Here is a 1,153,433-nt window from a genome sequence, read left to right as displayed (position 1 = left end):
GGTGCGGGCCACCGTGATCTTAGCCGCTAATAGGAACTGGGATATCAGGGCCGCTCTTCTCCCCGACCGCGGGTATGAGCCTGACAATAGAATCCCTAAAAGGACCTGTTCGGGCGTGAGCAGAATGATCGCATGGGTGACATCTTCAATGGTGGCTAGACAGAGAGACCAAAACTCCTGCACCCGGGGGCAGGTCCACCACATGTGGAAGTAGGATCCTGGGAGGCCGCAAAGTCGCCAACAGAGAGGGTTTAGTGCTGGTTGGATGTGATGAAGGCGTAGAGGGGGGTAATACCAGAGCAGGAGTAGTTTATGGGCACACTCCCTGTTGGTTATACAGCGGGAAGACGTCCGCGTTCTTGTCCAAATGTCTACCCATGTGTGGTCCTCAATGGCGTGTCCGAGGTCCGTTTCCAATTGGGACATGTAGGAAGGCCTGGACTGGAGGGGGTCCTCCTGTAGTAGCCTATACAAGGTCGATATTTTCCCCCGGGCCGGTAGGTCGCTCACCGTCAGTTCCAGTGAGGTAAGGGGTCTTGTGGCTGCCGCTCGGGTCTGTGGGTGAGAGCACCAGTGTCTGAGCTGAGCGTAGGAGTACCTATCCGTTTCCGCCAACTGAAAAGTCATCTTGCAGCGTTCAAAGGTTAGGAGGGAATCCCCTTCAAAAAGTTGTCCTAAGGTGGCGAGGCCCCCTGCGACCCAGTTTCTGAAGTTTTGGGGACGGGCCCCAGGGGAGAAAGCTGGGTTGAGAAAGATCGGGGAGAGTGCACGCAAATCTCCTGGGACGCCCCGGTGTCTGCGAGCCCACTCCCAGGCCCTAATTGTTTGTTTTGTAGCTGTGAGAGTGCCCGGCCAGCTGCGGCGTAAAGCTGTGGGTAAGAACAGGAGGAAGCGAAGGGGCGGAGGGAGGCAGGATTGTTCGATCTCCACCCATTTCGGTCGACCCGTAGCAAGTCCCCATGCTTGGAGGTGGGCCAGCTGTGCCGCCATATGGTATTTGCGGAGGTCGGGGACCCCCAGGCCTCCCAATCTCGTGCTGGCCACCATTGTTCGCCGCGGGATGCGTGGTTTCTTCCCTTTCCAGATAAAGTCCACCATCTTCCTTTGGAGCCGCTGCAAGGGGGGAAGTGGGATGGTAATCGGGAGGGCAGCACAGGCATAGAGGAAGCGCGGGAGTAAGTTCATTTTGCACACCGTGATCCGGCCTAGGAGGGAGATCTCTTGGGGTTGCCAGCGGGTCAGATTCTTTTCTAGTTCCTCGAAGAGTGGCGGGAAGTTAGGTCGGTAAACTTCCGTTGGGCATGCGGGGATATGAACCCCCAAGTAGGGGATCGATTTGATGCTCCATTGAAACAGACCTCTCTTCACCAGGGCCTCCCGTTCAGCTGGCGTGATGCCCACTCCCAGCGCCGCCGACTTTTGATAGTTAATCACGAATCCCGAGACCATCCCAAAGTTGTGGATTTCAGTTAAGGCCTCGCTTATGGATCTCTCAATGTTTGTGATGGTAAGCAAAACATCATCCGCGTAGAGGGCCACTTTATGTTGCGCAGAGCCGGTGCACAGGCCACTGATTCGGGGGTTCTTCCGGACTCGCTGAGCCAGCGGCTCCATGGCCAATGCGAAAAGCAGAGGGGATAGAGGACATCCCTGCCTCGTTCCGCACGTGAGGAGGATTGGGTCCGACAAGCGGCCGTTGACTCTCAGCCTCGTCTTGGGGGACAGGTAGTTCGCCAGGATCATCTTCTGAAAGGTCGGACCGAGGCCAAAGGCCCCCAGAATGAGGCGCAGATAAGACCAGTCCACCTTGTCGAACGCTTTAGTTGCGTCCAATGCCAATAGGGCTAGCTGTTGGGAATCCCGAGTGGCGATTTCAATGAGATCCACGGCCCTGCGGATGCTGTCTTTCGTCGACCTGTGGTTTATAAAGCCTGTTTGATCCGGGTCTGTGATATTAGGGAGGATAGGTGCCAGATGGTTGGCCAAGACTTTAGAGTATATGTTGGCGTCCAAATTTAGCAACGCAACGGGTCTATATGAGCCAATATCGTGAGGGTCTTTCCCGGACTTGGGGATAAGGACTGTAATAGACTCTTGCATCGTTGGGGTGACGGTGCCAGTGGCCGCGAATGAATTGAAGAGGCAGGCCAGGGGGGCCGCTAGTTGGGGCCAGAAGATTTTGTAGAAGCGAGTGGAAAATCCGTCCGGGCCCGGGGCTCTGGGTTTTAAGCTCTTAATGGCCGCCTCCACCTCCTCGATTGTAATCGGGGCCTCCAGGTCTTCCCTGGCCGTCTGAGTTAGGTGTGGTAGGGTCGCCTCTTGGATGTATGAGTGCTGCTTAATTGGATCTCTCGGGGCTGCCGTCATTATTTCCAGGTGATGGGCTGTTGCCAAGCGTATTTTCTCCTGGTCAGCGTAGTGGATCACCCCCTGCGGATCACGGAGGCCTAAGATAGTATTTCTGCTCTTCGCCTTTGCCAGTTTGCTAACCAGAAGCTTGTTGGCCTTGTTGTTGTGAGCGTAGTACCATTGCTTAGTCTTGGTTAGAAGGTTTGCTGTTGCCTCAGCGTAGTGGGCTTCCAGCCGTTTCCTGGCCATTTGTAGGATCCTGTAGGATTTAGGGGCCCAGCCCTTCCTTTTATGTGTAGCCTCAGCCTCTCGGACCGCTGCTTCCAAAGCGTCACGCGACTCCCTCTTCCTTTTGTGATATGCGGCTCCCTGGGCAATCAGCTCGCCTCTGAGGACCGCCTTCATGGCGTTCCAGGTGTTAGCCGGGGAAGTGTCCTCGTCCCGGTTTTCAACTAAAAAGTTCCTAATGGAGTTGGCGATTGAGTCCCTCACTGCCATGTCTCCCAGGATAGGGTCATAGAGGCACCACCGGCGGCGCGGAGGGGGGTCTGGGTCATGAGACCGCAGAGTCAGAGTAACTGGAGCATGGTCCGAAAGGATCCGGGGGCCAATTATCACATCATCCATGAAGGACAGGATCTGTGGGGAGGTCAGGATTAGGTCAATTCTGGAGAAGGTACGATGCACATATGAATAGAAGGTAAAGTCCCGTTCGTCCGGGGACAGAACCCTCCAAGAGTCCACAATGTTTAGTGTGCGAAACAGGTGGAGCAAGCCAGCGGCCAACTTCAAATCTCTAGAAGACGGGGGTGAGATCTGTCCTTGAGAGGGTCCGGAGCCCCGTTAAAGTCACCTCCCATGACGACATGCCCCTCGATGAATGGGAGGAGAGAGACCTCCAGATCCTGGTAGAAGCTCTCCTGATATTCGTTCGGGGCGTACACCGAAATGAGGGTGTAGAGCTGGCCATTGATGGAGCATTTGACTGCAATAAAGCGACCCTCCTGGCACTGTAGTGAGTCAAGGATCTGAGGCTTCAGGTCTTTTGCAAATAAAATAGCAGTGCCCCCCTTCTTAGTGCCGTTAGAGGCGAGGAATTGTAGCGGGAAGAGTTTGCTTCGCAGGCGTGAAAAGTCCGCCGGGATCAGGTGCGTCTCTTGCAGAAAAGCGATCAACGACCCGTAGTCTTGTAGCCTCTGTAGGATCGATTTCTTCTTCGGGGGGGAATTCAGGCCCCTAACGGTCAAGGAGGTGAACTTGAGTTTCAAGTGAGGGGGTTGGTCCGGGCGATCCCCTTGCTGGGGGGAAAGGGGTCGTGGTGGGGTTAGGTCAGCCATAGACGTGAGAGCATGATCGAGTTGGGGTCTCCTTTGGTCGAGGGTTTTTTAAACTGGTCTAACTGGTCTCCAACGGGAAAAAACAAATTCAAAAGCGATCTCCAACGGGAGGACCAAAGTACGGCCAAGGGGGGTCGATTTAGAACTATCGACATGTCCCCTAGGCCCCAGGGCTGTCATTCGACAGCACCAACATGTTCGAAAGTCTCTCCAAGGGTAAAGTGGTGTCATCCGCCTTGGAGGGGGTTATGGACCGCGTCGGATCCGCGGCAAGATGTGAAGCTTAGGGTCATTCCAGCGTCATGGTTCCAGTGCAGGCGTTAAGGTGTGTCATTTGGGTTTGCGGTTTCTCTGCACTCTGGACCATGGGGTCCATTTCGGTTTTGGGGAGGTTGCTTCTGAGGCTGGGCTTGATCGGCCCGGAGCGGAGGGATCCAGGGTCTCTGGGGAGTCCGGGCGGAGGATTGACGTCGCATCGTCGAGGTCGCTGATGGTGCGCAGAGTGCCTTTGTATGAAAACTGTAGGGCCGTAGGAAAGAGCCATGGATAACGGATCTGCTGATCCTGAACAAAGAGTGACAGAGGCCGGAGCATTCTGCGCTTTTGAAGAGTCAGCGGGGAGAGGTCCTGGAAGATCTGTATCGGGATTCCCTGAAATGAGAGCTTGTCCTTAGAGCGGCCAATCGCTGCTATGGCCTCCTTAGTGGTGTAGAAGTGGACCCTAGTGATCATGTCCGGGGGGGGTCCGTATCGACCCCCCGGCGAGGGCACAGTCTGTGGGTCCGATCCAGCAGCAGTTGAGTCTCGTTCAGGTCTGTCAGGAGGGACTGGAAGAAGGTGCTAATGTATTCCGGGAGCTCCCGATCAGAGATCGAGGCGGGCACCCCGCGAAGACGTAGGTTGTTGCGGCGGGAGCGGTTCTCCAAGTCCTCCTGTTTATGTTCGAGGATTTCGGTTCTTGCCACCAGCGATTGGACGGTGTGTTGAATTTCCATCAGTGAAGCGGAGTGGTCCATGGTCAGGTCCTCGACCTCGCCAACCCTCAGTCCGATGCCGGCGACTCTTTGTTCGGTCTGTTCCAATTTAGCGGTGAGTTCCGACATGCAGGCTCTGAATTCAGATTTAATATCGCTCATGAAAGCCTGAAGATCCTCCTTAGTTGCGAGCGTTCCGCTGCCCTCAGACGTTTTCTGGGGGGTGAGCTTGAGGGGGTCCGCCTTCCCACCCTTCCCTGAGGCCTGCAGCATAGCAGAGATGTCGGCTGATTTATGAGGCTTTAGTGCTTTGGCTATCGTTCCGCGGGGAGGGAAGGTGGCGGTGGTGAGCAGACGTGGGCAGGGGCGCCCCAGGAAGTCGCAGGGGGGTCAGAGTAGGTAGAGCTCGAGGGCCCTCCCGGCGGGGATATTAGGCGCCCAGAGGGGGTGTTGTGGTAGGCCTCAGGGTAACCCCCGGGGGGGGCAGAGAGCAGGTAGCAGCGGGGCCAGAAGACACAAAGTCATCCCAGGGCGGTGTGTGTTGCTCAAATCGGGGCTACTCTGTAGTTGGAGATGGAGGGCCTCCGGGGTGAAGGCTGGCCGGGGGGGTTGCTGGGACAGGGCTGAGGGGCGGCTCACCTCACCTGTGCGTGGCCGACCCCTGAGCCGGGGCCATGCTGTAACAAGTAGGCCTTCGACGTTAGCCGGGGGAGGCAGGGCCCCACCCCGAGAGCAGCAGGCCGAAGATGGGCAGGGGCGCCCCAGGAATCAAAGAGGGTGCTGAGGTGGAGCTGAGGGGCCGCCAATCTCAGCCAGGCGACGTGTGTGGCTCTCACTCGAGCCGGGATCATGGGGGAGCCTCCGGTGGTGGTCGGGAGAGGCAGCGGGCAGAAAGTGGGCAGGGACGCCCCAGGAAGACGAGGGTGGAGGGTCCGCAGAGAGAGCAATCCCAGCGAAGCATGATCTCAGTGGCCCCGGCGGCAGACCTCGCCCCGTCGAGGACCGGGCACAGGGGGGGGAGACGCTCCGGTGCAGGGTGTCAGGCAGGATGAGCCTCATACGCGTCTCATGGGCAGACAATGGCAGCCAGCTGCCAGCCTAGAGCGGGTCGCGAGGATGCGGTGGTCATTTTAGGTCGTGTTACGGGAGCAGGCCTTTGCGCTCCCCGTCGCGTTTTCGCCCTTAGCAAAGGCGTTATGCCCTCAAAACGCTGCCATCCACAGCCCAGGACCACAGCAGGTGAAAGCTCCCCATCACGACCAATGGGCTCAGCTGGAAACGGGTAAAATTAACGCTGAGCCGCGGATCCGAGCGGAGGCCATCAGAGGAGCTGCCTCATCGCTGGCGCTCCAGGCCACACCCCCAACCACTGTCCCCCTTTTTTACGGTTCAACGTGCACATCGCCGCCTATCCACACGGCCTAAACCCGGAGACTTCCCCAGACCTATCTTTGCTAAAATTCTGAGTTACAGAGACAGGGACCTTATCCTCCATTAGTCACGAGAAAAAGGGGAGCTTCGCCTGGGCTCCCAAACAATCAGGATATTCCCTGACTTCTCTGTGGAAGTACAGCAGGAGAGGCGCCAGTTCCTTGGAGTCAAAAAGATGCAGAGAGAATGCAATATCCCATATGCAATACTGTTCACGGCTCAACTCAAGTTCACCTTCAGGGAGAAACTATACTTTTTCACAGTACCGGATGAAGCAGTAAAGTTCATTGAGGTACAGATACCGCTACACAACCCGGCGGAGGACCTCATGGACAAAGACTGAGACACAATCCGGCCCTGCCTGGCATACTTTAATTTCCCTGTCATTTTTCTTCTCTGGTCTCTGTGTTGATAGAAATACTGAACCATTGATCCCCACCTCATTCGGAAACAGCCCATTTGGTTGTGGTGCGTCTGCCTGATGGGGCCTCTGTGGGGGCACCCCTCCGGGCAGTATATAGCTCCCACTATGTAACACGGGCTAGTACCCGCCAATAACAGTTGAACTACATCTCTCATAAACTGATTAGATGTCACTATCCATATCTGCAACTGCCTGATGCTGCTCATCGTTACTACTAGTGATGGTGAAATGACATTGTACTTCAGTGATTCTGCCGCAGGCCTATAGACAAATGTATAGATTGTCCTTCGAATTAAATGTACTTTGACATATGGGTAGATGCAGGGAACCACCGGGTGGATGATGCCACAGCCGAAGGGCAACATTACTCATACTCCTACCTATTGCTGGGCTTGACCCCGCCTAGACCATCTGAGCCTGCGGAGCCACGTGTAGGGTGGGCTCCAGGCTAATCCCCGCTATGCAAGTAATAATGCGATCTAAGTATTCCTACTGCATATACTGCCAGACGCAAGTACCAGTCCCGGTACTTCAGTCCTCCGGCCAAGTTGATTACACGGCAACAGCACACCCCACTGCGGTTGCAATAGTTATATTGGAAGACCTGTTAAATGTTGGCCCCCGTTGGGCCCGTAGCTTGGTTGGTCCATGTATGGATTGGCCCTCTAACTCCTGTTCAAGGGGAATTGTTGGGGTTTTTGGGAGGGGGGGACACTACCAACTTTGAAAGGGTGGTGAGGGAGGGGGGAGGAGGGGTTTGGGAAAGTTATCTTGGAAACGGCAGAGGCAAACCGACACTCCACGTCTTGATGGGCAACAGCATAAACAGCAAACACTTGCGACGGCAAATGAGCTGGGATGTACCCTAGATAAGTGAAATACCCACCACCATAATGTCCTGGAATATCCGGGTATTGAGCCTAAACAGAGAACTGTACACTGCTTTTGCCTGCACCCAAGTGAATATGATGTAACAGCGCCACGATGCCCTAGGGCAGATGCGCGCTTTATAAATGGAAATAAATAAAATAAAAAAGCAACCACACCAATGCCTGCAAAATCATGGCCTACGTCCATAGACACGGCAGTAAAATATTGATGCTGCAGGAAACACACTGTACGGGCCGCCTTGCACTCAGCATGGCACCGTCATGGGGGCCGAACAGGTACTACACATCCTACTCCACACAGGCCATAGGCGTGCTGACACTAGTTCATAAATCTATTAAATTCACACTACATAAGAGCTACATAGATCCCGATGGCAGGTATGTCGTATTACACTGTACAATAGTAAACAAAGAGTACCTTCTTGTAAACACTTATGGACCCAATGTAGATACCCCAGATTTTGTTGACACTGTTACCTCTATACTGCTGGGCTACGTAGGAATTCAGATCATCTGCAGTGGTGAAATGAACTTGATACTGGACACTAACTTGGATAGGACGGGCACGGCGCCCAGGCATTTATCCAGTGCGGCACGTAGATTACATACACACCGCGTAACAGATGACATCCGTGATGTTTGGAGGGCACTACATCCTCAACTACGTGAATATATCTATTACTCCTCCGTTCACAATAGCTCCTCTAGAATCGATATGTTCTTGGTGTCTAGTGAAATGATGGGCAGGGTGGAGGGTGCGCAAATACTGTCCCGTACGTTATCAGACCATGCCCCAATCACCTTGACGGAGGCCCTGGGTGCACCCGTCCCGACTTTCAGCACATGGTGTTTTAAGGCCGCTGCCCTCAGGGACATTGTGTTGAAGGCTGACATATTGGCGGATATTGAGACTTTCTTTGAGTGCAATTCCCCTCAGGATACTTCCCTGGGTGTCCGGTGGGACGCCTTTAAAACATATATTAGAGGAATGTCGATATCTAGAGAGCGGGAGTACTAAAAATGATAAGGACAGACCTCAATCGCTCTGAATCCAGACTGCAGGAGTTGGAAAGGGACTGCTCGACAGCGGGCGATCCTGCCAAACTTGCTCTAATTAGCGAAGAACTCCAGACATTTAACATGCACACCACAAGAGAAATTCAATACTTTAGCTGCCCACAGGCTGCGCGAAGGTATGGAGAGGGTGATAGACCCGGGAAAACGCTAGCTAACATAACAAGGGGGGTGTGGGGCCAGGCCCAGATTGCATCGGTCAAAGACGACCAAGGCATTCCGCACTGGTCGGACCAGCAGATACTGGATATATTTACTGAGTTCTACTCAAACCTATATTCCCATCCCCCGGAACATAGTGAACAACATATGAGAGATCTTCTTGATCAGATTCCCACAACATATTTCTCCTCCTCGACCAGAGACCAGCTGGATTCCCTGATTCTACTAGATGAGATAGTTAGAGCTATCTCAGACCTCCCTATGGGTAAAGCGCCCGGTCCCGATGGGCTCACGTCCGAATTCTATCAGGAAAACATTTCCATACTAGCCCCCAAGCTACTGGAGGTTTGGGACGAGTCGCTCCGCGTGTATGTCCTACCCCCCTCCCTGCGCAAAGCCATTATAACAGTGTTGTTCAAGCCCGATAAACCTGGCGATGAATGCGGATCATACAGGCCCCTTTCCCTTATGAACATAGACACCAAGATCTTTGCTAAGGTGATAGGGAACCGTTTCCTTCCGATTATGACGTACCTGGTCCATGAAGACCAAGCAGGCTTTGTACCAGGGAGATCCACTTCTCTCAACCTCCGGCGGCTGTTCAACATGATTGCCCGGATTGACCGGGACTCAAATGCTGTCGCGGTTACGCTTGATGCTCAAAAGACATTCCATATGGTCTCATGGAAGTATATGTGGCTGGTACTGGAGACGATGGGCATTGGTCCCAATATTATTGGATACATTAAACTACTATATTCCTCCCCAGTGGCCAGGGTCCGGGTCAATTCCCTAACATCCACCCTGTTCACGCTGTTCAGGGGTACCCGACAGGGCTGCCCATTCTCCCCGACCCTCTTCGCGCTAGCTATAGAGCTGATGGCGGACCACATCAGAGCATGTCACTCTCACAGGGGAATACGATTAAACGACACTCCCGAGATCATATCCCTCTACGCTGATGATGTATTACTGTACTTAAGGGACCCCACCACTCATCTTGAAGCCATATTACGTGACATCACACGCATAGGCACCTTCTCGGGATTCAACATCAATTACTCCAAATCCGAGGTCTTCCCTCTTACTAACTCTACCCAACAACCAGCCACTGAATACTCACTTTGTTGGTCCCCTAGCGGGATCATGTACTTGGGAGTCTATGTGTCCCTGTCCAAAACCACCCTGCTGGCAGACAACTACCTCGCCGCAGCACAGCTAGTCGAGTTGAAAACTGCGCGGTGGCGCTATCTCCCACTATCACTCGCCGGTAAGCTCTCCCTTATTAAGATGGTCTTGCTCCACAAGTTGTTCTACATCTTCAGTAACATACCCATCTTGCCCCGGGGGAAATACTTCACGAGACTACACAAAACCTGCGCACAGTTCCTATGGCACTTTGGTGCAGTGCGAAAGAAATGGTCAGATATGATGCTTCCATATGCGCGGGCGGGATTCACTGTCCCTGATCTAACATTATATTGGATGGCGTCACAGGCCCACTATGCCACTCACTGGTACCCTGGCTCCCTATCTCGCCCACATGCCACGCTAGAAATCCTGGCTGCTTCCGGAGTTAACATAATGACCCTCATACTACATCAGCGCTATGTACCGACTCACACCTTGATCCAGTTGGAACCACCCTGCGAGCCTGGGACCGACTACTAAATGTGACAGCGGAATCCCGGCCCTATTGTAAATGGCTTCCCGTTTGAGGGTTCCCCGAGCTGGAACCCACACACGACACTGCACTAGTCTGGCACTGGGGGACTCTGGGCTACCAGGCGCTAACAGACCTCTATCCCGACGGTAGGTTCATAGACCCACAGACATGCAAGCCGGGCCACTCTGGGTCTGCGCTGGAGATGCTGCAATATTATAGGCTTTGGGCTGCATTTCGTGTCTATTGGCCCGCTTTCCCTGATGAGCCCCCCGACACTCCAGAGATCGCATTCATTGCTAACTCATGTGGCGCACGCGGTGTTGTCTCCTCGTTATATAAAATGTTACTGGCGAGCGCCCCAGCCCAGCCTTCAAGAGCATGCAGTGAATGGGCAGATGAATTGGGCCTTGAGGTCTCTGACCAGTTATGGAAAACGATGGGCTCGCACACCAATAAGGCGTCCCTGAATTTCCGCTACCGGGCTATGCAATATAAATTACTGAACAGGCTGTATTACACCCCTCTCAAGGTCTCTAAGTTTGCTCACACTACCACTCAATCCTGTCCGCGCTGCAGGTCGGAAAACGCGGACCATCTACACATGTTCTGGGCATGCCATGAACTAGGATAATTCTGGGAGAGAATCCTGGGGACACTCGCTGATATAGTTGGTACTGTAGTCGATCCCGACCCATTGGGAGTCCTGTTTGGGAAATGGAAAACTGACGACACCAGAAGCAGGGCTAAATTTCTAAACATAAGCTGTATTGTGGCTAAGAAATGTGCACTTCAAAGCTGGAAGAGTCCCTCTCCCCCAGACCTTTCGGAAGTGGCTAAACATGCTTCCATGGTCTCGAAATTGCAAAGAAGCGTACCTTACTATGCTCCCCACTCACTCTCGCCCCAAGAACATATGGTCTGCATTCAACAGCTACCTTAATAGCCTAGAGGAGACCACTTCTGAGAGTGGCTCTTCTCAGGCCCCACAGTGAAGTCCTTCAGTGTCGTGGAGCACAATTTTGGTATTATTCCTCCAGCTGCTTTTATATTGCTCTTGTAATTGCTGTACGATGTGCTTTGTGTATATTGATTGTAACACCTGCCTTGAAATGTGTGTATGTTGTAAACCTCTGCCAAATAAAATAAAAGAAAAATAAAAACAGAGCCAGGGGCAGGCAGTAAAGCCAGTTTTTCTTGGTACTTTGCTGTGTTTTGGCTATACTCTCTTTAAGAAGTCCATTGAGGCGTTCGCAGACACCATTGGCCTGCAGGTGATATGCACACGAGAACGTATGCTTTATCCCTAACAATGTGGTGAGATGCTGGAATAATACATTTGCAAAGTGAGGGCCGTTGTCAGACCGCAGGACCTCGGAGACGCCCCACCTTGGGAATACCTCTCTAACCAAAAATGTGGCTGCATGGGAGCACGGGCCTGCCTCTATCCACCTTGAGAATGGGAAGACCACCACAATCATGTAGCGGTAGCCTTGGCATACATTGATCATATCAACGTAGCCGATGTGGAGGTGTAAGAAGGGACCTTCGGGCCGGGGTATTACACCTTTGATCACTATTAGAGTGTGGCCAGCAGTAAATTGCTGGCAGGTCAGGCAGTTGCTGATGAAGTTGGATACATGGGCATTTAACTCAGGGCAGAGCCATGATTCTCCAATATGTGCCGCGATCACCTCTTTTCCTGTATGTGTAGGATAGTGTAATTGTGTTAATGCTATTTTCAATAATGCAAGGGGCATAACTACTTTCCCTGTGTTGTTTTGGCTCCACATGGCATCTGTAGGGGACATTGAGCACCCTCTTTTTACCCAGAGTTCCTTTTCCATCATTGGGGCTGCTACCTGCAGTTCCAGGACCTTTGTCTGTGGTAGGTGGTTATAACCTTCTCTCGTTAGCATCTGTCTCGCCCCTCCCCTCTCTTTTTGTTTTTCTTTGAGGTCCCACACTTCCCCAAAATAGGAGGCATGTTTTGCACAGAAGTCTGCTGCTTCATTGCCTTGTGATATTGAGTCCTCCACATTAGTGTGTGCTTGGCACTTCACTAATGCGAGTTCTGCCGGATATGTTATAACATCTATTAGTGTCAGGGATGCCTTATAACTTGCCAACGGCGTGTAGACGAAGAATTCTACCCAACAATATAACCCTGTTTATGGATAAAAAAAACAATACCAAGGGATCTATTATTTGGAAGAATGGACGCAAACGCGTGCAGCAGACCTCCAAGAGCCAGAAAGGAAAAGGCACATTAATGACAGCCTTTTTTTTAATCAAGAACAAAAGGAGTACATTTAAATTGGCACCAACCTCAACTGTGCTATAACGAGCAATGGGTAACACCATACTGGCTGGCAATACTTGCCAGAATCAGCAGGAGTACAAGGAGATCTGAAGCATCTGCAGAGTGACAAGGAAGATATATGCAAGATGAGAAATTGTATATGATATCAGAAGAATAAGAAATGAAAAGGAATGGGGTCCTTACCGTGTGTTTGAGATGAGACAGAGTCTGACATGTGGCAGCAAAGTAGAAACACTACCCAGGTAAGATCCGGAAGCATCAACAACATGATAGGACTATTCCTGACGAAACGCGGATTGTCTAGATACCAGGAAGTTCCTTGTAGAACCTGACGGAACGGGGACGCTCTCAAAAACACCCCTCCAGGTACCAGGAAGTCTCTAGTCCGTACCAGGATGATCAAGAGAGAAAGCACTTCCGGATTTACTGGGTAGCATGAACAACAAGTAGGGATCCAATTAACCGTTGGGCAATCCAAGTCGGCAACAGGAGGAGCAGTTCAATATCCACAAATGAAAGGCGTAAGAAGTCTGTTAATGAGATCCGGGTTGGTAACGGGATGTCAGGTAAGTATCGGGAAGGAGCAGGAAGACAGCAAGGCCGAGAGGACAGAGCAAGGGTCAAGAATACCAAGGTAGCAATTATCAGAAGTAAATCGGAGCATGCAAGGATTAGGCCAAAACTAAGTCCAAGAACAGGCCAGAACTCAGGAAACCAGGAAACACAGAAAGTCGAAAACACAGAACGAAGCACACTTCAGACAAAATCAGAAGCACTGGCTAAACGGCAAGGAGGAGTTTTAATAGCCGTGAAGTCACATGATGGAACGTGCGTGTGATGTCGTACTACCTCAATGTTTATTGCCTAGTCTCCACGGCAACCGCCATTGCGTGTTAAAGGGCGTATGTTTCCTAATTGCTGTGTATGTCAAGAGACGAGCGCTATATCTCGAAGCACCATATTTTCTCCGATGAGGAAAAGGCAACACTCATAATTGTGCGAATACTTTAGAGGCATTACAAGGTTTACTTGTAATAGAACGTGACGGAAGAGTAGGATTCCTGACAATTAGTTCCCCTAGTAGGAGAGCGTGTTGTACTGGTGTGCCATCTGCTCTTCTGAACCCCCTTCTTAACCATCTTGCTAGGATGTACTGTTGAGGTTACGTAGGCACTTTCTGAATAGATAGTGACCCTTTTCCCTTGCCTTTCCCTGAGGGCCAATATCAAGGCCACTAGTTCTGCTGCTTGGGCCGAATATTGGGGGAGGGTAATTTAACACATTTTACTGCCTCGCTAGTCCAGTCCTCTCTTAATCTTACCACTGCCGCCCCTGTTCTTCTCACCCCATCACCTTGATCAATTGTTGAAGACCCGTCAATATAGAACACCTCTCTCCCCTCAAGCACATCTTCCTCTACCTTGCGTGTATCTGAGTAGTATTCGATAGCTTTTGTACAATCATGGACATATTCTCCTTCTTCAAATTCTTCTGCCAGGAAGTGTGCTGGGTTGACTTTCTTACATCCACAATATCTTTAGTTAAGGTCGTGAGAGTATAGTCTCATATCTTGTTGCTCTCTGTGTTGTGCGTGTGCTTTTTGGCTTATGCAGAATCATGAAGAGGGCATGCTCCACATAAAGTGTTGTGGAACATCCCATAGTTATTGATGATGCTTTTTCTACAGCGAAAGCTGCAGCAGCCAAGTGTTGTTCGCAAGAGAAGTGCCCTGTCATTACTGGGTCTAGTTGCCCGCTGTAGTATGCAATTAGTTTGTGGCCTAGGCTTGTCTTTTGTCTGAGCACTGTCTTCATTACCACTCCATCAGAGTGTTTGAATATAAAGAATTATTTTTTTATAGTCGGGGGTACCCAGGACTGGGGCTGTGGATATTGCTTCCTTTAGTTCATTAAACGCGTCCGTCATTTCCTGTGTCCACCCCAGCTTCTTCCGTCTGCTTTGTGCTTCCTTGAGGGCTGTAAGCAGAGGGCCTGTGTATGTGCTGTAGTCGAATACCCATGCTCTACAATAATTGCATAGACAGAGGAACTGTTGTAATTCTCATACTGTTGTTTTTGGTTGGGGTGTTTCGAGTATTCCCTGTGTCCTCTGCGGTGAAATGTGCCTGCCCTGTTGGGATATTATTTGGCCTATGTACAGTACTTCCTCCTGGCAGTATTGTAGTTTTGCCTTGTCTACTTTGTATCCTTTTTCTGCTAATACAGTGAGCATTTTTACTGAGTCCTTCCGGGACTCTGCTTCTGTGGTGCTGCAGATGAGGATATAATCCACATATTGCAAAATCGTACTCTCTGTCCCAATATTGACTAGGTCCATCTGGATCACCCTGTTGAAAATGGATGGTGAATCGCAATACCCTTGGGGCAATATGGTGTGTCTCCACTTTGTGTTGCGGTACATGAAGCTTGTTAGATCTTGAGTCTGGGTGCAGTGGTATCGAGAAAAATACGTTTTTGAGGTTTTGAGATGATTGTCTGGGGAGTCCCACCACTAGCCTCTAGCCCCCTGTTGTTACGCTTACCTGGTTCCCACAGGGGCGTCGATCGGACCCGGACAGCTGCGGTCTCCACCAACGTGATGCGTAGTGAAGAGATAACAGTCTGGACTGGCCCGCCTACTCTTGTCTGCTGGACTCGTAGAAGTATTCTCCTGCAAGTGGAGAAAGGGATTTAGCCACCCGTGGACTTTAGTGATGCCCCCCCAACTGTTCTCGTTCTCCCCACTAATCACCTCCGATATCCCCTCTTGGTAACCTCACCTTATGTTTTTAAATGATGAGCTCTCCATCCTGCATGGCATGCAGGGGCGCGTAGATACCAGTTACTTTACTGGTTTGAAGGTACTGGAGGAGTTCCGGAGGAATATTGACTCCAGTGTCTATAAAGTTCAAAGAGTTCAATATGTCCGATGTTCACTCTTGTTCCACTCCATCGTTAGGTTGCAGCTGGGTCCAAAAGAATATTGCCTGGAGGCAGCTGATGACGTTCAGGTAAGAGTCTGTATTACCAAACACTGTCCGGTAAAAGTTGCATGAGTTTAACTTGCTGTTTCCTCTCCCTTTATAGGTGCGGCATAGAAAGATGCAGCGAATTAAAGGATAATACCTCCGGTGGTAAAGCAGGGAAGCCTATGGTGGCAAAGAGATTGTCTTTGTCTGTTTTCTAGGCTCACCTTGTTATTCCTTTTATTTTCCCCCAGGTGCTGGGTTTCGACGAAGAAAATGATGGAGGCAGCGCCGAGTTGAAAGATGCGGTGGACTGGTGAGTATAACGCGACGCTGCTGCTGGCGAAGCGACGCATGCTGAAATAATGTCCTTTCCAGGATCGGAGATGTGCTGGGTCCGGAATCCGGTAAGGAATAAAATAATGTCCATGATCTAACCTCTTCTCCTTTCTTTTCCTTTTGTCTAGGAGCTCCGGATTCGAGGCGGGCGTGGCAGAAGACTGGATGCTGACTTGCAGACACAGTGAGCGTTACGCTGCTGGATGCAGAATAACACGAAGCATGAGCTGCTGTTCGGGCGTGGTTTAAATAGCCTGAAAAGTAGTCCCAGGTAAGAAGTTCCCCAGATGTATCACACCGGATGGGTAACCCCTAAACCATGGAACTGGGGAACAACAAAGTAGCAAAAAATCCCAAAGGGAAAAAGGAGTTCGCATGGAAGAGTACTATATTAGTTTGAGTACTCGATTGTGAAAAATAGAGGCGAGGAAGAGAAGGAAGCCCAGACATACATATTCACATTTTCATTTTTAGTTTATTATCGTTATAAAATTGCATAATATATATAAACATCAAAACAACAATAAAATAGATGAATCAATTTAAGTATAAAATTCTTATCAAATCTCATGTCTCAATACATTCAATCGCAGTTTAGTTGCCACAATTCATAACCTTGTGTTTACTCAAGGTAGAGCATCGCTGTCTCATATTTAAATTTCATTCAAGAAGCGGAATTGCTGTAGAGAGAATGAGTAGTTAACAATTGGATAAAGTGCTAAATGCAACCAAGTGCTAAGTGCCAAATTGTTAACCAAGAAATAAAGTACTAAATGCAAAAAAAGTGCTAAGTGCCCACTAGATGTTGCAAATATGAACAGAACATACTAATGCTTGAATTTTGATCTATCATTCAGTAGTTCCCACAGGTAAAATCTTTGTACAATTCATAAGGGCTTGATAGTAGATCTGGAAGTCTGTTGAAGACATTGGCCCTAAGTTGGTCCAAAAGTGGTGCCGAAAAATATGTTTGTTTCGATCCGCCACCCAAGCTGGACTGGTGATGCAAGTGAATTTACATCTTAAAATGTTTCAAACTCTTAATCGAAGCCGCAATAGACTCAAGTCTGCAACAGGGTCGAGAATATTCCAAATTTTTAAATCTTAGATGGTGTGAGATCAAGTCGGAAGGAGAGACCAACAATTCCAAAAACCGTAGATGAAAAACCGTAGGTGGAAACCCCGGAATACGCCTTCTCTCTCGCCTCTCAAGGCGGCCGCTAAAATTGCACACCGTCGATTAAGAGTTTGATCTACTATCAAGCCCTTATGAATTGTACAAAGATTTTACCTGTGGGAACTACTGAATGATAGATCAAAATTCAAGCATTAGTATGTTCTGTTCATATTTGCAACATCTAGTGGGCACTTAGCACTTTTTTTGCATTTAGTACTTTATTTCTTGGTTAACAATTTGGCACTTAGCACTTGGTTGCATTTAGCACTTTATCCAATTGTTAACTACTCATTCTCTCTACAGCAATTCCGCTTCTTGAATGAAATTTAAATATGAGACAGCGATGCTCTACCTTGAGTAAACACAAGGTTATGAATTGTGGCAACTAAACTGCGATTGAATGTATTGAGACATGAGATTTGATAAGAATTTTATACTTAAATTGATTCATCTATTTTATTGTTGTTTTGATGTTTATATATATTATGCAATTTTATAACGATAATAAACTAAAAATGAAAATGTGAATATGTATGTCTGGGCTTCCTTCTCTTCCTCGCCTCTATTTTTCACAATCGAGTACTCAAACTAATATAGTACTCTTCCATGCGAACTCCTTTTTCCCTTTGGGATTTTTTGCTACTAAGAAGTTCCCCAGAGCCACACCTGAGTAAAGAATAGACCGTGTGATAAAATAGTCCCATCCAGGCCTTACGTTGGCTTGGACTCATTTGCAGCATGGTCTGCATAAGGTAAGTAAAGTCTATGAGCCTGGCGCCTATGGCGTTAGGACCGATTTCTATGATGAGCCTGGCGCCTAAGGCGCCAGGACTGAATCCAAACAGCCCCCAGCTGGGGCTGTTGGGGTTTTAATGAGTATCTGGATGCCTGCTCCCGGGGCTGATGGACACGATCCGGATGCCCGGGGGTAGGCATCATGACACCCGTGTCCTCATTGGTCAGGCCACGGGCCCCCAAGCCTGGGTCTATCATTGGTTCCAGCCCGCAAGACACCTGCTTACGTACAGTGCATATCGTTATTGGCATAGTATTAAAATAGTACAGTAGTACCACTACCATCTTCAGCAAAGAGATCCTGCCATATAATGACATGGGGAACTTGCATTCAATTTAACTGCCAGAGTATTAAGATATGTTTCATGATTTCCTTCATATAAAAATGTCTGTGTTCAAGATACTACGACCCCTAGATATTTAAAACTGGACTTGGCCCATCGGAATCCACAAAGATCCTCCGGTTCGACAGTGTTTTCCGTGAGTGGGAATAACTCAGATTTTGCAGTGTTAATATTGTACCCCGAATTATTTGTATACCTGGCTACCTCTTCCATAGCTGGTTTAATATTTAATTCACAGTTTCGCAAATATAGCAAGGTGTCATCTGCATATAAGGAAATTGTCTGTGAGGATACCACTATATGTATCCCTCTGTGTCCATGTGTCTCATATCCGTCGCGCAAGAGGTTCTATTGTGAGCGCAAACAGAAGAGGGGAGAAGAGGCAGCCCTGTCATGTACTCCTGGCCAATGCAAACAGCTGTGATGTAACCCCATTAGTGCGAATGGGTCAGTATATAGTAGTTTCACATACCCAATAAATTGGTTTCCCAGCCCAAAGCGTTTAAGCACACCAAATAGAAAGTTCCATGATATGGAATCAAAAGCTTTTTCAACCTTCAATGAGGCCACGACTGCAGAGGCCCAGGGATCTACCTGCGAAATATCCCCAAAGAGACGTCACAGATTAAAGGCTGTGGATCTACCAGGTATGAAGCCCGATTGGTCTGGGTGTACAAGGCAAGACATATATGGGAGGAGCCTGTTCGCCAAACTTTTAGCCAGCACTTTTGTATCTGAGTTAATCAAAGACAATGGGCGATAAGAGGCTACATCCCCAGGGGGCCTACCCGATTTCACAATACAGTTATGACTGCCTCAGACCTTGAGGGCGGGAGAAGTCTGCCAACCCAAGATTCTTCCCAGACCATAAACAGCTGTGGCACCAGGTTATCCTTATATGTCTTATAAAGTTATATTCCCAATCCGTTTGGGCCCGGTGCTTTGCCCAAGTCCAGCGAGGAGATAGCCTCAACTAAGTCTTCTAATGTTACCGGTCTATCCAGTGCCTCACAAGCCTCTTCTGCAAGGTTGGGGAGTTCTATCCTGTCTAAGTACTGGTCCACTTCCTCCTCCGTACAACTATCTGCATTTGCATACAGCTCCTTGCAGTACTTCATAAATACACTGTTATTTGTCTCTGTCTCTGTTAAGAACGTCCCTTTGTCCCTTCTGTATCCGTAATGAGTTGTGACTCTCTCGCCTCGCACAACACCAGCTAGGAAGAGTTTGGGCCGATCCTCTTCCCCATATTTACAGGCCTGAACCAGTTTTGCAATAAAGGGTACCTCCTGGTCACCTAGCCCCGGAACTTCAACAAGTTTCCTTTGATAACCCTAGAAGGGCCCTGTTGCTGGATGTTCCATATTCATTTTCGAGTCTGCGCAATTCCGGTTCCACTTCTCCTAAACTCCGTCTAGTGTTTTTAAATATCCCAGAAGTGACCAAAATCACTGAACCATGTAACCATACTTTGAATGTCTCCCACACTGTTGCATAGCTCGGCACAACACTTTCATTAATTTAAAAAAAAGTATTTTTCTTCATGCAGGGTCGACACCAGGGCCGACAGTTGGTGACATCCTCCACATCGGCCGGCTTCTTGATACATTATTCAGTGATAGGGATATCACCACTGGCGAATGGTCCGACAGGGTGTGTGGGAAAATCTTACTGCCACGCAGTTTACACGACCAGATCAGTGATATCAACCAGAAGTCAATCCGGCACATTGTGTCATGGACAGTCGAATAGTATATGTACTCAGCGGTTCTTGGATGTTCCTCCCTACATACGTCCACCAACCCATGTTGGATCATTATCTGCCTGATCGTCTGAGCTGCTGCAGTGATCCCCCGCTATCTGGTACTAGATCTAACCTTAGCTACATCTAGGATTGTATTAAAATCTCCACCCCATAGCCTTCCCATTATTTTGGATATATGGGTGTAAAAACTGGGGTTGTCGATATTCGGGCCATATGTATTCACTAACACAATCTTTTCTGTGGCGATTTCCCCTTTGGCAATAACATATCTCCCTTCAGGGTCTACTTCGGGGTCTACTTGAATGTCCTCAGCTTGAAAAGATAGTGATTTATCTATTCATGTAAGTACTCCCCTTGCCTGTGACAAATATGAGGTATAGTATCTTTGCTACCAACATTTAAGTGCAAAACTGTTGTGTATTGAACCCAGAGTGTGTGTTTCTTGTAGCATCACAATTTTAGAGGAGTGTGTCTCAAGATAAGATAAACCCTTTCTAGCTTTTACAGGGTTGTTAAGGCCTCGTACATTCCACGATATCAGGACTATTGGTTCACCCATTTGTAATTGGGCATATTGTCTGTGTATGTGGGCCGTACACCAATGATCACTACACAAAGCCGTTCCCATCTGTCAACCTGCCTGCCAACTTTAATATAACCTCATTAACCCAACCCCACACTGGACCTATACCAATTGTCTATCTGGGGTAAAGCCCCACCACCCCTTCCCAACATAATAAACTCCCAGCCGCTTACCCCCTTCCTCACCATCTACCCCAGCTTGATGATGTACCCCTTGCGCAACCATGGATGGTAAAAGAGGGATAGATGCCTCCACATAGGCCATAGCATCTGCTGGATTCTCAAAAAAGTGTGCTCTCCCCCATGTTGAATTCTCAGTTTCGCTGGGAATTTTAAGGCATATGTAACACGTTGTGCTCCCAATAGTTGTTTCACCGGGTCGTATGTTCTTCTCTGGGCCTGGACCCTGGCGGCAAAATCTGGATAATTTTGAATGTTGTTTGCTTCATATCGGAGTGTTCCTTGCTCTCTGGACAACTTCAGTATGAGGTCTCTGTCCCTATAATTAATCATTCACGGGTCAGAGCAACCAGCCCCGGGGCGGGGGTCTGGGGACTGGTAAAGGAGTCCATCGGGCCTTTTTTCTTACCGGTGCCTTTCGTCGTGGTGCACTGCCACATTTTGACTTAAATGTTTCACACCAGGTACCAAGGGCCTCTGATATCCTTCCTCACAGGCTCTTAGTTGGCTGCAGGGTCTGTCTGCACGGGCCTTGTGTTGTACCAGTATTTACTATATTTTAGCTTGTTCAATGTATTTCTCACAATGTTGGTTTCTTATGGAAATGTCAAGAGTGGAATGCTAAATACACTTTTACAATGATTAGTGCATTCCAGGGTCTTTATTCCCCCAAGGTTGTCCCACCCTCAGCACCACCCAGCACAGAACTGGCAGTATTCTGCCCTCGGACCCAATGCAGTGTAGACAGCTGCCTGAAACAATGCAAATTTAAATGAGTAACACAAGATTCAATCGCCAGCAATATCTCACAGTTCCAACTTCAATGAAGCTCAGACGTGATAGTCCCCGTGGCATCACTCAACCGCCCCCTGCCCGGATCCCAGGACAGCGCCACCTCTTATGTCTCGTGGGGATTCTGCAGGTCACCCACGAACTCCAGGTGTACAGCTAGGTTCTCCAGAGTGGGGAGACTGTGTGCCTGCAAGCCCACGACGCACAGCACCTGATTGACCCCTGTATCAGGTACAAGTACTGCAACGTTCACACATGGGTTTCAGCAATTTTCACTCTCGGCTATGCCCAGGCCAGTTGCGTATGCCTGTGTTCATCGGGCGTCCCTCAGAGCGTCAGAGGCTTCTTGTTCTTGTCCAACAAGGCAAAGCTCTTAGGTTTCTGGCAGGCTAAGGCTGCTGCCTTCCTCTCTGCCTCGGATTTCCTGCGGCTTGTCGCAACAAATGTCTTTGGATGTGGCCACTGCAGAATGAGAGTGCAGACTTTCGTCTTGCTGCCCTCTGATAACTTGGAGATCTTTCCTTTTCTCAAGGCGGCCCCAGGTGCAAAGGTGGTAGCAGAAGCCAGACTGGCAGCACCCATTTTGCCAACTCCGCTGGTTCACATTAGGTTTCGATATCAAGGTTGTCTAAAAACAGGAGACCGTAGTTTGGCGGTTATAGTGCTGCTCTTTCCGAGTGCCGGTGTCTCCGATGTCTATTACATGAACAATGTCGTCAATAGTGATTAATGTCCCTGCAATATTTTTTGGCAAAGACAATATTGCGAACACCATGCGGCAGCTCATGGAAGATTGCCCGCTGGTCCACAATGAGGATATTTGAGTGCCTGGGCTCTTCAGTCTTTCAGGGAAATGCAGGCCCCCCAGGTCTGCCTCCCGTTCCCTGGAGTGTTGTGTGGCGGATTGCCGTCCCCAGGCTCCCTCCAGGCCGCCAGCACCGGTCCGTGTGCCTCCCTTCACACGCACGCACTCACTGTGTGCCTCTTAGGGTAGACGAGCAGCTGTTTCATGTGGTTTTGCGCTCTAGGCGCCTCAGCACCCGCACGCCTCTACTGCGGTGGGGTAGGGCACTGAATAATGGGTCGGTGGATAGTAGTGCCACGGCAGGGTCTGGCTGACTTTGCGCTCAGGCTTGGGGGCCGCAGACACCCGCCCTGGACCCGGGTCGCATCTGCGCCTCTTCCCGACGCCGACCGCAGAAATGTCTGATGGTTCAAAGCCTACCACTCTGTCCTGCAATGGCACTTGTGTGCTCCCCACGCCTGTGCCGTCGCCCCAGCACGGCAGTTAGGAGAGGAGATGGAAACCCAGACTCAATGGAGTCTAAGCACTCAAAGCCTCTCCCCCACGCAGGCCTATGCAGCGCTCGGCTCCAGCAGGGGTCCCTCCTCCTTCTCGCAGAGGTCGGAGCCGTGCTTTTGGGGAAACGTCGAGAGATTGTTGGCGGTGTCCGGATTCCGCTGTCCGTGAGCCCCCCACCCCCCGTGATACAGAGACACGGAGACAGAGGCCTTTCTAGTGTGGGCTCCCCGGTGGTTGTGTCGCCACCGGACACGCCCCGTTTATTTAACTGCGCACGCGACGGAGTGAACGTCACCCCGTCGCGTGCGCGCCCTTAAAGGGCCAACGCCACACTCCTCCTTTTCCATAACAACAAATTGGAAACAGGAGGGACTATCACACATTTATAAAGCACGAAACTATGCACACAACAAAACCCCCATTTATTAACAGCCACCCTGGATCCCCCGAGGTTGCCTGTCACGGCCTGACCATTGTCCCCAGGTCAGCCTCCCCAGCTCAGTCCTTTACATAGTCTGTGAGACGGGCAGGTTTCCCACACCCTGTTCTCAGGGGGTACCTCCTGCCAACGTCTCTGGCTGGTGTCTCTTGACCTGGCCTGCCCCGAGCAGGAGAGTCCACGGCGGGGCTTTCACCACCACCTTCATCCAAGGCATCCTCACCCTCTCGGTTGTCCGGGCTGTCCACTCTCGGGTTGCCGATTCTCCTGAAGAAGGAGGCATTCCTAGTCACGGACGACGTCCCATCAGAGGCTGTCACCATAGAGCCCTTCACCGCCACGACATCCACGGGTTCATACGTGAGGGATAGCTTGCCTTGTGGGTGGCGATTCCTCACCAGCACCTCATCCCCCAACGCGATGTGTGGGGGTCTCAGGCCTCTCCGGATGTTTTCCATCTGCGTCCTTGTTCGTCTGTCCTCCTCGACCTGTTATTGTCAGTGCCCTCTGCAAGCACTCGCCTTTTCCGTGGGCAATCCTGAAGACATTGTTAAGGGTGCGCATCATGCGCTCTGCTTCACCGTTGGCCCGGGGCCAAAGAGGGGTTACCCGCCGGTGCTGAATGCCATACTCCTTCATGAGCTCAGAGAAACTCTCGCCTTGGAATGGTGCCCCGTTGTCGGAGCACAGCACGGAGGGCAGGCCATGGGTGGCGAAAATCTTCTCCAGCGCCACCACCACGTTCTCAAATGCGACGGACTCTATGAACTCGACCTCCGGGTATCGAGACCACTCGTCCACCACAACTAGGAAGTGAGTGCCTCTCGACGTGGACCCGGAGTCTGCGTGCACTACTTCCCATGGCCTAGTCCCTCTTGGCATCGTTTCAATGGACGGTTCCCGCTGGGCCGGTGCCGCAGCCTGGCACCATACGCAAGATGCCACAAATGCTTCCACCTTCCGCTCGAGCCCCGGGAACCACACCTTCTGGCGGAGGCGAGCTTTTGTCTTGGGCGCCCCTTGGTGGCCCTGGTGCGCCAGGGCGATGACCTGTGCAACTTTGGCCTGGGGCACCACGATCCTCTCACCCCTTAGTAGCAACCCCGACTCCGAGAATGTCAGTTCTTCTCTCACTCGCCATAACTGCTCGAGAGCCACTCTGGCTTCACATGTCCTGCGTTCCACCGCTTCCAGCACCGTCTTCCAGGCACCCCGCTGCATTGCTTCCCTCAGGATGGCAAAACACTCGTCGCTCTTCGACGCAAGCTCCAGCTACTCCACCTGCATGGAGTTTGGGGTGGCCGTTTCCACGACCAGGCGGACATGTTCGTCGGCCTCTTCAGCCGACGTCGACTCCTGCGAGTCCCCTCTTGGGTGTCGAGAGAGGTAGTCCGCCGCGTTGTTAGCCCCTGGACGGTATGTCAACGACACTCCATACTCGAGCAGGGCGAGCATCCAGCGCTCTATTCTCACTGGTGGACGGGATGATGAGCCCGCCATGATTGGCAACAGCGGTTTGTGGTCCATGACCACAGTCACGATGCGCCCCAGGATGTAGAGGCGAAAATGTCTGCAACCCCACAGCACCGCCAGGGCTTCCCTCTCATTCTGGGAGTCTCTTTGCTCGGTGTCGGAGAGCGCGTTGCTGGCGTATGCTATGGGTCGAATCTCCTGGTCACTCCCCACTTGGGTAAGCACTGCCCCCAGGCCATAGGGGCTGGCATCCACTACAATCTCTGTCTGCAGGCTCGGATCGAAGAACGCCATGGTGTTGTCCGCCGCCAAGGCACCCCTGATATCATCGAATGCCGGCTGCTCAAGGGGGCCCCACTGCCAGACGGTATCCTTCTTCGTCAGAGATCTCAGCGGCTCTGAACGGGACGCCAGATTCCTGATGAACCGGCCACAGTAAGTGACCATGCCCAAAAAGCTCCTTACCTCCGCAACATTTTCTGGCGGACGCGCCTCCTTTATGTCCCTCACTTTGCGGGGGTCCGGCGACACTCCATCCGCCTTAAATACGAATCCAAAATACTTGATAGTTGTTTTCGGGAACTCGCACTTGTCCTTGTGCAGGGTGAGTCCCAGCGAGCGAAGGCGCTCAAAGGTCTTGGCCAGGCGTGCCAGATGCTCCGTCTCTGACCTGGCATACACCAGGATGTCGTCGCTGATGTTAAGGACTCCATCCAGATCAGCCAGTGCTCCTCTTATGATGTTTTGGAACACCTCCGCCGCGGAAGACACCCCAAAACTCAACCTCTTATATCGTTAAAGACCTCGATGAATGGTAAACGTTGTGATGTAGTGGGACTCGGGATGCAGGACCACCTGGTGATAGCCTGCTCTCAGGTCCAGTTTGGAAAAGAACCTCGCCCCTTGCAGTTCCGCTATAATGTCATCGATGGTAGGGGTCAAGTGCCGTTCCCTCTTTATGGCCTTGTTGGGGAGTCGCATGTCCACGCAGATCCTCACCGCGTCGGGCTGTTTGGGCTTGTGTGCGTTGACAATGGGAGACACCCATGGAGTGGGGCCTTCAACCTTTTCAATAATGTCCAGCCCTACGAGATTGTCCAGCTCTCGATCCACCAGATCCCTGAGATGAAAAGGAACTCGCCGGTGCTTCAGCGCCACTGGTTGGATCGACTCATCGATGTGGAGACGGACCGGCTCACCCACCAACTGTCCAATGCCTTCGAACAGGGAGCTGTGTTTGGCCAGGAGCACCTGAATGTCGTCTAGGTACACCGAATAGGCGAATGTTACAATACCCAGAGCTTCGGCCGCAGCACAGCACAGCAGTGTGTTGTCGCTCACCGGCGTGACATAGAACCTGGCCCGTATATGTGAGTCGCCATATTGAACTTCAGCCACGAACACGCCGTCCAAGGGAATGGGCTGGTCGCCCCCGAAAGCGAAGATGCGTGCCCTTGGCGCGGTCAGCGTGGGCGGGGTCTGCATGGTGTCATAGTGCTGTCTGGCCATCACATTCACGGATTCACCAGTGTCCACTAGCATTGGTATAGAGTCCCCATTGACCAGCACATTGCATCTGGGCTGCCTCTTGGAGCAGGATTTCAGCATGCTCACACTGGACACAAAGAAAATGTTTTCATCATCCTCTTCCTCCTCCTCCCCCTCCTGAGGGGCCCCTTTGTCACCCTGGTCCACTTGAGCAACGTTGGATGCCCTCTGGGGGCGGAAGAAACCGGCTCGAACAGGTCCCCTAGGCACTACCTTAGGAGCTGCAGATCGGCACATCCTGGCGAAATGGTCCGCGCCTCCGCACCTACCACACTTCACCCCAGTCGCAGGGCATTCAGCCGGGTGCGGGAGGTCGTACCCGCACTTAGGGAACGAGGAGGTTGTCCAAGGCGGGCGCGGGCCCTGGGTGTTCATGGGGCGCCTCACTCCATGGCCTCTTCCGACTGCGCAGACTTCCTCCACCTTGCCTGGGCGGGCACTAGCTTCCATTCTGGTCGCCCGCAGTTCAGACACTTCGTGACATCTTCCCAGTTCTAAGATGCGGGGAAGGGTGATACCCGGCTCGCGCAATATCTGGCGCCGCAGTTTCCCAGAGGCACACCCCTGAATGAGTTGATTGCGAATCATGACCTCAGGGTTGTTCCACGCACATGGCGCCGCCAGTCTCTGCAGCCGCCCGTAGGACACATCTAGAGTCTCGTCATCCTTCTGTCGAGCCGTCCCCATGAGAAAACGTTCATAATCTGCATTGGCCATTGGCAGAAAATGATTATGGAGTGCATCCTTTGCCACCGCAAACGACCCATCCGCTGGCTGCAGGGACAGAAAAATCTCATGCACTGCCGGGCCAGCAGAGTACAGGAGAGTGGCCAGCTTACTGTCGTCGCTCGTCTCCATCATGGCCCTGAAGTACATCTCGAGTCTATCCATCCACATCTTTCACCTCTGTCCCTGGCTTGATGGAGCGCCCGAGATATCAAACTCAGGCATTGGCTGTAGGGACCCAGGTGGTTTCAGCGGGAGGGCGGGCGGAGGCTGAGCAGCAGGAGCAGCAGCAGCAGCAGCTTGACTCATGGTGGATAGCGCACAGGCACCCCAGATGATATGATTAATGGGGCCGCAACTCACCACCAGCAGGCAGCCTCCTGATACGGTCTAAATTCTGCCTCTCCCCAGATGTGCCGCCCAAGCCAGCAGGCAGGACAGTGAAGCGTCCAAAAATTGAGCAGGGGGAAAAGACCCCGAGTGCATTCAGCAGGCTTCCAATGGATTCTCACCCATCCACTCGGTGAAAAACAGTGAAAATGTCAATGATTCATTTTAAAATTGACACGTGCTGTTTCCAGTGGCTGTCCGCCGCTGGATTGTCCAAAAATTATGTCCGGATGGCTCACCGGCGCTTTGTTATGAAGCCGTGAGTATCCGAGGCCTATTCATCAAAATGGCCGCCGGCCGCGTGCGTCTCTCCCCTCTCCGCGGTCAGAATTCGCTGAAGCGCTCACGTAGGATCATCTACGCCACGAGAGAATATCTCCGCCTGTTCCAGGGAATGATCCCGGCATTCGTCGCCACTGTTGGCGGTGTCCGGATTCCGCCGTCCGTGAGCCCCCCACCCCCTGTGATACAGAGACACGGAGACAGAGGTCTTTCTAGTGTGGGCTCCCCGGTGGTTGTGTCTCCACCGGACACGCCCCGTTTATTTAACTGCCCACGCGACGGAGTGAACGTCACCCCATCGCGTGCGTGCCTTTAAAGGGCCAACGCCACAGAGATTGTGCGGTGTGTGGTGTGCCTGAGACTGTGGGACATTTTCTGCTTAGGTGTGAGAAACATGTTGAGGAGAGAGAATTGATGAGGGTTCAATTGCGCTGGGTGTGGCTGAGCTGAGTGGGAAGACTTTGCTGGGAGGTGAAGGGGAGAGAGGCAGGAGGAGGAATAGTGTGATGTTGGATTTTGTGAGGCAAACGGGGCGGTGGGAGGAGTTATGAGTTTATGTAAGCTAAGTATTGATTGGTGGGTCTGGTGCACATCATCCTTTAGGATGGGGAAGAGCCTGCGTGGGTCCGCCCATGCATCCGATAATTAAGAAGGAGCCGCGCTTTGCCGCCGACGCCTCCTGCGATCAAAATCACAATGTCCGGCTCGCCCTGGGGCCCCAGCCTTCATCCACTGCAGCCCCACAATAACAGCTGTCTTTTCCTGTGCAGGAGGTCCGAGTAGCAAGCACTTTCGAGGATATTTTGTTATTCCGGATTTTGCCGGGCCGGAGCACTCTATCAGGCAGCCATTCTCCTTGCCGCTCAACAGTGCCTCCCACGATTCTCTGTTTTCTCCTTACAGGCTTTAACTTAGCCTCCTTGTATGCATTTTATATCTTTTTCATACTTTTATTTTCTCAACGTTCAATACCGGTTTCGCCCAGACAGTGGGTCCCTCAATATGCACTTCAGGTCTCTCATATACCTTGAGGTTTCTCAGCATTCACATCAGATGTCTTCCAGACCTTGGGATTCTAAGTTGCATTTACTTCAGGTGTAATTGCTATTCCTTCCCCCGTCCTCACCGAGTCAAGGTCCTTTTAAGGCAGGCCAACTCACCCTTTCATCCTTCCGAGGTCGATAAATGAGTACCAACTTCGGTTGGGTGATATTGTATGCAAATATGTTCTCTGTAAAGTGCTTTGGCCAAAGCACTATATAAATAACACATCATTATTATAGAGCCTGTGCTGCGGAGGAATTTCTAAGAACCTTTCTGATAGGTTATTCCTCATATCGTTTTGTATTTTCTTAGGTAATTGGTTATTCCCCCTTTTTTTTTCATTTCGGTATTATTAGTCAAGGTCTGGTATTGGGTCATTAATTGATAACATCTATTACCTTTTTTTTTAAACAATTTTTATTATTTACAACCAAACCAATATACAACAGAATTTACAGTACATGCCGTTATATTACAAAAAATGTGTGCTTGTATTTCCATGTCTGTTGCTTGTTCTCCCCCTCCACCTCCAACCAAGCCTACTCTGCTTCTTACTTTGCATCTGTTCCATCTTCAGGGGTTCCTTTTCCAATATCCTCATCTGAGTCCTGGTCGCTCGACCAGTCCTGGGTGGGCCCGTATAACTTGGCTACTACATGCTTCCAGGCGTCAGGGCTTCTGCTTCCTCCTCCCCTCCTCTTCATCCCATTCCCTGCCATACTACTGTTTCAGCTTCAGCCCATTTCTGGAGGTCTTTCCACCATACTTCTATCCTGGGTCTGTTGCTTGCCTTCCACCCCATGGCAATTCTACGCTTGGCGAGTATGCACGCCAAGTCTTTTAATTTGCTCACATGCTTTAGTTGCCGTGGCCTAGGGAAATCTCCTATCAAACATGCCCACGATGATCCGATATTTAATTTGATCCCCTTCTCATCTAGTCGGTGGGCTATTTCTTCCCAGAATTTCCCAATTTCTGGGCATGCCCAAAACATGTGTGTCATCCCCGCGTTCTCTTCCCCACATTTGGGACATGTCTGCCTGTTTGCGTTCTTGAATCTGGCGACTTTCTGCGGAGTCAAAAATGCCCTGTGAGTTATATATAACTGTATTTGCTGTAGCCTTGCGTTCCTTGACACTTTCTTGTGGTACCCTTGGGCCTGCTCCCACGTCCCATCACTCATGGACTCGCCCACCTCTTCTTCCCAGTTGTGTCTTAATTGTGCCACCTCCTTCCCCACCTTAGACATCAACAGTTCGTATGATCTAGATATCTCATGCCCCCCCCTCTGCTATATCGTATATCATGTCTATGGTGGGGTCAGGTTGCTCGTCAAGCGTTACCTACGGCCATGTGTCTTTAATCTGTCGTACCATTCTGCTGTATATGATATATTGTCCTTCATGCAGCTCTGTTTCCTCCACCAACGCCCCGAATACCTTTATCTCCCATTCTTGCCATACGTCTCCCAATGTTACGATACCCACTGGTTCCCAGTGCCTCCTTATTGTCTTTATTAATTGCCCTTACCCTCTTGCCAGTGCAACCAGAGGTATTTGTGGCGAGCATGGGGTTGGGTTTTCCATGGTCTGACATGCTCTACGCCATACTTCCCATCCGAGCACCAGCCTCTTTGAGCGCACTTTCAGCTCTGATTTGGGCAGCCATATCATCTCTTTATGGAAGAACGGGGCACATTCTAATCTCAACAATCTCGATTCCGAGGTGGGGTCTTCTGATAACCATTTGGCCACATATTGCAATTGACTAGCTAAATAATAGATCTAGTAGTTAGGCAATTTTTCCCCCTTTATCATGTGTATTCTGCAACTTCCAAAGGGCAATTCTATTCCTAGTCCCATACCAAAAGAATCCCCTGCATATGCTCAGTAGTTTCGCAAAGAAACGCCCCGGTATCAAGTATGGTATGTTTCCAAAATAGTGCAATAGTCTCGGTAATACCACCATCTTCAGCAACGCCCCTCTACCCATCATTGCCAAGGGGAGCTTTGACCAAAACTTCATACTATTTTTGATTTTCTGTACCGCTTTGTCAGTGTTGTGCCGATGTTCCGCTTCTACCGTGTGGTAAATATCTATGCCCAGGTATCTAAACGTATTTGGCTCCCATGGTATTTGTAAAACCGGTAATTGATTATGTGGGATTCCTACATACCTCCCTAGTGGGAATATGCATGATTTCCTGGGATTCACTGCTATGCCGGATAGCAGCGCAAATCTCTCCATCACCTCCAAGATATATTGGAGATTTTCCTCAGGGTATCTCAAATATAGTAGCAAATCATCTGCATATAGTGAAAGTAAGTGCGGCTCCCCTTTTATTCTGATTCCTATTTCCTCGTACTGCTGTCGCAGGCATATTGCCAGGGGTTGCAGTGCTAGGATGTAAAGCATCAGTGACCACGGGCATCTCTGTCTGGTGCCCCTGCTCAACTACCATCTTTCTGAGATGATGGATACAGTTTTCACTCTAGCTACCAGTGCACTATACAGTAGTTTAACCCATTTAAGATACCCCAGTCCTATCCCATAGTGTTTCAGGGCTGCAATCAGCCAGGGCCACTTGACTAAGTCAAAGGCCTTAACTGCATCTAGTGATACTGTAGCCATTTCACCCGAGTCTTCTTTTGTGTATTTGTCTTGATATGGGCAAAATCTTCCTCGGGGCCAGCCCTTTGAGGGCAAAAAATACCCAATTCAGCCCAAAATACAGGTTCTATTGTGCTGAGCAGTGAACTCATGCTAGTGACAAATGACACCTTCAATAAGTTTTAGTATTTATTCTAAAGAGTGAATGAATATACATTTTGGGATTCAAGTTAGAGAAGATTACAAAGCACAAAACTTAGAGAAATGCAAAATGTAGAGAAACATAGAACTTAGAGAAACATAGAGAAACATAGAGAAACACAGTCTTACGCCCCTTCAATCAGCACTGGGAGACCCTGGCCCTCATAAGCTAGCTGTAAAAAGCCCCGCTCAGAGGACAGCGCTGCTGGGTGCCGTCTGAGCTCCAATTCAGGGCACTTGATCTTGCTCGAACCAAGTCCACAGGACGATCTCCCACCTGAGTCATGTGAGCATGCATATTTTATAATCTCGTGCTGTCTGTCCATGACGCACAGTTCCAGAACTTTCCCTGTGCAAAATATAGGCTGGCTCATGGAAAAACCCAGCTCTGTAAATTTCCACTGTGCTCCTTCTTCTGAGCCCCTCCCTGGAGCCCATCTGCGCGAAAGCTCAGGAATGTCTTATCAGTGCCTTCCCAGAGAAAGGGAGATTAGTTTACAGGGCTACCGTTAGAGAGGCAGAATATTCTAAGGGAAGCCGAGATGTATTAACCCTATTAGAGCAAGCTCTAAAAGGCATGCACTCATAGTTTAGTGTTCATAGCGCTTAAGAGTGGCTATCTAAGCGCTATATAGGTGCCATAATGTTCCAAACACTCCAATATTGTCTATTAGCTACAGAGCTCGGGGCCCTCGCCCTGCCTGCATAATGTGACCTATCACTCCTACTAGGCCTGCATATTCCTTGTAGCTCACTACTGCATAATGGAAGTGCTACAACAGACTACTGTCAGCATTTTTGGCACATACTTTGAATACACTATTGGCTTTCAGCGGCTAATGCTGTCATCTAATGCCCTGATTGGCAAAGTTGCAATTTTGTGTATCACTACATTCCACCCCTATTCAAAGTGTGTGCGACAATGCTGACTAATACCCATCAATATAGTATTTAGTGCAGTGATAAAGACCTTGGGGCTTTGCAAGAGGTTTAAGCAAACTATCTTCTAGCGGTTAGTCAGCGTGGCATGCAAGGTAAAACACTACCTAAACAAAAATGTACACAAAGTGAACAGTGACATATACCCTTGTCAAAACCTGGCCTACACAAAAAATACCTACACAAAGTGAACATGGACATTTACTCTAGCCAAAACCTGGCCTACACAACAATACCTAAATAATTATTGTATAACTGATTGTCAGTTAAAAAGCAGCATGCAGTTACAATGTCAAGGCAATCCAGTGTAGTCTAATCTACAATGCACTATTGCATTTATGTATGGTTACCAATTCTAAAACCTGGCAGCCTTTCACTCTAAGGGCCTACCCTCCCCCTGATCCCAGGGCATTCAAACGTGACTATGGGCTGTGTGATTAGACACTTCCCCATATATGTGGAACCCAACCAGAAACCATCTAATTTCGTGAACAAGGTGAACCCATGGGCACCATGTTATCTAAATAAAAACAATTCTACTAATTTACATCAAGCATGGCATGTGTTATTCATGCAATCAAAAGCAAGCAATTTGATCCATATGTATGCTGGTAACTGTAGCTCTGCGTGCCAGTGTGTTGAGGATGGTCGCCCCCACCCAGTAAAAAGCCTGATTTAACAATGTTTGCCATAAAATGCATCATGTGTATTTAGCAGTCTTGTTGACCTGCCCTATGGCAGAAAAATGTCTTCATACCTATAATTCTGCCATCTCCAGTGGTTGCCAATACTTGTAGCAGTGTTGGGCGTATCAATGGGCCCCACTAGGCCAGAAGTTCTATAGCAGAGCTGGCATCAGAACCCATAGTGGCTAGCTTATTGTGCACAGTTTCTATGTCACAAGCATATAAAGCCCCTGTTACTCCCCGCTGCTCCTGCAATTAATGAATCTAGCTCCCTAGCTACGCGCACTCTAGTGATGGGCCATAGAAATGGACTCCATTTGTAGCAGCTTGGTAGTACTAAGGAAACATTGCCTCATGATAAATCTATGTCTAAGTGCATCACTGTAATAATGGAGGTGTGCATTACCAGCCTACAATTTAAATGTTGCCTTACTACTGGAAAATCTAACATGTTCACAGTATCAACCTTATATGACTTGGAGAATACCCTTCTTCAAGTGGGATATCTACCATATACAATATTAGTTTTAGCTACAAACACCATACTACCATCCGGCAGTGGCTGTTTCATCACACCATTGTGTAAAATGCATTTAGTCAAATTATAGTCCATAAAATCTTGGCGAGAACACTCGCTGCAGTTCTTGGTCAGAAAAACATCACATTAAACAAATTAAACAAATTGTTGTATCCATTCACTGAAACATTTGGGCCTAGGTTTTCATAGACACCAGACATATGAGTCAGTGACAAAAGATGCCCGACAATGTGCCAGGTCAGTAAGCTAGCAATTCCATGTGGATACTCATTTGTAGCGCTTTTCCAAAGAATTATTCCAAATGTCTACAATCAAAAGGTGACTCTTTGCATTAGTGTGCTGGAGACAGCTGTCCCCACAAAAACATGAAACTGGTTGGTTTAACAAAAACCGTGTCACACACTGTGTCATAAAATCAAACATCAAGTCAGTCATGGTTTCATTTACCTGCCTTAAACTGGCTGTAAAAGTATCCAGTGTTTCAAAGATTACCATTTCAAACTGGAGCTCACACACTTGGCAGCATTACTTCAAATTAAGGATCTTAACCTACGCACAGGTGACTTTGATGTGCGCACTCATCTTATCTCAAAATAAATTACACTCCTGCTTGCATAATCCTGCTGCCCCAACAATTCAAAAATAATTTTCCTGCCTACGTGCAACGTAGAAGTTTTTTTTTTTTTTAAAAAGCAAAACATCTCTGGTTAAAGCAATTCAGTTGGAAGAGCAAAACCATTTCGTTTTTTCAGATTCATCTCAAAAAGTGCATTTAAAAACCATTTTTCAATGTGTTAGCATTCAAGTGCTGTGTCACACAGCTGTTTGTGGTGCATGATGTTACAGTCCACAACTCATTGTCCACAGTCCTTTAAACAAGAAAGGCAAGACATGTCAATTAAGTTATTTCCAGCAACTGAATCATTTGAATGTGCAGCATCAAATATTTGATAACTAGCCAAGTCTGCACCGTGCCAGTTCAGCAAAAGTTATTACTCTGTTGGACACCTTTCGCAGGTTGCAGAACAAATGTCCTCATACGTCATGCATGTTAGCAGCATTGAGTGCGGTGCAGGACACGTTCAATGTTCGCATATTTCATCACGCAGTGACTCGCTTTCTCTGAGAATGCGTCTGCTTGACTGATCAGTGTCACCCGCAAATTGCACACATCTACTTCAATAATGGCACGCAACTGTCTTGCTTTTTTGCCTAGGCAAAATACAAACAGAAATGTTAGGATTTCATCAAAAGTACAATGTCAGCGTTATCCACCCCTTCCCTTAACACCACCCCCACCTTCAGAAGTCTCATCAGTTAACTACACACTTTATCATTGCTACTGCACTTATTTGTCACCCTTCTGCATGTTATTGGGGGCTTATTTACACTCAACCATACGGGGTGTAACTGCCTAATCACAAACTCATTTGTGCAATGCGATCATAGTTGGTCAATGGTACCTCAGACTGATCTGTGCTTTTACAAAAGCCATATAATAAGTACCCAGGTCGCACAATGCTTTTCTTTGTCACCAGAGCGATCACGAATGCCAGGCGCCAACTTGCTTCCAGTGTCTCATGATCTTGAGTTAGGTTGCCCTGCTGGCATCACTCCATATTTCAAAGGTAAAGTCTTTCAGTCCCATATCGCCTGCAGTTGTACAAGCAGCTTTGTTTATTTTTCTCCATACAGCTAGTGTCTTTCAAGCCTCTGGTTTTTCACTTATCATTTTCTCAAAGGGTGTTTGCTGATTTCTTGGACCACCCCTTTGAGCGCGATAGTCTAAGTCAGTTTCTTTTGTTGCTTCAACAAATCATTCATTTTTGCACTAAGCCGTGAGGCTTCTGGATCATGGCTAATGTGCAGTGTTCATGTTATACTCCAAAGCCCCGCTCTGCATGTTGTCTCTTGCAAAACGGCTAAGCGCTTTTGTCAGTTTTGCTTCCATCTGGAATGCCATAATGTCTTTGTCAGTTACTCCAGCCCTGGCAATATAGCTTGCATTTTGCCAGCTGTGTATTTTCTCTTCTCAAAGCGCCTAGAGGTTTCTTCTCCAGTGCACAGGGCTTTACTTCAGTTCACATCACATGGAGCACTGGAATGCAGCTTGCACAGCAATGTCGCTTCACTTCACATCACATCACATGGTGCATGGGAATGCAGCTTGCACGGCAATGTCTCTTGAAATGAGCAGCTGTCTTTTCTTAGCCCATTCACAGATGCACAGGTTCCCCAAATGTTCAGATGTGATGTGCCCATCTGCCATTCTGCGTGCAGTGTTTGTTTTCCTTCCAGTGTTGATACTGGGCAAATTCTTTACTTCTGCAAGCTCTGTTATTGCATGCTGTTAGAAAGCATGCGTACATCAGCATGTATACGGTAGATTGTGCTCTTTTTATTTTCTCACTCACAGCAATTATTGCCTTCAGTTCTGTTTCAGCATTTCTGTCTTTGCACCCCTTCCTCCTCAGTTTTTTGCTCACACTGACGGTGTCTCTCACAGGGGATGGAATGCAGGAATGTCATTGTTTATCTTTCCTGTGCACATGGCAGCGCCATACCACGCAGTAAGCTTATCTCTTTGCCTATAACTCTTAAACTGTGGCGGCTTCAATGGAAGGCACTCGTTTCAGACAGTTCATCCAGATTAACTCTTTCATGCACTGCTCCAGCAACTCAGAAAAGCTCCCATATCTGAAACACCATTTCACTAAACAGGAGCGCAGTATTCTGCTTTTGTCTGCCTTCCTCCAACAGTTTTTTTTTTTCTTCGCGCACCTCGCCCAAGACAGTGCAAGTTATCTTCAAGGCACAAGCTCTGCACACACAGCAAGACTCTTATTTTCAAAAGAGGCACTTTTTCTTGTCATCAGATTCTACTCCATGTAATTTTGCAAAATGTCAAAGCGTCTTTTAGACTGTTTTGAACTGATAAATGTCCCATTTAAAAGCATACGTTTTTTTTTTCTTCCTCGTAACCTTGTAGTTTGGCTTCACGAGCTCACTCCAATGCAATGTGCGATCTTTCAAAAGAACCCACAACCCACTAAATCTTTGTGCTGTCTTATCACACACAGATTTTTCATTCTGTTGTACCATTGCCAGAATATAACCACTTATTTCAGTGCATTTAAAAAATGCCATGTTTAGTGCAGCTCCCTGCACGTTTTTTTTCTTTCTCTGCAAGAGCAACCCACACTCTATATTGCTTGTGGGCTGTTAAATGTGTCAACAACATTTTTCACCATGTACCACAGTTAACAGGTCACTATTTCCAAAACATGCATCACTTATAACGCAACAGTATAAATCCATGGCATAGCGTGGGAACAGTCAAAAATACTCCAGGGGCAATTTAGAGGCAATTTAGAAAAATATAAATTGTCTTTTCCCCCCAAGCCATTGCAAACTGATTCTGCAATTTCAAATCAATACACAAAAATCGAAAATCCAAATAACATCACTCACTTTCTTTTTTAAGTGAGTCTCTCACCCATTATAAACATGGCACAACTAAAATGCAATATAACCATTTTACTGTGTTTCCTTTAAACAGAATTCGCCATCAGCACATGGAATTTACAGTTGCCAAAAGAAAAACAAACCCTTTAGGCTCTCAGCACAGATGTTACTCTTTCTCCTAAGCATGGCTCATTCCCCACGTTATCTTCAGGAATGTCAACACTTCAAAAGCATACATTAAAAAAAAGCGAACCTTCGCCTCCGTACATTACAGCCCCCCACTCGCTAGCACACTGGGGCTGAGTCAATGGTTAAATTACTATTCACAATTTGCATGTCAAATCCTTGCAACTATTTTCCCTGCCCTCATGACAGAATAGAGTTGAGAACTCCGTCTCACTTTGCATTTCAAATTACAACTTTAAACTGGGGAAACCGCATGAAAAAATTCTTTCCTAATTGAACATTCATCTTTCTTGACCATTCATCAGAGCGCTTTAAACAAAGCCATTTCCCGCTTGTTTATCGCCTTGTACTCCCTGGCTCCATTCCCAAGCAATAAGTCAGTCACGACTGATTTACTGAAGGGAGTCTTAACCACACAAGCTATCGGCCACGGCAAGCCGACACAACGCTGCTGTCTTTTGAAGTCTCAGAGCTGCAGTGAGACCACCAAGGAAATGCGACAGCCTGCTCCTCACTCTGCACTGTGTTCTCTCACACAATTTGTCATTTCACAGCAAGGCACTGCTCTTCACAAATCCCCAAGCTGCCACCAAATGTCTTGATATGGGCAAAATCTTCCTCGGGCCAGCCCTTTGAGAGCAAAAAATACCCAATTCAGCCCAAAATACAGGTTCTATTGTGCTGAGCAGTGAACTCATGCTAGTGACAAATGACACCTTCAATAAGTTTTAGTATTTATTCTAAACAGTGAGTGAATATACATTTTGGGATTCAAGTTAGAGAAGATTACAAAGCACAAAACTTAGAGAAATGCAAAATGTAGAGAAACATAGAACTTAGATAAACATAGAGAAACATAGAGAAACATAGAGAAACACAGTCTTACGCCCCTTCAATCAGCACTGGGAGACCCTGGCCCTCATAAGCTAGCTGTAGAAAGCCCCGCTCAGAGGACAGCGCTGCTGGGTGCCGTCAGAGCTCCAATTCCGGGCACTTGATCTTGCTCGAACCAAGTCCACAGGACGATCTCCCACCTGAGTCATGTGAGCATGCATATTTTATAATCTCGTGCTGTCTGTCCATGACGCACAGTTCCATAACTTTCCCTGTGCAAAATATAGGCTGGCTCATGGAAAAACCCAGCTCTGTAAATTTCCACTGTGCTCCTTCTTCTGAGCCCCTCCCTGGAGCCCATCCGCGCGAAAGCTCAGGAATGTCTTATCAGTGCCTTCCCAGAGAAAGGGAGATTAGTTTACAGGGCTACCGTTAGAGAGGCAGAATATTCTAAGGGAAGCCGAGATGTATTAACCCTATTAGAGCAAGCTCTAAAAGGCATGCATTCATAGTTTAGTGTTCATAGCGCTTAAGACTGGCTATCTAAGCGCTATATAGGTGCCATAATGTTCCAAACACTCCAATATTGTCTATTAGCTACAGAGCTCGGGGCCCTCGCCCTGCCTGCATAATGTGACCTATCACTCCTACTAGGCCTGCATATTCCTTGTAGCTCACTACTGCATAATGGAAGTGCTACAACAGACTACTGTCAGCATTTTTGGCACATACTTTGAATACACTATTGGCTTTCAGCGGCTAATGCTGTCATCTAAAGCCCTGATTGGCAAAGTTGCAATTTTGTGTATCACTACAGTATTCTATGACCCAATGAAGTCGTCTAAGGTTGTCGGATATGTTCCTTCACGGGACATATCCTGTTTGATCTGGGTGTATTAGTTTGTTAATGATCCGCTTCATTCTATTTGCCAATACCGCGGTAAGTATTTTACTATCTTGATTCAACATCGATAGCGGCCTGAACGATCCGCACTCTTGTTAGGTTTGGGGAGTGGAATAATGATTGCTTCTCTCAGGGACTCTGGTAGCCTTCCTGTCTCGTATGCCTCATTTAGCAGTGTTAGCAGTGGGGGGAGCACCTCACTTTTGTATGTTTTATCAAATTCACTGGGGAGCCCGTCAGCCTCTTCTAGCTCTTCCAGTGTGATCGGGACATCTAAGTCCTCTCGCTCTGCTGCGTTTATTCGTGGCAAGCCTATGTCCTCCAGTGTATCCGTTATTTCCGGGCTATCGCTTCCCTCATTGTCCCCATATAATTTCCGATAGTATTCTGAGAACTCCCGATTAATACCCTCTTGAGTGTCTGCTACCTGCCCATCTTCCCCTATTATCGCTCTGATCGTGAATCTGGGGGTCTCGCTTTTGTACAACCATGCCAGCATCCTTCCCGGTTTGTCTCCTCCGGCGTGTTGCCTTTCTACGTACTTTTTATAGTTCAAATTCCATAATCTTTCCCAATGTTCCACACATTCCTGTTGCAGCTGGCTTATGATTTCAGCATCTTTCCTCCCTTACTTACTTTCCTCCCTTACTCAGGGTTATCTCCAGTTTGGTTTCTGCCTGCAACATCTATTACCTTTAATGAGGGGGCATGAGGATTCAAAGGCGTCCACAGTGTGCAGCACCATCTTGGACTTGCTTTCAGCCTCTTCAGTGGCTCGTCAGTGTTCCATGGTCTTTTCTGGCTGATACCAGGTGCACCGCGTTATGGACGACTGGAAGACGTGGGGCACTGTGGAGCAGCCAAGCCGTCATGGCGGCATCTCTTTGAGCTCCGTGCGGAGCGGGCGATTTGTGCCAAACTTGCTGAGCCATTTACACCACAGGCTCTGAAATATATTGCAGTGTATTGAGGTGATCCTGAATGCAGGGATTGTTTTCCGGAGCCCACCCGGAACCGGGAGACTAGCTCTTTGCTTCCAGGCCGTGGGGTGACTTCAGGCGAGGCGGCAGACAACATGGAGCAAGGCTGCGTCTGATGTGACCTCCTGAGAGAAGGCGGGAGCCGAGCAGCGGACGTGGGAAGTGCCTGACTCTTTTCCCTGCAGATCAGGGGCCTGCCGGTACGAGCCCACATCACAGTGACAGGCAAAAATAACTCGCCTCAGCGGGTTGACATTTGCCCCGGCTGCGGCAGTTAATATCGTATGGATCCCGTGATGGTGCACAGCTGGCACGGGACTTGGCACTGATTTTGGGCATGGCAACACTTGAAGGTGAACGCGGTGGCTGCCACCCCATTTAAGCATCATAATTGCACCATGCAATATTTTGGACACACATGCTGCATTGGAGAGGGGTGCTGTAGCGTTGGCCCATTCTTATGTTACTGTACCCCCGGGTGCACAGGGGGAACCTCAATGGCCATACTGTGGCTCCCCCGTAATATATGACTGTGCCCGTACTTTGGAGGTGGGGCACCCTGGAGGCTGACAGCTCAACACACTTTTGCAGGCCCAAGGCACGAGAGAGGTGGCGCTGGGCTCATAGCCTGATCACTGCATCATTTGAATGCACGTGTGTGGACTGGTAACTCTGCAGGTCTATTCTCCCTTGATACCAGGTGGACCCTGTGGCACCTCTTGCAGACTATGTTGGAAGTTCATGGGCGAATTGACTGCCCTGTGGTTTGCTTGGGTGCTTGACAATTGCCAGTGCAATTAGAGTAAGAGCTATTATCACCCACAACACCACTTGTGATAACAGCGATCTAGTGTAGGACGGGAGCGAGGAGCTTGGTCATTCAGCCCAGGCCTAGTGTGGTAGTGAGCTGGGTATGATGAAAGGGGCCATGAACAAGAAGGGTGGTAGTATGGACCATTTAAGGGCTGCCCCCAGGGCCACTTACATGGCTGTCCCTGTGAAACCGGCGGCGGCGAGCCCGGCTCCCCAGGCAGTAATTGAGCCACTGAGCATGCAGCAAATACATGACACCATGCAACAGAGGTTTTGCTCTGTCAACGGCAACCATCACTGCTAATGTTACATCTATATGCACAAGGTTGGAGAAAGGAACACAAAGGATAATGGAGGCCAAGAACATAATCAGCATGGCAGAAGATGACTTTACAGACCACAGTGGCATCCCTGACGAAAGACATGAAATCGGTGAAAGTGCGACGATTTGGAATCCAGATCCTGCAGGAACAACTTGCGTATCATCGGGATACTACAGCATGCCCTTCGGGGAAACATTGAAATAGCAGTGGGGATCTGCTTAAGTCACTATTGGGCAAATCGGGGCGATCGCCACACTTCACAGTGGAACAGGCTCATCAGGCACTAGCAGCCAAGCCCAGGCCTGGAGACTATTCTCGAACCATCATCGCCCATATTATGAACTACAGAGATCAGATCCTACGACGGGCTAGATGTTACGCTCACCTGACTCCCACGGAGGCGCTGGCCTGGTTCGCTGCTGTGACCTCTTCTAAGGTGATGCGCAGGGTCCGGACGACGGACTGGACCGGGCCCCCAAATCTGGCTTGTCTGGCTCGCAGAAGTATCCTTCTGTAGGCGAAAACAGCGGATTAACTGTCTGCGGGGTAATGCAATCGGCCTCCCACTTTCCCCTCTCACCCTCCTTGAAACCCTTCTGTGATTTCTCGTAGCATCTCACCTTAGGGTCTGGAAGGACAAGCTCTCCATCCTGCTTCTGATGCAGGGGCGCGTTGGTATCCAGTTACTTCACTGGATTTTCGGATTGGTGAGAACCAAACTTGCTTGGCTTCCAGGTAAGTTTTTTGATAAGAGGTTCCCCTTGTGTCCATGCATTAATGTACTAATGCTAGTGTATTTTTCCCCATAGGGGCCGGGGTACGGAATGCCGGGGAACAGGCACCGACCCGAGATGAGAGGTGAAATCCTTGTAGAAATCAGGTAAGTCTTTAATGAGCGTTTTTTTGTAATGTCTTTTCATTCGCTCATTAACGCTGATGTCTCTTTTTCCCCTTAGGGGCCGGGGTCCGGAAATGCCAGGATGTGGCGCGGACCCGAAATGAAGAGGGAATGAATCAACAGGTAAGTCTTAACATGGAGATTTAGCTTTCCTTATTCCCTTCTCTCTCTCACCTTTTGTTCTGGTCTTTTTCTCCCTGGGCGCTGGGGTGTGACTGCGAATCCGGATGATCGCTGCTGAACATGGAGGCGCCCTGTAAAGGTGAGTGGAATGCGGTGCTGCAGCGATCGACGCAATGAGCTTTTAAATTAAAGTCTTCCTTTTCAGGATTGTTGGCGAGATGTCTCCGGGATGCGGATTTAGCAGGTAAGGACTTTTCCTTCTTCTGTTCTCTTCTTCTCTTCCTTTGCAGGTGATCCAGGATGCTGGCAGGCGTGGCAGAAGTCAGGATGCAGGAGCAGATACGGTGAGCGTCCAGCTGCTAGATGCAGAACAACGCGAAGCATGTGTGGCTGTTCGGGTGGGGTTTAAATAGCTTTGGAAGAAGTTCCAGGTATGTATCCTTCCTCCAATCAGGTATGTATCCTTCCCCGACCACGCCCGGATGGTAAATTAGTCCCACAGGTAAAGTAGTTCCTTTCAGGCCTCAAGGAGGCCGGGATCCTGCAGCATGGTCTGCATCAGGTAAGTGCACACAAGCATTCCCATATGGCGCCAGGACTGATGTCTTTTATGAGCCTGGCGCCATAGGCGCCAGGAGACTGTCCAAAGGGCCCCTATATGGGGTTGCTGGGTCCTTCCTTGGGGACTGGATGTCCGCTTTCGGGGACGCTGGGCTTGAACCGGCTCCCCGGGAGCGGGCATCATGACACCAGAGAATATAAAGAGCTTCGGTATGAGTCACAGGCCATCCACATCTACCCAGATTTCATTGTTGCGGTGCAGCAAGAGCGACGCACGTTTCCTGCTGTTAAGAGACTGTTGTGGGAAAGGAACATTACCTATGCTATGATTATCCCTGCACGTCTTAAATTTCAGCATAACAACAAGATCTATTTTTTCATGGTTCTGTCTGAAGCAGTATCCTTTATAGAGACGCATATTCCGATATGTGCAATTCCTGCCCTGTGGTCTCCTCCTCTACTTGAAATTTATACTTTCCTTATGTTACATTTGGGTTGCGTAATACGTGCTCATGGTAATGTTCTACTGATCAGCTCATCGTCATTGCCGATGCCCCTGTACATTGCAAGTGAATCGCCTGCTCTGAGCGGCAGTAGTTGTCCCTCTGCAAGCGCAAATGTTCAGGTTGGGGTTGTGTAAGGAAGGCATGGTATCAAACAGTAAAACAGACACAACTGATCACAGTTCAAGGGTGTTTATTGAATTTTAACTGGGTTTGAAAAACACCTATCTGATCCTAAATCTAAAGATGGGAGCAAGCTACGACCATCAAATAATAATAACACATTCCTAGTCAAGTCTGTCAAATAAAAGGGCCTATTGCCCATCCTTACTGCTATATACAAATAGTGTGGGAAACAATGTTATGCAAAAAGAAAAGTGTGCAAGAAATGATATGTCAGGATATTCAAGCCGTTTTCAGACAAGGCGGCACACTCGAGCTTAGCACAGTCTCTGGCTTCTTTAGCAAAAGGATGCAGTTCAAAACTTAGTATCAGGGCCTTCTATGTCAAAGTCTCTTTGCCATTCAACGACTCTCATGTCAGAGGGCCTGATGCAACAACCAAACATTCAAAAGTTCTTATCTCCTCAGGATTCTCATGTACAACTTCTTGGGTGATTCTCGACTCACCCCAGGCCCCCCTCGCCGGGCTCAGAACCACTTTGATGCAAAGCTTTCACTTGATCTCCCTCTGTCAGGCTCAGACCAAATCCATGTACTTTTCCAAACTTTGATCTACTTCATCGAAATTGAAGACTTTCGACTGTGCGCAGGATTTGACTTGACCCGTCGCAGGACCACTACGATTCTCATGTATTCATTCTCTCTCAATTGATCTCCCTCCACCGGGCTCGGACCAACTTTATCTACTTTTCTGACTCCTTAGCTGGCTAGCTTACAGAGACCTTTGATTGAGCACCCACGTGGTGCCGGACCACTCTGTAAAAGGGATTGTAGTTTGCTTTAAAGTTCAATCACTCATCAGTAGTTTAACTTCATTCATGCCTCTATCACACATGTTTTAACAATGTTTGTTCCAGTGCTTGCCATACAATGTTGCTGCTTGCAATCTTGGCTTTAACACAGACCGGTCTTGTATCGGTCTCCCCAACTCACCGGCTGTGTTGCTTTCACTGAAGCGGATTTGTTCTTGGAGCTAAGGGCAGTACCACAGTGGCTGGAGTATTTCCCCGCCTTGATTATTGACGCGGGTGGGCCCTGGGCACCTCCGATACACAATACAGGATTCTTCAGCCTGGTTTCCTGGTCTTACGCTTCCTCTAGAGGATTGTGAAAGTAACGGTTTCTTGTCGAAAAAAGGTCAAGGCAACTTTCCTCCTTGCGACCCCATTCTGTTTCGCTGTCTTTCTCCTCTTGTTAAACTGGCATCTTGGAACTGCTGTTTCCTTGTGTGCATTGGTGCTCCACCTTTTATCCGTGCAGGAAAGTGTAATGGAAGTCAGGTGTGTGTGATGATCAGTAACTGCCTGACCTCGCCTGACCATTGTATTGGGGCACTTCAGGTACATGGCTCAGGTGTTAGTCTGTTTTCCCTTAGAGCGGGCTGTCTGTGAGAACGTGTTTGTGTTGTAAAGGGGGCGGGGGAGTAGAGTTCCTAAATATCCTACCGGGTATGATGGGGTAAAGGTGTTATAAGGAAGGGGATACCGCGTCTCACCATCCGGTGTCCCACTCCCACTCCCCGAAGACTCCACACCCAGGTGATCACTTGTCCACCCCAAGGAACTGGATCCAAAAGTGATGGCCGTGTCCTGGCCACCAGGATGACTGATCTCCAGTGACTAGTGGGTGAGACACCTTCTGGTTTCTCACAGGTTGTTTGAGGTTGGGGTGGAGGCTGGCACTGCCGAGGTGAGGGAGGGGGGATGAGGATGAGCGGGGGAAAGTTGGGCAATTTAAAACTACACTTGGTGACACTTTTGGTGGGTGTGCGGAAGGCATGGTATCAAAGTAAGACAGACACAAGTGATCACAATAGAATAAGTCTGGATGTTATGGCCAGAGTCTCCCTTCCCCACGTTTGCAGCACGGGACAAGGCGGGACTCCTGAGCACACACACTCCTGGGCTTCTCACGAGGTTAAAGTTCCTTTTCGCAATATCAGGGCCTTCTGCTCCCAAGTCTCTTTCATGCAAAGTCTCTTGCTTCAGAGGGCCTGATGTGCCATAAACAGCAAAACAAAAGTTCCTTCTATTTCTCTTCACGTCGGGCGATTACTCTTCACCTTTGGATCCCCCTCTCAGTGTTAGCCTCCCTCAGTTGGGCTCAGACCAATCACTCACTGTGGCCATCCCACAGTTGCATTCACACTTGTCACAATGTTCACGGGTGTTCAGCTTAATTTCCCTCAGTCGGGTTCACATTTGTCCCAGTAACACTGTTCACTTTACTTTTCAATCAAAATATCATTAATTTGTATTATTCATAAGTCTCAATGTCTTTTTAAACAACCATTTGGTTTGCTTTCTCCACCTTACTTAGGCCCCCCTCATCCGGGCTCAGACCTTCTCCTGGTATCCCTCCCTCGGGTTCCCATTACCATTTTTGCATAGTTCAACAGAAAGTCATCCTAGACCCCTTTTGTTCTTCCTTTTCCTAAATCCGGGTCTTACCCCCAGTCAGGCTTTCCCTTAAGCCCCCAGTCAGGCTTTCCCTAAAGCCTCCAGCCAGGCTACACACAATTCTGTCACCATAATGTTCTCAGATTGGTTACTGTTTACCCTAATTTGCGGGCATTCCTCAGTCTGGCTCACACTTGCCTCCGTTACAAAGTTCACTTTGTTTAGCTTTCTCTTGGCATCCCTCAGTCGGGTTCACATTTTGTCAAAGACTTTCGACTGTAGAAGGTGTTTGGCTTGACCCTCGTATGACCACTTTAACACCTCACGCCTGCCTCCCCTAAGGCCTTTTGGTACCTGTAGTTTCTATATCAACCGAAGACTTTGAACTATGCACCGGATTTAACATAACCCGCTGCAGGACCACTTCGATTCCCTTATTCAACTCATTCTCCTTGTTCAGGGGCGGGGCACCCGTTAGGGTCCTTCGAATGAGCGCCCACGTGACGCTGGACCACTCCAATGCCAATTTTACTCACAAAAGACCTTTGTATTTCAGTTTTCTTTCTTCATAAAATGTTGCTCTTCCCAACCTTGAGCCCCACACAGTCCGGTCTATTATCAGTGCTTTCCGACTCACCGGCTGTGCCAAATTCTGTTGGCGTCTCTTGCCTCTGGAGTCAAGGACGGTACCACGATTGCAACTGCTTCTCCCAGCCCTGGCTATCAGTGCGAGAGGCTTTCCTGGACCGCTGACATCCTTCGCACCATTCACCAGCTGCGAGTCCCGGTCTTACGTTTCCCTTCTCAGAGGCTCTGCGGGTCTCGGTTGGAAAGGGCAAGGGCAACTCCCTCCTTATCCTCCTTTCAGGTCTCGTCTCCTTTCTCCTACGTTTGAACTGCCATCCTGGAATAGCTGCTCCCTCATGCGTTTGGTCTTGCTCGGCGTGTGCTTTTGTGTTCTGCCTTTTATCCCTATGGGGAAGTGAAAGAGAAGTCGGGTGTGTGTAGTTATTGGCAATTGCCTGACTCTGCCTGACCCTTGAGTAGGGACATGTCAGGTATACGGCTCTGGCGTTAGTCCGTTGTCTTTCACGGTAATCTGTCTGTGAGAAAGTGGTTGTGCCAAGAAAGTGGGTTGAAAGTTGAGTTTCTAGATATCCTGCTGGGTAGGATGGGGAAAAGTGTCATAAGTAAGGGGATACCGCGTCTCACCCTTCGGTGTCTCACCTCCACTCCCCGAACACCCCTCATCCAGATGATCTTCCCTCACTGGTCCACCCTCAGGAACTGGATCCAATAGCGATGGGCATGTCCTGCCACCTGGATGACAGATCCCCGGGGACCAACAAGTGAGACACCTTGAGGTTTCTCACATGGGACATGGCGTGTGTGTATCTGGCAGCGCAACATGGTTTGATTTGCCTGTGTACTCATGGCTCAGCGGATGGGAATAGCACAGGAGATCACACTCCTTAGCTGGAATGTCAGGGGTAAGTCCCGGACGTTAAAGCCATTCCGACGCACCAACTGGGTGTTCATTCGGCTTCACTTATTCACGCCCACCTTTTACATTATCCCCTCCCCCTAGCGCCACCCGTTGCAACCCAGCGGTCTTTTTAGCGGACCAGGAGTACACCTCGTTCATGCACCGCTCAGCTGCCTAGCCCTCCCGGGCGCCTCCCCCCTCCAGAACGAACCGCCCATCTGACTTCCTACCAGGTCCCTGGTTCCCTCACTTTCACCTGCCCATCGATTCACACGCTTCTCATCCCCTCACTGTACCTATATTTAGGGACGCTAACGCTCCGATATAATACAAGCCTCCTTCTCCTCCCCAATTCCCACCCGCATCCGACCTCAATCCAACTTCCCCCGGCGCTAACCGCTCCCTTGTCAGCAGCTGTATTCAGCTCGCTGCAAGCATACCTTGCTATGGCTCCTCCTCGTTTTCTGGCCCTCGCAGGCCCCCCCTTCTGCACCAACCATGCAACCCAGATCCTCTAAAGTCCCAGGCTCCCCCGCATCTCTCTGAGCACTGCTCTTTACGCCCCACATCCCCGTAATTACCTCATGCGGGCATCCCCGTGCAAGGTTGTTTCTTACCGAGACCTCTTGTAATACTATTTCCGAGGCCATCATACCTCCTTCCAATTCACCTCCTTCAACCTTAGGGCTACTACACCTGACCATCCTGCCGTTCTCCTTACTCGCGCTTCACGACACTCTGGTTACCTACCTACTGAGCATTTGGATCCAACACTAGCTGCTTGTCCCCTACCCTTCCTAATGGCACACTTCTGCCCCACCCACCCTCGGGTCGAAACAACAGCTACCGGCACCCCCAACATGGGTGCTCTCCTACTGTATTATCTCCTTCCACGGACCTACAACTCTTACCCTTATCTTTCTCAGATTTGGCTATCCAGCCCCAGTGGCACCCTGACTCGGGAGGACCACCCATCAGCTCTATCCAGAGCCTTATCGCTACTCCATTGGGTAAGCCACTACACCCTGCTTCTTAACCCACCGCCTTATAAATCCTACTTGGCTTTATTAACTAACTGATTAATTTCCCCTTCTCTTCTTTCCTTGGTACTTTGCTCATCTATTTTGTATCATTTACCTCGCAATTGATAATCAATGTACACCCAACTGTATCTTATGACATTGCATGACTTTACCTGCCTCGGCGAACCACTTCACATGCACTCACTATCACCACCTGATAAACCATCCAACTATGCTACTTTACCTGTGTTCTTGCATTTGTTTCTTGCAAACATTACAAACTACCATGGGACCGTAATATTTTGATTTTAATGTTGTGTTTTTTGTTTATTCAATTATGGTACACAATCATGTCACTGCGTCGCTCACCGAATCTCTAATCACACAAACCACATGCACTACTCACAGCCCTGAAAAAGACTTAGGTCGAAACGCGCGTCGGCTGTGTGCACTTACCTATGTTGAACAAAACGGGCAATTTCTGTCCAACTTAATGTCTTGAAATTGTGCTGGTATTTGGTTTTTTTACAACAATAATAAAACATTAAATGACTAAGACAACCAAGACTCCTCGGACCTGGTGATGAACCCAAATCTCTAGCAAATCAGCTATATTCATGGATCTTTGAATCCTCCCAGCGCCCGTAATTATCCATAGGTTTGCCTTCTCATCAATTCAATCAGCCGTGGGAACCCTGGAGTTGGTCCCCAGACAAACCGGGAGTAAGGCTGCGGGCCAACATACTCTTACCTCAAAAACAAGGTGCGCGGTAGACTGTGAGTCCCGACCCAGATAACTCCACATAGCTGTAACGGACATCTGCTTGTAGTTTCCTCAGTATTTGACATTTTATTTTACAACAAAAATGAAAAGAAAATCTAACTATGCGTACTCTACCAGGGAATTCCTTACCTAGTCTAGAATCTAAGGGAACATCTCCTAGAATACACACAACTGGCACTCCCACTAAACAACAAAACAGTCCAAACAAAGCATGAACAACATAAACGAAGGATTACCGAATAACCATTGTCTTGGATGACTTCTACTTATCCAGGGTAGTTTTTGTTCCCCAGAAATGTCCAAAGTCAATTTCTCCCAAATAAAAGTAAAGTCTTAAATCAGTTCTTGAAAAGTTCCAAAGAAACAAAAGTTCACTCAAACAAAAATCCACTTGTAACACTTCCTTCTTCGTTTGTTAAAAAGTTCCCTTTCCAAGTTCCACAAAGAAAAGAGCACCAATGGTAATCCTGGATAACCTCCTAGGATAGAATTGATAAAGTTTGAAACAAAAGTACAACTCCTGCTTCAACAACGGGTCCTCTTTTGTAACCTCTGCAGCGTTTTTAATATAACTTGTCAGGATGCTTCTTCTGAAGGGGTTGCTTTCTCCTTGACAACTGCCTTCTGCAAATGGTACTGTGAAAGCAGGCTCATTTGCTTCACAGTCTACTATTGCTTCAACTACATTCTGTATAAAATGTTCTGACAAAATTATAGCCAACCACAGTTCTACTGGTTCTGCTGCGACTTGATACAAGGTAGGCAAGGCACTCTTCTTCTTTCCTATGCCATAAGAAAGGGAAGCCTCTTTGCCTCTTCTGTCTGTCTTACAGCTACAACAGAAATCTGTCTTGGCTTCTAGACTGCTTCCCTCTTTCAGCTTCAACAGTCTCGGCTCCACAGATTGTTGCACAGTTATTTTAACAAGCACCCAGCTCCCTTCCCCAGCTTCATGTACACCTTCTTGTTTCCATTAGTTACCCCAACGCTGTATTGCCACACTTGCAGCCTTGGATAACCTTGTCACCCTTGTACCAGAGGACTCTGGGTCTATAACAACCTCAAAGCATCAGTGTTTAGATTTTAATTGGGCTGGTTTCACTTTAAAAAGCATCTTTCTACTGGCTTTGGCAATGTTTGCTCTTCTCGTGACTTCACTAATTTCGACGACTTTAAAATGTTTGTTCTGAATGTTACAAGAGTTAAGTTTCACTTTAGAAACAAATGTAGGTACACGTGATCACTCTTTGATGATGAACTTAAGCTTAAATATGTTTGTTCCCTTTTATTCATACAGCATTCTGCTTTACCCTGGATCGGGAAACAGTTTCTTAAACGCAACCTTTCTTTGCTGTTTGTAATCTTGTAACACTTCGGGAAAGTTAGCTGCTACTTCTAAAGTGATTACCGACAACATTCTCCCTCTTAATAGGAGACACACAACCACTCTTAAGTTTTCTTTCTACGTGAAGCACTTTAACTTGTGCCAAATAAGCATGTGATACAGTTTCCCTTTGTTGTGAAGACTTCCCACTATTCCAAACAACTTTACTCGCTCTCACTTCAATGTGTGTGTTAATTCAGCTGGCTACAGTTACCAGCAAGGAGTTTCGAATGGATTGTGTCCTCCAACGTATTCCTCATGTTTGACATGTGTTGTCCAGCTTCAGCTGCTTCGGAAAACTTTTTCGGCAGAGGGCACCCTGCATCGATAGCATCGAGTCCATGTCCCTCAAAGACCTCCGTTGAGGGTGACGTCATCTGAGATATATATAGCATGCACAGCGCCCGTTGACCCCAGTTCAGTTTTTCCGCAAACGAGTTTGCTTCGTGAGAAACACAGCATGCCTCGTACTTGTTAAAGTATATCTTAGTGTTTTTTTTCAAAGACTCGATATGTCTTCGTCATCTACACCGATCGATTCCACAGTCTGGTTAAAAAAAATGTAAAGATTGCGGATCAAAGATTTCCATAACCGACCTGCATCGAATCAGCCTGTAGTGCCTCGCATTTGACCGCGTTGAGTGGCTATATATGGGGAAAGTGCTCCGCAAGATGGGTTTCAGCGACAATTCTGTGGGTGGATCTCGGCCCTGTACAATGGTCCTTCTGCGCGGGTGCTAGTAAATGGCTGTACGAGATCGAGGTTGTCGATGCCTTCGAAGCCCTCGACGCAGTCGACGCCGTTGGTGCCTCGACCCCTGTTAGGCCATTGATGCCATCGACGCCAGTGTCAACATTGACGCCAACATTGTCGATGCCGGCTGTGCCATTTTTGCTGGCTCCTCCATTACTGCATAGTGTTTCTCCGAAGAAGGCACTGGCTAAGACCAAGTTGACTCCTTCGACAACGTCGAAGCCTCTGGGTTCTAGACCAGAGAAGTTATGTACTCCTTTTCCGAAAAAGGGTTTTTTTAAGTCTCTGACTTCCATCTTTGAGGGGGAAGAGTGTTCAGACGAGGAAGATGCCCCTTTTGGACTCCAGTATGGTACCCCAAATGTGCCTGTGCCTTATTTCTGAGGAGAGTTGAATGCAGGATCTTTGTGACAGTTTGTACAATGCTAGTGGCATTGACACCTCTCCTGAGTTGGAGTTCAGAAGGCAAGAGCATGCAGACTCCTCATTCAAACAACTCATGTCTAAGGTTGTTGAATACTTGGGTTGGTCTAGACCTCCAGTACCTTATGATCAGGATGATCTAACAGACATTCTGGACAAGGGTCCAGCCACTGATTTAGTCTTGCCCTTCCATGTGGCACTTCAAAAAAGGGTGGCCAGACCGGGGATGGGTCCGATGTACTGGGGATGGGTCCGATGTGGACAGGTTTTGCGATTCGCTCCCACTTCCTTGTCTTACACGAGTGCACTCTGCCTCTTTGGAGCTTCCCATCCCCTCTCAGGAAGTGGCTGATGCTATTGCTTCTTTGAAGAACGGGACTGCTCCAGGGGACGACGGGTTTACTGTCCGTTTTTACAAAACATATCGATCCACTTTGGCCCTGTTTTTTGGCTAGGGTGTATAATAGTGCCCTGGACACTGCCTGCCTCCCCCCCTCTATGATGTCAGCTCTTATTGTAGTTATTTCCAAGGAAGGGAAGGACCCTTCGCTATGTCAATCTTATAGGCCCATCTCACTTCTGAACATAGACGTGAAAATACTAACTAAGCTCCTAGCGAACAGACTGTCCAGATTTCTCCCCACTTTGGTCCATGGAGACCAGGTGGGCTTTGTCCCTGGACGCCAGGGGCCTGATAATATCAGGAAAACATTGGGCTTGATGTATGAGGTGTCCAGGCAGGAGTCAGAGGCTTACCTCCTCTCACTGGACTCTGAAAAAGCATTTGACCGCGTTGAGTGGCTATATATGGGGAAAGTGCTCCGCAAGATGGGTTTCAGCGACAAATTCTGTCGGTGGGTCTCGGCCCTGTATAATGGTCCTTCTGCGCGGGTGATAGTAAATGGCTGTCTGCCATCTAGAGAAACATGCCCTCTTTCCCCTTTGGTATGCCCTGGCTATTTAGCCCTTTGCCACCGCGATTAGAGCCGACGAGGGAGTGACCGGGGTGCGGTGCGGGGACTATGAATTTAAATTGTCTCTCTTCGCGGACGACATTCTGGTGTATTTGTCTAGAATTGACGTCTCCCTCCCTCGGTTATTAGAGCTGATTCTGGGTTTTGGGGCGTTCACTGGGCTTAAAATCAATATTTCCAAATCTTGCATTATGCCCATGAGTAAGCTGGACCGTGATATTAGAGGTAAGACAGAAGTGTTTGGTATGCGGGTTGAGAGTATCAGTACTTGGTACCTGGGTACCAACCTACCTAGGGATCTAGGTAAGATTTTTGAGTTGAATTTTCTTTCCCTGCAGGTTAAGATTTTTGATGATTTGGTCAGATGGGCTCCCCTTACACTGTCGTGGTTTGGGCGTATGGTCTCTCTGAAGATGAACCTACTTCCCAGACTTCTTTATCATTTCTCCACTCTTCCCTGTATCATTCCGGACCCCTTCTTTGCGGCTCTTCGATTGCGCATTCTCCGATTTGTCTGGGGTAGTAAGAGAGCTAGAATTAAATTTGATATTTTGTCCCTTCCTAAAACGCTTGAAGGGTTCGGCTTTCCGGACTTCAAGCTGTATTACAAGGCAGCTCAGTTGCGGGCGATGCTAGAGCATTTAAGGGATGACCTCAGGACATACTGGACGTATGTAGAGGATGTACAAGTACATCCTCATAAGGTTAGAGATTTGCTCTGGGCCCCCCCCCCAAGCTCTTTGTCAGCAGCTGCCAGGACCCATCCAATACTATCGGTGCTCTGGGCACTATGGAAGTCAAATAGGGACAACAAGCTACTCTCTTCTTGGCCCTCCCCTTTGTCTTCCTTGTGGGATCCTCCGCTTAACTTGAGAACTAGAGGTTTTCGAGGGACACAGTCTTGGTCAGACCATGGGATTGAGAGGGCTGCACAATTGTTTACCCAGGGGAAATTTATCGACTTTGCCCAATTATCAGAAGTGCTGATGGAGAGTCCTTTTTCTATTTTTGACTATCTACGGCTTAAGGGCATTCTTACTCGAGCGGGCTGGGTGGCTCCACACTTCATTAGAAAAAGGTTTTGTGGAAGCCGGGTCTAGAAAGAGCTCTCTCTCCAAAATTTACAGTGTGCTGGTTACAGCCAATTTAGAGGGCAGGCAAGCGTTTAAATATGTATGGGAGGAGAGAATGGGCACGACTCTTGATGATCGTACATGGGACTCTGTTTTTCGGTCTGTTTTTAAGGGGAAGCTATATACAGCTGCCATGGAACATCATTTCAGAATTCTCCACTCTTGGCACCGTGCTGCCGTCACTTTGTCTAAAATGTTTCCCAATGTATCCCCTATGTGTCCTAGAGCTTGTGCTAGTCGGGGAACATGGTTCCACATGTGGTGGGAGTGTCCGGTTATTCAGGTTTATTGGGCAGAGTTGCTGAGCTGGATTAAGGACATCCTGGGAGCGTGTCCTTCCCTTCACCCTTTGGAGATTGTTTTGGGTACCCCCAGGCCAGAGCGTGATGAATTGCCTTTTTCCAGGGTGGTGGGAGCGATGTTGAGGGCTGGGAGAATGGCCCTAGTTCAGAAATGGAAAAGTCCTCAGGCCCCTACGAAAGCAGAATGGTTTAACAAACTTTTAGCAATCTTTACGTATGAGAAACTTGCAGCTATTGCCAATGATAATATGGCCTCTTTCTTACAGGATTGGACAATTGCACTATTAAGTGAGGACCTGTAAAGCCTTGACGCTCTCAACATGCCCTTTGACGGGTCTCATCTTTTTGGCAACAAGGCTGATGAGAGCCTTGAGAAGTTGTAGACCTCGAAGGCGGCTGCCAAGTCTTTGGGCGCTTCTGTTAGGCAACCTCAGCCTTTTTGTGCAGCACACAACCTTAGAGGGGTAGATATTTTCGCTACTACTCCTCATTTGGAAGGGCTAGAGGAATGGCCAGTAAAAGAGGCCAATGAAAATATCCTCGTGGTGGACGAGGTAGAGGTGCCGAGCCAGCTCACACAGCAGCCTCTGTAACATCGGCCGCTGCAACTGCCGCTTCAGAACCACTCTGAGGGCTTGAGTCACACTTCACAAGTGGGGGGCATGCTGTCTCAGCATTTGGAAGAATGGCGAGACATTACTTCCAATGCTTGGGCTCTGGAAACAATAGCCCACAGTTACTGTCTTCCTTTTATAAAGAAGCCCCAGGACAATCCACTGGGGAAACACTCTTTGAAGATTCTGTATCCGCTCCTTGTGCAGGATATTTTAACCCTGCAAGAGGAAGGCACTATAGAACCGGTGCCTGTGGCGTAGAGGAGCAAGGATTGGTTTTCCCATGTTTTTTTATTCCCAAAAAGGACAGAGGACTGAGACTCATCTTGGACTTGAGATACTTGAACAAGTTCCTCAGGAAAGACAAATTCAAGATGGTCATTCTTGCTCAGACCCTTCAGGCCCTCCAACTCCAGTATTGGTCGGTGTCATTGAACCTTCAGGATGCTTATTTTCATGTGCTGATTCATGCTCAAGCACAGGAAATACCTGAAGTTCGCAGTTGGCTGCTCGTACTTTCAGTTTCGAGTCCTGCCATTTGGGTTGACCTCCACCCAGAGGGTTTTCCCCAAATGGATGGCAGTGGTCTCAGGAAAGAAGGGATTCACGTCTACCCCTACCTAGACGATTGGCTGATCAGAGCGCGTTCATCCGGACAAGTCCTGGATCATGTCAATGTTACCTGCCACTTTGCAGACAATTACAAGAAGTCCCATATGACACCTTCCCAAAAGCTCCAATACATTGGAGCTGTGCTAGACACATCCTTGGGAAAGAGCTTGCCACCCGAGGTGAGGGCTCGAGGCATTCTTCAGATGGTAACAAAATTTCAGAGTGCCCGGAGTCTTCCGGCCTTCAAACCTATTGATGTTGCTCGGCCTCATGGCATCCTGCATTTTTCTGGTGCCAGAAGCCCACCTGCGGATGAGATCTCTTCAATGGGCTCTAAGGACACGATGGCCCCAATTCTCAGGGAAGATGTTGTACCGCCTTCAGATTCCAACCAGGGTCTCACAGGATCTCCTGTGGTAGGCCTGCAAGGAGAATATTCTGAGGTGAGAACCCTTTTGGCAACCATGGCCGGGGATAACTGTAGTGACGGACGCCTCACTGACGGGGTGGGGAGCTGACGCCAACAATCTGAGTATCAGCGGTCGTTGGCTTCCATCAGAGTCAAACTACACATCAATGTTTGGAGCTGAGAGCAATCAAACTAGCGCTGATGGCTTTCCTGCCCTCGTGACGGGGAAAGAATGTCCTGATAATGACAGACAACACAGTGGTCAACAAGAGAGGAGGTGTAGGATCACTACCTCTGTGCAGAGAGGCAATGCAATTCTGGTACTGGGCTATTCAAGAGGGAATCTCCCTGTCGGCGGTGCACCTGGCCGGAGAGGAGAACACAGCGGCGGATGCTCTGAGCAGGAAGAGCACAGTCTCCCACGAGTGGGAACTAGCTCAGGAAGTCCTTCAGGAGATCTTCACCCTTTGGGGAACCCCTAAGGTGGATCTGTTCGCGATTGGTGCCAACCGGAAGTGCGAGCAGTACTGCTCAAGGGAGTTTCCTCCAAGAGGAGCTCTAGGAGATGCGTTCGTGGTGGACTGGGAGTTCCCACTACTGTATGCCTTTCCTCCAGTCCCAGTCATTCCTCGTGTAATCGGGAGGTTGCAAAGTTTTGCCATATACATGATCCTAATTGCCCCGGATTGGGCCAGGAGAACGTGGTATCCGTACCTTCTGGACATGTCCTCCGATGCGTCTTCCACAAAGAGAGTACCTTCGCTTGCAGGAGGGTCGGGTTCTCCATCCAGAGGTCAAGAATCTCAACCTTTACGCTTGGTTTCTGAAAGGCTGAGATATAAGGTTTGGGCCTCCCGGAAGACGTAATGGATGTGTTGCTTTCAGCCAGAAGGCCAGCAGCAAAATCTCTGTACTGTTGCCGTTGGAATAGGTTTTGTGACTGGTGCAGAGAAAAGAATGTTGATCCTTTTCAGTGTAAAACTCCAGATATTTTATCCTTTTAACATTTCTGATGTTTGCCCCATTTGAACCTTCGTACACATGTCCGTTAAGGTTTTTAACCTTTAAGACAATACTATTGGTTGCTATAAAATCAGCACGTAGAGTGAGCGAGTTGCCGGCACTTTCTTCCAAGCCACCCTTTACCATATTCCACAAGGACAGGGTTGTGTTACGGGTAAAACCCTCCTTCTAGCCTAAGATAGTCTCAGAATTCCATTTAAGTCAGAAAATAGTGCCGGCTTTCTATCTTCCACCTCATCCTGGTAAGGAAGAGGAGAGGCACCATAGGCTGGACCCTAGGAGAGCGTTAAGCTTTTACATCACCAGAATGTCAAAGTTGAGAGTGGACGACTAGCCCTTTGTGGAGTATAAAGGACACAAGCTGAGACAGGCTGTTGCCAAACAGACCTTGTCTAGATGGATCATTCTATCCATATCTGAATGCTACAAACTGGCATGTAAAGACCTTCCTGAGGGTTTACATGCTCATTCCACCAGGGTCATGGCTACTTCGACAGCCCTTCAAACGGGTGTCCCTATTAAGAACATATGTAATGCTGCAACGTGGTCCTCAATATACACGTTTAAAAAGCATTATTCTCGGATGCTTCCCATGCTTAGGATGTCGCTTTTGGTAAAGCAGTACTTTTTCCGCCCTTTAAGATTCTGCATATACAAATTCTACTCCCTCCTCCAATCATGGATACTGCTTTGAGTGTCTGTCAAAGATGAGGGATAAGTTGGAGGACACAATCCATTCGAAGAACAAGTTACTTACCAACTGGTAAAGTTCTTTCGACTGGATGTTCCTCCAATGTATTCCTCATCGCCCTCCCAACCTACCCCTCTGTACAATTTCCCATGCTATTACAGCTTTCGTTCCACCAAGGTTGAGTACTGTCATGCCGTATTTACGGGCATCTATGCTGCACGAGGAGGGGAAAATCAGAACAGAGGCCAACGGGCACCGTGCGTGCTATATTTAACCTCCGATGACGTCACCCTTGACGGAGGCCTTTGAGGGACATGGACTCGACGCCATTGACACAGGGTGCCCTTTGCCGAAAAAGTTTTCCGAAACAGCCAAAGCTGGTCAACACATGTCAAAGATGAGGAATACGTTGGAGGAACATTCAGTCGAAAGAACGTTTCCAGTTGGTAAGTAACTTGTTCTTCTCGTGTTTTGGAGTACAGAAATTCACTCACCAGCTCCAAAGTCACAACGGTTGGAGGCTGCTTCCACTTCCTGTCTTTCTTTCTGCTTCTACTGCTGCAGGCACTCTTGGGACCCACACCCCTCTGTTGTACCAGTGTCTCAGATCCAGCCTCAACTACGCAGAGTCTCCTTTTCTCATGGGCCTCAGGTATATGCACGACTTCAGCTCTGCATTCACAGTAATCAGGCTTCACCTGGAAAGACCGTTAACTTCTCCCAGTCTCTTTCAATGCAGTCACAGCCAAACAGGGTTTGTGAGCACAGGACCAACTCAGAACCTGCAGGTGAAATCTGCTCGTCTCTCGTCCCGGCGTCCCTTATATGGTCACACTTCCTAGTAGGCTGCCAGCCTCGTGCTCTGCTTCTTCTGCTACTACCACCGACCTTCCAGCTCCTTCTCCACCTTCTTTCTGCTGCTCCTTCCTGCTGCAGCCTTTTTATGCCTCTTAGGTGGGGCAATTGGTTTCAGGTGTAGGCCTTTAGGTTTAATTGCCTGACCCTAGTAAAGGCTGTTAGGCTTGCTGGCCTGTCCTTTACCTCTGCATGCCTCTTCAGCCCTCCTCTTCATCACAGTCCCTGAGGGATACTGGGACATGTAGTCCATTTTAAGGAAACCAGGTTTTCCCACATCTTTTGGTTGGCAAAAGGCCATCAGAAGGGTGGGATTACGGGGAAAATTAAAAAGGGGTTTCTCCCAGTCTTCGTGGTCTGATTTCCCCCCATCCCCATGTGATCCTCCTGCAGTTCACCACACAGAGGGTCGGGATCAGAGAGTGCCTGCCTTCCCATGGCCACATGAGAAGGGTCCCAGATCAGGTTTCTGGGGGGAATCCCATCAGAGTTTCCACACTTCGCACCGAGCTGGGGTTCCCAACACTACTACACAATTTACTCTATGAATGCTAGGGGTGCACTCATTTTGATACATCGCTCGCTGCGTTTCTTTCAAGGATCTGGATTCTAGTGTAGATGTAGAGTGCCGGTACGTGATGGTACATTGGATCCTACATAAGAAATAAATCCTCCTGCTCAATGTGTACGGGCCCACTGTGGATGACCCAGACTTTTATGGCAGACTGTTTGCAATGTGCGCATTATACCAGATGGAGGAGGTTGTGTTGGGGGTTGACTTAAAAACCATATTAGACACAACACTGGATCGCTCCGCACCGTGCCTCGATTATTGACCAGGGCGGCACAAAAAATATTGCGTAATATGCTTTTGCTGGGTGTTAGGCAGAAGTATATGCAGTACCCTTTGGGAACACAACACACAATTAAGACTACAGACTGACAGTACAAATTCACCTTTGGTACAAGCCTGTACTAAACAGCTAAAGTGGTAGCAGTGGCTGAGCAGCCAGACTTATCTCAAGAGTAAGTGAGCAGTATCAAATAGTTACACAAAGGACAGTAATTACTATGATTCAGGCAAACACCTACTCACGGTTTTCAAGTAAAAGAATATACATTTATTTCACTCTTCAGTTGTATAACATTACACTATTATAAGCAGTCCAAAGATCACACTCCTCTTAATACACCACACCACTTCCCTTAAATTCCAGACAAGTTAAGCTCACAAAATGAAGTGGGAGCAAAATGGCACTCTAGCAATTTAAAAGGGAGGGAAAAACAAAGTTAATAGAAATTGAACCACATCTTCATTAGATCCTGCAGTGCTTGCTAACTATCGTCCTATCTCACTTGTGCCATTTCTCATGAAGGTCTTGGAAGCCCTGGTATCTCCTCTCTTGTCTACTTGAGTCCTTCCACTATTTTGACGAGTTTCAGTCTGGTTTTCGGCCGGGAAGCGGCACTGAATCTGTCTTAAACTCTGTGCTTGATGACCTGGTAGGTCTGGTTGATCAGGGTGGTTCGGAGCCATCCTGTTACTCAATCTCTCGGCTGCTTTTGACACCGTTGATCATTCTACCCTGATTGCCCGTCTATCGGATGCTGGCCTCTCAGGCCAAGTTCTTAGCTGGTTCTCAGCGTTCCTGGCCGACCGCTCTCAGTCGGTGTCCCTTCCCCCCTTTCGTTCTGCTCCTGTTTCTATCAGTTGTGGGGTCCCTCAAGGCTCTGCACTGTCCCCCATTCTATTCAATGTCTATATTAGACTCTTGATGGTCCTCTTGCAGTCTCACGGCTTCTGTTTTTATTCCTACGCCGACGACACCCAGATTCTGGTTCACCTGGACGTACCTCAATCTGACACTGCTGCCCATTTGAGGAACTGTCTTGAAGAACTTGGAAGCTGGATGACCTCCAACTGGCTCAAGTTGAATGCCAGTAAAACAGAGGTTCTAATGGTAGGAACAGCCCCCCCATTTGTATTGGACTAACGATTTCTGTCCCCCCTCCTTGGGTCCTCTTCCTACTCCTGTTGCTTCAGTGAGAAACCTTGGCATACAAATAGCCGCCTCTTTGACTATGGCGGACCAGCTAGCAGCGGTATGTAAAATCGGTCATTTTAAATTGCGCATTCTAAGGAAAGTTCTTCCTTTTATCCCTACTGCTTTTCAAGTGCCTGTGGTGGCTGCCCTGGTCCTTAGTGGTATTGATTATTGTAATTCACTCTACTTAGGTCAGCCCCTCTATTTGCTCAGGCGGTTTCAGCTCCTTCAGAATGCTGCAGCAAGATCTGTCCTCCGTCCTTCCTTTGGCACGCATATGTCCCCACTACGTAGACATCTCCATTGACTGCCTGTTGAGGCTAGAATTATGTTCAAGTCTATATGTATGGTCCACCGGGCTTTCTATGGCATCGGTGCTAAGTATTTGCAAGCAAAGTTTGTTCATTATACTCCTACTTTCACTCTTCGCTCTCAATCCGCTAATTTTTTAGTTGTCCCCAGGTTCAGGCGCACTCGAATTGGTGGACGCTTGTTTACTGTTGTGGCAGCTAAGGCCTGGAACAAACTTCCCCTTTATCTCCGAAAGATGCCGACCACCTCCTCTTTCGTCGGTCATTAAAAACACTGCTTTTTTAGATTCTCTTGTTCCGGCATACACTATCTCGGTTCATCTTAGCGCCATGATGCCCTTGGGTGTGAGTGCGCTCTATAAATGCTATTAACATGACATAACATAACAAAACATCACATAGCATAACATAACATAACATAACATAACATCAACAGGTAAGTACTCATGGCAATTGAGCAAGAGGAACTACAGTGACAGAATCAGTTAGAAAAGGCTTAGGGCCAAAGTCAATGGGTCAAAAGTCTTTTGCTCAAGATCACACGGTTCAGGGTAGTTTGCGGTAAAGTTCGTGCCACGGATTCCAGACGAGCTTGGTTGGCAGAAAAGTTAGTTCAAAGAGAAGAGAAGGACAAGCCCTTGGTTTGGAGAAAGATTTCAAACAGTTTCACCGCGTCTGAACGAAACAAACAACCGGATTTGCACAGTACCTTAAAACGGAGAGGCAGACGTTTCTTGTAGTTCCTGCAGGCTCACGGTTCCTGAAGCGACTGTCGGACTGACAAGAAGTAGGAAGACTGGAGGGTCCTGCACTACCCAGGGAAGAAACAAGCAGCAGAGAAAAGCAACAAATAAAAGATGCACTCCTTAAAACCCAAGCAGGGTCCGACCTTCCTGGCTATCCGGCCCACTGTAGCTCTGTACAGCGAATTCAACCAGAGGAGGGGCCCTGGTTTGCAGTTTGGGCAAACTGGTTGGTCCCACCAGCTCAAGGGAAGATGTTTTCTGGAGGATCTTCTCTGTCGTCGGATTCTGAAGATTCGGACCTGCAGCAGGGCTTCACCGGGCGGTTCAGTCATTGTAGGGGTCCTCTTCCATCAGCTCCTCGTTGGTTCTTTTGTTCCAGTGGCGACTCTGCCTTTCCAGTCCCAGAGACCTGCTTTTTATGCAGTTTTTCCCCATTCACACAGCCTGGCTGTCAATCACACTACAGGGTGGCTGCCGGCAAGGACAGTCACCCAGCCAATCAAACAGGAGTGCGACTTGGGTTACCAAGGGAACCCATGGCAGGGGTCCTAAGACCCCTACCTCACATCCTGCCTACCCAGACTTTCAGGCGCCTTAAGGAAGGCTTCTGTGCAGAAGCCCTTGAAAAGACGGCGAACAAATGGACCAAACCTGGTTTGGCGCTCAGAGTAAAACACGAGAAAGACATTTATAAAAATAAATGGTGAATAAACCCAGCCAGAACCGTAATAAAATATATATGGTCAAGCGGGTTTATGTTTGAGGCTACTATATTAGCCTAAAACAATACCATGGTTATTTAAGATAACCGCTGTATAAAAAAATAGGTTAGTTAGCACTGCCACCAACCAAGTCTTGATGTAAAGGGAGCAAAACAATGCTCCAAGAGACACAGGCAAAAAGGGATAAGAATTAAGCCTTTCCAATACTCCATGTAAGATGGAGTGTACTGGGTCTGTGGTTAAAGTGATACCATAAAGTTAATGGCAACTTTACCTTTTCTGGGGGAAAGTAGTCAGCCCCAGAAAATGGAGTCAGTGGGAAGTCTCAAAGACAACCCTGTGTCACTGCACTGAAGAAGCTGAATAAGACACATGAACACATGAAAAATATGATGCCATGGAGTAGGTGAGGCTCTATTGGCCAAGATCACACAAAAAGTAAAAACACACACAGCAAAACAAATGTAAGAGTGGAAAAAGGCTCGCACTCTTACCATGTGAAAAAAATAAACCCTAGAAATCCAGCAAAGCTGCTGAGGGACTGATTAGGTAAGGGAAATCAGCCATTTGTGAGAATTCTCCCTAACACTCGCCCCCCCCAAGACTAAGGGACACGACGATTTAATCCACTCCTGGATGAATCTCTACTTCTAGTCGGATAAAAACATCCTACAGGGACCATCAGCATTGTGGTGGTGACATCCTGCTCTGTGCTCAATGGTGAAATCAAACCCTTGCAGGCAGATTGACCATCTTAGAAGTTTTGGGTTCTCCCCTTTCATTTGCATTAACCATCTCACGGGTTGTTGGTCTGTCTGAATCACAAAGGTAGATCCATACAAGTATGGCCTAAACCTCTTCAGAGCACACACAATGGCAAAACATTCACGCTCTATGGTTGCCCACCTTGTTTCTGGTTCCTTCAGTTTCCTACTGATGAAGCAAATGGGGCGCTCCCTACCTTTCTCACCCAGTTGACTAAGGACTGCACCTATACCTATACTGGAGGCATCTGTCTGCACAATGAAGGGTTGGTGGTAATCAGGAGCTCTTAGGACTGGAGCTTGATAAAGGGCTTTCTTCAGGTTTTCAAAGGCTTGAGTGCACTCTTCATTCCATCTAACCTTTTTAGGGAATTGTGGAGAGGAAATCACATTCAAGGGAGAAACTATGGACCCATAGTTCTCTATGAAATTCCTGTAGTACCCTGCGAGGCCTAGGAAAGCTCTCACTTGGGTTTGAGTAGTAGGGGTGGCCCAGTTTTGCACAGCTTGTACTTTGATGGGCAATGGCCTTATCTCACCTCCTCTTACCTCATGACCAAGGTAGACCACTTTGCTCTGACCAATTTGACATTCGCTTGCCTTTATGGTCACATGGGCCTGCTCAAGAGCCTGCAAAACATATCCCAGGTGATCAATATGTTCTTTCCATGTAGGTCTGAACACTGCAATGCCATCCATGTAGGCCATGCAGAAGTCCTCCATCCAATTCAGAACTTCATTAACCATCCTTTGAAATGTAGCAGGTGCATTCTTTAGTCCAAAAGGCATAACCTTAAACTGGTAGAGGCCTGCTGGGGTGGAGAATGCAGTTTTCTCCTTGGCATGGTCTGTCAGTGCTATTTGCCAATAGCTTGAGGTTAGATCAAATGTACTGAGGTACTTGGCTGAACCATGTCTATCCACCAGTTCATTTGTCCTTAGCAAATGATGGGCATCCGTCTTAGTAACTGCATTTAGAGCTCTATAGTCCACACAGAATCTCAACTCCTTGGATCCTGCCTTTGGTACTAGAACAACTGGACTAGACCATGGACTGGTAGATGGCTCTATAACCCCGAGATCAAGCATCTTGTTGACCTCTCCTTTGATGTGGGATCTTATATGTTCTGACATTCTGTAACCTCTGCTTTTTACAGGTAAACAGTCACCAGTGAGAATATCATGCTGGCCCCAAGGGGTCGAGCCTGGTGATAGTGAAAAAAGAGAGGCAAACTGATTCAACAGAACTTTGCACTCCTCCTGTTGTTCAGAAGTCAGCTGAGAAGAGAGATTAAATCCTTCTATTTTTTCATCTAAAGGTTGGCCTCTGAGGAGGTCAGGTAGAGGTTCACTCTCCTCCTCCTCTTGAGCTGAAGCTAGAAGCAAAGCTCCTACTTCTGGTCTCAAGGCATAAGCCTTAAAACAGTTGGTGTGAAAGACTCTGGGAGCCTCCTTAGGTCTGCGTAAATCCACCAAATAGTTCACCTCTCCAGGTTTGCCCACAACCTTGAAGGGTCCTATCCATTTGTCCTGCAAGGCCCTCTGTCTTGTTGGCACCATAACTAGTACCAGCTGGTCTTGAGTAAACTCAACCATGCTGGCCTTCTGGTTATGCCAATGTTTTACCAGAGCCTTACCTGCTTTCAAGTTATCACTTTCTTCTGTCATCATGTGTGACATTCTCCTCCGGAGACCTATCACATGGTCAGTCACTCTGACTGGCTTGGGGGAAGGAGCACTCTCCAACCCCTCCTTGATCAGGGCCAATGGACCTCTGCCTGGATGGCCAAAGAGAAGTTCAAAGGGACTGTAACCAACTCCCTCCTGAGGGGCTTCTCTATATGCAAAGAGATGGCATGGCAGTAGAAGGTTCCACTTTTTCTTAAGGGGTTCTTATAAAGCACCTATCATGCTCTTCATAGTATGATTAAACCTCTCTACCAGTCCATGTGCCTGTGGATGGTAGGCTGTAGAGAACGTGTAAGTGACACCACGGTTTTTCCACATGTCCTGCATGTAGTGGGACATACAATTGGATCCCCTGTTGGATATCACTTCCTTAGGAAACCCTACTCTGGTAAAAATACCAAGTAGAGCCTTAGCCAGAGCCTGAGCCGTAAATGTTCTCATAGGTATGGCTTCTGGGTATCTTGTAGCATGGTCTACTACAACCAGGATAAACCTGTTCCCTGAAGATGTGGGAGGGTCAAGGGGACCGACAATGTCAATGCCCACCCTCTCAAAAGGAACTCCCACCACTGGCAGAGGCACCAGGGGTGCCACATTCTTGGCTCCACTCTTGCCAGAGGTTTGGCAAGTGTGACAGCTACTACAGAATTTGTCAACTTCGGAACCCATTTTAGGCCAGTAGAAGTAGAGAGAGAGCCTTTCCTTGGTCTTCTTGAAACTCAAGTGACCAGCCAAAGGTATCTCATGGGCTAATGGTAGGAACTGGAGTCTGTTGGAAAGGGGCACTACAATTCTTTTGCAGTACCCAGGGATAGACTCAGTTGGTTCTCTGTAGAAAAGGCCATCTTCCCAGCTCAACCTGTGCTTCCCAACTTCTTGCCCATCAAGATTGTTAGCAGCCTGTTGTCGAAGACCTTCAAGAGTAGGACACTCTCTCTGTCCTTTTTTGAAGTCTGCCCTGTTGGGTCCACCTTCTGCCAGTAAAGACTGCATCTCAGTATGGTCAACAGGGTCAAGATCTCCAACTAAGACAGTGTCTTCCTCCAGATCTGATTCTTCAGATACTGGCTCAACCACACAAGGTTGCACCTCACACTCTGCCTCAGCAGGTGTAGGAGTCACAGGTGTGACTTTGGACAATCTTGGGGATGTCCTTGATGGTAGCACAGGGGTGCTGTCTGACTTTTTCCTGGAGGTCTTGGATTTCCCCTTTGCCTCTGTTTTCTTAAAAATAGCAGTGAGCAACTCCTGTGAAGTGGGAGTGATAGTTTCCTCTATCAACTCCTCTGGAGAGCCTCTCAAGGTTCTCTCCCTTGCAGACATAGTGAGCTCCTGTTTCCTCTTACTGGGAGGCATGGGGGTGCTTGACACAACTCCAAGAGTTTTCAGGTCATTACCCAACAGGACTCTCCCAGGCACTTCACTCTGCACACTAAGAGGTATTTTGACAGTCATGTCATTACACTGGATGAGAGGTGGTAACTGGGGAAGCATTTGCACAGGGCCTCCAGCTAACTTGGTGAGGCGTTTGGGTGCCTTAGCAACATAATCCACCTTGAAAAATGATTCATCCACCACAGTTATGCTGGCTCCAATGTCTCTGATGGCAGGGGTTTCCTGACCATTCACAAGAACACTATCTTTATAATACTCTTTAGTATTATCTGGGATGGAATTATAGACATCTAAATTCTGTTGTTCCCACAAGCCCAAGGACACTAAAGCAATACTAGCTGAGACTCTCAAGGGTTCATCAGCCATTAGGTGAAAGTTTCCACTTGCCATAGGTACTTCTTCCTCTGGGGAGAAGGCTAAGGAGACAGTGTGGACCCCTGAAGGTTTACCCTTGCATCTGGGATCCTCTTTCACATGGTCAGTTGATCCACAAACAGAACAGTTCCCAAATGTTTTGACGAATGAGAGTTTGTTCTGACCTTCATCTGGTTTGGGTTCCAGACGGTGTACTAGCCTGATTTGGTTTCCCTTGTGGTTTACCCTTATGTTGTTGTTTGTGGCCCTCTTTTAGATTGGAGGCATTAGAATTCTCTTTGTTATCTTTCTTTGGCTGTTACCCCTCATCCTTTTTCTGAGTAGCCCCAGAATCCTTGTGAGTAGCCCTGTTGGCAACCCACAAGTCAGAAGCCTTAGCTAGCTTCTTTGGATCTATCTCTTTAGAATCAGCCAAGTGCTGCCTGAGTTCAGGAGAGAAGACATCAACAATAGACTCCAACATAACAAGATTTCTCATTCCTTCATAAGTGTTTACTCTGTAACCCTTAATCCAACCATCTAAGTTTTTCAAACATTCACATACCCAGGTAGCCCAAGGGGTACCATCATGCTTTTTGAGGGTCCTAAACCTCTTAAGGTACTGGGAAGGGGTCTTCCCAAATCTAGCAATTAAAGCTAGCTTCACACACTCATAATCCATCCTATCCACCTCCCGCAACTCCATTCCAACATCAGATGCAACAGTGGGTAGCCTAGAGAAGAGCCAGGGAAGCAATTGATTCCCTGTAAGAGCTTGAATACCATGGTTATTGTTAGGGAGAATTTGCATACATGGTTGATTTCCCTTACCTAACTGATTCCCTCAGCAGCTTTGCTGGATTTCTAGGATTTATTTTTTTCACCTGGTAAGAGCGTGAGCCTTTTTTACCACTCTTACGTGTTTTGCTATGTGTATTTCTTAGGCACTGGAGCCTCACCTACACCATGGCACCATATTCTTCCATGCGTGTTACACAGCGCCTTCAGTGTAGTGACACAGGGTTGTCTTTTAGACTTCTCACCGACTCCATTTTCTAGGGCTGACTACTGTCCCCCAGAAAAGATAAAGTTGCCTTTATTTAGTCACTTTTACCACATACCCAATACACCCATCCTCCATGGAGTATTGCAAAGGGTTAATTCTTATCCCTATTTGTCTGTGTCTCTTGGAGCATTGTTTTGCTCCCTTTACACTAAGACTTGGCTGGTGGCAGTGGTATCTACCCTATTTTTTATACTGCGGTTATCTTAAATAACCATGGTATTGTTTTAGGCTATTATATTAGCCTCAAACATAATCCCGCTTGACCATTTATATTTTATTACGGTTCCGGCTGGGTTTATTCGCCATTTCTTTTTGTAAATGTCTTTCTCGTGCTTTACTCTGCACGCCAAACCTTGTTTGGTCCCTTTGTTCATTGCCTTTTCGCGGGCTTCTGCACAGAAGCCCTCCTTTGGGCGCCTGAGAGTCTATGTAGGCAGGATGTGAGGGAGGGGTTTTAGGACCGCTGCCATGGGTTCCCTTGGTAACCCAAGTTGCACTCCTGTTTGATTGGCTGGGTGACTGTCCTTGGCAGGACAGCCACCCTGCTGTGTGATTGACAACCAGGCTGTATGAATGCATAAAGAGCAGGTCTCTGGGACTGGAAGAGCAGAGTCGCCACTGGAACGAAAGAACCTATGAGGAACTGACGCAAGAGGACCCCTACAATGACTGAACTGCCCGGTGAAGCCCTGCTGCAGATCCTAATCTTCAGAATCCGACGACAGAGAAGATCCCCCAGGAAACTTCTTCCCTTGAGCTGGTGGGACCAACCAGTTCACCCAAACTGCAAGCCAGGATCCCTCCTCTGGTCGAATTTGCTGCATAGAGCTACAGTGGGCCGGATAGCCAGGAAGGTCGGACCCTGCTTGGGTTTTAAGGAGCGCACCTTTTATTTGTTGCTTTGCTCTGCTGCTGGTTTCTTCCCTGGGTAGTGCAGGACCCCCCAGTCTTCCTATATCTGATCAGTCCGACAGTCGCTTCAGGAACCGTGAGCCTGCAGGAACTACCAGGAACGTCTGCCTCAGCTACAGCTCCCTCTCCGTTTTAAGGTACTGTGCAAATCCGGTTGTTCATTTCGTTCAGCCGCGGTGAAAGTGTTTCAAATCTTTCTCCAATCCGAGGGCTTGTCCTTCTCTTCTTTTTGAACTAACCTTTCTACCAACCAACCTCGTCCGGAAACCGTGCCACAAACTTTACCGCGAACTACACTGAACTGTATTATCTTGAGCAAAAGACTTTTTAACCGTTGACTTTGGCCCTAAGCCTTTTCTATCTGATTTTATCATTGTAGTCTCTCATTAAGGCTGATTTAATGCTCCGGACTTTGAATTGTGCTACATCACCTCCCAGGTGCACTATGCTACCTATTGGTCAATGGAGGGAACAACTTTCCTGCATGTACGCTTAGAGAGGGTGCGCATTAGCCCTGCCCCGTTAGCATCACTATTGGCGGGTCGGAATTACCAGGCTGTACCCGGCTGTACAAGGATTGACTGTGGGCAACCTGGAGGACGAGGCTGAATGCTAAACTTTCGCAGTCTTCTATATATGACAGGTTTCTTCCCTTGTAGGGGCTGCCGGTGTTGCGCCCTACCACTGACGAGGGTGTTGAAAATGCTTGAAGAGCAGTGGGTATCCACACTGTTGGCAATTTATATGCAGAAGGTCGTTTAGTGGGTTGGAATGTCTTGAAAACGGCTGTGGGTCGCTACAAGCATTTTATTACTTGCGTATGTGAGCAGCATTTAAGGCCCGCTGTCCTACATTTCCTGGATGAGCCCTCAGGCGCATGCATGTCTGTCATATATTCTACTACGGCCCAATGTTACATAGCTCTCAATCTTTTGCAACTGCTTGGAGGGTGAGAGCCTGGGTTGGAAACCGGAGGTGGCGTCCGGCGTTAGAGGAAGTGACATAGCAGGAAGCTGTGCACAAAAAATTCCAATATTAACTAACTAGGGTGCTGCAGCACTAGGCCCTTTTGCATGCAACCACTGTAACAAGTAAATGCAGTAAAAAAAATACAAAGACATGTTCATTCTGTGCAGTCTATATTTTTTTCCCCAGTAGTGCAGCTGTAAGAGGGTGCTGAAGCAGTGGACATTGGGCATTTTTGCCACTAATAGCAATGGTGATGGAAATTGTAGTTTTAATCAAGCAGCACTTGGGATCTATGGAATAATCAAGTTCTGTATGGCCAACACTGAACAGGAGGCCTGTGGCAGGTGTTGCATAGTGCGTTATCACCAGTGGCGTACCGAGCAGGGTGACAAAGTGCCACTGCACCGGCTCTTTTGAGAGCCTGACCAGGATTTTTGTCAGCGGGTTACTTCTCCCGTACAGCACCTCAATGAGGGTGCCCAACGGGAAAGGTGTCTCGCTGGGAGGACAATGCCCCAGGGAGCTCCGGGCAGCAGAGAAGCTCTCATGTTGCTCTGTGTCAACAGAGCATTTCAATGTGAGCCATTAGGCACTGATGGGAGGGAGGGGGTCTATTAGCAGGGACTTGTGTCTCTTTAGAAATGTGCATGGGAGGGAGTGATCAGCAGTGAGAAGGAAAGGGTGCATAATGGCACATGCTTTATTCATTTATTTGTGTTTTTTTTTAACAGTGAGTGAATTAATGACTATGGCCCTCATTACGACCCTGGCGGAAAGTAACTGACATGACCGCCACAGCGTAAATAGCGTTTCCGCCATAGCACGATGGAGCAAAGTGCGGCTAATTCCGACCCATCGGGCACGAGCATAACGCAATGGCGGAAGTGCAAAGTCCGCGATGGCGGAAATGGCCCCAAAACGCCCCTTACCGCCGTCGTACGCCGCCCAAGGTGCAACTCCGCCACCCATCTCAGCGGTCACCGTAATGAGCGGGCAGCGCAAATTACGGTCACCGTAAATATACGGAAACGGAAGTAAAAACATGGGGCCGGAACGGGAAACAGCACGCCGTACACCTATAAAATCAGAATCCCAACACAACCATCAAAAACCGACCCTGAGACACATCCCAACCCGTTAGCCACCCCAGTTAAAAAAATAAATATGGGAAAAGTTGCTAAAAAAGCGTGCGATCGCAAGCGGCAGGTCCACTTCTCCCATGAGGAACTCACCGTGCTCACAGAGACCCTCCAGGAGAATGCTGCCGTCGTCTTCTCGACGCAAATGACCAGGACGGCACTTGCGAACAAGAAGGCCATATGGGCCCTGGTGGCACAGCGGGTAAGTGCGGTGGGGACCGCACCCCGCAACCCACAGCAATGCAGAAAGCGATGGGACGACTTGCGGATACGCGTCCGGAGCATACTTTCGGCCAACCGAAACATTGCCACAGCCACCGGGGGAGGATCGGAATCACCCATCAAGTTGACCCCCTGGGAAGAAATCTGTGCCTCCACCATTGGAATGGAGAGCATAGAGGGAGTCGGAGGGATGGAGAAAGGAGTGCAGACATCCGAAGAATCAGGTAGGTGGCCCAAATAAAACAATGCTAAATCCACAATGTCCAATCATGTGAAGTACCATGTGTCCCCATAGTGCAATAGAAACACATGTCCAGGAGAACGTCCACATACATTGCCATGATAGCGCCCTTTAAAAGTCAGATCAAATACATAAATAAGTAAAAAACCTAAAAACACCCTCTACATGTGCAGCATGCACACCCTAACTGCAGGCAGCAAAATAACTGCATCCGCAATCCACACAAAAATGAGACCACCTCCAAGGCCCTGACCCAAATCACCCTCAGGTACCACCCCAATGCATGTGATACATTGCCATTCCAATTTCCACAGACCCATAAATAACGCTCGCCCTCCTTTACTCCACCACAGGGTCCGATTCAAACGACGAGCTACAGGACACCCCTACCAGCACACCTGCAAAGAGGGCCAAGACCAACGGCCAAAGACCCTCCACCTCAGCTGCACGGAACAAGACACGGCAGCAGCACAAATCAAGTGGCAGCACACTGGAGGGGACTTCAACAGGCACCCCAGCAGCCAGCATGTCCACAACAGCAGCACCACAGGTCCCCCCAATGGATGCCACAGAAGGCACTGCTTCTGGTGGCAGCAGCACCATAGGTGACACTGCTTTCATGCCAGCATGCTCCGACACAGAAAACGGTGCTGTAGATGTAGGATCCATCCATGACCTGTCTCAATCCCCCTGTTTGTTTCATCCCGTACACCATGAGGAAACCACGCAGGGGCACCCACTTGACGACGACTGGCCAACCCCCACGAGGCCTGTGGCAAGGCAACATGAGGTGATCAGCCCCTCTGTGACACCACCGCAAATGGGCATGGCCCAGCAGAGGCAACAGTCCCTCGAGCAGATGATTGTGCAACAGCAGCAACTGGCCACGCTCCTCAAGGAGCATGCTGCTGAATGTGGGGGTTCTAAGGCAGCCATTGAAACATCTACTGAGACACTTAGGGCAGAAATGGAGCGAAGTACAGAGACACTAAGGGCACAAATGGAGAGAAGCACTGAGAGCCTGAGGGGGGAACTGCATGCGACGTCCAAAGACGTATGTGGTGAACTTGCCGCTGTGCGCCGTGTGCTCACTGAGCTCTCACAAACCCTTAGGGACATGCATGGACGTGAGCAGGCAGAGACATCATCCGTTGCAAGTTCCGTCCAGGGCAGCCCCCAACGTAGATCTGGGAGGAACCTGCGCTCCACAGGCAGGGGTGCCCCTGATACCCAGAGAGGGGGCTTGCAATAGCGACTGCCCACTGACACTGAGCATCTTTGGACACTGGTGTTGGGGGGGAGGTAGGAGGGTGGAGGGGGTGTGTTGGGCTTCTTTGGGTGGCGGGTCGATTGGGTGTGTAACATCATTTCACATTTGCTATACATTTCTTCATATCCATCCAATGAGATGTGTGGACATTGATCTTTGTGTACGAGGCCTTTCTTGGCGTACAGTCCACATTGTGCATGTTCCAGATACACACAGTGCCACAAGTCCCGTGTCCATGTAACAGCCACCAGGCGTGAGTGCTAGAAGCATGCATCTATGAGATTCTGACGAATTTCACGGGCCTCCTGTGCCTCGCGGACTCCTTGAGGTGCTGCCACATCCCCACCCACATCATCACCATCCTCAGGTGCTTACAGTTCTGCGTCAGGGGGCATGGCCACATTTCTACGTACGCACATGTTGTGTAGCATGACACATGCCATGACCATCTTTGCCACCTTCTCATGGCGGTACAGGAGTGCCCCGCCAGACCTGCTGAGGCAGCGGAAACGAGCCTTCAGTAGGCCGAATGCCTGTTCTATGACTACACGGGTACGTGAGTGGGCATGGTTGTAGTCCTCCTCATGCTGGTTCTGTGGGTTCCGGATTGGTGTAAGGAGCCATCTCTTCAGTGGATACCCGGCATCACCTGTATGTGGACAAAGAAGGATGTTTGTGGAATAACATTGCTACGTACGCATCCCCCCCTTCCTGCCACGTCATTGACGCATCACCTACCCCACATTCACATGCATTAAATGAGACTCACCGAGTAGCCAGGATCGGTGCCCTGCGTGTCGCTCCATGTAGCCTGGTATTGTAGAGTTCCTCAAGACCATAGAATCATGGGTTGATCCTGGAAATCGGGCACAACAATGTGTAAAGATCCTGTTGGAGTCACACACCATTTGTACATTGATAGAATGATATTGTTTCCTGTTGCGGTACTGGACCTCCATGGCATGTGGGACAACCAATTCCACATGGGTGCAGTCGATGGCACCAATGCAACCCGGTATGCCGCCAAGTGCATGGAATCCCACTTTTGTGTTTGTAAGCTCCTGCTCCGAGCGTGGTAAAGAGATGTAGTCGTCTGTGTGCTTCAGGAGGGCATCAAGCACTTGGAATAGTGTCCGTGACAATAGTGGCTGTGAAATGCCATGCAACTGTCCGACTGTGTGCTGGTAGGTGCCTGTGGCCAGGAAGTGGAGTACAGACACCACCTTCAGTAGGGGTGGGATGGCGGTGGGGCTATCTATCATGCTGACAAGGTCAGCGTGTGTCATGTTGACAATGGCGGTTATGGTTTCCCGGTCCAAACGGTAGAGGGTGTGGATCTGCTCAGCAGTGAGGTCGAACGGATTAGCTCGGAGGCGTGGGATGGCGGGCTGCCTGCGTGGTGGTAGTGGCTGTGCTGGTGGGCCTTGCTGCCCGTGCCTTGCCCTCCTCCTCCTCCTCCTTTGTCTCCTCTGTGCGGCCGGTTGTTGTAGTAGTTGGTGTTCGTCTTCTTCTTGAAGTTGGAGTACTTGCAGTGCTATCAGGTCCCCCAGGCCCAACATCGCTAGTCCTGTCGGTAGCATTTTGGAGTGGGTGTGGTTGTGGGAGGGGTTTGGGTGTGCATTTTATGTGTTTTCAGGCTGTATGGCCTCCACCTGTGGTGATTCATTCCACCTGTGCCAGCTGCAGTAACTATTGGGCGAGCACGTCCCGCACACAACGCTGCAATTTGACGCATGGCATCTTGCAATTACAATCATGTATTTAATCCAGATGGCAGTGAAATATTGGTTTATATGTTAATTTTGCTATTGTTCCATTTTTTAACATACTATATTTGCAGTGGCGAACAAACTTGTGAAGGGTCAGTGGAATGTAGTACTCGATGAACGGTGGACCCTCATGCAGCACTGTACCGACGTTCACCGACGGGCTGGGAGTCCCATTAGTGATTGGAGCCAGTTACCATTTTCACACACAGCCACACTACATAGATGTATTTGTGAATTCAAGCGTTCACAGATGCCTTTTCGACGTGATGTTGCAAATGAGGAATTCGAAGGACAGCGCTTTTGGTTTTCAACTAGCGGCGAGGAGACGCCCACAGGTCTGACAGGGAATATAACGTTCTATTGTTGAATGTCCTTGGGACAGGGCCCATGACGAGAATGCAATGATTGATATGAATTGAATGGGATGCGCAATAGCGTAGTGGACGATAAGGCAGGACGTTCCCAATTGTTATTTCACTACAATAGAAATCCGGCCAGGAGCACAGTGGAATTTGCAGACTGCATTACGCACAGACTCAATGGAAATTTCAAATGTTATGTGAGTAAATATTCAGGCGTTTTTATACCGGGATGAGGGAATGATGAATGGATGCATGGACAGATGATTTAATTGAGGGTTTGCCATGTACATGGCTTTTTGGAATCTATCCCATTCCCCTGCGCTATGTGATGCAATGCTGCCATAGTGGGACCATCGTCTATCTGCCCTTGTTGAACCCTCCCTGTCTCGACGCGCCTTCAAACATTTGTGTCTATGCACGTTACCAATCCCATCAAATGGATTCTGCTTTATCAGACGCATGCACACAAACACTCGTTTGTGATAGTGTATTCACCTCGATTTATATCGTTATGATTCCCAAGTTATTTTTGGGTGAAATTAATCCTTTTGAGTGGGCTAGCATGCATATGGTGGTAGATTTAGTGTGTTGAATGAAGTGAGTAATACTTATGAAGTTCGGATTCCCATACTATTTTAATTTTTATTCATTTGGGTGACAGGTATCTCCTCCCCTTTTGCCGCTGCCATCTGTACGCCACTCCTGCAGATGGCTTCTACAGTCGACACCTGCAGCTTCGAGTTAATCAGTGGAGCACCATTACGATCTTATGGGACGATCGCCAATGGGCCACATGCCCTTACGCAGTACTAGTGGCTAGGGGCAACATCTCATACTTTCAGCTGGACTAGTGCCTACTTCATGGGACGGCCCTGCGGTTCTAGGCGCTTCCATGTTGCCTTTTTGAACGTAAATGTAGCCCCTGTGTACCATGAAGAAACAGGGCGTCACACAAGAAGTAGCTGGTCATTTATTGCGGATGCAGCCCACAGTAATGAAAATATGGAAATTATTTGGGAGTTTATGAGTAAATAGCTGTATGGGCTTGGTGATTTTGATGTGCATTAAATTTATATTCAGTTATTTACCGTGTAGCGTTATTCTTTGCTAGTAATGTAGCATATTCCCATTGGTGCCGCGATGTATTGTGAGATGATATGCATTGGGTTCCGGCTTCTGAGTAGAGTTGTGTGGTACTGTACTGGCCGCGTTTGCCTGCGAAGCCCAGTTAGGTCCGGGATAGTGGCTGCCATTATGACTGTTTTTATGATGTCATGCTCAGGGGCGGGGGATTAGCTTTTGTGCAACAGATGCCGGTCAGCCAGGTGAATTGGTGGAATGATGGGATTATCAGAAAATGGCTGGTCACAGGTGCCTGTGTTTGCGTGCGTTTCTTGGAGGGAGACTGAGGTCAGGTCCATTGGAATTGCTGCTGTATTCGTGCCATCTGTGCCCTACAGCTCCCATTGGCCCCTCTTGAGATGAGCCTGGCTGCTCAGTCACTTTGCCAACTTGTGTGGTACATGCTTATGCTGATGGTTGGTTTGTCTACTGGCAAGAGTACAGGGCTGGTGCAGTCTCCCTCAGGATACTGCTTTGGATGTTGATTTTAACTGGTGGCAAGCGATGGGGGACTATTGTTGTTTTGTCTCATGGAATGTTTCAGTTCATTTTGGTGTACTTGTACCTTCACATGCCTGTGCTGCATCAGTACGGCAATGGTGACATGCCAAATATGGATGGCCACTCACAAGCCACTTGGAGCCCCTGCATGCATTTGATCGTTGGCATGCATGGGTGACTTGTACATTTCACTGGTTGCATAGTGTAACTACATTGCGCCTACGGGGAGTTGTGCAATGTGGGCAGGGAGTGGAGTACAGGCACTCAGTAGGGCCATTTACGGTTGGTTCGCGATGCCGTAATTCTCGCCATGGCGGAATGGTACTTTCCGCCATGCTTGATGGCGTTGAGTACATGTCCGCTAGGGTCAGAATTCGCGTACCGTTGCGCCATGGCGGAAATTACGGTTTCGCAAGGCGCGCGTGCGCGTACTTGGTGCAGTTAGCGTTGGCGTTCACTACGGTGTCGCTTATGGCATCGTACTTTACGGTGACGGGTCATGATCGCAACGAGCGGTATTCGATGGCGGTATTACATTTCCGCCATCGTTTTTCGAATTCCGCCAGGGTCGTAATGAGGCCCTATGGCTTTACCCAAGTGGGATTTGTTAGGCTCACATTAATCTGCATGATGCAATTGTGACTTTGCATGCAGGATGGGGAGAATAAAACTAAAGCCATACTCTTATTGCTCAACATATTTCTATAATGATGTTTATAATGTAAAGCTAATTATGAAAGGCATTTTTACAAATAAAGTATTATTTAAGCACATGAAATGCAAAGAGAAACCTTAAGAATTATCTATATCAACTAAACCTGTGAAGAAGTGGTCAGTTTGTTAAATTGTCAACATCTCAGTTGCACCATTTAACCAAAGTGCGTGATCCTGGGCAGATCTGCAACTCTGTAAGTGTTTTACGCTGCAATTGTTTTACTGCAGGGCGTATGTTAATATATCATGCTGTTATTTTAAAAATGCCTGACTATAGAGTTGTTCCATATATAACAATCATGCAATTTAGGTATTTTGAACCACAAAGTTATTTGCCACTTACGGTCGTCGGACAGTTCTGGGATAACGATCCCATAGCAGAATCCGTGGGATTGCCAAATGCCAGTTCAGTTTGCATGTTTGTATGTTATGTATCTGTATGTTGTTAATGGAAATAATAAAGAAATTTAAAAAATAAAAGTTATTTGCCACTTGGCTTACTTATGGCAACTTATTGTAAAGTCTACTTCCATGGTGCCTCCAAGTATCAAAGACTGATGCAAAGTCCTTTTCTGTGAAGTCACTTCAGTTGGTGCAATGCATATGCAAATTAGGAGGTTTATATGTATTTCGCCCCAGAGCACCTGGACAGACCTCTAATAGATGAATTCCCTGCATCTGTAATGATTTACAGTTTTATGTTTTTTGTTATGTGTTAATATGCCATCTGCCACTAATGTTACCAAAAAGGTAGATTGTGACAGGTGTAGGCGGTTTGTGGGTGCGAATGAGACCATACAGAATTGCGTGCACTGCATTTGGGGGTAAGTAGCAGGACTTTTCTTTTTGTGTCTCCACCCCCTCCACTCTTGCAATGCTGGGATACTCCCCTATAACTCAGAAATGTATTTTAAATTTGAAAAAGTGGGCAGTCACTCTCTGCCCACTTTTTCAAATTTAAAATACATTTGCGAAATTATATCTGACTCGCATAGTGCTTCGCAGCTATTTGCTAGAAACTGCAAGCATGCTCAAACCATAGACCAGAAGAGAGAGAGTATTACCGTTTCCTGAAGTAATCCGTCAGGCCCGGCTCCAGGAAGTTTCATCTGGGTGGGCCAGGGTTCTGACCAGGGGGGCCCACATTTCATTGGGTATGGGTCTAGGAGTACCTTAATCAAAGTGCTGGCGTGAATCCAGATTTCCCATTTGCACTGCTCTATAAAAAACAGTAGATAGCAAAAGAGAAGCAAGGCAAATAGTGTTGCAACTTCAATCTACCTATCTTCCCTTCCCATCTGCTCTCCCCTTTCTGTTATATCTGATCCTCCTTCACCTTTCACCGTCCAGACACCTTCCTACAGCTGCCCTAACCACCGTTCACATTTACCTACCCTTCCACCTATTCACAATAGCACCCAGCACACCTTTCCTGGCCTGGCTTGGGAGAATTGAGGGTGATGCCTCCTCATCTTCCTCTGAGAGGCTGAGCAGTGAGGCCCCCAGTCTTTGTACCATCTCAGATGGTGTCTGCCCAACAAAACCTTCCTGAGCACGGTGGCTACTCCCAGCAGACCCCGGAGGAGATGCTTGTGCTCCCTCCATCTTGTTGTGAAAGATATACCCCCCTAAAACCCAAAATACTGAAGCAAGGAATAGGAGATTTTATTTCCTACAAAATTACATTTATTTCAAACTTTTTTTATTTTCAAGAACTGAACATACCATCAACAATCAATACATGTAGCCTTGTTGATCTTAACAATATTTAGAGCACAAAAACATATCCTCCAATAGCATACACATGTATACAATCCTCCCTTCACCCACCCAGTCCACAACAACCCCCCCTCCTTTCCAACTGATCCCCTACAGTAGTCCCATTCTGAATGTTTCCCATCAATGATTAATGTCCAAAATTATTACATTTTAAACACAAAATGTTAGATTTTGTTGCATTTTTTCAACACATTTTAATTGAGTTGAGAGTGCAAGACAGTGCTAGGGCTGCATCAGGAGGCAGACGGTGCTGGTTGAGGGGTTTCCGGCATCCTGGTATCGCTCCTGGTTGGGCGTGGCATGAAGGAGAGGGCCTTGCTCCCCTGCCATGGCCCTGTACATCATTGTCTGGTACATACTGTTTATACACTGGTTATAATATGCAATTGTCCATGATGTCTCTTTGCTTGATGTGTTTACTTTGATTTGGCATTGATTGATACAAATTTGTTCTATAAATGTGGCCCGGATATTTTCAAAGTAAGATGTGTGTGTGTGTGTGTGTCCTAATGCCTGTTCTGCCTATCCATTAAACCATGAGTGAGGCTTTTTGGAATAGCTTATAATGTGAACTGAATCACTTCTAGGGGCACCTCCTTTTAACAAGCAAGGCATAGTAAAAAATAAAATGCTCAGGATCACACACGTTGGTTAAGTGGTGAAGCCATAATTTCAGACTAGCCTGAAATTTAGATACTACACATCTTCTGAGCTCAAGTTGGTACAAATATATGTTGAATTTTAGCTTTGAATACCTAAAGTAATGCTCAATTATATACAGATTACTTTAAAAATGCACAAGTCACATGATAAAACAACCTGACAATGTATTTATCATTGTAGAAACATGTTGATGAAAAGATTAAGGGGGGCATTTTGTTTTGAATTATAAACTGTATAGAGCAGAATACTCCTGTTTGCACTTTTTTGCAAAAGGGGCCATTCATTAATTTTAATTGTTTCCACCAAGTACTGGAAAAGTACAGAGTAAAACAAAATCGCCTTTGCTCTTTGCTTTACCACTACGTGTCTGGAAAAGTGTAAATCACTTCCACAATTAACGATTGTGGGAGCCATCCACAATGGATTCCTTTTGACTCTGTCCACTTTTGTCAAGTGTAAAAGTCAGGCAGATCCCATAGGAATCCATTGGTTTTCTGCCAACATAAAAATATATGCTGGTGGAATACCAATCGGATTTGGCAGGAGGAACTTGTTAAGTTTGATCTGCTCTCCAACTTTGCCTATCAAATCATACAAAATCCTACAGCTTATAAAAAGGGGCGCTAAATGCATTTAGTGCCACTTCTTCCACTCCGCTTGACCTGGAAAATAATCCCGTATGACTGTAGCTTTATTTTCCCCATCCTGAATGGAAGCCTATAAGCTCCAGCATAGCAATTAATGAGAACTTACAAAAAGTCTGCTACAGCCACAAAGTGAAATGAAATGCATGACAAGGTTATTGTTTCACACAGCTTGTTCTGTATCCCCTTAATTACTAATCACCCACACAGCTTCTTAAAACCCTATATATATTTTTTTGTTTAATGTGCCACAGCAATGGTCCATGCCTTTTTACCTTTTTTCATCTTTAATTTATTTCTAAAGCGCTAGGACAGTGGCCCCGGAGGCATAAGCGCACTGACATTACATACAATAAAAACATATAGAGCTCAGAGAGGCCTCAGGAGAAACCTGAGGGAAACTATTGGAGGCCAAGGATCAATTTACTTGAAAAGAAAGGTGTTCAGGACATGTTTGAACCTGGGAAGACTGGCGCACAGCCTCAAATCAGGCAGAAGAGTATTCCACAAGTGAGGAATTGCGGCTGGGAAGCATCCATTTTGCACCTGTACCAGCTTGGCCTTTGGGGTGAAAGGCAATCCAGTGTTATTGGATCTTAGATTACACCTATTAGATAGCCACTTCAAATGTGCTGCCATATAAGAAGGGCTTAGACCATACATGCAAGCATTGCCAATGCAAAGGGTATGAAACTTGATTCTCTTTCTAATGGGGAGCCAATGTAAGGCTCTGCGTGCTGTTGACATATTATCTGTTTTACGCATACCAATAACGACCCTCACTGCGTTGTTCTTGCAGACAATTGAATTCTCCTTTGCCTACCCCAAGTAGACTGCTGGCACAAAAGTCTGGGCGGCTCCCATTGATCGCCCTGGATAGGGTGGCACAACTGGAGGCCTCAAGGAATGGTCTGATTTGTGCCAAAAGTGTAATGTAGTATGTTGAGTTAGACACTAGGCCACTGATATGGGACCTCATTGAGAACTATTAGTCAATAGTGATCCCCAAGGTTTTTACTTTTTTCAAAGTGGGGAGCAGACTGTCTACAATTTGAAAGAATCAATAGGATTGATCAAGCTGGTGCCACTTGGGGCGGGTGCCCAGGATAATATTCTCAGTTTTTGAGTTATTCAGGGCTAGGCCATTATACAGCATCAGCTGGATTTGGCTGTATGTGGCATTAATGACCTCAGTGTCTTTGGAGTGGTCATCTGATAAAGGGAAAAGGCACAGTATCATCGGCATATCATAGCACTTCCTGTTGTGGTAATAATCTGCCTCTGAGGCACGTTAAAAAGAAACAATCTCAATGGTAGGGCCTGTTCAGCCATGCCATTTGCATTTAAGGGGAGAGGGTAGAACAGGGGGTGGGAGGCATTGACATTTTAATCTTGTCCAGATGTTAAATTCACCTCTGATGGCACTCTTTAGAAAATACTGAAATACTTCTTTTTAGTTATAAAAGATGTGCACCTTTTATACTTTGCCCGCAACATTATAGAAAACGCTCTTCTTTTATGTTATTTAACAGGTGTTCATGTTTCATTTCCGGCACTGCAAAAACACCTAGCACCCAGGATTTACATCATGCTTTCCAAACAAATCCCACAACAAGCATTACATATTCTGTTTGCATGCAAATTATGTAAAGTTACTCAAACAGAATGAGGTTATCAAGTCAGTACCTATCAGTTTGAATCACGAAACGTTCTGGCAGAATAGACTAGGCTTCCAAACAAAGATAAATTCTATTTAAGTCGCAGGCCCACTGGTAAGTATGCGTGAGAAAATCTGAAACTGGTCAATACTTGCCAACCTAGCCTTATCAATTTCAGGTAGGGCCTTGTTGGACCAGCACAGTGAGGTGCAGCTTGATTCCCTAGTCATAGCAAGCAAGACACCCACATCTGGGCATATACACATTCACTTAGGGAAACAAACGGAAGCCAACATGCATTGGCAAAACCAACAGCTTGGGATTTTGATTAGGCATGGATAGGCATTTGCCAGGCACTGCCATAAGGGTACCACATGCGGGTACCAAATGGCCATAAATGGCAACAGCAGGAAAATGGTGCCAGTAACTGGGCATATGATTGCATGCCTGGCAAATGTCGGCTAATACCTATGCACAAGCAAAAACTGATGGAATGTGATTGCTTGTTCAAGACAGGACTTTAGTGCACTGTCACTGAGGCATTGACAAATATATTGAAAACAAAATAGCTGAAAACACGCATTAAGAGAACCAGGAGTTCATTTACAGAGGCAATTAAGTAATTAAACACTCAAAATAATGCTTAGATATAACACTGGCAGGCCCTATAAAGCAACACATTTGGTGTTAGTTTGTGATAGAGCTTGCTCAAAGAGTTCTAGAAAGGTTGGGGTTTTGGTGATGAGGCATTAACATAGCCATGGCTAGTCATTAGGTGGGTAAATGACCAGACACCCCCATGGGGTGTGTGTTTCTCCTCACATTTTATTGCAATCCTATCTGTGTTTCACAGCATGTGTTCTGGTTGCACCTAACAGGTAAAAAGTCTCTGAATCAATTAGAACCACTGTCATTGCTCTGGCCAGCCTTCCATACCATTGTTTGCATATCAGCCTTGGCCCTATCACTAATATCAGAAGCCTGTGGTTACTTGTGTTCCAGTGCAGCCTAGCAATTGATATTGAACTGCACATTTTGGTGGCAGCACCAAAAGTAATTTGCTAACGGCTTGTCCCCTTCTGTAATGGCACATACATACTACAGAATTATGGCATGGAATGTTGCGCAGAGAAACGGTAGTGGTAATGTTTAATTCAAAGCCTTGCATCTACCACTTTGATTTTACTACACTCTTCCCCTCCAGAATTAAATGTGTGTTACTACCAATCATATCTTTTCACTTGTACTCAAGTAGTTAATGCAGCAGAATATATACTTTGAATTTAATTTGTAAGAGCCACCAGTCAGTTGACGCACCTTCTGCAGAAATCTGTGTTCAAGCAACTTTAACTGCCATTTATATTGTTTGATATAATTAACCATTTTATTAAGCATGATGTGAAAAACCACTATGTTCCCACAAAAAATAAACATACTTTAAATAACAGAAACCAAAATTGTGATTTTAGGTTTGAGAAAATAGTTGCAGGTAACCTGCTTGAATACGTGTGCTACCCCACTTAGAGTTGTGAATGGCCCTCCATCTCCCGGCTCATTTGTACTTTCTTAGCTGTGGGGCATAAATCATTGTCTAGGGCAAGAAAACAAATCCTGGCTGGGCCTCCTGCAGTTCAGCCTCTCAGAATGATGTCTCTGAGGTTGCTGATGAATGTTTAGAGTGACATCCACCCTCCACTACCTTGGTTACTAATGGTGTATTACACCACTGACATGCCCTCTTTTCTAGGGGGGGCCAGGGGCTGGCTCTGGGGGGGCCTGGCCCCCCTGGCCTCCCTGCTGAAGCCGGGCCTGTAATCTGTGCTCCACGCCTACTTTAGCAGGGCCTACACGGGCATGGCAAGACTGTCCACACAAGAAGCGCAGAAGCCGGAATTCAAAGGCAGCAACTGCCTCAAGGCTGCAGAATCCTGGAACAGCGTAGTTCGGCGGATGCGAGGCACTCTCATCAGTGCGCACCAAGCCGAAGCCAGGCGTCAGGCAAAATGCTTGCAGCAGATGCAGCACCTCACGCCTGGCTGGAATGGCGAGCGACTTTCCCACCTTGCTGGCTTATTTAGTGCGCCTGCTCCCAGAGCCAGCGCCTGCGCAGTAAATGTGGTCTCGTGAGGTGGGTGAGGCGGGTGAAACACAGGAGCTGGCGGGTGGGCTGGTGTGTGAATGCGACATGCGTGTGAAGTGAACCATCTTACAGCCACGCAGGATTGAGTCACTCAGCCGCCAAGTTGATCTTTGGGGTTTGGAGTCACTCAGCCGCCAAGTTGATCTTTGGGGTTTGCAAATGTAACGGGAGAGTGGTCCAAATGTGCCATGTGGCCTTTCCTATGGAAGTAAGTGGGATCACAGTAGAAAGGACCATGAACATGTTGATTCGGGGAATAAAACCTATGCACAAATTAAAAACATGTGAAATCTTGAAAGAAAGAATTGTTGTGTATCAACATAATCCAATTCCCTTGAGGTTTTGGCAAGGGCAGCCACATTTATAAATATCATTAGGGGCAGAAGATAGGTATTTGACAGCCGTGTGGTCCAAGACAGGAATAAAGCCCCCTAAGTCATTTTTTTTACCCTGAAGAAATGCTGCGGCTGCAGGCAAATAATCATTAGAGAAGCTGTCCTGTTTTGCATTAGGGGTGTAAAGCAATGTTAAATACTTGAGGTGGCCCAAAAGTCTTCTCTTCATCATGGAGCACATGCCATTAGTCTCCCTGAGAACATCTAACTTTACAAATGGGATCCCTTGAACAATTAATATGGCATTTCATGTTTTCTTCTCCCTTTTCCTTTTGTGCACTTTTAAATCCTTGAATCACTGTGTGCCTACGTGGAGCGGGCTCCATGTACGTTTGACGCAGCAGCCAGTTTCTGCTATTTACGCATCTTGCAGGTGTCTCCAACCTCTGGCTCTCTAGATGTTTTGCTCTGCAACCCCTATCAAACCTTAACAGCGTACTCATGGTGATGGATCTTGGGAGTGTCAGTACTAATACAACTGGGGAACTGCAGGTTACAGAATGCTGCTATGTGGAATAGGGCTTGCACATGAAACAGTTCACATCGGGAGGATAGCTCGGGGGGCAACTTGCTCGTCTTGGAAGCAAGACGACACGGAGCAACACGGGTTCGATCCCTGGGTCCACGCATAGAAACCTCTGGGTATTAAGCGCGTTATAAATAATCTATCACATCATATCATATCTACCTTTCTCCATATTGGTAACACTATTTACAGAATACTAGCTGTTAATAGGATTAAATATTGGCATGTACATCTTATTAGGCACGGAAAAGTGGATCCTTTGTTTCTATGTGATATAGGAGAGACCTTTTACCTGGGCATGGAGCTCTAATTCTAATGTTATGGTCTCAGAATGTGCACCACAGTTCAACTGATATGAATTTAACCGCTCAATATGTGGAGACTGACTCATGTCAGTAACTCGAGATACCACCTAGAGTGGAGTGATGGAATTCAGGGAGCCAATGAAGATATAGGCCTTCTAGGCAGTCACCGCTGGTGTCGCCCTGGAGCGTCTTGGCTTTCAGGATTCCTGCTCCCACACCGGGTGCCCAAAACCTTTTCTAGACTCACCTGCTGCTGTCTCTGCTCTCCTCCTATCCCTCTCTGAAATTACCTTGCCATGCTTACCCGTGCCTGCTGCTGCCTTCCTCTACTTCCGGATCCTGCTTGACCGTGAACCCCCCTGCCCCATGGTGTGGGTTCGCTGCTCCTGTCCTTATCAAGCCCTGTAACAAATGACAGGCCTGCACTCTAAAATGTTCACTAGGACGTAAATGAGGGGAATGTATTGCACTCTGCTTGTAGGTCGGGCTTCTGGGCACATAAGATAACGCATTACCTCCACGTCCCCCTTCCTCATCGCAGTACTAATCTATGAGGTGATCCACCTCCCACAGGAACCCCTTTTCTATCTTTGATTCCCTAGCCCCTCTTCTTTCTGCCTCTGGGCATAACAGCCCGCCTCCCCGAGCAACCACAGTTTTTTCTGTTCCTGCCTCTGGCAGGGAATCTGTCAGGTCTATAGATCCACGTTCAAGTTATTATGCTGCAACATTTGGTGATGTGGGCTTAGAAAATCCAAGATGGCTGAAAAGCCCACATTTGCACCAGAATCCAGGAAAACCGCGCAGTTTTTGCACACACCAAAATGGTCGCCTGACCTGCCACCCACCAGTGCGAGCGTGATGGGCCAGAAGCGCCATGAGTGAAACGTGGTGCCAAAGGAAAAACAGCAGTGCCTGTTTGCTCAAAAAGCACTTTGAAATCACCTTTGTTTCTCTGAATGCAAGCTCAAAATGCCTATTTCAAACATTGCAAGATATTCCAAAATCTTACTGAACACCAGCAGACGTCTGGTAGAATGAAGTCTTGTGTGCATACAAAATCTGGAAAGATGAAGAACCTAAAATAATGTTCATAACAAAACTGGCTGAGCTGTGGATGTCAGCAGCTTAAGTGAAATTGGACTTAAAGCCACTAAAATCGAAATGTTTAAAATAAATGAATGATTTACTTTGGAGTGTCACATAGGTTGCAACTGTTTAAATGTCATAGTTTTGAACTTAGAATCAGCGTTCTAGCTGCATGTGTCAAAATTGTAAGTTTGATTTGAATGAAGAAAAATGGGAACAAAAGTGACATTTGGCTGAAGCCTGGCTTAAAGGGATTGAATTCTGCCTGGCAACTACCCCCGACAGGAGTTGAAACTTGCCCAGCAACTTCATTCACAGGCCTGGCTGCATTCTGCTGCCCCCACCAAAAGGAGATCACACCTCTCTGATTGAATCAGGGGAGGAATACCTGGGACTGCAGGGAACAGAACAATGAACTTTCCTTGGCTCAGGCAAATGCTAAAATCAGGGGGTCGTAAATGGCTTCCTCTTGGAAGGAAATGGGAGGGGCACTGCCTCTGTGAGCCAGCTGAGCTTGGAGGAAGTGGACAAACCAGAAATTCCCCCATGTGCTTTGGGAAACCACACCCCTCTGGGCCAGAGCATAATTTTAGATAGATGGATAATTCATAGTACATATTTGTCAAAATTATATCAATAATATCATGATTCCTGTGATTTTTCTGTGCACATTTTAAAAGGTGTTAGGACTCTGTGGTATGTTCTGGGGGTAGTAGCGGAAAATAGGGTATTACTCTAAATGTAGGTATGTTAAAAATCTGACACTTCATCATCTCATGGCCATATTCCTTGCGCATATTTGTGTACATTTTGGAAAAGTTAGAGGTTGTGTTCTGGATGAAAAGGGCAGAATTCTGTCAGAAGTGGACATGACATCTTACAAAGACAGGGATCGGATGGTTTGGTGCTACAGAAAATATGTTGACTGGACATATAATATTAGGAAAATTGTACATAGATAAATATGCATTTAAGTCAAAAATAGATTTGTGTGCAAAGTGACAAGGGGAGTGTTCTTTCTGTATGCCATAAAAAGGATGCCGGATGACTCACAATTCAGTTCCCCAGTCAGGCGACAGAGAATCCTATAGCCTATCAGGATCCTCAGAGGGTTGGGCATAGAAAGTCAGTGTCAGGGGCAGGACTGGCCATAGACCATGTACTGTTGGAACTGTAGGGCCAGGGACCATGAGGAAACCTAGACCCAGAAAGCTACTGTACTTGAAAAGGCTGTTATGCCCTTTCTGTAGGCATATTGCCGTCCAAAACTACAAATCCCAGCATTTGGCACACCAGGACTACGTTTCCCAGCATGCTCTGCGGACTCGCGAGCCAATGGGAAGCCGCGCTGGGTGTGGCGCGCGAGTGCGCATGCGCAAGCCCCAAGGCACGGGGCTTGTGCTCGAGACATCGAGGAGAGTGGACGTGTGCCCAGCAGCTCCCCGGAATTCACACGCGAGGGGCCCTGTGGAGGGTTTTGACCCATGTGGAATCATTAGACGGGGTAAAGATGGGGATTAAGCTGTCGCTGCCCATCATTTTGCCCCAGAACAAAAAATAAATAATTGGAGTGGGTAAAGATGGGGATGCGCTGTCGCCGCCCATCATTTCATCCCAGAATCCAGGAGAGCTGCGCAGTTGTGCGCACACCAAAATGGTTACCTAACTTGCCACCCACCAGTGTAAAGAAAGGTCTTTGTTAACAAAATCCACTGTTACTGATGTCAAAAAGTTGCTGAAATCGTGACTCATTGGACCACTTTAAAGATTCAACCCTTTTTGTGGGGTTCCACATAACCATCTTACTGTAAGGAGCCCCATCAAAACAATGTTAAGCAAGGATTTACTACCATGTAAGAACCATTCCTGTTTAGAATGCATTAATCCAAGAAAATCCCAAAATTGCATGCAGTACCAACAAAATCCTCAAGGGGGCGCTGGCGGTCTAAACTCTGACAGGAGAATTGAGTGCAGTTGCTGACAAAGGGATTTGACTCAGCTGACTTCAAAGGCTGCATTTTAATTAAAAATTAGCCACATGCTGTTCCCAGAGGCCTGAAGCCTGGGAAACCCTATCACCTCCAGAGCTTCACACTAGGAGTTAGAATCTCACATGACAGTTTGATTGATAGAAGGCAGACTGGCTGGGAGCTTCCCAGAGACCACACAATGGCCCCTTTCCTCTGAAAGGAATATGTTGATTTTGACTGTTTAATGTCAACAAAGCCCTGCCTGCCCAGAGGACTGACCCACCCAAGTCTTGGAGGCGGACCTCAACACTCTGAGGACTGAATTGGAAGTAAAATATATATTTTACAAAAACACTGATAACTCTTTGTAATCAAATGACAGAAATGTATAACTTTGAGAGCTTTAATTTAAAAAATGTACCTTTAATTCAAGACTAAACTCGAATTTGTGTGATGTTCTGGGGCAAAACCCCATTGTTTATTATTATTACAGACTCCCTGTTTCAGCTAGACAAACGAAAATGCATTGGTATGTGGGTAGATATGTGAGGAACAGTTGTATAAAATTTAATGAAGATCCAATGTTGTTTAGCACATTAAAAAGTGCTAGAAGTTGCCATTTGTGAATGCAAGCTCCTAGAAACAGCAGATTTGGACAGAGACATGGCTAAATTCAGCCACACCATGTATATGTAATTTCAAGCAACTGTGTAACTCTGAAGTATGTATTTTGATCATATATAGATTTGGGTGCACAGATGATAAGGGGGGTTCTTCAAGAGATCATAAATGGCTGACATCACTCTGACCCAACTTAGTTCGCCAATCAGGGGACGAATGAAAGTTTGACCAATTAGAAGCTGAGAGAGAGGTAGGGTCAGTGATGCTAGAACACACCCACATTCTAAACACATAAAAGCAGACAGACAGGACAGAGAGGGACCTTCCAAATCCATCTGCAGCGGGACGCTCTGCCGGAAAAATCCATACTTACCTCCATCAACCTCCAGAAAGCCAAACTAGAGACTTCAATCTATCCAGAACTAGAGACCCAGACCAGAGAACCAGAGAGAGCTGACCCAGATCACTGTGAAGTGCAGAGGCCAGACCAGACCAGACCAGAGTCCAGTCCAAAACCCTGACCAGATCCATGGCGAGGCCCATTTCACTCAAGAGTATAGTGTGAGTACCTAGAAAACTGTGCAGAACCAATCTCCTAGTTAAAATAATATAATTCAATCTAGCTTAATCTAAGTAGAACTGTCTCCTAACTGTCACCTGTCATTTGTAAAGCTGTCACTTGTCATTTCTAGTCGCAAGCTGCACTTGTCTTTTGGAACTTTAAAATTTCAAATCTGAAAAACGACCTTCACAAAATCGCTCATATCTCCGCAACCGTTTGTGCTAGAGACTTGCAATAACTTTTATCTGAAAGCTTAGAATCGTGGCTTTCCTATGAACCTAGAACCGCATTCCTACCCCTTATAGTTTTACCGCAATCGCGGAACACGCATTCGCGAATTTTACCGCGATTTGCGAATTTCTTCACATGTAAAAACTGCTGCTGCTTGCCTTCCATTTGCCAGAAATTCGTTTAACCTGCTAACTATCCCTGCATCATTGCTAGTGTGAGTCTGGACTAATATTAACTAGATACCACTCACCCTGAACCTCTGAAAGGGAATTAAAAGCGTTTCCAGCATATTTCTCATTCATTGCCAGCACATATCAAAGCAATTTGGGCCTGTGATTTCAAAACTCCTACCTGTTTTCTGTTGTCTAAGCTTGCTGGATTGAACTGATTACATTGATTGCATTTCTGAGAACTGCGTGCTTTCCTCCCATTCCCTTGCATTGCATAAAGAGGGGGGGAGTGAATAGCCAGAGAAAAGTGTTTACATTGTTTTGTTGAAATCATATTGAGTATTTCTATACTGCATTTCATTCATTCAACCTTGCATCCATTTGAACTCTATAAAGCATTTTGTACCACTTTCTTCTTTTGTTCCTATTTACCAGTGTGCTACCTTATCCATTTCATGTCAACTCCTTATTGATTATAGAGAAGCGTGTTAGTGCCAGATTCTCCGTTATTAATCTTTATCATATCAGATTAAGTGTGCTATTCAATTATTAATTTATTATAAAGCGTGATATATATATCTATTTTAAATTATCAAATAAACCTTTTAAACTTGCAAAACAGAACTACTTCTTGGCTCAGTGGGGTCAGGGGGATTCCAAGAGAGGGGTGTTATACAGGGGTAGTCATCCAGAACGCATGAACTGGACCTAAAGATATATCAATAAGGGTTTTCATTCAGTATTATAGACTAGGCGTTGACTTAGCTGTAGTGTTGAATTGAATCCTCTTACAAATTGGGGGCTCGAGCCGAGACGTTGGGTTAGAATACCACTTGTGCAGCTTAATACAGTGTGCTAACTGACGGGATACATACATCCGGTCGGATCACCACGCTGCATTACGCTGTGAAGCATTCCTCAAAAGGGACACTCCAAGAAAAGTTCTGTTCTGCAAAAATAAAATACTAACTTCTGTAAGTCAGGACAGAGACCAATCTCTAGAATGACGACCTTAGTAGACATGAAAATAGCCAGAGAGCACCTCTTGCATAAGCTATTTGTGAGAGGTGAATGGACCGAACAGGGCCAGGATGTGTGGTTGCAGGCCATCACACAACAGGTCACTGAAACAGGGTCAGATATATATAGAGATCAGGGTCCATTACATGTGGCCCTGAGTGAACTATATATGGCTCCTAAAGCCAAAGAGGAACACAATAAGATTGCCAGGATAGCAGCATACCTGTACCTATATATGGGAGACATGCAGGATAGATGTGCTGAAAGCCAAAATCTGGCAAATAGGCAACAGATGGCATTACAGAAGGCCCAATCTGATCTGGACTCTTCTGAGCAGAGGCTGCAGAGGAGCCAGGAGGCAGAAAATGATAGTAGGCAATATATCATTAAAATAAAAGAGGATATGGGCATCCTACAACAGGAAAAGACAGACCAGGATACCAGATTTCTGGCCTTGCAGAAGGAGCACCAAGACAGTTCGAACTCCCTACTGCAGAGCCAGAAAAAGCTGGAGAAACAGATCAATTTCAACAGGGCATGCACAGAGCAGGTAGCCACCCTGCAAATCCAACTAGACAGAGAGAAAGAGGAGAGCAATAAACTGATTCTGAAAGACCTGGATACCCAGGCAGAGTTTGATGAGGAGCGCCAAAAAGCAGGTGCCCTTCAACGGCAAAGGGACGACCTGGCGGCACAAATGCAGACTCTTAGTCAGGAAAGAGACGCCATAGGCCAGGAAGTCTGCCACTTAAAAAAGGAAATTGAAGAAAATCACCTGGCCCTCCAGGGGCTGGGTGATCTCCAAAAAGAAAACCAGAACTTGGTAGAGCACACCAGAAGGGTGGAAGATGCTCTAGCAAGAAAGGAGCAGGCCAATAGGGACATTGCCCAGGAGGTAAACCTCCTGCAGCAAAGACTGGCCCAGTTCTCCAGGACCAACCAGGAAGCACAGAGGGAGAATGAGGCCCTCTGTCAACACAATGATAGGCTCCAGCAACAGGTAGCGATGCAGGAGAAACTGATAGAGTCGAGTAAGGCCTTAACAGAGGAACTGAAGGCACAAATGCAGGCTCTTGCATTGCAACAGGGAGCAGGGGCGGATAGAGATGAGGTTCGCTGGGAAATGGAAACTCCGGAGCATAACCTCAGGAGCCCTAGTACCAGAGGCCCTCATACCTCTCAGTCCCTGGACTCTGCCACCCCCATGTCCCCTGGCGCACATGAGCACAGGGCCACAGGGATGGCAGATTACTATCCAGCTAAGAGTATGGGGCTCATAGGCCAGTACCACTCAGGAATGGAGGGGTGGGCATCCGGGTATGGGCACCCAAGTACAGTACAGTTCAATGGGGAACCCCAGGAGAGTAGGCCCATTAAGGGCATCCTGAAAACCTCTGCCCAGTTAGGTCAGTGGAGGGGGTACCCATCAAATCCTGGCAGCAAGGAGGAATCTGAAGACTCCTCTGAACTGCGCAGGACACAGGAGACCAGGTCCCCACATTCTGCCAGCCATTCCCAGGCTCGCAGAATCCGGGAAAACCTGGAAGAACAGACGGGAACCTCTGGGAGCAGTGCCTCTGAGTCCGAGGAAGAATGGACAAGGGTTACCCGAACCAAAAAGGCCAATAAGGCAAAAAGGGCCTTGCTTAAGGACCCCTTAAAGCAGATTAAGGCGATCAGGAGCGTCATCACGCCTTACCATAAGAACGCTAAGTATTCTGTTTGGGAGCACTTAGAGTTGTTTGAACAAATGATGGAGACTTTCCATTTGAAGGACAGCCAAAGCTGTATTCAATATGTAAAGTGGACATTCTCCCCGGAATACTCCAGTTTCTTTGCGGGGCTGGAGGACCAAAATCATTTAAGATGGTCCACATATAAGGCGGCCATCCTGAAACATTTTTCTGTTCACAGAAATCCTCAAGAGGCTCGCAAGGCGGCCTACAATTTGCAATGTGGGGAGGATCAGGCCCCACGAGAATTTGTGCAGGAGTTAAAGCGTGCTTTTGCGCAAACCACCAGAAGGGTGCGCACAGATAGTAGAGAGTTTGTCAATACATTTTTCCATGCCTTGCCCAAATATATAATGACCCAGCTCGTGAGAGATTTTCATGAGAAAAGATCTTTAGACTGGGTCATTGAACAGGCTACCCGGATCTATGAGGTGCAGAAGCCCATAGAAAATAAAAGCAATGCCCAGAAAAACCCCAAAGCCAACAGCACCCCTGCTGCTGTCAAGGTGGCAGAGGTAAAGGTCACCCCCGTTTTGGATTTGGAGATGGGGGGGCCTAAAAACCTACCTGCACCTAATAATGCTAGGCCCAGAAGGTCCTCGGGCCAGTCACAGACAGGGAGCCAGGGAGGCAGCCCCACAAATGGGGTCCCTCGCTCTCCTGATTATGTAAGTCCCCGTTACAAGGGAAATCGACCCATCCTGGGTTATGTGTGGACTCCTCCAGCCCAAGGGGGGGGATCCAGCCAAGCACCTAACCCAGGGAACTTCCCTCCAAGCTTCCCACAGGAGGGCAGAAATTTACCAAACCCTGGGCAGAACTTTTTCCCCAGATATCCACCCGACTTTCAGCCCCAAAACCATCCATCCTTCTTTCCCCAATTCCCTGAGCCCAGACCACTGAATCCGGGAGAGGGGAGGCCAAGGGTGGAGGGGTACCCAAATCTTCCCAACCCGGGGTATTACCAGAGGAGGGACAGCTACCCTTCCCGGGATCAGCCCAGGGGAGAAAACAGGGCCCCGTATCAGCCTGAGCGGGTTTCCCAGTTAGAGCGCCAGGTTCAAAACATGGCGCGGGACCTGGGTCACATACTGAGGGCTCAGCAGAACCCTCAGATGGGCGTGCCGGCGCAGAACACACCCAACTCTGGACCTGGTGCTCCAGAACAATGACGGGGGCAGCACCCCGATAACTCACCGGTTCCCAGGGAGGAGGCACAAGGGGAAGGGGGGTGTAAAGCCTTGGAGGAAGCTTCCTTCCTCACTTGTAAACAGCCCCTGGAAACCCAGGAACCGGAAACAAAATCTCTTGCCCCTGAAAGTCTGCCTCCTAAGGAGCAGAGGGGGGGTAGGAGAAACAAAAGACCCAAACAGACTCAGTTTGAGGAGGAGGTACAGATCTTCCAATTTGAGGGAGAGGGATCCTCAGAGGATCCTGGGAAAAGGATCTTCTCCTTCAGAGAGGGGGGAACTCCTCCCAAAGAAAAATGGGTCCCTAGGGATGCAAATCCAGACTGGGGAGATGTGGAGACTGAGCTACCGCCGCCCACCATCTCATCCCAGAACCAACAGCAAGAAAATCCCCTGGTTCAAACCCATCCTGGGGACTGCCTCCAAAAAGGGGGGGGCAGCCCAGAACCGGAACCAGGGGAACCCACAATGGCTCTGATCTCCAGTTGCCAACTTTTTCTTTCAGATTCCCAAGACTCTCCACAGAATTCTGCCCAAATCTCTTCGCTATCGATGTCCAAAACCAGAAAATTAGCCCACCAGTTGTCCAAAAATGTACATTATCTGTGCCCCCTTGAGGAGAAGGAGGGAAGATATTATGCCCCGGTACAAGTACAGGGGCAGGGTACAATCTCGGCACTGGTGGACACTGGATCTCAAGCTACCCTTCTGTCCAGAAGGGCCTTTGATGAACTGAATGCAGGAAGGGGAGAGGATTACCAAATTCCTCTCACCTCTCTTCCTGGACAACTGCAGAACTTTGACGGGAAGGAAATTCCCGTTGAGGGGACTGCAGATTTGGACATTAAAATTGGGCGACATAAGTTGAAACACCCGGTCATAGTTGTGACCCCAGAGGGCACCCCTTGTTTACTAGGGAATGACCTCCTGAGAAGGTTGTCACCCCTAATAGATTGTGTAAACAAGGTCCTCTGGACCCAGACTAGCCGACCAATAAAATTAAAACAGAGTGTCAACCATGTTAGTTTAAACGGCACCTGCCACATGGTTGAACAAAAATCTGACCAAGTAGAATTTCACTTCCAGAATAACCAAATTCCAGACGTGACAGTAATAGCAGTAGGACAACAGACTGGTGATGGGGGGTCCTCTCTATTTCTGAAAATCAACCTTCCTTCCAGTCTAAAGTGGTATTCCACGCTGGAAGGAAACACTTTGAAATTCTATACCAATCCACAATCTGAAACTCCCACTCCTATAGTCCAGAAAGATGTGAAATCAGCTCAGAGCCTGGCTGATATTCAGCAAATTGGAGAGCAGTTGTTCATCCCTGTTCAGTTAAATGATGGGAAGGACTCTGTTCTCGCTCGAGTGTGTGTGAACAACGGTAAGAGCTTCATCAGCGAAGCCATGTTTCGCCAACTCCCAAAAGATCCAGCCATTCCCACCTTCAAACTGATAGACAAATGGGAAATGGACCTGGAAGCACCTAATTCCAAACATCTCCTGCCAAGCAGGTGTATGCTCAAAATCTCCATTGGCAACAAGAGCATAGTCCACAATTGTTGGGTCGTGCGAGACGTCACTGCCGCCTTTTACTTAGGCAGTGACATTCTCAATCGCTTTGCCATTAGTTTGGACCTAATAAACTTCAAAGCTTGGTCCCGATTAGCGGATAATCCCATGGGCTTTGATGATCCAGAAAAAGCATTTAGGTCAGCTCAATTGCTACCTTATGCAGTTGAAATTCAGGTAAAAGAGGAAGTCACCATCCCAGAAAGGACTCGACAATTCTCCCTGGAAGTGAAAGTTAAAAGGGGACAAGAGTTGAAAAACCCTGATGCTTACATACATCTAAATGCTTCTCTCCAACAGCAAGGGTTGGGGGTAAACCCAACTCCATTAGTCAACCTAGAACATGACACCATTCCAATAGAGGTGGATAACAGCGACTTAAAGAGTGCTACTCTAGCCGCAGGCACCATTATTGGAATGGCGGTTGATGACCGACATTTTTCCATGGATTTAGGTAACGAACTGTTAGGACCAATCCCCAAGGACTGTTTTGACAGTGACAGTGATGACAATACAACACCAGACAGGATTTTTACCCGGCATGGGGGGAACTTCCTGGTGTACACTTCCTGCCCTTATGGTAAGGAAGATGTGACGTGTGACTTCAGGAGGGATGAGGTGATTTTCCAGGTCCATGAGGGCTGCCTTTCCCACCTGAAGCCTCCGGTCCAAATCAGCACTCTGACCAGGGACTTCTCCACCCAGCTGGAGGAGGCCGCTGAAATAGCCAAACCAGAAGTCTTTCCAGGCTTCAGGCAGATGGTGGAAGAGAGAGTCAACCTAGCTGATGCCTGTGTGACTCTGGAACAAAAGCAAAAGTTGAAACAAGTTTTCTTGGATTTCCAAGATCTCTTTGCGGTAGACTCATATGACTGTGGTCGCACTGACATCCACACAACAACAATCCCCACGGACCCTGGCATGACTCCTGTGTTTGTGAAGCAATATCGCTTGCCTCTCGCCTCAATGGAGTCCCTTACTGAAATAATTAAGAACCTTGAGTCCCGGGGAATAATCCGTCCAGTCCACAGCACCTTCAATAATCCGGTGCTGGGAATATTGAAGCCAAACGGCCAGTGGAGACTCTGCGCCGACCTTAGGGAGCTCAACAAACGGGTCCATACTTCCCGATGGCCTCTGCCCTACATTGACCAAGGTCTGGCCCAGATTCAGGGGTCACAGGTATTCACTGCAATAGACCTGACCAATGGATACTGGACCGTGCCTGTCAGCAGGGAGGACCAATACAAACTGGCTTTTACCTTTGGGGGCCAGCAGTACACATGGACCCGGACTCCCTTCGGATACCTCAACTCCGGCAATGAATTCAACATTTTCCTACATAAGGCCATGCCCGACCTGGGCGCGAGGGGTAACCTGGCTTATGTAGATGATGTCCTCATCAAAAGTTCATCTGTGGAGGAACACATAGCGGAGATCCGTTATGTTCTGACGCAGTTGAGGGCCGCCGGAGCAAAACTTTCCTTTCAGAAAGCACAGTGGTGTAGAACCCGTGTTAATTTCTTGGGGCATGAGATTACTCCTCAGGGTCTCTGTCCCCAGGAAAAGAAAGTGGAAGCACTTCAGAAACTGAAAGACCCCACAACTCTGCGGGAACTAAGGAGCCTCCTTGGACTGACTAATTACAGCAGAAAGTTCATTGAGGGCTACGCAGAGATCACCAGACCCCTGATTCATCTCCTGAAGGGGGGGGTCAAGTGGGAATGGGGTCCAGAACAAGCCGAGGTGGTAAAACAACTCAAAAGAAGCCTCTCACAAGCGCCTTGCCTAGCTTACCCTGTCAGAAACAAGGAGTTCTTCCTGGAGACGGGGTTCTCTGATACGTGCTTGACGGCAGTATTATACCAAAAGCATGACAAGGTCAATAAAGTAATCTCCTATGCGAGCAAAACTTTATCCTCTGTGGAGGAAAAATTCAACGATTGTGAGAAGGCACTCCTGGCAACGGTGTGGGCATTGAAGAATTACCGCCCGTTTATCCAGGGGGAACACATCATAGTGGAGACTCCACACCAGCCTCTGCAATATCTCCAAAGTGACAGAATCCGGGCCGGAAATGTGAGTAATTCCCGAATTACTTCCTGGATTCTGTCAATGCAAGGCTTTCCTGTGGAGGTCAGATATGGCCAAAACAAGAAGAGTCCCCTCGCGCAAGGTCTGGCTGACTTGCATGATTGTGCCAGAGAAAACTGTCTCGAGGACGAAAGTCTGAAAATCAAGGACAACATGGAGGCATACCTTAATTCCCCACACAAAGTCTTTGAAGAAGACAAGTGTGAGGGAATGCCCACTGTCTATGTGGATGGATGCTCTTACCATGTTGACAACAACGGGGAGAAAGAACTGGTGGCTGGCGTAGGGAATGCATGGGTGAATGAGTCCCCAGAACCCTCCGCTGGATACAAAATTGGTCCCCGAAGTAGTCAGGTGGCAGAATTGATGGCTGTGCATCAGGCCATCCTCACTGCTGTCCAGCATCAACTCCACAAACTGGTCATAATCACAGATTCGGATTATGTACGGAACGGGTTCGTGGAGCACCTGGTTAATTGGAAAACCAGAGGCATGTTATGTGCTAACAACAAACCCTTGAAACATGGGAAGTTGATCCAAAACATTGATGATCTGGTCACATCGAATGAGATGACCATCTATTGGAAGAAGATCAAGGGTCATTCCAAAGTAGAGGGACCAGACAAAACTGGAAACGACTTAGCTGATCAGCTGGCCAAAACCGGGGCCATCCAAGGGGATCTAATTGAGATTGAGTCCCTGTTGGGGGAAATCCAGGTCACTGCCATCACTAGGTCCCAGACAAATGCTTACAACGACATTTCAATTGTACAATGGAGTAAGGAGACCCCTGATGCTGATTTGATTACAACTCAAAAGGGGGATCCAATTATTGGTAAGTTTTACCGGCACCTTGAGGACCCTGAGAACTTTCCCCTGACGGATACCGATTACATTGGGAAAGAGGACCTAAGAGTGTTGATGAAATGTCCAAAAATGTTCCGAATCCAAGACGGTTTGTTGGTAAGGAAATCCAAAGCTGGCCACGATCAGTGGGTGGTTCCTACCTCATTCCGAAGCCTGATGTTAAGTCACGCCCATGATGCGGCCACCGCCGGTCATAGGGGGTTTCACACAACACTGGAAATCTTAAGAGAGGTTGCATACTGGCCACACATGGGCCAGGACCTCAACCAATATTTGAAGGGTTGTCTTGTGTGTGCACAATTTCAGCCGACATCCCTCACACACCGGGCACCTTTACAAAAGCGGGGGATGACACTGCCATGGTCAGATTTACAAATCGACTTTGTAGGCCCTGTGATTCGCTCGGCTAGGGGGAATAAGTACATGTTGACTGTGACATGCTTGTTTACCAAGTGGGTGGAATGTCTCCCAGCCCCAAATTGCAAGGCAGAAACTGCAGCTTCCTTGATGATTAACCACATCTTTTCCCGTTTTGGTCTACCTCAAAGGATTGAGTCAGACAGAGGTAGCCACTTCACCAGTGAAGTAATGACAAAGATGTGGGAGATACTGGGGGTCAAGAGAAAGCTGCATATTGCTTATAGACCAGCTTCTTCTGGGGCAGTAGAGAGATATAACCGGACAATTGTGAGCATATTAAAGAAGTTTGTGGCAGATTCTGGGCCAAGTTGGGATATCCGATTACCTCTGGTCCTAATGGCTATCAGATCTATCCCTTCATCTGCAACCAAAATGTCACCATTTGAGTTGATGACTGGACGCAAGATGGTGCTTCCTCGGCATTTGCTCTATAGGACCCAAGAGCAGACACTGATAAATGCCTCCACTACTCATGAGTATGTGGAGAATTTAAGGAAACACCTTCAACATGCTTTTGCTTATGCTCAGCGGAATCTAGAAAGATCAGCTGATAGCATGAAGACCCATTATGACCTGAAAACTTCCAGGAAGGAATATCAGGTGGGAGACCGGGTCTATCTATACAACTTCCAAAGGAACCAGGCCAAGCAGCGCAAATTTTTGCCTACATGGAAGGGACCCTTTGAGATCATCGACAAGATCTCCCCTGTGGCCTACAAAATCCACATCCCCAAAGGTCCTTCGGCAGAGGGGGAAGACAAGTGGGTCCACATTAACCAGCTAAAGTGTTGCCATCCCAGGCACACTCTGCAACAACTGGAGGAATCCTCTGGAATCCTAGCGGGTACTGTCTCAGACTAATTCAGTTCCAATCATAAAACATACCACATCTAGTCTCTAAAATATTGTGATTTGCATGAAACTGTCTCTTAGTTATACTGTTTTTTTTTCAAAATAAGAATGTAATGTTTCGTTATGATGAAATGCATATGCTGCCCCACTATCTCAACAGTGGTGGAAAAACATCTATGAGTAGGTATTGCCGCTCTTCCTTTGTCGTCCTAGGAGAAAGAAAACCGGGAGACGGGCCAAGGAGGACGATCCGGAGACCGGGAGCAGAGACGCAACGGGCCCGGGGTACCGCCCAATCTTCCCATCAGGACCGGCGAGGAGAACTGATCGATCTGACCGGATGGAGAGGAAGATGCTGAACTGTGCCATCTACAGAATTGGAAGAAGATAATGTGGACATACCAGCGCCAGGGTTCAAAACCTCCCTTGCAACCGACTCCCCCTCGACTCAAGTCAAAGCGCAGTCGGGCGGGGGGGTTTGTGGAGGGTTTTGACCCATGTGGAATCATTAGACGGGGTAAAGATGGGGATTAAGCTGTCGCTGCCCATCATTTTGCCCCAGAACAAAAAATAAATAATTGGAGTGGGTAAAGATGGGGATGCGCTGTCGCCGCCCATCATTTCATCCCAGAATCCAGGAGAGCTGTGCAGTTGTGCGCACACCAAAATGGTTACCTAACTTGCCACCCACCAGTGTAAAGAAAGGTCTTTGTTAACAAAATCCACTGTTACTGATGTCAAAAAGTTGCTGAAATCGTGACTCATTGGACCACTTTAAAGATTCAACCCTTTTTGTGGGGTTCCACATAACCATCTTACTGTAAGGAGCCCCATCAAAACAATGTTAAGCAAGGATTTACTACCATGTAAGAACCATTCCTGTTTAGAATGCATTAATCCAAGAAAATCCCAAAATTGCATGCAGTACCAACAAAATCCTCAAGGGGGCGCTGGCGGTCTAAACTCTGACAGGAGAATTGAGTGCAGTTGCTGACAAAGGGATTTGACTCAGCTGACTTCAAAGGCTGCATTTTAATTAAAAATTAGCCACATGCTGTTCCCAGAGGCCTGAAGCCTGGGAAACCCTATCACCTCCAGAGCTTCACACTAGGAGTTAGAATCTCACATGACAGTTTGATTGATAGAAGGCAGACTGGCTGGGAGCTTCCCAGAGACCACACAATGGCCCCTTTCCTCTGAAAGGAATATGTTGATTTTGACTGTTTAATGTCAACAAAGCCCTGCCTGCCCAGAGGACTGACCCACCCAAGTCTTGGAGGCGGACCTCAACACTCTGAGGACTGAATTGGAAGTAAAATATATATTTTACAAAAACACTGATAACTCTTTGTAATCAAATGACAGAAATGTATAACTTTGAGAGCTTTAATTTAAAAAATGTACCTTTAATTCAAGACTAAACTCGAATTTGTGTGATGTTCTGGGGCAAAACCCCATTGTTTATTATTATTACAGACTCCCTGTTTCAGCTAGACAAACGAAAATGCATTGGTATGTGGGTAGATATGTGAGGAACAGTTGTATAAAATTTAATGAAGATCCAATGTTGTTTAGCACATTAAAAAGTGCTAGAAGTTGCCATTTGTGAATGCAAGCTCCTAGAAACAGCAGATTTGGACAGAGACATGGCTAAATTCAGCCACACCATGTATATGTAATTTCAAGCAACTGTGTAACTCTGAAGTATGTATTTTGATCATATATAGATTTGGGTGCACAGATGATAAGGGAGGTTCTTCAAGAGATCATAAATGGCTGACATCACTCTGACACAACTTAGTTCGCCAATCAGGGGACGAATGAAAGTTTGACCAATTAGAAGCTGAGAGAGAGGTAGGGTCAGTGATGCTAGAACACACCCACATTCTAAACACATAAAAGCAGACAGACAGGACAGAGAGGGACCTTCCAAATCCATCTGCAGCGGGACGCTCTGCCGGAAAAATCCATACTTACCTCCATCAACCTCCAGAAAGCCAAACTAGAGACTTCAATCTATCCAGAACTAGAGACCCAGACCAGAGAACCAGAGAGAGCTGACCCAGATCACTGTGAAGTGCAGAGGCCAGACCAGACCAGACCAGAGTCCAGTCCAAAACCCTGACCAGATCCATGGCGAGGCCCATTTCACTCAAGAGTATAGTGTGAGTACCTAGAAAACTGTGCAGAACCAATCTCCTAGTTAAAATAATATAATTCAATCTAGCTTAATCTAAGTAGAACTGTCTCCTAACTGTCACCTGTCATTTGTAAAGCTGTCACTTGTCATTTCTAGTCGCAAGCTGCACTTGTCTTTTGGAACTTTAAAATTTCAAATCTGAAAAACGACCTTCACAAAATCGCTCATATCTCCGCAACCGTTTGTGCTAGAGACTTGCAATAACTTTTATCTGAAAGCTTAGAATTGTGGCTTTCCTATGAACCTAGAACCGCATTCCTACCCCTTATAGTTTTACCGCAATCGCGGAACACGCATTCGCGAATTTTACCGCGATTTGCGAATTTCTTCACATGTAAAAACTGCTGCTGCTTGCCTTCCATTTGCCAGAAATTCGTTTAACCTGCTAACTATCCCTGCATCATTGCTAGTGTGAGTCTGGACTAATATTAACTAGATACCACTCACCCTGAACCTCTGAAAGGGAATTAAAAGCGTTTCCAGCATATTTCTCATTCATTGCCAGCACATATCAAAGCAATTTGGGCCTGTGATTTCAAAACTCCTACCTGTTTTCTGTTGTCTAAGCTTGCTGGATTGAACTGATTACATTGATTGCATTTCTGAGAACTGCGTGCTTTCCTCCCATTCCCTTGCATTGCATAAAGAGGGGGGGAGTGAATAGCCAGAGAAAAGTGTTTACATTGTTTTGTTGAAATCATATTGAGTATTTCTATACTGCATTTCATTCATTCAACCTTGCATCCATTTGAACTCTATAAAGCATTTTGTACCACTTTCTTCTTTTGTTCCTATTTACCAGTGTGCTACCTTATCCATTTCATGTCAACTCCTTATTGATTATAGAGAAGCGTGTTAGTGCCAGATTCTCCGTTATTAATCTTTATCATATCAGATTAAGTGTGCTATTCAATTATTAATTTATTATAAAGCGTGATATATATATCTATTTTAAATTATCAAATAAACCTTTTAAACTTGCAAAACAGAACTACTTCTTGGCTCAGTGGGGTCAGGGGGATTCCAAGAGAGGGGTGTTATACAGGGGTAGTCATCCAGAACGCATGAACTGGACCTAAAGATATATCAATAAGGGTTTTCATTCAGTATTATAGACTAGGCGTTGACTTAGCTGTAGTGTTGAATTGAATCCTCTTACAGCCCAGAGCCTCCGGAGGAACCATCCGGCCCCTCGCTTCAAAGAGATAAGTACCGCTCAGCCCACGGAGTGTCTGGGATCTGCGGGGGAAGCGCAGGGGGCATTTCCCAACCACTCCAGAGCCCCTGCGCCGTCACATAGAAGCTAAGTGGGTGGGTTTCGGAGAGAGTTCTGCTCAGTGAATGTGTGCAGATCAAGACGACATTGTTTGTGGCGTGTTTTCATCTCGTGGAACATAAGCCGGAAAGGCGCACGAGGCGGGAACGCATTACGGTGCAAAAGGCACTCGGTCTGAAGGAAGACCGAATATTGGCAAACATAGATCCTGGGGAGTTGAAAGGCCACGTGCGGCAGCGCACCCAAAAGGAACCTGAAATTCTTGAATGCACGGAATGCTGAATGCGTGTAGGGTGTGTTTGGGAGAGTGAGTGACCGACAGAACTAAAGCACACGCTAATGCTTGTCCTTTGTTTGTTCCTTTTAGTGTGCATCTGTTCACCTGACTGCAAGGACGTGGCACAGGACTCGACAGCCTTTGCAGGACAGGACTTAAGACAGAAGTATAAGCTAAGTGTGCTAATGCATGAGACTTTTGTTCATGAAGCTGTAACTGGGCTCAAACTTGTTTACCAATCCATGTTTGTTTTAACTTCATGTTCAGAGGGGTATGTACATGATTTGTTGAAGGGCAATGTAGTGTGAAGGGAAACACCTTTGCATGCGAAGGTGTTACAAACACTTACAGCAATCAGTCCAAGAAAAGTGTGCAGTCATCGTTTATCCTAAAATCCCCAGTCCCATCCATAACCTCTTCCTACCCCTCAATCCGGTTAACCTAAAATCCCTCTACCTATCCACTCATCGAGACCCTAACCCTCCTTCCCCGCTCTGGTTACAGAGGTCTGTGTAAGCCTCGACTTGCAGACACTGAGACCATTGAGGGGGTGGTTGGTACTGCTTCGCTCCTGCGCCTTGGACCTGAGCATCCTGACAGAAGCACAAGCCCACGTAATATTCAGGCGCCCGAGTGGTGTAGCCAACCCCCGTTACCGTCATGGAGAAGATCGCCAAGGTCTTGCAAGACTTGCAGGGCGAGTTGGCTGCGTCCAGACAGGACTATGCCACCTTGTCCGCGCAGGTGCGTAGTTTGGCATCTCAAACCGCACCACTGCCAGGACATGCACCAGTACAGGTGCAAGTCACCCCAGAACCCGTGGTTCCTCTAGCACCACCAGAGCGGTATGGTGGAGACCCGCAGACATTTTCCACTTTCATCACGCAGTGCCGCCTCCACTTCCTCACGAAACCGGCAGCGTTTTGATCAAATCAATCTAGGACTGCATTTGTTATCTCCTACCTTACTGGAGATGCTGCAGCATGGGCAAATCCCTTAGTACAAAAAGATAACACAATCCTATATGATTGGGATGAGTTTCTTGGTGATTTCGAGAAAATATTCAACCGAAGGGCCTCCACCTTGTGTAAGGATCGGGAATTGCTGACTTTGAGGCAGGGGAATAAGGAGCTGGTGACGTATGTCACCCAGTTCAATCGATTAGTAGCCGAAGCCGAGTGGCCGCGCGACAAATGTATGTCCCTATTTTATCAGGGGCTAAGGGATGATATTAAAGACCTTATCGCCCAAGTTGACCCCCAACCCCGAGAATGCTCAGATATGATCGATTTGGCCATGCGGTTGGATCACCGTCAGGCGGAACGACGGGGGGATAGGAAAAAAGGGGAGTCACGTTCAGTAACAAGGTTCGATCAGTCTAAAGGGACACGAGGGACAATGGACAGGTCTGACGGAGATGAGCCGATGCAAATCGGGTCAGTTTGAGGTCCCCTATCCAAAGAAGAAAAAGAACGGAGGAGGAAGGATGGTGTTTGCATGTACTGTGGGAAGTCGGGACATTTCATTCGCGAATGCCCCACCAAGCCCAAGACTCAGGGAAACGCTTCGGCTCGTCGGTAGTGGGGGTTACCCGGCCGAGCCTGACCAATAGCAGGGCCCCAATTACGGGCTGTCCCAATTTTGCCCCACATGTCTCGTTAAGGGGGTGTCTTGGGTTTCAGGGACTATCAAAAGAGGTCACCATGTTGATTGACTCGGGTGCAACAGGTAATTTCATAGACACCCAGTTTGCAGCCAAGCTGGGTATCCCTACGCAGTGAAAGGTAAAGCCTGAACCCGTGCGCGCTGTCGATGGTACGCCTCTATGTTCCGGACCTATTACACATAACACAGTTTCTGTGACCCTAAGTAGCGGTGATGGGCATTGGGAACATATTGCCTTCGACTTAATTGCTGCCCCGCAATTCGGCCTTATTTTAGGGTTACCATGGCTGAGAAAACATGACCCTCAGATTCAATGGACCGCCGGATTGGTAGAATTTAGTTCTTCCTATTGTCAAGAGCATTGTAAGCGGCCGATATCCTCGACCCCTCAAGTTGCAAGCATTACGGGTGGCCAACCTGAGGTGCGCCCGGAGGAACTGCCCGCAGAATACTCCGATTACATAAACGTCTTTAACAAGAAGGCCGCTGAAACCTTACCCCCACATCGGGTATTCGACTGCCGCATAGACCTAGAACCAGGGGCTACGTTACCATGCAGTCGTATATATGCCTTGACCGAGGCTGAAAACGAGCACTTCCGAGAGTATATAACAGCCAATTTGCAAAACGGCTTTATTAGACACTCTAACTCACCGGTATCCTCCCCTTTGTTCTTCGCACCGAAGAAGTCCGGGGAACTTCGGACTTGCATAGATTACCGCGGGGTGAATCGGATAACCATCAAAAACCGTTACCCACTTCCACTCATCCCAGTCCTTCTAGATCAGGTTAGGGACGCGGTCATCTATACTAAGCTGGATCTTCGTGGGGCATACCATCTAGTGCGGGTGCGCGAAGGTGACGAATGGAAAACCGCCTTCCGAACAAAGTTTGGATTATATGAATATCAGGTTATGCCGTTCGGTCTATGTAACGCACCCGCTGCTTTCCAACACTTCCTAGATGAGGTTCTTAGAGAATATCTGGACGTATGTGCCGTCGTGTACATTGATGACATCCTCATCTATTCCAACAGTCTCCAAGAACATATCCAGCACGTTCGCGCTGTCCTACAAAAGTTAAGGGAACACCAACTCTATGCCAAACTAGAAAAATGTGAATTCCACCGGACCACAGTGGAATTCTTGGGTTATTACCTTACTCCGACAGGCGTGCAAATGGATCGCAAAAAGGTACAGGCCGTTCTAGATTGGGCCCCACCAGCCAATGTAAAAGACGTGCAATCCTTCTTAGGATTCGCAAACTTCTATCGAAGGTTTGTCAAGAATTTCTCTGAGCTGGTCACCCCAATCACGAGACTTCTACGTAAAGGCTGCCCATTTGTTTGGGACGCCTTGGCTGAACAAGGATTTCAACGACTCAAGAAGGCCTTTACTGATGCTCCGGTACTGAAACACCCAGACTTGTCCCAGCCATTTGTGGTGGAAACGGACGCTTCCAGCTATGCACTAGGGGCTGTATTGTCCCAACGAGATCCTCAGATGGGCCTATTACATCCTGTGGCCTATTACTCGAGGAAACTGCTCCCCGCAGAGGTTAACTACATCATAGCAGACAGGGAACTTTTGGCCATAAAAGCAGCGTTTAGCGAGTGGCGGCATTATCTAATGGGGGCACGTCACACCGTGACGGTGATTACCGACCACCGCAATCTCCAGTTTATTAGGACTGCCAAGACCTTGAGTCCGCGTCAGCTCCGCTGGGCCCAATACTTTGCTGAGTTTGATTTTATTATCACTTATAGACCCGGAAATAACAATCGGAAAGCTGACATCTTGTCTCGCTATCCAGAAAAAGTCCTTAAGGAAATAGAAATAGTGTCCCAGCCAATAGTTTCTCCGGAACGAATAGTGGGCTTAACCACTAACCTTTTCGAGAGTATCCAACAGGAACTCTCCATGCATGATCTGCATCAATGGTGCAAACAAGACTCCCAGCATACCATTAAAGATGGGCTTCCGTATCATGGACAATCTTTGTACTTGCCCACAACCCATCTACAAGAAAAGGCTATGTCCTGGTGCCCTAATTCATGCCTAGCGGGTCACCCCGGTAAGACAAAAACATTAGAATTGGTAGCAAGACATTTTTGGTGGCCAAAGTGGCGACTTGATGTTCAACAATACGTACGACAATGTACAATTTGCGCCCAAAACAAGGCCGATCACCAGAAACCAGCAGGTCTTCTTCGTCCCTTGCCAACCCCTACTATACCATGGCACACAGTTACCATGGACCTCATAGTCAAATTCCCACAAGTGCAGGGCTACACCTCTATACTGGTGGTGGTGGATGCCTTTTCAAAAATGGCTCACTTTATCCCTTGTAAAGGGGTCCCGACAGCCAAGGAAATCGCTGAATTGTTCCTACAGAACGTGGTCCGCCTTCATGGCCTCCCGTGTCGTGTGATAACAGATAGGGGTCCGCAGTTTACTTCCAGGTTCTGGCGCGAGTTTAGTAACATCATCGGTATGGAAGTCCGACTGTCCTCGGCTTACCCTCCTGAGACAGACGGCCAAACCGAACGCGTGAATCAGGGACTTGAACAGTTCCTACGCTGCTTGGCCGCAGGACGAGAGACAACATGGGTTCAACACACTTGGCTAGCAGAATTGGCATATAACAATGCTGTTCACTCCTCCACAAAACGGTCCCCGTTCTTCTGCTTGTATGGAAGACATCCACGGATCTTACCTTTATCCGTACCAACAGCAGAAGCAGCACTGCCTACATTGGCAGGACAACGGATCAGCATAGAGAAGGTTTGGAAGGAGGTGCAGGATAATCTCATACGAGCTAAGAAAACATATAAAATCTATGCAGATAAACACCGACGTGCCAGCCCAGTGTATCATAAGAACGACCTGGTGTGGTTGTCCACCCGCAATTTACGACTAGAGGGGCCCAAAAAATTACAACCCCGCTATTTAGGCCCGTTTAGCGTAGAAAAGGTAATTAACCCAGTAGCGGTTCGATTGACTCTACCATCCCAAATGAAAATCCACCCTACCTTCCATACATCACTGTTAAAACCAGCACCCCATGGCACACGTACCCAAAAAACACCTCCCGTACTCGTACAGGGGGAACCAGAGTACGAAGTACGAGCCATTTTGAACTCCAAGGTATTAAAGAACGGACAGCTCTATTATTTGATTGATTGGGTGGGGTACGGGCCCGAAGACCGCTCCTGGGAACCCTCGCATCATGTGCATGCTCCACGATTACTGCGCACTTTTCACAGGAACTACCCTGATAAACCCGGGGGTCCTGCCTTCCGTGGGGGGGGAGGGAGTGCTGTCAGGGGCAGGACTGGCCATAGACCATGTACTGTTGGAACTGTAGGGCCAGGGACCATGAGAAAACCTAGACCCAGAAAGCTACTGTACTTGAAAAGGCTGTTATGCCCTTTCTGTAGGCATATTGCCGTCCAAAACTACAAATCCCAGCATTTGGCATGCCAGGACTACGTTTCCCAGCATGCTCTGCGGACTCGCGAGCCAATGGGAAGCCGCGCTGGGTGTGGCGCGCGAGTGCGCATGCACAAGCCCCAAGGCACGGGGCTTGTGCTCGAGACATCGAGGAGAGTGGAGGTGTGCCCAGCAGCTCCCCGGAATTCACACGCGAGGGGCCCAGAGCCTCCGGAGGAACCATCCGGCCCCTCGCTTCAAAGAGATAAGTACCGCTCAGCCCACGGAGTGTCTGGGATCTATGGGGGAAGCGCAGGGGGCATTTCCCAACCGCTCCAGAGCCCCTGCGCCGTCACATAGAAGCTAAGTGGGCGGGTTTCGGAGAGAGTTCTGCTCAGTGAATGTGTGCAGATCAAGACGACATTGTTTGTGGCGTGTTTTCATCTCGTGGAACATAAGCCGGAAAGGCGCACGAGGCGGGAACGCATTACGGTGCAAAAGGCACTCGGTCTGAAGGAAGACCGAATATTGGCAAACATAGATCCTGGGGGGTTGAAAGGCCACGTGCGGCAGCGCACCCAAAAGGAACCTGAAATTTTTGAATGCACGGAATGCTGAATGCGTGTAGGGTGTGTTTGGGAGAGTGAGTGACCGACAGAACTAAAGCACACGCTAATGCTTGTCCTTTGTTTTTTCCTTTTAGTGTGCATCTGTTCACCTGACCGCAAGGACGTGGCACAGGACTCGACAGCCTTTGCAGGACAGGACTTAAGACAGAAGTATAAGCTAAGTGTGCTAATGCATGAGACTTTTGTTCATGAAGCTGTAACTGGGCTCAAACTTGTTTACCAATCCATGTTTGTTTTAACTTCATGTTCAGAGGGGTATGTACATGATTTGTTGAAGGGCAATGTAGTGTGAAGGGAAACACCTTTGCATGCGAAGGTGTTACAAACACTTACAGCAATCAGTCCAAGAAAAGTGTGCAGTCATCGTTTATCCTAAAATCCCCAGTCCCATCCATAACCTCTTCCTACCCCTCAATCCGGTTAACCTAAAATCCCTCTACCTATCCACTCATCCAGACCCTAACCCTCCTTCCCCGCTCTGGTTACAGAGGTCTGTGTAAGCCTCGACTTGCAGACACTGAGACCATTGAGGGGGTGGTTGGTACTGCTTCGCTCCTGCGCCTTGGACCTGGGCATCCTGACAGTCAGCCTTCCCACCCACTTTCAAAAGACATAAAAAGACCCACTGAAACCCAGGTAGGGACTTCACTTTCATTTTCTTGCGAAGCACTTTGACGGGAGACTCCAGACTTCAAATCCAGACAATATCCAGAAGGAACTTAGAATCCAGACTTCAGAACTTGTAGCAGAGAGGCCTAGTCCACAAGTTGAATCCTTCAGAGGCCTCAGAATCCAGCAAACTATTCAACAGCCGGGCGAGCTGTTTGATTCTGGCCTAGAACCCTGTGCCAGAACCCAGAAAGCAGAGCTGTATCCAGACCACCGTGCAGTGCCGATAGAAAACCAGACTCCATTTTCCAGAACTTTTAGCAGACAGGCCTAGTCCACAAGCTCAATCTTTTCCAGAGGCCTCAGAATCCAGCAACCTAACCAAACTATTCATCAGCCGGGTGAGCTGTGTGATTCTGGCTAATACCCTGTGCCCAGAACTTTTGCCAAAACCAGAAACCAGATCAGACTGCTGTGCAGTGCCGAGACCAGAACCAGAGATCTAGAACCGCAGACCAGACCCAGACCAGACCGCTGTGCAGTGCCAGAACTTTTCCCAGAACCAGATATCCAGACCAGCAGAGCACAGAGAACCGCAGCTAGACCAGTTGACCAGATCTGTGACGAGGCCCATTCCTTCCAAAATTAGGAGTGAGTATCCAGCCAGAGCTGTGCAAACCAATCTCTTAGTTTAAAATAATCTAATTCAAACCATTTCCACCTATTTCCACCTATTTAGAACTGCATAGTTGTGTCCATTCTGTGATTTCAAACCTGTGAAAGTGTCAATTGCCATTCTGAATCATTGTTTCATTTCTGAAATCTACCTCCACAAAATCGTCTGTATCTTTTGAACCATACGTGCTAGGGACTTTCTACTCCTTATAGTTTTTCCGTAATCGCGCTCGACGCACTCGAAAAAAGTGCAGCGAATTGCAATTTGGCTCAGTTTTACCACACTTTAAAAATCGCTGTCTTTTGCTTGCAACTGCTGAAATTCGTTTTCAATCTGATAATCATTCCTGATTAATTGCTAGTGTTGACCTGAACTAATTCAAAGTAGCTGTCACCTACCCTGAATCTCCTATAGGGAATTAAAATCATTTTTAGCATATTTTCACTTCTTTTCAAATCACATTTAAAAGTATTCTTGCCCGTGTTTTAAAATCATCCCTGTTGCTCTAAGCTTGCTAGGGGGGAACTGAATTTGTATTGCATTTGATTATATTCCTGAAAATTGTGTGCTCTTTTCCATCTCTTTATATTGCATAGGGGGGAAGTGAATTGTCAAAAGAAAAAGTGATCATATTATCTCTTGTGGAAACCATCTCAGTTATTTCTGTGCTGCATTCTTTTCCATCATTGCATTTCCTTGAAACCATAAAAACATTCTCAGCTACCTTATCCTCTCTATACCAACTCCTAAGTAATTAAAAAAGTGTGCTAGTGTAATATTATCCATTGTTGATCACAGTCATATTCATAAGTGTGCTATCAAATATTAATTTATTTATAAAAGTCTGATATATATCTTGTTTAATTTTTCAATAAATCTTTTAATTTGCAAAACAAACTTAATTCTTGGCTAATTGAGGTCCGGGGGATTCAAAGAGAGGGGTGTTATACAAGGGTTTATCATCCAGATCTATGAACATGTCATAAAAATATATAATTAAGGGCTTCCCTTGGGCATCCCAGACTCGGCAGGGCTTCCCTTGGGCATCCCAGACTCGGCATTGACTTAGTTGGAGTGCTGAATTGAAGTCACTTAACAGAGTGGGGGCTCGAGCCGGGATGTGTTACGCTCACCTGACTCCCACGGAGGCACTGGCCTGGTTCGCGCTGCTGTGACCTCTTCTAAGGTGATGCGCAGGGTTCGGAAGACGGACTGGACCGGGCCCCCCAAATCTGGCTTGTCTGGCTCGCAGAAGTATCCTTCTGTAGGCGAAAATAGGGGATTAACTGTCTGCGGGGTAATGCAATCAGCCTCCCACTTTCCCCTCTCACCCTCCTTGAAACCCTTCTGTGATTTCTCGTAGCGTCTCACCTTAGGGTCTGGAAGGACGAGCTCTCCATCCTGCTTCTGATGCAGGGTGCGTTGGTATCCAGTTACTTCACTGGATTTTCGGATTGGTGAGAACCAAACTTGCTTGGCTTCCAGGTAAGTTTTTTTGATAAGAGGTTCCCCTTGTGTCCATGCATTAATGTACTAATGCTAGTGTCTTTTTCCCCATAGGGGCTGGGGTACGGAATGCCGGGGAAAAGGCACCGACCCGAGATGAGAGGTGAAATCCTTGTAGAAATCAGGTAAGTCTTTAATGAGCGTTTTTTGGTAATGTCTTTTCATTCGCTCATTACCACTGATGTCTCTTTTTCCCCTTAGGGGCCGGGGTCCGGAAATGCCAGGATGCGGCGCGGACCCGAAATGAAGAGGGAATGAATCAACAGGTAAGTCTCAAAATGGAGATTTAGCTTTCCTTATTCCCTCCTATCTCTCACCTTTTGTTCTGGTCTTTTTCTCCCTGGGCGCTGGGGCGTGACTGCGAATCCGGATGATCGCTGCTGAACATGGAGGCGCCCTGTAAAGGTGAGTGGAATGCGGCGCTGCAGCGATCGACGCAATGAGCTTTTAAATTAAAGTCTTCCTTTTCAGGATTGTCGGCGAGATGTCTCCGGGATGCGGATTTAGCAGGTAAGGACTTTTCCTTCTTCTGTTCTCTTCTTCTCTTCCTTTACAGGTGATCCAGGATGCTGGCAGGCGTGGCAGAAGTCAGGATGCAGGAGCAGACACGGTGAGCGTCCAGCTGCTAGATGCAGAACAACGCGAAGCACGTGTGGCTGTTCGGGTGGGGTTTAAATAGCCTTGGAAGAAGTTCCAGGTATGTATCCTTCCTCCAATCAGGTATGTATCCTTCCCCGACCACGCCCGGATGGTAAATTAGTCCCACAGGTAAAGTAGTTCCTTTCAGGGATCCTGTAGCATGGTCTGCATCAGGTAAGTGCACCCAAGCATTCCCATAATGAGCCTGGCGCCTATGGCGCCAGGACTGATGTCTTTTATGAGCCTGGCACCATAGGCGCCAGGACACTGTCCAAAGGGCCCCTATATGGGGTTGCTGGGTCCTTCCTTGGGGACTGGATGTCCGCTTTCGGGGACGCCGGGCTTGAACCGGCTCCCCGGGAGCAGGCATCATGACAGCACTCCCCCCCAAGGCCCCTCCCAAGGTTGTTCCCTCCGGGGGTTTTGGTTTGTCTGGGAAGAGTCGGTGGAATTTCCTGACTAATCGAGGTGCATGCACATGGTCGCTGGGTTCCCACGACCTCTCCTGAGGTCCGTTCCCCTTCCAATCAATTAGGTAGAACAGTTTTGACCTAAACATTTTTGAGTCTAAAATGTTCTTCACTTCGAATTCGGGCTCCTCATCTATTAGAATAGGTTCTGGAGGTTTGAGTAGTCGGGTTCCGGGTACCACTGGTTTCAGAAGTGACACATGAAAAACGGGGTGAATTTGCATACTAGCTGGAAAATCAAGTTTAACAGCCACTGGGTTAATTATTGCCGTAATAGAATAAGGTCCCAGATATTTTGGGTTAAAAGTTCGAGGCCCTTTGAGTGGTAAATGTCTGGTAGCTAACCACACTCGATCCCCAATCTGATACGGAGGTGCTTCACTCCGATGTAGATCAGCATTCTCCTTGTATTTTCTCTTGGCTTGTTGTAAATGCATAGTTGCCTCTTTGAAGGCTTGGGTAATTGTAGAATGCAGATGTTCTACTGCAGGCATTCCGAGGTTCTGAAGTGAGTCAAGGTTTGATGTTCGAGGGTGATGCCCAAACAAAGTATAAAAAGGACTGTGGCCAGTTCCAGAGTGTACCGAATTATTATATGCGTATTCGGCTATCCAAAGAATGTCTTTCCAGTTGCTTTCAGATTGCTGTAACATACACCGTAAGTACTGTTCAAGGGTCTGATTTGTCCTCTCGGTCTGACCCTCGGTCTGAGGGTGGTGACTGGTCGATAATCTTACATCGATCTCCGGCATTTGACAACATTTGCGCCAGAAGAGGGAAATGAATTGGCTTCCCCGGCCAGAGATTAGTATAGATGGGAATCCATGTAGCGGAACAATATTTTCGAGGAATTCTTTGGCTAGGACAGAAGCTGAAGGTAAACCTTTCAAAGGAATAAAGTGGGCCATTTTGGAAAACAAATCCACAATTACCAGAATAGTATTGTACCCCGAACAAGGAGGCAGGTCCGTAATAAAATCCATTGATAGGGTGTGCCAGGGTGCTGGTGGTATGTCTAGAGGTTGAAGGAGACCGGCTGGTCTTTTCTTTTGACTTTTATTTTGGGCGCAAACACCACAAGACATCACAAAGGAATTAACATCTTTTCGCCAAGAGGGCCACCAAAATTGTCGTTTCACCTTTTCCTCTGTCTTGGCAATACCGGGGTGTCCCTCTATTAATGTATCATGATAACCGGAAATAACTAGTTCGTGTAATTCCTTATGTGGCAGGAATAAGCGTCCTTGGAAATAAGGTAAACCATTATCTATGGTAAAGTCTGATCCCTTTTGTATCCATTCCTATAAGGTTGTAGGGTCCAGGAGTTGTTTCACTCTGGCTTGAAAGTCTTCAAGCATCTGTAACGAAGTCATGCCTAGAATCCTCTGTTCGGGAATTATTGGTACTGGTTCTGAGTTTGTATCAGATTCTCCCATTCCAATTCGGGATAAGGCGTCTGCTTTGCCATTCTTGCAGCCAGGTCGATAGGTAATCACAAAATCAAATTCAGCGAAAAACAAAGCCCATCGGAGCTGCCGTGATGACTGAGCCTTGGCGGTTTTCAAATACTGTAAATTCCGGTGATCAGTGATCACTGTGATGGTATGTCGAGCGCCAAGCAGATAATGCCTCCAGGCTTTAAAAGCGGATTTAATGGCTAACAGTTCTTTGTCCGTGATTGCATAATTAACCTCGGGTGCCGAGAATTTTCTGGACCAAAATGCTACGGGATGCAGTTGGTTGGTTTCGGGATCTCTTTGGGACAGGACAGCTCCCATGGCAAGGCTGGATGCGTCAGTCTCGACAACAGAAGGGAGATCTGGACGCGGGTGTTTCAATATAGGTGCAGAGGTAAACTTAGCTTTTAAATCCTGAAAGGCCTGCTCGGCTTCTTCAGACCATTCAAAACGTTTATTTTTCCTCAAGAGTGCAGTAATGGGTTGTACCACGCATGGAAATTCCAGGATAAACCTGCAATAGAAATTGGCAAAGCCGAGCATGCTTTGAACCCCTTTTACAGTGCTAGGTGATGGCCATTTGAGGATGGCATCCACTTTTCTTGAGTCAATTCGGATTCCTTTGGGTGTCAGGATGAAACCTAGAAACTCGACTTCTGTGGTATGGAAAACACATTTCTCCAATTTAGCAAATAGTTTGTGTTGGCGCAGTTTTTCAAGTACTGCCCTGACGTGTTTTCTGTGATCATATTCCGAAGAGGAGTACACCAGAATGTCATTGATACATACGACAACACAAACATTGATGAGTTCGCGAAGGACATCATTCATGAAGTATTGGTAGGCAGCCGGCGCGTTACACAATCCGAAAGGCATCACCAGGTACTCGAATAATCCGTATTTAGTACGGAAGGCAGTTTTCCATTCGTCGCCTTCTTTAACTCGTACCAGATGATAAGCCCCCAGGAGGTCTAACTTGGTGTATATGCAAGCGTCCTTCACCTGGTCAAGGAGTTCAGGGATCAAAGGCAGAGGATGCCGGGGACTTTGAAGGGCGAATAAAACCATTAGCTAGGTATTGATCCAAATATTGTCTCAAATGCAGATTCTCAAGTTCGGTAAGGGCATAAATCCTGCTACAAGGGGGTTGTGCACCGGGCACCAGATCGATTTGGCAATCGTACGATCTGTGAGGAGGTAACGTGTTGGCCTGTTCCTTTTGGAAGACGTCCTGAAAGTCTTGGTATTCCGGAGGTAGTTGCATGGAGGCAGAGGTTACTGATGCTAGATTAATCTTCAGGTTTTCTGGGTAGCAGGTTTGTGTACATTCCGGGAAAGTTATTCTCTTAGCTCGCCAATCAATTCGAGGATTATGTGTCTCTAACCAAGGGATTCCAAGAATAACCTGAAACTGTGGAGCCTTGATTACATCAAACACATCACCCTCCCGATGGCCGTCGGGACCAATAAGAGTCACCTCAATAGTGGAATGTGTTACCGGTCCAGAGGCAATTTCAGTTCCATCTACTGTGGTGATGACATCTTTGCTGGTTTTAGGACGGAGAGGGAGGTTAATCCTAGAGACCAATTCACGATCCACATAGTTTCCAATAGCCCCACTATCGATGTATGCCTTTACTGCATGCAACCGCTTAGGCTGTTCTGGATCTACGAGAACCATTGGCACAATGAAATGCGAGGTATGAGAGTTAGTTTTCAAGCTCGGCAAGCGGACCCCTACACTTGTCGGGCGGAGTCGTTTCCCGAAACAGAGTCTTCATGATTTTTATCAGCGGCTCCTACCGCCTTTCGGGGCGGTTTTGCCGGGTAATCTCCTAGAAAGTGTCCAGAATTCCCACAATAAAGACATAACTTTAACTGCCGCCTACTTTCACGTTCCTTTTGAGTTAAGGGTCCTTTAACCCCTCCAATTTGCATAGGCTCAGAGACATCAACTCCCTTCGGATTAGCATGGGTCTTGACCAACACCCGGGTCTCAAACCTGGACCGATCTGCTTTTCTATTTTGAAGTCTGTGATCCAATTGGACCACTAAGTCTATATACTCTGTGCATTCTTGGGGCGGATTTACAACTTGGGCCAAGACATCTTTAAGTTCTCCGCGAAGGCCTCGATAAAACAACGTGACTGTTTTATCCTCTGGCCATCCCGTTTCCACAATTAGTCTATTAAAGGTTGCAATATAGGATAGGAGGTCCTGATTGCCCTGTCACAGGGATAGAAGTTCGTCATCCAGAGCCTGCCCCTGAAAGTGTCGAGCAAATAACCTTTCCATGCTAGCGTGAAACCTTTGAAAATCACGGAGAATCGGGTCATCTTGAGTAACCAGTGGAACTGACCAATCGGCAGCGCAGCCGCTGAGATATGACAATACAAAGGCTACCTTGGTCTGATCATTAGGGAAGGCCCCAGGTCTGCATAGGAAGTGCAAACGACACTGATTCATGAATACGGCGAATCGTTTGGGGTCCCCAGCAAAGCGTTCGGGTGGGGCCAGCGGCATGTTTCCAGGTAGATTAATCTGCACAGGGTTACTGGAAACCACAGGAGCGGGGTTCCCTCCGGAACCGGGTAGAGTAGTTTGCCCAGCTTGACCTTGCAAAAGCTGTCTGGCCAGGTCATCAGTTCTTTCCTTTGATATTATTAATTTGCTCCTGAGGGCATTAGTCTCTTGACGAGCGGCATGTACTTCGGCCCGTAATTCCCCCAGTAATTGGGCCAACTGATCAGTCTCAGAACTTTCCATAGCGCCTGGGTGGGAATTTGTAGGAAGGCTTCGCGTTCTGTTACGCTCACCTGACTCCCACGGAGGCGCTGGCCTGGTTCGCGCTGCTGTGACCTCTTCTAAGTTGATGCGCAGGGTTCGGAAGACGGACTGGACCGGGCCCCCCAAATCTGGCTTGTCTGGCTCGCAGAAGTATCCTTCTGTAGGCGAAAATAGGGGATTAACTGTCTGCGGGGTAATGCAATCGGCCTCCCACTTTCCCCTCTCACCCTTCTTGAAACCCTTCTGTGATTTTTCGTAGCGTCTCACCTTAGGGTCTGGAAGGACGAGCTCTCCATCCTGCTTCTGATGCAGGGGCGCGTTGGTATCCAGTTACTTCACTGGATTTTCGGATTGGTGAGAACCAAACTTGCTTGGCTTCCAGGTAAGTTTTTTTGATAAGAGGTTCCCCTTGTGTCCATGCATTAATGTACTAATGCTAGTGTCTTTTTCCCCATAGGGGCCGGTGTACGGAATGCCGGGGAACAGGCACCGACCCGAGATGAGAGGTGAAATCCTTGTAGAAATCAGGTAAGTCTTTAATGAGCGTTTTTGGTAATGTCTTTTCATTCGCTCATTACCGCTGATGTCTCTTTTTCCCCTTAGGGGCCGGGGTCCGGAAATGCCAGGATGCGGCGCGGACCCGAAATGAAGAGGGAATGAATCAACAGGTAAGTCTCAACATGGAGATTTAGCTTTCCTTATTCCCTTCTATCTCTCACCTTTTGTTCTGGTCTTTTTCTCCCTAGGCGCTGGGGCGTGACTGCGAATCCGGATGATCGCTGCTGAACATGGAGGCGCCCTGTAAAGGTGAGTGGAATGCGGCGCTGCAGCGATCGACGCAATGAGCTTTTAAATTAAAGTCTTCCTTTTCAGGATTGTCGGCGAGATGTCTCCGGGATGCGGATTTAGCAGGTAAGGACTTTTCCTTCTTCTGTTCTCTTCTTCTCTTCCTTTGCAGGTGATCCAGGATGCTGGCAGGCGTGGCAGAAGTCAGGATGCAGGAGCAGACACGGTGAGCGTCCAGCTGCTAGATGCAGAACAAAGCGAAGCACGTGTGGCTGTTCGGGTAGGGTTTAAATAGCCTTGGAAGAAGTTCCAGGTATGTATCCTTCCCCCAATCAGGTATGTTTCCTTCCCCGACCACGCCCGGATGGTAAATTCGTCCCACAGGTAAAGTAGTTCCTTTCAGGGATCCTGCAGCATGGTCTGCATCAGGTAAGTGCACCCAAGCATTCCCATAATGAGCCTGGCGCCTATGGCACCAGGACTGATGTCTTTTATGAGCCTGGCGCTATAGGCGCCAGGACACTGTCCAAAGGGCCCCTATATGGGGTTGCTGGGTCCTTCCTTGGGGACTGGATGTCCGCTTTCGGGGACACCGGGCTTGAACCGGCTCCCCGGGAGCGGGCATCATAACAGGATGTCTGGATTAGATCTACCACTTGTGCAGCTTAATATAGTGTGCTAACTGACAGGATACATAAATCCTGTTGGATCACCACGCGGTGTTACACTGTAAAATCACCCCTCAAAAGAAAGACGCTCTAAGGAGACGGTCTGTTTTGCAAGATAAAATACAAACTTCTGTAAGTCAGGAAGGAAATCAATTTCCAGAATGGTGACATTGGTAGATATGAAGATAGCTAGAGAGCACCTCTTACATAAACTGTTTGTGAGAGGTGAATGGTCTGAACAGGACCAGAATGTGTGGCTGCAGGCAATCACACAGCAGGTCAATGCGAATGGGTTAGACAGCTGGAAAGATCTGGGTCCCTTACACGTGGCCCTGAGCGAACTATACATGGCCCCTAAGGCCACAGATGAGCACAACAAGATTGTTAGGATAGCGGCATATTTGTATTTATATATGGGAGCCATACAGGATAAATGTGCTGAAGGCCAAGATCTGGCAAATAGGCAACAGATGGCATTAGAGAAGACCCGATCTGACCTGATCTCTTCTGAGCAGAGGCTGCACAGGAGCCAGGAGTCAGAAAATGAGAGTAGACAGTATCCCATGAAAATCAAAGAGGATATGGATATCCTGCAACAGGAAAAGTCTGACCAGGATACCAGATTTCTGGCCTTGCAGAAGGAGTACCAAGAAGGTTTGGACTCCCTACTGCAGAGCCAGAAAAAGCTGGAGCAACAACTGGACTTCAATAGGGCATGCGCAGAGCAGGTAGGCACCCTGCAAAGCCACCTAGATAGAGAGAAGGCAGAGAGCAACAAACTGATTCTGAAAGACCTGGATACCCAGACAGAATTTGAGGAAGAGCGCCAGAAAGCTGGTGCCTTTAAAAGGCAGAGGGATGACCTGGCGGTAAAGATGCAGGCTCTTAGGAAAGGGACACCTTAGGCCAGGAAGTCTGCCAATTAAAAGGAAAAATTGAAGAAAATCACTTGGCCCTCCAGGGACTGGGTGACCTCCAAAAAGAGCATCAGAACTTGTTAGAGCACACCAGCAGGGTGGAAGATGCTCTGGCAAGAAAGGAAGAGGCCAGTAGGGATGGGACCCAGGAGGTAACCCTCCTGCAGCAAATACTTGCCCAGTACTCCAGGACCAACCAGGAGGCACAGAGAGAAAATGAGGCTCTCTGTCAGCACAATGATAGGTTCCAGCAACAGGTATCCATGCAGGGGAGACTGATAGAGTCTAGTAATGCCTTAACTGAGTAACTGAAAGCACAGGCTCTTGCATGGCAACAGGGAGTAGGGGCTGATAGAGATGAGGTTCGCTGGGAAAGGGAAACACCTGAGCATAACCTCAGGAGCCCTAGTACCAGAGGCCTTCACCTCTCCCAGTCCCTGGACGCTGCCACCCCCATGTCCCCTGGCACACATGAGCAAAGGGCCACAAGGATGGCAGATTACCATCCAGACAAAAGTATGGGGCTCATAGGCCAGTACCACCCAGGAATGGATGGCTGGGCATCCGGGAATGGGCACCTAAGTACAGTGCAATTTAGTGGGGAACCCCAGGAGAGCAGGCCCACTAAGGGCATCCTGAAAACCTCTGCCCAGTTAGGTCAATGGGGGGGTATCCATCAAATCCTGGCAGCAAGGAGGGTTCTGAAGACTCCTCTGAGCGTCACAGGACACAGGAGACCAGGTCCCCACATTCTGCCAGCCATTCCCATGCTCGCAGAATCCGTGAAAACCTGGAAGATCAGACAGGCACCTCTGGGAGCAATGCTTCTGAGTCAGAGGATGAATGGACCACGGTTACCCGAACCAAAAAAGCCAATAAGGCAAAAAGGGCCTTGCTTAAGGACCCCTTAAAACAGATTAAGGCAATAAGGAGTGTCATCACCCCTTATCACAAGAACGCCAAGTATTCTGTTTGGGAACACTTGGAGCTTTACGAGCAAATGATGGAGACTTTCCATTTGAAGGACATCAGTAGCTGCATCCAGTATGTAAAATGGACATTCTCCCCAGAATACTCCAGTTTCTTTGCGGGGCTGGAGGACCAATACCATTCAAGATGGTCCACCTATAGGGCGGCTATCTTGAAACATTTTTCTGTTCACCGGAATCCCCAAGAGGCTCGCAAGGCTGCCTACAATTTGCAATGTGGAGAGGATCAGGCCCCACAAGAATTTGTGCAGGAATTGAAGCGTGCGTTTGCGCAGACTACCAGAAGGGTGCGCACGGACAGCAAAGAGTTTGTAAATACGTTTTTCTATGCCTTACCTAAATACATAATGACCCAGCTAGTGAGAGATTTTCACGAGAAAATGTCACTAGACTGGGTCATTGAACAGGCAACCCGGATCTATGAGGTGCAGAAGCCCATAGAAAATAAAAATAACGCCGAGAAAAGCCCCAAACCGACCAGCACCCCTGCTGCTGCCAAAGTGGCAGAGGAAAAGGTTGCCCCCATTTTAGATTTGGAGATGGGGGGCCTAAAAACCTGCCTGCACCGAATAATTCTCAGCCCAGAAGGCCCACGGGCCAGTCACAGACTGGGAGTCAAGGAGGTAGTCCTACAAATGGGGTCCCTTGCTCCCATTACTATGTAAGTCCCGGCTACAAAGGAAACAGACCCATCCTGGGTTATGTGTGGACTCCTCTGGCCCAAGGGGGGGATCCAGCCAAGCACCTAACCCAGGGAACTCCCCTCCTAACTTCCCACAGGAGGGCAGAAATTCCCCAAATACTGGGCAGAACTTTTTTCCCAGGTATCCACCCAATTTCCAACCCCAAAATCATCCATCCTCCTTTCCCCAATTCCCTGAGCCCAGACCACCTAATCCGGGAGAGGGGAGGCCAAGGGTGGGGGGGTACCCAAATCTTCCCAACCCGGGGTACTACCAGAGAAGGGATAGCTACCCTTCCCGGGATCAGCCCAGGGGATAAAACAGAACCCTGTATCAGCCTGAGCCGGTTTCACAGTTAGAGCGCCAGGTCCAAAATATGGCACGGGATCTGGGTCACATGCTGAGGGCTCAACAGAACCCTCAGATGAGCATGCCGGCGCAGAATGCCCCAAACTCTGGGCCTGGTGCTCCAGAACAATGACGGGGCAGCACCCCGATAACCCACCGGTTCCCAGGGAGGAGGCGCAAGGGGAAGGGCGGTGTAAAGCCTTGGAGGAAGCTTCCTTCCCCACTTGTAAACAGCCCCTGGAAACCCAGGAACCGGAAACAAAATCTCCTTCCCCTGAAAGTCTGCCACCCAAGGAGCAGAGAGGAGGTAGGAGAAACAAAGGACCCAAACCGACCCAGTTTGTGGAGGAGGTACAGATCTTCCAATTTGAGGGAGAGGGATCCTCAGAGGAACCTGGGAAAAGGATCTTCTCCTTCAGAGATGGGGGAACTCCTCCCAAAGAAAGATGGGTCCCAAGGGATTCACATCCCGACTGGGGAGATGTGGGGACTGAGCTAGCGCCGCCCATCATCTCATCCCAGAACCAACCGCATCAAAATCCCCTGGTTCAAACCCATCCTGGTGACTGCCTCCAAAAAGGGGCGGGGGCCCAGAACCGGAACTAGGGGAACCCACAATGGCTCTGATTTCCAGTTGCCAACTTTTTCTTGTAGATTCCCATGACTCTCCACAAAATTCTGCCCAAATCACTTCTCTCGCAATGTCCAAAACTAAAGAATTAGCCCACCAGTTGTCCAAAAATGTGCATTATCTGTGCCCCCTTGAGGAGAAGGAGGGAATATACTATGCCCCGGTACAAGTGCAGGGGCAGGGTACAATTTTGGCACTGGTGGACACTGGATCCCAAGCTACTCTTCTGTCCAGGAGGGCCTTTGATGAACTAAATGCAGGAAGGGGGAGAATTACCGTATTCCTTTCACCTCTCTTCCTGGACAACTTCAGAACTTTGACGGGAAGGAAATTCCTGTCGAGGGGACTGCAGATTTGGACATTAAAATTGGGTGACACAAGGTGAAACACCCGGTCATAGTAGTGACTCCAGAGGGTACCCCTTGTTTACTAGGGAATGACCTCCTGAGAAGGTTGTCACCCCTAATAGATTGCGTAAACAAGGTCCTCTGGACCCAGACTAGCCGACCAATAAAATTAAAACAGAGTGTCAACCATGTTAGTTTAAACGGCACATGCCACATGGTTGAACAAAAATCTGACCAAGTAGAATTTCACTTCCAGAACAACCAAATTCCAGATGTGACAGTAATAGCAGTAGGACAACAGACTGGTGATGGGGGGTCCTCTCTATTTCTGAAAATCAACCTTCCTTCCATTTTAAGGTGGTATTCCACACTGGAAGGAAACACTCTGAAATTCTTTACTAATCCACAATCAGATTTTCCCACTCCAATAGTCCAGAAAGATGTGAAATCAGCTCAGAGCCTGGCCGATATTCAGCAAATTGGAGAGCAGTTGTTCATCCCTGCTCAGTTAAATGATGGGAAGGACTCTGTTCTCGCCCGAGTGTGTATGCACAACGGTAAGAGCTTCATCAGCGAAGCCATGTTCTGCCAACTCCCAAAAGATCCAGCCATTCCCACATTCAAACTGTTAGACAAATGGTAAATGGATCTGGAAACACCCAATTCCAAACATCTCCTGCCAAGCAGGTATATGCTCAAAATCTCCATTGGCAACAAGAGTATAGTCCATAATTGTTGGGTCGTGCGAGACGTCACTGCCGCCTTTTACATAGGCAGTGATATTCTCAATCACTTTGCCATTAGTTTGGACCTATTAAACTTCAAAGCTTGGTCCCGATTAGCGGATAATCCCATGGGCTTTGATGATCCAGAAAAAGCATTTAGGTCAGCTCAATTGCTACCTTATGCAGTTGAAATTCAGATTAAAGAGGAAGTCACCATCCCAGAAAGGACCCGACAATTCTCTCTGGAAGTGAAAGTTAAAAGAGGACAAAAATTGAAAAACCCTGATGCTTATATTCATCTAAATGCTTCTCTCCAACAGCAAGGGTTAGGGGTAAACCCAGCACCATTAGTCAACATAGAACATGACACCATTCCAATAGAGGTGGATAACAGCGACTTACAGAGTATTACTCTAGCCGCAGGCACCATTATTGGAATGGCGGTTGATGACCGACATTTCTCCATTGATTTAGGAAATGAACTATTAGGACCAATCCCCAAGGACTGTTTTGACAGTGACAGTGATGACAATACAACACCAGACAGGATCTTTACCTGGCATGGGGGGAACTTCCTGGTGTACACTTCCTGCCCTTATGGTAAGGAAGATGTGACTTGTGACTTCAGAAGGGATGAGGTGATTTTCCAGGTCCATGAGGGCTGCCTTTCCCACCTGAAGCCTCCAGTCCAAATCAACACTCTGACCAGGGACTTCTCCACCCAGCTGCAGGAGGCCGCTGAGATAGCAAAACCAGAAGTCTTTCCAGGCTTCAGGCAGATGGTGGAAGAGAGAGTCAACCTAGCTGATGCCTGTGTGACTCTGGAACAGAAGCAAAAGTTGAAACAAGTTTTCTTGGATTTTCAAGATCACTTTGCGGTAGATTCATATGACTGTGGTCGCACCGACATCCACACAACAACAATTCCTACGTACCTTGGCATGACTCCAGTGTTTGTGAAGCAATATCCATGGCCTCTCGCATCCATGGGGTCCCTTACTGAAATAATTAAGAACCTTGAGTCCCGGGGAATAATCCGTCCAGTACACAGCACTTTCAATAATCCGGTGCTGGGAATATTGAAGCCAAGCGGCCAGTGGAGACTCTGCGCGGACCTTAGGGAGCTCAACAAACGGGTCCATACTTCACGATGGCCTCTTCCCTACATTGACCATGGGCTGGCCCAGATACAGGGGTCACAGGTATTCACTGCAATAGACCTGACGAATGGATACTGGACCGTGCCTGTCAGTAGGGAGGACCAATACAAACTGGCTTTTACCTTTGGGGGCCAACAGTACACATGGACCCGAACTCCCTTCAGATACCTCAACTACGGCAATAAATTCAACATTTTCTTACACAAGGCCATGCCCGACCTGGGTGCAAGGGGTAACCTGGCTTATGTAAATGATGTCCTAATCAAAAGTTCATCTGTAGAGGAACACATAGCAGAGATCTGTTATGTTCTGGCATAGTTGAGGGCCGCCGGAGCAAAATTTCCCTTTCAGAAAGCGCAGTGGTGTAGAACCTGTGTTAATTTCTTGGGGCATGAGATTACTCCTCAGGGTCTCTGTCCCCAGGAAAAGAAAGTGGAAGCACTTCAGAAACCGAAAGACCCCACAACTCTGCGTGAACTAAGGAGCCTCCTTGGACTGACTAATTACAGCAGAAAGTTCATTGAGGGCTACGCAGAGATCACCAGACCCCTGATTCATCACTTGAAGGGGGGGTCAAGTGGTAATGGGGTCCAGAACAGTCCGAGGCAGTAAGACAGCTCAAAAGAAGCCTCTCACAAGCGCCCTGCCTAGCTTACCCTGTCAGAAACAAGGAGTTTTTCTTGGAGACTGGGTTCTCTAATACATGCTTGACTGCAGTATTATATCAAAAGCATGACAAGGTCAATAAAGTAATCTCCTATGCGAGCAAAACTTTATCCTCTGTGGAGGAAAAATTCAACGATTGTGAGAAGGCACTCCTGGCCACAGTGTGGGCATTGAAGAATGACCACCCGTTTATCCAGGGGGAACACATCATAGTGGAGACTCCACACCAGTCTCTGCAATATCTCCAAAGTGACAGAATCCGGGCTGGAAATGTGAGTAATTCCCGAATTACTTCCTGGATTCTGTCAATGCAAGGCTTTCCTGTGGAGGTCAGATATGGCCAAAACAAGAAGAGTCCCCTCGCACAAGGTCTGGCTGACTTGCATGATTGTGCCAGAGAAAAGTGTCTCGAGGACGAAAGTCGAAAAATCAAGGACAACATGGAGTCATACCTTAATTCCCCACACAAAGTCTTTGAAGAAGGGGAAAAAGAACTTGTTGCCGGCGTAGGGAATGCATGGGTGAATGAGTCCCCAGAACCTGCCGCTGGGTACAAGATTGGTCCCCGAAGTAGTCAGGTGGCAGAGTTGATGGCTGTGTATCAAGCCATCCTCACTGCTGTCCAACATCAACTCCACGAACTGGTCATTATCACAGATTCAGACTATGTCCGGAACGGGTTCGTGGAGCACCTGGTTAATTGGAAAACCAGAGGCATCTTATGTGCTAATAACAAACTCTTGAAACATGGGAAGTTAATCCAAAATATTGATGATCTGGTCACCTCGAATGGGATGACCGTCTCCTGGAAAAAGTTCAAGGGTCATTCCAAAGTAGAGGGACCAGATAAAACTGGAAATGACTTAGCTATTCAGCTTGCCAAAACCGTGGCCATCCAAGGGGATCTAATAGAGATTGTGTCCCTGTTGGGGGAAATCCAGGTCACTGCTATCACTAGGTCCCAGACAAATGCTCACAATGATCTTTCAACTGCACAATGGAGTAAGGAGACCCCAGATGCTGATTTGATCACGGCTCAGAAGGGGGATCCAATAATTGGTAAGTTTTACCAACACATTGAGAACCCTGAGAACTTTCCCCTGACGGATACCGATTACATTGGGAAGAGGACCTTAGAGTGTTGATAAAATGTCCAAAAATGTTCCGAATCGAAGACGGTTTGTTGGTAAGGAAATCCCAAGCTGGCCATGATCAGCGGGTGGTCCCTACCTCATTCCGAAGCCTGATGTTAAGTCACGCCCATGATGCGGCCACCTCCGGTCATAGGGGGTTTCATACAACACTTGAGATCTTAAGAGAGGTTGCATACTGGCCACACATGGGGCAAGACCTCGACCAATACTTGAAGGGGTGTCTTGTGTGTGCACAGTTTCAGCCAACATCCTTCACACACCGTGCGCCTCTCCAAAAGAGGGGGAGGACACTGCCATGGTCAGATTTGCAAGTCGACTTCGTAGGCCCCATGATTCGCTCCTCTAGGGGAAATAATTACATGTTGACGGTGACATGCTTATTTACTAAATGGGTGGAATGTCTCCCGGGCCCAAACTGCAAGGCAGAAACAGCAGCTGCCCTGATGATCAACCACATCTTTTCCCGTTTTGGTCTACCCCAAAGGATTGAGTCAGACAGAGGTAGCCATTTTACCAGCGAAGTAATGACTAAGATGTGGGAGATACTGGGGGTTAAAAGGCAGCTACACATTGCTTACCGGCCAGCCCCTTCTGGTGTAGTAGAACGTTACAACAAAACCATTGTGAGCATCTTAAAAAAGTTAGTGGCAGATTCTGGGCCAAGTTGGGATATCCGATTACCTCTTCATCTGCAACTAAAATGTCACTGTTTGAGCTGATGACTGGACGCAGGATGGTGCTTCCACAGCATTTGCTCTACAGGACCCAAGAGCAAACCTTGATCAATGCCTCCACAATGCATGAGTATGTTGAAAAGGAAACACCTCAAACATGCTTTTGCCTATGCTCAGCGAAACCTAGAAAGATCAGCCAATAGCATGAAGTCTCACTATGATTTGAAGACAACCAGGAAATAATACAATGTAGGGGCCGGGTTTATCTAAACAATTTCGAAAGGAACCAGGCCAAACGGCGGAAATTTCTGCCTACATGGAAGGGACCTTTTGAAATTGTAGACAAGATCTCCCCAGTCGCCTACAAGATCTGCATCCCCAAGGGTAGTTTGGCAGAAGGGGAGGACAAGTGGGTCCATATAAATCAGCTAAAGTGTTGCAATCCCAGGCACACTCTGCAGCAACCGGAGGAGTCCTCTGCAATCCCAGAGGGGGCCGCTCCAGAGTAATACAAGTCCAACCCTAAAATATTCCACATATAGCCTATAAAATCCTATGATTCTTGAATGCAAATGTCTCCTGATGTATAAAATGTATATGTTCGCCCCACCATTAATAGTGGTGGGGAAATGTCTACAAATATGTTTCTGCCGTTTTGCTTTGTCATCCTAGGAGAGATGAAACCATGGAGACTGACCAAGGAGGACGACCCAGGGACCGGGGGCAAAGATCCGAGGGGCCCGGGGTACCGCCCAATACTCACATGAGGACCGGCAAGGAGAACTGATCAATCCACCCTGATGGAGGAAAAGATGCTGAACTTTGCCATCTGCGGAATCGGAAGAAGATGATGCGGACATCCCAGCGCGTGGGTCAAAACATCCTTTGCACCCGACTCCCCCTCGACTCGAAATCAAAGTGCAGTCGGACGGGGGGGCTTGTCAGGTGTATCGACCCACGTTCAAGTTATTATGCTGCAACATTTGGTGTTGTGGGCTTAGAAAATCCAAGATGGCTGAAAAGCCCACATTTGCGCCAGAATCCAGGAAAACAGTGCAGTTTTTGCGCACACCAAAATGGTCGCCTGACCTGCCACCCACCAGTGCGAGCGTGATGGGCCAGAAGTGCCATGAGTGAAACGTGGTGCCAAAGGAAAAACAGCAGTGCCTGTTAGCTCAAAAAAGCGTTTTGAAATCACCTTTGTTTCTCTGAATGCAAGCTCAAAATGCCTATTTCAAACATTGCAAGATATTCCAAAATCTTACTGAACACCAGCAGATGTCTGGTAGAATGAAGTCTTGTGTGCATACAAAATCTGGAAAGATGAAGAACCTAAAATAATGTTCATAACATAACTGGCTGAGCGGTGGATGTCAGCATTTTAAGTGAAATTTGACTTAAAGCCACTACAATCGAAATGTTTAAAATAAATGAGTGATTTACTTTGGAGTGTCACATAGGTTGCAACTGTTTAAATGTCATAGTTTTAAACTTAGAATCAGCGTTCTAGCTGCATGTGTCAAAGTTGTAAGTTTGATTTGAATGAAGAAAAATGGGAACAAAAGTGACATTTGGCTGAAGCCTGGCTTAAAGGGATTGAATTCCGCCCGGGAACTACCCCCGACAGGAGTTGAAACTTGCCCAGCAACTGCATTCACAGGCCTGGCAACATTCTGCTGCCCCCACCAAAAGGAGATCACACCTCTCTGATTGAATCAGGGGAGGAATACCTGGGACTGCAGGAAACAGAACAATGAATTTTCCTTGGCTCAGGCAAATGCTAAAATCAGGGGGTCGTAAATGGCTTCCTCTTGGAAGGAAATGGGAGGGGCACTGCCTCTGTGAGCCAGCTGAGCTTGGAGGAAGTGGTCAAACCAGAAATTCCCCCATGTGATTTGGGAAACCACACCCCTCTGGGCCAGAGCATAATTTTAGAAAGATGGATAATTCATAGTACATAATTGTCAAAATGATATCAATAATATCATGATTCCTGTGATTTTTCTGCACACATTTTAAGAGGTGTTAGGACTCTGGTATGTTCTGGGGGTAGGAGCGGAAAATAGGGTATTACTCCAAATGTATGTTTGTTAAAAATCTGAAACTTCATCATCTGATGCCCATATTCCTTGCGCACATTTGTGTAAATTCTGGAAAAGTTTAGAGGTTGTGTTCTGGATGAAAAGGGCAGAATTCTGTCAGAAGTGGACACGACATCTTAGAAAGACAGGGATCGGATGGTTTGGTGCTACAGAAAATATGTTAACTGGACATATAATATTAGAAAAATTGTACATAGATAAATATGCTCTTTGCTATGTTCTGGGGGTAGTAACGGAAAATAGGGTATTACTCCAAATGTATGTATGTTAAAAATCTGACACTTCATCATCTGATGCCCATATTCCTTGCGCACATTTGTGTAAATTCTAGAAAAGTTTAGATGTTGTGTTCTGGATGAAAAGGGCAGAATTCTGTCAGAAGGGGACACGACATCTTAGAAAGACAGGGATCGGATGGTTTGGTGCTACAGAAAATATGTTAACTGGACATATAATATTAGAAAAATTGTACATAGATAAATATGCTCTGTGGTAAGTTCTGGGGGTAGTAACGGAAAATAGGGTATTACTCCAAATGTATGTATGTTAAAAATCTGACACTTCATCATCTGATGCCCATATTCCTTGCGCACATTTGTGTAAATTCTGGAAAAGTTTAGAGGTTGTGTTCTGGATGAAAAGGGCAGAATTCTGTCAGAAGTGGACACGACATCTTAGAAAGACAGGGATCGGATGGTTTGGTGCTACAGAAAATATGTTAACTGGACATATAATATTAGAAAACTTGTACATAGATAAATATGCATTTAAGTCAAAAATAGATTTGTGTGCAAAGTGACAAGGGGAGTGTTCTTTCTGTATGCCATAAAAAGGATGCCGGATGACTCACAATTCAGTTCCCCAGTCAGGCGACAGAGAATCCTATAGCCTATCAGGATCCTCAGAGGGTTGGGCATAGAAAGTCAGCCTTCCCACCCACTTTCAAAAGACATAAAAAAGACCCACTGAAACCCAGGTAGGGACTTCACTTTCCACTTTCTTGCGAAGCACTTTGACGGGAGACTCCAGTCTTCAAATCCAGACAATATCCAGAAGGAACTTAGAATCCAGACTTCAGAACTTGTAGCAGAGAGGCCTAGTCCACAAGCTGAATCCTTTAGAGGCCTCAGAATCCAGCAACCTAACCAAACTATTCAACAGCCGGGCGAGCTGTTTGATTCTGGCCTAGAACCCTGTGCCAGAACCCAGAAAGCAGAGCTGTATCCAGACCGCCGTGCAGTGCCGATAGAAAACCAGACTCCAGATTCAATAACTTTTAGCAGAAAGGCCTAGTCCACAAGCTGAATCCTTTCCAGAGGCCTCAGGATCCAGCAACCTAACCAAACTATTCAACAGCCGGGCGAGCTTTGTGAATCTGGCTAGAACCCTGTGCCCAGAACTTTTGCCAAAACCACAGACCAGACCAGACTGCTGTGCAGTGCCGAGACCAGAACCAGAGATCTAGAACCGCAGACCAGACCCAGACCAGACCGCTGTGCCGTGCCAGAACTTTTGCCAGAACCAGAGATCCAGACCAGCAGAGCACAGAGAACCGCAGCTAGACCTGTTGACCAGATCTGTGACGAGGCGCATTCCTTCCAAAATTAGGAGTGAGTATCCAGCCAGAGCTGTGCAAACCAATCTCTTAGTTTAAAATAATCTAATTCAAACTATCTCCACCTATTTAGAACTGCATAGAAATCGTGTGTCCATTCTGTGATTTCAAACCTGTGAAAGTGTCAATTGCCATTCTGAATCATTATTTCATTTCTGAAATCTACCTTCACAAAATCGTCCTTATCTTTTGAACCATACGTGCTAGGAACGGGATTTAACTTTCATTTTAAAGCTAAAAATCTCAGCTTTACAACAAGCCCATCTACTCCATATAGTTCTTTCCGTAATCGCGCTCGACGTACTCGAAAAAAGTGCAGCGAATTGCAATTTGGCTCAGTTTTACCACATGTTAAAAATCGCTGTCTTTTGCTTGCAACTGCTGAAATTCGTTTTCAATCTGATAATCATTCCTGATTAACTGCTAGTGTTGTCCTGAACTCATTCAAAGTAGCTGTCACCTATCCTGAATCTCCTATAGGGAATTAAAATCATTTTTAGCATATTTTCACTTCTTTTCAAATCACATTTAAAAGTATTCTTGCCCGTGTTTTAAAATCATCCCTGTTGCTCTAAGCTTGCTAGGGGGGAACTGAATTTGTATTGCATTTGATTATATTCCTGAACATTGTGTGCTCTTTTCCATCTCTTTATATTGCATAGGGGGGGAATGAATTGTCAAAAGAAAAAGTGATCATATTATCTCTTGTGGAAACCATCTCAGTTATTTCTGTGCTGCATTTTTTTCCATCATTGCATTTCCTTGAAACAATAAAAGCACTCTCAGCTACCTTATCCTCTCTATACCAACTCCTAAGTAATTAAAAAGTGTGCTAGTGTAATATTATCCATTGTTGATCACTGTCATATTCATAAGTGTGCTATCAAATATTAATTTATTTATAAAAGTGTGATATATATATCTTGTTTAATTTTTCAATAAATCTTTTAATTTGCAAAACAAACTTAATTCATGGCTCAGTGAGGTCAGGGGGATTCAAAGAGAGGGGTGTTATACAAGGGTTTATCATCCAGATCTATGAACTTGTCATAAAAATATATAATTAAGGGCTTCCCTTGGGCATCCCAGACTCGGCATTGACTTAGTTGGAGCGCTGAATTGAAGTCACTTAACAACTCCTAGGCGTTAGCTCCCCCGCTCTCCTTGGGCATAGCCTGGGTGGGGCTGCTTTCTTTGTTGCCATGCAGCGGCCAACCCCTACTGAGCATGGGTCTGCCACTCACTGCGTTTGTGGCTCCGGGGTCCCCCTGCTGAGCTGGGGTTCCTTGTTGAGCAGTGGGGCTGGTATCCCGGCTCTCCTTGCATCCCTGGCATAGCCGGGGGCGCTTGTGGTGGAGGCCATCCCTGGACGAGGAAGAGGGATGTGACAGCGCTCTTCCAGGCTGGGTCAGCTGTTGGTGGCCTAGGGTGATTGCGATCCGGGCAGAGGTGAGGACAGCTTTCACATTTCTGTTTTCCTTCCTCCCACCTCTTCTTGTGTCATTTTGGCATTGACGTGGGGCCTTTTGTGTGGGGGTTGCTGAGCAACCTGGTTGTTCCTGTGTTTTCTCTGTTCGCCGGTGCTCTATTTCAAGGGGGTGGGCCTGTAGTCAGGGTTGCTTCCGGTGACTGCAGGTCCTGTCTTCCCTTGTTGCCATATTGGGTTCTCCTGTGATGGGGAAACGTGCTGCTAAGCTTGACGTGATGAGCCTAGGTCTCCCTCACCCTCCTCCTCCTCTTCCTCTCCCCCTCCACAAATGGAGGAAGAGAAGTAGGGTGCCTGTTGATAAGCTGCTCCGGATCTTCAAGAGGGCTCTGCAGGAGGAGAGTGTCTCCTCTTTCTTCTTCATCTGGCGCCGCCTCACCTTTCAGCTTTCACCTCAGTTGGCGGAGATTAAAGGGAAATACCTTGACAAAGAAGCTACCACTAATGTCCTTCTTCAGGAGTCCAACTACATGGGGTTTCCAGATTCTGACCCCCCCCCCCCGTGCTGCTGGGTGTTAACAGGCCTCCCCTCAAGACAAGCCTTCCCCTCCTCGCTGAAATGAAAACTAAAATCCTGAGGGAATGGACTGACCCTGACAGATCTTCAGTCCCCCCGTTCTTGGACAAATTGTATCCCTTGCAGGGGGAGGAGCCTTACATGCCAAAGGTGGTCCAGGTTGATGACATCCTCTGAGTCTGGTGGGGAGGTCCTCTATGACTAATGAAGATGCCACCAGGAATTAGACGGAACTGAAGATGGACTCCACTTTAAAGAAGGCTTGTGGGGGTGCACATCTGGCCCTGTGCGCTGCCAGTTATTCCTCCTGCACTGCAGACTGCCCTTGGGGGCTTGAAGTCTTCAATCAAGGCAGCTGAGGAGTGGTCTGATCCGATTCCGGTGCTGCAGGCTTTCGGTGCCCAGGTGGAGTTTTAGTCAGATCTTGCCTATGATGGGGTGAAGGCTGCCGCCATGTTCATAGGTTCCACCGTTGCTGGGCTTCGGCACCTCTACATCAGGGATTGGAGGACGGACTCTCAGCAGAAGTCGATGCCCTTGAAGATCATGTTCGAAGGTCACATGTTGTTTGGGGATTCCCGTGAGGATAAGGTCCACCGGGTTTTTAATGCAGACAAACATGCCAGAAAACTGCAGCGGAAGTTTGCTCCTGCTACAAGGGTTCCTGTCCCAGCAACCCATGCAGCATAGGGTTCGCACCAGTGCTCGCAGTCGTCCTGTGACGGGTCGGAAATGGCGCTCTGATTGTCCTTCCCCGCCAGCAGATGCCAGGCCGTTTGGGGGTTGCCTGAGGTAATTTTGGCCCCTGTGGAGCCGACATTCTGGAGACGCCTGGATCAACCGGCTGGTGCGTTGGGGTTACCAGATCAAGTTTGTGTCCCACCTCTTCCTTCAGGTACGGTTCGGACGTCGCTACCCTGTCAAGAGGTCGGTCATGCAGCATGCTCTCTGGGTTCTGCTCTCCAAATGGGTTATTCTGAGGGTCCCCCAGGTAAGAGCAGGGCCTGGGGGTCTTCTCTGTTGTGTTTCTGGTGCCCAAACTCTCTGAGTCCCACTGTCTCATCATCGACCTGAAGACCCTGAATTTTCACGTTCTGACTCAACATTTGAAGATGGAATGCCTTCAACGGGTCATTCCACTGGCGAGGGACTTGACCTTCCTGGCCTCACTGGATCTATAGGACAAGTATTTCCACATCCCCATCTGGTCTCCCCATCAGAGGTTCCTGAGGTTTGCGGTGAGCCAGGATCGCTTACAGTTCAGGGCTCTGCCAGTCTGCCTCAAATCTGCTCCCTGAGTATTCACCAAGGTCTTGGGGCCAGTTGTGGCCGCTCTTCACCTCTGTGGGATTCAAGCCTTTCCATACTTGGACGACTGGCTGCTCAAGGCCCGGTCAGAGGATCTTCTGCTTCAGCATGCACCCTCCTGCATTCGATAGCTTCCTGGTCCACCAGTCAAAGTCTTACCTGCAGTCCTCTCAGGACCTTCAGTTAATCGGGGCACGGTTTTGGACTGCAGGGGGGCGCCACAGCTCACTGGTTGCAGAGCTGTCTGGACTTTCTTCTGTCCTGGGTCGTGGCACCTGTCAGAGACTTCCTGCAGGCTCAGGGCTTCATGGCTTCCTGTGTGTTCCTCGTCCCCTCGGCCAGGCTTCATCTGCGTCCCCTCCTGCTTCACGTCCGCAGGTTCTGGAAGGATTCTTATCTGGACTTCGACTCCGATCCCGGTGGTTCCTTCCCTACGGGTTCAGCTTCGGTGGTGGCTCCACCTGCCCAACCTGTTGCAGAGATATCTGACTTCTCCGATCATTGCTACCACAGACTCCAGCCTGTTGGAGTGGGGGCGGTGGTGCTGGGCCAGACTCACCAGGAGCTGTGGTCCTGCCAGGAGGCAGCAATGTCTTCCAACTGGAGGGAGCTGGCTGCGGCATTTACGGCTCTGCAGGTCTTTGCCCCTGTCCTCAATGGGAGGTTGGTCCTGTTGCAATCGGACAATACTGCCACTGTGGCCTATATCAACCGTCAGGGGAGCTTGCACCAGGTCGCTGGGGTCGCTGGCTCTGCTGTTGGGCGCTTGGGCAGAAGCTCACCTCTTGGCCTTGGTGGCGTGTCACATCAGGGGTCGGGACAACTCAGTGGCGGACCACTTCAGCTGGGTGTTTCCCTCAGAGGATTGGGTGCTGCTGGAGGGGGCCTTCCAGAAGATCTGCAGGGTGCTGGAGTTTCCAGTTCTGGACCTGTTTGCCTCTCCCCTGTCTGCGAAGATTCCTTGCTTCTTCTCCAGGTCTGCCTCCCCACGGGTGTGGGGAGTGGATGCCATGAATTCCCTGTGGATAGAGGGTCTTCTGTATGCACTCCCACCCCTTCCCCTCCTCCAGAGGGTCCTGCTCAGTATTCATGATTCTCATTCCGAGGTGATTCTGGTTGCTCGTCTTTGGCCCTGCCATTGTTAGCTCCTGCTCCTACTGCAGCTCGTGGTTTCTCCCATGCTTCCCCTCTCGGAGAGGCTAGTTCCGGTGCTCTGCCCAGGGGGATGGTGGGCACAAAGACCTTGGTCTGGGGGGGCTTGGAAACTGAAAGGGCTTGCCGGAGGTCTGTGGGTCTCTCTGAGGAGGTAGCTTCCTCTATTCAGCAGCAAATGCGTCCCTCCACCTTAAAGGCCTGTGAGGGTCACTGGAAGCATTTCATCCTCTGGTGCAGGGCTGTTCCTCTCTTTTGGGTTCTGGGGTTCCTGTTCTGCAATTTCTACAGGAGGGGTACAACATGGGGCTCCCTGTCTCCACTCCTTGTGCTCAGTGGGCTGCCATCCGCTCTTTTGGGGGTTCTGAGGTTGGAGCGCTCTCCTTCCTGGGCTGGTGGGTGGGAAGGCTTCTGAAGAGTTTCTTGATGGCCAGGCCTGTCTCTGCTTCTGGGTTGCCTTCTTGGGATCTCCCCTTAGTCCTGCGGGCTCTGCAGTCCTCTCCATTTCAGCCCTTGGGGGAGGTCCATCTGAAGTTTTTGACCCTTGAGACAGTCTTCTTGGTCACTATCACCTCGGCCTGCGAGACCGCTTACCTGGTGGTCTCCCCGGAATGCTTTTTCTTAAGTGTCACCACTCCTTCATCCCTAAAGTTGCGTCCGGTTTCATTTCTCTCAGGAGATTGTCCTTCCTTCCTTCATCCCCTCTCTCCCATCCCTAGAGGAGGTGTGCTGGGCTACTCTAGATGTCAGGAGGGCTGTCCTGGTTTATTTGGACTGCAGTAGGGTCTTTCGTTCCTCCTCCACCTTTTTTGTCACTTTTGTTGGGTCACTCCCCCCCCTACGAAGACGTCTGGGCCCACAATTAGTAAGTGGCTGAGGGATGACGAGCGTGTCAACCCAGGGCAAGGCCGCTTCTTGTGCAGAGGCGCGTGGTGTTGCTATGCAGGACATTTGCCGGGCTGCCACTTGGGCTGTCCCCAACACGTTTGTTCATCACTATCGTCTGAACCTCCACCTTAGGTATGCTGGGATCTTTGGATCTGGGGTCTTGAATGTGGCTCTTCTGTGATTTGCTTGTTGCTGCTGCGGTCTTGGACTGTGTGCTTCGTTAAAAATGGTGTTTGTCGGGTTGCATACCCCTGTCTGGGTTTGTTCTCGCCCCATTCTCTCTGGAGTTGGCATGCTTCATAGATTAGTACTGGGACGAGGAAGAGGGATGTGGAGATAATGTTTGGCTTACTTACATATAATCTTCATTACTCCTAGTCCTACTCTTCCTCGTCCCCGTACAGCTTTCCCATCTCTCCCTCCCCGCTCTCGAATGGGCCTTTCAGGTGCTGACTCGGGGGAGGCGGGCTGTTATGGTGGATCTCCTAATAGATTACTACTGTGACGGGGAAGAGTAGGACTAGGAGTAATGAAGATTGCAGGTTAGTAATCCAAACATTGCTTGCAGTTCGGGCAACAATGCTGAATTAGAACATGGATTCCATTGTATAAAACTAATTCTAAACTTTCTGATTTGAGCAGTAGCCTAACAACAGGACAGAAACAATTTGCAGATGTGCCCAGTTCAATTCTAACTACAACACAGAAACAATGCACACACACCATGTATAAAATGAATTAATAATATGGTCTTGTTCACTGAAAATAAAGTAAGCACTACTATGTGCTAATTTGTTTCCACACTTAGCTTTTTAATTTGCAACTCCGTGCAGAAGTAGTCTTACAGACCTTGGCGCAGGGGTCATGATTGCTTGGGAAAATGACCCCTATGGTCCAAAAAGGCTTAAGTAGTGGGACTAATGGGAAAGTCATCATTGTGTGTTTTGTGTTAGTTTTTGTTACCTTTTAACCAATAAATGCATTTTTATTATTACTTTATACTGACAAGCCTTCCCTTTCGCAAACAACATTATACAAACACTTAAAACTGCTACTGCAGCCTTTTATGTGGAAGTGAAACCGAGTACCAGGAAGTGCCGTCAGAGGGAAACGGGCTATGTAGTCTTTACTGGAATTTTGCTGATAACATTTTATGATGTGTTATTACGCTAAATTTTTCCCATCACTCCTATGACTTCTAGAATCCGACATTTGTCCACAGCTATCATAAAAAAGCAACTTAAAGGTTCACTTTTGTAATTAATGTGCAGGCAATATGAAGCAAACACGCCTCTACACCCCTGTTCTCCAACAGAGGACCCCCTGCTTCTGTATGGTAGAGGTTATTCGCTAATCACAAAGTATGATAATTCATTATTTCCCCTGAATGAGCCACAGATATAATATTAAAATGAATGCATTGGGACGTCAAGATGGCCACCGGACCGGGACCACTGTAATTAGTGTACTCCCTCCTCCTGGCGCCAATATACAAAGAAATGGCAATCAAGCAGTACCCACTCCCCCCGCCCTGAAGGTGTGCTAAAGCAGGGTGGGCACACTGGTTAGCTTTAAGAGGACTCTGCAGTGGTGGAGTGGACAGGCGAGCCTGGACAGTGAAGGCAGAGACTGAGTCATGCCGGGGCTGCCGGAGGAGGCGTAGGGATGAAGTGGGTTGCCCGCCCGTGTGTCTGGAACGGGCTGGGAAGCAGTGACACCTGGTGGAGGCGAGAGGAGCGGTGTGGGGCTCCATTCCCGTTTGCACAGCGGCCCTCTCCAGAAGACAGCGCCCGGAGGTAAGGCGAACCCCTGTGCTGGTGCTGGAGGGAGAGTGGCTGACACCCGGTGCCATTCAATAGCTTGCCGGTGCGGCGGATCCCAGAGCGGGAGACCACCAGAACAGAAGCGGTGGGGCGGCGGTGGATCTCCCCCCAGTTGCATCAGAGCAAAGGAGTGGAGAGCGGGTAGGGGAGGCCTTCCTTCTGCGAAAACCTGAGAGTATTCTCCCAAGCAGACCTCGGAAAACCCTTATTCAGGTGGTCTGGGATGGGCCGATATTCTCAGACCCCAAACTTAGGAACGGATGGAAAAGAAAGGATCACCTGGCTAGGGTAGCCCAGGGTTGTGCTTGGGGAAATAACCCAGCTGAGACGTGGTATTTTACCGGGGAAGAAGGAGGAGAGGATGACGAGATACCTGAGGCCTTTGTAGTCTGTAATACATCTACCCCCCTTATTCACGTCAAACCTCTCCTGCCCAAATATAACAAATCCCCTAGAATCCCAAACCCAGTTACATCCAGAAACCACCTCTCTCAAAATTCCTGCTTTTCCACATCCTACCCGAATACTCCCAGTTATTCTCTTTCCTGTCCCTCTTGTAAGCGACTTCAATTCAACACTACAGCTAAGTCAATGCCTAGTCTGGGATGCTGAGGGAAACCCTTATTGATATATTTTTATGTCCAGTTCATTTACTCTGGATGACAACCCTTATATAACACCCCTCTCTCAGAATCCCCCCGACCCCGCTGAGCCAAGAAGTAGGTTTGTTTTGCAAATTTAAAAGGTTTATTTGAAAATTAAACAATATATATCTATCACACTTTTATAGTAAATTAATATTTGATATTACACTTGTGAGGATGATAGTGATCAACAATGGATAATGTTACAGTGGTACACTCTTTTTGATGGTTTAGAAGTGATATAGAGAGGATAAAGTAGCTGAGAATGCTTTTATGGCTTCAAGGACAATGCAATGATGAATGAAAATGCAGTACGGAAAATAAACTTGATATGACTTCAACAAAAGACAATGTAATCACTTTACTTTTCTTTGACAATTCACCCCCCCCCCCCTTCTATGCAAGGTAAAGAGATGGGCACAGCTCTCAGGAATGCAATCAAATATAGTTCAGTTCCCCCCTAGCAAGCTTAGAGGAAAACAGGTATGAATTTTAAACGCAGGCAAGATACTTTGATATTAAGTGAAAAATATGCTAAAAAGGCATTTAATTCCCTATAGGGGGTTCAGGGTAGTTGATAGATACTTTGAATCATTTCAGGATCACTTTAGCAATGCTCTATGAATGATTGTCAGGTTGCACACGAATTTCAGCAAGGAAAGCAAGGACAAATATTTTTACACGTGGCTGAAATTAGGCAAAATGTCAAATCGCGGCAAATTTAGTCGCGTGCGTCGAGCGCAATTACGGAGGCACTATAATGAGTAGGAAGTCGGTTCTAGGCTCGTTGGAAAGCTTAGAATCCTAGCTGACAGTTAAAACACGCTCCTAGGCCAAACGGTTCCGGAGATACAGCCGATTTAGTAAAGGTAGTTTTTCGGATTTGAAATTTCAAAGCTCAGAATGTCAGATGACAGTTTTCAGTTTTAAAGATGACAGAATGACACGATTCTAGGAGGCAGTTCTAATAGGCTAAAATAGTTTGGATTAGATTATTTTAAACTAAGAGATTGGTTTTGGCACAGTGCTAGCTGGGTACTCACACTAGATTTTGGACAGGAATGCGACTTTGTCACCGATCGGGTCAGGATTGGCTGGACTTCTGCTAGCAGTTCTTCACAGCGATCTGGTCTCTGGTTCTCTCTGGTTCCGGATACAGCACTGCTTTCTGGATACTGCTACAGGTTCTTGCAAAAGTTCTTGGCAAATAATTCAAACAGCTTGCCCGGCTGTTGAATAGTTTGGTTGGTTTTGAGGCCTGCTGAAGAGGATTCAGCTTGTGGATTCAGGCCTCTCTGCTACAAATTCTGGAGTTAATTTCTGGTCTCTGGAGATTGATGGATTTGAAGTCTGGATCTCTGGATGTGAAGTCTGAAATCTCCCGGCAAAGCGTCCCGCAAGAAAGTGGAAAGTGAATCTCTCTACCTGGGTTTCAATGTTCCTTTTATGTGTTTTGAAAATGGGTGTGTGCCTGGGCCTAGCTAAGCCTGCCCCTCTCACTTGTCATTGGCCCAGTTCTCCTCTCTCCCTTGATTGGGGAGCTGGGTTGTGTGTCATCTTTATGGCTTACAGAAAGACACTCCCCTTGTCAATGTGCACACAAATCTATTTCTGATCCAAATACATATTTCCCAGATACACAATTTGTTGAAATTACATGTACACATTATATATTCCTTATGGTCCATGCTTGTCCGACTCTGAACTTCCTGGGGGCTTGCATTAAAAAATGACAACTTAATTTCGTTTTTAAATGGTTTACCAATGTTAAATCTGTATCAAAAATTACACCAGTGTACACCCTCCTTCTACACACATTCCAGTAATTTACTAGGTTTCTAGCATAAACCCGGTGTCTGTAATATCAATAAATAGCGGGGTTTCGCCCTAGAACACCGTAGAAATTGGAGTTTGGACTCATATCTTGAGGGCATTTTTCATACTAAGAATCTCAAAGTTGTACATTCCTGTCATTTGGTTACAATAAGTTATCAATGTTTCTATAAAATATATATTTGCTGCAGTAGGAATCCACACTCAAGTCTGGCCAGCCCCTTGAAGCTGGGTGGGTCAGGGATCACATGTCTCTGCTCACAGGCAGCTCTCTGTTTACAGTCAACATTCAAAATTAACATACCCCATTCAACCGCAAGGGGCTATTGTCTCTCTCCTCCAGGCTGAAGGGGAAACCCCCTCCCTCTCACTCAGAAGGGCCATGTGATATCCTGCCTCCTGGGGTGGGCCTGTGGGGTGTGAAGGTTTCCCAGCCTCTTGGCCTCTGGGAACAGCCGGTGGCTAAGATTTTTAATTAACCAACAGGCTTTGAAGTCCCTGCCCCTCTTGCAACTCCTAAATACAGTTTCCCTGTCAGAGTTTAGACCGCTAGCGTTGGTTTGTGAACAAAGCTGGTACTGCACCCATTTTTGGGATCTGTCTTGAATTAATGCATTTCAATAGAGTGGTCTTTTGCTTGATAGTATAGGACCCTTGCTTAACATTGTTTTGATGGCATCCTTACAGTAGAGTGGTGATGTGGAACCCCCCACAAGAAGGTTGTATCTTTAGAGTGGTCTTGTGCCCATGATTTTAGCAACTTTTTGACATAAATAAAAAAAAAGGATTTTGAACAGAACCACCTTTCTTTGCACTGGTGGGTGGCAGATTAGGTGACCATTTTGGTGTGTGCAAACTGCGCAGTTCTCCTGGATTCTGGCATGAATGTGGGCGGCAACAGCTCATCCCCACATCCACCCAGTCTATTGATTTAGTTTGTTCTGGGATAGACTAATGGGCGGCGACAGCTCATCCCCACATCTACCCAGTCTATTGATTCAACATGGGTCAAAACCCTTGACAAGCCCCCTCGCCCGACTGCGCTTTGATTTCTAGTCGAGGGGGAGTCGGGTGCAAATGATGTTTTGATCCACGCGCTGGTATGTCCGCATCATCTTCTTCCAATTCCGTAGGTGGCACAGTTCAGCATCTTTTCCTCCATCCGGTTGGATCAATCGGTTCTCCTCGCCTGTCCTGATGGGAATATTGGGCGGTACCCCGGGCCCCTCGGGTCTCTGCTCCCGGGTCCCCGGTCGTCCTCCTTGGTCAGTCTCCATGGTTTCCTCTCTCCTAGGATGATAAAGCAAAAGCGGCAATACCTATTCATAGACATTTTTCCACCACTATTGATCTAGTGGGGCGGCATGTACATTTTATAACTCAAGAGACATAGCATTCTTATTTTGAAAAACAAGATATAATATGAAACTTTTTTTTTTTTTTTCCAAATCATAATATTTTAGAGACTATATGTGGGATATTTTAGGATGGGAACTGAATTAATCTGGAGCGGTCCCCTCTGGTATTGCAGAGGACTCCTCCAGTTGTTGTAGAGTGTGCCTGGGATGGCAACACTTTAGCTGATTAATATGGACCCACTTGTCTTCCCCTTCCGCCAGACTACCTTTGGGGATGTGGATCTTATAGGCTACAGGGGAGATTTTGTCTATAATTTCAAACGGTCCCTTCCACGTAGGCAAAATGTTTCGCTGTTTGGCCTGGTTTCTTTGGAAGTTGTATAGATAGACCCGGTCTCCCACCTCGTATACTTTCCTGGTGGGTTTCAGGTCATAGTGGGTCTTCATGCTATCAGCTGATCTTTCTAGATTCCGCTGAGCATAGGCAAAAGCATGTTGGAGGTGTTTCCTTAAATTCTCCACATACTCATGAGTTGCGGAGGCATTTATCAACGTTTGCTCTTGGGTTCTGTAGAGCAAATGCTGGGGAAGCACCATCTTGCGTCCAGTCATCAACTCAAATGGTGACATTTTAGTTGCAGATGAAGGGGTAGATCTGATGGCCATTAGGACCAGAGGAAGTCGGATATCCCAACTTGGTCCAGAATCTGCCACAAACCTTTTTAATATGCTCACAATGGTTCGGTTGTATCTCTCCACTGCTCCAGAAGAAGCTGGCCTGTAAGCAATGTGTAGCTACCTTTAACCCCCAGTATCTCTCACATCTTTGTCATTACTTCACTGGTGAAGTGGCTACCTCTGTCTGACTCAATCCTTTGAGGTAGACCAAAATGGGAAAAGATGTGGTTAATCATCAGGGCAGCTGCTGTTTCTGCCTTGCACTTTGGGGCCGGGAGACATTCCACCCACTTGGTAAACAAGCATGTGACGGTCAATATGTACTTGTTTCCTCTAGACGAGCGAATTACAGGGCCCACGAAGTCGATTTGCAAATCTGACCATGGCAGTGTCATCCCCCTCTTTTGGAGAGGTGCACGGTGCGTGAGGAATGATGGCTGAAATTGTGCACACACAAGACACCCCTTCAAGTATTGGTCGAGGTCCTGCCCCATGTGTGGCCAGTATGCAGCCTCTCTTAAGATTTCCAGTGTTGTGTGAAACCCCCTATGACCGGCGGTGGCCGCATCATGGGCGTGACTTAACATCAGGCTTCGGAATGAAGTAGGGACCACCCACTGATCATGGCCAGCTTGGGATTTCCTTACCAACTAACCGTCTTGGATTCGGAACCTTTTTGGACATTTCATCAACACTCTTAGGTCCTCCTTCCCAATGCAATCGGTATCCGTCAGGGGAAAGTTCTCAGGGTCCTGAATGTGTTGGTAAAACTTACCAATTATTGGATCCCCCTTCTGAGCTGTAATCAAATCAGCATCAGGGGTCTCCCTACTCCATTGTGCAGTTGAAAGATCATTGTGAGCATTTGTCTGGGACCTAGTGATAGCAGTGACCTGGATTTCCCCCAACAGGGACTCTATTTCTATTAGATCCCCTTGGATGGCCCCGGTTTTGGCCAGCTGATCAGCTAAGTCATTTCCAGTTTTGTCTGGTCCCTCTACTTTGGAATGACCCTTGATCTTTTTCCAGGAGACGGTCATCCCATTCGAGGTGACCAGATCATCAATATTTTGGATTAACTTCCCATGTTTCAAGAGTTTGTTATTAGCACATAAAATGCCTCTGGTTTTCCAATTAACCAGGTGCTCCACGAACCCGTTCCGGACATAGTCTGAATCTGTGATTATGACCAGTTCGTGGAGTTGATGTTGGACAGCAGTGAGGATGGCTTGATACACAGCCATCAACTCTGCCACCTGACTACTTCGGGGACCAATCTTGTACCCAGCGGCGGGTTCTGGGGACTCATTCACCCATGCATTCCCTACGCCGGCCACCAGTTCTTTCTCCCCGTTGTTGTCAACATGGTACGAGCATCCATCCACATAGACAGTGGGCATTCCCTCACACTTGTCTTCTTCAAAGACTTTGTGTGGGGAATTAAGGTATGCTTCCATGTTGTCCTGGATTTTTAGACTTTCGTCCTCGAGACAGTTTTCTCTGGCACAATCATGCAAGTCAGCCAGACCTTGCGCGAGGGGACTCTTCTTGTTTTGGCCATATCTGACCTCCACAGGAAAGCCTTCCATTGACAGAATCCAGGAAGTAATTCGGGAATTACTCACATTTCCGGCCCGGATTCTGTCACTTTGGAGATATTGCAGAGGCTGGTGTGGAGTCTCCACTATGATGTGTTCCCCCTGGATAACCGGGCGGTAATTCTTCAATTCCCACACCGTTGCCAGGAGTGCCTTCTCACAATCGTTGAATTTTTCCTCCACAGAGGTTAAAGTTTTGCCCGCATAGGAGATTACTTTATTGACCTTGTCATGCTTTTGGTATAATACTGTCGTCAAGCACGTATCAGAGAACCCTGTCTCCAGGAAGAACTTGTTTCTGACAGGGTAAGCTAGGCAAGGCGCTTGTGAGAGGCTTCTCTTGAGTTGTCTTACTGCCTCCGATTGTTCTGGACCCCATTCTCACTTGACCCCCCCTTCAGGAGATGAATCAGATGTCTAGGGATCTCTGCGTAGCCCTCAATGAACTTTCTGCTGTAATTAGTCAGTCCAAGGAGGCTCCTTAGTTCCCGCAGAGTTGTGGGATCCTTCAGTTTCTGGAGTGCTTCCACTTTCTTTTCCTGGGGACAGAGACCCTGAGGAGTAATCTCATGGCCCAAGAAATTAACACGGGTTCTACACCACTGTGCTTTCTGAAAGGAAAGTTTTGCTCCGGCGGCCCTCAACTGTGTCAGAACATAATGGATCTCCGCTATGTGTTCCTCCACAGATGAACTTTTGATGAGGACATCATCTACATAAGCCAGGTTACCCCTTGCACCCAGGTCGGGCATGGCCTTATGTAGGAAAATGTTGAATTCATTGCCGGAGTTGAGGTATCCGAAGGGAGTCCGGGTCCATGTGTACTGCTGGCCCCCAAAGGTAAAAGCCAGTTTTTATTGGTCCTCCCTACTGACAGGCACGGTCAAGTATCCATTGGTACGGGCTATTTCTGTGAATACCTGTGACCCCTGAATCTGGGCCTGCCCTTAGTCAATGTAGGGCAGAGGCCATCGGGAAGTATGGAGCCGTTTGTTGAGCTCCTTAAGGTCGGCACAGAGTCTCCACTGGCCGTTTGGCTTCAATATTCCCAGCACCGGATTATTGAAGGTGCTGTGTACTGGACGTATTATTCCCCGGGACTCAAGGTTCTTAATTATTTCAGTAAGGGACTCCATGGATGCGAGAGGCAAACGATATTGCTTCACAAACACTGGAGTCATTCCAGGGTCCGTGGGAATTGTTGTTGTGTGGATGTCGGTGCGACCACAGTCATATGAGTCTACCGCAAAGAGATCTTGGAAATCCAAGAAAACTTGTTTCAACTTTTGCTTCTGTTCCAGAGTCACACAGGCATCAGCTAGGTTGACTCTCTCTTCCACCATCTGCCTGAAGCCTGGAAAGACTTCTGGTTTGGCTATCTCAGCGGCCTCCTCCAGCTGGGTGGAGAAGTCCCTGGTCAGAGTGCTGATTTGGACTGGAGGGTTCAGGTGGGAAAGACAGCCCTCATGGACCTGGAAAATCACCTCATCCCTCCTGAAGTCACAAGTCACATCTTCCTTACCATAAGGGCAAGAAGTGTACACCAGGAAGTTCCCCCCATGCCGGGTGAAACTCCTGTCTGGTGTTGTATTGTCATCACTGTCACTGTCAAAACAGTCCTTGGGGATTCGTCCTAACAGTTAATTTCCTAAATCAATGGAGAAATGCCGGTCATCAACCGCCATTCCAATAATGGTGCCTGTGGCTAGAGTGATACTGTTTAAGTCGCTGTTATCCACCTCTGTTGGAATGGTGTCATGTTCTATGTTGACTAATGGTGTTGGGTTTACCCCTAACCCTTGCTGTTGGAGAGAAGCATTTAGATGAATATAAGCATCAGGGTTTTTCAATTTTTGTCCTCTTTTAACTTTCACTTCCAGGGAGAATTGTCGGGTCCTTTCTGGGATGGTGACATCCTCTTTAAGCTGAATTTCAACTGCATAAGGTAGCAATTGAGCTGTCCTAAATGCTTTTTCTTGATCATCAAAGCCCATGGGATTATCCACTAATCGGGACCAAGCTGTGAAGTTTATTAGGTCCAAACTAATGGCGAAGCTATTGAGAATGTCACTGCCTAAGTAAAAGGCGGCAGTGACGTCTCGCACGACCCAACAATTATGGACTATGCTCTTGTTGCCAATGGAGATTTTGAGCATACACCTGCTTGGCAGGAGATGTTTGGAATTGGGTGTTTCCAGATCCATTTCCCATTTGTCTATCAGTTTGAATGTGGGAATGGCTGGATCTTTTGGTAGTTGGCGGAACATGGCTTCGCTGATGAAGCTCTTACCGTTGTTCACACACACTCGAGCGAGAACAGAGTCCTTCCCATCATTTAACTGAACAGGGATGAACAACTGCTCTCCAATTTGCTGAATATCAGCCTGGCTCTGAGCTGAATTCACATTTTTCTGGACTATAGGAGTGGGAGTGTCTGATTGTGGATTGGTAAAGAATTTCAGAGTGTTTCCTTCCAGTGTGGAATACCACCTTAAACTGGAAGGAAGGTTGATTTTCAGAAATAGAGAGGACCCCCCATCACCAGTCTGTTGTTCTCCTGCTATTACTGTCACGTCTGGAATTTGGTTGTTCTGGAAGTGAAATTCTACTTGGTCAGATTTTTGTTCAACCATGTGACAGGTGCCGTTTAAACTAACATGGTTGACACTCTGTTTTAATTTTATTGGTCGGCTAGTCTGGGTCCAGAGGACCCTGTTTACGCAATCTATTAGGGGTGACAACCTTCTCAGGAGGTCATTCCCTAGTAAACAAGGGGTGCCCTCTGGAGTCACTACTATGCCCGGGTGTTTCACCTTGTGTCGCCCAATTTTGATGTCCAAATCTGCAGTCCCCTCGACAGGAATTTCCTTCCCGTCAAAGTTCTGCAGTTGTCCAGGAAGAAAGGTGAGAGGTATACGGTAATTCTCCCCCTTCCTGCATTTAGTTCATCAAAGGCCCTTTTGGACAGAAGGGTAGCTTGGGATCCAGTGTCCACCAGTGCCAAAATTGTACCCTGCCCCTGTACTTGTACCGGGGCGTAGTATCTTCCCTCCTTCTCCTCAAGAGGGCACAGATAATGCACATTTTTGGACAACTGGTGGGCTAATTTTCTGGTTTTGGACATTGCTAGCGAAGAGATTTGGGCAGAATTCTGTGGAGAGCCTGGGGAATCTGAAAGAAAAAGTTGGCAACTGGAAATGGTTTCAGGTTCTGGGCAACCCACCCTTTTTGGAGGCAGTCATCAGGATGGGTTTGACCCATGGGATTTTGGTATTGTTGGTTCTGGGATAGAATGATGGGCGGCGACAGCTCAATCCCCATATCTACCCAGTCTGTTGATTTGGTTTTAGGTTCCCCTGGTTCCGGTTCTGGGCCGCCCTGCCTTTTTGGAGGCAGTCACCAGGATGGGTTTGAACCAGGGAAGTTTGGATTTGTTGGTTCTGGGATAGGATTATGGGCGGCGACAGCTCAATCCCCACATCTACCCAGTCTGGGTTGAAATCCCTTGGGACCCATTTTTCCTTGGGAGGAGTTCCCCCATATCTGAAGGAGAAGATCCTTTTCCCAGGATCTTCTGAGGATCCCTCTCCCTCAAATTGGAAGACCTGTACCTCCTCCACAAAGTGGGACTGTTTGCGTCCTTTGTTTCTCCTACCCCCCCCCCCCCCTCTGCTCCTTGGGAGGCAGGCTCTCAGGGGCAGGAGATTTTGTTTCCGGTTCCTGGTTTTCCAGGGGCTCTTTACAAGTTGTGAAGGAAGCTTCCTCCAAGGCTTTACACCCCCCTTCCCCTTGTGCCTCCTCCCTGTGAACCGGTGGGTTATCGGGGTGCTGCGCCCATCATTGTTCTGGAGCACCAGGCCCAGAGTTTGGGGCATTCTGCGGTGGCATGCTCATCTGAGGGTTCTGTTGAGCCCTCAGTATGTGACCCAGATCTCGTGCCATATTTTGGACCTGGCACTCAAGTTGTGAAACCCGCTCAGGCTGATATGGGGCTCTATTTTCTTCCCTGGGCTGATCCCGGGAAGGGTAGCTATCCCTTCTCTGGTAATACCCCGGATTGGGAAGATTTGGGTACCCCTCCACCCTTGGCCTCCCCTCTCCTGGAACAGGTTGTCTGGGCTCAGGGAATTGGGGAAAGAAGGATGGATGATTTTGGGGCTGGAAATTGGGTGGATACTTGGGGAAAAAAAGTTCTGCCAGGATTTGGTGAATTTCTGCCCTCCTGGGGGAAGTTAGGAGGGAAGTTCCCTGGGTCAGGTGCTTGGCTGGATCCCCCCCCCCCCTTGGGCTGGAGGAGTCCACACATAACCCAGGATGGGTCGGTTTCCCTTGTAGCGGGGACTTACATAATCAGGGGAGCGGGGGACCCCATTTGTGGGACTACCTCCTCGACTCCCTGTCTGTGACTGGCCCGAGGGCCTTCTGTGCTGTGAATTATTTGGTGCAGGCAGGTTTTTAGGCCCCCCATCTCCAAATCTAAAACGGGAGCAACCTTTACCTCCGCCACCTTGGCAGCAGCAGGGGTGCTGTTGGTTTTGGGGTTTTTCTGCGCATTACTTTTATTTTCTATGGGCTTCTGCACCTCATAGATCCGGGTAGCCTGTTAAATGACCCAGTCTAGTGACCTCTTCTCGTGAAAATCTCTCACTAGCTGGGTCATGATGTATTTGGGCAAGGCATGGAAAAAAGTATTGACAAATTCTCTGCTGTCCGTGCGCACCCTTCTGGTGGTCTGCGCAAAGGCACGCTTCAATTACGAATTCTTGTGGGGCCTGATCCTCCCCACATTGCAAATTGTCGGCTGCCTTGTGAGCCTTTTGAGGATTTCTATGAACAGAAAAAAGTTTCAAGATGGCCGCCCTATATGCGGACCATCTTGACTGGTTTTGGTCCTCCAGCCCTGCAAAGAAACTGGAGTATTCTGGAGAGAATGTCCATTTGACGTACTGGATGCAGCTACTGATGTCCTTCAAATGGAAAGTCTCCATCATTTGCTCATAGAACTCCAAGTGTTCCCAAACAGAATACTTGGCGTTCTTATGATAAGGCGTGATGACACTCCTTATTGCCTTTATTTGTTTCAATGGGTCCTTAAGCAAGGCCCTTTTTGCCTTATTGGCCTTTTTGGTTCGGGTCTCCCTGGTCCATTCATCCTCTGACTCCGAAGCACTGCTCCCAGAGGTGCTCGTCTGATCTTCCAGGTTTTCCCGGATTCTGCGAGCCTGGGAATGGCTGGAAGAATGTGGGGACCTGGTCTTCTGTGTCCTGTAATGTGCAGAGGAGTCTTCAGATCCCTCCTTGCTGCCAGGATTTGATGGGTACCCCCCCACTGACCTAACTGGGCAGAGGTTTTCAGGATGCCCTTAATTGGCCTACTCTCCTGGGGTTCCCCACTAAATTGTACTGTGCTTGGGTGCCCATACCCGGATGCCCGCCCCTCCATTCATGGGTGGTACTGGCCTATGAGCCCCATACTTTTGGCTGGATAGTAATCTGCCATCCCTGTGGCCCTGTGCTCATGTGCGCCAGGGGACATGGGGGTGGCAGAGTCCAGGGACTGAGAGAGATGAAGGCCTCCGGTACTAGGGCTCCTGAGGTTATGCTCAGGCGTTTCCCTTTCCCAGCGAACTTCATCTCTGTCAGCCCCTGCTCCCTGTTGCAATGCAAGAGCCTGCGCCTTCAGTTCCTCAGTTAAGGCCTTACTAGACTCTATCAGTCTCTCCTGCATCGCTACCTGTTGCTGGAGCCTATCATTGTGCAGGCAGAGAACCTCATTCTCTCTCTGTGCCTCCTGATTGGTCCTGGAGTACTGGGCCAGTCTTTGCTGCAGGGGGGTTACCTCCTGAGTCCCATCCCTACTGGCCTGCTCCTTTCTTGCCAGAGCCTCTTCCACCCTCCTGGTGTGCTCTAACAAGTTCTGATGCTCTTTTTGGAGGTAACCCAGCCCCTGGAGGGCCACGTGATTTTCTGCAGTTTTTCTTTTTAAATGGCAGACTTCCTGGCCTAAGGTGTCCCTTTCCTGACTAAGAGTCTGCATCTGTGCCGCCAGGTCGTCCCTTTGCCTTTGGAAGGCACCCGCTTTCTGGCGCTCCTGATCAAACTCTGCCTGGGTATCCAGGTCTTTCAGAATCAATTTATTGCTTTCCTCTTTCTCTCTGTCTAATCAAATTTGCAGGGTGGCTACCTGCTCTGTGCATGCCCTGTTGAAGTCCAGTTGTTGCTCCAGCCTTTTCTGGCTCTGCAGTAGGGAGACCAAACCTTTTTGGTACTCCTTCTGCAAGGCCAGAAATCTGGTATCCTGGTCAGCCTTTTTCTGTTGCAGCATATCCATATCCTCCTTTATTTTAGTGATGTACTGTCTGCTGTCATTTTCTGACTCCTGGCTCCTGAGCAGCCTCTGCTCAGAAGAGTCCAGATCAGATTGGGCCTTCTCTAACGCAATCTGTCGCCTATTTGCCAGATATTGGCCTTCAGCACATTTATCCTGCATGGCTCCCATATATAGAGACAAATATGCCGCTATCCTAACAATCTTATTGTGTTCATCTTTGGCTTTAGGGGCCATATATAATTCACTCAGGGCCACATGTAATGGACCCTGATCTCTCCATATATCTGACCCTGTTTCAATGACCTGTTGCACGATTGCCTGCAACCAGACCGTTTGGTCCTGATGAGTCCACTCACCTCTCACGAATAGCTTATGTAAGAAGTGCTCTCTGGCTATTTTGATGTCTACCAGTGTCGTCATTCTGGAGATTTGAGTTCCTTCCTGACTTACCGAAGTTTGTATTTTATTTGGCAAAACAGACCTTCTCCTTAGAGCGTCCCTTTGAGGAGTGCTTTACAGCGTACCACAGCGTGGTGATCCAACCGGATGTATGTATCCCGTCAGTTAGCACACTGTATTAAGCTGCACAAGTGGTAAATCTAACCCAGAATATCCCGGACGAGCCCCCACTTTTTAAGCGACTTCAATTCAACACTACAGCTAAGTCAATGCCTAGTCTGGGATGCTGAGGGAAACCCTTATTGATATATTTTTATGTCCAGTTCATTTACTCTGGATGACAACCCTTATATAACACCCCTCTCTCAGAATCCCCCCGACCCCGCTGAGCCAAGAAGTAGGTTTGTTTTGCAAATTTAAAAGGTTTATTTGAAAATTAAACAATATATATCTATCACACTTTTATAGTAAATTAATATTTGATAGCACACTTGTGAGGATGATAGTGATCAACAATGGATAATGTTACAGTGGTACACTCTTTTTGATGGCTTAGAAGTGATATAGCAAGGATAAAGTAGCTGGGAATGCTTTTATGGCTTCAAGGACAATGCAATGATGAATGAAAATGCAGTACAGAAAATAAACTTGATATGACTTCAACAAAAGACAATGTAATCACTTTTCTTTGACAATTCACCCCCCCTCTATGGAAGGTAAAGAGATGGGCACAGTTCTCAGGAATGCAATCAAATATAATTCAGTTCCCCCCTAGCAAGCTTAGAGGAAAACAGGTGTGAGTTTTAAACGCAGGCAAGATACTTTGATGTGGTTGCAATTAAGTGAAAAATATGCTAAAAAGGCTTTTAATTCCCTATAGGGGGTTCAGGGTAGTTGATAGATACTTTGAATCAGTTCAGGATCACTTTAGCAATGCTCTATGAATGATTGTCAGGTTGCACACGAATTTCAGTTGAAATTGCGTCGAGCGCAATTACGGAGGCACTATAAGGAGTAGGAAGTCGGTTCTAGGCTCGTTGGAAAGCTTAGCATCCTAGCTGACAGTTAAAACACGCTCCTAGGCCAAACGATTCCGGAGATACGGCCGATTTAGTAAAGGTAGTTTTTCGGATTTGAAATTTCAAAGCTCAGAATGACAGATGACAGTTTTCAGTTTTAAAGATGACAGAATGACACGATTCTAGGAGGCAGTTCTAATAGGCTAAAATAGTTTGGATTAGATTATTTTAAACTAAGAGATTGGTTTTGGCACAGTGCTAGCTGGGTACTCACACTAGATTTTGGACAGGAATGCGACTTTGTCACCGATCGGGTCAGGATTGGCTGGACTTCTGCTAGCAGTTCTTCACAGCGATCTGGTCTCTGGTTCTCTCTGGTTCCGGATACAGCACTGCTTTCTGGATACTACTACAGGTTCTTGCAAAAGTTCTTGGCAAAGAATTCAAACAGCTCGCCTGGCTGTTGAATAGTTTGGTTGGTTTTGAGGCCTGCTGAAGAGGATTCAGCTTGTGGATTCAGGCCTCTCTGCTACAAATTCTGGAGTTAATTTCTGGTCTCTGGAGATAGATGGATTTGAAGTCTGGATCTCTGGATGTGAAGTCTGAAATCTCCCGGCAAAGCGTCCCGCAAGAAAGTGGAAAGTGAATCTCTCTACCTGGGTTTCAATGTTCCTTTTATGTGTTTTGAAAATGGGTATGTGCCTGGGCCTAGCTAAGCCTGCCCCTCTCACTTGTCATTGGCCCAGTTCTCCCCTCTCCCTTGATTGGGGAGCTGGGTTGAGTGTCATCTATATGGCTTACAGAAAGACACTCCCCTTGTCAATGTGCACACAAATCTATTTCTGATCCAAATACATATTTCCCAGATACACAATTTGTTGAAATTACATGTACACATTATATATTCCTTATGGTCCATGCTTGTCCGACTCTGATCTTCCTGGGGGCTTGCATTAAAAAATGACAACTTAATTTCGTTTTTAATTGGTTTACCAATGTTAAATCTGTATCAAAAATTACACCAGTGTACACCCTCCTTCTACACACATTCCAGTAATTTACTAGGTTTCTAGCATAAACCCGGTGTCTGTAATATCAATAAATAGCAGGGTTTCGCCCTAGAACAGCATAGAAATTGGAGTTTGGACTCAAATCGTGAGGGCATTTTTCATACTAAGAATCTCAAAGTTGTACATTCCTGTCATTTGGTTACAATAAGTTATCAATGTTTCTATAAAATATATATTTGCTGCAATAGGAATCCACACTCAAGTCTGGCCCGCCCCTTGAAGCTGGGTGGGTCAGGGATCACATGTCTCTGCTCACAGGCAGCTCTCTGTTTACAGTCAACATTCAAAATTAACATACCCCATTCAACCGCAAGGGGCTATTGTCTCACTCCTCCAGGCTGAAGGTGAAACCCCCTCCCTCTCACTCAGAAGGGCCATGTGATATCCTGCCTCCTGGGGTGGGCCTCTGGGGTGTGAAGGTTTCCCAGCCTCTTGGCCTCTGGGAACAGCCGGTGGCTAGGATTTTTAATTAACCAACAGGCTTTGAAGTCCCTGCCCCTCTTGCAACTCCTAAATACAGTTTCCCTGTCAGAGTTTAGACCGCTAGCGTTGGTTTGTGGACAAAGCTGGTACTGCACCCATTTTTGGGATCTGTCTTGAATTAATGCATTTCAATAGAGTGGTCTTTTGCTTGATAGTATAGGACCCTTGCTTAACATTGTTTTGATGGCATCCTTACAGTAGAGTGGTGATGTGGAACCCCCCACAAGAAGGTTGTATCTTTAGAGTGGTTTTGTGCCCATGATTTTAGCAACTTTTTGACATAAATAAAAAAAACTGATTTTGAACAGAACCACCTTTCTTTGCACTGGTGGGTGGCAGATTAGGTGACCATTTTGGTGTGCGCAAACTGCGCAGTTCTCCTGGATTCTGGCGTGAATGTGGGCGGCGATAGCTCATCCCCACATGCCCCCAGTCTATTGATTTAGTTTGTTCTGGGATAGAATAATGGGCGGCGACAGCTCATCCCCACATCTACCCAGTCTATTGATTCAACATGGGTCAAAACCCTTGACACTGTGATTATTATTTCCTGCATTCCCAACCTGCTAAAATGAAACACTACCATTCCCACAAACCCCCTTTTTATTTCATGCTAATAATCCCGGTCATTCCCATTTTCTTTACAAACCCTACCAATCTCACCCTTCTGAATTTACCAACCCCCCTAGGATGAAGAATATAATTTCCAATTCCAAAACACTGCCCCCAACCCCTTTTTCCACACAAACACTTTCACACAACATGGAAGACAACGGACTAACATCAGAGGTGTTTACCTGACATGTCGCAATACAAGGGTCAGGCAAAGTCAGGCAATTGACCAGAATCACATGCACCCGACGGCCCTTTCCCTTCCCCACATGGGTAAAAGGGGAGCACAGGAGGAGCAAGGCAAATCGCACAACAGTTCAAGAGGAGGAGAAAGACGGCGCAGACCAAGAGGGTGATAAGGAAAGAGTCGACCTTGCCCTTTCCGACCAAGGCCTGTGGAACCTCTGCAGAGGGAATAAGTCTGCGAACAATAGCCAGCGTGTGTTGCAGCAGATGTCAACGGTACACGAGACTCTCCTCCACTGATTATCAAGCCGTGGAGAGACGCTTTTCTCTTTGGTACCAACATTGACTCCAAGATGAAAGAAAGCCAAGTGGTTCATCATAGCCGGTGAGTCGAGGGGAGTGTTGATAAGAAACCAAACTGTGTTGAATGAAAAGTAGCCAATGGCTAAATTGAACTTTGAAAAGCAAAAGATACTATTAAGGAAAGAGGGGGAAAACCAGCAACAGAGGAGTCCGGCATCACGTGGGTGCTACAGCAGTAAACTCGAGCGATTACCCGATGGTAGAAACTACCGTAACCAGAAAGCCTTGGGAAAAGGGAAGACGAGGTCAAAGTGGTCATATGGGGGTCTTGTAAAATCCTCTGTACCGTCAAAGGTCTTTGACCGACAGATGATTGGGAAACTGAGGGAAATTAATCCAGCTTGATGAATGTGATGACGGTGAACTGTTCCGTACAGTTTGGCAAGAGTGAACCCGGCGGAGGGATGCTAACGAGAAGAGGTAAAGTCTAAAAGACCCATAGTGAACTGTTTCGTAAAGGTTGGCAAGAGTGAACCCGGCAGAGGGATGCTAATAGAAAGGGGTGAAGCCTAAGGGGGGGCGTGGCCAGCGCGCATGTAGTGAAGGTGGCTTTCCAAGGAGCTCCTGCCCATGATCCTGCAGCACAAGAAATAACGGCGAAAATATTGAAGCTCCAGGGCTGAAATTTGACCGAGCCATAATAGAACCTTTCAAGCGTACCTGACCGAAATACCGGAGAAAATCGGTGCAAGCAAAGCTGAAAACGAAGCACCCTGAGATTTCCCCCCTGTGACATCCAAGATGGTGGCCCGCAACGGAGAGACCCACTAGGCGAGGCGGGACAGAAACGAGATCCGCAGGCCTCCGCTGAACGCCGCAACAACCTGCCTCCCCTCGACAAGGAAACACCACCATCGGGCTCCCACAGCTCTATCCCAAGGCAAGAGGGAGCAGAGACGCTAGAGGCGACCTGGGAGAGGCAACGGACGGCGGGACCCAGGGGGCCCCGGACGAGGGAGCCGAGCGGGGCTCGCGGTTGCCCCGATCGGGCCGTCCGGCGGGAGCGCTCTCGAGAGTGACCTCCCACTACGCGACCGGGAGGCCCGGCTGGGGAGCCGCAGGCCCGGTAGAGCAGAAATCAAACGTAGCCACGGGGGAACCGACTCGCCCGGCGCCTGAAACGAAGCGCCCTAAGATTCCCCCCTTGCGACACCGGAGATGATGGTCGCACCGAGCGGCCTGTGACGGAGCGGCTCGCGGAGGCTAACGGAGATTGCAGGCCTCCACGGACGGCTTGACCCAGCAACGGAAGCGGACAATACCCCCATCAGGCTCCCGCTGCCCCATCCTGCGGTGGGCAAAAGGGGAAAGATCCCTGCGGTGGCCTGTGGGTGGCGGAAGGCAGCCAGACCCGCCGGCTCTCCTGGGGAGTGAGCCCCCTGAAGCAACCCACCTCGGTGAGACCGTGGACCCCGGCTGGAGCTCTGCGGGCCCCCATCCTGGCCAGCTTGCGGAGGAAGCCCCCCAACACGAGAGACAAGCCAAGTAACAAGAACGGGTAGATCCGAACGAGGGAGCAGACGGGAACCCACGCGGCGTTCCGGACGGCCACCACGAGGCACAAGCAAGTGAATCCTGACGACACCTGTGGACCCACCCAACCCAAAATGAAGTAAGTGGCTGCCCCATCTTAGATCTCACCACCCCACACTGTCACCAGCTATACAGGGGCAACTATCCTCCTTGCGCAGGCCGTGGACAGCGAACTAGGTATTGTGCTAAGGGAAGCGCCTCACACCAGCCTCCGCTTAACTACCGCATAGGGTCAGCCACCGAGGAGTCAGATCAGCGCATGACTCAACCTCACACCCGCAGAGACCCCCAGAGGTGGGCTCCCCACACCAAACTAAGGCCACCGACCAGAACTGCCAAAGCTAACATCATACTACACGAAAACCCGGACACCCCGTGTGGTGCGATGTCTCCCCCCAAAAACAGGTCCAGAACCGTAACGATGGACTCGCTCACTACAGCTCGACCGAAGACACATATGCCACAAGAAGGGGACACCATGACCGAGCCACCGACCCCGCCGGAGGTCCTCCGCGACTCTCAGATCCTTCAGGCGATTGCAGCACTGAAAACAACTGTTGAAGACATGAGAGGAGAAATAAAATCGGAACTGCAACTAATAAAGCAAGACGCCCGTAACCTGGCCGAGAGAGTCACTGCCACAGAAGCCACTCTACAGGAAACCACAGAGACCACACAGGAGCTAATAGCGCAAGTTAAAGAGCTGGAAACAACAGTGACTCGGTTGGAAGCACGCTCCGAAGATGCGGAAGGCCGGGCCCGACGAAATAACGTCCGAATTCTGGGAGTTCCGGAAGACATGGAGGGCTCAAACCCCACAGAGTTCATAGAAACACTGCTGATGCAGGAAATTGGAGCGGGCAATCTCACCCAGGGGTTCTCTGTGGAGCGGGCCCATAGGTCTCTTCAGAAGCGACCACCTCCCGGGTCTTACCCAAGACCAATGATTGCGAAAATATTGAACTTCAGAGACCGAGAGACTATACTGAGGTTCTCGAGGGAGGGAGGTGAGATCAAAAGAAACAATGCATCAATAGTCATATATCCTGACTATACCCCTGTGGTACAACGGGCGAGGAACTCCTACATTCCCATAAAGGCCAGATTACGAAAACTGAACCTTAAATATATGCTGCTATACCCAACAAGACTTAAAATACTATACAAGGGAAAGGCCATTTTCCTAGAGACCCCGGCCGCAGCAAACCTATGGCTTGAACACAATAACCTTGCAGGAGACACTGAGGAATTGATGAAACACAACAAAGGATGAAACCACACAAAAGCCCCACATGCACCTAAATATCGAGACCGAATCTACTGACGCATCAAGGAAATATCACAACTGGGCAGGAAACTGGAAGCCCAATCACAAAACCGCTGATGACCCCCCCACACCGGAAAGGTCTAGGCAAAAAACCTACACACCGCCCGAGCCGACGGACCTGGACAGGACTGGAAGGCCCGGGAGCCCCCGAGCGTTGTCCGTTCGAAACGACTGCTGGGGGCAGTTCTTTGTTGTTTTTTCTAGTTAATTCATTCCACGGAATGACAGTTAAAACAGTTAGTAAGTCTCCTCACAGTAAAATGCAACCAGTGATCTGGCGGGCTGGAACGGCGGTTGAGGAGGGCTGGAATCCACAAGTTGGCGAGGACCCTGGGGCCCTAGACGAGGCTACAAGCACTTCGAGGGAAAGCGAGCATCTCCTGAACCCTCCAGCGGTACCAAGATGGCGGAGCACATTAAGATATTAACTTGGAATGTGAGGGGCCTGGGCTCTTATCTCCGTAGAAATAGGATAAAATCCTACTTACGCAGAAAAAAAGTGGACATTGCCCTACTACAGGAAACACACTGCACCACAGAAACCAATGCAAAACTGAAGGAACACTGGGGAGGACAGGGTTTCGGAGCACCCTACTCCAAATACGCCAGAGGGGTTTACACCTGGATCAACCCGCAAGTGCCATTCCACTTGACTAATATGGAAAAAGACCCAGAGGGCAGATACCTAATAATATGGGGCACTCTCGAGCAAAGGGAGATCTGCATAGTGAACTCATATTTCCCCAACAATAACATCCCTGCAATTTGAAAACACTAAGTGTCAAGATGGTGCAATTTAGAGAGGGCTTTTTCCTGTGGGGAGGAGATTTTAATTGTGTCCACGATTCTGTGCTGGACAGGTCCTGGCCTCCAGTGAAAGGTCCCTCCACAGCCACCATGTCCCTAGCCACCCTGGTCAAGGAACTAGACCTGACAGATGCATGGCGAGTGTTACATCCAGACGAGAGAGCCTATTCATACTACTCATCCCCCCACAAACTCCACACTAGGCTGGGCTACCTCTTCACAAGCAAGGAGCACCTGCCACAGGTAGGGGGCATGCAATATTTAGGGAGGTCTATCTCTGACCACTCCCCACTCCTGATGGACTGGCAGCACAACAGTCCCAGACCACCCATCCCCATGTGGAGAATGCCTACTAATGCCCTGAAGGACCCAGCCTTTAGGGAGGAATTGCAAGAATCCATAGAGAATTACATAGCAGAAAACTCAGGTGGTTTGGGAAGCCTTAAAAGTAGTCACCCGAGGGGAAGTTATTGCGAAAGCGGGAGGCATCAGAAAAACACTAAGAGCTGAACTGGAACAGAGAGAAGGCGAGATCCAGAAACTGGAGGCCACCCCAATAGAAACCCCCGGGAGGGAAGACGACCTTAGAACCCTTAGAGATGCCTGCTCCGGCGCGTGGAACAGACTAGCCGAATTTGATTTTAGTGCCAAGACCGACAGAACACACACAGAAGCAAACAAACCAGGCCGGTTATTGGCCTGGCTGTGTAAACAAGAACACCCCAGACAGATAACCACAATATTAAGGGACAAACACGACACAGAGCACAGAACCCAGCAGAGTATCAACGACACCTTTAAACTTTACTACGCAGATCTATACTCCCATGCGGACAAGATCCCATCAGGGCAAATAGCGGATACACTGGAGGAAATAGGCCTACCTAAGCTACCACCAGCACAATCTGACACCTTGAACTCCGACATCACACCAGAAGACATAACAGACGCCATTCGGTCCCTAGCCACATGTAAAACGCCGGGAAGTGATAGGCTCCCCCCCTGAGTTCTATAAAGCATTCGAACCCTCCCTAACACCACTACTACACCAAGTTTTTTCAGAGGCATACGAAAGAGGCGTCCTTCCAGACAGTATGAGAGAGACCCTAGTGATCCCAATGCTCAAGCCCTATAGGCCTCCCGACAAATGCGACTCTTATCCCCCGCTCGCCATGCTTAACTACGACGTCAAAATATTAACGACGATCCTGGCAAAGCGACTATCCAAAGTGATAGGAGAAATAGTTCATACAGACCAAAACGGCTTCATACCCGGCCGCAATACATCCCTAAATTTGCGCAGGCTCCAACATATCATAGCCCAGACTGCCACATGCGACAAACAACTAGCACTACTATACTTAGACGCAATTAAGGCTTTCGACTCCGTATACTGGGAGTGGCTAATAGCAGTCCTGGAGGGATTCGAAATCGGCCAGGGATTCATCAGATGGGTCAAGATCCTATATCACAAACCTAAGGCCAGGCTGAAATCTGGGAAATATGTGTCTGAAACATGGGACATTCAGAGGGGTACTAGGCAGGGCTGCCCACTCTCCCCCATGCTCTATGTTTTAGGATTGGAACCTATAGCAATCTATTTCAGACAGCAATTTTTCGATGCAGGGATCAGGTTGGCAGGAATCGACCATATCATCTCACTATACGCTGATGATGTTCTAATATATGTTAACAATCCCCACCTAAATGTGCCGACAATACTGGAAGTCCTCGACAATTTCGCCAAATACTCTGGCATCAAGTTTAGCAAAACTAAGTCCTGCCTGTTCCCTCTGGCAGGACTGAAAAACAGAAGCAGCGAAGATCTCCCCAAAGTGGGCGTCAAATTGCAAACGACCTCCTTCCGCTACCTAGGGATCCAAATAATGCACACCCCAGAGTTAATGCGCATACACAATACGAAGGCTACAGTACCCGCACTACGCAAATCCATAAGATTCTGGGCAAAGCTTCCATTATCCATGCTAGGGAGGGCCTCGATAGCCAAGATGATTATTCTCCCCAGATTCCTGTACGGATTCCAAAATGTCCACTTCTATATCACAAAACCCTTTTTCCAACTTCTTGACACAATAATCAAGGAATTTCTATGGGGAAAGGGCAGATACCGGGTAGCCCTATCCACGCTAGTCCTACCATATGACCAAGGTGGCATCCAACTACCAAATCTGGAAAAATAGTATCTGGCAGCCCAACTGAGCCATGTGTCCAAATGGCTAGCGGATGAAGCCACATCCGAGACCCCCCTGCTACAGGCCATGATTGCCCCGATCCAGCTGAAAGAATGGCTTTGGGCCCCACAGAAACTGACACATAGACCACCATTACTGGCGACCCTAGGCAAGAAGATATGGCACAGAACCATAACGGTCTTGCGCTTGAAACATCCATACTCCCGAGAAGTGCCAGTTATCTCAGGGCTCGACAAAACAGATACCAAACTATACAACATCAGGCTATGGGAAAAGAAAGGGATATATACTTGGGGTGACCTATACACTGACGGTATATTCAGAGAATTCCCCGAGCTGCAGGCGGTAGAAGATATCCAGGCCGGTCAATTCCTGTGGTATCAAAAGATCCGCAACATAGCCCGCACGAGATGGTCCACCTGGCCAGAAGAACCCGAAGAGGACCCCTTCTTGACACTGATGTACAACTTAAATGAAGGAGGAAAAGCGATATCTCAAATATATAGTCTTCTAAGGGACATCCCCAACCCTCGCAGTGCTGCACTAAAGACCCGCTGGGAAACGGACATGGGACACGAAATGACAGAAAGTGAATGGCTCAGAGCACTGTCCTTCCCAAAAGAGGTCTAGAGGAACCAAAGATTCCGATCAATACAAATCAATGTATTATACCGCACCTACTTGACCCCGAGTAAGATAGCGAAGTTCAACAAAACCACTGAGGCACTATGCACCTGGTGCGGGACAGATGGGGCAGACTTGATTCACATGTTATGGAACTGCACCAAGGCACAGAACCTCTGGTCGAAAGTAAAGCAAACCTGCGAAGAAGCAGAAGTCACAAGATACAAATGGACTCCAGCTGAGTGCCTCCTAGGCAGCTACCCTAGGCTAGCCAAACTTAAACATGCTGTAAAATTAATGGACTTGCTGTGCATAACGGCCAAAAGAACTATCGCCATGGCCTGGAAAAAGCCCACAGGACCAAGCCATAAAATATGGCGCAAAGAACTGGAAAGATGGGCAAACGCTGAAACCAGAGCCTGGGAGGACAGTGTAACCAGATCCACTGAAGACTCAAGCATGGCATTAGAAGCATGGAAAGACACCTTATCTAAACTGTTCCGATCCTCTGATGATAAACCCCCCTGAACGTCGCAAATATTTATCCCACTGACAAACGTGAAGGCATAGAACACCAAGCACCATACCCCCCAAACCCTGAACTACTCCAGAAAGAACTCCTCCCGCTCCCCTGTGGAAATTACACTCACCCTCCCCGACAATACCAACCACCATTCGCCCATTGTAAGGAGACTGTTAATGTTAAGTTTGTTGTATGAAGGTTGTCAATTTGTTTCATAACAAGGCATAACTGCAATAAGTCTGTCAGGTATCCTGAATAAAGGCCCTGACCAGTAATAATGTAAAACGCTTTTAACCATAAATGCCAATAAACAAATTTTAAAATAAAGGGGTGAAGCCTAAAGTCCCTATGAACAGAGTGTTGACAGGAGTGAACCCTACTGAGGGATGTCCACAGTGAACTGTTCTGCAAAAGGTGGCCAGAGTGAACCCGGCAGAGGGTGGCTGACAAACAGGGGTGAATCCTGAGGAACTGTTTAAAAAGAAGATATTCAGATTTGTGAAAGCAAGAAGCATTGCAAGACAAGGGGAAGTGATGTGTCCCCCTTGTCAATTGGGGACTGAGCCCGGTCGAGGGAGATCCATGGGTGGAAAGTCATCACCCAAAGTTCATTAAGAAAGGAACTGTTTGATTAATTTGTTAAATACGATTTGTGAGGGGTCTGCGCCCAGAATAGGGGGACCCAGAGGTGAAGCCATCACCTAAAGTATTCGTGGAACAGAACTTTGTGTTTGTTTGTTGAGGACATCCAGCCCTCAAAGGCAAGAGACTTTTATTGAAAATAGACTTAACCTGATAGCTGACAAGGAACTGTTGGCTCGTGCTCCCAAGGCTTGAGTGTGTGCTGTGCTCCAAAGTCCCACCTTGTCCTGTGCTAAAAACGTGGGAAAGGGAGACCTCAAGGCAATCACATCCTGACTTATTACTTGTGAACAACTTTTCCTTTATTTGAAAATCCTATCCCACACTCTTTCTGTAATAAGTTGTAAGGAATTGGCAATAGTATTTTTTTAGTATAGGCTTTTACTTTGACAAGCCGCCACAAGGACTGCCTTATTTTTCATTTGATAGCCGATGCTTGCTCCCATCTTAGATTTAGGTTAGGTGTTTTTCCACCCTGCACTTACAGTTTAATAAACAACCTTGAACTGTGATCACTTGTTTCTGTCTTTACTGTTGTCACCATGAGTTCCTTACACTTCTCTCCCTGGGCAGCACAGCAGAGGCTTGGTGAGTACTGGCAGAGGGTGAGCGGGCTGGAGTCCCCCCATCCCTCTCCTGAAGAACCTTAGGACTGCAGCAGAGGGGGAGACAGCCAGACCAGCCCATCAGACCTTGGCCCTAGCGGTGACGGGGTCAAGTGAAGGAGGCAGCCCCCTGAGGGGAAAAGGGCAGCTGATTACCCATATAATTATAGTGAACATTCTGGAGAGGAAGGAATAATCAGCCACAGGACACTTGCAAGAGGAGTGCAATTGGTGCGGCTCTGCAGGGGATTCTGTACAACAGCCTAGGACTCAACTCATTGGGGTATACATGGCAGGAATTCACAGGCTGAGGCTGAACACTTTATATACAGCAAGGGAAGAGGAGAGTCATCTGAGTCTAGATATGTGGGGCAGGGAGACCAGCCCAGATATAGGAAATTGGGTGTCGCTGGGGGCAGAGGGTCCCCCAACCCAGCAGAGAAGAGATAGGGAGTAACAGACCTGTGGCCCTATCGCAGGGAGAGACTTGGATGGGGCCCCAGGGGTGTCTGCTGCAAGGGGGCCTCCCTGGAGGTGCAGGTACAGCAACAGAAGAGCAGAGGAAGCATAGGGGGACCAGTGCAGCGGTTGTAATAGAGAGATAGAACCGGGAAGCGAAAGAGGTTCTACCCCCATGCCCCCTGAGATACCCCTGAAGGTCATATACAGAAGCTGTGGACCTGGAGGTGGGGGGTAGGAAGTATCCCCCAGGGGATCAAGGAATAACTAAAACCTGGGGACTTAACACTTTTACAACACCTCGTTGAAACCCCTGCACTTACACCTGCCCCACCAAAAAGCCTCAAATGTGTTCTTATCAACATCTGCTCCCTAGGATCGCATGCAATAGATATCCACGGCTTGATACTAGAACATCAACTAGGCCTTCTAGCCATTACCGAATCCTGGTTACACCCAGCCTCAGGCCCTACCCTTGCACTCGCTGTCCCACGCAACTACACCATCCTTAGGGCGGACCGCCTGGATGCTGTAAGCGGAGGAGTTGCACTCATAAAAGAATCTTCCTTTCAAATCAGACCTTGTGCCACCACCACCATTCCAGGATATGAAATCCTACTCATGAAGCTGACCACCAACCCCAAAACCACGTACAACCTCCTTTTGATTTATCGACAACCTAATAACGCCAACCGACCTACCTTGACATTCCACTCTTTGTTACACCACTATTGAAGCCACTTACAAAATGTATTATCTTAGGTGATATCAATCTCGGGTTCAACGACACAGCAGATCTTAAAGCGGCTGCCCTAGCCTCAGCCCTTCAAGACATGCACTTTACTCAACTCATCAATACACCCACGCATAAGAAAGGCAGAAATCTCGACTGGATTCTCACAGCAAATGCCACCATTAACATTGAATCCATCTCCGAAGAACCTTGGTCTGATCACTTCCTGATTTACTTTGACCTTCGCGTCACCAACTCACAGGCCTCGCCATCTTACCACCGAACCCACATTAGTCAGAAATACCTGCAAACTCACATTTGACAACCTCAACCCTCCGCTAACAGCTTCACTAATGAAGCATGACGCTTCCAATACCAACCCTAATGACATTTCCAAAAGCTATAATTCTTGTCTACTAACCACTCTAGACACCCTTGCTCCTCTGGTCTCTAGAACCCCTAAAAAGTACAAACCTGCCAACCCTTGGTTTGACAAGGAACTCATGACCCTGCATCACAAGAAAAGTGCCCTAAAACACCTACACAAAAAGAACCCTTCTGATACTACTGGCAGGGCTTGAGCTCTAGACACCAAAACCTACAAATTGCCAATCATAGCACACAAAGCAAACTCCTACAATTCTCGCATTGCTAATGATGGGTCCAACACCAAAGAGTTATTCTCTATACTCCGAATCTCCCATCCCTACCACAGCCCCTACTCATGTTGACAAATCCTGGTGCACTACCATTCAGAATGCTCTGGCACACAATATTATTTCCCTCCAGGATAAAATAAATACCAAAAGAGATGCTCTAACGACCAAACCCATCCTACCGGACACTGCCAACCATCCCAACCCTAACCCTCCTGTCAGAACTCTTCAGTTCAATTCCAGCAAACTCACTCAAGAACAGGTACTGGCCACCATCGAACTGCAAGTGAGACACCTGCCCTGCTTGCATGATGAAACTATGTGTGTCCACACTAGGCCCCATTATCACTGACTTTATCAACGCCTCCTTCTCCTCCAATTCGGTCCCCATCAACATCAAAGCAGCCTGGATAACCCCACTACTCAAAAAAAAAAAACACCCTCAACCCCACTATTCCAACTAACTACCAGCCCATCACCACAGTTCCCTTTCTACGGAAGATAATAGATTGAGTAGCTTACTCCCAAATCCACCTTTTCATGGAAAGCAAAACAGTCAGGCTTCTGCCCTTAGCACAGCACAGAAACTGCCTAACTGGGTCTAAAAATCCAGAGGAACAGCATCCGTGATGCTGGAAATCTAAGCATCCTTTTATTACTTGACGTTTCTGTCGCCTTTGATTTAGTTGACCATGAGAAACTGTGCCAATCCCTCAGCCTAACCTTTCACTTCTCCCCTGTAGCCACACTTTGGGTCAAATCATTCTTATCCGAACGCACCACCAGAGTTTTCATTGGTGAAGAGGCAGGGGATCCCATTTCTGCACCACTCCGGGTCCCCCAAGTCTCCTGCCTATCACCAACACTTTATAACACTTACACAAAACCTCTCTTTGCTACTTTGGACTCCCTGGGCATCACTTATAAAAACTCTGCTGACGACACTCAAATTCGGATGCCTATCACGCGTGACTATAAGCAGGACACCACTAAAATTAACAAGGTCTACATCACCATCCAAAATTGGATGGCCACGCATAGCTTGTGCCTTAATGATGAGAAAACGAAGCTACTCATTGTAGGGTTCCACGCCCGTCTTAAATCCTTAGACAACAACTACACTTCCATAACCATTGATGGTACATCCATCCCTGTTCTGAAACAGGTAAAAACACTCAGAGTCTACCTAGAAGCTGATCTCTCAATGACCAGGCACATCAATGCCAAATCCTCCTCCACGGCATACACCACCAAACTCATTTCTTTTAGCACACAATTCCTTTCACCACACAACTGTTTGATCCTAGCACGAGCCCTGATCCTTTCCAAACTGGATTATTGCAATATCCTCCTCATGGGTACGTCAGCTACAAAAGTATCAAAACTACAACAACTACAGAATAAACCTCTACAAGCAGCTTTTGGATTAAAACGCAGCAATCATATTTCCCCCGACAAGACAGGAGGCTCACTGGCTCCCGAAAAAAACAAAGATTCTCTTCAAGACTCTCACCCTTGCCCACAAGTGCATTCACAAGGATGCCCCTGTATATCTCAATGATAGTATCACCCTAAAAACATCACCACAGACTTTATGATCTAATACCATCATCTCATCAAACATTCCTCGGTACAAGAGCAAAAGGGCAGGAGGCGCTAGTAGTTGCCCTACTCTCTGAAACACTCTGCCTGCACATATTAGAAATGAACATTTCTATTACCTATTTAAAAAAACTGCTCAAAACTTTTGACAAATACGATTGATGCCACCTATTTTTGTCATACAACTATTTTACTTGTAATTTGTAACTGTGTACTTGTAACTGAATATATTTAACAAACGCTGGACCAGGCTGAGGACAGTAGAAAGACAGACCTCTTAGTTGAGCAGCTTGCAAGAGACACTCGAAATCTCGAATTGCAGTCTGAGGACCATGAGGATTGCTCCAGACAATCTAATATAAGGATTAAAGGTCTGTTAGAGGGGGTTTTGGACAAGGACCTGCGAGGCACTATCCAGCAGGTATTTACAGATCTGCTGGAAATGGACAACTGGTCTGACATCCAACTTGACCATGTACACAGAGTGGGGAACCGGGAGCCAGACCAAGGGACGTGGTGGTGGCCTTACAGTAATATGGGCAAAAAGAGCATATATTATTGCTCACAAGGAGGGCCGACCTGATCAAGATAAACGGAGCAGAGATCCAATTATATCAGGACTTGGTGTATTCAACCCTGGTTAAGAGGCGGTTGATGGGCCTGGTGGTCAGGGCCCTGGTGAAAGCACAGGTAAAATATAAATGGACCTTCCCTTTTGGTCTGCTGTTCTCATGGGATGGGAGACAACATTGGGTTACCACTTGTGAGGAGGGGATGAACATTCTGAAACTGGAGGAGGAGTCGCCCAGCATCAAGTCCAGAGGCCGGAGGGGGAAACCACTAAGAGGAAATTGTGGGAGTGGACATGGATACAGGAGAAGAGCTGGAAAACGAGGACCGAGTGGCCCTGGAAAGACACCTGGCAAAGGAGGCACATTTGAGGAGGTAGCTTCGGAGGCCTCTGGGGCTCCCATGTGTGGTTATAGCCTGGGAGGAATTAAGCGTTCAATCTTAGGGCGGCCATGGGTGGGGGGGGGGTAGTGGAGGGGATTTGGGAGGGAATGGGAGGGGTGTTCAATCATCTTGAAGTTGCTTTCTTAAGTCTTGGGGTACCCGCATTGTTTACTTCGGGAGGGTCTCAATGGCTCAATTCAAATGGCCAAGCATCTGGGATATCTCTAGGATGGCTGAGCCTACACAGGGTCTGTTGGGGAAGGGTGTTTGGTGAGTTGAACATTTGGAGGATGAGGGAGTGAGGGTGATAGCTGATAACAAAATTAGTCCTGGCTCGGGTAGGCAAAAGCAGTGGGCTAAAATTCAAGCTGCCCACTCTTAATATCAGGGGTCTCAATTCCCTGGTCAAAAGAAAGGTCGAGCACTCCCTGGGAAGGGAAAGGCCAGAGTGGGTGATGCTGCAGGAGCCGCATATCCAAAAGCCTGACAGACATAAACTTAAACTCAAAGGGTACCCCCTGTTGGTTCAGGCCAATGCCAAGGGCAAAAGAGGTGGGGTGCTTTTGGCATTCCGTGCATAACCAGGATTGCTCATCATACACACATTACAGGACCCTGAGGGTAGATTCATAATGGCGAATATTAGATGTGAAAGTGAGGCTTTTACAGTGGGTTCAGTCTATGAGCCCAATACAGGGCAGGATGGGTTCCTGAGGTCCGTCCTGGCCAAGCTGGAGCAATTCAGAAAGGAGAGGATGATTCTTACAGGGGACTTCAACCTGGTCTGGGACCCCGACAAAGATAGGAGTGTGATGATCTACCGTAACCAGGTAGCCCCTTCCAAGAGGACAAAAGTGTACATGACTCAGCTAGCCCTTGTGGACATCTGGAGGGACAAGCACAGGGAGGACAGAAGGTACACATTCTACTCCCACTCCCACTCTCTTTTCGAGGATCGATTACATTTGGGCATCTCGTACCCTCCTGGGACAAGCGAGGGATGTAGATATGGGAGTGATAGCAGTGTCAGATCACGCATCCATATGTATCACATTGTGCCGAGGGGAGAATGAATAGCGAGAAAATCACAGAGAGATAAACAACTACATCAAATGCTGGCAGGGCTTGAAGACCGTCTCAAAAAGGTAATGGTCAGAATGGATGGGGACGCGGGCAGTGCGGATAGAAGGGAATACAGGCTGATCAAGGTCAACTAGAGGTACTCCAAACCAAGAGGGCGGAGCAATCCCTCCTGTATTTGCAACAAAAGTATTACATTAAGGCAAACAAGGCTGATAGATTACTAGCGAGACAGGTGAGAAAAAAAGAAGCACCTGGGACCATACATAAGATTAAAACAAGGCAGAAGAGGGAGAGCTCCTCAAATGAGGACATCATTGAGGCCTTCGCTGAAGTTTACTCTGAGTTATATGCCTCCGACTCACCCGAGGAGACAGCCCAGGGGGAATACTTGGCTAAAAGCCCCCTGCAACAGATAACACTTAGGGAAATGGAGGGGCTAGAGGGGGGATATTACCCCTGAGGAGGTGAAGTCAGTGATTATGGCACTGCTAAGAAGTAAGGCCCCAGGGCCCGGATCCCTGGGTGTTTAGGGAGGATTGATCCCAGTGTTAGTGCTGCTTTTCAATTCCTTTGGGAGGACTGGACGCATAGTCCCATCTAGTGGTGCTACTCCCTAAACCCAACATGACCCACACAACGGAATGTCCTTATCACCCCATTGCCCTAATTTAACATAGACGCAAAGATGTATACCAAGATTCCGGCATCCCGCCTGGACAAGTTACTCTCTGGGCTGATTGGCCCAGACCAGTCCGGGTTTATCTGACAGAGGCAGACCTTTGACATCACACGTAGGGTATGTCATTTAATTGAGCAAGCCAATTTAACCAAATTACCGGCTGCGATACTGGCCTTGGATGCGGAGAAGGCCGTTGACTGCGTCGAATGGTGTTCCTTTTCTGCACCTTGGAGGCAATGGGATTTGGGTGCAAAATTCTTAAGGATGGTGAGACCGAACTATCAGGCCTCAAGCCTCCGCCTTGCGATCAATGGCCAGCTCTCCCAGGGGATAAAGGTCTCTCGGGTTATGAAACAGAGGTGCCCGCTGCCGCCGCTTGTGTACGCAATTCACCTAGAACCACTACTTGCTTAGATTAGAGGCACCCCAGATGGAGAGGGGATTACTCTGGGGGGGAGAGCATAAGTGATGGCCTTTGCAGACAACATGTTGATGGCGATCACAAACCCAGAGACAACGTTGCTGGCGGTCATTAGGGAGCTGGAGATATTCGGCTCAGTGGCGGTCTTGAAGATTAATGGACACAAATCAGAAATACTCACCTTGACTTTGCCGGAGGAACGGGTGGATGGCTTGAGGGAGATATGTCCGTATGTTTGGGCGAAAGGCAGCATTAGGTATTTGTGGATACACCTTACGGGGACTATTGGTGCACTCGACGAGGCCAATTACACGCAGCTCCTGGAGAAGATCAGGCAGCTGCTGCTAGACTGTGGGCCCTTGTCTATATTGTGGCTGGGAAGAATAAATACCCTGAAGATGATGATACTTCCTAAGGTTCTCTACTATTTTCAGGCTCTCCCAGTGCCCGTTCTGTAAATATTCTTTAAGGCTCTCCAAAAACACTTGAGTAACTTCATTTGGAGTAACAATCAGCCGCATACCTCCATCAAGCTGCTAATTACACCCCCTCATAAGGGTGGCCTAGGGGTACTGATTTTCTGCCTCTATTATTTGGTGGTCCAGGTAGTTCGGGACTGGGTTAAGGAAGGTCAGGGTAGGATATGGAGGCAGATGAATAAAGCATTGGTAGGGAATCCCTGGAAGAAGTACTTTGGTGCTCCAGAGGGGCCAGGCCTAAGAACATGTATATGACCAAAATCATGGCCCTGGTGGGGGAGGCGTGGGATTCCCTGGTTCGGATGGTGGGGTTGACAATTTGCCCCAGGACAGGAGATGGGAGCTTTTGCCAAATGGGAGGGGGCAGGGTGGTGTAAACTGAGGGATATGGTGGTGGGACAGGATGTCAAGAATTATTTACAGTGTAAGCAATACTTTGAGCTGGGGAAGGGGGAAAGATGTAGGTACTTCCAAATACAGCATTGGTTTAAAAATCCAGAGGTTATGAAAGCTGCAAGAAGAGAGCTCACCCCCCTTCTAGAAATATGTAACAACTAAGGATAGGGGAACGCACATGATAGAAGCACTTTATGAGATATTTTTCACTCCGCCAGGGGCAGTGAAGTGGCCATATATGCAACGATGGGAAACCACCTTCGGCCATGAAACAGAGGGGGACCAATGGGAACGCCTGTGGGGGAATATACTCATGCTAACCAGGGCGGTGCAGGTCAGAGTGATGCAGATTAAGGATATAATGCAGTGGCGCCTCACCCTCGAACGACTGCACAGGTGCTATCCGGCGGTCCCAGAAGGTTGCCGGAGAGAGTGTGATGAGAGTGGCACATGGGATCATGTATGGTGGTCATGTGGTAAATTGTAGATGTTTTGGGACGATATAAAGAAAGCACTATCAGAGATTTTTGGGATACAGGCTCAGAGACCTGGAGGAGGCCATGTTGGGTATGGGTGGCGCACTGGAGAGCTTGCCGACTAAAGACCAGGGGAAGGCTTATATGACCCCAAAACACAGTGGCACTGCTGCTGGGGCACAGAAATGGGAAAATAGGGCCATACCCATGGAACAAGAGTGCATAGCTAACATTTTGAATTGTGTTGCCCTGAAATCGGTGCAGGGAGATTCACAAAAGTTTGGCCCAGACTGGGATGTAGTTTTATCTTTTCTTCGTAAAGACTCTAGAGTGCTTTTTTGCCCACAAAGACGGCGGATGCTGGAATTGGTTTGAAGACTAGCTGGGGAGACTTTTGAGAGAGTGATCAGCTGTCCTTGTGTTTGCGGGGGGTTGGGAGGAAGGGTGGAGGTAAGGAGGGAATGTTTCCTAGTTGTTTAATATGCCAATAAAAATATTTTTTTTAACATAGATGCATTGATCCATTGTAATTGCACTTTGCCACCTGTATGCAGGGAATGGATCTTGTACACTGTCTGGCCAAGAGTACCAGCAATAGGAGCAATGGTTGGGTTATTAAGCCATTCCGAGGCTTGATTTGCTGTACCTAGGTGGGGCCACAGTGCATTAATGAGGTTTGCAACAATTTGCTGTTCCGCGTATGTGGCCATCAGCATACGCACACACTTGGGGGAAGGCCTGTTCATTCCGGGGCCGCATGGGCCAACTTTTCCAGCATTGAGCTAAATTTTACGTGGGGTGCTTGAGGCCAGTTGATGTGGACCCAGACTAAAACTCCCAGGATACATTTTTTTAATGAGACCACCAGCGTAGAACTGGTACACCAGTGAATTAAGGCCCGAGACAGAATCGTCAGATGTTTCGTAGGCCTGGATTAAATGTGTAACTGAATGAGTGCTTGGTCATTTGCAGCGCAATGTGTCCATTGCAATGCTAATGAGCAAGTACCAATTCACTTACACAATTAATCATCTGAGTTCTACCTTCAGGTTTCAGTCTTGGAATCAATACACTTTCAGCCAACAGGGATGTATCCCCGAGGTTACGAGAAACAACCCTCAGGGACCCTTCCCTAAAGGCAGTAGTGCTACTGGAAACAACCCTATTCTTTGAGGGTGAACAAAGAAGATAATTAGAATAGGACAGTAGTGGAAAATACAGTTAGAACAATAGTAATGTAGGATTACCTGAGGTTTACTCAGCTCTGGAACTAAGCAACTAATCTCAGGATCAAAGGTAACATGATGATAAGGGACTTTGAGCCAAGCATGGGCTAAGTACCTAAAAAAAGGTAAACCGAGGACTAATCTGAAATGTATGAACACGTGGGGCACTTCACAAGGAAAGAATGTTGCAAGAATAGTGTTCTGTGGTTGTCAACCAAACCAAACTGTATAGCAGGGCAAACTGTATCCATAATCCCAATGTAGCGTTCGCCTGGGACACAACCAGCGGTTTAGAAAAAAGGACCCTGCTACGGCCTTCCTTCAGCCTTCTAGCATTGGTGCGAAGTGCTTTACTTTACAAATGTATAATGCGCTCCTCAGAACCCAGAGGCATAGGGGTGCGACAAGGACTAACAATCAAATCTAGAAATATGGAGCTCAGTTTATGGGAAACTGAGGGGCATGGAGGCAGCTAGCAGGTTAGTTGGAAAGATATGTTATTCATTTTTTCTTAAAGTTTTCAACTAAGTTGATCTTTTTAATTTCTTCTGGCAGAGAGTTCCAGGCCTTCGAGGCTGCTTCCTAAAAAGCTCTCCGTTTAACCTGTGAGAGTATGCATCTCGGCTCTTTGATCTGTAGTTTGCCATTTGATCTGAGTGTTCTTCTATTTGATTTCACATGCCGGTCCCTTGAAAGATATAAAGGTCCTGTGCGTGTGGTGCACTTGTGTGTAATAACAAGTAACCGTACAAAGATCCTTTTTTAAGGAGGTAACAGTGGTGTCGAATAATCAAGAGGGTATCTTGGCTGCCAAATTGGGGTTTCCTTCAAAAAAGGGATACATACATTTGATAGCGATAAATCTCTATTGGAACCCTCTGTGCTTGAAACTCGCTGATTTCCTGGCCTACTTGGCGGGTGTATTAACACAGAATTAGTTATTCTATGCAGATGCCCATATTCTGATGGCTGGTGATATAAATTCCCAATGTATTTCAAATTGCCAGGGGGATGGGGTTCAGAAACTAAAGATAGCTAGTATCAATGGCAAAAAATGGTTGTCTTTCTTTAGAGACTGGGATCTTAGAATGATCAATGGATCTATTGAGGGAGATACACCCCCCGTAAGTACATGGTCACGGGGGAAATCGGAATCTATTTTGTATTACATATTCTTCTCACCCAGTCTCTTTACGAAATGTGATCATTTCCGTGTGGGGGAATGTGGTTCCAGTTATCACAGATGTCTGGAAGCCTCCCTAGATTGGAGTGGTAGCATAAAATTGGATCAATGACAGGGGAGGGTGGTAGTTAATGCCCAAAGAAACCGTCTAGTAAAATATAGGAGGGAGAGAACACGTCTGAATGAGGGCTTGGACCAGCTATAAAATGATGCCAGGCTCAGTGACTTAGAGGAGCACCTAAACCCAAAAAATGTTCATGAATTTTTATGGTCCATAGATTATCCCTAAAATATACCATCAAAGGAATTAGTCACGCATAAGCATACCTTTGACGAGACAACATGGGCAAAGAAGAGGGAGCTGAGGGGGGCGGATTGGTATGGCCAGCGGGAAATCGTGGATAGGGCAGAATTGTTGAAGGTCATTAAGCATCTAAAGAGTTCCTCCAGGAATTGCTCAAGGCACCAGAAAATGAGCCGTTTGCAGAAAGACTGGCAATCTATGCTTAGGCTCCTAACAAGTAATAACTCCCGCAATTTCTGGTCATTAGTAAACTCTCAGGATAAAGATCAGGGAGCAATACAGGCTAACTGTGTGCCCCAGACAGTCTGGGTCACTTATCTTATGGATAAATATCTTAAACTGCAGAGTAACCCAGCTTCCAGCATTCCCGGGTCACTCTGGGGTATTGTTTTCACAGAAGAAGATATTTGTGAATTAATAATTAAATCATCAGTATTGAGGGCAGCAGGGCCTAGCGGATTGACTTATCAAGTCCTAAAAGGTAACCCTACTATTTGGGCACAGATTCTGCATACACTCTTTAGGAACGTCATAGAGTGGAGAAACATCCCCATATCATGGAAATCGGCCATTATTATACCCATTTTATAAAATGGAGATAGACAGATTCCAAAAAGCTACAGACCCATAACCTTATTAGACGTGGAAAGTAAGATCTTTGCCAGTCTAATTTTAAGAAATCTGGAGGACTGGGCCGCAGTAAACAAGATCTTACCAAAACAACAGGCAGGGTTTCGTAAGGGTCATGCCACTTCTCTAAATGGTATAGTATTAGCCACTTTGCTAAACAGCAAAGAAGGAAGTAAATCAACAAGGCTATACTGTGCCTTTATTGATTTGGCAGGTGCCTTCGACCTAGTAAAGGGAGAGCGGCTGCGGTCTAAGCTTATAATTAGGGGGGGCGCCGATTCCCCTCATTAATATCCTTGTCTCTTTACACGGAAACAACTCTGTGAGAGTAGGACTAAATAAGGAAGGCCACCTGTCAGACCAGATTCCTGTGGGGAGAGGGGTGAGACAGGGATGCATGATTGCTCCCTTTCTCTTCAACTTCCATATGGCAGATTCAGGACAGGAAGTCGATATGGTAGGTTTGGGGAGTGTTAAACTTGGTGTAAGGCCTATAAAATGGCTGATGTATGCAGATGACATTGTCCTTATGGACAAAATACTGGTGGGGCTACAATGGCTATTAAATGCTCTCGATGATTACATGATGAAGAATTACCTAAAGGTGAACCCGGGAAGGTCAGAAATTGTAATCTTTGGCGATAAGAGAGCTGGCAAAGGTAGATTCCAGTGGAAGGTGGGAGGAGTCCCTATCTTGGTGGTGGAAGAAATCGTATATCTAGGATACACACTGTACACTACTCCCAGAAAAAATCTGTCCTGGTTAGAGTTTACAGTAAAGGCAACTCAGTTACCTTCCCAATTACAGAGAATTATTGGCCAACTGTGTGGTTTCTCACTGCTGCCGGTGGTGAAATTCTACACAGCAAAGATCGTATCAGTTCTCGTGTATGGGATAGAGGCCAGACCCATAGCCTGGGCCTTTGATTGGCAGATAATCGAGGGGCAGATATGGAGAAAAGCCTTAGGGTTACGGAAAGGGGTTTCAATGGCAGGTCTGAGATTCGAGTTAGGCCTAAGGTCCTTGAAGTCTCATATGGATTGGAAGCTACGTTCATTATACAGACTGATTATCAATCCATTGAAGAACTCGTTATACAAGGACCTAAGAGGCCCCCTCCAATCGGGTCATACGTTGGTGCTACAAGATCTGAGGAGGTTGCCTGGCGAGATACTCTTTAGCTGTGGGAGTAATGTAGAGACTCTGTCAGCAAATCCATTGAAGACTAAAAAAGAGTTAATAACAATGGACTGGATCAGAACGACTGATCAAATGAGGTCCTTGCCTGTTACAGCTTCCCTTTCCAAGTGCGATAAGAAATGAGGTTCCCTCCCAAGATATCTCGTAAAATTTCCTGACAAAAAGGTGAGACAGAATTTTCTCAGACTGAGATTAAATCTAACTTACACTGGGTCAGTTCTAGCTCGGTGGGGTCGGGTGGAGCAAACCTTCGTTTTATGCCCAGGCTGTAAAGATCCTAAAAATTAGACTATTGAGCATTTGCTGAGGTTTTGTGATGGAACATGGCTGGCCAGAGAGAGATATTTGGGGTCTAAATTTGTGACATCTGACCGGCTCTCTACCGATATATTTTGGGAGAGAATGATAGCGGGACAAGAAACTGCCTTAACAATCAATGTGATTAGAGTATTACACCATACCAGTTTTATTTTGCCAAAATATTGTTAATGTTTGTGGATTGTATTAGATAGATGACTTTTAAGAATTCGAAAAAGGAAGTTTTGTATTTTGTGAGTTATCGTCTTCGTATCTGCTCACACTGAATTTGGTGTATGTAGTTTCTTTTTTCTCTGTCTTTTTGATTTTTTTTGCTTTTTTCTTGCTTTCTTTGCTTCTTGTTTTCTTTAATATATTTATTGTTGTATGAAATGTTTTGTGAAAAACCAAAATTTGGTTGTATCGCAAATAAAAATATATATATATATATATAAAAAAAAACAAGTACCCAAAATTGCACACTATCTTCAATGGGTAACCAATGTAAGTGTCTTCTTGCTTTGTCTACATAGTCAGATCTCCTTAGCTCTTTAATGGTTCTGACTGTGCTGTTCTGTATGACCTGTAGTCTTACAATCTCTGTCTTGTTGATGCCCAAAAGAAGACTGCCACAGTAATCCATCTTAGATCCAATAATCACTCTAGCTATGAGTTCGCAATTGGCTTTTGAAATATAGGGACGGATCTGTGTAAGTAACTTTAGATGGTATGCAGATGAGGCTACTAAGTGGCTCACTTGCACTCTCATGTTAAGATGCTGACCCAATAAAATGCCTAATGTTTTCAATTTTGTTTTAGTTTCTATATGGTGTCCTGCCAAGGTGACATTTTTGTATTCTTTCCCTAACTTTTCTATTCTCTTAGGGATCTCCACTGAAGGCCCAAATGAAGGGCCTCATTTGTGAAGTGACTTTATGGATCGTGGTGTGAGGAGAAGGTAATACTGGCTTGGGCAGGGCGAATCCTAACATAGCCTGACATGCCAGGATCACCCTTAAGATTTTTGAGTTCCATATCTAGATATGATATACTCACAGAACAACGATGATTCACGGTTGTGAGACTCTACTGATGTCTATGTGACCAGGGGGGATGCCCATGTGTGAGACTCCATCCCATGGAATAAGATTTGACCTAGTCAGGAAGACTTGAGATGTAGGCATACTGCTGAACCTTTTGAGTCTCTAAGAAGCGGTTATGGCTAAAGTATTTAAAGAGTGATCCAGTGGAAATCAATGGAGTTGGCATTTTCTAAAGGTTTGTTGGGAGGGTGATGCCATTGAAGTCTATTTAGAGGCATTTTATTTGTTGGTAGAATGGAAATGAGTCTGGGCACTGTGAGGGGTCAGATTTGAAAGCGGGACACAATGTTGTCATGTTTTTGGTTATATACCTTTATTCAACTTAAATGGGTTGGCAAATTCCTCTCCAAAGAGGAGTTTCCCTTCCTAGAACCATAAACTAAGGGTCTGTTTTTGTTAGGATGTCATGAATAAAAAAAGCCTGTGTCCAAATGTTCTATCCTGAACCTCAAACTGAAACAAAATAATAAAGTGACAAGTGTAAGGGAGGCTTGGTATCACAAGTATGACACTGACACAAGAGTTACAAGTTTCAAAACCTTTATTAAATCCTTGGGGTTTGGAAAGACTACTACGTTGCCCTATAGCTATGATGGGAGTAGTCTCTACCATCAAATAAAGAAAACACAGTCCTAGTCAGTCTTTGTCAAATCAAAATGGCCTATACTAGCAAGAACTAATGCCTGCCCTAGCTCTTATCCAAAAAGTGTGTAATGGGGAATGTGCATGCAAAGAAATGCGAGTTCCATGCCATCGCTATGCGGTGTATCGCCAGAATACACATTAGGTCTTTCATTTTAGCTATATGTGTCCGTTGTTTGCCGCCCCTCGGGAACAGCCCCAGGAGGTAAGATTCCTGCGACCTCGCCCTTAAGATTTTTGAGTTCCGTATCTAGATATGATATACTCACAGAACAACGATGATTCACGGTTGTGACACTCTACTGATGTCTATGTGACCAGGGGGATGCCCATGTGTGAGACTCCATCCCATGGAATACGATTTGACCTAGTCAGGAAGACTTGAGATGTAGGCATACTGCTGAACCTTTTGAGTCTCTAAGAAGCGGTTATGGCTAAAGTTTTTAAAGAGTGATCCAATGGAAATCAATGGAGTTGGCATTTTCTAAAGGTTTGTTGGGAGGGTGATGCCATTGAAGTCTATTTAGAGGCATTTTATTTGTTGGTAGAATGGAAATGAGTCTGGGCACTGTGAGGGGTCAGATTTGAAAGCAGGACACAATGTTGTCATGTTTTCTGGTTATATGCCTTTATTCAACTTAAATGGGTTGGAAAAATACCTCTCCAAAGAGGAGTTTCCCTTCCTAGAACCACAAACTAAGGGTCTCACTTTGTTAGGATGTCATGAATAAAAGAACCATCAAATAAAGAAAACACAGTCCTAGTCAGTCTTTGTCAAATCAAAATGGCCTATACTAGCAAGAACTAATGCCTGCCCTATCTCTTATCCAAAAAGTGTGTAATGGGGAATGTGCATGCAAAGAAATGCGAGTTCCATGCCATCGCTATGCGGCGTATCGCCAGAATACACATTAGGTCTTTAATTTTAGCTATATGTGTCCGTTGTTTGCCGGCCCTCGGGAACAGCCCCAGGAGGTAAGATTCCTGCGACCACTCTTGCATTTGAACCCCCCTGCCTCTGCCCTCGTTTTCACTGTGCCCCAAAAGTTAAGTATCACCGGGCAGGACCAGAACATATGTATCATATCCGCCTGCACTTCCGCACAACGTGAGCAGCTTCGGGTATGTTTGTGTCCCATGTGCGACATTCTCTTGGGTGTAAGGTACGCCCTGTGCTTAACGTACAGCTGCATTTGTTTGAATTTCGCATTTCTGGAGACTTTTTTGGCATGCTGAAGTGTCCTGCTTCACTCCCCATCAGTGAAGGTTTTGAGGAGTTCCTCCTCCCATATAGCTCTTGCTTGTAACGCCCTTTCATTATTACTACGCAGGAGTTGTTCATAGAGTCTGGATATCGTGTGTCCTCCCTCCGACACATCGTACCACGCATCCAGTACTCCCTCACTACCTCCTTCTCCTGGCAACAACCTCCACCTCTTCTTGATCCTCTGTATTATACTATTGTACAATAGGAATTGTCCGCTGTGCATGCCCTGCTCATCCATCAAGGTCTGAAAATCCACCCACTGTCCTTCTTTCCATAGGTCTCCGTCTGTGCCACTCCCTTGTCTTCCCACTGCATGCGGTAGATGGTCAGGGATGCCGTGTGAATGTCGACTAGTCCCGCAAGGGGGATTTGTCTTGAGTAGGGGTCACACGGCCCTGGTATCGTCCACGCCCTCCTCCACAGAGTCAGACCCAGTTGAACTATAGTAGGGAGTGGTTTGGCTAGAGCCTTGTTCATCCATGGGAGTTCCCTTGGTTAATAGTGTTGTATTGCTGGCTGGAAGAGCAATGTATCTATAGATGTGTCATCTCCCAACCATTTCACAACGAATTGCAGTTTTCCCGCCAGAAAATAGCGTTTGAAGTTTGGTAGCTTGATCCCCCCTTTCATTATCTCTCTGTAGTGTATACAGTGCTATCCTGTTCCTCCCCCGCCCCACAGGAACTCTCTTATCAGTGTGTGTAGCTGCCTAAAGAAGGGCCTGGGAATGTCATATGGGATATTAGTGAAGTAATACAGTAGGCGGGGCAGGACCGTCATTTTCAATAGGGCTGCTCTTCCTATCATCCCCAGTGGGAGTGTCTTCCAGAATGTCATAGCTTTTTCTATTTTGGCTAGGGCCGCCTGTGTCTTGGCCGTGTGCGTTGCCGCGGTGCTGTGGTGCATGTCCACTCCCAAGTAGCGGAAAGTGGTTGCTGTCCGTATGAGTCCCAGGCTTGGTGACTACCTCGTCTATTTCTATTCCTGCGTTCCCGTACTCTGCCCTGAGGAAAACGGCAAATGGCTCCAGGGTGAGTATATATAGCATCGGGGCTAGTGGACATCCCTGCTTCGTACCCCTGCCAATCTTCCACCCCTCCGATATGTGCCTACCCATTTTCACCCTTGCTCTGGGATCACTGTAGAGTAGCCGAATCCAGCGGAGGAACCCCTCCCCTATCCCGAAATGGGCGAGAGCACCCAGGAGCCAGTCCCAGTTCACTGAATTGAATGCCTTAATCGCGTCTAGTGACGCTACCGCGCGTTCCCCCTGTTCTTGGTTCTTGCTCTCAATGACCTGGTGGAGTCTACGCAGATTCCATGTCGTGTTCCTCCCTGGTACGTATCCTGTTTGATCTGGGTGCACCAGCGTGGATATGACCCACTTGAGTCCGTTCGCTAAGGCTGCGGTCAGGATTTTGGAGTCCTAATCGATTAGGGGGATCAGTCTATAGGAGCCGCACTCGAGAGGCGGCTTCCCCGGTTTCAATATGGGTATTATGACCGATTCGAACAGGCTCAGTGGCAACCTTCCCTCCTCATATGCCTCCTGAAACATCTCTAGCAGCTGTGGGGCCAGGGTGTCTTTGTATTTCTTACAGAATTCCCCGGTAACTCATCAGGTCTTGGGGATTTGCCTGTTGGGAGATCGGCTATCACTGTGGTCAGCTCATCAAATGTAAGGGGCGCCTCCAATGTCTTTGCCTGCTCCTTCGATAGCCTGCGTAGGGGGATCTCCTCTAGGGCCTCAGCTGTATCTCTCTCCTCCGCTTCCTGTTTAATGGAATAAGGTTCCTCATAGAACTGCGCAAACACCCCAATAATCCCGTACTGGGTCCTTACCTCCTCACCTCGTTCATCCCTGATTGCGGTTATTGGTTCGTGCCTGTTCTCTTGTTTAGTGAGCCAGGCTAGGAGCCTGCCAGGCTTGTCCCCTTCAGCGTGTAGTCTCTATACATACTTCCCATAGTCTAGTCTGCCCAGTTTTTCCCAGATTGCGCAACACTATAATCGCAGCGCTGTAAGCTCCTTTTGGTTCTTCCCCCTTCTCCCCTGCCGTTCTGTCTCCTTTTCTATTTCCTCAAGATAAGCCATAATGGATCCCCTGAGTCCACCCGCCTCCCCTATTGCCGCTCCTCTGACCACCAGCTTAAAAGCTTCCCAGACCATGCCAGTGCTGTCTACACTCCCAACATTATGGTGAAAATAGTCCTCGATCGCCTCTCTGATATATTCTTGGAAGACCTCATCTATCAGCGCCTCCGCCCTCAGTCTCCAGGTGTGTATAGGGGCTCCTCTGTGTGTGTATGTCCATGTTTCTACTATCGGGGCATAGTCGGATTTCGTTCTCGCCTTAATGTGTAACCCGTGAATTCCCTGAGGGGCTCCCTGCCCGTAAATAAGGAATCTATGCGGGTGTGTGTGCCGTGTGTGGTGCTATAATGTGTGTATCCCCTGGTGTTGGCATGTACATGCCTCCAGATGTCCTCCAGTTCCAACTGGTCTAGAGTCTTATGTAAGGCCTCGGCCGGCGGTGCCACTTTCTTCTGCTTGCTGTCGGATTTATCCACCTGCAGGTTCAGCGTGCAGTTGAAGTCTACTGCCCATATGAATGATGCTCCTCTGTAGGGGGCCAGCCGGGGTGTAATCGTCTTGAAGAACTCTGTCGTGTCGTGGTTCGGGTTGTACGTGTTTATCAGGCACACCTCTTTGTTCTCTAACATTCCGTACATGATCACCATTCTTCCTTCCATGTCCTCTTGTCTTATTAGTTTGAAGGGAACTCCCAGAGCTATCCATGTTAGAACTCCCCTGGCATAGTTCGAATATGTTGAGCTATACATTTGTCCTCCCCATTTCTTAGCTATTTGCTTTTCCGCCGTTAAATGTGTTTCTTGCAGCATAGCAATTTGCGCTTTTGCTCTATTCAGCCAGGCATAGACCCTTAGTCTCTTGACATAGGCGTTTAGTCCCCTGACGTTCCAGGTGGCTATGACCGCTTTATCTTGGGCCATTTGGTTGTATTGTCCCGTGGCCCATCTGTTCCCATAGGCCTGCCTGTCTGCTTGTGTCTGTTGGTGGGCATTCTTGTTCCATCTTCCACTGATTTCTCCCTCATGGGGAGGGTCTGACCCTCCTCTTTCATGCTGTGTCTTACTCGTTTGGGTTTGTTGCTAGTGTGCCGCCTTGTGTTTCCCCGGTAGCCATCATCAAGATATGTATCTGTTTGCCTGCCATTTGCGCTTTTGTTCCAGCTGCTTGGTGCTTCCACCTCCACTCGTGCCTTCACTCCTCCTAACTAACCACTCACTAACCTTAACTGTTAAACAAACGCCCAGCCTCCCTCCCCTTGCTCGGGCTTCGCTGCCTCTCTTGCTTTCCCCACCAAGGTGGGGCCGGCCCGCGGCTGCATGGTGCCTTAAAACTGGCATCCTAACTAACAAAAGTCTTGGGGTTGCGTGTCCTGTCGCCATCTGTGGCAATACCATCTCTCGTTGCTCCTTTAATTATATTACATCTGCTTATGTAGTACTCATGGTGTCGGAACCATCTTTTCTTAGGCAGTCTCACTCCTGTTGCCCCCTGGGTAAATTTGTGTCATTATTGGCGTTCCTGGGTCTCCCTTGCGGGATACCCTGTTAGTCCATCCATGCTTGAGTCTCTTCTGTTGTCTCGAAGAAATACGATCGGCCCATCACCTTGGGTTTTGCCAGGTATAGCAGCATGTAACGCATACCTGCTGCTTTGAGGCATTCCTTGGTGGAGCCATAGCGTGCTCGTTGTCTCTGCACCAGGATTGTGTAGTCCGGGTAAATCGTTATTCTGGAGGAGTTCCTGGTTATCGACCCTCCCTCCCTAGAAAACATCAGTATTTTCTCTCGATCTTTGAGGTTCATGATCCTTTTGATCATTGATCTCGGGGGTGGGGGGCTCCTGGTTGGGGCCTTCTGGTCTGGGCCCTGTGGGCACTCTCCATTGCGAAGCCTTGGGATAGTACCCCTGCCCCAATCTCCTGGAGCAGGAGATTCTCAACATAATTCGCAGGGTCCTGGCCCTCCTCCCCCTCCGGAAGTCCAACAATCTGGATATTATTCCTTTGGGCCTTCCTTCTGCATCTTCCACCCTCTGTTCCAGGATCTTGACCCTCTGGAGCACATCTGACATTTGAGTCTGGGTGATTGCAACGTCAGTGGTGTTTTACTGCACCTGTTGTTCCGCCGTGCTTACGCGAACGGCTAGGGTCCTTATGTCCTGTCGGAGGAGGCCCACGTCCACCATTACTGTGTTCATTTTTTTTTAGGGACGTCTTTAGGGCCGCTATGGCTGTATCCAGCTTGTTCTCAAGGGACGCCTTCATGGCCCTTATAGCTTCCAATATCGGGCTCTCGCCTTCTTCCTGCTGTACTGTGCTGAATGAAGCCATAGCTGCCTCCGACGGTGTGGGTTGCCCCTGGTCTGTTTGCCTCTGCCCGCTTTCGATTTGCCTGGCATCCGTCTACCTTGGGCGGGTTGTGTCCTCCCCTGTCTGGCCGTCTTTTCCAAACTTAATTGCCCTGACCAGCTTCCTGCGGCATACGTCCTCTTTGCTGTCTGTGGCGTGGTTCCGCTCTCAACCCAGCCTCATCCCTCCATCATGAAACGTGCGCTTTATTCCTGAGCTTTCTGTTCCCTTATTGTCAAGCGAGTGGGCCGTGCTCTCCCACGTCTTTTAGTCACTGCCCATCTTATTTGTCCATGCTGCTCGGGTTATGCCCAGGATGCTGTGCTGATCCGTGTCCAGTCTGGGTAATGCATCTGTCGTGTATCCCGCCGATATTCGGTTCTCTCCACCGATTTATTGTGGATACATTTCTTCCCAGCCCTCGACCACTACGTCTGACCCCTCTTTACGACTTAGCGGGTGGGTTCTGCTCACCAACGTTGGCCTGACCCAGCTGTCGTTGCTGCTCACCACAGAATGGACGTTACCCCCGCTCTGCCCTTACCCAGGGTTTCTCCCGCAAAAAACTTGCCTTCTCTTTCCCACCTCCTTGTGCAGCGAGTGGGTTGTGTTCTCTCACGTCCGCTAGTGTAAAACTGTCGTAATCCCCTTAGTAGGGCTTGCGCTGTCCCACTGCTTCCGTGCGCGACTGCCAAGTAGTGTGCTGCCATGTGGCCAGGCAGGGATTCAGAGGCTCCAAGCCGCCTGTCCTCTCCTCTTACGTCAACCTCACAGTGCTGTGGCCCCTCTCCCAGAGGAAGCACCCTCAGTCACTCTGGAGGGTGCTCTTTAGTCGCTCCAAGCAAGTTGTCTCTTTCTGACCTGTTTCCCCCCGCCAGCCTCCATCTTGTATTGCTGTTCGTATGCAGCCCTGTGTCTGCAGTTGTATCCCAGTTAGGTTGGGTGATGGAGGTACACGTACCTGACAGCAGTGCTTGTCTTCCAGGGGCACCACCCCAAAGACCCAAGAGACAGCAAGAACATTCACCCGAAGCAGCCCAGGCCAGTGGGGTTGATGAGTTGGTTGCAGTGCAGCCAGATAAGGTAAGCTGGCCAACGCCACCATCCAGCAGCAGGCCCCCTATGTTTTGGCACCAAAAGGTAATTCCAAGCTGGGCTCTTTGATTTCCAAGTCCTCAGCAACTTATGAATTTGCAATGCTCACTCGCACGCATGAAAGGTGCACCAGCTGTGCAATTACTAGGTCAATTATGTGTCCCCCAGGGCTTCCTTGCAGCTAAACAGTCCATTGTCCTGCCTCCAGCCACCGCTTCCTCCCAAAGCGTTTCTCAACCTCTCATCGGGTCCTCTGCCCTACTGGGTGGAATCCACCCAACACTCCACAGACAGCCCCTTTGGGATAGTGCCTCATGCGAGCATCCCGCCTCGCACTCCAGGCACGGCTGTTCTGAACTCTTTCCCCGTCCAGGGGACAGCGTGCCGTCAAAATGCACGCTGCTGTCGTCAGGGGGTTCAGCACCTCGCGGCTTGGATTCTTGCCAGCTGGTGTCCCCTTGCACTTTGGGATGCCACCGACATAGACGTGGGCTCCCCACTTGTTCTTCGCTTTGTCCTGTGATCCCTGGCCAATGGCTACCGTTCTTGCATTGCAGCTGCTCCACCCGTGACCGGGAAGCTCGCTTCCACAATGTGGTTGCTATCTCACTGATTTCTTCATTCATCCACCTCTCGCTATCAGGGTGCTGTCACTCGGGCCAAGCATATCCATCCTGCCGTGGTTGCAGGGGGAATAGTATGCGCAGAGGATGATCCTGGCTCCTCTCTGCTATCAGCAACGATGGACCTCCTTTGTTCTCTCTTCGCCCGCCATTGTCGTATCTTCGCTGACAGTCTGCTACTCCTCATCATAGAGTGTTCTCTGGTGTTCCATGCTCGGCGAAAGCTCCGGATAGCTGGCAATTCTGCTACGCACCTTCCCACTTTTGTGGCAGCATTTCTGGTTCATGTGACTCTCTATTTCTGCCTGCCTGAATACTTCAGATATTGCAGGATCTGGCAGGAGCTCTCTGCGATGCTGCCGAGTACCATGGCTGCCAGCCATGCCCCCCCCACTCTGGCTCAGGTTATCAAAAAAAGGCAGTTCAAAACATCAGTTGAGGCCTGCTTGGCCTTCCACGTTAAAGTCACTTATTCCAGTTTTCTAAAAGTTATTTCACCGATCAACAAAAGTTCACGTAGGTCTCCCTCTGTCGTCTCTGACCTTTCAACACAGAAAGTACCTGATTCAACATCACATAGGTCTCCCTCAGTCAGGCTCGGACCTCGCAATCACAACACTTGCAGGGGTTCCCTTCCCCGAGCTTTATTCACATCCGTTAAGGGTTCTCTTACCCTATCTTATTTCATATTCCAGGTCTCCACCATCGGGCTCGGACATTCCACTGATGTCAAAGACTTTCGAATGTGCAAGGCTTTTTTCCATAGGCCTCCGCCAGACCACTTTGACTTTCACTTTATTTCTCCCTTACGGTATTTGCCCCAGTATCTCTTGGTCGTGGTAGTTCCATAACACAATCAACAAAGTTCAAAGAGATCTATCTCTTAAAGCAATCATCTTTTAACTTCCCCTTTTGACAGGATTAATCTTGACCATTGCGCCTTTCAGAGTTCCTTCACTTGCCGCTTTATAACAAGACATCAAGCATTTTGCAGAGACGTTCCAGTGGGCTACTTCCTTTTGCCTGACCACTCCGCTACTCTGTATAACTGGCTTGACAGTTATCAATAATTTTACAGTTTCTTTTGCGTCTCATCAGCATGCGTGCAACCTTCAATTGTGAAATACACTGTTGCGGCTTCAATCTTAACTTAACACAAACCGGCCTTTCATATCTTTCGCTAACTCACCGGGTGTGTGCATTCCTTTCTTGTAACTGCAGCTTTGATTCACGAGTCAAGGTTGATACCACAGGCTTGGCCTCGCTTCCCCAACTATTTTGTTCACCCGGGCGGGTCGCTGGCATCCTTGACACACAATGCAGGCTTCTTCTTGTCTGAGATTTGGCTTTCTTTGCGTATCCTTTGCGGTTTCCTGGAGGCAGCAACTTCCTGCAGGGATCTTCAGGCTTTTCCCACCCTTCGCTCTGGTTCCTTGATCGATCGTCCTGCTCCAGTGGGTTCGCCTTCACCCCGGAATATCTGTTCCTTCTTGTGTCTCACCTTGCTCAGAGTGTGTCTCTATGTTCCGCCTTTTATCCGTGTGGGGTGAGTTAATGGGTATCAGATGTATGTGATTACAGTCAAGTGCTTGACTTTGCCTGACCTGATTAACAGGACATGTCCAATGAGATATGTAAATGATAGCCTCTTTTACTCTCAGTCGCCTTCTTCCTCAGCCCATTGTTTGTGTAGAAAGGGGGGTGAATTGGGATGTTGGAGAATCCTATAAAATAGGATGGGGTGTGGGCAGAGGAAAAGGGGAATACCGCATCCCACCCCCACTCCCTGAAGATCCCTCACCCAGGTAATCCTTCCGCACTGGTCCAACCCCAGGGAGTGGATCCAAAGGTGATGACCGTGCCCTGGCCACCTGAGAGAGAGATCCCCGGGGACCAGCAAGTGAGACGCCCTTTGGTTTCTCACACAAGGGAAATGTCTTTAACCTGGTATTTGCAAAAAGTGTTCTTAAATGAAAATAGAATAGCTCCAACCCAAATGTTCTCCGAAAATAGAAAATACCTTAGTTCCAGGGGGGGATTCCCTTCCCCTGGATTCTAAATTGGTATCAGAAATGTCTGTGGGTCTTCTTGGTCCACAACAATCCTGTTAGATAAAATTGTTCAGCCTTGTAAATTCTTCATGAACACAAATGTCTTCTTTAAACACAAGTTCCTTCTTTGTTTAACACACACTGTTTCTGCTTGACACTCCTCGTAGGTTTGCAATTTGCCGGTATACTTGCCTGCCAGGACTCTTTATGCACTTTCAACTGCCTGGTATACTCCCCTGCCAGGATTTTTCATATTTTATAGTTCCTCTTCCAAGTAGTATATACCTTTCTGGGCTTGGTATATCTACTTGTTTCACAGTTCTTTTAAGTTTTCACCCACATTTGCATTCACTTCTTATTGGGGTTTGGGTTGGCACTTTGCCCTTTTAATTCACAAATAATCTTAATATTTCACTTTCTGTAACTTCACAATGTTCGAATTCTCTTTGGTGCAGTTGCTAAAACACCTGGGGGTCCCTGCTCTGCTCAGGCAGACTCACCGGATCTGTGTAGCATCTTTGGACTTGCTCGCGCTTATGCAGCGTACCTTTGCCGCTTGCTTCCCACTTAGGGCATCACTGATGTCTCTCCAACCTCGCTTGCGGCTCTGCTCCTGCTCGCTGGCTTCCTCTCAACTCAGGGCAAGGACAATGCTGCTTCTCCCGGCTGCCAGATGCACATGAACCCTCTCATGGTTCTTGTTGTCTCCACAGCCCGGCTATTTCGCACCACGTGACTTTCCGTCTTGGATGCCAAGCTTCTTTCCTTTGGCACACCGGCTCTCGCCTCCAGCTTCTGCACACTGGCTCGTGCCTCCAGCTTCTGTGCACCTTCAGTGGAGATGCTACGTTTCTCCTGAGCTCTTTCTCACAGTTCGGTTACCATTTTTAAAGGTCCTGCGCACAGGTGTTTTTATTCAACAATTAGCACGTTCATTAAGCTTGATACTCCTGCTGCCCTGCATCAACTACTTCATCCTCCTCGTCTCATTACTTAGGTGGTTGTGGGAATGGAAGTTCATGTATGGTTTCTGATGCATAATACTTGGAGAGTCTTCTCTATGATTCCATATGGAGGATCAGTTCTACATGAGGGAAAACTAGAACTGAAATGGGTTTTCTTACTTTCCCTATGGGGGAACAGATACATGGCAATAGGCCATTAGGGTATTGGGTAACAAGGGGTCTTCCTCATTGGAAAATGGGGGATATCGCACCTCATCCAATGAAGCCATACCATCTTCCCGGTGGCTGTCTCCTCTCCCATGTGATCCTACCTCATATAGCTGCCCCCAGGGTCAGGATCAGGTAGCGGCTGCCGTCCCCTGGCCACATACGAGGAGGTTATCGCTGGGGAAGCCATGATGATGCCATTGGATCCATCACAGCACCCCTTAAATAGGGTGAACTGAGGGGTATTCATATATTGGGGTTCTCTGTAAGGTAAGAGGGCAATATGTGTGGGAGCACCCAACGTGGAGGCTTAGTAGTGGGGTGAGAGAACTGTAGTGCAAGCTTGTACCAGGGATGGCATCAGGACCTTTCAGTTGAAATGGGCTCCATAGTTCTAGGGGGCCAAAGCCACTGCAACAGGTTGGCAGTTTTATGACACAGAAACACAGTCCTTTAGTTCGGGACATTAAACGCAGCGCACGTTACAGACTGCCATTGCCGGTGTCCTCAGACCGCTACCTCTCCCTTATCCACTCCTTTCAAGGGTAGAGACATGTGGGTAGGCGAACACTAAGAGACACTATGGGCCTCATTCCGAGATTGGAGGTAGTCATGGCGCTATTAGCGCCATGACTGACTCCAATAACGGTACAGAGTCCGCCCTGGTTCAATGGGGACTTACCAGTCTATTCTTACCTTTGCGGGACCGGTAGGACCCATTGAAAATGGCAATACCCATTCCCATTTGAGCCCCCATAGGGCTCAATGGGAATGGGGAGGGCACAAATAACGGCCCGGCACATGCCAAGGCCGTTATTTCCACCCTGTTCCCCTAACGGGAATCGTAAGGTACGTTGAGGGACCTCGGACCTTGGGGGTCTATTGTGACCTTTGCATAATGCTTGCCTAGCTTGTTTCACGCCCCCAGCAGGTCCTCTGTGTCATTCAAGCAACTGTGTCAGGCCTTAACCAATCCATGTCTGAAGGCCAACCTGCTAATGCATAATGCTTGCCTAGCTTGTTTCACGCCCCCAGCAGGTCCTCTGTGTCATTCAAGCAACTGTAACTTTGCATTAATAAAGCACTTAAAACCATGTGCAACGTTTCACTTAGAGGCCACTACACAAACTGTAACACAAGTATTAAAACGAAATCACAGTGTGTTGGCTAGGAGTTTGGGGGTGTTAAAGCCCAGCATACACAAAGGCTGCATAGAGATAGTCCTCATTGAGCTAGATCCGGGTAATGCAGATGGCATTTGGAATAAGCAAAGGTTGACATTGCATCTTAATGTGAAGTGATGAAGAGGTGAATGTGCTCCAAATCCATTAATATGCCCTTCTGAGGAGTGTTGGGCTTCTAGGTTGATCTGGTGTTGTAGTGTCATAGGGCCTCATTCCGACCCGGCGCAAAGGGATACCGAGCACCGGTAAGGACACTGGTGTCGGTAATCCCTTTGCGCCCTATTCCGAGGTCCCCCAACATACCTGCATGAAAGCAGCTCTAATAGTGTTACATGCTTGAGCCCTAGTGGAGAGGAGGGGGGGAGAAGAGAGAGGTGGCAGGAAGAGGTACACTCACTTGGAACACAAACGAAAGTGACAACAGATCTAAAGGAAACCTAAAATCGTTTTTTAGCAGAGGCACACAGTGAGCACAGAAACAAAATGGCAACAGATGTAAAAGCACACCTAAATTCGAATTCTAGCAGAAGCACACTGGGAGCACAGAAACAAAAAAATGCCAAACGGATGGAAAAGGACACCTAAATTTGAATTCTAGCAGAGGCACATTGGGAGCCCAGAAACAAAAATGGTAACAGGAGAAAGAGTCAATGGAATCGAGTTAGGTGAGCTGCCAACGTACTGTAAAGCTGAAGGAGTGCAAGAGGTTCTTGGGGGCCAGGTTCTGTCTTCAGAATCCAGAAGATTTTGTCGTGGTGTGCTTACGCCGTGAAGAAATAAGAGGGGTGTGGGGTGGACTCGGCGCCCTCCATGCCCGGACAGGCACAGGCAGGGTCTTTGATGTGGGCCTTAGAGTCCAGGGCCGGCTTTCGCCTACCAGCTCCTGATTGGCCCAGGTGTAGGTTGTTTTGCCCAGTCAGATGGGAGGCTGGGCAGGGAGCACAGCACTTGTGTGCATCAGGACGGCAGCGGCCATGATGGAAGGTGCGAGGGCTGTAAGCACCTTGTGGCAAAGGCAAAAAGACAGCATTTGCAGACCCACTAGATGCAGATAGAAAGAAAAACCCAGCAGGGCAGATGGAAAATAAATTAAGCGCTCTTCACCGCGCACGACTCGAGGCAGGCAAATGTGCCAGGCCCAACGGGGCTTACCTCATGTCTGGTCTGTTGGCTGGGTGGATGGACTCCAGGCCTCCAGCTACCTTGTGTGGGAGCTGCAGGTGTTTCATCTGCTCTTCAGGGGGAAAGACGGATATGGTTCTTTCACTGGGCCATGCTTCTCTGGCCCATTTAATTTTATTTTTTTTAATATTGTGTCCTTTCTGGATTTCTCCTTCCAGTGATTCTCACTCCTCTCCAGACACTCTATGCTTCTTAGGTCGTTCACTGACGCTACCATGCATTCGCCCTATAGGAACGTGGTTGGTGTCTCCTCAAGCCTCAACAGGCGCGACATGCTGTCTGCTTGCACATTCTTCCAACCTGGTATCGGTTTTATCTCGTAGATATACTCTTGCAGCCTGGCTGCTATCTGCGCCAATCGTGTAGTGGAGCACTTTAAGCATGTGAACTAAGGGCTTATGGTTGTTGACCAGCTGACATTTTGTGCCCCATACGTACGACCGGAAGTATTCCACTATCCAAGCGCATGCGAGCATTTCTTTCTCCATCATGGAATCTTTTTTTTCAGTGTCTGAAAGGGCTTTTGAAGCAAAGACGACCTTGTGTTCTTTTCTGTGTTAAGGTGGTCCCCAGACAATATGTGCTGGCGTCGGTTGTTGTGTAAGGATCCCATTCGGGAATTCATGGTTTTAAACAAGGGTGTCCGTTATGCTTCTTTTGACTTAATTGAGCGCTGTTTTCGATCCAGGCCCCATTCATAATTTGCGTCTTTCCGTAATAGCTCGCTCATTGGGGCTGCGGTTTCTGAAAATCAAGGGAAAACTTTGCATAGTACTCTGCCAACCTGAGGAATGAGCGTATTTCGTGCTTCAATTCCGGTGCAGGGGCTTGTGCTATTGCCTGTAGGTTGTTCTTGGGACTAACACACTTTTCCCTTTCCCCCATCCCATGCACTTGCGCGATCTGAATGACACCTGGCCTAGTATGATCGTTGTCTGTCCTTCCCTTGTTCCCCCTTCCTTGCCTCGTCGCGCCTTGAAATACGTTTGTATAGGCGTGTTATAAATGCCATATCATATCACCATGTTTCGAGATTTTGTAACCCAGATACTCCACTGCTTCCACACCAATCATGCAATTATTGTATCTTATTCGTACTCCTGCTTCCTAAAGCTTCTCAAGTACCTTTCTTAACATTTTGTCATATGTCTCAGCAGTGTTGGCATATATGAGAATATGGTCTTGAAAGTATGAGACGTTCCCTACTTTGCATAGTAGAGAGTCTATCACCCTTTGGAAGGCTGAGGTGGCTGACGATAGTCCAAAAGGCACCTGTGTGTATTGGTTTTTTCCCAAACAGCATGATGAAGGCCGTCAGGATCGGGAATCTTTGTGGCGGATGATTTGGTGGCATGCGCCTCGCATGTCTAGCTTGGAGAAGTGTTTGGCCTCCATCATGAGGATTCGTTTATTAATGCTGGGTAAGGGATAGATGTCAGTTACTACTTCTAAGTTTAGGCTGCGTAAATCAATGCATACCCTGATGTTGTTGGAGCGTTGCTTCTTGATTAGCGCGACCGGGTTGAACCACTCTGATGATACTACACTTTCAATGGTCCCTTCTCTGATCATCTTCTCCAACTAGCTTTGTAAGGCTTCTCTTTCGGTCACCGGGACGGGTATCACTTTGTGCTCGACTGTAACAGCGTTGGATTTTAAATTGATTTTATGTATGTAGTTTTTTAAATCTTCCCTGCAGTCTCTGGGAATAGCATTGGGAATGCTTCCTTCAATGCTGACACTCCTCCCTTTGAAATTGACAGTACTTGGCCAATGGTTTACGCATGTCTGTCTTTGAATTCGAAGCAACGTGTTGAGGTATGCCAGCAGATCTACTTATGTTCCTCCAAAAACTGTGGGCTGTGCTGGTACTTCTTACTTCTATTGTTTGTTGACCAACCATGTCTTTGTTCGTCTGCAGGGGCACAATGGTTAGATCTGATCCTGAGTCTGCCATTACGCAGGCCTCATGGCTGTATATTTTTATGACGCAATGTGGTTTTTCCGTTCTGCCTTTGGTGCCGTTTACCATTACGACGGTGGGGCTGCTGTCATCGGCTCCTTCGTCTTCACTCGTGTGACTTTCACCTTCAATGTACAGGATTCTCCTCCCTTTCCATCTGAAAGCTATTGCGATGTGTCCTATTTTTCTGCAATTTGAGCACTCTGAAGAACATTCTCTATCATTGGATAGGTGTCGGGTGCTGGTGCATCTATGACACTTTAAGGGTTCTTCCCTTCTTACACCCTTCTCCTCCCTGAAGTCCCTCTTGGCTTTTTTGCGCCGACCTCTCCATTGCACCACGTGCACATAAGCGGCTTCCGGGGTGCACGCCATTTCCTTGCGTCTGGTGGAAGTTTCCTCTTCTGCTCTGGCGATTTGAACAGCTTTGTCCAGTGTAAGTTCTTTTTCGAGAATAAGCATGTCTTTAACTTTTCTAAAATTCATATGGCCTACTAGCATGTCGCATATCATGCTTTCATTGTCGCCAAAGTTGTACTGAGCCGCCAGATCCCACATGTGATAGTCGTCAACTGGCTTTGGGCTCTCTTGCTTTCTCATGTAAAGTTTCAGGCAGTGTAGTACTGCGTTTTCCTTGCTGGCAAATATTTTTGCAATCCTGTGCCCTCCTCTTTAAATGCGTCATCATCATCCCCTTCGGCTTGTTCAGGCTTTCATCCTACAATTATTCATTGCTCTTCTACTCCCATGGCATTTAATAACATCACTTTCTTCCTGCAGCGTAGCCCCGACTACCCACCATCTCCAAGTATGTGTCGTTCCCATTGCTGCCATACGATCGTTGGCCTACCTGTAGTGGCCTCTAAGTGAAACGTTGCCCGAATGGAGGTTTGAAGCGCTATATTGATGCAAGGTTACAGTTGCTTGAATGACGCAGAGGCCCTGCTGGGCAGGAAAAAAGCTAGGCAAGTATTGTGCATTAGCAGGCTGCCCTTCATGGACATGGATTGGTTAAGGCCTGAGTAAGTCAACGTGGGAGTGAGATCACCGCTATGCAGGCAGCTACGGGTGCAGCCATTAGCTCTTTGGCAGGAACAGTTGCGCAGTGCCTGTGCTTTTGCCCGCATCCCACTCTTCAGCATAGCTCTCAACTCACTTGCTTTTGGCGGTGATCCACCCTGCAGGTCATCCGCCCTGAAAGCAGCTGCATCACCCGCCAAGTCGCTCATGTGCCCATTCACTTCTATGGGCTCTCACCGGCCAAAAAGAAAAATCAGGTGTTTTCACCCGCAAAAGGTTGCGACCTATGTCTTCATGGCCTTGTGAGATCTCACGGGCTGGCCTCCGCAAGGTTGCACCTTCACAGCGTGCTTAACTTCCATCACCTACTGCTTTGAGGGGTTGCTCTACATAGGCCCATTTTGCAGTTGGACTTACTCCTGTGCAAAAGCTCAAAGTACCTACTTTGGGCACAGAATGGGAGCCAGTTGATATTGGAAGATTCCTTCCATGTAAGCCTGGGGCTAAACGAATGAGTACATTCATCCACCTAGCTCCTACCAGTCCTTTCATTTGTAAGGGCTTTCACTCGCCCAAAACAAAATCCTCCTTTTACACCGGTACTTGGGCATTAAAAGGTTGAGCGGTATGGGTTCACCACTGTTGTGTACTACGTACACGTAGTGCGCATGCGCGAGGCTCTAGGGGCTCGCGCATGCGCGGTTAACAAATAAAGGCGGTGCTCGGCAGTTGCAGCCGGAGACCGGAGCCATCGCACGTCTCCGGCGTGCGTTCTTGGTGTGCATGTGTGTACGAGTGCACGCGTGGTTTGCCTGACTTGCGGATCGCCGCGAGTATCTAAAACTGGCGACGAGGAGGAGACACGACCCGCGACCTCGTTCCAAAGTCACTGCAGGAACGAACGGAGCGCGATGCAGTCGCGGACCGCTCGAAAACAGCTGGCGGCCATTTTGAGCGCTTGAGTGAAGTCGTCACTCGCGGTGGTAGCGGCCCGTTCTGGGTGCTCGTGCGCCATCTGTGAGTCATCAGCCATCACACTAGATAATTTTTGGACACTTCACAGCCCAGCAGGAGCAGGGCTGTGATAAAAGAAGGGACAAAGGTCAACACAGGAGATCTTCGCCACAGCCTGGAGTCGGATCACCAGTCTTCTGTCAAGACCCAACTGTGAGTACCCAGGGAGATGGGTGATGAAGAGGGTGCCGCCGCCCCGGAAACACGCAGGGTGCGCACCACCCTAGCGCCCATGCCCGAGTTCGACACTACAGGCCCACCATCTAAACTCGGCCCCAAATGGCTCACATGGGTTAAAAGACTGGAAATGATGTTCAGGGCCTCAGGGGAAACAGAGGATGAGGCAAAAATTGCCATCATGATGTACTCGGCAGGCACGGAGGTCCAGAAAATATACGACTCCCTCGACATTCCGGTGGCAACTTACGACGCAGTTAAGCAAGCGCTAAGGGATCACTTCCTACCACTTGCGAATGTCGATTTCGACAGATTCGTTATGGGGGCTGAAAGACAACGCAGCGAAGAATCGTTAGACCAATTCTGTGCCCGTCTGAGGCGTCTGGCGAGCTCCTGCAGGTGGGCAGATGAAGAGGAAATGGTCAGAAACCAACTACTGCAAGGATGCTGCTCTGGAAAACTCAGGAGGCAAGTCCTCAGAGAACCTGGACTCACCCTCCGGCAGATCCTAGACATGGGAAGGGCGCACGAACTGGCGGAGGCCAGAGGATCAAAGATGGACGCAGCCAGCATACCCAAAGGGGAGGAGGAAGCGCTCGCTGTCAGGCGTTTCATGCCGGGGAAGGTCAAATGGACACCAAAGACGGAGGAAAGGACCACGAGATCGAACTTGTCTCAATCTTGCTCGGACTGTGGGTACGATCTCCCTCACAGGGGTGAGTGCCCAGCCAAGTCGAGGACATGTGGCAGATGTGGGGCCCCCGGACACTATGCCAGAATGTGTAGGGCCACTGTGCCCGTAGCAGCCAACAGGGGACCAGAGAGGTTCATGAGGTATGGGGCCCGCAATGTGAAGGGCGTATCCTCTTTGGAACAAGAGATACAGAACATGAACATCGCCGAAGAAGAGGAAGAGGAAGAAGAAGGTGAAATCTTCTGTATCTCCAGCATTGCAAGTGGCCCCGGAACTAGACGAAAACCCACATGCACCGTGAATATTGGGGAAGTCCCCACCCCAGTCCTCATCGACACGGGGGCGTCGGTGTGCGTGCTCGCGGACAGACACTACAAGGCCCTCGCGGGCCCACCGAAACTTTCTCAATCAAGAGCACAAATATATGCGTTTGGTGAGGAGGAACCCCTACCTATACAAGGAGTGTTCATAGCCCCAGTGTCCCACGGCGGGAACAGCATCAAGGCGAGATTTTTCGTCACAAGTGTGAGCCCGCATTCTTTGCTGAGCTGTGCGTCATCGGAAGCACTTAACTTGGTGCACTTCACATTTGCCGTATATCTGTCGGACCTGAATGGCCTGCTGGCACGCTTTCAGGAACTCTTCAGTGGGATAGGAAAACTCAAGGCGGATCCTGTGCGGCTGCACATCGACAAGTCGGTCAGGCCAACGGCGCTAAAGCATCGCCGTATCCCTTTTCACCTGAGGGCCCAGGTGGAAAAGGAACTTCAACTCCTAATAGAACGAGACATTATAGAGAAGGTTGAAGGGCCGACGCCCTGGGTTTCCCCGATCGTTGTTGCCCCAAAGCCAAAGCAACCGGAAGCGGTGCGAATCTGCGTCGACATGCGACTGCCCAACTTGGCTATAAAAAGGGAGCGTCACATCACGCCAACTCTGGACGACATTGTGGGCGAACTCCAAGGAGCTAGAATCTTCTCCAAGCTGGACTTGAGAGCAGGGTACCACCAGCTGGAACTCCACCCGGAGTCCAGGTATATAACGACCTTCACAACCCATGAAGGACTATACCAATACAAGAGACTCAGTTTTGGGATATCCTCCGCGGCGGAGGTATTCCAAAACTCCATCAGAGGAGCCCTGTCGGGGCTAAAAGGGGTTATAAACATGTCGGATGACATTCTTGTATTCGCCAGGTCAGAGGCGGAACACATCAAGCGCCTGGAGGACACTTTTCGCAGATTGCAAGACCTTGGCCTTACGCTGCACCAGGAGAAGTGCGAGTTTATGAGGGACAGCCTGGAATTCTTCGGATTCATTTTTCACGCTGGAGGCATTTCCCCTGACCCGAAGAAGGTGAAGGACATCAGAGAGGCTTCGTCACCCACGTCCCCGGCGGAAGTTCGCAGTTTTTTAGGCATGGTGACGTATTGCGGACGGTTCATCCGGGACTTGGCCTCTATTTCCGAACCGTTGCGTGCCCTCACCAGGAAGGACGTGGCTTGGGCATGGACGGGCAAAGAACAAAGGGCGTTCACAGCCATCAAAGAAGCCCTGTCCGAACTTGACACCATGGCTTACTTTAACCCAACCCGGGAATCGGAGATAGTGGTGGATGCCAGTCCCGTGGGACTGGGGGCTGTTCTCCTACAGGCAGATCAACAGGGAGCGATGAGACCCATCGCATATGCCAGCAAGGCATTGACCAGCACCGAGCGGAGGTATTCCCAAATTGAACGTGAGGCCCTCGCGATATTATGGGGCTGCAAGCATTTTCGTTTGTACATCTTGGGGAAGCCAGTTGTCGTGGTGACAGACCACAAGCCATTACTGCCCATCCTGGCGGGAGCATCGTCCAAGCCACCACCGAGGATCGAAAGATGGATGCTGTCCCTCATGGAGTATGGGGTCAGACTGATCTACCGCCCAGGAACCAACAACCCCGCTGACTACCTGTCCCGTCACCCCTGTTCAGGGCAGTCAGGGGCGACCACAGAAGTCGCGAGTTGTGCGGACTCCATTCATCTGGTTGTTGAATCGGCACTGCCTGTGGCACTTTCAAGGGAGGCAATCGCCAACGAGTCTAACTCTGACGAGGCGTTTCTGAGGGCAAAAGAAGCAGTAACATCAGGCGCCTGGAAGGACCTCCTCTTGAACAACGCCAGGAGGAACGTGGAAGTGCAAAAGGACCTACAGGCCTTGTGGAGCGCACGTCATGATTTGTCCGTGACGACCGACGGACTGCTCCTGAGAGGACACAGGATTGCGATCCCCAGATCTCTCGTTGGGAAGGTCCTTCACCTCGCTCACAATGGACACCAAGGAATGACCAGGGTGAAGGCACGTCTCCGACTGAAGGTTTGGTTCCCGGACCTAGAGAAAAGAGTCGAAGAGTTTGTGAGAGCGTGCATCCCTTGCCAGGCCACCAGCCCAGCTGACAGAGGACCGCCAATACAGTCCATGGCGAGAAGTGAACTGCCCTGGGGGACGGTCCATGCCGACTTCGGCTCCACCGGTCGAGGACTGCACTTCCTGGTTGTGACCGACCAGTGGTCGCGGTACCCGGAGGTGGAACTCGTAGAATCCACGGCAAGCGATCACACCGTTGCAGCACTGGACAAGATCTTTGCAACCCATGGTTTTCCGGTGGAGTTGTGTTCAGACAACGGGTCACCCTTCCAGGGGCAAGTTTTTGCAAGATACTGCGAAGAAAAAGGGATAAAGCATCGGAAAGTCACCCCGTTATGGCCAAGGGCCAACGGCGAGGTAGAGCGTTTCATGCGCACCCTAAACAAGGTCTTTCGAATTTCCGAAAATGGAGGGGAAGACCTCCGGAGGAACTTGTTTGAATTTCTCCGGGAGTATCGGACAACCCCGCACCGATCCACGGGAGTTGCCCCGGCGGAGGCACTCTTCAGAAGAATACCGCGAGGGCTCATACCAGAGACCGAAGGGCGAGACCCGGGTGTAATAAACAACGAGCAGGTGCAGCTGGATAGAGTGGCCAGAAACGAGAGAGAAACGGCACGGAGACGGCTACCCGAGAAGCAAATAGCAGTAGGGGACACTGTCTTAGTACGAAACCGAAGGTCGGAAGGAAAACTATCGACAACATACGAGACCCAACCGCTAGGTGTAACTCATGTAAAGGGCACCATGATCACTGCAGCCAATGCCAGAGGCACGATTACACGGAATGTGTCGTTCTTCAAGCGCATCCAGACAGCAGAGGATGACGCGGCAGCGGAGAGTGCTCCGGCACAGGAAAGTGTGCCAGGACCGGCAGAGGGTCCTCCAGTAGCCGACATGCCGGCGCCAGAAGTTCCGGAGGAGGCGTCGCCACGGTACCCGAGCAGGGTAGGGCGGAGACCACCTCAGAGGTTCACGGACTTCATCATGGACCCGGCTCCCTAGCAGAGACGGCTAAGACATATCCTGTTCATGATGACAAGCAAGTTTTTGTGTTAATGTTGCGTTCATGTTGAACTGTTCTGTTTCTGGGGGAAAAGGAGGAGTGTTGTGTACTACGTACACGTAGTGCGCATGCGCGAGGCTCTAGGGGCTCGCGCATGCGCGGTTAACAAATAAAGGCGGTGCTCGGCAGTTGCAGCCGGAGACCGGAGCCATCGCACGTCTCCGGCGTGCGTTCTTGGTGTGCATGTGTGTACGAGTGCACGCGTGGTTTGCCTGACTTGCGGATCGCCGCGAGTATCTAAAAACCACCACCTTGTGTCACACCACAGGAACGTCATCTCCTCGAGATCCTATCGGGGAATGGCAGCGCGGAAGAGGAGGGGTGAGGGAAAAGGAAGTAGAAGAAGGGATGCAATAATAAAGAAGATAAGTCACTATTCTAGCTGGCTCTGTGTTGTCTTCTTTTCGTGTCGCCTGGAGAGAGGATAATACTGCCTTTCCCCATCACTAAGCTAGCAGGGCTCTGCCGCGGGTCAAGTCTCACGGAAGTGACGTGTGGGGGAAGGAGGGCGGGCAGTGTGCGAGTAAGAGAATAAAGAAAGACGTCTTTCTCCAGGTCCTTTTTTTTCGTGTTTTTTTCTCTCCATGTTCGGAAGTCTCTGTTTACTTTATAGCACGAGTGTCTCCCTCTCTCGTGTCACGTAACACGTAGCGCTTTTTTATATCCATATTCCCAAAAATTGCTTTGCTGGGCCGCCATAACGACCGCTTAAATATACGCAGCTCGCGAGCTAACGACAGGGCCCCTTAGGCAACACAGACACGGGTCTTCTTCCTCTTCTCCCGCGCCGCGGCGCCTCTTCCTTTTATAGTGATTATCCCCGTGCCTCTCTCCTCGCGCGAACCTGTAGTAAGTGTGTGACGTGTGGGGGGAGGAGGGTGCGCTGGCCGGCCAACCCGGAAGAGGCTGCAGTACAAACGCGCGCCCGCTGCGGCTCCCCTAGTACACCAGCATCCTGAGCCGCCCGCCTCCATTCCATCAGCAGACCTGCTACTGCTACTGCTGCTGCTGCTGGCAGAGGCGTCAGTGCAGAGCCGCCCGGGCACAGCCAGGTACGGGAGCGCAACCTTCCGTTATTCCCAGGGGCCGCCAGCGCGTGGTGCATGCATGCCTGTGCAGGAGGGTGTGGGGGAGCTCGCTCGTCCCCGTGTGCGAGAATGTGTGGGGTGAAGGATGGGGCTGTACTGCAGAGGGAGTGGTTGACCCCGAACAAGGTGTATATAATAAATCATCCATGCAATTCCTGGAGGGCCCTTTACTAGTATGATCTACACTATGTGTTTTCCACATTCTGTGTGGAGGTTACATTTATTGGATTTCTTTTCTCCATAACACACAGCTGTGTGCGTCTGTAAACCCTCCCACCCCCCCCCATGCACTGCCTAGTGCATACCTGAATATGGGAAGATGGTGTTTTTTTTCTTCTAGATGGCGCCTTCGTTCTGAAAATTGGGTTCTTTGAGTGCTGCCAGCTCCTCTTCGCCTTCTTTCCGTTACATTATGGTGCCTGTTTGTACTTTCGAGTGCCAGTGTTGTGATAACCTACATTTCTATAGAAATGTCACGTTCCTTTTTAAAATCGTGCACTTCCTCAATGCGTTTTAGCCTCCTCTCGTTGTAAATGGCGACTTCCTCTTTCGCCTCTTATCTGCGCTGGAACAGCTTTACAAATAGCTTGACAGCGCGTAAGCAAATACATTGACTCTTTGATTTGAGAGAAAGTCTTTGAACAGTCACGTTTTTATCGGGAAAGCAAACAAGTGTGATCCAACGAGAGCTTGAATGGAGAAAGAAAGCTATTAACTTTTGGAAAAACAATCATTGGACACAAATAACACTACCATGTTGTGTTTTCCTTTGTATTAGAAATGATGTACAGATGTTTACACGAAAAAAAGACGTAACTTGACCTGGCTGTGAATAAACCAGCACCTTTCGATTTATTCAAGGTTTATGGTTCACTGCCGATGAAGGAATAATTAGCGGGCGCTAGGCTTGAGGGGGTTCTTAGTTTTTGGATTCCTTAGTGTTGTAATAGGAATATAAAAATGCTCCTGTCAAGCATGAACAACTTCTATTGGGGTAGATAAATGAGTAAATCTGTGTAGACCCCTTTTAACATGGTGCATTCCCACGTGCTTGGCTTCTGACAGGTGGCACCAGGCACAGTGAAAACTGGCTTATGGTGGCTTTGTCTGAAAGTGCACCCCTTTGTGAATCGGGATGCATTTAGGAAGTGTGGCAGCACTTGCATGGCATGTCGGCTGCCTGCATTAGCGAGATGAGCTTATTCACAAAAGTCCTAATGTGCCTCATCAGTTTTCACTTACATAAGGCAAAGTCTCCTATCCACTGCGCCGTCCCTCAAGGCTCTTGTGTATCGCCCACGCTCTACAACGTGTTCACCAAACCCCTCTTCGATGTGCACGATTATCTGGGTGTCTCCTACACTAACTATGCGGATAACACCCAGATACTCATTCCCATCACTGGTGATTACATAGCCGACACCAAATCCTTGAATGATGTCTATCTGGTCATCCAGGCCTGGACTCAACACAAACTATACCTTAACGATGATAAGACAGAGCTCATATTACTAGGATCAACTCAATGTCTTAATAAATTAGACCAAGCCTACAAGTCTTTCATCATTGATGTAACGACATTGGGTGGGTGCAATTATTTTATCCCAGTTCAGTGTTGAGAGGTTGAAGCTCGTGGGGTTGTATATTGTCCTTTGATCTCAACGATGCTCCAAATTAAGGACATGGTCAGATCCTCTAGTTATCACATCAGACTGTTCAGTCACGTTTGCTCAGAAAACCGAAGCAGGCAGGGCCAGCCTCCTGTAGTGGTACCAACATCCCACCCAGAAGGGTGATCCACTGGACCCCTAATCCTTCCCAGCTCTATTGGTCCATTCCGCCTAAGGGAATAAATGCACCTGTAATAGGACAGAAAGCGTCTTCCACTGTTTATTTCCTGGAGCAGCCATGCCCACTGGCCCCATGACACATAGCATGTGCAGTGGGGGCCATGTTAGGATGGGGGGCAGCCTCACAGTTCAAAGGCGGTTGGTCTAGCGTCACACCATGTTGGTGTTCTTTTAGGCATATAAATGGTGGGGATGGCTGTGAATAAGTGTAAAAGGTGACTTGCTGAGATGCGTGAAATAGTATTGCGCCAAAAGGCATATTATGTACAATCTGAGGTTAAAAATGTCAATGACCAGTAGTTTGCTGTATGTGTTGGCTGCAGAAGCGAGGTTCACTTTTCACATTGCATTCTGCGGTCATAGCCTTTTGTAAATTGTCCCGAGTTTTTGTGTTGCTCATGCAGGTCAGAAAGAAGTCTTTGTAACCTTGTTGGGTCATTTAAAACCATGAAACAATATCTGGTTTTAATGTTGGGGGACTTGGAGTGAAGCTGATGTCAACGTTTTATCACTAATTATAGAGTCGCAATAACTGGCACTGATGGATCTTCTTTTGTCATTGGACCTATTTAATACAATGGTGAAAAGTGGATGTAATTGATATGGAAGAAGGGATCTAAAGATTTTCTGCTGACCTGAATTTCTTGATATTTTTCAAGCTCTCAGAGAACTTGGTGCATCCGTTTTTCTTTAAAACAAGGTAGCTTCTATAAAAGAGGAAGTGAAATAGTTTCCACACTCTACATATGACAGTTCCTCTTCCTGTGAAGCCATTTGCTCTCAGGCTTTAAACATGAAGTGGATACTGGTCTAAGTGAGGCTGTTTGCCTTGGCAACAAGCTTTCAACAAGCATTGACAATGCTAACAGTTTGGGATTTTGTGTAGACATTGAAAAGGTACTTGGCAGGAACAGCCGTAGTGGTATTAACTGGCCATTGATGGTAGCAGGTGCAAAATGTTGTGAGTACCTGGGCATCTAGTAGCAGTGCTTGGCAAATGCCTAGTTCTACGCAAGCCAAAATTGTTAGCTTTGACTGCCTTTTAACCAGACTAAAGTGACTGACACGCACCTTGCTTATAAATCGAGTAGTTGAAGACATTTAATTACACCAGTAGCTGGTTTACAACTCCCATTAAGTCCTTAACTCTCAGAAGACTGCTTTGAAAAGGCACTGGCAGGTGCTTTGAGTGCAACGTTTGATATTAAAGCTTGATTAGCGAGGGGCACAGCCAATCAGGTCTCTGGATCGTGGGCTGAAACCTATAATCTCATCTCAGCCCACGTTCCAAGGTCAGGCCTTTAACTTGGCCTGCTGGGCAGTTACCCCTGTTCCCGCCCTTGGAACGGGGTGTTGTAGGCACATTAAAGCCAGCTTTAAAAGTTCCCATGAGGAGCTGTTTGGGGCGGGCAGGGACAGGAACTGGGCATAGAGATTTGCATGGCCATGGTTAGTGAATGGGTGGGCTAATAACCAAATACGACCTACAAGCTGTGTCCCTACTCGTATGACCTTGCTCCCGATCTGTACTGCAATGCAATAATTTCAGTTTATAGGCGTCAGAATCTAATATACACAACTAAGAGTATGAATAGCCGTTAATTAGTGATCATCGTGTGTACTCAGAAACTGGAATCGGGTAAAAGGCAAACCTTCTCTTCTAAACTATGAAAGGAAGGGCCAAATGCACCGGAATTGTCTGCTTCATGGCCGTGTTTGAATTGCGTAGCGGTGCCCTGCAGCTGATAATGCTATTGATCCAGCGGCACTGGGCAAAGTCAAAGCCGCCCTCTCTAATTAAAGCGCCGCTCTCCTGCATCACTTACTTTGTAGTACTCACCAGACATTGGCGAACAATAACGGACATGTAAAACTCTTATTAGCCAAAAACCGAACTCAACTGGCTGCTCCAGAGAACTACTTAACGTTTATTTTGTCACTCCCCGTTTTGTTTTGAAAACGAACATTAAGACCGGTGTGAGGTCATATCTGCTGTCATTAGCCATAGTACACTAGATTGGAGACGGTTGGAAACTCATCATACAATTCTGAAGTACACTGATGCAGTATAACGGAAGGCGACACAGTTCAGAAATCATGCATATATAAATCGATTTCGCACTGATATTTGGTCACTCTTGCCGTCTTGTTTGTTTTTGTTTTTGCTTCGTTTTTCTCTTGCCTTGTCTGTCCATCCCTCTTCTTTCTTTTATATCCCAGTATCGAACTCCCAACCAATGTGTCTTTTTTTCCTTTTTTTAAATGTTTTTGTTTTTCTCCCTTGCTCTTTCGATCCATTTATTTTCTTGCATACTTTCTCTCTATTTAGCTCCCATATATTCTTGCATTTTTTTTTTATTTTTTATTTTTTTTTAGTACCTAGCAGGTCATTCACAGCCACTCCCCACATTGCCATTTGAACACCCTCCGATCAACCAGTGAATTAAATCACAATTTCAATTTGATACAGTAACAGCCATTTATATCAAACACAATTCTGATGAAATATGCTGATCCTTTATGAAAGAAAGGAGTACAAAACGGAACAAAAGGAGCAAATGGAGGGTTTAAGGAGAGCAAGGGAATCGGGGGAAGGAAGGAAAAGAGGAACGTATTGAAAAAAGATCGATATATAGGAAGAGCAAGCTTTTAAACTAATGAATGGAAGAAAAGATGCTAATGGAAAAGGAATCGGATCAAAAAAAGTGACAGCTGGAAGAAAGCGAAGCTTAAAAAGAGATGGATAGATAGTTGGAAAAGACAGGAAGAGTTGAAAATTGTGCAAGTTTTATGTATATATTGTGATTCAGGTTATAGCAAACAGCATTGTATATGTACTTGTGGAAGCATCTGTCTGATTTATTCTGAAGATGGCAAATCTAGGTGATATATACATTGGCTTGTAAGTGAAGGATAGCAGCATAACAACACCTACAGTCCCCGAGAAACCCAACCTGCCTTCCATCTTTACCCTTGTGCTCACCTGATCATAGAACATTTGAGAAAACCTCCTCCTAGGCCTTCCAGTGCGTTCTTCCACGTAGACCAGGCCATTAATATATATCTGTGACCATCGTTGTTGACCATGAATGAATGACAGTTCTGGTGTGTTGTAATATGTCATGTAAGTTCTACCAGTCCTGCCTTTATCGGCCGAGGGATTTCTGTCCACTGCCACATAACATGTGGCATCATATAGCAGTCTATTGTTTATCCGGTTTTGGCTTGAGCTTACGTCCCTGCTCCACTAACCTTAGCTGCCCAATATTATTGCACATTTGTTCACTGTCGTCATTGACTTCCGACAAGAGGGAAAGAAGAAAAATAAAGGACGCCGCTCCGGGTATGCTATCATAGAAATGTGATCTCTATATCTGAAGTAATTATGGGAGGTCCCCAAACCCTTTTGCAATGGAAACCCAGAAGCACCAGTCTTCCTTACTACGTGCTTTCATTTATCAACATAGAGAATACATCTGTGCTCCGCATACTGTACAGTGGATGGGTGATCTTTAAAAGACCACCTGTATCGAGCTGCCATGTGCTGCTTCTACTTTCAGAATGGTAGTGCTGAGCATTGTATGTTTTGCAAGAGCAGTCGAATAGTTATGAGTACCATGTACCAATAAAATGCAGAGCACGTGTACACCTTTGCTAATGACCTGGAATTAGATTTTCTGAATTGTAAAGCATCTTATTAGTAAGCAGCATTGCACATTGTTAGGTTTGCAACAGCATAAAGCTTGCAGCTTTGTGTTTGGGCAATGCCCAATTTATATACATCTTGCAATTGTATGGCCTTCCTTTTTTTGGGGATAAATATACTTTTTTATTTTGTTAGTCTACTTAATGCATTTAATTTAAGTTTTTGGTTAATATATTAAGCTCCTGGCCATCCATTTGAGCGTGCTTACATTGCAATCCCACATGTATCTGACTGTTTTACATGTCAATTGGATAGATTGTCAATTGGATAGATTTTGTTTATTATGCTGGCTTGCAATTTTTCTTTTTTACTGCGCCAAATAGCCATTGTAGTATCGGAGCACCTAGGCTTGTCTAAGATGCCATTAGTGTTGACACCTTTGTCTGCTGGAGTAAAGAAAATGAGCGAGGGTAAGATGAGGGTGAGCATGGGCAAAGTGTGGAATAATGATTATAGGAGTTTTGCGTGTGGAGCTAGCTGTGGAAAGCAACAGAGCACTTAACAAGTCACAGGTAATTAAACAGTGAGTGTTGTTAAGATGCAAGAGAGCGGGGAGCTAACAACTGGTGAGGTGGAAGGGTTTGGCAAATTAGGCAGTAAGGGATCAAAAAGAAACTACAGAGGAAGGCAGATTGTCCAATCTCAGGTTAGGTGGGGAGTGTGTGTGTGGACCTGTCTGGGAGAAGCCATTACTTGAAGAGGCAGGTCTTGAGCTCCTCCTGAAATGTAGAAGTGGTGGGGCAAGTCGTGTGATGACTGGGATAAGGTTCCAGATTGTGGGGCGTCCACAGAGAAGGCTTTTCTTACATCATAGCCTGCTGGAGATGCTGACCTTGTGGGGATTTCAGTGAAGAGCCATGTAGATGATGCAGCTGTATTTGAAGGTGATACATGTTTGCATCTATAACCAGTGCAGTTCGGTGGGGATGGAGTGGTCGTATTAATAAAGCCCTTTAGTGAGTTGTGCTGCAGCATGTAGAACACATCAGGGGTGCCAGGGTGGTCACAGGAAGGCTTCCCAGAAATGGATTGCCATCATCTTGGTGCAAGAGGACTAATAAATGTGGCAAATACAGGAAGGAAGGGTGGGGATGCAGCGGTGGAAGAATGTATGTTTGTTTTCTGGTGGCATGCATGCATGTCATTCCTATTAGGTGGACCATGGTTCTTAAAAGGCGTTGTGGTGATTGGTTTTTGTTTCCACGGTAGACTTTTGGAGAATGTTGCTGGTAAGGGAATTGAATGATCAAACTAATGGCACAATTGTGAAAACCTGGCACTGCAATCTCAAAGGTTATTATTGAGTTTGTTCCATGTCACTTCATGGTATATTTTATTTCTGTTCACGTTGAGAAAAGTTGGCACCTTGGGAATAGACTATCCAAGTATAATAAAACATAGCTATTTATTGTGAGAAAATGTAGTCTGAGCACGCTATGCTGTCTGTTTTCACTAGAATATGTGAAAGATGTAGATGAGTGTTTGTCAAACAGGGTAGGCAGAGGGAGATGGGCCGGATGTCTGTCCTTAAGTTGCATTGACAGTCTGGTACTGTTCTGCTACTGTGCTTTTGATAAGCTTTGTTCCTTGTACGGTGCTTTATACTAGAGTATGCCCACCTCACAGGACTGAGGTGCTGGATGTTGGGAATCTTGAATGTTGCAAGCCGATGACATGTGCTTTACGATCTGCATTGATGGGCCCCTATGGTAGCCAGCCAGCCAGCGTGGAGAAGTCGTGAATCTGTTTGAAAGATGCCTTCACAGGTAAGAGAAATGGTGATCTGAGCAACTTGTACACATGGAAACCCTTTAAATAACATTCTGAAGGCAAGTGTGTCAGAAATGTGAATTTGCCATATTTGCAACTTTCTGAAAAATGTGCTAAAGTATCCTTACCCCCCCCCCCTGTTGTATGTTAAAAAATGTTTATAATGCACCAAATCACCACCATCACACTAGTCGAGTGCCTAGGCTTGTCCTTTAGTGCGTATTTGAGGACATGACCACCGCCTTTGGCTCAGTCGTGGTTTGGCTTTTTTTAATAATTTGAAAACCTCCCTTGCCAGCACTTCAGTCTTGGTGTCTTTCTAAGAGCCCATGATGGAACCACTCATCCAAACATAATCGGTGTTGCCTGCGTACAACCACGTCAAATATTTATCCTTTAGTGCAGAAAGCTCTGATTCCTAATCTCAAACAAGCACTATTGCGTGAGATTGGAAAATCTTGTCCTCACAAGCCCATCCCATGGTTATATCTCTTGGTGTCTGTAGGCATATACAGAAAGTGTCATTCTTCTCGGACCTGCTTGACGGGTGTTTAAAAAGGCTGTTAAACGCTGCAGGCTCACATGGCAAGCAAGAATGCCCCACATGTTAAAACATCTCTTTGGTAATGTAATTCATATTGTATAAATGTGCTATTTTCTCAGTATTATTTACTACCGAAATTCACCCGATTTTACTTCAGAGCAATGCAGAAACAGAGACACTGGTAGTAGAACTTGTAGGATGTTTTAATCGGGCGACATCTAATTCAGGGGAACTTTCCACCCAGCCCAAACCAGGTGCGCACAAATTTGCTTCATTATGAATCTGCGACCCCCCACCACCAACATGTACCCAGCATCTCCAGGATGGCCACTGCTATTGATGTTAGTGTTGGGCATAGGTCGAACGCTTGCATTATTTGGGGAAAGTATGTTCTTGCATTTTGTCATGCAGGTGTTTCAATACCACTTGCTTGATTTAACCTGATGGTATATGGGATGTGTGCATGTGGTTTGTAATTTGGCTTGTTGCTTGGGTTGGCCTTAGGCCTTTTCAGTAACGGAGTTACTATCGCATGCATGAGTTCTTTAGGCAGCATTGTTGTAGAGGGAGGTGTTCATGATCTGATGTAAGACATTCAACATTGGAAAAAGTAGAACTATTTTCTTTAAGATCGAAGCGGGACTGTGGTCCAGCGTTAAGCCTGTGCTGATTGCATGAGCATTTTCGTTGTCCATGGATCACGTTTCAAACCCATCTAACTTTTTGATTTTCTTTGTTATTCCATAAGCGGAGAGTATCTTTAATTTGAGAAGTTTCTTCAAAGATATCTTTTCATTTTTTTGAGTAAACAAACTTTGCATAGCATTACGGACCTCTTAAAATGGTACAGTGCCGACTTGGTTTTCTTTGGGAATTTTGCGCTTGCTCAAAACTTTATGAAACATGATTTTGAGGAGCTATAGCCATCTCACTCCTATTCCTGTAATGTTATTTTAGCTATTTAAATCAATTAATTGTGAATTTTCACCAGTTTAAACTAGGCGATAAATGGGATGTCCTTGATCCAGGAAGACAGCACAGTGGTAGGTGGACTACAGAAGTGCATTTCAGTGACTTTCGTCGAGGATTTGCAGGTTAAGCATTGCATTGCACCCTTTTGGCAGGCTGACATTAAATGCACGGTGCTCCTAATCGATGTGAAGCTTCGATTCCCAAAAAGACACCATTAACTGCGAGTTCTGTCCGTGGACTTGATGACTGGCAATTTGTTTCCAGTAAAGACTTGTGATGATGCCTTGACCATGCTTCAAGCTGTATCGCTCATTCATAACACACAATTTAAATCATGGATCGGGGCTGGTCCAACAGCAGGTAAGCACAAGGGAGATAGGATTCATCCTATAAGCATAAAGTCTGGCCCAATATCCTGTTGAGGGGAGGTGGGGGGTGAGGGCGAAGGGGGATGGGGACCACCAAATGCAAGTTTCCCTGAGGTACCTTAAATGCTTACTCTGGTTGCATGCATAGGCGGAAGAAATCGGATACTTTGAATTCCCACGTATTCTTTGTTTCCACTACATAAATAATGTACTGTCTCACAGTTGCTGGCTGAGTGATTTTGGCAAAGTGCCAGATTGTGGCTCGAAATAATAGCATTGATTCCTTTTGTACACCTGGCCACGCTCGGGTTTGGTAAGGAATTCTACACAGGGCTGGTAATATCCCTGTACCACCACAGTGAACACGGTGTCAATGACGTTCTTTTTACAAGTTGGTTTGAGTGGTATCCAATAAATCGGTCAAAACGTGTTTCTGTGCTCACCCAAGAGCATTGTAAGTATTTGTTCTTGGGGAAGATGATCAAGTGGCAAATCTCTGTAAAAAACGAACTGGTACCGCAAGATAGGCCTTCTTTGTTCATGTACAAAGAAACTATAATAACCTGGCTGGGCTATAAGCTTTCATTGTCCTACATCCTTTAGTCCACGTGTGCGAAGTACTGTTGTTACCCAGAAGGGAGTGTGCAGAGATATTCTGCAACTGCTGCCTGGGCCATGGAGAGGGTATGCAGTAGATAATGGGAGTGAACGAGACGTGTCGAATTGAAGATTTACCAGGCAAACTGATCACATATGCAAAAAAACTAGTGGTTGTATAGTTGAAATGGTGGACATGGCAAATAACGCATACCATCGGCACTAGGAGCTGGTGGTTGTAACAGAACTAAAAATACCATTAACAGTAGTAGATACAGAATTGGTAGTCATTGTACAAGTGCTAGGTTGTAGTAGTAGTATGGGTTTCATTTTTAGCACTAGAACCCGTTGCATAATCGGTAGCACATCTACTAAAATCACTAGTTCTGCCACTACTGCTTGCAGCTCCAAATAGTAGTTGATGAGATATCCATGTGCAGTAGGTTTATAGTGATTACGTCAAGAAAAGGGTTGACATGCAAAACAATCAAATACAAACCATCGCATACCAAAGCATCAACAACCTATATTTTACATGTAAAAGTGCAGTTTCATCAAAACCAGTCCATCGACAATATACATGGACTGGTTTCAATGGAAATGCACTTTTATATGTAAAACGTAGCATTTCCATGTTTTTTTTTTTTTTTTGTAACTTTAAAACGTTACATGGCGCTGTCCAGGGCTGACATTTCAGCACTGGCCAGCTCCTTGCAACGTTTCTGTATATTGGGGGCAGGGGGTCCCCAACCCTAATGTAACCCTTAATCTAACCCTAGCCCAACCCTAACCCCAATGTAACCCTTATTCCAACCCTAACGTAACCCTTAATCTAACCCCAGCCCCAACCCTAACGTAACCATGACCCTAACCCTAATGTAACCCTTAATCCAACCCTAGCCCCAACCCTAACCCTAATGTAACCCTTAAGATAACCCTAATCTAACCCTTACTCTAACCCTAGCCCCAACCCTAATCTAACCCCTAATCATAACATTACATTTCAATGGATCCATCGAATTTTATTCAACGAAATGGCCATTCTATGGAAAAAATTTGATGGTTTGGTGTTAGATGGATTGTCATTCGATGGAATGACTGGATACCGTGCAGCAACGATGTAGAAATCCCCTTTCTGATTGATCTGCTTTTGGAGTATGTGTTGCAATCTGTTTGCTCGAGCAATTGACTTGGATCAGTTTGGGAAAGGGGCTGTTGATGGAGGTTGTACACTAATGAATTGTGGATAGCGATTCTGCATTAGCGGTGCTGACAGTTGCAGAAGGGGGTTCTGGGATCCCATTACGGACTTGTAAAGAGTTTAAAAACATAGGACTAAAATAAAAATGCTTGAATTGTATAGAAATATATAATAACTCACCCGACCATACAGCGTGATTCTTGTCTCAGTTTCTACACCTTGAACAGAAGCCTGAAATTACGAGCATGCATGTTGATGTAAGCCTACTAAAATGACACCAGAGTGTAGAAAGAAAAACGGTGAAAGAGAATGCAACTATTTTTAGGCATCCATCTTTATGTATCCCTCCTATTGTTTCATTCCACCACCATTTGCACCTATTAAAACACAGTGGCCACTCCTGGCATTCACTGTTGCTGCGTCGGCATACATCTAAAGCTTTACTGTTCTTATGTGCTTAAGTTCAAAATAAACAAAGACAAGCCAGGGCAGAGGCCTTTTCAGCTTGGAATGCCTCTGACCACTGAGTAAAGCTGATCACTGCCGTTGCAGTGCAGCGGCTCGCAAGGACATACGCTCTGTTTCCCTTTATGTATTTATTTATTAAAACCAAATTTTTGTGTGGATTCTGAATTTTGGAAATTCCCGCACAATTGCAGCATTGTAATCCATGGACAGGGCTTTAAAGAGTTTCTTCTCTGATCAAGGAAAGGGGAAAGGTGGCCTGCATCTGGGGGGGACATAAATGAGGTTCTACTCTGATCAAGGGCTGTCAACAGAGACACCTCGTTAGAAAATGGAGTGAGGAAAACGTAAGTAACCAATGTGAAGAAAGACTCGTGACTGTATGTAGCTTTACTCTGGGCAATGTGAAGAAAGACTTGTGACTGTATGTAGCTTTACTATGGGTATTTGTTGATAGTGAATATAGCTTTAGGAAGCCACGCAGCTGTGCCCTTTTGGTAGGTGCTACGGGTATGCACGGAGAAGAGGATGTACCTGTGTAGTACTCACCGGGGAGATCCCCATTGGCCTCCCCCACCTCCTGTGGCCAGTGTATTACAATCACATCATGAAATAACCGACAACTTTGTAAGGTTATTTAGAAGAAACCAGGTCCTAGTCAACAACAAAAAATGGGCATCCCAGCCACATACATTACAAAAGGGGGTGGCCCATCTCATCCCTGTTCGTCAAAGGCACAAGCCGACTCCGATTCTGGTTAGTACCCGTCAAACACTGGTTACTACCAGTGGGACACTTCGGGGCATTGACAAAGTGTGTTGTTAGCCTAAAGCCCTAAAAGGTCAGTGCTAGTCGCTGGATTTGGCTGGAGCACGGGCAATCCTGAACCTCTACCGCCGAAGCAGCAGTGTGAAAATCCCTCACTGGCTAGGACCGCCCCGACAATCCGCCTGCACCAGAAAAGGAAAATTAGAAACAAAATACTACAACACAATACCATTTATATAGTTTGAGAAAATTATTACTACATCAACACTGCACTCCTTAAGCAATGCGAATGCCTCTCCATGACAGGAACCTATTCTAACTCCATTCCATTTATTTTGTTACTTAACTCTTATCAACCAGTAAATTGACAGTATTCAGATCAACGCACGGCGGGAGCTGCTGGACAAGAGACTGACTCCCAGCAGCCCCCACCGTATGTGCGTCCCCCAGGAGCCCGCCGAGAAGTCGGCCCTGGGGGACGCCTCTTGCGCCTCCCCTGGAGAGGAAGAGTAGAGGCGGACCTCCTGCCAGAAGGTGGCGGCCAGAGGGGACAGCCCGCTATGTAGGCTGTCACTCAAGCGCCCCCTGCGGGGGCCGTTCAGCCTCTTTTTGCATTGCCTGGAGCATGGGGACTGCTGCAACCCTGCACCAGTGCAGTAAGGAGAGAGCTGACTGTTCCCAGCGAAGAATGCAGGGCCGTTGGCTATGAAATGTGACATCCAATAAGCCCTTTTGGGGCAGAGAGAGAGATGGTTGCAAGGCACAAAATAATTGGCTGTGAAAAAGTATGCAGACAAGGAGCCAGTAGCTCAGTCTCCAGTGTTGAAGTCCCAGATGTTTCCTGAAAAAAAGGCAGATGTTTATTGTGAAAAATAATGCTTCAAATTATGCATACCAGTGCAAGGCAGATTTCCAAAATGCGAAATGTTGCATCCTCCGTTTGCCTATACATGTATAATCACTTGAATGTATGTTTCAGTGACCTGTGTAGTTGGTTTGATAAGCTGTGCATAGATTAAGCTCTGATCTTAACTATTTTAGTGTAGATCAATACACGATGCTGCATAACGGACCAAACCCACGTAGTGCGGCTTCTGTGTGTTAAGCTATTGCTGGGAGCCATTGCATCTTGAACCTCCGAGCAGACCGTGCTGCACTAGCAGCAGATCGGAACTGAGGCCAGGAAATTGCAGAGTGAGCGCCATTGGGGCGGGAGGAGCGGGCTGGCCGGGGGAACGAGGCTCGCGAGCGTTGCCTGAGGCACTCAGGTTGCAGTGGCGCCTAAACGGCAAGTGCTTGTTCTGCAGACACGCTTGACGGGCGGGCAGCCCGGGGTAAAGCTAACCGCATTGTTCTAACCTGCTCTCTTAATATATTATGTTTTCCAACCACCAACTGTCCCCGCCCCCAGCTGACCGACAGACCCGTGGCAGGGCAAGACACAACAGCGCCCCAACAGCGCCCGTGGCTGCACAGTTAAATCCCTGGCATTTACTAATGTAAAACATTTTATTTTTAACAAATTCGTATGCATCCATTTTTATGCAATTGAAATCATGATGGGCAGCTAGTGTTTGCATGTCAGGGGAGTGTTCATCAGGGCATGGGCGAGCTCGTTCTCACGCCGGGCAGTTGCATGTGCCTTAGGCTGTTGATGCACAGGGGTATGGATGGCTTTGATTATTGGCCCACAATCCAACGCTTCTTTTGCAAGCATGGATCTATTGCAAAAGGCCTGGATGGTGAAATGCGTGTCCCTGCTTTGAACAACGGAAATGAAAAAACGTCTAAACTGGCACGAATGCCCTGCGACCAGACACCCACGTTGCCCATGGCCATGCTAGTCCATATTGTATTCGTCATTTATTTTAGCGGCCTTTCGCATTTGTATGGCCTCAATGTGCTTTTGTGGTTGGAATGCCCTCTGGGACCATAGTGCATGTGTGGGAGATTCTAAGATTTAATTTATAAGAGGCGTGTGCGCATTTTGCCATGGTAGGAATTGGGTGGGCTGGCTAGGCTCCAGTAAGCACCCCGGAAGTTAGCCACGTGGGCGGGTGCTGTTGGTGGTTTAGGACAGAGTGCTAGAGTCAGAGATTCAATGTGTGCCCAGATAGACTGTAACGTTTCGGGTTGTCACTGTATACTGTACATCAGTGGTTTCAGTGTGGACGGCTATGCAAGCTGCTAGACCGGACTTGCATAGCGTTAGCTGCATTCTAAAGTGCATGGGTGTGTGGCCGTGCCTGAATCCTGTGTCCACAGATGTCCACAGATGTGGTGCAAGGTATACATACCTTAAACTCAGATGGAGTTCATCATTGAAGTCGTTTTTCTAGGTCCAACGCGATTGGCTGCTCTCGCCAGTTGTCTCCCTAGATTGGGAGCAAGAGCAGTGGGAAAAGGGGCCTGGAGGGACTGGGGAGTGATGTAGAATGGTCTGTGGGTGGAGGGGGGGGGGCAAATGTATCCTCTAGATTTGGGATACTTGGATGGAGGGAGAAATGCCTAAAATGGGGGCACAACAGTAAAGGCAGAAACGCCCATATTTGGGCTAGCTCGGTAGAGGGAGACCTGCCTTATGGCAATTACCACACACTACCAGCCCAAGACTTCTCAGAGTACCCCACCTGGGATCTCTTCGGGCAAGTTCTGTGCTTTTAAAGGGATGCCAATGTTATATCTAAGGAGCCTTCTGAAAGGTAATGGCTTAATTGCACCAGTAATCCGGCACCTGGTGTAATACAAATGACTTAGCAAACTGTGCCTTCAGCCACTTTATAAACAATGTGTGTCCTTGCATGCGTTACTTGTACTTCCTGTTAAAACAAGCATTGGCAAAGCCAATCGTTTTAACTCTTGTGTAGGTATTTGCCAGGCACTGCCATAACCTACCCAGGTAATAAAACCGCTGTTGCCATCTTATGGCCAGTTCTATTTTGGCATTGGCTGGAGAATGTCCATTGCATGCCTACAGAAAGCTAAAAGATGTCCCTTCTGAAGTTTTTACCTAGTTGAGAAGCATCACTTGGTCTTGCACTCTTGGAGAAGGATTATGAACCCTAATCGTCACTCTTCCTCTATTGAGTTCCTTGTGCGTTTTTCATACTTCCACTTTTTTTTGTGGAACTCCCGCCCTGAATTCCAAATCCACCATGCCTTTCGTATGGCATGAAGGCCTCGCATTTTACGCAGTAATAATTTTCCTTGAGCCGTCACTCCAACTATCCAGTTGGCACCAAGAGACGGCACATTTCCTAAATAAATACCTAAAAAATGATTGTGTTGCTGCATTATGACGTCACACTCTTGTATCTGTGTTTTGTTGACGTGGAAGTTTATGCCCTAAACATGGAATACTTGCCTTAATCAAAATAATTAGCGTACACCAACCATAATGCCCTCTGGACTTTGTTAGATGTACACGGCAAGTCTGACATCTAGAACCTAGAGGTGAACATCTAATGGATTCAGGTTTCTTTGATGGAGGTGGACTCTACTGGCTAAATTGCCGACTTGCTGTCTGGAATCCTGGGTTCCGATTGTGCTTTTGGCACTTGAAAAAAATGGTTTGATTATTGCCAAGTCCTATAATCGCCTTCTCATTCAATAAAACGTGCAATGTTAATATGTTGCTTTATACTGCATGCCACTACCACCCAAGGGCAGTCTCCAGTCGCTGCATTTCAAAAATAACATCTCAGTATGCCATGCGGAAGTGACAACCCCATGGGTGTGTTCCCAATCTCCGCCTCCCATCCTGTTTTCCTGTGATCCTGCTGTTCTATGCACACATACCATCGAGTTATGCGCCCGTCTATCTCCTGAGTATAAGAGCAAATGGGGAAACCCGTTCGCCTTGGAAATCTCCACAAAACCCCACCTTTACTCTGATATTGGCTATAGGTAAGCACAGGCCAGTGGCTGTAGCTGCCATTCAAACCGTATCCCTAGGAGAAGGCGGCGGCTTCATCACTGCTCACTTGTGGGCTGCCCCACCTACATGATGATTTGAAATGGGAGCGGCTCTATGAAAGTGCCAGCTACAGATCGGAATGATGACGTGAACTTCTCCTTTAGCAAGGTGGCCGCTATTTAATTGCAGAAGTTGTATAAAGCAAGCAGGGGTTAATTGGAGCCAGATTCACTGGCTGTAATATTATCAAATGCAGATATCTAGGAGCGGCTTCTTGGTTCCCTTGTGAGGGATCTGTTCTGCAATTAAGCTGAGATGCTTGTTTCATAATCCCTTTTTTTGCACACATTTATAAGCTTTTCCTCGTGCAATCGTGGACCGTGGTGAGCATTCTTTCACACGCGAAGTGCCCTTTTGGCGTCCCTTTACTTGGCAACTGCAACATATTTCCTGACGGTGCCCTTTTAGCGTCAATTTGGTGCCCTAATCAGCTACCTAATGTTGCTTTTCCCTATTGCCAGCCTTGCATGCAATTGTACTAACGGAACATGCCAATTGCCAATCCGTTGTGCTGTTGAGACACAGAAGCGTTTGCCCCAGCAAAGTGTCCAAGAGCACGAGAGTGCTCTAAAAGGGCACCCAGTGCTGGAATCTGCCTACATGGTGAGTGGCTTGTTGGTCCGCTGGTTGTAATGCTTGGATGTGGCTCACAGATATGCTACCGTTGGCTGCGCTCCAGCGATTTTGGGGGTGGGGGCGCACAGGGAACCAGAGATGGAGAGACAAACTGGCAGAGCCTCGTTCTCTTTTTCTGCACGTTGGAGAACACTCATCCCCTGGATTGTTTTTCCGAGAGGCGGTCTAGTTGGTGAAAAATTTTGGATATTTGGGAATGGCTTATGATTTGGAATTGGATCAGTCGGAGCTAGTGAAGGGTATTTGTAAGTGCCCAGGCATTGCCAGAAGTTGGGCTAAGTTTTGTTGTTGCGTTCTTCACTCTCCCTTATCAAGTCGCATTCTTCACTCTCCATTGCCAACTCGCATTAATACTAAGTCTTCAAGCAAGCTAGTGGAGGCCTGGGAGCTGAAGACCTGTGTGAACGGAAGGCCGGGACAGTATGTATGGAGAAAAGGAAGAGGACTTTGGGTTTAGTGTCATTATGTGGCACCAACAGATCACACAACACAGTTGTAATTTAACCTTTTTGTTCCTTTCAGGTGTTGGAAGAATGTTTATCGAAGTTGGGAACCAACATAAATCAGGAATTCTCAACTTAAGTGTTGATATGGAGGAAATAATCAAAACAAATTAAAGGGATTTGATGTTCTTGGTCAAATGTCCTATTCTAATTCACACCGGTCAATACCACCTGCACCGGGGAACGCATACTTGAATATGTTCCTTCCGTGATGTTAAGTGTCCCAGCACAATTCTTTACTTGACAGAAGAGGAGCTAACCTCGCATCCACGTTGGCTCTATAACAAATTCCAGTGAAATTACCCTTGCCTTGGTCTCTTTGCTCTTACTAGGGCAAGGTCCTTCAGTCTTCCTGCCCAACTCCACCTCAGCCCTGTCGTTTTCTAGAGGTCTCCTTCGGTATGATATTCTACCAACCTTTTCAGGCTGCAGTAATTATAGCACAGCAGCCAAGGTTCGCCCTGCTGGGCTTGAACCATGGGATGTGAAGGCATGCCCCTAAACGCTCACACCAGAAAAAATTACAACCCACTAGGGGGAAAAAAAGGGCAAGAGATTCTTGCAAGTATAACCAGTTTTAATTATACAAAAAATAGGTGTGCCAACAAAGAACTCTGCTGCTCAGGAACGTTCTGAGCCAAAAAGGTGCAAGCAAGAGCTTAAAAAGGGGTACAGCATCATCAGTATACAGTTAAAAACCTGCGTGGCTGGTAGGTACGTCCCTATGCATGGTCAGCCTACTCCACAGGGATTGCCAGGCCATTGGACCCTGCCCCGTCCATCGATGGGGTCAGCTGGGCTCATCCTCTCCAGGGAACCAATGTCAAAAATAAAAACTGTGTTATTCTAAGTGCTACTCTTTGTTACACAGGGCACCTGGCATGATCATGGACTGGTACGGGGGAGGCTCGAGGTCACTGTGACCTGCACACATTTCACTTATCGCAGTTTCGCCGTCCGGCATCCAAGGCTTCCACCCTCCCTTTTTGAGCTATAATTTATCCCTCCCGCACCTAGCATTCCAAATCATGCCATTGTAAAGTACAGATAGGATGACCATTTTAGAATATTTTTTTGTTTAATTTTTTTTCTGGTTAATGGTCAGTGGGCCTGGGGTCAGCTGGTATCTTGGAATTGAGGGGTCTTGGGACTTGGACAGTTGTAGGGGCTATAACTTGTAGTTGGCTGAGTGGGGGTCGGAGGATTGCTCTGGCCTGATTGTGATAACGCGTACAGCGAGGCGCCTAGCACAGGCTTTATGGCTTTGCAGGATGCATTCTTTCTCGGGATAAAACGTATTGGCAACAGTTGTAGAACAAAGGAGGGTTTCTGTGGAAAATAACAGCACAGGTCTCTCTCTGTCGTCAGCGCTTAGGCTTATTCAGGTTTCTCCATCAAGTTTGCGGCCTATGTCTGACACCCTGCCATGTAGGCCCAATGGTTCTGCCGTAGCTACAAAATGGCGCCTGTTCATATGCGCGCATGAAGTTTAAACCTCTACAGTTTGCTTAATATGTCCGTGCAGGGTTTCTTAGTACGCCCGCCTGGCACATCACAGGTCACTTCATGGGATTTGCTTCACCCTAAAGGGCCTGGGGGAGGGGGCATGGGATAGGTCAATTTCCTTCTGCACAGATGGCCTCGGGGCTGCAAATGTTTCAGGTACTGCTTTGCAGTTACTACTAAGTAATTGGATAAAGCTCCGTTTCTATTCCTCTTTATTAGCAGCCTTCGAATGCTGTGTTTCCATTCAGGATGAGAGGAACGCTGGCTCTGTTTGCCAGGACTAGCCCCCACAAAGGCTGCCATTTCACCTGGCCCCCGCACCCTTCTTTCACATGCCATCTCTATTCCGCCCAGCTCCTACTCCACTCTGCTATAGTTTCTGCAGTATCCACTGGCCCGCTCTCCCATAACGTTGCAGTATCCTTCACGCCACGTGCCCACTGCTCTTGACAGCCGAGTCTGCAGACACTGCTCAGAATGCACATCTAATGCTTGTCACAAACTTCCTTTTTCTTTTGTTTGTTAATTTGTCCAACCTTGCGTTTGGACACTAATGGCTTCGCTCTGGCAATTAATGTAGGATGGTAGGCTGTTGCCACATGGTACACCCCTTCCATGATGCCCTTATTGCCTATGTATTCTCTGGTTGTTGGCAGCTCCCGGGTCAAAGACCCAGCAGGCTTCTTGCTCTTTTCTCTCTTGCAAGTCTCAACTTCCTCACTGTGTGGACTGTTTAGCTTAACCACGTTCTGCTCGCGCCATCCGTTCCTGCTGCTCACTGCTGCATACTAACTTTCAGAAAACTCCTAACTTCCTCAAACCGAGTGCTGTGTTCCTCTTTTTTTTTAATTGAGGGTGTGACAGTAATTGTTAAATTAAACGTTTTGACTAGTGGGTCGGTTTCCTCACAGCCTGTGATCATGTGAGAACTTCTCCCACGCCAATGTGTCTTTTACTCTTTTTCTACTTGGGTGTTCGCTCTCCCAATAATTGAATTTGTGTCAAGGGCCTACGCACAGGTCACGAGGGTACAAAAGGGTTATCTGCCCTCAGGCTCGGACATGATTCGGGCTGAGTGGCCCTGCAGTCCTGCAGCCAGTACCTTCAGTAGTTACCCTGGATCAGTAAAATCATGTTTGTTTTATGCGCATATCCCCTGGTTATTTTTCTTTCTTCGCAGATACTCCTCCTGCGTGGGGGTATGGTCTTCAATCCACTGAAGGGTGTGACCCAGAAGTGTGCTCAATGAGGAATTGCACGTTGTGTGCAGACTCTCGTAATGAGCCCAAAGCAAGTTGCCGACTTCCAAAGTACAGCAAGTTGCCGACTTCCAATGTGTCCTGTGCACATATTATTTTTTTTCCAGCATGATTTTATTAATTTTTACTTTCCAAATCATCTTAAACAAATCAAGCCCTTGATGTGGTCCTGGACGCCGAACTGTCTGGGTCACAACAGCACGTTGCTTTGATCCGGTCTGCTTGTGGGTTGATCACAAAGCTTCTCTGGACTATCTGCCCTTTTCTTGCACACAAGAACTCTGTTCTCATCAGAACACGCTTGGATTACTGTAATAGCCTGCTCAGTGGTTGTGCTAACTCCTCCATATCAGCCCTGCAGGTGTCCCAGAATGGGGCAGTGAGGGCAGTCTCCGGGTTTACTAGGTGAGCGCATGTTAAAGCAGCGAGGCATAGCCTACGCTGGCTGCCTGTAAGGCTTAGAATAAGACACAAAGTTCTGACCCTCGCACACAAATGTGTGAGGAATATGGCACCCCGGTATCTGGGAGCCCGCCTTCAACTGCAGACCTCTTCCCATCCACTTAGGCCCCAGTACCGTAAGAGGCTAGTTAAACACAGATTCAAACTGGTAAAGGCTGGTGGACGGACGCCGCTTCAGGCGACACGGTTCCGATCTCTGGAATCTGCTTCCGCTTGAGCTCAGAGTCATGGACACAACAGTTAAATTTAAAAAGAAGCTGAAGACGCTTCTGTTCAATCTTCCGCCCGACTAGGGACAATTGCCTTAGTGTGTTGCTCTCCTACTCGACTCAGAGTTCTGCTATGGATTCCCCCTCCCCAACCCCCTCACATCGTTCTGTTGCGATCTGTCCTGGTTGTCTGTTTGCGTCTTTTCTTGTGCGCGCCCTGAGGCCTACGGCCGTGTGGCGCCATGATATATGAATTTAAAATAAATAAATAATACAATGCTGCAGTTGGCCATAGCAGAATCTGTGCACATGACTGGCTTTGGTTTACTTCCGTTCCTCTAACAAGTCTCCTCTCCAAATATGGTACAGTGATGCACTTTCCTTCATTCCCCGCGTAATGCATTTCCATGTGGGCTGTACTAGGAGAAACCTCCCTGAAAGGATAGTTGGTAGTTATGTGGTGGGTTTCTCGAATGTGGCTAAGTGGAGCACTGTAGGATCGCCGCTCAAGGGGTCAACTTGTGTGGCTGGTGGTTTCCCTTTTCACCCAGAGTTCACCAGTACCCTCTACAGGGTGTACCAAGAGCTGACCTCTCATTAGGCTTGGGGTGGGAGAGCATGAGTCAAAGAGGGTGGGCTGTTGATGTGGGGAGGGAAGACTTAATGCATCAGCTGATGGTTAGGATAGATGTGTGTCGAAAAGGTAGTGCATTTGTAAACTCAGACCTGTTTCTTTAAAATAACATTTCCCACAACAAATTGATGTCAGTGGTTCGTTACGCCACTTCGCTCAAGGAAGAAGTGTGCCATAATGTAAAATATATTTTCCCCCCATTTATGAATCTTTTAAGTTGAAAGTTTTTTATTATTTGGAACAAATGAAAATATCATGAAACTCCCTGCACTACCCCTCACACAGTAATGCGTGAATTGCATATTTTTGTTTAGCCTCTCAGAGTCGTCTATTTCTTTTGTAACTTTAACACCAAGCTTGGAGGTACTTTCTGTGTGTTGCTGAGCAGATTAGTCGTTTATCTGGTTTACGATTTATGGGATACTTGTAGGAATTTCAGACCTTTCACGTCGTAATATATTTTTGGAATTAATCGGAGCACATCTGCCTTTAATGCTTTTTAAAGGTCAACAGACATATACATTCCTGCCAGGCCAGAGTAGAAAAGCTTAATAACGAACTACTCAGTATTTCAGAGCTTGGATGATTTTGATGTGTAGAGGATGGGGATGTGGAGAGTAACTTTAGTCAGGAGTTCCTTTGCAACCCTTGTGGAATTAAACTATTGTTACTCCTTCCACTAATTTCAGTTTCACAGTGGGTGTTGTGATGAATCCTGCAGAGTCATCACTAAACCCCAGCCTAAAGTCTCCTCCCATGTCGCCTGGGTAAGGTAGCCGCTACCTGATCTTAACCTTGGGAGTGGTAACATGAGGGTGGATCATATGGGAGGAGACGGCTGTAAAGGTGAAGTGGTTACTCCACTAGGAGAGACGAAGTATTCATCTTCTTTTGAGGTTGAGATTCCCATAATACCCAATTACCGAATGGCATGCTGTCAATGTACAGTTCCCTCTCCTAGAACTATTAAAAGTATAGACTATGGAAAGTCTGCTAAACGGCATAAAGTTGGTACATTGGTGGTTCAGGAAGTAAATATGACGACTTTAAAAATGTTATGATTCTGCCGTATAGAGATTCTAAACACCAGGGTAAATCGCAAACTCCCATAAACTAACTCTGTTCACAAATCCGTTAAAGTAAACTTAAAAATAAAAAGACGAAAAACATTATGGACTTCAGAATCCATAATGCCTGTGGTACCGAGACGAGGAAGAGGATCTCTTGAGTTAATGAAGACCATGAAACATAATGAATGGTCTAGTTGTTGTTGTGAGAAGCCCCTGAGTGGGACATTTAAATTCAGTAATGAGTTTCAGGTGATGGACGGAGACCCTGGTGGACTAGCAGAGGATGCAGTATTGCCGAATGCGGGATACACTTTGGAAGTAGAAGCAACAGGTGAGGACAATGCGGGAGAGAACGGCCGTGCAGAGAGAGTGCTGCTGGTGGCGGGAAAGGGGAAAGCTTCACTGTGTGGGACAGTAGCTTGCAGCATGCCGTTTTTATTTTATCATGGTATTTATTGAGAGTGGACCTAACTTTGAGAAGCATCAGATCGCTTTACAGAGGTATACACCAGTACAGATCCATAACGGAGCGCTTTACAGAGGTGTACAACAATACAGATGCATAATGGAGGACTTTCTATGCAGCGGGGTAGGATACAGAGAGGGACGGAGGAGAGGGGTACAGCTGTGGTGGGAAGGAAAGGGGTGGGCACTGTCCAGCGAGTCAGGTGGCACGATGGGCGATGTGATGGAGAGACTCCTTGAAGAGGTTGATCTTAAGTTCTTTTCTGAATTGTAGCGAGTGGGGGGGGCAAGTCTGATGCCAACGCGGAGGTGGTTCCATAGTCTTGGGGCATAGGCAGAGAAGGCTTGTTTTCTGGTCCTTTCCCTTTTGCAGCAGCATATTCCAAGTCTGCACGTGTCCTGGCTTCTGGTGGTGTGCTGTCTGCCGGAGATGCTTTGTTTCTCTATGTGGTAGCTGGGTGACTTGAGGGCGACTGCCTTTTAGGGGATGCAACAAGACTTGAAGGTTATTTGTGCATGCAGTGGGAGCCAATGAAGGTCGATGAGGGCAGGAGTGATGTGGTCATATCTGCGTAGACCCTTGATGAGGCATGCAGCCGCATGTAGAACACTTCTCAAGGGAGGATGACGGGAGCCCTTCGAGGAGTGCATTGCCCCCATTCAGGTGGGATAGGACCAGTGCTTGGCTCTAAAGCTGTCTGGAGGGTGGAAGGGCTTGACTTTTTGCAGAAGGCAGACATGATGCCAAGCTGTCTTGAGTTTTCGTAGCTAGGTGTGTACTGAAGGAGAGGTGTTTGTCGATGTGGAACCCGAAAAACTTGGAGCAGGAGGTGAGCTTGGATGTGTAGCCCTCAGAGTTCATGGTTGATGGCCAGGTCTGTGTGTCTGGGTGTTCGGAGGTGTTGGTGAGGAGTAGAAATTGAGTCTGGAGGAGTTGAGCTTCAAGCATACACTGGATATCCAAGACTGGATCAGCGAGATGCAGGTTTTGAGCCTGTGGATGTCCTTGATGGAGTCGAACTTGAGTTATAGCTGTGTCTCGCCGGCATATTGGTGGATGTGGATGTTGTGTGTGGCGTTAGGAAGGCTCCCAGCGGCTCTATGTATAGATTGAAGATCACTACGGAGAGGATGGAACTCTGTAGGACTCCACAGGTGACGGGTAGCAATGGCGATCTAGAGGAGTGCATCTGAACAAACTGCTTGCGGTTGGCGAGGTAGGACTTGAACCAGCGTAGGACAAGGTTGCACATCCCCATGTGCCAGTGCAGGGTGTCTGTAAGCGCCTGGTGGTCTACTGTGTCGAAGTGGCTGAGGAGAGCCAGGAGGCAGGGGTGGCCATGGTCAAGGATGTTGAGGGCGTCATCGACCACCCGTATGTTTGCTGTTTCCGTGCTGCATCTGGGTTCGAATCAGGATTATGAGTTGGGGGAGATTGTTGGTGTGAGTGTTGCGGCTACTGCTTTCTCGATGATCTTCACTAGGAAGGGAAGATGGGTGATTGGGCGATGGTTACCTAGGTTGTTGGGATCCAGAGTGGGTTTCTTTAGTAGATCGAGGATTTGTCCTGTTTTTAGGGTTGATGGGAAGGTGCCTTGAGTTAGGGAGCTGTTGTTGATCTCTTCGTAGGGAAGGAGAGCTTCTGCGGGAAGGGTCTTGAGGATTTTTGTTGGGAGGATTTAACTTGTTTATGATGTGGCTTTGAGGGCGGCCATGGTTTCTACCAGGCCCTCTGTCGAATGTTGTCCAGGTTGTGGTGATTTCGCAAGGAGGGACGTGAGGCGAGTTTGTGGATGCAGAGCTGGCGTCTATGTGCTGGCGAATCCTGCTGATTTTGTCGATGAAGAAGGTGGTGGGGGATATTTTGTTGGAGTGCGTTATACAGGGTTGGGTAGCATTTTGGCACATTGCTTGACCGTTTTGAAAAAGGCTCTGCTTTTGTTGTCTGCTTCTGCTATGCTATTATGATAGTAGGCTGCCTTTGCTGTGTTGATTAGTTGTTGGCGGGTTGCTTGAAGTTCCTTGAGTAGCGCCAAGTAGGATGCAGTCCTGGAGCGGCGCCAGGTTTTCTCTTGTTGCCTGATGACTCTTTTGCTGAGGTTGAGTTCTTGCATGTACCAGGGTGCTTTCGGTTTCCAGGGGCGCTGTTATAGAGGTGCGTGTAGGTTGATGGAGGCTGAGAGGGTGGCGTTGAGTGCTTCCAGTAGAGTGGCAGTTCGATTGTCCATGTAAGGTATTTGCTGGTGAGGTCTTTCATGAGGGCTTCATCAGGTTATTCAAGAACTTCCCAGTGGGTTTGTCTGCTGGGAGTGCTTGACTGGGGTGATGTGCAGGATGTTGAAAGGCACGGCTAGGTGGTCAGACCAGTCAAGCGGCAGAGAGCTGTGGTGAAGGGAAGATAGTGCAGTAATGATTAGGTCCACGATGTTGCCTTTGTTGTGTGTTGGGTCTTTGATGTGCGCGGCTGAGGAGAGCTTCCTTCATCGGTTTGGTGGCCTTGTTGCCTGGGAGGTTGACCTCTCCTAGGAAGATGTTTGCGTGTGTGAGGGACATGGTGGTTACCAGGTCGGGGAAGTCTCAGATGAAGGCGGTGTTGGGTTTTGAGTGGCCTGTAGATGCGATGAAAGGTGACTGTGTCCGTCGGAGAGCGTGGGAAGTGGCAGAAGAGGACTTTTAAGGAGCCAGTGTTGTCGACATCAAGCCTGGTGCATGGCCACAAGGTCTTGTGTATGACTGCCAGGCCTCAGCCTGTCTTGTTTGTCTGTTTTCTGTGTTGGATGCTGTAGCTGTCGGGGACAAGGATGTCTAGGATGTGGGTGGAGGTGGGTGTCATCCAGGTCTCTGATGAAGATGGCATCAAGGTCGTGTGTAGTGAGGAGGTTGACGATGTCTGCTGCATGGGTGACAGCTGAGCGGACGTTGAGGAGCATTAGCTTCTGTGTTGTGGACTGTGAGGGATTGTTGATGGGCTCAAGACTGATGTGGGTGAGGTTGCTGCATTGCAGAGTCTATGCCTTCCAGGAGGGGCAATGTCGTTGCCTGGTGATGGTGGGGATTGCCTGTGGGGACGGAGGGAGAAAATGCATGTTGGCGTGTGCTTACTTGTTGTCTGAGCAGGGGTTCGGGCCCTGGGTGCTCTTGGTTTGTCCAGGTCCAAACCGGAATTGCCCTTTCCTTTGTCTGCCCTTGATATAAGAGTTAAGAGCACAAAGGGAAGAGGCGGGGCTAAAAGCTGGGTGGGGTTTATGCCTGGTGACTTAGATCCACTTGCACCTGCTCACAAACTGCAAAGGAAAGAGGCTGCAGGGCTACTTTAGGAGGGGGGAAAGGGCGGGCAAACAGGAAGGAGCCAACCGTTTAAGGTGATTGACTGGTGAGCGGGGCTTAGGCCAGGTGACCTATATCCACTGTGAACTGCTCCACTAAGGCAGCAGAACCGGAGACCTCACTGAGCTATCGGAGACCCACGAAGGACTGCTCAAAGCGACAGTCATGCCAGAGTGACCCATGAGTGAATAGGAGACACAAGGAAAGACCAGTGAGTTGACCTGAAACGCCCAGTGATTCCGGGGCGTTCCGATGAAGACTGTTCAATGGAACTAATTATTTTGAATACTGATAAAAAAAAGAGGCAGTTAGGGCGCAATTCCCCTTATATGCGACACCAATTAGGGGGGCATTTGTAACCCAAATTTCCAGAAGCCTAGAGGCTGCAGAAAAGTAATATAAAGGTAGCAAGGGCACAACTCTACTTTATAAGGGATACCAATTGGGGGGGATGATTGTAACCCACATTACCAGTAGCCAAGAAGCTGCATAAGAATAACACAAAGGCTGCAGGAGCCCAAATCTCCTTATACGAGATGTCAATTAGGAGAAACCTGCATTGCCAAAAGGCTATAAAAGAGGAATACCGATACAACAAGTGTGCAACTTCCCTTTTATGGGATAGCAATCTGGGGAGCTCTATAACCCACCTTGTCAAACTGTAAAGAGCAGCAGTTATTGGTCAAACCTACTCACCTAGGATACTAGTATGGAAAATCTTGGAACAAGCATGATTGTAGTTGTAGGAGTTTCCATCTTCGAGTAAACCAGGAAAGGGACCAATAGTAGTTGGTTCTGGCAGGCGAGTATATCGGGAAAGAAGATGATTTAAAACCACGTGTTTGTGGTGAAAAGGTGTGTTGGAAAGAACTTATTAATTCAAATACTTTTTTAAAATTCATTTTTTTTAAATGAACTCTTGCAGTACTAAAAGAGTAATTGCTATGCTATCTTGACCAGTGGTTCCTTTTGAAGTACGATGTGCTAATAATTACTTGGCCTTGGTTTATGAAGTTGTGTTTTGAGGGAGAGACATTTACTTTGCCAAGCAGGAGTCTGTGGAAAATAAAAATGGTTTTGATTTATGACTAAGCATTTGTGAAAGACATTTACTTGCCAAGTGAAAGGCTACAGTGAATGGAGCAAACGTTTTGTGCTACATTGAACAGAAGGTTTTTATTGCCCAGAACTTTATTGAATCCAAACTTTGCTCAAAGTATTACAGAATTGATCCAGGGGAAGGGAGTCCGAGCCTGGTCAAAAGGAGTACTTTCTATAACCTTTGAGGTTGAATTGGTATGATGTTTGTTGAACTGAAAACAGCCAAACATTCCTTGTATAATTGTGTTGTGTATTCGTGTGAGGGTCACATCCTTTTCTTTAGTCTTAGTTTGCTAGGCTACATCCTTATTAGGCTATGGAAACAAAGGTGTTTATCTCACCCCTTTTTATATTTAATAAAATGGCAACTTTGGATAAAACTCTACCTTTGTGGCTTGTTACCCTAATGCCCCCTTTGTTCTGGTACCCTGGATAGAGCTTAGTCCACCTAATTTTGTGTGTTGGCCCGACTACCCATCCAGCCACCATTTTCTTCCCTCTGCTATTGTCGGACTACTTGTTGGCTTGCTAATTATTGAACCGAGTAAGGAACTTTGTTCTATTGGTACCACATGTGCTTCCCTAGACACTTGAAAGAATATGCCACCAGGGGTTCTTCTTGACTCCTCCACTACATCAACATGCAGTGTCTTGTCTACTATTAACTTCAAACGATTTCATATGTCTTAAGTTATGCTGTGCTAGTAAGCTTTTGTACTGCACCCAGCACCACCTTTGTGACCTTAAGTCACCAATGCTTGTCCGGTTACTGGCGCATTGTGCTCCCTCTCAGTAAATCGACCGTGATCTGCCATGTGGGAAATGGTAGGTGGGCTGCAAATAGGCGAAGCGAGAGTAGAATGAGGGACACAGACACAAATTGGAAAAGTACAAGGTGGAGGGTGCATGCTTGTTGTACTAGGGTGCATGTGTAATCATTGGTAGTAGATCAAACTAAGGTTGATCAGGGAAAAAAAGAATAACTCCTCCAGGAACCATTTTCTGGGAGGGGGTAGTGTATTGATTGCATGGTATTATAATTGCTCCGCTCATGGTTGTGTGATGGGCTAGAGATGTACTCGGGCGTGCCATTGAAGCTTTTTCACAAAGCTGGCCACTTTTGCAATCTTGCCTGAAACGTATCTTTTGAGCACATTATTTATGTGGGAAAAGTGTTTTCCAAAATTGAACATGGCATGTTCTGTTGGGGAAGGTAGACCATTTTGGTCACCAGTGTCGATTTAGAAGCGGGTTACCATGCCTACACTGCTTCGTTCTTGCAGAGAATTTTTACAGGGGAGACAGCAATGGGCAGGTCACTTTATGTGCAGATAGGTCATGAATGGTGTAAGTTGCAGGATATGCAGAGACGCCCGAAGAAGATGATTAACTCTGCTACCATCAGTGGCGAAGCTGGCTGTGATTTGTGGTGGCTGTGATGAAGCTGGCCCGACATTTTAGATTTGGGTTTAACGCTTCCCTGATTGCATTCCCTGGGAAAAACACTGTAAAAATATCCGCACCATCAACGCCCTCTAGAACACATCCTGAGATGTTTGTTAAAATATTGTTTTGGCGCATTTCAGCACAGGTCTGATTTGAAAAGGACTGTAGATGTCAGCCCGGACTAGCCACATTGTCATTTTATGCCTTTTGTGGACTAGGGCACCTCCAGTGTCTCAAGGTATAGAGATTTCATCCCCACTTCCACCTGCACTGGTGAAATTAGTTTTCCGCACTCACTCAGGTTCCCGGGGGATGTGCCTTACAAGCGTGGGAATGGGCATAAAGTATTCCTAGTTGGTGCAATAGAGTAGATCTCAATGCTAACTATTTAGCACAGCATCAGTGGTCACACCCACAACATCCAAATAAATATTTATAATTCAAGATTCACCAGAGCTACCCACGAATCTCCACTCTCCAGTAGATGAAACTAAGCAAATAATTGTGACTTTTATATAGTGACATCTTTTTTTTCTGGGTGCTTGGGTATTACCATAACTTGCCATTTATTGGCATCAGATGCCCAGGTTTTCCCACCATTTGCCAGTATTCATGTCACATGCCCAGGTGCTACCATCACTTGTGAGACACCTTAATGAAATGCTCTGGCGCCCTGATCATATGGCTGTCAGTGCTAACAATACCGGCAATTTCCATGATCTGCCCAGTTACATGGCCAGGTACCACATAGCATCCAGGTTTTCCCAGGTTTTGCCAAGATTAACGCACACGGCTTCCCTGTGCTGCAGTCTTCCCTCCTTTGCCCCGAGCCTTTGTGCCTCTGGTAGTTGGGATGCGTGTAGTAACCTGGCTTAAATGATCCTGCTCTACTTAAAGGGATCTTTCAGAAGGCCTGGGGGGAGAGACGTGACGCCTCTTCCCGCTTCTAATCCTCTGAGTGTAGAGACTGGAAGCGTCTGTCATCCCTCCTCTCCCTCTTTCATCTGTATGTGCATATACAGCAATTCACTGAGGAATTGTTTTAGGAGAGCCTAAGGGCTGCATACTTCTGCACCTCGGTGCGTGCCAACTTTAAAAATTATTGTACCGCTTTGAAACTGCAACAACCAAAACTAGTGCAGCAAGCATCCCTGATCAGTCAGTTACTGGATGTGCTATGCATGTACGAGACACAGCTTTAATGGGAGTCCGTACATCAGTTTCTTGTTCGGCTCCAGTGGTGCTGCAGACTCTATTCATCTTCACGCGCCATTTCGCTGCGTGAAAAGGGCGGTACAAGTCCCACCTAAAGCCACAGGTTTCAGGTGCTCTATGCGAAGAATGTGACCTTTCTTGTGATCTGGTCTTGCCTTCGTGCCCGGGCTTGCTTTTCAGCAGCAGCGTAACATGCATTTAACTGAAGCAGTCGAAATGCCTTAAAAGCAGCTGTTCAGGAGCCCTGTGCGGACCGTCTGGTTTTCAATACTAACTATTGTGTATTCGGAACTGCACACAGTAGCAGAGATCTTAGTTTACGCACAAGATCTTCCGCTTTGTGTTCCAGTCGGGTGCTCAAAGCCCGGGGTTTAGCCCTGATGTTTCCTTTGGCGTGTTTGATGCTACTTTGCGATACTTGAATGTCGCACAATGTCATCAGTAACCCCTTGGGTGCTGCTGAGCTGGGAATTATGCATATAATCTAGCATGCTTGTTTGCTTTGCCCATATTAAATTCAGTTACGCCGTTACTGTCTTTTATTATGGATATTTGGAAGCCAATGTTTCTTTTGCTATTAAAGTAAAGAGAGACTAACAATTGCTGCAACTGTCAAAATGCAGTCTCTTCTCCTGGTGTCATAGGGTGAAGTGAGGATCAGCTAATGGGATTCGAGTTCCACTACTGTTAGTCGTGCTTCTTTTCACAACTATTTTCACAGCTCCAGAACAATTCCATATGCAAATAAAGCAACCCCCCTGGAAGCTAATCTCTTCAATTTGACAATTGTTAAGCTTCAGGAAGAACTCTGGGAATTTATAAACCTATGCGTGTACCCTTCGGAGCATATGATTTTCGTCATTTACTATACAGGCTATGGCAATTTTACACTGTCGGAAATGAACCCTTTTGTCACTTAAATGGGGCACACAATCCATGCAGGTTGAGGGGGGGGGGGTAAATCAACCATAATTCACACATTCCTTTGGCACAGGTTAGCCGGGGGCTACATATATTAATGCAGCCACAGATTAGCTCACTGCAGATATGTGCCCACCCGCCTGCCTTCTTCCAAAGTGTGCATGTGGAGGTTGTCAGCTGTTCAGCTCAGTTACTGCACTGCCAGCACCCTTCCAATTATGAATAAGCAATGCATTTTAGATAATCATTCAAAGTGGCTCCTGAGATTGTGACGAAATGATTGCTGCTCTGCAGGAGTAAAGTGATTAGTAGTGGCTAAAACACCTACTCGGCTGCACACTACAACTAAACAAACGGTGATCCCAGTCGTAAATGTTAATCTGGCAAAAGCTGAACAGTTAACTGCCTTTGCCTCTTAGGGTAGCATAGGCCGATTGCAGGCTATTCTCTTTAGAAGTGGAAGTTAGAATCCTTCTGTCAGAGTCAAAACATTGATCAAATAAGAGGAGGGTCTCTTCCCCTCCCACACCCTTACCTCTTAAATGCCACATCCGATTGGTTCCCTACCAGCTTCCTCTATGGGTGCTACAAAATGTTCTGTTGTCGCTAATGTCCTCTGCCTTGTGTTGTCATACCCCATCCATTGTGGGGCGGTTGTTTGGGGCTTGTGTTCTACTTGGGTAGCTAATTGAGTTTTTAATGGGTGACTCCCTCTTATAGTGCTACTGGTGATTTAGAGATAGATTGTATGCTTTTGAGCTGCTAGACATATTATTTTAATAGCATTTTAATATGATCTCGAATAACTTGATTTTTGATTTTGCTGTGTTCCTGATTTTAAGACTTTGTGTGCATTTGGCCTTAAAAGTTTTATTTCAAATTTACATTGTGTAGTCAACGAAAAGTGCGGCTTCAAGCAGAGCTTTCTTCTCCGCACGCACTTTCACTGTAGGAACTACGCCCCCCCCCCCCCCTCAACGGGATTGTAGTCCTTGCTTTGCCTGAAATCCCACCCCCAGGCGCAAACGTGACCAGAGCGCACGTTACCGGCGCGCATGTGACCAGCCGGTCTGTGGCGCTCTGGGGTCGAGGAGTCTTTTCCAGTCCTGTTGGTGTATGCATCATGAGTCTCTCGGCCCTTCTTGCCTTGATTGAAAAGGAAAGAGAGGATTCAATGAGCAGATCGTCCTGCTTCGCTGAAATGGCTGCAGTGGCTAGTATACGTACTCTAAACACCAATTCATTGACTAACCCTGACAAAGTCGAATGCCCTCATAATATTAGCATAGATAGTCCGCTCCCAGCCGACAGGTCTGCTAATTAGGGTCATATTAATGATCCTAAGACTGGAACCATCGTAGAGGTCTCTAATATACCGACAACTCTTAGACTTAATGCGTCTGATTTGAACAACCAAAGTAACACTATAAATAATACTGTTAACACAATTCAGATTGAGACAAACGATGTAACCCCACCTACTAGTCAAACTAAAGCCAATTCCCCTCATAGGCTTAAATGTCTACTATTCAACACACATTCACTATTGAAACGTGCTCTAGAGGTTGGCTCATTTATTTTTACGCAGAACATAGAAATTTGTGCGTTCACCGAGATCTGGAATCATGTGGCTGCGGGTCACTCCCTTGCACTTGCTATTCCACATGGGTATAATATATTCTTCCAAGATGGATGTGAGGGTAAAGGGGGTGGAGTTACAATAATTTATAAAGATTCCCTAGAGGTTTGGAGAACGGATGTTTTATAGAAAACTGGGATATTCTTCATGTTAAAATTAAGCTACATGCGGAGAATACTGTTAACATCTTCCTTATTTATCGACCGCCTATTTTAATGAAGGATTTTATCAATCCGATTACTTATCTAACTTTTCAAAAACCCTCATCCAAGGTTATACGTTTAGGGGATTTTAATCATTGGCTGGGGGATTCCAACGACCCCCATGCCAAATTATTGGATAGGGCCCTTTCTAATCTAGGCTTCTCTCAAAATATCTATGCTCCCACCCATGTGAAGGCGCATACCCTTGACTGGTTACTAGGTCTTAACATAACTCGTGTTAATTTGTGCCCCTGGTCTGACAATTTTTATACAATACGAGCTCTCCTCTTTTAAAAACAATAATAAATAAAAAAAACTACCATCCACTATTCTGCACTGTCGAAACTATAAAAAGATTACCCCCGCAGCCCTAAATCCATGGATCAACGAGTTGCAGGATAAAACCAATGATGAGTGTTCAGTTCACGAAATCTCTGCCTGCTATCGTGATCTTTTACAGAAAGCCTTGAATAATTTACATCTCCTATGCAATAAAAAGGTTGTCAAAAGAGAGACCAATGGTTGGTTCTCTGGAGATTACAAGAACTGAAAAGTAAAAAACGAAAGCTTTATATAAATGGAAAAATTCGCTCTTGGACTGTGACAAAGATTTATACAACATTCATGTTAAACATTTTAAAAAGGCTGTTATTTCAGCTAAAAGACTATCTTGATGAACGCATTGCCGAAGCTCAGTCACAACACAAGGAGCTATTTAAACTCTTCAGGGAACTATAAACAATTAAAAATAACAATGAGGACACAATTACTAGAGATGCTAATTGGTGCAAGAGGCCATGGATACCAAAGATAGTAAAATCAAAGCTGGAATCTCACTATCCAACAAAAGTGACTCCCAAAAAGAGCAATCTTTTAACGTGCCCACTCTTAAGATTTGGAAGCCAGAAGAACTCTTTTCCTTTAAACCTAAAAATTAAGCAGGCCTTACGATGATCATAGAGAAACTCAAACCATCTCATTGCAAGGGTGATGTTTGTCCTGCATTAACTATTAAAGCGTGCTTGACGTCTGTGATCCCCATTCTATGTAGGTTTATCAACGCATCTTTTAGGGACTGCTCGGTGCCGGCCTGCATTAAGCAGTCTTGGGTAACTCCACTGCTGAAAAAAACCTTGCCTCCCACCCACTGATCCTTTAAACTACCGTCCCATCTCTAATTCACCATTTTTGCTGAAGATCTTGAAAAGAGTGGCCTACACACAAGTACTTGCCCACCTAAGCTCTGTTAACATTCTCAACCAGAGGCAATCTGTATTTAGAGAAGATCACGGGACAGAAACGGCCATGCTAGATTTGAAATCTAAGCTTTTACGTCCATATGGACCAGGGTAAAACGAGTATGCTGATGTTGTTGGATCTATCTGCCGCCTTTGACCTGGTGGACCACACTGCCTTGGTCGCCAGGTTGGAGAAGGTAGCAGGATTCACCCCATGAGCAGCTCAATGGGTCAAATCATTTTAGGGGTATGTCTTTGGAGAGTCATCCGTGATTTAGCTGATGCCACCCCGAAAAAATTGACGGTAAGGACCACAGGGAGCCTGTATCTCCCCTATATTTTACATTTTTACTGTTCCATTCCTGGACTTTCTGGATACTAATGGCATGGAGTTCACAAATTATACCGATGACACCCAGTGTGTCATCCCTCTTACTGGTGACTCTTCTGAAGATGAAACTAACATTAACAGGATTTATGATCTCATTCACAGATGGATGTGTGCAAATGGCCTTTGAACACGAGTAAAACCGAGTTAATGTTAGTAGGAACTGCACCTAAAACCTGTAAACTGGAAGGTCAATACACACAAGTCTGCATTGGGGATTGTATCATCGAGGTCAAAAAGAGTAAAAACCTTAGGGGTCACTTTGGACTGTAAACTAAATATGAAGGCTCAAGTTGGCAGCCTTATCGCTTCTTCAGCATATTACATAAAACGTTTTCACATGCTCGACCTTTTCTATCAAGAGTAAGTCATGAAATTCTTGCTTGGGGCCCTAATTGGCTCTAGATCAGATTACTGCATCAGTTTGCTAGTAGGTCTTTCTAAAAAATGAAACCAACAGACTGCAAGTCGTGCAGAATAATGCTGTGAGGGTCATTGCTGACCGCAAGAAACTGGATTATGTATCAGATGCCAGAAGAGACTTCCAGTGGCTTAATATTAAGGAAAGAATCCACTTCTGGCTAATGGTGATCACGTTCAATTGTTTGAAAAAGCTGGGTCCACTTTATCTTAAGGACGTTTTAATCCCAAAAGCCAGTTACTACAGCCTAAGATCCATCAATTGTTCTCAGTTAAAAAATCCGTCCTGCAAGTTAATAAAAGTGAAAGGTAGAGCTTACTTCTCTGCCGCTCCAGCCTTGTGGAATGGACTGCCTACCATCCTTGAAGAAGAGACCTCAATCAGAGTATTCAGAAAGGGTTTAAAGACCCTCCTGTTTCTGTGCTGGGTTCTTGAGCCCTCCGACACTCCACTATGGTTCCGCTGAGTTGTTATTTTGTAGCTTTGTCTTGTCTGTTTAGCGCCCTTAAGCCCCCGGGTCAGTGGCTGCGCTATATGTTATAAATACATTGACTGGTGTATCTGTGCACGTTAATGCTTTTGTCCAACCCGTAATTCTATCTGAAAATATTATCTGGCCCCATACAGGGCTGATGGGGTGTGCTGAATGAGTAGGTTTACATCGTTTGGCTCTAACCATGGTATAAGATGATGAACATGAGAAGCCAAATAGCATGCCATCCTACTTGATAAGCCACCTTTTGAATGTGCTCTGGTTAACCTGTATATATTTTTTTAACACAGATCTCTGCTTGCCTAAATGGGCTAGTCTTGGAGGATTTTTATCTAGGATCACATTAGGCAGTTATACAAGGAATATTCGAAATATTAGTGCACCTATACAGAGCTTATTTTATCTTTCAGTTCTGCCACTACGGATTCTATAGTGTGCTGATTATGTTTGTTCCATCCAGTTTATCCTATTTTCTCTCTGTGATGCCATCATGTTCTACAGTCGGTGTTATTTCTCTTTGCACAGGGTTCTCCAGAAGGAATACTACTGATTCGTCCCACTTAAATCGAAGACTGGATACGTCCCAGTTCTGATTGATAATATCAAGGACTTCTTGTGTTAAAATCATCATCATCCTGCCTGCGATTTCCGCCACCCTCCTCTCTAACTATACAGAGTCTGGAAGCCGGGAGTTCCATTACTAAGGCCAATAACTAGGGGGAGAGTGGGACCTCTTGACGTATACCTCCATAATGGTATTCCCTGTGACTGCACCTTATTCACAATGACCCCAATGTGCAGTTTATCTCTTAATTTGATTTGGCACACATTTGGGGCTGAATCTTAGCTTAATATGCGGTCTGGCCATGTATATCCGAGTTACCTGGTCAAAGCCTTTGTCTGCATCGAATGTTGGTGCTACAGCCCATGACTGTGATTTTACTGCACAGGCTCTTCTACAATTTTCATAGGTTCCCACCTGTGGCTTGTTCTGGGATGAAGCCCCTTTCCTCCTCAGCGGTGCCAGTTTGGTAGAATTAACCTTAGCCCACAACCTACAATCTAGTGAGGCTCTGACGGGGACATATTGGAGCTTGAGTAATGGGTGAGCCTCCATCATTGTGTCCTATAGTTTACCATTTCCTGACACTCTATTGTATTCCATCAGCGGATTTGGGGCTAATTATACTGCGAACTGTAGAATTCAGTACCAAACCATCTTGTCCCATGGCATATTTTGACCGATTACTGTCAGTAGCGGCAACTCTCTGGTATCGGGTAATATTATCCCCACCAAAAATATCGCTGTACATATGGTAGTCTGGAACGGCCATAGGCGATATTTTTGGTGGGGATAATTTATGGGGTAAATGGATGGGGGGGGACTGCGGGGGTGTCCCCTTCTCCCTTTTAAAATATATGGGAGTTGCAGGGGTGTCCCCCGCAGGTTCCATGGGGTAATATCGCCGCAAAAATAAATTTTGTATGGCGATATTTTTGCGGCAATATTATCACATGGAACCAACTCTCTTCGGTAGTGATCAACCCTTCCAATGAGTCCCTGTCTTGTTCAATCAGGCTCACTATGTTAATTTCTTGCAATTAAGTGGCCACTTTGTCTGTACTTCTAGGAACTGATGACTGTGTAATGATTTGTAATATGCTGTGAATACAGAACGCATTTCTTCATCCATGTGGCTACTTTAACCTGTGCTTTTTTTCCCCTATTCTCTCCATGTACTGATACTTGCTTGCCCTGGGCATTCGCCCGCTGGATATTTACGTGCTGGTGTGCATTTGGGGTGGTGAATAATTTCTCTGGTCATTTTTTAATCAGACTTGGATAACCTGAGATCAGCTTTGGAGTATGCCCCGGTTTGCATACTCCACGTTGGCTACCCGAATATCTGTCCTGACTGCTGCTCAATATCTGTCGTGACTGCTGCAAACACTGCACTTATGAGCAGTATGCTTACTTCCAGCGATATAAATGTACCACGTATGCAAGCTTGCTTTGATAGCTGCCTAGACCATGATAATCGAAAGGTCATTTGCTGTTTCGTTACAGTAGTCGGTTATCTCGCTCTCTAGATCTACTATAAATATAATGATACTTGGTGTGTCAGGCTTAAGATGCCAGTGTCTCATGTGTTGGTATTTGTATTCCGTGATAATACTGGATTGTGATCCAGGTAATATTTTACATGTGCAACAGGCGATGCCCTTAGAGATCCCAAGCCTGTAAATTCTAGGTGCGGGATAGTGCTAATCGCAATAGTGTATTGCATCATGTCGGATGTATGGTCTTACAAATGTCTTTTTTATGAATAAAGTGCTGTTGCTGCTTGAATACTTTTTACCCACTTTTGACAAGGAGTGTGCCCTGTGTAGGTCAGAGATTGTATTCTTGTCCCCTCCAATGATCCATTCGACATCTAAATCCTCATGTTCTTGATTAGCAACCTGCTTGATGAATGCTGGGTAGACCTAGTTTGGGCCTTATTTATCAGTAATAACTGACCCCAAGTATCCCTTTTAATTAAAACTCTACTGTAATTTTCTGCTTTGATGCTTATTTGTTATTTAAATTGTACCGGTTTTCAAATTAAGGTGAGAACTCCTTTACAACTAGTGCGATCCACAGACCAGCACCTGTACAAATCCCAATTTAGAGAAAACCTAAGTATTGGTAAAATGAGTTTCTTGCAGCATTTCCACTTGCACTCTGTGTCTATTGGCCTTTGGTATAACCTTGTATTGTTTACTCCCTTGCTGGAGCCCCGTAAAGTCCACCTTAAGCAAGTTACAGTTTGCATGAACATGTCACAAAATATAGCTAAAAATATGCATGATCTGACCATTGTACACTAAGTGCAATGTCTGTCCTAAGGATAGCCACACATGTCACATGTACTGCTATCATCTACAGCATCTACATAACGTCTTTATACGATCATAACTCCGCCATCATTGACGGTCCATGGGTCCTATAGCTGCCTGACCACCTCTTCCATCAGGGCCCCATAGATCCATATGTTCCTCTCCTCTAAACCGGCCTAGTCCTATTATTGACATCTACAAGAACTATGAATACTATATCAAACATAGTGAACATCAGTGAAGTCACAATGGTGGAGCTTCTACCGAGACTGGTTTCCCTCTTCTTTTGTTTATTTTTTTTGACATTTTTGTATAACTTTTTTTTTTTTTTTTTTTTGTGTTTAATCACTTCGGATTTTTTTACAAAACAAGAAATGAATAACTGAAGTTCCATTTAAATGGTTTCAAATTCAGTGTCTGGTCCGAAGTGATTAAACACAAAAAAAAAAAAAAAAAAATATAACAATTTTATAGGCCCCCCCCACCCCCCCAAATTAACTTCCAATCCGGACAATATCACCATTTAACATAATAAAAGGGGGGAGGGGAAATGAGGCAGGTCCTATCGGCAATATTAATATCTGACTTCTTTATTATTAAAGTCGAAACCATCCATTCTAATAACGCAGGAGGTCTCGTCTCTGTGGTCCTCACCTCTCTATCCGGTAATCTCCACATTTCTGGAAGACATGGTCTCTAAAGCCCTGCTAGGGATGAAGTCATGCGCCCCCTCTCTGGCAGTGATGAAACAGCTATCTGCCAATCTCCTAGGCGAGATTACCACAGCTGTTAATATCTCCTGCCAGTCAGGATTGATCCCACCCGAGCTTAAGGCCGCCCTTGTCTTCCCTCTTCTGAAGAAGCCATCTTTCGACCCCTCTCTTCCATCTAATTTCCGTCCCCTCTCCCTCTTACCCTGTGTTATGAAACTGCTTGACTCACTGGTGCCTCCTTTGCTGTCTTCCTGTGTTGAGTCGTCCAGGATGCTTGACCCGGCTCAGTCTGGATTTCGACTTGGTAGGGGGACAGAGTGTTCTTGTCTCCCTACAGGACGACATGGCCAGGCTGGTCGATGGGGTGGGGATGTCGCCACCCTGATTTTTTACAAAGGTAAAAAATCTTTGTGATTATTTCATCTAATCTGTCACTGGCACCCCAACTCTTCTCGGTATGCCAGCAGGGAAACAACAGCAGAAAATCCTTAGGAAAGTGCTTCACCTGATTCCATCTCTGCTACATCATCCTGTAGTAGCAGCTATGATTCTGAGCAGGCTTGATTACTGCAATTCCCTGTACCTGGCACAGGGTTGATTGGCAGATGGCAACGCCTCAAGAATCTGGCAGCCAGGTTAGCAACGGGCACTCGGTATGGGTCTCAAAGATCTCCAGTACTTGCTCCCTCCACTGGCTTCCTGTGGCACAGCAAATTCAATTTAAGGCGCTCTGCATTGTGCACCGGGCCTTGCATGGCCTTGGGGCAGAGTACCTCTGTTTTTGAGCGTTAATTCCTAACCGCCCACTGCGCTCAGCATCAGCAGGCATGCTATCTGTGCCTGCTTTTTGCCGTTCTCGGCTGGGAGGACGTACCTGCTCTATTACTGCGGCACAACTGTGGAATAGCCTCCACTTGCTTTGAAGTCTGTCTAATCATCTAGCCTTTCGGAAGGCTCTCAATACCTATCTATTTTTATTTGTACCCTTGGGCTACTGTGTCCTCTTGCTTGTGGCTTTTTATCTCTTGGCACCAAGATGCCCTCGGGTGAACGTGCGCTCGATAAATGATCATAACATTAGATCATGTACAATGGCACATCACACAATGTAAGATAGCATAGAGATCGCTCCATGAAACAGCAATGCAGTCAAAAAGCACCTGCCCACATGGTCCAGATTTTACAGCCTCTGTACACTCTCTCCGCCATGGCCATCGAACTGTCCATATTCAAGACCCATTTGGACACTTAAGGGGTTTCCCTCGCTCCCCAGTGCATGGCAAAATTCTGTTTCACAATAAGGGCATTGGAGATTAATAATTTTTCGTACCTTGAATATGCTGTATCGATCCAGACCCCTAGTAATGGCAATTATGGCTTGAACGGGACCAGTTCTGACATTTCAGCTGATCCATTGTCCACGATCATACGCCAGAAGGACTGAATTTGCAAACCTGCTTAAATAATATGACAAAACGACCATTGTTCCGTATGACAGCTTAGGCAGTTAGGGTCAACTGTGTGGCCACAACTAAACGCAGCTTCCCTCGAATAATACGTTCTTTAAAGGACCTTTTAATTTCACTAATCGAAATTTGGATGGGATAGCCGCTTCGCAGGGCGCCATGAGGGCTTCTTACCACTCCTCTGCTTCCAGGGAACCAATTTTTGTTTCCCACCTGGTTTTAAAGATCGTCAGAGGCTGCCTAGTGAAGTTGCAGAGTGTTTGGTACAAGGTGGAGATGGCCTTCCCGGCTGGGGGCTCAGACATTCGCTTCCAGAGAGAACTGTGCTCTGCAGTTGATATTCCCACAGAATTGTGCCCATGCAGTGTGCCGAAACCAGACATATTGTTATTTTATTTCTATCGCGCTCATACACAAGTGTTTCAGAGCACGACAAGGCAAGGGAGGGGAACAGGGGAAAACAAAACGGCGATCTTACTAGGCCCAGTGACATTGAGAACACGCAAGTGCATGGGGGAGGGGAAAAGTGCATGGAAGGGGGAGGGAGAAGTGGAAAGTGCGAAGCAGAGGAGAAACAGATCAATAACAAATAATAAAGGCAACAAACGGTGGTAGTGCAGCCAGCAATTTGCAAGTGCTAGGTTTAAGGCAGTAGATGGGGTAGGTCTGATAAGTGCAGGAAGAAAAAGGGGGGTTGGGGGGACTCTATGGGTACATATGCAGACCCCAGTGCAAGGACTAGTCTGGAGGCAATACGGGAGGGTGAGCAGGTACCTGGGCCCGGAGGACAGAGGGTGGCCACGTGCACGGTGCCAACAGAGAACAGACCATTGCTGACCATTCCCGGCCAATCGGGGGCTAGTGTAAGCCGGGCTCTCGGATGTGGCCTTTATAATTCCAAAGCAACCAGAATTGTGAAACCTTACAGCATTGATTGCCTTGTGCCATATTATCCCTCTGTTGATTGATGTGATCGATGTGATTTGCATATTGCTCAATAGAAGAATAGGGGACGGAGAGGGGGAGAGGGCATTGGGAATGATGGTCCCCCTGGAAAGCCCCGACTTCCATAGCTAGAAGTGTGGGGGCAATGTACATCAACATTTTACCCATACAATGGCAATTCATCCACCTCAGTGGAATTATTTTACCCGCAGAATGTATTGTGCCCCAAATCTGTGTCCTCATCTCAATCTCCACAGTTCGATGAGGATATCCCTTTGGGAATCGTGAGGGTGCCACAGGAATTGTTCTCTCAACAAAATCTACCTCTGCTCTGGGGTCTCTGAAGATGTGTTGTCTGCCCTTAATCATCCCTTTCTCTGGATGGGCACCACATGGGATTTTTCGGATCACATTGTCTTGGTTCCTCCTTTAATTCCTGTAATGTTTACCAAGCCTGCTCAACTGTTGATGTAAAGTCTGGATAAAAACGAATCCAGCAGGGTTTGAGTTTACCACCTTCTATGGCGGCTTGCAGTATGGCATCTGTCATGAGGGTCTAAAAATAAGTCACGATGGTTGGTGCCACGAGGGAGTATGGGCCCAATTGCCTTGTGGGCTTGCTCCACCATAGCAACCTTTTTGGGTCTTGCCCTTTAGGTAATCACTGATATATTAACTTCTCAATAAATAGCTATGTTGTAATCTCGGACCTTGATTCTGCTACATCAAGAATCCAAACATTATTGCACTGCATTCTCACGTTTTGAATATCCTACTGAGTCATGCTAATTTTAACCATCGTAATTAGCACTTGCCTCCTTTCTATCGGGGACTTCAACACGGCCTTCAGCACTCCTATTCTAACTTTCCATCTCTGAGGTGTTCCCTGATGTGCATTGCCACCCCATGTGGTTTCCCGCTGGAAGGCCTCCATGTCGAATACTGCACCTTACTCACGCCAATATCTTCATCTTGAATGCTTTTCTGTACTGCTCGGGCCTCAGGTGTTCTGTATCAATATTCCAAGACACTTTATTTTTGAATAGATGTTGAATCAAGGTTATTATAATGATGTATACAATTGCGGTGGTGGAGCTGCTTCCACTCGGGAAGTTTTCATTTATTTATGTTGTATTTATTGTGCATTTGTTAGTCGCTTATACAGTAAGTCAATTCTGTTTCAAAGCGCCCACAGCGCAGCAGGGAGGGAACATGGGATTGAAACAAAAAATGCAGTGGAGGATAAAGACAAACCTACTATGCCTTGAGTATTCAGAATGTGCAAGTGCAGGGAGAAGAGGGGGGTAGGTGCTGGAGTGTCCCTGCTTGTGGGTGAGCCGCAGATGTAAGTGCCTAGTGTAGTAAGTGATAGAGGCGAGGCGTGGAGCCGCATTAGGCAAGCCTACAGGATGAAGGCCGATGGGTGCCCAAGGCAAGTGCTGTGAGTAGGCAGGCGCTGAAGCGATTGGGTGTGGAAGGACAGGACCCTGAAGACACATAAGGGCCCAGGTCACCAATCAAAGCGACTGTGAGATTAGCAGAGGAGGGAAAAAGGGAAGAGGGAAGTGAAGAGAAAAGTCTTGAGGAGCTTCCGGAATTTGAGGAGGTCTTACTCAAGATGAAGAGGAAAGGGGAGGCTGTTCCACAAGACAGAGCCACCTGAATAAAGAGATTGGCCTCCTGCCCTCTCTTTAGCAAACGTTTTACACGCAGAGTTGGTGCTAGAGGAACGTGTACATCTAGAGGGAAACTATTTAGTAAGTGAAAGTTGCAGATAGCCTGGTCTCGGACAGCCTTGTGGATGATGCAGAGGGATTTGAATTTAATCCGTGCAGCAACCTGGAGCCAATGCGTAGTTTCTAGGGCAGGAGAGATGTGGTCCCTGTGCTTGAGGCCAAGGATAAGTCTTGCTGCCCTATTCTGGATTAGCTGGAGGGGACATGAAGTGGAAGAGGGTAGATTCAGGAGAAGACTAGACTTCAGGAGGAGCCTATTGCAATAGTCGAGCCTAGAGAGAACCAGGGTTCGGGTAACGCAGAGCTTCTGGGGAAAAGTGATAACGGGTAGAATTCCTTTGAGAAGTTCAACATGGGATTTCTTAGCAACGTCCTGAGTGTGAGGGAGGAAGGAGAGCAAGGAGTCAAAGATGACTTCAGATGAAGGAGAAGGGGGCGAGCCCATAGAGGATGGCCAGAGTGAGGGGAAGAAGGAGGGAGCAGGGGAAGGATCTCTGTCATGCCGGCATTGAGGTAGAGGTGGTTGGAAGTGCATCACGTGACTCCGTAGTCCACCCCCACGTTAGCCCACACTGACCTTAATTTATACCTTGTACTTGGTGAAGGAATCACTGTGATAATATCCCAAAATGCTGTGCAATTCCCACCATTTCTAACGCATACCAATTTTCCCAGGATGACCTGAAGATTCAAGCATGATTCCACTGTACCCCAATCCCTTATGGAAGCTATATCAATGCTTCTCAGCAAACCAATCCTGCTGCCAGTTAGGAACCTTGTTTACAAGGATTTCTGCTGAGCTACCATTGGCTTGGAGATATCCCCTTCTTATAAATTGCCATATTTGTGTGGGACCTGGTAACATGAAGAGTTTCTCACTGCTCTTAGAGAGACACAGCTTCTCCTCACTGATGATGACCGACTAGGCTGAAGCACGTGTATGGGGTTGCTGTGGTACTCTTGTTCAGAGGAGAATTGCCTAGCATTTTGGTGCTGTCCTGCACTGGGCAGGACAAAGACTGATATGTGGGGAAATGTCTTCTCTGTGAAATGAACAGTGAGCTAAAGACTTGGTTGAGACTCTCCCAGGGGCCATCCATCCAAGACCAAGTCAATGGGCTGTGTGTTCGTGCTGGTAGAGTTTCCCAGATACGCTTGCTCACCCCCACCCCCCGCCCGAGTTTGCAATTTAGTTTGCTTTAAAAAGTTGTGTTGTTAGACCTCCTAGCTCCAGGCTACCTTTTACCAAATCAATAGGTAGTTCTTCAGGGCAAGAGTCATTGAACAATTCCTTGGTCACAATTAAAAATGAGATGACTTTTATTCAAGATCTCGATCTTGATGAATCCGCAAGGCTGATGTCTCGGCCAACAATTTCTCAAGAGATTTCAACTGGCTCCCCTATACAAACATCATGCTTCATTGAACAGTTTTTAGGCATAATGTTGGAATCTGATGCATTAACCTGAGTAGTTCCTGGTGAGGCATTGGGAAAAACAGCGTGGTATCTTCATTTCACAAAAGCTGTATTTAGTTCATCCTACACTTGCAACTCTAACACATGTTTTCATGTCTAGGGCTACACATTTCAAGTTGGAAGCTACTGCCAGAGCATACAGTTTTTCACCTTCTCCAGTCCTCCACATGTACACAGCACACCATTTCTAACTCGCTAAAAGTCAATTTTCAGTAGCAAATGGCTAGTGGAAAGTCAATATTTCGAGGACTGCTATGTGTCTGCAAAACCAATGGGCAGACTGCTACTGACGGTGAAATTCACATTTCTATTCCAATTCAGCTTATCCTGCTATTAAAACACTGACCAGTGTTACAAAATGGAATGCACTCTGTTGGTGCACTGTTCAAATAGCTTCCCTTTTGCTAAACATGAGGCTAGTAATATTTTTAAGAGGTCTGTGGCTCGTTTAAATAATGCGTCCACAGCAGAGATGTGTGTTTTGACCTTTTGGGCACCAGTTCAAACCCTGGCAGGTCCATCCAGCCTTTCATTCTTGCAAGGTTGATAGTGAGTACCATTGAGTTTGGTGACAAAATATATCCATTATAGGTCTATTGTATCAAGACCCCCCCCCACTGTGGGTGAACATTGCACACTCCAAATACACTGATTATGTTACTATGCCAATTATGGCATTTGCTATACGCACGGAGCGGGGTACCAACTGTTCATTACTTTTTGCGAAGGCACAGATATTGAATATATCTGTAGAGTACGTGTCTAATGTTACTTTGATCCTGGTACCTACTGCTAACCAAGCCCCATAGTCTGTCTGGGGGGACCAAAAAATGTGCGGGCACTACCATCTGACTGGGTTCAACCAAGCAGGTCATTGGATTTCCCCTGAAGGAATAATAATTGCCCTTGGTTATCCAACTATATTTGACGTATTGATAAATGTTGGCTTTTTCCTTTTTTTTTTTTTTTTTTTTTTTTTTTTTTTATTCCATAACTTCAGTCTATTTGAGATACTGTCAGCTAACGCCTTCAGAAGATGTTCATCAACTAGAGTAATCGTGCTTAGCAGAAATGCTCTTTTTGTAGAGGCGCAGTCAAGGAAACTGCATCCTAAATGTCAGCCGGAAGATTAATGAGGGTGTTGGAGCCAGGCTGTCGTATGCAAAGTGCTCTATGGTCCCCTGTCAAACGAATTATCTTTTTGAGGATTCTTCAAAGAAATTGGTGTTTGTGAGAATACGTCCTTACAAAGCATTACGTATTGTGCAAATTAATTGTGCGGAAATTTGCTTAATAAGTAACTTTGTTGGATTCGTAATGTTATTTAGTCTACACTCCTAATGGATGATATGAAAAAAGCCCTTCCCACATCTCATGCGTTTTCAGGGATCAGTCTGGACCCCTGCCGAGTCCATAGGACTGCAGAGGATACCCGTTATGTAACCGGATTGCGCCAAATAGCTTACTTAGACGGATCTGCAAACATTCAATTTCCGTATTCTCAAAACCACTTGTGTTTCAGTAAATGCGCGTTGCAATTCATTACAAGTTCCTCTTTTCTAGAGGGAAAGATACCTGCACTTATCTGCTTGAGATGATATGATGTGGAGAACTGTTACCCCAGAAAGGCAATTTTTCTTGTATAGTGTTTCCCTTCCTCTTAACCCTTTTAGATTTTTGCATATGTGCAAAATCGCAAAACAGCACAAGGTTATTAAAATGGATATGTATGTGGGAATGGGGCGAACAAGGATTTGAAAAACTCTGCAGCAGTATTTCATTATATGTATACACACAAATGTGTGATTTATCATCCGATATTGTGACCCTGAGAATATCGGCGACTTAATTGAATAAGAATGAACATATTTCGGGTTAAAGAATAGAATTGTATGTTTTCATGGCTCAAGGCAATTGTTCATATTCTGCGGTGTAAGAAAGAGAACCAGAGACCTTGTATATTCACAAGGCATGTCATTGTATACATGTTGATCTTGCAGTCTTCGTGTATTGGCCTTAACAGAACTAACCCCCTTCTCCCCCTACTGCCATCTCGATGTTAGTTTGAGCTTGTAGAGGGATAGGCGACAAGAGCTTTATAGCTGTGCACGGTCAGGGAATGAGGATTTGGGCTAAGACATCTGAACACTAGAATGGGCACCTGCTCTGCTAGAAGAACTGCCACTCCTAGTCCTTGTACAGAGACTGCATAAACAAATGCAAAATGGTGCAAAGGAAAGTTAAAAACAAGAAATAATTAAAAGAAGGGGTTAAGTAGGGTGCGCTCTGTGTTGCGGTTTTACTCACAATCAACTGGCTGAAAGACAGTTGGAGAGTCTAGGCCCAATGATGGTATACAAGATATTGCTGGGCAGGGACTGTAGTACCTATGCATCTCACTGGCCGATGAGAATGGTGGAGCCCCGACAGGCCCCGGCAGGTGCAAAATAAAGACCAAAAGGTCGAAACCAGGGATCGTGATCTTGGGTGGTTGCAGAGTCAAAAACAGTTTACTTATTTTATTTATTGTATTTAATTCCATCAACCTTTTCAATTCATATTTATATAAATTTACAATACAAATTCGACATAAATGTAAATATAACCTTTAGCAATTAATGAATCCGATCCGTTAAGCAGAGCATTTCATCTAGACGTTAAAACAAGAAAAATCAAAACGCATCAGTAATTTCATTTAGTAACTACGTGCATTGCAATTTAACAAGCCATAAAGCATTTCTGTGCATCTTTCCAGACACTGTAAAGTGCGAAGTGCGCTGCTTCAGATTCAGTAATAAACAAGACCAAAACTCAGTAGATTTATTATCCTCGCAGTCCTACACAAGATTACCCAAGGTGGTCATATAGAAGGGCCCTAAGAGGGCATTCAGTCATTAGATGTTTAATAGTTTCCCGATTTGCTGGGATCCTACAAAATCTGGCCTCCTGCGGTAACTTTCACTTTGCCTGACATATAGCACAACAGGAAGCTGGTTAGTATGCATTTGTGGACTATAACTGTGAACTGCAGGATCGGGCAAAGTAACAAGTACTGTTGAGGTTTTACTATATTGGTTAGCTGAGCTACCTGTGGGTATGCGTGCAGCTGCAATAAGTGATTGGAGTTAAGCCAATCCCATTTTACTAGTCTACGACTGAGGGCACCTTTTTAATACAAAAAAGTTGGCACACCGTTTAAAATCAGGGTACCAATTTATCATGGAACACAGTTCCTTTAAATAGTCACACGAATAGATCTTCCATAACGGGCATGCTCCAAATCATAACAATCTATAAGTTTAGTTTCGTCAGTAGTGGGCTTGAGGGGGACATTTTTGCCTTCAAAAATAGTTTGCCCCTATGTCTTAGATGCAGAGATTTCAATGAAACCAGGCCTAGCTCTAGGCAGACATAACCAATAGCGGTGGACCGTGACAAGCCCAACACACAAAGCCAAAAAATAGCCTTCAACCGTTTCAAGTCCTAAAGAGCTACAGCCTCTAGGCCATAAAAACCCTGAGAGGCAAAACCGCTGTTTATAAAGAGCAAACACCCCCCTCGGAAAACTCTACTTCTTTACTCTCAAACTTGCAGATTAAGTGGGTAATTTGCTTAGCCTTCTGGTCTTTGATTAAATAAAAAGGTTGGATTTGCTTCTATTCGTCATTTCCAGGCCCGATTATTTGTAGCAATCAAATGTATCCAATAATGCCCCAACCCGGTATTCTATAATTGTGTGTTAATTTTATTTGATGACACCAACATGGTTTTTGTTTTGTTTCAGTTAACAGACAATACTTGTTCATGAGAATAACCGCTAAGTTCATTCAATATCGATTTCATTCCAGTCAAAGGTTGGCCAAATACCACCAAATTATCTGCATAAACCATCGCAGACACCCGTTTTCCTGATTTCCGGGAGACATTTGGCACTTTTTTGCCAGGTGGGCCGGCAGGTCAGAGATGGAAATGTTAAAAAGCAGGGGTGCAAGCATACACCCCTGCTTACACCCTTGTTAATGCTCATAGATTTAGACAGCCCTCCGTTATTGTCTAAACGAATCTGGGCAGTAGTCTCGGAGTTCAATGCCGTAATTATTTCAAGTAACCAAATGGGCCAGCCCCACCCTCGACTTGTTCTGTAAAATGTAACGATTTACGTGGTCCAAAGGTGACCTAAATCCCGACAAACGTTATGTAGACTGAGGGGGCTTGGCACAAATTAACCTGTGTAATTATGGTATCTAGTAACCAAATGTTATGCACTGTATTAGACCCTGCATGGAAGTCTGTTTGAAAAGGATGTAGGATGTTGTTGGCAGAAACCCATGATGTTCTAATGCATATGTGGAGAAAACTTTACCAGTTATATCAAGTAAACACAATAACGGATGATTTTCAGGGATCAAGTGATCGCCCGCTTTAAAAACCGGGACCAATATAGATCTCTTCCAGGACCCAGGGATTCTACGGTCCCCACAAACCTTTTGAAACAGAGTGCATAGGAGGCCCGACCAAAGACGGTATTCCGCCTTTAAGACAGCAGCGGACAGACCATAAGGTTTCGTCTTTGTGGATCTCTACGTCGAAAGCATGTACAGCCTATTTGTTGGTTAATGTTGAAGGTTTTTCCCTGGCCCTGCCAGTGCTGCTAGCAAATGTGGCCAGCCATGCTTCAAACTCATCTAGAGATGATTTGGTTAATACAGGGCAAACAAACCGAAACTGCGACCGTAAGGTGGAATAGGCTTTGTGTATATTGCATCCTGACCAGGCCAATCTATTTCCCCCATGATTCGGAATCAATCCATTGGGGCCTCCAAGCAGTTGATCCGGTTGCTCTGTGTGCCACACAATGAGAGCTGCATGATTAATGTGGGCCCTTTTACAAATATTAAGGATACTTATTCTTTCTATCGGGGGCAGGTTTCCACAGAGATAGTCCAGGGTAGCCATCCTTTGTCCCTGAGACAAATGTCTCCATTTGTTCTCCATGTCCAGTCTCCAGTCCCTAAAAAAAAAAAAAAAAAAAAAAAAAAAAATCTTTTTTTTAAAAAAAACACCTACGGCCCCTCAGGTTTACTTCCTTTAATACCATTGTACTATCTGATTCAGTGGTTGAGTATTTATCAACTGAGCGGTGGTCTCCGCATCTAGCATTTAAATCTCCACTCAATAAAATAAGATCTTCCATAGGGTCCTCTACCCAATTTGTAATAATGGTGTCTGTTTACAAACGTCCTCCAATCCTAATCCACCTGGGGGGTTGTACGTTACCAACAGGTTCAACTTGGTGGGGCCTTCCCACGTTATTTCAATGGCCAATACTTTGCAGTCAGAATCAATAGGGGTTTGCAGGTAAGATTTGAATTCCTGTTTTACCCCTATTTATGGTAAGGCTGTCAAATGGACACCCTTTAGTTCCCTTTTTGTCCATTGTCTGATGTATAACAAAACCATGAACGTGAAAATTGGCGTTTCCTGTATCATAAACACTGTATGGTCGAGTACAAATTCTAAGGAAGGGCCTTTCTCAGGGAAATTAGTGTCCTCTAGTTTTTCATGAGGCCTGGGCACATTTTCACTTTTTCATCCTCTCACAACCTGGCAACATGCTCTTCAACCACCGCCACCCTGTCCCATGATCAAAAACAGCGTGGACAGTTTCAGTATTGAAAACAGATGGAGTTAGTTTTCAAGATGTTTCTACAGGTGTCGCAGCAATTCAGCGATTGCAAGAACCCTGTCTAATTCATATCCCCAAAATTCAAACGATTCTGATTGAGCTTTAAAAAGAGGCAGTCGGTGGTAAACAGCAGTACACACACGTCATGCCACCTGGAGCTGACTTCACAGGTTCTGTAAACTCAGTCGCAGGAATTTAAGATACGTAATGAAGGAATTTTAGCAAGTTCTGATCTGAGGCCTTTTATTCCTAAATGATAATATGCAAATGTCCAGAACCAGGACGGTCCCAGTGTTATGTTGTAAATGAACTTCAGAATGATCCTGACGATCCTTATTAGTGGCCATTGTAGTTGCCACGGGGACTCCATGGGGCCCGTTTTGCCTTCTTTGATTATGCTCTCGCACTTTGTCTGGGGAAGCGTTTTGGCTAACACCCAAGTGAGACTCCTATACATCATTGTCCTTCAGAAGCCAGCATGGTGGCATCTCCTCATGATGTTGTTGCCTTTTTCTTTTTGTGTACTCCCTTTCTCTTATTTTTCGTATTCCTCTGTTTCTGTTTTTTAACAGTGGCAATCGTAGAGTTCCGTGGTTGAATAGAGGCGTCGCAAGAGACTTGCTCAGGTACAATTTTAGCATGCACAATTCTTTTTAGTTTTGCGTTCTTCCGACTTTGTGGGTTGGATAGTTGAGTGGTGATGGTGCAAGACCTGCTTCTTGCTCTCTTAGCACGTCAGTTTCTTGAGACAGGATAACAATCGGTGCGATAACAAAAGGCTGAATGGGTTGGTCAGAAGTGTTGCTGCCCTCTCTTTCAAACGCTGTACTACACTTAAAGCGGGTATTGAAGTTCTTTCGTATGCATACTTTGCTTCTTACCATCTTCATGAATACGGCCGCACAATTTTAACAACATTTTAATGGCAAAACGTAACAAATCGCAAGATGCTACAGCGACCGAGTGGCCTGACTGGTCACTATTGATCGAGCTTGTTTTATTAACCAAATCCTCACCACCAGCTTCATGGAGCGGATACTGGAAGGGTCAAAAAGGGCAGTTTACCAGAAATGATCTCCCTTCAACTGTTTCATGTCAACCTGGATTGCCAGTCAGAGCTGACCCGCTTAGTTGAGCCCATTTCTTTCCTCCGAGTGCATACTGTGGTTTCACCTGATCACAGGGAGTGTCCTGTCGAATAGGGACCAAGTGGCCAGTCCCGTCTACTCTTTTGTACACACTCTAAAATGAACCTCTAATGGAGAGATTGTCTGGTTTATGGGACTTCCCGGTGCCTGTTCTGGAGACTAGCCTGTCTCGTAGGGACTCCAGGCTCGTACCCCACAGATGACTACATGAAGTAGTTTCATTCTCGCAATTCTTTTCATGTTTTGTCAGCGGATGCTCCGCAAAGCACCCCGTATGGTGATTGTCAGCTTTCTGGTCGTCAAATATGCACATGACAAACCGTATAGCAGTCAATGAGGACTTCATGCGGGCTACGTAACACTTGAAAGCCTTTGCTTGGACCTGGGGAATGCAGACGCCCAAGCACACTGCGCCCAACCTAGCCTAGGGGGCTAATACTGAATATCCTGCTCTTCACCTTGCCCGATCGGGGCCACCTACTTGGCTCGCTTAGCCCCAAGACTTTCATTGTGCCGGAGGGTGCATATTGTATTTTTCTCAGTCCTTTCTCGGGATGCTGCAAGGTCCCACTGGGATAGCCGCCCATCTTATCCTGGAGGGTGGGGGGCAGAAAGCCTAGCCCCACTGGCTTAGTCTGCTCCTCTGCGGGGTCTGACGGACCTTAGGCTGCCACATGAGTTCAGGCAGCTGCATGGTGTACAGTGTAAAGGACCAGTTACACCAGGAGTCTGCCCACAGCTCAGAGCTCCCCTTTGCCGATTTAAAACGCTACGACGGGCGCAATGGCCAGCAGGAGCATGCAGTGCTCCTTCTCGCACTGCTAGGAGGGTTGCCTTTAGTTGTGTTTGTGTTCTTGTCTAAAATAAATCAAAAGCAACTTTGTTTTATTTTTATATTTTTTTTAATTTTTTTTACACACAAAATATGCATCATACCTTGCATGCTTGCACTATGTGCTTGCTGCCCCAGTGCTACCTTAGAGCGCTTCTGCACCATACTGCAGTTGTGTAGACTTTGAAAGCCTGTTTAATATGCTTGTTCTCTCTGGCGAATTCTGGAAGCTCATTTAGAGCTTAGTGTATGCAATATAGATACTTGAGCACATCTTAACACTCCCATTTTGCATTGATAGTCGCCTGCTTTACCGTTGCAAATGAGGTGCTCATCATATTTGCCATGGACTGTCTGTGAACAGGAAGACAATGAGCGGAGCTGAAGGGAATGAATTATGTAACCAGCCAAACGCGAGAGGCCAACGGTCATAATGAAATGCCTGTGAGGAACTACATTTTAATTCCAGTTTCAGCTCCTGTTTCCTCACCATTGCGCCATTGGTTCGTGTTGAGCAGAAGTAGCTTTTACTTCCCCCCTCTGAGATGAGTTGCTAACCTTTCTCAGACTGACTGTTCTGACCAGACCAGGCGCTTGTGGCTAAACCTCTTTGGCTAATGACGGCAACAACAAAAACCTCCAACAACCGGACACTACAGTTCCCTAATGATTTGCGAATGGGTTGGAATGTACATGTCGCACCATATTGGAATAAATGAAAATATAATGCTGCGATGGTAGGATGCATTGGCTTTCAAATGCCTGTAGACTTCATCAATGTGGTGGCTGCATGCCAAAATGAGCAACAGAGACATTGACAGAGCTGGACATACCTTTTTAGATAGAAGAAGAAAAGGACGAGAAGACCTTTTACTTTAAACTCCATTTGCCATAGGAAAATGTATGCAAGGATTTCAGTTCTTAGATGGCCCTTTTTATCTACTAAGCAGTACATTGGCTGGGTTTGAAACTAAGATTCCATGAGCAGGACCTAAAACCAGCCCCCTGGGTGTCCGGTATCAAACAGTAGGGAAGTGCTACTCCGGTGGAACCAGGAGCGAGTACACCATGCACTGCAACCCCAACTTCCACAAGACACCCCCTGTAACGTTGTGCCCATTATGTGTGTTCCATTAGATTTAATTGAAATTCATCCCTGATTTTGTTTTTTAAAACGCTAGGTCACATATGCATGTTTGGAAGGCACCAGTGGGCCTGTAGATGCAACTGTAGCTCCTGGTAACTGTTGGTTTTAAGCTAACCAGGCTCCATTAAGGTAGAAGCAGGAGCAAAATAACTCCCCGCAATTTCGAACCCCGATGTTGAATAAGAAACAAAGACTTGCATACATTGACTTGCACACATTGGAAAATTGTTCTTAACTACAGCAGTGCTGGGAAACTTCATTTTCAACAGAACCACATTATTCACACAATTTTTTTGCATGTAATATGTGATGTGGCCAAACACTGGTGCACAGAACGTATAAATGGGACCTACTAAGTGGAGAAATTCAGAATTGCAAGATTAAAAAATATGCAATTATTAAAAAGGTTTTCTCGTTTCACACACTCACCACACAGCCCCAAGTTGCTCACGGATTCGGAAGCTTTAATGACCCACTCACCCCCCAAAACATTGTCTGAGGCAAGTGCATGTTTATTCGCCCTCGTGGGTGTACAGTAGCCCAACCAGTTATATGCACCTATTGATTTGCATATGATGATTCCAATACAGGAGTGTTCCCAAAGTTGAAATGGTGCATGGGCAATTTTTTCCTAGTGCGCCTCCTACTAGACAGTGCCTTTCTGGCTTGCTTAATGGGGGAACATTCCTAGTTCTCTATTTGAATTTTGTGAGGGATTTGTGGAGTGCAACAATAACCCTAGGCTCCCAAGTGGCTGACAACAAGAGGTAAAGAGTGCAAAGTTTTGGGGCTCTCCTGAAAGCAAGTTTAACGAAAATAGCACACGGGGGTGGAGGAAGGGAATGCCAGAACCGTGCTGCTAACACAGAAAAAGCAGCGCCCCTCTGCCCCTTCCACTGGAATTATGTAACTTGTACCAGAAAAGCAGAAGAGAAATGCCAAGAATACGTGGGATATAGTCGCAATTTCTGAAGCAGTAAGGCGCAGAGTGGTCTGCAGTGGGGGCTGTGCATTCTGCCTGGTTGGAGTAACACTGCTGTTTTTACTTGGCTTGGCAGGTGCTGCTGGTAGATTGCTACTTGACTTCCCTGAATACCATCAGAGCAGCGCGAATCGGCTTGCGAGTGGTCTGCAGTGGTCCACGCTGCAGTTGGGGGTTGCGGAATGCGCCCCAGCCATAGTCGGCACTGTTGATTGGCTACAATATTCACGAGTAGGTGCTGTATGAGTGAGTCCCATTGTATACGTTTACTGCCTATGTGACTGAAAATGGAGGTCAATGGTAATAAGCGATAGCCTTCTAAGCCGCTTCCTCCTCGCTCCTATCTCTTGTGGAGCAAATCGATACATGGCGGTGGACAGTAGAACCCATACAGTCCCCAAAACACGCCGGAACAAGTCTCGAGGGTACTGCTTCCAGCGTTCCTGAGACCAGCCCTCGGATAAATGGGTGAGAGGGGGGCGGCAACATACAGGAGAGGTCTCTGCTAGAGATTGTGACAACTGGTAACCCAGACTTGCAACAAAACCAAGCACCGGCTAGCACAAAGTTAATTACCACAAAGCAGCGGGAATGGGAACGGATTACAAACCTTTTCCCTGTTCTCGCAATGGCACGGACAATGCCTCCAACGACATTGATGACATCCCTTATCACATGCAGGCCTCACTGGCAGTGTCTAAGTTGTGGTATCTCCACCCCACCACTAATTTGCCAGTGACCCCTGATTTAGAGCGTATTATGAACACTTCCCAGGAAGATGAAGCCACCTCCAGCTTCGACACGTCGGGAAGCACTTCTCATGAAAATAGCAGATTAAATGACTGAATTAAATGATTGACTTAAATGACTCGAACTTTGTTCCAAGGATGACTAGGATAGTAGGGACCATGGATTCTATCTTTGTTCTCTGCTCTATCCTGGCCAAAGACCAAAGGGCTATAAACGATATCTTGGCCAGGGTAGTGGATGTTATTTTATGTAATAGTGCCATAGTCCGGGAGCAGAGGGTCGGCTTGAATGAAAGGAAGGCGGAATGGGAGGAGGAGTACATGGACCATGAATCTAGCATGTTAAATACACCACTAATATTTTCCCCATATGTACTGTGCACAGTGGACGATAATTACACAAGGGGATCCAATATGGAGGAGTCATTGTAGTTGATAATGGTGATTTTCGCTGCGGACCCCGCAAACGCAGGAAAAGAAGAAATACGCCCACGGCCGTGGCAGTTAAAAAGAAATTAAGCACCGGCTAGGCCACCCACAAATGCAGGGGAACTTGGCAGTGACACAAAGTGGATCGAAAAGAACAAACTATATTACCATGGAGGGACCCAGTATGTCGAGGAAAAGCCACAATGTCAAGCATTGTGCACGACAATGTGGTACATTGGACAAATGACTGCAGTACCCTGAAGTAGATCCAGTCGCCCTGATCGAGATCAAGGGTGTTGAAAAGTGAAACCATCTACTAAGCCTATACAGTTGCGTAGGGGTGCAATGTGGGAAACTCACCAGGAACTACCTTGGGCACTCACTGGGACGGCTGATTTGGAGGCCCTCGAAAAAAGATGAGATGAGCAATACTTATATGAGCATACTCTGGTATGGGTCGCGGGAAGGTCTCTGGTTGAGCATCAAAAGCACAACATTATGAATAAAGATTCTAGTCACACAAACTTCTCAGAAGGTACCTGCGTATTACTTTCGCACCATCTGGATTGAGGAAATTGCGCCCACCGAGTATTCCCCTCATTTGAGCAGAGGGAATTGGATGCTCCTTTTTTTAATACCTTGGGCACCTACAAATTATGACCTCTAAAGATATTGAATGTGTGAAACTCCCACCCTATTTTAGTCAGACCAGTTGGGCAGTTATAACTCTTGTGAGTCGAATGATGGTGGAGACAAAAATTCTCTTGGGCAAGAAATTCTATGCTATTGGTTTTGTGAAACTTCAACAGGGCCTAGTTAATGAAGGGGGTGCAGCTCGAATTATTAATATTAAAGTCAAAGCGGAAAAAAATAACCCACCAAGCGTGGGCGGCCTAAGAGAAAGTTGAATTTAGGAGAAAAATTTGTGGGAGCACTTAGAACAAAGTGACCTAACTCTGTGCACACTATTGGGCATAATAAATCGTCTTGATACAATTTTGTAGTTAATAACGTTTTTTACTTTTAAATCATTCAAAAATAGAGAGTATCAATATGCTTAATGTCGATATCACTGTTCGACTTTACAACTATTCCAAAAAACACATTCACATTTTGACATTATTCTTCATGCAAATCATTCATTCATTGAACAAACTGTACTTAATTTGAAACAGATGTGTAACTTGTAACAGCTTTTTAAAATGGCATCACCAATTTTGTGAGTTCAATAATTCATTTTGTATAAGTTTGTAAGAACTTACTCCAAGGTGTTCCATGATGGTTATTGAACTGATCTTTAGGTAGTCTTTTTCTCTAATGCACAACGCGTTTCGGGCTCTTAATGCCCTTCATCAGGTGCGACCAAATACTATTTTTCAATGTGTTGATTCTGAAAATTAAACTTATATTTCTATTTAGAAATTGTGTCCTTCATATGTTTATTTTTTAAAAGCAAATGTATTTTTAGAAAAATGATTTCTTATTGTGTTTATTAAGTGACCATTGTACCTGTGATCCTGTGAACTTCTCCTTTGCCTTCATCTACTACATGTTCAATTTAGCTCCAAGAGTTTTAGCCACTTCGGTTCTATTGTGCACGTAAGGAGGTTTGCTCGATCTGTTAAACGAGCAAACTTTCGTTTTTAAAGCTGATTCAACTTTCTGTAATAGTCGGTTTTGTGCTGGGAACAGTCGCTGTGCAAGAGCACTGTGCCCCAGTCACAAAACCGAAATTTAGCGTCTTTACAATTTGTTGCTTGTTTAACATTTGGTTATCTCACCTGTGTCGAGCGACCAACCCAAAGGAACGCCAGGGTAATGTTTAACATAATAATGAGCATGTCTACAATATCGTGTAAAACTGATACTTTAAAATAACCGGAGTATCCGTGAGATCACGCCCACGGTTTCAGTGGGGTACATTAACACAACCAGTAACTCAGCAATGTAATTGAAAGAAACAAAGGACTATTCAGATGGAGCCCTAATTGACTAAAACGATGTGTTTGCAAAGTATCGGTAACACAACATGCATACTGTGGACTGAATAACAGCGAGAGGCCATGTCGCACACATCGACCGGTGAAATTGAAGAAACCGAGTGTTTGGATGAATTCCGGCAGACGCGTACTGAACATCAAGCACGCACGCTTATCAAACAAGGAGTTTGTTCCCTGCGTCGGTCGCTCGACACAGGTGAGATAACCAAATGTTAAACAAGCAACAACTTGTAAAGATGCTAAATTTTGGTTTTGTGACTGGGGCACAGCGCTCTTGCACAGCGACTGTTCCCAGCACAAAACCGACCATTACAGAAAGTTGAATCGGCTTTAAAAACGAATGTTTGCTAGTTTCTTAACAGATCGAGCAAACCTCCTTACGTGCACAATAGAACCGAAGTGGCTAAAACTCTTGGAGCTAAATTGAACATGTAGTAGATGAAGGCACAGGATCACAGGTACAATGGTCACTTAATAAACACAATAAGAAATCATTTTTCTAAAAATACATTTGCTTTTAAAAAATAAACATATGAAGGACAAAATTTCTAAATAGAAATAAAAATATGTTTAATTTTCAGAATCAACACATTGAAAAATAGTATTTGGTCGCACCTGATGAAGGGCATAAAGAGCCCGAAATGCGTCGTGAAAAAGACTACCTAAAGATCAGTTCAATAACCATCATGGAACACCTTGGAGTAAGTTCTTACAAACTTATACAAAATGAATTATTGACCTCACAAAATTGGTGATGCTATTTTAAAAAGCTGTTACAAGTTTCATTGAAAAAACTGTAATTAATTTGAATTAATGATTTGCATGAAGAATGCCAAATTGTGAATTGTGTTTTTTTTGGAATATTTGTAAAATCGAACTGTGATATCGATATTAAGTATAATGATCTCTCTCTATTTTTGAATGATTTTAAAAGTAAAAAACGTTATCAACTACAAAATTGTATCAAGAAGATTTATTTTGCATGATTTCATGCCCAATAGTGTGCACAGAGTTAGGTCACTTTGTTCTAAGTGATCCCACAAATATTTCTGCTGATTACGGATTCTGTAGCCCAGAATCATACTCTGTATGGCACCTAAGTAAGTCGCAACTATATGAAAAATAATTTGAACACACGCCAAGTAACGTACAAGTTTGGAGTGCTCCTCTACACCCAATCTATCCCTGTGACAAAAGTTGACTTTAGGAGCATAAACAGTGTAATGGCTCTTTACAAATGCAGGGCGATGAATAACGGGCCTCGGTATAGGATAAAGAGAGAGTGACCAGCAGAAATCGCCCCCTATGGCCAGGTCCTTTCGTGGCATACATGGTACTTTAGATTTTTTGTCCCAGCCTGCAGGATACGATGTCATGGTAAAATCAGACATATTTCCCCTACAGGAGACTTGGCTCATGTCTACTTTAACCTTGGACGGCTACCAGCTTTTCACCCTACCTGCAACTAAGGGGGGCCCAAGGGAGGTCTGTGCATAGGCCTTAGACAAAGACATTTCAGCAAAGTATACTTTTAAGTTAGCCAACGATAACTGTCTAGCGGTGGAGAGCAAGAATTTTACTGTCAAAAATGTGTGTATACTAATTCTTAATCTGTATGATCCCCCGGATGGCACAATGACTGAGGACCTGCAAAGATAGAGTACTACCTAGACAATGTGGGTGGTCTAGCAAAAGAAACGTGTTCTCGGTTTTCTGCATATGCCTGCCTATTGTTAAATGGGGGAAGGAAATCAACAGAAGTATTCCGTATGTAACCTTGTCCGTTTGATTCCGAGTGAGAGTGTAAGTTTGATGGAAGTTGTTACCTGGTCCAATGGCCGTAGCTCTTCTTGCATGGACTGTATTTTTTTAACTGACACGTTATGTGGTACTGTTCGGAAATACAAAATTATGCATACCTCTTAGTGGTCCTGCTATGCTAACAGTAATGTTGCATACGGACATACCAAAAGATTAGAAAAACAGCCCTAGGCAAGATGGTGGTGGACTGCCCAGGGCAACCGAATTGTGTGGCCCAAGGCGAATGTGAAAAGGGTTAATCAATACATCAGTGATATGTTGCTATCTTCCCCAGAAGATTTATTGAAACAATGTAGAAGGGATTTGCAGGAGTTGGATGAAGCAATCAGACAATCGTTGTGTTAGCCAAGATCAACGCCCAGGGCAAGGGTAATGCCAGCGCTTTTAGATTATAAAATACATATTGAAAAGAATGTGGAGTGCAAAACTGTGACTGCAATCAAAAGATAAGACCTCGACTGCGAGGGAACAAAAAACGAGATTGGGAGTATCATTAACAAATATAAGAATTGGCATCGCAGTCATAAAATGAGTTTAAAAAATCAGCAAATTGGGAAATGTTATATATCCTGGTGAGAATGCATTTAAAACGTGTAACTTCTTTGATTACAATATAGTCTAGGGGAAATGCATTCTGGGAACACAAGTGAGTATTTGACTCCAAGCTGAAATAAGTCCATTTCTGAACATAGTGTGTGTTTGCTGAAGCCATGGAAAGACTACTTGTTTTTGTGTTTAGACCAAGTTTGTTGTGCATTCCACAAGAGGCGGAAGGCAAGACTTGTCAGCTCCCATGAGAAACCCGGAGTTTACAATTAAAGCGGTGAGCTTCGATTGCTGCACCAGCCGAGCAGCTGTGGAATTTTACTAACTGAACTACTTTGGAAAAATATTGGGTTGACATCAGTGTGAAAGACGATGGAGTCCAGTCAAATCAAGTCACTCTCTCTTTTGGACTTCGGCTGGGCTGACAGAAGCAGATGTGATCCTTCAGCCCGTTCCTGTTGGCGAGTGGCTCTCTTCCAACCTGGGGTTTCCAGTGAAGCGCTTGGCAGAGATGAGGTGTTTTAGAGGATCGCTAACTGAAGTATTCCTGCTTAATTTATGTCTGTGGTTTGCTTTTGTAACATTTATAAGAGATAATAAAAAGGACCAGATAAGCAACCTTTTCAAAATCTAAATGGAGTGTGAATGAATTAAGCACATTGCGTTCCTGCCTTATTAAGGGCATTGGGGAACCCCATAAGTGCAAAATATTTCTAAATCACTGAGATTGGGGAGGGCAAAACAGCTTGACTTGCGCAAATTCTGGCATTTGGATCGTACCTACATTTCTGCGATTACCCCGAAAGAGCTATGCAGCATTTTGGAATTGGAGTGGTACTCATGTTAAAAGCTTGGATTGGGACAAGGGAACAAGATATATTGGCTACACTTAAACCGCTGACGGCCCCTGGCCATAATTGTTTGAGGATTAGATTTTAATACTATATTTGCCAATTTTGGGCAAGAGTGCTATACAATATGCATAAGAATATCTTTACTTGGGGTGCCATTCCTCAAAGCTGGCTTTGTTCTATCCTGATCCTTGTACATAAGCGTGGATCATATTCTGATCATTGTCGCTTTAGATGGCTAGCTATGCTAGACACTAGCACCAACATTTTTGCCACGCTGTTATGACGTTGATTGGAAAATTGGGTCTGGGGGAAGAAGTTATTATGCTTCGAACAGCTTGGATTTAGGAAGGAGCACTTGATGATACAGGCAAAGTGGGCCTTATGCTTATTAGCCATGGATGTCCTTAATGGTGTCGACGGAGCACTGCATTTGTGCTTTGTTGATTATTCTGCCGCCTTCGATTGTGTTGATCGTCCCACTTCTGCTACTCTGTAACCTTGCACGTTATGCACTTTAGATTACTGCTGCTATCTTAATTGTTTTAATCCATTTTAAAACCGTGTTGATCGATTTTATAGTTAAGGAACATTGTCTTAATATCCTTTACTGCACGTTTTCCACAATATCTGTTGCTGAGGCTTTCAGCTGTTAATTAAATGTTGGTCCTGCTTACCACCATGTGTTATTGCTGTGCACTACGTTTCCCATTAAACTTAGTAATTTTCTTCATAATTGTTGAGTCCTCTGGCGCGTTGGGGACATGCCGGTTTGTGTCGCTTTCGAAGCCGGTATGTGGATCACACCAACTTCGCACTACGTTATTCGAACATTATGGCTTTGTATTTAGATATGCAACCCTTTCTGACGGCCCAAAAGCTTGCTCACAAGGCTATTGTCAGAAGATTAATTTGTTGGAAACTTGTAAAGGAAGTAAGCGCTTCAATGCAGGTCGCGATTTTAATGGTAATACTCTGCCCATCTCTTCCCTCGAACTTCACCTCTATACCAGAACAACACCAGCCGTGAGTCCTCTCCGGCAACATTGCCAAGTATGGTCTTAAGAACGGCATGCAAGACTAGGTATACATGCGCCGGATGCACTACTTTAGCCAACAAAACCAGCTTTGGGCATCCATGTTTACCTGTAACCCTGTGCGTTGCCTTGACACCTTGGAGGGAAAGCTTCTTGGGTCGCTCCTCGGATTGCCTACAGCGGTTCCCGTGGCAGCAATAAGGATGGCAATGAGCCTTACTTCACTGCACACATTAAGAAAAGTGTTGCATAGTAAACTGTACTTAAGTATAAAGTGTGTAGCGGAGTCCGCGGATAACTCTGGAATCCTACTTGTATTTAGGGTCCATTCGTTTTTTTGTCAAATGGAGACCTAGCTAGATCTATGTGAATTCACCTAGAACATATTGGGTTGTCCTCCTTTGACCATGATGAGATTGGAAACCATGCTTATAAGCGTTAGGCAAATAATATCTGTGGAACGGAGTTCGATCCATCGGCTCTATTCACACAAAAAACGTTATGGAGAGTGTAAGAGTATCAAGTATAGACCCACACGTGATCACAGTTCAAGGGTGTTTATTAAACTGTATGACCATCAAATAATAAGGCAGTCCTAGGTGCGTTATGTCAAATAAAAGGGCCTATACTAAGATAAAACCTATTGCCAATTCTTGCGCTAAAATACAAAAAGTGTGTGGGATAGGGCTCACAAGAAGTCAGGATGTATTAGCCGCGGGTCTCCCTTCCCCACATTTTGAGCACGGGACAAGTCAGGACTCCTGAGCACAGCACACTCTCGAGCTTTCCCAGCACGAGACAACCATTCCAGATTTATCTATCTGGACCTTTGGTGGTTAAGTCTCTCTTCCACAAAAAGTCTCTTGCCCCAAAGGACCTGATGGCTTCCAAAAATAACAAAAGAAGTTCTGTTTCAAAATGTTTGTTGGGTGATGGTTTCACCCTTGGGTCCCCCTCTTCCGGGCGCAGACCCCTCAAACAGTTCTTATCAATATCAAGATCTTCAGAGGTTCTCTCTCCTGCTTCCAAGGATCTGATAGGTTCAAATAACAAAACTCTCTTTCTGATTGTACTTGAGGTGATGATTCTTCACCCCCGGGTCCCCTTCTTCCAGGCGCAGACCCCTCTCGAGCATGGGCCTCCCTCTGTTGCGTTCAATCTGGCTTATTCTCGCCGTCATGTGTTGATGGGTTGTTGAAATTTCACCCCATGAATCCCCCTCTGCTGGGCTCAGGCCTGTCTCAAATATTTACCTCCCTCCGTTGGGTTCACTCTGGCTCTCATTCACAGGCTTTCCTCTTTTGCTTTCACAGATCTTTTGGTGACAACTTTTCACCCTTGGATCTTCCTCTTCTGGGCACGGTTCCTTCTCCAATCTTGGCCTCCTTCTGCCCGGTTCACTACAGCCTTTTGCAAAGATATTTTCTCCTTTGCATGCACAAATCTTAAGTTTGTGAAGGAAACGGGAATGACCGGGATTACTATTTTGAAATAAACAAGGAGGATTGTGGGAATGGTAGTGTTTTGCCATAGAAGACTGGGTGTTCGGAAAACAATAACCAGAGGTACGTAGAGACGAAGGATGGGGGCAGTATTTGGGTGGAAAACAGGAACACAAGGATTCTGGGAGTTGTGGGTTTTGAGGGTAACAGGGTTTGGGTTTCTAGTTGGTTTATCAGAGTTGTAGGGGTGGTAGGAATTTGTTAAGGGAGCTTCTTTGGGTGGAAGGGAGGTAGATGTGTAATAACTAAAGAAAATCCCAGGGACTTTGTCCTCCTCTTCCTTCTTCCGTGGTATAGTACTGTGTCTCTCCCTCGCTCGTCCACCCCCAGGGTTGGACTATAAGAGGCCAGCCCTCCCGTGGCCACCTGAATAAGGGATTCCTGAGGCTTACTTTGGAGAATACCCTACAGTTTCTCCCAGGGGTTTGTAACGCAGAGCTTTGAATATGAAAAGCCACTCAGTTATTTAACTAAAGTGTGTTCACATACCCGGAAACGGTAACTTTGTATTTGAGGCTAAACATCCTCGTGGTGATGGAATACCTCTGTGCATGGCATAAGGTACCTAGAGAAAGTAGACTTACGTCGGTTGTGTGCAAACTTTAGCAGACCCGTTTTAACTACATGTGAGAAGGCAGCTTACATATAAAGGGGTACAAATGATTCTGCTCATCATCTGAGGCAATCTGACCATTTTTGGTCTACAATCATGGCAACTGAATTACTGGTTATAACAGTCGCAACTATGCATATTTGGTATAAGATTCAGCCTCTTAATATGCAAGAATATGGTATGTGTGCGATTACTGGAATTAACTTGGGTAGATTATGGAAGGAGCAGGGTGGGTGATGCTTATGTGCGATTATTATGAATTGTAGGGGATGTGGTTTTATTGAGGGAGTATTTTATGGTTTTGCTTTTTATGTGGTTTTAATCTGTGATAATGAAATGTTGAATAATTGTATTTTTATATCTATATGCAAAAGGCTCATTTCTTTTATAGCCATACACTTTTAAAAAGGTAGTGGGGGGCAATGCTCTTAAAAACCTCTGGATGGAATTCATAGTTTTTAAAAAGATATGCGCAGGCATGTAGTAGTGGTGTGACCGGATCAAACTGACATGCACATTAGAAGGATGGCAGCTGCACTCTACAAAATGTGATTCCTAATCCTATATGCATAACAGCCAAGATGCAAGGAATTTGCATAAAAACGTCACAGATTAGAGCTGCGACTATGGCAATCTAGTGACCGAGTATGGATAAAACTTTGTGCAAGATGCCTAGATGGTAATAACATAGTTGGAACAAGGTAAATCTGAAGGAGCAATACAAGAGGCTGGTGAAACTTAAAACCAAGATTTATGTACCTATTTCTGATTGTAGTTGTTAGAGTGCCCTCCTACAATCGACACCTAGTTTGTGTTATGTTGGTCGAATTTGTGCTGCACATAGTTGCCATTTCCATGATCTACAGGTTCTCTGGCAACTCTCTGAGAAAGTGGGTGTGTTTGGGTAGTTGGAGGATAGGGAAATGGGAGCTTGCCGAACTTTGTGTTGAGGTTGCAGATAGAAAGTTACAAGCGTGTAACTTTCTAGGTGTGCAGCGCAGGAGGGGTCAAAGGCTTTGTGCCCTCGAGCCTCTAGTCTGGGCGTCTATTGGCCAGGGCCAAGTATGTCAGTTGTAGTTACAGAAGTACGTTTGTGATTTTCAAAGTTTGGGGAGAGGGTCACATTTAAGATCTGTGTGTGAGTGGCTGCTTTGTGTGTGGAGAGTTGAGGAGGAATAACATGGAGAGTTAGTCAAAAGGTTGAGGGTGTTCTTGAAGCTTCCAAAGTTCTTTCAAATGATTGGTCTAGCTGTGTGTTATGCTGAAAGCATTTTGGCTGTAGTGGCTGATGCATGAAGATGTCCTGGGTTGAGGTATTCATGGAGATGGGGTATGCATTCTCTTAGGGTTTTTGTGATTCCAGTCATTCTAGTTTCCTCTTAGAGATGCAATGTGCTCTAGGCAGACATGTGGGAGACGGTATGGCGGGCAATCGGGCGACATGGCGTTCCCCCTAAGTTTGTAAAATTCAAACTATTGAGGGGTGTGGCCAGGAGAGCCAGCGATGCGGCTGCTTCCTTGATGGCCTCCGTCCGGAGCCCGCAGCCACTAGCTACCATTCGATGAAATTGGATTGCGCTGTCGCGCGGATCAATGGCTTCCTGAGATCGCAGAGCATCTGATGTGAGCCGGTGGGACCCCGTTTCCCCATACTAGCCCCTGAATCGGTGATGGCCCACTCTCGCGCCGAGATGCGACCTGCACATCCAAGATGGCGGACGTGACGAGCCCCGCGCCGTAACAAAGAGCGAGCGGCAAGCTATCACTGTCCTGCCCCGGACGCTGAGGTGGAGCCCTGAGGCAACTAGAGGCGGCGGCTACGAAGACACTGCACGGGAGTCCGGCCCACCGACTGCTGGAAGAGCGAGTGCAGCGGGCGGGGGGCAGCCTTCGTCCCACCTTGGTGCCACCCACCCCCCCACACGCCAATCCTCCGAGGTGTCCCCGCCGAGGGAAGAACGGGCCCTGTCCCCGTGGCTCTGGTCGAGCGGGAGCTCCCGAGCCCGGAAGCGGTGCTACGCTGGGCGAGGAGCCTGCGGCGTCCCTCTCCGCCCCTGAGAAGTTTGAGAACGGCGGCTGGGGTCCTCCGGCCCTGAAGAAGGTGAGGGCTGGGGGGGTGCTGGTTTCCCGTGGCCGCTTGAAGCGGTCGCGACCACTTCGCCACCAGGCTGTGCATTGACTGGGTCTTCCTTCACGTCTTCCAGGGGCGCCCCGGCCCACCGACCCTTGACTGGCGCACAGCCTGAGGCCCTGCACCAGCAACGGCACCGCCCACCTCCCCGCCCCACTAGATCCAGCAAGAAGCTCTGGGCTCCCGGCCTGACCCCACCGTCCCGAGGCGCAGAACTGGCGACTCCAGCGCCACTGGGATCCTAACATCGAAGGCTCCTGAGATCACTATCTGCGCAGCGCCCCGCCGCCCGGTGGCTTCCTGGGGCGCCCCTGCCCATTAGTCCCCGCTACCTCTCGAGTGTCCTGGGCCTCCGCCCCTACAACTGTGGGGGTCTCTCCTGCCAGTGATCGGCACTTCGGATTCGCCCTTGGGACCCCAGTCTACTGCCGACCTTGGATCCTCTACCACTTGGGGTGTCTGTGGAATAGCTGACCAGACCCACCTCTAAGTCCGCCGCCCCGGGAGGTACAGATCATAACCCGCGCGAGATGTCGAAACCAGCTAAAACAACCAAATCCTCAGATATCTACGCCATGTTGCTGGCCGCAGACAAGACGAAGAGGTCAGCCCCTTCCCCGAAGCTAACCCCACAAAATGCACCCGAAGAACAGGGAAAGCTAGCTACTAGAGATGACATCCAGGCTTTCATGCAGGACATCAAAGCTGAGTTCCGGTCTTGCATGACTGAACTGTCTACACGGAGGGACCAAACAGACCACCGACTCACAGAAGCGGAGCAGAGACTTGGAGAGGTAGAGGACCTAACCCAGAGCCATGATGCCGCATTAATAGAACTGAGACGCGACCTCCAGGTGTTACAGAACAGGAACGAGGTACTCAAATTTAAAGAGGATGACCTGGAAAATGGGGCTCGTAGAAATAACCTGCGTATCCGAGGGGTCCCGTCATCGGTCCCAGACAGAGTTACCAGAATACATAAGCAGTTTTTTCCAAGCCCTCCTCCCACACATGGACAAAACCCAGCTCATTCTAGACCGCACTCGTAGACTGCGCCCAAGACGAGGGGTGGACTCCGACGGTCCTCCGGACGTAATCACCAGGGTCCATTTCTACGCCACCAAAGAGGCCATCTCGGCAATAAGCCGTACTAAAGATGAGCTGTCATTTATGAGCACTCAACTTCAGATCTTCCAAGACCTCTCGCCGATGACCCTACAGAAAAGAAGAGCCTTGAAGCCCTTAACTGCGTTCCTGCAGTCCCAGCAAATACGCTATCGATGGCTGTTTCCGTCCACTCTCCAATTCACGTTCCAAGGCGTTCAGCGCAAGATAAGTCGGCTGGAGGACACTTTGCACTCTAACTCTCTGGAGTCCTCAACAGCCCATAGTCCCCTACCTCCCTCGGGAGAGACTGAGCAATCACCCCAGAAACGACTACAGCAACCCTGGTCCAAAACTCCGACGCCGGAAAGTAAAGTAACCCTTCCACCCACAGCAATCATGAAATTTCCGATTCAATAAGTCTAAAAAAACGTCAGATGCCGTGGGCCCCGAGCAGCCCATGCCCTACTCCAAGGAGTATGTCACCGATCCACTCTTGGAGACGAACCCAATTATGGGGTTTGATCCTAGCCCCGTTGGCTGGCAGGACTGTTTTGGCCCTGTTGGCCAGAGGAAGGCCCGCATGGGGAAATGCTGTCCCCCCCCCCCCCCACTTAAATTTACCCTCCCGTTGGAGGGTACAGAAAACCCAGCCACAGGAAAACCATGCTGAACTTGAGCCACGAGATGAAGACTGAATACCCGCATCTACCCCCCAACACCCCCCCCCCGGCGACAAGCAGAGCCCCATTCCAGAGGATGCTCGGGGAACGCCCACTCCACACCAGAAACTAAAGTTCTTGACACTGAATGTCAGGGGCCTCAACGCCCCGCAGAAGCGGAAAGCGATCCTGAGATGCATCCAGATGATGAGGGAGGCCTCTTCCTCCAGGAGACTCACCTGATTCCAGCCGACTTCACAAGGCTCCGGGACCGGCAATTCCCACTGCAATTTCTGGCATCCAACGGAACGAAGAGGGGCGGGACTGCAATGTTGATCGCCAAAGGTATTAGGCCGCAAATCGTGGACTCCATGCTATGCCCGGAGGGCCGCTTTGTGGCGGTGAAATGCCGAATGCTCGGCCAACTGTACACATTGGTTTCGGTATACGCTCCTAACGAAGAGCAGGAGGTATTCTACTCTGCCCTAGAAAGCGCCCTCCTTCCATTTGCTGAAGGCCAAACCATCATCGGAGGAGATTCCAACGGAGTCCCTGACCCCTTAGCAGACAGATCGCACCCTCCAGCCCGCAGAGACTTTGGCCTGGCGACAGCGCTACTCAAACTCTTCCGAACCCTGGATGTGGTAGACTCCTGGAGAGTCCTTCATCCAGAGGAGCGAGATTATTCATGCTATTCTTTGCATAGAACATACTCTCGCATTGACCTCCTGTTGGCATCCCCGCAGATCCTGGCATTCACAGATGAGGTCCTCATTGGACCCAGAATCCTCTCGGACCACGCGCCCATAACGCTAACGCTCAGAGCCCACAACCCTGACCCGCCCCCACGGCGCAGCTGTTCTCTCTATGACCCGATCCTAGAAGACATGGCCACGAGAGACGTGCTGGCTAAAACAATAAAGCAGTACTTTGAAGAGAACAAAAACGAAGATGCCTCCCCGGCGACCACGTGGGACGCAATGAAGGCCGTGGTGAGAGGAGTCCTAATATCCCGAGGAGCGGCCTATCACAAACAAACAGACCCGCCGGATTCTAGAGGACAAAATACTGGAGGCGGAGACGGCGTGTAAGGCCAGAAACTGGTCCCCAAGAACATACCGAGCATTACAGACGGCTCGAAAGAAATTGGAGGCCCACTACGCGGAGGACACAGCCCAGCTTCTAGCCAAAATCAAAGCAGAGCTATGCCAGAGGTAACCAGGTGAACAAATTCCTAGTGGAAAAATTGGCAAGAGTCAAGAGGAGGAACACTATTATAGGCCTCCGGGACCCCCAGGGAGCAGTCCAATTCGCTGATTGGGATGAATTAAGAATTGCAGAGGCTCACCTGACGGATACAATGTCGGCCACCCCAAGATCTAGCGAAGAACAGCATTCCTATCTGCAGGGGGCCGCTTTACCCCAGATTGCAACTCCAAGAAGAGAAGAGCTGGAGGCCCCGATCACCAGCGAAGAGATCGACAAGGCCATCAAAAGCTTAAAACCAAGAGGCCCGGGACCAGATGGGTTCTTGCCACGATTCTTCAAACTCTTCCGACCCCAGCTGCTGGCTCCCATGACGACTCTCCAACTCCTTCGCCACCTCAGGATCGATAACCCAGTCGATGAAAGAGTCGATCACAGTCCTAGCGCTGAAACCAGGAAAGGATCCCAGAGACATCGCGGCCTTGTTAAATCTAGACGCGAACATTTATTCAAAGGTCCTGGCAAACCGTCTAGCGAAGATACTCCTGGACGTTATAGATCCAGACCAAACAGGATTCATCCTACACAGAGCCACCACGGACAACACACGCAGTGTCCTCAACCTGGTCGAGATTGCTAAGCGAGACTCTCGGAAACTCGCCCTGCTGGCTCTGGACGCGACCAAGGCCTTCGATAAGGTAGATTGGTTGTTCCTTCGTCTTACCTTGGAAGCGTTCCGCGTCGGGCCATCCTTCTCGAAGCTGGTCTTAGCGAATTATCAAACCCCGACGAGATTCCTCCGAGTGAACGACCTACTGACCGGCCCGATTCCCCCTTACATGCGGCACCAGACGGGGGTGTACCCTCTCCCCCCTCCTCTTTGCCATGGTTATGGAACCCTTGGCACAGCGGATTCGCCTCAGTGCCAGAATCAAAGGCCTTCAAGTGGGCCCTACCCAGCATAAGATCGCGCTCTACGCCGATGACGTGATGCTGACCATAACAGACACTTCCCGGTCCCTGAGGGCCTCCCTAGCGGAAAGGTCTCTGGATTTGCCATCAATTTCGCAAAATCTTCAGCCTTGGATAGCCTTAGACCAGAGAGATAAGGAGTCTTTCAGATCCCAGTGCGCGATCCCACTTAGCGAAAAGTCTATCCCCTACCTCGGGGTGCAGATCCCCGCTTCTCCTGCAGACACCTACCGGACAAACTTCCCGATTCTACTTCAAGCCTTAGAAAAAGACCTGGACAGTTGGCTCAAGCAGGAAATCTCGCTAATAGGTCGCATTACGGCCTGTAAAATGAACTCACTACCACGATTTCTTTACGCCTGCTCGGCCCTCCCCATTATAGTCCCTCATCCCCCCCACTACAGCGACTTCAGAGGAAGATATTCCGATTTAGATGGAAGGGGAAGAAAGCCTGCATCCCGCGGAATACGATGTTACGTGCCCCGATCCAGGGAGGCCTCGGGGTCCCCGACCTCTAACGCTATCAGGTGGCAGCACAGATAGCTCACACTCTGGCCTGGACCATTGCTTCAGGGCGCCCCAAATGGATGGACATGGAACAATCCTGATTACCTCTCCCCCTGCGCTTTCTCCTACACCTTCCTGCCTCACTGCGGCGAACGTGACCGTCCATCCTATCATCGACTAAGCAGACATTAAAGGCATGGGATTGGGCACGCAAATCCAGAGGCATCCCGAGGGGCCTGAGCCCGTCAGCCCCAGTGTTCCACAACCTGGCCTTTTCGCCCGGATTCTCCCCCTCGAACTTTAGAAATTGGATCGCTGGAGGCCTTCACTCCCTGAGTCAGCTATTCGAAGGTACCCAGACGCTGACGTTCATCCAATGCAAAAGAGCCTTTAATCTCTTGGAGTCTGACAGATTTTTGTATATCCAAATCAGGCACTGGTGCTCACATCCCCAGGCTCGGTTGGCGGCCACACAGGAGCTTGATGCTCTGGAACTAACTGCAGCTGACCCCCCCCCCCCCCCCCCCCCCAGCCAGAGGACGTATTTCAACGTTGTACCGTCTGTTCCAGGCAAACCCATTGGTACCTAAAGCAACATATATGTCGCAGTGGGAGAAACCTGGGACACCCGATCCAGGATCAAGACTGGACTGACATTTGGTCACGCACGCATTCGTCCTCTTTCTGCATTACCAATCGGGAATGCACACATAAACTTCTCTTGAGATGGTGCTACCCGCCGCTCCGACTGCACCACTTCAATCCATCCCTGGACCTGCAATGTGGCGCCGCTGTGGCTCACCAGGCTCTTACCTACACATGTGGTGGACTTGCCCAGTGGCGGCAGACGTTTGGACCCAGTGCATGGCCACCATTACAGACATTACCCAGATCACGCTGCCATTGGAGCCGGAGCCACTCCTACTGGGGACCCCGATCCCGGGCATCTTTCCAAGATCAGGCCCGCTAGCAGCCCTCATCACACAACTCCTCCTGTCTGCGGAAATCACAATAGCCAGGACATGGAAATCCCCAGAGGGCCCCCTAATGGTACTGTGGTGGTTGAAGCTCTGGGACAGCTTCATCGCCGAGAAAATCATGGCGGCAGGCAGAGTCCGCCTCCACCGCTTCACAAACATGTGGTCTCCGGTGATGGACTATGACCAACGCTTTCCAGCCTTGACACATAAACCAAGTCTTCTGTTGTATGCACTGCGGGCAGCAGACCGGAACCAAACTCCATTGGTGGATGAGCCCCGGAAGGTAGCCAGAACTAAGGGGTGGGGGGCAGAAGCTCAGACACATGAAAAGGACCTAATGAGGTACATGACTCTGAGGGCTGGAGAGCCGGTGTTCGGACTCAATTGGCGAGAGAGCAGGCCTCGGGGGGGGACAGCCAGTAACAAAGTACGGGGGTGGGTACAGGGGGATGCACGTTTATGAGTCAAAGTTGTAAAGAAGTGCTGAATTGATGCGATACTTTGTTTTCCTGTGTGCTAACTAAAATAAATGTTAAAAAAAAACTATTGACGAGTGCAGTTTCCTCCACATGTAGGCAAAACTTTGTTCTGTTAACCAATCTTGGAGTTTACGGCTAGCACTCTAGGAGAAGGAGACATAGGGGATATCTGTTGGATAGAGCAGAGATCATAGAAGCGCTTTTTGATTATTGCGTTGAATTTGGGTTCCGGGTGAGTTAATTGTGCAGCGTGAGGTGAGATTTATCATTATTTTAGTTTTTTGTCAGCGTTGAGTTTTAGGTAGTTTGTTATCATCCATTCACTTATTTGTCTGAGGCAGTTGCTGTGGGTGGTGCTGAACCTTCTGTTGCCGGGCATACGTAATCCTCGATTGTGCAATGTGAGCCCATACGATTTTGTTTGTCATCAAAGGGGTTATATAGCTGTAGAAGATGAATGGTGCAGGGCTTGGTCCCTGGGGAACTCGACAGGCAATAGCTTGTGGATTTGAATTTAAAGGGGGCGATTTCTCTTTCTGTATGTTAGAAACAATATCATCCATTTAGTGTACTGTGGTGAACCGTGATGAAGGATGCTGAGATGTTGAGTATGAGTACTGAGGTGGTGATGTCTTGTGAATTTTAATTTCTTACATTTTTTAAATTTTATTATTATTTTTATTTATTTTTTGGGGGGTTTCCTCCCAAATCGAAAGTCGTTCAGCTTTAACCTGTTTCAGCACATCCAAAAATCTTTCAGAGTTCAGATTGGAGATAGTCGGCTATTGATACATAATGATGTCGAATTGGAATAGTTTTTGTATGTCATTGGCATAAGAATAACAACGTAAACCAAAGGTGTGGATTGGAGTAGCCTTGGACACGTGTAAACAGAATCGGAAAAAGGGAGGTTCCCTGAGAGACCCCACAGAATATCAGATGAGTGAAAGGAGGGGTGCGTTAATGATTTGGTTCTGTTTGAAAGATAGGCTTGCAGGAGTAGGCCAAACCAATAATTCTTGCATCTCCAAGTCCCTTAAGCAGCAACCCTATAAATCCCTTCATCTGCCTTTTCTTGCCCTGTAGATATTTATTTCTGTTTTCCCATTTGCTGCTCTTTCCCTGTACTGTTTACTTCATTTTATGTTTTAGTTTGTAGAAAAAAAGTAGCATAATCAATGTATATGATATTTGGTGTTTGTTTTTTTATATATATTCAACCGGCGCTTATTCTAGCCATTGTCCCTGCCTTGAGCTTTTATTTAATTGAGCTATATTACGTTGATATGTTTTTAAATCAAATATGTTTATTGGTGAAGATTGTGCATTTCTACTTTTAATTAACATAATTGGGATTGTGACGTGAACCCTTCACCCGACAAAGGGCTGCCTTAAATGTTCAGACTCCATTCAAAGCCGTTTCTAAATTAACTCGAGCAAAGCAGCTGCTGCCTTATGTGGTGGTCACCCTAAAATTTCAATTCTCCGTCAACTAATTTAAGAGCTATAAAAAGACGAAGCAGAGGGTAACTATGGTGGGATTCAACTGTTGTAATTTCCCTTCCCGGAGACAAACTAATTGCTAGGTTGGCGAAGCACCACGTTGTGACTGTACGCCGCTACGGTCCTCTGTTTCTGGCATTCTGCTCTCCCAAATAACCAAAAAATTGTTGACGAGCACAATTTGCTGTTAAGTGGAAAATGACAACCACTTAATGCATTCCTGGAACGCTTTACTTGATTTTAACTTTTAATTTGTAGTCTATTGGTTTTAAAACGCTTTCTTGTATGGTTGCGCATTATTAAAAAAAAGCAAAGGAGAAGCGTCGTTCCCTGTCTGCGCAAATAGAGAACTGCGATAAAAGCCTGCTCTCGCCAATGACGTGACTGTTTCCATTTTGATGGATAATGCACTTGCAGGCTAGCCTGCAGTTTGGCTCGAGACAAATTCCGATTTTCACCACAGGAAATGTGTGCTGCTAAGACATGTGCTTTCCTCTTGAGGGTGTTAAAGCTGATGTGATTAGGTTGCAGTTTCTTTTTATTCTCCATGGATAGCCAAAAGCATACTTGCATGGAGCAGCAGCAACACGTTCATTGAATTGTGGGCTTAGCTAGGAGTGCCCCCCACCCTTGGGCAAAATTGCTGTTTTGAATCGGACCACTTGGACTTGAGCAATGCTAGCCTATGACTTGCTTTCCCATGAATACTTTTTTTAGGGTCGGAATGCCATCGAGCTGCTTTACAAACCAGGTTCATGGTTGCATGGACAGTTTGCATGATGTTTATTACTCATTCATGAATCAATGCATCACTGAAAAATAGTTGTCGCACTGCGCTTGCGCGATTTCCCCATGGTTACAGAATTCATCTGCCACCAGGACAGTGAAATATTTCTTTTATGCCAACTGTTTAATTTTTTCTTCTGTGAAAGGGTTATTCTAGTTAAGACTGTCTCGGACTGAGCTGTGGGGCCATGTCTGGAGTGCAGGCGTATTATGCTAGTGTGGGCCAGTTCGTTGGATAAAGTGGGCCAGTTGGAGTTATTTCACAGCACACCTATATTTTGGACAAGTATTACGGAACAAATAATATTTACTATGCACAATTTGCAACAAAAAGTCCGTTTGTTGAGAATGTTTCATTATATGGTGAGGTTTTACCTTTTTCTTTCAGGCCATGCCCTCCTATTCGTTGGGCGTGCAGAATATTCTACACTTCCGCATTTGTGCATGTGTAGAAGAGGCAAACCTTGAGGATCATGTCCATGTGTGTGCTTTCGGCAAATTAACATTAATAGAAGGAATCGCTCCAGCATGGTGGATAGTCTGGGCTGTGCTGCCCACCGGGATTGTTCCTGCGGTGGATTCTTTGGTGGCAAGATAACTCTCTTGCAACATGTGGCGAGGCCAGCTGTTTAGCGAGTCCTGCCGTTTATCAAAGTGCTTCTTGTCTTTGAGGAATTCCTACCAATGTCAGTTCAGCTGACGCGAGTTATTGTGCTTCTTTCACTAGGGTCCTTGTCTGAGGTTTTTTGCAAGACCTTTGGGAGAACGCTTCTTCTGAGACTAAGCCTCACCACTGCACTGTCCCTCAGGAATTTTCCAGTTGCACTTCATCATTTAGTACTTGGCTATATTCATCAGTCTTTGCCACTTCTTCAACCACTTTAGAGGTTCTGGCCCAAAGGATCTTTGCTCCAGAGTTTCTTTGTTTATTCTTGTCTGCTGAATGGGCTTAACATGGCTCCACATATAGAACCTCAAATGGCATAGGCTGTTGGTCCGATTATAGCAATCGCAATATGTTTAATGTTAACATTAACAATGTTAAACCTGACTACCATATTGAAGTGCAACATGAACGCCCACCCCAAACTAAATACAAATACTGGTACGCTCCTTTGCACTTTTAAATTTTAGATGGGAGAAAGTACCTGCTAAATTGACACCCAACAATTGTCCTGCTACACTAGATATGTTGCCAGAGTTATCCTCCATTATCTCTAGGTGTGGGCATATTCGATGAGGCAGTTTGCTTCTCCCACGGGCAAGCTTTGCGACAGTCCCATTGGGCAATCGACCTTTAGGACTCTGGTCTCTCTGTGTACCATGGTAGCCCACCGATCCCATGAAGTACAACTGGGAGGCATAAGGGGATTCCCCAGAGGCCCTCCACGTCCCCAGGTGGCATCATTTATTATTATTATTATTTTTTTTAAAAACTTTATTTTTGAATTTACTGCATAAGAACAAACAATTGCACCAATGGGGTGCAGCAACAACAAATGCGCCGCTCAGTTCACCACCTTATGCTTCCCCTCCACCCATGTCTGTGTTTTGAATAAACGTTGCTAGTGTCTCGCTTTCCTCGCACAGTTCGTGGTTCGCTGTACTTCAGGTTGGTACAAGTCCACTTTCATTTTTTATGGAGTCTGTATCAGCTGATGTTGAGAGTAAGTATGCTACGTAGGGGGGCGTGCGTGTAGGCATCCACAGAAATTCAGTGTCCATATCTTGACAGTACAAAACGTCATTTTGCCAGGCTGCCAAAGTGGGAACTGGCCCACGACCCCACGTCATCGCGATTCTCCTGCGCACTAGTACTAGGAGGAGGGCTGCTAGTTTCCTTGTCGAAGAAGGTAGGTATTTTGTTAGACTAAGGAGGGCCACCGTAGGGAGTGGTGACGGATCCTCTCCTATTATTGCAGCTGTTGTTTGCAGGACCCGAGTCCAGAATTGGGACACCTCGGGACAGTCCCAGGCGAGGTGGAAGAAGTCAGCGGCCACGGTACCACACCTTTCGCATTGCTCTGCCAGTTCTGGGTGTTATCTGTGTTTTTTTTTTTGGCTGGAGTGAAGTAAGTTTGATGCACAAAGTTGAAGCGGATTTGCTTTAAGCATGTTTCATCGCTACTTTTTGGGTTTGGCGCAGGATATATGCCCAGTCTTCATCTAGTATTGAAGCTTGGATTGCTGTTTCCCACCGTATTTTCATTCGGGTGTCGATGGTTACTGTGTCTGTTAGTAGGAATTTGTACATCAGTGAGACTAACCTCCCCTTTTCCTTCGCTTGGATTATGCTATGCAGTAGATCCCAGGTGGCTGGTTGTAACGGGAATGATGGGAACAAAGACTGCAGGGTATAGCGTAATCTGTAGTAGATGAATGTGTCGAGTGATGAATTACTTCCTTTTTCTCTGGCCTTTTGGGGTGTTATGAATAGGCCCTCGCGGAACAGGTCGCCAAGGGATTGGAGGTTGATTTTGTCGAGCCATTGATGGAAAACCTTCTCAGCTATTAGGGGGACTCCTGGGATAAATTTAATTGGTAGCAGGGGGAGAATCTGTTTTGTACATCATATTTCTGTGCCATTGTTTTCCAAATTGCATAGGTGGACAAGATGGTGTTCATCGTGTTGTGTGGTACTGGGATGTGGCCGATAATGATGGCTCTTAGTAGGTTAGGGGATGCGAGGGCCTGCTCTACCTGGACGTGTGGTTGGATAAAGTGTGTGGTGTACCAGTGGCTTAGGAATTGTGCCTGGGCTGCCCAGAAGTATCTCTCTATCGGGGAGTGCGAGGCCGCCGCGTACCGTTGGTAGTACTAATGTTGCATAGGCCAATCTTGCTGGTTTCCCCCCATAGATCTAGAATGAGGCTTTTTTAACTTTTAAAAAAGGACCGTGGAAGGAGTAGTGGTATATTTGTGAATAAGTAGAGGAGTTTGGGGAGAATCACCATTTTGATCAGTGAGGCTCTGCCCCAAAATGTTAGCGGGAGTGTTCTGCATCTGTGTATGCGCTCTTGGAGTGATCCTAGTGATGTCTCATATTTGTCTTATAATCGCCGTGAGTGAGGGACATAAAGATACCTAGGTAGCGAACCTGGGAGCTTTCCCACCTAAACCCGTGATCGTCTGAGAATGCAGTGGTATTCCGTGTCAGGGGGAATATCACTGACTTGGAATGGTTAGTCTTGAGACCGGATATGTTACTAAACTTGATCACTTCACGCATTATCGGGTTGAGGTTAGTTTGGGGATCGTGATCACGGGTAACATAGAGGTAGACCACTAGTTTATGTTGCCCAAGAGTGAGGCATCTGTGGAGTTGTTGGGAGCGCAGCTGTGAGGCTAGGGGGTTCCATTATCCAGGCAAAAATTAGGGACGATAGAGGACAGCCTTGTCTGGTTCCTCGTTCTAGCCTTATGCTGGTAGAAGGATCGAGGATCATTGTAAAGTAGTGAGACCAGTTTGATGGAGTTCCCTAGCCCCATTTGTTTGAGTGCCGCAAAGAGATAAGGCCACTCGACGGAGTCGAAGGCCTTCTCCGCGTCGAGTAAGACGGCTATCGCTTGTTGCGAGGGGTCGAGTGCCTCAATAACGTTGAATAGCCTTCTGATGCCATATGTTTGCTACGCCCAGGAATGAATCCTGCTTGATCACCTAGCACTAATGCGGGCATAAGGGGGAGCAGTCGTGCTGTTAGAATTTTGGTTAGTATCTTATTGTCTAGGTTAATCAAAGAGATTGGCCTGTAGGAGGCGCAGTCTTCCGGGGATTTGCCTACCTTGTGTAAAAGGATAACGTTGGCTTGTCGCAACGTTGGTGGGAGAATTCCTTGGTCAAGGGTTTCTTCATACACTTGCACTAGTACGGGGCTATGGTGGCCACATAGGCCTTATAACATTCGCCTGTAAGGCCGTTGGGGCCTGGGGCTTTAGTATTTGGGAGATTTTTGATGGCTAATAGGATCTCCTCCAACGACAACGGGTGCGTTTAGGGGTTCACGAAGTTCGTTTTCTACCCAGTAGAGTTCAGTGTCATTTAGGAAGTTTTGTAACGTCTTGGGATGTGTGCTGTGTTTGGAGCTATACAAGTCGCGATAGAAAGCACGAAACGTGTTAACTATTAATTCCTCTGTGTATACTAGTGTGCCTTGTGCATCTCGAACCCATTCTACGCGGGTGGGTTTTCTATCGATTGCTATTAAATGGGCTAGTAGGGCACCTGGCTTTTGGCCTTCGCCATATTGTCAGACTTGGTGTCTGCACCCTAGGAACTTTAGCTCACGATTAGCCGTTTCTCTGAATATTAGCAGCTCCTCTTTTAGTTCGGCTTGGGGTTGCGGATCATTGGAGATAGCGCATTCGAGTTCAAGCTTTTTTAGCCGGTGCTCACTGTTGGCCATTTCTCGTTTTATCAATTTCAATATTCCATTCTCTTTTGCCATGCACACTCCACGTATATAACATTTTAGTGTTTCCCACAAGGTGCCTGGAGAGCTGACGGAACCTTGATTTATCCCTAGGAAGGAGGAGATTTCTTGTTGTAGTTAAGCTGCGAACACGTGGTCCGATAGTGATCCGGGCTTAAACCTCCAGTTGGGTGCTGTTGTCCTGGTATTGGGTAAGGTGTTTTCAAGTGTCACCATTGAATGATCGGAGAAGGATCTGGGGTGGATTTGACAGGGCCCCCATTGGAATGGGCTTCGAGCAGACACCATAAAGTAGTCTATACGTGAACTGGTATTGTGGACGGCTGAGTGGAAAATGCATTCCCTCGAGTTCTGGTTGCAGTGTCTCCATGCGTCAATCAAGTAAAATGCTTGGCATATTTCTTTAACCTGGAGACTGGCTTTGGAAGGTCGACCAGGGACGTTGTGCGATTTTGTCAATGTGGGGGTCTATTGGTGTATTGAGATCTGCTCCCCAGATAATTGTTGCTGAGCTGGTTGTTCCCAGGTGTGTCATGACCCAGTTGAAGTTATCCGGCCCGTTAGTATTGGGGCGTATGAGTTCACTAGGACTATTTCTTTCCCCGTGAGAATCCCCCTCACTAGTAACGCTCTTCCCTCTGTGTCCCTCTTGAAATCCACCAGACTGAAGTTAGCCTTTTTATCGATTAGGATGGCTACCCCTCTTCCGTAGGATGAGTATGACGAGAAGTACCTAAGACAACCCCATGTCCGGGCCCAGTGGTGGTCTGATTCCGGGAGGAGATGAGTCCCTTGTAGAATGGCCACATCAACTTTGTGTCTCCGGGGGTATTGAAGGATTCTCCGAGTTTTTGCTGTTTGATTGCCTCCCTGGATATTCCAAGTGGCTACTTTGAACTGATCTGGTAGATAATATATAGCTGCTTAGCTGCGATCATATGGTGAATGGCAAGTCTCGGTGGTACCACGGTAGGCGCGTGAACAGCCGTTGGTTTCTGTGGGTGGCGCGGTGGGAGCTTGAGGCTTAACCATGATGGAGAATAGGTGAGTTGACGAAGACTTCTATCCCTCCCTTGCGTAGGCAACCCCCAACTGGCCCACGATGACCCCCACCCCTTATGAACAAGAAAGTTAACAGTGCCGTGCTTGGGGCGCTAGTAGTCTTCCAAGCGGAAGGGCTCCTTGAGTTGTAGGATTATGATTCTGTGGTAGTAGTCCTGTGGTAGTGGTTGCGACCTGGTTCAATCTCACTACGCTCGAGTGTTGGTTTATGGTGGATGTCTCTTCTCCTGGTCTCTGCATTGTGGCCTCGTGTTGTTGGAGGCAGGTCTGCAGCCGGTTCGATCCAGATAGTTACTAGCTTCCTCGGGTGAGTTGAAAAATTGAACTTTACCTTCATGCTGGATGCGTAGTTTTACGGGAAAAAGCATTGAGTACACTATTTGGTTGTCTTGCAGTCGACGTTTGACGGCTGTGTATGACCTTCTTTGTGCTTGGACAGCCGGGTAGAAGTCTGGGTAGAATTGAATGTGGTCCCCATCGTACTGGAGGTTTCCTTTTTCCCTGGCTAACCTGAGTATCTAGTCACGGTCTTTATAATTTGGGAGTGTCGCTATGATTGGGCGTGGGTTCGCTCCTTGGATTGGTTTAGTGTTGGGAACCCTGTGTGCCCTTTCAACAACAAACAGTTGGGAGAGGGCCTCAACTCCAAAAAGTTCCATGCAGATCTTTTTGATATGATCTTCCATTTTGATTCTGAGCTGTTGCTCCCGGACCCCAACGATTCTAATATTGTTTGTGCGAGAGCGCCCTTCTAAATCTTCGTTCTTTGCGTTCACAGCCTTCATTTGACTCTCTAACAATGACACTCTCGAGGCCAGAGACGTCGCGCCATTGTCCAGGTCTGATACACGTTGTTCAACTGCATCCAGCCTATCTGCGTGTTTGTCCAGGCGATGATGCAGTTGGTCGACCTTTGAGGACAGTGTGTCAAGTTTGCAGCTCAGGCCTCCTATTCCAGCTTTCAGGTCCAATAATATTTCTCTGATGTCAGAGTTCTGGGACTGCTCTTCCTCGTGGATTGCATCTTGTGTGGGCGACTCTGGCCTGCTGTTGGGTTTGGTGGAGGAGCCAGGTTCGAAATTTAGTTTCCGCTAAGACTTGTCGGCCTTCCCCATGGCAGGCTTCAGGGTGTCTACTGCCGTGTTGTGGTCGCCCAATGTTTCGAATGTAAGCGGTAGTAGCCTGGTGGAGTCGGCAACGGCCGGTATACTGCTCATGTGTTGTGAGAGTCCAGGGAGGTACGACAGAGGATTGCTGAATGCCTTAGTGGGTCTGTGCGTGGAGGGGTCGCGGAGCTCGAAGTATTCTTTATCCGCCGGACAGCGCTGGTTTTGTTTTCTCTGAATGATCGTTCCTCAGAGTACACCGCTTTATGGTGACGTTGCTGGGGGGTACTTTGGGGGTTGCAGCCTTTTTAGCTGGTGCTGCCTGCAAGCTTTGCCTTTGTGGGGCTCGCAGTGGTTCAGTTGAGGCGAAGGTTTATTGCCAGTGTAGTGGGGGGTCACCCCTAAGCTCGTAGATGTTTATGGCCGTGGATATGGCTTTTAGCAGGGTTTCTTGTTGATGCACCTTTGGAGTGGGATAGCCAGGTGGTTCGTTACTGGTTCTGGTCTCTGTGGTTGGTACGTTAGCTAGGATCTGGAATGTCACCAGTGGCAACGATGGGAACACCGGTTCCGCGTGGTGCGGTATGGTGGCGCACCCTGGCCTTTGCCGCCCCTCACACTCCACTCTGGTCTAGGAGGCAGTGGTCCGTAGCGTGACTTGTATTGCCCCACTAATCATAAACGTTGCGCGTGGGAGAACGGGAAGAGCAACACTCCGCCACTTGTTTAAGTTTTCCTTTGTCCTGGTGTGCGGCTCGGGTGATGTGCAGATTTTACCCGGGGGAGGGCCGGCGTCTAATGGAGCGCAGTGCGAATCTCCGTCTGTGTCGCACGGTGAGCCGGGGTGTTAATGCAGTCGGCTCGTGCTGGCTGGGCACAGGTGGGGAGAGTAGGTGCACCCGGGGAGTCGCGCCCACTTCAGAACGCTCTTACATCCTAGATGCGTGCGGCTCACTCACGGCCAGCAACCCCACCTCCTCTTGTCCCACTGGGCTGGCGGCTGAGGCCCACAGCTGATGTTGGGTTCACCCATGTCCTCGTCTCCGGATGTGGCCGACACGGCTGGAATTGCTCGGCGAGTCCTCCCTCCAGCCAACTGATGGTTCTCCTGTCACGTCAAGGGTGCGATCTGCCGCATGCTTTTTTTTTTTTTGTTTTTTGTTTTTTTTTTTATTCGCCGCCGGCGAGGGCCCATGGGCCTCGCGAACAGGCCTCAGACTGCGGCTCTGCTAATGTGAATATCTCGGTGGGGAGAGCGCTGTCAGCTGCGATATTGGGCTCGGTGTGGATGGCAGCTCACACTGCAGACTTGCAGCACAATAGTTACGGTAGCTACCACATAAGCGCAGATTGTTCAGGATTTATCAGGAGCAGTACGGAGCTCTTTAGGGAGCCGCCATCTTGGTCGGCCCTCTAGGTGGCATGTCTTTTAAGATCAATGGTTAATGCTGCACATTTTATAACTCTGAGCAGGCATTGTTACAAACTTGAGATCCATGTCCTGAATGAGCTTGCCATGCTTCGGATGTTTTTTTGTTACTGACCTGACCAGGAGCACAGAAGCGGAGATTCACACATGCACTGAAAGGGATTATCACATTGTGGCCATGGTGTGCCATGAGATCATACAAGGGGTGTCTCATTCAAGGAAGTAAGGGACATTTCTAGTCGGGGATGATCTGTAATCTGCAACAGAGGTTCAGTGAGCATCCCGTTAAAGGGGTAGATTCAACTATTAGATTGAACTGCCCTCTGGAAAAGGGCATCACGCCTTGCATGGAGTGTCGGAGACCTGGCTACCACCCTGGAGAAGGAGCGGCGAGGGGAAAAGAGTCCTATCGAGCATGACCATGGTAGAGAACAAATAAAGGAACTTGAAAGTGGCAGTCGCAACCCTGCTGAAGGCTATATTTCAGACTTTCATGGGCCAGGGATCAGAAATGGAAGAGAAGGGACACCAGAGCACTTGGTTACATCCCAGACCTGATAGTGACAAAACCAGGCAAGAGGCACCAAAATCCTGCGCTGGGCTATATCTCACTGGTAGGAGCCAGAAGTATAGGAGAATAGACACCAGAGAGCCTTATGAAGGAAACCCTCTAGACGGTCGTAGGCAATATTTTTGGCGGGGATAATTTTGGGGGTTTTTAGGAGCAGGGGTCCCCCCTCCTGCCCCCTGCAGGTTCCATGCCTTAATATTGCCGCAATAAATATGGCAATATTTTTGTATGGCAATATGTTTGCTGGGGGGTGTTACACATGGAACCTGAAGCACCTGTGGTACTGCAGATCCTGTTTGAAGCCAGATAGCAAATAGGAGAGAATGTACACAAATAGGAGAGAATGTACACAAAGCTTGCTGAGGGCTATACCTGGAATGGTCAATGGTGAGAGAAGAAAAGTGAGATTACAAAGAGCCTGTAGAGAGCAAGTTCTCTGAGGCTAGGGAGAGACCAGATTTTAAAGGGGCACCAAGGAGATCTTGGCCTGGAGGCTGACCTACCGTTGGTGGGTTTTTTGTCTCAGGAGGATAGCACAAGGGCAATGTGCTCGCCTTGGAAGCAAGACGACATGGAGCAACACAGATTTGATCCCTGGGTCCACGCTTAGAAACCTCTGGGTATATCATATACAAATCTAACAATCTATAGGCCAAAGGGACTACATACTTGATGGTAGGAGTGTGTAAAACGTATCAGCACAGCAAGGTAACCTGTTGGAGGGTGATACTACCTGAGCCTGAAATGTCTTAAACAAGGCAGAGAATTCTTCTTCTCAAGGTCTCTCCTCCTTTGGTTCTCAGCCTCTGGTTCAAGGGATTCCCACACCCTCTTCTCTTTTCTTCTCTGCGACTCTTCCTCTTTGTTCTTAGTCTGTTTTAAGGGGTTCCTGCACCCTTCTCTTTTGCTCTTCATCCCCCATTCTGAAGCACCTGCTTTTGCCTACCTTATTTTTCTCATTGGCGGGTTTTAAGATGGCCTTCATTGCCTTCCCTCCCACAGATTATACCATCATATGTTGATATGTGGACCGTCCACCGACCTCCAACATCTGGCCAATGAAACCCTTGCAGCAGTCAGAAGGTGGGTGATTAAAGTTGAGCTGTGCCCACGCATTGGGTAAACACCTTCTACCACATCTCCTGATAGTATCATCAGTGGGTCCATCAGGAGCTGTATGCCTGAAATGGCTTTGTAAGCGCCAAGACCTTTCCAGTAAATCTGGGCCTTCCCACAAGACCACCAAAGGTGAACCATATCTCCATGGGCCCCACAGTTCTTCCAACACAGAGGTAGGATTGTCGGCTGTACTTTATGTAATCGAGCAGGAATCCTATACCACCAATACAGAATTGTATAAGCATACTCCTTTGTTAGGCAGAATCCTGTGCAGTGCCCTTAGGGACCACTACACACAATTAAGACTACAGGTGGCAATACAAGTTTTGCCTTTGGTACAAGCCTGTACTACTATGTTAAAGTGGTAGCAGTAGCGGAACAGCCAGGCTTATCTCAAGAGTATGAGCAGTAGCAGAGATTACTCAAAGGGACCACAATTACTGTGACTCAAGCAAACACTGACATAAGGTTTCAGGTAAAAAATAGAAGTACATTTCTTTTTAAACCGTTTGTTATAAACGCAACACTTCTTAATTCAAAACCAAACGTAAAATATACTACAACTAACCAATTCACTTTGTACGCTATAACTTCAAGGTAAGTACTCTGTGTTTTAACGGACTAGTGCTGTGAAACAAAAGACATTACCGCGAATACACTTACTTTTTGACAGTAATGACAGTTCGTCTTACTAAAGAAACGCATATCTGCGGCAAGAAATGTTACCGGGGCAAAAACACACTTAGCACCTGAGATACTCAGAGAGAGTTGGGGGGGCAAAAATCATAGGCAATACTTTGGTCAAGGCAGACCGAACCAGAGAACACTCGGACGGAAATTCAAGAGTCAATAGGCCGGAGCCAGTGTCAAGTCTAACCGGGTTCCTGTTGTCGAGGATAACACAGTCGGACAGTTCACGATTCAACGTAGCCAGGTGCACTTAGATATTGTCAACAGAGGAAGCAAAAGTTATAAGAAGGAGGGAAGACCAGGGCAAGCCTTGGAGGCGAAGAAAAGGGATTCACCCTAATTCCTCGAGCAGAACACAGTACCTTATTCAATGAAGAAGCTGGTGCCACGGCAGTTCCTGCTAGTTTCCTGCAGACCCACGGTTCCTGGAGCTTCGATACGAAGGAGGACGTCTGGAGGGGTCTGCACCACACAGGGCTGAAGCCGGCAGCAGCGACGGTGGATAAAATGTGCGCTCCTTAAAAACAGGAGAGGCTCTTCAGATGGCTACCCGGACCACTACAGCAGTGTGCAGCGATTTCGACCACGAAGCGGATCCTCTGGCTGTAGAAGATGAGCTGGTTATCCCCACAAGGCTCAAGGGAAGACGACTCCGGACTGGATCTTCTCTGGTCATCGAAGGGTAGATAGCTTAGGACTGCAGCAGGCTTCACTGGGACGGGATAGTTGCAGCAGCCGTCTTCTTCTCTTCGGTTCCTTGTAGTTCCAGTGGCGACTCTGACTTCTAGCCCAAGAGTCCTGCCTTTTATGCGAGAATCCCCCATTCACACAGCCTGGCTGTCAATCACGCAGCAGGGGGTTGTCCAGCCTGGACAACCACCTCAGCCAATCATGGCAAAGTGCGACTTGGGTTTCCTAGGCTACCCTGTGCAGGGGGTGACTACACCCCTCCCTCACATTCAGCCCACCTAGACACCCAGGCACCTAGAGGAGGGCTTCTTGGCAGAACAATGAACAAAGAAGGCAAACCTGGTTTGCCGCGCAAAGTAAAACACAAGAAGGACTTTAACAAAAAGAAATGGCGAATATACCCGACTGGAGCCAAAAGGAAAAAGTATTTGGTCAAGCAGGTTTAAGTTCGAGGCTAATATAATAGCCTAAAATAATACCACATGTGTATATAGTAGTGTAATCGCGGTAGAAAAGTTAGGGTAGATACCACTGCCACCAGCAAAGTCTAAATGTTAAAAGAGCAAAACAATGCTCTAGGAGGTATAGATAAAAAGGGCTAAGGATTACCCCTTTCCATTACTCCATGTAAGATGGGGTGTTATTGTTATTTTGCATTTATATAGCGCCTTATATACCATTGGTATGGTCTGAATGCGCTGGTAGGTTGAACGCCCTTGGGAACCGAGGTTCGAGTCAGTAGAGAGGGTGAAGAGAGACAAAAGGTGCGTGTGCGCACAAAGTATGTGTGCAGCTGGTGCGTGGTTAGTGTGGTAGCTGCTTCTTAGTGGTAGGTGTGGTGGTTGAGAGGTCAGGAGAATGTGTACGCTCCGGCAGTATTAATCCAGCTCGAGAGTGGCTGCGTTAGGCCTGAGGAGAAACGCCTGGCTGGGGGTGTTAAACCAGCGGTGGTTACTTAGAGTGATGGGGAGTGAGCGGGAGATGTTGATATGAGAACAGTTATACCGAATGGTGTCATAGTATCCCTGTGTTCTATTTGAGTGAAGGTGTAAAGAGGAGAGTAGGCGTGAGGTGTGGTATGATATATGTTCATTCGAATGTTCCCGCATATCAATGCATATTACGTACGTTCCCCACACTCGGCCATTCCCCACACTCGGCCATTCCCCACACTCGGCCATTCCCCACACTCGGCCATTCCCCACACTCGGCCATTCCCCACACTCGGCCATTCCCCACACTCGGCCATTCCCCACACTCGGCCATTCCCCACACTCGGCCATTCCCCACACTCGGCCATTCCCCACACTCGGCCATTCCCCACACTCGGCCATTCCCCACACTCGGCCATTCCCCACACTCGGCCATTCCCCACACTCGGCCATTCCCCACACTCGGCCATTCCCCACACTCGGCCATTCCCCACACTCGGCCATTCCCCACACTCGGCCATTCAGCCAATTCCCCACACTCAGCCGTTCCCCCCCCACTCAGCCGTTCCCCCCCCACTCAGCCGTTCCCCCCCCCACTCAGCCGTTCCCCCCCCACTCAGCCGTTCCCCCCCCACTCAGCCGTTCCCCCCCCACTCAGCCGTTCCCCCCCCACTCAGCCGTTCCCCACATTCAGCTATTCTCTCCTCCGCCCTCTCATCCTCCACATATTTCCGCCCTTTTCATTCATCAGCTCTCGACACTCGTCCACTCTCGACATTCATCTGAGTCCACGTGCTCATGCGCTCTGCATTCATTTGTTCTCTAGACTCATCCGCTCTTCGGTCACATGCGCTTTGCAGACTCTGTGCTCATGCGCTCTACAATCATTTGCTCTCTAGACTCACCACACACCAGATACATGCGCTTTGCAGACTCATCCCCTATCCAGACTCCTCCGCTCTCCAGACTCCTCCGCTCTCCAGGCTCATCCGCTCTCCAGACCCATCCGCTCTCCAGACCCATCCGCTCTCCAGACTCATTCGCTACTCACACTCATACACTCCCCACACTCATATGTTCTATACATTCATGCGCTCCCCACACTCAGTCTATCCCCCCATTCGGTTGTTCCCCACATTTCTCCGCTCTATATGTGCGTCTGTTCTCAGCGCTCTTCCGTTTTGCATGATCTTGCGCTCTGCACATTTTCCAGGCTCAACCGCTCTCCTTGTTCATCCGCTCTCCACGCTCTCTTCTTTCCATTATTCAGTGATTCTTTTTCTATTTAATCGTTTCCCTGTTTAGATCTAGTTTATTCGTTTTAGTTCTGTTGGTCATTGAAGGTTACAATCTGGTTCGGTTACTTTATTTATTTTAATTTTTTTTAATTTATTTATTTTTTTATTTATTTTTTTTTTATTTTGGGATGATGGTGGTTTGGGGCTGGTTGGTTTTAGGGAAAGAGCCAGGTTTTCAGTAGTTTGCGGAAGGCCGTTAAGTCCTGAGTTCGGCGGATGTGGGGTGGGAGCGAGTTCCACAGGGTTGGGGCCAGGGCTGAGAATGATGCTCTGCCTAACCTGACTGAGTTTGTTTTAGGAATTACTAGGAGGCCGGCTGAGCTTGATCTAAGGGTGCGGGTAGGGTGATAGGGTATTAGCTTTTTTTGAAGATAATGGGGTCCAGTTTTATGTAGAGCACGGTGGGTGAGGCATAGGGTTTTGAAAGCTACCCTACGGGCTACTGGAAGCCAGTGCAGTGTCTTAAGGGCTGGGGATACGTGGTCCCTTGGACCGAGCGCAAGAAGCACTTTGGCTGCTGCGTTTTGTGCTCTTTGTAGTTTATTCAGTTGGTAGGCATGAATTCCGAGGTACAGGGGGTTACCATAGTCCAGTCGGGATATGACGATTGATTGGACCGCGGAGACTCTGTTAGGGAATGAGAGATATGGAAAGATGCGCCTAAGGTTTTTGAGGTGGTAGTGGCAGGACTTAGAGACATTGTTGACTTGGCGCGAGAGTGTTAGGTCGGAGTCCAGGGTGCACCCAAGATTTTTTACTGTGTTAGAGGGGGTCGGTGAGTTGCCCATGGCGGGTGGCCAGGGTAGTGGGTGCGGAAGAAAATCTGAGTTGCCGCAGACCATGATTTCTGTTTTGGAGGGGTTTAACAGGAGGTGGCTTTGGGTCATCCAGCGCTCGATGTTAAGGAGGCAAGAGGTCAGGTCAGGTTGGGAGTTGGGTTTTGCGTTCAGGAACTTTAGAATTAGTTGAGTGTCATCTGCGTAATTGTAACACAGGATGTTGTGAGCGCGAATTATTGGTGGGAGGGTGATCAGGTAGAGATTGAACAGGAGGGCGGATAGACATGCTCCTTGTGGGACTCCTGTGTCAACTGGTCGGGCTTGTGATGTAAAGTTGGAGAGTGTCGTTATTTGGTGCCTGTCTTTGAGGAATGAGGCTATCCATTTAAGGGCGGTTCCACGGATTCCTAGGGAGTGGAGGCGGTCAAGGAGTATTGAGTGATTGATCGTGTCAAAGGCGGCTGATGGGTCGAGAAGGATTAGTGCGGCGCATCCTGCAGAGTCAGCAGTCATTTTTAGGTCATCCCAGATCGAGGTTAGGGTGGTTTCAGTTCCATGGCAAGATCTGAATCCTGATTGGGCGGGGTCTAGGAGATTGTTGGCTTCAACAAAGGTGTTTAGTTGGGAGTAGGCTGTTCGGTCAATGAGTTTGGCAAGGAACCTGGTGTTAGAGATCGGGCGGTAGTTTTTTGGTTCGAAAGGGTCGAGTGAGGGTTTTTTAATCAGAGGTTTGACGTACACTAATTTGAATGCATCTGGAAAGATACCGGAAGAAAGGGAGGCGTTTATGATAGATCTTGCGTGTTCTCCTGCGCAGGTGGAGGCAAAGATTTCTTTAAGGGTTGTGGCTGGGCAAAGGTCTAGTGGCGATCCAGATGGCTTGCGGTCGGATAGGAGTTTGAGAAATTGTTCTGGTGATATTGGACTGAAGGATTCGAAAGTTGGTTGCGTAGTGGTCCCAGTTGGAGGGCTGGCTGGTACGGGCTGAGGATTGCCTGGTGGTTGTAAGAGAGCCTGTTTGGTGGTCAGAGATTTTGTCCTTTCAATGGCCGTGGAGTAGAAGTGGAGGGAGAGTGAGTCACATAGTGATTGTGACGCGGTCGGGATGGTTGTGTTACATGCCGGTTTGGTGAATTCGGAGATAATTTTGTGAAGTTCTTTGCATGGGTTTTTGCAGTTTAGGATTCGTGAGTTGTAGTGGGCTTTTTTTGCTTTCCGGATTTCGGCTTTGTACTGGTACAGGTGTTGTGCCAAGGTGGTCCTGCTGTCTTGGGTTTTCTCTTTATGCCATTTGCGTTCTAGGTATTTGTAATGTCGTTTAGTGTTTTTTAGCTCAGGAGTGAACCATCTGGGGAAAAGGCCAAGTCGGGTTGATGGTTTGCACGAGGGGGTCAGGCGCATCAGGGATGAGTTGAGCCATGAATCAAAGGCCTCAGGGGTTAATTGATTGTTGAGATGGCAGGTAGGATGTGGGGACTGGAGGAGTGCCTCGGCTAGGTCCGGGGTGATTATTAGTTTCTTCCAGCTTTTGCGAATGTTCGGAGGTTCAGATACGAGTATGGGAAGGGGTTCAGGTGAGTGGATGGCGAATGAGAGAATGAAGTGGTCGGACCAGATGATAGGTGTGGGCGGCATTAGATGAATCAGGGTGTTGGAGCTGAAGATGGCATCAAGAGTGTGTCCTTTATAATGGGTCGGGCCGTTTATGTGGGGTTGGAGCTTAATTGCATCTAAACCGTCAATCAGGGAGTATGTCATGGGGTTGGTGGGGATGTCGAGCCATATGTTGAAATCTCCAAGAAGGGTGAGGTTGGGATGGTTTAGTTGGAGGGTGGAGATGGAGTCGCAAACGTTGTTTGCGAAGTGTCTATCATAGCCAGGGGGCCTGTAGATTATTAGGAAGCTGTACGAGAGTGAAAGGGAGAGGGATAGTTTAACAAGGAGCGATTCGCAGGATGGAATGGAGGGTTGGTTGTCGATGATTGAGGCGCGGAAGAGGGATTTGAAGACGAATGCTACCCCTCCTCCCCTGGACGTGCGGTTCAGTGGGATGAGGGAGTAGTCCTTAGGAAAAGCTTCATTAGCGATTGGGCCGAAGTCATCAGAGAACCAGGTTTCGGTGATGAAAACTAGGTCTGGTGTGGCAGAGGAGAGGAGGTCAAAGATGGGATGTCTGTTTTTTGCTACCGATCGGGCGTTAAATAGGATGCAGTTCACATCGGCAGCTAAAGATGGTCTCGGTGCTGGAGCGGGACGGGGCGGTGGTGGGGGGTGTGGACGGAAAGGGGTAGGGTGGGTGGTGGTAGGTGGGAATAGTGGGCGAGCAGTGAGATTGGCAGGGTTCGGGAGGGGTTGGGAGGCAGTGTGTGATAGGAAGGTCGGGTTTTGATTGGGGGTTTGAGAGAGGGATGTTGGCGGTTAGGAGTTTCAGTTGGAGATGATGAGAAATCGGGGGAGAGGGGTTTCAGGTAGGGAGAAGCGACGGGGGAAGGAGGGGATTGCGGGATAGAGGTGATGGGTCGAGCCAGGGGAGGCGAGGAGTGCTGAGCGATTGAGGGGGACCAAGAACGTTTCCTCTTTAGTTTCTTTGTTGCGACTGGTGTGTGGGAGAGAGTAGGGGGGTCGGAGGGTGAGCAGGAGGCAGCTTCGGTTCTTGCTAGGGCTAGCCGTGCAGTTTTTAGGGAGGGGAAACGGTGTGGTCGGGGGGGGGGAGGGTGGCAGGGGTATGAGGGGAGGGCGGGAGGTGGGTGATTGCAGGGTGGGGTGTGCTAGGTATGATAGTGATGGGAGCGGGTATGGGGAGTGCTGGTGGGTCGGGAGTGGGGTTCGGGGGAAGAGTGGTTTTAGGGTGGGTGGTTCGCCATCGTGCTCCTCTGGCTTGGTGTTTGGAGAGGGGAAAGGCAGAGGGAGAGGGTGCGGGGGTTTCGGGGGGGCGGGATGGGAAGGAAGACTTATCGGAGGAAGGGGGTGGTCCATGGGAGATGTTTCTGACTGATTCTGGGGGGGGTGGGTGCACTCATGATTGGTGTAAGCTTAAAGGATGGTGTAGGAGGGTTTTCTGATTGTAGTTCTAAGATCGGTGATGACACGCTTTTAGGTACGCTTCAGGGTTCAACTGTTCGAAGATGGTATTAGGTTTAATTGGTGCTTTTCTAGTTACAGTTGTAGATAGAGATTGTTTTAGTTTATTGGGTACACTTCTAAGTTTGTTTGTCCCCAGGAGGATATTCGGTCGAAGATGGTATTAGGTTTAATTGGAGCTTTTCTAGTTACAGTTGTAGATGGAGATTCTTTTAGATTATTGGGTACACTTCTAAGTTTGTTTGTCCCCAGGAGGATATTCGGTCAGCCTCTAGATTCTATTTGCTTAGAGAGGGTGTTAGATTATTAGTCACAGTTTTAGATTCAATAATATACAGTGGTATTGTTGGTTATACTGAATAGGATTGGGTAGGGCACGGTGGTGGTGGACTTTTCCAATTCGCCTTTATACAGGGACGGTGTTGTGTGGATCTAAATCAACTTTGTAGTCACCATTTAGATTCTACATTGTGCAGTTATACTGTTAGTTATTTCTAAGTTAGAGTTGCATAGACAGGTTGTTGGGCGCACTTCTAGATTCGCAGTTTAGCTTGTTGGGTACACTTCTAGATGCAGCTTCTAAGTGCGTTTCTGGATTCAACTTTTCTGAGGTGCTATTGGGCACACTTCTAGGTGCTTTCTTCAGAGAGGCTATTGGGCGCACCTTCAGAGAGCGATTGGGAGACAACTAATGCAATTGGGAACACTTCTAAATGCAACTTTCCTCAGAGAGGCTATTGGACGCAGCGCCTAAATGCAATTGGGAACACTATTAAATGCAATTGGGAACACTTCAAATGCAATTGGGAACACTGCTAGGTGCAGTTGGGAACACTTCTAAATGCAGTTGGGGACACTTCTGAATGTGACTTTTCTCAGAGAGGCAATTGGGCGCAACACCTAAATCCAATTGGGAACACTGATAATGCAATTGGGAACACTTCTAAATGGATCTTTCCTCAGAGGGGCTATTGGGCGCAACTTCGGAATGCGATTGGGAACACCACTAGTGTGATTGGGAACACTTCGAAATGCAACTTTCCTTAGAGGGGCTATTGGGCGCAACTTCAGAATGCGATTGGTATCACTGCTAAATGCAGTTGGGAGCACTACTAAATTTAAATGGGAATACTTCTAGATGCAACTTTCTTCAGAGAGGCTATTCGGCGCAGCTTCAGAATCCAATTGGGAACACTTCTAAATGCAGTTGAGAACACTTCTAAATGCGGCTTTTCTCAAAGAGGCTATTGGGTGCAACTTCTTAGTGCAATTGGGAACACTAGTAAAAGCAATTGGGAACACTTCTAAATGCAGTTGAGAACACTTATAAATGCAACTTTCCTAAGAGAGACAATTGGGCGCAATACCTAAATGCAATTTGTAACACTAGTAATAGCAATTGGGCACACTTCTAAATGCAGTTGAGAACACTTCTAAATGCAGCTTTCATCAGAGAGGGTATTGGGCGCAACTTCAGAAGGCAATTGGGAACACTACTAATGCAATTGGGAACACTACTAATGCAATTGGGAACACTTCTAAATGCAATTTTCCTCAGAGTCTATTGGACGCAGCACCTAAACTTCAGAATCCAATTGGGAACACTTCTAAATGCAATTGGGAACACTTCAAGAATGCAGTTGCAACTTTCTTCAGAGAGGCTATTTGGCGCAACTTCAGAATCCAATTGGGAACACTTCTAAATGCAGTTGAGAACACTTCTAAATGCAGCTTTCCTCAGAGAGGCTATTGGGCGCAACATCAGAAGGCAATTGGGAACACTACTAATGCAATTGGGAACACTACTAATGCAATTGGGAACACTTCTACATGCAATTTTCCTCAGAGAGGCTATTGGACGCAGCACCTAAACTTCAGAATCCAAGTGGGAACACTTATAAATGCAATTGGGAACACTTATGATTGCAATTGGGAACACTTCAAGATTGCAATTGGGAACACTTCAAGATTGCAATTGGGAACACTTCAAGAATGCAGTTGCAACTTTCTTCAGAGGGGCTATTTGGCGCAACTTCAGAATCCAATCGGGAACACTTCTAAATGCAGTTGAGAACACTTCTAAATGCAGCTTTCCTCAAAGAGGCTTTTGGGTGCAGCTTCTAAATGCAATTGGGAACACTAGTAAAAGCAGTTGGGAACATTTCTAAATGCAGTTGAGAACACTTCTAAATGCAACTTTCTTCAGAGAGGCTATTGGGCGCAACTTCAGAAAGCGATTGGGACACTACTAATGCAATTGGGAACACTTCAAAATGCAATTGGGAACACTTCAAGTGCAATTTGGTGCAATTTGTAACACTAGTAAAAGCAATTGGGGACACTTCTGAATGCGGTTGAGAACACTTCTAAATGCAACTTTCTTCAGAGAGGCTATTGGGCGCAACTTCAGAAAGCGATTGGGACACTTCAAAATGCAATTGGGAACACTTCAAAATGCAATTGGGAACACTTCAAGAATGCAATTGGGAACACTTCAAGAATGCAATTGGGAACACTTCAAGAATGCAATTGGGGACACTTCTAAATGTAACGTTCCTCAAAGAGGCTATTGGGCGCAGCACCTAAATCCAAATTGCGTACACTTCTAATGCAATTGGGAACACTTTTAGATGCAACTTTTCTCAGAGAGGCGTTTGCGCGCAACTTCAGAATGTAATTGGGAACATTTCTAAATGCAGCTTTCCTCGGAGAGGCTATTGGACGCAGCACCTGAATGCGATTGGGGACACTCCAAAAATGCAATTGGGAGCACTACTAAATGCAATTGGGAACAATGTAATGCTGGGATTCGGAGTTTGACTATAGAGGGATTGATGCTGAGTTAGAGGGGTGGTAGGGTAGTATGGCCTGAAGTAGTTGCTTCTGGCCCTGCCTTTGCCACACTTACTTGTTGTTGGCTTCTTGCTTCTCCTGCGGATACCTGCAGATACGATCTGGAGCCGTCCAGTTGGAGCCGTCCTTTGCCTTGGGGTCCTTAGCCGATGGGGCTGCCGGGCAGGGGCTGCCCTGGGGAGATTGGCTATGAGTGGAAGTCCCCTTGATGTGACCAATGGGGGGGGTGGGCGGGAGCGGGAGGCGGGGAGGGACGGGGAATCAGGAAATGGATGCGGGGAGGGAGAGGAAGGCGGATGGGCTATCGAGGGGGCAGGGGGGGCCACGGAAACCACCAGATGGGTTTACACTAAAATGGAGTCGGCAGCAGTGCACAAACGGGCAGATGCACTCACCTGGGCTCCTGGGTGAAATGAGGGAGCGCAGGCAGGGCCGGGGAAGTAGGTTCACACCAGGAAGGGAAATAACCAATCAGGGGCGGTGGGAGGGCCGGGAGGCGGCACAAATGGGAGTGAATGGACGAGGGGGTCGAGGGAGAGAGGGGGCAGCAAGCGGCTGGTTCGGGCCTATGGATGGGGGTTTTACACTAAAATGGAGTCGGCAGCAGTGCACAAACGGGCAGATGCACTCACCTGGGCTCCTGGGTGGAAGAGGAAAAAAAAAAAAAATCTGGAAAAAAAAAAAGTGTGGGTGTACTGAATCTGTGGTTAAATGACTAAGTAAAGTTAATGGCAACTTTATCCTTTTCTGGGGGACAGTAGCCAGCCCCAGAAATAGTTGGTGGGAAGTCTAAAAGACAAACCTGTATCACTGCACAGAAGGTGCTGTGTAAGACACAAAAGAAGGGGGCTACTGAAGTGGTGTACTCCAGAGCCCACAATCACAAAAACAGATGGCATACCCATGTTTTGCTAAGAGTGGGGGAAAAGCTCACACTCTTACCAAGTGGAAAGAATTAACCCCAGATATCCAGCAAAGCTGCTGAGGGACTCACTAGGTAAGGGAAATTAGCCATTGAATGAGAATTCTCCCTAACATCCTTATTGGTAACGCACTTGGAGGAGGTTCTAACCCTATGCCAAATCCCTGCCCAGGAAACCTTTGAGATAGACTTTACAAGTCCCTCTCCTACTGGGACACATGGGGAAGGTTTTCCAGTGGGTCATCACCCTCCAGAACCTAGTATAAAGTGGAGATCATTTTCACCCTCCAGAACCTAGTATAAAGTGGAGATCATTTTCGACCTGATATATCCAGATACTGTCTCTTGATTAGCCAATGGCATGCTGCAGTCCCCTTGCCTATCATGGAGATGTATCTGAAACCCTCCAACGTGTATGAGCCACTCCTGGGCAAAGTAGCCTGAATAGCCATGATGATGCACGTTTCTGTAGACGAGTCCTCTTGACCGCAGCTACCACGCATGCGACCTTGGCAAACTAGCATGCGTTAAGAGATCAAGCTTTTCCAGGTTTTCATATTTAATAGTGCGACCCTCTTTATTTTTAATTTTTTAAAGCGGCTCATGTGAATTGATGATATCGCCAACTCGTGATTGTCTCCGTGTATTCGGTTAGCTTAAGATTTCAATCTGAAAATGTATGTTCAGTGGCTGCAAAAAAGTCAGTTTTCCGTTTGCTATGTGAACATTAATGTTTAAACATCTAGAACATGACTCCACAACAGTTAAAAAACAGTCTTTTTGCCTAGAAGGCTTTCATGTTTCAAGTCCTCCCCAATACCCCCTCGAGGTAAGCAGTTTTTCACTGCATTATATTTGTCTGCTGATATTGATTGTAATGAAACAGCACGTTGCACACGTCTAAGAAATGCTGTGATGGGGATTCATTATAATTAATAATTGAATGTAGTTCAAAGTTTCTGATTTAGAATTCCAAGTGGGTGCAGTATACGAAATGATTGCCGGCAGGTGATTTGTGTATAGAATTTATAGCACCTACATAAAACTATGGAACGGTTATTACTTATTACTTTTTGTGCATTCCATGCCAGATGGGAAATGTGAAGCAGTCCTTGTTATCAACTATTTGGAAAGGTGCATTAATATTTAAAATGTTATAGAACAATGCATGCATCAAATTCACGACGCACAAAACCTTTTTGAGTAGCAACAGAGAACTGTACATGGGGAGTGCATCCAAGGGGGCGGGGGTACAGCTAGGGTGCAAAGGTAGCTGGAATGGGTAGAGTGAGTTGAAGGGCAGCTACAGAGGTGTGGGGTTCAGTAAGCAATCGGCAATTGTTGAGGTTATTTGGCCGGTTGGGTCTTCAGGACCTTTGTGAAGTTCATGATGGATGGAGGCAGTCTTCTCTTGATATTATATGGCATTTATAACGCGTCTAGACACAAGTGTTTCAAGGCGGAACATGACAAGGGGGGGGAAACCGAGGGAGGACGAAACAGTCTTATTAGGCCTTGTAAAATTGAGATTCTCCACCATGGGGTCTGGCATGGATTCACATGCTCATGAATATTCCCCGTCAGGCTGGGAATCCTCGGTAAAGAAAAAATCACTATCAGTTTCGTTTCCGATCTGTCTTTCTTAGTAGTAACCAATCACTGGTCTCTGGGTCATACTGCCCCTAGTCAATGACTGCCCTCCTCCTAAGCCCCTCCCCTGGCAGCCATCCCCAGATTTTTACAGCATGTTCAAGTGTTGGGAGTACTCGTGCTTTAGCTCTTGAGCTTTTTCTGCATTTTGCGATTTTTCAAAGAGTTTAATCTCATTTTTTTTCGGTCAATTGAGCCTCAAGCTCCACCGTTTCTACTTCCGATCAACAGGGACCCGTTTTGGATTTTCGTCCGCCCCTCGAGCAAAGTTTTCATCGAGTCTCGCTTCTTAGAGGATTCCAGAAGATCTGAGGCCTACCTCGTGGACATGGCCTAGGACAAGGGAAGCTCGACACCCGGATCCAAGCTGTTCAGGAACTGCCCTGGATGCGGATTACACAATGTTTTCAAGGAGGACGAGCATTCGAGATGTGTCTACTGCCTTCACGGAGACAAAACGCACGTGGAGAAGGACTGTGCGTTTTGCCAGGACATGTCGGAATGGACCATGAAGGATCGGCGGATCCGCCTCACCAACTGGCTGGAAGGAAAGGGCCCAGCAGGTGAGAAGAAGCGGTCAGAGCGGTCTTCTAAGTCATTTGAGGGCGCCCCGGCAACGGGGGCCCAACAAAAGGCAAAGCACCGCAAGTGCTGAAGGGTCGGGCTCCTTGGCTGCCAGGCAGGGTGCACTTTCACAGATGCCATCAACCCCGAGCCAACGCTCTGGCTCGGGGAAGAGGAAGTCCGAGAACCCGGGTAAGCTTCTGGAGAAGTCCTGGTTGATCTCGAAGGAGTCAGCCGAGGGGGAGCGAGGCGGTGACCCCCCCCCCCCCCAGGTGAAGGTCTCAAGCGCGCCCAAGGTGGTGAAGGTTTTGATTCACCCGGCTAAGGCCTCGATCGAGGGAGTCGTGGCGGCCCTGGCGAAGCCTATGGAGGCTACGCCAGTGGAGGCGACCTCTGGGCCTAGAGTTTCCCTGCCACTGCAGAGGGAATCCTCTTTCCAACCCACCGACAAAACCCCTGTGAAGACCCCGGCAGAAAGGGGGGGTGGGGCCGGTGGCGATTAGACTCTGCCTCTGAGGAGGAACTGGTTGAAGTCGTGAAGGGCCTCAACAAGAGGTTTGAGGAGGTACGCTCCCATGGGGAAAACCCCTAGGAGGCGGACGAGGAGAGTGACGGTGGCGCCGACGCGAAGCCCGTGGAGGAGGAGCAGCAGCCATCGCGCCCGTCGCAACCAGTGCCCGAGCCTCAGGGCAGCTTGGTGATAAGGAGATGAGGACGAGGTTGCCCCTAACCCCGACGGACGACCCAGCAGAACTGGGCCCGTCGGGGAAACCCCCAGGCAAGCGGAGGAGAGTCCATTTCGCCCCCCCCCGCCTTTCCAGCCCTCGCAGCCCATTCAGCCTTCATCTCCCTCCCCGGTTCCTAGGGAGGACACGGGAACAGATACGGCCACGACGGGGACGGATGACGACGGTGGTGACGACGGGATGGGCTTTCCGTCACCACCCCCTCGGCCTTCCCCACCCGACGAAATTGGCTCCTTCCACGCCATGATTGCCAGGGCATCCAAGCTTTTCAAGCTCTGCCCCGAGGAGCAAATGAAGGAAGGCTTCCTCTATCAGCGTCGCAAGGCCAAGAGGAAGACTGTCCTCGCAGTGCCGCTGCTTGACGACATCTGAGACGAGGGACTTGCTGTCCTGAAGAACCCGTCCACAACGCCTGTCCAGAGGGACCGGTACAAGAAGTAGTACCGTGTCCCCGATTCCGCCCCTTTGTGCCTTAGGGCTCAGCCGACTCTGGATTTGGTCGTCTCGGCGGCAGCCAAGAAGAAAGCAGCGGGGGCGACGGCTTCAACTTAGACCTCCCCGCCAGACGGCGAGGGTAAGAAACCGCCATTGGACGACGAGTCATCTAGTCTGCGGCGACGACAATTAAGGCGGCCAAAGCCCTAGCGATTGTGGCTCGCTACGACAGGGAGTTATGGTTCAAGATCGCTCCCCTGTTGGACTTCCTCCCGGACGACAAGAAGGCAGAGGCCCTGGAGATCCTGCAAGAAGGCGAGGTGGCATCGGACCACGCCGTAACGGTGGCCACGGATATCGCTGACAACGGTTTCCGCCAGTTGGGCAACAGTGTTTGCTTTCGACGGCGGGGGTGGCTCAAGGCGACTGATTTCCGCCAGGACGTGCAGGCCAGAGTTTTGGACATGCCCTTCGACGGGAAGAACCTGTTTGGGAAAACAGTGGATGAGTCACTTCAGGCCATCAAGGCCAACACGGAGGGGGCTCGGGCCTTGCGAGTTTTGCAGCAGCGACGACCGCCCTTTTGGAACTCTGGAGGCAAGCAAGGTGCCTCCAAAGGTTTTGGCGGTGGCGCCTCTGACGTACCGCCAAGCAGCCCGTTCCTCGTCGCAAGAGGCCTACAGAGGGCACGGCAAGTCAGGAGGATCACCTCGCCAAGGAGGACAAGGTGGCAAGGCCTGCCTCCAAGCAGGACTGAACCGGCTGTAGCGTCGGGCCCCCACCGAAGCACCACGGTGGGAGGCCGGCTGGCGAGTTTCGTCAGCGTGTGGGAGTCCATCTCCACTGACCGTTCGGTGCTGGATGCCCTGACCCACGGGCACAAACTCGAATTTCTAATTCCTCCCGTGGCCAGGAAGGAAACTCACGTCCCTCAACTGCTGTTGAAAGTAAGGGCGATGCTCAAGAAAAGTGCCATCGAGCTCGTCCCGAAGAGGCTGAGGGGGCTCCAGAGTATACTCTAGGTAGTTTCTCGTCAGAAAAAAGACAGGCGGTTGGCGCCCCATCCTGGACCTGCGCCGGTTAAACAAATACATCAAGGCCCAGAAGTTCCGGATGGTCACCCTCCAGCACGTGCTGGGACAACTGGAGGCAGGCGACTTCCTATCGTCGTTGGACTTTGAGGATGCTTACTTCCCCATCCTGAAAGGACACCGAAAGTTTCTCAGATTCGTAGTTCAAGGACGGCACTACCAATTCAAGGCCCTGCCATTCGGATTGAAGTCAGCGCCCAGGGTATTTACCAAGTGCCTGGCACCAGTGGCGACACGGCTGTGCCTGCTGGGGGTACATGTTTACCCTTAGACGATTGGCTCATCCGCGCAAGGACAAGGGAGCTCACTGTCGAGCACACAGCGAAGAACGTCCAACTGCTCACCGATCTGGGATTCTCCATCAACTTCCCAAAATCACACCTGGTTCCGTCACAGGTCGCATTGTTTGTGGGAGCCAAGCTCGATGGTGGCGCGACTGGCTTCCCCGTTGGAGGAAAGGACGAAGGCCATCATGGGCAAGGTGCTGCGTCTGCTGGCCACGGACGTGGCCAGGGTGAGGTCCATCAAGTCCCTTCTCGGCATGATGTCCTCCTGCATCTACCTGGTGCGCCTATGCAGGCTGCGGATGCATCCCCTACAGGAGTTCCTCGACGCTCGTTGGATGCAAGCGGCGGGCAGCTTCGAAGACAAGATCCCGCTTAACGAGATCTTCCTCCAGGCAATTCGGTGGTGGGGCACCCGCCTGCATCTCGCGGCGGGCACAGACTTTCAGACCCCAGCACAACAGGAGATGGTGACGACGAACGCCTCCCTGGAAGGATGGGAGCACACACCGGAGATCTGCACGCGAGAGGCCTTTGGCTCCCGGAAGAGAGCTCACTCCACATCAATATCCTGGAGCTCAGAGCGGTGTTCTGGGCCCTCAAGTCATTTCTCCCGTCCCTCAAGGGCAAGGTGGTGAGGATCTTCACGACAACACCACCGAACACCATCACCGACTCGCTGAGCAGGGAACTACGCTCATGCCACGAGTGGGAACTGTGTCAAGACCAAGTGGATCAGCTTTTCCGACGATGGGGCAAACCCCAGATCGACCTGTTCGTGACGGCGACTAACTCCAAGTGCAAGAGGTTCGCCAGCAGGTTTCCCCAGCTGAGGAGCATGGGGGATGCTTTCTCCTTTCTATGGGATGGCTTGTTCCTGTATGCGTCCCCCCCGCCCCCTGTAGCCATTGCTACTGCGACTCTTCAACCAACTCAAGAGGTCCCGGTGCAGGATGATCCTCGTTGCACCGGTGTGGCCGAGGCAGATCTGGTTCCCGGACCTTCTGGACTTGTCAGCGTTTCTCCCCCCCGACCCCCCCCCAGTCAAACTGTCGACGGACGTAGATCTTCTCTCCAGAGAAGGAGGCGCCATCCTCCATCACGACCCGGGGTCGCTGAACTTGCGGGCCTGGCTCCTGCAGCACTAGAGTTTGGAGGGTATGATATCCCGGCGGACTGCAAGGCGTTGCTTGCAAAGGCCAGGGCATTCTCAACTCAAGTGCTATGGACACAAATGGAAGAGGTTTTCTGTCTGGTGCCGTGCACAGATTAACCCCCGTGCGAATTACGGCCCCTCAAGTGCTGCCGTACCTGCTGTCGCTGGCCAAGGCGGGGCTGGCTCACGCCTCCATCAAAATACATCTAGGGGCGATCTCCCGCTACACCAGAACTACGGGACGATCATCTCTGTGGTCTCATCGCCTGGTGAAGGAGTTTATGAAAGGACTGTTCCGTTCATTCCCACCGGTGAAGGCCCCGGCGTGGGAGCTCAACGTGGTGCTGACCAGGCTCATGAGGCCGCCATTCGAGCCTCTGCATTCGGCACCGTTGAAGTTCCTGTCGTGTAAAACACCATTTCTTGTGGCCATCACCTCCGCACGAGTGGGAGAGATCCAGGCCCTATCTTGCAAGCCTCCGTACTTGACTTTTCACAAAACGAGGGTGGTGCTGAGGACGCACCCCTCCTTCATGCCCAAGGTGCCGTCCAACTTTCACCTCAACGAGCCCTTGGTGTTACCAGTTTTCTTCCCGTCGACTTCGTTGCCGGCCGAGAGGACTTTGCACTCACTGAATGTAGATAGAGCGCTGAAGTTATACGTGGACTGCACAAAGTTTTCGGAAGACTTCACAGCTGTTTGTGAACTTTGGACCTGTAAATCAAGGGAAGGCTCTCTCGAAGGCTTCCATTTCCAGATGGCTCTCCGGCTGCATCATGCACTGTCACCGGTTGGCAACCCGACTGTTGCCCGTTCGCCCGAGAGCCCATTTGACCAGAGCGATCGCTGCTACCACGGCGTTCTTGTCTGGTGTGCCCCTGCTGGACATCTGCAGGGTTGCTACGTGGAGGTTGACGCACACCTTCACGAAATTGTACTGCGTCGACTGGGATTCCAGGGAGTAGTCCAGAGTCGGCCAGGCAGTGCTGCGCAATATGTTCGCATAAGGTGAGCCTGGTGAGGAGGTAAGAGATGCTTAATGTTGAGTTTTATGTAATGCTTAATGTTGAGCCTTGCCACCTCCCGTGGTTGTGCATGTTTGTACTGCTATGTATTCTTATATTCATGAGCATGTGAATCCATGCCAGACCCCATGCTGGAGAAGGAACAAGTTACTTACCTGTAACTGTTGTTCTCCAGCATGGGTCTGGCATGGATTCACATCCGAACCCTCTCTCCTTCCCCTCTGCGGCTCTTCACTTGGTCATACTGCCACTTTACTTGCTACCAAATCGGAGGATGGCTGCCAGGGGAGGGGCGTAGGAGGGCAGTCATTGGCTAGGGGCAGTATGACCCAGAGACCAGTGATTGGTTACTACCAAGAAAGACAGATCAGAAACGAAACTGATACTGATTTTTTTTTTTCTTCTTTACCGAGGATTCCCAGCCTGACGGGGAATATTCATGAGCATGTGAATCCATGCCAGACCCATGCTGGAGAACAACAGTTACAGGTAAGTAACTTGTTCCTCGTGCAGGTGAAGGGGGAGGAGAGAAGTACTGAGGGACTGGGGGGGTGAGGATGGAGAAGTACGAGGAAAAACTAACAGCGTAAAGTGCAGCCAATGGGTGGCAAGTGCGGGTGCTCCGAGGTGCAGCCAACAGGTGGCTAAGAAGTGCAAGAGAGGGGGCTGTAGGGTTACAGATACAGACCACAAGTGTAGGGGCTGCCAAGAGGTAGTATAGGTTGCAACTGGACAGGCAGGGACCTGAGCCCAAATTCAGAGGGTGGCCAGGTGACCAGTGTGGTGCAGACACGGGATCATCAGAGTAGAGGAACAGAGAAGGTGGAAGCAAAGGAAGGTCTTGAGGTGCTTCCGGAAGCAGATATGGTTCTGCTCAAGTTTCAGAGGCAGGGAGGCTGTTCCAGAGGGAGGCCCCAGCCGAAGGAAGAGATCTGCCCCCAACTCTTTGCTTGTAGAAGCGACTGACCCTCAAAGATTTGGAGGTGGATAAGAGAAGGGCACGAGTAGGAAGATAATTAGGTAGAGGGGTTGGAAGTATTGCGGTCCCAGGCCCCAGAAAGCCTTGTGGACAATGCAGAGGATCCTTAACTTGATCCTTTCCGCCACTGGGAGCCAATGAAGAGATTTCAGTGCTGGAGAGATGCGATCCCTTGGCTTGAAGCCAAGGACCAGTCTCGCAGTCCTGTTCTGGATGAGTTGTAAAGGACAGAGTAGAGGCAGGTAGATTTAGAAAGAGGCTGTTGCAGTAGTCTAGCCTAGAGAGGACAAACGCTCTGGGGGAAAGTGAGTAAAGGAAGAGTACCTCTGAGGAGGTGCAGCTGGTAGTTTGACTTCTTGGAGACATCCGAGATGTGAGGCAAAAAGGATAGTGTGGCGTCTAAGAGGACCTCAAGGTTCTTAGCCTCACAGATGGGAGCAGGAAGAGGCCTCAGGGTGGGTGGCTACAGAGTGAGAGGAAAGGAGGGAGCTGGTGAACTTACTGGCATTAAGGCAGAGATCATTGGCGGAACACCACTCCAGAATTGCGGACAGACCATCCCGGATGAGGGGGAGAAGAGGCGGGTGATGGGAGCCTGAAAGAGAACAGAGTATCATCCGCATAGCACTGAAGTTGCAGCAGGGCAGCTGTGCAATGGGCGAGAGGTGCCAGGTATTGGTTGAACAGCCAGGGAGAAAGATTAGACCCCTGGGGAACACAAGTAGAGATAGAGAGGAAGCACCCAAGTTGGTGTTAGGGAGAATTCTCTTATAAGGCTAATTTCCCAAACCTAGTGAGTCCCCAAGCAGCTTTGCTGGATTTTTGGGGTTTGTTTTTTCTCCTGCTAAAAGTGAGGCTCTTTTGAGGTATGTCTTTGACTCTGTGTGCTTATGGGCTATGGGTTTTTTTTTTCTGCTCCATAGGGTATCATCTATTTTTTATGTGTGTTACCCAGCACCCTCCGTGCAGTAACACTGGGGTGTCATAGTGACCCCCAAACATAGACTCCATACCCTGGGACTGAGTACTGTCTCCCAGGGCATGTAAAATCACCATTGACTTTACTAGTCCTAAATTGTGAACAGAACCAGAACAAACCATCATATTGTGGAAGTACTGGAAGGGGTTAATTTATTGGCCCTGGGTCTGTTTTCAAGGGGGCACTATCCAGTCCCCCCTTGTCGAGTTCTGGCTGGTGGCAGTAGTTACCACGTGAAATATTCCACCGTAATATTCTCTATGGGAATTTCATAATGATTTTAAACGCACCACTTTTCGGTGCAATGTTAAAGAGACCGCCGGTTTATTTAATATTAAATTCACGGTTGTTTTTTTTGCCAGAACTCTTTTCTAAAATGGCGTTTGTGTCCGTCTCTGTAACTCTGACCAAGGTTGAGCCCTTTGTTCCACGTTTTGGGGGGCTTCTCCACAGAAGCCCTCCAAATGGTGCCACTCTGTCTGGGTTCCACAGGATGGTGGGGAGGGGAATTGGCACCCTGGACTGCGTTGCCTTAGCACCTCAAGTTGCACTCGGTTCTGATTGGGCCAGTGGTGGGCTGCCCGGCTCACCACTTAGCATGTTTGAGTGACAGCTAGGCTGTTGAATGGTGGATTTTCTGCATAAAAGCAGGGCCTTTGGGACTGGGACTTCAGAAGTCGCCACAGGACCGAGAGAATCCGAAGAGGGAAGAAGCTGAGCCATCTGCAATGACGACACCACCGGTGAAGCCCTGCTGCACCTACCCCACCACTTTCCCGACGACAGATCTTCTGCTGGACGAGTCTTCTTCCTCTGAGCTGGTGGGACCAACCAGTTCACCCTTTTTCGCCTTCCAAAGACGTCTCTTAGTCGAATCGCCTGTGCCAAGCACCCCGGTGGCCGGATAGCCAAGCTTCACCACTTTGATCGTGAATAAAAGGAACGCACCTTTTAGCGACAAACTCCGTGGCTGGTTTCATCCCTGTGCAGTGCAACGACTCCACGTTACCTCCTCGACGAGATCCTCTATTCCCCTGGTCGAAACAACGAACTGCAAACACTGCCAGGAACAACTGTCACCGCTAGAGCTTCCTCTCTCTTTAAGGTACTGTGTCCTGCCTGGCCTCCCTTTGTTCGGTTTGCCCAAGGTGACCCTTAAATCCTTGGCTTTCCAACTGGGTTGGCCCCAGACCTTCTAAGTTTACCTTCTTGAATCACCCCAACCCCTTTTTGAACATTCTGCAAAGACTTTTAGTGCATTTTAAACTGTGTGATCCTGGGCACATTTTGCTTAGCTCCCTTTTAAGTGGGCCTGGCCTATGAACTTTGGTTCTACAGTCTATACTGCCTTTATTCCCTTGCTGAGAACTCCCAAAAGTGTTGGGACCTGTTTTATTTCTATGCTCTGCCTTTTTCTGTCCCTTCAACTGAACTATTGGAGTGCCATCAGGTTATACGTTCACATCTGCTTGACAAAAGGGAGGTGTGCATACTTTATCTGACTGTGTTTTAAAGAAAGAGAGAGAGAGAGAGAGAGAGAGAGAGAGAGAGAGAGAGAGAGAGAGAGAGAGATAGATATTCCTCAAGGTCTCTCCTCCTTTAGTTCTCAGCATCGAGTTCATGGGATTCCCACACTCTCTTCTCTGTGACTCTTCCTCTTTGTTCTTAGTCTCAGTTTTAAGGGGTTCCTGCACCCTTATTCTCTTTTGCTCTTCATCCCCCATACTGATGCACCTGCTTTTCTCATTGGCAGGTCTTGAGATTGCCTTCATCACCTTCCCTCCCTGAGGGTCCCAACTCTGAATATGCCCCTCTGATAATCCGCCTAACTTCACCCGTGTGGGCACTGGAGGGAGCAGCATCTTGGACTATTTGTATGTTGCCAACTTTCCCTCCGTTGTGATGGACGTGTGTTTATTCTTGTCTGGAGAGTGGCCATTTTCCAATCTTAGCACACCTGGACTCAAGGACAATGGAGCAGGCTCTGAGGCCCACTGGCTATTTAACTGTCAATGTGGGTATGAACCGTATTTCATGGTGCGACTGGAATTTGACCTTGGCCATTTTGGTCGCGCGAGTTACATTGGGTTCTTTCGCTCATCTAGTGGAGATGAGTGTCCGATCGGTGGTTCTTCACTTCGAGAGTTCAATGGGAATTATACAGGGGTGCTCACCGACAACTACTCATCCCATATGTAGGATGGGTTTTGGCCTCAGGAGCCTCCATTTTCATTCTTTCGACAAGGAAATCTAGGATTTCTGTAATGGCATCAAACATTTCTGGGGGATCTTAAACAGTAAGGAACAGCGCCTTAGAGATTTAAACTGCATATCCGAGACAGGCTGGGTTCAGTATATCCAGCAAGTACTTGGTAGCACTTGGTAGCATGTGGTAGCATGTGTGTGGATGCCTCCGGTTGGATGGCGCCATTGGCCAACTGGTCCTATGTTCCTGGGCCCTAAAGAGCTACTGTGGATTATAGGAACCACTAAATCCCCCAGCGCTCCTGGCCCTGATGGGATTTGTAGTTTCATCATCAAATCGGACTCCGATATCTGGTTGCAGGTCTTTCATTGCTTATTCAGTAGCATTGAGTTGCTGCAGAGCATCCCTAATTCCTGGTGTGACGGCATAATTGTACCAATAGTAAAGAAGGGCAGTCATGACGATCCAAAGAACTATCGTCTGCTTGCCATGATGGACGTATCTCCAAAAACCTTTGTCCCGGGTCCTTCTGAAAGAGCTTAAGTAATGGGCAGAAAAAAGATCATCATCCCTTACAACCAGACAGGTTTCTGGAAGAATTCCAACACCAGTATTAATGTTCTTGCATTTTCCACCATAATTCAACAAGCAGGGATCTGGAAACATCTGGTCTATGTGCCATATATTGACTTTAGTGCTGCGTTTGATACGGTGGACCGTAATAGGCTCTGGGGAAAGCGGGCCAAAAACATCTCTCCTGGGGTTTAAGAATTATTATTCTGTTATATTCCCAAACTAGAATCACTATCAGACTCTGTCAGCAGGGCAGGAACACCTCCTGGATCCCAAAAAATCGAGGCGTTAAACAAGGCTGCACCCTAGACCCCATATTGTTTAATATCTACCTCTCAGATCTAGGCGAAGCCCTGGGATCGTCAGCAGCTATCACGCCCAAATTAGGGTTTACACTGATCCAATGGCTAGGATATGCGGATGACCTTGTAATACTGGACCTTCGTCAAGGAGGGTTACATATGTCATTGAATAAACTGAAAACATATGCTGTCAATTCTCTTGTGATAAATATCACAAAAACAAAAATGGTCTCTGACACACGGAGAAGGAAAATCGGGTGCTGGACATTGATGGGGCTAAGCTAGAGGTGGTGCCAACCTATAAATATCTGGGATTGCACCTGGACTCCAGTTGAGTGGAGCAACCCACTTCGATAATAATAAAATAACAAATTAGATTAAGGGCCAATGCCCACCCTCCCCCGGTTACATCTGCTCTATTGCTCAGATCGGAGGGGGTGGGGGGTTTCTACTGGATCGCTGGTACAGTTATGTCAAGCCAAGTTTGGGATCCATTGTGCTGTATGATGCCAAAACTTAGCCACTGTCAAGACTGGATGAAATGGCCAAACTGGAAAGATGTCTGTACGTGATTCTCGACGTACAGGGATCAATATGGTTCTACTGGAGTACAATGTTACACCCATTCTCTGTAGAATTTACCCAAGCTGTATGACCACTAGCTGCAAGTTGACCAATGCCCCGGATGGCTTTGATTGACACCCATCTTTCTAGGGCTCCTTTAATGCTGTCTCATAATGTGGCCAAGCTTTGTACTATAGCAAAATGATGGTTAACGCAGGCTCCGGGGGACTTGCTCAGCTCTCCCTTCCCAAATTCAAGAGAACTATGAAAGCCTTTACTAGTTAATTATGGCCAGTAACAGGCGATAGTGAATCCCAGCACAAATAATTTTGACACTGAGTTTATGGCCTATATCCAAACAAAGACCACACCCTTATACATTCAACAATTTGTAGATAATTACCATGTGGGATTACCTCAAATTAAAATTTACCACCACCAGAACCTGGTAAATAGAGGGAGCATGGTGCCAGTCAGCATGAGTTAGAAGGGAATGTTGCTTTTGTGGGGAAGGGGAAGTGTAGCCAGAGAGGAACCTGTTGTGAGTGTTGCATTGGTATCTTTAAGGGTGGGTGCGCTGTGCTCTGCAGGGATGGTGGTAATCCTGCCTGGGCCTGTGATATGGGAGATGTTTATGATTGGAACAACCATGCTTGTTTGTTTATTTGGTAATGCGCGCCAAACCCGTGGGTAGCCGGGCGCAACAGTTTACATGATAATTTAAGCTTGTTACAGTATTAGGCATGAGTATATACAACACAACGGCAAGAGAGCAAATATATGTAAGACCATGTACAAGCATATGCCTATAAAACAAACGGCAAAAAATGCAAAAATATGCAAGAATATATATAAACATATGCCCAGGAACAGGGCATGTCTTGGGGTGTCCAGGCAAAAGGTAAGTAGTGGCTAAGGTGGGGGTAAACTAGGTGTAAATCACGTTATGTGTCATTGGCTCGCAGCAGTTGATTATCTTGTACCTGAATATCAGGTACAGTTGTTCAGTTCTAAGGTCAAGTGGTAATTTGTTCCAGCAGTGAGCAGCTTTGACAGGAAAGCTAGTTCCTCCCGCAGTGGATCGTTTAAACCTTGGAATCTTTAGTTTGAAGGTGTTGGCAGATCTCGTGGGTCGCGTGGACATTTTCCTATTGATTTTTTTCCATTAGATACGGGGGGCTAGGTTGTTAAGACATTTAGATGTGAGGGATGCTGTTTAAGTAGGATTCTATCCGTGATTTTTAGCCAGTTAACATCTTTCCTGCAATTAGTGATGTGCTCTCTGTAGGGGATATTTAGAGCTGCTCTCAGGGCATTATTCTGTAGTCTTTGAAGTTTGTCTGTGATGTATTTATTGGTTCCAGAATACAGGGCGTTGCAGTAGTCTAACCTAGACATGATAAGGGCGTTAGCTAAGGTAATGCAGCTGGCACTGGAAAGTTATGGTCTAGATGCGCGTATGAGTTTGCAGGTGTAGGTGGTAGAAGAGGCGAGGGAGTTGACCTGTTTCTTAAGAGTGAGGGAGAAGTCCAGATAGAATCCAAGGGTTTTAACCACAGTCATCACCTTGATAGGGTTGTTATCAATGCTGAAGGATGTGTAGTTTGGGTATAATTTTTGTATTATCTACCTCACTTTGTTTTGGAGGGAAATTGTAGCCATTTTTAAATTGTTAACATGAATAGGCAGATTACATTCCTGTTCTCTTACGTAACTTGCAATTTAATTATTTTACCAACTGTACATTTTATTTCTACAGTCAATCTGGTTTCTTTTTTTCTTTTTAACCTATTTTCAAAAGTCTAAATTGCATCGGACACAAAGTACAGGCTCTGTGCACATTCTCTGCCAGTTCAGCATGGCTCCATAGGCAATAGTGTGGTCTGGAGGGCTATGTGTCACTCATTCTCTTGCATGCAATAAATGAACAAGCATTTGCAGCATACAAACTATGCACGTCAGCCTGTAAACCACCACACTGCAGGAACTTGGAAGGGGAAAGGGGGAGATATTAAGCTTCATTCTATTAGGTGCAATCGCTATTTCATTTAACTATTAAGTCTCTTGTTTCACAGCCCTATGAAATGAGTGACTTTACCCGACGCAGGAACGTGTGATACTCGTTGAACAATCGTTCAGAAGGACATGACGTTTTCTGTTTGTTCTTTCCCTATTATTTGTTTTACTTCCAGTGTAAAAGGGAAGCTCGCCAAACCCTCATACTGTGAAACCCAGATCATTCCAGTAGCTTCGAGTGGTGGCAGGAGTGCCAGGAATATGAGTAAAACAAGGACTCTGGGTATAGAAGATCACTAACGGGCAGTAATGAATAAGGACATAGTAAAAGCAGGAGCTAATACTATAGACCAGCCATTTAGGTAAAATTTACTAGTCTACAAGTATGTATAATCGCAGGAATTATAAACTAGTTTGATGGATACACAAAGAGCTTTCAAAATCCCAATATCTAAACTATGTGTTGGGTGGGTTGGCTTGGGGATTCCACTTCTTCACTTTACACACAGCGAGTAAGCTGCAAGTTGGGATTTGGCAGGTACAGAAAGCGCTGCACCAGGGATAGGTTCTGGCACCCAGTCTCTTTAGCCTCTATACTAATAGAGACTTTGCTGTCCCCCACAACTGATGCCCTACAGATCTGAGAAGGCAGTTAAAATGGTTTGTTGGCTTATGTAATAATGACTTACTAATTAATTGCCTAAAATTAAAAATAAAATCTATGGCTTAAAAAATAATCGCAGAACAAAGCCACGCAAGGTAAGCCTTCAGATAAAGGGTTTTCTTATTGAACAAGTAGGGTCCTTGATTATTTGGGCATTACGTTTGTGGACCCTGGTAGTTGGGCCTATCAGGAGGAAAAATTCAACTGTATGTTCTGTAGATAGTGCTGCTATTGCAAGATTTGTGAGAGGCCACAGTGATGGAGCACGGAGGCCAGTTTTAAGCATCTACAAACTTCATTCTCCTCGGGCAGCACCTTATGGCTCAGATTTGTGGACATTAAACTGTCAAAGGAACGTTTTGAAATTGCTAAGGGGTACCCGTCATATGCCCCTCCATGAAAGAATGGCTTAAGGGCGCACTGTTGCACACAAACCCTTTATTGGATTTGAAGTGCATGGTCACTATCCAAATATAGGCAAGGCCAGCAGGATGTTCTATATCGGGATGGGGAGTATCGTGCCATGGTGCATCCATATTAAAGAATCACTTACTTATTTAGTTATAATAACTATTGGACTATTAGGAATTTCGACAGAAGGAATATAGGTCCAGCCCTTGACAAGAAAGAGCCTGTGTTCATCACTTCATAACCATTACTGATTTGTATTCCCAGTAATATTTCAGAACGAAATCTAGATCCAAGGCTAATAAACCTATGGAATAGTTGTTAGTCATACTATTCATTGATCTGAATGTGATTGGCTGAAATCATGGTATTGAGTACTAGATGATAACATCAAAGGAAGAGTAATCCTGGTATGTACTGATTATGTAATGCAAGGAGTGTCAAATATGATACTTTGGTCTAATGTATTTATATGTGAACTCAAAGTAACAGTGCTTTTAGACTATTGATGATTCACTATTTTATTTCTTTATTTTTAATGCGCACAAAACTAAGCGGACATCCAGGTGCAGCGCTTGGGGAGGGGGAAAGCATGACGAGGGGGTGAGTTACAGTACCATGTTCAAGATGGGCACTGCTAGGATCGGTGCTCCAAGTCAAAAGTGTGGGTTGGTGTCAGTTAAAGAGACAAGTTTTTAGTTTCGTGAAAGGCCAGTAGCTCGGCTAGCAAGTGGGAGGGAAGGTTGTTCCAGAGTCGAGCAGCAGCGACCGCAAAGCTGACGCCTCCTGCTCTGCTGTGTTTGAAACACGGAGTGGTCAGAAGGTTGAGTAGGGGCATCTTGTAGGTTTGGCCGACTTGATCTTGGCTATCGGTTCAGAGAGGTAGATAGGTGCTGTGTTGGTGAGGCATCACTGTGTTTACGGAGAGTATTTTCTGTCTTTGATGGGTAGCCAGTGTCCTCCTTTTCTATGGGCTGAGACTTGGTCCATCTTTGCTAGACCCAAAGCTGCTCGAATAACATTATTCTGGATGGACTGGAGTTTCAAGTGTTTATGTTCTGAAGTGCCAGCAAAGACGTTTGCAATAATCCAGCCGGGAGCCGATAACCACCCTGGCAATAGTCAAGCAGTCCTCTTGGGAGAGGTGCTTAGCGGCTATCAGTAGCTTAGTGGTGTGGGCTGTTGAGGATGCAATTGCGTTGACATTGGCATTGAGACTGGCGTCCAAGTAAACGCCAAGTGTTTTAACAGAGTTAGACCTCAGGATAGGACAGGCATCAATGGTGAAAGAGCGGAATGCAGGGTCGATTTTTTGAAGGCTTGAAGGGAGGGCCTACAATCAGGATTTCAGTTTTTTCATTGTTTAGCAGAGTTGGTGTAAGGCCACCCAGGCTTGCATTGTATCATAAATGGCGTTTTGATTAGTGTCCTGGTCGTAGATTCCTAAGGCGGGGGATAAGGATTTTGGCGGCCTCAGCATAGCTCATATAGGAGATGTCCAGAGAGTCAAGGAGGTCGAAAAGGGGCTTGGTGTAAATGCTATAAAAAGTGGAGGAGACACAAGAGCCCTGTGGGACACCACAGGAGACTTGGGTAGGTTGAGCTGCAGCGCTTCCGGCATATACCTGGGCAGTTCTGTCTGCAAGAAACGAGGTCACCCAGGTGGTGGCTTCCTGGGAAAAGTTAGCTGCAGATATGAGATGGTGGGATAGGGTTTTGTTATTGACCAGGGCGAAGGCTGCCGATGGATCGAGGAGGAGGGCAAGATGTCTGCGTCACTTATATCGTCCAGTTGATTTTTCAAGTCCAGTAGTGCAGGTTCAGTACCATGCCCTGGTCTGAAGCACAACGGTTGTGAGCTAAGATGATGTGGTGTTCCAGGTAGGCTTGCATTTGAATTTCATTGGCACAATGGAGTATTCTTAGGAGAAATGGGACGGTGGTGATAGGTCTGTAGTTAGTGGGGATAGTAGGGTCAAGGGTGGCTTTCTTGATCAAAGGGGAGATCCACGCTTCTTTGAGGTTAGCTGGGGTAGAGCAAGTAGGGAAGGGGGCGTTGGCAAATGCTGTGATTGGGGCAAGGGCTAATGCACAGTCCTTTACAATTAGCGCTGGACATGCATCACCCTGACAGCGTGAGGGTTTTCTGGCTGGCAATGAGGTTAGCAATTTCTCATTCAGTGGCGGATTGGAAGCTGAAAGCTGTGTTAGGATTTGGAGCGGGTGAGGGGTATGGCGGTTGGGGGGCTTTAGGGGTCGGACTTTTGTACTTGGAAAGGATAATGGTTTGTTTCTTCTCAATTTTATATTGGAGATAGGCGATTTTATTGGTGAGAACATTTTGTATGTTCTGGCACTGAAACCATGAATGTCTTTATGTCCGACTCTGTTAATAACTCCCTCTCTTCATTGCTATGTGCATTGTGATGAAATGTTTTAAGGGACATGCCAGCTGATTGTATTCATGCCTATGATGCAGTAGCACTTGATGGATTACTTTGATATTGCTCACTTCGCTAATCAACCATCTTGTGAGAATCCTTTATTGCCTTTTTATATAGCTATATACATTTATGGCATGCTACTGAAATAAAGAATCCTGATCTATAAAGGAAACCATTTCATCCTCCTAATGGATGGAAAATTGCATCTTTAATTCATGTAATTATTTCATTATTTGATGTGAAGCACATTTCTCGGAGTATTTGTGGTATAATTTGTTATTCTGGGTACCTGGACATAGTGTATTGTGTTTAAGCAAGCCTGGTGCACAAGTCTGATTCGCTTCTAGAGTTGTCGCATAGTTGACATTGATGGACACATGTAAGGAAAGAAAAGGTATGCTAAGCAAACTAGTTATTGGGGAACATGTACACATTGGGCCAAAAGTAACAAACTGGTGGGTCGGAAGTAAATCAGTTATTAGAGGTGTTATTCTCCAGGAAGTGGGTAGGGCTTCAGGACAACTCAATACAAATAAGTGTCTCTCAGTAAAGACAGTTCTCGGAGTGTATGGCTCATGCTGGACTCTAGAATCATGATGTGCTCAATATTAACTTTTGAATCAAGGCGTGTCCATTCTTTGTCTGTTTGCTCCTGGTCACTGAATTACTTCGGCGTTGCATCTTCTCACCATACTCACCGATTCTCAGTCTTCTCTACCTTCTCTTCTCTTCCCCCTCCCCTCACCATACTCTACGCACTATCAGAAATGTCGTCACGCCAAGTATGATAGTTATTGTTTGTTCCTCTCCTTCCCCCCCCCTCCCGCCCCTCCCTTACCTCTTTTATTTTCATTGCTCTTGCACTATCAGAAATGCCATCGCTCGTCAGCCGTAATATGATAGTTAATTACCCTTTCTTAATGTCTCTAAAGCCTTGTAAGAATGGTATTGTATTTCCCTTGCTCCCTCCCTGGTGTTGAAGCTCTTTGAAACACGTGTATAGGCGTTGTTCAAATAAACTATCATATCATATCATGTCTGGTTTGTCCTGGCCAGTTGACACACATGCCTTCAGCCACGGGTTCAAAGTGTTCCTGTCCTTTTTGTCCCTTCTTCCCAGGATCTCCCCTTTTATGATCTTTAATTTGCAGTTTTACTCCATCTTTCACCTGGATTATTCCCCCCCAGGGTTCTTACACTCAGGTTTAGGGGTTCCACACCTTTTGTTTCCCCCATGTGGTTTTCTGATATCTAGGGTTCAAGTGGTTCCTGCACCCTTCTTCTGACTTTCAGGACGCGGGAGCCTGCGCTGAGGTCTCAGCTCCACAAGGGAACTTGTTTGGAAAGTTCAGTAGGTAGTGTTGCAGTGCTATTGACTAGGACCCGGCCCCACTCTACACTACGTCCAAAACTTCAAATGGTAGGCCACTAGGAACACCCAGAGGGCACTTGCCCTCATTTGTGAAAAAAGGGCGCTAGGTGTCACACGCGCACCAAATCCTCAACAATCGTGTATTATATAAAGAAAATACATCTTGGCATTAACCAACAAGAGCTGTCAAGACATAGGATTGATCCCCGGAGACTGACAAGTATTAGGCTCATACACTGTCGTCCCCTTTAAGGACAAGAGGCATTGAAACCTAAGGCAGTCTGTACAATAATAAATGCATACGAGGTGGTGCAAATAATAACTTGGCAAGTATTAAGCATACCTACAACTCTCTGCTAAAAAATAGGCAGTGAATGAAGTAGTATGTACTGTACTTTCATATAAGAGGGTGCATTTAGGAACATATGCAAAAAAGTACTTGTACCCCAAATAAAATCAAGAGAAACCCCCATATTTGGGCTTACTTGCTCTGTGTAATCCTTAATATGAAGATGCAATCTGGCCTTTTTTATCACTGACGGCACCAGGGATTTGGCTTGTGTATGATTGTGTACACACACCTTGACACAGCCCTGCCCCTTGCCATAGGCCATTCTGTCCCGTTCCACACAACTAGCTCTGCCAGCCGCTTTCACTTCAATCGGAGAAGAGCGGGAACCACAGCCTGGACTCTTTGGACAAATTTTCATGAGTGCGACACGTAACTGGTCTGTGTGGCGCCGTTGGCGGTATGTTCACGGGGTACGAAGGTATCCTTCCAAGATGGTGCCAATTCCTTCATGCGCTGGTCCAGTTCTTCGATCGGATCGAGAGGCTGTGACGCCTCCTCATCAGCACGGAAGAGTATTTCCGGCATCAACCCCAAAGGACCAGCGCGTTGCTACGACTTTTGTGAGCCACGCTCCGTGAGTAACTAGGAATCATTTAGATATCCCAAACCGCTCTACAAACCTCTTCTTTCCCACTCCCTTCTAATCTCTCTCTCGTGTCTCCCTATACAGTCTCCTCGTGGACGAATTCCCAGACCAGTCCCTCCCGGTTCCGGTCTCCTACTTAGACATCACGGCATTTGCTCTCCAGTAAGTGATCCGCGATTTCCCCAACTCTTCCCTTCCTTTGAATCAGTGGTTAACCGTTTTTCTTTCACTCCGTATTAGCAAGGGCAGAATCCCTCCAGAACTACAGTACCCAGACTCCTCTTCCTCCGTAGATGTTACGTCTTCTCACGGAGGAAATTACAACCCTTTGCACACTAGGGTAGGTATGCCACATTTACATCTCATTCTCAGATCAGCCATACCGTTCTGTTCTTACCTTTTTTATCTCGCATATTCACAGAACGTACCTCGGCATTCCAGGCACCTCTTCGCAGGCGGCCGAACGCCAGCAACCTTGTGACAACACCTGAAACCCATTAGAACTCCTCCAAAGGTACAGTTGTCATTTCTTTCCTACTTCTACATTTCCCTTACCATAAACCCTGAACACTTACCCTTCTTAATTTGTATCTGCAGTCAGAGGCATAGATATGGACACGACACCCTCGACGTATTAGTGCCTGCTATGGCTGACTCTCGACGCTTGCTAGCCTCGACAGCCATCTTCTGGAAACCTCCACGATCCCAGGGTTTTTTCCCCGACCAAGGGTTTCCTCGACTCCACGCCTGTTTCATTAGGCAGGGAGAGGGGGATTCAGGTATTTCCCTAATAGCCACACTGCATTCGAAGACGAGCCAAGAGAGCCCACTGTTGTTCTGATTGCCTGTACTTATCAAGACTACCTTTGCCTTGGATTGTAAATCCACCTGCTTTGTTGGTTTTGGAGCTTGAGAAGATAACACAAATCGTAATTGCCCCCCCCCCCCTCCATGGCAGTAGACTAGATGATCCTGGACTCCCAAGAAGCAGACCCATGGTATCATCCCTCGGAGGACACAGGCAACATGTCTGAGTCCCCCTAGGAGACGCAGACCCACTTGGTCATTTCAACCGTATTACAAGCGAGCATTAGCAATGCCAACAGTTTGGGCTTTTGTGTAGGAATGGGCAAGGCACTTGCGAGGCACAGCTGTAGTGGTATTAACTGGCCATTGAAGGTAGCGGGTACAAAATGGTGAGTGTACCTGGGTATCTAATAGCGGTGCCTGGCAAATGCCTAATACTTATGCACAAGCCAAGACTGCACATAGTGCTTATAAATCTAGTGGCTGAAGGCAGACCCGGTAAGGCATTTTTATTACACCAGTAGCAGATTTACAACTCCAATGAAATCATTAATTCTCAGAAGAATACTTTGAAAAAACACTGAGGGGCACTTCAAGTGCAAAGTTTGATGGTAAGGCTTGATTAAAGTGAACTCCCACGAGGAGGTGTTTTGGGAGGGAGGGGCAAGAACTGGGTGGGAATCGTCATAGGGATTCGCACGGCCATGGCCAGTCAATGGTTCGGCAAATAACCAAACAACTCCTACATGCGTTGTGTCCCTCATATGCCATTCCTCCCTATCTGTACTCTAATTCAATAGTTTTCGCTTATAGGTGTTGCAAGCGACACCTAATAGCCTAAACTAAAAATACACACTGGGAATTCGTAAGCGCCCACACTCCCAAAATGCAACAGTGGCATCGCTGTTATTAGACACAATACAAGGGCAGTAATGTGATCCCAAAAAAATCACATTTGGGCTTCCACGTCAAAATAATGTTTGCAACGAGCACTAAACATACTCCATTATCTTTCTAACCATTGTGGCACTCGAACTCAAACTGCATTTTTGCATGTGATCAACATATTCCCCAGAGTACTTGCCTCCTCCTGTACTCGTAGAGTGAAAGTCGCCATTGTTTGCTGTCCCGATTTTGTTGTTCTGGAACTGCAAATACATGGGTCAGCAGGTCCCAGTGTGTACACTAACGCTACACTGGCGAGATGTTTGGGCGAACAATTGGTCGATTTTTGGGCATGATAAAGAGGCTTGCTATAGATGCATGAAAAGATCACTTATTAATATCATGTTAAGCGCTATATTGACATTGAACACACGCTCAACATAGAAGCATTTAACTTTAAAGACCTTTGGTCACAGCAGCGGGAGCACTGATTGTTGAGCCTCACTTGAAAGAGTTAGTTTTTTTTGTATTGCTTTCAGTACAAAAAGCTGGCAGGGCAAGGGTAGGCCCGCACAAGTACCTGGCAATAATATGGGTGAGAAAATGCACTGGTTTGGTGCGTTTGGCATCTGGATGCTCTCCTGTTCATCACCACCATTATGATACAGTAATATATTCCACCAGCCACACCTGGTGCCAGGTGGTCCCCTCAGCCAGCCAAACGCCCATTCAATGATTCAATCACAGGTTCCCCCATTGCCTCACCATTTGGCCGGACCATGCCCACAGTGGCAGTCTCTATCCTTCCACCTCAGCCGCAAGGGCAGACGAACTGGCGCCTGGAGCAGAAGGATGAGACGCTGGCAAAAGCTGAAAAAGGAATCGGAGATGCGAACAGCAAAACAGATACTTTACTGCCACTGCATCTCTCAACCAGACTACAGTCCTCGTGCTTGGCGGGGGCAAAGTTCCTATCGCCCTCTAAAGCATTCCTTTTCCACCACATATAATTCAGTTTATTAGCATTTGAATGTCGGACCATTGTCCCGCTAAGTGCAGGCTATGCTTCACCTGGTCAGCCCTCGCTTCTGCAGGTCGCCCCCAAACAGCACCTACTTTACCTAATAAGGCTTCAGTTTGCAGGAGTTTAGGGGGGCACAGGATGTACTCTCCTCAGCCCAAACTGTGCTTGTACCTGGCGGCTTCACTTACCGTGAGAAGTTTTACCTGAGAAGTTTTACTTTAGTGCCCTTTACACCTCTGCACTTGACTTGTGTCCCAGAGTTCCATTCACGATAAATGCCAGAAGGCAAAACCCTATGCACGAGCATGGGACAAGGAATTGTAACACCATGGAGTAGGGCACAATAATCCTTTTAGTGAGGTATGCAGCAGGCAGGGCTTGCCCATGATGGACGGTTCGTGTGGTGTACCATGCTCAAAGTGGGTCTTTTAAAAATGTTTATGTGGAGTTCTGCTCCTGCATTTTGTTGACATTCTCTGGTGCCAGTAGCTGGCAATGGTTTCCTTCAGTGGCTGAAGTTCCACTCACTCCAGGTTAATAAAGGGTCTCTTAATATGTGTAGAACGACCAGCAGTCCACAAACACTGACTGTCACCCTCAACATGTACAGAATGTTCAGTGTATGTTTCGTGGTTGTAACTGCCCGAGTGCCCGAGTCCAAGTATCTGATTCTTTGTTCCACCCAATGACTCCCAAATGGAGCCAGCATTACTGTTTGTGACTTTTGGTTTATTGTGGGGGTCTGTTGTTGCTTTTGTTTTGAAAAGGAGTGTGGTGTACCACCCCTCTTGGGGATAATGGTTCTTCCAGGGTTTGTGCTAATGTTGCATGCTGTGACCATGTGACTCGCTCACTAAAAGGGATGCTGTTTCCGGCTCATCAGTCGATATCAACTGACTCCGGCCTGCTGTGTCGTTCATCCTGCAGTGCGATACTTGCCTAGCAGGCAGAGGGCCTTCTCCTGCAGTGTCCCCCACCATGGCAGTACCCCTGAAATGCAACGCTGCCCCCATTGTAATTGACAGCGCTCCTGCTGGGCAACTCTGGTTGTGTATGCAATGGCATGATCCGACCGTGTGGTCACGGTCCAACAAGTGCTTCCGGGGGTCCCGACACTGTAAGCGGATTCAATTCAACACTACAGCTATGTCAATGCCTAGTCTGGGATGCTGAGGGAAACGCTTATTGATAATATTTTTATGTCCAGTTCGTTTACTCTGGATGACAACCCTTATATAACACCCCTCTCTTAGAATCCCACTGAGCCAAGAAGTAGGTTTGTTTTGTAAATTAAAAGGTTTATTTGAAAATTAAACAATATATATCTATCACACTTTTATAATAAATTAATGTTTGATAGCACACTTGTGAAGATGATGGTGATCAACAATGGATAATGTTACAGTGGTACACTCTTTTGATGGCTTAGAAGTGATATAAAAAGGATAAAGTAGCTGAGAATGCTTTTATGGATTCAAGGACAATGCAATGATGAATGAAAATGCAGTACAGAAAATAAACTTGATATGACTTCAACAAAAGACAATGTAATCACTTTTCTTTGACAATTCATCCCCCCCCCCTCTATGCAAGGTAAAGAGATGGGAGGAAAGCACACAGTTCTCAGGAATGCAATCAAATATAATTCAGTTCCCCCATAGCAAGCTTGGATGAAAACAGGTAGGAGTTTGAAACACAGGCAATGTACTTTGATGTGGTATGCAAAGAAGTGTAAAATATGCGAAAAATGCTTTTAATTCCCTATAGGAGGTTCAGGGTAGGTGATAGATACTTTGAATCAGTTCAGGATCACTTTAGCAATGCTCTATGAATGATTGTCAGGTTGCACACGAATTTCAGCAAGGAAAGTGAGGACAAATATTTTTACACATGGCTGAAATTAAGCAAAATGTCAAATCGCGGCAAATTTAGTCGCATGCTTTGAGCGCAATTACGGAGGCACTATAAGGAGTAGGTTCTAGGCTTGTTGGAAGGCTTAGAAGCTTAGCTTTAAGATGACAGTTAAAACTTGCTCCTAGCACAAACGGTTCCGGAGATACAGCCGATTTAGTAAAGGTAGTTTTTCGGATTTGAAATTTTAAAGCTCAGAATGACTGACAGTTTTCAGTTTTAAAGATGACAGAATGACACGATTCTAGGAGGCAGTTCTAATAGGCTAAAATAGTTTGGATTAGATTATTTTAAACTAAGATTGGTTTTGGCACAGTGCTAGCTGGGTACTCGCACTAGATTTTGGACAGGAATACGACTTAGTCACCGATCGGGTCAGGATTGGCTGGACTTCTACCAGCGGTTCTTCACAGCAATCTGGTCTCTGGGTCTCCGGTTCTGTTATCGGTTCTGCTAGCGGTTACAGCGGTATCTGGTTCTGCGGGTCTGGATCAAGTGGATTCTTAGCAAGCAGCAAACCTCACAGCCTGGCGGTTGAATAGTTTGCAAATGATTTTTGAGGCCTGCTGAAGAGAACTCAGCTTGTGGGTTAGCCTCTCTGCTACAAGTTCTGAAGTAAAGATCTGGATGAAGTCTGGAATCTCCCGGCAAAGCGTCCCACAAGAAAGTGGAAAGTGAATGTCTCTACCTGGGTTTCAATGTTCCTTTTATGTGTTTTGAAAATGAGTGTGTGCCTGGGCCTAGCTAAGCCTGCCCCTCTCACTTATCATTGGCCAAGCTTTCCTCTCTCCCTTGATTGGGGGAAGGAAATGGAGTGTCAGAGTGATGCTGCAGGTTTTATGGTCAGAGGAACCTCCCCTTGTCAAATTGCACACATCTATTTCTGACCCAAATACATATTTATCTATGTACCATTTTTCTAATATTATAGGTCCAGTTAACATATTTTCTGTAGCACCAAACCATCCGATCCCTGTCTTTGTACGATGTTGTGGCCACTTATGACAGAATTCTCCCCTTTTCATCCAGATAACGACCTCTAAACTTTTCCAGATTTTATACAAATGTGCACCAGGGATATGGGTTTCAGATGATAAAGTGTCAGATTTTTAACATGCATACATTTGGAGTAACAACCTTTTTCCGCTACTATCCCGAAGAACATACCACAGGGTCCTAACACCTCTTAAAGTGTGCACAGAAAAATCACAAGAATGATGTAAAAAAGTCAGCACTATGAATTATCCATCTTTTTAAAATCATGCTCTGACCCCAAAGGGGTGTGGTTTTCCAGAGCACATGGTGGAATTTCTGGTTTATCCACTTCCCCCAAGCTCAGCTTGCTCTCACAGGCACTGCCCCTCCCACTTCTCCTTCCAAGAGGAAGCCATTTACGACCCCCCTAATATAACATTTGCCTGAGCCAGGGACAGTGCTTTGTTTATTTTCCTGTAGTCCCCAGGTGCCACTCCCCTTATTCAATTAGAGAGGTGTCGTCTCCTTTTGGCAGGGGCAGCAGGATGCAGCCAGGCCTGGGAACACAGCTGCTGAATTCCCTCTCCTGTCGGGGGTAGTTGTCAGGCACAATCCAGTTTCATTAATCCAGGCTTCAGCTAAATGTCACTTTTGTTCCCAGTTTTTCTTCATTCAAATCAAACTCACAATTTTTGCACATGCAGCTAGAATGCTGATTCTAAGTTCAAAACTATGACATTTAACAGTTGCAACGTAAGTTACACTCAAAAGTAGGGCACTCATTTATTTTAAACATTTCGATTTTAGTGGCTTTCTGTCCATTTAACTTAAGCTGCTGACATCCACAGATCAGCAAGTTTTGTTATAAACATTGTTTTGGGCTCTTCATCTTTCCAGATTTTGTATGCACACAAGAATACATTCTGCCAAATGTCTGCTGGTGTTAATTGAGATTTTTGAATATCTTGTGATGTTTAAAATAGGCATTTTGAGCTTGCATTCAGGGAAACAAAGGTGATTTTTAAAGCGCTTTTTTTAGCCAACTGGCACTGCTGTTTTTCCTTTGGCACACATTTCACTCATGGCACTCCTGGCCCATCATGCTTGCACTGGTGGGTGGCAGGTCAGGGGACCACTTTGCTGTGCGCAAAACTGCACGGTTCTCTAGGATTCTGCCGCAAATGTGGGCTTTTCCGCCCTCTTGAATTTCCTAAGCCCACAGCACCAAATGTTGCAGCATAATAGTCCAAACGTGGGTCAGGATACCCAACAACACAATAGTTCGGAGAGAAAGTTTGAAATCTAAAGGATTTACCCTTGCTGCTAGTTAAAAAGCCAAAGTGCCATTGCCAAAATAAACAGGCCTTCATCAAAGATTTTCCCTCGTTCGGATTACATGCCTGAGCCACGCCCTCAAGTCGGCTGTCTGGGCCTTGTCAGCCAATGAAGATTGCCTTGTAGTGCTGCCAGTAATTGATGAACCCATATGCATTCATACTGTAGGCCGACCCTCACCCGAAATGATTTGTCTCACAACATTTTGTCAAGTGTTGGCAATAAAAGGCCGTAGGATTTTATTGTACAGATATGGTTATGCAGATACACAATCACTTATCATAATAACATACTTTTGGGCACCGGGTCCCGAGGTTACCCCCTGTGGCCGTGCCGCCTTCTCATGTCCCACGACTCGTTGTGGACACCGTACAGTGCCCTGTACTTCTTTTCCTTTACTTCTTTACCACAAAACCCTCCCTACAAATAAGGCAGAACAACAAAGTGTGGAAGACGCTGAGTGAACAGCGAACCTCCTGTCAGTTTGGATCCCCGTTCAGGGTCCACAAACAGATTGTATCTTCTTGGAGCATTCACTCTTCTTGGAGCATTCACTCTTATTTATAAGACCTAGGGAAGCCATGGGTCTTTGTGTGTAGTAGTGTGGGCTGTATCCCAGCCCCCGGCCGGATAGCCGGCATGTCTGGCCCCCTGAGGAGGGGGCAGGTCTTTGAACCTGGGCCCTGCGTGCCTGTTGGTTTTCGGTCGGTGCTTAGCACCTTGATGTTTGGAGGAAGGGGAGGCGCATGTTCGCATCTCACCCTTCCTCGGTATTGTGTGACAGAGACAGCGTGTCTCTGCACTTGTGGGGGAGAGGAGCAGGCGTGGGGGTGGGAGCTGCCCCTCTCCTAGCCTGCCGAATGGTAACATCATTTACTCTGCCTGCCTCTGCCTGATTTCTAGTTCATTTTGCTTTGCAACGATTTCAGGGGTGATCCAGTAGCTCTCTGCAGCTGTAGCCTTTGAGCACAGGGTGTGTCGGGATCTACTGCATATCAAGTAACTGAATAACAATTTGCTTGCACCTGCGAATCACAGGGACGGGCTGTAGTGCATGCTGAAGTAGAGCACTCATGATGTTGCAAGCTTACCATGTGCAAATGATTTCTTACTCGCCCCATCCAATTTTCACTCACCAATTGCGAGTGGTGAGTGCTAATCTTGCAGCCTGCTACAACTTATTATTCTTGCGGCCCGGTAGAATAGCTTGGGGGCAATGTGTTTGTCTTGGAAGCACGACAATGCAGAGCAACATAGGTTGGAATCTGGGCCCAGCGCTTAGACTGGTCTCTAGTGTGAAGTGCGTTATACAAGATTCATTCCACCCTCACCAGTCACACTCCTTTCACTTCCCAGTCACTTTTTCTTTCACTCACCCACGTTGCATGGACACTCCAACCCAATTGGCACTCTCTCCCACAACTAATACCTCGCCTTGCACACTCCTTCAGCATTTCTCCTCGTCATCGTCCTTCTTCAACCTGTTCACTTGGTGGTGGTCCTTCTTTGATCTCAGCCAAACAACCCACACCTTCCTGCTCACTCTTTATCCTCTGTTCCGCTTCATTGGCTCTGCGGGTTCCTCGGGACAACTGCTGACCATCCTCCCCAGGAAACTGTCATAAACAAGGAAACCTACAAAAGGGGTCTTAAGCCCTTAGTTCTCTGGCACACCGGTCTCCAGCAGTGGCGGGCTGTAGTGTTCAATATTCCTGTGCGTTTAGGGCTTCCTGCCAGTTCAACACCGCGGCCCCCTCACAGCGAGTACAATGTCTCTGAGCATGTAAATCAAGCTGGGGTGCTCTGTTCTGACTCATGCTGGTGTTATACTGCTATGGGTCACTTCGTGGCTTGGTTTGTTGCTGCTGTGCGATCTGCTGTATATCTGGTCTGCCTCCATGGGCTTGGTTGTTTGCTGTACTATCATTAAGGCTGATGATAATGGAAGTTCCGTGGTACAAATAAACTGGGTAAAATGGTGCTGTTAAGGAGTAGGATGATTGACAGTTGTACTTTCAAGCATGCAGGGACAACCCTGGGGCCCTCTCAACTGCCACAACCCGCCTCTGGAGTTGGTCTGGCTCTGGCGTAAAACCTGACTGAGAGGGATCCCCATCACCCCTGGACAGTGGCAGATACCTGGCCCTGTCACATTAGCGTGAGGCGGTGTACATTCTTTGTAGTCCTCTGGATACATTTACAGAGGGGGAGACCAGCGCGTAGTTATTTGATGCAGTTTTCTCTTACAGCAGAGTGAGTTCTGGGACGTGTAGTCTTGTGAATATCTATAGTAAATGAGATGGAGAATATTCTGAGACTTGAAGCCATGTCACAGCCTCTGTACTGAGTGCTGCAGACTGCATTCTGAGACACAATGGGCCTCGTTACGAGTTGTGTATATTTTTTTGGTTACTGCTAGCGGAAAATACCACCTCTACCACTTGGGTTTCTGACATTTTGGCCAATTCCGTTTTAACACTGCCAGAGGTGGTATTTCTTCAATACCACCAACAGTATTCCAGCAATACCACCTTTGCCAGTAGTAGCCTTACAGGCCTTTTTGAAGCCATTTCTTTCCTACCCATTCCAGCCTTCAATGCATAATGTAGATTAATGGTACACAATACAATATATATATGCAGAAAATGGTCCAGACTGATTATTTAATGCATTCTATTGTTAGGTGCTGGGAGGGGGCATCCGAAATGTCCACCTTTTCACCCTCCGCCCCCTAACTAAGCTCCAAATGCAATGCATTTTATTGCATGAAAGGGCAGCACCTAAAAAGAATGGTGGACTTGGCTGCTAGTATTCCTTCAAGACATGAATTGAGCAGATGGTCATTCCAGCTGTATTTTGCATTCTGGGAGGCATGCGTTCCTGTGGCTCTTAGGTTCTGAGTATGGGATGGTGCCAATGGACTGTTACGATGTCTGTGCTGAGGGAGACCGAATGCACTTGTTGAAATGTCGTCCTGTGCATGCTCCCTCTCACTGCGGATTTATCTTGTGCACATGCTGGCAAAACCTGGCATCCTGTGATGAAGTATTACTGCATGTGAGGCTCTACCTAGCATATATTGGCCATTGCTGCCGTATGTTGGCTGTACATGGGGCATACATCAGTAGGCCAGCCCTGTGATGGCTGTACGTGGGCACGTGAGGCTGCCTGTGTCCTTTTAATGAATGCAAAGGGTGTCTGATTCTGGAAGTGGCAAACAATGGTTTGCCCATTGGCTCCGCTAGTGCGTGTCCTACAGAACCGCCATTGTTGCAGGCGGCTTCTCTAGGAGAATTTGTGCTTAGATGTGATTTTGTTTACTGTACTAAAAAATACGTTACTTTTTTTATAATTCAATCACGTGTGCTCTGCTGCTAAAATTAAGCGGAATATTAGAGAACATGTGTGTCTATGTAGAGTGTTAGTTTAGTTGTGAGAAGCTGTAATCTGTCCGAGGAGTAGATCTACTGTAAACGTGCCCACTTCATTCAGTAGCCGTCCGTTTTATCTCTTGTATTCAGCTGAGTGGGTGGGAGTCATCAACGGAGAACTCATCATGAATGCAAATGAGTGATGGGCCGAGGAAACGTGCAAATGAGAGAGCATCTGCATGTGTGATGACAGCTCCAGGAGGCATTCTAAAGCACGGCGCGCTCTGAGTGACATGCTCTTGATGAATTGATTTAACCACTGACACCAATTTATAATCTCTCTCGAGAAAACAGTTGGTTCAGTATTCATAGCATGGAAGGCACAAGTTGCAGGGTGCTCAACCCTCGTCTCTGGAAGAAAACAATTAACTCACAGGATTGCTGTGCAAAGATGTTAACTGAAAGCTGCAAGAAACTCAATATTGCAGCATGCAGGCAGGTGGGAGATTATATTTTCTGGACGATGAGAGGGTGTACGCAAGGCTGAAGAGAGATGTGGAGACATCGTCGTGGTCTTCTATTACTGAGCATATGGGGAAGTAGACGGTGAAGAAAATTGGTTTTAATACAAGAATGTTTTTCCCTTTTCTCAGAATCTTGCTTATGGAGCCGGTCAATCGGCATAGCCTCCCCATTGCCCCCTTAGCATCTCTTCTCTACATGGCATCCTGCATCGCATCATTCACATCACTACCAGGCCAACCGTGCTTGGGTGAAGGCCCTTTTATGGCCACTGATGGCAGGACTCTTTGGGGCCACTAACCTTATTTTGCTGCTAACCCCCATTATCTTGTGGTATAACACTGGAGAGAACTACAGAAGACTACGGTTGTCGTCACCAGCACCTACTCTTGCCACAAGAAGACCTGACAATACCATCAAGGTTTTAATGTGTATTCATTTTTCAAAATAAGTGGTTTGAACTAGTCGGGCAAGGGGAGACAATCCTGATCTTTCAAAGTCTCAGAATATCTCCATTTACACCCACTTCACCAGAGAGACACCTGGTACTCGGTCTTGACCACCCAGGACAGTATAAAGTTCATGCCAAATATCGTCAAGAACTTAAAAGCGACCTCATTCCTCTGCATATATGATGGATTCACCAAAAAGGGCGATTTAACAAAAAACCTGACCGATATATTCTTAATTGTAAACAACTTGAGAAATTAAAATCTATATTTTCTCATTGACAACATCGACTCAAAACCTTTAACTCATTGGGCGAGTACATTCAAAATAAGGGTGCCCATCCTTAACAATTATATAAACGTGCATTTATTTCTAGGAAACTTAAGGGACAATGAGAACTATATTAAATTGCAGGGAACATGCCACTCTAGATAAAGATTAGTTTTCATTCTTCGAGTTTGCCTACTTTAGATATTCCACAATTGTTGATGCAGGAATTTTATTTAATTAGTCCTGTGTGTAATGATTTAACTGCCCAACCACGTGTTTCTAAAACAGTCCAAATGTTTCTGTCCCTCAGGTGCTAGGCATGTATGAACTTTATATGACAATTAATTGTTCAGTATGTTACATATTATTTTGTCCACCTGTCACTAGAGTTTGTCTTGTATCTTGCTCAGCCATTAGTGCTGCTGTAGGCGGATCTTGGTGACACCTTTGGGCAGGTCTTGGATATCAGACCCCCTGCTCGCTAAATACAGTTACAAGCTTATCTCGGGGTAAATAAAAGTAATCTCCTTCAGGGGTCTCTCTGAAATGTCACTCAGTTCTTAGAACCCCAGATCACTTTCGGCTCAGGATTGTAGGTTTTTGGGTTAGACTGCAATCTAACTGATCCTTGTTTATTTGTTACCAATGCAAGAAATCCTTGAAGCTTAATGTTTCGCTGCATGGTTCCACACTGACTGCAAACAAACATGTCTGGTTTTGGTTTTCCGCTGTGGGGTGGTTAAGCCTTCCATGGAAAATAGCCAGGCACTGAGGCACTGGAGGATTCTTGTTGGGGTGCAGACTTTCCTCTAGCACACACAGGTCCTAATTCTACTACATTCCACTTTTGCCATCCCCCTCATCTCTCCCAACATTTGCTCATACCTAAACGCCCTTCTTCAAAATCTCCTCTCTTCCCGTGTGTTATAGGGAATTCCTTGAGGCAGGTGCTCTGATCTCGCCCCTCATCCCTCACACCTAGTAGGCATGGTTTGTGTCCCCTTCTCTATGATCCTCTCCCCTCAAGTCTTTCCAATGTTGCTCCTCTCAAACTCCTCCTTTCACCACCTCCTCTGGTATTCTTGGTACTGAAGTTCCTCCTTCACTTCTCAATTAATTCCCCCATGCCTCTTCTGTTCTTCACTACCCCCTTTGCTCATTTCCTCACCACCTCCTCCTCTGCTCTTCTCTCCGCCACCACCTCCTCATGTCCTACTCTCATCACCAACTCCTTTGCTCCTCCTTCCACCTCCTCTCCATTCGCTCTTACTCCACCACCACCAACCACCCCTCTTTCTCCAGCCTCCCTTTCCTCTGAATACCTCCTCTCTCCTTCTCCAAATGCCCACATCCTATGGAAACCCCTACCCATTTTAAAGCGCTAAGGTCTCTCTCTCTGTATGCCGTCCTTCGGACAAGTGGTAACTGATATGACACACAAATGTGCGGATGATCTCAATTTCTAAATCCTAGTATTAATTATTTGCCCTGCTTAATTGGGCCTGGCACTGTTTTGGAACCAATCTTTGGGCCGGCGTGCAGACTGCTTTCTTGTAGAGTTTCTCTCTCCAGCACTATCGTTCTTGCTCAGGTTCTAAGGCAGGCTGCCTGGTCTGAGATGGGTCGCTTAAAGGCCCCACACCACTATCTGTAGACTTCATTTGGTGAGTACCTGCCTGTTGGTCTTGGGTGTAGTGGGATGGGGCTATCTGCGGATCCTCTCCATACCTCCACTGGGCCCTGCATCACAGAACTGTGGTTGGCACCCTGCCCCACATTGCTACCCTCCCACACCCCAAAGTGTCGGCCAGTTTAATCATAAGAGCATGGGTCCCACTCCACCTGTTCTGCATCCTCGGCAGAACAGTTTTTGCTGAGGATGCCCTTGATCTTTAGAACTGGATATTGGGTGTTGGATGTGCAGCAGAGCAATCTGACGTTACATTAGGTTTTGCCGATGCACGATTCCCCATCTTACTCAAGACGCTGAAAACGTAATTCCTGCTGTAAACCCGAAATATGACTTCAGGAGTATCTCTTTTGTAAATGCTGATCTACAATCGGCCAATCAAGAAAAAAAATGGTTCAATACATCAAAAACTGAAATCCTTTTAATAAATGTGCACACTGAATGGAACATTCGGATGTGAGATTTAGCAGAGACAAATTACATGCTTTTTTTCTTTTTTTTTGCTCTGCACCTCACTCCCCAAGGTGAGTGATCAACAAATGGTTTTAAATTCCGCAGGTAAAAGACTAGAGGGGCGAAGAGAGCCGTCTTCTCTCTGAGGATAGATGGTGTAGGGTAAGAGGGAGACAATTTATAACATGAGGATAGAATTTCTAAGCTTAATAAAAAGATTAATGAACAACATGAGAGTGCTTACTCCACACACCCAGTGCTGAAATTGGGGTAAGCGCTCCAATGTTTATTAATCCATTTTTATTAAGCTTAGAAATTCTATCCGTTATAGATTGAAGACCGCTGATCGCGTAAGAGGGAGGCCAACTGAGGGGTGCGCCCCCTTGGGGGGGCCGCAGCCGCATCCCAGCATGAAATGTAACTAAATTAAAAACCTATATATTTTTTTTGTTTAGTTTGGAGGAAATGGGCAGGGGCGGCTCACATGGTTCGACTGGACCATGATACTGTCTCAGGCACCAATGAAAAAGCACCCTGCAGTTGCAAATGAATATTCATTCCTTTAGCCACAGGCTGTTTGAATAGTACCCATGGGGAGTTTTTTGTTAAAATGTAAGCAAATTGTGATATTTAAAGCATATTGATTCGGCAACAATGGTCAAAACTACTAGCTGCATCGCCTGGTGGCTCATCCATAACGGGCGAAGGGACATCCACCCAGTGGCCCCCTCACCCATTGTGGAGGAGCCGAGGAGCCAGCCCAGTGAAACGCTGAACACTCCCTCAGCTGCTTTTTTCCAGCTGAGGGAGTACTATGGGGCTGGCTTAACTGTCAAAGGGGAAACATTGTTTCCTTTTGACAATTCAGTTCCCCAGCCGCACATGCTCACTGATCCATGCAAGGCTAGGGGCGTTTTGCTTCGCCAGCCTTGCATAGCTTCTTGGACATGCTGGCTGGGGCACTGCATGTCTGTATGTGCGAGAAGGAGCTCTGCGCCTCCTCGCACATAGACAGAGCAACCTTATGCAGGGCATTTCAGCACCCACGCGCAGACCCCTGCAGAAAGTATGTTTGTTCATCTATTTTTTTATTTAAATGTGTATGGATGCGTGTATGCTTGTGTTATGAGTGAGTGTATGGTGATGGGTGCTTGCATGAATGATAGTGATTGCTGTGAATGATAGTGATTGCGCTGTGTGTGTGTGTGTGTTTCTGTTTCTTTGTTTTGGTCCGTTGAGCTGATTTTGGCGAGTGGGGGTAGAGTGGCGAAGGAGGGTTGTATCCCCAGAACCCCCCTTGATTGGTTCGGGCTCCCTCGCTGCGCTCGGTTGCTATGGCATTTTTGTGGGAATTATTTATGGCCTTCCATTTAAATAAATTCCCCAGCACCCACTGGCTCTCGGACTGTGTTGGGAACGGGGTGGGGGAGCCCAGGGACTGTGGTGGGAGCAGGATTGGCAGGAGCACTGGGATAGTGGTGTGGAGAGCCTGGGGTCTGTGATGGGGTGGGGAGAGCCCAGGGACTGGGTAGGAGTGGAATGAGAAAGCCCAGCGACTGTGATGGGAGCAGGTGGAGGAACCCAGGGACTACGGTGCGATGACGGGGCACAATAGTTGATAGCCATTTCTATACATTGCCCATTTGGCATTTTTTTGGGGGGCCCGGCCTGCACAAATTGTGCTCGGGGGCTGGGGGGGGCCCAAGCCAAAGAAGTTTGAAGACAGTTGCGGCTATATCATCTATCATCCTCTGAGAGAAGACCCCTCTCTTCGCCTCTCTACTCTTTTACCCGCAGAATTTCCAGTGAAGGTCCATTAACCCCTCGATCTCACGAGGTGAGTTTTAACCATTTTTGCTGCACATTGGCCAGACTACCTATGGGCATCATTTGGAGTAAGACTTCTTTCATATACAACTATTAGACTTCTCGAAGGAAATACAAGACTGATGACATTGGACATCTCAACATTATTTTATATGCCACCATCTCCCAGATGTCTTACTTCTGGAAAGGTACATGACTCTGTTAGCATGATTTTAATGTTGTGGACGGAGGTACAGATTGGGTACTTATATCCTTGGGTCTATAGATGACCTTGATTTGGGAGACATTAGTAAATGCCATCTTTACTTTCATCATTTACTGATGACCTTTGTTAGCCCACTGGGTATATTATAATTTTGGATTTTGTTGCCTACAGAATTTAGTTTTGACATCTGATAATGTACCAGTTAAGGAGGAAATCTTGATAGGGACGATTAATATGGTAGCTCCATTGATTAATGTTTGAACATTTTATTCTCTTTGGAAAACATTAATTACCTGTATTGATTACTTCTTAGATCTATCATGGTTTGAAGACCCCTGGTGAAGAGAATTTATCTCAACGCGTTGGGTCTCCATCTACTATTGAAATAGTTTTATGCTAAATGAATTGTGTAACACATGTCTGATATATGCCAACAAAGGGGTTTCCATATGAAAGTTGTTGTTTTTAATTTGACACAAAGTCGATACTTAAGTATCCTTTATTGTTTGGCTTTTAGACAAGCAAGTGTGCAGGGGATAGGAGTTCCCCAACTATTGGAACTTCTTTTGCTTTGGTATTTTTGGTCCATGTGCCAGGATCAATCTTTTCTCCCCCTCACCTTAAGTTCCATTTTACTGTAAATCTTGACATTAAGTTTATACTCCTTTACCAATTATTACACTGGGAGTGCACTGAGTGAACTTCGTGTTTATTCTTAGTTTTTGTTACCCATTTCACATGTATTATATTACTGTGTAAATGGATACACTTGGGGTACGTTTTATGTTTTGGTAAAGGTCAGATATGTGAGTGCATGCATGAATGAGCGATCATAGGTACCGCTATCATTTCCCAAGGGGTTTACAATGTTAGAAAATGGCTTCTGCTGTATTAGAGGCACTGTGGGGCAGGCTTTTATGGCAGTATTCTATGTCACGCACAATAAACACAGACGTTGTGATGGCTGAGAATCGCATCGGAAAATCAAAACATTGTACAAGTTGATCGTAGCAGGAGTGTTTGAGGTGGTGGTGCTGTAATGTCTTTGAGCGTATTTTTATGCACATATGGGTTAGCAGCGGCAAGCAGAAGCACGAGAACCAGTCCTACAGTTAATGGGTGTATCTGCCACTTTTACTCCCTAAAAATAGCCAAATACTCACAAAAAATTCAAACCGAGTAAAAATGCTCTCAACAATAAAAATGTGTTGGACCAGTAGTGCACTAGTACCATAGGAAAAGACTATTACTGTGGATGGCAAGAAGTAAACGTGTAATTTGGAATTTGCCAATTTGACCCAATATATTTTACTGCATGGCCTAGTTGACCAAATTTAGGCTGTATGAAATGATCGTACAACCAAAAATTCGGTCAATTAGGCCATACGGTTCCTTTATAGCGAACAAGGGGAATGGGGGTTGCAGCGGAATCCTCCGCTTCTGGGACATTGGAAGCGGGGGGACTTTAAACAGAGAAAGGGACCCTGTGGCATCAGTTTTGATTTGCGTTGCAGGGACAGAACGGGCGCCGCAGGGTCAAATTGAAAGCCGACACTGAAAGGTAAGCTATTCTGACATTATTTTAAACACCCTTGGATTTTATTGAAGAGTCAGTGTGGTTGGTTATTTGTGGTCAGTCGCCCTGTCACAGCCGGTACATGTGGGATAGAGGGAGTGCGTGGGCGAGAGAGACGGAGATGGAGAGAGAAAGAGCTGCAAATTACAAACCTATGTCTACAACTAAACGGGTGTGCTATCCCCCTAAACCATGTTCCATTGAATCCGACCCCGAGACTACTGTAGCGCTGATTTCATAATTCCAAAACGTGACTATACAAGATTTCTGAAAATATATCATACAGATGGAGATGCCCGCGCAAATGCAATAAAACACATTTCCTAATTTGGCTCATGGCAATACAAAACTGAACTAAGGCGGGGCTGATGATGGTGAATCCAGAGAGTACTTTAGAAGGAGTTTTGCTTTTTAAATGAAATTGTGCTTGCAGACTTTGATTCACAGTAGTTGTTTGTGTGTAATAGGTCATTGGTGTCAGTCCCACCCAACTGAGGTGTGACGCAACCAGTGGCATCAGTGTCGCACAAGATCCTGAAAAAATACGGATGAATGTGGTAGTTTAAGGTGCAAGTGGCCAATATATGGGGACACACACGTAAAGGCCTGCTGTTCATCTTGTATAGCTCTGTTTAATAATAGCATGTACAGAGTCTGTACTTGTAAGTTATTTAAGAGCTCTTTGCTACTTTTATTTTTGTAGTGCTGTAAAAGTTTCAAATATTTGAAACTTCATCGCGTCCATTTTCATTTTTATTGACTGGTATTCTCGGAGACCAAATTAAGCTTTACTTTTTGTGGTAACGGTGGGTTAATTAAGTGTTAAAACGTATTTGAGTTTTAGTTATGGTGTCCCTGGTCTGCCAAAAATAGTTACAGGGCAGGATTTATAGCATAACCACTAAACCAGGTCTGGTCTGGTGGTTTTATTATGCAGACAATTGGATTTTTCGCCATTGAGTAAGCACAGGATCATGCCTCCCTTACAATGGTGTCTTTTATTATGCCACCTCTAATGCCAACAACATGGATGGTTGAGATATTATGTGCTTGTAAACCACCAGGTGTAATTTCAACACACACATTTATAAATGTAATATTGTATATGCAAACGCTCACATAGTATGGTGTAATGGTTAATTAGGTTTGCCTCACGAGTGCAGCCTAGCCTATGAGCGCCGTTGGTTTGTGGGCTCCAGCTCGCCGACCCTCGCCCACTGGGGCCAAAGTGATGTTGGGCTCAACTGGCCTAGCTCTATTTGGCGCACCTCGCTTAGGCGCTGCGTCACTGTGCACATGGCCCTGCTGAACAGTGCGGCGGGTCCCTGTGTATAGAGTATGACTCTTGCTCGCGCAAAATGTTGTAAATGATGACGAATTAACAATCTGCGAGTGAGTGCAGGTAGCTCTCGGCTGCAGGGCAGCTGCATGCCTCTAAGTTAAATGTAAATATTATGATTCATTAAAATGAAGTATACAAAATGGGCCACTAAAAGTGTCCCACAATGGAAGTATTCCAATCGGGAATACAGTTTTCCATATAGGACAATCGGACCCTGTCTATTATAGTTTATACACCCCACAACTGCCTCCCTTAACGGAAGTCCTTACCCTAGGTTTCCCTGAATTCATTGTAAAATATTGATTGCGTGATCTGGTATTTGCTCTAAGGATCAAAAACTCCATACAACTGTAATGGCATGTGCCCCAAAACACATACCAATGTCCACAGCCCTTTTTGTATTTGAGAATGTACACCAGCTAAACACATTTTTAACATGTGCAGCCAGTTTTCTCAGTGGCAGGTGTAGCAGACCTTGAGAGACCTGGAGAGTGACTGAATCTAAAGCGGAATGGTACCTTGCTTCAATTATGTGCGTTGTTTTTCTTCAAATATCAGGGAAAGGTATACTTTTTGCAGGTAGTTACCTTTTTCCCTTGAGACAGCACCAAATAAATTATGCAGATTTTCCCCATGAACATTGAATCCAAATTAGAACTTTATAGGCCAAAATGTACTCGAGGCCCATGTTATGAGGTTATGACCAATTTTAAATTCACCAAGAAATGTAAAAAGCCCTTTTTTAAATAAAAAAAAAAAACAAACAAACAAAAAAAGGTCCCTTACTACATTGCATTGCAACACAGTACTGTACAGAACACGGCAAAAAAGAAACATGGAGGCTGCGAATGCAAAGTATTCAATTCATTATCTGGAAAGCATTGGCAAACGTGTAAAAAGAGCTTGCTGCATTCACCTGTAATTCATGAATCAAAATCCCACGTTTCATTTTTCAACAGTAAGCAAAATTGAATAGACTTGCTTATTAATGTCAAATACTGTGGCGTACATGTAAATGCAAATAGAAACCTATTGTAAATACAGTAAGGGTTGGAATTATATGGGACACTTAAGGAATACACTGTTAGACTCTGCATGGTCAAATTGGTGTTTTAATTTAGCTTCGACAATGCTAATTTTGCTGATTATTCTTCCTGGGAACCTTATAGTGAGATTACCTCTGTTAGGGCATACATTAACGGGGGTCCCGTTAAAATCCCAGGAGATTAGCTTGGACATGTGGAGAAAACAGACCTTTTTTTCTTAGCCATCAAAAAAACTACAAAGACACATCAAAGAAGGGCCTCTATGCAATAAGATGTCCCACCCACATGGACTCATCTCAAGAGAAATGCTCTTAGGAAAATATGTATTTGCATTTGGGCAGATCTAAGTCTGTCTTCTAAAGAGATGTAATCTAAATTGAGCACATGATAGGAGGGCCATGTTTTAAAGGTCCAGTTTTTCAAAGGCTGTAACATACTTGAGGGTTTCACCTCTTGATATTAGCTTGGTAATAAATCTACCACCTGTGGCACTAATGGGAGCTCAAACAAATGAGGCCTCACCTCCTATTCATTTCAATCAGTGGCAGGAGGTTTCTGAAAGGGGCCCTTTGAGAGCTTCTCGCGTTACTGTGCTGACACAAACAATTAAAATTGATCATTTAAATTGGCACATTGGCATAGGAATAAAAATTTTGGCCTTAAAATATCAAACATGACACTTAGAATTAAAGAAAAATGTGTTTTGGAACTGAGATTCTCCTCTACAAAATGAGACCTGACACGATATTGTGATAATTAATAAGTAAATCATAAAGTCCTATCCTCACACATGCTGGGGGGCTATGAATTAAGGCTGACTGTGTGAATCAAGAAATCCATATTCATTGATGCCATGTTGCTATGATGAGATATGGAAAAAATAGGATAGAGTCCAAATGTGTATAGTCCCCAACTTGTCACATGTTCAGAAACATGATAAAACGATTAACATTAAGGGGTGTCCTCCCTGGGAGTGTCCACCTTTTAAAGAAACCAATGGTATGATTCCACCAATCAAAAAGTGTGTTGCCACCATGACAACGTGTGGTAATATTAGATCTATCCATCCAGGACCTCGATCCACACTGGACCTTGCTTCGGAAAGAAAACGAGTGCATCTAGGACCCCAGACTGGGAGCAGACAAATCCATCCCTTCCTTAACGGGAACACCACCCGGCAACACAGATTCCCCCCATCCCCGCCCCCTCACAACCTGAACCATAGCCTTGATAAAGACCCTAGAGGTTGAAACTGGTGTCGGCTGACCACCTCAAAGACGAAATGTCACCACCAAAATAAACTGACACCATACCTACCCTATACTGTGTGGATAGTCATCCTTTTCGATATACCACTGCAAGGTAGCCAGGACCTTCTCTCTAATATAAGCAGAAACACAATGGGAGTAAACGTGGACGGTGAAGACAGCAGGAAAGGGTACACCTGCATCAAATGAATGACCTTGCATATTCTCTGGAGGTGCTTGGGCTTTATCAATAAGATAACCTGAGGAGGGAGAAAGAGACCAGAATGGCTGTGGCTGACTAGGAATTGTCTGGAAACTCTTGAGGGTCCTTGCTTGCTCTGTGCCTTAAAGAACGATTCAAAAGTGAGTATAAAAAATCCCCAGTGTAATTGCATTTAGGCCCACTAGAACTATTTACCTGCAAGTCCCAAGAGTGTGTGGACTGAGAAGGTAATGCCACTAGGAGCGGGGGGCATTCCAAATGGCATGCTTTAATATTATAGTGTCAAACAAAACATTAATTTCTCACCAAATGTCAAGCCAAATGAAACCCCTGATTTATTGTGGACCACATAAGCGGCACACAGTGGCTGATAATAATCGCCAACAGATTGGGGAAGATGAGCGAGTTTACATTTGAATAAGAACAAATAGTATTTTTCTGCCTTTATACTATACTGCACAGAGAGGCGCAAAGAGTATAGCTTTTTGTAATTGATATTAAACAATCTGAATACTATTGTTTTTCACATCCATACAGAACTAGGACGATCAACCGATGCACACTCTTCATGCGCTGAAAGAGAATTTATGAATGAACACTTGTGAAAGCCATAGATATTTTTAAAAAACATATATAGCAAATGTATTTTTCTGTGCTATTTTTCTTTAATACCAATACTTGTTTTTCATATGAGATGAAATATTTTAAATTGTCATTTCTTAACGAACATTAATGTGATATAAATCTTAAGGCAAGCATTTGAACCCTGGCTGATGAGCTGAAATGTAATTATGAACTTAGATGGTTTTGTTTAGAAATTGCTTAGCAATTTGATTATTTTGTTGGAATAATAAATATTTAGAACAACATTTTCTGATGGTTGGAAAGCTTGCATGTGTGCACGTTTTCGTAGTGACATTCTCATACGAAGCCCATTCCTATTTCTTTAAACCAAATTGATATTTTGCTGTGGTGCATAAGGTTAGGGTTAGGGGACCACTTTCAAGTGGTTCTATTTGAATAAAACAAAAATGTGATTCCCAATAGAGCCTGTTTCTTGTCCCAGAATTCTGGGGTGGGATTGTATATCATAAGAAAAACTATAACGCACTAAAATATCGTCACTCTCCCCTCGCTCCCATATTATTTTGAAATGGGCCTATGCCCTTTTTCTCCCCTCCCTCCTCTGTCTATGCACATACCCTTTTTCCAATTTTGTTAGACCAGTATCTTTCATTTTTTGTCATCCACCAATCCCTGTCGCATTGCCATGCTCATGCTGCATTTATTAGAATATTGCTTTCCAATGTTACCTTTCACTTGTAGTACTACTGATTATACAAAGACAATTAGCTAAATGCTCGACTGTTACGAATGCTTCCAAAATATGATTGCCCTTCTGTCCATTCCCCAAATATGGAAAACAGTCTGGCGTCCATAAGGAACAGGTGGGGCAGGCTTTTATGGCAGTATTCCATACACCATACACAGCGTGCTGTCAGCATATGACGCCCCTGGGGGGGGCGTCATATGCTGACAGCACGCTGTGTATGGTGCTTTAAGTGTGCACGAGCCAGGCTCTTCTGACGTTCTGGTAAGCGACGTACATATTTATTGCACGATGGGTTAACTTGAAGTAGCAACCTGGATTTTCGTAATAACAGATAAGTGAATTAGGTACCGAGGTGAGTGATGGATAAAAGATTAGCATGTATACTAGTCCACGGCTCCACATTCCATTTTCAGAACGATCTGATTTTCCTTGGTGTCCATTTTTTGGGGAACATTGTTCATTTGCACAGGCTCATTCACCCGCTCATTCTGGAGTGAAATGATGCAAAGGAAATCGACGCACGACCTTCTTGTGCAGGGTTCTTTTTTGTATCTGCAGACGAGTCTTCTGTGGCACCGGAGGTCCCACGCCCTGCACCTCTGAATGCTGCTGGAAACCTTCACTCCGTAGAATGGCTTAATTTCAACGGATTGTGCATGTTAATGAAGCAGGCGCCAGCCATTGAATTCAGAAAGGCAGTGGCGCCTGGCTTTTCTGTGTGGGCTTGCAGCCGTTTCTACTAATTTGAAGTCCAGGTTGGATGGGTTCTTTGAGGGGCTGCCGTCGCTGATTGCTGGCCTCTACGTTCTTGCTAAGAATAGGAGAGGGACTGATAAGGGGTTGTTGAGTTATTTTTAGAGACTGGAAATAAACCCATGTGTGTGCTCTTGTCTTTGAAGCAAGTTTCCTAAATCAAATGGTACGTGTATAACATAATCTTACAGTGTTTGTAGTCATTGTATGTGCTTTCAAGTTGATTATTACTATCCAGGTGAAGAAACGTTTACTTGATGTGTTTTCTAACTATATGGACCATGCAATTGAGTGAGTGCTGCTTATAGCATTGCCATAGGTTATGTTGATACATACTGCACACTGCCACTACCCAGGGGCAGTCTCTGGTCACTCCATACACATGTACACAATCTTCAAATATTTATTTGATGCAGCATAAAAAAGGTATTTATTGGATGGCGCTAGTATCTCTGCTCCGGTCCGATGTTCAACACGGCGCTACCACACACATACATTTGGACCATGAAATACGCCAGGAAATAAATGTCCACTGACAGGCAGGAAGGCAAGTAATAAAATGAACGTCCGAAACCTCAGCCACTCATAAAACATTGGCTGTTAAGGTGAGATATGCGGTTGAGCTGTTTGAGTCCAATGGGTGCATGGCATGACCTGGTGGGTATACGTGCATGCATGTGTGATATTTCCGTGTTCTGTTTGAGGCTTGGCAGTATATGCATTGTAGAATGTTTCATGCTCAGTTATATGAAGGTACATGTAGGCATGGCCTGGCATATGTTCTCTTTTGGGGCATAGGATCCCCAAACCTTTCAGCCATCCGCAGTTGAGTGCAAACTGTGTGACAATTGAAATGAGCCGTGGCCAAACTAAGATAGGGCAACACTCTTTGTATCGTTCTCACAGGACAATACAAGTTTACCATCAACAGTTGTAAAACCAGGCCTATGCCTTTGCCAATGCTTGTTGGAGTTTCACCCTCGAAAGGACATCCCAGCGCTCCCACTTCATACCTGGTAGATTGCAAATATCACTGTTTGCGCTACATCCTTATTTGTGTTTCTTTTCTCTGAAAAATCACCATGTGTTCTGAAATCAGCCAGGTCTTATTTGCAAATTCGTGAACCTCTGGTCTTGATTCCAGGCAGCATCGGTTGAGCGTATGGGATCCAGAACTTTAGTGAATTTTATATGCATTTCTTTTAGCATCCATTAACGTAGACGTTCTCACCCCTTTGTTATATTGCTGAAAAGTAAACGCACCAAGCAAGTACCACAAGTACCTCTTTGCCTCGGGACGCTGCTTGTGGATTCTGGATCAGCTGCTGCATTTTTTTGTTGCAGCTTTCTACATGCGACTGCTATTGGATTGACGTGTGTGAAGCCACGCCCCCTTAAACGCCGTCCTCAAATACAGACGTGCGTGCGCACCAAGCAAGTACCACAAGTACCTCTTTGCCTCGGGACGCTGCTTGTGGATCCTGGATCAGCTGCTCCATTTTTTTGTTGCAGCTTTCTACATGCGACTGCTATTGGATTGACGGTAAAGCACCGCTCTTGGGAAGAACTATAGACGTGAAAAACGTTTAATTTGGACAATCCTTACTAATATAATACTCATTTATCTTTGTGCAGTGTGTGAAGCCACGCCCCCTTAAACGCCGTCCTCAAATACAGACGTGCGTGCGCACCAAGCAAGTACCACAAGTACCTCTTTGTCTCTTCGCCTCGTCATTGAGGCGGGAAGTTTATCTTGTGGTTCTCAAATCCTCAGTGTTATTTGGGGATAAATAAGCGTGAGGGGCGTGGTCTAGTTCCCTATTAACACGTTTGCCATAATGAGAGCATTCAGTTTAAAAACTGGAATGCCGCCGTCTATTAGGTTGGCAACGGAAAATCATGGAGATCTGCAGCAAACCTCCTCGAATATGAATTCAACACCTATCAGACCCAAAGGTATTAAAGGGGGGCTGCCCAATATGGACATACGGTCATTTTGTAGTGGTTCTCTATCAGCGCATAGAATAAAGTCTAGATCGGAGAAAGAACAGCTTATAGAGGAAAAGAAGGTTCCTAGTGCTGCCTCATCCGGTCTCGTGCTTAAAAAAAATGGTCATGTTACCAGATGCCTTGGAATGCACACCAAGAGTGCAACTTTTAAAAACTCTGTCGTGTCAATCCATATCACACGGCTTTATTCGAGAATATACCTGCGACTGTCCAACCTATTGCTCCCATTTATCTGACCCCAAGCGCTAATGATGTAGCGGTAATTGACCTGGATCTTAATGACTCGGTATTTTCAAACAAAATGATGTCTGAAAATCTATCTAAATCCCCTATAATGTTTTCTGAGGTGACTCACACCTCCATAGAAACTGTTTCCTCTATCTCTATATCAGAGATAAGTGTCGTACAGACCAACTCACAGGGAATGAATACATCATTGTGTTCGGAAAAAAGCGATTCATCTATAAATATCACATTACAGGCTATGAATTTAGCTATCCAGGCACTAGGGAAAATATATCAAACTATAGACAATCGAATGATAATGCAAGAAACACTTATGCAGAAAATGTTAGCACTATATGAATCATCTAATAGTGAATCTCAATTACAGATGGTTTCTTACTATAAGAATTTGTCACTAAAGACAGTCACCAATTCTATAGCATGCCAGACTGATAAGGTCTCTGAGCAAGACAATTTTAATGTGACCACTGTGGAGCTTGGTGAAAGTGGAAGAACAACCAGTGCGTTACCATACATTGCCTCAATCATATATGACCCATTAGCATGTATTTCAAATTTGTCTAATGACATATACACAGATCCACTGATTAAATCAGCTGTGGTTTCAAAAGGTGCACTATACCCAATGTTTATGCCGGGAATCCTAGATGTATACAAACAAAAAAAATAAGGAAAACTTGAAAGCAATGACTTCCAGTGAGGAGTCAATACCTCAAGTAGTGAATAAGGGAATCAAGAAGGCCAAGAAAGTGGATTTAAAGTTATCAAAAAATGAATGCTCTTTTAAACACACAGGAGTCTCGACCACCAAACAATTTATAAAAGCTATTACGCTCCCTAAAAAGAATCAAATACTCACCTCCCAGGCCATTAAGAAAAGGTATGCTCAGCAAATGCTCATCAAAAAGAAAATGGAGAAATTAAACTTTCAGGCTGTTCAAGCAATGAAATCTCCTCCTTTGGATGAGCTCTTACAGGCGTTAGGATCTCAAAACACTGCTAGCCCACCTCCACCTTGTGAACTAGAAAATTCTAATATTCCTAAACCAAATGCGAGTAAGAACTCTAATAGTAAGATTATGTCAAGTGTTGATCATGACAGATCTGAAATTAGGAAAGTGGTTGATGCTTACATGTCTAGTCATGTTCAACCTCAGATTGAAATACCTAAGAGAGCCTATGAATGCATTGAGAGAATGGATAATCAGAGTCAGAGTGGTTTGAATTCAGTACTAGAACAGGCAGCACAATCAAGGTTAGAAAAAAATGAACTTGCCCTCAGATCCCAAAAAAACAGTTCTTGAGTCCTCTAAAAAAGGAAATGTCTATTCAGATGAATGTCTCATGGTCGATGCACGAGAGAATGACACACTTCCCTTGAATGATTTGTCGTCTGCTATCATACGACTAATTGAGGGTGCATTAGGGAACTTACAATCTACTCCCATAATAGGCAAGGAAAGAATTGAAACTAAAACCAATAAAAGAACTCTGGCTGATAGAAGAACTCCCCTAAAGGTGAAACCAGCCCCTCATTCATTAATCTTGGCCTGTAAACCACCCCCAATCACTCAATACGATTTAAATCGGAGAGCGGTGATGGCGATATTTTCAGACATCCCGCAGTTGGAAGACATTGTATCTGCCGATTTAGCATTGGTGGAGAATAAGAACTTGAATACAGTGAGGCTCTGGATACAATCCAGGGTAGTGCAAAATCTTATTTGGCAGTCAAAGATTCCCTGGCTGCACTGTGCTTTGATCTCACTATCGATCATTCTATCTTGCAAGGAGATTTAATGAAAAGCGGCCAATTGTCCCATGTGTCCGTACCCCAGAGACAGCAATCTAATTTAAATCAGACAGAACATCCAATGCCCAAGAAAACAAAAGGTAATGTCACTTTCAATATACCTTGCTCTTGCTCGCACAATACGGAGCGAAGATAGCTAAGCCCCAAAAGTTCGCAAAAGCTTACCCTGGTCAGTTGGAATACTAGGGGCTACAAGCATCTTGCCAATAATGATCAACATCAGTTAAACAGCTATGATTTGGTGCTTTTGCAAGAAACCTGGCTGTCTGCACCTCCAATCTGGGACCGTTATGAGGTGTTTTTAAATCCAGCCATTAGAACGACAATGGGTAGGCCAATGTCTGGACTCCTTACAGCTGTTAGGAAAAAAATGGCCTATCCTCACAACTGTGGGCTATACCCAATGAATTTATGATATTGATCAGTCTGCACTCCTGCTGATAACTTTGCCGTGTTAAATTTGTACTGGAACTCGGCGGCAATAAGTGATGACTGTTTCTTCAGAGACCTGAATGGTCTATTAGACATTGTGACTGGTGCTCGGCAAACTAGATTTCTTATTCTTGCTGGCGATCTAAACTTGAGAGGCTTGGAAAGCGTGAACGAGCAAGCTAATCAAAGAAATGTACGCTGGAGAGCACTAGTTCAATATAGAGGTCTACATGTTCTGAATGGAGCTTTTACATCTGACATACCAGCTGCTCCGACTTGGCACAGAGGATCTGTGTCGTCAACTATAGATTACATCTATGTAAATGCGACTCTGTGGCCAAATGTTCAAGATTTCACTGTTATAACCTCAGAAGCCAGTGACCATAATATGTTGACCACCGAATTGAATGTTCAAATGCAAGGTGATCATGGTGAAAAGAAAACAACTAAGGGATGTTTAGTAACAAACTCAGGCAGGTGTCGTCTCTGATGGTCGGAGGATGCCTTAATGTATTTCTGCGAGCTCCTTAAAGAGCCAAATATGAGCAAGGGTGATAACTCGGATAACTCTGGCATTGTGTATAGCAATATGCTTCAAATATTTCAGCAGACAAAAAGTCTTACTAATTCGGAACAGAGTCACTTACACACATTTGACAACTTGGTACGCATGAGAAAAACTGCCTAAGGGCAGAGGTAAGGAAGCTCGCCAGGCATCCCCCCGCCATCAGAACGAAAATGGTAAAGAAGCTGCGTAACAGCTTTAAGAATTGGGTTAAGTGTCATCGAGGATTGCTTTATCAGAAAGATGGAGCTGAAATGTTAAAAACGCTTGCTAGTAAAAACATTTCTAAGATGTGGGCGGCTTTGAATCAATCCCTTGGACAGCATCAAGTCTGTATTCAGTTCTCTGCAGTTGATACACACACATGGGTTAAGCATTTTAGTGAACTCTATGCAGCCCAATTAATAGTTCCCCCTCGCACACATCTGGCATCTTAGCACCCTTCAACCTTTCGTTCGATGAGTCGGAGATACTGCAACTCATAACTACGGCCAGTAAGTCCAAGGCAGTTGGCCCGGAGGGTTTGTCCAATTTTGCCATGCAAAGGCACCCTAAATTATGGGCTTCCATTCTCTTCCACATCTTCACAGCTGTCAATTATCAAAAATTACCACCTCATGGACTCAAGCAATAACGGTACCAGTTGATAAAAAGGGCAACCGACTGTCTCCGGATAGTTATCGCCCGATCTCATTATTGGACGCCCCAGGAAAAATCTTCTGTAGAATCTTACTGAGAGAACTGAATGAGTGGGTTGAAATGAAATCATTGCGAGATCCGTTCCAGTCAGGTTTTGTGAGAGGTTTGGTGACCATTCCAAATATTTTCTCTCTTACTATGGTGCAAGCCCAACAACTAGGGCAAAGACAACCGTTATATCTGGGATTTATTGATTTTAGAGCCGCTTTTGACTCAATTGATCGTGAGCGACTCTTTCTTAAACTCAGAGAACACGATTGTCCTCACACCCTGTTATCCTTAATTATACTGCTCCACTCACACATCATGCAAGTGCGTATAATCCTTGATGGGATACTATCACCAAGGATAGTTACTCAAAGGGGTTTAAAGCAGGGATGTGCCATGGCTTCCTTCCTGTTCAATTTCTATATATTAGAAATCGGTGAATTTTTGACCAATTGTGTGGGAGATCCACCTAAGATAGGTACGCAAAAAGTCCCATATTTGTTATATGCGGACGACTTAGTTCTACTATCACAGACCCCACGGGGATTGCAAAACATGCTAGGACAACTTGGCAGTTATGCTCAGGCCAACAACCTTAACATCAATACACAAAAAAGTCAAATAGTTATCTGTAACCCGAAGAGAAATTTTAAGGCAAGCAATCACAAATGGCAATTGCAGCAGTGCAAAAATCATATTGTTGACCAGTATCGATATCTAGGTGTAATTATACAACATAAAAAGACACTATCACAATACAAGTGCGAAGTAAGAAATAAGCTACAGTCATTGGTATCTCAATCGCGAATACTTCTTCGCAAGTTTGGGAAGTTTTCAATGAAACACATCATTATGTTCTATAAGATGAAGGTAACACCCATTTTATTATATGGTGTTGAAGCTTGCCTCCCTAAAGATCGTATATTCTGGGATGACATAGAGTCCTCTTATTGGAAGCAAGTAATACAACTCCCGACATGTACACCCATAGCGCTGATTCGCTTGGAGCTGGGTCTCGCATCTCTTTATTCACAGGTGTTGTGGAAACAATGCGCTTTCCTTCGAAAAGCGCTTACTGGTCTAGAGATTCCAACTATTCTGAAGGTTGTTGCTCACAATTTACTTACGTCAAACAACCTCTTTCCATGGAAATGGCGTAATCATGTTTTAAATGCTCTTAGTGATGCAGCCATATCCATTGATTTACTCATATCGAATCCCAATCGAGCAAAAGTTAAAATATTTCAGTATGACTGGGCAGAAAACATAACAAAATGTACAACATATAAAGACTTCAATGTTCTCCTGTTTGGAGTGAAGAAGCATGGGATAATGGCAACTTATCTTGGAAAATTTCCGTGCCCTCAACTCGGGAGGAAGTACATGAAATTTAGGTTGCATTTATACATCACTCGTGACATATTATGTAGGAGAAAAATTATTACAAATGAGCAAAACTATTGCCGATATTGTGAGAACATAAATCGGATGGAAACTGCAACATTTTCTGAAAGTTTGCGAAGCAGTAAGTGAGGCAAGAAGCAGATGCTGCAAGGATAAATTAATGTTTCAGAATCATCTAACCCAATTTCAAAAATGGCAAACACTTTTCTCCAACCCTAGAACTTCAATACAAATAGCAATTGTCCAATTTTTAGACCTGGTATTACCGGATACCCTCCTAAGTGAGGATGAAAATCCTGTTTTGTAAATCATAACACAATGACAAATGTAATTCAATTTTATTCCAGGGATAAGGGAGTAAACTGTAATGCTGGTGATGTAGTATTTAATTCCTTTTGCTTTTTTTATTCTATGACCTTCTTTTTAATTTGGTTGATTTATCAGGAAGTGCCATTATTATCAGTAACTGTTTTTTTATTGTTCTAATTGGTGATTATGTGATATTTCATTTTATGTTCGTTTTCTATCATAGAGAATGTTGATAGAAAATGATTTGTATTATGAACTGAAGAGAAATGTTGTTATACATTGTGTAAATAATTTGAAAAGTTGTTATACGACTAAACAAATAAAAAATAAATAAAAAAAAGTGAACCTCTGTTGGCTGTGAAGAGCCCTTGATGCTACAAGAAACAACGATTCTCTCTCGGCTACATAGCATCCAGGAACCAGCGTTTGTTCGATTTGCAAAACCTGTACCATCAAAAATCAACATGTCAAAACTTTGGGTTAAATCGTGAAGAAGAATACAGGGCCCCACATTGGAACACCCACAGTCTATCATAGTCATTAACTGAGCCACCTCAACTTCAGAAAGATGCTGAAAACAAATCACTTCAGAGAAGCCTTTGACTCACCAAATACTGGCTCTCGTTGTGAAAGCATGAAGCTCTCTTTGAGCAGCCTCTTAACTACGACCAAATAGACTCTACCCTCATTCACCCCCGAACACCTTCTCCTCCCTTGATCCTTGGCATCTAGTCCAATTGTTTATCTCTACATCTCTTCTTTAACTATTTATGACGCTTTTCAATCCTTTGATTCCACCCTGTCAGTGCCAAAGGTAGAGTAACCGGTTACTTCACTTCACCTGACAATACCAGTCTTTTTGTTCATTCATGTATAATCTTGCTTTATGTGAAAACTTGCCCTGAAGTGGCTCCAAGCTGACACCGAAGCACTGTGTAATATGAATAAATGGATATTGCTGCTTTCTTCCTGTACATCATGTTAGATTTTCACATGAGAGGAATTACAAAAGCTTTAAGCGAATGTACTGAGTTGTGAGAGCACCGTTACTTAGACATTTCACTGAAATAGTGTTCTATTATAGGGCGGTAATCGTCCCCTTGCTGATCTGGCCTAGTCCCCATTCATTTTCCCATAGAGGTAATATCATATTTTTGCTCCCTCCTTCTGCCGAAGCATTCCTGAGGTACATGCTGCGGCTGCAGCACCGACCGGCCAGAGAACGCCAAACACGACTCCCGACATCTGACACTTGCTGCCGGCCCTGGATCCATCACCGCCGAAGCTCTTTCAAGTCCACTGAGTCTTATTTGCGGCACCGAATACTTTGCATCAAGGTCTACTGCACACCTCGCCTTCCTAGGACTTCCACCATCGAGGAAATGATTGTCAAAGAGTACCGCAAAGGTTGAAACTGCTGTATCAGCACCAGTGTTCCACTTTTCCTTGAGGTTCTCGATGCCCAGTGGCTCCTGCTTGAAAGGCAGTACACCCTAGTAGGATCCCATCCATGAACCATCAAGAAACCCTTCCACTTTAGGTATATTGGGGTGGTTGAATTTTTTTTTTTATTTAATTTTATTGATTTTTATACACAGAACTATCTCTCTGTTCCTCAAGAGTATTAACATTTGCGTATACATGCATTTTAAAATCGGGGCACAGTTTCGGATGGTTCCATTAACAGTCTTGAACGTTAGCTTAACAGTTCTATTCGTTTGTTTTCAATAAATTGCAATGTATGATATAAATGTGCGCTCTGTTTTCCTCGTCCCCCCCTCCCCCTCTCTCCTTCAGGGCTGGGTTTGTGATGCTTACAAGTAGAGTGGCCTTGTGCATTTTCTGTTTCTTTATGAATCAGTGGTTTCTTTTTCTCAATATGATCAGGACCTCCTTTGTTGTTGCGGGGCACCCTCATGTAGTGTTATATCGTGTAGGATACATGGGGGACTTTGTCTCATGATAGTAGGGGGGCCGCATGATGCGGGGCATAGGTGGTCGATCTCTATTATGCATCTCATTCGCTCAGTGTGCAATCCCTGGCATGTATTTGTTCACAAAGTCCAGCCACAGGATGTCGACTTGTGCAGCTGTCCCATGTAGGGAGGATGTTATTTTTTCCATGGCGCAAATGTTCATTGCCACATTAACCCATTCTTTCTCAGTCGGAGTTGTGGGTGACTTTCATGGCTAGGAGGGCCTGAGCGGCCAGGAGAAGATGCAGGGCCAACCCCCGGACTCTATTCCACTCGTCTTCACGTTTCTCAAAGCCAAAGAGGATAAGGTGAGGTTCTGCAGTTCTCTGAATTCCATCTAGATCCCTAATCCACCCCAGGACCTCGTCCCAATAGATCTTAATTCGATGGCAGGCCCACCACATGTGCCAATAATCTGCAGTTTGTTCACATTCACGCCAACACAGGGGACTAGCTGTCTGAAACATTTTGACAGTTTGCACGGGTCATATTGCCAGCGATGTAAAAGCTTGATGGTGTGTAACTTATACTGACATGATAAGGAAGTTCGGGACGTCGCCTTGCATATTTTGTCCCATGTTTCTTGATCGACCTCCGTGCCCAGATCGTGATCCCTTTTAAGTCTAAGATTTTTTGTAGTCCCCCCTACCTGCTTCTATCAGAGTTTTGTAAATGTCAGATATCAGGCCTTTCTTATCAGTTCTAGAGTCGAGCAGCTTCTCAAACGGAGTGAGTTCTCTACTTAATTTGCTTCTCCATTCTGGTTTTGTTAAGACTCCCTTAATCTGTATAAAGTGAAATACGGACAAGGTCCCTATTCCTAGATGCTCTGTGTTCTGGAAGTGTGATGAAAGATTCACTTCGGAGGAATTGACCTACTCTTTCCAGTCCCGCCTCGTACCAGGCCTGAAATCTCTCCACATTGGGGATGTGATCGTTAATACCCGGGGACCATAAATGGCTCAGTGGTGATGGCCACGTGGTAACTTTCTTCATTTCCGTCCCCTACCTCCATATTTCCCATATTGTCTCAAAGATAGGGTGTGTCTTCGTTTTGTTTAGTACTCTCCTTCGTGGCGACCATAGCCACTCTGAGCGTGTGGCTGGGGATAAATGATGGTTATCCATCACGATCCACTGCAGAGCTTTCTGATTGCGTAGGTGGGGAACGAGGCCTCGCAGTTGGGCTGCCTCATAGTATCTTTTAAGGTCTGGGAGACCAACTCCCCCCCCCCTGTCCTTAGGCAGTATCAAGATATCACATGCAATTCTGGCCTTCCTTGCCAGAGGAATTTTAAAATCGCTTTCTTAACCTCTAGAAAATAGTGTTGTGGTATCTTGACGGGTAGCATTTGGAAGGGATACAAAAACCTTGGGAAGCAAACCATTTTTATCGCATTAAGGCGACCCAACCAGGATATTGTCAGTTTGCTCCACCTAGCCAGATCTGCGTGGAATTTTTCGAGAAGTTTTGGGAAATTGGCATCATATAGAGTTCCTATTTGTTTTGTGATTTGTATTCCCAGATATTGTAATTTGTCATGTTCAATTGTTAAATTAAGGGATGAGTATTTGCTCTCATTTGCTAATATAGTTCCTTGAAGGGGGAACAGGATTGATTTAGATCTATTAACTTTGAATCCGGATAGCTGACCATATTCTTCAAGGAGGGATATGGCTCTGGGGATGGATGTTTGAGGATTGAGCACGTGCAAGAGTATGTCATCGGCATAGAGTGCTACTTTGTACTCAATCTGACCTAAGCGCATACCTTGCAAGCGTGCATCCTCTCTCATCCTTTGTGCCAGTGGTTCTAGCGACAGGGCAAAGAGAATCGCCGATAGACGGCAACCTTGTCTGGTTCCCCGTCTCAATTCGAACCACTTGGAGTATTCTCCGTTTACGAACACCGACGCTTTGGGCACTGTATAAACTGCTCGGATGCCTCCTAAATTTAGGGCTTATTCCAATCTTACGCAGGACACTCATCAGAAAATCCCATTCTACCCTATCGAAGGCCTTCCCAGCATCGATAGAAAGCAGAGCGGGGTCGTCGATCATAGTTTGGGAGGCATGGATCAGGTGAAGGGTTTTGCGCATGGTGTCGGCTCCTTGACGTCGGAGTATAAAATCCACTTGATCGGAATGGATGAGGTGGGACATGAGTGATTCTAGTCTTGCTGCGAGGACTCTCGTATCAATTATTGCATCTACGTTGAGCAACGATATGGGGGGGGGTATGATCCACATCTTTTGAGGTCCCTGCCTTCTTTTGGGATTACTGTTATGAGGGCCTTAATGAATGAGTCCGGAGGTTTATCTGTTTCCAGGATCTCGTTGAACAGGTCAACCAGAAAGGGGGTGAGCTGGGTACTGAAGGATTTATAGAATCCAGCCGTGTAGCAGTCTTCCCCTGGGGACTTACATAGGGTTAGCCTTTTTATCGCATTCTGTATCTCTTCCCCAGTTATTGGAGTTTCTAATTGAATCGATTCTATGTGCAAAATCTTGGGCATGTTGACTTTTGCTAAGTAGGCCTCAATACTAGGCATATCTGGGGTGTATAAGGTTTCGTAATAGTTTGCAAAGGCTGCAGGGATGGAAAGTTCACATGCCTCATTGCTGGACCCGCCGTCTATCTTTCACCCTGCGGTCTGCTCGTTGTTCCCTTAGCCTAGCAGCCAGAAGTGCGTCCGCCTTGTCCCCCTTCTCAAAAGTTTTGCTTCAGCAATTGGAGTTTACGTACAATTTGATCATGCTCTAGGAGGCAGAGTTCCTCCCTCTTGTCCCTTGCCTCGCGAATCGTGGTGATATCTAGCGTGTCCCCTTCTCTGGCCTCCCCATCCAATTGACAAATTTCCTTCTGAAGTCTGGTTTCAATCAGAGCTCTTTCCCTTTTTTTCCGGGCCCCTTCTCTCATGAGGATCCCCCTCCAGGTTGCCTTTCCCGCCTCCAAAACAACTTGCTTGGAGACCTCCCCAGTATCATTGATTTTTATATATTCCGTGAGTTCCGTTTCCAACTCTGTCCTAAAGACAGGGTCCTTCCATAGAGATTCATTACATCTCCATTTTCACTCCTGGTCGGTAGATGTTCCCATTGTATGTCTGCGATCACCATATTGTGGTCGGACCATGCAATTGGGGAGATCTCCGTGTGTGTTGTGATGTCACAGAGATCTTTTGAGGGGGAGATGTAATCAATGCGAGTAAAGGTGTTGTGCGGGGTTGAAAAAAGGTGTAACCTCTTTCGTTGGGGTGCATTCGCCTCCATTCCATACACATCCATCATATCTGTAAAATTTGTGCGCTCTTCTCCAGCTCTGTTTCGTGTGTCAGGGTTGGCGGATTTATGATCCAGTGCGGGGTCTGCCCATATATTGAAGTCTCCCCCTAAGATGACATGCCCTGGATAGAAATCTGGCTTGACTAACATTGGGGGAGTAAATGGCGGCAATTGTACGATCTACATTCCCAATAGATCCCGTTACTAGTAAGGCTCTACCTTCAGTATCTGACCACGTCTTAGCGATCTGAAAATCTAATCCCTTCTTGATGAGGATTCCGACTCCCCCTTTTCTCAATGGACCAGAGCCCCAAAACTCTTATCCCGTTTCTTTTCCCCAATACCGCCCTTTCATCTATTTAGTCTCTTGTAGGAGCAGAATGTCAATGTTAGATCTGCGGAATTCTCTGGACACAAGCGATCTTAGTCGGTGAGTTAAGTCCCTTAACATTGAGTGCCCACCCTTATGGAAGTCCCAGTGTGAGGTTTAGCGGTCATCGTAATTGTAAGAACTCAGGTTATACATAGCCTCCAACCACTTCCACCTAAACAACATTTTCTCGATTAGCCACATTACCTTTCTGATTACCTCTTATTCTGCACGGGCTCTTTTCCTGTCGTTTTCCCATGCCTCTGTTTCCCTCCCCCCTTACCGCTCCCTTCCCACAGTTTGGTGGCGTCCGATCGAGCCCAGTTAAAAGCACTGGCCCAGTATCGAATCACCGTTGCCTTTTCGGTCTTTTCCTCAAAATAGAATCGTTATAACGAGTGAGCCCCCACTAACCTCCCAGTGGCATCTTCACCTCTTTTGAATCCAGACGCTTATCTCTGAGGTGTTTCAACTTTTGGTAAACTGTCCCTTTGAACCCAAGTGACATTACAGTCAAGTGTACCTTGATCTTTGAAGGTTACTGACCCTCATCAAGAGAGAAGTTACCTCTACGATATTTCCTTGTGCCTTTCACCTTTCTTCTCTTTGGGCCTTGAATCCGCCATTCTGTCGTTCTTCCTTGATTCATCGCAATCCTCTTCTTGTCCCTGTACGCCCAGTAAATCTGATATGCACGCTTTGATTTCCTTCTCTGAGCTCAGTCTGATCTTTGTGCCCTCATGCTCGAAGGAGTGCGGGAAGGTGTATCCCCACCTATAGCGCGTGTCTTTTGCCTTGAGCCATTTCGTGTGGGGTGCGCACAATCTTGTGAGGGCTAAAGTCAGGGCGGAAAAGTCCTGGTAGATCGTGATTTGTGCTCCTCCTAGGGTAATGGGACCTCCATTCCTCGCTTTTGCCAGCACCCTGGCTTTGTCCTGATATCGGTGGAACCGGGAAAGGACAGACCTTGGGCCTCCAGGGGGCCCCCCGGCTCTATGGATTCGTTCCGTCTTGGGTTCATCGATATCTTCATCCGCTACTAGCAGTTTGATGTCCTGAAGTTTGCTTTTGAGATCCTCTTCCGTTTCGCCCTCTTCCGGAATTCCGAAGAAGCGTAGATTATTTCTTCTCTCCCGATTTTCCAAATCATCCATTTTAAGTCTGAATTCGTCTTCTCTCTGTTCCAAGTCCGTTATTCTGTGGGCTAGTTGTGTTCCTAATGTGTCTATGGAGGCATGATTGTTTTCAACTCCTTCCAGTCTGTCCTCCATGTTATCTAGGCGTTGCGTAAGTTTGTCTTTTTTTATTTATTTATTTTTTTTTTCTCCTATATTCACCCCCAGGTTTTTGATTTCTGTGAGTAGGGCAGCGATGTCACCTTTTGTGGCTGTAGTTTTGACATTCAACCCTGACGTGGAAGCCATCTTGTGGACAGGGGTGCAATGAATTTTAGGGGCGTATGCGTAAATGGCTAGCTTCTGTTGCGGGTTCATACACCTTGTGCGCTCTTCTTGATGCCGTATTCAAAGTTCTGAGTGATGGGGATGCGGTGATCGGTGGGTTGATGCCGTTGAATATGAGGGGCTCGGAATACCAACTTGTGCCGAGCCCAATGATCTTCACTGCTGTCCCTTACCACTCTACTTTTGTCACGGCTCCTGGTGTCGTGTTTAGATGCGGCCTAGTTGTTGAGGTCCAGAGAGGATGTTCCGCCTCCGGAGCTGGTGTTCAAGTCGCTCACGTTTCTGGGTTCCCTTATGGGGGTCTGAGCTATCCGGAGTGGAGAGGTTCTAGCGACGGGGTCTGTGATCCTCTGCTTCTGGATAGATCTGTGTCGTTTTGGGATTAGGCCGTGATGTGCGTACCAATCGTTCGGCAAGGTCTGCCTCCTCTTCCTGGAGACTATTTTTAATTGCTTGGGAGTGCTGCCTAGATGGGATCGGGGTAGGCAGAGGACTCCTGTGGCGCTATCCCATGTTAGGTTGCAGTTCAGGGCTGATCAGCCTATGAATTTGTATACTCCTGGGGTGAATCCCATCAAGAGGGTCTGGACAGCTTTATTGTGGCACATGCCCAGAAATGAACCTTACATGTTGAGCCACGATCCCGTTTTATTCAGAATTATCTGTTTCACCAGTATACTTGTATGCCATTCACGAGTCCTGACCCTGGGGCTGGATCGCCGTAGTGTACCCTTTATTGCAGGGCCTTTTAATGGGGAGGCGCACTTCAAAGTGGGGGGGGAGGGGCTGGGGATCTCTAGTTGCTCTTCGTGTTGTCTATGCACCTCTGGCTGGTGTTACGGCTTGTTTCCTCGAGTGGGGGGCTTGTCACATGGGGAAGCGCTGGCAGTCGACTGTGGCCTGCTCGGACTCGACTCGGGGCCCAACGTGGGCGTCCTCCAGTTACACTGCCTGGGCTCGGGCCAGGAACGGCAGTGTCTCGATGGTGCCTCCGAGTCTCGTGAAGGTCCTCTGTTCCACCGGAGAGAGGCGCGGGTACACCGGGCAAGGCCCATGTAGCGGTGCTGTCACCTCTGATGGGTTCGCCGACTCACCTGGGGGCTCGCCGCGGCTCCTCACCTGGTTGCAATGTTAGCTGTGCTAAATCCGGAAGCCTGGGGAGTTTCTTCCAATGCTTTTGGGGAGCGTATGTTCCCCGTTATCCTTGGTCTCCAGAATTCCAGGGCCTCCGGGCCTGCGGGGCCGACGTTCGCGGGCACTTCAGTTGATATTATGCCTGCCGGGGAGCACCGTATTTGAAGGTTGGGGAGCCCGGTAGGAGTTGGGCTTGTGTCACCGAAATGTTGTGTGGTGGTAATTGTTGGGAGTGGAAGTATTGGCGCTCCCACCAAGGGTCGCAGCGCGGGGAACGGCCTCCGCTATGTCCCCTCACCTCTCCAGCGACGTCAGCGTTGGGCCTGGCTCCCAGTCACAAAACTTTCTTCCTCCTTTTTCTCTGGCAAAGGTTGTCCGTTTTTCTTCAAAGTTTTTCCCAGTTGGGGAGGGAGGGTTCATGCAGCGTTAGACCGCTTTTCTTCATACCTGGGGGGGGTCTAAAAGCAGGGGCTCATTCCGTTTTTTCAGACCATACGGCGAGAGCTCACACGGAAGAGGTCCGCAACGGTGCACCCCCTGGTGGCCAACCAGTTGAACATTTTTTTTTTTTTTTTTTTAAACCAAGAAGTAAGGCTTATTGACTGGCCCTTTTTAATTTTTATTGCAAGTTGCCCTGGTGGGGGGCGTCGGGGGAATCCTCATTCAGAATTGTGCATCTATAGCCAAAGAGAGCATTCTGCCATTGCTCAACCTTAACCTGCCTGCCTTCCTTACTTATTATCTATGCTGATAGAATAGAGCATACAAATCATTTAGTAAAGTCTAACTGCAAAAAACAAAAAGGGGTACCTGCGGTAAGTCCTTAGTTCTACAGGTCATGAAACTGTGAAAATATAGGGTTTTGAAGTAGTGGACAGAGGGTGACAGAACACACAAATATTTTTAACTTGGTTTATATTTCCAAGTTTTTACTTTTATTCAAAAAAACCTTTTAAAAACCTTATTAAACAAGGTCATAATATACTGTAGCTCATTCTTTTTCTCATTCATACTCATATTCTCTTAAACACTGTCAAAAATTGGTTTAAACACATCGGGTAACAGTCATAAATCTGTTACTTTTCTAATCATTAAAGATTAACAAAAGTCCCTTTGTTGACATAAAAATCTGTGGGAACAACAACACACAGATGTTTGTCACCTTGAATCAACAAAGGGACTTTTGTTCTTTAATGATTAGAAAAGTAACAGATTCATGACTGTTACCCGATGTGTTTATTACAATTAATTTTTATTGGCATCTAATAAGAGGTACATCGAACATAACCAAGAAGAGGATCAATAACAGTTCACCAAAACCAGAGAATAAGAAAAGCCCCCCCCCCCCCCCCCACTTCCTAACCCCCCCACCCTCTAGAAACTCAGGAGCCGAGTTACCGAAGTCCAGCGTAGTTGGTAGTCAAACAATAGAGTCGAATCAAGAATAGCAGAGCTTCATATCGAAGTGTAGACAATCACTCCCTTCAAACTCTAGTTCACTCATATATCATCGTCCTCTTGAGGGAGCACGATGCCAAGTAGTTCCATGCTTTTAGGCCACCAGGCTCTACGCGCACTCTCTTTCAAATAGTTCAACAGGGGAGACCAGTCAGACAGAAATTTCCCATGTCGGTCCTGTAAGGAGTGCGAGAGCCATTCCATGGCCACGACTGACCACAATCTCACCACCCATTCGTGCTCCTGGAGGGGGCTGCTGTGACCTCCACCTGCGGGCCAGTGCCATGGCTGCCGCCATCATCATAGTAACGTATACTATACGACTGGACTTCCCAGGTATGTTCAACAGGCTCTGATTGAGGCCTAGCATAGGGAGGCCCCTGTTGCCTCTGAGCTTAACATCTAATACCCCTTCAATGGCATGGTAAATATTTCCCAATAAACAGCCACCCTGGGGCAATCCCACCAGATATGGGCCCACGTGCCACGCTCCCCACAGTTCCTCCAGCACAGTGGTGAGATAGACGTCAGCATTTTATTAAGCCTGACTGGAGTGCCATTGATGGATCAGCTTCATCCACATCTCCCGGATTTGGACAGATCTAGTTAATTTCGGGATCTGCTTCCATAGTTCCTGCCATTCTTCCACATCTATCCCAGCACCCGTGTCCCCCTCCCATTTCTCCATATATGTTCTACGTGGAATGACTTCTCCCATTTTAATAACACTGAGAAGTACCTGGATACACACGAAGGGGATAGGGGCCTCATAGCCTCCATCTACAAACGGGCTCAGGGATCGTGTGCTTGCCTGTTTCTGGACTGGATGGGATAACCAATGTCTCAGCTGCATATATCCAAATCTATGGGTGTCCGTCAGCCCGAACTCCTCCTTACACTGCTGGAAGTCTTTCAGCTTATCCCCCTCAAACAAATCCCTGATCATCCGGCATCCCCCCTGGTGCCAATCTTCGAATGCTAAAGTTTTCTAACCTGCCGACAATTGCGGATTATTATAAAGAGGTTGGGAAAGGGTGGCAAAAGTAGTTATATGGGCCCTCCCAACCGCTGCATCCCAAGCTCGGCCTACTGTCGAGGTGATTTGGCTCCTATACATCTGAGAGGGTCTATCTGTTTTCGGGAGCCAGAGTGCCCATTCCAGACTTCCGGCCACCACCGCCCTATCCATAGGCCTCCACGGCTTATCCCGGTCATCCCTCTGCCAATCTCGAAGAACCCTCATCTGGGCCGCTAGATAATATACTCTAAAATCGGGCTCCCCAGGCCCCCCCGACAGACAGGAGTCTTCATAAGAATCGTGGTCACCCTGGGTTTTTTGCGGTTCCAAAGAAAGGGGCCAGTGAGCGCATGCAAAGTTCTAAAAAAGGAGTCAGGGACTGCCACCGGGAGAGCAGCAAAAAAATATACCAACCGCGGCAGCACCGACATGTTAAGGACATTAATTCGCCCCAACCACGAGACACACAAAGGACCCCAGTCGATCAGCTTAGACTTGATCCTCTCTAACAGTGGGAGGTAATTTACTCGATAGAGCTAGTCTACAGTTTCAGTAAGGAGGATCCCTAGATATCTAAGTCCTCCCAGCGCCCACCTAAAGGTGTGATCTCTCTTGAGATTCTGTTCCGTTGCCGGCGACAGCCTCGGGCCCAAAACCTCTGATTTATTGGTGTTCACTTTCAACCCTGCTACCCGCCCAAAGCTGTCCACTGCCTCTTGCAGCGCAGGGAGTGAAGGCATAGGGTCAGTCAATGTGAGCAAGATATCGTCCGCAAAGGCAGCAACCTTATGGATTCCTCCAGCAAACATCATACCCTTTATCTTCTCATTCTCCCTAATTGCCTCAAAAAAAGGCTCCAAGTGGAGTGCGTAAAGCAGCGGGGACAGCCCTGTTTTGTGCCTCTTCCGATTTGCACTGAAGCCGAGACCCGCCCATTGATCGTTAACCGAAGGGATGGGCTACGATAGGCTGCTTTTACCCTAAGCAGAAATGTAGGCCCTACCCCCATCTTAACCATAGTGGCATAGAGAAAACTCCACTCGACTCGATCAAAAGCCTTTTCCGAGTCAACTGCCAGCAGAAGGCCGGGAGTCCCCTTAATCTGAGACTTCTCAATCAAATGAATCACTCTCTGCACATTATCAGCCGTCTGATGTCCCTTTATAAAGCCCGTCTGGTCATTATGTATCAGTTTGGGCATGAGAGGGCCTAATCAGGAAGCCAGGATCTTGGTATAGATCTTTGCATCGACATTCATGAGTACGATCGGTCGATAGGATCCACACTCCTCCGGATCTTTACCCTGTTTATATATGAGCGTCACCCTGGCCTCATCCATGGAGTTCGATGTGGGATTAGAATCTCTTTGTGATTCTTAAAGAACTCGTCCCTAAAGCCGTCGGGCCCTGGGGTTTTATTTGGAGCGAGTTCAGAGATCACTTTCCTGACTTCATCCGTAGTTATTTCTTCCTCCAGTTGGTCACTCTCATTCCTCGAGAGGACCTGGAGGTGAACTCCCTCCAGGCAAACCTGCTGCAGTGCGGGGTCAGGATCAGTTGATTTATATAGGGCGGTGTAGAATTGACACAACTCTCTCCATTGCTACAGCATCTGAGTGTCTTTGGCCCCCCCTCCCTCTTTATAGCTAAGATCGTCCTACGCTGTTCATTCTTCCGCAGCATACACGCCAGAAGCCTATCGTCCTTATTAGCCTTCATATAGTGTATCTGCTGCAGACATAGCAAGCTGCGTTCGGCCGCTCTTGTTTGAATTAGGTTTAATTGCACACTCAATATACAAACTGCCTTGGCAGTGGTCGGTGTATGCTTAACTGCTAACCGTGCCATTGCTTCCTTGAGCTTCTCTCCCACCAACTCCTCCTCTCTCCTCAGCTCCCTCTCTCTCTTGGCTTTAATCGCCAACATTTTCCCCCTTATCGTTGCCATAAGAGCATCCCACAATATCTGTGGAGACTTATCCTCCCAAGCATTCCTTTCCACGTAGTCCTCCAGCTCTTTATCTACTTCCCTAACCAGGACCTGATCCTTAACAGTGCCGAAGGATATCGCCATCTCCACAACCCTAGAGGGCCGCCGATCTTCGAATAAGCATTGTCATAGGGGCGTGGTCCGATAATGCTATGGGGCCAAGAGAGCCCGACGACAAGCCCAAGAATCGAGGCCGAGATCCAGATGTAATGAATATGGGAGTGGGATCTATGAGCATAGGAATAAAACGTTTATCCACTATACTCCCCCTGTGATTCCCTCCAAGCATCCACTAAGGCCAACTCTTGGATTTTCTTTTTAAGGTCTCCCGAGGGCCCTCCCGCCGAGCCCCATGTTGAAGTCTCCAGTTAAGATTATGCGCCCCCTGGCAAAGTCCTTCAACCGGATCGGAGATCTCTGGAGGAATGCATCCTGACCAGTGTTTGGAGCATATAGCGTAGCAACTGTATAGACTTCTCCCCTGCCCTCCATTAGAAGTGCCAAATACTGCCCTGATCAGCCCTCTGTATAGCCTTGATCGATAAGTCGAGCCCGTCTTTCAGTGCGAGAACAACTCCACCCTTCTTGCCTGGTGGAGTCGTTCATAACCCCAAAGTCTGATCCTCCATTGATCTCGTGTCTGGATGTGGGTTTCCTGCAGATCTACTATATGCGGGTTTTCCCTTCGTATGTAGTTCCAACTTTTTCCTTTAAATGGGAGAATTAAGCCCATTTACATTTAATGAAACTAACTTCAACTGATCCATGTTAAATAAAGGTGATCCTCAACCAACAACCGCTGTCACTAGTGCCAAGCGTCTTACACTTCGTGGTGCCCGGTCTGTCATACTGGGTTTGCCTGGTATCTTGCTCGGTCCTGCTCTCCGCTCCTGAGAAACCCCCCCCCCCCCCCCCCAATCCCGTTCCCCAACATCCCAACCCCCCCCTCCCCTGGGCGGACTCAGCCGGCAACATGCCCCCCTCCTCTCCCAGAGACTAGAGCTGAGCCCCAAAATTAACCCAGTTTCCCCCAACGCAGGATATCCCAATCCCATCCCGCAAGGCACGTCCCCCCTCCCGCCTAAGACATTACCAAAGCATTTGTCAACGAATGACCAGAACCAAAGAATGCTGCAAGTGCCCTCCCCGTACTCCCTTAGCCGGACCATCAGGAGTTCAAAACCCCAGTTCCTCCCGGGGTATCAGCAGAGACCGGGCGTGCGGACGGTGCCCCTCCGGTGAGCCATGACCCTCCCTCCGGGCGGAGGGCTTCCTGGACCGCTTCCGCTTGACCGTAGCCCACTCCCAAGGTTTGCCCGGACTATCGCGAGCAGAAGGGCCCCCCCTGTCCGCCAGTGGGCGATCTTCAATACCCAGCATTTCCATGCCTTGGTCACATGTTGTGATTTTACGTTGCTGGCCATCCCACTCAAAGACCAGCGCAAAGGGATGGAGCCACCTGTATCTGATTTGCTTCTCCCGCAGGAAGTTCAAGACCGGTCTCATACGCCTCTTTTTGTTGATGGTGATTTGGGACAGGTCCTGAAATAAAAAGATCTCACCACCGTTAGAAAAGCGAGGGAAGCGGAGCATGCATTTTACAAGAACCTTTTCTTTTGCCGCAAAATTGTGGAAGGCCACCAAAACATCCCTCGGTCTAGCCCCCGGCTCCGAGCGTGGGGGGCCCACCCGGTGGATCCTACCGAACTGAATGTCTGCGGATACATTGCCTTGGAGGAGATCTCTGAAGACTGTCTGCAGAGTGTGTGGCAAACCTCGGTTCTGGACCGATTCTGGTAGTGCCTTAATCCTTATATTGCCCCTCCTGGAGCGATTTTCCAGATCCTCTACTTGGATCTCCAGGTTCTGGGTGGCTTGTGCCAACATTTCCAGCAGGTTCTCAGCTTTGCGGGCATCCTGTTAGCTCTTGAACCGCACGTTCAGTGGTGTCTACGTGTTCTTCAACCTTCAACCTTATGGACATCCCGCTTTATATCTTTAAGGGAAGACCTGGCTGAGGGCCTCAAAGTTGCTGTTGGCTCGCTAGTGTAATTTTATCCACCATTTCGCCAAGTAGCTGCCTAAGAGCCGAATAGATGACATGCCCTTCTTGATGGTCAGCGGTAGAGACCTCGCTGCGTCTGTGCTCGCCATCCTCCACCGAGAGCTCACTCCGATGGTGGTCTTCCTGATCTTGGCCCTTGGCCCAGAGCTTGGTCAAGGGGATCTTGCGGTTCCGTGCCGTGCTCTTGGAGATCGAGGGGGGGTCGCAGGCTTATTCCTGGACATGGCCCACCGGCTCAAGCCTCCACCACGGAAGGTACGAGAACCCCACCCCCCCCGCAGGTAGCGAAGGGCTAGGGGGCTCTGCAGACCGCCCTCCCCCTGTGCCTAAGCTGTGCTGGGTCCCCCAGTCGGACGCAGGCGCACCCCCTCACCCGGAGGGTGCCACGTCTCCTTGCCAGTTCACAGGGTACCCGCTCCCCCTCTCCAAATCCTGCCGGTATCAATTCCCAGCTCAACAGATGGAAGATATAGTTCCTCCCATTCTGTAGGCTCATCTCAGGCCGGGACCAACAGGCCACGAACCCCCTCGGGCAGCAATGTCTCACACCTGTCTGTCCACGCTGCTCCTGGGGCGCCCCCTCCACATCCACCCCTCAGCCAAGGAGTAATTCAGACTCACCGACATTGCAAGGAATCCTCAATCTCGAGCAGCGCTGGATGCCCTCGGCGATCGGGCCGGCCGCCAGCTACACTCCCGATGGCAGTCTCCTCCTCAGTCTTCCGTCGCTGAGAACGGGGTGCGGGGGACCCCACAATCCGGCCCTCCTACCTCCTCCAAGAGTGCCACTCGGTCTGAATCGCACTCCGCGCCCTCCGATCTGCAGGGCAAGCGGACCGCGGCCGTGAGCTTGCTCCAGGGACCTCCAATACAGGTGCCGGCAATCGCTCGGGAGCTCCTCCAGCCGCTAGCCCAATTCTCTGTCGCTTTGCAGACCTTTGTTCTGCCAGTGCACGTCCTCTCAAGCCTGGGGTCGACTCCTCACCGGTAACGCTGATATGTGAACGCCGGGGAGAGCAAATTATTCACATCCAGTCATTTCGGCCAGTGCATTGGGCAGGAGCCCCAGGGACACGGTGTTCAAAGGACGCCAGCCATCTTGGAATGTACCCGATGTGTTTAAATCAATTTTTGCAGTGTGTTAAGAGAATGAGTATGAATGAGAAAAAGAGAATGAGCTACACTATATTATGACCTTGTTTAATAATGTTTAAAAAAAAAGTTTATTTGAATAAAAGTAAAAACGTGGATATATAAAATAAAGTTAAAAATATTCATGTGTTCTGTCACCCTCTGTCCACTAGATCAAAACCCCATATTTTCACTGCTCTATTATAACTGCCAGCAGTTGATGTATTTTCAAGGAATGGAAGGTCTACGTGTGGTACCACGGAGAATTGTATATATTTGTCATAATAGAATTACCATTGAACTGTTACATCTCTGAAAGCTATTTTTACATAAAGAACTGTGTTGGCACATAAGTGTGTGGGCATTCCTTTGTGGGGGGCTTGGACTGTCTGTACTTAAGAACCAGCCTGCCTCACTTCCTGAGAGCTTAAAACCTGGTTGCTCATCAATAGCTGCCATATAGAGAACCTTGGCTGGGGTGATCTGTCTGTACCCTACCATATAGGGGGCAGAAATACAGATAACCTCCTCCAGTTTTTTACAGTGGGTTGGTGTGAGAGGGCACCATGTGAAATTTGGGAGTAGGAGGTGGGCTAGGGACCGAGTTTGCAGCACAAACATTTCCCGTAGCAGCGGTTTTCCGGCCCGATAAACATGGGTACTGAGACATCAGGGAAAGTAAAGTGTCACATTAAGGGGGTATGGGAGAGGGCTAGAGAGGCGAATGGGAGTGGGGGCACCTTGCTATGAGTAGAGGGGTACTTGGAGAGAGGAACATTTTCTTTTTTCACAGTTTTCCCGGCTATCCAGAATTACCGATAATCGCAGCTATATGTACTACATTGCTATTGTAGGCGCGGTTATGGAAAAAATTAAAAAAAGGCTTGTTTTATACTACTACAGTGTGGTCGGGGTTGAAAAATCACTTGCTATGGCCATTGGCTTTTTTCAAGTTTTAATAAGAAGTGGGCTAAAGTGGGAACGGCCGAAGGCCAGGGAGTGATTAAAAAAAAAAAAAAAAAAAAAACAGTGGGCTCGGCTGAAGGCTGTGGCTATTGCCATGGCCAGTTAGTGGCTATTACCGAAGGCCATGACCAGTGGTGCTGAAACAAATGATGGTATGACAAAACCCTTGAAATGCACCGAAAAAACTTAAGTTAAGGTGACTAAACATAACGCAAAAAAAGCTTGAAATTCAGTGCATTGGGAAACTCGGGACTGGCTTAAATCAGCGCATCTCTGTTGCAAAGCCCTAGAGCACATATATTATAAGAGAAGGGATTCACAATGCTGTACAAAATGGCACTATGGGGAGATCAACGTGAACGCACAGGGTTAAGCTGGTCTCGAGTTTTCCAATGTGCTGAATTTCAAGGATTTTGTTGCGTTCTGCTTAGTCACCTTACTCAATATCCCTCTCCCTGTCCCTCCCCCTCTCTATTCTCTCCCATGAGCCCCCCAGCACCCCTACCAGTGTCTTCCACTTAACATAAGCCTGTTCAGTATATATGAAAGTGATGTACACCTAAACGTCCATCTCCATCTGTCGGGACCCACCGCTGCGGCCTGATTACTTGGTTGCTATGGGGACATTGGTATATCTGTCGCCAAACACAACATAGTGGGTGATGCATAACAGCGTCTAGGTGTCTACGTCACTGTAATCCTCGGAAGCAGGGAGCGCAAAGACTCCGCTGGTATTTATGCCTGGAATACCCAGTGAGTTACTGCATTGCAACAGTTTGTCTCCTCGTTCCTTGATCCTTCCTCTTGTCGTTGGCCTTCTTGCTCATTGCCCTCATTTCCTTCTTCGGTCCGTACTTCCTCTTGCTCATACTCGCTGCATCTCCACGGACTAATCTTCACCCTAAGCTGCAGGCAGGTTGCCCCGCCCCTCCTGACAAGGTTTTTTTCCTCCATGCCACTGGGGTCCAGATCCCCTGGGTAGAGTCAAGGTCTAGTACCATCTTTTAGGCCATAGTGGCTAGCCAGGGGGAGGGACGACATTCACGGCCACTCCTTGCTTACTCCAATGCCCAGGTAAGGCGTGCATCTGACACCAGTAACATTCAAAATATTCATGGAAATGATTGCATCAGAATTGCACATGTGGTTTTGCTGGAGGGCCGAATGTACTGTTCAAGCTGTCTACTGCGGGTTGGGCACTCCAACGAGTGGTCTAACAGGCTTTTTGTCATCAAAACATTTTAAACTTGAAAAAAGCAATGCTCTATTTTTAACTTTATTATCTATTGTACATTTCATTAAAAATGTAATATTTTCTGGGAAAATCTCTCTCAAACATAATGTGGATTACAGAAGAGCATTTGAGGCTTACGGTTAACAGTACATAAATGCAATTAACGTCACATCCAAGCCAAAACTTCACAGCAGGCAAGTACTGTAGCTCTCTGAAAGTCCCACATCTGCTTTGGCCAGTTTACAGAAAGCATTACGATTTCAGATGTAGGTAGAACTGTTGCAGAGCATTTTAGGTTTCAAGCAGGGGAGAGAGCATGGGCAGATTAGGTGAACGCAACCTGCTTCTGTCCAGCGTGCAAGGACCCCCATCTTGAGCTTGACCCTGGCCAACAACTCCCTCCTGGCCCGTGGGATGGTAGGAGAAGCTGTCCCTTTTGCTGGATGTGTTCTTAGGAATGGTGGATGAGGTTGAGGCAGACGTCCTACCTCCCCCCCCCCTCACACGCCCCCACACAGGAAGGAATAAGGAATGCCTCTGCACAGCGTTGTCATGTTTCATAACAGAGGATAAGAATACATAATACACTGGCTGATTTCTTCATTTCACCTTGGTTACAGCCTAAGGGCCCTGGACGTACTGTTTGCCTATGGGCACAAGGTTGCATTGTAATGGATCCTCACAAACCCAATAATAACTTCTGTACATATTGCTTGCCTCTAGCTGGATTGCTCAAGCTCAGAAGACACTGTTTCCCAACAATGATGTGGTTGCACTTTATTAAGTCACTTCCCCATCGTGTGCTGATCCCTTTTCTTTCCTCCCCATGTTAGAAATAAGGCCTCAAAGTTTACAGTTTCACCATGATTGAAGGGGCTGTACTGCAATCAATCATTCCAGTTCCCAGTACTGATTGCTATTGTGTTCTCCTCATAGAGCAGACACATGCTCAGAATATGCTTGTTGCCAAAGATCACAAGCATACACTGTAATGTGGGTATATCTCTCAGTACTGATGTATGTCTATTGCTTCTTGTGGAACATAAGAGCAACGGGTCTATGGTGTTTGACCAGGACACATGGTTCTACTATTATTATTCTTATATATTTTTATAGCACAAGCCTAAGTCAGGAGTGTGTTTCAGGACATAGCTGCTCCTGCCTTCCCACTTTCACTCTGGCAGGCCTCCCTTGGCCCTGCGCCCGCACCCACCTGCGAGACTAAAAACATTGGTCATCTTCTACTCCACTCTCTCCTCTCACATCTCTAAAATGTCTAACTATCAGCTACACCTCCTCAGAGGTACTCTACCTTTTCTCACTTTCCCGCAGCAGCTCACTGGCTCCAGAGCCTTGGTTCACTCTAGGCTGGACTACTGCAACAGCCTCTTCCTCAGCCTCCCTGCCTCTGCCCTGCGCCCTCTGCAACTCATCTAGAACAGAACCGCAAGACTTATCCCTGGCCTCAAGACCAGACACCTCATCTCTCAGGCGCTGAAATCCCTTCACTGGCTCCCCGTGGCTGCAAGGATCAAGTTCAAGACCCTATGCATTGTCCACATGGCTTTCTGGGACCTACCTATCTGCAACGCTGCCTACCTAAATACTGTCCCACCCGAGCCCTCTGCTCATCTACCTCCAACCTTCTGCAAGTGACTGGTTCTCCAAGCAGAGATTTTGAGGGAGATCCTTATCCTCAGCAGGGGCCTCCCTCTGGAATAGCCTCCCTTCGACCCTCCGCCTGATCTCCTTAAGTTCCGGAAACTCCTCAAGACCTTCCTCTTCCTTCTCTCTCCCTCTACCCTGCTAACCTCTCTCTCTCCTCTTAACCGGTTGCTGACTGGCCGCTTGGTGTACCTCCATCTCACAGGTCGCTGGCATCCTGCCAGTCTTCCCTCGCACTTGCCTCAGGGCCCTGCACTCGCCCCACCCTCACTGCACATGAGAAATGACCCAAGAGTGGCTCTCTCTGCACTTACCCCAGTCTCCTCCGACTGGGGGCACTTGGACCTCCCCCTCCCTGTAACCGCCTGTGATCCGAATGCACCTTTTCTGGAGATCTTCTGTCTGTTCGCCCTCATCTTCGCCCCATAATTGCACTGGTAAAAAGCAGAATCTTCGTCAGGCCCATTTATTCTGTCTCAAATGGTAATTGTATTATATGCAATTACTCTGCCTGTGCAGACTATCGTCTCAGAATTTCAAGAGCTCTGAACAACAGTCTCACCCCCACCCCCCCCACCTCCCATGTTGCCACTGTCCTGGAGTGCTTTGAAACCCTTGTGTATAGGCGCTTTATAAATAAACATTACCATTACCATAGAGCAAAACATTGATAGCGAGTGTTTAACAAGTCATCAAGTAAACAGTAATGATAAACACAGTACAATATATTGATGGGTGTGTGAAAGGGAGCCGGAATGTAGGTTACATCAATGTGTTGTTGGAAGAACCACGTCTTCAGTTAGATCTTAAACTGAAGGAAACCGGAATGCCAGAGTACTGGAACATGGTACTGTTTCACTGTTTTCTCTTTGTGAGCCAGACTAGTTTCCAGTCTGGCGATGGTCTTATTACGGGATGGCTGCGGTACTGCCTGGTGTTTGTAAATCGGCCATCAGGTAGGCTGGTATTTGGTGGTGGTACATAGTAGGTGAGGCACATAGTTTTAATATAGATCTTAGCTGGGATAGGGAGGAGTGTAATTCGGGCAAGGTGAGGTGGTTCGAATTCCTGGAGCTGGTGGTGAGGTGTGGTATGTTGTGCCGCTTTGAGGGGGCAAGGTGAGTAACTGAGAACCCTGAAAGGAGGACATTACCCCAGTCTGTATGGGAGATCACTGTGGCCTGCACCACCATTATTAAGTGCTCTGGCAGGAGCAAGGGCTTGAACCTGCAGATTCGAGGGATTTGATACAAAACACTTTGTCTTTTTTGCAGTATATTGTTGGATGGATAGATTGCTATCTACGAGGTAGACTAGGGATTTTCTGAGAGGGTAAAATGAGGGTTTTACGTTTTGCCCATCCACCTTCATGCTTGGAGGGTTGGCCCAGGAGTACAAATTTGGTCTTGGCCGGTTTATGCTTTAGGTAGCCAGTGTAAGTGGGCTGATGTAATGGATCCATTCATATCCAAGGGCCGATTGTTCCCCTTTCCTCTCTGAATACAAAAGATTGAATATATTTGTTCAAGATCACAATGTGCTACTTGCTACAGTTAAGAATAGCCCACCTTCTCGACAAAATCATATTTTAACACTGGTCATGCTATGCATTAAATGCAGCAACAAATATCACTTTGTTTTAAAAATCAGGCGTGAAATGTGATGACCTCTGATCCCTTTCTAATTGTACCATTACTGTGAAGTATTGTTTATATTTTGGGGAGGTTTTCTGAATCAAGATTCTATTACATTGCCGCTTAACTTGACCAATACTATGTTTCTTGTTACCATGTTTTATAACTCAATCATTCAACAAATTAGAACCAGCGTTTGATGTTTATTGTATTTGGGGAAGTGAATGGTGTCTTAAAGCCACATTCATGGTTGTTTTTTCAGTGCTGCAATTGAAGTACTGTCTACTTTGAAGGAAATGTTTTGTATCTTTTGGTTTGGCCAGTTTGCGCCTCTTCATTGAATAAAGTGAACAGGTGGTGAATGAAGACATGCCAAACTGTTTCAATTCCCATCTTGCTTGCTTTGCTCTCTGAAGTTTAGAGACCCAATAACCATGATTGGGGAACACGTCTTTCTAAAACTCCAGACTTGGAGGGTCATATATCATGCCCTCAAGGGTAGCATCTGGATTGCGGCCATACGGTGTCTACAATTGATTGACATATAATGCAGAGATTCGTTAACGATAATGTATAGTTAGTTACATGTCACATCTTAAAGTTAAAACTCACAAAGGGATGTCGTCATCCTATAATATAGTGATTGATTGACAATCATTACATGCTGCAGTTCAAAGTTGTCGTATACACAGCTAGACACATTATCACAGAGCTGAGCCACACAAACTAACATTGTCGGGCATGTCCCATCATCCCTGTAAAATAGCTCAGCGGATGGAGCGCTCGCTGCTGCGATCTGCGTTTAGTCTGCAGGTTGCAGATTATAATCCTGGCAAGGGAAACTCAGCCTTTCATCCTTCTGAGGACAATGCATGAGTACCAATTCCGGTTGGGTGATATTGTATGCATATATGTTCTATGTAGAAGCACTATGTAAATAACCCATTATCATTCCAAGATGGTGCCAATGAAAGTACTGCTTCAGTGTCTAATGAAAGGGGATTAATCCTTAGTAACAACATTTGACAAGTTTCTCCCAGGCATGAATAAAAGCTCTAGCTTCTTCAAAATGGACAAAACTCTTCTATAGCAGTCACATGATGCACTCTTTTGCATCAAGAAGCAGCTGATTTACACCTGCACCCCTATGCATACGACTGCAAGAGCTTTACTCATGAACTTAAATGTTGTACCAGTTAATATGGACTTGTTCACGTACCAAAGCGAAGTTTAACTTCGTTTGCAGGAAGAAAGTTCACTTCTCTGAAACAATGCAAGGATCTTCTTACATTACATTTTTGGGTCATATATGTATATTAATATTAAGGAATCACTAAGTATAAATGTGAGCCATGGTTTGTAATATATTGGTCTGAAAGGAAGAAGTGTGTGAAGATGCTTAATCAAGAATGCTATTTGTAAAGACGAAAAACTGATGAATGTAAAAGAGTTGTGCTTGGCGGTATAGTTCATAAGCAGGGTTTGATTATTTGTGTGAGAATGTTTTGCTCAATATTTGTGTGGGCAAGTGAGAACATTGCAGATCATTCCATTGGAATGCATTACGATAGACTGACTGATTAGTTATGAAAATATCAAAACCTGAAGGTGTCTCACTTGCTAGTCCCTGGGGATCGGTCATCCCGGTGGCCAGGACATGGCCATTGCTATTGGAGGAGATACAATGTTGGGTGATTCCCTGATTTTTTTGTTAAGGGTGGGGATAGAGTTAGGCTGTTGAAGAGACAGTATTTAGCGAGAAAAAGAACAAAACAGCAGCCTAATTACCTCTCTAAATCTGCCTTTGCGGCCGGTCTGTGGTTTGCAGTTTGCGCTTTCTATTTCATAGATTACAGCGCATGTGTGAAATCATGTCAATATCTTAAACTCATTAAAACAAAATGTATTAATTTAACACAAAATCACTTCATCAATAAAACATATACATCCAATTTTTACGAGTGCTTTTCCACAAGGCACACAATAAAATGATAGACATTCATCTTAATTTTCAACAAGCCCAATTTAGGGCAACATAGTGGGGTTAGTATGTGACAAATAGTTAATACCGATCACTGATGCATATGTCACCATTGTTGTCACTAATAGTTTTCTTTTTAGGGAAAACTTGATGATGGGAGACGGATATTACAGCCTCTCCTCTGGCAAGACAAATTTCTTTTGATGTCTAATAGATACATCTACATATGTTTCGGCTAGAGTCACATTTAGGCACCCTCCCTGGTGTTTCACTCTTTAGTTTTAGTCCTCTTCAGGACAGGTGATTTCTTTATTGTTGCTGCAACATTCATGTATTCCCCAATAATTCAAATCTGGCAGTCGCTCTAGACAAATGTAAAAGTAAAAAGAATGTACATTAGCATATAAAATATTTAAGAAGGCAGGGCTCACACATTGAGGTTTACATCCCCATTTTTGCACCCCACTGACCTGGTCTGTTTTTCTGGTAGGACAAGAACTCTTCAATTATGTTTATAGAAATGGGACGGAATCTTCCTTCCTATTTTAGAGCTGCGTTTCTCTGCTCCCTGTGTTTCCTTCAGTTTGTGGAGGGTGAACCTTGAATTCACCTGTATGTGACCCAAATAAGGTCATTACTATCAGTATTGTTTCTTACACAGATTTATGGCCATTTTCTGTTCTATGCATCACCATGGATAACTAACCTCTTTGTGATGGCTGCTCCACACTCTGGGACCAGGTTCTTGATCTTGCCCAAGTCGTGAGTAATATCTGCCTTACTGAGAAGCCAGTTATTCAGAAACCTTCCTTCCGTTATGCTTTCATCACTGTTAAATATACTACAAATTGGACATTTGTATTGGTTTACTCTTGGCCAGCAGAGACAGATGCTATCGCAGCGTAAGCCAAGTGATTCACATGCTTGTTTTTTATGCTTGTATTCTCTTTTCTTGCTAGGCGGTAGACGGAGCCAACACCTTTTCATACTGGTATTGTCAGTTGTTTAAATTGTAAACACGCCCGGAACATCTAATATTTCATTTGTTAGATTCTTGGAAGTTTTGCCGCACATCCCTGCCTCTTACCCCTGTGTGCAGCATATGCACTATGCAATGTGTAAGTCTTCAAACATTTGTTTCCCCATAAGTATTACAAAAAGAATAAGCACTTACGAGGCAGGGTTTCCGTATTTTTCCTTCTTAGAATCGCAGCGTATGCTCGCGTGTAGAACCTTCGAAACAATCATTATGCTGTTTATTGCGACTTATTTGAACTACGTTCTTCCAGATATTCTGTGTTTCCAACCACTAGACGCCACATTCTAATGCGTGTGGCTATACTAACCCGCCATGTTATGGTTCTTTAAGACCTAGTGTAGTGATTTAGGTTTCCATGTTGTCTTTGCAGAATTAGTAGAATGCTGAGTGAGTGACATGGAATCTTGCTGGTGAGAATGTTGGTGTATGGTTGAGGGTTCTGAGTGAGAGAGTTGGTGAGATGTAGCCTACCTGGGAGGATGCCAGTGCATGTTTGCCTGGAGCTCTGATGAACTTGACATAAGAAACATGAAAGATGTACTGGAAACTCATTAAAGGAATAACTGGAACATCAAGAGATGTCAGTCATCATTGGTAACCTAGATCTTTACATTGGCGACGAGGATGCTGGCTGTGCTGGGGGGGACAGCACTGAGGATGGCACATGCACCGCCCCCCAACCCAAGAAGAAGACCCTCCCAGGTAGGGCGAGCGCTTATTGGCTTTAGGCGCAGTAGGGCCCAGTGCTGGGGCTGCTGGCGCAGGATGTAGTGATCTGCGCCATGCAGGAGACAGCTGGGTTGGCCTGTCTAACCGGAAGTTGGACAGGTTAAACTCAGAGGGCCAAGAGACTGGCAGAGCAACAGTGGCAGGGCTCAGGGCCCATTGACTGTCTTGAAGGGGTGTGGGAACCCAAAGCTGTGACATGGAGGGCTGGAAGCCCATGGCAGTAGCAAGTGAAGAGGCTTGGAGTCTGAGCTATGCCTGGAAAACTGGGAAGCCATGTTGTGCAGTTGAGGGGCTTGGAGCCCAGGGCAGCAGCAATAGGAGAGGCTTGGAGCCTAAGCGGTGCCTGGAGATTGAAGAATCGGGAGGTCATGTTGTGCAGCTGAGGGGCTTGAAGCCCATGTCAGTAGCAATTGGAGAAGTTTGGAGCCTGAGCGTTTCCTTGGAAATTAGAAATCTGGGAGCAATTCTGTGCAGCTGAGGGGCTTGGTGCCCATGACAGCAGCAATAGGAGAGGCTTGGAGCCTGAGCTGCGCCTAGGAGAAACTAGGAGACCACTGCTCTCTGGCAGAGGGGCTAGGTGCCCACTGTGAAAACTGTGTTTCTACGAGGGTCATAAGTGACTTTGTGGAGTTTGGAGCCCATATGCTATACAGAGGAGGGTCCCGGGGGCCATTACAGAGCCTGGAGGAGTTTGCAGCCACAAGATCTGAAGTGGAGGGTCTTGGGGGCCACTGCAGCGTCTGGAGGGGCTTGGAGCCCCAATGCTGTGATGAGAAGGGGCCTAGAGCCCATTGCGGTGCAGCTGAGGGGCATTTTGCCCATTAAGAGAGCACCCAGGAGCTGGTTAATAAACTTGTGGTTTATATATTTACTTTTATTTTGATTATATGTGGTGTTTTACATAGCATGCAGCAGAGTTTAGTTTAACATGTTAGGTTTTAATTGTCACGTGAGGCCTGTAATATTTTAACACCATCATTGCAAGATGTGCATTTTTTTGGGTGAATGTTCACTGAATGGGAGTGTGTGGTGGCGTGGCCTTTATTGAGAGACACATATATTTGATATGAACAATGTTAGCTTTATGAAGCAGTTGTGTTTAACGCATGTTCTTTCCGCAGATGGACTTTTCAATGCAGTAGGCAAAGTGGACTGACGTAGCTATAGTACATGGCACGGGAAATGTGATGAATGGAACATGCTTACTAAATTTTTTGCTTTGCAGGTCGGACTGTTTAAAGGATGTGTGTGCCATTTAGGGAGAACTAAGAACTTTAGTTAGTAAATTTAGCAGAAATGTTATTAATTTTAAAGCACTGTTTTGTTTTTGCAGTGTGGGGATCTGCATGTGTAAGTCTTTGTGGTGTGCTAGAGATTTGGCATTTTGGTGATTTTGTGCTAGTGTGCTTGGAGTGGTGTATGGTGTGTTCAATGGTGGTGTTCTTCACAGCAGTTGAGTTCGTTTGTTGGACTCAAGGAACACAGGTGACGGATAAGGGTTGGCAATATCGCACTGTTTGTGCTGTTTGGATGTTGTTTCACTCGGACGTTTGGAACATCCAACCTGGTTCTTTGATTGTGAGGTGCACATCATAGTGGTGTGTATTTATTTGGCTGTGAAGGTATGGGTGGCTGAGTGTAACAAGAGTACTGTTGTTCTGGTGAAAGTGATGCATTTATTTAATTATATGTTGAGTGTGACAATGCTTTCTCATAGTTGTTTGGTCTTTAGGTGGATCTTTAGAACACAGACAACGAAGTGGGTGTGGCGGCATAGGTACCTTAGGGTGCAATGTGTTATTGTGTCATTTCACTTGGGTGTTGGGAATGCCCAGCCTTGTTCTTTGGTGTGTGTGGTGCACAGCTCGGAGTTGTGTGTGTGTGTGTGTGCGTGTGGTGTGGCTATGAGGTTAGTATTGGTTATAGTTTTTGTGTGGTAGAGGAGGAGAGAGGTTAGAGAGATACCTGAGCTGTTGAAGATTGATTGCTAGTGGTGCAATTTTCATTGGTAGGTGTCCTTCCTTTACTGTGTAGAAAAGGGGAGGGGCATCGTTAGTATTGTGTTACGATACCATTTGAACTGGTGACGCGTTCAGGTTGTACGGGTGTGGCGATAGTTCATGTGGTTGAGATGCACGCGCATGTGTTGGAGTGTGTGTGTTGTGAGTGTGACCGGTTCTTGTAGGCTTTGTTGTTGTTGTTGTGTAAGGAAGGGAGATATGTAGTGATTTAGGTTTCCATGTTGTCTTTGCAGAATTAGTAGAATGCTGAGTGAGTGACATGGAATCTTGCTGGTGAGAATGTTGTTGTATGGTTGAGGGTTCTGAGTGAGAGAGTTGGTGAGATGTAGCCTACCTGGGAGGATGCCAGTGCATGTTTGCCTGGAGATCTGATGAACTTGACATAAGAAACATAAAGGATGTACTGGAAACTCATTAAAGGAATAACTGGAACATCAAGAGATGTCAGTCATCATTGGGAACCCAGATCTTTACACCTAGTAGGCGGGAATTTGTTGTAATCCGATAGTGCGAATTAGAATTACATTTATTGAATGTTTGCCTCATTATTAACATCATTGTATCTACGGAGATGTCAAGCTATGAAAACCACATAATGGGTTGTGTAAAGCGTGTATCTGTGTGTCATGTTTGTTATATAAAAGGCTTCCTCTATGGTCGCTGTTGTGTGTGTCCATATCAAAAATTATCTCCATGTTTTCCATTGCACAAACAGCACAAGATGTTTTGCCGACTGTTCTAACCCCGCATTAGGGTGTCTCTTCTGATATATAGCATGGACAAGTGGGGCGGTTTTTACTCCTATTTCTCATTTTGCATGTATTATACTTAAAATATCTCTAGGCCCAAAATTCAGGGTGCACAATTTAAAATGTTATATTACTAGTCCGGCCCTAATGTCCCTCGCCACCATTTGTGAATGGAGGTAATTTGTCAAACGGAACATAGAATCACATGCTAATCCTTTCATAATCTGCCTAGTGAATTAAAAATGAGTCTCGCCTTACCCCTTCAATCCAGAGTCCCAGGTCTTTTTTCCAGCCATGGAACACGTTGTGTGATTGTCTGGCAACTAAGTAAACTCATGTCACTGACTTGTCCAGAGGACCCAGCGCTACAAATCCCCCATTACTGAGTAGGAAAGCCTGCCTAAATAGCTCACAGTAGCCACATTTTGCCCACCCTGACCGCATTCAGAAATAATGTCTAGTTATTTATGTTCTTAGGAGCTTGCACAATGCTCAATTTACGTAAAACTTGTCGGATATTAGTCAACTATTTTTTTTATAGAACAAAGTAATAAGACAGTTCAAGTTTGTATGGAATGTCAAACAAAAATCCACTCAACCCATGCTGCTGATCTTTTAAGTTTAGAAACGGTTGTAGAATCATTTTTATTTCGGTAACGTATACATAAGTATGCAATAGTAAATCCATCTGAAAATGTGACTATCTAATTTGTGTAACAGACATCAGTGCTGAAAAAAACGACTATATATTTCTTATAAAATATGAAGCACATTGTGGCAAAATACTTATTTGTATTCCCAGCCTTTTGTTCAGAAAATAACTTGAGGAAAAATTAAAATGCCGGAACAGAATTTTGTTTAATGCTCAGACGCAGGTTTTTATTTTCTCTGCAGCGGGACACCACATGGTTGTACAATCTACCATGTGAACCACTGGGCCTCTCTCCTTATCTGTCTGTCTTCTCCCATTCACAAGGTGAGCATGTATACATTTTACAGTTGGTGTAGTCTTACACTTTGACCCTGGGCTAAATCCGAACTCTAGACAGGGCTTCAACTTACTCTCTTGCAGCTGTTCCTTAGCTATATAACATACTAATCTTGCTTTGTAAGCACAGGTACGCAGCTGAATCCGTACATGGGCATGCTATGTTGCTAACCTTTGTGTTTAAACAACTCCAACATTTTTCATCTTGTAATGTCTTATACTTTGAATTTGGCAGGGGTAATAAATACTCTTATGGTGAAAGAAATGGAGCGAACGAGGGGGAAAAGGATAAAAGTAGCATGTATAATAGGTACATTACAATAGGAGTGATCATCATTTTGATTAGTTTCCATGCAACCCCACAATATTAGATATATAGGGGACCATAAGACCATGAAGTAATTAACTCGTTAAGTCTGGGCAATAATAATCTTGTGTTTTTATTTGGAATTATCCTTGCATGACGAGACATGTATAACTAAATATTTGATTCCTTCGGGCACCATTTCATACCAGATGTTTGGATATCCTCTTTTGCGCATTGAATATTTAGCGGCAAGACTTCAGATTTATCAGTATTTAAATTATATTGTGAAACCCAAGAGAATGGGGATATTTTACGCATAAGATAATGTGTACTAATATTGGGGTTTTTGAGTAATGGGAGAATGTCATCTGCATACACAGCTAATTTGATATTTATATTTCCAATTGCCATACCTTGTATTTTATCTATTCTAATAGTTTCGAAGAACGGTTCTAGAGCAAGAATAATTGAGAGGAGATAAAGGACAACCTTGTTGTGATCCTCTAAACTGGGGAAAGTAGGATGATGTATGCCCATTTAGAAAGATAGAAGTCTTTGGATTGGAGTAGAATATTTTAATCATGGAAAGAAATGTATCACAGAGACCATGCCATTTCAGTGTTTAAAACATATAGTTCAATTTGATTCCATCAAATGCTTTTTCTGCCTCTAATGCAAGTGCAGTATGGCTATCACTGGATTTGTTGGCAATAGCTAGGACATCTAGAAACAATCTAGAGTTGGATGAACATAATCTTCCTTTTATTTCCCACTTGAGCTCCTTAATTTGGGTAAGAAGGTGATTGACCGATTGGCTAAAATATTGGTGTATAAAATTAAGTTCTCGATCTTTATTCAATTTTGGAAAGACGAGAAGGATCCATCTACGTCTCATCAAGCTTGGGGACTAGTAAATTATAAAAATGTGCATAAAAGTCCACAGAACAATCATCTGAGCCTGGTGCTTTGCCTTTTTTCAGATCCCCTGTTGCTTTATGGATCTCATCAGTGATGATGTGATTTTCCCAAGAGCTGTGGTCCAGATTTGGAAAGGTAGTATGTGATGCATCTTTTAAAAACATCTTGAAAATTAGTACTATTCTGTGTAGTTTGAGGAATATAGATTTTTGTAAAATCTTCGAAAAACATCAATCATATCTTTATCTGAATTTGTTTTACCCCAAATTCATCTTTAACAACCAATACTCTAGATTTCCCTTTTTTGAATTTTAGATGGGAGGCTACAGGTGTACTTGTCTTATTTCGGAATTTATATATTTTGCCTCTCTATTTTAACAATGTAGCACTGGAACATTCATATGCTAATTGTATAATGCTATTAAGCATTAAGGGACCCATATTAAGATTATATTGTTTTTAGGATTGACTCAGATTCCTGTCGCAATCTTTTCTTTTTCCTTGCAACATAGGATATAATATGGCCTCTAGGTACTGCTATCTAGCAGTCCCAGTTATTCAAGATTGACGTATCTTCGCTTTTATTTTCTGTGAAAAACTGATGATGAATTTCAGTTGGAAATGGGGTGAAGAATTTCAGTTGGAAATGGGGTGAATAATGAATCATTTAATAATGAATTATAACATATCCATCTATTCTGTGATTATTTTGCACAATGTCCAACTATAATTGGTGCATGATCTGTTGGCATTCAAAAAGAAGCTTGATAAGGATGTGGATACAAATATATAATCAACTCTAGAAAACGGATTGTGTGGATTGTAAAATCAATGTCTGTGGGATGAGTAATGCGCCAGAAATCCAGACCTAGTTCAGAGATGAACTTCAGAAACTGTGTGTTTTGGGGTCTTTAAACTTCCTCTGATTTTATATTTTAAAGAAGAAAGGGTGCGCAATCTCATTACAATCTACAGACTATCCAATTCTGGATATCAGTTTGGAAGAGAGAATTACTTAACAAAGACCAGAAGATGGGATCCGGCATAGTCTGCCTATAGACATTTAGGATTGTGTACTCTAGAGACTCAACCATGATTTCTGCCTAAATCATCAGAGTCAGATTTGAGCACTTTGTGTTTTTAAGAGATTTATTTACAAGGGTAATCGCAACATTCCTCCCACCCCCATCTGAAGCACTAGTAAAAACCTCACCCGCCCAAAGCCTTTTTAGTTTAGTGCTTCAATATCCGATAAGTGAGTTTCCAGACTACATGCAATTGATGGTGTGGACCCACTTTAAATAAGAACTTTTTGTCTTTTCATAGATTATTCATCCCGTTCAAATTCTAGGACGCAATATTTTTAACGACCTATCACTGAATATAAGCACACATAAGAACCCAGGTGTTTACCAATAAATATATGTAGTTTCAACGTACTCTTATCTTTGGAACGGAATATGATACCAAAACCAGTAGTAGATTTTCCATTTTCGAAAAGTGTCAACCTGTAGCGACAAAAAAGATAGAGACATAAAGGAGGGGGAGACAACATCATCATAAACCTGAAATAAGCCACCAGTCATTGACCACCAATAGTTTTTTTTTTTTAGATAGTTTATATTTTTGTTTAAACATACAATAAACACAACAGGCGACCTGCAATTTTCTTGCTACACAGTTGTAATGATCAATACGATACTCTGAAAACCATCCGAATAATAAAGCAAAAACAACCAAAGAAAACATACAATAACCCCTACTTGTACAGTTTCCATCCAACTTCCCCATTATCCTTCAAAGCGGGCACACCTTCATATCCCAGGCAAACTTGTATGTGTAGTTTAAATCTCTCTAGGGGGACATTATGTCTGAACAGGCAAACATTGCCTGTGTCAAGGCATTCATGTGACCACGTCGTCACTCACTGCTCTCGTTCCTCTGTATACTACTTTGTGCCAGACAGAGGTTTCAGCAATCGCCCATCTATGCAAATCCCTTCACCATACATCAACACTGGGGTCCCTCCTTTGACTTCCAGGCCACTTCGATCCTGCCTTTTGCAAACACACAGATACACATTTCATCCTGGTGAAATGTGTCATGTTTTCTCTCTCGTGAAAAAATCCCCAACAGGCAGGCCTCCGGGGCCATGCATGCAATTCAGCTACTTTATCTGCAATTGCAGACCAGAACCGTCAAACCACTGAACAACTCCAAAACGTGCATAATATCTGTATTATCTGCCATCTTGGACAATCCTGCTGTCCTGCCCTGTGGAACTGGGATATCTTATGTTGGGTCATATATGCCCTGTGTGTGAGATGCAGTTGCGATAGCTGGAATCGGGCATTCCTAGAGACCTTTTTTTAGTTTAAATCGGTCCAAGCACATTCCGCGTCCATGAAGGTCCTATCCAGGTGCGCTTACCATTGTGAATGTAATTTCAGGACGGGCTGGCTCAATTTGCTAGTAAGCGACTCGTATAATCTGGAGACAACATGGCCTCCTTCTGACATGGCATATATGGCTTCAAGTGCTGGCTCACAATCAGTGCTTGCCATCTGTTTTCAATCACTTTAAGCAAGCCCAAGTGCAACAAAAATTGGCCTTTATGTAAACCTGAAGTCTGTCCATCACTTTCCCTCCCTGCAACAAATCGCCCACTGTGGCCACCCTATTGACCTCCAAGCATCTCCTAAGTTCCTTTACAGAATTGAGTATTATACCCTGTAACACTGCCAGGGGAATAGGGATCTGTGATTGCCATTAGTCCCCGGGTTCTACGCCACAAAATCATACCCACTGCTAAAAATTGAGGCAAATAAGATAATTGGGCCTTGTGTACCCACAGTGCAAGAAGTATTGTCTAATAGAAGGTTGCAGTAAAATGTTGTCCAAAGAGGGCTAGTCCGCCAACCAGCCCACAACAAATTGCAATTGCCCTGCAGGTTAATGTATCTCAAAGTCAGATTATCTGATTCCTCCATCCTTATAATCCTTTTGTAAGGTATTCAGTGCAATCCTATTTCTCTGTCCTGCCCATATGAATTCCCCAGTGATGGAATCTAGCTTGCGGTAGAACCTTTTAGGGATATTGAAAGGAATATTTACAAAGTGGTATAGTAAACGATGGAGTACTACCAATTTCAAGAGTCCGACCCTTCCTACCATTGACAGGGTGAGCTTCTTCCATAACGACATAGATTTCACTATTCAGTCCAAGAATTCCTGTTAGGTTCATACGAGGCATTAAAGTCATGCCACACATTTACCCCAAAGTATCTGTTTCCCATTAGGACGCTGACTCTGATGAAGGCCTGACGGCCCGGCTAGTGGTAACAAGCAGGATTTATGATGACTGATGTGTATGCCCGAAAGGTCAGCAAACCGATCTATCACGTCAAGGATAAATTGTAAGTTAGATTCAGCATGCATAACGTAAAGGAGCATACAATTTGCTGGAGGGATCAGAAGTGAGAGGCAGACACAAAGTTGTAATGTTTTCAACATTAGTCATTTTTATTAAACTAAAAACGGGTTTGGATCAAGGCCCTATTCTAATGAGTGTCCCTGCCTATGAAACTAACAAGCTGACCCAACAAAACAATCGTTGGATCCAGGGGTTGATTCCCTTCCCCTGAACTATTTCAGGAAAACTGTTAGTGTTCTGTTCCAACAATGTTCTGTTAAAGTTAATGAAAATGTCCTTCACACAATATTGTCAGAATAACAAAGCAAATGTCTTTTCCACAACACTGTTTGGAGTACGGCAACAAGGAAGTCTTTTCTCCTTTATATATTGGCAAAATGTTTAATTTCAACAACTGCTTAAAGTTTCTCTTTCACACAACTGCTCCAAAATGATTTCCTGGTTTACTCTCCTGCCAGGAATCCCCCACTTTTGGCTCTTGTAGATCCCCTGGTATACTCTCCTGCAGGTATCTTTTTCAAAAAAGGGTTCAGAGCCTCATGTGCATCTTTCATCCGGTCCTTCTACAATATTCACTTTCCTTTGAAGTATAACACAGTTGCACTTCACTGTATATACTGCATTGACTTCAGATATTACTTCCCCCGTATTGACATCCCGTATATGGGATTTGTTAAAGTTCTGTCTGTAAACATCTATCTTGGCTTTTGGAAATGCTTTTTCCAAGTTTCCCCAAATTGACATCTCCTATGGAGATGGATTTGTACCACTGTTGCCCTACAATTCTACTTGGTCGGTATTGTAAGGAAGGTATGGTATCAACAGTAAAACAGACACGTGACCACAGTTTAAGGGTGTTTATTGAACTTTAAAAAGGGTTAGAAAAACACCCATTTAAGCCTAAAACTACAGATGGGAGTAAGCTACAACCATCAAATATCCCAGTCCTCATAGTGTCTTGTCAAAATAAAAGGGCTTATACTAAAAAAAACGATTGCCAAACCCTAGCTACAAATAGTGTGGGAAACAATGAAAAAGAAAAGTGTTCACACAATGATGTCTGGATGTTCAGGCCGTTGGCTTCCCTTGCCCATGTGTTGAGCACGGGATAAGGTGGTAAACTCGAGCTTAGCACAGTCTCTGGCTTCTCTAGCTTGAGTATACAGTACAAGCATTCGCATCAGGGCCTTTTGTGCCCAAGTCTCTTAATTCAGAGGGCACGATACATGGTCTTTTCCTTTTCCAGATTATCACAAGTACTTAACTTCCTAGGCGATTCGTTATTCACCTCCAGATTCTTTCAACACAATGTTCATACTTTATTTATGTATCTGATTTCTCGTAAAGTATTCTTTCTCGGGTGACCCGAGGTTCACCCTGGATCCCGCCTGCCCCCTAATCCCCCCCTCCACACCTCCTCCCCTCCCCCCCCCCCCGGGCTCACATCTCGGATCCCCGTCTGTCGGGCTCAGATTCCTTTTAACACAATGTTGACTTTATACCAGAACGTAGTCCATGGGCACCCCTCTTCGAGAACGAACATGGCCCATTGACCTGTTCTTTGGGATGGTACCCACTCGAGAGTCTGCAGCTACACTTTAGCTCACAGTACCTTTCACAGATGAGAAATCTCCATTTCCATATCAGTCTTTGTCCCGCCTACATGGGCAGTCCAGCACCGAAATGCTATGGCAATTACCTTCTGAACAAGAGTACCAACAGCAACCCCATACACGTGCTTTTGGTACTCTTGTTCAGAGGAGAATTGCCTAGCATTTCGGTGCTGGATTGCCCCTGGGCAGGACAAAGACTGATATGCAGGGATATTTCTCCTCTGTGAAAGGGACCGTGAGCTAAAGACTTGGTTGAGACCCAGGGGCCATTCACCCAAGAACAGGTCAATGGACTGTGTTCGTGCTGGTAGAGAGACTCCCAGACCCCCCTTTATTTAACTTTATACCAGCTCGCTTTAACCAAAAGCCTTTAACTGATCCCCCTCCACCGGGCTTGGACGAACTTGGCTTCAAAGTTCAATCACTCATCTGCTGGTTAATTGTGTTTGCATAACTGTCCACATAAGCTTCATACACTGTTCTCTTCAGTTTTCTCTTTACAATGTTGCCGCTTGCAACCTTTGCTTTAGCACAGACCAGTTTGGTATCTGTCTCACCAACTAACTTCTGTGCTGACTTCACTGGTGCTGCTTTGTTGTAGCAGTCGAGGACCGTACCACGGCGGAAAATGATTCTCGCCGCCTTGATTATCGCTGCGGGAGAACTCTGTGTACCTCGGACACACAATGCAGGATTCTTCAGCCTCGATTCCTGGTCTTCCATTTCTTATTCTAAAAAGGTTCTTGAAAATAAGTCTTTCATTGAAAAGGTCAAAGGCACTTCCCTCCTTGCAATCCTCTTCAGTTCTGCCGTCTTTTGCCTTGTATTAAACTGCCATATTGGAACTGCGGCTTCTTCTTGTGCTTTACCTCGCTCAGTGTGGTTTCGTGCTCCACCTTTTATCCTTGTGCGGAAGTGTGATGGAAGTCAGGTGTGTGAAATGATTATTGATTGCCTGACCATTGTATTGGTACATGTTGGGTATACGGCTCGGGTGCTAGTCCGTTTTCTCTCACAGTGAGCGATCTGTGAGAAAGTGTTCGTGTTGGAAAAGGGGGCGAGGGCTGAAGTATCCTTCCTGGTAGGTTGGGGTAAAGGTGTTACAGGGAAGGGGGATCTCGCCATCCGGTGTCTCACTTCGCTCCCCGAGGACCCCTCATCCAGGTGATCCTCCCGCACTAGTCCACCCCCAGGAACTGGATCAAAAAGCGATGGCTGTGTCCTGGCCACCTGGATGACCGATTCCCGGGGGACTAGCGGGTGAGACAACTTCAGCTTTCTCTCAGTATTCAAAATAATTAACCAAATGTTCATATGTTTTTTGGCACGTCCCGGGGTCCCCAACTCCTCTGGGTCGACTCACCAGTGTAACGTGCAGCTGCAATGAAGGTTTACTGTTGGGCAGACTGCCCCTGTCAGGCAGACTCTCGTTCAGTTCCTGCGTCGGCTTTCCACCTACTAGCCAATGGGTCCAAGACAATACCACAGGACTGCATCTTCTTCGTTCTCGCAGTGGCCGTCTATCTTCCAGCAGTCCCTCCAAGGCACTCACTGTGGGTTTACCGGACTCCTGCTCCTCCGGTAAGGTACGCCTCCAGGCAGTTGCCTGTAAGGGTTTGGCTCTTCTAACATGGCTCATTTTCATGTGTCTGCCTCCTCCTTTAGGTTTGCTTCTCTTTCTCTGCAGCCCTGGTTTTCAGGGTTTTACCACTGAATGGTTCTGAATAATGGCAACATGCCATCAGGAACTCTGGAGTTAGAGGGTCTTCTTTACAGGACAGGGAAGAATACTGCATCTCTCTTGTGGGAGTCACCACTTCTCCCCGAGGGCCATCTCCTCCCTTTTGATCTACCCTCAGAATACCACCTCCAGGGTCAGGATCAGGTAGCGGCTGCCTTTGCCTGGCCACATGGAAGGAGACATTAGGCTGGGGATCGGTGATGAATCCGTAGGGTTCATCAAACTGCATACAGCGATATTAAGTGCTTAACCCTGTGAATCAAAATGCCTGGCTCGGCGTCGTCCGATCTCAAACACTACAAGTTGCTCTAAAGCAACAATAAACAGGATCCGGGATAGCGGACATCCTGCTTGGTACCTTTCTTCAATTCCCACCCATTGGAAATCTGCTTGCTGGTTCACACCCTAGCCTTTGGTCTTGAATATACTAGTCATACCTAATGGCAAGAAACTCTTCCCAGTCCCAACATGTTGCAGGGTCTTGTACAACCAGTCAAATGTAACTGAGTCAAATGCTTTTACAGAGTCTAAGGAGGCGACCAGAGTCCAATTCTGGGCATCCCTTACTGTTGTATATGATCTAGTGTAGCCTCCTCAGGTTCCACAAAGTGTTCTTGCCTGGAACATGCCCCGTCTGGTCTGTGTGTACCAAGCGGCCAATCACGCTCTTCCATCTATTTGGCAGCAAAGTCATGAGCTTCTTGCAGTTTTGGTTGACCATGGAGGGGGGGTCTAATGGAGCCCCAATCTCATGGCTATCTATTGGGTTTCCGTGTTACAACTATAGTTGATTCCCTTAAGCTGTAAGGTCATATTTGGATCTCACAAGCCTCTTCAAGCACTTCCAGGAGTCTATGGGCAAGGAGATCAGTGTACTCCTTTATAGAATTCCCCTGGCAGGCCACCGGCTCCTGGGGTATTCCCAAACAGTAGTGCATGTATGATGGCAAGTAGTTCCTCAAAAGAAAGTGGGGCATCAAGCATTCCCCTTTGTTCCTATTCTAGGCGAGGCAAGCCGATGTGAGACAATTTCACCAACCTCCAGATGAATACACAGTCTCATAGTATTTGGATAAACAAATTAATCTCGCCTTGCGCTAGTCTAGTGACCACTTGTTCTTCATGTATGGTACTAATTATCTTTCTTATCCTCGCTGTTGCATAGACATAACACCCGCACTGGTTTGTCATCCTCTGCATGCAATTACAGGATGTATGTTGTGAAATCAAACTTGCCCAGCCTATTTCAGTTGGCAAGACACTGTTGGCAGTCTAATTGTGTCTCAACCTCCATACCAATCCCCACATCTCTACGGTCAGCCAATTCAATTTCAGCCTCAGTTCTCTTGAGGGAGTCTAGCAACTCCTTCCGGAGACTGCCTTTCTTGGCTTACGTTTCTTTGATGAACCTGGAAATGTCATCACTGCTTCCGGGACGGGGGAAGGGTGGAGGGGAAGGAGAAGGGCAGGGCCTCCCCTGATGTAGCCAGATTGAGGCAGGCACTCTAACCGGAACCCTGGGTGTGGCTATTTGAGCGAGGATCACAGAGGGGGCGAAGTCCCTCATGGAAATAAGGATGACTTGCCTGATGAGACATGATATTCCCCTTTTGCTTTACAACCTACTAACCCCCCTATACCCTAAAGCATCCCACCAAACCCACTACCAAACCTTTGGTCCACTCCCCAGTGAAATCGGTAGAAAGTTCTGTGACGAGTGTTAGGCAGAAACCTGTGCAGTTCCCTTGGGGAACACTGCAAAAGATTTAAGACTACAGGTATAGCAGTAAACCCACTTGGTAGCAGTCCGCACCACCCAGATTTACCTGGTAGCTGTGGCTGAGCAGTCAGACTTCCCTCAAGAAGAGTTAGGCAGTATGTAAAGTATACACAATAGGTACTCAAATACAATAGCACAAGCAAACACGGACCAGAGCCTGGTTTCAAAAGTATATAGTTATTTATTTTTAAGAACACATAAGTTGAAAACACTCTAGCAAAGTATAGTAAAAACACTTAAAACACAGTTATAATGAAAGCAGTTTCAACCCTTACTCCGATCTAGACAACTCTAAGTTAACACCACATAATTAAAACAGAGGTGAGCGCTTAACGTTAGATGACACTCTAGTAGGTTCAAGAAAGGGATAAAAAGAAACAGAAATGGGTTAAACACACCACTCTAAGGTCCAGAACACTTGCAATAGACTCAAAGAAGCACAAAGTCACAGGTGAGCAAAAGTCACTAGGCAGGGCCCACTCTTAGAGTAGCCGGAGCGAAAATGTGCCCAAGATCACACTGTTATTAGGGATTCAAAGTCTTGCAGAGAGTTAGAAAGAGTTTAGAGTGGCTTAGAAGTTTAGCCAGGGTATTCCAGGCACTCCCAGGTTCGAAAGCCGGGGGCTAAATCTACCCCGTACAGTCGGTGGCAAGGGAAGCCAGGCGGAACACGGTACCTTAAGCGGAAAGGATCCTCCAGCGGTGGCAGTTGTTCCAGGCAGTGGCAGCAAGGCTCGACGTCGGTCAGGGGAGAAGAAGTTCTCGCAGAAGAGCAGAAGAAGAAGGTCGTTGCACTGCCCGGGAAGAAACCAGCCGCGGAGTCCTCCGGTCAAAGGGTTGTACCGACTTTCGTGGTTGGGGTAAAAGTGGTGGGGTTCCGGTTGCCGGGGTGCTTGGCACTGGCAAGGCGGCCACGAGATACCTCGAGAAGCGAAAAGAAGGCGAAAACTGGTTGTCCCCACCAGTCAAGGGAAGGAGCCACTCCGTTAAGAGTTCTCCTCGGTCGTCGGGAAAAGTGGTGAGACGGTTCAGCAGGGCTCCACCGGGTGGTGTCGTCGAAGCAGGTCGGCTCAGCTCTTCCCTCGTCGGATTCTTGGTCCTGTGGCGACTTCTAAAGTTCCAGTCCCCAAAGCCCTGCTTTTATGCAGCAAACCCCCATTCACCCAGCCTAGCTGTCACTCAAACATGCTAAGTGGTGAGCCGGCCGGCTCACCACTTGGGCCAATCAGGACGGAGTGCGACTTGAGTTACCAAGGTAACTCAGTCCAGGGTGCCTAAACCCCCCCTCCACCCCTCCTAAGTACCCCAGACAGAGTGGCACCACTTTGGAGGGCTTCTGTGGAGAAGCCCGCCAAAAGTGGAACAAAGGGCTCCACTTTGGGTCAGAGTTACAGAGGCGAACGCCAACGCCATTTTAGAATCAAGTTTTGGCAAAAAGTCCCAACCGGAGTCATAATAATAAATATATAAACCGGCGGTATGTTTAAGGCTACCGTAAATAAATAATTAAATGTGTTAGCCTAAAACAATGGGAAATCCCATAGGAAAATATTCGCGGTTGAATATAAAACGTAGTTTCCACTGCCACCAGCCAAAACTCGATCAGGGGGGACGGAGACGTGCCCCCTCGACTAACAGACCCTGGGGCAATCGAATTGCCCCAGCCAGTACGTCCACAATATGATGGTTTGTACTGGTTCTGTTCAGGATTCAAGACTAGCAAAGTCTTTGGTGACTTTACATGCCCTGGGAGACAGTAGTCAGTCCCAGGGTATGGAGTCTATGTTGGGGAGTCCCTAGGACACCCCTGGGTTACGGCACAGAGGGTGCTGTGTAACCCACATCACAAAAATACATGAGGCCCTATGGAGTAAAAGACCCCATAGCCCATTCAACACAAGGTTTAACCAAGAAAACACACTTCAACATGTCCAAGAGTGAGGGTAAAAGAGTCTCACTCTTGGCAGGAGAAAAAAAGAAACCCCAGAAATCCAGCAAAGCTGCTGGGGGACTCACTAGGTAGGGAAATTCAGCCTAAACAGAGAATTCTCCCTAACAACGAGGAGGCTGAATGGACTAACTAAGATGGATGGAGACCAGAAGCACAAGCTGCGCTCTAGTGGTTGCGAGCACACTCTTGATGCTTGGACATGTAATCCACTGATCTAGCTGACCGTAGAGAGATGCTGGCTGGGAGAATCTCATACCCGCAGTACTGACTGAGGCACGACTGTGCTGTTGAGAAGTCTGTGGAGCCAACTGGCTCACAGAGAAGGCCTAGGAGAGCAGACTGCAGGAGCTGTTCTGCTGCGAGGACGCCACTAGAGGAAGAGAAGGGAACACTGCCTGGCATACGCAGGTACCGAAAATCGGGCTCCACACTGCTCGAGCACAAAGAAACCCAGAGTCGGCAATAGGGAGCTCCGAGGGACCTGGAAGCCACAAAGCAGAGGCAGCTAACCAGGAAAGCAGGAACTGGGCGCAGAAGATCCGCTGCATGCTTACTGCGGGAGAACCGACGCATAACACAGATAGCCGATGAGTCCACCCAAGGGAAGCTGTAACACCAGGGCATGTCGGCAACCCTGCTGAAGGCTAATGAGAATAAATAAATCCTATGAGAACGAATAGGGACTTGCTATTTCCTAAAGAGACATAATGGAGTGAATACCAGATATCGTCAATTTATCAAGTGTGCCCAGTGAAGTACATGGTAAAGTTCTGCAGGAGAGTATACCAGTCAGTCAAGTTAGACAGTCTGTAAAGTAAATTGCATGAAGGAGTCCCGATAAGGATACATCAGGTATAGCCAAGACTGTGCTGACATTATATTAAAGAGAAGAAGAAACCTGGCGGGAGAGTACATCAGGTATCCTACTAACATTAAGACTAACGGCCAAGTTGTTTTGCTGACCAAAGGAAACCCAAGGAACACTCCTATCCTTAAAAGTGCAGTGAAGAGAGATCCAGGGGAAGGGAGCCATTCTCTGGAACTCTGAACTTTATCGGTTTGGAACTTTTGGGTTTTTGCATCTTTCCTGTTTGAACATTTGTACACTATTTGAGCCCAAAGACCTTTCCCTTTTTGACCTTCAAGAGTTTTTGTTTATTGTCTTTCTAGAGCGCACCGCACCAAAAGGCATCCGGGCGCTGTATAAGACAGCTCTAAGCATGTGTGAAAGCCAGAATAGTATTTTGGACACAGGACATTTTGCTTTTTTGCTTTGAAATTTGACCCTTAGTTTTGCTTTAGGCAGGGAATTGGGCTAATGGGGCATTTTCCAACTCCTTTTTTTTCTCAATAAATGTAAATTACCCCCATGTCTAGCATCCCGTGAAAATGTAGTCAATGCAGGTGTGTACCTTATGTTGGGCAGAGTATTTCAAGTAGGATCGATCACTCCCATGTGTCAGCCTCCACATATCTCCTAATTCGAGGTTCCTCAACCGTGCATTTGAGGGCAGGCTTCCAATATCTACACTTGGATCGGTCTAAAGTTTGGTCCAGGGTCCAATTAAAATCCCCTCCACTTATCCACAGGCCACTTCTGTGAAACGATAGTATTGAATGTAGAAAAATAAAAAAGGTTGTGGCATCATGATTGGGAGCATACTAATGTATAATGCAGACCTCCCTGTCTTCGAGGAACCCACAGACTAGCACCAGCCTCCCTTCGCTGTCACTTTTGGTTTCCAAAAGCTTGAAGGGAACAGTTGGTGCAATCCACACAAGGATATCCCTTGCGCATGCAAAAATGGGAGAGCCATACAACTGCTCGTCCCATTTCCTGGCGATTAATGTTTTGCCTGTCTCTAGTAAGGCGAGTCTCCTGCAAAAGTGCAAACCCTACACCCATCCTGTACAGATAGGCATGCACCCTTATTCTTTTAATGTAGCCAGTAAAGCCACAGACATTCCATGTAACAACCTGCACATTACTAGCTGTACTTAATTGCTCTCAGGTCTGCCGCAGACCCCTCCCTTGCTCCCCACAGACCCCTCCCCTCCTCCTGTACCCACGACTCATCCGTCCTCTGATGCAGACCAATGCACCAAGGTCAATCTGGGTGAACCTAGAATATAAGGAGATTGCTCCCTCACCCACAATAAGTTTGCATTTATCAATGCAGACGGGGAAGTGGCCCGAGTATGCGATGTAAGGACGTCCTGAGACAGAGCTCTTGTCTAGATCCTTAAGAGATCCTTCCGAATTGAGGCTAAAACTAACCAACAGACACAGCGGGTGAGCGTTCCTGCAGCAGAACTGTTAAGGCACGACCTGCAACAAGACCGAGCCGAATCGGAGCCGGCGAACCCGCCCGAGAAGCAAACAAAGCCGGGCCCGGCCAAGATGGCGGACGGTGTGGAAGCCTGAAGCCGACAGCAATGTGAGGCCTGTGCACACCAAGCTCACCGAGGGCGCCAACGCAGCAAGACCTAGGCCGCGAGAAAAGCACCCGGCACCAGAAGTGGATTGCAGTGCTGGAGAGCGGGGTCCACACGGGACTGCCGGACTGCGTTGGAGGAGGTGGAGTACCGCTGTGGGGGCAAGACCATCGGGACACTACCGGAGAGAAGCCCTGGAGCCGTTGCTCGGGCTGGAAACTACCTCAGAGGCTGAAGGGGACCGTCAAGACTGCAGGCAACAAGCTGGTCGGACGGGGAGAACCGTAGCACCAGAGGTGCGTGGAAGGAACCGCCAGAGACACCGCAGGGGAGGAGCCCCGGAGCCGGGGCTCGGGCGGAAGGCGATATCAGTGGCTGCAGAAGACCGCTCAGTCTGAGACCAACGAGGGAGAAAGCCAGCCTGTGAGGCACCAAGGCACACCGGGGGCAAAAGAGAACAAAGCGGGGGACACAGCCCGCATAAAGTGAGACGGGGCTGCCCAAGGGCCGGGGGAGGACTCAATATAACAAGTATTCCTCCGAATCTTCTGGGGGACTTGCCAAAGACCCCCTGGGTGTGGCGGTGAGCGGCCACACTGTTAGGCAGAAACCTGTGCAGTTCCCTTAGGGACCACAGCAAAAGATTTAAGACTACAGGTGTTGGCAGTAAACCCACTTGGTAGCAGTCTGTACCACCCAGAGTTACCTGGTAGCTGTGGCTGAGCAGTCCGACTTCCCTCAAGAAGAGTTAGGCAGTATGCAAAGTATACACAATAGGTACCCAGATACAATAATACAAGCAAACACTGACCAGAGCTTTGGTATCAAAGTATATAATTATTTATTTAAAAACACAGTTTGAAACACTCCAGCATTCTTATTGTAAAATGTTCTAAACACAGTTACTATTGTAATATATACACCCCTTTTCCCTTATCGGATAAATCACAGTAAAACACCACTTATTTTCATACAGAGGTGAGCCCTTAACTAGATTTCACTCTGATAAGTTTGTGAGAAAGGGAGGGAAAAAGACAGAATATGGAAAGGTACACCACTCTAAGATTCAGGAACACTGATAGCAAGGCAGAAGAGCAAAAGTCACTGGTGAGCCAAAGTCCAAAGGCTGGGCCCCCTCTTAGAGAGAGCAGAGCACAAATGCGCCCAAGATCACAGTTACGCTAGACTTAGAAAGTCTTGCAGAGGGTTAAAAAAGAGTTTAGAGAAGCTTAGGAAAGTTTAGCCAGGGTGTCCCAGGCTAACCCAGGTTCGAAAGCCGGGGGCTAAATCTACCCCATACAGTCGGTAGCAAGGGAAGCCAGGCGGGACACGGTACCTTAAGTGGGAAGGATCCTCCAGCGGTGGCAGTTGTTCCTGGTAGTGGGTGCAAGTTTCGTCGTCGTCCAGGGGAAGAGAAGATCTCGACTTGGAGGAAAGATGAAGGTCGTTGCACTACCAGGGAAGAAACCAGCCGCGGAGTCTTCCGGTTAAAGGTGGTACCTTTTGATTCGCGGTCGTGGTAAAACATGGTATCCCGGTTGCCGGGGTGCTTCGCACAGGCAAGGTGGCCACGAGGTACGTCGGGAAGGCGAAAAGACGGTGAAACGGGTTATCCCCACCAGTCAAAGGAAGAAGACTCTCCGGCGGGAGATCTCCTCTGTCGTTGGGAAAAGTGGTGAGACAGTCCAGCAGGGCTCCACCGGTGGTGGTGTCGTGGCAGGTCGGCTCAGCTTCTCCCTCGTCGGATTCTTGGGTCCTGTGGCGACTTCTGAAGTTCCAGTCCCCAAAGCCCTGCTTTTATGCAGCAAACCCCCATTCACTCAGCCTAGCTGTCACTCAAACATGCTAAGTGGTGAGCCGGCCAGCCGGCTCACCACTTGGGCCAATCAGGATGGAGTGCGACTTGAGTTGCCTAGGCAACTCAGTCCAGGGTGCCTAAATTCCCCTCCACACCTCCTAAGTACCCCAGACAGTGGCACCACCTTGGAGGGCTTCTGTGGAGAAGCCCGCCAAAAAGTGGAACAAAGGGCTCGACTTGGGTTGGAGTCACAGAAGAGAACACAAACGCCATTTTAGAATCCAGTTTCGGCAAAAAATACCAACCGGAGAATTAATATTAATTATATAAACCGGTGGTATGTTCGAGGCTACCGTAAATAATTAAAGATAGTAGCCTAAAACAATGGGAAATCCCATAGGAAAATATTTGCGGTTGAATATAAAAAGTAGTATCCACTGCCACCAGCCAAAACTCGATCAGGGGGGGACGGAGATGTGCCCCCTCGACTAACAGACCCCGGGGCAATTGAATTGCCCCAGCCAGTACGTCCACAATATGATGGTTTGTACTGGTTCTGTTCAGAATTTAAGACTAGTAAAGTCAATGGTGACTTTACATGCCCTGGGAGACAGTAGTCAGTCCCAGGGTATGGAGTCTATACTGGGGGGGGATCACTATGACACCCCTGTCACTGCACTGAGGGTGCTGTGTAACACATCACAAAAACACATGAAGCCCTATGGAGTAAAAGACCCCATAGCCCATTAAACACATCTAGAAACACACTCAGATCATGCCCAAGAGTGAGGGTAAAAGAGTCTCACTCTTGGCAGGAGAAAAAAAGAAACCCCAAAAATCCAGCAAAGCTGCTGGGGGACTCACTAGATTAGGACATTCAGCCTAAACAGAGAATTCTCCCAACGCACACTACCCGGACACCAAGCCCCTCCCCCCCCCTCCACTTACGGAACACGGTGACAATTTAGGGCGAAAGCCCGCAAATGGAGGCAAAGCCAGAGGCACGCTGCCCTAACACGCCTGTCGTGGCAAACCAACAAGAGCGCCATACGCACACAGGCGCCACCCCACAAAGTGAGCGCTGAGAATTGGACTTGTCCTCCTGGCACTGAGCCGCCACATGAACGCAGGAGACAAAGTCGAAACAGGAGAAGGTACCCATTAAGCTAAATGAAAGCCTTAAATCGGGCGCAATCACCTGTCTAAGCAGCACTGCGGCGTCAAGTGCTCACCATAGCTGAGGCCTAGCCTGCATTGACAAACGTACACCAACTGGCCCAGAGCACGTGTGCCCCCCCCCCCCCTCCACCACCCCTAGCCCGACAAACTGCGTGCAACGCCACCCAAAAGGGGGTTGCACGCCTCCCAACGGGGCAAACCATCACCTGAGGTCATCGGCAGGGACACAGACCTAGCCACCCACTGCTACACTGCAAGAGAAACAATATCAGCCATTGGAGGGGGGGGGGGGGTAAATAGCAGAAGAATAAAGCCACACGGTTGTAGGTGGAAGGATTGAGAAAAAAAAGGATTGAATGCCCTTTTTTCGAAACCAAAAGGACTGAAAAAAGGGTAGTTTTCTTCTTTTTTTTTTTTTTTTTTTTTTTTAGGACGGTGGGGGGGGGGGGGGGGGACGGTTTTCCCCCAAACCCCTGTTTTCTTTTTAACATTTTTTTTATGCATACCAAACGAAATAAATAAACATTTTTTGTTTTGGTCCTTTTGGTGTCGAACAAAAGGCATTCAATCCTTTGTTTTCGATCCTTTGGCTGGACACCAGCCACACAGGGCAGCTGTGCCACGGACTGTGATCACCCCTGCCAACAAACTGTCTGGGGGGCACCCCCACATAAGGTAGTCGGCACCTACACAAGAAAAAGGCCTGAACCAGGCACGCATTAAGTGGACATCACAGAAGCACAGGCCGGCCCAAAGTACAAAAACCTGAGTAGTCTGGTGATCAGACCTGGCCTTGTAAATTGGGAATGGGACAAGATATGTCCCCTCCCACAGAGAAACCTAAAACCAACATTATGGAATCATTTGCGGCGGTCCGACCAAAGGAAAGAAATTAAAGGGACGGACCCAGCTCAACAAGCCCCGGGGTAGTGCACCAAAGTCTAACAGATACTAGAAGCAATATCAGGACTTCGCTCCTTCATTGATACCAAGATAGAGGAAGTGAAATCGGACATGCAGCTAATGCACCAAGACATGCGCAACCTCGCGGAACGGGTCACTGCCACGGAATCAGAACAACATGAGGCGTCCACAGCACTGAAAGATGTACAAGCCAGGGTGGAGGTGCTGGAAAGATGCAATAATGGAAAGGGCTGAGAATGCCGAGGGAAGATCCAGACGCAACATCTGCTTACTCGGTGCTCCAGAGGGCATTGAGGGCCTCAACCCTGCAAACTTTGTAGAAACATTACTGCAACAGGAGATGGGAGCCGGCCGACGCTTCCAAGGATTCGCTGTGGAAAGAGTGCACCGGGCTCTTCAGAAAAAAACACCACCCGGCTCCTACCCATGCCCAATCATAGCCAAATGAAACTCAAACTCCTCTACCCGTCCAGACTCCAAATCATACTCAAGGGACAGGCCATCTTTCTAGAGACCCCGGCAGCAGCAAATCTGTGGCTTGAATATAACATGGCAGACGATGGGGAAACAGACGCAGGATCCAAACACTGACCCGTGGTGCACTGCTGGAGCGACTCGCCTACAACAAGCAACCAATTTAGCCAATGTCTCCAACAAAAGACGGTAAGCCTGTCACACCGCCTGACCCGGGCAAATGGCACGACCCAGTGAAAATACTGATGCTGGCCTGTTGCTGTCGCATCGTAACCTGCCAGGGACAGCCTGGAGAGGCCAAAAAGTGGCAGGGGCACCTGAGCGTTGCCCACAGGGTGCCACTGCTGGGTGCAGTTCGCTGAGTTCAACAAGTTGTTATACACCCTTTTCAGTCTTCGCCACAACACATCTACAGAAACAGAGGAAATCGGAGCTGCCAACCTGGATAACGCAATATAAAGATGCCGGCTGACATCAAGGTGATGACATGGAATGTCAGAGGGATGGGCTCCTACATGTGAAGGAATAGAATCAAATCCTACCTAAGAAGAAAACCTGTCTCAATTGCACTCCTGCAAGAAACACACCTAACTGAAGACACCGCCAAAGTGTCTGAATGATGGGGAGGGCAGGGCTACGGCGCAGCATTCTCCAAATATGCGCACGGAGTGTACACTTGAATTGATGGCGCAACACCATTCAAGCTACTACCGAAGGAGGAGGACACGGAAGGAAGATGCCTGATACTGAGGGGAAGCATCGAACAACTAGAAATATTGTCAACTCCTACCTCCCCAACAGCGGTGTCTCAGCTTACCTGGCTAAACAAAGCACTAAACTAGCGCCCTACAGAGATGGCTTTTTCATATGGGGAGGAGACTTTAATTGCACACGAGAATACATGTTAAATGTTAAAGGTATTTGTACAGCACACCTTCACCAACGGAATTGGTCCCCAGGCGCTCTGGTGGATCTGCAAATGATAAGGTGGGAAGGGTTAGTAAGGTGAAGAGGGAGTAGGATAGTGAGAGGAGTGGTGTTCTGTTGGCAGCTTCAGCTTGGTATACACCAGATACTGAGCTTTGGTGCGGGTATTGGATCGGTGTCAGTCCGCGTGTGCTGTTGTTCCGGCTTATGTGTTGCAGTGTTGTGAAGTGCATGCAGCTTGCTGTGCGAGAGATGGTTGTGAGTTTTTTGAGTGAGATAAGTATGCAGAGTTTGAGCTTATATTGGTTAGTGGGTTACCTGACCTTTAGCATGCTAACATTCAGTTATATCCAAGTGTGGCACCTGTTATCCCTCACAACTCTATCTGGATGTGGCGCAGGCCAATGGTTAGGATTCCCTCCAGGTGTGGGCATGCCGACACTCTGTCCCATCCAGATGCGGCGCAGGCCAACATCAGCAATTCCATCTAAGTGTGGACATGCCAATATTCACAATTCTATCTAAGTGCGGGCATGCTAGCATTCAGTTTTCACCTAAGGGCGGGCATGCTGACATTCAAAGTCCTATCCAGGTGCGACGCAGGCCAATATTCACAATTCTAAGTCTGAACATGCTAGTATTCACTATTCTATCCAAGTGTGGACATGGCAAATTCACAATTCTATCCAAGTGTGGACATGCTAGTATTCACAATTCTATTTAAGTGTGGACATGCTAAAATTGAAGTTTCATCTAAGTGCGGCGCTTGTTGACCTTGATAAGTATGTTGATATGTAATGCAAGGCAACTTCGACAATCCTGTCATGAAAAAGATTTGTGAATACCAGACTTAACTTGGAGTGTACCTGGTGAGTCTATGGCAGAATTTTAAGTGTGGCACATGCTAATGATCACATTTCTATCTAGATGCGACGCAAGCTAAAGGTCCGTTCCGTACATGTGTGGCACTAGCATATGTATCACAAGGCAACATTTACATTCCATTTACAGCGGTTACAAGTCTTCCTAAGTATGTATAAAGTCTATGGCATTCTACGCTATGGAAGTTAAGGTAGAGTGACAGGGGCTTTCTGGAGTAGAGTAATTGCTCTACACTCCACCCATGCCACACTTAAAGTTTTGTTGGTGTCTGCTGGCTTTCTTGGCGTCCCCTGCGGACACCTGCGGACACTTTGTTGAGCCGCCCTTGGCCTTGGGGCCCTTCGCCGCTGGACATATTGGACAGATCTAACCCCATGACTATAACAACCGCCCCGACTCAATCCCCACTGAACAAAGTAATTGAGAACCTGGACCTGGCTGAAGTCTGGCAGAAACTTCACCCAAATGATAGAGAATACTCATTTCTCGGCTCCCCACATGCTCTACACCAGAATCGACTACCTGCTACTGGATAAACGCTTGCCCCAGGTGGAGTCAGCATCCTACCTGGGAAGAACAATATCCGACCACTCCCGACTACTCATGGAATGGAAAACATGGGGGCCTAAACCACCCATACCACTATGGCGGATGCCAATGGAAGCACTCACTGATGGTGCCTTCCGAGAAGGACTCTGAGACAAAATACAAGAATACTTAGATATCAATGTGGGCAGTGTGGAGGGATGGGACACAATATGGCAAGCACTAAAAGTGGTTGTTAGAGGAGAAGCCATTGCTAGTGCCAGAGGCATAAGGAAAACCCTGAGAAAGGAACTAGAAACTGGGGAAAAGCGGATCACTCGGCTTGAAACCGCTGCACCCAAAACAAGGGAGACAGAGGAGGAACTCTCCGTGCTCAGGAATGACTGCCAAAGCGCTTGGGCCAGATTAGCCAAATTCGAGTACATTACTAAGACCGCTCGGGCACATGCAGAAGGCGACAAACCGAGCAGAATCTTGGCCTGGCTGTGCAAAAGGGCATACCCGAAATCCCTGATCACTGAAATCAGAGCCCCTACCGGCGAGACCCATACATCGCAGCCTGAAATCGAGACCTTCATGCACTTCTACTCCCAGCTGTATACCCACACAACTGTGACGCCACAAAGAGACAACTTAGACACCCTGGAAGAGAGAGGCCTACCAACACTGAAAGAAGCTTAGAGAACCGCCCTAAACGAGGAAAAAACAGAGGACACACCCAAAGCAGTTGGATCATTGTCCACGAACAAGACCCCGGGCACCGATGGCTTATCCCCAGAGTTCTACAAAGTGTATGATGCAGCCCTGGGTCCCACCCTACTGGAAGTCTTCAGGGAGTCATACGAGAAAGGGACCCTATCGAAAAGCATGAGGGAGACGCTGATGGTGCCTATCCCAAACCCTATATTAGCCCAAAAACTCTCAAAGGTAATAGGCACATTCATACACGAATACCAGAATGGGTTTGTACCAGGCCGTAGCACGGCCATGAACCTACGAAGGCTGCAACACATAGTGGCACAAACCAAACACTCACACGAACCATACACGGTGGTATCCTCAGACGCCACAAAAGCCTTTGACTCTATATATTGGGAGTGGTTGCTGGACGTCCTAAAACAGTTTGGGTTGGGGGAAACCTTCATCAGATGGATACACATATTATACCAATCACCAGTGGCCAGAGTTAAGACTGGGAAGACTGTGTCATCACTGTGGGACATCGAGGGGCACAAGACAGGGCTGCCCCCTATCTGATGCTCTACATCTTGGGTCTAGAACAATTGGCTATATTTATGAGGAAACAGTTTTTTGATGCGGGTATCAGAATTGGGGGCGAATACCACATTATATGCAGACAATGGCCTGTTATACCTGAGGGACCCACACCTTAACCTGCCAACAGTCCTAGAGGTTCTTGGGAACTTTGCCCGGGTGTCAGTGATCTCTTTCAACAAGAAGTCGAGTATATTCCCGCTGGGGGGCGTATCTGAGCGATCCGAAACCAAACTGCCAGTGGTGGGAATCAAGTGGAAGCGGCACACCTTTAGATACCTGGGGGGTCAACATCTGACATACACCGGAACAGATGCATGGGGGTAGCACCCAAGTTGCGGTACACGGGCTCAGGAAATAAATGAAATACTGGTCAACACTACCGCTGTCAGTGATGGTCAGGGCCGCAGTGGTCAAAATGATAGTGCTCCCTAGGATCCTATACTTTTTCCACAACATACACTACCTTGTTCCAGCCTCTTTCTTCCGGGTGTTAGAAAAGTTACTGAGGCAACTGCTATGGGGCAACACCAGACATGAGATATCCCTCGGAGCACTGACACTACCATACGCAGTATGGGCAGATCGGGCCTTGTGCCCCAACACACTTATGTGGCAATGAAGACTATGTTCAGTTTGTTCATTGTTTCCCCACTTCTCCCCTCCCCCCTTTTGATGTTAATTATCATTAACCAACCGTTTATTATGTAATGCTGATAATGCAAATGCCAATAAAAACATTTCAAAATAAATCTATCCATGCAGACAATGCCCACCACCGTGCCACGGACCCAGTCAGTTGCAGAGTTCGGACCATTTGCAAAGCGTGAGTGAAAACCCCCAATAAAAACTATATTGAAAAAAAAAAGAAAAAACAAAACCCTAGCATACCACATATTCTGGTATAACTGCCTTAACTGCCTCTCATGCTCCCTCTCCCAACTGCAGCGGGACACCTTCAGACGGGCATTGGAAAGTTAAATGTCTACAGAGACATAACATCAGCAAATGTTGCAGACTGCTGTGGCTCCCAAAAACAGGTGCCGTCTTCCATACACCTGCTATTTGCTAATCAAAAGATGCCCAAATTTGTTCAATAAGGAATACTTCAGCACAATGTTGGTGCGTCAGTCATTTTCCCTCCTTTGAGGTAGCAGTGCAATCTCCATCCAGTGCATAAAGCGGAGTGTGGCAGCAGTGTCCTCGGAAGAAGTACGATCTGCCATTTTACAGCACCTCAAGCCTGGCAGGGTAGATTAGCATGCATATTAGATTAGCCCGATGAAACCGCTCCTTGGTGGGACCAAACGCTGCTCTTATGCTCTGTACCAACTGTGTATAATCTGGTTATACTTCTATCTTGGAGGACGCGTGTTCGGTCGTGCCCCTTTCCCTAGATAACGTCAAAATCCCCTCAGTCCTTATAATTCAAAATCTTCGCGATTAGTGGTCTTGGAGGAGCAACAGACGGAGGCCTTCTACACAGAGATCTGTGGGCCCATTCCACTGTGTATCCCTGCATCAGCATGTCCAGGGGCTCACCTACTTCGGCAGCAGATTCTCAACGTATGTATCATTGCCTTCTTCACCTTCGGGCAGGCCTAGGATTTTGACATTGTTCCTCCTCGCCCTGCTTTTGGCATCTCCGGCTTGATGTTGCAGCGCACGCACCTCATCTGTCAATTCATCTTTGTCAGACTGATTGCTAGTGATATTAGTTTTGTTCTCCTGGACCTGCGTCTCCCCTTTACTCAGCCGGTACGCAATCCAACACACATCCTGTCTGAGAAGGCCGATGTCTACAATGTCTTAATCCATTTAGTGTTCTACTTACGTTCGCAATGCTGCAATGGCTGCAAGAATCTGGCTCGCCCTTTGCTGGCTTATGGATTTCCAGGTAGTCCCGTCGCCCGCAGCGCGAGACAACTGAATACTCCCACCACCATCATTACGTTTGAAGGCCTCCATGACAGTTTGTTTAGCCTTAACCCTGCTCTGCTTGTCTGTCATTTGTGAATAGTACCCGAGTACTATCCACAAAGACTATGCCTTATTACCAGATGTTACACCTATAGTCAGTGGGAATGGCTGGATCTCTGAAAATATGTCGACATGTATAGACACTATATCGAGACCAGAGGTGTATAAATTAGACTCTCATACAAGAGACACTGCATGTACTTGATCATCTGAAAAGAATAGGTGCTTGTGGCAATGGATGTAAAAGCATTGTACACATCCATTGACCATAAGCTGGTGAACCTGTGTACCCAACACTAGGCTCTTGAAGACAAGGTAGCAATACTTTCAGATGGATGGGGATGCAGAATATAATCAAACATCAATAATCAGATTGACTCAGGAAGTTGGCGAAGTAAGTCTGTTTTAATATCAATTATCTAAAACAGCGAGTATAACGAACATCTGCTCGATCTTCTCACTCAGCGAGTTTCATAAAAAAACATAGCTCATATAGTAAAAACTCATCATCTTTGACGTCAATCTACATGGCAAACTACAAAAACCTACTTGGGAAAGTGATGGGCTTAAAGGGATACGTTCCATACTTATCAGGGAACGTGATTGGGTCTCTACTGTCAGGTGGGCAACTAATTTATTTTTAAAATTTGTTTATTGGCATTTGTGGTTATATGCATTACACATTTTCATTGGTCAGGCCTTTAGCTCAGGCTGACTGACTTACTTGCAGGTAACATGCCATTACATTCACAAAAGTTAACAACATTAATACAACATAAAAACATTAACTGTCTCCTTATGGGGGTTAGCTGGAGGTTAGTCCGTCTTCGGAGGGGGGGGATGGGCGGTTGGCACGGCTTTGGGGGGGCCATCGGGAATCCTTCTGGGATGGCCTGGTTGACGGGGGGCCGTATTCCAATGTTTATTCGTTTCAGTGGGTCGGTAGGGTGTTCGAGTTCATTATTCAAGGGGGTTTATCATCGGAGGATCGAAATATTTTAGCCATAGTGTCTTTCCATGCCTCCAGTGCCGTGCTTGATTCTTCGGTGGATCTGGCTATGCTGTCCTCCCAGGCTTTGGTTTCAGCATTTGCCCACCTTTCCAGTTCGATGCGCCAGGCTTTACAGCTCGGACCCGCAGGTTTTTTCCATGCCATGGCGATGGTCCTCTTGGCTGTTATACACAACAGGTCCATCAATTTCACAGCATGTTTAAGTTTGGCTAGCCTGGGGTAGCTACCCAGGAGACATTCCGCTGGGGTCCATTTGTATCTCGTGACTTCAGCTACTTCGCAAGTCTGCTTCACTTTTGCCCAGAGAGTTTGTGTCTTAACGCAGTTCCATAGCATATGGATCAGATCTGCTCCTTCCGTCCCGCACCAGTTACACTGTGCTTGGTTGGTCTTATTAAACTTTGCTAGTTTTCTTGGAGTCAGGTAGGTGCGGTAGAGCACATTGATTTGTATTAATCGGAATCTCTGGTTCCTTGACACTTCCTTCGGGAACGACAGTGCCCTGAGCCATTCGTTGTCGGACATTTCCTGCCTCATGTCCATTTGCCAGCGGGCCCTCATTGCTTCGCTTCGAGGGTTGGGGATGTTGCGCATGATGCTGTATAACTGCGATACTACCTTCCCGCCATCGTTCAGGTTGTATATCAATGTCAGAAAGGGATCTGCCTCCGGTTCCTCGGGCCAGGTGGCCCATCTAGATCGGGCTATGTTCCGGAGCTTTTGGTACCACAAGAATTGTCCGGCGTGGATATCCTCCATCTCCCGTATTTCGGCAAATTCTCTAAATATGCCGTCCATGTAGAGGTCGCCCCAGGTGTATAGCCCTTTCCTTTCCCACGATCTGATGTTGTTCAAGTTAACGTGTGTTTCGCCCAGGCCAGCCAATATCGGCACTTCTTGGTAGTATGGTTGTTTCAGATGCTGGATCATCATAGCTCTGTGCCATATTCTCTTGCCTAGGTCTGCCAGGAATGGTGGTTTGCACATAAGGTTTTTAGGGGCCCAGATCAATTCTTTCAGCCGAAGCGGCTTTATCAGCCCTTGCAGCAGAGGGGACTCGGAAGTGACATCGTCTGCTAGCCATTTGGATACATGGCTCAGTTGGGCCGCCAGGTAGTATTTTTCTAAGTTTGGTAGTTGAATTCCGCCCTGCTCATACGGCAGGACCAGCGTAGATAAGGCCACCCGGTGTCTGCCGTTTCCCCACAGAAATTCCCTGATTATCGCGTCAAGGAGTTGGAAAAAGGGTTTTGTAATGTAGAAGTGCACGTTTTGAAATCCGTACAGGAATCTGGGGAGGATGATCATTTTAACTATTGAGGCCCTGCCTAGCATAGACAATGGAAGCTTTGCCCAGAATTGTATGGATTTCCTAAGTATGGGAACCGCTGCCTTCGTGTTATGCTCATGCATCAGCTCCGGGGTATGCATTACTTGGATCCCAAGGTAACGGAAAGCCGTCGTCCGCCACTCGACGCCCACCTTGGGGAGTTAATCAGTGCTTCTATTTTTTAATCCTGCTAGTGGGAACAAGCAGGATTTAGTTTTGCTAAACTTAATGCCAGAGTATTTGGCATAGTTGTCAAGGACGTCCAATATTGTCGGGACATTTTTGTGGGGGTTGTTTACGTATATCAGGACGTCGTCGGCATATAATGAGATGATGTGGTCTATTCCTGCCAGCCTGATCCCTGCATCAAAGAACTGGTTTCTAAGGTAAATTGCTATGGGTTCTAGTCCCAGAACGTAAAGCATGGGAGAGAGTGGGCAGCCCTGCCTAGTGCCCCTTTGGATGTCCCAGGCTTCCGACACGTATTTCCCAGTTTTGAGCCTAGCCCTCGGATTATTGTATAGGATCTTAACCCATCTGATGAACCTTTGGCCAATTCCAAATCCCTCCATAACCGCTATGAGCCACTCCCAGTATATGGAGTCAAACGCCTTAATGGCATCTAGAGACAGTAGTGCTAGTTGTTCGTCACATGCGTTGGTTTGGGCTATGATATGTTGGAGCCTTCGCAAGTTCAAGGACGTGCTTCGGCCGGGTATAAAACCATTCTGGTCTATGTGTATGACGTCTCCAATCACTTTGGAGAGTCGGTTTGCTAGGACCGTCGTCAATATTTTGACGTCATAATTCAGCATAGCGAGCGGTCGGTAGGAGTCGCATTTATCGGGAGGTTTATCGGGCTTGAGCATTGGTATCACCAGGGTTTCTCTCATGCTGTCTGGTAGGATGCCTTCTTCGTAGGCTTCTAAGAAGACCTGGTGTAGTAGGGGGGTCAGGGAAGGTTCAAATGCTTTATAAAACTCGGGGGGGGAGCCCATCTGTCCCCGGGGTTTTACATGTGGCTAGGGAGCGAATGGCTTCTGATATGTCCTCTTGTGTGATGTCAGAGTCTAGGGTCTCGGATCGTGTTGGCGATAGTCTGGGTAGCCCTATTTCTTCTATGGTGTCCAAGATTTGTTCTTGCGGGACTTTTTCTGTATGGGAGTATAGTCTGGCATAGTAAGCTTTGAAGGCATCGTTGATGCCCTGTTGGGTACCATGCACTGCACCATGTTCATCCTGTAGTGTCGTGGTTATGTGTTTAGGGTGCTCTCTTTTACAAAGCCAGGCTAGTAGCCGGCCAGGTTTGTCCGCTTCTGAGTGTGTTCTGTTTGTTCTGGTTATGAAATCAAATTTGGCTAGTCTGTCCCATGCCCCCGAGCAGTCCTCCCTAAGAGTTCTGAGGTCATTCTCCCTCCCGGGGGTATCCACTGGCGTGGATTCAAGTGATAATATCTCACATTCTTTCTGTTCAAGGGCGGTTTTTAGGGTTCTCCTGATTCCTCCGGCTTTCGCTATAACTTCCCCTCTCGTAACTACTTTTAGGGCGTCCCATAATGTCCTGGCATGTTCGACGCTACCTGAGTTTTCAGTTATGTAGTTCTCTATAACTTCATGTAGTTCCTCCCTGAAAGCTGGATCTATTAGGGCCTCGGTGGGCATTCTCCACATGGGGATGGGTGGTCTGGGGCTATTGTGTCGCCAGTCTAGCAGTAGGGGGGAGTGATCGGAGATAGTCCTCCCTAGGTATTGCGTATCACTTACTTGGGGTAGGTGTTCTCTGCTTATGAAGAAGTAATCAAGCCTGGTGTGGAGTTTGTGGGGTGATGAGTAGTATGAGTAGGCCCTTTCGACTGGGTGTAATTCCCTCCACGTGTCGGTCAGATCCAGTTCCTTTAATAAGGTGACTAGGGATAGAGTGGCTGCGGAGGGACCCTTCTGTGGGGACCAGGATCTGTCCAGTTCTGGGTCATGAACACAGTTAAAGTCGCCTCCCCACAAAAAGAGGCCCTCCCTGTACTGCACCATCTTGGAACCCAGTGTTTTCAGGTGGTTGGGGATGTTGTTATTGGGGAAGTATGAGTTAACTATGCAAATCTCTTTGTGCTCAAGGGTGCCCCATATTATGAGGTATCTGCCCTCTGGGTCTATTTCCGTTTTATGCAGGTGGATTGGTGTTCGTGGGTTGATCCAAGTGTAAACCCCTCTGGCGTATTTAGAGTAAGGTGCTCCGAAGCCCTGTCCCCCCCAGTACTCATCAAGCTTTGCGTTTGCTTCCTTGTCACAGTGTGTCTCTTGTATCAGGGCTATGTCCACTTTCTTCCTGCTTAGGTAGGATTTGATTCTATTTCTACGAAGGTAGGTGCCCAGGCCCCTTACGTTCCAGGTCAGTATCTTAATGTGCGTTGCCATCTGGGTTATGTTGGAGGTGCGGGAGGGTCTTGCTTCTCGCTGGTGTCTGCGTTCTCATCTGGGGCCTCAAGGTCAACCCTTGCTCGTGGACTTCTGCCCCTCCCAGCCACCGTTCTGGCCCCCTGGCCCTCCAGTTGTGCTTCTTCATTTGGAGACTGACTAACTACTTCAACTACCATTCCGGGGAATGGATTAACATTACAAAACAACAAGAAGAAACTGCCCCCAGCAGTTGTTTCAAACTCACAACGCTCGGGGGCTCCCAAGCCTTCCATACCTCTCCAGGTCTTCAGGTTCGGGCGGTGTGTAGCTGCGTTGACTACACCTTGTCTGTTGGGGGGGTTCAGCAGCTGTCTTGTGATTGGGGCTCCTGCTTCCTGCCCAATCTTTCTGTTTCCTTGATGCGGATCTGGGTTCAATCATTACGTTCTATTTCGCTTGCATTGGACTCTTGCGGAGTCAGCTTTTGCTGCTTTTCGCCTGTTCCTCTGTGTCTTCCGCTAGGTTATTATGTTCGAGCCATAAGTTTGCCGCGTCCGGGGTTTCCAAGAAGATCGCCTTCCCTTTGTGTATTATTTTAAGTCTTGCTGGGTACAGCAGCATGTATTTAAGATTTAGTTTGCGTAGTCTGGCCTTTATGGGTACAAAGGAATTTCTTGCTCGCTGCACCACCGGCGTGTAATCAGGGTACATGACTACTAATGCATCGTTTCTTTTAATCTCTCCCCCTTCTCTGGAGAACCTCAGTATAGTTTCTCGGTCCCTGAAATTCAAAATTTTTGCAATCATAGGTCTCGGGTAAGACCCTGGGGGTGGGCGTTTCTGGAGAGATCTGTGGGCACGTTCCACGGAGAACCCCTGGGTGAGGTTGCCTGCCCCAATTTCCTGTAGTAGCAATGATTCTATGAATTCTGTGGGGTCTGAGCCCTCCATGCCCTCCGGAATTCCCAAGATTCGAACGTTGTTCCGTCGTGCCCGGCCCTCTGCTTCCTCGGATCTTGCTTCTAGTCTTGCCACCGTTGTTTCTAGCGCTTTGACCTTCGCTTGTAGTCCCTGCGTCGCCTCCGAGGTCTCACGTGTGGTGGCTTCTGTGGCGGTGACTCTTTCAGCCAGGTTTCGGGCATCTTGCCTTATTAATTGGAGGTCTGATATTATCTCCCCCCTCATGTCCTCTACCGTTGTTCTCAGTGCCGCGATTGCCTGAAGGATCTGTAAGTCACGAGGGTCTGCCGTCGGTGTTGGCGCCTCGGCCATGTTGTTCTCCGCGTGTGATATCTGTTGTTTCGGTTTGGGGGTAGTAAATGCGTCCATCGTTATGTTTTTTGATCTGCCTTTGGGAGGAGACATTACACCGCCTGATGGTTCTGGTTTTACCGGTGCCAGTTTATGGATAGTGGCCCCGTTGAGTTATGAGGATCTCTCCTCTGGGGATCGTTTCAGAGCTGAGTCACACCCTGGCTTGGTGCTCGTGTTCACCCCCGTTGGCCGTGGGGGGTGGTTAGATGGTTCCACAGTCCCGCTATAACCGCGTCATCGGCCGTCCGTGGCGCCCCCCGCGGCGCGACCCTCAGCGGATTGTCCGTGGGCTTGCAGTTCGGGTAGCTGGGTGAATGATAGCTCCCCCCGGGGTTAGGTGGTGTGAAGCAGTTCCGAGCGTTGGTCGCCGCCGCACCCTGCAGTTGATGGGACGGTCGACGGCCCCTGCCGGTGGGTGGCCGTGTATCCGCTCGTAATGGCAGGCACTTACTTCTGGTGTGCTGGTCGGGGATGCGGTTGCCTCTCCTGATCCGGGCCTTGACCCGGGCTGGGTGATCCGTGGGTTTCCAGCTGGGGCCCACACCGATGCTCGGGTGTGTTGCTTCCGCGTGTGCTCTCGCCGGCGGGCCGGCAGGGACAGCTAGCGGCGGTGCCGGGTCCCCTCGCTCTCTGGCTGTCGCAGGGTTCTCCGCTTTCTCCCTCCTCCTTCTCCTCTGGGCGATGCAGACAATCGTCCGCTTCCTGTGCTTGGTGGAGGAGTGTGGTTATGGCCGCAGTCCGCCCTTCGATCCTACGCTCTCGGCAGGCCGTAGCGTCGTGGGTCCCATGGTCCGGCCGCCATCTTGGACGTCTTGGGGGGAGTTTCGGGACGCTTCGTTCTCGGTGTTACCCGCTCCGATTTTCTCCGGTATTTTCGCCGGTCCCCCAGAGGTGGTTCATCTGTGGCTCAGCTGAGTTTCAGCGTCAAAAGTGCATTATTTCGGCCGCGATTGATCGTGCTTCAGGATCATGGGCAGGAGCTTCGTGGAGAGCAGTCCTCACTCCATGCGTGCTGGCCACGCCCCCCCGGTGGGCAACTAAGCCCTCCTCTAGTGCAAGTCACTACGAACGTTGTCAAATACACAACGTCCTATTGGTAATCTAAACTATAGGGCTCTCTATTACGCGGCCCTCTAAAATTGGTTGGCACCCTTGAACCCCCTGTAATATTCCACACATGCAGGCTGGCACTCACATGCTGCTGGGCTGGTCATGACCATAGCTTCCCACCTAATTAGCCTGTCATCTATCATCACTCTTGCCGTCTGCCAGTCAATTAGCCTTTGAACATGGCCTTGGAAATATTCTCTGTGCCTGGGAATAAAAGGGAGTATAGGCATACTTTGTCTCTTGGTTTCGCTACAGCTCAACTTGGTATCTATTTTCATCCGACCATGTGACTAGAGACCATGATTCAGAGCATTTCTGTATTTAAAATGCTATTAAATGATGAACCACTGACGTCTTCAATGCTCTTGCTCCTCGCCTCAGACCGGAGTGTGTTCTTTTCACACATTTTGTAGCTACTGCAAACATCCAAGCCCACAGTGGCCTTGACTTCCTGGTGCTGGGCCAGCCAAGCTTTTCATGAATCCACCACCGTCATTAAGTTTTTTTTCCAACTGCGCCACACTGAAAAAGCCTTTCTATTCAAGGGTCCAGACTCTGCTAAAATGCGTTGTGGAACATTCATAGTCTATATATTCCTATGCATATACGTTGGCGCATCGTCACAATCTATTCATTACGTAGCCAGCCTTAAAAATACTTTGTCTGCTTGCATTACTGCGTCTGTACAATTTGTAAAATCGATTTTGCATTTTCATCGTTTCTGTAGCATGAGCATCTTCATCTCGAGCCCAAAATGTTGCTCGTCTTTAACACCTCCTCCTTAGATCTAATAGAATGTTTATGGTCTTCCGCCGCTTTTCTGGATGCGTCGGCTCTGCTTCGCATGAAGTCCTCACTCTTGCTCGCTTACTTTCACACTTTCTACGGGATTTCATTCAAATGACCATCAAATTGCCGTAAGTGCATATATGGCTTCCTCAATGGGTACCTCACTTCCAGGATTATTTTCGGTATAGGTATTTTCACTGGTACGGCACGTGTCACTCACTCTGGGTCCCAACATATAGGCATCATGGGGGCGGTTCTTTGAGTGGGGGTACTTGTCTTCACCTCTACACTGGCCCTTAACAACGTTGACTAAACTTTTCCAAAATGTATCGGCATTTTATTTCCTCTTTGTAGAAATGCTAAAATAATTGCTAGCTTTTGTATTAAAAAGTCATGTATTCCTATTCAATGGCAAACTGGATCAACAGACTAAAGGTATAGCGATGGGGACATGTTTTGCACCCTCAATGGGCAATATATTTGTGGAGGAATTTGAACACAAACTCGCAAGAACTCACCCAGTATTATCTAAGAATGTTGGAAAATGGTGAAGGTACATTGATGTGCTTATTAAATGGAAAGGGAGTGCCAAGCAATCTGAATATTGTGAATATCTAAACAGAAACCACTTTAGATTTAGCTTCACATTATAAAAAAGGATTAACTACTTGGATCTTCGCATCTATATGAAAGAAGGCACAATACAAGCAAAACCATGCTGCAAAAAGACAGAGGCCAGTGCAACATTGCATGCAGAGAGCTCACACCTGAAAAGCACCATAGATAACATACCTATTGGAGAATACTAGTGCAAAGAGAAATTGTAGCACTGACTTGGCATACCAAAAGGATTCCTATCAAAAACAGATTTCGAACAGAGGTTACTCAAATCAATGTGTTACAAGAGCAAACGATAAGATAACAGAACGTAACAGATTGAAACTCTTGACACCTGAGAACAAAGCAAGTGAACCCAAAAATGATATTGCCAGATTGATTACCAAATATTCTAGCGACAACATAATTGGAAGCAAAAACTGGCACATTCTTATGTTGGACCTTGATCTTAACGATCAGGCTCAGTAATATGGTTCTGATAAGGCCTAACCGTTACTTAAGATTGAAATACAATTACAAATGACTCTAGATTGACACAGAATAGACCTATCTTTATAAACAATTCTTTGTTTTGACCCATTTTCCTGGCGTAGTACTTCACCTAACTAAGTCTACAGTACCTGATTATGGTTGGTGCCCAAGCAGTTACAATTCACACAGGCATCTACATGCGTGGAACTCCACTGTAAGCGATGCGCAAGCAGGGTCTTCCACTTGTTGGGCCTAAAAACTGTATCGAGGGAAGTTCCTAAACCTATCCAAGCGTTTTACCGTAGCAAGTAATTGCCAATGTATTCCCCTGCTGCGCACCACCAACAGAGCAGTGTGGGCCCAAGGCAGGGTGCAGTGGAGCAAACAATCCTTGTCACCACCACCCCCTGTCACAGGTCTGCCTTTCCTCCATAACGCACAATCCGCTGCAAAGTCTTTTCCACCACAGCCCAAACCAAAGGTCACTGTTAGTCGGTAGAACACACTTTTGAGGCACCTCGTCCAAGGCCAGGCGTCCGCCTGATGCCTGTCTGCCATGGTGGGCTGCGCTGGCTTCCCACACCTAGTAGCACTCTCACCGCTCCAGTCCCGCTCTACACAGTTGGGGCAGTGCTTCCTTTCCCAACCCTCTTTGCCCCTACAGTTGCTTCTCTTTTGACAGCCAAAAACCCCCATGCGCCACTTCTTTGTATGTCAGTTGATCAAGACCAAACGCTGTGTGCCCTGACCGAGACTGGGGCTCCACACAGGATCAAAGAAAGAAAGAAAAATACTTTATTTTCGGTTTTCACCATTAACCTATAAATACAGTACAGTTAAGAAATGTTAAACAATTATATTAAAATGGACACACATAAAACAGGCTTAACATTTTTTTGCCATGCAATTAAAAGCTGTCTTAATATACTCGCCTAAATCACTAATAAAACCCACCTCCACACATGACAAAACTAAATTGTGATAAACGTGTCTGATATTGGCAATAAAATGACTCTTCAACCAAATGTGCCTCAGCTCCAATAATTTTGGGCAGATACATGGAAAAGGAATTAAGTCTTCATTAGTCCCACATCCACCTCTGTTATACAGCCCGCGCCATCAGAGGCAAAACTTTGTCGTACCATTGCAATAATGCGTCTTTGCGCCGGAGAGCAAATGACGCTCAAAGAAAGGTTCTCAGCATCGGTTCGCCGTGCTCTCATCAAATATCCTATGCCATCGTAACTTCTCCATACTATTCATTGCAAGGTCAAAATGTATCTTTCTTGCTTTCATACCTAGTTGCTGCATTGTCATTAGACATCCCTCAGTTCATCAAAGACCATTCCAGTTGTGTAAAAAATCGGCAACAGTTCTTATACAGGGGTAAATCGCATATGTCTCCGCCTTCGCCAATTCCTCCCTCATGTTAACAATATTTGGATTTATCATCTGGATGGAATGCAATTTTCAGAAACATTCTAAAAAACCTAAATTCGGCCTGTACGCTGATGTTTAAGACCTCGGTCTCAGGTGCAAGAGAGGATCCCGCGGTTCTAGACCTCAGACTGAACCATATTCTCCCACAAATGCGTAAAATACGATCCAATGAGGTGCAGCTCACACTTCCCACAGCTCACTGGATCCAGGGTGTGTTTGAATGGGACCAGCAAGGCTACCCCCTGTGTGCCATGCCCAGTGTCCGTGGTGCCTCTCTGCTTTTCTGGGCAATCTGCTAGCCTTCGCTGTTCAGCATTGTTGTGCAGGCTCCGGCTGCGCTCTCAGGCACCTCTCTGCAGCCCTGACACATGCTGCATCCACGCCAGCACCTCCTGGGTGCTCTGCACCCCCACAACCAACCCTCCTGCACCTACCACTCTGTCTGGGCTTGGCTGTGTGCTACCACCTCCAAGCAGCAACAAGTGCCGTCGCGAGGGCGTACAGCTGCACCTCGAGAACACCAGGCTTCCACTCGCACAGTGTGAGAGTGCTGCAGGACTTCACTCCTTTGGAACAGTGGGCGACATTTTAACATCTTCACACATCTCGCTTTGGACAGCTATCCGCCGACGCGTAGGGTCCTCATCAAGCGCTGCCACTCTAAGTATGCTCCAGAGATGTTCAGATGCTGGAAAATGGCTTCAGGACCAAGTTAGCTGCGTTATTAGGGCAGATCAAGGAAGGATCTGGAGGGAGCTTGTAGAAGCTGCTGCCCGCTGCATGGCTCCTTGCCAAGTTTTCTGACCACCAATAGTTATAGCTATGATTGTGGCTAACCGCAACCAGCCACACCAATTAATGTTGATGTCAAGTAATGCAGGGTTTGGAGAGCTGAATAAATGGAGGTCAACTTAAACCCCGCTCCAATCATGTCCCATGTTTGTTATATTTGAGTCTTGGATGTATTAGCAATTTAACTAATGCAGTACCTAATGTAACTTCATAAAGAGGTGAATTATCTGTGAGGCGCTGTTAAGTGCTTTCCTGGGGTAGGTCGCAAGGTGTCAATTTCCTCCATCTTGTGGGTTTGAATGAACCGTCACAGATCCATAGGATTTTCAAAAGTTGGTTTTACCTTTTTAAGCTTACTTTCAAGATTCCCGGCTGGGATGCCAAATCTTGCATTTCGTTGTCTTAAGGCAGGTATGAATATTAGAAATGCCTTCCTTCTTGAGGCAATTGCATTAGAAACATCCGGGGAAATATAAATCTTGTGTCCATTCCATATTGGCAGCAATTTAACTTTTAGTATAATCTGTATAAGTCTATAATCCAGCAGTGCAAAAATAAGTGTTCTCAAGGGATTACTTCTATTGCCTGGAGGATTGATAGAACTAAATATTCAAAGAGCTCATCGCATTTGGCCTATCGAGGTAGGGAGATCCAGCAGTTTAGGAATCATGGTGCCCAAATATGTGATCAAGTTATCACTTGACTCCCTCCGGAAGACCAGCAATATGCTGGTTATTTTGCCTATTTCTGTCTTCTAGGTTTTCAGGCTGCTTCTGAACACAGATTCCAGTTCTTACCATGTTAGTAACATCTTCGGCATTGCTTATTCGCCTTTCCACTTTTTTTCTATTCTGGTTTCAAAAGATGACCACTTGTCATCCAATTGCTGTAATTTAACATTTGTAGTCTCCATAAGTTTCCAATGCACGTAGTTCAGTAAAATAGATTGCATTGTTTGGTCTGCATTTGCCTCTTAGGGAGGCTGAGAGTCGTTTTTTACCCTCTTGTATGCGTTCGGCTGCGCTGAAGCCATGATAGAAATGATCTACCCAGTCGTGCGCTCCAGCTAGGGCAAGCCACCACTTGTATTTATGCCCCCTGGAGCATAAGATAATTAATCTTTCTTGCCATCATAGCACATGTACTAGCTTCAGCCTTATGTCAAAACGAAGTTTTCCTCACATAAATACAGATATGAGGCGATCTTCGCTTTGGTGCCATTTTGAGGGAGAGATTTTAATGAAATCTAGTCTGTCACCTTTCTTTTTAAATGCATATTTTCCTCTGCATGCTGTTGTGAACTGCTGGTGCTGCACGTCACCTGGGGCAACATTGCAGCAGTTAGCCTCTCTTTCCCGTCTCTTAACTGGGATGCGAAGAAGGCTCCAACCGATCTCTCTGCACCAGCATCCATTTGTGTTCTGCCACCCTCTGGCTCACTTTTCAGGTGTTGGAAGTGGCCATTAAGACTCTTTTGAAAATCTATGAAGCTAAGCGAACGAGCTAAGCCGCCAACCACAACCCCGTCAAACCATGCATTTTCTAAGGGCATTTTGATATGTTGCCCACATTGACCATCTATATCTTCACAATATCCATGGTCCTAATGATGAAAGGCCTGTAGCCACGCAAGTCTGCAGTGTTCCCCTTCATTATCTGATCTGCTAGAGATCATGAAAGGCAGGCTGCAGAAAACCATTGCACACATAAAGATGGGAATTTAGTACTAAATGTTCACTTGATGGCTCAGTGACCTTTGAACATTCATAAAGCTGTAAAACTGTCTTACAGAGCTCCACAACGCAGTTGCACATTTTTAGTAAATGGGTGAAATGTTGAGCCTTGCCCAAGTTCTAATAAAACATTTAAATTTAATCTTTAGAGGGCCTTTTAGAACTATTGACCAAGTCCTACATTAGATGGGGACATCCTGAGGTCGCAGCAGTCTACTTGCAATGCGTTCTTCTTTTTAAATTGTGTTCCTAAATAGTGATTTTGTATTTAAGAAGTAGTTTTTGAAAGCTTGGGAAGTTCAGTTTCTCTAGCCATGGTATTCGGGAACCCAAGGAATGCAGTAGTAGTGATGTGTGGGCATGACTCATGGAAGACTCTGCAGCTGTGCCAGATCTCTAACCTTCTTGTTTAGTCCCTCCTCCTCTAGGTTCAGAAAGCATCATAGTTCGTCCACAATTTCCAGTGGGAGCAGAAGGCTTTTTCCCCCATTTCTAATTTCTCAGTGACCAAAATTGCGGAGCCATATATGAAAATGAAAAGTGAAATAACCAGACTAACTGGTCCACAGATTCCATTACCAGGGACCTAATCTAGTCTTCCGGCAGATAAATGTTCATAAAGATGAGATCTTGAGCCCTACACTGGATTTACTGAGGGGCAGTTCTTCTAGTTTATTTTATGCACCACTTATCTGCCTCCTTCTACTCTCCGCCCTCTGCAACTCATCCAGAACAGGACTGCAAGACTTTTCCTTGGCCTCAAGCCCAGGGATCATTTCTCTCTAGCACTGAAATCTCTTCATTGTCTCCCAGTGGCTGCAAGGATTAGGTTCAAGACTCTCTGCATTTTCCACAAGGCCATTTGGGGCCTGGGTTCTCAATATCTAAAACTCTCTTTGTAAATACCTCCCTACTCGAGCTCTTTGGTCCTCCACCTCCCTCAGGGTCAGACGCTTCTCCAAGCAACGAGTTGGGAGGAGGGGGTGGGGGTGGCGGTTAGATCTTTCTCCGGCTGGGGCCTCCTTCTGGAACAGCTTTTCTGCCTCTCTGAAACTTGAGAAGAACCATCCGTGGTTCCGGAAGCACCTCAAGACCTTCCTCTTTTCTCTTACTCTCCCCTGCTGATCTCCCCCTGCTGATCTCCTGTCTGATACTACACTGGTCACCTGGCTACCCTCTAGGGCCCAGGTCTCTGCCCGCCCAGTTGCACTCCCTCACTGCCACCTGGCAACCATTGCACTTGGGTCCTCAACTGTAACGCTACAGTTCTCTACCTGCACTTATTGGACACCCGCTGTCTGCACTTTTTGTTATTGTTCGATCCCCTTTACAGCACTACTCTCCTGCCCCTACACCCTGCACTTGTGCAATCTGAATGTCACTTGGCCTAGTAAGATCGTTGTCCCTGTCATCCCTTGACTCGTTGCGCCTTGAAACACTTGTGATTAGGTGCTTTTATAAAGTCCATATCATATATTACTTTCTTCTTTTTTTGTTGGATGGCACACATTTTTCATCAGCTATTGGAGATTGTCGCACACTTATGAGAGGCCCTCCAAATGGTAAGAGACAGGGTAATTATAGGGTGGTGATCGCCGCCCTATAGTTAAGGTGAAACCCATGTACGTATACTTTTCACAAAATACTATTGCTAACTTGACTCGCTGCGTGGATTTGGGTGAAATTGTCCAAAAAATAGGTGCACAGGAAGCCACTTCAATCTGGACATTTTTGGAAAGATTCATTAAAAAATGAAAATGTTATTAAAAAAAACTTTTTAAAGCGGTTTTCAGCCAACTCCCATTCATTTTCCCATAAAGAAAAAGTGCAATTTGTGGGGCGAAGTAGCACAAAAACTGCTGAATGGATTTGGACCACAAACAATTTGGGCATAAAGCATTGATTTAATTTTCTAGACTGGTAGCGGTAAATCTTCCCAGTAGTTTAAAATATTCGACAGAGAAGGGGGGTGCTCCCTGCTCCCAAAAACGTTTATATATTTTCCATTGAGATTTGCAGATGAGCTTTTCAGGAATGAAAATCCACCGGGAAAAAAAGTAGACTTTGCTCTTGCGGAATCAAGTGCTCAAAAAGCTATTTCGAGGAGGAAAATTGATGCAATCGCATCGGACTACAGGGTGGGCGAGGGAAAGCAGACACCATGTGAAGTTAGGAAGTTGGGGGTGATCTGGGGAACAGGTTACCGTTTAAAGTTTTTTGTTTTTTATATGGGGAATACCAAGGGAATTTCGCGATATTGTGGCAATAACGCAAGATGTGCTAGGAAAAGCAACTGCTCACACAAACCAAAGTGTGATTGTGGGGGTTATGGTTGAGGGCCAGGGAGGGAAGAATTAACTGAGTAGACTGGGGGAGCAGGAAAGGGGAGTGGGGCACATTGTGAGTGCCTGTGAGGACTGCAAAGAGATTTTCAAGCGTTTTTCGGCTTATCAGGGGAATACTGCAGGATTATTTAAGAAACTCATTGATGCCACTTGCTGAAGGCCATGGATAATGGGCTCTAAAGGAATCTAGTGGTGCAACATGTACAGTGACCCTGGCCAGAGGCCATGGCTAGTGGGCCCCAAAGTAACCTATTGGTGCAACATGCAAACCATACATGACATTGCTGGCTTGATTACATTTAGAAAAATGCCAACTGTTTTGTTGCATAACATATGTACATATTTCATAAACAGTCCATTGTATTCTGCTCTTATTCCTTTAAATGTAGTGTACAGTACACAATTGTAAGTGAGAATCGACATTATTACATAGAAGAAGCGTATATAAACATTTATGTATGTTTGAGGGAAATTTATGAATTTGTATTAAAATATAACAATTTATTTTCAAAAGACATGAATAGAAAGTAAATATAGACATGGGAATTGTATTACTAATAGTTTTAATATTGATTTCTTTTTAATGTAATTATGTAGTATAAGTAACAATGATTTGTGTATTAAAACAATATTTAAATTCTTAGATTGAATTCTATCACAATGGACATGAGCGCAAACTTACTTTTACATGTGACTATTTTTTTAATAAAACTGTTCTAATCTTATAATCTTACAGTAAGGAGCATTGTAAATGTGAACACTGACTATTTTCCTTTAAAAACCGATTAAACTTGTTTCTAGTTTTTTTATACCACATCTACGTACTTGAAGTACCTGAAATTGATTTACCTGAATCTGGTACTTCCGCTGCACTGAAGTATTGTAATTGCTTACTAATACATGAAATTCAAACCATTTAATAACTGTATATAAATAATACAAATGAATGCTCCACAGATAATCATATCATGCTTCTGTATCAGGTTATTTCATGTTGTCAAGTATATTAAAACAAAATATGGATCAAGAGGTAAACAAAAATATTAACTTGTATAATCAGTAATGTCATACATCACGTAAGCATTGATCTCATCAGTAAGGTAATTAGTGATGTCCACCATAACTATGCGCCCCCTGTTGCGCAGTGTATGACCACAATGACATGCTTGAAATGCAAGTGCCCACATTTAGGGATTTTGTTGTGTTGAATCTAATCACCTTAACACTCAAATAAAAATGTTACATTGAATAATATATGTATGTGCGGTGGTTGCCGCTCTATAATTGAGTATCAAGTTCCATAGGAAACACAAAAACTGAATTGCTAGTAACTTCAGACTCCTACAAATTGTGCCCCCTGTGAGGAACGTGAGGGCATCCTCACTTTTCCCCCAGAATCCTCCTCTACGGTTGCCAGGGAAAGGCCATTGCTTTTGGATCCCGACCCTGGGGGTGGATATGCGAGCGAGGATCACTGTGAATTTTTGTGAGTGGGGATAGGTCATCCTTAGGTGAGACATGGTATCCCCCATTCCCCTTTCAGAATGATCCCTTGATCCTGCAAGCCTTTAAAGGCCTACTGCCAGCCCTTTACCTTTTCTTTCCTCCAAAATGTCCCACAGAAATGCTACCTCAATACTAGGATGAGAAAAAGATCAACTAGGAAGACGCACCCTCATCTGATTAATACAAACAAATATTAGTGACAACAGAGTGATGGATAATTATTTTAATAAATCAAACATCCCCATACACCACTCTAGTACTGAGATTGAAAAAGAGGGCTATGGAGGTATAGAGGTGGAACAACCAGGCAAGTTCACCCTAATGAATTTCGCCATTGTCCGGTAATTGGACTTAATGACCCATACCTGGGGTCACGTAACACTCCTAGCAGATATAAAAATGCTTGCTGCATCGAAGGAGGAGAAACTGGCTGGAGACCCAGGTGCCGTGAGCAGTGCAAGGCAGGAGAGACGCCAAGGCTGAGGTTGGCTGAGAGAGGGTCTGGAAGTCCTGTTACCCTCCTGATCGGGTCCGCGCAGCAGGAACTGTGGCACTCCAATGAAACACAGCTGCTGCGGGAAACTGCGGGAAACGAGGAGGGCGAGCGGTGCTCTATGTGGCTGCCGCGGGGGAAATGCAAAGCTCAGGAGAGACCAAGCAGAACTAAGAGCATGGAGAGGCCCGTTGCGAAGGACAACAAGCAGAAGGGAGCTGCCGTCTTCAACCGATGAGTGGGAAACACTCATGCCGGGGCGCACGGGACCCTGTAACAAGTCATTTTTTTAATACGGAACAAACTGAACGTTATTGCAAGTACTTTTGAATACCAAACAACCACAGTTGTTATAAGCGTTTTTGAATGCTGCGCAGAGTAAAAAGCCAGTTGGACACTTGTGAATGGAGTGAAAGAAAGGTGGTGCATGTAGCAGATACCACGGAATGCATTGTATGAAACGCACGTTTTGGCAAAGGCTAGAGAATACCATGAAGGGTATGCAATGAAAAACCAAGTATTGACCCAAAGCTATAAGGGTCCCAGTAGATGCAGGTTAAGGGGAAACATGCGTTGGCAAGAGCCAGAGGAATTTTTATCAGAGAAGGAGGGCAACAAATAACTGAATGTAGTTCAAGAAAGGCAGTGGGGAAATCCCATTTACGCAAGAAATTAGTGCTAAAAGACCATGATCAAGGAGATGCAGGTTCGGTGTAGAAGACAGGATAGATGGAAAACAACTTCCTGTCCCGTCCCCAAGATTTGGGAAAACTTTCCTAAGGGAGCGCTGGTGTGACGCTTACAAATAAGGGGACAGTAAAAGAAGGCAAAGAGAAGCCATTATTGAAAAACTAACAACTTGGAGGTTGTTGGACTCCTGTATGTCCCAGGTCACTTCTAAACTTCAGAGGAATGTAGGCAAATGGGTATAAAAATAGAGTTTACACCTTAGACTGAAAAAACAGATCCGAACTGTCTATTATGGGTACACAATGCTTTACTATCCCGTAGACCGGTCGAGACATCCCAGGATGGCTCTAAGATTAAGATCTGAAAAAAAGGCTCAAAGTAAAGTTGTACTTCTGTGACTCTGTTGGGCCTGGTTTCAACTGAAGACAAACGTATAGCCCACGTTGCCCTTCCAGCAGAGTATTAAATAGTAGAACGGGACGAGAAGCCATATGAAAAGACATATAGGTTGTTCATGGTAAAGGTAGAATAGATTTTAGTTCTCCACCATGTGACCACCACTGTCTACCGGTTTCAGTGGTGTATATTTTGGTGTAACCACTTTCATCGGGACAGTCTTCTAAAAAAGGGGGGGAATACTATGGTGATTCTCTATAATCAGTCACCGTGTTTCTGCCACAGGGTGCATACTTTACCCTGCTTCATAGCGCCAATGCAGGGAAGTTCAAGAGGAGAACCTATGGAAAAACAAAAGGATAAACCATGGTCACTCCCCAAACACTGCCACACGCTCTGATGCTAGGGGACAACAGACCAAGTATCTGTGTCTCCTATTACAGGTCGAGGGAACTCAAACTTATCCATTATGCACATTAGGGATGCATGAAAATTTGAATTCAAATTCAAACAGTATCGAGTACTGCATCTTGAAACCATAAGATGGTATTTGTGGTTATATTTGTATTCACTGGTGATTGAACACTGTTTTACAGACAAGGAACCCGTCTCCACCCAATAGGAAAAACGCACACTCACAAATAGCAGAGAGAGAGCCACACATAAAGACTTGGAAGGTATGCAAGCCGTATACTAACCTTCCGGCTGCATTAGGTGTGTTCCGTGGTAAGAATACTAGTAGGCAGAGTACCAATGACAGGTTCAGTAGTCCATGTCAGGGACAGCGTTGTGAGTGATGCGCAAATACTTAATAATGCACATCTAACCTGACTCTGCCTTACCTGATCTTTGATGGGGTAACACCATGGGCACCATAGACTGTCTACTTTTTAAAATCTTAGACACCACAGTGTCTTTGGCAGGTAATGTAGTGCACTGATCCACTGACACCCGTACACGAGAGGGACCTTGCGCCATATAATTTGTGTGGCTGGAATGATATGGTTTTGCCCTGGGGCGTTCTGCCTGTTCTTGCCTGACCGGCAGCCCCTCTCTTGGCCGCACAGTACTGGGACCTGTTTTAAGTGTTGATAACTGCTTTTATGATAGAAAACTAGATGTCAGTCGAAAGTGTCCACATTTGTGGCCACCAGTGGCTGGTGAGTTGTTTTTTTGGAGGTTGTAAATATTTACCACAAGTATGTGATTGCGACTGAGCGAGGGAGCCCGAACTAACGAAAATAGGTTTGGGGCCGGGGGATTCTTCTCCCTCCCCAGAGTAAATGTTTTGAATAATGGGTTAAAATGGTGCATTACAAAGCACACTTTCTGGGAAAATGTGGGTAAAAGGCCAACACCCTTACACACCCATCGGTCACTCACCCATACATCTCCTCTCGCTCATACTGGATTCACCACACAGGTACACACCAAACCCCACTCGGAACATTCAAACACACACTACCACATGTGCGCTCATTCACCCACCTGTCACTCGCGCCTTCTTACATCCGCTTATTGTATTCTCTACACCTGCACACACACCCACCAAGAACATTCAAAAACACACTTCACACCACTTATCATTCACAAACCAGTCACTCGCACCTTCTCTTACATCCACTCATTGCATTCTCTACACAGGCTCACACACCCCCACCCACCCAGAACATTCAAACACAAATCACATCTCATTCACCCACCATTCATATGAATACATCTGACACACACTTCATACATGCAAAATGCACATCATATTACAAAAAAAAGCCTTGTTACCTTTTTCTTGCAGCTTCTGTCTGTTTTTCAAGGACCCCTCAGCTCCTCCGTTCAGGAACCAGGAAGCTACGAGAGCTTAGTGGTTCCTGTATGTGAGCTGCAAGGAAGCCGAGGGAGAAGGGGTTGGAGCTGAACGTTGCATGTGACATGTGCCACATGTCATGGTCCACTCCAACCCCTACTGAGTGTCTCGGCCACCCAGCCTTTGCCCTGATGGGTAAGGACTGGGCCGGAGACCCACCAGACCTGGGGTGCGAGGGCCCGCTACATCAGGAGCACCCTTTTTTGGGGGGGGGGGCAAAAAACACGTTTTTTAAAGTTGGGGTCGGAAGGAAGTCCCAGGGGTTGCAACTGTGGCCCCCAGAGGGTCGCAATTGCAACCCTTGGCTACCCTCCCTGACATTATTGGATGCTAAGGATGTTGTCATCTTAGGATGGGTTCAATCTCCCAACGTTCCAGGAACTAGCCTTATGCACCAACTGCTTGCACTACAGAGACCGGCTGAGAGGAACGTACATGGCAAGATATGTAATGTCAAAGAGCAAAAACACCTTTGTTATTAATATTTACATGTTTTTTAGGGTTATAGTGGAGATGCTCAACATGTTGGCACTAAATACCAATAACAGTCAAGTTCATTGTACAGATATATTAAAATATATAATTCAATCAGTATCATGCTTAATTTTAACGAGCTTTGATCAACACTCAAAGCCGCACAATTTGTATGCATATACTGTGGGAATGGTGTGCGGGAGGTGGTGGGGGTCCTTTTTTTATGTTGTTGGCTTTCCCGTTTTTTTTGTCTTGAAAATCTGGTCACCCTACCATGTGTGCCAGACTTGGCACTGGGTAGAGGTGATGTGTTAGGAAATTGGGTGGTTTTTGGGAGACTCTCTTATGACCTTCCATGCGTAAGACTGGAGACCGATAATGGAATTAATACATATATTTTCACTGGTCTATTGCAGAAATGGTGTTTCATATATCGACAATTGCACAGAACCGAGACCAGTGTTTGTCGTTCTAGTGTGGCTGATTACCCACCACTGATCTTCAACTCCTCGCCCCTCTCCCTGGAGGTGTGAGTGTTCGATTCGTGGAGGCAACAGACACTATACCAAAACGGAAGTACACACAGTGAACCCGCAAGAGCAAACCTGCAAGAGGAAGTACAAACCATGAGCCTGCAAGAGCAAATGTTTTTCTTTCCCCTTTTCCAGGCCCTAGGAGCTTACCCGAATGAGGTGAGCTCCTTACTGGTTTGTGCTCCTTCCTTCTTTCTGGGGACTACTTATACCCCCAGGACCCTTTGTTCTTCCCTTGGGGGGCCGGGCTGCTCCTCCCCCCTCACCCCCCCTACCCCCTGGTTGTTTCCCCTCACACCTTTCCTTGGCGTCGTTGTGCCATTTCCTGGCAACACTGGGGCGAGGGTGCCATCTGGCCGCCCCTCCCATTGGCTTTCGCACCGCTTCTCCCCCACCCTGCGCCTAACCCCCCCAGGCCCTTCATCGTGCCGTACTTCGTACGCCCCGGGGCCTGGGGCATACTTTTTCTTAAGTTATGTTTTCTGAGCATGGCCAAGTAGGAGCTTAGCATTGAACTGCTTCCTAACCGATTCTGATGCTACTGCAACTTCCACGCCTACTGTGTTAAGAATGATTACAGTGGGATGGATCTATGGGATTACTGCGCGGCAATCACTGCGACTCCAAAAACGTTGAATCGGTTACAGATGAAATGTGGGCGGAGACTCCCGAGCCCCTCCCCACACATCCCCCCCCCAACTTTATTGTATACCCCACACCATCTATAATTTAGCCTACATTTGTTGTAACTGCTTTGACATTTTCGGAGTCGCAATGCCAGTCGGCGCAGTAATGGGGCGATAACTTACTCTGCCCTACCGTGTTCACGTCTTGGGGAAATAACATATTAATAACTTTTATCCCGAAGGCTGGAGAAGCGCACCAATTCGAGACGTATTAGTGATTCGCCGGTTTTTGTTTAGCATACATGTCATTAAGAAACCGCTGTATTCTTTATAAAATAGTTTAAAATCATCGCAGCTCATTGACCAAATATCTGGCTGGATGTAAGTCGAACACAATTTAGGTCTGAAAACATTTTTGCGCCGTTTAAGTAAGCACCAATTGACATTTTATTTAAAAACCCATTAAAGAAATTCTTATACCCTGAAGACGGTTCAGTGATATATGGTTGTGATCTGCAATGTCAAAAAAAGCATTGCTGTTGTCAACCCTTTCCCTTGCACACATTGAGTGCACTGGATTTCCGAGGCCTACTTGATGGCGTTGGGGCCTTTGTCGACTCTGCTATCCGCCTTGCCTGTCGCCTGAGGGGGTGGGGTGGGGGGGTCCGTTCTATTGTGAGTTCAACGTCTGCTGCGGCTTAAAAGGGAGTGACCGATATGCTCCACCGAGCTGGGCAGAAGCGACGCTGCACCTGAACGGGACTGGCTAGGAAACGCAGAACACGTCAAGTTTCAACTCTGCACACGTCCCCGCCGTACAACAAAAGGCAGTTTACTTAAAGATTACACCTGCAGAATGACCCCAACTTCCCAGTGCCCGCATGCAGCTCGTGTTTCGGCTCCAGCCGCAGTTGCTTGAAAACCCCCACTGAAGATCGGTTGCATGGGTTGCTTTCGTCAGTTTTAGCTTTCTAGTTTGAAGTCCAGATTTCTAATGATCTCATAGGAGCTGCGCACTCCTCTGGGATCACTAAAGGCAGCCATGCAATCATGCCGCCGGATTACCCAAGGGCGTCTTGAGTTCTTGGATTACCCCGAGTAAATGTATCCCTCCGGCTAGGAAGGAGTTGACATTTCTGACCTGAGTCCATAGAACACCTTTAACCCCGGATACAATGAGGGGTGGGTAGCATTCGCATAGCACGATCTTGCTGTTGCCTTTTTTATTGGATAAACTTAAAGGAAGGGGGTTCTGTATGTTCAGTGGGATCTCAAACAGGTATGGTAGGGAACAACGGTATTCAATGTTTTGCATAATGCATGCTGTGTAGTTGATAAGTGGAGGGGTGAACTAGAGGGTTCTGTTTTTCTATGAATGCATTGATTTGTATTGTACTTGTCACTTATAATGGTGCCTTTTACCATTATTATAATCTCAATGTGCTATTAGTGGGAACGCCCTCATAGGACTGAAGTCCAGAGTGTTGGAGCTCATGGAGTAGGAGTAGGATTAGAATGATGTGTGTGTGTGTGTGCGCATTTGGCCAATAAGGCTTGGCTTAGGGATGGCCAGGCTACGGTAGAGAGCAACCCATGTGGACAGGCAGGTGGATAGGTGCTGAGAGGTCAGGTGATGGCGCGATTGCCAAAGACTTGATATGTGTTCGGCGTGCCTGAATTTGTCATCAGTCTGTGCTGTGTTCTGATGTCCGAGGTGTAGTTTGGTGTAAGTATGCAGACAATTATATGAAGAGCATGACCACATTTTGTCAGTCATTCCTGTATTTTGATGTATGTGGGTAGCCATGCCTGCGGCCAGTGTCCACCGGGTGGTGCGTTATACGTACCTGGCGGAATTTGGTGGTGATTTGTTGTTTGTGTACCTGTTGTCGATTCGAGAGGCTGGTAGTCCAGTCAATTGTGCGCAGTAATACTATTGCAAATAAAAAATTAGAAAATCCTGGAAGCATCAAACTGTCGTGGCATTTTGCATTTTCTGGTGCTTTCTTGTAGTCACAATAGCGTGTAAGAGTTGGTCTGCCATTACTCCTTGTCTATTGTTATGGCCATCCTACAGATCAGGGGTGTACTGGTTACTTTTACTCCCTAAAAATAGTTAAATTCTCCCCCCTTACCCCCCAAAATGGGGAGTAAAAATACTAGCAACAGGAAACGGACACGTAGAACCATCTGCCCCTCCTTTCCCCCACACAGCTACATGGATGTTTAGACCAGTAGTGCATGTCGTACCACAGAAATAAACTATTATTATTAGTGCCAGATTGTAAGAACTAAACCTGTATCTTTTAATGTGCATGAATAACTAGGTGAAATAACTAAATATTACAAAACAAAATTCCAGTTACAACATAATTTTACTCGCTTATAAAATACTGCCGTTGTAAATGGACTTACGTTTTTTTACTCCCTAAAAACACTTTACTCCCAACTTTAAAAAATAGAGTAAAATACTCCCACCTCCAAATTGTATCTGGAGCACTGGTTATGGTTCAGTTGGCTACTTTCTCTCATCTCCTTCTATGGCTGTAAAATGTATACGCAATAGTCTTTTCTTGTACTGCATTAATGCCAATTCCACCTTTCTCCCATCCCAGGTTGCCATTGGCTACCTCTTCATCATTGCTACCATTCTGCTTTTCCATATATGCAGAGTTTTTGTTCAGAATACCTTCTGGTGTCACTGACGAAATACAAAAATGCTTGGGTGGGGGTGGGGCGGGAGGAGAGGGGGTCGAGCGGGGGTTGTAGACCCGTTTGTCCTGATGTGTACATTTGTGCAGACCATGTGCTCCAAAGATGCTGATGTCTGTCCCTGCCCTCAACCCCTCAGTGAAGGGGTCTGAAAAAATGCAGCTCTTGGATGTTTTGGACTATGACTCCCATGATCCTTCACCATTGACTATGCTGGCTATGGATGACCAAAGGTGTTGAACAGAAAATCTGCAGAGTCAAAGGTTGCAGACCACTGCCTTATTAGGGACCGTTGTCACAGCTCTCTGGCCACACATATGACATTCAAGATGGAACCAACTGAGATAAGATTCAGACACCTATGTAACTATACACCCACACGTGGTTAGTGTCTGCATCATTCTAGCAGATGACATTCACGCTGGTCAATGGAAAACACATGGGTGGTGGGTGTACTATAGCGAGTCCTAGTATAGGGACCTGCTCAGTGGTACAGCTGCTATTCTCCTGCAGAGCTCCTTCCATTTCCCAGAGAACGGAGTACTGAACCAGTCTTTATCTGTAGCTCAGAGCAATTGTCGCTTAAACTAGCTTTTCAATTTTTTTGACTCGGTACTGTGGGTTCGTATTGCAGTTTATCTTAAACCTTTTTATAAAGCGTACATGAAGCACATTAATGCGTAATGGCAATGTGCAATAACACAGATTAAAATATTCATGTTAAAACGTTTGCTGCAAAACGCACAGTACAAGGAGAACAATACAGCATTTCAACGGATATACAAAGAATATCAAAGTATACAGTAATCGGCAAGGGGACGCCTGTTTCCACCTCCCAAGTCTTGAGTAATTTACAAGAAAGTGGAACAGTAACCTGACCAAGGCAACGTTCGTACAGGAAACTACGTGCCTGGAAAAAGGTTATGTACAAGGCGCAGGACAACCTGAACCTGGTATTGGATTCTGACTCTGGGGCCTCTGGCGCTTTCTGCAGTTTGCAATTTCAACAGCCATGTAGGATGTAGACATGCCTTGAATAAATGTGTAAGACAAACCACTGTGAAACCGATACTGGCATCTGAAGGCAGCCAGTGCAGTCATTTGTTCCTCCCAGGGAACCTGGTGCCCTGGGGCATATCTCATAATTTGCTCAAACTTTCTGGTCCGATCAACTAACATGGCCACAGCATGCCGGACATTTTTCCGGGGAACAAAAGTGTAATCAAGTAGGCTTTAAAGCGGAGAGTTGCCCATGAACAATTGTGACATGACTAGTGCTGGAAAAGGACCATGAACATCTGATACTGAAATAGACTTGATGGACTGGGAAGACTTCATTAAAGGACATAAAATAAGAGGAATACAATATGAAGCTGGGTCCAGAGTAAAACCCAAAGATGTATTAGATGGGGACAGGGATGATGCTGCACTAAGGATAGTTTTGGCTGGGTGCTTAGACAAACCTTGTTAGTTACTGTCGCTGGTAGGTGGGTGTTACCCCCCGTGTTGTAGCCGTGCTTGTGGTTAATTCCAAAAGTTCGTAATAATGATGGCAAACGATTTTTGACTTGTCATCAGTGAAGGTTGTTTTAATGTTTTGTACATAAAACAATAGACCTAGTAAACATGGTACAGGTGAAAGCAAAAAAGCCAACGTGTTTAGACCGTGGTCTTTGTCAAGGCAGAGCAATTGTGGGTGATCCTCAGTGGAATACGTGTTCTTGGTGTTGGTCTTACAAGTGAGGGACAGAGGGCTAGTTAGCCAATCTCGGAAACGGGCTCTATGAGCTCCTAAGACCAGTCGGAATACGGAACATTTGTACCTCCACATCAAAAGCATGTTTGTGTGACAGAGATGAAACCCCCTTTAACTGGCGCCTTGAGGATGTGGACTCGCCCAAAGTATAACAAATAATATGCTGAAATTACAAGGGATTGCATAAAACCATTCCGGTGTTATAATAGTAGCTCTCAATTTTGCTGTTTAAATGGCACAGCTATTTTATTACACCATCTCACACTATGTTCTCTAGGATTAATTGAGACCTCCAGATTCGCTACCAACCTTAATTTCAGGCTGGTACACCATGTGTCAACATCAGTGATCAGTTAGGGTTGAGGGCAATATCCTCAAGACACCACCTTTTTGACTTTTAGAGATGAGGCAAAAATAAAGTCCAGGAACGACCGCCATTGCTTATTGTACCAGGAAAGGTTTGGGGGACCATCACACTGGATTATGCCCTTAAGAGGGACTAAATCCCATGCCGCAAATTCGTGTGTAATCAAGATCATTTGCTCTTTTTTGAGCTTGGGACATCTGAACTGTCAGGTTTCAAAGACCACTCATTGCTTAAATATTCGGAATTGAATTTACCCATACAATTATGTAAGCACCCTCTTCAGGGGTCTCACCAAGCATTAAAAGAAAAGTCAGCTCAAAATTAATCTAAAACACAATAATACCCTTGTTGCACTTCAGTTGTTAGCAGCCCACCATAAGGACGGCTCGTCGGACCCTGCTTTCTGAACTACACTTCACCCATTAAGTGCTCGAGGTCTTTGCCCAAACACCATGTGTGGAGTTCCCATTTTTCAGCATTGAGTCTGGCATGGATTTACATGCTCATGAATATTCTGTTAGGCAAGGAATCCACGGTTTCATTTTCACTTAGAAATTGTATTTCTCCTTTAAACCCATCACTGTCCTCTGGGTCATACTGCCCCCATCCAATGGCAGTCCTCCCCCTAAGCCCCTCCTCTGGCAGCCAACTTTAGATGTTTACCACACCCTTCAGTAGAGTCCTCGAGTTTGCTCTGTGCTATTTGTACTTTTTTTGTGTGTTTTCGACAGAAAAGGTTCCATTTTTGTTTCAAAGGAGCCAGTGTGCTCTTTTCTTCTGCCGACCGTGGGGATCCATTGTCGGGTGAATTTCCATGCCCCTCAAGAGCGAAGATCCATTGAAGAGTCTACAAGGCCATCTTGGGCCTACTTTGCGCCTTCCGACCACGACGGAGGAGAGAAAGCCTCTCTTCAGGTTCTGCACCAAATGTGGGCTACGGAATGTGTTTGTGAAGGACCAGCACCTGCAATGCCTCTACTACCTGCACCCAGACCACAAGGAAATACAGTGCAAGATATGCCTCGGTTTCTCCAAGAAAACGACAGGCATAGTAGACTGGCAGCATGGCTTAACACGAACAAGGCTTCTGACCCGTGCTCCGAGTAGGGTCTTGCCTCGACAGGCCGGTCCGAGCAGTGGTCTTCCAATTCCTTTGAGGGTGCCTCATCCGTGGGGGCCCAAGATGAGGTCAAGAGCCACAAGTCTGGGTCCACCGGTTTCGCCACGGAAGCGGGTCCCAAAGTGGGTAGGGGGCGCGATCAGCTTCACCTTCAACCTCAATTGCCAGCATGCCTTCAACTTCCTCTTCAAAGAGGAAGTCATCTACCCCTACTAAACTACGGGGGAAATCTGAGAAGGCACGGATGCAGAAGAAAGCTGCGCAGCCCAAGGAGGCTCAACCGGCACAGGCAAAGACCTTGTCAGTGACTACTACTACCATGGCAGCTACGAGTGCTGATCATACGAAGGTAGCTCCGATGGCTCTGTCCCTGTCCCCAAGGCGCAACACCGCCGCAGTGACTTTGGCAAAGTCTGCAGGCATGCCAGAAGGGGCGAAACCGGCACAGGCCCCAGTTCAAGACCATAAAGAGGGGGATAAAAGGGGATGCAAGGAGGCCCCAAAACAGCTCTCCCAGGCTGTCGCCCAAACCATGGAATTATCATCCTCGGATGATGAAGATCAGAAGTCTTTGCATACAGTCCAAGAGGAGGAGGAGGAGGATGACGACAGCCTAGTTGTCCTGTTCTGCCATCCCAGCCAAGGGACATTTCCTTGGATATTCTGATGCTACACGCATTGGTGTCAGAGATCCAGATGAGAATGCCTATGGCCCCGGTACCTGTGGTTCCCAGCGAGTGGAGCAAGATCACCACCGGCAAATGGGTGCTGGACGATCTCGCCCAAGGACACACCCTGGAGTTCCAACGCGGGTGTCTGCGGATCCCTCCGGTTCCCTGTCGAGAGTAGCACATCACTCAGCTCCTGGAAGAGGTAAGCGCCATGCTGCGGAAAGGGGCGATGGGGCTGTTTCCCCAACGGCTCAAGAGTCTATTCCAGATACTTTCTATTCGGAAAGAAGACAGGGGGCTGGAGGCCCATCCTGTACCTACGTCTGAACAAATACCTAAAAACCCAAAAGTTCAGGATGGTCACGGTGCAACACGTGCTCGACCAACCAGAAAAAGGAGACTTCTGGACGTTGTTGGACCTGGAGGACTCCTATTTCTATGCCCCCCACCCCATTCACAAGAAACATCGGATATTTTTATGTTTCGTGGTGCAGAGCCAGCACTACCAGTTCAAGGCCTTACCTTTCGGCTTGAAGTCGGCCCAAAGAGTGTTTACAAAGTGCCTGGCACCAGTGGCAGCCCATCTACATCTACAGGGCATAGACTTACACTTATACTATACCTGGATGACTGGCTGATACGCACCTGCTAGCGGACAAACAAACGAAGACGACGGTCCGACTAGTGATGGATCTTGGATTCTTGGTCAACTTTCCAAAGTCCTGCTTAATGCCATCGCAGAACACACTGTTCCTAGGCACCAGACTTGATACGGTGTCTTGCCTGGTGTCGCCCTCAGAGCACAGCAGTCATTCAAGGCAAGGTGCAATGGCTATCGTCGACTAAGACGACAACAGTGCGGGCCATCGAGTCGATACTGTGCATGATGGCGTCCTGCATCTACCTCGTCCACCTCGCAGGTTGCAAATGCGATCCCTACAGGAATTCCTAGATGCCTGCTGGATGCAGGTGTCCGGAAGCTTCACGGGCAAGATCCCTCAATGAATAGTTTCGAGGCATGGGATTTCAAACCCCTCCATAGCAGGAGACTGTCACTACCGACTCCTCCCTGTCGTCTGTACGCCAGAGCCCTGTGGCTGCCAGTGGAGAAGGAGTTGCATGTCAACAACCTGGAGCTATGGGCAGTGTTCAGAGCCCTCAAGTCGTTCCTACCCTCTCTGAAAGGCAAGGTGGTGAGGATCTTCATGGACACACCACCACCATGTTCTACATCGGGAAGCAGGGGGGCACTCAATCCCCGGCGCTCTCCAAGGAGGCGCAAGACTTGTGGCACTGGGCCATCGGACAGGGGATGTTCCTTGTCCCTCTCCACCTGTTGGGAGTCAAGAACACAATCGCAGACTCCCTCAGCAGGGAACTGCGATCTTGACACGTGGAGCTTTGTCAGGATCAGGTGGACTACCTGTTCATCAAGTGGGGCAGATTCCACCAGCGAGGAGCCTGTGGGAAGCTTTCTCCTTCCTTCCTGTGGGAACGGCTGAGGGTCATGGCTTCATAGATCCTTCCATACTCTTTCCTTGACAAAGGCTGGTCTGGCGCATGCCTCCTTCAAAGGGCACCTGGCGGCTATCTCCCGCTACACCAGATCTCTAAGAAGATCCTTGCTGTGGTCCCACAGACTCGTCAAGGAGTTTCTCAAATAACTTTTCCGATATTTCCCCACCGGTGAAGGCTCCTGCACCGGCGTGAGAACTCAACGTGGTTCTGACTAGGTTCATGGGGGGGGGGGGCCCCCTTTGAGCCTATGCATCAGGCACCACTCTGGTTTTTCTCTCGAGGAAGGCGACATTCCTTGTGGCCCTCACCTGAGACAGATGCATAGCTGAGATCCAGGCCCTATCCTACAAACGACTGTATCTGACTTTCCACAAATCCAGGGTGGTACTGCTTACGCACTCCTCTTTCATGCCGAAGGGTCAGTCAGAATTCCACATCAACAAGCCTCTGGTATTACCTGTTTTCTTCCCGAAACCTTCGTCTCTGGGAAAAGGGCCTTGCACTTGCTGGATGTTGCTCATGCTCAGAAGTTCTACGTGACATGCACAAAGATTTTTCGGAAGACTTGACAGCTGTTCGTGAACTTTGGTCCTTTAAACCATGGGAAGGCCTTCACCAAGGTTTCGATTTCAAGGTGGCTCTTAGCCTGCATCATGCACTGTCATCAGTTGGGAATTCGACCACTGCCTGGCCATCCGGGAGCCCACTCCACAAGAACGATTGATGCGACGACTGCGTTCCTGTCTGGTGTGCCCCTGATGGACATCTGCAAGGCAGCCGCATGGAGGTCCATGCATGCCTTCACGTAGTTCTATTGTGCCCACATGGATTTCAGAGAGGAGTCCAGGGTCGGCCAAGCAGTGCTATGCAACCTGTTCGCTTGAGGTGAGTTTGTTCCAGAGGTGAGAGTTAATTGCTTCTGTTGAGCCTTGCCACCTCCCGTGGGTTGTGTGATGTTGTACTGCTATGTATTCGTTATTCATGAGCATGTGAATCCATGCCAGACCCTATGCTGGAGGTTTAAGTAACTTACCTGTAACTATTGTTATTCAGCATGGGTCTGGCATGGATTCACATGCAAACCCTCCCTCCGGCCCCTCTGCTGCTCTTCTTGGTCATACTGCCACTTTACATGCTTGCCAAATCTGAAGATGGCTGCTAGAGGATGGGCTTGGGGAGATTGGATGTGGCACTATGACCCAGAGGACAGTGATTGGTTTAAAGGAGAAATGCAGTTTTTAAGTGAAAGTGAAAGTGAAACTGTTTTTTCTTTTACCAAGGATTCCCAGTCTGACACAGAATATTTGAGTATGTGAATACATGCCAGATGCATGCTGGAGAACTACAGTTGCAGGTAAGTAACTTAAACCGTACCCATCTACTTTCTACAATCAATGTCACAGGACTTGATTTGCCAAAAATGTGACATTCAGTTCATCACATTCATATACATCTCTCGGCGTGCTTGACTCTGCATATTGACAGTTGATTTGTGCCTGCTGCTTCGCTTCGATTCTGCATTACCCAAACGTGGTTCATCGGTGTGCATGAAATATTCCCTTTACTTTGTGCATAGGACTTGTGATCGAATCCTGCCAGCCTATGCATCCATCTTCAGTGTAGCCACGGTTCAGGGTCTACTTCAGCTTCTGCCTGGTGCAAAAAACGGCCTAATGGTAGAGCTTCAGGTCTGGTAAATTAAATGCATCTTTGCAAACTAATGATACCTCTTCCTTTCCGCACATATGGTTCTTTTCTGTAGCTTTAATATTTGTTTCCAGTATTTGCCTTGGGATTCGAACAAGGAGCACCTCCAATTATACAGCACATATGCGCAGATATTATATTATGTTGTGGTTACTCATCTTGTCCTAGAAATACCGGTTCAGTCCATCACAGCATCCCATCGTCCCTAGGGTAGCAATTAGTGGATCCACGCTGGCCTTTACTGTCCCTTTCACCTACTTTGAAACAACGATGTCTAAGTTCTTGAAATGTTCTGGCTCCCGCTTCATAGCCCACTTTGTGGAGGTCCCTGAAAATGGTTCCTTGAGAAGCACCTCATTTTTGGAATGGTTGGTTTTGTAACCCAAAATGCTGCTCAACTATGATCGGAGGCAACGTTGCTGGTCCGCCCAATAAAGAGAAGGCTAAGCCTGATGACCCAGTGCTCATCCACACAACTGATCAGTTTATCATAGATTACTCCCTTTCCTTAGTTACTTTTGTACCACTCTTAATGTTCTGTTGTGTTTTATGAAGAAGACTAAGCACGGAAGACCGATAGCTAAGAGAAGTGTTTTAGAAAATGAAAAAAGAGGTGATGGCTGGAAGGTTTAGAATTCATCTTAAACACTGGCATTGCTCTGGGCAACCCTTCAGACCATCGTTCTTCGACCCGGCAAGCCATTACAGAAGGGGAAAGACCATATGCAAATCAGGCTTGGTCCCACCCCAAAAGGGGCAGTCCAGCCTGAACTGCTAGGTCACATCCCTTCTGCACGATACCCAAGAGCCTCCTCAGTTCTTAAAGTCCTTAGTTGGATTTATATCTTAGGGTATGTGGAAGGCTGTTCCAAACTGAAGGACTTTCAGCTGCAAATGATTTGCCACCAGCACTTTTTAGTTGAATTGGGGAACTGCCAACAAGTTAAAATGAGTTGACCTAGGAGTCCAACTTTGCCGGTGCCGCACCAGCAAATTGTTAAAGGTTGATCTACCAAACAGTACTTTGCGGGTAATCGAGGCGATTTAAAAAAATGATTATTGAACTGACTGCCAGTGCAAGTTATGAAAGATAGGTGTAATATTAGAAAATGTTTGGTACTACACCTGCCACTTAAATTTGTAGAATGTTAATCTGTGAAATTTAGTGCAGCCCAATGAATTGCAGTAATCCATTTTTGACACACAAATATCTCTTGCAATGTGTTCACAATAATCTGTAAACATTGTTGAATGAATATTTCCGAGCAAGCGGACATGATATGAAAAGGAGTTAATAATGTAATTGGCTTGAGTGGATATGTCCAAAGCAGGACCAAAAACACTCCCAGGATTTTTACTTTTGACAAAAAAGCAGATATACATTTACTATTGTAAGTCAATACTATACGAGCTTCTGCTTCACTACAATTCTCCTAGCTAGTCATTCTTGCGAATCTCATAGAGACCACTGCTCTTATGGTTACCTTCTGTCAATAATGCTCATGGGTTAGTGGTTCACCAATTCAGCCAGTTATGAGGCACTGCACACTTTCTCTCGGGCTCTTTTCAGCTTTAGTATCTCACCTCTGTACTACTTTACATTTATTTATACATTAATGATCTCGGCATGCAACCAAAAGATCATGCAGACCAATTAATCTGTGAGAAAGGAATAAGCTGGAGAGATGCACCAATGGCCGTTATCAATGGGGCTCAGATTGTGGAAAGTTGCATGGCCCACATTTGATATAGATTCTTAATGTTGAAGATGACTGCCGTTCAGATGTATATATGTTTGAAAGTGCAAAGATAACCTCTCAATGAGATTGCTACGAACACCATATATTGATATAGAAGGCTCTCTATATAATTGGGCATCATAAATAAAAAAAGCCATATCATGACCTTTTGCCTACTGCATTAAATTTGCTGACAGCTGAATACTTGTTTGCAAGGGTTGGTGTATGCAGTCTTCTGCCATGCTTTCGTTTTGTGCTGACCATTTACTCTGTGGCAAGTCGGGGATAGGAGACGGACCAGAGGACGTGTTTTGAAACCATGATTTTATTAAAGGAATGAATGCTTAGTCTGTCCTTAACTCTAATAGCTCTAAATGTAATTCCTTATTGTATTGGTCAACGGTACAATATAGACAGGTGCTAGTCAGGACGTGTTTTTCCCAAATCTATTCTATAGTAATCTCCCACCCTGCCACTATAACAAGGATAATATAAAGTAAGCTTGGCAAAGAATTACTTTCTCTCCCCACCGTTCCGCCCTCTGGTTTTGCTGCTGTTGGTTGCTTTTCTGCCCCCACCGAACCGAGTTCTCGGTGTTCTCTCAGGCGCTATGCCTGTTGCGGTATTTAAAGTGTCCGTCAGCCTTTCTCGGGTCTTGGTAGAGGTGGGTCCTGGCCCCCACCCAAATGTTCCTTTTCCTCCCAGCCAATCTGCTGGTTTGGACAGTTTATATAGTTCCAAACCTACGTTTCTCCAATGTCTCTGGGAATGTGCTCTTCGTTGGAGGTAATATACTCTAGTATCATGGGTTGCCTGTGTTTTCTTGGCTGTAAATGTCTCGCCCCCTGCTTGGTGTATTTCGTGGTCTAGCCCTGTTTGGGCTACCTGGTTTTTCAGCCCATCCTTGTTTATTTTTTTCACCCCCCCTTGAGGGAGTTTAGTGGGGGTTTCTTGGGGTGACGGGGACTTTTCTTGTTTTGCAGCCTGTCTTTGTGTTTTGCTTTTCTTACCCCCTTGCAGGGTTTTTTGTTGCTCAGCTCTCTGTGGGCTATCTGGCCTCTCAGCCTTGTTTCGGCTATCTGTTCTCTCGCCCCCTTGTGGAGTATCTTGCTGCTCAGCCCAACGTGGGCTAGGTGGCTTCTTAGCCTTACAGTGGGGCATTGGTTTTCTTACCTTTTTTTGTGGTTTCTAGTTGCTCTGCCTGTAAAGGAACGGCAGAGGCTCTTAGCAGTCACCCCAATTACCAGCAAAAAGATACTTGGGCCCCCAGCAAAATCCCCATCGCAAGAACGGAAGATCCAACCATGGGGCAAATGTTACTGTCTCTATTATCTAACAAAATGACAGGGATCACACTAGAATAGCATATTGCATCCAGAGCTCGAGCGCTCGCCCTCCAAACATGTCACCCTGTTTTAAATGAGGGTGACGTCACAAAAGCAAGTTACGTCCCTGAAACCCATCAGGGATGCGGATTGGTCAGTTTAGGCAAGATGCATATGCAGTACATGGGGATTAGTCTGATTATTGGATAACCATATCTGGTCGCCCCTCCTGGGACCACCTCTACCTACACAAAATACAAAGTTTCAGGAATATGGAGAAACTATTGGTCACTGCAACATAATGCCTTAACGTGCAAGGCAACTATGCATAGGATAGAACGGGTCTTCCCAGCCTTGGGACCTTGGACAGCTACCAGACTGGGTGCACCTTTTCAAGGTGATGGGAATGAGCACCAGGTGCTGCATGTCCCCTCATGTTGCTGTCTCTGATCAGTTAACTTTTGAGCAACACTTGTATCTTTCCACCTCTGGTTTGATGGCAACATCTCCATCTACCTTTAGTGAATGGGCATTGTCCTGCTCTTCCAGGTCACATATGTAGAGACCATGAAATGGAGCTCTCCTGCTGGTAATTGAGGATTTTAAACTGAATTTCTTGCAGGTACCTTATCGTCTTGGTAACTGGAAATGGAAACGTTCTGTCTCTGCTCGTCCTTGGCTGTGCTGTGCACTGTCTGTGCAGGAGGGTCTGTTAGTCTGTCTTTAGCTGAATAAGGTTTTCAGCCCCTCCATGTATTTAAAGTTGGTCTTCCATTTCACATTTAGCTCCGCGCCTGTAGCTTCCATCTTTGGCCTTATGGCATTTCATGTTAGTTGCAATTAAGCATGTGAAAGAAATACGGTGAAGGAAAATATACATTATTTTAATCATTGTCACACAGCATGCAGCTTTATGCACCCCATCACCCATTACCCGCACCTCTAATCTCGGGAGGTCATTTTTTTAGGTGTTGTTTTAATAGTAGTATCCAAGCCAGGCCTTTGTGCACGCAGTAGACTCACTGCTTAGTCCTCTGTTGCTAATACTTTTTTGTTCTGGTGGGTTTAATGATGGCTTGACTTTGCTAATTAATTAGAAAGCTAAATAGTCTGAAATAATTTAAGTGACCTAACTTTTGCATTGTTAAACTCTTGTAATATCTTTTTAACAGACTTCTAATCGAACTTACATTTTTATTTTTTGCAGAATCCGTTTCAAAATAACATTCTGCAGTCTGAATGGTAAGTCTGTGCCTTGTGACTGTCAGTATTTTCATAAACTGAATGCAAATAACTCACTTGTTTGAATACACAATATACATTGGTATTGCTTCATAGATTTGCAGGATATGCTGCACGGATCTTTGTTTCCATACACTTTAGTCCGAGACTGCACGTAGTAATTATACTTGCATATAAGACATTCAGGTGCTATGTGGTTTCCTAGAAGCAATTAGGTTTGTGGTAATGAAGTCTGACCTGTAGCCCCTCGTTTTCGCCTTTACCAACCCCGGTCCCCCAACACCACAGCTTGTCCTAGCCAGTGCTGCTGAGGGGGCACCCTCAGTAACCTGGGGGGCAAGAAGGCCGTAAGGGGAGGGGGAGAGCACATGCTGCAGGACACATGGCCTTCCCCCTCCCCTCAGCTACAAAGAAACAAAGGGCCGTATGGGGCCCGCAGCAAGGTGAACCAACAAGAAAGATCCGGTGGTGGAGGAGGGGAGGACAGGAAACAGCTGGTTACCTGCAAGGGTCACCAGGAGGTGCAAACTGCTGTTGGCTTCGGCCGGGGGGCGGGGAAAGCCGCCTGCACCACACAATCGGTGCCTAGTGGCAATCCTAACAGGATATAAGGGGCTGCCTGGGCAGCAACCAGAACAAAACCTGGGTGCTCTGTACAGAGCACCAAGTTATCTGCTTATGCAGATAACTTTGCTTATGCAGATAACTTCTCTTTTCCTAAGAACCCACCCACCCAAGAAAAGGGGAAGAGAAAAGAAATACAGGGCCACGAACGGTGCCCATAGTGTCGTGGATGAAGGTGGCACGGGCCAGGGGGCACAACCCTGTACCTCGTTGACAAAAGTTTACATTATGTATGATATGGTTATTACTATTGACTAATTATTTCATGTAATATTACATAATGTACAATAAAATCCCAGTCTTTTTATTGCCAACACTTACGCAATGGGTCAGTAATCATTGTGGGAAACATATTGGTAACCTTCGCCAACATCCTGGCTCCACTGGTTACACCACTGCATCTCCCACCTGGCTCGCAGGAGTCCTAGGTGCAACCTTGGTTCTTTTTGGAAGCCATCCATCATGCCACAGCACGCCTCATCATGCTTCATCACAGGACGAAGAAAATGTGACCATCGTTCCCATCCTCAACGAGCTGCACTGGCTAGCCATACAAGCATGCATCATGTTCATGACTATCTGCATCACATACAAAGCAGTCTGAATCAAAGGCCAATCTACTTGGCAGAGAAACGCACCATCTCTGGAAGCCAGTGCACCACCAGAAGCCACAACATCGCCAGGCTGGAAACAAAAGGCTGCCAGAGGAGAAACTACTAGAAAACAGGCATTTTCTGTACTCTCTCTGCAACAAGTCACCAGTGCAAACAGGTAAGCCCCCCACCCCACACATCCCTGCCCGCCCCATCATACACTTCTGGAAGGACCCGAAGACCCAAAAAGAGAACATCTCACCTATACCTGATCACTCAACCCGATCTCCCTCTCTGGAATTGCGCATCCCTCCGGCCCCCATGCACATGCTGACTCTTCCGCTACCCCTGCACCCAAGTTTTAACCCCTAGGTGCGTCCTCTATGTACAGGGCTCCGCTGCTTCCCACCTAGGTTGTTGCTTTATAAATCCCATTCATACATGCACAGGTCTGTGAGATTTATAATTTCAATAAATGTCCAAACAGAAGAGATGCTTAGTGTAAGGACATTATTTTAGAGGTGGTATGTAGTGTCCAGGCACAGCTTAAGGACATTATTTTAGAGGTAGTATGTAGTGTCCAGGCACAGCGTATGATGGCTAAGTGAATGTGTGATGGCTGGACTCTGGTTTTTTTGATGGAGCACAGCACTAAAAGGGGGGGATGTTTGAGGGGGGGGGGTCCATCAATACCAAGGGCAACTGTCCACAGTGGAGGGTGCTGCAACACTCTGCATGTTCGTTTACAGTACAAATTAGTTGTATGTATGCACATGCGCATACATGCATATTTGGTAGACCCATCAATGATGACTTGTTGGGCGGATGGCCGGTCCCACCGTACTATGAATCATTGGATAATGTTAAGAGAATTGTCAGTGTCACAAGTGAAGGATGGACCGAAGCAAGGGAAATGGCATTTGTCATAGGGATCACGAAAACAATCTGGTAGGATTGAAAGTTGTCAATTGTCCCCCAGATCTGTAATTTGACGAGTGATGTTTTATGAGTATATTAGTTGCTATTCATTTGATATGGGTTATAGATGCACCACTAGCAAATAACAAGTCCAACAGGAGGAAGGCAGATGGGGTAAGAGATAAAATGGGAATATAAACTCCATTCTAAAGCAGTTTAAAGTGCCTTCCTGTAATGCTTATTGGTGTCTTTGCCCAATTGGTTTGACAAATTGCATCGTTATTTTATGGCTTCTTCCTAACATGCAGTAAGGATGTTTTTTTAAATGTATTAGTCGGTCTCACTGCTATGGTGTTCTACTGGTCACGTTGTGACCTCGTGTGTGCCGAGGAGCTTTGTAACAAGTGAAGTGTGCTTTCACTGCATGCTTGGTATATGTTCTGTTCCAAATTAATCCAATTGTGGGCCCCATAAAAGCATTTCATTAATCGATGAATGAAATGCCACTCGTTGTGATGCTCAAACATGCCAATGTCCAACATGAAGTGCATGAGAGTATGTTCCTTATCACATCGTTGAAAGCTGAGGTAGTCTGAGATTGCATTGTACATGACCTTGCATAGAAGTAGCCTACCATTGGGAGACTGCATCTTGACATTTCACAACAAAGACACTGCATATGTTGCATTACAAATTGCCAGCTGCCATTTTTGGCCCGTCTCCCAGTATAGGGAAACAGTGCAAAGCTTGAGAGAGTGCCTGCATTGCTGGGACTGTCCAACATTTCAATATTGGGTAACAAGAAATGAGGATACTTTATTTCAGAGCATCAGTGTCAAAGTTGGTCTCCCATCGCTGCTCAAAAGCCCATGCTGTGGGTCATGTCCTTCGCCATTGCTGGGTACGTGGCTGGCTGCACCACTTGTAACTCAGTGGGAGTGACGAGCCGTGTTGGCAAGGCGCCCCCTGACTGAGGCTTGTTTCAAATAAATACATGTATGGGCCTGGCAGACTGTATACAATATGAGAAGGAATGGCTTCAGCCTGTACCCTCCCGATTCTCCGTTCAACAGTCCCGCTTCACCCATAGTTGCAATGTGTGACTGTTTCTCTGAGATAGTTGGAAGAGCTTAGTTTTACTGAACAAAACGTATAGACCTGGGTTGTAGGCGGCATCACTCCAGTGGATGAGCGTTGCCTGCAGTTAACTCGCAGATCCAAAGGGCATTGGATAGGGAGTGTGAAGAGCCCAACCCTCTAGACCCCCTGCGGAGCCAAAGGTGCACATGAGAATGGGGTATGAGGCACTGACAGCATAGATGGACAATGGTGTAGAATCTCTGGCAATGACACAAAGTACAACAAAGGTTTCAGTTCAACTTTTTTTTTTAGGATTTACACGAATAAGGTCTGGGTGTAGATACACACCAATAGGTGCTAGGTGATGGTTCTGGAAACAATAGGGTGATTGTGGTAACTCAAATCCTTCTAATTCTCTGTGCTGCCTGCATGCCGGGGAGACCAGAGGGTTTAAATTATCTAAATGTATTATTAGAAATCGCTGTCCCTCTGGGGATACCCTGTTTGTAACCATCATGGCCAACAGACATTTCCAAACATATGCTTTTGTCCTTAAACCACTAGGCTGAACCTAATCTGCAACACACTTCACATTTGACCGACACAAATGCTTGTAAACCTATCCTTTTGTAGTACATCTTATAAACACAACCTATGTAGAATGCTTTCCTTGGCAATCCCTGCAATATCTTTGTTCAACACAAATTCGTCATGCCTCCCCAAAGCTTCATGTTTCTGGATATTTTGACCTTCTCAAACCCCATGATCTGGGGTTCTTTCAAGGTTTTATCAAGTGTCTCATGACCTTGGATTTATTCCACATAATATTCTTCACAGTAATGGGCATCTCCCCCTCCCAACCCAATTCATTAGGCCTCTCCACTTGCTGTGGTGAAGAAAGGAAGCCTGTTGTGTTATGTGGGAGCAGGAACTCTTTCAGATAGCACCGATTAGAATGGCCCCTCCATACAGCATTTGGTAAACACAAGACTTTAGCAGTGGAATGGTTTCCTAAAATGGTTCCTGCCACTGGAGAAATAGCTTTTGCCCAGCATTTATCAGAAGTTGTGTTGCACCGGACTCTGATTCCCCCTAATTGGCTTGTCTGCCAGTGCATCATGAAGCTGTTTTAAAAAAGTCCACAGGTTTTACAGCAAACCATGGGATTTTGTTCCAACAACTAATCCAAATGTCTACAGTTAAAATACAATATTTCAAACTCCCTTGAATATTAAAGCCTGGTTGGAAGGAATGTTCCTACTTCCAAAGCTATTTCCAGGAATCTGGAATAGGATGGTAGTTCAGACTATCCTTACAAAAGTGAGTGAACCCTTGGGGGAAAAATCGTGCGGTAAAAGTATATAGATGGGCCAGGGGGTAAGTGTTGCAAGTACTCAACGGCCCTCGACGCAATTCAGACCAAACTCCGCCAGTCAAGTCCAAGTAGCTTGTAGGTTTGGGTCTAGCAGTTTCGTGTCTATCCGGCTTTCAGGGGCTGCGTTCCAGGACCTCAGTCCGTGTCGGGCCAGTGACCTTTTCTCCGCTTCTGGGGAAGGGATCGGGCCAGTTCCACTGCCGGTCGTTTTAGGGCACAGCAGCAAGGCACCCACGAAGTTCGTCACCTCAGCGGGGCGACACAGGTTCCGCATAGGCTCTGGTTCAGGCAGACTCTCATAATTCCAGACGTAGGAATGCTAGGTGTACGAAACTCGACGGGCGAGTGCCTTCTACTAAGAGCTTACGGTCCCCAAAGTCTCAAGTCAAAACTCGAGATGGCGGTAGTTCCAGATCAAAGGTCCCGTGCAAGCTGCTCAGTTCACTGGCCAGTCCAGGAACACTTCCGAAGGGGCTTGTGGTGCCGAGTAGTTGGTCCCACTACTCCCAACAGGTTGAAGCGCCCTTTCAGGCCTTCTGTGATCGCCTAGAAACAGGTGCTCTGATAGGACGACAGCAGGGTCGGGGTGCCAAACCTTCCAGCGGGTCACCAGCGGTTTCACAGATCTGTTTCTTCGTGTCACGATACTTGGCTTCTTTACTAAGTTCAGTGTGAACTCAGAAGATTGATCTGGAATAGGTCTAGATTTCCTGCTCTTATCCAAAATGTCCTGCGCGCCAAAACAAAGAGAAACCAATAGATCTGCTCACATTCAATCTTTCCAGAGGTGGCCAATCACGGACCTCGGTGGTCACAGCCATCCCAGCACACCAGACATCCTGGCACCCAGGATGTGTATTGGAACTAGACCGCTCCAGCCCACATCCTGGGCATGCAGAAGCCTGCGAAAGCTTAGGTTTGCGCGGGGATCTGCATGACCAAATAAGGAATTTCCTGGGTCTGCTCGACTTGGGGAAGGCAAAGGGACAAAATGGCCAAAGGACAGAACAAAGGACTTGGTGGCATGGCCATTTTAGGCTGAGCCAATCGCTGTAAACTCGGTTTGGACCATTGAAAATAGTCAAAAATGCTTTAAAAAGGAACAGCTGTCACCAGCACTGTCCTGGGTACACTTGTTTATTCACCAAAAATCCTTAGTGTGTCTAGGGCCTTAAAAATGAGAGACCCCAGCGCACTGTACTGGAAGGTACATTGTGCACTGATAAAATGTTGCCAAGAAATGGAAACAAAGTGAAAGACTAAGGGAAACGAAGGCTCCCAGTACTGACAGTCTGAAGGGCATGTCAGTTTCCCCTTATCAAGATGAGCAAGCTGGGCTCCACTGGTAAATGTCAGCAAAAAGTTGAGGGGCTTCAGAACTAGAAAGAAAATTGCACGTGTATGGAGATCCTTCCACACAGCCGTGTGTGTACGTGTATGAGCTTTATATAGTGAATGAAGGGCTGTGGAGCTGGTTATACAGTAATAGGATACAAAAATATGTATGCAGTTTATTTGAAGGATCACCTATGAAGGGTAGACTAGAAAGGACATGGGAGAGGGGGAATAGAAAAGGTTACAGTCCAAAGATGCAGGTTGGGGGAGGAAAGGCAGACCGAATCTTGACTCATTTGTTAATGTATCTGCAGCTATTTTCGAGTTGTACTATATTGTGAGTTTTCACACAATCTGACCTTCCTCAGTGCACGTTTGAGTAGCTGTGCGTGCATCAGTGATCGTCTGTTAAAGCCTTCTGCTATGGCAGAGGGCGCAAAGTGTGTTGTCTCTTAATCCACCAGAAGACCACAAAGTTGGCAAGTCATTGAGCAAAAGCAACTGCTTGTACATTTTCTTGCCTTTGCTATTCCAACCCCCCTGCCTCTCCCTGGAGACCCTTAAGGTGACGGTCATGAAGCAACTTCACCCAGATTTTTTCCTCTGCGCCACTGTTTACTGGTCTTTAAAAGCAGCCCGGTATGATTTTTTTTCTGCTTTTCTCTAGGATTCCATACTATGGATTATGATCACTTTACATCAAATTAAAATGTATTGAAAATCAATCGGGAGAAAATAGCCACAAAAGGAAAGGAGATCGTATAATGGGAGTTTAATGTGTAAATGCATAGATGCCCAGATGTTGTTCTAAAGTGGTAAATGGAAGGCTGGCTGGGTAGATCAGGTGGTATTAACGCTAAAGTAAGGGGGGGTCATTCTAGAAGTAGGGAAGGGGGTGAATATAAAGATTTCACGAGGCGTGATGGACTGTTTGGGAGTTCCCCAGTGGGGCAGAAAAAAGAACATGTAACGACATCTCTGGATAGGTCCCAAAAACATTAGCATGCAACCAACAAATATAGCTGGAAATAATTGAAATAAGTCAGAATGACTCTAGTCGTATGCTCCCTGAACATCGAGCTATAGCCCTGCCCATGGAGTACTGCACTTGCATGGAAACACTTCTGTCTTGGGGGCTTTTGTTTTCAACTACACTTCGTATGTCCATTTTATAAGTAAGCAGTACGGTTGTGTAAACCTGCTCAATAGTGGCTTTTAATTTTGCTTCGAGAATGCTGCTGAGATTGTAATTGAGAGCTGCTATGACTGTGCGTGCCCTTGTGAGCCCTAACGCTTAAGTGGACCTGTGTTTTTGCAGCTGTCCCTATTTGATCAATCACTGCTCATCCTCGGATACTTTCATTTTTGTTTTGGCTGTTGTTTGCCACCATCCATTGGCATAGGAACACAGATGGGAGGGAGATGGGATCTGAGAAGAGGCAAACACCTTGCAGAGTTTGACTCTTTATGCACCCATTGACCACCAATAGCGATGCTAATCCCTATGGACATTCCCACCCACTACTCCAAAACAAACTCTGCAGGGGATCTCTTTGAGTTGGCTTCATTGCACAATGCCATTGAAATATGGGGGTTCTCAGGGTGGGTGTTATTTCTAAGCAGCCTTCTGAAGGGCAAGGACTTTAATTGCAGCTGCAAATCAGATTCCCGTGTAATAAACATTTCTTGGCCAAGCGTTCCATCAGTCAGTTGAGTTTTAAAGCAGTGTGTAGGTCCTTGAATCTGTTCCTTGCGTTGAATTCCTATTTAAAAATAAGCATTGGAAACGCCCAGAGGTTTGGCTCTTGTATAAGCAGTAGATCTACATTTGCTAGGTACTGACATTGTAAGCCCAGGTACTCCCGCAATTTGCTAGCTGTCGCCATCTTATTGCCAGCGAGTGCCATTACGGCGGTGCCTGGCAAATGCCTATCCCATGCATGCACAAAAGGCTAAAGTGTTGGCTTTGTCCAAGCTGGTTTCTTTTTTGGAAGAAATGCCTTCAGCCGCAGGAGTGTTTTTCTGCCCGACAAACTGGCAGCCATGAGCGCATAGATGATTTAGAAAAGGAAGCTGCTTTGCTTCTTATGTGGGTTGCTTTTAAAAGCTATGAGCCAGCATCTGTGTCGAATAAAGTATGTCTCACGGTGGTCAGTTGTGTGGTGTCTTCCAGAGCACAGGCGCAACTGCCGCACCTTGTTCTTGTGACAGCCTAATCAGCCCGTTTCCAGTCACACACTCAGACCAAGAGTGCTCTTGCGGTCCGGAAGCTCGCGTCTTGATTGCACGAACCGAAGCTTCCGGTGGAGCAGCTGCAAGTCTGCAAGCTGCCTGCTCGAATGGCACGTGAAAGCTTATGCCCATTCTCTGAGCAGGCGGCCGCATGTTAAGATTTGCAGATTCAGGCCTGAGCAGCTCATCAGTCGTCTTGGGAGGAGTCTTTCGAGTATAACCTTTTTTAAACAGGCAGAGGCCGTTAATTTGTATACAGAATGCAAGCATGTGTTCCTCCATGCTGCAGGATCTATGTTGCACGTTCCAAAGGCCATAGATCAGTGGTCAAAGTGCATGAAAAGAAGTAGTGGAAATAAGTTCGAGGCGGCCTGCCCCCGTTCCCCACAAACTCCATTGATATGCCCCCTTCCACGCACAATGCTGTTTAAGGAAATGTTCAGTGCAGTGCATTGAGGGGCAAGTTTTAACTGCTTCCTACACTTTAAAAGCGAAACCATTCCAGAACGTTATTTTAAAAAAAATGTTTGAGTTTATATTGCGCTTTACAGAATAACAGCAGGTACATAATGAAAGAAGCATATTTACAAACTTTAAACAAACCAGTGGTATAGTATGCAGAACAATTAACTCAAAAGGAGGGAGGGGAAGGTAGGGGGGTCAGCTCCCAGGTAACCTCCAACGCTCTTAGGTAGTTTCAGCATTCAATATGAGGTCAATGGGAGGAGGAAGGAGGGCGGAGAAGGGAGGGGCAAGGTTTGGGGGAGAGAGGTAGGGAAGGAGAGTCGGCGGGGGAGTGGAGAAGGGCTTTCAGGGAGGAGCAGAAAGATGGGTAAGTGGAGCTGGAGCGGATGGAGAGAGGTAGGGAGTTCCAGTGGAGGGGGTCCAGGAGTTGGAGGGAGTGGAAGCGTGAGGAGGCACAGGGGGCTGGGGGTACAGTGAGAAGGTATAGGTCAGCTGAGCGGAGAAAGCGGGAGGGAGAGTTGAATGAGAGGAGGGAGGAAAGATGGGGGGGAGTGGGTAAGGTCATGGAGAGATTTGTAGACCAGGCAGAGGAATTGAAATTTCAATTGCGAGAGCCAGACGAGTTGAGAGAGTAAGGTAGAAATAGTCTTGACGGCCGAGAAGACATAGAGTACAGATAGAGGTTTGGTAGATGGATTTTAGGGGAGCCAGGTGAGAGACGGGGAGTCCAAAGAGAAGAGAGGAGCAGTAGAAGAGACGGGAGAAAATAAGGGAGGAGATTAGGAGTTTGGAAGCATGAAAGATGAGGGAGGGGTGGATCTTGTGGATGTTGAAGAGGTGGTGCCGACAGTGTTTGAAAGCTGAAGGAAAGGTAGCCGAGGAGAGACAGATATTAAAGTTGTTAGGTAGGGGATGAGGAGGGGGTAGACTTTGGGGATGAGGGAGGTGGGGATGGGATCAGAGGGGGCAATGGTAGGTTGAGTTTTGGACAGGAGTCGGAAGACACAGGATGGGGTGATGGGAGAGAAGGTGGACATGTTAGCAGAGGCGGAAGGAGGGGAGAAAAGAAGGAAAGGATGTTTTGGCGAAGAGAGAATTTTGTATGAGAAATATTTGGCAAAGTCAGGGGGAGAGAGTTAGTGGAAGGGTCAGAAGTAGGAGGGGAAAGATGGCGAGAGAGGGTTTGGAAGATACGGCAGGGGTGAAAAGCTTGAGTGGAGAAAATTAGGAGCGCTTGGCAGATGTGAGGCAGGCGTCATAGAGGGAGTGATATGAGAAGTAAGATGATTGGTTAGTCGGAGAAGGGGCTTTGAGCCAGCGTTGGTCGAGGCGATGGAGGAGGCGATGCATGGACAGGTGAAAGAGCCAGGGTTGGGAAGGGTTTGTGAGAGGGTGGGAAGGAAGTAAGAGGATAGAGTTGGTCGAGACTGGAGGATATGGAGGAGGAGAGTGAGGAGAGGGCGTCATCGGGCTAGAGGGTTGAGAAGTTGGGGAGAGGGAAGGGAGGAAGAACAGGAGTCCAGGAAGAGAGAAGGGGTGAAGTTGCGGGGATCACAATGAGAGAAGGAGGGGAGAGGGGGGGACAAGGAGGAGGAGGAGTAAGGGAGAAGGAGAGTAAGGCCTGGTCGGAGAGATAGTTGGGAAGAGATGAAATAGGGGAGTAAGAGTAAGATGAGCGAAAGATGAGATTGGGAGTGGAGCCAGAGGAGCAGGTGGGGGGGGGGGTTCGAAGGGGAGAGAGGAGGTAGGAGTCAAGTAAAGAGAGAAGAGGGGAAGTATGAGTAGAGGTTGCGAGAGGGAGGTTAAAATCGCCGAGGACATAGAGGAGTAGGGGATGGAGAAATGAGTGAGAGAAGATGGTCTAGGTCTTCATTGAAGGAAAAGAGGGGGCCAGGAGGTCTGTAAATGATTAAGAAGGATATTGTGCGAGGGTAAGTGAAGGATCTGAAGAGCAATTCAAAGTAGGCGAAGGTAGCGAGAAATAAGGGAGGAGATGAGGAAAGACCTTTAGGGTGAAAAATGAGACCTATGCCGCATCCATGACCTGAGGGGCGTGGGACATGAAAGGAGGAAGAGGGGGTGGAGAGAGATGCAGGGACAGTGGAATTGAAGGGGGAAATCCATGTTTCTGTGATGCAAAGGAAGTGAAGGTTGAGTCGGAAGAACGGATCAAGGGCTGCAGTGGCTTTGTTGCAGATGGATCAGGCATTCCAGAGGGTAATGTTGATTATACTGGAGGGATTGGCAGTGGGAAGGTGGATGAGATTAGATCTAGAAGGGATTATGCGAGGGGGGGGAGGGGTGGGCAGGGGAAGGTTAGGAAGGGGGGGCATGAGGAGGAGGAGATGGAGGGAAGATGGAGGGAAGCCGTCTGAGGGAAAGGTAGGTGCTGGTGGCCACACAAGGGAGGGCCCACAATTGGAGTGGGTGTTAGGAGCTGTTGTAGGTTCAGTGGAGGGGGCGAGGGGGTGAGGGGGCTGGGAGGGTGAGCTTTTAGAGAAGAGGGATGGGGAGTCACAGCAGCAAAGTGGGAGTCCAGGCAGTGAGGTGAAGGTTGCTGCAGCAGCGTGACTGAGGGCAAGTTGGTGAGGGTGGTAGGATCCTTTGGAGATTGGCTGCAAGCAGAGAGCCAGACAGGGTGATGGTCACAAGTGGTCTGTAGTAAGGAGGGCGAAATGGCGTGCCCATAGTGTGGCTACAGTCTGTTGCAGCAGAACGGCTGCGTCACTCGGTGGTCTGCGACAGTGCTGGGTTGGGCGGGGGCAGGGATAGCGAGGTGGAGGGAAGCCCAGATCTGATGGTAGTCACAGTGGTGGTAGAGACAGATGTGGCTGCGTGCTGAGGGCCAGACAGAGCAACAGTCCACAGGTGGTTCGTAGTATAGAGCGCGGTATGGCCCTCTATACGGCGGCTATTGTAGAGGGGGCTTGCCTGTCCGTGTAGGAGTGGGGGTGGCCACTTGCAGTGTATGGGTAGTGGCAGTGAAAATGGCTCCTACCTCAGTGGGGTAGTGGGTCACTGCGTGGAATAGTACGGTGCTGTGGTGTGCCGGGGTAGCCAGAGGTGGGAGGGAGGCACAGCTCCTGATGGAAGTAGCAGTGGCGGTGATGTCCGGCGCAGCAGGCACGATGGCACGGGCAGACGCGGCAGAGGGACCTGATGGAAGTTAAAAATCCGATGAAGTTGGTCCTGATGGAAGGCATGGCTCCAGATGGGAGTTGGAGTTGGAGTGGGGGTGATGTCAGGCGCAGGCAGAGGAGGTATCATCAGGGGTGCAGCGCCTCTTTCAGCCTGGCATCGATGCAGCGCCACAGGGCTCTTCTGGAAGTGGGCAGTGGGCCGGGGCAGCAAGATGCAGGAGGGAGGCGCTGCTCCTGGAGGTGGTTAGGTGGTGGAGGCAGGCGCTCCAGGATGGTAGGCGCAGTCGCGGCAGTGGGGCTCTCTGTGGCCTTGGTTCCCAGGGCAGAGCGGAGGGGCTGCAGAGCTGAGGGGCCACAGAGCGGAGGGGCTGCAGAGGAGGCCTCTTCAGTCTGGAGTCAAAGAAGCGCTACCGAACCACTCTGAAAGTGGGAGGTGCCCACGGCGTAGTGGCAGATTGACCCAGGCCCCGGGCCGCATGAAATGCGGGACGATAGAGGGTCTGGGAGTTTAGGCGCGGGGTGGGGGGAAAACGGCGCAAAAGCATAGGGAGGGGCGTCCGAATGGCGCCACAAGAAACAAAGGCCCAGGAAGGGCAGGAGACGGCACCTGGGAAGGTGCGAAATATAACAAGAGGTCAGGGGGTAACCTGGCCACCCCCAGGAAGGAACAAAAGGCCGGGGGGGTATAAGTAAGCCTGGGAAAAGGAGAGGCGGCACAAACCAGGTAAGAGCTCACCCCTCTCGGGTAGGCTCTTGGTACCTGGAGAAGGGAAAGGAAAAACGTTGCCACCCAACCCACCCTACAAGAGAAACGGAAGAGGTGGGGGTGTGCAGGCAGGAGCCAGGACGCCGAGTACTCTTTCGGTACACGGTACAAAAAGAGGGAGCAAAAGCGGAAGTAAGAACGCCGAGTACTCTTTCGGTACACGGTCCGTGGGAAGAAGGAACAGGCAGTAGAGAAGAACGCCGAGTACTCTTTCGGTACACGGTCCAAGAAACGTCGTAGGCGGCATGTGCCCATGAACGAAGGCTCAGGGATAACAAGGACTCGGAAGGAGCCTTGAGCTGCTTCGGAAATGGACACAATGTGCCCAAAAGCATATGTCCATGTAATTATTTGTTATGTTGGATTTTCTGTAAGAAAATAAAATGCCTACGGCCTACAATTTTTCCATACACCTAAGTTGTCTGTAATTTATTATTTAGGTAGGGATCTGGTAAGAGCAGCAAAGTGACCCCACACTACTCAGCCTAATGGTATGCGCGGCCGCGGTTGCCGTGTTCACTGCTGCATCAGGTCGCAGGAAAGGTAGCAGGAGTCATGGGCTATGGATTGTAAGGCAATCGGTGCAGAGAGGAGGGGCTGCAGGGGAGGCCTCGTCAGGGCCCAGCACCTCACTCAGTCCAGTGCGGATGCAGTTCTAAAACAACCCTTCTGGATGTGTCTGATGTGCTAGGTGCGTCAGGATGCAGGGGACAGTAGCAAGCGTCGGGTGCTGACTCTACTTGGCTCCACTTGGCTTGGCGGCGGGCTGGAACGGCTAAGTAGAGGGAGGCAGGCACTGCTCCCGGAGGTGGCCGCAGTGGAGGCAATGGTGTGCGCGGCAGGCCTAGATGGCAGAGGAGGCCGTAACAGTGGGTCTTTTGTCCCCAGGGCTGCTCACAGTACGGCAGTAGGAGTCAGGAACAGCACCGGTGGCGAGGGTGTGCATGGTGGGCACGTTAGCAGGCACGGTCTCTGTAGTGGGCAGCAGGAGTCATTTGCTGCTACGTGATGTGATATATGGTGCGGAGACCCTGGAGGAGGAGTAGCAGAAGGCTTCGCCAAGGGCGCACAGGGCTTTGCTCAGTTCAGCGGCCAATGCTGCTGCTGTTAGTGCTGCGCCGACTAACCTTTACGAGAGTGGCTGGAAATCACAGCAGGAGATCACAGCGTGGTCTCGCCGAGGACGCACAAAGTCTCACCCAGAAATGTAGCTGTGGTTGCAGCACCAGTCAATCCTTGGAGAATGCGGCAGGCGCCCCACTATGGTCCCGGGAAGCCCTGGGCAACGCCTGTCACTTTCGCCCAGAACAGGGAGATTGCGGCTTTGGGGGGTGGAGCGGAGGCCTCCAGAGCTCCCGCTCGTAGGAGAGCGGGAAGAGGCCAACTGCAGAGGCTGTGGAAGAGATGAGGTGTATGGAAGGTCCGGTTCAAGCTGAAACTTGGACCGTAGGTGCTCCTAGGGTTCTGAGTGGGAATCGTAGAAGCTGATTTCAGAATGTAGTATATACTGCAAAGACGTGGAATGTTTCAGCCTGAGATGAGGATGTGACGGGTCAGGCACCCGAGCTTCTTCGCTCCCTGGTGGAATATATTCTGGTGGAATACTATAAATAAAAGTATAGGAACAGAGATGTTTTTAAAGTAGAGGAGAACCACTCCCGGGAAGTTAGGAAGATTTCAGATACACATTCTCTTGAACATATGTTCCTGCTCCATGAAAGTGGCAGTCTTTTCCAACCAGTAGCCTTGTAGTTAAACGACCATGCCTGTTAACCCTATCTTGATAGTTTTTACCAAGCCCATACATGTCTTTTGGTTATTTTAAGTTGAAATTCAACATACACGTTACGTGTACATATGTCTGATGTGGTGTTTCCAACTCTGCCTGCCACCACCAAGATTCTCATTCATCCTCTGGGCGCTGGTCCTCTGCCATCCTTCTACCCTGATGCCGCGCAGCTGCAACTGAGAACCCGCTCCACCCTCTATAGTCAAAGGGGCCCAGCCCAGGGCAGGCGGTTCCTGCCGTGGCTCCACACACGGCAATTCTGAAGGATGGCAGAGAAACCTGTCGCTCTCAAACAAGGCTTCGGTGCTTCTGTTCTGCTCAAGCCGAGGAGACGCCAGCTGTGTGTGGCCGGAGCAGCTGAGTCCTCGTTCAATAATGTGTGCAGAATTTCCTTTGGCTACCTACAATGCCAATAACGTAACCACTCCCGGTAGGGTACAAGCTAACACTTGAGTTACATTCGTCTACCTGGCATATCATCTTTTTTGGAGATGATATAAAGAGCCGACGCTCCTCATAATGACATGCGCAATAAAAGATGGGAATTAACTCGTACATGGTCCTTCTGAATGCATATGTGGTATTTGCAGGTTCCAGGCCTAGCACGCATTTACTGGCACCAAGATGGAAAAAACATGCACATGCGATAACATGGACGTGCTGCATGCAGTACAAATACTCTCTCATGCAGTGATGTTATACCTCCCTTCCAGAAAAGTATAAAGGTCGAATGGAGGAAGCGCAGTGCATGCGTACACATAGCATTCTACTGCTGTCCAGGCGCAAATCAAAGTGCACCGAACGCAGTAATGACAATGACCCCTTTGTGCATTGTGCCTGTTCTGAAAGCGAGAATGAACTTGTGTATTTGTGGTGTGCATGGGAATGCTCGGAAATGCCCAATGCGGCACGTGGTTTTGCGCACTAAGGGTGTGACCAGGGCAACTGAATGTAGGCAGCTATGATGTACTCAACACGTTGCCCTTTGTGCAAAGGACATTTTAGTTCAGGAAAGTAAAGGGATGTGGTTGCGACTCGCGCACCCATTCACTTGCAGAATATTTTTCAAAACTTTTGTTTACTGGCAGACAGTTAAGACAGGTATACCACAGGTTTTTTACAGAGATAAACAGAAATCACCATAGCACAGGTCCCTAATGGGGGGGGGGGGCGGGGGCGGGGGCATTGACAACCCCAGGGTAGGCAAGGTGTCCAGTGTTTATGGCAATACGTTGGGCGGACTCGACGGGGGGGGGGTGGGGCTACACTCCACCATATCTCTATTGTTCAGATAGGTGCAGAATTCCGTCCATACATTCTTAGGACGTGATGGCGTTGGCAGTGATCCGACGTACTCCTCCTCACTGGTTTGCACCCAGGTGATGGCCTTCAAGCACATATCAAAGGTGGGGGGAGAGCGACGTTTCCATCTTTGCAAAATACATCTTTTAGCAACAATAGCACTTACATTCAGAAATTTTGATTTTTTTTCGCATTATCTCCGGACCAAATTCCAAACAATAGGGCCAGCGGGTCGAGGTCCATTGGGGACCCCACTATCTCTGTGAGCGCTCTCGCCACCTCCAGCCAGAACTCCCCCAGCGCAGAGCAGGACCAAAACATTTGCATATGATCAGCCTCTTCAGAGTTGCATTTAGGGCACTTGTGGGTAGGGGAGCGTGTGAAGTTCGCTACCCTATACGGTGTGTAATAAAGTCTGTTTAGTAATTTATATTGTATACAGCGGAATCTAGCGCTTAGGGAAACTTTACGCGTATCTGCACACATTTTGCCCCACATGTTATCAGTGATTTCCATCTCCAGCTCTCTGGTCCAAGCTTCCTGTGGTTTGAGGGACGTGTTCTCTCGTTTTGTTAGTTGCATTTTATACAAGGAGGACACTATGCCCTTGCCGCCAGTGGAGTTTGCTATGTATTGGAGTTCGGGCGAGTCTGGGGGCTCGTTTGGGTAGGACGGCCAGATTGTGCGAACCGCCGCTCTAAGCCTAAAGTATTGTAGTAGCTCAAGCGCAGAGTTGGAATGTTCGGGCCACCATGTTTGGGGGGGTGATGAATTTACCATCTGGGAATAGGTCTGTCAGTGCACGATATCCCAAGGCCTCCCAGCGTTGGATAAACTGATGATAGTGTGTGGGGGAGAGTCCTGGGAACTGTCGTAAGGGTAGCCATTTTTAGTATGGGCGATGGCCTTGTGTCGGATTCAAGATCATATTCCATGCTCTGATTGTGGTGGCCACAGGGTCTGCAGTGGCGTATGTCTGGAATGTATGATGAAGTAGCAGAGTCATAATGTTAGTCCCGTCCCCCGCCAGTCTCTCCAATTTGACGTGTGGAGGTAGGTTTAGGTGTGCATACCAGTGTGGCGTGTTGGGCCTGTGCCGCAACCCAGTACGGGGTTAGATCAGGGGCTGAGAAACCCCCTTTCTTATAGGGAGGGGTCATATGTAGCCACTTTTTGCGGACTGCCCCGGAATGCCAGAGGAATTGGGCGAACATCGCCTGGATTCTCCTAAAATATTGCTTCCCAGGCCACACTGGAACATTTGCAAAGATGTATAGGAGCTTAGGGACCGCAATCATTTTGACTAGTGACAGCCTGCCATGGACAGAGGGAGGTTGTGCCATTTGAACATCTTGGATTCAATATGCTATGCCGTTGTATCGTAATTATTCGCCAGTAAGGAGGTTTTGGTTAGTGAAACCTGTACTCCTAAGTACTTGATACCTCCTGGGGACCAACGCAGGGGAAATTCACAAGTAGGTTGTTGGGTTGCCGCAGTGAGAGGGAATATCTCAGATTTAGAGTAGTTAATGGTAAATCCCGAGAATGTTCCTATTTTGGTTATGTCTCGGATGATCGGGTCAAGATGTGTGGAAGGGTCCCTGACACATAGGAGTACGTCATCAGTGTATAATGAGATAAATTCCGGCGTGTCCTGTAGGCGAATACCTTTGCAGGTATGTCGCTCTCTAAGAGGATGGGGGAGAACAGGCATCCCTGACGGGTGCCCCTGTGTAGCGCAAAAGGGGAGGAGACGATGGAATTGACAAGCACCCTGGCCCTTGGATCAGCGTATAGCAATTTTATGTAGGAAATCATGTTCGGACCTATAGCCATTTTTCCCAGCACGGCCTATAAGTAATTCCAGGAGACCATGTCAAACGCCTTCTGGGCGTCTAGTGTGACCGCCACTGCATCCGCCTTCGGGTCGATTCTGGACATTACATTGAATAATCGGCAGATATTAAGTGCAGTAGAGCGGCCTGGAACAAATCCACTTTGGTCAGCATGAACCAGATGGGGCATAAATGGGAGGAATCTATTCGCAATTATTTTGGCAGAGATTTTCATGTCTGTGTTAATGAGCGATAGGGGCCTATAAGAAACACATTCATCTGGGGGCTTCCCTGGTTTGGGGAGAACAGTGATTAGGGCTTCTCTCAGAGAGTGGGGAAGGGAGGCTAATCAAAGGGCTTCGATCCAGACCCCATGCAATATGGGAGCTAGGATGGCAACGTGCTCACCGTAGAACTCAGACGTGAGCCCATCGGGGCCCGAGCCCTTGTTTTTTCGGAAGTTCAGAAATCACCTGGACTATCTCCTCAAGAGTGAACGGAGTATCAAGTTGTTCCTTGGTGCTCTGGGAGATGAGGGTCATAGGGATGCGTCCTAGTATGTCGTCTAGATCGTGAGCGTTGTGCTCAGGCTGGGGGCCATAGAGTCTGGCATAGAAGCCTGCGAAAGTGTCAATTATGGCCTGGTTGGACCAATGTTGCTGGCCCTGCTCATCTACGATACTGTCTATCCGGGAGCTGCCTCCCTCCGCACGTACTAGTTAGGCTAGGGTTCTACCGGGTCTGTCACCCTCGCTGTACCGTCTGGCGGCCAGGGGGCGAGCAAAGTAACGCACCTCTCAGGGCGTGGGATTCAAACATTTCTAGTTCTGTTCTGATTTTCGCCAGGGTAGCTGGAGATGGGGCAGAAGCATGTTGTTGTTCTAGAGTTTTGAGCTTTGTCTCGGAGCAGTTTAGGGCCTGCCTAGAACCCCGGCCTCCCTCGAGATGCACATCCCTCTGATGTAAACTTTAAATGCCTCCCAACGGGTCCCTTCGGGTGTGTCTTGTGTGTTGTTGTTGTCGAAAAAAGTGTTTGTCCGATAGTATCTCGGCTTTGAAGACCATGTCAGATAGCGCCTCCGACTTAAAGCGCCAAGCGGGCTGGGCGGCTAGTGTTACCCAGTTCGATCTGTAGCAGCACGGGGGAGTGGTCAGAGAGCATGCGTGCGAGTATCTTTAAGTCTGAAGCCCTACCCACTAGGCACCCTGACAGTAAGAACAGGTCTATTCACGAAGAGCTGTCATGCACTGTGGAGTAAAAGGTGTAATCTCTGTCTTGGGGATGGAGCGTTCTCCACACATTCTGTAGATGAGTTCATATGTGTAAAGAGCCGTCTGGCGGCTCGGGACATGACCCTACGGGTCGAGGTTGTCCTGTCCAGGTCATTGTCCAGTATCAGAATCATATCTCCACCCCATATAATGGGAACTTCCACATATCTCATGATGATGGCTTTCACAGCATCTAAAAAATTCAGGGGAGTCTGTGTTAGGGCCATATGAATTCACAAGTAGACATTCCTCGTTTGCCAGGGTGCAGTGAAGTATCACATATTTGCCCCCCGTGTCGATGTGAGATGCATGGAGTGTGAATTTTACAGATTTGTGGATGAGTGTTAAGACTCCTCTGGATTGAGTGGAGAATTGGGTATAAAATCTGTTGGGGCCCCAGGATTGTACTAGATTGGACGATAGGAGTTTCTGAGCATGTGTCTCCTGCAGCAGGAGCACCTGCATCCCTTGTCTTTGTGCATATGCTGTGATTCTACGGGACTTTTTTAAAATTTGTTAGTCCACGGATATAACCATGTCAACGTTTTAAGTCATGTGGGCATTTTATGGGATATCCCAACTGTAAGAGCTAAAGGATCTGTGTCTGCTTACTAAGATGTGTGCAGCCTTGGCATGGTTGCATTTCACTTGAAACCAGGTCAAACTTTTCTTGCCAATTGTCTTACAACTTTCCCAACCTTCCCCGCCCCCCACCCTCACCGCCCAGAAAATGTTAGCAGTGTGACAATACCCACCCCCGTTACAACCAACCGCGTGCCATTCCCAATTTGGCCACGCTTGACTTGCAGCCCAACAGGGGCTTAAACATAAACTCTTCACCTCAGTAGGCAATGCAGCTGCAGTGGGGGCTACCGCTGCCTTCTGACCCACAGTTAACGAAAAATTATGATAGTATATCATACATATTTTGAACGGCTGTTGAAACCAAGGGTTACAAGAAAAAAAAAGTATGTTCTTAAGACACGAGAACTGATCAATTGTTAGCATAGTCTGACGTCTAACCAATAGGCTGATATGTCTAAGGTCGGGACCAACGTGTGCCATTATAATCAAGTGTCATAGGAGTACACCCCTTACTACATATAATGCTCTTGGATGAAGCCATTGCGGCTAAATAGGCCCAGAATAGTACAGGGGAAGGGGGGGGGGAGGCCCCACTCGCCCTCATGGGGGCCAGTCTTCGGAACAGGTATGACCGCTGGAGTTTGCAGCAGGGTCATGTAAACTTGGATCTCAGTCGTCGTTAATAGGTTCCTCCCTGTGATCCGCCAGCGAAATTTGCGCCTCAATAAATTCGACTGCCTCGTCTGGGACAGTAAAGAAGTAGATCTTGTTGCGGTGGGTGAATTTTAGGCGAGCCGGGAAGAGTATCGCGTATTCGATTTTCCTCTCTCTCAGCATCTTTTTGACTCCTCCAAATTGACACCATTCCATTTGCACCCCCACTGAAAAGTCTGGGGAAAATCCTAATTGTTTGTGAGCCAAGCCTTAATTCCCCCTGGCCAGGCGGAGTATATGGTCTCTGTCTTTGTAGCTTAACAGTTTTGCAATGATTGGTCTAGGGAAGTCGCCAGGCTTGGGTCGGGGCGCCAGCGAGCGATGCGCTCTTTCCACTGTGAAGAATGGTGACAGTTCTGGATTGCCAAGTAGGTCTTTCAGTAGTTGTTCAACCGCAAGTTCCATGTGACCTTTCAGAGCCGATTCGGGGACCACCACTATGCGAATATTTCTTCGCGACATCGATTCGAGGTCATCACATTTGGCTTTTACCTGTTTCATGTCGCGGACAAGCTCTGCAACTGTGCCCTGTAAGGTGTGAACATTGTCCTCATTGGCTCCTATTCTTTACTCCGCCTCTGTGATTTTAGCACCATGTTGGTCAAGCTTAGCTCTTAGGGAGGCTACATTTGCGTTTATATGATCCAATTTTTCATGAAAGGCCGCAAAATTTTTAACCATGGATTCCATCATTACAGTTGGGTCCAGTTGAGGTGGGTCTGGCAGGATATCGCCTTCTTCGTGTGCTGTGGATGAGGACGCTTGGTCCGACCGGGGCGCCGTCTTGGTGAACTTATCCATGGCACCTACCTTATTTGCACCGCATGCTCTGTTCGACATTTCAATAGTGGAGCAGACTAACCAGTGGGCGGATTTGGAAGCAAACGTAGCACAGGCGAGCAGTAGTGAGGAAGGCAGCTGGCCAGTAGCTTTGATGTGTGGGATAAACGTGCCCAGTATTGACAGTATTGCCCCGACCCGAAGACAGTGGACTGACAGCGGTCAGCGCAGGGTTGGCCTGCAGTGCTGTGAGCGCCATGGTGAAGGGCTGGCCAGGGGAGGCTGTATGAAGTAGGGTCAGCAGGAGCACCGTGACCACCGCAGGCACATTGGCCAGAAGGAGCTGGGGGGGGGGGGGGGTTGCGAGGGGCTCCAGGGTAGCCAGTGTTAAGTTCGGTTGTATTAGGCTCACGATGCTGGATGCAATGAACGAGGTGCGTGTGGGGCCCCACCAGGGCAAAGAGTCATTACTGTACCCAGTTGCAGGCACTGACAGAGCAGGATCTTAATGCGGCTCATCTTGTTGTCCCCCCCCCCCCCCCCCCAATCGCTCACTGCAGATTTCCAAGTGGGATGGAGGAGCCTGTCCCTCCATAGATGTTATGGTGCTCGCAGCCCATGAGGGGGGAGGGCCGGAGCGACCCCTGTGTCCAGTGGCCCAGGCCACCCCCGATGGCGTCGGGGCCCGGGCGGCGGCGGTGCCGCCGCCTCCAGGCGAGCAGAGCGGAGAATGGCAAGCGCCGCAGGGCAAAGACCCGGGGCACAGCACACCGCAGACCGCCGCCGCGCCCAGGAAGAACCGGCAGGTAGTGTTGGGGCAGAGGGCGGGAGTGAGCAGTAGCCGCCTCAGAGGTGAAGCCGGGCCCACGGGTGCCTGGCAGGGCTCGTGGCATTAGATCGGCGGCATCCACGCCAGCGCTTCAAGCCAGCAGCAAGGTCCCCGTCCCATGGCGGCTGCACACCAGGAGGCCCGGCCGCAGATCAGGCCTCTGGCCCGGCGCGGCGCACCCCGGCCACCAAGGTGTGCCCGCCCTCCGCGGTCTGGGAGTAGGGCCCAGCGAGCGCACAGGGCCGGCCAGCGAAGTAGCCCGTATGTCAGCCGCCGCCGAGTCTTCGGTGACGGATTTGGCACTGTATGCATCCCGCAGCTAGGAGAATCCGTTGATGTGGTTCTCTAGGGTAGAGGTGAGCGGATTCCGCTGTTACTCGCAGGTGAAGCTCTGTGGGTCGCGGAGCTATGAGGCTAGGCAGCCATCTTGTCGGCTGCTCAACAGCGCCCCCCACTTGCAGAACATTTATTTTGGACACGGCCCAAAACTAATTTTACCTCCCTTGTTCAGGCGGAGGTAAAACTATGATGCAATGCTACAGAAGTTTGACTGTACTCTAATTCCCAAACTTGGGCTAAGTTTCAAATTGCCGAACATGGTAAATATCCCGTGAGGCGCCAACTCTTGAAGTTGAATGGTAAAACAGCGAATCTTTAAAATACTCGCTGCTATTCTTACTGCCAAACTCCCAGTGGAATCCTGCATTTTGGGTCTGCGGTAAGGCAAGAGCAGGGAAATATGAACATTTAGGTAATGCAATGGAGAACAAAGGACGGACTGGCCAATTTATTGTTTGCATTTTTCTCCAGTGGCTAGCAACATGCCCGCCTCTTTTTCCATACACGTGCAACGGATACTGATTAACTGAGCAGTGTCGTAATGCTGGCAGATAAGGCAAACGGCCGCTCTGTGTACACCACTATCTTGCATGGACTTGTTGCAGTTCTACAGCAGTGGCTGTTATCGTTTGTCTGACAATAGGCAGAGAATCGCAGACTAATCTGCAACTAGGTTTATTAAAGAGGCGGTCATTTCGGCCAGAAATGAGACATGAAGGCCGCAGTAACGGAGCAGAGGTGTAGCCCTAGGACAGGGTGCCTATGCATACGAGCATTGTTGTATTAAATGACGTACACCAGGTGGTGAAGGTGGAAGATTAGGAAAATCAACCAGGGGCAGGGACTGGAGGATCTTAACAGTTGGCGCCTGAGGGCAGTAAATCATTTCATCTTGCATAGTTGTATTGAGAGCAAAATTCAATAGAGGTGGGTTTGGCGGTAAGTTTGGATAGGAGGCTGGAGAGGTTTCGGGAGCTTCTTCCACTGCTAGCAAGTGGAGTTTTAGCCTTGCTTTGAAGAGTTACGTTGACGAGATGACTTTTATGACCTACATATCAGCGCATGGTTACAAAACACTCCTTCGGAGTAGGAAAAGCACAGGGGCAAGACTGTTCTGGGACTAGATTTGAGAATGCAGATCTTAATCCAAAAAGCATCCTTTAGAGGAACTTCAATGGTAGGGGTTAGTTAGGCTTGGAGACAATTTGGGCCGATTGATGCACACTCAAGAGGTTAACCGCTAAGGCAGCTTCCAAAATCGTCAGACTGGCGCAGTCTGGATCAGTTGCATTGAAAACCTAGTTATGTTGGCTACAAAACATAAGAGATAAGTAAACAACGGTCCTTCTCTTCAGAGAGCCAGCTGAAGCCAATAAGGACATTTCTGTGTAAAAAGTGACCGCTACATAAACTGATCATTGTTTATTTGGATATTATGTGCTGAAAATGATTTTCAACAAGCATTGGCAATGGGAACAGTTTGTGAATGGCATTTACCAAGCACTACTTTGGTGGTAACTGCCCACCAATGGGAGCAGCTGTAAAGTAGTGCAAGTACCTGGGCATATAAAAGCAGTGCCTGGCAAATGCCTAATACATTTACACAAACCAAAACTGTTAGCTTTGCCAGTGCTTATTTTTAAACAGGAAGGACACACATAATGCTTATAAATCATGCAGCTGAAGGTAGACATTTTCATTACATCAATAGTGCGTTTCCAGCTCAAATTAAGTCATTAACACGCAGAAGACTGTTTTGAAAAAAACTGGCAGGCGCTTTGAGCGCACAGTTTGAAAGTGAGGCCCAATAATGGTAGCTCAAAGAGATCCCAGAATGGTGCGCTTTCGGTTGGGTAGGGGCAGGAAGTGGGTGGGAATGACCATAGAGAGCACATTGCCATTGGTTATTTCCCCACCCATTGACGGCCAAACAGCTACAAGCTTTGTGTTCCTCCTCCTATGCCATTTCTACCTAGCTGTACTCTAATGCTAGTTTCTGTATATATTTGGGTCTGTAGCACTAGCAAACAGTCAAAACTAAAAATCGCCAGCCGCCACTGAATTTGGGTGAACATGGGGCGCTATTTCACTGACTATAGAGGTAGCATGGTACTTACCCGAGTGAAAGCAAGGTTTTGCCTGGAACTGCCGTGCTGTTTTTCGTGTGCATGTCCCCGTGTTCTGGAGCAGTTGATGAGCAAGGCCAGTTGCACGCTAATAAGGATTCCATATGTAATCTCGGCATTGAAGTTTTATAAATTAGATACTTCTCATGTCACTGGCAATTATTGTATCTTAAAACTCTTTGCACACACCTAGTGCAATAATGTACTCGCTCTAGGCACTAAGTACAAGATTACGGCGTTTAATCCACCATGATGTCATGAACACAATTATGGAAATTACACTTTTGGCACACTGCATATTACTTTTATTACGTTGTGTCGCATACAATTATCAATATACTTTACAGTTTTAACTACAAATCACGTGGCTTTTCATGTTAACTCGCTGCTATACTTACTCCCACTTGGCACGAGTTTTGGGATTTGAATTCTACTGGTGTAAACATTTACAAAGTTTGATAAAGTCTGATACAGTTTTATTAAAATACAGATTTTCAGAATAAGCGTGCGGTGCCGACCATGTTTCATTCACAGTTGTTCTAAATTAGTAGTGGAAGATGGCGGACACGGGGACTGCTGCATGTGCCTTTCAGACACTTTATTATTTTGTTTTTAAGTTTTATTGATTTTATTCAAACAACAAACGAACATCCCACACCAAACTTACAGTGAATGCATAATTTCTCACATATACACATATATTATGTTCTTGCCCACTGTATTTCCCGTCCCTCCCCCCCTCCCAAGCCTACTTTCCCACATTTAGTTTCCACCTCAAGCGGTGGGGAGGTCTCTTCCGCCGCGCTCATTGAGTCACCATCACTTGTTCCATCATACGAGGGCCCGAATAGTTCTGCTATCAGTTGCGTCCAACCCAACAGGCCTCCCGCTTCTCCCTCTATGTCCCCTTTACACGCTTCCTGCCATGCTGCTGTTTCTGCCTCCGCCCACTTCTGCAAGTCCCTCCACCACGTTTCCACTTTGGACCTGTGACATGTTTCCCAACCCATTGCAATCCTTCTCTTTGCTAGGACATATGCTAGATCTTTTAATTTACTTACATGTTTAAGCTTACATGGTCTAGGGAACCCTCCCAACAAACAAGCCCACACAGTATCCACTTTCATCCAGATCCCCTTATCTTCCAGCTTCTGTGCTAGGTTCCGCCAATATCTCGCTATCCGTGGGCATGCCCAGAGCATATGCACCATTCCTGCATTTTCCTCATTACATTTTGGGCACACTTGGCTTCCGGCGTTCTTAAATTTAGCTATCTTTAGTGGCATCAGGTATGCTCTGTGAGTTATATACAACTGTAACTGCTGCAGCCTAGCATTTCTCGATACTTTTTTATTATATCTTTGTGCCCTCTCCCACATCCCATTGCTCATCGGGTCCCCTACTTCTTCTTTCCAGTCCGGTCTAAGTTGCACCACCTCCTTACCCACTCGAGTCATTATCAGCTCATACACTCTAGACGTTTGCTGCCCCCCTTCTGCTATATCATATCCAGTATGGTGTCCGGTTCCTCTGCCAGTTCAACCTCGGACCAGGTGTCTTTAATTCGCAGCACCCTCCCATGATACGTAATATACTGCCCGGCACTCAACCCAGTTTGTTCGACCAGCTTCTCAAATTCTATTATCTTCTCCTCCTGCCACGCATCCCCCATAGTTGCTATTCCTACCGGTTCCCAGTGCTTCCTAATCATTAACCTTAGTTGCCTTTCTGTTCCTACCACTGTGGCCAAAGGCGGGCAGGAGCGCTGCCAGCGCTCTAATTATTTTCCATTTGTATTAAGGTCAGGTGTAGGATAAGTGCTGTTGCTCGACACACGGAGAGAGGTGAAGGATGCCAACACCAACTTAAATCCTGGTTCACAATTGTAATCACGCTTGTGGTAGCAGCTTCTCAATCTCACACCAATCAGTTACGCTTTTGAAAAATATGGAAGTAGTAATAAGTATTTCCTTTTAAACATAGGCAGCAGATAGAAAATAAACGGAGCAACGGTGTGGGTTGCAGAGGCGTATGGTACTGGGACCAGAGTATATGGCTGAGAGCTTGCAGAATAGGAGCATTTACAACTGGATCTCAGACCTGATTCAAATAGGTTTAGAAGTGAGGTAAATCGCGCACTATGCGATTGTTGGCGTTATTGTTGGTCACAAACAAAGTCGATGGTCTTACCGAATTTCAAGAATGGCGTGTACTCTGATCCCAAAAATTAGCGGCCAATAGCCCTGTTCGATGTTCGTGGCAAGGTTTATGCTTGGTTGCTTTTGACAAAGTTAATTGAGCGGGTTAAAGAAACAAGGGTATTTGATCCCCATCAATCGGGATTTACTGCGGGATTGGGAACCAGGGTGAAATTGCTCACTTTAGCAATAAATAAACAGAGTCCAGCGCCTGGGGCCAGCCAGTTTATTTGGCTTTTATTGATTTTGAGATTGTTTATGTGCAAAACAGGAAAATTGGGGTTGCCCCTTACCTGAGATAATAAATAAAAAAACCTGTACTGTGGCACATTGATGCAGGTCAAGGTCAATTAACCAAATATTTTCTGACTGCTATAGGTTTAAAGCAGGGGTGCATTTTGGCCCCCGCATTATTTAAGATTTTTATTGTGGGTATCAGGTCATAATAATTGGTTATTTATAACACACTAATACCCAGAGGTTTCCAAGCGTGGACCCGGAGATCGAACTTGTGTTGCTCTGTGTCGTCTTGCTTCGTAAATTGAGGGCTGTTACAATATAGATAAAATTAGATGGTTTAAACAAATGTTGATTTATTTAAATGCAAAATTCTTTTCAATGTTTTTAGTGTGAAGGGTTGTAACTCTGTCTTGATTTTGTTTCCTTTCTTTTGAGAATAAAATGGTTATTGCGTTATGTATTTTAAAAGCTGTGAAAGGTTGAATATTTTTGCTGTATCAAAGAAAATAAAGTGATTGTTATGACCCTGACCCCCAAGCAGTCTTGGCAAATTACCAATATGTGATTATTTGATAAACAATTTGAGCAAGGCTCAGAATGTGCACTTTCTACTGGCTAGTGATGATTGACTCTTGGCAAATAAAACGGTGTTCTGTGTGTACATTTAGATTTGAGGTGATGGGGTCATTTTTTTGGATGCTTGACTTTTTTACCCCTGATTTGATGTTAAACCAGTGCTGTAAATGGACCCTATTTCGTCGAATTTTAATATGTGAACATTTCTCCATGTTCCCGAATTCAATGGAACCAAGCTTAACCCCAAGCCACTGTTAAGACTGTACCCACAGCGATCAGCTGTTATCTTGTCTAGAAAGATCTCTGCTCTGGTTTGTATGCTTGGTTTTACATTTAAGCACGATTAACTTTAGATTGCTTTAAACACTGCAGTATGTGGGCAATGGGTGTGGCTTAGTCAAGTCTCTTATGATATGTAAATGGTGGGTGTTTAGAATTTTGAGGGATGCATAAAGCTGAATGCAGTGGGGGTGAAAAGGGCTACCCATAGTTGATTTTAGAGTATTCACTTTCACTGTGCACAATGTTTGACGGTTTCACCCCAGTCGGGGATGCCAGTGGTCCTGTGTAACTGTCCTCTCCATTCTCTATATAGTAACTTTACTGACCCTTTGCTCTTGTATCGACTAACCTATAACTTACAAGAGGCTGCAGCGTTCTCTTAAGTATCCTGTTTTCTCAACTGCAAAAGTTATCCGGGCTAGCAAAGTAGCAAGAAGCATGGCGTCGGAGTTACCATCCTACTGTTTGGCATCAGATAAGCAGCAGGAGAATGAAACAATAGCGTGTACAATCCAGGGCAGGAAGCGGGGAAGGCAGGCATGACATTATGTGCAGTTATCGTGAAGCAGCCAGGCAGAATGAAGCTGGGCTTAGCGCAGCGCAGAATGCAAGAATGAGCTGACGCAGTGCTGATCTGTTAAGGCGGTGTAGCAATGTGCATCACTCTAAGCCCTATATAAAGCAAAATCCAGACTCCAAACACGAGTTGAAGCGGAACCCAAACCAGCATTGACACAGCTAAAAGTTTTGGCTTGTCTACAGTGATGCAGTGAAGGGAAGGAGGGGCAGAGTGGTCAGGCTGTGCAGAAATTATTACTAGTTACATTGGTATATTTGTAGCTTGTTTAATAGCCAATACGATAAAACGTGACAAAAGAAACATTTTGCCTCCCTTTTCTTTAGGAAAATACACTTCTATAGGAGTTAGACATGCGTATAACCAGATAATGGATAATGTGCACGTGCATACACAGACAATAAATGTGCCATCATATGTTATGTCAATCGGCTCTACTACACCAAAGCACCACTGTAGTAGTTTCAGAGTCTGTAAAGGAAGCACTGGAAGGAACGGCAAGTGAAAGATTGGACGAGTGGACAGGGCAGGGAGTAGCGGCATACAAGGCATGGAAAGAGGATGAAGGGGAGAATTGCAAGAGGAATTGCTAAGGTAGGACTGTACTACGGCTAAGATGGTTGGGTGGCAAGAGGGAAAGGGATATACATTGGAATAAGGAGAGGGAGAATGGGCAGCAGGGAGATGGGGCGGGGGGGAAGACAGGGGCTCTACTAGTGCAGCAAGTGGGACCTGTGAAAGGTGGAACCCAGAGCGCTGAGGTGTGGGTGATGGGTTGGTTAGTAGGCATAGTATACGGGACACCATAATGGCCAGATTAGGAGATGTCTGTGGAGGAGTATCGTAGAACCCAAGCGCCTAGCAGTGGGACCTTGTGAGTAACCAGGTGATGAAGGGAAGGGAAGGCTAAGGGGTTCGGGTGAGCGAATGGAATGGCAAAGGAGGATCAGAATGCCACAGGCAAATGGGGGTGTGTGTTTCACACAGGTGGAAAGGAGTCGGAGTCTGTTGGAAGATGGTGATGGGAGCTGTCGGGGGCAAGTAACTTCACTAGGAGTCGATGGAACCAGTGAAAGGCCCGTCATGGTGGCTCAATCACGCTTGGTGCAGGAGGGGGATGGAATCCTCTGAAGAAGGGTGGGGTAATGAGCGGGTGAAGAGCAGAAGGAACATCTGAAGAGGATGCAGGAAGAATGAACAAGGAAGAGACACTTGAGGAACTGTGCAGGAAGGAAGAGGATAGCAGGGGAGAAAGAGGAGTCCCAGACAAAAAAGGAATCTAAAGAAAATGTCCACACGGGGAATGCCCCGCTGACCGGAAATCTACCCTCGGGTAAGACGGCAGAGAGGGGAATGGCAAGAGATGGAGCTTGCACTGGCCCCTTGAGATATAGGGCACACCAGCCAGGCCGAGGTGGTGATGTGTGCCAAGAGAATGTGGGGGCCGGTAGGTGCGAAGAGGTACTATGAGAGGGTGGAGGAGTAAGAGAGGACAGCAGTGTTGTGCACACTGTAAGGCGACAGAGTAGAAATAAACAGGCTTGTGTAGAGGGAGTAGCCTGGCTTAAATGGAGAGGAACCACAAGGGAGCAGTGCGTAGGAGGTTGCCTCCGTGGGCAATGTGTACATAAAGTTCATCTGAAGGTACAAGGACAGAAAGGGAAGTAGCTGAGCGGCCCACGGAGGCAGACAAGAGTAAGCCAGTAACGAAAGTCCAATTGCAAAGTGAAATGAGAGGGGGGTTCAGAGTGGGAATTCCGAGGGAGAAAAAGTACTCGCATGTGGCCATTCAAGAGGAAGTATGCAGTGAACAGATGCCAGAGGTCACGGCACTTGAAATGATGGGCAGCTCGGCAAAGATGCATGGCAGTTTCTCTTAGCCACGCCATCAATGCTAAGGCTGCTCTATTCGAGTCCCGTTTAGAGGTGTCATGGCTGGACCAAGTGACCTTAAGGCCAGCCAATCCGCTCCTCTGTGGGGGGGGTTGTGATGAGGGGAGTCCCAACAGGCACATTGAAGCAGACTTCAATGGAAGGCCTTGGGAATGGCTGCCTTGCCCGACAGTGCCCCAGCCTCTGCAAGGCCTAATGCAGCCGAACACACCTCTAGGAGTCTCGCGCATGGGGCGGTGCACCACTAGATGCAGGGTGGAAGGACCCCAACCAAGACAATAGACATGTTGACATGTATATTTTATAGATGATGAAATTTGAAAAATAAAGTTTTTGAATAAGAAATGCTGTGGAAATATCCTCGTTGACTGGGATGAACAAGAGTTGAATCTTGCAAATGTTTTTTGCTGACATGACTATATATTAATAGCGCGCATGGAGGCGTAGCTCCTTCCAGTGCAGGCCACTTTTCAGATATGCGGTGCAGATATTAACACAAGCTAATAGCACTTTATCAAAGCAGATATGGAGCTCAAGCGTAGGTGCAACAGTAGCTCTGTGGAGCACTGCACAGTTGGGCAGGGATCCTTGTCACAATATCAAAGGCTTTACTGCCAATGATTTTTGTCATTACAAGTGATGTGATGACACTTTTTTTCAATAGTTTTCCTTTTTGAAAGGCTGAAATGACCTCTTTCACAACGTAAAATTCCCTTTTTTGCAATCGTTTTTCACAAAATGTCAGTTGGTTGTGTGGGCTTTGCCCAGCTTTTCTGACTTTTGTAAGACACTGTTTCTGTTGTATCAGAAAGTGAGCTCTGCTAATCAGACCTCACTTTCTAAAAAAAAAGTTCTCCATACAGTAAAGTACAGTACACATGTACGAATAAAATATATATTCATGTCTGCTGAAAACATTTGAACGATTCTACTCTTGTTCATCCCAGTCAGTGAAGATATTTCCACGGAACATTTCTTAGTCAAAAACTATTTTTCAAATTTCACAACATAAAATGAAGAATTCGAGCCAGTTTACTGAGGCAGCAACCACTGCCATGAAGTTTTGCAACCTGGCAGCTGCTTCCTAACGTACATTCCGCCAAATAATGAATTCCAGCTATGAGCTGCCCTTAACTATGGGCACTTATGATCACAATAATATTTAACTCTACCACCCCAAGGCCGGGTGTCAGATTGAAGAATAAATATAAGCTGGATCTGGTGTTGCTATAGTGGCTTTTGGGAAGCTACAGTTATTGAGACATAGTTGAGAAATTTTTATTTAATATGCATATAACGAATTTAGGCTTTTACATATAAATTTTAAAATCATCATCTCATCATACATCACAATAAACATTCTGTATTAAATTACAACAAACTACACATCAGAAAGTGTTTAAAACGACTATACATTTTAGTAAAAAAACATCCTGAGAGAAGTGTTTAAGAATTGCGAGGCAATACTCCTAAAAGTGTATCATATGGTAAATAATATTAAGATCATTTCCTGTTAGGAGTTTCTCCCAGATCACATCCATATTGCTTACATCACAGCTGCTGCCATATGCTTTTACATGTCTTTATCTTATAACAGATAAACGTTCACACACACAGATCAGATTACATGCTGTCTCAATAAGATCATTCCCACATAGCCAACATTTTCTTTCTTTTCTCACGATGCCAAGTCTAGTCCCCAAAATTTCAAGGCATTCAGACATGGTGAATTTGAAAATCAGGTTGCAGCAAATTGGGCTAGCATCCAGATATGCGGTTAGACAAGACGGGCTACCACAGCAAATCTCTCTATACTGGAAAAACATGCCGCTATTACTTTTTGTGAATAATTGCATCATATCTCTTTCTTTGCCGAAAGCCAATATCTCCTTTTTCAGCAAGAATTTAATTTTCGCTGTGGAGTATGTCAACCAACCAATATCTTTCTCTTTTGTCCATTTGTAATATGTGGATTTCCACCAATCTCGTGTTTTTATAAAATCTTGTTTGAATTTATCAGGTTCAATGTTGGATCATTTCTGCCATTAACTTTCCATTAGCTAAAGTACATAGCTTTGTATATAGCATAGCAGCCTTGTATTCTACAACATCACAGATCTGCATTAAATTGCACTCTAGAATAATGTATTCATTGGGTAGGGCTTTCGGCATACGAAATAAAACATTTAAAATTCTGCCTTCAAATTTGTTCAATTCCACCATTAATTTGAATTACTCGATCGCAAGAGACTCGAGAAGGACTCTTCCTTAGGTCGCTAAGTCGGTCAGGTCGAATGTATCCACATTTTGCTCCCAGGTGTTCCCTTCTACCACCTTTTTTGATCTTCTATTGTCTGTGTTCCCCTTTCCACTTTTTTGCACTCAGTGGTTTATTTATGGCTGTAATAAATTCCTCTAAGAAGATCAACTTCGTGTTCATCAATGCAATGATCGTTGTGTGATCCTTCATTGTATCATTATGTCTTTATATAATTTTGAGAAGGGGGCCAGGGCAATTGTAACCATGGAAAGGATTGATATTAGATATGTTTTCCTTGTTGCCTCATTTGCTCTCGATTCTTGAGGATCAAGCAATCTTCTCGCTCCTGATTTTAAAGAAGTCTGGTGGGAGTCATGGGTTTCTGAGTTGACTCTTTTGTGGTTGATAATGACTCTTATGTCTTTCGTCTGGGGGTATCTGTTTCTGGTGTTCTAGTTTGTCGTTGATTTGTCCCACGAGGTTCTGTTAATTCCTCCTGATTGATCGAACCCGCTCCCTGTGGCTTCCCCATCTCTCTGAGCTTTGTTTTCGTGCTATTCATACGGTGTGGTGGTCCGGTCTCTTTGTCCCTTGATGTTTGCCGTGGTGACAAAGTTCTGATTGCATCCCGTTTCTCACTGATAGTTGTTTCTTCCCCTCTTAATTCAACCGCACACATTTCTGAACCATCTCTGGTTGTGCTATTGCTGTCATGCCTTGGAGCGGGCTTATCCGTTTCTTCTGTACTTTGGGGGTGGTTCGGGGGTTGGCAGTGGGACCTGGGTCTCAATGTCCAGAACCACAGCAGCACCCTCCAATAACTCGGCGTCTGATATTTCATGGGCTGATTCCTTTGGTTTCTCATCAACATGTATTTTTTTTTTTTTTAAAGAAGTTTCAAACTTTCTGAGAGGAGCTGTCCCTTTTTGGTTTCATTTTCCTGTAAGTTCTCTTAATCGCTCTGGAGTCTCCAATTTTATTTAATGATAGATTTATTTTTGCTGGAATTTTTTCAATTGAAGTTTTCAAGTGCTTTGTTTTTTGGGAGTTCGCCTTCTTGTTTTCTGCTTTTCCAGGCTGCCTCCCGGTTGAAACTTTGTTTTGGTGCTTCCCCCCTCCCCCCCATGTAATGTTCTGTTTTTTTTCACATAGATTGATATGACTTGAACCGGGGCCAGGACTGGAACTGGCTCTGTAGTGGCCAGCTTCGCAGGAGTAGGAAGGATGGCCTTCATGCCCTGATCTACAGTCGCCTTCTTGTTGGAGCCCCCCACCCTGTTAATCATGCCTTTAGATGTTGGTTAAACCGGTAGTTCTCCCCCCCCCCTCTTTCTCCCAGTAATCCCCTGTAGAGTGAGTAGGGGCCTCATCAATGTGAATCTCATTGATGGCAGCGGCGGGAGTATTCCATGTCGACCAGTCTGTGACCTAGGGGATTTGACAGCTTCAAGTGGAATGGCGTGCACTTCAGCTGAAATGACTTGTAAAGTCTTTAAAGGTACTGTATACGTTTCTGGGCTCTCTGTGCCTGCAGCGCATGCAGCGGGGCTTTCGGCAGGGTTTTCACTCCGGCTCTGCGGCTCTATGCCTGTAGCGCGTGCTGCAAGGCTTTCCGTCAGGTTTTTTGTAGCAGGGAATGTGATGGAACGCAAATCTCACCTGCTATCATCGCCAATGCAGCTGCCTCTCTTGCATCTTCGTCCGGGTACGGCGTGTCCCTTCTCATGGGAGCGCCTCCACCTCCTTCTCAATGTCCATTTTAATTTCCGAATTTCAAGTATCTTTGTTCCCGGGCAGCTCGTTCGTCTTCGTATTCATTTTCGTGTTCCACGGCGACCCGCCACAGGTTTTACTTCCGGAGGATACAATCAGTCGCTGTCGGATCAGCGCGCTCCCGCTATTCACGTCTTTTGGAGCTGCACAGCAGGCGACCTTCATCCATGACTTAGTCGCCCACAGGGAGTAGTTCAACAGTCTAAGCAGAACTTGCAGACCATGCAGGACTGTAACTCGCCGTAACTCTGCTGCCACTCCGCGGTATGGGTGAGCTTTTGTGCTGTGGGTCCACCCACAGTAATGGAGGCTGTAGAAAGACTGCAATTCACTAAGGAACGGGCGAACAGACAGTCTGGACTGCAGGACTGTAACTCGCCGTAACTCTGCGCTACACTTATAAATTAACATAAACCCATTTGATGTCTTTTTTTTTTTCAACTCTGGTTTTCCAGTGACCACCTAAAGCTGTCAGCTGTCTTTCTTTATAGGGGTGGGCTCCCTTTGAAAGATTTTTGGTCCAGCCATCTAAGCTTTGTTTTTGACTAGAAAGGCTTGACGCCATCCCAGGAGAAACAGACTCTGCCCGCAGGGGGCTGGTGGGAACCACTGCTTCAAAAACAGCTCAGCAGCACAATAGGGATATCCCACCCGGGAGATAATGACCAGTCGCTCTTTGATGTACAACAGATTGAAGTAGTGGACGTTTTAGGAGCCCAGTACAGAAGTTGCAACCAAGAGAGGGGTTCCACCATCTTAGATTTTCCAAGGTCTCCCACGATTCCTGTGTCTAGTCTACTTTCTGCAGACCAAGCGCTCTGGTACTGACCTCATCAGGAAAAACATCCTCCAGGATTGGAACCTTACAAAAGGCTTTAAATGGACCAAATCAGATGTTGCAAAATGTCTAAGGGCGTGAAATCCTGCTTAACTGAATGATCGTTTGATCACAAAATGGTGATTTTCCCCCCTGAAACCTATACAGTCTGGCCAAAGCGCTGCTTTCATATCTCCTTTCAATCCCAAACTTGCTGCATTGACATTCCCCATTCTACATTCAGTTACAGGCACCTTAACTTAAACCTGAACTGAGAAAGTGTGTAGCTATTGCAGGTTGTACCCCTTGCGTCTCAAGTTGCATTGCTCTTTTAAATATGCATTCTAGGAGCCCAGGGCATTAGGTTACTAATGATTTGTTTGGTTTTTGACCTCATGTAACCAAAAACTCTTCGGGAGGCGTTTTGTGCAGCATGCGATCATGGAGAATTCTACAACCAACCATGCTTTATAGTAACAAGCTGGTAAGAGCCACCATTGGAGGTAGCTCTGCCGCTCTCTGGTAGACAAAGTATTTTTCGTTTTAATTCGTTCTCTGTGATTTGATATACTCATTTGAAAAATATGAATCGCTCATTTTTCACTGTTGATAATTCATTCAGGAGACCCCAAATGTGATGAACGAGAGTGAAAGATTCACATTTGACTAAGGACTTGTCAGTCCTCAAAAAGTGGGGGTCCTTCGCTGAACCAGTAATTCAAGAGAACGCACAGCATCTAAGTTGGGCATAAGTGATTTTCAAGGGTCAGAACTGGGTGGCAACCATATGCTCAAATTCAAAGGGGTGTTTCTGTTCTTGTTTGTTAGGCAGAATCTATGCAGTTCCTTTAGGGAACACTACAGAAGATTAAGACTACAGATGTATGCAATAAATCCCCTTTGGTATCAGTCTGTACCACACAGATTTAGTTGGTAGCTGTGGCTTAGCAGTCACTTATCTCAAGAGGGAGATGAGCAGTATTCAGGGTTTACACAGGGTTCAGGACCACAGTACTATGGAACAAGGAAACTCTGACCAAAGCTTTGTATCAAAAAGAAGATATCTTTATTTTACACTCTTCAGTTCAACACACATCACTATCCTTAAAGCAAGTTAACACAGTCAAGAAAAGTATACAGAACTCCCGGTTTAAATTGTAAACCATTTTGAGCAAGAGTGAAAACTGAGCAAAACGGCACAGTGTAAACCAAGCAGAAATGGCACTCTAACAATTTCTCAAAAGGGAGGGAAAGGACAAGTTATACAGATTCAGACTCTAAAACACACCAGCAACACTTCCCAAGTGAATTGTGAACAAGTTAGGCAAGGCAGTACTTTTAGCATGTACAAACCGAGCAAAATGGCACTTCACAATATTTAAAAAGGGAAGGAAAGGTGGTTATAAGAGTTGTAGGTGCACCAACACATTTCTTGATGAAATGCATTCTAGAGAACGCAGTTGTAACAGATTTAGCCATAGTCAGTGGTACAAGGCAAAGTGCCCAGGATCAAACGGTTCTATTAGCTGCAGTCAAGTCTTTAACAATTTGAAAAGGCAGTTGCAGAAGGTAAAAGACTATGTTAGATGATAGGGGCGGCCAACCCAGAAGTTAAGTAAAGGATTTAAAACACCTTTTGCAGTACCCAACCAAACGGGAGGCCTGGCGGAACAATGTACCTGTAAAGTGGAAGAGGCTCCAGCAGTGGCGGTAGTTCCTGCAGTTCCAGAGATCCAGCAGAGGAAGAGAAGCTCTTGTCATGGAGGAAGGTTCGAGTCACTGCACTGCCCAGGGATGAAGCCAGCCGTGGTGCTGCCAAAACAAAATAAAAGGTACGCTCCTTTGAATCGCGGTCGTGGTGGATGGGTGCGGGGCACTGGCGATTCGACCAAGGCAGGTACTGAAGGTGATTGGCGAACTGGTTGGCCCCACCAGCTCAAGGGAAGAAGACTCTTGCAGGTGAAGATCTTCTCGAGTCGTTGGAGAAAAGTGGTGAGGATTTACAGCAGGGCTTCACTGGTGGTTCAGTCGTTGCAGATGTCTTTAGCTTCTCTCCTCTTCGGGTTTCTTAGGTCCAGTGGCAACGTCTTGCTCTCCAGTCCTCAGAGCCCTGCTTTTATGCAGAAAGACCCCTATTCATACAGCCTAGCTGTCGCTCACACAGTGGGGTGGCTATCCTGGCGGGATAACCCCCCAGCCTATCGGGGCAGAGTGCGACTTGGGTTGCCTAGGTAACCCTGTCTAGGGTGCCTATTCCCCTCCCACACATCCTGTCTACCCCAGATTCAGTGGCGCCGAGAGGAGGGCTTCTGTGCAGAAGCCCGCCAAAAGGACTAACAAAGGATCCCCAACCCGGGTTAGGATTTTAGAGAAAGACATGAGAAAGAAATGATATCAAGGATCTGGCAATAAAAACCTACCGGAGTAAAGTTAATAATAAAATAAACCAGCGGTTTGGTAGAGGCTGTCAATAAAGTGGTAGCCTCGAACAATGGGAAAAATCCCATAGGGAAATATTCATGGTCGAATATTTACGGTAGTAACCACTGCCACCAGCCAGATACTTTGGAGAGGGGGACTGGACGGTACCCTCTTGAAAATCAACACCAGGGAAAAACTATTACCCCTTCCCAGTACTTCCATAGTAAGATGGGTTGTACTGGTTTTGTTCATAATTATTGACTAGTAAAGTCAATGGGGACTTTACATGCCCTGGAAGACAGCCCGGCCCAGGGTATGGAATCTGTTTGGGGGCCACTATGACACCCCTGTGTTACTGCACTGAGGGTGCTGTGTAACACCCATGTAAAAAGATGATACCTATGAGGGTGAGAAAAACCCCATAGACCATAAGCACACACAAAAATAACCTAAAACACACATCAGCAGTATGTCTAAGAGTGGGAAAACAAGTCTCACTCTTAGCAGGAGAAAAAAATAAACCCCTCAAATCCAGCAAAGCTGCTAGGGGACTCTATAGGTAAGGGAAATTAGCCTTAGAAGAGAATTCTCCCTAACATTTATCCAGCTAGCATTCATTTACAGAGTTGTTACCATGTTCAGAAGGGACCCGGCCCCCCTTTACATAATGACCCCGATAACTTCACATTGCTCTACCCAGGTCGTTAACCTTTCCAGCGAGCCCTCCGATCACTCCCTGTAAAGGAAGTACTATTCTGTCCAGAAAAGCCCCAAAAGTGACGAGATGTGCATTGATTCTGTAGTGCGTGGCGAATAGACCGATTCATTTCATCCCTTCTGCTCGGTTGCACGCGTGATGCTGAAGGGTCTGCCTTACCTTTGAATCATTCTGAACAGAAACTGACCATTTATGCAAGCGCCTGGCAGTCGTCAGTCAAGCCATCACGAGTGCTATAGATAGTAGAAAAATATATATTGATTCATTTATAAATGAATTGCAAGAAGCAATTTTCAATGCCTTGTTTTGCAACTTCAAAAGGTTTTCAAATTTCACTTCACCTAGGAAATAGACAGGAAAGCTGTTGTGTAATGCTTTGTTGCCTGGAAGAAATTGCTCTTTACGATTTCTAGAGCTTGCTGAGATGTCTCCATGTAGTGGGGACTACTTTTGAAGGGGCTTTAAATAATGGCAGGGGTATTGATGCATTTAACAATATTCCTTGGAAGGGGCATACATGCATTATTTTGTTTACTGTAAGTAAAAAACCTTGGTTGTAGTTGGCAGGCTAACTTACATTCTAACGTGCAGGTGAGTGAGATTGTTAAATCCGCTTGCTTTCATCTCAAACTTCTGAAGCCTCTTCTGCCTCTCATGTTCGAAAAAGATCGTCCAGCAGTTGTCGGGACACTAAATAACTCCAAGTTAGACTATTGCAATGCCCTTCTTATGGGTATCTTAACTTATCAAAAGCTACGCCTTCAAACTGTGCAGAATGCGGCCGTTGGGCTTCTCTTTTCTCTCCCCAGGGATACCCTGTCTTTTTCGTAGGATCCTCCATTAGTTTCTAGGGTGACAGAGCGTTCTTTTTAAAACCCTTTGTCTGGTTTTCTAAACACTCCATGGTCTGGCCCCATGCTACCTATCTGCCAAAATCTGTCCATCCGAATCTTGCCCTTTGGTCTGAAATTTTTGATGACCCCATCTTCTAAATCTTTCCATCGTGGGTCCACAAGTCTGGAACCTGTTACCAACCGATCTTCACAAAATTGATTCTCTTCCTCCGTTTAGGAAAAAGTTAAAAACCTTTCTTTTCAAATGCTGCTGCTCACTATTATTCAGCTCCTCTTTTTTTTTTTTTTTTTTTTTGTTTACATTTGACCTCTGTGCTGAGATGCAGTTTCTGCCGGTCCTCTGTGGAAAACGCATTATAAATGATCACATCCCGTCCTGACACAAAGTCCCTTGTTTGTTTTAGTTTCCCCTATGCCTTTGTCCAACCAAAATGCTAATTGACCGAATACTAAATAAAGATCTGTTAAATCTGAACTCTGTGTGTGACCTGTATCATTGCTTCTAGTTCTCACACCCCAAATCCCGTTTTCCCGCCCATTGATAGCGACTTGCATCTTACTTGCACATGTTCTACGGACTGTCTCCTGTTAGTTGTCAATCGCCAATTTTTATATACCAAACAGCATACACCTGTCCAATCCCATCTGCTACACTGTTGCATATGAGACTGAAATTGCTCATAATTTGATTGTAATATCCCTTCGGGCCATCACCATGAACAGGTTATGCCAGAAGTAGTCCAAGGAACCTTCTCAGCCAGGAAAACTATCAGCACAAAGTGGAGTTTTTAGGTTGGAGTAATATGGGGGTATCTTCTTTTGCGATCAAAAGAGCTTTTTTTCTTCTCTGTATACAAATACATATATTAAAAACCCTTTAAGTGCCAAGGACGAGTATACTCGTACTTGTCCTTTTTACATAGACTTCAATAATAGCCTTAAAACTTTTAAATAAAGCTACGCTCCAGCCAAATGCGTCTTCCAGAGATCTGTTCCGTGGAGATCCGAGACCCGTACCTACCATGTTTGGGGAGGGGGTTTTGCAGCCCGAACGAGGCATGCTTCAGGAGACTCGTGAGCGAGGATGAAGGAGTGGTTTTACAGGCACTGCAAAGGATTTAAGGAAACAAGATGTCCTCTGCTCAAGCAGAACAGCCCACACCTCTTATCTGTAAAGTGACATTGTCCAAATGGGTATATGACTTGTTTACAGGTGTTACTGTTGTGGTGAGTGTTCTGAGAAATGAAATGCACACTGGGCTCTCTGCACGTTACTTGCTCTTACGGGTTTCGTGTTTGAATCATTATGAGAGGGGGCTGTCCATATTAAAGTGTCTCTTGGCGCCATGTTAGAGTGGCAGCCTCACCCCTCCTTTTTTTAAGCCTTACTTTACTTTGTTCTATGTTATGCTTTCAGTTTCAGGCCCAATTGATTTTCTTCTTGGTCATGCTGTGTCCACTTCACATGCACCCCGGTACACCTTACATGGCCTTTGCTATGACGGTTTCAAGGTCTTGCCAACTGAATCTCCAACTGAAGACTTAAGCCCACGTGCTGCTAGTCGGCATCGTCTTGTTTTTATATGTGTTATCTGTTCTACCGTCAGGCGGCTGAGTCCACTATGCGCACACATCGAGTGACAACTACAGACCCGATAGATTATCGTTCCTTCCTGCCATTTGTCTTTCCCCTATTTGATGCCTGCTCGGTTGTACTTGAATGTACATAGTGTTTGTTTATACTGCTATAAGTGCTATTTAGTTATAACCAGGGTGGAAATGGAAAAAATGTGGTGGGGGATTCCTACGGTGACGAGATTAAAAAAAGTAAAAACCGGTACAGGACAAATGAAATAAAAGTAGGACTAACTCTTGGAAGTGGCTGTCAAGGCACTACACTTAAGTAGCGTTTAGAGGAGAAGGGGGTTTAAGTGTTACTGTTCAAATAAACACGTGTTAATTAATGCATCACAAACTAACACTATTTTAAGTTGAGAAATGCAGCGTTTCTTCTGTGCGAGATTGTGCAGTCCTGCCTGCCCGCTATGAAGACCTACTACAAAAAACCGGGATCACTGCAGTTTCCAAAGGACACATAATCTCGAGGGGGGACAGTGCAGTAAATTCCGGGGAAAAACGGGACGTCTGGTCACCCTAGGGATCCCTCAAGGTCCGGGTGGGGGTGGAGTTTGGGGGGTGCGGTGCCCAAGGAGGCGGGGTTGAGGGGCGGAGCTGGCAGTTGACCTCCGATCAAAGAAAATGTCAAATAGTTTAAAACAGTGCTATTTCATATATATATATATATATATATATATATATATATATATATATATATATAATTTTTTTTTTTTCCAGTGAAAAAACTTTGTTAAAGGGACGTTATGGTTCCAAGTAAAACCGAAAAACCCCTGAAATTCGCTAGTTATGGTAAGCTAAGCAACCATAACTCGCGCCACCACTGTGCACTGCTAAGACACAAGCTTGAAAAACAGCTATTCTTTCTGTGCATGAAGATAATCAGTGGAGTTATCAGCACTTTCTGATAGTTCTGTTTTTTTTTTATTACTGTATTTTCCCTGTATATGCTCATATTTGTATACATTGTACTCACACTAATTTCCTTCGGGTCCAGTCACATCATGTAATACATGTACATAGGATAAATAGCAGCTTTGAAACAGAGCAATCATTTATTTACATAAATATCAGTTAGGTTATGAATTATTTCTGCTACTACGTCTGCCTTTTTGCTTACTTAACTTTCTCTGTATATACCCATATTTGTATGCGTTATTGTCTCTTTGTATTTTTTGTAATAATGCAATTATGTAATACGTGGGTTTTATTAGCTACTTATTACATATTTCACAGTACGCAAAACTCTAATAAGAAAACAGTTATCATTTCATTATTCAACATATCAACATTATGAATATTGTACCTTCATATATGCTGCCCAAATGCCTATGTTTCTGCATGCGTAGCTTAGTATACTGGATAGAACTTATAATAGAATGCCATTTATATCAATGGATCGCTTAATACACTAATTAGCTCATGATATTTTTTCCAATGATCCTTGACATTGTTTTCTCAACTTTATAATAAGAATCCCTTGTACACACATTTCATGAAAAGTAAATACACATGTGATGTCATCAGTGATGTCCTCAATGACATTTGTGATGTCATCTTTGATGTCGTGGGTGTTAGTCTTAGCAGTGCACAGTGGTGGCACGAGTTATGGTTGCTTAGCTTACCATAACTAGCGAATTTCAGGGGTTTTCGGTTTTACTTGGAACCATAACGTCCCTTTAACAACATTTTTTCACCGTATTTCATAGGTTTTTAGTAGCGCAACTTGACAATAATAACTCTGACTTTATGTACATGTAATATGGAACATACTGAACCCCCTCTACTGAATTTGATGTCCGAACTCTTTTAATGTCCGCGGACATGTTCGGAAAACAGCACCACTACCCAAAAAGTCTGCGGGGGGGGGGATGTATGTTTACTTGTTATGTCATAACATATGAACATTTTTACAAATTCACAAACCAGCACACATACAAATTATATTTAGTAATAAATAAGTGTAACCCATATATATATATATAACACACTAACCATTCATTTAAATACAATATTTTCTAAAATGGAATATACCAAAAGAAGAAAGATAGGCTTCCAACATGATTACCTCCAAAGAAACTCCACAACTAAGAACAGCAGATCTACAGACCACTCAGAACACACCTTACCTGAAATTCTAAGTGTACTGCATTTTACTCATATATTTATAAACATTCTGTATTAGATACAAAAAGAATGTTTTTTTCTCACAGAAATGTCTAGTACTCTGGAGTGGCTAGAGGAGCATTTCCCACGTGAGGAAATGTCAGAAGATAGTGAATCTAATGGTAGACACTTTACTATATAAACCAATTAATATTATTTTATATACATTTAACATATATATATTTTTTGTACAGACCATACGAAAATTGAAAATACTAATGAAAAAGCTGTATTGGAAAAGACTCTTCAGCACATAGAAGAAAAAATGGACCTACTCTTGGCAAATTTTAATAATTTGAAAAACTTTGTGGAGGATCACTTCAAACAAAACTACATACCATTGTCCCACATGTACCTGTTCCCCCTCACCATATCCCAGTCAATTATCCCCAAACCCCCTCCATGAACCAAAACGTTTTGATGAGACTTCATCTCTTCTTCACCTCATATAAATCCTATTGAAACCCCTAATTCTCCTGTTTTTGTTTCAGTTGCTGCTTCCCATTCTCTGTTATAAATTTAACATATATGTACAATTATTATATTGTGTCCTAATTCATTACTTTTTTTTTTTTAAAAAGCAATTCAGGTGTGGGCGGACCGCGTGGGTGTCCGGAATGTCCGTGAAGAAACGAAAATGCAGGTGTCCTAAGAACACTATATCTGTCCGTACTGTTCGCTAGCAAGTTAAAACTGTTCTAAGAACACACGCGGTGTCCTGAAATGTTCGTCAATGGACGAAATGTGGGTGTCCTGACGACGCTGTCCGTATTGTTTGCTGGCAAGATGAAAGTGTTCTTAGAACATATTATGTGTCCAGGGATGTTCGTAAATAAACAAAATGGAGGGTGTACTGAGGACGGTATACCTGTCCGTATTGTTCGCAGACAAGTTGAAACTGTTCTAAGAACAAACGCCTGTCCGTAACTGTTAGTTTCACTTGTGACGCACTTTTAATCACTCCAGGACCCGAACAGTGTCCGTAGAACACCAACGCGCATGTGCAAAATAGTTTCAATGCATTTGGTTTCCTGTGGACACCCGCTCCCTTCGTGGACATGTTTGCAAAGCGATCATGTGACCGCGCCCACGAACAGCGTATGTTCTGATTGCGAACACTGTTCGTGTCCCCGAACAATTTAAAACTACATTTTCAAGTAATCTATATTTTCCAACAAAAACTCACCATAGAACAAGTCCCACATAGTAATCCTGAGTTTCTACATACTTTTTGTGACTTTTTGAACCCTTTTTTCTGTTCGATCTGTCCGCGGACAGCACGCATTTCCGTGAACCGCGCACAAGCGCCCCTATAAAAGACCACGCCCTAGAGCTCATTCTCATTGTGTTTCTGGCTATTCTACAGAGCACAACTAATTTTCCTGCCAATTTGCAGAAGCCAAGCTGATGGCTTCCGTGGCTCCACTACTGCCACCTGGTGCTGCATCTGCCTCAGCACTACCCCCACCCCCTCCACCACCTCCCCAAGGGCCTGAAGAGGGGAACAGGAGTGAGGATGCACAGGAGGAAGAAGAGGATGATGAGAATGGGGTAGTGGAAGTCCCTACTACCAGCACTCGGCGGGAGTCTTGGGTGTGGCGGTTATTTACCATTCGTGGTAATGGTCCTAAGGCGCGTGCAAACCAAGTCACCTGCAATAAGTGCAAAATGGTACTCAGTCGCGGGAGGCATGGTTCATACAGCTTTGGGACAACTACCATGAAGCGACACCAAAAGTCATTCCACTAGTGGGCTGTTCGCAAAGTTGTAACTTGCGAGGAGCGTAGCAGGTTGACTTCCTCTATTTCATCCTCTGTTTCTGATCCTGTCGCCACAGGGAACACTCCTGTGGGACAGCGTATTCCTCAAGCTGCCTCACAGGCCATACACAATGCTGATGACCCTTACCTTTTGAGGGTCACAGTTGTGTGCATGTACTGCGACGCAGTACTGTGCAGGGGGGAGAAACTTCATAGTGCTTTTGAGGCTATCGTTTCAGAGCACAAAAGTCTGCTCACTACCCAAGTGAAACCCACTCTACATCTTCCTCTCTCAGCTCACCCTTTCTTATCCCCGTGGTTGGCGACCCCCCCCTTGCCCTCCTTTCCCCTCCTCTCCTAGTGTGTCTTGTATAAAAAACCAAAATAAATTTAAAACAAAAATCAAAAAAAGGCTTTTTTCAGAGCCACCTTTTACAGTTAAAAAACAGAAGTGAAAATAAATGAAGCAGGACTCTGTATTTTTTAGAAGTCCGCAGACATCTAAAATTTTGGGGTGCTACCCTATCATAACCATTGCAGTTTTATCTGGGAGGAAGTGGTGGCTCTGAAAAGAGCCTTTTGGTGGTGTTTGTGTTTGAAAAATTAGAAATGCTCAACACCTACTATAAAATGGATGCTGTAATTCCAAAAAAGGTTACAAAGCATTTTGTACATTTCTCCAAAAAATCTGATTGCCAGCATAAGTAAGATGGACTCCATCTCTGCGAAAAATGTATGTTCTACGAAACATAATATTTTCATTGTGAAAAGAGGACATGCCAAAATCTCTTAGGCACAAACAGCCTTATTGACATGGCGCCTTGTTTTCTCCATTTGTGGACCAAATGAAGAAGAATGAAGCCACATTTGTCTCTGCGCAATCCGTGAAAAAATTACTTGAGAATTTGGAAACCTGTCCATGACCTTCCCAAGTCCTTCTTTCATTGCAAATTGCATAGAAATTCCAGACACATGTCCTAAACTGTTCCCTCCACAATGAATTACAATTATGTCTGGATTTTGCTCTGTCTCCAAAGTAGCAAAGAGAGGTAGCAAGTCCAACCACTTTGTTCCACGTACTCCATGCCAGTGCACTTCCACATGTGGGAATCCAAGATCTACAGCTACTCCACAGCTTTCTGCATGCACCTTCAACCAATGTATCCCTGAATCTCCCAAAATCCAAACAATCTTTTTTTTTGAAACACACAGCCATAGGTATCTGTTCTTCTCAGCGAAAAGAGTATCTGAGAAACTCTCTCCTGGCACAACACACCCACTAAACTTTCCTGACCAATCCATTTCTCTGCTCACTCTCATTTTCATGGCTCCCCAACCCAAAAATCCCCGGATGTAACACCCGATGTCCGCGGACTACCGCCATGTCCGCGGACATATTGTAACATGAACAGTCCTACCATTTCCTTTTCACTTTCTGTGCCATTCCCTCATTGGATATAGCTAAGAAGTCGCATGAACATCCACCAATCACATCCAAGACCTCCACATCTAACTGCATCATCATAGATCACCACTTTAAATGTACATGTACATGTACAAGTGTCATATCATTGGAAAGCACCTTCTACAAGAAATACTGTACAAGTCTCCAAGATTTCTACTTGCAGCTGCATGCATATCCATATGCATGAACACAAACTACAGGTATGCATCTTTTCTATATAGTAAATGTACAATTTTTATAGATTCATATAAACAGATTAACTGACTTTTAGCTTGTATAATCTATAAAATGAATGTCATTTTTTCCATCTTCTAAAATCAACTGTCACTTCCAAACCTATCTGCTATTTAATTTCTTTTTACACACATTTTCAAAACATGTTGAACTAACATATTTAAAGTACAATATGAAGAGTTAACATACTCAAACAAAATTGCATGCACACTGTATGTTCAAAAATCAAACAACAATACTTGTACAAAAATGTAAACATTTATTTACTTATATTTATATACTGCGCAAGCAGCCCATGGCATTGAGGCGCTGTTACTTACAAGAGCTTAGTTACAGAAATGGTGGTATTCAGTGGTACATTATGAATTACACAAGGCATATAAATGATATTTTGGTTGGTACAGTTGGTCATTACAATAGTTTATGCATTAAGAACATATGATATGCATTCAACTGGTGCGACGCATCTTATATGAATACGAGTTCATGATTTTGAGGAAGGCGCTGAGGGTCAATGTCAATTAAAAAAAATCAATCTCTAAATTAAAAACAATGCTATATACAAACAAAATTCCTTATTTGTTTGCTTTACAATTGCAGTGATGACTTTTGTCCTGAAAAGAAGCAGCCGAATTTGAAGTACAAAGAACTACTAAGAAGAAACCTGCCAATTTCAAAAACAAGTAAGTTGAATACCACCATATTATTTGTACTATTATTCAAACACACTAATGTTAATTCATGCTATTTCTGTGTCTAAAAATAGAGATTGTGCACCATTCTGTCTACAAATCCCCATTTCTTAAACAGATTTACAGGCAGAATGACGCACAATTTCTTAGTTTTAGACACACAAATAACCCAACTCAACCCCTAGAATTTTCATATTATAGAACAAACAACTGTTTTAATTGTATACCATTAGATTTACTATTTCTACTTCTCCACACCATCAGCTTACTTTCTACTATCATTTGAACCCCAGTTTAGTAGCAAATAAATTCAAGAATAGCCATCCCAACTAGTTGTAGTTGCCAAATGCACAATCACACACCATTACACACATCTTTATCATCTTACTCACACTCATGCAAACAGCACACATACATTAAGAACACCCCAACCCATACCTTCTTTATTTTTTTCAACAGACCCTAAAGAATGCCTACCAAAAATCAAGTCCGTAGAAAGCAACGCAGAAACAGAGCAAATGAAAATAGAAGTGTCCAAAACAAGCATCCATCTCTAGCAGAATTTGTAAAAAAAAGTTAAAACAAAACAGCGAATAGTCATTTAGCGAACAAAAAAAAAAGTTTCAAGTACAGAAACTTTGCCTCCTCTATCAAAATGTAAAACAAACCACAAAACAATTAACAGAAAATCAGCTACCAATACAGATGAAACTGCTCCTATAAATCTTGATATAGTGCAAACTAAGCATACCATAAAAAGTATTTTAGCAAAAATGTTCCGTCATAGAGTCCTGCAAAATCTTATAAATACAGGAGAGAAATCAAACTCCACCCTTAAAACCTATCGTAGGAAATTAATCTTAGAAGTGTTGAAAGACAGTACAATCCTTCTCAAAAGAAACTTATTTATTTTAGTGTTAAACAAAATGAAACCACTAACAAAACGAATGAATAAATTACAAAAAAGACTTCTCAATAAACAAAATGTCAACAAATAACTTCTTAAGTATCTGTGGAGGTGAATGGAGTCACACTACGAGCACAGAACCATACTTTAATGAAGAAGCATACAAACAAAAGCAAACAAATACAATTGCCATACATAGCAGTGGAGGAGGTTATGAAAAAGTTAATAACACCATAATGGAACAGGAAATACTACTTACAAAAATATCCCCAGAAAACTTAGAATTACCTCTCCATTCAACTGAATCAGAACGTCTAGTATACAAATGGCCATGCACGTCGTCAATGTGTAACATTCCCAGAGAATCTTTCAAGTCTTTACGCCAATTCCTCAATCAATATGTGAAAGGCAAAGACAAAATGAAAATTAAACTACTGCAAAATATGGATACCTGTACAGTGCGCAAGTACACAGGACTACAAGGACATTCATTGGCCTGCATTTCAGGACCTACTTGCAAAACCACCTTCCATTCTATCAAAATGATATCAACACATCATTCAACTATAAGAAATCTAGTCTATAAACTGTACTATGCTAAAAGTTCTTCTTTAGCACTAGCCAATTTAAATAACATTATTCTACATGGTACAGTAAAAGACCTACTTGAAGAAATCGACTATATCCAGAAAAAATATTTTGCACGTGAAAGCCACTTACAGAATGAAATAGCTTTAAAGCAAATTAGCAACAATGCTGTGCATGACAACCTTCTACTGCACACATACAAAAAAGAAATACTGAAATTTAAAAGTACATCTGCTGAAATACCAAACCATGTGTGTGTATGCTGCCGTAGAACTTTCTATAAAAGTAACACAAACTGTAGACCTAACATAAAAAGAAAACGATGAAGATACTAAATGTAACGCTCACCTGATTCTCGCAGAGGCGCCGGTCTTGACTGGGCGACTACCGTATCTTCAAAGGTGATGTGTAGCACCCGGTTGGCTCTTTGGGCTGGACCTCTGTGCACTGTATGCCTGACGTGTAGAGTAAGATGTCTGCAGATAGAAAATATGGGGTTAATGAACTGGGGTTATTGGGGTGTCCCTATCTCTTTCCTCTTCTCCTCTCCTGTAGACCCCCAAAGGTTAACGCTCTCACCTTAGGTAAGTGAATGCCGAGCTCTCCATCTGCCTCGGGGCAGGGTGCTGTAACCAGTTTCTTCACTGGATAAGTAGCGCAGGCCTCTTGACTTCAGAGGACTGCTGTCCGTCGTTTACCTCACGAGCGGTAAGTTTCGAGTCATTCAAATGTCTTTAAAGTCTTTAGTAATGATGTCTCTTGTTCTGCAGGGTTCCGGCGATGGCGGATGACGGGCTGAAGTGAGTTGAAGATGGAGCCCGTGTGATGAATAGAAGCGCCTGGAAGCACGTAAGTAAGCGCTTGTTGCCTGCTTCACTATGCGCTCTAACTGTCTTTTTATTTTGCAGGTACGAGTTCGGAGCGGCTGCAGGGTGCCGGAATACCCACTGGATTAGATGTGGAAAGGAGTAATGGCACGTGAGTATTAAAGTTCCCCAATGTCTTTAAACGCACCTTGTTTTGTCTTTCAGATGCGGGATGCAGCGCCGAAGGCCTCCGGAGCGTGCGAAGAGTTGGTAAACTTTTGTCTTTCAGATGCCGGAATGCAGTGTGAAGACCTCCGGAGCGCACGAAGAGTAGGTAAGCCTTTGCCTTTCAGAGGCCGGAATGCTAACCTGTTCTTTCTTGTCTTTATAGGTGTTGCTGAAGACTGGATTCAGGATGGTAAGCCTTTGCCTTTCAGATGCCGGAATGCTAACCTGTTCTTTCTTGTCTTTATAGGTGTTGCTGAAGACTGGATTCAGGATGGTAAGCCTTTTTCCTTAGGCCCAGGACCGGATGCAGAAGACACGATGAGCGTTCTGCTGCAGAGGTTGCAGAATAACGCAAAGCAAGATTCATCCACCGGGTGTGGTTTAAATAGCCTCCTGTAGTGCTTAGGTGTCTCCTTCCACAGCCACGCCTAAGTAAGAAAAGAGTTCCTGGTAAGAAAAGAGTTCCTGCCTTCCAGAAGAGTTCCAGTGTTCTGAATCTAGGGAGTGGCTCCAGCCCCACCCAACAGGAAAAGTAGTTCCAAACAGAAGAGGATCAGAGGCTCAACTGGCAGGCAAGTAAGCAGCATGGTCTGCTGAAGGTAAGTCCACCCAAGCATTATGAGCCCGGCGCTTCCAGCGCTGGGACTGGGCATATTTATGAGCCTGGTGCCACTGGCGCCAGGACTGGGTCCAAAAGGTCCCAATTGGGACTGGTTGGCACTCGGAACCTGGGTTATGGATCTGCTTCCAAGGGAGTTGGGAAAACCCTGACCTTTTGGAAGCAGAGATCATGACACTAAATGGTTTGAATTAGCCCTCTACCTTATAGCAGAAAACAAATACTAAATAATACTTTGCAGTTACTGCACTACAAAACTTGAAAACAACCAAACTCCTTCACGTGCTATCACAAATAATTTGGAATTATATCCACTACCAAAACCCCTACAACAACTCAATTTATATGAGAGCATCATAATTCAAACAATGTACGCCTTCAACCAAAAACAGTAAAATTACCTCCCTCTGAATTAGTGAAAGGTATTCGTGGAAACGTAGTGTATTTACCATTAGATCTAAAAGAAAATGTGCACACTCTAGGAGTGCAACGTCCAATGGAGCAATCTTTAATTATCTTAGTAAATGGTGTACTTACAAAAGACGAAAAAAAATTGGCAACAACTGGTAGATTTACATAAAGGTAGACCAGCTTTGCAATATCTAAAAGACAATAATGAATACTACAAAGAAATTAATATTGAGGAAAACTTGAAGGATACCACTGAAATAATTCAAGAGACACAAGAAGCTGGTCAATTTGAGCTCCTAGATCCTGCTACAATATCCAATACTTTAGACCATTATACAATTCACCCATTGCATTCTAATGACACCGTAGAAGATGCACTAGAAACTTACCAAATGCGTCAAACAAAAGGATCACCAATCAGCAGATGGGAAAAAAGTATAGAAGCACGTGCTTTTCCTCTACTTTTTCCTACTGGCAAAGGAGGAAAGTACGATAATAGACCTATTCAAATAACAGCATCAGAATATCGCTCATTACGGATGTATTCTGAAGATCCCAGATTTAGACACAATGTGGAATACATATTCCACCTCCTCTTTGAAAGTGAACTAGCAACTTTGTTGCGGAGTTGAACACACATTAAAATCAGGATCCCACTTTCAAAATATGTCAGCTACACAATTATTAGAGAAAGTGCAACAAAAGGATGAGGTTTTACAATCAAATATTACAAATCTATTAGCAAATATGCGTGGTACTAAAGAATACTGGTTTCGACGTCACGGAGATGTACGTTGTATGATAAGAAACCTTGGCCCACCCACTTGGTTTGTTACATTAAGTTGTGCAGAATATGCATGGGACGATTTGCATGATTTCCTAGGCATATCAAACAAAACAAACATAGATATATTAACACCTGGAGAACTTTGTTCTCTAGATCCTGTCAGTGTTTCAAGATATTTTCACCATCGCTTCATTGCTATGCTACACTTTATTTGTAATAAAACTGCTCTTCCCCTTGGAGAAGTGCAACACTTCTTTTGGAGAAAAGAATACCAAGCCAGAGGAGCACCACATATCCACATGCATTTATGGATTAAAGATGCTCCTCAATTTGGTCAAGACAGTGACACCACTGTTTTACAGTTTATTGAAAAATTTCATTTGTCAAATTCCATCAGAAGCAACAAATGGTGATCTCCAAGCACAAATTTTACAATTTCAAAGACACAAATGTAGCAAATATTGTCGTCGCAAATACAAAAAAAAAAGGGAAATACTATACCAAATGCCACTTTGGTTTCCCTAGACCGGTTACAAAACCAGGTCAAGTGAACAGCTTCATGTCTTCAGTTGGACATAGTGTTAAAGGCAAATCACCTAAAAATACATATTACATAAAAACAGAAGAAGAAAAATATATCAATGATTACAATGCAATCATTGCCCACTTATGTAATGCAAACATAGATGTGCAGTACATTGCAGACAATGCCACTGCAGTTGCACAATATGTTACAGCGTACTTAACCAAAGCAGAAAAAACAGAGCTATAAGACCTCTGGAATGACCTGTCATCAGACAAAACACTGTCTCAAAAATTATACAGCTTGGGCATAAAAATGCTCTCCCATAGAGAATGTGGCTCATATGAAGCAGCTGATCGTTTAACTGGTACTGCTTTGTATGGAAAATCTGAAAATATAGTATGGCTAAGTCTTGGTCCTGCTAAATCTAGAAAAAGAGTTCTAAAATCATATGAAGATATAGAAACAATAGTCAAACATGATCCCAACAGCCAAGACATTTTAAAAAATAATTTCCTGGACACATACTACCCAAACAGAAGTACCACTTTGGAAACCATGTGTCTATACCACATAGGCCAAAACTTCACATAGAAAAATAATATAAAACCTGATGAAAAAAAAAGGTAAATACAGAGTGTCAAATTGTGAAGGCATCTTAGTAAAACGCACCAAACCAAATTTCATTAATCATATCAAATTGTCATTAAAGACTCCTCAACATAAAGAACTATATTACATGTCCCTGCTACAACTCTTTCAACCATGGAGAAAAGAGAAGAAATACTGGATAACTATGACTCCTATGAAGACGCTTTCAAAGCAAATGAAAGCATTATAACTGATGTAAACTTTACACAGTACAAAACAATGTTGCACAATGAACAGCAACATGAAGAAGAACTGCAGGCCCAACTGGATAAGGACACTCCTGACAGTAGTCAACCTTCTGTAACAGGAAGCCAAGAACCACTGGGAGAGCCACTAATAACAAATGAGGCAGAATTAGCTATGACAGAAGTAGAAAACACCATGTGTCACTATGAAGATAAAGAAGACTTAACTATACTACAATCAAAACTAAACAATGAACAACGTAGCATTTTTGAAGAAGTAACAAAAGAAATTGCACATAGTGTACAACATGAAAACAAAGAAAGCACCTGCCAAAATTACAAACCTATACTACTGTACGTCAGTGGTGAAGCTGGTTCTGGCAAAACATTCTTAATCAAAATCATCAGTAAATTCCTTCAACAATTGACAAACAACAAACTGTCAGCTGTTGGCACTGGCGCCACAGGTTTAGCTGCCAACAACATAGGCAGTGTCACTTTACACCGATTACTACTCCTGCCAGTAGAACACCAAAACAAATTAGACTATTACAAACTTTCTACAGAAGCTGCAATGGAACTACGCAGAGTATTAAAACAAATGAAAATGCTACTAATAGATGAAGTGAGCATGGTCTCCAACCTAATGTTGGCCTTGATTCAACTGAAATTACAAGAAGTACTCAAAACCAACTACGAAGAGCTCTTTGGAGGAAAACACATTATTGTTTTCGGAGATCTTCTTCAATTAACACCAGTGAAAGGTGAGCCTATTTTTAAAACCTTAGGACACAAACTCTGCCGTAAAACTGTTGGCAGCATTGGAAATGTCAACCTTTGGCAACATTTCCAATACAGAGAATTAACAGAAATATGCGGCAATCTGCAGATCTCCCTTATGCCAACATCTTAAGCATTTACTTGCACAGTACAGAGCAATTGTGTTTGCAAATGTTAGTACTTCATAGAAACGCAACAAATAATCCTGACAACACGTATAGTGTTTATGGAATAAGACAACAATTGGACTACTGTGCTGGAATGGTTAAATTCACTATAAACTCACAGGAAAATCCACAAGAATTTCTAATGTACTTACTACAAGTACTGGAAAACAAAAACATACCTATAAATGAAATCTTCCAGATTTCATACATGTGGAAACATACATGCACTCTGCAACAATGTGACACAAGAACAAATCCCCAATGAGCGCTTTGTGTATGTATCAATACCTAATTGTGAATCCGTTCCATTTCAGCAACTTGTACAAAATGCAAACCATGGTAGGTTATGTACTACCTGCAATTCAGAAAATCGCTCCACCTTACTAATACAAACACATAGTAAATACGTAATACTAATGCTTCTATGTTACAATGCAGATGGTACCAAAAACAACTGCAAGCTGACTGGATTCACACATGGTCAAGTATCACTTGGTAAGAAAACCTTCACAACAATAGGTATAATCTACCACACAGGAGCCACAACCAATGCAGGTCACTATACTGCATATATAAAAAAGAATTGTGGATGGTTTGAATGTAATCATAGTACCATTACTCTAAAGCAGAGATTACCTGCAAATCTTACAAACGCTTATTTAATCTTCTTAAAACCAACATTTATTAACTAAGCTGTACTTAAATATTAACTAAACTTCTATTAGAAAACTATAAACTGTTACAGTATGCCAACAGCTATATAACTGCCCCAAGATTCTACAACAACTAAACAGATAAATGAATACCACTAAATTATATCAAAAAATAAACAATTAGAATACGCCAACTGGTATCGAACTACCCCAAGATTTTCAATAACCAAACAGATAAATCAATACCACTACATTATAACAAAAAATAGACAGACTATGTCAACAGGTATCTAACTGCTCCAAAAATCTGCAACAAGCCAATATATAGAACATTAGACAAAAACAACAAATGAACACTGAAAACAAACAAATAAATAGATTGTAGCATAACAAAAAAAGGTTTTTTTTAAATCCAACATTTTTTTTTCTCCCACAGACCCAGTGAATTTTAGCAACACACACAGAAACTGAGCGTATTGCACATTACACTGGTTTGTAATCTACTAAATGAGGGTAAAAAAAAAATGTTGATTATTCAATGTTATAAATTGTTACAAAATACCATTACTCACATGATCTTTTCTTTTATCACAGAAATAAACAAGAAATACATGTACTACAGTAACTAAACCGAACAGTAAGTATATTATATTAAGTACAACCATCACAGCAAATCACACCCATAGTGACTTATAACTTTGCTGCCATAAATTTGATCTTGTCCATGTACTCAAGACTATAGACCCTGCCCACAACCACCACAGCATATCACACGCATAGTGGCTTATAACTTCGCTGCTTATAAATTTGTTCTTGGATCCCAAAGTTATAAACCACTATGGGTGTGATATGCTGCGGTAGTTGTGGCCACGGCATAGTCTTGGGTGCATGGCCATATGGCCATGCACCTTCGCAGCATATCACACCCATAGAATCAAACATTTCAACCATACCGTATGGGCACTTTTAATGTCTGCGGACGTCATGAGTGTCCTTAGAACAGTTTCAACTTGCCTATGAACAGTACGGACAGACATGGCGTCCTCAGGACACCCTCATTTTGTTTATTTACGAACATCCCAGGACACATAATGTGTTCTAAGAACACTTTGAACATGTTTGCGAACATGTGTTCTTAGAACAATTTGAAATTGCTTGCTAACAGAACCGACAGACATACCGTCCTCGGGACACCCCCATTTTATTTATTGACGAACATCCCAGGACACATGATTTGTTCTTAGAACACTTTCAGCTTGCTTGCGAACAATACAGACGGGAGTAGTGTCCTCAGAACACCCCCATTTTGTTTATTTAGAACATTTTAGAGCGTTGTCCGCGGACAAAGCAAACACAACAGGGGGCGATCTACCACCTAAATAAATAAAACATTTAACCCATTTCTTACTCCCCGACCCTCCCCAAACACTTTCACACAACACCACACTGTACTAAATAGTATTTTTCAACAAAGTTTCACTGCGAATCCAAGATGGCGGGCATTCCCGAAAATCTGACGCTCTTCACCGTCCAATCAACGAATATGTTGCATGTCTGCGGACATGACGCAAGCCGATTGGCCAATCAGGACACCGTCCGCGGAGCGAACGGGGAAGTGTCTGCGGACCGAACATAGATGTCACTAATTTTTGTTTACCTATTTTTTGCTAATTTTATAAAAAAAAACTACTGGACGGAATTTTCACCAAATTTGCAAAAGCACGCTTTCGGGACCAAGCCGCTGCTCCTGGTCCAAATTTGGAGAAAATCCGTCCAGGGGTTTGGGCTGTAGACGTGAGCAAAGTTTTTTCCCCCAGTCAGTCTATGGAAAAAATGAAGTTTTGGGACCCTCCTTATAACTTTGCCTCCCCCTGAACCAAACCTCACCAAACTTTGCAAAAAAATTCAGAGTGACCCGTATACTTTTTGCAAGGTTTGGTGAGGATTCGTCCAGGGAGAGCGAAGTTATAAGCCACCCAAAAAGGGCTCTTCCTATGGAAACAGCAACTTAATCATAACTACACAGCCACTACTACTGTGGATGTGTATTATATATATATATATATATATATATATATATATATATATATATATCACTTCCATGGCACTGGTGATGTTACTTCACTGTGCGGATAGTAGTTTTGACCAGTGTTGCTGAGTAAATGTGAGGTGGGGTGAGCTTCCCTGTCCTAGCCTCCAAACTTTGGAACACCCTGCCCACGCCCATTAGAACTGAACCATTGTTCCACTCCTTCAAGAACAATGCCAAAACATGGCTGTTCTCCCAAGATCTATGAGACCCTTACTCAGTCCAGCCCCTCTGTGTGATACAGGACATGTATATACTTCTCTCTCTATGTACTGTATTATACTCTGTTAATGGTACCCCGCGGTATATGTATATATGCTGTATATTTTGTAATGTACCGTGTAACTACTGTTTATTGTAACATCTTTAAGAGTATGCGCCCGGTTGCCCCTGGGCCTGGTTTCTGCGCTTTATAAATAAATAAAATACAAATTTAAAATACACAATTTGTATCCCATTTTATTTTTTAAAAAACCTCCCCATTGGGTACTATTCAAACGGGGTGATTCCTGTTCGCCAGAAGCAACGTTTTATTTTACTTTAACTGCATCCGCATAGCTCCTGCAGCTCCCCTCTGTTGGGTGGCTGCATGGTGTAGTTGTTTCAATGTTAATAGGGCTGTTTATTTATTCATATAACCTCTTGTGCTGTGCTTATCTCGTCCTACTATGATTGGAACGGATCAATTAGTAACACTAAAGTGCCCAGTTGCCAACAATACTTGCAGTACCTTAAACATAGCTAAAATGGCTTTAATAATAATTCGTCCGTCGCGGTTTATTCCAGATGTGTCCCTCGGAGGCAAGCCCATGCATTAACGTGTGCTGCTTGCTGCAACTCGGGGGTGGGGGGGGGGGTGTGTGTGTGTGTTGCATCCCACAAACAAATGAAAAACTGGATATTTGGCAATTCGACTGTACAGTTGTGTGTGTGAGGGAGAGGCGGGAAGGCTTTTTTTCACCCTGTAAACGCAGCAAGAAGCATAGCTTCGGGTGAGGGATTCACCTGTCATGCTGCTGTTGCTTTTGCCCTCTGGTCTGCATTCCTTTTCGTGCGTGCTTTGATTTATGCAATCCTCTCCATTGTCGATGACTGACAGCAGAAAACAGTGACTTGTTCAGACTTGATCGAATGGCAGAAACCAGTCTTGCTGCACGAAATGTACATGAAATGAGAGCGCAACGCTTCCTTCAGAGCACACACTGCATGCTATTCTTTCCCGCTGTGTCCTTGACATTTCAGCAGTTCAGTGTGAAAATCAAAGGTCTGGTTTGGCATACTCCGACTTGAGCATGTATTTTCATTCGTTATGTTTTCTCTTGTACTCCCTCAGTTGACCTCCGCCTCCCCTGACCACATTATCTTAATTCTCCATTTTCTGCCTCCCCCGCCCCACAAAATCAATCACGGAATGCAAATACAAGTCTGCCTCCAAGATATTTGGCTCCAAGCTTGCTCACGCGATTCAACTCTTTACTGAAAAAAACTCTGCGCAGTCTACCCCCTTCAATGATTACTACCCTCCCCACTCCTTTTCCCCTTCCCACCCACATCTTCAACAGTGTAGCTCCCCTGCCATCCAGCTGCCGTGGACGATAATGTGTCCCTGCTTTTGCTGTTGGCGCAAAGACATTTTTGGGCCCCTCTCCCATTCTCACAGCAGGACTCTTAACACAACCAAATGCTATTACACTAATCCTCGTTCCTCACACTCTTGCAGCTAGCCACTAGCCTCCAAGCTATGCGTTCCCCTCCGAAGAACTGCTCCATTTCCTAATCTCTGCCTCCTATTTCACTAAAACTACCTAAATACGACCCCTCCTCCCCCTATCTCTCCTAACACTTTCCTTTTTCTCCCCTCTGACTCTTCTGTCTCGCTTATGCCTCCTCTCCCCACTGGACTTATATGATCCAGTGGAAACCTTTGTCCCACACATTAAGGAACTTGCATCCATCAGTTCCACTCACCTCTGCCTTATTCAACCTCTCAACTGTTATCTTCCCAGCTTGGTATGAAACCACTTTAGTCCATCCTCTCTGAACAAAACCGACTGCGGATCACCTCTCCCCAACAGTGCCTCATTCTACAGGCCTGTCTTTCCTTTCTGACCACTCTAAATAAAAAATAAAACGAGGATTGGCATCAACTTCATAGTCCACTATCTTCATAGCCCACTATCAAGATACTTAACTTGTTCACCCCCTCCAATCGGGATTCCAGTTTAAACACTTCTGCACTCATCCATGTCATCCATTCTCTTTTAGGAGCCAACCACTCACTTGCCCTCTTTTCGCCTCCTACTTGACCTTTCACCTGCCTTTGACACTATTGATAATTCCCCCCTCACCCCCACTCACACTGTGCCTCCCTGGCTTCTAGTACTTGACTGTGTCCTTTCCACAGCTCTATCCAGTACCACCTTCTGGACACCCCTTCCTTTAGCTTTTTGTAAATGACTAATTCTAAGCCCACTTCTCTTCACCCTATATAGCTCCTCCCTTGACAAACTAATTTCCTCCTTTAACTTTTGTCACTTCACTAATGTTACTCGATCGTCTTCTCCTGCCCTTCCGTCACCTCTCTTCACCCTATATAGCTCCTCCCTTGACAAACTAATTTCCTCCTTTAACTTTTGTCACTTCACTAATGTTACTCGATCGTCTTCTCCTGCCCTTCCGTCACCTCTGCAATCATCGAACGTATAAACGTCTAACAACCATGTGCCACTGGATGGCTCGATGCTGCCTCATTCTAAAGTCTTCATAGGCGGAAGTACTCCTTCTCTGTGGTTCCAGTACCAACCCCGCTGATCACGGATCCTGCCACCAGACCCATCCCTCCTAAACATTAGCAAAATCCGCCCACACCACTCAACTGAAACATATCTCTATTCTTTTGCTCACAAACTACACTACTGTATGAACCTGCTTCTTGTTCTAACTCTCTACTCTTTTGCTCACCTTAACCAAGTCCTCAACTTTGCAACACACCCTTTTCATGCTATCTATATTCTCCCCCCACCTCTGAGTTCTCCCCTCGCATGACTCTATGTAATTGGCTCTCCAAAATAAATGTCCACCTGCCCCTATCTCCATGTTTCTGTTCTTACCCCTTCACCTACTTACGTCACTCACCCCAACACGCCTCTTATGTATAGGCACCTTAACCTAACACTGCCTCTGATCTTTATCATTGCCTACTGATTAAGTAATGTGCCCGGAATAGTTCTAACGTTTTGAATTGCACCTAGAGGTTCAGCAACATGTTTTCCCCATCAGCATTGGCATCAACTTGGTTAAGGTGAAATGTCTTGAAGGTATTTGTAGAAGATGATCTGATTTATGTTCCTAAAATGTGAGCATAATGCCATTTCTTTCAAATTACCTATTGTGCTTAAAAATGGCCATGAAGTTGTGATGACCCCTTTTGTAGTCGCACTTTATTGCTTGACATTCTTCGTTTCTGCAGCAGCTCTTGCCTTTTGGGTTGAGGCTTGCCATCACGCTGTGACACTAGTTACCTTAAACTGATGGTAAATTCCTACTTTCTAACTGCAACAACTGTTTTTTGTCCACTTTCAAATGTGCATGTTTTTTTGTTAAAAAGAAACCTACTGACGCAATGAATGTGGGAATAGTAAAGCCGGCGCAGTAAGGCATGTAGAGGCACATTTACACTTTTTTGATTTTTTGTAAACAATTGTTCTTATTGCTTACTTTCAACGCAGAACTAAAAGAAAAAGCAATTCAGCACACATCAACCACGCCCCTTCTGCCGCTCAACCCTTCCCAAACAACATAAAGGTACATTCAATTACAGCCAATGACCTATTGTGGACGGTTGCTCTAGACGGTGATTTTGAACTATCCTTTGTTTTCTCCTGTATCTGTCTCAAGTGTATAACATATAAGCAATGTATGTCCCCCAGATATCCATTGGTTTCGCAGCTGGATGTACCACAGTCCTGTAGTCCCTTTCCACTTCCTGGCAACGCGTAATGTCTACTTTCCATTGACCATAGTCACGGGGGGGCGACCTCTCCCTCCACAGCATAGCCACCCTTCTTTTGGTCAGTAGAAGCAACAAACCCAATAGGGGTCAAAGACGTTTCGGCAGCTCCAGCATGTAACCCAACAGCGCCACCACAGGGGACATACCCACCTGTTCCCCAGCAATACCCCGATCAGATCAAACACCTCCGCCCAGAAGGATTGACCCTCCATGCCAGATGTTGAAGTATGCAGGAGATGCACCACATCTCTCGCAAGAGTCCTGGACTGCCAGAGAAAACCTAATGAATATCCACAGGAGTCAGATAAAACTGATGGAGGTACTTAAAGTGAATCCTCTTACAATTGCTATTAATCGCTACCTTTTGAGTTGTCTACTGCGGTATTTCCAGACCCCATCCGATGGGGAGTCTCCCAGCACCCCCTCCCACCAGACATGGGATTCTACTGCCCACCCCGTGGATTTGTAAATTATCGCAGAATATATTCTAGAGACCCACTTGGTCGTAGTCCCTGTGACGACAATCATTTTGTGCAAGAAGGGAGCCACTGGGGGTTCCCGCGGGAAGCCAGCAAACCTTTCCTTCAGTCCAACCCACACCCTAAAATAGGTGAAAATATCCAGCGCTGCCGCCTCCCACTTGACTTGAAATATTCTAGTGTTAAGAACTGCCCACTCAGGAAGAGATCACCCCTACTAGTTAAGCCCATCGTATCCATGCATTGTATGTAGACCTTTTCCCCTGTAAGATATTCCTGGGACATGCCTGACTGCAAGGAGCAAGGAAGTAAAGCACCCCAGACCTAGATTTGCCCTACATTGAAGTCCATGCACCAATTGTCAGTTCAACCATATTTCGAGCTTTCAGTACCAGATATGGGGAAGTGAGTATCTCTGCTCTCAGCAATGATGGCTCCCACAAGGGCCCTTTCGATTTGCACATGCAGCAGATCTCGTTTCAGATCATACCAGCGTGGCAAGTAAGATACCTGCGTTGCTAGCCAATAAGCCGCCAGATCAGGCAGGGCAAGCCCTCCCCTTTCTAAAGGAGCGATTAGCTTCTCCCATTGCATCTTGGCCTGCTTTCCTCACCAAATGAACAGTTATAACAGATTTCAGGGATTTAAAGAATTTTGCGGGAACCGTATAGGTGCATTAAGGAAATCGTACAGGTGAATCGTACCAAAATGTCGCCCTCACAATTACGACGGCCGAAAATGCTGACTTTTTTTGTTGTTTTGTACCCCCCCCTTACACCACACACATATATATATATGTGGGGGGGTATAGAATGTAATGTTAATATGGGGGGGCCAGCGGGGGTCTCCCCCCGCATATATATATATACATGTGGTTTATAAAAAAAGTCGCCATTTTCGGCCGTCGCAATTATTGCATAGATCCGCGCACAGGAACATTGGTAGTACAACCATTGTAATTGGGGCAATTCGGCCGAATATAGACAGGGGGAGGTTCGTCCATCTTTCCAGCAATGACTGTGTTTTCCAGCTGTGCCTTATGATTTTCTCAGTGAAGTAATTCCGGAGATCTGGCCACAGTCCCCATACACCCAGATAGCGGGTCTGATCACGTTGCCACTTAAAACCAAACTCCTCTTGGAACCTCTGGGTTCCGTCAGGTAATGGGCAGAGCACCGACTTGGAGGAGTTAATATTTTAGCCAAAAGATCCGACCATATACCAAGACTTGCCTCATAGGGGGCGCCAGATGCGCCTCTGGGTCCCTGATAAATAATATATCATCCGTGTAAAGAGAAATGATTAACTCATGTGTAAATAACCAAACTCCCCTATCGATATGCAGCATACAAGTCAATTCCGCTAAGGGCTCCACCGCATCAGCGAATATAAGAGGCGATAAAGGGCACCCCTGCCTAGTCCCTCTTCCCAACGCAATGCAGGCCAAGAGCCTTCCATTGGCCCTTCTACGTGCCACGGGGCCTTTGTAAAATAGGGAGACCATACCTTTAAATTCCTCCCCCATTCCCATACTTTTCAGAACAGCAAAGAGAAATGGCCACTCCGAGTCGAACGCCTTTTCGGCATCAAGAAGGGCCGCCACAGCTGACGTTTGCGGATGAAGAATCGACATAAGGCCAAATCTACAAAGCCCGTAGGATGTAGATTGCCCAGGTATGAATCCTGCTTGGTCAGCTAACCTGCATCTCTGCATCAGCGGGGCAAGCCTGCTAGCTAATACTCTTACTAGAATTAGAGATATTGGGCGGCAGGATGTGCAATGTTCTGCCTCTTTCCCAGTCTTGAAGGAAGGGTAACCACTGCCTCGCGCATAATTCTGAGGTTCGCCGTCTCAAAGTGCTTGCTGGTAATACTGAGCATGTGAGGGGTCAGCACTTCTGCATAGGCCTTGTAAATGTCAGCTGAAAGCCTATCTGGGCCGGGCCAGTAGTTTTCCCCGATGGCAACGGCTTGATTGCCTAGTGAATCTCCCGCTCCTCTAATTCTAATGGTCTTCCCAACCAATCTCCCTCCTCCTGCGCCAACCAGTAAAGGGCCACTTGGTCCAGATACTTCACCCCACCAAGCTCCTCGCTACATCTGGATTAATAGTGTCCTTTAGAAATCTATGAATGCCCCCATTATCCCTTTGTTGTAGTACCCCGTCGTTAAGGATTTAAAACTTTCAGTTTTAACAAGGTGCGCCAACGTGGATCCCATCCTCTGGCCCTCCCCATATCGCTGCACCTGAGCCGACCTATTGAGAAATATAACCTCCTGATCTGTGGCTTCCCTAAATAAGTTTCTGTTCACGAAACCCAGCCTGCATTTCGGCGTCCTTTAGGAACCCTGGCTCTGATTTCCAGCACATGCAACAGAGTCTCACGAGCCAACAGTTCGGCTCGAATAGTTTTAAGATTCCAGACTCTTTAAATGTGTGGCAAGGGATCTGTGCATTGCTAAACGCTTCCCCCAGCGTACGGTATGAGGTTACAGAACCACAATTCTCTTGGAAGAATCAAATCACACCCTCCCTCACCTCTTTGAGAAAAGACACATCCTGAGAGACTTTCTTTTTTAAAGAACCAGCTCCTGCCCCCTCTCCCTTTCCTGGCACAGTAAGAGTAGCAACTACTGGGCCATGATTGGCAAGTGTATGAGCAAGGATGTTGCATTCGAGAACCAGCCCAACCCCTCGGTGGAAACAAGAAAGAAGTCCAGCCGGAAGGCAGAGCCGTGCACTGATGAGAAAAATGTATAACCCTTTCCTTCACCATGCCTACTCCTCCATAAGTTGACCAGGCCCTCATTGACACACAGCTTGTCAGTAGCTTTGGATTCTGTTATATCAGGTCCTCCTGATCTATCCAGCAAGTTATTCGTAACTGCATTAAAATCTTCTGCCCAACGTACCATCTTCTCAGGGTATTTCCTAATGTCCCCCCTCAATACATTCCAAAGTTCCACTTGAATCTGTGTTGGGGCCATAATATTTCACAAAGGTGAGCACCCCTCCCTGTATTAGTCACGTGAATATCAAGGCCCTCCACTCCACCCCAGTGCTGCGAAACCCCACCACGTTCCGAACGGCTGTACAGATTTCTCTAGAATAATTTGCATATGACGAGGTTCCTATGGCAGCCCCAGGCCTAGGCAAAAGCAGATTCGCTTTTAGGCATTAGGTGCTTCTCTTGGTGGAAGGCTACATCTACATGATGCTGTCACATGCAGAGTAAAACCCTCCTAGCCTTCGTGGACAATTCAGTCCCCTAACGTTCCAGGACATGCACTTGATCCCCTCACCAGCCATTCTGCCTAGTACCTAGGTGCACATGAAAGCCTGCCTTACATTGTCCAAAAAATCACTTGCCTCTTCTGGTGACTGAAAGAACACGGCTTTACCCTTATACTTCACTCTTAGACGTGCTGGGAATAACATGGCATAGTTATAGCCATTCATTTGGAGTCTTGTTTTCACTGCTATGAATCTCTTTCTTGACACCTGCACTTTAGTAGAAAAATCTGGGAAGAGGCGTATCTGGTCACCACCGGAACAGAGGCACCCAGCTCTCTAGAGCAATGGAGCGCGAAGTCGAAGTCACGGCAATTGAGAATCCTGGCAATAATAGGCTTGGGTGGAGGCCCCAGTATTGGCGACCATCCGCTCGGTATATGGTGTGCCCTTTCCACCACAAATGTTTTTTCCCCACAGTACCCCACGCAGCATTGACTCGACCCAATGTTTCATGGGCCCTTTGTCCATTGCCTCAGGTATTCCAAGTATTCTGACATTGTTTCGTTGAAACCTGGTTTCTAGGTCATCTTGCTTTTCCTGTAGTTCCTTAAACTCCCTTTTCAGTTGACCTATTTCTCGCGTAGATGCAGAGGATGCACCTTCTAATGTTGACAGGCGCTGCTCTGCTTCATCCAGCTGCTCGCCATGAGCATTGAGCCGAACCTGCATGTGGTCAACTTTGCAGGTGAGCGCGTCCAGCTTGCTGTCCAGTGAGTTGATCCCTGATTGCAGCCGGATCAGGATTTTCTTTGTCTCGCACGGTATCCGAGGAAGGCTCTGCTCAGGCTTCCATCTCCTCTTGCCTCTGATTGCCGGCTTTTCTCTGTCACTCCTGGATTTCTCACGGGGATCCCGGGCCTTCAATGCCCTAAAGTCCAGTCCTTTGTCAAATTGCCACCCCCATTGTGAATGTGGGGCAGATCCCAGGAGGTCCAGACCCCAGAGACACCACCACCCTCAGTCCTCTGCTTCCCAGGTGGGATCACAATCGACTACTGCTTCGAGAAGCAGGGCAGGGGGATTACTCCAACCACCAGCGTCACCCAATCACCTGCAGGACCCGTGGTCTCAGGGTTAAAGAGCAGATAGTACTGTGGATCACCAGCCAGCTACATTACGGTCATTGAGTTGCCTGCATTCTGTGGAGCTCGACCAAGGTGTTCTGCCAGGGGATTCCCACCAAGGTAGCGAGCTGCTCCATACTGCATTTCCAGAGCTGGCTAGTTCCATTACAGGTCTAATCGGATTAACCTCTCATTAAGCTCCAGTCCTCTGCCAGCGCTCACCCAATTCACTTCTGTGGAGGTTCATCTGGGTCCTGCTAGGGTGGGACACAGGAGTGCCCCACCAGCGAGGGGCTGCCTTAGTCGGACAATGCCGGCAGTGTTCCCGCTCCCATCCACTGCCAGGACCAGCCAGGCATGTGGTGGGGGTGGGGGCTCTGGTCAATCGATGGCTGTCTGCCACCGCTTCCACAGCCGCACCCCTTCAACCAAGCTTTCAGCGGCAGGTTCTCTTCCGCTCCCCCCTCACCCATGTGGGCTGCTTCCCACGGATCTCTCCACAGGCCTGGGTATCACAACCACCTCACTGATACTTAAAGTCTGGAAAACACTGCATGAGGGTGAATATTATAATCTAACAGCACCCAAACATGCTTTTTAGACGCAGTTGAATTCTGATGAGCAAGATACTGCCAGGATATTCGGTGGGTGAGCCGTAAACTCACAAAAGAGCTCCCACCTTGTTGCGCCTCTCGAGCGCCCCCAGGCTTATTTACACTTTATTGCTTTGTATACCCACCAAGGTGGGAAGTAGAGTAGACACTGTGAACCTTCAAGAAACCAATGCACCATCACCGGAGAGGTGGCGACGTGGAAAAGCGTGCTGGCTTTGGCCGAGAGATCTAGTGGTTCGGGATTGACACAGGTGGGGGAAATGGAACACGGGCTTGTTGCTGATTGGGAAGCCCCACTCCCTGGCTGCTAATAGAGCGGCTTCCAGGAGGGGTTTATTTTCTAGATTCGGGTAAGGCATTGTAAAGCCCTGGGTCCAGTGGAAGGAGTTGTCCTGCAGACGTAATCTATTTTCTTTAATCCTCTGTTGAATTACTTTGCGAGTCTACAACAGATGACCGTATATTTCAAGTCTAAATAGGTAGGCTCTCCACGTGTTGATTGTCTGTGAGAAAAGTTGTTGGAACGAGTTTTTATTTGTTGTTGACCAAGCTTGCTTCTCTTGAGAGTGAAGGAAGTGTGTGTTAGATTTTTTTTGTGTTCAACACCAGGCACACAAGTCTATTTGGGGAGTAAATGCTGTTTGCTTCCAACGGAACAATCTTGTGTGTGTGTATGTGTGTGTGTCAAAGCAAGCAAATGTGCTTTTTGTACACATAGGCTTAGTCTTGTCAAAAAGGTACAGTGCAGCTTTTTTAGTTTCGGCTTTAATATCCTTGTTTTTGAACTGTGTATGAAGTTTAGACTTTGTTCTAGAAAAGAGTATTGTTGCAAATACAGCACTGAATAGTGAAGTGTATGGTAAAGCTTTGAGTCAGTCCTAGCCACTGGCTTCCAAACTCATTCTTCGGCCTGCCGGGCTATTGTACAAGGAAAGCAAACCCATCATATGTTGTAAACCCACATGTTCTGGGGGGGTTTTCTTTTGTTTATCATGCAATAGGTGTCACTTGGTTTTGACAGTAAGTGTGTGTACATTTTCGTTTCATGGCACGTTTCTATGAGGGCTTCTGTTTTGGCGCGCTGAGAGAGGTTAGAAACCTAATGATAGGTTCCCAGCAGGGGGAGCATGTTTGCATCTGAGATGGTTTACCTCAGTCAGGACTATAGAGGGCTCCCCTGCTGGCGGTCTGAGTTGGTGGGTCCCCGCTTGGCATAAGGGGTGGATGGGATAGACTGAGAGAGAGAACCAGTGGGAGACGAACGGTGAAAGGAGCTCAGAGCTGCCGCTGAGGGCACCCAGGCCCTCTGGTCCCAGAGAAGATTCCTTCGGGTGTCAGGCAGTCGGCCTGACAGAAACCAGACGCTCTCCCCCACCCGGGGTCAAGAGAGTGCCGGAGAGCGCGCTTGCCGTGTTTTTGCGGGCTGGTGTCTGTAAATGAGGGAGAGACCGGCTGGGAGCGGGTATAGAATAAGGGCGCAGGTAGGAAAGTGGAACACAGAGAACGGGATCCTGGGCCGCCGAGTCACCCAGGAGTGTAGGAGTGGCCGTATGTCTTTTTTCTTCATTCCCCCATACCACAGGATGGAGAGAGGAAATTGAAATTCAACCAGCGCTCTGGCGGTAGGAGGCTGGGCCTACTTTCAGAGACATTTGAAAAAAAATGTGCAGAGGTGCATGGCAGGAGTGAGACCGCAGCGGCACCTTAAGTGTTAATATTCTTTCCGCAGCCTGTTCAGGCCTAGATTTGGGTAGTGGGACATTCATTTAACTCTTCACCCGTCCTGGGAGGGGAATTTGCGTTCTAAAACCCCACAGGGATATTTTGTCAGAGGAGGCCCTTTTCATGGTGTCTGCATAGGGCACTTGGTGCCCGCTCCAAAGTAAATATTAAGTACCTCAGGTGAATGCGCGCTTCCCATGTAATTCACATGATATGTTGAACAAATGTGTAACCAAGGTAAATGCGCACGTTTTATGTGATGCCACAACTTATGTAAATATGAAGTACCTCAAGTTGGAAGCGCACTTCTCATGTAATCTACATGATATGTTGAACAAATATTTAACCAAGGTGAATGAACATGTTTCTGGTAAACTAATGGATTAGAGTTGAACACAGATTTGAAGAATGTAAAGGCTCACGTTCTCTGGGGATTGATTAGAGGTATATGCAAACAAAGTTTAACAAAGGTGTAGGCACAGGTGATCAGTTGCCAACACTCACTCATATGAAGAAGTAGTCAACAAAAGTGAATGGATGTAACGAAAGGGTCAAATGTTGTTCCCATTTTGTGGTAAATAGTAAGAATCATTTAAGGGTTCAACAAGGCATATGGCACAAGTGTTTCAATGTTTGATTTAAGGTATACAATTGTATAAAGGAAAGGGGTCCCGCTTATTTAAAAAAAAAAAAAAACCTGACTGTTTGTTCATTTAACCAGGAGCACTGTTTTAGCTTGCTTCCCTGTGAGGGACCATCCTTGGGTTTCTACTCGGGCCATCTATTTGTCCCCCTTGGGTAATACTACAATGCACATGCGTGCAGTGAGGTGTTAGACTCCCTACTCAGGTCTCATACAGGTTGCAGCCCACCCATACTGATACTTTTAACAGTTACACAGGGGAGAAACACCTTACATGTTAATTTTGTTGCCAACCCGAAAGCTGCTATACACCCAAACTGCTAGGCCTCACCTCTCTACATGAGGTGACCTTTAACCCTGGGCATATCTCGTCCTGGAAATGAGCTTTGTTAGAGCAGCAGCAAAGCAAAATACTGTTTGTAAATTTTCTGTTCAAAATTTGTACCCTGAGCTTGCTAGGAAATATCTTTTCCACGGTTATGCACCAATAGGTGTATGAAGTAAGCATTTTTGTAGATGCCGGTGGGGTGGACTTGGTTAATCACAGCCGGGAGAGTACTGTGGGAGTGCCTTTCCGCACAGTATCTTTAGCTGTGGTGCACATAGTCGTAATGGAGCCACTCGCCTGGTAGTAGTGAGCATCTCTTAGGCTAAGGGAAGAGACCAGTTTGAAAATGCTCTATAGCTATCGTTAGTCAGAAATGTCCATCTTAACCAAGGATCCAAAAAGCATGGAGGAAATGGAAAACCTATTTATTTGTTTATACTGCACATAGTCATATTTCAAGTCTAAAATATTTTTAGGTGCTAGGGGCACAGGAAATAATGTTGGGGCAGGGATGGAAAGGCATAGAAATGGGTAAAGGCATACATGTACACCTTTTGAAAATTGAAAGTGAGTATGTGCTTGCTGGTTTCTTCTAATGGAACTTTTTAGTTATTGAAGGAGTTTTTTTCCTGGTTATCACCTCATTAGCCTGTAGGAACCGAGGAAGATAACTTTTTCCACATCCCCTCAATGGTACATTTGCTATTTTATGAAGTATTCTAATAATTTATTTCGGACTTGAACAGGATTTGTAGGTCCTGTAGTCAACTAGCCCTCGGCTGACTTTAATTTGAAGCCATGATGGCAGCTTTTTAAGGCTCTGTGTAGTCTCTTGGACCCATTAGAACATAGATCTGTTCTTCGTCATTGGTAAACCGTCTACATAACCACCCTTCCCGCTCACTAAGATAAGCTCCGAGCTGCTCATAAATGTTCCCTTGTTTCACAAATCCAATGATGAATAGGAGTCTCCTCTTTTTTGAGTCACTATAAACATCCATTCGAGGGGGATTGGGTCCTCCGACGTATTCCATATCTATGACCGCAATTGCCACAGCTGTGCTGCTTTGGAAAATCTTTCGCCGCCTGCGTCCTACGTCGATACGCCGCCCTCGAGGACCTCCTCCTCCGACAGCCGACGTCGCCGTATGTTATAAGTAGGACGCACGACGCCCGTAGCCTCAGTTCCGTTTTTTACGCGAACGTGTTCGCTTCGGAGATCTTGGCGCGCCTCGACTCGTTTCTGTTCTTTCTCGGTTCTTCGAACCTGTTCGTATTGTGAAGTATATTCTTCGTGAAGATGTCTACCTCTTCTTCCGCCCCGCGTCCGGGCTTCAAGAAGTGTGGGGACTGCGGGTCCAAGATGTCGGTGACGGACTCGCACGACACCTGCCTCTGGTGCCTCAGGGAGGCCCACGACACGGATGATTGTGTCGACTGCCAGTCGCTTAAGTCCAAGGCCTTGCGGGAACGTAAGAAGCTCTCGGTCTGTAAGGTGTCCAAGCCCCGGAAAGCGAGGTCCACTGGGCTTTCGACGGACGATTCGAGGGGCGACTCTCCGCATTGTAGTCATAAGTCTAGGGGGTCTCGGTCCCGGAGTGGGTCCTGCCACTCCTCTACTACTTCGAGGCACTCCCGGAAGAGCCGTCATTGGTCGCCTTCCCCGTCGGCGTGTTTCTTATCCCACCAAGCGATCCTCTCCGGAGGAGTGGGCTTCCTTCGGGAAGACAATGTTGGCGATTCTTGAATCGCAGGGCTCCGGTCCGTCCGCGCCTCAGAGAGGGGTCGGTCGTGACCGTACTGGAGACACCGCTCGTACGCCTTCGGGCTCGGGTGGTCGGCACGATTCGCGGGAGAGGTCCCGCTCAGACAAAGGGAATCGTTCCAGTCATGCCCGTTCCAGGTCCCGGTCTTTGACGCGCTCAAGCCCGTGCGCACCTGTGAAGTCTTCGAAGAAGACGTCGAGGTCGTCGACGGACTCTCTCGAGGCTCCGCCTCCGAGGAAGTCGTCGATGCCATCGGCGCCCCGGCTGTTGAAGGACACGCTCGGGGCTACGCCCTCTAGGCCTGTGTCGAAGCTGTCGATGTTGTCGGCGCTGCGCTCTGTCGACGCCGTTTCGCTCGACACCCTGGACGCCTTTCGAGGCTGTGGTGTCGGAGGTATACCGTGGCACGGGGGAACCCCCCTGGAAAGGCTCTGGCCAAGGCAAAACATGTCTTTCTCCCCTATTCAATGCCCACTTTCCAGCCCATGGATTATATTTCCGAGGTGGATGAGGGTTCTGAAGATGGGTTGGTTCTGGGCACGGTATCAGATGAGATTCTTTCTGGTCATAGCCAGATTGAGGACTTGCATCAGTCACTGCATGATGCCAGTGGTCTGGACACCTCTCCGGAGGTGGAGTTCTGTAGGCCTGAGCCTGGCACCCATGCCGAATCATTGTACCAGTGCCTTAGGTCGAGGATCATGGACTACTTTGGGTGGTCGGCACCCCCAGTTGATTTTGTGCAGGATGACCTTACTGATGGCCTCGATCAAGGTCCACCCACTGACCCGGTACTGCCATTCCATATGGCTCTGCAAAGAAGGGTGGCAACGGCTTGCTCCGGAGAGTCTCCCGGCAGTGGGCAAGTCTTTGCCATGAAAATACCGGCCAGCCAGTAGTGACCCTTGCTACTTGTCCACGCACCCCACTCCGGAGAGTTTGGTGGTGCAGGCGGCTACGGCCCCAGCTAAGCAGGCGTCGTATCCTACCATCCCTCCTGATAGTGACAACAAGCATTTTGACGGCTGGGCGAAGAAAGTGTTTGTTTTCTTCAGGGAGTATGGCGCTTCAGGCAGCCAACTCCGTATGTGCCTTGTCTCGTTTCATGCACACTCTGTGGAACTGTATTGCCTTAGCGGCTGAACATATTCCTGAAGGGGACGAACGGGATGGTTTTCTTGCTATGGTCCAGGATGGCAAGGATGCCATGTGTGAGGCCGGTCAGTTGGGTTTGGTCATGGCCGATTGTGTCAGACGGTCTATGACGGCGAGCACTATAATACGCAGGTTTGCGTGGTTGCGGAAGTCGGGGTTTGCTCCTGATGTGCAAGCCCGGCTCCTCAACATGCCCTTTGATAGTGTCCATCTTTTTGGCAGCAAGGCGGACAAGAGCCTTGAGTGGTTGCAGACCTCAAAAGCTGCAGCGCAGTCGTTGGGAACGCTGCAGTTCGCCAACCTCTGCCTTTTCGTCCTAGGGGACAGCAATGGAGGGGAGGTTCCTTTAGTTATTACTAATCCTTTGGTAAAGCGAAAGGAGCTGCTAGTCAAAGGGCCCACCGTAGGAGTGCCAGAGGTAGAAAATAAGGTACTCTAGGTGCCATGGCCGCTTGGGCTGTTGCCTCCTTGCCCTCAGGCAACGCCGCAGCCGCTTCAGCTCAGTCATGAGGCCATGTCCCATGGTTCGCCGGTTGGGGGAAGGCTGGCGCAGCATCTTGTTGAGTGGCGCGCCATTACTTCAGATCTGTGGGTTCTGGAGATCATAACCCATTGCTACTGTCTTCCTTTCCGGCAGAGGCCTCGAGACAATCCACCGGGGAATCTTTTTTGAAGAGTCCGGATCCGCTCCTTGCCCAGGAAATTCAATCCGTGCTGGAGAAAGGCACCATAGAACTGGTGCCTGTAGCGGAGAGGAACAAGGGATGGTATTCCCCTTTTTAGATTTCCAAGAAAGCCGGGAGAATGAGACCCATCATGGACTTGCGCAGTTTGAACAAACTCCTCAGGAAGAACAAGTTGAAGAGGATTACTCTCCCAAGTCCTCCAGGCCCTTCAACTTAAGGACTGGTTGGAGTCTCTCGACCTTAAGGACGCTTATTTTCATGTGCCAATGCATCCAAAGCACAAGAAGTACCGGAGGTTCGCGGTTGGCGACTCACACTTTCAGTTTCGGGTCCTGCCGTTCGGATTGACCTCCGCCCGAGGGTCTTAACCAAGTGTAACGCTCACCTGATTCCCGTAGAGGCGCCGGTCTTGACTGGGCGTATACTGTATCTTCAAAGGTGATGTGTAACACACGGCTGGCTCTTTGGGCTGGACCTCTGTGCACTGTATGTCTGACTCGAAGGGTAAGATGTCTGCAGATAGAAAATATGGGATTAAGGAACTGGGTTATTGAATGTCTCTCTCTTCTTCCCTTTCTCTTCTCCTGTAGAACCCCAAAGGTTAACGCTCTCACCTTAGGTAAGTGAACGCTGTGCTCTCCATCTGCCTCGGGGCAGGGTGCTGTAACCAGTTTCTTCACTGGATAAGGGGAGCAGGCCTGCTGTCCGTCGTTTACTGCACGAACGGTAAGTTTCGAGTAATTCTAATGTCTTTTAAAGTCTTTAGTAATGATGTCTCTTGTTTTGCAGGGTTCCGGCGATGGCGGATGACGGGCTGAAGTGAGTTGAAGATGGAGCCCGTGTGATGAATAGAAGCGCCTGGAAGCACGTAAGTAAGCGCTTGTTGCCTGCTTCACGATGCGCTCTAACTGTCTTTTTATTTTGCAGGTACAAGTTCGGAGCGGCCGCAGGTTGCCGGAATACCCACTGGGTTAGATGTGGAAAGGAGTAATGGCACGTGAGTATTAAAGTTCCCCAATGTCTTTAAACGCACCTTGTTTTGTCTTTCAGATGCCGGAATGCAGTGTGAAGACCTCCGGAGCGCACGAAGAGTAGGTAAGCCTTTGTCTTTCAGATGCCGGAATGCAGCGCGAGGCGTTGGTGACAGCCGATGGACCAGGTAAGTGAAGAGCTGTCACTGAAGACCGTAATGCTAACCTGTTCTTTCTTGTCTTTATAGGTGTTGCTGAAGACTGGATTCAGGATGGTAAGCCTTTTTCCTTAGGCCCAGGATCAGATGCAGAAGACACGATGAGCGTTCTGCTGCAGAGGATGCAGAATAACGCAAAGCAAGATTCATCCATCGGGAGTGGTTTAAATAGCCTCCTGTAGTGCTTAGTGGTCTCCTTCCACAGCCACGCCTAGGTAAGAAAAGAGTTCCTGCTTTCCAGAAGAGTTCCAGTGTTCTGAATCTAGGGAGTGGCTCCTGCCCCACCCAACAGGAAAAGTAGTTCCAAACAGAAGAGGATCAGAGGCTCAACTGGCAGGCAAGTAAGCAGCATGGTCTGCTGCAGGTAAGTCCACCCAAGCATTATGAGCCCGGCGCTTCCAGCGCTGGGACTGGGCATATTTATGAGCCTGGTGCCACTGGCGCCAGGACTGGGTCCAAAAGGTCCCAATTGGGACTGGTTGGCACTCGGAACCTGGGTTATGGATCTGCTTCCAAGGGAGTTGGGAAAACCCTGACCTTTTGGAAGCAGAGATCATGACACCAAGCTCATGGTAGTGGTAGCAGCGCACCTCAGGAAAGGGGGGGATTCACGTCTATCTCTACCTGGACGATTGGTTGATCAGGGCACGCTCTCCTGAGCAAGTCCTGAATCATCTGTCAGTCACCTGCCACTCCCTCCACAAGCTGGGCTTCTCCCTCAACTTTAAGAAGTCCCATTTGACACCAACTTAGAGGCTTCAGTACATCGGAGCTGTGCTCGACACGTCCCTGGGGCAGTGTTTTCCTCCCCAGGTGAGGGCTCATCACATTCAGCAGATGGTGCACAAGTTTCGGCTTGCCCAGAGTCTCCCAGCGTTCGAGTTCTTGAGATTGCTCGGCCTCATGGCATCCTGCATTCTTCTGGTGCCAGAGGCCAGGTTGCGGATGAGATCTTTACAATGGGTACTCAAGCTCCAGTGGTCTCAGTCCTCCGGCAGGGTGTCGGACCCTGTTCAGGTGCTGTCCTCAGTCGCCCAGGACCTTCTGTGGTGGGCCTTTCGAAGACAATCTGATGAAGGGGGCTCCATTTTGGCTACCCTGGCCGGAGGTGACGATCGTGACGGACGCATCCCTCATGGGATGGGGAGCTCATGCCAACGAGTTGACAGTCAGCGGTCGTTGGTCTCCGGAGTCCAGACTCCATATCAATCTGTTGGAGCTGAGGGCCGTCAGGCTAGCCCTGAAGGCTTTTCTGCCGACTGTGCGAGGGAAGAATGTCCTGATCCTGACGGACAACACGGTGGCGATGCACTACTTCAACAAAAAGGGGGGGGGCAGGGTCACTTCCTCTGTGCAGGGAGGCGATGCAGCTCTGGTTCTGGGCAAGCCAGCAGGAAGTTTCGATCTGGCCGGAGACGAAAATGAGACGGATGCTCTGAGCAGGCAGAGCGTGATCTCTCACGAGTGGGAGTTGGCTCAGGAGATTCTCTGGGAGATCTTCGCCCTTTGGGGGACCCCTCAAGTGGATCTCTTTGCCTCCAGTGTCAACCGGAAGTGCGAGAGGTTCTGCTCGCGGGAATTTCCTCCTAAAGGAGCCTTACGAGGCATGTTCGTGGTGGAGTGGTAATTCCCACTGCTGTACGCGTTTCCTCCAGTCCCCGTCATCCTGAAAGTACTGCAGAGGTTATGGAGGTTCGGTTCCCAGATGACCCTCATTCCTCTGGCGTGGGCCCGGAGGACGTGGTACCCGGACCTTCTCGACTTGTCCATCTGCTCTCCACGTCGTCTTCCCCACCGAGACGATCTGGTCTCACGGGAGGGGGGTCAGGTTCTCCATCCAGAGGTCGGATCCCTCAACCTTCACGCTTGGTTTCTGAAAGGTTGAGGTGTAAGGATTGGGACCTCCCTGAAGACGTGATGGAGGTGTTGCTCTTGGCCAGACGGCCAGCAACAAAGTCCCTGTACCGTTGGCGTAAGTTCTGCGACTGGTGCAGGGTTAAGAATGGGGATCCTTTTGCATATGACATTCCCATGGTTCTGTCTTTTTTGCTTTCTTTGGACCACATGGGCTTGCAAGTGGGTACCGTTAAAGGTTACCTGGCGGCGCTGTCCATATTTAAGCGCTCGTCTGAAGAGTGTTCCTATTTTAAAATTCCTTTAATTTCTCAGTTTCTGAAAGGGCTCACTAATGTGTTCCCTCCGTCACCTTTCCATGTGCCCGGTTGGGATTTGAACCTTGTTCTCAAGTTTCTGATGGGTGCTCCGTTTGAGCCTTTGCATTCATGCCCTTTGAGACTGTTAACTCTTAAAACTGTATTTTTGGTTGCGGTCACTTCCGCTCGCAGAGTGAGTTACAGACACTTTGTTAAGCCACCCTTCACTGTGTTTCATAAGGACAGGGTTGTCCTTAGAGTTCGTCTTTCCTTTCTTCCGAAGGTGGTGTCGGAAGTTCATTTAAGCCAGAAGGTTGTTAAACCGGCGTTTTATCCTCCTCCACATCCTGGCAAAGAAGAGGAGATCCTAGGAGAGCGTTAAGCTTTTATATTTAACGCATGTCCCGGGTCAGAGTGGACGATCAACTCTTCATTGGCTACGCTGGAAAGCGTTTGGGACAAGCTGTGACGAAACAGACTTTGTCTCGCTGGATTATTTTGGCTATCTCTGAGTGTTACCGCTTGGCGGGTAAGGACCCACAGGTCGGCTTGTGGGCCCATTCTACCAGGGCTATGGCTGCCTCTGCTGCCCTACAGAGGGGTGTTCCTATTCGTAACATCTGTGATGCAGCCAACTGGGCTTCGGTCCATACTTTTGTACGTCACTACTCCCTTGATTCCATTCGTGGGCAGGATCTGGCCTTTGGCAAGGCGGTCCTTTACTTTGCAATTTGATTGGGCATTCTAAATTTCTGTTTTCTAAATTCTTTTCCCACCTCCTTGCATTGGTACTGCTTTGGGAGTCTGTCATAGATATGGAATACGTCAGAGGACCCAGTCCCCTCGAAGAACAAGTTACTCTCTTACCTAGTAACGTTCTTTCGATGGGATGGTCCGACGTATTTCATATCGCTCCCACCCTGCCTTCCCCGCTACAGAATTTTTTATGTGATTGCATCTTACGTTTCCACAAGGCTTTGTGTGGTCAGACTGGCAGAAGACTGGTGCCACACGTTCTGGGAAAAAACTACAACTGAGGCAACAGGTGTCGTGTGTCCTACTTATAACATCTGGTGCCGTCGGAGGAGGTCCTCGAGGGCGGCGTATCGACGTCTTCGACACAGAATGCAGACGCCGAAAGATTATCTGAAGCAGCACAGCTGTGGTGATTACTGTCATAGATCTGGAATATGTCGTCTGACCATCCCATCGAAAGAACGTTACCAGGTAAGAGTAACTTGTTCTTTTGAATTGGTTGCCCTTCTTGTTATGGCCCCCAGACAGACCCGCTGCCCTTCTGTATCATGAAGACAAGCCGGTCTCTTCTCCTCTGACTTGTTTTCAGTCCCAAGAGAACTTTGAGTGATAGTGCGTTCAACAAATATAAATTCAAATGAAGAGCTCTCTTAAATTTTTTTTTTTTTTTTTGGCAATCAATATTTCAACTAAGCCGTTTTTTTTGCCCGGAATACTGCTTGATTAGGAAACCACTATGCAAAGTCAATGGGCAGTGCCTCTAAAAACGAGCCCATTAAGTGTGGCTGTATACATTTAACCGAAGTGGTGATGGATAAGTTGGTAACATGCTGCTAGGGGAATTAAGCATCAAAAGGAAATCAGCAGTCCGACTGGACAGAAGATCGCCTTCTATGGGAATGAATGGATCTTCAACTTGTGTCTAAACTGCAGATGATCAGGCTTTACTCTTAGTTGAGCTGGGCTAGAGTTCACAACAGTAATCGCTTGGGCTGAAAGATTTACCACCCCGTTTTGATTGTATTAGATTTTAGGAATGATGAGCTGACAAAGAGAAGGCAATGTTAGAATTCTTGTAGCACTATAAGCTGTAAACGTATCTCGTAGGAACTTTGGATGTGTGGTGCACATTACAAAAAGTCTTGCGCTATATTCCAGCTGCAACTGACAGCTAGTGAGTCACACTGAGCCAATGAGACATGCTCGCATGGAAGTCAACACAACCGTTTTACAGCATGGCTAGTTCTCCAGCATGGGGTATGGCATGGATTTACATGCTCATGAATATTCCCTGTCGTCAGGCCAGTAATACTTGGAAAAAGAAAAAACAGTTTCACTTTCACTTACTGTATTTCTCCTCTAAACCAATCACTGTTCTCTGGGTCATACTGCCCCGAGCCAATGACCGACCTCTCCCTAAGCCCCTCCTCCTCTGGCAGCATTCTTCATATTTTTACTGCACGCTTCAGTGTTGGGAGTCCTTGAGTTTTGCTCTGTGAGCTACTTCTAAGTTTTTTTCGTTTTTCGTCAAAAAAAGTTCCTTTTTTTGTGTCGAAAGAGAAGAGCCTGTGTGCTCTTCTCTCCATCTGCTGACAGCGGGGATCCGTATGTTGAATTTAGCACCCCTCAAGGCCGAAGATTGTCAAAAGTTTCTTCGCAGGTTCCAGAACGCCATCTGCCCACTCTGTGCCCTCGAACCATGATGGTGGAGAAGGAAGGAAGATCCCTCTTCAGGCCTTGCACCAAATGCGGGCTGCGGAATATGTTCGTGGAGGACCAGCTCCTCCAATGCCTATATTTCCTCATCTGGAACAAAAGGAAGGAGAATGAGAGATCTGCCTTGGCTTCTCCAAAAAAGACAAAGGACCATCAAAGTAGACTGGCAGCGTGGCTGAATGCCATGGCCCTGCCGCGTGCTCAGAGTAGGGTCATGCCTCACCCAGGACCGGCTGGTCTGAGGAACGGGCTTCTAAGTCCTTTGAGGGCTCCTCAACTGTGAGGGAGACCAGGCTAAGCACCGCAAGTCCAGTTCCGCTGGGATCACCGCGCAAGCGGGTCCCGCGATGGACAGGGTGTGCTCTACATCACCATCTGCCTCCATCACCAGCCAACGATCGAGCTCCTCCTCTAAGCGGAAATCGCCCAACCCGGCTAAACTGCGGGAGAGGCCCGCGAGGCCAAAGACAGAGGAGAAGGCCGATCTGCCCAAGAAGGCCCAGTTGGCAGAGCTGTCTTAGTCGACGATAGAGCTGGTGGTGGCTGCTCTCATGACAGCTGACCCCATGAGGCTATCCCCCACAGCGCATAAGGTGTCCCTACCTCTGAGGTGAGAAACCGCTGCAGTTACTTTGGCAAAGTCTGTGGGCACACCAGGGAAGAGGATGCCCCAGTTTCAGCCTCTGCATCCGTGCTGTGTGCCCTCTCCGCCGATGGACCCGGACATGGGGCCTGGATACAGCCACAGCGACGACCAATCATCTTGTCACAGCTGGCAGGTCTCTGCATCCGAGAGAGTCCCCACCGGATGAGGTGGGGTCCTTCCATGCCATGGTCGCCAAGGCATCTGAACTTTTCCAGCTTACGCCAGAGTAAACCAAGAAGGATGGGGTACTGTACCAGAGGTGCAAGGCCAAGAGGAAGACCATCATGGCGGTGCCTCTTTTGGACGATGTGTGGGATGAGAGCATGGCCCTTTTGAAGAACCCTTGCACGGCTCTGGCCAAGAGGGATTGGCTAGGAAAGAAGTACTGTGTACCGGAATCTGCACCCAAGTGCCTTCGGTCGCAACCATCGCCGGACTTGGTGGTTTCGTCGGCCGCAAGGAAACTGTTGGCAAACCCTTCCTCCGTCCCTCCAGACAGCGAGGATATGAAGATGGACGCCATGGGAAGGAAGGTTATTTACACTGTGGTGTCCACCATCAAGGCGGCCAATGCACTAGCGATCCTGGCCAAATACGACCGGGAGCTATGGTACAAGTTGGGACTGATTCTGGAGTTGCTCCCCGACAAGAGGATGGAGGCGATCGCCCTCTTCCAGGAGGGAGAGGTGGATTCGGATCACGGTGGCACTGGACATCGCTGACACTGGGTTCCGCCAGATGGGGAACTGTCTGCCTTAGTCGCCAAGGCTGGCTGAGGGCCACACATTTCTTCCAGGAGGTCCAGACTACAGTATTGGACATGCTGTTCGACGGAGATGACCTCTTTGGGAAGGTTGTCGATGAGTCCCTGCAGGCCATAAAAGCAGATACAGAGAAGGCCCATTCCCTGGGCACACGTCGGCAACACCGCTTTTCCTATCACTCCTCCAGAGGAAAGTCGAGGTGATTGTTGAAAGGTTTCTCCTCGTATCACCAGCCCTCCTTGTCCACGGCCGAGGAGGCCGTTCCCAGGCCTACAGTGGAGGTGGTCCACATTGCCGTCGCCCTTGAGGCAGGGCTCCGGCGTCGAAGCATGCCTGAAAGGCCAGGAAGTCTGGCATGGACCCCGGTGGGAGGCCGGGTGACTGGTTTTGTCAGCGAGTGGGAGAAGATCACATCTGACACATGGGTGCTGGACGCTCTTGCCCACGGACACACCCTGGAGTTTCAGCACAGGTGTCCACGGATATCTCTGGTGGGCCCGGCAGGAGCAGCACATTCCTCCAGTCTTGGAAGAGGTATGGGCCATGCTACAAAAAGGGGTGATGGAGCTAGTTCCATGACGACTCCAAGGCTCCAGGCTCGATGCCCATTCTAGACCTGCGACGTCTTGACGAGTACCTCCAGTCCCAAAAATTCAGTATTGTCATGTTGCCGCATGTGCTTGGCCAACTGGAGAAAGGAGTTTTGACATCACTGGACCTGGAGGACACCTACTTCCACGTCATCATTCACAAGAAGCACCAAAGGTTCCTTCGCTGTGCAGGGACGGCATTACCAGTTCAAGGCCCTCCCCTTCGGTCTGAAGTCAGCACCCAGGGTGTTCATGAAGTACTTCGCACCTGTGGCAGCCCATCTGCCTCTACGGGGGGTACACATGTACCAGTAACTTGATGACTGGTCAGTTCGCGAGAGTTGGCTGTCGGGCACACAGATGACCATCCAGCTGCTGACAGACCTGGGATTCTTCATCAGTTATCCAAAGTTCTGCTTGACACCATTGCAGAACACGCTGTTCCTACGAGACGGACTCCATACGGTCTCCTGCCTAGCGTCACTCTCTGAGGAGAGAGTAGTGGCCATGCTGGGGAAAGTGCAACAGCTGTTGTCACTGAAGATCACCACAGTGCGGGCCATCAAGTCACTGCTCGGCATTTCGTCTTGCATCTACCTTATACGGCTCTGCAGGTTACGGATGCGACCTCTTCTGGAGTTCATGGACGCTCGCTGGCTACAGGTGTCCTGAAGCTTTGTGGAAAAGGTCCCGCTCGACTAGGAGTTCCTTCGGGCGATAAGATGGTGCGGCGTTCACTCCAACATCGCGCAAGCTTTCAAAACCCTCCATACCAGGAAACCATCACCAGACATTTCCCTGGAGGACTGGGGAGCCCACACCGGACGTCTGCATGCCAGAGGCCTGTGGCTGCCAGAAGAGGAGGAGCTCCACGTCCATATCCTGGACCTACAGGCAGTGTTCTGGGTCCTCAAATTATTCCTTCCATCTCTGAATGGCAAAGTGGTGAGTGTAAGGGATTTCAATCAGGCACACACCCAAGTCTCACCCAGCATGTAGTGCGCAAAGGAAACCCTTATTTATTTTTGTCTAGAAGTTCAATATTCTGAATGATATACCACTCGTATCGCACCCTTCTCAAAATACTACCCAGGTCACACTGAACCAGGAATCAGGCTAGTTTGTAACGGTAAATATTTATTTATGAATTGAGAATTTAAAACCCAATATATTTTTTTAATAGGTAACAAAACAATCACCAAGGGATGACACGGACAATGAATAATATCTTTACTGCACTGGGAATTAGGTAATGAACACAAAGAATGCAGCAAAGAAAAGAATACTTTTGGATTGGTTTGGAACAGATAGCACTGTAGTTGGAGGTTTCCCCTGCGACACCCCTCGACCCACCAATAGGCAATTTAAATAGATGTGAGGAGACAGCAGGTACTGAGGAATAATACAGACCAAACAGAATATCACCTCCACCCCCCCCCCTTAAACGCAAGAGAAAAACGGATTTGACTTTTCAACTGTCAGGATGGCTTTGAAACTAGCTGAGCAAAAACACTAAATGTGGTAAAAAAATGCTTAAATTATTATACATTTCTATGGGAGCCGCTTTGAACAGATGCAAGCAATCAAGAGCAATTAATTAATCAAAAGAAAACTATTGGAATATTAAAGGCAAAGTAGGAAATAATTTAAAGACAATTCACAAGTGTAAAATCTTTGCAAAATGTAAATTCGCTGCAAACTTGTACTATGCGATTCTTTGATTAAAAACGGGTCAACTACACTGTTGCGGGTTGTGGATGTAGCTATGGATGTTAGGTATCAGTGGGAGTAGCTTTAAAACTGATGGAGTTATGGAGGTTTTAGTGGGAGGTGTTTTTCGAAAATAAAGACATGAATTTAGTCAAGTTTAAAACCAGAAATTATGGATTATGCTTTTACTCAAGACTAGAGCATGCAGGCTAGACAACCAGGTTGGGACGAAGTAAGCTCTGAGACTGATTCATGACTTCAGTAACAGATCCCCAGTGCCTTCTCCGGCTGAACCAGTCCAAACACTCGGAGGGATTTTTGGGTCAGAGTTACACATACAAATATGACTATGAAAATGACGCTTTAGCAAATAGACAGAATAAAATGGCACTAAAGATTTTGACACTGTCACAGGTTATGAAAGTAATGATAGCTCAGATATGAGGGTGGAACAAGATAAGGAAAGTATACAATAGTTCTCTAGCGTCCTGTTAATACTCACAATCCACTGGGATTTAAGATTTTTGGCCTGTCAAGATTCTGTTTATAACACAAGGACTTAGGCTACCCCACCTGGCACTCGCCGGTAGTGTTTTGCAGCACAAATTAAATGATCATTACATTTGATCTGTATTTAAATTTGAGATCCCCAAAATTGCATTTACATATGACAATTTTATTTTCTAGCATATCATTAAAAAACCTACTCAGGCCATTGTACATGTGTAACCATTTGCACATGCCTGGAAGAAGTCGCACTAGTTTTGCATTATTTAAATGCCTGTGGACACTACAAGGATGTTAGAATCCCGGTTTTTCATCTTTCAGCTGCACAAGCTAGAAACTCAACAAAAGATCCTATTTATATTGGAGCATGAAATCCACGGCGCACAGAGGGCACCATAAGGGATGAACACTGCATCTCTTCTCGGAACCTGTGACACTAAAATCACTGGCTCAGATAGGATATTTTCCAGCACACACAATAGGCAATCACCCAACCTGTTGAGACACACCATCGTTCTGATTTTATTTTTCTACTTTTTAGATGTTCCACCCACGGGGTACATAAGTGACACCATTCAGTCTGCTTTAACATTCCTGAAGACGGCACTAGAACACCCATTCAACCAGTTCTTGCCAGAAACACCACAAGTGTCGACTAGAAAGATGTTTTGGTTATAAGAACCACATTCTAAGTCACTACCTGTACTAACTTCCACTGTGCAAATGCCTAATATGATAAAATGTGTACACATACCCATTATTACATGGTGTTGAAAATGGTTACACATGTACAACGGCCCGAGTAGGCTTTTTAAAGATATGCTAGAAAATAAAATTGTCATATATGTAAATGCAATTTTGGTGATCTCGAATTTAAATACAGATCAAATGTAATGATCGGTTCATTTGTGCTGCATAACATTACCAGAGAGTGCCAGACAGGTGGGGTAGCCTAAGTCCTGGCGTTATAAACATTGTCCTGTACCCTCATGACATAGGGCCCCCGGATCAAAAAAGAGGGCCCCATACACTCCCTATATATTTTAGATTGGCAAGATTCTGATCAATGGATCGGGCCTATCAGGGAAGGACAGCACATCAGCTAGGATCAGCTAGGCCGGTCACTGGAACTGCACAGGATCTGCCCTTCTTGTTTCTGGATATTTCAGATCAGCAGGATGGCGTGTTCATCAGGTAAGCGTTACGGTAGCAAGCCCGATAGTGTCAGGATGGTTCCCCACACCACAGCGCTTCACTGGGTTGTAAGGATTAGTTGAGGATTGAGGCCTAGCTGATAATGGTTCAGCCACTGCTTGGCCTGTTGATGGGCATCTGGATCTGAATCTGGAAGGATGTTAAAGGCTGGATGTTGAATTCTGGATCAGAGTGCTTCGCTGAAATCAGAAGAGTGTGTATGCATTGTCATGATGCCTACCTCCAAGGAGCCAGGTCCGACCCAGCAACCCCAGAGGCAGGCATCATTTCCCCCCAGGGAAGTGCCAGAGGGCCCAAGCTGGGGCCCTTTGGACACAGTCCTGGCGCCTTAGGCGCCAGGCTCATAAAGCTAGACATGTGTTCAAGTGTTTTAATGTGCACTTACCTGATGCAGACCATGCTGCTACATCCAGGCCCTCTTGAGGCCTGAATGGAACTACTTTACCTGTGGGACTACTTTCCACCGTGGTGTGGTCGGGGAAGGATACATACCTGATCGGTGGAAGGATACATACCTGGAACTTCTTCCAAAGCTATTTAAACCACGCCCGATCAGCAACTCACGCTTCGCGTTGTTCTGCTCCTCGCAGCTGGACGCTCACCGTGTCAGCTCCTGCATCTGGACTTCAGCCACGCCTGTCAGCATCCTGGGTCACCTGCAAAGGGAGATAAAAGAGAATTGGAGAGAAAGAAGACCTTACCTGCTAAAGCTGCATCACGGAGACATCACACTGACGATCCTGAAAGGGAAGACATCATTTTTTAAAAGCATTTCGCTTCGATCGCTGCAGCGCTGCATTTCACTCACCTTTCCTGGGCACCTCCATCTTCAGCAGCGATCATCCGGATCCGCAGCCACTTCCCAGAGCCTAGAGAGAAAAAGACAAGAGCACAAGGTGAGAGAAGGAAGGGAATAGGAAAAGCTCAGTTTCCTTCTAAGACTTACCTGTTGGGTCATTCCCATTTCATTTCGGGTCCTGCCGCTTCCTGGCATTCCGGACCCCGGCCCCTATGGGGAAAAAAGACAAAAACAAAGACATTGAATGAGCGAATGCAAAGACATTACCCGAACGCTCATCCAGAACTTACCTGCCATTTACTGGAACTGCACGTTTCACTTCGGGTCGGCGCCATATCTCCGGCATTCCGAACCCCGGCCCCTAAGGGGAAAAAGACATAAGCGTTAGCGCTTGCTGCAGTAAGACAATGAACCTTATTATTAAGCTTGAACTTGCAACAGAACTCTTACAGCGCCTTACCTGAATAGTCAAGCTTATTTGAACTCCCATCAAACCTCAATCCAGTGAAGTAACTGGGTTTCAACGCGCCCCTGCATCAGAAGCAGGATGGAGAACTCATCCTTCCAGACCCTAAGGTGAGACTTCACGGGGAATCGTGGAAGGGTATCGTGGAGGGTTGGAAGGGAGTGGGAGGCTTGAACATTATTCCGTCAGTAGGTAATACTCCCTTTTCACGCACAGGGGAATATTCCTGCGAGCCAGAGAAGCCAGAGTAGAGGGGCCCTTCCTGTCCATCTTCAGAGTCCTGCGCTTCACCATTGAAGAAGCATCAGCACTCGAAGCCAGACCTGCGCCTCCGTGGGAATCAGGTGAGCGTGACCGCATTGTCAGATGTGTTTATCCTTTCAAATGACATCACAGAAATGGGTGTATGGACTGGCTTAACTAAACTCGCCCCTGTGAACTGGGATTGGATCAGAGCCTCATCTCCGCCTTGCATCCGAGTGATTGGATCAAAGACACATGATGTCAAGTTTATGGTTTAGTTTTTACAATCCTTAGAAACCTCCTTTACCCACTAGTATCAAAATCGAATTTTGTCATAAATATATATTTATACATTTGTAACCTCTATGAAAATCACATACAAGGATTACATATTTTATGGAGTATTTGTTCATCAAAATCCCACAGCTGTGAGACCTTGTTTCGCCGTATTGCAGCATTTTGTCCATTTCGCCATGAACACATTTTCCAAACTTTCTCCAAATTCCCACAAATATGCGTGTTTACGATGGGAATGTGTGTGCAAAGTTTAACAATTCTAGCATAAATACAGTTCCCATAAAACCACATGTATTGCCATTCCTGTTCAGAATATGCTACATAGTTGCACCGAGTTTAGAAATATACGGCTAAAAATTAAATTAACATATCTGCCCTTTATATTTTTCACGACTTCTGCTAGCGAGTTTATAAGTCTCTAAAAAATGTTCATTACATATTCTTAGCAGCAAATGGTCAGCCTTTTGTCTGTCTCTGGAGGCAAGGAGCAGCCCCCACCTTTGGGATTTCCTTCTGCAAGCCTAGTTTACGACCTCTTCACATGTTCATTTCCTGGCCTGGAGAATCTGCCATTGTTCAGTCCTTGGTAGCAGACAAAAGTCTGGCCTACCCCACAATTCTCATGCGTCAGTGAGCATCTGCTGAGATCAATGCCCTCCCCTTGGGTGGAAACCTGTTTTTCAACCTCTTGCAGGCCCAGCTAGACTAAGTTAATTTTTAATTTCTTGACTTGAAATCCAGCATAAAATAAATTTGTTGCATCAGAAGACATAGATAAATTACATTCTTAGACCTATGGGTTCAAACCAACTGAGATCCGTGTTCCTTTCAGCAACAGTCCTTTTATATTTGCTAATCCGGCAGATCTTTAGTTTTAGACAACTTTAAGTTTAATCAGGAGAGCCCATTTGACAGGGGTTGTCACTCACAGCTAGTCCAGTGTGGCTGCACACAGATTTTTGACAAGAATTGGCATTCACTAGCAATCCAGTTTTGCTGAGAAAATGTTTTGCTCTTAACATTTGGGTCAATACATCCCACATGAGGATCTCCATGGACACCACTACCATGATGTTCTACATCAGGAAACGGGGGCACTCTATCTCCCAGTGCTCTCCAAAGAGACGCAGTATTTGTGGCACTGGCCCGTTGGACAAGAGATGTTCCTCGTCCTCTTTCACCTGACGGGAGTCAAGAAAACCATTGCCGACTCCCTCAGTAGGCAGTTGTGCACCTGCCATGAGTGGGAACTTCAGCAGGACCAGGTGGACCACATCTTCATCAAGTAGCGCAGGCCCCAGATCGATCTGTTTGCGATGACGGGGAACTCCAAATGCCAGAGATTTGCCATCAGATTCCACCAACTGAGGAGCATGGGGTATGCGTTTGCCTTCCTGTGGGAAGGCCGGTTTCTGTACGCGTTTCTGCCGTTGCCTCTCCTGCAACGAGTCATCAGCACACTCTGACCGTGCCTATGCAGGATGATACTCATAGTCCCTGGTGTGGCCGAGTCAGATTTGGTACCTAGTTCTTCTCAGCCTTTCAGCGTCAACTCCTGGCAAACTGCCAGTAGTCCCGGATCTTCTCACCAGAGACGGAGGCGCAATCCTGCATCACGACCCAGGATCGCTGAACCTGAGTTTTTGGCTCCTGCTGCCCTAGAGTTTGGAGCATACGAGTTGCCAGCAGACTGCAGAGAGGTCCTTGCCAAGGCCAGAGCATCTTTGACTTTGAAGTGCTATGGCCACAAGTGCAAGCGCTTCGCTACGTGGTGCCAGTCGCAGAAGATCACCCCTATGAGGGTCACAGCCCCGCAGATTCATCCATACTTGTTATCCTTGACCAAGGTCGGACTGGTGCATGGCTCTATAAAGGTGCATCTGGTGGCTATCTCCCACTACACCAGGTCTCCAGGACTATCTTCTCTTTGGTCTCACTGTCTCATCAAGGAGTTCCTCAAAGGACTGTTTCGATCTTTCCCACCGGTAAAGGCTCCTGCCCCGTCGTGGAAACTCAACGTAGCGCTGATGAGGGCCCCCTTTGAGCTTATGCATCAGGCCCCTCTCGTTCCTCTCATGAAAAACTGCTTTCCTTCTGGCTATCGCCTCTGCCAAGAGGGTGGGTGAGATCCAGGCCCTAACCTGCAAACGGCCATATCTGAATTGCCACGAGTCGAGGATGGGGCTGCGGACGCATCCTTCCTTCATGCCGAAGGTTCCGTCTGAATTCCACCTCAACAAGCCTTTGGTGTTACCTGTGTTTTTCCCGAAGCTTTCGTCACCGGCTGAAAGGGCCTTGCACTCGCTGGACGTTACTCGTGCCCTGAAGTTCTATGTGATATGCATAAAGAGATTTTGGAAGACTGCTCAACTGTTCATGAACTTTGGTCCTATGAACCATGGGAAGGCCTTGTCCAAGGCTTCATCGCAAGGTGGCTCTCCGGCTGCAGCATGAACTGTCATCGGTTGGTGAACCGACTGCTGCAGGGCCTTCCGAGAGCCCACTCCACCAGAGCGATCAATGCGACGACTGCATTCCTGTTTGGTGTGCCCCTGCTGGACATCTGCAGGGCTGCTACGTGGAGGTCCATGATCACCTTCATGAAGTTCTACTGTATCGACAGCGATTTCAGAGAGTCCATAGTTGGCCAAGCAGTGCTACGCATCCGGTTCGCTTGAGGTGAGTCTGTTCCAGAGGTAAGTGTAATTGCTTCTGTTGGGCCTTACCACCTCCTGTGGTTGTGTAATGGTGTACTGCTATGCATTCTTTATTAATGAGCATGTGAATCCATGCCAGACCCCATGCTGGAGAAGGAACAAGTTCCTTGCCTGTAACTATTGTGCTCCAGCATGGGTCTGGCATGGATTCACATGCGAAGTGAACCCTTCCTCCTACCCCTCAGCGATTCTTCTTGGTCATACTGCCACTTTAAGTGCTTACCAAATCCGAAGATGGCTGCCAGAGGAGAGGCTTAGGGAGAGGACTGTCATTGGCTGGGGGCAGTATGACCCAGAAGACAGTATGACCCAGAGGACAGTGATTGGTTTAGAGGAGAAATATAGTGTGTAAGTGAAACTGTTTTTTCTTTTACTGAGGCTTCCCGGCCTGACAGGGAATATTCATAAGCATGTGAATCCATGCCAGACCCATGCGGCAGAACAATAGTTAAGGGTAAGTTTGTTTATTTGTATTGTTTATTTTTATTCGTAGAGCGCACTTAACCCTCAGGTATCGAGGCGCTAAAACTTCAGTACATAGTTACAGATAATAAGACATCTAGCATTTGAATTAAATTACATACAGTTAAGGAGATGATGCAAATAGTATTGACGAGTTACATATCAAGTCTGGGAATCGGGTGGCATGCTAGAACATAAAATATTTAGGGATAGAGGCTGCATGAGATGACATTGTATGTGTAGCGTGTATCTTTAGAGTTGTTGTTAGGGTCATTGAGTCATAAATGCAGAGTGGAAAGAGGTGTAGGTTAGTTCTGCTGTGTGAAGAGCCAGGCTTTTGTGTTATTTCTGAAAAGCCAGAAGGAAGGCTCCGATGGTGTTAGGCAAGGTGTTCCATAGCTTGGCCGCTAGTACAGGGAAGGTGGATCCGCCTGCTTTTTGTAGTTTGTATAGCGGAATGTTGAGGTGATTTAGATAATTGGATCTGGTGGGTCGGCTCTTGGTATATTTGTCAACCAGGTATTTCGGCGCTGTGTTGGATAGACACTGAGTGACAACTAATGTTCGTAAGGAGATTCTGTCATGCACTGGGAGCCAGTGTATATCACGCCCGAGTACTGAGACGTGATTGAATCGAGTGATATTTAGGGCTGATACGAGCGCGTTATTCTGGAGCACTTTAAGTTTAAGATTCCCTTAACTGGTGCCTAGATAAAGAGTGTTGCAATAGTCGAGCTTGGATAAGATCAGAGCTCTGGAAAGAGTAATGCAACTGATAGTGGAGAGATGGGGTTTGCAGGCGTTGATCAACTTGGTGGTGTAGGCTATTGAGGCGGTTGCATTGACTTGCCTGGTGAGAGAGTGTGTGGAGTCTTAAGTAGTTACCAAGCGTTTTGACCTCCATGGAAACCTTGATGAGGTTCCCATCAATGTTAAAAGATTTGTAGAGTGCATCTAGTTTGTTTAGTCGAGATTGGAGCCTATGATGAGTAACTCTGTCTTATCGTTTATGCACAGACGATGGGTAGCCATCCAAGCCTGGTTCTGGAGATAGATATTGTTTAAAATGTTTGAATCTGTCCTAGCAGCCAGTCAGAGTGATGAGCCCTTGGGTGTCATCCGCATAGTTAGTGTAGGTGACACCCAAGCAATCGAGGTGGTCATACAGGAGCTTAGTGAAAAAGTTGTATAGGGTGTGAGAGAGATAGGATCCCTGAGGGACTCTGCAGGAGATTGGTACTGTATCAGAAGATTAAGTAGGGGGGAAAACCGTCATGGTCCTAGTGGCTAGAAAGGATTGAATCCAGGTAGCAGCATTAGTAGAGAACGCAGCTGCTGTGGTCAGATGTTTGGTAAGGATCTGGTGGTCCACCAGATCAAAAGCTGCTGAGAGGTCAAGCAGCAGTAGGATGGCGATGTGTCCTTTTATCCTTTAATTAATCCATTTGGATCTTTAAATCCAGGAGGGCTGATTCCGTTTGCCGCAAGTTTGTTGTCTTCTAAATGTTTTTGTACCTGGTGGTAGGCCGCTCTATACAAGACTCGAAAAGATAGGACTTAGTCCTTTATCAACAGTTATCCATTCATCTGAATGCCATTGGTTAATTCAAAAAGTACAAATTTTAATGGAGATAGCAAAATAGTCTAAAATACATGATTAAACCCTCTAAAAAGATACAAGTGTATCGTGTTGACAAAGACAAACATTAAGAACATACAATTCTAAAAGATCTTAGAGATAATGACTTTCTAATCTCTAATTCTTCTATTCTAATTCTATTCAATAATTAGGATTAGATTGTCCCTTCATTGGAATTTTCAATTCACTCAGACAGTTTAACTAATTAGACTGACAAAAAATTCTCGACATGTTTCAGTCCTCTGTGTAGGTCTTGGGACTTTCTTCAGGAGTGGTCAATAAGGGGGGTTTAGAATGGGCTTCAGCTAAGTATGAACTCTTCTGGCCTCTTCTTTAGGATAATAACTGTTGATAAACATTAAAAAAGAATCAATTTATGTTTCTTTAGACACGTTTAGAGGTGTCAAGAAAGACTACAGGGTCCATTTGGTTACCTGGTCTTCTTAGTGTGGGGGCTTTCTTGATTAGCAGGCGAAAAAATTTCCACATGTGTTGGGCATCATTTTCTTGGGAGGAAGGATATTCCTACCGAATCTGCAAACAACAAATTATTTTATTTACAAGAAAGTCTACTCCAGCCTTCAGCTTAGAAAACACAAAGCATTCTGGTAATTGCAGTTCCTCTGCGAGGTCGTTTAATTTGGAGAGGAGTGGTGTCCTTTCTTTAGTAATTGGTTATGGTTTCTATATATTTTAAACATATTTTAAACATAATGGCGAGATCATAATAGCTTATCCCTTATGCATGGGTTCTTAAAAAGGTCGCATTTTAGTCAGCTTACCAGTAGTTTAGTCAGAAAACTCTGTTCTTTTCCTTGCCGCGATGTTTTGCGGATGTGTTAATGCAGTTTTAGCTTCTGTGTAGAGGCTTCTACAATTAGTTTCTGAAATAAACCACACGGGTTGTATCCGTTAGTTCTAAATGGATTCCTGTTTCCCATTGCTGAAAACAGTTCGAAAAAAGACTTCAGTAAAACTGTTCTCCAGCTATTCTTAAAGCTAGAAAAGTGCTAAAAAAATGCTAAAAGGATGTTAAAAAATGCAAGTCAAATGCTGAGTTTAAATCTAAGTGCTATCTTACTTCTCTGTATTTCAATACTTTGCACAGGCTGCCGTGTGTATCATGATTTACCTGTTTCTCAGTCTCTAGTCATTCCCAATGGTGCCACTCCAGGGTGGAGTGGTATCCCTGTGGGCTGGTGTCTTCTATGGGCTGATTTTAGCTCCTTCTGTAAGATCCTCCTTCATGGGTGCCTGCGCCTGTTCTGGTTAGTATCTGTTTGGGCCGCCATTTTGAGAGGTCTATATATAGCTCTCTAGTAGTCCTTTTTTAGTGTTTGTCATTAAAGGGCCTCTACTTCAATTGTGTTCTCTGGCTCTGCTATTAACAGTCAAAAAGAAGGTTGTGCCGATGATTATAAATTATACATTAGGGCGATCAGATTTTTAACCAATCTTTAAAATATATAGAAACCATAACCAATTACTAAAGAAAGGACACCACTCCTCTCCAAATTAAACGACCTCGCAGAGGAACTGCAATTACCAGAATGCTTTGTGTTTTCTAAGCTGAAGGCTGGAGTAGACTTTCTTGTAAATAAAATAATTTGTTGTTTGCAGATTCGGTAGGAATATCCTTCCTCCCAAGAAAATGATGCCCAACACATGTGGACATTTTTTCGCCTGCTAATCAAGAAAGCCCCCACACTAAGAAGACCAGGTAACCAAATGGACCCTGTAGTCTTTCTTGACACCTCTAAACGTGTCTAAAGAAACATAAATTGATTCTTTTTTAATGTTTCTTTATCAACAGTTATTATCATCTTAAAGAAGAGGCCAGAAGAGTTCATACTTAGCTGAAGCCCATTCTAAACCCCCCTTATTGACCACTCCTGAAGAAAGTCCCAAGACCTACACAGAGGACTGAAACATGTCGAGAATTTTTTGTCAGTCTAATTAGTTAAACTGTCTGAGTGAATTGAAAATTCCAATGAAGGGACAATCTAATCCTAATTATTGAATAGAATTAGAATAGAAGAATTAGAGATTAGAAAGTCATTATCTCTAAGATCTTTTAGAATTGTATGTTCTTAATGTTTGTCTTTGTCAACACGATACACTTGTATCTTTTTAGAGGGTTTAATCATGTATTTTAGACTATTTTGCTATCTCCATTAAAATGTGTACTTTTTGAATTAACCAATGGCATTCAGATGAATGGATAACTGTTGATAAAGGACTAAGTCCTATCTTTTCGAGTCTTGTGTAACCTTAAGTCCCAAAAACAAGATAGGACTCCACAATCGTGGAATTTGGGCTCTCTTCATTGTATTCCTTTGGTAGGCCGCTCTAACCAGGATTTTTAGGAGGAATGGTACCGTAGTTAAGGGTCTGTAGTTGGTAGGCAAGTTTGGATCTAGATTCTTTTCTTTTTAGAAGGGACATCCCCCAGGCTTCCTTAAGGTTGTCTGGGACTGTGCCAGGTTTGAAAGAGGCATTGATCAGAGATTCCTTTGTAGTCTTGGCTGGATGGATTTTAAGCTAGCTATGATATCTTCTACTTCTTGTTTAGTGACGGGTGAGAATTGGAATGGATGACAAGGTAGGGGCTGGGCCTCATGAGACTTGTTAAAGTCGGTGTATAGCGTCAAGTTGTGTTATTTAGTTTCTATTTTGGTTTGTAGTAGAGCTATTTTGTCTAGGAGTGTTTTTTGGATCTTAAAACACCAGGATGCATCTTTAGTGCAGGATTGTGTTGGTGGAATTGATGTCTCCAACTCCCTGAGGATAGTGAAGAGCTCTTTAATGCCTGATTTGGCGTTTTGTATTCTTGTGTTGTAGATCTTTTTTAGTTTTTAGTAGGGCTGCTTTGTAAGTAGTAGTAGCAGCGGTTGTGAATATTGCTTTGTTGATGGTTTTTTTTTCCAGTTATTTTCAGCGGGTCTTTTGAGTCTAAGCAAGGCTTTTAGGGCAGCAGAGAACCATATGTTTAGGTGGGCTATTGGCTTAGCTTTTCTTGTTTTTAGTGGGGCGATTTTGTCTAGTGCCTGGAGAAGGGTACGGTTGTACAATTCCACTAGTAGCGATGGATCCTTTTCAGAGCTATTGTGAGGGTTGGTGATTGGCTGAAGGAGAAGAAGCAGGAGGTTGTCCACAGTAAGGTTGTGGTTGTTTCTAGTTTTGACCTGCGGTGCTAGGGGTGCCTTTTGGTCTAGGGCAAAGGCTATCCTGTATAGTAAATAAAATGCAGTGATGGTTGACTAAGCGAATGGGGAGTTGATTAGGATAGTGGTGGAGCAGTGGAAGTCAGCTAACCAATCCAAGATTCTACCTTTGATGCATGTTGGGCTGCTGACAGTGATTGAAGCCTACCTGAGACATGGTATTTTGAATCATAGTTGCATTGGTATCCTTGGCATCATGAAGACCTAAGTTGAAGTCTCCTAGCAATACTATTTGGGAGTTTGGTTCAGTGTTGTGCGTGAGGAGGAAAGTAATGTCTTCCGCGAAGGATGAAATTGGTTCCGGTGGTCGGTAAATGAGATGTAACAGAAGAGTTTGCCAGGCTGACAAGGGGAATTTTCACTGAAAGAAGTTCTCCAGAGCAGAAGCATTCTTTGGTGAGTTCTGAGGCCCAGTTGGGTTTTCGCAATGAAAGCCACTCCGCCTTGTCTGCCAAATTCTCTATCTGCTTTGATGATGGTGTAGTCTTCGTGATCGCTAGGGACAAGGAGGGCCCTGAGGCTGGGTGTAACCAACTTTCGATTATTGCTAGGAAGTCGAGATGGTTAGTGGAGATGAGGTCAGAAATGTCTAGTGCAAGAGCGATAAGAGATCTAGAGTTTAAGTGCACCTTTGATGGTGGGTACGTCTGGGGTAGATGTTGCAGGGTCTGATTTTCTAGTTACAGCCGCAGTATGTTTGTTAGGAAGGAAGGGCAGGGTGTCAGCGCAGGGAATGGTGGGGAGGACCGGTTTGTGCTTGGTGGGTAACAAGTTAGGCAAGTTGGGACTGTTAAAGTGCTTAAGGCAAGATCTTAGTCTGGCATTCCTGGCACTAAGGGGGCAAGGTAGAATAGGCATGGATGGGGAAGTGTAGAGTGAGATCCATTGAGCTGGCGTCAGCAGGCGGGGTTCAATGTTGGTCGATACCGTGTTAAGATGAGACCGAGATGTGTAAGGCAAGAGTGGGTGTTATTGTGTTGAAGCGGGTAGGAGAGTAGCCATGGTTAGGTTTACTTTTCGTAAGGTAGCCATGATTGACAGCAGGTAACAAGCAGAGGCTAGGATTTTAGTAGAGTCTGTGCTATTTAGTTGTTGAGGAGGATCTGTACATTGGCAATCCCCCAAGAGGGACTAAGGAGGTGAGCTCTGGTGAATGCAGGTCGGGCACACTCAGGTAGGGGTGATTGCAATTCGCTAAGATGATCGGGTGTGGAGTAGCAAGAGAGGTGGCAGATAAATCCAGCACATTGAGTGGTGAGCTTTAGCAAATCGTAAAATCAATCAGCAGGTGACAAATGGGGGAGAGGTCCTGGAGTGAGTAACTTGTTCCTTACCGGGAAAATATAAAATTGATCTTTTATTCATTTTCAAACCTGTGTGGCAGAGACTGGCATGAATGTAACAGGTTCTTCTGAAAACCGCTATGTTTAGGTCAGTATGGTAGCTTCTTTCTGGTGTTGGCCTTATACGTTCATGGGCACCTTGCCTTGATTGACTTGCTGAAGAATTCCCAGTTCAAATACCATGAGCTAATGGTGCCCCCGTTTCTAACATCTCTCTCAACAATACTGACTCCATGACAAAGCCCTTATGCGAAGTTGTCTAAATAGGCCTCTTCGCCATGCCCACAGCCTTGAAATGCTAAAAATAATCTCCTCGATTGTTGCTTCTGCAAAGCTGACTTTTGCACTCCCTCTTGAATGCATGCGATTTGCCTGTACAAGTCAACTCTGGAAGGACCCTGTGCTTTACAAGTCATCACTGCAGGCATTGAGCAAGGTGCACTAATGCAACAGCGCGTAGAAGTCAGGATAGTGGAACTACCGCCTTGATCCCCAACAGTGCCTTTTGAGTCCTCCCAAAGAGGTGCATCTGTGTGGATGGATGGGGCGACGGTACTAAGAACTGTTTTACAAAGGTTTACTGTGGGTCCAGTAACTGTTTGGATCGAGAGGCAGTAGGGCGTTTCACTCGTCTTGAGTTTGGTTTTGCCACCCCAATACAAAATTGAAAGACGTGGCTTCCTGCCTGTCTTATTGGCATGCCGGGGCATCCCTGGTACTGTGTGGGCCTTAGCAGGAGGTACTTGGTAGCACCCATCCTTTTGAGCTTATGGTAAACAAACAAATTAATTTATGCTTACTGAACATATTGCTCTGAAAGTCCACTGTGCGAATGGGAGGGGCGGAATGGGTTTGTCATAAAGACATAGCAGTGTTTCCTTTTCCCTGACTTGGCCACACCTCGTGAAGTTAAGACTGTCTAGGGAATAGGGACATAGTGTTAAAGATGTTGTTCAGAAAGGTACATTAAGTGACTTAAAAGCTCGCATTATGGAACGTGGCTGGGTGGAAGGAGACCAGCTCTTAAGAAAAACTGATATTCATTTTGCTCTGTGTACCATTTTCCTATATATTTGGGATGTCGCTTAGGCAAGCATCCACGTATTCTATTAATCTTTAAATACAGCGGCTACCATCTTGAATGGTTTAAACTAAATTGTGCAGGGAAATGCTATTTCCTTCTTTCTATAGTAAAGGAAAGAATGTTCTCTGAAGTGAAGTCATTGATGAACAGTAAACTGCACATTTGTTAGCTAATTTTTGATTTCACATTTTTCTGTCGACCGGAAATGCATGGTTTTTCATCTCTGCTTTGGGTTTTCTGTTGGTGGTGGTCATCTCGTGCTATTTCTTTTTTAGGTTCTATTTGTTTGCGTTTTTTTATGTAACTAGTTGTTAGTACCCTGTTTCCCGTGACCATAGTTTGCTTTCTGTATTTAATATATCAAATGCAGATTACAATGTTGCTTTTTTTTCTTTCCATTTTCTTTTTTGACTTTTCGTTGTCGAAAAAATCGGTGCGTTTTTTCTCACTCTGAATTAGCCTACTCACGTGGTTTTCCTGCAATTGGGTAGATTGTTGGTGGCACGGTTTCTGGCTTTTTAAATGACACAATTGGTTCATCACCTATATATTTGAAGTAGAAAATTATAGGGATCGAAATAAAGATTTGTGGTGTAGGATATTCAGCGCATCACCCAGTAAACAGCAACCTCTTGAGTGTCAGGGAGCTAGTTTAAAGCATGCTGCAAATTAAGTTCAGAACAAGATTGATTTGATTGGTTATTTATAAATCGCTTAATACCCAGAGGTTTCTAAGTGAGGACCTGGGGATCATACCTGCGTTGCTCCGCATCTTCTTGCTTCCAAGGCGTGCATGTTGCCCCTGAGCTATTCTCCTGAGATAAGATGAATATTATATTTGTTTTGTTAATTAAATAAAACACTATGTGAAAGAGGTCTTCTTGATGTACCTTAAAGTGCCTTTTTATACACGTCTCCAGACCTAAAGGTAATGTCACACCGAAATGTTTGTATGGCATCAGTTTGGCTTGGGAGCTCGAAGTCGCTCCTGGTAGCTGCTTTGTGTCAAGCTCACCAGGCTCCGCTGGTTTCTAAGCAGGAGCTAAATATCTCACAGCAATTTCGATCCCGGACATCAATAACTTGAAACCTTTTAGCATAGAATGGGTTCTTCTGTAGCACTTCCTGTCCTACACCACACCCCCCTCTTCTCTTCCAAAATGTCCCTCTCTGCCCTTTGCTCTTAGGATATCTGTAATTAAGGTGTAGGGGACTGTAGTACCCTTTGCTGAGCATGTCATTTTAAACGAAGGGAAGCCGACATGTCTAGAGTGTGGTCCTGCCCACATTTCATTATTTAGCTTTGCTTCCCAGTCCTTTGCCTCTGTGTGCCCGGACAGGCCGTGCTTTTTTTGCTGAGCTGCATGTCGTGTGCAACGGGCGTGTCTTTCTGGACCCAGAACATTCTTTGCTCTCCCGCCATATGGGTGATTTCTTGTTCCCAATCTTTGACTTTAGTAAGGTAAGGTTTCAGGGTGTCCTGTACCGTTGCCTAAACCGGGGTTGATGCACATTCCCTGTGATTGCAGTGCATTGATGCGTAACACTAGTTCCCTTATTGTGCACGTTGCAACAGGCTCTTGGATATGTTGGTTTCTATGAAAATATTTAGTTGTACACATTTTTCTTGGTTTTATAAATATGGCCACCATAACCTCGACCTACATCCAGACAATTTAATTGCTTCCTAGATTATGAGGATATCTACATCGGAGAACTCAATCTGTTCAATAAGCTCATTGATGTGCCCACAAGTCTGCTCTGGTGACCCTTCAAATGGGGTCGCAAGGTATTTCCAGTTATCCTCCAGGTTTGAAAATACCAGTGGGCCCTCACTCGGCACTCTTTGACCTCCATCATTGCTGCACCAGTATTGGGGAATGCAGCACAATGACCTATTCTCCTGTTACGGGGATTATCCCACCTGGGGGTGTTCAAGTCACTTCATTGTCCACCCATCGGCTTTTGTCTCTTGGCAGTTGCCGACTTGAATTTGTAGATCTTAATGTTAAAAGGCTTAGCAGCACCGCCACCACACTAGGGGCAAAGAGCAAGGTAGCACCACTGCCCTCAGGAGTACCTCTTAATGAGGAGGAAGCCCACAGTTCTGCACTTGGCTGAGGACCACAAATCTACCTCTGGCCCATCCCTTAGCCACTGATGGTTAGCAAGGTCCGAAGAGCTTAAGTGTTTGTGCTGACACCATTGTGACAGTACCGCTTGCAGGGTTTGAAATTGAGGGGATCTTGGAGCCACTTAGTTCCTGTGTCTAGCCTTGGAGAGCCTGGCTAGCTTAAAACTAACAGCTAGCAGGAGCTACCTTTTGCTCCCCAGGCCAATTGTTGCCTTAAAAACATGCCTATGTGACATTAACATTGAGTATTTGAGAATGCTTCTAAAGAAGAATTATGGCACATCCTGTACACATTTAAACATAATGATATGATGAGAGATTTATAATGCGCCTATACACAAGTGTTTCAAGGCATGACGAGGCAAGGAAGGGGGAACAGCGGGAAGAACGACAACAATCCTACAAGGCCAGGTGTCATTCAGATCGCACAAGCGCATAATGAATCCTATAAAAAGTTAGTGTAAATCTCATGTGCAAGTTTGTGGTGCGATGGGTACTCGCTCTTGGTTCCCCAGCGGTAACTCCTGCCTATTGGGTGATTTCTGACACCCAGGAGCTGGCTCATTGAATCTTAATTTTGAACCCTGCCACTTGGGATAACTAAGAAGTTCCTTCCTCAAGTTCTAATGGAGCTGTTGGTACTGTGGCGAGTCAGGAGGACACAGACTTTGTGAGGACATGACTCAAACCTTTATTAAAATAAGATAATGCCCAACTTTCCTTATTACTATGGGTGGTCCCTGCCTATATTTCCAATGAAGGTGAGCGTCAGTGGTGCATGCTCAAAAGGAGATAGGGTAGTTTAAAAAAAAAACATATTTTCAGGCTGACATAGACATTGCGAAAACGGGTATTGCATGTAATTGAGCAGTATAAATGATGGTACAAACAGGCGTTTACAGCAACCACGTAATACAGTATGTGGATTAGTTCAGCGGGGTTTAGTCACCCCGGTGTTTCAGAGGATTGGTCGGCCCTGGCCAGATATCTCCTGAGGGGTGCCCAAATGTCTTTAGGACGATTGGTAGTTGTACTCAGACTTGAAAGCTGGTTTCACCGTCCTATGTCTCAATCAAGTCTTGGAACCAACTATGAATTGTGGGGGCAGTTTTCGCTTTCCAGTGCCGAAGGATGCTGCATTTGGCCACTGCTGTCGCAACTGAGAACAGCCTAGGCTTTGCCAATGTCCCCCAGGAGGTACTTCAGAGGTGTGGCCGGGATATGGACCTCGAGGATATTGCTGAGCTGGGAGGCAACTTCATCCCAAAACCCCCTTATGGGGGCAGGGGGTGCATTCCCAATACATGTGAAAGGACCTAGCCTCCGGGAGTTTGCATTTGAGACACGGGTTGTTTGGAGCGGTCAAATTTGGCAATTTTCCCTGGGGTGATGTGTAAGTGGTTTCGAATTTTGCATTGGAATAACCTCAGGTTGGCATTTAGTGATACGGATTTAGTATATTGACAATATCTGGCCCATTGTGTGTCATCGATTACTATTTCCAGGTCTTTCTCCCATTTGGATTTCATGTTCTGGGAGGGGGTGTGGGATGTGTATCTTGGAGACGGTACCGTCAAAACAGTCATGGCCCAATATGTCTACCATGAATGGGTGGGGAGGTGGCTCCCTGGGGAACGATGGCAATTTGTGTTGCCTTCAGGTGATGGTATTGGAGGGTTATTGTGAGCCGCTGGCCAGCTATGGTTTGCACTTCCGCCAGTTTTCGGAATTCCCCCCCTTGGGAACCGTTCCCCCCAGCTTCCTGGTTTTGCCAGGATCCCATTTCTTCTGCAATATGGTGTCAAGCAAGGGGGTGAGGTCAGGGTGGTGCCACAGTGGAGTGTTCCCTGTAAGGGTGTGTGCAGCCTACTCAGCGGAATAACACGGCCCAGGCTCGTGTAGTGTAGGTCACTTGGTTCAGGTCTACCTGGCTTCTGTGCTTATCAGTGAACATACATGCACATATGTCGATGGCGGCTACCATATGTTTTGCCACTAGCGTGTGGGGATATGCCTCTGTGTCATGGAACCTACTTGTGCCTGTGCTGCATATTAATACAGGGTGAAGTCGGGCGCCGACAGCCCCGCTTTGTCAGTACTTTCGCTTAATTTGGCCCATTTCTGTCCGACTGTATCCCCTCCCCATACAAAGCTCGAGGCCAGCCGGTGCGGCCTTTCGAAAACAAATAAAAAAAAAAAACAACAAAAAAACCCCAGATATATGGGGATGTTGCTAAATAAATGGAGTAGCTTGGGGACCACCACCATTTTCAGGATGGCCATGCGGCTGTATATTGAAATGGGGAGTTTTATCCCTATTGTTTGGATTCTAGCTGTGTAATTAAGGGAGCATAGTTAGCATTATATAGTGACTCTATCGGTGGCTACGATTATACCTAGATAGCGAGCCGAGTTTGGTGACCAGCGGAACTGTTTCATGATATCTGACCTGGTGACGCTCAGTGTCGGGGGTATTATGTCGGATTTAGCCCTTTTTTTTTTTTTTTTTTTTTTTTTTTGTAACCTGAGAATTTGCCGAATTCCGTAATGTCTTGCATGACCGGCGGCAGGTTGGCCTCTGGGGTTAGCAGATCTTAAAGGGTGTTGTCGGCATATAGCGATTTGGAAGGGGCCACCTGTTGGGATGCCACGGGATGAATCTTTATGGCACAGGAGTGCAGCCTTTCCCTTTATCGTAAGCGTAAATATGAGGAGGGGGATAGCGGGCACCCATGTCGTGTGCCCCTCTGCAGGGTAAAAGCCAGGGACATAGTTTGGTAAGTCTGAATTTTGGCCCTAGAATTTTTATAGAGGAGTCAGATGAAGGTTTGGAAATGCGGGCCGAAGGCCATATGGTGTAGCATGGCATACATATAGCGCCAGGACACGGAGTCAAATGCTTTTTCAGCGTCGATCCACGCTCCCCTCCGCCGGACACAGCATCAGATCAGGCTAATCAGCCCAACTGGCACCCGGACTCGGGAGGACCAGCCACCAGCCCTATTCAGAGCTCATCTTACTACTCTACATGCCCTGAAAAAGACTTAGGTCGAAACGCGCGTCGGCTGTTTGCACTCACCAATGGGTTAATGTCATCTGCCACTATGATGTTTCATTTTTACCGTGTGGAATTGCAAAAGCAATAATAAAGCAATAAGTTTTAAGCACAAAGAAGATTGTTCTGATCTGACCATGAACCTATATCTAAAAATAATCGCTACATGCCTGGGCCATTGAAGCCCCCCAGCGCCCATCATTATCCGCAGTTTGTCATCCCACTAATGAATCCTGATTAGTCGGGGTGCACCAGCTTGTTCATATAGGGGAGACGTCTGTTTGCTATGACCTTGGCGTAGATTTTGGTGTCTGTATTGATCAATGATGGGGGCGTGTAAGCGATATTCAATCAACACTACAGCTAAATCAATGCCTAGTCTGGGATGCTGAGGAAAACCCTTATTGATGTATTTTTATATCCAGTTCAGTACTCTGGGTGACAACCATTGTATAACACCCCACTCTTAGAATCCCCCTGACCCCACTGAGCCAAGAAGTAGGTTTGTTTTGCAAATTAAAAGGTTTAATTGAAAATTTAAACAATATATATATATCGCACTTCTATAAATAAATTGATAATGGATATTACACTCATTGCCATTCCCAATTGCCGATCAGGGTAGGTGATGGCTACTTTATATTAGTTCAGGCTCACTTTAACAATACTCTATGAATGATTAGCAGTTTGCAAACAAATTTTAGCAAAGAGAAGCAAAAAGCTGCTGATTTCTACAGATGAAGAAATCTGGCCAAATCGCGGTAAATTTCGCGAGTGCGTGTCTCGCGATTACGGGAAAACTATAGGGAGTAGGAAGTCGGTTCTAGGTTGGAAAGCCTAGCTTCTAAGCGTTCAGATGAAAGTTAAATTTCGTTCCTAGCCCAAACGGTTCCAGAGATACCGACGATTAAATAAAAGTAGTTTTTCGGATTTAAAGTAAACTCAAAATGACAGGTGACAGCTTGCAGCTGCAGAATTGACAGGTGACAGTTGTGCAGCTTTAAAAATGACAGATGACACGATTTCTAGGAGGCAGTTCTACTTAGGTTAAAAAAGTTTGGATTAGATTATTTTAACTAAGAGATTGGTTCTGCACAGTTCTGCTAGGTACTCGCAATATAAATTTGAACTAGGCCTCGTCACGGATCTGGTCAACACGTCCGACTGCGGTTCTGTCTGCTCGGTGGGTCAATCAGGCACCGGTTCTGCTCACAGCGATCTGGGTCAGCTCTGCTCTGCTGGTCTAGCCTCTCTGGATTCTGGATGTAACACTGCTTTCTGGGTACTGCTACAGGTTCTTGCAAAAATTCTCGGCAAAACTTCAAACAGCTCGCCAGGCTGTTGAATAGTTTGGTTAGTTTTGAGGCCTGCTGAAGAGGATTCAGCTGGTGGATTCAGGCCTCTCTGCTACAAATTCTGGAGTTAATTTCTGCTACAGGTTCTGGAGATTGATGGATTTGAAGTCTGGATCTCTGGATGTGAAGTCGTCGGTCAGCATGCTCCGCAGCAAATGGAATTGAATGCCTCTACCTCTCCCAGCAGTCTCTTTTTATGTGTTTTGAAAATAGGTGTGTGCCTGGGCCTAGCTAAGCCTGCCCCTCTCTACTTGTCATTGGCCCAATTCTCCCCTCTCCCATGATTGGGGGAAGGAAATGGATTGTCATCATGATGAGGTCTGTTTATGGGTCAGAGGATCCTCCCCTGGTCAGTTTGCCCACAAATCTATATTGGATTCAAATACATCTTTCCCAGATACACAATTTTTTGAAATTACATGTACACATTATATATTCCTTATGGTCCATGCTTGTCCGCCTCTGATCTTCCTGGGGGCATGCATTCAAAAATGACATTTTGCGCTTTTTAACTGGTTTTGCAATATCGGACATTTACCCAAAATTACACACATGTGCGCAAGGAGAATGGACATTAATTGATGAAGTGTCAGATTTTTAACATGCAGACATTTGGAGTAAGACCCTATTTTCCGCTAGCAACCCCCCAGAATAGACCACAGGGTCCTAACGCCTCTTAAAATGTGCACCGAAAAATGACAAGAATAAGGGTATTACTTATATAATTCAGACAAGTCCGTACTATGAATTATCCATCTTTTTTTAAATTATGCCCTGGTCAAAAAGGGTTGTGGCTTCCCACATCACATGGTGGAATAACTGGTTTATCCACTTCCCCCAAGCCAGCTTGTTCAGAGGCACAGCTGCCCCCCAGTTTCTCCCAAGAGGAAGCTATTTTACGACGCCCCCAATATAACATTTGCCTGAGTCAAGGAAGTTGCATTGTTCGGTCCCTTCCAGTTCCCAGGTGCTCCACCCCTAATCTAATCAGAGAGGTGTCAACTCCTTTTGGCAAGGGTCAGCAGGATGCAGCTAGGCCTGGGAAGAGTGGCTGTTGATCCAGTTTCAACTCCTGTCGGGGGTAGTTGTCAGGCAGAATTCAGTTTCATTAAGCCAGGTTTCAGCTAAATGTCACTTTTTGTTCCCAGTTTCCTACATTCAAATCAAACTGACAATTTTTACCTATACATTAAATAATTACTTCCTTCAAGTCATTTCAGAATATAGTTTTACATTGTATCCAACTCCAAGCAAGTCTTTCCTTGGTCTGGTTTTGTTTCATTTGTTCAGTTTTACACAAGTCTGGTGGTTTTAAAATGCCGGCTTTCTGATAGTGGTGAGTTACTGGTAATGCAACCATTTTTGGGATTAAGAAAATGAATTCCCCACAGTTCTGAGTTGCTTTTTGGCAATCAGCATTGCCATTCCCAATGGTTTCAGGCTACTGTGTGTGTAGCCCAATGGTGGTTTTAGGCAGTGCCCTCCTGTGCTCACAACATAGGCAAAAATGGGTGGCAGCCTATTCTTCATGTTTTCCCTGTGCACTCTCTGGGGAGTTCTGGCCATCATGATGTTTTCCATGCCAGTACTGCAGTTTTATGGTAGGGCTTGGATGCATGGGTAAAAACATCCCACAGGCGGTATGACTTTGGGTCCTGTGGGGGCTTGTGTGGCTTAAGTAGGTCGGTTATGGTGGCTTCCCTCAGGGACTCCGGGAGAGTGCCGGTCTCTAGGGCTTCTTCCCAGAGAGCTAGTAGTTGGGGACAGTTCATCTGCATAACTTTTGTAAACATCGGCTGGGAGGCCATCCAGACCCGGGGCCTTACCAGCCGTCCAGTCTTTGATGGCCTGGACTATCAACTCGAGGGTGAACGGGCATTCCAGAGACTCGCTGTCCTCCAGCTTGGGTAGCTGGATGGAAGGCCTGAATCGGTCAAGTTAATTTGCCGTTACCTGGTCAGTGTTCTTGTGCAGGTCAGAGTAAAAGTCCAGGAAGACTGTTGATTTTTGTCCAGTTTTGTGTGTACCGACCCATCTGTTCCCATGATGGACGTAATCGGTTTAAACCCTTGCTCTAATTTGATCAGATTCGCCAGCATCTTCCCGGCCTTGTTACCCTCACTGTACCGCTTGACTCTGGCAGGTTGCTTAATGTATTTTATTTCTCATTCTGCCAGGGCTCTGAACCTGTCGAGCTGCGCCTGCAGTGGTTTGAGGGACTCCCTGCCCAGAGCCAGTGCGTGTTCCAGCGTCCAGAGGTTGGTTTCCACCTGATTGAGGTCGGATCTGATGGATTTGAGTATGCCCACTGATTTGGAGAGGAGATAACACCATGTCCAGACTTTAAACGTATCCCAGAGTGTGGCACGAGAGGCCACCAAGCCCTCATTAATGTTAAGGAATTCAATGATCTCCGCCATCAGGGGTTCTATAATTGACTCGTCCCTCAGAAGGGATGGCGGCATCTGCCAAATGCGATGCATTGTTTCACTGGGCTTCATGATTATTTCCAGTAGTACAGGCGAGTGGTCCGATCTAGTTCGCAGGAGGATGGAGCACCCGCTCACCAATGGGATTAGATTTGGGGATAGTAAGTCTATTTGAGAGCTGGTGGAGTGTGCCGATGAGTAGAATGTAAACTCCTTCAATGCTGGATGTTGCTCTCTCCACACATCCACCAGTGGCATCTCGGCCATACCCTGTTTTATGATTTGAGCTGCTCTGGAATAGGGTCTTGGGTTACCAGCCGACCTGTCCACCTGGAGGTCGAGAATCGTGTTGAAGCCTCAATCCCATATAATATCGGCGTCCCCCTGTGGCGACTCAAAACGCTGGAGTGTCGATGTTCGGTATATATGTGTTTATCAGAATTACTTTGTGGTTGTGAAGCACACCCCATATTGTCACATGTCTTCCATCAGTGTCTACGTTTGATTTGGTGAGCTGGAAACCAGTAAGATGGTGAATAATGGTGCATACGCCTCATGACTGCAAAGAATATCCTGTTCCCACTCTCAGAGGGATCCAGTCCCGGTCAAAGGAGTCCACGATTCTTGCTGTAGCGTGCATCTCCTGCAAGAATAATATATCGACCCTGTGACGACTAGCATAGGACATTATTTTCCTGGCCTTTATTGGGTTTGCCAGGCCCCTTATGTTCTATGTGAGGAGATTTACGTTATGCGTTGAGCCTGCTGGAGCAATATTTGGTTTAATGATGTCGTCGTGTTGTGCCTGTTGTCGACGGTGTGTGAGCCTTGCCCGGTTCTTATGTCCGCATTATCCTCTTTTAACCCCTTACTTTTCCCACCTCCCTTTCCTCGCTCACCCCCACACACAACTGGATAGTGTAATCCCCCAACTCAATTTAACAGTCTGGTGCAGTGGGTGGCGTTGTGCGGACAAAACTTAGAACCTTGGAACTTGGCGCCTACGTTTGCATCGTAACCTTGATTTGCCATAAAGCAGATTTGCCGGTTCATAGTTGTGGTGTATGGGTATTCTGTTTCGTGAGTTTGTGAAGTTGCAACACGGGTTCCGACGGTCATCCATTGTTCTGGGCTTTGGGGATGTGCTGCTCGATGTAAGACATTACTTCGCCGGGTGTCTCGAAATAGTGGGCTCTTGCAGCATGCTGAAGCCACAGTTTGACAGGGAAGAGCACACCTGGTCGAATGTCTGAATGGCCGCTTGGACCCCGTTAGAAAAGTCTGGGTAGATATGCATCCGGTTGGAGTCGTGGGACAGGGAGCTCTTCTCCCGCGATAGGCGCAGCACCAGATCCCAGTCCCGGCCATTGAGGAGGCGGGCTATTATCGTGTGTGGAGGAGCGCCCGGTTTGGGTGGCGGGGCCAAGGATCTGTGGGCGCTTTCTACCAAGAAGTGCTGCGAGAACTGGGCCTCTGGGAATAGTGATCGAAGGACTTCCTCCAGTTATAGCTCCATGGGTATGTTCGTGACTTTCTCCGCTATCCCGACTCCCTGACATTATTGCGACAGGATCTTGATTAGATCCTCACATTTATCATGTATAGATTTGAGTTTCTTTTGGATCTCCTCAATGGCCTTGCAATGAGTGGCCGATGTATCTTCCAGTGTGCTCACCCTCTCATCTGCCTCCAACACTCTGGCAGTCACCTTTTGTATATCTGATAGATGTGATGGTGCTCCCTATGTCATCCAATCTTGTGTTTACGGGCACAAATCCCGCTTGTAGCGCACTCATGTATGGGTCCATGTTTGGATCTGCCTGCTGGTGGGGACTATTAGGAGTGACTTGCGAGGAACCTTGGGAGGTTTCCATGCCGTGTGTGCTCGTAAAGGCATCCATGGGACCTTATTGCCCCTGGCTTTTTTCTGCATGTCCTTGCCCAGTATGCGGCACGCTTTGTGTTGAGCAGGGGGAGGACTATATTCTGTTGCCGTTGTTCTTTCAGTATCTTGCTATGCGGTTGGTGCAGGGTCAAGAGCAGGCGGGGGGGCTGAGCTATCCGAGCCTCGGCACCCAGCTCACCAGTCTCTTATTTGAACACCCCAGCGGAATAGTTCAGATGCTACCAATTTGACTGTGGTTGGATTGGCTATACTGGCAATGTGTACCCCTGTGTATGGATCCGGCTGCTGTGTGACAAAGTTGTTTGTCCTTCTGCCGCAGTGTGGATCCCGTTGCACCCATGCGGCACGTAGCACCTCTCAAGGCTATTCAGACCGTGGCCATGCAGTTTGTGCAGGATTGTTTCAATGAGAAGTCTCTCTCATAGTTTCTACTGGGACAAATGATTTGTACGATATAATGGTCTCTTCATTCTCCGGCATTGTGAAAAATGCCAAAGTCAGGAAAAGGGTTATGATTAGAACTTAGATGCTTTAAAAGTGAAAGTGGTTAACGCTTCCCTTGTATTAGTAGAAGGATTTTTTAATGCTTAACAAAGACTAGCCTTGATGGTTTGTTGGAATCATCTGTGATTGATATAGCTGTTTGTGGCATCAGGCCTTACAGCAAGAGAGATTTGAGATCAGATAGTGCATTTCATAAGGCTGTTCAGTGAGAGATTTTTAGGGAGGCTTCAATTGCCAGTAACTTCAAGGGACCCAAGTTAACACTGGGACCCATTGCTGTTAGTGTCTGGTGAATTCCCCCTTCCTGGTGGTCATTGCATTTAGTACCCTTAGGCAAAGCTGCAAGGAACTAAGAGCAATACTTTTGACAGAAATATCAGGTCATGGCATGCACGCAACATGTTTGTTTTTTTACCAAAGTTATTCTTTATTCTCACTCAACATAGCCTCCGTTAAAATGGAGGGCAGGCTCCGTGCGGAGCCACTCTTCCATCTTCATGTTGGCCAGGCATCGTGTGTAGGCGTAGTATGGTGTCGCCATGAAAGCGCAGTGTGAGTGTTGGCCTGGCAGGGTGAGAATGGGTTACAGGGGAGGAAGGTGGTGGGGAAGGGGAGGCAAGATGGATGACTGGTGCTTGCTACAAACCATAGCTTGGATCGTGAGATTCAGCCAGGTTCTGAGGCATCCAGGCTTGCTGACACACCTGCATAGGGTGCTGATATAGCTAACTCAGCATGTCATTGGTTTTCCTAGTACCCGAAAGTGAGGTGCAAGCTTCGGTCTATGGTACAGAGTGTGTTAGTTTGCATAGCCCTGCTCCTTCCATTTCCACTAGTGGGGAATCTTTTAACATCCTCACCTTCTTAGAATATAGCCTGCTATTTGGGATGATTAACCTGTAGACACTTTGCAGAAGGGTTCGGGAAGCTCTATGGAAGTCCTTTTCTGAGCAAGTTGTTGCAACAGAACAAGCTTTTACTCCTATTACTGGCGGATCAGATTAAAGGCACTATACCATTACGCCAGTTATACTGGATGCTATGATTTTGAGGAAAAATAGAACCCTTGCTCTTTCGTCTCATTCCATCTTGTGCAGATGGATTGACATGTTGGCTGTGAAAAATGAGATTGCTATGGTCGAATCTGGAATAGCCCCCAACCCACTTCCCTGTCCACTGGAGGAGAACAGGGCACAATTTGCATTCAATGTCACTAAGCGAAAATTGGACATAAAAAAAAGATTTCCGCCAGAGGCATAATAAATGTGTTTGTTATAAGAATACATAGATAATCTATAAATCCTAGGAAATTCAGCTTCTTGGCTGCTGTTCTTAGTTTTCCCAGTTTGAAAAAGTAGATCTTGTAAAGCAGGCTGAGACCCAGACCCCCACCTGCTTCAACAGAGCTCTCTCGTCCTGGGCAGTTCTGTATCGTTTTGCCGAAATACGGCTCCTATACCACTCTTGCTGCTGCTACCACTCATTTTAGTAACTTGGTAAATGCCTATGGTCCGGGCTGATCAGGCCTATGGGGAACTCTGGACAGTTCCCGGTAGGCCTCTGCACCCTGGGTCTGTTTTATGTGGTAACCTATTTTATTTCCACATTTTCTCATAGGAAAAGGGTTGGGCTCGCTGAAAATGTGTAATATGGGCCCACATTGAACATTATTTCCAGGGCCTCTTTTGGCTCTCAGTCCACAACTACCCATGGCGTTGAAGATAGCCGAACGGAAGCCTTTTCAACTCTCATCTGCCCAAGTGCAGGAACTTTCTGTGGGTGCGATAATTAAGAACCGTCAGATAAACGGCTTTAAGATCTTATCTCACTAACTAGCTCTCCTTCCTTAGGGATGTCCTTTAACAGATGACTGCGCTCCAGTTAGGGTATACCAGCCATCCATTCATGTCTCTAAGATTTAGGACCCGTCTCCTATTCCCTTTTGAGGGTACTAGCAACTGGTTGCTGTGAAAATCGCACCTGTTCCGTCACTGCTTACCCCAGTATCTGTAGGTATTCGATACTCATCCAGATCGGTACAGGAGCCTTAATTTGAGCGTTCCCCTGAACTCCAACTGAAGATCTGCCAAGGTTTGCAAAAATGATCCGCAGTCCTGCCTCCTAACAGTGCACCGTATCCTCCATTCTGCAGTGGGTGGTTGTCTGGCCACACTTTTCCAGCAACATCCTCTAAACCCTCGGGAGGATATCTCAGGGGCAACGTGCTTGCCTTGGCAGCAAGATGACACTGAGCACCACAGGTTCGATCCCCGGGTCTGCGCTTTGAAACCTCTGGATATTAAGCGCGTTAAACCCTCCTCCTTTGCTATTGCCCCCGCCCCACTTCACTTCTCGTGGGGAAAAGGTTCTGCTTGTCGATATTCCCAGCACTGCACTGCCTTAAATCCACATTGGGGACTGCACTGGAACACGAAACCAAGAGATGCTGCTTCGGCCGATCCTGCCAACTATTCTTGTCATTAAGATTTTCTTTATTGGGGCTTGCACCTTGTCCAAGGCGGCCGGGGTACTTGCCAACGAACCGTCCCATTACTTTTGGGAACATATTGCTTAATAGCATTCCTTGAGCAGCCTGACTGATAGTGTAGGGGGCAAGCTCAATGGGCTTGACAACTGTCTTTAGCGTCACTGTGCTGAGATGAAATCAAGCATCTCCCTTTTACTAAAAAGCAGACTGCTCTCTGGGCCCAATTGCCAAAGGTAGTCCCGTCTAGTGGTATCTCTAGCCCTCTCGGCTTAATCCATTATTTTTATGCCAGGCCAATATTTTGATGTGGCTGTGCTATGCTACTTGTACTGCCTTTTGGTATTTTCTGCAATGCTTTGAAATGAAGTTTTCTTATGTTTGGTATGATATGCCACATTGTTATGCTACCCGATGTCATTTTTGTGCTGCTGGAACGTTTTGAATAAAGTTAGTCTGTTTGGACCGATGTGTTTTGTTCTCCAGTGAAACGGCATATCTAAAGGTTTATGGCTCATAGTTCAAATGAAGGGTGGTGAAAGGGTCTGTAAAGGCGTTCCCCTGCCCATTTTGCATCAATGGCCTTGCATTTCTTTCCCATCAACCCCCCACGCCCGCTTCTGACTCGCACGCCCGCTTCTTATTCCCCTCCTATAGTTGAGCTAAAACCAATGAGCGTTTCTTTTTCCTAAAATTGAATTTCTAATAAATATTGACTCTCTGGAAGGATCTGACTGAAATGTTTATTAAAATTGTCTGGCAGCGACTACGCCAAATTGGAAATGTTGTGATGAATTCGTAGAAGGTTCAATTGTTATTAGGCAACACGTGTACAGCGTAAAACCGCTAGATGGATTTGTGTCAATTAAGATTTATGGAAATTAAGAAACCAATTGGTCACAAGACGTTGATGATTTTTGTTTTTTTGTTGTTGTTGGTGTAAATCAGTCCAGTAGTTTACTTGTAAAAATTGGCTGTGAAGGGGGTGCCCATAGTCACAAAAAATCTCCCACAGTGCGCTGCTTTTTTTCAAGCTATTCCTGCTGGGCCAGGAAGAAGCTCAGCATGATATTTTGTGATTCATGACGGTAGCGTTTGAGAAGTGTCATGAAAGAGGACTAAATGTTGAGCTGCGCATGTTGTAAAGTGCTGGAGTGGCCTGTTTATCACCAGCTCTGCTGGTGGGTTCTAGCTGCATGCCATCATGCTTTGTAGGTCCTGCTGGTGACTTCTTTGAGCCCCTGGCGTGGACACCCCTCGCAGGGTAGCAATCTTGCACCAGTACCTGCAATAAAAAAGAATCGGTGTGGGCTCACGGCTCCATTTGTGCCCGGCTGGCTACCTCTCAGCACCATGTGTGGTGCAGATAATGTCACAATTACATAAACTACTAAGTAATCCCAATATGACCATCTACATGACACAATTATTCTCAAAGCCTTTTTTAACATTGAATATAGTATAAAACATTTCCTTCTAAATCTCTGGGACAACCAAAGCAATACTTAACTGCAGAAGAGCAGCAACGAAAGAGGGCAGGTTTTTAGCGTGATATTGTGGGTTCGGGGGGGGTCGACTGATTGGTGGTCCAAAGGCATCATGAAGCAAGACACAGACAACAGATTCAAAGTTAAAAATAAAATGGTTCATTAAAGCAAATATCAGGATGGTAGAAGGCATAACTTTCACTATGCTAAGGTGAAATTTCCCCACGTGAACAAAACTAAGGAAAGTCTGAGTCAAAGAGTTCATCTTAAAAGCCTGTCTGTGTCGGAAACCTATGCTTGCCCACACAGCTAAAGCCAAACAACGTATAGGGATGTCAATAATAAAAGAAATGATCTACACAAAGTTCTGAGCTTCGTCCAGCTCTTGGCTTCCTCTTCAGCTCCCCTTCCCCAAGTTCAAGAAACATCCACAAAAGTCTCAAGATTACCTTTCCCTAGTGCAAGGCAATATAGTTCCACGCAATCCTCGGGGGTTCCCTTCCCCAAGATTTCAACGTAGCCGCTTGTGCAACTTTCAAAGTTCAACATAAATCTAGGTCCATTTGACCCTCCTTCTGGCTTGCTTTACCAGTGCACTCGCAGTGCTCCTTCTTGGTTTATTTCACAATGTCTTTGACTTTAACAATTTTGGGCCCCCTAGTCTAGGCGCAGTTGTTAGACTACACTCTTCACCCATCGCAGGTCGCGCAACCAGGAACCCTAGGCCCTCCAGCCCACACAGGTTCTTCTGTACTTGCTCTTGTGTACATATTCACGTTCACTTAGCTTAGCTTCTCTTTGTCGGCCTTGTGGCTATATGTGCAGTTTCACACTCTGCTGGTTTCTTCTGGTTAGCCTCTTGTCTTTGCCATAACGTGTCACACACCTCTTGCCAGTCTTTGGCCTTGCTGCACTGTATCCATTCTTAAAGTTCACTTTGTGGTGGCATCTTCTTCGTCCCAGTACTAGAGTGGTGAAATTAGGTTTTAGTGTTCATCACTCCTAGTTGCGTCTTCCTCGTCCTAGTACCTTCAGAGGTAAAATTAGGGGAGAGGTTTTACAATAGCCTATAAAACCCGGGATGGAGTGTTAGGTTGATCTTCAATAGGGAAAGTGGGGATACCAGGGAAAGGTGATAATGTGTCTCGCTTAAGGGCACCCCACTCCCAATCTCCAAGGACCCTCCACCATGGTGATCCTCCCTCGCTTCTCCACACCCAGGGTCAGGATCCTAAAGCAATGGCCTTTCCCTGGCCACCTGAGAAGGGGATCCAGGGGTGTGTGAGTGAGAATTCCCTCAGGTTTCTCACAGTGGGGAAAATAAATACTACTACTCAAAATTAGATTTATTTTGCAGGGGAATGCTGAATTTTGAGAGATGTTTCTTGTTTAAGTTTTGTGAGCTCCTCAAGAGTATTGCAGATTAGCATAATGCTGGCCTTCGGAGTCAAAAGGTAGGCTGATAAAAGTATCTAAGTTTAGTTCAGCTCAGAACTTTCTTGACTTTGCTGCTAGAGGTATGTGCATTGAGGCGAATACCAGGACACATAGTTAGTTGCACTCCTTAGTTACAACAGCAAGCTGGGAAAAGGGTTATTTGCCTCCCATGTAATGCCAAAAATCTTTCTTATGGCTATTTACTAGTATGGGTAGAGTACCATAATAGCAAAGTCCTTTGTTGTGATTTCACAACCTCTGAGCAAGATTCCTGCACAGTGAGCATGCCAAACCTTAAGCAGAAATTCAAGATTTCATGTAAAGAAAGCAGAAGTAAGGCGAACAGTCTTCTGCTCCCAGAAAGAGATTCCAGCAAAACAAGCCTCTGATCTCTGCTACTTACTGTACTCCCCCCCCCCCCCCCCCAAGCAAATTACAACTCTTGTTTAACAGTGAATCCTCTTCATTGTCCCAATAGGTGAAAGAATAGTGCCTTTATCAGCTTTCAAAGAACTCCCCTAGGATTCCTGGACCTTTGCAGTTCCATGTTTTGTCTTTCTGCTCCTCTTGTTAATCCATCGTGCTCCCCTTGCTGCCATGAACCTTTAGCACCTTTCTGCATCCAAGATGTTTCTGGGCTTCTTTGTTGTATACCTTTTTGTCATGGCCATAGGCCCCAGAACACAAACCACACCATCTAGTGATGGGGGCATTGGGTCACTTGACTCGCTTATGTCCCTTTTGGGACCTATAAACACAGGGGCTCTGGCTGAACTCAGTCCTGGCGCCTTTGGCGCCAGGGTCATATAGAGATGTGAGCAGGAACACTTTATTTCAGTGCAGGAGTGCTTTTACTTTATTTCAGTGCAGGAGTGCTTTTACTTTATTGCAGGAGTGCTTTTCCTTTCAGTGCAGGAGTGCTTTTCCTTTCAGTGCAGGAGTGCTTTTCCTTTCAGTGCAGGAGTGCTTTTCCTTTCAGTGCAGGAGTGCTTTTCCTTTCAGTGCAGGAGTGCTTTTCCTTTCAGTGCAGGAGTGCTTTTCCTTTCAGTGCAGGAGTGCTTTTCCTTTCAGTGCAGGAGTGCTTTTATTTTACAAGAACTTTCCAGGAGCTGAAAGCCTTTATTCCAGAGAACATCCTCATTTGCTGGCTCATTGGGTGTGGCTCCCTAGGCCTGGTCTGCATGTGCTGACTCATCGGGTGTGGCAGGCAGGCTGAAGCTGGTGAGTGTGTCTTCAGAAGCTCAGCTATATAACCTGCTCCATCCTTAAGGCCGGTGCTTCGCGTTACTGTGCACTCGCGTGCAATGTGACGTTCACTGCCGCTTGGACCAGTTTACTTACCCTTGAAACCAGGCGTTCTCCTGCATACTCTCCTCCAGGAAACAGGTGCTTCATCATTTCATCTGCTGACTCATCTCCTGACATCCAGTGATCTTGATCCTGACGCTGCAGCACTGCACTCTGCATCCACGAACTCAGACCCTGTGAAGAAGAAAGACGAGGTTAGAACATCCGTCCTAGGGCCACGCCGCATTTGAACCCTGCGCGCCCCATAGTTTACAATTTAGCAGCTACTGTACCGCTGCAGCTTTGTTCCTCATTCCCTCCGGCTGTCACCTCAAGCTCTGCAGCTTCTGCCGGGCCGGCAACATCCCCTGCAAGGGAAGAAAGCAAAAGAGCAAACATCAAAAGTGGAACAGACTGCAATACAAGACAACAGACTTTACTATACAACAAAAATAGACGAGGAAAGACAAAGGCAAACATGAACACTTAGCTGAAGTATAGTGGCTTAGTCGCAGCAGGACTGGACTACCACGTGCAAGGGACCAGTGAAGGAACTCTGTCCGGATCATACAAGCATCCCTGCCAGAAGCAGCAGGATGGAGTGCTTGCCAAAACTAATCAACAGGTGAGCTTTCCAGGGGCAGCGCATCCCACGGGTACCACGTTTTGGTAGGAGGGGTCTGGAAGGGGATCAGGCACAGAAGCTGGCATACTCGCGCCCCCTATTATCCATGCAGGAGCAGTCCCGAGCAGCATTACCTATTACCACCAGTCACCACATAAGCGCAGAGGGCAAAATTAGACCCAAGCAACCTCACCCCCAGGAGGGCTGCAACCGTGCCCAAACACCTCCACAGAAACCAGGTGAGCATAACACTTTTCCTGTCTCGTCTGAGCTTCTTGCAGATGGGTTCTGACCAGCCTACTCACCTTCTCCATGTACTCCTGGGAACTATAGAGCATGTTCCTCAAAAGTGGACCAGGTTTTTAGACTGGTTTCTTTGTTTTCCCTAACTCTCTGGCTGGCCTCCGTTGGCTCTACTCCTATCCCCACCTGCGAGGATTAGAACCTCAGGGTCATCTTTGACTCCACCCTTTCCTTCTCTGCCCACATCTCTGAGGTCTCTAAAAAGTCAGATTTCCTACTGCACCTCCTCAGAGGTACTCTGCCTTTCCTCACCTTCCCCCAGATTCTCATGGTATTCCAAGCTCTGGTTCTCTCTAGCTTGGACTATTGTAACCTCTTTCTAAATCTACCTGCCTCTACTCTCCGCCCTCTGCAACTAATCCAGAACAGGACTGCGAGACTTGTCCTTGGCCTCAAGCCCTGGGATCGTATCTCTCCAGCTCTGAAATCTCTCCATTGGCTCCCAGTGGATGCAAGGATTAAATTCAAAACTCTCTGCATTGTCCACAAGGCTTTCTGGGGCCTGGGTCCAAAATACCTTCAGCTGTCACTCCGCAGATACCTCCCCTCTCGAGCTCTTCGCTCCTCTACCTCCAACTCCTTCAGGGTCAGTCGTTTTTCAAAGAAACGAGCTGGGGGGTACATCTGCTTTCGGCTGGGACCTCCCTCTGGAACAGCCTCCCTGCCACTCTAAAGCTTGAGGAGAACCATCTCCAGTTCCGGAAGCACCTCAAGACCTTCCTCTTTTCTTCTGCCTTCGCTCCCCCTCTCCCCTGCTGATCTGTTCTCTCTTGGCACTGTGCACCTGGCCACCCTCTGCCCTCCGGGCCTACGTACCTGCTCACACTGCCACCCTCCCACACTCTCTGGGCCACCCCTTGCACTGGGGGTCTGTATCTGTACCCATACAGCCCCCCCTTTTTCTTCCTGCACTTATCAGACCTACCCTGTCTGCTGCCTTAAACTTAGCACTTGCAAATTGCTGGCTGCACTAACACTGTTTGTTGCCTTTATTTATTGTTATTTATCTGTTTCTTCTCTGCTTCGTACTTTCCACTTATCCCTCCTTCCATGCAATTCTCCTCCCCCTCACCCATGCACTTGCACGTTCCCAATGTCACAGGGCCTAGTAAGGTCACGGTTCTGTTCTCCCCTGTTCCCCTCCGTTGCCTTGTTGCACTCTGAAACACTTGTGTACGAGCACGATAGAAATAAAATGTCAATATCAATTTGTTGTCGTAGTAGTTTGTCATTTATATAGTGCCTTTATCCCATTAGTGTGGCCTCAACGTGCTTGTGGTTGAACGCCCTTGGGGACTGGAGTCCAAGTATGTAGATTGTTGGAATGGGTAGAATGTCGGTGCGCATTAGGCCAAGATGGGGTTAGGTGGGCTGACCGTGCTCCACTAAGCAACCCAAAATGGTCAGGTATATGGATGGGTGCTGGGGGAGGTCAGGAGAATTGGAGGGTGCAAGGATTTGACCTCATAAAGAAAGACTAGTATGTTGCATCGTGATTTGTATTTAAGAAAAGAATTGCATTTATTTAGTCGAAACATCCAAATGAGTAACCTTTTTTTTTTCTCTCTCAAGGGCCCATATTCTATTGTGCCTGTACACTGCGTGCCGAATGTGATAGTTGGCACTTACTCTGCACCAGTTACCCCCATAATGCTCTCCTAGAGCTGAGGTTTGTTGAAGTGGATTTGTGTTCAATGTATCTGAAGGATGCATATTTTCATGTTCCAATATTGTACCACCACTGAAAATGCCTCATTTCCCAGATTTATTGCAAGCAGCAATCTGGAGTATAGGCAGATTCTCTTTGGCCATAGCATTGCTCCCAGACACACTGCCAAACTGTCTGCTCTGATTGCTCATCTGAGGACTCGGGGGGAATACTCATTTATCTGTATTTACGGGATTGGTTATTGAACGTATTTCAAAATCTGCAAACAATCATCGGATGTTCTGTTTTTTTCTAGGTTTTGGGGTTAATCACACAATTCCTTTTTACTGTACTTTTGTCCTCCAGAATGAAGACTAGCTTACATACATGGGCTGGGTCAACTTTTTCTGTCGTCGTCTCATACATGAAAGTTGCAGGGAATTATAGGTCTTGTGTTTAATGTTCTGTGGTTCCATTTGCAAAGCTAATGAGATTATGCCAATAACTGAAGATGTTCAGGGATAGTCACAGCGCATAATGCCTGGCCCCTGCTGTCCTCTCTAATAAAGAGTTTCACCCCCCCCCACACCTCCTCACTCCCATCTGTTTGAATGGGTGGCATGGCCCCCTTGATCCTGGCCTTGGACCAGCCGACCTGATGGCCCCTGACCACACTCCTCCTGCCCCCCCACTCGATGCCCCAAACCCCCATGACCTCCTTGCAAGTGTCTCAACCACAGCTCTAGCCCCTCTCAAAGCTGTCCAGCTTGCCACAGCTCGCCTCATTTCAGGACTGAAGAAGTTCAATTACATTGGTCACCCCTCCAAGCTCGCATCACCTTCAAGACTGCCTGCCCCACTGCAAAGCTCTAATGCCCAAGATTCCATCTTACTTGGCTGAAAAGCTCACAATTGCAGGAGAACAACACAACGAGCCAAGATATTCCCAGACTGGATTCCAAGAAGTGCAAGAAAACAAGCATGTTCCTACTATCCTCCCATTTTCTGCAACAAACTACATGCTAATGTCAGTCTCTCTCTCTCCCTCTTGTGATTCTGGAAAGAACTGAACACTGTCGTTGAGGAACACTTGGCTGACCGAATAAGGATCCATACCCCCTCCCTCCATACCCCCACCCACCATCACTAAATACCACTCCCTCTATTGTCTGGTACTTTGTTGCGTTCTAGCTAGGTTAGCGCTATATAAATTGGCTGCATATGGTGCCACTGATTTATTCATCCAAACACTGCTTGTAGGTCTTCTAAAACAATAATGAGATAGTGACCCGGGTGTAAAATATGTGAAATACTGTGGTCTTCTTTTTCTTAAAGGACTCCTCCTTTCCTGCTAACATCATTAACATACTTATGTAGCCTCACATAGGAATGGACTGGGCAAGGACAGCCGATAATGATGGAATTTTGGGAGAAAACGATCAACAGGCATTCTTTCAAACCTTGAGACTTAAATGGGTTCTCTAGGGAATGCTGCAAAACCATTGTGGCACAGCACATCCTGAGAGAGGGCTCCTATAACCTCTCGGACAACGTTGATGGCTCTGTATGGCTATACACGAAAAGCAACAGCGACATAGAGAAGATAATCGGGGCATGTAAATCTTCCCAGGCGCCGGGCCCTGACTGGGTGTGTAGCTCACTTCTTAAGTTGGAGCGGGCGGTGTGGGCAGAAGCTCTTAAATAGTTGTTTAGCAGGATTAGTGTTTTACAGACTATTCAGACATCATGGAGGGAATGCACAATTGTCCCAGTCCACAAGAGGGGAAGGCCTGATGACCCAAAAAATTATCGTCTACTGGCGCTGCTTGATATTCCAGCAAAGGTCTTTGCACGATTACTATTGGCAGAGCTGGAAGAATGGGTGGTTGAGAAAAATAATTCCCCCAAACCAGACTGGATTCTGTAAGGGGTGTGACACAACACTCAATAGCATAGCCCTGGTGTCAATTATTCAGCAGGCCTGGTCCATCCGTCGAACATCAGTGTGTGCTGCATTTATAGAGTTTAGTGCTGCGTCCAATAGGGTGGACAGATCAAAACTATGGACAAAACTGTGTAAATGACATTTCCCCTGAGGTTTCATAAAATTATAATTCTCTTACATCACAGTATACGCGTGAAGGTTCGAGTTGATCAAGCAGGGGGAACCTCTGGCTGGATTGACACAAATAAGGGACTTAAGCGGAGGTGCATGCTGGGAGCCATGCTTTTCAAATTTTACTTTGTGGGCCTCGGTATGGGGTGCCTAGGGGGGGTGAGGAGGGGAGAGATTGCCAATAGCTCAGCTAACCCACCAAAGCTTAGGAAAGTTTTCAATCCAGTGGTTGGGCTACACTGGTGACTTTGCCATCTTCGACTCTACCCCCTGGGGTCTGCAGGCGAACCTGGATAAACTGGTACAATACGCAGAAGACTATGGTCTCATAATTAACACTGATAAAACTAAGGTCATGGTCTGGGGGGGGGGTTTGATGGGCACTGTTGCGCGGTAGCAAAATGGCCGCCACTTGAGAGATCTTGCATCCATCAACACTTTATATCCTACACTCCCTACTCTACCATGGTCGTTGCGTGCTGAAAACACCAGTATTTTGACCATAACAACCGTGAGGCATTGCCTGAACCTTTTTTGCATCTTGCTTCTTTACATCCAGCGTGACCCGAGCCTTGCAGCTTCCATCTGGGCCAGTAGCCCCGGTGGTGTCGTGAGGACACAGTTCGCGCACTGAACTCTGTTGCCAGCCTCCATGGGCTCTGACTTCGTCCACACCCTGGCGGAGCAAGATCCGGCATTCCAACTTCAGTCCACGGGATTATGGCTTGACTGCGCCCACCTGCTCCCCCTGGTGTGGTGTCTTGCTGGTGCTCCCCCCACCCCTCAGGCTGCCAGCCAGCTACCGCCTGCCTCCACATCAGGCTTGATAGCGCCCACCTGGGCAGTGTTTCTGGGCGCACCAACGTCTCCTTCCTGTCCCTACTTACTCTCGGCAGGGCTGCAAGAGCCTGGGTCACCTGCGCACCGCAACCTCACCTTTGTTCCTCACTGTAGTTGCGGTCTCTGCTCCAGGGCTCTCTCCCTCAATTCAGACTTGTGCTCTTGACTCTATGGTTGCCCTCCGGTTGGGAAGCCTTGTGCAGTCTGGCCTCCAATGTGGCCGGTTGCTCAGCTGCGACAAATCTTCTTCAGACGATCTTTCTGGCATAAGCCTCGCACAGCCTTGATGGCGCCTGCACAGATCCTGGATCACTCTTCCTGGCTGTGCTCACTTTAGCTATAATAGCCAGCAGGAGCCTCGCCACATCCTGCTCTTGGCCTGGGTGCGCTCCGTTGGAGAGCCCAGTCTGGGTCCCCCAGGCATAAGCCTCTCTCCCTCAACTCAGACTTGTGGCTGCTTTTGGCTCAGCGCCTGTCCCCCGGTAGCGCGGGCCTGTGCTGCTTTGTCCTCATGTGGTGGTTGCCTACTGCGAGTCCTACTCAGATGCTCTTTCTGACATAAGCCTTGCACCGCCCTGAGGACGCATGTAAAGATCCTGGCTATACTGCCCTTTGCTATAATAAACGGCGTGAGCGTCGCAAAGACCCTGGTGAGCCTTCTCACAGTGGAAAGCTCCGTCCACCGGTCACCTGCCCATTGAGGCCCGTCTCTGTTGCGACCTGGATCAGCACCATGTCGGGTGATGCTGGGATAGGAGCTTCGCCCCCCCGAGGCCTGTCCAGTACGCAACAACAGCCTAATTGGGATTGCTGCCTGCCCCAGGGCTCCTGCTACATACCATCCTCTACAATTGGCTTTCTAATCAACAAGATGTGAAATAACCAGAAGCAAGCTAAAATGGATCAATTTACACGCCAGGACCAGCCATACCCTCCACCTGCTAAGGCTTCATTCTCCACTACAACTTATGTGTCCCCTTTAAATTAGACCCCGCTTGCTGTAAAAAAAAAAAACGGTACAGACCATCTCGGCTCCAAAATTGACACACTAGGTGGAGACCTCAGCTGTTTAAATAGATAAGTTATGTGGCTGCCTGACTGAAGCGCAGCAGCAGATGGGGGGACAACAAGGATAGGGTGGCATCCCTGCAGCAGGAGGTCGTGTCTCTACAACAATCGGTCAGATGTATGGAGGACAAAAATGACTAGAAGGGAGATTGCGCAGGAACAATATTCGTATTGTAGGTGTTCCCAAAACTACACAAATGGACAACATGGTATTGTTTGTGGAAAAACTTTTATTGGAAATACTAGAGCACCCCACCAATAGCTAACATGTTCTGGTTGAAAGAGCACATCGCTCACTTGACACGAAACCACCCCCAGGAGCACCAGACAGACCTATCATCTCCAGGATACTCCACTATAGGGGCAGACACTCTTCTCAGAGCAGTGAGAGATAGGGGCGAGCTACGTTTTGGCTCCTCATTCATCGGACAGTCTCCTGATTCTAGTCCACAGGTTCAGGAACGGAGGAAGTTGTTTTAGGCGGTTAGAAACAAGCTCAGGGGGGGAAAAAAACCTTTAATATGCTATGTTCCCTTCTAAGCTCTGTTATCCACAATGGAAAGACCTGGTTCTTCGCCAACTCTGCATTGGCTGACCGTTGTCCGATCCCATGGAAGCCCAAGGGGATCCCAACAGCTGACCCAAGCACTTGCCCCTCCTGTTGCAATGCGACCATCACAATTCTAAACCCGAAACAAAATCAGCTGACACCATGCTAGAGTGATAATAGTTCTCATTCTGGTCACCCGAGTGGTGCAGCCACGGCCAGTACCCCATTCGCACAGACACTGTGTCTTGTTCTTTGTGTGTTGGTTTCTTGGAGTGGGCAATATGCAGGTATGCTGGGGTTTCTGGCATGGGTGGGGGTGGCAATGGTTTTAGTTTTATGTTTAAGGTGCATACATGATCATTATCTCCTGTTACAGAAATTTAAGGTAAACAGTTGTTTCTCTGGGGATGAAACACTCTTGTGTTGCACAAGCTGTGTCATGATACCTCACGACTGGCCCTTGAACCAAATGACCATGAGGGGTGATTCCCTAAATATGTCTTGGAACATTAGAGGGGTTACCAATTGTAAAATATTTTAACTGTTGGTTAAGCAAGCCAAACTGCACAAGGGGTGGGGGGTCGCTCCCTGTGGCCAAGGGCTGGGGGATACTTGGGTATGGTTCTTCCTATTCGTCACAATCCAGAGGTGTCACAATATATATACACATCAGTCATTGAATTTCGTCTGCATGACAACATATGTAATGTGGAAGGACGCTATATCTTTACATATGTAATGTGGAGGGACGCTATATCTTTCTTGTGGGTGAATGTCTTGGGTTGAAGATTCTTTTTATCAATGTATATGCCCCTAATGTTGATTCACCTTGATTTTTCCGGAATTGTGCTGCCATGATCTATACCTTTCCTGCTTATGAAGTGGCGTGGGTGTGGGACTTTAATTTAGCGGTGTCTCTGGACCGGTCGCTGACCAGCGCAAACTGCACTATCTAAAGCTGCCACAGCCTGCAGCGACATAGCTAATTCATTCGGGTTGGTAGATATATGCACCCCAATACAAGGGAGTTTTCTTCATTCTACTAGAGTGCTCATGACAGTGCCTCAGGATAGACTACGATATGTTGTCCGTTCCCCTGGTTGGTGTGACACAACTCGCCAGAATGTTACCAAGGAGACACTCCGACCACTCCCCGATACTTGCTGTCATTTCCATTCCCAATACAGTGCCAAGCCCTCCTCAGTGGCACTTCCGCCCCATGCTCTTGAGGACGAGGCATTCCGGACAGGGATTCGGGGGAGATCCTTGAATATTTTCACACCAATGCTGACTCTGTCCCTGACTACTGAACGATTTGGGAGGCCTTCAAGGCTTTTATAAGAGGCTGTTGCATTTCCAGGGAGGGTGGTGTCCTTAAGTCCTTGAGGGTGACCTTGCGTCGCCTAGAGAAAGAAATTAAAGAATTGGAACACAAACAGACTTTAGGGGGAGTGGGTTTCACAGGTCTGGAAATTGGTAGCTGGCAAGAGACTTGCGCATCTCGAGAATGTGGAAAGCGGGGACAGGTTTTTAGGTGATCCGATTTTAGCAAAAAAATACGCCGAGGGCGGTAGACCCAGTCGTACACTCACTTGGGCGATCTGCAAGGATAGGGACTAGGGAGGGATAGTGGAAGTTTCTGACCCTAACGGAAACCTGGTATGTGATTCCAACGACATTAATAAGATATTTCAAGACTTAGTTTACTATACTCGACACAATTAATGGTCTCCCCCCTCCCCCCCGCCCCCAAATAAATTATCATACCTAGACCGGGTTGCCCTGGGCTGGCTGGACCCAGTCTGTGGACCTGCGCAAATCGCTCCTCTCCCCACCCCCCAGCACCCCTGTCGAAGAGATTTGTAAGGTTATTCGGACTCTCCCTAGCAGAAAGGCCCCTGGCCATGATGGTATTTCTACCGAAATACCATCCTGGCCCACACCTTTTGCCGCATGTATGAATTCTCCATATCTGCAGGCCTTCTCCCTGAATCCACCAGGACGGCAGTAGTCAAGCCTTTGCATAAAACTAATAAGTATCTGCGTAGTTGTGCGCCCTATAGGCCCCCTTCCACTTATCCATAGAGATAATAAAATCCTAGCGAAACTACTGGCAGATCGACTCCTCCTTCACATGGAAGCCCTAGCTCTTCCTGACCAGGCTGGTTTTATCCCGCACAGGTCTACACAAAACAACCTGAGGCAGCTTTTCTCCCTGATGCTTAACATTGACGACGTTCCTATCGTAGTAGTGACCCTCGATGCCGAAAAGGCCTTGGACTCTGTCGAATGGCCTTTTCTATTTGAAATAGTACGTAGATCCGGCCTAGGCCTCCAGTATATTCAGTGGATCCGACTGTTGCATATGGCCCCTCGAGCAGTGATATTGACAAATCAACTATCCTCTGATGGCATTTTCCCCAGTAGGGGTACGAGACAGGGCTGCCCCTTCTCTCCTATCCTTTTTGTGTTAATAGTTGAACCCCTTGCAAGCGCCTTAAGGGAATTCCACTCAGGTGAAGGGGTATCGGGGGGGGTTCACATGTCTCTACCATCTCACTCTAAGCAGACGACATGCTATTGTACGTTAAAAAAAAAAAAAAAGATTTAAAAAGCGAGAAAAGTCTACAACCATTGGTACAGGAAATAGTATTTTTGGGGGATTCTCTGGATTGCGCATCAACTGCTCTAAATCCAAAAGAAACTACCCCTAACATCGATGGTACTTCATGCAGATCTTGGCTCGGACTTTTCTTGGTGTCCCGGGGGAATACGGTACCTGGGTATAATAGTTTCCACTTCCCCAACTAAAATTTTCTAAGAAAAGTATCTTGCGGCCCTCGAGCAGCAAGAGCGTAAGGTGGGTATATGGATCCACCTCGGTCTATCTCGGGCCGCACGGCTCACCTTGGCCAAGATGGTTGTGGTGCCGAAGATGCTTTACATCTTTAACAATGTTCCACTGATCCTGCCTTCTTGGTACTGGAAGCATCCCCGGTCATTGTTGTCCAGGTTGGTAAGGGCGGGGGGGGGGGGGGGTCAGCGGCAGGTCACGCTAGATACCCTGGCACTGTCATGTGCAGTTGGTCTGGACTACCCAGACCTATATGTATATTTTCTCACTTCTCGCTTCTCAGATCCAGTATGCCATCTGATAGTGCCATCCTACTGAGGACCTCACGCACATCAAAATCGAAAGAGCTACAACCCAATCGGACGACCTGACGTATTCCCAGGGGAAAGATGCAGCCTATCGACGTAACACGCTGGGTGTGGGATCTGGCAAATTCGGGAGCTGGTACGGGAGGTAGTTTATTACCTGGATGAGATCCTTCTTGGAGGATCGCCGGCCACAGGTGCACTGGGGAGATAGTGCATCAGAGTCTCAAACCATAACATGTGGTGTGCCCCAGGGCGCATGCCTCTCCTGTTTAACCTTTACATTTTTCCCCTCCTGTAATGAGTCATTCCTATTGCAGATCTTTTTCTGTAATTACGCTGATGATTTTCAGCTGGTTCTCGACATCACAGGTGATCATGATGCGGACCAACGCATGCTGGACATGGTGTATCAAATAATAAAACAGTGAATGTCCACGAATTGGCTCTGCCTAAATGCTACAAAGACTGAGCTCATCCTTTTTGGCCCGGCAGGTGCAAATTAAGCTGGGCCAGGAGTACTCCGGCTTTATGATAGATGGTAGCCATATTAATGTTGTGCAGAAAGTAAAGCCGATGGGCACATATATGGAACACAGCTTAGATTCTGAAGCCTATGTTGCAGCCAACACTAATAGTACCAACTATCACCTCAAAGTGTTTAGGCAGGTCGCACCATTGGTTTCAGTTGAAAATCGTACCAAACTAGTTAGAGCTATCATTCTGCCACGAGTGGTTCACTGTAATGCACTCCTAGGTGGTGCAAATAAAGCAGACGTACAAGAATTACAAAAAATTCAGAATAAAGCATTTTGCATAATCTTTCAGATGAAGCGTTCAGAACCCACATCTGCAGCCATAAAAAACTACATTGGCTCCCTGTGGAAGCCAGAATTCAGTTCAAACTGCTAACCATATGCCATAAATGTATCTTTGGCAATGCACCCGCCTATCTGAAGGACGTTGTTGGCATCTACCAGCCTAAAAGAAATCTAAGGCCAGCTGAAGACTCGTTACTGGTACTGCACCGGGTAAAACTAGCTTGTGGATTTGGACACGCTTTTCACACCCAAGGAGCCAAGGCATGGAATGCCTTGCCTGTATCACTGCGTAAGACGGAGAACCTTCTCGCCTTTCGGAAACAATTGAAAGCACATCTTTTCAATTAGCATGAATTCTGCAGGTAGCTTTTTTTGTGACTATCAGTCTCTCGGTGCCTGGATGCCTACGGGCTTTGGCGCGGTATAAGCACAATAACAATATCATTCTGACTTTCCCCTGTACTGTTCTTGGAATCCTTCTCACTCAGGTAGGGATTTTTAAAACGCAATTCGAGAAATTGGGAGTCCATTCCATGGATGATATAGTACAGGAAGGCAAGTTTATTAAGTGGGACACCCTTAAGAGCAGAGGCCCCTGGAACGAGGTTTCCAATATACTATATTTTAGGCTACGGCAAACTCTTTGTGGGACGAGTTTCCACAGGCTCCACTTCACATCCCTTTTGGCCCAGTTTGTGATGACCAACCCCCCCCTAAATTTAATTGCGTGGCCTCGGCGCTATACAAACGTATTAATCTTTGTCCAGCCCCACAGTGTCATTTAGGGCAAGGTGGGATAGAGTATTGGAAACCCCTCCATCAGAGATCCAATGGCAGGTTATTTGCAGGATGACCCAGAAGATATCTTGGAATTCCAGGTTCCGCCTGATAGTTTACATTTTTACATTAGTCTTATCATTCGACTGCATAAGTACTACCCTGAGAGAGAGGCTACCTTTCCACAGTGTAATTTTGTATCTGCGTGATCTGCCTGCGGCTGCACTTCCCGCAACGGAAATGTTTGCATGGGAAATGCACAAACACAAAATGTTTGTACCTTTCCCATGCAAACATGCAGGCGTTTCCCCTGCAACCCCCACTCACTATATATACTGTGTAGTGTAGTGAGCGGGATGTTGCGGGGGTAACCCCCGCAGTCCCAGTTTTTAAAAAAAATATTTGTTTCATGTTATGTTGGGAGAGCTCGGGGGTGTCCCCCGCTCACTGTAGTGTTGCGGTGACAACCCCCGCAGCCTTTTTAAAACATTTTTCATACTGACCCCACCAAAACACCTAAACACATACCACGAAACATTTGAACTTTTGGTAGTTGGAACTTTTCGTGGTGTACGTTTTTAAGTCTTTTGGTGGGGTCGGTAATTTTTATTCGGACATTTCGTCTTATTCCATAATTTTGACCCAGCTGATTACATGCATATGGTTTGGAACTGTTGGTATATACAGTCCTTTTCGGAGGGTGTGTACAAAACCATGGGCAAAATGGTCCCAGATCGTCCCCGTTATTCACTGGTGGCTTGGTTACTTGCATTCTTTTTTGTTCCGACTAAAATAGAATGGAAACTCTTGGCCACGGCCTCTGTAGTTGCCAGGGCTTTGAGCAAAAACCTGGAAATGGACAAGACCACTTTCAGTGAAAGAGTAGATCCACATGTTGAAAGTCAGAAAATGCCGGGAATCATCGCATCAGTCTTCCCTCCCTCCCTCGCGAAGCTAGACCATTCGATTACTCGGCCTCATTTCGGACATATATCCTTAAGGATGACTATCTTACCTTACCGTACCCAGTCAATTGTACCCTGGCATGACTGGATAATTGCGAGGTAAAGCGTAGTTCTGGTAATGTTGAAATGTAAAAGAACTCCTCCGGAGAGATCCCCTCCCAGTGACATTTATTGTTAATGATACCCTACTAGCACAACCATACATGACCTACTTCTCTCGTTCTGTATTCTGTTTGAATTTGGATAACCTTCACGTATGTATCAGTATCTTGTGGTTTTTGGTGTGGGATAGGGAGGCGGGATTGGGAACAGTAAATGCTGTTATTGTTAATTCAATGTTGTGGAAAACTTGAATAAAAAAGAGATTTAAAAATAAGATCATGGTCTTTTGCATGAAGGGCAGGAGAATGAAAGGGCTATCATGGATTATGAAGGGAGTAACTGTGGATGTTTGTTTAAATACCTGGGCATTCATCTAGATGCTGAGCTATGGGGGATTTGCCACCTGGAACACACTAAAGTGAAAACTGCAATTGCTACTGTGTCAATAAGTTTGCTCACAAATAAGGGAGATGGGTATTCCCTAAAGACTCTCCTGCAACTGCATCAGTCTAAAATTGTGTCACCATACTCTTTGGGGTTGAGATTTGGGCACTCACATGGAGGGTATTGCAAGACTAGAAGGCAAAGTGTTCAGGTAATTATTCAAACTGCCAGCATGCAGCATGTGTGCCCATTGAAATGCTCTATTTGGAGTTTTAACGTAACATCTGTATGTAATGTTGCAATTGCGTTGTTTGTCACTGCTCTGGAAAGTTTGCAGTGCACCACACGACGCCTTGCCGGGTCTCTTGCAAAAGGTAATTCAATCTAGAGCTAGGCTCATGCCAAATAGCAACATTGTGAACATTCAGGCTGCTGGTAACATCTGGCTGGAGATGGAACCTGATCATCCACTGAGCTGGCCAATTGAAAAATTCAAGAAACGCATGAAGTTGGTTCTATGTGTAAATGCCCATGAGCAACAAATAACTAATCTGGCAACTAAAACTCAATCTTCGTGCTTTCTTGAATATTTCATAACAAGATCTAGTTTACCTGGGTACATTGCAATGCTGTGGTTTGGGACTATCTCAAAATCAAGCTCAATTGTGCAAAGATAAATGTATTGGAAATGTTTGGTTAGTACACATAGCCGACCAAATTGCTGTTAAAAGAAAAACATGGACATTAGGATATTGGCGAGGTGTAACAATTCATTTAACACTTTTATTGAATGTGTCTTTTGTTTCTATTTTAGATCTGCAGGAACAAACATCTATCCGCAGTGATATAAATCTGGAATTTAATACGAGATAAAGAAAATATCTACTGGTGTATATATTGATTAAAATGTTTTTTCTTGATTGGGCCTTCTGAACAAAATAGTGATATTTGCATGTAAGTGATTTTGTTTCTTTTTAGAATAATCCACTAAATCAATCCGAAAATGGCAAATTGCATTGATAATAGTTTGGCAAAGTGCATGAGAAAATATTGACCAGTGACATTATTTTTCAAGAACTGTCTTAGTATGTCGTAGTATAAACCTAGATAGATACTTTATTAAAGTAACTTGATGGTGCAGTGGAGGAGATGGCATTTACTAAAAATCAGACTATTGGCTTGAAAATAAATGATCTTGTTAAGACCAAGTGCTAAACTATGTTGCTTCGTGATGTTCCAGTATGCTTATGTTAAGTCTTGTCTTGTGTTAGCTTTTTTGGTTCCCATTGGTTCCTGGGTTCGTAGAAGGGGGAGAAGTGGAAAGTGCGGAACGGAGGAGAGATCAGAATAAATAAGTGCAATAAATAAATAAATGCAGGCAGTGAAAAGTGGTAGTGCAGCCAGCGAGTGTCAAGTGCAGGGTTAGTCGGATAGGTATATCTGATAAGTACAGAAGAAAAATGAGGGACTGTATGGGTACAGATACAGATCCCAGTGCAAGGGGTGGCTCAGAGGCAGTGCAGCGGGGAGGCAGGGTGAGCAGGTACCTGGGCCCGAAGGACAGAGGGTGGCCAGGTGTACAGTGCAAAGAGAGAAAACAGATCAGCACAGGGAGAAGAGTGGCAAGAGAAGAGGGGCAAAGGCAGAAGCAAAGGGGAACGGCTTGAGTTGCTTCCGGAACCAGAGATGGTTCTAAAGTTTCAAAGGAGGCTCCAGCCGAAGACAGATCTGCCCCTAGCTAGTTTCTTTAAAAAACAACTGACGCTAAGGGAGTGGAGGAGAAAAGGGATCGAGAGGGGAGGTAGTTACGGAGGGATAGTTAAAGGTATTTTGGACCGAGGCACCAGAAAGCCTTGTGGACAATGCAGAGGGTTTTAAATTTAATCCTTGCATCCACTGGGAGCCAATGAAGGGATTTCAGAGCTGGAAAGATGCGATCCCAGGGCTTGAGGCCAAGGACAAGTCTCAGTCCTGTGCTGGATTAGTTGGAAAGGGCGGAGAGTGGAGGCAGTTAGATTTAGAAAGAGGCTGTTGCAGTAGTCCAACCTAGAGAGAACTAGAGCTTGGGAGACGGTGAGCTTCTGAGGAAAGGCAGAGTACCTCTCAGGAGGTGCAGTACGAAGTGTGACTTTTTAGAGGCGTCAGAGATGTGTGCAGTAGTAGGAGGGGGGCCAAGGGGAAGTAGTCTCTGAAGGCTGAATTATTTATTTTCCGCAGTCCTTTCTTCATGAGCGAGGTATGTATCGGAGGGAAGTAGGCAGAGCCACGAACCTCTTAAATTCTTCTGCAGTTTTCTTTGGTGGAGAAGTTGCATTGAATATTTAATCTCCATCGGGGACCTCTGGAGCACTTGTTTCAGCCTTCTGCATTGCTGGAAGGGTTGCCCCCAAGGGAGGGGCACAGATTTGCTTCACCTCTCCCCGGGGCCGTATTAGATTATTTTGTTGCTGAATGTGATGACCATGGTATTCCACATAGATTTGTATGCTTGATAGTGTGGGGAAAGTGTCTTCCAATACTCTTCACAGATTGCTTTATTAGCAGATGCTGGCCTTCCTGGATTGCCATTTGGATCTGTCAAGCAGTGAGTGACTGGTGAGTGTTCTTGTGGTTTACATTGTAGTACACGATCAGGACAGGATTGTATCTTTTAGCTGTCCCGCCCATGCATATATCAGTTCAATTACTGAATTGCAGAAGCTCCCTTTCCTAGTCCACTGTGAAACGCTTGAAGATCCTGTCTCGGTTTCTGAGTTATTGTATCTTGTTGTGGAAAGCTCTATTAATGGGTCATGTGTTCTGCTTCTCTTGTGGGACCCATTGTAACAGTGTTTGTATTCATTCTTTTGACTTGTTGTAAGCCATAACTGGGATTGTTTATATGCCCACATCCTTCCGCTATCTTTTTATTTAGTCATCTTATTTTTGAGAGGGTTACTCCTAGCGACCTCAATATTTCTGGCGTTGGGCGGGTGTTGGGCGGGATTCTCTGAACCTAGTGTTAACAGGATCTTTCCTCCTCGGTTTCTAAATAGTGTTGATCCATGCTTCAGTGCTCTGACTTGTTTGTGTCCCGTGGGTTTATTTTTACAGATGACTTTGTGAGGGCGCCTTCGAGTCTACTTTACACAATCAATTTTTTGGAACTGTTGAGAGCCCCTTTTTTGTTTTTTTTCTTGATGTTGCAGTTCTCTAGGAACTGTTTTTTTAAAAAAAAAAAAATTACTAGTAAAATGTGTGCACAGCAAATTCACAGGATCCCTGCCCGCCAACCAATTTCTACTCCTCTTTGTTTCTACATCATGGGATTTTCAGGGACTTCTGTACACACTGAACATCTCTGCCCGTGTGCTGGATCTCAGAACAATTACTCGAGCAATCTCTTTCATAACATTATTTTCATTTATAAAAATAATTACGTTTTGCTCATGAATGCTGCTTTTTCATAATTTTGCTCGAAGGCAGTCGACCCCACAGTACAATCCTTTGTTTGGAGCTTCACAAGCAGGGAAAAAACACATAAAATAGTGGGCAAGCATTACTCATCGACACTCTCCTTGGAAACAAGACGACGCGGAGCAACACGGGTTCGATCCCCTGGTCTGTGCTTAAAAACCTCTGGGTACTAAGCACGTTATAAATACCATTTATAATTACTCGTAAGGAGGAAAAAATAATGCTGCAACTTTAAGGCAGCAGAGGGCTGCAGCCTTCGATCATGCCTATATTGACCGTTTAACTAATGTCTCTTTTCAGACCCTGTAAGGGGGGGGGAATATGGGAACGCTTTCTCAATTGCAAGATTCAGGCAAAGATTTGCTTCCTGTCCGTTCCACCCGTTAGTGTTTTTTGGTGGAGGCAAGGTTTTTAACGTGTCTTTTTTCCCCCCTTCACACTCCCTTGTCTAAACATTTCTCTTTGACAAATGCTGCCTCCTTTTGTGGCAAAAAGTCTAAAGATGGCAATGGCACATGCTTGGTGGTTTTCCTGACAGCTATACAGTTATACCCCATTTTCCAAAGAAAAGTCACACGAAAGGTTTTAATATAGTCAAGGAACTTAGATGAGAGCGCAGCTGGGAAAGACTCCTCCACGTTCTTTCAGGTGGGAGTCTACACAGCCTAAAAAGCCATTATTAGCGCTTTCTATGCCCTTGGGCTCAGCGTCCCAACTCTGACACCCTTGTGCACCCCTCTGAGTGATGCTGCCTACACTAAACGGCATCTAGGGACACCACATAAAAGGGCACACGGCAGACCGTTCACCGTTGGCAGACCCTCGACATTGAGCTCATAACAGGAGTGTTTTCAGCAATCTACATTTCCCTAGGTCCTTGACATTGAAAACTACCTTGATATTAACAGCCAAATAAAATTCCTTTCCAGGACCTCTGAACCCTGCGCCAGCCCCAAGAAACCTACATTCGAGGCTTGTCCAGCCTCATGATTGGCTACCACAATAACCAATATGACTGGCCTACAACTCCTATGTGGACTCTGCCTTTGGACACTGACTCTTTCTCGGATATGGTTCAACTAATTGCCAGGCTCCCCAGACACCATTTCTGCGCACACCTTTTTGAGTGACCCGTTAAGAGGTCCAATAAAGGACAGTTTTGAAAATTACCTTTCTGGCTTGTACCCCGAGACCCCCCTCTTCTATTACCTTGAAATTGCTGCTGCCAAAGACCCCGTTAAGCCTTTGGCTCTTCTCTTTATGGGATTACTTAATGCTTTGATGGAAATCTTTTTGGCTCTCTCACTAATAGTTTACTGTATATATGAGACAAGAAGTACAGGGCATCTGATTCAGATCCACACTTCCTATGCAGAAACACTGCCAGATGAATCGTCTCGGCAATAGGGAAGAGATGTTCATCTGTTTTATTTGATCAGGATAAAGTGCTTTTTTTTCTAAATTAAATTGACTTGAATTTCTCCCTCAGACATGGTATCAAGCTATTTTACCGAGGTCTTGTAGAGAGCCCCATGTTAAATGGTCGGTAAAAGAGCTATTTTCTCAGTTGTTTTTTAGAGAAGACACATGTGAGGCAGGTATTTTCCTGATGGAGATCACTCTAAAATGCAATGGAATATCATCTGATGCGTTTGTTCTGATTAACTGATGAACAGGAAACACTTGAGTGTGAAGAATTTCCTAAAGCAAAGGGATCAATAACCCAGGATTGGACACGTAAGGTTTTTGTATATTTTTAGAGGAATCCATGTTTAGTTTGTTCCTGTAACCTATTCTGTGGAGTTACTGCTTGTGTACACCCAGTTTCTTGTAGTCTGTCAGATTTAGATCATAGCTGTAACCACTTCCTAAGTGCAAGTAAGCTTCTGGTGTGGACCAAACCATGATATTGGCATTCAATAGTTTGGTTTCATGTACGTTGGGCCCATTCTCCATATTCACATCACACATCTTCTCAGTCTTCTACTTTCAGCGCTGTGTAGTGAGAGTATGGGAATGGACTCCATGGGAAAGGTATAGTTCACTACAGCAACAGCCATTTGAGCTACAATCTGTTGATAATTTTTGGATTTATGGCATCGGTTCAAAGTATGGTGGAGTTCTTCCCAGCAGACTAGCAGGACTTCCTGGAGATTGTCCTGGGAGACAAGGCAGCAAATTCATTCATTCGCACAGGGATCCACATTTCAAGTTGCAAGCTTGAAATGTGGATCCCTGTGCTAATGAACGGATTTTCCACCTCATCTCCCATGACAATCTCCAGGAAGTCCTACTTGTCTGCTGGGAAGAACTCCACCATACTTTGAACCATTTCTTACACGCAAAGAGTCAGTTATTACAGCCAATAGCTAGTGGCGAGTGCACATTTTGCACCTTGCATTAGCACATTTAAAGATGTGGTGGGCCAGTGCCAAGAAGACTGCCATTGACGTACCTGAAGATGTTCTCTGGGAGCATTGTGGACTGGTTTAAAGGTTGTCGGTAGAAGGTCCTTTGCCCACCTTTTTAGAGGCATTGTTTGGAGCACACGCTGACAGTGGTGACCTGAACAAAAGATTCTAGAATCTGTGATTGGAGCCAAAAAGGATTTCTGACTTTTTTCCAGGTCTGAAAAAATATTTCTCAAAATTTGGCAACCTCTTTTCCACCTCAGCACTAAACTTTTTTTTAATTTTTTTTAAATGTTTTATTTTAAATGAACGCAGGACGGTAAATACACATATTACAAGCAACGCTTTTTCAGGCTTGTTGATCCCCAGTCCTCATTCCCCCCACCAGGCTTCCTCCCTCCCACCTCCCTCTGGCCTCTCCACCCCTCAGTTTTGGAGGCAGAGTTTTCCCTCCTGGGTTACCCAGTTTGCGCCTTAGCGTCTGTGTCTTCCTCAGGGTTCTCCTGGTGTTTCAGGATCCATCGGGCCCTGATCGGTTTATAGGTCCGGGCGGGGAAGCGCTGGTCGTATTCAAGCACTGGGCCCCAAATATTCTGGAAGCGATGGAGCGTTCCCGCCTGTGCTGCCGTCACCTTCTCCGCAATCAGGATGTCCCAGAGTTTAGATCACCATTGGGCTATGTGAGGGCCTTCTGGGGATTTCCAGGCCCGGGCCAACACCGTTTTCCCCGCCAGTAGGCAGTGTGTCGGTAGTTTTGATCTGGTCCCGGAGCGCGGGTAGATCGCGGGGATCGGGGCCCCCAGCAAAACTGGTTCAGGTTCCAGAGGAATCGCTGTTCCCGTGATTTGCGCGATGGTCTCCAGGCATGTCCTCCAGAACTGTCGAATCTTTGGGCAAGCCTACCACATATGGAAGAAGGAGCCTGGGTGGCCACATCCTCTCCAGCAGGCATGATCCACTTGTGGGTTCATGTGGTGAAATCGAAGGGGCGGGTAATACCACCGCAGCAGCACCTTGTACGCACATTCCCTATTGGTAATGCAGGTGGAAGAGGTGTATGTTCTGGTCCATATGTCCACCCAGGTTTGGTCCTCCACTGGATGACCTAGGTCCGCCTCCCACTGGGCCATGCAGCAGGTATTTGTGGACAGGAAGTCCCTTAAGAAGCGCCTATATAGGGTGGATACCCTGCCCCGGGTCGGAAAGGTCCCCCAGTGTAAGTTCCAAGGCGGTGGGTGGGCGTGTTGCTGCCTGCAGGGTTTGGGGGTGTGAGCACCAGTGGCGTAGCTGGATATAAGTGAATCTGTCCCTTTCCTGGAGTTAGAAATTCTCCTTACATTGGACGAAAGTGAGGGGTGTCCCTCCCATATAGAGCTGGTCTATAGTCTCCAGCCCGCCCTTTATCCAGTTCCGAAAACTGCGGGGGTCCGCTCCGGGTGAGAAGGATGGGTTATGGAAGACCGGGGAGCGTGGGCTCAGTCCTCTTGGCACTCCCTTTTGCTTTAGTGCCCAGTCCCAGGAGCTAGGGGTGTGTTTAGTTGATAGAAGAAGGTCTCCCCAGTGTGTTCTAAGGGGGGGGCGGGATGTGTGGCAGGAATCGCAAGGGTAGGGGCACTTGAGATTGTTCCAGCTCTACCCATCTAGGGCGGTTTGTTATATTTTGCCATGCCTGAACCTGTGCTAGTTGTGCTGACACACTATAGGCCCGCAAGTCCGGAACCCCCAGTCCTCCTACCTTGGAGCCCCCCAGCATCGTTTTGAGAGGGATTCTCGCTCTCTTACCTTTCCAGATGAATTTCAGCATTTTCCTTTGGATGTCCCTGAGGGTTGGTGTGGGAATCGCTACTGGGAGGGAGGCGCAGGCGTATAGGAACCTCGGAAGAAGGTTCATCTTGCATGCTGTGATGCGCCCCAGCAGTGAGATCTCTTGGGTCTCCCATCGTTTCAAGTTGCCTTCCAGTTCTTTCGGTAGCCGGGGGAAGTTGGCTTTGTATGTGTCTCTTGGGTTAGCCGGGATGTGGACCCCTAGGTAGGGGATGGCCTTCTTCACCCATGTCATCGGGCACATCGCAGTCAGTGGCTCCCGTTCTGCTGGGGTGAGGCCGATCCCCAAGGCCGAGGATTTGTCGAAGTTTATAGTGAAGCCTGAGACCTCACCATAGGTGGTAAGTTCTCGTATCGCATGTTTCAATGGTGAGTGGGCCTCTGAGATCGTGAGTAGGACATCGTCCGCATATAGGGCGATTTTGTGTTGCATGGGGCCGTTCTGTAGCCCTTTGATTTGGTCGTTTCCCCTAATCCTTTGGGCCAGAGGCTCCATGGTGAGTGCGAAGAGTAAGGGCGAGAGCGGGCAGCCCTGCCGGGTTTTTCATGATAGGGGGATCGGAGCTGAGCTATGTCCGTTGATTCTTAGGCTAGTACTTGGGCTATTATAGTTGGCTAGAACCATCGTCTGGAAAGTTGACCCGAAGCCGAAGGCCTCTAGGGTGTGTTTCATAAAGGTCCAATCTACCCGATCAAATGCCTTGGCTGCGTCCAGAGCCACTAAGACCAGCTTCTGGGAGTTCCGGGAGGCAAGGTCCACCAGGTTCAAGGTTCTCCGTATGTTGTCACCTGCTGACCGGTGAAGGATGAAGGCTGCTTGATCGGGGTGGATGATCTTCGGGATGACGCGATTCAGGCGGTTTGCCAGAATTTTTGAATATATATTTGCATCGATGTTTAAGAGTGCAATCGGTCTACAGGAGGTTAGACTCCTTGGGTCCTTTCCTGGTTTGGGCAGGAGGATGGTGGTCGATTCCTGCATCGACGGGGTGACTGATCCTGTTTCTCTGAAGGAGTTGAACAGGGTCACCAGGTGGGGGGGTCAGTTGTGGCCTGAATAGTTTATAGAACCTGGTCGAAAAGCCGTCTGGACCTGGGGCTCGTGTTTTAAGCGACTTAATGGCCTCCTCAAGCTCCTCCCCTGTAATGGGCTCCTCCAATTCGTCTCTCGTTGTATTGGCGAGACGAGGTACCGCTGCCCTCTGCAAATATTCCACCTGTTGCGGTAGTTTCCGACGGGTTGCCTTCATGATTTGGGTCAGGTAGTCTGTCGCGAGCTGTTGTTTTTTCGGGCTCCGAGTATCATGTGACCCCCTTGGAATCGCGCAGACCTGCAATCGTGTTGACGCGTCTCCGTTTGGCTAGTTTGGCCACCAGGAACCTGTTCGCCTTGTTGCCCTTCGCGTAATATGATTGTTTGGCTTTTGCCATGAGTAGAGCGGTTTGTTCCGCGTAGTGGGCTTCTAGCTTTTTCCTCGCTGTTCGTATAATCCGTTGCATTTTAGGGGACCAGCCTTTTTCCTTGTGGATTGCCTCAGCCTCTCTTAGCTCGTCCTCTAGAGCTATCCGGGTCTGGCGTCTGTTCCGATGGTAGGCCGCTCCTTGAGCAATTAGGGAACCCCTGATTACTGCCTTCATGGCATCCCAATTATTCGCTAGCGAAGTGTCCGAGGCTGGGTTTTCGTCAAAGAAGTTTCTTATTCCCGTTGCGTTCTTTTCTCTCGTAGCCATGTCATTGAGGATCGGATCGTATAGAGACCATTTACCTGGGTTATTGAGGTTGGGGTTCTGAACCCAGAGTTCCAGGATCACTGGAGCGTGGTCTGACATGGCTCTCGTGCCGATGGAAACCTCTTTGACTGAGGGGAAGGTTTGCGGGGAGAACAGGAACAGGTCGATCCTTGAGAAGGTGCGGCGGACTAACGAGTAGAAGGAGTAGTCTCTTTCGTCGGGGCGAAACACCCGTCATGAGTCTATTATCTGCAAGGACCTGAACAGCCGGAGGAGGCTAAGTGCTTGGGCGAAATCGCTTGGAGTCGCGGGGTGAGACCGGTCTTTAGTAGGGTCGGGAACCCCATTGAAGTACCCTCCGACAATAGTTTGGCCCTCCACAAAACTAGCGAGAGTCGTGCCCAAGAAGTCATAGAAGTGTGATTGTCCAGTGTTAGGGGCATACACCGAGATGAGGGTGTATAGGTCTCCCATCAGGAGACTGCTGTGTATCGGCCTCCCGGGCATCTTTTCGTTTCCAGGATTTGCGGTTCAAGTCTTTCCTAAAGAGAATCGCCGTGCCTCCCTTTTTGCTTGTGCCGGAGGTAAAAAATTGAAGCGTGAATAGCCGAGAGCGAAGCCGGATCACGTCCACCGGCAGCTGCCATGTTTGTCGTGAGATCTCGTGATACCATCCTGCACTTGAGGTTTTAACGCGGAGCCCCAACGGGGAGGGCGCAACTTTAACGGGCGGGTAGGCCGACATTGTAAGTACGGGCGTATCCTTGACCAACGGGGCCGATTGTCCGATCGCGTATCGAGTACTGTGGGTTTCCAAGGAACGAAAGTTGGAAAGTATCCTTGGAGTGGGTATGAACCGTGGGTATGGTCCGCCGTCTCCGCCTTCAGGGCACATCAGTCTAAGCGTTATGTGGCGGATCCGAGTTTAGGTCAGGTCAGAAGAGACCAGGGAAAGATGCTGTTGGAACCTAGGGGCGCGGGAGCGCCATTGTTAATCTTTTTCTGTTGCTCCGCTGGGTTGATTACCATGGCGAACGTTTAGGTTCTGGGGAGGGAAGCGGCCCAGAGTCCTCAGGTCTCTCCGGGTTTGGCGAAGGAAGTTCCTGGGGCGAGATTGGATGCATGATCCTCTCTGCATCCTCCAAGTGACTGATCCGGCGTAGGGTGCCTTTATATGTGAATTGTAGAGCCGTTGGAAACAGCCATCTATAGCGGACTTGCTGCTCCTGGAGGAACAATGCCAGGGGTCGGAGCGCTCTTCTTTTCTGAAGGGTGAGTGGTGAGAGGTCCTGATAAATTTGAAGTGGCGTGCTCTGAAAAGTAATTTCCTCCCCTTGGCGGCTAATCGCTGAAATCGCCTCCTTGGTTGTGAAAAAGTGGACCCTAGTAATGACATCTGGGGGGGGGGGGGGTCCGAGTCTGCCCCTCGGCGCGGGTGGAGTCTTTGGGTCCGGTCTAGCAAGAGCTGAGATTTATCCAGGTCCGGGAGGAGGGCCTCGAAGAAGTGTCCCACGTAGTCCGCTAGCTTGTTGTCGGGGACGGAGGTTGGGACCCCCCGAATGCGAAGATTGTTGCGGCGTGCCCTATTTTCAAGGTCCTCATGTTTAAACTCCAGGATCTCGCATTTGTGATGCAGGGTGTCAATGGCTCTTTGCTTTTCCCCTAGAGTGGTAGTGTGATCCCGAGAGTGGTCTTCGATTTCTCCGGGCCTCTGTTCGACCTCCGTAACCCTTTGGTCTGTCTGTTCGACTTTGGTGGTGAGTTCTGAGAGGCATGAGCGAAACTCCGACTTGATGTCCGCCATGAAGGCTATCGGGTTCCCTTTGGTAGCGAGGGCTCCCCCGTCGTCCTGCGGTTTCTGTGGCGGAAGTTTGGGGGGCTCTTGCTTCTTGCTTTTATCTAATGCAGTAAGCATGGTGGAGATATCTGCGCCCTTGCTAATATTCGTTTGCCTGGACATGATGATCGTCTTGGGCGGACTTAGCTGGAAGAGTTGCGGCGCCAGCCGCCCAGGAGATTTCGAGCGTAGGAGTGCGAGTGAGAAGCCGGTGGAGTAGCCGTGATCCCGCAGTAGTCTAGGTCGCTAGCTGGATGAGTGGGCCGGGGCGCCCCAGGAAGTACTAGTGCATGGAGGATCTCAGTGGGACCGGACGGCCCATCGGTGCGTGGAGAGAGTGGATCTGTCGCTGCGGTATGGCCCGCGAGGTCGAGGCTTTTCTGGGTAGCAGGGATTATCCCGTGGCCTCCGTATTTTCCCTCTGTGCGCGTGTGATTCCGTAGCGCCGCCGGTTGGTGCTGAGCGGGGGGCCGGAATCTAGCTCCAGAGCGGGGGAGATCTAGGCCCCGGGCCCCGCCAGGCAGCGATGAAGGAGAAGACTCCACGTTGCAGCCCCCGAGGAAGCTCTCACGTGCCCTCCGGGCAACCCTGATATGATCCGGCTGGTTCCGTGTTGGCGGGACTGTCCGCTCCTCTTCTTCGGTGCCCCAGAACCCCGTCACCACCAGGTTCGTAATACATTGCTGAGTTCCGGCGAGGCTGCCATCTTGGTTTCTTCGGATGGTGACGGGGGAGAGATTCGGCCGCTAAGTTCTAGGACAACGCTCCTGCGTTCGGAGGTCATCGTAGGCCAGGTTGTGTTTTATTGGTTCCGATCGCCTTAGATGGCATTGGCGACTCGGATGCTCAATCAGAACCGCTTGAATTTGACGGCGGTGGCGGACATCCCACGGGCGGCCTCAAGGGAGCGACCACATCGATGGCGCTCCAAGCCACGCCCCCAGCACTAAACTTTTAAAGGCTTGCACAAATCTCCGTACCCCCAGAGCATTCAAAGCAAAATTAAAACGGCAAACATCTGCAACAGCTGTAACACCTCCTTGTACACAAACGTATCTGGTACTTACTATACAGAATAGTTTTCCCTTCAGCGTATAACATCTCCTAACTTCATCGCTCATACACTGCAATCTCCTATGAACCTTTACCCTTGCTAGGTCAGGAGTTAAACACACTCTTTCATAAAGAAACAATTGAAAAAGTGCCAATGATACAACTGTGAAAACACATCTCTTCCATTTTCTAGCTGAGAAGAAAGGCACAGGAAATCCTGGACCAGCACATTTGAAACAAGTTTGTGCTGAAAGAGTCGTTGTGGTTGTTGTCTCAATCTGTTTGTCCCCCACTTTTTCGAAAGTCACTGGACGTGTTCTGAAGACCTGCAATGCATACTTCCATATCCAAGTGGCTTTAAAGCGATACCCGTTCCTGGGGCTCACTTTACAAAATATGATATGTAAACTACTGTGTGATGACTACCTGTTGCCCTAGATTAGGCCACTAGCTATGACATCAGTGGAACTGCTTGTTGTCCTTAGAACGGAAGGTGTGCGACCTGTGGCCATGTATCATTAGTAGAGTGTGTGGAGTGTTGGGAGCAAGAGATTCCAATGGTGGCAGTTATAGATCCTGGGTGGTCGGTACTGGTAGTCTTGTTGGGTGCTGCTCTTATTTTTTTTTTTTTATTAGCACTCTGGTTTACGCAAATGAAAACCTTTGGCTATTGCATTTTGAATAAAACACAGAATTGGCAACAAATCGGAAAAAAGAAAAGGAAAAGGGCAGACGAGGTCAAAGACTAATCATGTTTTCAGACTCCCCACTGGGAGCTATGTCCTTGCAGTAGCTTGTCTGTATTTACGCCGCAGTCTATAATTTCAAATATTGTCAGTATAAATTTTGCTACTGCTAGGTTTGCGGACAGTTTTTCACCTCCCAGGAGACTTCTCCACTATGTGTCAACTTCTCTGATCTGGTGGTTTTCCCATAATTTTCCTAAGTAGCTGGCTCTTTCGTTCCTGAGCATAGGCATTGAAGTAGTAAGTGTTCAAAGTTTCAGCGGTCTTGGGGTCTTGACAGACCCTACAGTGCGTTGGTTCACCCTTGAGTCTCACTCTGTAATGATTGTCTTTGCTAGGCCTAAGGTTAAAACGAAATCTCAAGAAGGCAGTTCTGAGAAACCAGTTCGGAAAAATTGAGAGGAACCTTGGCAATCTGTTTAGTTTTCGCAACTTCAACCAGAAGTCTTCATAACCTCTGCATTTGTGTAGAGCGTCTTGGTTACGAATCCAGTCATGTTCGAACATCTTTTTTTTTCACTCGATCTGGGTTTGTGACTAACAATTCTTCCGATTAGTTTAGATTTTAGAGTGTTGCCCTGCAGATAGACGCCCATTCGATGAGTTTTGGTTCATTTAGGTCATCTGTGGCTTTTTTGAGGATCTTGAACCCCCAGTAGGATGTGCTTCTCGACATTTTCTAAATGTGATCGTTTTCCACTCCGCGATTGTTAGCAGCGAAGTTGGCGCCAGTTCTCTGCGAATTATCTAGATCGGATGTGATATCGGTAGATGGAGCGTTGTCCTCCAAAATATGCCCTCTAATGATGGCCATATTTTGGTAGGTAAGGAGTGAGGTTTCTGCCCCATAAATCAGGATGGGGACTACTCTTGCTCTATAAAAAGCCACCGACAGTTTCAACAAAAATCTACAGAATTGTTTTGTCAGTATTTTAGCTTGACTTGCCAGATATTTTACCTTGCTTTTTAAGATTTAGATTCTTTGTACTTCGTTGTTATCATTGTTGACACATACCCCTAAGTAGATCAGTGCAGGGGCTTCTGTAATTTTCTTGTCATTTAAGGTCCATCCTTTATATTTGTTCCCGTTTCCCCTTCTTGAGTTATCAAATGTTAATACTTGGGATTGTCATGTTGTTGGTGTCGACATTGCTCTGTAGTGCAGTTAGTTGATGTGGAAGGCCTATCAGCGTTTGATCTATCAGAACTATGTCGTCTGCATAGATTAATCTTCCTACCGGCGATCCCGCTATTTTTGGGGAGAATATTATTGTTTGCTGGAATGTGTCTTCAATGTCCGAGGTAAACAAATTGTATAATTCAGGTGCCAGAGGGCATCTCCGTTTTAATCCTACATTGGTAGGTATTCTTCCTGACAGCAAGCCCTTCTTGTTTAAACGTATTTTAATTGAGGTGTTCCCGTGTAGATCTCTGATGTTATCCAGCAGGATATCTGGACGGTCCCAATTCATTTTTTCCCAAAGGGCTGGTTTTTTACTGTGTGACTGTGTCGAAAGCCTTTGATAAGTCTATGAAGGCTAGGTAGAACTTTGTTCCTTTATTCTTTGTTTTAGCTTTTAGTAAATTCAAGAATATGTTCAGGGAGGTTCCCCTCCCTTTTACAAAACCAGATTGCCATAGGTCCCTGTGGACTGTTCTTTCTGCCCATTTGACTAATGCCTTTAACAGTATGGAGGCGAAGATCTTCCCTGCCACATTCAATAGGGCAATTGGTGTGTAATTCTCTGGGTTGGACCTGAGGCCTTTCTTGAAGATTGGAACAATCACACTTTGCTTCTAAGTTAACGGACCCTTGCCAGATATTAGCACATATATGAACAAATGATCTAAAAATATAGCCCATTCTTCCGGGTTGGTTTTTAGTGCTTCGTTGGTCCGACCATCCGGGCCGGAAGCCCTTGAATTCTTACGTTTTTTAATTATCGATTCTAGCTCAGCTATGTCGATATTCAAGAGGTCCTGGTCTTGAATTCTTACACTGTGACTGCTGGATTCAGTGTAGCACGGGTCTTGTAGGTCTTTGTAGTACGTGCACCATTTTGATTCCCGGATAGGATTGAGTGTTGGGGCTTCTTGAGGGGTGTCCTTTTCGTTTAGCAAGGCCCAAGTTTCCATCAAGTTCCTTTTACAAATCGTTGATAACATCTGCTGAGAATCGTGGTTCAACATTGTTTTTTTGTGAATCGTAAGCCAGTTGCGGTATGTTTGCTTGGCTTTGTGGATCTCAGTTGCAGTGTTCGTTAGTTTGTTTTTGCTCAACAATCTGATCTTTCTCCTTAACGTTCTCCTCTTTGTGACAGTTTACCTGTCGTATACATGTCGTTTTTTGAAGCTCCAGGAATGCTAGTACATTGGAATATTTTCAGTAAAGGCACATCATTTATGGTCCGCAAAGGCATTTGAAGATTCAACGTAGTAATCGTTGTCAGGTTCCCAATCAAGGTGGGAATCTTGCCTGGTTGAATTTATAGCCTGTTGCGACCTGGGTTGATAGCTAAGTCGTGACCATAGAATTGATGTTTAATTCTTTCGTTCACGTTAAGACATGTTAATTTGATTGGGTTGTGGTCAGTCAGTTTCGTGGACCTTACATCAAGTTTATTGATAAAGCTAGACATATTCGATGACAGTGACATAGTCCAATATCGCCTTTGAATTATTACTTTGCCAGGTTGGCTTGGCTGGGATGTCACCATGGATTGCCCCATTTAGAATTGTACATTAGAGGGGATTGTGTCCTCCGACGTATTCCACATCTATGACAGTGATCACCACAGCTGTGCTGCTTTGGAAAAATGTTGTGTCGATGGCATCGATACGCTGTACCTCGAGGGCCTCCCAGTGCCGACGTCGCCGAATGTTATATGTAGGTCGCATGGCGCCTGTAGCCTCAGTTACGTTTTTTTTCCGCAAACGTGTTCGCTTTGGAATCTCGGCGCGCCAGTTTCTTCTCCTGTTGAATCGGTTCTTCTAACTTGGCTATTGTGAAAAATGTCTGTCTTCTTCTACCCCGCCGTCGGGCTTCAAGAAGTGTCGGGACTGCGGTTCCAAGATGTCCTTGACGGATCCGTACGACATCTGCCTTTGGTGCCTCGGCGAGAGCCACACCACCGATGACTGCGATGAATGCCAGTCCTTGACGTCAAAGACCTTGCAGGAGCGGAAGAAGTTGTCTGTAGGTAGGGTTTCCAAGCCCCGTCAGTCGAAATCCGCTGGGCTTTCGACCAACGATTCGAGGGGTGACTCTCCGCGTCGGCGTAAATCCAGGGGGTCTCGTTCTTGGAGTGGGTCCCGCCATTCCTCTTCTAGGCACTCTCAGAAGTGCCATCACCAGTCGCCTTCCCTGTCCTCGTCCAGACGGTGGATAGCTTGTCCCAACAAGCATTCATCACTGGCGGAATGGGACGCATTTCGCAAGGAGATGACGGCGATTTTTGAATTGCAGGGCACAGTTCCGTCCGCGCCTTTGAGAGAAGCTGGCAAGGAATACACTAGGGCCCCTGCTCACACGCCTTCGGGCTTGGGCGGTCGGCGCGATCGTCGGGAGCCCTCGAGACCGTTGGAGCCTGTGATGCCTTCTAAGAAGGCATCAACGCCATCGGCACCATGTCCGTCAAGGGACCCTCTTGAGGCTCCAGCTCCGAGGAAGATTCCATCGATGCCCTAGACGCCTTTTGAAGAGGCTTTACCGGGGGTGCCTCGGAGGGCGTGGAACCTCCGAGGAAGGCCCTGAGTAAATCAGTGTGTTTGAGCCAGTGTGTTTGAGCCTTTTTCTGTACCTTCATACAGGGATTTATTCCAGCCTTTGGATTACATCTCAGAGGTGGAAGAAGGGTCAGATGAGGAGGGGCGTGTACCTCCTGAGGTTCCTGATGACCTGTTCTCTGGTCATAGCCAGATGGAAGACCTGCATCAATCCTTGCATGATGCCAGTGGTCTGGACACCTCCCCGGAGGTTGAGTCTGGCAGGCCGGAGCCTGGTACATACGCAGAGTCTTCGTACAGGCATCTGATGCCGAGGGTGACGGAGTACTTGGGGTGGTCTGCTCCACCTGTGGATTTTCTGTAGGATGACCTGACAGATATTTTGGACCAGGGTCCACCCACTGACTCGGTGCTGCCATTTCATATGGCCTTACAGAGAAGGGTGGCGGCGACTTGGACTGCTCCAGAGAGTCATCAGGCAGTGAATAAGTCGTTACCGAAAAAATTCCGTCCAGCCAGTGGCGACCCCAGCTGCTTGTCTACGCACCCCACTTCTGGAGAGTTTGATGGTGCAGGCGGCTACGGCCCTGGCTAAGCAGGCTGCATACCCTACCATCCCTCCACATAGGGACGACAAGCACTTTGACGGTTGGGCGAAGAAAGTATTTTTTTCTGCGGGTATGGCTTTATCTTTGGCAGCTGAACATATTCCCGAAGGGGAGGAACGGATGGGATGGTTTTCTTGCCCTCGTGCAGGATGGCAAGGATGCCATGTGTGAATCCGTTCAGTCGGGTCTGGACTTTGCAGACTGTCAGCCAGTCTATGGCGGCGAGCACCATGATGCGCAGGTTTGCGTGGTTGCGGAAGTCAGGGTTTGCTCCTGATGTACAGTCCCGGCTTCTCAACATGCCCTTTGATGGTGACCATCTTTTTGGCAGCAAAGCTGACGAGAGCCTTGAGAGGTTGCAGACCACCAAATCTGCAGCGAAGTCGTTGAGCGCTGCAGTACGTCAACCTCCGCCTTTTCGTCCTAGGGGACAGCAATGGAGGGGAGGTTCCTTTCGATACTACTCTTCCTTTGGTAGATCGAGGGGAGCTGCCAGTCAAAGGGGCCAACGTAGGAGTACCAGAGGTGGAAAACAAGGTACTCGAGTTGCCAAAGCCGCTCGGGCAGTTGCCTCTTTGCCCTCAGGCACTGCCGCAGCCGCTTCCGCTCTGTCATGAGGCCATGTCCCATGGTTCGCCGGTTAGGGGAAGGCTGGCGCAGCATCTTGTAGAATGGCGTGCCATTACTTCAGATGTGTGTTCTGGAGATCATAGCCCACGGCTTCAGTCTTCCTTTCCGGCAGAGGCCTCACGACAATCCACTGGGGAAGCTCTCTTGAAGAGTCCGGATCCGCTCCTTGCGCAGGAAATCAAATCCCTGCTGGAGAAAGGTGCCATAGAACTGGTGCCTGTAGTGGAGAGGTACAAGGTATGGTATTCCCCAAATTTTTTGATCCTGAAAAAAGACTGGGGATTGAGACCCATCATGGACTTGCCCTTCCTGAGGAGCTTGTTCAAACCACGCAAGTTCAAGATGGTTACTCTCTCTTAAGTCCTCCAGGCCCTTCAATTTCAGGAATGGTTGGTGTCTCTCGACCTCAAGGATGCTTACTTTCATGTGCCGATTCATCCCAAGCACAGGAAGTACCTGAGGTTCGCGGGTTGGCGACTCGCATTTTCAGTTTCGGGTCCTGCCGTTAGGATTGACCTCCACCCTGAGGGTCTTCACCAAGCTAATGGAGGTGGCAGCATATCTCAGGAAAGGGGGGAGTCACGTCTACCCCTACCTGGATGATTGGTTGATCAGTGCGCGCTCTCCCGAGCAAGCCCTGTATCTGTCGGTCACCTGCCACTCCCTTTACAAGCTGGGCTTCTCCCTCAACTTGAAGTCTCATTTTACACCTACCCAGTGGCTCGAGTACATCGGAGCAGTGCTCGACACATCCCTGGGGCAGTGTTCGCCTCCCCAGGTGAGGGCTCATCACATACAGCAGATGGTGGACAAGTTTCAACATGCCCAGAGTCTCCCGGTGTTCGAGTTCTTGAGGTTGCTCGGCCTCATGGCATCCTGCTTTCTACTGGTGCCAGAGGCCAGGCTGTGAATGAGATCTCTCCAGTGGGCTCTCAAGATGCATTGGTTGCAGTCCTCCGGCAGGATGTCGGATCCCATTCAGGTGCCGCCCTTGGTCACCCAGGATCTTCTTTGGTGGGCCGTCGAAGGCAAACTGATGAAGGGGGATCCATTTTGGCTACCCTGGCCGGAGGTAACGATCATGACGGATGCATCCATCACGGGATGGGGAGCTCATGCCAACGAGTTGAGTCAGCGGTCGTTTGTCTCCGTCGGAGTCCGGACTCCATATCAATATGTTGGAGCTGAGGGCCGTCAGGTTAGCCCTGAAGGCTTTTCTGCCGTCTGTGCGGGGGAAGAGTGTCCTGATTATGATGGACAATACAGTGGCCATGCACTATCTCAACAAAAGGGGGTGGGGGGCAGGGTCTCTCCTACTGTGCAGAGATGCGATGCAGCTCTGGTTCTTGGCCATCCAGCAGGAAATTTCGATCTCAGCAGTTCATCTGGATGGAGACGAAAATGCTGAGCAGGCAGAGCACGGTCGCTCACGAGTGGAAGCTGGCTCAGGAAGTTCTTTTGGAGATCTTTGCCCTTTGGGGGACCCCACAAGTGAATCTCTTCGCCACCAGTGTCAACCAGAAGTGCGAAAGATTCTGCTTGTGGGAATTTCCTCCAAGAGGAGCCTTGGGGGACGCGTTCATAGTGGAGTGGTCCTTCCCACTGCTGTATGCGTTTCTTCCAGTCCTCGTCATTCCGCAAGTGTTGCAGAGGTTACGGAGGTTCGGTTCCTGAATGATTCTCATTGCTCTGGCGTGGGCTAGGAGAGGGTGGTACTCGGACCTTCTCGTCATGTCCATATGCCCTCCACGCTGTCTTCCCTACCGAGACGATCTGCTCTCACGGGAGGGGGGGGGGAAATCGGGTTCTCCTTCCGGAGGTCAAGGGTCTCAGCCTTCATGCTTGGCATCTGAACGGCTGAGGTAGAAGGATTGGGACCGCCCAGAAGAAGTGATGGGGGTGTTGCTTTCGGCCAGAAGGCCCGCAACAAAATCCCTGTACCGTTGCCGCTGGAGAAAGTTCTGCGACTGGTGCTGGGTACAGATGTGGATCCTTTTCAGTGTTCAATTCCTGTGGTCTCTTTTGCTTTCATTAGCCCACAAGGGCCTGCAAGTGGGTACCATTAAGGGTTACCTGGCGGCGCTGTTCATATTTAAGCGCTCGTCTGAGAAGTGTTCTTATTTTAAGATTCCTTATGATTTCTCAGTTTCTGAAAGGGCTAACTAATGTGTTTCCTCCATCACCTGCCCGGTTGGGATTTGAACTTAGTTTTAAAGTTCCTGATGGGAGCTCTGTTTGAGCTCTTACATTCTTGTCCTTTGAGACTTCTTGTCCTTTAAGACTGTATTTTTAGTTGCGGTTACTTCCGCTCGCAGAGTGAGTGTTGCAGGCACTATCCGCCAAGCCACCTTTCACGGTGTTCCATAACGACAGGGTTGTCCTTTAGGGTTCGTCCTTCTTTTCTTCCGAAGGTTGTGTCGGAATTTCATTTGAGCCAGAAGGTAGTTCTTCTGGCGGTCTCTCCTCCTCCGCATCCTGGTAAGGAAGAGGGAGAGGCTTCATAGGTTGGATCCTAGGAGAGCTTTGAGTTTCTACATCTCACGCATGTCCCGGGTCATAGTGGACGATCAGCTATTTGTAGGATACGCTGGAAGGCGTTTGGGTCAAGCTGTTTCTAAGCAGACCTTGTCTCATTGGATCATTTTGACGATCTCTGAATGTTACCGCTTGGCGGGTAAGGACCCTCCGGTAGGCTTTCAGGGCCATTCTACTAGGGGTTTGGCTGCCTCTACTGCTCTGCAGAGGGGTGTTTCCATTCGTAATATTTATGAAGCAGCCACATGGGCCTCTGTCCATACTTTTGTAAAACACTTCTCCCTGGATTCTATCCATGGGCAAGATTTGGCCTTTGGTAAGGCGGTCCTATATACTGCAATTTGATTAGGCATTCTAATATTCTAAATTCTTTTCCCACCTCCATACGTTGGTACTGCTTTGGAAGTATGTCATAGATGTGGAATACGTCGGAGGACACAATCCCCTCGAAGAACAAGTTACTTTCTTACCTGGGAACGTTCTTTTGATGGGATGTTCCTCTGATGTATTCCACATCGCATCCTCCCAGCCTACCCCTCTACAGAATTTCTTATGCAATTGCAACTTACGTTCCTGCAAGGCTTTCTGTAGTCATACTGGCAGAAGATTGGTGCCACATGTTCTGGGAAACTACAACTGAGGCTACGGGCGTCGTGCGTCCTACATATAACATCCAGTGACGTCGGCGCTCGACGGAGGCCCTCAAGGGACAGCGTATAGACGTCATTGACGCATACGCCGAAACATTTTCCGAAGCAGCACAGCTGTGGTGAGTACTGTCATAGATGTGGAATAAGTCAGAGGAACATCCCATCGAAAGAACATTACCAGGTAAGAAATTAACTTGTTCATCTCGTGATTGAAATGGGATGGACCGGACCAGGCAAAGCCTCATATCTGTTTAGCATTCGCGGTTGTTGCCAAGTTATCAATTATTTTGTGATGTTTGTCCAGACTAGCACAATTACAGGTCTCCTACAATTATTATGAAGGGGTCGCCCCACTTGCTTTTTTGATAATCGATCTGGGTCGAGATAGTTGAGGTTAAGCAGTTAAGAATCTTCTTACCCGGCGGCCAGTATATATTTATTAAGATGAGTATTTGGAAGTTGTTTGCAGTCTCCAGGTTGGGTAGTTGCACAACCAACATCTGAATATATTGCGATGGATTTGTGGCATTCAGCACAGTCCATTTTAAGTCATGCTTAATTGCAATCAGCAACCCAGCCATCGGTCTCCCAGTTGGACCCTTGGTGGCCTGGTTTACGAAAATATTGTAGCCTTCCATCGTTGGTATGTGTCTCAACCATGTTGCCTGTAAACTGAGGACTGCAGGGTTTTCAATTCCCAGTTCGTTGTTGGATAGCAGGTGATTGAAGCCTCTGGTGTTCCACGTTATGAGGGTCCATTCCGTGCTTTCCGGGGCCTTTAAGCATCATTTCTGTTTCATTTTATCCACTGCCAAGTTAGCCAACCATTTCCATCTCGCCTGTTCTCCATCAGAGGATTGCGTCCTCTGAGGTTGTTACATGGCTTGTTTGTGTGTCTCTTAGGCTTCTTGAAATTGGGTTTTCTTAGCTTGATTTTGAAGGTTGCTTTCTGTTGTCATTGTTGGTTCTTTGATTTTTTTTTTTCTATCAAGTTGAAGCGCATGGGTTTCAGAGAGTTGGCTTCCCCCAAGACAAGCTTATGGACTAGCTGTGATTCCATATGGATACTCACTCGATCCATATGCGTTTTTATTTGGGAATTCAACTATTGCGATGTCATTTGAACCAATCAAGGATAACCCTGGGATTTGATGGAGTAATCTCAGCACGTTAGCACGATTTTAATGAGTCCGTCGGGTAGGTGCAAAATCCTTTCAAAAGAAAGCTGGTTGATGTTTTTTTCCACAAGTTCTTTGAGCTGTGGGGTCTTGCCGGTGATGGGGTTTTGCCGTCAGAAACCACCTCTAGTTCGTTGTTCTGGTTATCAGTAACTTCCTGTTCATTGTCTCGGGTATTTATATGTAGGTGCTCCTTATTTATTATATATTATTGAGCCCCACTTTGTTCTTATCAGTTACCTGTTCTTGTTCCCGGTTTATGGTTACTTTTTGAGTGGCTTTTCTTGACTTAGTCTCCCGACCGTTGCCATCGTTGGAATTGTTGGAATTTATTTTTGCATTTTTCTGGATAATTCTTTAGCTGGGAGCTTAATTAGTTTTTCGTTATGTTTGGGATGGACTAATTTGTTTTTTTTCCCGATACCTCAAGTCTTTCTTCCACTTGGTTGTCTTTGTCCTGTTGCTCCTTTTCGTTTTCTACCATCTCCGGCCCCTCTAGAACACATCCGAGGTGTCTCCTTCGTCTGAGATCTGATAGACTGTTATTTCCATTAGGTCGATATACGTTGTATCCTTTGATGAATCGTCTAGTTCGTGTCAACGGCGGGTTTCCTTTGCTCTGTTGATTTTAGGTGGATAAGTTATTTTGCAATTGTCAGGTCTTTAATGAAAGTTCTGCTTTTATTGGATTTTCGTGGTTTCTGCTGGACCTGGTTTCTAAATTTTTTCGTCGTCTGAGATGGTCTTAATTTCCATTCAGCCATTCCTTGTATGTTGTTCTTGAGAGGTTTAGTGATGTTCTTCTGAGCTCTCTTTGCCTTTGTGAAAATTTCACATATTCTAGGAGATTTGTAGTCTTTTGGAATCGTATTTCTACCATCTGGTGGATGTTGCACTTTATAAGCAGTTTTGGTGGTGGTTCTTTTTTTTTTTTTTTTTTTTTTTGTCGAGACCCACCTAGTCGCCGCTAGTTGTCTTTTTTTTTTTTGTACGAGATTACTCTCGTGAGGTTTATCCATATCCGAGGTGGGGTTGGTCCCAGTCTGAACCGGATTTGGTAACTCCATTGAGCTTCCACTAGCAACTTCGATGTCTATTGACCTCTGTCCACTTTGAGAGTTTAATCTCGGTAGTGTAGCCTGGTCAACTATGCCCGTGGCTATTTGAGTAGGTTCAGAGTTGGTGGTGCTTTGGCTCTACTGGTTTAGCTGACGTACCCGGTGTGCGATCTTTGCTTGTTCCCTGAGGTCTGTTAGGCATAATCCTGTGCAGTGCCCTTCGGGACCACTACACACAATTAAGACTACAGGTGGCAATACAAGTTTTACCTTTGGTACAAGCCTGTACTACTATGTCAGAGTGGTAGCAGTGGTGGAGCAGCCAGGCTTATCTCAAGAGTATATGAGCAGTAGCAGAGATTACACAAAGGGACCACAATTACTGTGACTCGAGCAAACACTGACTCAAGGTTTCAGGTAAAAAAATATAAGTACATTTATTTTTAAACCATTCGTTATAAACACAACACTTCTATTAAACTCAAATAAAAACCACACGTTAAATCTACTACAACTAACCAATTCACTTTGTACAGTATGTCTCAAGGTAAGTACCCTGTGTTTGAATGAACCGGTGTTGGGCACAAAACACGTTACCGCAATCACTTTTTGACAGTTCGGTCTACTAAATAAACACGTATCCGTGACATGAAATGCTACCGGGCGAAAACACACTTAGCACCTGAGATACCCAGAGGGAGTTGAGGCAAAAATCCCAGGTAATACTTTGGTTAGGCAAGCAGAATCGAGAAACACTCAGAGACAGGAGTTCAAAAGTCAAAGGGCCAGAGCCAGGGTTGAAAGACACGGGGCCTGTTGCCAAAGATCACACAGTCAGACAGTTCAAGATTCCACGTAGCCAAAAGCATTTCGATATTGTCAATGTTCGGAAGCAAAAGTTATAAGGAGGAGGGAAGACCAGGGCAAGCCTTGGAAATGAAGAAAAGGGATTCACCCAGTTTCCTCAAGCAGAACACAGTACCTTGTTCCAATGGTGCAGCTGGTGCCCTGGCAGTTGTTCCTGTTGGTTTCCTGCAGACCCACGATTCCTGGAGCTTTGTTGTGAAGGAGGACGTCTGAAGGGGGTCTGCACCACACAGGGATGAAGCCGGCAGCAGCGACGAGGAATAAAAGGTGCGCTCCTTTAAAAACAGGAGAGGCTCTTCAGGTGGCTATCCGGACCACTACAGCAACGTGTAGCGATTTCGACCAAGGAAGAGGATCCCCTGGCTGTGGAAGATGAGCTGGTTATCCCCACCAAGCTCAAGGGAAGAAGACTCTGGACTGGATCTTCTCTGTCTTCTAGCCCAAGAGACCTGCCTTTTATGCGGAAAACCCCCATTCACACAGCCTGGCTGTCAATCACCCAGCAGGGGCGTTGTCCAGCCCGGACAACTACCCTGACCAATCATGACTAAGTGCGATTTGGGTTTCCTAGGATACCCTGTGCAGGGGGTTACTACACCCCTCCTTCACATTTAGACACCCAGGCACCTTGAGAAGGGCTGAGCAGATGCCCGCCAAAAGACAGTGAACAAAGAAGGTGCAACCTAGTTTGCCGCGCAAAGTAAAACACAAGAAGGACTTTAACAAAAAAAAATGGCGAATAAATCCAACCGGAGCCAAAAGAAAGATGATTTGGTCAAGCAGGTTTATGTTCGAGGCTAATATAATGGCCAAAGAACAGTACCACGTTTATCTAATATAATCGCGGTAGAAAAGTTAGGGTAGATACCACTGCCACCAGCCAAGTCTAAATGTTAAAAGAGCGAAACAATGCTCTAGGAGGTACAGATAAAAAGGGATACGAGTTACCCCTTTCCAGTACTCCATGGAAGATGGGGTGTACTGGATCTGTGGTAGATTGACTAAGTAAAGTTAATGGTAACTTTACCCTTTTCTGGGGGACGGTAGTCGCCTCAGAAATGGAGTCTAGGAAAGTCTCAGACAACCCTGTGTCACGGCACTGAAGTGCTGTGTGACAAACAAAAAGAAGTGGGCTACTGAAGTGGTGTTCTTCAGAGTCCACAATCACAAAAACAGGTGGAAACATATAGCAAAACACAGGCAAGAGGGGGGGGGAGCTCACTCTTACCAAGTCGAAATAAAATGAACTCCAGAAGTCCAGCAAAGCTTCTGGGGGACTCACTAGGTGAGGGAAATTAGCCATAGATGAGAATTCTCCCTAAAAAGGTCTTAACGATTTTTCGTTCGATGCTCTGTCCGTTACTTCTGAGTTCAAGGATTCTATGTCAGCCGAGCCTCCCAGTGACTCCTTTCTCAGAGTTTTCCATCACTCTTTTTTTCTTTTATAATCAGATCTAATCTAGATTGTAAAATATCTGTGATCCTTTGTTCCACATTATTCATGTTGTTTTGTAGGGCTGTAATAAAGCTCTCTATGTAAGTTGCTTTTGAGTGAACCATTGCAATGAGAGTAGAGTGGTCTTTTAATGTATCATTCACTTCCTCGTGCAGCTTCATAAAGGGATCTAGAATTGTACCCATTGTTGAGACCATAAGGAAGTTGTCCTTTTCATATTCTTTCTGTCGCTCCTCGAAACTGATAGACAGGTGGTTACTGTTTTGTGGAAAGGTTGAGGCAGATGATAGATCTTGGTTAGGTAGGTTGGGAACGTGGGGTTCTTCCTGAGGTCTTGTTTGTGTGGATTGATTTGTGGTTCTTTCCATCGTAGTTTGTATCCTTGTTTCCTTACTTTCGATGTGTAAATCGATCAATCCCGAGCTTTCTAAGAGCATTTCGTGTGTGATTTCTGTAGATGGCTTGTTTTTTCGGGTCTCTCAGTTGGCCCAAGAATCTAGAGGTCCAGTTGGTGGAATTATTTTTGGCAAATGGCCAAAGAAGCTTTTGGATATATGTCTGTTGGTTAGGACTGACAGTTTTTGGGGTTTCCATATATTTTTGTCTCGTCCCGTGTATCTTATGTTCTTGAGGCGTTAAGTGCTTGTTGGGGTTGTTGTATTGCCAGAGGTATAGATGTTGTTAAAGCCGTTTTATGGGGTCTGCCCTTTACAATATACCTTTCTGTTGGACTAATGGCAATGTCCTTAGTTTGAACCAGGGTAGCCTCTCTTAATTGTGGCCTGATGTCTTGTATGTCAGTCAGCTGACTTTTATTGGTTAGGGACTGTAGGGGGAATGGCGCCATCTCCAGGTGTACCTTTCCCAATTTCGATCTCCTTCGAATAGGGGGTATCTGGGTGAGTCATACCCACGTCGGTAGCCCACGTACTGGCCAGTAGAGTCGCGTTGGCTGGAATAGCTGACTCTTTACTCAGGGTTGTTGGCTCCGTTAAGTCTTGCTGGGCGCGCTTATCTTGCGGGCTGTTAGGCGTTGTTCCCCTGCTGGTCTGGGCCACCTAAGCTTATTCCCGTTACGTTACTCAAGTTTAAGTGCGTATTGATGTCTTCGTTTCGAAGTTGGTTAACACAAGTGTCCGTATAAAGAGCTGTAGAGTTAGAGATTACCTCTATTGTTGGCAGGCAAGTCCGCGCCCCATGCTCGCTTTGCTCGCTCTCTTCTGTATTTAAATAGAGTATAAGGCCCTCTTCCCCAAACTGGAACTCCTCCCCTCCACCCCCCCCGCACTTTCTCCTTCGACACCAGAGACACTGCTCACACTCTGCTACGTTAGAGGGGCAGGTTTTATGTGCAGAGCGAGCATAGCAGGAGGAGCTGAGTGGTCACAGGCAGCATTGGCTCGCAGGATTTGTAGTCTTCTTGTGGATTTGTAGTCCTTTGTGGAAAAACTGCAAACTTTTTAGGCACTTAAAAAAGCAGTTGAAGCACAATTTGAATAAGGCAGTGTCTGTCCGACACATCAGACACTCTATTTACTGCTCTGTACCTGCCAACTGAGACTGTGACAAGAACCAATGAAGAAGACTTACCTGAAGCCAGTCTGGTGACACCCTTCCTGTGTGCTTCACTGCACCACTAGAGGTACAGACAATTTCTCAACCATACCATGCAGTTAGGTAGGCATGCATGATGCATACTTCCACATCCATGTGACTGTAAAGCAATGCCAGTTCCATAAACTCACTTTACAAAATGGTATCATCTGTAAACCACTCCGACACGTCCTCGCATCTGCTCAAACAGCGTTCTCCGAGTGCATGGCAGTAGTAATCTGAAAAAGATGGGGTCTGCAGGCCAACATGAACAAGTTGATTGCCCTCCCCCAGGCTCCAGATAAGATGTTCAACTAGTGTCATTTTATTCATATTTCTCTAAGCTGCCAGAAACTTTATTAGATGGTAACGACCTAAATCCCATTCCAAACTTTAGATGACCTTACTCTGCTTCTATTCTGTTAGATATGTGCTCTGCGGGTAGCGTTGAGCCAAACATAACTGCGGAGCTGTGTGGGCAGAAGCGGGCGAGCGCATCCTTTTGTGTCCGTTCGTATGTTAGAAGTATTTTTACTCATTATTTACGTTGGCCGTATTTTCCTATTTTTAGGGAGTAAAAATGGCTTGTACACCACTAACCTGCAGGGCTGGCCCTCCCAACACAATCTGTTTTCTCACATCAAAGCAAGCGTTTATCTTTCAGATGAGAGACTGCTTTACTAGATGCAAATGCCAGTCCTTGGAGGTGCCAGAAAAAACATGTCTTTTCTGGGAGTGAAGTTTACTCGTATTTTTATTGGTCCTTCGGCTTGACTGCACAAGACCTCTACAAAAGTGTGTGGAAGTACTTTTGTTGACTAAAAAAACAACTGTGTGGACTTACTCTGCTTGGCAAACTACAAAGGAGTGTTTGTCATGGTGTTGCAAGGATGCCCATCTTCCATTAGACATGTCCTTTCAAACATCCTTGAAACAACAATCCATAGTAAAGGATGCAGTAATGGACGGTTGGGGTGAATGCCTGGGCCGCCACTTCATCCAAGGGATGTGGGCATAGAACGAGTAGACATGCCATATACACCTGCTGAGGTTAAGAGTAGGTCATCTGTCTCTTAAAGCTTTCCTCCGTTTGATATTCCATCCACAAATATAATAGTAAACATTTTAACAGTGATCTATTGTCTAAACAAGCAGACACACAATCCAGTACCATTTCGTGGACCGCTCAAACTGTCTGCTAGCCAGAAATCTATCAATTGCAGCAACACAGATGCCAGAATGTTAAAGCTGACGTTCAAAGCTAGTCCTTTTAGGAGGACCACGAAAGGGTCTTAAGCAAGTATGTTTTAAATGTGGTTTTTGCAAAATGCCTCCACTCCACCTATTTGCTATATCCAGCAAGTCAAAATACTCACCTTGACCTCAAGATGCCAGGAGCCACAATCCAAAACCCTTTTGATTAACTGGTTAGATGTTTACCTTTACGTAATTTCCCCAATTCCTCCTTTGTCAAAAGTAATACTTAATGTAAAGCAATCGAAGACCATGATTACTCCAGCTTGGTCAGACAAATGGAGATAGTCAGAGCAGATTGACCTCTGGATAAAATCACACTGGACAGATGAACCTTAATGCCTTCCGTTCTTGAACTGAACTGCATGGCTCCCGAGTACCTGCAAAACTGATACCTCAACCATCCATGACTGTTTTGAACTTGATTACAAGTGTTACTTTGCATTTGTATCCAGGAACATGTTGATGGGACAGACTGAGGCTCTCCCAACACACTGCCACTGGGACAGGACTGGCTCTGGCAAACACCCTGGTATGCGTCGTGCTCCAGGTTGAAAGGAGTCCCCATACTCACTTTGGCAGGGTCAGGTCCCTGACCTGGTCACAGACTCGCCTTCATTGCTGGTAGCCAGTAGCCCTTGATCATCTTCAGGTATTTTGTCTTGGATTAACGTGCATCTTCATCTAAGGTAATGGTACAAAGACTGCGTTTCTCTTACAACGCTGCACTCTGTACTGTCCTCTACCGTAGATGAAGCCAATTCCAAATACTTAACCAGGTTTCTCCAGCATGGGGTCTGGCATTGATTCACATGCTCATGAATATTCCCCGTCAGGCTGGGAATCCTCGGTAAAGAAAAAATCAGTATCAGTTTTGTTTCTGATCTATCTTTCTTAGTAGTAACCAATCACTGATCTCTGGGTCATACTGCCCCCAGCCAATGACTGCCCTCTCCCTAAGCCCCGCCTCTGGCAGCCATCCTCAGATTTTTACCACACGCTCAAGTGTTGGGAGTCCTCGTGTTTATCTCTCGAGTTTTTTACTGCGTTTTCACGCTTTTTCAGGAGATTTTCTCATTTTTTCGGTTTAATTGAGCCTCAAGCTCCAACGTTTCTACTTCCGATTACGGGGACCCGTTTCGGAATTCTTCTATGCCCCTCAAGGGTGAAGTTTTCGTCAAGTTTATACTTCTTGGAGGATTCCGGAAGATCTGCTGCCTACCTCACGGCCATGGCCCAGGACAAGGGAGCTCGACGCCCGGATCCAAGCTGTTCAGGTGCTGCCCTGGATGCGGATTACAGAACGTTTTCAAGGAGGACGAGCATTCGCAATGTCTCTACTGCCTCCATGAGGACAAGACGCACGTGGAGAAAGACTGTGCGTTCTGCAAGAAACTTTCGGAACGGACCAAACACGATCGTCGTTCCCGCCTCGCCGCCTGGCTGGAGAAGGGCACAGCAGGTGAGAAGGCGAAGAAGTCTGAGCGGGCTTCTAAGTCCTGTGAGGGCGCCCCGGCGACGGGGGCCCAGCAGCAGGCCAAGCACTGCGAGTCCGCGGGCACCGGGAGCGCCGAAAGGTCGGGCTTTTCGGTTGCCAAGCAGGGCGCTACTTCACTGGCACATTCGACCACGAGCCAGCGCTCTGGTTCGGGGAAGAGGAAGTCTGAGAACCTGGGTAGGCCGCTGGAGCGGACCGGGTCGATCTCGAATGGGGAGCGAGACGCTGACCCTCCCCCCAAGGCGAAGGCCCAGGACGCACCTAAGGTGGTGAGGGCTTTGATCCACCCGGCAAAGGCCTCTACCGAAGTGGTCGCTGCGCACCTGGCGGAGCCGGCTGGGACTACGCCTGTGGAAACGCCTGCCGGGCCCAGAGTATCCCTGCTACCGCGGAGGGATTCCTCTTTCCAGCCCATCGCTAAGACCCCCGTGAAGCTCCCGGCTGAAAAAGAAAGGGGGGGGGCCGGTGGACATTACAGACTCGGAATTAGCCTCTGAGGAGGAACTGGTGGAAACCGAGAAGGGCCTCAACGAAAGGTCCTTGGGCCTCAACAAGAGGTTCATAGGCCTCAACGAGAGGTTCGAGAAGGTTCGATCCCAGGGGGCGGTCCCTGCTGACGTGATCTAAGATAGCGACGATGATGATGAACAGGGCCCAGTGGAACGGCCATCCTGTCCATCGCAGCCATTGCTCGAGCCCCAGGATAGCTTGGTGGCCATTTTGTTGGCAATCCAATCCTTATGCACCGAGATAAGGACGAGATTACCATGGACCCCGACAGAGGATCCAGAACCAGGCCCGTCGGGAAGCCCTCTGAACAAGCGGAGGAGAGTCCATCCCGCTCCGCCCTTCGTGCCTGCGAGACCGGTGGACCCCTCCTCCCCCTCGCCGGACCCTAGAGGGGATACAGCAACAGATACAGCGATGGGGACGGACGATGACGGCGGCGATGACACAGCGGACACCCCGTCGTCACCCCCCACCCCCCGCGGGCGTCTCCAGCGATGAAATTGGCTCCTTCCACGCCATGATAACCAGGGCATCCAAGCTCTTCCAGCTCTGCCCTGAAGAACAGAAAAAGAAGGGGTTTCTGTACCAACGACGAGAGGCCAAGAGGAAGACCGTCCTCGCGGTGCCCTTACTCGACGACATCTGGGAGGAGGGGCTTTCTGTCCTCAAGAAAACTTCCACTACACCAGCCACAAGGGACAGGTACGAGAAGTACTGAGTCCCCGATGCCGTCCCCTTGTGCCTCAGGGCCCAGCCCACGCCGGACTCTGTCGTCTCGGCAGCGGCTAAGAAGAAGGCAGCGGGTGCAGCGGCTTCAACTTCCACCTCCCCGCCGAACAGCAAGTGCAAGAAGTTACTCTATGGGACGACGAGTCATCTCGTCGGCGGCAACGACGACGAATAAGGCGGCCAATGCCTTAGCGATCGTGGCCCGCTACGACAGGGAGCTCTGGTTCAAGATAGCTCCCCTGCTAGACTTCCTGCCTGATGACAAAAGGGCGGAGGCCCTAGAAATTCTGCAGGAAGGCGAGGTGGCGTCGGATCACGCCATAATGGTGGCAACGGACATTGTCGATACCGGATTTTGCCAACTAGGCAATCGCCAATTTTGCCTCTGACGGCGAGGATGGCTCAGGGCGACAGACTTTCGCCAAGACGTCCAGACCAGGGTGTTGGACATGCCGTTCGACGGCAACAACCTTTTTGATAAGGCGGTGGTTGAGTCCCTACAGGCCATAGAGAATGACCTGGAGACGGCCCGGGCCCTGGGGGTGCTTCAACAGCGGCGGCCCTTTCGGAGCTCCGGAGGCAGACAGGGTGCCTCCAAAGGATCCAGCGGTGGCTCCTTCACTTACCGCCAGGCGGCCCGCTCCTCTTCCCAGGAGGCCTACAGAGGTTGCGGCAAACAAGGGGGTTCCCGTCGCCAAGGAGGCCAAGGCGGCAAGGCCGCCTCCAAGCAAGACTGACCCGGCCGGGTTGTTGGGCCCCCACCAAAGCACCCCGGTGGGAGGCAGGCTGACGAAGTTTGTCAGCGTGTTGGAGTCCATCTCCACCGACCGTTGGGTGTTGGACACCCTGGCCAACGGGCACTCGCTGCACTTCCAAAAGAAGTGTCCTCGCATTCCTCCCGTGGCCAGGAAGGAAAATCACATCCCTCAACTGCTGTCGGAGGTAAGGGTGATGCTCAAGAAAGGTGCCATCGAGCTCGTCCCCAGAAGGCTCCGGGGCTCCGGAATGTACTCAAGGTACTTCCTCGTCAGGAAGAAGACATGCGGTTGGCACCCCATCCTGGACCTGCGTCGCTTGAACAAGTACATCAAGGCGTAGAAATTCAGGATGGTCACCCTCCAGCACGTGCTGGACAGCTGGAGGAAGGCGACTTCCTATTGTCTTTGGACCTGGAGGATGCTTACTTCCACATCCCTATTCTAGAAAGGCACAGGAAGTTCCTCAGGTTCGTGGTTCAGGGACAGCACTAACAATTCAGGGCCCTGCCTTTCGGGTTAAAGTTGGCACCCAGGGTTTTCACCAAGTGCCTGGCACCAGTGGCGGCGCGGCTGCGTCTGCAGGGGATCCACGTTTACCCCTACCTGGACGATTGGCTAATCCGGTTAAGGACAAGGGATCTCGCCGTCAAACACATGGTGAGGACCGTCCGGTTGCTCACGGAGCTGGGGTTCGCCATCAACTACCCCAAATACCTTCAGAGGAGAGGACCAAGACCATCCTGGGCAAGGTGTGGCCTGCTAGCCACGGACGTGGCCAAGGTGAGGTCCATCAAGTCCCTCCTCGGGATGATGTCCTCATGCATCTACCTTGTACCCCTTTGCAGACTTCGAATGCGTCCACTACAGGAGTTTCTCGACGCCCGCTGGCTCCAAGCGAGGGGCGGTTTCGAGGACAGGATCCCTCTCGACGAGGAGTTCCGTCGGGCGATCTTATGGTGGGGCATCCATGCTCACCTCACGAGAGGCACGGAATTTCAAAACCCGGCGTTTCAGGAGACGGTGAGAACGGACGCCTCTCTGGCGGGTTGGGGGGCCCACACCAGAGACCTCCACGCAAGAGGCCTTTGGCTCCCGGAGGAGAGGTCTCTCCACATCAACATTCTGGAGCTCTGAGAAGTGTTATGGGCTCTCAAGTCGTTCCTTCCGTCCTTCAAGGGCAAAGTGGTGAGGATCTTCACCGACAACACCACCACGATGTTCTATATACGGAAGCAAGGAGGCACCAGATCCCCAGCCCTATCCAAGGAGGCCCAGGATCTGTGGACCTGGGCCGTCGCCCAAGGGATGTTTCTGGTTCCCTTCCACCTGGCAGGAATAAAAAACACCATTGCGGACTCACTCAGCAGGGAGCTGCGCTCGTGCCACGAGTGGGAACTGCACCAGGACCAAGTGGATCGACTCTTCCAACGATGGGGAAAACCCCAGATCGACCTGTTCGCGACGGTGACGAACTCCAAGTGCCAGAGGTTCGCCAGCAGGTTCCTACAGCCGAGGAGCATGGGCGATGCTTTCTCGTTCCCTTGGGACGGCCTGTTTGTATACGCGTTCCCTCCGTTGCTGTTGCGGCTCCGCCTCATCAACCAGCTCAAGAAGTCCAGGTGCAGGATGATCCTCGTCGCACCGGCGTGGCCGAGGCAGATCTGGTTCCCGGACCTTCTGGACTTGTCAACGTCCCCACCAGTCAAGCTGCCGGCGGACGCGGATCTTCTCTCCAGAGAAGGAGGCGCCATTCTCCATCACGACCCACAATCGCTGAACTTGCAGGCCTGGCTCCTGCAGCGCTAGAGTTTGGAGGGTACGATATCCCGGCTGATTGCAGAGAGGTTCTTGCAAAGGCCAGGGTGTCCTCGACTCTCCAGTGTTAGTCATAAGTGGAAGAGGTTCTCTGGTGCCGAGCACAGAAGATTAACCCTCTGCAGATTATGGCCCCTCATGTGCTGCCGTACCTACTGTCGCTGGCCAAAGCTGGACTGGCTCACGCCGCCATAAAAATACATCTGGCTGTCATCTCCCGATACAACAGGACTATGGGACGGGCGTCCTTGTGGTCTCATCGCCTGGTAAAGGAATTCATGAAGGGACTATTCCGATCATTCCCGCCGGTGAATGCCCCTGCCCCGCCGTGGGAGCTTAATGTGGTGCTGACCAGACTCATGGGAGCCCCATTCGAGCCTATGCATTCGGTGCCTTTGAAGTTCCTGTCATGGAAGACAGCGTTCCTCGTGGCCATCACCTCTGCATGACGAGTGGGAGAGATTCAGGCCCTATCTTGCAAACCTCCATACTTGACTTTTCATGACACGAGGGTAGTGCTGAGGACGCACCCCTCCTTCATGCCCAAGGTGCCGTCGGACTTCCACCTCAACGAGCCCTTGGTGTTACCACTTTTCTTCCCGTCGTCTTCGACGCCGGCCGAGAGGACTTTGCACTCGCTGGATGTAGACAGAGCGCCGAAGTTCTACGTGGACCGCAAAATGAGTTTTCGGAAGACGTCACAACTGTTCGTGAACTTTGGGTCTGTGAATCAAGGGAAGGCTCTCTCGAAGACTTCCATTTCCAGATGGCTCTCCGGCTGCATCATGCATTTTCACCGGTTGGCAAACCGACCGCTGCCCGGCCGTCCGAGAGCCCATTCGACCAGAGCGATCGCTGCTACCACAACGTTCCTGTCTGGTGTGCCCCTGCTCGACATCTGCAGGGCTGCTAAGTGGAGGTCGACGCACACCTTCACAAGATTCTACTGCGTCGATCGGGACTCCAGGGAGGAGTCCAGGGTCGGCCAAGCAGTGCTGCGCAACCTGTTCGTGTAAGGTGAGCCTGGTGAGGAGGTTAGAGATGCTTAATGTTGAGTTGTTGTATTGCTTAATGTTGAGCCTGTTGCCACCTCCCGTGGTTGTGCATGTGTATACTGCTATGTATTCTTTTATTCATGAGCATGTGAATCCATGCCAGACCCCATGCTGGAGAAGGAACAAGTTACTTACCTGTAACTGTTGTTCTCCAGCATGGGTCTGGCATGGATTCACATGTGAACCCTCCCGCCTACCCCTTTGCGGCTCTTCACTTGGTCATACTGCCACTTGGCGTGCTACCAAATCGGAGGATGGCTGCCAGAGGCGGGGCTTAGGGAGACGGCAGTCATTGGCTGGGGGCAGTATGACTCAGAGATCAGTGATTGGTTACTACTAAGAAAGACAGATCAGAAACAAAACTGATACAGATTTTTTCTTTACCGAGGATTCCCAGCCTGACGGGGAATATTCATGAGCATGGGAATCCATGCCAGACCCATGCTGGAGAACAACAGTTACAGGTAAGGAACTTGTTCCTTATCTCCTCTCTCTAATACCATCAAAAATACTTGCCACAATCGTCCTGGTTATGCTTCCTCCACTCACCCTGTCCTCATTCTGCTTTTTCATGTCTGCCAATTACTTTACAATCTACAATTCAGCAATTGTGTGTAAAATTCAGTTACCTCCCTCCTCCCAATTCCATCTTGTTCATGGAACCCATCACTACCCATACTCTTTATGCTCTGCTCCTTTAGCTCCTGCTTAACGTACACTATATTCTTCTGAAAGCTAATCCATTGTGTGTCCCTGTAGACATTTGCTCAAACCATTAAGCCTCCGGCACCAGAAGCCAACTCCTATCCCTCCGCCCTCTTTATCCTCTACCTCAAAAGTGGGCTCTTTGTGTTCTAATTCAAGACTGTCGCTGTACTACCCATTCGTGAGAAAGCCTTGTCTGACTGATACAGCTACCAACTATTGCCCAGTCTCCCTTCTCACTCACTACTCGGTCATCGAATGGGTGTTACTTGAAACAGGGGCCTGCAACCATTGACTCTCAAGATATTTTGGACTACAATTCCAATCAGTCCTAGCCAGCATACTCCATGATATAGGGATCATGCAAGTACTACTTCAAAACAGTGGGAGAGCCAGAGCCAAAGTATAGAAATCCCCGATTTAACAGGATTACAAAGTAACTTAATGCATATGATCTCTGTGGCTGGATTTCATAGCAGTCATTCTGACAGCCCTGACCCATGTCTCCACATTTCTTTCCACTGCTAAGCGTTCCAAACATTCCTCCATACGTCTCCTCAACCTCTCAGCAACCTGTGATAATCATGGCGACCCATCTCTTCATCCTGTCCAGTCTTGGCATTCAAGAAACTGCACTGGGTTTCTTCCTATCTTTCCAAATGCTAATTTGCCATAACCTCCAACACGTATAACCTTGATCATACCCACCTCCCTGTGAGATGTCCCCAAAGGTTCTGTCTGCCTGCTCTGTACCTAATCACTGGGCAAACCCCTCCTCACCTTTCGCTTTTTTTTAACACCTACTTGCTGACGACCCCAGAAAGTCCTCTCAATTCAAACTGTTAAACCTGACATTTCCTCATATCGGCTATTGTTTGTTGCTATTCAAAACTGGATGGACCTTTGTTGCCTTGTACTCGACCCTCCACAAGTGCACTAATCTACCTCCTGGCATATTGTGCCCCATTCTTCCTTCTCCCTAATGTCATTCTCCCCCCTTCCTGGCAACATACTTTTATCGTCCTCACCCCACCCTCAAATTCCTGGATTCTTGGGATTCTGTTTAGGAATGACCAGAATCTGCAATACATAACAACCACTATGACCAGTTAGGTTGCACCTAGACATCATTCACAATCCTCTCCTCCTCAACTACCACTCTGTTAGAACCCTGGTATTATTCTCATGGCCTCCCTCTGATCTCTTTAAAAGGATTCTCTGTTGCCACCCTCCCACTCACTGTAAATCCTAGGCCTGCTACTCTACCATTTTAGCCCACCATGCCCATGCCGGCTAGCTCTACATGTGCAGGTGGTCCCTCCTTAAATGTGTCCTTCTAGTCTTTACATCTATGCATGGCCTCCTTCCTCTTTCTGTCCATCTTAATCTCAGTTCTCCCCATCTTTCTTCTCATGTCCTACTCAACCTTGCTGTCGACTGCTCCATGGGCTATCTATTCGTACCATTCTCCCATTGTCACACACCGCCTTAATCTCCTCGGTTCTCATTCTTTGTTCTACTAAATATTTTGAGCTGATCATATATATTTATTGTACATGGTCTACATTTAGTCTCTGCTGTCCCAGTTTGTCCTCCATTATTTTGGTTCCCCTCCAGTACATGGATAATTTCCTACCCCTCTAACTCTGCTGCCTTTTGTAAAGCACCACTGTTAGGGTTGGCTCTTTCTAACCCCTCCTCCCGTTCAAATTCAAACACATTGCTTACTGCTGCAGTGGAAGACTGCTGAATAGTAATACCAACATTATATTTGTATGTAACAATCTTTCTCCAGCATGGTGTCTGGCATGGATTCTCATGCTCATGAGTATTCCCCGCTGTTGGGCTGGGAATCCTCAGTAAAAGCCCCCATCCAATGACAGTCCTTTCCCTAAGCCTGCCCTCTGGCAGCCATCTTCAGATTTGTACTGCATGCTTAAGTGTTGGGAGTCCTCGAGTTTGCTCTTTGGGCTAATTCTACTTTTTTTCCTGTTTTTCGATGGAAAAAGGTTTTATTTTTGTTCCAAAGGAGCCTGTGTGCTCTTTTCCCCATCTGCCGACAGCGAGGATCCGTTGACAGTGAATTTCAGCGCCCCTCAGCGAAGATAATCGAAGATTCTAGAAGGCCATCGGGCCTACTTCGTGCTGTCCGATCATGACTGAGGAGAAGGAGGGAAGGTCCTTAAGCACCAAATGCGGGCCACGTAATGTTTTTGGAAGACCAGCACCTGCAATGCCTCTACTGCCTGTATCCGGACCACAAGGAAGTGGAATGGGAGATATGCCTCTGGTTCTCCTAGAAGTCGAGGGACAGGCACAGTAGACTGTGGATGTGGCTTAACGCCAATGCCTCTGACCTGTGCTGCAAACAGGGTCATGCCTCACCCAGGACTGGCCTGTCCGAGGAGTGGTCTTCGAAGTCGTTTCAGGGCGCCTCATCCGTGGGGGCCCAAGACCAGGCCAAGAACCGCAAGTCCACAGGGTTCGCAGTGCATGCAGGTCCCAAGGTGAGTAGGGTATGATCAACCTCACCCTCCACCTCCATTGCCGGACGTCAATCAAGCTCCTCCTTGCAAAAGAAAATCTACCCCAGCTAAACTGCAGGAAAAATCTGAGAAGCCAAGGACTGAGGAGAAGGCCGAACAGCCCAAGCGGGTCCAATCGGCACAGGCGAAGACTTTGTCGGCGACTGACTTGGCAGGCAGCTGCTGCTACCACGAGGGCTAAGGGTGCTGACCCTACAAAGGTAGCCCCAGCAGCGCAGAAGGTATTCCTACCCCCAAGGCGTGACTCCGCCGCAGTGACTTTTGCAAAGTCTGCTGGCATGTTAGAAAATGGGAAACCAGTTTAGGCCCCGGTTCAAGACCCTCGGGAGGGGGGGCTGAAGGGAGTGAGGGGGGGAAGGAGGCCCCGAAACAGCCCTCCCGGGCCGTGGCCCAAACCATGGAGGTCTCGTCCATGGACGATAAAGACCAGGAGTCCCTACACCTGGCCCCCGAGGACGTTGAAGAGGACGACTATGGTGCAGGGCCTTGTTTTCCGTTCTTGCCATCTCAGCCGAGGGACATTTCCTTTGGCATCCTGTCGACTCTGCACACCTTGGTGTCAGAGATCCAGAGGAGGATGCCCCCGGACCTGGTTCCGATGGTCCTCCAGGTCCCTGATCAGCCTCCAGCGAAGAGGAGGAAGCGTCATCCGACGCCCCATTTAAACCTCCTCCTCCACTTCGGGCCCCTTCTCCTCCAGCAGACCAAGACACTGATATGGGGATGGATATGGACACGACGATGGATGATGAGGATATTGCTGCAGCAGACGGCTGGATTTGGATGCTCCACATAGGGTGTCCCCACAGGATGAGGTGGGATTGTTCCACTCTAGTCTCCAGAGCCTCTGAGGTGTTCCAGCTTGTGCCCAAGGAAACCAAGAAGGATGGTTTCAAATGGATTGTGTCCTCCAACGTATTACAGATCTTTGACATGTAATGTCCACAGCTGTGCACTTCGGAAACTTTTTCAGCAGTGGGCGTCCTACGTCGATGATATTAGGTCGATGTCCCTCAAAGGCCTCCATTGAGGGTGATGTCACCGGATGTTATAAAAAGGATGCACAGCGCCAGTAGCCTCAGTTCTGTTTTTTCCATGAACGTGTTACTTTGTGAAACTCGGCTCACCTCGTGTGGTCATCGTACAATGCCTTTCTCTTTGACCCCTCTTACTCCGTGATCTGGCTTTAAGACCTGCCGGGACTGCAAGTCGAAAAATGTCGATCACCGACCCGCACCGCACTTGTTTGTGGTGCCTGGGCGAGTCGCACGACAGACTGCTCGAAATGCCAGTCGCTGACTGCCAAGGCCTTGCAGGAGCGGAAGGGGAAGCTCCAGGTAGGTAGGGGTTCTAAGCCTGGTAATCCCGAAAGTCCAAATCAAAGTCCAAGCGGGTTTCCACCGACGACTCGAGGGACAACTCTCCGGGTTGGTAGGAGTCCCAGGGATCTCGGTCCTGGAGTGGTTCCCGCCATTCTTCCTCGTCCCGGCACTCTAGGAAGCGCCGTCACCGGTCGCCTTACCCCTCGAGGCACCATTCTCGAAGGATGGTGCCTCGAGGAAAGTCGCATGCACGACGAAGTCCTCGACTCCGCAGGAATGGGATGCGTTTGAAGAACAAATGTTAGTGATTTTTCAATCAATCGCAGGGCACGGGTCGGTGCGCTTTCTAACGGAGGCGGCCAGGACCAGTCTTGTACCGTGGCTCTGGTCCGTGTTGCGACTCGCATCGGGAGCCTTCCAGGTCTCGTACGGACAAGGATTTGAAAAGTCACGAGACGTGCTTCTGGGTCTCGGTCCTCATCTCCAGCGAGACCCCAGCAACCTACTGAGGGTTTGATGCCGGCGGCGACTTGGTCGCCACCTTGTCCATCCGGCCCGCACGTCAACGCTTTGCCGTCGTATCAGTATCAGTCCACAGCGCTCACGACGTCGAAGTTGTCGATGCTCTCGGTTTCGAAGTCGTCGGCGCTCTCGACGCCTTTAGGGATTTTTTTCTAGCAATTTGCCTTAGGATTACCCAGATCTCGTGGATCCTCCAAGGAAGACTACGGCGAAGTCTGGGAGGCCTGTTTTGGACTCGAGGCCCTCTTCTGTCACCAGACCTGGGTTTCAACTCCTTCTGGCTGATATTTATGAAGAGGAGGAAAGGTCTGAGTTTGAGGACCCTGGTGAACCTGATGACGCTCCACTTTTTTCTAGAGACAGTCAATTGGAGGAGTTGAGGCAGACCCTCCATGATGCGAGTGGGTTGGACACTTCCCCAGAAGTGGAATTTGGTAGGCCTGAGCCTGGGGCTCATGCAGAGTCTTCATACAGGAGGCTCATGGCGAGGGTCTCCGAGTATCTGGGCTGGTCCAGTCCTCCTGAAGACTTTGTGCAAGATGATCTAACAGACATTTTAGATCAAGATCTGTCCTCTGACCCGGTTTTGCCATTTCATCTTACCTTACAGAAAAGGGTGGCAGCTGCGTGGCAGTCCCCGGAATCTCTTCCGGCTGTGAATAAATCTTTGACAAAGAAATACTGCCCTTCCGTTAGTGACCCCAGCTATTTATCTACTCACCCCACTCCCGAGAGTTTGGTGGTTCCAGCGGCTACGGCCACCTCGAGGCAAGCGGTGTACCCTACCATCCCTCCGGATAGAGACAAGTGCTTCCACGGTTGAGCCCGGAAGGTATTTTCTGCTGGGAGCATGGCCTTGCAATCGGCCAACTCCACTTGTGCCTTGGCAAGGTTCTCACACGCTCTGTGGAACTGTTTCTTTAGCGGCTGAGCATATTCCCGAGGGGGAAGAAAAGGATGGTTTCCTTGCTCTAGTGCAGGACGGCAAGGATGCCATGTGTGAATCCCTTCAGTCGGGTTTGGATACGGCCAACTGTGTTAGCCGATCCATGGCTGTGAGCACCGTTATACGCAGATTTGAGTGGTTGCAGAAGTTGGGGTTTGCTCTGGATGTGCAGGCCCGTCTTCTGAACATACCCTTTGATGGCGCACATTTGTTTGGCAGCAAGGCTGACGAGAGCCTTGAGAGGTTGCAGACCTCAAAAGCTGCAGCGAAATCTTTAAGCACTGCAGTGCGTCGACCTCTGCCTTTTCGTCCTAGGGGACAGCAGTGGAGGGGAGGTTCTTTTCGTTACTACTCCTCCTTTGGTAGAACGAGAGGGGCCGCCAGTCAAAGGGGCCATCAAAAAACTACCCGTGGTGGTCGGGGAAATAGAGGTGCCAAAGCCGCTCAGGCAGCTGCCTCTTTGCCTTCAGGCACTGCCGCAGCCACTTCCAAACAGTCATGAGGCCATGTCCCATGTTTCGCCGGTTGGGGGAAGACTGTCTCAGCATCTCGAAGAATGGCGTGCCATTACTTCAGAAGTGTGGGTTCTGGATACCATAACCCACAGCTACTGCCTTCCCTTCCTTCAGCGGCCTCACGACAATCCACCGGGGAAACTCTCTAAGCTTCCGGATCCACTCCCTGCTCAGGAAATCTTTTCCCTGCTGGAGAAAGGCACTATAGAACTAGTCCCTGTAACGGAGAGGAACAAGGGATGGTATTCCCCTTATTTTTTGATCCCCAAGAAAGACGGGGGATTGAGACCCATCATGGACTTGCGTTGGTTGAACAAACTTCTCAGGAAGGATAACTTCAAGATGGTTACTCTTTCTCAAGTCCTCCGGGCCCTTCAACTTCAGGATTGGTTGGTGTCTCTGGACCTCAAGGATGCTTACTTTCATGTGCCGATTCATCCCATGCACAGAAAGTACCTGAGGTTTGCGGCTGGCGACTTTCACTTTCAGGTCCTTCCAGCCATTAGGATTGACCTCCACCCGAGGGTCTTTACCAAGATAATGGTGGTGGTGGCAGCGTACCTCAGACGAGGGGGGGGGGGGAATTCACGTCTACCCCTACCTGGACGACTGGCTGATCTGGGAGCGTTCTCCCGAGCAAGCATTAGATCTGAGCAGACAGAGCACAATCTCTCATGAGTGGGATTTGGCTCAGGAAGTCCTTCAGGAGATCTTTGCCCTTTGGGGAACCCTGCAAGTGGAGCTCTTCGTCACCAGTGTCAACCGGAAGTGCGAGAGATTCTGCTCAGGGGAATTTCCTCCAAGAGGAGCCTTAGGAGACGTGTTCGTGGTGGATTGGTCATACCCACTGCTGTACACGTTTCCTCCAGTCCCCGTCATTCCTCAAGTGTTGTGGAGGTTGTTCCCACATTATCCTCATTGCTCCGGATGGGCCAGGAGAGCGTGGTAGCTGGACCTTCTCGAAGTGTCCATCAGCCCTCCACGTCGTCTTCCCTACCGAGAGGATCTGCTCTCGCGCGATTGGGGGTGGGGGTGTTGGTGGGGAGGAATCAGGTTCTCCATCCAGAAGTCAAGACTCTCAACCTTCACGCTTGGTATCTGAAAGGTTGAGGTATAAGGATTGGGACCTCCCGGATGATGTGATGGAGGTGTTGCTTTTGGCCAGGCGGCCTGCAACAAAATCCCTGTACCGTTGCCGTAAATTCTGCGACTGGTGCAGAGGTCACAATGTTCCTCTTCAGTGCTCCATTCCTATGGTTTTGTCTTTCTTACTTTCTTAGGCCCACAGGGGCCTTCAAGTGGTTACCATTTAAGGGTTACCTGGCGGAGCTGTCTATCTTTAAGCGCTCGTCTGAAGAATTTTCTTACTTTAAGATTCCTTTGATTTCTCAGTTTCTTAAAGGACTGACTGATGTGTTCCTGCCGTCTCCTTTCTTGTGCCGGTTTGGGATTTGCATTTGGTTTTGAAATTTCTCATGGGTGCTCTGTTTGAACCTTTGCACTCTTGTCCTTTGAGATTACTGTCCTTCAAGACTGTGTGTTCTTGGTTGCGGTTACTTCCGCTCGCAGAATGAGTGAATTGCAGGCACTTTCATCTAACTCACCCTTTACTGTGTTTCATAAGGACAGGGCTGTGCTGCGGGTACGTCCCTCCTTTCTACCTAAGGTAGTATCTGAATATCATTTGAGTCAAAAGGTGGTTCTTCCATCTTTCTACCCTCCTCCTCATCCTGGTAAAGAAGAGGAGCGACTCCTTCAGTTGGATCCTAGGAGAGCTCTGAGCTTTTACATTTCTCGAATGTCCAGGGTCCGAGTGGACGATGAACTCTTTGTAGGATATGCTGGGCACTGATTAGGCCAGGCTGTTAACAAACAGACCTTGTCCAGGTGGATTATCCTGACCATGAACAGAGTGTTACCGATTGGTGGGTAAGGACCCTCCTGAAGAGTTGCAAGCTCATTCTACTAGGGGCGTGGCTACTTCCACCGCACCGCACTGCAGCGCGGTGGGGTTCCTATTAGGAATGTTTGATGCATCCATGTGGGCTGCAATCCACACCTTTGTTAAACAATACTCCCTGGATAGCATCCATGGTCAGGATATGGCCTTTGGGAAGGCGGTTCTTTATTCCGCAATCTGATTGGGTGCTCTAAATTCTTTTCCCTCCTCCATCTACTGGTACTGCTTTGGGAGTTGGTCAAAGATGTGGAATACGTTGGAGGACACAATCCATTCAAAGAACAAGTTACCAACTGGTAATGTTCTTTCGACTCGATGTTCCTCCAACGTATTCAACATCGCCCTCCCAGCCTGCCCCTCTGGAGAATTTCCTATGCGATTGCAGCTTATGTTACCGCAAGGCTATGTGCAGTCAAGCAGGCATGAGACTCGTGCCACACGTTCTGAGGGAAAAAACCTAAACTGGGGCTACGGGCGCTGTGTCCCATTTATAACATTCGGTGACGTCACCCTCGACGGGGGCCTTCGAGGGACATCGACCCGATGTCATCGACGCAGGACACCCACTGGTGAAAAAGTTTCCGAAGTGCACAGCTGTGAACATTACATGTCAAAGATGTGGAATATGTCGGAACATCCAGTCGAAAGAATGTTACCAGTTGGTAAGTAACTTGTTCTTCTTGTACCAGAGGCGCAAGGCCAAGAGGAAGTCATCATGGTGGTGCCCCTTCTGGATGACGTGTGGGAAGAGGACCTGGCCCTCGAGAAGAACCTGTGCATGGCTCCAGACAGGATAGGCTGGAGAAGTATCGGGTGCTGGTGTCTGCACCCAAGTGCCTGAGGTTGCAGCCATCGCCAGATTCAGTGGTATCGGCAGCTGCAAGAAAATGGTCAGCCACCCGTCCTCGTCATCTTCGGTGCCTCCGGACTGCAAGGGGTGAAGAGGATGGACGCCATGGGAAAGAAGGTGATTTACACAGCGGCATCCACTATCAAGGCAGCCAACGCACTGGCGATCCAGGTACGGCAGGGAGCTGTGGTACAAGCCGGGCCCTATTCTGGAGTTCCTCCGCCACGATAAGAGAATTAAGGCAATCGCGCTCTTCCAGGAAAAGGAAGTACCGTCTGATCACCCCATCACAGTGGCGTTGGACGTCTACACAGGGTTCCAGCAGATGGGGGAACCGTGTCTGCCTTCGTTGCCAAGGCTGGATGAAGGCTACACATTTCCGTCAGGAAGTCCAAGCGAAGGTACTGGAAATGCCCTTCGATGGAGAATGTGTTCGTGAAGGTTTTCGACGAGTACCTGCAGGCCATCAAGCGGGTATGGAGACGGCCCGTTCCCTGGGAACGCTCAAGCAGCATCTTTCTTCTTTTTGCTCCTCCAGGGGAAATTCAAGCAGGTCTTCAAAGGTTTCTCAGCTCTGTACCATCAACCCTCCAGGTCTGGAGGCCTACAGAGGCCTTTAACAGGCCTACGGTAGTAGAGGACAGCATTGCCGTCGCCCAAAGGGCAGGATGCCGGTGCCGAAGCAGGCTGGACCGGCCGGGATGTTTGGGGGGGGGTCCCCCCCCTGGTGCACCCCGGTGGGTGGCCAGCTGACTAAGTTAGTCAGTGAGTGGAAGAAGATCACCACCGACAGATGGGTGCTGGACGCTCTCGCCCAGGGACAAACTCTTAGTGTCCGCGGATCCCTCCGGTTGCCTGTCAGGAGCTGCACATCCCTCAGCTCCTGGAAGAGGTGCGGGCCGTACTATGAAAAAAGGGTGATGGAGCTACTTCCCCTGACGGCTACCGGGCTCCGGAATCTATTCCAGATTCTTTCTGGTCAGAAAGAAGACTGGGGGCTGGAGGCCCATCCTAGACCTAGGACGTCTCAACAGATATCTAAATTTCAGGAAGGTCACATTGCAAAATGTGCTTCACCAACCGGAAAAAGTAGACTTCTTGACGTTGTTGGACCTGGAGGATGCCAATTTACACGTCGCTTTTCACAAGAAACATCAAATGTTTCTATGCTTCGCAGTGCAGGGACAGCACTACCAGTTCAAGGATTTGCCCTTCGGCTTGAAGTCGACCCCCAGGGTGTTCAACAAGTGCCTGGCCCTGGTGGCGGCTCATCTGCGTCTACAGGGTTTACATGTTGGCCGTACCTCGGTGCCAGGCTCAGTACTGTATCTTGCCTGGTCTCGCTCTCGGAGGAGAGGACATCAGCCAATCAGGGGAAGGTGCAGCGACTGTTGTCGACTAAGAAAGCCATAGTGCGGGCCATCAAGTCGTTGCTGGGCATGTCATCCTGCATCTATCTCATCCGGCTCTGTAGATTGCAAATGCAACCCCTTCAGGAGTTCATGGATGCTCGCTGGATACGGGTGTCCGGAAGCTTCATGGACAAGATAAGATCCCTCTCGACGAACGACTAGTTCCGACGGGCGATAAGGGGGTGGGGTGTCTGCTCCAACATCACAGGGGTTTTCAGGACCCTCCCCATACCAGGAGACGGTCACCACGGATGCCTCCGTGGAAGGCTGGGGAGCCCACACCAAATGGCTACACACCAGAGGCCTGTGGCTGCTGGAGGAGAAGGATTTCTATATCCACATCCTGGAGCTACGGGCAGTGTTCTGGGCCCTCAAGTCGTTCCTTCAGTCTCGGAAGGGCAAGGTGGTGAGGATCTTCATGGACAACACCACCACCATGTTCTACATCAGAAAACAGGGGGGGCACTTGATCCCGGGCGCCCTCCAAGAAGGCACAGGACTTGTGGTGCAGGACTTGTGGTGCTGGACTGTCGGACAAGGGATGTTCCTCATCCCAATTCACCTGGCGGGAGACAAGAATACCATCGCAGACTCCCTCAGCAGGAAATTGCGCTCCTGCCGCGAGTAGGAACTTCGGTAGGATCAGGTGGACCGCATCTACGTCAAGTGGGGCAGGCCCCAGATCGATCTGTTTGAGCTGGCGACAAACTCCAAATGCCAGAGGTTTTCCAGCAGGTTCCAACAACCGAGGAGCCTGGAGGACGCGTTCTCCTTCCCATGGGAAGGACTGTTTCTGTGCGCGTTCCCTCCATTCCCTCTCCTGCTACGAGTCATCAACACACTGTGTCACTGCAGGATGATACTTATCGCCCTGGCGTGGCCGAGGCAGAGTTGGTACCCGGACCATCTGTCTGTCCGTGTCGCCTCTGGTCAAACTGTCAGTAGTTCTGGATGTTCTCTACAAGGAAGGGGGCAGAATCCTGCATCACGACCCAGGATCGTTGAATCAGAGGACTTTGCTCCTGCAGCCCTAGAGTTTTGAGGATATGAGTTGCCAGCAGACTGCAGGGAGGTTCTCGCCTAAGGAAGGGCGTCGTCGACCTTGAACTTCTACGGTCACAAGTGGAAGCGTTTCGGCGGTTCGCTATGTGGTGCCAGTCACAGAACATTACCCCTTTGAGGGTCACGGCCCCACAGATCCTGCCGTACTAGCTAGCCGTGTCCAAGGCCGGACTGGTTTATGCCTCCATCACGGTACATCTGGCGACTATCTTTCCTGCCGGTGAAGGCTCCTGCCCAGGCCTGGGAACTAAACATGGTTCTGACGAGGCTCATGGGTGCCCCCTTCAAGCCTCTGCTTCAGGCCCCACTCATGCTTCTCTTGTGGAAAACTGCTTTCATTGTGGCCATCACCTCTGCCAGAAGGGTAGGTGAGATCCAGGCTCTAACCTGCAAGCAACCATACCTGGCTTCCCGCGAATCGAGGGTGGTGCGTACGCCCCCCTCCTACATGCCGAGGGTCCAGTCGGAATTCCGCCTCAACAAGCCTTTGGTGTTACCGGTTTTTTTTCCCGAAACCTTTGTTTCCCGGCGGAAAGGACCTTGCACTCGCTGAAAGTTGCTTGTGCCTTGAAGTTCTATGTGACACGCACAAAGATTTCGGAAGAATTCACAGCTGTTCGTGAACTTTGGTCCTGTGAACCATGGGAAGGCCTTGTCCAAGGCTTCCACTTTAAGATGGCTCTCGGCTCAAGCATGGTCATTGGTTGGCTAACCGACCGCTGTCCGGCCGTCTGAGAGCCCTTTCCACCAGATTGATCGCTGATACGACAGTGTTCCTGTCTGGTGTGCCCCTGGGCTGCTACATGGAGGTCCATGCTCAACCTTCATGAAATTGATCGACAGGGATTCCAGCTAGGAGTCCAGAGTGAGCCAACCTGTTTGCTTGGTGAGTCTGTTCCAGGGGTCATTGTAATTGCTTTTGTTGAGGTCTGCCACATCCCGAGGTTGTGAAATGTTCTACTGCTATGAATTTGTTATTGATGAGCATTCGAGTCAATGCCAGACCCCATGCTAGAGAAGATTTAAGTTGCCAGACCCATGCTGGAGAACAATATTTACAGGTAAGTAACTTAAACCTTATTCACTTTTATCAAAACATGGTATACAGTCAGAATTTCACTGCAAGTCCATTAACGTGTACAGTTCAAATACATTTCTATGTATCCCATACATTGTACGGAGTACAAATAAAATGAAACTATTCACTGAAAGGTGGTATACAGCCTTGGTATGGGCCCAGAGTTTAGACTTGTGTGACGAATCACAGGTCTTGACCACCATCTCCCACACCCCTGCGAGGCTAGGCAGGTGAGCCCACTCCACAATGCCCTCCCTAGCTGTAGAGGCAAGCAGGACCTCAACGGGAGAGACTCCTCTGTAGGGACAAGGACTCCCGTTCCCTAGATAAAGAAAGAACAAGTATGTATTATTGTAAGCCAGAAAATGTGGATATCTCTTTAACAAAAGAGCGGAGATATGCCAGGGATGTCCCACAGCAATGTAACCTCCGGAGGAACCTGGAGAGTATGAGAGATCGGCGAAACTCACAATGGCTCCCAAGCCGAACTCGATGAGACGGACATGCAGCGTCCAGTTCGCTGGAGAAAGAGGGAAACAAACCGCGCTGGAGAGACCATGGTAAAGCAATGCTGGACAGGCCATACTGATGATCGTGCAGAGATTGGTACATGGCTGGGACCGCGGAACGTTTTGACATCTCGGATACTGAAGAGCCCTGCGAGAGAAGGATATGCAGCATGGGCGACCGAGGGCGGAAAAGGAATCGAAAGACTATGAGAGAGAACCCAAGCTGAGCGAAGTGAAATCTTGGTGACGTTCTCCCCGAAGGTAACTGGGAAAACTGGAGATCCGGGTGGGTGAATACAAATTGCTACAAAGTTGCTCATATTAGTCAAGTGAAGACAGTACAGCAATAACGTGCAAAGTGAATGAGACATAAAAGGGTTCTTAATCGTCACAGTCGAGGAAAGTAGAATGTACCGTTGCCACCAAGAGAAATAATAGAGAAGTGCAATAAAACCATTCCTACATCCCTGAGTCACAACACTGAAAATGCAAACCTAGACAAGAGTAATTCTACTCGTCTCAGTCAAAGGAAGGAAGGTTATTCATAAAGAGAACAAGACTAAGAGGACATCCTAATGATGAGGACAAAAGGATAAAGAGAAATTCCGAAAGGTTGGATAACATTACCCTGGGAAAAGGGAAGAGAAACCTTTGAAGAGAGAATCAGAGACAAATATTAAATTAACTGGAAATTTGTTTATAGGAGAAGACGTACAAATAAAACCAAGAAGCGAAAGAAGGAGAAAGCAAAACCGTATTAAGGAACTGTGTATCGTCTGGAGGGAAACGCACTTGCCTTGGAAGTAAGATGACGTGGAGCAACACAGGTTCGATCCCCGGGTCTGCGCTTACAAACCTCGGGGTGTTAAGCGGGTTATAAATAACCAATTATAATTATGAACTGATCTAAATCACAAGAGACTATTTGAAAATCAGTTATTGAACAGCCAATCCCCAGAAGTGAGAATCCATGAGAAAGGAGTCATTGTCCTGTCCTTAGTTGTTAAAGATGGTGGTAGGGCTAGTTATGGTTAGTTGGACAGAGGACTAATTACTTTAAGACTTTACCGACGGCTACCTCCGTATAGTTTGTTAGGTAGGGAATACCCCAAAGAATAGGGAAAGCTTGGCCTTTTCCTGTTCTTTAAATAAGCTTCATCTACTAGCTAATCCAAGTATGTGTCCTTCATTCTGCCTGCCACGCTTGCTGTATAACTAACTCCCTCATAATTTTCTTATAATGCGTGTTGCAACTAATACTTTCATCATCAACCGTGAATATTCTTAAAATACCTGTAATATCAACAAATATGATTCTAGCTAATCAGAAGACTCTTTGGGGGCAGAGGGGTTGTGGAGGGATGTAAAGGTGTGTAACCTTTGGGTGGGAACAGCAGTTTGTGCGTCACACACCAATCTAAAGAATCCCCTCCTTCATCTCATTCCATTTTTGCAGCAATATTTCATTTTTTTGTGGTGGCCCAAATCATCTAAGTCTTTCAACCAAGCCAGACAACCGGGGGTTTTAGGACCGAATTCAATGTTTCTGTAGTTGTGATATCCCATTTTCTGGGACAATTAAATGTTGCTTTTTCTTTGTTTTCTTTGCTCTTGAGCCTTATTTCTTTGGTTAGTTTGACTTCTACTGAAGTGCCCCTGACACTGTAACCCTTTCTGATGTGCTGTTTTCCAGTAGCCAATATTGCTCCTATGACAGTGGTGCTTTTTAAGCACCCTATTTTGGCTCCAGTGTGCTTATATCACCCTACACTCGACTGGTGGCAATTGTTTGTTTTGGCTTCAACCAGGTGTGCAGCACTATTCAGACCTGGATGTCAAACCACTAGATTCACCTCAATCCATCTAAAACGGAGTTTCTTTTCTTTCCTGCTCCCCCTATTTCTTCATCTTTTCCTCCCTCTTCTTTATCCTTTCCCCCTTTTATCATTCCAATTTCTTCTTCAGCTCATAATCTGGGCATCATTTTTGATTCTTTCCTTTCCCACTCACACTATGACTATTTAATGTTCGTGCCAGTTTAATCTCATTTAACATTTGCAGATCTCGCTAATTCCTTACTTTAAAGGCCGCTCGGATCGTTATTTCATTCTTTCGTTTTTTCACCCCCTTTTTATTGCTCTTCTTTTTTTTTTATTGTATTGGTAGCCCAATGTACTAGTATAGTTGCCTATGGGGTATTCTTCTTTAATCCCTATTCTAAACCATTTTGTATGTGGGAACACAAGGCAGGCTTAAAATGGCTGTGGTGTACACATGGGCTCACCTTGAGCACAGCCCTGCACCCTCTGTTGTGGTTCAGACTGTCCTAGGCTGATTTTCTATGCAACCTCTGTGGGTGGACCTGAGCTTTTGGCAGATTTCAGGCCAGTGTAATTTGCTGGCTGTCAAATGTGTTTCTGTCTGGTGTGTGATTAGAGTGCTGACTTAGGCAGTACATGAGTGAACTCCATAGATGAATTTGATTGATTCCTGCCTGAATGGTTGGAGGCCTTTCCACGAAGATGGGCTACTAATCGCCTGGGTCTTTTGGTAGCTGTACATCCTTCATGGGCTGGTCCTCCTTGCTGGCTGAGCTGGTTGTCCCATGATGCGACTTTTCATAGGTTGCTGCAGAGATGCGTCCCTGCAAAATCCTCTTGGACCAAGCGCTTTGAGGTAAGGGGAGCATTTGTCGACCAGAAGAGTGGTAGATCACGAATACCAGCTCTCCTTGGTTTGTCTTGGGTCGCCGCCAATAGTTGACTGGCTGCCCATGTTGCCTCTCTAGCTGCCCTAATGTTGGTTGGGTTCATGTGCCGCCTTGTTGCTGCTACTGGTCAGGTGGTGGGGGGGGGGCGTACGTACATCCGTTATTCTTCCTTCCCTTCATCTGGATCGTCACGTGTGCAGGGTTCAAGGCCCAGGGTACCAGATCCTGTCTCCAGCCCTGTAACCACTGCATTCTGAGGGGTCGGAAATGTGAGGTGTACAACTTTGTAAAGAGTTCAAGATTAGCCATTCTTATTAACTCAAAAGTTTGGATGGATGCCTCACTATCCCTACCCAAAATAAACTAAAGGAAACACTCTAACAAAAGGATACCTCTACACTCACACTTGTTCATTCAATAAAGTAACAAGCAAATGCATGGCAGTTCAATTCAACAAATATATATAGCTTGCAATAGAAATCGCAATATGACCAATGCCGCTTTTCATAACCTGGAGGAATTCCCCTTCCCCAGATGTTAGCAAGGTTCTGCTCCACAGTTGAAAAGAAATAAGGAAATTGTTGTTTGCCGCAAAGTTCCAACACAGGATTTAAACTCGATAACAAAACTTTCAGTTGTCTCAATAATGTCCCAAAAGAAGTATGTTCCAGCTCTTCCAGGAGCAAGAATCTTTGACTTCTGCTGAATTGCATCTCCTCCACAGCGGGTTTACACAATTCTTGTCTCATTGTTACAATTAACATGAGTTGTCTTTGTTAGAACCACAGTTCAGCACTTGCCTCAACTACTACCTGGTATACTCCTGTGCCATGTCTTCTACAGCAACAACTGCCATCTGGGTATAAGTTTCCTGCTCGCTCAATACTTTACAAAACAGAATGTGCTTAGGTGGTAACATCCAGCTTAAAACAACTTCACAGGGTTTTTTTGGCATCAAACTTTAAACCAATATTCAGTGAAACAAGGAATCACATTCATGCTCTTCAGGACTACTTTGCAACCAGGCTCCTTTCCCTCTGGATAATCTACGATAGAACGGCAGCCTGTTTGCCACCTTTCTTTCCCCTCTGCACCAACAACCCAATAGTGACCAGGCTATGATCTCACTCTGCCTCTGTCTTGACCTTGGCAATGTGTATTTTAGGTCACCTGCTGATCTGTATTTCACAACACATAAGCAGCAAGTCTTACAACCCAGTATTCCCCCTCTCGCCTTGAGCAATGTTTGTTGTATTGCTGAGTTTTAAAATACTCCTGGCTTGGGTACTGCTTGCAAGGTTTTGTTTTACCAGAGTTTCTCCACAGGTTTTTTAGGCCTTCCACAAACTTGCACGCTTGATTGCATGGTCACTTTGGTCCAATAAGTATAACATTTATTGTTTTCTATTAGTTCACCGTTCAAAATTGTAATTGCTGCTGCTTTTACTCGCACGCAATAATTACTACTACTTTCACAAAAGTGAAACTGCCTGCCGTGAATATATGGACAGCGTTGGAGCGCTCAGTAGTCACTTGCTAGCTGTGAACTCACTGGGTAAGTCGCTCGCTCATGCTCCGTTTGGTATTTACAGTTCTTCTGTCATCGTGGCTCCTCGCGGTCTGGCGAAAAGATTCCTCTGGTCACGCCACTCGGAAATGTAGCTTCCTCCGATCCTGAAGTTCAGGTGCAACCCAGCCACCTGGAACCTCTAAAGAGGGCACACTTCCCTCGCTACTTCTGCTTCCTGCTGCGCAACCTCTGCACAATGGCCCTTCAATGGGCAAGTGTCCTTTTCTCACGCTTCCCACTGCGCAGTCTCTGCAACAGGGACAACTCGAGGCAAAGACCCTCTCAGGACCCGCCACCACTTCTAATGTGGTGTCCCGTTGTGGGTTGGTTGCTCATGTCACCACCTATGGGGTAGAACAACCTGCCTGACTTTTTTTCCTTTAATTGTGGTTTTTCCTTTTTCCTATTGATTACTATGGGGAACTTTGACAAACATTAAAAATCCTTCATAAACGACTAAACTTGTTACTTTCTTGGACTTTCCTTTTTTTTATGATTCATCCTGTTACACCAAAGGCTAGAATTATTGTATTAGCACCTTGTTTTTTTTACAGATTTTAATGTATTCCATCACTGCACCTCATTCCTCCCTATTGAATTATTTTATGTTGGTGTGTGTTATGTTTATTATATCGTGCCTACTCATTTCTGTGAGTGTAGTACGACCAAGTATGTCAGGTAATCATGATGTAACCTCATTCTGAAGTTTTAGGTTTAAGTGTTCACCCCCTCCTTCCCTTTAGGTATATACTGAAGTATATGGTTTACTTTTGTGTAACCTGTTTTTCGTCTATGCAAGAGGTTATGAAGGATATTTGGGCTGTTCAGATATGGGCATTTTAAATATGACTCCGTAAGGTTTGTTGCTTTCTCTGGGGAACCCTTTTTCTCCCCTCATAGCATTATAATGTACTGGGTTTACCTCCAAGCATAGACCATTTTGCTGTAGGATTGGGAAAGTTATGCCCAGGCCCTATACAGTTTGCATACATCTGCTGCTTTAGTGTATACACCACAGGTACATATTTGAACTTTAATGAAGAGTTCACATGTGTACAGGCGCGTTATAAATGCCATATCATATCAGTATATATTTTTCAGTATCTCTGTGTAGCGTATTCTCCTGGTGCCCATTTGGGACTAAGACCTCCTTCTTGCTTTGAGTGAAGCCTGACTGCTCAGCCTTAACTATACATAAGAGTTTGATCTAACCTGTGGTTGTAGCCCCGACTTCTCGTTCGGGTAGTTGATTTCAGACCCATCATGAGAGCTGTGGAATAATCTTCCTAACTTGGGGCATTTGGCAACATAGTTGAATGCTGATCTGTTTAACCAGCACATACCCGAAATGTATAAACTTAATATCTGGCTATTTTTTTTTCTGATTTAGCGCTAGGCCTAGCAAGCATATTGTTAGTAAACTTAAATGATTTCCTGGATCTTTCTCTAAAGTTTCAAGCAAAGTTAATTGTAACTTCTCCACTGTATGTCTCAAGGAGGGTTCCCAGTTTAATGCATTGTCCTCTTTTCATTGGGATATCTAGTAATAATTACTCCAAAAACCGGGGACAAGATGTCTGTAGCTTTTTTTTCTGATAAGGAATTATTCAGGTGAATATTTGTATGTGGTGCCATCGAAACACCATGGTTTGTTATACAAAATATAGAATGTGTAACTAACATTCAGGTCTAAATCTACAAAATAACAAATCCACTGTGTATTGAAATTTCAACTAGTCAAAAACAGGTTTCAAACTGGCACTCACTATTGATGAGGAACACCCGTTAACTTAAACCTAATAACGGCAAAAAGCAATCTAAAAGCCATTTGTCCTTCACCACTTGCAATTTACACGTAATAAATTGCAGCTATACTCCTAAAGTCTCTTACTAATGTAGCTCTTTCCCAGAGCTCTATTCGCTGTTGTGGTAACGTTACAAACGCACATTTTTGTGTTTTTCTCTTTCATTTGCTGGACATTCTTCAGGGGATCAACAGCACTCTCATTGCCATCCTATTTTCTTTAAGACTTTCTGGGGTCCCTGTTTTACCATCTACAATAAACAAGCATTCCACTTAATAACTTTAAAAAATCCTTCTCCGATCTAAAGCTAAGTTTAAATGGAGGCAATATGATTTCACCTACCACAGGGTGCTTAATTTCCCATACCGTATGGTTCCTAGTAGCTGAGCGGTGTAATGATGCATAAATGCTTCTCCACTGACATTTAGGATAAAGTGCTAGGTAGGTATCCTTCCTCTTATCTTATGGAACACATTATGTTACAATTACTTTAATTGAGAATTCCCAGGCACTTTCTTTGTGTAGTTACATTTTCCCCCCATTCTGTATCCGTGAACTCTCTGCCAATGTTAGCCTCCGGTTTTCCTTTTCATTGGCGCTCTGCTACAAGACCAGAATCGATTGCTCTGTATATGGATGACACAGCCAGTTGCTCTCCCCCTGCCCCCTTAAATCTGGCAGAGGGCCCAGCACAGTAGAATCTACTGAATTCGCTCTGACACCTGTGCAACGGTCGACGTCTAATGCACCCAGGTGCATCTTATGTATTGAATCTATGTATCAAATAAAATAAATATATTTGTGTCTAACAAGTCATGAGGCATATCTAGCTTAGGCGGGTTACTGATAAGCAGATCTGTCATTAACTCTGACCTAGTTTTAGGGCATTCTTCTTCTTCTTTTTTTTTTTTAAATGTTTATTTTAAACCAAGACAGGATGACAACCATAGAGTATAAACAAGACATGTAACACGTTTTCCAACAATCCCCTTTGACCCCCAACTGCCCCCCTCCTGTTCTTGGTCCGAAGTGTCTTCCCCCCTGGGCCACTTGCTCTGTGGCCCCCAACTGCTGTATTCCCCCCTCAGGAGTCCACCCGGTCCCTCAGGGTCCACCCAGTCCCTCAGATTCCACCGAGTATTGGCAGGCTTATAGGTTAGGGCGGGGAATCGTGGTCATACTCCAGTACTGGGGCCCAGATGTTCGGGAAGCGGTGGAGGAGTCCAGCGTTTGCCGCTGTCACCTTCTCCGCGATCAATATATCCCATAGCTTCCCCCACCATTGGGACATGAAAGGGCCGTCAGGGGACTTCCAGAAGCAGTGGAGCACAATATTCCCCGCTAGAAGGCATTGATATGTTTTGCTCTGCTCCCGGTGCATTGATAGATCCCGGGGACCGGGACCCCTAGCAAGATGGGCTCGGGCTCCAGCGGGAGAGTCGTCCCGGTGATCTGACCAATGGTCGCCAGGCACAGTTTCCAAAACTGCTGGATCTTTGGGCATGTCCACCACATATGAAAGAAGGAGCCCGGTTGGCCACACCCTCTCCAGCAAGCTTGGTCCACCCGGGGGTTCATATGGTGAAGCCTGAGGGGGGAGTAATAACACTGCAGCATTATCTTGTATGCACATTCCCTATTGGTGACACAGGTGGACGAAGAGTGTGAATGGGTCCAGATATCCACCCAGATCTGGTTTTCCACTGGGTGGCCCAGGTCGGCCTCCCACTGGGCCATGCATCGGTTTCTTGAGACCACGAAGTCTCCCAAGAAGCGTCGATATAGAGTGGAAACCCTACCTCGAGCTGGGAGATCCTTGAGTGTTAGTTCGAGGGGGGGTGAGGGGACGTGTGGCTGCTCGGAGGGTTTGGGGGTGCAAGCACCAGTGACATAACTGGAAGTACGTAAACCGGTCTCTTTCCTGGAGTTGGAACCTTTCCCTACATTGTTTGAATGTTTGTGGTGTGTCTCCCACGTATAGCTGTTCTAGGGTCTCAAGGCCACCCAGTTCTGGAAATTATGAGGGTTCGCCCCAGGTGAGGACGCCGGATTGTGAAAATTGGCGATAGGGGACTCGACCCCCTCGGAATTCCCTTTTTGTTTTAATGCCCCGTCCCAGGAGTTCAGAGTAAGCTTGGTCGCCAGAAAAAGTCCTTTCGAACGTTCTCTGAGGGGAGGCGAGATATGTGGGAGAAACCGGAGGGGGAGCGGAAGTTGTGCTTGCTCCAACTCTACCCATCTAGGGCGATTCGTAACTATCTGCCATGCGCGGATGTGTGCCAGTTGCGCCGCCACCCCATAGGCTTGTAGGTCTGGGACGCCCAGCCCGCCCAATTTAGAGCTGCCTAGCAGTGTCTTATGAGGGATTCTGGCCTTTTTACCCCTCCAGATAAACTTCAGCATGTTCCTCTAAGTCATGGAGTGTCGGTACTTGGATTGCCACTGGGAGGGAAGAGCAGGCGTAGAGGAATCTCAGTTCATTGTGCAAGCTGTTATACGTCCTAGCAATGAGATTTCCTGGGATGTCCAACGCTTCAGGTCCCCGTCCAGTTCCTTAAACAGCCGAGGGAAGTTAGCCTGGTATGTATCTTTCAGGCTCGCAGGAATGTGCACTCCCAGGTAGGGGATGGCTCTTCTCTTCCATGCGATTGGGCACATCCTGGCCAACACCCCTCGTTCTTCCGGGGGGAGGCCGATGCCCAAGGCCACCAACTTGGTGAAGTTGACGGAGAAGCCTGACACCTCCCCATAGCTAGTTATTTCCGTCAGGGCGCGCTTTAATGAGGAGCAGGTCTCCGAGCGCGTAAGCAGTAAATCATCAGCGTACAAGGCAATTTTATGCTGCAATGGACCGACCTGAGGGCCTTTGCTCAAAGGATCAGGCTGAATAACCACATCAAAGGGTTCCATGGTAAGCGCGAAAAGCGGGGGCAATAGCGGGCAGCCCTGCCTGGTTCTGCAAGTTAGGGGGAATCGAGGCTGAGAACCCGTTGATCTTCAGAAAGGTCTTTGGGGATTGAACCATCATGTGGAACATTGCGCCAAAACCGAAAGCCTCCAGGGTGAGTCTCATAAATGACCAGTCCACCCTGTCAAATGCTTTAATGACATCTAAGGCCAGTAGCGCCAGCCCCTGGGAGCTCCGGGTAGCACGGTCCACCAAGACCAAGGCTCTGCGGATATTATCTCCTGCCGCTCCGTTTAAGATGAAGCCTGCCTGATCGGGTGAATTATCTCGGGTAGTATGAGAGTTAGGCGGTTGGCGAGGATTTTGGAATACAGGTTGGCGTCTATATTCAGCAGGGCTATAGGCTTATATGTGGCAGGGTTTCTCAAGTCTTTTCCTGGCTTGGGTAAGAGGACAGTGGTGGATTTCTGCATCGAAGGGGTTACTAAGACCGATTCCCAAAAAGAGTTGAAGAGTGTCACCAGGGGGGGGGGAAATCAGCTGGGGTTTGAATGTTTAGTTGGGTCAGATAGTTGGGGCAAGGCTGCTCCCCGTAGATATTCTTCCTGTTAAGACTGGTCCTGCGGTGGTTATGTCATTATTTGTGTCAGGTGGTCCACTGCCAGTTGTTTTTTCGAGTCTGCATAATGGATCACTCCCTGTGGGTCACGCAGTCCTGCGATGGTATTGGTATGTCTTGTTTTGGCCAGTTTGTCTACGAGTATTTTGTTTGCCTTATTATTCTTCGCATAGTAGGATTGTTTGGCCTTGGCCATCATTTGTGCGGTATGTTCAGTATAGTGGGCCTCTAGTTTTTTCCTGGCCATGTGGATGGCTCGCTGTGTTCTGGGGGACAAGCCTTGTTTCTTGTGGATTTCCTCCGCTGCTATAAGTTCCTCCTCAAGGACCAGCCGGATTTGCTACATGGTGCGGTGAAAGGCCAAACCTTGCGCGATCAGGACTCCCCTGATCGCTGCCTTCAATGCGTCCCAATTGTTTGCTGGGGAAGTGTCTGGAACTGGGTTTTCTTTGAGGAAGCTCTTGATCGCGGTTGCAATCTTATCCCTTAACGACATATCGTTGAGGAATGGATCGTAAAGAGACCACCTGCGTGGAGAGTTGAGTTTGGGGTTGTGTGTGCGGATTTCCATGATTACTGGGGCGTGGTCAGATAGGACCCTTGGGCCAATAGTTACTTCGTTGGTGTAGGCGAGTGCCTGAGGGGGATGTCAGAAGGAGGTCGATCCTTGAGAAGGTTCGGTGAACGTAGGAATAATCTTTCGGAGGGGTGAAGCACCCGCCATGAGTCTACTACCTCCAAGGACCTGAATAAGCGTAGGAGGCTAAGCGCCTAGGTAAAGTCTCCAGGGGTGGGAGGGTGAGCTTTATCTCTAGTAGGGTCTTGTACTCCATTGAAGTCACCCCGATTTGTGGGATGTTTTAACCCACTAGGCTTTGCCCTGCGACATCCCTGTGTGCTGATGGTGCAAGATTCATCAAAATGGCTGCAAAAGCACTATGCACGCCAAAACCTATGAAAATTGCGCTTTGAAACACGAAAAGATGGCTGCCAAACCTACTTTGCCTGTCGTCAGTGGTGGAAGGAGACCCCACTGCTGAAACATATCACTGGGCTGCCTACCAAGGAAAAATGGAAACTGCATAAAAGGCAGTGCTTTCTGGAAAGAAACCCAGAAATTGCTCTTAAATCCCTTTTTCTTGGTTGCTGAAAATACAGAATGCCAGTCCAAAACATCCAATATCCTCGCTGGGTGTTACCCGTCACTTCATCTAAGGAATCAATATGAACGTACAATGTCATGAAAAGCGGAATCTCTTCAAAATATCCACAGTAAAAAGTGTGCTTGTCTGAGAAAATCTGTCAAAATATGGGCGCAGTACCAGCGGCCGCCTGTATGACAGCTGTCTTCTTGCTTCTTGCATCAGAAGCTTAAACTTGTGCAATTGAAATCAAATGTCTGAGAATTAAGTGACCTGTTATCAAAAGTAACATAGGTTGCAACTATTTAATCTCCATGCTTTAGAGACTGGAATAATTGTTCTAGCGGCTTGTTTAACAATTGTAAGTTTCATTTTAAACCAAGAAAAATGTAAGAAATTGACAGTGAATTTAAGCTGAACTCGGTCACCAAAACCAGTTCCTCCCAGCTTCCCCCAACAAAAGGCATCTCTCCTGCTTCTCACCAAGGTCAGGAACTTACACCTTTGTGTTGATTAAATCAGGGGAGGAGATTTTGGGCTGCTGCTGGAGGAGCACAATGAACCTTCCTGGGCTGAAAGGATATGCATATTGTAAAGTGTCAAAGTGGCCTCTGCCAGGAGGTAGAGGGTGGAGATTGCTCTGGAGCTGGAGGCGGGGACTGACACTTATGTTGATTCACAAAGCACATAAAGCTTATTTTAGAAAAAGACTGATAAAGGATTGTGCGAATTAGTAAGTATTATAGAATTTACAACTGTTAATGTGATTTTTTTCTTTTTTTTTTTTTGTGCTCATTTTAAGAGGACCCTGAATTCTGTGCGATGTTCTGAGAAGGTGCAGTGAACATTCTGGTTTTGTAGCAATTGTATTTATGTCAGAAGCATGAAACTTAATATGATTATGCCCAGATATCATGCGCACATATGTACAACATTTTAGACAAATTAGATATTGTGTCCCAGACAAAAGTGTGAAAATGTATCAAATCCAGACCCAAGATCTCACAGCTACGAGGCTTGGAGGAATATTTGCTCCACAAAATATGGGATCTATGTATGTTATTGGTATAAAGATTGTACACATGTAAAGATGTATTATATCAAAAATAGATTTTATGTGCAAAAGGCAAAGGGGGGGATGTTTTGCCTCATAAACCGCATCATCATGATGACACTCTGTTTTCTCCTCCAATCAAGGGAGAGAGCAGACTCTAGCCAATAGACTATCTAGGGGGTGCGCCTAGGATAATTCAGCTTACCCACCTCTTTATCAAACGCATATATAGAGACAGCTGAGGACTCAGAAGACACTGATCCACCCACCATCTCGAATTTGGCGAAGCACTCTGAAGGAGATCCATTCATACTCCTTGTTCCAGACCACAGAAACTTTGCAAGCAGAAAGGCTCGGAGCATAGCTGATCCACTTTCAGCCGGGCCTAACTTCCAGAACCCATCCCTCAATTTAAAGGGGAAACGAAAGAAGCAGCCAGGCTGTGCTGTAACTGCTTGCCTGCCAAAGAATTATCTTCATAACCAGAAGAACAGATTAAACCCCGTCTGGTGCTGTGCTGTGCAGACCAGAGAGCCATTGCAGATCCCGTTCAGTCTTGCTGTGCAGTGTAGACCAGAGCACCTTGCTGTCCAGTCCTGCCGTGCGGTGTCCAGAGCGCCTTGCTGATTGCTGAACCAGACCAGTCCGGTGTGCCCAGCAGTCTGTCCCGAAAGTATCCCTGAACAGATCCCTGACGGTTCCATTCTAACATTGGTAGTGAGTATCCATGGTATAGGGTTGTCACTAGCCTATGTATGTTCCATAGTCATTCCTATCCAAATCAAATCTATCTTATGTCCAGAACTGTAGTGCTAGAAATCCTTTTTGTCTTGCCTGAACTCGCTCTTATCCTATAGTCCTTCTGTAATCATATTGTTAAAATCATTTTTGCGCTGATATATTGCATCTGAAGAAGGCAAGCGTCTGGGCTGGCAGTTGCCTTGATCAAGTGGCTGAGCATCTGTGTAGTGTTTATTCATAGTCCATCCCTAGAGTAAAGAAACCTCGTTTGTATTTTAAAAGCGCATCCTTGTTTTACAATTTTGCCTCCATCTAGAAAAACGACTTCCACGAAAACGTCCATAAATTCTTCATACTTTATGCTAGAAACAAAATTTCTACTTGTAGCGAACATCCTAAGCTTCCTTAAGAACCCAAAACCACATCTCAACTCCTTATAGTTTTTCCGCAATCACGCTTACCGCGCACAGAAAAGTTTGCCGCAAATTATTCGTTTGGCCAAAACCTAGAACGTGTAAAATAGCTTTTCATTGCACCCAACCTCAAAATTAAGTTTTCAACTTGCTTATTACACTCATATCATTGCTAGTATTTGTCTGAAATCATACAAAGCGGCTCCCATTAGAATTTCAACAATTTTAGTGAATTAAACCATTTTTAGTGTTTTACCCCATTCATTCAAACGCCAACTTTAAAACCGTTTGTGACAAGTTTGCAATCATTCCTGTTTCTCTCTTGTGTTTGCTGTGGGAAATTGGGATTGATATATTTGCTTGAATTCTGCATTCCTGAAACCTGTTCTCTCTCATCTCTTTATATTGCGTATTGGGGGGATTGAAGGGTGTGCAGGGGGAAATAGTACTCACATTGCCATTTGATTGAACACACACTTATTTCTGTGCTCCATTGTTTTCCCCATCATTACTCCTTTTGATTAAAGAGATTGCTAGTGGGACATCACCCCATTTGCGATCATTGTATAACCATTAAAAATAGTGTGATATATATTGTGAACTACATAAATAAATATTTTAACTTTGCAAACCAGCCTGCTTCCTGGTTCAGTGTGACCGGGGTGTATTCAAAGAGAGGGGCGTGATAGAAGTGGTACATCGTTCAGAAATAAAAACTTATAGACACAAGTAAATAAATAAGGATTTCAGCTGTGCATTCCACGCTAGGCCTTGACTTAGTTGAAGTGCCGGATTGAAATCACTTACAGATTATAGTTTGGCCTTCTGTGAAGCCCGAGAGGGAGGAACCCAGCGAGTCATAGAAAATCGCGTGCCCAGTTTTGGGGGCATATACTGAAGCGAAGGTGAACAGGTCTCCTTGCAAAAGGCATTTAATTGCTATAATTCGGCCTTCCAGGCATGCTTTGGAGTCTAGGACCTGGGGATTTAGGTCTTTCCTAAAGAGGATTGTGGTGCCTCCCTTCTTGGTGCCCCCAGAGAAGAACTGAAGTGGGTATGGTCTAGAGCGGAGCCGCCCAAAGTCTGCCAGTAATAGATGAGTCTCCTGGAGCATAGCTACCGCTGCATTTTCATCCTGAAGTTTTAGTAGGATCGACCTTCGTTTGGCGGGTGAGTTCAGCCCATTGACATTGAGAGAAATTTTAAGTTTTGGTGTTCCTGGGCGCCACCGCATCTGGGGGGTGGGGCAGGTCGGTGGAGAAAGGGTTAGCCATTATCTCGGATGAGAGCTAGAAGTGTCATCGCTGCCATGGTGGAAGCTGTTCGTACGCTGGGTCGGCGATGGTGTTTCCCAGAACAGATCTGGACGGTTGGTGGAAGCCTGAGGCGCGGGGGTCCGTATCGTGTGGTCCCGCCCTCGATTATCTCCTGGTGTTCTGTGGCACCTTTGACCACGAGGATCGCCTGGGCTTTGGGGAGGGAGCAGTTTCCAAGTTTTCGGCATCCACCGGGCTCGGCAAGGTGGCCTCTTTGGGCGAGGATGGGTGCATGATATTGTTAGCTTCTTCAAGGTGGCTGATTCTCCGTAGGGCGCCATTTTATGAAAACTGTAGGGCCTCTGGGAATAGCCATCTATATCGCACCTGGTGGTTTTGAAGGAAGAGGGTCAAAGGCGGAGTGATTTTCTCCTTTGAAGGGTGAGAAGTGAGTGGTCTTGATAAATCTGGAGGGGTGAGCCCTGAAAGGAGAGTTCATCTCGTGAGCGGCTAATAGCTGAAATGGCTTTTTTTGTAATGAAGACATGGACCCTGCTAATAACATCTGGGTGGAGGTCCGAGTCCACTCCCCATCGTGGGCGCAGCCTGTGGGTGCGATGCAGTAGAAGCTGGGATTCATCCAGTTGCGATTGGAAGAAGTCCCCCACATATTCTGCTAGGTTTTTGTCCAGGACGGAGGACGGAATTCCTCGTATCTGGAGATGGTTACAGCGGGCCCTGTTTTCGAGATATTCCTGCTTGAATTCAAGGACTTCACATTTGTCTTGTAGGGATCTAATTGAGCTTTGGATTTCCCCCAGTGTAGATGTATGGTCTTGTGAGTGATCCTTAATCTCCCCCAGCCTCTGCTCCACCTCAGTCACCACTAAATCAGAACACACCGATCAAAGGGTGAGTTCTGTCATGCAGGTTTTTAATTCAGACTTTATCAGCCATGAAAGCCAGAATGTCTCCTTTGGTGGCAAGGGCTTCTCCTTCTACCTGAGGTTTTTGTGGGGTGAGCTTGGAGGGGGCGGGTTTCATTACTCTGTCGACGAGAACATGGTGGCGATGTCCCAGGTCTTGCCGGCTTTTGATTGTTTGGCCATCGTGACGGATTGGGAGGGATGGGAGGGGCGATGCTCAAATTTTCGTATTGGGGACCAGTCCAAATGTCGTAGGCCAAGGCCAGAGTGTGGTGAGTTTGCAATTCGTTGAAGTAGAGGCCTCGAGAGTTCAGGTCAAGTCCTGTCAATGCCTGTGTTCCAAAAAGTTATGGCCTTCCAATGTCGGGCGAGGAGGAGAGGGCAATTATGGTTCTTCCGGAAAAGAGAGGGGTTATATGTCCTTCCTCGTTCTTTGGGCTGGGGGAGAGAAGCTGTCCAAAGATGTGGGCCGGGGCGCCCCAGGAAGTGAGTGAGGGGGGGGGGGAGAAAAGAGCCTACGCCACTTTGGGAGAGTGGCGGATCAGCCCAGTCTCGTCGGGGCCGGGGTTGAAGGCCCAACCCACTCCAAATGTGGCTAAAGTTCTGCAGGACCTGAGGGACTCCTTTTTGACTATGTAGGCCTTATGGTGGCCTGATCAGTGAGGCCACCACAACAGAGGCGCTGAGCAGTGTGCTATGCTGGTTGCCCTGCTCCCATGCATTCACAATTATATTGTTTTCATCCGTTTAAGAGAGATGTCCTCTCAGGAGCCTAGTAAGAACGCTCCAAAGCTGCGGGTGGGTGGAGGATCCAGTGACTGCACTCTTGTTCCCGGCGAGGGGGGGGGGTCCCGGAAGACGCTATGGCGGACCCCTGTCTCCCTCTTTCCCTCGGGGCTCACTGCCATAAGTTGTGTAGCCAGGCCTCTATTACATCGTCCACACGGGCACTCCTCCGGGGTGCTCCTATATAGGAATGGAGCCTCTGTGCCACCTTGGGGCCCGCCAAGGCACCCAGCCCAAGCGCCGGGGGTAGCCACGAGCTCCAGGCACAGTCACGTTCGGCGCCGGGGTCCACCAACACTGCTTCTCCGCGTGAGCGGAGAAGACTGCTAAACGGCGCCCCGCTCCTAAAGGGCTGCACCCACCTGGGTTCGCCTCCGCTGCCTGTTGTATCGGGTGCCGCGGGCCGCTTATGAAGACCCACGGGGTCCGGATCCAGCACTCTGCTCCCGTCAGGCTGCAGCAATCGGGGTCCAGGCCGGCTGCCGAGTCCGGGGTGCCTGCCTGTCTTGCTCCGTGGGAGTGGGGGAGCCTGCCTCTCAACCCCCCGCTCCTGGTCGTCCACCCCCACCAGGGTCCACCTCTGCTGCCACCGCCTGTGGTGCCGGGGGTCGCCGGTGATGTCTCGCGGGAGCGGGGGAACCCACCACCTGGCCCTCCGCTCCTGGTCAGCTGCAATTGCCCGGAACCGGGCCGACCACCGGGTCTCGGGACGCTCTCCACCAGGGCTCTCCGCCCGACGCACCTACGCTTCTATGTGGTGCGCGTCCGCCATTTTGATTTTTCGAGCGTTGTCAGGCGCTGAAGAGTCCCTCCTGGATGTAAGCATCACAAAGCTATCTGGAGTACCCATCTTCGCACCAGACGTGCAGCAGCAGTTCCGACTGCCGTGGATGTAATCAGCCGTGCAAAGGTCTCATGGGAACCACATTTTTTAGCTTCGGCAGCGGGCTTCCCGCGGAAGGCTTCACAGGAGCAGCCACATCGATGGCGCTCCAAGCCACGCCCCGTTTTAGGGCATTCTTAATTGGAGAGTCACCCATACAGTTCAACAGATTTAGAAACCAGTATTTAGTCCGTGAAGTCTGACAACGTCTTTGAAAGATTGTGTTTCAAACATAGCATTATTTCATTTTCACCATATAAAGTTTTATTTTTGGACTTTACTAAAAGAACACCAAACCATTTGCATGTGTCGTCTAATACTATGCATTGTTCATTCTATACGTTCAAGTTTTATTCATTATGCATTATTTTGAATTTAACGGTGTATTTTCTTTATACAGGTGGGAGGCTGCACAAACAACTTCAGCACTGGCTGTAGGTGAGGTTCTGGACACATTTGACAATTGTAATTAAGGCAATGTGAACTTGTAATGAACATTTCTAAAGCATGTAGCTGCACTTGCAATTATAAATTACATCCATACACTAGGCATTGTATTAAACAAATGATCGCTCCGTTACTAGGTATTTTTTGTATTCATTTTCCACATGTATTTTCCCTGCTGTCTCCTGTGAGATTTCTTTACTAGTTGGCACTTTTTTTTCCCCAAACGTTCCCCAGTTCCTCCTTAATTACTAGTGCACCCATTACAAGCATGCTACCTACCCATGGTTGTTTGGTCTTGTGTGTGTCATTACGCTTGTTTCAGTGTCCTCTTTAGAGTACTCCTATGCCTGTCCCCTTTCCTCCTTACTTATGCGGTGATCCAGCCAGGGGACATGACTAGTACACTTTTGATCAGCAAACGCAACCCAGATGCATTCTTGGAGCTGGTATGCATGCACGGAGCTGAACTTCGCCACTAAACACCCTTCCCACCATATTCGACCGCTAGTCCTTTCGACTTCTTGTTGGAACACTTTTCCGGAAGCAGGCATTTTTCACCTGCGTGTCACTATCTTTTTCACTTTATTCCCACATCTTTAATTTTTCCCTGGCACCCTGACAGTCTGTGCTGCCAGCGTGTGCCATGGCAAGTAGGATTTTCTCACTGCAGCTTCTGTGGCAGGAACTTTTCAACCACAGATTCCCACACCCATATCTTAGGCTTCACCTAGCGTGGGATTTTTTCCCACTGTGCATGCGCCGTCTGCCTGGTCACTCAGTACATCTCGCACACTGACCATCGCTTTCTAGGAAAGACTTACTCTTCAAACTTTTGTAGTTTGTTGCAGCGAAAACAAGGAGGTAGACCAAGGTAAGTTAACTTCCACCCTTTTTTCTGAGCACTCTGGTCATGAGATCTGTTTCCTCAGGTTTCTTGCTAAATCTTGATAAACTACAAATAGCTCAAATGAATGCCCTTAAGGCTGCCACAGGGCTTTCACGCAGGGATCATATCTCAGGACTCAAGAGGCAGGTCCATTGGCTACCAGTCAAAGAAAGGATCATCTTCAAATCCCTTGCTTTGACACACCAGTGTCTCCATGACCTGGCCCCCAGTACCTGGTCCTAAGAATCTCCAAGCCCCCTGGTACTGGGACAACCAGGATGCCTTATTCTAATAGGATAACTGTTCCTAAAACATTAAAAGCTTGTGCTGGTGGCAATAGCTTCCCAACCCTGGCTGTCACCTATTGGAACGCCCTCCCCCCACATATTGGCTCATTGACTCTCATGCGCCCTTTCGCAAGGCCATCAACATGAAGCCTTTTGTCTAATACTGTATGTACTACTTTGTTTCTCCAATCTGTGCCGCTGCAATGTTGTAACCTATACTGTATCCATCTCAGTACCTGTAACTTGTACCCGCCAATAAGTCAAACTCTGTGGGCAGCATTCATGTAACCCTGAATCAAGCCTTCTTACGCTCATCTCATAGCACCTTGATGCCCGCGGGCTGTTGTGCGCTCTACAAATCCAAAAAATAAAATAAAATGACTGCCGCCTGTAGTGCTCTAAGACTTGTGCGCAAAAAGACTGCTAGAGCAGAAGAGATTCCCCAGGGAGAGACATTTCCCATGAAGTTGTTCTTGTCTGCTCTCTGGCACTCAGTCAAGGGACTTTGACCTTTCTGCAATATTCTGACCCACCTCTGCTGACTATTGCTCCCAGGAATCTGAGTTCAAAGGGGAATACAGATTTCTCACAGCTATGGTCACCGGGTGCAGGTTACAGGTTTGGCATCCCATCTAGAGTGGTGTGGTTTTCCTTCGGCCCCTCAAGACTCAATCCAGAGGTCGGGTCTGTATTCGCCACTAGTGTAATATAATACATGGGTGGGGGGGGTCAAGGGCTATCAATACCCCCCTCACATTGGTTGGAGCACTACCCTCACAAGGGGTCAGATATCTCTTTTGTGTACAAAATGTAAAAAATAAAGGTCACAAGCGATGCACTGTTAAGTAGCGTATAAACGTCCAAGCCTCTAGGTACTCACAGCTAATTCTGTTTCCAGTTACTAACCCTCAATGTCTGATGAACCACCTTCTCTCTTGGGCGCTCTCCTCTAGGGATGCCCTTCCCACTCATCTGCCTGTGGACCCTTTGCCAGGATCTACGTGATTTTACCGAACCGAAAAGTTGGACCCCCCCCCCCCAAGTCTGTTTTTTTTTTCTCTTCAATTTTTCGCAAATATATATGTGGGGGGGAGCCCCCCAGGTCCCCCCACCTTACCCCTATACATTTTTATTCACTTTACCATATATATATTTCTGAGGCTTGTGGAATCTGCTTAGATCACATGCTGTGCATAGGCCGACATCTAGTGGAAGCTGCGGAGTATTACAGTTTGTTTTTCGAAACTCAAAAATGGGCGTCAACACAGGGCGTGCCAGTAATACTATCCCTAGTGTGACGTCCACTGTACCCAAGATCCCTCACGCGTCTAGGATCCTCAGATTGTTTTTTTCCGCCATACTGGTCGGAAGCATTTTGCGGAGTCCCCTGGCCTTAGCCATACTTTTGCTAAAAATTTAAAATAATCTATTGACATCCTTCCCCCCCACCCCAACGTCGAACTTCGACACTCGACGCCGGCTGGAGAAGAAATCGACCGTCGGCTGCTGCATGACGGATTTGGGCCTCGGAAGGCCGCTGGCCTCGACCCGGGCCTGGTAGGCCGCTGGCCTCGGCCCGGGCCTGGTAGGCCGCTGGCCTCGGCCCTGCAAGTAGGGAGAGTGGGGGGGTGGTACATACTCTACACTCTTGGTATATAGGTACACCTTATACATTTCCTACACTTAACAGCCCGCTGCCTCAAGGTGCGTATGGAGGGTTCCCCCATTTCAATTCTGCCCCAAGTGCAATCACAAATACTCTTGGGTCGACAGGCACGCCACGTGCAATCTCTGCTTGCCGAGGGACCACCCCGAAGCGAACTGAAGAGCGTGTAGTAGGTTTAAACCTAAGACACTTAAGGACCGTTCGACGAAGCGTTGGGCCCACCACGCCAGGCAGGCAGCCATGGCAGCGAAGGGCGCCTTCAGCGATGGCAGCGACGCCGTACTTTGGGATGGCGAGGGCATTATGGCGTCGAAAGACAGCCGAGCGCAGGTCCCCGACCTCGGAAGGTCGTCCGGCAGGGCGGCTATGGGGAAGACCCCCGGCGACACAAGCGCTTCACATACTACACACACTAAACACACTAAGTCCAACCGAGACTCGACGACGTCGAGTTCTCGGAAAGAGGCACAGACAGAACGGTCCGATTCGGTGTCCTCTGGGCGCTCTCGATCAAGATCGCCGCATGACTCCAGGCAATCATCCACTCTTGCCAAGAGTGCCTCGCTCCCTAGGCTAACAGAAGTTCGATCGTCGGAAGACAAAGACGACTTCCACCCCCAGGCCGCGCTCCAGGAGTCGGAGCCCGCAATTAAAGCCAGCGAGGCCCCACGCTCGAAGGACAGGGACACCTCTCCCGATCCTCGACGCCAGGCGTCGAAAAACTCCGGAGCCACTAAGGGACAGGGAAAACATTTTTCTACGCACGGGGAGGGGGGAAAACAGCAGAAGAAACTACCTATACATTCTGCCACACCTGTGAAACACTCCACCCCCCCTAAACAGACAGACAAGCCCAGGTCTGTTGATAGGTCCACAACCAGCAAAGCTACTCAAGATAAATCCCATAGACTTGCTGAGAGAGTCATTCCCAGTTCCAAAAAATGGTCCAGTGAAGACATAGATAGGGTCATGTCAAGAATGTCTTCTTTGGCTGATTTTTATGATAAAAATCCAGAACATTTCCTCTCGTATGATCCACAAGGGGCCACACCCTCAGGCTCTACTGATCCTATTCCCCCCCCCCCCCCGAGTAAGAAAGCCCGGTTTGAAACCCCGATGAGGTCTGAACCCTTCGAGGTACAACCTTACGCAACACCATACTCACGGTATCAAGGAGAGGCTTCCTTTTGTGAAGAACAAGAATTTGGTATTATAGAAGGGCAAACCGGGACGGGCTACTATGGGGATGATGAGGACCAGGAAGAAGAAGAGGATGACCCGGAAACATAAAGAGTAGATTCCCCGGTAGAGAACGAAGCCCCGGTTACCGACTCCCCGGTCAATAACCAACCCCTCCTAAATGAGGTTCTCGCTCGCGCAGAACATTTCCACATTGACACCCACGGTGTACAGGAGGAAAGGGACCTCGCAGAAGAGTTAGTGGGAGAAAGGAGGCCTGTTGCCCAGACCATCCCTATCCTTATATCCATTCAGCGGAGAATAGATCCGTCCCTGGTGAACCCAAACCTCACCAGAGCAGTCAATCCCAGGGTTGAAAAACTTTTCAGGGTGGCACAGTCTGACCCTCTCTATATAAGAGGACATCTGAAGCCAGACTCCCTAGTTGTCACCAACACTCGTAAGAGGGCTGGGACACCCTTGTCTTCGTCAGAAGCTCCTCCCGACAAGGAGAGCAAAAAACTATACGGTTTCGGCAGGAAGGTAGCCTCAACGTCCGCCTATCAAGCAAGGATTGCTAACTCCACCACCCTGTTGGCCAGCTACAACTGCCATCAGTGGGAAGAAGTCGCAGCTCTCATAGCCTCTGCTCCTAACCGTTAAAGGGCCAATTAGCTCGGATGTCCGCAGAGGGTAGAGCCGTGTCTGGTTGCATTTTGAAAGCAACCTTCGACGCCGCAGACAACGCAGGCAGATTGATAGCAGAAGGTACTGTTATCAAGAGACATGCGTGGTTACGGCAGTCTGGTTTTAAGGCAGAAACACAGGCATCATTGTTGGACAAACCGGTGGAAGCCGATCTGTTGTTTGGTAAGGCGGTCGAAGACGCCCTGAAAAATGCCAAGGACGAATACGAGACACTCAAGTCCCTTGGCCAGTTAACCAATAAACCCCCTAACCAGAGAGGGAATAGTAATTTTGGTCGCCCACGCGGCCAAAATTCCCAGAGAGGATGTAACTATTCCCAGGGGCAGGGTACACAGTGGAACAACAACCAACAGTCTACCCAGGGTTACGGCAGAGGTAATAGGAGAGGTCGTGGTAAAGGCAGAGGCAGACCCAGCAAGGGAGGCGGCACGCCTCCACCAAAGCAGTGACGCTCAGTTCAGGGTCCCTTCTCACGCAACCCCAGTAGGGGGACGCATTTCAAACTTCACCCAGGCTTGGGAAGGGATCACATCAGACAGATGGGTGCTGTCAACGGTATCCACAGGATATTGTATAGAGCTACTGCAGCGTCCCCGGAACCATCCTCCACGACAAAGAGTACACTCCTTAGAACATCAGAAGATTCTCCTCGAGGAGATCGCCATTCTTCTACAAAAGGACGCGATAGAACTCGTCCCGGGACACCAGGTAAACAAGGGTATTTATTCAACTTACTTCCTTGTGCCAAAGAAAGACTTGACAATGCACCCAGTTTTGGATTTACGGCCTGCCAACAAGTATGTCAAGCCCCAAAACTTTCGTATGACCACTCTACAAGAGGTAATCCCCCTCCTAAAAAAGGGGGATTACATGGCAACCTTGGATATGAAAGATACTTATTTTCATATTTCCTTGTTCCCAGCGCACAGAAAGTACTTGCGCTTCAAGGTGGACAGTCGCCACTACCAATTCAAGGTACTGCCCTTCGGGATAGCTTTAGCACCAAGGGTATTCACCAAGGTACTGGCGGTGGCGGCTGCCCACCTACGCAGGGAGGCAATCCCAGTGTACCCTTATCTGGACGACTGGCTCATAACGGGGGAAACCCCAGGAATTTGCAGGACAAACATTCAGAGGACTATCGACCTCCTACACGAGTTAGGCTTCTCAATCAACGAGAAGATGTCAAGCCTGGTGCCAAGCACCTCAAAACAATTCCTAGGAGCAATCCTGGATACCCAGGAGGGGTTGACCTTTCCTTCAGAAGAAAGAATTCGGAATATACTACTGCAAATTCCGCATTATCAGTCCGGTCAACAAATAACGGTACGCAAAGCTATGCGCTTACTGGGCATGATGGCGTCATGCATTTACCTGGTCCCCCACGCACGCCTGCGCAAGCGTCCCATGCAGGAATGGTTGGCGAAACAGTGGTCTCAGGCAAGTGGTCAGTGGGACGATCTAGTGGTCATTTCGCCAACACTGGTACAAAGCCTTCACTGGTGGACAAGAGAGAATCTCGCACAGGGGAAACCCTTTTATGATCCCGAAGTACAGGCAGTAGTCGCTACAGATGCATGTTTTACGGGGTGGGGAGCTCACCATCTCCACCACACAGTTCAGGGTCTCTGGTCTCACTCAGTGGCCAAGAACCACATCAACCTGCTAGAGCTTCTGGCAGTATTCAGAGCGCTTCAGGCGTTCGAGCCCCATCTACTAAACCTGTCAGTGCAAATCCGGACGGACAGCACTACAGCCATGTTCTACCTGAACAAGCAAGGAGGGACTCGCTCGCCAAATCTGTCCAAGCTTGAAAGTGGTGAACAAGATGAACAGGGAATCGATGATGCTCGTCCTAGTTGCTCCCATGTGGGCAAGACAACCGTGGTTCCCACACCTACGCAGGATGGCGGTGTGCGAGCCCATCAAACTTCCAGCCTGGTACAACCTACTGTCCCAGCACCAAGGTCAAACAGTGCACCAGCAACCCAACTCAATGAACCTGGCAGCATGGCTCCTGAGGTCATAGAGTTTGGACACCTCAATTTGCCACAGAGGTGTATGGAAATCCTAAAGGAATCTAGGAAACCAAACACAAGGCACTGTTACTTTGACAAGTGGAAGAGGTTCGTTATCTGGTGCCAGAGTAGACAAATCAACCCAGTTGATTGCACTCCTTCCACTATTGTTACATACATGCTCCACCTGCTAGATGCAGGATTGGTTTTTAACTCACTGAAAGTACACCTGGCAGCCCTCTCGGCTTACACCACTTCCCATAGCAAGGTTTTGTGGTGGAAAGTACCAGTAGTTAAAGCCTTTATGGAAGGAGTGAAGAGACTTCACCCTCCTATTTCAAACCCACCACCAGGGTGGGACCTTAATGTGGTCCTAGCCAAGCTCATGGGCCCCCCTTTCGAACCCATGCATAAAAGCAGTCTCAAACACCTGACTTATAAAACGGCCTTCTTAGTAGCTATTACTTCTATAAGAAGGGTCAGTGAAATACAGGCTCTGTCAGTGCAGGATCCCTTCTTTACTATCCATAAAGACAAACTGGTTTTACGCACACACCCTAGGTTCTCACCTAAATTTATATCAAAATTCCATGTAAACCAGTCCATCGAGCTTCCGGCTTTCTTCCAGAACCCGCAAAGCTCGGCTGAGGTGAAACTACACACCCTAGATGTGCGTAGGGCGGTCCTCTACTATGTAAATAAAACAAGACCGCGAAGGAAAACAGATCAACTGTTTGTCTCCGTAGCTACAGGCAGAGAGGGGGATCGCGTCTCTAAAGGTGCCATCTCGAAGTGGATTATTAACTGTATCCAGCTGTGTTACTCACTCTCTGAAAAGACTCTGCCTTTTACACCAAGGGCCCATTCTACTAGAGGCATTGGGGCCACTCTGGCTTTCATTGCAAATGTAACCCTTGACACCATTTGCAAAGCAGCTACTTGGAGCTCTATTCACACTTTTACTCAGCATTACTGCATTGACACCCATTCCAAGGCGGATACACAAGTGGGACAAGCGGTTCTAAGACACTTATTTGCTCATGACCCTTCTCACATCCCACCTCCTTCTTCTGGTACTGCTCGCTAATCTATGCACAGCATGTGATCTAAGCAGATTCCACAAACCTCAGAAGGGATACATTACTCACCGTAATCGTATTTATGATGCTTGTATGTGCTTAGATTCACATGCGACCCACCCTTCCTCCCCTCCGAGAGAAGGCGCATGATTGCTTGTAGTCTTACCTTTCTGTCTATCTGCTTGGATTGTCTGTACTCACGCTACTCCTCATGCTACCTCATGTCAGAAAAAATACAATCTGAGGATCCTAGACGCGCGAGGGATCTTGGGTACAGTGGACGTCACACTAGGGATAGTATTACTGGCACGCCCTGTGTCGACGCCCATTTTCGAGTTTCGAAAAATAAACTGTAATACTCCGCAGCTTCCACTAGATGTCGGCCTATGCACAGCTTGTGAATCTAAGCAGATACAAGCATCAGAAATACGATTACGGTGAGTAATGTATTATATATATATATATATATATATATATATATATATATATATATATATATATATATATATATATATATATATATATATATATATATATATATATTCTACCTTCAGGTAGCAAAATCGAGCTGCACTCTCCACAATGCCATGTTCGCCCAGTATCCACAAAAAAAAAGGGGGGGGGAATTTAAAATCCACACCAACGCTTTCTCGTTATCTTCCTTTATTTACACAGTGAAAAAACAATGGAAATTCGTTTCCACAAAATAGAAAAATGACCCCAGTATGGGTCCTCCCAAGTGCAACACTCTTCCTATTTCGAGGCGTTAACGCGTTTCGCGAATGACTCGTCGCTTGCTCACAACAGTTAGCCCTCTTCACCATGTACTGATTTAAAACATTAGGAAAGTGGGAAGGGATGGAGAAAGGGGGAGGGGGAGCAGCAAAAGTAAAAACCAACAAAGGACCACATTTTAGATCAGCATTTCAAGCCAATTCCATGTCAGACATCTTTGCCTAGTGTGGTTTCCCTTCGGTAATGCATTCTTTAACTGACATTTCTGGATATATAATTTTCTCATTGGGTAAAACGTTTGTCTATTATTTCTGTTGGCTCAGTGCTCATACCATCTGGATTTACATTTTTTGTTTGCCAAAATGCTCCTGCAATTTTCCAGCTAGTACGGGTGAAAATTTGCTGAAACAAAATTCCTTAAAACCCATTCGACCTAGTCGCTTTTCTACCCTTACCTCGTACGACTGTTAATCGTACTGGGTAGGGATTTTAAAGTGCATAGTGCATTTAGCAGCTTAGGTTGTTATGTAATTTTAAAGTGACAAGTGCATGCTTAAAACATCTTCTCCCACCTTGTTAAAATATAAAGGTGTGTTAAAAAACTACAACTTCTAGGTCTCCATGACTCACCCCCGATGCATGATCATATTGTACTGGTATCCCATCCACGATTTACTTCATGGGGCTAGGGTCTACACAAGGGCCGGCAGCATTACCAATGTATCAGTTGTCCGTGCTTATTTATACCTATTCTGTGCATAATGTGATATATATATATATTATGGGTCGAACTTTTGGGAGTAGGTATTTTTGTTCAATACCCCTTTGCCAGCTTTGCTTGTGAAGCGTGCTCTGCCGTCTCAACCTCTGGCAATAGTTAAGCCACTCGCCCTGGACACCCCATTGATCCCGGCACGCAAGGATACAATAAGAACATTGGGGGGTTTGGGGGAGATTAGCTTTTAGTGCAATGGCAAGGGTTTCTGTCCTCCTTTATGTGCTACTAAATTCTTGATACTTACAATCACCTCCCACAGCAGGTCTTTAATATTAGTCGGCTCTTTTGTGAGTAGACACAAAAGACTTGAAAAGGCAGAAGGCACTCCTCCTTTGTAATATCAACTGTGTATCATTTTTGGAAAGTTCTCCAGAGGAAATTCCTTCACCATGGAAACCATTCCATCTTGCTACAAAGTTAACTTATTTTTATTTATCACTTAATCAACACAATAACCAAATAGATTACATCATATAGGCAGGGCATCCAGCAAAGCAACCTCGAACCCCACAGTTTTTAATTTGGAAAACAGTGTTATTTTGAATTGTACTAACGTTTACTATCACATTCAGAAGGTATAGATATCATCACCCTGGAGCAGGTACCAACATATGTGAGGAGTCAGACATGTGAGGCAGACACTTGGGTATAAGTTTGTCACAAGTCGTCATTTTATTAAATTTTAACGGCGCGAGACAAACTTCTATCTTTCCCTAGCCTAACAGAGGTTTCCCTACCTAACAAATTAAAGCTAAAGGAAAGTGACCTAATGTCCAAAATATCTGTTATGTTAAGGAAATGTGTAAAGCTCACGTTCACTAAAAAGGTATCTTGGTACCAGAGAAAGGGAGGCAACCGGAGCAGAACTAGTTATGACTAGAATAAATGGTTTTTAACAGCCTTTCTAAAGGCAAGGTAGTTCGAGTTGTGATTATCAGCAGCGGAAGATTGTTCCATTGAGCTGCTGCGGCCATGGAGAAGGCCCGGCCGCCCACCCTAGTTCGTTTAAACTTTGGTACCACTAGACAAGCAGCTGAAGCTGATCGGAGATTACTGCTTGGGAAGTAGCAGGTGAATTTTGTCTGCAGATACTCTGCTTAATGACCATGGAGAGCCTGATGGACTATACATAATTCCTTAAATTCAATCGTTTGGCAGATTCGATTCTGCCAGCTTCTGCAGGCGTTGTCGTCGCTGGATCTGGCCCTTGGGTTGAGCCAGATAGAGCAAATTGAAATAATCTAAAAGCGATGTAATATAGCCGCCACCACAGGAGGGCGTAATGAAGCGGATACACACAACAAATCGTACAGGAATCATTTGGTGATTTAACTCCACAAACATAACATTGAAATTTAAACACAAAAGTTGTAACCAAGATTCTGATGTTTGTTAATCTGCCTAGAATCACATGCCGTGCATAGTCCGACATCCAGTGGTCACTGCAGAGTATTGCATCTTGTTTTTTGAAAGTCGAAAAGGGGACGTCAACCATAGGCGTGTCTGTAATACTATCCCTATAGTGACGTGTAGTGTACCCAAAATCCCTCACGCGTCGAGGTCCCTCAGATTGTTTTCTTTTGCCCAGAATACTGGTCGCCTTATGCGGAGCTCGTAAGAGACCTTGCCATTACCATTTATTCGACCCTTGGTCGTTTTTTGTCAGTTATTGATAATCCATACGCCTCCAGCCCTCTCTCGACGGCCAAGATACTTCCCCGTCGAGTCAAGATCTTTGACGGCGGTGGTTTCGATGGAGGCCATCCTATCGGTGCTACCGAACACGTGGCCCGGCCTCGCCGGCCTACACAGTATGGAGAGTGGGGGTTGTTGGGGACTTTTATTTTTTTTTCTTATTCTAGAATGCCTTTCTCCCCCTCACCCCCACTTCCTTCGGTTCCTTCGGGGTCGTTATCACTTATTATCACATCCTCAGCTATGGCGAGGACTCCTTTTAGATTTTGCCCTCGTAACGGCAAATTCACGTGGAAGGGTAAGCGTAAGCGGTGTAACCGCTGCTTACCCCTCGACCACAACGAGGCCGGCTGTGTGGCCTGTAACCTCCTTCGTCCAAAAACTTTGAAGGACTGCAGGGTCAAAAGGTGTGCAGCCTACGCTATGTCGAAGGCCGATTCCTCACCCGCCACCGACGAGGGGGACAGTGATAACGCTACCTCCGTATCGGAGGTTGTCGACCTCTCTAAGGAGCGCTCCCGCTCACCCGCGCCTGTCCCCGACCCGAAAAGTTCAGCTCACGCCCGACTTATGGGGATGTACACCCCAGTGATGCCGACGCACATGGAAAAGTAAAAACTAAACACACAACCCACGGCCCTTCCTCGAATAAGGTAAGAAGGCCCCAGCGCCAACGGAGACGCCGAATCGACCGGCAACCTCTGCCGACCGTAAGGGTCGCCAGCCCTCCCCGCAGCCGCATGCGCGACTAGCGACTGGGCCGTCCACAACTAAGGGCGCTACCACCAAATCGTCAGACGAAACGCCTTGTAAGAGAGCAACCGTCGGCGAAAAGGTTCCGGCGCCACCGAAAACTGTTCATGACCAGCCCTCGACGGACAAACTAGTCGTCGAAAGCTTGGCTAGGATAGTCTCCACTGATGCTCGCATACAGACGGTGAAAGAGGCGCTGACACCGTTCACAAGGCCAGAGACGCCGAAATCTACAGAAGGTATGCCGGAACCTCCCCCGTACCCCTCACCCCACCCGTCGAAGGGAAGACCTAAAGATAGATCCCCAGTGTCCGGCCTACGAGAATGTTTCTCAGAGGGCAAAGGGGGTAGATCTTCCACGCTATGGGACAGATCTTGACGCCTAGAGGCAGAGGAGCACACATTTCCGCCACTAGACAGTTCAGGGTTATCCCAGTGGACTATGGAAAGATTTCAATCGTGTATGGGCAAACCCTGAACACGTTACACCCAAAAGGCCAAGAGAGATACTCCATGAAGACTCCAGGGCCAAATATCCAAGACTCTTTGACCCAGTTCAAGAGGAAATTAATACATATGACCTCACTGAAGAAGACCCACATTTTTACGAAGATGAAGAGTTCTTAAATGCTGAGGATCTCCAAGACCCTGTAGAGGGCTTTGAAGAAGACGCAGACATAGGTGGAAGAGACTTTGAAGAAGTCCCAGACATAGGCGGATCACAGCCCTGGCAGTCTCCAGGGGCGTTAACAGACCCTGACGTTTTAGATCTGTCCTCTCCTCAGACCACACCGGTCAGAGACCCGTCACCTGTGGATGACCAACCAACTTTCAATGCACTGCTATGCAAGGCGGTAGCACATTTTGAAATTGACTTTGGGGAAATTACTCCAGAAGTAGACTTTGTGGAGAAAATAATTAAAGAAAAACCACCTACTAGTCGGGCTATACCCCTTCTTGCATCAAGAGATGCCTTGTCCCATCTTTATCCACACCTGCATTGGTTAGAGGGGTCAACCCGAGAATTGAGGAGCCTTTTAGCCCCTCACCATCGGACCCCCAATGTATTAGGGGTCACTCCATACCTGATTCCTTGGAAGTAACTACCACGAGGAAAAGGGCAGGGGTTCCGCTATCTACTAGTGAAGCACCCCCAGACAAGGAGGGGAAGAAGCTTTATGCCTTGGGAAAGAGGATTACATCCTCAGCGGCTTTCTCCACACGGATTGCCAACAATACTTTGTTGGCAAGCTACGCTGATGCCCAATGGGGATGCGAAGGCCTACAAGAAGCTCCTGAGCCCTTACAAACCCGTTTGTTAGCCATTGTGGCAGAAGGTACTCTGGTAAACCAAAGCATCATTAAGAACACGCTAGGTGCTGCGGAAACGGCTGGCCAGTCACTAGTCCAGGGGGTACTTCTTAAGCGTCATGTTTGGCTCAGGAACTTTAACAGGTTTTAAGCCAGAAACCCAGGCGTCCCTCATCAACAAACCCCTTGAAGACTCAAACCTTTTTGGCAAGGCGTTTGACGACACACTGGAGACAGCTAAGAAGGAATTTGAAACCCTGAAGAGACTGGACCAATTCACAAGACCTCCTAATAAGCAAGGTTACGGCAACAAATGCTTTTTTTCGTGGCCAATGACAAAACCACCAACAATAATACTCCTCAACAAGCAACTGGTCCTCCGCTCAGGGAACCAGTGGACAATATGCACAGAGAGGACAACGTCGTGGCTAGGGTAGAGGTCGGGGCCCCACTCCCAGATGCCCCCCGGCTAACAACACCAAATGACCCGAAATTCGGGTCCCTCCCCATGCATCTCCTGTCGGGGGCCGGTTAACATCATTCCTACAAGCATGGAAGGGAATTACCACAGACTGCTGGGTACTGTCAACAATAGCCCACGGTTACTGCATCGAATTCAGTCGGTCCCAAACATTCAGACCCCCAAGGGGAAGACGCCTTTCACCGGAACACCTCTCTATCCTTCAGGAAGTCGAACTGCTACTGGGAAAAAGAAGCAATAGAGGTTTGCCTCCATCACAGGTAAAGGAGGCTTTTATTTAGTGTACTTCCTTGTACCCAAAAAGGATTTAACCATGCGCCCTGCACTAGATCTGCGCCCAGTGAACAAATTCGTAAAACCTCAAATTTTGTATGGTGACTTTGCAGGAGGTAATCCCTCTGCTCACACAGGGGGATTACATGGCAATACTGGACATGAAAGATGCATACTTTCATATTTCAATGTTGCCAACGCACAGAAAATACCTCAGGTTCATGATAGAAGGCAAACACTATCAGTTCAAGGTGCTACCCTTCAGCATAGATTCAGCGCCGAGGGTATTCACGAAGGTAGTGGCAGTGGCACACCTGCGCAGGTTGTCCATTCCAGTCTACCCTTACCTCGACGACTGGCTCATAACGGGATTCTTTCGAAACATGTTTCTCAAATACCCAAAAGACTGTAGACCTTTTGTTCCACCTGGGCTTCTCCATCAATGAGAAGTCCAGTCTAGACCCCAGCCAAGTCGAGCAATTCCTAGGGGCTCTAATTCGAACAGAGGATGGCCTCGTCTTCCCCTCCAACGAGAGGGTTCAAAATATGCGGTTTCAGATCCCTCAATATGTAGCCGGTCGAGAAGTGACGGTACACAAAGCCATGCGACTGCTAGGAATGATGGCGTCATGTATTTATTTGGTACCTCGCGCGCGCCTGCGCATGTGCCCAATGCAAGAGTGGCTCAACAGCCAGTGGTGTCAGGCCAGCGGACAATGGGACGATCTAGTGGTGGTCTCGCAGGCCTTGGTTCTCTCGCTGCGATGGTGGTCAAAGGAAAACCTTGTGTTGGGGAAACCATTTGCTACCCCCGCAGTGGAAGCCACTCTAACCACAGACTCATCCCTCACAGGATGGGGGCGGGGGCTCACCTATCCCATCACACTGCACACAGAGTTTGGACTCGGAGTGTGGCGTCCAAACACATAAACTTGCTGGAACTGCTGGCGGTCTTCAAAGCACTGAAGGCTTTCCAGACACACCTACAAGAGAAAAAGTGCTGGTCCTCACAGACAGCACCACAGCCATGTACTGCCTGAACAAGCAAGGGGGCACCTCTCCAGGACTGTCCAAGCTGTCCCAGAACATCTGGAAGTGGGCTCTCCAACACATGTTCCTGTTATCTCAACATGTACCAGGGGAACTCAATCTTCTGGCAGACAAACTCCGCAGAGACTACTTTCCTCTGCCCGCAGAGTACGAATGGCGACTACACGAAGACATCGTCTCCAATGTTTTTGCAGAATGGGGCTTCCCAGAAATCGACCTGTTCGCAACTCTGGAGAACACCAGATGCCAAGATTACGCCTCCAGGTACCCCCAGGACCGTTCCAAGGGGAACGGTCTCTGGATAACATGGTCAGGGAAATTTGTCCACGCTCCCCCCCCACAATCCCCCCAACCCCCCGACTCTCCTCAACAAGATAGTGCACAAGATGCACCAGGAACCAGTTACCATGATACTGCTGGCCCCCATGTGGGCCCGACAACCCTGGTTCGCTCATCTAATGGAGATGTCAGTCTCCTCCAGTGAAACTACCCTGCCCGTACAACATGCTGTCACAGGACAGAGGCCGAATGCTGCACCCATGCTCACAGACCCTGAACTTGGCAGCCTGGCTCCTGAAGTCATAGAATTTGGACATTTGCAGCTTCCACAGAGCTGCATGGACATTCTCAGAGAGGCAAGGAAACCGAACACTCGTTACTGCTACTCTAGCAAGTGGAAACGGTTTGTCATCTGGTGTAAGTCAAAGAGCATCAACCCCGTTGACTGCACTCCCACACAAATTGTTCTTTACCTGACTCACTTGTTGGACTCAGGATTAGTCTTTAATTCTATTAAAGTTCGCCTAGCTGCACTTTCCGCATACATTACGTCTCAACAAAAGGTGTCATGGTGGAAAGTTCCAGTTATTAAAGCCTTCATGGAAGGAGTGAAAAGAATTCACCCTCCTATATCCAACCCAGCTCCCGGATGGGACCTGAATGTGGTACTAACCAGGCTATTTGGCTCCCCCTTTAAAACCATGCATAAAGCAACCCTTAAGAATCTCACTCTTAAAACTGCTTTAATAGCCATCTTCTCCATTAGGAGAGTGAGTGAACTACAAGCGCGCTCTATACTAGATCCCATTGTAACAGTTAACAAAGATAAAGTGGTTCTACGCACACACCCTAGGTTTGCACCGAAGTTCATTTCAAAATTCCATGTCAACCAGTCTATAGAACTACCAACGTTCTTTCAAAACCCATCTAACTTGGGAGAAAAAAGCCTGCACACACTTGATGTGCGCAGAGCGGTCATGTTTTAAATGGAAAGGACTAGACCACTGAGAAAGACTAATCAGTTCTTTGTCTCGGTGGCGGCAGGAAGAGAAGGAGATGCAGTTTCAAAATCCACTATAGCTAGATGGATTGTTCAATGCATCACTCTGTTACGCTCTTGCTAAGAGAGAACTGCCCTTCAAGCCAAGAGCACATTCCACTCGAGGCACTGGGGCATCCATAGCATTCATTTCAAATGTTCCCCTTGAGTCCATTTGCAAGGCGGCAACCTGGAGTTCTGTACACACCTTTACAAGACACTATGGTCTAGATGCCCATTCTAGATCTGATTCGCTGGTGGGACAAGCAGTACTAAGACATCTTTGTCATCTACGGTTCCTTCTCACAACCCACCTCCAACTCAGGTACTGCTTGCTAGTCTATGCACAGCATGTGATTCTAAGCAGATTAACAAACATCAGAAGACATGCATTACTTACCGTAAAAGCATTTCTGATGTTTGTATCTGCTTAGATTCACATGCGCCCACCCTTCCTCCCCGCTCGGATGGAAGGAACATAGACGTCTTATTACTTTCTCTCTTTCCTGTACTCTTTTCTGTACTCACTCACGTAATAAGGCTCCCTCATGGCAGAAACATGCAAACAGAGGGACCTCGACGTGTGATGGATTTTGGGTCCACTACACGTCACTATAGGGATAGTATTACAGACACGCCTATGGTCGACGTCCCCTTTTCGACTTTCGAAAAACAAGATGCAATACTCCGCAGTGACCACTGGATGTCGGACTGTGCACAGCATGTGAATCTAAGCAGATACAACCATCAGAAATGCTTTTAAGGTAAGTTATGCATGTCATCCTTGTGACCAGGGTTGTATCCCCTTTCCCCTAGACTAATTCAGTATATGTCCAATTAACGTTCAGTTTCAGTAAAGTTCTTTTCATAAACCAAGTTTCACTCAAAGTAAAATTAAGTTCTTTTCATTGAAAATATTCTGTACAGGACATAGTGACTTTACTTTCTCTCCAGTCTTCCAGATGAAAATCAAAACCATTGTTCTTTGAAGTTTAAGCAATATTTTCTCCTTAGAAACAGCTTCTTGGACAAGATGGTTATGCTACAGTTAATAAAACACAATAATGGAATTGCCACTTTTTCTGTTACAACCTTGTACCACATTCATCAGATTTCAAGTTATCTTCTTTCTGGTCCACTTGCCTGCCGGTGCTACCACGAATTGTCCCTCTCATGGGTTACTCTCCTGCCAGGATAGGTAAAACTACTTGTATTCTGTGGTAAGGCTTGTTAAAACAAATTGGCATACAGTTTCTTTTTCCAACATGCTAAACAAAAAGACAACAGTTTTCACATGGATCTTTTTGCCATGGGCAATGCAGGTTATACGTCTTCCCCCTGTTATTCCTTGTGACAAGAAGGGCATTTCCCTTGCTGTATCTGCCTTTCTGTAAACACAGCGTCTTGGCTGTTGATAGTATGGTTTACAATTCCATCCCTCGAGGTATCCTGATTTGGGATTATCGAACTCCCTTGCCTTGAGGCCAGTTTCAGCCTACTTTGGCTTTGGCAATGTAAGTTTCAATGATCCCTTTTTAAATATCCCTCTTCTGGGAAGTTGTATCTTCTTTGATTTATTATAGCCCCTCTTTTACTTGGTCAATGCAGGTTATAATATTCTTCTACTGGATATCCTCCAGTTTGGCTTTGGCAATGCGAGTTACAATAATCTCCAATCTCATAATAGGAGAATTGCACCCAATTTGCTTATATTGAACTGTTCGGTATTCAAAAGTGTTCAGCGGTCTCCCTCGGAGCGCCCGGGGTTGCCTACACTAGGCAAATTCACCAGTCTTTCCTGACACGTTGACACTGTTTCTCTGTGACTTCTGCAGAGTTTGACGGCTCTCACTGTCTGACTGTACAACCCGTGATGCTCATCAGCAAACACCACATGCAGGAGCGGGTTATTGGACGCAGGGAGCCTTTCTCTTCCTCGGGGACACTGGCACCAGTACCGCTTCATACTGCGCATCCTCCGTATTTAAGGATTCCAGCCTCCTAGAGACTCCCCGCCTGACGTTCCGCTGTCGCTACAGCCACGGCCTCAGTCCCTGCTTCACTCTGCAGCGTCTGCTGCTTCTCCTGCTGTCTTCTCTGCAGTCGCCCCTGCTGTTTTTCCTGGCCCGCACCCGACAGGCCTTTAAATGTGTAACTGTCCGGCTTTGGTGAGGGTCAGTAGTACAACTAGACCGCACCTCACACTTTGCTTGATCCCTCTTCCATATCTCAGTACTAGGAGCATTATGCAGCATGAAGTCCATAATGTTCCTATGTGTTTTAATTTGAGAATCTTCAGTTCTACAATAGGCGATTAGGACTATATGCTCTCAAGGGAAATTATTTTGAGGATTTTTTTCCATTCTGTGACCCCAGTCCCCTACCATGTGATCCTTACCCTGCGGGTGGTAGTCTGTGGGAGGATCAGGAAGCGTCTACCTTTCCCTGGCCACATGAGAAGGGGCTCCAGGCCAGAGGTTTTGGAATGATCACCTCAGATTCATCACACCTAGTGTCGATATCGGTGTTTAACTGGTAGGAGTGTAAAGTACATCTCATAGTTTTAACATACGAGGCCGCAGAACCATTCATCATCAAAGTAAAGGGCCTCCCTTCTATGAGATCAGAGTACAGCTGTTTGGAAGAGATACCAATAGACACGTTTTACAAAGCCTTGGATAGCTTCTGGTATCATTCATGGGTTGGACACCCCAGGAGAACACAGTAAGATCAGTTTACACAATCTGTGAGAGCTTATGGAGTACCTTCCTCCAGAATTATGCTACAATAGGACATCCAAAACAAGCTGATAAAATCTGTATCCTCTGCATTGTACATACAAGTTGAAGGGCTACAGATATTATTTAAATATGTACCTACCAATCTTAAACTGTATAAGCTTATATCGAGATTTAAACCGTACAAAGCATGTGCACATATTCTAACCCACTTTATCAGTCAGGACAGAGCATGCTCCCAGCTGCTGTGCGCACTACTGGTTTTTTCCTCTTACTTTGATCTGATATATGCATGGCCCAAAACTCTGCTGTTTGTATTACCTCTTAACAGGGGGAAAGACTTGTTCTCTCTTGTTCTTTGTCAAATATTGAAATGCCTCTCACCTTCTGTAGCTTTGGGAGCATCAATTATCACTTCCATCTTTTCCTTAAAAGCCATTAAGAATACCAAACTAGACTCAGTACGCAGAGCTGCAAAATATTGATTGCTAGTAATGCCCTATTTACTTTTAATGTGTCTATCATTTGTTGATGGAATATCTTTATTTTCCCAAAATGGGATTTCACATGCATACAGGCTCGCTGTACATGAACTATCTTAGCCAAAGCTAAAAGAGTCCTTTCACTGGATCATATCTGCAGTGTTCGTTGGCCATACAGCAGAGATGTATTGAGGCCGGCTTCTGGGGTTGAGCCGCAGCCCTTTCTATTTCCACATGAGGAAAGTAGGCCACTGAGATCCAGTGCAACGATAAATTAGATTGTCTGACTGGAAAGTATAGTTTGCTATCCCGAACAATACTGCTGCCCTATAAATATGTACAGACTAAAACTCCCAAAGTAGCTGGACTACCAGCGAGCAAACTTCATTAAAAAAGTGAAGATAATGAAGGGTTTTGACCATTGCCATCTTTGGAGGAAACCCTGCTGTATAATGAAATTGGAAGGCTTTTTCAGTACCTAAGATTGAATTCTAGTTCTGTCAAGTCAGATCTGCGAATGGCAACAAGCCGCTCACCAAATCTTTCATCCTGCGCCAACCTATATAGCTCCTCTGCAGTCGCTTAAGTAGGCGGTTCTTGGTCAGAATTTCCCCAATTGATGCACAATACCGAGTGCCTCCCAACACCACAAATGCCTCAGCCAGGGCATGACACATTTTTTGTGTCACAAACGCATAGCAAGAACGCGTCTGCATAGCACTATATTCTGGTTATACATTCATAACGTTTATCCAAAATGAGCATGCAGCAACTTATTGCAGGTTACTGCGTTCCAATATGAAGGATGACAACAGAGTAAAGTTAGCACAAACATGGGCTGGGGGATTGGAGTACAACAAACAAATGTTCTTAATCATATGTATACCCAGGCTCATCCGATCCAGCACATGAATAGGTATTTCCATGACACTGCATCATACACTTTCTCCACCTCCATGTCGCCGCCAGCGTTGTCAGGCAAAGGTCAATCTGTGACATTGTGCAAAAATACGCATCTTAGTTTGAGGGCAATTGACGTCCACGGGATGAACCTAGAATGATCTGGATGAATAACCGCAATCCTGTGCAACATTAATCTAGTAGTGAGGATCTTGGCTAGTACTGGTTTGTCTACATTTATAGACAAACTATATAGGCATCTCAAATTGGCTTTTTTGGATAAGACTTCGAATGAATCTATGAATAAGGATGTTGGACTTGTAAAACAATAATAATAATTTTTTGTCACTTAAGCACAAGTGTATGGTGTGAGCGCAAGATATCCGCCCGAACCACGCTATTTTCTGTTTACTTGATACAAGCTTTGTGGGAAGCTTGAGGGCAGGGTATAACTTGCTGCCGACTAGAGTGGTAAATAGCGCACGCAATTTAATAGCGAGCCCACAATACAGTGAGCATCTCAAAGGAGTTGCCACAATAAAGTTCTTTTTCCAATTTAAGAAATAGTTTAATCACTGCCACTTTCATGAAGACTCACCACTTTGCTAGGCTCATCTCATATAGCCAGAGGTCTCTCATAAAATGCACTAGATAACAGTTCAACCCTGGCATACATTGGTGATGGGTTTCTCATGAATTGCTGTAATAATTTCCTGTACGGAAACTGAAGTTTACAGTCTACAGTTTTCAAAAGTATTGTGTCTGCATCAAGTGCTTTCTTGGTAACGCAATCAAGCTTCTTATAGAAACTTAAGAACACTTCAATGGCTCATTTGCTGCTTTGTAATTGTCATATTTGACACATACAGACAACACTGAAGGGCCTGATTTTGCTTTAACTAATTTGGGTAGCACCCTACCGGGTCTTTCACCTCCTTGTCATTATTGGCTTCTTAAAATATTCTAATGGATTCCTTCCTCCCTCAGGAACTTTTTCAGTCACCAGGGGCGCATCCTGGCTTTGCGTTGGCTTCACTCTGTGCTGTTTGACCACCCACATGCTAGTCATGACGTTGGAACCAGTAAGTATCATGTTACGCACCCAATGTCCTCAGTGCCCTTTTCCTACACAATCGGGACGCTTCTGGAATGATACCTAAATTTGTTTTTTAGCTTACTGCATCACTCCTAACCCTCCAAAGGCCTCTGTCTTCAATCCCTGCCCCAACTTTGGGAAGCAAATGTCTGTCAGACACCAAAATAGTGTGTTTGTGGTGCTTTGGATAACTTCAACATGTAGGCTTGTGGCTCTTGCAGTGCATGCACAAAGATAAAAAACCTACATGTTCCAAGTTCGTGGGACAGGAGCCAAAGATGGTTGTAATTGAAGAACCGGAATGTTCTTCATTCAAGGACAAGCCACATAAGAGAATATCCCACTATTCCAGTGAATTCTTGAGGCATCTCTTCTTCGTCTTTCATGAAGCAATTATCACTTGCACTCCAGGGATACCTCTGAGGAACCTCTCCCACACCTAAAGTATTTCCAACTAAGTCCTTGATTTCGGATGAGTGAGAGGCTTTCCAGCAGTCAACGCTTGATGTCTTTGCCATAGTGCCAGTGGGTTCGGCCCCACTGCGGGTGGCAGCTACGTAGTCCACTGCTCTTTGTGAAGCCAGTAGACTCATCTCCTCGGATGGCAACCACATGCCTGCTGGCTCTGTTCATGTTCTGCTGATGGTCACCTGACACCGTATAGGTCTGCCACTGGATGTTGAATCCTCAACGTGGACTTGTGTCCCCAGGGCCTAACTGGAATACTCCCCTCTTTCAGGGGGGCAATTGCTTTCAAAGACGACGTCTCTGTGGGGTCGGGTGGGGGGGGATATTGTCCCTTGCAATCTTTTACTCCAGTGGGGCTAAGTACTTGGACCGAGGAGTTCTATGATGGTGTGGACCTATTGAACTTGGCTGCAGGTGGATGGTGGTTTGGACACCTCGCCAGAGCTGGATATTCTTACAGTGCTAAAGCCCGGCAAATCTCACTGTTAATTTCAGAGGACCATTGCCACGGTTTTGGATTCTAGTGGTTTGTCTGCCCCTACTAAGCAAACAGTCCGGTCTGACCTTACTGATATTTTGGATAAGCACCCTCCAGGGAAGACCCTTTTGCTCTTTAACCCCGAAGTGCTGGGATGAATCTGGGAAATGTGTCCTTTTGCCAAGGAGGAGCCTCCCCCATTGAGGCTAGGGAGGTGAACCTGCTCCGCAAGACCCTTCCTAGGGGTTTGTGTAAGTGGGAGGGACCTCACTTGGAGCGGCTCTTAGGGGATGAGAACTCCCAAGGTGTAGAGTGAGATCTCCCGTCAAGACTGTAGACTCTGCCTATTTGGGGGCCAAAGAAGTTGTAAAGCTGATTGAGCGTTTTTGGTCTGACGCCACTTCTGAACCCTCTGCAGACTCCATACCATACAGTAAACTATAGGTCACATCCCATTGCAGAGACTCATATAAACACAAAACCCTCACTGGGAGGAGATTCCCTGACGCCAATCCAACTGCGGGGTAGCAGATGCGCAGGGTGAATGCTGCTGCTGGAGCACAGGACGAAGCCAGCCTGGAGGCGGGACCACCGATAAAATGTGGTGGACCAGGAACCTGTGAAACCCTACCGAATCTAGGAACGCCAGGGGTGAAACCTTTTTAGTCCCCGTACTGAGAATCTCAGGAGAGCGCACTGAGCACTGGCGAGGCCCAGAGAAGGCCGACTAGACATGAGGCTCTAATGTGGCAGGCAGAGACACTAACCCCACCAATATCGGAATCACTGTGCTGAACCTCGCCAGAGATGAACCAGAGAAGCACAAGGGTTTGAGAGCCCGTGAATGGGCCTGCACAAGGGCTGAGGAGTCTTTAGGGACACAAGGACTTTTACCTATATTGAAGGCCAAGAGAGCCTGAAAAGTGTAACGTCCATACTACCCCGGAGGGTGACAGTCAAAGTGAACAGGGTGGGCCTTGCGATAACAATGCTGGTGGGCCTTAAGATTACAGCACAGTTGGAAGGGGATCAGTTGAATACCCCATTGGATGCAAGTATTGAAGCCTTTGTTGAACTGAGCAATCCTTTTTGATTGTTTGTAAACCTCTTTTGAACTGAAATGTTCTTGCTGAAGACTTGAAAATCTTTCGTGAACTGAGTGACTTTGTGAAAAGAAAAACTGAGACAGACTTGGATTTTGAACATTTTGATTTCTTCTTTTGAAAGCAGCTGTGGTGACGTAGGCCGGGATCAGTGTCCTGGGATGAACATTTGATTTGGAAGATTGTCTGCAGGAGAGGGGGGTCAACTAGTAAAGGGTGTCGACGACCTCCATTATGCAAATCAGTCATTTTTTTTTTTTTTCCTTCACTTTTTGGTAGGGCCAGTTAGTTGGACAGGTTAGGACGGAGGACTGATTATTAATTATTTGTAAGGTCCGGCTGAGATGGTGCCAAAAAATCTGCTCCAAGAGACTTCATATCGCCACCTGATTAACGCCACTTAAACTAAATCATTTGTCACTGAATTTCAAGCGGTTTGTGGCATCGGATTGCTTCACCTTAACAGTACTTCAATTCAAGTTTTTTTTCCAAAGAAAACCCTTTCATTGCAGGGATGTTCAGGTGAGAACTTAACACAACAAATCACTGAAATTCAGCTAAATTGATCTTAACTTCGCGGCCCCTGTGGCGCAGCCTATGACCACAATGATGACATCACTAATTTAATGTTGTATGAGAACACTGATGACATTACAAATCACATCACTGATGCCAAGAAAAACACTAGGGGTTGCTTCTGCCCTCTTGAAAAAAGTTAAGCTGCCACCCAGATGTCCTTTACTGGTGCCCTGAAAAGTAGCCCCAATCGGGGTGTGGGGGGGGAAACTGCACCAGTGTCCAGGATTGCAAACTCTCTTGCCACATCGTGGCCAAATACTCCTGACTGACTTGCCCTCTGAGCATTTCCCCTCCTCACTGGCTTTCAACAATACCCTGCTTTATAAAGCACACTTGAAAAGTACACATACCATAGTGTCAGTTATATATATATATATATATATATTTTTATTTTTTTTTTTATTTTATTGCATCAATTAGTTACCAAAGGAAACTTTAAATGCATTGTGGAGATAAAAAGAAAAGAATTGAAAAAAAGGAAGAAAAGGAAAAAAAAAAGTTGCATCAAATATATATATATATATATATATATATATATATATAGTATAACTCGAGAAAAATAACTAAATGTCCAAAATTGTAAAGGTTTCTCTCATAAAGTTCAACAGAGCCAGGGTTGTAGATACTTTTTCCCCCCTTCTCAGAATTAGCCACCTGTCCTGCAAGGTTAAAGTGCTTAAATTTGAAAGGTGCGTCCCCAACCATTTCTCTCTGAACTTAGTTAAGGTAACACAATTCATCACTAGATGCTGTAAGGTTTCAGCCTCTTGCCCACAGCCTCGACACAGCAGACTGGGTTTTTCCTCTTTTTTGGTTCTTCTCCCTAAGACTTCTCTTGTGTGGAAGAGGTTTAGTCTGAATTTTAAGAACCGCTGTCTTTCCGTATTTGAGGGAAATTTATCCAAGTAAGGGTGGACGGTGCCTCTGCAATAGTGCTCGTCCATGCCTTGGGTGATTGATGGCAAAGCACTGAGCCTGTCCAGGGTGGCTATCCAGTCCCAGTCCAAGAGTTTTCTCTTTACCATGAGCGGATTTAACATGAGATTGTCTGGTTTTAGTGCTATGGTATTCAGGATTTCTAAACAAATTAATTGCCACTTGGTTAGGAACGGAATCAATTGTCTTTTGATTGCTTCGTTAATTGCCACAAATCCACTTCTTTCCTGGGGGTGCAGACATTTGCAGACGAGTGTCAGGGATTTCCAGACCGTAGATATGTAAAGGGACAATAGGCCTAGTTCCTTACGCACACTTTCCATTGGAGTTGATGTCGGTAAGCCCAATACTCTTTTCCAGAATAGGCCCTCCAACAGTTTCCAAACATCTGAATTGATGAAGAAATTCGCCTCTGCTGCGTAAGTGAGAATTGGCACAACTTTCAGTTTGTAGAAATCTATCAGAGGACGAAGGGAAAAAGAACAGTATCGTCGCTTGATTAACAAGGCTTGCGAAGCTAAGTTCGTAACTTTACTTCTAAGCCTGCAGATACCTGGACCATCTTGGATGCTGTGTTTAAAGTTACTCCAAGGTATATCATGGACGAAACCACTGGTACTTCTTCCCCGGAAAGGTACCACCTTAGATTTTTCATGCCGATGATAGGTCCTAGCCTCAAGATCTTTGATTTTTTTGGATTTATACGGAGGCCGTTTCCTTGTGTGTATGACTCGAGTGCCTTTAGTTGCCGCTGAAGTCCGATGGCCGTTTGGCCTAGCAACAGAAGATCGTCCGCAAATAACAGCCTTCCCACAACGGTCTCTGCGATTTTTGGGGGGAAACACCTCACTGCTTCGAAAGCTTCCTGCATGTCGGATATAAAAAGGCAAAAAACAGCGGGAGCCAACCGACAGCCCTGTTTCAGTCCGTGCATGGCCACCACATTGTTTGAGAGGTTGCCCTGTCTGTCCAACCTTACTCTGAGGGTTGTCACCGTGTGTAGTGCTTCGAGAGGTTCTCTCAGGTTGGTCGGACATCCCCATTTCCTTAATTTGTGCCATAGCATTCCGCGATCAACAGAATCGAATGCCTGTTCCAAGTCTATTGACGCGATATAGATGTTCTTATATTTCTTGGCCTTAACCATGCATTTGATTATGTTGATGAGTAGCACATTTAAGGATGTTCCAATGCCCTTTCGAAAGCCTGATTGCCAAGGGTCCAGATGGTCTGCCAGCCGACTCCAATCATTTAGATGTTTCAAGATTAGTGCTGCAAATATTTTGCCGACGACATCCAAAAGGGCAATCGGTCTGTAGTTAGTGGGCACGGACCTATCTCCCTTCTTAAAGATCGGCACAATTATGGACGTCGTCCAAGATTTAGGTAACTTTTTTTAGTCTTGTTATGTTATACAAATCCAGCATGAACGAAGACCATTTTTCCGGGTCCCTTTTGAGGATGTCGTTGGTGAGACCATCAGGTCCTGCAGCCCTTGAAGAATTGGACTGTTTAATAATGTCTAGAATATCTTGTTTTCCAAATTTAAAGTCCCAGGGCTCATTCGATGGTAAGAATGGGGCAGGACCACAGATTTTCCCCATAGAGTAAAGGTTCCGAAAGTGAGTTTCCCAAACTTCTGAGGCTATTGGATTTACCATTTTTGAGTCGGAAGGGATGTTTATTTCATTGATCAACTTCCAAATACCAGTGATGTTTTTAGTAGATAGTAGGTGAAGCATCTTCTCACTGTCTTGTTGCATTATTTGATGTTTGTGTTGCTTAAGCCAGTTCTTGTAGGTGTTTCTAGCTTTAGTATACAGGACTAAGTCAGCTGGTGCTCTAGTTTTAACATATAATCTCCTGGCTTTTTTAACCAGTTTTTTTTTGTCACTACTTGGTGATCATAGTGGTGCCGCTTGCATTGGTGAATTTCCTTGGCGACTACTTTTGGGCAAAAGATCTTCAGTGTTTCAGCATATTCTATCAGGTTTGGACCTTGGTCCTTGATTAAAGAATCCAGCACCAGGGCCATCTCTTTTCTTCCCATGCGTAGTCTATTGCCACCAGGAGTTGACTCAAGAAACTGGTTTGGTAGATGTTTGCCTGGTACAGACGAGAGCTTGTTCCAGGCCTCAGATTGGAGTTCCAGGATGTTGTGATCACTCTGGATCGTGGGGATCACTTCCAACGATATTAATTTGCCAAAGAGATTTTCTGATGCAAACCTATAGTCCAGTGTACTTGTTTGTGCACCCCGTTTCCTTGTGCGGGCGGCTGGTTTGTCGCCCGCCAAGTTACCGTTTACCAAGTATATATTTCTGGCTAGTAGTTCCTTCTCCATGACCACGCCTCTCGTTATTTTTTTTTGAGGCGTTCAAAGGCAGGAACTCTATTTTCCTCTGCTTCTTGTCGTAACATTCCATGTTCAAGTCACCACATAGCAGAATTTCAAGTAGTGGGCATTCAATCCTGGCGTCGTCTATGGCTTCCATAAGTTTGTCCTCATCTCGGGCTGTCGGGCCCCAGTATACGTTGCATATAAGCAACTGCCAGTCTGAAGTAAGTGAAGCTGGTTCTGATGTGGATGAAATCCTAGTAAGTTGGATCCAAGGGTTTCTGTTTAGAGAAGAGAGCACTTTTATGCCACTGGTGCGCTTTACCCCAACAGTAAACCCGAGCTCGGTCTGCCTTTTGAGCCCTTTGTTGCGGGGTTTAGATATAGCTCAAACCTGTCCAGAAGAGGTAGATCACACAACCAGGTTTCTTGCAAGCAAAATAGGTCGTAAGAGGACAGGTGTGTTGCTGAATTGCCAAGTAAATGCACATAACCCCTTGTGTTCCAACTCATGATCTTTATCCCTTTTAGTTTGGAGTTGGAGTGGGCACTCGTAGATGGGTGTTGGCGTTATGACTTAGCAGATAGGACCCCAGCCAGCCAACTCCAGTCATCTTGACTATTCACCAAGTTTAGTCCTGCTTTTTCTGATTGAATATGCACTTGGTCTCCTCCACTATCAACCTCTCGGGTCCCTCTACCACTATTTCCTGCTTTCATCGGATGATCCTTATAGGATTTGGTAGTGGTACTTCGGTGGTTGTGTAGTAGATGTTTCCGAGTAGCTACACGGTCGGATCTGTTTTCCTCCTCCAACTCCCTAAGCACGAATCCACTTAAGTTTTGGGCCCAACTCTAAGAGTAAATTTTTAGTGTTTTGATCAGTTGTGTGAAGAATCACACTGTTGTGTCGCTGTTCATTATGAAATTCGATCCAGTCTAAATCCCTCGATTTTAATTTCTCCAGAAGATCAAGGGATTGTAAGAGCCTCATAACGTTAGCCCGATTCATAATTAAGTTGTCTTCGTAGCCTAGAGTTCTTTCCAATAGTATTCTGTAGTGTTCCTTGGCATTTTTTGCCCCGGTCCATTGTGGGCATTGTGATTGTTTGGCCCACATGTCGGTTTTCTCTCAATCGTTTCTGCCCATGACACTGTTCTTTTTGTTTCCTTTGACGCGTCAGGGCTGACTCCTTTATTACTGGTAGTTTCCAGGGATCTCTGGACAAAGTTCCGTCTGTCTTCCAGTGTTGTGTAAACCAAGGCGTTAGATGGGTGTATGTCTGCCCTCTCTTTTTCTGTGGGGCTGGCCGATATTTCTCTACCTGAGTGCACTGTAGTTTTCCACTTGAGTTTTTTATCGAAGACCGAGTTTGGAATCGATAACGTGGGCATTGAGGGCTTTTTGAAGGACACTAGCCGCACCGCCCTGTCTTTAATAGTCTGAGCCTTCGTCTCCCCTTTAAGGTCGACTTCTTTTATCTTGCTGTATATTTCTGGATCTTCTTCCTCGATACCACTTTCTGTTCCGGAGGTATTCAATCCTGACTCCCCCTCCCATGTGGTGTTTGTCTGAATAAACATAAATCCATGAGAGAGATGTCCATGTTGTCATTTGTCGACATGATGTCCAGTGGGCGAGGGGACTCATCAGGAGTTACTTTTAGGCGGGCAGCAGGAGCAATTTGTTTTTTTTATTACTGGTCTCTCATGAGTTGGCAGTTTGCAGGCAAGTGCCAAGTTCCTTGGAAGGGATAGACCAGTTGCAATTTTAGATCTCAATGTGGGTTTTCTTGTAGGCAAAGGTCTCTGTCCTATAGGTTTGTCCGTTGGTATGACTATTTTCCCATAGTTTTTGTCGCCTTTCTTGTTTACTTTAAGTAGACCTTCCTTCATTGGGGATAAACCTGATTTTGGTTTCTTAAATATGTCAAATAATTTGATGTTGCTAGTTGGCACTGGAGCCTCGAGCTGATCCCGTGTAACCAGGGGCAGAGTATTAGTTGCAATGGAAGATGCTGAACATCCTTCCTTCGGTGCTAGCCTACCCTCCTTCATTACTGGGCTAATTGCCCGCACAGCAGGGTCCGTGTTGGTAGAACTGTCCTTGTATTTGGTAGTGGAAAGTTCCTCAAAAGTACTCTTTGTAGACAGAACCACCTGCTGGTTATGAGTCTGTTCCAGGGAAGTCGGACCACTCTCTGGGCCACCTGCACTCCCTAACCTGAGACTTGTCCTTTCCGATCTTCTTATTTCTTTTTCTTTTATGATTGGCTCGATGATACTTTTCAAAATGTTTGTCGTATGTTCGTCATTTTTTTCGAGTTTCGACTGAATTGCCGAAACAAAGCCTTCTATAAAGATCATTTTAGAAAACCTCATTGCAATTGTTGTCGTATGGTCCCGAAGCTGACCATTTTGCGACTCAATAAGTTTCATAAAGGGGGCCATTACAAGAGCAAAAGCTGTGATCATTCCAGGATCGATTTGGGGATCCTTTTTAGAAGGAGCATCTCCTTCAGTTGATTCCAAGACGGACAAGAGATCCTCGTCTGTGGGAGAGGGTGGTCTTCTTTGTCGTTTACTTGGAAACAGCGCTTGCTGGGGGAATACTCCTTTATGGAATCTTTGTGGGGGTCCCTGAAGTAAAGCTTTGTTGACTGAGGCAAGAGACCCCCCCCCCCATTTATTTGGTGATGACCCCTTACGCTCAGGGATAAATGTGTACGACCCTGGGGTGGTCATTTGTTGGGATCTAGACCTTGGCGTAGAGGGGTCCAGAAGACACTCTCGAATAGTCACCCTGTTTTGCTGGTTCGTACTTGAATAGTTTGTGTGGAAATCGGTGTTCAGTAAGGAAATCCCGAAGGGTTTCCAACCGTTGTCCGATTTTTTTGCTGGAGGCTGATCTCTTTTGTTCCCATTTAAGGAACCGAAGACAAAGGGGTTCACTACAGGAGGTGCGGTTGGCCTTAGAGAACCCGTCTCATCATCATAAGTTGCGCCCAAGTCCTTTGGGGAGGAGAGAGTAGAATTTAAGGGAATCAAATTGGGCGAAACCTCCCACACTGTGGCCTTGGGGGACAGTCCTATTTGTGGTTTCGCGTTCTGGCCCCTATCGTCAATGACCACTGTGCTATTAAAAAGTCCCTGATTTTCAATTTCTATGGGGGGCACTGATGTATCCGGGGTCTTGGAAGACTGTTGGGGCTGTAGGTGAAGCTGTGTGTGGGAGCCTTCCCCTTCTCCTATACTTGATCCGTTCCCCACCTCCTCAGCCGTTTCCACATTTGTTTGTAAAATATTTTCGAATGAGGCAGTGCTGCATGTAATGGCTACCTCGGGGTAGCAGCCCACCCCTGTCCTATATGGCGAGAGCTTTGAGACCAGTGAGTCCGCCATTGTGAACAGTTAGTCAGTAAGACCAGGCCGAATTACTAAGATTTCAGAAGTACCAGGTTGATATACAGGTCTTTTCAGAATAAATAGATCTTGCAGTTACCTTGCTGCCTTCTTGTCTCCCTGCCACAGTCTGCACATAGGCGCACTTCCCGAGTGAATCTGGCACCACCAGCGCCTAACAGCCGCACAACAGCTGATCGGCTTTTTCCCTGCCGGGTTTAACGCCGCGAGGGTGACTCACGGCTGAATAAAAGGTCCGGATAAGTCACGTGATGCAGCGTGGCTCCGCCTCCTCCAGGAAGCAGAAGGGGCCACAGCAAGAGCTATCTGCAGCTCACAATGCTGTGAATAGCAGGGTAGAGTTCAAACTGCAAAACGAAGCTCCAAGGTAATGCAAACACACCGCTCAGCTGACTCACGGCTGAATAAAAGGTCCGGATAAGTCACGTGATCCGTCACGTGATCCGTCACGTGATGCAGCGTGGCTCCGCCTCCTCCAGGAAGCAGAAGGGGCCACAGCAAGAGCTATCTGCAGCTCACAATGCTGTGAATAGCAGGGTAGAGTTCAAACTGCAAAACGAAGCTCCAAGGTAATGCAAACACACCGCTCAGCTGACTCACGGCTGAATAAAAGGTCCGGATAAGTCACGTGATCCGTCACGTGATGCAGCGTGGCTCCGCCTCCTCCAGGAAGCAGAAGGGGCCACAGCAAGAGCTATCTGCAGCTCGCAATGCTGTGAATAGCAGGGTAGAGTTCAAACTGCAAAACGAAGCTCCAAGGACTATGTTGGGCAAAAAGTGTACAATTGTGGCATTATTCCCCCTATCTTGACTGTTAGGGAGAATTCTCTGTTTAGGCTGAATTTCCTAACCTAGTGAGTCCCCCAGCAACTTTGCTGGATTTTGGGGGTTTATTTTTTTTTCTCCTGCCAAGAGTGACACTCTTACCCTCACTCTTGGGCATGATTTGAGTGTGTTTCTTTGACTCTAGATGTGTTTAATGGGCTATGGGGTCTTTTACTCCATAGGGCTTCATGTGTTTTTGTGATGTGTTACACAGCACCCTCAGTGCAGTAACACAGGGGTGTCATAGTGACCCCCCAATATAGACTCCATACCCTGGGACTGACTGTCTCCCAGGGCATGTAAAGTCACCATTGACTTTACTAGTCTCAAATTCTGAACAGAACCAGTACAAACCATCATATTGTGGACGTACTGGCCGGGGCAATTCGATTGCCCCGGGGTCTGTTAGTCGAGGGGGCACGTCTCCGTCCCCCCTGATTGAGTTTTGGCTGGTGGCAGTGGATACTACTTTTTATATTCGACCGCAAATATATCTCTATGGATTTCCCATTGTTCGAGGCTACCAACTTTAATTATTTAATTCCTATAGCCTCGAACATACCGCCGGTTTATTTAATATTAATTCTCCGGTTGGTATTTTTTGCCAGAACTCGGTTCTAAAATGGCGTTTGTGTTTGCTTCTGTGACTCCAACCCAAGTTGAGCCCTTTGTTCCACTTTTTGGTGGGCTTCTCCACAGAAGCCCTCCAAAGTGGTGCCACTCTGTCTGGGGTACTTAGGAGGGGTGGAGGGGGATTTAGGCACCCTGGACTGAGTTGCCTAGGCAACTCAAGTCACACTCCGTACCGATTGGCCCAAGTGGTGAGCAGCCCGGCTCACCACTTAGCATGTTTGAGTGACAGCTAGGCTGAGTGAATAGGGGTTTTCTGCATAAAAGCAGGGCTTTGGGGACTGGAACTTTAGAAGTCGCCACAGGACCTAAGAATCTGACGAGGGAGAAGCTGAGCCGACCTGCTACTACGACACCACCGGTGGAGCCCTGCTGAACCGTCTCACCACTTTTCCCAACAGAGGAAATCTCCAGCCCGGAGAGTCTTCTTCCTTCGACTGGTGGGGATAACCAGTCTGCTTCCTTTTTCGCTTCCTGGAGCATCTCGTGGCCGCCTTGCCTGTGCCAAGCACCCGGCAACCGGGATACCACGTTTTAGCACTACCGCGAACCAAAGGGTAGTACCTTTAACCGGAAAACTCTGCGGCTGGTTTCTTCCCTGGCAGTGCAACGACCTTCAGCTTTCCTCCACGTCGAGATCTTCTCTTTTTCTGGACGACGCTGCAACTTGCACCCGCTGCCAGGAACAACTGCCCCCGCTGGAGGATCCTTCCCACTTAAGGTACCGTGACCCGCCTGGCTTCCCTTGCAACCGACTGTACGGGGTAGATTTAGCCCCCGGCTTTCGAACCTGGGTTAGCCTGGGACACCTTGGCTAAACTTTTCTAAGCCTCTCTAAACTCTTTTCTGAACCCTCTGCAAGACTTTCTAAGCCTAGTGTAACTGTGTGATCTTGGGCGCATTTGTGCTCTGCTCTCTCTAAGAGTGGGCCCAGCCTTTGGACTTTGGCTCACCAGTGACTTTTTGCTCTCTGCCTTGCTAATAGTGTTCCTGAATCGTAGAGTGTTGTAACCCTGCATATTCTGTCTTTTTCCCTCCCTTTTTCACAACCTTAGTAGAGTGCAATCTAGTTAAGCGCTCACCTCTGTATGAAAATAAGTGGTGTCTTACTGTGATTTTCTAATAAGGGAAAAAGGGGTGTATATATCATAATAGTAACTGTTTAGAATATTTTACAATAAGAGTGCTGGAGTGTTTCAACTGTGTGTTTATAAATAAATAATTATATACTTTGATACCAAAGCTCTGGTCAGTGTTTGCTTGCATTATTGTATCTGAGTGCCTATTGAGTATACTTTACATACTGCCTAACTCTTCTTGAGGGAAGTCTGACTGCTCAGCCACAGCTACCAGGTAAATCTGGGTGGTACAGACTGCTACCAAGTGGGTTTACTGCTAAAAACCTGTAGTCTTAAATCTTTTGCAGTGATCCCTAAGGGAACTGCACAGGTTTCTGATTAACAATCATCAAGGACGCCATCAGGGAGGTGCTCCCACCAATGGCTCCGGTGCCACAGGCGGAGTACAGGCGCCCTGGCCCCTGTTCAGCCTCCGCTGCAGACGCTGGCCCCCCAACCGATTGTGCAGGTGGTTCCGTACCAGCCTCCGCTGCAGCCTCTGGCTCCGGTCTCCACACCCGAGCCTTCGGTTCCCATTACGCCTCCACCGGTAGCGGACCAACAGGATCCTCAGGTGGACACCACAGATGAGAAGGACCCCGACACACCATCGTCAGCCAAGGCCTTCCACGAACGTCTTGCAGGCCTGGCAGAGTACTTGGGTCTTCCTCAACCGGAGGTCGAGCAACCATCAGAGGGGGGTCCTCGCTGAAGTCCTCACGCTACGTCCTGCAGCAACAACGGTGATCCTGATGCAGAGGGACGTTGTCCTTTGGCCAAGAAGAGCTGGCTCAAGCCCTACTCGGTCCAGCCAATCACTCGACACCTGAATGCCAAGTACAGGCAGATGGAGGAGGTTACACTTTTGCTATCGGCCCACCCTCAGCCGCACTCTTCGGTGATTGCTGCAGCATCAATATACTCCAATCCTCAGTCGGCCTCTTCCTCCGCAGTGCTGCTAGGCAAGGAGGAGAAGGCGTACGGGAAAAAGCTGTATTCCAACGCATCCCTGCATCTTCGTCAGGCCAACACAGATGCCATGCTGGCAGCCGTAAACCAGAGGTTCTGGCGTGAAATTGCCGATTTCCTCCCAGAGCTTCCGGCACAGAGCCAATCACGATTCAAGGCAGGACTGGCAGAGGCCAAGATAGTGGCACAATACAACATGGAGTCCACCGTGGCCCACATTGACACCTCTGGCCGGGCCATCTGCATTGCCACGGACATGAGAAGAACAGCCTGGCTCTGTGCTACGCAATTCAACCCGGATGTTCAGGAATGCATATTAGGCCTTCCTTCCAAAGGGGATGACCTCTCACCATGGACGGTGTGTTGGACAAAAATAAAAACAGCTCTCAAACGGCCAAGTCTTTATCCATTCTTACAAAGACCATGCCCAAAGCGTACACTCAGTCACACGAGCGCTCGGACAAGGGGTGTACGTACGGAGGGTTACGCGGCTTCCAAGAGCGGAGGACCAGGCAGCCTGACCATTTGCCGACCCAACATCAGCGCAAACAACAAAAAGGGGGAGGGGAGTGACTAAGGGCTTTTTTCAATCCCCCTCCTCCGCAACAGTCTAAGGGAAAGAAGGTGTGACATGCCCAACTGGGTTCACGTGTCTCCAGTGAGGGGCAGGCTTGCTCTCCATGCACAGTTCTGGTGCCAGAATTTTGCAGACCCCTGGATCCTCTGTAGTATCCACGGGGTACCGCGTACCCATCCCATCCCAGCCTCTCCTCCCCCTTCCCCCTCCACTCCCACAGGTTGGGACAGCAACTCTTTTGGCGGAGATCCGTTCGCTCATCCAGAGCCAGGCAGTGGAGGAAGTCCCTGCCTCCCAGCGAGGCTCGGGCTTTTACTCCAGGACTTTCGCCAATCAGAAAAAGAACCAGGCTGGCCTGAGAGTTGTGCTGGACCTTGCCACCCTCAACCTCTCCTTACCTTTACAAAAATTCAAGATGGTTACGCCCGCTTTGATAGTGGAGACATTGTGCAAGGGAAACTGGATGTGCTCCCTGGATCTGAAGGACGATTTACTTGCACATCACGATTTGGCAGCCTAATCGTTCTTTTCCACGATTTCAGGATCATGGGCTACCATTTCCTATACAAGGTGCTTCCCTTTGGCATCAACTCGGCCCCAGGGTCTTTACCAGGCTAACGAATACAGTCGCGGCCCTCCTCAGGTCTCGGGGACACCACATCTATCCGTAGCTCGACGACTGGTTCGTCAGGGCTTCATCTCCGGAAGCAGTGCACCGCACCTCTCACGCCCTCATGAACTCGCTTCACAATCTGGGCTTTTCGCTCAATCTCAAGAAGTAGTAGCTGCAGCCTACGCAGTCTCTGACCTTCTTGCGGCTCATCTGGGACACACTCTGAGTCTCATGATCCCTGGCCCAAACACACAAACCCTGCCCACCCACCCCCCCCCCCCAACCCCCAGGTGACGGAGGCAAGGAGACATGCCATACTTAATCAAGCACCGGGGGACCCAGCTGGATTCAGTCCTGGTGCCAGGCTCATGAACAAATATGAGCAGAGACATTATTTTGGTGTAAAGTACTTTATTACATTCACAGGAACTATTCACATGCAGTCAGTCCGGGCGTGGCTGCTGAAGAACGGAGTAGCACGTGCAGCATCATTTGGGGGAGTGGCAGGGTGTGGCCGAAAAGCCAATGCTAAGGGGGCGTGGCTGGGGCTAGGCTATATAAGCCTGCCCAGCCTTCATGCAAGCGTTTTGGGTTATTCTGCCTGAAGGCAGCGTAATGTTCACCGCCGCTTGGGTGCAGATTCACCTTGGAATCCAGCACCAGTGATTCAACTTACCAGGAATCTGTTCGCTTCTTCTTTACCGAAAACAGTCAGTATATGGTTGCGCTCATTGCAAACCTTGCGCTTACCCTTAAGCCAGCTCTCACCGGTGGTTGGAACGTCGCAGATCCTTTTTTCTTCATTCTGGCCGCATATCAAGCTTCAAAATCACTGCTGTGCTGCACTTTCGCCTGTGGAGAGAAAGCAGAGAGGGGACATGGTTAAAACTTGCAGATCATAATGTGTTGAGGACAATACTACAATATTTTAAAGCGAGAAAAGACTTTACAGAAACAAAAGACGCTTGCCATTACCAAGTGGCATCGTCGCAGATGGACTGGACTACCACTTCAGAGGCCAGTGAAGTAACTCGGCCCATATACAACACGCCCCTGCTGGAAGAAGCAGGACGGAGAGCTTATCGTCCATTAGTAACAGGTGAGCCTATGGGACGGTGCATGCTCACCACAATGTGGGAAGAAGGGTTCGAGGGACACCATAGCAATAGGCAAGCATACTCTCGTTCTCTCATACCCATGCAGGAGCAGTTCTACCGATGACCGCAGCATATCTGCAGGAGGGGAGGCCTGACCAGGGTGATCCAAATCCAGGGAGGGCTGCAACCGTGCCTCAACGCCCTTGCAGAGACCAGGTGAGCATAACAGAGTTTTTCCCCATGGAAGATGAGATCACAGCCATCAAGAGGGCCACTGCACACTTTCGAGGGGATTGGGTCCTCCAACGTATTCCATATCTATGACCGGTAATGTCCACAGCTGTGCTGCTTCGGAAAATCTTTGGCGTCTGCGTCCTGCGTCGATGCGCCGTCCCCGAGGACCTCCTCCGACGGCCGACGTCACCCAATGTGATAAGTAGGACACACGACGCCCAAAGCCTCAGTTCCGTTTTTTCCGCGAACGTGTTCGCTTCGTGAATCTCGGTACGCCTCGACTCGTTAGAGTTGCTGTTTACTTTCTCGGTTCGTTGAACCTGTTCGGTTTGTTTGTGGCGATGTCTTTTTCATCTTCGACCCCGCGTCCGGGCTTCAAGAACTGCGGGGACTGTGGGTCCAAGATGTCGGTCACGGACTCGTACAAGGCCTGCCTCTGGTGCCTCGGGGAGGCTCACGATACGGACGACTGTCGACTGCCAGTCACTCACTGCGAAGGCCTTGCGAGAACGCAAGAAGAAACTGTCGGTCGGGTGTCTAAGCCCCGGAAGTCGAGGTCTACGGGGCTTTCGACCGATGACTCTAGGGGTGACTCTCCGCGTCGTCGTCGGAAGTCCGGTGGGTCCACTTCCAGGAGTCAGTCTTGCCTCTTCTAGGCATTCCAGGAAGCGCCAGCATAGGTCGCCGTCCTCTTCCGAGGACTCCGCCCGTCGGCGGGTCACTTATCCCTCCATGCAAGCGACACCGGAGGAATGGGCTTCCTTCGGGAAGCAGATGCTAGCGATTCTGGAATCGCAGGGCACTGGTCCGTCTGCGCCTCCGAGTGGGGTCGGTCGGCACCGGTCGAGAGACACCGAGAGACACCGCCCGTACGCCTTTGGGCTCGGGTGGTCGGCACGGTTTGCGGTAGAGGTCCCGGTCGGACAAGGGTAGCCGTTCTCGCCATGCCCGTTCCAGGTCCCGCTCGATACCGCGTGATCCTGTGCCGTCTTCGAAGAAGACGTCGACGCCTGTGGCGCCGAGGTCGTCAACGATTACTCTCGAGGTTCCGTCTTCGAGGGGGTCGTCGACGCCGTTGGCGCCCAGGCTGTCCAGAGACACGCTTGGAGCTCCGGATTGCCTTTTCATATGGCTTTGCAGAGAAGGGTGGCGGCGGCGGCTTGGACTGCTCCGGAGAGTCTCCCGGCAGTGGGCAAGTCTTTGTCACGAAAATAGCGTCCAGCCAGTAGCGACCCCTGCTACTTGTCTAAGCACCCCACCCCGGAGAGTTTGGTGGTGCAGGCGGCTACGGCCCCAGCAAAGCAGGCGTCGTATCCTACCATCCCTCCGGATAGGGACGATAAACGTTTTGACGGTTGGGCGAAGAAAGTGTTATCTTCTGGGGGGTATGGCGCTTCAGGCGGCCAACTCCATATGTGCCTTGTCTCGTTTCACGCACACTCTGTGGAACTGTGTTGCATTAGTGGCTGATCATATTCCCGAAGGGGACGAACGGGATGGTTTCCTTGCTATAGTTCAGGATGGCAAGGATGCCATGTGTGAGGCCGTTCAGTCGGGTTTGGACTTGGCGGATTGTGTCAGCCGGTCCATGGCGGCGAACACCGTAATGCGCAAGTTTGCGTGGTTGAGGAAGTCTGGGTTCGCTCCTGATGTGCAGTCCCGGCTCCTCAACATGCCCTTTGACAGTGAACACCTTTTTGGCAGCAAGGCTGACGAGACCCTTGAGAGGTTGAAGACCTCCAAAGCTGCAGCGAAGTCGTTGGGCGCTGCAGTTCGCCAGCCTCCGCCTTTTTGTCCTAGGGGACAGCAATGGAGGGGAGGTTCCTTTCGCTATTACTCGTCCTTCAGTAAAGCGAGAGGAGCTAGCAGTCAAAGAGGCCATCGTAAGAGTGCCAGAGGTGGAAACAAAGGTACTCGAGGTTCCAAGGCCGCTTGGGCAGTTGCCTCTTTGCCCTCAGGCAACGCCGCAGCCGCTACCACTCAGTCATGAGGCCAGGTCACATGGTTCGCCAGTTGGGGGAAGGCTGCCGCAGCATCTTGTAGAGTGGCAAGCCATTACTTTGGATGTGTGGGTTCTGGAGATCATAACCCACGGCTACGGTCTTCCTTTTCGGCAGAGGCCTCATGACAATCCACCAGATAACCTCTTTGAAGAGTCCGGATCCGCTCCTTGCGCAGGAAATTCACGCCATGCTGGAGAAATGCGCCATAGAACTGGTGCCTGTAGCGGAGAGGAACAAGGGATGGTATTCCCCTTATTTTTTGATTTCAAAGAAAGAGGGGGATTGAGACCCATCATGGACTTGCGCGGTTTGAACAAACTCCTCAGGAAGGACCAGTTCAAGATGGTGACTCTTTCTCAAGTCCTCCAGGCTCTTCAACTTCAGGACTGGTTGGTGTCTCTCGACCTCAAGGATGCTTACATCCATGTGTCGATCCATCCCAAGCACAAGAAGTACCTGAGGTTCGCGGTTGGCGACTCGCACCTTCAGTTTCGGGTCCTGCCGTTCGGATTGACCTCCGCCCCGAGGGTTTTCACCAAGCTCATGGTGGTGGTGGCAGCGCATCTCAGGAAAGGGGGGATTCACGTCTACCCCTACCTGGACGATTGGTTGATCAGGGGGAGCTCTCCCGAGCAAGTCCTGGATCATCTGGCCGTCACCCGCCACTCCCTTCACAGGCTGGGCTTCTCCCTCAATTTAAAGAAGTCCCATTTGACACCAACGCAGCGGCTCCAGTACATCGGAGCAGTGCTCGACACGGCCCAGGGGCAGTGTTTTCCTCCTCAGGTGAGGGCTCTTCACATTCAGCAGATGGTGCACAAGTTTCAGTTTGCCCAGCGTCCGTGTTCTTGAGACTGCTCGGCCTCATGGCATCCTGCATTCTTCTGGTGCCGGAGGCTCGTCTGCGGATGAGATCTTTGTAGTGGGCACTCAAGCTCCAGTGGTCTCAGTTCTCCGGCAGGCTGTCGGACCCTGTTCAGGTGGCGCCCTCAGTAGCCCGGGACCTTCTGTGGTGGGCCGTCGAGGGCAATCTGATGAAGGGTGCCCCATTTTGGCTGCCCTGGCCGGAGGTGACGATCGTGACGGACGCATCCCTCACTGGATGGGGAGCTCATGCCAACGAGCTGACAGTCGGAGTCCAGACTCCATATCAATCTGTTGGAGCTGAGGGCCGTCAGGCTAGCCCTGAAGGCTTTTCTGCCGACTGTGCGCGGGAAGAGTGTCCTGATTCTAACAGACAACACGGTGGCCATGCACTACTTCAACCAAAAGGGGGGGAGGGCAGGGTCACTTCCGCTGTGCAGGGAGACGATGCAGCTCGAGTTCTGGGCCATCCAGCAGGAAGTTTCGATCTCGGCAGTTCATCTGGCCGGAGACGACAACGAGACGGCGGACGCTCTGAGCAGGCAGAGCACGATCTCTCACAAGTGGGAGCTGGCTCAGGAGATTCTCCTGGAGATCTTCGCCCTTTTGGGGACCCCTCAAGTGGATCTCTTCGCCTCCAGTGTCAACCGGAAGTGCGAAAGGTTTTGCTCGCGGGAATTTCCTCCAAAAGGAACCTTAGGAGACGCGTTCGTGGTGGAGTGGTCATTCCCACTGCTGTACGCGTTTCCTCCAGTCCCCGTCATCCCGCAAGTGTTACGGAGGTTCGGTTCCCGGATGATCCTCATTGCTCCGGCGTGGGCCTGGAGGACGTGGTACCCGGACCTTCTAGACTTGTCCATCTGCCCTCCACGTAGTCTTCCCTACCGAGACGATCTGCTCTCACGGGAGGGGAGTCAGGTTCTCCACCCAGCGGTCAGATCCCTCAATCTTCACGCTTAGCTTCTGAAAGGTTGAGGTATAAGGATTGGGACCTCCCTGAAGACGTGATGGAGGTGTTGCTCTCGGCCAGGCGGCCGGCAACTAAGTCTCTGTACCGTTGCCGTTGGAGAAAGTTCTGCGACTGGTGCAGAGTTCAGAATGTGGATCCGTTTGAATGCGACATTCCCATGGTTTTGTCTTTTTTGCTTTCTTTGGCCCACAGGGGCTTGCAAGTGGGGACCATTAAAGGTTACCTGGCGGCGCTGTCCATATTTAAGCACTCGTCTGAAGAGTGTTCCTATTTTAAGATTCCTTTAATCTTGCAGTTTTTAAAGGACTCACTAATGTGTTCCCTCTGTCGCCTTTTTTGGTGCCAGGTTGGGATTTGAACCTTGTTCTTAAGTTTCTTATGGGTGCTCCGTTTGAGCCTTTACATTCTTGCCCTTTGAGGCTGTTAACTCTGAAAACTGTGTTTTTAGTTGCGGTTACTTCCGCTCGCAGAGTGAGTGAGTTACAGGCACTTTCAGTTAAGCCACCCTTCACTGTATTTCACAAGGACAGGGTTGTCCTTAGAGTTCGTCCTTCTTTTCTTCCGAAGGTGGTTTCCGAATTTCATTTGAGCCAGAAGGTTGTTCTTCCGGCGTTCTATCCTCCTCCACATCCTGGTAAGGAAGAGGAGAGGCTCCGTAGGCTTGATCCTAGGAGAGCGTTGAGCTTTTATCTCGCGCATGTCCCGGGTCAGAGTGGACGATCAACTTTTCATTGGTTACGCTGGAAACCGTTTGGGACAAGCGTTTGGGACAAGCTGTGACGAAACAGACTTTGTCTCGTTGGATTATTTTAGCTATCTCCTGAGTGTTACCGATTGGCGGGTAAGGACCCTCCGGCTTGCTTGCGGGCCCATTCTACCAGAGGAGTGGCTGCGTTTACTGCCCTGCAGAGGGGTATTCCTATTCGTCACATCTGTGATGCAGCCACCTGGGCTTCAGTACATACTTTTGTACGTCACTATTCCCTCGATTCCATCAGGGGGCAAGATCTGGCCTTTGGCAAGGCAGTTCTCTATTCCGCGATTTGATTGGGCATGTTAAATTTGTATTCTAAATTCTTTCCCACCTCCTTGCTTGGTACTGCTTTGGGAGTCTGTCATAGATATGGAATACGTCGGAGGACCCAATCCCCTCGAAGAACAAGTTACTTTCTTACCTGGTAACGCTCTTTCGATGGGATCGTCCGACAACGTATTCCATATCGCTCCCTCCCTGCCTTCCCCACTGCAGAATTTCTTTTGCGATTGCAGCTTGCGTTCCGCAAGGCCTTGTGTGTCTGACTGGCAGAAAACTGGTGTGGACATTACCTGTCATAGATATGGAATACGTCGTCGGACTATCCCATCGAAAGAGCGTTACCAGGTAAGAAAGTAACTTGTTCTCCTCAGCAGAGAAGGGACATCGGCCTGGTGGTACACTTTCTGGGTCTCATGGCAGCCGTCCTATTGGCCGTCCCCCACATGAGACTCTGGATGAGGAGTATACAGCTGCGCTTCGCTGCTTCATGGAACTAGGAATGGGGCTCTCAGGCGGAGATTATCATTGTTCCTCCTCTCCACCCGACCTCACATGGTGGTCCAGGAACTGCAACCTGCGGACGGGCAAGCCCTTCCGGCAACCTACCCCACAGGTCTCTCGAGGGATGGGTGAGCCACCCTGGACAACGATTGCGTCCATGGCACCTGGACCCGGCAGGAGCAGGAGTACCACATCAATTGGCTGGAGCTGAAGGCTATCTGGCTAGCACTCGGAGCCTTCCTTCCGATTATCGAGGGCAAGGTCGTCCTCATTTAGACAGACAACTCGACAAGCATGTTCTATGTCAACAAGCAGGGAAGCACCAGGTCCCCCCCACTTTGCAGACTGGCAGTCAGTATGTGGGAATGGGCCCTGGAGAACAACATTTATCTCGGGGCCGTCCAGCTTCCTCGGGAAGCCAAATTGGAGGCAGACAGGCTCAGCAGTCTGGGAGAGGACAAATAAGGGTGGCAACTAACCAACCTTGTTCTGCAGGAGATCTTCAGCAGATGGGGACACCCCTGGGTGGACCTCTTTGCGTCCTGGCACAACAGGCAGTGCCAACAGTTCGCCTCCTGGCAGGGGCAGGGCTCCGGCTCACTGGGCGACGCCTTTCAGTGGGACGGCATGACCGCATACGCCTTCCTGCCCACGCCGCTGATACACAGGGTGATATGCAAGATCAAGGAGTCTCACCAGCTCAACGTCATTCTGATAGCTTCATGGTGGCTAGCGAGGCCATGGTTCTCGGAGCTACTCAGCCTCTAGGACAGACCTCCCTTCTGCCTTCCGACAGGCCCAGCACATCTTCTGGCGCAGCAGGGGGGCCAGGGTTATTCCCCCTGCGCCACAGAAACTAGCCCTCACAGCGTGGTTGCTGCCCCAGGGTGTTCTAGAGATCATACAGGGTGCTAGGAGCAAAACTACAAGGGCCCAATATAAGAGCAAGTGGACCAGGTTCTGTCACTGTAAGGATATCAACCCCCTTGCATGTACATTGGACGACGTGCTCTCCTTCTTGGTACACCTCGCCCACTCGGGCGTGCAGGTAGACACTTGATTCTCTTATTTGGCAGCCATTGGGGCCTACAGAAACTCAGAGGAAGAGGTCTTCTCTTCCAACCCGATTCTCAAGGAGCATCTAACGGGGCTTGCCAGACTCTACCCACCCATCAAGAGGCCACACCCATTGTGGGACTTCAATATAGTGTTGTGTGCCCTTGCGCATAAACCATTTGAGCCAATGGCGTCCGCGGAAATCGGGCTGGTCACCATTAAGACGGCCTTGCTAGTCGTCCTCATCTCGGCTCGCAGGATTAGTGAAATCCTGGCGATTGTCACCTCAGAGCCTTCTACCACGTTTCAGAGATATAGTCCTGCGGACTCACCCAACATTCCTACCTAAGGTGCCTTCTGTGTTCCATCGGAACAAAGAGATTCTGCACTGCCTTGATGTCAGGTGTGCCCTGAAATTCTACCTTGACAGAACCAAGGGCTTCCGCAAGTCGGAAGCACTTTTCGTCACCTTCAGCAGATCAAGACCGGGATATCGGGCCTCCAAGGCCTCAATAGCCTGTTGGATGGTCTCGGCCATCAAAGAAGCTTACGAGGGGTAGCATAAACCATTGCCGGCCAACATGCATGCCCACGCAGTCAGAGCCAAGGCAACGGCCATCGCATTCCAGCGCCATGTCCCCTGGCAATGGGCCACCCCTTCAACTTTCTTCAAACACTGTTTGGATGCCGGCTCTAGATCAGACGTGGCTTGCAGACAGGCAGTTCTTAGAAACCTATTTGCTTAAGGAGGGTCTCTTCTCCACCCTGGGACTTCACTCAGTTGTAATCGTCCTTGCAGTATGGAGGAAAAGAGACGGGACGTAAGAGTAATTATATGTTGATCACTGTAGTGACTAACTTTCCTCCATCCGTCCCACCATCCTCCCCCGTCCCACCATCCTCGCCCCCCTAATAAAACTGGTGTCATTAGGCAATGTTAATCTATTGTCGACGTGTCTATGGGGGACTTGGGTGTGGTGCGGGAGGGTGGCGTCAGGGCAGCATATTCTCCCAGGGCTGCCCCCCCACGCGCCTCTAAATTTAAAGGGGAAGGTTTTTTCTGGTAAAAAGGTTCCATCTCCTGTCTCTTCAAAGGGACGCCCTTACAGTATGGAGTACAGGGGACTAAGGACTAAGAGCACATTAGTCACTACGTGAGTAACTTATAATTTCACAACCTTGATATTCCTGGTTGACAGCCAGGCTGGATTCAACCGGCTACATGCAGTTATTCCCCTCATGACGAATAGCTCAGCCCTGTTGGTGGAATGCCTAGTCCACCAATAGGCTTTCAATGATTCCTTCAAAGTGTCTCTCCATGGTAATGAGTTTGCAAGAGCGAGCTGTATCGTAGTCTTTATGAACCAAGTCCTACTTTCTGCTAAGCCATTCGTCATGGGGTGATGGTGAGGGGCACTTATGCTGGATCCCTGTATCTTTCAAAAATGTCTGCATTTCTTCAGCAATTAACTGTGCAACATTGTCGGTAATAATCACAGAATCCTGTGCTACACCTCATTCAACCCACTTGGAGGTGTAATCCATCAGTAAAACAATGTAAACCTCCAGAGTTTCTAAAGGGCCTGCAATATCAATCACAAGATTTTCTCCAAACACAATATGGGACCTGAATAGGTTGTAGCAGCGTTACGCTGGTTTTCTTAGACCTCTCACTGACGGCACAAGCATGACACCCTTTTACAAGTGCTTCCATGTCGTTTAACCTTCCTGGCCCTTAGTACATCTCTCTCAATCATCTCTTGGTGAGACTCCTCCCCCAGTGCCCTTAATGAGCAATGCTCAAAGGTTCATTTTCCTCGTCCTATACTTCTTTGGCAGGCACCGCAGTAAGTAAGCAAAGAAAGCATATATATTTTGCATCAGGCGATCATCTTCCTCATCCCAGTAGAACATTCCAAACTACATCATATTGTATAAAAGGATCATCTTCCTCGTCCCAGTACTTTTTGTGGTAAGCACTGCGGAAAACCAAGGAAAAACATGTATATTGCATCAAAGAATGGTCTTTCTCGTTCCAGTAGAGTACTGTGAATCGCATCAGACGGCCATCTTCCTCGTCCCACTATTTTTGGTGGCAAGCACTGCAGAAAACAAAATGCAGCAGAGGACTGCATCCGACAGTATCGCAGCGTTGTACTCCCAGTACCTTTTGTGGCAAGGACAATGACAAGCTCTTGTATTCGGGAAGAGTGAAATATATAGAATGTAGCTCCCCCTACCTTTACTTGCCACGCCAGGAGACCCTCTGATCCTGTAGGAACAATGGACATATTCTTTCTATGTCTACCTTGGTGCCATTTGAGGTGCAACATTAAATGATGATTTGAGGCAAGTCCGCACCCCTCCTGCATTGGAGCAGAGGCACTACACATTTCCTGCGCATTGCCTGAAATTTTTGCCTTGGATGGTGGTGGTGAATCTAGTGCAATCAGAAGGGATCAAGCAGCTCTGACATTTTGGGAACAAAACCATGTTGTCTTGGAAAGGTATTACTACTTCATGAGGAAGCAAAAAAAGAAATGATCAGTAGACAGTTATATTGCAGCTCCGAGAGCTTTACTTGGCACTTGCAAGTTTACGTAGCTGCCGACAAGTACCGAAGAGATCAACGCATGCTTCACACTGCTGATACCCCACATCCACAAAAGATTATTACAAGCAAAGGACCCTACGCTAGAGCAGGCCATTGAAACAGCCAGGACAATGGAATTGGGGATTAAGTGCATTCAAGTGGGCCAGTGTTGGTCCATGGCCATGGAAGTTAAAACGATAGTTAATGAAGGTGACGACAGCAAAGACATCACAGTGGCCTTAATTAAGAAAGGATCAATGTCTGCTTCACGCCACAAAATGAACTTGTGAGAAGTTGAATAAGGACAGAAATCCCCCCCCCCCCCCCCCCCGCACCTCTTCCTGGACCTGTCCAAGGGGTAAGTGCTCAAGAACAAAAACCCAAGTAAGAGAAAGTGGCTAAGGTGGTGTAAGAAGGATTAGGAAAGAATGACTGCATGTGAAGGACTAGAGACATTGCATTTAAAGAGAGAATTGCAATTTTCCTGAAGTATAAAAGGTGAGCAGAAACGTTCATTAAAATTCAGAATACTATCTCCAGAGTGAGATCCTCTTAACATTGACCAAAGAGAGCCTGAGTGAGAAGGCCACCTGGGCTAATGTTATTTTATTTGAAAATAGTGGTAGGGCTAGATACGTAGGTTACAAAGTGAGGACTGACTTTTTGTTGTTGTTAATTGACAAGCACCCTTAGTTTACTTTATAGGTAGGGAATCGCCTCGTAGCAATAGGGACAGAAAGGCATTTTCATTTTAGTTATCATTAAACACATTGAACATGTAATTCCTGAGTCAGTCTCCTTCTGGTTTGAGATGTATATACTGGAACCTGCTTTTTACCGTTCTCTCTCTGGCTGCACCCCATTGCAGCCATATTAACGCCTTGGAGAAACTTTATTTGAAAGAAATGATATATATATATATATATATATAATATATAATCTCTCTCTCTGAGGCTTGCGGATCTGTCGAATCACATAGCCGACATCTAGTGGAAGCTGCAGAGCATTGCACATGAGGTTTTCGAAATTCAAAAAAGGGCCATCTACAGGGCGTGACTGTAATACTATCCCTAGTGTGACGTACCCTGTACTCATGATCCCTCACGCATCGAGGTCCCTCTGAATATTTTTTGCCACCATCGTGGCAAGCTATTTCGTGCATAAGAGTTAAACTTGTCCAAACCTCTGTCGTTTGCGCTCGATGAACTAATTTGACTGCCGTTTCCCAGGAACATCTCGACGGCTGATCCCGGCTTCCGAAACAGACGTTCTGTTTCACTGGGCTTCGGCCTATGCCGTGCTTGGGCCTAACCGGTAGGGAGAGTGGGCAGAACTGATCCTTTTTAGTTAAAGAATGCATGCCCCCATTTCTTGCCCCTACTACCTTTGTCCTGCTGCCTCTTTGTCCGACCTTCCACTTGGAGCGCACCTCCTATAAGTTCTGTCCCAAGTGCAACAGAAAATTCCTGTGGGTCGACGGAGTTTACAACCACTGCCTTCCACATGCTCTCCTCGAATCCCTATGCACGGTGTACAAGCTCTTCAGGCCCAAAACCCTAACTGAGCGCTGGACGTATCGGTGGGCGGCATACACCATTTCGGCGGAGTCGGAAACTGCCACTGGGATATTCGAGTCGGACCACGAAGGTCGAGGCAGCCGAGAGTCCGATTTGGAGCCCGAGGGCACTACTGCGGAACAATCTAGTTCCGACACCCCCGTCCCAATCTACAAAAGGCAGTCGCAGCGTGCTGCTATGAAGGTCACTGGCGACGCTGGCATACATGCACACACTTCCTCCCATAAACACATACCCCCTAACCGTCCCTCGATGGGTTGCCTGAGGGCCGCACGCCTTTGGTTGGCGCCTCCCGGCTCACCGGCTTAACGCTGACCGTACCCGCTGTGGTTCCGCTTGCATCCTTACCACGAGGTGATCATACAGACACTCCGGTTGAAGGGCCCTGTAAAAACCGTGGGGGGGATATCTGTACTTATGCTTTCTACATGGTAGGGTAAAGGCACTGAACACCCCAGCAAGGCTCTCAATTTGGTATAACGTGGTGAGCAGCAAAGCTTAAGCTTTCAGAAGGTGATGCAGACAGGTTCTTAAGAACAGATTTTCCCCAAAGCCCCTACTAAGGAAAGTCACTGTTTGGTGATAGCACAGCTTCTTTATATAAAATATACATATACATAATAACACTTTGTACTTGGAATACGCATTCAAAAAAATGGCCAATATATACTCTCTGTGGTATCACACATTTACTTGCATCCAGTAATAGATGCACTTACTGCAGACAGTTTTAAATCGGCAGGTGGATTCTTAAGTTAGGTGCAACAGCATAGAATAAGAAAGAAACACAGGTTAGGTATGAACAGTGGCAGAATGCCTGACTAGACAAGCCATTGAGTGAGTGAGGATCCCCCCACATGGGTATTCTCCTCCTGAAAAGACATTCCTGGCTTAGAGATTCTGAATTTAAGCCAGGCCAGGGACACAGAGCTGCAGCCTCTAGGGAGCACATCAGCCCCTGCTGCCAAATGACGGACCGATCCACGTTCCCTCCCATGCGTCCCCAGTAGGGGGGTCGCATAACACTCTCTGCCCAGAAATGGGAGGTCAGCTCAATACAGTGGCTGAAGGATACTGTGTTCTAACACCTTGCCACCATCGACTGGATGCAGGACGAATGTCCTCCGAAAACCTCCACATCCTCAAGGAGGAGAACCAAATCCTACTACAGAAAGACATCAAGCTGGTGCCCTTCATGGAACACAATCAAGGTTATTATTCAATGATCTTCCTTGCTCCAAAGAAAGATCCAACAATGCACCCAGTGCTGGACTTGCGCCCTGCAAACACTTATGTCAAAGCCCAAAAATTCAGGATGACAACGTTGCAGGAGGTTATCCCCCTATTGAAAATAGGGGGATTACATGGCAACATTGGACATGAAGGATGCATACTTTTTATATTTCAGTGCTGCCAGTGCACAAAAAATTGGGAAGAGAGCACTACAAATTCAAGGTGCCATCATTCGACATTGCATCAGCCCCCCCCAGCTATTCACGAAGGTCCTAGCAGTGGTGGCTGCCCACTTGCGAAGGCAGTCCATTCAAGTGTAGCCTTACTCAGACTGGCTAATTACCAGGGATACTCCCCAGAGGTGCCTTCAAAACGTGCAGCAAACAAGCAGTATATTGTTGCAATTGGGCTTTTCCATTAACTAAAATAAGTCCCGCCTGGTGCTCAGTCAAGTAAAGCAATTTCTGGGGGCACTAATCAAAACAGACGCCTGTCTAGACTACCCCTCCAAAGAGAGGGTTCAAAACATGCTGTTTCAAACACACCAGTACGTAGCCGGTCATCAGGTGACTGCACGAAAGGTGATGCACCTGCTGGGAATGATGGCTTCCTGCATCTACCTAGTGCCTAACGCCAGGCTGCGCATGCGTCCAATGGAAGAGTGGCTAGCGAAACAGTGGTCACAAGCAAGCTGGTTGTGGGACGATCTAGTGGTGGTTTTGCAACCTCTGGTTCAATCGCTACAGTGGTGGAACAGACCATCTGCTAAACGGCCAGCCTTTCCACACACCAGCGATCGAGGCCACTCTAACAGATGCATCTATTACTGGGTGGGATGTTCACTTTCTGCATCAAGCTGCTCATGACCCGTGGGCACAGGCGCTAACCAGGAAGCACATCAACCTTCTCGAACTACTAGCTATTCTCAACGAACTTCAAGCCTTCAAGAATCAACTAGCGCGCACTACAGTCCTAGTTCTTACGGACAGTACCACAGCCATGTTTTATGTAATCAAACAGTGGGGTACACAGTCTGTTGGGCTGTGCAAACTATCCCAGAAAATCGGGCGGTGGGCACTGCATCACAATATGTTTCTAGTGGCACAACATGTTCCAGGGGGAACTCCATTCTCTGGCAGACGTACTAAGCAGGAGTACAATGCTACCCTCGGAGCACGAATGGCAACTATACACAGACCTGCTAAACGATGTCTCTCAAACTGGGGGTTCCCAGAGATGGACCTTTTCGCAACAATGGAGAACGCGCATTGCCAAGATTATGCGTCCAGGTTTCCCCACAACGGATCCAAGGGAATGCTCCTCTGATGAACTGGTCAGGGAAATATGTCCTTGCTCCCTCCCCCCAGACATCGCTTCTCAACAAAATAGTCCACAAGGTACACTGGGAACAAGTTACACTGATCTTAGTAGCTTCAATGTGGGCCCGCCAGACCTGGTTCTCACACCTACAAATGATGTCCCTGTGTCCTCCCATGAAACTACCCTGCACGGACAACCTGTTGACCCAGAATCTGGGAACAATACCGCACCCATACCCTCAGAAGCTGAACTTTGCAGCATGGCTCCTGAGGTCATAGAATCTGGTAACCTTAACCTATACCAAAGGAGAATGGAAATACTCACTCAAGGAGGCATGCAAGCCTAATACAAGCCACTGCTATTTTAACGAATGGAAATGCTTTGTGTTATGGTGCAGGACACAGTCTTTCAATCCAACCGACTGTTCAACGACTAATATACTCCACTACATGCTCTAACACCTTGACTCAGAATTAGCCTTTAATTCGCTCAAACTACACCTAGGTACCCTTCCATCTCTAATCCTACCCCCGTCTGGGTCCTCGGTGTCATACTCGCAAGGCTCATGGGGTGCCCCTTCGAGCCTATGCACAAGGGCAGCCTTAAACATCGGACATACAAGACGGCCTTCCTTATAGCCATTAACTCTATCAGAAAGATTAGCGAACTACAAGCTCTGTCAGTACTTTTCATAGTTGCACACAAAGACGAGTTGGTGCTACGCACAAATCCTAGCTTCTCACCCAAATTCATATACAAATTCCATGTCAATCAAACTACAGAGCTTCCTGTGTTTTTCCAGAACCCAACAAAGGCAGCAGAAAGAAGTCTACACACACTGGATGTTCGTAGAGCTGTCCTGTTCTACCTTCAAAAGACAAAGTCGACCAGGAAGACAGATCGCTTCTTTGTATCTGTAGCCGCTGGAAGACCATGGGACTCTACCCTATCTCTAAAGCAGCGATTTATAAATGGATTGTCAACTGCATCCATCTGTTACTCTCTTGCCAAGAGAAAATTGCCCTTTAAGCCCAGAACACACGCACTGGGGAAACTTTAGACTTCATAGCAAACGTGCCTCTTGATGCTATTTACAAGGCTTCCATTTGGAGTTAAGTACACACCTTCACCCAAGATTACTCTCTGGACACACATTCTAGGGGTGATACACAGGTGGGACAAGCAGTGCTGAATCATCCCTTTGCAGCGCTACCTTCTAATAACCCACCTTCTACTAGTACTGTTTGCTAATCTATGCAAAGCATGTGATTCTAGGCAGATCCACAAGCCTCAGAAGAGATACAGTACTCATGTAATCGTATTGCTGATGCTTTTATCTGCTTAGATTCACATGCACTCGCCCTGCCTCCCCTCTTGGAGTAGAATGTGCTTGGGAAAGAAGCATAGATCTTTCACACCTCATGGTCTCTACCTACACTTCACAACTTACACTCCCTCTTGTCAGAAACAAAAATTCTGAGGGACCTCGACACGTGATGGATCATGAGTACAGGGTATGTCACACTAGGGATAGTATTAGTCACTCCCTGATGAATTCTAGTTTCGAATTTCGCAAACTTAATGTGCAGTACTACACTTGATGTCGGCCTATGCAGAGCATGTGAATCTAAGCAGGTACAAACATAAGAAATATGATTACGGTGAGTAATGTATCCCATAGATACACAACACCAAGAAAGTTAGGGTGGGTATAAAAAGGTTTGGGGGGGTGGGGGGGTGTGGGAAAACCTTTCACCTGAAATGTGAAAGTAGGAAAATCCATTTGAGCGAAGTCCCACACACTCCACAGAGCCGCTGGAAGTTCACCTCCAGTTCTGATCCACAGCAAGGCATTGTGGGTATGCAAATTAGCCCAAATGCATACCTTTGCTCCAGCAAATGCTTTGTCTTAGAGGGCAATGCTCATTTATACATAGCTTAATCAACCCAAGACAGACCCTTTGCAAGGCTGTCGGGACAACTACATACCTGGCTTCACCCTTATTAGGGATCATCAGAGCAGTATCGTGCTGACAGCCTCGTGCTTGGAGCATTTGCCCAGGTTTTCACAGCACCAAGAAAGATATGGTGGGTTTAAAAAGGTTTGAAAAAAAGTATGAAGACAAAGAAAAAAGGTTTGCATTTGGACTAATTTGCATACCCACAATGCCTTGCTGTTGTGGCTCAGAACTGGAGGAGAACTTCCAGCGATGGCTAATAGGGGTGCTATGGAGTGTTCACACACAAGAAACACTTGGCGCACCACCTTCAATATAATGGTACTTCTAGAGAGCACTCATCTGGCCGAAGGTGCAAAAAAACCTTTATTTCATAAGTATGTGAACAAGGCAGAGGAAAGAAACCGCCAACAACTTCCATGAAAGCCACGCGTTGCACCCCTAATGGGAATTTGTCACGCCGTGTGTTAAAAAAAATAATAAAATTGTAAAGCAGCATTCCACGTTTCAAGCTCTTTGCGAGCAACCCACGCAAAAACGTAGCCATACTGGTGCGTGCAAAGATGGGAATAGAAGAGGGACAAAATGCAAGCTTTGTTCTCTATCAACGTCACACCCGGCAGCCATTAGAAAGTCCAAAAACTACAATATAATGAATGTATGAAGCCACATCAAATTCATAATTAAGTAAGCTCATTAATGTAAACATTTATTTCTGCCATGCGAGTTGCTCTAACTGGGTACCCATTAACTCAAATCACGCATTGAGTTGCAAAGTGCATACTTAAAATACATTTGAAGACTGCGTCCCAAATAAGATGCAGAACAAACACAGAAGCACAAAGAATTCTCTAACCAAAAAACAGCCTATCCATGATAAATTTAGTAGGCACAATAAATCAATCTTGCACCAGGTCAGCCCCAGTGGGTGTAGACACTTGTACAAAAACAAATGCTTATTAAGTTAGGGTGCTTTTTCTGTGTTTGTTAACCAATCCCTGCTGCATCAAATTCATACAGTTATATTTATTTCAATATATAGTAACATATCTCCCCCTTTGGGACTAGGAACGTGAATGGGGTGAGGGGACCCATCTCCGCTTAGAGGACAGGAAATCCCTAGGAAAGAATGTAACCCTCCCAATGTCCAAGACCCTAATGTCTTTGTTGGCTACATGAGTTTCACTATATGAAGACTGGTGTCGATTCTGACACTCTGTGTACGCAGTATTTGCTTGGATCGAGAAAACGGTGGGGGGGTCCCACCCCCTAACAGAGGGACAGATAAAGATCCATTCCAGACTGAAACAGGAAGGCGACCGCAGCTGAGGAATCCACCTCATGGGAGGTCTGACTGAAAACTGAGAGCATCAAGCAGGCATTGCAGACAAACTTGCGGCTGAGCCTATGGAACACCTACAACCTTGTCGAAGCAGGAACCTGAAATGTCTGGCCAAGAGGAACTGCACAGAGCACACACTGTCCGGTAGCTGGCGTGCCTGGAGTCCCGCAGGAAGCCCATGGGAGAAGGGGGCAACTGCTGCTTGAAGAAGAGTACTGAGAGGAAGTTCAAGCAAAGAACACATTGGCTGAACTCCGAGTCCTGAGGAGCACAGCCACAACCCTGGAAGTATGCTGTTTCCCCGGGGAATCTGAAGCGGGGAGGTGAGGCCCAACCAAGACCTAGGGTGTGTTGAGACGAACCAGACCCCAACGCGGGTGTGGAAGAAAGAAAATCCCAAGGCAGGGCGAGAGGGAGTTGGACCCAAGCCAGGATGAGAAATGGAACCCCAAAGCAAGGGTAAGAGGGTGAAAGAGATGCCCCCATACCAGGAAAGAAGTGAAACTCCAAGGTGGGGTGAGAACTAAAAAGCCAAATTTACCATGAGGGTGAACATGCCAGGAACTTTCCTGATCAAGAACACCAGGAATGCCCTCACAAAGGCGCAGGGGGCACAGGCTCGAGGTTACGAAGCCAAGACATGTAGGACAAGAGACATTTATTAAACAGGATTGAACTGTGTAGCCGAGAGTCCTTCAACTATTTGCTTATACTGTTCACCAGGGGCGAGGAGCCTTATTGAGAGACACCAATGTGGGGGTCAGTAACCGGCCACCATTCACTGGCTAGGACCAAAATCCTGTTTACCTTTGGATTTATGCGTTTCTTTTGGAAATGGTTGGATGGACAGAACGTAGGTTACTGTAGGATTCCAGACAGGTGACTTTCTTGTTTTGCAACGACATCCAGACTAGCACCCTTTATAGTTTCTTTATAGAGCAGGGCAGAAAACATTAGAGCTTGCGAAAGCGTACGTTTGCTATCAATAATAAAAAAAAACGTATGCTACAATGCCACCTTGTAGGTCTCTTGATTTTGATCAATGTGGTGGGGTAAACATGAAATGAGGTACTTTGAGACGAGCTGACTGTTCAAGGCTGTTTATTTGGAAATGGAGAAAATAACTGACTGCTAGTACTGGATGTTTCAGGGCCAACCTAGGTCTTAGGGAATTGTGGCACTAGTGCCGTCTATCTCTTGTCTCCCTTGGTCTATCCCTACCCTAGCCCGGGTGGTAGTAAGTCTGGTTAGTCCTAGGTCTTGGTAACCCCTACTCTCTTGCAACTTCCCTAAGCTAAAGATACTCCCCACCCGTCCCCTCTGAGATGCTGACTCCATAGGAAACGGCATCGCTGCAGAATACAGCCTGATATTATTGCTACAACTAAATAGCCAGAGTCATGAATTCTTAATTGACACCGGTGCCACAGTAAATGTGATTAATGATGACACATCTAACTAAGTCTCTCACCACAAAAAAGGAGTTAAGTGAAGCTGACAACCTGATTTACCCCTAGAGGTCAAACAAACCCCTCAACTGCCGAGGCATGTTCGCGGCCACATGCCAATACAAGAATAAAAGTCACAGGGTCAAAATTTACATCATAAATGGAGAAGTACCAGGGGGAAGCATACTGAGCTTCAAGTCAGCCATCCAAATGGGCATCATTCACATAATGTACCAAATTATGTCTGCATACACCACCAGTCCGAAGGATATGATGCAGAACATTTTCCTGATGCTGTTCAAAGGGCTGAGGAAGCTAAAAGACAAACGGATCAAGTTGCACATAAACCCACACATTCCACCGACGGCCCAACACTAGAGGGACATCCCCCTCAACATCCAGAGGCACGTGGAAGATGAAATTCAATCCCTGCTAAAACAAGACATCATTGAACCACCGTCGGGACCCACACCCTGGGTGTCCCCCATTGTCCCTGTGCCCAAAAAGGAGAACAAAACCAGCATCCGCATTTATGTAGACATGAGGGCCCCAAATGTAGCCATAGAAAGAGAATGTCACCTTGCCCCCAGGATGACGGACATGACCTACTTCACAGGGCAAAGGTATTCTCATAATTGTACTTGAACAAGGGTTACCACCAGGTTGAACTGCACCCATCATCTAGATACATCACCACATTCTCAACTCACTCGGGTTTATTCAGATACAAAAGGCTCAGCTTTGGTGTGTCATCAGCGTCCGAAATCTTTCAAAGATGAAATTCACCAAGTTATCAAGCACATCCCAAATTGCTTAAATTATAGTGATAATATTCTAATCTTTAGCACCACACAAGAAATGCATGTGACACCCTAAGAAGAGTGTGCATGGCCCTTAAACACTCATCTCAGCTCAACCCAGACAAGAGTGATATTAGCAAATCGACTTTAAAATTCTTTAGTTTTATATTTTCAAGCAATGGCTTACAACCTGACCCCAAAAAGGTGAAAGCGCTGGTGGAGGCCCCCATGCCTCCCTCCGTGTCAGCAGTAGGCTCATTCCTGGCAAGGTTGAGCTACTGTATGTGCTACATTCAAGACTTTGCGTCAGTAATCACGCCTCTCCGATTACTCACGGGAAAACATCAAGGGTTCCACTGGTCAAAGGAATGCAAGGAAGCCTTCCAGGAAATTAAGAAGCGCATCGCGTCAGCATCATGCATGGCATACTATGATCCGGATCTTGACACTGAACTGATAGTAAATGCCAGCCCATTGGGGCTAGGAGCGATACTAGCGCAATCCAAGCCAGGAGCTTAACCAGACTCCCCGAGACGCATTGTAGCCTATGCAAGCCGCAGTCTTTCAGCAACTGAATGTGCATTTTCCCAACCCGAGAAGGAAAGCCCAGCGGTCTTCCACATGCACGCAGCCCATCACGGGGAACAATACGCAAGCCAACAAGATGGATAGAGGAAATGAACAAACAACCCGTTTGTGTTAAGGAAGGGGGAGATGTAACGTCCCATTTCTATTGTTCTAACCAATATGAGGAGCCGCGTCACCTTTCTTTGTCATGCTGGAGTGGGCTGTGACCCACGTGTCGGTATGTGGATGGGGCTCCCTGCCAGAAGTTAGGTTCAGTTTGATTAGAAAAGCTGTCAACACGTTACAGGGGGGAGAACTGTTCTTATTGGTATAGCGTTCCTGTGGGCCTTTTTTGCTAACATCCCTGCTGGGCTAGTGCATTAGTCTTTGATGCCCAGGCTCAGCAGACACTGACTGCTGTAGCCGTGCTTTCTTCCATGTTGCAGCGCTTGTCCACGACTTCCTTGCGGTATCCTTTGCGCGTGGGGTCCTGCTGCCTCCACGGGTTGCACTGAAGCAGGGTGCTGCAGGAAAGGAGGGCTTGGGAGCGGTTCTGGGGCTCTGCACGCTGGCACCCAGAAGAGATGGGACTCGGGGTCCCTCCCCTGACGGGGCTTGACGACAGGGCTTTGACCACTGCCCTGTCACGCTGCCCCAATATAAGTTGACATTGCCTTTGAATAAACAGAAATTGTTCTCAATAATCAATTACCATTCTTATTAGTATTTTTAAATTTGTATTTGTTTAGTGAATATTCTCTAAACGCTTTAATCAAATGCTGTACACTGAACTGAAGCCTTCTTGGCATGCTGAAGCAGATTTTTCCACTATTTTTCTGTGTCTCGCATTATATCTCCATTCAGAAGAATGTAGCATTGGCACCTCTAAACAAATGTGTTTAACGTGCCTAGGCTCGGTATTGGTGACTGACAGTGACAGGTGGATGCCTTGCTAATAGCAGGAAAAGGATGTTTTAAGCTAATGAACTTGCATTTCTTCTCACACTTTGTGCTGTTTCGTTTGAGCTGCTCTTACAACAGGATATTCATTATTTTTCTTTTCTTAACAGGTACCTTAACATGGGGAATCTTCTAAAGGTGTTGACTTGCACAGATCTTGAACAGGGGCCAAATTTTTTCCTCGATTTTGAAAGTGAGATGATTTTCTATACCTTTTTTGTCTGCACAAGACTGCTTGAACTTTGCCTTTGTTTTACTGTTTTTACTGTTTTTACTGTTTTTACTGTTTTTCATGTTTTTAATTGTGAACAAATTAGATTTCTGTAAAAACTATAGTTCCGCATCCTAATATAGAGTATTCTTGTATCTGTCTGCAGTATATATGCTTCGGGACCTTGTGACTGCTTTGATTCACATGCTTTGCATAGGCCGTCATCTAGTGGTTGGTGCAGAGAATCACAAGCATTTTTTTCAAATTTGAAAGTGGGCATCGACAGGAGTACCTGTAAGACAATCACTATCCTACATGTGCGGGTACCCATGATCCTTCACACGTCTTTCCTCAGATTGTTTGCTTTCCCTGCCATTAAGGTTGGAGCAAAATGCAGAGTCTCTGTAAGGAAGCGGGCAGAAATCGAATGCCGATTCCTAACCGAAGCCCACTTCACCGAGTGATGGCATCGAACATGAAGGCGTCGCAGTATATTATTATGCGCCAAAAGGCGCGATGCAATAGGGATAGCGGGGAGGGCTAAGTTGTACCTTCATAGACACACTTGCTACAGAATACTATTACATCCCATTGCAGTTTCACCTACACCCACTAGTTCTAGCTCGCCTGTTTCCGTACCAGCCAATGGAGGAGACTCCATTTAAGTTCTGCCCTAGGTGCAATACCAAATCCCTATTGAAGGACAGGCACCAAGTGTGCAATGGCTGCCTTTTAAAAAAAAAAAAATACTTTACAATAGAAGACAGAAAAAAGCAGTACAATATAACAATCAGTAAAAACAGGAAACGTGAACAAATTACAATGCACGTTTGGTGCAATATTTATAAGGATACAGTGCTCAGAAGATTAAGGAAGGAAAATAATAGACAAAGAAGTAAAGAAAAGTGGTAGGAGAACAAGAGAAAGAAAAGGGGGCGCTGGGAGGGGGGGACCTGAAGGATATCACACGTATAAGTATTTGAAGGTATTCCAAATTGCAAGATATTTATCTAATCTTTTCAATTGTCAATAACTTGTCTTCTCTCTCCTTGACAGAATAGTCCGATCTTGTAGCCAGCCATCAATTGTCAGTTTAGTGTCACTCTTGCAACACTTCAGGATCCGTTTTTCTGCTATCAGAATTGGATATCCACTGGGAGCAAACCAAAAACACACAGGCTAGGGGAGCAACCGATCTAGTACAAGCTCCATTCGACTCAAGACCTCTTACTAAAAGCTCACAACCTTTACACAAGACAAAAACATGTGCAAGTAATTACCAACTTCTTTCTTGCAGTTCCAACATGTCTCTTTGCAGAAGATTGCATTGTTGTGTCATCCTCAAACGTGTCCAGTTAATACCATGTATAATTCTCTGTTCAATCCAAGGGATCACAACTACTCTGTGCAAAGCCTGCAGGCTTTTTAAGCCTAAATCATAGTGTCAAACAAAAAGGTTAGCTTTCTACGATATGAAGGGCGAAAAGAAATTTGCCGAATCTGCTACTACCGTGGCAGATATCGAACCACAGGAAGTGTGTAACAGTTTCGAGAGCAAGGAACGGAGGAGACACATTGTTTCCTCACAACCAGCCCCCATCTTCATAGGGCTGATGTTAGGTCATGCTATGGAGATGATCCCTGCAGCCCTGAAGGCTTCACACTGTGTCCCTGGAAGGGAAAGGCTCACTCATCTGCTATGCAGAAAAGGTGTAGGACCCTGGCTGCAGGGTCTATTTTACAAGACGAGTAAGACTTACTCTTACATCCACATCAAGCTCCTCAACAGGTACCCCCCCACACCCTCCCTCCCACCCACAGGGAGCCCATTGGACAGAAGAGCAATTCCGTTTCCTTATGGAATCCTCCGTGGAATTTTGTGATAAATAAAAAAATTCAAAAAAGGGATAACGGGGCCCAGAAAACAGGCCAAAGAGACACAAAATAGTACCTGCCCAGGCAGAGCTGGCACATGTCGAGGAAGAAATCTATTCAGATGTAATGTAAACAATGATACATTCACACTGCACATATTTCCAAGCTCTTGTTTAATGCTTGATTGCAGAAATTGAGTTCAATTATGAGTCAGCCCGACACGTGTTTCGAGCAACCACTCTACTTCTGAGGCTGTAAAGTTATATATAATTTTGCATTGAACACAGGAACATATTTATGAAAATAAATTATATTTAAAAATAAAACACCAGGTCCAAAACACAAATCTGTGGTGGCACCCATGTCGCATGCCTACAAGTTCATATATTTCAATAATTGCCAAAGATGGTAAACATGTTACAATGTTATTACGAAAATCCATTACAAGATCCTCCAAACACTGAAAGGGTTTCGCATAGATCAATGTCCGGGCGCTTCGCTTTGTGATTCTGCAGCGGTCACCTTCTCTGGTTGGCAGCCTTTCGAGGGTTTGACATCCAGGGAGCTTTGGCAAAGATCAGCTGGTGCATGATGGTCCCTCGTAGCTCGGGAAGAGGTCTCCTAGCCAGATCCTCTCTTGGATCCGTTTGTATGGCATGGCAGCTTTCGGATTGCGGTGAAAATTCCAGCAGTCAACCTTCTTCGGGCTCGGCTTCGAGATTAAGCATCAGTTTTCGACTTCAGCTTCTGAACAATTTCCATCAGTGAGAGGTCCAAAGATATACTGTTGGTCTCCCATTCACTCTGCTGAGTCACACTCGGGCAACCAATCATTTAGAATGGCATTCATGCAGGCAGGCACCCAATCAGGCTCACAGTGCATTCGGGCCATTTCCTCCCTCCAGATGCTCACAACAAGGAATGTGTATTGGTACCCAGCCATTCAGCACTCCACACTGCATTCATACCAGTTTCGGGCAGGGCTGTCTCATTCATTGTGTTACATACCAGAAATCAGACATTCATAACTTGAAGTGCATATTGGTCACAATCTATTCACCCAGGTCCCACCCCAGGGGTGTACCCACAACATAGTCACTGGGAAGGCTCCAGCCAATCTGGTCTGGACTTCCCCACAATACCATATATGGAACTTCCACCCAACAGCCAGTCAGGGAGAAGGGGCAGAGTCAGGGCTTCCCAGGACTTTGGGAAAACAAGGTAACAGGCAATAGAAAGCAAGAGGCCACAGGGGCCATCTTGTCTCGATCCGGAATCAAACTGATTCCAATGGTTGGGCCTGGGTATATCAAAATGGAGTATACTCAGAGTACCGGTCAAATTCAGCCTATACCCTGATCTGTGGGCGCCACACAGGTGCCCAAAAACATACACTAGGAGTACAGGGTTGTACCACCACCCATGAGTGCCATAAGGGTGTCTCAAGGGTCTATACACCAAACCAAAAAGCGGAAGAGCTGCACTGCCAGGAGTCCCGCATGGACTCCTTTGCAGAAAACAACGTTTAACACACACGAAAAAGGATTACGGAACAAGGACCGGGAGGCCCTGTCACTCCAATGCATTTCCAGCATCACAATCACCCCTATGAACGAGCGAATACCCCCCTGAAAAGCAAAGTAAAAAGTTATGCTTTCGGAAGAAGGATTTCCACCTCTGCATCCCATGGGGTTAGAATTGAAAACGCCACTATGCTCATTGTAAGATATACCTGGGATCAATGGGACAAAATTGAAGAGCTCACCAGTCAGGTTGCTGATCCCACCAGATATGCAATGCTTCAAATCATGGCCGAGGCTAACAATTAACAAAATGCAGTAATTGGAAATGCTCTAGATGCCGCAGAAACAGTACGATGCATTATTGCAGGCTCTTGCATAATCAAGGCATGCCTGGCTTAGGCGCTCTGGCAACTCCAGTAGGAGGTTGCATAACATCTTATGCCCACAACATCAGACAAGTGTGCACTAAGCACAGTGCAAGAGGGGTTACTGCATCGAGCTGTTAACAAAATCGCGCTATCAACAACCCAGGTCGAGGCCAATACCACAGGAACATCTAAGCATCCTACAGGACGAGATCCCAGTGCTGATCCTAAAGGGAGCAACAGAGGAAATACCAAGGAACAGTGTTCGAAGTGGGCGGGAGCGGATGCGAGTGGCGCTCTACTTTTTTAAGTTTTACTGTTCCTGTACTTTTTATTTTAAAAGGAAACCGTTCCAGAATGGTTTAGTTTTAAAATAAGCGTAGGAAGAAGTTGAAACTTGCACTTCACTGCACTGAACGGTCCCTTTAACGGCAGGCCCATGCACTTGGGGGTTTGGATTGCCTGTGGGAGGGGGCATGGCGATGGGTTTTGTGGGGACAGGCCAGTAGGGAACATAGCTCCACTACTTCTGTTTGTACACTTCGACCACTGCCAAGGAAGCATGGAAACACTGGAATATACTATGTTTATTTTCTGGTACCCAAAAAAGGCAAAATTGAGACCAGTGCTAGATCTAAGACCCACAAACAAGTACGGAAAACCCCAAGAAATCAAGTTGACGGCCATGTTAGGAGGTCAAGCCTCTTTTTTAAAGGGGACATTTAATGGTAAAATTAGATTTGAACGATGCATACTTTCATATTTCAATGTGCCATGGTCATCGAAAGTACCTTGGATTCAAAATACTTAACAAACACTACCAATTCAAAGTCCTTCCTTTTGGAATTGCACCGGCACCTGAAATGCTTAGATAAGCTAAGAGATTCCTAGGTATCCTGTATATTCATAATTCCCCATTAATGTCACATATAATACAGCAGTAGCTAGCGGAGCAATGGTCACAAACGGCCAATGGGACAATCTAGTTGTAGTATCAAAAAAAGTAAACGGAAGCCTTCTTTGGTGGCCAAACCCTTCATTGTTCCACCACCACAAATCCCAATAAGGCACATCACTGGCAGGTTGGGGAGCACACTGCCTGCATCTCCTGGCCAACAAAGCAGAAGACATACAACGGAATCCCATAGACTGGTTAGAGCTCCTAGCAATAGAAATGGCACTACTTTCTTTCCAAACTGTTATAGAAGGGAAAATCGCCCTCATACAAGCAGATAACACAATTGCAGTGTTTTATATAAAATAAACAGGACGGAACACACTCCAAACAACTGTACATCCTGGCACCAAACATTTGACACTGGTGCATTCAAAGGAACCTATCCATCCAAGCGCAACGTGTTGCGGGGGTGCGCAAGGGACTAGGGGATTCTCTCAGCAGAATCCTTACACCAGAACAGGAGTGGGAATTCGTACAGATCTACTCGGATAGCTCTTCTCTACATCAGGGCCAACCAACAGTATACCTGTTTGGAACAAAAAATGCCTTTTGTGTATGTGGTGCACACAAAGGCTTGCACCTGTTACTGAGGGGTGCTATAGGCTGATTGCAACTTTGTCCCCTGGCAAGACCTCCGTGAGATCCGTGGTGGCGTCCTACTGCCCTGTATGTATTGATGATCTCTTGAAAGGAGTATGCAGAGTATATTCCCTGTCGGTGCTGATATGCTGTGCTTTTACATCTTTCACACTCTATTAGAGGAGGCACACTTGCTGATCAAGTGCACACACCAGTACAATCTCTGAAGATATCTGTAGTATGTCATTTTGGGTCGAGCACATGTTCGATTGGGTTCTGTTTGCACTTGACTTGAATTGAAGGGTATATGAGCATGCGATCAACATGAATGCTTCTGAATGATTTAAAGTTGTTCAATTTAGGCCTGGTCACTAAAGTAAATTAAGCCCCAAATCAGATTGTCTTCTTCAATGGCTTATAGTAACTGATGAGTAGCAGTGATTGCTGATGGGGCAGTGTTTGGTGGGATTTTGGGAATCAGCACTACGAGAGGGTTCTGAGAGACCACCCTAGTTGGTGAACCAGGTCAATGACACTTGGTCTGGGCAAACTCACGGTTGCGTAGACCGAGCAGTTAAGGTAGAGTTGGGGAATGAGGGTCTTATGTGCAAGTACAGTTAGCAAAACATAGACTGCCAAGCAATGAAGCAGTACACAGAACTCCGAACATTATTGTATTTGGCACTAAAAACACATGCACATATAACACAAGTGTAATACAAAGTACAAAATGCTCCCATTTACACATTGATGTGCACTGTTGGCAATCATAGAATGAGAATACACCACAATTTACTTTCTAGCACAGTGCACACGTTGTAATGGTAAATTGGCAAGGGAGCACAATAACATTAAAGCCTGCTGTCCTATATTGTAAGGCAGGCTCCTCACCTGATAGGTATGTACACTATTCAATGGCTCAAAGAGCACATGTTCAGGTAAGTGGTTAGAGGTGGAAGACTAAAGTTCATCTGCTGAAGTGTTGCCAAAGGAAATGGGTCTTCTCTGGTCGCAAGAAGGACAGCAAGGCTTTGCTGCTGATGGCTCGGGCAATGCTGGTTGCCCTTAGGAGCAGTCTTCCGGGTCTTCAGTGCAAGCACCTCTTCTTTGGATTCTTGATTCCAGTGGGCACCCTCCAGAATGGCTGCATGGCGCTATCCAAAATACAGGCTGGTGGTTACTCCAGCCCACCAATAGCAAGGATCTGCACCACTCAAACAGGTAAGTGCTGTCCAATCCGAGAGAGCCACAAACACCTCATCTGCCAAGCAAACGGCAAAAGGCCCTTCCTGGCAGTAATGTGTATTGGGACTACAGCCCCAGAACCAGTCCTGAACAGGTCAGTAGCACAAAGGCACTCTCCCGAGAATGCCAGCTGGGTCCGCTGAAAGTGCACGCTCTCCTTGGGAGTTTCCGAACCAGAGATGGGAGGAAGGCCGGAAAAAAAAGCAAGATGACCGAAAGCCATGGCTCAACTCACAGGGAGACACGTTTTGAATAGGTGATTGCGGTTCACTGCCACCAGCCCGTCCTAGGCACATCGAAAAGGAATAATGTATGTTGCCAAACAAAAGTGAAAAAAGTACCCCTGTGCACGTCACTGTATGGTGGTGTGTGCTACAGTAAAATAGGACTAGGCGGGCACATTGCCCTTGCACTGGTAGGCTCAAGCGTGCACCAGTGCTCCCAGCATGCACGAGCCGGGCAGGCTCTATTTACCAACTTCAGCAGGGAAAGCTGCCGGGGGTACGATTTGAAATCTATGGCCAGAAAATGTAGACATTCTCCCACCATCAGGTAGCGTAGGCAAAGTAACACAAATGAGCCTTCTATTGTGCAGCTATGCACAGCATGTACCCGAATGCTGCGTGCACTTTTGAATGCATGCGAGTTCACGTGCATCTCAGCTGATATTGGCGCAGATACTGGTGCATATCCTCTCAATCGTCCATTCAGTTTCAGAATTGCAACGTTAAAGCAGGGCTGTGTTAACTTTCTAGTAGTGCAAGGGTCTCCATATTGAATGTATTGTGGAGAGCCGTCCGTGCAGCCATTTGGTGATCCTGCCTCATTGACCTATGAGGAGACTGCTTGGCTGCACACTAGTACAAATGTAAAGGCCCAAAAGACAGTTCAAGCTTTACAGAAACGGCAAGTAAGTGGCCCACGTGTACGAAAAAAGTAGTGGAACTAAGTTCCCTGCCCCCGCTCCCCAAAAACCCCATTTCCATGCCCCCTCTCACCTTCCATCCAAACCTCCAAACACATCTGCTATTTTTTTGGAATGCATAGTAACACTTTAAAATAAAAAAAATAGAGAGAGGAGCTCCCGCCCCCTTCGATTGCTGGCTAGTAATGCGTGCTGTCGGTTATTTTCAGAGTTGAATGCTAAGCAGAAACAGTGATGAACATACACGGCACCATCTTCTTGTTTACTGCCCTCATTTTGCCTAGCCCCTTATTGATGAGCCCGCGTATGGAAGCGGTTCTATGTCGAATGTTAGTACTAAACATAAGTCTAAAATTCGTTCAGTTACCGTTGACCTGTACTGCTGGACTTGCGTTATTTTTAATGGCAATGTGGTGATCGATTGCCACCTGGTGGTAGGCGCGATGTACTGTTAGAAACTAACCGAAAGGAAAGGAGGAGGAAATGGAAAGCTTTTAATATTTAAATCTGCAGACTATTTTCTTACTTTTTCTGTTCATCCTTTCCTTCTATTTTAATTCTTGCCATTTCCGTCATTCTATCATTATTTCTTCCTTTCCGTTTACCTTTCTTCTGTTACATCTTCCTTTCCTGCTTCAATTTTTCATGTTTTTCTTTTTCCTTTCGTTAGCAAGGCGCCCCACCCCCAACCACAGTGCTTGTTTCCATGACCTTCCCATACCAAAGCAACCACTTGAAAAGACAAAAGATAATAGTAACAGACTGAACACTGCGCCAAAAAATTCAACAACTTTGGCAAGCACTGGCGAGCCTTTTAGCACTACTATCCGTGCATTAACAATTTGATTTATGGATCCCCTGCTGTGACACTGGTTCCACCTGATGCTCCAGGTGAAATCTACAACGAAGAGCAAGCAAAAAGACAACACCCTTCCACCCCCCCTTCCACTGACCCCTCCCCCTTTCCTCTCCACTGACTCCTCTCATCCCTGAACGAACTCCTCACTACGAACATCTTGCAGCCTTAGTATTCCCTCACGCCATCTGATGACCAACTACCGGGTCTAATGTACTCCACACTCATCAACAACCCTTGTTGCCAATCCTGCACTGCCCAGCCCAGGGGCTTCCCTTACTTCTAGCCTGTCTTCGTCAGTTCAAACCACATAGTTTCCCTTTGGCCCAAAGCTAGCTGGTACTTTGGAACTGTATCCATCAACACCTCAGGTTTCTGCATCTGCCTTCCTGCCATCTGACTAACATACCCTTCCCACCTTCCGTACAGAGCCGTGCGCAGCGCGGCCAATACAAGTCCCCTTTCCAGAAACCTTTTTACACTCGTCATGTCCTCGGTATGCCTCAACGACTCCCCCATCCCTTCCACCCTTTCTATGCCCCCTGTCGCCGCTCCTTTCTTGTCCCATTTCAAGGTAACCTATGACCTGTCCATCTGTCTAGTTTGTTGGGCAGTTTATGATGAGCATATTGACCCAACTATTGGTTGGGAGTCAACCAAGAGACCCGTAGTACAGCCAGAACTGCTGCCTTAGGAGACCAGGCTTACCTTCATAGTTTGACAGAGCGCTTGGTCAGCAGCAAGACTTTTTTCCAGTACCTGTGAAAGACCACGTAGTGGGTTGTTTGTAGATATGATATAGCATTTATAACGTGCCTATACAGAAGTGTTTCAAGGTGCGACGAGGCAAGGGAGGGGGAAAAGAGGGAAGACAGACAACAATCCTACTAGTCCAGGTGTCATTCAGATCGTGCAAGTGCATGGTAGGGAGAAGGGGAAAGTGCGGGAGTGGTAGGGGAACTTGACAGTGCAGTACTTGGGACAATAGAATAAATAACAATAAGTAAGCCCAGCAGGTGGCAAGTGCAAGGGTGAGTGCAGGCATCAGGAGTCAAGTGCTTGTAATGGGACTGTAGGGATACAGAAAACCGTCCCCAAGTGCAGGGGTTGCCAGGAAGGCAGGGCAGGCGTGCGACTGGCGGGGGAGGGGACCTGGGCCTGAGATCAGAGGTTGACCAGGTAACCAGTGCAGTTTGTCAGGAAGTCAGCAGGGGAGAGGAGGCGAAAAGGCAGAAGCCAAGAGAAAGGGTTTGAGGTGCTTCCGGAACCGGGGATGGTTCTCCAAGTTTCAGGGAGGGAGGGTGTTCCAGAGGGAGGCCCCAGCTGAAGAGTGAGATCTACCACCACTCATTGCTTGGAGAAGCGTTGCTTGGAGATGCGACTGACCCTGAGGGGGTTGGAGGCGGATGAGCGAAGAGCTCGCGAAGGAAGGTATTTAGGAAGAGAGAGTTGAAGGTATTGAGGCCTGAGCCCCGAGCCCCAGAAGGCCTTGTCGACAATGCAGAGGGTTTTGTACTTCATCCTTGCAGCCAGTGCAGAGATTTCAGTTCTGGAGAGATCAGATCCCTGGGCTTGAGGCCAAGGACCAGGCTCGCAGTCCTGTTTTGGATGAGTTGCAGAGGGCGCAGAGTAGAAGCAGGCAGATTTAGGGATAGGCTGTTTCAATAGTCCTGCCTAGAGAGAACCAGAGCTCTGGAGACTGAGCTTCTGGGGGAAGGAGAGGAGAGGAAGAATACCTATGAGGAGGTGGAGCTGGTAGTGTGACGACTTGGACGTCAGAGATGCGAGGAGAGAAGGGTCGTGTGGAGTCGAAGATGACCCCAAGGTTTTTAGCCTCACAGGTAGGAGCAGGAAGAGGGCCAAGAGAGGCCGGCCATAGGTTTCTCAAAGAGCCAGGCAGTGAATGTAAAATACTAATGGTTGACATGCCGTTTTCCTTACAAATGTGTTGCATACTATAATGCAAAATGAATGTCATGTGCGATCTAAATGTCACTTGGCCTAGTAAAATCATGGTCTCTGTCTTCCCTCTGTTTCCCCTCCCTTGCCTCGTCACGCCTTGAAACATTTGTGTATAGTCGTGTTATAAATGCCATATCGTATATCATATCCTATCATTTATAGCCCTGCATGTGTACATGCTTTTGTATGAAGGGTCTTTTCGGTGTTGTACATTAGCTTTCCTTTATGGTTTCACATGTTGAATGCAAGTGTGTGCTTTAAACTTTCTGTGTACACATTTAAAAGTGTGTATGTATATACATGTGTTTTTGTGCTTATGAATTGTTTTAAAATGTGTGCAGTGGTTGAACTAGAGTATCACAACTTGTTTATTGGGACAGAGTAATGGGCATGACTGTCGGGAGGGATGGGTCATTGGGAGATTCTGACAGTAAACAGCACGTGGTGGTAGTAAAAAAGCCCAGATGCAGTCCTGGCATGAAGGGCTTGTCTCAGCATGGGGAGACTGTGGGAGACTTCAGGAGTCCAGGGCTCGACTTCCAGGGCCAAAACACCTAACCCCGATATTCCAAAACCACTGTACCTAGCGAGTATGGCCAGGAAATGGTTAAAAACGGCTAAATTGGTGGGAATTATGGCAACAACCACCTTCTTGTTTCGAAACAGTAATCCAAGAGAGGCAGGGGCAGGACAAAGTCTAAATTCCTGCACAGAAATGGCTGAACCAGGGCCAGCCAACCAATCGCTAAAAGGAAGCTGAGTGCCGATGGCCAACCAGTATGGTTGGTCAGTAGGATTGACCGTCACCGTTGGCTACCCTTGCAGGATGGCGGGAGGGCTACTCCAGCGATTTATACTGGCCTAAGCCAACTAGGACCAACATGGGGGCTGCCATTGTGGGCTCACAAAGTTCCCTTCTAGTCGGAACAGATGTTTTAGGCATACATCATGGTCACCAAAACAAAGGAAAGCCCTGAAACACAAAATGGCTGAGAGCAGGATTTACAAAAACCCACTTGGTATCCCACTGACTGCCAAAAAGGTACATTGGGCTACCAATGTGCTGAAATCGCTTGCACCCTTGGTTAAGCCACATCTATATAGCTGCCACCACTGTGAGAAACCTGAAGGTGTCTCACCCGCTAGTCCCCAGGGATCTGTGATCCAGGCAGCCAGGACACGGCCATCGCTATTGGTTTCAGTTTCTGGGGGTGGACCAGTGCGGGAGGATCACCTGGATGAAGGGTCTTCGGGGAGTGGAAATGGGGCACCGAAGAGTGAGACGCGATATCCCCTTTCCCATAACACCTTTTCCCCATCCTACCAGGTAGGATCCCTAGAAGCTCAATCCCCCACCCCTTTTGCGACACGAACACTTGCTCACGGACAGTTCATCGTGAGCGACAACGGACGAACACAAGAGCCATATACCTGACCTGTCCCAGCATCCTTTTCAGGCAATTACTAATCATTACACACACCTGACTCCCATCACACTGCCCCATACGGATAAAAGGCGGAGCACGAACGCACACTCTGAGCGAGGAAAAGCACAAAAGGAAGCAGCAGTTCCACGGTGGCGATTTAACACTAGGAGAAAGGCGACGAGACCGGAGAGGGTTGCAAGGAGGGAAGTACCCTTGACCTCTAGAAACCGCTACTTTTACAGCCTTGGAAAGTGAAAAGCCTAAAACCGGGAACTGAAGCTGATCAAACCTACACTGCATCAAAAGTATTCGGGGTGCTCCTGTGTCGATAACTCAGGCCGGGAGGAGCGATTGCCGCCGTTGTACTTTCCTTGGTTGGTGCAAGAAAGCCGCCCGAGTAGAGGCAGCACAGCCGGTGAGTCTGGGAAACCAATAAGAAATCACTTGTATTTGAACCAATGTTGCAAGAGGCAACTTTGTATGCAGAAATCCACAAAGGACCGTGTTTGAAGCGCATGTGATGAGAGGCGCGAACAAGTAGAAACTAAAATGGTGAATGTACTTTGAAAAAGCCAAGTCCAATACTGTGTACAGAGGGGTCCGGCGCCACGTGGGTGCCTATTCGAAGGTCTGTTATGTCTCCAACTGAATGGCAACTGCATTATAAAAAAGGAACTTTGTATCGAAGTGGTCCTGCGACAGGTCAAGCTAGACCCTCTGCACATTCGTAAGTCTTCGATAAGTATGAAGTGAATTGCAATTGGTCCGAGCCCGGCTGAGGGAGACTCATTGAATGTGAAAAGGGGATCTGAACCCGGCTGAGGGGAATTCAGGGAGACACCCAAATCATATGGTGATGAGAAGAAAATAACTTTCTAATTTTGTTTTGTACATCAGGCTGTCCGATTCAAGAGACTTTGATGGAGAAGACTCCAGCACAGAAGGCCCTGATGCTGGAATTGGAACTGTATCCTCGTGTCAAGGAAGCCAGTGTGTGTGGTTGGCTTGGGTGAACCGCTTTGCCCTGTGCTGAAAACATGGGGGAAGAGCTGCCAATGGCCCGAACATCCTGATTTATAATTTAGTGAACACTTCTTTCTTTTTCATGACCGTTACCCCAGGATTGGCAATAGGTTTTTTAATATAGACCCTTTTATTTTTACGAGACTCCACTAGGACTGCATTATTATTTGATGGTAATAGCTTGCTCCCATCTGAAGATTTTGGTTCAGATGGGCGTTTTTCACCTGCTTGTAAAAGTTAAATGAACACCCTTGAACTGTGGTCACTTGTGTCTGCCTTCGAATCCATGCCTTCCTCAACACCTAAACCTTGTGCAGGGTGATAAAATCACCCTAGGTCAAAATTGATTGCCCGAGATGTGGCCCTGATACTGGGCACCTTAGGGGCATCCCGATACCCCCTTCTCGGTTTTTCCCTCTTTTTCTCTCCCTCAAATAAATATATATAATCTAGTAGTGTCGATGTAGTTATGGTTAAGTTGGTGTTTCCATAGGAAGAGCTTTTTTGCAAAGTTTGGAGAGGTTTGGTCCGGGGGGGGGGGGGGGGGCGGCCAAGTTATAGGGGGGACCCAAAACTTTTATTTTTTCCCATAGACATAATGGGAAAAAACTTTGAGCACGCCTACAGCCCAAACCGCTGGACGGATTTACACCAAATTTGCGGCAGGAGCGGGGGCTTGCTCCCGAAAGCGTGCTTTTGCAAATTTGGTGTAAATCCATCCAGTAGTTTTTTTTTTTTTAAATGACCAAAATGTAAGGGAAAAAAATTAGTGATATCTCCGTTCACTTCGCGGACAGCGCTCCGATTGGCCAAGCGGATTGCGTGATGTCCGCGGACATGCGACGTGTTCGCTGATTGGACGGCGTGGTGCGTGAAGCGCGTCAGATTTTTTGTGGCGCCTGCCTTCTTGCATTCGCCGATGACCGTGGACAGCGCGGTGGTACTTGGATTAAAACTTGTATTTAGTGGAGTGTGTTGGTGTGTACGAGTGTTTGGGGAGGGTGGGGGAGTATGAGATAGTTTCAATGTTCTGTTTTTTTATGTGCTAGATGCTTTCGTTGTTTTGGATTTGTCTGCGGACAACACGGCTGTTCTGAAATTTTCTATATAAACTAAATGGTGGGCTGTTCCGAGGACGGAGTATGTGTCAGTTTTGTTCGTAAGCAAGCTAAAATTGAGCTAAGGACACTTGTGGTGTCCTTAAATGTTGGTACATAACAAAATGGGGGTGTCCTGAGGACGCCGTCTGTATTGTACTCTGGCAAGTTGAATGTGTTCTAAAAACACTCGCGGTGCTGAAATGTTTGCAATTAAACAAAATGGGGGTGTTCTGAGAACGCTGTTCGTATTGTTCATTATCAGGTTGAAAGTGTTCTAAGAACCCTTCTTATGTCCGCTGACATTACAATTTTCTATGGGCCTTACCTGACTTTTTGTCCACCAAACAAACGATAAATCAGGCTGCTGTGCGCTGACATTATGTGATAATCCTATCACTTGCCCCATCGACCTGGCTGACCTGTTTTTGCGACACTAAATCATATCTCCCGCCCCTAAGCCTGACATTATCAATGCATTCATATTCTCCGCCTCTCGCCGTGACGTTACAGGGTGCGTAGCCAAACGCGCCCAGTCGTCTCCAGTCCTACGTGACTTTACACAGAACCCGGAAAACAACACACATCTCACAACACAGCGCGCCACAATTCGGAATATGAAACTGTGATTTAAAAGCAAACAGCAAGATTGTACATTTCGTAAAGTACATTTATTTGACATCAAATGTTTAGAGAATATTCAGCGATTTGCATTTGTCTTTGCTGTCGATCTGCAAAAGTTCATCTTGAGTCACGTGCTGTTCCTTTGTGTTACACAGGGTGTTGATTTATGATAAAAGGACTGTGGTCGCACTGATAATCGGAAGGCTGTTCCAACAACGAGGCATTAGACCACCATAACGGTTGGTATGTTGCTTCTAGCCGCTAGTACCACGTAAGGGCATATTGGTCCTTGCCGATTGTCCCATAAAATGGTGAGGGTCATCAAGTTGTTTACTAGGAGCTGCACCTGGCAGTTAAAAAATGCGTCGGCCGGGGTCTGAAAATCGTGGCATTGACAGTAGGGAAGGATGTACCCGTTTTAAAAACATAAATTAGTCTCACGAGCCGATCTTCATTAAAAATATTCATTTTATTTATTAGGGCGTGAAACTATTTGCTAGCGAGGATAGTGCAACGGAGTATGTTAACTTATTCCCACTAACCCACCCTCTCTCCTGTGCATTTTTCAGAGCCGTCTGAGCGCCAGCGGATCCCTTCGGGGGTGATAGTGTGCGGTACAAAACAATATGCCACATTGAACGAACAAGTACAACTTAACCGGGCTTTAACGCCACGCTATTGTTATTATATTCCGGTATAAAATAATTTAAAGGGTTACTTACATTATATTGGCGTTTTCCATTGTCTACGCGTAATGCAGTCCCTAAATACGACTCCATCTGTGCCAACGATCTTTCTCATAGTGATATATAAAAGCGGTTTTGTTTCAGAAATTTAATCCTTATCGTCTTACGTTTTTGCACCCCTCCTTCAAAAGAAGTCTTTTGGCACGATCCCTGTCTGTCAAGGACAAAAAACAATAGAACCTTATAGTGCGAGTCGTGGGCCACTCTGGCCCGCGATCAAAAAATTGAAGCAGCTGACCTTCACTGTGAACGAGCATAAATTCTTACTTTGCAACATTCTGTGTAAAGCCATCCCTGAGAAATTGCCTTTTACACTCTCATCTTTGTATATTGTCTGCGTGCTAATGAAAAAAGTTTGTTAAAGGGAGTTTATGATTAACCTGCGCTAATAAAAACCTATGAAATTCAATGAAAAAACTTTGTTAAAAGGGACTTTATGGTTAAGTTGCGCTACTAAAAACCTATCCAATTCAGTAAAAAAACTTTGTTAAAGGGACGTTATGGTTCAAAGTAAAACCGAAAGAGTAAGATAAGCAACCATAACTCACGCCACCGTGCACTGCTAACACTAACACCCAGGACATCAAAGATGACATCACAAATGTCATTGATGACATCACTGATGAAATCACATGGCTGACTCTCCCCTTTTTTCCTTTACTGACATATCTAAGCCACATAGTTTTCTTCAGTAACAGTCAGGAAGTAAAAATTGAAAAGGTACTATATTTGTAGACTTAGGGTCAAGTCATATCATATGAAACATATATATAGCGGAAGACACAGGCTTGAAAGAGAGCAATCCTTTCTGTGCATGAAGATAATCATTAGAGTTATCAGCACTTTCTCATAGTTTTATTTTTATTACTATACCTTCCCTGTATATGCTCATATTTGTATACTTTGTACTCACACTCCTTTCCTTAGGGTTCACTGACATCATTTGATACACATACATACAGTAAGTAGCAGCTTTGAAACGGAGCAATCATTTCTCTGCATAAAGATAATCAGTTAGGTTATGAACTCTTTATGCTACTACTTCTGCTTTTTTGCTTACCTCTGTCCCTGTATATTCTCATATTTGTATGTGTTGTCTCTGTGTTTTGTCTGTAATAATGTAATTATTATTAAGTGGGTTTTATTAGCTACTTATTACATGTTTCACAGTATGCAAAACTCTAATAAAGCAGTTGTCATTTCATTATTCTACATGGCAAGATTATGAATATTGCACCTTCATCATGTATACTGCACCCACTGCCTAAGTTTCTGCATGAGTTGCTTAGTATACTGGATAAAACTTGATAATAGAATGCTATTTATATCAATGCATTGCTTAATGCACTAATTAGCTCATGATATTTATTCAAATGGTCCTTGACACTTTTTGGTCAACATTATAAGAATCCCTCCTACAGAGTTTTCATGAAAAGTAAATGCACATGTGATGTCCTCAATGACATTTGTGATGTCATCTTTGATGTCCTGGGTGTTGGTGTTAGCAGTGCACAGTGGCGCGAGTTATGGTTGTTTATCTTACCATAACTGCCGAATTTCAGGGGTTTTTCGGTCCCTTTTAACAAAGTTTTTTTTACTGAATATATATATATATATATATATACACACATTTCTGAGGCTTAGATCACATGCTGTGCATAGGCCGACATCTAGTGGAAGCTGCAGAGTATTAGTTTGTTTTTTTGAAACTCGAAAATGGGCGTCGACATAGGGCATGCCAGTAATACTATCCCTAGTGTGATGTCCACTGTACCCATGATTCCTCACGCGTGTAGGATCCTCAGATTGTTTTTTTTCTGCCATACTTGTCGGAAGCATTGTGTGGAGTGCCCTGGCTTTCGGCCATTTTGCAAAAAATCATATATATATTTCCCCGTTCTTTCACTCCCACGTCGAGATCCGAAGATCAATGCTGGTCCGAAGAACTAACCACCATCGAGACTCTAGATCTCGGAAGGCCTCTGGCCTCGGCTCTGCAAGTGGGGGGTGGAAACATACTCACACTCGCTTATATTTCCTACATACACTAGCCTGCTGCCATAAGGTGACATATGGAGAGTACTCCCATTTAAATTTTGCCCAAAGTGCAACTGCAAGTACCCTTGGGTTGACAAACACGCCACATGTAATCTCTGTTTGCCTAGGGACCACCCCAAAGCTAACTGCAGAGCGTGTAGCCTTTTTAAGGCTAAAACACTAAAAGACCGCTTCACTAAACGTTGGGCCCACCACGCCAGGCAGCTCGAGGCCATGGCCTTGGTGGGTGCCTTCAGTGATGGCAGCGACGCCGTCCTTTTGGACGGGGACGGCACAGGGGCGTCGAAAGACACCCAAGCGATAGTCCCCGACCTCGTAGGATTGTCCTGCAGGGCCGTTATGGGGACCACACCCGGCAACGCAAGCGCTACCCTAACTACTACACCTAAACACACTAATCCCAACCGGGACTCAACACGCGTGTCGAGTTCTCCGAAAATAGGCAAGCAGAGAGCGGTCCACGGAATCTGTGTCCTCTGGGCATTCCAGGTCGAGATTGCCTCACGACACAAGGCAACCATCCACAGTTGCGAAAAGTGCCTCACTCCCCAAGGTCCCGGAGGTATGGTCGTCAGATGACGAATCCGACCTCTACCCCCAAGCTGCACGCTTAGTCGCCTCCGGCAGCCCTTTCGGCGTCTGCCACCGAAGGTCGACGTGCACACTCGAGAGATTCAGAGAGTACCCTACACACCCCCAAATCTCGACGCCAGGCGTCGAAGTGCAGAGAAGGTGAAAACATCAGGAAAACTCTTCTACTGAAGGGGACAAACAGCAGAAAAAGTAATCACAATCTACTTCTGCACCCCAGGTACACAAGGACATTCACAAGTCTTCAGATAAAGTTACATCCAAGACCCCTGTCCCTGTCACTAAACCTAAAGTTACCCCTCCCACTCTAAAAGATATGGGAATAGGAGAGAAACCTCAGCAGGAGGTTGTCATCCCTAGCTCCAAGGAATGGAGCTCTGAGGACATCGACAGGGTGATGAGAAGAATGTCTTTTATGGCTGATTTCTACGACAAAAACCCTGATTATTTTCTTAGTTATCAAAGTGCCCCTGACAACTCTACTCCTTCAGGATCCAGGGACCCCCAGCCTCCTAATAAGAGACCTCAGTTTGAGACTCCAACTCAGGGCCTGATTTCAGACCCTTACTACATTCAACCATACCAACAATATGGTGAGGATCCAGACATAGAAATGTTGGACGACCGAACAGGAGCCGATTATTATGGAGATGACGAGGGCCAAGGTGAGGAGGAGGAAGACGAGGCAGAAGTCTACAATATAGAATCTCCTGTTCGCAAAGAACCACAGGTTACGGACTCCCCAGTAGAAAACCAGCCCCTTCTAAATGAGGTCTTAGCTAGAGCTGCAGAACACTTCCACATAGATACTCAAGGGGCACAAGAGGAGAGGGACTTTCCAGAGGAGATCATGGGGGACAAAAAACCCATTGCCCAAGCAATTCCTATTTTGAAGTCCATCCAAAACAGAATTGACCCTTCCCTCCTCACCCCTAATCTCACCAGGGCTGTAAACCCCAGAATTGAGAAAATGTTCAGAGCCGCCCAATCAGACCCACTTTACATAAGGGGTCAACTCAAGCCTGACTCGCTGGTAGTCACTAACACCAGAAAAGGGCGGGGACACCTCTGTCAGCATCTGAAGCTCCCTCAGACAAAGAGAGCAAGACAATTTGAGTTAGGAAGGAAGGTGGCCTCCACTTCCGCTTACCAAGCAAGAATCGCCAATACCACCACTCTGCTGGCAAGCTATAATTGCCACCAGTGGGAGCAAGTAGCTGCTGTCATTGACTCTGCACCGGAACCACTAAAGGGCCAGCTAGCCCAGATTGCGTCGGATGTTAGAGCCATGTCCGGATGCATTCTAAAGACGACCTTTGACGCCGCAGATAATGCAGGCCGGCTCATAGCGGAGAGCACCGTCATGAGGAAGCACGCTTGGCTTAGACAATCTGGGTTTAAGCCTGAGACCCAAGCCACCCTTATCGACATGCCAGTGGAACCGAATGTCTTGTTTGGCAAAGCAGTTGAGGAGGCACTCAAAACTGCCAAAGACGAGTACGATACCCTTAAATCCCTGGGACAATTGACTAATAAGCCCACGAACCAAAGAGGGAATAGTAATTTTCGTCACTCACGCAGCCAAAATTCCCAGAGGGACACCAATTACGCACAGAGGCAGGGTACATCGTGGGGTGGCAACCAACAGACTACCCAGAGTTACAGCAGAGGTAATAAAAGGAGCTGTGGTAGAGGTAGAGGCAGGACGCCTGCCGGAAAACAGTGACGCTCCGCTCAGGGTCCCTTCCCACGCATCCCCAGTAGGGGGGCGCATTTCCAACTTCACCCAAGCATGGGAAGAGGGATCACATCGGACAGATGGGTGCTGTCCACAGTGTCCGCAGGATACTGCATCGAACTTCTGGAGCGCCCCCGCAACCACCCTCCACGACAAAAGATTCACTCCCTGGACCACCAGAAGATCCTCCTCGAGGAAATCGTCAATCTTCTTGCAAAGGACGCGATAGAACTCGTCCCGGGCAAGCAGGTAAACCAGGGTATTTATTCAACTTACTTCCTTGTACCAAAAAAAGATTTAACAATGCGCCCAGTATTAGACTTACGCCCTGCAAACAAGTATGTCAACCCCCAAAAATTTCGCACGACTACACTCCAAGTGGTAATCCCCCCTCCCAAAAAAGGGAGATTACATGGCAACATTGGACATGAAAGATGCCTATTTTCATATTTCCATGTTCCCAGCGCACAGAAGATTCTTGTGCTTCAAGGTGGACAGTCAGCACTACCAGTCGGTATAGCCTCGGCTCCAAGGGTGTTCACCAAGGTACTGGCGGTGGTGGCAGCACACCTACGCAGGGAGGCTATCCCAGTGTACCCTTATCTGGACGACTGGCTTATCACAGGGGTGACCCCAGTAATTTGCAGATCCAACATCCAAAGAATGATGGACCTCTTCGAATTGGGTTTGTCAGTGAACGAGAAAAAAATCAAGCCTGGTGCCAAGCACCTCCAAACAGTTCCTAGGAGCTGTTCTAAACACCCAAGAGGGGTTGGCCTTTCCATCAGAGGAAAGAATTCGGAACATACTTCTGCAAATTCCTCTATCAGTCCGGTCGCCATGTAAGGGTGCGCAAAGCGATGTGTTTGCTGGGCATGATGGTGTCATGTATTTACCTGGTTCCCCACGCACGCCTGCGCATGCGACCCGCGCAGGAAGGGTTGGCGAAACAGTGGTCTCAGGCAAGTGGTCATTGGGACGATCTAGTGGTAGTTTCGCCAACACTAGTGCAGTCTCTTCACTGGTGGACAAGAGAGAACCTGACAAAGGGGAAACCCTTTTACGACCTGGAGATGCAGGCCGTAGTCACTACAGACCACACCCTGTCAGGGTGGGCAGCACACCTCTTTCACCACACAGCTCAGGGTCTCTGGTCCCACACAGTGGCCAAGAATCACATAAATCTGCTATAGCTTCTGGCAGTCTTCAGAGCGCTTCAAGCATTCAAACCCCACCTGCTGATCTGTCAGTGCAGATTCTAACAGACAGCACGACAGCTATGTTTTACATAAACAAACAGGGAGGGACTTGTTCGCCAAATCTGTCCAAGCTTGCCCAGAAAATTTGGAAAAGGGCACTCAGACGGAACATTTACCGGTCATCTCAACATGTTCCAGGGGATCTCAATTCACTAGCGGACGCCTTGAGCAGAGATCCCCTCCCAGAAGAAAACAAATGGTGCCTACGCGAAGAAGTCGTAGGAGACCTCTTCTCACAATGGCGTTTCCCCACCATAGAACTATTCGCCACAAGTGAAAACGGACAATGCCCAGACTTCGCATCCAGGTTCCCCCAATCAGGCTCCAAGGGGAACGCCCTGTGGATGAACTGGTCATGGATGTTTGCCTATGCTTTTCCACCCACTCCTCTGATGAGGAAGTTGGTCAACAAGATGCACAGGGAATCGACGACGCTCATCCTAGTTGCTCCCACGTGGACGAGACAACCGTGGTTCCCGCACTTGTGCAGACTGGCAGTGTGCGAACCCATCAAACTCCCATGCTGGCACAACCAACTATCCCAGCACCAAGGACAAACAGTGCACCCTCAGGCCAGTTCGATGTACTTGGCTGCATGGCTCCTGAAGTCAGAGTTTGGCCATCTCAATCTACCACAGAGATGCATGGATATCCTAAAGGAATCCAGGAAGCCAAACACAAGACACTGTTACTTTGATAAATGGAAGAGATTCGTTATTTGGTGCCACAATAAACGCATCAACCCAGTTGATTGTACTCCTTCCAATATTGTCACCTACATGCTCCACCTGCTGGATGCAAGGTTGGTATTTAATTCACTCAAGGTACACCTAGCAGCGTGATCAGCCTACACCACCTCCCATAACAAGGTGTCGTGGTGAAAAGTACCAGTGGTTAAAGCATTCATGGAAGGGGTAAAGGGACTCCACCCTCCAATTTCGAACCCACCACCAGGATGGGACCTTAATGTGGTGCTTGCTAAATTCATGAGGGCCCCCCTTTGAACCCATGCATAAAGCAAGTCTCAAACACCTGACCTAGAAAACTGCCATCTTAGTAGCCATCACATCCATAAGGGTCAGTGAAATTCAGGTTCTGTCAGTGCAGGATCCTTTCTTTACTGTTCATAAGGATAAACTGGTTCTACAAACTCATCCTAGGTTCTCACCTAAATTCATTTAAAAATTTCACGTTAACCAGTTGTAAAGACCGGTAGGGGGTGTCTGTACTTCCGCTCTCTATATGGTAGAGGAGAGGCACAGAGGACCCCAGACAAGATTCTCTATTACGGTAGCAATGGACGAGCAATCGAGGCCTAGATTCTCAGGAGGTGATGCGGGCTGGTTCTTAAGTACAGTGTAGTCCCCGAACCCCCACAAAGGAATGTCCACACACTGTACTACTGAAAACAGTCTTTATATAATTAATATTCAAAGGTATGTACACTTTGTACTTGGAAGTCAATAATGATAAATATATACACGTCTAGAGTGGTACCACTAATGTTATCAAATCTCATTAAAGTGCATTAACTGTACAGTTAAAATGTCACACAGATCAATAACGAGTAAACCAGCAATAGAGATAGGCAGGAACGTAAGATGGTTGAAACAATAGGCAGAATACTGGCCCTGTTACCTAGGTGTGTGGAGATCTCCCTCCCCCCCCCCCCAACCCACCTGGGCAGCCTGTAAATAAAGATATATAGCACAAGCCCAGTCCATATAAGGTTTTACCCCCCCCCAATGTACCTGGTGGAGTAGAGTTCTCCGACGATGCACCGACCGATCCTTCTCGAGTGCCTCCCTTTCAGGCGGGAGCCACGGATCGTCGAGAGGTTTCGGGGAACTTGGCATTCGGTGTCGGGGAATCGACGGCCCTTCTTGAGTGCCCTCCCTTTAAGGCAGGAGTCATGGGTCGTCGAACGTCCGACGGTGAACAGGGTCAGCTATGGCAGGGAAGTGGCAGCTTCGTTCCTAGCGATGCTCGTCGACGACAGAGCGTTGGCGTCCTGCAAGGAAGAGGCGTCCGGGGCACTTCGGTGACAATAGTTCTGGACCGCAAAGAGATGAACTGTGGCCCAGCAAGGGTGTCGAGTCGCCAGCGTCTCTGCGGTCTGTAGGTGGCGGGAAACCCACCGGTGGATGCTCCTCGGCGTGTCGATGGTCGGCCCTTCTCCAGCGGGAGACAAGCGGATGACGATGCAGACGAGAGCGTCCGATGATCAGTGAAGTTCTTAGGCAAACGGGAGCACGGCGGCTCCGGTCGGCGACGGCAGTCTTCGACAGTGGCGGACAACAGTCCGGGTGCTTCTCCTTGGAGTTCCGCAGCAGTCCCCGTATCGGGTCGGCAGCCTGTCGAAGGTCTGTCTACCAGGGAGCGTTGGCAAAGATCAGCTGTGCACGATGGTCTCTCGTAGCTCGGGACGAGGGCGCCTTACCGGGTCCTCTCTGGGTCAGTCCTTGGGGGCACAGCAGCTTTCAGATTGTGAAGTAGAGCAACAGCAATTCTTCTCGTCCGGCAGGGCTTCAAGGTCAAGCGTGGGTTAATCCAGTTACTCGTCGTAGTGGACTTCAGCTTCTGAACACGATTCCTACCAGTGAGAGGTCCCCAGATATACTGTTGATCTCCCATTCATTCCGCTGGGTCACACTCAAGCATCCAATCACGACTACGGGCTTTCATGCAGGCAAGCAACCAATCAGGCACACAAGGTATTCAGGCCATTCACTTCTCTCCAGACACTCACAACAAGTTATGTGTATTGGGACAAGTACCGAGCCATTCAACACTCCAAGCTGCATTCATACCGGTTTCGGGCAGGGTTGTCTCAGTCATTGTGTCAACCACCAGATACTAGACACCCACAACACAGAATGCATATTCGTCACACATTCTATTCACCCAGGTCCCACCCACAGGAGGTACCCACAACATACATCACCGGGAAGGCTCCAGCTAGTCTGACTGGGTCTTCACAACAACACCATATATGGCACTTCCATCCAACAGCCAGTCAGGGGGAAGGGACAGAGTCAGGGCTTCCCAGGACTTTGGGAAAACAAGGTAATGGGTAATAGAAAGCAAGAGGCCACCGTGACCATCTTGTTTTCCATCAGGAATCAACTGATGCCAATGGCAAGGCCGGGGTATCCCAAAATGGAGGATACTCTGCGCACCTGTCAAATTCAGCATGGAGCTGCCACCAGCCCATACCCTGCTCTATGGGCCACCCACAGGTGCCCAAAAACATGCACTAGGGGCACAGGGTTGTACCCCCTAGCCACGGGTGCCATAAGGGGATCCCACGGGTCCGTTCACCAAACCAAAAGAAAGAGAGCTGCACTGCCAGGAGTCCCACATGAACTCCTGCGCGGAAAACACGACAGAACACACGATAAAAAGCAGTAAAGGACGAGGATACGGAGGCCCTGTCCCTCCGATGCATTTCCAGCATCACACCAGTCCATTGAGCTACCGGCCTTCTTCCAAGAACCCAAAAGCTCTGCTGAGGTGAAACTACACATGCTAGATGTGCGAAGAGCTGTCCTCTAATATGTAGACCAGACCAAACCGCTGAGAAAGACAGACCAACTGTTTGTCTCCATAGCTACAGGCAGAGAAGGAGATCGCGTCTCCAAAGGTGCCATCTCAAAATGGATAGTAAACTGTATCCAGTTGTGCTACTCCCTTTCTGAAAAAACTCTGCCGTTTGCGCAAAGAGCCCAGTCTACAAGAGTCACTGGGGCTACTCTGGCTTTCATTGCAAATGTGTACCCCTTGACACCATTTGCAAAGCAGTTACATGGAGCTCTATTCACACTTGTAGTCAGCACTACTGTAGTGACACTCATTCCAAGACAGATACTCAAGTGGGAAAAGCGGTTCTAAGACATCTGTTCGCTCATGATCCTTCTCACATCCCACCTCCATCCCACGAATCCTGCATTTCGTGTATGTTCCCTATACAATTCCACACTGTTTCACCAATCTGCGCCAAGTTTTGCGCAGTCACCTGTTAGGACCGGTATTGTACCAAAATGTTGCCCTAATTTGTGAGCCCCCGCAGTCACTGCGACTTTGGAGGCGCACACAATGAGGGTGACATTTACTGCACCCAAGCAGAGCAGGAGTTGCCGGGGTGTCCCCCAATCTACTTGGGCGCAGTAACGGGGGTTGGGTTTGCGTGGGTGTCCCCCTCGTACCATTATGGAAAGTGGGGGACACGAAAAAAAAATAAGAAAAGCACCATGCGGCGTCAGCTCCAACCCACATGGTGGGAGGCGCTGACACCGCAGGGATCGCAGAGTGCGGGCGGCACGCGCAGAAGTCTGCCGCCCTAAAGGTGAGTGGAGTGGGGGGGTTGAGAGGGGTAATGCAGGCCGGGGGAAGCGGGCACAGTGATCGATATGATCACTGCGCCGCACCGTAACTGGCGTCGCAATTTTCGGCCGTCGCAGTTATGGGCGATGCAGTGATCACATAGATCCTTAGGACCCTGCGGACATTACTGGCTACATGACATTTGGACACTCCACCCTGTTCCCTGGATTTCAGCACAAGTCAAAATGTGTTTGTGGCCTGCCAACGAAGCCGTAAACCATGTTCACCGGGAAGGGGAACAAAAAATGTATGAGAGGCGAATGGACCTAAAATAAGGTGAAGGCAGGTAGCATTCAAGAAGTTGCCACATATTTGATGCATCAGGTGAAATTTATGCCAGATGGTGCCTGCCGACAAAGCCCTAAACCATGTTCACCAGGATGGAAAACATAAAGTTGTTTCTAAACAAGCCCTACAATGAACATGTACTTTAGTAATATTGAACTTTAGGGCCATTGTTGTTGGCACCATCGCCATCATGTCACCCATCATGCGGCTGAGGAATCTCCATGTTCTCGTGTAATAATAACGCGGGCAACACCGGGTATACCAGCTAGCATCTTATGTAAGGCAAAAAGCGACGTAATGGCAGTGAGACTTGCGCAGAAGTCCCCCTGGCTTTAAAAATGTGGCCAAGGAACCAAAATAGACCAGAGGGGGTGGGGAATAAAGCAAAAGGTTGAGGGGTCCCAAAATGTGGCCCTAGAATCCCCAAAATAGGAATCTTGCTTAACAGCTGTTTTTTAAGCTCCTTTGAATGGGTTTTCATCCAATTGATATACAAATAATCAGACGGTGTACTCATTTCTGTCAGTTGATGTCTTAAAAAGTGGCAACTGCCCACACCACAGGTTCTCGTGATGGAATAAGGAAGACTATGGTGAAGATTCAAATGACCAAAACCATTATCAGGAAAGAAATTTGAGCCATAAAATCCTCCTGAAGTGCATATTCTTTCAGGCTGTCGCGCTCAGACCTGATGTTGAAAAATAAATGAATTCTTTTATCTGGATACCAGCTGAATGGAACTAACCTTCTCTTACACGTCAATACAATAGGAAAGCTAGTGAGCCATTGCCTACCTGCCTATTGTTCACCTTTTAACAATTGAACAGCCACAATTATAAAAGCCGGCAGTACTATCTTAATGGTAAAAGAGGAGATTAGGTTTGAATATTAACAAAAGAAATCAGTATTGACTTTTTGCATCAATTTCAACTGTAGATGAAATGTGTGGTTTTCGTAGCATACCTGGCTACATGCCTTACCTAGAAGTTGGGGTCTGTAGCAGGCCACACTTCTGCACTATATATAGACAGCAAATGGCCACACCGCGGTTCTCGGATACCACTTCAGACTTTCCTTTCTTATACCAAAGGTTGGTTCCCTATTGCTGGGAGGTCAAGGTTATTGTAGAGCACCCTAAGGGTACTGCATCCAATCTTGCCTAACAACCATGGAAATGTGCAGCCTTGGTAGTGTGGCTGAGCAGCCAGGCTTATCTCAAGAGGGGTCAATGTGAGCAGTATTGTTGGGACGGTGTTTCACAGTACAGTTATCCAAATAATCACTTACAATCACGTTTTCTTGATAAAACAATTATTCGTTTATTTCACAGTCGGTTGTATACGCCGTCTTCAGAAGGGAGCAACATACACCTCAATTAACATACACCTCAATTAACATACACTCTTTGTTTCTCTAAATCAGATGATACCCATTGGGGATGGCACACACACTTCCTACACCCTCAGGTGACTTAAATAGCTAGGACACTGTGGACATTGATTTATCACTGGAACATTTAAAGCAATACTGAGTTTGGTGCAAAAGACAGAATAGAGGAATAAAACAGGTTAACAAATAATTCATAAACGGGTAAGTACTTTTAAAACCTTCCAATGTACAGTAAATTAACCCTTTCCTGGGGAAAAGATAAAGCCCAGAGTCTGAGGTAAAGGAGTCTCTCAGGGCCGGGACAGGCAATGTTAATTGCGCAATGTCAAGGGGAGCTGAAGATCTTCTTTGCAGGTAGGTAAAAAGTCTTGCACAATGTTTTTAGAAATGTTTGTGGAAAATGGAACACTTGAAGGGCCACAAGCTGGGAGGCACATGATGGCAAAGCTTTAGCAACTCTGCAAGGTGACCAAAACAGGTCTCAACTGAGAGCAAGTAAGGCTACACAACAAAAGGTAAGTTCTTAGACTTTACAAGTTCTCTGGTTATAACAAATGGTTCCAGCTGGCTGCTGTTCCTTTACCGCTCTGCAGATCCTGTTGTTCTTTAGCTTCGGTCGTGGGGACAAGAGGGGGGATGTCTGGGGACTTCTGCTCTGCAATGGGACAGTCGGCGGCAGCAATGGGCAAACTTCAATTCAGAAGTCCTTCAGTGTTTCAGCTCCTCGCGTCTGACAGCAAATAGCAACACTGCGGTTCTCGGATACCACTTCAGACTTTCCTTTCTTTTGGGGTCCAGCACTCTGTTGAGATGGCTTAGGCTTTGTCAGTCCTGCGTCAGGGAAGTCCGGAGGATCTTCCTAGCGCTCGGGTCCAACTTAAAAGCAACACACACAATCTAGTGTTCCTTTTCATGGCTCTTTGGTTCCAGCAGCGGAAATACAACAAGCTTCGTGAGGATGTCCAGACATGCTTACTTTGGAGTTGATTGGTCCCACCAACTGAAAGGGAGAAGATGTCCTTGCAGGGCTTCTCTAGTCGAGGTGAATTCGGAGCTTCAGCACAGCAGCAGGGTTTCACCGGGCAAACCAACGGTCCAGGAGTTGCAGCAGGTGTCTCTTCCAAGTTCTTCTTCGATTCCCTTCGTCCAGTGGTCGACTCTGCCATCCAAGCCAAAAATCCTCGCCTTTTATGCAGGTTTTTCCCATTCATTCCAGCCTAGTTGTCAATCACACAGCAGGGTGGCGGTCCTTGCTGGACAGCCAGCCAACCACCTTTTGGGTGCATTCCTGTAACCAAGGGGATTAAGCAGAGTTTCGTGCAACTCCCTTACTTCCTGCCAGACATACTGGAGCCAGAGGCGGGCTTCATTTGTGAATCCCGCCTAAGACAAAACGAACAAAGGGACCAAACCTGGTTTGCGGCGCAGAGTAAATCTCAAGAAGGACCTTTCGAACAAGCAATGGCGAAAAAAGACTGGGGCCATTTTGACGAAATGGGCACCCATGGGTGCCTTACTGTGGCTGCGAACGCAGTCTGCGGTAAAAACACACAATGGTTGTAAAAAGCAGACCACTGCCACCAGCCATTAATTGTGGAATGGGTAACATAAAAATGTTACATGATAAACTATACAAAGGGGATACTAAGTAGATTGTGTGTGCTGGGTCTAGAAAGTTACAAAATGTAAGTAAAGTCAATTTCACTTCACTGCTCTTGGAAACAGTAGTTTCACCAAGAGAAGGTATTTAAACCTTTGGGAAATCTAAGAGACTTCCCTGTGCCACTGCACTTAGGGTGCTGTGTGACACAATGTAAAGATGATGCCTATGAAGTTTGTCAGATTCCAAAGACAAAGAAACATGGAGAATAAATCACATTAAAATTACATGAGATGAAAAGTCCTTATGTCCAAGTCCAGCAAAAAGAGCTGGAGGTCTCTAAGGTAGAATGGAATTAGCACATTTCTGAGAATTCTCTCTAACACTGATGTATTCTGAGAAGTGCCAGTGTGATTCGATCAGATTGTATTGAACATGTGAAATGGAAAGTTAACTCCTTGGTGATTCGCTAGTGTCTTGTGCAATAATGCCTATAATTTATGAATGTTTTTTAATTTCTCAAGGTGTAGCAATTGATTATTCTGCATGACCTGGTCTTGAGGAGCTAAAGCTTGCTTGGGTTTTGCGTGTCCTCTGTTTGTTTATAAAGCAGCCTTCAACATTTTGAATTGGTCCCATTTCTTTATCGGTGCTTAATCCCCTTTACGTTTTAGTTTGAATGGATAGCACCACTGCACCAATATTGCTAATAATCTGTGTTTTGTTAAAACATTATGGAAAGGTTTCAAGGAATCTTTAACATACGTCCCAACATATATCTTGTGCTGATTTATTTTCCGCAGATGCAGTGCAGCTTTCTTATCTGATGATTTTTGTTGCTTCAGTGACATGGATTTCTTTTACATTAATTGGGAGGTGCACATCTAAAGCCATGCATTGTTTGGAGATAGTTTGCAATAAATGTAGCGGATCATGAAGAATGTGCATTTCTAGGCCTTTGTCTAACAATATGTATGACGTGATGCCATCGAAGGGCTGAAGTTGCAACTTGGAGCAAAGGGATCGTAGAGAACCCTAGTGCTAGGAAGTCTTGATGACGTGTGCAGGAGCACTACTAGCCATTTCTGTGGCAGCTCCAAGCTTTCGCTCGAGATAAAGGCCATCTGCACAGGGTCTCCTTTCTGAGAAATCTCTAAAAGAATGCATTAGGCTTCACGGGTTTCAACCTGTGTAGCAGCAGCGCCTTACAGGGCCATGGATTAAATAGGTGTTAGAAATAGTGCGCCATCTACAGCTTTTCCAGGTTTTTGGGACTACAGCAATCGGGGCCACTGGGATAGTTGCCAATTGAGACCAGTGATGGATCCGCTTGGAAATGGGTTATGAGACTATAGCTGAATAGTGCAGCACCTACAGGGACCTCCCTTGCTTATTGGGCTGGTTGAATCTCAGACTAGGACTACTTTTCCCTTCTATGCAGTCGGTCCCTGAAGGAAACCAATACTGACCTCCCTTTCTTCTGAAGGTGTGCAATTGCAGCATATAGTAATTGAGGAAACATTACTTAGAAAGGCACCAAAATCAATTCCAAAATAAATTAATCGCATACATTGCTCTAATGCTGCTGTCCAGTGTTGCCGGACCCACGAAATGCAATGGTACTAATGCTCTGCAACAGTTGTAAGTGTTGCTACACTTGACTTTGGTGTTGGAAAATAAGAATGAACTGGTGGTTGCTATGATACAGCATGTTGAAACATTCCTCTGCTACTGAACACAGTATAATCCCATCGTGTACAACGTAGGCGAGAAGTTTACATTGACTTCTATCTCATTGAGTAGAAAGGCCTAATCCACGGTTATATATGTGGCTCTTCAGATGTTTTGGACTTCGATTTTCTTCAGTCTTAGCCAGAATAGAGAGTGATGAAGGCGGGGGGCAATAGTAGTTGTAATGCAAAATGCGTGAAGGGCCACAATGCAGAGGGAACCCTAAAACCGAGCTGGGATAAGGAATTACTAACTTAATCTACTCTAGTCCCCATGAAATAGAATTGTAAAGCATTCAGAAAGGAGGGCCAACAAATGCACAACACTGACTTATTGCAACCATTCATATTTACCTTCCTCTAATTTATATTAGTACTCTAAGCGTTCCAGTTGGTATGTGTAAAGAGCAGAAAATGTATAACGAGTACTTCAAACTCTAAATTTGAATATTGCAAAGCAAAATGTTCTAGCACGGAGCATAGTACTTCATCCCTCCTGTCAGAAGACCTTTAAGTTAAAATGCATTGAATGCTTTAGTGCGTTATGCGACCCTGTCAAAAGAAGGGAATGAGGTAAGAGCCCAGAGGACTTGAATGTTTGCAGGGATATTGGCACCACTGTCCCTGTACCAATACCAATCCGCCTCTATCCTGGCCAGGCATGTCTTCTTTTTCTAAACTGCAACTCCCAAAATGCACTTGAGCGCAACCAGGAAAACCTGGACTGGAACTGTGGGAAATCTGGAACGGAATTGGAGCAGTGCAAAGTGTTCACAGTTTAAAGGGATGGATGGCACCAGACCCATCAACCCCAGGCCAATGGTGAGACAACAGAAAAATGTACTAAGTCAAGAGACTGCAGGGTACACAGAAATCCTCCAAATCCAGCTCAAAGCTCAGCTATGAGGAGAACCACACGGAAAACGAACAGCCAGAGCGTGCGGCTGCCACCACACAAATGGATTCTGAAAAGAGTGCAAGGCTAGAAGCTACCTTAGATTTTAAGGAGAAGCCCAAATGCCAGGGAAGTAACTTAGCCAGAGATTGTCCAAGGGAAGGATGTGACATGGGCTGCCAGTGGGAGCTGGTAGGAATAGCACTACAGGGTGTAAGTAAGAAAAGTAGTAGAGGCAAGTGTACTGGCGGGACCAGGGAGTGTTGGATAAAAGGAAGACCATGAGAGGGAAGCTGGCGGGAAAGCAATACGTTCTGCGGAAGGAGTGTAGAGAGGTAAAATCAGGAAGCGGAGTATAGGGAGAAGGGTAGACCAGTTGGAGGGTGGAGGTAGGTGAAGTGGGAGAGAAGAAAGAATGGGGAAGGAGCGTAGAGAGCAAGAGGGGAGACTGTGATGGGGCGAAGGGGAGAGGTAAGTGAAGAGAACCCGCTGAAACAGATTGAAGAATCCGGCAAATCTAGACTGGTCTCTTAGGATGCGCATGAGGGGGAGCATGCCAGAAGGCCAGGTCTTTAGGCTCACCTTGGGGGAGGGGAATCGATGCTGGGAATAGAGGTCACCTGGCTGGAGTATACTGAGGTTGAAGAAGCATTAGAATGGAATAGGGATGCCAGGGCTACGGAGGTGAAGCCCATTTGGTGGTTGAGGTAAGTGACAGGGACCACCACCCCTAGTGTGAGAGCCCCCAATTCAATTGGAGAATGTCTTTTTTTTCTGATAAAATAGTTTAAAGGTATTCCACCTTGTACTATTTTTGGGGTGAAGTAGTACTGGGGGTGGGGGGTGATGAGGAGGGGGCTATTCATGTATTCACGGTTTCTTCTGATACTGCACTTCCTGGAGATCTTGAGTTTTTACGTTTCAGTGGTGTCCAAAATGACTAGTGCAACTGAGTCTGAAATACAGTGTATTCCACAACTTCATACAAGCACAGATGTGTTCTTCTGAATGCCATTGTGCCACTGTGCAGCTTGAAACCTCTTGCAGTTTGACATGTTTTACTTTGCTTTTTTGCGGTCTAGATGCCAAACCAACAGATTTCGAAAAGGAGATCTACAATCAGGTTAACGTGGTGTTAAGAGATGCTGAAGGAATCCTGGATGATTTACAGTCTTACAGAGGAGCTGGCCATGAAATACGCGAGGTAACATTTACAGTTATTGTTTTTACACGTTTTACACGTTTTACACGTTTTACACGTTTTAATAGTTCTCAACTCAAAAACCCTGCATGTAAGGTGAACACATTGAGCTTTCTATTCTGCTGCTCCAGCATCATGGAACAGATCACCTCTTGGTTTAAGAGAAGAACCCTCCATAACTGTTTTCAAGAAGGGACTGAAGAGTCTTGTTTAACTAATGAGTTCTCCCTCTGAGTTGTCACCACTGATACTTCTCTCGTGTCACCTGTTTTGTTATTTTTGTCTGTCTTAGCGCCCTTAAGCCTCCGGGTCAGTGGCAGCGCTATACAAGTAATTCAAGTAAAGTTACGTTACACTGGAAGCGTTTCTGTTGTAATGCTAACTTAAGTCCTGCATGATGCCTCATGTTGTGCCAGCTAGTTGAACTGAGTTACAATGTTTCCCATACCATTCTAAAAGTGCCAGATGCCCCGATTATTCGCTTTGCGAAATTTGTACACCTGTTACAGAACTGTTGCACACCAGTGAGGCCTGCTCGCAATAACTTGGGGCGTTGCAGGTCAGAGTTCATTCATCCTATCCTTTCCAATTTGGGATATAAAGAATGGGGCTAGAGAGGACCACAAGGCAGAGTCACATATTTTCTTATTTGTTATGGCAGCACTGGCGACTAGTGGTGATATATTAACCTAGAGGGATCTAATTTTCAGTCCATGGGCCAGGCATTCCATTGCCAATGTGTGTTCGTTATAAGGTATGCAATAATGGAAACTGTTGGAGTAGGTAGGAATACCATTTAAAAACTATTGAGGCTATTAATGCGACAAAGGTCAATGTAAGGGGTCCTCGTGTTTGTGAGGCTCTTCAGGAGGTAAGTTTACTGGTGAGTTTATTCCCTGACTGTGAACACAGATGAGATTAATGGATGTGATACTGGAGCATCCATCCTGGCCAGCTAGTCTCCTAGAACTGTCACTCTATTGAGAAAATGACTCTGTAGACGGTGAGCTTCTGGGGGAAAGTGACAAAAGGAAGAATACCTCCGAGGAGATGCAGCTGGCAGTGGGCCTTCTTGGCAAGGTCTGTGATGTGAGGAGAGAAGAACCAAGGTATTTTTGCCTCGCAGGAAGGCGAACGAAGAAGACCCAAGCAGAGCGGACAGATTGAGAGAGGTAAAGCGGGAGCAGGGGTGACAAAGAGAAGGATCTCCGTCTTACTGGCATTAAGGTAGAGATCGTTGGAGGCACACCATTCGAGAGAGGAGGCTTGGGGGAGCCTGAAGGAGAGTGGAGTGTCATCCGCATAACACTAGAAGTTAGAAGAGAAGGTAGAGAAGGCGGTCCAAAGAGGACAAATAGACCTTGAAGAGCACGAGAGGTTAGAGCCCTGGGGATCACCACATGTGGGGAGAAAGGTGGTGGAGAGAAAGAACCCAAGTTGGACCTGGGAGGGTCGCCCCAGGAGGAAGGTTGTCAACCAGGCCAGTTCCTGATCCGTGATGCCCAGGTTCACATGGAGACTATTGATCAGGATGGCATGATTGACAGCGTCAAAAGCAGAGGAAAGATCAAGGAGGATGAGGACAGATGAAATGCTAGAATTAAGATTAGAGAGCAGATCTTCATGGGTGTTCAGGAGAGCAGTTTCCGTGACACTGGCTGCTCTGAAGCCAGACTGATGGTCATGGAGGCAACCAACAGATTCAGTGTGGAGAGTAAGCTGGGAGATGGCCAGCTTTTCCAGGACTTTTCCCAGTATAGGAGTGATAGAGATTGGGCAGTAGTTTGCCGGGCAGGAAAGCTCAGCAATAGGCCTTTTCAATGGGGGGAGCACAAGAGGGTGCTTGAGGGGAGAGGGGGAAATTTCCAGTGGCAAAAGTGATTGCAGAAATCGGCCAAGGCTGGAACGAGGGTGTCAGTGTGGTCCTTGATGGTTCTAGAGGAGCATGGGAACACCTGCTTGGACAACACTTTTATAGATTGGACTAGTCTAGAAACATCAGGAGTGGTCAGTGAGAAAGCAGGAAAAGGAGGAGACGGAGGGGGTGGCCAGAGAGGGAGAAGTAGCGCAAGAGGAAGAGAGAGAGGATAGACTTCTTTTATGAACGTGAAACTTTGTGTGGTACCATTCATTGAAGTTATGACGTCCAACTAAATCAATTTGTATTCCAAAACAGACGTTGATGAATTAAGGGCAAAAGCATACAGGCAGACAATCCAAAACCTATTTTCCCTAACACGATTCATGCCTCCCTTTTTGAAAGCTCAGCCTCTATTTCGCATATGACAGAGGAGCCTTTACATGAGGATTACAAAACGGCAGAAACCATTAAAAGTGAAAAAAGGCTTCACAAATGGTATAATTTTAATCAGTATAATTTAATGATTACCATTACAACAGGGCTACGATTTTCTGTACAGATGCTGTAGAACCAAACTAGGTAGTCATTAAACCCCCTCTGCCCCCCAGTAATAACGTCAGCACACTCCAATGTTCAAAAACCTATTCATATGTACCAATTCCTCTACCATGTTCGTGCTCTTCTCCCAGGTAGAATGAAGCCGTCCAACGACATGTTCATGTATACACTCTGACGAATCGCAGGATTCAGCCATTTCTCCCTGTGAGGGGGGGTGTGGAGGGTGGGGGACGGAGGTGCCTTTCCTTATGAGGCTATGGAGGCGAGACTGCTGCACAATACCCTCCCTAGCAGTAGGGGCAAGCGGGACCTCGCCGGGAGACTCTCCTACCCCCCTCTTTGCAGACAATGGCTCCTGTTCTGAAGGGGAACTCCCTAAATCACTCTCCTACAACCCACCAATAACAGTTCCTACCAGAAGAAGACATGAGGAACAAGATAATGTGTTATTGTGGTGTATAAACATTCAACCAACATGAGAGAGAACATGTATGTGATACTGGGAAGATTGTGCATCCCAGTGAGGACCTGAAGATTGCCAAAGAGTGGGAAGTTATATGAAAGTACTCCTACTCGTCAGTGAAGATGGAATAATGGAGAAATCTTAGAATCATTATTCGAACCCCGATACGTGTCCTAACAAGGAATGAACAATAGAGAACCATTACTGGTACAGTCCTACCCATTCCAGTGAGACCAAAGAGGTTTAGAGAAGTGAGAATTATTACTGGAACATCCATACTCGTCCCAGTAACACAAGTGTTGGAGTAAAGTAAAAAACCATTTGAGAATGTTTGCATCCGGCCCAGCCAGGAAAAACACTGCAAGCGACCGTCTAATGCACTGATTGTGTTCCAAGTACGAGTAGTGTGGAGAGTGGTGCGCAGTGCTTTAAGTGGGGTAAGAAATTGAGGGGGGGCCCTCGTTTGGGGGCGTGGCATCCGTTGTGTTTGTGGCCTAAAAGTGCACAAATCATAGTAGGGTGCGCAAACAAATATATAAATGTAGTAGAGCATTTATATATTTGTATGCGTACTAGTATGGTTTGTGTATTTTTCAAGCCTTCTTTTATAAACATAGCAATGTTACATATTTCTATGTTTATAAAAGGTGGCTTGAAAGTGTACAAACCATAGTAAGTTACGCACACTTGTGTGCTTACCTTACTATGGTTTGTGTACTTTTCAAGCCACCTTTTATAAACATAGACATTTGTAACATATTTCTATGTTCATAAAAGATGGCTTGAAACGTACAAGCCATCTTTTATAAAGCGTTGAGGACAAAAAACCCAAAAACCCAAGGTGGTTTTGTCCGTCGACAAAGCTTTATAAAAGATGCCTTGAACTGTGTACGTTTTAAACCGTCTGTTATAAACGTAGAAATATTTCTACGTTTATAAAAGATGGCTTGAAACGTACACATTTCAAGGCATCTTTTATAAAGCTTTGCCGATGGAGAAAGGCGCCTCGGGCTCTGTGATCTCTGCTCTGAGCAGAGATCACTGAGCCCGAGGCGTCTTTCACCCTCTGGGAACCCGAGGGCTCCGTGATCTAATCTGCATATTAGATCATGGAGCCCTCAGGTTCACAGAGGGTCAGTCACCTGGCGAGGGCAAACAAAGGAACTGTAACTTCCCTGATGACCCCTCAGATGAGGGGTCATCAGGGAAGTTACAGTGACTGACAGAAGTGCCAGCCAGCCTCAGCGACGCTGCGGCTGGCTGGCACTTCTGTCCACTTGCCGAACGTTACACTGGCGGGCGCATCTCCCGTCGCGGCTGCGGCCGTGGCGGGATAATGCGTCCTGCCATGGCGTGGTGGGACCGGGGGGCCCCGGCAGGGCCCCGGCTCAGCCCCACTTTCTGGAGACTGGCGGGGCCCGGCCCCGGCAGGCCCCGGCCCACTTAAAGCACTGGTGGTGCGGCTTGACGCTCGCATTCATGTTCTCCAGACATTGCTTGGACCTTTCCTCTAATCTCAGCACGCCGGCTTGGAGCTCTGCAGGATTGAAGCACTGAGACTCCAACACTATGGTACAGTACTTTGAATATAGTACCCTGTGATTCGTGACGGAGCAGGGTGCTGGCTTGTACATTGGGGATAGATTCCGGTGACTCTATAAGCCCTGGGTGAGTCTGGGGGCTGAAATTAAGCGTGGCCCCCCAAGTTGTGGCATTATCTGGCTAAATTAGAATGATGGCTTGATAAAATCATGGAGCTGCAGAGACTTTTCTGTCTTCAATAATGCACACTGTTTACCAACAGCATGAACCCCACACTCTGCCGCTTCTTTTTGTGATGACCTGTAACTAGCAGTCAGTGCATACTGAACCCTGCAGTAAACTGGTACGGGGAAGTGCATAGGGTTATGCAATTGAGAGACAGTGTGTCTTGTTATAGATCTCAGCAGACCCAGATAATTAGTAGCTGAAAGCTACACTGACGCCAGTGTGTACTGTGTGTACTGTATGGTAACTGTGCAGACGGCAAATATAAATACAATATCTGAGACGACATACTTATTGTCATAGTGCAAGTGAACATTACTCTGAAGTACACTGTCGTCGTGCCACCCAATCTGCGTTCTTATGCAAAAATAAAAAGCAAGAAACGCAATCTAATTTCAGATTCCCCCAACACCACACCATTTTGGCAATGGCACAAGATAACAATAATAGATCAGAGGGTACTAAAGACCCTGGTAAAAGTGGACACAATTGAACAGACAAAAATTACTGGGTTCTTTACTGCAAGATTAGATGATGATAAGGAAATACTGTGCCAGATTAGAAGCAATGGAATCGTAACACAGATTGAGAACGACAGTATGGAGGTGCACTATAATTTGCTAGTAAACTTTTGTTAGGGCTATAGGCGTGACTGCTTGCTATACCATCATCTTTACCCAAACGGAAGATTACTACACAAGAGGGCTGTGAGAATTTGATTGAAATATATGTATCTGTATCACCAGACCTTGAATGGATTACAGCCAAAGTAGCTGATTCCTATCGCTCTCTGGCCGGCTTCTCTTGGCCCTCTTCCTTCTCTCACCTGTGAGGCTAAAAACCTTGGGGTCATCTAGACTCTACACACTCCTTCTCTCCTCACATCTGACGTTTCTAAGAAGTCACACTACCAGCTGCACCCCCTCAGAGGTATTCTTTCTTTCCTCTCCTTCCCCCAGAAGCTCACTGTCTCCAGAGTTCTGGTTCTCTCTAGGCTGGACTACTGCAACAACCTCTTTTAACCCTTTAAGTGCCATGGGTATTTCCCCCCAGTGCCAAGGCCTTTTTTGGTGATTTTGGTATGTGGCCATTCAATGCCTTGTAACTTTTTTGTTACATGAGATCGCGGCCAAATTTGGCCCCTTTTTTCCCACATATAGGCGGTCGTAACGCCACCAAGGAATCCTAGGTTGCTGTAGGGGGGTGAGAGAAAATAACCAAAAAGGGCGAACATTTTGTGTTTTTTCAAAAAACGCGAATAAAATGATGTACAAAGAAGCCTGCGGTTTTTTTCCTTGTAAGAGCTAGGAACAAATGGTTTGCTGTGCTGAATTCTCCAATTTCCTGGCATTCAAGAACAGGTTGAGTGGAAACGAACACAAATTATTTTGATGTGGTTTTCAACCGTTTTGTGAGAGGTAGGCGATTTTGGCCATTTTATGCATGGATGGAATGGAAGAAAAGGGTAAGAAAGCTGAATTGGAGGACAGAAAGGCATAGATTTCTGAAAAGTAGACAAAATTCCATATTTATGAAGGGGTGATTTGTGCAGGTCGGGCAACAACTAGGTAGGGGAAAATGCCATAGATTGGGGGGAAAAAAGCTGGAAAATGACTGAAAAAAAAGCTGTGGTGGACATGGTTGACTTGGTACAGCAATGGCTTCTATGAATTTTGAGAAAAGAATGCTCTGCTACATTTCCCCGACTCTTGCAGTTAGGAAAGCACACATTTTTTGTAGTGTTTCACAAAAAAAGCAATACCACAAGCCAAACACTGAGCCATGGGCCTGAACAGACATATTTGGCATGTGTAAATCAGGAAAACCAATGTGGTGAGGAACGGCAAACATACATTTTTGAAAGAGCACAGGCAGACCTTTTCAAGACTAGGTGACTTGTGCAGGTTACAAAAGCGCGTGGTGCCTAAAACAGCGACTAAATGTAAGGCACATTTGGGAAATGAAAGGGTTGTGTGACAAAGGGCTCCAGCAAATTGGTCAAAACGTTATGAAACCCACACAAACGCAACAAATGCCATACCTTCCTGCGTTCCCACAATTGTCCCGATGAAAACGGTACCTCACATGTGTGGGTGCACCTACCTGGGCGCCAAGGGGAAAGCCGAACACACCCTTAACACCAAGCCTTTTCCGACATCTGAATTTCCCGATTTTTCCAGACAGGCACACCATACAGATATGGGCCTCGGGTGTCCAAGCCACCAAGGAAAACAGGGAACCCCATGCATTTCCGAAAAGAGGACACCCGTGGGAATCTGCAGAGGTCTGACATGCGCAAATCGGGACATAATTTATAACCCAGAAACCCCAGCAAAGTCCAGAATGTGGCAAAAAAACCCCACATTTTCCACACATTTCACTCGGCTCACCCACAGAAACACGCCGCCAACAGCACATGGCCTACTGTCCAGCATTCCCACATGTGTCCCGATGAAAAAAGTACCTCACATGTGTGGGTGCACCTACCTGGGCGCCATGGGGAAAGACTAAAAGACCCTACCCCAAGTCCGTTTCACACTTTCTCCAGACGGGCACACCATACAGATATGGGCCTAGGGTGTCCAAGCCACCAAGGAAAACGGGGAAAACGGGGAACCCCATGCATTCTGAAAAGAGGACACCCGTGGGAATCCAGAGGTCTGACTTGCGCAAATCGGCCCAGAATTTATTACCCAGAACCCCCGGCAAGAACCCCCGGCAAAGACCCACATGGGAGAAGGGTGCCCAAGGCCAGGGATATTACCGCCGACTTTGCTGGAGTCCTGGCTGGCCTGTGTTACAGCTTCTCCCCACCAGGGAGTCTCGGCAGTGTGCCAATACCTCCCCGAAGGGAAAAGCTGTAATGCAGCCCAGCCGCAACTCCCGGACAGTTGGAGGTGATTTCCCTGTCCATGTACCATGTGGGTGTACCGTCCCCTAAGCACAGCAGCAGCTCCAGGGAGCCCCGGCAGGATCCTCATTCCTCCCCGGAGGTGACATCTGTAACATAGCACAGCCAGAGGTGGAGCCGGAGCTTGCATACGGACAACCCACATGGAAGGGATCTGCTCCCAGGGAAACGCCAATGGTCTGCTGGCATGGGGGGGCAATTTGTGGCCTCCCCCTGCAATTGTGTCCCAGCCCACCAACATATCTGCCCAGACGGCCCATTCCCACCCACATCACCAACAATCCAGCCCCAGTCTCACCCACCCCACTGACAGTGGGCCCGAACCATAGAATAATAAAAAACAGAACTCGCATAACGTTGCAGCTGCTCGTGTAGAAAAAGCTGTAAACAAAACAAAAAAACGTTACCTACGGTCACACCAGCAAAAACAAATAATTTTCAAGCATGCCCCACCCCTTGCAAGCCATCCCTGGTGATCTACTTAACCTCACCACCCCACTGAAAACCCATTTGCCCCTTCCTACGGGCGGATAGCTGCCTCCAGGGAGGCCTGCATGAGGTACCCCTGCCACCTATTTTGGGTGAGGCGGAGAGGGCCCCCAGAAATTGTGGGACAGGGCCCCCCCCCCCCAATGGGTGGGGCAGTAAGGTTTGGGCACCCAGGGCCAGATTGGCACAACAATGTGCCCCTCTGCTACAATACAAGTTTAGTAAACAAAGAAAATAATTAAAAATGGCAGGTTGACCTTTAGCGGGGGCTGAGGGGCACCCTACTCTGCTGGGGAATTTTCCAATGTGAAGGGGGGTGCACCTCTCCACCCCAACCCCAATTGGAGGGGTGGCACATCTCATGTAGCCCTCCCTGGGGACAGATGAGGGGGGGGGGCTGTCCTGCACTCCTCCCTGGGCTCAGGCGTCCGTTCCTAGGTGCAAATATCTGGTCTCAGGGAGGGCTGCATGACATGGCACCCACTCCATTGCGGGTGGGGGGGTCAGCGCCCCATCCCATTAGAAAATTCCCCGTCCCTTTGGGGTGCCCCACAGCCCCCCTAAAATGCTTTCCACTATTCACTTTTTTCCTTCGGTAATCCAACTCCCCTTGGTGCAGAGGGGCACATTGGTGTGCCAATCTGGCCCTGGGATGCCCAAACCTTACTGCCCCACCCACTGGGGGCCCTCTCCCCCCTCAGCCCAAATGGGTGGCGGGGGCACCTCATGCAGGCCTCCCTGGGCCTCCTACAAACGGCTGCATGAGGTACACCCCCCCCCTCCATTTGGGGTGGGAGGGAGTTTGCCCCTAAAAATTGTTGGACAGGCCCCCCAGTGGGTGGGGCAGTAAGGTTTGGGCATCCCAGGGCCGGATTAGCACACCAATGTGCCCCTCTGTGCCAAGGCAAGTTTAGTAAACAAAGAAAATAATTCAAAATGGCAGGCTGCCCTTTGCCCTCTCCCCCCCACACCAAACGCAGGGGGGCATATCATGCAGCCCTCCCTGGGGTCAGATGCCTCTTCCTATGAGCAGATATCTGCCCCCAGGGAGGGCTGAAAGGGGTGCCCCCATTTCCCCTTGGGGTGAAGGGGAGAGGGCCACTCCCCCCTTCTGTCAAATACCTCGTGGCTAGTGCCCCCTACCCCCACCCAAAACTCCCTTTTTGTTTTTTTACATTACTTTTTGCTCCCTCCCCTAGTGGGAAGATGATCAGCCATCTGCCCCCAGGGCATCCTTTGGGGGGCCTGCGCACTTATTCCTGATGGCCTCCCACCCCACCTCGGATGGGGGGCCACCTTATGTACTCCTGCCTGGGGGTGGCAATCTGCCCCCAGGGAGGGCCACAAAGGGTGGCCCCCCCTTTACACTTGGTGTGGCAGGGGGATGGGGCACCGCCGCCCCATCCCCCTTTCATTTTTAAAAACATTTTTTTGCCCCCTTTCCTGGGGGCAGATAATCCATCTGCCCCCAGGGTTTATCAAATGTGCGCCCCCATGCTTTGGGTGCTGGGGGAGGGCTGCTTACTGTAAGCGGCCCCTCACCTCCTCCCTGCATTCAAAGATATCGCTGGTGTCTAGTGGGTATTGCTGCTAGCGGATAGAGTGCCCTGTGCCTGATCCATGAGCAGCAATGCTGTCACAAAGGGTGTCATTGGAAAGGGGAGAATCTCCCCTTTCCAACAACACCTCCCTCGATCTCCGCCTTGAAATGCAGCCGGAGATCGAGGGGGAGAAAGGTGAAGACTCACCTTTTTATTTTCACCGCAGCAGCCCAAAATGGCTGCTGCAGTGAAAATTACTTTCACGTCGGCATGCTTTCTGACGTGAAACTGAAGGTAATCCAGCCCGCTGGCAGTGAGGGGGGCTGGACATAGCCAGGGGGTTGGAAATCAGTTTTGAGCGATCCCTGTAAAACGGAGTGCCAAAAAAGGACAGGCTATCTCGTCCTTGGCACTGAAGGGGTTAAAATCTGCCTGCTTCTACTCGCCACCCTCTTCCAGAACAGGACTGCGAGACTTGCCCAAGGATCATTTCTGCAGGACTGAAAGCTCTGCCCTGGCTCCCAGTGTCTGCGAGGATTACGTTCAAAACCCTCTGCATTGTCCACGAGGCCGCCTGGGGCCTCAATACCTTGAACTCTCTTCCTTAATAGCTTCCTTCTCAAGCTCGTCGCTCATCAGCCTTCAATTCCCTCATGGTCCGTCGCTTCTCCAAGCAACGAGTTGATGGTAGCTCTTTCTTCGACTGGGGCCTCCCTCTGGAACAGCCTCCCTGAAACTTGAGGAGAACCATCTTCTTTGCTTCTGCTTTCTCTCCTCCTCCTCTCCTGCTGAACTCCTGACTGATACTGCACAGGTCAGCTGGCTACCCTCTGATCTCAGGCCCAGCGTCCCCCCCCCCCCCTGCCGCCAGCTGCACACCTGCACTGCCTCCCATGCAACCCCTGCACTTGGGGGAGCTGTTTCTGTATCACTACAGTCCCCACCAGCTCTCGACACTTGATATCTGCATTTACCCCTGCACTTGCCACAAGCTGGCCGCACTGTTTACCTATTGTTTTATTTTTATTACTGTTGATCCTATGTACTGCACTGCCACTTACCCCTTCCCCCGCACTGTCAACTGGCCTAGTAAGATCGTTGTCTCTGTCTTCCCATTGTTCCCCCTCCCTTGCCTCGTCGCGCCTTGAAACACTTGTGAATAGGCGTGTTATAAATGCTGTATCATATCCTCATTTTCCACTGTAGAAAACACTACTACGTCAAGCTTATCTCTTCTGTCAAATGACTCGCCAAATCTGGACTCTTGGCTGGATGCATTATCAGCCACTTTGGAATCAGTTTTTGGGTTATGCTTATCCTCAATGAAAGAACATAGGGATCTTAATATGACTGTCGCAAAAATAGTGGACATAATACTATTGAATGATGAGCCTGATGCTAGTGCCCTCAAAAGAGCATAGACGGATGAACATGATTTTACAGACAAACCGGAACAGGTAGCAAATGAAATCCGTACACCTGTGAATAACGGCATAAATCAGAGTGTTCTGTCTGGGACTTAAATAGCCATCAATGATCGTGAAAATAAACAGAACTACAGGAAATTAAAAAGATCCCGTAGAAGACTAATTAATAGGAAATGGCTAAACAAGACCAAATCACAGTAAGGGGCTTGGGGAACTCCAGTTTCTTTTTGCCATTTTCTTGACAACATTAAACACCAGTGAGATATATATATATATATATATTAGTGTAGTTATGGTTAAGTTGCTATGCTAAACCCATAGAGCACTTTTTGGGCAACTTCTAACTTTGCTCTCCCTGGACGAATCCTCACCAAAATAAAGTATATGGCCCACTCTGAATTAGTCTGCAAAGTTTGGTGAGGTTTAGTCAAGGGGGAGAAAAGTTATAGGGGTGCCCAAAATTTACTTTTTCCCCATAGACTGAATGGAGAAAAAACTTTGCTCACGCCTACAGCCCAAACCGCTGGACGGATTTTCACCAAATTTGCGACAGGACTGACGGCTTTGTCCCGAAAGCGTCCTTTTGTAATTTTTGTGGAAATCCATCCAGTAGTTTTTTTTGGAGGGGATTGGGTCCTCCGACGTATTTCATATCTATGACAGTAATCACCACAGCTGTGCTGCTGCGGAAAATCTTTCTGAGTCAATGACGTCGATACGCTGTCCTCGAGGGCCTTCGTCGAGCCGACGTCACCGGATGTTATAAGTAGGACACACGACGTCCGTAGCCCCAGTTCCTTTTTTTTTCCGCGAACGTGTTCGCTTCGGAGATCTCGGCGCGCCTGGGTTCTTCTGAGTTCTGTTCTTTCGGTTCCTCGAACCTGTTTGTTTGTGAAGATCCATGATGTCTTTGTCTTCTACCCCATGGCCGGGCTTTAAGAAGTCTCAATACTGCGGGTCCAAGATGTCGTTGGCGGACTCACACAACGCTGCCTCTGGTGCCTCGGTGAGGCCCACGACACGGATGATTGTGTAGACTACCAGTCGCTTACGTCGAAGGCCTTGCGGGAGCGTAAGAAAAAGCTTTCAGTAGGTAAGGTGGCCAAGCCCCGGAAGTCGAAATCCACCGGGCTCTCGACTGATGATTTGAGGGGCGACTCTCCGCATCATTGGCGTAGGTCCAGGGGGTCTCGGTCCCAGAGTGGGTCCTGCCATTCCTCTGCCTCTTTGAGGCACTCACGGAAGCGCGGTCACCGGTGGCCTTCTCCGTCCTCCTCCGAGGACTCTGCCCGTCGGCGGGTGGCTTGTCCCAACAAGCATTCCACTCCTGCCGAATGGGATTAATTTCGGCAGGAGATGGCAATTTTTCAGTTGCAGGGCTCCTGTCCGTCATCACAGTCGAAATATGCCGGCCGTGACCGTGCTAGAGACGTTACTCGCACGCCTTCCGGCTCAAGCGCTCGTCGCGATCACCAGGCGCCTTCAAGTTCTTGGTCGGACAAGGATGGTCGCTCTAGACATGCCCGTTTCAGGTCCCGGTCCTCGACACCCTCAAGACCGTCGGAGCCTGTGAAGTCTTCAAAGAAGACATCCACGCCTTCGGCACTGAGGTCGTCGAGGGACTCTCTCTCTCTCTCTCGGCTCCGCCTCTGAGGAAGCAGTCGACGCCATCGGCACCCAGGCTGTCGAGGGACACGCTCGGGGCTCCGCCCTCGAGGACTGTGTCGAAGCCGTCGGCGCCACGCTCGACACAGACGCCAGATCCATCAACGCCTTTCGAGGCTGTTTTGTCGGAGGTACCCCATGGCATGGTGGAACCCCCTAGAAAGGCTCTGGCCAAGGCTAAAAATGTCTTTGTCCCTTTTTCTGTGCCCTCAATCCAGCGTCTGGATTATATTTCTGAGGTAGATGAAGGATCTGAGGAAGGGTTGGTTCCTGATGAGGTACCCAACGAGATTTTATCTGGTCATAGCCAGATTGAAGACCTGCGTCAGTCGTTGCACGATGCCAGTGGTCTGGACACCCCTCCGGAGGTTCTGTAGGCCTGAGCCTGGCACCCATGCCGCATCCTCGTACCGGCGCCTTATGTCGAGGGTAACGGAATACTTGGGGTGGTCTGCGCCACCAGTGGATTTTCTGCAGGATGACCTGACGGATATCCTCGACCAAGGTCCACCAACTGACCCGGTTCTGCCATTCCATATGTCCTTGCAAAGAAGGGGGGCAGCGGCTTGGACTGCTCCGTAGAGTCTCCCGCCAGTGAGCAAGTCTTTGCCGCGAAAATACCGCCCAGCCAGTAGCAACCCCTTCTACTTGTCCACGCACCCCACTCCAGAGAGTTTGGTGGTGGAGGTGGCTACGGCCCCAGCAAAGCAGGCATCGTACCCTACCATCCCTCCTGATAGGGACGACAGACAAGCGTTTTGATGGCTGGGCAAAGAAAGTGTTTTCTTCGAGTGAATTGTGTCCTCCAACGTATTCCTCATCTTAGATGTATTCCATCCAGCTTTGCTGCTCTTTGAAAATTTTTTCGCCAGAGGGCGCCGTGCGTCGATGTCGTCGAGTCGATGCTCCCTCGAAGGCCTCCTTCGAGGGTGACGTCATCGGGTGTATAAGTAGCACGCGCGGCGCCCGTTGGCTTCAGTTCCGTTTTTCCACAGTACGTTGCTTCGGACATTCGGCGCGCCTCGAGTTCTGTCAAGAAATATAACAAGAAGTAATTATGTCCTCGGCATCGACGCCGACCACGACCCAGAGATCGGGTTTTAAGAAATGCAAGTTGTGCGGCTCAAAAATGTCGATCACGGACCCGCACCGCGAGTGTTTGTGGTGTTTCGGGGAAGGCCATGACATGGAGGCCTGTTCAAAGTGTCAGGCGATGACTGGGAAGGCCTTGCGAGAAAGGAGAGGAAAGCTACAGGTAGGTCGGAAGAATCGAAAAGCCTCTAGCGTCGAGTCGAGACCCCATGGGGAAAAATCTCCTCGACGCGAAAGGCATCGATCTAGATCCCGAAGCGATTCTCATCGCTCGTCGTCTTCGTCGAAAAAGTCGAAGAAACTATGCCATAGGTCTCCCTCCAACTCGTCGTCTGACAAGTCTCCGAAAATGAAATGCCCCACAAAACATTTGTCTACCGAAAAGAGTGGGAAGCATTCAGGGTCAAAATGATGGAGGTGTTTGAGAAGGCAAAGCCTCGGTCCGCGCATTCTTCGGAAGCCAGCCGGGAGCGTCATCGTTCCGACACTCGCGCGCGCCTTTGAGCCCGGGTTATCGTAAAAGGAAGGATAGGGAACCTTCCAGGACGCCGAGCGATAAACGCTCGAGTCGACCGCTCGAGGTCACCGACGCCGTCCGAGACCTATCACACCTCGAAGGGGAAACCGTCGAAGGCCACTTCGACATCCTCGAAGCAGACCATGTCGACGACCATTATGTCTTCGACGCCTTTATCGATGTCGATGCCGAAACCCTCGGCCCCAAAGGCTCCAACCAAGCCAGGGCAGCCAGAAAAAGAGAAGGAAATAGTTAAAACACATGCAATTCCTTCAGAGCCTGGTACTACACCTCTTCCTCCTCCTCTCCCAGAGAAGGTTTTCAAGCCTCTCCCTAGGAAGGACTTTTTCAAATCCTTGACCTCAATTTTTGAGGAACAGGAGAGATCCGAGGAGGAAAATGTACCTTTTGGATTGGAGTATGGCACCCCAAATGTCCCAGAATGCTTGATATCAGAGGAAAGCAGAATAAGGGATTTGGTGGAGTCTTTACACAATGCAAGTGGCATTGACACCTCTCCTGAGAATGACTTTGGTAGACCAGATCCAGGAGAGCATGCCAGTCCATTTTACCGTCAGTTAATGACCAAGGTGGTAGATTACTTGGGATGGGCTAGACTACCAGCCCAATTCGTCCAGGACGATTTAACAGACATATTGGACCATGGTCCCACTGAAGGCCCAGTACTACCTTTTCATGTAGCCTTACAAAACAGGGTGGCCAAGAATTGGGCAACTCCGGATTCTATTTCTCCGGTAAATAAATCCCTTGCATCAAAATACCGCCCAGCCAGTGGCGACCCCGGCTATCTGTCAAAACATCCAACTCCCGAGAGTTTGGTCATACAAGCAGCCTCAGCTTCCAACAAACTTGCGTACCAGTCTATCCCTCCAGACAGGGACGATAAGCATGTGGATGGTTGGGCACGGAAGGTATTTTCAGCCGGGAGCATGGCATTAAAATCTACCAACTCCACATGTGCCTTGGCAAAATTTTCATACACTCTATGGGAGTGCATCGCAATGGCGACGGAGCATATACCAGAAGGGGAAGAAAGGGAAGGTTTCCTAGCCATCGTTGGAGATGGAAAGGAGGTCATGCAGGAATCCCTTCAATCTGGATTGGACACTGCGGATAGTGTAAGCAGGTCCATGGGCACTAGCACGGTAATGCGCAGGTTTGCGCAGGTTTGCGCAGTTACGGAAGTCTGGTTTTGCACCGGACGTACAGAGCCGCCTCCTGAACATGCCTTTTGACGGGACTCACCTTTTTGGCAACAAGGCTGACTAGAGCCTTGAGAGGTTGCAGACCTCAAAAGCAGCAGCAAAATCCTTAGGAGCTGCTATTAGGCAACCTCAGCCTTTTCGTGCGCAAGGGCAATCATGGAGGGGACAATCCTATCGTTATTACACCTCATACGGGAAGATGAGAGGAATGGCCAGTCAAAGGGGCCAAAGAAAGGCCACTTGTGGTGGACGAGGAAAACGTGCTAAGCCAGCTCCAGCTGCAGCCTCTTTGCACTCAGCAGCTGCAACATCCGCCACAAAACCACTCTGAGGACTTGCACCACAAAACACCTGTAGGAGGCAGGCTGTCGCAGCATCTGCAAGAATGGCGAGCCATTACTTCAGATGTTTGGGCTCTAGAAATAATAGCCCAAGGCTATTGCCTTCCTTTTCTAAAGCAACCTCAAAGCAATACACCAGGGAGACACCCGTTGAAACTTTCAAACCCGCTCCTACAGCAGGAAGTTCTAACCCTGCTGGAGAAAGGTGCTATAGAACCAGTACCTGCAGCGGAGAGGAACAAGGGTTGGTACTCCCTGTATTTTTTTATCCCAAAAAAGGACAGAGGACTGAGATCCATCTTGGACTTAAGAAACTTGAACAAGTTCCTCAGGAAGGACAAGTTCAAGATGGTTACCCTTTCTCAGATCCTTCAGGCCCTTCAACTCCAGGACTGGTTGGTGTCATTGGACCTCCAGGATGCTTATTTTCATGTGCCGATTCATCTCAAACACAGAAAATACCTGAGGTTCGTAGTTGGCGACTCACACTATCAGTTTTGAGTCCTGCCATTCGGGTTGACCTCCGCCTGAGGGTCTTCACCAAGTTAATGGTAGTGGTGGCAGCGCACTTCAGGAGAGGGGGGATTCATGTCTACCCCTACCTGGACGATTGGTTGATCAGAGCGCGCTCTGCCGAGCAAGCACTGGATCATCTGAAAGTCACCTGCCACTTCCTCCACAAACTGGGCTTCTCCCTCAATTTCAAGAAGTCACAGATGACACCTTCCCAACAGCTTCAGAACATAGGAGCTGTATTAAACACATCCTTGGGAAAGGGCTCGCCTCCCAAATCGAGGGCTCAAGACATTCTTCAGATGGTTTCCAAATTCCAAAATGCCCAAAATCTCCAGGCTTACAACTTTTTAAGGTTGCTCGGCCTCATGGCATCCTGCATCTTTTTGGTGCCAGAGGCACGCTTCAGAATGAGATCCCTTCAATGGGCCCTAAAGACTCAGTGGTCCCAGTTCTCGTGTCAGATGACAGATCTTCAGATTCCGAACAAGGTCCGACAAGACCTTCTATGGTGGACCTGTACAGAGAACATCCTAAAAGGAGAACCTTTTTGGCAACCATGGCCGGAGATCACAGTAGTGACGGACGCTTCACTCCTGGGGTGGGGAGCTCATGCCAATCAGCGGTCGTTGGGCTCCATCGGAGTCCAAACTACATATCAACCTTTTAGAGCCGAGGGCAATAGCGCTGAAGGCCTTCCTGCCATCTGTCAGGGGAAAGAATGTCCTGATAATGACGGACAACACAGTGGTCATGCACTACCTAAACAAAAGAGGAGGCGTGGGGGTCACTACCCCTGTGCAGAGAAGCAATGCAGCTCTGGTATTGGGCGATTCAGGAGCGAATCTCTTTAATGGCAATTCATCTAGCCGGGGAAGAGAATGACGGCAGATGCTCTGAGCAGGCAGAGCACGGTATCCCACGAATGGGAACTGGCTCAGGAAGTCATTCAAGAGATCTTCGCCCTTTGGGGAACCCCTCAAGTAGACCTGTTTGCAACCAGAATCAACCGAAAATGCGAAAGGTATTGCTCAAGGGAATTTCCTCCGAGAGGAGCCCTGGTGGACGCCTTTGTGGTGGAGTGGAATTTCCCACTATTGTACGCGTTCCCTCTGATTCCCATCATTCCTCAGGTCATCAGGAGGCTGAGAAGGTTTCGGAGCCGCATGATCCTAATTGCCCCGGATTGGGCCAGAGAACGTGGTACCCGGACCTTCTAGTACGTCCATCTGCCCTCCAGTACGTCTTCCTCAGAGAGAGAACCTTCTCTCTCAAATGGAAGGTCAGGTTCTCCATCCAGAGGTCAAAACGCTCAATCTTCATGCTTCGTATCTGAAAGGCTGAGATACAGGGATTGGAACCTTCCAGATGACGTTATGGAGGTGTTGCTTTGGGCAAGAAGGCCAGCAACAAAGTCTCTATACCGTTGGAAAAAGTTTTGCAACTGGCGCAGAGAAAAGAATGTTGATCCTTTTCTATGTTCTATTCCGGAAGTATTCTCTTTCCTTCTGACCCTAGCACAGGGGTCCCCCAACCTTTTGTGTGCAATGAGCAAAATTGGCATATCAAATTAAATGGTGAGCAACATCAATTTTTCGACAGAACATATCGGCGCACAGTTGGCGGACAAATTGTTTGCAACACAAATTAGAAATGTAACAAAGTTAAAACTGTGTATAGAACATTTAATTTGCTTAATAGTTATCTAGACCACGTGTTATTCTAGTCAAGGAAATGTGGAAGGCCTTTAACTTCATTTGACGTTTAGTGATTTACAAGAAATGTTGATGAGATTGAGTGGTCAGTAGTACATTTTTAGACCTATAGGACCAGTCCAACTGTTCAAAAATAGAGTAGGAGTAAGTAAACATTACCAGGGGTTTCAGGTTCCTGAGCAAAATATTAGTGCAAATTTATGGACAGCAAAAAGGGCCACAAACGGGGCACTGATTTTTCAGGTCTACTGAGATTCTGCCTAGGAAATTATGGGATCTTTAATGGCAAATGGTGCATTCCTAAGCATACAAGAGCAACAATACTGTTCCACAGTCGCTGACTGTATTGTGGATGTTTTTTTTTCTTCAGGAATGTTATGAAATGTTGCATTTCTTATTGAACAAAGAGTAAACACAATCCTCTGGAGTTCATTTTCCAATGGCCAGGGTAGGCACCACGAAGAAGATATCTGACAGCCAGAGCGGCTGGTTGGCGTTGCCTACGCTCGAAAAGGAGGCATTGGAAGGAATTACTAATTCACAAGATATAAAGATATTCTCTTAAAACTGTTGAACAGTTCAGAGGCCACAAAGGAAAGCGTGAGTTTGTTTGAGTCTTTAGGAGAAACTATCCAGGACAGAGCTATTGGCAAACCATGCCCCCAAGTTCAGGAGCTCCAGGTTATAGAAAGGCATGCACCATGGTTCGATGCAGAATGTAGAATCTCAAAAAGAAAACTGAACCATGATTTAATGAGGGGTGTGTACACTGCTGGTCAGATTTATAGTTTCAAAATGGCATAAAAAATTGCCTTAAGTTAACAATAACTTAATTGGATTGGAATACAGGGAAAATTAATTATGAAAAATGTGGGCATTCATTTACCGTATCTGCCCATTAACCATGTGCCAGATGGGCACAGTATCAAACGATTACCATTTTTCCACTAGGACACTATGTAATATAAATACAGGTGACACCAAAATGAATATTGTCGATAAATATGGTGGCATCAAACACAAACCTCACTTGTACAGAAAGTGTGCATGCACATTATTTAATAAAGGAAAGTTGGGTATGCATACCACCTCCTTGTCCACTATGCTCATACTAGCTGTACCAAGGAACGGAATAGGCCAATTTTCTCCATGACACAAACATAGTTCAAATAATGTACTCATTAATACATTTATCAGCTGGGCAAAGTAACTGGAGATGACAGGGTTTTAGCAATGAGACTACCATAACTAGTAAGGACATTTACTGTAAAATTATGTGCATGATACACAAACACAAATCTTGCATGTATAAAAATAAGCCAGCTGGAAACACAGCGGCTCATTGGCCAACATTCTTGCACAGTCCGGGACTCTGTACTGACTACAGTGCTACTGAGGTCTCATCCTTCAGCACCTCCTTCTAGGCCTCCACACAATGGCCCAGAGCAACTGGCGAGCAACAATTTAGGGTGCCGCGAGCAACATGTTGCTCCCGAGCTACACGTTGGGGATCCCTGCCCTAGCATATAGAGGTCTGAATATTGGAACAATAAAAGTTACCTTGCAGCGCTTTCCATTTTCAAGCGCTCATCGGAAGAATGCTCCTACTTCAAAATTCCTTTGATAATACAATTCTTAAAAGGACTCACTAATGTGTTTCCTCCTCACCCATTTCAAGTACCGATCTGGGATCTAAATTTAGCCCTAAAATTCTTGATGTGTGCTCTTTTTGAGCCTATGCACACGTGTCCATTAAGATTACTAACGTGGAAAATAGCCTTCTTGGTTGCTCTTACATCTGCAAGAAGAGTGAGCGAATTGCAGGCACTGTCTTCTGGGCCACCCTATACTGTGTTCCATAAGGACAGAGTTGTGTTGAGGGTAAAACCATCATTTTTACCGAGTAATATCTGATTTTCACTTAAGTCAGAAAATTGTCTTACCCGCATTCTATCCTCCACCCCATCCTTCGAAGGAGGAGGAAAGATTACACAGGTTGGTTCCAAAAAAAAGAGCTTTAAGCTTTTACATCTCTAGACTTTTCAGACTTAGAGTGGACAACCAGCTGTTTATAGGTTACACAGGAAGGAAACTGGGTCAATCGGTGACAAAACAGACAATTTCACGCTGGATTGTGCTTTGCATTTCAGAATGCTACAGACTAGCTCAAAAAGACCCTCTGGAAGGGTTAGGGGCTCATTCCACCAGAGGCATCGCCTCCACGGCCCTTCAAAGAGGTGTTCCTACAAGATCCATTTGTGAAGCAGCAACTTGGTCTTCGCTACACACCTTCTCAAAATTCTATAACCTGGATGCTTCCCAGTCTAGGGAGCTAATTTATGGAAACGCAGTACTATACTCGGCCATCTAAGAGTATCGAAAAATCTACCCCCTCCTCCAGAGGAATTGTCCATACTGCTTTGGGAGTCTATCTAAGATGAGGAATACGTTGGAGGACACAATCCACTCGAAGAACAAGTTACTTACCAACTGGTAACGTTCTTTCCATTGGATGTTCCTCCAACGTATTCCTCATCGCCCTCCCAGCCTACCCCTCTGTAGATTTTTCCGGGTTATTGCCATCTCAAATCTCGCAAGGCTCATACCTGTCTGCCGGCACAATCTACACAGTACAAGATCAAAGATAAAAAGGGGTAAAAACAGAACTGAGGCCAACGGGCGCCGCACGTGCTATTTCTACACTCTATGACGTCACCCTCGACGGAGGCCTTCGAGGGACCATCGACTCGACGACATCGAGGCACGATGCCTTCGGCCGAAAAAAATTCCGAAGAGCTGCAAAGCTGGATGGAATACATCTAAGATGAGGAATATGTTGGACTATATATATAACAACAAGGACCGTTTTGAGATTGCCTACTGTGGGTTGCCCAATTCAATAGTCACACTTAGGAAACAGTTTCTTTGTTAAAAAAGATGATTCAAGTGAGCACTTGTCTCTAGCTTGGCTTTCAAGCATATGTGAGTGCACTGTGTCGTGCTAAAAAACACATGTTGGGCCACATAAAGAGTGGGCCATGTGTCTGCTGCTTTCTAGATGAAAAGAACTGGAATCTTTAATGGGTTTTCTCTGTCAGGCAGGTGCAGAAGTGTTAGAAAAGAAGAAAAAAGGGATATTCTTCGGTGAATCTTTCTCTCGATTCTTTCGTAAAGGTGGGACCCTCGGGGTTAATTGGTTTGGGGATCCATAGTCCAAATGCACTGACTCTGGGTGATCTTATTGTCCTCTAGGTCAGGTCATTTCATAGCCAACCGGTTTCTGTGGTAAGGGGTAGTTAAACCACATTAATCAGGGCTTGAATTGTGGGCATGTAGGTGAGTGCCCTCTTCGTTACTATTGCAGCGTTGTCTGCATTAATACGGTTCCTCTACCCTATCCATGTAGATGGTAGTTTTTGCACGGAGGGGGTGAGGCGGCCTGGGACCTGCTGCTCGTGTCTGGTGGGTCTGGCTCGTGGGCCAGAATATCCCTTTTTTCTTCTTTTTTAACACTTCTGCACCTGCCTGACAGAGAAAACCCATTAAAGATTCCAGTTCTTTTCATCTAGAAAGCAGCAGACACATGGCCCACTCTTTATGTGGACCAACATGTGTTTTTTTAGCACGACACAGTGCACTCACATATGCTTGAAAGCCAAGCTAGAGACACGTGCTCACTCGAATCATCTTTTTTAACAACGAATATGTTGGAGGAACATCCAATCGAAAGAACGTTACCAGTTGGTAAGTAACTTGTTCTTCAGGCGGTATGGCTTTACAGGCAGCCAACTCTGTGTGTGCCTTGTCACGTTTCACGCACAATCTGTGGAACTGTATTTCGTTGGCGGCTGATCATATTCCTGAAGGGGAGGAACGGATGGGTTTCTTGCTATGGTGCAGGATGGCAAGGATGCCATGTGTGAGTCCGTTCAGTCTGGTCTGGACATGGCAGATTGTGTCAGCCGGTCCTTGGCGGCGAGCACCGTAATACGCAGGTTTGCGCGGTTGAGGAAGTCGGGGTTTGCTCCTGATTTTGAAGCCCGGCTCTTCAACATGCCCTTTGATGGTGAACATCTTTTTGGCAGCAAGGCTGACTAGAGCCTTGAGAGGTTGCAGACCTCCAAAGCTGCAGCTAAGTCGTTGAGCGCTGCAGTTTGTCAACCTCCACCTTTTCGTCCTAGGGGACAGCAATGGAGGGGAGGTTCCTTTCGATATTACTCATCCTTTAGTAGATTGAGGGGAGCTGCAAGTCAAAGCGGCCAACGTAGGGGTACCAGAGGTGGAAAACAAGGTACTCGAAGTGCCTAGGCCGCTCGGGCAGTTGCCTCTTTACCCTCAGGCAATGCTGCAGCTGCTTCAGCTCAGTCATGAGACCATGTCCCATGGTTCGCCGATTGTGGGAAGGCTGGCGCAGCATCTTGCAGAATAGCGTGCCATTACTTCAGATGTTTGGGTTCTGGAGATCATAGCCCACGGCTACTGTCTTCCTTTCCGGCAGAGGCCTCACGACAATCCACCAGGGAATCTCTTTGAAGAGTCCGGATCCGCTCCTTGCGCAGGAAATACAAGCCCTGCTGGAGAAAGGCGCCATAGAACTGGTGCCTGTAGCGGAGAGGAACAAGGGATGTTATTCCCCTTAGTTTTTGATTTCGAAGAAAGAATGGGGATTGAGACCCATAATGAACTTGCGCGGTTTGAACAAGCTCCTCAGGAAGGACAAGTTCAAGATGGTTACTCTTTCTCAAGTCCTCCAGGCCCTTCAACTTCAGGACTGGTTGGTGTCTCTCGACCTCAAGGATGCTTACTTTCTTGTGCCGATCCATCCCAAGCACAAGAAGTACCTGCGGTTCGCGGTTGGCGACTCGCACTTTCAGTTTTAGGTCCTGCCGTTCGTATTGACCTCCGCCCCGAGGGTTTTCACCAAGCTCATGGTGGTGGTGGCAGTGTATATCAGGAAGGGGGGGGGGGGATTCACGTCTATCCCTACCTGGATGATTGGTTGATCAGGGCGTGCTCTCCCGAGCAAGTCCTGGATCATCTGTCAGTCACCTGCCACTCCCTTCACAAGCTGGGGTTCTCCCTCAATTTAAAGAAGTCCCACTTGACGCCAACTCAGTGGCTCCAGTATATCGGAGCAGTGCTCGACACATCCCTGGGGCAGTTTGCCTCCCCAGGTGATGGCTCATCACATTCAGCAGATAGTACACAAGTTTCAACAGGCCCAGAGTCTCCCGGCGTTCGTGTTCTTGAGGTTGCTCGGCCTCATGGCATCCTGCATTCTTCTGGTGCCAGAGGCTAGGTTGCGGATGGGATCGCTGCAATGGGCTCTCAAGATGCAGTTGTCACAGTCCTCCGGCAGGATGTCTGACCCCATGCAGGTGCCGCCCTTGGTCGCCCAGTCCCTTCTGTGGTGGGTGGACGAAGGCAATCTGATGAGGGGGGCTCTGTTTTGGCTACCCTGGCTGGAGGTGACAATCGTGACGGACGCTTCCCTCACGGGATGGGGAGCTCATGCCAACGAGTTGACAGTCAGCGTTCGTTGGTCTCCGTCGGAGTCCAGACTCCATATCAATCTGTTGGAGCTGAGGGCCGTCAGGCTTGCCCTGAAGGCTTTTCTACCGACTGTGCGAGGAAAGAATGTCCTGATTCTGACGGACAACACAGTGGCCATGCACTACCTCAACAAAAAGGGGGGGGGGCAGGATCACTTCCTCTGTGCAGGGAGGCAATGCAGCTCTGGTTCTGGGCCATCCAGCAGGAAGTTTCAGTCTCTGCAGTTCATCTGGCCGGTGACAAAAACGAGACGGCGGGCGGACGCTAGGCAGGACGCGATCGCTCACGAGTGGGAGTAGGCTCAGGAGATTCTCCAGGAGATCTTCGCCCTTTGGGGGGATCCCTCAAGTGGATCTCTTCGCCTCCAGTGTCAACCGGAAGTACAAAAGGTTCTGCTCGTGGGAATTTCCTCCAAGAGGAGCCTTAGGAGATGCGTTCGTGGTGGAGTGGCCCTTCCCACTGCTGTACGCGTTTCCTCCAGTCCCCGTCATCCCTCAAGTGCTGTGGAGGTTACGGAGGTTCGGTTCCCGAATGATCCTATTTGCTCCGGCATGGGCCCAGAGGACGTGGTACGCGGACCTTCTTGACTTGTCCATCTGCCCTCCAGATCGTCTTCCCTACCGAGACGATCTGCTCTCACGGGAGGGGGTGTCAGGTTCTCCATCCAGAGGTCAGATCCCTCAACCTTCACGCTTGGCTTCTGAACGGTTGAGGTATAAGGATTGGGACCTCCCTGAAGACGTGATGGAGGTGTTGCTTTCGGCCAGACGACCGGCAACAAAGTCCCTGTACCGTTGCCGTTGGAGAAAGTTCTGCGACTGGTGCAGGGGCAAGAATGTGGATCCTTTTTCACGTGACATTCCTGTGGTTTTGTCTTTTTTTGCTTTCTTTATCCCACAAGGGCCTGCAAGTGGGTACCATTAAATGTTAACTGGCGGCGCTGTCCATATTTAAGCGCTCGTCTGAGGAGTGTTCTTATTTCAAAATTCCTTTAATTTCTCAGTTTTTGAAAGGGCTCACTAATGTGTTCCCACCGTCACCTTTCCAGGTGCCCGTTTGCGATTTGAACCTTGTTCTAAAGTTCCTAATGGGTGCTCCATCTGAGCCTTTACATTCATGTCCTTTGAGACTGTGAACCCTTAAAACTGTATTTTTATTTGCGGTCACTTCCGCTCGCAGAGTGAGTTGGTTACAGGCACTTTCAGTTAAGCCACCCTTCACTGTGTTTCATACGGACAGGGTTGTCCTTCGAGTTCGTCCTTCCTTTCTTCCGAAAGTGGTATCGGAATTTCATTTAAGCCAGAAGGTAATTCTTCTGGCATTTTATCCTCCTCCGCATCCTGGTAAGGTAGAGGAGAGGCTCCATAGGTTAGATCCTAGGAGAGCGTTAAGTTTCTACATTTCACGCATGTCCTGGTTCAGAGTGGATGATCAGCTCTTTATAGGTTGCGCTGGAAGGCGTTTGGGACAAGCTGTTACTAAGCAGACTTTGTCTAGATGGATTATTTTGGCAATTTCTGAATGTTACCGCTTGGCGGGTAAGGACCCTCCGGTAGGCTTATGGGCCCATTCTACTAGGGGTATGGCTGCCTCTACTGCCCTGCAGAAGGGTGTTCCTATTCGTAACATCTGTGAAGCAGCCACTTGGGTTTCGGTCCATACTTTTGTACGACACTACTCCCTAGATTCTATCCATGGGCAGGATCTGGCCTTTGGCAAGGCGGTCCTTTACTCTGCAATTTGATTGGGCATTCTAAACTTCTATATTCTAAATTATTTTTCCCTCCTCCATACGTTGGTACTGCTTTGGGAGTCTTTCATAGATATGGAATACGTTGGAGGACCCAATCCCCTCGAAGAACAAGCTCCTCTTACCTGGTAACGTTCTTTCGATGGGATGGTCCCACGACATATTCCATATCGCTCCCGCCCTGCCTACCCGCTACAGAATTTCTTATGCGATTGCAGCTTACGTTTTCTCAAGGTCATACTGGCAGAAGATTGGTGCCACACGTTCTGGAAAAAATCCACAACTGAGGCTACAGGCATCGTGCGTCCTACTTATAACATCGGATGGAGGCCCTCGAGGACAGCATGTCGACGTCATTGACGCAGGACGCAACGCCGAAAGATTTTCTGAAGCAGCACAGCTGTGGTGATTACTGTCATAGATATGGAATAAGTCGTCGGACCATCCCATCGAAAGAACGTTACCAGGTAAGAGAGTAACTTGTTTTTTTTTTAAAACGACGAAAAAGTAGGCCCCAAAAAGTGTGATATCTGTCACGTCCGCAGACACACTTCCCTGTTCGATCCGCGGACAGGAGACGGACTGGCTAGTGGGGCTATGTCATGTCCATGGACAATCGACATGTTCGCTGATTGGTTGGACTGAAGCGTAAGTTGTCACATTTTCTCGATGCGCCCCCATCTTGGATTCGTGGACATCGGCCGGTGTCCGGACATCGCGGTAAAACATAAACAAACACATTGCACTTGTCAAATTTATCAAATAATCTCTGGGGATATGAGGGGTGATGAGGATAGGATGGGATATGGCTGCAAGAAGCAAAAAAATGGGCGGTTTTCACCGGGAAAGTCCCCAACAGTTTGGATGTTCGCCGGCCCCTCGGCAAGAGGGTTGGTGAAATGCAGTTCTTGGATGGCGTATAACTTTGGCACCACTCAATGATACTGCATGGTATTTTGCATTTATATTCTTACCCCGATTCTGCATGGGTTTGCAAAGTTTGGTGGAATTCTGTCAAGAGGGGGCAAAATTAGACAGGGGGGGTCGCAAAATGTAAAGGCTTATAAATGTGGTGCAATTGGACGAATCTACACAAGTTTGTAAAAAGATTTGAAATCTAGATATAAATGTTTTTGTAAAGTCTGAATGGATTTAGCTAAGTTATAGGACTATTGTATGTGCATACATTTGGCACTTTTGAAAAAATAAAACATGGGTGGATTTCCAGGAAACTGGTGTGTTTAAGGAGCATTGGCAAGGAGCTTAAAGCATGGTTTTGCAAATGTCTGTTTTATTTTTTGACAAGTGTCATAATGTAGGTACAAAAAATAGTGATATACCTTTTGGTGACTGAGGTGTAGCTTGTGGCCACATTGTCTGGGTCATGGAATAAGGTCATGATCCGGACAATCTGGCTACTGGCCATGGCCACGAGGGACAACGCAAGGGGTTAAAGTGGTCATGTCCACCTGGGACTGGCTTTGTGGTAAAGTTATTCGAAATTGTGATAGGTTTCAAAGGGAAGATAAATGTGCTTGTGGTAATATGGTCATAGGGTTCTCTTTTCTTCTTCTGCAGGCTGCCATGGAAAGCGTGGAGGGGCCCTGTATGGAACCCCGCCTTCCCTTTCCATGGTGGCCATCTTGGAAAAGGATTTTCCTTCCTACACCGGGACACCGCAAGTGTTGCGGTGTAGGAAGAAAAATCCTTTTTTTCCTATACCGGGACACCGCAAGTGTTGCGGTGTAGGAAGAAAAATCCTTTTTTTAGAACCCCGGGTTCCCGCTTTGGGAACCTAGGGTGCTAATGGCCTTCATCCCCCATTACAGGGGCTGGAATGGAGGGGGATAATGGTCAGGAGACCTAGTTATCCACCCTCGCTTTGCTTGGGCTGATAACTTGGGCTGCTGGGCTGGTATCCACCGTTCCAGTCCCTGGAACGGGGGATAAACGCCACAATATTCCCATTACCATAACATAAAATGCAAATGGAAATGTTGGAAAATCTTATTGAGTCTATGTACTTCACTGAGCAAATAAAGTAGATGGAGTCTATACGTTTTTTTTTTTTAATTCTATTTTTTAACTGTGAAAGGTGGTTCCTAAAGGAAAACTTCTTTTGTTGTTTTCAAATGTATTTTTATTTTGGCAGGAGAGTTTAGAACGAAAGGTGGGGAGGGAAATGAGGGAAGAGGCACCAAACACTAATATGGAGGGGCAGGTGGACAGGGGAAATGTTGCGTGTGTTATTTCTAAGGTAGGGGGCAGTGATTCTCATGCTCCTTGATTACAGCAGTGGTGGTGGCTCTTGGGGAGGAGGGATGCCATTTTAAAATAAATAGCAGTTTTGCTAAAAGTATGTACTGTGTACTAGATTGTTAATGGATAATGAGTAGGAATAGGTGTAGGAGCTGTGCAAGGGAAACTTTGAAGTTGAAAGTTCCTAGATCAGTAGTAAATGCAGTTCCGAACTGTTTGAGAAGCACGGATCTTATAGTGAAGTACGGACGGGTTCTCGGACACATCATCATGCCGCGCGCCAGCGTATGGTCATGTGGCACTGTCAGGAATGTTCGCAATGAAGTTAGATGTTCGTAGACGTCTACGGATGCAAAACAAGTTCAAATAGTTGCAAAAAGTGTATAGACGTGTTAAAAATGGTTCTAGAAAGTGGGAAATGGATGCGTTTTAAGGTGACACTTTATAAATTGGACACAACTATTGCTATATGGGGTATATTTATAAATTGTAGGAAAATAGCATGCACTAATAAAAACCCTATGCAATTCAATGAAAATTAACTTTGTTAAATGGACGTTATGGTTAAGTTGCACTAATGAAAACCTATGAAATTCAATGAAAAAACTTTAAAGGGGACGTTATGGTTACAAGTAAAACTGAAAACCCCCAGAAATTTGCCAGTTATGGTAAGCTAAGCAACCATAACTCGCGCCACAACTGTCCACAGCTAAGACTAACACCCAGGACATCAAAGATGACATCACAAATGTCATTGACATCACTGATGACATCACATGTGAAATACATTTTGATGAAAAGTGTTTATATTGTTGGTAACAAGATATCCGGGGTGATCGGGAGACCCATCATGAACTACTTGATCATGTACTCATCTTAAATCATTGTATTGGAGTGTTGTTAATACAGAAACCTAATCTTATATAAACATGGGCAATGACTGCAGCATGCATCATAGCAGTACAAAATGTATAATCTACTAATTTGGGATAGTACAATAATGACTGCTACCTTTTCAGTATTTTGAGTAATGTTAAACATGTAATAACTAACAATTCAAGACTTCCAACACTTGTGCTAGTACAAACAATACATACGAAGAACCACAATGCATACAAATCAGAGGCACATACAGGGAAACTAAAGTAAGGAAGAAACAGCATCATCAGAAAATGCTAATAACATTAATGTTTATCTTCATGTATACAAATGAATTCTGTGTTTTGAGGTCTGCTTATTTCCACATGTATGTGCACCATGAGCTGAGACCAAACCCTAAGGAAAGTACTTTAAGAACATATGACCAGGTTAACGTCTAGATATATAGCACCTTTTCAATTTTAATATTCTGACTGTCGGTGAACAAAATCACCTGGCCTATATGTCAGTGAACAAAAACAAGTGGCCCAGGTATGAGATGTCATCTTTGATGTCCTGGGTTTTAGTCTTAGCAGTGCACTGTTAAGGATTTCAATCAGGCGACACACACCTTGGTCTCGGCATAGTATGCAGCGCACAACTGATATGCTTTTCTCCTTAATTTATGTAGATTCAATTTGAGATGGTACACAACTCGTATCACACCCCGTTTTCAACTACCCCGGGTCACAATGGACTGTGAACCAGGCTGGTTGGTGAAATACAATATTTATTTATTTTAAAATTCAAAAGAAATCCTACAATTTTTAATATGGGGCAGCAATCACCCATGGGGTGATAATTACAATGAGAATGTAAGCAATGACCTTGGTTTAACCTTCTAGTGGAACATATACAAAACACCAGGAATTGGAGAACTTTTTGATTTAGAAAAGATAGCACCCAAGTTAGAATTTCCCCCTGCAATGTCCCCTCAACCCACAAATAATCAATTCTGTGTGGATATAAAGAAGCAGCAGGGTACCAGGAATAAGAGGCAGGAAACGGAACCAGAATCACATAAGAGGGGAAAAACGGATTTTAAACCCCTTGTAATGTTATGAAATGACACTTGGAAATGGACAAATAAATAATGTGTGTTAAAAAAAGAAGAAAAAAAAAACCTTGAAACAAATGCAATTCCTCACTAAAGCACAATGCAAAGAAACTAACAATCACAAGCAATGGATTACCAAGTGCATACAATTCGAAAAACGAGTGGACAGTTTAAACCGGATGGCGGCCAAATGACATGCGTAAAAGTTGCATTTCCTTTCAATTTCCGTGTAAATTTACTCAAACGGTTTCTTAAAAAAAGGGATAAATATTGCAAATTCTCCAGCAAGGGGTCTGGCATGGATTCACATGCTCATGAATATTCCCCGTCGTCAGGACGGGAATCCTCGGTATAGAAAAAATCAGTATCAGTTTCGTTTCTGATCTGTCTTTCTCAGTAGTAACCAATCACTGGTCTCTGGGTCATACTGCCCCCAGCCAATGACTGCCCTCTCCCTAAGCCCCACCCCTGGCAGCCATCCTCAGATTTTTACCGCACGTTAAAGTGCTGGGAGTCCTCGTGCTTAGCTCTCGAGCTTTTGCTGCGTTTTCGCGCTTTTTTCAGGAGATTTTCCCATTTTTTCGGTTAAAAGAGCCTCAAGCTCCACCGTTTCTACTTCCGATCAACGGGGATCCGTTTCAGAGTTTTCTACGCCCCTCAAGGGTGAAGATTTCGTCGAGTTACGCTTTTGGAGGATTCCAGAAGTTCCAAGGCCTACCCCGGACATGGGAGCTCGACGCCCGGGAAGCTATTCAGGACCTGCCCTGGATGCCAGCTTCAGAACGTTTTCAAGGAGGACGAGCATTCGTTCTGCCTCTGTCTCCATGAGGACAAGACGCACAAGGAAAAGGACTGCGCGTTTTGTGGAAACATGTCGGAGCGGACCATGAAGGATCGCCACCTCCGTCTCGCCAACTGGCTGGAAGGTAAGAGCCCGCCAGGCGAGAAGAAGAAGAAGAAGAAGTCGGAGCGGTCTTCTAAGTCCTGTGAGGGTGCCCGGCGGCCCAACAAAAGCCTAAGCACCGCAAGTCCGCGGGCACCGGGAGTGCCGAACGGTCGGGCTCCTTGGCTGCCAGGCAGGGTGCACGCTCCCCGGTGCCATCGACCACGAGCCAACGCTCTGGCTCGGGTAAGAGGAAGTCCGTGAAACCGGCGAAGCTTCTGGAGAGGCCCCGGTCGATCTTGAAGACTCCGGCAGAGGGGAGAGCGAGGCTCGGACCCTCCCACGAAGGTGAAGGCCCCAGGCGTACAGAAGGTGACGTTGGCCGTGATTCACCCTGCTAGGACCTCGATTGAGGATGTCGCCGTGGCCCTGGCTCAGCCTGTGGAGGCTACACCAGTGGAGGCGCCCTCAGGTACCATAGTCTCCCTGCCACCGCGGAGGGGGGAGTCTTTCAGGCCCATCGAGAAGACCCCCACGAAGTCCTTGTTGGAAAGGGGGGATGGGAGGGGGTGGTGGCCGTCGTGGATACGGACACGACCTCTGAAGAGGAGCTCATCCAAGTCGTGGAGGAGACCCAGCCCATCGGGAGGGATCCCGACGAGGGCAACGACGAGGGCAACGGTGACGCAGACGAGGCTCCTCAAGAGCCCTCGCGCCCTTCATTTCTGGCGCCACAGGACACCTCGGCGGCCATTTTGTCAGCCATCCAGTCCTTATGCTCGGAGATAAGGACTAGGTTGCCCCTTCCCCCGACGGAGGAGCCTGAGCCAGACTCGACCGAGGATCCGGAGCCAGGTCCTTCGGGGAGCCCACCGCCTAAGAGGACGACGCATCCTAGGCCTCCTCTCCCGCCACTGCGGCCTTCTCTGCCTTCCCCCGGTCCTCTACCCACGGGGATGATACAGGCATGGACACGACTACGACGGGTACGGTTGACGACGGAGGCGACGACGGGACGTGTCCCCCGTCGCCCCCTGCCCGGGCGTCCACGCCCGACGCGATTGAATCCTTCCATGCAATGATCTCCAGGGCATCCAAGCTCTTCCAGCTCTGCCCCGAGGAAAAGGAGGGGTTCCTTTACCAGGGGCGCAAGGCTAAAAGGAAGACGGTCCTCGCCGTACCGCTTCTTGATGACATCTGGGATGAGGGGCTCGCCCTCCTCAAGAACCCTGCCACGGCTCCTGCGAAGAGGGACCGGTACGAGAAGAAGTACCGGGTCCCCGACGCTGCCCCCTTGTGCCTTAGGGGGTAACCTACCCCGGACTCGGTCGTTTTGGCGGCGGCCAAGAAGAAAGCGGGGGGGCATCGGCCTCGACTTCAACCTCCCCTGTGGACAGCGAGGGTAGGAAACTGGATGCGATGGGACGACGGGTCATCTCATCTACAGCGACGACCATCAAGGCGGCCAACGCCCTGGCCATCGTAGCCCGCTACGACAGGGAGTTGTGGTTCAAGATCGCCCCTCTGTTGGGCTTCCTTCCGGATGCCAAGAGGGCTGAGGCCCTGGAAATCTTGCAGGAAGGTGAGATTGCCTCGGACCACGCCATTACGGTGGCTACGGACATTGCCGACACCGGTTTCCGTCAGTTGGGCAACGGCGTTTGCCTGAGACGACGAGGATGGCTCAGGGCGACGGATTTCCGCCAGGGCGTTCAGACCAAGGGTTTGGACATGCCCTTCGATGGGAACAACCTTTTTGGCAAGGCGGTTGATGAATCCCTTCAGGCGATCAAGACGGACACAGAGACGGCCCGTGCACTGGGTGTGCTCCAACAGCGACGGCCGTCCTTTCGGAGATCCGGAGGCAGACGGGGTGCCTCCAAGGGAGCCGGCAGTAGCTCCTCTACTTACCGTCAAGCGGCAAGGTCTTCGTCGCAGGAGGCCTACAGGGGACGCGGCAAGTCAGGTGGATCCCGCCGTCGTCGCCAAGGTGGTCAAGGAGGCAAAGCGGCCTCCAAGCAAGATTGAACCGTCCGTCGGGTCGGGCCCCCGCTGAAGCACCCCAGTGGGAGGCCGGCTGACGAAGTATTTCGGCGTGTGGGAGTCCATCTCCACCGACCGTTGGGTGCTGGACGCCCTGGCCCTGGGGCACGTCCTCGAGTTCCAGAAGAGGTGCCCCCGCATTCCTCCCGTCGCCCGGAAGGAAAATCACGTCCCTCAACTGCTGTTGGAAGTACGGGCGATGCTCAGGAAAGGTGCCATCGAGCTCGTCCCGAAGAGGCTTCGGGGCTCCGGAGTTTACTCAAGATACTTCCTCTTGAGGAAGAAGACAGGAGGATGGCGTCCCATCCTGGACCTGCGACGACTAAACAGATACATCAAGGCACAGAAGTTCCGGATGGTCACCCTCCAGCACATGCTGGGACAGCTGGAGGAGGGCGATTTCCTGTCGTTGGACTTGGAGGATGCTTATTTCCACATCCCTATTATAAAGAGGCACCGAAAGTTCCTCAGGTTCGTGGTCAAAGGGCGGCACTACCAGTTCAAGGCCCTCTCGTTCGGATTAACATCGGCGCCCAGGGTGTTCACCAAGTGCCTAGCACCGGTGGCGGCGCGGCTGCGCCTGCAGGGGATCCACTTCTACCCCTACCTGGACGACTGGCTCATACGGGCAAGGACAAGGGAGCTCGCCCTGGAACACACTGCGAAGTCCGTCCAGCTGCTCACGGACCTGGGGTTCTCCATCAACTTTCCAAAATCCCACCTGGTCCTGTCGCAAGTCGCTCTGTTTCTGGGAGCACAGCTCGACACAGTGGCGCGGCAGGCCTCACCATCGGAGGAAAGGATGAGGACCATCCTAGGAAAGGTGCAACGTCTAATGGCCACGGACGTGGCCAGAGTGAGGTCTATCAAGTCCCTCCTCGGAATGATGTCCTCCTGCATTTATCTGGTGCCCCATTGCAGACTTCGGATGCTGCCCTTGCAAGAATTCCTCGACGCCCACTGGATCCAGACGACGGGCAGCTTCGAGGACAGGATCTCGCTCGACGAAACGTTTCGTCAGGCGATACGATGGTGGGTTGTCCGCGCTCATCTGACAGCGGGAACAGGCTTCCTAGCCCCGGCCCACCAGGCGACGGTGACGACGGATGCCTCCCTGGAAGGTTGGGGAGCGCACACCGGGGGGCCTCCACGCGAGAGGCCTTTGGTGCTCGGAGGAGCAGACTCTCCACATCAACATCTTGGAGCTCCGCGCAGTGTTCTGGGCCCTCAGGTCCTTCCTTCCGTCCCTCAAGGGCAAGGTGGTGAGGATCTTCACCGACAACACCACCGCAATGTTTTACATTCGGAAGCAGGGCGGAACCAGATCCCCTGCCCTGTCCAAGGAAGCCCAGGATCTGTGGCATTGGGCCATCGCCCAAGGGATGTTTCTGGTACCCTTTCATCTGGCAGGGACAAAAAAACACCATCGCCGACTCACTCAGCAGGGAGCTGCGCTCGTGCCACGAGTGGGAACTGCGCCAGGATCAAGTGGACCGACTCTTCCGACGATGGGGCGAACCCCAGATCGATCTCTTTGCGACGGCGGCGAACTCTAAGTGCCGGAGATTCGCCAGCAGGTTTCCCCAACCGAGGAGCATGGGCGATACTTTCTCGTTCCCCTGGGACGGCCTGTTCCTTTATGCATTCCCGCCGTTGCCGTTGCTACTCCGGCTCGTCAACCAGCTCAAGAGGTCCTGGTGCAGGATGATCCTCGTTGCACCGGCGTGGCCGAGGCAGATCTGGTTCCCGGACCTTCTGGACTTGTCAGCGTCCACACCAGTCAAGCTGCTGACGGACGCGGATCTTCTCTCCAGAGAAGGAGGCGCCATTCTTCATCACGAACCAGAGTCGCTGAACTTGCAGGCCTGGCTCCTGCAGCACTAGAGTTTGGAGGATACGACATCCCGGGCGACTGCAGAGAGGTTCTTGCAAAGGCCAGGGCATCCTCAACTCTCAAGTGCTACGGACACAAATGGAAGAGGTTCTCTGTCTGGTGCCGGGCACAGAAGATTAACCCTCTGCGGATTACGGCCCCTCAAGTATTGCCGTACCTACTGTCTTTGGCCAAGGCTGGCCTATCTCACGCTTCCCTCAAGGTACATCTGGCTGCCGTCTCACGTTACACCAGAACTACAGGACGGGCGTCCTTGTGGTCTCATCGTCTGGTGAAGGAATTTATGAAAGGACTGTTCCGATCATTCCCGCCGGTGAAGGCCCCTGCCCCGGCGTGGGAGCTCAACGTGGTACTAACTAGGCTAATGGGGGCCCCATTCGAGCCTATGCATTCAGTGCCGTTGAAGTTTGTCGTGGAAGACAGCATTCCTCGTGGCCATCACCTCTGCACGACGAGTGGGAGAGATCCAGGCCCTTTCTTGCAAGCCTCCATACTTGACTTTTCACGACACGAGGGTGATGCTGAGGACGCACCCCTCCTTCATGCCCAAGGTGCCGTCGGACTTCCACCTCAACGAGCCCTTGGTGTTGCCAGTTTTCTTCCTGTCGCCTTCGTCGCCGGCTGAGAGGACTCTGCACTCGCTAGATGTAGCTAGAGCGCTGAAGTTCTACGTGGACCGCACAAAGAGTTTCCGGAAGACATCACAGCTGTTTGTGAACTTTGGACCTGTGAATCAAGGGAAGGCTCTCTCGAAGACTTCCATTTCCAGATGGCTCTCCGGCTGCATCATGCACTGTCACCGGTTGGCAAACCGACCGCTGCTGGGCTGCCCGAGAGCCCATTCGACCAGAGCGATCGCTGCTACTACAGCGTTCCTGTCTGGTGTGCCCCTGCTCGACATCTGCAGGGCTGCTACGTGGAGGTCGACGCACACCTTCACGAGATTCTACTGCGTCGACCGGGATTCCAGGGAGGAGTCCAGAGTCGGCCAGGCAGTGCTGCGCAACCTGTTCGCATTAAGGTGAGCCTGGTGAGGAGGTAAGAGTTGCTTAATGTTGAGTTGTTGTATTGCTTGATATTGAGCCTTTTGCCACCTCCCGTGGTTGTGCATGTGTATACTGCTATGTATTCTTATATTCATGAGCATGTGAATCCATGCCAGACCCCATGCTGGAGAAGGAACAAGTTACTTACCTGTAACTGTTCTCCAGCATGGGTCTGGCATGGATTCACATGCGAACCCTCCCGCCTACCCCTCTGCGGCTCTTCACTTGGTCATACTGCCACTTCACGTGCTACCAAATCTGAGGATGGCTGCCAGGGGTGGGGCTTAGGGAGAGGGCAGTCATTGGCTGGGGGCAGTATGACCCAGAGATTGGTTACTACTGAGAAAGACAGGTCAGAAACGAAACTGATACTGATTTTTTTCTATGCCTAGGATTCCCGGCCTGATGACTGGGAATATTCATGAGCATGTGAATCCATGCCAGACCCATGCTGGAGAACAAAAGTTACAGGTAAGTAACTTGTTCCTTGTGATGGGGGTTTTAGTCTGGGGAACAGAGGTACATCACAGGGATATTACAGAAGTGAAAGAATGGGGGTAGCTGCAGTTTTGAATGTAATTTTCAGGTTGAAATGGGGTTCAGTTTTCAAAAAACAAAGCAGTCAAAATGAAGACTTCAGTTTTGAAACAAAAGCAAATTTTACTTGAAATGAATTATCTAGACTATTTTGTTGAAGAGGAATACAGTAAGCACCAAGGTTGATTTGCGACGTCAACCTTACCACCCTAGTGCTCAACCCCAACAATAATATATATGGAAATTAGTTGGATTACTCTAAATATAACTAAGGCTTACAGTTTACACCAGACAAAAATGAAGAGAAATGGCGCTAGCACTAGAATCAAGGGCAGGGTTGCATGGATAATTCTGACAGTTTTAACAAGTTACCAGGATAAGGATAGGATGGCTTAGAGTGTGGGATAAGGACACATGCAAGACAAGATAGACTATGGATTTCTATGGGTAGGGATTATACTTAGTCCACTTTTAGTTTGGGGTTTTTGGACCGTCAACGGGTTCTGGTGCCACATGGCAGTGCGCCTGGCAAAGGACAGCTGTTCAAAAGACAGCTGGGCAAGGTTGGGGTCACCGGATGGCACAGGTACCGCTGGATGCAGCTAGTGGGCAGCAATTAGTGGTATCGGGATGCGTTCCAAAGAATACCACAGCTTTCTCCCTTTGGATGTTTGGGATTTTAGAATTGATGCCTTGCTGGAAGGATCAGCAATGCTTAGGCCTTGTAGTTGGAATCTGGACTCAGCAGGATGAATGGAACAGGAATGCCGGCACAGGAAAATCAGGAAGAGTGTCTACAGTCTTGTCAGGGACTCTTATTTATAATGCATAGTGACATCATCAAAGTATATGGCTGGGCAGGCTTAACTAAGCACGCCATTAACTGACTGAATTGGTCAGGGGTGCTAGTCTCCGCCTCGCTCTCAACTGGTTGGATTTCAGGATAACATTTTAGACTTTCAATGTCAGTTTTCCAATGTTCAAAAACCTCCCACAGTTACTTTAGCTAAAATCCGATTTTGCCACAAATGGTACATTTATACAGTTGAAGTCTCTTAGCAACTTACATAAACAGGTTAGATATTTTATGTAGAGCATAGCACTAGAGCTCTGCAATCCGTGCAACATTGTTTTGTCCGGTTAATACTATTTAGTAATTTTGAGTATGAAAGATTCGGCCTAAACGGTGGTTTAAAACCTTGATTTTCTTATATTTGGTCCTGAATTAAAACAAGCCTGTGGAATGAAATAGCCCATGTGTGTATTTTCACCAGCAACAAACCCCTTCACATTGCTAGGTAATGGCAAGCTTTCATTCAACAGCTGTACTTTTTAAAACTGGCATGTTGCTCCTTCAGTTTGTAAAGCCTATTCTTTTACACGTGTGGTGCAAGCTGGCATTTCTTTTTTAAACTTTTTTGTTCATAAAACCAAATCAAAAACAGCATTAAACTAAACCCCCCCCCCCCCACCCCCGCAAACCCCTGCCACAGCACCAATGGTACTACCCCCCGCAACCCCCCACCCAGCTGTTTCCCATCCAGCCTTTCAGCCATAGATGTCTAACAGTTTGAGTCTTTGAGGGCACCATTGCTCACTAAATTCCCCTTTCAGCTAGTCCAGTGTCTCTCCCCTGTCTACAGGAAAGATCTCCAGCTTATTTTTGACAGCATATGTTGCCCATTCCATTGAAACTATAGTCCACATCTTCCTTAACCATTCTTGCTCTGTTGGAATCGTAGGGCTCTTCCACTTCTGTGCAATGAGGGCCATTGCGGCCAGAGTGAAGATCACTTTCACCTTAGTACATCCTCATATCTCCACTTCGTCCCCCTGCCCACTTTTCCCCAGTAGAATCTCCCGAGGATCTTGGTTGGCTCCCTCCCCCAAAGCCTGAGAGAGGGCCCGAAAACAATTTCGCACCAGAAAGGCTGGATAATGGGGCAGTCCCACCATATATGTGTTGCTGGACTTTCTTCCCCGCTGCCCCTCCAGCACTTACCCCAGGTCGCCGGATACATCGCCTGTAGTCGGGCCGGAGTATAATGCCAGCCGTACATTTACTTATACCAAGCCTCCTGCAACTAGATCACTTTTGCCACCTTTGGGATCTGCTTCCACAGCCTCTCCCAGTCCTCTTGTTCCATTCTGGCCCCTGGTTGCCGTCCCCAGTCCCTCATGTACGCCCAAGTGACTCTCGGGCCGGTATTCTTTAGTTGCTTGTATAAGTCCGAGATTAACCCTCTGGATCCCTCGTGGGTTGTTAAGAACCGTTCAAACTGCGTTAGGTCTCTGGTTGCGGCCTTCCTTACCTCCACAGACATTTTCCAGTGCCTAATTTGGAAGTACCAATGTCTCTCCCGCTCTCCCAAACCGCACTCCTGTTTATATTCCTCGAATGTTTTCACCCTTTCTCCGTTGAACATGTCCCTCAGGGTTCTGCAACCCCCACTCTCCCATTTCAGGAACGCTCCCCTCTCCAGCCCCGGTGTGAAGTCCCCGTTATTTAAAATTGGAGTGAGCTGTGATGGGAAGGTCGTGATCCCCGGCTTCTCTACCGCCCTGTCCCAACTGTCCACCACTCCTTTCGTAATAGCACTCAGGTAGAGGTGGAGCCACAGTACTTCCCCCAAATGATGCCGAGCTACTGCTCTATCCTTTTTCACCCAGTGCTTAAGGTAATCCTTTGAAAACCATTCCTTAATTACCCTAAATTGTGCTGCTTCATGGTAGCGGGGGAAATCGGGGAAGGCCAAACCCCCCTTCTCCCTGGAAGCCGTTAGTAGTCACCTGGATAAACGCGATCTCTTGCCCTCCCAGACAAATTCCCTGACCACCCGATCCAATTTCTTGAAAAAGCTTTCCGGAACCCGCAGGGGGATAGCCTGAAAAAGATAAAGTACCCGGGGGAGAATTACCATTTTAAGAACTCTTCCCAGCCAGGATATCCATAGGGCACCCCATTTCATTAGGTCTTTTTTAATTGCCAATAGTATGGGCTCGTAATTTGCTCCAAACCAGCCCTCCAGCGAGGGGGTTATCCTTACCCCCAGATAACACAACCCGGTCGGGCTCCACTTGAACGGGGATATCGCCCTCGTCTCCCTCGCTTCTTGCTCCCCTGGGCACAGATCCATTAACTCTGACTTCTGGAAATTAACCCGCAAACCTGAAAGTTCCCTGAATTTGGTTAGTAATGCTATGCTTGCTTTGATGGACTCTTTTGGGTTTGTTAGCGTGAGCAACCTATCATCGGCAAAGGCTGCTACCTTATGCTACCCCCCCAAATGCTATACCCCGAATATCTTCCACCTGACGTATTGCCAGAAGGAGTGGCTCCAAGTATATGGCATAGAGCAATGGGGAGAGGGGGCACCCCTGTTTCGTTCCCCGCTGGAGTCTGAAAGGCTGGGACATTTCCCCATTCACCAGGATACGTGACGTGGGGTTTTTATAGTTAGCAGTGACCAAGTTTATATACCTCTTCCCATCACCTGAAATAAAAACGACCACTCCACCCGATCAAACGCCTTTTCGGCGTCAAGCGCCAAGAGGATCGCCGGAGTGGTCGTCTTGTGGGATTTCTCCACCAAGTGATCCACCCTCCTGATATCGGCGGTTTGCCTGCCCATAACAAAACCCGCCTGATCTTGTTGGATTAGCGGGGGTAGGTACCTTTCCAGGCGCCTCACCAATATTTTGGTAACATTTTTTGTCTGGTTTATAAGGGCAATGGGGCGGTAGGAAGTACATTCTTTCGGGTCTTTCCCTGCTTTATGTATAAGGGTAATTTTGGCCTCCTCCATCGTAGGGGTGATTCCGCCCTCGGCACCATACGTGTTAAATAGTTGTTAGATGCGGGACCAAAAGGTGGGAATATGTTTTATAGTAGGAGGTCGGGTAGCCATCGGGTCCAGGAGCTTTATTTTGGGAGAGTGATACTATGGTGGCCCTCACCTCATCCTCCGTGATAGGTCGGCCCAGATCCTCGCCCTCCTCCCTGGATAGTTGCAGAAGGTAAGTTCCCCAAAAACTCTTTGTGCAGGTGTGGGCGCTGGGAAGAGTAAAGGGCTTCATAGAATTCCACCATTCTCCCCTTTATCGCTTCGGCCCGGGTGAGTCTCTTACCCCCCTCATCCTTAATAGCCGTTATCACTTTCTGCTCCCTTTGTCCCCTCAGGAGGCGAGCTAAGAGTGAATCTGCCTTATTGGCCTTTGCGTAGAATGTTTGCCTTACCCTGAGCATAGCTTCTTCCGCTTTTTTGGTTCTCAGGATCCCGAGCTGTCCTCCCGCTAACCTATACTCCCTATGTGCCTTCCTTGTAGGGGTTTCCTGCACCCGGGCCCTGGCAATCTCGACCTCCCTCTCCAGCTGAGATTCTAAACCTCTTAATAGTCTATTTCTCTCCGCCTTTATATCGATGAGTTCCCCCCTCAGAGTTGCCTTGAAGGTGTCCCATCTTGTGCTCTGACTCGTGTCCGAGTTATTGTTCCTCTCGAAGTCCCGGATCTTGCCTCCTATCTCCTCTCGTATCACATGATCCCTCAGGAGTTCCCCAGGGAATTTCCAGCCCCACACCCCCCGCCTTCGCCTCCCAAGCCTCAGTTTCATTTGCACCACCTTGTGCTCGGCTATTCCCAGAGGGTCCACTTCAACAGCCTCCACCTCTCCCATCAGACTGGCGGATACCCAAATGTAGTCAATTCTGGACTGGGTTCTGTGGGCATCCGAGAGGAAGGTGAAGCCCTCCTCATCTCCCCGTAGTGCTTGCCATGTATCCCGTAACCCGGCTTCCTCCCATCTCTCCCTCAACTGGGGAGAAGCCACCACCCCGCCCCCTACCCCTCAATGCCGGGACCGGTCTCGCCCCCTATCCCAGGCCATGTTAAAATCTCCCATCAATATCACTTGTCCCCTCGCGAGGTTCTCTAAAATGTTCAGGGTATCGCGCAAGAACTGGTCTTGGCCCACATTAGGACCATATACCGATGCAATGGTATAGCACAAACCCATTATCTCCCCCCGCACCATAATGTACTTTCCGTTCCCGTCTCTGAGGATCTCCTGGAGTCTAAGGTCAATCCCCCTCCCGAAGGCCAGGGCCACCCCCCTCTTTCTTCGTAGGGCTGGATGCAAACCATATCTGTGGGAAGCCCTTCAGACGCAAACGGCCCTGATCTTGCCGCCTTAAGTGAGTCTCTTGTAATGCCAGCACATCTGGTTTATGAGATTTAGTAAATTGCTCCAATTTTGTTCATTTGAGGGGGGGGGGGAGTTAAGCCCCCTCACATTATGTGTTGGCCACCTAAAAGCAACGTTGGGGCGCAATGCGCCTCTAGCCGACTCGCTAACCTTCCCCCGGGTGTGCCCTGTACGTGCCCCCCCTTCCCTTCCGAGGGGGGCTCAGATCCCCCCCCCCTTCTGACCCTCTCAGCCCCAATCTGCTAGCCCCCCTGAGACCATCCTTCTCCATTGACAACTGTGGCTTCCCCCCAAGCTCCCCCTCCCACCCCGAAACCCCAATTTAGGGTGAGGGCCTCTTCCATGTAAACCCGCCGAACAACTATTGGGACTGCCGCACTTCTGTTCCCCTGCTCCATTTCTATGAGCCAGCTCCTGCCCTTCTCGGCCCTTGACTTCTCTCGCGTCCCCCCTTCCCCCCCCTGGGGATTCCAACCCCCTTCTGTCGCTCTGCCCTCTCGAAACCTCTGGGGACCCCCCCCCCCCTCATCCCTCTCCTCCCTCTGCCATCGGACTCTCTTGTCCTTGCGTGTTCTAAGAAATGTACTGCACCCCCTGCCCTGGCTCTGCATAAAGCCTATTTCCCACCACACCCATCTAAGGATCCACCCCAGCTCAGGCCCCCGGCGTTACCCCGGACCTGTCTCCGTCCCCTCCTCCCCATCTCGAATATCCTCCCCTCTCCCTACCTGAGGGCTCCTCCGGGTGGCTCTTCTCCTACTTCTTTCCCCCACCGTCGACCAAGCCCATGGTTTGGCCCTGTCCCTTTGCAACGAGGGAATTGGATGGTCCTCCCCCAGTGGCCTCCCCCCCCACCCTCGAGGTCCAGATGTATAATATTTACCGCCTCCTGCAATGTGGTTGCCCGCCTTTGAGCTCCCTCCCATTCAAACAGAAGCCCAAATGGGAAAGTCCACTTGTACGTAATACCTTTTCTAGTGAGCTCTCTCAGGACGGGGCCCATGTTCCTTCTTTTCACTAGAGTGCTGTTTTCCAGGTCCTGGAATAGTACGATCTCCTGGCCCTTGTAGTGCACTGGTTCGTGGAGCCTCGCCGCACGTAGCACCGCCTCCTTTTGAGCGTATCTTGCAAACGAGGCTAGGACATCCTGAGGTCTGGCGTTAGGGCCCTGGGAGGGGGGGGGGTGACCAACGCTATGCATCCTGTCCTACTCAATCGCTTCGGGGTCCCCTTCGCCCAAAAGTCCAATAAAGATTCTCTGAACTTCCCCCTTCAGATCCCTGTCCGCTACCGATTCCGGAAGGATTTTCACCCTGGACCCTTCTAGATCTATTTTCAAGGTCCTCCACTTGAGCTTCCAAATTTTGCATCGCTAGGTCCAAGCAGTCAATTGCTTCCCCGTTGGCCATCTTGCCCTTTTCTGCCTCCTGCAGTCCCCTTTCCAGTAGGTCCGTTCTCTTCTCCCCCCCCCCCCCCCCCAGCTGGGACATTTCTTGCTTCAGCTCTCCCAACGCGACATTAAAGTCAGTTCTCATTAACTGAAATTGGTCCTGAAATGTTTTAGCTAGAGTCTCTCTCAGGACCTGCATCTCACCTCTAAGGTCGTGTCTTGTCCTGGGCTCCTGGTCCGCGGCTCCGTCCCGTGCTGTCCGCACCTTATGCTGCCCGTTGTCCTCTCTGTTGTTGTCCCTGGTTTCCATTGCAGTCCACATGGAGGGAAAGGTACCCAGGGAGTCCCCCACACGCTGGTCAAACTTCGTCGCTTTCCCCTTAGCCCTGGAGGACATTAGAGCGGGTCTAATCCTTTGTGTTGTGCTGATAAGCCTGATAAGTCAGGGCGAAAATGTCCGGTCCCCCCCACGTCCGGGGGTATATCTTGGCCTCTCCAAGCTGCCTCTGCACCCTCCAAGCACTCACACTGCCGGCTGTCGGTGGGGTAAGCCTTCTCCCCCAGTCCCGCAGGGGTCCCCCGAACGAGAAGCTCCCTCTGGGTCCCCCTCCTCTTACCGCCCAGCCTTCTGGAGACTGCGGCTCCAATCCACTCTGCTGTGAGTCACCTGCCCCCCTAAGGGGCACCGCTGACTCCAGATGGGTCTGGGGCCCAATAAGCCTCACCCCCGAATTTCCTGGCCCTGCTGCCCTTCTCCTGGTATAGGGCTGGGCCGTCTCCACGCTGCAGCCCTGTCTTTCACCCTACTCAGCCGGGAGCAGCTGACTGCTCCTCAATCCTCAGCCATGAAGGAGGCCTGCCCTCAGAAGTGCTCCGCCGACGGGGCCCGCCAGTCCCAGGTGCCGGAGGCCTGCTGCAAACCTGGGGGGGGGGGGAGCGCCTCCTTCCCTCCTCACCCCCCGTGGTTTGCCCGCTCCTTGCCTCTCCGGGCGTTCTCCACTCTCTGGGGCCGGCAGCTCTGGTGCCCCTCCTCCACGCCCCATTTCAGAGCCGCCGAGCCCTGCCGCCGCTGAGAGTCCCACGCTGCAACCCCGGCCGGGGCGTTTCGGGCTCCGGAGGTGCCGCAACACACGTGTCACCCCTCCGCGGGAAGCCGCTGTCCGCCGGGGCTCTTCCCTTCTCCCTGCTCTGTGCAGGCCACCTCCTTGCCCCCAACGTGGCATTCTGTGCCGGGCGCCTCCTCCAGGGCCATTCGCCGCCGCTGCTGATACTGTGGTCTGCCCCGCGCCAGATGCCTTCCCGGTCTGATTCCCTCACGCCGGGTGCCCGTCTCTGGGGCCGGTTGCGCTCACCTGCGCCAGCTGGAGGGATGCCCACCTCTGGTCACGAGCTAAACTGCCACGGCTCCAATTACCAACCGCCACTGGGGCCCCTAGTGCAGCCCCAACGTCTGCTGCTGCCTACTGCACCCGGGGGTGGTGAGTGTCCCGAGTGTAAGGCCTCAGGGTCCGGGAGCAGCCGTCGGCACGTCTAGTCGATGCCGGCGCCCATCTTGGAAAAACAGCATTTCTTTTTAAATTCAGCTTTTCATCTCCATCAGATTCCCACACTATTTTGCAGCCCTATTTATTTTCTTGTATGACAGAGTTTTGTTTGAAGCACTGATGCATTGAAATTGACATGGCCCAGATAGCTGGAGTTCCTTTGAACTACTGATCTTTGATACTTTGTGAAGAAAATGAACGTGTTTCCCCATGCGGTAAAAGTGAAGTTCCTTTGTTGATTTTTCAGAGTTGGTTTGACAGGGCCCGTCAATTAGAAATCATGCTTGATTTTGCTGAAGCATAATGGGATATACTGGGCATGGCAGGGCCTTATTAATAACAGTAGTTTAAGGAAGAGCAGATGAAAATCGCGTCAGCAGCATTATTTTAAAGGTGAAAGTTTCCTTTTTAATTGGGATTTTGGGCTGGCAATAAAGCAGTGCTCCTTTTTCACTTTATTCCATTTGTATATGTCAGAACACACTGGCACGCTCCCTCAGTGTGTCCCCTTGTTCAATCCGGCCCAACGTGTGCTTGGTGAGATGGTGCAGCCATCTATTTGTTGCTGCAGAACGCAGTTTTGAGGCCATGGAGCTCACAGAAGCCAGCACAGCTAGTTTGCTGTTTCTGCTGAAATGCAGATTAGTGATGTGGGGAAGCACAGCTGAGTTGGGTCAATATATCCCACAGCATGGTGGTGGCGCGAGTTATGGTTGCTTATCTTACCATAACTGACAAATTTCTGGGGTTTTTCGGTTTTACTTGTAACCATAACGTCCCTTTTAACAGTTTTTTTTCATTGACTTTCAAAGGTTTTTATTAATGCAACTTAACCATAACGTCCCTTTTAACAAAGTTTTTTCATTGAATATATATTTATTGTATGAATGTTAAGCAAAATTTGATATGAAACTGACTGAACAAGGTAATAAAAACAGAGGACCCAATAATGCCACTGATAATCAAGGACATCCGGACCAATGGCTGAAAACGACCAAGCCAAAAAAGGGTGCAAATATCTATAGTACAAGTGGAGGAAGTGGCGGCTAAAAAAGGAAACAATAGACTGGGATAAGAACAGAAAGTTGTGCAGAAACGATTGAGTAACGCAAAAATGTTCAAACGAAGGCTAATAAAGGAACCCAAAGATTACCAACAAGCGACTTTGACGATGAAGAAAGTGAGCATTACATAAACACACAGATACCAAGTAACAATCAGAAGAGGAGGGGTGAAATTGTCTAATCGGACAAGGACTTCACTTGATAGCCACTGAACATCAAGCACCAAACAGACAGCTAATAAAGAATGCTCAAAACCAAGAGATCTTCTATCAAGAAGAAGTTTGGAAAACTATCAAAAGCTTTCACCTGGGGAAAAACTAACAAATTATAGAAATCTACCCAGCGAGTGAAAGTCCCTTTTTTAAATAGCCAAAGAGTTCTGAATTTATTAAACCATGTTTCTCGCTTGACTGGGATTGCTACCTCCGACATTGTTTCAGTGGAAATAACAGATTTATATGGCCCTGAGTAGAATGTCTGTCCCCAATAGTACCCGAATTAATAGCTCTCTAGGCCGCACCATTATTGAATATAGGCTACGATATTATTGAGTAAGAAATGTGTTTTGTGTAAACTTTTAAAGCAGAGGTCAATGAATGTAAATGGAGTACAGAATATGGCTTCCAAAGTGAAAGGCTCAGTGTTTTAAAATGCTCACGCTAGTAATGCAGAGCCTTGTACTAAAAATAGGAATGTGGAAAGGTGGACATTAGAGAGTTTGCCGCACTATGTTGCATTAAATACTAACACAAATAGTCACATGACCTTGCTATACTGGAATACCAGGGTGTATAGGTAATTCACAGGCATTAAAGGAAGGGCTATTTTAGCAAAATGTGACCTATTCGCACTACAGGGGACTAACCTATGCAGTAACATTGTTATAGATTGTGAAATGTACTATACCACAATTTGTGTGTAACAAAGTAATAGGTCGACCTTCTGTTGGGCTGTGTATGGGGTAAGGGTGAGGTATAAAGTAAAAGAAACCTGGTTACTGCCTTTACGCCGTGAGTGCAAGTATCCATGGCCTAGAGTTAATGGGCAGATTATGAGTTATCAGTTTCTATGACGCCCCCTGGGTGATTGGTTTTCACCACTTGGTTCTCCCTCTTTCGGGTATAGATCCTATAAAGGTTTTTATCAAGGCCTTTGGGGTTGTGGTTTCCTGATCCCGTGGGCTTGATGGGATTCTCAAGAAAACAACAAACACAAAGTTCTGGCCTACATATTTCTCGGATGGTAGATTTACCCCTGGGTCCCCCTATTCTGGGCGCTGACCCTTCACCAATTGTATTCCACAAATTGTATAACAGTTCTTTTCTCAAAGAATTATGGGTGGTAACCTTCCACCCTTGGGTCTCCCTCAGCCGGGCTCAGACCCCCCACCCCTCAAATGACAAGCGGGATTGTGCTTCTCTTTGCCTTATGTCTCTTGGATTCTTCCTCTATCCGGTTCGTACCCCAAATGACACGCGGGGCCGTGCACGTCTCCTTGTTTTCTTAATTTATTTTCAAACAGTTCATTGTGGACGTCCCTCGGCCGGGTTCACGTTTGTCTACACACTGTTTCTTGGGACTTAAGACTTTGCCCCCTTCTCGTCAGCTTCCCTCGGTTGGCTTCACTCTTGCCAACTTCATTCACATTTGTTTGCTGGATTCACTTCACTTGTTTTCTCAAGTGCATAGATCAAAGGCTTTCAACTGTACAGGGATTTTGCTTGAGCTCCTGTATGACCACTTTGACCCAACTTGACGGTTCTCCCACAGTCTTTTGGTTTCTGTAGTTTTCATTCATTTGGGCATTGACCAGAGTCTCTCGAGTTAGCACCCATATGGTGCCGGTTCCCTCTGCAGTTGGTCTTCCCTCAACACTTTACAGTTCTTTTCAACTTTGTTCATTTTGCCACTTTGTCTTTCATCCACCACAGCCCGGCTCTTATCGCCTCTCGCCTCGACTACCCGGCTGTGATGAACCGCTTGGCTTTCTTTGTAACTGGAGTCAGGGCTGCTACCATGGTAGCAGGAGTTTTCCTCGCTCCCGCTTATTAGCGTTGACCTGCTCCATGTACCGTTGACATTTGTTGCAGCACACTTGGGCTATTGTCCTCAGTCTTACGATTCCTTCTGCAGAGGTTTCGCGGGTCTGCATTGGAAAATGCAAGGTCGTGTCTCTCCTTGTCAGCCTCTCGATATTTGCCGCCTTTTTCCTCCTCTTGAACTGCCAGACCTGGATAGCTGTCTCGTTGTGCGGAATGCCTGGCTCGTACTGTGCTTTCTTGCTCCACCTTTTATTTCTGTGGGGAAAAGAAAGGGTCGTTGGGTGCGAGTGATTTAAGTCAATTGCCTGACTGTGCCTTAACCTTGTGTCGTGACATGTCAGGTAAATAGTCTTATTAGAGGTTTGTTGTCTTTCATGAGGTAAAATAGTGTACGTATTGGGAAGGGGCGGGTTGGAGTGTCAGCGTATCCTACAGGACGGGATAGGGAAGGTTTGTGTAATGAACGAGAATGACCGGGATGTAGAACAGAACATAAGTGATTGTGGGAACAGTAGTATTCCGTTGTAGTAGATTGGGTGTTCGGGACAAAATAACCAGAGGAATGTGGAAAAGGTCTGGGGTTGTTTGGATGGGATGCAGGAAAACAGGGATTCTGGGGTAGATAATTCTTGGATGCAAGCGAGTTAGAAATCTTAGAGGATGAGTTCTATACGGAGGGTTTATTGGATCTGGGTAGGAAAGATTTAATAAGATGGGGGGGGGGGGCAGATGTATTGTAACCTAGGAAGGCCTTGTGGATTTCGTCGTCCTCTTCCTCCTTGGTACAAAAGTGTGCCTCACCTTGGATATTCTCCCAAGCATAACCTGTTCTCCCCGACCCAAGTGATCCTTCCTCACTCGTCCACCCCCACAAACTGGATCCAACAGCGATGGCCGTGTCCTGGCAACCTGGGTAAGGGATTCCTGGGCTCTAATTGGGAGAACACCTCTAGGTTTTTCACAGCAGTGTATAATGGAGCAAGGGCCCGGGTACTGTAAATGTCAAAAGCTCTAGTATTTTTTTTCAATGGATCATGGTTCAAGCAGGGTTGTCCTATGCCTCCCCTATCCCCTCATCTTTGATATATTCTTCTAACCTTTGGCTTCTGCTATCAGGCTGGATGCTGAAATCAGGGGTGTAAGGGTTTGCGAACATACTTCTAAAGGGTGATGTCCCAATTTGAGAACACACTGTAATTTGAAAAAGGATATAACTTCTATTAGACTGTGACACTTCATTGACCACATGTTAGACATATTTAAGTTGAAGTGTGTTTGCATCTCTGCAATTAATCTGTCTTGGCGTGCAAGTGACAAACTATTCTACATTGCTTGCTTCCATTTGTTCCTGAAGCATATGGCTCATTTCGACCTACCTCGGCTGCTAAGAGCTGAGCCTCTCAATGCCCCCTGGATTCAATGCTTTCCTTCATCCCACACCTGGCTGGGTCTGATTTTCAGATGCACCGCTGCAAGCCTAGCTGCATAGGGTCTTGTAGGAATGCTGAGGACTCTTGTTTCTTTAAGCCGTTGGTATTCAGTGTTTGTGGGGAAAGTGGACTAGGAGTCTAGTGGTGATGATGGTCAACTTCTACTAATCAAGCTAAAGGTGTGGATTACTTGCAATGATTGGGAGTGAGAATGTGGATGAGTACAATGCAACACCCTCCTCTCAAGGTGGCTTTCAAGTGATCTATATGTATAGCTAGTTGACATCCTCATTTACTTTGCAGGATACTGAAAACTATTATCCATCTGACTGATTTTAAAAGTCCGATTACATTACTTTTCTTCATCCTTACCTTACATTTGAGTCTACATTCAGTTCATGTTTTAGTGAAAGTACCTACTATAAATGCTATCATTTGTAGTGATGGTTCAATATGCAATAATCTCCTTTTTTTGGTTTAACTTTCCAGGCTATTCAGCATTCTACTGATGAAAAGTTGCAAGAGAAGGCATGGGGTGCAGTAGTTCCATTAGTTGGCAAACTGAAGAAATTCTATGAATTTTCACAGAGACTTGGTAACTTTTTAATTTAAGTACTTACTCCATCTCGTTTCACCAGACCTTGACCCATCTTCATATCACTCGCTGTGTTTGCCTATGTATATCATCACTGTTGGAATTTGCATGGACTTGTGAGGACCTGCCATGGTTGTAAGCCGGAGGTCTGTATCCTATCCTAAAAGTCATATTCTAGAATAATTGAACACTAATGCTCCTTTTTCCCATAGCTAGAATGTATGTGCCTTATCAGGATATTTCTACAAGCGTTCTAGTGAGTACATTCACTGTTATAAATTATGTTTTGAGAATACAAAAGCCCATATTTCTTGTCTCCTTCACAGTAGCAGAAGGCCACTATGCAAGCCCAAGTGCAGATGGAAACAATTTATGCTTTGCCATTGAAATGGTGTGGACCCATGTGTTGCTGCTGAAAGCAGAGCACATCTTTTTGATCAATTCATAAATTATGTGCAAAGTGACCTATTTCTTTTCCCCTTTTCCCTCATAAACTGTCCCAAAGCTCCTTTGCGCCAACCCACCCACGCTCTTCCACTCCCACCCACTCGTTGCTCCTCTTGCGCTCTGACTGAACTAACCTGAGCCACTGATATGAAAGCACCACTGTAACCTTTTTCCTCATCGACTCCCACAAGGCTACTCTGGCAGTCACTGAAATGTGAATGTCCTACCCCTCCAGCACCTTGATACTGCTGCTCTGACTTCCATCCTTGTTTCCTTCACCGACTCCCCTTGACTGAAAAAAGGTAGTGGCCTAATGATCTGTAATGGGGCACCATCTGCCCCTCTATCGCGACCCCTGTGAATTTACTTCAACCTCCTTTTAAGGAAGTTGAAGAACATAATACCCAGGAAAGCAAAGGAAAACCATAATTTTGTTTGGAAATGTATGTTTAAAAGAGCTACTTGCCAGGTTTCATCAGTGTGTTGCTACCAAGTTATTTTCAGTGGTTATTCCTCTGGAGAAATGAGTGAATCATGGATGGATGGATGATGGACCCAAGAATTGCTCAGGCATTCCCTTTTTACCATTTGACAAATGGTGGCGTTTATTGCATACACCTACTGTCCAGATATGCAAACTGGGGTTTTGCAGGCCAGTTGTTAGAGGTAACATAGCCAAGAATTGGCTGTGAGGAAAGTGAATGAGGGACACGCAGAGAAGAAAAGCTGGGAGAGGCAAATGGTGTAATCGTATCCTCTAAGAGCCATAGCACCATATCCTCTTTGGAAGGGTCATCTAGAAGAGTATGCAGTTCTATCTTGGACTTGCATTTTTTTGCACATTCAGTGATGTTGAAAGCGTTTTTTCTGTACCCAACAAGCTATTGTTTGCATAAGATATGGTTTGCATTTGTGACTTAGCATTCTTTGTTATACTATGACATTTTATTTTTTATTTTATTGTTTGATGCACGGACCACGTTTGAGAGCAGTTCGAGAGCAGCAGAGTGCGGTTTAGAGTGTGGGTAGCCGGTATTTGGGCTGGCATCTTTTAACAGGAGTGCAGTACTGAGAGGTCTGCATCGGTATGTGCGTCCATTGGAGTACGTCCATGGTCAGGTGTTGATGGAAGAGCCACGTTTTGAGAGATTTGTAAAATTGGAGAATTGTGGGGGCATTCCAAGCCGACACCGGTATATTTAGTGTGGTTGCATGACAAGAGAATGATTGTTTACGGGTCCTCTCTTCGCGGGCGAGTTGTGATTCAAGCCGGTTGGTCGAAATTGCTGCACAAGGAGCATGTGCCACCAGATAGGCAGAGCTTAGCTGCCAGGTACGCTGGTGTGCTACTCATGACTGCTTTGTAGATGATCCATGCAGTCTTGAACAGTATCCTGGTTTGTAGTGGAAGCCAATGTAGTTTGTGTAGGATGGGGGTAATTCAGTCAATTTTCTTGCTCCTGTAATTAAGCGTGCTGGACTGCTTTTAGGTGAGCCAAGTGAGCAGCTGGGAGCCCTGTCAGGAGTGCATTCCCCCCCCCCCCCCAATCAATGTGCAACACCACAGGGGCCTGCACTATGGTCCGGAAGTCCTGCAGCGGGATGAAGTGTTTGATTTTTCAAAGGCTAGAGATTCAGAGCCATGCTATTTGGGCCTTCTTGGCTATGTTTCTGGAAGGACAGATTGCTGTCAATGGGGAAGCCTAAGGATTTTGCTGAGTCTGTGAGTTGTGGATCATATCCTTCTAGTCGCAAATCATTGAGTCATTGAACAAGTTGTTTATTAGTGGGCGGATCGATAAGGATGAATCCTGTCTTGGATGGGTTTAGTGTGAGGTAGGCAGTCAACATCCAGGTCTCTGGATGATGGCTAGGTAATCGCAGTGACGAATTATGTCCTACACACTATTTACTCTCATGTTCAACTGACTATCGTCTGCGTATTGGTGGATGGCTATATTGGGATCTTTGAGGAGAGTGCCCACAGGCTCAATGTAAAGGTTAAAAAGGATTGGTGAGAGGACGGGGATTTGGGGGACTCCGAAGGAAACCTGGAGTTGGTTAGAACACAAGTTAATCTGGACAGCCTGGTGTCTGCCCGAGGGGTAGGAGGTAATCCAATTCCATACAGTGTCAATGAATCCCAGCCTATCAGCAAGGAGGGAGAAAATGATGTGGTGGTAGACTGTGTTGAATGCAGCCGAGAGGTCAAGGGTGGTGGCTGTCTCGATGCCACACTTTGGTCGGCAACCTGACTGATGGTCATTTAGGAGGCAGAGTTGTTCAATTCTGGCGAGTAATTGTGTAGCAAATACTTTTTCCAAGATTTTGCCAATAAACTGGAGGTTCGGAATGGGCCTGTAGTTGGCCGGGTAGTTTGGCTCTAGGGTTGTTTGTTTTTTTTTCTTTTTTTTTTTTTTTAAAGAGGTCGTAGGAGATCAGTCTTGAGCGTATCCAGGAATGATCCTTCTGCGAGGGAGGCATTGATTATGCGGAGGAGCGCATTTGAGCGCCGGGCTCATCTGTTGTTTAATGATGGAGGCCGGAATTATATCAGTGTAAGAAGGTTTGAGAGAGGCAATCATTTTTAGGCAATCCGGGGGAAAGGGAGGTGCGATTTCAGTCCATAGGGGATGTGTGCGCGCGCCAGGGTGCTAATGCTGTGGGAGATTGATCGATGGTCTCTTGAATTTTGTCTTTCATTAATGTGTTGATTCTGGTATATTTTTCCTGAGTTGCTGGTACTTGGGGATAGGTGAGTGTTTGGTACAATGCTTTTTTAGTTCAAAGAGGGCTTTGCTCCTGTTAGAGGCTAGTTGGAGTAGTAAGCAGCTTTGGCCTCGGTAATCTGAATCCTACGGTTTAGATTCCCAGGTTTGATGTTGGTGAGGCCTACCAAGTTAGGGTTTTTGTGCCACCTTTTCTCTAGGGCTCTGAGCGTTTGTTGGAGGCTAGCTCGGGTGTGTACCATGGGGTGGATGAGGTGGCCTTAGTCGGCTGAATTTTAGAGGGGCATGAAAGGAGTCCTGAGGCGTTCCCTGTGCTGGGTAAGTCTGCAAAGTTTGCCTCTAGTTCACTGACTGGGAAGGCTTTGAATGAGCAGCGTTTGAGTGAGGGGGCATTAATCCTGGCCTTTGTGAGCCGAATTAGAGTGGGCGACTGACTGATAATGGGATGGTGGCGTGGTCAGACCAGTTCAGTGGCCTAGGGTCTGCACAGCGGATGCATGGGGATAATGTGAAGACTAAGTCTAGGGTGTTGCCTTTGTTGTGATGTTAATATCTCAAACACATCATTTGAATGTGCTAATTTGGCAGAGGAGAGCAAGTTGGAGATGTCTGCTACTAGAGTCATTCCTGTGATGTGGTCTGTAGATGAGGTGGAAGCTGATGGATTCCTTGTGCAATAGGGGGAACCAGCAAGTGAGTGATTGAAATGAGCTCGATGATGGAGCATGGCCAATCGCTCCTGTGGATGATTGCCACTCAGCCTTTTGCCCTTCCTGGCTGGTCGACATGTTGGATGCGGTAGCCTTTGGGTAGGAGGACATCGAAAACACTGGGAGGATTGGGTAAAGCATGTTTCAGTGATGAACAGGGCATTACAATTGTTGTACGAGAGGAGGTCTGCGTTCTCTGCCACGTGAGTGACTGCTGAGCAAGCACTGATCAAGATGAGAGGGTTTGTACATGTGGTCTGTGGGTGTTGGATGGGAGCAAGGGAAATATTGATGAGGTTTGCTAGGGTAGCTTGCCGGGGCTGCTCAGGGCACTTGGCCATTCGAACCCTACTGAGAGTGGGCATGGGCTGTGAAGGGAACAGACACATGGTGATGTCTTTCGGTGATTAGCAGTCGTAGCTATTAGTTTGTAGGTGAAATGCAGGATAGCTGGTCAGGCCCTTGGCCCGAACATGCACAAACAGGTGAGGTCATTGTCTTTGCACGTCCTTTGCAGAGGACACCAGCCATGAGGACGCCTAAGGAGGACTGATTAAATAGGTGGTGGGCGGAGCAACTGAGTGGTTGGGCCTCGTCACGTGACCAGCAGCCTACTTCATGTTGTCTGCCTGGAGCTGGCCTACAGTCCTTAAGTAGAGCTATACATGTACCTCTTTTAGATTGATGCACCCACTCTGCTTCAGCTTCCAGTGGCTATCCCCCCAACCCCCCCAACTGAACAGCATCATACACCTTTTGTCCTGCATCTTAAGTGCAAACATTATGCAGTGGATGTTTCCTAGCTTTATCTCAATTGCAAATGAATCTTTTTTTTCTTTTTTCTTATTCTAATTGCATACATTTCTTTGTGTTACATGTAGTCTGAAAAGATTACCTGTGTGTGTTCTTCTTGTAACTGGATTTTGTCTAATTTCTACTGCAGTTGTATTTTCAAAGTGTTATGCAAGATGTTGATAATCACGGTTTTGTCAGTGGTCTCTGTAAAAATAGGTTATCTAAATGTAAGAATGACTTGGAGAATTGTGGGACTATCTTCCTCTTAGACCCCTAACAACCAACCAGTACATGCTATTGTAGAATTTCTTACGACATTTGATGCTTAGGTTTTGGTGTAACCATCTCCACTCACCTATCCTACTCTGGTATTCGAGCTGCTGACTTGTCCATAGTAGATTAATGTATTTAATGACTTAGTCATAGTAGAGCTGAAAAAAGCCAGTGTGTATAGTAGGTTCCCCAACTATGTTGCTTCAACACATACAGTGCACTCCTCTGAATCTGTTTACTTTGAGATGTTGATTTAGACCCATTTTGCCACAATTATGGTTATCTTCACTTTTTATATATTTTGTCAAAAATAAATGGCCTGTTCTCAAATTTGGGCCAGATCTAGTTAATTTAACCCTTTGTTCACCTTTAGGCTATGTACAAAAAACACCCTGAAATGGTGATCTTGTTTTGCTGCAAGGCATACATTAATGTTTTCCAAAAAAAGACAGCAGGATCACAGCCATTTATTTGCAAGCTTTCGTAATCTTTCTATGCCTGATGAAGCAATCTGAATTACGTAAACTTGCAAATAAATGACTTGGTGAGATTAACTAAAGTATTATCCTGTGTTATTTTTTGGTTCAACACCTTGTATGTTATCCTTGGCTAACACAGTACAAGCAAACAATCATGTGTGTTGCAAGGGTGCAGAAGGAGGAGACCGACACACAAGTGGCTTAGTGATTGCTATAAACTTTATTTAGTGTCCAGAGAAAACCAATCTTTCCCTATTTCTAAAGTGCTGATTAGTCTGTCAGGATGCCTTAGTAACTTGAGTCCACTGTTGTGTCAAAATGTCCCTATCGTTGTCCCTTAGACGTATAACTAAAATAATAAGTATGACCTAAGTTCTTGGTCCTGGAGAATGACTCCCTGCACCTGGACTGGGTGGCACAGTTTTAGTTGCAAAATCCTTACCAGGGGAAAGGACTCCCTTCGCCTGGTGTGAGTACTTCACAATGGATTGCAGATCCTCTAATACACTGCATCAGAATGTGCACTATTTTGTTATCCCAGGGGAAATGACTCCCTTCCCCTGGATCACTGGTTTGATCCTTCTTGTGGGCTCAACTGCCAGGAGAATGACTCCCTATCTTGGCTTTCTTTGGCTCTGCTCTCTGTTTACAACACCAGGTCCCACAGTTCACAACACCAGGGGAAATCACGCCCTTCCCCTGGCCTTTCTCTGGCTTTCTTTCAGAGTTCACAACATTAAGGGAAACGTCTCCCTTTCCCTGGCCCCTTTGTATACTTAGTTTCACAGTTCAGCTCTCTCCTGGTTTGTTCTGCCAGACCTGGTTCACTCCCCTTCCAAGGTACTGCCCCGGGGAAGATGGCATATACTTGTCTTCCCTTGTGGGTGCAGGTGCCAGACCCGTATTTCCTTTTACGTGGATTTGGCGGACCTGGGTTGCATCCCTTCCAGGTACTGCCATGATGAAGATGACTTCCGTTGGGTTTCGGTTCTCGACCCTTTGCTAGTGGTCGGTGGCTCTGCTCGACACCCAGCATCGGGGAGACTCCCTCTCACTCTCTCTAGGTTTGCGTCTGGGTTCCAGACCCTTCTCTGGTGGCCAGTGGTATCTCTGTTCCCACAGGGAGGAGGGATTCTATCCCTGAGGCTATGCTTGGCTATCCACTCCACCCTGCTGGGTCTCCCATGTTTCCTGTTACCAGTTTCCCAAACGGTACGTGTCACTGGATCTTTTGTGGTTCTTCTTGCCAGACTCTCCGGTTCCCTTCTGATTCGACTGCCTGCTTTATCCAGCGTTTTCTGGAGCCCTGCTGCTTCGGCGTCTGTGACGTTTCGCCCTCACGCGGGAACGGCACCTGTTTGGACTGGGTGGTCCACCTCAACAGTTGGGGGGGGGGGGGGGGGACTGCTACTCCTTCAGCGGTTCCGGTAGAAGTCAAGTCTCCTGCTGAGTCCTCTGCTGCTTCAGCATCGGCGACATCTTGCTTTCTTGCTCCCTTCGCCTGGTTTGAACTTCTCTGGTAGCTGACACACTCCTCGATTCCACGGTAGAAGATGCAGAGTCCTTCAGTTAGGGCTTGGCCCGCCCTTGCATGATCGAACTATCGGGTGGTCCCAGGAGTCAACTCCTAAATCGCAGAGGAAAGGATTTGTCTGTGCCCATTTGACACTGCTGCCCCCATTCTATGACAGAACATGCTTTAAAGCGTCTTGGTAGATTTTCAAGCCTTCTGTTTTTCATAATCATTCCCAATATAGGGCGGACTTGGACACTACCTGGTCAACAATCAGGATAATATTAAGCTCCAATTGTACTAAGAGGATGGGGGCACTATTAGGCAGATGGGCTCATTTTAAAAAAAAAGTGTGCTCTAGAATTGTCAATTTCTCTGTTTTCCAATAAATTCAGAATCATACATCACTGTGGGTAAAAGCAGTTTCTTGTATAGGTACAAGGCCGGGGATATTGCATCACTTCCATACCTGATAAAGAAAAAATGGATTGCCCTACTATGCTTCTCCAAATTGTTCCCCGCCTTGAGCATATGCTGGGACCATCCACCTGATTCATGAAATCTGACACCTAAATACTCACAATGTCTAACTTGCTCCAACTTGGCTTCATATACTTCTATCAGCAATGGGCTATATTTAACGAATTGTGATTTAAAAACCATGACTGTTTCTTTCTGTATTTAAGTCCAGATGTTGTTCCTTACATTTAGATACAAACATATGTAATGACTTTTTCAAGCCTGTTGGAATGGTTGACAAGATGACTGCATCATCAGCATAAAAAAAGCTGGACATTTCATTAACGCTAGAAATATTGCCTATAGTTTCATTTTAGAAAGCACTGTATATTTCTGGATTATTAGAAGGCGCAAAAAACAATGGTACACTGTCTCTATATTACTACTGCCTGGAGGTCGCTAATCACATGATTAATTTCTACCCATTCTTGCAAGTGATTAAGGATCACTTTTCCCCAAATATTCCCTCGCAATCAAGGAGAGATTGGGCGGTAATTCCTGGGGTTCTCCCTAGTCCCCCCTTTTATATATTGGTACTATTACCGCACTCAACCATGATTTTAGAACAGATCCTGTTCTTATTATTGCATTAAAAATGTTGCGTAGACCCGGGGCCAATATCCCCGCCTCATCTTTATAAAGGTCTAGTGGGATTAAATCAGGGCTGCTGCTCTTCCATGTTTCTGGGATGCAAAGGCCCTCTCCACCTCTTTAATCATGATTGGAAAAAACCATGGCTTCAATGGTTGTCAGTGAGAGGGTTATTAAATTGGGGCACTGCCCCCTCTGGCAATCTAATTCTTTTTATGTACAAGCTCCAAAGTCAGCTGGTGTGGAGCATTGTAGAGGCTTATCACCATTCAGTTCTTTCGCTGCAACCAAGTTACATAAAAAAGGGCATGATCTCTATCCTCTAGTACTTTATTAAGGGCACACCACTGTCCAAGTGCAAGCTCTTTTCTTTACAGTAATTACATTCTTATACTCCATTCTAAGAGTGCAACTTGATTTTGTCCACCCCTGATTCACTGCTAGTGCAAGACACTAATCTCTTTTTGGGCTTTGCACAAGCATCATACTAGCCGGGTTTAGAAAATGTTTTTCTTTTCATGATAGCTACAGGTTGTGAAACATATGGGGACAGATTTACACCAAGCAGCCCATACCCCTCCAAAATATCAATCTGTTGAAGCACTACTGTAAATGTTGCCCAGGCCTTCCAGAATTGAGCCATACAATGTTGGTTTTGCCTCCTGTTTGACTATTTTGGCCCATATTTAACCGATTTGTGGGCATGACTCGCTATTATGATTGGTTGTTTCTCCTTTGAGACAGCTGCAGCCTCTTGGTGTGGAAGGATAACTCGGGGGCAACACGTTGGTCTTGGAAGCAAGACAAAGCAGCGCAACACCAGTTTGAATCCCAATCCTGCGCTTGGAGACCACTTGCTGGTATTAAGCGCGTTACAAAAGAACAATTATAATTATAGCCAAACTTAATATCAGGACACTGATGATTAAGGGTTAATGGTCACTTACTAGTCTCACTTGGACCTCTAAGTAGTGAACCTTATCCCACCTATTACCAGAAAACATAATATTATTGATACAGGAAGACCTGCTCCTACCTTTAAATGTTAAATTAGCCGGCTGGTCATTGGGAAGATGACCATTACATGCCCTCAAGTTTAGATTGTGTAATAAACAAATTGATTCCACTGCCAAATGGTGAGTTCTTTTGGGGAGAGTGGCAATCATGTTGGATATATCCCACGCCATATCTTCATATCTTGGTCATACCAGGGTCCCATTGTTTCTTTCAGAGAATCAATTTGCAAGTTCAAATCCTCTGCCAACAAGATATAATTAGATGTTGAGCTGGTTGATTGCTAGAGTTAATCAGATTTTGCAGTTTATGAAGCGTTGACATATCATGAAAACAAGATGGTCTATTGTAAAGGTTAAAAAGCAAAACATATTCTCAATCACCAGATTCTATAGACGAAAGTTGGATGTCAGGGGAATTTGTATGCAAGTCAAGTTACCTTACAATCTAAATCAACATCTATCCAAGTTTGTAGAGCCTGGCCCCTGCGGTCTTCCTCTCCGGCCTTTTATGGCTGGAACGAAATAGGTTTTATAACCTTGGAATGCGATGGATTCAGATATCCAAGTCTCTTGGAATTGCAGTACTTGGTGGTCTCGGATAAATGAACACCAGTTTGGGTCATTCATTTGGTGGAGTAATACAGCCACATTCCATGACAAGATTTGATAGGTCTGCAAATGGTCCATTATGCATCTATTTCATTCCAGTCAATCAACACCCTCCAGGCCACGGGGGACCATAACATACTATGATCTAGGGAAGATCATAGTGTTCCCCAATGTGTTAATCCCTTGGGACTCAATACTCTGCCTCACTTCCTGACATGTAATATCTAAATACCCTTGATTAACAAAGTATTAACAGGATTTAAGAGCAATATTAACGTTATTAGGAGGATAGGTCCGGAGGTCAATTTCTAGAACTCCCTCTACTAGAGCCCAAGATCTCAAGAATACTTGGATATGGTCAAACCTAGAATTGGAGGTCCGTCCTCTGGTGCAGCCAGTGATTTCATATCTTATTCATGATATATATCCCTTGATGTGGCGAAACCAATGTATGCATTTATTTGTAAGGGCTTCCTAATATTCATGTGATCCTAGAGAGAGGTGAGGGACATTAATCTTGAATACGGTTGGTATACTCATACCTTATAGTACTTGAGCCATTTTTATTTTTTAAAGAATAATCTTGCTTCCCTGGGGGCAAAAGGTTGGGACCTGACGGTGGGGGCAGAGTTCCAATTACATTAGGGGTACTATGGTCAAAATTGCCATGACCACACTGCTTAATAAATTGATGCTGCAGGGAATTTTGTCATGCTCTCCAGGTTGGTCGGTTTGATTGCCAGACCCTTGATTTCAGCTGAAACAATGGAATTCAGGGTTTCTTTGGGCCTAGAAGTTTGATTGACTTGTGCATTTGTAAAGTGGTCATTTTTTTAACTTCAAGATTTTCAACCGTTGACTGTTTAGTGCCATATGGGGGCTTGGAGTCTATTTTTGGTGTTGCTATTGTGCACTTAATCAACAGGGCCACCTTCCCTCTGACATCCTTTATCATTTCCACTATCTCTTTCAGCTGGCTACTAATTTTGTTAACAATCAGATCTTTTGTTTCTGATAGGATCACATCTGTTTTTCCCTGTTTATTTTATTCGATTCTGTCATCTGGATAGTAGTTGGGAACAAAACATTGGTTTGTACTTGTGAGTGGTAGGTTACAAGTAACATTGGACGTTTCTTGCCACCCTTCTTTTGATTTCTTCTAATGTTACATGTCCTTAATGGCTTTTCTCTACTTATGTTCTTAGGCAGGGTTTCTATTGCCTAGCCCATTTCTACTAGGGGCTCATGTCTATTTGAAATGGGAATTTGCACACTATCTTGTGCAGACTGATTTACTGATTTTCTTCCATTAGATGTTTGTGTGCCCAAAGGAAGGGGTGGCGTCAGGGATAGTTCTCGATCCATACGGACTTTTGCTTCGTTAATCCTCTCTCCATGGGGATATACTTCCACAATGTTGGTAACGGTTTCCCCTTGGCTATTACTATTATTTTTAAGTATTGAGTAAGGTGCTATGCTATGGTCTAAATAGTATAGAGGTATGTAACATGTTGGGTGAGGGTTGTTCTACTGCATTCACCCTAGGTGTTAGTCCTTGTCCCTAGAGGGGAAGTGTCTACCCTTGAGATCTTCCTGAGTACCGCCCCAGGGGGACTATCCGGTAGCAGCCTCACCGCCCCTCCCCCCCCCCCCTCGGGTAGTAGTGACAACCTCTAAGGATTCACCAGTGTATATGTATAAAATGCATGCATATAATGTGCATTCTCGTATTTTGAGTTTGGGCTTTAGGCAATTAAGTCCTGTGACCACTACCTTGCCTGCCCATGTCGGGTATTGGCACACTGACATTGTTTTTTCTCCTTTGTTTAGAAGCAGCGTTGCGTGGGTTGCTTGGAGCTTTGACATGCACACCCTATTCTCCAACACAGCACCTAGAGCGAGAGCAGGCTCTTGCCAAGCAGTTTGCAGAGATTCTTCACTTTACACTCCGTTTTGATGAGCTGAAGGTAAGGTCATTGTTTATATGCCATGCACAAATGTTTAACTGCTTGACGACTTCTGTACTAGAGTTACCAAATGTCCAACTTTAGGACTTGTCCTACCAACAATATCTCCGTCCCCCGTAGAAAAGTTTGGTTCGTAATGAAAACCGACAAAAAGCACAGAGCTCTGCATCTCTAGCCCTCACTTCTGAGATCTGTGTGCAATATATACAGTCAATCCTAGTAGGTAAGCTTCCTTATAAACTTCATATGTCAAATTAAGTATCATACCATTGGAAAAGAACACCTATTCCAGTGCTTAAGAGTGATTAGTCTGGCATAGTACTTTATACAAATATTCTTCTATTTGCATGTATTCAAGCATCTAGAGGTTGCTGGACCTCCAAAGTTGTAAACCACAGGCCTTTGTAAGTATATTATTATTAGGAGATTAAGAGGGTTTGAGAATGGCAGAACACATTTGTGAAAGCTGTTTCCCCTTTAAATGACCCTGTGAGAGGTCCTTAAAGAAAACCTACCCTCTTTTGGTAGGAGCAACAGGCTTCACATGCTGTAACCCAGTGGGGAGTATAAGAGAAGAACTAGTGATTGTCTTCCCCTTGGAGCTGGGCATTGTTATTGCCAGGATGTTGCCACCTTAGCAAGTTGGCCCATGGGCAGTATGTAGTTCAACCTCAAACCTCCTGTAATGAGTGGTACATTTAAAGATACAAGACATTCCCAAGCACAGACTTGCCTAAGATAGCAGTGTAAGCTGTCTGGTAGCTATGTAAAGAGTAGCATCAACAATGGAGAAAGCCTGAAGTTAACTACTAGATTGGTGGATTGCAGAAGTAAGTCTAGCAGAACCTCTGTTCCAAAAAAGTACTTAAACAGTCATACTAGCAACAGTGTCCCTTAACCAAGTACTTGCATGCACAGCCATAAAAGGGGTGGTGGTAATGCTGAGTATTGGTGGGATGGGGGTATCCACAACTTCCCCAATGTGACCTACTTTAGCCACCTAAATAGATGTTGAAGTTCCTGTGATGTCAGTGGAGCAACTTTCCTCAGTCAGAGATGTAATGCTGCCATCTCCATTGTCTTTTTGCGACATGTCTTATGACCTCTGGGGTGATCAGACTTTCCAGCAGATGCCAGTGAGCCTGGGAAAAGCAGAGGACCCACCGCTTACTTTTTGATGTAGTAATGTCTGCTTGTCAGTGAGGTCCGTCCACCCAACGGCTTACCCATCTGTACTTTGCGGACCTATGGGGATAGAGAAATCATTTCATTGGAATGATTTGCCCTCCTCCCCCGCACCCCTGTTTGTGGCTCACTGTGTGAGATCTCAAGGTCTGCGATCTCAACATGCTTCTTGGAATGAAAGATCCTTAGATTAGCCAAGTATGGACACAACTCTGAGGAATAAATCATGATTTACTGCAGCTTGGTGTGTGAAACTCATGGTGACACAAGTAAGACGGACACAAGTGAGCACAGTTGAAGGATGTTTCTTGAACAATGAAATTGATGTTTAGGGTGGATAAACGCCTAAGCTGAACGTAAATCTAAAATGGGGACAGGGGTCGACCATCAAATGAAAAAGAAGGCAGTGTCAAAATAAAAGGGCCTATACTAAGAAACCTATTGCCAAGGGTGTGGGATAGTTGTCAAGAAAAGAAAGAAATGTTCTCAAATAGTCAGGATGCAGTAGTTTGGGTCTCCCTTTCCCACATTTTAGCACAGGGTAGGATGGGAGCTGGTGGAGCACAGTACAGTGTCAGGATTTTCTCACCAGTTCCAATGGCAGATGGTCTCAGGCTTCTCTAGCACGAGACGATGGTTCCAATGGCAGTTCTCAAGACCGCCGATGGTCAAGTCTCATTTCCTTAAATTCTCTTGCCTTCGGGCCTGATGTGTTCAGATAACTAACAAAAAACAAAGTTTGTTTAACAAATGAAAATGTCTTCTCAATATTCAATGTGGGTGATTGTTCCACCTCTAGGTCCCCCTCCTCTGGGCTGACCCTTTCTCACTCGTAATTCCAAGGGGAAGACCATCACTTCTTTTCTCTTCACACTTTGGGTGATGGCTTCACTCCTTGGATTTCCCGCGATCGTTCTCGGACCTCTTTCGTCTGCCAGCACTTGGGTGATGACTTCACCCCTGACTCTCCCCTCTGGGCTCGGACCTCTCTCAACTCCCAGTTTTGAGTGTATCCGCTTCACCCCGGATCTCCCTCGTCTGGGCTTGGACCCTTCTGGTTTCTTAATGTCTTTGCAAAACAGTTCAGTGTACCTGCCCTTTTCTGGGTTCACAGTGATGCTGTTTCTTGGGCCTCTAGACTCTGCCGTTCCTGGGATTCACTTCCCTTTCTTTGAGCCAACTTATGGATCAAAGTCTTTCGATTGTGCAGGACTTTTGCTTGACCCTCACATATGACCACTTTGAATTCCTTTGGCAGCCTTCCTATGGCCTTCTGGTTTGTGTAGTTTCTCAATATGGGGCTCAACCAGAGTGTCTCAAGCTAGCACCCACGTGTGCTGCTTTCCCTCTGCAGCTGGTCTCCCCCTCCCCCTCCCACTTCTAACAGTTCCTTTAAAGTGCATTAGCTTTGTTCAAAACCTGCCACTTTGCGATTCTCACTCAACACAGGCCAGTGCTCATCGATTCTACCCTCGACTCACCGGCTGTGATGAACCGCTTGGCTTTCGGCTTATCTGGAGTCACGGGCCCGGGAGTCTCCTCTACTCTGATTTATCATCCTAGGCTTGCCCTGTGTACCTTTGACATCTGCAGCAGGACACTTGCTCTATTGTATGCAGCCTCAGATTCCACTTCATGAAGGTTCCGCGGGCATGGGGTGGAAAGGACAAGGTTGCTTCTCGCCTTGTTACACTCTTGCCTCCCGCTGCCTTTTTCCTTCTCCTGAACTGCCACCTTCTGTTAGCATTCTCCTTGCCTGTCGTATCAGTCTTGGTCGTCCTGTGCTCGCCTGCTCCACCTTTTGTCCCTGTGGGGAAAAGGAAGGGCCGTCCGGTGTGTGTGGTTCAAGTTAATTGACTGACCCTCCTGCCAGGACATGTCGGGTAAACTGGCTCATTACAAAACTGTGGTTTTCTACATTGGGGAAAAGGATAAGTGTTGGAAACGGGAAGAGATAGAGGTTGTACATGTCCTACAGGATAAAAGGGGGATAAAGACGGTTTGTGAAATGGGCAGGGGGGTGTGTGAGAGTTTGAAAAATGCTAAGGTTTCTGGGGTAACCGGGAGGAGCTGGGATCATAATGGGGACAAAGGGAATTGTGGGAATCGTAGTCTTTTGTCTCATGTTGGGAGTACGGAAAATAATAATCTGGGATAACGGAAGAAGAAGAAAGATGGTGAGTATTATGATGGAGACCGGTGAAACAAGGATTCTGGGAGTTATGCTTTTTGGATGTAACGGGGTGTTCGATCCGGGCCAGAGAGATTGAATAGAAGGAAGCAGGGCAGATGTATGATAGACTATTAAGATATTAGGGAGTTTGTTCTTCTCTCCTTCGCCCTGGCTTGTGCGATACCACGTCTCCTTTGGGTTATTCCCTCGAGTAGAACACCGGCCTCCCCCATCCTGGTAAACCTTTCTTGCTCTTTTACCTTTAGGGTTGGGATCAGAGTGGATCCGTCCCTCACTGGCTGGCTGAATGAGTCTTTCGAGGTTCGGTACTTGAGATATCCTCGGGTATTTCGCATAAACCACATGAATCCTACCTTCTGGCTGTTCTTCCCTCCAACCATACACCATTTTCAGATAATCATTCACATGAGACACCCATTTGAGTTTCCAAACATTTCTGTTGCGTGGGAATTTTACCAAACATAGGAATTAGATCTTCTTTCATACTTTACTTGTTGAGGCTTGCTGAAATCTAGCACTGCTTGACAATCACTCTGTGGGAGCCTAGCCAACAGGCAGCTAGCCTCCTTTTTACCAGCACACTATATAACTCGCGAGCCAACTTAAAAGCTTTCAACCAATACTCTTGAACACCTAAGCAGCATTTACTCCAGTTCAAGTTTCATCTAGTGGGCTTTGCCTTCTTTTGTGCAGCTAACTCTTGGTCTGTAAGGGTTGCTTGAGGAGCAGGCTCTTTTCAAGGCTTCCCTGAGCAGTGGATGTTTGACGTTTTTAGAGTAATCTCCTTAGATTTTACACTGCTGCCATTTGTGCCATTTCCAGGCTATATTCCTTGGTCCTATTTAACCCTAAACCTGTGAGATGCCTTGTATAATACAAGTTGGGCCCCAGGAGGAGAGGTAGATGATGCTGCATGGTGGGTAGGGAGGGCTTACGTCTTCATCCCAGTTGAAAGTGTTTTTTTTTTTACCTGCAACACTGAGACCTTTCGCAGTGCAGAATGCTGTAACTTGGCAACATTCATTGTGTTCAAGGCCCCATTCTACTAATAAGTTGCCCAACGGAAAGCTCAGTACAATAGTCTTTGCCTTGGGGATTTATTTATTAACATTTGTAGAGCGCACAGCAGCCCGGAGGCATTGTGGCGCTTGTTACAGACAACTTGCTTAGTTACAACAAAACATGCTTGGTTACAAAAAATACATAAATACATGCTGATTTACAATCAAAGAGAACGGGAGGAGAGAAAGGGGAGTGAGGGCAGTGTTATATGAAGAGTGTGGTTTTTAGCACTTTCCGGAAGGCCGAGCTGGAGGTCTCAGCTCTGAATGAGTTGGGTAGGGCTAGAAGATAACATGTTGTCTGTTGGCAGGGTTTTCTGGGGAGGTTCTAGTGAGAGTGGTGAAGTTGAGGACTTTGCCCAGAGTCCCTCTTGGGAAAGTGTGTAGAAGGGGAGGCTGAGTAGTAGTCTGGTTTGTAGAGTACTCAGTAGAGGTCAGAGTCTTGGCTGTGTTGCTAGAGATGTTGGCAAAGCCTTTGTCAGGCGGTTCATTCTGGCCACAGTGGCTATAGTAGAAATACATGGATGAAATCTAAGGTTGCGATCTGAGGTCCCCAAGATTGCACATCTTGAGTGATGGTAGAGTGGAGTTGGAAGCTTGGAATCCACTTATGCTACTTGTAACTGCCTGGTTGAGTCCATTTGTTCAACACTCGTTGCTTCCCAGTTCGGTTTGTGCTTTGTAAATCGAATGCATACAAAGATGACTTCTATTATGGAGGAAGTTGGCGTTGGGTAGCCTATGCCAACCAGTGTTTGATGACTGTGGGACAGCTGGTGAAGTGTTCTGAGATGCCAAGGTGAAGGAGTGTAAGGAGGAAGATGGGAGTATCATGGTATGGAGTGAAGAGTGGTCTTGGGGCTCATCTTTGAGGAGCAGGGATGGGAACGTTCACAGTGAGGGGACTTGAGCAGAAGTCCTAGTTCCACGACATGAGCAGTTTAATAGGAGGTAACACAGTAAAGGGCAGTGTCCTCGAAGCTGAGGGATGGAGAGTGCTTGAAGGAGAGAGGAATGATCTCGAAGGCAGCAAAAGAGTAGGCCTTGTGGTGCAAATGGGTCAGTGGGAGCATAGGGTGGGTTGACTGAGCAAAGATGGGTAGGAGTTCATTGTGGCAGGTTGGAGAGAATCGGGATGGTGAGGAAAAGGTGGGGTTGGATGGAGGTGGTGTGAAGGTAGTAGGGTGTGTAGAGTAATGACACTATAGCGCGTCTCGTATTTTTTTCTAAATGGAGCGGTAACATGCACAGTCTTAAACAAATAAGAGAATAAGGAGTGATTATTTAGTAGGAGGGGGTCTGATCTTGAGTACCATGAAAACGTTACTGGGGGTCAGTGTAGATGAGCTTAATATTGTATGTGGATTGGGCACAGTCGAGCACAAGTAAGGGTATAGTCTTTGTAGGTGGTAAGAATAGCAGCCAGTGGTGTAGATGGAGATGCACTGATGTCCTTAGCTGTTTAATGGTTGGGGGGGCTGAAAGAGGGTGAATGAGGGAGCGGGGTAGTGGCAGTTAGTGAAGGTAGCCTAAACATTCAATTCTATGAAGGCAAGTTCAGTAGAGTAGCAGAGGTGAGAGGGCAAAGGGGCTGGGGTACTAGACTTAGTTGAGCTAAGGTGGCATGGCAACAAGCTTGAATTCTCTTTTGGCAATTGCACAAGGATGGGGATATGGTTACAGAGATGGTGAAGGGTATTTGAGAGCAGATGATTTACTTGAAAATGGGAGGATGAGATCAAGGTAGGTTCCCTACGGAGTCGCTACAAAAGTTATGAATGTTGATTTTGGAGTGATGAGAGTGCAGTCTATTTGCAGGTGATGGTCCTTAATCATGTTGAAGATGTCGAAGTCGCATATTATGACGAAGGGCACATCAATGTTAAGTGTCTCAAGGAGTAGATTGAGAGTACACACATAGTTTGAATTGGTCCAGGTTGGCTGCGGATGAGGGAAATGAGGGGTGGAGAAGAAGTTTGTTAGAGATGAGGGAGTAAAGTCAAGCAGGCAACGAGTGAGTCCTTATGATCATTACCCAAACACCATTGCCTTTTTTGTGGGCCGAGGTGTGTGGAAGGAAGTGGCGAAATCACACAACGAGAGAGTTAGTGACGTGTGGGCTGATCCCGGTTTCAGTGTTACCCACCGCTGTCTGTTCATTTGGATGGGAGTCTGGGATCAGTGTGGAAAAACATTTTGTTGGAGAGGGATGGGGCATTCTAGAGGCCCAGAGTAAGGTCAGTAAAGGGGGCGGGGGAAGCGTGTGAAGTGATAGAGCGGGTAGTGGCAGGAGGTTGGAGGTTGATGAGTAGGATAGATGATATTCATGCGGGAAGGGAGTGGAAGGAATGGTTAGGGTGCTGCTTTGAGGAGCGGTAGAGGAAAGGAATGGGTGGACTTGGGCACAACCCATGACAGTAGGAGAGGGAGGACAGCGAGAAGTAGGGTAGATGGAGCATGGTGGAGTGTGGAAAGTTTGAAAGTAGCGGGAAAAGTTGAGGCCATGAGAGAAGGGTGAGAAGAGGTACATGATGTTGTTGCATATCTAGGTAGGGAAGCTATTAGTGACCATTGTATATGTGGGATATCGTTGACTGGAGCAGTGTAATGGGAAATGTGGTGCTTGTGCGGAACCAAAATGAATCGCTGTTGGTCAGAGGGCTTTGGGCACAAGCCTTTGTGCAGTGGTGGAGATGTAAAACCGATTTAAATGACACTACATGCAGAGCTGTAAGCAAAGAGGGGCATTTAGGCTACGGCCGAACCGATAGTGCATTAGTCATGTTAAATGGCACTTTCAGGAGATGTGTGATATGTTGAATGGCTGGGCAAATGTAGCAGGAGTCTTCATCCATGGTCTCCCAAGGCCAAACAAAACCTCACCCTGACTGCACAGCTCTTTGCTGTAGACTCTACCCACTGTGATGCCTATGAACGGTAATTTACTGGATAGTACATGGGCTGTTTGGGCCAATGAGGGGACTACATAAGTACACAATGGTTGCTTCAGATGGGACAAAGTCTAGGCACAATAGTGGTCTAAATGCAGATATATTCATCCGCTTCACTGCACTGGGGAGGGACCAGTGTTTATTAATGCTGAAATCAGGCTTTCTCTGATATGTATTAGACGTTGTACCATGCATACCACCTTTTCTCCAGCATGGGGTCTGGCATGGATTCACATGCTCATGAATATTCCCCGTCGTCAGGCTGGGAATCCTCGGTAAAGAAAAAACCAGTATCAGTTTCGTTTATGATCTGTCTTTCGTAGTAATAACCAATCACTGGTCTCTGCGTCATACTGACCACAGCCAATGACTGCCCTCTACCTAAGCACCGCCTCTGGCAGCCATCTTCAGATTTTTACCGCACGTTCATGTGTTGGGATCCTCGTGCTATTGCTCTCGAGCGTTAGTGCTATTTTTTCACGTTTTTTCTCAAAAAACTTCTTGTTTTCGGTCAAAAGAGCCTCAAGCTCCACCGACTCTCCATCCGATCAACGGGGACCTGTGTCGGATTCGTCTGCGCCCCTCAAGGGTGAAGATTTCGTCGAGCTACGCTTTTGGAGGACTCCAGAAGTTTCTCAGGCCCGGACATGGCCCAGGAGAAGGGATGCTCGACGCCCGGAAAGCTGTTCAGGGTCTGCCCTGGATGCCAGCTGCAGAACGTCTTTAAGGAGGACGAACACTCCTTTTGTCTCTACTGCTTACATGAGGACAAGACGCACGTGGAGAAGGACTGTGCGTTTTGCGGCAACATGTCGGAGCGGACCATGAAGGACCACCATCAACGTCTCGCCAACTGGCTGGAAGGGAAGAGCCCGTCAGGCGAGAAGAAGAAGAAGAAATCCGAGCGGTCTTCTAAGACCTTTGAGGACGCCCCGGCGACGGGGGTCCAACACAAGGCAAAGCACCGCGAGTCCGCTGGCACCGGGAGCGCCGAACGGTCGGGCTCTACGGGCGCCAGGCAGGGCGCACCCTCCCCGGCACCATCAACCACGAGCCAACGCTCTGGGTCGGGTAAGAGGAAGGCCGAGCACCCGGCGAAGCTCCTAGAGAGGCCCCGGTCGAGCTCGAAGGCCCCATCGGAGGGGGAGCGAGGCAGTGTCCCCCCCCCTCAAGGATAAGGCGGTGAGCGCACCTAAGGTGGTGAAGGCCTTAATCCATCCGGCCAAGCCCTCTATCGAAACTGTCGCGGCGGCCCTGGCTCAGCCTGTGGGGGCTACACCAGTGGTGGCGACCTCGGGGCTCCGAGTCTCCCTGCCACCTCGGAGGGAGTCCTCTTTTGTGCCCATCGATAGGGCCCCCGTGAAATCCCCCGTGGGGAAGAAAAAGGGGGGGCAGGGCGTCGTCGTAGATTCGGCCTCAACCTCGGAGGAGGAGCTGGTCGAAGTCTTAAGCCACGGCCTCGGCATGGAAGAAAACCGGCCCGTCGGGATGGATCCCGACGCAGGCGACGACGACGACATCGAGGGTACCGACGGGGCCCCTGATCGCCCGTCGGAGCCCCCTCAGCCAACGCCGCAAGACAGCTCGGCGGCCATTTTGTTGGCTATACAGTCCTTATGCTCAGAGATAAGGACGAGACTACCGTTGCCGACGGAACCTCTCCCGTCGGGGGACCCAGAACCGGGACCTTCTGGTGTTCCCCCTACCAAGAAAAGAAGGATCCACCCTCCGCCTCCTTTTCAGCCGTCGCGCCCCTTCCAGCCCTCCTCCCCGTCCACCCGAGGGGATGATACGGGGACTGACACGGCAGCGACGGGTACGGACGACGAGGTATACGACGAGGATGTACCGTCGTCGCCTCCCACCAGGGCTTCTCCGCCCGACGAGATTGGATCGTTCCACTCCATGATCTCCAGGGCATCCAAGCTTTTTCAACTCTGCCCTGAGGAGAAGAAGGAAGGTTTCCTTTATCAGCGGCGCGAGGCCAAGAGGAAGACGGTCCTCTCAGTGCCTCTATTGGACGACATTTGGGATGAGGGCCTCACCCTCCTCAAGAACCCTTCCACGACGCCAGCTAGAAGAGACCGGTACGAGAAGAAGTACCGGGTCCCGGACACGGCCCCCCTGTGCCTCCGGACGCAGCCTACCCCGGACTCCGTCGTCTCCGCGGCGGCCAGGAAGAAAGCGGGGGGGGGGTGCGGCCTCCACATCGACTTCCCCACCGGACGGTGAGGGAAAGAAATTGGACGCTATGGGACGCAGAGTCATCTCGTCGGCAGCGACGACGATTAAAGCGGCCAACGCCTTGGCTATCGTGGCCCGCTACGACAGGGAGCTCTGGTACAAACTGGCTCCCCTGCTGGACTTCCTGCCGGACGACAAGAGGACAGAGGCCCTGGAGATCCTGCAGGAAGGTGAGGTGGCTTCGGACCACACCATTACCGTTGTGACGGACATCGCCGACACTGGGTTCCGCCAGTTGGGCAACAGCGTTTGCCTTAGGCGGCGTGGATGGCTCAAGGCTACGGACTTCCGTCAAGACGTTCAGACCAGAGTCCTGGACATGCCCTTCGATGGGGACAACCTGTTTGGCAAAACAGTGGACGATTCCCTTCAGGCCATTAAAGCGGACACTGAGACGGCCCGGGCCCTGGGAGTTCTGCAGCAACGACGGACGCCCTTTCGGAGCAGCGGAGGCAAGGGAGCCTCCAAAGGTTCCGGCGGCGGTTTTTCCACCTACTGTCAAGCGGCCCGCTCGTCGTCTCAGGAGGCCTACAGAGGACGAGGCAAGTCTGGCGGACTCCGCCGTCGTCGCCAAGGAGGTCGAGGCGGCAAAGCCTCGTCCAAGCAGGATTGAACCGACCGTGGGGTCGGGCCCCCACCGAAGCACCCCGGTGGGAGGCCGGCTTTCGAGCTTCGTCAGCGTGTGGGAGTCCATCTCCACCGACCGTTGGGTGCTGGACGCCTTGGCCCGGGGCCACGCGCTCGAATTTCAAAGAAGGTGTCCGCGCGTCCCCCCCGTGGCCAGGAAAGAACTTCACGTCCCTCAACTTCTCCTGGAGGTAAAGGCGATGCTGAGGAAGGGCGCCATTGAACTCGTCCCAAAGAGACTTCGGGGCTCCGGAGTTTACTCAAGATACTTCCTCGTGAAGAAGACGGGGGGATGGCGCCCCATCCTGGACCTGCGACGTCTGAACAAGTTCATCAAGGCGCAAAAGTTCCGGATGGTCACCCTCCAGCACGTCCTGGGTCAGCTGGAGGAAGGAGACTTCCTGTCGTCGTTGGATTTGGAGGATGCCTACTTCCATATTCCCATCCTAAAGGGGCACCGAAAATTCCTCAGGTTTGTGGTCCAAGGGCGTCATTACCAGTTCAAAGCCCTCCCCTTCGGACTACGGTCGGCACCCAGGGTATTCACCAAGTGCCTTGCACCGGTGGCGGCGCAGCTGCGCCGCGAGGGGATCCACGTCTACCCCTACCTGGACGACTGGCTCATCCGAGCCAAGTCGAGGGAGCTCGCCCTGGATCACACGGCAAGGACCGTCCGACTTCTCACGGACCTGGGATTCTCCGTGAACTACGCCAAGTCTCACCTAGTACCCGCGCAAAACGCACTGTTTCTGGGAGCGAAGCTCGACACAGTGTCTCTTCTGGCCTCCCCGTCGGAGGAAAGGACCAGGTCCATCCTGGGCAAGGTACAGCGGATGTTGGTTTCCGACGCGGCCGAGGTGAGGTCCATCAAGTCCCTCCTCGGAATGATGTCTTCCTGCATCTACCTCATTCCCATGTGCAGGCTCCGGATGCGCCCGTTGCAGGAGTTCCTGGACGCGCGCTGGATCCAAACGACGGGCAGCTTCGAGGAGAGGATCACACTCGACGAGAGTTTCCGCCGAGCAGTCCGGTGGTGGGGCAGCCGCACGCATCTGACGGCGGGCATGGACTTCCAGACCCCAGATCACCAGGAGACAGTGACCACCGATGCCTCCCTGGAAGGGTGGGGAGCGCACACCGAAAATCTGCACGCGAAAGGCCTTTGGCTCCCGACGGAGAAGTCCCTCCATATCAACGTCCTGGAGCTCCGTGCAGTGTTCTGGGCCCTCAGGTCCTTCCTTCCGTCCCTCAAGGGCAAGGTGGTGAGGATCTTCACCGACAACACCACCACCATGTTTTACATCAGGAAACAGGGCGGAACCAGGTCCCCAGCGCTGTCCAAGGAGGCGCAGGACCTGTGGCATTGGGCCGTCGCCCAAAGGATGTTTCTGGTGCCATTTCATCTGGCAGGGATAAAAAACACCATCGCCGACTCACTCAGCAGGGAGCTGCGCTCGTGCCACGAGTGGGAACTACGGCAGGATCTAGTGGATCTCCTCTTCCGACGGTGGGGCACACCCCAGATCGACCTGTTCGCGACGGCGACGAACTCCAAGTGCCGGAGGTTCGCCAGCAGGTTTCCCCAGGCGAGGAGCATGGGCGATGCCTTCTCGTTCCCCTGGGAGGGCCTGTTCCTCTACGCGTTCCCTCTTTTGCCACTGCTAATCCGGCTCGTCAACCAGCTCAAGAGGTCACGGTGCAGGATGATCCTCGTCGCACCTGCGTGGCCGAGGCAGATATGGTTCCCGGACCTTCTGGACTTGTCAGCGTCCCCGCCAATCAAGCTGCCGGTGGACGCGGATCTTCTCTCCAGGGAAGGAGGCGCCATCCTCCACCACGACCCGAAATCGCTGAACTTGCAGGCCTGGCTCCTGCAGCGCTAGAGTTTGGAGGATACGACATACCGGCCGACTGCAGAGAGGTTCTTGCAAAGGCCAGGGCGTCCTCGACTCTTAAATGCTACAGACACAAATGGAAGAGGTTCTCTGTCTGGTGCCACGCACAGAAGATTAACCCTCTACGGATTACGGCTCCCCAGGTACTGCCGTACCTGCTGACGCTGGCCAAAGCTGGACTGGCACACGCGTCCATCAAGATTCATCTTGCTGCGATCTCCCGATACACCAGAACCACGGGCCGGACGTCCTTGTGGTCTCATCGTCTGGTGAAAGAGTTCATGAAGGGACTGTTCAGATCGTTCCCACCGGTGAAGGCTCCGGCCCCGGCGTGGGAGCTCAACGTGGTGCTGACCAAGCTCATGGGACCTCCGTTCGAGCCTCTGCACTCGGCCCCGTTGAAGTTTCTGTCGTGGAAAGCAGCGTTTCTTGTGGCCATCACCTCCGCACGACGGGTGGGAGAGATCCAGGCCCTTTCATGCAAGGCCCCGTACTTGACTTTTCACGACACGAGGGTAGTGCTCAGGACGCACCCCTCCTTCATGCCCAAGGTACCGTCGGACTTCCATCTCGACGAACCCTTGGTGTTGCCTGTGTTCTTCCCGTCGCCTTCGTCGCCGGCTGAGAGGACTTTGCACTCGCTGGATGTGGCTAGAGCGCTGAAGTTCTACGTGGACCGCACGAAGTGTTTTCGGAAGACGTCACAACTCTTTGTGAACTTTGGGCCTGTCAATCAGGGGAAGGCTCTCTCGAAGGCTTCCATTTCCAGATGGCTCTCCGGCTGTATCATGTACTGTCATCGGTTGGCAAACCGACCGCTGCCTGGCCGTCCGAGAGCCCATTCCACCAGAGCGATCGCAGCTACCACGGCGTTCCTTTCTGGTGTGCCCCTGCTGGACATATGCAGGGCTGCTATGTGGAGGTCGACGCACACCTTCACGAAATTCTACTGCGTCGATCGGGATTCCAGGGAGGAGTCCAGGGTCGGCCAAGCAGTGCTGCGCAACCTGTTCGCCTGAGGTGAGCCTGGTGAGGAGGTAAGATGCTTAATGTTGAGTTGGATGTACTGCTTAATGTTGAGCCTTTGCCACCTCCCGTGGTTGTGCATGTGTGTACTGCTATGTATTCTTTATTCATGAGCATGTGAATCCATGCCAGACCCCATGCTGGAGAAGGAACAAGTTACTTACCTGTAACTGTTGTTCTCCAGCATGGGTCTGGCATGGATTCACATGCGAACCCTCCCGCCTACCCCTCTGCGGCTCTTCACTTGGTCATACTGCCACTTCACGTGCTTCCAAATCTGAAGATGGCTGCCAGAGGTGGTGCTTAGGTAGAGGGCAGTCATTGGCTGTGGTCAGTATGACGCAGAGACCAGTGATTGGTTATTACTACGAAAGACAGATCAGAAACGAAACTGATACTGGTTTTTTCTTTACCGAGGATTCCCAGCCTGACGACGGGGAATATTCATGAGCATGTGAATCCATGCCAGACCCATGCTGGAGAACAACAGTTACAGGTAAGTAACTTGTTCCTTGCCACCACTTAGTAGGGAGTTCTTGCCACAATTCTCTGAGAGGTGTAGAAACAATTTGATGTAGTTATGAAGTTAGCTTGTATAAGCCATACTGAAAGAGTGGTGTCAAGTCATTGATGATTTTAAAATGAATAGAAAATAACAGGCCCCTTAAAATAAATAAATTATCCAGAAAACCTGAATGCTCGAAGTGTAGATATGTTGATACCTGTTTTGCCACTTCAGAGTTCTGAAAAATTCTCCAATAGGGAACAATCCCAATAGGCCTACCGCAGTTATGGTGTCAAGTAAGTTGGGTATGAATTACAGTCCAAGGATGCAGCAGGACTGGCAGTGGGGAAGGTGGTGACCCCATCAGGGGAGATGTGGTATTCTTCCTTTCTTGGAGAAGACCACCTCCTAATTACTTGATGGCTGCTTGTTGCCATACAAGTCCCTCACCTTGTAAAATACAGAAATCCCTTCCTGCACATCACTATAGACAAATGTCCATTCATACCACAAAATTTCCTGTTCCTAAGGTTTTTCTAAACGCATTTTTTGAACAGCATCATTCCAGAAATCCTAGAAACTGTATTGACTCTTTCCCATAAAGCCTCACGTACTGAGACTAGGAAGAGGAAGGAGTCGTCGGTGCAGATCGAAAGAAACACCAAGCTTAATGTGCAGACTCGTTTTTATGGATCTCGAGTGCCTGGGACATTTAAAGATGGTATTCACACTTGGAAGTGGGAGAGCAGGAAAGGAAAGCTGAGCCGGGGAGAAACGCAGAGGCAGCAGTACGGCGACAGACCGTGCTGATGAGGTTGAGAATGCGGGTGTTCACAGGCAGCATTGCCACTGTGAAAGCTTACTAGCATGGTACGAGTACAGGAGAGACACTGCCTGCACTGGGAAGACCGTTGGAGTTCCAGGAGCAACAGCAGAGCCACCAGAGATAGTCGTACTGGGAACGAGCAGCTTTTGATTCCGGTTGTGGAGAGAAGCAGGCAAGGAAGCGTGGAGTTTCTGGGAACATGGACGGAAGGTCAGCTGTGCAAAGGAAGCAATCCCATGGAGGAAGCTTAACTGCCACAACGTGCTATGGGTCGGGAATGCTGTGAGTTACCAGTGAGTCTGCCCAGAGGCATGGGAGACCCGGGGGCATACCGACAGGCATGTAAGCAGATAAATGCAATAAGATAATTTGAATACCGACCAAATAAAGCGCAAAAACAAAACATGAGCAAGTCCCCTTGTGTGGGATGTTGGTGTGGGGATCGTTGGCACAAGTATTACCCTAAGCAAAACAGTATTGAAATAAGTTCTGAACACAAGTACAGCAGCAGAGCTTCAAAAAGTCCTCATGTATGAGATGTCAATGTGGGGAAAGTTGGAAAAAGTAATATCTCAAACCAATAAAGTAAAAGCATAGTGATGCAACTGTCCTATACTAAAGGACAGTGAAAGAGAAAAGTCCTGGTAAAAGTAGCATGTCACGCAGAGATAACATAAGGGGAGTTAAGACCCCAAGGGGGAATTTCCTGGCAGGGCAGTATACCAGGCCCTTCTCCCAAAGTATATGGTAGCTATAAGCCAATGTGGGAAAGATACCTGGTAGGAGAGTACACTAGGGATCTGAAGAGCCCATTCCTGGCATGAGTATACCAGGAGATCCATGAAAGTTGTTTTTCATTTTAATAAGAATGTTTGAATGGGACATATTGTTTGCCTAAAACCTTTTCTGAACAGAGTATAAAAACCCTCAAGGAACTGTTGAATCAAAGACATTTTTCAGCCATCTTTAAGAAACTGTTTGAAGGAAACACCTTGGCAAATCTTAATGAATTTTGGTTTTAAAAGACAGTTTTTGCCAATCCATCTAAATATCCAGGGAAAGGGAACCATCTTCTGGATCTAAGAATTTCTCCTTGGAAAATACTGTTTTGTTGACTTAATTTAATTCTTTTAGTTGTGAATACTTTTTGCCAACTAAGACGCTTCCTTGCACCCTTAGTTGTATGTTTCCAGTGTGAGGGTCTGATTAGTAGGGTTTGGAAACAAGGACAGTTTATAAGTTTGACAACCTGACAGACTGATCTTTAGTTTCTTGGGAAGGAGGATCTCGCTTAAGGATAGGGATAGAGGGGCCTTTATCCAACCCTTTTATTTTAATAAAGATGTCTGATAATGAAAATACAGCTTTGTGTTCGCCTCCCATTTCTGATCCCCTTAAACTACTCTGTGCTGACTGAGACCCTTTTTGTGATGACGGATGTCCCGGGTCCGTTGACCCGACAGAAGCTTTTGTTGCATCGGCGGCAGAAGGGACACAAACACGTTCACGCTCTTGCTTTAGAGGTAAGCAATGTAGAAAATCGAACTGCTGTGAACTTGGATGTCAACTACTCACTGGTTCTGCCGTTCGGCGCCAGCTACGGCACGCCGGCTTGCCTGGCTGAACCTGTTGGTGCGACTGTTTCCCATGACGCATCATTAACTGAACTTGCAAAGTCTGCTATTACTTGTGATGTTTTATCGGCCATGAATACTGTCAAGGGAAACGTCCGAGTGCAATCGGTAGAGGTGAATTCTGACCTGTTTCAATCTCCGTTTTATATCACGGACACAGAACTATTGGAGGTACAGATTCCTGCTGCTTTTCAAAGTGAGGAAATTGGACATAATGAGCATAATCGATTAACTCATTTTGCAGGTAATGCCACACAAACTGACTCTTGCCAGCAAAGTAGTGCCTCTGTCTATAATTTTCCTCAAGCCCTGTGCTTAACGATTTGCGAGGTAGATCATTCTATGCTTGCAATGCTACCTATACTGAGTACCCCTGCCTCGGTTGAAGCACATGTCAGGGAAGACTGTGGGTAAAGTCATTAACAAGGAACTGAATACTCAGTTCTCTAATCGTGTCGCTCCTCATGCTGTGAACTTCAGAGAACAAGCAGTAATTAAAGCGACCGAACAAACTAATGTTGCTAAAAAATCATCACATGTCTTGGCGTCCAACGCCTGAAACGATCCCTGTATTGCTGAGCCAGACGATATTAGCTTCTCCCTCCAAAACTTTGACAAATCGAACTACAGTCGATCTTACAGCGCGAGAAGCTTGCTTAACTGAGCTTTTAAAATCCGACTTCCTAGAACTGTGTGACCGGCTGAATGAAAGCAGTTTTACATCCAGCGGCTCTACACCTGGGAGATCAAGAGAAGTGGTGCCTCAGATTACAATGGCAGTGACTAAACATGATTCCATCCAGACTTGTATATGTGAAGAGTTGATGAGTACCCCACATATGATGTCGGCTTCTTCTATGTCATCTGCCGACTGAAATAGTGCAGCTCGAAGAAATGCAATATCGTCACAAAGTAAAGTGACTGTAATACCACGACTGGATAAGTCACAACAATGCAGCTTGACTTTGGAGTCTAACGGAAATGGCCATTCTACATCGGTGCCTCAAGTGGACAGCAACCCTGGTGTAAACAACAAAAGTCAATCTGTCAATAGCTGCTGGTATTCAAATACATAATGTATTGGCAGCCACTTCCATAGCAATTGTTTCATTTACGAAGCTTTGAGTCTTTCCATGAGATGCTGAGAGATCAAGGGTCGTTAGCCAACCTCAACTCAAGATTTTCAACATTAGAAAGCATCACATTAATATTGCAAAGGCGTCTCGATGGTGAAGCAGAACAATCAGCGCAATGTCAGTCAATTAAGCGATCTTGCGCGTAATGAGTTGGCTGAAAAATCAGATCTGATCGAAGCAGTTCTAGAGTGTACAAAATGGTTGCAGCATAATTACAAGACTTCTGCAGAAATGCTTTGCCCACTGGACTTGACTAAGCATCAGAATTGTCATCCTGCAACAGCTGGAAGGTTACAGGCAAATCTGACCGCATTTCCTAATGGTGACCAGGACTTTTTGGATAATTTTGAAGGCCAATCAACCAATGCAACAGATGTAGTTGTGACAATTACTGACAACAGTGTTACAGTAAAAATACATCCTAAAAATTGTGAAGTGCCCATAACATTAGCCACAAATTTGGATGCTCTGCTATCCTTTGCTATGCATACAGCAAAGGATGCAATGAATAACTCTGAAGCTGCTGAGGCACTTACTCAAGTCAATGACACACGTTGTTCTGGACGTGATCCTACTAATCATGTGGCCGAGCCCATTTCAAAATGGACCCAAATGCCTTTGCGGGTTCGTCAAACACTTTGGTAATTGATGCAGGTGTGGCAACTCAAAAAAAACTTGGGAGACCACCAATTCCAGCAAAGGACAAGACTCCTATTAGACAAAAGATGCATTCAAACACTGCAAAAAAATGTATAAGGAACTTGACGACGACTCCTCGACTCGGGTTATTCAAATGGCCATTAAAGCAACCGAATCAGCCTAAAACAAAAAGTTCTGACAAAACAACTAGATCGGAGCATTCTCTTTCAGATACAAATAACCCAAATAAAAGACAGAGTTGATTTTGAGGATACCTCGACTCATGATTCTTCGTCCTCTGTCGATCTGTGTGACTTGTCCACGTACTCAATCACGACAAAGTCCCCGCTTTGGGTTCCACATCGGATGGTGACCGAGTTATCAATAATATTCAGCCATCCAAAGTACCGAAACTTCCTAATTCATTGACAAGTTAAAGTAGATATCTCAAAAGGTGATGTTAATCCCCAGAGAAATCGTCATTCAGACAACCCTTCCTGCAATTGTTGTCATAAAGAGCTAGCTGGTTTAATAGATTCTACGAAAGTTGATACAAAATCTATGAATTCAAATTTAAATCCGACATTAACTGCAGCACAATTGAAAAAGCAATGGATGCGATTTGCTTCGAAAACAACAAATTTGAAGACTGCTATGGCCCCCACATCTTCCAAATTACAACTTGAAAACATTCTTCAAGATCAAAACGAGGTTAACTTGAACAGATGTAACATAATGAAACTACCGAGCTGATGCTGTTTGGATCAAGTCATCAGCTAGCAAACTTGGGGGCTGAGTATAAATCGTTTAAAATCAAGAATGCCACTATCCAGTGTGCCTACTGACCTGATTTGCACTGCCGTTAGCTGCCTAATTGTACCATTTTGAATCTAGATGTCCCTGTACTGTGCCTACTGACCTGACTTGCACTGCCATTATCTGCCTAATTGTGCCTTTCTGAATCTAGATGTCCCTGCACTGTGCCTACTGACCTGAGTTACACTGCTGCTGGCTGCCTAGTCGCGCCACCTCTACTCTTTTATACCCTTTGTCCTGAACCCATATAATTATATCCTCAGTCCCCTGAGTAATACAAGCTGCGACATGCAGCTAAGAACCTGGGCCAGCATTGACCTTATATTCATAGTCTTCCTAGGACTATCAGCCTGCACTGCTGCCAGCTACCGCGCAAGTAACACTAAGACCTTACCTATTCACCCTTCAACCATGCTCTACCATCCTGAGCCCCTATCAAACCCTTACCTCAATGACCCAGCCCTCTGGCTCAAGCACTTTGCTACCAAACCCACTCCAAACATCCCATGCACTTTACAACAAAGGAATAGCAGACTTAGAACTAGACTGCCCAGACCACCTTGTATTTTGCGCAATCGCTCTGCCCTTCCACTGCCCAACTCTAACATAACGCCTAGTCCTCCATCATCCACCCTACCCATCGCAGCACTCAAGGGAGCCCTTATCAATGCTAGATCCCTCACGGCGCACGCCCTTGACATCGCTGACCTCAACACGGTCCAGAACCTTGACTTCCTAGCTATTACCGAAACCTGGTTACATGACGCCTCTGGCCCACTCCTTGCTCTATCCCTACCCAAGGGTTATACCATCATCAGAAACGACCGCCATTCCAACTTGTCGAAAGGAGGAGGAGTCGCCTTTATTCATAGCAACAAAATCACTATGAGAGCTGCTCCCCACATACAACTTAGTTCTGCAGAATCTCTCTCAGTGAAACTATCGCTCTCTCCTACCAATACAGCTACACTCCACCTTATATACAGACCTCCAGACCCATTGGGCTCATTCACAGATGATGTTGCATCCACATTGTCGACCAACACCAAGCCCAACTCTCAGATACTGCTACTAGGAGACCTCAACCTAGGTCTCTCAGATCCCAAGGACCACATGGCCACGGAAGTAGACACCACCCTTTCCAACCTAGGTTTCCAGCAGCGTATTCGCGATCCTACACACATCAAAGGAAGAACACTCGACTGGCTAGCCGACCTTAACTGTAACACCAATGTCACTTCTAATGATGCATGCGCGTGGTCTGACCATCATGTTATTACCTTCCTCCTGCCAGCCACCAACCCCCAGCCCATACCTACCATAGCCCCCGCTATACCTACCAGAAATAAAAAAGATACACCAGGGAGAAACTGCTTCCTCTTATCCTCCCTTGCCTGAACACTCTTGCTGCACAGCAGAAGGACAAGGACCCCACTGTCCTAGTAGACACCTATAACAGCCTAATGACCAATGCCATTGAGAGCCTAGCTCCACTAAAAATCCGTAAAGCCAAACAGTCCCACCTGAACACCTGGTTCACCCCGCAGCTCAACATGCTACGCAAAGAAAAGCGCAGGGCTGAAGCCCTTTGGAAAAGCCACCCCAATGCTGCCAATAAAGCCTCCCTTCTAATCACCTCTCAACTACAAGGAGGCCATATTACAAGCCAAAAAGGAGACATACAACTCACGAATATCCCAGGCAGAATCGAACACTAGAGAATTATTCAAAATCCTCAAAGAGCTAGAATCTCCCTCACCTGCCCCGGACACATGCACCAAGGACAGCACCTGGTGCAACAATATACAAAATGCCCTTCTCAACAAAATATCCACCTTGCAATCCAAAATCAACGCCAAACAAAATACCCTCCACACCCTTACATTTAGTAATACCAGGCCACCTAAATTAACAACCCCCGACTCCCTTGTGCCGTTCAGCTTTACACCACTCACCGTTCTGGAGGTTGAAAAAATCATCTGCAACTTAAAACCCTCAAACTGTCAAGGGGACACCTGTCCAGCCCCAATCTGTAGGAGTCTGCGCACGACCTCGCTCCTTTTATCACCTCTTTCATCAACGCCTCCTTTCAATCGGGAGTGGTCCCCAATAACCTAAAGGATGCTTGGGTTATCCCTCTCCTAAAAAAACCCACCTTAGACCCGGAGGTTCCATCCAATTATAGGCCTATCACAACGGTCCCATTTCTGCTAAAGATCCTAGATAGAGCAGCATATCTTCAGATACAGAACTACCTGGATTCAAACAACCTTCTAGGCACGAGACAATCCGGCTTTAGACCGAAGCACGGTACGGAGACGGCCCTCCTCGATCTCAAGACCCAAATTGAGGATCTCAAAGATAAAGGTAAACTAGCCTTGTTACTACTACTAGACTTATCTGCTGCCTTTGATCTGGTTAATCACCAAATCCTCTGTCACCACCTGAAAACTGCAGCTCACTTCTCCGACATGGCCACAAACTGGATTCAATCCTTCCTGGATAACAGACAGATGAGGGTTTTTTTGCCCACTTCCGCGGCTGACCCTGCACTAGTCCCTTGCGGAGTCCCCCAAGGATCGTGTGTGTCCCCGACCCTTTACAATGTATTTACTAAACCCTTATTTGATGTTCTCGACTATCTGGGTGTCACCTACACAAACTATGCGGATGACACCCAGATACTCATCACCATCACTGGTGATTACACGTTAGACTCAAAAGCCTTGAACGACGTTTACCATGTCATTCAAACATGGATGGCCCAACATGAGCTCTGTCTCAATGACGACAAGACAGAGCTCCTCATCCTAGGTACTCAGCATAGACTAAACAAGCTGAACCCTATGTTCAGCTCCTTTAACATCGATGGAAATATAATAAAAGTCTCCAAAGACACAAAAACGCTTGGAATTTACCTCGACTCCACCCTCTCCCTTCACAGACAAACTAATGCAGTTGCGGCCGCCGCCGCCTATACCTGCAAGCTGATCACAGCATGTCGCCCTTTCCTCTCCTCGCACAACTGTACTACCCTTGCTAGGACCCTGGTCATGTCCAAACTAGACTATTGCAATGCATTGTACCAGGGCACTAATCAGGGTAACCTAGACAAGCTCCAAATCATACAAAATAACGCCATCAGGGCAGCCCTAAATATCCCCAGATCCGCACAAATTTCGGATACCAGGAAGAACCTTCATTGGTTGTCAGTCACCCAAAGGATCTCACTAAAATCGCTTGCCCTTACCTACAAATGCATGAACAACCTGGCCCCCACTTATCTCTCCTCACGATTCACGCTGTACACTCCAGTTCGCTCACTTAGATCTACCCTCAACCAGAGCCTACGGATACCTAGATACAAGCTCCAAACAGCTGGTGGTTCTAGCTTCCCAGTCCTGGCAGCCAAACTGTGGAATGCTGTCCCCTTGACTATCAGAAACCTCCCCTCCCTCAACCTTTTCAAATATAGAGCCAAACGTTGGCTTGCCTCTTCCAATGCCTAAACTACACTCTGAAAACGTGTTGCAATAACCTATGCAGGGATGCACTACTTGACAAACCATGTATTGTTGTACTACCTACCTATGTCTTTCTCTATGCCATACTTATTGTTTGATATATTATCATTGTATGCAACTTATGTAACCATTGCATTAAGAAATGCGCCCGGTAGCCTCCGGGCCTGGTCTGCGCTATACAAATAAAATAAATACAAATATAAATACAAATCCAGGTGGTCCAGAAAGTGAAGACCCTGGGAATAATGGTCAACTCACAGGTGGATTCTCATGCCCAGACTAGCTACCTACAAAAAAATACGGCATATTACTTAAGGCTCATGAAAGCCATTAGGCCGTTTCTTAATGAGGGTAATATGGCCACCGTAGCCAGGGCCATTATACTATCAAGGCTTGACTATGGCAATGCCCTGTTATTAGGGGCCTCCTCTAAGGATGTTTCTAGTTGTCAGGTGCTTCAGAACAACGCGGTTAGGCTGGTAAAAAATCTGAAGAAAAGAGATCATGTTACTGCAGAGAGAATAGCCTTGCATTGGCTCAGAGTGGAGGAGCGTATTAAATTCAAAGCTCTCTGCCTGGTGCATAAATGCCTGTACGGCTCTGCTCCTGAGTATCTGAAAAAGGGCTTAGTGCTTCATACCCCCAGTAGGAATCTTCGTTCAAAGGGTAAATGTCTGTTGATCGTCCCCAAGTTTAAATTGAAATCTGGGCTGGGCAGTTCCTTTTTGGTGCAGGCCCCCAGCTTGTGGAACAGTGTTCCAGAAACACTCAGAACCGTTACCAACCTTACTGTTTTTAGAAAAGGGTTGAAGACTCATCTTTTCAGATGATGAACTGGGATACGGGGGATTATGACCACCTCATGGCTTAGCGCAGACGTTCCTATTGTATCGTTTTGTTTTTCGTTGTTTGCCTAAGCGCCCTGATGCCCACGGGCTATCGGCGCTATACAAAAAATAAATACATACAATACATATTACACTGCTTTCCTTCGTTGCGTACAATGACCTCTGATGACATTGCAGTTGTGGAATACGCCTCCAAAATGCATATGGATTGGATGGTACCACATATCAAATCCCAAATCATCTTAAAAACATTACAAGATGCAAAAGAGGAACTGCTCTTTTTTGGATTTCAGCTTTCTGCAGTAAATGAGAGAAAAGACCCTCATGTTACACATAATATCGACACTCAGTCTTCAAACGAACAAAGGCGGAGTGCCTTAAGCTTATAAAATCTAAGTACTCGGATAATAATGCAACAGACCGGCGCTCTGCCATGCAAAACTCACCGTCTATTGTTTCTTCTCTGCAAAACTCAAGACACTAGCTAACAAGCCAACAACAGGAGGTTCTATACTCCTTGACTTCCTGGAATACATGCAGATTTCAACATCTCTTCAAAGAATCTTGTCAGTCGTTGGATGAGGATTTTGTGATCTGTCTCCAGGAAACTTGGTTGCGTGAAGCTCCTATATGAGACGGATACTTAATTTCTGTTAAATGAAGCTAGGAAAAATTGCACTGGCCATCTGTATTCTGGCCTGCTTAAAATGCTAAAGATCACTAATGGCTGGGAAGTGGTCAAGGTGAATAATCCAATCTATTCGTGCAAGCAGGAACCCTGAAACACACACTTTTAGATAACCGTGTGTAATCAATTGCTTATAGTAAATCTATATTGGAACCCTGCAATGATTTCCTCTGAAACTTTCATAAACTCAGTGACTTCTATCATAGATGAATTATGAAGGTCCCACAATTATCTGTGGTGATATGAATTATTCTTGGTTCGATAATAGTAGGAAGCTACTTAGCAGTGACGGAACATATAGACCTCGGAAATCTAATCGGGGACGGCTCTGGACTTGAGAATTGGAAATGAGAAACTGTGCCATGCTAAATGGTCAAACTATGGGTGATATTCCCCCAGCATATACGTGGAACTGGAATGGGACTCATAGGACCTTTAGATTATATCTGGTCATCAAAAAATCTTTTAGCAAAAGTGAGCCAACTGGAAATGATAAAATTTGAATAACTAAGATCATGATGCCCTCAAGCTAACTTATGTGTACTGGCCAACCTTAAAAAACTTATGATGATGATTAGCAATTAACCAAGGTGGAAATAGGCTGCAAATCAATAAACCTCAAATGGCTACTCTTACTGCAAACATCTTTTCCAAAGCAGCACCTTTGTCTATTCAAGTAAATTATGCACCGTTGCTTGCTCAATTTAAAACTATGAAATGTGGTGGTAAAATAGTCTTGCAAACCAACAAATATCCCTTTAGTGCGAAGGACAGCACAGCAAAAAAAGGCTCTACGTAATGATATAAAATGTCAAATTGAAAAACTCAAGTGCTGCTGGGCCAATTCTGAAATGCTTAAGGGAGCCTGACTGCAAAGTGAAATAAATGAGTGAAGTTGTTATTGACCCTGTGGCACGTGTCTTCAATTGGCAGCAGTCTTTTGCTTTTACGTGGGGCCCGATCCGTCAGTTTACCTTGTGGCCGGTCCTCAGGTAATGCAAATGTCCTTTTTTATCTACTTTACTGCTGCGTGTGTTTTTCTGGACTGCTGAGCAGAGTTTGCAGTAAACCATTTCCGAAAACGTATTGCACGTTCTTCACACTGGGAAGGTAGCGCAGGGATGTGACGCACGCAATCTGCAGCAGACTGGTTAAAGAACGTTTTGTGCTGTTTGCTGCAGGTAAATTGGTTATTGTTTGAAAAAAGTTTAAACCCAACACATGCTTCTAACTTTTTTATAATTAACTCGAATAGATTTTTCTTTGTAAGTGTTCAGAAATCTCACAAAGGCAGAACTATTCAATTGTTCTGAATGTTTAACATCAGCTATGTTGGAGAACCACCGGCCTTTGTGTTGTAGAACAGCTGTGTTGAAATGGGAATGTGGTTGTTTAGGAGGTTCTGTGCATTCATGGCTGTCTGCCTTGTACTTTAAAAAAATATATATGTTTTGATAGCCTGTGTTAATTTGATGTTACTTTTTCTTTTTATTGAAGATGACAAATCCTGCTATCCAGAATGACTTTAGTTATTATAGAAGGACCTTGAGCCGCATGAGGATCAACAATGTTCCAGTAAGTGAAACCTTGTCAATGTTTTGCTTTGTGTATCGCACTACATAATTGCATGACTGTAACCTATTTATGAATAAGGCCTTGGAGGGTCACCTTTCTTTTTGACAAAAAAGATATACATATTCTCTTCAGTAATCTTGGATACAACACAGTGCAAGCTCCAAGGTGCAACTTTACTGAATGCTTATTAATGTTGTCTTTAGGGATCATTGAAGTGCCACTTACAGCCTACACTGTTGCATTGGAGTACAGCTAGGCAGGAGATGACTTGAAGGGCACACAGCTTGTGGTTGGCGTTTAATTTGTACCCACTCATTGACTGCTTATGACATACTATTCCCATTCCTACCCAAGACCTACCCCTCTCCACCCAAAACACACACTCCTGGGATCCCTTTGTGATAGATTTCTCATGCAGTAACATCACATTTTGACTTGCTCTTTCCGAATATTTATCTGGGGGCTAATTGCTTAAGTGCAGTTGCAAATGTGCTGCCGGTGTAATAAACATAGTAAACTCTGGTGGCGTATCCAGGGTAAAGTGCGCTGAGGCTTGAAGAAGTGCTAAATTGAGTATATATGTTGACGTGGTATGTGCTGCGGTTATGGAACTAATAGGCTACCCCAACCTAGATTTAATCAAGAGTAAAAAGTGTTGTTCCATAAACATGCGCTGTCACATAACACATTATAGTAAGTCCAATCATAACAAGATTAGTATCTTTATTCTATGATCAATATTACTTTTGCCCTTTCGCCGACACGTGTTTCGACCAGTTTGGTCTTCCACTTGCAAGCGTCCTGTGATATTACCTGGGTATAAGATGGCAGCCAGGCCATTTAATTCCTATGCACAAGGGATAGAAAACCAGGAAACTGATGAGATCCTTAGCTTCCAGCCTACTGAGAAGGAAACAATACAGGCCCTAATACTTCAACTAAAACCTACAAAAGATCTAGCATTTCATATGCCAGCCTGTACTGCTATCCGCTTGGCAACTAATCTTACCCCATTTGTAACAACCTTTGTGAACAAATCACCCACAGAAGACTATGTTCCACGCGCACTTAAGGGCGAATGGTAAAACCTTTATTGAAAAAGCCTAACCTAGAGCCTATGGTACTTAAAAACTACCGCCCGGTAGCCAATTTATGCTGGCCCACCAAAATCTTGGAAAAAATTGTCTGCAATCAATTTCAGCAGTTCGTTGACAGAGACATCATAGATTATATACAAGAATACCTTATTGTAATTGTTTATGTGTAAAGCACTTATACACAAGTGAGGTGTTTCAAGGCGGGAAGGGAACAGGGGATATCGTCATTCTTATGCCTTGAAGATTCTGAATGATCGAACACCAATAACTAGCATGGGGCAGGAAGGAACATGCAAGACAAAAAAGGTTGGTCAGCAATGCACCTATGCATGCAGGCAAAGCCAGCTAGCTAGGGAAGGGAAATGGAGGAGGACATGACGGACAACATGCTAAGCATAGTACATACAGGGCATGCAAGTGCACAGACAGAAGTGCGAGGGAGGGGGCAGGGACAAGTGCGCCCAGTCCAGCAGGAGCCAGGATTAAGACCGAAGTGGGTGCCACTCTCATGGAACTTTTTCCGAGTGCAGTAGTGCAAGGCAGAGTGCGGAGGCCAAGAGGCAAGTGCAGGACTGGTGGGGGAGCCTGGGATCTGTGAGTCTCTGGAGGCGCACTAGGTGAGGTGACCAGTCAACTGACTGAACACGTTGGGGATGAGAACAAAGGAGGGAAGCATGGAAGGGGGGGTTAAAGGGGGTTAGCAAGGGAGGGGGAGAGTGAAAGAGGAAGAGAAGAGGAATGTCTTGAGGAGTTTCCGGAACTTAAGGAGTTCCGGCTCAAGACGGAGAGAGGCAGGTAGGCTGTTCCAGAGGGAGGCACCTGCAGAGGATAAGGATCTACCCCCAAATCTGTTTGGAAAAACGGCTCTCCCGCAGAGAGTTGGAGGAGGCTGGGCTGAGGGCTCTGGAGGGAGAGTATTTAGAAAGCGAGCATTGCAGATAGGTGCCCTGGCCCCAGAAAGCCTTGTGGACTATGCAGAGGGACTTAAACTTGATCCTTGCAGCCACGGGTAGCCAGTGGAGGGATTTTGGCACCGGAGAGATGCGTTCCCTGGGCTTGAGGCCAAGGATAAGTCTTGCAGTTCTGTTCTGGAAAAGTTGAAGAGGTTGTAGAGTAGAGGTAGGAAGATTGAGAAAGAGACTGTTGCAGTAGTCCAATCTGGAGACAGTGAGCCACTGGGGGAAGGTGAGAAAGGTAGGGACTTTTTGGACATGTCCGAGATGTGAGAAGAGAATGAGAGAGTAGAGTCGAAGATGACCCCCGGGTTTTTTGCATCACTAGTGAGAGAGGGTGCAGGACCAAGGGTGGTCGGCCATAGTGAAAGTGGGAAAACTGGAGCAGGGGTCCCAATGAGGACGATTTCAGTCTTACTGGCATTAAGGCAGAAATCATTAGCAGAACACCAGGACTGAATTGCAGACAGACAGACCGGGATGAGCGTGGAGGAGGCAGAGGCAGTGGGTAGCCTGAAAGGGAGCTGTGTGTCATCCGCATAACACTTAAGTTGGAGGTGAAGGCAGAAATAGTGTGGGCCAAAGGGGCCATGTAGACATTGAAAAAACAGGACGATAGATTAGATCCCTCGGGGACATCACAAGCGGAGAGGGTGATGGCGGAGAGAAAGGAACTGAGTTCTACCTGGGAAGGACGGTCAGAGAAAGGATGCTAGCCACGCTAGGGCTTGGTCAGTTATGCCCAGAGTCTCATGGAGACGGGAGATCAGGCTGTTGTGTTTCACTGTATCGAAAGCAGAGGAAAGGTCAAGAAGAATGAGGACAGAGGGAAAGTTAGAGTCAAGGTTTGAGGGCAGGTCTTCACAGGTGTTCAGAAGAGCAGTTACTGTGCCTCTGGATGCTTTTAAGCCAGACTGATGGTCATGGAGGCAACCAACAGATTTAGTGTGGAGGGTAAGCTGAGAGATGGCTAACTTCTCCAGGAGTTTGCCCAGGATAGGAGTGATGGAGATGGGGCGATAGTTAGCCGGAATAGTAGGGTCAGCAGTGGGTGTACAAGAGTGCTTGAGAGTAGTGGGGAAGATTCCAATGGCGAAGGAGAGGTTGCAGAGGTCTGCCAAGCCTGGAAAAAGTGAGTCAATGTTATCCTTGATGGTTTTGGATGGACACGGGTTCACCTGTTTGGAAGACACTTTCATAGACCGGACTTGTCTGGAGACCTCCTCGGGTGTGATGGGAGAGGGAGGAGAGAAGGGAATTAGTGGGTGCGGCCAAGGGGTGGTCAATGAGATGCATGAGTGGATACGGAGGAGAGAGCGAAAGCAGGATGTCCAGTGTTTTTGGTGGTGAAGTGTGCAGCCAGGGCCGAGCAAAGGGCCTGGGTGGGTGCAGTAGAGGAAGAGGCTGCAGTAGGATTGGCCAGTTCCTTCCAGACTTTTAAAAGTTTGTCCGAATTGTTTGATGCCGTAGAGAATGCAGGCTTGAATATGGACTCTTTTCTTGGACCGGTTGCAGAGTCTATATTGTCTCTGCAGAAGGTGGTAGGCCAGTTTGTCAGAGGGTGCGCCTGAAGATCCTCATTTCCGTTCTGCTGCCCTGCACTTGTGTTTAAGGTCAGCCAGGACAGAGTCGTACCAGGAGTTGCACTTTTTGGCAGGCTTCAGTCGGACCCTCATGACCGGGGCAAGGATGTTAAGGGTATTGTAGATGGACAGGTGCAAGTTAGAGAGGGCTGTATCGGGGTAGAAGTCAGCTGCAAGAGGTAGGAGGAGAGTAGGTGGAGGCAAAGGCATCCACTGACACTTTTGTCATGGTTCAGATGACCGTAAAGGTTGGAGGCAGTGCAGGGTGTGCCAGTGCTAGGGGAGAGGAAAGCTTCAAGTGATATGAGAGAAGAGAGTGGTCAGTCCATGAGTGGGGTGGTGAGAAGAGTGGAGAGAGGAATGTCTGTAGAGATAAGAGCATCCAGGGTGTGGCCGGCATTGCGAGTCTGACCAGCAGGTCGAATGGAGAGAGGGGGAGTTGCACAGGTTGCGGAAAGGAGTCAGGATGGATGTTGAGATCCCCCATCTGGAGGAGTGGGGATCACATCATCATGTACGCCTTCATTTCCAAGTATTGCCATCTTTGCACAGTTAACCCATTTAATGTACAGAGGCTGCAGTATGCCCACTTGTTAATGGAAGCCGTGCATATCAAAAGCCTGGACAATTATGGTAGCACCTAGCCATGGATGACAACAGGTGGTACATTTGGATGAGTATCTAGGCATATGATGGCTGTGTCTGGCAAATGTGAGGCAAAAGTCTATACAAGAGCCGTAATTGGAGGCTTTGTGACTGCCTGTTTTGGGTTATTGTAACATCTGAATCCTTTGTCCAAAGCGGTCTCCAGATACCGAGTGGTCACTCTACTAGGGTGGATTGATCATTAAAACAGTTTATTTTGTGATTAATCACTGAAAGAATTTATCATAATGTCTTTTGGCCTTGTAATCAAACATAACCAATTTAATTAACTTGGTCGACGACTTCAATGATGGTGTGAGATAGTGAGCATTGATGCTTTTCTGTAAATCTGACCCCTTACATCCTATTTGTATACGGCTTGATGTCCATTGTATGTTGTGGTGTTGAGTAAGAACCATAAACCTTAGTTTGACTTTGAATTAAAATGTTAAATGCATGCATTCTGTGAACAGCCATCCAACTATTGTACTTTCCAAAGCGATTATGTAGACCTGTTCTTAATTCCTTCAGTGTTGTTCTACAGGCGGAAGGAGAAAATGAAGTAAATAATGAGATGGCAAACAGAATGTCCTTGTTCTATGCTGAAGCAACACCAATGCTGAAAACGTTGAGTGATGCCACAACAAAGTTTGTGTCCGAAGTAAGTGTACATCAATTTACTATGGCGATGTCTTTTCATTAACCTAATAGGCCGTTTTTTGTGCCACCAGATATGGGTTCTGCTGTAGAACGAAGGCTGATCAGAAAACCCTATCGTGTGTTTTTGCTAAAACATTGTTTACATATTTTGTACAGCTTTGCAAACTGTTAAATAATCATAGCTTTTTGTCATTTTGTTTCGTTACCCTAGTTTTATTTTTATTATTAACTTGTATGTCGAGGCATGCTTGAACTGCTTGAGCATCGAGAATGATTGGAAGAGGAGCCTTTGAAGCAAATATAATGAGGGGAGAAAGGTGTTGGGTACATGGACAAACATGGGAAATGCCCATTCTAAGCAACCAGTAGGTAGCATTCCAGGGCCTCACCCTAAAACCAAATCATGCGTCATGATTTATGTTGAAAGTCCAGCGGCATCAGGAATATGTGCCTTTTGGGATAGCTTCCTAATTTAGCAGCAATGCTATATTGCTCAGGATTCCTTGATGGAGCAGGTCTGGTTAGAGATTCTTAAGCACCAGATTTGGGTTTGATTTATCCAGGTGGCACGGTGTCGAGGACAGAGACTTTGAAGTGCATTGTTTTTATGGTTCTCCTGATCTGTCTCTGTTCATAATGGGGGTGGGGGATTTGTTCCAGATACATGGGGTGGGGGGGGGGGGGGGGGGTGTATGAGAGCATCAGAGTATGTGACAATTATTTATTGGTGAAGTATGGTTTCGTTTTACTGGCCCAGGATGGTTTTAGGGTCCTGGTTTGTGGCAATGGACCCTTTTTACCCAGTGTTCATGGTCTGTGTTTAAGTAAGTTTGATGGGTCATACCAGAGCTTCACTGCAAATCGGTGAAGTTATTTCAGAGCTCGTCATATGTGATCCATAGGTTTTAAGGGCCTGGTCTGGCCTAACTGCCTTGTTTTAAACGTATTGATTTTAAGTTTTTATTGAGGCATGTGTATAGGCCATTGCAATCAACCCAGTAGCTAACACAAGTGTCCTAGGTACCCATGAGTGATCAGTGTGTTACATAGTTAATACTAGCTGTGTATTGTCCACTTGTAGTTTGAAAGCTGCTGAGCACTTTCTAATCATAGATGCCGGTTGTAGGTATTGAACAGCCAAGACGGAGCAAGAGGAATTGTTACTCAACTGCAGTAGGTAGTATCAATTTTAAGACTGTTCATGCTAGCCTGGGGCTTGCCAGATGGTTTGGATTGCCACTCCCATGATCTAATTGTAGGATTATTTCTAGAGCACACAATCTCTTGCTGAGGCAGTGGTAAGGTGCTAATTTACTCAAAATACACTCTCACAGGAGCAAGCTTTATAGGAGAAGGGTTGAGTTGTCCAATTCTTTGATTTTATTTTTTATTTTATTTTTTATTAGCTTTTTGCATATGTAAAGAAAATAAATTACGACTTCCACCCTCCCCCTTTTCTTCCCTTTCCCTTCAACCTCCCCCCTATCTTGGAGCTTCTCCACCTTATCATACATATGATACAGTTCGGTTTTTATTGATTGATTTAAAATAATTCAAGCAGTGTCCAAAATTCGAATGTTCTGCAGGCACATTTGAATCCAATATTCATCCCTCAAATATTTCAGCAATACTCCCCAATCTGTCTTAAAATGTTGGATGTCCCCTTGAATTGTGTATGTAACCCATTCATAGCCAATATGTGCTAAATTTTAAATAACCATTCATGATTGGTTGGAGCGGCCTCTTGCTTCCAGTTCCGGGCTAACACCAGTAAGGCTGCCAAACTCAAAACCACATATGCCTTGAAATGCGCTCTTCCTCTTGGTGCTGTATCAAGGCCCAGAAGACATTCCTCAATCCCCATGGGTGTGTCTGTCCTACCATCGCCTGCATTGTCACGCTTACTTGACCCCTAAGCACTTTCAAGGCCAAACAAGACAACCAAATATGGTGCCAATCCTCCTTCCCTTTACATCTCCGCCAGCAATCCTGGGAGGTCTCAGATACATAAATCAAAGTCTCTCTGGATTATAATGCCATTGAGTGAGGGTTTTATACCACATCTCCTTAAGTTGGATTGATCGAGTGAGCTTCCGGATATTACCCCATAAACCCTCCCACCCCTCCTCTTATATAGATCGATCCAGAGTACGTGCCCATTAACCCATATGAGACCACCTTTTTTCTTGGACCCCATTCAGCTATCAACACATAAATGCGGAGATTAGTTATGAATCTCCTGCTTGAGTAGTTATATAGTTTTAAAATGCAGTAAGTTGCCTACACGCGCTGATTTATTTATTATGTGGTTGTACAACCCAATGCCGCAATTGATAATAAGCCCCTCCTTAAGACCAAAAGACTGTTTGCACTGCTCAAAAGTTTTAACTCCCTTATCCTCCATCATATCCCTTAAACATAAACATCCTAAAGTCTTGCACATCCTTCCCTGATGTAAACTGGGGATTCCCCAACAATGGTGTGCAAGGGCCCAGAAATTGTTGATATATGCCTCTGCTTTATCACCTCATCCCACACAGTAGTGCGGTAATCCGCGATGCCTTCATTTTAGGAGGTCGGTCCTCTTTGGTTAACCATGAAACAGCATCAAGTGGCGCCCCGATCACTGCTTTATCCATGGAAACCCAAAGTTTACTTTCATCCCCCCGACAACCAAAATTTCAGCACCCACGGTTGGGTCGCCCAATAATAGTCTAAAATCAGGAACCACCATTCCTCCCCTATTACTCTGAGCTATTAAAGTTCGCAGGGCCACCCACGGCCTCTTATTATGCCAAATGAATGTGCATAATAAATGATTGAGTGACTTAAAGTTCCCGGGGAGGGACACTGGCAGGGCCTTAAAATAGTAAAGACAATGTGTAAGGGGCTCCATTTTAATCGAGGCCATGCGCCCCATACATGAGATGTAACGGCTTCCATCATCGCATGTCAGTTTTGAGTGTACCAAGTAGCTGGAAATAATTCTCCTCATATAACGTTGCCGTAGACTTTGTAACGTGAATCTCTAGATATTTGATATTATCCACTGCCCATTGGAATTGAGTGCACCCCTGTAGCTTCTTTTCCTTTTCGCTTGACAGTGAGTAGTTTATTAGCTCTGATTTTTGTTAATTTTTTAACTCGAGACTTCCCCAAAGAGTGCCAGCTCTGGAAACTACCACCTTTTAAGGACTCCACTGGGTCTCCTACTGCCAGCAGCATGTCCTCCGTAAATGCCATTATTTTATGTTCCCGTCCCCCATATTGAATACTTTTAACTCCTATTGTTTCTCGCAATTGCTGCAAAAGGCGTTCCAGATAAAATTGCATAAGGCAAAGGAGACAGCGGACATCCCTGTTTGGTCCTCCTTTCCAATCAAATAAGACCCAAAAGCTTTCCATTAATAGATGGACACAGGGTAGGGGTCTGATAGTTGGCTTGTATCCTCCATAGGTAGTGTTCCCCATGCTCCTCATTCTTCGAAACAAAAACAAACCATTCTACCCGGTCAAATGCCTTTTCGGCCTCAAAACCTAGAAGAACTGCTGGAATCTCACTCCTCTCTCCTTTCTATGAAATGGCAGACCCTTGTAATTCAAAGATTTGACGTTGCCTAATGAAACCCGCCTGATCTGGTCCCATTAAAACTTGGTCTATCCTCTAATCGCGAAGCTAAAATCTTGGTATATATTTTGGTGTCCATGTTAATTGACAATATCGGAAGGTAAAACCCACACTGTGCTGGGTCTTTACCTGGTTTTGGAAATATCACCAATTTAGCCTGATCCATAGACACTGTCATGTGACCAGGTCTTTCAAAGGAATTGTATAATCGCGTTAAACAGGGGAGGAGGACTTTCTGGTGGTACTTGTAAAATATGTCAGTAAAGTTATCAGCACACGGGGCCTTATTCAGGGGGAGCTTGCCGTTAACTATATTAACTTCCTCTTCCATTATATCCTCCTCCAATTCTTCCCTGTCCTCTCTCGGCAACATCAGAGGGTTGCATCTGCCAAATATGAAGATTGCAATTAATCTCTGGGCCTTTTAGAGTAATACAATGCTCCATAGAATCGTTCAAAACGTCCAATAATTCCCTCTGTATCAACCACATCCGCCCCCTTCCCCTTCTGTGATTTTCAGGATCATTTGGGTTGCCCTCCTTTGTCTCAGTTGTTGTGCTATTAACCTCCCTGCCCTGTTCTCCTTGACATAATTGTGTTTAGCTCTAAGAAGTGTCCTCTTTGCCCGTTTAGCCCTTAATATCTCGAGCTGCCCACAAACTGGTCTATGTACTTTCAACGTGTCCCTCGTTGGGTAGTTGACCTTTTTAGGCATAATGTCCTTAAGTTGAGCCTCTAAATCCTCCTCTAACTGCCAACTCAATTTTTCTCTCAGGCCTTTAAATGCAATCCTTTCCCCCCCTCATTACCGCTTTAAAGGCATCCCACCATATACCCAGGGAGATATCTTCCATCTCATTCTCACTGAAATGGCTCTGAATCTTCTCCCGTCTTAATTAAGGATACTGTATCGGCCAAAATCCATTCTGGTAATACCCACTGCCATAACCCCTTTTGCAGAAATGTGATCGCACCCAACGGTGGGTGATCGGAAAGCACGATCGCCCCCAGGGATACTTCGCGCACTCATCCCACCAGTCGGGAGGAGACCCAAATATAATCTATACGTGATTGGGATCTATGAACATGTCAATAAAATGTGAATCCTGCTTTTTTGTCCCTATAGGCATGCCACACATCTACCAACCCCAGATGTTTAAATGTTTTTTTAAGTTGTTGGGACTGTGTGCCCCACTTCTATCCATCACTGCATCCCATGCTATGTTAAAATCTCCCATTAATATAACATATCCCTCCGTAAAGGTTTCTAGCATCATCAATGTGGCCCTGAGAAAACCATAATGTCTGGAATTAGGTGCATACACCTTTGCTATGGTATGTAACTCCGTCCCAATACGAAACTTAACAAATAGATTTCGTCCTAGCTTACGACCATATCCTGATTGGTTCTAAACACTATTAAAACCCCAGCCTTTTTATCCTTCGCATTAGCCTAGAACATCTGTGGATACCCCTTGATTCGGAGTCGGTCTATCCTTCCTGCATATGTGGGTTTCTTGGAGCACGAGAAAGTCTGCCCTCTAATATTGTATGAGGTGATCGTAAAACCCATTAATAGATTCTGCTCGTGGAAAATCCCTTGCATTCCTTTGGCTCCTTATTAATAACTCCTATTGGGAAGCCCCCCCCTGATTGCTTGACTTTTAACTCTATCAGCATGAAAACTCCACCTATAGGCTGTTGGGACATTGTGTCCCCTGCTCTTACCTGCCGCCACAACCCGCCTCTCATCCCTTACCCTGCAGCTCAACCCCCCGGTCCCAATTGCAATGATCCAGCCGGTTCATGGGTCCTAGTGGCAACAGCTTCATAATTTTTCTGAGAGTCCTCTGAGAGCTACTGCAAGGCTTACTTATTCATTCAGAGTTTCAAAATGTCACCTTTTATTTCCTCTACAGCAATTTTAATGTCTGTTTTCAAAGAGGAAATCTGATCCTGAACAGATTTCTGAAGATTCTTTAAGGCGCTTACTGATGATCTGCTAAGCATTGCATAATCGTATCCCAATGTTCAGTAATTTCCTCCTCTGATGATGGTGACCCTGAAGAGTGAGCCGCACTTGGAGTTCTCTGCGCCTCTGTCTGCCAGCACCTTGTCATTAGGCCCCTCAGCCCTCCGGGCCTTCCATATTGGCTGAGCTGGGGTAGCCTTATTCCGTCCAGATCGCTTTGATTTATCCCCTTGGCGACCACACAGACCGTCCAATCTGGACCATGTACCAAAGCGCGCCAGCCCTGCTCTCCAAAGCCTCGGGTGGAGTCGTCACTCAAATGTAATGTTCTCGTATTGAACCAACAGGAAACTCACATAGCCAAAGTCAGCATTCCAATAATAGATTTCCTTTCCCCTTTCATAAATCTCCCAGCAGAGTAATTCACCACTTTATACAGATAGGGTCCCCACGCTCCTCCTCACCTGCAGTTTGCGATTTGTGGGATTCCCAGACAGGCGCCCTCTTGAAACATGGCAGAGCCCCACACCATCCACCTTCCGCAGTGAAGTCATTGGGCGCCGACTACTATGTTAAGTAAGGAGTGCGAGGGGGTCAGCGTTACCCCTGACCGAATCCAAGAAGGTTAATGTAAAAGCCCCCACGGGGCCACCATACGCAGTTCCTCAGGAAGAACTCAGCCCCACCCCTCTCCACAATACATTGGCGGGATCTCGGCTGTCTCTTAATGTCACTTAGACTTAGCCATCCTCCCGCCTCACTGGGCTATGATCATGCCTCAAATGCCACTCCTGCTCGCTGACACTGGATAAGGGGTTCCTTCACATGCGACGCACCAACGCCTGTAGAGCCGGCTTTGCAGATTCAGCCACTTGGGCCGTAACCACACCCCTCTCCTTTGCCGGTGCCACGGATGCCTTCTGTGCCGGTGCGTGTGCTTTCTCGCTGTCTAGGCAACGCTCACCGCGCTACCCCAATGGGGGTTGGTGGGCACTGCTTGCAGTGTCTTAAGTGGGGGAAGCAAGGACCACTGCTTTAAACTCCTTTAGATGGGGGAGAGTGATGAGCCAAGAGTAACACCTCCTTCTCCTCCTTCTCCTCCTCCTCCTCCTGCCGGAGGCCATTTTGGAATTTAAGATGTCCCATTCTAAACCAGAAGTGCGCCTCAATGCATCCGATTGAGGTGGAAGAGTTCCAGCACCTGTCTGTGCTTCAAGCTTAATGTAGGGATCATACGAAACGTTGTGGAGGGGGGGAAATATTTTTATTTTTAATTTTTTTAATACTGTGTCTTAGTTTTCATGAACAGCACAAAATCAACAAACAAAAACATTACAGACGGTAACAGAATCCCCAGCCCCCGAAATTCAATAAGAGTGCAACCAAGGATAAGGAGACGGCTACAGTCCCTTCAGATACATCGTTACTGGCCAAAAGTAGGTAGGCCACGTAAGGACCCCAAATGTCCTTCAGCCTCAAAGCCCGGTGCACAGTTGCTCTGTATTCGGATTCCATGTCCTAACAATATAGAATGTAGTTCCTCCATTGCTCGTATACAGGGGGTCATCCCCTCCCCCATACAATGGCCACTCTCCCCTTAGTCAGTAATAATAGCATCCCAACAGCCTCCTGACATATTTAGGAATATGTGTATACCAACAATGCAACCATGGGGGAATGGAGCCACTGCCTTACCGGCTATCCCCTCAACCATGTCAAAAACTTGTACCCAGAATGAATGCATACTTGGGCAGAGCCATGCTAGGTGCAAAAAGGTAGCTGGCGATCCACCGATCCTCCAGCACGTGTCTGGAGTTTCAGGGAAGAATCTGTGAATATCAACCGGGTTCAGGTAGAAATGGTGAAGATATTTGAAGTGTATCTATTGACGGCCACCTTCTGCATACATCAATGCCTCCAGATGTGGGAGTCCCCTGCCCACCCTGCCGATTTAGCAATTATACTAACATATAGCGTAGAGACCAATTTGTACTCGCTTCCCGAGCTAATCACTGCACGTAATACCTGGGGGGAAGCAAATCAACATGTCCTTCAAACCAGTACACAGTCTATATTTTGTGAAGATGTTTAGCGCGGAGAACTCCCTCCTCAATATGAATTCTTCCAGTGTCCGAAACTGCCCATTCGGAAATATATCACGCTAGCACGAGAAGCCCAGTCTATCCATACATTGTGTAAAGTCTTTCTTCTCTGTCAGTGGGATCCCAGGTACGTACTTAATGGGAAGAAGTGGGGAGTACAAAACCTCACCACGTGTCTTTGCCTCAATAAGCCTCCAGGCACACAGGTAGCTCAACCATATTGTGCGCTCTTGCTTTGTGTTGCAGTAATGTGAGGATAACTGTCCTCAGTAGCGACCGAGTGCCCAGTGCCCACGTAGGGGGGATTCTTAATGAATGCATGAGCAGGTATTTATTAAATCTGACCTTAATAAACTGGGAACCATTGTTATCAAATGCCTTAGGCCCCATGCATAGTTATTTTTTTTTTTTTTAAACATCTTTTTATTGAGGTAGTGGCAGGCTCACAACTCGTTCCAACATCATAACAAGAAAAAAGTATACAGTGGAACTATGCATTTTCACAAGTGATACATATTTACATGGGTTCTTCATTGTCCGACGGCATTTCACATAAGTATGTCCTGAACGGGCCCCAGATATCTTTCGGTCGGCTCATTCTCGGCTGAGTAAGTGCATATTGTTCCTCGTTTTCATTCACATATGTCAATTCTCGTAAAAAGGTGTTCATGCTCGGAGGCATGGAGCTTTTCCAAGCCTGGAGGATGCATTTTTTAGCGACTGCGCAAGAAACATTAAAGAGTCTTCTAGTTCTCTCTGAGCACTTCCCAATATCACCAAATAGGTATCTTTTGTGGAGACAGGAATGGGGGTATTTGTGTTAGTTCCGCCAGTAACTCAGCCACTCCCTTCCCCCCCCAGAACCGCTGCAGCTCAGGGCAGTCCCAATACATGTGGAAAGACCCTGCTTGTGGGGCGCCGCATTTGGGGCATTCGCTCGAGGAGTCTGGTACAAACCTCGCTACTGCGGCCGTTGTGTATAGTGCAGTCTGTTCAGAATTTTAAATTGTATCTGGCGCAGCCCTGCATTGAGCGAAACCCTTTTAGTGAGTGTACAATACTTTGCCCATTTCTCATCAGGAATGGCTGCCTGCAAATCTGCTTCCCATTTTGTTTTCACATTATTGATCGTGGGGGTGTGGGCCTGCACCGATGCATATAATTTGGAGACTCCAAGACCCCCCTGAGTCGTGATCATTTGTAAACAAGGGTCTGAGAGTGGTTCATCAGGAAATAGGAGCCATCTAGCCTGGAATGCTGATCTCATTCGGTAGTATTGGAGTGTTAGAATCGGTCCTCTCCCCAGTGCCCTTAAAATATCTGTTAAGTTAACAAATGTCCCCTCTATGAACATATCCCCTACCACCATTTCCCTATTGGGGTCCCATGCTTCCTGCATGTCCGTGTCGAATGTGGGAGGAATGCCGGGAAAGTTCCACAAGGGAATCTGTGGGTTATAGGGCCTTTCAATTTTAAGTCTCCGGCATATTGCCCCCCAAGCCCAGACAGTGCAGCTCGCCGGGTCGTATTCACACACGTCTGTCGTGGGGCGAAGATAATTGATCTCACATCCGAGGGTGCAACTGTGTGTGTCTCCACCCATGCATGCGGTGCTTCTTCTGCCGTCTCATACCAGTATCTCGCGGACTGCGCCTGGGCAACTAAATAATAAAGTTCAAAGTCCGGGGCTGCTATGCCTCCGGTACTGTATGGTTCCACCATTTTCTCCCATCCCATTCGAGCAGTCTTCACGTTACATAGAAATGTGGTCACCATTGATCGCAGCCTGGAGAAGAATTCCCTGACTGGCCATATCGGGATATTCACAAACAGGTACAGCAGTTTAGGAAGGACGGTCATTTTTAGCACTGCTATCCTGCCATGCAGTGAGATAGGAAGGTGCCTCCATATCGCAAGCTTCGCATTAAACTTTTGCGTCGGTATTTATGAGCGAGAGGGGCCTGTAAGAGGACATATCCTGGGGTGGGGGTCTGGGCTTGAGAAGCACCGTAACAATAGCTTCCCTCATTGTAGGGGGCAGTTTGTGCTGTTCGAGGGCCTCCTCCCAGGTTCTGAGTAGAATAGGGGCCAGTTCCTCATGGAACTCCTTATAAACTTCGGCCCCCAGTCCATCAGAACCCGGAGCTTTACCTGACGTGAGATCCTTGATGGCCTCAGTGATCTCTTCTATTGTGACAGGTAGTTCCAAAGCCAATCTATCTTCATCTGGGTGTGTGGGGAGACCCAGTGAAGCCAGGTATTCTTTTGTCTCAGTGGGGGTTTTCTAGTCTCTATTCGTGTAGAGCGTTTTGTAATATTCAACAAATTAATTGTTAATACCTTTATCGCTTGTGACCATTACAGTTGGAGCTGTTTGAATAGCGGCTATTGGGGCATTATTTGTTTCATTTCGAAGCAGGTTGGCCAGCATTTTCTTATTCCCCTCCCCATAGCGACTCGCCCGCATGGGGGCCGCAATGTATCGTACCTCCCTTGTGGCTAAATTGTCAAAGGTCCTAAGGAGTCTATGAATTTCAGCAAGGGTGTCCCTATCATGGGTGCCGCTATATATCTCTTCCAGCTCTTTCTGTTCCCGTTCCACCCCTTCAAGGTCCCGTCTCACCCCCTTCAAGAGTCCTGTTGATTTGGACATGAGGATCCCTCTAACCCAAACCTTAAAGGTTTCCCAGACCGTGGATATCCGGTCCACCGTCCCCCGATTGTCTGCAAAGAAGTTGGTTATCTCTTCATGTAGTGATTCGGCCACGTTTGTATCTCCCAACAGTCCCCCCGGCATTCTCCACCTCCTGGCCTGTCTAGGAACATCTTGGAAAACGAGGCTCAATAAGACCGGAGAGTGATCGGACAGTGGGCGGGGAAGGATCGTGCAGTGTTGCAGCGTATTCGAGATGTCAGAGGATATGAACCAGTAGTCTATACGCGATTCACTTTCATGCACTGTTGAGTAATATGTATATTGCCTATCATCCGGGTGCAGCACCCTCCAAGCGTCTATCAGTGACAACTGTGGGAGGAGTTGGTTCAGGGTTATCGCTGTTTTAGTGGGAGCCCTCTCTACACTGGTTGACCTATCCAACATGGGGTCGAGTGCAACATTGAAATCGCCGCCCCATATAATGATTTCTGTGTCGTGTTTGTTGAGCGTGTCGAACATTTTCAGATAGTAATCCGGGTCATCTATGTTAGGGCCGTAGGTGTTAACCAGGGTCACTCGTCTGCCGGACATTTCCCCCCACACCAACACATATCTTCCCATTGGATCGGCCTCGTGCCCCTCAGTGCGGAATCCCAGCGCAGGATGTATGAGTGTTATGACCCCCCTGGATTGTGAAGAATATTCTGTATAATAACGTAGCTTGCCCCATTTAGCCATTATGTTAGTTAACCGCTCCCTGGGCGTGTGTATCCTGGAGCATTAGGATTTGAGGACCGTGTCTGGTGACATAATTTCCTACCTTTCTGGCTTTCATCGGGTTGTTTAGCCCTCGGACATTCCAAAATAATGAAGTTATTTTTACCCTGTTACCCATTTCTCCATATATAGAATCCATGCCATGCCATTGCTTCCACCATGTCTAGTGTTTATCTGCTGTAGCTGCATCGTGCACCCGCCAGACCTGATTTCAACCAACCTGGAACTGAAATTAAACCAATCTAAATCCCAGGTCCCAAACATGCCCTGGCAGCAATAATAATCTGTAATTTCCAGACTTCTCCACCCACATTATCCACCCCAACTTGACGATGTACCCTTAAACTTTTTTGGAACTTTCCTGTGGGTGCCACGTTGTCGTCACGAGGCCACCCGAGCGGGCTCACGACCTGTTTCGAAGGTTACTCAGAGCCCCCCAGTGGGAACAGAATCCCTTTAAACATCGACGAAAGAGCTGCATAGGATAAGTGCGCAACCAAGTTCAATCAACAGCACCCCGGTCTCCCTCTCCCGGAGGTGATCTTCCGTTCTGGTCCGGTCCACGGCCTCTAGGTGGTAGGGGTATATTTGCTTCCACAAATGCCAGAGCGGCGGACGGAGTCTTAAAAAAGTGTGCTCTTCCTCCATATTGGATTCGCATTTTAGCCGGGAATATCAGCGCATACGGGACCTGACGCGCCCTCAGTAGCTGTTTGACCGGCTCATAGGATCTCCTGATGGCCTGCACTCCCGCAGCAAAGTCCGGATAGACATGTATGCGGTTCTCCTCATATTGTAGTGTCCCAATTTCTCTGGCCTTCCTAAGTATTGCGTCTCTGTCCCTGTAATTCAACAGTCTGGCGATGATAGTACGTGGTGGGGCTCCAGGACTCGGCGCAGGGGCCAGAGTGCGATGCGCTCGCTCAACCAGGAATTGGCTTGAAAAGGATTCTGTTCCAAAAAGAGTCTTAAGTAGGTTTTCCACTTGCTGTTTCATAGCGCCTTTCCCAAACTTTTCAGAAACTCCCACAATCCGAATATTGTTCCTTCGGGATCTGGATTCTAGGTCTTTGCACTTACTCTGCAGTGCGGTCATGCCCGTTTTAAGCTGCGCTATGTCGCGATCGTGTCGCGCAATAGTGTCTTCGCTTGTACCGATTCTGTCTTCGGCCTCGGTGATTCTAAGGCTCTTTGTCAACTCTGGTTTTCAGTGCTCCTATAGTGTTGACAATGTCGTCTAGTTTCACATTCAGGGGTAGGAAGCCATTCCGCACTATCGTGGAAAGGCGATCAACCCTGTCGCCGCCCTCCACGCCAGGCTCCGCCGTTGACGCCATCGACGGATCCGGCTTGTGGCCAGCTGCCTGGCTACTGGTGTACGAATCCATCAGACCTTTCTTTTTCCCAGTCGCCCCTTCAGCCGCCTTATCCTGTTTTCTAGTGTTGCCCATGTTCGCCACACCTGCCGGTATCCCACCACAACCCGAAGGGGGCAGCGGAATCTGTGTGACTTTACCGCGGAGGCAGGCCGCCTCTGCCGCGTAGGATATTGTTTGTCAAGCGGGTTCGCTCAGGCCTGGGTATCGCAACAATAGTGTTTCATGGAGCCATCAACGGTCAGGTATCAGCGGTAGTTTTGTTAATTCGACCCCTCACGCGTAGAAAAGAGCTGCACCGTCCCACCAACTTGCAGGGAATGTAGCACGCGTGGCGCGCCCCGGCCAAAAAATGCAGTAGATTCCTCGGTCGGGGAGGAAAGGATATCACGCCGTCCCACGATGGTCCACTTTCCAGCACCCGCCGCGCCGCGGCAGGGAGCTCCAGCTCTTGCCCAACAGGATGGTCTCAGTAACTGCGAAGGCAGGGTTCCATCGGGCACACCCGGTCAAAACCTCGTTTCCGGAGCAGGGCCCACGAGCCAGCAACGCTTGCACAGCCACGCGTACGGGGCCCAGGGGGGGATCACTCCAGTCGCTCCGCAGTGTCCACGGGCCCGACACCGCAACCACGGCACAGGAGTCCCACCTCTCTCTCTCAGGCTAGAGCGTCAGCGGCGCAGGGCGTAGACCAGCCGGATGTCCTCTGCGGCCAACTCCCGGGCCTTCTCCCGCTCACCACACCAACGCCGATATCTCCGTGAGTTTTAGCCTGTCGCTCTCAGGATTTCGGTCGGGTGTGGACTGGGTCAAGGTGCACCCTCTGCTCGACTCCACTATCCGCTGGGGGCTCCGAAACAGGATTCAAATGTAGTTCGGATTTCTGTCGGGTCGGAGCTCTCACATCAGGTGGCCATCTTGGTCGTGCGCAACAGCGCTACCCCATGCATAGCTATTTAAACACAACCCACAAGCAAATTAATTCCCAGAAAGACATAAGCACACAACATAACGGATTCTATCTAAAACACAAAAGCATAAGCAAGATGTTAATCAAAAAGGTTTTAAGTTGTTTTATGGAAATCTGCAAATTAGGTGATGATCTAAAGGGTTCTGCTATGGAGCTCCTGATTAAAGTACCTTGGGCTGGGGAAGCCCCCCACCACAAGATTTTAAGTTCAATCTTAGGTGCTAGCTAAGGTTCGAGAACAATAAATGTAGGGCTCTAGTTGGTTTACGAAAAAATCCATTTGAGAACACCAATATCTGGGAGCAATATTATGAAGCCATTTAAAAACTTGAATTTAATTATAGCCTTCACTGTCAAACAGTGAATCCAGAATAAAACTGGCTGAATATGGCCTCGTAGCAGCATCCGGATGACCATTTTAGCTATTCAATATTGCACTGTCTAAAGTTGATGAATCCGGTGTTTAGCAGCTCTCGAGTAGGTGGACTTGGCATAACCAAGATAAGCTTCTACAGGTGCTGTTTCTGTAGTGTCTTAAGTGCTCCTCCAAAAGATATGGGTGAATTTGGCGAAAGAGCCTCATGTAATAACTTAAGCTTCAAAAAAGGTTAGAGTTTGGGTGGGAATCAAGAGAAACCAGCCATTCGTGTTGAGATTCTAAGTAAACCTCTTTGGTAAAACCTCTCAGAGAAGGATCAATCATGTTCAGGGTTGGTTTGCATTGCAGTTTTTATTAATGTTCACGGTGCTGACACATGTTTCGACCCCACAAGGCTCTTTATCAAGGCAGTTTTTATGATCAGGTTAGCTTGGTAAGTAAGAGTGCCCTGTGAAGAGCTTCTGATAGTTGTTGTGCTGAGTAGCACTCTAAAAGGCCAGAATAGCCTCTGCAGTCAGGATGAGCGGTCATGGCAATCGTACCAAAATACCTGGCAAACCTCCTTTGCACAAGAGTGCCAATAGCAACCCCAGACACGTGTTTTTTTTCCGGCCTAGTCGGGCCTCATCGGTGAGGTGGAGCTGTGGCAGGCATTTCGGTGTCGGACTGCCCTTCAGGGCATGACAAAGACTGATGTGCAAATGGATATTCCTCCTTTGTGAAAAGTACAGTGAGAATCCTCAGTCATTGCTATTTGCTCAAAGTGGGAAAAACCCACAGAGCAGGTCATCCTGCCATGTTCTTTCTAGAGAGGGCGACTGCTACCTTCCTTGTATTTTTGCAAGGAACTCCGGGTTGGTCACCCTAAGTTACCTGGGGGAACCCAAATGTGGACCCCTTGCTCACTGTGCTCAGAGGCACAGCTCCACCTCACTGACTAGGCCGAAACACGTGTCTGGGGTTGCTGTTGGTACTCTTGTTCAAAGGAAATTTGCCAGGCATTTTGGTGCTGGACTGCCCTTGTGGGCGGGACAGACTGATATGCAAAGGAGTATTCCTTCTTTGTGAAAAGTACAGTGAGCAAAAAGCAAAGGCTGCAGACTCTCAATGTGGGGTTATCATACCATGTTTTTTCTAGAGAGGAGCGCCTGCTACCTTTTTTGTATAATAACCGAAGCTAATAAAAGCGTTAACTTGAAGGCTGATGGAAAGGGGAGGGGTTGATGACTAATTCTCCAATATCCAGCTCTTAATGCTGGCCAAAATTGATAAAAATGTAGGTTATCGGAACTGTGGTTTCCTTGAATGTTGAAGTAGAATTGGGGGTTATCTGCATATCAGTAGTTTTGAACAATTCAATAAAAGGTTTCATGTTTATATTAAATAATTGTGAACGGATAGATCCCTTTCGAACACAGCATTTAGCTGGAGTAGGGAGACGGTTATAGTTGGCATGAGTGAATTCAGCAGGTCCTGTTATATAGAAGGTGAACCAACAAACGTTTGGTGACACCTTGCCACATACTGATGTCTTTGTAAAATGATGTTGTGGGTCAAGGTTCTTGAAAGCTGCAGATAAGTCGAGCAGGATCGGTAAGGAGTCAGAATAATCCATGTTCCAGAGAAGGTGTTAAAACATTTAACCAGAAATTGTATTAGCAATTGTTCTGCAACTACTCTGAAGGTCCGAGTTAAGAGATGATTTCTTGCGTAGACTGTTGATCCAAGTTGGTTTTGAGGCTAATGGGTACTGTGCCTTTCTCTAGAGATTACTTTATGAAGGAGGCGATAAAAGGTGAAAGCTCTGTGATAGTCGTTAGTAATAATAGGTGTGCAGGGTTGCAAAGACAGGATGTGATCATTTGTGAAACTGTCGATCTGAGTGAGTGAGAACATGGTCAAAAACTGAGTAAGAAATATCCAATTGGCGATCAAAAATCTTAATAGGAGTGGACTGTTCGAGACACACTCCTGAATGCTCACACCAGACAATATACCACACGCTAGGGAAAAAGGCCCAAGAAATTCTTGCAAGGATAACAAGTTTTATTCCTACCAAAATAGGAGTGCCAGCAAAGCACTCTGCTGCCAAGAATGTTCTCAGGAAAAAGGGTGCAAGCAGAGGCTTAAAAGGGTACAGCACCATTCATATACAGTAAAGCGTACGCAGATGGTTGGTGCAACCCTATATATGGTTGGCCTACTGCATTTGGGATGCCAGGCCATTGGTCCCAGCCCCGTCTGTCCATCTTCCTTCACGTGGGGTCGGCTGGGCTCATTGTCTCCAGGGAACCAAGGTCGAAGAACCAATTAGATGCACTTCGGTAACAATCCTACTCTATCATTATACAGGGCACCTGGCAAGAGCATAGGCTGGTATAGGGGAAGTCTCGAGGTCACTCTGACCCAAACACATTTTATTTCCTTCCATCCGTGTCTCGGGACTTCCAAGGCTTCCACCCACACTTTTGAACTTTGTACCTCGCATTACAAATCGTGTCTTTATAAAATAATGGTGGGTTGACCATGTTCTTAGATCTTGTATGGGTTTGGTTTAGGATAGGTGGTCTTGGGTCAGCTGCTGTCTTTGGAATTCAGGGCTCTTGGGACTGGGGCAGTTGTAGGGGCCATAACTCATGGTTGGCTGGGTGGGGAGAGGGGTTGGAGGTGTTAAGGATTTCAATCGGGCAAACACCCGGGTCTCGCCTAGCATGTAATGCACAAATGAAATACTTATTTATTATGTCTATAGGTTCAATATTCTGAGTGATAGCCAGTCATATCACACCCTTCTCAAAATACCCCCCCCCCCAGATCACACTGGGCCAGGCAGGAATCGGGCTAGTTGGCAAAAGTAAATATGAATTTAATATTCAAATTACACACACATTTTAATAATGTATATATATATTGCAGCAATCACTGAGTGGTGACAATACAATTCTGAAAATAAGTAAAGCAATTGAATTCACTTATAGTAACGCAGAATAGAAAACACAGGAAAAAGAACAGTTTTGGTTTGTGAACATATAGCGTTTATGATAATATTCCCCCTGCAAATTCCTTAATGCACAAATGAGCAATTCTACGCAGATGTAAATAAGCAGCAGGTATTCAGGAATGAAAGAACAATGTCTAGAGTTTGAATGCAATCTCCCCTCCCCAAACAAGAGAGAAAACAGTTTTTGGAAATTTACACTTTTTAAAATGACAGGTGAAAATGGCTTTGTGAATAATGAAAAATGTGCAAAAATGCTTAAACTGATAAAAAATGCTTATGAGAGCAACACTAAATGGGTCCTAACAAACATGAGCTACAAGATGAGCAACAGTACACACTTTAGATCAGAATGGAAGTTAAGAAACACTTTGGATGGGAAAAGACACGTGTAACACTTTTGTAAAATGTAAATTCGCGTCAAAATTTGACTATACGATTTTTAATTAAAACTGGTCAAATACACTGTTCTGCGATGCGCTTTTTGGTTGTGGATGTAGCTAAGGGTCTTGGGTGTAACAGAGTTGAAATTACGTTTCTATCTATAAAATTGAAGAAGTTATGGAAGTTTTAATGAGAGGAGTTTTTGAAAAAATAGGCATAAAGATTGAAACCAGAAATCACTTCTTACAATGACAATTATGCTCTAAACTAGGGTGTTCAGGGTGGTTACCAGTTTGAATCACCGTAAGCCCCAGAGTGGTCCGTGGAAACAAACCCCTGCACCTCCGTGTCTGCCTTGGAGGACTCAGTCGGATTACCTGTGAGATTTTCAAAAGACAAAAGGATTTTCAAGAAATTATTACTATTACAAGAAATCAAAGCAAGGTTTCAGACTGGTGTGACACTACAAGTTCTTAAGTAAAAGAGAGGATGGGTTGAGATTGGGATAGGACAACGCAATATAGTATGGGTTATGATTATTCCTGTTGATACTTCCAGTCCACTGTAATTAAGATTGGACCGTCAGGGTTCTTGTCATCGGATCAGGTCTATCGGCAGCAGGGCACTTATGGCAGGATGATCAGCAGGGTGGTTCGGGTCAATTGGACTGCACCTCAGACTGGATTTGGTTTAGCCCTTCTGGTCACTGGACACGGTAGGTTAGCGTGATGGCGAGTTTCAACAGGCAAGCCTTAATGGTAGCAAGACAGACTGGATCAGAATTAATTTCCCTTAAGTTTGGGATGATTGGATTTGGGCCTAGCTAGAAAGAGTTCAGCAAATGCTGAGGCCTGGGTTTTGCAAAGAAGTCTGGAATCCGCTGCAAGATGAAGAGTTCTGGAACAAAGCGCTGCGCAGAAATCATGATGTGGTCAGGAAGCAGTGTGTGTGTGGCGAAGTTCCTAGATTTATCCTATCAAATGACATCACAAAGTTTATGGTGTGGGCAGAATTTCAAACCACCCCCCACGGCTTCGAGTGGCCAAAGGCAGTTGCCTTGTTCTGGTTGGCAGACAAAAAGAGCTGTCATATTTTATGATGCGATTTTGGAACTCCCGCATTGATTTGCATCACAATTTAACTTTCCCATATATATACACATTTTTATAATTATGCCCTCTACTAAAATTGGACACATGCATGACATATTTTATGGGTTATCCTGGCGTTCAATTCCTATCTCTGTGAGAGCTGTCTTTGTCGTTCTGTGGAATTTTGTCCATTTTAATCATAACGGTTTGGTCTAACAATTTGTAATTCAATACATATCTGGGCGATGACCCCTAGAACATGGGTATACAATATCATATTTGCAACATTAATAGTTTTGCCACAATTAGGGTTTTAGTGTAACTTTGGTTCCTTATGTAGTAAGAACTCCTACCAAATCTTCAAATGTCTAGCATGAGTTCAGATTTTCAAGTATGCATTTTTCACTCGCCTACTTATTTTGGCTGGCATGTTAAAAGTCATAAAGTTCTGAGGCAAAATAAGTAATTTCCATTCAAAATCCATGCCAGTTTTTTTTTCTTACTTCCCAAGTGAGAAAATGGCCAGTCCTTTGAAGTTCACTGAGAAACCTCCTCCACATCCTGCCCCTCTTCGGGGAGGATGGGTGTCCAAGCCTTCCTATGTCCTTGGGTCAGCCAAAGACGAATGGCTAATGAGGTCTTTGTTCTAAATATGCGGGTACCTCCAGCATCCGTGAAACCTTCCTGGGAGCAGCTTAGTGTCAACATGAATTGTCATCTTTGCCAGGCTGGGCACTGTCCAATCAGTATTAACCAGTTAACTCCAACTAGTTTACTTTAAGACTTTTATAATGGATTTTGACAAAGGAATTAAGCCCTTCACAAAACATGCTTTAAACAGGCGAATTTTGCACTTCTTCAAAGAAATAAACACATTTAAACTGAGCCTTTTACATCAGAGTTTCCTTTGCAGCATAGACACATTTAACTCAGCATTATTCTGTCTTTGAGTGCTGGGATTTGTTTTGCATGAAATACATTTCTTAGTTGCCGTCAGTCAGTGAGGCCCGGTTTCTTCTTACTGTACTGGATGATCTGTGGTTTCAGCACACTTTTAATTTCAATAGTTCACTTGGAAAATGACTGAATTTAGTGCCAAAACAGCCCCTTAAAGGACCCAATTGGTTGGGAAAGCTGCATTTTAAAAGGCATTTTCGGTTTTTATCCCACTTCTGTGGCCTTGCTTCACGTTACGTGTAACAGCACCCACTGGCATTATCCTGCAGTGAGATCTGTTTTTACACCAACTTTGACACTGTGGCAAGGGTGTGCAGCCTTTTGTGATTAGGAACCATGCGCAGTTGTACAGATTTTTGCGCGCACGGGGATAGCGCATCCCTTTTTTGCTGTTTCTTTCCCCATTGGCAAAGGGGTGCAGTGAGGCGCATTGGCATGGGTAAAAATCTCCCACAAAGCGCCTCCCCCACCCCCTGACTTTGGCGTGACTTCCAGTTTTGGGGAAGTTGGGCACGTGGGATTTTCTTTCTGTCCATGTGGAGAAATCTGGTTGCTTCTCTCGTCAGCGATTGATGCGACACGCTCTCCTCGCCGGTTCTGGTTGGACGTGTGGAGCGGCACTCCGGATCGCTTGGGTTTTTGTTCTCCCGGGTCCCGAGGAGGTCCTACTTGGGGATTAGGTGTATTTAGTTCCAGTACTAGAAAACAGAACATAACGCGGTTATTAAAATGTTCCCACTACTGTTCCAGGGGGATTTCAGCAGTGGGATAGACTCATGCATTCAATAACAATTGATAATATTCCCTGCATATATTTAATGACATGTCATTTTCTCGCATGTAATCAATGAAAATGTAATAATTTTTCTAGATATCCGGATTCTCCCCTCTGGGTTTCCGGTAGGCTCTTCTATTTGCCGCAGTATGCCTGGGATGGCAACTCTTCAGCTGGTTTATGTGGACCCACTTGTCTTCCCCTTATGTCAAATTGCCCTTGGGGATGCGGATTCTGTAGGTGACTGGTGAGATTCTGTCCACAATTTCAAAAGGACCCCGCCAACTTGGCAGAAATGTGCACTCTTTAGCTTGGTTCCTTTGGAAATTGTACAAGTAGACCCTGTCTCTTACTAGATATACCTTTTTGGTTGTCTTAAGGTCATAGTGGGTCTTCATACTGTCTGCAGATCTTTCTAGATTCCGCTGAGCATACACAAAAGCATGTTGAAGGTGTTTTCTCAGATTCTCAACATACTCATGAGTTGTGGAGGCATTTATCAAGGTCTGCTCTTGGCTTCTATAGAGCAGATGCTGGGGTAGCACCATCCTCTGTCCAGTCATCAGCTCAAATGGAGACATTTTTGTTGCAGAAGAAGGGGTAGATCTGATAGCCATCAGGACAAGGGGTAGTCAAATATCCCAACTTGGCCCAGAGTCTGCCACAAACCTTTTTAATATGCTCACAATGGTTTTATTGTACCTCTCAACTCCACCACTAGAGGACAGCGATATGCAATGTATAATTTCCTTTTTACCCCAAGTATCTCTCACATCTAGGTCATCACTTCGCTGGTGAAGTGACTACCTTGGTCTGACTCAATCCTTTGGGGTAGTCCAAAACGCGAGAAGATGTGATTGATCATCAGGGCAGCTGCGGTTTCTGCCTTGCAATTTGGGGCCGGGAGACATTCCACCCACTTAGTAAACAAGCATGTTACGGTTAACATGTACTTGTTCCCCCTAGAGGAGCGAATCACGGGCCCGATGAAATAGACTTGCAAATCTGACCAAGGCAGTGTCATCCCCCTCTTTTGGAGGGGAGCACAGTGTGTGAGTGATGTTGGCTGAAATTGTGCACACACAAGACACCCCTTCAAGTATTGGTCGAGGTCCTGTCCCATGTGTGGCCAGTATGTAACCTCTCACAAGATTTCTAATGTTGTATGAAATGTCCGATAACCGGCTGTGGCCGCATCATGGCTGTGACTCCGCATCAGGCTACGGAATGAGGTAGGGACCACCCACTGGTCACTGCGAGATATGGATCTCATCACCAACAAACGATCTTGGATTCGGAGCATTTTTGGACATTTTATCAACACTCTGAGGTGCTCTTTCCCAATGCAATCGGTATCCGTCAGGGGAAAATTCTCTGGGTCTTCAATGTGTTGATAAAACTTACCAATTATTTGATCCCCTTTTTGAGCCGTGATTAAATCAGCATCTGGGGTCTCCTTACTCCACTGGGCAGTTGAGAGTTCATTGTGAGCATTTGTCTGGGACCTAGTGATAGCAGTGACCTGGATTTCCCCCAACAGGGACTCTATCTCAAGTAGATCTCCTTGGATGGCTCTGTTTTTGGCCAGCTGATCCGCTAAGTCATTTCCAGTTTTGTCTGGTCCCCCTACTTTAGAATGACCTTTTATCTTTTTCCAGTAGATGGTCACCCCACTAGAGGTGACCAGATCTTGAATATTTTGTGTTAATTTTCCATGTTTTAGTGGTTTATTAGCACATAGCATGCCGCTGGTTTTCCAATTAACCACGCGCTCCACAAACCCGTTCCGGACATAATCTGAATCAGTGATTATGACCAGTTCGTGGAGTTGTTGTTGGACAGCAGTGGAGGGTTCCGGGGCATCATTCACCCAGGCATTCCCCACGCCGCCCACTAGTTCCTTTTCCCTGTTGTTGTCAACATGGTAGAAGCACCCATCCACATAGACAGTGGGCCTTCCCTCACACTTGCCTTCTTCAAAGACTTGGTGTGGGGAATTGAGGTACGCCTCCGTGTTGTCCTGGATTTTAAGACTTTCGCCCTCGAGACAGTTTTCTCTGGCACAATCATGCAAGTCAGCCAGACCTTGCGCGAGGGGACTCTTCTTGTGATGGTCATATCTGACCTCCACAGGAAAGCCTTGCATTGACGGAATCCAGGAAGTCATTTGGGAATTACTCACATTTCCGGCCCGGATTCTGTCACTTTGAAGATATTGCAGAGGCTGGTGTGGAGTCTCCACTATGATGTGTTCCCCCTGGCTGAACGGGCGGTAATTCTTCAATGCCCACACCGTTGCCAGGAGTGCCTTCTCACAATCATTGAATTCTTCCTCCACAGAGGATAAAGTCTTACTTGCATGGGAGATTACTTTATTGACCTTGTCATGCTTTTGGTAGAATACTGCAGTGAAGCATGTATTTGAGAACCCTGTCTTCAAGAAGAACTCCTTGTTTTTGACAGGGTAAGCTAGGCAAGGCGCTTGTGAGAGGCCTCTTTTGTGTTCTCTTACTGCCTCGGCTTGTTCTGGACCCCACTCACACTTGACCCCCACAACCCCCCTTCAACAGATGGATTAGGGGTCTTGTGATCTCTGCGTAATCCTCAGTGCACTTTCTACTGTAATTAGTCAAATGAGGCTCCTTTGCTCACGCAGAGTTGTGGGGTCTTTTAGTTTCAGGAGTGTTTCTACTTTCTTTTCCTGGGGGCAGAGACCCACAGAAGTTATCTCATGTCCCAAGAAGTTGACACGGGACCTGCACCACTGTGCCTCTTGGAAAGATAGTTTTGCTCTGGCAGCCCTCAACTGTGTCAGAACATAACGGATCTCCGCAATGTGTTCCACTACAGTTGAGCTTTTGATCAGGACATCATCTACATAGGCCAGGTTACCCCTTTCACCCAAGTCGGGCATGGCCTTATGCAAGAAGATATTAAATTAATTGCTGGAGTTGATGTATCTGAAGGGAGTCAAGGTCCAAGTGTACTGCTGCCCCCCGAAGGTAAAGGCCAGCTTGTATTGGTCCTTCCTACTGACGGGTACGGTCCAGTACCCATTGGTCATGTCAATGGCAGGGTATACCTTTGACCCCTGGATCTGGGCCAGCCCTTGGTCAATGTAGGGAAGAGGCCATCGGGAAGTGTGGACTCGTTTGTTTAGCTCCCTTAGGTCGGCACAGAGTCTCCACTGGCCGTTTGGTTTTAAAATCCCCAGCACCGGAATATTAAAGGTGCTCTGGACTGGACGAATTATCCCACGGGACTCAATTATTTCTGTGAGGGACTCCATGGATGCGAGAGGCAAGCGATATTGCTTCACAAACACTGGAGTCATGCCAGGGTCCGTGGGAATAATTGTTGTATGGGTTTTGGCGCGACCACAGTCATGAGTCCACCGCAAAGAGATCCTGAAAATCTAAAAACTTGTTTCAACTTCATCTTTTGCTGCAGAGTCTCACAGGTATCAGCTAGGTTGACTCTCTCTTCAACCATTTGCCCGAAGCTCGGAAAGACTTGTGGCTTGGCTATCTCAGTGGCCTCCTCCAGCTGGGTGGAGGAGTCCCTGGTTAAAATATGGACTTGTACTGATTGCTTCAGGTGGGGAAGGCAGTCCTGGTGGACTTGAAAGATCACCTCATCCCTCCCGAAGTCACAGGTCACCTCTTCCTTACCATAGGGGCAGGAAGAGTACACCAGGAAATTCCCCCCATGCCGGGTGAAGATCCTGTCTGGGGTTGTCATTATCGTTATCGCTGTCAAAACAGTAATTGGGGATTGGCCCTACCAGTTCATTACCTAAATCTATGGAAAAATGTCGGTCATCAACTGCCATTTCAATAATGGTGCCTGCGCCCAGAGTGATGCTCCTAAGGTCGTTGTTATCCACCACTATTGGAATGGTGTCGTGTTCTGTATTGACTAATGGTTTTGGGTTTAACCCCAACCCTTGCTGTTGGAGATGGGCATTGAGGTGAACATATGCGTCAGAATTTTGCAGTTTCTTTCCTCTTTTAATTTTTACTTGAAGTGGGAAAAGTTGGGGCCGTTCTGGGATGGTGACTTCCTCTTCACTTTGAACTTCAACTGCATATGGCAGCAGTTGAGCTGACCGAAATGCTTTCTCTGGGTCAACAAAGTCTATGGGATTACCCGCTAATCGGGACCAGGCTTTGAAGTTTATCAGGTCCAAACAAATGGCAAAGCGATTGAGAATGTCACTGCCTAAATAAAATGCATCAGGGACATCTCGCACGACCCAACAGTTATGCACTTGGGAGTTTTCGGAACATGGCTTCGCTGATGAAGCTCTTACTGTTGTTCACGCACACTTGGGCGAGAACAGTGTCTTTCTCCTCATTTAACCGAATAGGGATGAACAACTGTTCTCCAATCTTCTGAATGTCAGCCAAGTTTTGAGCTGGTTTCTCATCATTTTGGACTATGGAAGTGGGATTTTCTGATTGTGAATTGTATAGAATTTCAGAGTGTTTCCTTCCAGTGTGGAATGCCCCTTGAGACTGCAAGGAAGGTTGATTTTCAAAAATAGAGAGGACTTCCCATCACCAGTTTGTCATACTGCAATTACTGTCACGTCAGGGATTTTGTTGTTTTGAAAGTGGAACTTAATTTGGTCAGGTTTTTGTTCAACCATGTGGCATGTGCCATTTAAACTAACATGGTTGACACTGTTTTAATTTTATTGGTCAGTTAGTCTGGGTCCAGTGGGCCTTGTTTACACAATCTATTAGGGGAGACAATCTATGCAGGAGGTAATTGCCCAGTAAACATGGTGTGCCCTCTGGAGTCACAACTATGACCGGGTGTTTCACCTTGTGTCGCCCAATTTTAATTTCCAAATCCGCAGTCCCCTTGACAGGAATTTCATTCCCATCGAAGTTCTACAGTTGTCCAGGAAGAGGGGTGTGAGGGATCTGGTATCCCCCCCCCACACCCTCCTTCCTGAATTCAGCTGATCAAAGGCTCTCTTTGAAGAAGGGTGGCTTGGGATCCAGTGTCCACCAGTGCCAAAAATGTACATTGCCTTTGTACTTGGACCGGGGCATAAAATCTTTCCTCCTTCTCCTCAAGGGGGCAAAGATCATGTGCATTTTGGGCCAGTTGGTGGGTTAATTTCTTGACTCTTGATTCTGACACAGGGGTAGTTTGGGCAGGATTCTGTGGGAGCGCTTGGGGATCTGTAAGAAAAATATGGCAGTTGGATATTGGGGGAGTTTTGAGCTCCCCTGGTTCTGATTCCAGGCCCCCCCCCCTTTTTGGAGGCAGTCCCCAGAATAAGTTTGGGCAAGGTGATTTTCTTGCTTATCATTCTGGGGTTCAATGATGGGCGATTGATTCGAACTCTGTCCCCACATTTACCCAGTCTCTATTAGGCTCTCTCGGGACCCATTTTTGTTTGGGAGGAGTTTCCCCATCCCTGAAGGAGAAGACCTTTTTCCCAGAGTCCTCTGAGGACCCCTCTCCTTTAGATTGGAGGACTGTCACCTCTGATGTGAATAAGAGTTCACACACACGGGTATTTTAAGAGCAGACAACTTTATTTTAAAAGAGTAACTTTAGATTTGCAGAAAAAAGGATATTTGTAGTGAACATCTACTCCTGGTCTATAGGGTTTTTTGGACGCAGACCCATGGGAAGGTGTTTTCAAGTGAAGCAGAGCTTAGTTCTTCATTTGGTCCTTTCTCTTTTCCTTGTATACTTTGTTTGTTTTGTTTGTTTTTATTACTTGTATTGCGCACCAGACCCGGGGGTAACCGGGCGCATTTGATAAGACAACTTGAAGCTTAGTTACAGGAGCAAATGACAAAAATAGAGAAGCAAAACAAGGAAATATATAGTAATATACTACAGACATGTACAAAAATATATAATAGGCAAAAGAGGATGCATGTATTTACAGTCCTGATCAGAAACTACTATGGATAAATAAGTCCAGGCAATGGGTGAACTAGTGTATGTCTGCATTTTTGATCTACGTTATGAGGTTATTTCGGAAAGTGAGGTAGGGTTGGTCGGTCTTCAAGGTGGATGGTAATGAGTTCCAGAGTTGAGCTGCTTTCACCTGAAAGCTACATCCACCGACTCTAGTCAGTTTAACTCTGGGTATGGATATATTGTTGGAGTTAGCGGATCTGGTGATTCTTGTGGGTTTTGTTCTCGTGAATCTTATGGAGGTAAAGTGGTGCGGCGTTAAGACAGTTGTGGACCAGCGAGGCAACTTTTAGTTGGATTTTCTCCTGAGTGGAGAGCCAGTTATTGGCTCGTCTAAGTTCGGTGATGTGGGCTCTCCTGGGAATACCTAGCGCTGCTCTAAGCGCATTGTTCTGCAGAGTTTGAATTCTTTTGACAACTTCCTTATTAGCCCCAATGTAGAGTGAATTGCAGTAGTCCAACTTTGATAACACGATCGCTCTCGCAAGTGTGATGCAGCTGTTGTTTGATAGGAAGGGTTTGCCTGCTGTTATCAATTTACAGGTGTAGGCAGTTGCAGAGGCCATTGTGTTGACTTGTTTATTGAAAGAGAGGGTGGAGTCCAGGTAGAAGCCCAGAGTTTTAACCTCGTGGGCAGTTGTAATTTGGTTGTTGTCAATATTAAAGGAAGAGTAATTAGGGCCCAGTTTTTTGAGGGTGGGGTGTGTGCCCAGGATGATGATTTCAGTTTTGTCATCATTCAGGCATAGTCCGTGAGTGGCCATCCATGCCTGGATGATGAGATACACTTTGTTCACCAAGGCCAAATCCTTGTCGTAATCACCGGTAAGAGGTAGGAGAATCTGAGTATCATCTGCGTAATTAGTGTAGGTGATACCAAGATGGTCCAGATCATCGAAAAGGGGCTTAGTGAAGATGTAAAGTGTGGGAGAAACACAAGATCCCTGAGGCACACCACATGTGATGGGGATGGAGTCTGCTGCCGCAGTGGTGGAGAAGACTCTCATAATCCTATTGTTGAGGAAGGATTGGATCCAATTTATGGCTTCTTCTGAGAAGTGCGCAGCCATATCCAAGTGTCTGCAAAGGACCTTATGGTCAACAAGGTCGAATGCAGCTGATAAGTCCAGGAGGAGGAGTAAGGCTGGTTTGCCTTGATCCCTAAGCTCATCAATTTGCGCCTTGAGGTCTAAGAGGGCAGTTTCGGTCCCGTGCTGGAGGCGGAAGCCAGACTGCCGTATTCCTAGTAAATTGTTGGTTTCAAGGTGTTTCTGTATTTGAGAGTACGCCACTTTATCTATAATTTTTAAGAGGAATGGCACAGTGGTGATTGGGCGGTAGTTCGTAGGTATGGCTGGGTCTAGCGTCTGTTTTTTAAGCAATGGGAGTACCCAAGATTCTTTTAGGTTACTGGGTATGGACCCTGTTGCGAATGAGGCGTTAATGAGTTTTGAGATAAAGGGGGCCAGGTCTCTAGCTGCGTCCTTTATCAGTTGTGCTGGACATTGATCCCCCTGACAATTAGATGGTTTGAGTGACGGTATGATTTTTTCAGTCTCAATAATAGATACTTTAGAGAACTTGAAACGAGGAATGTCGATGTTATTTATGGGAGGGGTGGTAGTTATTTTGGGTTTAGTATCCAGACTGATTTTTTCATGGCAATTTTAGATTGGAGAGTTGTCACTTTGTTAGCTAGGGCTTGCTGAATGTTAGTGCACCATGTTTTATCTTTGACACAGTTGTCCGGCACTGGGATGGGAGATTCCATTTCCTTTAGGATAATGAAGAGTTCCTTCATGCTAGAGTTGGCTTGGGCTAGTCTAGTGTTGTAGGTTTCCCATTTTGCCGACAGTATTTCCTTTTTGTAAAGGGTGGAGATGTCTCTCAGGGTGCTCTTATTTTCTTCCGATGGTTGCAATTTCTATGCGACCTCGCATTCTTTTTTTGGTGCGAAGCGTTTTTAGGTAGGGGGTGTATTTTTAGGTTTGGCTTGCAATGTCCCTTTACTATCCCAGCTTGTATAAGCAGTACGTCTCCTGCTCTTCTGTGAAGTCTCTCGTGTTAAAATAGAGGGATAAACTCGTTGAGAGGTATTATAAAGTCTCAGAGTGGCTGAGTGAACTAGGATTAGTTATTCGTCACCAGAACTCTGTTTTTAATTATCTCTGTTCAATGTTTTCATATCCTCTCTGCTGTATGGGCTTTTACTTATTCTCCAGCATGGGGTCTGGCATGGATTCACATGCTCATGAATATTCCCCGTTGTCAGGCTGGGAATCCTCGGTAAAGAAAAAACCAGTATCAGTTTCGTTTCTGATCTGTCTTTCGTAGTAACAACCAATCACTGGTCTCTGCGTCATACTGACCACAGCCAATGACTGCCCTCTACCTAAGCACCGCCTCTGGCAGCCATCTTCAGATTTTTACCGCACGTTCATGTGTTGGGATCCTCGTGCTATTGCTCTCGAGCGTTAGTGCTATTTTTCGCGCTTTTTCACAAAAAACTTCGATTCTTTCGGTCAAAAGAGCCTCAAGCTCCACCGATCCTACATCCGATCAACGGGGACCCGTGTCGGATTCGTCTGTGCCCCTCAAGGGTGAAGATTTCGTCGAGCTACACTTCGGAGGACTCCAGAAGCTTCTCAGGCCCGGTCTCGGAGATGGCCCAGGGGAAGGGAAGCTCGACACCCGGAAAGCTGTTCAGGGTCTGCCCTGGATGCCAGCTGCAGAACGTCTTTAAGGAGGACGAACACTCTTTCTGCCTTTACTGCCTTCATGAGGACAAGACGCACGTGGAGAAGGACTGTGCGTTTTGCGGCAACATGTCGGAACGGACCATGAAGGACCGCCATCAACGTCTCGCCAACTGGCTGGAGGGTAAGAGCCCGTCTGGCGTGAAGAAGAAGAAATCCGAGCGGTCTTCTAAGACCTTTGAGGGCGCCCCGGCGACGGGGGCCCAACATAAGGCTAAGCACCGCGAGTCCGCTGGCACCGGGAGCGCCGAACGGTCGGGCTCTACGGGCGCCAGGCAGGGCGCACCCTCCCCGGCACCATCAACCACGAGCCAACGCTCTGGGTCGGGTAAGAGGAAGGCCGAGCACCCGGCGAAGCTCCTGGAGAGGCCCCGGTCGAGTTCTAAGGCAGAGGAGGAGCGTGGCAGTGCCCCCTCCCTCAAGGATAAGGCGGTGAGCGCACCTAAGGTGGTGAAGGCCTTGATCCATCCGACCAAGCCCTCTATCGAAACTGTCGCGGCGGCCCTGGCTCAGCCTGTGGAGGCTGCACCAGTGGTGGCGACCTCGGGGCCCAGAATCTCCCTGCCTCCTCGGAGGGAGTCTTCTTTTGTGCCCATCGATAGGACCCCCGTGAAACCCTCCGTGGGGAAGAAGGGGGGGGCAGGGCGTCGCCGTAGATTCGGCCTCAACCTCAGAAGAGGAGCTGATCGAGGTCTTAAGCCACGGCCTAGGCGTGGAAGAAGGCCAGCCCGTCGGAATGGACCCCGACGCAGGTGACGACGACATCGTCGAGGATACCGACGGGGCCCCTGCTCGCCCGTCGGACTCCCCTCTGCCAGCGCCGCAAGACAACTCGGCGGCCATTTTGTTGGCCATACAGTCCTTATGCTCCGAGATAAGGACGAGGCTACCGTTACCGACGGAGGAACCTCTCCCGTCGGGGGATCCAGAACCGGGACCTTCTGGTGTTCCCCCTACCAAGAAAAGAAGGATCCATCCACCACCTCCTTTTCAACCGTCGCGCCCCGTCCAGCCCTCCTCCCCGTCCACCCGAGGGGATGATACGGGGACTGACACGGCAGCGACGGGTACGGATGACGAGGCATACGACGAGGATTTTCCGTCGTCGCCTCCCGCCAGGGCTTCTCCGCCCGACGAGATCGGATCTTTCCACTCCATGATCTCCAGGGCTTCCGAGCTTTTCCAACTCTGCCCTGAGGAGAAGAAAAAGGAAGGCTTCCTTTATCAGCGGCGCGAGGCCAAGAGGAAGACGGTCCTCGCAGTGCCTCTGTTGGACGACATTTGGGATGAGGGCCTTTCCCTCCTCAAGAACCCTTCCACGACGCCAGCTAGAAGAGACCGGTACGAGAAAAAGTACCGGGTCCCGGACACGGCCCCCCTGTGCCTCCGGGCGCAGCCTACCCCGGATTCCGTCGTCTCCGCGGCAGCCAGGAAGAAAGCGGGGGGGGGGTGCGGCCTCCACATCGACTTCCCCGCCGGACGGCGAGGGAAGGAAATTGGATGCTATGGGATGTAGAGTCATCTCGTCGGCAGCGACGACGATTAAAGCGGCCAACGCCTTGGCTATCGTGGCTCGCTACGACAGGGAGCTCTGGTACAAGATAGCTCCCCTGCTGGATTTTCTGCCGGACGACAAGAGGGCGGAGGCCCTGGAGATCCTGCAGGAAGGTGAGGTGGCCTCGGACCACGCCATCACCGTGGCGACGGACATCGCCGACACTGGGTTCCGCCAGCTGGGCAACGGCGTTTGCCTTCGACGTCGTGGATGGCTCAAAGCTACGGACTTCCGGCAGGACGTCCAGACCAGAGTCCTGGACATGCCCTTCGACGGGAACAATCTGTTTGGGAAGACAGTGGACGATTCCCTTCAGGCCATCAAGGCGGATACTGAGACGGCCCGGGCCCTTGGAGTTCTGCAGCAACGACGGACGCCCTTTCGGAGCAGCGGAGGCAAGGGCGCCTCCAAAGGTTCCGGCGGCGGTTTCGCTTCCTACCGTCAAGCGGCCCGCTCGTCGTCGCAAGAGGCCTACAGAGGACGAGGCAAGTCTAGCGGACCCCGCCGTTGTCGCCAAGGAGGTCAAGGCGGCAAGGCCGCGTCCAAGCAGGATTGAACCGGCCGTGGGGTCGGGCCCCCACCGAAGCACCCCGGTGGGAGGCCGGCTGGCGGGCTTCGTCAGCGTGTGGGAGTCCATCTCCACCGACCGTTGGGTGCTGGACGCCCTGGCCCGGGGCCACGCGCTCGAGTTTCAAAGAAGGTGCCCGCGCGTCCCCCCCGTGGCCAGGAAAGAACTTCACGCCCCTCAACTTCTCCTGGAGGTAAAGGCGATGCTCAGGAAGGGCGCCATCGAACTCGTCCCAAAGGGGCTTCGGGGCTCCGGAGTCTACTCGAGATACTTCCTCGTGAAGAAGAAGACGGGAGGATGGCGCCCCATCCTAGACCTGCGACGTCTGAACAAGTTCATCAAGGCGCAGAAGTTTCGGATGGTCACCCTCCAGCACGTCCTTGGTCAGCTGGAGGAAGGAGACTTCCTATCGTCGTTGGATTTGGAGGATGCCTACTTCCACATTCCCATCCTAAAGGGGCACCGGAAATTCCTCAGGTTCATGGTCCAAGGGCGTCATTACCAGTTCAAAGCCCTTCCCTTCGGACTACGGTCGGCACCCAGGGTATTCACCAAGTGCCTCGCACCGGTGGCGGCGCAGCTGCGCCGCGAGGGGATTCACGTCTACCCCTACCTGGACGACTGGCTCATCCGCGCCAAGACGAGGGAGCTCGCCGTGGTCCACACGGCAAGGACCGTCCAACTCCTCACGGACCTGGGATTCTCCGTGAACTACGCCAAATCCCACCTGGTGCCCGCGCAAGTCGCACTGTTTCTGGGAGCGAGGCTCGACACAGTGTCCCTTCTGGCCTCCCCGTCGGAGGAGAGGACCAGGACCATCTTGGGCAAGGTGCAACGGATGTTGGTGGCCGACGCGGCCAAAGTGAGGTCCATCAAGTCCCTCCTCGGGATGATGTCTTCCTGCATCTACCTCATTCCCATGTGCAGGCTCCGGATGCGCCCGTTGCAAGAATTCCTGGATGCGCGCTGGATCCAGACGACGGGCAGCTTCGAGGAAAGGATCAAGCTCGACGAGAGCTTCCGACGAGCGATACGGTGGTGGGGCACCCGCGCGCATCTGACGGCGGGCATGGACTTCCAGGCCCCAGCCCACCAGGAGACTGTGACCACGGATGCCTCCCTGGAAGGGTGGGGAGCGCACACCGAAAATCTGCACGCAAGGGGACTCTGGCTCCCGACGGAGAAGTCCCTGCATATCAACGTCCTGGAGCTCCGTGCAGTGTTTTGGGCCCTCAGGTCCTTCCTTCCGTCCCTCAAGGGCAAGGTGGTGAGGATCTTCACCGACAACACCACCACCATGTTTTACATCAGGAAACAGGGCGGAACCAGGTCCCCAGCGCTGTCCAAGGAGGCGCAGGACCTGTGGCATTGGGCCGTCGCCCAAGGGATTTTTCTGGTGCCGTTTCATCTGGCAGGGATAAAAAACACCATCGCCGACTCACTCAGCAGGGAGCTGCGCTCGTGCCACGAGTGGGAACTACGGCAGGATCTGGTGGATCGCCTCTTCCGACGGTGGGGCACACCCCAGATCGACCTGTTCGCGACGACGACGAACACCAAGTGCCGGAGGTTCGCCAGCAGGTTTCCCCAGACGAGGAGCATGGGCGATGCTTTCTCGTTCCCCTGGGAGGGCCTGTTCCTCTACGCGTTCCCTCCTTTGCCTCTGCTAATCCGGCTCATCAACCAGCTCAAGAGGTCACGGTGCAGGATGATCCTCGTCGCACCTGCGTGGCCGAGGCAGATATGGTTCCCGGACTTGCTGGACTTGTCAGCGTCCCCGCCGATCAAGCTGCCGGCGGACGCGGTTCTACTCTCCAGGGAAGGAGGCGCCATCCTCCACCACGACCCGAAGTCGCTGAACTTGCAGGCCTGGCTCCTGCAGCGCTAGAGTTTGGAGGATACGACATACCGGCCGATTGCAGAGAGGTTCTTGCAAAGGCCAGGGCGTCCTCGACTCTTTAATGCTACGGACACAAATGGAAGAGGTTCTCTGTCTGGTGCCGCGCACAGAAGATTAACCCTCTACGGATTACGGCTCCCCAAGTACTGCCGTACCTGCTGACGCTGGCCAAAGCTGGTCTGGCACACGCGTCCATCAAGATTCATCTTGCTGCGATCTCCCGATACACCAGAACCACGGGGCGGACGTCCTTGTGGTCTCATCGTCTGGTGAAAGAGTTCATGAAGGGACTGTTCAGATCGTTCCCGCCGGTGAAGGCTCCGGCCCCGGCGTGGGAGCTCAACGTGGTGCTGACCAAGCTCATGGGACCTCCGTTCGAGCCTCTGCACTCGGCCCCGTTGAAGTTTCTATCGTGGAAAACAGCTTTTCTTGTGGCCATCACCTCCGCACGACGAGTGGGAGAGATCCAGGCCCTTTCCTGCAAGACCCCGTACTTGACTTTCCACGACACGAGGGTAGTGCTCAGGACGCACCCCTCCTTCATGCCCAAGGTACCGTCGGACTTCCATCTCAACGAACCCTTGGTGTTACCTGTGTTCTTCCCGTCGCCTTCGTCGCCGGCTGAGAGGACTTTGCACTCGCTGGATGTAGCTAGAGCGCTGAAGTTCTACGTGGACCGCACAAAGGGTTTTCGGAAGACGTCACAACTCTTTGTGAACTTTGGACCTGTCAATCAGGGGAAGGCTCTCTCGAAGGCTTCCATCTCCAGATGGCTCTCCGGCTGTATCATGTGCTGTCACCGGTTGGCAAACCGACCGCTGCCTGGCCGTCCGAGAGCCCATTCCACCAGAGCGATCGCAGCTACCACGGCGTTCCTATCTGGTGTGCCCCTGCTGGACATATGCAGGGCTGCTACGTGGAGGTCGACGCACACCTTCACGAAATTCTACTGCGTCGACCGGGATTCCAGGGAGGAGTCCAGGGTCGGCCAAGCAGTGCTGCGCAACCTGTTCGCCTGAGGTGAGCCTGGTGAGGAGGTAAGATGCTTAATGTTGAGTTGAGTTGATGTGATGCTTGATGTTGAGCCTTTGCCACCTCCCGTGGTTGTGCATGTGCGTACTGCTATGTATTCTTTATTCATGAGCATGTGAATCCATGCCAGACCCCATGCTGGAGAAGGAACAAGTTACTTACCTGTAACTGTTGTTCTCCAGCATGGGTCTGGCATGGATTCACATGCGAACCCTCCCGCCTACCCCTCTGCGGCTCTTCACTTGGTCATACTGCCACTTCACGTGCTTCCAAATCTGAAGATGGCTGCCAGAGGCGGTGCTTAGGTAGAGGGCAGTCATTGGCTGTGGTCAGTATGACGCAGAGACCAGTGATTGGTTGTTACTACGAAAGACAGATCAGAAACGAAACTGATACTGGTTTTTTCTTTACCGAGGATTCCCAGCCTGACGACGGGGAATATTCATGAGCATGTGAATCCATGCCAGACCCATGCTGGAGAACAACAGTTACAGGTAAGTAACTTGTTCCGTATCATAGTTAGCTGCTGGGCAAGCTTGGGTGTGGATTCTCCATTGTTCCTGTTTTCATCTGCAACAACTTTTCCTCTCTGCACAGAATCCATTACCTTTATATTTTCCTGCTGGCTCCTCCCCTCTCCTTTATCTTGGCTGCTCCGGGCCGTGGAATAAATAGCTGTGACGAGAGAGTCCGCGCCGTATGATCAGCAGCTAAGGCGGCTGATGCATGTCTTTACTTGTGGCTGTTAAGCCCAACCTCTTGTTTTCTTTGGGGGGCTCGACTCCTGGCTCCTCCCCCTTAGACCGCGTATGCGATCGCTGCCTGCCCTTCTGCCTCTGCGCGTCCAAAGTGTCTCATAACGCTTCGCTCCCTCTCAGCGAGAGAAGCGTTATTACCTTCAGCTCTGTGGCGAACAGCTGTCAGGCTTCGGCAGAGTTCATCGTGCTCCCTCGGCTCCTCCCTGTCTCGGAGCGATTCTTCTCTCCTGTCATCGACAAACTCAGAAACAACTTCTTTAACTTCTTATGGCCCGGAACGGACCGCTTACACAGCACAACTTTTAATAACTTTATCACTGATATGACGGGCTTCAGCCTAGTATGCCCACTCGTAACGGCTGTTTTCCTCGTCCTCCTTTTGTGTCGTTTCCTAGCAACCAGCAAAACGGGTCTCGTTAGAAAAAAGAACCTGAGTGCAAGTCAGAGAACAAACAGGAAGTGTTACCAAGGTATTGATAGGTTCTGCCCCCCCTCCTATCTCATGCTTTCCTGTCCTGATCAACTTGTCTGCAGTCCCCAACAACATCCCCAGACAACAAATCCTCACAAGGACGCTAACCACCTCTTTTTAGGTCCTTTATTTCTCCTACCTGCCCTCTGTTCCTTAGGTTGCAGACTTTCGGGGGCAGGAGATTTTGGTTCCGGTTCCTGGGTTTCCAGGGGCTTTTCACGAGTGGGGTAGGAAGCTCCTCTAAGGATTTACAACCCCCTTCCCCGTGTGCCTCCTCCTTTGGAACCGGTGGATTGTCGGGGTTCTCTCCCCGTCATTGCTCTGGAGTACCAGACCCATGGTTTGAGGGGTTCTGGGCCGCCATGTTCATCTGAGGGTTCTGCTGAGCCCTCAACATGCGACCCAAATCCTGTGACAAGTTCTGGACCTGGCGCTCCAATTGGGACACCTGCTCTGGCTGGTACGGGGGGTCTCTGTTCCATCCTAGGTGGATCACAGGAAGGTTAACTGTCCCTTCACCCATAATACCGTTGGTTGGTATAGTTATGGTAACCCTCCACCCTTGGCCTCCCCTCTCCTGGATTAGGCTGTCTGGGCTCAGGAAAGTGGGGAAAGAAAGGAGGGTTGTTTTGTGGGTTGAAGTTTGGCAGGGACCGCAGAAAGAAGCTCAACCCGGCATTTGGGAGATTACTGCCCTCCTGAGGAAAGTTAGGCGGGAAGTTCCCAGGGTTGGTAGCTACCTGGTTGGACCCCCTCCCCCCCCTTGGGCTGGGGGAGTCTACACATACCCCAGGATGGGTTTGTTGCCCTTGTAATGGGGGCTAATATAATCAGGGGAGTTATGGGTCCCATTTGTGGGATTCCCTCCCTGACTACCTGATTGGGATTGGCCCGAGGGCCTTCTGGTTCTTTGGCTAGAAGGATTCTGTACAAGAATAGTTTTAGGCCCCCCCATCTCCAGATCTAAAATGGGGGCAACCTTCACCTCCGCCACATTAGCAGCAGCAGGGTTGTAGGCTGGTTTGGGGGTTTTATTTGTATTTTTATGCTCTACAGGTTTCTGCACCTCATAAATATGGGTCGCCTGTTCAATCACCCTGTCTAGTGATCTCTTCTCATGAAGGTCCCTCACCAGGTGGGTCATGATGTATTTGGGGAGTGCATGAAAGAAGGTATTAATGAACTCCCTGCTGTCTGTGCACACCCTCCTGGTGGTCTGCGCAAAGGCACGTTTTAGTTCTTGTGCAAATTCTTGTGGGGCCTGATCTTCACCACACTGCAGATTGTAGGCCGACTTGCAGGCCTCTTGGGGGGGGGTTGCTATGGACTTAAAAATAAATGTTTTAAGATGGCCGCCCTGTAGGTGGACCATCTTCAGTGGTTCTGACCTTCCAGCCCCGCAAAGAAGTTGGAGTACTCAGGGGAAATTGTCCATTTGACATATTGGCTGCAACTCTGGCCATCTTTCAGATGGAAAGTATCCATCATCTGCTTGTATAACTCGAGGTGATCCCATACAGAATACTTGGTATTTTTGTGATAGGGAGTTATGAAGCTCCTAATGGCCTTGATCTGTTTCTGGGGATCTTTTAGTAGAGCCCTCTTAATTTTGTTGGCCTTTTTGGTTTTAGTCACCCGAGTCCACTCATCCTCTGACTGAGGCACTGCTACAGGAGGTGGCTATCTGATCCTCTAGGCTCTCCCCGATTCTGGGAGCTTGAGAAGGGCTTTCAGAATGTGGGGGCCTAGTTTCCTGGTGCCTGTGGCACTCAGTAGAGTCTTCTGACTCTCCTCTGTTCCCAGGATTGGCCGAGTACCCCCCTCCACTGCCCTAGCTGGGAAGAGATCTTCAGGATACTCTTTTTGGGCTTGCTTTCCTGAAGTTCCCCAACAAATTTGACAAACTGGGCCTTTGGTAGGCGGTATTTTTGAGGATCCAATTCCCTGATTCTCCCTTCACAGGAGTCTTCCTGATCAGAGAGGCTAGCCCTAATATTTGGGGATCTGTACAGAGACGCCCGCCCATCAATTTCTAGGAGGCGCTGATCTGTCAGCCCAATGTTGCCAATTCTGCTGAAGTCTACCCTCCCCATGGCCCTTAGTTCATATGAGCCAGTGGACATGAAGCCGGCAGAGTCCATGGTACTGAAGGGGTTAGAGTCCCTGATTGCAGGGGGTCCTGGTGTTATGCTCAGGGGTTTCTGTTCCTTCCTAACTCTTCTTTCAGTCCCTATTCCCTGGTGATATGCCACTATATGACTATTTAGCTCCTCTATTAAGGCCTTACTGGTCTCAATGATTTGCTGCTGCATTGCTATCTGTTTGTGGAGCCTATCATTCTTTTCACAGAGAGCCTCATTGTCTCTGTGCTTCCTGTCTGGAGTGGAAATATTGGGCCAATTTCTGCTGCAGGAGATTCTCCTCCTGAGTTTTATCATTATTGGTCTGGGTGTTCTTTTCCAGAGCATCCTCCACCCACCTGGTGTGCTCTAGTAGCTTCTCGTACTCAGTTTTTACCTCACTGAGCTACTGGAGGGCCAGCTTTCTTTCCTCTAGCTTGGTTTTTAATTCTCTGGCTTCTTGGCCTAAGGCGTCCCACTCCTGACTTGGGTGCTCCTCTGTTCAGCCAGGTTGTCCCGCTGTTTTCTAAATGCATTAGATTTCAGGCGCTCCTCATCAAATTCCTCTTGAGAGTGGATGTCTTTAATAATTTATTATTTTCCTCTTTCAAAGATTCTAGGCGGTTTTGTAAGGTGACTATATGTTCTGCACAGACTCTATTATAATTTAATTGATGCTCCAGTTTCTGTTGACTCTGTTGTAAAGAGTCAACCCTTTCCTGACACTCATCTTGCAGTGTCTGTAATTTGGTATCTTGCTCTGCCTTCTCTTGCTGTAGGAGGGCCAGATCTTCCTTTAGTTTTGTCAGATACTGCCTAGCTTCTGTCTCTGATTCTTGGATCTTCAGTAACCTTTGTCTCTGCAGAGTGTAGATTAGTTTGGATTTTCTCTAGTGTCTCCACCTGCTTCTTTGCCAGAACTATGTTTTCTGCATGCTTTTCCTGTATTACTCCTATGTGGAGGTATAGATAGGCCACTATTTTGGCAATTTTATACTGCTCCTTTTACTTTTGGGGCCATGTACAGTTCACTAAGCACTTGGTGTAATGGGCCCTAGTCCTGCCATATATCTAGATCTATGGCAGTGACCTGTTCTTTGATTTCCTGCAGCCAGATCTTCTCATTCTGCTCTGGCCACTCACCCCAGACAAACAGTTTGTGCAGGAGGTGCTCCCTAGCGATATTAATTTCTACTGGGGTCACCATTTTCGAAATATCAATTTCCTTATGACTTATTTTAGGGTGAATTTACTTTTACAGACAGGCCTGATTTTCTGAGTATTCAGTTTGAGAGGTGCTTGTACAGTGTAGCACAGTACACCAACCCAGCAAGGTGTCTGTACCCTGCAGGCTAGTATGCTATGTTAGACTGTCAAAGGTGGTATCTCGAACTCAGAATCACGGCAGAAGCCCCCAAAATCTGTTAAGGATTTCAATCGGTCACACACCCGGGTCTCGCCTAGCATGTAATGCACAAATGAAATACCCGTTTATTATGTCTATAGGTTCAATATTCTGAGCGATATACCACTCATATCACACCAGTCTCAAAATACCCCCCAAGTCCCACTGGCCCTATTTATTTAATATTCAAATCACACACATTTATATATATATATAAATATACTTTTACTATGCTCTTTGGGAGTGCCATATTTTGATGGCTTTTTACTTTTTTGCCAAGTTGTAAGGCACCAATAAAGATGGTACATTTTTACAATAAGCATCTTCTGGTCTCCGTATTTCGTCATTTCTGGATGTGGAGAGTGCTACTCGCCTTGCCTAATGTACATCAGTGCCTTGAAGAAATGTTCACGTTTTAACGTGTGAGCGCGGAGGAAAGCACCAGTAGGACTCTTCTGGGATCGAGCGCTCGGAAACAGCACGTTCTTGGACGACTTGATTGTCCCGTTGCTGCTTGGGTCGTGTGGATGAAGGCAAATTTAAGAGGCAGAAGCAGCACGACATTGGAGGAAAACCCAGTGCGGAGCGAAGCTGCACGTTGGAGAACGGACAGCAGAACTAAGCAGGGTGAGTACACGTCTGGCAGCGAATGCTTCTGATTGCCATAGAGGTACCGGATGTGACCGATACCATATTTAACCACGACCCAAAATTACCAGCCGACGACTAGCACAGACCAATACTGTGCGTGTTAGTTCCATATCCTACGCAGTGTGTTATGCAATAGAACATATTTAAAAAGCAGTAACACACTGCAAGTGCCGGACCACTCATAGGATTTTCCTTGGGTAACCTAACAACATGGCCAACTCCCAGAGTAACAGAGAAGCAATCAGAAAGGCACAAGCCGCATTCATGTTTAACGAGACTTTAAAAACCAGCAACATCACCACACCTATGGTTACAGCACCTAAAAGTGACAGTGAAATTGGTTTACTTAAAGAACTAGAAAAACCGCAACATAGGGAAGTGAGTAAATGGTGGGAGGAACACTCACTTCAAAATTACATAGAGGTGGGCAGAATCCCACGAGGTTTAAGAATTCTCACTATTCCCTCCTTTGAAGAATTGGACCCAATAATGTGACAAGAATGGAGCGTTGCATCCAATAGCTGCTCCAAAACCTTTTTACAGTTGCTGGTAAAATATGCTGGAGCCGACCGCATCAAGACATTGGAAAAAATAAATGAAGTTGAAAAACAATTAAAGATATCTGAAACCGAAGAGGGAAGGAAACTAAGGAACAGTATGGAAAAGAATTTGGCCGACTACGAAGAGGAAATTCAACAGAGGAAACAGAGAAAGTTCCTGAGAGATAAAGAGGACTATGAGAGGAAGAGTCTACACCTTTGCCAAAAGGTTCAACCAAATGAGACCAGCATCCCTATCCAGGCCAGCCCAATCTACTGAAGAAAATGAAGGTCTGTCAAGTGAAAACTCATCAGCCACAGAATCAGACCTAACGAGCAGCGAAACTGACGAGCCTAATATTTGCATGAATTTTGTAGACGAAATGCGTTTATTATGCCAAGACAGCAGAAAAAACAAGCAGAGAAGGCCGAAAACCATGAGGAGGGGTCAGAGGAGCAGGCAATGCCAAGAGCAGTATCCTGGCCAGATCGCTGCGCTCTGGAAAGTGACTGAGCAAAATGATAAAGATGATGCAGAGCTCAGGATAATCAATCTGTCTGAACATGTCCTCACTCCTAACCAGAGAAAGGTACTCAGTCTAGGGCTACATTTCTGTCCCAAAGCCAAGAACGATTATGTACAAACCAGAATAGACTTTGATCAATATATTCGCAAGATACGTCTAAAGAAATTCTTTGCGACCAACGCATACAAAAAGCGCCCGAAAGAAAAAGAAATGGGTCAAACTGACGTGCAAATTAAGGAGCTGAACACATTAATAGATCTGGTTGACTTGGAAAAGGGAACAGCCGCAGGCGATTAGGGCGACCCACTAGACTTTAATGAACTGGACATTAGAACAGATTGGACAGTCAAGAGTCAACTTAAATCAAAATCAAGGTTTAATCCCACGGCAAATCTAGGGAACAATATTGAGGCATTTCAAAGTTTAGTAGTCGAAGATCTGAAAAAACTGAGACGAACAGAAGAGAATCTCGAAGGACAACCTATCAATTTTAGACGGGCAAGCACTACAAGAGCTGCATGAACTCAAAAATTGCATCATCAAACCCTCCGATAAGGGGCGTAATTTAGTCCTACAGAACAGAAAGGACTATATAAAAGAAGCATACAAACAGTTAAACGATAGCAAATGCTACATGAAAATGACAACTAATCCAATTAAAGAACTAGAAAGAAAGATCAGCCCGCTCCTTGCAGAATGGGAAGACCCGGGCCTTCTGTCCGTAGAGAGCCGGAAGTTCTTATCGACTACTAACTCAATTACGCCCACAATCTACTTCCTCCCTAAGGTACATAAAAACATGAGGAACTATCGGCCACCAGGGGGCGCACGGACAATGTCAGCCTTCGTGTGAGCTCCTAACCCACGGGCCCCCAAAAGTGAATTGAGCCCCCACTTTGGCCCCCCCGAACCCAACAACGACAGCCTGACCCACAAGAAACGCCCCCCCACCCCCTGAGCGAAAACCCGGCCGAAATCGGACCCCTGGTCCGCGAGAAAACCACGAGAGGAATCGACCTCCCCCCGCCGGCGGAGACGCAGACACGGGAGAAGGCCGCGGCCCGCGGCGCTGGACTCCGCCCCCGGCCATCATCGAGGAACACCAGCGCGAAACCTGGGCTCCGGGGAGAAAGGCAGCGGCCCGCTCCGGATCGCGTGGAGGGTCGCCCCCCCCGCGCTTCCGAAGAGCGGACTCTTCGAGCAACCGGCCCCACGCCACAAGGGATCGACCTCGCGGAGGTAAGTGCCCGGCTGGGAGTGGGGGCTTTGGTCTGCGCCACCCCAGCGGGGGCTTGCTCCGCCCCCCCGGCCTAGAATTACCGAGTTACCAGGACTCCCCCCGCACCAGCAGGAGACCCGAATTTCCCGCGAGCAAAGAGGACCTGCCAAGAGCCTGCCCCCCACGGCGCCCCCCCTTGATTGGAGCACAAAAATCACCCGGAGGCCCTGGGTTGGTGGGGGTGCCGCAGCCCCAGCGCCGCTCCCGCCGGCCGCACTAGCAGGCGAGAAAGGAAACTTCTGGCGCTCTTGGTGACCCATAATTGCAATCTACGGTCTCCCCCTACGCAGCGAATTAACTAAGCACACGAAAGGGGAGGCGGAAGGTTGGGCCCCCACTCCTGGGGCGTGTGCCCTCTTCTGAAAAGGCCACAAGCAGAACGGAGACAGGACAAGAGGCCCCACAATTGGAGGACAGTGCATTACACGGTGGCCCGCGGCCCCCCTCCAAGCATCTGCGCCTTAAATCCTCGTCCTGAGACCTGCGCCCACACACCTCCAGCAGGGCCTGGCTACAGGACGTTATCGACACCCAATACCCCCCGAAAAGGCGTTGAATCCGACGAAGGACATAAGTGCGGAGGGTAGAGCCCCTGGAGACAGGGCGTGTGCCTCCTCCCACTCCCGCCAAAGGAACCCCCGCCACGAGGACAACCCCCCCACGAGCTCTTCAACACACTGGTTCCGAGGGTAAGGCCCCCGACCCAGGGGCGTGTGCCTCCTCGTTGGATACCCATCCATGAACATACCGAACAAGCTTGCCAAATACGCCTACAAACCAGCAGCTCAAGCTCCTGACCCTGGATCAACAATGTCGGTAGAAACCATCGAAACGGGTGCAGCTGCCACCAAGGGAGATATTGCCGCCCTTTTAGCCGAAATCCGAAACATGGGCGCCAATCTCGGTGGCAAAATGGATAAGATGACCCAAAGGATAGACAACATCGAGGAGAGACTAGAAGGGGTCGAGACTAACCAAGCCTCTATTGACACTCTAGAGGCCCAAATGGAGCTCAGAATACGAAACATAGAAAAGAAGGAGGATGAGATTCGCCTGAAGATAGACGATTTGGAAAATAGAGAGAGAAGAAATAACCTACGGTTTTTTGGAATCCCGGAGAAAGAAGGGGAGACAGAGGAAGACCTCAAGCAGACTATACGCGACATCACCAAAATCCTAACTGCGGACGAGGACATCGATGAGCTCAGGACCGAGAGAATTCATAGAGCCGGTGGCCCCCCAGGAGGCCCGAGATCGGTCCTTGCCAGATTTCATAGGTATCAGGACAGAACAAAGATACTCGCCAAGGCCAGGTCTGGAGGCACTCTTACCCTCGGGGGAGCCCAGATTACCATTTACCAGGACCTCTCATCACTGACACTGGCATTGCGTCGCTTATGCGGCCCCCTCACGAGATGGCTAAAAGAGCAGGGCACGAGATACAGGTGGGGATACCCCTTCTCCCTCGCGTTTGAACATGGAACCAGAAAATTCCTACTACGATCTGAGGAGGAAATTCGAGAATGTATTGCCGACCTCCTCGGACAGACCCCAGAGGGGGGCACTCAGGGAACACTAACGCAGGACAGATCACGCTGGGAACTTCAGGGCCAGAGAAGAAAACGGGTGAAAGGCTCCAGAAAGTACAGGCGGCCCAACGACACACCTGAACACAACTAATGACATAGTCGCTTCAAACTCTACATTATACCGAGGAAGGATCATTCCCAAAACCGCATGTATCATACAATATGTTACCTTGAAGTGGGAATCCTTGTTGTTTGACACACTGTTGTTTGATAAGTGATTTCATGAGCAGGGGGGTGGGGGCTCAAAAATGTTACCTTGATACTATTAGTTTACGGGGTCGTACGGTTACGACCCTCACTGGTGGTCCGACAGAAGACCGGTTGTTCACATCCGGTCCAACTCGGACGCCACCACGGACAATCACAAACCCTCATCGTAGAATTAAAGATCGACGCGATAGCCCAGAGGGTGATGGGTATGCAGTCCAATACCCTACGGGGATGGGAGGGGGGAGGGAAACGGGGAATGACACAGTCTCGGACAAAGCCTCTGTCAGATAGAGGCACACACAATGCTACTTCCAATATGGCAATTTCGTACAATGGGCTCCACGACGTTGCGAAGAAACCCCACGAACGCACTGATGTCACACAGACACGATAAACCAAATGACACGCAGGGTAACCTCAAAATTGGCACGCTCAATGTTAAGGGCCTTAATTCCCCCACCAAAAGGTCACTCGTGCTGAGAGAATTCAAGAGGGCTGAACTAGACATTCTTTTCTTACAAGAAACTCGATATAGCAGAGGGGAGGAGAGGAAGATTCTCTATGCTAAGCTAGGATCGGAATATTGGGGCTCTGGCCCGCTCAAGAAGGCAGGAGTTGGCGTGCTAATCAACAGAAAGATCCAATTTGAACTCTTAAAGTCATGGATGGACGTCAGTGGTAGAGCAATAGCCCTGGTGGGCAGCATACAGGGCACGGTTGTTACCCTTGTGGCAATATACGCCCCCAATACAGGCCAAGACAGATTCCTCCAGAGGATAATACCTAAAATCATGTGCGAAGCAGAAGGCGAAGTAATTATTGGAGGTGATCTAAACATGTGGATGGACCCGGAACAAGATAGACAATCAGGTCGCCTCTCTACATCTCCACTCGTTGGTCCCAGACGCCCACTAGCCGCAGACATGATGACCGCCTACAACCTCACCGATGCATGGAGGCATGCCAACCCCAACCGTACTGGCTTTACCTTTTTCTCGGCACCACATGCAACCTTCTCCAGAATAGACTATGTGTATCTGACCACAGACCTCATCACGGCGATGACTGAAGCTGTCATAAACCCGGTCTCCTGGTCGGACCATGATATGGTCACGGTCACTCTCGACCAAATGGCCCTGCCCCGAAGATGCTCCAAATGGCGCTGTAATGAAACCCTCTTTAAGGATCCCACCTTTCGTGGGGAACTGGAACAGGACATTACCCGATACTTTGAGATCAACAATACAGCGGAAACTCCTATGAACACAGTTTGGGAGGCAGGCAAGGCGACCTGGAGAGGGCTACTTATCCGAGAAGGAGCAGCCAAAAAAAGAGAAAGACAACTAATTGAGAACAGGATCCGGAATGAAATCACACAACTGGACCACATGGCACAAACGGCTGATCAGGATAGACCACAAAAGATTAAAGAGGCCAACGATAAGAGAGAGGAATTAAGACAACTAGAGGCGGGAAGCGTAGCGCGTAAACTACAGCACCTGAAGCAGAAGCACTACGAACATGGGGATAAAGCGGGCGCCCTCCTTGCCGCAAGACTACGAGGCCAACGCCAAGAGAGGTGGGTCCCCACGATTCAAACAGAAGAGAACTCTGATGAGCCAACTTCTCCCAGTGTCCCTGAAGCTTTTGCCGAATTTTACGAAAAATTATATTCGGCGCGCCCCCCCCTTGCACACGGGAGCCATAAATGAATACCTAGAGCGAGCACCCTTGCCCACCCTCCCAACGGATAGTGCACTCACATTGGAAGCCCCCATAACAGGAGAGGAAATTGAAGAAGCTATCAAAAGGCTCCCAACAGGGAAAGCCCCCGGAAACGATGGATACACGGCAGGGTTCTATAAAACTTTTAAAGATGCCCTTCTCCCATTCATGGTGCTCCTATTCAACAACATCCTAGAATCCGGCGAGGCACCCGACTCCTTCTCCGAGGCGCTGATAACAGTCATCCCCAAGGAGGGTAAGGACCCAAAGCTGTGCGCCTCCTACCGCCCCATATCTCTATTAAACATTGACGCTAAAATCTATACGAGAATCCTGGCTGCAAGACTGGAATCATATATGCCGGCAATAATCCACAATGACCAGGTTGGCTTCATTTTAGGCAGACAAGGAGCAGACTCCACCCGGAAAACCCTACACTTAATCCATGAGGCCCAAACGTCACAGAACAATCCAACGCTACTCTCAATTGATGCCGAGAAGGCATTCGATAGAGTAGACTGGCACTTCCTCGAGGCCACATTGCAAAAGATAGGCATAGGCCCCACACTCCGACGAGGAATCAAGGCAATCTATAAGTCTCCAAGAGCATCGGTCTCGGCGAACGCCCAATTCTCCCGATGGTTCCCCCTCAACAGGGGTACAAGACAAGGTTGCCCCCTATCGGCGATACTGTTTGCACTGTCCTTAGAACCTCTCGCCGTGATGCTACGAGCTGATCCCACAGTGGAGGGAATCCAGGTGAATGGTAAAGAATATAAACTAGCCTTATATGCGGACGACATTCTGCTCCACCTGTCAAACCCAACGTCTTCCGTTCCGAGAGCGATCCAGCTAATAGAGGAGTACGGCGCGCTCTCGGGATTTAAAATCAACAAATCTAAATCTACTCTTTTTCCACTCCATGAACCATCGTCGGAACACCGGAACACCCTTGCGCGACTCGGGCTGATCGTCGGAGGCCCGACATTAAGATACTTGGGAATCAACTTGACACGACACCTCGGCGGCCTCTACGAAGCCAACTTTCCTCACCTCCTCGAGGCTCTCAAGGCCGATCTCAAGAAATGGAAATCGCTAACGATATCCTGGATGGGACGCCTGAATGCGATCAAAATGGTGTCCCTCCCACGGTTTCTCTACCCCTTTCAGGTCCTGCCTATCACAATTCCGGATCACTTTTTCAAGCAAGTCAGAAAAGCCATCCTACACTTCTTGTGGAACGGAAAGAAACCCAGAATCTCCTACGAGGTCCTAATACTACCGAAAGAGCTAGGCGGGGTTGGCTTGCCGGACATAGAACGCTATTATCAGGCCACACAGCTCAGGATCTTAATCCCACATCTCCGAGAAAGGAAAGACCTCCAATGGGTCCACCTAGACAACAACGTTCTATACAACGTGACTCTGGCAGAGTGGTTATGGGTCCCCAGATCGAAGCTATCGAGGAAACTGCGCAACCACCCGATACTAAGCACGTTGTGGAACATATGGAGGAAGGGAAGAGCAATGTCAGGAGTTACCACGTGGCCTTCGCCACTAAGCCATCTTTGGTCCCCTGGAATCAGAGAGGAAATCCCGGAACATGCCAGATACCAATCTTGGTTTGATGCCGGCCTTGAGAGGGTCGGACAGCTGTGGAGAAAGGGGAAATTCATTTCGATAACGGAACTCGAGGAGGCCCTCCAAATCCGCCCGATACCAGTTTTCCTGTACCTACGTCTGAAAGGCGTCATATCCAGAAAAGAATGGAAAGAAACCACGCAGAGAGAACTAACACCCTTTGAGACGATCCTAGACACAACTACTACCTCCAAATGCCTCATAGCGAGAATGTACAGAGCCCTAATCACCAAAGACAATGCACCCAACCATCGTCTAAAAGCAAAATGGGAACGAGACTTTGCCAGAGAGTTCGACCAGCAAGCCTGGAATAAAATATGTGAAACACCATCCAAAATATCAATTGCGGCCCAATATAAATTGCACGCTATAAAATTACTACATAGATGGCAATACGACCCACAAAGACTGTCCAAAATGTTCCAGACCTCCAGCCCGCGATGCTGGCGACATTGTGGGATGAACGCCGACTATTGGCACATGTGGTGGGCCTGCCCCAAGGTCCGCATCTACTGGCAGGAGGTCCTGGGATGGATCAAACAGCTGGAAGGCATAAATAGAGAACTGTCGCCCCTCCTGATCCTGTTTAGCCTCGAAGAAGAAGACGACGAAATGACAAGAGTGAAAGGTCTGATATCCCCCCTCTTGCTTGCGGCGAGAGCTGCCCTTGTGATAAAATGGAAAGCTCCCCGCCTACCTAATAAGAGGGACTGGATACAGATCGCTACAAATATTTACACTATGGAGAAAGTAACAGCAATATTGCATAACAGAGCTGCGCGACAGGAAGAACTCTGGTTCGATTTCATAACTAAATACATCTCGCGCCCGACCATGGAAAACTCAACTCAACAGGGAAACTCCTCCCGATCCATGCTACCAATCATTGAAAAATGAAAGACCCCATGCTGACAACCCTTGCGTGTCATAGACCACACAGGAGAACAATAATCGTTGGACGTTCCAAGATGCGCGTCACGTAGCCCACTACGACTCAGAATGCCAATGCCCCGAAGGAAGCGAACATGAGACATGGGGATAGGGAGAGGGGTGGGAAGGGGGGAGGGAAGGGGGGTTTTTCTTTTCTCTTCTTTATTCTCTTTTTCTTTCTACTTTCTGCCTTCTCCTGGAATATGGAGCGTTAAGGTTGATAACTGTTGTTAAGATGGACACGGAGTTTCTACTGAAGTAGTTCGCTATGCACAATGTATAACCACCTGTATGTTCATATTCACTGTTAAAAACAATAAAAGTCAAATTTAAAAAAAAAAAACATGAGGAAACCACCAGGAAGACCTATTGTCTGCTTGATAGGTTCAGTATTGGAAAACATGTCCAAATACATTGATGAAGTCCTATTTCCATTCGTCTCGGTACTTCCATCTTACCTGAGAGACACGACGGACTTCCTATCAAGAATTGAAGACATACCATGGGAGGAAGAGTACCTTTTGGCCAGCATGGATGTGGTTTTGCTTTACATATCCATTGGCCACGAATACGGAAAGAGGGCGTGTCAACACCATCTACACACCAGATCCCTCAACTACCTAGAATAGAACACACAAAAATTGTACTCTCAATGATAGACCTGTGACTTACAAATAACATTTTTCTTTTCAACGATGAGTATTTTAAACAACTGCAGGGAACTGCCATGGGCACTGTTTGCGCCGTCCTATGTAAATCTAACAATGGGCGCATGGGAAGAGCTTGAAGTCTGGACAGATGCGAACTGTAAATACACAGATAATGTCATTCTATGGCTGAGATACATTGACAATCTCTTTATTATCTGGAAAGGAACCGAGCAGGGATGGGTGGAGTTTGTCAACCGTTTGAATCTCAATGACAATCTCCGATTTACGGAAACGCATAGCCGTACTTTGGTTACTTTTCTCGATGTCAACGTGAGAATTGTGAACAATAAGCTAACCTGCGAGCTGCATAGGAAAGCTACGGGGTCAAATACACAACTACATGACATAGTGGACACCCCAAAAATCAAATATGGAGCGTCCCGTATGGAGAATTTATACGGTTGAGAAGGAACAGTACCCTGGAAACCTATGATAAGAGAGTAAAATCACAACCCACGGCTTCGCCAGACAAAAATATCCAAAGAGTCATTGAGAGAGTGTACCTCAAAGCCAGAACCAAAGAACGATCCAGTCTAATAGCAGGAATTAAGCACACGAACAAGAAGAAAACTGAAAACGATAATACTCGGCTGATTTTAACTTTTGATACTCGGGCACCCTCCATCAGGCGCATTTTAAACAAACATTGGAAAATCCTAATGGTGGACCAGGATCTCCGCAGAAACCTCCACACCAGCCCTCAGATAACCTTCAGAAGAAACCGATCCAGAAGGGATGTCTTGGTCCAAAGATATATGATTCAAGAGGAAGATAGCAACAAGACAAACTGGTTATCTAACAAAAAAAGAGGGTTTTTTTCAAATGTACTCGTTGCAGTATCTGTAAATATGCAAAGAACCGGGGATCTTTCAAGCATCCCATTACTGGCCAAACATTTCTCATATCAGGCAAGATCACCTGTGAATCTGAATTTGTTGTCTATGTGCTTACTTGTGCGTGTGATGAGTGGTACATAGGCAGCACTTAATGCAAATTATAGACACGCATTCAACAGCATGGACGGGCGATAATTAACAATGATGTAAATTACCCGATGGCCAAACACTTTGCAGACTGCCACGAGAAAAACATAGGGAGCTTGGAGTTTTTTGGAATTCACAAAATTGAGACAGGACCCAGAGGAGGTGACAAAGAAAATTTTGCGGCAAAAAGTGACTTGTTGTATATTGGACTTCGAAAGCAAATTCCCGAATGGACACAACATAGACTAAGAACTCTACACATTTTTAGGCCAATGATTGATGATTAGTCACTTTCCTTTCTTTCAGTTTTCCCTTGTTTCCCATTCCCCTCTTAGGTTGCAAATAAGCATATACAGCAGGACACATGTTTATCTTTATATGTCCAGTTTGAAATCATTGGCACATGTTTTTCCACTTGAAACCGGTCAAAAGGAGCACAGCAGTTCAATCTCTTATTTTAGCAATTTTTTAAAAAAAAATTGTACGAATTTTAACATAGCTGGTGGTTGTTTTTTGCTTTTAGGGTTTTTATACACGTGTTATATGTGATTTGACTTGTAACATTTGGTGTGTAATATTCTTGGGAGTTTGAATTACAAGGTTTTTTAAAAGCAACTTAGTGTAAAAAAGAAATGGGGATGCATTATGGCAGATAAGTGCACTAAGAGTGGGAGGCAAAATGCATTATGCATCTTAAACCTATGCCGGTACTTAAACCAACATATGATTGCTTGGTATTTATGATTCTTGCACTTTGTCGACCAATGCACTTTATTGCACTCTATACACAACATCATCTTGGCTGATAGGTCTAATGCACTAGGCAACCAAGAACATATGCCCTCATTTATAGACATGCAATTGATTCGGCAGCGCAGCTATTGCACTGTGCACTTTATCAACAGCTATGCACTTTAGGATCTATTTGCGATTTTGCACATAATTATTATGCTGTCAATTCTGCATGTTTCTGATTATGCTCATTGGCATACACAATGCATGTGAAGCACTCTGATATCTTTGGGAAAGGAATCCACATGATGGAGCAGTTTAAAGCACTATGCTGCTTATTGATTTTCTTTGCATTGTATAGGAAGCTGTAATCCCGATGAAAGAAAGGGAAGCAGCATTTGTGATTAGGCCCACGTTACAAATCATGTACTGTGGGATTGCCAATTGATGTTGCATTTGGCACAACATAGGGAGAGGAAATGCAGTGCTTTTAACCACTAAATTGCTCCCAAGTACATATATGGGTTTGAAGGGCTCGAGTGGCGACACACTCGGCAGCATCAGAGGCCAATGAGAATTATGTGTTAAACATATACATGCAGCGACTAAAGATTGGGTAATAAATTAGATTGCTAATTATGGTCGCTGACGGGCACTGTTCGTGAATTCTATTTTGAACAGCAGCATTTAACTCGCACATCAATAATTGTTATGTAAACATGTAAAGATGGCCACCATGCTTGTGCTGCGCAGAGTGTGTTAATCACGGGAGTCCTTCGATTTTGGTGGTAATATCCACCAACAGTCCCACACCCATGTTACATATTCACTGTTTGAATGGGGACGCGTGGTTGTGATCAAGCAGCCAGCTGAGCCGCGAAACGCATTAACGTCCTCAATGCGCACTTTTACTATGCACTTTAGGAGTGCCATATTTTGATGCCTTTTTACTTTTTTGCCAAGTTGTAAGGCACCAATAAAGACGGTACATTTTTACAATAACCATCTTCTGGTCTCCGTATTTCATCATTTCTGGATTTGGAGAGTGCTACTCGCCTTGCCTGATCATCAGCGCCTTGAAGAGATATATATATATGTATATATATATCTCTAAGCAATCACCGAGTGGTGACGATACAATTCAGAAAATAAGTAAAGTCATTGAATTAACTTATAGTAATGCAGAATAGAAAACACAGGTAAAAGAACAGTTCTGGTTTGTGAACAGATGGCATTTAGGTTAATATTCCCCCTGCAAAGTTCTTAATGCACAATGAGCAATTCTATGCAGATGTAAATAAGCAGCAGTTATTCAGGAATTAAAGAACAAAGTCTAGAGTTTGAATGCAATCTTCCCTTCCCAAACAAGAGAGAAAACCGTTTTTGGAAATGTACACTTTTTTAAATGACAGTTGAAAATGGCTTTGTGAACAATGAAAAAATGTGCAAAAATGCTTAAATTGATAAAAATTCTTATGAGAGCAACACTGAACAGGTCCTAACAAACATGAGCTACAAGATAAGCAACAGTACACACTTTAGATCTGAATGGAAGTTAAGAAACAAGACACGTGTAACACTTTTGTAAAATGTAAATTCGTGGCAAAATGTCACTATGCAATTTTTTATAAAAACGGGTCAAATACACTGTTCTGCGATGCGGTTTTTAGTTGTCTATGTAGCTAAGGGTCTTAGGTGTAACTGAGAGTTGAAGTTACATTTCTATCTATAAAATTGAAGTTATGAAAGTTATAATAAGGGGTGTTTTTGAAAAAATAGGCGGGAAAACGAAAACAGAAATCAGTTCTTACAATGACAATTATGCTCTAAACTAGGGTATTCAGGCTGGTTTCCAGTTTGAAGCACAGTAAGCCCCAGAGTGGTCAGTGGAAACCAACCCCGGCACCGCCGTGTCCGCCTTGGAGGACTCAGTCGGATTACCCGTGGGATGATATTAAGGGTTTGGGATTTTCAAGAGACAAAAGGATTTTAAAGAAATTATTACTATTACAAGAAATCAAAACAAGGTTTCAGACTGGTGTGACACTACTACAAGTTCTTAAGTAAAAGAGAGGATGGGTTGAGATTGGGATAGGACAAGGCAATATAGTATGGGTTACGATTATTCCTGTTGATACTTATAGTCCACTGTAATTAAGATTGGACCGTCAGGGTTCTGGTCATTGGATCGGGTCTATCGGCAGCAAGGCACTTCTGGCAGGATGATCAGCGGGGTGGTTCGGGTCAATTGGACTGCACCTCAGACTGGATTTGGATTAGCCCTTCTGGTCACTGGACACAGTAGATTAGCGTGATGGCGAGTTTCAGCAGGCAAGCCTTAATGATAGCCAGCCAGACTGGATCAGAATTAATTTCCCTTAAGTTTGGGATGATTGGATTTGGGCCTAGCTAAAGAGTTCAGCAAATGCTGAGGCCTGGGTTTTGCAAAGAAGTCTGCAATCAGCTGCATGATGAAGAGTTCTGGAACAAAGCGCTGCGCGGAAATCAGGATGTGATCAGGAAGCAGTGGGTATGTGTGGTGAAGTTCCTATATTTATCCCACCAAGTGACATCACAAAATTTATGGTGAGGGCAGAATTTCAAACCTCCCCCCCCCCCACGACTGTGAGTGGCCAAAGGCACTTGCCTTGTTCTGGTTGGCAGTCAGAAAGAGCTGTCATATTTTATGATGCGATTTAGGAACTCCCACATTGATTTGAACCACAATTTAACTTTCCCATAAATACACATTTTTATAACTATGCTCTCTACTAAAATCAGACACATGCATTACATATTGTATGGGTTATCCTGGTGTCCAATTGCCATCTCTGTGAGAGCTGTCTTTGTCGCTCTTTGGAATTTTGTCCTTTTTAATCATAACGGTTTGGCCTAACAATTTCTAATTCAATACATATCTGGGCGAGGACCCCTAGAACATTGGTATACAATATCATATTTGCAACTTTAATAGTTTTGCCACAATTAGGGTTTCAGTGTAACTTTCTTTTCCTTATGTAGTAAAACTCCTACCAAATCTTCAAATGTCTAGCATGAGTTCAGATTTATAAGTATATATTTTTCACTCGTCTACTTATTTTGGCTGCCATGTTAAATGTCATAAAGTTCTGAAGCAAAATAAGTAATTTCCATTCAAAATTCATGGCAGGTTTTTTTTCTTCCCAAGTGAGCAAATGGCCAGTCCTTTGAAGTTCACTGAGAAACCTCCTCCACATCCAGCATCCATTAAGCCTTCCTGGGAGCATCTTAGTATTTTAGTGTCAACATGAAGTGTCATCTTTCCCAGGCTGGGCACTGTCCAATCAGAATTAACCAGTTAACTCCAACTGGGTTACTTTAAGGCTCACCTACAATCTTTCATTTAAAAGATATAAAAATGACCAGTGTTTATAATGGATTTTGACAATTAAAGGAATTAAGCCCTTCACAAAACATGCTTTAAACTGGTGAAATGTTACACTTCAGAGAAAAAAACACATCTAAACTGAGCCTTTTACTGAGTTTCCTTTGCAGCATATACACATTGAACTCAGCATAATTCTGTCTCCTCTCGCCTATTTGTGATAACTCGTAAACCTGGTGCTCAGCACCGTCTCATGGCCTTGCAGGGCACGTTCTTTTTAGCACAAACATATTGGGAACAATATTTAGAACAAAGGGGGGAAGGTTCTGTGGAAGTTGCCAGTGTGGGCCTTTCTCATCAGCGCTTGAGCCTATTCAGATTGACCCTTCAGACTCGCAGCCCACGGGTAACGTACCAAATTATACTGCATGGCTGTGCAGGACCTAGGCTTCCATTTTGTCTACAAAATGGCGTCTAATTATACGCGTGCACAAAGTTAAAACCATCTAAATTATGCATAATGTCATGATCGTGTTGGACCCCTCAAGACACCTCCCTCCCCCCTGGTATATCACAGGTCTTCCAATGGGACTCTTCTCACCCTAAAGCGCCTGGGGTAATCCCCTTCCCAACACTGTGATTGTAGGGATGTATTCATGTCAGAACGAATGGTTTTTGTTTGCTTTTTTTTGTTTTGTAAAACAGGTTTTTATTGCAAGTTTTCCAAAAACAAATTATATTTCAATTTATTTACACTGTTCTTCAAGTGGACCCTCCCCATAGCCCCTGCACCCCAGTACATCAATTCCCCACTCAACAGTATTACCGCAGTTTGAGCTTTCCCAGTTAGCGCTTTATTTCTTATTCATTAGCTTTGATCTGAATATTTCTCCTGAATGTTCTCCTGAGTTACCTCAGTGTCATAAGTATTATCGTGTAGCACAATCGCGAGTCTCCATTTAAAACATATCCTGTCCATTCTCTCTCTGATGGTAGGCCCTCCCCTTTACAATGTGTCCAAGTATGCTCTTGCTCCTAACAGGAGGAAGAATGCTGTATGTGGGGTACGTCTTCTTTCCCTCTCGACTTCCGGCAAGCAAAAGAGTACGAGGAGTGGATTTAGCTCTCTAGGAAACCCCTCTAGGTCTGTGATCCAACCAAGCACTTTTTTCCAGTAAGCTTGGAATTTTTCACATACCCTCCACATATGCCAAAAGGATCCTATCCCTACAGATTCTCCAGCATAGTAGTAGTTGAGGTAGAAATTATGCTAAGGATGTCTTGCAAGCAGTTTTGCAGATTGTGGAAAATAGATCATCCGGTTTGATATTTCTTTTGGCAGTCCCTGTCCCAATTCGTTCTTTATCAGTCTGTCCCACACTGCCTTGCCTTATTGATCTCTCTATATAGTTGTGACAGGAGGCCTTTTGGGTGGATCCAGGTGTCTAATATTCTCTCAAACATGGTAAGGTCTCTTTGCCGCTCTGCTTTCCATTTTGGGTCGGTCATCACCTCTTCAGCTGTAGATACGAAAATATGGAAATCCTGCCAATGCTCAAGTCCCTCTCTAACTGCTGTAAGGGTTTGCATTTATCCTCCTAACAGAACTGTCACCTCTCGAGCCATGCCTCAAATCAGCTCTGAAAGCGAAGCAACTCTATTATATTATCTCTGATTGGAGGAAGCCCATATGTGTCTAAGAGGGAGTGTAGTGAGATTTTCAGTCTTTTTCCCCTTCTTCCAAATATCCAATAGACATCCTAGGATACTGTGTCTTCTAACTCAGAGTCCATCCGCTCAGCACAGAGCCACTCTACTACTGTGACCGTGTTTGGCATCTGATTCTCTGGGACAGGGTTGTCCAACTAGAGGGCTGTAAACATGTTGGCTTTTCGGGGTACTCATTTATTTTCCCAAGATAAATTTGGATACAACTCTAAATGTATGCACCATTTATTCTCATGCATATTAATGTGGGGTTTCTAGAAAACCCATCAGGATTGCACCCCTCGAGGCATGGATTGGACACCCCTACCGTAGACCCACTATTTTTCTTTGACATACCATGTGACATTTCTCCATGATTCGGAAATCCATCCCAGCCTTCTTCCTTTTCCCAAGCTAGAGAAATCTGAACAGCCTAGCCTTTATTTTGTTTAAGGTCCTCTGTGGGACTCCCACAGGCCACATTTGAATAGGATATTTAATAATGTATACAAGAATAGAACTCTGGGAAATATATTAATTTTTATGTAATTTACCCTCTCCACCATCCATAACAGACTAAGCCTGTATCAACTGTTTCGTAGAACTACTCCTCGGTACTGTCCACTTTCCTCCTTACTGTATGGGCGTCCCTCGCTAGGGACGTGAGACGGAACCTTTTTCACCAGAAAAATCATCTTCCCCTTTAAATTTTGATGCGTGCGTGGCCCGGCCCTGGGAGCATGCGCCCCCCTGACTCTGCCCACCGGCCCCAGTCCTCTTTTGGGAATGGACCGCTTTCACCAGCACTCTTGGGTTAGGCCTGCGGCTTGGTAATTCGGCTCGCTCTTCCACGGAGAAGTACTTTTGTCTTTTTTCCCTTTCAATCAGGCACCACTTTGTCCTCTGTCGCCACGCTCCTCCCCGGCGCATGACGACGGCAGGCTTCAGCAGGTGCGAGGGTCCCTTCCCAACATCTGACCCCCACGCCCTCTGCCTCCGCTGCCTTGGCCCTGACCATGTGCAATGCTCTGACACTGTGCGCCTTCACAAACAGATTAGCCTGGTGGAGGGAGCTCTTCGGAAGGTCCAGAGGACCTAAAAGCGTTCGTGAAGCAGAAGACCAGGCCCAAGGTAGGTGCACTGTTCTCCTCCGCACCCCACAAAGGCTACTCCTTTCCTAGGAAGCGGACTAGCGGGAGGGACCCAACAGGTCCTCTTACCAGCACAAGCAGAGGCTGCTCTAGCTACCGGCCACCAGGCCAAGGGATTGTGCAATCGTACCAGTGATTCTGTTGAAAGACTGCATGGTTTTATTACCGGGTCTCAACCCGAGCTGCTATGCCCTAACACCGGACTGATGTCTGAGGGGGTGCCTGTATGCAGAACTACCGGCTCCACAACCGAGGGCACTGAGGTGCAAGGTAGGCCTCAACTTCCATCGCTCGAGGCACTGGAGGAAGCCGGTCCCAGCGCAGCAAGTACCATGATACAGGTACGTAGCATGCATCAGCACAAAATGGTGTCTCAACCGACACCATCTCCCTTTGGGGGACCAGGTAGGGGAGTGAGTTTCCAAGTGGGACTGGTAAATGCCTGTCACTTGGCCCACAGCATACCCATCAACTTTGTAGGGCAGATAAACCTCGCCCCCAGACAGGATGCGCCTAGGTCTCAGCAACCTCAGGGCCCCACACCTATGCCTATTCCATCAAGCACTCCTCTGGCCTGTGAGGACATGTTCTTTGAGAAGTTCCTTACTCACATGAGGTCCACACAGATGGGCACCATCCTTAGGGATGTGATCAGGGACATGCTCCCTCTGGTACAGCCGCTAGCACCGATGGCCACGCTGCCTTTGGGTCCAGCTCCTCTGGCTCCAGCGCACACCGGCTTCCATGTCTGTCCCAGTCGTGGCAGCCTCGTCTATGCTGCTGCAGCAGCCTCTGGCGCTGATGACCAGTGCGCCACAGCTTCCTGCGCCCAGCACTCCTCCGGCTGCACCGGACCAGCAAAACACAATGGTGGACGCAGATGAGGAGGACGACCCCGACACTCCATCAGCCAAAGCCTTTCACAAATGCCTGGCTGGTCTGGCATATTTGGGGATTCTATAGCTACAGGTGGAACAACCAGAAGTGGGGGTATTGGCAGAGGTTCTCACTCTACGCCACAAGGCAAGAACGGGAATCCCACTGCAGAAGGACGTGGTGCTTGCCAAAAAAGGATGGCTCAAGCCACATTCTACGCAGCTAACGATCAGCGTCTCAGTGCTAAGTTAGACAAACGGAAGGGGACCCCCTCTTACTGTTGGCACACCCCTAGCCACACTCCTCAGTGATAGCAGCAGCATCATTCTACTCTAAGCCTCAATCGTCCTCGGCTACATCAGCTTCAGCACTTCTGGGTAAGGAGGAGAAGATCCTGGAGGCGTTTGGAAAGAAAATGTATTTCAATGCTACTCCATCTGTGCCAGCCCAATGTGGATGCCATGCTGGCGGTGGTCAACCAGAGGCTCTGGTGTGAGATCGCTGATTTCCTACCTGAACTCCCTGAAGCCAAAATAGTGGCAAGGACAAAATGGAGTGCACGGTGGCTCACATTGATACCTTAGGTTGTGCCATATGTATTTCTACCGACATGAGAAGGATGGCTTGGCTAAGGGCGACCAAGTTCAACCCTGATGTCCAGAAACATATACTGGACCGTCCTTTCGAGGGGGGTGATCTGTTCCATTCAACAGACGAGGAACTTGATAAGAAAAAGAATAGCTCACAGACTGCTAAGTCTTTATCAATCCACACCAAGTCCACCCCTAAAGCATATAGCCATTTGCACCAGCACTCAGACAAGGGTCGGTCCTTCAGAGGCTTCAGGGGCTTCCAAGAGAGACGGTCCAGACAACCGGACAGATTACTGAGCCAGCACTGGTGCAAGCAGCGCAAGGCGGCTCACAAGGGCTTTTCCAGTTCCCTTCCTAAGCACTATCCTCAGAGGGCAAGAAATTATGACACATCCATCCGAATCCACGAGTCTACCGTGGGGGTTGGCTTGTCCTTCACGCTCACTGCTGGAGGACAAGGCTCATGGATCCATGGATCTTCTCAGTAGTATCCACGTGCTTCCGGCTCCCTATCCCTCCTTCTCTCTCCTCCCCTCCGCTTACACGGAATTGGTACAGAAACTCTGTTGGCGGAAATTCGCTTGCTCGAGTACCAGCCTCTCAGTAGGGTCTGGGCTTCTATTGACAGATTTTCACCATACACAAAAAGAACCAGGCTGGCCTGGCCTTGTGTTGGACCTTTCCACCTTGAACCTTTCCCCTTCCTCTCCAAAAGTTCAAGATGGTTACCCCAGCGCTAATAGTGTGTTCAGGAGACTATATGTGCTCCCTGGATCTGAAGGATGTCTACCTACACGTCTCGCTCTGGCAGCCCCATCTGTCCTTTATGAGGTTCAGGATCCTGGGTTTTCATTTCCAATACAAGGTTCTACCCTTTGGTCTGAATTCGGCCCCCAGGGTCTTTACAAAACTGATGAACGCTGTGGCAGCCCTACTCAGGGTGCAGGGTCACCACATCTACCCATATCTAGACCACTGGCTAGTCAGGTCAAGGTCTCTGGAGGCAGTCCAGCACACTTCCTCCACCCTCATGGATACACTACACTAGCGTGGATTGTCCATCAATCTCAAAAGGTCACAGTTGGCGTCCATGTGGAGTCCAACATTCCTTGGCCTTATATGGAATGCGAGCTCCGAGAGGATTTTTCCCCTCAGCAGACAAGATCGCAGCGATCGAGAAAGCCAGGGCATTTTCTCAGCAGAGCAGTGACCTCGGCATGGTGGTACCACCACTTCTTGGGTATCATGGCCGCAAGTCTCCTGGCAGTGCTGCATGCAAAGCTCAAAATGAGGCGACTGCAGTTGCACTTCGCAGCTTCCTGTAGTCAGGAGAGGGGTTCCCAGGAGGAGCAGGTCAGCATCCCACATCTCCGCCAGGTCCTAGTCTGGTGGAGCACGGATAGCAACCTGCGGCTATGTCAGCCCTTCCGTCAACCAGCACCTCAGGTCACCATCACCACAGATTCATCCCTAGAGGGCTGGGGAGCTACATTGGGCAGCCACAGTGTCCATGGGGTATGGTCCCGTACGGAGCAGGCGGCCCACACCAACTGGCTCGAGTTGATGGCCACCTGTCTCGCTCTCAATGCCTTCCTCCCGATCAGTGGTAAGGCGATCCTCATTCAAACTGACATCTCCACCAGCATGTATTGCATCATCAAACAGGGTGGCACCAGGTCTCCTCTCCTCTGCACTCTAGCAGTCCACATTTGGGAGTGGGTTCTGGAAAACAACATGCACCTGACAGCAATTCACCTCCCGAGGGAGTCCAACTTTGAGGCAGACAGGCTCAGCAGGCTGGGTGCGGACAACTATGAATTGCAGTTGGTCGAACAGGCCCTTTAGGGGATCTTCAACAAGTGGGGTCAGCCTCAGGTGGATCTCTTCACCACCTGGTCGAACAGGAGGTGCCCCCTGTTTGTGTCCTGGCAGGGGCTTGCTTGGCGACGCGATGCAGATCCAGTGGAACAACATGAATGCGTATGCCATCCCTCCCACTCCCCTGGTGCACAGGGTAATCTGCAAGATCAGGGAGGCCCGGCACCTCTGTATCATCCTGATAGCTCTGTGGTGGCCAGCAAGGCCATGTCGGATCAGGCCCTGGTGTGCCTTCGCTGAACCCAGCACAACTACTCTCTCAGCAGGGAGGCACGGTTATCCACCCCGCCCTCCCAGAAGTTAGCCCTCGCAGCATGGTTTCTGAACAAGTCACACTGAGGCATCTGTCATAGGCTAACATAGACATTATACAAGGAGCTAGGAGCGATGCTACCAGGATCCAGTAAAAAAAAAAACAAGTGGACCAGGTTTTGTCACTGGGCGGAATCAAAGTAGGTCGGTCTGTTGACCTGCACGTTGGACGACACGCTATCCTTCTCTGCGTACCTCGCACACTAGGGGGTGCAGGTAGACACATGCTGCACCTATAGGCAGCCATTGGAGCCTACAGGAATTTGGAGGAGGAGGTATTCTCACCTCTAATCTGGTGGCTAAAAGACACTTGGCGGGCTTGACCAGGCTTTATCCGCCTATCAAGAAACCACACGCGGTGTGGGACCTCAATGTGGTTGTGGGCGCCCTGGCGCATAATTCATTCGAACCTATGACATCCACGGACATCAGACTAGTCACCATTAAGATGGCCCTCCTGGTGTCTTACCTTGGATCACCGGATCATTGAAATCCAGGTGCTGGTGGCCTCGGAGCCTTATATTACTTTTCATAATGACAAGGTGGTGCTTAGAACTCAGCCCGCATTCTTACCTAAGGTGGTCTCCTCGTTTCACCTAAATGAGGAGATAGTGCTACCAAAGTTCTTCGCTGACCCTACGATGACGCTCAGAGTATTGCACTGTCTGGATGTGAGGCGTGCGCTGAGATACTACCTGGACAGGACCAAGAGCGTCCAAATATCAGACCCACTCTTCGTCAACTTTCGGTCGGTAAAAGCCTGGATGTCAAGCCTCCAAGGCTTCAATAGCAAAGTGGATGTTTACACCCATCAAGGAGGCGTACGAGGGGCAGCACAAACCTTTCCAGCAAATATGCATGCCTTAAGCACTACTGCTTGGATGCCGCATCCAGGTTGGACACGCTATTTGGCCTGACAGTGTTAAGGAACTTGTTTTCTTAAAGCACCTCTCCTCCCGGCGGCTACGTTCAGTTGTACTCGCCCATACAGTATGGAGTAAAGGGGACGGGACGTAGGAGTAATTAGAAGTTACTCACTGTAGTGAGTAACATACTCCTAGTCCATAGTCCCCTTTCCTCCATCCGTCCCACCATCCTGCCCCCTAAAAACACTGGTGTAATTGGGCAACGTTAATATTGTCGACTCGTCAAAGGGCACAGAGGAATTAAATTTAAAGGGGAAGATGATTTTTCTGGTGAAAGGTTCCGTCTCCCGTCCCTAGAGAGGGTCGCCCATACAGTATGGAGGAAAGGGGACAATGGACTAGGAGTAAGTTGGTCACTACGGCGAGTAATTTCTTCAGTAGGGATCGGTAGTTTGCCTTGAAGAGATCCTCCTAGTTATGGTTACCCCGACATATTTGTGTCCTGTCTTGTATATTGCAGAGGTACTCTTCACCTCTCTGGTATCATCCTCATATGTGGGAATAATATGTATGCAAAGTTCTCCTTGAAAACCTCTAGAATGGAGTGGGTTGTTCAGATGAAGGACGAAGTAATCCTCTAACATTCCCATTTTAAATTCACAGCCTCCTACACCTATGCCTCGGTTTTGGTTTAGTCTTGTTCTCATAGCGCAGGGTTCCAGGGCTAGCACGAATAATAGGGGGTAATCTTGGCATGCCGGTCTGGTACCCCTTTCCAGGCCAAACCATCTGGACTTCTTCCCGTTTTCAATCACCTGTGCCATTGGACTTTTATATAGGCCTATATCACTCTCCTGATTCCCTGTCCAAACCAGTGTACTCCAAGACTGCGAAGAGGAAGGACGAATTGACACTGTTGAACGCCTTTTCAGCATCTAATGAGAGTAGCACTGAGTCTCCATGTCCATCCCAGGGCCATTGCATGAGGAGGTTGAGTGTTCCTGACTTCATTTGTTCATGATGTTCTCCTGATGAACCCCGCTTGGTCTGTGTCTATCAGTATTGGAAGACTGTCGATTCTTGAGGTCAGTACTCATAACACCTTTTGCATAGTCATTAAATAGGTAGATGGTATTGTATGCCACACACTTGAGAGGGTTCTCCACCCCCCTCCCCTCTTTGTGTATCATTGTGATGCGGGCCTTCTTGTTGAATGAGGGGGGTATGTCCCTCACATCTGTAATATTGATTAGTTTGGCCAGGTGTGGTGCTGGATGCCCATGTAATACTTATAAAATATGACCGTGTGTTAGGCAGAAACCTGTGCAGTTACCTCTGGGACCACTGCAAAAGATTTAAGACTACAGGTGTTTGGCAGTAAACCCACTTGGTAGCAGTCTGTACCACACAGATTCACTTGGTAGCTGTGGCTGAGCAGTCAGACTTCCCTCAAGAAGAGTTAGGCAGTATACAGAGTATTCACAATAGGTCAAAAGAACACAGTGGAACAAGCAAACACTGACCAGAGCTTGGTGTAAAAGAGAGAGAATTATTTATTTAAAACCACATCTAATAAAACACACAGGCACTAATATTAAGCAGTTCAAAAACACGGTCACTAAAAGATATACACTCCCTTAAAAGAATATTAGACAAGTCTTAAGTAAAGCCCCACTTATTTTCAGACAGCTGTGAGTGCTTAAAATAGATGGCACTCTAATAATTCGGTTTAAAAGGGAGAGAAAGGCAGAGCATAATTTGAAACCGATCCCAACACTTTGAACAGAACACAGCAAGAGAGGAAGGCAGAGTCAAACCGTGAAGTTAGAGTTCAGAAAGCCGGATCCACTTTCAGAGGATCAGAACAAAATGTGTCCAAGGTCACACGGTTGAAAAGTGCACAAAAGTCTCAAAGGTTCAGAAAGAGTTGGACCAAAAGAAAGGGACCAGTTAGATGGTCAAGGCGGCTAGCCCAGTCCAGAAGGTTAAGGGATTATTATTACCTTGTAGCAATCTTTAGAAAGGGAGGCCTGGCGGACATGGTACCTTAAAGTGGTGAGAATACTCCAGCGGGGGCAGTTGTTCCTGGCAGCGGATGCAAGTCGGTGCTTCGTCCGGGGGAAGAGAGGATCTCGTCGGGGAGGAAGACAGGAGCCCGTTGCACTGCCAGGGAAGAAACCAGCCGCAGAGTTCTCAGGTCAAAAAGGAGCGGTCCTTTTATTCGCGGTCCAGTGGAAAGTGGCTATCCGGTTGCCGGGGTGCTTGGCACGGGCAATTCGACCACAAGACGTCCTGGGATGCGAGGAAAAGAAGGTAAACTGGTTGTGCCCACCAGTTAGGGGAAGAAGACTCTCTAGCCGGGAGATCTTCTGTCGTCGGGAACTGGTGAGTCAGTTCCGCAGGGCTCCACCGGTGGTGTCGTAGCAGGTCGGCTCAGCTTCTCCCTCGTCGGATTCTCAGGTCCTGTGGCGACTTCTGAAGTTCCAGTCCCCAAAGCCCTGCTTTTATGCAGCACACCCCCATTCACTCAGCCTAGCTGTCAATCAAACATGCTAAGTGGTGAGCCGGCCGGCTCACCACTTGGGCCAATCACACAAGAGTGCGACTTGTGTTACCAAGGTAACTCAGTCCAGGGTGCCTAAACCCCCTCCCACACCCCCTGTGGTACCCAGACAGAGTGGCACCACTTTTGGAGGCTTCTGTGGAGAAGTCCGCCAAAAAGTGGAACAAAGGGCTTGACTTGGGTTGGAGTCACAGAAGAGAACACAAATGCCATTTTAGAATCGAGTCCTGGCAAAAAATACCACCCGGCGATTTAATATTAAATAAATAAACCGGCGGTATGTTCGAGGCTATGAGAATTAAATAATTAAAGTTGGTAGCCTCGAACAATGGGAAAATCCCATAGGGATATATTTGCGGTCGAATATAAAAAGTAGTATCCACTGCCACCAGCCAAAACTCGATCAGGGGGGATGGAGACATGCCGCCTCGACTAACATACCCCGGGGCAATCGAATTGCCCCGACCAGTACATCCACAATATGATGGTTTGTACCGGTTTCTGTTCATAATTTGGGACTAGTAAAGCCAATGGTGACTTTACATGCCCTGGGAGACAGTAGTCAGTCCCAGGGTATGGAGTCTATGGTGGGGTGTCACTAGGACACCCCTGTGTCACTGCACGGAGGGTGCTGTGTAACACACATAGTAAAAACACATGAGACCCTATGGAGTAAAGGACCCCATAGCCCATAAAACACATTAACAGTCAAAGGAACACCATAAATCATGTCCAAGAGTGGGAGAAAGAGTCTCACTCTTGGCAGGAGAAAAAAAACAAACTCCAGAAATCCAGCAAAGCTGCTGGGAGACTCGCTAGGTTAGGAAATTCAGCCTAAACAGAGAACTCCCTAACACCGTGAACCTATACTCCCCTTGTGCCTTGCCTGACTGCATCTGTTTTGTATCCTCTACTACTTCCTCGCTAGATATCGGCTCATCTAGTTTGTCAGATCTCACCTCATCTTATCTTGAAGCCCTGGTTTTGTCACACATTTGCCAGTCTCTTCGAATACGGTGTGCCCTTCATCTTTGTATAGATTCTAGTACAAGGCTGAGAAGCACTCCGAATAGTCCTCTATGTACCGAGTCCCTTTCCTGTCCCTTATTTTGTCTGCCTTTCTGACCCTCCTCTGGGCCTAAATCTTCATGCTAGCATGGTGCCAGTCCTATCACCTCTCTAATAGAATTTCTTTTTCAAGAAGCAAAGCTTTCGAAAGACCTCTCCCAAGGGTAATATCTCACCTCACGGTTTCCCCCTGTAAAGCCACTATTCTGTCCTTCTCCCTCCGCAACGCCATCCCCTCCAATGCCCTTCTATCCCTTATAAGTTTTTGTTCTATGGTGACTTTCACTTCTAGCTCCCTCTTTTATTAGGAGGCGCCACGATAGTCTCCTTCGTTGCTTCTCAGACCTCACTACTCTTCATGTCTTTATTTTCTTACAAAATTACTTCGACCAAATCACTTGAGAACGCCCGTATTCCTGGCCTTTTTCCATTCAAATGTAAACTATTCTCATGTAAGTGCTGTGGGGGGATGTTGAAGAAGGGGTACACTTTTTTCCCTGGGTTTACGTCTCTCCATACATCTCATAGTAGATGCTTGTCTAGAATAAGCTTGAAGTTCCTGGGTTCGATGTTCTGGTCTCTCTCCAATTGTCTTTGGAGCAATCTCCATACATGTCTCCCCCTATGACCAAAAGGCCTTTGCATGCTTCTAGGGTCCCCCTTATGGCTCTTTCTCTAAAGGCAGTGTGTCCAACTTCTAGTTGTATCATTCTCCTCAGGAGGACTTCCACTCCTCTTTTCTTGAGTTCCCTGATAAATATGTCCCCCCCCCCTTGTTGTCCAATACGCTATTCATCATTTTACTGGAGAGGGGATGTTAATCCTCCTGAATTTCCGAGCCCCGTATATTCTTTGCCTTCGTCCTAGGCAACTGACATTATCCTTCCCAATTAGCGTAGATTTGTAAACTTTGGAGGCGTGTGCTTCATGTGCATTTTCCATTACATGCTTGACTTGCCTCCTCTGCGTTGGTAACGTTGACGTCCTCTTTAAATACCGGGGTAAAGGGGAAGCTCCATATACATCTCACTCCCTTAGAGCAGTATTACATTGAGTTTCTTAAATTCCCTCCTTGTGAGCATCAGTCCTGAAAGGCCTTGAAAAATCTGAATTTTTGATCCATCATACCCTATCCACCCTAGGCTCTCATAAGCACCTCTGTTTGTGTATAGCTTGAGCATTTCACCACCGCCAATCTCTGGCCTTTCATGTTGCCTCGTCCTCTGTGTGCCCTCTAAATTTACGTCCTTTCCCCTTTGAATAGCACATCTATTATTTCTTTAGCTTTTCTTTGAACTGCTGCTGTAGTTTCGCCCTGTTTCCTTTTGGCCCAGGATCCTCAGGTTGTTGTTTTCTTTTTTGAAGACCCGCCTTCAGATCCAGCTCGTTCTCTTGCCTCCAAGTCTAACCTTGCTGCCATTGTCATTTCCACTATGTCCACAGATAGGTTGTTTTCAATCCCTTTCTTATCCATTCTGCCGCCGAATTCAGTAATGGACGCTTGTTTGTCTGATCGGAGGGCCTTAATTTCATGAAGAATGCTCCACGTGTCTCCTTTCGTTGCTCCTTCTGTGCCTTCTCCGTCTACGCTTTTCCCTTGAGGGCTATACTATTTGGGTGAGGGTCCCCCTGGTCTACAGAGCGTCAGCAGCGCTTGTATCCCTGATTGAAGTTTGATTGGTCCCCCCTCATCTTTGCTCTCCTTCTGTATTGCCAGATCGATTTGGTGGCCTTTGTTTCAATTGAATGTTTTCGTGTGGTTTTGGACGCTCCTCCGTGCGGGTCATCTGAGGGTCTCATCAGGCACTGTGTAGCATCACATCTGGTGCTGCGCTACTCTGCCTCCGCTGGTCAATATGGATACATTGGGCCTCATTACGACCCTGGCGCTAATGGGTTAACTGCGCCGTAAAAGGCTGTGGCGCCGTTAACCCATTAGCGCCTGATTACGAGGTCCCTTTGCGGGACCCGACCTTAACGGCTGGTCTACACCAGCCGTTAAAGTAGGGACCCGCAAAGGGACCTTGGTGCTAAGTACGGTACCGCAATTTGCGGTACCGTACTTAGCGCCTTCCCCATTCCCATTGAGCCCTATGGGGCAAAAATGGGAATGGGGAAGGGCCATGTAGGAAGGGGGGAATTACCGCCCCGCCAACCTTGTAATGGGGTGGTAAGTCCCCCTTTCTCCATGGCGGAGTCGGTAAGTTACCGGCATGGACCATGGTGCTATTAGCACCATGGTTTTCCGCCTGGGTCGTAATGAGGCCCATTGTCTATGCAGCTGCTGGCATGTGCCAGATTTCCCCCAGTGAGGGCACATCGTCTGTGTGCACCCCATCCATAACTGTTTGCCTCTGGTGAGTTTTTGTTTATCCACAGTTTCCAATTATGAGGGGTTACCCCACCTATCCCTAGGTGCTTTGTGGCTTCTCTTTCCTCCGCGCCCTGTCTGTTTGTGGGATGGGGGGGGGGAGACAAGCCACCCTGTCATCCGGGCATTGTGCCCTTGAATGGAACTCTGGGGCTATTTGTGTGTGTATAAGATCAGCCCAGTGTCTAGTGGAACAAATATTTTGGTGCATGACTATTTTGCTTCTGCATCGTGTGTAGTTACCCTAGAAATCACTTGCCAGACTACACAGACCAAAAGTTCTTGGCTTCAGCGAGGCAAGACCCCACATTTGGACAAATCATTGGAATATAAGTGGCTCTTTACAGGCCCTTTATTCATATGGCATATAAACATACCCGCAATACTATAAATGCATAAAATCAGTTAAAACCTCAACATATACATCAAGAAGGATAAAGAAAACAAATCGCAGTTGGAGTAGTTCAAGGAAGGAGAGAACCTCATCTCGGCCACAACACTACCCAGTCCAGAGGCAGATGGGCAAAGAGATCACATGTTCTAACTGGGGCTGGAGCGGAGCATCTTCCTTCTCAGCAAGACTTCACCACCCGGGGTTCCAAATCCTTCTACCTGGATGCTCTCTTATGGGGAACAGATCCCCGCCCACCATAGGTTGCCAAACCGCCCCCGCTTGAAGGACAGCCATCAAGCATGGGGGCACAGAAAGGAAAAATCCAGTTAATAGTGGAAAAACCCAACTCGTCTCCCGCGCAGTCGCTCCCAGCACCCTTTATCACTGCACCTGCACAGCTACGACTCCCAAGTTGGCGCGTCCTTGATCGAACAATGCAGCAACTATCCCTCTAAATGAACTCATCTGCTTCCAAATATAAACATTGCAACCGTGCAACTGTGGCAGAGCTCATGTCAGCTTAATTGAGCTCACAGAAACGTATACTTCAAGTGTGGTTATGAAAGTGAATGTTCAAAATGACAGCGCACAGGCACCATGTTTTTTAGCTCATTTTGGCACATGCAGTACACTTACCAAAGGGCCCCCCTCAACCTGAGGAACCCACGTTGAGGCTCCGTCCTTGCCCCCGCTGCAATGCTCCTCTCTTGTTCTGCCTCATGGCTCTGACAGGTGCACTCATTCACTGGCTTGTGCGCCCCTCTGTCGTCCTCCCTCTGGCAATGTCTGCACACAGCATTGCTATGTTGTCTGCATACAAAAAAGGTAGCAGGCGCCCCTCTCTCGAAAGAACAAGGCATGATAACCTGTTCAGTGGTTATTAACCACATTGAGAGTTTGCAGCCATTGCTTTTTGCTCACTGTACCTTCACAGATGGGAAATATCCATTTGCATATCAGTCTTTGTCCCGCCCACAAGGGCAGTCCAGCACCGAAATGCTATGGCAATTCCTCTCTGAACAAGAGTACCACCAGCAACCCCATACACGTGTTTCAGCCTTGTTGGGCATCATCAGTGAGGTGAAGCTGAGCCTCTCTAAGCACAGTGAGCAGGGAGTCCACGTCTGGTTGCCCCCAGGTAACCCAGAGTGACCAACCCCAAGTTCCTTTTCAAAAATACAAAAAAGGTAGCAGGCGCCCCTCTCTCGAAAGAACAAGGCATGATAACCTGTTCAGTGGTTATTAACCACATTGAGAGTTTGCAGCCATTGCTTTTTGCTCACTGTACCTTCACAGATGGGAAATATCCATTTGCATATCAGTCTTTGTCCCGCCCACAAGGGCAGTCCAGCACCGAAATGCTATGGCAATTCCTCTCTGAACAAGAGTACCACCAGCAACCCCATACACGTGTTTCAGCCTTGATGGGCATCATCAGTGAGGTGAAGCTGAGCCTCTCTAAGCACAGTGAGCAGGGAGTCCACGTCTGGTTGCATGTCTTTCCTCTTCACGTGGTTTCATGTCTTGTTGCTTTTCTCGAAGCGTTCCCGAAGCGTTCCCACTGTTGACCCCTTTACATGCCACCCTAAGGCAGGGCTGGCTTGGACCCTTCCCCTCGCTGCTCCTGGCTCTTGCATATGCTCGACACACACTTCTCTGCATGGCTTCCGTGTTTTGGGTGTTGACGTTGCAGTGTGCTTTACGGCCCCAACGTTCTCTTGTCCGTAGAATGTAATTGCCAGGCTTCTCTCCTTTTATATTCCAACTTCTTAAGCTGCCCCTCTCAGCTCCTTTCCACCGCAGCCCCTCTTTCTCACTGACTCCTGGCAGCGTTGTCTCGGCCCACATCCACCGCCTCCCTCTCTTCCTGCGTCTTGTAGTCACTGATTGGCTTATCTGGGCCCTTGATCTTTGGGGGTCGCTGCCTCGGCCATGGCATGATTCCAGGTCTGTTTGCTCTCTTTTCGGGTCTCTCAAGCTGACTGGCTCTGCTGCTGACGCTCTCAGGTTTTCTGGGTGCAAATATCCTTCGCTACCGCATTTGGGGATGGCGGGTGCAAGCCGAGTCTAGTAACACACAAGTCTTTGTTGACACCCTTTAGCGGTCTCGTTATTTGTGTCACCCAATCTAGTTTTGTAGTTATTTGGCAACTACACTGTTTAGTTCTCAAGACGTTTTAATGTTCTGAAATTGTTGTTAGAGCATCAGTCTTGCTAGAAGAAAAGGATTTTGATCATTAACACTGTATTTTTGTATAGTGCAAAGGTCGGATCTCTTTACTTCTGACTCTTGATTTGGCCCATTTCAATTGGGCCCTCCTAAGCAAGATTGGAACAGAGCCCTGAGGTATACCACGGATGGCACAAAAGCTTCGGTTTCACTAAAATGAGTCAATGGGCCTCGTTATAAGTTTTCGGTCCAGAAACAGTGCTGCTAAGCCGACCAGCACCATTGTTTCTGGACCGGAAAACTACAAGTCTGCCTGCCAGAGCCGCTGTGCCTGACTGGTCTGACCCTGCTGGGCACAGCGGCCACGGTAGGCAGACTTGTCACGGGAGCACCGGCACCGTTGTTAATGGTGCTGGTGCTCCTGTATCCCCATTCCCATTCCTAGTGGACTCTATGGGAATGCGGATTAACGAAATTGCCGGCGCCTTTGTTCCCGGCCGCCGCACTCGGAATAACCCAGGGGCACCAGGAAGTCAGGCACCGGTAATTCATTTTGAGTCCGGCGGCAACTCGCCGGTAGCACTGGCAGCGTTACCATCAGACTCGAAATGATGCCCAAGTAGGTTTATATAAACAAAAAAACAATGCCATGAAAAGTGGCAGCAATGCCCTTCGAGGTTGACTATGCCGAAAATATTCACAGAATCTGGGGAAAAATACTTCTTTTATTATAAACGGGACATCACACAGGGTTCACAGAGACTGAATGTCCAACATGACTCTTTTCGCAAGTGCTTGATCACACTGTGATATGGTTAGCTACAGAGGTGAATAAATACAATGTGGTCCTTCCTCCATTACAGTGGCAATTGCCCACCAAGGTTAGTACAAAGGGCACACAGGCAGACATCTTGTAATGGTGAGCTGTGTCTCCAATGCTGCATTATTTTACAAGAAATTCACTAATCATCCGCTGATTAGAAATTGAATCGCTAATGCACATGTTTCAGGAAAAACCTGGTACATGAAAAAGATACACAATGCATTTACATTAATTAAATATGGATACCATGTCCATAGATATTCACACACGCATCCAAATATACTGAATAGAAATGGATGCCTGTGATAGAAAGTGCAGGTGCTTACATCAGCAAATAGCATAAAGTGCGAATGCATATGTGTCAGCAATGACCTAAAGTGCATGTGCACACAGCAGCAGCAGAAGATGTTGGAAAATCCACCACAAATGACAGCAAAAATCCATACTGTGCAAATACTGAGTAACCTCATAGACCCCAGCAATGAGTCAGTCCATGTCCATTGACATAAGCATCCAAATGAGCAAGATTGCACATTCGACTGTGCAAAGTTAAAGTGCTTACATCGGCAAACAATGTTAAGTGCAGATGCCTATATAACAGCTAATGACATAAAGAACATGTGCAGACAACAGCATTACCTGGCGGTGAAATCGCCATAGATGGAAACAGGGAAACCATGCTAGTGTAAATAATGCCCATAGCGGGTGGCAACACAGACCAAATCAATCAACAAGGAGCATGACGCAGCAAACTCGTATGGCGCCACTCAAAGACAAAATTGTCCATGTTGAGCTGGCACGAAAAATGTGTGGCATCTGATCGCAGTGTGGGCCTAGTGCCCTCTAGCTCATTGCAGTCTGTGAAAATGCCACGAAACATGCATCGACGGCAAATCGCGTGAATGCAGATTTGATGCTCCGGTCGCGGATAGCCAAAAATTGCAAGTCCAAAGAACAAAATGACAAAACGGAAGCTTCAACCAAGCAGATTGCCCATGTAAATGGATTGTAACAGCTGCACATGCACAATGCCTGACTGACAACTGTTAGGAGATACTAAAATGGTGGAACTACAATCACCACCATTCTGGTGTAACATCTCATTACTAGCCAACCGTTGCATGATTTTTTTTTTTTTTAACTTCTTTTTATTGGTTTTACAACATAAAAGGGATGGGAGAGAACAAACAGAACCAAAAACAAAAGTCCCCCTCCCATTGTCTTTTCCCCCTCCCTCCCCCCCTCCCTCTCCCCAAAGGCAGCCGCAGTATGTTCATGGTCCTTTGCCGCTTCGGGCCGGCGCCGGTCGTTGTCAAGTTCGTGGCGGAGGGGCCAGTCTCCCAGTGGCTTTTCTCCTTTCCTTGGAAATTTCCCTTGGTCTTGTCTTTACGTGTAGTTGTTGGTCTTTCCCAGTTGGAGTTGCACTGTTCAGAGTCTGCGCAGGTCACGACCTCTTCTCTTCCTTCCCCTTAGTTCTCTCCGTTGTGAGTTATGCAGTGCCTCCCGACGTGGGCGGTTCAATTTCGTCGTTTCCTGTGTCCCCTGGCTCGCTAATGTCAGTCGTATCGTCATCGCTTCTGCTGCCAAGCAGGTCTTGCACCAGGGAGTTCCATGCTTGTAATCTGGCTCCGCTGTTGCTCTCTCCCCTTTGTGTGGCTCTCGTCCAGACTGCCGTCTCCGCTATTGCCCATTTTTGTAGGTCGGCCCACCATCCTTCCTTCGAAGGGCCTTCACTCTTGTTCCATGCCATCGCTATGCGGCGTTTCGCTAGTATCGTCATTAAATCTTTCATTTTTGCCACGTGCGTCATCTGCCGGTGCCCTCTTGGGAACAGGCCCAATAGGTATGCTGCTGGTGTTCTTGCTGGCATCTGTATGTCTGCTGTCGACGCTTTTTCTCTCACCGTGTTCCAGAAGTCTGCTATTTGCGGGCACGACCAAAACATGTGCACCATGTCGGCCTGTTCGTCTCCGCACCGCGGACAGCTCCGGGATTGTCCTTCTCCTATCTTTGACATTCTCTTGGGGGTTAGATATGCTCTATGTACTATGTATATCTGCAGTTGTCTGAACCTGGCGTTTCTGGACACCTTTTTTGTGTACATGAGGACTTTGTTCCATTCCTCGTCTTCGAAGGGTTGTTGCAGTTCCTCTTCCCATTTCGTCCGTGCCGTTAGTGTCTTTTTGTTGGTGTGTCCCAGTATTCGCTCATAGAGTCTGGACACCGTATGGCCTCCTTCGGATATATCGTACCATGCCTCTAGTTCTCCTTCGGTGTCCTCGGGTTCTGGCATAGTGCTCCACCTCTTCTTTATTGTCTGGACTAGGCTATTGTGTAGGATGAATTGGCCCCTGTGTACATCTTGTTCATCCATCAGGGTCTGGAATTCAACCCACTGTCCGTCACGCCACAGGTCCCCAATTTGGGCCACACCCTTGTCTTCCCATTGTGCCCTGTACGTGGTCAGGCTGGCCACTCGGGTGTCCACCAGCCCCGCCAGTGGGATGTGTCTTGAGCAGGGGTCTCGTATGCCCTGTGTCTTCCAGGCTCTTTTCCATAGTATTCGGCCTAGTTGGGCTATTTTGGGCAGTTCTTTTGCTTGGGCGGCATTGACCCATAGTAATTCTCTCAGGTGATACTTCCGGAGTGCTGGCCCCATAATTATTGCGTCTATTGAGGTCTCCTCGCCCAGCCATCGCACCACAAATTGGAGTTGTGCTGCCAAATAGTAATGCTCAAAATCTGGGAGTTTGATGCCTCCCCACTCATAGCTTCTTTGTAGTGTGCTTAGTGCCACCCTGTTTCGTCCCCCTCCCCATAGGAAGGTTCTCGCTATGGTGTGTAGGCGCTTGAAAAAGGGCTTTGGTATGTTGTATGGGATGTTCGTGAAGTAATATAGGAGTCGGGGTAGGACTGTCATTTTTAGTAGTGCCGCCCGGCCTATCATGCCCAACGGCAGCGTCTGCCAAAATTTCATAGCCTTTTCAATTTTGTCTAAAGCTATTTGTGTGTTACCTGCGTGTGTTTCCATGGTGTCGTGATAGATCTCCACTCCCAGGTATTTGAAGGTGTTCGGGGCCCACGTGATGCCCAGAGGTGGTAATTGATCTGACGGCACTGCTCGTAGGTCTGCCAGGGGAAACAGCACGGATTTTTCCCTGTTGACCACTATTCCAGATAACCTACCGAATGCGCGCAGCGCCTCCAGTAGGTCTTGCAGGTGGGTGCGTGGGTTCTGTATGTAAAGGAGTATATCGTCTGCGTATATGGATATCTGGTGTGTTTCCCCGTCTATCTCTATGCCTGTGTCTTTATAATCCGTTCTTAGGAATACTGCGAACGGCTCCAGGGCCAGGATATATAACATTGGGGACAGGGGGCATCCCTGCTTTGTGCCTCGCTCTATGCCCCATTCCCTAGAGATTTGTCTACCCGTCTTGACTCTCGCTCTTGGGTCTTTGTAAAGTAGTTCTATCCATCTTGTGAACCCTTGGCCTATCCCATAGTGGGTGAGCGTTCCCAGGAGCCAGTCCCATCCCACCGAATCGAATGCTTTAATTGCATCCAGTGAGGCTACAGCACACTCCCCACCTTCTTGGTTTGTCTTTTCTATAACGTAGTGGAGTCTACGCAGGTTCCAGGACGTGTTCCTTTCTGGCACGTACCCTGTCTGATCCGTATGGATCAGGGTGGGTAGCACTCTTTTCAGGCGGTTGGCTAGTGCCGCCGTCAGGATCTTGGAGTCCTGGTTTATTAGGGAAATCGGTCTATAGGAACCGCATTCGAGGGGGGGCTTGCCCGGTTTAAGGATCGGGACTATTATGGATTCCGACATACTGCTCGGGAGTCTTCCCCTCTCGTATGCTTCTTCTAATGTTTCTAGTAGTCTCGGGGCTATATCATTTTTGTATTGCTTGTAAAATTCCCCCGGGAGCCCATCTGGCCCCGGAGATTTCCCTGTCGGGAGCCGGGCAATAACCTCCGTTAGTTCCTCTACAGTGAGAGGGGCATCTAATATTTGGGCCTGCTCCTCCGTCAATTGTGGGAGTTTGATTTCCGCGAGGGCTTCCCTCAGGTCCCCCTCCTCTGCCTCCTGGACCCTGGAGTATAAGTCCTCGTAGAACTGCGAGAACACCTCGTTTATTCCCTCTTGGGACCTTATCACCTCTCCTTCCCTGTTCTGAATTTCGTTAATTGGCTCTCGCTTAGTCTCCTGCTTGGTTAGCCAGGCTAGGAGTCTGCTAGGCTTATCCCCTTCAGCATGTAGTTTCTGTATGTATTTCCCGTAATCTAGTCGTCCCAATCTTTCCCAGGTCTCCACGCACTGTTGTCGCAGGGTGGTGAGGTTTTCTTGTTCCGCCCCCTCTTCCCCCGCTTGTCTCTCTGCCTTCTCGATTTTCCTTTCTATCTTATCTAGTTGTGCTAGGGTTTCTCGTCGGAGACCTCCCATTTTCCCCATCGCCTCTCCTCTGACTACCACTTTAAAGGCTTCCCAGACCGTTCCTGTGCTCTCCACACTACCCTCATTATGTTCAAAATAGTCTTCTATCACGCTTTGGATGTATTCCTGGAAGCCCGTGTCCAGTAATGCCTCTGCCCTCAATCTCCATGTTGGTATAGGGGCTCTCCTGTGTGTGTGCGCCCATGTGATCGTCTGGGGGGCGTGGTCAGATAGGGTTCGCGCGTGTATGTATGCCTCAGTGAATTCTCCCAGTGTTTCCCTGCCCGTGAACAGGTAGTCAATCCGTGTGAATGTTCTATGTGGGGCACTGTAATGCGTGTATCCTCTCTCTTCCCCATGTACCTTCCTCCAGACGTCTTCGAGTCCGAGCTGGTCTAGTATCTGTTGTAGTGCTCTCGCTGGCGGCGCCGCTCTCTTGTGCTTATCGTCCGACCTGTCCAGCCGGGGATCCAGAGTGCAATTATGGTCACCTGCCCAAATCATCGTTGCATTCCTGTACGGGGCCAGCCGGGGCGGGAGCATTCTGAAGAAGGCTGTAGCGTCGTGATTAGGGGCATAGGTGTTCACGAGGCATATCTCCCGGTTTTCTAGCATCCCATGGACTACCAGGATTCTCCCTTCCGTGTCTTTCTCCTGGTTGATGAGCTGGAATGGGACGCCCGGGGCGACCCAGGTTATGACTCCTCTGGCGTAGTTGGAATACGTCGCACTATACATCTGGCCTCCCCATTTTTCCTTTATTTTGGCCTGTTTTTCCGCCGTCAGGTGCGTTTCCTGCAACAGTGCAATGTGAGTCCTTGTTTTGTTTAGCCAGGTATAGATCCTTAGCCTCTTGACGTATGCGTTCATCCCCCTGACATTCCATGTGACAATTCTTAGGACATCTTGGTCTTTGTGGGGACTAGCGCTTGCGGCCTGCTCATTCCCATGGGCTCGCTCGGTGTCTCATTCTCACGATGCGTTCCTGCTGGGGATCTGTGTCCCTTCTTCTGGCAGTTGAGTTTTTTGCCTCGTGCCTCCCGCCAGCTTTTTGTTTGTGGGTGCTGTCCCCTGGATTTGTTTTCCTTGCTGATTCTTTGTGTGTGACAACTGTTATTTCTTATTCTGCTCTCCTCCTCTCTTTGTGGGCTTTGCCTTAACTTCCCAACTGTTATAACTGTTAACCTAAATAACGTCAACAAACGCCCAGCCTCCCCTCCTCTGCTCGGGCTCCGTCGCTTTCCAGGTGCCGCTTTCTCCTCCTCGGCCTTTCCTGTCGCGGCGTAGTGTCTTGAAACTGACACTATAAACATTGTTTTTGCTGGGGCTTCTCTGTGGGTCTTGGCGGTTCCCCTTCTCCAAGTCTCGTGCTCCCATTGTAAGTCTCTTTACTATGGGCTTTTCAACTTGATGGTTGTCGGTTGCTCCTTTTTTGTTACTTCCCGGTAGGGCATTTCTACCGTCTTGTTCTTGCTCCTGTAGCGTTAAGTATGCTTGTCGTGCTCGGTTCTAATCTCTGTTTTGCTGGGGGTGGTTTCTGTTTCGCTCGTTCCTCTCTGCCGACTGCGGAATCCCACGCTGGTCCATCCACTCCTGGGCATCGGTCGTTGTCTCGAAGATCTGTGTTTTTCCGTCATGGAGTATTTTTAGTTTGGCTGGATACAGCAGCATGAATTTCACCCCTGCCGCTCGGAGGCGCTCTTTAGTCTGCCAGAACTGGGCCCTCTGCTTTTGCACCAGTACCGTATAGTCTGGATATATTGTTATCCTGGCCCCGTTCCTTGTGATGTTCCCTCCTTCTCTCGAGAAAGTCAGGATTTTCTCCCTATCCTTAAAGTTCATAATTTTTGCTATCATTGGTCTTGGTGGTGCTCCTGGGCGCGGTCTTCTAGTCAGCGCTCGGTGTGCCCTTTCTACTACGAAGCCCTGGGATAGGGTCCCTGCCCCTACTTCTTGGATCAGGAGGTTCTCTATGTAGTCCGTGGGGTCCCTTCCTTCCTCTCCTTCTGGCAGCCCCACTATTCGTACGTTATTGCGTCGGGCCCTACCTTCTGCGTCTTCAACTCTGCGTTCTAGTATATTAATTCTTTCCAGTGCTTCCGACATTTGTGTTCGCGAGGCGGACACTTCCACTGAGTTACTCTGTGCTTGTTGTTCCACTGTTGTCATCCTTTCCGCCAGATTTCTCGTGTCTTGTCTAAGAAGTCCCACATCTACCATCACTGCATCTAGCTTTCCTTCTATCGACGTCTTTAACGCCCCTATGGCTTCCAGTATACTGCTTTCCACTTGCCTGATCTCTCCCTGCGTGGCATATGACTCCGGCATGTCTTTCTCCCCGGCCCCTGGCTGCTGGTCGTCGTTCTTCCGGGTGAATGTCTCCATGACTGTTTGTCTCCCTCTGCCGCTTTTAGACTTGTCTGGCATATTAATGCCCACTGCTCTTGGCCTGTAGTTGGGCCCTGTTCAGTTTGGCTCCGTTTGCGCTGCCGTGGGTCCCTTTTCAGTTCCCCCACTCGCTTCCACTCTTCCTGTGTGTGTTACCTTGTTATTAAGCGATATCTCTCTGAGGCTTTACCCTTTCTGTCCGTTTGCCGTGTCTTTCTTCGGTGTTCTCTTCCCTCTCTCTTTAGGTGTTTAGAGCTGGGTCTCGGCTTCCCTGACCCGCCCTGCGGTATGTTTCTTGTTCCTGGGCCCGGTTCCTGTGTCTCGTCGCTGCCTCTCCTCTCCGGATCTGCTAGTCACCTCTGCGGCAGGGAAGGGCTCTTCTTCGGTCCGATTTGTGGGCTGCTTCCTGACCGTGGGTCTCGAAGCCTTCCTCCTTCCTCATTCGATGTCGCGCCGTTTCCGTGGTGCTGTCTCGGGCTTTCTTCCCCGTTGCTGCCGTCGGTGCCTCCTCCCGCTGCCGGTCGGGTGATGTTCCGATCCTGCTTAAGCTGGGTGTTGATCTGCTGTCTCCCTCGGTTCCGCTCCGGACTGGCAGGTGAGGACTCCTCTTCAGCAATCCAATTTGTCGTTGTTGCTCTCTTCTGCGTCGGTCGGGGGAAGCTCTTCTATGGTCCGGCCCTCGCTCTCCATTCCTTCTCGTTGTGGGGTCCCTCGTTGCTCCGCTGTCGCTCACCTCCGTTTCAACGTGAGGGAATCTGCCTCGGTTCGGTCTGTGGGCCGCTTTCAATCCGTTCTGCCTTGTTTTCCGGTTCTCCGATTTTTCAGCTGGGCCTCCGCCGCTTCTGCGTCAAGGGGGGGCTCTCTCGGTCCGGTCCTCGGGTCGGCTCCCGGTCTCCGCCGCCTCGTCTCTCGGGGTCCCACGTCGCTCTGTTGGCTCTCCGCCGCTAACTCTCACCTTCGCTCAGTCTGTGGGTCGCCCCTCGCCTCCGCTGCCTCACCGCTCAGGTTCTTCCGTTGTACCGCCGGGATCCTGCTGCCGCTGCTCGTCCCGCTTCGGCTGGGAAAAGCTGTTCTCCAGTTCCGGTCCGCGGGCCGCTCCCCGTTCTCGAGCCGTGCCGTCTTCACCTTCTCCGGGTCGGTGGTACGCGGCTATCCCTGCAGTCGGCGTCTCGGGTTTCTGCCACTCCGGTGGTGTTTCGGTCTTGCCTGCGCTGGACGTCGATCAGCTGTCTCGCCCGGTTCTGCTCCTGCTCTTCGGCCTTCTTCGTGCTTTGGGACGCGGGTCCTTTTTTCAGCGCTGCGCGTCCGCCATTTTGTCGGTGGTGCCGCGCGCTTCTTTCCCTTCTCGTTTTCACTTTTCTGGTCTCCGTTTTTCCTCGGGTCTTCTCCCGTGTGTGCCTTGGGTCTTCCGACGCCTTTTCCTCGCGTTTGTTTGTCTTTTTATTTACTGATATACGCCTTTCTCAGGATCTCTGGTCGGATCTGGCGGGAGCTCCTCGGAGTCTGCTCACTCTCGCATGGCCGCCAAGCCACGCCCCCCAAAACCGTTGCATGATTATTGGACAATTTACTTATACAATGTTTAAAAAAAAATGTTGTATTGTAATCAATAAGCAGTAAGACCAAAAAAGACAGTAAGATAGTCTACAGTGTCTGTGGGCCAATGTTGTCATACAGCAGTAAATGTATAAAGTTCCTTTTTGATGTTATGACCACGGGGTACTTTGGTATCAAAATCCAAAAATGTATCTCATGTTGACGAAGTTTCAAAGTTCTGTCTCCACCTATTGGATGAGTAGGCAAATGATCAACACTGAAAAGTTAATAACTGAGAATTACTTGCATGCTGCTCCTTGAAATGTTTGGCCATAGGATAAGATGGATCTGCTGTAACAGACCGGTGAAAACCATATTCACATTGTTGCAGTTGATCTTAACAAAATCAACCTATCCAGCATCGGTCCCGTTCCATATAACAAACATAATCTATAAAATGCCACCAAGCAACAATCTCATCAGTGTATGTCTCAACTAAGACTTCACTCATGGTGGTGTGCTCCCACCATCCCATTTTTAAGTTGGCGTATGAGGGAGCAAAATACCCCAGACCTGGTAGAAGACTAACAATGTTTTCTTGTTTGAGAATTCAGTCAGGCAGAAGGTCAGCATCTACAAAATCATGGTGCTATGGGATAAATAAAGTGAAAGTGTGCCCAAGAAGTATTTACAAGCACCGCCACCCAGTGAATGATCAGTTGAAGTGTACAATACCACATCCAACGTTGCCAATATCAAACCATCTTCCTATTGGACTTCAGTGTTGCAAAAAATCCTAGTGTCCTGCAAAAAAAGAAAACACAATCAAAGTTTCATCAATAAATCAGGAAATATTTTCCAACAAAGAACCTGATAATGTGACAATGGGTCTCACGGATGACCGCACCAAGGACTTGTGAACGTTGGGGAAAAAAATAAATAGTTGGGGAACAGTGAAGGAAGGAGGAGCCAAAAATGTACACCTCCAAAATGTCCATCTCACACCATTTGGTGACAAGTGCCACCAGCTCACACTGGATCTTTGCAAAATGATTCAGAAACAATTGAAGATAACTGGACTGATCGCGTAGTAGTCGAAAGGCTTCTGACACATAGCTCTTCCGATCCTGTAGGACAATATAAAAACCCTTATACAAAGGCTTTATGATGATCTTAGTCAGACTCTGTAATTCCTGTAGCGACTCAAATTGGAGCTTAGTCAAATTTGTGTGTGGGTAATGCAGGTGATGATCTTAATTTGCGTAAGTCAGCAATGCACAGATCATGGAATGCCTCCACGCATCCTCTACTTGGCATAGGTGGATTACATTTGGACTTGATTTTCAAGTGTGTAGTACCTGGCCAGTCAGGATCTATATCAAAGCCTTCAAAATCGATATTGGCAGGATCCAAAGGGATGTCCCCCGAATCCGTTGGAGAGTTACTGTTGGAGATAAGTAGATCCGTTCTTCCTTGTCGAAGTGTAGATTTGAAAACCCTAGTTGGATTAGTGGCATAACATTACTTCAACTTGATTTTACGAAAAAACGGATCGAAATGCAGCCGTATTTGAACATAATTCTTGCCCTAGTTTCTCATTTGATTAAGACCCAGTTTAAGAAGATCAGTTTGGCGATCTGTCAGTTGTTGAGACAAGTTTATAACTTGCATATTCATGCAAGTTCTATTCATTCATAGCATATATTGTGTCAAGCTAGGTGTCACTTCTTACCACATCCTCCAAAGCACGTTGATCTGCTATGAGGATCTGTGCTTGTGTCCTTGCCCAGTCTCCCTCTGCAGGTTTTCTTCCGACTGTTTGATTTCGTCCTCTGCCACTTGCATGGCCCCTGCCTTGTTTTTGAGTTTTCCTATGTTGGCACAGGAGCCACATCGCCTCTAAAAACCTTCTGTCCATTCATAGGTCCTTCATTTTCAGAATTGGTGATGTCTGATTCGGAAGATATGGAAGCCACATTCGTGGTTTCAGCTTCACCAACATTGACCTTGGGTGCTTTTCTCAGAATGTCAAACTGCTTGGCAACGGTGTACACCCTCAAAGTTTCATAATCTGTTTTATCTTTGATTAATTTCCGATGCTTGCTCTGCATGATTTCTTCCTTGTATGCCACCAAATTGACATTGATCTCGTCTTTTGGCTTATTGCCTTCCTCCGTTAATTGTATTTCCTTAAGCTGAGACTCCACTGCTTCAATCGGTTTTAGTACAGCAATACGATCTGATTTGGTATATTTAACCAGAAGGGTTAAAACGCATGCAGAGCTTTTATTGGTGACTTTTCCCCATTCTTCCAACATAGCCGGATCCTGATCCGCTAAAGAGTGTTGCCATAATGCGCAGGCCTCTTGGAATTCTTCCAGTCGAGGTAATTCTGCAGGAAGTGCTCATACCACCATTTAAAGATCTCTTTTTTGATTTTTTTCTAATTCTCGAAGTAAAGTCAATTCAGCGTTGGTAATTGTTTCATTCTGCTTATGTTTTTCCAGCATGCCAATGGATAGTTTGCTGCTCATCCGAGTGTGTGCCTGTACCAGGCGAGCTACTTCCCTTGTGCCCTGCATGATGTCCAATAGTAATAAAAGAATAGTCTAGCACAGCTGCAAGAAAACACTCCAGTGCAGAGAAAAACTGAACAGCACTATCCAATTAGTATATACGAAACGCTCAGCGAGCCATGTACACATACTTGGTGTGCCACGATGAGCACCTTTCCAACGCGCATCTAGAAAGGACCTCCGGTAAGTGTAGCCGGCTGCCTGCTCTCGTGGATGCTTCTCGCTTTGCTCCAATGAACACAGAAATCTGCCACTGGTCGCTGCATGGGACCCTGTATCCACGTATGTGGGTCTTCCAGCTCTGAGGAACTATCGTTGGTGCAGGTCCTACATGCTATGTACCATGTAGATATATAACACAAGAAATTGCTTCAAAAAAAGGCAGGACCGCACTGAGGTTGGAGATGCCGAAAATAAATGAACATAATCTGGAAAAGAAATGACGTGGAGATTTTATTATAAACTGGCCATCACAAAAAAGGTTCACAAGGACTGAAAGTCCAATGTGATGTGTTTAACACTTCAAAGTGCTTGATCACACAGTAATACGGTAAGCTACAAAGGTGAATAAATACAATGTTGTTCTTTGAATAAATTGGCAGTTGCACACCAAGGTTAGTACACGGGCATCTTAGAATGGTGAGCTGTGTATACAGTGCTGCCTGACGGACATCTTGGAATGGTGAGCTGTGTTATCAATGCTGCCTGATGTTACAAGAAATGCACACATTATCTGCTGGTTACAAATTGAATCTCTAATACACTTGTTTCAGGAAAAATGCATTTACATTCATTAAAAATAAATATGAATGCCATGTCCATGGATATTCACACACATACAAATATACAGAATAGCAATGCATGCCTATGATATAAAGTGCAGGTGCTTACAGCAGCAAATACCATAAAGTGTGAATGCATATATGGCAGCAATTACCTAAAGTGCATGTCCAAACAGCAGCAGCAGAAGATGTTGGAATATCCAGCACACAACAGCAAAAAAAACCATACTGTCCAGATGGTGCATATATACTGAGTAACCTCATGGACACAAGCAATGAGCCAGTCCATGTTCATTGACATATGCATCCAAATCGGCTTCCTAGAGAGGTAGTTTTGACTGAGTGGCAATCAGTCTGGTTGGTCATCTGTTTAGTGGGCTGGCAATTGGCTAGCACCTTTTTGTTGCAGTATTTAGGCTCGGCCTGTTCCTTGCTTCCCTCTCCGTGTGGAGGAAGCAGATCTGTTTAAAGCATTTGTTTGCTGTTTAAAGCCCTTACTTGGCCATTCTGGCTGGGTACAGTAGTTTGGGAATATCAAGATTTGGGTTTTTTTTGCCTCGAAGTCCAGTCTGGGCTTCCTGAAGCTTCCTGCTCCACACTGGAAATATTGTCTGGGCTGTTTACCGCTGGCACCCAATATTTTAGCACTAGGATCTGCTACTTGGCTGTGGGTTGCTGTCGGTGTTGAGACCTTACTCCTCCAAAAACGCAGCTTACAATGTCTGATGGTGCCTCCAGCCATGATCCGCATCCTGGGATCAATGACTGCTCTACTGCCTTAATGTTTTGTCCGGTGAGTCCTCCGGAAAAAATCTTCACAGGTTCCCATGTCTTACTGGAGTCTTCCTCGCCTAGGTTTTTACATTGAGCTTGAATCCCAGCATTTTGGGAAGATAGTGTTCCTTTTTTTGGTTGTCTGGGCCAGTTGTGGCTCAGGGAGCAAGCCGTCGGGTATGAAGTTCTGGAAACCACACCTAAATAAAGAAGCCCTGTACTTATCTGGTGGTTCATGTTGTTGGAGCAGTTTTCATCGAAGAAACTGATGCACAAGTACTTCTTGGTCTTGAGGTGGGTGATTATTTGAGATACGCATCAGGGGTATCTCTGCTACAGGGTCAATTTTCTTTGGCGGCAAGTCTCTACCACACTTCCAATAGATTTCTTTTGGGGTGCCCTCCTGCTCTGCTGCTTCTTCCTTTGGGGCTTCTAGTTAGTCTATCAACCTCAATCTCTTCTTTAGCGGCCTCTTCCGGCCTTCTCTATGGTTGTTTGCTGTGTAATACGTGCCTGTGGTTTCGGACTGACTTGCCTTCACTAAAGCAGATGGCTCATTGACTTTCCTCACATTGGGGCTGATTCACAGAAGTTTTTTATAATGGCGCAGTCCCATAGGAAAACGCTCTGTGAATCAGGCCCATTGTTTCGTCTGGAACTTTGAACCTGCTCTGAAACTCTCGTAACTTGATTCTGGGCAGGAACATGCATGTCCCTGGACATTTCTCCTGTACCCATAAGGGGTTTCGTGAGCTCAGGGCCAAGAATGATATTTTTAGTACTTACCTGGGATTATGTATTTCAGAAATGGTCAATGTATTTTAACTTTCTAGCTACTTTTGGTGATATTTTTCCCTGATATTGCTACGGTTACTGGTACTAGAGTGCCCTTTCAGTTCTTGGACGCCTTCCTCTATGGCTATGATTGGTTAGCATGTGTGTATTTAGTTAATAGTTTGCTGTGTGGGTTCAAATTGATGTGCTGGGTTGGTGTTAGACCTCATGGTTTTTTAGAATATATTGTTGATAAAAAGGTCTACTTCCCTTTTTGTTCTGTCCCCTACATATAGGTTTGATGTTGACCACTAGGCCTAGGGCCTTCGGCGTATACCAGGGCTGGGTTTTGTCTTTAGGACACTACTGAATTGTGCAGGCCCATAAAGGGCTTTAACTGCTCGTTGGTGTTTTGATTGCCTTGTTCTTCTCACTACGTGTTAATGTTAGCTATCCACCTGTGGTAGTGGACCCACATGTAGACATTGGAGTAAGGAGAGTCCTTTTTAGGCATTGTATTTTAATGGTATACTGGGTATCTTTTTTATGTGAATTCTACCAGAAGTTCTTCATTTTACTTTATAGATTATTTGTGACTTAATAAAGTATATTTAAGTACACCAGTGTAGATGTGTCGACTAATTGTACCTTTTTGTTGCTCTGCTACCCTTACCTGAGAGTTGAGCCTTGTGTTCATGTTCCTACCTTAGCGAGGTTTAACTTCCCTTTCTTGTCAGCTGTGTTAGCCCTATTATGATAAGGGGTTGTTATTCCTGCCACAGAGTGGTACAAAAAGTACCTTAACAGGATTGCAGGATATTTCTCTTCAAGATCTTAAATTGATGTGTAAAGCCTCTTGCTTCATGGATCACATTGTCTAGTGGTCTCTGCAAGGTCCTCTTTGCAGTGCTTGAACTGTCCTCTGCAAATCATTACAGAACCTGGTATCCTATCCCGATGTGAATATCTCTCCTTTTAAAAGTTTTGTAACTGTAAGTTCTAACTTCTTACGCACTCATGCCGCTATCCCAAAATCCCTTTTACCTGGGTTAATGACACCTTATATTCTCCCGAACCGCTATCCCATTTCTATAGTATACCTAATGCCACTGCACAGATTTGGCTAGCGTTAAATCAGGTTCTTACCTGATCCCTTTGTAGCTACCCTTGTTATCCTCCAACATGGCTTCCTAATACTTGATTTTAAGCTGGCATTGTTATTTCATTCTTAAGGAATGTCATTTTAGGTCCTTCTTAAGGCCCCCAATCGGGTCCTTGTCCACTTTGCCTTTTGTTTGACCAGTTTCGCTGCTCCCCATACCCACTTCCCTTCTGGAACTCCACATCAGTAGCGTGGTCTGTTACCATGTGGAATCCAATGTAATATTTGTCCTTTTACAGCCAGGTTTCCGTCAAGGAATTAGTACTGAATCTGTTTTGGTGGGCATCTTTGCTGATATTCGCCAATCTTTCATTGACAACTGTTTTGCCACCCATGTTGTGCTTTATCTGACAACAGATTTTCAAACTGTCTCCAATTGTTAGATGGCTGGCATGGAAGGACTGTAGTTTCTTGGCTGCACTTCTTCCTTTTAAATTAGTAGAGTATGGGTTCTCCCCTCGTTTACATCTCTGAATAGGCCTCTAACATGTGGGCTACCTCTGGGCTTTGCTTGGTTATCTCGCTTTTTTTATACTTACCTCCAAGCCGGTGTTCCTTCTCTTTTGTCCTACACTTTTTTCCCCTCATATGCTGATGACCTCTAGATCCTGCTCGGTTTGGTCGGGCCTGGAAAATAACATTTAATGGTTCAGGAAATGCATGGAAACCTGACACTGGATGGGGAAATCATTGGCTGAAAACAGCATCATCAAAGCAGAGCAATTATATATGGCTGACATCGCAGAATATTGTAATTTTGCCAGCTGATTGGCCAGTATGTGATTGGTACCTAAATCAGGCTTGTTCAGACAGTGCCATCCGTAACCTTTTATTTTAATGCTCGACTAAGAACCATGACCGGCCCAATAGGTGGATGCAGTGGCCGGATCCTGCTTCCCACCCATTAATGTGCTGAAGTGGGGACTCTTCTCCTATTCGTGCCCCACCCCATCTCCTTGTGATTTGCTGGCTACACCCGAGTTTTATTTAGCCACAAACTCATTTCATTGATTATGGAAATTCCTTGTAGTTGAGACTGCTCTTATCAGTTAAGACGACTCCAATGGATGCAGAATGTTGCTGCTAGGCCAATAACTGGAAGATGTCTGTCCACTTCTAGATTTCAAGTCCTCTGCTCCACACTTTGATTTCCTGTCAAAGGAGCAAGTCTTTCAAGGCCCTGTATTGTATGTAGAGCATACAATGGTGGCAGAGCTGTTTCTTAGTGGTAAACTGCAGCTTTATGCTGGGACTGGTGTTGCCCTTTTCACAGCTTAGTTTGCTAGTAGTCTCCATGTTCCACTACGTGCATAACTACGTCTCTACCTTCTTTGTGCTGGCCTCCACATTGTACAATTCTCTTCCACACAATCTCTGGCCTTTTGGGGAGCAATTATTGAGAGGTGGCTTCGTCTGCCCAATAGCCTGTCATCCCCTGTCCACATCTACAAGCAACCATGGAAAGATGTCCATAGCAAAAGATGGGTTTACACATGTTTATACCATATCAAGGTGGCACTTGCGGGGGAGATGTTAAATGGCTTAAAGACAACTGAAGTTTTCAGATTGGAGTATTCAAGAAATCAAGGTAACTAGCTGCTGGAAAATGTGTCTTGGTCAAGATCACAATAATGACCTCTAACTCTGCTGGCAGAATATGGCATGGTTTGGGGATACACATTGTACCTATTGACTCTACTGTATGCTGCCAGTAGGAGTAACCAAGCCCTTTTTAGGCTGGATCGAAGTCCAATGGTACTTTTTGGCAAATGCATTTCCATTTGCTTAGACTGCGTTTGTAAAAATAGCCTCTTAAACAAGACTCGCATGCGTTTGTGCCCACTTTGAAGAAGGTACCTTCTAAATTATTAAAACAAAAATGGGGCAAATGCACGTGTGCAGGGAGTGCTGAGTTGGAGTAATTATTTTTCTTCGTGTGGCTACATGCTATAATATTTATTTTGAGTTTTGTAATCTCTCGCTGTAGTAAGGTATTTCTCTTTTTCATGCTTGTTTTGTTTTATTTGATTCTTTTATGCAAGCCTCGAGGTGTGTGCGTTTCAGATAACTTATTTGGACTTTTTATTTGTATTGTATTTATTTTGTATAGCGCTTGACCTAAAAATCACACAGTACAAATAAGGTGGAGTAATTTACAATGATTCATGATTCATGATAAAAGAGAAGCTTTAAGAAAAGCACGAAATGAAGAAAGCTTGGCTAAGGACCCAATACAGAGAGTTATCGAATTCCAGTGTTTGGGTGCTAAATAACTAAAGGAACAAAAGTGGGAAGATACATAGGGCGGCTTAGAAACAGAGGTTTTAGTGATTCAGAATGTAAGGAGCGGGTAGGGACATCAATAGAAATTAGAGAAAATGGGTAAGGAGAGCCATGGCCATGAAGACATTTGAAGATTATACATAACTAATTTAAAAGCAGACACGTAACAAATGTGTGGCAGGAGATATAATGGAGTGAATAAGCAATAGATATATGTGAGGTTATTCAAACGGGGTGCGAACAGCAGAATTTAAGATCGATCTTGAGGGAGCAAGAAGATAGTGGAGAAGACCAATTAATAAGTCAGAAATAGTATAGGCAGGATAAGACCAAGAAGAAAATCAGAAGTTTGGTTTCCTGGAAAGAAAGAAAAGGACGCGCTTTACAAATGTTATAAAGAGGATAGCCACAGGAGCGAAATATTTTACAAATGTCTTGGGAAGAGAGGGGAGTCGGATTGCTCTAAGATTCTGCAGATTGACTGAGGGGAATAGTAGTGGGAGGAAAGGAAATGGAGTAAGGACGAGAACTAGCCGAGATGGATGAAACAGAAAAATAAGATTTCAGTCTTTGATGCTTTTAAGGGAAGATAGTATGAATGCATCTGAGGTTGGAAGGCAACAAGACAAAAAATACATCATGTTCCATGTTTAGTCCGACTGTTTGTAAGCTGTTAGTAGTACACATTTGTAATTCTGTTATCTTTTGTTATTCCAGCTGTTTAAAAACTGGTAACCTTGGAACAAGCCACTTCGTACTTCCTAGATATAAAGCATGTGCTGCATATTTCTTGAATTCATGTTCATGGGCACTTAACTGCTACTATGTTTTGCTTTTGATTGAACTATTCAGAGATGGATGCTATTGTATGCAGTTGTATTGAGTTTGACTATTAAAGTGGGATAAGTTCTTCAGAATTTGGTTATATTCTGAACAATTATTCGATGAGGAAAGTAACTGCGATTTCATATATATGGGTGCTTTCTGAGAATGTGGATACTAATGCTGAATATTCTTAATTGTATATGAAAATGTTCTATGAGAAGCGGTTTGGATAAAAGCACTATATAAATAATACATTATTTTCTTTTTACAGAACAAAAATTTGCCTATAGAAAATACGACTGATTGTTTAAGCACCATGGCTAGTGTATGCAGAGTCATGCTGGAAACACCGTAAGTCTGTCATAATTGAGTGTTATTAGCCAATGATTAAGAGGACACTATGTAGTTATTCTCTGATAGTATGGGGTGGGTTGAAAAAGATAGATCTACCCAGGCCACTTATGCAAAGTCCATCTACCATTTGTACTTCTCTGGACTAATTGTACTGTCAATAGTAGTCGTGTGTAATCTTGATCAATTGTAATGCTTTGTATCAATCACATGAGGGACTTCAGTTGCCCTATCTGACTCAGTTCAGATTGTGTGGTTTTTAAATGTATTGTTGCACTACTTGTCTTGCTGTTTCTAGTCTTTGTTAGGCGGTGTGCATTTTGGTGGTAGCCACGCACCTGGTGCTATATGTTTGTGGATTTGTTGCAATATGTAAAATCTGATGATCCAAGATGTGCTGTATGTACTGTATAATGGGGATTGTGTTTTAATGAATTTACCTCATTGAGATTATAATGAAATGCATGTAATTTTGTATGACTACTTTTACATCGTTTAAACATTTTATAAACCTGTGGGGTGCTCATCAAGGCAATGGGTTTGTGTTAAATAAAATCCATATACAGAGACTGCAGAATCTATTTAGAAGCCAACTTTGACTTCTTGTTCTTTAGAGGAAGAAATCTGTTTACAGACAGAAATATTTTTTTCTTTTCAGTGTTTGGCACTCAGCCAGTACAGCCTCCTCACCCACTACCTATTGACAGTGCTGTTCCAATTCTGTAGCCAACAGATTTAATTCCCTCCTTTTTTGCACTCATTCTGTTGCTTCATCCATGGACTACATTGCAAATTGTAAACTTGGTAATGACTCATAAATGACTGACTCACACGTATGTGTTTGTATATGAGAGGGATTTGAAGATCCTATACTTGTAGTCAACGACAGTGTTAGCCCTTAAAATTATTGCACTCCCAGACCGCATCTTGTAAGCAGAAAATTGCAATGACCCTTTCCCATCCGAGGGGTATGTTAGACGCACACCAATTCTCATTTGCCTCATAAGCCAACCCAATTGAGTGGATATGTAACATTCATTAATATTATCCCCGATCTCTTTATGGCGCAACGATTACATTGATAGTGGATTCACATTTAATCTGAGGGTTCCAGGTTCATCCCTTTTGAACTGCACCACTTTGGTGTCTACATGTTATAATAAATGGATGAGCTCAGAACCACTAGATGAAGCAAAGAAACTTTAATGAAGTTAATAGGATTTACTCTTGATAAAGGAAATGCGTAGAAGTATTTTATTTTTTTCATTTGTAAAGCACCTAAACCCTCAGGCATCAGGGCGCTGTTGCAAACTGTTTATATGATACAAAGCTTTCTTCAGCGCAGATTGTGCCTCGACAAACCCTGTTTTTAGGGCTTTGCGGAAGGCTCAGTATGAACTTAATTATAGGCACATGTGATCTAGCCCCTTTGGCCTCCATTGTGTTCCACATCTTAAAACTAAAAAAGCATCACCATGCCCTGTGGTGTGCTGGAATGAGGAGTTAAAGACAGACGTGGCATTTCAGTAAGATTTTTTATTTAAAGAAAGAAGAAAATGCCTACCTTTCCCTAGTTTGTAGAGAGTAGTCCCTACCTACTGTGAGCGAGGCATGGTATCACAAGTAGACACTGACAAAAGTGCTGCAAGTTTCAAAAACTTTATTGATGGTTTAAAAGGGGTTGGACAACTCCTATTTTTCCCCGTAAGTACGATGGGAGTATTCGCGACCATCAAACAAAAAGAAAATGCAGTCCTAGTCAGTCCTTAGTCAAAATAAAATGGCCTATACTAAGAAACCTAATGCCTGCCCTCTTTCTAATGCAATAAATGTGCAAATGGAATGTGTAATGCAAAAAGGAAAATCAGTTTTCAAAAGAAATGCCAGTGTGGCTGAGTAAACTCCTTTCCCCACATTTTGTAGCATGGGCTAAAGTGGCATACTTGGACCTTTTGACACACACTGCTATGGACACAAGGATGCAGTTTGTTTCGTGGACCAGGGCCTACTTGGCCTTCCATGATAAGTCACTAGTTGGATCTCTCATCTTTCTCTCACTCCTGCCCAGGTTACCTTTTAGCTTGTAATACAGTTCAACAAAAGTTAATTTCCTTCTGGTTACCACAATTAAGTGCATGCTTCCCTCTGCCTGGCTCAAACCTTTAAATCATAGTGTGGGTGTTCCCTTCCCTAAGCTTCAATCACACCTTCATAGGCTTCCCTACGTCATGCTCAAGCCTACTTTCACTTTCCTTCCACTGTTGAAGACTTTCGAAACTTCAAGGCTTTTGCTCTTACCTCAGCATGACCACTTCGACCTTCTTTCCTCAAATGTCACTTTTCCTCTCCTAAACCAAGGGCTCTTTTGTACATGTAGTTTTCAAGCACCGTGCTTTAAGTTCAAAGATATCTCTCACCCAGGTTTCCCTCTGCTGGGATCAAACCTAACAGTTAAAATCTTGCATCTCATTTTAGTTCGCTTCCCGCCACATCTACGGCATCAGACATTTCACAGAGAATTTAGATTGGGCAACCTTCTTTCGCCAGACCACTTTGTTACTTTATATCTTTAATTTACATTTCTTTACAATGCTTTGATTTCTCTCGCATGTTATCGGCACACGTGCAACCTTCATTCTTTGGATACTGTTGCCTTCAAGTTTCATTAACACAGACCAGACTTTCATTGCTTTCCTCAACTCACTGGCTGTGTTAATTTATTTTCGTCTTTCACGGATTTGATCCTGAGGTCATGCGGTTACCAAAAGTGAGCTCCCTCATCCCAGTATTTGCACTAAGGACAAAAACAGTTGGGAAGAACGCCTTTCATCTCCTTCATTTCAATAACTGTTCTAACAGTAACCAAAGTGAACAGAGCCTCGGGATTAGTAGCCTTAAACCCATTCAAGAGAGCCCTCCCAGAAGTTTGGAGGGCACAAGACGGGCTAATAAGAACGATTGTGAAAAAAACAGATCACTGAGTCACAGGAGAAGAGTCATTCTCCTGGGTTGCATTTGTTGAATCAGAAGCTAAAGGGTGTAAAGGACTGTTAAAGATGGTTGAACTTGTGGAGGCAGTAGAAGAGTCATTCTCCTAGCATTTTCTCTTCCAGATGAAGAACTGAAATAAAGACTCTTGAACATTGCCCCTAGGGTTGATACCTACAGAATCAGGAGAAGGGAGTCATTCTCCTGATACTATTAAGGTGTCTTGCTGTCTTTTAGTGGTAGGGCGGGAGTAGAGATTTTTGGACAGAGGATGGATACTCATTTGGACTTCCACCCCGACTACAAACACCCCAGTTATTCCTTGGGTAGTCTGAAAAACCAGAGGGTGTTTCACTGCCAAGTTCCCAGGGACCCCTTACTCAGGTGATGAGGGCACTCCCATCACCGTTGAACCAAGACTGGGGGTGGACAAGTGAGGGAGGATCACCTGGGTGAGGGGTCCTCAGGGAGTGGGGGAGGGAACGACCGATGGAGAGACATGCAATCCCCCCTTTCCGAATACCCCTGTCCAATCCTATTTTATAGGATATTCCAACTTCCCAGACACCCCCTTTCCTACACACACTGAGCCGAGGAAGAGGAGTTCTGAGGCTAAAAGGAGTAACACCCATGCAATACATTGCACATGCCCCACTAATGAGATCAGGCAGGGTCAGGCACTTGATCTTAAATACATACACCTGATACCTATTAGCTCTCCCTACATGGTTAAAAGGTGGAACACAGACACACAGGCGATGCACGAGAAGGAGCAGTTCTTCCAGGGTGACGGCGGAACAGAGCGACAGGTCGAGGGATGGAACAGAGGTACGGAGAAACCTTGGACACCCCAGCAACAGATTGTTACCTCTGAAGGGCCTTAAAGGTTGAGCAAAGAATCCCAGCCAGAGAGAGACCAACCTCATTTGTGTTTCAAGAATACCAGTCAGCCTCCCGGATGAACAGCAAAGTTGGGAAGGTTCAGCAGCAGTTGTGGTCCCGAGGCTTGCTTCATTGATATTTTATTTCTATCGCGCTCGTACACAAGTGTTTCAGAGCGCGACAAGGCAAGGGAGGGGAACAGGGGAGAACAAAATAGCGATCTTACTAGGCCCAGTGACATTGAGAATGCGCAAGTGCATGGGGGAGGGGAAAAGTTCATGGAAAAGGGGAGAAGTGGAAAGTGCAAAGCAGAGGAGAAACAGATAAATAAAAATAAATAATAAAGGCAACAAACAGTGGTATTGCAGCCAGCAATTTGCACGCCCCTACTCTCCTACCAGGGCTCCTGTTACCTTTACTTTGGTCAGAGCATGTCACTGGTTTTTCCTGGGGTGTTGGCCTTCTGCGTTCTGTGAGGGGCCAGCGATGCGAGGCGGACAACCTTTTGATAATTGAGCAAAACATACCATTTTATAAGTATAAATTGTATTAAATGTCTCACTATCCCTACTCTGGTGAGGATTTCCCTGCCTAAAAAAACTAAAGGGAAACACTCCAACACAGAATGTCTGGCCCTCAGACTAAAACATCAAATGCACAAAGGGCCCGAATCATGGAATAAATGGCGCTGAAAATTGGGGACTATCGCGTGGAAGTCCCTGTTCGTCGATTCATGGAACACAATGCACAGGCCTTACCTGGGACTTGCGCTGTATCCGCACTGGTCCAACACGCCACTGCGACACCACGAAGGCCATACGCGAGACTCCCAGCGCAGTGCTGGGTCGGCCCTGCGCAGGCACTCAAAAAGGGGGCGGAACACGTGGAATGGGGAAAAGCACGCGAAAATGTGGGCGTTATGAAGAACGTTCCACAGTCAATCGCTCCGCCCAGATGCGTGGCAAAATCGTATTCGGTGTCAGGGGGGCAGTGTACGTGATCGAGAACGTATTTCTGTGTTCCAGCAAGGCTCCTTTTAGCCCTGGTGAAATAATATATGGGGCGCGAATATATGGGGCGCGTAACGCTCAGGCATCCCAAAACTAAATGTGTACACGACACATCTGTAGCTCCTGTAAAAAGAAAAAGCGTTGCGCAATATGCTGTGGCATCCAGCAACACAAATGCATATGCGAAGCCTGGAAAGCTACTGTAATGGTAATAATAGAGGTAGGCAATACACAGGGGCACCCAGAATATAAAACATACATACACGACTCACTGTTAGCCTCTGAAAAAGAAAAGTTGACACGCTGTGGCAAATCCCTCACCAAAATAAGAAGCTTGAACTGTCGCAGTAGTGAACGAATTGCGTGGCCAAAATTTGCAGTAATCCATTCGTCCTGTTAAATGACTTCAATTCAGCAATCCCACTAAGTCAGTGCCTCATCTGGGATGCCCAAGGGAAGCCCTTATTTATATATTTTTATGACAAGTTATACTCTGGATGATAAACCCTTATATAACGCCCCTCTCTTTGAATCCCCCTGACCTCACTGAGCCAAGAAGTAGCTTTGTTTTGCAATTTAAAAGATTTATTGGAAAAATTAAACTATATATATATTACACTTTTATAATTAATATTTGATATCACACTTAAGAATATGATGATCAACAATGGAAATTCTTACACTAGCACACTTATTTTATTACTTGGGAGTTGGTATGGAAAGAACAAGGTAGCTGAGAATGCTTTATGGTTTCAAGGCGATGCAAAGATGAATAAAATGCAGTACAGAAATTAACTTGATATGATTTCAGCAAAAGATAATATGATCACTTTTTCTCTGACAGTTCACTCCCCCCCCCCCCCATGCAATGTAAGGAGATGGAAGTAACACAGTCTTCAGGAATACAATCACAGTACAATACAAATTCAGTCCCCCCCCTAGCAAGCTTAGAGAAAACGGGGATGATTTTAAACACAGGCAAAGTACTTTAAAGGTGGTATGCAAAGAAGGGAAAAATATGCTAAAAATGATTTTAATTCCCTATCAGAGATTCAGGGTGGGTGATAGCTACTTTAAATTAGTTCAGGATCACTTTAGCAATGCTCTATGAATGATTGTCAGGTTGCAAACGAATTTCAGCAAAGGAAAGCAAGAAGCTGCTATTTTGACAAGTGAAGAAATTTGAGCCAAATCGCTGCTCTTTTTCCGAGTGCGTCGAGCGTGATTACGGAAAAAGTATAATGAATAGAAAGTCGGTTTAGAGCTTGTTGGAAAGAGATACGGACTATTTTATGAAGGTCGTTTTTCAGAAATTAAATAATGATTCAAAATGGCAAATGACACTTTTACAGGTTTAAAATCGGAGAAGGGACACACGATTCTATGATGCAGTTTTGGACAGGTTAAATGATTTAAATCGGATTATTTTAAGCTAAGAGATGGGTTCTGCACAGTTCTAGCTGGGTACTTACACTATAAATTTGAAAGGAATGGCCTCGTCACGGATCTGGTCAACAAGTTTAGCTGCGGTTCTCTCTGCTCGGCGGGTCAATCAGGCACCGGTTCTGTTCACAGCGATCTGGTCTGGGTCTGCTAGCGGATCTGGATCTCTGGTTCTGGTCTCAGCACTGCGCAGCGGTCTGGTCTGGGTCTCTTGAATTGGATCTGACGGTTCTGGATACACAGGATTCTTAGCAAGCAGCAAACTGCGCAGCCCGGCGGTTGAATAGTTTGCAAAGGATTTTGAGGCCTGCTGAAGAGAACTCAGCTTGTGGGTTAGGCCTTTGCTTTAAGTTATCGAGTCTGAGTTCTAAGTTCTGGTCTCTGTCTGGATTTGAAGTCTAAGTGCTGGATCTGGTGTCTTCTGGCAAAGTGCCCTGCAAGAAATCGGCTTGAAGTGGGAAGTGAATGTCCCTGTCTGGCTTCCAGTGGCTCTTTTTATGTCTTTTGAAAATGGGTGTGGATGCTAACTTTCTGTGCCCACCCCACTCATGATTTGATAGGTGAAGGATTTCTCTTTGACTTGATTTGAGAAGGGAGCAGTGAGTCATCGGGTGTCATCTTTATGGCATACAGAAAGAACACTCCCTTTGCTTTTACCTTAGAAAATCATTTTCATAACTAAACACATTTCCCAGATACACAAGTGGTTGACATTACATATACACATCATATATCACATAAGGTAGTTTCTGTTCCAACTCTGATGTTTCTAAGAGCTTGGATTAAGAAATGACAACATTTTGCGCTTTTTGGTTGGTTTACCAATATTGGATTTTTACCAAAAATGACACAGATGTACACCGCCTCTCTACACATATTCCAGTAAATTCATTTTTCTAGCGTGAACCCAGTGTCTGCAATCTCCATAATTCATGGGGTTTTACCTCAGAACATGGTACAGAGTTCTAACACCTCTTAAAATGTGCACAGAAAAATCACAAGAATAATGATATTAATTATATAATTTTGACAAGTCCGTACTATGAATTATCCATCTTTTTAAAATTATGCTCTGGCCCAGAGGGGTGTAGTTTCCCAAAGCACATGGTGGAATTTCTGGTTTGTCCACTTCCTCCAACTTAAGTTGCTCAGAGGCATTGCCCCTCCCCGTTTCTCTCAAGAGGAAGCCATTTACGACCCCCCCTAATTTAACATTTGCCTGAGCCAAGGAAGGCTCATTCTTCAGTTTCCTGCAGTCCCCAGCTGCTCCTCCCCTAATCCAATCAGTGAGATATCATCTCCTTTTGGTGGGGGCAGTAGAATGCAGGCAGGCCTGGGAAGAGTGGCTGAGCAAGTTTCAACTCCTGTCGGGGGTGGTTGCCGGGCAGAATTCACTCTCTTCAAGCCAGGCTTCAGCCAAATGTCACTTTTGTTCCCAGTTTCTCTTCATCCTAATCAAACTTACAATTTTTACACATGCAGCTAGAACGCTGATTCCAAGTTCAAAACTATGACATTTAACAGTTTCAAACTGTGACACTCAACAGTAGGTCACTCATTTATTTTAAACATTTAGATTTTAGTGTCTTTCAGTCCAATTTCACTTCAGCTGCTGACAGCCACAGCTCAGCCAGTTTTGTTATAAACATTGTTTTGGGCTCTTCATCTTTCCAGATTTTGTATGCACACAAGACTACATCCTGCCAAATGTCTGCTGGTGTTCATTGACATTTTTTAATATCTTGCGATGTTTAAAACAGGCATTTTTAGCTTGCATTTCAGAGAAACAAAGGTGATTTCAAAGCGCTTTTTGAGCTAGCGGGCACTGCTGTTTTTTTCCTTTGGCACACATTTCACCCATGGCACTCCTGGCCCATCACGCTCGCACTGGTGGGTGGCAGGTCAGGGGAACATTTTGGTGTGCGCCAAAACTGCGCGGTTTTCCTGGATTCTGGCACAATGTGGGCTTTTTCGCCATCTTGGATTTCCTAAGCCCACAGCACCAAATGTTGCAGCATAATAGTCCAAACGTGGGTCAGGACACCCAACATCCGTCCACTCCCAATTGCATGCACGGTCTGAGTTGCTTCTACGCAGTTATATTTCCCGATTTGGCCAATCGGAACACCAGCGCCCAGCACGTATCACGCAAGTTAAGCACTGAGGGCATTTCCTTGGATTTCACATGTCCCCGCTAATTTCAAACATGCAAAGTAACTGTCACTCTGTTTCCGGCTGCCCACACAATAGACACGGAAGACCCACGCTCTTGCATACAAGCCTTTTTACCTGCCTCCTACTGCCCTGAGCTGCTTGCTACCGAGTCATCTGCTGCTGCCTGCCCACTGTGTGCCTGCTGCCCATCTGCCCTGCATTTTGAGTGCCAGCTGTCCAGCCATTGCTCCTGTCCTTGGCCATGTGACCACCTCAGCCGATTCACCAGACTCCCAATGTGCCATACCATCACCACCGCTCCACAGCCCATCCCCAGGACCACCTTGCTCACCCACACCTGCCTCGGGCGGGTTGCCATGTCGGCACCAACATTATCTGACCAGAGAGGCAACCCCATGGCATTGTGGCAGAGGGCTGTCAATTTCACTGCCAGGGAAGTTGACATCCTGGTGGAGCACGTCCTGGGGAATTTTGAAGCCCTCTTCCAACCATCGACGCAAGGAAGGACGTCAACTGATTTGGAGCAGGATCGTGGATGCAATCAACACGGAGGGGGTGGCAGAACGGTCCTTCAAGCATGTGTACAAGTGCTGGGAGGACCTTAAATCCAGGACCCACAGCAAGGCCCTGTGCTTCCTCAAGGCCGGTACCACCGTAGAGGGGTGTAGTTGCCAGCTGAATACCACCAACTTGCAGGGTCCTGGAGAAGTTTTACCCTGCGCTGCACACCCAGGTCAGCGAGTTACAACATCTGGAGTCGTCGGGTCAGTATACAATTGTTGCTATGCTCCACAGTGCATTTTGATGCATGTTGGGAGTGAGCACCTTAGGCTTACAGGAAGTATGCCTCTGATACAGATGTGTGCGTGCATAACCCAGACTGTGCTCTCCATGTGTGCAGTGCACCGTATGCAATTTTGATGAGATGTAATTTGCAGTGTGTGCTGTACTGCCGCCTTTCAGAACGTGCACATGTTTTGGTAGTTGTGTATGAGACATGCTGGTGTGACAAGTGTGACAGTTGAGATAGTGTTTGTCACGTCATGTGCATGCATGGTGTTCATGTGTATGTGTCCAAAATGGCAATGTGTGGCTGGCCATGAGTAATGGCTGGATGGAACTGGTGCATTTCAATGTGTGACGTCATGTGGCAGGATTGCAGTTGACGGTACTCTGATTGCTCATCGCACTGCTTGAGGACTGTCAGTTAATGGGTGTGTGCATGACATGTGTATGAGCACGTGTGTGTAGCATATGCAATTGATAGGTAATGACAGTGGCATGTTGCCTGATGTGATTGTTGTGATGCACAAGCATGTATGTGCATCTATGTGTATTGCATGTGCATGTGCATGTGTGTTGTGGTGGAGGATGATGGTTGTTCCCTTTACTAGTGAACTTCATGTGCATGTTTGTATTGCCACGCACACATTGGTGCAGTACCTTGATGTTTGTGTTCTATTTCTTCTTATCCACAGTTGTGTTGGAAGAAGAGGGCGGAAGCAGTGCTGTGGAGCAGGGAAGCAGGGATGCCTCCACAGGGCAGAGGTGCAAGCCCAGCCACGCCCCCAGGACAGCACGTCTTCTGGGAGCGAGGGGGCTGGTGCTGCTTAAGGTCCATCGGCCAGTGCTGTTGGGGGGGGAGGGGGTAAGTCCAAGAAGGCGAAAGTGGACACCTCCACAGCGGGGGGGGGGGCAGGTCAGCCAACACAGGGGCCATCCAGTGTGGAAGACGCTCGGAAGTCATCCAGGTTGGTGGAGGAGGAGGCGGCGGCGGCGGCAGCTGTAGCTGTAGTAACACAGCCCATGGGGTCAGACGGCGGTGGTGAGGTAGGTGCGACTACTGCCGTCCCGCCCCTGGGGCATGAGGCTGTGCAGGCCCCGCTTGCTGTGCCTGTCCAAATTCCTGTCCCTGGGCTAGCGGCTGCAGCTGTATGCACCTGCTGGCATGCCCGAACCTGGACCCAGCCCCATGTGGTGGATGTTTCCACCCAGACCGATACCCCAATGCCCAGCGGCTGTTGCCATTCTAGACACTGTGGTGCACCTGCTGATCAGTGTTGGGAGGCATACCGGCGTCATATGTGATGAAGTGCAGGCTTGCTGTCCAGTGCTTGCACATCATCACGATGATGTATGGCATTTCCGCAAATGGCTGGCAACATTCATGGTCCAGATTGTGCTGTGTGGGCTGTCCAGTAATGTGACCCGCAGCCCCCCCAAAGCCCCTCCAGTCTTCCTCCTCTGTGCGCCAGTCGTACTCCGGGGCGCCTTCCGGCCTAGATACCGCCAGGACCCCCTGTGCACCAGTCCCACCCGTATTTGCCCGTCTGGTGGAGCCAACATCCCTCCCTGAGTTGGGAGTTGACAGTGAATCAGCTGAGGTGGTCACTGTGTCCCGATCCAGGCACCGACAGGAGCAGCCACCCACGAGCAGGGCATGGGCAATACCCCCCCGCCCCGGGGTAACGTCATCAGCCCAGAGGGTGTACACATGACGTAGGCACTGGGCGCTATGGTAGCAGCAGGCTCTAAGGAAGAGGCTCTTTCTCTCAGGGTATACCATCAGAAGGGGGTAGGTACATGGCATCAGCCAGGATGCTAATGTGGAACTGCGCAGCAGAATGTCTTCCGTGTTTGTGCGCTACGGACAGCGTATTGGAGCAGAGAGGCAGCCGGCTCGGGAGGCAAGAGTGATGATGGCCAGGGCAGAGGTTGCACTGCGTCTGGCAAGGAGGTGGGCTGCTATTCTGGAGGCAACTTGCAGGGAGGCAGAGGGGTTGGAGAAGAATATGCTGGACACCCTGGAGGCCCTACAAGCCCTCCAGGAAAGAACGGAGGCCCGTCTGGGGGTAATGGATGCAGTGCTCGATGATGCCCAGGTGCAGAGTTTGAGTGAAATCGGCGATTTGGAGATGGACTACCCCCTTGGTGCAAGTTTCCTTAAAAACATTTTTTTGGAGATGACAATTTGGACATTACTCCACTTTTTGTTTGTGCATAGTAGGTTTAATTTTCTTTACAACCAGATTTTATGGACATTGCCTTCTATTTTAACTTGTACATAGTAGTTTAGGCATGTTGATATATTTTGTTTTTATGATGTACATGGACACTTTAATTTTATTTTGCAGACTGTATGCTGTTAATACTTCTGGATATTATATATTTTTTAAAATCAAATTCATCGTTTCTTGTAGGTCTTTTGCATGTGGGCCTGCGTGCTTCTCTCCATTGGTAGTCATATGTCTGGTTGCGTACTTGATTGTGTAGTGTTGCTGGAATGGTTGGCAAAGGCAGTAACCACATGCAGTGATCGGTGGTGGTGTGTCAGCTAGACGGATGAGTGTGCACTGTCAAATGGTATTTCCTTTCACATGTGCAGCATTACTCTGTGTTTGCCTTCACTGTGGTTGGGGTGGAGGGCGGTGTGGTGACTGTGGGAGTGTTACATGTTCACCATCATGGCACATGACTTTGTGTAACACACATGTCGTGCATTCACCTTCACCTTCACCTGCATGTGTTTCCACAGTATTCATTTGCTCAGGTGTTGGTCACCATCTTGCACTGGGATACAGTAGTGGCTTTTTTTTATATTCCACAGTGGCTGCCCAATTCACTAGTCTGAGTCCTCCACTCTCGAGGTACCCTGTCCTTCACACTTGCCTGGACCAGTAATGTGATTGTTCCAAGTATTTATCTTTTAACTACCAGCTCACTCATGATAAACCTGGCCATTGTTTGTTGATGTAGCACACATTGTTGGTATGTTTGCTTGTCTCATTGGCAAACATTTGTTCACTGGGGCTTAATGACATATACAAAAAAATGAAACGAGCAGGCGGTATCATCACACAACACTCAATAATACACATATATACGTTCTCCATAGGTTTTTAAAGTGTGTTCAAATGACTTAAACGGTACATGGAGTAAGTAAATGAATGCAATAAAGCTGGAACCAGTCACAAGTGATTTTCTCTTACTCCGGCAGTCCAATTCCTTAGAAGCATGGACCTTGTGCCCAAAGGTCAAAGGAACCACAATGCTTCTCCCCAGAATGTATCTGTAGCAGGTACGTTACTTGTGTTGGTGATTCATCAAAATAAGAGATGCACCAAAGTTACTAGGTAAGTAAAATGTTATCTTTCAGATGGTACTACACAGGTTCGATGACTGAAAATCAGTGGAATTGAATGGTAGGCTACAAAGAGACTGGTTCTCAGTGTTATCCTACGGAGGACAGGGGCGAGACCAATGCTTTGTTTTGACCTACCACCCTGACTCCGATTTTTCCCAGATGACTTGATGCATCGACTGGGGGGTGGGGGAGTGTCACTGGAGGATTGATTTCCTGCCATTGGTTCTGGTGAGAGGTGCCCAAGAGCAGCAGGTGCAAGGATTCTTCCGGTCAGATACAAGATGCAACCCCTGGTGATGCAGAAATGCAAGATTCACTGATGCAGGCCTATTCAGGACAGGGGAAGGAGAGGTCCAACGACTGCCACTGCACACATACACCGGCAGGCGTTGTTGCAGTTGAAACTTCTCCGGGACAGACTGGGAGGCGGAAATCTTTGCAGGGAAGATGACTTGTACAACAAACTGGCAACCACCAAAGTTCAGGGTGCAACAGTGGAATAGCAACGCTTCTGCAAGGCTACCCACGAGAGTGCTGGTCAGTCCACTGGTTTGTCCAGGGACCCTTCCGAAGGCTCAGGACGGCTGGATCCTCGAAGGCGTTGAGTCTAGTTGGCCCCACTAACACAAGGGCTGCAGGCACCGCGTAGGGTCTTCGGAGATCCGGTAGTCCAACAGGGCTACAGGGTAGAAGGAAGACTAGAGAGTAGGAGATAAGGTGGGAGAGTAGGAGAAAGATCAAGAAGGGAGTGTGAAAATGAAAAAGAAGAGCGACTAGGCGTGAGTGAGAATTACTGGGAGGGCGCCTGAGGAAAAAGGGACCCCATTCAAATGTTTAAATCTGTTTGAAGTCTTAACGCCCTCCCATGCTATTGAGTCCATATATTAGATGATTGGGTTTACCAATCTCTAGCACTCAAGTTGGAAGGCTGAGAGATCAGCTAAATACCCCTTTTAGTCACATTACTCAGCAGCCTAAACCACCTCACGAGAACCCAAGAAATGTGTTAATAAAAACCCTTGAACACCTTACTGTTATAAGGCCATTTGGATTGGTTTTAGGGTGTAGGCTGGTGGCAGCTGTAATTTATTGTTGCCCTCTCCAGGGGTGCAAACAGATTTACTGCGTAAGTAGGGCAATGTATCTTTTTGTTAGCCATTGGGTATGTGATTAATCCAATGGTGTCATCACTACTTTCCCGACAGGGACCTCTCCCCAAGAGGCCAGGGGATGGCAGCTGCTATATGAGGATCGATCACATCGGGCGGGGGGGGTTTTAAGAGGCCCTCTGGGAGAGCAGTAGAGCACCATTGTATGAGAAATTGTATCCCCCCTTTTTCTTTGGAAGATACCCCATCCATGACCAATGCGTTAATGGCGCATTGTTACACCTACCCTCATCCACCTACATATGGTATGGAAAACCATCTGACAAAATGGGGACAAATACACTATTTGAGTGCTAGTTATGTTATTAGAAGTGCAGTTGAAGAGAGTTTTTCTTTTGGTTAGAGTGACCAGTGTTTACCTCAATGATTACTGAGGTAGTAGTTGTGTGAAGATCTCTGTGTGAACCATCAATACCACTTACCCTTCAAAGCTCATGGAAAATGTCTTCTCAGACTTCACTTACAAGTTATCGAGAGCTAACTTGCTTTCAAACACTTACACAGATTCAACATCAAGAATGGACTTCCGTTCCAATAATTGTAAGGGTACTGGGACGAGGAAGAGGAGCTGAGTAATGCAGAGCCAAAAAAGTGCAGGCTGCGCTTCGTTCCGAGTATAGTCCTGTAACCGAGAGATTTCTTCAACTTCAGCTGACAGAGCGTGCTGCTAGAGTGATGAAGCGGCTTCTCTCTGGACGCACCGCAAGACCGTGGAGCTGCAGACGCTGACATGGAGCCATCCGGGTTAAGGAAGACAGAAGTTGAAAGCTGACCACGATACCAGACACGCGAGAATGCTAGATGCCAGCACAGGGCTCCTGGGTGTTTGCAGGTGCGGAGCGGTGGCGTTGTCCTTGCTGAAGATGAACAGCAATCAGAAGAACCTTGCAGCAACCACGGAGAGCATGCCGGCCAAGGAACAAAATTAGAAAAGCAGATGGAGAAGCCGAACGACCACCTCCGGTTGACCGCGGGAAGACGAAAGAATGCCAGCAAGAGCCAGTGAGTTCCCGAACGGGAAGCTGGGACACTGGGACGAACAGGCAAACATGACGAAGGCAAATAAATGTAAAACATGTGAATGAAAGACTTTAAAGAGAAGGAAATACTGAACCCTTTATTAAAATGGAAAGCAAATGAGAAGTAAGACTTGCAAGTGTATGCAATACATATGGAAGAAAAGCCCTCGCAGGAAAGTGTACCAAACCGGTACCGTTAGATAAAGTAGACTCAAGAGAATATTACATTTGAAGGTGTGTGCAGAGCACATGAGAAAGAAAAAAGAGTATACCACGCAATTATTTTTTTTTCTTTTTTGTGAATTTGGTTAACAAAATCCTTGAACACACATTGAGTAACAAACATTAATCATAAAATTCATCAGAATTATATACAAATCACTTCATTAAAGATAACAAACAGTTCATTTAGACATTTTACAAGGTACTATAATGTAACCATCATAGCTTTTTTCCATTTAAAAGGTGGACGCGCAAGTCACAATCGATTCTGCACAGTTTATCGTATTCCAAAATTGATCAGTATTAATAAAATCCATATTTGCAACCAAAGATCCATAGCCTTTCTCACATAATTTGAGCAGGAGGCCACAGGCTGTAAGTATGTTGTGATGTTTCTACAGAATCTCCAAGATCGTTCCTTATAGGGGGTACCAGTCCAACCACCAATATATTCTTTAGTAGTGAGGAGATTAAGTCTTAAATATGCAATAAAACGTTTCAATTGCAGACTACCTGCTTTAAGTAGCTCTGAGGGGAATTAAAACAAACATCAAGTTGCAATGTGGCATAATTTATTTTGTGATGCAGGTAGCAGAGGCTGGAATTTATGTCCCATGTTTTTTGGCTTTCATGTCCTTCGCCACGGTGGGCGAGGTAACCAAGTCTTACAAGAATGCCCTATTTCGGACAAATAATGAGTCCTAGTTGCCTGTATTTCTAAAAAGAGGGGACAAGAAGATTGTTTCAAATATTGTTGCGCTATAAGCCCTAACAATCATATTATGGTGACTGTTGGTCAAATAAAAGGAAATTACAAATTTTCCTTGCTGTTGTAACCATAGTGATCTAAGCGATGATAGCCCAAACTCCAGCCTCTGCGCTTGCACAGACGAGGGTACTCTGATCATTGAACGAAGTAATTTACCCTCCAAACGCTCCAACCATGTCATTTGGGATACTTTTAAAGAATCAGTGCCATATAGTATACCAGGGACAATACTGGTTTTGTATATTGTGATCAGTCCCTCAATATTTTGCCCTCCCTTGCTGTTGATGTATCTCTTAAGCACTTGCCATTTTCTGAGAACTTTACCCATAACGTAGGCACTATGATCTGATTGGTTCTGGTGAGTCCTCATCAGATACGTATAGTTTAAAAAAAAAAACATTTTAAACATTTTTATTAATTTCAACCAAACAATACAAACCAAACAGGCAGTGCATATATCAACAGTTCCATTACATATTGCTAACTTCTGGCCACTGCTTCCCTTAGCCCATCCCCCATTTCGAGCCTATTACGTTACACATTCCATTACTGCATCATTTGGTAAGGTCTCTCCTTCCATGGGTTCTGCTGGGTCTCGTATTGACCCAAATAGCTCTGCTATTAATGATTTCCAGGCCATCAGGGACTCTGTCTCCTCCCCCCCAGCATTGCTCATGTCTTGCCATACCATGGTTTCTGCCTCCGCCATTTCTGCAAATCTTTCCACCACACCTCCACTCGCGGCCTATGGCATGTCTTCCACCCCATGGCAATTCTCCTCTTTGCAAGCACATATGCCAAATCCCTCAGTTTATTCACATGCCTGAGCTTCTGTGATCTTGGGAACCCCCCCAACAGACAGGCCCACACTGTGTCCAATACAATCTTGACCCCCTTCTCTGCCAATTTCCGCTCCACTTTGCTCCAAAAGCGTTCAATGACCGGGCATGACCAGAACATATGCACCATGCCCGCGTTCTCCTCATCACACTTGGGGGCATGCCTGGCGTCCCGCATTCTCAAATCTCGATATCCCCTGGGGCGTCATATATGCCCTCTGCGTAATATACAGTTGTATCTGTTTCAATCTCGCATTCCTAGATACCTTCTTGTGATACCCCTGAGCCCGTTCCCACATCCCATCCTCCATCGGAGCTCCCACTTCCGTTTCCCAATCTAGTCTCAGCTGTGACACCTCCTTCCCCACTTTCAACATCTCATATATTCTAGATATCGCATGGCCCCCTTCCGCTATATCGTATATCATATCTATGGTGGCATCCGGTTCTTCCTCCAGCACAGTTTCGGGCCATGTTCTCTTAACTCTCTTCACCATTCTATGATGTGTAATGTACTGGCATGCGTGCAACCCAGTTACTTCCCGCAGCCCCTCAAAGGTAATGATATATCCCTCCCACCAAATGTCTCCCATTGTTGCCAACCCAACCGGTTCCCAGTGGTTCCTGATTATCATCCTTAGCTGTTCATCTACACCTGTTAATGTGACCAGTGGTACCTGCGGAGAGCATGGGAGATGGGTTCTCCATCATCTGGCATGCCCTACGCCACATCTTCCACCCCAATAACATCATCTTGGGACGCCCTTCCATTTCTGCCTTGGGTACCCACATCATCTCTTTCAAATAAAATGGTGCACAATCTTGTCCAAACAGCCTGGATTCAGAGGTCTCTTCATCCGAGAGCCATTTGGCAACATACTGTAGTTGGCTCGCTACATAATAAACCTCATAGTTGGGTAATTGTATCCCCCCCTTTTCATAAAAGTTCTGTAGCTTCCATAGCGCTACTCTGTTCCGTGTGCCATGCCACAGGAAATCTGTGCACATACTGTTCAGTTTAGTGAAGAACTTCTTAGGTATCAGGTATGGTATGTTCCCGAAGTAGTGTAGGAGCCTAGGCAGGACCACCATCTTAAGCATAGCTCCACACCCCATCATTGCTAGGGGCAACCTCTCCCAAAATTGCATGCAGTTTTCAATTTTTTTAATGGCCACCTCCGTGTTACGCCTATGTTCCTCTTCCACTGTGTGGTATATATCTATCCCTAAGTAACGAAATGTACTGACTGCCCATGGTACCTGCAACACGGGTAACTGCTCCAATGGAATCCCCATATACCCACCTAATGGGAACATGTTGGACTTCTGGGGGTTCACCGCCATACCTGACAACACCGCATATCTCTCCATTACTTCCAGAATGTATTGGAGATTCTCTTCCGGATGTCGCAAGTACAGCAGCATATCATCTGCGTATAGGGAGATCAGATGTTGTTCCCCTTTCGCCTCAATGCCTATGATATGATATATTGTTGTCTCAGGTATATTGCTAGAGGTTCCAGGGCCAGTATACAGAGCATTGGACACCACGGACATCCCAGTCTGGTGCCCCTGCGAAGTTGCCATCTTTACAATATCACTGATCCTGTCTTGACTCTAGCCAGCGGTTCACTATACAGTATTGTCGCCCACCTTACATATCCAGGCCCCAACCCATAGCCCTCCAGGGCCGCCAGCAGCCATGGCCATTTGACCGAGTCAAAGGCCTTTATTGCGTCCAAGAACAAAATTGCCATTTCACCTGCGTTTTTGCTTCCGCACTCTATAATTCGCTGGAGTCATCTATGATTGTTAGAGATGTTCCTATTTGGGACATAACCCGTCTGATCAGGATGTATTAGTCTACCAATGACCCTCTTCAACCTGTTTGCCAAGACAGCCGTCAATATTTTGCTGTCTTGATTTAGCATCAACAGAGGTCGATATGAGCTGCAGCTATGGCCAGGCTTATTAGGTTTGGGAAGCGGTATTATAATAGCTTCTCTCAGTGATTCTGGCAAACCACCCGTCTCAAACGCTTAGTTTAACATTTCCAACAGTGGAGAGAGAACCTCTTCCATATATACTTTATAAAATTCACTTGGGAGTCCATCCGCCGGTTTTGTTAGTAGGCAACTGTCTCACCACCTCCCCCAGTTCTTCTAGGGTAATGGGTGCATCTAGTTCCTCTCTCTCTTCCGCGCTTATATTAGGCAGTCCTATATCCTCCAATGTTTCTGTTATTGTGGCGCGACTGCTCATGCTGCCGTCTCCATACAATAGCTTATAATAGTCTGCAAACTCTTGGTTGACTCCTTCCTACACTACCATCTTCCCTCGTTATAGTTCTGATTGTAACTCTGGGGGTCTCGCTCTTATATAGCAACGCCAAGAGTCTTCCTGGTTTATCCCCTCCCGCATGCTGTCTCTACATATTTTTTATAATTGAGGTTGCACAATCTATCCCAGTACTACGCATTTTTGCTGTAGCTTAATTATCAATTCCAATTCCTCCTTCGTGCCCTCTTCGCCCCTTAAAGCCTCTTCCAGTCTCTCCTCAGTCTCTCGTAGAGTAGCTAGAATCCCACCCTGCAGACCCTTAGATTTTTCTATTGCCACTCCTCTTATCACAACTTTAAAGGCCTCCCACAGTGTTTGCCGCCGGGTCCACACTACCAGTATTCGTCTCGAAATAGTTTACAATCTCCTCCCTCATATCCTCCCTAAAAAAGGGGTCTCTCAGTGCCTCCGCTCGTAGGCGCCATGTCGGGGTCTGTGCTCTCGGGGGGGCAGTATTGCCATCCGAGGATCAGGGGCGAGTGGTCCGAAAGGACTCTTGCTTTATACTCTATTTGTGTAATCTCTGTTATTACTTCAGGTATAGTGAAGACATAGTCCAACCTCGTGTGTAACTGCTGCGGGGCAGAGTAATGCGAATATTGCCTCTCCTGGGGGTGTCTCATTCTCCATGCATCTTCTAGACCAAAGCCACCCAGCAGTGCTTGCAGTGCTTTAGCAGCAGGGGCGGGGTCTATCCACCTTCCCATCCGATCTGTCCACCATTGGGTTAAGTACACAGTTAAAGTCCCCTCCCCAAATCACTGCGCTCCTCACACACTTGCTCAGATTAGTACACAGTGTCCTAATGTGCGCCGCTGTATTCTGGTTTGGGGCGTACGTGTTTACTATGCTTATCTCCCTATTTTCCACCAATCCCTTCAATATAACAATCCTTCCATCTGTCTCAGCTACCTCTTGCAACCGTTGAAATGGGACATGTGGCCCCACCCAAATAAGCACTCCCCTGGCGTAAGCTGAATATGATGAGCCCATCACCACTCCCTTCCACTTCCCGGCCATCTTATCCATTTTCTCCCGTGTCTGGTGGGTCTCTTGTAGCAGTGCAATATCTATTTTTTGCCTACGCAGGTACATCATGACCTTATTTCTCTTTAACTATTGAGCCCCCTTACATTCCATGTGATTATTTTAAGGTCCCCCATGGCTTATCAGAGTTCCATTCCACCTCCCACAGGTGCAGTTCCAGATCTAAGTTCCATTCCATTCTGTATAGGCTCGTTCCCGATTTAAACTCCCCTTAACCAAACACACGCCAAACTCCCAACTCCTCCCTCCTCTCTTCCCATCCCCAACAACACACCCCTCAACTGTTACCCAGCTCGACGGGGGCGTGGCTTGGACGCCATGTGAAAGGACGTGCCTGAACGGGAGCTCCCGCTGATCCGAACATTATCTGGCTGAATCCGCGCAACGGCCGCTACGATGTGGCATAGACGGTGATGACTGTAAATGCGAAGCTCGGCTGCACATGTGGATGCATTCTCATACGGGATTGTGCAGCGCTTGTGTACTCAGGAGCCGCGTGAAGTTTTTGGGCCGGAGCTTCGCCGGCAGACAAAATGGCTGCCGTCGCTTGATGTTGGGACAAAGGATCGGGGACCGGATTCTGGAGGCGATTCCCTCAGTTCACGTTCAGCGCGATCCAGCGAAAGCAAGCTTGACTGGAGGTAGCCGAAACTGTGTGGCGACGGGGGGACATAGTGCCCCCAGGCCTGGGGCCTAAGCGAGATCGAAGGGACGCTCCTGATCGAAGATATGACGAGCAAGCTCCTGAGGGCGAAGAATAAACAGCCCACGCTCGACGAATTTGCCAAGACATCGCCTGGCACCGAGGGGACCAGGAGCAAAGAAAAGGCCCAGCCCAAGGAGATGGCCGCAGGAGGAACGAACCAGGAGGTCCTGGCAGCGATCGCAGATCTGAAGGCGACATGGGAGACCAAACTCCAACTTGCGGTGGCCGAACTGAAAACTGCGATGGAACTTCAGGTCGGGGCGGTACAGGAAGACGTGAACCTCCTGAGGCAAGATGTGCGAACCCTGGCCGAGCGTACAGAGACCCTGGAGAAGGAGATGGGCCCGACTGTGGCGGAATGCACCGCGCACAAACGAGAGATCCATGCCCTGGTGCAGAGGGTAGGCAACCTGGAAAGCAGGGCAGAAGAGGCAGAAGGTCGGGCCCGCAGAAACAACATCCGGATTGTGGGCCTACCGGAGGGAGCTGAGGGCCAGAATCCCACAGATTTTATTGAGACTTTGCTGCTGCAGGAGATCACCGGAGGTGCCCTAACGCAGGGATTTGCAGTGGAGAGGGCACACAGGGCCCTGATCAGAAGGCCACCGCCGGGTAATCCGCCCAGGCCCGTGATCGCCAAGATCCTCAACTACAAAGACCGGGAGAAGATTCTGGAACATTTTCGTAAAGGGGGCACCATACGGCGAGGGGAGGCAACCATCTCTGCTTACCCCGACTACACTCTACAAGTGCAGTGCAGTCGGATGAACTTTGGGGCGGTCAAAAGGCGCCTGCGGACGGCCGGTTTCAAGTATATGTTACTCTACCCAGCCAAACTTAAGGTCTTCTTCAAGGCTAAGACGCTGTTTTTCGACACCCCTGAGGAGGCCATGGAATGGCTCGATGCGCAGAACTGCCCTCAGGAGCCTGATGAGCAGATGGCGGACGGAGCAGGGAGAGTTAAGTGAAACAGTGGGCCTGGCGGACTTTGAACATTTGGACTGGAATATAGTCTTTGCCACTTTGTGATGGGGATGCATTTTTTAACTGTTGCGAACATGGTCCGCGAGCGCGGATATAAATGTGTAGGGGGCATCCGAGGGCCGTTTTATTCGTACCCCAGTGTGTGGTTAGGTTAGTCACTGTGTGGGGTGTGACACCCTGTCGGGTTCTCTACGGGGGCTTCCGTAGAGAACCGAACACGGGGATGCCTGAGATCCAGGGATGGAGCTGGGCGGTTGGTTGGGTGAGGGGGGTGGGGAGTGTTAGTTGTTATGTGAGCCTGGGGAAGAAACTGAGAAGGGATGTAGTCGGGACTGGGGGGAGGCGATCAGACCAGAGGGGGAAGTGGGAGCTACGGATAAATCATGGGAGACCTTAAGGTATTGACATGGAATGTTAGAGGGTTGAACAGCTACCTGAAGCGTAATACGGTCATGTTGTATTTGAAGAGGCAGAGGATAGACGTGGCCTTGTTACAGGAGACGCATTTGACACGGGATAAACTTGAAATGGTGCGGAGAAAATGGAGGGGGGACAGTGGTTGGATCCACATTCTCTGCGTATGCCAGGGGTGTGCTGGTTTGGGTTGCACCACATGTCCCGTTCAAGCTCTTGGGGGAGGTTGTGGAGTCGGACGGGCGGCTGGCCATGGTTCGGGGGATTGTGGAAGGTAGAGTTGTCTGTATCATAAACACTTATGCGCCCAACCAGGACACAGCGACTTACTTCAAGACACTGTGCGCGAGACTCGGTGAAGGGATGGGGAGCACAGTAATCTGGGGAGGAGACTTTAATTGTGTGCTTAACCCCAGGGAGGACAGGTCGGATGACAAAATGGTTAGGCCCAGCCCAGCGGCCAATGTGTTGCAGTCGCTGCTAGCGGATCTAGGCCTGGTAGACGTGTGGAGAGCGAGACACCCGGGTGGGAGGCAGTATTCGCACTATTCGGCTCCGCACCAACTGCACACGAGGCTCGACTACTTTTTTGCCACTCCAGACATTCTTACGGAGTGTGAACAGATTGACTACAGGGCGAGGGTCCTCTCGGACCACTCGCCCCTAATCATGCACTGGCGGCTGTGCCCCCCACGTGCACGGATTCCAACATGGCGCCTTCGGGCGGAAGCGCTACGGGATCCGGTATTCAAGGAGGACATGAGGGAGGAGATAGTCGCGTACTTTGAGTCGAACACAGGGAGTGTCAAATCGGCTGGTACTTTGTGGGAGGCTTTTAAGGTGGTGATGAGGGGAGTTGCTATCGCGAAGTCCAAGGGATTAATGGGCGGAATCCTGACCGACCTGCGAGAGGCCGAGATCGAGCTGGAAAAAGAATTGGAGAAGGGTGGGACCGATGTGGAAGTAGTTACTGAGCTGCAGCAGCGGTGCACTGGGCATTGGGACAGACTTTGTAACCTGAATTATACGAAGTACATTGAGAGGTTGCATGCGGGTGGGGACAAGACAGGCAGGCTCCTCGCTTGGCTATATAAGAGCGAAACTCCTAGGGCTCCGATCCGATCGGTCATCACTGAAGGGGGTGCGGAGATCGATACGCAAGAAGGGGTAAATGGGGCATTCGCAGAATACTACCAAACATTGTATGAAGATCGGGAAGGGGGGAGCCGAGAGGAGATAGATGAAGTACTCGGGGATATAGGCCTGCCCAGAATCAGCGATGAAGAGCGAGAGGAGATGGATGCTCCGATCACTCTGGAAGAGCTCAGAGAAATAGTGCGACAGCTGCCCACTTGCAAGGCCCCGGGGGCGGACGGGTTCCCCAGCAAGTTTTATAAGGCGTATGGGGAGGAGGTACTCCCACCCATGCTGGACATGTTTAATGAGGCGTTTGAGCTGGGACAGCTACCAGAATTACTCAGGGAAGCGGTCATAGTGCCACTCCCCAAGCACAATACACCGGGACACGGTTGCGGCTCCTATCGACCCTTGTCAATGCTGAACCAGGACAGCAAGATCCTAACAGCTGTCTTGGCGGCTAGAATGAGGAGAGTGATAGGCAAGCTGATTCACCCTGACCAGACGGGCTATGTCCCGGACAGGAACATTACCCACAACCATAGACGCCTACACAGAGTGGTCGAATGGGGATGTAGCAAAGACGGCGAAATGGCGATAGTGGCGCTGGATGCGGTCAAGGCGTTCGACTCTGTTCGTTGGCCGTGGCTGTTGGCGGCACTGGATCACTTCGGAATGGGGCCAGGGTACAGGAGGTGGGCCGAATTATTATATAGCGCGCCTCTAGCCAGAGTTCGTACGGGGGCAGTAGTGTCGGATAGGTGGCAGTTAGGTAGAGGCACCAGGCAGGGATGTCCTTGGTCCCCAATGTTGTACATCCTGGCCCTTGAGCCCTTGGCAATTTACCTCCGGCAACAGTATGACCCGGTGGGCATAGAGGTGGGGGGGGAGAGCCATCTGATATCCCTGTATGCCGACGATATGCTGTTGTACCTCCAATACCCTGAAGAGAACCTGCAATATGTCTTGGAGGTGATGGAGAGGTTTGCTTGGCTTTCTGGTATAGCGGTCAACCCTCGGAAATCCACCCTGTTCCCGCTGGGCGGCTATGTGGGGATACCGGCTGAGAGGTTGCCAGTATTGCGAATCCCATGGGCGACAAGCACCTTTCGGTACCTTGGCATAGACGTATATCACACGACCGGGGAGGAACACAGGCACAATACTGAATTGGCAGTGGGGAGGATCGAGAAGTGCATGAGGTTTTGGGAGAAACTACCCTTAGCGATGATGGGCCGGGGTGCTATGCTTAAGATGGTCGTGCTACCCAGGCTGCTGCATTATTTCAATAACATTCCACACATGATACCCAAGCGGTTTTTTGCTAGACTACATGGGGCATGTAGAGATTTCTTATGGCAGGGCACGCGTAACAGGGTCGCATTGTGGAAATTGCAGAAGGCTTATGAGAAAGGCGGCGTGAGGCTGCCGAACTTTGAGGCCTACTACGTGGCAGCGCAGCTGCAGTACGTGGCCAAGTGGCTTTCGGACGACGAAACCCCGGAACATAGATTGTTGGGAAAGGACTGCTCCCCCTTCTACCTGCGAGAGATTATTTGGGTATCCAGCACATGGATGAGGGGGCGTCCTAAGATGCTAGCGTTGGGCAGGAACATGTGGCGAAGAGCCTGCCGGATGATGGGGGATCCCCTGCCGTGCATGCCGCAGCTGCCGCTGGTGGCCTTGGCAGGGGAAGACGGACAGCTTAGGGCCATCCTGCGAACCTACTGGGAGGCAGTGGGGCTGGTCACTTTGGGGGACATTTGGCAGGATGGGGCCTTGGCGGAGTTCGCAGATCTGGAGGCGGGGGCGGGGCTGCATGCGGGGCAATACATGACGTTCCACAGAATGGTCAGGGAGGTCCGGAACACTTGGCCCGAGACCGTATTGGCTGACGAGCCGGATGCGACGCTGGAGATTATGTATGACGCATCCGAGGGCGGGCACGAGGTCTCCAGGCTGTACGAGATGCTGATGGCAAAGGTTGGGAAGGATTTGGGGTACCTGAGGTTGGAATGGGAAACAGAGATGGGGGCCCCGATGGCGGATGGGCAGTGGGAGCGCGCCCTGGGGTACCACAAAAAAGTATCGAGGAATGCCAGGTTTAAACAGATACAACTATATATCACGCATACGGCATACATGACCCCCCTGAGAATTTCCAGATTTCGAGATGCTGGGCGCCAGGCGTGTCCCAAGTGTAACACAGAGAACGCTGATATGATTCACATGTTCTGGGCCTGCCCTGTGATTGCAACCTACTGGAGTGAAGTGGCGCAGAAGCTGGCAGGGAGGGGCATTGTACTTAAGATAGATTCGGCCTGGGCCTGTTTGCTTGGGGGGTACCCCAGGGCGCGCAAGCTTCGGCACGTGGAGAAGCTTAAAGATTTGGCTTATACACTTGCCAAACGCAGAATAGCCATGGGATGGAAGAATTGCCAGAGGCCACGGGTGGAGGTATGGTGGCGTGACCTCCAGAAATGGGCTGCTGCCGAGACGACAGCATGGTGGGAGGCCAGCAGGGTGGGAGGGGAGGAAGAGGTGAGCTCCCTCACGGCATGGAAGGTGCTATTGGCTGAACTGTTTAGTACGGGGTCGACCTCGGCTGGATCTGAGAGCGACGGAACCCCACCACACGGAACGGACAATGATGGTGGACACCCTACAGGCTCATAGGGGGGAGGGAAGGGGATTTGTTAAGTTAATTCTGTTCTGTTTTTTTTCTTTCTTTTCTTTTTCATATCTGTTGTTTGGCCTTTGTTGTGGCTTGATGTGTTCTATTTATGTTCTGTTGCACTGTGTGGTTATAAAATAAAATACATTTAAAAAAAAAAAAAAAACTGTTACCCAGCTCCATCCCTGGATCTCAGGCACCCCCACATCTAGCTCTTACTAGCTAACGCCTGTACTCGGAGCTCCGCAGGGTACTGCTACTACTACTATTACACGGGGGTAGGATGCTTTCGTCCTGCAGCTCCTATTTGCTTCAGTTCAGCCACACTTTACTACTTAATTTACTTCAAATTGCTATATTCCAGTCCATGAACTTCAACACAGTCCAGGGTATCATCGCCTTACACCGTCTCACCCCTTTATCTTAATCTCTATCTTAGTCATTGTTGGGATACCCGCACTGCGTCACATCAATATACATACAACATCCCAGTCATTTATCGTGTTCCTCTTGAGCCTGCTCCGCATCTCTTTATGGGCAACCCTGCAGGTCCAGCCATGTCGCTGCTTCTTCCGGAGTGTCAAAAAAGAACATCCTGCTTTTGTGCAACACTTTCAGTTTCGCGGGGTAAAAAAGCATATATTTGATTCCAGCCATACGTAACCTCCTTTTAATTGCCACATAGCTGTACCGTTGCCTCTGGACCAACATTGTATAGTCAGGATACGCCGTGATGGTGCTCAAAGCTCTTTCAATCGTTCCCCCGTTACGAGAGTACTCTAAAATCGTCTTGCGATCTTTATAGTTCAGTATCTTTGCGATTATTGCACGGGGAGGGGCTCCAGGCTTCGGCTTCCTCGTAAGGGCTCTGTGTGCGCGTTCCACTGCGAATCCCTGCGAGAGTTTGTCGGCCCCTATTTCTTGCAGGATCAGGTTCTCAACATAGTCTGTAGGGTCTTGGCCTTCTTCCCCCTCCGGCAGTCCGACCACGCGGATGTTGTTCCTTCTTGCTCTCCCTTCCGCTTCCTCTGCACGATTCTCCAGGTTGGCCACTTGTTGCATCAGTACGTGAACCTCCTTTGCATTTTTTGTGCTAGTGTCCGTGTTGGTTTTCACCGAACTCTCCAGGCTGCTCGTTCTCTCCGCCAATGCCCTAACATCTTGTCGCAGCAGGGTAACTTCTATGCCCACTGCATCTATTTTAGCCTCCAGGGAAGTGCGCAGATCGGTCATCGCTATCCCTCATGAGTCCCTCAGCTCCGTAATTGCCGCTACTATCTGGTGATTTTCAATAGCTAAGGCGCTCTCCACCTGTGCTGTAGCGCCCTTGGGCATTGTTGTCGCAGGAGATTGCTGCATTTTGGCGAATGCCTCCAACGTGGATGGTTTGTTTTTTATCCTTGCTGACAGCCCCTCGCCCTGTCATCTTGTTGCCTTGGTTATGTATCCGAGGTTGTTTGGACCTTGGTATATCAATCCCACTTCACTGTCTTGATGCAGCACCAGTGTATCCCTCCAAGCCTTGGGCAATTGTCCTCGAGAAGCCTCTGTGTAGGTTGTACTCGATGGGCTATTTCCCGGAGTGGGTTGCGCCCTCCCACGTATCTAATTGCCTTGCTGTGTCTTAGGGACTACTTTCTCCCATCGTGAGCACCCATCTTTTGGGCTCCTTGCACCATTCTCACCATTTCTTAGATCCGCAGCAGTCTCTCGTTCTCCTTAGCTTAGGTCGATCTTGTGTGCCATGCCCCTCTATAATGGCTCACACTTTCTGGCTCCTTCACTCCACGGGGTCCTTTACTCGCTTCAGCACCACGAGGCATCCCACCTCTCAACGCTGCGCTCCCCTTTATCTCTAGGAGAGACAGCCCTCTGTCAATGCCAGCTCAGTGGTTTGATAATTTGTCCTCCCGTGGCCTTTGCTACATAGTATCCTTGCCGCCATGTCCAGCTGCAGGCATCATCAGCGTGCAGCCTCCATTGGGTTCCAGCAGCTCGTTCTGCTGGAATCCGATGGCCTTTGTCCCCGTTCAATTTTTCACCCTTTTGCGTGCTTCTCCTCTCTCCGCGGTCCTCCCGAGCGCTGTTACCTTAAAGCCAGCATCTGCTAATTATGTAGCCATCTGTACCTGCGGCGCACCCGCCGCCACTGCCACAATGTATCTTGTCTTTTCGGTCGTTCCACCTATGCTCGCGTGAAAGTATCCAGTTAGCCGCTCCTCATTTACTCCGCTCCGCGGCGCCCGACTGCACGGAGCCAGCTCAGTCAATTGGACTCAGGGAGTCCCGAATTTAGCAACAGTTTCGATTCCATCCGCTCCTTCGCTCGCGGGTTTGCCGTGCCTTGCTATTTAGCATGGGCAGCTGTTGTCAGTTATATACACTGCAGGCACCTCGTCCGGGGTCAGCCCTCCGCTCACTTCTCCCGGCTCAGCTCCGACGTTTCAATATTTGGGGTCGCGGAGCCTTTGTTGTCCGCCATCTTGGGAGACACGAGCCCTCCGAGTCCCACACACGAAAGGCAACCACTCCGGTTTGCTTATATCAATAAGCTTGTTGTTTGCTGGTATCGCAGGGCGCACCTTCCAACGCCTTTACCTATGTTTTCAGGAACGTTCAGGTAGTTTTAAGCATGTTACCGAGGATTAATGACGGATCGACCGGACCTGCTGCAACGGAGCACTTCCTATTTCATGGCTACTTAGCCACGCCCCTCTAGTTGTTTACAATTTCCAGAGGGACTTCCTCACGTTTCCAGATAAACGTGTTCTTACTATTGCTAGTATGACCAACTATTAAGTCCTTGGTCTTAGCCACATTGATTTTAAGATTTTCCTTAGAATATGCCAACAACGCCTCAATAGAGCGCTGAAGCCCTGTAGGGGTATGGTCAGGTTACACAGTATGATCTGCGTATCCAAGCCAGGGAACATGTTCATCCCCCAATTTAGGAGGGAAAGTATGCACTTCTCTCACAGCCATGGCCTTGTCTGATAATAAAGGTTATAAAGCAGGGGAGCAAGAGTGCAACTCTGCTTTAATCCTTTATCACTGGAAATGGGCAGTATAGTTATGCCCTCTTGATTCAAACAAACCATTGCTAATGTGTCTGAGTAAAGCTTTTCAATAAAGTAAAGCAAGCACGGCTCAATTCCCCATGCCCGGAGCGTCTCCAATAGCCTGGCTCAGGGGACCATATCAAATGCCTTGCTAAAGTCCACAAAGCAAAGGTAAAGTCTCTTTGCCTTGGGACGTGCTGCCTCTGACATTAAGCAATGTATGGCACAGATATTAAGCCTGGTGGAATGTACTTTCGGAATCCTGTTTGGCGTTTAAGCAGACCCTGTCCTTCAGCCCATGTATTGAGTTTTCTCAGTAGTAACGTTGCAAAAATCTTCAGGCTACTATCCATCATTGCCAAAAGCCTATAATTGTCGGGCAACACCTGTCTCCTGTAAATACAGGGATGAGCACTGTTGTACGCCAGCTCTCAGGAAAATTACCAGCATTTATGATCTTATGGAACAGTTGTGACAGGGTAATGGCCCAGAACGATGGATTTGCCTTAATGACAGCATTTGCCAGACCATCTGGTACGCGGGATCGAGAGTGGAGTTTCTTAATAAGCACTAAATCATCTATATCAAATATCAGCTTTTGCTCCGCATCCAGAGGAAAGAGCATCACAGGATCATGTGTGATTTTGGGTTCACAGTAAAAGGTTTGGATTGGCTTAGACCATTTGAACCCAAGACATTATCTCCCTGTGCAGTCTGTGCTGCTTTAAAGTGCATAATTAGGGACCAAATAGGTTTGTTGTCATTGCTCCTCAAGAGCTTAAATAAGAGCATCCGGTTAGCATTGGACAAAGAGGTCTTCTGGGGTTTAAGCCAATTCTTGTTACATGTGGCTAGATTGGACATCAGACTTATTTTCTCAGGCGCAAGGATAGTTATGTCTTTTTTAATACTAGCTCTTTCCCTGCAGTATTCCCTTCTTTTAATTTGGATGAGCATGTCAAAGAGACCATGTGCCGGAGCAGACGTAGCAGTATATTTGTTAGATAGCCCAAGGTGTTTACCCAGTACGCTCATGAGCTCACTGAAGTCACAATCATGGCTTTCCAACCAGCCTAAAAGCAAAAATTCCCCATCAAGAATGTATTTATGAAACTTAATAAGATTCAATCCAGTCCAAAGAATATGCTTCCCTTGGGAATTAGCCATAGCTACTATATCTAGTTTTATCCAATGGTGTAGTCCATTTCAAAACAGCATGATCACTGTATCCAGTGTGATGAAAACTCAACTCACTACGGCAACCTGCTGTGTCAAAATCTGCAAAAATATAGTCTAGGCAGGAGTTAACTCTGCCATTCGTCCAAGTAGAACAGGGAGTCCCCTCTAAACCTCCCCTTATATTAAGACATGCCAGATCTTGTGATTCAGGAAGTGTACCCCAGTCCAAGCTTCCCGTTCCAGATTTACCACATATCTATCTGCAGGAATAGCCACTCAAGTCATGATCTCTAGCAGCCAGATGGTCATACAAAGTAGGAGAATTAAAGTCCCCACCCAAGATCACTCTTCCCTTCGGACACTGCTCGGCCCAGGAGGATAATAAATTCTCTACCACCGTAATTAAATCAGTGTGTCCTCCTCTGTTCGGGCGAGTATTTATATTAATGAGCAGTATGGGCACCCAAAGACAAAAGGTGTCAGAGAAGACTGTAGGTAAAATGTAAGGGTTAGTGGGTAGTCCTCCTGTTGGACAACCCCTCGGATGACTAATTGCTGGACGACACAGAACTTGAATCTTTCAATATGAAAATCATGAGTGAGCCAGGTCTCTTGTAACATAAATACCTCAGATTCCATAATGTAGTCGCGGGCCCCAAATGTCTCCAGAAAGAACTATATCCCCGGGTGTTCCAGCACATACTATCAATGTTGGACTTTTATTATATCAATGATTACCAAATCTTGGGTATCTATTGAGTGACTCGCTTTTTGCCAATCACTACATGTTTATCAGTAGTTAATGAGGCACGTAGATTCTCCCTCTCAGAAGTTACTTTAGCAATGGAGTCTAGGCTCACTCGATTAACCTGCGTTTTGTTGATAGTATTGTGGTCTGGGGTACTGATTACATGTTTCCTACAATCTATAAGAATGTATCCCATCTTATTTAGTTCCATATTACAAGTACTCAGCAACGTGGAAACAGGTGAGATAAACTCTATCAGGGCCCAGTTGGTCGAGCTGTATGGAGTGGGCAGTTCTATGTGAAGCATAGCATCTGAAACAATTCTGCACAATCTTGGAATTTTTCTCCACAGTTCTAGGAGGAAAGCACGATTGAGGTATGGGCTCATAGCACTTGGGTTAATTTCTTCCCATTTACCCAGTGGGAGATTCTGTTCTGATTAACCTTGGGGTGGAATCTGATGTACACTATTTTTATCTGGATATAATGTACCCCTTTAATACAATGGTAAGGATGAGGGCAAATGAGTAAATAAATAAGAGGGTGGAAAAGACTGTGAAGCTAGCGGAAATCTCTATCTCATCAGACATGGGTGCATTATGACAATGTTCCTGAGCGCAAAACATCTGTGTATGATTATTGCCAGTGGATACAGAGATGGGCATTGGATTTCTCCCATTTGCAGAGTAACCACCTAGTTCAGAAAACATTGCCAACCAGTTAGGATAGGTTGGTGTGTTAGGCAGAAACCTGTGCAGTTCCCTTAGGGACCACTTCAAAAGATTTAGGACTACAGGTGGTTGGCAGTAAACCAAATTGGTAGCAGTCTGTACCACCCAGATTTACCTGGTAGCTGTGGCTGAGCAGTCCGACTTCTCTCAAGATGAGTTAGGCAGTATATAGAGTATACACAATAGGTACAGGGACACAGTAGCACAAGCAAACACTGACCAGAGCTTTGGTATAAAAGTATATAATTATTTAAAGACACACTTGCAAATTACACTAGCACAAAGAGAGAACTAAATTCAACACAGTCACTATTATATATATATATACAACCCTAATTACTTATTAGACAAGTCTTAATGAGAAACGCCACTTATTTTCAGACAGGTGAGCGCTTAACATAAGATGGCACTCTAATAAGTTGTTTAAAAAGGGAGGGAAAAAGGCAGTGTTAGGAAAGCACACAATATTCAATACTTTTCAAAGAACCACAGTGAGGCAGGTTACGCAAAGTCTACTGGGGAGCAAGGAAGTTCAAATGCCAGGCCCACTCTTGGAGAGAGCAAGCGTAATGTGTCCAGGATCACACAGTGGGGTAATGCCCAAAGAGTCTTTGTAGAAAGTTCGCAAAAGATTGAAATCAAGTCAGGTAAAGTTAGTTAACAGGCCCCAGGCTAGCTCAGGATAGAACGTCGAGGATTTACTGTCACCCCGAACGATCTGTCGCAAGGGAAGCCAGGCAGGTCACAGTACCTGAAAGTGGGAAGAACGCTCCAGCGGGGGCAGTTGTTCCTGGCAGCGGGCACAAGTCGGTGTTTCGTCCAGAGGAAGAGGTCTCGACGTGGAGGAAAGCTGAAGGTCGTTGCGCTGCCAGGGAAGAAACCAGCCGCGGAGTTTCCCGGTTACAAAGTACCACCCTGTTCTTCGCGGTAGTGGTGATCTGTGGTATTCCGGTTGCCGGGGTGCTTGGCACGGGCAAGGCGGCCACGAGATGGTCCAGGAAGGCGAAAAGACTGGCAAACTGGTTATCCCCACCAGTCAAAGGAAGAAGACTCGCCGGACTGGAGATCTCCTCTGTCATCGGGAAAAGTGGTGAGACGGTTCCGCAGGGCTCCAACGGTGGTGTCGTCGTTGCAGGTCGGCTCGGCTTCTCCCTCCTCGGATTCTTTAGGTCCTGTGGCGACTTCTGAGGTTCCAGTCCCCAAAGCCCTGCTTTTATGCAGAAAACCCCCATTCATTCAGTCTAGCTGTCAATCAAACATGCTAAGTGGTGAGCCGGGTGGCTCACCACTTGGGCCAATCACACAAGAGTGCGACTTGAGTTGCTGAGGCAACTCGGTCCAGGGTGCCTAAACCCCCTCCCACACTCCCTGTGGTACCCAGACAGAGTGGCACCACTTTTGGAGGCTTCTGTGGAGATACCTGCCAAAAAGTGAGACAAAGGGCTCGACTTGGGTTGGAGTCACAGAAGCGAACACAAACGCCATTTTGGAACCAAGTTTCGGCAAAAATTACCAACCGGTGAATTAATATTAATTTAATAAACCGGCGGTATGTTCGAGGCTATATTAAAAAGTGGTAGCCTCGAAACAATGGGAAAATCCCATAGGAATATATTTTCGGTCGAATATAAAAAGTAGTATCCACTGCCACCAGCCAAAACTCAGTCGGGGGGGGGAGGACTGGACAGTGCCCCCTCGAACAACAGACCCCGGGGCAATCGAATTGCCCCGACGAGTATGTCCACAATATGATGGTTTGTACTGGTTCTGTTAATAATTTGACGCTAGTAAAGCCAATGGTGACTTTACATGCCCTGGGAGACAGTAGTCAGTCCCAGGGTATGGAGTCTATGTTTGGGGGTCGCTACGACACCCCTGGGTTACGGCACGGAGGGTGCTGTGTAACCCACATAGCAAAAACACATGAAGCCCTATGGGGTAAAGGACCCCATAGCCCATAAAACACATACAAAGTCAAAGGAGCCACAGTCTCCAAATTGACTTGGGGACCTGGTATTACCCGATCAATAGGCTGGATTTCAGTGGTTTCCATATTACAAACCACAGGCTTATTCCACTGTTTCTTGTTGTAAACCCCAACTGATTAATTGTTTCCACCATGGGATATTCCCTTTTAATACCTCCATGATATCTGAATTCTCTTGGATGTTAGAATGTAGAATTATAGGGATTGTCCTCATCAATAGGTGTGGGTCTCTGCGGAATGAAAGGATTCACAGTCGGTAAACAAGGTTCCTTAGAAATATCTGTAGAAGTGTCTTGGGGCAAGTACACATTACATACCAGGATAACATCTACAATTTTGCCCAATAAATGTTTTTGTTCACGTTGCACATCTGCTATTACAGAACATAGTTGAAACAAGGACTCATTTTGGGCAAGAGCAAGTTATCACAAGATGTGGGTGTCGAAATTGAGGTTGCTTCTGCAAAAGTAATGGCAGCAAGAGCAGGGTACTCATATGTACTATATGTATCTGATGAGTCAGAGCACATGGAAATAAATCTCTATAAATCTGGACTAGCCGACAGTTGTGTACCAGTCATGTTATCGATCCCCGGAGAAGTCGTAGGTAAAACAACCCCCTCGTCCAAGGAGTATCTCTGAAGGCCAACACACATGTTAAGAAGAGAATGGTTATTATCTATGGGCGGCAAATCAAGCAAGTTTCTTTCTGATAGTCTCATTATTAATGGGCGTGTTGGGAGATCAATCTTCTTAGAATTTTCAATCTGTGTCGTTATTGCAGACTGAAAGAAACCAGAGATTTTACTCTGGGATTACATAATATGGTATTGTGGCTTTCTTTAGTGCGGGCAGGTCACACGTCCGTCCCTGCTTTCCCCTTCCTTTTCCCTTTAACAGGTGCTGGATTGAAAGCCCTTTTGCAGCTGCGCTCCGTAAGGAATAGTTGCCGCTCTTCATGTTCAACAGATACAGGAGGTGTACATAGAGATAAACTCACCACTGTCTTTTCCTTGCATGCAAAGAGCCAAGGAGGAGCCAGTAAAGTCGAATGCGGTGCTCCAACCTCCAGTCCCCGACAGGGCACACGATTTAGTAACTGACTTTCCTGCCAAGAGAGTATGGGGGAAGAGCAAGTCTGCTCACGACAAACTGGCTTCACTCTGCTCATGCTCTGCACGTTCCTTCACCTTTTAAGGTGGGGCAAAGATAAATCAGCGTAGAACACGTAGACAGACTTCCAGCTCGAGAACAGAGCTTTCCCTGGCAAACTACCTTCACACTGCCTTGAACGCCTTGGCAGGATAGTAGACCATGCAATTACAAGTGTACTAAAGAAAGCCCTAGCAGGAGAGTATACTAGGCAAGTGCAAGAGCTTTTACATGCAAGAGGGTTTTCATGGGAAAGTCCTGGTATGGCAATACATCAGGCAAAGACAAATTGAATAGTATTTAAGAAGCATATCCACAAAAGGGGTCCTGAGAGGGATAGATCGGGACCAGCCAAAGGCTGTGTGAAACCAATGAAACAAGAAGTGAAAACCTAGCAGGAGAGTATACCAGGTATCCTAACAAGATAAGGATAAAGAATCAAGTTTTTCTGGAACAGTTGCATTGTGGATTAAGAGAAATTCAAGGAATTGAATCTTTGAACATACCTCAGAAAGAACAAAAACCCAGGGGAAGGGAACCACCCTCTGGAATAAGGAACTCTGTCCTTCTGGAACTTTTGTATTGGACTTAGGGATTTTTCCTTTGAACATTTATAAACCACTTAAGGCCAAAGACATTACTCTTTTCACCTTGGGGTTTATTTTGTCAGAATGTGAGGGCCAGAATAGTACTTTGGACACGGGAGAGGTTTTACTTTGTATAGAGATTGACAGGCCCTTAGTTTTGGTTTTAGGTAGGGAAATACCTCCTGTGCAGGGACAGAGAGTCATTTTCCCACCCACTTTTATTTTAATAAAGGTCTTTGACCAAAACTATGAATCCCTTCTGTCCGAGTCGCATTCCTGGCTCCCCACACGGACTAATGTATTTTTTGTAGTCCTGCTATTGGCCGTTTTGTTTTTGAGCCATCCCTTTGTCTTGGGTAACCATGAGCCAGTCCCTGCACCCTCTGTAGCGATTGTGACTGGTTTATACCAGCACCAAGCATCAGAAAGGCCATTACATATCCTGTATGTGTGGATCGAAGTGTTTGGTGCCAACCTGATGAGATGGTTACCGAAACATTTAAGTGGCGTACAATGGGATGATTGGCTTAAACCAGCCCATGGGTGTGTAGGTTTATCAGATCCTGATTCTGCTATGCGTTCTGTCAGACTTTTCTTGGAAGACTGCAGATTGACTTAACTGCTGGAGACTTTGGTGCTGAAAAGCAGCTACATTCTGAGGCCAGGCTTGGCCATATTGGCTGGACGTTTCTCATTACCTAAGCTTGAGTTTGGACTTTTAGCTGCTGCAGAGCCTTTCTGGGCTGTGTCCTATGCCCCTCCCCGCTGTTGTCTTCCTTGGATGGGCTGGGACTTCAATGCTGGGACTCTCTCTGGGCCACATCCTTTTTCCCATTTTTACTGCATTGGCCATTAACCTTGTTGTATGAAGCTGCTGTTGCCCAGAAGGGTATTCGGACATGATACGGGAGAATTAAATTTTTGGGTTTCCGCAGGCTCATTTTATGCGGAGGCACTACTTGTTTTTCCTTTTCCTTCTTTGGGTCGTGTTTCTTGTGTATTTTGATGGTCATCATACATAAGGTATGTGATATTGGGTATTAGCTTTGGAACCGGTGAAGTGGGTGGAACGTGTGAAGATGAGGTAGGTGGATGGATGATGCATGGAGAAAGGATAACGTGGGTAGAACGAATGAAAGGAGCAGTGCATAAAATGGTTGGAGTGCATGGAACGGGTTGGAGTGTATGGAATAGTCGTATTACATGGAACTATTGGAGTGGGCTCGATCTCAAGCACCCACCATATCACATCTCCATACTTTCTCTTCTTTACACCACCACTCAACTAGAACACAGCAATACTATGACACCATTCGGTATAGCTGTTCTCATACCATCATTTGCCTCATACTCCCCGTCACCCGAACTAAACACTGCTGGTTACACACCCTCCACCCTAGGCATTCTCAGGCCTAATGCAGCCAGAATCGGTCTGGATAACAACCTGCCAGAACAAACACATACTCTCGATCTCTCAACCATCGCACCTACCGCTAAGAAGCAGCTATCACACGAATGCCACACCAGCTGCACACATATCCGGTGCTCACACGCACCTTTTTGACTCTCTCTATTCTCTCTACTGACTTGAACTTCGGCTCCCGAGGGCGTTCAACCTACCAGCGCCTTGAGAACCATACCAATGGTACATAGGGCGCTATATAAATGCAAACTAACATATAACATAACATAAGATGCACAGAGCCTGGGGCACCTCATTTGTGCCCTCATCTTTGGTGAAAATTCATTTATTAAAGTATATTGGCAATAAAGAGTCATCGAAAGAATATTTAGTTATGAAAAGTCCTAAATAGCTTGATCCTCTACACGTGTTTCACCAGCAGTGTTGACGCTAGTTCATCAGGAGGGGTTTGAAGGACAGTTTTTATGTTTTAACTGCAGTAGGAGTTGTACTTAATTGCAAGTTTCGTTTTGACTCTGAATTTTATAAATTAAGTATAAAAATTGGCGAAAGGAAGACAAAAGTGGAAAAGAAAGAAAACATAAGTGAAATTCAGTAAAGAAAAACATGTGGGCTCTTTGTGAGCCCAGAATTGCAGCCTCCACAGTGGTTTGGACTGGTTTAAACCAGTTGCTGGCCCTGGGTGAGTCTGAATGTTTGATGGCTTCTGAAGCTAACATGATTGGCTGTCTGCCAAAGCCTTTCTTTTAAATACGTTAATTGCAGTGGTGGGCTGCAAGTAGCTAGACCCTATGGGTGAAGGGATACATGGGGGAACTGTACCTGAGCTCAGTGTTGCTGGAACGCTTGGAAGGTAAGCAGGAGGCCTTTCTACTTGAGGAATTTCAGCAGTTGCTGCTGCATTTTTAGGCCCTCTTCTGTCCAAACTGGCTGGATGCAATGGTCTGTGCATAGCTCTGGTTTGAGGTTTTAGATTATGGGTGTCCTTACTGTTTTCTCTGATACTGGTCCTCCTCTGCTGGGACTATTTTTTCATTCTGTTTTTATGGAATTTGAATGTAGTGCATTGCTGGGACCTGTAATGGTGCAAAAGAGGAGAATGACACAGGGGTGGCATGGCTGTTGGCATGAACTTTTATTTAATCAACATAAGAGAAAACCTACCACTCCCTAAAGAGGGGTTTTTCTGCTTCAACCAAAAGTACTAAGGATTCAGTCGGGATTCCCACGTAAATAGAGTCCACCATCCTGTGTCAAAACCCTGCTTCTGTCCCTTACACGTGTAACTTAAACTAATGGGTAGTGGATCTTTTTGGTCCAGAGTAATGACACCCTTCTTCTGGACAGTGGACCGCAGTTAAATTGTGGTTGGGATCTTTACCTGAGCGAATGACTCCCCTCCCCCGATCTCAATCCTTTTTCAAAGTATAAATGAAAGTTCTGAAAAGAATCAACAAGCTGCAAAGTTCTCAGTTCAGATCACAAAAGGAAAAGTTACGATTCTTAGGTGGGATCCTTACCTGAGGGAATGCCTCCCTTCCTCAGGTCTCAATCCCTTTCCGCTGCACAAAACAATGGGCAGATTAAAATTCCAACTAAAACATCAACATTCCATATTGCACACAAGAGCTTCCTCATTATTGGGTTCCTGGAGAAGGCCTCCCTTTTCCAGGTGTCTTGCTCTGTATTTTCACAAATACAGGGGGGCTGACTCCCTTCCCCTGGCCCTTTTCCAGGCTTACTTGGCAATTCATAATGCCAAGGAGAAGCACTAATTTCCACTGACCTTTTCTCAGGCTTGGTTTGCAGTTCACAATGTCAGGTGGGGAGTGGGGGGCAGGGGTATGGGGGAGTGGTATAACACCCTTCCCCTTGCCTCCTTTTTCCCTCAGGCTTGGCTTGCAGTTCACAATGACGGGGGGGTATACTCTTCCCCCAGCCCTTTCTTAGGCTTGTAATTCACAATGTTAAAGGGATCTCCGATTCTCCTCTCCCGCTTTGGTTCGGCCCACTTGGTTTACTCTCCTGCAAAGTGTTGCCTTGAGGAAGATGTTATGATTAGCTCTGCCTGCAAGTGAGTGGAATGTTTAGATGGAAGGCAGAGCAGAGAATGTTTACCCATGAGTGAGTGGTCCAGGGTTGTCAGTTGTAAAGATGTAAGCCCTGAGAGAGGATGCTGGTGGGTGTCCTATTTTCCCCATGACTTATCTGACTTAAAGAACTGTAATTGATGAGCCCAAACCAAGTAAAGATCGTACAGTTTACATGAAGTGTCATTTGTAACCGGACTTGGAACCCAACACTGGCGATGAGGATTAAGTTGAGGGGACAGCAGCACCAAGGAAGGACACCCACCGGCACCCCCAAGAGAAGAAATCCTCTCTCGGGTAAGGGCGCTGATTGGCAGTGAGGTGCTGTAGGCGAGGCGCAGTGAGGGCAAGTTTGGCCCATACTGAAGGGCTACAAAGGAATTGGAAGCTGCAGATGCCCAGTGTAGTGCTCCAACAGCTTGTGGGGAATCAGAGAAAGCCAGCACTGTAGACAGAAGGCAGCGTGGTGCTGCAGGCCCACTGAGGACAAGCATGACCCATGTAGAGGTGTTTCAGAAGCAGTAAATAGAAGTGCAGCAAATGGTTAGGCAATGCAATGGTCAAGGTTGTGTTTTTTTTTTTTTGCAGCGCTACACACACGTCCTGCATAAACTGTGACTAGAGCTTGCCGTTGTCTGAAGTGGCATTTCATGTGAAGGAGCGCTTTGTGATCAGCTTGCCCAATGGAGTCTATGGAGTGCGGAGAGCGCTGTTCTGGGGAGTTGGTTGCGGTCCTGTGCTGTGGGGTGGCGTCTTCCAGCAGAGTTCGTTGGTGCAAAGAGCTCCATCCTCCTCTGCTTCTGAGTCCGACTGATGACGTCGGGTAGAATGCTGGAGGAGTTGGTGATTGTGCTTGTGAGGAATTTCATCACAGATAGTAACGTTCGGTTGTTTTCCGGGAGCATTGAACAATTTGAAGAAAAGAGAACCTTGCTGCGTGCCATAACTTGCAACGTAGCGTATCTTCATTGATGGGCGCATAACAGTGTGTAGCATAACTTTCGTAATGTTAATATGTAATGCTAAGGGAGCCGGTAAGAACGTGTATGGAATTATGATGTTGCTGAAATCGTTATTTGGAGAAAAAAAAATGGAAAATGGAAACGCACTACTGTGAAAGGTATTTTGGCTCGGATTTGATGGCCTGACGGGCCGGCAGACAAAAGACTAACAAAATAATTTTGGAGGGTGATGGGGCCGTGTCCCCACAGGTACTGCTTGTGGGGTGCAATATTGCAAAATTAACTGGAACATTTTCGTTCTGTGTATGGTCCCATGTTACTCCAAGTGTCTAGGAGGTATCTGTAAGGAAAGGGTTGCTATAAAAAGGGGCCCATGCTTCCCCAGAGGTTGCTGCCACACTTAGAGATGCATCCAAAAAGAGGAGCAGGCAGTTATTGAAATGCATTATTGAATTGAAAAGTATTTTGATTGAATTTTGCTGGGCACATAACGTGCCACTTATTAAAATGTAGTTGTAATGTGAGTATGATAAGTACTGGTGCGCTGGGTTGATACATGCAAGTGCTGTGGCCTTTGTTTGAGTTATGGTGTTAGTGTTATGGTGTTAGTGTTATAAGTGGATGTCGTATACTCTTGGTTAAGTGTGTAAGTGATTCTGTGAGAGAGTGGGTGTGTGCAAATGGAAGGAGGAATGAGACTCCTGACACTTTTGGTGTCAAATATGGTGAAAATCCCGACACTGGTGGTGTTAAATTTTTGGGGGATGGAGAATCCCGACACTGGGGGTGTCACATTTTTGGGGGCTGGAGAATCCCATCACTGGTTGTGTCAAATTTGTGGGGGATGGAGAATTGCGACACTGTTGGTGTCAAATATTGTGGGTAATGGAGAATCCCGACACTGTTGGTGTCAAATTATGGTAGGGATTTAGATTCCTGGCATTAGCGGTGCAAAAGTTTGGGTACTGCTATTATAGCTTTAGGCTGCGTGTGGGGTTAGGAACCCTGAATAGTGTTTTTTTACGTTTTCGTTGATGGTGGATGGAGGAAGATGGTTGTGAGTGCAGTAGGTTTGTTTTGGATGATTGTTGGATTGTGGGCTGGTTCCCTGGTGTCGAGTTTCATGGTAGGCCAGCTATGGAACAGTTGTTTTGATTTGGTGGGAGTGTAGCTAAGTGTTGGCTAGTGTTAGCATTTGTAACCGGACTTAGAACCCAACAGAAGACCTCTTAATTCTGTGGGGGTCTCCGACCCTGGTCTCTCTTGCTCCTTTGACAAACTTGGCTCCATCTCTCGCCCAGTACTGTCATGAGGTAGAGATCTCATTTCTGTATGTGGGTCCCAACCCCTGCTTCCTCTTCCGTTTCATTCTGACCAACTTGGCTACCTCTCGTGCCAAGTACTGTCACGAGGAAGATACCTTGTTTCAGTATGTGGATTTTGCAGGTCCTTTGTGCCTCATTTCCCTTTTGGTTAAAATGGGTCCGATTACTGCTCTGCATTTCTGCTCCTGGGGATACTGGGTCTTGAATCATCCACTGGATTCTTCTCCTGGGTCTCAGCTGGTGTTGATTACTTATGGATGCCTGTGGAAAGCAACTGAGGCCTGGATGCTGTCCCTGTTTCCTATGAGGCACTGTATGATACACTGGAGCTCCTACAAGTGACACTGCAAGATACTTCACTGAAATGGCCATTTTCCTAGGGTCCATGGAGTTCTTCGCCAAGCCAAGGATTTTTAGAGAGTTCAGGTGTTTGTAAGTCTTTATATTACACTCTTGCCTTGGATACACATTGTATTACTGTGTGATGTTACTGTTTCCTTCCTTGCTGTTGTATGTGCGCTTCTGGGCAAAGGATAGGGACGGTCTTCCTAAAATACATCCTTGTAGTATTCCTGGCTGTGTTGGATCTTGTGTTCCCCTGTTCCCTAAATCTAAATGCTACAACTGTCAGGAGTACGTGTATTATGTTTTATACTTGATTTAGAACATAGTAGGAAACCTGTTCTAGGTTCTGTGTGGTACCTTTCGATCCTGAACATGACAGTAATTGCTGTGTATCATTGTCTTGTGGTCTACACTTTAATTTACATCTGGAAGGTATGGAGCTTGCATTTCAGGGTAAAGAGTGAGCTAGGCCTTAACAGGCCATTTACTGTTTGTTACTCTATGCTCTGCTATGTGTTCTGTGTAATCTCAGTACTTTTGCCCCATAATAAATATTTCATGCGTGTCCTTATGGTATATATTTTGTCAGTACTGCAGTGCAGGGGTTCTAATTTGGTGCCTGTTGGGATTCATTGTACCTCCATGACAGCCTTCTTCCCTCCTAACGTGAAGCCTGACCGCTCTGCTACTTCTACCATTGAAGAGTCTGGTTTTTTGGGTGATGCTGTTCCACCATTAGGTCAGATGATTTAGGACCTGATTCACAGAAGCATTTTATAATGGCGCAGTCCCATTGAAAAATGCTCTGTGAATCGGGCCCTTTATGTCCCTCACCAGAGGGTTGTGTAAAAATCGCCTTATTCATCTTAGTGGAGGGGGAGTTTATGAAATAGTTATTCTGTCTGAGGGACTGGTTTCCCTTATTGTAACCATTTCAGACCAGCACGCTTTGGAGATCACAGGGCTTACTACTGTTCCACTTTGAATTTGGGGAAGCCCTGAACTGCATACATGTGTGCCTGTATACATTCTGAGACCCAGTGCAGAGACTCCTTTCAACTATGCTGAAAGGTGTGGCTTTTAGAATTTCCTGTGGTTTTGTGTGAAGCCTGCTGCCTACTTTTTGTGCAAGTCTGGTCAGTTCCAGTGAGAATGGGCAGGATGAGTAGGGCACAAGGAAAAGCTTGTCATTAAGCCAAGAAACACATATTTATTGACTGGAGACCTGGCTTTAGAAAGCAATGGGAGGGCTTTAAAGCGTAATAGGGGAAACTACCTGAAGGGGGGAGTTAGTAACAAGGGGTATAGCGTAGGAGCAGGTAATGAAATATGAAGGGAGATGGAGGTGATGATACAGAGTTGCAGACAACAGTCTGTTAGTGCCAGGTAAATGTAGTAGCACCTTGTGGGTTAATATAGATGTTACCATAGCATTGTGCGGAAGGAGCAGGGCAACACAGCAGGAAGGCTATACTGGAGCAGGTGAGTGCTTGCACCCTCTGCATGGAGTTGGTAAGAGGCACAGAACAGCCGTAAGGGTTGGGTCCGCAGGGACAGTAGGAGCATGGGCGGGGTGAGTCCTATATCTTGTGGAGCAGCAAGTACCAGAAGAGGAAGGGCTTGAGCCCCCTTCCTGAATTGCGGAAGCGTGGGGCAAGTCTAATGTTGGCAGGGAGGAGATTCTGGAGTCTGGTTGGCAACCTGAAAAATTATAGTATTGTGCAAGTACATTTATTCATTATTTTGTATTGTTGTTTTTCATTCACTTCTTTGTTGTGGTGATTTGTTCATTCATATGTATTTCACTATTCAGACTATCTATTTATAGGGTACTTTTGTTCATGTACTGTCCTTAATATTGATTTTCAACCCCTAAAATCTTTTTTCAATATTTAGTAAAATTTGTGTGCTTTTTATTTAATAAATTTCACTATTTCAATACAAAAACCTTTCCCCCTTTTTTTTTCTCTTACCTCGTTAGATTATATATTCGGGTTACTCAGGGTAATTAAATAATTTTTGGATATCTTTGATACCTATTATCATTATCATATAAAGAAATTAGGTTAAACTGGTTTTTTTTACAGCTTTTGGAATTCCTGTTCTATTTTGGACACCCACCATAGCTGTACCACTTTTGGGGCAATCCCATGTTTCAGTTGCGCAGACAGAGGAGGTCAAGCTACTACTACTTTCTCCTTGGAGCTACCAGCCCTTCAGGAACATTCACTAATGAGATTGACCCTTAAGGCTGTGCTGGACACGAAATGGAACCTAGATAAAATTGAAAAGTGCAGGACTTGCAGAAAAGCTTCGGGAAGGGCTCATCACTGGTCCAAACTGCTGTACTGTTAATTCAATTGAAATCCTTACATCATTCATTTTGTTTTTTTCTCTCATACACTGTCTGGATGTGCAGCTCATACCTGATAGCATTGTTAAACCTATATTCTGCACCTCTTGCAGACTTGAACTTTAATAATGGAGCTTTTTCATTCTTCTACTTCGCAGAGAGTACAGGAGTCGATTTGCGAGTGAAGAGACTGTGTCCTTCTGTCTCCGCGTCATGGTGGGTGTCATCATACTTTATGACCATGTGCATCCAGTGGGGGCTTTTGCAAAGACCTCAAAGATTGATGTAAGTACTTGTGTCTTGGTGGACTGTTAAGAAATGCCAGTGTTGAACATGCTCTACATATAAATGTAAGCAATACTAAAACTGGGCATTGCCATCCTTTGTAACCGTTAGTCAAAATGAACTGGGCTCATTCCATTTGTTCATTGTTTGCTTAAAAGTGCAGCGAACGGAGCGAAGCCAGAGCTGCATCTTGCTATATTGAACCGCTTCTTTTTTTGCATTTAGTTTGGTGTATCTTTTAAGGGTAAGGGCATGATTTCCAAAGTAACAGCCAGCTATCGCTGTTATTTAATAGCTCTGTCTGTCATCTTATTAAAAGGTCCTTCAAATAAGGTTTAAATCTTGGGCCATCTGTCACTGTTGCAAGATGTTTTCAGGCTGGGCTGAGCTTATGGTGTTTGCTTTGCAAGAACACATCTGGATTAAAAAAATACTTGTCGGCCATTGAACATGGAAGAAGCAACAGAGAGCTGAATGTGTATGGAGCATATATTGACTTCTCAGCTGCCTTTGATACGGTTTCGCGTGATCGGCTTTGGCACAAATTGAGTAACTGGTGTATACCACAGGGCCTACTGAAAATGCTGATGCTATTGTATAGTGATACGAACGTCCGTATTCGTCTCAATGCCAAGGGGAAGTTCTCTGAACTAATGCCTACAAGCATTGGTGTTAAGCAGGGTTGCATAGTGGCGGCAATCCTGTTTAACCTCAACTTGGCAAACATGCAGGCAGCATTTGCACTTACTATAGCTAATCCCATCAAAATAAACACTGTGGTTATGGGTTGGTTGGCATATGTCGACGATTTATTAATCTTGGACTATACACCAAAAGGCCTTCAAAACATGCTAGATACATTGGCTAAGTATGCGAGCGATAATGGACTTGGTATTAATATAACCAAAAGTAAAATAATGGTTTTCCCAGCAAAGAAATCTCCAAAAAAGTACATTTGGGAAATACACAATACCAGATTAGAACAAGTAGTAACATATAAATATTTCGGGCTTATCATAGATGAGAGATTGGACTGGGCAGCCCAGTGGGCTAGTGTGAAAGCTCGCTGTATTACTGCAAATAATGCAGTGAGTGTGTATATTGGTAATGACAGTGGGTACTCAGTGAAAGCAGTATTGTTGCTGTATACGGCTAAAGTACGAGCGATTTTAATGTATGCCATTGCAATTTGGGGCCATAAGTATGGTAAACGTCTAGTTGCATTCGAGGCTAGATTGTTACGCAAACTATTGAGACTCCCACAGTGTGTATCTATTGAATATATTTACTTAGAATTAGAACTATTTGGTGTCAACGAGGGATATATAAGCCAATCAGTAATGTTATTCTATGACTTATGTTATCTACAGACCGATACAATTCTGGTACCTTTTGCACAAGCGCTAATGGGTTTGGAGAGAAGGCAACCTCACAGGCTAATTTGGAACTTGAATGCTCTTTATATGCAATGGACAGTAGAATATAGTGCTACACTATCTAAGCCAAGCTTGAAACGCAAGCTAAAAGCGGACTTGAAAAGCATTGGCTATGGGAGAAATCTGAATGCTCTAACTGCCAAGAAATACAGTGGTCTCTCTTGCTCTGAGAGCAGTACTTACGCTTACCCGAGCGTGCGTACCTTCTGCACATACTTATTGATGAAATTTAATGACTCTGAAGCATCAGAGACTAAAGGTGCATGGATGGGTTATAGCTATGAGCAACGCTGCTGTCGACTGTGTGGTATTAATGTGATGGAATCTCTATACCATTTGATTATATCATGTGAAAGTTTGATATCTCTTCGGTGTAAATATATGAAATCTTATTGTAATACAATTGATTTAGATAATTTAGTAGGCATATGGAAGTCCTTTCTTATTGGTAATGATAAAAACTTGATATATTTTATAGTCTCATTTTATCTGAAAATCATTGAGATTTTTAAATGTCTTGCATAAATGCAAGATTTATATAGATGTTTTTAGAAAGTGTGGAATATGTACATTTAACTTGTAATTTTATATTTGTAATGGATGGAAATTGATGTTGTGTATGATATACAAAGCCAATATTGGCTATAAGTATACCAATAAACTTGAACTTGAACCATAAAAAAATTAGGGTATGTATGTCCTGCTTGAAAGAATGTACTACTCATTTTGTAGCCTGGATTTGGACAACACACACTCATGTGAGTAGATGTTTCGATTTGTAAGCCAAAGTTGCTCTTTGGATTGAAGTGACATGAGATTTATTTTATTAATTGAATTTCTATTTTCTATTTTGTACTTGTATTGCATAAACCTAGCTAGTATCACCGGAACACTGTACAATGTTGGTTGAGGATTACAACTAGAGTGTAAGCCAGCCCCAGAGGCTACGAGTTCCATCTCCTGGCCCACAGTGTTAGATTTCTCCTGGGAGGAGCAGCTGAGGTTCGTAGGCGTACTTCCTTGAGAGTAGGGTTTTGTGGGCCTTCCTGAATTTCAAGAGCATTAGGACCATTCTAATTGTAACCCGGATAGTTGTTCCAGTAGTCTGTTGCGCAGCAAGAAAATGCTTGTTCAATATTGCTAATGTGAGCACCAGTTTTGTCTGTAGTCTTGAGATGGTCGGACTCCTAGAGGTTCATTTGCCACCCAAGCCGGTTAGGTTTATGGTGAGCTTGGCTATGTCTGGGCAGTAATAGTTACCGTGCATGTGATGCTGGCTATCTGTTTTTTTGTATTCACATTTTTATTAGAGCATTTACAATACATCAAGACAAACCGACCACGAAAGCAGAACATGGTATATGTTTATATTGGGTCCAGAAATCTACAACAACTTTCTTCATACAGACTAATTTGATGAATGGCTCGTTCAGGCAATGACATTTTGCAAAGTTCTTCAACCCAGATCGACCATGGGGGAAAGTTGACATTCTTCCAGTCTCGCAACAGGATTTTTTTCGCAGAGAAGTAGGCCCTAAAAACACCCTTTGTGCGGGTATGTCAGATCTCCCAAAAGTTCATCCTCTCCTAAAACAATGATCAGGAAATTGAAATCCAGATCAGATAACAAAACCCTGTTCATTGTCTCTGTGACTTTCAGCCAGAATGGTCTTTAAAACACTCCCATATTATGTGCTCAAAAGGAGCCTGACCTGTGACCACAACCCCAACAGGCATCCAAGCCACTCATACTCCTTGCACACCGTTTGGTTGGCGTCCTGTAGATATTGTTGAGAATGTATATCTGCCACACTCTCTCCCCAAGATTTAATGAAGTCAAGGCCACATTCCTATATCTATTCTCCCATTTCCTTTGTTATTTCTGTGCCAATTGTTTCGGACCAGGACCCGAGTTGTTGCTCATTGGGTTTCCTGTGGCTCATTAGAAGCCTGTACACATTAACAAAAAGGGTCACTTTGCATCCAAAGTTCAACAGTTGTTCTTTCAGAGCATCATACCCATCTACTTTCACATCTCCAATTGCTGTCCTCAATTTTCTAAATATGACATAGATGCCTTCGCAGAGGTCCCTCATTGTAGATGGCGAGTGAAGGGGGATCCAGTAATTGTCCATGAATACATCTCCAATCCATAGCACACCATTTAAAAACCAGTGTGGCCAGAAAATGGGCTTGGTACCTTTTTCAATAGTTCCAACAAAAAGTTCCCAAAAAGTGCAAAAAGAAATGAATAATCAAAATTCCACAATTCTCAGGAAGGGCAGAGGTTCCACCGAGTTTCTCAGGTTCTTTACAGTTCACAATCTCAGTTCTCAGGAGGGCTTCCCTTCCCCCGAGTTCTTTTGGCACTGTACAGTTCACAGTCCTTAACGGGTATGGTTCATTCCGTGATCTCTCGCTATTCCACAACATGCAACTTTTCAATTCAGGTGTATGATTCTTTTCCCTTGGACTTCACACCATTGGGTACTGGTCCCAGACTTGCAATTAATTCACCGGGTATACTCTCCTGCCAAGACTTTCTCAACTTGTAATAGTTTGACTCATTCAGGCACTGGGTCTTTGATCCTCTTTCATCCGCTTCAATTAGTAATGTACTCTGCATCCCAGCTCCCTTGCTCAGGCTCGCCCCATCAGTGTTACTGTCTCTTATCGATTTGCAGTATACGCCATGAAGTGCCCCGGCGTCCCAATTCTCCTCTCTGGGCTCACCAGTCTCTTGTGGCTGTTTCGGCATTCTCTGCAGTTCCTCCAGCGGGGTGCCTCCTTCTGCTTGCTACCCATCCGCTCTCCGGTACCTGCTATGTCTCAGCCTCCCCACAGCTTCTACTAATGCTAGTCTCCGTGGAGCGTACCGTCGAGCCTCTCATAACGCTGCTGATTGGAGCTCTCCTGCTCCCCGCTGCAACTGGCTTCTCCCTCTCTTCCTGACCCGTTTCGGGAGTAGTGGATCTCCATCTTCCTCATTGTGCAGTGTTTTTAACTGTTCCGGTATCCATCCAACAATTAGAGCACAGCTCTGGTTCTGTGGCTACAGCGCTGAGCATTGCTCTTGTGCTCTTCCTCGTCCCCATCCTTTTACTAAAGGTATAGGAAACAATCTTGTCAGTGCAAATTGGAGGGTCTGGTTCTACTTTGCAATAGGCCATACATGATTGGGAATTACAGGGGTTGATGTCATACCCGGAGTATTGTAGTGAGTCTCCTTCCCTCCATTGAGGGTTGCCCCCCCCCAATATGGTCCGTCCTTGGGCAGCCACCCCCAGGGTCAGGATGAGGTAGCGACTGCCTTTCCCAAGCCATATGGGGAGTTTCCCCAGAGAGGGAGTGATGACATCACTAGATTAATCAAATATCTCATCCTTTTTGGACACCAGCGGAATCCGAATCTGGTGACACATGTATTGTTGCATGAAGGAGATGCCGGCATGGCCTCAGACTTGGACCAGTTCATTTTCTATCCAGACTGAAGGCCTCGGTTTCATCAAGGCTGGCAGGGAATAATCCAGCTCCTGTATCAAGCTCTTTAGACCACAAACCCTTAGAGCGCCGAACAAAGCCGCGGGTGGCACGTCGTGATGGCGGAGCCGGAAATCCGCAGCAGGACACTTAAAGTCAGATCAGGAAGGGCCACGGCAGCCCGAAGACACCACGAAGGAACAATGCGGCTCCCCCGGGCCTGTCCCCAACCCAGAAAGGCAGTCATAGCGTGCTGGTATGGAGGAAAGCCTCTGACGACGGCGCACAGGCACTCACCGCTACACCCTAACACATACCCCAAGGCCACTCATTGACCCGCTGTGGTTCTGTAACTGTGCTTACCACAAGGCAATAAGAAAAAAATACCGGCAATAGGTATGCATAAACCTCATTCGAAGTATCCAGTGCATAAAAAAACTCCTGGTGCCTCCAAAAGACTGAAGAAGCCCACTCTCCTCATCTCTGCATAAAAAACATCTAAGGGAAAGCCCAGATTCAGAGATTCAAAGAAATCATGGATAAAGTTTCATCTTTTGTCGCTTTCATGCATATGTTCCTTATCAGACAAGACAGTAGAGCTACATTGTCAACCCCTGGTGCCTAATCAGCCTCAGCACCTTCTGTCGCCCGCTCCTATCCCTACCATCTCACGTTCCTGATGATACTTACTTGCAAGACCAAGATGACTCTAATGTCACCTTTTATCAGAACCAACAGATGCCACAGCAGTTGAAAGTGGTCATACCCCCCGGATAGCTGACGAGCTACTGATAATGACCTGCTTGAAATAAGCTGCTCACCACTTTGGCATACACACTGAGGAAACAACCCCTGAAGAAACTGATTTTGTCAGACATTCTCAATGAGAAAAAAGCCATTAGTCAGACTATTCCCTTCAATCCATCAAGAAAAGTTTCTCCATCTCTTTCCACTCCATCGCTCACTAGGGCAGTGAACCCAAGGGTGGAACAAATCTGTAAACCTTCACTATGTTATCCTCTCTATATCAGAGGACATGTAAAGCCAGATTCCCTTGTGGTCGCTACTGCCAGAGAGGGAGCTGGTGTTCCACTCTCTACCTCAGAGGCTTTCCCTAACAAGCGCCTTTATACATTGGGCAAGTGTATTACAACCTCTGTCGCCTATATGACCAGAATACCAAAACACTACGTTACTCGCCAGCTACAACAGCACTCAATGAGATGTGGACAAGATCTGTGTCTGAGCCTACATTGTCACACTTAGTGTCCACGGAGGGCAAGCACGTGTCACAAAATATTCTTAAAAATGTCCTGGACTTTGCTGACACCCCTGGAAGAGTTTTTGCAGAAGGCACACTCAAGAGACACTCGTGGCCCCGGCGTTCCGGTTTTAAAGGAATGGTTCGGTCAAACATTTTTATTGTCCCTACGGGTCGGCCATGTGTTTTTAAGCCTAAATCGCTTGATTTTAGAAAAATTTCCTATGGACCTTACCCGAGTTTTCGTCCATTAAACGCATGCGAAAACAGGCACCAGGGCGCTGCCATTTTGTGATAATCCTATCACTTGCCGCATCGCCCTGGCTGACCTGCTTTTGCGGCACTAAATCATATCCCCCGGCCCTGAGCCTGACATTATCAAAACATTCTTATTCCCCGCCTATCTCCGTGACGTTACTGCTCTGCGTAGGCAAACGCGCCCAGTCGTCTTCTACGCGACTTCACACAGAACCCGGAAACCAACACAGATCAACTCACAACACAGCGCGCCACAATTCGGAATATGAATCTGTACTTTAAAATCAAACAGCAATATGGTACATTTGGTAAAGTACATTTAGTTGACATTAAATGTTTAGAGAATATTCAGCAATTGGCATATCAAATCGGAATGGAATTTTTTTTCTTTTCTCTCGATCTGCAAATCGGTAAAAGTTTATCGTGCGTCACGCGCTGTTCCTTTATGGTACACAGGGTGTTGGTTTTCGTTAAAAGAAGCACTTTGGACGCACGGTGAACCGCAAGGCTGTTCCATCAACTAGGCACTAAGCCACCGTAAAGGTCGATAAGTTGCTTTTAGCCGCTAGTACCGCGTAAGGGCATATGGCTCCTTGGCGATCGTCCCATAAAATGGTCAATGCAGTGCAGTTGTTTACAAGAAGCTGCAGTTGGCGGTTGAAGAAGCCGTCTGCCTGGGTCTGGAATAGGTGGCAGTGGCAATATGGTAGGATGTACCTGTTTAGAAAACATAAAAATTGAAATTAGTCTCACCAGCCGATCTTACTATTATTCATTTTATTTATTACGGGCGAGCTGAAACTATTTGCTTGCGAGGATAGTGCAATGGAGTATGTTTGGCTCTAAAAGCAATGCGAAAACTAACGAAATAAATCGAGGGAAACACACAAACTGTTTTTTTTTTTACAGTTGAACCACTGAGAAACGACTGTCTACGTGCGTGTCGAATGGGCACATGCATGCCCATGTGCCCGGTGGAAAGACGATCCTACAAATGTTGTATTTGCTCATTCATTCATTCATTCATTCATTCATTCATTCATTCTGGTATAAAAGCGTCTAAAGAGTTACTTAATTATATTTGCCATTTCCATTGTATCTCTGCGTAATGCAGTCCGTAAAACCCACTGTGTTTGTGCCAACGATTTTTCATATACTGAACTAACATGAAACTCTGTCTAGTTTCAGAATTTTCAGCCTTATCGTCTCTTAAGTTATTGCCCACCTCCTTCGAATGAAGTCCTTTCGGCATGGTCCCTGTCTCTCAAGGTAAAAAAACAATAGAACCTTATACTGCCAGTGCGATTCGTGGGCCTCTTCAGCCCGCGAGCATAAAATCAAAGCCGCTGACCTTCACTCTGCATGAGCGTACATTCTTACTTTGCAACATCCCGTGTAAAGCCATCTGTGAGAACTTGAATTTTCGACTCCATGTTTGTACTAGGCCTCAATGTGCAAATGCGAACTGGCTTCTCTCCCATCTGCAACGCCTCGCTTGGCGCGTTCTAAGGCCCCCAATTTTGTCCTCGTTGTCCGCGAGCTTTGCAGTCCTAGAGAACCATAACTATGGAGACATTGACTTTTTGGGGGAAGGTCAGGGAAAGTATAAAGTACCCGAGGAGTTGAGTGGAAAGTGAGATTTATTGTTTATTTGTTTTATTATTTGCAATGCGCAAGCCTCCCCCCGGTTAACAGTGCGCAGCATTTACATGAGATTGCGAAACTTAGTTACAGCAACATAAATATATACATACACATATTCACAAGGTCAGCGATATGAGGTGAATAGAGAGAGAAGTCAAAGATGACACCCATGTTGTTCGCCACCAAGGGTGGTGAATGGAGGGTTTAGGGTTAGCATACTTTGTATGCACACTGTACAATAACATTATTTTCAAAAAGACAATCAGATTACAATGATTTATTTAAACCGGCATTTGAACTTCTCAACAAGCTCTCCTTTGGGTGGACATGGCACAGTGGCAATGTTTGGTGGCAATGCATCAGTGGTCTGCACAGAAACGCTCAAAATTCCATATCTGTGCTTCTCTAGTACACTAACAATAAGGCCTTTAACAAAGTCGAACTCCATTTCCTCATAAACTGGTTTTACCCCCCATTTCTTAGTTCTTTTTCCAAAGGTCGTAGTGTAGCGAGGCATCCCTACATATCCCGTAGTCCTAGACTGTTCACGGCCCACATCCTCGTTATGGGCCAAGACCGCTAGTAGAGTCCTATGTTTCATGCCCTGTAAGCTGAAATGCAATCGCTTTGGCCTGTATTTTAGGCACATATTGTGGAACACCTCCAATTCTCCTGTGTGACAGAATTATTCTGTCTGTCCCCTCAAATCTCTTGATAAAGTTGTATCAAACAATCTTCTCAATGGCTTTGTGTGTAGGTGAAGATGGAATCAACCACTTCTTCAGTGCCTCCTCTGTGGACAAAGGGCCATGTGCACATTGGTGGAAATGTTGGTTTTCTGTCCAGCGGTAAACGTTGGTACAGTGGTGCATCAGTGACCGCCATTTTTCAAGTAGGATTTCCACTGGCCCTTCACAAGTTTTGGAGCTCCACCAAAGATGGTTGCTGATAGACTGGGACCACTGTGAAATACTTTCAAAACCTTTTTTTTTTCCCTGCAGCCGAGATTTTCTTATTGATTGATTTAGCAAGAGGCCATACGTCAAATTGATGTTTAATATGTGGGAACTGCTCTCTCATTGTCATTGAAACGTGTCGGTCCTTGGCTATGAGGTCGATGTGCATTCCCCTTGTTTGTAGATATTGCAGTGATTTTATAAATCCTAGTTTCTCCATGGCCACTGAGGATTTACATTGGGACACCTGCACGACCACCGAACTCGCAATTTTCTTACTATCCATGTCCTGAAAGTGGTAGGTGCAGTACTTGCCAGAAAATCCAGGGCTGTTGCACTGTCTATCGCCGGCTAGCCTGAATCGTTTCCCTTCGAATGTACTTGCTAGAGACAATTGTTCAATTTTCCAAGCATCACTAATGGCCGGAAACAGATAATCATGTTGGTATTTTTAGTACTGCGTTTTAGAAATGAAATGGAGTCCCACAAACTGAAAGAAAGACTAACTTTCTAAAACTGGACCCACTAAAAAGCGAGGCAGCTGCACACAGTAGATTGCCTGCTGGCAGCTTCCCCAGCATCGGTTGTGCAGACCATGAGAACGCATGATTTAATCTACAGGCGGCATGTATTTTGACGTTACTGCCTTGTTTTTGACGAGTCACATGAATCAATGGCTCTCCACATACTTCCCCTCCAACTGAATGCCCACATTTCAGCATACTTATAATATCCATCAAACAACTGTCGAATACTATGTATTTGCCCTCTTTCATTAGACTGTCATCCGGCGTGAAAGTTGTTTCGGACTGTGCCGTTGAGGACATATCAAGAAATCCGAAAGAAATATCGCTGATATCAAGTTCTGATGCGTCGTTGGGTGCTGCTGCTGGTTCATTCTCTGTCATTTTAACATCTGTTACTTCAGCATTGATGGGAGAACACAACATTGTCGACAGCTTTTTGGGTGGCATTTTTTTGGCGGGTGTAGATTGTGTGAATTGATCTGCAACTACTTCAGAGCTATCTTCAATACATTCAGTATCATCTTCTTTTGGTGGTGCAGTCGAACTGTAGCAATGGTCCAATACAACTTTACTGGATTCTCCGGACACATTCAATTCATGTTCTGGCCATTGGACATGAGCATCCCGAGTCTCAACACGCCGCGTCTGAATTAATAGTTCCTCCATAGTGTAAATGCTCTGGCAAGCAACCTCTCTCATTTGCTTCACTGTCTGTGTATGTATAGTTCGTACACCCACGGGTAACTAGAGGACAGATTGGAAAAGGGATGTTCATTTTAAACACAATATAAAGTATAGTACAATTGACAGGAAAAAAACATAATATAGTCCCCAACACAAAACAATTCCTAAAATTATGAACTGTTTGTAACTAACCTTATTTTTGTTTCTTTTCTTTGCAACTTTCTTGACTAGAACTTCAACATCTGCACGCTTTTGCTCCGATTCGTTTCCTCATGTCTTCCCTTCCTCTTGCGCTGCAACGACTATATTTTCTGGATCCGCATAGACAGCACGGAATGACGCTCCATCGACTCCCTGAAACATAGTACTTTCATTACTATGTATCACAATATTGAAAACATAAAACACACGTGTGGACGAACACACAGGTACATCTCAATAGCTAAACACGAATTAAACGTTCTGTAGAACAATCAAACCACAAGTATTCGAGCTCAGATGATTTAGTTCGATGGAACGGTCAGTAACCATTCCTCTTGCTCCGGATTGACTGCCATGAATGGTTGTATTGGAGGAGTCGTCAGCAACTCCCTGAAACACAGTATTTGCATTAGTATGGTTTTCAATATTGTAAACCTAACACACACTTGGGGTCGATGGCACAGGTACATATAAAGAGAGAACCACAAATGATGCATTGTCTAAAAGAATCCAGGAATATCTAAATATGATTAGATTTCATCGACTTATTTCTCCGATTTATTTACATCTGCATCATCTAAATGGGATGTTGCTATTGTAGTGGAAGCTCTGTCGTCTCCCTGAAACACAGTACTTGCGTTAATAGGGAAGAAAGTATAGCAAATGGAATCACGTTATATGAGGACGCTTGATGGAGCTGTCGGTATCCATACCTCGTGCTGCCGAAGAATATGTAGGGATGTTGTAAATGTAGTGCGCACTTCAGAAAGCTGTTGCGCCGATTCGTATACGCAAGGTCCCGCTTCCACTTCCCCTGGAATTACTTGAATGTCAGGCTCCGCATCAAGTGCAGGGGTTGACGCTCCATCAACTGCCTGAAAGATAGTACTTGCATTAGTAAGGATTACAATATTGAAAACATAAGACACACTTGGGGTCGACCGCACAGGTACATATCAATGGCTAACCACGGATGAAACATTGTGTAGAACAATCAAACGACAAGTATTACAGCTCTGATGATCTAGTTCGATGGAGCTGTCGGTATCCATACCTTGTGCTGCTGAAGAACATCTAGGGATGTTGTCAATGTGGTGGACGCTTTAGCATCTCCCTGAAAGACAGTACTTGCATTACTATGGATAACACTAATCATAACTGAAAACAAACACCAGTGGCCGATAACTAAGGTGTATATCAATTGGAAAGCACTAACCAAACATTCGGTAAAATAATTACACAATACAATAAAAATATTACTTGACATGCATAAAACAAGTCTGTAGCGGAATAGCCAAGTAAGATTACCTGATACGCGCTAGAAGTGGTTAACTGCGATCAAGTCACGGATGTAGAATGTTCTTGATTCAGATTCAAGGGATAGTCAAGCAGTTATAAAGGTAAATTATTGATTGATAATAAAATGCCAATATAAAAAATTGCCATGTAAGGAGACAGAATACTTGAGAGTAATGCTATTGAAAATGCGCAATATAGCACAGTTCCCTGTGCCCATATATAGATTTCGTTTGTGGGTTATGAAATCGAAAAAGAATATATTGATAAATGTCATTATTCAAAAAGCTATACACTCATATCAATGTCAAAAGCATTACAAGGGACACAACACCTAAAATATGAATGAATCCATTCGGCTACCTACACACTACAGCAAGGCCTAAAGCTAAATCCGGACACTCGACTCACCAGTGGCGGAATGTGGATGAATAGAGTGGGAATAGCGTTCGCGAGCAATTTTCGTGTCGTTCGCCGTTTATTCTTCTTTGTTACCCAGGATGTTGTGTACATGTTCGAGGAAAAGTGCCGCCTGTAAATGCAGTATCGATCACCCCTCTTGTCCTGTAAGACTTGTTGGACTCTACTTTCCAGCTCATCCAGTGGATATCCGCAAAGTCTGACCCATTCTCTTATTCGATCAACAGTTTTCGGGAATACATGCATTTGTAGTGCCTTCAGATTTAGCATGGGTCTTCGAAGGGCAACCGCTAATCGAACAGGCAGGCATTGTTGAAAATTCTGAAAAGTAAATATCGACATTATTATACAATCTTGATGAATAAAAATGTGATACAAAAGTAAATGAACCATACAATGTTCAATGCAAGGTTTGTTTTGGTCGCAGGAACTATACCAGTTCATCATGTGCGGCTTAGCATTTGCATAAATTGCAGAAATTTATAAATGATGTGACTAAACTCTGAACATGTGACTCGTCCCTTGGATGTTCTGTCTTGCAGAGAAGGAAACATGCTTACATTATAGACTGGACCCCCGAAGGATGCAATTCGATGACGATTGACACAGATGATAATAAATAGATCTATTGATAGCATAACAATGGAAACTCAAGTCAATATCAATGACACCAATGAACATAGCACTATTGAGTACTCTACTCGCAAATAGATAGAAATTTAAAAATCTGTGAAATATGACTAGCATACATGGCCTTACCTTGACCAACAAACAGTTGGATTCAGCAAGCAGAGCAGTATGTTGCAGGAGAACAGGTAGAAGGCCACAGGTAGCACACTGACGAGTTTGCTCGAAGCGTTCACTGAAGTTCACGGATAGCACGACGACGAGCAGATTAGCATAGATCTCAGTGGTTCTCAGGTAGCACGTTCAGGAGTTGACTTGCAAAGCACAAAGATGTTCTCATGAGACATATCAAGTGGTTTATAAAGTATTACAAACAGGGGTGTGTTTGTGAATGAATGACGTGTGTATGTCGTGGTATTATGTGGATTGCCGGGGGCCGGCCAGCGTGAGGTGGGGGGGGTTCCTGGCCGGACACACGGAGTCTGAGGAGGCCATGTGAGCGACGGGCCCTTGGCGTGGGATACCTTTTGAAGTTTACATGCTGTTTGGCACCTTGGCCGTTCGCCCCCCTGACGGCCCCCCATGGCAGCGCGCATCCACTGCGCGAACCACTTTTGATAGAGGGGGGTGGGATGGATGGGCCTGGGGCGTGCAGATAAGGCACAGGAAGACTGCTGAATGGAGACACACTTGATTCATTTAAAAAATCGAAACAACCGTTACAATATATGTGGTGTTTTATTTTGTTTCTTTTTTTGATGGCACAATAATACAAAACTTTACACATTGTACAGGTCAGGTTGCAGCACAGCGAGGGAAAATCCCCTGTACTGAACGCTGTCACTCGGTAAAGTTTCTCTTATGGCACGAACGGCACAGGCGGGTATTTCTCTTCGAACGCGGTGTCCAAGCCTCCCGTGAAGCCACCATGTAAAGGAACGATAGGCCATCAGCCGGTACCACCTTTGAAAAATAATGATACAAACTGTTTTTAAATGACCAAGATAAGTTGATTAAACGTTTGTTGTCAATGACAATTCTTGTAACTAATGGCATTCTGCTCGGACAAATGCTATCTAGACACTGCACACTATTGAACGACTTTCATGCGTTACAACGATATGTAGATGTAATTTTGAGATATAGGAGACGACCATGAAATAGTAGTGGCATCACAAGCAGGTTTTACTTACTCGTTACTCGGATTACGAGGACGAACAGTTGCGCGAAGTTTGTGCATTAGCACCATCATTATCCTCAACACGGACCGTGTGAGGCAGGCTGCCCTGAAGTCTGGCAGCTCGGTGATGCATTGCGTTCATGGCTCGCCTTCCGAAATGTAGGCCACGCATCCCGAGTTTTCACAGCAGCAGCAGTTCTCCTCCTCGGTTGGCATTAGCTCGCACCGATTGCATGTGCACCAGGTGGAAACACCGTCCATGCGACTAGGTCCAGTGCCAACTGCCGTCCGAAGCCCCATCGTTTTCGCGTGTTTCCCTTTCCAGTAGTTCCTCCTCGGTATACTCTGGCTCGTACATGCAGGGCATTATTGTAGCCATTGTGTGGTAAACTAAAATAATTTATAGCGATGGTACAGGTGTTCACACAGGCTACAAGCTGCAAAGGTAGCTGACCAGAGCACAGAAACGAGTCACAGAATACTCCAAGTAACACAGAGAGAGGAATGGAATCGAAAATCTGCTGCTGTGTGTTGTGAAACGGTCTGTTTATACTTATTGAGGAAAGAGGCGTCTTGCCATTTCCATGGCGACACCTCATTAGCTGAAGCGCAGCGATTGTTGACACGAGACGTGCTTGGGTGTTGTGAAATGGGTGGTACACGTCGCCTGCTGACGACAGCCTCAGAGGCGGGGGATATGATTTAGTGCTGCAAAAGCAGGTCAGCCAGGGCGATGGCGCAAGTGATAGGAATATTACAAAATGGCAGCGCCCTGGTGCCTGTTTTTGCTTGCGTTTAATGGACGAAAACTCAGGTAAGGTCCATAGGAAATTTTTCTAAAATCGAGCGACTTAGGCTTAAAAACACATGGCCGATCCGTAGGGACATTACATTTTTTTTACCGAACCATTGCTTTAAGCATGAAACACAGGCATCCCTTATTGATATACCTATTGAAGAGGGAGTCCTTTTCGGAAAGCTGTGGATGAACAGCTGGAAACGCACAAAAAGGAACATGAAACCATCAAAACACTGGGGCAGATTTCAAACAAACCCTTTGTGCACAGAGGAGTGTTTCACACACGCGGGACATTTCATGCACAAGGTTTCAACAGATGTAACCATTCTGCATCTGGAACCTCTTACCCCGCAGTCTCATCTACCTCATACCAATTTCAGCAGAGGGGCTTTCTTCATGGAAAAGGGCAAGGCAGGGAGACCAGCACTACCAATTCAAAGTGCTACCATTCGGCATTGCATCAGCACCCAGGGTGTTTACAAAGGTGCTAGCAGTGGTGGCTACCCACTTGTGAAGGCAGTCCATTCCAGTGTATTCTTACATGGACGATTGGCTAATTACCAGAGACATACCTCAAAGGTACCTACAAAACCCACAACAATTGATCAAGCTGTTGTTCCAATTAGGCTTCAAGTCTAGTGCCCACCCAAGTAAAACAGTTTCTAGGGGCACTAATCAAGACTAAAGACTGTCTAGTCTTCCCCTCAGACAAGAGGTTCCAAAATGCGCTGTTCCAAACACCTCAGTATGTAGCCGTTCATCAAGTGACAGTGCGAAGGGCAATGCGCCTGCTAGGAATGATGGCTTCCGTCTACGTAGTGCCACACGCCCGACTGTGCATGCGTCCAATGCAAGAGTGGTTAGCGAAACAGAGGTCACAAGCAAGTGGTATGTGGGATGATCTAGTGGTGGTTTAGCAACCTCTGGTTCAATCGCTACAGTGGTGGTCCAAGAACAATCGGTTAAAGGGAAAATCTTTCAACAACCCAGCAATTGAAGCCACACTTATAAAAGACGCATCAATGACAGGGTGGGGAGCTCACTTCCTCATCACACTGCTCATGGGATATGAAGACAAGCATTGACCAAGAAACACATCAACCTTCTGGAACTGCTAGCAGTCCTCAAAGCGCTTCAGGCATTCAGGATGTAGTTAACCCACAAGACATTCCTAATCTTAACACACCGTTCCAAAACCATGTTTTATATAAACAAACCGGTGGGACACATTTTGTGAGGCTGTCCAAACTAGCCCAGAACATGGCTGTGGGCACTAAAAGACAACATGTTTATATTAGTACAACAGAAGGGTCAGTGAACTGCAAGCTCTTTCAGAACAGACCCCTTTGTAATTATTCACAAAGACAAGGTAGTGCTACGCATTCACACTCAATTTTCACTGACATGTCTAAATTTCATGTAAACCAGGCTATAGAACTTCCTGTGTTTTTCCAGCATCCAACAAACGCAGTTTAGTGATTTGTATTTTGTTATGAATTGTGGTTCTAAGGTAGTGCTTAATACAAATACACGATCGGAACAGATGTTAATACCCAATTAAATGGTAATGCACATCTGAAACAGAAGATGGACGCGAGATGGCCAGGCCGGCTGTGTTGGCTATAGGAGCTGATAGAATGCTGCGAATAATGCCGTTTTTGTTTGTTTTTAGTAAGCACAGGTTACAAAGTATTGCCTTCACTTTTTGCATGACTGGGTGGGCAGAGGGAACGCTGAGATTGTTTTCATGACCCTTAGACACCAAGATCCACATGGATCTTCAGTGAGCGGGTGCAGGATAGCAACTGAGTCCAAATGGTTTAAAGTTTCGTTTTTGTTTGAACCAGTTTTGAGAAGTGTTTGGAAAGTGTTAGAACCACGTACCTTCATTTCTATTTTGTCAGATTAAAAATGCTATATTAATCTGCTTGCTTAAAGTAGAAAGCAGCACTCCGTAGCAGAAGATATATTGATGCTAGGTTTAAGCAGTATTGTGTCTATTTGTATTTTATTAAACTTGTATAGTGCTTTTTGCCAAAAGCGCTAAGATGGGGACAATAGAAAACGGTACAATCAAAATTAATAATGCAATCCAGATAAAAATCAGAAGAGGAGTGTTGGGCAAGATTGTATTCAGTACCCTGTGGGAGACTGCAGCAGCCTTGACCTCTTAGCAATAGTTAACCCAACCTTTGGTATAACCATGTACTACACAAGTTGGTAGAGTGACTGAGCAGCCAGCCTTATCTCAAGAGGGTTCAATGTGAACTGTAGGGTTGTAACATAAAGATTAACAGTGACAAGTAGTCAAATAAACACTTAAACTCAAGGTTTCTTGATTAAACAATTATTTATATAACAGTCACTTGAATAAGCCTTCTTTAGAAGGGAGCAAGGATATGTAACACAAAAATATACTTCAAAGTACACACCCTCAGTTTCTTTAAATCAGTAGATACCCATTTGGGATGACCCGCACACTTCCTACACCATGAGGTGACTTAAATAACTAGGGACACTGTGGACATTGATATAGCACTGGCACATTTTGAGCAATACTGAGGTTAGTGTCGACAGGAAAAGATGAGGGAATAAAACAATGGTTAACAAATATTCTTAAGCAGGTAAGTACATTTGAACCTGTTAAGCAGAGTTTGTATACAGTACTCTTTGGGACCACTACACACACATAGGACTACAGGTGTAAGCAAAACCAACCATTGGTATAAGTCTGTACTACAAAGTTTTTGGTAGTGGAGCTGAGCAGCCAGGCCTATCTCAAGAGGGAATGTGAGCTGTAAGGATGTTACACAGAGGTCCACAATCGCAGGTGTTCAATTAAACTCTTACAATCAAGGTTTCTTGGTTAAACACGTATTAATTTATTCAATCGTCAGTTATAAAACATTCACTAGAAGGAGGCAGTTAAATATCATACACACATATACTTCAGTATACTACACTTTAAGTTTCAGAGGCATTCAGACTACTTTTGAAGGAGGAGCAAATAGGCATTCAGAATACTTTGAAGTCGGAGCAAAAAGGAATAGGTTATTCAGAACATGAAAGGTTACAAGTTATTCTTAGTAACCCTACTAAAGGCGAATACCCTCCAACAAAACTTCCTCTCTCACACAGTCAGAGGTAAACCCAACATATTTGTATATAAAGGAGAAAGAGCACAAAAACTAATTTCCAGATTTTTCAATTTCACTGATCTATACCCAAATAGACATGTGGTTGAAAGCCTCCCTATACTTATAGTCCAGAAAAAATAGACCAAGTATGCACACTATGTACACAATACTAAAAAATATTTTAATAAAGATTATGAATGAATAAAATACTCATAAAAATGTTTTGAAATGAACATGACCCAACATTCAACACATGGTGAAAAGACAATGAAAAATTAATAACCACGCAAATACTTAACAAAAATAAACAGATTTGTACAACATGAATAACATGATACAATTCATACACTATTTGAGTATGTAACTCAAATGACATAAAATCCTGACATGTTTCAGGTCTTCAAGGCTCTCATTGCATGAACTTTCTTCAGGGGAGAAAAGCATACGATTTCTTGATTGTCACCATGCAATCCAGGGCCACATGTAGGTTTCCAAATTCGAATCAAGGAGTACTCCTAGAACAACAAACGAAGGGGGCCATCACTAAACACCACTTACCAATTTATCGTATAGTCCGTACCATGCTCATATCGTAGCATTACATTCCTGTCCCTCTACCCCCAAAGGTGGAGTACCAGAAACATGGTCCAGAGATTGTTTTACAACCCTGCCAGCCAAAATATCAAAATTAAATACCTCTTAATAAACATTTGTAGTCCTGATGCCTTCAGTACATCCACAAATAGCTCCAAACTTCCTCAGTCAAGTTTGTCATTGTTTCATAGAAACTCTTAAATAGCTCAGTCTCAATTAGACCTGCAAACAAACACAGAACAACAAAACATGTCTTAGTGTGTAACCGGAAAAACGGTACAAAACCCAGCACCATCACCACTAATGGTGCCAAACTATTCTTTACCATCACCATTGTAACCAGGAGGGGCCTCATGGGCTACTTCTCTACTCCAAACAGACCAACTAAGTGGTTAAAAGTGTGGCTCACAACAAATAACGGTGAAGCACCCACCTCCGAATACTCATGGTGTCAAACTCCTTTCTACCATCATCAAAGTGTACCAGAAAGTAGCAAAGGAATACCTCATTTAAAGCTTCTAATGTCCAAAAACTTCAAAGGGACATCCTGCCCGTCATAGTCCAGTACGCGTAACGTGTTTACACTTCCTTGATGTAATACAGCTAGAAGTGAAACACGGGCGTAAGAGACTCTCCCCACTCGAGATAGACTCAAAACAAATGCGTGTCACATCCTCGCGCACTAAAAACAATCTAAATTGTACATATACGGAAATCCATATACACATTACCTGCGCGGCGGTGAGAAATCACAGATTAGGACCAGGAAGAGCTCCGATACATCCAGCATCAACAGCGCATATTGATAGAGAATGCTACGCGCTTCCCATAGAAATAACGGAGGAAGGCTGTAGGTTCATAGATTAAAAAAGAGGCCTTAAAAGTGATATCTGTGCCATAGGACATAAGATTACTAGTGGACTGCCTACAATTATGTGGCATCCAGGAAAACCAAAAATATGAATTACAAGGGTAAATACGCCTGTATTAAATAACGCAAACAGGCTAACTAGACCTTCAAGCTCGTCTTCGGTTTTTTCCTTCCAGTGGTCGATTCTGCCTTCCAAGCCAAGAGACTTGCCTTTTATCCAGTTTCCTCCCATTCATTCCAGCGTAGCGGCCACTCACTCGCGGGCTGGCTGTCCTTGCCGGATAGTCAGCCAGCCAATCACGCCAGAGTGCATTTGGGTCTCCTAGGCAAAGGGAGTTTAGGGCACCTCACTCACTTCCTGCCCACTGCAGAGACTCTGGCGCCAGAGGCGGACTTCAGTCCTGAAGCCCGCCAAAGGCGAATGAACAAAGGAACCAAACCTAGTTTGGCGCACAGAGCAAAACTCTAGAAGACCTTTCCACAAAGAAACAACGAAGAAAGACCGGGACCTGTTTTTACAGAGGGGGGCTCAGATGCCATCTTGATGAACATGCCTCCCACGATTTAACGCTACCGGTGTTCATGGGAAAAATCATGGTAGTTTGTTGTAAAACCACTGCCACCAGCAATTTCGAGAGGAAAGAGTAGCATTTGACTGCTAAATGCGTTTTTAGACACAGGGGTTACTAGGTAACCCCTCCAGCACTCTATTGTAAGATAGGGTATGCTGGGTTTAGGAATTTAAAAAGACTAGTAAAGTCAATTTCACTTCACTTTACTTACTCTGGGAAACAGTAGTTAATCCCAGAGAAGGTATTTAAACCTTGGGAAAGCCTGAAAATGTTCCCTGTGCCACTGCACTGAGGGTGCTGTGTGACACACATGAAAAGAGGATGCCTATGGAGTTGTCTAAAACTCCATATCCAAAGAAAACACGAGTAAAACACACAGAATTAAAAAGTTCAAAATCCCAATGTTTAGCAAAAGAGCTGGAGGGCTCTACGGTGGGAGGAATTGGCACATTTATGAGAATTCTTCCTAACAGAACCCCATAATACAAAGTAAATTAACCCTTTCCCAGCTTCACAAGATAAATAAAATGTGTGACTTTTTGTTGAGGGATAGTTGAAACACAAAGTCGGAGGATAGAGTCTTAAGGAACCAGGACAGCCAATGTCTATTGAGCAAAGTCTAGGAGAGCTGAAGCACTTCTGCAAGGTAAGTGAAGTCTTGCACAATGTTTTAGAAGTCTTTAAAGAAAATGAAATCACTGTAGGGCCACAGGCTGGGAGGCTTGTGAGGGGCAAAGCTGCAAGCAACTCTGCAAGAGCAACCAAGACAACAACAAAAGGTAAGCAACCCCTTAGTTTAAAGTACCTTAGGTCTGAAGAAATTGGTTCCAGCTGGCTTCTGTGCCAGTTGTAGTATGCCAGATCCTGTTGTTCCTTTGCCTCAGTCGTGGGGACAAGAGAGGACTCCTGCACTACGGTTTGCAGGTTGGCGGCAGGAATGCCCAAACTTCAGATCAGCGGCACTTCGTGCTTTCAGCTTCTCGCGAATAGTACCACTGCGGTTCTCAGATAGCTTATGGACTTTCCTCGCATCTGGGGTCCAGCACTCTGTTGAGGTGGCTCAGGCTAGGTCAGTCCTGCTTCATGGAAGCCCGGAGGATCTTCTTGGAGCTTGGCTCCGACTTGAAAACGACACTCTACTCTGGTGTTCCTCTCCCTTGCAATCGGTTCCTGCAGCAGCAATGGAAGTACAGCTAACTCCAAGAGGATTTCCAGATGAGTTTGTCTTAGTCGATTGGTCCCACCAACCCAAGGGGAGAAGCCGGCCTTTTCAGGGCTTCTCAAGTCGAGGCCAATTCGGAGCTTCAGCAGGGCTTCACCGGGCAAACCAACGGTCCAGGAGTTGCATCAGGTGTCTCTTCCAAGTTCTTATTCGGATTCCTTCGTCCATTGGTCAACTCTGCCTTCCAAGCAAAAGACCTCACCTTTTTATGCAGGTTTCTCCCATTAATTCGCAGCGTAGCTGTCAATCACACAGCAGGGTGGCTGTCCTCCAATCACCTTTGGGTGCATTCCTGTAACCAAGGGGATTAAGCACAGTGAGTTTCGGGCACCTCCTTCTCTTCCTGCCCTGCCAGCCACGCTGGAGCCAGAGGCGGGCTTCAGCAGTGAACGCCGCCAAAGACCAAGCGTACAAAGGGACCAAACCTACACGCAGAGTAAATCTCAAGAAGGACCTTAGCAACAAGAAATGGCAAAAAAAGACCAGGGCCATTTTGACAAAATGGGCACCCATGGGTGCTTTACTGCAGCTGCAATTGCAGCCCGTGGTAGAAACACTGCGTGGTAGTAAAAAAATAAACCACTGCCGCCAGCCTTTTATTGTAGAAAGGGTAACATAAAAATGTTACATGAGAAACTAGACAAAGGGGATACTAAGTAACCCCTCCTGCATCCTATTTTAAGATAGTGTGCACTGGGTCTAGAAATGTACAAATGTAAGTAGTACATTTAATTTCACTGCTCTTGGAAACAGTAGTTTAACCAAGAGGAGGTATTTAAACCTTTGGGAAATCCTAAAGACTTCCCTGTGCCACTGCACTGAAGGTGCTGTGTGTCACAATGTAAAAAGATGATTTGTCAGAATCCAAAACCACATGAAACAGAGTTCAAATTAATGAAACATACATGTGGGAAAAAGGTCACACTCTCTCCAGGATAGAAATTAAAAGTCCTAAAGTCCAGCAAAAAGAGCTGGGGTCTCTACGGTAGAAGGGAATTGGCGCATTTCTGAGAATTCTCCCTAACTGGGAGAAAGGTAAAGCTTAGTTGGAGAGAGCAGATGGAAGATGATCTTTGAGATTAGACTGAAGCACAAAAGGAAGGGGAGGAACGAATAGACAGGGGGAATGAGTTCCAATGTTTAGGGGCAAGAAGCACAAAGGAACGAAATCGAGAAGGCGCACATAGAGGTTTAGGAAGAGATGGTTTTTATTTCTACCTATTGATCCTACCCTTTTCCAACCCCTACTTTTCTGTTATCACACACATCTGTTGCAAATGGTGAGAATTTAATAGTTTATGCCCGGTTTAGAAAAAGGCCAGGTGCCGAAACACGTGTTAACCTAAGGATACAACTTCATATATATTTTTTTGATAAAAATGTCCTGCCGCAACTTGTGAACTGCCAATCCATTATTTTTCTACACCAGTTTTTAACTGCAGGTTCAGTTGGAGGCAGTGTAGTGTCACCCAAAAGAAGAAAGAGAAAATGTGGGTATCAGCATAAAGGTAAAAAGAGAGATTAAAAGACAAATAAAAGCAGAAAGGGGGGCCGTGTAAAACGAGAAAAGCAGGGAACCAAGAACGGACCCTTGAGCACCATAAAGAAGAGGATGATGGGGCGGGGGGGCGGGAAGTGTGCCCAACCCATGTTACTGAGTAAGAGCTCTGGGAAAGATCATAGTGAAACCATTTGAGAACTGAGCCAGATAGACCAAGAGTGGAAAGGGAGGAGATGACGCTTGGTGTGAGTAATGGTCCCAAGTCTTGCAATGTGTTTCTAAGATTTAGGCTGAACCGATTCCATACGAAGGAAATAACTAAGGACTGGTCTACTATACCCACAGACTACTATACCCTAGTGGCCTGTTTCTGTAATGTAACAACCACTATGGAGATGATGAGACATTGGATCCCAGATTGCCACTTTTTGAGTATGATCGCACTGATTTGTATCCATGGGGAACTGGACTGTTTTGCTACGGAATACTCTAAGGAACTGTTCTGGTCATGGCTCATGTGTGGTAGACCCTATCCCTGACTATTCCACTTGTTCGCCTGTTAAATGAAATGTATCAAAAATTGTACATATATAATACATTTTTATATATTCGTCTTTTAATTTGTATAAGGTTTTATGTAAACCAGATCACAATAAAAAAAAGTGTAATGATCAAGTTTACAGGTTTAGACACATCACTCGATAGAGGCACGCAACGCTGGTTTCAAGTTGTATTTATGCAGGACACAAAAAATGGTATGTTATCCAGCCTGAAGTCTGTGGTTTTCGGACAGAATGCGTGGCTAAATACCATCTTATGATATGATATGATATGGCATTTGTAACGCGCCTATACACAGGTGTTTCAAGGCGCGACGAGGCAGGGAGGGGAGGAAACGAGGGGAGACGGACAACGATCCTACTAGGCCAGGTGTCATTCAGATCGCGCAGGGGTGGGGGAGGGGAAAAAGTGCAAGGGGAAGGGGAGGGGGGGGAAGTGCAGTACAAGGTAAGTGGCGTAAAGTAATAAATAAATAGGGCCAGCTGGTGGCATCTTGGTGACTATTTTGATCATGCCACCATAGACCGGCTTGCATGTATTCTAAACTTGGATATTTTTTAATAAAAATGTATTTTTATAGCACCATAACCCACGAGTGCCCGGCTTGTGGATCCGCTTAGATCACATGCTATTCATAGCCCGAAATCTAGTGTTGAGTATTACATTTTCTTTTTCGAAACTCAAAAAGGGACGTAGACAGGGTGTGGCAGTAATACTTTCCCTAGTGTGACGTCCACTGTACCCATGGTCCTTCACGCGTCGAGGTCCCTCAGATAGTTTTTTTCTGCCATTGTAGTCAGACACATGTCGCAGAGTTCCTTCTTCTGGTTGACACCATTACTTATAAAAAAAAAATAAGTTTAAAGTTAGACTTTCTTTCTGTCCTTTCGACGACCGTACACGGTAAGATCTGCGGCAACGGCTTTTGAGGACAAAACCATTTGTCGACGACAATGAGTCCCGTCTCAATGAACTTTGTCTGCCGCCTGCCTAGGCCTTGGCCCTGTACAGTAGGGAGGGTGGGGGAGAGCATAATCCATCTCACATAGAGAATGCATATTCCCCTAGATGTCCTTTTATTCCGCCAGGCTGCCACCCTTCCATACTACTACAAAACACTTTTTAAATTCTGTTCTTCCTGTAACAGGAAGTTTCCCTACAAGGATTCAGTGTGTAACCTATTTATTTTTGCATTTGTATAGCGCACAGGCAGCCCCAGGGCATCGCAGCACTGTTACATGTAGTTCAACTTAGTTACAGACAATACAGGTATCATTAGAAATACAGCAGTGCATTTAGGCAGAAGAGTACATTACAATATGCGTTCAGGTATGTGGGGTTGAGGCGCTGAAGTATGAGTAGCTGTGGTATGTTGTCGTTATGTGAAGAGTAGTGTTTTGGCAGATTTTCTTAAGGTTATGTGAGAGTGTTCACCTTGGAGTGCTGGTAGCAGAGCATTCCATTGTGTAGCTGCTAGATGGGGGATGCTGGTGCCACCAGCTCGGGCACCGTGAACATGTTTGCATAAGGCGCTCTGGTAGGTCTGTTTGTGAGGATGGGATGCATTTTTTCAGAGAGGTAGGTGGGAGCGGTATGATGAATGCATTTGTGTGTGAGTGCAAGGGCTTTGAAAATTATTCTTTCTTTGATAGGTAGCCAGTGTGCTTCTTTTCCAGTGTCTGAGATATGCTGTCTTTTTGGGATGCCTAGCGCTGCACGTAGGGCATTATTTTGGATGACCTGTAATTTGGCCAGATTCTTTGAGGAAGTTCCTAAGAAGAGGGCATTACAGTAATCTAGTCTTGATCCAGTAATGGCTCGGGCGATGGTGATGGAGTTTTCTTTGGATAGGAAGGGTCTAGCTGCTGTGATAAGTTTTGCGTGGTAGGCTGCAGCAGAGGCAATAGCATTGACTTGCTTGGACATTGATAGTTTGGAGTCTATGTAGACTCCTAGAGTTTTTACTGCGCTGGCCTCTGGGATTTTGATATTGGCGATGTTGAAGTGACTGAACTTGGGGGTCTAAGTTCTTAAGTGTTTCATTGGTGCCAACTAGTAGTAGCTCAGTTTTGTCAGAGTTCAGGGAGAGCCCGTTTTCAGCCATCCAGGCTTGGATTGTGTTGTAGATGTTATGTAGTGTAGTCGGTGTCAGCCTGCTGATAGGGTGAGGAGGATCTGTGTGCCGTCGGAGTAATTAGTATATGAGATGCCCAGTGCGTCCAGTATGAGAAAGAGGGGGCGTGTGAAAATGTGTAGAGTGTCGGAGAGATGCAGGATCCTTGTGGGACCCCACAGAGGGTGATCATGGGGGAGGCCGAGGCGGAGTTTGAGAAAACTTGCATGGTTCTTCCTTGCAGGAAGGAAGAAATCCATGCTGTGGCTTTTGGTGAGAATTTGGCGGTATTCGTTAGGTGGTGGCATAAGACCTTGTGGTCTACGAGGTCAAATGCTGCAGAGAGATCTAGGAGGATGAGGGCCGGTTTGCCGGCGTCTCTAGTCTCATCCATCTGATTTTTCAGGTCCAATAGCGGTTTCTGTCCCATGTCCTGGGCGAAAGCCTGATTGGCGTACCCCTAAGCTTGTGTTGTCTTCAATGAATTTTTGCACCTGAAGGTAGGCGGCTTTATCCAATATTTTGAGCAGGAAGGGTACAGTGGTGATGGGCCTGTAGTTGTTGGGGGACGTTGGGTCTAGCGTAGTGGGCGTACCCAGGCCTCTTTGAGGCAGGTTGGAACTTTGCCAGTGGCAAAGGAGGCATTTACAAAAGCTGTGCACTTGGAAGGCTTGATGGATTTCATGATATTAATCATGTCCTTGTCTTCAATTTTACTGAAGGAGAAGGGAGTGCAGGGGTCTCTGGGTGAGGGTGGAACAGGTGGCAGGGGTGAGGCAGTCTTTAGCGATTGTCTGGATGAGTCAATTTTGGTTTGAAGTGTGTTTATTTTAGTGAGCATGGCTGATTGGATTCCTTCACACCAGGTTTTGTCTTTGTTGAAGTTTTGTGGTGTGGCAGTGGGCGTTTCTAGGTCTCTAAAAATGGAGACAATCTCTTTGGTGTGAGATTGTGCTTCTTGGATTCTGGATTCAAAAGAGGTGGCTTTAGCTCTGATGGCTTTTTTGTATTTTTTGGCAATACTTTTGAAGTCAAGTTTAGCTTTATCAGTTTGGGTGGATTGCCAAAGTGTTAGTGCTGCGCGTTTCTTTGTTCTCATTGCTAGGAGGTCAGTGGTGAACCATGCATTAGCATGCCCTTTGGGTTTAGCTTTGCGTGGTTTCAGTGGTGCGATATTATCTACTGCTGCCCTGATGGCTTTGTGTAGGAGAGAGCAAGGATTTCTGGGTCAGTTGAGAATGGGGGTCTGAAGGCAGGTCCCGACAAGTGGGGCAGGAGGTTTTCTTTGGTGAGTTGCCTGGAGCTTCTGGCGATGGTGCGTGGCATGAGTGGCGGTGGGATGTGTTTGTTTCTGGCAGTGGGGATGTTGAAGTGTATAATGTGGTGGTCCGACTAAGGGATCGGTGACTTGGCTGTGATTGTGAGGGGCCAGTTGTGTTGGGCAATCCAATCAAGGGACCGACCCTGGACATCAGGTGCTGCTGTGGGTAAGTGCAGGCTCTTAGGCGCACGCATCGGGTGAGTGCTGGGGGCGGGCGGCTTAGGCCCCGATAGCCATATGGGGCGGGGAGTGGCTTGTGGGGCTCACCTTGGGGGTTATGCGTATTGGTCATGAGTGGGATAAACCTATGTCTCCATAGGGACCACTCCAAAAAACAGTGCAAGTCCTGCAAACTGTTTCAGACAAAAACTTTAAAGGTCCGGAAATCTAATCGCTGGGTGCAACACGCTATGCAGGCCTAGGCCACAATGGACGTTGAGGGAGCCTCCAGTGGTGACGGCGTCGGCGTCCTAAGTGACACTGAGGGTGAGCGGGACGATGGATAACTGCATGCGAGCCCCTGACTCTGCAGGCCGGCAGTTCTGCTATGGAGATGACACTTGGCGGCTCAGGCACTTCCACTGCATGCAACGTTAAACACTCCCCACATGACCAACAGTCTACCTTGTCGTCGGCCGATAAGCCACACGCGGTGTCGAAGGGAAGGTCTGAAAAATCCCTTTGCTCTGGGCCATCGCGTTCCCGATCACCACACGATAGGCCCCCGAAATAGACGCCAAGGTCTGTTTCCGGCACTGCGGGCAAATCAGGAAAGTCAACAGGTTCCAACGAACATGCACTACGGCTTCTGCTAAAAATTTTAAAATGAGCGAACTCCTTAAACAGATCTGACACCCTTCTCAAGGCAAAGACGTCGGAAAAACTCAAGCATCGAAGGCCCTACCCTCGAAATCGCAAGGTTCAAAGTATAGGGAATACTGTGCCTCTAAGGACACCCTTTCAGGGGCAATGTACCACAATTGTACCCTGCTCCTGAGCTTTTGCCTGTACCTGCTCCCATAGTTTTACTATCCTCCCAATGGAGATCGGAACAGTTTGATATGGTTCTGAGAAGAATGTCTTGTTTTGTTGACTTTCTGTACAAAAAAGAAGGTGGGTGAGGCGCGCACTCCCGGTCCTGGTCAATTGAACCTGTTGCAAAAAATATAATAAGTAGCTGGGTCAAATCCCAAAATGGACAAATATTCACAGGGTTAGATCCCTTCTGCTGCAAATCAGGTACTCAGTAATAACAGGGTTAGATCCCTTGCTGCAAATCAGGTACTCAGTAATAACAGGGTTAAATCCCTCAGCTGCAGTTCTGTGGTCTCTAGTTGTTCTCCTCCTAGCGCTTTCTTATCTCAAATAATCATCAGGGAGGCTGTTGAGCAGGTGTGTCTAATTAGACTCAAAGGATTCTGGTAGCTGTAGTGAAAACGTTTTTTTCTTTTCAGGTGACCAGCAACCGACACCCCTCCAAAGCACAAGTCCTTCCCAAATTTGGGGGAGGGGAGAGAACCATCTTTATGATTCTCCAAAGTGGGGCACAGTCACCCCGTGGCGCGTTGTTGACTTTCTGGATGAACACCCAGAACAACTTACCAACCTTCAGGGGCCCCCCCTCAAGGCGAAGCAGCTAACAAGCAGCCCAACGCCAAAAAAGTACATTAACACAACCTAGTACATCTCCTATCAAACCGTGTCTGATGACCAATACTATTACAATACTCAAGGTTCCCAAGACCCTGACTCATTAGCAGACTGAGGAGGCCAAGGGGACATGGAGGATACAAATCAATACTATGACAACGACGATGATATATACATCATCCAATCCCCAGTCCATACCCATCAACCAGTGGCTGATCTCCTGGTGGATAACCAACTGCAGTATACCAATCTTCTTTTAAAAGCTGCAGAACACTTTAAAATTGATACCCATGAAGCTCTCGTCGATAATGACTTTGCAGAGGACATCTTTGGGAATAAGAGTGCTGCAGTACAGTTCATCCCACTGCTCCAATCTGTCCAAAGGCGCATTCAGCCTTCTCTACCCCAATCTGACAAGGGCAGTCAACCCACACATTGAGCAACTGTTTAGGCCAGCCGCATCAGACCCTTTGTCTAAAGCCTGACTCTCTAGTAGTGACCACCACAAGGAGGAGAGCGGGCACATCTTTAGCCTCTGCCGAAGCCTCACCTGACAAGGAGAGCAAAAAGATTTGCCCCCTAGGCAGGAAAGTGGCTTCCTCAGCTGCCAACAACACTACGCTACTGTCCAGTTATAATTGCCACAAGTGGGACGAGATCTAACAACAAATAGACTCGGTCCCAGAACCCCTAAAGACGCAGCTCTTACAAACAGTTGCTGAAGGGAGACAAGTAGCAAGGTGCATCCTTAAAAATTATTTAGACGCAGCAGACAATGTGGGGCGGATTGTGGCAAAAAGTACCCTCATCAATGCCATGAATGGCTAGGTCAATCTGTTTTCAAGTTGGAGAACCAAGCCACCCTTTTGAACATGCCTATCGAGCCCAACAGATTATTGGGTAAAGCGGTTGAGGATGCACTGAAAAGTGCTAAGGAGGACTAGGACACCCTCAAATCCCTGGAACAACTCACAAACCCTTTTTGCAGAGAGGAGGTTCTTATACATGCCGGTTTGGAGGACGGAACTCCCAGGGTCCTCCAATTACAACCAGGGCGGGCAGAGTTCATCCTGGGGTTCCTCACAGGGGCAGTCCCCCCAACAGAATGTTCAAAGGGGACACACACACACACCCCTCCTAAACAGTGACCACGCGCTACAGGTCCTCTCACATGCCTCTCCAGTCGGAGGTCGTATTTCTCATTTTACCCACGCATGAGAGGGGATCACGTCTGACAATTGGGTACTTTCCACCGTGGTGGGAGGCTATTGCATAGAGCCAATACAAACACCAGCCAACAACCAGCCAAGACAAAGACAAACTATGCCGGAAGAACAGAGCATCCTGCTAGAATAGGTCAAGGCACTGCTGCTGAAGGATGCCATAGAAATCGTCCCAGCAAACCAGGTAAACAAGGGTATCTATTCAATGTACTTCCTTGAACCAAAGAAAGACCTAACGATGCGCCCTGTCCTAGACCTGCAGACACGTATGTCAAGCCACAAAAATTCTGCATGACAACGGTACAAGAAGTAATCCCACTTCTAAAACAGGGGTTCTGCTCCTAGGACATGAAAGATGCATACTTCCATATTTCCATGTTCCCAGTGCACAGAAGATTCCTGTGCTTCAAAATAGTGAATGAACACTACCAATTCAAGGTGCTACCCTTTGGCATAGTCTCGACCCCAAGTGTATTCACCAAGGTACTAGCGGTAGTGGCGGCGCACCTATGCAGAGAATCAATCCCAGTGTACCCTCATCTGAACGACTGGATGATAACATGGGAATCCACTCAAATTTGCAAGCAAAATACCCAAAAAACAATCAATCTGCTGTTCCACTTGGGATTCTCAATCAACGAGAAAAAATCAAGTCTTGTTCCAAGCAAAACCAAACAGTTCTTGGGGAGCTAGACTGGAGAGGGGCTAGTCTTCATTGTATGTGTTGGTTCCTTGCTCCTCCAGATTCTGTTTGCTTTGGGAGTGTTTGAGTTGAGGAATCTGTGTGAGGAAGTAATCGATTAGAACAAATGACCTAGCTTCTATAATGGTTTGATGGATTAATCCTCCTTCCGAAACATTCTCCGTAGCGCTGTTATCCCTGATTAGCATTTCTTTTAATCTGTGCCATGCCCGGAGGTCCTCCGCCTCTGAGGGGGGAAATGGGAAGAACTGAATACATGGGGGGCAGCCCGCTCTATGCCTACACCCATACTGCTGCACCCAGATTTATAGGCACCGCTGGTGTTGAGCAAAGCCTATGCGATTGATGCTTCAGTCTGGTGGCTGAAGGTCTCTTAAGCTAAACTTCTGGCAGAAGGATATTTTGAAGATGAGAAATCTTTTGGACAAAGGGATTAATCTATCAGAAGGAATTTTATGAAAGTTATGTAATTTTGTTAATTTGCTATACCGTTTGTTTGGTTGTTTATTTGTTAATGCGCGCCAAACCCATGGGTAGCCGGGCGCAACAGTTTACATGAAGACTTAAGCTTGTTACAATGTTTGGCATTAATATATACAACACAGTGGCAAAAGAGCAAATATATGTGAGACGGTGTACTTGAGCTCCTTTTGTCTTTTGAGGACATCAGATCTGTCACTGACCATTAGTATTTATCTTTTTTTCCAGATGAAAGGGTGCATCAAAGTACTCAAGGACCAACCTCCAAACAGTGTGGAAGGCCTTTTAAATGCTCTCAGGTTGTAAACTTTTTAAAATCGTCATAACTTGTTTAATGAAATGTCAATTGCATTTGATGTAAACCTCGAATATTGTAAAACTCTAATATTGTTATAAGTAATATTTGCTTATCTTGCATTTAATTACAGTGGTCGAAGTGAGCAGGGAGTGGTGTTCCACTACTTTTTAAATTTTTATTTTTATTTTTTACTGTTAAAGGCTCCACTGCTTTTTGCAGCCATTTTAACCATTCCAGAACTGTTTTTTGTGAAGTTAAAGCACAGTTCTCAAGTTTTCATTTATTTATTTATTTATTACATTTATATAGCGCGCAGGCAGCCCAAGGGCATTGTGGCGCTGTTACTTGTAAGGGAACTTAGTTACAGGTATAGGTTGTGCCTTGGGTTACAGTGAGGCAGGATCCTGTGTCAAGCGATAAGGAGAATCATACAACAGGGTACATCATACATCATAGTACATCATATATGTTAGTCATTAAAGTTTAAACATGAGAGGTTGGTTAGGTGAACAAGGTAGTTTTCATGGCTTTGCGGGAAGCAGTCAGTGAGGGTTCAGCTCGCAGAGAGGTGGGGAGGGTGTTCCAATGTAGTGCGGCAAGGTAGGGGAAGCTGGTGCCACCTGCGCTAGCTCTTTTTACCCTGGGCACGGAGAGCATATTGGCATAGGGTGTCCTGGTGGGTCTTGTGGACGCGACTGGGTGGATTCTCTGGGATAGGTACGCTGGGGCTGAGGGATGGACACATTTGTGGATGATGCTTAGCGCCTTGAATATAATCCTTTCCTTTATGGGGAGCCAATGGGATGCTTTTCTGGCAGAGGTGATGTGCTCCCTCTTGGCAATGCCTTATGTAGCGCGCAGGGCGCTATTCTGAATTACTTGCAGCTTCTCAAGGTTTTTGTCAGAGGTCCCTAGGAAGAGAACATTACAGTAGTCTAGCCGGGAACCAGTTATGGCTCTAGCTATGTTGGTGCAGGTGTCTTTTTGACAGAAAAGGCCTGATTGCGTTGAGGAGTTTTGCATGGTAAGCCGCATAGGAGGCGATTGCGTTTACTTGTGTGGTCATACATAGGTTGGAATTTAGATAGACGCCTAGCGTTTTTACTGTGTCGAGTACTGGAATTCTGATTGAGTCAATGGTAAAGTGGCTAAACTGGGAGTCAAGTTTCTTGAGGGTGTCGAGGGATCCTACGAGAAGGAGCTCAGTTTTGTCGGAGTTAAGGCAAAGACCGTTGATGGCCATCCACATTTGGATTGTGTTGTATATGTTAAGAGTTGCACAGTCAGTGTCATAGTTACCTGTTAGTGTGAGGAGGCTCTGAGTGTCGTCAGCATAGTTGGTGTAGGAGATGCCCATGGCGTCAAGGATAAGGAGGAGGGGGCGGGTAAAGATGTTATATAAGCTCGGGGAAAGGCAGGAGCCTTGGGGCACACCACATAGCATGATGGTGGGTGATGCAGTGGCTAGGTCAGAGAATACCTGCATGGTTCTGCCTTGGAGGAGGGAGGTGATCCAAGTGGCAGCTTCTTGGGAGAAGTTGGCTGTGGAGGTGAGGTGATGGCAGAGGATGTTGTGATCTACAAGATCGAAAGCTGCAGAGAGATCGAGGAGAAGGAGCAGGACATGTTTGCCTTGGTCTCTAGCGTCATCCATTTGGTTTTTGAGGTCGAGTAGGGCGGTCTCTGTCCCGCGCCTAGGCCGAAAGCCAGATTGTTTGAGTCCTAAGAGGTTATGCTCTTTGAGGAAGTGCTGGACCTGCAGGTAGGCTGCCTCCTCCAGAATCTTGAGGAGGAATGGGACTGTGGTAATGGGGTGGTAGTTGTTGGGGGAGGTGGGGTCAAGTGTAGGTTTTTTTTTTTTAATGAGAGGTCGGACACATGCTTCCTTGAGGCATGAGGGGGACTCTCCCTGTGGTGAAGGAAGCATTGACGAAGGCTGTTAGGAAAGGAGCAAGGGTGTCTGAGCTGTCTTTGATGATGGAAGCGGGGCAGGGGTCCCCTTTGCAATTGGAGGGTTTGATGTTTTTCATGATGTTGATCATGTCTTTTTCCTGAATGGTTTTGAAAGAGAAGGTAGGGGCGGCCTCTGTGGATGAGGAGAGGTGGGGTAGGGGGGATGGGGAGCGCTAGTTTGGTGTTCATAATTTTGGCTTTGAGTGAGCTGATTTTATTGCGCATGGCTGTTTGGATTTCGTCACACCATGCTTTATCTTTGGTGAAGTTTTGAGGGGTTGGTGTAGGGGTCTCGAGTTCCCTGAATATGGCGAACATTTCCTTGGTGTTTGATTTGGCCTCGGAGATTGTATCTTCAAATGATTTGGCTTTGGCTTTGATGATGGCTTTCTTATATTCATTTGCGAAGGATTTTAAGTTCAGTTTCTCTTTGTCATCACGGGATGTTTGCTATTGAGCTAGTGCTGCTCGCTTGTCTGTGCGCAGTTTGAGAAGGTCTTGGGTGAACCAGGCATTGGTGTGGCTGGTAGGTTTGGGTTTGCGCGGCTTAAGTGGGGCGATAGCATTGATTGCTGCCGTGATGGCAGAGTCGTAGTTCTTGGCAAGGGTTTCTGGGTCGTTGGAAAAGGGGGGTCTAAAGGCAGGTCCCTGTAGGAAGGGTAAGAGTCTTTCTTTGGTCAGTTGGCGGGCACTTCTTGTGAGAGCTGGTGGTAAGGGTTTTGGGGGGGTGGGGAGGAGGTCGGGATGTTGAAGGTGATGGTGTGGTGGTCGGACCATGGGGTGGGGGTATTGCTTGTGACTATGAGGGGGCAGTTGTGATGGGCTATCCAGTCTAATGATCTGCCTAGTGCGAGAGTAGGGTCTGTGATGGTGTTGGCGAATCCTAGAGTGGCTAGAGCTGTGTCAAGTGATTTGGCACCAGGGTCTTTGGTGTCATTCAGGCCTAGGTTGATGTCCCCAAGGAGAATGACTTTGGATGACTTTTTTAGGTTGTCAGCCAGGAGGTGAGTGAGTGAGTGAGTGAGGCCTGGAAGTCTCCCAGGGGGCCTGGTGGTCGATAGATGAGGTGTATGGTAATGGTGCATTGATGCGAGATAGTGAGTTTCATTTGAAGGTATTCGCTGTTGTTGTTTATAGTTTTGTCAACCTTTCTGATGGTGATCGAATCTTTGGTTATGAGAGCGACACTGCCTCCTGTGGTCAGGCGATCTTGTCTCGTGATTGCATAGCCTGGTGGGAGAGCGAGGGATAGAGCGGGGCCTGAGGCTTCGTGTAGCCAGGTCTCAGTGACCATTAGAAGATCTAGATCAAGGGTGGTGATGAGGTCGTGAATGTCTAGGGCGTGAGCATTGATGGATCGGGCGTTGCTAGGGGGCACATTTGAGGTGGGGTTCAGGGGAGATATTTACATCAGTGGGTGGCATGGCTGTGGTAGAAGAATTGCACATTGCGGTAATCACATTAGCGGTAGTGGGGGCACATTTTCTAGGGTCCTAGACATGGATAAAGTAGCATTTACATCAGTGGGTGGCATGGCTGTGGTAGAAGAATTGCACATTGCGGAGATCATATTCAAGCCTGTGGGAGGCACATTATAAGGAGTCATGGCCATTGTTAACGTTGCATTGTGGTCATGGTAGTGTTTACTGCGTGGGCTCTGATCCATAGCGTGGCACATCCTATGGGGATTGTAGTTTAAGGCTGGAATCTTTGGGCTAATAGAAACTTGCAGGGTTCTAGCTTGCAGGCGCGCATTCCGTACGTTTGTTGGTGTAGGTATTGAGAGTAGCGCCCATGTGAGGGTACGGGCACGCAGATGCTGGAGTCTAGAAGTGAGTGCGGTATGCTGATCAGGAGTGTGGGACTCCTTACCTTGTACTGCAGGCAGAGTTCCACGGCGAGCGTCAGGCTGCGAGCAGCAAAGTGCTGCAAAGAGGAGTGCAGGCCTTGTCCTCTGGCCTTCTCCTTGCGGCTTCGCTTGGCGGTGGGCCCTGTCTCCCTTTATGGCAGGGGGGGGGGGGCGAGAGCCGGCAGGGCGGGGAGCCAAATCAGGCTGCGGGCTGCGGGCGGGAACCGGCATCAGAATGGCGGGAAATTCAAAAGATGCTTTTGAAAATGCATTGCAGCCGGTGGCCAGGCTTTCCATGGTGGAGGCTTCTGTTGTGTTTCTGATTTACCACTGGATAATCAGTTACAGCTAAACTGAAATCCGCTTCAACACAATTGGCTGTCAACCAGCACGACTGCAACCCTTGAAAAATGTTTCACGCTGCTCCCTTGCTTCCTACTCTGCTCCCCCACGGAGTGACAGTTCCACTACTTTCACTGCCTAAGTATGCCTCACCTGATAGAAACTGGCAGCCCTCAATTCAGACATTGCAACAGTAACACATGCCGGCGGTACTCTTCCTGACTTAATTAGAAAGCCCCCACATCTCCTTTGCAAACACAGGAATGTGCATTGCTCCATTTCGAATACAAGGGCCCTCAGGATTACTTTTCTGTGCATATGCACTTTAGCATACAGTGCAGATACCTCCTCAGGCTACATTCCCAAAAACGCACTTTGAGTCACAAAGTGCAATTGCTCACATAAGAGTGCCAGTCAGTGCTTTAAGTGGGGTAAGAAATTGAGGGGGGGCTCATTTGCAGGCGTGGCTTGCCTACTGGGCGGGGCCTAAAACTTGAAGGCGGGGCCTAAAGAAGAGCATGTAAAAATGAACAGGGGTGGTCTAGTCTACATAACTAAGTGCATAGTGCAACACTGCTGGTACAAACAAAACGTGTGGTCCTGGGCAAATCATTGAATTGCACTGTTGAGGCTTTTTAAAAAGAGAAAGTTGGCTTTTAATATAAAAAATACAAACCGCAAACAACATTTTTACTCAGGTGGCTTGACATAAAAAAGTTTGTATACCACTGCCATTGCCCAATGCAGCCAGGGCATGGTTGCAGATCCCAGCGCCTGCACATGGGTGTGCTGTCAACAGGGTATAGTGACAGGTGGAAGATGTTGGCTACGAAAGCGCACTATTGGGGGGCCCTCGTATCCCCCCACCCCAACCAGCAAACAGAAATGTTTACAAATGTTTGTTTTTAAATGCACTAGGGTGTCCTCTGGAGTGAAGGGCACGATGCCTGCTCGCAGGGGGGGTTGTGTAAGAAATAAGACAGTTATAACTGTGTGAGAGGATGGAGAGGGCGGGAGCAGGGGAGGAGCGGGGCAGAGGCGGTGTGTGTGTGGGTTCCACTGATAGGCCAAAGTTGTTTAACACCTCTGCGTCCGTTCTCAGCTCTGTTCTGTTTATGCAAATGCTGTAATGGCCCCTAAAATAACTTCCCAGGCCAGCACCCACCACCACTAGCACCCCCTTTATTCTAATGTCTGCTTTGTTTCTTTCTTTGGTTCTCTGTTTCTTTTTCTTGCTCCTGCCTCTTAGCCACTCGTCCCTTCCTCCCTTGCCCCACCTCCTCTCATTTGAGTGAACTCCTCCTCTGCCACCTAAGAAGACGTTTCCTTTCCTACTGAGCCTCCTGCTTCCCCCGGCGTCTGTCCCACTGTAGGCTGCGCCTCTCCACTGCTCTGTGCAGGACTGTTGTAACTTCGTTGTGCGCCCTGTCCCGCCCTGGGGGCCCCGTCAAGCCCTTATAAAGACAGCCACGCCAAAATTATTGGGGCTGCCCCTTTTTTTCCCCCTCCCTCTTTTAAGTCCAAAACCAAGCTGTGGCATAGAAGGCTGGGCACCTTTTGATTCTCGTCATGGGGTTAATGGGTCCAACATTAACACCCTTTTTTCTCCACTCCTGTTGTGCCTGTTACTCTTCACCCTAAGCTGTACCTGGCACACTAGGGAGTGGAGACAAAAGGGTGTTAATGGTGGGTGGGTCGCTGTGCGTTTCATGAGCTGTGACTTACACAAGTGCCTGCCAGTCAGCCACAGCTTTGCGCAAATTAGTTTGAGCGAAGCTGTGACTGCCCTGCACTTCTGTCAGTCACAGCTGCCTGACTTGATGACGGCAGGCTCATCTCCCGCAGGGGCTGCGGCCGTGGTGGGACTGGAGGGCCCCGCCTTAGCCTCACTGCCAGTCCAGAAATTCAGTTGGAGCCCTGCCAAAAGTGCTGCATTTCCCAGAATGCACACTCATCTTGCTAAGTGCACAGGAACCTCCCAGTACACGCATTACAATACTACACACTGCCTTGGTTTGGGCGGAGCTTCATGCCCCAGTATGGAGGAGCTCCGCCAATATAGACTACTTTTCATAGGATGCTTTCTGCCTAACATTGTGGATAAACTCTGACTCGCTTTAGAAGTCACTTGTGCCGACTGCCTTTCTAGTATTGGAATGTGTGACCAGCCGGAGATATGCAGAGGTTGACAGAAGAAGATTGGCACACAGCATGAAACGCTAAGTGTGACGAGAGACGAAGGGCCAGATTCACAGAGCGTTTTCCTATGGGATTGTTTAATTGTGTAACTCTATGAATCGAGCCTGAGTGTGTTCAACTTGTTGAGATAATTTCTTTCCAAATCTCCCTGATGTCCAGGATTGCCCGAGCACACCCATAAGCCCCTCCTGCATACAATATTACATTGTGTACCAAATTGCAATTCTCCATATCTTCCTTGGAAACGCAACCAAATTATCACACTTTAGGACTTATTACGACACACACCCATGCTATCACAAACCTCCTTCTCCCACGTGCTGTTAGCATCTGTTAGTTTCCCACCATCATTAGGCTGAGTAGTGTGGGCTCCCCTTCGCTCTAATCTTTTAACCCTGGTACCCCTGATACAGCAATAATAATACAGACAGGAGTTTTTGTTCGTGGAAAAATTATGGCCATAGGCTTGTTTATTTTCTACAGAAAATAGCACTGAACAATAATCATAACACCAACAATGACACCAACTCGCTTTTGGGCACTTCGTGTCCAGGGGGTGTAGATGCCCAGCCCTCTCCTTGGCTAGTCTTAGTTACGCTGGGCATCCGTTCCTGGACACGAGCCGCTGCCTACGACTTTCTGCCACCGTGTACTGAAGGAAGTACTCGCGTTCCTGTTCCTTGTTCTTTCTTTCTTGCGTTTTCGCTGGGTGGGTTGGGTGGCAAAACGTTTCCTTCCCCCTTTTCCAGGATCTGGGAGCTTACCCGTCAGAGGTGAGCTCCTTGCCTGGTTGTGCTCATCCTTCTTTTACTTGGGGTATTTATACCCCCTTGGCCCATTGTTGTACTACTGGGGGGCAGGACTTCCTCCTGCCCCCCTGCTGCTTTTCCTCACACCTTCCTCCCTGTTAGGGTTCCCCAGGCAACGCCGCGGGTGGGGGCGCCGTTTGGCTAACCCTCCCCTCGTAATTTGCGCCGTTCGGTTCCCCCACCCTGCGCCTAACCCCCCAGGCCCTCTATCGTGCTGCACTTTGTGCTGCACAGGGCCTGGGGCATAGGCTGAGTAGTGTGGGCTCCCCTCCGCTCTAATCTTTTAATCCTGGTACCCCTGATACAGCAATAATAATACAGACGGGAGTTTTTGTTCGTGGAAAAATTATGGCCATAGGCTTGTTTATTTTCTACAGAAAATAGCACTGAACAATAATCATAACACCAACAATGACACCAACTCGCTTTTGGGCACTTTGTGTCCAGGGGGTGTAGATGCCCAGCCCTCTCCTTGGCTAGTCTTAGTTACCCGGGGCATCCGTTCCTGGACACGAGCCGCCACACCTGAGTGGGTGCCGCCTCGGCCGCTCTGGTCCCCCCAAAAAGCGTCCCTACCTGCAACCTCGCTCAGCTAATGCTCTAAAAATGTTATCCGTAAAAATTCCCATCCCTTTGTTGGATAGGTGTACTCTGTCCCGGTGGAACATCTCTGGGTTGTTCTGTGACGAGCCATGTTTTATAAACTGAAGCCCCATACTCCTACAGTACTTTTCTACTGCCTTGTTGAGCTTTTTCCTTGCAACTTCAATTGCATGCCTCCTGTGTGCACCATACCAGACTATGCGGGTCACTATCTCAGACATAAAAATTTCGGTTTTCCACCAGCATTGTGCTATAACCCTTAGGGACTCGCACATGTTGCGCATTAGTTTGCCCTTATTTGTCTTGACCAGGTCATTTCCGCCGAAGTGGATTACCAGATACTCCGGGGGGGTCCCTGAACCCGATCAGGTCCGATAGCCGATCGTGAATGTCCTCCCAATGCATTCCCGGGAGCCTCCACCATGATGTTGTCGTCTTTTTAAAATGCAGGCCCTCTTTGAAGTTTACGATCCGCCTGCCTGTGTCACAAATGAATGGCCGACTATCCATGCCGACTTGTAGGGGCTCGTATCTACATGGGTGGATGGGAGAGAAATCAGATCAAGTTTTCTCTTACATATCTTTTGAATCATTGTGACCTCCACCCTACGATTTTCTTTACTCCTTTCGCTCCCAAACCTCCTGCCCATGCCGACGTGGCTGCTCCTATTCTAAAACAGTGGGGTCCCAAACTCCGCTGCATCCCACCCCGCTTCGGCTATGGTTTTCTTTAGCACTGCTTGAAACTGGTATCTGCTGAGCGCCCTGCCGTCACTGTGTAATAGTAGCTGCCCCCGACTTTTGGCCGTACCTCGATAAATTCCTGGGTGATGCACCTGGGACAATGCTCCCTATCCTTAATGCAATTCAGCTCTATTGTTCTACCTTTCCCCATCTGGTCTGTTTTTGATTTCCTCAGTATTATTGACATGCCTTTTGATCCTATGCTGACGTTGTCAATTGCCAACCCGTCCCCTGCAACTGTGTTGCGTGCTACCAGTTCCCCGATCCTAAACACCCCATAATACGCTAATGCAAATGCTGCCCTGAACAGCCTTGTCTCATAACTGTTGCTACACGTACTATGCAACAGCTGTAACAGTTTAACCAATTTACCAAAATTCAGGGGTCTCCTGCTGTCTGGTTTCCTCCCCTCCAATTTTGCCCACCCCTTCATTGCATATTTTATCCGTGGGCTAACTGTTGGGTCTGTCACCCCGGCCACCTTGGAGGTATATGCGACTGCGGCCAAATGTGATGCTGCCCAGCTTTTTCTTTTCCCTTGTGCAAATGCTTTTTCCAGGAAGTCACACATTTTGGAGATTGTAATCTCCCCCACTTCTTGTAAACCAGTTTCCTTTAACACATTATTTACATGCTTCTTGTATTGCTTACCAGTTTTGTATGTTATGGCATTCCTGGCCAATCTTTCTATCACTTGACCTTGCGCCTCCTCTTCTGAGTCAACCTTGTAGCTGACCGTCTTTCCTCCATTGCTTTTAGTGGGACCCATGCCTTCTGTGGCGTGGGCGTTTTTATCCAGTTTGCATCCGGCCGCAGCTCTCGGAACTTGTCCCACTGGAAACGAGACAAGGCGTCAGCGACCACATTTGCTTCTCCGGCGATATGCTTCGCCTTTAAGACCACATTATTATTCAGACAACCCAATGTTATCGCCCTCATTAATTCTAAGACCAGCGGGCATGATGCGTTTCCGTTATTTATTACATGCACTACTGCCATGTTGTCTGACCAAACGTTCAGCTCTTTGCTATTTAGTTCTGCCTCCCATGCACACAGTGCTACCCAGATAGGGAACAGCTCCAGTAATGTGATATTACTCGTCCAAGCTGCCACCTGCCATGCTTTTGGCCATTTTTCTGCGCACCACTCTGTCCCCAGTATTGCGCCAAAACCAAATCCCCCGGCTGCATCTGTAAATAACAGCCTCTTGCTCTCCTCGTTTATTGGTGAGCGCCAGATCACTGCACCGTTGAATGATTTAAGGAATTAACCCCATACCCCCAAATCTTGCTTGATTCCCCTGCCAATTCTGACTCTCTGATGGCCCTCTTTTGCTCCTCTAGTTCTCTGTTCAATCCTTCTTTGGAATATCCTGCCTTGCGGTATAACCCTACCAGCCAAGTTTAGTATACCTGCTAGTGATTGCAATTCCTTCACCGTGGCCTTGTTTCTCCCTTTCAGGTTTTGGATTGTTTCCACTAGGTCTGCCACTTTTTCCTCCGGGATCCTGCACACACCCTTTTGTGAGTCTATTTCTATACCCAGAAATTGTATTCTCTGTGTTGGGCCCATTGTTTTTTCTTCAGCTAGCGGGAATCCCCAGTCTTCTGTTAATGTCATGAATTTGTCCAAGGTGGCCCTACACAGTTCGGAACCTTGTGGTCCCACAAATAAAAAATCGTCCAGGTAGTGGACTACTTGTGCCTCTTCCATCTCCTTTGTGAGTGCCCATTGTAAAAAAGAACTCACTTTTTCAAAATGAGCATGAGATGGCGCAACCCATTGGTAAGCATTTATCAACAAAGTATTCGCCCTCCCAATGCATGCACAGCCACCTCTGTGATTCCCTATTGACTGGAAGCAGGCGAAAAGCTGACTTTATATCAGCCTTCGCCATCCATGCCCCCTTCCCTGCTTGCCTGACCACCTGTACTGCTTCCTGGAAATCTGTATAAGACACTGACACTGGGTCCTGTGTATGCCATCGTTCACCGATGCCCCTGGGGGGTATGATAGGTGGTGATTCAGCCTGAATTCACCTGCTTCCTTCTTCGGGACCAGCCCCAATGGCGAGCATGTGTATTCCGAAAAAGGGGGTGATCTGTATGGGCCCCCCTCCCTAGATCTATTTCCTTGATTTTCTGGCCCACTAACACTTTGTTCGCCAAGGCGGATTTTAGGTTTTTTGGTGTATTCTGAGACCCTTGTCCTTCAAATGGAACATTGAAACCCTCCTGGAAGCCTCTCCTGATCGTCTCTGCAGCTTTCTTGTCTGGAAAAACCTGTAGCCACCTCTCCATTCTTTCAATCTTAACTGGCGTGGCCCCTTTCTCATTGTAACGCTCACCTTCTCCCACGGAGGCGCTGGTCTGGTCTGGGTTGCTGTGGCCTCTTCAAGCGTGATGCGCAGAATTCGGACCACCGATTGAACAGGACCCCCAAATCTTGCTTGTCTGGCCCGTAGGAATATCCTTCTGCAGATGAGAAAGGGGATTAACTGTCTGCTGAATAGTGTGCTTGCTCTCCCCTTTCCCCCTTCGTTCTCCTCTGACTTCCTCCAAAACCCCCCGGTTTAAGCTCACCTTATGGTTTGGAAGGATGAACTCTCGATCCTGCTTCTGGTGCAGGGGCGCGCGTTCGTCCAGTTACTTCACTGGTTTTCAGAATGGCGCTGGCAAATCCACTTGACTTTTCTGAGCTGTTTCTCCTAACCTGTGATCTGTCCTTTATTTCAGGTGCAGAACCAAGGCGATGCGTTGAGGGGTTAAATTGCCGGTGGTAAAATCAGGTGAGTTAGTGATGAGGGCGACCCCTCTAAATGTCTTTATAATTCCCCAGTAATGTCTTTTGTCCTTTCCCCATAGGGGCCGGGGTGCGGCACCTGCCAAAGATGCGGCGCCGACCCGAGATGTGGAATGGTTCACCAAGAAAAGCCGGTAAGTAATATGGCTGAAAATTCGGCTTTCCTCTTGTGTTCCCTTGCTCGCCTTTTGTCTCTTCTTCTCTCCCCTAGGTGCAGAGATGTGGCGACTGGTGCTGAGAGCCGCGATGGAGCCGGGCGGCGTCTCGGGAACAGGTGAGTGAAGCGCGCGGCTGCAGCGAGCAACGCGGTGCTTTTAAATGGAAGTCTTCCTTCAGGAATGCTGGCGTGAAGATTCCGGATGCAGGTAAGAAGGTTGAATAAGTTCTTGGTTTTCACCTTTCTCTTCTCTTCTTTCCTTACAGGTGTTCCAGGTTCGAGGCGGGCGTGGCTGGAGTCCAGGTGCAGGAGCTGACACGGTGAGCGTTCAGCTGCTGGGATGCAGAACAACGCGAAGCACATGTGGCTGTCCGGGCGTGGCTTAAATAGCCTTAGAAGAAGTTCCAGGTGAGTATTCCTCCACAGCCCCACCCAAGTAACAAAATAGTTCCTTCAGAAAAATAGTCCCTCCTAAGCCTCATTTGGCTTGGTTCTTCATGCAGCATGGTCTGCATCAGGTGAGTGTGCAGCATGGTCTGCTTCAGGTAAGTGCACCAAACACTTCCCCTTATGAGCCTGGCGCCTATGGCGCCAGGACTGATGTCCAACATGAGCCTGGCGCCAGGACAGAGTCCAAAGTGCTCCTATAAAGGGCCGCTGGGCTTTTACCCGGGGGCGTGATGCCTGCTCCCGGGGGTGCTGGGCCTGGCCTGGTACCCCGGGGGTAGGCATCATGACACTCATTGCTTTTCTTAACTCCTTTTGTCCAGTACCCTGTGCGTGCCGGATGCTGCTCTGGTACATTTTGTGGTGCTATGCTCGCCCCTACAGTTTTCGCATCTGTGACTGAATTTGCATTTCTTGCCCCAGCTACATGGTACCCCATTCTCGAAATTTCGACATTGCACTGTCTCTGACCTTGCTGGCCCATTGCTTCCCCTACCACTCCCTTGTGCTGTTGGCAGTATGTTGTTCTGCCAACTTCTCTGTGAGCTGTATTGCCTGCTCCGAAAACTCTGATCCGTTGCTCTGTCACAATTGCTCTTCGGTTATTATATCTATACTCGTTCCTAAAATCGTTTTGCCAATATTGCCAATATTGCTTCCTTTGATAGCCTCCCCCACTACTGTTCCCTGGCATCCCATTTTTCTTTTAGCACATTGAATATGTACTGGTTGAAGTTTTCCTCATCCCATCCTATGTCTGGGAAGCAATCCATTTCTTTTCTAAATTCATGGTCATATTCCTTCCATGCATCCCCCCCAAATGCTTTGTAAACCTTTAAGACCCTCTGCTGGTATGTTACCAGTGATAACCCGTCTTCTGGATATTTTTGCAGTATGATCGTGGACATTATCTGGAAAGCTGCTGTCCAATTATCAAAATTCCTGGGTACTGGAGCCCTTTTTAGTAGTCCCTTCTCGTCCTCCTTTATGTCCTCTAGTGATACATTCTGCCCCCTCTTTTGGACGTCTAGTAACGAAAAGATATCTATAAATTCTTATCTCCATATTTTCTCCTTCACTTTCTCATTAATGTACCATGCCTGGGCCTTCATAGAACGCCCTTGGGCATCTTTGCCTACCGTGAGTCTGCCATATTTTGTCATCACTGTGGCTGGTACTTGTACTGCTATCTTTGTAAACCCAGTCCGGCGTTGCTGGTAGGCTGGTGGTCACTCCCTGGGGAGTGGACCCTGGCGTAACCCCTTGCCCCCCCCCCCTTGTGGAATGGGTCCCCCGTTATCAACTGGGCCTGGCCCGCCTGACCCCTGGCCATCACCTGCCCCCTCTGTCCTAGCTTTTCCCTGTTTCTCTTTACGTATTACCCCCTTCCATTTCACCCCTGCCTTTAAGTGCTCCCTTTCTTCGTCCTCGCTACTTTCCTCCTCATCAGACGTCAGTGCCAATTGTTTACCTCTGTGTTTGTTGTGCCTCTTTTCTTTCTCTTCCTGGGTTCTGGGCGACTTACCCTGAACCGTGATGCATTCTTTCAACATTTTAACAATTTTATCCCCAATGTTGTTATTAATTTTTTCATTACCTTTTTTGTTGGTTTTCTTTTGCCTCTTCCTGGGCTCCACCGGCTGCTCCTGTGGCCCTCCTGCCACTTCTCTTGCCCTCTTCTGTCCTTGTGGTAATGGTACCTCCTCCTCGCTGCTGCTGGACTCCTCTAATAGCAAAGGCGACATTGCCCTTGCCTTCTCCTCCTTCTGCATCAGGTCCAGTACCCACTGTGCTCCGTATTCCTTCTCTGCTTTTTTTGCCCATGCGCTAAATTCTTGCGCTCTTCTTGCCCTTTCTTCCGCCATTGCTTAGTGTAGTATAAGAAACCTGGCCCCTTCTGTTTTCACACACCTTGGTTTTAAGCTCTGTTCCCTGTTGCTGAAGTTCAAGGGTTAGATTATCACTGTGGCCCCTTAAAAATCCGCGAAGGGTTGAAATGGGGACCTCTTGATCTGCTGTCAAATGATTTTTCCCCCGATCCTTTAAAAATCTGATGTACTACTGGCTGCGCTATTTGGGCGCCAGGGCCGTCTACCGCTTTCTGGGCTCTTCTGCGAAAAGATTTGTTTTTTTTTTTTGGTTTTTTTTTATAAACCCCCGTGCGCCTCAGTGCCTCAAACTTGCCACCTCTTGCACTGTGGCCCCAGGTCTAGTCGGTGTGCCACGTGGTCCTTCGTCCCGCCTCCTTCCTGACTCTGCCGTCGTGTAGTATAGCCGTTTGAAGTTCTGCTCCATCCGATCACGTGTTTCTGGTAGATACGCCCCCTTTATCTGGGCGCTCCTTCCATTCGTTTTGCGGGCATATAGTGAAGGCCTGCTTCTTCCCCGCACTCCTGCTGCTGCCGGTTTTGGGATCCGTCAGATCCCTCCGATGCTCCGCTCGTCCTTGTGGCTTCTTCCGTCTTCCTTCGTTCCCGACGCGGCCGCAGCACCCGCCACTCCTTCAGCTCCTCCCGAAGATCTTCGCCTCAGTCGTGGGCTTCGTCTGCTCATGGCTCACCTGACGAGGTTCCTTCTAGCGCTGCTCCGTCTGCAGAGGGGCATAAGCTGGAAACAAGAATAGCCTGCAGAGGCAAAACGTTTCCTTCCCCCTTTTCCAGGCCCTGAGAGCTTACCCGTCAGAGGTGAGCTCCTTGCCTGGTTGTGCTCATCCTTCTTTTACTTGGGGTATTTATACCCCCTTGGCCCATTGTTGTAATACTGGGGGGCAGGACTTCCTCCTGCCCCCCCCCCTGCTGCTTTTCCTCACACCTTCCTCCCTGTGTGTTAGGGTTCCCCAGGCAACGCCGCGGGTGGGGGCGTCGTTTGGCTGCCCCTCCCCTCGCAATTCGCGCCGTTTGGTTCCCCCACCATGCGCCTAGCCCCCCAGGCCCTCTATCGTGCTGCACTTTGTGCTGCACGGGGCCTGGGGCAATATTCCTGTTCTCATGTCCTACTTCCTGCACGCTAAGGTCTGACTATCCCTGACGGAGCTACAGAACACCATGCAGTACCAGTGTGATTTGGCGCTTTAGAAAAGCATATTAACAGAACTTCTGAGGCTGCTGAATCCGATTATATTCACATGCTTTGCAGAGGCTGCCATCTATTGGTTGGCTTGGAATATTACATGTTTTTCAGAATTGGAAGGGGATGTAACGGGACTTTACTGGCGCTAGCAGGCAGTGGCGTCACTAAGGTTGGTGACACCCATACATAAAATATGCCTGGTAGAAACCACAGAGGTGTTTATTCGCCTGGCTAATTGATGTCTGCATTTACGAAAAATGAAATAATTCCTGCTATGGTATCAGGCTCGAGGTCTTTCAAACGACGCACTGCACTGGTGAAATAGTGCTGCCGGTAGAGAAGGCTCAACCAGCTCAATTTTCTTGTGAAATGTCTGAAGCAGAAACCAGCGTGGATGACCTCAATCTCTCAGTACAGTAAATCATGTGTTTGACAGCAACAGAAAATAAAGGACGAAAAAGGGCAAGAGCAAAACAAAACAGTCGCTGAACCCAGTGACCTTTGCAAAATTTCGATGTCTAAAAACACAAGCGACAACAGTCCATATTCAAGGCACTTCGTGTTTTTTTGTAAGCCTGGAAGTGTTTTTGTGCTGGGGAGTGGCATGCGGGTGACACGGGTGGGTGACAAGTGTGACAAGACAGGCAATACAGAATGACAGTTGCAGGAATGAGGAGACTGACGACCATGATGTGAGGTGGAAAAAACTTTGGCCACAAGCTTTATTTTAGTACCAGCCATGGTGCAAAAGAAAAACCAGCCATAACATCACATAAGGATAACAATACTATATTTTGGGGACAGAGGGAACAGGTGAGCGGGGGGCCCTAATCCCAATTAGGGGCCCGCTCGAGGCTGATCCCCGCCGCCATTCATATGCAAGCTTGTGACAATTGTTTGGCCACGGCGTGTGAGCTGTGACATGTTCATAATTGCTTGTCTTTGGAGCAGGTTCATCCTGCTTTCTCTTGTCCTTTCCAAGTGAGGTGGGTAGGTGTGCGCTTGTGTGCCTTTTACTGATGTCCAACCTGACCAGGTTTAGCACTTGCGCCCTCTCTTGCTCACAGGGTGATTTTCGCTGAAGTTATGGCTCTTGATCCGTATTTCTTGATAAAACAAAACCCCGCATTGTGAAGCCATTCACTTTATCCTCCGCGGGATGTGTTCTTGGAGCCATTTTGATTTTTTGGTCATGTGTTTTGTACTTTTCCACGGATGGAGGCGTTTTAGCCTCTTGGTCCACTCTTTGGAGATGAATTTGGCACTTTCTCCACACATGATCCACTTGAGTTTTTGAAGCCCCCACGCTCCGTTTGCGGGCTAGTTGTTTCCTCGGGGGTGGGTTCTAGGAGCCTTACTAGGGTCTTCCCTGCTCCAGATCCACTTGTGCTACGAGACCCCTTCTGCGCATTAGGCTGCTTGTTTTACAGCCGGGGTGGGTTTAAAGAGCCTTACTGGGTTTTTTCCCTGCTCCCAATCCACTTGCATTGTGAGACCCCTCAGCGCTTAAAGCTGCTTGTTTTTACAGCCGGGGTGGGTTCAAAGAGCCTTACTGGGTTTTTACCCAGCTCCCGATCCACTTGCATTGTGAAACCCCCTCAGCGCTTAAAGCTGCTTGTTTTTACCGCCGGGGTGGGTTCAAAGAGCCTTACTAGGTTTTTACCCTGCTCCCGATCCACTTGCCTTGTGAGACCCCCTCAGCGCTTAAAGCTGCTTGTTTTTTCCGCCGGGGTGGGTTCAAAAGAGCCTTACTAGGTTTTTACCCTGCTCCCGATCCACTTGCCTTGTGAGACCCCCTCAGCGCTCAGCGCTGCTTGTTTTTACAGCAGGGGTGGGTTCAAAGAGCCTTACTGGGTTTTTACCCAGCTCCCGATCCACTTGCATTATGAAACCCCTCAGCGCTTGAAGCTGCTTGTTTTTACAGCCGGGGTGGGTTCAACGAGCCTTACTAGGTTTTTTACCCTGCTCCTGATCCACTTGCCTTGTGAGACCCCCTCAGCGCTTAAGGCTGCCTGTTTTTACAGCTGGAATGGGTTCAAAAGGAGAGCCTTACTAGAATGTTCCTTGCTCCCGAACCACTTGTGTTGTGAGACCCCTTCAGTGCTTGTGTTGTACTATTTCGCTGCTGGGGTGGGTTCTAAGGGCTTAGCTGGGAACTTCCCCCGCCCACGATCCACTTGCGTACCCCAGTGCGCTTATCTTGCATAAACAAAATTGTGAGAGGGTGGGTTCCAGAGCCTTACTAGGAACTTACCCTGCTCCTGATCCACTTGTGGTGAGACCCCCCCTTCTGCATGCATGGAGGTGGATACTTGAGGTTTACTAGTACATGTTTCTGCTCAAGTTCCTCTCTCCTTTTCACTTTTGTTATACCCCTATGGCTCCCACCTGTATTGATGTTCTCTGGTGGATTCTGAGCGCCTGGGTCTTCTATAACTGTATTTTCCTGGAATATTAACTAATAGACAAGAAGACCCCCTGGTATTTTAAGAAGGCCCTTCTTGGAGTTGAATTTTTATGTTTATTTTTTGAAGTGAGGTGTTTTAGCCTCCCCTAATGCTATGATTGTGTTCCATTTTCTACCTGGCCCTCGCTATAGCTTTTCCTTACGGTTATTTGTAGGGTGGGAGGGATGGTTTTTTAGACCTGCAGCCGTCCTGCTGCTGTTCGTGGCTGACGGGGAAGAAGCATGAGAAGGGCCACCTTGCCCCCGACAGATAAAGGCAAAATTCGGCCTGGGGGCAAGTCGGCCCCTTCTTTGAACTTCAAAAGGCCCCCGCTCAGCATCCTCAGGATGGGAAGGGGGGCCTTTGAAGTATGGAGGGCAAGGTGACAGGGGGCAGCGACTGCCGGTTGTCACCTCCCCCTCTCACCTCACCCTCCTGTCTTGGAGACGCGCTGTCTGGGTTCCCATTGTAAAGGGACCCAGCAGCCCGACCCCACCATGTGCATGCTAAGTGGGGCAGCGCCAAAAGGCACTGCCCCACCAGACTTAGCACAAACCCCCACCTCCCAGCTTACGGCCCCAGGCCTCCCATCCGGGTGGGCCCGGGTGTATAAGCCTGGAAGTGTTTTTGTGCTGGGGAGTGGCATGCGGGTGACACGGGTGGGTGACAAGTGTGACAAGACAGGCAATACAGAATGACAGTTGCAGGAATGAGGAGACTGACGACCATGATGTGAGGTGGAAAAAACTTTGGCCACAAGCTTTATTTTAGTACCAGCCATGGTGCAAAAGAAAAACCAGCCATAATATCACATAAGGATAACAATACTATATTTTGGGGACAGAGGGAACAGGTGAGCGGGGGGCCCTAATCCCAATTAGGGGCCCGCTCGAGGCTGATCCCCGCCGCCACCCTGAGGGGATGCTGCCCGGCGTCTCCCAGGTCCCCCCAAAATAAGAGATTATGAATTAAGTACAGCCTCTGGCTGCCAGGGTCCAGAAAATATTCCTGGTGAAATGTCCATACCTTCAATGGACAGGTGAACCCTGTCATTGCAGAACATGGCCTGGTTGTGTACCGAGATCCCATGTTTAATAAATTTGAGGCCTGATCAAAGGCAGAAATTGGCCACGGCTTTGTTCAGTTTGCGCTTAGAAATCTCCATGGCTTTGCTGCACTCTGCCTCATGCCACTGTTGGCGAGGGATGATTTCTGACCTCTTCACTTCTGTTCGAAGTCTTAGCATGCATGCCAGGGATCTGAGGGAGGTGCCGATTTAAGCCAGAAAAACGTCCTGCCCAGCTGAGGCAAGTCATTGCCCCCGAAATGGGTGGATGATGAGGAGATAATCAGGGGGGGGGGGAGATAATATTAAATCAAGTATTTCCTGATGTATCTTTTGTAAGCCCCCGATTCCAACCCCCACTCCCTTTTATGGCTTTCTCTTGCAACCCCCCCATCCAGGCTGAAGTGGCTGCTCCTTTCCTGAAGGAGTGGGATCCAAACACAGTAGGATTCCATCCTATAGCTATTATAGTCTTCCTGAGGACAGACCTCACCTGGAATCTACTGAGGGCAGACCCAATTTTGTGTGTGAATAATTGCCCCCCCCCCCCGGCTGGGGCGCTTGTTCGTGAAGGCCCTGGTGATGCAGATGGGGCAATATTCTGTTCCCTCAATGTAGTACAGGTTGATGATCCTCCCTTTTCCTAATTGGTCAGTTTTGGGCCTACACAGTTTCACAGCCCTACCTCTGATCCTGTGTTTTTGGAGGCTATCTCACTGATCCTGAACGCCCCCGAGTAGTTGAGTGTGAAGGCGGCTCTAAATAGTGAGCTCTCGTAGGCATTGTTGCATACTGCAGGGAGGGTGTCTAGCAGAATTTTGTAATTTAGCAAAATTGAGGGGGCGCCTGGTGTCTGTCTTGACCCCTTCCATTTTGGACCAACCGTTGAGAGCATATCTGGTTAGTGCGCCGTGGGTGGGGTCGGGTGCCACCGCTAATCTAGTGTAATATGAAACTGCTGCCAGATGGGAGAGCTGTGACCGGCTGGCTGGCGGGGGTTGCCTTGGATGTGTCCATGGTGGCCTAAACCTCTTCTGGAACTGCTGTCCTCCTGGCTTCTGCCTGTGGGTTTAGTGCCTTGCAAGTGGAGAACTGAAAACGGGACAGAGCGTCAGCGGCCTTATTATCTTTGCCTGCAATGTGCCGCCCAATTATTACCATGTTATTTTCCAGGGTGACTTTTTGTCATTTCTCTCAACACTTTTAGCACCAGAGGGCAGGAGGCAGCACCCTTGTTTAACATGTGTACAACCGCCATGTTGTCTGACCGTGTGACCAGTTCTGTGCTGGCCAACAAGTCCCCCCTTAAATAGAGTGCCATCCATTATGGGGAATATCTCTAGCAGTGTGATGTTCCTGGACCAGCCCCTCCTCTGCCAGCAGGGAGGCCAGTGCTCAGCGCACCACTTGTTACCAAAACATACCCCAAATCATTTGCTGCCAGCCGCATCTGTGAACAAGGACCTTTTGTCTGCTCCATTCATGGTTTTGCGCCATATCACCTGGCCATTAAAATTGTTAAGAAATGATTCCCATATGGCCATGTCTAGTGTTATTTCTTTGCCCAATCTGATGTGGTGGTGTGGCTTAGTAACCCACCCTCATTTTTAGTTCCACGTTCCTGTTAAAGATCCGGCCTAGGAACATGATTCTGGTAGCAAAATTGAGCTTCCCAGCAAGGGACTGTATTTCCCGCAGCGTCGCCTATTCCCTGCCTGTCATTAACCTTATTGTCTTTAGAAGGTCCTCTATTTTGTCTATGGGTAGGCAGCATTCCCTCTTGGAAGAGTCAATCTCTATGCCTAAGAATGACAGGGTGGTGGTGGGTCCTACCGTCTTCTCAGGCGCCAGTGGAACCCCTAATGCCTGCCTGGTTTCACTGAATAACTTAATGGATGCGCTGCATATGGGAGACCCTGCTGGGCCAGTGAAGAAGAAATCATCTAGATAGTGTACCGTTCTGGCTCTAGGCGTGGCCTGTTGGAGTACCCTTTGTAGGAAAGAACTGAACTGTTCAAAGTAGGCACACGTGATGGCGCAGCCCATTGGGGGAGGGGGGGGGCGTTTATCAAAACAGAATTTGTTGTCAAAATGGAAACACAGCCACTGGTAGGTGTTCTTGTGCACAGGCGGCAGCCTGAATGCTGACTTAATGTCCGCTTTTGCCATGAGAGCGTGTCTACCTGACAGTTTTACTAGGTCGACAGCATTTTGCACGCAGCTGTAAGAGACAGTGGCCTCCGTGGCAGGGATGCCGTCATTGAAAGAGCTGCCGGGTGGGTGTGATAAATGATGGAACATCCTGAACTCCCCCGGCCCTTTTTTGGGCACAATGCCCAGGGGGGAGCATAAAAACTCAGTGAAGGGGGGGGGTGCTGGAAGGGGCCCTCCATCCTCCCTAGTTGTAGCTCTTTATCAATTCTTTCGCTTATTATGGTAGCTAGGGATGAGGCAGATTGTGGGTTCTTCGGTATGGTGGGAGATCCCTGGCCCTTGAATGGGATCCGGAAGCCATCTTTGAAACCCTGAGCCAGGGATGCTCTAGCTGCTTGGTCAGGGTAGTTATCTAACATTTTTTGCAATTGGTCGATTTTTATTGGTGAGGCCCCTAATCTATAGCTAGTGCATGTTTTTGCCATCAGTGACTTTTGGGCTGGGCCTGGAAGGAGAGGCTTTTGTGCAATTGTTGCTGCTGTGGCCACCACTGCATGTGCTGCATTGGTGCTTGTATCTGCACTCTTTGCCCTTGTTACATGACCCTCTGTTGAAGTACCAGCAGGACCCTGGAGTGCTTCCTTTGGCCCCCCCGTTGCTGCGATTGCCAGACTGCCCCTGATTATGCCCTGTTTTTTGCCCCCCTGGGGGCGTTCTTCGAAAGGGAGGTTTGTTTTTGTTAGTATTTATACTGTCCTGTTGAGGCCTGCGCTGGTTATGTTGCCTGTTTCTACCCCTTCTATTATACTGATGCTCATAATCCTTGCTGCTTTGGGCGCTCTTAGCTGAGTTTTCTTTTAGGACATGAAAAAGATACAATTTAGGGTCTTCCTCCTCCCAGCCCAGGTCAGGGAATCTCTGCATCTCCTTCCTAAACTCTCTATCATAGTTCAGCCAAGACTCCCCCCCCAAAGGTATTGTGAATCTCCAAAATTCTGTGGTGGTAGGCAATCAGTGCTGTGCCATCTTCAGGGAATTTTTCCAGAATTATTGTGGAAAGTATTTGGAAAGAGGCCTCCCAGTTCTGAATATTCTTCTCCAGTGTGGGCCTCTTTGCTCTCTCTTTTTCTTCCTCTTTCTTATCCCTTTTTTGAAATGCCAAAACCTAATTCTTCATATTCCAATAGGCAGAAAATGTCAATAAATTGCTTTTTCCATATCTTTCTCTTAATTTTCCGCTCAATGGGCCATGCAATGGTCTTCTTTAGGCTTCTATTTACACTTTTGCCGGCAGTGCGCCTCCCATATTTAGTCATATGAGGGGTTGGAGACGGTACATCATGGCTAGGCCCAACCCATGCTTTGAGGTGGCCCTGGTCCTCCTCGCCCCCCGATTCCGACTCTGTGTCTGAGCTGTCACTCTCGCTGCTGGAGCTGCTTGAGTCATCCCTGTGCCTCCTCTTTTTCCCAGCACCCGCACCCTTATGCCATTTTAAAAATTGTTCAAGCATAGGCCCCAAATCATTGCTTTTCACAGTACCTGATTTTGCTTTTCTTTTGGTGCCTGGGTGGGTGTCTGAAGAGGCGGGCATGCTGCGGACGTCAAGGCGCTGCTTCTTCCTAGCTGGCTGCTCCCTTTCTGCCGGCTCCTCCTCGCCGTCGACCTCCTCTTCCAGGGCGTCTGCGTCATCCTCATTGAGACTGGTGGATGCGAGCTCTGCCATTCTTTCCTGCACCACATCCATGCCATGAACGGCTTCCGCTGCTTTGGCCCATTCCAGGAGTAATGTGTCTTTCAGGGATAAGGCGTTGGCCATCTCTTGCCTGTTTGGGTCTCTGCGTGCTGGTTCGTAATGGGTTGTCCTAGTGTTTCCCAACTTGCTGTGTGGGTCAGGGTCCTCTTCCCCCCTTATTGTAGTTCCCAGGCGAGGTAAAATGCTGTGCGTCTGGGAATTCCGGCTGACCTCTGCCCTCTGCGGTGAGAAATTAAAAATTGTTTTGCCCAAATATAATTTCTGTGCCCTCTCTGGGGCTCGAACCAATGTCCTTGTAAGCTTGAGACTGACGCTCCCTTTGCAGTGCTATGGAGACTCTGCTGCTACAGGCCTGCTCACTCCTTGTGTTGTGCTCGAGGACCCGCCTTCTTTGGGCTCTGCTCGCTCCGTGTGCGGCCGGTCACTGCCGTGCAGACCTCCTCGAGCACTTCGGAGCCTGCCTTCTTTGATTCCAGTGTCCTCCCAGAGCCGGAGAGAAATTTAAAAATTGTTTGGCAAAATATAAATTCTAGCGCCCTCTCCGGGGCTTGAACCAATGTCCTTGTACCTGAGACTGATGCTCTCCTTGCAGTGCTATGGAGGCTCTGCTGCTGCAGGCCTGCTTACTCCTTGTGTTGTGCTCGAGGTCCCGCCTTCTCTGGGCTCTGCGAGCTCCGTGCGCGGACGTTTACTGCCGTGCAGACCTCCTCGAGCACTTCAGCAACCTGCCTTTTTTTTAAGTGTCCTCCCAGAGCCGGAGAGAAATTTAAAACTGGTTTGGCCAAAAAATAATTTCTAGCGCTCTCTCTGGGGCTCGAACTGAAGTCCTTGTATGCCCGAGGCTGACGCTCTGCTTGCGGTGCTACGGAGGCTCTGCTGCTGGGGCTCTGCTCACTTCTTGTGATGTGCTCGAGCTCCGTCTGTAGCTGCTCACTGCTGTGCCGTCCTCCTCGGGCTCTAGATGTCCGAGATCCGTGAAATGCAAAGGCAAGGCAGACCTGCAGCCGTCCTGCTGCTGTTCGTGGCTGACGGGGAAGAAGCATGAGAAGGGCCACCTTGCCCCCGCCAGATAAAGGGAAAATTCGGCCTGGGGGCAAGGCGGCCCCTTCTTTGAACTTCAAAAGGCCCCCGCTCAGCATCCGCAGGATGGGAAGGGGGGCCTTTGAAGTATGGAGGGCAAGGTGACAGGGGGCAGCGACTGCCGGTTGTCACCTCCCCCTCTCACCTCACCCTCCTGTTTAGGAGACGCGCTGTCTGGGTTCCCATTGTAAAGGGACCCAGCAGCCCGACCCCACCATGTGCATGCTAAGTGGGGCAGCGCCAAAAGGCACTGCCCCACCGGACTTAGCACAAACCCCCCACCTCCCAGCTTACGGCCCCGGGCCTCCCATCCGGGTGGGCCCGGGTGTAGAAGCTCTGTCGTGGAGATAGGGTTTACAGTTAATTACTTAGAAAAAAAGTTAACTACACAAAAGAAAAAGCCAATTTTAAAGCTCAAACTAAACGAAGTACTTCAGGCTAACGTTTAAACATCTCGCACTACAATCCTTCTTCACAACAGTCACAATAAGCCACAGGTAGCTTATATCACTTCTATAGTAAACCTGCCCGAATCACTTACTTTCCCAGCTGTGAGCCTGTGACCCGCAGGCGAGAACGAACACTAATACAGCAGTGCAAAACCGTTACAGCCAGCCTCAAAATACAGACGGACTGAAACTGCTTCCTTCATCACACAAACCAGTTGCAATCTACTCACTCGCTGCACACCTTTCTGGCACATACAGTCCTGTGTGACCCTGTGCCTCTTCGAGCAGCTTCGATGAAATGCGCCAATAACAAAGCCGTGGGGAAGTTAACTCTTTGAAATAGGAGATATCTCCCCCTGTGGCTTTATTGTTGCTTTTTCACTTCACTGCAGAGGCGCCACCCAGCAGCTGCAGTGCATGTATCCGTGTCGGTCCGGCGCAGCAAATGACGCCTGATGGGGACACGGTCCGGGCAGGGATGTTTACTTCATTCAGCGGTGCCGGCCCGACAGTGACGCGTGCTGCCTGCTAATGAAATTTAGCAGCAGGCGTCGGCCGGCGCCGGAGCTACTGTGAAATTGGTGATTGACGAAGAACTCCTTCATTCATGTTCATAGGCAGGCCCACAGTGGTGTGTGCAAATACTGGGATTACCAGCTTGGTATCACCCCCTGTAAGCATTGTCGCCCAGTACGGTCTGCACCCCCTAGTGACGCCACTGTGTGCTGGTAGCAGAAAATCCCGGGAGGGTAGCTCAGTGGCAACGTGCTTGCCTTAGAAGCAAGACGACACGAAGAAACACAGGTTCGATCCCGGGGTCTGCGCTAAGAAACAGGGTATTTAAGCGTGTTATAAATATGCAACTAAGACCACAACAAAAAATTCTGTAAGTGCTTTAAAAATGCGAATAAATAAAATACTCGTCCCCCATGACGTCCACTTATTTATTTATCCAGCCATCCGTTGGTCACATGTTATAGGAGTAGAAAATGGATCAAACTTTCGTTGCTGTTCCCTCTCTTTAATCGTGAAAAACATTTACTGTTCAACATTGTAGCAGAGAGACAAGTTGCAACTTTGCCACTAGACAACCACCAACCAGGTGTTCAGTAGAGGGAGCAAGGAACAAGTCTGGTGTGTAAGCGGTACAAGCCCAAAATCCTTGAGTGCAGCGCCAAGCGCTGGGTGGCCTTGCCGCCATCTCAGCGGAGGTTTCCAAGATCGGGCATTCGAGTGTCTGTGTTATTCCTGACCGTGAAGAGCCACAAAAGGTGGTACTGAAGGGAATATCTAACAGTCAGCCCCAAGCTCCAAACAGGCGTCTGGCTTGTTTATAGAGAAAAAACCCTTGCAACTGAGACTGCTCACTCACTTAAAACCAAACTTAGGCTTAAACCAGAAGGCACCCTCTGAAGGGAGCGCGGAGTGTTCAAGGTCACCTGATGGGTACGGAGGCCAACTGAGTCTTGGTGTGATGCACGGTTGGAAAGCAAACCACTTCCAGATGGTTTAAATGTCAGCCACATATGTGGAAGCAGCTTTGACCCTCCTCATCAGTGCAAAAAAAGAATATCTAGTCAATTCATCTAAACCCATTCCATCGAATGCAATACCATGGACTATAATCCGATGGTATAATCGAAATTGAGGCTGGGGTTAGATTAAGGGTTACATTAGAGTTAGGGTTAGATTAAGGGTTACATTAGGGTTAGGGAGACAGGGGGGGGTCCCCCCAAATATAGAAAAAAAAATTCAAACGTTACAAGGAGCTGGCCAGTGCTGAAGTTTCAGCACTGGCCAGATCCATGTGACGTTTTAACGTCACAAAAAAATGCATTGAAATGCTATCTTTTACATGTAAAAGTGCATTTCCATTGAAACCAGTCAATTTATATTTTCGATGTACTGGTTTAGATGGAAAAGCATTTTTACATGTAATAGCTCGTAGATGCATTGGTAAACCATGCTTTGGTTTCGATGGTGTGGCATTTCGATGCTTCAGTTTCAATTAAATGACTAGGAATCCAAAAAAAGGGCCCATTAGATTTGAGTCTGAGGAAGATTGCGAGGTGGAGGTGGCTGAAGAGGAAGATCCTCGTCCGGACGAACTACCACAGGCTACTGCTCAGGCCTTTCAGGCCTGAAGCATGGGTGGCTTTAACACCACTGTGGCCAAATGCATCTCATTCATGCAAGATGCTGAGTGCAGGTGCACAAGCGACACAGACACAAACATGACGAAGCTCAGCCACTTAAAAAAATGAAGATACAGCTGGATTGGATCCCCTGGATGTAGAGGACCAGGGTTTGGATAATTTAGATGACCATGGGGAATATCCTCAGGAAGAGCAAGACTGGGGTGTACCCTGTGGATTCCCACAAGGATCGTCCAGTTAGCACATCTCCAGTGGACCACTGTCATTACATCGCTCTACGATAGATCAGTTCGTCTTTTGAGTAATCGGGTTCAAGAGTTCAATAAAGTCTGTTGATTTCAAAGAGGACCTTATAGAGGAAAAGCAGCCTGTGACCCTCGAATTAACCTATTCAATAAAAGAACAGATTGCGTTTACTCGTTAAGCAGACAGCCACTAAGAGTTTAAACACGAGAATTGCAAAGAAATGCAAGCAGTCGCCATCCGACCCCGTATATCGTGAGCCTTTCTACACCGGATTCCTTGGCGGTAACCACTGCGAGAGAGAAGCAACACACCTTTCAGTCTCAGATGACCTACATGATGGGGAGAGTAGAACACGATTTTTGCTAAAAGATGACCACTCCAGTGGCATACAGTGTCTGCTTAGCCAATCCAAAGGCATTAAAGGCTGCTACACCAGGGCACAATGGAATGAGATGGAAGCCGGAAGTAAAGACATTCCTGATATGCTACAGATGGCCTTCCATGAGATCCTTTAAAAGGAGAAACGAACTGTGAATGTGATCATGAACGCGTTTGGTGAAGGAGAGAATGCGTGCTGTCAGATTGCACCGCAATAGTCTAGAGCCATGCTTGTCTGTGGGGCAATAGTTTTAAGCATGAAATGTGCAGAAGGTTTGCTCAATGACTCCTTGGAAAAGCAAAAAGAGCATGATGTCTTAAAACCCTAGGCCACGTCAGTGGTAGACCATACCACCAATGAGGAGCTGCCTCACTTCAGTGCTCGTGTAGAGTCCAGTCCTATAACCAAACTTCTGGTTAGTTTACGCAGCCCATGTACAGCTGGTGGAATACAAGCAGTCAGTTTTTCACCTACTCCACAGCACCAGCGTCTCTGGTCAAGAAAGAGGCCCAAGCTCTAAGCGGGCGAAATCTGCCTCCAAGCAGTGACATCCAGTTATAGGTCTCCTCCCATGATTCACCCAGTGGGAGGAAGGTTAATATTGTTCACCCACGCATGGGAGGGAATTACAACCAACAAGTGGGGTGTTAAGCATAGTAAAGGAATGGTACAATGTCGAGCTTCTAAGAAAGCCACTCAGCCTTCCACCAAGAACCAGAAGAATGCTGCAGGAACACCTACTGCAAAAAGTAGTTCTACACCCCTTCAGAAGGAAGCAAGCAAACCAGTACCCCCAAGTCGGATAAGCGCAGGCAATTTCTCTGCATTTCCTTGTACCCAAAAAAGACCAAACAAAACGACCAGATCCAGAGCACATTTCCTAAACCACAGAAGTTCAGGAGGTAATTTCACTCCCAAAAAAGGATGAACATATATACGCTGGACATGAAAGATGCACACTTTAATATTTTAATGCTCCTAGCTCTCTGCAAGTGTTTATGCGTCAAAGTCGAAATTCATTGGTCTTCCATTTGGGATTGCATCAGCACCGTGTGTTCACAAAAGCACTCGCTAATGTCAGCTCATCTGTGCCACCAAAACCTATGAGTATACCCTTATCTATACAATTGGCTAATAACCGGTGAGAACTAAGTATTATGCTACAACCATAAACATTCTGCACCAACTTGGATTTTCAATCAACAAAAAGAAATCCAGCTTCATTTCAAACTAGCACAAACCATTTCTACAAGCTATTCTGCATATAAAAGGGGCAATAGTTTAGAAGTACATGCTTTATTAGCCCAACTCCCTTGTTACGAAGCCGGTCTCCTGATAACGGTGTGAAAGGTTAAGAAACTTCCAAGAATGATGGCATCATACATCATCGCCATTCCAAATGCATGCCTCAACAGGCGCCCAGTAAAATAGGTCCTCGTCAGCCAATGGTGGTCCGTGCCTGGCGAACGGGACGATCTAGTGGTGGTGTCCTAAAAGGTGGTGAATGCCCTACAGTGATGGACAAAAAGAATTCTGTTAAAGGGCAAACCTTTTGTCAACCCGCCAGTTACCACTACAACTGGTGCATTACAAGCTGGTTTGGTGTCCCTTTGTCTTGAAACTCAAAGCACAGGGAAAACGGGCAAAGCAGCAGGGTTCACAACAAGCAAATGTACTGGAACTGCTTTCAAGTCAAGATGACCTTATGATATGATATTATATGGCATTTGTAACTCCCCTATACACAAGTGTTTCAAGGCGCGACGAGGCAGGGAGGGTGGGGAACAAAGGGAAGACAGACAACGATCCTACTAGGCCAGGTGTCATTCAGATCGCGCAAGTGCATGGGTAGAAGGGAAGGGAAAAGTGCAAGGGGAGAGGGGAAAGTGCAGTACAGGGGTAGTAGAATAACAAGATAAATAATGAGGACCAGCTGGTGGCAAGTGCAAGGTAAGTGCAGAAAAGTGCTGGGAAGGAGGGCTGTAGGGATACAGAGACAGTCCCGCAGTGCAGGGGTTGCCAGGGAGGCAGTGCAAGTGGAGAGTGGCTGGGCCAAGGACTGAGATCGGTGAGAGTGGCCCAGTTGCAGATTCAGTGCAGTTTCAGTCAGGAATTTAGCAGGGGAGAGGGGGAGAGAAAGCATATTCCAAGTGCTTCTTCCAAACATGAGCATTCTTATCACTGACAACAGCAGAGCCATGTTTTACATAAACACAGGGGGGAGTTATCACTCAAAAGCTCCCTTCTAAAACAGCACATTTGGCACTGGTGCAAGTAATCAAGAACACCATTCAGCTTCAGCATGTTCCTGTGTTGCACAATTGTTCAGGATTTAGGTGGGTCCAAGAACACAAATCCTAACTCAACCCGAACATTCAAATGGATTCCTTCCTGCTATGAATTGCTCATCTGATATCCATCTCCTACTGCAGCTTCTCTTCGGAAACAATTCTGCCACCATGAGCCTCAGCGCTACCCTGCTCAATGCCTCTACGTGCTCCACACCGAACATGTCGGTGCTAGTATATATTAAGGCACCACTCCCCATGACCTTAGTTCCTTTTTTCCGCGCACTCTGCTTGCTTGCTTCAGGAACACTGCTTTGTTAGACGTTTTGATATTTGATGCCATGCTGAATCTAATGAGGACCTCTGGGTTTAACCCTTGTGCCGACTGTGGATGCAAATGTCTGTTTCAACCCCCCCCCCCCAAAGGATTCATTTATTTATATTGTTTGGTGGAAATACATGGCACACTGGACTGCAGGTCTCGTCAGTCAGTGCACCCTAAAGTTCTTAAGGAGCGGCTGTGAAACTCTTCACCTTTTTCCACAATGAAAGACATATGAAGGACTCATTTGAGGTCATTGGACATGGAGGGCCGGACTGAAGAACGTTTCCTCCGCAGGTACCTTTCCCAACCCAATCCACCAGGCTGGAGGAATGGGGGGCCTTTTGCCTTAAGATGCTACATATGTTTGCCAAGTTCTTGACACTAACCATTTTGGCCTCTGTGCTGTCAAAGTCCACCACGCTCATGTGAACTGGCAGAGACACTGTGAAAGACTGCAGCTTTATGCCTTTAAGATGGGCCACGGCTCCTATGAACCAAGACCCTTCGCTATACCTCATAGTTCAGTCTTCTGACATCGGCCTGCCAGCTCCACTCTGACATCGCCTGGCACCAAGGCTTCTCATGAGTATGCCCTGCTCCCTAGGGGTGCATTTGAGTTTGACGAGGAGGGTGATCCAATCACCTTTGGACTTGAACCTTTTGCGGCCCCGGGAGGTCAGGGATTTCCCTGAGGAGTTCCATAGTGGGAAGGGGGGGATTTGATGGGTCTTGCCACTGATTGCTGATTAAGAGGCAAGTGAGCTGGACATGCTTCCTGTACCAACTTCTGGGAAACTACAAGCTTCATTCCAATGCGTGATGGCTAAGGTGATAGACCTTTTTCAGCCCCGTCCAGGCCCAAATCCAGAATTGAACAGACTTACCTATCTTCAGATCTCTCTCCTCCTTCACACCTGATGCCTCTTCTACTAACAATGCCTCCTCCATCTTCCGATCCCTACTATAGGACACATTCTACTCTCAGTTCCCACTGCTAACTTTCACCCCTAAGTCTCAGCCTCTTCAACTATGGGTCACCCCATTCATAGACCCTGCACAAAAATACATTGGCTGCTGCGCAAATGGAGGCGTAACCACTCGTCTGAGGACCTGCAACTCTACCTCTTATTTTATTTATTGAACATTTATAAGGCACACTATACAGCAAAAATGAGTTTCCAGGTACCACACACCAAAAGGGGGGAGCAGAACAGGGGTGAAAAACAAAGTTCCTACTAGGCCTTGTGCAAGTGCAGTAACAAGAGGTGCAGGGGGAGGGGGAATAGAGGCTGGGGAGGGGAAGAAAGGCCCAGGGGCTAGGCAGGTACTGGGGGTGGGAGGAGGAGCCCAGGAGGCTAAATGCCAAGGAATGCCAGTGGACCACCGGCTAAGTGCCTGGGTGGAGGGGTTGGACAAGACACGTGAGGGATGCCCAACCCACCAGGGAGGCAAGTGCCAGGGGATTCCGGGGGCAGACCTCCATCTAAGCACAAGGACGGGGGGCGACCAGACGTGGGAAGGGTGCTAAACTCACCAGGCTAGTCAGGGAAGGGAGCCCAGAAGGGCAGTGCTGGTTTGGGGGCTGGGCGGTTGCTGGTATAGAATGGTCAAAAAGGGCCTGGTGCTCTGTAAGGATCATGAGGGACCAGGCCGCCAGGCGCAGTGGCAGGTGGGGGGTTTATCAAGGGAGGGCGAGAGGGAAAGGACGTCACAGGGGTCTGGTGCTCTGTATGGTTCATGAGGGACTGTGGTGTCAGTTGCAGGGGGTGGGTAGCAAGGGAGGAAGAGAGAGTAGGAGGTAGTGAAGAGCGGGGTCTTTAGAAGCTTCTGGAACTTAAGGTGGCCCGGCTCAAGTCAGAGAGGGGGAGGGGCAGGGGGTCAATTCCAGAGTGAAGCACCTGCCGAAGAGAGAGATCTAACCCCCACGCTCTGCTTGGAAAAACACCTGGTCTGCGGAGAGTTGGATCTAGAGGCGCGAGGGGCTCTAGTAGGAAGATATTTAGGGAGAGAGAGTGGTATGTAGCACGGTCTCGGGCCCCAAAAAGCCTTGTGGATGATGCAGAGGGTATTGAATTTAATCCTTGCAACCCCCGGTAGCCAATCGAGTGACTTTAAGAGCTAGACAGATGCTGTCCCTGGGCTTAAGGCCAAGGATAAGTCTTGCAGCCCTATTCTGGATTAGTTGAAGGGGGAAAAGGGAGGAAAGAGGCAGATTGAGGAAGAGGTTGTTAGTAGTCCAGCCTGGAGAGAACCAGGGCTCTAGAGACATTGAGTTTCTAGGGGGAGCATGCCTCTGAGGAGGTGAAGCTGAAAGTGGCTCTTCTTGGCAAGGTCCGTAATTTAAGGGGAGAAGGAGAGAGAGAGAGAGAGAGGAGTCAAAGATGACACCAAGGTTTTTAGCCTCACAAGATGGTGAGGGGAGGGGACCCAAGGAGGGCGGCCAGAGAGTAGGATGGAAACCGGGAGCAAAGGGTCCCAATGAGGAGGATCTCGGTCTTACTGGCATTAATATATAGATCATTAGCCATGCACTATGCCTGGACATCAGACAGTCAGGAATGAGAGAAGATGATGAGGTAGAGGAGGGAAACTTGAAGGCGAGATGTGTGTCATCGGCATAACACTGGAAATTAGGAGAGGAGGAGGAAATTAAGTGAGCCAGAGGGGCAAGGTAGATGTTGAAGAGCCACAGCAATAGAATAGAGCCCTGAGGGACTCTGCCCTGAACTCCCTCATGTCCTCATGATGGAGAAAAAATGGCTGAATATTTTGCTGCAAATCTTTCCTAAATCAGACTCTCTTCCGACACTCCCTCCTATAATTTACACTTCACCTACTCTACCATCAACCACTGCCTCCATCTCACACTTCAGTCCTACTAATACTGAAAAATCCTCTCTACTGATGATCAGACCCTTTTGCTCCTCAGTAGTCAAGCCTATTGCCCCTTTAGTGGCCTCTCACTGAACTCTCCAACCTGTCTTTCGACTGCTTGCTTTCCCTCTATTTTCAAAATGGCCATGGTCCGCCCTCTCCTAAAAAAGCAACAGGCTGACCTGTACCTAACGGCTAACTTTTCACCCTATGTCTCCTCTTCATTACTACTCTAAAGCACTCGGAAGGGTTGTGTTCAGCCGTCTTACACATTTTGTAGACAGCCACAACGTTTGTGACACGCAGGTTTCTGCTCCTGTAAGTCCACAGAAACTGCTGTCATAAAAGTCTCCAACTTCATTGCCTCTGCTAAGCACGCCCAACCTATCCTCTATCCTAATTCTCCTTAATCTGTCCACTGCCTTTAACACTGTCGATCACACTCATCCCTTTAATACTCTCTCTTGGGCTTCGTAATCAAGCTCTTGCCTGGCTTAAATCCTACCTGGCACCTTGCCAGTTCTGTCTCCTGGAACAACACCACCTCTCAACTCGCTCTTCTAACTGTTGGTGTTCAACAAAGCTCTGTCTTGGGTCCTCTGCTCTTGGGGCATTAATTGTCTCCTTTGGGTTCTCGTACAAACTCTTCGCGGACGACACCCAAATATTCTTCTCTTTTCCTGAACTTTCCCCTGATCACTCTACCAACATGTCGAACTGTCTCTCTGCCATTAAATATTGGATGGCTTTGCACTCTCTGATGTTAAACTCTACCAAAACAGAGGTCGTCGTCTTCCCAGCTAAATACTCTCTCATCTCTTCTCCTGTCTATCCAGTTCCCACCTGACACTCTCCCCAACTCCTCTTCAGCTAGAAGCCTTTGTGCCATCTATGACCCTTCTCACACCTTTCTTCTACAAAACTGCAGCAGCGGCTCACCTCAACATCCTAAATGTTAGGAAAAGAATATCCGGTACCTTCTTCCTTTCAACTCTGCCAAGCATCTTTTAACCACTCTTGTTTTCTCTAAACTGGACTACTTTGCAAGCATCCTTTTTGGTCTCCCCAACTATGCTTTCTGTACTCTCGACAAGACCAATAACTTTGCTGCCAGGACTGTTTGAACTCCCTCACTTCATACCTATTTCATCAAACTGTCACCAGGCTGCATGGCTGACAATGCAAAACGGGGCCAGATTTCAATTTCTTCTCCTGGTTTACAAACCTATCCATGGTAAGGCACCACCTTATTTATCCAAGTCTACAAGACTTGTACTCTTTGCTCTGCCTTCTCGACTTCCCTTGTGGTACCTCGCCCTCTCTGTGCTTCCTTCCGCTCTTGCTCTCTTCTTGCTCCACTTGCATGGAATTCTCTTACCCAGGCCAAGAAACAATCCACGCTGATTTGTTCAAAACCAAACTAGAAGCCTATCTCCATGCCTCAGTTACCCACCTAACCTACCTCTCAACTGCCTTCAAGTTAAAAAAAAAATGTCCCTCGCTTCTATCCCTCACCTCTATCCCTCACTTTCTCTGCCTTCACTCTAGTGCTTCATCCATCCTGGGCAAATCCATAACACACCTGGCAGTACCACCTCCCTGCGCTTCAAAATATCGAATGTTGATTGTCCTTACTCTATGTAAGATCACTCATGTACTTTTTCCCAGTGACTGTTCTGTTTACTCGCCTCACAACCTGGTCAAAATGTCACCCAAGCTCACCTCATTGAAAGATGCTCAGTGCTTCCTGTTAAATCTGATTTCTTATCTATTGTAGGTTCTTTTGTGATTGAAGGACCATTGTTCCTCCCTGTATATTAATGAACCTTATTGATGAAGGTCTGCAAACAGAGACCCTACTTCCATTCAATCCTGCAGAAGAGGCCACAATCCTTGAGTTATGGCAGAAGCCAGCTTTGATCCCGACTGTGGACATGGACTTGGTGAAAAAGCATAGACTGATGCATTCTGACCTGTCTTTTCTTTCCTTGTATGCCTCCCCTGAGAGTCTTGTGTTCCAGATTGCCACGGTAAGCCTGAAGACCTCCTCCTTCCCATTCTTACCTCATTACAGGGACATTAAGAGGCTGGATGCCTGGGGAGGAAGGTTTTTGCCGCTGGCAGTTTGGGCATACAGGCCATTAATGCCTCAAGAACCCGGCCAAATTCTCTTTTGATCTCTGGTCTGCAGTTTCAGGCACCTCTGAGGTTCAAGAGGGCTTCGAGGGCCTGGTCAATGATGGCAGGGAAGCGTCCCGCCAAATTCTAGTCATTCCTGGGTACGGCTGTGTGGCATGTTACCATGGCTACAGAGATGGTTGTTGGGGAGGTACTTCTGGTGAGGACCTCGTGTTTCCCGCGCATCTGTTCAGGTTAAACTCCTGCACGTGCCGTTTGATGGCAAAAACCTTTTGAGGCTAAGGCCGATGAGTCTCCCCACCCCCTTATCCCCCCAGGAGTTGCAGTTCCAAAGTGTGACCTCCATTTCCCTGGGTCTGCCGGTTCAGCAACAGTCTTCTGCCCTCACAAGTAGAGGCAGGGGATTTGAACCCTTCCCATCCTTTCCCTATAAGCCCCCTCGGCCAAGCAACAAATGCAAGGATGCTCAGCAAAGGGGGAAGGCTGATGTTCTCAAAGAGTAGGCTTGTCAGCCTCAACCGTGCCCTCAGCAGCCCCAGGTACGAAGCCCCCGTGAAGGGGACGTCCACCATGTACACCTGTTGGGCACGATGCCTGGGCCTTATAGGTTGTTCACCAGGGTTATTGACTACCCTTTTCTCAACGCCCTCCAGACCACCACCCCCTCTGTCCAGTGCTTGACTCTAGACCCTCTCCTTTTGGAGGTGGTCCGTCAGCTTCTGGCGAACCACACTAGAGAATTGGTGCCCTGCTCGGAATGATGCAGGAGCTGATACTCTATTTTTTATTGTGCTGAAGAAAGAAAAGCTTTACTTCCCATATTGGATCTGTGGCTCTTGAACTTGTACCTATGCAAGGACAAGTTCAAGTTGGTTACTCTAGCCCAAATCCTTGAAGCCCTCCACCTGCAGGACAGGCTGGTTTCGCTAGATCTCCAGGATACTACTTCCATGAGCTAATGCATCTAATGCACAGTAAGCACTAGATATTATTAGTGGGCCATTGCCATGATCAGTTCAAGGTCCTGCTGTTCGGCCTGTCTTGAGCACCAAGGGTCTTCACCAAGTTGGTGGCAGTGTTTTCTACACACCTCAGGAGGGAATAACCTGGGTTTCTCCCTAAACTTCAGGAAGTCTCCGGTTTCACTGTTCCTCAGATTTATCGGTGTGGTCTTGGACACTCGCTTGGGCAGGGCATTTCCACAGGGTTGGTTCTTTAGACTGGTATTTTGAATCTAACTGCATTTTGAATCTAGCTGCTGCTTTGTGCTTTAATACTTTGCATTTTTTCCCACAGGGCAGTGTTGTAGGGCTGTACTTTGAGTCTTGCTGCTGTTTTGTGCCACCCCTGAATCTCTTCCCACAAGGATAGTGCTGTAGGCTTGCATTTCGAATTTTGCCGGGACCCCCCTTGTACATATAACACTCCATCTCAGTAGCACATAGCCATATCCCGCCCGGGACACCGTCACTAGCCCGCATGCATCTGCAGCAATTCACTACTCAATTTCATAACACACATCACCTCTGCCATTAGAATACAGCTGAGTGCCATGCCAAAAATGTTGTTCAGCTGGACACATACTCCGTCTCCTTCACTTGCCTACTCTCCTGAAAGTCTTACAGCACCCATCCACTAGCCAGATCGCCACAGGTTGCAAGCAGGGAGTGAGCCACTCCTTCGTGCACACACGCATTCTAAATTACCCTTCTTTCAATTCTCATAACTCTGACTAAGGTCCTCCGAGGGGGTTTACCCCACAGCGCTTTGAGGCCATACCAATGGCATTGGGAGATATATAAGGCCATATAACATAATATCCACACAGAGCATTCCTTTCGAGGACTGATTGGTGAACATCTCCATGATGGTACATGTCCTCAATTCACAGGAACGAGCTTGGCCTCTGCCTTCCTGCACTTGCTCAGTCTCATGACTTTCTGCATTCTTGTAGTGATGGATGCTCGGCTGCACATAAGATCACTTCAGTGGGTTCTCAGTTGTCAGTGGTCTCAGTTTCGCTGGCACACTTCAGACTTTCTGCAAGTCTTGGGGACAGTATCTCAGGACCTAGCATGGTGGCCCCTATGAAACAATATTTTGCAAGGAAGGTTGCTTCAGCAAACCTGGTCCCAGCTGACAATAGTCTCAGATTATCTTTGACAGGCCTGATGGTGAGCAGCCTGTTCAGAGTCCAGAGAGCACATTAACTTGCTCCAATGGAGGGTGGTTCAGGCTGTCCCTAGTCGCCTGCCTTCCTTCTGTGCAGGTCTTAATGGACAAAACAGTAGCCATGTACTACCTGAACAATTTTGATGGTGTACTGTCTGTACAGAGAAGCAATGTGAATGAGGTTCTGAGCTCTAGAGAACATGTCTATGGCAGCGGCTCATCTCACTGGGATGGAGAACTTAATTGCTGATGCCTTGAACAGACCGAATTCTGCCTCACACTATTAGAAGCTCTGTCAGGAAGTTCTGAAACAGATTCTCTCCCGTTGGTGGGGCTTATCAGGTGGACCTCTTCACTTCCAGTATGAACAGAAAGTGTAGGTTTTTCTGTCCTAGGGAATTTCTTTGACTGGGAGCTCTTTCGGACGCACAGACCATTGAATGGATGTTCATCCTCTGTGTTTCCCTAATCCCTGTTATCCTATTGGTTCTGTGGATGCTACGCTTCTTCAGGAAAATGGTGCTTTTGATCACTTCATACTGTGCCCGGAGAACATCATACCTGTTGCTGGAGTTGCTGGATATGTTAAACTGCCCATCCTGGTGCCTTCCACAGAGAGTGGATCTGCTCTCCCAGTTAGGACTGGTGCTCCAACCTAAACCTCAAAAGCCTGAACTTTCATGCCGAGCTGCTAAGATGCTTCGATGTAAGGAGTGGGACTTGTCTTGTAATGTCCTCTTGGGTCGATGGCATGACTCCAAGTCTGTTTATTCCTGTAGTTGCGGTACGTTTTTGGCCTGGTGTCAAGAGAGGAATCTGGATCCTTTTCCTTGTCCCACATCCTCTATTTTGGATCTTGTGCTTTCCTTGGCCTGGATGGGTTTTCAGAAGACCCCTGAACAAGGCTCGCTCTTCACAGTCCTCAGTTATGCAATTTTTGCTGGGATTGTGCAACCAGTTTTCCCTATGTGATTTTGTTGTTCCCGGCTTGGGATTTACATTAAGTGTTAACATTTGTTATGGGCGTTCTGTTTGAGCCAATACATTCTTGTTCTTTAAGGTTACTTAGCCTTCAGGTGATTTTCCTGTTTGCAGTCACCGCCGCTAGGCAAGTGAGTGAGCTCCAGGCATTATCGGTTAAATAACCCCATTTGTTTTTTTCGAAAGAGAAGGTGACGTTGAGTTAAGCAGTCCTTGCTTCCGATCGGTAGGATGGAGCACGTTACTAGATGCAGGCAAATAATGTAGTGGGACTCATCACTGCTTTCTGTCACAGGCTTTGCAAATCTAAATAAGGCACTGGTGAAGAGTTTTTTGGCAATTATCAATGTTGCATACACTGACATGATGATGATTAAAGGTTTGGTTCTAGCAGGCATAGAGGGAAATGCATAACTTAAAGCCCTCTACTAATTACCCATTCAGACATTCGTGCTTGTAATCCCCGGTATAGTAAAGCAGCTTATTTTTACAATTTGAAACTGTTGTCCTCTATTGGTGTCAATTTGGGTCATACTGCCAACAGCCAATTGGCTGGTCTCCCTTCGTACCACCCCTGCAGGCCACCTTCAGATTTATTACTGCACAATCAGTTTTAGGAGTCCTCAAAAAATCTTACTTTCTTCGATTTTCAACTATTTTTAAATTTCCGTCATTGGTTTTGTTCTGCTTTCCAGCTCCTGCGGAGATGCTTTTTCAGTGTCCTCTCATTAAGGCCTTTGACCTTTCCGGGAGGCTATGGCTGACACCAGGAAGAAAAGCCTTTTGAATTAAAAAATTCACACAACCAGTGTCTTAACGAGCTGTCCTACATTGCTGAGTTTGCTATTATTTGTTATAATAATCAAAAATAATTCACATCAGATTACTCTCTAGCAGGGCAACCCCTATTAAAGGGTGGGTAAATTGGGCGGAGGGGTGAAGCAGTGGGCCGTTAACGTGGGCAGATGTATGGGAGCTTTGCTACCGTATTGGAGGAGTCATTTTGCAGTATCACTTTCGCAAACTTCATTTGCTATCTACAAATGAGTCATTTTGGCGCCTGCACCATCTGCGGATGACATACTCTCTGGCTATCGGCTCCAACTCTGTCTCTCTCAAATGGTTCAGGATCCAGTAAAACTGCTCAGTGAAAGATTTAATGTTACCAAACTGTGCAGATGTCGCAGATATGCATGAACAAAGCAGGTGTTGGTAAAAATTGATTTTAGATTATTTGCTTAGACTACACATTATAATTGAATGCTATGTTTTAATGCGTTTACAATGCTACGCAGGCCTAAAATGGGTGGAATATGGAAAGTATTTTATACTTGCCACGCACATGGCAAGCAAAATTAAATGGCTAGGAGGCATGGCACTGTCTACGGCGAGTAACCCTTTCTGTTTTATCAGCTCACCTGCGCTGATCAGTACAGTTTAGCTTCCTCGCCCTGTTTTGTTTACGTCATTCGGGACTGAAATGTTTTAGAGAGAAAGCATCTGCTTTGTGACCGTGTCATAGCTGCTACTTTTACCAAACTAGTCTTTTTTTGCAAATGCATATTCATCATTATCATTTATTTTATTCGATTTAAATTCGGGTTACAAAAACAAATAACTACACAATCAAGTACAACGGGCTAAAGGCAATGACATAAAACACAATTACATTTGAGAGGACATCTGAAATAAAACTTAGAACCCATGGATCCAATAGAACAAGCTGGGTAATACAAAATTGGTTCCCACATTTAATAAGTAGTTAGGTTCTAGGTGCTCTCATGTAGCTGCTTAAGTAAACATATTCTGCTTGAGCCAAGCTTGTTGTATATACTTAGCCACCTGTAAAGAGACATTTTGGTTTTCAGGTGATTTGCAAAATGAAAGCGCTAGAAAGGTGGTTTGAATTCGATAAACATTAAAAAGAGGTTCAAGGTATTTTGTCAACAAAAGTTTCAGTCCATCACATAAAAGCATAAAATGCATTACTGATTCCTCTTCGGCACCGCAGATCAAACAGCTACTACCTCATGACCTGTCCCAAGACCTTGTGAACTGGCGAACCTTCAAACATCCCAGTCGGAATTCAACATAAAGTGCTCGTGTAAACATGGGAAACACTGCATCAAGATTGCCTTTGGTTTGAGAGGCTATCGTACAGGCAAGTTACGTCAGGCCCATGGCCAAATGGGAGCAAGAGTTTGTCGTATTTATTCTAACATATGTGACAATTGCAGCTTTTACACGAGATTAGGATTTAATCTTAATTAAAGCAGGATTGTACTACATGCTGATCAGATTTAGCATGCTAAGCCATTTTCTAAAATGACATCAACCAAGGACGCAGTGTTTGGCGCGGTCCAGAGAGGGACTCTCCTCACTTCCCGGTTTGGCCACGCCCCCCTGGGCATAACAGCGCCTTCCGAGCCCCGCAGCGGTGAAGCCCGCGGCTGGCCAAGAGCGCAGTGTTTGGTGCCGCGTGGTGTTCGGCGCAGCTGGAGTTCAAGCATAAAGACTTGTGGGACTGGACTGGCACTGGACATTTAATTTGGAGGTGAGCACGGGAGGACGACTGTGATGGAGGTGTGTGGTGGGCCCCCTCAAAAGTATCTGGAAATAGAAGCCTCACAGGAACTGGCTATGGTGCAGCCGACTACTGATCCCATATCCCTGTTCCCCCCCCCCCCGCTCCTTTTCTGCCCACAAATCACTTGCCTTGACATCCCCTCCTCCCCCCTGCAGAAATCTCAGCTCAAGACTTTGGTGCTAAGGAGACAGCACCCACAGGGGGGGCCACCCCCAACCACTACAACGGGAATTAATATGGGGTCACTCGCCGGTTTGTTTTTCCATTAGGTCCACTGTCAAACAGTCCCCGTCTATGCCCGGCACTTCTGAAGTGACACTCTACCTGCCCCCAATAACGGCCCAGCAGCACCTGGGGAGCCAATATACTCTGTATAATCATCAGGATGGTCGGTCCAACTTGTTTCGGGATGCCAGCGTAGCTGCTGACGGCAAACCGGAATCGCGTCTCTTCCCTCACCCAAAGCATGGCTCCGGTCCTGGCCACAACCATCGATCCTCTTACCCATGGAACCCCCTCAGCTCCTGTGACATCCCTCCTGGCTGCAGGGGACAGACTGTCACTAAGTGCCCAAAAGGGGCAATCCCTCCTCAAGCTCCCATAACAGCTTGTGGAGTGATGTACTCTTGTCTACAAGTCTGGGGCTAGCCCCTCCTTCCGTTTGACCGCTCTCCGGATGGTCGAGGCCATCAACCAACTGATGCCAGCAACCATGAGCTCAATTTGACCACTGACCGATTCCCAGAGGAGGCACCCTTATATAGGGGTGTGGGTGTGGGTGTGGGTGTAACAAAGTTCTGGCAGAGCTGGCCATCAATAAGGCTTTGTTACAAACTTTGCTAGAGGGACAAAGGAAGGGAGGTGGAATTGTCCAGGAGGAGGAGCCCATGGTCACCACTTCAGCTGCCGCAGGGCACAAGATCTCACCCCTGGAAAGTCCCCTGGAATGGTCCCCCTGGTATTGACTGCTCCCAAAGGGTCTGTCGTTCACCGAAACCTGGCACAAGGGGAATCGCTCGCCAATAACTGCCCCTGCGATCCCCATGCTATTATCAGGGATAATAGCAGGGTCTCTGATACAAGTCCAATGTCTCTGTCATCGGTGGCATCGGCCTCTTCCTGTATGGGCTTCGATTATACTGAGTCCAAAGCTCTGGGTCCCTCGAAGTCAGGGGGCCAGCACAAGCTCCCTGAACAAGGAAAGCCCAAACGCCCTATAGTCTTCCTTCAGGGGTGCCCAAATTGGCAGTAAACAAGACAGAGCCTAAGGACGCCCTACTTAATAAATGTCTATTTTGGCTGAAAACCTCTGGCGGTTGCCCGTCTGTTCGTAGAGAAGCTCTGGCGGGGTGCCGCAGAATTCCCAGTCTGGGCAAGAACACCCTGGACTGTATCAAACTGACCTGTTGGGATCGTAGCACAGCGAACAGGGTTTTGGGAGGCTGTGGGCAGGTAGGCCAATCATCCAAGAGTGGGATCTCAATTAGCATGCTACCTTTTCTCAGCTCTGTTGCCCCTCCCAGATCTGCCATTGCAAATTCTGGGGTCTTCTCTAGCAACTGTCCCCTTTCAGGGGCAAGTTTGACCACCTTGGGCCCGAGGCGCCATGGGAACCGCTTGAAGCAAGGGGATGGTGGGACCTGACTATTGGCCAAAATAATTATTTAGGGTCTCCTATGGAGGGGGTGGCTTGTTTGCACTGCCCTGTTGTCTTTTTTTTTTTTTGACTCCTTGTAACTCTGTACCAGAATTGTATCTTTATTTTTAGAATTGTCTTGTAGGATGTACTTTGATGGTCTTTTGGGCCGAATAAAGTTGTTTGACTGACTGACTGATATTGACCCCATATTAAAGAATGTGGTGTCAAGTATTTCAAAGATCCCGAATGGATGGTTGTGCCTAGGATGGTCCCACTTTAGGCTACGTAGCAGAGAGGGCCACATGGAAAGCTGCGTTACTGCAGGTTAGATCTGGTCAATGCTAAATGCATCTGCTGTCCGTGTATGACACTGCCTGTAACAATTGGAAGGCTCAACCATTTTCATTAGGGTCCTTAACAGTAATGGGTATAACGGAGCATGACACCCTGAAAATAAGGCTCATCTGAGAGTTATAGTTATGCCTTCTGATTAGTCACATACATTGTGCATGGGAACACCTGTCATATGCCTATATGAAAGCAAAAACTATTTGCATTGCCAATGTTTGTTTGTGTTAGTGCTATTAAGTTTTCTCTTTTTTCTGGTTTAATAGCCCGCCTGACTTTGCTCCATAAAAAGAAATATTATTGAAGAGAAAAGGAAATTACTTTTAAACCTACACAATCTGTGCAATCAAAACATAATTTGCAAACAAGTTATCTTTCATTTCGCTCAAAGCACCTCTGACATTTAGAGTTGATTGTTTGCAACTTTGCTGTGTGCCCGCATGACTGTGGGTGATTTTTGGCCACTCTACGAATACCATCATTTTAATAAAGGGCAGGCATTGCATGAGCATAGATCGAAAGGAACTAAAATGTACGAAGAGGTTTTCTCTGAATTGTAGTGCTCTATTCAGACCATGCGATGGAGGACACTGCCTTGGCTCTCCCAAAACTCTTTGGCATTAGCATTTAGCACTCACCAATGGATTTGTTAACTTAAAATAGTAGTTCCATTAAATGTTCTTCTGCACCAGAGCAATTTATTGGACTAAAAAAGCCATGCTCATTGATTTAGCATGTAAGTGATTTCAATCCGGCACACACCCAAGTCAACGCTCGGCATGTAGTGCCCAACTGAAATCCTTATTTATTTTTGTCTAAAAGTTCAATTTCCTGAACGATATACCACTCAAATCACACCCTTCTCCGGGAACAAACCCCCACCCCACCCTCCCCACGGTCACACTGAACCAGGAATCGGGCTGGTTTGCAAAGGTAAATATTTATGTATTTAACATTTTATCACAATGTTTTGATAGATGAACAACAATCACCAATGGGGTGACAGTACACTGAATAATATTTTTAGTACATGAGGAGTAAGTAATGAACAAAACAAATGCAGCACAGAGAATACTTGTGTTGGTTCAAATCAGATAGCACTGTGGTTAGCAGTTCCCCCTGCAACACCCCACAAACCCCCAATAGGCAATGTAAAGAGATAGGAGAGACCAGGTATTCAGGAATGGCACACATCAAACAGAATATAACTCCTGCTTCCCCCTTTCAAACACAAGAGAAAACGGAATTGACTGTCCAGCTGTTAGAATGGCTTTTAAGATTGTCTTTAGAATGGACTGGGCAAAAACACCAAATATAGTCAAAAATACTGAAATGGTTATACATTCTTATGGGAGCCGCTTTGAACAGTTGCATGCAAGCACAAGCAATGATTTGGTCAGCAGTAAACGATGGAAATCTTAAGGTCCAAGCCGGAAGTAGTTTAGAGCTATTTTACACGTTTAAAACTTTCAGATTTTTAAAATCACTGCAAACCTTTCATTGCGCGATATTCGATAACGGGAGAATCGCAGTTGCAGTGCGGTTTTGGGTTCTATGGATAGCTATGGATGTTGGCTCCAAGTAGGAGTTGAAATTCGGTTTCTATCACAATAACCGAGGGAGTTACAGAGGTTTTAGTAAAGGTCGTTTTTGAGAGATAGGCGCGAGAATGGAAAACAGGAATGCACTTTGAATTGACAGATAAGTTTTCTTATGCTATATTAAAGACTACCTAAAGGTAGAACGCCACACAGGAAGGTCATTCACGCCCGCTCATAACAGTTCAGGTGTGATACTCTTTCTGTTTGGTTTGGGAATTACTTTCTTAATCAATAGGAAGTTGGGGTTTAGGAACACATATGAGAGCGGAGTCCATGCAAAGATAGTTCTAACAATACTGGTTCTAGATGAGATAGGATTGGTATGAGCTAGGGATAAGACTATGCAAAGTACATACGCTATGGGACATAATTCTTTCTATTTATACTCACTGGATGCCGTCAGCTCTGGTCAGGATTGGATCTTGGTCTAGGAAAAACAGCACATCAGTCACAGTACTGGATCATTTAGCCGGTCACTGGATGGGCACAGGATCGGCTCTCCTAGTCTGTGGGTATTTGGATCAGCTGGATGGCGAGTTCCTCAGGCAAGCCAGAGAATTTCTGGATACTGGTTCAAAAGGCCTTCTCGCACCACACAGCGCTTTACTGAGTGGAGAGAATACATTTGAAGATTTGGGGCCTTGCTGGAATCAATAGTCTCTACTGCTGGCAAGAGATTTTGTCATCTGGATCTGGAAGAATATTTAAAGCTGGATGTAGGATGCTGGATCAGAGTGCTTCGCCGGAATCAGGAAGGTGGCTGGATCAGAGAGTCCCTATCTGTCCTCAGCTGTCTCTATTTATTCCTTAAAAATGACATCACAAAGGGGGTGTATGGGCCGGTTTAGCTAAGCTTGCCCCTAGAAAAGGTGATTGGGTCAGAGTCTACTCTCTGCCTTGATAGGAGGAGAGAAACAGTCCTCTTTATGGTGTAATTTTATGATGCTGAGAATCCACCCCTGGCCACTGGGACAGTCTTATTTGGGCAAAATACATATGTACACATGTGCAACCTTTATAGAAATCACATATACAGATTGCATATTTTACATAGCAGCTATTCCTCAAAGCCCCATAGCTGTGGGATCTTGTTTCCGCTTTCTACGGAATTTTGCCCTTTTCACTATGAACACATTTTCCCATTTTTCTGCAAATTTCCACAAGTGTGCGAGTTTAACATAGGGATATGCGTGTAGATTTTCACAATTCAACCCGTAATACAATTTTGTGTAAAATCACATATCTTGCCATTCCTGTCCAGAACATGTCACACAGTTCTGGCGCCTCTTCACACGTGCAGCCAGAAGTTAAATGAACAACTGTCATTTTTATATTTTTGACCATTTTGAGTAGCAAGTTATAAGTCTTTTAAAAAGTGTTTTGTTCATGTGTAGCAACAGATGGTCGCTTGGCTCTGCCTCTTTTTGTCTCCCTGCAGTCCAGTGCATCCCCATCCTTGGGGGAAGCTCCTTCCAGGAGGGTTTACGAATCTCTTCACAGTTCTAGTTTCCTGAGCTGCATCTTGTCATTGTTCCTTTGCTCTCTGTAGACCAGATTCTGTCCCAACCCTGTAATTCACACCTCCCTGTGAGTTTCTGCTGAGGGGATGGCCCTCCTTCTGGGAAGAAACCTGCTTTCCCAGTTTTTTTCAACTTCAGCCAAGCTAATTACTTCTTAAACTTAACAAAACCCACATTTGTTGCATCACATACAAATACATTTCTTTCTTGGCCTTAAAATCTGTGGAATCAAAAACACAACTAAAATCAGTCTTCCTTTTTGGCAACAATCCTGTTTATGCTTGTTAATTCAGCAGACTTTTGAGTTGTAAGTCATTTTAAACCTGCCTTAGTACTCCTCTGACAGCTGTCATTCAGGTCACCCCGGACACTGCACCCAGATTTCGGCATAGAGGCTGTCAGTTTTCAGACTTTGTATGTTTCACAATGTTTCATTTAATACATGGATTTTAGCACCGGGCAAGATTGTGAATGTTGAAAAGGGTTGTGTTATAGGCATTTTGGTGTTTTTGGCAACAAAGCAAATGTCATTTGTAGGCGCATTTTTGGGTTTCATTTGCAAAGTGCTACTTTTCTCTCTGCACTCTGTTTGCTGGTTATAGAGCCCACTGGCATTTTTCTGCAGGTTGTGCTCTATCCCACTGCACATGCACCATAGGTGGCAGGTTGTGCATCCCTCTTTTTGTGTGCTGAAGCACAGGGTTTTTGTAGGTTTTTGGCACGCACAAGGGTTTTGCTGCCATTGTTGCTGTTTCTTTCCCCACAACTGGCAGGGTGATGCCGCATAGCGGAGTGGGTCAATACATCCCACAAGCTGTAGGAACCCCTGATTTATACTTATTAGTAATTTCAAAGACCCAGTGCACCATGTGTCATCTGCATCAGAGGTTTGACCCGTTTAAAAACCTTTAAAAAATGGCACTGTATTTAAGTTAAAATAGTAGTTCTATTAAATGGTATACTGCACAAGAGCAATTCCTTTGAATACAAAAGATATGCACATTGATTTAGCTAGAAACTTCTGATTTGAAAACTTTCTCAAGGTATGCTTAGTAAATTCAAAGACCCAAGATTGACCCTTTTAAAAACATTAAAAAAATAATGCCACTTAAAGTTCTAAATATAAGTTCAAACACTTGGTTCATAAGTCTCATTGAATTTCCTTTGTATGTTTTCAGGTACACAACAAAGCATTTGAATGACGAGTCTACCTCCAAGCAAATCAAATCGATGTTGCAATAATGCTGAACTGGGACTTTTTACCTGCTGTAGACGGATGACAGTATTCAATGACTGAGATGCACAGAATCTTTACTGCTAGTAACTTTTTTCTTGATCTTTTAACCTTTCACCCCCTCAGCCTTCCTTCCCTCCTTTTGAATCATCTTGTTTTTAAATGCGCTCCTTTTTTTCTGTGCCAAAATCAATGACAAAAGATATATAAAACTAGAAAGGCCCATGAAGTGGCAGCTATTTATGCATTACATTGAATGTCTTCTCTACAGGGGGAGAATTCTGTGACTTGAACTTTGAACTTGTTTTTATTTTCAGGAAAAAAACTAATATTTAATATTGCTTTCTTAGCATGGCAAAACTGCCTATTTAAAAAAAGAAAGATGCATCAACGGTTTCTCATTTTCTATTCAACATTTTTTGTGTGCACCCATGAGAAAAATATGAACAGGTGTTTAAATATACTGTTGTACAAAATGGTACTTGGCACAATTTTTTTTTTTAAAGTTTAGTACAATGGCTGTTTTATTTTAATTTTGCATTTGGAGTCATTTTTGTAAGGATGTATGTTTTTGTTAACCTTAAATGACTAATGTTAAATACTGTGATGTGTGCATATCGGGATTACGTATGCATGTTTGTCAAATGGATGGCTGTGGATAAAGTAATAAAAATGAGCTTTAATTTTTTTAAGTGTGCCTTGTCTTATTGGTAGTCAAGATTTTTTGTATTTAAAAAAAATGGTTCTTGAACAAACCAAGCCTGGTGCTGATCTCAAAGCACAATGCAGACTTGTAATCAAGTAAAGAAGTTATTTGTCCTAGATAGTCTGTTTTAGGAAATGTTACCATAAGCATGCTTGTTTTAGTTATACGTTTTGTATACCCGTGTATTTTCCTGTACAGTAAATGCAGTAAAAAAAAGAAATGTAATCCACACTGTGCTTTTCCAGCACAGTTTCCGATACCAACTGTATGCAATTGTAAAACAGTGGACAGTTTTTGCTTTTAATTTGAATCACAAAGTAAGAAGTACGTCTTTCTACCTTTGTTTATATGCAATATAGACCCCTAAGCAGACACCGCCAATTTTTCTCTGCGTTAACTTTAGCTGTTTTTTCAAGTTGGCATGTGTGCAAGCCATGCTTCCATTTGTTATGCTATGTGGAATACCACAGCTATATTGATATTGGAGTATATTGGAATGTGTAATAATGCAGTCCCCCATATTAAAGAGCCAGGAACACTCTGGGCTTCTACAATATGCAATTATTGAGCATTAAACCTCCCATGGATAAATATATCAGGCGGCATATGTGCAAGGTATGATACTTATCTGATGATTCAAACATCACTGGTGTTTGACTTGGGATACTGTTCTTTGTCAAGAATAGTCCCTTGTTAATTTCTACATCTCTATATCCTGAATCTAGCATTTTTCATCCGGTGTCCTCACCCTGAGCTCTTGCCTCATGGCTATGTCCCGGGAGCATGGCTCGGCGGCAATGTGCTCGCCTTAGAAGCAAGATGACACACAGCAACAAAGGTTAGATCCCCTGGTCCGCGCTTAGAAACCTCTGGGTATTAAGCGCGTTATAAATAACCTATCATATGTTGGATGGAAAATATTCTAATGTATGTTTCAATACCGGATCATCCTTTATTACATTGTTTGAATTACATATTCATACTTAATCCCATTTTAAAGTAACCTCTCTGTTACTTTCAAATGGATTCCTTCCTCCTACAAATATGCACCAAGTTTAAGTTGCATGGATGCAATTCTTCATTGCTGCAACTCGTGAGCTCAGTTCCTTTCTTCTGCACTATCAGAATGTGTTTTTCTCTAAATGCCACTACTGTTGCTATTTCTTAACTACAGTATGACCAAGCAAGCCCATACTGTTGTACGACCCGCATAAAAGCCCTGTCTGGTGCTTGGGCCAAGACCATACGACAGAGTAGGGCCGCTCCTTTCAGTCCATGCAACTGAAAGCCATATGGGAACTTGTTGCAAGTCTACACTGTTCGCCACAAGGGCTGGAAGACGCCATGCAAGAGAACAGCTCCATGAGTGCTTCTGCTTTGAAGAAGTTTTGCTAATCAGAAAGAGTTGCTGGAATATTCCCTGGGATGCAAGAAAGCAGGCCTTGCAAAATCCCCTCGCATATGCAAGTACTTATTTGCAGTGTCGAGTACTATTATTTTGTACTCGACCACAGAATGTTTTCAAGAGATGTATTCACAGTAAATGCTTTGCATTGCCCAATGTAGCATCAAGATGGCTGCGATACGCTCGGCGTTTCTGTTGCTACCAGGGACTGACGGATCGTGACGCTTTAACGGAGAACAAAAAGCGACACCATGGAAAGAAGGGGGCACAGCTTCATGCAACTGCAAACAGCAAAGGGAATCGAACATCAGTGCAACAGAAGGGGATACAAAGGTAGGTAGAACTTCATCATTTGCACTATATGGGCAGATTTTTGAACCCATCACAAGCAGCTTCGCCGCAAGTGTGCATAACTAGCTCTGGCAACCTGGAAAACAACTGTAAATTGAGCACCTGCAGCCCTGGAAGCAGGTTTATAATTTCTGGACTGACAGGTCAGAGCAGGATGGTATCCACAGTTAAAGCAGATGGGACCAAGTGTGTAAAGGCTGCCCTTATGGCCCCGGAATAGGTGGTTAACTCCTGTACGGACAGACGGGTAGCTGTATAAATCCTAGAACTTTCGGTCAAATTTGCTGTCGCTCATTATGTTCGAGGGCAGCATAGAAATAGGCTGCAAACATCAGCATGCTCCCAAATCGCCCTCGCACCTAATGAGCTGCAACGAAAAAGGGGGTACTGAGGACTAATGTCGGCCAGGTTTTGAGCACCTCTGAAGCAAAACAAGGTTCAGTGGCCTTTAGGAGTGTGATATTGCCAGAGCTGTTGGCTTGGGCGCCCTCCTTTGTCAAGAGGAAACCAGTCTTAGAAGGTGTGTGGAACTCATGGTGGCAACAAGTAAGACAGACACAAGGGATCACAGTTCAAGGGTGTTTATTGAACAAGTAAGGCTGTATGCAAGTTGGGGAAAAATGCCTAATCTAAACCTAAATCTAAGATGGGCGCAAGCGTCGACCATCAAATGAAAAATAAGTCAGTCCTATTGACCTTGTGTCAAATAAAGTACTTTACTAAGAAACCGATTTCCAAACCTTACAACTAATACAAAAAGGGTGTGGGATAGTTATCCAAGACAAGAAAGCGGTGTTCTCAAATATGTCAGGATGCAGTAGCCTGGGTCTCAATTCCCCTAATTTTGAACACTGGGCAAGGTGGGATCGTGGAGCACAGCACACACTTGAGCTTTCTCAGCACGAGCCAACAGTTCCATAACAGCTATCATGTACCTCAGTGGTAAAGTCTCTTTGCAAAAAAGTCTCTTGCCTTCGAGGCCTGATGTATCCAACAAAGACAAAGTTCCATTCCACAGTTTACGTTGGGTGATGGCTTCACCCCTGGTTCCCCCTCTTCTGAATGCTGACTCCTCACGTATTGTACTCCACAAATCGAATAACAAATCCTTCATACACTTTGGGTGGTGGCTTTTCACCCCTGGATCTTTTTCGGCCTGGCTTGGACCCCAAATGACAAGCGGGGTAGTTACTTCCTCTTGCTTTGCTTTTTTCTGCCTTTTAAACACAGTTTACTGTTAACCTCCCCTTCTCGGGTTCACTTGATCGAGTGATAATGACTCACTCTTGGGACCTGTTCTTCTCGGGGCAGACCCTTCTCAGATCTCCATGTCTTTTTGAACAGTTCCCATGAACATTCCTCAGCCGGGTTCACCCTTGTCAACACACTGTTTCCTTTGACTTTAGACTTGCTCTCTTCTCGTCAGCATCCCTCAGTCGGGTTCACTCTTGCCAATTTCACATTCATGTGCATTTCCCTTGCTTTCTCATGTTCGTAGATCAAAGACCTTCGATGATACTGAGATTTTGCTTGACCTGTAGTTTTGTAGCAGATTGACTAGAGTCTTTTGAGTTAGCACCCACGCGGTGCTGGTTCCCCTCTGCAGCCAGTCTCCCTTTAACTCTTTCAACAGTTCTTTCAGAGTTCATTAAACTTGGTTCAAACTTGCCACTTTGCTGTTCTCACTCAACAGAGTCTCTCCCTTCGACTCGCAGGTTGTGCTGTACTGCTTGGCTTTCGGCTTCACTGGAGTCAAGGTCGGTACCACGGTCACAGGAGCTTCCCTCTCTCCTGCTTATAGGCGTAGGCTTGACATCTGCTGCATGACATTTGAGCTATTGTTTGCGGTATTATGCTCTCCTCCACGAAGGGTCAGCGGGCCTGGTATGAAAAGGGCAAGGTTACTTCTCTCCTCGCCACCTTCTCGATTCCTGTCACCTTTCTCCTTCTCTTGAACTGCCATGCCGGGTTAGCTGTCTCATCGTGCTGTCTGCCTTGCTTGTACTGTGCTCTTGCTCCCTTTTATCCCTGTGGAGAAAAGGAAGGGACGTTGGGTATGTGTGATTTGAGTCAATTGCTGACTTTGCCTTGACCCCACATGTCGGGTAAACCATTTTACTCTTACGTCCCGTCCCCTTTCCTCCATACTGCATGGGCGTCCCTTCCCTGGGGACAGGAGACGGAACCTTTTTCACCAGAAAAAACCTTCTTCCCCTTTAAATTTAGAGGTGTGCAGGGGTGCGACCCTGGGAGCATGCGCTGTCCTAACTCTGCCCTCAGTCTTCTTTTCCGCATCGAAGGGAACTGGCTGAATTCACCAGCGCTCCTGGGATTGGCTTCGGCCAAGTAATTCCACACGCAGATACTTCTTCTCTTCTGTCTTTTTATCATTCAGGTACTCGGTCCTCAGGCGTCACGCTACTCCCCGGCGCATGTGGACTTCTACAGGGTTCAGCAGGTGTCCATCCTGCGATGGGCTCTTTCCAACTTCAGAACCCCACGCCCTCTGCCTATGTTGCCTTGGCCCAGACCACGACTGGCAAGCTTGTACCGCTTGCAACACGCTTTCCTCGATGTCTGTGAGGAACAGACTTGCCAGGTGGAGGGAGCTCTTCCAGAGATCTCCTCCAGAGGACCTGAAGGACTTATTTAATCTTCGATCCAGGCCCAAGGTAGGGTCAGTCTTTTCCAGCGCTCCCCACAAGGGAGCCTCCTTTCCAGGGACTCGCCGGGCGGGAGGAACCGCTCAGGTTCTCATACCAGCACAAGTAACAAGGGTAGGTCAGCTACCATCCGGCAGGCCGAGGGGTCAGTGGATCCTCCCGGTGACAGCGCTGAGGGACCGGAAGGCTTTTACCGGGCCTTTGCCCGAGGGGCCATGCCCTAGTACCAGCCACATGTCTGAGGGGGTGCCTATACGCAGCTCTACCGGCAGATCAGTTTAGGACGAAACGTCTACCAGGTCTTAGCCTGAGGAGCAGGGTAGTGTTCACAGTCCACACTAGTCCTGGACGAAGCTGGGCCCAGTGAGCCAAGCAACACGACGCAGGCACTTGGAAGGCAGCTTGACAAGATGGCCCTTGTGCCAGACATTAGGCACCCGCCCGATACCGCACCAAGGAAGGGAGCAGATGGAGGAACGAGTGTCAAGGTGGGACTTTTTTCAACCAGGTATGTGGCCTACAGCCTATCCTTCATTTGCGCAGGGCAGGTTCCTGCTGCATCCATATGAGCAGGGCACGCAAGGGCTCCAGCAGCCCCCCGCTACCACGTCAATATCACCTACCACCCTTCCGGCTTGTGAGGACAGATTTTTCGACAGGTTTCTCAGGCTTATGAAATCTCCTCGGATGGGGCTCATCCTCAGGGATCCCGATGCAGATGGACGTCGTCGCCTAGGCCAAAAAGGGCTGGCTCAAGCCCCACTCAGTCCAGCTGGTAAATCGACGCCTGGACACAAGTACAGGCAGATGGAGAGGGATACACTCTTGCTATCGGCCCACCCTCAGCCGCACTCCTTGGTGATCGCTGCAGCATCATTATACTCCAAGCCTCAGTCCTCCTTGGCCTCCTCTTCCGTGGCGCTACTAGGCAAGGAGGAGAAGATCTTTGAGGCGTATGGGACGAAGCTGTATTCCAACATGTCCCTGCATCTTCGTCAAGCCAACGCGGATGCCATGCTGGCAGCCGTTAACCAGAGGATTTGACGATTTCCTCACAGAGCTTCCGGCGCACAGCCAACCACGATTCAAAGCGGGACTGGCTGAGGCCAAGATGGTGGCACAGCAAATGATGGAATCCACCATGGCCCACATTAACACCTCTGGTCAGGTCATCTGCATTGCCATGGACATGAGAAGAACGGCCTGGCTCTGTGCTACAAAATTCAACCCGGGTGTCCAGGAACGCATCTTAGACATTCCGTTCGAAAGGGGTGACCTCTTCCACTCCACTATGGACGAGGAGCTGGATGAGAAGACGAGCTCCCAAACGCCTAAGTCTTTATCCATCCTTTCAAATACCACGCCCAAGATGTACACCCAGTCATAGCAGCCATTCAGAAAAAGAACCAGGTGGGCCTGAGAGTTGTGCTGGACCTTTCCACCCTCAACCTCTCCCTACCGCTACAAAAATTCAAGATGGTTACGCCAGCCTTAATGGCGGAGACATTGTGAAAGGGAGACTGGATGTGCTCCCTGGATCTCTAGGATGCATACTTACACATCCCGATTTGGCAGCAGCATCGTTTTTTTTCTGATTCTGGATCATGGGCTGCCATTTCCAATACAAGGTGCTTCCCTTCGGCCTCAACCCAGCCCACAGGGTCTTTACCAGGCTGATGAATACAGTGGTGGCCCTCCTCAGGGCCACCACATACACCCTTACCCGACGACTGACTCATTGGGGCTTTATCTCTGGAAGCGGTGCAACGCACTTCACATGCCTTTATGAATACACTGCACAATCTGGGCTTTTTGCTCAATCTCAATAAATCGCAGCTGCAGCCCACGCAAAGTCTGACCACCTTGGGGCTCATCTGGGACACGTGCCCAGAGTTTTCCTTCAGAGGACAAGATCACAGCCATCAAGAGGGCTACTGCACACTTCCTCAGCAGAGAAGTGATGTCGGCTTGGTGGTACCAATCTCATGGCAGCGGTCCTACTGGCCGTCCCCCACACAAGACTATGGATGAGGAGGATATAGCTGCATTTCGCAGCATCTTTGAACCAGGAGCAGGGCTCTCAGGCAGAGATGATCAATGTCCCTCCTTCTCTTCACCCAGACCTCACATGATGGTCCAGAGACTGCAACCTGTGGACGGGCAAACCTTTCCGGCAGCCTACTCTGCAGGTCACCATCACTACTCTCGAGGGATGGGGGGCCACCCTGGACAACCACTGCATCCATGGCACCTGGACCAGGCAGGAGCAGGAGTACCACATAAATTGGCTGGAACTGAAGGCCATCTGGCTAGCTTACAAGAGCCTTCTTTCCAGTTATCGAGGGCAAGGTCATCCTCATTCAGACAGACAACTCAACCAGCATGTTCTATGTCAACAGGCAGGTAGGTACTAGGTCCCCTCCGCTGTGCAGGCTGGCGCTCAGAATGTGGGACTGGGCCCTGCAGAACATCTACCTCACGGCAGTCCACCTTCTGGGGGAATCCAACCTGGAGGCAGGCTGGCTCAGCAGACTGGGAGCGGACAATTACAAGTGGTAATTAAATGACCTTGTGCTGCAAGAGATCTTCAGCAGATGGAGACACCCCCAGGTGGACCTTTTTGCCACCCCGGAGAACAGGAAGTGCCAACAGTTTGCCCCCTGGCAGGGACAGGGCCCCAGCTCAATGGGCGTCGCACTTCAGATTCAGTGGAACGGCATGACTGCATACGCCTTCCCTCCCACACCGCTGATACACAGGGTGATATGCAAGATCAAGGAGTCTCACCACCTCAGCCAGGCTATGGTTCTCGGAGCTGCTCAGCCTCTCTGAAAAACCACCCATTCGCCTTCCGACGGGCCCAGCACATCTTCTAGCGCAGCAAGGGGGCAGGGTCCTCCACCCCATGCCTCAGAAACTAGCCCTCACAGTGTGGTTCCTGAGCACATCATGCTAGGGCACCTCAGCCTTTCCCAGGCGAATCTAGAGATCATACAGGGGGCTAGGAGCAAAGCTACCAGAACTCAGTATAAGAGCAAATGGACCAGGTTCTGCCACTGGGCAGGCTCTCAACCCCCTCACATTCCAGCCTCCATGCAACTCTGGTCAGAAGGGAGCCAAGCTGGCAACCCAATTGTACCCCCACACTCAGCTCAATACCCCCAGGTATCAGGTATGTCCAGCTCTTTTCTACACCCGGAGGGCCATCCACCATCAATCAACTCTCTCAGTAGGGGACACAACAGGAATCTTTTTAAAGTCATAGCAGTGACATCCAGAGCGGGGGAGTGGCATAGCTCCACAAAGCACTATTCATCGAGCCCTGCTGAAAAGCAAGTTGCAAGCTCCTGGATTTTCCACAGAGGAGCCCCCAGAAATAGTGCATGGTGCAACAGGCACACCATGGAGGGTTGGCAGGCAATGGTGGACAAAACATAAGAGCATTTTTGAGACTCCAACTTACAACTAATGCCCCTCCATGATTGGCCTTTTGCCTATATCTTTGTTCTGTTCTGAGGGTATGGGATTGATGAGTTTATGATGCAAAGTTAGCAAATGGCGCATGTAGGTTAGCTCGATGTGAAGCCCTCCTTGTTCGTGGTTGATAGCCACGTCTGTATGTCTGGGTGTTTGGTGGTGTTGGTGAGTTGTAGGAGGGGTTGAGTTTCAAGTATGCACTGGACATCCAAGACTGGATCAGTGAGATGCAGGTTTTGAGCACATTGATGTCCTCAATGGAGTCAATTTTGAGGAATAGCTATTTCTCATTGGCGTATTGGTGCTTCTCCAGCATGGGGTCTGGCATGGATTCGCATGCTCATGAATATTCCACTTGGTCAGGCTGGGAAACCAATCTATGATCTCTGGGTCATACTGCCCCCAGCCAATGACTGCCCTCTACCTAAGCCCCTCCTCTGGCAGCCATCTTCAGATGTTTACCGCATGTTCAAGTGTTGGGAGTCCTCGTGCTGTAGCTCTCAAGCTTATACTGCGTTTTTACTCTTATATTTTCGGTCAATCGAGCCTCAAGCTCCACCGATTCTACTTCCGATTAACATGGACCCGTTTTCGGAATTTTCAATACCCCTCAAGGGCATCTTTTCGTCGAGTTTCCACTTCTCAGAGGATTCCAGAAGATCTTTGAGGCCTACCCCTCACACTCGTGGACATGGGGCAGGACAAAGGAAGCATGACGCCTGTTGGATCCAAGCTGTTCAGGAGCTGCCCTGGATGCGGATCACAGAACGTCTTTAAGGAGAATGAGCACTCTCTGTGCCTCTACTGCCTTCATGACAAATCGCACGTGGAGAAGGACTGTGCGTTTCGGAAGAACATGTCTGAGCGGACAATGAAGGAACTTCTTACTCGGCACACCAACTGGCTGGAGGGAAAGAGCCCAGCAGCAGGTGAGAAGGGGAAGAAGTCTGAGTGGTCTTCTAAGACCTTTGAGGGCGCTCTGGCGACGGGGGCCCAACAAAAGGCTAATTTGGTCGGGCTCCACGGCTGCCAGGCAGGGCGCATTATCACCGACGCCATCAACCACGAGCCAAAGGTGAAGAGGAAGTCGGAGAACCCGGGTAAGCTTCGGGAGAAGACCCTGTCGATCCGGACAGAGACAGCCGAGGTGGTGCCAGGCACTGACTCTACCCCCAAGGTGAAGGCTCCAGGCACGCCCAAGGTCGTGAAGGCCCTGATTCACCCTAAGGCCTCCCTTGAAGGAGTCATGGCGGACCTGGCGAAGTCTACAGAGGCTTCCCGTGTGGAGACGGCTCCAGGGGCTAGAGTTTTCCTGCCACCCCGGAGGCAATCTTCTTTTCTGCCTATCGAGAAGACCCCCGTGAAACCCCAGCAGGAGAAAGCGGGGGGGCACGGTAGACATAATGGACACGGATACCACCTCTGAGGATTAGTTGGCTAGCGTCCAAAGGGTCCTGGACAGGAAGTCCGAAAAATCCAGGGCCCACGGGAAGGATCCTGATGAGGCCAACGAAGAGAGCAACGGGGGAGCCGATGAGGAAGATAGGGCCGCGGCGGGCCCCACGGCCCAGCCTTCAGCCCTGTTGCAGCTGGTACCCGTACCAGGGGACAATTCAGGAGCCATCCTGATGGCTATACAGGCCCTGTGTACAGAGATGACAAGGATGCCCTTACTGCCCACCGACGACTTAACGGAGCCTGGACCATCGGGGAGCCCACCTAACAAGCGGAGACGAGTCCATCCTCCTCCCCCCTTCCAGCCTTCACCCCCATCCCCTCCTCCGAGGGATGAGACGGGGACAGAGACGGGGAGATGGAAGGGCGACAACGGGTATGGACGATGGTGGTGATGACAGGATGGACCTCCCATCACCACCTCGTCGGGCCTCCCCCTCCCCCCTAACCCCCCCTGACAAAATTAGCTCCTTCCATGCCATGATCGCCAGGGTATCCGAGCTCTTCCAGCTCTGCCCCGAAGAACAGAAGAAGGACTTCCTCTACCAATGACAGGAGGCCAAGAGGAAGACTGTCCTCTCAGTCCCATTACTGGACAACATCTGGGATGAGCGGCTGGCACTCCTGAAGAACCCGGCCATGGCTCCCGCTAAGAGACCGGTACGAGAAGAAGTACCGATTCCCGGACTCTGCCCCTATGTGCCTCAGAGCACAGCCGTCCCCGGATTCGGTGCTCTCCGCGGCGGCCAAGAAGAAATCGGTAGGAGCGACAACCTCAACTTCTACATCCCCCCCAGATGGCGAGGGGGAAGAAGCTGGATGCCATGGGACGACGGGTCATCTCGTCAGCAGCAACGACAATTAAAGCAGCCACGCTACGACAGGGAGCTGTGGTTCAAGATCGCTCCGCTCCTGGACTTCCTCCCGGACGACAAGAGGGCTGAAGCCCTGGTAATCCTACAGGAAGGCGAGGTGGCTTCGGACCACACCATAACGGTGGCCACTGACATCGCCAACACCGCGTTTCACCAGACGGCCAACGGCGTTTGCCTTCGCCCGCGCGGTTGTCTTAGGGCCACCGATTTCTGCCAGGACGTGCAGACCAGGGTTCTGGAAATGCCTTTCGACTGGAACAACCTGTTCGGCAAGACAGTGGACGAGTCACTGCAGGCCATCAAGGTGGACAGCGAGACTGCTCGGGCCTTGGGCATTCTTCAACAACGACGGCCATCCTTTCGGAACTCCGGAAGCAAGCAAGGTGCCGCCAAAGAATTCGGCGGCTGTTCCTCGTTGTACCGCCAAGCGGCTCGCTCCTCGTCGCAGGAGGCCTACAGAGGACGATGAAAGACAGGAGGATGCTGTCATCGCCAAGGAGGCCAAGGTGGCAAGGCCGCGATGAAACAGGATTGAACCGGCTGTGGCGTCGGGCCCCCACCTGAGCACCCCGGTGGGAGGCCGGCTGGCGAAATTCGTCAGCGTGTGGGAGTCAATGTCCACAGACTGTTGGGTGCTGGATGCCCTGGCCCGCGGGCACACTCTGGAATTTCAAAAAAGATGTCCCCGTATTCCACCTGTGGCCAGGAAGGAAAACCACGTCCCTCAACTGCTGCTGGAGGTACGGGCAATGCTAAGAAGGGGAACCATTGAACTCGTCCCAAAGAGGCATGGTGCTCCCTCGTCTGGAAGAAGCCCAGCGGTTGGCGACCCATCCTGGACCTTCGTCTTCTAAAAAAGTACATCAAGTCCCAGAAATTCCAGATGGTCACCCTCCAGCACGTTCTGGGACAGCTGGAGGAAGGTGACTTCCTATCGTCGCTGGACTTGGAGGATGCCTACTTCCACATCCCCATTCTAAAAGGACATCAAAAATTCCTACGGTTTGTGGTCCAAGGGCGACACTATCAGTTCAAGGTCCTTCCCGATTGAGATCGGCGCCTAGGGTGTTCACCAAGTGCCTAGCACTAGTGGCGGTGCGGCTGCACCTGCAGGGGATCCACGTCTACCCCTAGCTGGACGATTGGCTCATCCGAGCAAATTCAAGGGAACTCGCCGTCGATCACACAGCGAAGACCGTCCAACTGCTCACGGATCTGGGATTCTCAATCAATTTCACGAAATCCCACTTGGTGCCTTCACAAGACGCCCTGTTCCTGGGAGCCAGACTCGATACAGTGGCGCGATTGGCTTCGCCGTCGGAGGAAAGGACGAAGGCCAGCCTGGGGAAGGTACAACGGCTGTTGACCATGGACATGGCCAGGGTGAGATCCATCAAGTCACTACTCGGAATGATGTCCTTGTGCATCTACCTCGTGTACCTATTCAGGCTACGGATGCGACCACTGCAGGAGTTCCTCGATGCCCATTGGATGCAGGCGGCGGGTAGCTTCGAAGACAGGATCTCACTCAACAAGACTTTCCGCCAAGTGATCAGGTGGTGGGGCACCCACGTCCATCTAGCGGCAGGCATGGACTTCCAGTCCCCGGCACATCAGGAGACGGTGACGACGGATGCCTCCCTGGAGGGATGGGCAGCGCACAACGGAGATCTCCACGCAAGAGGCCTTTGGCTCCCGGAGGAGAGGTCACTACACATCATTGTCCTGGAGCTCTGAGCAGTTTTCTGGGCCCTCAGGTCGTTCCTTCATCCCTCAAGGGAAAAGTGGTAAGGGTCTTCACCGACAACACCACCACAATGTTCTACAGCCAGAAGCAGGGGGGCACCAGATTCCCAGCCCTATCCAAGGAAGCGCAGAATCTCTGGCACTGGGCCGTCGCCCAAGGGATGTTCCTGGTACCCTTCCATCTGGCAGGAATAAAGAACACCATCGCCGACTCACTCAGCAGGGAGCTGCGCTCATGCCAGGAGTGGGAACTGCGGCAGGATCAAGTGGATCTCCTATTCCGATGATGGGGCAATCCCTAGATCGACATTCGTGACAGTTACAAATGCCAAGTGCTGGAGGTTCACCAGCAGGTTTCCCCATCCGGGGAGCATGGGCGATGCCTTATTCTCCTGGGACGGACTATTCCTGTATGTGTTGCCGTTGCTGCTGCGACTCATCAGTCAACTCGGTCCCGGTGCAGGATGATCCTTGTCACACCGGAATGGCCGAGACAGATCTGGTTTCCGGACCTTCTGGATTTATCAGCTTCCCCCCCGGTCAAACTACTGACGGATACAGATCTTCTCACCAGGGAGGGAGGCACCAACCTCCATCACCCAGGGTCGCTGAACCTGCAGGCCTGGCTCCTGCAGCACGAGAGTTCGGAGCTTACGATATCCCAGCGGACTACAAGGAGGTGCTTGCAAAGGCCAGGGCGTCCTCGACTCTCGTGTTACGGACACAAATGGAAGAGTTTCTCTGGCTGGTGCCGTGCACAGAAGATTAACCCTCTGCGGATTACGATCCCTCAAGTGCTGCCGTACTTGCTGTCGCTGGCCAAGGCGGGGCTGGCAAATGTCTCCATCAAGAGCCATCTGGTGGCTATCTCCCACTGCACCAAAACTCTGGGGCGGTCATCCTTATGGTCTCATCGCCTGGTGAAGGAGTTCATGAAAGGACTGGTCCGCTTGTTCCCGCCGGTGAAGGCTCCGGCCCTGGCGTGGGAGCTCAACGTGGTGCTGACCAGGCTCATGGGGCCGCCATTCGAGCCTCTGCATTCGGGACCTTTGACGTTCCTGTCGTGGAAGACAGCGTTTCTTGTGGCCATCACCTACGCACGACGAGTGGGAGAGATCCAGGCCCTCTCCTGTAAACCTCCATACCTGACATTCCACGAGACATGGGTGGTGCTGAAGACGCACCCCTTCTTCATGCCTAAGGTGCCGTCGGACTTCCATCTCAACGAGCCCTTGGTGTTACCTGTTTTCTTCCCGTCGCCTTCGTCGCCGGCTGAGAGGACTTTGCACTCGCTGGATGTGGCTAGAGCGCTGAAGTTCTACGTGGACCGCACGAAGAGTTTTCGAAAGACACCACAGCTGTTTGTTAACTTTGGACCTGTGAACCAAGGGAAGGCCCTCTCGAAGGCTTCCATTTCCAGATGGCTCTCCGGCTGCATCATGCACTGTCACCGGTTGGCAAACTGACCGTTGCCCGGCCGTCCGAGAGCCCATTCAACGAGAGCGATCACTGCTACCACAGCGTTCCTGTCTGGTGTGCCCCTACTGGACATCTGCAGGGCTGCTATGGGGAGGTCGACGTACACCTTCACGAGATTCTACTGCGTCGACCGGGATTCCAGGGAGGAGTCCACAGTCGGCCAGGCAGTGCTGCGCAACCTGTTCGCCTGAAGGTGAGCCTGGTGAGGAGGTAAGAGATGCTTAATGTTGAGTTGTTGAAATGCTTAATGTTGAGCCTTGCCACCTCCCGTGGTTGTGCATGCGTGTACTGCTATGTATTCTTGTATTCATGAGCATGTGAATCCATGCCAGACCCCATGCTGGAGAAGGAACAAGTTACTTACCTGTAACTGTTCTCCAGCATGGGTCTGACATGGATTCACATGCAAACCCTCCCACCTACCCCTCTGCGGTTCTTTTCTTGGTCCTACTGCCACTTTACGTGCTACCAAATCTGAATATGGCTGCCAGAGGGGAGGGGCTTAGGTAGAGGGCAGTAATTGGCTGGGGGGAGTATGACCCAGAGATCAGTGATTGGTTACTAGTAGAAAGACAGTTCAGAAATAAAAGTGAAACTGATTTTTTCTTTACCGAGGATTCCCAGCCTGACAGGGAATCTTCATGAGCATGTGAATCCATGCCAGACCCATGCTGGAGAACAGTTACAGGCAAGTAACTTGTTCCATGCGGATTCTGTGTGTGGCTCGGAGGGCTCCCACTGGCTCCATGTATAGATTGAAGATCACTGGGGAGAGGATGAAACCATGCAGGACTCCACAGTTGATTTGTAGCATTGATGAGCCAGAGGAGTCCATCTGAACAAACTGCTGGCGGTTGGCGAGGTAGGACTTGAACTAGTGTAGAAAAAGGGTGTCTGTGAGCACCTGGTGGTCTTCTGTGTCGAGCCGAGATGGCGAGTTTGACATGAGGCAGGGGTGGCCATTGCCAAGGATGTTGAGGGCGTCATCAACCTGCCGTATGTTTGCTGTCTCCATGCTGCATTTGGTTCTGAACCCGGATTGGTAGCTTTGGAGGAGATTGTTGTCGATGTGTTGCTGCAGTTGCGCAGCTACCGCGTTGTCGATCTTACCTAGGAAGGGAAGATATGTGATGGGGTTACCTTGGTTGTCAGTATCCAGAGTGTGCGTATTTGTCTTTAGGGTCGATGGGAAGGTGCTTTGAGTTGGGGAGCTGTTGATGATCTCCAGGTAGGGAAGGAGAGCTTCTGCAGGGAGTGTCTTGAGGATGGATGCTGTATGTATATGATGTGGCTTTGAGGACGCCCAGAGTTTCTTGCCTTGGCTGTGTTGATTAGTTGTCGGTGGGTTGCTCAGAGTTCCCTGAGGAGTTACAGGTTGCATGCGATCCTGGAGCGGCCCCAGGTTTTCTCTTGTTTCCTGATGACTCTTTTGCTGTTCTTGCATGTACCAGGGTGCCAACAGTTTCTGTTTGCGGGTGTGTTGTTTCGGAGGTGCGTGTTGGTTGACGAAGGCTGAGAGGGTGGCATTGAGTGCTTCCAGTATTGTCGCAGTTCAGTTGGGTAAGGTGTTTAGTCCATGTGAGGTGGAGGTTGGTGAGGTCCTTGAAGGACCTGAAAGTTTTTCTGATGGGTTTCTGCTGGGAGTGTTTCTGGGGTGGTGTGCAGGTTGTTGAAAGGCACAGACAGGTGGTCAGGCCAGTTAAGCGCGAGAGGAGCGCTGTAGTGGAGGGAAGGCAGTGCAGTGATGATTAGGTCGAGGATGGTACCTTTCTCATGCATTGGGTCTTCCTTGTGTTGTGTGAGGCTGAGGGTGTCGAGAAGTCATAGGAGAGCTTCCATCGATTTGGTTGCCTTGGAGGTTAAAGTCGCCTAGGTAGATGAATACGGTGTTGGGTTTGGGTGGTCTGTAGATTAGATTGAAGGGGACTGTCCTTCAGGGAGAGCGGGAATTGGCAGGCGAGGACTTGGAAGTAGCCAATGTTGTCGACGTCCAATCTGGTGCAGGGCTGCAAGGTCTTGTGGATGACTGCAAGGACTCTGCCTGTCTTGTTCAGCCGGTCTCTGTTTGATGCTGTAGCCGTCTGGGTCAAGGACATCTAGGAAGTGGGTATCAGCCAGGTCTCAGTGATGAAGATGATGTCAAGGTTGTGTAGTGATGTCGTCGGTGATGTCTGCTGCATGGGTGATAGCTGAGCGGATGCTGCGAACATCGTCTTCCGTATTGTGGACGGTGAGGGGGGTGCTGATGGTCTTGAGGCTGATGTGGGTGAGGTTGCTGCATTCCAGAATCCATGCCTTATAGGAGGGGCGATGTCGGTGGCATTGCCTGGTGATGGTGGGCGTGGCCTGTGTGGACAGAGAGAAAACACGTGTCTTGTGCTCACCCAGTGAAGGCTAGCCAGTAGCCAGTGGCCAAAGCCTATCATACAGAAAGCATGTCAAGTAACTGTGATGAATCCCAGGGTATTACCACACATAATGAGCTGGGAAACTCTATGGGACAAGTGACGACTATCTTGGGAGAATGCAGTATGCACCAACTCCATCTCTGTCCCCTTTCACCCCACTCAGTCTTCTATTTTTACCCACATGTCTGTGTATTTCTGTAGGGTAGAAGACCCCAGCTGCACAGGCCATATTGGGACGAAGAAGAGTGAGGCCTACTCAGATGGAGTGCATTTACCTGCTGACATGAAAAGCAAGCAATGAGGGAAAAAGCCCACAGTGGTCTAAACATAGTTGGTACAGTCAACTAGAGTCATACCTAAACATAAAAAGGGAAGAAGGACTGTGTACGAAGTCAGATCCTCCCTGAAGGAACCGAGAGCCGACTGGAGGCTCACCGCGGAGAACAGGAAAGGCTGACAGAGCCTCGCAGCACACTCGCTGTGCTCCCGTTGTCCGGATTGGAGAATTGAAAGTCTGGGAGCAAACGGGAGTCGGACTATGTGGTCAAACCGAGAAGCACACACCAAGCGGACCAGACCTGTGAATGCTGCGTGGACACAGACTGCTGGAAGGCGCATAGGAAAACCTGCAGCAGAAAGAAGCAGTTTCACCAAGCTGCCTGGGCAAGCCGGTAATGCCTCAAAAGGTACCTGGGTTACTGTAGCGGGTGGCACAGATAACCAAGAATGTAGGAGGCGATTGGGAAAGGCTGAAGAACCCAATCTCCCCGATACCAGTACTTGGGGGAATCTAAGAAACTGACATATGATAAACCGCTGCCTGGCAGATTAGTGGGTCAGGCCTGGGTACGACATCTGATAAACCCGAGAGAAGGGTCTGGGACCCACATGAAGTTTGGAAAGCCCTGCAATATCAGCACACCAGGGTCTGGGGCCCACCGGGGGTCGGAAGCACTGCAAGAACAGCACACTGGTCAAGGACCTATACCAGTTCAAAGAAGCAAACACCCAAGGGTATGGGGTCCATAGCAAGTCAGGGAGATCCCGTGATATCCCAGAGAGGTCTGGGACCCATACAAGAGAGAGGTATGAGAAGTGAACATAAAGTTTTGAGGACCCATTGTCAATAGAAGGGATATTTTCTGGAACACTAAGAGCTACAGTCAAATGCAGGATAGTGAACCAGACTTGATGTTCCAGTTGTGAACTGGAGAAAGAACAGGGGAAGCGGCTCTCCCCTCCCCCTGATAATTGGGAATTGTGTCCTTTTAAAACAAGACCGACTGTGTAAAAAAAGAGGAGGGAATGCAATTCCCCCGCAAATCCTGTTGTGGTTTTGGATGCGTTTGGAAGAGCATCCAATTTCAAGAACTTTTAAGTTAAAGAACCACTTGTGTTTTCTCGTCAAGAATTGAACATTTGAGTTGGCATCCAGAATGAGGGAAGCCTCTTTCTGGATCAAACAGATGCCCAGTTTTTTCTTAGTTTACGGAAATAGGTTTGGACACAGGACGGTGGACAGAGTCCTTAGTCTTTTTTTTAGGTAGGGCAAACCCTCTTAGAAATAGGGACAGATGGGTTTTCCTTTTCTCTACTATAAAGGTTGTTGCCTACAAACATGCCACTACTGTCGCTGACTCATAGACCTGCACCCTTGCATAACCCATACTTGCTCAGCAAAGGACCTATTGGCAACAAGTGACAATGTTGTCTAGAAATTGCAGATTACAATTGTGGCTTGGCACTTGACCAGATTTATGTAATTCTGGGCACTTTGCTGTGCCTCAAATTGTAAATCTATCACTTTCTAAAACACCCACTGAAGAGATTGCTGCTTAGTATTGTCCTTCTTCCTGTTGGTCATGTAAACACAAACTTCTGACAGTCCACTAGGCTAGGTGTGACACCGGCTCTTACCTCATTATAGAAGACATGGTATCCAGGTTCCTGCGCCTATCCCAACAATTTCCTTTGAACATAAACAATTCAAAAGCCATGGAAACTACTTGCCATGCAAGTTGCAATGTAAAAAGAAGCCCAGATTGATTACGGTACATCCTATGGAGGCAACAAAACAGGATGTAACCCATGTTTGTGCTTAACTTTATGCTACATGTCTGCCCCATATCTGTACTCTGAAGGGAAGGGAAGATTGCATGTTCGATTGTGTCACTTTCAGGACCTCACGACAGCTCCCAGGTTGTGTTCTCCTTTTACATGAGGCTAGCATGCACTTCATGTTTGAGTCTGCAGCAGGGCCAACTCAGACTTCATCCGTGCAACATTGATAAATTGAGCACTATTAAATGGGGCAATAATAACACCTGTCATCGCAAGCAGTAAGAATCCGGCATGAAGCACTGCGTTAGAACATACATTGTTAAGAGTAAATGTCAGATCTAAAAGCTATGCTTTGTGTTTTAGTAGACGGCACAGCATGTACTTTACAAATACCGGTTGTTAGCCTTTGCCAGTGATCAATATCTCTGGATATCAATAGTGCTGTTTTTATGCATCGCCATGTTCTTCTACAAAAGTGCTTGCTGATATATATGCACCCCGCTAACACTAACAGATGTGGTGTGACTCACCCAGTCTGTCCATCGAGGGACAGACACGCATACAAGTGACGTGAGCACATGCCTTTGATGGATAAGGTGCTGTCATGATCTCTGCTTCCAAAAGGTCAGGGTTTTCCCAACTCCCTTGGAAGCAGATCCATAACCCAGGTTCCGAGTGCCAACCAGTCCCAATTGGGACCTTTTGGACCCAGTCCTGGCGCCAGTGGCACCAGGCTCCTAAATATGCCCAGTCCCAGCGCTGGAAGCGCCGGGCTCATAATGCTTGGGTGGACTTACCTTCAGCAGACCATGCTGCTTACTTGCCTGCCAGTTGAGCCTCTGATCCTCTTCTGTTTGGAACTACTTTTCCTGTTGGGTGGGGCTGGAGCCACTCCCTAGATTCAGAACACTGGAACTCTTCTGGAAGGCAGGAACTCTTTTCTTACCATGAACTCTTTTCTTACTTAGGCGTGGCTGTGGAAGGAGACACCTAAGCACTACAGGAGGCTATTTAAACCACACCCGGTGGATGAATCTTGCTTTGCGTTATTCTGCAACCTCTGCAGCAGAACGCTCATCGTGTCTTCTGCATCCGGTCCTGGGCCTAAGGAAAAAGGCTTACCATCCTGAATCCAGTCTTCAGCAACACCTATAAAGACAAGAAAGAACAGGTTAGCATTCCTGCATCTGAAAGGCAAAGGCTTACCATCCTGAATCCAGTCTTCAGCAACACCTATAAAGACAAGAAAGAACAGGTTAGCATTCCGGCATCTGAAAGACAAAAGTTTACCAACTCTTCGCACGCTCCGGAGGCCTTCGGCGCTGCATCCCGCATCTGAAAGACAAAACAAGGTGCGTTTAAAGACATTGGGGAACTTTAATACTCACGTGCCATTACTCCTTTCCACATCTAATCCAGTGGGTATTCCGGCACCCTGCAGCCGCTCCGAACTCGTACCTGCAAAATAAAAAAGACAGTTAGAGCGCATAGTGAAGCAGGCAACAAGCGCTTACTTACGTGCTTCCAGGCGCTTCTATTCATCACACGGGCTCCATCTTCAACTCACTTCAGCCCGTCATCCGCCATCGCCGGAACCCTGCAAAACAAGAGACATCATTACTAAAGACTTTAAAGACATTTGAATGACTCGAAACTTACCGTTCGTGCAGTAAACGACGGACAGCAGTCCTCTGAAGTCAAGAGGCCTGCGCTACCTATCCAGTGAAGAAACTGGTTACAGCACCCTGCCCCGAGGCAGATGGAGAGCTCGGCATTCACTTACCTAAGGTGAGAGCGTTAACCTTTGGGGGTCTACAGGAGAGGAGAAGAGGAAAGAGATAGGGACACCCCAATAACCCCAGTTCATTAACCCCATATTTTCTATCTGCAGACATCTTACTCTACACGTCAGGCATACAGTGCACAGAGGTCCAGCCCAAAGAGCCAACCGGGTGCTACACATCACCTTTGAAGATACGGTAGTCGCCCAGTCAAGACCGGCGCCTCTGCGAGAATCAGGTGAGCGTTACAGGTGCTGACTGCATTTTTCTAAGTGAACCGCATTGAACATAAATAGTGGGCCCCATCCTGAAGCAGTTTTGCTCGTCTCGTTACTTCTAACTCCACAGATAACTCTGTACATCTGTTTCTCCAGCATGGGGTCTGGCATGGATTCACATACTCATGAATATTCCCCGTTGTCAGGCTGGGAATCCTCGGTAAAGAAAAAACCAGTATCAGTTTCGTTTCTGATCTGTCTTTCGTAGTAGTAACCAATCACTGGTCATATTGACCACAGCCAATGACTGCCCTCTACCTAAGCACCGCCTCTGGCAGCCATCTTCAGATTTTTACCGCACGTTCATGTGTTGGGATCCTCGTGCTATTGCTCTCGAGCGTTAGTGCTATTTTTTCACGTTTCTTGCTCAAAAACTTCGTTTCTTTCGGTCAAAAGAGCCTCAAGCTCCACCGACTCTCCATCCGATCAACGGGGACCCGTGTCGGATTCGTCTGCGCCCCTCAAGGGTGAAGATTTCGTCGAGCTACGCTTTGGAGGACTCCAGAAGCTTCTCAGGCCCAGACATGGCCCAGGAGAAGGGAAGCTCGACGCCCGGAAAGCTGTTCAGGGTCTGCCCTGGATGCCAGCTGCAGAACATCTTTAAGGAGGACGAACACTCCTTTTGTCTCTACTGCTTACATGAGGACAAGACGCACGTGGAGAAGGACTGTGCGTTTTGCGGCAACATGTCGGAGCCGACCATGAAGGACCGCCATCAACGTCTCGCCAACTGGCTGGAAGGGAAGAGCCCGTCAGGCGAGAAGAAGAGGAAGAAATCCGAGCGGTCTTCTAAGACCTTTGAGGACGCCCCAGCGACGGGGGTCCAACACAAGGCCAAGTACCGCGAGTCCGCTGGCACCGGGAGCGCCGAACGGTCGGGCTCTACGGGCGCCAGGCAGGGCGCACCCTTCCCGGCACCTTCAGCCACGAGCCAACGCTCTGGGTCGGGTAAGAGGAAGGGCGAGCACCCGGCAAAGCTCCTGGAGAGGCCCCGGTCGAGCTCGAAGGCCCCATCGGAGGGGGAGCGAGGCAGTGTCCCCCCCCTCAAGGATAAGGCGGTGAGCGCACCTAAGGTGGTGAAGGCCTTAATCCATCCGGCCCAGCCCTCTATCGATACTGTCGCGGCGACCCTGGCTCAGCCTGTGGAGGCTACACCAGTGGTGGCGACCTCGGGGCTCAGAGTCTCCCTGCCACCTTGGAGGGAGTCCTCTTTTGTGCCCATCGATAGGACCCCCGTGAAATCCCCGGCGGGGAAGAAAAATGGGGGGCAGGGCGTCGTCGTAGATTCGGCTTCAACCTCGGAGGAGGAGCTGATCGAGGTCTTAAGCCACGGCCTTGGCGTGGAAGACGACCGGCCCGTCGGGATGGATCCCAACGCGGGTGACGACGACATCGTCGAGGGTGCCGACGGGGCCCCTGATCGCCCGTCGGATTCCCCTCTGCCAGTGCCGCAAGACAACTCGGCGGCCATTTTGTTGGCTATACAGTCCTTATGCTCAGAGATAAGGACGAGACTACCGTTGCCGACGGAGGAACCTCTCCCGTCGGGGGATCCTGAACCGGGACCTTCTGGTGTTCCCCCACCCAAGAAAAGAAGGATTCACCCTCCACCTCCTTTTCAGCCGTCGCGCCCCGTCCAGCCCTCCTCCCCGTCCACCTGAGGGGATGATACGGGGACTGACACGGCAGCGACGGGCACGGACGACGAGGTATACGACGAGGATCTACCCTCGTCACCTCCCACCAGGGCTTCTCCGCCCGACGAGATTGGATCAGGGCATCCGTGCTTTTCCAACTCTGCCCTGAGGAGAAGAAAAAGGAAGGATTCCTTTATCAACGGCGCAAGGCCAGGAGGAAGACGGTCCTCGCGGTGCCTCAACTGGACGACATTTGGGATGAGGGCCTTGCCCTCCTCAAGAACCCTTCCACGACGCCAGCCAGAAGAGACCGGTACGAGAAGAAGTACCAGGTCCCGGACGCGGCCCCCCTGTGCCTCCGGGCGCAGCCTACCCCGGACTCCGTCGTCTCCGCGGCGGACAGGAAGAAAGCGGGGAGGGGGTGCGGCCTCCACATCGACTTCCCCACCGGACGGCGAGGGAAAGAAATTGGACGCTATGGGACGCAGGGTCATCTCGTCTGCAGCGACGACGATTAAAGCGGCCAACGCCTTGGCTATCGTGGCCCGCTACGACAGGGAGCTATGGTACAAACTGGCTCCCCTGCTGGACTTCCTACCGGACGACAAGAGGGCGGATGCCCTGGAGATCCTACAGGAAGGTGAGGTGACGTCGGACCACGCCATCACTATTGCGACGGACATCGCCGACACTGGGTTTCGCCAGTTGGGAAACGGCGTGTGCCTTAGGCGGCGTGGATGGCTCAAGGCTACGGACTTCCGTCAAGACGTACAGACCAGAGTCCTGGACATGCCGTTCGATGGGAACAACCTGTTTGGGAAAACAGTGGACGACTCCCTTCAGGCCATTAAAGCGGACACTGAGACGGCCCGGGCCCTTGGGGTTCTGCAGCAACGACGGACGCCCTTTCGGAGCAGCGGAGGCAAGGGCGCCTCCAAAGGTTCCAGCGGCGGTTTCTCCACCTACCGTCAAGCGGCCCGCTCGTCGTCTCAGGAGGCCTACAGAGGACGAGGCAAGTCTGGCGGACCCCGCCGTCGTCGCCAAGGAGGTCAAGGCGGCAAGGCCTCGTCGAAACAGGATTGAACCGGCCGTGGGGTCGGGCCCCCACGGAAGCACCCCGGTGGGAGGCCGGCTGGCGAGCTTCGTCAGCGTGTGGGAGTCCATCTCCACCGACCGTTGGGTGCTGGACGCCTTAGCCCGGGGCCACGCGCTCGAGTTTCAAAGAAGGTGCCCGCGCGTTCCCCCCGTGGCCAGGAAAGAGCTTCACGTCCCTCAGCTTCTCCTGGAGGTAAGGGCGATGCTCAAGAAGGGCGCCATCGAACTCGTCCCAAAGAGGCTTCGGGGCTCCGGAGTTTACTCGAGATACTTCCTCGTGAAGAAGAAGACGGGAGGATGGCGCCCCATCCTAGACCTGCGACGTCTGAACAAGTTCATCAAGGCGCAGAAGTTCCGGATGGTCACCCTCCAGCACGTCCTGGGTCAGCTGGAGGAAGGAGACTTCCTGTCGTCGTTGGATTTGGAGGATGCCTACTTCCATATTCCCATCCTAAAGGGGCACCGAAAATTCCTCAGGTTTGTGGTCCAAGGGCGTCACTACCAGTTCAAAGCCCTCCCCTTCGGACTACGGTCGGCACCCAGGGTATTCACCAAGTGCCTTGCACCGGTGGCGGCGCAGCTGCGCCGCGAGGGGATCCACGTCTACCCCTACCTGGACGACTGGCTCATCCGAGCCAAGACGAGGGAGCTCGCCGTGGAGCACACGGCAAGGACCGTCCAACTTCTCACGGACCTGGGATTCTCCGTGAACTACGCCAAGTCCCACCTGGTACCCGCGCAAAACGCACTGTTTCTGGGAGCGAAGCTCGACAGTGTCCCTTCTGGCCTCCCCGTCGGAGGAAAGGACCAGGTCCATCCTGGGCAAGGTACAGCGGATGTTGGCTTCCGACGCGGCCAAGGTGAGGTCCATCAAGTCCCTCCTCGGAATGATGTCTTCTTGCATCTACCTCTTTCCCATGTGCAGGCTCCGGATGCGCCCGTTGCAGGAGTTCCTGGACGCGCGCTGGATCCAAACGACGGGCGGCTTCGAGGAGAGGATCACACTCGACGAGAATTTCCGCCGAGCGGTCCGGTGGTGGGGCACCCGCGCGCATCTGACGGCGGGCATGGACTTCCGGACCCCAGACCACTAGGAGACAGTGACCACGGATGCCTCCCTGGAAGGGTGGGGAGCGCACACCGAAAATCTGCACGCGAGAGGCCTTTGGCTCCCGACGGAGAAGTCCCTCCATATCAACGTCCTGGAGCTCCGTGCAGTGTTCTGGGCCCTCAGGTCCTTCCGTCCCTCAAGGGCAAGGTGGTGAGGATCTTCACCGACAACACCACCACCATGTTTTACATCAGGAAACAGGGCGGAACCAGGTCCCCAGCACTGTCCAAGGAGGCGCAGGACCTGTGGCATTGGGCCGTCGCCCAAAGGATGTTTCTGGTGCCGTTTCATCTGGCAGGGATAAAAAACACCATTGCCGACTCACTCAGCAGGGAGCTGCGCTCGTGCCACGAGTGGGAACTACGGCAGGATCTAGTGGATCGCCTCTTCCGACGTTGGGGCACACCCCAGATCGACCTGTTCGCGGCGACGAACTCCAAGTGCCGGAGGTTCGCCAGCAGGTTTCCCCAGGCGAGGAGCATGGGCGATGCTTTCTCGTTCCCCTGGGAGGGCCTGTTCCTCTACGCGTTCCCTCCTTTGCCACTGCTAATCCGGCTCGTCAACCAGCTCAAGAGGTCACGGTGCAGGATGATCCTCGTCGCACCTGGATGGCCGAGGCAGATATGGTTCCCGGACCTTCTGGACTTGTCAATGTCCCCGCCAATCAAGCTGCCGGTGGACGCGGATCTACTCTCCAGGGAAGGAGGCGCCATCCTCCACCACGATCCGAAATCGCTGAACTTGCAGGCCTGGCTCCTGCAGCGCTAGAGTTTGGAGGATACGACATACCGGCCGACTGCAGAGGTTCTTGCAAAGGCCAGGGCGTCCTCGACTCTTAAATGCTACGGACACAAATGGAAGAGGTTCTCTGTCTGGTGCCACGCACAGAAGATTAACCCTCTACGGATTACGGCCCCCCAGGTACTGCCGTACCTGCTGACGCTGGCCAAAGCTGGACTGGCACACGCGTCCATCAAGATTCATCTTGCTGCGATCTCCCGATACACCAGAACCACTGGGCGGACGTCCTTGTGGTCTCATCGTCTGGTGAAAGAGTTCATGAAGGGACTGTTCAGATCGTTCCCGCCGGTGAAGGCTCCGGCCCCGGCGTGGGAGCTCAACGTGGTGCTGACCAAGCTCATGGGACCTCCGTTCGAGCCTCTGCACTCGGCCCCGTTGAAGTTTCTGTCGTGGAAAACAGCGTTTCTTGTGGCCATCACCTCCGCACGACGGGTGGGAGAGATCCAGGCCCTTTCCTGCAAGGCCCCGTACTTGACTTTTCACGACACGAGGGTAGTGCTCAGGACGCACCCCTCCTTCATGCCCAAGGTACCGTCGGACTTCCATCTCAACGAACCCTTGGTGTTGCCTGTGTTCTTCCCGTCGCCTTCGTCGCTGGCTGAGAGGACTTTGCACTCGCTGGATGTGGCTAGAGCGCTGAAGTTCTACGTGGACCGCACAAAGTGTTTTCGGAAGACGTCACAACTTTTTGTGAACTTTGGACCTGTCAATCAGGGGAAGGCTCTCTCGAAGGCTTCCATTTCCAGATGGCTCTCCGGCTGTATCATGTACTGTCATCGGTTGGCAAACCGACCGCTGCCTGGCCGTCCGAGAGCCCATTCCACCAGAGCGATGGCAGCTACCACGGCGTTCCTTTCTGGTGTGCCCCTGCTGGACATATGCAGGGCTGCTACGTGGAGGTCGATGCACACCTTCACGAAATTCTACTGCGTCGATCGGGATTCCAGGGAGGAGTCCAGGGTCGGCCAAGCAGTGCTGCGCAACCTGTTCGCCTGAGGTGAGCCTGGTGAGGAGGTAAGATGCTTAATGTTGAGTTTGATGTAATGCTTAATGTTGAGCCTTTGCCACCTCCCGTGGTTGTGCATGTGTGTACTGCTATGTATTCTTTATTCATGAGCATGTGAATCCATGCCAGACCCCATGCTGGAGAAGGAACAAGTTACTTACCTGTAACTGTTGTTCTCCAGCATGGGTCTGGCATGGATTCACATGCGAACTCTCCCGCCTACCCCTCTGCGGCTCTTCACTTGGTCATACTGCCACTTCACGTGCTTCCAAATCTGAAGATGGCTGCCAGAGGCGGTGCTTAGGTAGAGGGCAGTCATTGGCTGTGGTCAGTATGACGCAGAGACCAGTGATTGGTTACTACTACGAAAGACAGATCAGAAACGAAACTGATACTGGTTTTTTCTTTACCGAGGATTCCCAGCCTGTCGACGGGGAATATTCATGAGCATGTGAATCCATGCCAGACCCATGCTGGAGAACAACAGTTACAGGTAAGTAACTTGTTCCATTTCCAACATCCATCCTCTCCTCCAGCCCTGAAGGCCAGTTGTGACCCATGCAGACACAAATGTGAAGGCCAAATTTTGAGTTGGCTACTGTTTTGATACTTTTTTTCATTTTTGGAGTGTATGAGCACTGTCGCAACTAATCAGACACGTGGTACAGAGGAACGGCACAGAATGTATTTTATCAATGGCACTTGCTGGAATTGTAAACCAGATCAATGGGAGCTGATTTGATTTACAGTTTCCCATTAAACAAAACTAATTATCTTTCTTTTCTGACCCTGTTTTGGTTATATTAAGTGTAATGGTTTTATTCTTGTTGGTTCATGTGTATAAATGTGATTATGGTTGGGCGACTGTTGGTTGGATGTTGCATGAACATATGTAGGTAACCTTTGCATAAGTTCTTCTTGGATTTTATATTTCACACCATGTGTTACAAATACATACATGTGTACTAATATGTGCCACAGGTGCCAAATGTTAGATTATGTACCAAATTAAACAATTGAAGATTTGCACCGTGTCCCCCTCATTTCTTTGTGTGCTGTTCCTTGGCCTCTGGACCCCTGTGCATACATAATGGCCTGACCTTACCTTTGTTGTTGCTTATATATTCTGACTAGTTTTGATGTTAAATCTAAGGTGCATTTGTAGTGCACATAGACAGCCCTATTAATGTTTCTTATGGAGAGCAACATGTTTTTTTCAGTACAAAGAAAATATCCATCAATTTGGTGGGTCGAGTGCATGTCTCAAAGGTGGAGTAGATAAACAGTTACTTGACCTGCAAGTCTAGTCATTTTTGAAAGATTTTTCGAGGCCTGTGAAGTAACTGATGGAGATCTTCTCCCTTAAAGTATTCAGCGTTCTACTGGCAACCGGGGTACCAGTCAAGATAACCTGTTCCTGGGGCAGCTCCCAAAAATAATCCTTATGGATTTGTTGCAACAGTAGCACTCGCTGTTGCATACGATCGGAATCCCTTCGACTTCAAACACTGTAAAATGAACTATGCAGCGCTGCATAAGGACAGTGTCCTGATCCCTACCAAACATAAGCGTCTCCCATTTGGCATCTGTGGCACATATTAGTAAAAATTTGGATTTGTGTATTTGGAGTTTTAACGGATTATGTAAAAACCATTGCTAAATATTTACATTACACTACTGTGCCGGTCCAAGACTCTAAAACCATTACCTGCGGCCAGCACTGTATATTCTTTATCAGTCAAATGTCGGAATGGAGATCTCAGTCTTCTGTTTTTAAAATGTATCTGAACAATCACAAGCAAAATTATCAAATGGTGATCAGCTTCATTAATAAGGGCTTACCTGTGGTGTATAGATCTTGCCACATTTTTTTGTCAAAAATGCAAATGTGGGTTGTCTATCTCATGGTGCATGTATCAATAAAATAACTTTTTAAAATTCAACAAGCATTGTGCGTTACTATACGTAATGAATAGGACAACGTAATAAAGAACAACCCATTTTGTGATTTGAAAACTTTTATTTATAAAAAAAAATCCAATACAGAAAGGAAAGGTTATGTGAACAAGCAATTCAATACAGAAAGGATAAACATTTAATACAGAAAGGAAATTAAAAGTTATACCACAAACATTTTGATCCAAACATAAAAATAAAACGCATACTGACAACGGATCCTTCACACTAATCAGACACTCGGCTCTCAGACAACCAATTTGGCTGAACGCAGCCAATATGGTTTCAGAGGTATAGGCGACGGGGGCGTTTTAGAGTTGAGGGGTGGGTAAAGATTCCTTAAACCACTGGGTATTCCACCCTGCTTTGGGACTGGACGAATGGGATCTTTTTATAGGGTGATTGTTGTGGGTGTATCTAGAGGGCTGTGTTGCAGGGTAGCTGGGGCACCAGTTTTTAGTCACTGGGTAACATCAGCCACAACAGATATCGGGATATTCAAATCAGCAACCACTTGCATGACTTCATTCCAGCTGCTGGGGGCATTTATTTTAGAAGTGGGCTGTTGACTTGTAATACCCGGTACTAGGTCATGCAGGTTTGAGTCCCTTATAACCCTACCTCTGTAGATAAACCACCCAGCGGTCCACACTGCCACATCCTTTTCAAGTGCCATTTTATGTAGCAATAGTTCCGAATTAGGTTTGTAGCGCTGGCTAAGTGTATTCACCAGCCTGCCACAACCGGGATGATTGCAGGCGGAACCTTGACATCGCCATGCATGGGGTGATTTTAGTATTTATGCAGAATATCCATATATAAACTACCGGCCAGAGAGACCACTTTTCTTTTAGCCTGTAGTGATAGCCGCTTATTGACCAGTTTCTTGTTGACGCCATTTTTCTATTTCAATACACTTACTTGGTGTGTTAGGGGGGACATGTCCCTTTAAAGTGTTCTGGGAAATCCCAGATATAGCAGCCACCAGATCGTCAGAGGCTGCGGGTAGAATGGACTTGCGTTGTTGAGGCGTAGCGTATACAAGCATTTTGAACAGTGCTATGTTCCTCCTTAAGCCTGCTGACACAACTGGCTACTGATGTGGTATTGGGGCTAAGGGTGTTTTTAATGTCTGGAGTGTAAACAGTGGGTAGACCCGGCGGGAATATGTCAGTGCGCAATCTATAATCCTCTAGAGTGGCTGTTTTTAAATCAAGATATCCGTAGTATTTACTGGGCACGTCTGGCTGCAGGCATTTTCTCAGTTTTCTGACCAAGTAACTCTTGCTGCAGCTGAAAGGTGCTGCCAGCACACACACACACAAACAAACTTTGTAGCCTGGTATTTATAACACCAATTACTTATGGGTTAATGCACCATCTACAGATATCTATGGTCGAACTTCACAACAGGTTTACCTCTGTGCTGACTCAGCCTTCCATCCTCGAAACTCTACTGTGCCGGACAAAATAACCACCTGTAGCACAAAACTGCCAGAGCGAGCGCTATATAAATACACACAGTAACAAAACAAAAACATGTTATGTTGATTTATACCGCCCACCTCTACCACCCAGGGGCAGTCTCCATTCACTGACGTGGTTCTGCAAAAGAAGAGGGTTGGGTGGTTTAGTGGGGATAGGATAGGTTTAGAACCAAGAGGAACTGGTGTCTGTGAGCGTTGTCTTGCCGGTGGTAGTTGGTTCGGGAGTCCCTGTGTGCTGTAACTGTATGTGTAGGACTTGGTGCCTCCGATGTGTACTAGTGTTTGTGTTGGGTGTGTCATGTGATATTAGGGTGGTGTTTGTGGTCGGTCGCACTGGTTAGTTGTATCCATAAGTGGTCCAGAGTCGCAAATGGCAGTTAGGTATAGGAGTGTATTGTGTTGGTGTGCATTTTAATAGTGTTGACGGATTTATGGACTATGTGTAAGGGAGTTCCCTCTAGTGTTGTTTCTAGAGTCTCGGGTTTGGTAGGGTGCATTTGTTAGATGAATTTTCGTGGTGTTTGTGTAGTGTGGCTAGCCCCTAGATATGTGTAGTGGTGTTGGGAGGAGCAGTAAGGGCAATGGGTTAGTAAGTCGGTCAGTGTGACAAAGTCTCTGGCGTGAGTCTTTGGTTGCCCCTCAATGATATCTACCAACGTTCTTGGTTGTGGTTCGTTGGCCAATCTTGCCTCTTCTGCAGGCCTGGAGGCTGACCTTTCCCACTGGGTTTGGTGGCAGAAGTTGGTTGCACCTAATGTGTTCCCGGTTACTCAGTGCAGTTGGGTGTGGACCTGTTGTCCGGTCGACTGCTGAATGGGTACGCCGCTGGTGTTGTAATAATTGAGGAAGTGGTGCTCCACCAGTCGGACCTAGTTGTGTGGTTGGGCAAGTTACGGTGATGCTTAGGTTTTAATGCTTTACCAGTCAGAATTTTCCTTGGTGTATACATGCTCCAACTTTGTATAATTTCTTCAATAATATGCCTTTAAAGGCTGCATAGAAACCATCAGTCATTGTGCATGATGCACAACGTTTGGGCGTCCATTCCCAGACCAGCGAAACAATGCTGCACAATTAAATACTGTAGTATCCGCCAGCACATCCTGTCCCGCCAGCTGCAGGGGCTCAATGCCACACCCCAGTTCCAAGACAAGGCAGACCCCTGTAGCGGTCCACGTCTGGCTGCCTGTTAAACATGCTGCCCCAGATGCATTGTTGAACCAAGAAAGCCACGCTCCATTTCGGGGAATACCCCAATCCTCTGGCCTGAAGACCCCAGAATAATTCTGCGGTGGCCACTCCAATCCTCTGTGGCTTGTTGAAGCGTGCAAATAAGGAACTTCCCAGCGACACATTCCGCAAACCCAGACTACACAGATCCATCCTTGATGACTGCGAGGGTCCATAATCTGCATTGGCAGGCCACCATAGATCTGTTTCTCCACGCGCTGATGCCTGCCAGAGTCCACAATCCACGGTGTCTCTAAATAAATACACAAGAATGTAAAACCAGAGTATGGATTTCTAACATTGACGATAGGCCCTGTCACACAAGACATTTTGCTTAATTTAAAAAAAAATCTCCTTGTTGTTACACAGGCCGTTCCGAGTAAAATAGAGCACTCATTACAGCGCCGGAAAACACGACTTTTATGTGAAATATAAACTTAATAATCTGTGGGTATTTACACCCACCCTGCATTCCTGTTCGTCATAGTCCAGAACATCTGGCTGGCTGTAGGTCGTGAGCGCCAGCCCTAGGTTGTATACACGCCAAAATGTGCACATGCACGCGCTCAAACCTCAGCGCCAAAACACTGCAGTTGCAGCACAATACCAACATCTCTAATTTATTTGTATCTGGGTTCATTTAAACTTCCCTGCTTTGTTCATAATTTAAAAAAGTGCAGAGACACACACGCAGCAAAACACACACACCAAAAGACAGCCGCTACAACTTAATAGCAACAACTCTAATTTATTTGTATTTGGGTTAATTCAAACTTTCCTGCTTTGTTCATAATTAAAAAGAACTGCACAGACACATGCCAAAACACGCACCCACCTGCACCAAAACACTGCCATTGCCACTTAATACCAACACATCTAATTTATTTGTAGCTGGGTTTATTCTAAGCTTTCCTGCTTTGTTCATAATTAAAAACCAGTGCGCAGATGTTCTCTGTTTAATTATCAGATCTATGCAGGGTAAAAGCAGGGCAAACACATTTTTCTTTCAAATCTATTGGTATGGTACAGTGAGATACAATTATTTGTCCAGGATCATACACTTTAAGTCGGGGTTGTCCAAATCCAGGCCTCAAGGATCAAATCCATGTTGTGTTTTTCAGGATACCACTCATTAAAATTCATAAGATAACTTTGCATGCAGTGATTCTAAATGTATGCAAGTTTTTCCTCATGAATATTAATGAATGATATCCTTAAAACCCAGAAGGATCCCGGCCTTCAAGGCCTGGAGTTGGACAAGCCTGCTTTAAGTGGTGAAGACAGATTTTGAGACCGGTCTGCAACTTTAGTAAAGGATCCCAAAAATGAAGTCATAAAAAGTTGTTTTCCTTACAGTAACGGTGTTACTGTGATAAATGTAGAAATATTGCTTATTCAGCTTCTGGAGAAGGGCTGTGGGTGGTGTGTGATGTGGGTGGGAACTGAATTCTGAACAATTACAGCCCCCTGGCGCCCTTTGCTGCTCTGCAGTGTATTCCTGTCATTGCCCCATGCCTTGTGAACCAACTTGCTAACTTTAGAGTGTGGTTGTCAGTGAGGCTGTGCAAACACACTGCTCTGTTGACAAGGCACTCTGGAAAAACTTTCCTTCTGCTCTGCTTTCTCTCTCTCCCTCCCCTGCTGACCTACCTGTCTGCTGAACCGACTGGTTGCTTGGCTACCCTCATAGCCTCACTGGGTACCAGGCTCTTTCCTGATCAGTCACCCTTGCACTGCCACCAGGCCTACCACGCCCTTAGGGGCTGTAACTGTGACCCTACAGTACCTTGTTCTCCTTGCACTAACCAGAGCCGCGCTGCCCTAGATGCACTTACTCAGAGAATTGCTGCCCTGTTTTCCCCTCCCCTCTCCCTTGCAACACCCCCCTCCCTTTCCCCTTGCAGTTTGCGTCCTCGACCTTGCACGATGTGAATGACACAAGCAGGGTCTAGTAAGATGGTTTGTCTTGTCCTCCATCTGTCTTTCCTCCGTAGTCGTGCGACGCCTAGAAACACTTGTGTACAGGTGCATTATAAATGGCTTTTCATATCGTATCATAATCGTGAAATGCTTAACTGGAGGCCAGTATGTCGCTGTGGCAGTTACATCAAAAACCGATTCTCTAAAACATGAACTCAAATGTATATGCTGGGTGGTGTTTTGTATGTGACTGAATTCTACATTTAAAGATGATGGCAAGGCGCATTTTGGTATGAGCTTGGCTCTACTTTGTAGAAGACCCAACACACACACACACAACGCTGTAAATGATGGGATTTAAATGATGGAATTTCCAGCGCCCTGATTGCACTGCAGCTTCTGTTCTAACACAATAAGGATATTGTGTTAGAACAGAAGTTACCAGGGTCTTATGTATGAGTTGCCGATATCGAGGAAAAATTATATCCATGTCAAAAAAGGCAGACCGTATGCCTACTAAACTGTGCCTAAACCCTCTCCCTAAGTTGGAATTTCGCTCTAGCTGTCGGTTTGCAGCCCAAAGATACCTCAGTTCCACACTGCGACTGTTTACAGTAGCTAACAAATGCTACTACACCCAGTCGTATCCTATTTATCAGCATCAAACCATATGTCAGTTCAACATGGCTAAGTTAGTTTATCAATAAAAGGTTCCAGTTGAGCAGCCTATCTATTACTTAAAACCTCTCAAACTTGTGGCCTCTAAACAGCGCAAAATATGATATGATACTCGCTAAAAAAAAGAAAAGTGACCCCACTGAAGCAAGATTCTTTATCGCATGTTGTAATTCTTTAACTGACACAACCACGCTCAGCTCGGAGAGGTGCTCAGGTTTTTATCAATTAACCTTAAACAGCAGTCAAGGCAGAGGTGGTGTTTCAGCGTGTATCCAGGCCACAAAGTCTTTTTACTGCTGCTATCGTTTGGGAGGAAGAGCCTTCAAAAGCACAGCCCGCAACGTGGAGAGTTCCCAGAGCTGAGCAGATGTGTGCAAGTTAAGCAGTCTGGGCAGGAATTCCATGACTAATCTGGAGGTACGCGAGGCCGCGACGCTGATTGAACCTGGTGCAGGTACACCGTCACATAACCGCGCAAGTCTGTACACAATGCCGCGTGAAGAGGGTTTAGCGGGCGACGTCTTTAACAAACAGGGATTAATGCGCCTGTCCACCAAGACTACTTGGCTCAATGGGAAAACATCGAGAACTCGCTGTAACCTGAAAGGCGGGGGTGGGGGGGCAGAATGCTACAGCCTTTAAATGTGGAGGTGTCCATAGCGCGAGTACCGCACTGTACATGGACAACATGCAGACGCGGGCATGCATCAATGGTTGCTTTAAACCCCACCCCAAGTCTCTCGGTGGGGGAGGGTGTTATTGCAATGAAACCTGTTGACCTAAATGGAAACTTAAATTTACATTCTAACAATACGAACGGATCATTGACTGACCCGATGAACCCCGCTACTAAAGCCACAGACGCTCCTGACGCTGCAAATGTACATTTGTATCGTGTACAACCCCCATTGGAATGCACAGGAGACTGCACACGAGACCAGACCGCTAGGGGTGTTATAGCCAATGTACAAGTTAACCATTACGATGCCGACACTGATGCCTCTATCAATGGGAAGACAGAGTTCACATGGCACACTTACCCGTTTAAAGTTTCAGGAGTAGAAACCAATCCTCCAGAGCACCAATGGACAAAAGCAATGATTAAATTGAGCACACCGCTATTTAAACGCTCTGATAACACATTTACGTCACATGATAAGCCGAAAAGACTGGATCTGAAAAAACAGCGTACAAAGGTTACCCAGGATAATGGAGGGGCTAAACGCCAGTTGGCGAGAATACATGCAGAAAGAAATATATGGAAGCCAAGAGGATTAAAACCGCTTGAAGATCTGAACGTGCTATGATTCTTTTACCAGATGAAAAACCCAGGGAGTGGGGACAAATGGACTGCCCGACCACAAACTACACCCAGCGGAATACATACCAGCCATATGGAGAGTGAAGTCTCAGACCAACTTCTGTTGGAGACCAACTTGGAAGTGGAAACTGTGGAGAACTATCACTCGCGAAGGCCGCATGGAAATGTACAGCTAAAGAGGGAAAGACTAGTCTCCCACACCCGATGACTCCCCTAACAGCATGGGATGTGAGGCAAATGAAATCAGAGCCTGTTGTACTGCAGCAGAAAAATCAATCTACATGTCCACGTTGACATCAAACGATCCACAAGGACCCCCGAAAAGAGGGAGATCGGAGGAATTATAACTGAGACCATTTCACAAACAACTCAAACTACTCGAATTGATGAAGCTAACAAGGTAAAGAATGAAACAGGTCCCTCTCAAGGAATGTCAAGAGAGTCAGGCTTCCTGCTTATTTCAACTCGAACATCAATATTGACCCTGTTTATGAAACTGTATCAAATGTGAGATCAGCTCCAAGACCAAACTACGATGTTATTATTATCTTTATTGTTTTGGTTTGTTTAAACCTTTACAATTTTTACAAAATCAACCAACAATTTACGAAATTTATCAAAGTTCTCCACAATTCATCAAAATACATCGAATAAAAGAATAAAACGAGTAACATTCCTAATAGACATAGCACATAAGTTCATAATTTTCTTAGTTTTTAGACTCATGTAGATATAATAGCGTATGAATACAACTGACGTTTAAAACAGTCTACTATAAAATTCTTCTCCATAATTCTCTACATTTTCAGATGAGGTCATCTATCAGAAGTACCTTCATAGACTTGCATATTAGTATTAAGCCAGAAATTAAAAAAAAGAACACTGGTATGACTTAAATCAACCCTTGTCCTTCATTCCAAGGCACATATATCGTATATAAAAATGTGTGAATTTTCATTATTAAGGCAGCTGTGTTTCCATGTAGCATTTCCTTCCACAACAAACTACGATGTTAGCGATGCTCCATTCGAAGATGGTGTACGTTGAGGGGTTTGTTACAGGTATCCAAAACAACTTGGACAACAGTTCAGCAAAAGTCTTGCGTTTGCTTCATACTATATTAGATCCTATACAAAATGGGAGAAAGTCGAGAGGATTTGACTTGATGGAGAAACAAATGCAAGCAGGTCTGGCTATAAGACAACAATCTTTCATGGCGACGCAAGCTGAGACACAAGGGCCGCCATGTGGTCTCTCTGAGAACCTGGTGGATGAGATTAACCAAGCAAACCCACCTCTTAATCATCAAACTGTTAATGAAGAGAAGATTGAAAACACCAATGAGCAGACAACCATGGACTCTTGAGAATAAAGACCCAACAGAGCCCCCAGAACTAGCAATGGGTGGCCCGAAGACAGCTAGCAATGTAGAGGGTGCTAAGGTATCAACCACCCTGAGAAGATTTGCGAAATGTTCACTAAAGCAAAATCTCAAAGAAATAACATCAAAAACCCCCTTGGGGCAATCAAAGAGACAGACTGTAAAAACAAACCGTAAAAGAGGGGTTGTGGCCTTCACAAATAATGCTAAGAAATCGAAGAATCGAGTCCCCAACCGAAACAAAAATGTAATGGAAGCAGGACATTTAATAAAAATATTGCTTTGCCAAAAACAAACATTGGCACATTATTTAAGAGTACTATGAAACAAAATCCAACTGACAATAATGCCCTTCAACATAAACTACATACGGCAACTGAGTTAAAAATACCACAGCTTATTGAAGAGAAAGAAGACCGGGCTTCAGTCGATTTGTTGGATCGATCGACATACACTATTTTCGGTGAATGAAGAGGAGGAGGTGCGAACCTCTGAGTTTGAAGAACCGGCATACGATCCTGCAACCTCGGAAAGTAATCTGGATCAAACCAAATGCAGAGAGTCAAGATGGACCAAGAGGCCCATTGGCCCAAAAGCCCTAAAACAAATTGGACGCCAAGGAGCGGAAGCCATAGTAACAACCGCGGGAACACAGAATCCTCCCACAAATTCCTGTGAGGCACAGCAAGATGACGGGATTTCAAAAATCTTAAAAGGAAGCAGTACTTCCTCAAGAGCTAGGAGACCCTGTGTCTGTGAAGATAAAGACCAGAGTTTAAACACTATAGAACACGACCATCTGAAAATTCCTGTCTCACTTGAAAAGGAAAGGATGACCATTGAAAGTTCCGACAAAGACGATAATCACAGGAAGCTATCAAGGGACCGAACACAGGGAAACCAAAGTAAAAATGGGGGAATGAAGAAACTCTGAGCCAGACCAGCGCCAACCAAAGTCCATTACCAACTTGAAGAAAGCCACACTCTTCACAAGAAGGATTCATATGTGTTATCTCCCTTAAGAATCACTAAACAGAGGATCAGAGCAGCGGAGAGAAGTGATCCAAGTAATTCCATCAAAAACAAGTCGGCTTGAGAGAGGAAAAAGAAATAAGACCAGAACCAAAGTTAAATCTATTACATGTCTGTGTTTTCAAGGGTCCAATTCACCTCCAGTGTTTTGTTGCGCTCATTCACTCAGCGTGGGGCTCCATCCTTTGGCTTCCATCTAACATCCAACCCTGGCAAAGTTCCAAAAACCTCTTCCATCCACCATCCAGTGCCGAATCAGGTTTTTTTTAAGGACGCTGCTGACATTCAGGGCCCCTCCCTGATAATACCAACACAGGTGAATCTGTTCATTCACAGTCTTAACATATCAAAAACATAGCTGCTGTCATGATCACCTCCAGGGTTGAAGGTTTGGGACCAGGTATGCAGGCTAGCAAGGGTTCTTTGTGCAGACCTGAGTGGGCTAGATGGTTAATAGCATGGCGTACCTGGCATTCCTCACAATCCTCAGTATCAGAGTCACAGTGGGCTCCCATAGAGATCTAATGGTTAACTAATACCCTTAAGATGGCCGCCCTGCGGGTCGCAGACTGAGTAGCAACAGAGAACTAGTAGCTGGGCATGGAGCACTATATAAGCCCCGCCCACGTAGTAAGACGCGCTTCGCAATAGTTCTGCTGATAGTGGTGTAACAGTCACCGGCGCTCTGCTCGCAGACCTCTAAAGACAATAGAAAAGTAATGTTAGTAACTTATCGAGTTAACAGAAAATCCACAGACCAAAGATTTAATGTACCTGACGAGAATTTCCAGAGTAGCAGTCCTCCAGCAGGTGGAACCTTTGAGTTCCGCGGTGCAGTCTACAACCTTTTTTCTTCAGCCACGGCTTCACCATGGATGCTTCGACCTCACTTTAACCTGCAAGACAAGATACTACAGTTAAAGAAAAACATTTAAATATTAGTTGCAAGTGAAAATAAGCTTTGCGCTTATTTACCCTAAGCGCCTATGAACTTTTCCGAGCATTCCAAAGCTTGGGTTCACTGAGAGAGAATCTTCAGTTTGGTCATGAAGGCGCGTATTCACCACGCGCCTTTCCAATTACCCGTGCATGCTTACCTCAAAAGAAGACTTCATGTTTTTTCTTCGCCTGTGTTTCCTAAAGTGTGATTCTCTCCTCATCGAATCTGCAAAAGAGAGAGATTTTAGACTTTCATCAAGAGAAGCCTTCTCTCCAGTTAATATTTACCCTCAGAGGCTTCAACACCCAACTGACTACAGCAAAGGCCCCAAGCATCAAGACACTTACTTCCTCGAGGCTTTTCAACGCTTTTCAGTCAGGAGTATTCTTGAGCCTCATCAATGCACCCCTGCACGAAAGTAGCACCGAGAGCTCCCTAGCAAAAAAGTACAGGTGGGAAGGGGAACGGCATTCAGAAATTATAAGGGCAGTCAGCAGAGAGGGAAGGTGAGAGCCATAGTATAGTGATCAGCATTAGATTAATTCAATTTCCCTCCTTTTTTCTCTCTGTTGATGACAGGGGAAATTCCTGTTTATCCAGTATTTGCAGATCACAAGGGTATTCAGGCCATTTACACTCCTGCGGAGATGAGATGAGCGTTACAGCCGCTGTTATTTTGTTAAAGCTGCTTTCTGCTGTGTTCATAACAACTCATAACTGCGTTTGCGTCCAGTTGGCTTAACAAAAACATAACCATCTTGGTTTGTTGCTTCCTTTAGTCTTAAAACAGGCACACACATACAAACACTCGCATCCCACGGCTGATCATTCACAGGTTCCTTAACAAGTCATGCAAAACAGCATATCTGTTGTTTTGTTGCAGCACATGTAAATAGCAATAGATAAACAGCCTGGTCATCTCTGGACACAGCAAAGCATAACAGCTGTGTGGCACCCGGCTAATTCGTCCATCAACAATTCATATAGCCCCTGCTTATGCCCAGGAATGTTTTTTGTCGGACCCCAACAAAGCTGTACACTGAGAGTGGCCCAAGCCCCCTCGTGCTGATTTTGTGCACCTCGTTCACCTTGGGCTGGACAGACTAGTTTGGTTACAGGCTGTGAACAACTACTTTGTAAAAGAAATGATACTTCCACGGTATGAGGCTCAAAGGTCAACACAACGTGAACTGCGTGCCAAGTAGAAGGTTGGGCACAGTCTTGCCTGGTCTCTGCGAGGCTGGACAGGAATTCAATCGACCGCTGCAGTTTGCGGTGATAGAAGGGACATGCTATTTATACTCCGCTTCCCACTATCAACGTTTTTCCACCTCAGGTTTTTAATATTTACGTTTCTGCAGTCTTCGTTGTCTTGGAACGAATATGAAGATTTGAATATCCCTGTAATGTCCTCTGTCTATGGTCAGTCAGGGACAGGCAACTGTCAGTCCGCGCTCACTGTTCTGGGTTTAAGGGACTGGGAACACATGAAGGCGGGGTTACCGCCAAAGGAGGGAAAACGTCAGTTGAAATAGATGTTGAACATACTACATCCGTTATTAATGTTTTATTACCATTGCCCGATTAACCCCGACAATGATGATGAGGTACTTGTAGTGCCCGCTCTTGCCGAGCACTTTTGTTGCTTCATTTCCGATTTTTGCACATCATTCCCTCGGGACCTGCCACATACCATGCGTGTGACGGGACTGGCAACAGGCACCATTAGTCCACGTCGCACTCACCCTGAATCACTAGCAACCATAGAAAGACACAGGGAAGATTTAGGACGTAGGGACAATTCCCTGATCAAACCTACCAATAACAAAAAAAGTCGATCTCAATAACCCAATATTGTTTCTTTAGTCCCCGAACAACATTATTAGTTACATCAATGTGCAATAAATTGAATCAGCAGGACCCTGCGAAGTTGGCCCCAGCATTTGAAAGTGCACTGAAACTGCTTTTAAACTGCACTATACACCACGTTTGAATTGCAATGAAATTGCTTTTGAAACTTAGGCCTCTCTCCCACTATACAGGACCCTTCCAAGTGTGCCGCTGTATTTGAAAGTCAATTGAAACTGCCTCTAAACTGCATTTGAACTGCATTCGAAACTACGATTGAAATGTAATTTGATACTTAGGCCTCTCTCCCACTATGCAGGACCCTTGTAAGTGTGTCCCTGTATTTGAAAGTGCATTGAAACTGCCTCTAAACTGCATTCGAAACTACGATTGAAATGTAATTTGATACTTAGGCCTCTCTCCCACTATGCAGGACCCTTGTGTGTCCCTGTAATTGAAAGTGCATTGAAACTGCCTCTAAACTGCATTCGAACTGCATTCGAAACTGCATTGAAATTACAATTGAAACATAGGCCTCTCTCCCACTATACAGCACCCTTCCTAAGTGGGCTTACTATATTTGAGACTACATTGAAACTGCATTTGAACTACATTTGAAACCTCATTTGAAACGTAAGCCTCTCTTCCGCTATACATGACCCTCTAAGTGTACTGCCCTGTTTTGAAACCGCATCTGAAATTACATCTGAAACTACATTGAAGCTTAGGCTTCTCTCCCACTATACAGGAATCGAATCTTAGTGTGATCTCCTGTAATATACTGCACTTTGAAACCTAGGCCTCTCCTCCTCAATACAAGACCTCCGGTCCAAATTTCTCTATCAACGTGCACTGTAAGAAAGACAACTCTAGGTGTCTCCACCTCCATCTCATAACTTAAACCTGCCACACTGTGAGGCCGTAGCCTCTCCTGCTATCCAGGTACTCCAGCCTAGGTGTTCAATTGATGCCTAGGTTTCCTAGTCTAGGTGTTATTGCTGACGGCTAATTAGAATCTTGAACTTTCCTCCTGATATCTAGGCGTCTATTATGTTATGTGCTTGCTTATTTCGCGCCGGTAGCCCACAGGCATCAGGGCGCGGGAACCAAGGAAGTAAAAAAAAAAAATCATCACTCTCCTCATTGAGTAAGGTTAAGAACCTCGAGGGAGGGACTCTATTACTCATTGAAACAACAAGGTTTTAAGCTGTTTTCTGAAACTGATAGTTTGCTTCTAACCGTAATGCCATCGGTAGCTTGTTCCAGATGTCTACTGCTTTCACCGGGAAGGATTTACCTTGCCTAGATACATACTTTGCCCCAGGAGCATTCAGAGTGCCCCTGCCGGCTGATCTTAGACATCTTCCAGGTGAATAGAAGAAGTGTTTTTTTTTTAAAATAGCTGGGGCCTTCTCCATATAGGCATCTATGAATTATTGTCATGGCCTTGAACTTAACTCTATCCTCCACTCTTAACCAATGTAGAGCTCTTCTCCCTGTTGACACATGTTCTCTGTTTTTTAGATTATTGACTATCCGAACTGCGTCGTTTTGAATGACATGGCACTTTTGAATTTCTCTTTTAGTGGCTCCTAACAAGAGAGCGTTGCCATAATCAAGCCGCGACAGGATGATTGCTCTGGCAATTGTTGCGGCATTGATTTCATTAATGAAGGGTCTTATTGCTCTCAGAAGACGTAGATAATAGGCATTATTTTTCTGCAAGTAGCTTACCTGTGCCTCCAAGCCCACTGAAGCTTCCACCATCATCCCGAGAGTTTTAACATGCAACATCACCGGGATGATGGCGCCTTTGATGGTAAAGGACTTATATTCGTAACCTAACTTGCATCTAGCCTGTCGTGTACCAAAAATCAGCAGTTCCGTTTTGGTATTATTTAAACACATCCAATGATGTTGCATCCAGTGGTCTATGATGTGATAAACCTCTGAAATTTTTGCACTGTCAATTATGTACTCACCCGTAAGTTCAAAAATGAGCTGCGTATCATCGGCGTAATTTGTGAAAAATACGCTGATGTGTTCCAAGAGTTCGCAGAGGCTTCTCAGATATAAATTGGGCGTAAATTACCACCTCCCTCCCTCAACCTAAACCCCCCTGCACCCAGGTGTCCCCAACCTGATACCTGATCACCGCCTGTCATCTTCGAAGCCAAACCCCTCCAGATAGATTGATGTCCCAATCTTGATCACTGCCTGCCTTGCAGAACCAAACTACCCGCTGCTGTCCAAGGATCAGAAATCGAGCTATTACAGCATCCTTGGCTCCCACCAAACCTACATGTCTTTGGACTTCTTATACCCCACACCCAAGATTACAAACTCATTGTAAACCACCTGTAAAATTCTAAACTCTCCAGCTCTTGTCCCTCAGTCGTCTAGGTATTATCAGTAGCTCCTACAACGGAATCCTAGGAACATCCAGCTAGAACCTAAGCCAGTAACTACTACCATAATTCCCTCCCAGTTACCTGCTCCCTTAGACCAGTCCATGCGCCCAACCTCTAATTTATAATACCATAATACCCATAGGACAGTCCTCCAGGTGTAAGAGGAACACCATACCCAACTGACTGAATAAAGACACACCTCCGAAAACATCCAGACAGAACAAATAGGATTATAACCAACTGATAGAACAAAGACCCGCTGATCCCAGACCCAACTGACTGAACAAAGGCACTCCCTCAGAAACAACCAGATGGAACAATTTAGGATTTAAAATCTACACTAACCTGGCACGAGGCACCACAATCGAAAATTGCCCCTATAAACCTAACACCCAGACTAACTCCTACCACCAGAGATCAAAATGGCCGGATGAAGATTTGAACGCAGATAAAGAGAAAAGGAAAACGGTACAAATAACACGGATACACAAGCTCAACCGTCCCCAGCAGAAGATGCCTTCAATACAGAACACACCCCGCAAAATAATACTATCGACAGAACAAACATCACAAGATAAAAATCCTTGTACCTGTTACGCTCACCTGATTCCCACGGGGGCGTCGATCTGGACTGGCCCGCTGTTGGTTCCACCAGAGTAACACGTAGAGCCGAGGTGACGGACTGGACAGACCCACTTAGCTTCGTTTGTTGGACTCGTACGAATATCTTTCTGCAATGGTGAAGGGGAATTAACCTCCCGTAATCTGAGCGTTAACCCGCCTTCCCACTCCCCTTGTCTGCCTACAGAACACTCCTGAAGTTCCTTCTTAATCCCACCTGAAGATTTGGAAAGATGAGCTCTCCTTCCTGCGTCCAGCGCAGGGGCGCGTAGACGACCAGTTACTTCACTGGCGTGGAGGAATTGGTGAGTACCAGTATTGACTCTAAGTCCAATTGTTCGTAAGAGTTCAAAAGTCTGATCTTCTCTCTGCCAGATTCCTGGCAGGTTGCGGATTTAAACCACCAGAAGAGTTCCAAGTGGCGATTGGTAAGATCCTGGTAAGTCTATTGTGGTTCTCCCCTTTGGGGCCGGGGTACAGCGATGATGCAGAATTAACTGCGCCGACCCAAAATGAGGTGAGTACCCCCCTGTGGTAAGTCGGATAAGTCTTTGGTGTTAGGTTGTATTGTCCTGGTTTTTTCCACTTAGGGGCCGGGGTGCGGCGGTGATGCGGAATTGACTGCGCCGACCCGAGATGAGGTGAGTACCCCCCTATGGTAAATCAGGTAAGTCTTTGGGGGTGGTTTGTATTGCCCTTGCCCACCTATCTGTTCTCGTCTCCCCAGGTGTTGAAGAATGGCCTGGAGATGCTGGATTCGCGATGGAGTAAAGGAATGCAGCCTCGGTTGGTGAGTTCAGCGCGGCTCTGCGAGGTGCGTGGCAATGCACCTGAGAAGGCTTCTCTCTTCCAGATCGACGATGTGCTGGATCAAGGATTCAGGTAAGGGTTTTGTTCTGACCTCTTATTCTCCTTTTCTTGTTCCAGGTGTTCCAGGGCTGAAGCGGGCGTGGCTGAAGACTGGAGCTGCTGAAGACACGGTGAGCGTTACGCTGCAGCAAGAAGAATAACGCGAAGCACGTGTGGCTGTCCAGGTGTGGCTTAAATAGCCTTGGAAGAAGTCCCAGGTAAGTATTCTTCCACAGCCCCACCCGAGAGGAAAGGAGTCCCTGAGGTAAAGTAGTCCCTTTACCCTCATTTGGCTTGTAGCTTCGTGCAGCATGGTCTGCATCAGGTTAGATTTCTGTAATGAGCCTGGCGCCCATGGCGCCAGGACTGACTTTATTCTTATGAGCCTGGTGCCATAGGCGCCAGGACTGTAGCCAAAGAGCCCCTAACTGGGGTTTTTGGGCATGCTTCAAGTGGCATGATGCCTGCTTCCGGGGTTGCTGGGCCTGGTCTGGCTTTCCGGGGGCAGGCATTGTGACAGCACTCCCCCTCAAGGCCCCTCCTAAAGCTGTTCTCCCTCTCGGCCTTGGTTTGTCTGGAAATTCTTGGTGGAACCTTTTCACTGATTGAGGGGCATTCACATGGTCACTAGGCTCCCAAGAACTTTCTTGTGGACCATACCCCTTCCAATCAATGAGATAGAAGAGTTTTGATCTCACCCTTTTAGAGTCCAAAATATTCTTGACTTCGAATTTGGGTTCCCCATCTATGAGGATAGGTTCAGGTGGGGTGGTTAGTCTAGTTCCTGGTTGCACAGGCTTCAAAAGAGACACGTGAAAAACAGGATGAACACGCATATGACCAGGCAGGTCCAACTTGACGGCCACTGGGTTAATAATAGCCTTAATAGAATAAGGTCCCAAGTACCTGGGGTTAAAGGTCCGTGTTACCTTGAGTGGTAAGTACTTGGTGGCTAACCATACTTGGTCCCCTACTTGGTATTGCGGTGCTTGACTTCTGTGTTGATCAGCATCCTTCTTGCATTTATCCTTAGCCTTTTGTAAATGTGCAGTCGCTTCTTTAAAGGCTTGTGTGATAACAGCGTGGAGATGGTCCACCGCAGGCATCTCTAAATGCTGGGGAGAATCTAAGTCTGAGGTTCGAGGATGGTGACCATATATGGTAAAAAAAGGGCTTTGTTTAGTTCCTGAGTGTAGAGAATTATTGTATGCATACCTGGCGATCCAAAGAATGTCTTTCCAATCCTCCTCAGATTGATGTAGCATACAACGTAGGTATTGTTCAAGAGTCTGGTTGGTTCTCTCAGTTTGACCGTCGGTCTGGGGATGGTGGCTGGTTGAAAGCCTAACATCAATTTGTGCCAGCTGGCAGCACTTCCTCCAAAAATGTGAAATAAATTGACTTCCCCGGTCTGAAATTAACACGGAAGGAAAACCATGTAGACGGACATTTTCAAGGAACTCCTTGGCCAGGATTGAAGCTGAACGTATTCCTTTTAAAGGAATGAAATGGGCCATTTTAGAAAAAAGATCTACAATAACTAGAATGGTGTTATAACCTTTGCACGGGGGTAAATCCGTGATAAAGTCTAATGACAAGGTATGTCAAGGAGTAGGTGGTATGTCTAACGGTTGTAATAATCCAGCAGGTTTTTTTTCTTTTCCCCTTTATTTTGAGCGCAAATCCCACAAGACATGACAAACAACTTGACATCTTTTCGCCAGGTGGGCCACCAAAACTGTTTCTTGATTTTGGCTTCAGTTTTAGCAATGCCAGGATGTCCTTCCATCAAGGTGTCGTGGTAATGAGAAATGACAAGTTTCTGTAGTTCCTCCAGTGGCAAAAATAGCCGGCCTTGGTAATAAGGTAGATTGTTGGTGACAGAATACTCTGGGCCTTTCTTTGCCCAGCCCTGTAAGGCATCGGAATCAAAGAGTTGATGGACCTTTTCTTGAATGTCCTCCAGAGAGTGTATGGATGTCAGACCAAGGATCCTCTGTTCAGGAATTATGGGTACAGGTTCTAAAGCTCTTTCTGTTTCTCCCATTCCTATTCGAGACAGGGCGTCCGCTTTTCCATTTTTACAACCTGGTCGATAGGTTATTACAAAATCAAACTCGGCGAAGAACAATGCCCAACAGAGTTGGCGTGAAGATTGGGCCTTGGCTACCTTTAGGTATTGTAAATTGCGGTGATCAGTGATGACCGTAATTGTATGCCTGGCGCCCAGCAGATAGTGCCGCCAAGCCTTGAAGGCGGACTTGATGGCCAACAGTTCCTTGTCGGTTATAGCATAATTTAATTCGGGAGCTGAAAACTTTCTTGACCAAAACGCCACTGGGTGCAGCTGGTTAGTTTCGGGATCCTTTTGGGAGAGCACTGCTCCCATAGCTGAACTGGATGCATCTGTTTCCACTATGTAGGGAAGCTCTGGGCGCGGGTGTCGTAATACAGGAGCGGACGTGAATTTCTTTTTTAACTCTTGGAAGGCGTTCTCGGCTTCTTCTGTCCATGTAAAGCGTTTATTCTTTCGCAATAGTGTTGTAAAGGGATGTACAATGTGTGAGAAGTCCGGGATAAACCTGCGGTAGAAATTGGCAAAGCCGAGCATGCTTTGCACTCCTTTGACTGAGCTTGGCGAAGGCCAATTAAGAATTGCGTCCACCTTCCGTGTATCCATCCGGATTCCTTTCGGGGTCAGAATAAATCCAAGAAACTCTACTTCCGTAGTGTGAAAGATGCATTTTTCCAGTTTAGCGTATAACTTATACTGGCGTAACTTTTGTAGGACTGCTCGGACGTGCTTTACATGATCGGATTCTGATATGGAGTATACTAAGATATCGTCGATGTAAACGACTACACAAACATCGATGAGCTCTCGGAAGACATCGTTCATGAAGAACTGGAAGGCTGCTGGTGCATTACACAGTCCGAAAGGCATCACCTGGTACTCAAATAATCCGTACTTGGTGTGAAAAGCAGTCTTCCATTCGTCACCCTCTTTGATGCGTACCAGATGATATGCCCCCCGAAGGTCTAGTTTTGTGTATATACAAGCGTTCTTTACCTGGTCTAGTAGTTCAGGGATCAAAGGCAATGGGTACCGATTCTTGGACTTGGACGGGCGGATGAAGCCATTAGCAAGATACTGGTCTAGGTACTGGCGCAAGTGGAGATTTTCAGGTTCTGTGAGGGCATAGATTCTGCTGCAAGGTGGTTGTGCTCCTGGTATGAGATCTATTTGACAATCATACGATCTGTGCGGTGGCAAGGTGTTTGCCTGCTCCTTTTGAAAGACATCCTGAAAGTCTTGGTATTCAGCAGGTAATTGTATGGCAGCTGGGACTATTGGGGCCAGTACTGAATTTAGAGTTCTCTTTGGGTAACAGGTGTTAGCACATTCTGGGAAGGTTAGTCTCTTCTCTCGCCAATCAATACAGGGATTGTGTTTTTCCAACCAAGGGATTCCCAGTATCAGTTGAAACTGTGGGGCCTTGATTAAATCAAACACCATAACCTCTCGGTGTCCATCCTGACCCAGCAAAGTCATCTCTGCAGTGGAATGAGTTACGGGCCCAGAGGCAATTTCAGTTCCATCAACAGTGGTGAAGACATCGGTAGTGGTCTTTCGGGTGAGAGGTAGATTCATCCTGGAAGCCAATCCGTAGTCCAAATAGTATCCTATGGCTCCACAATCTACGTACGCCTTTACCGCGTGCATGCGTGATGGCTGCTCTGGATCTATAAGGACCATGGGTATGGTGAAATGCGAGGTCAGAGTGTCCTTCTTTAAGCTCGGCAAGCTGACCTCTACGCTTGCCGGGCGTGATCGTTTCCCGAGTCAGGTTTCAAGTGGTTTTCGTCTGCTGCTCCTATAGTTTTCTTGGGTGGTTTTACAGGGCAGTTCCGAAGGAAATGACCAGTAGCCCCGCAATATAAACATAATTGCTGTTGCCGTCTTCTTTCCCTTTCCTTCTTGGTTAAGGGTCCTCTAACCCCCCCGATTTGCATGGGTTCTGAGGCATCTCCCCCCTTCGAGGGTACGTAGGTTTTAACCAAGACCTTGTTTTCAAACTTGGTTCGATCAGCCTTTCTGGTTTGAAGTCTGTGATCTAACTGGACCACAAAATCTATATATTCAGCACAGTCTAAAGGCGGGTTCACGACTTGGGCTAAAACATCCTTGAGTTCTCCCCGAAGCCCTCTATGGAATAATGTAATTTGCTTGGCTTCAGGCCATTCGGTTTCCACAATTAATCTATTGAAAGTTGCAATGTAAGATAAAAGATCCTGATTACCTTGCCGTAAGGATAAAAGTTTGTTATCCAAAGCCTGCACTTGGGAATGTTGGGCGAACAGTCTTTCCATGCTAGTTCGAAAATCTTGGAAATCTCGAAGAATCGGGTCATCCTGATTTACTACCGGAATGGACCAGTCCGCTGCACTGCCGCTGAGATATGACATTACAAAAGCTACCTTGGCTTGATCGTTTGGGAAAGCTCCAGGTCTACATAAAAAGTGTAAGCGACATTGATTCATGAATATAGCAAACCTTTTATGGTCTCCGGCAAAGCGTTCAGGCGGGGCCAGGGGAACGGCTCCAGGAAGGTTTATCTGCACAGGGTTACTCGGTGGCACCGGAGCTGGGCTGTCACCGAGTCCAGGTAGAGGTGTTTGTCCAGCCTGGCTTTGTAATAGCTGTCTGGCCAAATCATCAGTTCATTCTTTTGACACTATCAATTCCCTCCTGAGGGCATTGGTTTCCTGGCGGGCGGAATGCACTTCGGCCCTTAGTTCCCCTAATAATTGGGCCAACTGATCGGTTTCCGAGGTCTCCATGACGCCCAGGTGGGTATTTGTGGGTAGGCTTTGCGTTCTGTTACGCTCACCTGATTCCCACGGGGGCGTCGATCTGGACTGGCCCGCTGTTGCTTCCACCAGAGTAACACGTAGAGCCGAGATGACAGACTGGACAGACCCACTTAGCTTCGTTTGTTGGACTCGCACAAATATCTTTCTGCAATGGAGAAAAGGAATTAACCTCCCGTAATTTGAGCGTTAACCCGCCTTCCCACTCCCCTTGTCTGCCCACAGAACACTCCTGAAGTTCCCTCTTAATCTCACCTGAAGATTTGGAAAGATGAGCTCTCCATCCTGCGTCGAGCGCAGGGGCGCGTAGACGACCAGTTACTTCACTGGCGTGGTTGAATTGGTGAGTTCCAGTATTGACTCTAAGTCCAATTGTTCGTAAGAGTTCAAAAAGTCTGATCTTCACTCTGCCAGATTCCTTGCAGGTTGCGGATTTAAACCACCAGAAGAGTTCCAAGTGGCGATTGGTAAGATCCTGGTACGTCTATTGTGGTTCTCCCCTTTGGGGCCGGGGTACAGCGATGATGCAGAATTAACTGCGCCGACCTGAAATGAGGTGAGTACCCCCCTGTGGTAAATCGGGTAAGTCTTTGGGGTTAGGTTGTATTGTCCTGGTTTTTTCCCCTTAGGGGCCGGGGTGCGGTGGTGATGCACAATTGACTGCGCCGGCCCGAGATGAGGTGAGTACCCCCCTGTGGTAATCAGGTAAGTCTTTGGGGGTGATTAGTATTGTCCTTGTTTTTCCCCTTAGGGGCCGGGGTGCGGCGGTGATGCGGAATTGACTGCGCCGACCCGAGATGAGTACCCCCCTATGGTAAATCAGGTAAGTCTTTGGGGGTGGTTTGTGTTGCCCTTGCTCACCCATCTGTTCTTGTCTCCCCCAGGTGTTGAAGAATGGCCTGGAGATGCTGGATTCGCGATGGAGTAAAGGAATGCAGCCTCGGTTGGTGAGTTCAGCGCGGCTCTGCGAGGTGCGTGGCAATGCACCTGAGAAGGCTTCTCTCTTCCAGATCGACTATGTGCTGGATCAAGGATTCAGGTAAGGGTTTTGTTCTGACCTCTTCTCCTTCTCCTTTTCTTGTTCCAGGTGTTCCAGGGCTGAAGCGTGCGTGGCTGAAGACTGGAGCTGCTGAAGACACGGTGAGCGTTACGCTGCAGCAAGCAGAATAACGCGAAGTACGTGTGGCTGTCCGGGTGTGGCTTAAATAGCCTTGGAAGAAGTCCCAGGTAAGTATTCTTCCACAGCCCCACCCGAGAGGAAAGGAGTCCCTGAGGTAAAGTAGTCCCTTTAAGCCTCATTTGGCTTGTAGCTTTGTGCAGCATGGTCTGCATCAGGTAGGTATGCAGCATGGTCTGCAACAGGTTAGATTTCTTTAATGAGCCTGGCGCCCATGGCGCCAGGACTGACTTTATTCTTATGAGCCTGGCGCCATAGGCGCCAGGACTGTAGCCAAAGAGCCCCTAACTGGGGTTTTTGGGCATGCTTCAAGTGGCATGATGCCTGCTTCCGGGGTTGCTGGGCCTGGTCTGGCTTTCCGGGGGCAGGCATCGTGACAATACCTTAAACCGTACCTCGCACCAACCAAAGAACCTAGATACTCCAATGACACCAACATTTCCACAGGAATAAAAAAACACCCGAACAAAAGGGGGGGACCCGAGAAGAGAATGGAATGATGCAACCCCCTTACTCCCTACATCACAAGAACAGACGGGCACTATCAATACCCATATAAAATGACAAAAGATGAAGAAACAATAGAAGTCAGCAACCCAATTATCTATCTCACAGACCGATTCAATGACGAAGCCGCCTTGACAGAACCTCGAACGCTCGGAAGCAACACAAAAGTACCCCAACTTAATACCCACAAACCAAAACCGGGAACAAAAAATAAACCAAATGACACCAAAAAGATCCACTGCAATCTAATCAATGCAAGATCGATGTCGAAACATGCCACTGAAATCTACGACCTGTTAAGCGACAGAGGAATCAACATCCTTTTCGTAACCGAAACAGGGCTTGATGACAACTACAAGATCACCCTGAATAACTGCCTGCCCGATACCTTCAAGTGCATCCAAGAGAACAGGAAAACCAAAAGAGGTGGTGGACTGGCAATCATCCACAAGGAACACCTTGAAATTAAAGCGGAAGATCCATTAAATATCAACAAATGTGAATTCCTAATCATATGTCTATCAACAAATCCCAGATCAAACCTGAAATTCATACTGATACACAGACCACCAACGTACAATGCTGCCTTCATAGACAACTTCATAGAAGCAATCACCAACCTAGCTATTGAGCGTAACCAACTGATAATCCTCAGAGACTTCAACATCTGGTTCGATGAAGAAACCACAACCTCACAAAAATCTCTTACCAATCAACTAACAACAATGGAAATGCATCAACTGGTCAAAGGAGCAACCCACACAGCAGGACATACACTGGAGCCAATCTTTGCCAACAGAAAACTAATTACCACAGCACCACTGATACAAATCCTATGGAGCGACCACCTAATCATCCCCTTCATAATCACACTGCCCCTCCAAATAACCAAGAAAGAAAAACTACCAATCATCATGAAAAGAAACTGGAGAACCATAGAAAGCTCAAACTTAATGGAATGACTGGAGATCACCAAACCACATACAGCAACCATGGGCAAAGCTGACATATACACAAAAATAGATATACTTTACAACTGGATTCACCACAAGAATCGACCAGATTGCAAAAGAAAAAGCTTGCATTCCATCCCGCAAAAGAGCAAAGGCAAAATGGTTCACCCCACTACTAGGAGCAATGAAAGGGAAAACAAAAACTAGAACTAGAATGGAGGATCAATAAAGACTGCTGAAAAAAATTCAAACTTCAACAACATACCCGTTCATACAAAAACGAAATACAAAAAGGAAATACTACGACAACAGAATCCTCAAAGCACCAAACACCCAAAAGGAACTGTTTAAAATGCTAAACGAAATATAAAAAAAAAAAAAACCTGGCTGCAACAACACTCCAATACCATCAAAGAAATTATGCAGTGACCTCGCAGATCACTTCAAAAATAAAATCACGACCATCCAAGAGAGCATACAACCACTACACTGAAGACACTGACCAATGCAAGGAACACCAGAACAAACTCTGAAACTTCCCTCACATTTCAGTGGAGACTTTCATCAAACTCTTAAATCAAAGCAACACATGGGCTTCCTGCGGATCCCTGCCCCCCCCCCTGACATCTACAAATCAATCCTCGCACAAGGAACACCAATAGAATACTACAGGAACATCCTCAACCAATCAATCTCAACAGGAAGGGTGCCTCAAGGCTTCAAATCAGCATACATCAAACCACTCTTCAAGGATACAACAAGAAACGTAGAGGACCTCTCCAACTACAGACCCATGTCCAACATCCCTTACCCAGCTAAACTCCTGGAAACACACATATATAGAACAACCCAAAAAGAACACCACCTATTAAACCAGGCACAAGTAGGCTTCAGACCAATGAGGGGAACAGAAACAGCACTTATTTCAATCTGGTATGATCTAAAGGCGAACACGGACTCAAACAGCACAGCTCTGATACTTCTAGACCTCTCCGAGGCATTTGACACAGTTAACCACGACATCCTCATCATGAGACGGGAAGATTTTGGAATCACTGAAAACGCCTTACTTTGGATCAGATCCTTCCTAACAGAACAGAAACAGTATGGATGAAACCTTACAAATCAAGTCCATGAGAATCATCATGCGGAGTCCCACAAGGATCATCATTCTCGCCACTACTATTCAACATCTACCTGTCACAGCCAACTAAAATCATCGAAAGACATGGCCTTACTTGTTACAAATACACAGACGACACACAAATGATCTACAAAATACAAGACTCATAAGAAGACAATTCAACACTAGAGCACTGCCTTTGTGAAATATACAACTGGATGAATTTAAACTACCTTAAACTCAACCCACGGAAAACAGAAATATTAATCATCACAAAAAACAGAGAAGACAAACTCTACATCCCATGGCCAACTGAACTTGGTGAAACCCCAGCCCCATCATCGACTTTAAAAAAATCTGGGAGTCCTGATGGACAACAAGCTCACTCTAGAACCTAAACTAAAACGCACTAATCAAGAAATGCTTCTTTCTCCTGTGATCGGTTAAAAGGATCCTACCATTCCTCTCATTCACCAACAAAACAACTGCCGTCATCGACCTCATCATGTCCAGATTAGACTACGCCAACAGCCTATATCTAGGCATGCCTGAACGACTCCTAAATAAACTCCAACACATACAAAATGCGGCGGCCAGACTGCTCCTTAAACTAACTTGAAGAGAACACATCACACCAGCGCTGAAAACGCTACACTGGCTACCCATCAAACAGCGGGTCAAGTTCAAATCAATGTGCATAACCCACAGAGCAATCCATGAAGAAGGTGCTGAGTTCCTCAGAACAAAACTAAACGTACATCACACTACAAGGCCACTCGGATCCAGCAGCGACATCCTTTTGGAACCCAAATCCTACAACGGGAGAAAACTCAAAGGATCCTCTTTCTCACCTTGCCCCAAAAACCTGGAACGAACTACCAAAGAACATACAGAACACAAGAGATCACCTACAATTCAGGAAACTCCTCAAATCATGGCAAATCATGGCTCTTTACCCCATAACCATAAAGAATGCCCATAAGGACATACACAGAGGCTGTGAGAAGAACCTACCCCATTCCCTAAGTCATCAACCCTTATAAAATAAGGATATACAGATCTGTAACATATCCACTTATCAATTAATAGACAAACCACATTGAATCATATCAAGAATACCCTCGGATCAATCGGAGGGGAGAGCAAGGTATGACCCAGCGGTAGCACCTGGCCACCGTGTAGACACGGCCATCAATTGACCACCGACAGTAAATAGATAGGAAGGCGCAGGAATGATAATGAAACTCCACTACCAAGCAGGGATCATGCTTGCCTCCTGGGTGTACTAAGCTCAATAACTTAGCTGGAGGCCAGCCTCACTACTACCCCTGAAAGTAGACTCATGAAAGGGAAGAGGAATATACCACTAAGAGACTACCAACAGTAAATGGATATAATGGAGCTGGTGAATGACAATATACCACCACTACCAAACTAGGGAAATAATTGCCGGACATGGGGTACAAAGGCCTTTATCTTCAATAAACCAGCCAGGGTATCACCCCAAAAACTAGACCATCAATAAACCAAGATAAAGAATATTCCTACCCACTACGACAACCTGATACATAATACTAAACTACAAAGATTGAGACATACAACCCACTAACCAAAACCTCAGATTTCGGCATACTTCACACAAAAACCCACACAACCACCTCTCTCGCAGCAAACCGCACAGACTTCACAACAACACACAATCAACACATAGATCGCAATTGCACGCAAGGACTTGCTTCGATCCTATATGCACTCCCAAGCTCAGCGCACGGCGAAAACCGAACTGAAGCAGCCAACAGTACACCACCTCTCACTTTCCTACACCCTCTTCTCCCACTAACCCACCCCCCCACCTTTTGTTTACAGATCTGCCTGAGCACCTGGAGACCAACTCTGTTGGTGATGGTGCGCTATATAAATACCTTTAACATTAACATATTTTAAGACTAGTGTTGAGGAGTGATATCTGGTAACTTAATATGTCTCCTTCCATATTAGATTGGGGATCATGACACCAGGACGGCAGCCTACTTAGCAATATTTCCAGACCTTGAATCAGGTCATTGCTATAAATGGGAAGGTAAAACTTGTAGTTTCTTTAAGTTTGCCATGAGAGATTTGTTGAGAGTTTTTAAGGTTTGTGAACAGCTACTGTAAGACATTAATAGAATCCACAACCTATGTTGTTTTTTTCTCCTAGGTTAGCGGGTGGAAGACTGACATTACCTAGTAAAGGAAGCCAGTTCCAGCAACATTTATTAGTTGCACCAAGTGATGGGATACTTAAGTCCAAACCTATCAAGTAGGTATTTCACTTAGAGCTATGCTACATACCCTAGGGGGCAGGTTTTTTTTTAGAGGTCTAATCAAAAGAGATTTTAAGTATTTTAAAATTGTTCCTTCATCCCATTAGGAATCTATAGGAAGAGGAGGGCCCCAGGAAGTTGAATTTCATACGTTGCCCTTCAGACAAAAAACACAGAAGAAGGTATCCACGCCCCTCATGAATATCATTCTATTTATTTTGTTTTTGGGACAGAAACGTGTTCAAGTTGGGCTATATGTTGCAATAGAATTGTCCACAAAGTTACACATTGAAATGATTGTAAACCATTTTTCATTGAGATATTATGAACTTCTCCATTATTGACATTGTGTGTATACATTTGTGTATTTCTGTGGAGTGTGAGTCTTTTTACATTGTTTTTTTATGTTGTCTTCAACATGAATTTTAGTGTTTTATGTGTGTGATGTGTATAATAAAATTTGAAAAATGTTTTTTAAATTCGAGTGTAGATTCACAGTTGTGATTATAGGCTGAATCACTTTAGTATCCTTCCTTTTATATCCATCATATTGCGTAGCAATGAAGTAGGAGGGTAGCGAATCCCCCACGTGGGATTAGCCGTTGTGAGACCAATGGGTGACACTCTGTACCATAGCAAATGTGTCTTGCATGTCAATACATGTGAAAGAACCAAACCTGCCAACATTTCGTATGTCCCCTACAGGCACTCATGCATCACCAGAAGCATCTGAGGGGGCAGACCCATCAGGAGGTTTCGCCTCCAGGCCCTCAAGATCATCCAGCCCCACAAAGGCGCACACAGGCCATGCCTAGGTGCATGGACCCCTGTGAAACACCTCGACCCAGCCAGGCCAAGTCTGCAAGTGAAACCACAGGCCCTGCGCCAACACCACAGGCCGCCAGGAGCACCTCCAAGCTCACTGCACCCACTCCTGCAGCTGCAGTGTCTGACACAGAGGCTACACCCCTTGGCCTGGCCACCGTCGAGTCACAGGGGGACACTAGTCCAGTGACACACAGCCTAATGAAGGGCCACAAAGCCCTGAGAGCTCTCACCGCTGCCAGCATGCCCAGCCACGTGAGCCGGATGTGGACATGCCTTCCTATGGCTCACCGCCTACAGCCATGAGCCTCTGCACAGCCACCTCCCATTCAGCACACACCACCAAGCAACACCATCCTACAGAGGCTAGATGAGATGGAGAGACGGCAAAGGGAGGTGGCGGCCATTGGGCACACCCATTCTGAACACCTCCAGCCAATCCGCGATTGCCTGCAAGGGGCCACCCGCAGAATTGGGCAAGCTATGGGCAGGAACTGGGCAGAGGCAGATGCCAGTACTGCCACCCTGACTGTGTATGGGTAGAGAGTCAGCGAGATGACTGAAGGGGTCTCGGCCTGAGCATAGGCCATCCGTCAGAGCACTGAAGTAACACTGCAGCACTTCCGGAGCCCATGGTCAATACCCTCAAGTTCCATGACACCTACTAAGGGGTCACAGCCGAGCATACCCAGGCACCAGTCTGAGCACCAAATGGGTCCCAGGTCACACGGGTCTGGCATGGGGGAAACAGGACACGGAAATGATATTGAGACACATTTTGCCCTCAGTGGCTGTGCCTGAGAGTTGGTCGGGGCAGGGGGGATAGTGTGCTGGGGAGTTGGTGGTGGGAGGGGTTAGGGGGGATAGTTATTGGACATTGTTTTATTAGAACTGTTGTCAATGCAAGGACATGCCTGATTTTGTCATTGTCGTGTTTATAAATGGAAGTGAGTGTCGCACAGTGGTGCATGGCTTGTGCCTTGTAAAGGTGTCAAAATAAATTGTCTATCAGTCCCTGCAGAGCCAGTCTCCCATCCCTCAAGTCATCTCTGACAATGCATGCAGTTCCCTCTGCCACAGCATCCTCATCCTCTGGGGGTGGCATGTCCACATCAGGGGGTAGCGGTACATTTATCTGTAGGCAGTTATTGTGCAGCCTGGCACACACAAGCACAATTCTACCCACTTTCTCAGGAGTGTACATCAGGGCTCCAGCAGTGCGGTTGAGGCAGCAGAAAAATTCCTTCAAGGGGCTGAAGGTAAGCTCAATGCATACACGGGTCCTGCTGTGAGCATGGTTGTGGGCAATATATTGCAGTGTTTGTGGATCACACATAGGGGTTATTAGCCAGGGCAGCTGCAGAGATAGTCACCTACATGGGGCGAGACACAGTCATTAGTCACAATGTAATGTGTGGGGTTCTCCTTACACAGTATCAGGGCAATGGACATCATGTGCATGCATATGGGGCTTCATTCCGTGGCACTTATCTGTACAATGTCTGTGCATGCTGTGTCACTCGTATCGTGCATTGTTTTTACTTTACATGCACGCTGTTACCTTGCAGCAGATGTTATGTAATGTGTCTGCCGGTGACATGTGAAGCTGACATGGTGGCTGTCTTTTGGCAATGTATTGCACTTGTGCATGTGGCATGCTGGGTTTCCTATCGGCCCTTCCTCGGCTTCTGGGGCCAGCGGGTCAGCAATGCAGGCTGGGTGTACATGGGTACATGGCTGTACTACTGGCAGGGTGAGAATAGCCATAGGGATTAGCAGGGCCATGGGCAGTCAATGGGTGGGCAAATAACCAACAATACCTACACGTTTTGCATTCCTCCACCTAAGCCATTTCTCCCTATCTGTACTCCAATGCAATAATTTTGGCTTATAGGTGTCACAAGCGACACCTAATAGCCTGTGGGGAAAAAAGACAGCCCCAGAGCTGAAGAAATGTAGAGGCTGTTGGAAAGAACTCCCAGGTATGCCAGAGGGACACTGGAAGTGCTCAGACTTGGAGAGCCCAACTTCCCTCTTCCCAAGATACACGGAGGACTCAGTCAACAGCAAGTTTAAACTGTGGTTTATTACAGACAAAACGAATAGGCATTGACACAGGAACAAGGAAAATCCATGCAGATCTCGCTCTTCATCGGCTCGCAGGCCGGTTTTACTCTAGTGTGGCGTCAGTGCCATGTCACAACTTGGGCCTTTTGCCAGAAAACCTATCGGGCACCACAATTAGGTATTGAGTATTTTACCACCTATATATCTCTTGCTGAGAGGCCTGTGGCCTGGTGTAATTTTCCTAAACCATTATAATGTGGTTTCTACAGTGTTCATGCTGTACTACATTCTCCATAGGTTAGTCACACTTGTTTTGTCAGGTCCCATAGGTGCTCCTGCAGTTCCATGGGGTTATTTGCATGTAAGCATCTGCAAGCTTTGCTCAGGATCTCTTGCTTCTTGCGGTTTCTGTCTGGCTGAGTTTGGCTAATGGCAAAATATCAAAAGCAATGACGGTATGCAAATGTGTCTGTCCTCTAACTATAGAACTGTACGCTCATGTTCTTCATGTATTCAAGTGCGTGTTTGTGTCCCGACGTGCGGGTGACACATGTGCTTCATGTCTAACGCTGCCATGTCGTGGTGTCTCTAACAACGTCAGCAACATGGCTTCTTGGTGCTTTAGTCAAGAATGTCAATGGAGGTGTCTTTGATCATGGCCTGTGGCTCTTCATGCACGCTGGGGTAAATTGGCTCTGCTCCTGGTCTGTAGGGTTGGTTGAGGGGATATGGTTGGCTGATATCTCTCAACATACTTGTTAATCATGTGACCACTGGGAATCGGTCCGAAATAGAATGGGTGATTGCAGTGTTTCCTGGTCTACTTCCCTGTCATGAATTTCGTAGGAGGGGGAGGTAAACTACCCCATCCCTCTTAAAGGCCATGCTATTTATTTATTATTCATATTTATATAGCGCACAGCAGCCCAGAGGCATCGTGGCACTTGTTACAGTGACATACTTAGTTACAGGAAAAATATCACTTGACATTTGTTACAGGAAAGTATCACTTGATATTTGTTACATGGCGTAAGCATAATTGTATGACATACTTGTACATTTGACATGTGATAGGCAGAGATAAGGTATATACATAGATTACATTCTATTTATATTACATTTATATTACAGTATGTATATAAGGAGAAGTGGGCGTGCTAGCCGCTTTGGTTCAGGAGAGTGGTCTTTAGATTTTTGCGGAAAGCAAGGATGGAAGATTCAGCTCTGAGGGGTGCAGGGAGTGCATTCTAAAGTTTGTGTGCAATGTATTAGAAGCCTAGCCCTCCTGCTGTGGCTCTCTGGATGCGGGGTATGTGTAGCTGGTTGGTGTACTGCGTTCTTATGGGGCGTGTCGAGGCGGTTCTGGTTATGGCCTCTGCTAGGTAGGTGGGAGCTGTGCTGTTGATGCATCTGTGCGTGATAGTGAGGATTTTGAGTGTGATGCTGTCTTTGACTTGGAGCCATTGTGCTGTTTGGCTTGAGATATGTGGTCTCTTCTAGGAATGCTCATAGCGGCTCGTAGGGCATTGTTCTGTGTGGTTTGTAGTCTCTGTATATTTTTGGCAGAAGGGCCAGCCAAGAGAGCATTGCAGTAATCTAGTTTGGCGCCTATGGTTGCTCTGGCTATTGCAAGGCAGTTGGGTGCAGATATTTAGGGTTTAATGGCATTGATAAGTTTGGTGCTGAGGCGGAGGCTATGGCGCTGACCTGGTTGTTCATAGATAAGTTAGCATTGATGTGGACACCTAGTGTCTTGACAGAGGAGGATACAGTGATGGAGGAGTTGTCTATATTAAAGTTGGCGTATTCAGGACTTAGTTTTGCTATTGTATTTTTCTGTCCGAGGATCAAGATTTCAGTCTTATCTCCGTTAAGACATAGGCCATTGATAGCCATCCAGGCTTGGATGGTAGCATAGAGGTATGAGTACTTGAGTATCAGCATAATTGGTATATGCTATACCCATAGTGTGAAGTAGGTCGAAGAGGGGTTTAGTGAAGAGGTTGTAGAGGGTAGGGGCAGTACGTGAGCCTTGGGGTACACCGTAGTGTATGGTTGTAGGATCTGCATTTGCTATGTTGGAGAAGACCTTCATGGCGCTGCCTTCCAAGAAGGATGTAATCCAGGTTGCTGCTTGTTGAGAGAAGTGGGCTGCCTGAGTGAGGTGGGTTGTTAGGATTTTATGATCAACCAGATCAAATGCTGCAGATAGATCGAGCAGAAGGAGTAGGGCAGGTTTGCCTTTGTCCATGATCTGGGAAATTTGTTTTTTTAGGTCTAGTAGGGCAGATTCTGTTCCATGCCCTACACGGAAGCCCAATTGTCTGAAACCCAGTATGGAGTTGGATTCTATGTATAGTTGGATTTGGTTGTGAGCTGCCTTGTCCATCATTTTCAGAAGAAACAGTACTGTTCTTATAGGCCTGTAGTTGTTGGGCTGAGCTGGATCTAATGTGGCCTTTTTAGAAGGGGGCGTACCCAAGCTCCTTTGAGACTGTTGGGTACAGAGCTTGTTCTGAAGGATGCATTAATGAAGGCAGTAACCAGAGGAGCGAGGTCCTTGTCACATTCTTTGATGATTTTTGGAGGGCATATGTCTCCTTTGCAGAGTGATGGTTTGAGGCGCTTGATGAGATCCATGACCTCGGATTCGGTTGTGTCTCTAAAGATGAATTGGGGGTGATGGGGATCACTGTGCTTTGCTTGTGCGACGGGGTTGGTCTTATGGTTAGGGAGAGCTTCGCTGTGCTTGCAAATTTTTTCTTGGAGGAGATCTATTTTGTTGAGCATAGCGGACTGGATACTTGCGCACCAGGCTTTGTCTTTGACTATTTCGTCTGTGCTAGCCGGTGGTGTGACCAGTTCATTAAAGATTGTGAATAACTCTTTAGCTTGTGAGTTGGCCTTGGCGATCCTATCATTAAAGGAGCTGGATTTGGGTACGATGATGGCTTTTTTGTACTGGAGAGCTATCTGTTTGAAGAGGTCCTTCTTTAGGTCATTTGGGTCTGCTTGCCAATTTTTTTGTGTCTGACGCTTCTTAGCGCGGAGAGATTGGAGCTCATCCGTGAATCGGGCATTGCGGTGAAAGGATTTTCTTCTTTCTTACTTTCAAGTGCTGCTATAGTGTTTATAGCATTGGTAAGTGTGTCGTTGAAAATATCTGTCAGTACTTTAGGATCCTGAGAGAAAGGGAGAGCTAAACAAGGGTTGTTAAGGTATGGCCGGAGATTGTCTGCATTAAGTTTCTTTGAGCTTCTTGTTACGGCTGGTGGCGCGTGAATAAGAGCTTTGGGACTCGGTGTGGTGGGGATGAGGAATTCAATGCATGTGTGGTCTGTCCAAGGGTAGGCGGTATTTGAGATAATGTTAGAAGCACAATTGTGATCCATAACTCAATCAAGGGTGCGGCCCTTGGAGTGGGTGGGAGAGTATACTCCTTGGGAGAAGCCTAGGTCTGATAGTTATTTGGCAAGGGCTGAAGCAACTTCATCATTGGGGTCGTTGTAACCTAGGTTGAGGTCTCCTAGTAGTAGGATTTTTGATGACTTTTTGATATTATTTCTTAGACGGTGGGAGAGGCGGTCATGGAAATCTGCTGGGAGTCCAGGAGGCCTGTACAGGATATGGATATTGATTGAGTTGTTGAGTGAGAGCGTGAATTTAGCTGAAAGGATGTGGACATTTCCATCCCATGTAGTAGAGTCTAATAGCCTGATGGAGAGTGAATCTTTGTATATAAGGACGACTCCACCTCCAATTCTGTCAGGTCTATCTTGCCTGAGAATAGCGTATCCTAGTGGTAGGGCTAGTGAGATGGCTGGGCAAGAGGCATCATTGAGCCAGGTTTCAGTGATGCTTAGTAGGTCAAGGTTATGGGTGGTAAGTAGGTCATTTATCTCTAAGGCATTTGCAGGGAGTGATCGTACGTTCAGCAATGCACAATTGAGAGGTAGGTATTATGTGGATTTGTCTTTCGTTTTGGGGTGAGATGAGGTATGCTTATTGTTGTGTGGGGACCTGTGTCTTAGTGTGTGGAGGTGTTTTGGATGTGTGGCTAGGTGGGGAGAGGAAGGCAGGGCCCTTGCCACAATTGGTGTACAGAGTGGTTACAGTGCGGGAGCTTAGTCTGGAGTTTCGCAAAGGGAGAGATGCGTGTGAACATGACAGGTGTCTGGGTAGTGTACGATTTCTAAGTCTAAGGAGTCTGCTGTACTAGGGGGCTGTGACTGTGTAGTGTACTGTACTAGTAGAGAGGTGTGTGAGGAGGTGAGGGGACCATGATTGTGGAGTCAGTGGCATAGGTTATGAAGATGGCTAAGCGGAGCGCGGCAATGAGAGAGTGGGAGCGTGGATTTATGTTGTGTGTAGTGTGTGGTAGTTTCGGTAGCATGATGGAGCGGGTCGTCGAGGTGGGTGCGGGTAACTTGTATGTGGCTGTAGTCAGTGTGGGCGTGCTGTGAGTGGAAGAGGAGGTGTGTGTTGGGTGATCATGAGCAGCGGAAGTTAGTCTGTTACTTTTAAGCTGACAATGAAACACTATACGTATAATAAAGGCATATAATCGTAAGAACGAGCAGGTAAGTACATTCAGATCAAAAATGCCTCCGACAACATAGTAATGGGCAATTGGGTGCAGTCGTTATGGTAATGCACACCAGTACAATTATGTGCTAATGCAGTATGTTTAATTGGGCGATGGTCATTACCGTAGCATCCATGTCGAATCGGTGTGCAGGCTGAGGTTTACAAGCGTCTGTTTTAGCCAGAGACCAAGGATGGTAGTAGTGAGCGGAGGGGCAGAGTGGCGGGCCCACGGGCCATATGGCCACAAACAGGCCAAGACAGGGGTTATCCTTTGGATTCGGTCCTTGGAATGAGGTCCGGCTGACGCCTATCTGGCATGGGACCCAGGAGGAAGTAGGGGCAGACCTCCAATCGACATGGAGCAGCATCGGCTGTAAGGGTTGCTTAGCAATCAAAGTAAACACACACAGCAGAAGCCATTTAAGGCATGCCTTGTGTTGGCTCCGATTAATACAGAGATAAAAGCATATATGAACTCGATGCAGCAGGCAAATGGCACTAGGTACACTGATCAGAGCGTGCAGTACAATATCAGATAAGTAGCGAGGGCGGCTACCTGAAGATGTTCGTCGTAGTGCACCGCATTTGTGGGGCAGCTGGTAGGAGGGGCTCCTGCCCTTCCTCGACGTCGCAGGGTAATGTACAGGCCAAGACAGGGGTGATCCTTTGGATTCGGTCCTTGGGATGAGGTCCGGCTGACGCCGCTAGGCCACATTGTGAGAGTGAATCTGGCTCAGTGTGGAGTTCCAATGAAATATGAAAGCCAGTACAAAACAGGGATCTCAACATGAGGCCTAGTGAATGAGCCTCCCTCCATTTTGTTACAATGTACAGACATTCAGCCGGAAAAGAGGGAGACTTGGAACTGGAATATTGTTAACTGCGGCCAATAGATTCCAAGTACATGTGGCATTGCAGATGCTGACTTCGTGTAAAGTGCATGTGGAAGGAAATACATACCTTTGAATTACTATGGAAGCTAAAAAGAAGTAGAAGCGATGCCTTATATTGGAAAAATAAAGTCGAATGATAAATTGCCTTCATGAGGAATAAAGAGGCTTAATTTCAGCACATAAAATGACAACATTCATAGGGAAAGGCCTATTTCGTTTTTGTAGAAAGGAACACTGGTGCTTGTGTAACTGTGGCCTATCTGTGTGCACCAGATCAATGTTGAATCTACCCCTATTCTAATGTAGTAGAAATGAAAGATTGTAGTTATGAACAGCAAGCCTAGATATAATGCTAAAATATTACATGTAAGCACATCTTGTTGATTTAAAGCTGTATTTTCTGAAGGCTGGGCACAGCTGGTGTTTTTCCCACTAAACTGAAAGGGCTGTGCCTTTGAAAATTTGAACTCAAAAACTTTGGCTAAGGAATCCCAGGAGAGGGAGGTCTGGTTGTCAATGTAAATGCTAAGATATACAAAGAAGTAGATTGAAATGATGGGATTTACATGCAACACAACCAACAGAAATTACTTTACGGTCAGGTTCCCCATTAATGGTGCATTAGCTCTGAACAAAGACCCTTTGAAGCTCAAGAGAGAGGGTAGAATAAACATGCTTAAGGAGAAATAGAAACTTAGGAATTGGAGGGGGCCATTGTAAGCGTAAAACTGGGAGCACCTATGATGCAGTGCCAGTGATTAAACATTGAATACATTTTCTTGAATAAAAAGTGCATCGTGTATCCCATCAAGCTCACCCGGGTTCATTTTAAAGGGGATAAAAAGCCAGTTGGGACCATGTAAAAATGAAATGTATGTAATGTACACAACCTAAGTTATTATCAAAATTATGATTCTGGCAAATTATGATTCTGGCATGTTCATAAATCTGAGGAATTGGAAATATTCATAGATTAATAGACGGTTGAATTAACGTTGGAAGTAAGTAGTGCCAGAATTCGAACTATTTCGGCGCAGCATCAAATCGCAACAAAAGGGTGGCTATGCCCAGGATGGACGTGCCAAAATACAATTTGTATTTTTCGACTCACCTTAAAATGTAGAATCCAAAAATATATAGATTTATGTCCTTATCTGAAAACTTAGCATAGCTGGCATGTTGTTAGATTTTCCGAACCTGAAAAAGATAAATCCCACAAGTCATTTTGAGATAATGAATCTTTCTCCTCCCTCAGCCTACATCATACATATCTCCCAACGTCTGGTCCTATCAGCAGCCAGTGGACGTCTTGGTGCAAGGTGACGCGAGAGTTCTAACCAATCCTTACCGTGGGAATTATGATAATGTAGAAGTGTCATCAACCCTATAAGAGTTCAATTATGCACAAGAACATGGCCTTTTCACTTTATTCCTGGAGAGGAACAACTAGCAGAGAGGCCTCAATCCTTGCATTGGAGACAGTGACAGGGAAATCTAGGAGCGAACACTCCGATGAGCCAGAGGGAGTCTGGGTGCAGGAGAAAATCCTTGACTGAAAATCCTTGACCAGATCGGTGCTGTCCTCAGCAGAGCCCTGCTGTTCTTCCCTGACCAAAGCCTCCCATGTAAGTAGAGATATCCTAAATGCCATCAAAAGTGTGAGGGGAGAACTGCCAGCCTTAATCCCCATCTCGCATAGCAGGCAGAGGGGTGGTACTGGGAAGGCCTTTGGCACATTGTATTAAATCCAATTCAAATTAATTCCACTATAGAAAATCACCCTATCCGTTTAAATTGAATTAGGTTGGTAACAGCCCACCTTAATCCTTTCCATTAAATTGTGGGGAGGGAAAAAACAATTTGGTCACTTCTGCGAAAAGATTGGATTTGGTCACTTCAGCAGCATTGGTATCAGGCACTGTGTTAGTGATGTAGGACAAATATATAATTATCTACTGTTCATCTTTGGTTTCTTTTGTGCACAAATGTTATGACAGATCTGTACATAATATGCTGCATCCACATGTGCACCACATGTGAGTGACCCAGCATCTCAAGTATTTGATTGCATAGTGTATCCCCCTTTTAGAACCCAATCCGAATGTGTTTTTTATTCAATTTCTCAAAGAGCTATAAAATGAACCAATTCATAATTTATTTTTTTTAACCCACGTCATGGTTGAAAACCCCTCACACTCTTTTTGGGTTCAGGCATCTCTGCTTTGCTTGCTCACTCACAGGATTCAGGGAGAATATTTCCACCTCCCCACTTTAAAAAGTGAGTAGTTCCTACTGAGTGCCACCACAAGCCCATTGTTCTCAGGGTTGCAGACATTTTTGTACCTCTGAAGAACAGCCTTAGAATGACACACACAGCCATTCAAATTGCTCTGAATCAGATTTTTTAAAAACTTAAGTAATTAATTGAATTGCAGCATGCAATCAAAACTACAGAGAAAAAATAAAACATTCTGGTTAATCACAGCTAAGGCTTAATGTGATCTTGTAACTAGGACTTTTCTTTGTGAATTATTTGTTTGATTTCATATGTTGCTTAGGGATCACCTTGTTTCCAAAATTTATTTTTACCAATTAAATGAATTAATTGCACTCTCTAAAATAAAGTGATTGCCCAGGATCACATACGTTTAGGCAAGTGGGAAAGCCAGGATTAGAACTCGTGTTACTTGGTTGCAAAGTCCACAACATGCTTGCTCGGCCATGGACTTGAAGGCATTGCAACACTAGGCATACACCTTGAGCTTTATGAGGCCAAGGGCTCTAATAGAGAGAGCGCATTTTCTGTTTTCCCAGTCGATATTGAAATGTATTGGGGGTCTAAAGTAGAGAACATTCATGCGTTAATGTACTACATGGGGTAAATGTACAGTATTTATCCCATGTAATATTTTCTACATACCCTTGATTAAATATCCCATGTGCTTCCAACCTGTAAATGGGTCATATTTTAACAAATAGTGGGTATTAAAAATACAGTACGCTTTTACCATTAACACCAAGCCTGTAATGAAGCCCAAAATACCTTTAAACTGTTAATGCACTAGATTATTTATTATATTTGAGTAAGCCACCCTCCAGGCCTCCCCCACCGATTTATGTGATACAGCAATTGCAAGTCACGGTGAGCTTTCCTCATAAGGTCTGGTAACTCTGAGGTGACTTTCCACATCTTTCTGCATCGCTGGGTACTTTATACCACAATATGGAAAGCAGTCCCCATTCCCACACCCCACCTTTAATAATTGATGTCATTCGACCCTCGGCTGCAATAGGCGTCCTCAGGTAGTTACATAGCAATATGTGAACCCGTACTTCAAGGCTATATCAACAAATATGCAACCCGTAATTTGTGGCCTATTAATATTTTAAACCGTTTAACATACATCTGTTCCATCGTCACCAGACCACCTATTTTAAAATGTACGTCTATATGCAGGTGCTTATTTGTGTAAAACTGCAGCAGTGCACTAAATGCACACGGTGGGATGTACGTGTTTTCTTAAAGTTAATGACTGCGAACTTCATGGAGAAAATGCCAGTTGCTGGTCATTGTGGCAGTTTGAAATGTGGTGCCAGAACTCCTCTCATTGCAGGTGGGGATTGGGGCATGAGGGTAAAATGACTACGGTGGAGGCAGTGAGGGAAGATGGCAGCGCAGGCTAGATCGGGAGTATCAGCCCACATTTCTAGCCTCCTGATTGGCCGGGCTCCCAGTCACAGGGTGCTAATGAACATGGCTATAGGCTGCTTAGAAAGGAGGACCTCTTCCTGGCTTGCGCTTTCCTTGCTGTAAAACGTTGCACCTGCATATAGTTTTACTGCTTAATCTTGGACAATTTGTGCAATGTGGCATCTGTGTGGAATTGCACCAAACCCAGCGCTCTCCTTAGATATCCAGTCCCGACGATAAACTCTGAGCTAATTAACAGAGACTTTTGATATTTGCGGAAACTATAAAAACTCTTTGTCCAATCATTTTACATCCCCACAAAAACAATAATAATTTGTTTTTGAGTTTTTCATTTGAAAACATAGTTATGGATTCATTGTATATGTGTATTCTTTTTGTACATTTCTTCATATACATTTGTCTATTGAGGTTTGCTTTTATACTGTGTACACAAATAAGTAAAATATTGGATGGCAGAGGTTTTATGTACAGCGCTTTGGTGCAACTTATATCTACAATTTCTGCCCCAACACAATATTTGCGACCTAAAACCTCAATTTCTTCCGGTCCAATATGTATTCCGCATCCTATACTGGAAATTGTCATTTGCTTCTTCATGGCATGGGTCCAACTTTCCTGTAGGGGGCAGCAAAGCACTTCGATAAGTTAGGACTCACTTTATCTGGACTTTGAGTTACAATAGCTGTCGACCTGCTGGTCGCTCTTAATAAAGCAATTTTTTCGCTCCACAGAATCAGCAGTATTTCTAATCAATGTAATTTCCCCTTTTTCAAGATAATAAAGTAACCTGAGTTATGTCCTTGGGCTTCAGTCGAGGTAACACTGCTACTGTGTTGGCAGATTCTGCATCTAAATCTTGTGCGGATTTGTCCTCTTCGAAAGCAGCAGCACGTTCTCAGATAAATGCCAACACCGGACAGTGCAATGGTCCTTGCAAGCCCCCCTTACTCACAGCCACAGGTAACACATTTTTTAGAATGTCAGTGGAGCCCAACCAATTGTCTTGGATACGCTGTGCCTTTACACCACAGTAGGCAGCCATGTTAAGGCCTGCTTGCATGTGACTTTAGACAATCGTTTCATGTATCTTTCATGATGTGTGTAACGTTCAACCCCGCTAACACAGCTGTGTGGGGAGAAGAGTGGGGTGGGAGCCATACAGCGATGCACCCCCTGCCAGCTTGGTTCTAGGTCCCCCGGGTGGAAGGAATGTCAAAGGCCACTGTGGTGATATTGGAGGTGGGGAGCCAGAGATGTCACGGGTAGGGCCGAGCCTGGGGGTCAGGCCTGGCTCTAGGAGCCCACCACGGGCCGAGCCTGGGAAATGGCTGCACAAAACCAGGGGGGGGGGAGGGTGCGGCTGTGTCAGAGTCAAAAAAGGTGGTGACAAACCATCAATAATACCATGGAGCAATGCTGTGGCATTATGCATTTGCTAGTTGTGTCAAAAGAAACGTACAAGCAATTCATGAGTTTGTACATACGTTCTTTTTTTTACATGACAAAGGGGATGTATAACTGTCAAAGGTCTGCTTATGGATGGGCCATAGGTCCAGGAGCTGTCAAATGCTGCGAAGGTAACTAGAGGGAGAGTATACATGCATTGCAGTGTACATGGATATCATGGTGGGCAGGGGCTTGTGGGGGTTCAATATGTTATAGGTCTGCAATTCATGGGATGTGGTAGGTTGTCGAACCCTGGCAGTAGTGTCATATCACTAGTTAAGAAAGGCTAGCGGGATAATGAACCTGCGGCAGAGTATAGATACCACCTGCGGCAGAGTATAGATACCACCTGGATCATTCAAAGCAGGCTTTAGAGATCCCTTCACTCTTCTCAAGGTCCATTATTTGAACATCACTAGACTGGGCAGTGCTGGAAATGGACATCATGTACTGCCGGATCCGGTAAAGGGAGGGGTGCGGGGGGAGGTAATGGGCCTGGGGACTTTGGGTCGAGGGGGAAGAGGGTGATTGTTCTCACCTCTTTTCATAAATGTGTTTGCCACTCAGAAGATTCATCACGAACACCTGCAAAATAATCCAGCAGAGGAGCGTTTCCTATAATATCGCTGGCAAAATATAAAAGGTGCGCATCTTTTAAAGTGAAGAAGCTGCATTTAAATATTTCTTGCAGAGTACAATGCCAATGAGCAACTTCACAAGCACCATGATCACAGTCCTGTGGGCAAGTGCTGCACCCATGGGTCTAATGACTTAAGTTCAAATCCTGTCTTCAGCAGTTTACAAAAGTCAGGAACACGCTACTTGCTGCGTGCAGTGTTCACTACAGGAAGAGCTCTGGGGTTTATTCCTGGAGACGTGTTTTTTTTTTTTTTGCTGGATCCCGGATCCGGGAAATCCAGCTCAATGCCAGCACTGGGATTAGGCAGTAAGGATCCCTGGCATTACAGCTCTTAGAAGCCCAAGAGGCCCTATTTGCCCATGCAAAAGAGGTTCTGTTGTGCTCGACAAAAAAGTCTGCCACGTGATTGACGTTGAACTCTTAGGGATACAAAGTTCCCCGAAGTGGTGTCACTGAAATGTTACATTTGTTTTTTGTCTTAATTGAATGTTGCTTACTGCCCCTCGATCGCACTATTGCATTGTTTGTAAATCCTCCAGAAATTGGCTATCAGAGGAAAATGCAGGTGTGCAGAGTTTTAAAATAAATCAGAATGCACCTGGATAGTTTGCCATTGGAAATTTGCAAAACAAGTGATAGAACTATTCGTTATAGACATGTGGCACGTTTGCAACAGTATACGATTACACACCAAGTATTGACGGATCAAGAGAGGTTGGGGTTTCCATAGGCCTTGTATAGGGCTCAGCCAGAAAGGCACATCGTATGATCTGCTCCTCTGATCTTTGCCAGATGTTGCACCTCAGGGGCTTGCACCATACCTAGCCATCAAACAATCGAGTACATTAACCACCAGCTACCCACCTCTAACACACCCAAGGGGAAGGCTATTTATTAGAAAATATCCTCACAGTGGAATTTTCATACAATTCTGTCTACCACCACGGTCAAAAAGTTATCTTAAACATATTTCAATCAATATTTACTCCAAACATAACAGTAAAAACAACATAAAAAGCCATATACAGTGTTCATCATTTACGAAAGCCGTAATGGACAAGATGGAAAGAAAACAACACTTCACACTTATGGCTGTAGTTCACATCACAATGTTTACGATCTATCAACATTGGTTATTTGGCGTGATGTTAGTAATAGTGTGACTGAATCGCATAACTATTATACACAAATATGGTATAATGGCGTCTACAATCTGATGTGTTTCTGGGGCAAAGGGCAGCACTGTTGCAGTCAAAAGCTCGTCAGTCGTGTCCCAGGACCCATCTTCAGGACGCAGTGAGTTAAAAGAGCGGTTACACTGTCACCATGGCGCATATGTAGCAGTGTAGTCACCTATACAGTGAAAACAATTGAAGCAAATATAAGATTTACTCAATACCAGTAAAAACCTTTATCTCCGTGGTGTGAGTGTAATACAGAGAAATAGCCAATTTGCTAACCTTATGGTGATTTCTTTTGGTGTGATGAGAGAGGCGATTGCACTCGTCAATCTTATAATGGCGGCCGACAAGTCCGTCCAAATAGTAACAGCTGTAGATCAATACATGTTTTTAGTCAATCAATAATACGATTTTCAAGGGATACTAATCACGATACGGTATATCAAAGTTAAATATTTACCGTTTGGCGTGGACCTCAATTCAATTATAAGTTCCCGCACGGCGTGTTGATCGTGAACATAGGTTATGTAATCATTTGGGCACTACATGTCCCATAATGCACCATGGAATCTATAAAAGATAAGGAATATATCAGTTCTGTGCTGGTTTAATTTAGAAAGTGTAGAGGTTACATACACTCCGCACTTACTTGACGAAGAATGTCCCAAACGCTATCGTGCTTTTTATCTCCTATTTTCGTTACTTTTAAGTGTCAGCTCGCATTGTCAACCAGACCAGGGAATCAAGTCCTGCATGGGGGCAGAAAGAGCCAAAGGAGATGGTCAGCCCTCTAGTTATTAGTTGGGTAGCCGTGTGTGTCAAAAAAATCAAAAGAAGCTTACCTTATGTGTCAGTTCACGCGGTGAAAAGCTACCGCTGCAGGGCACAGCTTCAATAACATGTACCTCAAGGAGGGACTGCCTGCACACTTCTATCAGAGCCCAGTGGTGTCGAAATAGAAATTGAACTAAACTAATAGTCTGAGGTTATAGACCTAAAAGAAGGACTAACTGTATAGTTCTATAGGCCCCTATAGTCAAGAGGGGGGGCCATCTTGGAGTGAATACCTGTATTGATTGCAAACACAAGGCAGCAATGTGATCCCTGTGAGGGCAAGAAAGCCCTCACATGATTACTTATACGGCTACCACTATGTGTTGTGTCTGTATTGTAATTATCAAATGTCGTTAATTGTTCTTAGTAACCTCGATTCATTAAAAAAAAAAGATAAAAAAATCGATAGATGATATACAATATTCATCTATTGTTGGATAATGATATCTCACATAGTGTTACCCTACTCTATTAGTGTCTACCATCTCGGGTCGTGCATAAAAAATTCATCGAGATGTCATGTGTGGGACAAGTCTAAGTCAGCTGTGACTTTGGGGTGTGTATCAGCCATTAGTGGATAAACAAATTCCATTCCACGGAAATGTTTAAACCGGATTGGGCTGTTTTTAGATTGTAAATCCATTTTTGTTCCAGTTTTTTAAGGGACAAATCCCTATTGCCACCTCATGGGTGGGCTTTGGTAGTTTGAATGACAAACCAGAACATATCTTCACACATGTGTTTAGCCTCTGCATAGTGGGCCACAAGTGGTTTGTCAGGGGTACCGTTTCGGATAGCTGAACGATGTTCGCAAATTCGCACTTTTACGGGCCTAATGGTTTTACCCACATATATTAGCCCACAAGGGCATCTGTTCCCGTAAATCATCCATTTGGTCAAGCAGTTTGAAAAGGATCGATATTTCCACATCCGGCCATTAAGGTCGATTTGTTTAAGGTTTTTGGTTAAGTGGCAGACTGAGCATTGTCCGCATGCATAATGTCCACTTACTGGCGGTAGGCCCCATAGTGTGGGCTGAGTTGGTGTCTCATTATTGTTAGTTGGATAGGTGTGCACTAGTTTATCTCGAAGATTTGGCATTCGTTTGAAGGCAAATCTTGGGTAATTCGGTCGGAAATCTTCAGTATGAACAATTTTCCAGTTTTTTAGTATTACTCTCCTTAGATCATTGCTTAGGGGGGAAAAAGAAGAAACACATGTGATTCTCTCATCTTTAGGTTTTTTGTATTTTTGCAGGATGACCTCACGATTAGCATTACGTGCTCTTTTCAGAGATCTCTTAATAATCTTCCGGGGGTATTGTCTATGTCGTAATTTTTCACTCAGTTCCTGACTGTTAGATTTAAAATCAGCAATTTCACTACAGTTCCGTCGTATTCTTAGGAATTGTCCATAAGGTAAGTTTTCCCGTAGGCTAGACGGATGGAAGCTACTGAAAAGTAGTAATGTGTTCTTGTCTGTGGGCTTTTTAAAAAGTGTGGTGCCAAGAAGATTATCCTTTTTGAAAATTGTCAGATCAAGAAAGGCTATACTTTCACTACTACAAGACATGGTAAATTTGATGGTTAGAGTTTGTCTATTGAGCCACATAAGAAACTGATCAAGTGCATCTCGGCTCCCATGCCATAGCATGAAGACGTCGTCAATATAGCGGTGCCATGAGCTGATGTGCTCATGGAACGGATTGGTCGCCGCATAAATGAAGTTGGTTTCATAGTGATCCATATACAAATTAGCCAAGTCCGGTGCAAATGTGGCCCCCATTGATGTACCTTGTCTTTGTTGGTAAAACATTTTTTTACATAGAAAAAAGTTTTTTGTCAAGGCTAACCTCACACATTCAATGATGAAATTAGAAGGCACTGTGAGATCAACCCTTTTCTCAAGATATTGATATAATACTTCTATACAATGATCCTGAGGGATATTTGTGTATAATGATTCTACATCAAGGGTAACCAGAATGTCATTGGCACCGAGATGTAAGCTGGCAATGGTGTGAATCATAGCTGTCGTGTCTTGTATATATGATTTCATCTTGGCCACAAAAGGTCTCAGAAACAAATCTGCATAGATAGAAAGAGGCTCTAACAATGAGCCTGTTGCTGAAACAATTGGTCGGCCTGGTGGGTGGGTCGCATTCTTGTGCATTTTTGGTAGTAAGTAAAAGGCCGGAATAATGGAGTTAGGTCTAGTAAAAAAGGTAAGTTCATCTCTGCAGATCCATTTCTGATCATACGCATGGTTCATAAGGCTCATGATTTCCTCCGCAAGACCCGCAGAGGGATTTCCTGCCAATCTGCGGTAGCAGAGTTGGTTGCCCAGTTGTTTCTCAATTTCGATGTTGTATGCATTGGTGTCCCACAGCACAATCCCCCCTCCTTTATCACCAGGTTTTACCACAAAAGAAGTGTTATTTTCGAGATCTTTTAGAGCTTTGCGTTCTGCACAAGTAGGATTGTCCTTGTGTTGATTTTTCTGCTTAAAGAGATAGTCCAATTCTCTAATTACTTTATTTTCAAAGGTCAAAATCTCAGGGGAAATCATGGCTGATGTAGGTGTAAAAGATGAGGGTAATTTGAATCCTGATAGATTATCATCTATAGTGGGTCCCTCCTTGGGATTGCGGAAGAAATACTTGAGTCTTATTAATCTGAAAAAATTCCTCATTTCCGTTTCTGTCGTGAATTTATCTGCAATTTTTGTAGGAACAAAAGATAATCCCTTACTCAGAATGCTAATTTCGGTGTCAGTAAGACAATGCGAACTGAGATTGAAAATCGGTATTACCAATTGGTTTGTGGCGGTTGCCACTGTCTGGTGGGCATCGTGCGGTTGCCCCACTGTTTGTTTTTCCCTCGTTTCCCCTGTCCCTGAAAAAACTGAGGCTGGGCACCTCTCTGCGATGGTCTTCCTCGACTAGTAGAGGGTTGAGCAGTGGCAGAATCCAAATCGCTACTATTGGATGAGTTGGAGAAAGTAACAAATCTATTCCCACGATTTCTATTGTGGGGGGGGGCCCTCCCGGGGGGCCCTCCCTCCCACTTGGTTAGCATTCTGTTGTTGAAAAAAGCCAGGATTCAGGTAAGGGTAGGTGGATTCTTCTTTGTAGTTGGATATATCTTTTTTTAACTTCCAGATCTTTTTGTCAAAAGTGAAAGTTTTAAATTTTTTCATTTCATCTTCTATTTTTTCCAGCAATGCTTTTGTTTCTGGAATCATAGATTCATCATTAATTTTTTTCTCTAAAGCCAATAGATCTTCTTTTTGTTTTTTAGATTCTTCCTCGGCTATCTCAATGAATAGTATAACCCAGTCCCTAGAGCATTTATTCGCCACCCCACTGAAGGTGCTCCTAAAGTTTGGATTATCTAAAAAGACACGTGGGATATTTTTGACTTGGAGACCCTCCGGAATCACACTGGCCGGATGTGGAAATATCGATCCTTTTCAAACTGCTTGACCAAATGGGTGATTTACGGGATCAGATGCCCTTGTGGGCTAATATATGTGGGTAAAACCATTAGGCCCGTAAAAGTGCAAATTTGCGAACATCGTTCAGCTATCCGAAACGGTACCCCTGACAAACCGCTTGTGGCCCACTATGCAGAGGCTAAACACACGTGTGAAGATATGTCTGGTTTGTCATTCAAACTACCAAAGCCCACCCACGAGGTGGCAATAGGGATTTGTCCCTTAAAAAACTGGAACAAAAATGGATTTACAATCTAAAAACAGCCCAATCCGGTTTAAACATTTCCGTGGAATAGAATTTGTTTATCCGCTAATGGCTGATACACACACCAAAGTCACAGCTGACTTAGACTTGTCCCACACATGACATCTCGATGAATTTTTTATGCACGACCCAAGATGGTAGACACTAATAGTGTAGGGTAACACTATGTGAGATATCATTTTCCAACAATAGATGAATATTGTATATCATCTATTGATTATTTTTTTTTTTAAATTTATTTTTTATTTTTTTAGAAACGAGGTTACTAAGAAAAATTAACGACATTTGATAATTACAATACAGACCCAACACATAGTGGTAGCTGTATAAGTAATCATGTGAGGGCTTTCTTGCCCTCACAGGGATCACATTGCTGCCTTGTGTTTGCAATCAACACAGGTATTCACTCCAAGATGGCCCCCCCTCTTGACTACAGGGGCCTATAGAACTATACAGGTAGTCCTTCTTTGAGGTCTATAACCTCAGACTACTAGGTTAGTCCACTTTCTATTTCGACACCACTGGGCTCTGATAGAAGTGTGCAGGCAGTCCCTCCTTGAGGTACATGTTATTGAAGCTGTGCCCTGCAGCGGTAGCTTTTCACCGCGTGAACTGACACATAAGGTAAGCTTCTTTTGATTTTTTGACACACACGGCTACCCAACAAATAACTAGAGGGCTGACCATCTCCTTTGGCCCTTTCTGCCCCCATGCAGGACTTGATTCCCTGGTCTGGTTGACAATGCGAGCTGACACTTAAAAGTAACGAAAATAGGAGATAAAAAGCATGATAGCGTTTGGGACATTCTTTGTCAAGTAAGTGCGGAGTGTATGTAACCTCTACACTTTCTAAATTAAACCAGCACAGAACTGATATATTCCTTATCCTTTATAGATTCCACGGTGCATTATAGGACATGTAGTGCCCAAATGATTACATAACCTATGTTCACGATCAACACGCCGTGCGGGAACTTATAATTGAGGTCCACGCCAAACGGTAAATATTTAACTTTGATATACCGTATCGTGATTAGTATCCCTTGAAAATCGTATTATTGATTGACTAAAAACATGTATTGATCTACAGCTGTTACTATTTGGACGGACTTGTCAGCCTCCATTATAAGATTGACGAGTGCAATCGCCTCTCTCATCACACCAAAAGAAATCACCATAAGGTTAGCAAATTGGCTATTTCTCTGTATTAAACTCACACCACGGAGATAAAGGTTTTTACTGGTATTGAGTAAATCTTATATTTGCTTCAATTTATTTCACTGTATAGGTGACTACACTGCTACATATGCGCCATGGTGACAGTGTAACCGCCCTTTTAACTCACTGCGCCCTGAAGACGGGTTCTGGGACACGACTGACGAGCTTTTGACTGCAACAGTGCTGCCCTTTGCCCCAGAAACACATCAGATTGTAGACGCCATTATACCATATTTGTGTATAATAGTTATGCGATTCAGTCACACTATTACTAACATCACGCCAAATAACCAATGTTGATAGATCGTAAACATTGTGATGTGAACTACAGCCATAAGTGTGAAGTGTTGTTTTCTTTCCATCTTGTCCATTACGGCTTTCGTAAATGATGAACACTGTATATGGCTTTTTATGTTGTTTTTACTGTTATGTTTGGAGTAAATATTGATTAAAATATGTTTAAGATAACCTTTTGACCGTGGTGGTAGACAGAATTGTATGAAAATTCCACTGTGAGGATATTTTCTGATAAATAGCCTTCCCCTTGGGTGTGTTAGAGGTGGGTAGCTAGTGGTTAATGTAACTCGCTTGTTTGATGTATCCTTCCTCACATACCACAGCCCCCCTTACAAAAAATTGAGGAATCCTGTGTGCTCACAACATTTGTTTACCAACCATACCTAGCCATGCTGCGGTGCTGGTTCAGGGGTCTCTGCGGCCTCCGGTAAAGTGCCATTTTGGAAGCAATCCTTTCCAAGTAGCCCACTGGGATGTTTTTAGGGTTAACATGGCACCCTGTGCTGGATGTTGTTTTGGCACCCTAATGGATACTTTTTTGTAAAACGGTCCCTGAACCACCATAATCAACGATATGCCGAGCTGGGATACTGGCGATGGTTACATTATGCTAATTTAGCACAACTGTCCCAGCTGCCATTAGGCCCACTTGGCACAGCAGCAATAGTGTCATATTGGACTGTGTCAATTTGTCAAGACAGAGGCTGATTACACTATGACATATCGGCCTTGCATGGTCACATCTGAGTATCCTCTGCAGTCTTTCTGCACTTATGATCCACCCTCTGGCTGCACCCTCTGATTACCGGCACTTAGCCACTGGTTGGCTGCACGTTACCTGCACTTCTCCACCCCCCCTCCCTTTTGTACTTCTCCCCCCTCTCTTTTTGCACTGCTCCTCTGCCCTCCCCCCGCGCTTGCGCGATCTGAATGACACAAGGTCTAGTAAGATCGTTATTTTGTTCTCCCTTGTTTCCCCCGCCTTGTCTTGTCGCGCCTAGAAACACTTGTGTACAGGCGTGTTATAAATGCCTTATCATATCCCACTTAAGAGTGTGACATAAAAGCCCAATTCCAATAATCTGACAAAGCACAGGAAGCCCACATTCTGTTATCAAAAGTCAGCATAACAGTACCAGATGCCACTATGCCCCATTGGCATGGTACTATCAGATTCAGTAATACTCAGTTCATACAAATTGTCCAGATTCCATCAAGTCCACTTAGCACAGCATGGACAGATTCCATTCTGAAGACTTTTTTTCAGGTTGAGTCATGCCCTGTTTTCCCAATAGCTTCTGATACTTTAATTCACAACTGGTAACAGTGCCACATTCACATATGTACAGTTAGTCATATAGACATAGGGCCTCATCACGAGTTGGGCTGTAGCCCTTGAATGCGGTGCTAACGGTATTACCGCCACATTTAAGGGCTGGTCCTATCGCGAGTTGGGCTCTAAATCGGCTGTTTTACCTCTAGCTTTTTTCTGGAGGTGAAAATCCCTGTTTTCGGCTGTATTAGCCCGCAGTATTACCACTGAAAATTCCCCATTGGATCCAATGGACCCAATCAGGAATGGAGATTTACTGTTAAGGCCTAACATGTGATCCGGTGGTAATACCACAGGACCGGTCGGTGCTAGGGCTATTACAGTCGTTGGTATTACAGCTGGGAATACAGCCCAACTCGTGATGAGGCCCTGGTATGCCCAATGAGCACAGGACCGTTACATAGAGAGCAGCGCACGATTCCCTTAAGCTCAGTTGGTATGCTGGCAGTCGGAACACAGGCAGATGCAAGCACGCCATTTTTTTTTTTTTTAAATCTGAGTGGGCGAGCACCCCTTGGGGCTCGTGCCTGGCCACTGCTTAGGCAGGCACTGGCCCGAGAGGGGTGGCAGGCCAGAGCCCTAAGTGGGGCTCGGGGCAGCTTGAGCAGTGCCAGACTTGCCCAGCTCTAGTCATGCACTGTACAACTCTTCCGGTAATGCCACAAATGAGAAAGTAGTCCACCTACGAAGAGGCACGAGAGAAAGGATTTGCGCACACGAGATGGGAGTGGAGCGTGCTTGGAACTACATTTTATTGTTTGAGGACTAGGTGAGTGGAAGCCTCTTCTTCCACTGCATCCATCACAGCGCAGTGTCTCGCCCTCTTAATTCAGTGTGTTCTCTTTCTTCACAATATGGGAAGCACAAACCACGCATGGAAGAAACGGTGCATGGTCAGGCCCAAATCGAGGGTACACGTGTGTGGACGGCATCCACCCACTTTTTTCAGAGGGCGGACGTCAACCCTGTGGTGTCATGTGACACTTGACATGACATCCCACGTCGTGACACAGAGCCAACAATAAAGGGACCAGTTTCAGACCCTTACGGCAGTTCGGAACGGGGCCTGTGAACCTCCACCATGTGTCGGTGTCTTATTGCATGTACTGCTGCACCACGCATTTAGGTCTGAACATGTCCCCACAACGCTGGCGACGAGTGCTGTGAACCCGGACGCGTGCATTCTGTGTGAGGATCCTGCTACACCCAAGCCTCAGTTCCACATGGAGTGCCATCCCTCAGCCTGCAGCAGGGTCTCTTTCGTGCTCTGGCATGACGGTAAGGGTTCTCACACCATATACGGCATCCCGTTGTATTGCACTGGCCCAGGTCAGAATTTTTGGAACGCCTACCTGGTCCCACTTCAAAAAACAATAAAAACTACACACAGCGCGGCTCTCATATGAGAGTGCTCGTGCGCTGCCACCTTGCCCCCCAGCCACACCACGGCCCAAGGGGCAGAAGCCTAGAAGGCGCCAATATCACCAGCAGACACGCCTCTTGGGGCAGCGGCTCCCAAGGAGCGCATGTGCACCCCTCAGAAGGCCGTCTCACCAGCCATAGGACTGGGGCAGCAGCTCCATTTGGAGTGCTTGTGCACCCCTATACCAACACCCACACCAACACCCCATACCTGATGCCATGTCGGCTGAGGATGCTGCAGCAGCCCCCGCTCCACCACACCTGCAAGGAGGGCCCTCTCAACAACGCGGCTCGCTTGCACCCATATTCGTGTTTGACAGTAATGGGGCCCCAACGTCACTTGGGCCTTGATGGGAACTGTGGCGGGAGCGCTTAAAGATGTAATTCAACGTGACGGGGGAAAAGGACGACCTCACGAAGAAGTGCACCCGGATATACTCAGCCAGACCAGCGCTCCACAAACTTGTCAAAAAAATATGCCCCGCAAATGACTTATATGACATAGCCGTCAAAGCACTGAAAGACTACTTTGCCCCTATGGTAAACACAGACTATGAGAAGTTTGTGATGTGCACGGCTTTGCAGCAGAGTGACGAGAACCTGGACAAATACCACAGCCGTCTCAGACACCTAGCCTCAACTTGCGGGTAGGAGAATGAGGATGAGGAGGTAAGACTTCAGATTATCATCGGCTGTCACTCAGTGAAACTCAGGAAACAAATTCAGAAAGAACCAGGCATCACGCTCCAATGAATCCTCGAGCTAGGGCGCTCCCATGAACTGGCAGACGCAAGGGCTTCCAAAATGGAGTGTGCCCTAAAATCAGTGACACTGGAAGAAGTGTGCCTGGTGGGTCGGCAATCTCCAAGAAGCTAAGGCTCAAGAAATGCTTGGCGGCAGAAGAAGCCACGAAATGCCCCAGCGCGCGGCCCACAATATTGGTATGACCGTCCGCATGAAAGACTGCCCGGCAAAAGGACACACCTGTACAAGGTGCGACATTCCAAAAGACTTTGGGAGGGTGTGCAGGGCCTCAGCCCCGGCCACAGTGCCAAGAGGAAAGGAACACCCCAAAGGCTTCTCGCAGGACAGAATGAGCCAATCCGCCAACGCAGCGTCCACAGGTCCACGAGGAGATCCTCCAGGCGTGAATCTGAGAAGATAAGGATATTTTCTAGGTGTCAGCTCTGCTAACAATGGGAAGGCGGGGAAAAAGCCAACCCTGGTGCGCTGTGACCATCCTAGGTACCCCCGTGCACGTACTCCTCAACATGGGAGCATCAGTGAACGTAATGGCCGACGAACAATACCAGACATTACCAGGACCGCCGGCACTTCAGGACACCAAGGTGCGCATCTTCACCTTAGGGGGAAAAACTCCTCTACCACTGGAAGGTGCCTTCATCACCACCGTGCAGCATCATGGAACATCCATACGGGTCAGGTTCTACATCACAAGAGTAGCAACACTAACGCTACTTGGCTGCACCGCAGTCAAAGCCCTAGACATAGTCCGCTTTTCCCATGGGGTAATGTCCAACTGCTGCTCCAAAGTTTCCCGACATCTTTACAGGAATTTGCCGGATGGCAGAGAAACCCATCCAGCTACATATAGATGACACGGTCCAGCCAGAAAGGTGCCCATCCACCTCGTCAAGCAGGTTGAAAAGGAGATTCAACACCTCGTCGACCTCGACGACATTGAAAGTGTAGAAGGACCCACCCCTTGGGTCTCCCCAATCGTCGTAGCACACAAGCCCAAACAAACGGACAAAGTATGTATCTGCATGGACATGAGGGTTCCCAACAAGGCGATCAAGAGGGAAAGACACCTGACACCCACCTTGGGCGATATCATCCCAGTTTTAGATGGCGCCACAGTATTCTCTAAGCTTGAACTCCGGTCTGGCTACCACCAGCTCCTACTCCATCTGGACAGCTAGTACATTACGACTTTCACCACTCACATTGGACTCTACAGGTACAAACGACTCAACTTTGGCCTCTCATATGCCGCAGAATTATTCCAAAATGCCATCCGCTGCGCACTGGCAGGACTACCAGCTACCCTAAATGTCAGTGATGGCATTCTCATCCATGCTAAATCTGAGAGCGAGCACCTGGAGAGACTGGCGAACGTCCGGATCTGAATCCAAGCCTTGCGCCTAACCCTCTACTGCGAGAAATGTGAATTCTTAAGGGACAAAATTGAATTCTTCGGTTTCGTCTTCCAGGGGAGTGGAATTTTAGCTGACCCAGCGAAAGTCAAAGACATCAAAGAGGCCAAGCCACCTGAGACGGTGTCAGAAGTAAGGAGTTTCCTGGGTATGGTCACGTACTCTGGCTGCTTCATAGAAAATGTTGTGACCATGTTGGAACCCTTGTGTTACCTCACCAAGCGACAACCAACTGGATATGGGCAGCCCTAGAACACACGGGATTCGATAACATAAAAAAAGCGCTGTCTGATGAGTGCATACTATCGTTCTTTGACCCACAGAAGAACACGGAAATTGTTGTGGATGCAAGCCCATTCGGACGAGGTGCAATCCTCACTTAAGCCAACATTGTTGGCACACACTGCACGGTGGCATATGCAAGCTATGTGCTCTCACCCACGGAACAGAGGTATTCACAAATAGAGCGGGAGGCCCTACCGGTACTGTGGGGGTGCTGCCACTTCCACATATAAGCCAGTGAAGGTGATCACCGATCACAAGCCCCTTCATCCCATCATGACAGATGGATCGGCAAACCCTCCACCTCGTATTGAGAAATGAATGTTGGCACTACAGGAGTACAACGTGGACTTGAAGTACAAACCATGGCTGAGCAATGCCGCAGACTACCTGTCTTGACACCCGAAACAGGCAAACACTACCTCCACGGAAGAAGCCGCAGCAGCCGAGGAGCACCTGCGATTGGTCATAGAAAATCCTGCCCCCAACTCGATGAACCTTGAGAAAATCAAGGAGGCCTCCGCAAAGGAAAGATGTTTCCAGATTCTGTGCAATGCCATCAAACAGGGCAGTGGAAATCAGTCCTCCAAGACGTGGGCTCCAAGTCACAAGAAGCCCAACACACACTGGAACAACTGTGGAAAGCCGGGACGAGCTCACATTCACAGACAACAGGCCCCTACTGAGAGGGCCGCACATAGTTATCCTCAATGAGCTAATTGACCGAGTGATAACACTTGCTCACCATGGCCACCAAGGCGTGGCAAAAAACGAAGAGCCACCTCAGGCTTAAAGTCTGGTTCCCAGGATTAGAGTCAAAGGTGGAAGGGTCCATCAAGGCCTGCACATGGTGCCAAATTACAGCACCCCACTCCAGAGAACCTTCTATCCAGAGCATGCCCAGAAGTGAGGAACCGTGGGACACCGTCCACATGGATTTCGGGTCAACACAGAGGGATTCACATTGCTTAGTGATGGTGGACCAATGGTCCAAATACCCAGAAGTCGACTTTGTCCCGTCACTAGCCCTCCAAGACGTCATTCCAGTAATGGAAAAAATGTTTGCAACCCATGGCTTCCCCAAGGAAGTATGCTCAGACAATGGATCCCCCTTCCAGAGTGCAGGTTTGGAGGAGTTCTGAGTCAGAAGAGGCATCAGTAACAGAAAGATAATGCCTGTGTGGCCACTGGCGAACAGCGAAGCGGAGCGCTTCATGCGTACACTTAACAAGTGTTTCCGCATAGCACATGGACAAGTATTATGTGAAAAAAGAGCCCTCATCCAATTTCTTCTCGAATATAGGACAACGCTACACTGATCAACGGGAGTAGCTCTCGCCGACGCCCTTTTCCTGGGGTCCCATGCACATTCCTGCGCGACCTGGAGGGAAGAGTTACAGGAACATTAAACAATCGAGAAGTACAAGCCCAAAAAGAAATAACCATCCAGAGGGAAAACAGGTGAGGGCTAAGAGACCACGATATAGCTGTTGAAGACAATGTCCTAATAAGTGCCCGCCACTCTGAAGGAAAACTCTCCCTCCCACACAAGCCTACTCCTCTGAGGTTGTGTGGGTACAAGGTTCACAAGTGAAATCTGCCGATGGCCACGGACTAATCACACGAAACTCGAGTTTCTTCAGACGACTCTCAGCACCCCTCGGATGCCTGTCGACTGGCAAGGACAAAACAGGCACTCTGCAGTTTGCCTTCCCGAATCGGATGATGGAGAGGATGGCGCGGTGGAGCCCTACGCAGGAGCATCCGCTGAGCCAGCACCCAGGCAGCCCGAGCACATCCAAGGGCTGGTCCACACAAGCGGGGCAGAATGGCGATACCCCACCAGAGACTTGAGAGGACTCCCGGTGCGGCTCAAAGACTATGATCTGAGCACATGAGGTCTTACCACTGGAGAAGCCGTGAATTGTACAAGAACTATGCACTTGTAATGTTTGTTTGAAATAAACACTATGCCTGTTTATCAGTTGTAACTTGTTCTAAAGGCTCAAGGCCTGTTATGAAAAATGGAAGGAGTGTGGTGTCATGTGACACGCATCATGACATCCCGCATCATGACGCAGAGCTAACAAGAGGGACCCGTTTTGCGCCCTTACGGCAGTTCGGAACGGGACCTGTGAACCTCCACCATGTGTCAGTGTCTTATTGCGCATACTGCTGCGCCACGCGTTTAGACCTGAAAATAGCCCCACAACACCCCTCCTGGTATTTTAGAGGCTGTATGTAAAATAGTACCCTTTGAATGTCTTGTTCATGTTTATTATTATATTTTTTACTTTGCTTATTGATGGTCTTAGCAGATACAACATGACTTCCAATCCACACTTCAATACACACATTTCGCGTGGCAAAACATAATCACAAACTGATACATTCGAATTTACATATAAGCTTTGTTCTCAGAGGCCATTTCACATAAGTATATTCGAAACAGGGCCCATATGTCCTTGGGGCGACATGTTTTAGGCATAGTCAGTATAAATTGTTCCTCACACTCATTGACATATAACAGTTCTCTGAGGAAATATTCTATGCGTGGTGTGGAAGGGCTCTTCCAGTTTTGCATTATGCACTTTTTCGTTATCACACATGTAATATTGAACAATCTCCTTGTGGTTTCTGCACTCTTACCGATGTCCCCAAACAGATACTATTTCTTCTATGATATCTGCTACGCTGTTCCAGAATCCAGCCACCGCCAGGCATCCCCAATACATATGAAACGAGCCTGCCTGAGATGCTTTACATTTGGGGCAATCCCCTGTGCAGTCAGATGTAAATTTAGCCATTTTTGCCAGGTTGTAGTGTAGCCGATTTAGGACCTCGAACTGAATCAATCACAAGCCAGCATTCAATGATACCATTTTGGTGAGAGCACAGTAGTTGGACCATTTCTCATCGGTGATAGGCGTATCCAAATCTTTTTCCCATTTGTCTTTAACATTATTTAGTGTAGGGGTGTGAGTCTGTGTTAATGCGTATAATTTAGAAATCCCTAGACCCTTTCCTGACGTTGCTACCTGTAGGCATGGATGTGTAGAGGGGCTTCATCTGGAGGACTCCTGCTCATCCTCTGACAAACTGGCCTGTCACCTGCTACAAAGGCAATACCGACTCTCTGTCCTCACCAAGAAGAGAGTCCACATTCAAGCTTGTGTCTCTGTGGCATCTAACAACTCGGCCGGACTCTTTAAAATCCGCAAGGAGCTGGCCAACGCTGCTGCAGTCTTTACCCCTCCTGTTGCCTCACAGGCTCTTTGCAATGCCTTTGCCTCTCACTACATTTCAAAAACCCAGGACATCCTTTCCACCCTCTCCACCCACACCCCTCCGCTACCCTCCCCATCTGTGCTTGCTGACCCTCCTTTAGCCACCCCCCCACCATCCTTCTAGTCCTTTCCTCTTTTTTCCCCCCTGACGAGGTTGCTAGACAAGTCCGATCTATGAAAGCCTCATCAAAACAGGTTCATCCCTGTTCCTCTAAAACCATCAAGGACCACATTGACACCCTCGCTCTGGCCCTTGCTGATTTTTGCAACCACTCCTTTGCCTCGGGATCCTTCCCCTCCACTCTGAAGCACTCCTTTGTGCATCCTCTTCTCAAGAAACCCACAGCTGATCCTTCCTGTCCATCTAACTATTGCCCAATGTCCATTACTCCCTTTCTGGGCAAACTCCTGGAAAAGTTGGCCATCTCTCAGCTTAACGTTCATTCCAATTCTGTTGGCTGTCTCCATGACCACCAGTCTGGCTTCACAGCTGCCAGAAGCACGGAAACTGCTCTTCTGAACATCCGTGAAGATCTGCTCTCCAACCTTGACTCTAACATTCCCTCTGTCCTCATCCTCCTCGATCTCTCTTCTGCCTTCGACACAGTCAACCATACCATCCTGCTCAACCATCTCTATGAAAACCTGGGTATCACTAATCAGGCTCTGGCCTGGCTGACCTCTTTCCTCTCAGATCGACCCTCCCAGACCCAACTTGGGTCCTTCCTTTCATCTATCTTCCGCTCTACCTGTGGTGTTCCCCAGGGGTCTAACCTCTTGCCCTGGCTTTTCAACCAATACCTGGCAATTTTTGCCCACTTCATTGCCACTTCTTGCTCAAATTTCCAGTGCTACGCTGATGACACTCAACTCATTTTCAGGCTGCCCTCTGCCACCTCCTCTCCCCCTCTCATCTCTGAATGCCTAACTGCCATTCAAGATTGGTGTGCTGCCAATGATACTTGTTTGAATGCCAGCAAAACGGAGATCCTCCTCATTGGCACACCTTCACCATCCTTTCCCCTCACTCTCTGGCCGGCCTCCCTTGGCCCTCCTCATACCTCCACCTACGAGGCTAAGAACCTCAGGGTCATCTTTGATTCCACCCTTTCCTTCTCCGCCCACATCTCTGAGGTCTCTAAAAAGTCAAATTTCCTACTGCACCTCCTCAAAGGTACTCTGTCTTTCCTCCCCTTCCCCCAGGAGCTCATGGTATCCCAAGCTCTGGTTCTCTCTAGCTTGGACTAAATCTACCTGCCTCTACTCTCCGCCCTCTTCAACTTATCCAGAAGAGGACTGCGAGACTTGTCCTTGGCCTCAAGCCCTGAGATCGTATCTCTCCAGCTTTGAAATCTCTCCATTGGCTCCCAGTGGATGCAAGGATTAAATTCAAAACCCTCTGCATCGTCCACAAGGCTTTCTGGGGCCTGTGTCCAAAATACCTTCAGCTATCCCTCCCCAAATACCTCCCCGCTTGAGCTCTTTGCTCCTCTACCTCCAACTCCCTCGGGGTGAGCCGTTTTTCCAAGAAGCAAGCTGGGGGTAGATCTCTGTCTTCGGCTGGGGACTCCCTCTGAAACACCCTCCCTGCCACTCTCAAATTTGAGAACCATCTCTGGTTCCAGAAGCACCTCAAGACCTTCCTCTTTTCTTCTGCCTTCGATCTCCCTCTCCCCGGCTGATCTGTTCTCTCTTGGCACTGTGCACCTGGCTACCCTTTGTCCTCGGGGCCCAGGTACCTGCTCAACATGCCACCCTCCCGTACTGCCTCCGGGCCACCTCTTGCACTGGGGTCTGTATCTGTACCCATACAGCTCCCCCCTTTTACTTCCTGCACTCATCAGACCTACCCTGTCTGCTGCCTTAAACCTAGCACTTGCAAATTGCTGGCTGCACTACCACTGTTTGTTGCCTTTATTATTTATTTATTGTTATTTATCTGTTTCTCCTCTGCTTCGCACTTTCCACTTCTCCCCCCTTCGATGCACTTTCCCCCTCCCCCTCTCCCATGCACTTGCGCGTTCTCAATGTCACTGGGCCTAGTAAGATCGCTGTTTTGTTCTCCCCTGTACCCCTCCCTTGCCTTGTCGTGCTCTGAAACACTTGTGTACGAGCGCGATAGAAATAAAATATCAATATCTGGGAACAATGGCCATCGCGAACTGAACGCAGATTTCATTCTGTAATATTGGAGTGCCCTGAGTGGGCCCCTTCCAATCGCATTGCTAAAGTCATCCATGGTAACAAATTTCCCGTTTGGGAACATGTCCCGCATTTTGATTTCTTTGTTTGGGTCCCAGGTTCTCTGTAGTGTTTTATCTAATGTTGGGGGGGGGGATATCAGGGAAGTTCCATAGGGGAACATCTGGGTCATATGGCTTGTCTAGCTTCAATCTTTTACAGAGTGCGCCCCATGCTCGGACCGTACTGCTCACAGGTTCAAAGGGACATAGATCTTTGTGGCGTAGGCTAAAAATAACAGATCTGAGGTTGATAGGTGATGCAGCGTATTTCTCCACCCAAATGTGGGGTGACCTATCTGATTAATCGTACTAGTGTTTGGCAAATTTTGTCTGTGCAACTTGATAATACAGCTCAAAATCTGGTGCTGCAATACCGCCCGAGCAGTACGGTTCTACCATTTGTTCCCAATTCATTCTAATCGTTTTCCCGGCCCATAGGGAAGTTGCCACCATGGAACAGAGTCTCTCGAATGCTCTACCTGGCCATATGAGTATATTCACGAAGAGGTACAGCAATTTAAGGAGAACAACCATTTTCAGAATAGCGACCCGGCCATACTTAGAGATGGGAAGCTTGGTCCATATCTGAAATTTAGTGCTAAGGAGTTGCAGCACCTGATTGTGATTATCTGTATACAGCGTCTGCCTATCTCTAGAGACCAGTATGCCCAAATATCGGATGTGTTGGGCTGACCACTTAAGTCCAGAGGTTGCTGCTGGGCATGCAGTGGTTGGAGTCAACGGGAAGATTTCGGATTTGTTATTATTGATCTTATATCCGGAGTATTCAGCAAATTCGTGTATATCCGACATAGGAGGTAGCAGGTTGGTTTCAGGGTTACAGATATATAGAAGTGTCGTCTGCATACAATGATAGATTGCGTTGGGCCTGACATTCGTATTCCTCTGTCCCCATGTTTCTGCCTAACGAATGCTGGCATAGGTTCTATAGTAAGTGCAAATAGTATAGGTGAAAACGGGCAGCCTTGTCTGGTACCCTACCCAATTAAATAACTCAGAGATTGTGCAGTTAGTTAGAACTCTGGCACCTGGAGCTGTATACAGTAGTTTTATGTATTTAATAAAGTTAGTGCCTATTCCGAATGCTTTCAACACAGAGAGGAGATATACCCATGACACTGAGTCGAACGCCTTCTTGGCATCTAGGGAGACTGCTACTGCACTTGCGTCCGGGTTTATTTGTGCCATTAACCCAAATAGTCTATGCATGTTCAAAGCTGTGGGAGGTCGCCGAGGTTTTGGTAACACAGTAATTATGGCTTTCCTCATTGAATCGGGTAGTATGTTCAGTTCCAGCACCTCTTCCCATACCTTTAACAACATCGGGACTAGTTGGATCTGAAACTCCTTGTAGAGTTCAACCCCCAGACCATCTGAACCCGGGGCTTTCCCGGATGTCAAAGTCTTTATTGCTTCAGTAATTTCTTCTTCAGTTATTGGGTGCTCGAGGGATGATTTGATTTCTAATGGACGTTTCGGGAGTTCAAGTCCATGAAGATATTCCTGTATATCGGGCTCTGTTTTGTTATCTCGATTGGCGTATAATTCCTGATAGAATTGAGCAAATTCCTAGTTTATTGCCTCCTCCCCTGTTACCACCCGCCCTCTGTCGAGTTGATACTTGTAATTGGGTTTTGTTGCCGAACAGCCTTGATTAGGTTGGCCAAGGACCTTCCCGCCTTGTTGCTTTCCCCGTATCTACGTGCACAAGTTTGGGCAGCAATATATTGCATCTCCCTAGTAGCCAGATTATCAAAGTCTTTCAAACGTTTATTGATTTCAGCTAGTGTGTCTTTATTATGAGTGTCACTGTAGGCTATTTCCAAAGTCTGCAGTTGAGTCTCAACATCAGCAAGCTCTTGACGCACAGACATTAGGAGGCCCGTGGTTTTGGATATCAGAACTCCCCCTAATCCATACTTTGAATGATTCCCAGAGTGTGGAGTACCGATCAACCATTCCCGTATTATTGGTGAAGAACGATATGTAGGGATTCAACTACATTAGGATCCATTAATATTTTGGCAGCCATCCTCCATCATCTTGCGGGCCTAGGTGTGTCTCGAAATACACGCTCAAGTGATATAGGGGAGTCATCAAATAGTGTATGTGGGTGGATCTCACATTTCCTTAGTGCTTCGGACATAGAGGAGGAGAGAAGCCAATAGTCAATTTGTGACTGAGTCATGCACTGTAGAGTAATATGTGTATTCCCGGGTGTTTGGGTGCTGCTCCCTCCATACATCTATCAGTGATAACTGCGGTATGATTTGGCCCAGCGTAATCGTAGCCTTGGCGGCTGGTCTTTGTATTGTTGAAGACCTATCGAGTGATTCGTCCAGGACCAAGTTGAAATCCCTCCCCCAACCCCACAAATTATGTTGGACTCATCCAAGGAGATGAGTATTTCTAGAATGTTCAGGTAGAAGCTTGGAAGAGCTGGCCAAGGTGAGTTTACCCCCAGATGCCCCTACAACTCCTCCAAACACCGTAAAAGTGTTTGTAAATGGTAGCTTTGCGCACTCGGCGCTCCAGTCCCCTTTCCTCCTTCCCCTCTCGTCCCCCATCCCAATCCTGCCTCCCAACCTTCCCCCAGCACCCTAATTGGTGCCCCGGGCCAAAATAATTTAAAAAAAAATGGAAACAAACTCATGGTGCGTGGCGTCCTCACTAGCACCATCACTCCACAGGAAGAGCTGGCCAAGGTGAGTTTGCCCCCAAATTCCCCTACAACTCCTCCAAACACTGTAAAAGTGTTTGAAAATGGTAGCTTTGCGCGCTCGGCGCTCCAGTCGCCCTTTCCTGCTTCCCCCAGCCCAATCCCGCCTCCCAACCCTCCTCCAGCACCCTGATTGGTGCCCTGGGCCAAAATAATTAAAAAAAAGGAAACAAACTCACGGTGCGTGGCGTCCTCGCCAGCACCATCACTCCACAGGAAGAGCTGGCCAAGGTGAGTTTGCCCCCAGATGCCCCTACAACTCCTCCACACATTGTAAAAGTGTTTGAAAATGGTAGCTTTGTGCGCTCGACGCTCCAGTCCCCTTTCCTCTTCTCCCCTTGTCCCCCAGCCCAATTCCACCTCCCAACCCTCCCCCTGCACCCTGATTGGTGCCTTTGCCACATATCATGAACCCTCCCAGGGCAGCCCTCTGCCTGGCAGCCCCTGTGGCTAAGGGCGGCTCTGACATTGGCGGCTCCAAGATGTGTCTGCAGGTGTCAGCAGGGGAAGCCAGTGAAGCCAGCAGTGAACAAACACGAACACCAACAGAAACTGTGAGTGTGGCATGGGTGGGGAGTGGAGCAATTACTCTACTCCAGAAAACCCCTACCACTCTATCTTACCTCCAAATAACACAGACTGCCATAGACTCACACCATGTACACTCAGAAAGATTTGTGACCACCAGACTGAACTTATTCATGACAGGATTGTCGAAGTTGCCTTGCATTACTAACATACTTGTCAAGGTCAACAAGCGCTGCACTTAGATAGAATTATGAATGTTAGCATATCCACACTTAGATAGAACTGTGAATGTTGGCATGTCCACACTTAGATAGAATTGTGAATGTTGGCATGTCCACACTTATATAGAATTGTGAATGTTGGCCTGCATCGCATCTGGACAGGACTTTGAATGTATAGCGTGCCCGCGCTTATATAGAATTGTGAATATTGGCATATCCACACTTGGATAGAATTGTGAATGTAGGCATGTCCACACTTGGATGGAATTGTGAATGTTAGCATGCCCACACTTAGATAGAACTGTGAATGTTGGCATGTCCACAGTTAGATAGAATTGTGAATGTCGGCATGTCCACACTTATAGAGAATTGTGAATGTTGGCCTGCATCGCATCTGGACAGGACTTTGAATGTATAGCGTGCCCGCGCTTATATAGAATTGTGAATATTGGCATATCCACACTTGGATAGAATTGTGAATGTAGGCATGTCCACACTTGGATGGAATTGTGAATGTTGGCATGCCCACACTTGGATAGAATTGTGAATGTTGGCATGCCCACACTTAGACAGAATTGTGAATATTAGCCTGCGCCACATCTAGATAAGACTTTGAATGTTAGCATGTCCACACTTGGATAGAATTGTGAATGTTGGCCTGCGCCGCATCTAGACAGGACTTTGAATGTTAGCGTGCCCGCACATAGGAGAAACCTGAATTTTATCATGCTCGCACTTAGGTGAAACCTGAATGTTAGCATGCCCGCACTTGGATAGAATTGTGAATGATAGCATGTCCACACTTGGATAGAATTGTGAATACTAGCATGTCCACACTTCGATATAATTGTGAATGTTAGCCTGCGTTGCATCTAGATAGGACTCTGAATATTAGCATGCCCGCACTTGGACAGAATTATGAATATTAGCATGTCCACACTTAGATAGAATTGTGAATATTGGCCTGCGTTGCATCTAGACAGGACTTTGAATGTTGGCATGCCCACACCTAGGGAAAACTTGAGTGTCAGCATGTGCCACACTTGGAATTGTGGATATTGGCCTGCGCCGCATCTGGATGGGACTGTGAATGTTGGCATGCTAAAGGTCAGGTAACCCACTAACCAATATAAGCTCAAACTCTGCATACCTATCTCACTCAAAAACCTCACACAACCATCTCTCACACAACTAGCCGCACACACTTCACAACACTGCAACAACACAAAAGCCAGAGCAACAGCACACACGTACTGACACTGATCCAATATCCACACCAAAGCTCAGCATCTGGTGTATACCGAGTTGAAGCTGCCAACAGAACACCACTCTTCTCACTATCCTACTCCCTCTTCACCCTACTAACCCATCCCACCTTATCATTTACAGATCCGCCAGAGCCCCTGGGGACCAATTCCGTTGGTGACGGTGCACGGTACTAATACCTTTAACATTTAACATCTATATTAAGGCCATAGGTGTTGACCAACTTGACCGGTTTAGCTGCCATTACACCCCATACTATCACGTATCTCCCAAGAGGAGCCACCTTATGGCCTTTGGATTGAAACCCCAATGAGGGGAGTAATTTTGTGAGTACCCCTCTGGCTTGAGTAGAATAGTCTGTGTGGTACCTTTGTTTGCCCCAGTTTGCCAATATGTTGGCATTGCTGGTCCCTTGAGTGTGTGTTTCCTGCAACATTACTATGTGAGGAGTGGACCTGTTTACATAGGCCCCAATTTTTCTGTATTTTATAGGGTTGTTAAGCCCACGGACATTCCATGATAGAAGCTTGATCTTTAGTCCGTCACCTGTGAGGGGATCGTGTATATTTGTATCCAGCCATGGATTTCAATGGTGAATGTGTAAACCCACCGCGGGTAGTGTCAGCATCTGCAAGACCATGAATTTGAGAACTTTTACTACCCATAACTTTTGGAATTCCCCACCTTCCCAGCTGTTTCGGCAGGGAACTGTGGAACAACCCATCTCACCTCCCGCAATCCGCCCCCCACCCACATCATCCACCCCAACTTGACGATGTTCCCATTTAAACATTTGGAGCTCTCCTGAGGTTGCCATGTTGCTGTCACATAGCCGCTCAACTCAGGCTCCCAATCCAGCTCAAAGGATAGCGTGGAAGCCACCCATTAAAACAGATATAGTACTGTAATTTAATGTAAAGGATATTTGTTTATGCATTGTTCAGTCAACCGGATCACGTCGTTCTTCTTCCGAACGAGGCCTGCCATTCTGATCCGGTCTCCTCTGTGTGGGGGGAAGGGGTATGGAGGATTCAATGTAGGTCATGGCAGCGGCAGGCGTCTTGAAAAAAAATGTGCTCTCCCTCCGTGCTGTATTCTCATCTTGGCTGGAAATATCAGGGCGTATGGTACCTGTTGTACTCTCAGCAATCGTTTCACCGGTTCATATGATCTTCTGTTCACTTGGACTCTGGCAGCAAAGTCTGGGTATATATGTATGCGTCTCTCTTCGTATTGTAGTGTGCCCATTTCTCTGGCCAACCGGAGTATTGTGTCTCTGTAATTGAGGAGTCAGGCAATTATCTTGCGAGGTGGTGCCCCTGGTTTAGGCCCAGGGTCCAGCGTGCGGTGTGCTCTTTCGACTATAAAGTGATCAGAAAAGGATTACGCACCTAAGAGTGACCTAAGAAGGGACTCGACCTGGAGTTCCATTGCTCCTTTACCAAATTTCTCGGAAACGCCCACAATTTGAACATTGTTCCTCCTAGGTCTCGATTCGAGATCTTCGCATTTATTCTGCATCTTGGATAGATTTTCTCTCAACTGGGCAATGTCTCGGCTGTGGTGGGCAACCGTGTCTTCGGTGGAACCAATTCTAGCCTGTGATATGCAGGCTTTCTTTGTCGACTCTCGCCCTCAGAGAACCAATGGTAGCAACAATGTCATCTAGCTTAACGTTGACTGCTAGGAAGCCATTTTGCACGATAGTTGTTAGCCGATCTTCCCTGTCCTCTTTCTTTTCCAACTTTGGCATTAGGAGTGCTTGGTGCCTCCACTGCAGGTCCCTGTGCCTGGCTATTAGTAAACAAATCCATGGGACCCTTTTGTTTTGGAACCTGTTCCTTTCGTCATTCTCACAGATGTCTGTAGGTCTTCCGTTTTCAGTACAACAATGTTCAGGGATATGGCACGTGTTTCGTGCAGAGGATATTGTTGTCGTAGCAGGGACTGCAGCTCGTCTTGACCCTGTTGTATTTTCACTAGAGCTTGTCTCCAGGTTACCTCGCCCTGGCTGTATACCCTGGGAATGGATTGTGCTCTCCCACGTTTGGGGAATGTTGCTTTATGTCACATATGCCCCACGTGTAGAATATTTGTGTCACACATTATAGTTTCAGGTGCTATGATAGCTCTTCAGGGCTTAGTTTGTGCATTCTTCCAATCACTGCGTTACTTTTTATTCACTTTTCACGCGTGGTGCATATTGAGGTTTTTGCCCATTGGTTAAGGATTTAGTGACAGTCCGGGCCCCTTTATTTAGGGCTAGGATGTCGACCATCCGTGGCAAGCTTTTCTCTAATGGTGGAGTATACTGCCTTTCCAAATGTCTCTTCATTAATATGGGTTACCTCGTATTTATTTTCCCTATTCACAGTGGATTGCTGCATTTCATGCCCCCATTCTCTTGTGTTTCTATTCCTTTGGATATTATATCTTGTCTGTAGCTACGATGTTGGAGTACGTGGGCCAGGGGGTCTCCCTTACCTTACGCAGCACCTTCTCTTCAGGATGTTCTGGCGTATTGGTCTGCGTGGTACAGTGAGCCCGGCTGTTGCTGGCAGAGGGTCCCACCTTGTGGCCTCCCGACCCATATCAAGCCATCCGTTGCCTCCAAGTCCATTGGCGTTGCTCGAGGAGACCGGCACAGGGAGTTCCATGTTCCGTCGTTAGCCCAAACTGTTTGTTGTGCACCAATACCCAAAAACCAAATGGCAATGTTCCGGCCCGAACGGGCAGCTCTGAATATCCACGCTATAACATCAATAAGTGTTCTACATTCACTTCGCACTGGAAAGCAGGATGGATTGTGCTCTCTTACGTTTTTTGGAAGTTCTGGCTGTTACGTCAGATCAGCCGTGATGGTATACGCAGCGTGTTATCTTGTTGTGCCCATTATGTGGCCTTCTGAATATAGAACCCATTAGGGCTGCAGGGCTTTGCACTGCACCATACGCCAATGTCTTACGCCCCCAGCCGCCACGTTTATTATTTTAAGTGAGACTTGGGGATTGCTGGGAAATTTAAACAACAACTAAAGGTGAAATCTCACATTTCGGGAGTGCATTTGTCAGGAAAAACATTGACATTGATTTATGAGGTTAAGACGTACACACTTTCTTTAACATGTTCAAACACTATTAGAAGAAAATATACTCCTTTAGTTTTCTGTGTGTGCTGATTGTTGATTTTATGAAATGCCCATTCGTCCTGTGCAATTTGTATGGAGCACCACAGCCTGATGTATTCCTGGGCAAGTGTTACTTGCAGCATATTATAAGTACAAGTTGCGGCGACATGAGATTGCAGCTTCATTTTCTGGTAGCGACGCTCTGTCGCAATGTGTGCATTTGGCTTTTTTTTTTTATAGTTGGTGACACAGGGACGGGGCTATTTTCCTTGTAACCAAGCTTGCGCGCTGTTATGTACGTAAAGCGATACACCACCGTGGCGCCGACATTGGCTTAAGCACATGTGAGTAATGCGTTGGAATTGATATTCTCATTAGATGGCAGCCTGTGTGTTATCTAAGGTCGCCATACCGTTTTAAACAATGTTTAAACCGGGACTCTGCTCGGTTTGGAATGGGGTTAGCTATATGTATGGTTGATGGATATCCCTTTTTTTTTGGTTCATACAATAAACCATAACAAATAATCCCTTTCTATAGGTTGTTTGTTGTTTTCAAAGGTTAGACATGATTTATTCTCCAATGTATTGAGAAGGAAGCAAGGTGCTCTTGAATTGACTCTTTATGCAGGTAGCCATTGAGTGGCATGGACTGGTTTTGGTCCACTTTAATTAGTGAACTAGCAATGCCTTAAGAAATTATATTGGAGCATGTGCTGGTGGCAGGTGCACTAATAAGATGCTGCACTGTCTAGTGGTGGTGATCAGTTTCTTTTTGGTGGGGTGACGGTTGGTGTAGCATTTTTTGACCAGCGTTTGTATGTTATGTTTTACAGTTGTCTTTGAGGTTGGTGAGTATTATTAGTCGGTGTGCTCTACCCCTTCTTAGTTCCTAATGGTTAATTCAGTTTCTGACTAATCGAGGCTATGTGGAGGTCAGTGGCTGCATGGCTACATAGAGACCCGTATTCACAGACATGTCTGTCGGTTAAGGTAGGAGGTTGTGTTTCTATGTTAGCCCAGGCGCATTTAAGGTATGCAGTTCTCGCATAGAACATTTCTTCAATCATTTTCAAATGGACACTAGTTAGTGAAAAAAGCTTGTTGGTTTTAATGCAATCATTACAGTGTATTCATATGCGTAAATTATAACAGGTGTATGTCAATTTGTAACAGTTTGTACAGTTGGTATACCTGCTTGAAACAACACGCAGGGTTGGAAGGTGACGTGGTCGCAACACGAATACTTCGGCCTCCATTTTCTTTGGCCCTGAGGAAGACTGTTTTGGATAGTCGAAACTAGAATTAGTGTTGGCCCGAGTGGCTGGATGGATCTATTATTTTAGTAGGCCAGTACTAATAGAAAGAAAGCTTTGCACGTATTAGGCATCTCGTTGGCCTCATTTTTCCAACTTAGTTGCAACCACTTCCATTAGTTTCAGGCGCATCTTATTAGAGAGCCCAGTGGTGTCTGCCATACTAAGGATGTGGAACATAGTTGCTATGTATATGTAATTGTTTGATAACTTTAGATTTGTATGTTATGCATTGTTTGTCATATCACACACACACACACGCAGATGTTTGTATGAATTTTATCTATGAATGTTTAAGATCTATTTTACTATTTCATGTTATCATTGAATGTGATTTTACGTTGTACTGTTCTTAGTAAATTGATTGCCATTGTTCTTATTAAACTGATGTATACATTGTTACACATTGTGGTCTAGCTGGGTGGTGTTTTAGTTTTGTGTACCTTCTAGGCGTATTGAGAACGTAACTCTGCTGCTACGCATACAGTAATAGGTGTTTGCAGAAACATACTTGAATTATTGACTATACTGGTTGGATTCAGGAGAATGTTGTGCTGATACAATTTGTATGGTTATGCAAAGCCAATTGAATGCATTTTGCATATTTCATCTGGATATGCTCATTTCTGGTGACGTCACATCCCATTGCGTATGTGAATGTGTCTGCCCACTTTTTTTTTTGTTTTTAGGAATTGATCTCTGGTCCATAGGTGATGCTCACAGAGAACAGTAAGGTTGCTGCGGTAGCAGAGGAACTGGGATGGATAAGGCAAGCATGGGAGCGGGGAGCTCCAGAGGTGGAGAACTAGGCTTGAGTGATCAGCCATGTTAATTGAAGAGTATGGTCTTTAGGTCCTTCTTGAAGTGTAGAATGGAGGGGCCCAGTCTTATCTTCGCTGGTAACTTTTTCCAGAGACAGGGTGCATTGTAAGAAAAGGCCTGTTTCCAGTTTTTTTCTTCCCCTTTTGCAGTTCCTTGTGTCCAGCATGGCAATGTGCTGTGGCTTCGGGTGGTGCGCTGTCCTCTGGAGTTAGTGAGTCTCTGAGCCAGATAAAGTGTTCAAGTTGCACTTCTCTTGCTATCATTCTCTCCCCTCTCCCCATTATGTGTTTCCGCCCTACTGCCCTTGACCTCCTTCAGCCCATACTGTGGCTATTCTGACGTTTGTGAAATTAGGGGTGTATCCTGCCACTACTGTCTGTGCTAGTGTCGATACTGACACCTCCACAGCTACTTTAGCTAATTTGTTTTGTACCAGTTTCGCATCCACTCCCTGTTGCCTCTGAGTAGTTTCCTTCTCACGCTCTTTTATTCTTCTACAATGGTCCACTAATATGCTCTGAATTTCAAGCCACCCTTTCGCCTCGACCCCACAATTTTGTCTAGAGCCTTTTACACTTCCTTGGGTAGGCCTTATTTGACAATACAATAGAAAAAGGGTATTAACTGGTCCCATGTGTTACCCGTTTCTGCCCTCCACATCTCTTGGGCCTTAAGAATGAATTGAGCGGTATCCTCATCATCGCCCATGCTAGACTGCATAAAAGACTACAAATTGGGTGTGTCCGGAAACGCTCAGCACAGCGCATCACACACTTTTGCTCTAATCTTAAATGATTCACCATCATGTGCATCATTGCTAAGGTGTACTCCCGGGTACCCTGCCTTCACCCACACATTGGCAGCCTGATCCCCGATAGTGGCTACCAATAAGCTTTTGATATCTCCTATCGATATCTCTGCCGCTGGTTTTTCAAATGCATATATCCCCGCACCCGCCATAAGGGCTGTAAGCACCTTTATTAAGTTGTTTTTGTCCATCTGTGCCCATGGTACATAGTGCAGTCTCCCAGTACCCTTGTATATTAGGGGCATTTGCATTTTTAGTTGACTTCTCTCGCCCTTCTTAGCACTTCCCGTTTTCCTTGCTACTGCCTTCTGGCCAAACCTCTCTCTCAACCTGCCATCCCATAGCTCTCTACTCTAGGGGTACTTGGAGGTGCTTGGTTAGCTTCCTCAACCTCCTCGGCCTTGTTGAACGTGCTCCGCTCATCTTCCTCTCTCCTCGTTTTGCCGTCAAGTTCTACGTGTACAAGTCTTATGGGCGCGTTGTCTTTCCTAAATAAAAATTCTCCCGACTTCCGCTCCCTCCTTTCCGCTCTCTGGCCACCAAGCCTGGGCCCTCTTCCTGCTCCTTCCTGTGAGGCTAAGAACCTTGGTGTCATCTTCGACTCCGCACTCTCCGCACATCTCATACATCTCTAGGAAGTCACACTATCAACTGCACCTCCTCAGAGGTATTCTGCCTTTTCTCACTTTCCCCCAGAAGCTCACTGTCTCCAGAGCCCTGGTCCTCTATAGGCTGGACTATTGCAACAGCCTCTTTTTAAATATGCCTGTGTCTACCCTTCAACCTTTAGAACTTTTCCAGAACACGACTGCAAGACTATTGCTTGCCTCAAGCCCAGGGATTGTATCTCTCCAACTCTGAAATCTCTCCACTGGCTCCCTTTGGCCACAAGGATCAAGTTCAAGACCCTTTGCATCATCCACAAGGCATTCTGTGTCCTGGGACCGCACTACCTCCGATTTCTCTTCCTAAACATATTCCTTCTCAAGCTCTCCGCTCATCCACCTCCAAATCTCTGAGTCAGACGCTTCTCCAAGCAGAGAATGGGAGGCAGATCTTTCCTCGAATGGGGCCTCCCTGTGGAACAGCCTCTCTGTCTCTCTCAAACTTGAGCAGAACCACCTCTGGTTCCAGAAGCAACTCAAGATCTTCCTTTTCACTTATACTTTCTCTCTTCCTCTCCCAAGATGATGTCCCGGACTGCTCCGCACACTGGTCACCTGGCCACCCACTGAACTCGTCCAGTTGCTCTTGCACTACCTCTGTGCTCCTGCAGCACTTAACAACCCTACAATCCCTTCATTCTGAATTCATGAGCCACCCTCCGGCAGCACTTATCGAATTACCTGCACTTCTCTCCCCCCACCCTTTGCACTTCTCCCCTCCCCATACTTGCACGATCTGAATGACACAAGGCCTAGTAAAATCATTGTTTTGTCCTCCTGTTTCCCCCTCCTTGTCTTGTCACGCCTAGAAACACTTGTGTACGTGCGCGTCATAGCGCATCATATCATATCACTCATCTGTCCCCTGCTGTGTTGGCGTGTCTGCCTTAGTCACATCATGCGCAGTCCGCAGTCTGGCTAGTTCTGTATGTGTCGACGCCAGTGCTACCTCTAGGTCTCTTGTATTAAATTCTGCATGCACTGCGACTTCCGGACGGGAGGCATAAGGGGGCGGTGGGGCTGTTGCTGGTGTTGACATGTAAGATGGATTTGTGTATCCCACTTTGGTACGGGCTGCTAAGGGATATATTCCCTTGTGTCCTGCTGACATCTTCCCATCTTCACTTAGGCCTGTGTCCTTGTTATCGCTGCGCGCCCCTCCTTCTCCCAGCACTCCTCTGTATCCTCAAACATCTTCCAGAGGTTCAATATTTCCCTTATGTTCTGTAATTGTTTCCCTTTGTACGTTGCTGTCAACAATATGGACATGTGTTCCAGAATGCTTCTGTCATAGTAGCCCTGCTCTGGCCACGAGCGGGGCTTCCATCTCCCCTTGTCTTAGTCACCCACTGGTTGTGATATTTCTTGATCCTGTCACAGTAAAATGGCAGGGCCTTGCTCATATACTGTATGGGAGTTCTCCTCTGATAGCCGCGTTGGTCATTCCCTTGCTATTGCTACACCTGTGCTAATGCACTACACAGTTTTGTATATTTGCCAAAAACACATTAAATTTCCCCTCTCCCTTCATTAAAAAAACTTCAAAAATGTAATTTTTCTTTCCCTTTCTGTCTCCTTACTCAGGCAAACCACACACTTCCCACACACCACAAACCACATAACGCCCCTCCAGGGCCTCCTCCCTACACAATAAAATACATGAATAAAAAACTAAAACAACAAGCTAAAATAACAACCAGTACTGTTACCAAGCCCTCTAATTATACGGAGCTCCTATGTGTTTCCTCTTTTCTTCTTTGCTAAACAATCTAAGTGGTGCCACCTTCTCCGCTCACTTGGGGAGGCTCTCTATGCTTGTTTTCCTTTCCTTATTATTCTCCTTAGAAAGTAAAAAAAAAAAAAAAAAGGCAAAATTGGCCACATACATGCCACACTTCCAATTTCAATCTCTACGTGTTCACATTGTCAGCACTTTCCCATACATCTGTCCCCTACCTGTTCTCTTCAAAGGCTATACTCACGTAAGCGTGTTCACCCGAACTCCTCCATCATAGGGTTCCAACAACACTGGCCTGCACTTCTCCTTGGAGCCATGCCCCGCTCCAAAGAACAGTCAGGATTCTGCAAAGCCGCTAGGAAGTACGCGTTTTTGGGACTGGTTGCTCTAGGTGGGCACAGCCCCTTCGGAGAGGCTGCCTGGACACCTCTGCAAGTACGGGGGCGCTGGGATCATGTTGGGTCACCAAATGAAGGCACGCCCCTGTACACTTATGCCAGAAAAAATACAACACACTAAGGAAAAAAGGGCAAGATAATCTTGCAAGGATAACAAGTTTTTAATCGCACAAAAATAGGTAGTCAGCAAATAACTCTACTGCATAAGAACGTTCTGCTGAAAAATGGTACAAGCAGAAGGTTATAAGGCAACACATCATCATAACTACATCATACATGCAGTAAAAACCAGTGTGGCTGGTTGGTGAGACCCTATACATGGGTGGCCTTCTACATAGGGCATGCCAAGCTGCAATTGACCCAGCCCGTCTGTCTGTTTTACATCATGTGGGGTCAGCTGGGCTCATCTCTCCAGGGAATGAAGGTCACGTTCCTCATTAGTTACTATTGTAAGACAATGGGCCTCATTACGACTATGGCGGTAGCTGTGATGGTAATTACTGGCACGGCTGCCGCCGGAGTCGTTTTTTTACTTGCACCCAGCAATGGCCAATTACCGGGGCATTCCGGCCCCGCTGGACCGGTAATTGCCCATTGCTGTGTGCCGGTATTTCTTACTCCCCATTCCCATTTTTTCCCCATAGGGCTCAATGGGAATGGGGGGGCCGGTAGCACCGGCACCATCAATAACGGTGTTGGCGCTAGCGGGTAGGTCTGCTAGCGGGTGCCGTTCCGCCTGTCAGGTCAGACCTGCCAGGCATCTGCAGGCAGACCTCGTAGTTTGTCGGTCCGGTAACTACGGTACCGGCAAGCTTACCGGTACCATAGTTACCGGGCCAGCAAACTTGTAATGAGGCGCACTGCTTCTCTATAATCATGGGGTACAACTGGGAAACCTGGGGCTGGCACAGGGGAAGGCTCAAGATCATGCTGACTGACACATTCTTCACTGAGTTCATATCACACTCTCCGCACCCAAGGTTTCCACCCTCGTTTTGGACTATGATTTATTCCACCCTGTACCTCGTATTACAAAGTGTGTCATTTATGAAATAAGGTGAAAGGGCTGTGTTCTTTTAGCTCTTTTATGACCACTGGGTTTATGGTTGGTGGTCTGAGGTCACCTACTATTGCGTAATTCAGGTGTCTTGCACTGGGGCAGTTGTGGATGCCATAACTCCAGGTGAGCTGGGTGGGGTTTGGAGGTCTGCTTTTTGGCCTGGCTGTGATGAATATGCAGAGAGAGGCTCCTGGTGCCGTCTCGCTGCCTTGCAGGGCGCATTACTTCTTGGGATAACAAGTAGTCACAACAGTTAAAGAAAAAAGGGACGTTTCTATCGGAATTAGCACAGCGGGTCTTTCTACCATCAGTGCTTGGGCCTGTTCAGGTTTCTTCGTCGGGCCTATGTTTACTGCATAGCCATGCAGAGCTGAATGTTTCTACCATAAATATAAAAGATTGGCGCGTCCCTATATGTGCACACTACATATATGCAGTTATATTTAATATTGTGTTTGTGTAGGGTTTCTTAGCAAACCCTTCTGCCCCCTGGTACATCGCAAATGTGGTTATGGGATTCATCTTACTCTAAAGCGCCTAGGGGGGTGGGAGAGGTTAATTTCTTTTCGAACACCAGTCATACCTATTTCTGATACAAGGTCTTTGATATGTACATTGTAGACCTTTACCAGAGATCACTTGATTCCAGAGTGTATCACAGTCCAAAAGACTGAGTTGGGAACGTGTTGACATCCTGTCAAGTTCCACTGCTCATAGTAACGAAGAAGAGGTAGGAAGCGAGCAGAACATCTAATTGTCATCAGAGGCTGAAGCCTGAGAAGTGAAAAGGGATTGTTTGGTCTTAAAAGACCAATACTAAACCCACACATCTCTTACATCTCTTGCGCCGTGCACTGATGTGTCTATCAGGCCCTTTGAACAGTCAGGCATGTGATTTACTCAGTCACAGGGTGGGCTTTGCAAACAGCCCTATGGTGGTGAACTCTGCACCAAATTTAGGAGGGCTATTCCAGTAGGCACGTTACATCCGATGTGGTAAATTGACAACACCACTGTGAGGTGGGGGGGGCTTCCTTTCATTGACTTAATTTGATGATATTAAAGAACAATTGATAAAAGGGCTCTTATTGTGGTTGTTCTGGCATGGAATTTGTGTTGTCCGTGCTTAAGTAATTTGCATTAACTTTATATTCCTGGAAACAATATTCTTTTTATATTGTTTGTGCTTGTTTTATTTCAGGACGCATTTCACATTTGCTTGGAATTTTCATAAAATCACTTTTAAAGCTGTGCTTTCATTGTTACAATCGCTGCAATTTACAAGTGACAACCATTTTCTATAACTCCAACCACTGTCTCTTCTTTAACTGGCCACTGCAAGGAAGGCATGGTATCAACAGTAAGACAGACACAAGTGACCACAGTTCAAGGGTGTTTTTTGAACTTCAACAAGGGTTTGATAATGCCTATCTAATCCTAAATCTACAGATTGGAGCAAGCTATGACAATCAAATAATAATAATGCAGTCCTAGTGCAGTCTCGTCAAAATAAAAGGGCCTATACTAAAAATAACTATTGCCAATCCTTACTTCTAAATATAAATAGTGTGGGCTAGTGTTCATGAAAAAGAAGGAAGTGTTCACAAAATGATATGTCAGGATGTTCAGGCTGTTGGCCTCTCTTCCACACCTTTTCAGCATGGGACAAGGCAGTTGACTAGAGCATAGCACACTCTGACTTCTTCGGCACAAGGATACAGTTCCATTAACAGCATCAGGGCCTTCTGTGCCCAACTCTCTTTACTTATCAAAGCCTCTTGATTCAGAGGGCCTGATGCACCAAAACAAATGAAAAGTTCCTTTTCCTCTTACAAGTACTCAATTCAGGTGATTCACCCTGGATCCCCTCAGCCGGGTTCAGATCCCTTTTATAACATGATTGTTACTTTGGATCCCCCTCTTCTCGGCTCAGATCCCCTTTTCAATATGTTCAGAGAATATTCTTTATCAGGTGACTCACGGTTTACCCCGGATCCCCCTCAACCGGGCTCAGATATCTTTTACACAATTAGTCTCCATCAGCGACGCTCAGACCAATTTCAGTTTGTTTTAACTATTGAAGACTTTCGAATGTGCACAGGGTTTAGCTTGCCCCGTTGCAGGACTGCTTCAAATTCACAATTCCGTTTTACATTTGCCACCTCTTACTTGGATACCTAACAGAGACCTTCGAATGAGCAGCCACATGGCGTCGGACCACTCTGTATACGGTATCTATCTTGGCTTCAAAAGTTCAGTCACTCCTTTGATGTTCAATTATATTCGCTTTGTTCATCACATACACTTCACACACTGTTCTCTTCAGATTTCCTAATATAATGTTGCTGCTTGCAACCTTGGTTCTAACCCAGACCAGTCTGCTATCACTCTCCCTGACTCACCAGCTGTGCTGACTTTACTGGAGCTGCTTTGTTGTAGGAGATTAGGACAGTACCACAGCAGCACAGTACCACAGCAGCAAACGCTCCACCCCGCCTTGACTATCGACGCAGGAGTGCCCCGGGTAACTCCAACACACTATGAAGGTTTCTTCAGCTTTAATTCCAGGTCTTATGTTTCTTATTCTCGAGGGCTCGTGAAAGTAAAAAAGTTTTCGCTGAAAAGGTCAAGGGCACTTCCCTCCTTGCAACCCTCAGCCGGGCTCAGATTCCTTTTACACAATTAGTGTCCTTCAGCCAGGCCAGGACAGACCAATTTCAGTTCATATTAACTATCAAAGACTTTCAAATATGCACTGGGTTTAGCTTGACCCGTTGTGCCCATGTCTCTTTACTTATCAAAGTATCTTGATTCAGAGGGTCGGATGTACCAAAACAAATTAAAAGTTCCTTTTCCTCTCTTACAAGTACTCAATTCAGGTGATTCACCCTGGATCCCCCTCAGCCGGGCTCAGATCCCTTTTATAACATGATTGTTACTTTGGATCCCCCTCTTCCAGGTTCAGATCCCCTTTTCCATATGTTCAGAGAATATTCTTTCTCGCGTGACTCACGGTTCACCCCGGATACCCATTAGCCGGGCTCAGATTCCTTTTACACAATTAGTCTCCTTCAGCCAGGCCAGACCAATTTCAGTTCATATTAACTATCAAAGACTTTCGAATAAGTACTAGGTTTAGCTTGACCCGTTGCAGGACCACTTCGGTTTCACAATTCATTTTTACATTTGCCACCTCTCAGTTGGATACTTAACAGAGACCTTCAAATGAATACCCACGTGGCGCCAGACCACTCTGTACACGGTATCTATCTTGGCTTCAAAAGGTTCAGTCGCTCCTTTGATGTTCAATTATATTCACGTTGTTCGTCACATATGCTTCACACACTGTTCTCTTCAAATTTCTCAATACAATGTTGCCGCTTGCAACCTGGCTTCTAACACAGATCAGTCTGCTATCAGTCACCTCGATTCACCGGCTGTGCTGACTTTATTGGTGCTGCTTTGTTGGAGGAGCCAAGGACAGGACCATGGCTGCAAACGCTCCTGCCCGCCTTGACTATCGACACAGGAGAGCCCCAAGTACCTCTGACATGCTACGCAGGTTTCTTTAGCTTTAATTCCAGGTCTTATGGTTCTTATTCTCGAGGGCTTGTGGAAGTAACTGTTTTTCTAAGGTCGAGAGCACTTCCCTCCTTGCAACCCTCTCTGGTCTTGCCATCTTTTGCCTCGTATTAAACTGCCATCTTGGTACAGCTGCTTCCTCGTGTGTTTTGCCTTGCTCAGAGTGTGCTTTCGTTCTCCACCTTTTATCAGTGTGGGGAAGTGTGATGGAAGTCAGGTGTGTGCAATGATCAGTGATTGCCTGACTCTGCCTGATCCTTGTGTTGGGACATATCATTTATATGGCTCAGGAGATAGTCCGTTTTCTATCACGGTGAGCTGTCTGTGAAAAAGTGGTTGTGTCATGAAATGGGGGTTGAATTCCTAAGTATGCTACCTGGTAGGATGGGGTAAAGGTGTTACAGGAAAGGGGATACCGCATCTCACCATCCGGTGTCGCATTCCCACTCCCCAAAGACTCCTCATCCAGGTGATCCACCCGCATTGGTCCACCCCCAGGAACTGGATCTAAAAGTGATGGCAAGTCCTGGCCACCATGATGACAGATCCCTGGGGACTAGCGGGTGAGACACCTTCAGGTTTCTTACAGCAGACCGCTCAAGAGTAACATGCAGAATGCCATGTGCTGCTGGTTTGATTACCTGGTCAGCCTTCATCTTCTTGAGGTCGATACATTGAGTAAAAATGGTGACAAGGATAATTACAGTGCTTATGAACTGGGAGAACCTGGTACAAAGCGCTATATGAATCTCCATATTTTTATAATTTATTTTATTGCTAATATAATTATTAAAATACTTTACATCTTCTGTTTGAAAATGGTGTAGTTGCCAATGTCAATTACTACTTATTACTAATGATTTAGTAGATGCATAATACTAATTACTAAGTTCTTGTAGGATTTGACCTAATGTCGTAATAGGCCTGTTCGCTGGCTGTAAAACGGCAGTTAAGAGAACGACACATGGAGAATGCTGGTGGGATTCTAGTGGAGCGGAAATGTTGTTACAAATTGCTGATTGGGAAACTTTTGGAACAGGCAGGACGTAGGTGTGTTTGGAGGGGGCATCGGGGAGTGCATAGGGTCTGGAGAGGGGAGTATGGTATGGGGGATAAGAAGCAAAGGATTGAGAGGAATACTAACAGCGTTTGAGTACTGTGGCAGGGGAGCAGGAAGGAACTGGCCAAATGCTGCTGGCATTAGCATGGCAGATTAGGCTTAAACAGTGTAAAAAAGCAGCATTTGGATGTAGATCCCTGCAGGTAACAGAGAAAAAGGGACCGATTCACAAATGGAACTTAACATTTTTATAACCCACTTGGATGTGTAATTAGGACATAAGTAAAATACATCCAATTCATGAATGTTGCAAGATTGGTGTACACATGAGTAACTTGTACTTTTTTTAAAATTATGCTCATTTTACTGACTGGTTTGTAAAGCGTTTCGTGCAAAATGACTGAATAAAAAATACCAAATGCGTGATTTGGCCGAATTTCGGCTGTTTGAAAAAACCAGCGGCCGAAATGTTTGACCAGATCACGCATTCGGTGCTGGGGCTGCAGGGTGTCCCCCGTACCCTTGCTCACTATATTGTGAGTGGAGGTTGTGGGGGTGTGCCCTGTAGCCATCCAAAAAAAAAGGCTTTGGGGGCTTCCCCCGCACACACCCTTGCTCACTATAATGTTAGCGGGAGACACCCTTGCAGCTGTCCCAAAAAAATAAGGAACGGACCCTGCAGCGCCGGTTCCCGATCGCGGAAGTGAAAGGGAACAGTCAGTAATGTTCAGGGGAGAAAAGACTGAAGATTATTTTGTAAGTGCTGCTTTCATCCCCTTTGTGAATCAGGCCCTGTATGCTTTATGTAAATGTGGTCAATTTTATTCTTAACATAGAATTGCGTTGGGAGAAATAATGCTGATCCCCCGTAGCCTGACCACCACTTATTTATTTATTCATTTTTTTATTTGTGTTGCTTGTATAGCGCTCCAAGCCCTAGGGAATCTGTGCGCTTGCTTACATAGAAATGGTTACAGTTGTTACAGACGATTACAGTCATACACTCATAATTACATAATTACATTTTTACAGTTATAGTGGCTTTCCATTTCAACTCCATCACATTAGTAGATGTCTGAGTGGTGTTGTGAGTTTGGTGCGGTGGATAGGTCTGTGCGGTCGGCAGTGGCATGTGTTAGTTGTGAAGTTGATGTGTAAAGAGGTGTGTTTTGAACTTTTTGCAGAAGATTCAAAAGGAGTCCTGGGCTCTGAGGTGAGCGGGTAGAGCGTTCCATAGTTTACTGGCCATCACGGGGAAGCTGCAGACACTTGCTTTTTGGTGCTTGACTTTGGGGGTGATAAGGAGGTGCTTGTACGCTGACCTGGTGGGTCTGACTGATTGGGTTTTAGTTATTTTGTTGACCAGGTAGGCGGGGGCTACCCGTTGGAGGCACTTGTGGGTCAGAGCAAGCGTCTTTAACCATATTCCTTCTTGAATAGGTAGCCAGTGGAGTTTTAGTCGGGTTTCTGAGATGTGTACTGATGTGGGAATATTGAGCGCTGCTCTGATGGCGTTGTTTTGAAGGACCTGGAGTTTGTTGATGTTGTACGTTGAGGTGCCGGAGTATAGCTTAACAGCAACGTGCGTGCCTTGGAAGCAAGACTACACGAAGCAACACAGGTTCGATCCCTGGGTCTGCGCTTAGAAACATAAGTGCGTTATAAATACGCAACTAGTAGAAAAACAATTACGCAACTACAAAACAAACAATTCCTGTAACAGCACCTCGATGTCTGCGGGGTGTGTGAGCGGTTTAAAAATGTAAAAATAAAAAAATATATATATATAGTGCATTACAGTAGTCCAGTCTGGTTAGCACTAGTGCTCTCACCAGGGTGATGCAACTGTCAGGCGAGAGGAAGTGTCTGCAGGCGTTGATCAACTGTCAGGTGTAGCAAGTGGCAGAGGCAATGGCGTTCACTTGTTTTGCTATGGTGAGGGAGGAGTCTAAGTAGAATACTAATGTTATGACATGGCTGGAGACTGAAATTGTGTTGCTGTCAATGTTGAAGGATCGAAATGCTACGCTAAGCTTGTCAAGCCTGAGTTAAGAACCTATGAGTAGCAACTCTGTCTTCTCGTCATTGAGGCACAGACCGTGTTGAGCCATCCAAGCCTGAATGGTTTGGTAGATGGCGTTGAGAGTGGTGGTATCAGAGGCGTGGTCTCCCGTGATGGGTATGAGGACCTGGGTGTCATCTGCCTAGTTGGTATATGAGACCCCCAGGCCATCAAGACGGTCAAACAGTGGCTTTGTAAAGATGTTATAAAAAGTGGGTGCCACACATAAACCTTGAGGTACTTAAAAGGTTACTGGGGTGGGTGGTGCTTCTGCCTTGGGTGAGAAGACCTTCACAGTTCTCTCTGAGAGGACCGATTTTATCCATTGGGTGGCGTTGGGTGAGAATTGTGCTGCTGTGGAGAGGTGGTTACAAAGGATGTTGTGATTCACCAAATCGAAGGCGGCTGAAATGTCCAGTAGGAGGAGCAGGGCAAGTTTCCCCTTTATCCTTCAGGTCGTCCATTTGGACTTTTAAATCTAGGAGAGCCGTTTCCCATGTCTGGGGCGGAAACTGGATGCCTAAGTCCTAGGATGTTGTTTTCTTCTAGATATTTCTGAATTTGGAGGTATGCCACTCAGTCTAAGATTTTTAATAAAAATGGGACGGTGGTAATAGGCCGGTAGTTTGTGGACATGTTAGGGTTGAGCGAGTTTTTTAAAAACAATGTTAGAACCCTAGCATTTTTTAAGTTCTTTGGGACACAGTTGTCGAAGGGGGCGTTAATGAGGCTAGTGATGAACGGGGCAAGTTGGGGGGGGCGCAATCCTTAGTGACTGAAGGTGGGCATTGATCTCCTTGGCATCTGGGCGGTTTTAGCGTGGAGATGATCTGTAGCACTTCCGAGTTAGTGACCTTGGTGAATTCAATTTGGGGAATTTAAGGCTTATTAGTGGCTAAAGGTTGGATATTGACTGAAGCTGTGTGCTAGTGTTTTCTTTTTTACTGATATTTTGGTCTGGAGTTAAGTGATTTTGCCTAGCAGGGCGTTCTGGATGTCCAAACACTAGTTTGAATTTTTGTTACAGCTATCCATTGGGGGTAATGGGAGGTCTCTTACTTTGAGTATAGAGAAGAGCTCCTTAGAGTTCGAATTTGCATTCGCTATTCTGTCGTTGTAGAGCGCGCTTTTGGTTAGTAGAACTTATGTTTCATAATCTCGCGCAGTTTTAAGGCTAATTTATTTTGTTTTGTTGGCGATTTCTTCCATAGTGCTTCAGCCTTGCTTTTTTCTTTCCTAAAGGCATTTAGTGTGGGGGTGAACCATCCGTTAAGGTGAGCAGGTTGTTTGGCTTTGTGAGTAGCAAGTGGGGCCATTTGGTCAATGGCAGCCAGCATGGTGTCATTGTAGTTTTTGGTCATCATGGTCGGGTCAGGGTTGTCCTTGAAATGGGTTGAGAGGAGGGGCTGCAGAAGTGGCAGTAGGTTGTCGGCTGTTATGTTTCTTTCGTTTCTGGTGGGGGCGGCTGGTGATAATTTGGGGGAGTCTGTCTTGTTGTTTGATGTCTCAATGGTGAAGGTAATAAAATGATGGTCAGACCAAGGGCATGGAGAGTTGGATGAGATAGTGGATTTGCAGTTTGTTTGCGAGCCAATCAAGAGTGTGGCCTTTAGCGTGCGTAGGATTGTGAATCCTGTGTGATAGCCCAAGGGCTGTCATGGTATTAGCTAATGTTAGGGCGTATTTGTCTGAGGGGTCTAGGAAGCCTAGATTGAAGTCACCCAGTATGATGGTTTCGAATTTAGGTTTGGAGTTTGACGAGAGGATTTGTGTAACGTCATTTTCAAATGCAAGAGCAGGCCCTGGGGGGGTCTGTTACCCAGATGGATGTCAAGCATGGTGGTTGCGTGCAACTATATTTTTACTGAGAGGAATTCCGCAGAGGTGAATGGGCTGGGTGAGGCATTTTCTCATGTTCAGTGAGGTTTTGGCGATTATGGCGACGCCTCCACCTTTGACTGCAGGTCTGTCCCTTCTGCAGATAGAGTAGCTATTTGGAACGGCAATGGACAGGGTGGGGCCGGCAGCTGCGTGTTGCCAGGATTCGGTTAAAGTCAGGTTTGTGAGCTTTGATTATGTCAACAATGTCAACTGCATGTGCTAGGAGAGACCGGGTGTCGATGAGAGCGCCTAAAATGTGGTGGGTGTGCTTGGGTAGGTCAGGGAGTGAATTTTTGAGATGGGGAGTCCTGAGGCGAGTGGAGCTCAGAGTGAGGAGTGAGTTCCTGCGCAGGATATTGGGGATATTTTCTCTAAAGAGTTTGGTTCTGGAAGACAGGTTTGAATTTCTGAGCAGGGTGTGTTGGGGTTCTATGCAGTGCCAGTGGCTGTTGGCTTGGGGTTTGGTTGGTATTACCGGATGTGGATGTATGGAGCAAGCTTATCTAATGCCTTGTAGAGTGAAGGACCTGCTAAGCAAGTTAAATATAGGGTTGGCCATGATGTGCTGCCAAGGATGGAGATTCTGTGTAGGCGTTGGTGTGGCCGTTCAGACGCGGCACTCTTCTGGTTGAGTGGTAATGATCCCTGCAGGTGGCTGTGAAAGGGTTGGAAAATCAGAGTATTCTAAGAGCAGGTAACAACACTGTCTATAACTGGCACTTACTAGATGAAGCCCGAGGGGGCAGATGTGCAGTGCTAGACTTTATTACGCATTGTCCAGAGGCCCAAATGCTGTGTGTGCCCGTTGATTTCAGAGAGTCGTGGTGTACATGGAGCAGGGCTGTGGCACAGGGCAGTGATGCAGTTGCACACAGTGAAGTTGGTGAGGCAATATGAACAGTGCAATGCCAACAGACGCAGTGTCTAGAGGCAATGAGGGCATGAAGTATAGGTAACGCAACAATATATACAGTTCTAGGCACGTGGGCACATTGCACAGGCGCAATGAACAATGCAACAAAAAGCACAATTCTGGGCTTGTGGGTGCAGTGCAAACTCAATGATGTATAGGCAAAGCAGTAGTATGCAAAGTGCAGCGCACAGCAGCAATGAGGGCATTTGGTATAGGCAGAGCAACAATGAGCACAATTCTAGGCGCGTGGGCACAATGCACAGACTCAATGAGGGCATGTAGAAAAGGCAAGGCAGTAATATACACAATGCAGTGCACAGCGGCAGTGAGGCCTTATGATATAGGCAGAGCAACAATGAGCACAATTCTAGGTTCGTGGGCGCAATTCACAGGCTCAATGAGGGCATGTAGTAAAGGCAAGGCAGTAATATACACAATGCAGTGCACGTAGCAGTGAGGGCACATGATATATGTATATTGCTTGGCTATGCACAGGGGCGCAACATTTGGTAAAGTGGCTGTAGAGGGCGAGTTCACCTTGCGGGGAGCATGGTGTACTGAGTATTTTAATTGGTGTGCGTAGCTTGTGAGACGGGTGGCTAGGAGGGCTACGGCTAGGAGGGCTACGGCGGATCAGAGGCCAATGCTACTCTGTTTGAGTTTTTGTTGGGCAGGTAATTTCAGAGGAAATGCATGGTACCTTAATGGCGGTAAAATAGTTCAGTGCACCAGCTGTTGAGTCGCAGTGTTGTTGATTCCGGGGTATGGCTCGATGTTGCATGGATCGCATTTGCGTGGCTAAGGGGGGCATGGAGGTTAGGAGGTTTCTCGGGTTCTTCACGGCTCCGACAGGCTCGAGACAGGAGCCTTAGATAGGGGACCTTTGGTGGTGGGCCGGCTTTCGTCTACCGGCGAATCAAAGTTGGTTTAAGTGGATGGCTTCAGCCAATCCATGTGCAGGCTCCATGATGCCAGCACAGTGCAATGCGGGTGGTCGCCGAAAATCACACGGCGGCTGTCTTTGAATGAGGCTTTCTTCGTGCATAACTTGCAAAATAAATTCTAGAAGAGGTGTGTGTAGGCAGTTTTGCACTCAGCGAGTTTTATGGAAAAATTGTAGTTGTTACTACAAAGGGACTATGCGATCACACACAATCCGATGTTCTTCACAGAAAAAATCTGCTGCTTGAGCTGAGCACTTTGTAACAGCCTGCAGGCTTACCACGACACAGGGGGGATCCTGGAGGGGTGTGGGCTCCGCTTCTGCAGTGTGCATGGAGCTCCTGGGGCTGCTTCAGCTGTTAAGGAGACTTGGGACAGGAGCCTTAGATAGTGGGCCTTTGTTGGTGGGCCGGCGAATCAAAGTTGGTTTAAGTGGTTGGCTTCAGCCAATCCATGTGCAGGTTCTGTGATGCCAGAACAGTGCAATGTGGGTGTTGGCCAAAAATCACACGGCGGCCATCTCTGAATGAGCCTACCCTCGTGGATTACTTGCAAAAGAAATTCTAGAAGCGGTGCATTTAGGCAGTTTTGCACTGGGCGAGGTTTATGGCAAAATTGTAGTTGTTACTACAAAGGGACTGTGCGTTAACACACAATCCGACGTTCTTCACAGAAACAATCTGCTGTTTGAGCTCAGCACTTCATAACAGCCCACAGGCTTACCTCGACACATGGGGATCCTGGAGGGGTGTGGGCACTGCTTCTGCAGTGTTCATGACGCTCCTGCTACTGGGGCTGCTTCAGCCCCAAGTAGGGTCAGGACAGGAGCCTTAGAGAGTGGGCCTTTGTTGGTGGGCCGGTTTTCGCCTGCCGGTGGATCAAAGTTGGTTTAAGTGGATGGCTTCAGCCTATCCATGTGCAGACTCCATGATGCCAGCACAGTGCAATGTGGGTGGTCTCTGTAAATCACACAGTGGCCATCTTTGAATGTGGTTTCCCTCTTGAATAACTTGTAAAAGATATTCTAAGAGAGGTGCGTGTAGGCAGGTTTGCACTCAGCGAGGTTTATGGCAAAATTGTAGTTGTACCACGAAGGGACTGTGCGATCACACACAATCTGACGTTCTTCACAGAAAAAATCTGCTGTTTGAGCTCAGCACTTCATAACAGCCTGCAGGTTTACCTCAACACATGGGGATCCTGGCGGGGGGGGGTGTGGGCACTGCTCCGGCAGTTTGCATGAAGCTCCTGCTACTGGGGCAGCTTCAGCCCCAAGTAGGGTCGGGACAGGAGCCTTAGATAGTGGGCCTTTGTTGGTGGGCCGGTTTCACCTGCCGGCGAATCAAAGTAGGTTTAAGTGGATGGCTTCAGCCTATCCATGTGCAGACTCCATGATGCCAGCACAGTGCAATGTGGGTGGTCTCTGTAAATCACACGGTGGCCATCTTTGAATGTGGCTTCCCTCGTGGATAACTTGCAAACGATATTCTAGAAGAGGTGCGTGTAGCCAGCTTTGCACTCGGAGAGGTTTGTGGCAAAATTTTAGTTGTTACCACAAAGGTACTGTGCGATCACACACAATCCGACGTTCTTCACAGAAAAAAATCAGCTGCTCGAGCTGAGCACTTCGTAACAGCCTGCAGGCTTTCCTCGACACAAGGGGGATCCTGGAGGGGTGTGGGCACTGCTCCTGCAGTGTGCATGGAGCTCCTGCTCCTGGGGTTGCTTCTGCTTAGCCACATGGATGTGACTCCAGGCATCCACAGGTTTGGGTTCATCTGCACCGCCATCTATCTCCATAAGCTACTCAATCATAGCCCCATTAGAGGCACTGCTTACGCCATGCACCATTCGAGCCGGTTTGCGCCTCGCTTTGAAACCTGCAGATATCAATACGGCCCCCCATAAACCACTGGGTTACCTTCTTGGTATTAAGGACTTCACCCCCTTGTAAATGCCATCCTCTAACCATGGCCTCCCGCACACACTGACAATCAGTGCCATATCATCCTAAAGAGGGTGGCCGGGATTGAAAGATAGCCATGACCGCTCATCTTGATGCAGTGGCCCACTGGCCCACAGGTAAGCACTCTAACAGGCATGTTCTTGGCTCCATTTCTCAGTTAATTGAACCACTCGTGTCTGGCTCCCTGTTTCAGTTAAATTCCATTCCTTCTCATTTATGGTTACTTCTCTGCAACCATTCAGGAGTGGCTACGGGTTATTTTAATGCATGCGCCATGACACCGCATAATTTTAGGAACACCATCCCAATGCACCATACCTAAACGTTAGGGGTGGCACATAACAACCTCCCTCCCCACCCCTTCCCCCTGGTCAGGCACTTAACGATAGGGGCAGAAAATATACAACCCCCCCATTCCTCCATCCCTTTTCCCCCTCTTCAGGTACACTCTTATTTTCCCAACAGCGAGGACCTGCATCTTTATGTGCTCACTAGACATTAAAATGTCACTCCTCCATGGCCCTCACCCCAGACCTGGGTCTCCTTCTCCGCATCACAGCCCTGTAATTACCAGTTGCGCCGTTAGGCTCCCTGCCACCTCACCCCTTAACTAGAATACTACATGGCAAACAACGATTGCATACCATGCCCCCAGACCATGCACAGCTATAACATAAGTTTGCATCTCATGCCTGCCTCTCTCGCCCATTCAATTCATGCCATGGGATATAATTGCCCTATGGGCAGCCCTTGTACTTACACCTCCAGGTTTATACAACAAGAGCCTATTGACAGTGCTCATCAAACATAATATATGCTTTGTACACATGGTAAGATATACGCATCATGGTTCTGTACCTATAAACATACAGCCTGGCATCAATCCTTAAATTATTAACCAGAACATCCTTTCTTCTTCCTTCCCTCTTTTCCTTCTTTGGTGCTACAATACAATGTTAAAACAACATGTTTTATTGCAATGCATATGCAATCACCCATGCTATATGTCTACCTAAATGTAAGAACTCGCAATCACTGTATTCATGTCACTCACAACAACCAATGTACAACTGGTTGACACCACTCTGTATACACACAACCTTGTACACCATGCCTGTAAATTTGCCTATTGAAATATCACAAACGATGCAACAATGGGTTTCATTATAAGTTTGCCGGTCCGGGAGCTACAGTACCGGTAAGCTTGCCGGTACCGTAGTTCCCAGACCGGCAAACTACGAGTTGTGCACACGGGCAGAAAGGTACCCGCGAGCACAGAATGTTGGCTGCACCGGCACTGTGTATAACTGTGCCGGTGCATCCGACCTACCCTCTCGGGCTCAATGGGAATGGGGGTCCGGCAGGGCTGTAATGACCCGGTAATTGCCCATTTGCGGGTTTTACCAGCAACGCTACTGCTAAACTTCTAATGAGGCCCAATGTCTTATTCTCACCAAACTATATACATTCACTGTCCAAAACACTGCACTGGTCACCTCCACTCGGGTGATTATTTTCCTAAACTGCATATAAATTAAGCCTTGTTTTGTCGCTGCAGCCTTGAAAAACACCTATGTTGGGCCGAAACACGTGTTGGCTGAGTGTATTAATAAATCACCAATAAATATGAAGCGAAAAGACTGCTCCAATTCTTTGTAAAATCTATATACTATCATAAAAAAGTAATTACTTAAATGAACCAGCGCCTGGGTGATACCAGTTCCTCAATCCAAATTCACTCTATCCCTCGCCAAGATAGAAGATCACTGTCTTGCAACAACCCCCTCACCAGCAGCAGGTTCTACTTCCTTTCATAGGATCAGTGTCGTGATTTGAAAATTCTAGTGCTCTACCCACTGTCATACTTACATCCGTGGATCCGCTAAGGGTCCTCTGTGTCATTTTTTTGCCTAGTGGCCAGCTGACCTTTGCCCTTTCGGCTCACCCTGTGGGGACCAGGCAGGAATTTTCTCCAAAGGGGGCTCCTGGCAACCTCTCTTTGTCACGCATAATTCCTGCTCTCCACAGCTCACCTCCGTAGTCTTCGGAACACAGCAGGAACCCCTCGACAATCCGATGACTCTAGCGATCCTTCCTCTGCTACCATCTGCTAAGACAGCCTGGAAAGTCCCAAAATTACACAGAGGATTTGGAGCCAGATAGACACAGTAACGGAAATAAAGTGTGAGGTAAAACCCAACTTTATTAACATCCAAATAAAGCAGGGACAGCATACAATCATAACATGTCGTCGCTCTTAGCTTGTTTATCAAAAACAACTGTTTTTATATTCGACATTTGTCATAACTGACATCACACTGTAATCTTAGTTACCGAAACCCTAACCCGGGGATTGGTGAAAAGTGATAACTACATATACATTCTATAGGGTTACGTAAGTAATTGGGTAATGCTTGCTGATGGCTCCTCCTGAGAACACCTCTAAATTGCCAACAGTAAAAAGGTAATCTCTACAATAAGCTATTGGTTGGCTTAATACTTAATAGGCGGCCTAACATCAGGGGTTTTGAATGGTTGGCTCTCTACTGACCAATCATTGAAAACTGACAGGTAGTAAACACATGAAGCAGACATGAGTAGGGGGCGATAGATCCATGGACTGCTTTCCTTTCAATTAAAGAAGATACCATCCCTCATTTCTAGGCCATGAGCCAAGGCTATTCCTTTGTCATTGGTCTTGTGCGGCGTCTTGTGTCTGGGTGCGTGTGTAGGGAGTATAGCAGGTGTCCTGTCTGTGTTCATTGCTAATGAATAGACAGTGCTCTTCAATTATGGGTCACATGTGATGATACCGTGTTCAGAATTATTTCACCCTCCATTTATTAGAATTGTAGCTAATAGTGGTGCAAGTGTTTTGGTTTCTTTTACCACTGGTAAAACACTTGAGCTATTCTTGATGGGGTCCTTTGGCTTATGAATATCCTGCACTTGGTTTACAAAGGCTGGTTGTACTCTTAATTAATCTGAGAATATATGCCTTGAGTCTTGGGAATTGCGATCTCATGCTTTCATTGCAATGGTCTAACCCTCCCTTAATGCTCTGTAACCTTGGCTGGGGTTGTCAGCTCCTGCCACAGCTCTGCACAGACCGGTATTTTGTTATTTCAGCATTTTGAAATCTTGTGAAGCCTTCCCCTTTCGTTGGCTTAAAAGCGTGTTGTGGCTTTCATTTTTGGAAAAGATGGCTGCTCATTCCTGTTGCATTTCTGTGTTAATAAGCTTTGTTCACGTTTCGTTCATGTTGCATTCAGCTTACACATTGCTTATGTTAGTTTTCTTCATATCCTATGGATGCCATGCTAATGTTTTTATTGTATAAACATATGTGTTACCTTGTGTTTGCGTTCTTTATGTTGAGTGCACATGTGCTTTGTGTCTAATGCATGCACATGTGTTGTCACAACGTTGGTATGGTTTTACTCGTGCCATCTTCAGCTTTAGATTGTGTCAATCTCCTGCTGGACCTGCTTGGTATAAGGGCGGTACAATTGCCTTAGTGCGTAATGTTTCTCAACTGTGCAATATTGAACTAGGGAAGGGGCAGAACCTATGGATGACACATTCATCTTCCTCTCAACAGGGAAAAACAGGTTTACTTTGCCAATGTGATGGAGAAGGGACATGGCAGGAGACATCCAGAATAACACATTTCTAAGGCGCACAACAGAAGCAGTTTTATTTGCTAGAAAAGAAGGGAAAGGGGAGAATGAGGAAGTGCTCGGAAGAATTCTAGGGGGACTAAAGAACATTATTTCCTTTTTGGATTTTAAGCCTGGGATGGAATTCAAGATAGACACCATACATCGAGGATTAGGAGGAAAATTGAGTGAGCAGCATATCATCTGTGTAAGAATGATATTACATCAGCATTGCTCAGAAGACATAAAAAGGGGCCAGGGATAAATGTTATAATTTTCCATGCAGCTTTACAACAGCTAGAAGATGAATTTGGACATTTTCTTTCTGATACAGACGTAGCTGGTTTTGAAGCTACCCCTGATTAACATAAATCTATAACCAGTCTTTAACAGTGGGGTTAATTTATTTTGTTGACCCTGTGAATTGTGTCTTTAAATGTAAGGTTTATAAACAGTTAAATTTGGTGTGATTTAGTATTATGACATCTGAAAAGTATTTCAGCTGATATATTTTGTCTACAGCAATGTGGGATGCCATACTTTGAGAATTACTGAAAGTGAAGGATCAATGATTAGATGGCATTTTAAGCTGGGTTTAAATATGAATACAAATCGTGGAATTGCTATGTTACAGAAAAATAAGAATAGTATGGTATCCGAATGTATTATTATGGGAAGGCAGCATTTTAAAAATATGTTTTTCTTTTTCTTTCGCTAAGAATTATCTTAAATCAATGTACATCCGTTCCCTGACCAACATGATATTTGTTTTTGGAGTTGTAATCGTCAACACTTATCTGTTAAGGTTGATTTGATTTTTTTTCAATGTGCGAATAGCTAAGAAAAGTGGATATGACTGCACTGGATACATCCTCAGTTGTGTTGAGAGCAATAACTGGAGATTCTAAGTGAAAGGAGTCTTTTAGAAGTTTGAGTTCAACTATTCCTGGTTGGTGTGGTATTCAAGAGTTGGATTTTGGGAGTCTATAATTGATTGTTCTTATTTCCCCTGATTTAAAATGCACTAAATGTGATTTAATACCTGTATATTTTATGGATCATTGTTTAGTCTTTACTAATGTTGTTGTGGCTAAAAATATATTTAGCGGAAGGAACTATTGTGCCAGACAAAAGATACTATAGGGTATATGTTGGAATGGAATATAAAGTTATGTGTAATAAACCTTGATTTAGAAAGACATGGTAGACCAGGTCATGTTTTTCCCCACATAGTGCAATGTTTAAGCTAGTTAAGGCAGAATGTGGGAAATGACCTATGGAACATGCATCTATAAAGACGGGCACTTTTTCATGCATGACATGTCAACCTTGTAGCAATCTCATAAAAGGAAACAATATCAACCATCCATTTACTGGCATGTTCGTGCCTTGAAACACTTGTGTATATGCGCCTTATAAATGCCATATCATATCAGACCTAGGTGCCTATGGCATTTTGCTTCATTTCATTTTTCCAATATTATCAATGGTATAAAAAGCCTGTTGGAAATTGCTGTGTTAGGCTAACAACTAAGAAAGTGATGGATTGAACATGAATCTAATGTTTCCACAAAGAACTTAGAAAGTCAGTTGTGGCATCGCATTTCATTGACCGAAACCACACAATTGCACAATTTTAATTCATAGTCCACGAAAGAGTAAACATTCCCAGAAGAGAGGAGATTATCCGAAAAATGTTATACCACCACCAGATTTATTGCATTGAAAAATGTTCAGCTCCAATTCCAAAAGGCCTTAATATGGAATATGATTTTAATTGTTTTATCTTCATAATGACAACATTAGAACAAAGGTGGATAGTACAAAGTTCTATATTTGGAAGTATTTGCACTAGATCAACACTATGATGGAATTTTGTTGTACTAGAGAATGAACTTGCGATAGGAGATGACGTGAAATGAATTGACACATTTTTGTATACTGATATTATGAGTTGCCTAGAAGCATTGCTCATTAAAGTATAGTAGGATATTTTAAATAAAATTAGATATATTCTATATGAGAGGACATAAAGAGGGAAATGTGATTTGAAGAACTGGTTGCATATTCACTATACATAAGCAGTTTCAAGAATGGCGTGAGATCCTATTTAAGACAAATACAATTTCCAGTGAATAAAAGGTTTAATGCAACTTGTGAACATACATGCAAATAGGTAGTGACCTTACAACTCACTTCTGCTTTATAGTGTAGCCTTACAATATGAAGATATACGTTTAATTTTTTTTAGTTCTGTGTTGCAATGATTATGAACATGAAGGATGTTATGAAGATCGCAAGCTGTATTTTATATGAAAAAGAATTACAAAACAGATTGGGGGAGAAGGTATTCGCAAAACTAGTCTCACATTCATTATACATAAGCTTTTGGAATGATGGTATCAGATCTTATTCAACATGGCAGCAACTTTGATGCACAAAACATAAATTTTAACTTGCAAACAAAAATGTGTACAGGACGTGACTCCATAACTCAACTTGAAGCATATCCTCATAAGGTGAATGCTAATGTTTGAGTGGCTTAGTTCTTTGCCGCTACAACTTTGTTCATGAGGATGATATAAAGACCAAGAGGTATGGGGTTTATATGTTATGTATATATTGACACTACAAGAATGTGATGGGTAAGGTCACTGTTTTCAACTTTCAGGGGAAGAATCTTTACACTCCCACAAGCCTATGTGCTCTGAATAGCAGAAATAATTGCTTTCCAATCTGCTCCATTTACTCTTCATGTGAGGCCTTTTAATATCTTGCATCATGCCGTCAATGTTCTTATTTATATCCTCATACATATATATTCACTGAACTCTGACCATGGAGATTTGTTTTCCCTGGTGTATATTGTTATTAGCTGCACATGCAAGCCTTTTCATGTCAACTGTTTATGGGTTGGCAAATTACTCTCTTGATACTTTGCTCTCTATGTCAGCAAGGTTACACTTCAGCACCAGTCACTTGTTGAAAAGCAGGCCTGTGGTTTTAACTCGCAGACCTGTTGTCTTCTTGATTTTCAATGTATACAGCCATTTGATGTGTGCCAGTGGAGAATGAAATGCTCCCCTTTCAATTTGGCAGTCATCACTGTGTGTTTTAATTTACTACATGTTAGACCCACATTTCCATGGGCTGCTTACGGGTCTTTAATGTTTTTGTAGTTGAGAAGAAACTGCTGGCCTTATTGTTGGAGAATCCTATTTTTCCATATATCTTTTCTGTACACTTTAGGCTTAACATGGCCTTTCAGTTCATTTGATCCGGTGACTGCCATTAAACCCCACACGTCCCCCTGATCTTGATTCTCACTATGTAGTGGGTTCGAAGGGCAGAGGAGTGTTTTTTTTTTCTTGAGTCAAATTCTTCGATGGAGCATATCCCGCTCTCTCTTCTTCCACAGGGAGTTGGGTGGTCTAGTCTCCCCCTCTTGACTTTAGGTTACAGGGTTACGGTAACGGTACCCTTTCCTCTGTTCCCATTGGTTCCTTTCCAGGGTCCCCAGGGCTCAAACAGGGCTCCACTTCCTCAGGTACCCATGCTGGAAGGAAGGATGTTAATAATTATCTAAAGGGAGGAGTAAAAAGAATTGTTAAGTATTTTTGTTTAAAACTTAATTCCCTGGATAATATTACACAGAATTTGAGACAACATTGCATCTCAATTAAAAGAAATGTATCTTAATTTTTCTCATTTGCAAAACAATCTTATTTTTTTCTAATGAATATCACATAATTTACTCACTTGTTATGTAACTTTTAGTTTCCGGGGTTTTTGGTATTACCTTTCAGCCAAGCGAGTAAAGGGCAAGCGTACAACACTGTTTGGCTGTTTGCTGTGCGCTGGACGTTGGCGGTGGATTATTATCGTCCATCTGGGCAATACAGCTGTGTTTGCCCCAGTCCCTGCTCATTGTTTCCCGTGTGAGGAGCTGCACGTTGTGTCTGTCCTGTTTCTACCTCTACTAGAAGTTCATTCTAAAACTCTGTTTACGCGCGGAGTTCAGGTGCAGAGGTCCAGTCTGCCCCAGTCCGCATCCAGCGTGCCGTCAAACCCACGTCAAGCTCGCGTTGCCAGAGCCGGGTAAATGACATTAACTGCTGAGGGTCCGCTGACACGAAGGAAAACCCTCCAACACAGGCGGATGCTGAACCCGTGGATGGCTATGAAGGCTGTGACTGAGGATAAGGAAAGCAAATCCACTGGTAGAGCGCTGCGCGCTCTTCAAGTTCCACTAACTTTACCTGTAGCATTACCAATCACATTGACAATACCGATGATGCCCTTGCCAGAGTTCCCGAGTTGCGTTACTAACTTACCAACTCTCTTGATCGAGCCGCAATCTGAGGTACAAACAGACTTAGCAGTGAGCCAGTTGATAAAACAATTACATAAACCTCATCACCTCATCACAGAAAGTGTGACATTGCGCATAAATCCCCACACATCTATGGAGAGGCTCCCGCTATATATGATTTCTCTGCCCCCATAACCTTACCTCTTGCACAACCTGTGATTTCCCTATGCCTTTCCTCTGATGTTCCCTCTGCTCCTTCTGAGACGGACACTGGTATTTTGCAAAGCATAGCTGTGGCCGTAAACACCGCCGATCCATTCCCGCATCTATCCAAACAAACTGTTCATTTGAAAAGGTCTCAGAGGACCCTTCACCGTCTCAAACTGCAAAGCCAAAAACATTCTCACAAACTTTAGAGGCCTCAAATGAAAAAAGGCCACTATCATTTCCAGTCAGTGATGAGGAGCTATTAAAGATCTCGAATGCTGATGGGACTCATTCGATCTTCCATCCTTCTGCATCTGCAGACGCCTCTTTGACAAAGCCACGTCCGATCCAAACAGATGCCTCAATCTGCTTACCTGCAGACAACAGTTTGCAATGTCAGCAAGCCACGCTTTTGACTTATGGAGAATCGACTTCTGACAACCTGCAACTTCTCCAGAAGCCTGTGAGAACTCTGTCTCCATCTCTCACAGCTCTCCCGACATCTACAGTCCCGCATGATAGGCAAAATCCAATGTGGGAGTATGAATGCGCTCCTATTAGTTTTACTCCAAACAGCTCGCAATTGCCATCAAGCGAAGTTGCATCAAAGACTCCTCTAGGCAGAAGTTCGCCGGGTCAAATTCTTGACGCCATCGAACCTAGAAATGACAGGGCTTTTGCTTGCCAAGCACCCAAAGTGCAAGGGCCACGGCCTAAAGGTACCCAGGGATTGCATATGGCTGACCTAATGCCTTTGGTTGCGCCCGTCAGCTCTCTTGGCTCGTTTTCCATCCAAAACAATTTGTATTCAAGCTTCCTTGCAAGAGCTCGCCGACTTCAACGCATAGTAGAGCTCAAATCCAAAGTCATTCCTTCGATGGCCATGGCGACCGACCAAATACTCCCGAATGAAAGTACGCCTCATGCAAAATCCATCCAGCTACGAGAAGTGTTCCGGCTCCAAATCATATAAGAAACTTTTCCCCCACTAACTCTCAATTCAACTTGGACAGCTCTCATTCCTCATCGATGGGCCATGATCTAGGAATGCCTCCTGTGAGTATTTCTGTTGAAGCATTGTTCCAGATACATAATAATGCCTTAGCTGCCTCTACAGTTGGTCTTGCCCCCTTCACTAAAATACTTGAGTCTCTAAATGGGACAATCTGTGACCAAGGAGCGGCAATCTCAAATCTGGCTATGAAAATTGAAAAAATAGCTCGCTTCACAGGTTTTTTGCAGGAACAGATGGAGAAGAAAGCCGAAAAATCAATGAGGTGGCAAGAAAGGCTGAGCGACCTAGCTGCTCGGCATCACTGCCAAAAGGATTCACTAATTGAAAGTTTGTTAGAAGCTGTAAAATGGATGCACACGAATGTCAACAATGATCAAAAGCCTCAATTCTATAAAGGCGTCCAAACAAATGGAGTTCTCTCTTCAGACAGCTTAGGACCTCCTGCTAGTTCTGCTGAAGTTAATGCTTCGGCTCTATTCACCCCCACAAAAGCATCTGAACGATCTGAAGGTGATCGAAGCCGTCTGAGCAATGTTGCTCTTCTGGAACAAGAGACCGCCTTATCAGTGCAACCCTCTCCTGTGCATGATAAAGCACCCGACCAAGACCGCAACCCATCAACTACTTTCAACATTATCAATGGTGCTGCCAAAACCATCACAATGAATGACCATCAAAAAGTGCCACGTGTGATTGTAAAAGATGCAAAAGAACCCACTCAAAAAACAAGCCACAAACCAAAGTTTGACAGAATGTGAAAAAATTCATAAGAAATATAACTAAGCCTTTTTGAACGAAAATCCAACTGAATACAATCTGCCACTCTTGCTGCTTTAATTCCAACACGAGTTACAGGAATTCCTATGCTGCTACCCAAGAAATCAGCTAAACGTCGGCGAGTGGATTCCAGCAACAACAGTGCCTCCAGTACCAGTCTGGAAAACTCTGTCGACTTATGCAATCTGTCAACATATTCAATTGACTCTGCTGATTCCTTAAATGGGTCACCTGAGGCTAAAGAGGCAGTTCCAACTGAATCTTCTGAAGAGAGAAAGATGTTAGCAAACGTTGCTGCACGCAATATCCAACTTGGGTTGCAGCAAAGCTAAATGGTACTAACGCCATGAAGACCAAATTCTTGACACTAAGTTCCAAGTTAAATCCCAAACAAACCTTGAACCAGAGGAAATCTGGTGTCCACTACTCACCCAGAGTATATGGGAATTCAAAACCTCAAAAAAATCCTTGTTTGTGGAAACTTCAGTTACAAAATATCCATTCAGATGAGAATGAGGTCAACTTAAATCGAGCAAACGTCTTAAAACTATTTGCTTGTATCGCGCAACTTCGATTAATATCATCTGACGACATCGAAATTGTGGAGTACATCACCGAACTGACCCCTGACCAAGTACTACGCCACATATCCTCTATGGCTGTGAAAAATCTTTTACTACAGGTAACTGAAGATCTCCTGTTATATGGATTTGATCTCACTGTGGAACCTGACACTGTGTCTCACCCCACTAACTCTGTGAAAACCTCAAACAGCGACAAGTCTCAAATTGCCGACCGGCAATCTGTCTTGCGAAAATCTTTATCTTTTCCACGAGCAAGCTACCAGAATCCAAAACTCCAGGCCAATAGAGGCAGAAGCAGGCATGAGAGTAAGGTAACAAATGGCTGCCGAAAGTAACAATGAAAAACTGTTCCACACCCTGAGTTAACCCTTCTCTCATGGAATACTCAAGGATTTACTCACCTGTTCAATAATTTCACTGAACCTCTTGAGGATGTATTTGCAATCTGTCTACAGGAAACATGGCTTCGAGATCCACCGACCCGTGACGGATTTACTATTTTCACAAATCCAGCCAGAAAAAACACCAAGGGACGTCCCTTTGCAGGCCTAATAACTCTACTGAAAATTCAAAACTGGTGGACACACTTGGCCTCTACCAATCCAAATCCATTTGTTCAGAGTACCTTGATTCAAATAACATTGCTCAATAATAAGTCTAACCTACTAATAATCAATGGATATTGGAATCCTGTTATGATTTCTGCAATGTCGTTCAGACACACTGTATCAACCTTAATTGATGAAACTTTTCTCAATTACAACAATCTATCTGTTCTTGTTTGTGGTGATCTCAACTGCAGCTGGTTTAAATATGATCCACACATGAAGATAAATACTCGGTTGCTAGATAATACAGTTGTCTCGAGAGGCCAAACTTGGTCTCTTGCTCTTTCTCACCAACACTGCCAGATGGTTGATGGATCCATCAAAGGCGATCAACCTTCTAGACCGACGGGCACGGCTTACAAAGAAGCAACACTCTTGATTACATCTGGGCTTCGCACAACCTCTTTGCACGACGCGTTTCTCTTAATGCAGTGCCTATAAAATCTAGCGATCATGACATGCTATGGCTTGTATGGACGGAAGAAGGTGGTGTTTCGCCTGAAAAATACGCTCTCAGTTGTCAACAAATGCTGCAAGAAACAGGCTTTCAACAACTGGCCCTCTAATCGCAAATTTAAGTCATAGACTCTCTGTGTTACAGAATGTTGAATACTCACCTTTGTTGGCAGATTTTACTCTGAAATCCTCAAATTCGAGAGTAGTTGTGTTCACTCCAAAACATCTATATTGTCAAGAAATAGCTATGGCAAAAAACACACTAAGGAAAGATCTACGCCTGATTAAGAAAGAAACAAACAACCAAGGTGTTAAACTAAGGAAAGTCAAAGAACGGCGTCAGCTTTATCGCAACTGGCTAAGATCTCACTCAATACTAATTGATCAAAACCATGCGGAAATCATGTTAAAGTTATTAATAACCAAAAATACACGGGGAATTTGGGCAATTTTGAACCATGGCAGTTGTAAATCCATATGCCCAATCTTAAACAAAATCTCAAGCTCAACATGGTGCGAGTACTTCACTCCGATCTACGAAAAACCGAAGCTTGACTCAAGCATGTCCCTAGCATCCTTAGTTATTGCATGGGATATTACACCCTCGTCTAAAGACCTTGAATTTTCTATTGGAAAGTTAAAGAACTCTGCCAACTACTGGCCTATTGCCACAATTGGCAAAATATTTGGTTCCTTCTTGCGTCAAAGATTGGTTCGATGGGCTCTCAAGGCAGGTAAAACTGACTGTCATCAAACTGGTTTCACGACCCAAGTGGGGGTGGACGTAAATCTCACTCTGACAGTTCTGAAACTGACCACCTTGGAATCAAAGAAAAAAGTCTTCTTTGCTTTCGTTGATCTGTGGCAAGCGTTCGACGCAATCAACTGTCGGAAACTATGGGCCAAACTACGTTCATGGAACTGCCCAGAGCAGCTTCTCGACCCTATCATCGCCTTACACACTATTACATCTATTCAAATAAGAGTAAATGCACAAGGCGATCTTACTCCACCAATAAGAACACACAAAGGAGTGAAACGGGACTGCCCACTCGCAGCAGACCTTTTTAAACTGTTCCTTGCTGACTTGCCAGAGTGGTTGGATGCGGTCCATTGTTTTCCGCCAAAGATCAACGGAATTCCTATGAACTGCCTGGTTTACGCCGACGATATCGTGTTGATTGATCAAACACAGATAGGGATACAACATCTTATACACCGGCTAAATGACTATTTGATTGCAAATGACCTGTCCTTAAACACAGAAAAAACGAAGATCATGTGTATTGGACAAAGTTTCTCAAGACAAGACAAACAATTCAGATGGGTCATTGAAAACAAATGTTTAACCACCGTGAAGTCAATACGTTATCTGGGAATACTGATAAACGATTCCATTTGTGAAGCTGCGTGGTCTAATGACTTAACTGACAGAACTAACATTCTCGGCTTCCAGGGAGCCAAAATCAATAAAGAATATGGAAAATTCTCAATGGCTCCTGTAACAACGTTTTATCTTCAGAAAGTAATCCCTACACTTACATTCAGTGACGAATCAGGATGGAATCTTGACCACAGCTTATGGCATAGACTCTAAGGAAAGTTTTGGAGGTGTGTCCTGGGCCTTCCGAATGACATCTCAATCAACGCCTTGTGATATGAATTGGCTCTAAACTCATTGTACATGATGATTGTTTGGAAATCACTATGCACCTTGCGAAAAATGTCTCTTGGTTCTGAAATTCCTGCGTACAAAATCTTCACAAATGGAAATGAATGCTTACACCCAACACTCTTAACATTGTGGAAGAACAAACTAAGAGCAATAATGGCTGATGCAAACATCAGCGAGTCAGAGCTCCTTAGTCGTCCACAACATGCCAAAAAAAAGCTAGACGTATGGGACTGGATCTCAACTTATAACCTCCGGTTATCTCTTAAATCAACCTTGCCCACCTCTCGAGGCACAGTGAAATTACATAATCAACTAAACTATCTCACAAACTCCTCCTCGCACCATCATAGGCACTAGTTTTTAAGATTTTGCTTAAATGCTCTACACACCAAAGAAATGCTATGGATATGACATAATACGGAACTTAGAAACAACAAATGTCGGTTCTGTAACGCATCGGAGGTCGAGTCCTTAAAGCATCTCATAACTGCGTGTCCTATGTTGATTGATCAACGTGAACTACATCTGAGCAAATTTAAGCCGCTCCTTTACGATGCTGATGACTGGTGGGAACATGTCGTTGCTGGTAGAAATATTAAACTATCATTTAGCTTAATTAATTTCCTTGACATGATTCTGCGGGTCGATCCAACCAGAGTTGATTCAGCTGCTCCCAAAAACTGATGAACTCGGTAACTTCACGCAAAGAAGCAAGATGAATATTATAGAGGAAAGACATTTTTGAGATAACTAAGTTTACTATTATTTGTACAAATTTAAGATGTCGATTTAATGTAACAAAAGTTTGATATTATATATTGAACTGAAGTTTTACAATCAAAATACAATTTTAAAAAAAATTACCTTTCATTCCGCAGATGGTTCCTCAGCTCTGACTTCAGTGGGCTCCTTAATCACTCGTAAAGCTTATCTGGGATGCCAGCTTTTTAACTGATTGATGATGACCCATTTCTCTTCCATCTATTCTTCTTTTTGGGTTGCAGATCTTATAGCCAACAGGTGATATGTTATCCACAATCTCAAAACTACCACGCCAAGACAGAAGAAATGTACGTTGGTTGGTCTGATTCCTCACAGAATTGTACAGGTAAACCTTGTCACCTACCTCATACTCTTGCTTTGTAGTCTTTCGGTCTTAGTATGATTTCATTCCTTCTGCCGTCTTCTCTAAGTTGTGCTGGGCATAATCAAAAGTGTGCTGGAGGTGTTTTCTTAGGTTTTCAATGTACTCATGAGTAGTAGACACATTGATCAGCATCTACTTCTGAGTTCTATAGAGCATATGCTGAGGTAACATCATTTTCCGTCCGGTCATAAGCTCCAATGGAGACATTTTAATTGCAGAAGATGGTGTAGACATAATAGCCATCAGGACAAGTGGTAATCGAATGTCCCAACTGGGTCCAGAGACATCCACAAACTTCTTCAATATACTTACAATTGTTTTATTGTATCGCTCAACCCCTTTGCTCGATGCCAGCGGTAGGCGATGTGGAGTTTTCGCTTTACACATCTCCCACATCTTGGCCATCAACTCACTGGTAAAATGGTGTTCTTGGTCTGACTCAATCCTTTGTGGGAGGCCAAAATCAGTGATGTGGTTGATCATTATTGCAGCAATTGTCTCTGCCTTACAACTCCGGGCAGGAGGACATTCTAGCTACTTTGTAAACAAGCACGTTCCAGTCAACATGTACTTGTTTCCTCTAGATGAGTGAATCACTAGCCTGATGAAATCAACCTGCAAATCTGACCAAGGCAATGTAATTCCCCTTTTTTGTAGGGGAGCTCTGTTTGTGGGGGAAGTTGGCTGAAATTGTGTACACATGACACCCTTTTAGATATATATTGAGGTATTGGCCCATGTGTGGCCAGTGTGCAACCTCACTCAAGATTTCAAATGTTGTGTGAAAACCCTTAGGACTGGCAGTGGCCGTGTCATGGGTATTATTCAACACCAGGCTCTGGAATGAGGTAGTTACCATCCAGTGGTCACTTCCAGATATGGATCTACATACCAAAAAACCGTCTTGGCTTCGCAACAATTTGCAAAATGTAATCAGCATCCAGAGATCCTCTCTACCAGTATAATCTGATTATGTTAGAGGAAAACTTGCTGGGTCTTCAATGTGTCTATCATTTTCTAATGATCGTGTCCTCTTTTTGTGCAGTTCTCAAATCTGCATCTGGGGTATCTTTACTCCACTTGGCAGTTGAGAGTTCACTGTTGGTATGAGTTTGCAATCTGGTCAGAACTGCGACTTGGATTTCACCGAGCAGGGATTCTGTCTGAATGAAATACAGTTTTAGCCAGTTGATCCGCCAGGTCATACCCAGTCTTATACAGCCCCTCTATTTTGGATTGACCTCTTATCTTCTTCCAATAGATGGTCATCCCATTCGAGGTCACCAGATCATCAACAGACTGGATCAATTTTACATGTTTCAATAGTTTGTTGTTGACACACAGCAAGCCTTGATTCTTCCAGTTAATTAGTTGTTCCACGAACCCATTCCTGACATAATCAGAGTCAGTGATTATGACCAGTTCTTTGAGTTGGTGGTGGACTGCAGTGAGGATGGCTTGATGTAAATCATCAACTCTGCCATCTGACTACTTCGGGTTCCTATTTTGTAACCAGCAGAGGTCTCCGTGGTATCATTCACCAAGGCATTCCCAATGACAGACACTAGTTTTTTTTTCCCCGTTATTGGCAACATGGTAGGAGCACCCATCCACATAAACTGTGAGTATCCCCCGACACATTTCTTCTTTATAGACCTTGTGCAGGGATGCTAAGTACGCCTCCATATTGTTGTAGTGTGTGTGCAAAATGAGCCAGAAAACATGTCGCTGATGCATGGCCATCTTGGATATTCACTTCCATTTACCGTAATTAAACACTAATGAAAGCCTACGTTTCTCGGGGCTTAGTCAGCAAACATGTATTTCTGCTGTGAAGACAAGGTCACATATTTATGTCAGGTGAGCAAGCCGGGGAGAATAGTTATTGTATTGTCCACTGAAGGACAAGCTAGAAAGGGAGTCAGAGCACTCGGCAGGTGCAGTGATAAGGGGTAGTGGGAACGACAGAAAGGAATATTCCACTCAGTTTGCGCTTCATGCTTATTGTCTGCTCTTCGGTCGAGGGCAGATCCATGAGGGGTGGGGATCGAAAGCAGCCCCATAAGAGACAAGGTTTTTCCTCTTGGAATACTGAGTTAGAATTTGGACCCCAGGTGATGTACTCTCACTGAGAAGGAGGACCCTCTGCTTCAGATCCCTTTAGAACAATCAATCTCTTTGCCTACCTGCTGTGGGACTAAGCAGTGTCATAGTGGCTGAGATGAAGGTGTCTTCTGTGGCGATCATAACGTTGATGTATTTTTTCTTTCTTTATATATAACAGATTATGGGTTTATTTTTTCTTTCTGTATGTTTTAATTGATTATAGGGCCTGCAACGCGCCATTTTTCTCATGACTATAACTATAACCAACGTGTTGTGTAATTCTTTGCCTATCTGAGTCCAATAACTAATTTTGCAAGGGTCAGGAGAACGTAAGTACGAGATCTTCACAGGTGGCCACTATAAAGCAAAACAATTGTTTTTGGTTATTAGACTTTCATCCTCGAGACAGTTTTCTTGAGCACAGTCATGCAAGCCAGCCAATCCTTGCGCTAGAGGACCTTTCTTGTTTTGGCCATATCTGACCTTCACAGGAAAGCCCAGCCTTGCATGTATAGATTCAAGAGAGTCATTCTGGAATGACTTACATTTCTCACCCGGATCCTGTCACTTTGTATATACTGCAAGGGTTGGTGAGGAGTCTCTACAATGATGTGTTCCCCCTGGATCAACACATGGTAATTTGTCAATGCCCCTACCATTGCCAGGGGTGCCTTTTAACAGTCATTGAATTTTTCCTCTACAGGGGACAAAGATTTACTCGTGTATGAGATAACTTTGTTGACCTTGTTGTGCTTTTGGTAAAATACCAATGTTAGGCAGCTATCTGAAAACCTTGTCTCCAAGAATAACTTCTTATTCTTGAAGGGCTCAGCCAAACAAGGAGCTTGGGAAAGGCTTCTTTTCAGTTGTTTAATTGCCTCGGATTGTTCTGGACCCCACTCCCAAAGCCTTTAATAAATGGACCAAGGGTTCAGTGACCTCCGAGTAGTCTTCAATGAACTTTTGACTATAAATAGTAAGTCCAAAAAGCTTCTCAAATCTTGCAGTTCCTTCAAAGTTAATATCATTCCTATTGAGGTTTTGGAGCTGTCCTGGAAGAGGTAAAAGGGAAATCTGGTGACAATCCCCCTTCTTGTATTTAGTTGCTCAAATGCCTTTTTGGACAAGAGTGGCTTGGGATCCAGTATCCACCAGAGTCGATAATTAACACTGACCCTGTACCTTGACTGGGGCATAAAATCTGCCCTCTTTCTCCTAAAAGAAACAAAGAAAGTGTGAGTTATTTGCCAGCCCGGCGGTCATTTTCTTAATATCGAACTCTGACACTGTGATCTTGGGTGATTTTCCATTTCGGAGATCGGAAATCTGTAGGGAGGACTTGACATTTCTTTATGCGCATAGTTGGAGGATCCTCCTTCTCCCCAGATTCTTCGATGTCCCCCTTTTCCTGAAGTCAGTTATCAGAACCTGTTTTTGGGGAGGATTCCTCTATAGTTTCTCTATTATCTGGTTTGCACCTTTGGGTCTAGGAATCTTTCGCTATGAGTAGGTTTCCATACCTCCCTATCGGACTCAGGGTCTCTTGGGAACCATATTTCTGTGGGAGGGGTTCCCCCATTCCTGAAAGAGAAGATTTCCTTACCCAAATCCTATGGGGATTTCTCTCTTTCAAAGGGGATGATTTGTTTTTTTCTTTGACTTTTTCTTGGACTTCTCCTACTCTTCTTTAGGGTCTAGCTTTCCGGAGTTAGAAGAGTCAATATTAGGCTGAGAAGTTTCATGTGGTTCTGTTTTGGTGAGAAAGTAATCTTCCTCAAGGGCTTGCCATTTCCCTTCAACCAGGGCCCCATCCTCAGGACCCTGTTGCTTGTCTGAACTTTCCTTCAGTCATTTCCCCCCTGAGGCCTCAGACCCAGACGTTGGGGTGTTCTGGGGAGCCTGGCCAGGTTGGGGGTTCGGTTGAGCCCTCAGCATGCCCTCCAGGTCGTCGGTCAAGTGTTGGACCTGTTGCTCCAGTTGTGTCACTTTTTTTCAGTTGTAGGGAGGTCCCTACTCATACCTCTGCTGCTCCCAGAAAATGTTAACTCCGTCTAGCGGAGTCATCAGGTATTGGAAATTTCCCCCATAATTTTCAGTCCTGATTCTCCCTTCCCCCTGGTTCAGGGATCTATTGTCCTGGAACCAAGGGGAAGAAGGAGGTTTGTTCTGGAAGTTTGGATTTTTAAGGTACCTGTTAAAAAATTCAGGTTGGGAGTTGGAGTGGCACTTAAGTTTGGAGAGAGTTTTCCCGGGGAAGTAACTACTTGGTTTGCACCCCCCTTTGTGCTGGGGCAGTGTACACATGTCCCAGGATCGGTGTTATACCCATATATCGAGGGCTTATATAGGTGGCAGGCTCAGAGGGGTCATTGTTCTGGAATCCTGTCTGACTACCATTCGATTGGGCCAGGGCGGAGGGTTCCCTCTGCCTTTCATTCTGCGTGTTGGCAGGAGTAGTATTTTTAGGCCCTCAAGTCTCCATGTCCAAAGGAGGGGTAGTTTCCACCTCCGTCACCTTCGCTGCAGCAGGTGGGGTAGATGGTTTTGGGGTTATTTTTATTGTCAGTGGGTTTCTGGTCCTCATATATCCTGGTTGCTCGCTCTATTACCCAATCCAGTGCCCTTCGCTCATGGAAGTCATGCACTAATTAGATAATTATATATTTGAGAATTGCATGGAAAAAAGTGGTCCCTACTATGTGTTTTCACACGCCTGGAAGCCTGCGCAAATGCACATTTTAATTCCTGTACAAACTCCCTAGCTGCCTGATCGTCCCCACATTGCAAGTTATATGCAGCCTTATGGGCCTCCTGTGGGTTCCTAGGATTAGAGAAGTGTTTCAAACTGGCCACCTTATAGGTGGACCATTTATAATGATCCTGTTTCTGCAGTCCTGCAAAGAAACTGGAGTACTCAGGAGAAAATGTCTATTTTGCAAACTCCATGCAATTGACATAATGTTTAATGGGGTAAAAAAGCTCTTTATCGCTTTAATTTGATGATGGCACCCTTTATCTGTTTAGCTGTCTTTCTGCACCTTTGAACCTGAGTCCATTCACCTTCTGACTCAGAGCTGCTATTTAAACTCCACTCCCTGTCTTCTAAGCGCTCCCTATCTCTGAGATTGTGAATACCTCCCAGAATCACGCGGTCTGGACTCCTCTCGCCTGTGCAGCCGTGAACTGTCAGCGCCACTTTCCCTGTTGTCACTTTTAGGCACCGGACAGAACACAGTCTCTTCTTCAGACTTTTGCCAATGGGTACTAACCCCCTTTCCAGGTAGTCCGTGGAAATCCCACCCATTCACCTGAATGCGTGGAGTTTTTTTAGAATGCCCTTCCTAGGCTGACACTTTTCTTTTTCAGCAAAGCGGGTTAAATGTTCCCTCTGCAAGATCATTTTCTACAAGTCTAACTCTCGGATGTTCTCATCATATGTGTTTTCACGGTCAGAAGTACTCACAGGACTATTTTTGGTCTCCCATGACACACTGGTCGGGCCCCCTTACCTTTTGTTTGGTACAGGTGAATATTTATCAATTTCAGATAAGGACTGGTCTTCTGGATCAGTTTCGCTAGGCCTAGGTAAGTCCAGCAGCCTTGTGTTTCACAGTTGTCTATCAGTGGTATTCATGAGGTCAGTTCCAATCTGTACATGGGAGGTTATAGGTAACTGGCATGAGGTCCTTGGTGGCAGGGACATCTCTCCCTCTGATCAGAGGGTCCTATCCAATACCCTGATTGGTCAGGGTGCCTCAATGCCAGTTTATATTTTAGATTTCAGTATTGAATTTTTCACACATGTTTCTCTCTGCCAGGATTTACTGTTTATATTCATAGAGTTGAATTATTAAATCTGACACTGTGGCTTGGCTGGCTTCTATCACACTGCTCGGCACAGCCAATCGCTCAATCACTGTCTGACCTTCTTCCTGCAGGCTTTCATGTTCTCTTTGAGATTCTTGCGTTATGCACGCACGTTCACAGCGCTTTTCTTTTAAACTGCCAATTTCTCTTTCCTGAGTGTATCTACCATGCACTGCCTGTGATAAGTCAGTTTATGCTTTCCTCAAACCCTCCTTCAGATTCATATTTTCTTCCATAATTCTGGTCAGTTCCGGAAACCCAGGCTGACATTTCTCTACCTCCATTTTCAACGTTAAACCATCTTGGTCTTTGATCAGCTGTAATTTCTGTTGCCTCAGAATAGTTGAATCCTGATGCATTTTATAAACTGTTGTCAATCTATTTTATGATCAACTGACTATTTTCACTATTTAATTCATTAATGGTCTGTTTAAAGTCCATAATCTCATCCAGCAATGATCTACTGTAACTAGCCTGATCATTCACCTTGTGTTGCAGTCTGCTCAAGTTTTCCAAACACTCTTTATGCATGTCTTGTAGTGCAGAGAACTGCATTTCTTGATACACACTATCTTGCTGGTGTGCCTTTAGCCCAATTTTGAGTTGCTCAACAAGATTTTCATATTTTAGCTCTAAAATCTGACCTTGTATCTTATCTTCCATTTGTTGAAGTGATTTGTCGGCCTGTTCCAGGTCTCCAGTCTGATTCAGCATACTGGTCTCTTTATTTTGCAATCGCTCTTCAACTAATTGCAAATGGAAATATAACTGAGCCATGAGCGGAGCCATTTTAATCTGCTTTCACACCCATTTTGAGTTATGTAAAACTCCTCTAGAGCTTTATGTAACATCCCACCATTAAGCCAAATGCAAATGCCTGCTGATGTGATTTCCTGTACCACTTTGGCCTGCCAGCACCCAGCATCCTGTTTATCCCGGTCTCCCAGAAATAACAGATTGTCTAGGAGATGCTTTCTGGCCTGATCCATTTCAAGGGCACTCATTTAAAAA

General features: G+C 47.1%; 1 protein-coding gene across 5 annotated transcripts; it reads left to right on the top strand.

The window, feature by feature from the left end:
- The first annotated feature begins 198,755 nt into the window (after nucleotides 1–198,755).
- On the top strand, nucleotides 198,756–1,018,451 carry CYRIB (CYFIP related Rac1 interactor B). 5 transcript variants are annotated; one of them, XM_069621629.1, is made up of 15 exons: nucleotides 199,073–199,243; nucleotides 434,700–434,734; nucleotides 494,517–494,592; nucleotides 562,324–562,463; nucleotides 627,128–627,161; nucleotides 684,334–684,416; nucleotides 716,653–716,774; nucleotides 765,960–766,065; nucleotides 777,577–777,713; nucleotides 803,010–803,087; nucleotides 807,910–808,026; nucleotides 896,070–896,149; nucleotides 940,210–940,336; nucleotides 971,282–971,352; nucleotides 1,017,709–1,018,451. In XM_069621629.1, exons 6-15 carry the CDS (start codon nucleotides 684,344–684,346, stop codon nucleotides 1,017,770–1,017,772), a joined length of 975 nt encoding a protein of 324 aa, XP_069477730.1. In that variant the 5' UTR covers nucleotides 199,073–199,243; nucleotides 434,700–434,734; nucleotides 494,517–494,592; nucleotides 562,324–562,463; nucleotides 627,128–627,161; nucleotides 684,334–684,343; the 3' UTR covers nucleotides 1,017,773–1,018,451. The 5 variants fall into 5 exon arrangements, with proteins under 5 accessions (XP_069477729.1, XP_069477730.1, XP_069477731.1 ...); XM_069621630.1 differs by lacking the exon at nucleotides 494,517–494,592 and adding an exon at nucleotides 250,108–250,161 and having other exon boundaries at nucleotides 627,128–627,165; XM_069621628.1 differs by lacking the exon at nucleotides 494,517–494,592 and having other exon boundaries at nucleotides 198,756–199,243; nucleotides 627,128–627,165.
- The last annotated feature ends 134,982 nt before the right edge of the window (nucleotides 1,018,452–1,153,433 follow it).

This window comes from Ambystoma mexicanum, chromosome 5q, assembly GCF_040938575.1.
Source record: "Ambystoma mexicanum isolate Mex_15411 chromosome 5q, UKY_AmexF1_1, whole genome shotgun sequence".
NCBI classification, from domain to species: Eukaryota; Metazoa; Chordata; class Amphibia; order Caudata; family Ambystomatidae; genus Ambystoma; species Ambystoma mexicanum.
Note: the sequence above shows the minus strand (reverse complement) of the source record. Positions and strands in the feature narration are given on the sequence as shown.

Coding starts and splice junctions, on each gene's coding strand:
- CYRIB (XM_069621628.1), top strand. CDS start 684,344: ATGGGGAATCTTCTAAAGGTGTTGACTTGCACAGATCTTGAACAGGGG. Junction 896,150..940,209: donor AGAGTCATGCTGGAAACACC/GTAAGTCTGTCA, acceptor TCTACTTCGCAG/AGAGTACAGGAGTCGATTTG. Junction 971,353..1,017,708: donor GGCCTTTTAAATGCTCTCAG/GTTGTAAACTTT, acceptor GTATGTTTTCAG/GTACACAACAAAGCATTTGA.